At 48.3% G+C, this 963691-nt stretch overlaps 356 protein-coding genes and 13 non-coding genes across 369 annotated transcripts; 197 read left to right on the top strand and 172 right to left on the bottom strand.

Annotated features, from left to right (window-relative positions):
- Window positions 1-1520: 1520 nt before the first annotated feature.
- F9C07_7343 (uncharacterized protein) lies at window positions 1521-2241 on the bottom strand (the record flags this gene model as incomplete). Its single annotated transcript, XM_071511609.1, has 2 exons — window positions 1521-1615; window positions 2139-2241. 2 exons carry the CDS (start codon window positions 2239-2241, stop codon window positions 1521-1523), a joined length of 198 nt encoding a protein of 65 aa, XP_071365198.1.
- Window positions 2242-2983: 742 nt separating this feature from the next.
- F9C07_7342 (uncharacterized protein) lies at window positions 2984-3793 on the top strand (the record flags this gene model as incomplete). Its single annotated transcript, XM_041291252.1, has 2 exons — window positions 2984-3205; window positions 3320-3793. 2 exons carry the CDS (start codon window positions 2984-2986, stop codon window positions 3791-3793), a joined length of 696 nt encoding a protein of 231 aa, XP_041145064.1.
- An 80-nt stretch (window positions 3794-3873) lies between these two features.
- On the bottom strand, window positions 3874-7887 carry F9C07_1454358 (putative signal transduction protein). The gene is made up of 3 exons (XM_041291258.2): window positions 7490-7887; window positions 5819-7415; window positions 3874-5761 (listed from the first exon to the last, which is right to left on the bottom strand). The coding sequence occupies exons 1-3, from the start codon at window positions 7765-7767 to the stop codon at window positions 4634-4636; spliced, it is 3003 nt and encodes a 1000-aa protein (XP_041145063.1). The 5' UTR covers window positions 7768-7887; the 3' UTR covers window positions 3874-4633.
- Window positions 7888-8280: 393 nt separating this feature from the next.
- Window positions 8281-10267, bottom strand: F9C07_7340 (putative mitochondrial DnaJ chaperone; the record flags this gene model as incomplete). Its single annotated transcript, XM_041291255.2, has 3 exons — window positions 8281-8699; window positions 8756-10008; window positions 10073-10267. The coding sequence occupies 3 exons, from the start codon at window positions 10265-10267 to the stop codon at window positions 8534-8536; spliced, it is 1614 nt and encodes a 537-aa protein (XP_041145062.1). The 3' UTR covers window positions 8281-8533.
- A 428-nt stretch (window positions 10268-10695) lies between these two features.
- F9C07_7339 (putative mitochondrial serine protease Pim1) lies at window positions 10696-14145 on the top strand (the record flags this gene model as incomplete). Its single annotated transcript, XM_041291251.1, has 3 exons — window positions 10696-13657; window positions 13708-13925; window positions 13981-14145. The coding sequence occupies 3 exons, from the start codon at window positions 10696-10698 to the stop codon at window positions 14143-14145; spliced, it is 3345 nt and encodes a 1114-aa protein (XP_041145061.1).
- A 375-nt stretch (window positions 14146-14520) lies between these two features.
- F9C07_7338 (uncharacterized protein) lies at window positions 14521-15601 on the top strand (the record flags this gene model as incomplete). Its single annotated transcript, XM_071511608.1, has 4 exons — window positions 14521-14683; window positions 15160-15192; window positions 15360-15406; window positions 15533-15601. 4 exons carry the CDS (start codon window positions 14521-14523, stop codon window positions 15599-15601), a joined length of 312 nt encoding a protein of 103 aa, XP_071365197.1.
- Window positions 15602-18580: 2979 nt separating this feature from the next.
- F9C07_2152924 (uncharacterized protein) lies at window positions 18581-21918 on the top strand. The gene has a single exon (XM_041285485.2). The coding sequence runs from the start codon at window positions 18811-18813 to the stop codon at window positions 21469-21471; it is 2661 nt and encodes an 886-aa protein (XP_041145060.2). The 5' UTR covers window positions 18581-18810; the 3' UTR covers window positions 21472-21918.
- A 308-nt stretch (window positions 21919-22226) lies between these two features.
- F9C07_7336 (CobW domain protein) lies at window positions 22227-23762 on the bottom strand (the record flags this gene model as incomplete). Its single annotated transcript, XM_041291245.2, has 6 exons — window positions 23599-23762; window positions 23462-23545; window positions 23404-23415; window positions 23224-23320; window positions 22654-23173; window positions 22227-22589 (listed from the first exon to the last, which is right to left on the bottom strand). The coding sequence occupies exons 1-6, from the start codon at window positions 23738-23740 to the stop codon at window positions 22227-22229; spliced, it is 1218 nt and encodes a 405-aa protein (XP_041145059.1). The 5' UTR covers window positions 23741-23762.
- Window positions 23763-24052: 290 nt separating this feature from the next.
- Window positions 24053-25545, top strand: F9C07_7335 (Mob1 family protein; the record flags this gene model as incomplete). Its single annotated transcript, XM_071511607.1, has 2 exons — window positions 24053-24286; window positions 24343-25545. 2 exons carry the CDS (start codon window positions 24053-24055, stop codon window positions 25543-25545), a joined length of 1437 nt encoding a protein of 478 aa, XP_071365196.1.
- A 458-nt stretch (window positions 25546-26003) lies between these two features.
- On the top strand, window positions 26004-26637 carry F9C07_7334 (HIT domain protein; the record flags this gene model as incomplete). The annotated part of the gene is made up of 2 exons (XM_041291249.1): window positions 26004-26087; window positions 26164-26637. 2 exons carry the CDS (start codon window positions 26004-26006, stop codon window positions 26635-26637), a joined length of 558 nt encoding a protein of 185 aa, XP_041145057.1.
- A 380-nt stretch (window positions 26638-27017) lies between these two features.
- Window positions 27018-27756, bottom strand: F9C07_7333 (putative hydrolases of HD superfamily; the record flags this gene model as incomplete). Its single annotated transcript, XM_071511606.1, has 2 exons — window positions 27018-27652; window positions 27714-27756. The coding sequence occupies 2 exons, from the start codon at window positions 27754-27756 to the stop codon at window positions 27018-27020; spliced, it is 678 nt and encodes a 225-aa protein (XP_071365195.1).
- A 458-nt stretch (window positions 27757-28214) lies between these two features.
- Window positions 28215-30047, top strand: F9C07_7332 (HAUS augmin-like complex subunit 6 N-terminus-domain-containing protein; the record flags this gene model as incomplete). The annotated part of the gene is made up of 2 exons (XM_041291248.1): window positions 28215-28451; window positions 28506-30047. 2 exons carry the CDS (start codon window positions 28215-28217, stop codon window positions 30045-30047), a joined length of 1779 nt encoding a protein of 592 aa, XP_041145055.1.
- A 308-nt stretch (window positions 30048-30355) lies between these two features.
- F9C07_7331 (Rad4 family protein) lies at window positions 30356-33064 on the bottom strand (the record flags this gene model as incomplete). Its single annotated transcript, XM_041285480.1, has 1 exon — window positions 30356-33064. The coding sequence occupies one exon, from the start codon at window positions 33062-33064 to the stop codon at window positions 30356-30358; it is 2709 nt and encodes a 902-aa protein (XP_041145054.1).
- A 203-nt stretch (window positions 33065-33267) lies between these two features.
- Window positions 33268-34309, top strand: F9C07_2282413 (CoA binding domain-containing protein). The gene is made up of 2 exons (XM_041285479.2): window positions 33268-33464; window positions 33530-34309. Exons 1-2 carry the CDS (start codon window positions 33380-33382, stop codon window positions 33907-33909), a joined length of 465 nt encoding a protein of 154 aa, XP_041145053.2. The 5' UTR covers window positions 33268-33379; the 3' UTR covers window positions 33910-34309.
- F9C07_2282412 (uncharacterized protein) lies at window positions 34310-35783 on the top strand. Its single transcript, XM_071510556.1, has one exon. The coding sequence runs from the start codon at window positions 34502-34504 to the stop codon at window positions 35576-35578; it is 1077 nt and encodes a 358-aa protein (XP_071365194.1). The 5' UTR covers window positions 34310-34501; the 3' UTR covers window positions 35579-35783.
- Window positions 35784-35882: 99 nt separating this feature from the next.
- Window positions 35883-36202, bottom strand: F9C07_2231338 (uncharacterized protein; the record flags this gene model as incomplete). The annotated part of the gene is made up of 2 exons (XM_041285475.1): window positions 35883-36032; window positions 36140-36202. The coding sequence occupies 2 exons, from the start codon at window positions 36200-36202 to the stop codon at window positions 35883-35885; spliced, it is 213 nt and encodes a 70-aa protein (XP_041145052.1).
- Window positions 36203-36939: 737 nt separating this feature from the next.
- Window positions 36940-37011, bottom strand: F9C07_t103. Its single transcript has one exon. It is a non-coding gene; the product is annotated as a tRNA-Arg (tRNA).
- A 4182-nt stretch (window positions 37012-41193) lies between these two features.
- Window positions 41194-43922, top strand: F9C07_7328 (uncharacterized protein; the record flags this gene model as incomplete). Its single annotated transcript, XM_071511605.1, has 4 exons — window positions 41194-41879; window positions 41939-42437; window positions 42735-43093; window positions 43142-43922. 4 exons carry the CDS (start codon window positions 41194-41196, stop codon window positions 43920-43922), a joined length of 2325 nt encoding a protein of 774 aa, XP_071365193.1.
- Window positions 43923-46450: 2528 nt separating this feature from the next.
- Window positions 46451-48168, bottom strand: F9C07_7327 (synaptic vesicle transporter; the record flags this gene model as incomplete). Its single annotated transcript, XM_041291230.1, has 4 exons — window positions 46451-47278; window positions 47330-47413; window positions 47473-47845; window positions 47903-48168. The coding sequence occupies 4 exons, from the start codon at window positions 48166-48168 to the stop codon at window positions 46451-46453; spliced, it is 1551 nt and encodes a 516-aa protein (XP_041145050.1).
- A 2641-nt stretch (window positions 48169-50809) lies between these two features.
- On the bottom strand, window positions 50810-51891 carry F9C07_2211854 (oxidoreductase; the record flags this gene model as incomplete). Its single annotated transcript, XM_041291229.2, has 2 exons — window positions 51780-51891; window positions 50810-51691 (listed from the first exon to the last, which is right to left on the bottom strand). The coding sequence occupies exons 1-2, from the start codon at window positions 51825-51827 to the stop codon at window positions 50810-50812; spliced, it is 930 nt and encodes a 309-aa protein (XP_041145049.1). The 5' UTR covers window positions 51828-51891.
- Window positions 51892-52699: 808 nt separating this feature from the next.
- On the bottom strand, window positions 52700-56528 carry F9C07_2064431 (synaptic vesicle transporter; the record flags this gene model as incomplete). The annotated part of the gene is made up of 2 exons (XM_041285474.2): window positions 52700-52900; window positions 54741-56528. The coding sequence occupies 2 exons, from the start codon at window positions 56526-56528 to the stop codon at window positions 52700-52702; spliced, it is 1989 nt and encodes a 662-aa protein (XP_041145047.2).
- An 834-nt stretch (window positions 56529-57362) lies between these two features.
- Window positions 57363-59822, bottom strand: F9C07_1452803 (F-box domain protein). Its single transcript, XM_071508105.1, has 4 exons — window positions 59175-59822; window positions 58749-59103; window positions 58260-58694; window positions 57363-58196 (listed from the first exon to the last, which is right to left on the bottom strand). The coding sequence occupies exons 1-4, from the start codon at window positions 59220-59222 to the stop codon at window positions 58099-58101; spliced, it is 936 nt and encodes a 311-aa protein (XP_071365192.1). The 5' UTR covers window positions 59223-59822; the 3' UTR covers window positions 57363-58098.
- A 315-nt stretch (window positions 59823-60137) lies between these two features.
- F9C07_7323 (galactose-1-phosphate uridylyltransferase) lies at window positions 60138-61628 on the top strand. Its single transcript, XM_041291242.2, has 4 exons — window positions 60138-60270; window positions 60382-60566; window positions 60642-61407; window positions 61462-61628. Exons 1-4 carry the CDS (start codon window positions 60170-60172, stop codon window positions 61565-61567), a joined length of 1158 nt encoding a protein of 385 aa, XP_041145045.1. The 5' UTR covers window positions 60138-60169; the 3' UTR covers window positions 61568-61628.
- A 160-nt stretch (window positions 61629-61788) lies between these two features.
- F9C07_7322 (putative ergosterol biosynthesis protein Erg28) lies at window positions 61789-62292 on the bottom strand (the record flags this gene model as incomplete). The annotated part of the gene is made up of 2 exons (XM_041291226.1): window positions 61789-62151; window positions 62230-62292. 2 exons carry the CDS (start codon window positions 62290-62292, stop codon window positions 61789-61791), a joined length of 426 nt encoding a protein of 141 aa, XP_041145044.1.
- A 284-nt stretch (window positions 62293-62576) lies between these two features.
- Window positions 62577-63676, top strand: F9C07_7321 (17 beta-hydroxysteroid dehydrogenase type 3, HSD17B3; the record flags this gene model as incomplete). Its single annotated transcript, XM_041291241.1, has 2 exons — window positions 62577-62753; window positions 62813-63676. The coding sequence occupies 2 exons, from the start codon at window positions 62577-62579 to the stop codon at window positions 63674-63676; spliced, it is 1041 nt and encodes a 346-aa protein (XP_041145043.1).
- Window positions 63677-67694: 4018 nt separating this feature from the next.
- Window positions 67695-69490, top strand: F9C07_7320 (putative MFS monosaccharide transporter; the record flags this gene model as incomplete). Its single annotated transcript, XM_041291240.1, has 3 exons — window positions 67695-67908; window positions 67965-68077; window positions 68138-69490. 3 exons carry the CDS (start codon window positions 67695-67697, stop codon window positions 69488-69490), a joined length of 1680 nt encoding a protein of 559 aa, XP_041145042.1.
- A 281-nt stretch (window positions 69491-69771) lies between these two features.
- Window positions 69772-72776, bottom strand: F9C07_2152871 (P-loop containing nucleoside triphosphate hydrolase protein). Its single transcript, XM_041291225.2, has 5 exons — window positions 72589-72776; window positions 72401-72509; window positions 72192-72293; window positions 70444-72137; window positions 69772-70384 (listed from the first exon to the last, which is right to left on the bottom strand). Exons 1-5 carry the CDS (start codon window positions 72607-72609, stop codon window positions 70343-70345), a joined length of 1968 nt encoding a protein of 655 aa, XP_041145041.1. The 5' UTR covers window positions 72610-72776; the 3' UTR covers window positions 69772-70342.
- Window positions 72777-72907: 131 nt separating this feature from the next.
- Window positions 72908-74407, bottom strand: F9C07_7318 (acetyltransferase, GNAT family). The gene is made up of 3 exons (XM_041291224.2): window positions 73893-74407; window positions 73378-73830; window positions 72908-73318 (listed from the first exon to the last, which is right to left on the bottom strand). The coding sequence occupies exons 1-3, from the start codon at window positions 74280-74282 to the stop codon at window positions 73295-73297; spliced, it is 867 nt and encodes a 288-aa protein (XP_041145040.1). The 5' UTR covers window positions 74283-74407; the 3' UTR covers window positions 72908-73294.
- A 1446-nt stretch (window positions 74408-75853) lies between these two features.
- Window positions 75854-76509, top strand: F9C07_7317 (FAD dependent oxidoreductase-domain-containing protein; the record flags this gene model as incomplete). Its single annotated transcript, XM_071511604.1, has 3 exons — window positions 75854-76103; window positions 76166-76201; window positions 76229-76509. 3 exons carry the CDS (start codon window positions 75854-75856, stop codon window positions 76507-76509), a joined length of 567 nt encoding a protein of 188 aa, XP_071365191.1.
- A 510-nt stretch (window positions 76510-77019) lies between these two features.
- On the top strand, window positions 77020-77399 carry F9C07_7316 (uncharacterized protein; the record flags this gene model as incomplete). The annotated part of the gene is made up of 2 exons (XM_041285478.2): window positions 77020-77083; window positions 77152-77399. The coding sequence occupies 2 exons, from the start codon at window positions 77020-77022 to the stop codon at window positions 77397-77399; spliced, it is 312 nt and encodes a 103-aa protein (XP_041145039.2).
- Window positions 77400-77915: 516 nt separating this feature from the next.
- Window positions 77916-80117, top strand: F9C07_7315 (mitochondrial amino-acid acetyltransferase; the record flags this gene model as incomplete). Its single annotated transcript, XM_041291239.1, has 3 exons — window positions 77916-77969; window positions 78032-78196; window positions 78270-80117. The coding sequence occupies 3 exons, from the start codon at window positions 77916-77918 to the stop codon at window positions 80115-80117; spliced, it is 2067 nt and encodes a 688-aa protein (XP_041145038.1).
- Window positions 80118-80245: 128 nt separating this feature from the next.
- On the top strand, window positions 80246-82753 carry F9C07_1450726 (protein arv1). Its single transcript, XM_041291238.2, has 3 exons — window positions 80246-80565; window positions 80621-80674; window positions 80767-82753. Exons 1-3 carry the CDS (start codon window positions 80374-80376, stop codon window positions 81823-81825), a joined length of 1305 nt encoding a protein of 434 aa, XP_041145037.1. The 5' UTR covers window positions 80246-80373; the 3' UTR covers window positions 81826-82753.
- F9C07_2231322 (V-type proton ATPase subunit E) lies at window positions 82061-82528 on the bottom strand (the record flags this gene model as incomplete). Its single annotated transcript, XM_071509882.1, has 4 exons — window positions 82061-82140; window positions 82248-82300; window positions 82366-82449; window positions 82518-82528. 4 exons carry the CDS (start codon window positions 82526-82528, stop codon window positions 82061-82063), a joined length of 228 nt encoding a protein of 75 aa, XP_071365190.1.
- A 352-nt stretch (window positions 82754-83105) lies between the features above and the next one.
- F9C07_t109 lies at window positions 83106-83208 on the top strand. The gene has a single exon. It is a non-coding gene; the product is annotated as a tRNA-Ser (tRNA).
- A 394-nt stretch (window positions 83209-83602) lies between these two features.
- Window positions 83603-84833, bottom strand: F9C07_7312 (BAR domain protein; the record flags this gene model as incomplete). The annotated part of the gene is made up of 5 exons (XM_041291223.1): window positions 83603-83635; window positions 83688-83819; window positions 83874-84435; window positions 84515-84670; window positions 84799-84833. The coding sequence occupies 5 exons, from the start codon at window positions 84831-84833 to the stop codon at window positions 83603-83605; spliced, it is 918 nt and encodes a 305-aa protein (XP_041145036.1).
- Window positions 84834-85119: 286 nt separating this feature from the next.
- F9C07_1452952 (uncharacterized protein) lies at window positions 85120-87617 on the bottom strand. The gene is made up of 5 exons (XM_071508106.1): window positions 86989-87617; window positions 86212-86913; window positions 86055-86145; window positions 85557-86000; window positions 85120-85497 (listed from the first exon to the last, which is right to left on the bottom strand). Exons 2-5 carry the CDS (start codon window positions 86908-86910, stop codon window positions 85451-85453), a joined length of 1281 nt encoding a protein of 426 aa, XP_071365189.1. The 5' UTR covers window positions 86911-86913; window positions 86989-87617; the 3' UTR covers window positions 85120-85450.
- A 755-nt stretch (window positions 87618-88372) lies between these two features.
- On the bottom strand, window positions 88373-92227 carry F9C07_2255353 (uncharacterized protein; the record flags this gene model as incomplete). Its single annotated transcript, XM_041291221.2, has 4 exons — window positions 91544-92227; window positions 90884-91483; window positions 89715-90831; window positions 88373-89660 (listed from the first exon to the last, which is right to left on the bottom strand). Exons 1-4 carry the CDS (start codon window positions 91716-91718, stop codon window positions 88373-88375), a joined length of 3180 nt encoding a protein of 1059 aa, XP_041145034.1. The 5' UTR covers window positions 91719-92227.
- A 643-nt stretch (window positions 92228-92870) lies between these two features.
- On the top strand, window positions 92871-94415 carry F9C07_7308 (putative RNA methylase; the record flags this gene model as incomplete). Its single annotated transcript, XM_041285477.1, has 1 exon — window positions 92871-94415. One exon carries the CDS (start codon window positions 92871-92873, stop codon window positions 94413-94415), a length of 1545 nt encoding a protein of 514 aa, XP_041145033.1.
- Window positions 94416-94629: 214 nt separating this feature from the next.
- F9C07_7307 (proteasome subunit alpha type-5) lies at window positions 94630-95677 on the bottom strand (the record flags this gene model as incomplete). Its single annotated transcript, XM_041291220.1, has 5 exons — window positions 94630-94909; window positions 94968-95311; window positions 95431-95509; window positions 95582-95594; window positions 95653-95677. 5 exons carry the CDS (start codon window positions 95675-95677, stop codon window positions 94630-94632), a joined length of 741 nt encoding a protein of 246 aa, XP_041145032.1.
- Window positions 95678-96060: 383 nt separating this feature from the next.
- On the top strand, window positions 96061-98894 carry F9C07_7306 (putative spindle pole body component; the record flags this gene model as incomplete). Its single annotated transcript, XM_041291237.1, has 4 exons — window positions 96061-96427; window positions 96494-98481; window positions 98537-98754; window positions 98813-98894. 4 exons carry the CDS (start codon window positions 96061-96063, stop codon window positions 98892-98894), a joined length of 2655 nt encoding a protein of 884 aa, XP_041145031.1.
- Window positions 98895-99590: 696 nt separating this feature from the next.
- On the top strand, window positions 99591-101427 carry F9C07_7305 (putative efflux pump antibiotic resistance protein; the record flags this gene model as incomplete). Its single annotated transcript, XM_041291236.1, has 5 exons — window positions 99591-99743; window positions 99813-99898; window positions 99947-100147; window positions 100210-100732; window positions 100795-101427. 5 exons carry the CDS (start codon window positions 99591-99593, stop codon window positions 101425-101427), a joined length of 1596 nt encoding a protein of 531 aa, XP_041145030.1.
- Window positions 101428-102076: 649 nt separating this feature from the next.
- F9C07_7304 (uncharacterized protein) lies at window positions 102077-103139 on the top strand (the record flags this gene model as incomplete). Its single annotated transcript, XM_041291235.1, has 3 exons — window positions 102077-102496; window positions 102614-102821; window positions 102931-103139. 3 exons carry the CDS (start codon window positions 102077-102079, stop codon window positions 103137-103139), a joined length of 837 nt encoding a protein of 278 aa, XP_041145029.1.
- A 2557-nt stretch (window positions 103140-105696) lies between these two features.
- Window positions 105697-107098, top strand: F9C07_2105274 (S-adenosyl-L-methionine-dependent methyltransferase; the record flags this gene model as incomplete). Its single annotated transcript, XM_041291234.1, has 7 exons — window positions 105697-105701; window positions 105764-105884; window positions 105943-106104; window positions 106165-106230; window positions 106426-106547; window positions 106626-106864; window positions 106917-107098. 7 exons carry the CDS (start codon window positions 105697-105699, stop codon window positions 107096-107098), a joined length of 897 nt encoding a protein of 298 aa, XP_041145028.1.
- Window positions 107099-108044: 946 nt separating this feature from the next.
- Window positions 108045-108323, bottom strand: F9C07_7302 (uncharacterized protein; the record flags this gene model as incomplete). The annotated part of the gene is made up of 2 exons (XM_071511603.1): window positions 108045-108237; window positions 108268-108323. The coding sequence occupies 2 exons, from the start codon at window positions 108321-108323 to the stop codon at window positions 108045-108047; spliced, it is 249 nt and encodes an 82-aa protein (XP_071365188.1).
- A 963-nt stretch (window positions 108324-109286) lies between these two features.
- On the top strand, window positions 109287-110900 carry F9C07_2282392 (putative rRNA assembly protein Mis3). The gene is made up of 3 exons (XM_041291233.2): window positions 109287-109415; window positions 109481-109753; window positions 109823-110900. The coding sequence occupies exons 1-3, from the start codon at window positions 109356-109358 to the stop codon at window positions 110573-110575; spliced, it is 1086 nt and encodes a 361-aa protein (XP_041145027.1). The 5' UTR covers window positions 109287-109355; the 3' UTR covers window positions 110576-110900.
- On the bottom strand, window positions 110901-114850 carry F9C07_2243124 (vacuole effluxer Atg22 like-domain-containing protein; the record flags this gene model as incomplete). The annotated part of the gene is made up of 8 exons (XM_071510026.1): window positions 110901-111579; window positions 111644-111927; window positions 112943-113271; window positions 113335-113496; window positions 113552-113676; window positions 113745-114500; window positions 114571-114605; window positions 114666-114850. The coding sequence occupies 8 exons, from the start codon at window positions 114848-114850 to the stop codon at window positions 111149-111151; spliced, it is 2307 nt and encodes a 768-aa protein (XP_071365187.1). The 3' UTR covers window positions 110901-111148.
- Window positions 114851-115438: 588 nt separating this feature from the next.
- On the bottom strand, window positions 115439-117597 carry F9C07_7298 (putative bifunctional fatty acid transporter and acyl-CoA synthetase; the record flags this gene model as incomplete). Its single annotated transcript, XM_041291218.1, has 5 exons — window positions 115439-115610; window positions 115673-115822; window positions 115881-117027; window positions 117086-117241; window positions 117312-117597. The coding sequence occupies 5 exons, from the start codon at window positions 117595-117597 to the stop codon at window positions 115439-115441; spliced, it is 1911 nt and encodes a 636-aa protein (XP_041145025.1).
- Window positions 117598-118745: 1148 nt separating this feature from the next.
- On the top strand, window positions 118746-120340 carry F9C07_7297 (putative peroxisomal 3-ketoacyl-CoA thiolase; the record flags this gene model as incomplete). Its single annotated transcript, XM_041291232.1, has 6 exons — window positions 118746-118850; window positions 118922-119017; window positions 119072-119920; window positions 119997-120061; window positions 120115-120226; window positions 120302-120340. The coding sequence occupies 6 exons, from the start codon at window positions 118746-118748 to the stop codon at window positions 120338-120340; spliced, it is 1266 nt and encodes a 421-aa protein (XP_041145024.1).
- A 298-nt stretch (window positions 120341-120638) lies between these two features.
- F9C07_2152796 (ML domain-containing protein) lies at window positions 120639-121900 on the bottom strand. Its single transcript, XM_041291217.2, has 3 exons — window positions 121523-121900; window positions 121228-121444; window positions 120639-121129 (listed from the first exon to the last, which is right to left on the bottom strand). Exons 1-3 carry the CDS (start codon window positions 121735-121737, stop codon window positions 121034-121036), a joined length of 528 nt encoding a protein of 175 aa, XP_041145023.1. The 5' UTR covers window positions 121738-121900; the 3' UTR covers window positions 120639-121033.
- Window positions 121901-122971: 1071 nt separating this feature from the next.
- Window positions 122972-123609, bottom strand: F9C07_2202065 (ATPase, V1 complex, subunit F; the record flags this gene model as incomplete). The annotated part of the gene is made up of 5 exons (XM_071509529.1): window positions 122972-123112; window positions 123206-123343; window positions 123410-123443; window positions 123501-123535; window positions 123592-123609. 5 exons carry the CDS (start codon window positions 123607-123609, stop codon window positions 122972-122974), a joined length of 366 nt encoding a protein of 121 aa, XP_071365186.1.
- A 60-nt stretch (window positions 123610-123669) lies between these two features.
- On the top strand, window positions 123670-125733 carry F9C07_1451555 (uncharacterized protein). The gene is made up of 3 exons (XM_041291231.2): window positions 123670-123849; window positions 123921-124215; window positions 124322-125733. Exons 2-3 carry the CDS (start codon window positions 123958-123960, stop codon window positions 125408-125410), a joined length of 1347 nt encoding a protein of 448 aa, XP_041145021.1. The 5' UTR covers window positions 123670-123849; window positions 123921-123957; the 3' UTR covers window positions 125411-125733.
- Window positions 125734-126055: 322 nt separating this feature from the next.
- Window positions 126056-129043, top strand: F9C07_2220973 (NTP binding protein; the record flags this gene model as incomplete). The annotated part of the gene is made up of 1 exon (XM_041285476.2): window positions 126056-129043. One exon carries the CDS (start codon window positions 126056-126058, stop codon window positions 129041-129043), a length of 2988 nt encoding a protein of 995 aa, XP_041145020.2.
- A 209-nt stretch (window positions 129044-129252) lies between these two features.
- Window positions 129253-132459, bottom strand: F9C07_2282385 (methylenetetrahydrofolate reductase 2). The gene is made up of 5 exons (XM_041291215.2): window positions 132243-132459; window positions 131997-132097; window positions 131066-131903; window positions 130141-131012; window positions 129253-130082 (listed from the first exon to the last, which is right to left on the bottom strand). Exons 3-5 carry the CDS (start codon window positions 131887-131889, stop codon window positions 129940-129942), a joined length of 1839 nt encoding a protein of 612 aa, XP_041145019.1. The 5' UTR covers window positions 131890-131903; window positions 131997-132097; window positions 132243-132459; the 3' UTR covers window positions 129253-129939.
- On the top strand, window positions 132460-134075 carry F9C07_2282384 (orotate phosphoribosyltransferase). The gene has a single exon (XM_041285473.2). It carries the CDS (start codon window positions 132808-132810, stop codon window positions 133555-133557), a length of 750 nt encoding a protein of 249 aa, XP_041145018.1. The 5' UTR covers window positions 132460-132807; the 3' UTR covers window positions 133558-134075.
- A 2142-nt stretch (window positions 134076-136217) lies between these two features.
- Window positions 136218-136465, top strand: F9C07_7290 (uncharacterized protein; the record flags this gene model as incomplete). The annotated part of the gene is made up of 2 exons (XM_071511602.1): window positions 136218-136276; window positions 136330-136465. The coding sequence occupies 2 exons, from the start codon at window positions 136218-136220 to the stop codon at window positions 136463-136465; spliced, it is 195 nt and encodes a 64-aa protein (XP_071365185.1).
- A 2212-nt stretch (window positions 136466-138677) lies between these two features.
- F9C07_2152754 (uncharacterized protein) lies at window positions 138678-147333 on the top strand. Its single transcript, XM_041285472.2, has 6 exons — window positions 138678-139965; window positions 140038-140213; window positions 140269-146163; window positions 146215-146420; window positions 146479-146989; window positions 147051-147333. Exons 1-6 carry the CDS (start codon window positions 139612-139614, stop codon window positions 147097-147099), a joined length of 7191 nt encoding a protein of 2396 aa, XP_041145017.1. The 5' UTR covers window positions 138678-139611; the 3' UTR covers window positions 147100-147333.
- Window positions 147334-147452: 119 nt separating this feature from the next.
- Window positions 147453-147871, top strand: F9C07_1450352 (uncharacterized protein). Its single transcript, XM_071508104.1, has one exon. It carries the CDS (start codon window positions 147549-147551, stop codon window positions 147759-147761), a length of 213 nt encoding a protein of 70 aa, XP_071365184.1. The 5' UTR covers window positions 147453-147548; the 3' UTR covers window positions 147762-147871.
- A 110-nt stretch (window positions 147872-147981) lies between these two features.
- Window positions 147982-150512, bottom strand: F9C07_7288 (putative 3-isopropylmalate dehydratase; the record flags this gene model as incomplete). Its single annotated transcript, XM_041291213.1, has 4 exons — window positions 147982-150084; window positions 150155-150229; window positions 150318-150349; window positions 150413-150512. 4 exons carry the CDS (start codon window positions 150510-150512, stop codon window positions 147982-147984), a joined length of 2310 nt encoding a protein of 769 aa, XP_041145016.1.
- A 225-nt stretch (window positions 150513-150737) lies between these two features.
- F9C07_2282381 (putative aryl-alcohol dehydrogenase Aad14) lies at window positions 150738-152648 on the bottom strand. The gene has a single exon (XM_041285468.2). The coding sequence runs from the start codon at window positions 152385-152387 to the stop codon at window positions 151233-151235; it is 1155 nt and encodes a 384-aa protein (XP_041145015.1). The 5' UTR covers window positions 152388-152648; the 3' UTR covers window positions 150738-151232.
- A 1222-nt stretch (window positions 152649-153870) lies between these two features.
- On the bottom strand, window positions 153871-155758 carry F9C07_2282380 (glycosyltransferase). Its single transcript, XM_041291212.2, has 3 exons — window positions 155308-155758; window positions 155040-155220; window positions 153871-154983 (listed from the first exon to the last, which is right to left on the bottom strand). The coding sequence occupies exons 1-3, from the start codon at window positions 155544-155546 to the stop codon at window positions 154003-154005; spliced, it is 1401 nt and encodes a 466-aa protein (XP_041145014.2). The 5' UTR covers window positions 155547-155758; the 3' UTR covers window positions 153871-154002.
- A 203-nt stretch (window positions 155759-155961) lies between these two features.
- F9C07_7285 (putative nuclear pore protein) lies at window positions 155962-157222 on the top strand (the record flags this gene model as incomplete). Its single annotated transcript, XM_041291207.1, has 3 exons — window positions 155962-156144; window positions 156225-157059; window positions 157119-157222. 3 exons carry the CDS (start codon window positions 155962-155964, stop codon window positions 157220-157222), a joined length of 1122 nt encoding a protein of 373 aa, XP_041145013.1.
- A 355-nt stretch (window positions 157223-157577) lies between these two features.
- F9C07_2282378 (putative PHD finger and SET domain protein) lies at window positions 157578-165079 on the top strand (the record flags this gene model as incomplete). The annotated part of the gene is made up of 3 exons (XM_041285470.2): window positions 157578-159207; window positions 161125-161208; window positions 162342-165079. The coding sequence occupies 3 exons, from the start codon at window positions 157578-157580 to the stop codon at window positions 165077-165079; spliced, it is 4452 nt and encodes a 1483-aa protein (XP_041145011.2).
- Window positions 165080-165410: 331 nt separating this feature from the next.
- F9C07_1449975 (major facilitator superfamily domain-containing protein) lies at window positions 165411-167718 on the top strand. Its single transcript, XM_071508103.1, has 4 exons — window positions 165411-165907; window positions 165964-166064; window positions 166152-166514; window positions 166870-167718. The coding sequence occupies exons 1-4, from the start codon at window positions 165742-165744 to the stop codon at window positions 167593-167595; spliced, it is 1356 nt and encodes a 451-aa protein (XP_071365183.1). The 5' UTR covers window positions 165411-165741; the 3' UTR covers window positions 167596-167718.
- A 123-nt stretch (window positions 167719-167841) lies between these two features.
- F9C07_2231295 (RNA polymerase II accessory factor Cdc73p) lies at window positions 167842-169331 on the top strand (the record flags this gene model as incomplete). Its single annotated transcript, XM_041291205.1, has 2 exons — window positions 167842-168522; window positions 168600-169331. 2 exons carry the CDS (start codon window positions 167842-167844, stop codon window positions 169329-169331), a joined length of 1413 nt encoding a protein of 470 aa, XP_041145009.1.
- Window positions 169332-170069: 738 nt separating this feature from the next.
- Window positions 170070-173459, bottom strand: flbA (regulator of G protein signaling domain-containing protein). The gene is made up of 4 exons (XM_041291211.2): window positions 172622-173459; window positions 171349-172477; window positions 171105-171292; window positions 170070-171049 (listed from the first exon to the last, which is right to left on the bottom strand). The coding sequence occupies exons 1-4, from the start codon at window positions 173315-173317 to the stop codon at window positions 170903-170905; spliced, it is 2160 nt and encodes a 719-aa protein (XP_041145008.1). The 5' UTR covers window positions 173318-173459; the 3' UTR covers window positions 170070-170902.
- A 1232-nt stretch (window positions 173460-174691) lies between these two features.
- F9C07_7281 (uncharacterized protein) lies at window positions 174692-175372 on the bottom strand (the record flags this gene model as incomplete). The annotated part of the gene is made up of 2 exons (XM_071511601.1): window positions 174692-174780; window positions 175250-175372. The coding sequence occupies 2 exons, from the start codon at window positions 175370-175372 to the stop codon at window positions 174739-174741; spliced, it is 165 nt and encodes a 54-aa protein (XP_071365182.1). The 3' UTR covers window positions 174692-174738.
- A 2621-nt stretch (window positions 175373-177993) lies between these two features.
- Window positions 177994-178601, bottom strand: F9C07_7280 (uncharacterized protein; the record flags this gene model as incomplete). The annotated part of the gene is made up of 3 exons (XM_071511600.1): window positions 178548-178601; window positions 178389-178486; window positions 177994-178134 (listed from the first exon to the last, which is right to left on the bottom strand). Exons 2-3 carry the CDS (start codon window positions 178464-178466, stop codon window positions 177994-177996), a joined length of 219 nt encoding a protein of 72 aa, XP_071365181.1. The 5' UTR covers window positions 178467-178486; window positions 178548-178601.
- A 110-nt stretch (window positions 178602-178711) lies between these two features.
- F9C07_1449939 (uncharacterized protein) lies at window positions 178712-179183 on the bottom strand. The gene has a single exon (XM_071508102.1). It carries the CDS (start codon window positions 179089-179091, stop codon window positions 178822-178824), a length of 270 nt encoding a protein of 89 aa, XP_071365180.1. The 5' UTR covers window positions 179092-179183; the 3' UTR covers window positions 178712-178821.
- Window positions 179184-182458: 3275 nt separating this feature from the next.
- F9C07_1449599 (origin recognition complex, subunit 4) lies at window positions 182459-185756 on the bottom strand. The gene is made up of 2 exons (XM_071508101.1): window positions 183988-185756; window positions 182459-183927 (listed from the first exon to the last, which is right to left on the bottom strand). Exons 1-2 carry the CDS (start codon window positions 185512-185514, stop codon window positions 183295-183297), a joined length of 2160 nt encoding a protein of 719 aa, XP_071365179.1. The 5' UTR covers window positions 185515-185756; the 3' UTR covers window positions 182459-183294.
- Window positions 185757-186211: 455 nt separating this feature from the next.
- F9C07_1449789 (thioesterase family protein) lies at window positions 186212-187404 on the top strand. The gene is made up of 2 exons (XM_041291203.2): window positions 186212-186848; window positions 186902-187404. The coding sequence occupies exons 1-2, from the start codon at window positions 186756-186758 to the stop codon at window positions 187313-187315; spliced, it is 507 nt and encodes a 168-aa protein (XP_041145006.1). The 5' UTR covers window positions 186212-186755; the 3' UTR covers window positions 187316-187404.
- Window positions 187405-187670: 266 nt separating this feature from the next.
- F9C07_7278 (rab proteins geranylgeranyltransferase component A) lies at window positions 187671-189523 on the bottom strand (the record flags this gene model as incomplete). The annotated part of the gene is made up of 8 exons (XM_041291209.1): window positions 187671-187759; window positions 187834-188091; window positions 188151-188702; window positions 188757-189102; window positions 189166-189193; window positions 189273-189332; window positions 189393-189417; window positions 189478-189523. The coding sequence occupies 8 exons, from the start codon at window positions 189521-189523 to the stop codon at window positions 187671-187673; spliced, it is 1404 nt and encodes a 467-aa protein (XP_041145005.1).
- A 222-nt stretch (window positions 189524-189745) lies between these two features.
- F9C07_2282371 (mitochondrial 54S ribosomal protein uL29m) lies at window positions 189746-191406 on the bottom strand. The gene is made up of 4 exons (XM_041291208.2): window positions 191003-191406; window positions 190746-190912; window positions 190038-190579; window positions 189746-189980 (listed from the first exon to the last, which is right to left on the bottom strand). The coding sequence occupies exons 1-3, from the start codon at window positions 191355-191357 to the stop codon at window positions 190445-190447; spliced, it is 657 nt and encodes a 218-aa protein (XP_041145004.1). The 5' UTR covers window positions 191358-191406; the 3' UTR covers window positions 189746-189980; window positions 190038-190444.
- Window positions 191407-194866, top strand: F9C07_2282370 (putative transcriptional regulator). The gene is made up of 8 exons (XM_071510555.1): window positions 191407-192061; window positions 192402-192509; window positions 192581-192722; window positions 192827-193350; window positions 193405-193469; window positions 193525-193772; window positions 193831-194185; window positions 194250-194866. Exons 1-8 carry the CDS (start codon window positions 192049-192051, stop codon window positions 194340-194342), a joined length of 1548 nt encoding a protein of 515 aa, XP_071365178.1. The 5' UTR covers window positions 191407-192048; the 3' UTR covers window positions 194343-194866.
- On the top strand, window positions 194867-197032 carry F9C07_2282369 (putative dihydroorotate reductase pyre). Its single transcript, XM_041291201.2, has 2 exons — window positions 194867-195726; window positions 195787-197032. The coding sequence occupies exons 1-2, from the start codon at window positions 195286-195288 to the stop codon at window positions 196921-196923; spliced, it is 1578 nt and encodes a 525-aa protein (XP_041145002.1). The 5' UTR covers window positions 194867-195285; the 3' UTR covers window positions 196924-197032.
- A 252-nt stretch (window positions 197033-197284) lies between these two features.
- F9C07_7274 (Triosephosphate isomerase) lies at window positions 197285-198142 on the bottom strand (the record flags this gene model as incomplete). Its single annotated transcript, XM_041285467.1, has 1 exon — window positions 197285-198142. The coding sequence occupies one exon, from the start codon at window positions 198140-198142 to the stop codon at window positions 197285-197287; it is 858 nt and encodes a 285-aa protein (XP_041145001.1).
- A 2880-nt stretch (window positions 198143-201022) lies between these two features.
- F9C07_7273 (ribose/galactose isomerase) lies at window positions 201023-201511 on the top strand (the record flags this gene model as incomplete). The annotated part of the gene is made up of 1 exon (XM_041285469.1): window positions 201023-201511. One exon carries the CDS (start codon window positions 201023-201025, stop codon window positions 201509-201511), a length of 489 nt encoding a protein of 162 aa, XP_041145000.1.
- A 353-nt stretch (window positions 201512-201864) lies between these two features.
- Window positions 201865-203925, top strand: F9C07_2282366 (U-box domain protein). The gene is made up of 3 exons (XM_071510554.1): window positions 201865-202655; window positions 202793-203330; window positions 203403-203925. Exons 1-3 carry the CDS (start codon window positions 202573-202575, stop codon window positions 203634-203636), a joined length of 855 nt encoding a protein of 284 aa, XP_071365177.1. The 5' UTR covers window positions 201865-202572; the 3' UTR covers window positions 203637-203925.
- Window positions 203926-204065: 140 nt separating this feature from the next.
- On the top strand, window positions 204066-204636 carry F9C07_7271 (acyl CoA binding protein family; the record flags this gene model as incomplete). Its single annotated transcript, XM_041291200.2, has 3 exons — window positions 204066-204314; window positions 204372-204437; window positions 204520-204636. 3 exons carry the CDS (start codon window positions 204066-204068, stop codon window positions 204634-204636), a joined length of 432 nt encoding a protein of 143 aa, XP_041144999.2.
- Window positions 204637-204824: 188 nt separating this feature from the next.
- F9C07_2231283 (tyrosyl-DNA phosphodiesterase I) lies at window positions 204825-206709 on the bottom strand (the record flags this gene model as incomplete). The annotated part of the gene is made up of 4 exons (XM_071509881.1): window positions 204825-205532; window positions 205585-205978; window positions 206031-206143; window positions 206212-206709. 4 exons carry the CDS (start codon window positions 206707-206709, stop codon window positions 204825-204827), a joined length of 1713 nt encoding a protein of 570 aa, XP_071365176.1.
- Window positions 206710-208847: 2138 nt separating this feature from the next.
- F9C07_t110 lies at window positions 208848-208931 on the top strand. Its single transcript has one exon. It is a non-coding gene; the product is annotated as a tRNA-Thr (tRNA).
- A 382-nt stretch (window positions 208932-209313) lies between these two features.
- F9C07_7269 (putative glucosyltransferase) lies at window positions 209314-211241 on the bottom strand (the record flags this gene model as incomplete). The annotated part of the gene is made up of 3 exons (XM_071511599.1): window positions 209314-210245; window positions 210296-210433; window positions 210485-211241. 3 exons carry the CDS (start codon window positions 211239-211241, stop codon window positions 209314-209316), a joined length of 1827 nt encoding a protein of 608 aa, XP_071365175.1.
- A 223-nt stretch (window positions 211242-211464) lies between these two features.
- Window positions 211465-212610, top strand: F9C07_7268 (DNA replication complex GINS protein psf2; the record flags this gene model as incomplete). The annotated part of the gene is made up of 3 exons (XM_041291199.2): window positions 211465-211655; window positions 211845-212431; window positions 212502-212610. The coding sequence occupies exons 1-3, from the start codon at window positions 211542-211544 to the stop codon at window positions 212608-212610; spliced, it is 810 nt and encodes a 269-aa protein (XP_041144996.1). The 5' UTR covers window positions 211465-211541.
- A 474-nt stretch (window positions 212611-213084) lies between these two features.
- On the bottom strand, window positions 213085-214423 carry F9C07_7267 (GTP-binding ADP-ribosylation factor-like protein). Its single transcript, XM_041291193.2, has 5 exons — window positions 214198-214423; window positions 214097-214135; window positions 213939-214022; window positions 213530-213853; window positions 213085-213458 (listed from the first exon to the last, which is right to left on the bottom strand). Exons 1-5 carry the CDS (start codon window positions 214270-214272, stop codon window positions 213432-213434), a joined length of 549 nt encoding a protein of 182 aa, XP_041144995.1. The 5' UTR covers window positions 214273-214423; the 3' UTR covers window positions 213085-213431.
- A 641-nt stretch (window positions 214424-215064) lies between these two features.
- On the top strand, window positions 215065-217358 carry F9C07_7266 (putative chromatin remodeling complex subunit; the record flags this gene model as incomplete). Its single annotated transcript, XM_041291198.2, has 3 exons — window positions 215065-215189; window positions 215261-215666; window positions 215727-217358. The coding sequence occupies 3 exons, from the start codon at window positions 215065-215067 to the stop codon at window positions 217356-217358; spliced, it is 2163 nt and encodes a 720-aa protein (XP_041144994.2).
- Window positions 217359-217528: 170 nt separating this feature from the next.
- F9C07_1448878 (Paf1-domain-containing protein) lies at window positions 217529-219892 on the top strand. The gene is made up of 4 exons (XM_041291197.2): window positions 217529-217716; window positions 217791-217880; window positions 217942-218268; window positions 218332-219892. Exons 1-4 carry the CDS (start codon window positions 217698-217700, stop codon window positions 219555-219557), a joined length of 1662 nt encoding a protein of 553 aa, XP_041144993.2. The 5' UTR covers window positions 217529-217697; the 3' UTR covers window positions 219558-219892.
- A 334-nt stretch (window positions 219893-220226) lies between these two features.
- Window positions 220227-224096, top strand: F9C07_7264 (putative nuclear condensin complex subunit Smc2; the record flags this gene model as incomplete). The annotated part of the gene is made up of 6 exons (XM_041291196.1): window positions 220227-220253; window positions 220316-220356; window positions 220468-222625; window positions 222678-223052; window positions 223105-223778; window positions 223832-224096. 6 exons carry the CDS (start codon window positions 220227-220229, stop codon window positions 224094-224096), a joined length of 3540 nt encoding a protein of 1179 aa, XP_041144992.1.
- An 805-nt stretch (window positions 224097-224901) lies between these two features.
- Window positions 224902-225539, top strand: F9C07_7263 (uncharacterized protein; the record flags this gene model as incomplete). Its single annotated transcript, XM_041291195.1, has 2 exons — window positions 224902-225180; window positions 225255-225539. 2 exons carry the CDS (start codon window positions 224902-224904, stop codon window positions 225537-225539), a joined length of 564 nt encoding a protein of 187 aa, XP_041144991.1.
- An 894-nt stretch (window positions 225540-226433) lies between these two features.
- Window positions 226434-227991, top strand: F9C07_7262 (putative alcohol dehydrogenase; the record flags this gene model as incomplete). The annotated part of the gene is made up of 8 exons (XM_071511598.1): window positions 226434-226668; window positions 226780-226831; window positions 226910-227009; window positions 227064-227085; window positions 227135-227227; window positions 227286-227379; window positions 227433-227483; window positions 227550-227991. 8 exons carry the CDS (start codon window positions 226434-226436, stop codon window positions 227989-227991), a joined length of 1089 nt encoding a protein of 362 aa, XP_071365174.1.
- A 1411-nt stretch (window positions 227992-229402) lies between these two features.
- F9C07_2231274 (uncharacterized protein) lies at window positions 229403-232321 on the top strand (the record flags this gene model as incomplete). The annotated part of the gene is made up of 8 exons (XM_041291214.1): window positions 229403-229666; window positions 229722-229853; window positions 229906-229922; window positions 229970-230301; window positions 230405-231686; window positions 231734-231872; window positions 231928-232130; window positions 232180-232321. 8 exons carry the CDS (start codon window positions 229403-229405, stop codon window positions 232319-232321), a joined length of 2511 nt encoding a protein of 836 aa, XP_041144989.1.
- Window positions 232322-233744: 1423 nt separating this feature from the next.
- Window positions 233745-234092, top strand: F9C07_7260 (uncharacterized protein; the record flags this gene model as incomplete). Its single annotated transcript, XM_041285465.1, has 1 exon — window positions 233745-234092. The coding sequence occupies one exon, from the start codon at window positions 233745-233747 to the stop codon at window positions 234090-234092; it is 348 nt and encodes a 115-aa protein (XP_041144988.1).
- A 952-nt stretch (window positions 234093-235044) lies between these two features.
- Window positions 235045-236648, top strand: F9C07_7259 (leucine rich repeat domain protein; the record flags this gene model as incomplete). The annotated part of the gene is made up of 2 exons (XM_041285464.1): window positions 235045-235640; window positions 235691-236648. 2 exons carry the CDS (start codon window positions 235045-235047, stop codon window positions 236646-236648), a joined length of 1554 nt encoding a protein of 517 aa, XP_041144987.1.
- Window positions 236649-236922: 274 nt separating this feature from the next.
- F9C07_1448823 (uncharacterized protein) lies at window positions 236923-238653 on the top strand. The gene is made up of 2 exons (XM_041291192.2): window positions 236923-238243; window positions 238299-238653. The coding sequence occupies exons 1-2, from the start codon at window positions 237197-237199 to the stop codon at window positions 238488-238490; spliced, it is 1239 nt and encodes a 412-aa protein (XP_041144986.1). The 5' UTR covers window positions 236923-237196; the 3' UTR covers window positions 238491-238653.
- Window positions 238654-238816: 163 nt separating this feature from the next.
- On the bottom strand, window positions 238817-240168 carry F9C07_2231270 (Alpha/Beta hydrolase protein; the record flags this gene model as incomplete). Its single annotated transcript, XM_041291179.2, has 3 exons — window positions 238817-239715; window positions 239776-239914; window positions 239971-240168. 3 exons carry the CDS (start codon window positions 240166-240168, stop codon window positions 238817-238819), a joined length of 1236 nt encoding a protein of 411 aa, XP_041144985.2.
- Window positions 240169-240733: 565 nt separating this feature from the next.
- F9C07_1448350 (aspartate/tyrosine/aromatic aminotransferase) lies at window positions 240734-242178 on the bottom strand. The gene has a single exon (XM_041285457.2). The coding sequence runs from the start codon at window positions 241923-241925 to the stop codon at window positions 240819-240821; it is 1107 nt and encodes a 368-aa protein (XP_041144984.1). The 5' UTR covers window positions 241926-242178; the 3' UTR covers window positions 240734-240818.
- Window positions 242179-244044, top strand: F9C07_1448351 (fungal-specific transcription factor domain-containing protein). Its single transcript, XM_041285463.2, has 2 exons — window positions 242179-242541; window positions 242597-244044. The coding sequence occupies exons 1-2, from the start codon at window positions 242431-242433 to the stop codon at window positions 243968-243970; spliced, it is 1485 nt and encodes a 494-aa protein (XP_041144983.2). The 5' UTR covers window positions 242179-242430; the 3' UTR covers window positions 243971-244044.
- F9C07_1448417 (aspartate/tyrosine/aromatic aminotransferase) lies at window positions 244045-245581 on the bottom strand. Its single transcript, XM_041291178.2, has 3 exons — window positions 245402-245581; window positions 244895-245349; window positions 244045-244842 (listed from the first exon to the last, which is right to left on the bottom strand). The coding sequence occupies exons 1-3, from the start codon at window positions 245432-245434 to the stop codon at window positions 244119-244121; spliced, it is 1212 nt and encodes a 403-aa protein (XP_041144982.1). The 5' UTR covers window positions 245435-245581; the 3' UTR covers window positions 244045-244118.
- Window positions 245582-245729: 148 nt separating this feature from the next.
- On the top strand, window positions 245730-247136 carry F9C07_2231266 (aromatic amino acid aminotransferase; the record flags this gene model as incomplete). Its single annotated transcript, XM_041291191.1, has 3 exons — window positions 245730-246188; window positions 246245-246621; window positions 246677-247136. The coding sequence occupies 3 exons, from the start codon at window positions 245730-245732 to the stop codon at window positions 247134-247136; spliced, it is 1296 nt and encodes a 431-aa protein (XP_041144981.1).
- Window positions 247137-249357: 2221 nt separating this feature from the next.
- Window positions 249358-250968, top strand: F9C07_7253 (uncharacterized protein; the record flags this gene model as incomplete). Its single annotated transcript, XM_071511597.1, has 3 exons — window positions 249358-249556; window positions 249634-249905; window positions 249958-250968. 3 exons carry the CDS (start codon window positions 249358-249360, stop codon window positions 250966-250968), a joined length of 1482 nt encoding a protein of 493 aa, XP_071365173.1.
- A 251-nt stretch (window positions 250969-251219) lies between these two features.
- Window positions 251220-253922, bottom strand: F9C07_2282348 (uncharacterized protein). Its single transcript, XM_041285456.2, has 2 exons — window positions 252762-253922; window positions 251220-252111 (listed from the first exon to the last, which is right to left on the bottom strand). The coding sequence occupies exons 1-2, from the start codon at window positions 252903-252905 to the stop codon at window positions 251608-251610; spliced, it is 648 nt and encodes a 215-aa protein (XP_041144979.2). The 5' UTR covers window positions 252906-253922; the 3' UTR covers window positions 251220-251607.
- A 547-nt stretch (window positions 253923-254469) lies between these two features.
- On the top strand, window positions 254470-254561 carry F9C07_t111. The gene has a single exon. It is a non-coding gene; the product is annotated as a tRNA-Tyr (tRNA).
- Window positions 254562-255109: 548 nt separating this feature from the next.
- On the bottom strand, window positions 255110-258732 carry F9C07_7251 (cryptococcal mannosyltransferase 1-domain-containing protein; the record flags this gene model as incomplete). The annotated part of the gene is made up of 5 exons (XM_071511596.1): window positions 257466-258732; window positions 256746-256799; window positions 255717-256252; window positions 255439-255658; window positions 255110-255165 (listed from the first exon to the last, which is right to left on the bottom strand). Exons 1-5 carry the CDS (start codon window positions 258682-258684, stop codon window positions 255110-255112), a joined length of 2085 nt encoding a protein of 694 aa, XP_071365172.1. The 5' UTR covers window positions 258685-258732.
- Window positions 258733-259087: 355 nt separating this feature from the next.
- On the top strand, window positions 259088-261101 carry F9C07_1448208 (ketopantoate reductase PanE/ApbA C terminal-domain-containing protein). Its single transcript, XM_041285462.2, has one exon. The coding sequence runs from the start codon at window positions 259492-259494 to the stop codon at window positions 260671-260673; it is 1182 nt and encodes a 393-aa protein (XP_041144977.1). The 5' UTR covers window positions 259088-259491; the 3' UTR covers window positions 260674-261101.
- Window positions 261102-261223: 122 nt separating this feature from the next.
- Window positions 261224-262511, bottom strand: F9C07_7249 (uncharacterized protein). Its single transcript, XM_041291177.2, has 3 exons — window positions 262391-262511; window positions 261727-262304; window positions 261224-261647 (listed from the first exon to the last, which is right to left on the bottom strand). Exons 1-3 carry the CDS (start codon window positions 262490-262492, stop codon window positions 261530-261532), a joined length of 798 nt encoding a protein of 265 aa, XP_041144976.1. The 5' UTR covers window positions 262493-262511; the 3' UTR covers window positions 261224-261529.
- A 514-nt stretch (window positions 262512-263025) lies between these two features.
- On the bottom strand, window positions 263026-265706 carry F9C07_7248 (PA and RING finger domain protein; the record flags this gene model as incomplete). Its single annotated transcript, XM_041291176.1, has 2 exons — window positions 263026-263383; window positions 263437-265706. 2 exons carry the CDS (start codon window positions 265704-265706, stop codon window positions 263026-263028), a joined length of 2628 nt encoding a protein of 875 aa, XP_041144975.1.
- Window positions 265707-267243: 1537 nt separating this feature from the next.
- Window positions 267244-268019, top strand: F9C07_7247 (putative abscisic acid and environmental stress-inducible protein; the record flags this gene model as incomplete). Its single annotated transcript, XM_041291189.1, has 2 exons — window positions 267244-267304; window positions 267436-268019. The coding sequence occupies 2 exons, from the start codon at window positions 267244-267246 to the stop codon at window positions 268017-268019; spliced, it is 645 nt and encodes a 214-aa protein (XP_041144974.1).
- Window positions 268020-268197: 178 nt separating this feature from the next.
- F9C07_1448272 (uncharacterized protein) lies at window positions 268198-271702 on the top strand. Its single transcript, XM_041285461.2, has 6 exons — window positions 268198-268517; window positions 268589-268773; window positions 268839-271233; window positions 271291-271359; window positions 271414-271587; window positions 271678-271702. Exons 1-3 carry the CDS (start codon window positions 268481-268483, stop codon window positions 270993-270995), a joined length of 2379 nt encoding a protein of 792 aa, XP_041144973.2. The 5' UTR covers window positions 268198-268480; the 3' UTR covers window positions 270996-271233; window positions 271291-271359; window positions 271414-271587; window positions 271678-271702.
- Window positions 271703-271830: 128 nt separating this feature from the next.
- On the top strand, window positions 271831-272394 carry F9C07_7245 (putative oxidoreductase; the record flags this gene model as incomplete). Its single annotated transcript, XM_041285460.2, has 1 exon — window positions 271831-272394. One exon carries the CDS (start codon window positions 271831-271833, stop codon window positions 272392-272394), a length of 564 nt encoding a protein of 187 aa, XP_041144972.2.
- A 759-nt stretch (window positions 272395-273153) lies between these two features.
- F9C07_7244 (putative phosphatase yihX) lies at window positions 273154-273744 on the bottom strand (the record flags this gene model as incomplete). Its single annotated transcript, XM_041285454.1, has 1 exon — window positions 273154-273744. The coding sequence occupies one exon, from the start codon at window positions 273742-273744 to the stop codon at window positions 273154-273156; it is 591 nt and encodes a 196-aa protein (XP_041144971.1).
- Window positions 273745-275416: 1672 nt separating this feature from the next.
- Window positions 275417-277429, bottom strand: F9C07_7243 (uncharacterized protein; the record flags this gene model as incomplete). Its single annotated transcript, XM_041285453.1, has 1 exon — window positions 275417-277429. One exon carries the CDS (start codon window positions 277427-277429, stop codon window positions 275417-275419), a length of 2013 nt encoding a protein of 670 aa, XP_041144970.1.
- Window positions 277430-278375: 946 nt separating this feature from the next.
- Window positions 278376-279608, top strand: F9C07_7242 (uncharacterized protein; the record flags this gene model as incomplete). Its single annotated transcript, XM_071511595.1, has 1 exon — window positions 278376-279608. The coding sequence occupies one exon, from the start codon at window positions 278376-278378 to the stop codon at window positions 279606-279608; it is 1233 nt and encodes a 410-aa protein (XP_071365171.1).
- A 1784-nt stretch (window positions 279609-281392) lies between these two features.
- On the top strand, window positions 281393-282578 carry F9C07_7241 (uncharacterized protein; the record flags this gene model as incomplete). The annotated part of the gene is made up of 2 exons (XM_041291188.2): window positions 281393-281818; window positions 282240-282578. 2 exons carry the CDS (start codon window positions 281393-281395, stop codon window positions 282576-282578), a joined length of 765 nt encoding a protein of 254 aa, XP_041144969.2.
- A 1055-nt stretch (window positions 282579-283633) lies between these two features.
- F9C07_2282338 (guanine nucleotide binding protein) lies at window positions 283634-289085 on the bottom strand. Its single transcript, XM_041291175.2, has 5 exons — window positions 288181-289085; window positions 285078-288127; window positions 284684-285017; window positions 284289-284626; window positions 283634-284226 (listed from the first exon to the last, which is right to left on the bottom strand). Exons 1-5 carry the CDS (start codon window positions 288643-288645, stop codon window positions 284037-284039), a joined length of 4377 nt encoding a protein of 1458 aa, XP_041144968.1. The 5' UTR covers window positions 288646-289085; the 3' UTR covers window positions 283634-284036.
- A 2263-nt stretch (window positions 289086-291348) lies between these two features.
- On the bottom strand, window positions 291349-291910 carry F9C07_2282337 (uncharacterized protein; the record flags this gene model as incomplete). The annotated part of the gene is made up of 2 exons (XM_071510553.1): window positions 291349-291393; window positions 291620-291910. The coding sequence occupies 2 exons, from the start codon at window positions 291908-291910 to the stop codon at window positions 291349-291351; spliced, it is 336 nt and encodes a 111-aa protein (XP_071365170.1).
- Window positions 291911-292600: 690 nt separating this feature from the next.
- F9C07_2152581 (uncharacterized protein) lies at window positions 292601-298328 on the top strand. The gene is made up of 5 exons (XM_071509242.1): window positions 292601-293006; window positions 293066-293348; window positions 293412-296509; window positions 296566-296890; window positions 296941-298328. Exons 1-4 carry the CDS (start codon window positions 292628-292630, stop codon window positions 296616-296618), a joined length of 3813 nt encoding a protein of 1270 aa, XP_071365169.1. The 5' UTR covers window positions 292601-292627; the 3' UTR covers window positions 296619-296890; window positions 296941-298328.
- A 911-nt stretch (window positions 298329-299239) lies between these two features.
- F9C07_7237 (casein kinase I) lies at window positions 299240-301505 on the top strand. The gene is made up of 5 exons (XM_041285459.2): window positions 299240-299471; window positions 299787-299849; window positions 299911-299983; window positions 300050-301079; window positions 301210-301505. Exons 2-5 carry the CDS (start codon window positions 299838-299840, stop codon window positions 301304-301306), a joined length of 1212 nt encoding a protein of 403 aa, XP_041144966.1. The 5' UTR covers window positions 299240-299471; window positions 299787-299837; the 3' UTR covers window positions 301307-301505.
- A 1510-nt stretch (window positions 301506-303015) lies between these two features.
- On the top strand, window positions 303016-304085 carry F9C07_2231248 (bZIP transcription factor; the record flags this gene model as incomplete). The annotated part of the gene is made up of 3 exons (XM_041291186.1): window positions 303016-303162; window positions 303222-303469; window positions 303572-304085. The coding sequence occupies 3 exons, from the start codon at window positions 303016-303018 to the stop codon at window positions 304083-304085; spliced, it is 909 nt and encodes a 302-aa protein (XP_041144965.1).
- A 101-nt stretch (window positions 304086-304186) lies between these two features.
- F9C07_7234 (uncharacterized protein) lies at window positions 304187-304446 on the bottom strand (the record flags this gene model as incomplete). The annotated part of the gene is made up of 2 exons (XM_071511594.1): window positions 304187-304207; window positions 304300-304446. 2 exons carry the CDS (start codon window positions 304441-304443, stop codon window positions 304187-304189), a joined length of 165 nt encoding a protein of 54 aa, XP_071365168.1.
- A 1416-nt stretch (window positions 304447-305862) lies between these two features.
- F9C07_2231247 (uncharacterized protein) lies at window positions 305863-306876 on the top strand (the record flags this gene model as incomplete). The annotated part of the gene is made up of 1 exon (XM_041285458.2): window positions 305863-306876. One exon carries the CDS (start codon window positions 305863-305865, stop codon window positions 306874-306876), a length of 1014 nt encoding a protein of 337 aa, XP_041144964.2.
- A 281-nt stretch (window positions 306877-307157) lies between these two features.
- F9C07_t112 lies at window positions 307158-307308 on the top strand. Its single transcript has one exon. It is a non-coding gene; the product is annotated as a tRNA-Tyr (tRNA).
- Window positions 307309-307638: 330 nt separating this feature from the next.
- Window positions 307639-307791, top strand: F9C07_t113. The gene has a single exon. It is a non-coding gene; the product is annotated as a tRNA-Tyr (tRNA).
- Window positions 307792-308552: 761 nt separating this feature from the next.
- F9C07_7232 (phosducin-like protein) lies at window positions 308553-309485 on the bottom strand (the record flags this gene model as incomplete). Its single annotated transcript, XM_041291174.1, has 4 exons — window positions 308553-308695; window positions 308778-309136; window positions 309202-309384; window positions 309448-309485. The coding sequence occupies 4 exons, from the start codon at window positions 309483-309485 to the stop codon at window positions 308553-308555; spliced, it is 723 nt and encodes a 240-aa protein (XP_041144963.1).
- A 450-nt stretch (window positions 309486-309935) lies between these two features.
- F9C07_1446331 (coatomer subunit gamma) lies at window positions 309936-313553 on the top strand. Its single transcript, XM_041291185.2, has 6 exons — window positions 309936-310099; window positions 310189-310499; window positions 310557-311520; window positions 311571-311918; window positions 311973-312788; window positions 312843-313553. The coding sequence occupies exons 1-6, from the start codon at window positions 310024-310026 to the stop codon at window positions 313073-313075; spliced, it is 2748 nt and encodes a 915-aa protein (XP_041144962.1). The 5' UTR covers window positions 309936-310023; the 3' UTR covers window positions 313076-313553.
- Window positions 313554-313588: 35 nt separating this feature from the next.
- F9C07_7230 (F-box domain protein) lies at window positions 313589-315022 on the bottom strand (the record flags this gene model as incomplete). The annotated part of the gene is made up of 2 exons (XM_041291173.2): window positions 313589-314354; window positions 314406-315022. 2 exons carry the CDS (start codon window positions 315020-315022, stop codon window positions 313589-313591), a joined length of 1383 nt encoding a protein of 460 aa, XP_041144961.2.
- A 28-nt stretch (window positions 315023-315050) lies between these two features.
- On the top strand, window positions 315051-316384 carry F9C07_7229 (putative HAD superfamily hydrolase; the record flags this gene model as incomplete). Its single annotated transcript, XM_041291184.1, has 3 exons — window positions 315051-315196; window positions 315255-315557; window positions 315619-316384. 3 exons carry the CDS (start codon window positions 315051-315053, stop codon window positions 316382-316384), a joined length of 1215 nt encoding a protein of 404 aa, XP_041144960.1.
- Window positions 316385-316930: 546 nt separating this feature from the next.
- On the top strand, window positions 316931-318665 carry F9C07_7228 (putative aspartyl-tRNA synthetase Dps1; the record flags this gene model as incomplete). Its single annotated transcript, XM_041291183.1, has 2 exons — window positions 316931-317926; window positions 317988-318665. 2 exons carry the CDS (start codon window positions 316931-316933, stop codon window positions 318663-318665), a joined length of 1674 nt encoding a protein of 557 aa, XP_041144959.1.
- Window positions 318666-318974: 309 nt separating this feature from the next.
- F9C07_7227 (uncharacterized protein) lies at window positions 318975-320464 on the top strand (the record flags this gene model as incomplete). Its single annotated transcript, XM_041291182.1, has 2 exons — window positions 318975-319231; window positions 319396-320464. 2 exons carry the CDS (start codon window positions 318975-318977, stop codon window positions 320462-320464), a joined length of 1326 nt encoding a protein of 441 aa, XP_041144958.1.
- A 450-nt stretch (window positions 320465-320914) lies between these two features.
- On the top strand, window positions 320915-322094 carry F9C07_7226 (putative SNARE complex subunit; the record flags this gene model as incomplete). The annotated part of the gene is made up of 2 exons (XM_041291181.1): window positions 320915-321975; window positions 322043-322094. The coding sequence occupies 2 exons, from the start codon at window positions 320915-320917 to the stop codon at window positions 322092-322094; spliced, it is 1113 nt and encodes a 370-aa protein (XP_041144957.1).
- A 62-nt stretch (window positions 322095-322156) lies between these two features.
- On the bottom strand, window positions 322157-325154 carry Ku80 (ATP-dependent DNA helicase II subunit 2). Its single transcript, XM_041291172.2, has 11 exons — window positions 324857-325154; window positions 324740-324794; window positions 324620-324686; window positions 324494-324561; window positions 324266-324434; window positions 324154-324214; window positions 323568-324104; window positions 323132-323517; window positions 322870-323081; window positions 322351-322817; window positions 322157-322300 (listed from the first exon to the last, which is right to left on the bottom strand). Exons 1-11 carry the CDS (start codon window positions 324983-324985, stop codon window positions 322283-322285), a joined length of 2169 nt encoding a protein of 722 aa, XP_041144956.2. The 5' UTR covers window positions 324986-325154; the 3' UTR covers window positions 322157-322282.
- Window positions 325155-325168: 14 nt separating this feature from the next.
- F9C07_1446452 (CTP synthase) lies at window positions 325169-327764 on the bottom strand. The gene is made up of 9 exons (XM_071508100.1): window positions 327469-327764; window positions 327287-327414; window positions 327219-327226; window positions 326959-327166; window positions 326839-326902; window positions 326782-326786; window positions 326180-326725; window positions 325998-326126; window positions 325169-325947 (listed from the first exon to the last, which is right to left on the bottom strand). The coding sequence occupies exons 1-9, from the start codon at window positions 327491-327493 to the stop codon at window positions 325324-325326; spliced, it is 1737 nt and encodes a 578-aa protein (XP_071365167.1). The 5' UTR covers window positions 327494-327764; the 3' UTR covers window positions 325169-325323.
- F9C07_2105197 (uncharacterized protein) lies at window positions 327764-328444 on the top strand (the record flags this gene model as incomplete). Its single annotated transcript, XM_041291180.1, has 4 exons — window positions 327764-327795; window positions 327855-327888; window positions 327945-328224; window positions 328278-328444. 4 exons carry the CDS (start codon window positions 327764-327766, stop codon window positions 328442-328444), a joined length of 513 nt encoding a protein of 170 aa, XP_041144954.1.
- A 1200-nt stretch (window positions 328445-329644) lies between these two features.
- On the top strand, window positions 329645-330116 carry F9C07_7222 (uncharacterized protein; the record flags this gene model as incomplete). Its single annotated transcript, XM_071511593.1, has 2 exons — window positions 329645-329888; window positions 330082-330116. The coding sequence occupies 2 exons, from the start codon at window positions 329645-329647 to the stop codon at window positions 330114-330116; spliced, it is 279 nt and encodes a 92-aa protein (XP_071365166.1).
- A 158-nt stretch (window positions 330117-330274) lies between these two features.
- Window positions 330275-332312, bottom strand: F9C07_2282321 (kinase-like domain-containing protein). The gene has a single exon (XM_041285452.2). The coding sequence runs from the start codon at window positions 331532-331534 to the stop codon at window positions 330518-330520; it is 1017 nt and encodes a 338-aa protein (XP_041144953.1). The 5' UTR covers window positions 331535-332312; the 3' UTR covers window positions 330275-330517.
- Window positions 332313-332962: 650 nt separating this feature from the next.
- F9C07_2152509 (uncharacterized protein) lies at window positions 332963-333899 on the top strand. Its single transcript, XM_071509241.1, has 3 exons — window positions 332963-333187; window positions 333252-333607; window positions 333667-333899. The coding sequence occupies exons 2-3, from the start codon at window positions 333369-333371 to the stop codon at window positions 333839-333841; spliced, it is 414 nt and encodes a 137-aa protein (XP_071365165.1). The 5' UTR covers window positions 332963-333187; window positions 333252-333368; the 3' UTR covers window positions 333842-333899.
- Window positions 333900-334006: 107 nt separating this feature from the next.
- On the bottom strand, window positions 334007-336701 carry F9C07_2282320 (DNA topoisomerase III alpha). The gene is made up of 7 exons (XM_041291161.2): window positions 336494-336701; window positions 336231-336431; window positions 335988-336166; window positions 335762-335931; window positions 335390-335712; window positions 335206-335342; window positions 334007-335152 (listed from the first exon to the last, which is right to left on the bottom strand). The coding sequence occupies exons 1-7, from the start codon at window positions 336581-336583 to the stop codon at window positions 334363-334365; spliced, it is 1890 nt and encodes a 629-aa protein (XP_041144952.1). The 5' UTR covers window positions 336584-336701; the 3' UTR covers window positions 334007-334362.
- On the top strand, window positions 336702-338276 carry F9C07_2282319 (DUF1295 domain protein). Its single transcript, XM_041291170.2, has 2 exons — window positions 336702-337275; window positions 337328-338276. Exons 1-2 carry the CDS (start codon window positions 336904-336906, stop codon window positions 338063-338065), a joined length of 1110 nt encoding a protein of 369 aa, XP_041144951.1. The 5' UTR covers window positions 336702-336903; the 3' UTR covers window positions 338066-338276.
- Window positions 338277-338363: 87 nt separating this feature from the next.
- F9C07_2282318 (putative mitochondrial inner membrane AAA protease Yta12) lies at window positions 338364-341567 on the bottom strand. The gene is made up of 2 exons (XM_041291160.2): window positions 339560-341567; window positions 338364-339500 (listed from the first exon to the last, which is right to left on the bottom strand). The coding sequence occupies exons 1-2, from the start codon at window positions 341394-341396 to the stop codon at window positions 338713-338715; spliced, it is 2625 nt and encodes an 874-aa protein (XP_041144950.1). The 5' UTR covers window positions 341397-341567; the 3' UTR covers window positions 338364-338712.
- A 363-nt stretch (window positions 341568-341930) lies between these two features.
- On the bottom strand, window positions 341931-346509 carry F9C07_2282316 (fungal-specific transcription factor domain protein). The gene is made up of 7 exons (XM_041291159.2): window positions 345128-346509; window positions 344935-345062; window positions 344493-344872; window positions 343937-344433; window positions 343709-343884; window positions 343076-343639; window positions 341931-343022 (listed from the first exon to the last, which is right to left on the bottom strand). Exons 1-7 carry the CDS (start codon window positions 345332-345334, stop codon window positions 342290-342292), a joined length of 2685 nt encoding a protein of 894 aa, XP_041144949.1. The 5' UTR covers window positions 345335-346509; the 3' UTR covers window positions 341931-342289.
- Window positions 346510-346784: 275 nt separating this feature from the next.
- On the bottom strand, window positions 346785-347291 carry F9C07_7215 (import inner membrane translocase subunit tim14; the record flags this gene model as incomplete). The annotated part of the gene is made up of 4 exons (XM_041291158.1): window positions 346785-346923; window positions 346983-347036; window positions 347094-347167; window positions 347241-347291. 4 exons carry the CDS (start codon window positions 347289-347291, stop codon window positions 346785-346787), a joined length of 318 nt encoding a protein of 105 aa, XP_041144948.1.
- Window positions 347292-347697: 406 nt separating this feature from the next.
- Window positions 347698-348368, top strand: F9C07_7214 (60s ribosomal protein L30 isolog; the record flags this gene model as incomplete). Its single annotated transcript, XM_041285449.2, has 3 exons — window positions 347698-347726; window positions 347782-347850; window positions 347903-348368. Coding segments are annotated over 3 exons (564 nt in total), but the record flags the coding sequence as incomplete, so codon positions are not given.
- A 598-nt stretch (window positions 348369-348966) lies between these two features.
- On the top strand, window positions 348967-350031 carry F9C07_7213 (uncharacterized protein; the record flags this gene model as incomplete). Its single annotated transcript, XM_041285448.1, has 1 exon — window positions 348967-350031. The coding sequence occupies one exon, from the start codon at window positions 348967-348969 to the stop codon at window positions 350029-350031; it is 1065 nt and encodes a 354-aa protein (XP_041144946.1).
- Window positions 350032-351122: 1091 nt separating this feature from the next.
- Window positions 351123-352698, bottom strand: F9C07_7212 (putative C2H2 finger domain protein; the record flags this gene model as incomplete). The annotated part of the gene is made up of 2 exons (XM_071511592.1): window positions 351123-351957; window positions 352133-352698. 2 exons carry the CDS (start codon window positions 352696-352698, stop codon window positions 351123-351125), a joined length of 1401 nt encoding a protein of 466 aa, XP_071365164.1.
- Window positions 352699-355738: 3040 nt separating this feature from the next.
- On the top strand, window positions 355739-357083 carry F9C07_1444408 (uncharacterized protein). Its single transcript, XM_041291169.2, has 2 exons — window positions 355739-356389; window positions 356455-357083. Exons 1-2 carry the CDS (start codon window positions 355927-355929, stop codon window positions 356991-356993), a joined length of 1002 nt encoding a protein of 333 aa, XP_041144944.1. The 5' UTR covers window positions 355739-355926; the 3' UTR covers window positions 356994-357083.
- F9C07_1444489 (S-adenosylmethionine-dependent methyltransferase) lies at window positions 356824-358426 on the bottom strand. Its single transcript, XM_071508099.1, has 2 exons — window positions 358271-358426; window positions 356824-358064 (listed from the first exon to the last, which is right to left on the bottom strand). The coding sequence occupies exons 1-2, from the start codon at window positions 358327-358329 to the stop codon at window positions 357173-357175; spliced, it is 951 nt and encodes a 316-aa protein (XP_071365163.1). The 5' UTR covers window positions 358330-358426; the 3' UTR covers window positions 356824-357172.
- F9C07_2152462 (dual specificity phosphatase) lies at window positions 358148-362321 on the bottom strand. The gene is made up of 3 exons (XM_071509240.1): window positions 361720-362321; window positions 358535-361451; window positions 358148-358178 (listed from the first exon to the last, which is right to left on the bottom strand). The coding sequence occupies exon 2, from the start codon at window positions 361292-361294 to the stop codon at window positions 359162-359164; it is 2133 nt and encodes a 710-aa protein (XP_071365162.1). The 5' UTR covers window positions 361295-361451; window positions 361720-362321; the 3' UTR covers window positions 358148-358178; window positions 358535-359161.
- A 5334-nt stretch (window positions 362322-367655) lies between these two features.
- On the top strand, window positions 367656-372089 carry F9C07_2282310 (LPXTG-motif cell wall anchor domain protein). Its single transcript, XM_041291168.2, has 2 exons — window positions 367656-369185; window positions 369341-372089. Exons 1-2 carry the CDS (start codon window positions 368115-368117, stop codon window positions 371162-371164), a joined length of 2895 nt encoding a protein of 964 aa, XP_041144942.2. The 5' UTR covers window positions 367656-368114; the 3' UTR covers window positions 371165-372089.
- Window positions 372090-372927: 838 nt separating this feature from the next.
- F9C07_7208 (polyC-binding proteins alphaCP-1) lies at window positions 372928-374056 on the bottom strand (the record flags this gene model as incomplete). The annotated part of the gene is made up of 2 exons (XM_041291157.1): window positions 372928-373613; window positions 373669-374056. 2 exons carry the CDS (start codon window positions 374054-374056, stop codon window positions 372928-372930), a joined length of 1074 nt encoding a protein of 357 aa, XP_041144941.1.
- A 1166-nt stretch (window positions 374057-375222) lies between these two features.
- F9C07_7207 (putative alcohol dehydrogenase) lies at window positions 375223-376917 on the bottom strand (the record flags this gene model as incomplete). Its single annotated transcript, XM_041291156.2, has 6 exons — window positions 375223-375325; window positions 375419-375540; window positions 375603-376067; window positions 376130-376226; window positions 376350-376496; window positions 376565-376917. 6 exons carry the CDS (start codon window positions 376915-376917, stop codon window positions 375223-375225), a joined length of 1287 nt encoding a protein of 428 aa, XP_041144940.2.
- Window positions 376918-377363: 446 nt separating this feature from the next.
- On the bottom strand, window positions 377364-377762 carry F9C07_7206 (Yippee/Mis18; the record flags this gene model as incomplete). Its single annotated transcript, XM_071511591.1, has 2 exons — window positions 377364-377597; window positions 377664-377762. 2 exons carry the CDS (start codon window positions 377760-377762, stop codon window positions 377364-377366), a joined length of 333 nt encoding a protein of 110 aa, XP_071365161.1.
- A 1302-nt stretch (window positions 377763-379064) lies between these two features.
- Window positions 379065-380546, bottom strand: F9C07_2231220 (uncharacterized protein; the record flags this gene model as incomplete). The annotated part of the gene is made up of 1 exon (XM_041285442.1): window positions 379065-380546. The coding sequence occupies one exon, from the start codon at window positions 380544-380546 to the stop codon at window positions 379065-379067; it is 1482 nt and encodes a 493-aa protein (XP_041144938.1).
- A 311-nt stretch (window positions 380547-380857) lies between these two features.
- Window positions 380858-381340, bottom strand: F9C07_7204 (uncharacterized protein; the record flags this gene model as incomplete). The annotated part of the gene is made up of 1 exon (XM_071511590.1): window positions 380858-381340. Exon 1 carries the CDS (start codon window positions 381104-381106, stop codon window positions 380858-380860), a length of 249 nt encoding a protein of 82 aa, XP_071365160.1. The 5' UTR covers window positions 381107-381340.
- Window positions 381341-381422: 82 nt separating this feature from the next.
- Window positions 381423-383877, top strand: F9C07_2152315 (uncharacterized protein). Its single transcript, XM_071509239.1, has 3 exons — window positions 381423-382423; window positions 382476-382618; window positions 382670-383877. Exons 1-3 carry the CDS (start codon window positions 381939-381941, stop codon window positions 383809-383811), a joined length of 1770 nt encoding a protein of 589 aa, XP_071365159.1. The 5' UTR covers window positions 381423-381938; the 3' UTR covers window positions 383812-383877.
- F9C07_2282305 (uncharacterized protein) lies at window positions 383868-393687 on the top strand. Its single transcript, XM_071510552.1, has 4 exons — window positions 383868-386223; window positions 386663-386807; window positions 386907-389815; window positions 389868-393687. Exons 1-4 carry the CDS (start codon window positions 386196-386198, stop codon window positions 390137-390139), a joined length of 3354 nt encoding a protein of 1117 aa, XP_071365158.1. The 5' UTR covers window positions 383868-386195; the 3' UTR covers window positions 390140-393687.
- On the bottom strand, window positions 390264-390511 carry F9C07_7201 (uncharacterized protein; the record flags this gene model as incomplete). Its single annotated transcript, XM_071511589.1, has 2 exons — window positions 390264-390409; window positions 390466-390511. The coding sequence occupies 2 exons, from the start codon at window positions 390509-390511 to the stop codon at window positions 390264-390266; spliced, it is 192 nt and encodes a 63-aa protein (XP_071365157.1).
- F9C07_7200 (uncharacterized protein) lies at window positions 391645-392294 on the bottom strand (the record flags this gene model as incomplete). The annotated part of the gene is made up of 4 exons (XM_071511588.1): window positions 391645-391767; window positions 391799-391846; window positions 391937-391991; window positions 392182-392294. The coding sequence occupies 4 exons, from the start codon at window positions 392292-392294 to the stop codon at window positions 391645-391647; spliced, it is 339 nt and encodes a 112-aa protein (XP_071365156.1).
- On the bottom strand, window positions 392530-393069 carry F9C07_7199 (uncharacterized protein; the record flags this gene model as incomplete). Its single annotated transcript, XM_041285441.1, has 1 exon — window positions 392530-393069. The coding sequence occupies one exon, from the start codon at window positions 393067-393069 to the stop codon at window positions 392530-392532; it is 540 nt and encodes a 179-aa protein (XP_041144935.1).
- Window positions 393688-394781: 1094 nt separating the features above from the next.
- F9C07_7198 (F-box protein containing LRR) lies at window positions 394782-396983 on the top strand (the record flags this gene model as incomplete). Its single annotated transcript, XM_041285447.1, has 1 exon — window positions 394782-396983. The coding sequence occupies one exon, from the start codon at window positions 394782-394784 to the stop codon at window positions 396981-396983; it is 2202 nt and encodes a 733-aa protein (XP_041144934.1).
- A 400-nt stretch (window positions 396984-397383) lies between these two features.
- F9C07_1444254 (putative nuclear protein) lies at window positions 397384-399136 on the bottom strand. The gene is made up of 3 exons (XM_041291155.2): window positions 399050-399136; window positions 398462-399000; window positions 397384-398391 (listed from the first exon to the last, which is right to left on the bottom strand). Exons 2-3 carry the CDS (start codon window positions 398916-398918, stop codon window positions 397784-397786), a joined length of 1065 nt encoding a protein of 354 aa, XP_041144933.2. The 5' UTR covers window positions 398919-399000; window positions 399050-399136; the 3' UTR covers window positions 397384-397783.
- Window positions 399137-399306: 170 nt separating this feature from the next.
- F9C07_2105176 (KptA family-domain-containing protein) lies at window positions 399307-403981 on the top strand (the record flags this gene model as incomplete). The annotated part of the gene is made up of 7 exons (XM_071508988.1): window positions 399307-399853; window positions 399963-400886; window positions 400938-401030; window positions 401099-402327; window positions 402697-402764; window positions 402837-403068; window positions 403160-403981. 7 exons carry the CDS (start codon window positions 399307-399309, stop codon window positions 403979-403981), a joined length of 3915 nt encoding a protein of 1304 aa, XP_071365155.1.
- Window positions 403982-404541: 560 nt separating this feature from the next.
- On the top strand, window positions 404542-405661 carry F9C07_7194 (protocatechuate 3,4-dioxygenase beta subunit; the record flags this gene model as incomplete). Its single annotated transcript, XM_041291165.1, has 4 exons — window positions 404542-404789; window positions 404891-405252; window positions 405324-405391; window positions 405458-405661. The coding sequence occupies 4 exons, from the start codon at window positions 404542-404544 to the stop codon at window positions 405659-405661; spliced, it is 882 nt and encodes a 293-aa protein (XP_041144931.1).
- A 309-nt stretch (window positions 405662-405970) lies between these two features.
- On the bottom strand, window positions 405971-406827 carry F9C07_7193 (putative alpha/beta hydrolase; the record flags this gene model as incomplete). The annotated part of the gene is made up of 2 exons (XM_041291154.1): window positions 405971-406332; window positions 406395-406827. The coding sequence occupies 2 exons, from the start codon at window positions 406825-406827 to the stop codon at window positions 405971-405973; spliced, it is 795 nt and encodes a 264-aa protein (XP_041144930.1).
- A 294-nt stretch (window positions 406828-407121) lies between these two features.
- F9C07_7192 (uncharacterized protein) lies at window positions 407122-408370 on the bottom strand (the record flags this gene model as incomplete). The annotated part of the gene is made up of 2 exons (XM_041291153.1): window positions 407122-407964; window positions 408026-408370. The coding sequence occupies 2 exons, from the start codon at window positions 408368-408370 to the stop codon at window positions 407122-407124; spliced, it is 1188 nt and encodes a 395-aa protein (XP_041144929.1).
- A 241-nt stretch (window positions 408371-408611) lies between these two features.
- On the bottom strand, window positions 408612-409307 carry F9C07_7191 (uncharacterized protein; the record flags this gene model as incomplete). Its single annotated transcript, XM_071511587.1, has 3 exons — window positions 408612-408776; window positions 409084-409126; window positions 409255-409307. 3 exons carry the CDS (start codon window positions 409305-409307, stop codon window positions 408612-408614), a joined length of 261 nt encoding a protein of 86 aa, XP_071365154.1.
- A 631-nt stretch (window positions 409308-409938) lies between these two features.
- Window positions 409939-410706, bottom strand: F9C07_7190 (uncharacterized protein; the record flags this gene model as incomplete). Its single annotated transcript, XM_041285451.1, has 1 exon — window positions 409939-410706. The coding sequence occupies one exon, from the start codon at window positions 410704-410706 to the stop codon at window positions 409939-409941; it is 768 nt and encodes a 255-aa protein (XP_041144928.1).
- A 388-nt stretch (window positions 410707-411094) lies between these two features.
- F9C07_2231208 (aldo-keto reductase) lies at window positions 411095-412241 on the bottom strand (the record flags this gene model as incomplete). Its single annotated transcript, XM_041285450.1, has 6 exons — window positions 411095-411250; window positions 411307-411676; window positions 411728-411912; window positions 411971-412028; window positions 412096-412106; window positions 412170-412241. 6 exons carry the CDS (start codon window positions 412239-412241, stop codon window positions 411095-411097), a joined length of 852 nt encoding a protein of 283 aa, XP_041144927.1.
- Window positions 412242-412979: 738 nt separating this feature from the next.
- F9C07_7188 (putative translation factor pelota) lies at window positions 412980-414317 on the top strand (the record flags this gene model as incomplete). The annotated part of the gene is made up of 3 exons (XM_041291164.1): window positions 412980-413057; window positions 413117-413605; window positions 413667-414317. The coding sequence occupies 3 exons, from the start codon at window positions 412980-412982 to the stop codon at window positions 414315-414317; spliced, it is 1218 nt and encodes a 405-aa protein (XP_041144926.1).
- Window positions 414318-417554: 3237 nt separating this feature from the next.
- Window positions 417555-419672, bottom strand: F9C07_1441725 (uncharacterized protein). Its single transcript, XM_041291152.2, has 4 exons — window positions 418850-419672; window positions 418140-418787; window positions 418011-418076; window positions 417555-417946 (listed from the first exon to the last, which is right to left on the bottom strand). The coding sequence occupies exons 1-4, from the start codon at window positions 418973-418975 to the stop codon at window positions 417776-417778; spliced, it is 1011 nt and encodes a 336-aa protein (XP_041144925.2). The 5' UTR covers window positions 418976-419672; the 3' UTR covers window positions 417555-417775.
- A 1630-nt stretch (window positions 419673-421302) lies between these two features.
- On the bottom strand, window positions 421303-423033 carry F9C07_1440175 (ER lumen protein retaining receptor-domain-containing protein). Its single transcript, XM_071508097.1, has 3 exons — window positions 422583-423033; window positions 422235-422521; window positions 421303-422166 (listed from the first exon to the last, which is right to left on the bottom strand). The coding sequence occupies exons 1-3, from the start codon at window positions 422683-422685 to the stop codon at window positions 421546-421548; spliced, it is 1011 nt and encodes a 336-aa protein (XP_071365153.1). The 5' UTR covers window positions 422686-423033; the 3' UTR covers window positions 421303-421545.
- A 707-nt stretch (window positions 423034-423740) lies between these two features.
- On the top strand, window positions 423741-427024 carry F9C07_2282289 (uncharacterized protein). Its single transcript, XM_071510551.1, has 7 exons — window positions 423741-424708; window positions 424777-424874; window positions 425264-425312; window positions 425642-426011; window positions 426071-426118; window positions 426180-426212; window positions 426272-427024. The coding sequence occupies exons 1-7, from the start codon at window positions 424695-424697 to the stop codon at window positions 426410-426412; spliced, it is 753 nt and encodes a 250-aa protein (XP_071365152.1). The 5' UTR covers window positions 423741-424694; the 3' UTR covers window positions 426413-427024.
- Window positions 427025-430119, top strand: F9C07_2282288 (uncharacterized protein). The gene is made up of 7 exons (XM_041291162.2): window positions 427025-427171; window positions 427257-428116; window positions 428170-428323; window positions 428377-428449; window positions 428500-428613; window positions 428677-429382; window positions 429449-430119. Exons 2-7 carry the CDS (start codon window positions 427661-427663, stop codon window positions 429530-429532), a joined length of 1587 nt encoding a protein of 528 aa, XP_041144922.1. The 5' UTR covers window positions 427025-427171; window positions 427257-427660; the 3' UTR covers window positions 429533-430119.
- Window positions 430120-430334: 215 nt separating this feature from the next.
- Window positions 430335-431257, bottom strand: F9C07_7182 (putative cytochrome c subunit VB; the record flags this gene model as incomplete). The annotated part of the gene is made up of 4 exons (XM_071511585.1): window positions 430335-430589; window positions 430661-430761; window positions 430881-431037; window positions 431204-431257. The coding sequence occupies 4 exons, from the start codon at window positions 431255-431257 to the stop codon at window positions 430335-430337; spliced, it is 567 nt and encodes a 188-aa protein (XP_071365151.1).
- A 587-nt stretch (window positions 431258-431844) lies between these two features.
- Window positions 431845-434110, bottom strand: F9C07_2152188 (Myb-like transcription factor). The gene is made up of 3 exons (XM_041291150.2): window positions 433647-434110; window positions 432281-433438; window positions 431845-432213 (listed from the first exon to the last, which is right to left on the bottom strand). The coding sequence occupies exons 2-3, from the start codon at window positions 433142-433144 to the stop codon at window positions 432082-432084; spliced, it is 996 nt and encodes a 331-aa protein (XP_041144920.1). The 5' UTR covers window positions 433145-433438; window positions 433647-434110; the 3' UTR covers window positions 431845-432081.
- Window positions 434111-434707: 597 nt separating this feature from the next.
- On the top strand, window positions 434708-435159 carry F9C07_7180 (uncharacterized protein; the record flags this gene model as incomplete). The annotated part of the gene is made up of 2 exons (XM_071511584.1): window positions 434708-434840; window positions 435050-435159. 2 exons carry the CDS (start codon window positions 434708-434710, stop codon window positions 435157-435159), a joined length of 243 nt encoding a protein of 80 aa, XP_071365150.1.
- Window positions 435160-436592: 1433 nt separating this feature from the next.
- Window positions 436593-444604, bottom strand: F9C07_2152180 (NUC071 domain-containing protein). Its single transcript, XM_041285437.2, has one exon. The coding sequence runs from the start codon at window positions 444244-444246 to the stop codon at window positions 437185-437187; it is 7062 nt and encodes a 2353-aa protein (XP_041144919.1). The 5' UTR covers window positions 444247-444604; the 3' UTR covers window positions 436593-437184.
- A 123-nt stretch (window positions 444605-444727) lies between these two features.
- F9C07_7178 (putative 60S ribosomal protein L34) lies at window positions 444728-445495 on the top strand (the record flags this gene model as incomplete). Its single annotated transcript, XM_071511583.1, has 4 exons — window positions 444728-444751; window positions 444823-444836; window positions 444983-445106; window positions 445304-445495. The coding sequence occupies 4 exons, from the start codon at window positions 444728-444730 to the stop codon at window positions 445493-445495; spliced, it is 354 nt and encodes a 117-aa protein (XP_071365149.1).
- A 5047-nt stretch (window positions 445496-450542) lies between these two features.
- On the bottom strand, window positions 450543-452047 carry F9C07_7177 (uncharacterized protein; the record flags this gene model as incomplete). The annotated part of the gene is made up of 2 exons (XM_041291132.1): window positions 450543-451133; window positions 451202-452047. 2 exons carry the CDS (start codon window positions 452045-452047, stop codon window positions 450543-450545), a joined length of 1437 nt encoding a protein of 478 aa, XP_041144917.1.
- Window positions 452048-453073: 1026 nt separating this feature from the next.
- On the bottom strand, window positions 453074-455555 carry F9C07_1440379 (cactin). The gene is made up of 5 exons (XM_041291149.2): window positions 454921-455555; window positions 454386-454865; window positions 453703-454329; window positions 453604-453636; window positions 453074-453548 (listed from the first exon to the last, which is right to left on the bottom strand). Exons 1-5 carry the CDS (start codon window positions 455416-455418, stop codon window positions 453531-453533), a joined length of 1656 nt encoding a protein of 551 aa, XP_041144916.1. The 5' UTR covers window positions 455419-455555; the 3' UTR covers window positions 453074-453530.
- Window positions 455556-455692: 137 nt separating this feature from the next.
- On the top strand, window positions 455693-457413 carry F9C07_7175 (XRCC4-like factor-domain-containing protein; the record flags this gene model as incomplete). Its single annotated transcript, XM_041291144.1, has 2 exons — window positions 455693-456589; window positions 456640-457413. The coding sequence occupies 2 exons, from the start codon at window positions 455693-455695 to the stop codon at window positions 457411-457413; spliced, it is 1671 nt and encodes a 556-aa protein (XP_041144915.1).
- Window positions 457414-457831: 418 nt separating this feature from the next.
- Window positions 457832-462067, bottom strand: F9C07_2231195 (WD40 repeat-containing protein; the record flags this gene model as incomplete). The annotated part of the gene is made up of 2 exons (XM_071509880.1): window positions 457832-461654; window positions 461841-462067. The coding sequence occupies 2 exons, from the start codon at window positions 462065-462067 to the stop codon at window positions 457832-457834; spliced, it is 4050 nt and encodes a 1349-aa protein (XP_071365148.1).
- Window positions 462068-465668: 3601 nt separating this feature from the next.
- Window positions 465669-468574, top strand: F9C07_7173 (putative vacuolar ABC heavy metal transporter; the record flags this gene model as incomplete). Its single annotated transcript, XM_041291143.1, has 3 exons — window positions 465669-466025; window positions 466083-467200; window positions 467260-468574. The coding sequence occupies 3 exons, from the start codon at window positions 465669-465671 to the stop codon at window positions 468572-468574; spliced, it is 2790 nt and encodes a 929-aa protein (XP_041144913.1).
- Window positions 468575-469250: 676 nt separating this feature from the next.
- F9C07_7172 (putative secretory pathway protein Ssp120) lies at window positions 469251-469927 on the bottom strand (the record flags this gene model as incomplete). The annotated part of the gene is made up of 2 exons (XM_041291147.1): window positions 469251-469735; window positions 469801-469927. 2 exons carry the CDS (start codon window positions 469925-469927, stop codon window positions 469251-469253), a joined length of 612 nt encoding a protein of 203 aa, XP_041144912.1.
- Window positions 469928-470276: 349 nt separating this feature from the next.
- Window positions 470277-472469, top strand: F9C07_7171 (uncharacterized protein; the record flags this gene model as incomplete). The annotated part of the gene is made up of 1 exon (XM_041285438.1): window positions 470277-472469. One exon carries the CDS (start codon window positions 470277-470279, stop codon window positions 472467-472469), a length of 2193 nt encoding a protein of 730 aa, XP_041144911.1.
- A 540-nt stretch (window positions 472470-473009) lies between these two features.
- F9C07_7170 (putative pre-mRNA splicing factor RNA helicase) lies at window positions 473010-475448 on the bottom strand (the record flags this gene model as incomplete). Its single annotated transcript, XM_041291146.1, has 3 exons — window positions 473010-473138; window positions 473197-475063; window positions 475141-475448. 3 exons carry the CDS (start codon window positions 475446-475448, stop codon window positions 473010-473012), a joined length of 2304 nt encoding a protein of 767 aa, XP_041144910.1.
- A 598-nt stretch (window positions 475449-476046) lies between these two features.
- F9C07_7169 (protein methyltransferase RmtC) lies at window positions 476047-478871 on the top strand (the record flags this gene model as incomplete). Its single annotated transcript, XM_041291141.1, has 4 exons — window positions 476047-476163; window positions 476222-476849; window positions 476953-478502; window positions 478581-478871. 4 exons carry the CDS (start codon window positions 476047-476049, stop codon window positions 478869-478871), a joined length of 2586 nt encoding a protein of 861 aa, XP_041144909.1.
- Window positions 478872-480656: 1785 nt separating this feature from the next.
- Window positions 480657-483316, top strand: F9C07_7168 (putative actin cytoskeleton organization protein; the record flags this gene model as incomplete). The annotated part of the gene is made up of 2 exons (XM_041291140.1): window positions 480657-480737; window positions 480905-483316. The coding sequence occupies 2 exons, from the start codon at window positions 480657-480659 to the stop codon at window positions 483314-483316; spliced, it is 2493 nt and encodes an 830-aa protein (XP_041144908.1).
- A 420-nt stretch (window positions 483317-483736) lies between these two features.
- F9C07_2231188 (uncharacterized protein) lies at window positions 483737-484536 on the bottom strand (the record flags this gene model as incomplete). The annotated part of the gene is made up of 2 exons (XM_041285436.1): window positions 483737-484396; window positions 484480-484536. The coding sequence occupies 2 exons, from the start codon at window positions 484534-484536 to the stop codon at window positions 483737-483739; spliced, it is 717 nt and encodes a 238-aa protein (XP_041144907.1).
- Window positions 484537-487423: 2887 nt separating this feature from the next.
- Window positions 487424-491173, top strand: F9C07_2231187 (Glycerophosphoryl diester phosphodiesterase family-domain-containing protein; the record flags this gene model as incomplete). Its single annotated transcript, XM_041291139.1, has 4 exons — window positions 487424-487559; window positions 487626-490442; window positions 490500-490900; window positions 490955-491173. 4 exons carry the CDS (start codon window positions 487424-487426, stop codon window positions 491171-491173), a joined length of 3573 nt encoding a protein of 1190 aa, XP_041144906.1.
- A 383-nt stretch (window positions 491174-491556) lies between these two features.
- Window positions 491557-493607, top strand: F9C07_1439989 (RNA polymerase II transcription initiation protein). Its single transcript, XM_041291138.2, has 2 exons — window positions 491557-491985; window positions 492063-493607. Exons 1-2 carry the CDS (start codon window positions 491940-491942, stop codon window positions 493145-493147), a joined length of 1131 nt encoding a protein of 376 aa, XP_041144905.1. The 5' UTR covers window positions 491557-491939; the 3' UTR covers window positions 493148-493607.
- A 135-nt stretch (window positions 493608-493742) lies between these two features.
- Window positions 493743-495460, bottom strand: F9C07_2231185 (nucleophile aminohydrolase; the record flags this gene model as incomplete). The annotated part of the gene is made up of 5 exons (XM_041285435.2): window positions 493743-493853; window positions 493906-494015; window positions 494079-495011; window positions 495079-495278; window positions 495357-495460. 5 exons carry the CDS (start codon window positions 495458-495460, stop codon window positions 493743-493745), a joined length of 1458 nt encoding a protein of 485 aa, XP_041144904.2.
- Window positions 495461-496602: 1142 nt separating this feature from the next.
- Window positions 496603-498151, top strand: F9C07_7163 (actin-related protein Arp2/3 complex, subunit Arp3; the record flags this gene model as incomplete). Its single annotated transcript, XM_041291137.1, has 4 exons — window positions 496603-496637; window positions 496710-496732; window positions 496819-497162; window positions 497252-498151. 4 exons carry the CDS (start codon window positions 496603-496605, stop codon window positions 498149-498151), a joined length of 1302 nt encoding a protein of 433 aa, XP_041144903.1.
- A 424-nt stretch (window positions 498152-498575) lies between these two features.
- Window positions 498576-500524, bottom strand: F9C07_2231183 (uncharacterized protein; the record flags this gene model as incomplete). The annotated part of the gene is made up of 6 exons (XM_041285434.1): window positions 498576-499087; window positions 499139-499710; window positions 499769-499918; window positions 499971-500090; window positions 500152-500350; window positions 500401-500524. The coding sequence occupies 6 exons, from the start codon at window positions 500522-500524 to the stop codon at window positions 498576-498578; spliced, it is 1677 nt and encodes a 558-aa protein (XP_041144902.1).
- Window positions 500525-500883: 359 nt separating this feature from the next.
- F9C07_1439799 (S-adenosyl-L-methionine-dependent methyltransferase) lies at window positions 500884-503361 on the bottom strand. The gene has a single exon (XM_041285433.2). The coding sequence runs from the start codon at window positions 503208-503210 to the stop codon at window positions 501477-501479; it is 1734 nt and encodes a 577-aa protein (XP_041144901.2). The 5' UTR covers window positions 503211-503361; the 3' UTR covers window positions 500884-501476.
- A 152-nt stretch (window positions 503362-503513) lies between these two features.
- Window positions 503514-504808, top strand: F9C07_7158 (mitochondrial 37S ribosomal protein uS5m; the record flags this gene model as incomplete). Its single annotated transcript, XM_041291136.1, has 2 exons — window positions 503514-504537; window positions 504591-504808. The coding sequence occupies 2 exons, from the start codon at window positions 503514-503516 to the stop codon at window positions 504806-504808; spliced, it is 1242 nt and encodes a 413-aa protein (XP_041144900.1).
- Window positions 504809-505099: 291 nt separating this feature from the next.
- F9C07_2282266 (DASH complex subunit Dad3-domain-containing protein) lies at window positions 505100-506086 on the bottom strand. The gene is made up of 2 exons (XM_041291145.2): window positions 505697-506086; window positions 505100-505524 (listed from the first exon to the last, which is right to left on the bottom strand). The coding sequence occupies exons 1-2, from the start codon at window positions 505832-505834 to the stop codon at window positions 505264-505266; spliced, it is 399 nt and encodes a 132-aa protein (XP_041144899.1). The 5' UTR covers window positions 505835-506086; the 3' UTR covers window positions 505100-505263.
- A 382-nt stretch (window positions 506087-506468) lies between these two features.
- F9C07_2282265 (putative lysosomal protective protein precursor) lies at window positions 506469-508829 on the bottom strand (the record flags this gene model as incomplete). Its single annotated transcript, XM_071510550.1, has 6 exons — window positions 506469-507077; window positions 507149-507509; window positions 507567-507608; window positions 507663-508065; window positions 508124-508346; window positions 508376-508829. 6 exons carry the CDS (start codon window positions 508827-508829, stop codon window positions 506908-506910), a joined length of 1653 nt encoding a protein of 550 aa, XP_071365147.1. The 3' UTR covers window positions 506469-506907.
- An 812-nt stretch (window positions 508830-509641) lies between these two features.
- On the bottom strand, window positions 509642-511282 carry F9C07_7155 (putative histidine permease; the record flags this gene model as incomplete). The annotated part of the gene is made up of 1 exon (XM_041285432.1): window positions 509642-511282. The coding sequence occupies one exon, from the start codon at window positions 511280-511282 to the stop codon at window positions 509642-509644; it is 1641 nt and encodes a 546-aa protein (XP_041144897.1).
- Window positions 511283-511644: 362 nt separating this feature from the next.
- F9C07_1439365 (uncharacterized protein) lies at window positions 511645-514687 on the top strand. The gene is made up of 3 exons (XM_041291135.2): window positions 511645-512757; window positions 512834-513240; window positions 513323-514687. Exons 1-3 carry the CDS (start codon window positions 512007-512009, stop codon window positions 514187-514189), a joined length of 2025 nt encoding a protein of 674 aa, XP_041144896.1. The 5' UTR covers window positions 511645-512006; the 3' UTR covers window positions 514190-514687.
- A 1337-nt stretch (window positions 514688-516024) lies between these two features.
- On the bottom strand, window positions 516025-518186 carry F9C07_7153 (putative serine/threonine-protein kinase nrc-2; the record flags this gene model as incomplete). Its single annotated transcript, XM_041285431.1, has 5 exons — window positions 516025-516370; window positions 516425-516806; window positions 516867-516992; window positions 517047-517220; window positions 517307-518186. The coding sequence occupies 5 exons, from the start codon at window positions 518184-518186 to the stop codon at window positions 516025-516027; spliced, it is 1908 nt and encodes a 635-aa protein (XP_041144895.1).
- Window positions 518187-520669: 2483 nt separating this feature from the next.
- On the bottom strand, window positions 520670-525682 carry F9C07_7152 (uncharacterized protein; the record flags this gene model as incomplete). Its single annotated transcript, XM_071511582.1, has 4 exons — window positions 520670-521213; window positions 521272-521346; window positions 521403-523290; window positions 523942-525682. 4 exons carry the CDS (start codon window positions 525680-525682, stop codon window positions 520670-520672), a joined length of 4248 nt encoding a protein of 1415 aa, XP_071365146.1.
- A 1162-nt stretch (window positions 525683-526844) lies between these two features.
- On the top strand, window positions 526845-530163 carry F9C07_1439314 (MYB DNA binding protein). Its single transcript, XM_041291134.2, has 4 exons — window positions 526845-527078; window positions 527237-527697; window positions 527764-528417; window positions 528477-530163. The coding sequence occupies exons 1-4, from the start codon at window positions 526958-526960 to the stop codon at window positions 529860-529862; spliced, it is 2622 nt and encodes an 873-aa protein (XP_041144893.1). The 5' UTR covers window positions 526845-526957; the 3' UTR covers window positions 529863-530163.
- A 301-nt stretch (window positions 530164-530464) lies between these two features.
- On the top strand, window positions 530465-531416 carry F9C07_7150 (transcription initiation factor TFIID 23-30kDa subunit-domain-containing protein; the record flags this gene model as incomplete). The annotated part of the gene is made up of 2 exons (XM_041291133.1): window positions 530465-530851; window positions 530958-531416. The coding sequence occupies 2 exons, from the start codon at window positions 530465-530467 to the stop codon at window positions 531414-531416; spliced, it is 846 nt and encodes a 281-aa protein (XP_041144892.1).
- Window positions 531417-532146: 730 nt separating this feature from the next.
- F9C07_2066512 (mitochondrial 37S ribosomal protein uS19m) lies at window positions 532147-534421 on the bottom strand (the record flags this gene model as incomplete). Its single annotated transcript, XM_041291131.2, has 5 exons — window positions 532147-532230; window positions 532368-532383; window positions 532460-532530; window positions 532948-532986; window positions 533027-534421. The coding sequence occupies 5 exons, from the start codon at window positions 534419-534421 to the stop codon at window positions 532147-532149; spliced, it is 1605 nt and encodes a 534-aa protein (XP_041144891.2).
- Window positions 534422-535616: 1195 nt separating this feature from the next.
- On the bottom strand, window positions 535617-536645 carry F9C07_7148 (uncharacterized protein; the record flags this gene model as incomplete). The annotated part of the gene is made up of 1 exon (XM_041285422.1): window positions 535617-536645. The coding sequence occupies one exon, from the start codon at window positions 536643-536645 to the stop codon at window positions 535617-535619; it is 1029 nt and encodes a 342-aa protein (XP_041144889.1).
- A 1026-nt stretch (window positions 536646-537671) lies between these two features.
- Window positions 537672-539716, top strand: F9C07_2231168 (Argonaute siRNA chaperone complex subunit Arb1-domain-containing protein; the record flags this gene model as incomplete). The annotated part of the gene is made up of 4 exons (XM_071509879.1): window positions 537672-538256; window positions 538314-538399; window positions 538525-538773; window positions 538825-539716. The coding sequence occupies 4 exons, from the start codon at window positions 537672-537674 to the stop codon at window positions 539714-539716; spliced, it is 1812 nt and encodes a 603-aa protein (XP_071365145.1).
- A 148-nt stretch (window positions 539717-539864) lies between these two features.
- On the bottom strand, window positions 539865-541392 carry F9C07_1439075 (putative quinone oxidoreductase). The gene is made up of 3 exons (XM_041291129.2): window positions 541289-541392; window positions 540289-541225; window positions 539865-540235 (listed from the first exon to the last, which is right to left on the bottom strand). Exons 2-3 carry the CDS (start codon window positions 541212-541214, stop codon window positions 540013-540015), a joined length of 1149 nt encoding a protein of 382 aa, XP_041144887.2. The 5' UTR covers window positions 541215-541225; window positions 541289-541392; the 3' UTR covers window positions 539865-540012.
- Window positions 541393-543009: 1617 nt separating this feature from the next.
- Window positions 543010-545718, top strand: F9C07_7145 (uncharacterized protein; the record flags this gene model as incomplete). Its single annotated transcript, XM_041285428.1, has 1 exon — window positions 543010-545718. The coding sequence occupies one exon, from the start codon at window positions 543010-543012 to the stop codon at window positions 545716-545718; it is 2709 nt and encodes a 902-aa protein (XP_041144886.1).
- A 97-nt stretch (window positions 545719-545815) lies between these two features.
- Window positions 545816-547215, bottom strand: F9C07_1438835 (uncharacterized protein). Its single transcript, XM_041285421.2, has one exon. The coding sequence runs from the start codon at window positions 546696-546698 to the stop codon at window positions 545913-545915; it is 786 nt and encodes a 261-aa protein (XP_041144885.2). The 5' UTR covers window positions 546699-547215; the 3' UTR covers window positions 545816-545912.
- A 516-nt stretch (window positions 547216-547731) lies between these two features.
- F9C07_7143 (putative mRNA cleavage factor complex II protein Clp1) lies at window positions 547732-549560 on the bottom strand (the record flags this gene model as incomplete). Its single annotated transcript, XM_041291128.2, has 3 exons — window positions 547732-548507; window positions 548564-549326; window positions 549423-549560. The coding sequence occupies 3 exons, from the start codon at window positions 549558-549560 to the stop codon at window positions 547732-547734; spliced, it is 1677 nt and encodes a 558-aa protein (XP_041144884.2).
- Window positions 549561-550165: 605 nt separating this feature from the next.
- F9C07_7142 (putative apses transcription factor) lies at window positions 550166-552335 on the bottom strand. The gene is made up of 5 exons (XM_071511581.1): window positions 552015-552335; window positions 551694-551902; window positions 551446-551608; window positions 550450-551392; window positions 550166-550397 (listed from the first exon to the last, which is right to left on the bottom strand). Exons 1-5 carry the CDS (start codon window positions 552073-552075, stop codon window positions 550373-550375), a joined length of 1401 nt encoding a protein of 466 aa, XP_071365144.1. The 5' UTR covers window positions 552076-552335; the 3' UTR covers window positions 550166-550372.
- A 1089-nt stretch (window positions 552336-553424) lies between these two features.
- Window positions 553425-554525, top strand: F9C07_2255150 (immunoglobulin E-set; the record flags this gene model as incomplete). The annotated part of the gene is made up of 4 exons (XM_041291123.2): window positions 553425-553515; window positions 553568-553657; window positions 553732-554103; window positions 554174-554525. The coding sequence occupies 4 exons, from the start codon at window positions 553425-553427 to the stop codon at window positions 554302-554304; spliced, it is 684 nt and encodes a 227-aa protein (XP_041144882.1). The 3' UTR covers window positions 554305-554525.
- On the bottom strand, window positions 554526-556154 carry F9C07_1438865 (serine/threonine specific protein phosphatase). The gene is made up of 3 exons (XM_041291126.2): window positions 555754-556154; window positions 555452-555685; window positions 554526-555378 (listed from the first exon to the last, which is right to left on the bottom strand). Exons 1-3 carry the CDS (start codon window positions 555767-555769, stop codon window positions 554666-554668), a joined length of 963 nt encoding a protein of 320 aa, XP_041144881.1. The 5' UTR covers window positions 555770-556154; the 3' UTR covers window positions 554526-554665.
- A 385-nt stretch (window positions 556155-556539) lies between these two features.
- On the bottom strand, window positions 556540-557871 carry F9C07_7139 (putative amidohydrolase; the record flags this gene model as incomplete). The annotated part of the gene is made up of 1 exon (XM_041285420.2): window positions 556540-557871. The coding sequence occupies one exon, from the start codon at window positions 557869-557871 to the stop codon at window positions 556540-556542; it is 1332 nt and encodes a 443-aa protein (XP_041144880.2).
- A 448-nt stretch (window positions 557872-558319) lies between these two features.
- Window positions 558320-561197, bottom strand: F9C07_1438152 (vesicle coat complex AP-3, beta subunit). The gene is made up of 3 exons (XM_041291125.2): window positions 560989-561197; window positions 560766-560923; window positions 558320-560698 (listed from the first exon to the last, which is right to left on the bottom strand). Exons 1-3 carry the CDS (start codon window positions 561026-561028, stop codon window positions 558404-558406), a joined length of 2493 nt encoding a protein of 830 aa, XP_041144879.1. The 5' UTR covers window positions 561029-561197; the 3' UTR covers window positions 558320-558403.
- Window positions 561198-561366: 169 nt separating this feature from the next.
- Window positions 561367-562032, top strand: F9C07_2105122 (uncharacterized protein; the record flags this gene model as incomplete). Its single annotated transcript, XM_071508987.1, has 1 exon — window positions 561367-562032. The coding sequence occupies one exon, from the start codon at window positions 561367-561369 to the stop codon at window positions 562030-562032; it is 666 nt and encodes a 221-aa protein (XP_071365143.1).
- A 154-nt stretch (window positions 562033-562186) lies between these two features.
- Window positions 562187-563769, bottom strand: F9C07_7137 (putative kinetochore protein nuf2; the record flags this gene model as incomplete). The annotated part of the gene is made up of 4 exons (XM_071511579.1): window positions 562187-562300; window positions 562349-563263; window positions 563338-563598; window positions 563668-563769. The coding sequence occupies 4 exons, from the start codon at window positions 563767-563769 to the stop codon at window positions 562187-562189; spliced, it is 1392 nt and encodes a 463-aa protein (XP_071365142.1).
- Window positions 563770-563979: 210 nt separating this feature from the next.
- F9C07_2151979 (translation initiation factor 2B, alpha subunit) lies at window positions 563980-565574 on the top strand. Its single transcript, XM_041291122.2, has 2 exons — window positions 563980-564099; window positions 564155-565574. Exons 1-2 carry the CDS (start codon window positions 564053-564055, stop codon window positions 565119-565121), a joined length of 1014 nt encoding a protein of 337 aa, XP_041144877.1. The 5' UTR covers window positions 563980-564052; the 3' UTR covers window positions 565122-565574.
- A 6940-nt stretch (window positions 565575-572514) lies between these two features.
- On the top strand, window positions 572515-576689 carry F9C07_2151969 (uncharacterized protein). The gene has a single exon (XM_041285427.2). It carries the CDS (start codon window positions 573361-573363, stop codon window positions 575737-575739), a length of 2379 nt encoding a protein of 792 aa, XP_041144876.1. The 5' UTR covers window positions 572515-573360; the 3' UTR covers window positions 575740-576689.
- F9C07_2151968 (thioredoxin) lies at window positions 576690-577787 on the top strand. The gene is made up of 3 exons (XM_041291120.2): window positions 576690-576842; window positions 577057-577254; window positions 577361-577787. Exons 1-3 carry the CDS (start codon window positions 576781-576783, stop codon window positions 577659-577661), a joined length of 561 nt encoding a protein of 186 aa, XP_041144875.1. The 5' UTR covers window positions 576690-576780; the 3' UTR covers window positions 577662-577787.
- A 2351-nt stretch (window positions 577788-580138) lies between these two features.
- Window positions 580139-580744, bottom strand: F9C07_7132 (uncharacterized protein; the record flags this gene model as incomplete). Its single annotated transcript, XM_041285419.1, has 1 exon — window positions 580139-580744. One exon carries the CDS (start codon window positions 580742-580744, stop codon window positions 580139-580141), a length of 606 nt encoding a protein of 201 aa, XP_041144874.1.
- Window positions 580745-581515: 771 nt separating this feature from the next.
- F9C07_2231153 (uncharacterized protein) lies at window positions 581516-582254 on the top strand (the record flags this gene model as incomplete). The annotated part of the gene is made up of 2 exons (XM_041285426.1): window positions 581516-581997; window positions 582080-582254. The coding sequence occupies 2 exons, from the start codon at window positions 581516-581518 to the stop codon at window positions 582252-582254; spliced, it is 657 nt and encodes a 218-aa protein (XP_041144873.1).
- Window positions 582255-584567: 2313 nt separating this feature from the next.
- Window positions 584568-587881, top strand: F9C07_2088668 (uncharacterized protein; the record flags this gene model as incomplete). Its single annotated transcript, XM_071508867.1, has 4 exons — window positions 584568-585506; window positions 585565-586157; window positions 586182-586367; window positions 586452-587881. Exons 1-4 carry the CDS (start codon window positions 585352-585354, stop codon window positions 587879-587881), a joined length of 2364 nt encoding a protein of 787 aa, XP_071365141.1. The 5' UTR covers window positions 584568-585351.
- Window positions 587882-589446: 1565 nt separating this feature from the next.
- On the bottom strand, window positions 589447-591106 carry F9C07_7129 (uncharacterized protein; the record flags this gene model as incomplete). Its single annotated transcript, XM_041291121.1, has 3 exons — window positions 589447-590217; window positions 590268-590695; window positions 590806-591106. The coding sequence occupies 3 exons, from the start codon at window positions 591104-591106 to the stop codon at window positions 589447-589449; spliced, it is 1500 nt and encodes a 499-aa protein (XP_041144871.1).
- A 730-nt stretch (window positions 591107-591836) lies between these two features.
- F9C07_7128 (uncharacterized protein) lies at window positions 591837-593227 on the top strand (the record flags this gene model as incomplete). The annotated part of the gene is made up of 5 exons (XM_041291118.2): window positions 591837-591923; window positions 591983-592120; window positions 592186-592289; window positions 592345-592448; window positions 592508-593227. Exons 1-5 carry the CDS (start codon window positions 591895-591897, stop codon window positions 593225-593227), a joined length of 1095 nt encoding a protein of 364 aa, XP_041144870.1. The 5' UTR covers window positions 591837-591894.
- Window positions 593228-593538: 311 nt separating this feature from the next.
- F9C07_7127 (uncharacterized protein) lies at window positions 593539-594661 on the top strand (the record flags this gene model as incomplete). The annotated part of the gene is made up of 2 exons (XM_041291117.1): window positions 593539-594271; window positions 594348-594661. The coding sequence occupies 2 exons, from the start codon at window positions 593539-593541 to the stop codon at window positions 594659-594661; spliced, it is 1047 nt and encodes a 348-aa protein (XP_041144869.1).
- Window positions 594662-595128: 467 nt separating this feature from the next.
- F9C07_2282241 (membrane bound O-acyl transferase family-domain-containing protein) lies at window positions 595129-596689 on the top strand. The gene is made up of 2 exons (XM_041285425.2): window positions 595129-596012; window positions 596097-596689. The coding sequence occupies exons 1-2, from the start codon at window positions 595213-595215 to the stop codon at window positions 596539-596541; spliced, it is 1245 nt and encodes a 414-aa protein (XP_041144868.2). The 5' UTR covers window positions 595129-595212; the 3' UTR covers window positions 596542-596689.
- A 1439-nt stretch (window positions 596690-598128) lies between these two features.
- F9C07_7125 (putative COPI-coated vesicle protein) lies at window positions 598129-598723 on the top strand (the record flags this gene model as incomplete). Its single annotated transcript, XM_041291116.1, has 4 exons — window positions 598129-598148; window positions 598221-598336; window positions 598399-598488; window positions 598551-598723. The coding sequence occupies 4 exons, from the start codon at window positions 598129-598131 to the stop codon at window positions 598721-598723; spliced, it is 399 nt and encodes a 132-aa protein (XP_041144867.1).
- A 1894-nt stretch (window positions 598724-600617) lies between these two features.
- On the bottom strand, window positions 600618-601609 carry F9C07_7124 (uncharacterized protein; the record flags this gene model as incomplete). Its single annotated transcript, XM_071511578.1, has 4 exons — window positions 600618-600759; window positions 601211-601313; window positions 601369-601508; window positions 601596-601609. 4 exons carry the CDS (start codon window positions 601607-601609, stop codon window positions 600618-600620), a joined length of 399 nt encoding a protein of 132 aa, XP_071365140.1.
- Window positions 601610-602017: 408 nt separating this feature from the next.
- F9C07_1437505 (uncharacterized protein) lies at window positions 602018-604421 on the top strand. The gene is made up of 3 exons (XM_041291115.2): window positions 602018-602826; window positions 602888-603429; window positions 603505-604421. Exons 1-3 carry the CDS (start codon window positions 602498-602500, stop codon window positions 604332-604334), a joined length of 1701 nt encoding a protein of 566 aa, XP_041144866.1. The 5' UTR covers window positions 602018-602497; the 3' UTR covers window positions 604335-604421.
- A 230-nt stretch (window positions 604422-604651) lies between these two features.
- Window positions 604652-606262, top strand: F9C07_1437445 (putative enzyme of poly-gamma-glutamate biosynthesis). The gene has a single exon (XM_041285424.2). The coding sequence runs from the start codon at window positions 604969-604971 to the stop codon at window positions 606145-606147; it is 1179 nt and encodes a 392-aa protein (XP_041144865.1). The 5' UTR covers window positions 604652-604968; the 3' UTR covers window positions 606148-606262.
- Window positions 606263-606378: 116 nt separating this feature from the next.
- On the bottom strand, window positions 606379-607760 carry F9C07_7121 (PTH11-like integral membrane protein; the record flags this gene model as incomplete). Its single annotated transcript, XM_041291111.1, has 6 exons — window positions 606379-606734; window positions 606787-606854; window positions 606909-607282; window positions 607342-607409; window positions 607469-607505; window positions 607569-607760. The coding sequence occupies 6 exons, from the start codon at window positions 607758-607760 to the stop codon at window positions 606379-606381; spliced, it is 1095 nt and encodes a 364-aa protein (XP_041144864.1).
- Window positions 607761-608711: 951 nt separating this feature from the next.
- Window positions 608712-609075, top strand: F9C07_7120 (uncharacterized protein; the record flags this gene model as incomplete). The annotated part of the gene is made up of 3 exons (XM_071511577.1): window positions 608712-608724; window positions 608811-608895; window positions 609012-609075. The coding sequence occupies 3 exons, from the start codon at window positions 608712-608714 to the stop codon at window positions 609073-609075; spliced, it is 162 nt and encodes a 53-aa protein (XP_071365139.1).
- A 1286-nt stretch (window positions 609076-610361) lies between these two features.
- Window positions 610362-612460, bottom strand: F9C07_2255140 (uncharacterized protein; the record flags this gene model as incomplete). The annotated part of the gene is made up of 2 exons (XM_071510107.1): window positions 610362-612361; window positions 612428-612460. The coding sequence occupies 2 exons, from the start codon at window positions 612458-612460 to the stop codon at window positions 610853-610855; spliced, it is 1542 nt and encodes a 513-aa protein (XP_071365138.1). The 3' UTR covers window positions 610362-610852.
- Window positions 612461-615174: 2714 nt separating this feature from the next.
- Window positions 615175-616629, top strand: F9C07_1437048 (putative dehydrogenase). Its single transcript, XM_041291114.2, has 5 exons — window positions 615175-615775; window positions 615853-616162; window positions 616223-616278; window positions 616337-616445; window positions 616513-616629. The coding sequence occupies exons 1-5, from the start codon at window positions 615321-615323 to the stop codon at window positions 616540-616542; spliced, it is 960 nt and encodes a 319-aa protein (XP_041144862.1). The 5' UTR covers window positions 615175-615320; the 3' UTR covers window positions 616543-616629.
- A 1098-nt stretch (window positions 616630-617727) lies between these two features.
- On the bottom strand, window positions 617728-618409 carry F9C07_2105103 (uncharacterized protein; the record flags this gene model as incomplete). The annotated part of the gene is made up of 2 exons (XM_071508986.1): window positions 617728-618114; window positions 618161-618409. The coding sequence occupies 2 exons, from the start codon at window positions 618407-618409 to the stop codon at window positions 617728-617730; spliced, it is 636 nt and encodes a 211-aa protein (XP_071365137.1).
- A 1449-nt stretch (window positions 618410-619858) lies between these two features.
- rasA (protein ras-1) lies at window positions 619859-621841 on the top strand. The gene is made up of 4 exons (XM_041291113.2): window positions 619859-620542; window positions 620688-620802; window positions 620874-621149; window positions 621219-621841. Exons 1-4 carry the CDS (start codon window positions 620531-620533, stop codon window positions 621455-621457), a joined length of 642 nt encoding a protein of 213 aa, XP_041144861.1. The 5' UTR covers window positions 619859-620530; the 3' UTR covers window positions 621458-621841.
- Window positions 621842-622636: 795 nt separating this feature from the next.
- Window positions 622637-623789, bottom strand: F9C07_2065670 (MoaB/Mog domain-containing protein; the record flags this gene model as incomplete). Its single annotated transcript, XM_071508705.1, has 3 exons — window positions 622637-623264; window positions 623365-623531; window positions 623703-623789. 3 exons carry the CDS (start codon window positions 623787-623789, stop codon window positions 622637-622639), a joined length of 882 nt encoding a protein of 293 aa, XP_071365136.1.
- Window positions 623790-624069: 280 nt separating this feature from the next.
- On the top strand, window positions 624070-625086 carry F9C07_7115 (putative glial factor naturation factor). Its single transcript, XM_071511576.1, has 4 exons — window positions 624070-624235; window positions 624299-624401; window positions 624455-624585; window positions 624641-625086. Exons 1-4 carry the CDS (start codon window positions 624233-624235, stop codon window positions 624830-624832), a joined length of 429 nt encoding a protein of 142 aa, XP_071365135.1. The 5' UTR covers window positions 624070-624232; the 3' UTR covers window positions 624833-625086.
- A 2680-nt stretch (window positions 625087-627766) lies between these two features.
- On the bottom strand, window positions 627767-628432 carry F9C07_7114 (uncharacterized protein; the record flags this gene model as incomplete). Its single annotated transcript, XM_071511575.1, has 5 exons — window positions 627767-628007; window positions 628074-628096; window positions 628124-628165; window positions 628249-628355; window positions 628414-628432. The coding sequence occupies 5 exons, from the start codon at window positions 628430-628432 to the stop codon at window positions 627767-627769; spliced, it is 432 nt and encodes a 143-aa protein (XP_071365134.1).
- Window positions 628433-629830: 1398 nt separating this feature from the next.
- On the top strand, window positions 629831-631065 carry F9C07_7113 (uncharacterized protein; the record flags this gene model as incomplete). The annotated part of the gene is made up of 4 exons (XM_041291130.1): window positions 629831-630000; window positions 630057-630662; window positions 630725-630919; window positions 630981-631065. The coding sequence occupies 4 exons, from the start codon at window positions 629831-629833 to the stop codon at window positions 631063-631065; spliced, it is 1056 nt and encodes a 351-aa protein (XP_041144858.1).
- A 2783-nt stretch (window positions 631066-633848) lies between these two features.
- F9C07_2151861 (uncharacterized protein) lies at window positions 633849-635182 on the top strand. The gene is made up of 2 exons (XM_071509238.1): window positions 633849-634816; window positions 634869-635182. Exons 1-2 carry the CDS (start codon window positions 634448-634450, stop codon window positions 635118-635120), a joined length of 621 nt encoding a protein of 206 aa, XP_071365133.1. The 5' UTR covers window positions 633849-634447; the 3' UTR covers window positions 635121-635182.
- Window positions 634991-635816, top strand: F9C07_1436898 (uncharacterized protein). Its single transcript, XM_071508096.1, has 4 exons — window positions 634991-635182; window positions 635248-635328; window positions 635380-635447; window positions 635645-635816. Exons 1-4 carry the CDS (start codon window positions 635122-635124, stop codon window positions 635738-635740), a joined length of 306 nt encoding a protein of 101 aa, XP_071365132.1. The 5' UTR covers window positions 634991-635121; the 3' UTR covers window positions 635741-635816.
- A 76-nt stretch (window positions 635817-635892) lies between these two features.
- F9C07_2105099 (putative nucleosome remodeling complex ATPase subunit) lies at window positions 635893-638961 on the bottom strand (the record flags this gene model as incomplete). The annotated part of the gene is made up of 5 exons (XM_071508985.1): window positions 635893-637152; window positions 637205-637694; window positions 637754-638311; window positions 638339-638612; window positions 638670-638961. 5 exons carry the CDS (start codon window positions 638959-638961, stop codon window positions 635893-635895), a joined length of 2874 nt encoding a protein of 957 aa, XP_071365131.1.
- A 567-nt stretch (window positions 638962-639528) lies between these two features.
- Window positions 639529-641484, bottom strand: F9C07_1436975 (oxidoreductase). The gene is made up of 2 exons (XM_041291103.2): window positions 640907-641484; window positions 639529-640806 (listed from the first exon to the last, which is right to left on the bottom strand). Exons 1-2 carry the CDS (start codon window positions 641267-641269, stop codon window positions 640096-640098), a joined length of 1074 nt encoding a protein of 357 aa, XP_041144856.1. The 5' UTR covers window positions 641270-641484; the 3' UTR covers window positions 639529-640095.
- Window positions 641485-642135: 651 nt separating this feature from the next.
- On the top strand, window positions 642136-642938 carry F9C07_7111 (putative ribonuclease P complex subunit Pop4; the record flags this gene model as incomplete). Its single annotated transcript, XM_041291095.1, has 2 exons — window positions 642136-642661; window positions 642727-642938. The coding sequence occupies 2 exons, from the start codon at window positions 642136-642138 to the stop codon at window positions 642936-642938; spliced, it is 738 nt and encodes a 245-aa protein (XP_041144855.1).
- An 835-nt stretch (window positions 642939-643773) lies between these two features.
- Window positions 643774-644715, bottom strand: F9C07_7110 (tRNA-splicing endonuclease subunit sen34; the record flags this gene model as incomplete). The annotated part of the gene is made up of 1 exon (XM_041285410.1): window positions 643774-644715. The coding sequence occupies one exon, from the start codon at window positions 644713-644715 to the stop codon at window positions 643774-643776; it is 942 nt and encodes a 313-aa protein (XP_041144854.1).
- A 735-nt stretch (window positions 644716-645450) lies between these two features.
- F9C07_2231133 (uncharacterized protein) lies at window positions 645451-645743 on the top strand (the record flags this gene model as incomplete). The annotated part of the gene is made up of 2 exons (XM_071509878.1): window positions 645451-645508; window positions 645586-645743. The coding sequence occupies 2 exons, from the start codon at window positions 645451-645453 to the stop codon at window positions 645741-645743; spliced, it is 216 nt and encodes a 71-aa protein (XP_071365130.1).
- Window positions 645744-645786: 43 nt separating this feature from the next.
- F9C07_7109 (PAXNEB protein superfamily) lies at window positions 645787-647047 on the bottom strand (the record flags this gene model as incomplete). The annotated part of the gene is made up of 2 exons (XM_041291102.1): window positions 645787-646505; window positions 646576-647047. The coding sequence occupies 2 exons, from the start codon at window positions 647045-647047 to the stop codon at window positions 645787-645789; spliced, it is 1191 nt and encodes a 396-aa protein (XP_041144853.1).
- Window positions 647048-647321: 274 nt separating this feature from the next.
- Window positions 647322-647847, top strand: F9C07_7108 (DNA-directed RNA polymerases i, ii, and iii 145 kDa polypeptide; the record flags this gene model as incomplete). The annotated part of the gene is made up of 2 exons (XM_041291094.1): window positions 647322-647650; window positions 647742-647847. 2 exons carry the CDS (start codon window positions 647322-647324, stop codon window positions 647845-647847), a joined length of 435 nt encoding a protein of 144 aa, XP_041144852.1.
- Window positions 647848-648068: 221 nt separating this feature from the next.
- On the bottom strand, window positions 648069-650915 carry F9C07_2201976 (NUDIX hydrolase domain-like protein; the record flags this gene model as incomplete). The annotated part of the gene is made up of 2 exons (XM_071509528.1): window positions 648069-649001; window positions 650868-650915. The coding sequence occupies 2 exons, from the start codon at window positions 650913-650915 to the stop codon at window positions 648069-648071; spliced, it is 981 nt and encodes a 326-aa protein (XP_071365129.1).
- A 1993-nt stretch (window positions 650916-652908) lies between these two features.
- On the top strand, window positions 652909-654805 carry F9C07_2231127 (MFS multidrug transporter; the record flags this gene model as incomplete). Its single annotated transcript, XM_041291093.1, has 2 exons — window positions 652909-654628; window positions 654687-654805. The coding sequence occupies 2 exons, from the start codon at window positions 652909-652911 to the stop codon at window positions 654803-654805; spliced, it is 1839 nt and encodes a 612-aa protein (XP_041144848.1).
- Window positions 654806-654829: 24 nt separating this feature from the next.
- Window positions 654830-656913, bottom strand: F9C07_1436748 ((S)-2-hydroxy-acid oxidase). Its single transcript, XM_041291099.2, has 9 exons — window positions 656503-656913; window positions 656415-656448; window positions 656244-656346; window positions 655951-656185; window positions 655739-655891; window positions 655600-655674; window positions 655289-655542; window positions 655135-655211; window positions 654830-655078 (listed from the first exon to the last, which is right to left on the bottom strand). The coding sequence occupies exons 1-9, from the start codon at window positions 656594-656596 to the stop codon at window positions 655003-655005; spliced, it is 1101 nt and encodes a 366-aa protein (XP_041144847.1). The 5' UTR covers window positions 656597-656913; the 3' UTR covers window positions 654830-655002.
- Window positions 656914-657145: 232 nt separating this feature from the next.
- Window positions 657146-658416, top strand: F9C07_7102 (uncharacterized protein; the record flags this gene model as incomplete). The annotated part of the gene is made up of 5 exons (XM_041291092.1): window positions 657146-657162; window positions 657236-657438; window positions 657497-657574; window positions 657641-658104; window positions 658156-658416. The coding sequence occupies 5 exons, from the start codon at window positions 657146-657148 to the stop codon at window positions 658414-658416; spliced, it is 1023 nt and encodes a 340-aa protein (XP_041144846.1).
- A 1852-nt stretch (window positions 658417-660268) lies between these two features.
- F9C07_2231124 (amino acid permease/ SLC12A domain-containing protein) lies at window positions 660269-660613 on the top strand (the record flags this gene model as incomplete). The annotated part of the gene is made up of 1 exon (XM_071509877.1): window positions 660269-660613. One exon carries the CDS (start codon window positions 660269-660271, stop codon window positions 660611-660613), a length of 345 nt encoding a protein of 114 aa, XP_071365128.1.
- A 42-nt stretch (window positions 660614-660655) lies between these two features.
- Window positions 660656-661832, top strand: F9C07_2282222 (putative lysine-specific permease; the record flags this gene model as incomplete). Its single annotated transcript, XM_071510549.1, has 1 exon — window positions 660656-661832. The coding sequence occupies one exon, from the start codon at window positions 660656-660658 to the stop codon at window positions 661544-661546; it is 891 nt and encodes a 296-aa protein (XP_071365127.1). The 3' UTR covers window positions 661547-661832.
- A 265-nt stretch (window positions 661833-662097) lies between these two features.
- Window positions 662098-664498, top strand: F9C07_7099 (putative C6 transcription factor; the record flags this gene model as incomplete). Its single annotated transcript, XM_041285414.2, has 3 exons — window positions 662098-662374; window positions 662436-663391; window positions 663449-664498. 3 exons carry the CDS (start codon window positions 662098-662100, stop codon window positions 664496-664498), a joined length of 2283 nt encoding a protein of 760 aa, XP_041144845.2.
- Window positions 664499-664630: 132 nt separating this feature from the next.
- On the bottom strand, window positions 664631-665527 carry F9C07_7098 (dihydrodipicolinate synthase/N-acetylneuraminate lyase; the record flags this gene model as incomplete). Its single annotated transcript, XM_041285409.1, has 1 exon — window positions 664631-665527. The coding sequence occupies one exon, from the start codon at window positions 665525-665527 to the stop codon at window positions 664631-664633; it is 897 nt and encodes a 298-aa protein (XP_041144844.1).
- Window positions 665528-666199: 672 nt separating this feature from the next.
- On the top strand, window positions 666200-667831 carry F9C07_7097 (aldehyde dehydrogenase; the record flags this gene model as incomplete). Its single annotated transcript, XM_041291091.1, has 3 exons — window positions 666200-666333; window positions 666396-666595; window positions 666648-667831. The coding sequence occupies 3 exons, from the start codon at window positions 666200-666202 to the stop codon at window positions 667829-667831; spliced, it is 1518 nt and encodes a 505-aa protein (XP_041144843.1).
- A 170-nt stretch (window positions 667832-668001) lies between these two features.
- F9C07_2282219 (uncharacterized protein) lies at window positions 668002-671087 on the top strand. Its single transcript, XM_041291090.2, has 5 exons — window positions 668002-668082; window positions 668189-669327; window positions 669377-670092; window positions 670146-670310; window positions 670365-671087. Exons 2-5 carry the CDS (start codon window positions 668482-668484, stop codon window positions 670753-670755), a joined length of 2118 nt encoding a protein of 705 aa, XP_041144842.1. The 5' UTR covers window positions 668002-668082; window positions 668189-668481; the 3' UTR covers window positions 670756-671087.
- Window positions 671088-671244: 157 nt separating this feature from the next.
- Window positions 671245-672585, top strand: F9C07_7095 (WD40-repeat-containing domain protein; the record flags this gene model as incomplete). Its single annotated transcript, XM_041291089.1, has 2 exons — window positions 671245-671495; window positions 671547-672585. The coding sequence occupies 2 exons, from the start codon at window positions 671245-671247 to the stop codon at window positions 672583-672585; spliced, it is 1290 nt and encodes a 429-aa protein (XP_041144841.1).
- A 28-nt stretch (window positions 672586-672613) lies between these two features.
- On the bottom strand, window positions 672614-674896 carry F9C07_7094 (putative ATP dependent RNA helicase; the record flags this gene model as incomplete). The annotated part of the gene is made up of 1 exon (XM_041285408.1): window positions 672614-674896. One exon carries the CDS (start codon window positions 674894-674896, stop codon window positions 672614-672616), a length of 2283 nt encoding a protein of 760 aa, XP_041144840.1.
- Window positions 674897-675013: 117 nt separating this feature from the next.
- Window positions 675014-676790, bottom strand: F9C07_2282217 (panthothenate synthetase). Its single transcript, XM_041285407.2, has 2 exons — window positions 676472-676790; window positions 675014-676397 (listed from the first exon to the last, which is right to left on the bottom strand). The coding sequence occupies exons 1-2, from the start codon at window positions 676497-676499 to the stop codon at window positions 675331-675333; spliced, it is 1095 nt and encodes a 364-aa protein (XP_041144839.2). The 5' UTR covers window positions 676500-676790; the 3' UTR covers window positions 675014-675330.
- Window positions 676791-676913: 123 nt separating this feature from the next.
- F9C07_2282216 (acyltransferase) lies at window positions 676914-681675 on the top strand. Its single transcript, XM_041291088.2, has 7 exons — window positions 676914-677748; window positions 677798-678016; window positions 678066-678321; window positions 678373-679051; window positions 679102-679413; window positions 679470-679726; window positions 679781-681675. Exons 1-7 carry the CDS (start codon window positions 677199-677201, stop codon window positions 679947-679949), a joined length of 2442 nt encoding a protein of 813 aa, XP_041144838.1. The 5' UTR covers window positions 676914-677198; the 3' UTR covers window positions 679950-681675.
- Window positions 680585-681505, top strand: F9C07_7091 (putative NAD dependent epimerase/dehydratase; the record flags this gene model as incomplete). Its single annotated transcript, XM_041285413.1, has 1 exon — window positions 680585-681505. One exon carries the CDS (start codon window positions 680585-680587, stop codon window positions 681503-681505), a length of 921 nt encoding a protein of 306 aa, XP_041144837.1.
- Window positions 681676-681869: 194 nt separating the features above from the next.
- On the bottom strand, window positions 681870-683451 carry F9C07_7090 (ASST-domain-containing protein; the record flags this gene model as incomplete). Its single annotated transcript, XM_041291098.1, has 2 exons — window positions 681870-682550; window positions 682624-683451. The coding sequence occupies 2 exons, from the start codon at window positions 683449-683451 to the stop codon at window positions 681870-681872; spliced, it is 1509 nt and encodes a 502-aa protein (XP_041144836.1).
- A 697-nt stretch (window positions 683452-684148) lies between these two features.
- F9C07_1436519 (ammonia permease) lies at window positions 684149-686806 on the top strand. Its single transcript, XM_041291087.2, has 6 exons — window positions 684149-684169; window positions 684290-684973; window positions 685036-685253; window positions 685310-685490; window positions 685539-685859; window positions 685924-686806. The coding sequence occupies exons 2-6, from the start codon at window positions 684965-684967 to the stop codon at window positions 686614-686616; spliced, it is 1422 nt and encodes a 473-aa protein (XP_041144835.1). The 5' UTR covers window positions 684149-684169; window positions 684290-684964; the 3' UTR covers window positions 686617-686806.
- Window positions 686807-687526: 720 nt separating this feature from the next.
- Window positions 687527-690600, top strand: F9C07_2282212 (putative nucleoside diphosphatase). Its single transcript, XM_041291086.2, has 4 exons — window positions 687527-687886; window positions 687951-687985; window positions 688042-688168; window positions 688233-690600. Exons 1-4 carry the CDS (start codon window positions 687877-687879, stop codon window positions 690191-690193), a joined length of 2133 nt encoding a protein of 710 aa, XP_041144834.1. The 5' UTR covers window positions 687527-687876; the 3' UTR covers window positions 690194-690600.
- Window positions 690601-690757: 157 nt separating this feature from the next.
- On the top strand, window positions 690758-692286 carry F9C07_2282211 (U2-associated snRNP A). Its single transcript, XM_041291085.2, has 4 exons — window positions 690758-690996; window positions 691084-691124; window positions 691176-691436; window positions 691556-692286. Exons 1-4 carry the CDS (start codon window positions 690918-690920, stop codon window positions 691928-691930), a joined length of 756 nt encoding a protein of 251 aa, XP_041144833.1. The 5' UTR covers window positions 690758-690917; the 3' UTR covers window positions 691931-692286.
- F9C07_2282209 (pyridoxamine 5'-phosphate oxidase-domain-containing protein) lies at window positions 692287-693350 on the top strand. The gene has a single exon (XM_071510548.1). The coding sequence runs from the start codon at window positions 692754-692756 to the stop codon at window positions 693318-693320; it is 567 nt and encodes a 188-aa protein (XP_071365126.1). The 5' UTR covers window positions 692287-692753; the 3' UTR covers window positions 693321-693350.
- Window positions 693351-694323: 973 nt separating this feature from the next.
- F9C07_7085 (uncharacterized protein) lies at window positions 694324-695626 on the top strand (the record flags this gene model as incomplete). The annotated part of the gene is made up of 3 exons (XM_041285412.2): window positions 694324-694812; window positions 694871-694994; window positions 695061-695626. The coding sequence occupies 3 exons, from the start codon at window positions 694324-694326 to the stop codon at window positions 695624-695626; spliced, it is 1179 nt and encodes a 392-aa protein (XP_041144831.2).
- Window positions 695627-695976: 350 nt separating this feature from the next.
- F9C07_2220883 (uncharacterized protein) lies at window positions 695977-698508 on the bottom strand (the record flags this gene model as incomplete). Its single annotated transcript, XM_071509723.1, has 5 exons — window positions 697883-698508; window positions 697449-697704; window positions 696514-697382; window positions 696265-696466; window positions 695977-696204 (listed from the first exon to the last, which is right to left on the bottom strand). Exons 1-5 carry the CDS (start codon window positions 697921-697923, stop codon window positions 695977-695979), a joined length of 1596 nt encoding a protein of 531 aa, XP_071365125.1. The 5' UTR covers window positions 697924-698508.
- A 308-nt stretch (window positions 698509-698816) lies between these two features.
- Window positions 698817-698921, top strand: F9C07_t114. Its single transcript has one exon. It is a non-coding gene; the product is annotated as a tRNA-Cys (tRNA).
- An 862-nt stretch (window positions 698922-699783) lies between these two features.
- On the bottom strand, window positions 699784-701623 carry F9C07_2151785 (hemolysin-III related-domain-containing protein). Its single transcript, XM_071509237.1, has 3 exons — window positions 700801-701623; window positions 700505-700731; window positions 699784-700437 (listed from the first exon to the last, which is right to left on the bottom strand). The coding sequence occupies exons 1-3, from the start codon at window positions 701338-701340 to the stop codon at window positions 700203-700205; spliced, it is 1002 nt and encodes a 333-aa protein (XP_071365124.1). The 5' UTR covers window positions 701341-701623; the 3' UTR covers window positions 699784-700202.
- A 64-nt stretch (window positions 701624-701687) lies between these two features.
- F9C07_7082 (putative carbon-nitrogen family hydrolase) lies at window positions 701688-702698 on the top strand (the record flags this gene model as incomplete). The annotated part of the gene is made up of 2 exons (XM_041291083.1): window positions 701688-701732; window positions 701805-702698. 2 exons carry the CDS (start codon window positions 701688-701690, stop codon window positions 702696-702698), a joined length of 939 nt encoding a protein of 312 aa, XP_041144829.1.
- A 373-nt stretch (window positions 702699-703071) lies between these two features.
- F9C07_7081 (putative toxin biosynthesis peroxidase) lies at window positions 703072-703599 on the bottom strand (the record flags this gene model as incomplete). The annotated part of the gene is made up of 1 exon (XM_041285405.1): window positions 703072-703599. One exon carries the CDS (start codon window positions 703597-703599, stop codon window positions 703072-703074), a length of 528 nt encoding a protein of 175 aa, XP_041144828.1.
- A 420-nt stretch (window positions 703600-704019) lies between these two features.
- On the top strand, window positions 704020-705737 carry F9C07_7080 (lipoxygenase; the record flags this gene model as incomplete). Its single annotated transcript, XM_071511574.1, has 4 exons — window positions 704020-704463; window positions 704531-705110; window positions 705165-705580; window positions 705624-705737. The coding sequence occupies 4 exons, from the start codon at window positions 704020-704022 to the stop codon at window positions 705735-705737; spliced, it is 1554 nt and encodes a 517-aa protein (XP_071365123.1).
- Window positions 705738-705744: 7 nt separating this feature from the next.
- On the bottom strand, window positions 705745-706263 carry F9C07_7079 (uncharacterized protein; the record flags this gene model as incomplete). The annotated part of the gene is made up of 1 exon (XM_041285417.1): window positions 705745-706263. The coding sequence occupies one exon, from the start codon at window positions 706261-706263 to the stop codon at window positions 705745-705747; it is 519 nt and encodes a 172-aa protein (XP_041144826.1).
- A 295-nt stretch (window positions 706264-706558) lies between these two features.
- F9C07_7078 (putative MFS monocarboxylate transporter) lies at window positions 706559-707876 on the top strand (the record flags this gene model as incomplete). Its single annotated transcript, XM_041291081.1, has 2 exons — window positions 706559-707048; window positions 707113-707876. 2 exons carry the CDS (start codon window positions 706559-706561, stop codon window positions 707874-707876), a joined length of 1254 nt encoding a protein of 417 aa, XP_041144825.1.
- Window positions 707877-708166: 290 nt separating this feature from the next.
- F9C07_2242943 (cytochrome protein) lies at window positions 708167-710250 on the top strand (the record flags this gene model as incomplete). The annotated part of the gene is made up of 5 exons (XM_041291109.2): window positions 708167-708310; window positions 708386-708841; window positions 708905-709288; window positions 709476-709709; window positions 709786-710250. 5 exons carry the CDS (start codon window positions 708167-708169, stop codon window positions 710248-710250), a joined length of 1683 nt encoding a protein of 560 aa, XP_041144824.2.
- Window positions 710251-710649: 399 nt separating this feature from the next.
- On the bottom strand, window positions 710650-714466 carry F9C07_2064526 (uncharacterized protein; the record flags this gene model as incomplete). Its single annotated transcript, XM_071508697.1, is given in 11 exon segments — window positions 710650-711405; window positions 711526-711577; window positions 711726-711771; window positions 712020-712144; window positions 712199-712503; window positions 712581-712585; window positions 712614-712662; window positions 712733-712798; window positions 712816-713515; window positions 713546-714352; window positions 714429-714466. The coding sequence occupies 11 exon segments, from the start codon at window positions 714464-714466 to the stop codon at window positions 710650-710652; spliced, it is 2949 nt and encodes a 982-aa protein (XP_071365122.1).
- Window positions 714467-714636: 170 nt separating this feature from the next.
- On the top strand, window positions 714637-715909 carry F9C07_1435568 (carnitinyl-CoA dehydratase). The gene is made up of 4 exons (XM_041291108.2): window positions 714637-715035; window positions 715089-715148; window positions 715207-715559; window positions 715625-715909. The coding sequence occupies exons 1-4, from the start codon at window positions 714817-714819 to the stop codon at window positions 715734-715736; spliced, it is 744 nt and encodes a 247-aa protein (XP_041144821.1). The 5' UTR covers window positions 714637-714816; the 3' UTR covers window positions 715737-715909.
- A 556-nt stretch (window positions 715910-716465) lies between these two features.
- Window positions 716466-716870, bottom strand: F9C07_7073 (uncharacterized protein; the record flags this gene model as incomplete). The annotated part of the gene is made up of 2 exons (XM_071511573.1): window positions 716466-716706; window positions 716863-716870. The coding sequence occupies 2 exons, from the start codon at window positions 716868-716870 to the stop codon at window positions 716466-716468; spliced, it is 249 nt and encodes an 82-aa protein (XP_071365121.1).
- Window positions 716871-717017: 147 nt separating this feature from the next.
- On the top strand, window positions 717018-717963 carry F9C07_2282198 (uncharacterized protein). The gene is made up of 2 exons (XM_041291107.2): window positions 717018-717190; window positions 717273-717963. The coding sequence occupies exons 1-2, from the start codon at window positions 717080-717082 to the stop codon at window positions 717882-717884; spliced, it is 723 nt and encodes a 240-aa protein (XP_041144820.1). The 5' UTR covers window positions 717018-717079; the 3' UTR covers window positions 717885-717963.
- Window positions 717964-719700, bottom strand: F9C07_2282197 (uncharacterized protein). Its single transcript, XM_041291096.2, has 5 exons — window positions 719286-719700; window positions 719169-719236; window positions 718735-719114; window positions 718612-718676; window positions 717964-718563 (listed from the first exon to the last, which is right to left on the bottom strand). Exons 1-5 carry the CDS (start codon window positions 719476-719478, stop codon window positions 718190-718192), a joined length of 1080 nt encoding a protein of 359 aa, XP_041144819.1. The 5' UTR covers window positions 719479-719700; the 3' UTR covers window positions 717964-718189.
- A 57-nt stretch (window positions 719701-719757) lies between these two features.
- F9C07_1435748 (uncharacterized protein) lies at window positions 719758-722727 on the top strand. Its single transcript, XM_041285411.2, has one exon. It carries the CDS (start codon window positions 719796-719798, stop codon window positions 721503-721505), a length of 1710 nt encoding a protein of 569 aa, XP_041144818.1. The 5' UTR covers window positions 719758-719795; the 3' UTR covers window positions 721506-722727.
- Window positions 722728-722914: 187 nt separating this feature from the next.
- On the bottom strand, window positions 722915-723850 carry F9C07_7069 (uncharacterized protein; the record flags this gene model as incomplete). Its single annotated transcript, XM_071511572.1, has 2 exons — window positions 722915-723628; window positions 723701-723850. The coding sequence occupies 2 exons, from the start codon at window positions 723848-723850 to the stop codon at window positions 722915-722917; spliced, it is 864 nt and encodes a 287-aa protein (XP_071365120.1).
- A 1136-nt stretch (window positions 723851-724986) lies between these two features.
- On the bottom strand, window positions 724987-727084 carry F9C07_2282195 (uncharacterized protein). Its single transcript, XM_041285404.2, has 2 exons — window positions 726257-727084; window positions 724987-726170 (listed from the first exon to the last, which is right to left on the bottom strand). The coding sequence occupies exons 1-2, from the start codon at window positions 726608-726610 to the stop codon at window positions 725055-725057; spliced, it is 1470 nt and encodes a 489-aa protein (XP_041144817.2). The 5' UTR covers window positions 726611-727084; the 3' UTR covers window positions 724987-725054.
- Window positions 727085-727189: 105 nt separating this feature from the next.
- F9C07_7067 (putative catecholamine-O-methyltransferase) lies at window positions 727190-728035 on the top strand (the record flags this gene model as incomplete). The annotated part of the gene is made up of 1 exon (XM_041291106.2): window positions 727190-728035. One exon carries the CDS (start codon window positions 727190-727192, stop codon window positions 728033-728035), a length of 846 nt encoding a protein of 281 aa, XP_041144816.2.
- A 1421-nt stretch (window positions 728036-729456) lies between these two features.
- On the top strand, window positions 729457-731649 carry F9C07_7066 (putative monooxygenase; the record flags this gene model as incomplete). The annotated part of the gene is made up of 5 exons (XM_071511571.1): window positions 729457-729497; window positions 729569-729755; window positions 729821-730265; window positions 730380-730645; window positions 730669-731649. The coding sequence occupies 5 exons, from the start codon at window positions 729457-729459 to the stop codon at window positions 731647-731649; spliced, it is 1920 nt and encodes a 639-aa protein (XP_071365119.1).
- Window positions 731650-733220: 1571 nt separating this feature from the next.
- F9C07_2282192 (Cyanovirin-N) lies at window positions 733221-733827 on the bottom strand. The gene is made up of 2 exons (XM_041291044.2): window positions 733576-733827; window positions 733221-733501 (listed from the first exon to the last, which is right to left on the bottom strand). Exons 1-2 carry the CDS (start codon window positions 733718-733720, stop codon window positions 733311-733313), a joined length of 336 nt encoding a protein of 111 aa, XP_041144814.1. The 5' UTR covers window positions 733721-733827; the 3' UTR covers window positions 733221-733310.
- Window positions 733828-734942: 1115 nt separating this feature from the next.
- Window positions 734943-736267, top strand: F9C07_2201953 (WD40-repeat-containing domain protein; the record flags this gene model as incomplete). Its single annotated transcript, XM_041285391.2, has 2 exons — window positions 734943-735232; window positions 735286-736267. 2 exons carry the CDS (start codon window positions 734943-734945, stop codon window positions 736265-736267), a joined length of 1272 nt encoding a protein of 423 aa, XP_041144813.2.
- Window positions 736268-736926: 659 nt separating this feature from the next.
- F9C07_7063 (uncharacterized protein) lies at window positions 736927-737420 on the top strand (the record flags this gene model as incomplete). Its single annotated transcript, XM_071511570.1, has 2 exons — window positions 736927-736982; window positions 737165-737420. The coding sequence occupies 2 exons, from the start codon at window positions 736927-736929 to the stop codon at window positions 737418-737420; spliced, it is 312 nt and encodes a 103-aa protein (XP_071365118.1).
- Window positions 737421-741555: 4135 nt separating this feature from the next.
- Window positions 741556-743610, top strand: F9C07_7062 (putative MFS monosaccharide transporter; the record flags this gene model as incomplete). The annotated part of the gene is made up of 5 exons (XM_071511569.1): window positions 741556-741747; window positions 741809-742545; window positions 742630-742681; window positions 742736-743095; window positions 743155-743610. 5 exons carry the CDS (start codon window positions 741556-741558, stop codon window positions 743437-743439), a joined length of 1626 nt encoding a protein of 541 aa, XP_071365117.1. The 3' UTR covers window positions 743440-743610.
- A 1901-nt stretch (window positions 743611-745511) lies between these two features.
- Window positions 745512-746921, top strand: F9C07_7061 (protocatechuate 3,4-dioxygenase beta subunit; the record flags this gene model as incomplete). The annotated part of the gene is made up of 5 exons (XM_041291054.1): window positions 745512-745761; window positions 745832-745984; window positions 746032-746174; window positions 746237-746402; window positions 746464-746921. The coding sequence occupies 5 exons, from the start codon at window positions 745512-745514 to the stop codon at window positions 746919-746921; spliced, it is 1170 nt and encodes a 389-aa protein (XP_041144811.1).
- Window positions 746922-747529: 608 nt separating this feature from the next.
- F9C07_2282187 (FAD binding domain-containing protein) lies at window positions 747530-753141 on the bottom strand. Its single transcript, XM_071510547.1, has 7 exons — window positions 751520-753141; window positions 751429-751451; window positions 751016-751372; window positions 750910-750975; window positions 750485-750760; window positions 748663-749052; window positions 747530-748609 (listed from the first exon to the last, which is right to left on the bottom strand). Exons 1-7 carry the CDS (start codon window positions 752628-752630, stop codon window positions 747602-747604), a joined length of 3231 nt encoding a protein of 1076 aa, XP_071365116.1. The 5' UTR covers window positions 752631-753141; the 3' UTR covers window positions 747530-747601.
- Window positions 753142-754516: 1375 nt separating this feature from the next.
- F9C07_7059 (putative flavin-binding monooxygenase) lies at window positions 754517-756362 on the top strand (the record flags this gene model as incomplete). The annotated part of the gene is made up of 6 exons (XM_071511568.1): window positions 754517-754778; window positions 754850-755043; window positions 755101-755265; window positions 755324-755489; window positions 755542-755610; window positions 755659-756362. 6 exons carry the CDS (start codon window positions 754517-754519, stop codon window positions 756360-756362), a joined length of 1560 nt encoding a protein of 519 aa, XP_071365115.1.
- A 1140-nt stretch (window positions 756363-757502) lies between these two features.
- Window positions 757503-760098, top strand: F9C07_2231083 (C2H2 finger domain protein; the record flags this gene model as incomplete). Its single annotated transcript, XM_071509876.1, has 7 exons — window positions 757503-757593; window positions 757904-758003; window positions 758115-758182; window positions 758242-759182; window positions 759235-759326; window positions 759379-759677; window positions 759725-760098. The coding sequence occupies 7 exons, from the start codon at window positions 757503-757505 to the stop codon at window positions 760096-760098; spliced, it is 1965 nt and encodes a 654-aa protein (XP_071365114.1).
- Window positions 760099-760365: 267 nt separating this feature from the next.
- Window positions 760366-762196, bottom strand: F9C07_7056 (putative extracellular exo-polygalacturonase; the record flags this gene model as incomplete). The annotated part of the gene is made up of 8 exons (XM_041291041.1): window positions 760366-760410; window positions 760463-760537; window positions 760587-760688; window positions 760784-760972; window positions 761037-761197; window positions 761271-761329; window positions 761440-761806; window positions 761893-762196. 8 exons carry the CDS (start codon window positions 762194-762196, stop codon window positions 760366-760368), a joined length of 1302 nt encoding a protein of 433 aa, XP_041144806.1.
- A 1162-nt stretch (window positions 762197-763358) lies between these two features.
- Window positions 763359-764123, bottom strand: F9C07_7055 (UPF0041 domain protein; the record flags this gene model as incomplete). The annotated part of the gene is made up of 4 exons (XM_041291040.1): window positions 763359-763542; window positions 763596-763732; window positions 763855-763870; window positions 763945-764123. 4 exons carry the CDS (start codon window positions 764121-764123, stop codon window positions 763359-763361), a joined length of 516 nt encoding a protein of 171 aa, XP_041144805.1.
- Window positions 764124-764361: 238 nt separating this feature from the next.
- Window positions 764362-765196, top strand: F9C07_2282184 (NADH-ubiquinone oxidoreductase 105 kDa subunit). The gene is made up of 4 exons (XM_041291051.2): window positions 764362-764708; window positions 764772-764878; window positions 764942-764974; window positions 765034-765196. The coding sequence occupies exons 1-4, from the start codon at window positions 764623-764625 to the stop codon at window positions 765090-765092; spliced, it is 285 nt and encodes a 94-aa protein (XP_041144804.1). The 5' UTR covers window positions 764362-764622; the 3' UTR covers window positions 765093-765196.
- F9C07_2282183 (putative aromatic ring-opening dioxygenase LigB subunit) lies at window positions 765197-766579 on the bottom strand (the record flags this gene model as incomplete). Its single annotated transcript, XM_071510546.1, has 4 exons — window positions 765197-765695; window positions 765760-765920; window positions 766023-766195; window positions 766247-766579. 4 exons carry the CDS (start codon window positions 766577-766579, stop codon window positions 765232-765234), a joined length of 1131 nt encoding a protein of 376 aa, XP_071365113.1. The 3' UTR covers window positions 765197-765231.
- Window positions 766580-766661: 82 nt separating this feature from the next.
- On the bottom strand, window positions 766662-771216 carry F9C07_2151697 (extracellular protein SEL-1). The gene is made up of 4 exons (XM_071509236.1): window positions 770198-771216; window positions 769593-770110; window positions 767310-769535; window positions 766662-767247 (listed from the first exon to the last, which is right to left on the bottom strand). The coding sequence occupies exons 2-4, from the start codon at window positions 769972-769974 to the stop codon at window positions 767114-767116; spliced, it is 2742 nt and encodes a 913-aa protein (XP_071365112.1). The 5' UTR covers window positions 769975-770110; window positions 770198-771216; the 3' UTR covers window positions 766662-767113.
- Window positions 771217-772616: 1400 nt separating this feature from the next.
- Window positions 772617-773093, top strand: F9C07_7051 (uncharacterized protein; the record flags this gene model as incomplete). Its single annotated transcript, XM_041291050.1, has 3 exons — window positions 772617-772654; window positions 772716-772900; window positions 772966-773093. 3 exons carry the CDS (start codon window positions 772617-772619, stop codon window positions 773091-773093), a joined length of 351 nt encoding a protein of 116 aa, XP_041144801.1.
- Window positions 773094-773445: 352 nt separating this feature from the next.
- F9C07_1434957 (uncharacterized protein) lies at window positions 773446-775603 on the bottom strand. The gene has a single exon (XM_071508094.1). It carries the CDS (start codon window positions 775234-775236, stop codon window positions 773926-773928), a length of 1311 nt encoding a protein of 436 aa, XP_071365111.1. The 5' UTR covers window positions 775237-775603; the 3' UTR covers window positions 773446-773925.
- A 488-nt stretch (window positions 775604-776091) lies between these two features.
- F9C07_2282180 (major facilitator superfamily domain-containing protein) lies at window positions 776092-779816 on the bottom strand. The gene is made up of 4 exons (XM_041291037.2): window positions 778089-779816; window positions 777930-778038; window positions 777337-777878; window positions 776092-777240 (listed from the first exon to the last, which is right to left on the bottom strand). The coding sequence occupies exons 1-4, from the start codon at window positions 778308-778310 to the stop codon at window positions 776608-776610; spliced, it is 1506 nt and encodes a 501-aa protein (XP_041144799.1). The 5' UTR covers window positions 778311-779816; the 3' UTR covers window positions 776092-776607.
- Window positions 779817-780136: 320 nt separating this feature from the next.
- Window positions 780137-781462, top strand: F9C07_7049 (putative nitrilotriacetate monooxygenase component A; the record flags this gene model as incomplete). Its single annotated transcript, XM_041285390.1, has 1 exon — window positions 780137-781462. One exon carries the CDS (start codon window positions 780137-780139, stop codon window positions 781460-781462), a length of 1326 nt encoding a protein of 441 aa, XP_041144798.1.
- A 757-nt stretch (window positions 781463-782219) lies between these two features.
- F9C07_2231073 (uncharacterized protein) lies at window positions 782220-783018 on the top strand (the record flags this gene model as incomplete). Its single annotated transcript, XM_041291049.1, has 2 exons — window positions 782220-782543; window positions 782602-783018. The coding sequence occupies 2 exons, from the start codon at window positions 782220-782222 to the stop codon at window positions 783016-783018; spliced, it is 741 nt and encodes a 246-aa protein (XP_041144797.1).
- Window positions 783019-783295: 277 nt separating this feature from the next.
- On the bottom strand, window positions 783296-784069 carry F9C07_7047 (uncharacterized protein; the record flags this gene model as incomplete). Its single annotated transcript, XM_041285393.1, has 1 exon — window positions 783296-784069. One exon carries the CDS (start codon window positions 784067-784069, stop codon window positions 783296-783298), a length of 774 nt encoding a protein of 257 aa, XP_041144796.1.
- Window positions 784070-784736: 667 nt separating this feature from the next.
- F9C07_7046 (putative component of NuA3 histone acetyltransferase complex) lies at window positions 784737-786735 on the top strand (the record flags this gene model as incomplete). The annotated part of the gene is made up of 2 exons (XM_041291048.1): window positions 784737-784900; window positions 784980-786735. The coding sequence occupies 2 exons, from the start codon at window positions 784737-784739 to the stop codon at window positions 786733-786735; spliced, it is 1920 nt and encodes a 639-aa protein (XP_041144795.1).
- A 1225-nt stretch (window positions 786736-787960) lies between these two features.
- F9C07_t102 lies at window positions 787961-788032 on the bottom strand. Its single transcript has one exon. It is a non-coding gene; the product is annotated as a tRNA-Gln (tRNA).
- Window positions 788033-788712: 680 nt separating this feature from the next.
- Window positions 788713-789420, bottom strand: F9C07_2282175 (uncharacterized protein; the record flags this gene model as incomplete). The annotated part of the gene is made up of 3 exons (XM_071510545.1): window positions 789170-789420; window positions 789008-789072; window positions 788713-788790 (listed from the first exon to the last, which is right to left on the bottom strand). Exons 1-3 carry the CDS (start codon window positions 789240-789242, stop codon window positions 788713-788715), a joined length of 216 nt encoding a protein of 71 aa, XP_071365110.1. The 5' UTR covers window positions 789243-789420.
- A 480-nt stretch (window positions 789421-789900) lies between these two features.
- Window positions 789901-789972, top strand: F9C07_t115. The gene has a single exon. It is a non-coding gene; the product is annotated as a tRNA-Gln (tRNA).
- An 84-nt stretch (window positions 789973-790056) lies between these two features.
- On the top strand, window positions 790057-790128 carry F9C07_t116. The gene has a single exon. It is a non-coding gene; the product is annotated as a tRNA-Gln (tRNA).
- An 81-nt stretch (window positions 790129-790209) lies between these two features.
- Window positions 790210-790281, top strand: F9C07_t117. The gene has a single exon. It is a non-coding gene; the product is annotated as a tRNA-Gln (tRNA).
- Window positions 790282-795104: 4823 nt separating this feature from the next.
- Window positions 795105-795446, bottom strand: F9C07_7044 (uncharacterized protein; the record flags this gene model as incomplete). Its single annotated transcript, XM_071511566.1, has 3 exons — window positions 795105-795162; window positions 795193-795241; window positions 795392-795446. 3 exons carry the CDS (start codon window positions 795444-795446, stop codon window positions 795105-795107), a joined length of 162 nt encoding a protein of 53 aa, XP_071365109.1.
- Window positions 795447-798119: 2673 nt separating this feature from the next.
- Window positions 798120-800395, top strand: F9C07_7043 (uncharacterized protein; the record flags this gene model as incomplete). Its single annotated transcript, XM_041291047.2, has 4 exons — window positions 798120-798333; window positions 798389-799132; window positions 799202-799441; window positions 799497-800395. 4 exons carry the CDS (start codon window positions 798120-798122, stop codon window positions 799823-799825), a joined length of 1527 nt encoding a protein of 508 aa, XP_041144794.1. The 3' UTR covers window positions 799826-800395.
- A 1034-nt stretch (window positions 800396-801429) lies between these two features.
- F9C07_7042 (uncharacterized protein) lies at window positions 801430-805074 on the top strand (the record flags this gene model as incomplete). The annotated part of the gene is made up of 1 exon (XM_071511565.1): window positions 801430-805074. The coding sequence occupies one exon, from the start codon at window positions 801430-801432 to the stop codon at window positions 805072-805074; it is 3645 nt and encodes a 1214-aa protein (XP_071365108.1).
- A 581-nt stretch (window positions 805075-805655) lies between these two features.
- Window positions 805656-806916, top strand: F9C07_7041 (putative acyl-CoA desaturase; the record flags this gene model as incomplete). The annotated part of the gene is made up of 2 exons (XM_071511564.1): window positions 805656-805839; window positions 805892-806916. The coding sequence occupies 2 exons, from the start codon at window positions 805656-805658 to the stop codon at window positions 806914-806916; spliced, it is 1209 nt and encodes a 402-aa protein (XP_071365107.1).
- A 668-nt stretch (window positions 806917-807584) lies between these two features.
- F9C07_7040 (putative cytidine deaminase) lies at window positions 807585-807980 on the top strand (the record flags this gene model as incomplete). The annotated part of the gene is made up of 1 exon (XM_041285389.1): window positions 807585-807980. The coding sequence occupies one exon, from the start codon at window positions 807585-807587 to the stop codon at window positions 807978-807980; it is 396 nt and encodes a 131-aa protein (XP_041144792.1).
- Window positions 807981-808381: 401 nt separating this feature from the next.
- Window positions 808382-809371, bottom strand: F9C07_7039 (putative lysine-rich arabinogalactan protein 18 precursor; the record flags this gene model as incomplete). The annotated part of the gene is made up of 1 exon (XM_041285392.1): window positions 808382-809371. One exon carries the CDS (start codon window positions 809369-809371, stop codon window positions 808382-808384), a length of 990 nt encoding a protein of 329 aa, XP_041144791.1.
- Window positions 809372-809461: 90 nt separating this feature from the next.
- F9C07_1434223 (uncharacterized protein) lies at window positions 809462-809948 on the bottom strand. Its single transcript, XM_071508093.1, has one exon. The coding sequence runs from the start codon at window positions 809825-809827 to the stop codon at window positions 809552-809554; it is 276 nt and encodes a 91-aa protein (XP_071365106.1). The 5' UTR covers window positions 809828-809948; the 3' UTR covers window positions 809462-809551.
- Window positions 809949-810269: 321 nt separating this feature from the next.
- Window positions 810270-810341, top strand: F9C07_t118. Its single transcript has one exon. It is a non-coding gene; the product is annotated as a tRNA-Gly (tRNA).
- Window positions 810342-810658: 317 nt separating this feature from the next.
- F9C07_t101 lies at window positions 810659-810730 on the bottom strand. Its single transcript has one exon. It is a non-coding gene; the product is annotated as a tRNA-Gly (tRNA).
- A 621-nt stretch (window positions 810731-811351) lies between these two features.
- On the top strand, window positions 811352-813578 carry F9C07_7038 (type I phosphodiesterase/nucleotide pyrophosphatase; the record flags this gene model as incomplete). Its single annotated transcript, XM_041291045.1, has 3 exons — window positions 811352-811813; window positions 811880-813146; window positions 813193-813578. The coding sequence occupies 3 exons, from the start codon at window positions 811352-811354 to the stop codon at window positions 813576-813578; spliced, it is 2115 nt and encodes a 704-aa protein (XP_041144790.1).
- A 771-nt stretch (window positions 813579-814349) lies between these two features.
- On the top strand, window positions 814350-816020 carry F9C07_2105028 (BCS1 N terminal-domain-containing protein; the record flags this gene model as incomplete). Its single annotated transcript, XM_041285388.2, has 1 exon — window positions 814350-816020. The coding sequence occupies one exon, from the start codon at window positions 814350-814352 to the stop codon at window positions 816018-816020; it is 1671 nt and encodes a 556-aa protein (XP_041144789.2).
- Window positions 816021-816461: 441 nt separating this feature from the next.
- On the bottom strand, window positions 816462-817506 carry F9C07_7036 (putative endo-arabinase; the record flags this gene model as incomplete). The annotated part of the gene is made up of 2 exons (XM_041291036.1): window positions 816462-817130; window positions 817198-817506. The coding sequence occupies 2 exons, from the start codon at window positions 817504-817506 to the stop codon at window positions 816462-816464; spliced, it is 978 nt and encodes a 325-aa protein (XP_041144788.1).
- A 2347-nt stretch (window positions 817507-819853) lies between these two features.
- On the bottom strand, window positions 819854-820762 carry F9C07_7035 (DUF821 domain protein; the record flags this gene model as incomplete). Its single annotated transcript, XM_041285387.2, has 1 exon — window positions 819854-820762. One exon carries the CDS (start codon window positions 820760-820762, stop codon window positions 819854-819856), a length of 909 nt encoding a protein of 302 aa, XP_041144787.2.
- A 925-nt stretch (window positions 820763-821687) lies between these two features.
- Window positions 821688-827214, bottom strand: F9C07_1433747 (kinesin family protein). The gene is made up of 2 exons (XM_071508092.1): window positions 827022-827214; window positions 821688-826939 (listed from the first exon to the last, which is right to left on the bottom strand). Exons 1-2 carry the CDS (start codon window positions 827083-827085, stop codon window positions 822069-822071), a joined length of 4935 nt encoding a protein of 1644 aa, XP_071365105.1. The 5' UTR covers window positions 827086-827214; the 3' UTR covers window positions 821688-822068.
- A 6020-nt stretch (window positions 827215-833234) lies between these two features.
- On the bottom strand, window positions 833235-833976 carry F9C07_7033 (uncharacterized protein; the record flags this gene model as incomplete). Its single annotated transcript, XM_071511563.1, has 2 exons — window positions 833235-833357; window positions 833791-833976. 2 exons carry the CDS (start codon window positions 833974-833976, stop codon window positions 833235-833237), a joined length of 309 nt encoding a protein of 102 aa, XP_071365104.1.
- A 1942-nt stretch (window positions 833977-835918) lies between these two features.
- F9C07_7032 (CCAAT-binding transcription factor subunit) lies at window positions 835919-837025 on the top strand (the record flags this gene model as incomplete). The annotated part of the gene is made up of 1 exon (XM_041285386.2): window positions 835919-837025. The coding sequence occupies one exon, from the start codon at window positions 835919-835921 to the stop codon at window positions 837023-837025; it is 1107 nt and encodes a 368-aa protein (XP_041144785.2).
- A 2282-nt stretch (window positions 837026-839307) lies between these two features.
- Window positions 839308-842159, top strand: F9C07_2065903 (arsenite resistance protein Ars2; the record flags this gene model as incomplete). Its single annotated transcript, XM_071508711.1, has 3 exons — window positions 839308-839394; window positions 839467-841467; window positions 841521-842159. 3 exons carry the CDS (start codon window positions 839308-839310, stop codon window positions 842157-842159), a joined length of 2727 nt encoding a protein of 908 aa, XP_071365103.1.
- A 658-nt stretch (window positions 842160-842817) lies between these two features.
- F9C07_7030 (uncharacterized protein) lies at window positions 842818-844002 on the bottom strand (the record flags this gene model as incomplete). Its single annotated transcript, XM_041285381.1, has 1 exon — window positions 842818-844002. One exon carries the CDS (start codon window positions 844000-844002, stop codon window positions 842818-842820), a length of 1185 nt encoding a protein of 394 aa, XP_041144783.1.
- Window positions 844003-844826: 824 nt separating this feature from the next.
- On the top strand, window positions 844827-845646 carry F9C07_7029 (uncharacterized protein; the record flags this gene model as incomplete). Its single annotated transcript, XM_071511562.1, has 2 exons — window positions 844827-844903; window positions 845415-845646. The coding sequence occupies 2 exons, from the start codon at window positions 844827-844829 to the stop codon at window positions 845644-845646; spliced, it is 309 nt and encodes a 102-aa protein (XP_071365102.1).
- flbB lies at window positions 845530-849657 on the top strand. The gene is made up of 6 exons (XM_041291025.2): window positions 845530-846664; window positions 846736-846964; window positions 847300-847389; window positions 847444-847531; window positions 847588-848157; window positions 848225-849657. The coding sequence occupies exons 2-6, from the start codon at window positions 846892-846894 to the stop codon at window positions 848685-848687; spliced, it is 1284 nt and encodes a 427-aa protein (XP_041144782.1). The 5' UTR covers window positions 845530-846664; window positions 846736-846891; the 3' UTR covers window positions 848688-849657.
- On the bottom strand, window positions 849011-849520 carry F9C07_7027 (uncharacterized protein; the record flags this gene model as incomplete). The annotated part of the gene is made up of 2 exons (XM_071511561.1): window positions 849011-849286; window positions 849443-849520. The coding sequence occupies 2 exons, from the start codon at window positions 849518-849520 to the stop codon at window positions 849011-849013; spliced, it is 354 nt and encodes a 117-aa protein (XP_071365101.1).
- Window positions 849658-852434, bottom strand: F9C07_2282162 (eukaryotic translation initiation factor 3 subunit D). The gene is made up of 2 exons (XM_041291034.2): window positions 852088-852434; window positions 849658-852027 (listed from the first exon to the last, which is right to left on the bottom strand). Exons 1-2 carry the CDS (start codon window positions 852290-852292, stop codon window positions 850481-850483), a joined length of 1752 nt encoding a protein of 583 aa, XP_041144781.1. The 5' UTR covers window positions 852293-852434; the 3' UTR covers window positions 849658-850480.
- A 1606-nt stretch (window positions 852435-854040) lies between these two features.
- Window positions 854041-854508, top strand: F9C07_7025 (hydrophobin family protein; the record flags this gene model as incomplete). Its single annotated transcript, XM_071511560.1, has 3 exons — window positions 854041-854251; window positions 854328-854389; window positions 854461-854508. The coding sequence occupies 3 exons, from the start codon at window positions 854041-854043 to the stop codon at window positions 854506-854508; spliced, it is 321 nt and encodes a 106-aa protein (XP_071365100.1).
- A 633-nt stretch (window positions 854509-855141) lies between these two features.
- Window positions 855142-856914, top strand: F9C07_2255027 (uncharacterized protein; the record flags this gene model as incomplete). Its single annotated transcript, XM_071510106.1, has 1 exon — window positions 855142-856914. One exon carries the CDS (start codon window positions 855142-855144, stop codon window positions 856525-856527), a length of 1386 nt encoding a protein of 461 aa, XP_071365099.1. The 3' UTR covers window positions 856528-856914.
- A 516-nt stretch (window positions 856915-857430) lies between these two features.
- On the top strand, window positions 857431-859753 carry F9C07_2065817 (ASST-domain-containing protein; the record flags this gene model as incomplete). The annotated part of the gene is made up of 5 exons (XM_071508710.1): window positions 857431-857514; window positions 857656-857697; window positions 857874-858038; window positions 858145-859678; window positions 859707-859753. The coding sequence occupies 5 exons, from the start codon at window positions 857431-857433 to the stop codon at window positions 859751-859753; spliced, it is 1872 nt and encodes a 623-aa protein (XP_071365098.1).
- A 502-nt stretch (window positions 859754-860255) lies between these two features.
- On the bottom strand, window positions 860256-861552 carry F9C07_2231050 (uncharacterized protein; the record flags this gene model as incomplete). The annotated part of the gene is made up of 2 exons (XM_041285380.2): window positions 860256-861407; window positions 861460-861552. 2 exons carry the CDS (start codon window positions 861550-861552, stop codon window positions 860256-860258), a joined length of 1245 nt encoding a protein of 414 aa, XP_041144778.2.
- Window positions 861553-862258: 706 nt separating this feature from the next.
- On the top strand, window positions 862259-862558 carry F9C07_7022 (uncharacterized protein; the record flags this gene model as incomplete). Its single annotated transcript, XM_071511559.1, has 1 exon — window positions 862259-862558. The coding sequence occupies one exon, from the start codon at window positions 862259-862261 to the stop codon at window positions 862556-862558; it is 300 nt and encodes a 99-aa protein (XP_071365097.1).
- Window positions 862559-862605: 47 nt separating this feature from the next.
- On the top strand, window positions 862606-863253 carry F9C07_7021 (uridylate kinase; the record flags this gene model as incomplete). Its single annotated transcript, XM_041285384.1, has 1 exon — window positions 862606-863253. One exon carries the CDS (start codon window positions 862606-862608, stop codon window positions 863251-863253), a length of 648 nt encoding a protein of 215 aa, XP_041144777.1.
- A 444-nt stretch (window positions 863254-863697) lies between these two features.
- F9C07_7020 (uncharacterized protein) lies at window positions 863698-865188 on the bottom strand (the record flags this gene model as incomplete). Its single annotated transcript, XM_041291033.1, has 2 exons — window positions 863698-864848; window positions 864939-865188. The coding sequence occupies 2 exons, from the start codon at window positions 865186-865188 to the stop codon at window positions 863698-863700; spliced, it is 1401 nt and encodes a 466-aa protein (XP_041144776.1).
- A 563-nt stretch (window positions 865189-865751) lies between these two features.
- F9C07_7019 (uncharacterized protein) lies at window positions 865752-866499 on the bottom strand (the record flags this gene model as incomplete). Its single annotated transcript, XM_041291032.1, has 3 exons — window positions 865752-866159; window positions 866219-866295; window positions 866382-866499. 3 exons carry the CDS (start codon window positions 866497-866499, stop codon window positions 865752-865754), a joined length of 603 nt encoding a protein of 200 aa, XP_041144775.1.
- A 1469-nt stretch (window positions 866500-867968) lies between these two features.
- Window positions 867969-868682, top strand: F9C07_7018 (thioesterase family protein; the record flags this gene model as incomplete). The annotated part of the gene is made up of 1 exon (XM_041285383.2): window positions 867969-868682. One exon carries the CDS (start codon window positions 867969-867971, stop codon window positions 868680-868682), a length of 714 nt encoding a protein of 237 aa, XP_041144774.2.
- A 154-nt stretch (window positions 868683-868836) lies between these two features.
- On the bottom strand, window positions 868837-869933 carry F9C07_7017 (thioesterase-like superfamily-domain-containing protein; the record flags this gene model as incomplete). Its single annotated transcript, XM_041291031.1, has 2 exons — window positions 868837-869732; window positions 869822-869933. The coding sequence occupies 2 exons, from the start codon at window positions 869931-869933 to the stop codon at window positions 868837-868839; spliced, it is 1008 nt and encodes a 335-aa protein (XP_041144773.1).
- A 291-nt stretch (window positions 869934-870224) lies between these two features.
- Window positions 870225-873763, bottom strand: F9C07_1429605 (alpha,alpha-trehalose phosphate synthase subunit). Its single transcript, XM_041291030.2, has 4 exons — window positions 873481-873763; window positions 872016-873405; window positions 870624-871947; window positions 870225-870566 (listed from the first exon to the last, which is right to left on the bottom strand). The coding sequence occupies exons 1-4, from the start codon at window positions 873501-873503 to the stop codon at window positions 870517-870519; spliced, it is 2787 nt and encodes a 928-aa protein (XP_041144772.1). The 5' UTR covers window positions 873504-873763; the 3' UTR covers window positions 870225-870516.
- Window positions 873764-874085: 322 nt separating this feature from the next.
- Window positions 874086-875558, top strand: F9C07_7014 (serine-threonine protein kinase 19-domain-containing protein). Its single transcript, XM_071511558.1, has 2 exons — window positions 874086-874667; window positions 874723-875558. The coding sequence occupies exons 1-2, from the start codon at window positions 874103-874105 to the stop codon at window positions 875310-875312; spliced, it is 1155 nt and encodes a 384-aa protein (XP_071365096.1). The 5' UTR covers window positions 874086-874102; the 3' UTR covers window positions 875313-875558.
- On the top strand, window positions 875276-877116 carry F9C07_1429095 (uncharacterized protein). Its single transcript, XM_071508091.1, has 2 exons — window positions 875276-876136; window positions 876312-877116. The coding sequence occupies exons 1-2, from the start codon at window positions 875689-875691 to the stop codon at window positions 876746-876748; spliced, it is 885 nt and encodes a 294-aa protein (XP_071365095.1). The 5' UTR covers window positions 875276-875688; the 3' UTR covers window positions 876749-877116.
- On the bottom strand, window positions 876834-879918 carry nsdC. Its single transcript, XM_041285379.2, has 2 exons — window positions 879641-879918; window positions 876834-879450 (listed from the first exon to the last, which is right to left on the bottom strand). Exon 2 carries the CDS (start codon window positions 879395-879397, stop codon window positions 877484-877486), a length of 1914 nt encoding a protein of 637 aa, XP_041144770.1. The 5' UTR covers window positions 879398-879450; window positions 879641-879918; the 3' UTR covers window positions 876834-877483.
- Window positions 879919-881908: 1990 nt separating this feature from the next.
- Window positions 881909-882643, bottom strand: F9C07_7011 (uncharacterized protein; the record flags this gene model as incomplete). The annotated part of the gene is made up of 2 exons (XM_071511557.1): window positions 881909-881996; window positions 882531-882643. 2 exons carry the CDS (start codon window positions 882641-882643, stop codon window positions 881909-881911), a joined length of 201 nt encoding a protein of 66 aa, XP_071365094.1.
- Window positions 882644-884410: 1767 nt separating this feature from the next.
- On the top strand, window positions 884411-887082 carry hamH. The gene is made up of 5 exons (XM_041285382.2): window positions 884411-884782; window positions 884841-884896; window positions 885011-885647; window positions 885708-886175; window positions 886235-887082. Exons 3-5 carry the CDS (start codon window positions 885252-885254, stop codon window positions 886775-886777), a joined length of 1407 nt encoding a protein of 468 aa, XP_041144769.1. The 5' UTR covers window positions 884411-884782; window positions 884841-884896; window positions 885011-885251; the 3' UTR covers window positions 886778-887082.
- A 397-nt stretch (window positions 887083-887479) lies between these two features.
- Window positions 887480-890409, bottom strand: F9C07_7009 (condensin complex component cnd2; the record flags this gene model as incomplete). Its single annotated transcript, XM_041291029.2, has 3 exons — window positions 890171-890409; window positions 889532-890108; window positions 887480-889474 (listed from the first exon to the last, which is right to left on the bottom strand). Exons 1-3 carry the CDS (start codon window positions 890242-890244, stop codon window positions 887480-887482), a joined length of 2646 nt encoding a protein of 881 aa, XP_041144768.1. The 5' UTR covers window positions 890245-890409.
- Window positions 890410-891629: 1220 nt separating this feature from the next.
- On the top strand, window positions 891630-894095 carry F9C07_2066186 (Sodium/calcium exchanger protein-domain-containing protein; the record flags this gene model as incomplete). The annotated part of the gene is made up of 2 exons (XM_071508712.1): window positions 891630-892692; window positions 892801-894095. The coding sequence occupies 2 exons, from the start codon at window positions 891630-891632 to the stop codon at window positions 894093-894095; spliced, it is 2358 nt and encodes a 785-aa protein (XP_071365093.1).
- Window positions 894096-894412: 317 nt separating this feature from the next.
- Window positions 894413-898986, bottom strand: F9C07_7007 (putative actin cortical patch assembly protein Pan1; the record flags this gene model as incomplete). The annotated part of the gene is made up of 3 exons (XM_041291028.1): window positions 894413-895625; window positions 895687-896217; window positions 896297-898986. The coding sequence occupies 3 exons, from the start codon at window positions 898984-898986 to the stop codon at window positions 894413-894415; spliced, it is 4434 nt and encodes a 1477-aa protein (XP_041144766.1).
- Window positions 898987-899623: 637 nt separating this feature from the next.
- F9C07_2231037 (DNA-directed RNA polymerase II subunit RPB11a) lies at window positions 899624-900385 on the bottom strand (the record flags this gene model as incomplete). The annotated part of the gene is made up of 4 exons (XM_041291026.2): window positions 899624-899827; window positions 899925-900034; window positions 900091-900149; window positions 900258-900385. 4 exons carry the CDS (start codon window positions 900383-900385, stop codon window positions 899624-899626), a joined length of 501 nt encoding a protein of 166 aa, XP_041144765.2.
- Window positions 900386-902747: 2362 nt separating this feature from the next.
- Window positions 902748-905712, bottom strand: F9C07_2231036 (uncharacterized protein; the record flags this gene model as incomplete). Its single annotated transcript, XM_071509875.1, has 3 exons — window positions 902748-904967; window positions 905022-905412; window positions 905471-905712. The coding sequence occupies 3 exons, from the start codon at window positions 905710-905712 to the stop codon at window positions 902748-902750; spliced, it is 2853 nt and encodes a 950-aa protein (XP_071365092.1).
- A 1614-nt stretch (window positions 905713-907326) lies between these two features.
- On the bottom strand, window positions 907327-911520 carry F9C07_1428525 (leucine rich repeat protein). Its single transcript, XM_041291017.2, has 6 exons — window positions 911045-911520; window positions 910954-910992; window positions 910862-910889; window positions 910253-910789; window positions 910006-910171; window positions 907327-909953 (listed from the first exon to the last, which is right to left on the bottom strand). Coding segments are annotated over exons 1-6 (1785 nt in total). The 5' UTR covers window positions 911047-911520; the 3' UTR covers window positions 907327-908940.
- Window positions 911216-917110, top strand: F9C07_2151537 (SNF2 family N-terminal domain-containing protein). Its single transcript, XM_071509235.1, has 10 exons — window positions 911216-912573; window positions 912632-912961; window positions 913016-913124; window positions 913175-913249; window positions 913299-913357; window positions 913408-913628; window positions 913686-913732; window positions 913777-913903; window positions 913965-914717; window positions 914783-917110. The coding sequence occupies exons 1-10, from the start codon at window positions 911995-911997 to the stop codon at window positions 915012-915014; spliced, it is 2532 nt and encodes an 843-aa protein (XP_071365091.1). The 5' UTR covers window positions 911216-911994; the 3' UTR covers window positions 915015-917110.
- Window positions 914897-917952, top strand: F9C07_1432464 (uncharacterized protein). Its single transcript, XM_041291020.2, has 3 exons — window positions 914897-915629; window positions 915698-916649; window positions 916714-917952. The coding sequence occupies exons 2-3, from the start codon at window positions 915958-915960 to the stop codon at window positions 917708-917710; spliced, it is 1689 nt and encodes a 562-aa protein (XP_041144761.2). The 5' UTR covers window positions 914897-915629; window positions 915698-915957; the 3' UTR covers window positions 917711-917952.
- A 1507-nt stretch (window positions 917953-919459) lies between these two features.
- F9C07_7000 (putative ARF GTPase activator) lies at window positions 919460-923144 on the top strand (the record flags this gene model as incomplete). Its single annotated transcript, XM_041291019.1, has 5 exons — window positions 919460-919523; window positions 919643-919776; window positions 919847-921524; window positions 921606-921696; window positions 921755-923144. The coding sequence occupies 5 exons, from the start codon at window positions 919460-919462 to the stop codon at window positions 923142-923144; spliced, it is 3357 nt and encodes a 1118-aa protein (XP_041144760.1).
- Window positions 923145-929962: 6818 nt separating this feature from the next.
- F9C07_2064530 (YT521-B-like domain-containing protein) lies at window positions 929963-932074 on the top strand (the record flags this gene model as incomplete). The annotated part of the gene is made up of 4 exons (XM_071508698.1): window positions 929963-930086; window positions 930163-931464; window positions 931488-931534; window positions 931565-932074. 4 exons carry the CDS (start codon window positions 929963-929965, stop codon window positions 932072-932074), a joined length of 1983 nt encoding a protein of 660 aa, XP_071365090.1.
- Window positions 932075-932852: 778 nt separating this feature from the next.
- Window positions 932853-933671, bottom strand: F9C07_6998 (uncharacterized protein; the record flags this gene model as incomplete). Its single annotated transcript, XM_071511556.1, has 3 exons — window positions 932853-932997; window positions 933052-933160; window positions 933632-933671. 3 exons carry the CDS (start codon window positions 933669-933671, stop codon window positions 932853-932855), a joined length of 294 nt encoding a protein of 97 aa, XP_071365089.1.
- Window positions 933672-933979: 308 nt separating this feature from the next.
- On the top strand, window positions 933980-934819 carry F9C07_6997 (uncharacterized protein; the record flags this gene model as incomplete). Its single annotated transcript, XM_041285376.1, has 1 exon — window positions 933980-934819. The coding sequence occupies one exon, from the start codon at window positions 933980-933982 to the stop codon at window positions 934817-934819; it is 840 nt and encodes a 279-aa protein (XP_041144758.1).
- Window positions 934820-935620: 801 nt separating this feature from the next.
- Window positions 935621-942687, bottom strand: F9C07_2282135 (putative phosphatidylinositol 4-kinase). The gene is made up of 11 exons (XM_071510544.1): window positions 942491-942687; window positions 942259-942442; window positions 939492-942197; window positions 939324-939444; window positions 939126-939278; window positions 938731-939097; window positions 938304-938675; window positions 937988-938243; window positions 937703-937906; window positions 937359-937646; window positions 935621-937306 (listed from the first exon to the last, which is right to left on the bottom strand). The coding sequence occupies exons 1-11, from the start codon at window positions 942496-942498 to the stop codon at window positions 936047-936049; spliced, it is 5919 nt and encodes a 1972-aa protein (XP_071365088.1). The 5' UTR covers window positions 942499-942687; the 3' UTR covers window positions 935621-936046.
- A 493-nt stretch (window positions 942688-943180) lies between these two features.
- On the top strand, window positions 943181-946527 carry F9C07_1428686 (serine/threonine-protein kinase chk2). Its single transcript, XM_041291016.2, has 7 exons — window positions 943181-943762; window positions 943820-944348; window positions 944411-945003; window positions 945059-945189; window positions 945284-945300; window positions 945352-946003; window positions 946082-946527. Exons 1-6 carry the CDS (start codon window positions 943721-943723, stop codon window positions 945984-945986), a joined length of 1947 nt encoding a protein of 648 aa, XP_041144756.1. The 5' UTR covers window positions 943181-943720; the 3' UTR covers window positions 945987-946003; window positions 946082-946527.
- A 1-nt stretch (window position 946528) lies between these two features.
- On the top strand, window positions 946529-948973 carry F9C07_1428495 (cytochrome protein). Its single transcript, XM_041291015.2, has 4 exons — window positions 946529-947245; window positions 947300-947497; window positions 947556-948614; window positions 948668-948973. Exons 1-4 carry the CDS (start codon window positions 947000-947002, stop codon window positions 948737-948739), a joined length of 1575 nt encoding a protein of 524 aa, XP_041144755.1. The 5' UTR covers window positions 946529-946999; the 3' UTR covers window positions 948740-948973.
- A 233-nt stretch (window positions 948974-949206) lies between these two features.
- F9C07_6994 (mitochondrial 37S ribosomal protein mS41) lies at window positions 949207-949944 on the bottom strand (the record flags this gene model as incomplete). The annotated part of the gene is made up of 1 exon (XM_041285377.1): window positions 949207-949944. The coding sequence occupies one exon, from the start codon at window positions 949942-949944 to the stop codon at window positions 949207-949209; it is 738 nt and encodes a 245-aa protein (XP_041144754.1).
- Window positions 949945-950442: 498 nt separating this feature from the next.
- Window positions 950443-951723, top strand: F9C07_6993 (putative serine/threonine protein kinase; the record flags this gene model as incomplete). Its single annotated transcript, XM_041291014.1, has 2 exons — window positions 950443-950635; window positions 950705-951723. 2 exons carry the CDS (start codon window positions 950443-950445, stop codon window positions 951721-951723), a joined length of 1212 nt encoding a protein of 403 aa, XP_041144753.1.
- A 1014-nt stretch (window positions 951724-952737) lies between these two features.
- F9C07_1429083 (kinesin-like protein) lies at window positions 952738-957253 on the top strand. Its single transcript, XM_041291013.2, has 5 exons — window positions 952738-953095; window positions 953177-953739; window positions 953821-953879; window positions 953962-954769; window positions 954825-957253. Exons 4-5 carry the CDS (start codon window positions 953995-953997, stop codon window positions 956930-956932), a joined length of 2883 nt encoding a protein of 960 aa, XP_041144752.1. The 5' UTR covers window positions 952738-953095; window positions 953177-953739; window positions 953821-953879; window positions 953962-953994; the 3' UTR covers window positions 956933-957253.
- A 321-nt stretch (window positions 957254-957574) lies between these two features.
- On the bottom strand, window positions 957575-959495 carry F9C07_2104988 (acyl-CoA diacylglycerol acyltransferase; the record flags this gene model as incomplete). The annotated part of the gene is made up of 3 exons (XM_041291010.2): window positions 957575-958601; window positions 958681-958994; window positions 959436-959495. The coding sequence occupies 3 exons, from the start codon at window positions 959493-959495 to the stop codon at window positions 957575-957577; spliced, it is 1401 nt and encodes a 466-aa protein (XP_041144751.2).
- Window positions 959496-963691: the final 4196 nt, after the last annotated feature.

The raw sequence follows: 963691 nt of genomic DNA, 5'->3' as shown, positions 1-963691 counted from the left end.
GTTCGAATCACAACATCTGGAGTGATCTTGAGGAGGAGAGAAGGAGGGGAAGTCCGGAGAATGGTCCTTTTTTTTTCCTCTCGAGAGGGATGATCCGCGCTAGATTACCCAATTGCAGCTCTACATTCCGGACTTATCTTCAACCTTCATTTGTAACCTGATTTCTTGGAAAATGATGGGGTTCGTCGTGAAGTTTAGGTATCTTCAATGTTACACGCCCCGAATTAGGTACCACTCTATTTTACCTAGAGTACTTAACTTACCTACCGAACAGTTGTACCCCATTGTGGCACAGTATGGGTGTTACGCCCTGACCGCTATAGCGGGGCAACGACCAAGGGGGGTAACAATTGGAGACAGCACAAAAAAAATTAAATCAGAAAAAAAGTAAAATAAAATAAAATAGAAAGGGACCACATTTCCCACGGAAGATGCCCGGATTGCGTCATGAAAAATGATTTGCAGCTAATTCAGGAGTCGAGACATGGGGCCTGCTTTAGTGGCGCGCACTGCCGTCTTTCTAGATGACAATCTCCCGTCCGGAGGGATGGTTGACTGAGCTGATTGGACCTCTACCAGGTAGGCTTCGGTACTAGCAGATATTCAGATCACGAAAACGCGAGGTGTCATCAAGCAATAGGATTGTGTTGTTGACTCTTCAAGTACAATTGTCATACAGCGTATGCCACGTAGTGAAGTTTAAAGTTGCCCATTGGCAGGGGCTGACTGAAACTTGAAGAATCAGACAAAGAAGGGGAAGGAAAAAAAGGATTGACAGTCCAGAACCCTCTCGCACGAACAAAAGCCGGAGGCAAAATACCTGCAAGAGTGATACGGTCCATCGGATGATTTCGGGGGAATGCCGGACTTTCTTCCCTCTGGGGACCGCTCTTGCGAAGGGGGGGGTTTTATCAGCGGATTGCGGAGAAATTTCCTTACCTAAGGACCCTAATAGACCGCCGGCGACTGTCACTAAAGAAAATTTTCCCCTCCTCTCCAGACCCCAAAGGGTTCCTCGGTGAAAGTTCTTTTTCCCCTCATCCACACTAGTCTAGTACTGAGTAGGTGCTCCGTGTCAGGGAAATTTTTTTTTTTCTTTCTACCCGTCCCCCCAATCACTCCATACTGGACTGGACTTCCGGGCGTAAGGTTCTTTCGTACTTACATCCGCTGAGGCAATTTCCAATTTCCTCCCTCGGCATCTCCGACCCGAATCAATTCCTCGTTAACCCTCTGCCGAGTCCGTCCCGAGTCCCGTGGTGGTCTGAGGCCGAATGACTGGACACGGCGTCCTTCCCTTTCCAGCCTTGATCTGGGATCTGTCCAGTGGTTGGGTTTGCTCTTTTGGGTAATCTTGTAACTTTTTTCCTTTCCCTTTTCTATTCCATTACCATATAGATTATCAATTAGTGAGGCTGCCCATCACTATGCCATTGTTCTAACTTCCTCGGCATTTCACCATGGACACTGTCCGATTTTTAATGGGTCCTAAAGTTTTTCCTCTGCAGACCTTTTTCTTCTTACTTCTTTCCCGTCTCGACGTTCGTCTTGAGGACCCGTTGCGGTTGGATAGCGGTGAGGATGGGGTAGAAAAATTTTTTCTTCTCCATTGACGCTAGAAAAAGTTGATTTATGGTTATCTGCGTTTAGCGTTACATTTCCAGTTATCTATCTTTGTGGATTATTTTTTTTTTTCTTCTTCTTTTTCTCAGACCCATCGTATCTGATTGTTGGGGTAAACCCATAGAACCATTTCAGAGACCTAAACTAATCCCTGTCTATTAGGGCACGAGAAGACCGCCACTTCAATCACATGTCTTGGTCAAGACACGTGAAAGTGAATGCCCTTAATGGCTCCGGTCTCGATATTCCGTAGTGAAGTATCATCTCTTGCTACCCCTCGGCATTGAGAAGAACTTGTGATAGGATTCTAGTGTATCGGCTATCCATAGCTTTTGGTCCGATGTCGACGTACAGCTACGCTTAACTACTGCCAATTCGGCTTCCTGTATGCGCTATGGCACTTAGCCCTACATGCTGGATCTGGATGAACAATGTGCATTGATTATGCGATTGTCTGGATATACAGTCTGATGGAAGATGGGGTAGCCATCAGTGAGTAGGGGTCTTAGGCCTACTGTCATGATGCCATCTTGGCCTTCGGAGATATATATATGTCGAAGCAGCTCTTGTGTACATCAAGTAACTGTACGCCCAATCCGATTGAACTGGAGTGTTCATTCGAGTTGAACCGCACCGCGCAGTTTTAGCGCTCATTGATACCATAGAAACCACGAGGAGGTCCATTCCTGTACACTATTCCACCTGGACACGATGGCAGGCCATTGAGGAATGAGATAGCTATGTGGTTGGTTATGGTATGACCCGCTAATTGAGTAGAATTGTTTCTTTCTCCAGGTCCTATATAGCTGTTGTCGCCTAGACAACAGAGTCAATGGCCAGATGGCGGTTTATACTTAATACTAAGCCACCATCAGTTCATTATGCTTATCTTCTAACTTGGGTTAGCTACCTAGTGTTGCTGGGCGTGGGTTACTTCCCAGTCAACTCGCAGCTTCTGTGAGTGCTTTGGAGGAGTTGAGCCAAACCGATACACAGGACCGGCTGTATATAGCAAAGTATCACAACCCCTGGAGCTGTTTTAACAATGAACTGTTCAGTGCTTCGCAACTGCCGCTGTACGGCTATACATTCGGCAATATTACCAGAAGCAGAAATGATGTCGTCGCGCTTCGATGATTCTGCCGCGTCTTCCCGCTTTCCCGATAGTGTCCAAAGTTCTTCTTTTTCATGCTTCAATAGTAGCCTACAATGAACGTTTCTTGGATACTGCTCAGCTTTATCGACAATTGTGGCTAGGGTCCTCTAATAGAACCTGCCCTTCTTTCACGGGCCTTCGAACGGCTCGACTCTCTTTTCCCTTCCCCTGTTCGTTCGCTCTTGTGTTCTTTCTGCTGTCATCATGGCTCCCCCGCGGCAGCGTGCGACAGCCGTTCACGATGACTCTCGATCCGAAGGTTCTAGTACTACAAGAGAGCATAAGACTGGCACTGGAAAAGGCCGCAAGGCAGCAACCAGCTCTGCGGTGGTGAACTCTGTCTCCCATGCCAAAATTTCCGCCAGTGTCGCCAATGTCACCAGCGCCCCCATGGGAGATGGCGATCAGTCAGACAGTCAGCCCAAAGTAAGTTATTTCCCTGCCAAACACATGGACTAACTGCCGTCTATCTTACCTATATACTATATAATAATCTTGTGCTATTTTTCAATTTGCTAACATCAATTCCCCGTGCCCCAGATCCACTGGTCCGAGATGCCTCTCGAATTCCTCCACTCCTACCGACACGCCTACAAAATATCCTCACCCAGCGCCTATCCCACCGAATACTCCCAGCTCCTCCTCTCCCAAGGAATCGGCCTCTTATCCCCTACCTCCATCGCCGCTCAACGAGCCCAACTCCGCCAAACCCAGAACACAAACGGCTCTCAGACCAACACCAAAAAACCCCATCACCCCCACATCGCAAGCAGGGCCAATGGCACCAAAGGCCCCTCAGGACACAATCCCAAGAATAAAAGCGCAATTGAAGGAAAGAATGCCCTAAACCACATTATCGGCCAAGACCGCGTGAGCAAGAATCACCTCGCATTCACCGTTCGCAAACATTTCAATAGCGCCGGCCTCGCGGAGCAAGAGGCCATTGCGCGGTTTTTGTACAAAGTTCGCGAAGAAGGTAGAGGAAGACAGTTTCGTCTGAGGTTTCAACCTTAGTTGCTCTCTTTCTTCGCGTATACTCATATTGTTCTTTTTCTTTCATAATCTTTATTGATACATCGGTGTTTCGTTGGGATTTTTCTCATACACCTGTCCGGGGACCGGCTCTTGGCTTGCCGTCTCACTTTTTTTTTTGGTCCTCCCGCGATCGCTGCCTACGTCACTCTGTACAGGATATACCACGATTTCGGAGTCTTCTGCCACATTCGCACCGATCCCCTCTTCTCATGATACCCATTGGCGCGGATTGTTTACTTTTCTGGTCTTACATTTTATCTTTATGTTTATTCTTTTTTTGATACAGAATTACTATTCCCCGGACCTACCAAAGAGAATACAGCCCCAAGACTTGTCTGATAGTGTTAATACCTTGGATGTGACGAATATTTGCTCAGGTCTATGTTGTTGCTGGGGTGTTGGGATACTCCGTCTGTTTGAGTCTAGGTCTCTAACTTACTATGTTATGTATAATATCATGTACTATAATGGAGTTCTGGGTTCCACTGTACTTCTATTCTTGATGTGCTGAGTTTGGCCTCTCGTGCCGAAGAATAATGGAGGATATTCGTTGGTCTTGATAATATCATTTCAATCAGGTACATGTCTGCATTTTCCTCATCATGATTTATGTATATAAATACATACATTGGGCTTCAAAGACTCAACTATATCTCGCAGGGCAGAAAGAGCCCCGCGAAGACACAATAAGCACAAAAGTGAAAGAAACAGAATTAGCGCATATAATCAGCGAGAAAGAGTAGACGTAACGCCTGAATGCAAATTTCCAGTCCATAAGTCTATCATACTTCATAATCCAACCGTCGCATGGGCAACCTATTATTTCCATGCGTTAAGACCAGCCCAAGGATCAGCTGATGAAGGTGCAGACTGGCTTTGCGACTGTGAGGATTGTGACTGCACCTTGTGATGCTGGCTCGAGCCGTACGGTCTGGTTTGAGCGTACCCGCCAGGGCCAGAGGGGAAGGGTCCGGTGGACGTGGGATACGTGGTTTGCTGGGGACGCGGTGGCGGAGGAGGCGGGACATACCCCTGGGGCATAAATTGCGAGGGCGCAGTGGGTGGAGTTGGATTGGAGTAGCCGCTGTATGGGGCGGGTGTTGACGAAAAGTATTGTTGGTTTGGAGGGGGCGAGGCGGAGGCGGGGAATGGATAGGCCATGGGGTTATAGCTCTCAGTTAGCGGTGCTGCCGCCCCTTGTTGGAAGGGCTGGCCCGGCACGTATGAAATGCCGGCCGCAGTGTTTGCGTATTGACTATAAGGTGCTGGAGAGTGAGAGAGAGGGGGTGCATGAGATTGTCCTGCGACAGGCGGATAACGCGGCGACATCTTCGGGGAAGATATGCCAGGACCCGGATAGCTGGGTGTATGAACAGGAGGTGGAGGTGACTTCACCTTTGCCGGAACTCCTGAAGGCGAGGAGGAAGAGGACGGCTTAGGCTCTGTAGAAAGGCGCTCCATCAATTGCCTGAGCTTTTCCCGTTCACGATCCTCCTGATCTGTCGCACTACTCGCCTTCTCGCGTTCGATTTGTCCTAAAAGCTGAGCGCCTTCCGACCTCCGATTGTTGATGAAAGTTTCCACATTCTTCCTCAGACTCTCCACTGTGTCGCCCATTTCAGTGTAAAAGGTCTGCGCTTGCCTAACGCCCGATAGCAGGCCATTGAACGCATCGTATACCTTTTTATACCGTGCCATGACTGCATTTCTTTGACGAGTTATGGTTTCATATTTCGACTGTTCGGATCGCACTCGCTTATCCTGAAGCAAGTCGCCATAGATTTTGGTGAGCTCTTTCATTAGTGAGGCTTGCTTATGGTTGGCTGAGAGCAACCGGTTTTGGTGAGGGCGGAATTTTTCCAATTCAGCTTCGAAAAGCTGCGCCTCCTGCCCAGCAATGGACTTCTTATTTAGTATGAGTACATTCGATATGTCATCAGTGTGAACCTATAATAAGTAAAGTATTAGCCTTGGAGAGAATGTATATTCAAAAAATATGCATACCTTCTCTTTCAGGTCTTTCAGGACCTGGGACCGTTCTCGCTTGAGCAAGTTCAACTTCTTCAGAATGGACTCAACCATGGAAATCTGCTCCGCTACTGAAAGCCCCCCCTCATCGTAAACATCGTCTATCAGGCTTCCTTCCGATGTTGGTGCGTACGGGCTACTATGGCCATTCTTTCCTTTGCCAAATTTAGACCCGGCCTTGATCATAGCTCGCTGGAACAGTACATCGGCCTCGTCTGTTTCTCCCGCGGATCGCATCTCATCAAAGTCCGACTCATACTGTCGAAACGTAGAGAGGAGTTGAGAATCGCTGGCACTGGCCTCATTGACGGTGTCCCGATACGTACGAATATCGCCGCGTAGTGTAGTATTCAGCCTTGCACTAGGCTGCTGACTCCATTCAGGTCCGTACTTAGAGCGCATCTTTTCGCAAACACTTTCCTCCAGGTCAAGTTGTTTAGAGCACTGATCCAGCTGAGCCAGCACTTCCGATTTGCGCTCCTGCAGACCGTCAAAAGCTTTGGTGAAAGATTGATGTCCAGCAAGATCTTGACACCATCGTCGGAACTCATCATCAACTGTCATCTCCTGGTCCATTCCGCCTTTGAGGATGTTCAGACTCCCTGGTAACTTTAGATAGTCTAAACTCGCGGCCATTTCCCCATTTGCGGTTTCAACTTTCTCCGTTTCCGCCCGAATCAGCTTAGCCTTTTCCTCGTCATAGAGACTGGCTGTCTCCGTGACGGACATAGGTACGAGTTTCTGAAAAATATCCGGCCCGATGATCCGCTGGATATCCTGGCCCTGGTAAAGCTCGCTGACTGGGATGGCCTTTGCCGCAGGAAGCTTTGCAACGGCCGACAGGCCCGCTTCGTTCGGAACTGGTTGGTGGTAGATAAAATCGTTGTCCTTAGTGAATGTTACGAGCTTAGCCTGTACAGTCGCAAGGTGATATTTGACGATGTCCAACAGCTGAGATCCCGACTCGGCGCTCAGGTTTGAATTGGGAGGTACGGATGATGGGAAGGACTTGGCCCAACTCAATGCAGCAGCTGAGTTCTTCTCGGCTAGCTGAAGCCTAGCAATGGCCACCCCATGCGAACCGCTCTCACTGTCAGCCAGGGCTTGGTAATAAGAAGCCACCGAGGCCATATGCGCCGCTTTAGCTTGGACCACAACCACCCAGACCTTCTCAAAGACACCCTTCGCATACTCTTGCATCCCCTCAACTGCCTGTGAGTATAGATAAGCCGCTTGACTGGCGAGTTTTGCAAGGAAGCCGACCTTCTTATGGTCAGCCACTTGTTTCTCGAGGAAGACCTCTTGACCCTGAGCTAGGGTGACGTTGATTAGAGTTTTAACAGTCTCTCGATTCAGGTCGGTCGACGGTGCATGTAGGAAGTTCTCATTGATATAGGTGAACATTCCCGCGGCCGCCTGAAATGAGTGATAGGCGGTTTTCAGGCCTGAATCCTCCGCCCGGTTCTGATTCGCAGCATGACAGGACAGGACGGCGGATATGTTAAAAATGATTGAGGCTTTCTCGAAAGCGAGAGAGTATTGAGAGGTAGGCTTGTGTGTGAAAGCATCGTACCTAAGACGAGATACCTTATGTTAGGGGGTTGAGTAGCAAGAAGAAGAGGACGGTCGGGAAATCCAAAGACATACCATGTGAATGATATTTTTATGTGATTTTCATCCACGGGAAACCTTAGATCAAGGAGCTCCAGCTGCCCATAATACCGGTACAATAGGTCGCGCCCTGTCGCACTATCTTTCCCCGCGCCTCTCATATCCTGGCGCAATCGGTTGAGGGTTGCGCATTCTTGGCCGTATCTTTCGGGGTCTTCACCATAGCTCTGGCGTATATAGTCCTTGAGGGGTTGGATCCAATCAATTTCGTTGGTCTGCTTCAGCGGACATGAGATCATTGGCGACTGAACCATCTTGTAGGTCGGAAGGAGCGGGGAGCTCCCATCCACAGACGGTGAAAAAGCAACGGAGCCGAACCGGAAGTGTGAGGGCGAAAGAATAGCTGGGTGGGCTTGCGCGGTGGAAGAGGGGAGGGGAGGATTATCGGCAATGGAGAGCTGTGGGGTAAGGAAGGCAGGAGGTCAACAAGGTTAGCGGAACGTAGCTGAGGGTCGTTAGCCAAGATTAGTGGGGACACCGGGGAAATGTGGGAATATATCCGAACCGGGTGATAATATACGTAGAAATGAAATGAAATTGGACGAGACGACAGATCAAATCGTGTTGGAGAAGGATGGTGGTTGGGGAACTTGAACTAAGGTAAAGGTTGGAAGGCAACGACTTTGGTTTAGTTTACAATTTAATGACGCTGTGGCCCATCGACTCCTCAGGCGCCAATATGGCTGAATAACCGCCCGAGTAATTTCCTTGCCTGATTTCCATGGCACTTCCGTCATATAATATAGATGAAGTAGAGAATGTCTTTCGTGCGTAAGGTCTAATTATACATACATCCATACATACATACATACAGTCCCGGTCTCTCTATTGACACACAACCGTTTCTCCCAAACGGTTAGAACGAACGCAGACACAAAAATTCCCAACTCTCGTAAATGGTAAACCCCTTATCTCGCCGGCGCTATGATATTGCGACAAAAAAAATCAAATACGTGGTGTTAACATGACCCTGAAGGAAGTATATTGAAGCCTTGATTATGTATATCACTTGAACTCCTTTCAGTTCGACTTCTTTTCGCCGTCGTTCTTGCTGCTGTTGCCTGATTCCTTCTTATTCGATTCTTCGGGGGAGTTCTCACACTTGTTCACGAGTTTGTGCCAAGCGGATTTGAGAAATCCTTCATTATTGGAACCTCCTGTGGAAGCGTCTCCTCCGGATGGTGGGCTGTATGTTCGTCAGTACCAGTAGCAGGCAATGTTATCCAAGCCCGCACAACTCACCTATCCTTTCCGACATTCATGACTCGCTTGGCGGTCTTGTCACCCATCTCATCTGCAAGAACTTCCAGGATAGTCCGCTGGTTACCTGTCAGGTACTTGGGCATGGCAACCTTGAACTCAACCTTGAGATCACCAGTGGGGCTGAAGCGACTCGTACGACTACCAAGCCGCTTCATACCCATTCCAGACAGTGTGACCTTATCGCCGGTACCAGTACCCGTGCCAACCTTAATCTTAACTTCACCATCGAGGGTCGGTACGGTAACTTCACCACCTAAAAGAGCAGTCGTGAGGGGAATCTGAGCCGTATAGAGGATATCGGAACCGGAACGGCTGAATCGATGGTCAGGAGAGACCCGGATGGACACGTACAGGTCGCCTCGTTGTGTGCGGGCTCCGGGTGCGGCAGATGTTCCGGTGGGTGGTGCATCTCCTTCGTTGCTCACTCGCAAGCGCATGCCATCCTCTACACCACCTGGAATGTCAACCTGTACAGTCTTCTTGCCCCTGACCACACCGTTGCCATTGCAGGTGCCACACTCCGAGCCCCTTGGGACAGACATGCCTGCACCTCCACAGGCATCACAAGTGGCTGCCACCTGAAAGCCTCCCTGCATAAAGTGCACACGAGTTCCAGAGCCGTTGCACTGACGGCACTGGGTGCGTTTGGCGCCTTTCTTAAGTCCGTCACCGCTACATGTACCGCATGGAGTCAAAGGCGTGATAACGATATCTTTTGTTGTACCCTTCGCGGCTTCCATAAAGGAGATGTTGGTCTGGACTTCAATATCTTCGCCTACCAGAATCTCCTGGAATGGGCCCCGTCGGCCTCGACCGGCACGACGTGCGCCGCCTGCGAAAGCACCGAAAAGATCCTCGAAATTGATATCTGCTCCCCCAAAACCACCAGGGAAACCACCCCCAAAGCCACCGCCAAATCCGTGGAACCCACCGGCACCTGCGAACGGGTTACCGCCGGCTGCGCTGGGATCGAAGCCACCGTTTTGGTCGAACGCTGCGGAGCCAAATCGATCGTAGTTCTCACGCTTCTTGGGGTCGGAAAGTAACTCATAAGCTGACTGGGCCTCCGCGAACTTTTCCTTGGCATTCGCCTCCTTGTTGGTATCCGGGTGGTATTTTTTGGCCATTCCATAGTAGGCCTTCTTGATGTCGCCTGCGGATGCATTCTTTTCCACTCCTAATACTTTATATGGGTCGGGAATCGCGGCAAGGGGAGCAGTAGTATGGAAGATCTATATGGTTCAGAAGTGATATCAGCCATGACTCGATGATGAACATGTTTTATAGACAACTTACCCTTGACGAAGAGAACACAGATTGTTTCTTATTAGTTGCATCGCATCGCACACGCCTGTCAGTTGATGAAGTCGGTGAGGCATGGTAAGCTCGAACACTGGTTGCCGGGCTCTTCGAATATTGTCGCGATGTACTCCGGAGTAAACGGGCGGGAATAGCCGCGGCCTTGGGCATTGCGGCGGAAGTAGCGCTCATGTTGTGAAATAAACGGGCATTAACCCAACGGACAGACTGGACCAGGAGGAGAAGGTAATGATTTGAAATCAATGGTGTTGATTTGGAACACCCGAGCACGCCAATGACTGTTTTAAGCCGAGTTTTGCCGCCTCCTGATATGGAGAAACTTAGAAGCTTCGAGTCGTTCCGCTCGAAAAAGTTTCCCGACCGGAGAAACAATGTACCGAGACGACGATGATGAAAGGCTTCTTGCTTCGGTAATCAAGCACTCTCCCTCAGCTAAGCTGCTGTCCGACCATTGCTCCCGAAGCCTCACATTTCCCTCCGTATCCCTCCTTTTTTAAATTTGCCTGTGAGGGTTTTTACATTCTTGTATTATTTTCTGTACTGTACCTCCTCTATACCCCTAATTCGTCTTCTCCCATATTCGCAGCTACAACTATAGCATGCTCCGCGGCCAGTCCCTCCCCTGGAGAGCTGCGCTCCACCAGACACCGCGTCCATTGATTATTCGGCCTTTACTCGCCTCGCCGAGATACAATGCCAGTGCCCGGTCAATCCTGATTTCGTCGCGCCTCTCCCGCTCTCTCCCTCCCTCCCGCACCTTCTCGTCAAGCTCTATTCGCCGAAGAGAGAAACCCCCACCCGGAGACGGCAAGGAAGATCCGGACCATAAAGAGCAGAAGGAAAAGAACGAGGATAAGGATGTTGAACGCACTTCTGAATCTCGACGCAGAGTAGCCGATCAGTCAGGGAAACATGGCTCATCAACAGAATCCGGAGCTCCGACATCGGGATCCACAAAACGGAGAGAGAAGCAGATAGTGGATAAGGAGCAACGAGGGCTGGAGGATGATGGAAAGAAGCCTAATAATGTAGCTGAAGGCAAGGGAAATTCCAATGAACCGCCGTCCCCTATCCCTGTCAGTGGCGGCTCAGATTCTAAGCCTAGTGGTGCAAACAACGGAGGTAATGAAGATGGTGGAAAGAAAGGCAAGAAGGGCTCCAGTGACAAGGCTTTGCAGAAGCCTTCTGTTCCTGAAGTCTATCCTCAGGTTATGGCCATTCCCATCGCAAAACGCCCGTTATTCCCGGGCTTCTACAAAGCTATCACTATAAAAGATCCGAATGTGGCAATGGCTATCCAGGACATGATGAAGCGTGGACAGCCTTATGTGGGAGCTTTCCTGTTCAAGGATGAGAACGCTGATGGAGATGTAATCGAAAATCTTGATGATGTATACGATGTTGGAGTGTTCGCTCAAATTACTGCTGCTTATCCTCTTCGCGGAGAAGCTAGTGGCGTAACAGCTGTGCTTTATCCTCACCGACGCATCAAGGTCTCGTCCTTGTTGCCACCCAGTGATTCAACGAAGGCTCCCGCCCCAGATGATAAGTCATCTGAGAAACAGGGTGACGTTGTAGCCAGCTTTGAGGAGGGAACCCAGGAACTCGCACCCAAGGATCACTACGAGCCTACATCATTTTTGCGGAAGTATCCAGTCAGCTTGGTTAACGTCGAGAATCTAGTGGAGGAGCCTTATGACAAGAAGAGTGCCATTATTCGTGCAGTGACCAGTGAGATTGTCAATGTCTGCAAGGAAATTGCCAGCCTGAACCCCCTGTTCCGCGACCAGATCTCCGCCTTCTACACCGACCAGTTCCCTGGAAACTTGAGTGACGAGCCATCTAAGTTGGCTGACTTTGCAGCTGCTGTTTCTGCCGGAGAACTGCACGAGATGCAAGAGGTCCTTGAGATAATGAACATTGAGGAGAGACTTCCTAAAGCTTTAGTGGTACTGAAGAAGGAGTTAATGAACGCGCAACTGCAGTCGAAGATCTCAAAGGATGTGGAGGCTAAGATTCAAAAGCGTCAACGTGAGTACTGGCTAATGGAGCAGATGAAGGGCATCAAGAGAGAGTTGGGTATTGAATCCGATGGTAAGGATAAGCTGGTTGAAAAGTTCAAGGAGAAGGCGGAGAGGCTTGCTATGCCAGAGGCTGTTAAGAAGGTCTTTGATGAGGAACTCAATAAACTGGCTCATTTGGAACCGGCTGCTTCAGAGTTCAATGTCACCCGCAACTATCTCGACTGGTTGACACAGATACCCTGGGGACAGAAGAGTGTTGAGAATTTTGGTATCCAACACGCAACAACCGTTTTGGATGAAGATCACTATGGCTTGAAGGATGTCAAGGACCGTATTCTTGAATTCATCGCTGTCGGAAAACTCCGCGGAACCGTGGAAGGCAAGATTCTTTGCCTTGTGGGACCGCCTGGTGTTGGAAAGACTAGTATTGGAAAGTCAATTGCTCGGGCCTTGAACAGGCAGTATTACCGCTTTTCCGTTGGTGGCTTGACAGATGTTGCGGAAATCAAGGGGCACCGTAGGACTTATGTTGGTGCCCTTCCGGGACGCATCATCCAAGCCCTCAAGAAATGTCAGACGGAGAATCCTTTAATTCTGATTGACGAAATAGACAAAATCGGGCGCGGTCACCAAGGGGATCCGTCTTCTGCACTCCTCGAGCTGCTTGACCCGGAGCAGAACTCCTCCTTTTTAGACCACTACATGGATGTCCCAGTGGATCTGTCTAAGGTTCTCTTCGTTTGCACGGCTAATGTAACTGATACGATTCCCCGCCCTCTACTCGATCGAATGGAGCTCATTGAGCTTTCAGGATATGTTGCGGATGAGAAGATGGCTATTGCTCAGCGCTACCTTGCTCCTGCTGCTAGGGAATTGACGGGCTTGAAGGACGTCGATGTTAATCTGAAGGAGGAAGCTATTGAGGAGCTCATCAAATCTTACTGCCGTGAAAGTGGTGTTCGGAATCTCAAGAAGCAAATTGAGAAAGTTTACCGCAAAGCTGCTTTCAAGATCGTGCGTGACCTTGGAGAGGACGTACTCGCCGAGGACAAGGCTCTTACCGATGAGGGCAAGGCTGCACAGGAGGAGTCGAAGAAGGAGAGCGAGGCTGCCGACTCTGCTAACGCCACCACCGAAGAGAAAGCAACGACTGAAACACCTCGTGTTGCCCTGAAGGTTCCAGAGGGAGTGCAACTCAGCATCGGCAAGGACAGCTTGACTGATTACGTTGGGCCCCCGGTTTTCACGTCCGACAGGTTGTATGAAACCTTCCCACCCGGTGTCACAATGGGCCTTGCTTGGACCAGCATGGGAGGCGCTGCGCTGTATGTTGAGTCTATTTTGGAGAACGCACTGACTTCTGAATCCCGACCGGGTATCGAAATCACCGGCAATCTCCAAAATGTGATGAAGGAGTCTTCCCATATCGCGTACTCCTTCGCCAAGTCAGTATTGGCTAAGCAGTTCCCGGAGAATAAGTTCTTCGAAAAGGCAAGGCTTCACATGCATTGCCCGGAGGGTGCCGTGCCAAAGGATGGTAAGTCACATCTCTGCGTTATTCCCCATACATCAGGCTAACAGTATCAGGCCCATCTGCTGGTATTACAATGGCATCATCCCTTCTATCCTTGGCGCTGAACCACTCTCTCGACCCTACCATTGCTATGACTGGAGAATTGACGGTGACTGGCAAAGTTTTGCGTATTGGAGGTTTGCGCGAGAAGACTGTTGCTGCTCGTCGCGCCGGTGCCACAAAGATCATCTTCCCCGCCGACAACACGTCGGATTGGCTCGAGCTGCCTGAGGTGAGTAATTCGTTTTCTGTTTCGACTCTTGATTCCTGATCTAACGGTTGTTCAGAACATCAAAGAGGGCATTGAAGGCCATGCAGTGAGCTGGTACTCGGAGGTATTCGACTTGCTCTTTACCGGTCTGGACAAGGACGCAGCCAACCATATCTGGCAGAAGGAACTCGCGGAAAAGTCCAAGAACAAGTCGGCTAAGGACAATGAGGACGATGACTGAATTAGTTCCCTGATGCTCGTGATCTGATTTGGTATATACTACGCTTCCCATGGTACCTTGGTTTTTTTCTTTCTGGTCACGTACAGGCGTTGTATCGCGGAATGCATGGTCGGAGTTTTACTGTCTGTTTGCTTTTACTTTTGCTTTTGCTTCATTGATGTGTCACTGAAAGATTTGTATTTGAGCTGAGTTGGGAGACTCAGCCATGGATGCGATAGAAGTGATCTCCTCGGATTCAATACCCGGTGAAACGGCTATGATAGAAGAGAAGTCCCCACAACGACCACTCCACTCTGATTGAGGAGGTGAATTGGATGCCATCATCTCTTGTATGTATGTTTATGTATATATATATCTCTTCTACGATATTATAGTATGAAGCAGTCCCGTCAAAAGAAGCGTCTATCACAGAAACCAACGAAATGGGGAAACGACTGCTCGGTATTGTACTCGAGTCTTGCTTCTAAGATACTAAACCACCACACATCACTCTCATACATCTTCGACTCCATGCACACCCAACAAAACGCTAGCTACGGTAAGAACACCATACCCTCTCACAAAGGCAAAACTAAGTGAAGCTTGGGCTCAGGTATCGCCAACGTGTACAACCATAGTATATACCCTGTTACTCTGGAATAACCGAACACCGTCATCGAGTCCATGTCGTATTTTCGCCCTGACATTTCTTGGAATTGGGTCCATTGGGTTTCACATGACACTCAAACGCGTCGGACAGTCAGGTCTGCAGTCTCCATCTATAGGCTAACAATCCTGACAATCGCATGTGTTATCTGGAACTAAACTCATGTCGTGCCCGTCGACTAAGCTCTCAATGTTTCTCAGGGCTGGGCCCTAGGTGTTTAATCTGTTACTCTGCAGCCTTGGTGGGGACCAATTGGTACTGAGTTAGCCTTCGGGCCGGTGTCTATTGGGTGGGCTTTTCGTGGTTGTGCTGGTTGTCATCTGGTGCTGGGCTGCGTACCTGATGGTTTGCCAACCCGACAAGTGTAGCGGAAATACGGGAAGTGGAGAGTTGGGGTTGTTGTATGTGTTACGATGGGTTACTTTGTGCTATATTTATACGTTTAGGGTTGGTGTGGATCTTTGGATTTCATGGATGGTTTCTGCTCTTTGATACTTTCCCTAGGCTATATAGATTGTGGCCTCTAGAACTCAATTGCGGGGCTTTACTTTGTTGAATATTGCTGTAGTGCATATTGTCGAAGTTGAGAGTCATATGAACAACCTGCGAGGGGTCGTTAGCTGTCATAGATATTGCTTTGCTCGCATGCATCAAGGATGTATGGTACATCTGAGCAAGTCTGAATAGTAATTTAATCCTATAGGTAGGTTTTATTTGAAAGTAGACTGAGCCAGAGCCTAGGGGCTTACTCAGGCTGCCACTCATTACATTTGTAGCTCTGCTGCCTCATGTGCTCGGAAATTTTTCTGATGGAGTCAAGACAGCTTGCGTTTGCGTCTAGTGCAGATCTCAGATATTTTTTCAGCAGACTAGGGTCTACACCTCTTGGCTTGATACGTATCAGACTGGCTTGCTGGTGTCTATTGCAAAGTTCCCTGGCACATTGGAATTTGAACTAAGGGGAACCGCGGCGGATCAGGCCCTCCTATCAAGATGAATATTGGTGAATATGACAGCGTCTGTAAAGAAACCCTTTCCCAGTATATGACGCACCAGTAAGGTGGCGACCCACGCATGGGGTAACATCTGGCCCAATGAAGTTGTCAGAATCAAGAGTTCAGGTTTGACTGACTTTGCTTCCACAGTTAGCTCTTCAGTGTTTCAACACTGACATCTGGCAGCGTAACAATGGTATAGCGTACATCGATTGACCCATTGCTCTGACATCATCGCTGAATCGCATGGCGTAATGTACTATCTGAGAGACCTTGAGATGGGCAACTACCTCAGGTGGAAGAAGACGAGTCGGTGGGGTCATAGACAGTGGTGGGATTATCCTGTAAACCCACTTCTTTTCAGGGTGGGATGAAAAGCAGCAAATCTTACTCAGGCCTCGCATCATCGCATTCCAACCCATCATAAGCTATATGGTGTTGAGGCTGAGTTGCGGCTAGTGTCGGTTGTCTGACGTCCAGTTCAAAAGATATACTGACATGTCAGGTGACGATGTCTAGCGACTAGAACGGGAAAGGAAGTCGTGCCCATTGACCTCAACGGGATGGTTGGACAGTATTTAGTAGACAACCGTCGGGAGCTGGAGAACGAATCAACATTTGGGGCTTATCTTTTGAACAACCTTCCGAGGACACGTTCCCAGCGTGCCGACAACTGGATGAAGGCCAATGATGCCATCCCAATGCAGGAGTCCCAAAGAAGAACGTGGGCTGGGGGACCCTGTATTCTCTGCAGGATATCTTGACTACCTGTTCTCCACGATCAGCATCCGGTCCGCGTCGGAATGGTCTATCCTGTGAATTTATTCCTGGGGGTCTTATGAAGAAAGTGAGTGTCGATGATGAGAGTGCATCGCATTGCAGCTCTGCTGCCGATAGGCGTCCATTGTAGGTGCGTAAAGTGTCCCGAGGCTTGTTTAATTAACATCAATGCTCACAAGGAAGCATGAGACATAAACTGGGAAAAAGAAAGACAACTAGAGAGGTGTCATCGCTGATGCAACAGCTGTCCTGTATCTGTAGGAAAGAACGTGACCTCCACCGGGAGGGTTCTGTCTGGAGACTGGTTGCCGTGGGAGGTAGAAGGAAGATGATTGGATGCACTGCGAGGGGTTGAGTTGTTCTACGGGAGCATCACTTTGAAAAGTTTATGTCGAATGAAATCAATCACTATTTGCTACTCGTCACTAGTCAGTAGTCTATGTACAGTAAGACCTTTAGTATGTTCAATCTTTATTCCGAGGGTGATATCTGGTGAGATAGAACTGTTTATGGGGTGGAATTCTTAGTACTCCTATTCTGACAGCGTGGCCGTTGACCCTCCTCTATCTCTATATTGGCGGTTAGAGCGACAGGCTCGGCTAGTGGGAAGGGATATATGGAGAATATTTGTCGAGAAGAGCATACGACAACAATTAAATAAAAGGTGAAGCCCATCTCGTCGACGAATGCCATTGGGGCCACCTCATAGAGGCAAGCTATGGGGTGGATCGGATCTTTGGTGAGCAGGAACCGGACTTCGAGAAGAACCTGGGCTATGCATCTGCAGTAGTGGATTGTGTTGATTGATATGTTGATATTTACTCCTATCGATTATCGTGCTAATTCCGTACTAGATCTTTTATGGTAAATTAATACTCACTAATGTGACCATATGCATCATGATCTATACTCCAAACGTCCGGGTGTGGAACTGAAACGAGACTCTTTGATAGGGCTGATATTACCGAAGAAAAAGGTTAGTAGTTATCGTGTATGGAGGGAGCCCTAACCTCAAGGGATGCTATGATAGACATGTCGACTTGATGAGCCGCCATGCCGGGTTAATGAGAGGAGTCTCTTCTTATATGATGACGTATGGTAAAACTGAAACAGTAATCAACATGGCATACCTTGCGGATAGCGGTCAATAATATGGTCTCATCATTGCCAGAGGATGACTGGGATGGTTCAGGCACTTGTCAGGCCGCAGTGCATCTCCACTTTTTGGTTTGTCTCTAATTGACGCTTTGAGGATCCGATCGGACGTCAGGGCATTTGATTTGTGCATTAGATTTCTTCCACGGATTTTCCATTGGGTTTTCCATAAGTAATTCACCCCTCCCCACCCCTTTTTTGGCTTTTGTTTTTCCTATTGAATTTAAATTCTATATTTTAATTTCCAATAACAAAAATTAATTTTATTTATTTATTTATCTTTTCTTGTTGTTAAGGTGCTGGTGGTCTTGTGGGCGGTGTAGTAGTTGCTCTCACTCCTCCCGTTAGGTACCGACAGCCTTGAACATTAACCTAATGCACTTATCGTAGTGACCACGACCCTTAAAACCAGTCAGAGGGCTTTGCGAATGCACCGTTAAAACCTCCAACAAACTTCAAAACAACCCAAACCCAACCACCACTGACTATAACCGCCAACCAGCCCGTGCAGCTGGGCAACAGTCAACATTTGCCGATCAATTGATCGCATTGTTACCATATTCTCATCTTCTTCGACCATCCTTTTTTCCTGTCTGTACCTATCCGATCAGTCTATTCTATCTATCAATCTATCAATCAATTACTATCTTTCCACCCAACATTGATCACTTTGCCGCTCACTGTCCTCATCAGTGATATCCGACATTGTGCGACCTAGTGGGACTGAGGCCAAAATCCTGGACGAACAACAACAGCAACTCTAAGTCACTCACCGACTTCTTGTTGACGATTTACATTTCCTTTTTTCGACTTTAATAACTCTATTTTTATAATCCTTTTTCTTCGTTCCATAGTCTCTTTTCCTGATTTTCACAACCAGGCCGTGCCAATTCGAGCCGCCCCTTTAATAAGAATTTTTTTTTATTTTTTAATTTTTTTTTACCTTTCCCCTAGGTCCAAGCGAAATAATCCCACACTACTGACTCAAGGGCGAATCCGTCTCAATTCTTATGGACATCGCCATTCCAGCCACTGGGGTGTCTTACTCATTCCTTGCACGACCTCGGACTAGCAATTGTGCCGTGCCGTATGGCCATCTCGATCGCAGACAGGTCTTGTAGTCCGACTAGGTCTCTGGGTCTTTTGCTGGATCCAGAAAAGGCCGATCTCCCTCGTCCCAAACAGAGCATGTGGCATCGCTTTGGTTTGCGCAGATGGCTGGGTCGTGATGATCGAGACTCTTCCCAGTCCACTGCGGGGGGCGCTTCCTTCCCCAGTCATCACAACAAACATAACAGCAGCAATGATCCAAACAATGCCAATGCCGGCAACACCAAACCTCATGACAACCTCACTCGCAAACTCTCAAAGAAAGTTGGCGTCGGTCTCCCCAGGTCTACCACATTCAAAAGACAGAATTCCGAGCGACGTGACAATCTAGCCCCCCTGGAACCAGAGCCCCGTCGTGCCGCTTCCGCCGACCGACCTCGCACACTGAGCGCCCAGCGGACTCGGAGCCGGTCTCCACCGCCCACCGTCAACCCCAGATTGTCCGCTCCCGAGGTTCCCTGGCACGATCCGGACGAGACCACGGTTGAAGAGCTTCCAGAAGCGAATGAGGAGAGCGATCTCCGCTCAGAATGGGACCCCTATCCGGCCATGACGGAAGCACCCGAAGAGCCGCCCGAAGATGTTATCGAGATGGAGTTGGAGAAACGGTGGATCTTGAATTTGAGCATGCATTTCCGGGACCGATCCGAGCGTGAAAAGTTTTTCGTGACATATGCAGAGACGCCTAATCGATGGCGAAGGGTTACTATCTCCTGCGATTACCGCGGCGCCCCTCCCGATTCGCTTGAGCAAGACCTGAAGGAGTTACGATACCAACGAGACAAATGCGCTCGGATCTATGAATCAATCCGCGAGTCGTTAACTGAAATCCAATTCTACGACACGGTCACAAACCTGAAGTTGGAAACTCGCGATGGCCGATTGCACGTACACGTAACGGAAGACGTGAACGAGATCATCCCATACCCACCTATCTCCTGCATTGGCCACTTGCCCGACTGGCGACTCGTCCGAGAGGATCAGCTGCATTTTGAGGCGCACTTGTCGGGATTTGTGTATAATGTACGGTTGAATGGGAAGTCTTACATCAAAAAGGAGATCCCCGGCCCCGACACAGTGGATGAGTTTTTATACGAGATCAACGCGCTCCATGCATTGCAAGACATTCCGAACGTTGTCCAGGTGGAAGGAGTGGTCGTCGACGAACACGAAGAAGTAGTCAAGGGCCTGCTCATCAGCTTCGCGGAGAAGGGAGCGTTGGTTGACATTCTATACGAGCACCGAGGTACAATCTCATGGGAACAACGGGAGCGCTGGGCGAAACAGATTGTTCGGGGCCTTTGTGAGATCCACGAGGCTGGCTATGTGCAGGGGGACTTCACTCTGTCGAATATTGTGGTGGATGCCAACGATGATGCCCAGATCATAGATATCAATCGACGAGGTTGCCCTGTAGGATGGGAACCTCCTGAAATTGCTGCGAAGATTGAAAGCAACCAGCGAATTTCCATGTATATCGGAGTCAAGACAGATCTTTACCAGCTAGGAATGACGCTATGGGCGCTGGCGATGGAAGAGGATGAACCCGAACGGCAACCACGCCCGTTAATACTTGGCCCAGACGTGGACGTACCAGATTATTATCGAAGGCTAGTGGCCGTCTGCTTGAGTTCGAGGCCTCGAGACCGGCTATCAGCCAAGGAGCTTTTAAACTTTTTCCCCCCCGAGTATATGCTAACAGAGCAGCCTCCTCCCTTGATTTATCCGCGGCATATGAGCCATGGGATAGGGCTGAACAATGGCGCTCTGCCATTATATAACCACCGAGTCATTGCGGCTCCGGGAACTTTCTTAAATCATCATGCTGGACCTGTAGATAGCACGGGGTGGGATCTCAATGTCCCATTATCACTCGACGATGGATACGATTCGCAATGTCTTGACCCAAATCCTCTTGCAGGATTCGAAGAAGAAGAGCAACGAGGCAGGACTAGAGAAAGGCGAGACAGCAAGCCTCTAGAATCTAACATCAAGCCGGAACCTCACAGCTTGGGACATCATATAGATTCAACAGCATCTGCCGCCCCAACACCGTTCCCGATAGACCTAGGGAGTGACCAGGCACGTACACACCTTCCTACTCAAAGGGATAGAGAAAACGAAATTGATCTAGACGCTGATCTCGATCCTCGCTATCGGGATCTTTCTCTGGAGAGAGCAGCAAACTTACTGCCTTCGGAGACTGACACTTTATCTGGGTCCCTTGCAGGCGTTGGCAGTCATCCGGCCTGCTCTTTTGGGCCAAGTTCCACAAAGAAACTGTCCCCAGACTCTGCGAATTGTGGAGACTCGCCTTTATCTGCGGCAACCCAATCTACCGATCCGTACGCAGCAACTGTGCCAGATTTAGGTCATGCACTGATCCGTGATCAGGACTGGTCCAGCCAGATGCCTTCACGTTCGGTATCCTCCCTGTTGCATTCCATTTTACCTATCAATCCTGCCCTTAATTTGCCGGAATCAAAATTGATGGAGAGAACTGCAGAACGCTTTTCTCCCTTGACCGTTCGGTCAGCATTAGGGTATCCTCGGCAGATTCTCCAGAACACGCCTTATCTGAGCGATTCGCATTTACCCATAAACCCGGCATTTCCAGACAAAGCGCTGACCTCCGTATGACGGAAACTGAGTGTCACTGCAAGGTGACATTTGTGATCAGCAAAAGAGCATTCGGTTCTTGAATAAGAATCAGGTTGTTATTGTGATTTGCAGTCCCAGAATGGGGCAGAGCAGTGCGCGATACCCTTTTCCCACGCTTTTGCGCTGTATAGATACTTATTTGGCGTGGCTTTTTGATTCATCGTTTATTACTGCAAAGCAGCGAGCATGTCGGCGAAACTGGAGTTTGTTGTTTGTTGTTTTTCCGTCTTTTTTCGCTCTCGGGTTTCTCGATTTTCTTTTCCTCTGCTATAAAATTGCCGGGTCGAACCCACCTCGTCTTCTTTCGTTAAAAGCAGCAACAGTCTCGTTTTCTTTTTCTTTTTTTTTCTTTTTTCTTTTTCTTTTTCACGAATGATATGATGACATCCAAATGGCCGGGCTACTTGTTATTGAAAGAAGTTTATGTATATTGATTTGCACCGATGAAAGTCCCTCATGGCCATGGCTGTATTAATTCAATAAAGATTTGGTACGTTCAACCTCGGTTTAGGAGTCACGGTTCCAAACCGGGCAGTCTTGACTGTTGTAATTCATTCTTATTAACATGAGACAGCCTTAGCCTAGACGGCAGTGCTACACGAGTCTATTGACTCTATCAACTCACCATAGTTCTACTTTGTTCACATGGATCTTCATCGTTATAACCTGGAATCCCGACACTCTATACCATATAGCACACCTCATCCGCTCTATAATCCTGCAATTGACTTGTACTACTCATCCCTCTCTAAAAAGGCCTCAAAACTCCTTTGCCACGGCTGTGCATCCGGCCCAAGTCCTCGGCCAATGAGTACAATCTTACACTGCTTCTGGCCTTCATCAGATGACGTTGGCTCGGCATCCCTGATCTCAAACACGTCCCGGACAGCCTGAATAACCCTGCTGGAATCATCCTTTGTGATCAATATGCCTTTGAGGCGGTGAATATCGAAATCAGCTGGATGAGACTGAGGTTCAGATTGAGATTCCGCAGGTGGAAGAGAAGAGTCCCAAAGGACGGAGCGGAGCCAGGCATCTACGAGCGGAATCTTTTCAGATGGGATGGGAGGGGTTGTTATTGCGATCGTAGAGATAGCCTGGTAAAACTGGTTAGATCCTCGAGTTAAGGGGAAAAGAGGCTTATCGAGAAGAACGACTTACCGGATCAATATGGCTATGCCCTTTTTCGCCAAAATCCAGACTAGCCAAATGATCGTAGGCATGCAGATCCAACACAACGCCTTCAATCTGAGGTGTCTTACTGTGATCGGTTACATGGATCTTAGCGACACTGTTGATGGCTTGCACTCGTTCTCGGACTTTATTGAGTTCCTCCGGAGTGACGAGATCAGCCTTATTCAGGATGATCACGTCCGCATGCGAAATTTGCATGTGGGCCATGGATAGTACGGGTCCCGAATGGGTATGGTCATGGTCTTCTTCTTTTTCGTGACTGGACACTGTTTCCTCAGGAGTGGGCTCATCTAGAAGATGTAGGATATTCTTCGCGTCAACAAGAGTGACGATTCCGTCTAAGTAGATGGAACTGCCGAGGTTATCGTCGACCCAGAATACAGGAGCGATATTGCCTGGGTCGGCAAGGCCGGTTGTTTCCAGCAGGATGTAGTCGAAGGTTCCTCGGCGCTCCATAAGGGACTCGATGGCCATTACGCCAGAGTCTCTATTTGTCTTTGGTCAGTCGTGATGTTATACGGTGTGTGAAGAACTTACTTGACTGAGCAGCAGATGCAACCATTCCCGACTTCCATCCACTCGGTGAATTCTTGGCCATCCTGGTTAACTGTCAATGGCTTCTCGATGTCCGTGGCTTGGTTACGTATTAGCATAAGCACTGGTTCCCCAGCGGTCTACATATGCTTGCCCGCTCTGTGTATTCATTCTATGACTTACAGTCACCGAACTCTACAGTATTTTAGTGATGCTCGCATGACAGGTCTAGGAAACCAACCATTCATTATCACGGCAATCTTCTTGCCATGTTTTTCATTGAGAATGTAATTTAACAGTGTAGTTTTTCCTGCGCCAAGATATCCTTGACAAGCTGTCAGCTGGCAGTCCGTAGAAGTATATACATCAAAGTCATACCGGTTACAAGCGTAATAGGCACCCGACTCTCCGGCGGCGCATCCGCGGATGAGATGTTTGTCGCGTCTTGCTGTTCCGCATCTGGTATCTGAGAGAGATCTACCAGTGCTGGAGGGGCTTCGTCATCTTCTCTATCTGCCATGATGAATCAGGTTATCCGGTCGGCCCACGAGATATCCCCAGAGTATGGGGAAATACAATAGATGATCTGATTGACGGAATGACGTTACCCAGAGAGGATTAGCTAGGGCTTAGGGCACTGACTAGTCATGAGCTCCGCCGGTGGTATCTCCGTCTCCGTCCCGTCATTCCTTCCAGAAGCTCCGCTTGGCCTAAGCGCCTCCTCCGTCTCTCCTTAACAGCTTGTTTTTCTTTCCTTCATTTTAACTTTCGTTTTAGTCTTTTGTCTTAATTCATTCTTTCATTTCACCTTAAGCTCTGTAATTGTCTAGACATGGCTGCTGCGGGAGCTTCTCAGGCTAGCTCCCCGCGCCTACCCAGTCCTCCTCCGTTTACAGAGGTTCAGATCGGCCCCAAATCGCCGTCGGTCGGCGAATCGTTTGGCCAGGATGCAGAGCAGCTGCTAGGTGCTTCCCATGGAGCAGATGATGGCTCAACTCGAAGAATCCGACCAGGGACCAAGTCTGTCGACATGGCAGTTGGTCCGCCTCTGATCCCTCTCTCTCAGGTATGTAAACAAAACGGATTGCGCCGCACTTTCACTGACTAGGGCCTCCCCCAAAGCTCGATTCTTCCTTCCAGCTTCAAGAGCACCTTAAGGCCCTCTACAACCACTACACCCGACCCGAAGGATCTGAAACTGTCGTCCCGATCAACCGGGAGGTTGCCATCCAGCTTGCAGAGCCCCCGGAGGGCGTTGACCGGTCGCTTTGGCTCTATGAACTTTGCCGCTTCCTAACAATGAAAGTAAACAATCTTATCATTGCCTTCTTCGCCGAAAACCCCCCTTGCTCCGCACAGACATGCCCAGAAATGCGAGCGTCGGAATGGCAGTATCTCTGTGCCGTTCACGATCCACCTAAATCATGCTGTGCTATCGACTATTCTTGCCACACCCTGGATTGGGCAACCAACATCCTCACTTCACCGAAGTATTTCCCTAGTCGTCTTACACTAGGCTCAGAGGCAGGTGGTGGTCCGCAGGCGAGCATGAGACATTTGACCAATATCTTCCGCCGCCTCTACCGTATCTTTGCGCATGCCTGGTTTCAACATCGGGAAGTGTTTTGGCAGGTCGAGGGCCACGATGGACTATATATCTTTTTCAAGACGGTTTGTGATCTCTACAGCTTGATACCAGAAGATAATTACACCGTTCCGGCTGAGGCGGAGGGTGCCGATCCCGTCCAACCGGCAGAGGAGGAGACGGACGGGCGTCGCATGACGATACTGCGGAAAGAGGGTGAAGGTTCGCTGCCTGCCACACTGCAAGAACCACCGTCGGCGACCACTCGACGTCACAAGAATACCCCATCAACAAGTTCTCGGGTTACGACTATCCGCGATGTCACAACCATCAGCGAAAGCGCCGAGGATGACGAGCAACAGCCAAAGCAGCAAGAAAGCGAAAAGCCCGCAGAACCGGCACAGAAGGAACCAGAGCCTCAGCCACCCGTGGAAGCTGTCAGTGAAGAGCCCAAGGCCTCTAACGAACAGGTGTCGATTGGTAGCACCGAGTCACAAATTACCGTTGCAGAAGTGCAAGTTGATGAAGAGACGGAGGCAGCTCCACAGGCGGTCGATGCAGATACCAAGATAACCGAACAGGAGGAATCAAAACCTAGCACTGAGGGAAGCGATGCGCAGAAGGATGAGCCCGAAACAGCCTCAACCGAGGAGGCCACGAAACCAGAATCAGAGGCAGAGACAAAACAGACTACCGAGCAAGAAGCCGAACCAGTGTCTGAGCCCGCGAAAGAGACGTAAATCTTACATTCAACAGAACCCTATATTTATTTCCTTCTGATGCTATGCCATGTGTTTATACTACGATTGTAATATGCCTTGCATCACTATCATGCCTGCATTGATGACGTTATCTTTCTTTTCTTTTCTTTTCTTTTTTTTTTTTTTACTGACAAACTGGGTGAGGACGGTTACTGATGTGTAATATATGAATTCGCGTATCCGAGTGATTAATGATACCCATTGCCTATATTGAATCGGTAGCTATTCGTAAACAAATGAGGTGTTGTTCCGTTGAATGCAGCTTGATAGACTTGTCCGAGATCCACTCGACCGGCCATAAACAATGACGCCGCCGCCTCCAACTCCGAATCCCTCAACACCCTCGGCTCTCTCAAAAACCACCTCATAGTCAAATTGTCACCTTTCTTGCCATATGCAACCGTCATAAACCCATCAACCGAAAAACCTACCTTTACATGCCCACCGAAGACTCCCCATCCACAATGGCCCTCGCCGTGAAAGGACCGATCCACTTCGGTCCCTTCGTCGTCACATCCCAGGTAAGTAAAAAGCCTCCGCCCAATAACACATAAACCCCTTTCCCTCAGAACCACTAACCAATACTCCGAAAACCAGGTCTTCCACTTAACCCCCCTCTCCTTCGCCCTCGTCAACCTCAAACCCATCCTCCCAGGCCACGTCCTCGTCTCCCCGCGCCGCGTCGTCCCCCGCGTCTCCGACCTCACCCCCTCCGAAACAACAGACCTCTTCCTGACCGTCCGCCGTGTAGGCCGAATGGTCGAGCGCGTCTACGGCGCAAGTAGTCTCAACATTGCCGTGCAGGACGGCGTAGAGGCGGGACAGAGCGTGCCTCATGTGCATGCGCATATCATCCCGAGAAAGAAGGCGGATTTAGATGCTCGGGGAGGGACGGATGCGGTTTATGATATGTTAGATGGGGAGGAGGGGGATTTGGGGAAGCAGTATCGGCAGCGGAGAACGAGGTTTCCGGCGGTTGATAATGAGGAGAGGAGGCCGAGGAGTATGGAGGATATGGAGGCTGAGGCGAGGATGTTGGCGAAGGAGATGGAGGCGGAGGCGGTGGATTGAGTTGTGGTGTTGTGAATGTATAGTATTTTATAGTATTTTATAGATCGATAGACTTTCTTTTACTGTTATTTGCGTGGGATACCTTATTTTCTTTTGCGGATTCTATGTTTATGTTGGTTTGTGATAGAGCTTTACACTGTGTTCTTCCAATGTGTATGTGACAAGACTCATCGATCGTCGATGGTATCTGATCTAATCGTGGGCCCATCCAAACGCCTCCATCTGTCTAGTGGTATGCATGATGATAATAATAATAATAATAGAGAAGCAGAAAAAAGCAAACCGAAAGAAAGGTAACTCGTAAGGCATCGACGCCATTAAATATAACCCGAAAGGAATATCAACCGAAAGAATATCGTCCGTATCAATCATTCGCACTCTTATGCTTGAACTCCATTGGCGGCCTTCTTCTTCCAGAAAGCCTCCCGCTCCTGGAGCACTGTCGCCGCCCATTCCTTGATTTCCGGCAGCTGGACACGGTTCGCGACGTGGCAAAATTCAGACAGATCGAGGTCGTGGGTACGCTCATATTCAACCATCTGCAGGAGAAGCTCCATCTTGTCGATATCGTGTACGTACTTGGCTTCCAGCGTCTCGTTATCTTCATACTCCTGGAACACCTTCATAACCTCATCTCCGGTCAGCATCCCACCAGGAACACCTCCCAGCAGGTTCTTGGTGATGTAGTTCATCACGTCGGCTTCGCGGCGTGCCTTCTCTTGCTTGTCCACGTTGTCCACTGGGGTGATGTCGCCGACCAGCGATTCAGCCATGTCGTGGATGAGAGCCATCTTCATGCAATGGGGCAGATTGAGTCGCGGAGCGAGCGAGGGCGGGGCGAGCATTGTCATCACTGACATACGGTACATATGGTCTGAGATCGATTCGCCTGCTGTGATACCGAAGCGGCGCCAGCCTTCCCGCTTGGTGGTCTTCAGGCGCTCGAGAAGGTGGAAGAACGGAATCGGGGAAGCGGAGTTCTCCTCAGGGGGGTGAGGAAGGGTGGCCAACACTGGTTCGAATTGTTAGCCTTTGTTTACGGTTTCTGGGTATCGTTGCAGAATTCCTCTCACCAGACTGCGTGGTCCAAAGGGCATTAGATGGTGTTTCAGAGCCCATTTTGATGATACTTCAAACGATATAAAGACAGAAATGCGAAAATTAAACTCGATGTTACAGAAACGGAGGGGAGAAGGGCCTTATATGCTTAAAAGAAAGACTGAGAGAGGGGAAAGAAAGAAAGACCAAAAAACTGAGGGGAGATTCTGCGGGGGGAAAGAGAAAAAGAAGAAGGCGGTGAGGGTGACTGATAACCAGCATGATAAACAATATAAACAAGCACATGATTGGCACTCGATCTGTCGTCCCCGCAAACCACTTACTTTCATTTAATCTTCTCGCGCTCTCCCCACCCACTGCTATTCCAGATCAGTTCTAGCATCTATGATCCGGTTCTTTTAAACGTCAGTGTCTATGGCACTACCGCCAGTGCGGACTGAGGATCGCTGGTATGCAACCCCTTTCTCCAGCTCTTTGTCTTCATAAGACGTTGCTGACCGCTTCAGTATCTCGCAACTATGCAGTCGCCCCGACCTCCCTCTCGGTCCAAAAGGCCGGATTGGACACCACAACCACCCGTTGCTGTCTTTGTCCGGAACCTTCAGCTTCTACAACTAGACTCCCGTGATGACTGGCCGGGTATTACAGTTCGCTCTTTATCCCCATCATCGCAGAACCAGCGCCAGCGTGTCAAGGCCATCGAATGGGCACTCTACCAATTAGTGGCACTTTGGGACCCGGAAACTGCTCGGGATGTATGTGCGCTTTCAACCTCGCGTGTGTGGTATTTGATTGACATAATACGCTAGAAACTCCGGCCATTCTTTCCTCCACTAGAGCCATTGCAGTCGGTCAATCTGCGCGCCGCTCTGTTTCGTGTGTTGTCCGAGTTGAAGAAGAATGGAGACTTAGGAAAAGAGACTATTTTGCGGAAGTCAATGCTTGATGACTGCAAGGGGGAGAAATTTGACGAGCTTCTTGCGGTCTTTTCTACTGCAGTTCTTCGCAAAGCTCTGGCCGCCTCGGCGGATGAAGGACTTGGGACCCCCGCTATGAAGTTGTCACTGGCTTCGGGATTGACTCAACAAGAATATCAACGCATGCTGCCCCTCATTCTTGCGCATCGTGTCTCGTTGAGAGAGGTGGGAGAGCGTCGTAGTCGGGTACGGGATACGCATGCACGATTCTCACAATTGTTGGACTACAAAAAGAGTCAGCTAGAGCTTCAGTCTCAGGAAGAACGTCCCCAGATTGCGAACGAGGCTAACTTCGATGAATTGGCACAAATGGTCAAGGCCAATTGTCTAAGCAATGCGGATTGGGCCGACACTCTGCTATATGGAGGTGCCCGAAGTAGCAGCGATGCGTTTCTGGAACTGCCTTTTTCAACGGCATGGTCCAAGGCAAAGGCGTCGACGGTAGAGGACCTTAGAACAAACTCTGCTCCGGATCTATTGATCGACTTGGAAACACGCATCACGAGACAGCGCGCCCGTTTACTGAGATGGCATCAATATCACAGTTCGATGCTGAGACATGAGCGGGTAGAATCGATGAACACAATAAGGAGTCCTCCCTTGGCGTTCCGGGACCACCAGGCACTCACTGTCGCCAGCATCGCCAGGGCTGTTCGAGAGCCGGTGGAACGCATCTCTCCTAAAGCAGACGATCGCGCACTTCTGTTCTCCATGACGGAAGCACTTGCTCGAATCGAAGGCACGCACCGCTCATCTTCACGAGCCACTCCATTACATGCCCCCGTAGTTGATGCAGACCGTCGTATGGCTGGGCATGAATCATCGTCCTCAAGCAATACGTCATCCCCTCAATTGGTTCAGCAAGATGCTACCACCAAGAGCACACCCTCGGGCAGTGTTACATCTGAAGCGGATGATTCTATAGGCCGATCCAGCTCTCCCTCGCTGCAACTCTCTTCTGATCTGGAGTTCAAACCCGCCCAGCGCAAGGAACGCAACACATATAACCTGATTGAACGGACCCGGAAATCCATGTCATTAGTTCCTCCTCCCCAAAGTACCCCACGGCCTAGAGAGAGTCTTCGACCTCGCCGCCCGCGGCCCTCTTTCCCCGTGAATCAATTCGAACTGCCCGAGAGGCAGACTCCCGAAATCAGCAGAGCATCCACACCGCGCGACGAACTTTTCGAAGAAGAGGCGGACTATAACAGTGTTTTCAAGTCCCGGCCACGAGTCGCCCATAGCCCCATCTCTTCGCCGGCAGTACATGTAAGTCCGGTGGAAGATTTCGATCTCGGCATGGACATGGATTCTAGACTGGATATGAACGAGGCCTACGGCTTGGATTCGCCCCTGCCTAGACGGCGCAGGTAACTGCCCCGTTGCTGATCACCTTGTACAGTTCTCTTGAATCTTATACAGCATAGCCATATAGACAGTATACCCCTATAGTCTATCTGATTTAGTCAATAAATTCAATGATACATATACACGGATATAACCAAGACAGTATGCCAGTAAATTGTCGTTAATTCCAACATCGCATACTTTTTTTAACTCCTACTCCGAATCCGTGTCCGTTACTGACGATACCCTAACTCCGTCATTACATAGCTACAATCATTCCCAAAAATAAAAATACTAAACACGTGGTGTAAAGAAAACAGGGGTATAGGAGGGCATTAACCCTTCCGCGTGGCATTCCGAGTACGTCTCCGCGTAGCGGGAGGTACATACTCAGGCTCCGAATCAGGAAGTTCATCTTCAGAATCTGCTATCTCCGGTGAAGAAGAGAGTTCCTGGACGGAACTAGTATCCGAGATTTCCATATCCATAACTGCTGCATCATCCGATTCAGCAGCAGCAGCAACCTCATTTTCACGTTCAGGTTGCGAAGGCTGGTGTCTCTCGACGATGAGATCTCCATCATCGCCGTCATCTTCACCAGGAAGAAGGAACCCTCCGCCGTAATCAACTGGATCTCCCTCCTCTGATGGTTCGCGGACGTGAGGTTCCGGTGCAGGGGCCTGTTGACCTGACTTACGGCTTGTGAATGGGTTATATGCGTCTCTTTCGTGGTCGCGGGAGGATTCACCGTACTCTTCGCGGACACGCTCGGCGATACGCAGACCGAAGAGAAATTTCCGCCAAGTTTGAAGGATGCGCGCTTCGGCTTTGCGGCGCACCTTCTCGCGCTTTTCTGCGGCGTCAGCGCGCCAGGCGTCCTTGACTAGGTCTTCGTTTTCTGATGCTATGACGACGCCTTCGATGACGGGGACGGCCATCTTGGAACCGAATTCGAAGCCTGTAACGGCTTCGGCGTAGTCGATACCGAGTTTCTTGCAGATGCGCACGGTACCGGGCCAGGGGATGTGTGTGGCACCGCGTGGCACCATGCTGGGGACGAAGCAGTCGATATTACCGTAGTCGTTTTTGGGGATGACGCCGTTGCGGATGGGTGGCGGGATGATGTATTCTGTTTGGTATTTGGCGTAGAGGCCTTGCTTTGGCTTTTCGCCGGTTTCGCGCTCGAGTTCGTCGACTTCGCGTTTGCGGAGGAGCGTTACGGCGCGGATGGGTACTCGCTTTAATGGCGCTTCGCCCTTCTTGATTTGTCGGCCTTCTTTGTGCCAGCTCTCGGCGGAGAGGCATTTTAGGACATCTGCTCGTCGGTAGATCTTCTCTTCCTTGGCTTTGATGCCTTTTCCGCTCACGAAAGTGCGGACGTGCTGGGATCCTGGTTTTAGGGCTTCTTCGCGGCGGAGAAAGCGTTCTAGGACGAACTCGGTTGAGGCCTTGAGGCTTTGAAGTGTGTCGCCTTCCTTAGCTGACTTTTTCTCGGGTTGATTCGGTACCAGGTCGTTCGCATCCTCAAGGTCGTCAACCGCTGTCCGGCTTTTTGTTGAACGCTCGTAGATCCGCAGGATAACACGGAACCAGTTGTACTCGTGAAACTTTCCTCTCCGACCAGGCACGGGGATCTTTTCTACTGGCATTCGATAGCCCTTCGTCTTGCCAGGCCATGTGCGCCGTCGGAGATACCGCGTGGTGACATCCTTTGCGGTCTTGTCGGATGAGTATGCTATCACATAACAAATCACTTGCTTGGCTTTTTCAGCTTTAGCCCCTCGAGGTTCGAATGCGGCCTGGAGCTCTGGCGTTGTCGCTACAGCATTCGGTAGCACCAGCGGGTCGACGGGAATGATCTGGTGGGTAACCGGAGACGCAACTTCTGTCCAGTAGATTGGAACTGGAAGATCCTTATCATACCCCTTGGGATTGGTTCTACTGCCCACGGGTTTCTGGACTACATCGCTGTCATCGGAATCGGCATCCTCGGTATCCCCAATCTCAGTTTGGGCTTCTGCCTCAACCTTGACTTTCGGCGTGTATGTCTCCGCCTTGGTCCAACCGAACCCTAAAGGCTGAAGACTGGCGACGAGTCGAGCTTCAATCGAAAGCGCGCGAAGTAGTGCAGTAAACAGCTGAGCACCCAGGTCACGAGACCCTTCCATACGCTCTGCAGCCTGTCGAAACTCCTCGATGCCGCAGACCTTCTCTCCAAATCTCTCAGGGTCGTGTTCTTCCTTGTTAAATGCGGATATATCAGCCTCAAGGTGGGACATAGGCCGATAGCCACGCTTTCGTAGCCCTGGGGCGGTGATCTTGAATTGTTTCTTCCAATAGGCGGCCAAGACCTTGAGTAGCGTGATAATAGGATCTCCACGGCTCATATCCGGCTGACCAGGCTCCATCCGCGATGAGCCCTCGCCCCAGTCTCTCTCCGATTTGCGACGCTGCTTCCATTTCTTCTTCTTGGTAGTTTCTTCCGGGGGCTTTTCAGGGAGCTCCAGACCAGAAGACACTTTCCACTTTTTAACCTCTTTATAAAGGGCTTCAGGTAGCTTGCGACGTAGAATATCGTGGACTTGGGAATCGTTCGCCCAGGCATTTCGGATAGCGTTGTGGTGGAGCAAGAACTGAACATGCAGACAGTGGGTAAGAACCCGGATTTGGCGTTCGATTTTGGATGGAGCTTTCTTCCCATCGATTATATCGGACAGATGCACCTCGTTTTTGTCGAGAGTCAGCTCCAGATCCTGGACGTGGGCGGGTGTCATCGAAGGAGTGGTCGCTGTGGCGGTGGTAGCCTTCGAGTCCATTGCATCTTCCCAATCCACTTCGTCATCGTCCGATTCTGATTCGTCACTGGCCTCATCTTCGAGATCCTGGTCCTGAAGAGCAGCTTCACTGGGAACGTCGCTTAATGGGGAGTCTGATTCGTCATCGAGGGCGGCGATGTCGACACTGGGAGCAGCTGTCGCATTGTGGCGTTTGGCACTGGGCGGATCCGCGGAGGAGAGTCGCTTGCGGGGGACGAAGGGGGGCATACGAAGAATTGAAAGAGTGATATTTAGTGAAAAGAGTAAAAGACGAAGGCAAAACGAGCGAGTTGGGCGAATCGGACGAAATAAGGAAGATGAAAGATTGGATGTAGTTTCACAAGACTTGCGGAGTTGTCAGTGATAACGATAAGTCGGACAGCCGAGGATTAACGATAAAATGAATCTAGATTCCCCGGAACAATTTCCCCACCTTTTACTCTCGTCTTCACTCTTCTCTCCTTTATACTCATCTGTGGTTTCTTTTCTAGGTCTATTCAGTTATTGTCTTACCATTCCCATCGCTTTTCTACAGTCACAGCCATGGAGGCCGTAAAGCGTTTCTTCTCTTCCCCGCGCTTTGCCGTCGCGGGCGCAAGCACCGACAGTAACAAGTTTGGTTACAAGAGTAGGAATATGAACCCCCAAGCTTTAAATAATCGGTCGCTAAGTAACGATATACCGATGGACTAGTCCTCGCATGGTATCATCAGCATTCCCTACCTGTCACTCCTCTCAATCCTCGCGCACCGCAGATCGAACTGCCCTCTCGTGCCTACGATACGGTCGCATCGCCCAGCGCCTTGCCTACGCCTTCGCAGACATCCTTGTCGGTTGTGACCCCGCCAAAGGTCACTCTGAAATTGCTCCAGGAGGCTCATTCGGTGGGAATTCCGGCCGTGTGGTTGCAGCCCGGAACATTTGATGACGCGGTCCTGGACTTCGCTCACAATCACTTCTCGGCCGTGATTGCAGGTGATGGGGGAGCGGGAAGTGAAGGTTGGTGCGTCTTGGTGGACGGCGAAGAAGGCTTGGAGGCTGCAGGAGTGCAGTGGACGAGCCAAAAGCTGTAAGGCCGTTAAAGAGTATCTATCCGGAGGGAGCGCGGTGTGCTGTATCCGACAGAGTACTGGCCTCTAGATACCCTTGATATAGTATAGGTCTTTGTCAGCTCTACTACCACTGAGATCTAATCAGCCACCAGTGAATAACATCGTCTCTCAACATGAAACTAAGATGGACTCGTAGTTCTAGAGGCCTTCTTAGAAGTAGCGGTGGACCAATAAGGCCTGGGTCACTGCAAGAGCTCACATGTCCTGCTGAATGGATAGAAATCATTGGCCATGGTGCATGAACCAAGCCATGTTCGACTAGTTGAATTGAAAAGGCTTGAAAAAGGAAGGTAATTAGTGAATTTAGTAGTGAGTGGTTGTTGCTGCGGTGAGACAAGTTAATGGATGGGGAAATCGAACTAATTAATCCCGCCCCCCGTATTTTCATCATTTATTCATGGACTAAATTCTTTGCTCTTTTTTTCACTCAACCTACGCTTACCTTGCTTTCTCTTGTATACTCTCTTCAACCACTCTATTTCTACATTCAAACCTCAACTGAAAATAACAAAAAGAAAAAAAAGTACAATACGTTTATCATAAGGGGAAAGAGATGCCCACCAGTTCCTTCGTTCTCGACTCGCCCATCCCTCCCCAACTTGATCTTGCTGGTGCTCCCTCGCAGCTCTTCCTGCCGCCGAATCCCTCCGCCTCATCGGCCCTTTTTCGCTCCATCTCCATCCCCAGCCGCAAGAGAGCGCGGGGAGTGGAGTCCGGGCATCGTTCATGGCTTGATTCTCCGTCCAGTCCCACCTCCTTCGCTGTCCCCGATGATCGTCTCGCTGGCGTAGACGACGTCTCCGCCGAGCATGACTACCGACCCAGTCGCTATCGAGACCCACCGCTGAGGCTCCCCCTGGATTCCAGCGTTGAGTCACTCAGCGATGCGTCGGGGGCTCGTCGCAAACGCAGCCGTCGAGATCCGTCATCGGTGGTAGCACCATCCCCGTCAGGACCGGAGGACGAGAAAATCACTCAGAACAACAGCTGCGATCCGCAAACTGCCCCCGTGCGCTGGAGCCGCGCGGTTTTGGACGTGGTAGGCAAGGTCTGGGACTTTTGCTGGTCGGGAGCCTTCCGCGGATTCTATGCCGGTGGTGGTCGCGGGTATGCGATGACGGCTGCTGATCCGTCGGTATCGCTAGGCCCTGACGATCACTCATGGCAGCCGACGACAGAAAAACACGATCTGTCCTCCGCTTCTGCCGGTGCTCATGGTTGGAGTGAGTCGACTCCCCTTTCGGGCGATCACCATGATGACGACCTGCATCACAACTGGGTTGTAGTGGGTCGCGATGAGTTTGGCTATGAGGCGAGTCCATCGGCCCGAAGACGAGTTCATCGTCGGACGCCCTCGTATGGCCATTTGCGTCGACGACAGCCGGTCAAGCGGACCTTTGTGTCGCAACCAGCGTCGATAACGACCAAGGCGCACTTCTCCGCGCCGGCCAAGCCGCGTGAGACCCCCGTCTCGGTGGAGACGCAACGTTACATGGCCCAGAAGCGTCGCATGGAGCGCGAGGAAGATGCGAGCCTGGCCCGTTTAAACCGACAGCTGCAGGCTATGATTAAAGAAGGGCAGCAGGCATTGGGAACCAGAGTGGAGGTGGACGACTTCATGGAGGATTAGGATCGGTGTTGCTACTTTAATTTTCTCACCCAGGGATACCCCACACAATCGTTTAATGTTTGATTTCCAGAGGACCAAATCACGGCCTTTCTCGTTACTGATGGCATGTTGTTATGGAACTTTATTCGACGAAGACTCGACCTGTTACGATACGATGCAATGTTTTTATTATAGTGATATTAGCCATAACCATGAATTACGAAGCATGAAGAATGACAGTCTTTGACTACCTGTGAAGAGTAGTATACATTTTGCACCCGTGTACAAAAGAACGAGATTTAATTAAATATGAGAACCCATCTTCTTATTTACCCGCCGTCGTGGGACCTTCCGGCGTGGCCGGCTTGTTATCAGCAAAATGGACACTGTTCTTCAGTGTCTTCATCAAGCCCGCCGGGTTAGCCAATAAACCAAGAGCATTGTCAGCCTGGACGTTTTGGCGGATCTGGTTCGACTGCGTTTATATTCCGTCAGCACCTCAACATTCAACCACACCCCCAAGTCTGAGACCCAAGCTCCAACCAGACAACTCAAAGGGAGAAGGGAAAAAAAACCACATACAGGAGCCGGCATAGCCATCGAAGCAGCGAGGAAGAGAGAAAGGACCGCAACAGAGAGCTTCATCTTGAACGAGTCTGCTTAAAGAACATAACACACTTATTAGTAACTTCTTCGACAGACGGCGAATATTAGGGGAATGACACACGTTTTGGTATTCAGATATTGCAGTCGAGATGGGAAACAAGAGTTTCAGGACTGGAGAGACCGGGTTCTGGGGGTTTTGGTGTGGTCTCGTTCATTTAATTACCTGGGCGAGGGTTGTCTCATCCCTTCATTCCTTGTTTATGTCTCACGTCGGTTGTTGATCTTCATTTTGGTATGCGGGATTCCCCGGGTTATTTTGCGGTGACGTGTTGACGTGTTTTGGGGTTTTGTTTCTTGCCTCGGGGTTGTGTTTATTGGGGTGTTTTATTATTTGGGGGGTTTGGCATTGTTTTGCGAGGTGAGTTGAGGGTTGTATATATACTGATCACTTGAGGCCGATATGTAGATACGCAACGGTAAGTTGTAGTGAGCTACAGAAGATAGATATGGACCCGCATACTAGAGCAGATACCCTCTATACCCCGTCTCGTGTCTCATGGAAATACCTCGTGATACTCCTACGTACGTAGTAAGTATTGAAGGTGGTAGACATATTTGACTATCATTGGCCAATCATAGGGCCGTCCGGAAACGTCGGCAAAAAGCTTGGCCTGGAGATCCACAGCGCTAGTGTCGAGTTTTCACTGTGGATGACCAACCCAAGGCGTTAGAGAACAAAAAGATATGGATCTCTGATGGAGAGAACCAAAAAATTCTGACCGACGCAGGGGTCGAACCTGCAATCTCTTGATTCGTAGTCAAGCGCCTTGCCATTGGGCCAGCCGGCCAATTCATGAGATATGCTTCATCTTAAGAGCTATAGAAGGCAAAATGAAATCCAGTGTTTAGGGTTGTCACCAGTGTAGTCTATAAGCGAAGGTATCCTTGTCGGTGATAGAAGATAGTTGCTTAGAGGCTTTTACCTGGCTCGAGTATATATTATAAAGGAAGTGGCTCTGCTATGTTGGTTATGAGGACAGACAGATAAAGTTGAATCCAGACAACATTGGCGGTAACTATAAATTTCCTCAAATCGAGAGGTAGGGGTTGTGTTAATGGACACAATAGATGCGGTTGCAGAGGTCATTATTAGTAGCCATCAAATTGACGAAGAAGAACTCTAGCTTTTAGATGGTAAAATTGTGGTATGGCCAACCTGAAGTGCGAGACTCCGTATCTTGGCTATAGATGGCCTAAAATACCCGACACGGACATTTTATTGACCGAGCAATGGATAGTTGAGAAGATCTTCGGATACAGCAGGCATCGTGAACCGAGCCTTCTTTGTCATCGTCCTCGCGGATAGCCCGAGTGACGGGTCGTCGGGGATATTGGCATTAACACCTTAGATCCAGGCTCTTCGTTGGAGAACCTTTTTGTGGCGTGTTCCAGGGCAAATGAGGGAGCTTCCATAGCCAGTCAATCAGGCGGTTGGTGTCTATACATGGAACTATATACTCTCTCGCTTTGGTCAGGGCGTCACAAAGACAAAGGCCAAATAACTTTCCCTAATTTAAAGACCTTCTTTATCTCAATTGCCCCAAACCCTATTATGATGGAATGTCATTGCTTCCAAATTGGTAACATCGCGCCCTGACTTAGTCGATCACTCCTAAGACTTGGCTTGAGAGAAAAGTAGTTATAACATAAGTATCTAATCCATGGACCATGGATAACTGAGAGAAAGAAAAAAAAAAAGTCATAACCGGACAATCTGTTACAAAATTCTTTTCCATACATTCCTGGCGCACTATCTACCTTTGATAACGATGTACAGAGCTCTGATTATTATCCTTTCCCTATATCTATCCATCGTGGCAGGTGGAGGGGTCTTGTCCACACCAGTTACAAATGCAAATACAAATGCCAACGCCAACACCAACACCAATGCCAACACAAACGCAAATATGGAATGCAAACTACAAGGATGCAGGCACGCAGAACGGTTCCAATTAGAATATCAACACAAACGCCAAGGCAAATACAAAGTCCAATAATTATAAGAATGCGGAGACGCAACTCGAATGGGGTGAGAATATCCCGTCTTACCGTGGAGTCATACAATTCTGCGGCAGCCAAGGGCCCAAGTACGAGTATATCGGTAAGGAACCATGGCAACTGAGGATTACTGCTTTGTGCAAAGACCAAAACGGAAAACAGCAAAGGTCGGAGCTGTATCCGAGCACTTGCTTAGAATGGAATCGGGAGAGTAAGACATTAGAAGGTTCTGATGTTGACTGGGGCCACGGGCTCATCGATGGCGGTTGCACCGACTGTAAGTTCCAAGGCTGGACCTTAACCTGCTATTGCGATGGCAAAAACGCTCCTCCGAAGTTACTCAAAGATCGTAATAAAGTAACAATCAATATAGGTGAGCATATCTCATATCAGCAGTACTGAATGGTTAGCTAACTAGAGGACTACAGCGACCAGGCTGAGAGTGAGTAGAAAAGGCGAATTAGGGTGCCTGAGCTAGTATTACCTTGATTGATGCTTTTGACTATATCTTTGGCTTTTCTACACTTTGTCTAGCTTTGCGATCTTCTGAGACTGTGGAATTTGTTTATCATATCATCCTCATTATTTCCGCTTCTATGCTATTTGATCGTTTTGGTCCTCGGGTATTGTATAGTTCTAGCTGTCTACTGCATGTTAGAAACAGATATAATGTTAACTAGATCTATGTTCGCTAGTTCAAAGTCAGTTTAAAGTTCATACTTGCTACATCGTTCTTGCATTTACCAACACTGATAAACCCTATGTTAACTGAAAGGTGAAAGAATTGCCAAGAATAGATAAAATCTCTAACCATTGCCCCCAACCTTCTAGTGGGCAGTCAGAAAGGGAACGAACAAAAACGAAGAATGCTATGAACAGTGCTAGTTTACATGGAATATAGTGCGGAGTAGCAGGCACTCGACGTTAGATCAAACAACCATGCTTAATGAGCGGTTCAAGAGATAGTCAACTAACGAGTTAACTAACTTATAGATTATTTATTAGACTCCAGCCTAGCATCAATGCTCATGACATCATTGTCTTTTGTATATCAGGCACATTGTTGGTATGCTCGCCATTCATGACCCTTTCGATTGAGACCTGGCCCGCGCTCTGGCTCTAAATGTCAAACCTATTAAGGACCAAAATAAAAATCCTGTCATTCGGTGTCACTTCTTCCTAATATCAAGGAAATCCCACGAACGCCCATCAGTTATTTATCAGTCCAAGGCTTCACCCTGATAGGCGCCGACGCAAAGACCTGCCGAACAATGGGCTAGGACGTTACGAGCGAGTTGGCGCTAGGGAAGCAAGGCTCCTTCTGCTGACGAGCTTACATGATACACAGCTTTGACTCATTCCAGCTAAACAGAAACGTTACCTCGTAGAGAGGACAGAGACCGCCGAAGATATACACCATGATATATACAAGAAAAGAAAGAAAAGAAAGAAGAAACGCTCTACAGTCAACTTATTACGTTAATAAAAATTGTGAATAGCACAACGGCACAGACCTTTGTTTAAGGTTCAAGAATAGGGAGCAGCTAGGCGGTCTAAATCTGAAATGAAAGCGACACCAATCAGGTAGTGATTTGCGCCGCTTCACTTTTATTTATATTTTTCTTTTCTTGGACATCTGTAGCTCACTCCTTAGTTATTAAAGTGTGTACGACTACATTGTTTTCCCGTATCTGATTCTCTTGATAACTGCAGGTGGAAATATAGTATAGGATTAATAAATCTAGCCAGGTTGTGGATTTGAGTTTCGTATATAAACTCAAAATCTACCAAGCAAAATTACAACTAATACTTAAAAATCCCAGGCATTCACACGTATTCCGTAAACTATTTGCTTCCAGATCATTGCGGGGTTCTAGATACCCAGAAAGCATTCTGGCAAGATCATTGGCTCAGCGAAATACCCGGCTCACCTGTCGGACAATAAACCCTATTTTTAGCCCCACCAGATAAATATACGTCCTAATGCTGGGAAGTAACAAGAGACATCCTTAGCTAGAAGTAGTGAGGCTATATTAGGCCAACCACGAGGCTCAAGTCAAGGCCCAATTCATATACGCTAAAAGACTGGGGCATACTAAACGCATAGAGAATAGCAGTAGATAAAAGTCAATTATTTCTATAACACTCTCAAGATCTTATAGAAATCAAATACTTCGACTTGACCTATAAGCTGCCTTGGCTCCATCATATTCAACATGCACGATAAAGATTATATAGAGTAGTAGTTTTTGCTTACTGTTGATATAATAGGTATGCTATTATTGTCTCGAGTATAAAAAACAGAGGAGCAACAGCTATTCGAGCGCGAGGCTAAAGTATAAACCATGATTGGAGGGATAAAAGTCCATTGATGCCATCTATATCACATCATACCGTGGGACAGAGGATTTGGAAACGATTGTCCAGGTAGCGACTCTGGTTCGTCCGATGAGGGAAAAGGTAGCTTTGTCGCCACAGTCTGCCTTGCGGGACCGGGCGACTGTGTAGGGATGATTGAACCAACGATACCAGCCTCTATGTGCTAATCCTCTACGCTATGACCTAGTACCGCGAACTCAACTCTCCAGCAGGCCTTTTATCACTCGGCTTTTCCTGCTGTACAAACCGGGTTCGTGTCGCCAGAAATTCTGTAAATGGGTTGATTATATCAACTTACAATCCCTATTTTCATAGTAAGTTTATCATCGTCACATCTATATTGTAAGATTCCGTGGAATTTGGCGTTTCATTAACAACGTGTACCAGGCGGTGGCAGTGCTTTTAAACGTAATGAACCGTCGGCTATTTCCGACCCATGGGGGCGTGTCTATCAGCATACCTGATAGGAGACTCGCAAGGCTGAGAGCCATCAAGACGTATTTAGACGCCCTTAGCCTTCACAAGGCCTCCTTTAGTTCTGGGAAGCATGCTTGCTGTACTTCACATTTCCTCCTCACAGCCCCTTAATAGAAATGTCTGCAACGTCTAGTTGCGACCGCGATATATCCTCTTTCTATTACTCGGAGTCCGATGATGATGCCTCCTCAACTGCAACAATAGGCCATGAAGAGTACCCGAAGGAGTCTTCATTGGAAGGGGCGTCTTTCTTTCCAAACCTTTTCCAGAGATTCGATCGCGCCCGTCTTCAGGGTTACTTCTGGAAAGCAAAGTATCTATTCCGAAGGATTCAGGCGAGTTCGAATTTCGAAAATATCCCACTGCCACTTCTTAAACGAGAAATCGAGCCGGGGCAGGAATGGTTAAGAGGGGCCATGCTCTGTGCCTGGGGCACTGCGTCAATTTTGGCTCTGAATGTGATCATCACAATCATCGCGGTAGGTGTGGGCTATTCAGGGCAATCGGAAGACAAATATTTCACGTACGCAGAACTCTATCAAGGTGACTGCTCAGTGACGGGCAACTGGACTACCGGTATGCATGTCGTTATCAACATACTCAGCAGTGCCTTGCTTGCTGCCAGCAACTATGTGATGCAATGTTTAAGTGCACCGTCCCGAGCTGATGTTGATGAAGCTCATTCAAGACGCCAGTGGTTGGACATCGGCATAATAAGTACCAGAAACCTTGCGGTCATGGATAACAAAAGAAAGGCCCTCTGGGGTCTACTTTTGATTAGTTCACTGCCCATTCACATGTTGTTCGTCAGGCCATTGCTCGCGTCCACATACAGAGCAGGAAGTACTGATCAAAGACCAGGTATAACGCGGCTATATTTTCGTCTATCAGTAATATCCAGTACGCAACTGTCGTGATACCACAAGACCTCGAAGAGAACGAATCTCTCGTCAGGGATGAATATGAAGCCCGTTCATTTTACGATTATGTCGGTTCCAGTGCCAACGATATACGAGCTGAAATATTCAACGGCACTTTCATGAAGAAAGACTTGCTAGGATGCTCCAAACAATACGATGTGGAGTTTAATACCAAGTCATCTACGCTCCTTCTGATGGCAGGGAGAGATAGTCTGCGCGGTTTTTCTAGTCTTCTTCCTCTGACTTGGGTCTTCGGTGATTATAACCATATGGTGGAGGGGCCCTCTACATATCCCCCCCGATTCAGTCCAACGCTAGACATGACCTATATTCATGCAGGGAACTGGAATTACCCAAAGTGGTCTTTCAAATACAAGGGGTCGAACACCTGGAGCGACATAGACAGATTTACTAATTCCTACTTTTGGCCCGACTCTGTGGTCCGAAATGACACTCTGTACAGCAATATTTCGAGCGATATGGACACCCTGGTGGCTTTTATTTTCAACCAAAACCCGGATGAAAGCCACTTGGGTGATTTCCTTATGACACCGTCCAACTGGCGGAATGACTCATGGGCTGCCCGGATCGAATTTCGCATCGATGCCCACTCAGTATCATACTGGGATCGATCCGGGTCGTTTAATAACAGTGTCTATCACGCCGTTGTATCTAAGCAACGAGATGGGCTAGCGGAAGTTGCCGTATCTGGCTGCATGACGAAAGACGCAAACCAGCATTGCCAGATCTACTTCAGCCCAGCGATATGCGTAGCAGTTATCGCATGCAACATCGTCAAAGTATATTGCATGTATATGACGGCGAGAACAGATCATAAAGAGATCTTTTTGACTGTTGGTGACGCACTCTCATCATTTCTAGACCGACCGGACCCGACCACAAAAGGTCACTGCCTTCTGTCCAGAGAGGACATTATATACGGATTTCGGTTCTGTAATAGTCGCACCTTGGCCCTGGACACCATCAATCCGTCCCATGACACTGGTTTTCACACGTCGCTGCCTCAACTGCTTCCTGAACGGAAGAGGTGGTTCAGAGCTGCTAGCTGGCGACGTTGGGTTTTTACTTACATCGTGTATTATCCCTTACCCTGACAAGTTAAATATCCTCTGATCTCTTCCAGATTTTCTGCATGCGTGGCTGTGGCCATAGCACTATACAGTCGAGCATTATCTAGCGGATCAGCGGATGTGACAGGTATAGGGTCAAACCTGGGAATGGGAAAGCCAAACAGCTCTACCATCCTCTTTGACGGCGCAAACTTCATTGCATTAGCGCTCTTGGCCAGCACACCGCAACTCGTATTTTCGGCATTATATCTTCTTTGTAACGGCCTATTTACGTGCATGCTTGCTGTGGCCGAATACAATGACTTTGCGACTCAGCGAAAGCCACTTCGAGTTACTTGGCCAAAAGGGGAGCAGCGATCGACGTATTATCTCAGTCTCCCGTATCGATACAGTATTCCCCTAATTACAGTGTCGGTTGTTATACATTGGCTGCTCTCGCAATGCATTTTTTTGGTCAAGATCAACACCTTTGACGTTCATGGTAAGAGGTCGTACTACGCTGGAAGACAGGTTACAGCATGCGGATGGTCACCTCTTCCTATGTTTATAACCATTATCGTCGGAGGAACAGCTATGATGGTGCTCGCGGGTTTTAGCCTCAGACGTCTCCGGTCATATATGCCTCTGGCTTCGTCCTGTAGCGCTGCACTCAGTGCAGCATGCCATCCACCACCGGGAGATGAGAACGCGTCCTTGAAGGCAGTGATGTGGGGAGAAGTGGGAGGTGTTTCATTCGACAGGATGGATACTACCGATCATATGAGCCGATATGCGCACTGTGCATTTACGTCGAAGGAAGTCACTACACTTAATATGGCTCGGCTCTATTGTTGAAATTTGTGTACATCTCGGAGAGGCTGAAATTGTTGAACATTGGATCAAGGAGGACATATAGCACACGGGCAGATCGTATTTAAAGGCTCACCTAGAAAAAGGGGAGTAAGCAATATCTCTAGTCCTATTGAATAACATTTACATCAAGCGAAAGATGCTTTTTTCCAACGGAGGTACGGTATCCAGAAGTTACTAAAACTAGACATTATGTATCAGAGCCTCCACATTCCACGCCGCATAGTCACACAGCAGCTTCTGGATACCCTTCATTTGTTCGCTTTCCACAAAGACAAACCTCAACAGACTCACAATATCTCCAGTGCGGTCCTCAGAAATGGTGAAATTCGTCAACAACTAAGTGAGCCGGTATAGGGACAGATCACGTAATAAGGTCCAGTCCGTCCGGTGGGCGACTCGATGCATCCTATCATGAGCCAAAAAGACCTCCGTGTGATCTTCAGTAGGGTCACTTATCTCATCATCTTGGTTACTGTACCGAGTCGTCCAGCCAAGTTGCTTAACCAAGTGAGCTTTGTAACCATCAATTGACGTAGCCTTGGGGCGGATACTTATAAAGAGGAATTTGAATATGCCACATACGGTGCCATGTAGCCTTAGTAGCTATTATTTGCAGCGTTGATTTCACAGGCCCTCATATTCTAGTTGTAACTGTTAATCTTATACTACTATAGAATAGTATATTCTAAGGCCCAGGTCCCTACTACTGTAGTATAGAGGTTGATAGGAATTGAAGACTAAAAGTCGACCCAAAGAATGCACTACCATCTTTTTCAGCTCTGTGCCCGTGTTGGTCTCGCTCGCCTGTTCACCGAAGTAACGGGCCCCCGGTGTTCTGAGTAAAACCGAACATAAGCTTGACATCCTTCAATTCCGGCATTCCGGCATTCCATCGGACACTTCCACCTTTCCCTATCCGGGATCGATCACTGAGCACTGCACTGCAAAAAGCGGTCCTGAGCTAGTCGTAAAGCGGAAATTGACAATAGGACCTCCGAGCTGAGGGAATTCTCAGAAACCAGATCCTTTTGCGCAGCCCTGTATAATCTTTGAATTGGATGGGCTATCCGGGCAGCTCAGCGGCCGGAAGAAGCTACAACTTTTGGGCCACCAGACGGAATTCCCTACCCACATTATTGCGCAGCGGGGCGCAAGTGAAGCAAGCATTCTAGGGGCCTGCGTGAAAGTGCCTGGGTTCTGATAGGTTGAGAATTAACCATTTACCCCCATTCCCTACATCCACCTATATAATCTATTTAAGCTATTTGAGTAATCTAGGTAGTGCAATCGACTTAGGCAATCTTGGTACTAATACAGAGGAAAGAGCCCAAGAATCGGCCCGTAATTGCACAGCGGAGTGAAGCCTAGCAAGCATTATAAACTGTACCAAATACCAGTATCAACAACGACAGCCAATAGCCTCAGTCTTTACCCACAGGGCTTCCAATAAGAGATGATTTTAGCCGCAGGACAGAAACCGGGAGGGCCTCCGAGAAATCTACTGTGTTCTGACCCATGAAAATGACGCGGACTGCATAAATTGTGCAAGACATGCACTATATGCGAAAATATACGGCGGTAGTAATCAAGTAGCAGGGCACTGTTTATCAAGTGTACAAAGTACGTACATATGTACGTGTCCCGCGGAATGCATAAAAGACAGGCATACCAACAGGGAAGGGGATAAGGACACCAACTAGTAGGGGCGCATGCAGCCGGACCCTGTTTGAAAAGTCCAGTATGATATGATACTCATTAAGTCTGCACGTTGCTCCACAGTAAACTCATACATCCCTTCGATAGGGACCTGGTGGCTCACCCCTATCCAGCCACGGCCGAGTATAGAACCCAGCCACGCACGTCATGATTTACATTTACCATTTTGTACATATTACATGTCATAGTTGGGTTCGCCAAGCATGTCATCAGAGCTTAACTTATCGGGAAGTATAAGCTTACTTTGTACCGTGGAAGCATCGATGATCAGGGGATTGCATTGGCGAGTTAGTGGTAGATGTTCTATATTTTATGTGGATGGCTTAACACGTAGGTCTGTGGTGGTCGGATTGGGAATTTGCCCACATTCCAGAGACGCTTGTGAAACTATTGGGATCTGCATTTTTATTGGACCCACCAAGCATACAAGAGTATCCATTGTCTATGGATAAGGTAATATTGTTTTATGCAGTTTTGTTACAGACTCGCCATGTAATCATACTAAGCACCGGAGATAGTATGTACTGTAGATGATTCTTGGGAGAAAGCTAGAAAGTAGAATTTTAACTTGCTTCAGTCGCTCTATGTTGTATCGTGTATGTAGATCAACTCATAACAAATAGCAGATAACAATAAACAGAAGCATCAAGCACATCGCTAAACATAATTCAGTCTAATCCCGAATCCAAATGCTCTATGTCATATCACATCAAGATGAACGCTAATTATATGCAAGAAATGTCCATAGTAACAACCAAAAAGGCCAGAAGCCACATGTGGCAGAGAGAAAGGAATTATGTCATCTTTGGCATGAATTTGGGGTTGGTCCGAATGCTTTCCCCATATTTAAGTAAGAAGAACGATGTCGGTGCAAAGGCAAGCGCAATAAAACCAAGGAGGGTGTTTCCCCAGCCTAGACCGAGTGTATCGTACAAGGGCGTTCCGGCTAATGGGATAGTGGCTCCAAAAACGCACCGCAAGGCTAGCTCAGCGGAGACAGCACTGGCAGCGTAGAGGGTATATGAATCAACAAGATATACCTGAGTAACGAGGTGGACATAGAAGATCCCCGCACCAATGAAGAAGGTCCCAATAATGGGGACAATCCAATGAAGTCTATACTGCGCGGACCAGCCGTACCAGAATAGGCCAATCGGTACCAGAAAACATCCAAGAACAAGAGGTGGAAGGCGGTGCTCTGGCTTCATCTTGCCGTGGATCTTTTCCTGCTTTTTGACATGCCGATCGGAGTAGTAGCCAACTGTGATCTGTCCGACGCAGAAACCCATGCCGAGGCCCAGGTATCCAAGGCCGGCCTGACCCGGGCTGAAACCATAGACATTCTCGAAGACGTCAGTGAAGGTAGTGAAAAGAATGTACATATAGCTGTAGGTGACGGAGCTGTAGAGGGATACTATCAGAACAATAGGCGACAGAAAGAGGAATTTGATTGGTCGCGTCAACGATGTCAAGAGCATCTGGCCAGCTGCGCGTTCAGAGTCAAACTTGGTGCGATAGTGCTGCCCAGTAGCCTTTTGGAGCTTCATTGCTTCGCGTCGTAGTATCGTTGGCGCATACGTCTCCCGAAGGAATATCAGTGATGCAATCACAATAAATCCTCCCTATCATAGTGTCAGTTTTGTTTGAGCACGAGCCTAGGGACGATAGCTTACCTGAATTGCCTCAAGCCACACAGTCCATCGCCATCCCACATTCTCTACCATGTAGCCTCCGAAAATAGGACCAATCACAAACCCCTACAAATAGAGTCAGCAATCTCGGACAGAGGTCAGAGCAGGTGATTAGATATACGTACAAGCAATGGTCCCACGGTCCATATTGTCATTGCAGTTCCCCGTCTTTCCATGGGCATCATATCAGCGACGAACCCTCCTCCAACTGTTACCGGCACTGAGCTGGCAATTCCCATGATTAGACGAGAAACAATGAGCATGGAGATATTGATGCTGGATGCGCAGACTATGGCTGCGATCATGAAGAGGATATTCGCTCCGTGGGTCACTGGCAACCTTCCACTCATTTCCGTAATTGGTGTAAGTACAAGAGGCCCCACTGCGGATCCCATCACGTAGATAGAGACCATGAGAGATGCAAGTGAAGAGTTGTCAGTATGGAAATCCTTCAGAACTTCCGGGACGCCGGGAGCAAAAATGGTGGAGACCAGAGATCTAATAGCTGTTAGCGTACTTTCCATAGGTGTTTAAAAATGAAGGAGGCACACATACGTATTGAAACTGCTCAATGATATCAGGCCAATAATGAGCCACTTCCGGGCATCGGACCAGTTCATGGGGTTCCGAGGGTCGTCGGGGCCATCCCAGTGGACAAGGTTGTCAAGCTCATCTTGGGATTGTTCACCGGCCTCAATGTCGCGGCTCTCGACCTTCACACGAGCGTTTTCCTTTTCGACAAAGGACCCCAGACACTCCAGGCTAGATTCAGGGCTGGGTTCGACAGAGCTGTCAGGACTACCAGAGGGCTGCGTCGCCATGACGATCACGAAGAGAATAGGAATAGTAAGACCCTTGAGGATGGAATGAATAGAATCGACAATTACGAGCGGGCCATCATCGTCTTCTAAATAGCCAAAGTGGATACAAGCAAATACAATATTGGAGTCACTACATCAGAGATGACCACCATGATGTTACCCTGATTTTGGAGCGAACGCGCGTCCGTACAGTCGGACAATTCTTGGTATGCTGGGCCCTTGCTGTCTAGCCCACCGGGACTCCGATACTCTGTACAGCTTGAAACGCCTGGACCATGATACATGGTGGGTACGTACAATTAAAAATATCAGGCGCACAGCACGGGTAGGGAACAAGCAAAAAGGGTGGCGTTTCCACAGGAATCCCTTGCATGGATCGGCTCTATTCCAGCTCTGCCTCAGACAGTGCCAATTAGCTGGACTGATCAACACATGATCTGCATAGGTTATCCTTTGGACACATAATGATCCCCACATGATGTATTGCGGTGTCTGGGTACTCAGGTATCCCTTTCGAGATATCCCACAGTTCCTTCGCTGCCAGGCATGTGGCTCTATAGTGTCACCCACTTGGGGGTTGCTCACAATGAATGTTGACGTGTCTTAAGTGGAGGATGAAGGATTGAAGCCAGCCATGGAGGAGCTTGGTGTAGCTAGAATATCATAATGGCAGGGAAGATGAGCCCTGTTTGGAATTGGAATCCGTACCCGGGGAACCTACCCGATGGATCAGTCTGTAGATCAGAATTTTTTCCGGGATCCCTTGAGGTGTTCATGGTAGGAGTCACCGCCATAGAGTTGGGGGTGACCCATCATGTGGAGATAGGAGACGGGGCTAGAAGGGTCTGTCTGCTATGTATTGTCTGTAAGAACCGATTCAAAATTGATTCTATATTAGAATCGGAGAATTCATAGAAAGTTTCCATGTCAAGGACGTATGGTGTGATGGGACATGTATTGGGGAAATCATGGTTGCTATGATGTGATATTGAGACGAAGATAACATGAAGTATGCAGATCCGTGTTCCAAGAAATGCCTGACGACCTCGACTAAAGCGGCAATGATCCGCCGGTACCTTACCTTCCTGCGGGAGATCCTCAGGCTCCCCTCTGTCAATGCCCTACCCGTTGCTAATCCCGGTCGCACCGTTTTGTTCTTTCTTTCTTCCTTTCCTCTTCGTCCTTTCATTGATGGAATCGCCGGCTTTTGTCCGACTAGCATCGCACCATCGAATCATACTACATATCAAATTGCCTATCCTAGATTCTAGATTTGACACATGAAGAGGATCTTCAGAACTATTACTAACAGTTAAGCCAATAAATGAGTTGGATCTGCAGGAGAAGCTACCTCAAAATCAAGGCCACCCGAGAAGCTTAGCCAACCGTTAAGCTTTGGTGGATAACCGAATCTTCGAGCCCGCTTGGCCGTTCCTTGGGAGTCCTTGTGAGCTCTTAAAAGTTGCCCTTTGAAGTCTGGTTCTCAGATATGTACCCACTTACAATGGAAATCCGCCACGGCCGATCTATCGGGCCTAGGGAGCTTGCTCCCCCGGGCCACAATTAGAAACAAACCTCCAGTCCTCCACATGTTGCAACTGACCGCTGAGTACGGCCAACGCGCGTTCGGCATTGCGCACATGTTGCGAATTTTCGGCTAACTAGATGGATGTCCGAACAATCTCGACAGCTCATCGGGAATTTTTTACCCAGAATAGAAAACGGCCCATAATATACACCAGTGTGTTCTACCCATTTTCTTTTGTTGATTCATCTTAGCACTCCACTTACCTAGCCGCCTGAATCCTAACCTAGGTGTGAGGGAACCCATCTTCACAATCTCCAAGGCCTCATTCCCGATGTCGGCGTAGAAATCTCCTCCACATGTGCTGGCGCGCATAGGAGCAGCCACAGCTGGGGAACGCGAACGCGCCTCAAATAACTCTAAGAGCAGCAGATATACACAGCTCACGTGAACTAGACAGACCCTACCAAACTTCTATTGCCTTTAACACAGGATTTTGACTTTCAGGAGATTACAGTCCAGATCTCCATCTTTGAGTACTTCTCTATTATAGGCATCTGGGTCCTAGCCCTTGGGGTCAAACTTCAAACCGGTAGTTGAGAACACCGAGCCACAAAGCGCGCAGTAGACGTTGTCCATTTTGGGCATTGGGCGTTTGATTCGAGGGAGAGACAAAACATGTCCCAGATTTCTGGGGACTCGTAAAGATATTGGGAACGCTTTTGGCGCTTTTCTTTATTCACTGGATCTAGTGGGTGGGGCTGCTTGTTTACTTGTGTAATAATGAGCAGGGGTACGGATAGTCTTGGTCTTTACTAAATGGAGAGTATAAAGTAATGATCTGGGTCTATGTCTGTTGTTGGGCTTGTGGGTTTGCTGGGCTACTTGTAGTCCATAGGTATGGCTTATGTATGCATGTATGTATATATACTCTTACAGCTGATTGGGGAATTGAGTTATTGTAGCTTTTCTGTGAGAGCAATAAATCCGTATTTTGTCCATGTTTACAGCAACTCTTTCCTAAAGTAGTATATGCATGGCGTGATACTCCAGATCCTGAACCTGATTTTCTATCAGAATATCATAAATCAATTATTTCTATAAACATGCAATCCACTAATTATCGTACTCCAACCCAGACTCCTTCCGGATCGCCCCATATACACCGGCAACATCCCCCTTCACGCCCTTCTCCTTCTTCACCTCCTGCAAATACGCATCAGTAACCTCCACACTCCTCAATCTCATCCCCGCATCCTGCGCAATGCTAGTCGCATGCCCCAGATCCTTCCTCGCCAGGTCAACCGCAAACAGCGGCTCCTCGCGCTTATGATAATCACCCTCGACCATCCGATCCGCATACTTCGCAAACGGGCCACCCAGCCACGTATGGATCCATTTCTGATACATATCGGCCCCGAGACCAGATTTCTCCGCCAGCACAAGACCCTCTGCAACCGTCTCAACGGTGTTAAGAATGAAAGTGTTACCCAGGATCTTAAGCTGGGAGGCACGGCCGACGTCATCGCCAGGCAAAGGGAGGGTGGCCTTTGCCGTGACGCCCTCGAAGAAAGGCTGGAGTCTGTCAATCGCCTCTTGCTTTCCGGCGGGGACGACGATCATCTGGCCTGCATCGGCCATGTTGGGGGCGCCGAAGACGGGGCAGGCGATGAAGGTTGCGCCGCGCTCTGTGAGGGTGGCGTGGATTCGGCGGGAGGTGTTGGGGTGGACGGTGGAGCAGTCGACGATGAGTTTGGAGGTGAGGTCTAGGGAGGAGTCGGAGATGATGGTGGTGATGATTTGGTCAAGGGCATGGTCATCGCCGACGCAGATGAAGGTGATTGTAGCCTGTGCCACGGCTTCGGGGATGGTGGTTGCGACGGTGGCTTTGTTGGAGCCGATTGAGTCGGCGAAGGCGGTGGCTCGGGATGTTGTGCGGTTGTAGAGGACTATGGGTGTTGTTTGGGGGCCTTTTAGGGCGATGTTGCGGCTCATACCCTGGTGGGGATGTTAGTGTTTCTGTGATATTGATATTGATTGATCGACATGTGTAGATATAGGTGGGGAGGTGTTTATGTGTACTTACCCGGCCGATGTTGCCCAGGCCGAGCCATGCTACTCTTTCTGAAGCCATTGTGTCGAACTGTGTTTGCGTGATCAATTCGAAGGGAAGGGGTGTAGAGCATCAATGGAAGGGCTGTGGGCAGTAATTTATAGATTGCGGGGATCATCGAGGAGACTGCGTCATGCGGGGCATTTCGGGGGTTCGGCGTCGCGTTTCCTTCCTAAAAGCTTAGCCGGCGTGGGGACGCGGAGCTAAATTTACATCTCTGAGTCTGGAACATTTGATGTCTTTCCTGTTACAACGGACTTAATTGGATACAGAAGTGCGATATGTCCGTTCTCGAGGGCGCAGTGGAAGTATATGAACAGATTACCAATCCCCAAGCCCCAACCAACGGGCCGATTCCGCTGTCTAATTGAGTCGGTCCGAGTCACTCGGAGCAACTTAATAAATAGATCTCCACCCATAGAGCTAACAACAAAAATGAGTCAATTGTCACGCATTCAATATACGCTTGCGCCTGTTTTCTTCACCGGCGCATTTTCGTGTTACACGGCTCCGTCAGCAAGGAAATGATCTTCTCACACGCGATGACTCGTCCATCTTTTGGCCCCAGTTTAGTTGCAATACCTTTCGCCCGATGTCGCATCGACTCGCTCTGGGCGCTTGCTAGCACTCGAATAAGTGCCTGTCCTAATTCCGGTGCATTGACGCCTGGCGCAGTCTTGCGACTTGCCCAAATCCCAATGCCTAACCATTCTGCGCGCAAGGCGAAATCGTAGGTGTCGAACCAGACGGGAAGGATGACTTGTGGCACGCCAGCCCTAAAGCAAACAAGCTGTCAGAGATTGGGAGCACCCGCATTCATGAGTTTACAGCCGTATATACTGACCGTATCGCTTCGTGATAAGAATTGGACCCTCCATGGTGAACCATGCATTTTACATGGCCACTCGTGAGAATGCAAATAGGCTCCACTGCCAGCCACGACTCAACACGGACTTGTCCCTCTGCGACGGCAGTACGAAGATTGTCGGGTAAAGGTGTATCCTCGAAAGTTGTACCGGAACTTGGCTTGATTTTCCATAGGATTTGGATATCTGGCCTTTTATCCAGAAGCATACGGAACCCCTCCATGAGCTCTTGCAAAACATCAGTCGTATAAGTCACATGTGATCCCAGGTTTACCAAGACTGTTGGCCGTCGTTCGAGCCAAGAAGCCAGTTCTAGATCCTCTTCAGCAATCGGGACACAAGGGCGCAGTATGGGACCACACAGTATAAAGTTGTCGGGAAAGTAGCATGGAATTTCGGTCTCCTGTCTGGCCGGGAGAAGAACTACAGTCTTGTCCTTGTTGAGCTGTTGGGAGACCTGTGCAGAAGTTACATTCGGCAGCCCTTGAGCAATACGATATGCCGTCAGCTCTCGAGCTCTTGGGTTGCTCATTAGAATCAATAGCATCCGAAGAACAAGATAAACATTCGGAAGAATCAGGTACCATGGTAAAGGATAAGGGTAACCGGAACCCACGCTGACTGATTAGTCAAGATACACAGAGCAAGAGGGGAAGTACAGATAGACTAGGTCTCTCACATTGGATATTTCCACAAGCTCGCCAACCTCGGCTGTATCGTCAGTTCCTTGAATGTGTTAGGAGACAGGGCCACATAACGCTGTTCTAGCATGCGACACGCATCAACTGCCTGTAAGAACATTGGATCAAGTACGACAATCGCTGGTTGGAGCGTGCGGATGAGGGTAGAGCAGTCTTCATATATTGCCATATATTGAGGGCCATCCCAAGGAGTTGCCACTACAGGTAGGATGTGCTTCTGTGTGTTCAGCGCTGCTCGAAAGCCGACGTTATGGACGTGAAATGAATTGGTACATATATTGAACCAAGGATTGGCCTCTATCATAGGAGGGCCAGTTAGTGGATGGAAGGTCGCACGATTTGTCACTGATGACAGGGATGCGGCACGGCCATTGAGCTTGGAGACAGCGGGCTCTAAAGGAGCAAACGAGCCAATATGGACATCGTAAGAGCGAATGAGAAATTCATGGGCCACGGCTAAACTGACAGTTGCCTGGCCCAGCTCACTGAGGGTCAGAAAGAGAATGGTTGATGGTGCCATTACGCTAGCATGGATATGATGGAGTCAAGAAGATCAGTAATGAAGGACTGACCAAAAGACGAAGAGAAGTGAAGCGCTCAAGGTCGGTACGGGGCTAGCAGTGAAGGAACAATACGGGAAAGAAGCCTATCCGTTGGACATGGTTTCCTTCTACGAATGCCATGTTGGAACTTCTTCTAAAACAGATAATTGGGAGTATAAAAACCGACTTCATCTGCAGAATATGTATGAATAGTCAGCTGACATTCTTCCGTATAATCCACTTCGATTGTCATGCAATCAGCCATGGATGAGCGGGTGTCTTTCCGAATCGGATGAATTTATTAATATTATAGGTCTTTCTAATAGGTTTATAAACATTGATGTGTGGTACTAGTGGAGAATCAGACCAATGTATGTGCATCCATGCTCCTGTCCGCTGTCCTCCGTTTAATTTATATACATCGATAGTATGGCTCTGGATACGAAGGGACTGCCCCCTCCTCTTCACCGCTCGTCATCTGCAACTGTGTATGCGTTCCACAAGGACGACGTATCACTTCATGCATGAATAACTTGACCCACGAACGAAAGCGGCACTGTTTTTCAGTGTTGAGTAACCGAGCGCTTATCTCGAGTTTATATTACTCGCCCTTTCATGACACTCCGGCTTATCAACCAATATCTCCCAGGGATTACCCAAGGAAGCAGCTCGTAAGCAATTGCTGGTATGGTGCCTGTTGTAATCAAGCGATCGACCAAGCCGATTGCGGGGCATCAGAAGCCTCCGAGAAAAGACTAATGCATGCAGCTATTCCATTTAGTCCTTTCGTCCGCGACCACTAATGGCGGAGTTGCGGGTATTGACCCGGTCAATGTCGTAGGGATTTTCCTCATACTGTGTCGCTGTGCGACCTAAAGAATGTCCAGACTTCCTAGAGGCCCGAGAACCTCGTCGGTCAAGTGCAACCTGGGATGGAATGGTGGAAAGGCTATCGGAGTCATCACTGTCACTGCTCATATAGACAGACTCGGCTTTCTCAGCCACAGTCGTCTTCTCTTGAGCTGGCTCTTGCTCTTGACGCGGGGGTGGATTCTGTTTGGCTGCGAGACGCTGCATGAATGCCTCGGCCTCAGCAGCGTAAACACAACGCTTACGAATCTGAGCCCCGTAAAGATAGAAGAGAATAGGGAATGGCACACACGCAACGGCCAAGAAAGCTGGAATGGAAGAGGCCCAGTGAATGCCTAGGTTGCGATACATGTAGGTGGTGAATAGAGGAAAGGCGAAGCCGAATAAAGACCGGAGAGCTGAGTTAGCTGCAAGGACCGATGCTGAATAGATCGTGTAGGCATCGATCAGATAGTTGAAGACACTGAGGAAGACCAAGACTAATCCAAACCCAAATGGTACGCCTGCAGCAACCGGCGCCATCCAGTGGATGGTTGGGGAGTTCGTCCATGCGAACCAGAAAAGGCCGATAGGCAGAGCGATTCCTCCAACAATACTGGGCGGAAGACGGACCTCGGGTGCAAGACGACCCGTACTTTGCCCACACAGCTTAGCATAACGGAAATTGTCCGGAAAGGTGCAAGCCACTGCGATGATCATTCCTACTAGAATTCCCATGAAAGCCAAGCCCCCAATACCTTCACTCCAGCCACGGACTTCCTGGAAGACGATCGGATAGGCTGCAAACAACATGTACAATGTCCCATATATGATAGCCATATATATACAGAACAGAAGCACAATTGGCTCTTTAAAGAGCAGAAGCCAAGGGCGGGAGAGAGCCGTAGTCAGTGTCTTTGTCAACGTCGCTCTACCTCGTTCGATATCCAGTTTGCTACGGTAGACTTGACCATTCAGCTCAGAAAGCTTTTCAGCTCGACGACGCAGGAGGACTGGAGCGTATGTCTCTGGTAGTAATATGCCCATAGCCAGCCACACCACGCCTGCTAACGCCGCTAGAAAGCCTTCCACCCAACGCCAGCCCGCGGCAGAGCCGAGGAAGCCCCCAATCACCGGCCCAAACGTCGGACCACAGAGCGGTGCTGCAGCGAAGAGACTGATTGCAATACCACGCTTTGCAGCCGGAAACATATCTGCAATCGTACCTCCTGCATTTCCGAAAGGGGATGACCCGAAAAATCCTGCGAGGAACCGTAGAATAATAAGGGTTTGAATATTCTGAGCTCCCGCAGCTCCCGCATTGAAAGCAGTGAGGAGGAAGAATGTGCTAGTGAAGATATGTCGACGACCGAAGGTCTCACTCATTGGTGCCCAGATCAATGGCCCAAAGGCAAATCCCAGGACAAAGAGGGAAATTCCGAGGATAGCGACTTCCTGTTCACAGTCGAAATCCTTGACAATCTGACCCATGCCGCCTGAGTATGCAGAGGAAACCAATGCAACGGTGAGGGTGACAAAAGAGACTAGAACAGTATAGGACCATTTTTGGATCTCACTGAACTCCATTGGGTTGCGCGGGTCATTAGGGATCCAACTGACAACGTAAGGGTCATCTTCGGTTCCTGATCCAGCATAAGGATAATTAACCACTTCGGGTGTAACAACCTTTTGGTCGAGGACTAAACGCCAGTAGGGTATCTTGGAGGATAGAGGCACCTCGCCGGCCCCGGCTAAACCGGTCATACCCGTTGCGGTGCTAGATATCCTTGTCAGTTATTGGTACTTATTCCCCATTCCAACCACAGTTTGTTCTTTTAAAGACATGCATATGCCATGGGATCGACATGTTAGTGACGGACCCACCTAGTGTTTATATTATAGAAGAACGTTTGCGATACAGTACCGCGCTATCAGCTGTGTTATGCTTCGTGTGTTCCTCCAAACTGAATTGAGAAGTGTAGATCATAAAAACCCAATGTCATGGGGCACTCATATAGTTAAAAACAAGACTAAGATTAATGCAATATGGCTAATACGAGAATAAACAGGCACAATATGGAGACCAAAGAAGAAGAAAAACGTAAGCAAAAAAATTTCTTGAACTTCTTAAAACAGCAACCGAGAGATGCCTCGGTTATATCTAAAGATAAAAGGTAATCTAATCTACCTTGCATCAAACCACGTACTAAACCAATAGTGTGTCAAACTCGGTCAAGGGGTGTATTTAGTTCTAACGCCACATAATATTCGTTATCCATTACCATTTCGCAGTGTACATATGCAGACGCCCTAAAACCTTGAATAGGATGGCTCAGATACCCGTTTAAACCTATCTTCTATCCCTCTAAATTTTCAGAGTAGAACCACTAACGAAAACGCGATTGGAAGCCGCCACAGTCGAACAAGACTTTCGGCCCGACGGTTCCTGCCACTACTGGCGACAAGCTCGCTTGGTCAAGTGGGGCGTCGTTTGGAAATTGACAAGCGACAGGATATGTTGACCAATCTACTTTAATTTCTTGATACTATCCATATTACATATAGACGCGTAGTCTCAGATTCTGCTCATCTTGAACCTTAACCTGATAATGCCCTCGTTTGATCAGTGATCACTAAGTTGCAAACCAAACTGTGGAGAGTAAGTCGACAACGATGAATGGACGAGTCGGCAAAGTCGGCATTCCGTGCCGACAAAAAGCGGATCCACGCAGGGGAGAAAATAAGCGAGATGAAACAACCACGCCTCCGGAAGAAGATGCCGAACGACCACCAGGCAACGGTGCCGATATTGCGTAGTATTGGATGTGTTACTTCAAGGACTGAGTGTCATCGCCTCGATTTTGTTATTTGTGTTATCGCAGGGTTGTTTGATTGGTTATTCTCCGTTATCATACATGAACGTCATTGCAACCGCTTGTCAGGCAGCTGTTTATGCAGTGATCGCCGTAGTATGTCCTTACGTGCAATAGTGGTTACAAAAGAGTGTACACTACATAGATCGCTCCCGAGACTTATAGTCACATTCATGTATCATTGATTATTGGTGAGCAACTCAGGAAAACGTGGATTTGATCGAGGTAATTGTAAGAGGCATACAACATTGTCCAGACGTGCATGTATATACATGGGTTGAGTATATACACGGGGTAGAGATCACCAAGGTAGGCCAGAAACTCAAGATATATGATACAGAAAACTCTAAACAAAACTTTTTCGAGAGACTGACAGTGACATTATACGTGAGATTGAATGTTATATATATACCACAGAAATTATAGCAATGCTATATAAAAGACCTAGAACGGGAAACAATCTATCCGTGGCTCCGTATCAAGTTCACAACTTTGGGAAAACTGTGCTCTAAGGACTTCTCCAGTGTCATAAAGAGACGAGTAGTCCGGACATGTAATTCTAGATTTATAAAAGATTAAAATGAAGGATAGATTAACGGTCCTGATACACAGATAGACGTACCTTCTATAGTCAATTCATAGCAAGCGGATTGGCCCTCATTGTGATAAGGAAGAACTGGACCACCCCAAGCCCTATTCACATTTTCGAACATAAAATCCTTCTCCTTGACCCGCACCTTAAGTCCAACATTCTTTTTCTGACCCACCCAAACCATTTGATAAGGGGCCTCGCTGGTCAACGAACAGGCAGTATTATCGGATTCTTCCGACTCTGGAGAGGACCCATGAGATTGACCGGAATGCTTCGCATGGGTTTTTAACCAGTCTCTGAACAACCTAATAACCCCGTTGTCAACAGTCACTGCACCCAGAGGAAAGTTACTTCCCCACATCACTTCCACTATATTCACGGCTACACATATTTGGATGAAATTTTCGAACGCTTCTAGTTCGATAGGAAGTGTCACGACTGAGCTTTCCGGTTGCTCCGGGTGGACTGTCGACACAATCAGCATTGACCTGCACACCTCGTCCACTGCAGATGCCCTACCCGCTGATGCAAAACGCCTTGCTCCGCCGATTCTCCCCATTGCTACTACCCTGGGTCGAAATCTAGAATATAGGGAACCGAGTCTCCCTAGCTGCTGTGCTGTATCAACATTCTCGTACAGTGAGCCCTTCCCTTCATACTGGCTACTCAAACCATCCGTACCGAGGTATTTGCAAAAGACGTGGGGTTTAGTAGAATACGAGCTTGGATTGAGACAGTCGAGCATAAGGTTGTATTTGTTCAGTGATACAGAGACAAGAATGCGGTAGTGCAGGATCCGCAATATTAATGCATAGAACCGGTGGGAAACCGTCGTTAAGGGGAGAAGGGAGTGGGTTGGCAATGGGCATAAGATCTGAACGAACACCTGAGCGTCATTAGATAAAGCTTAGCTCAATAGGTAATTTGATATCAATCCAATCATACCTCATTTGGAAGGGAGTAGAGGTGGAGCCCCGAGGGATTAGTGGCCATGCTTCGCGATGAAACGTGGGGAGCAGCAGTAAGGGCTGCACGATTACTACGCAATTACTGGTATCCGTTCCATTAAAGAGGTGGGTGAGCCACTCATGAATGATATAATTGGATAAGTAACCTTGAAGGCTTAATGTAAACCGTCAACATATGGAGAAGTGAGTACCCTTGGAACTTCCCCAGATATTGCTGTGCTGATAAGCCCATGTCGATAAGAGTCCACCAGTTGCCCCTCGTTTCGTGGGACCAGCCAATCGGGTCTTGACGTCAGTCTGGAGGCGATGCTATGAATTTATTACTAAAATACCTCAATCTCTAGGTCGGCCCGGTTCATTTCAAGCAGGACACTCGGGCAGCCGGTGAGAAGCTCGGGCTAGCCAAGACAAAACGGCTAATATCAACCCCGTCTGCTACGGAATACGGACGGGACAGAGCGCTAGCAAAGAGCACCCTACCCACTATACATAGTTAAACCACCAATCTGATGTAACGCGGATAATTGATATGTGTTAGTCACTAGAGCAAATATTCCGTAGTTGGTATTGTTCCTGCATAGATGGAGGACAGCCACGCGAACTGAACAATCTGCACCTGTCAAGCAAATCGACAGCAGAGGAAAAAGAGTGTAGTCGATTCAATGCGGTTTCAGATAGTGATACCAACTGTGCTGTAAATAGGGCTGAGGTCACCGTCAGGAACGTGATTGTTATTTACCCGAACAGACGTCATGCCGAGTTTTTATATTAATTCGGTGCGTTTGGTACCGAAAGGGTCTCAATTAATTTTCCGGAGACCCCGCGAAACAGACCATGTGCCCCGCCGCCGTCGCTTCATCTTCGCTGACTTTCTCTCCTACCTTTTTCTTCCCCTCTTTTCTTCTCTTCTTCCTGTAGCTTGCCCTTCATTCATTGCACAGCACGCGCGCGCCTCGTATTTAGTCGACAATCATGGTCGAAAACGTTCTTGATGATATCTCCCATCGGAGGTACAACCCACTCCGCGGTTCTTACATCTTAGTCTCCCCCCACAGAACTAAGCGTCCTTGGCAGTAAGTCTTGAGAGAGTTTTTCCCTTGATTTTGGGTGCGATGATTGCGCTCGACAATATGAGGAATGAGCAAACCTGGAGTTCTAGAGAGCTAAACTTCCGCCGCAAACAGAGGAGCACAAGAAAGCCCTTCCAAGACAACTCTGCCCACCTATGATCCTGCTTGCTATCTGTGCCCAGGCAACAAGCGTGCGCAAGGAGATGCGAACCCCAAGTACGAAAAGACCTTCGTTTTCGTCAACGATTACAGCGCTGTCAAGGAGGAGCAAGCGCCATACAGCCCAGACAATGCCGACGGTGCGTTCCTACTTTAGCCGGAGCACAAGATGTAGTGCTATGTCACAGAGCTAACGTGTACACGATCAACTTTAGATCTGGAATCTTTCTTCCTGAAGGCAGAGCCTGTCACTGGCAAATGTTATGTGCTCACCTTCTCAGCGGCCCATAACCTCACCTTGGCAGATCTGTCTCCGGCCGAAATTGCTCCCGTCATTGACGCTTGGACCGAAATCTACAGTGCACATCTGTCACCTAAGTCACCGTTGGCTGCTCTTGCTCCTGCGACCACCCTTCCTCCCAACTCCCCAACCGCTGATCTGGCCAAGCCCAAGGAGCAATATCGGTATATGCAGATCTTTGAGAACAAAGGCGCGGCTATGGGATGCTCAAACCCTCACCCCCATGGACAAGTCTGGACCACCAGCTCGCTACCCGAAGAGCCAGCTATGGAGCTGGAACAGCTTAAGAAATACCGCAAAGAGCACGGAGGCAAGCACATGCTGGAAGATTATGCGGCCCTCGAAAGCCAGAAGAAGGAGCGTGTAGTGTTTGAGAACGGAGCATTCCTGGTTGTCTGCCCCTGGTGGGGAGTTTGGCCATTCGAGACGATGATTGTTAGCAAACAACACAAGCGTGCGCTCGTTGACCTCAACGCCAACGAGAAGGCACAGTTGGCCGAGGCCATCGCAGAGATCACCAGACGTTACGATAATTTGTTCGAGACGCACTTCCCATACAGCATGGGTATCCATCAGGCACCCCTCGATGGGACTGACGAGGAGATTGAGTCTTCCTATCTGCACTTGCACTTCTACCCTCCTTTGTTGCGCAGCGCGACTGTGCGAAAGTTTCTGGTCGGGTAAGTTCTAGCTCCTACGTACTCTTTGTCATCAGGTGACTGATTGATCTATAGTTATGAAATGATGGGAGAGCCTCAGCGAGACATTACCCCCGAGCAAGCGGCGGCAAGATTAAGGAACTGCGGAGGAGAGCTGTATAGGAAGAAGTTGGACGGATAAGATATCACAGAGTACGGTAGAATAATTTCGTAGCTTGAATGAGTCACGGTGCACAGAAACAACTTTTGTTAGCCATGGGTATCTATTATTCTTTTAATTTTCTCCTCCTAACACCGGGACTGCAGGTAGGGTTCGTGCGAATGACCGGGAGCTCGAGTAGAGAGAAAGAACGAGGGAAGTAATACATCGAGGGATAGGTTAACGTCTCGCATGTAAAAAAATTAGGCAGCGAGATAGCTTTCCCTCTGTGTCAACATCCAAGCTAAAGTTGATGACGCAACAATAAGAGGGCTGACGAAACGCCCCTTGAGTTGGGCACTACCGAAACCCAGCCACTCGCCAACAAAGTGTACCAAGGCGATTCCGAAAGTCCATATAGCAAGGTCATATGCCACAGGGGTCGTGATGTTGTAAGCTGCGTACATTCGGATCACAGCGGAGAGGAAAGTCCAGGTACCAAAGGTGCGAGAGGATAAGGGGTTGGTTAGCGGACGACCATCAGCGGATCGTCCATTGTAGAGCTCCGCGGCGTAGGAATCGGATCGGTACGCTTGAATGCTGTTTGCCGAAGAGACCACCGAGACCTAGAAGGAATTAAAACTTAACATGATGCCTGGTGGGTGGATGAAGCGAATAGGGGAATCGTTGAATATGAGACGTACAAGGAAAAGCCACTTGGGCAGAAAGCCCTCAAAAGGAGGCAAGTAAGAGAGAATAGCAGCCATTGCTGATTGGATGGTGTGCTGTGACGGGGTAATCAAGTGATTGACGGAGCTTGCTTTTAGTTGGAGTGATTGGTGATGCAAGTAGAGCTATTGCTAGCAGTACCTTAGGGAAGAAGCACAAGCAATGGTTGGGGGCCGAGGCTCATTTCTTGGCACAACAACTCTCATCCCGCGAACTTTACTCCGATCTCCGCCTGGGCCGTGAAATCTCCCTCAAAAATAAACCCTTTCCTTTTCATTGTTGGACCTCAATTTGTCTGGTTCAAGGGGAAAAGGCGCCAATCATGGATTTCCTATCGAAGCACACAACCTGTCTGTCTAACCTGGAGCTTAATCTTGCTCCTGGATGGCAGACTGTCAGCGCGTATTTCCTTCTTGCAGCAGGAAGCTTGTTTGTCGCCTCTAGAGCTTTGACTTTTGTCAGAGTTCTTCTCAGCCTGTTTGTTCTTCCCGGAAAGTCGGTAAGTTGCAGCTAAATTCTGTATAGAAAGGCCACAAACCATTAACTTTCGAGGTCTAGCTTCGCTCTTTCGGCCCCAAGGGTAGCTGGGCCGTGGTCACAGGTGCATCCGACGGTTTGGGCAAAGAATTCTCGCTCCAACTTGCTCGTGCTGGCTTCAACATCGTCCTTGTCTCCCGGACTGCCTCGAAGCTGACTACGTTGTCCGATGAAATCACCTCCAAGTACGCCTCCGTCCAGACCAAAACCCTGGCTATGGACTTTGCTCGCAACGAAGATAGCGACTATGAGAAGCTGAAGGCCCTGGTGGATGAGCTGGACGTAGCCATTCTAGTAAACAATGTTGGAAAGAGCCACGACATCCCCACTCCTTTCGCATTGACTTCTCAGGAGGAGATGACGGACATCATAACCATCAATTGCATGGGAACCCTGCGTGCTACTCAGTTGATCGTGCCGGGAATGATGCAGCGCAAGCGTGGTTTGATCCTGACAATGGGATCCTTTGGTGGCCTTCTCCCAACTCCTCTTCTTGCCACCTACTCTGGTAGCAAGGCCTTCCTGCAGCAGTGGTCGACGGCTCTCGGCTCGGAACTTGAGGAGCACGGTATCACCGTTGAGCTCGTACAGGCATATCTCATCACTTCTGCTATGTCAAAGATTCGCCGGGCCAGCGCTACGATCCCGGATCCCCGGTCGTTCGTCAAGTCGGTCTTGTCTAAAATTGGCCGCAATGGTGGATCTCCATCCTACGCTTACAGCTCATCGCCCTACTGGAGCCATGGCTTGATGGCCTACTTCTTGACCTGTATCGCCGGAACCATGGGGAAGTTCGTTACTTCTAAGAATCGAGGAATGCACGAGTCAATTCGGAAGCGAGCTCTGCGCAAGGCCGAGCGCGAAAAGGCGAAGAAGAGCACTTAAGTGGATGTATCTGTCGTCCTCGAATATTGCCTCTGTAGAGGCTCGCACTATATCGCGTGATTGATTCTGCAGGGAGGGCAGCATGATGTATGAATTTCAATATCTATTGGATTAATTCGTTGTTGAACGAGATTGAGCGCTGAAAGATCTTGGGTGAAGAGACTGCAAAAAAAAAAGCCATCTTTTTATTACACTAGTAGAAGTTTAATCTACGTTAGAACACAAATCATTTCATTAGAAACGATTGCTATTGTTAGTGTTCTTGACTAGGTCACTAGGTGTTAGCATGTTGCACTTGCGTCACCGGCTAGTTCTTCGATCTACGAGAAATAATTCGGCATGAAGCTAGAAAGGTTCCTTGTTCTGCACTCAGCCAGCAGTGCACCCTATAATTTCTGTGTCAGACACATACTTCTCTGTCGGTATTGCAATGTGAGATGCCCGGGTTGTGTAGAGAGAGGAACAGCTATATATACCCTGCAGGGAACAGGGCATTTCAAGATGCGACATGATTGCTCGCCGTACGATAACAGTCCCACTATGACTATCACAATCTATGTATCATTCCAATACCATGGCGGTCTTCCATGTCAACTTAAATAGCTTCGACTATCGATCGCTAGGCTCCATAATCTGACAAAAACATTCTTTGCTACCGCATTTCAGAGGAAAGTATGCGAGCATGCGTCGAGGCGGATATTCTCTCTGATATCGTCATGAGCACCTCACAGAATACCTAATTCAATTTCCTAAAAATAGGTAGTATTCTGATAGGGTCACATTGGCCGAACGTAGTGATGAATGCTGGGGTGGCCTGAGGTAACAGGGGTCTGGTCATGTTGCCTATCATACTGCCTGAGTCTACCGTGCAATAGATTAATCCTCTAGGTCCTATGTTCGAAGGCCTGATAGTCGCAGTCAAGGTTATTGCCGGCTATAATGACCTCCGTGAAAGCTTTTTTGATTGCTTCGGAACCTCGGTGCAAATGTAAGTTGATCCTATCAGAATCAGCATCCAGGTAATCACTCAGGTTAACTCGAGAAGCGAGTATATTCCGCAAACCACAAATCCACCATCCTTGGTGTCATCCTAAGGGGCGAGAAGAGCCTAGAACTAAAGCATTGATCGGAAGTGAATATGAATACCATGCCATGGACGGCAGTTATGCACAGTATTAGATTAGCCTGATACCTTTCGAGCCCCAGGCATTGGCATTGGCATTGGCATGCTAGAACTGTGGGATAAAGTCGTACGACGTTTCTAGACAAACCCGAATGTCTTATCCTGGGGGCAAGCCAGTGATATAGTGCAAGCTAAGCTTCTTTGATACAGCTACTGATAGGTAAATCCACCGACTCACCAATCAAATGCCAGCGATAGGCCGCGAAATGCAGCTAGTGTGGAGCTGGTGACCGGTTTACTGTATAGGGCTATAGTCTCACTTCCGGTGAATGTCTTTGTACTTCGTCGCCATGACTTTTCCCAAGGACCGATTCTGGAGTAACCACGTGTTGCAGAAACCGGAGGTTTGGGGATTTGACTCGAGATACTGGAGTGCTGGGGTCTGGAGAAACACGCGATGTTTTTAAAGATATGGAGTAGAGATGCTGGGGAAGCTTGCAGCCCAAGAATTGGCGTATAGCTTAATCCATTATGTTCTGGCATCACGGACATACAGGCTATTGCTTACTATTTCTTCCGTCTATAATACAATGCATTATTGATAGCCAGAAAACAAGGCTGTTTGTCTCTCAGCAGTTCCAATTCTGCCTATAATGGTGCTATAGTGCTGTCTGATATCATCCTGGTAGCATCATGGATGTCATATTTCCGGGTGTACTGTGCAACCACTACAACCTGTCTACGAAAATTTTTTGTGACACTCCACCACGAAAAATAGCATGCAATGTATCTTATGACGCAGGCCGAGATATCTACGAAACACATTTGCCATCCCGTAGAACCCGCCAATAGTAAAATTTGCGGTGCCATAAGGTCGTCGAGGAACGTCGGTTGGTTTCCATGAGATTGCCGCCGAGCAACAATGCACGACCCGGATTTTGATTTACTGATTATAGGATCGTTATTATAGACAGGGAAGGAAAAAGAAGCAAAAGACAAGCAAAGACTATCAAGAGACATGAAGGCAAAAAAGCTATACAAACACATGATTTAGGTTGCATGATGACTTCCGTGACTGTCATACCACCGTGAGTTGACCACGAAGAGAGTCGCCTAGATGCTCGACTTACTAAACGGGTTAACCGCTTCTGTTGATCTGCATGCAGACTTTTCCCGACTAGACTCAATCCAATAAGGCCGGCGTCCGTACGGCATGCCGATATATCCCGTGTAGGGTAACGCCGTGGTTTCACCGGAGGCCGAAATGGTCGAGTCTGAGAGATTTTGCTCGGCAAGTCTCCGAGTGGGACCACGGCCAACGCAGGAGAATAGGAAATCTCAGCCGTTGTTTGTTGAGACTAAAGTTGCACCATTCAACATCGGCTCTGCTGAAGTCTGCACCTCTCAACAGTGGTTGGATGAAAATCCGACAGTGGGTCGGACGCCAAGTGCCTTGATGCGACGATCCACCAGTCGAACGCACCAGCAGAAATTTTTCTCCTAAGTTAGGGCGAAGCTATTCCGTATGTGACGTCGAGTTGACCGAATCGGCACACCGAGTCACAAACGGATCACGATGCCGACTTCTCGGACGGCCGATAGCTTCGGAACGATTCCAATGACATACATACACAGCAGAAGACATGCATGGGACATTCTTGTAGGTATTGTAGTCAGATGATGTTACCTTCCACCCAATATTGAATTTGTAACCTTCGTATCCATATTATTTTTTGAACCAAGACTACAGGGTATTGGCACAGAGTTCGGATGCTGCATGAGTTGACTTTATCGGCATCATTATTACCTTTCACTACCCGACTCGGGATCGCCCAGAAATTTTTTTTCTTAGGGTGGATCCATTTAGATCTGCCATGACTCTTGGTACCAGCTCGGAACCAGAAAACTTTACTGTGTGTCTTCAGGGGAGCTATAATTAAATTTAGGGCAAGGGGAAAAAAAAATGAGTGAGGCAGATTTGAATGGGCCTCGTTAACATCGTTAAAACAACTCTGTTGAGAAAGGAGTCAAGGGATGTAGTGGATCGTCAAATGTAAACAATTGTCCGTAAATTCCCCCGTACACACACCAACAGAGTAATTGTGCGTGTGAATCCTGAGAAGTATGTGGCAAAGGGATTAAGCGTGTAAACAGAGTCAGTGAACTAACTATTACTACCACCGTGAGACAACACGGGAAAACAAACTACGTAGTATCTACAGTGTGGAATGGAATAATCGAGATACTACCATAGGTACTACAAACTTGAATTTAGAGGATTGGGTAATAAAAAATAAAATAAATAAAAATAAAAAATAAAAACCAAACCAGACCATCATGAGACGCACATGACGTCCCCGTGACTACTTTGGTAGAATTCCAGACTCTCTCAAGTTCGCTTTTCACGATAGCAAGACGGCGAGCCCGGCAACGAACCTCAACCCATCCATGCCAACGATAACTTTACTCTTTTGGTCGTCTCCAGGCACATCCCCACTGTCTCCCCACTCCAAGAGACTCTGTCGAAGCATCCAAGAACACACTCCGCCCCCCTAGCATGCGACTATCCTTCCTGGTTCGGCCCTTGAGATCTGGGCCCCCGTTTTTCTTGCCATGGTCCCTACCCCGAGAATGGGGTGTCCTCCAATCCCTGGGATGGAGGCGACGTTTTGTCTTGCCGACGTATGGACCGTTCATGTAAAACCTTTCATTTAATTTTCAATTAAGCGCACTAAATAATTCCACGATGCGGTTATTAAGTTCCGACTCTGGGTTATATATCTCCGCGCTTCCCACGTTGCCTCCCCGGTTTCCTTCTCTTTCTCATCCCATCTTTCATCCCTTCACCAATCTGTCTAAGGATTCGTTCGACCATTGAGGAATCCATCCATCATTATGGGTGTCTCTAATCTGATGGCCCGGCTCAAGCCTCAGGCCGACCATGAACACCAGGAGCACTCCGATACTCCTACTCCAGTCAGAGCCGACTCAAACTTGGAGAAGGATAATGCCATGATTGACGACAGCCCCGTCAAGTATCTGACATGGCGGTCCTTCATCCTGGGTTTGTGTGTCTCGATGGGTGGTTTTATCTTCGGTTACTCCACCGGTATGTCAACTTCCCTGTGGGGTATCTACCATGGTTCGTGCTGACTTTCACCTCAGGTCAAATTGCTGGCTTTACGACTATGAATGATTTCAAGATGCGCTTTGCGGAACAACATGCGGATGGAACATATGCTTTCAGCAACGTGCGCAATGGTTTGATTGTCGGTCTGGTAAGTCCATGGATTCCACACTTGACCGGGCGAATGAGGATCAAACTAACATGATTGCAGTTGTCCATTGGTACTATGATTGGCGCCCTTGTCGCCGCTCCTATCGCCGACCGCATTGGTCGCAAATACTCTATCTCCTTCTGGTCGGTGATTCACATGGTTGGTATCATCATCCAGATCGCCACCGATGACAACTGGGTCCAAGTTGCTATGGGTCGTTGGGTGGCCGGTTTGGGTGTCGGCGCTCTGTCCAGCATCGTTCCTATGTACCAGAGTGAATCTGCTCCTCGTCAGGTCCGTGGTGCCATGGTCAGCGCCTTCCAGCTGTTCGTTGCCTTCGGTATTTTCATCTCTTATCTCGTCAACTTCGGTACCGAATCCATCAACGGTACCGCTTCCTGGCGTATCACTATGGGCATTGGCTTCGCCTGGCCCTTGATCTTGGGTGTTGGCACTCTGTTCCTTCCCGAGTCTCCCCGTTATGCCTACCGTAACGGTCGTATCGAAGAAGCCCGTGAGGTTATGTGCAAGCTTTACGGCGTCGGCCCCAACCACCGGTGCATCGCCCAGGAGATGAAGGACATGAAGGACAAGCTCGATGAGGAGAAGGCTGCCGGACAGGCTGGCATCTTCGAAGTCTTCACTGGTCCCCGTATGTTCTACCGTGTTATGCTGGGAATTGCTTTGCAGTCACTGCAGCAGCTCACTGGCGCCAATTTCCTCTTCTACTATGGTAACACCATCTTCACTTCTACCGGTCTGAACAACAGCTACGTCACCCAGATTATTCTGGGTGCCGTTAACTTCGGCATGACCCTTCCTGGTCTCTATGTTGTTGAGCACTTCGGCCGTCGTAATAGTCTGATGGTCGGTGCCTCCTGGATGTTTATCTGCTTTATGATCTGGGCCTCCATTGGTCACTTCGCCTTGGACTTGGAGAACCCTCCCAACACCCCTCAGGCTGGTACTGCCATGATTGTCTTCACTTGCTTCTTCATCGTCGGCTTCGCCACCACCTGGGGACCTATTGTGTGGGCTATCTGTGGTGAGATGTACCCTGCTCGCTACCGTGCTGTCTGCATTGGTCTTGCCACTGCCGCCAATTGGACCTGGAACTTCCTGATCTCTTTCTTCACCCCCTTCATCTCCAGCGCTATCGACTTTGCCTACGGTTACGTCTTTGCAGGCTGCTGCTTCGCCGCCGTGCTTGTGGTCTTCTTCTTCGTCAACGAGACCCAGGGTCGCACCCTTGAGGAAGTCGACACCATGTACGTCCTCCACGTCAAGCCCTGGAAGAGTGCCAACTGGACGCCCCCGGAGGGTATCGTCCGCGATCTCCACGGGCCCCCCGCTTCCCCCAAGCAGGAGGGTCGGGCTGAGCACAGCGAGCCCGCCACCGAGATCCGCGAGTAAATGGTATCATGTCTAATGAACCAGCTACGGCCGTCGCTTACGCATTGATACAACGCTTTTATGTGTTTTTCGTCGTCCTCTGTAACCTTTTTTAATGTTGTGGCGCAACTCTTCTCCTTTTGTTTGCTCTGAATATACCGATGTGAATGCATGCATGCATGAGTACATATGTTGAGGGGCCATGAATATGGCATGACTTTTGGATCCAAGGAACCTACTGGCGTTATGGGTGGATAAACCAGCAAAGCAAAACTACGAGCTTATACAGTTTAAAGAGAAATAAAAATAATATAATCTATGAAAAATAACTCCTTCTCTCATGTAAATCATTATTATTCATTCTCAGCGAGCGCCATGCTATGACTTAAGGTATAATACTTAGAATATGTTCTTTACGAATGTATGGCAGCACAGCGGTCCGTAAGATGACGAGTTACCTATGGTAAAACGTTTGCCCATGGCGAATTGAATTATCTCTCGGGGTGCCAATTCGGATAACAGATGTCTTAAGTCTCTAGTAAGTGATATGCGGCGAAGAACGAACAAGTTGAAGAGTAAATCAAGGCAAAATGATCAATTTTTATTTCTATCTTCGTCTTCGCGTTCATCAAAATATTCAAATCAATCAAGCCGATAAATGCTGATTCAGTTGGGTTGGAACAACCCCAGGTATTTACGCAGCAGTATAATTCATCCAGAGACCGTTGACTGTAACAGACACTCAAAACATGAAGAAACATAACCCCCGACGCCCTGTTTTTTGACACCCAGTTCATGACATGTGGAAGATGAGATATATTAAGGGGTGGTGACATTGTCTCATCGTGCACTCGGCACTTGAAGACAAAGCCTTTACCGACGTTGAGTCTTGCCGATGCTACGCTTGCCGGTGAACTAGAGGCAAAGTTAGTAAATGAGCGACAGGCGTAAAAAGGGTGGCTGTGGTGACATACCAAGTGCTTGGGGAGAGATGCGGTAGTGTGACGATCGGCTTCTCCGGCTCTTGCCATGCGGTTCATCTTCTTCTGGCCCAGCTTCTTGAGACGATCGGCCTTGCTGCGAGCTGTGGTATCGGTAACACCGTCCAGGAGACGGTTGGTTGCTGCCTGGCTGCGGGCACGGCCCTTGGCCTTGGCAATGGCCTGGCGAGGATCGGACATGTCGATATCCATAGCATCGTCGCCATCGGCATCGCGAGTAGTGGTACGTCCACGGGTCTGGCTCTTGGAGCGGGCACGGGCGGAAGCAGCATCGACATCGTAGCCGGCCTCTTCGAGAGCATTCTCCATTTGGGACAGCGACTTGGCCTTGGCGCTACGAGGGATTTGTGCGCGGTTCTTGAGAGACTTGCGCATCTTGGCTTCGTTGCGCATCAAAGCCCGCTTCTCGCGAATCAGGTCTGCCTTCATGCGGGTGTCTGCATCCTCAGCATCTTCCACGCTCTCATCAGAATCGTAGTAACCGTCGGCTTCCAGCTTCTCTTCTTCCTCCTCCAAGGCGGCCAATTTCTGCTCAATATCGGGATCCACGAAATCGTAGATGTTCTTGCCGTTCCACACTTCGGGAATCTTATCATGCTTCCATTCGTCGTCGGCCAGGTCGTAGGTCTTCTTGAGGTCAATGTTGTAGACACCAGCACCACCGTTCTCCTCCTCAATGTCCCTCTCCAACTTCTTCCGGTTAGGATCATTCTTGTCGTATTTCTGGAGGTTCTTGACGGCCTCAGGAATGAATGTTTCACGCTGGACACCACCCATGGGCTGTGCAACATGAATACGGGCCAGGACATCACCCAGACGTCCACCAGGGGTACCAGAGCTGTTGGTTCCAGACTTGAGTTTCTGCGCCACTCTCTCGGCCAGTAGCTTGTCGCAAGCGGCGTTCTTCACGTTAGTTACACCCTCGGTAGTGGTGCAAGATAACTGCAACATCTCCACATCTCCAGACTTGAGGATCGACTCGATCTCTTGCTGGTATTCGGGTTCCAAATCCTCGGGGCGCCTGACATCAATCTTGTTGACGACAAGGAAGACAATCTTGTTGGCGAATAGCGGGCGGATACTGTGGAACAGCTTGATTTGGTCGGCAACGGAGTAGCCACACTGTTCGGAGAAATCCATAAAGTACATGACCGCGGAGCGAAGATGGGCAATAGCGGTAATGGATTGCATTTCAATCGTGTTCATCTCCTCCAGAGGGTGGTCCAGAATTCCGGGGGTATCAATGGCTTGGAATCGCAAGTACTTGTAGTCGAAATGACCAACGAACAAACTCTTGGTTGTGAATGCATATGGCTGTACGTCAACATCGGCCTTGGTGATGCTGCGCAAAAAGCTAGACTTTCCGACGTTGGGGTAACCGCAAATCAGGAGAGTTCGGGTGTTGGGATCGATGGAAGGCAAACGGCCCAAATGTTGACGAACTTGCTCGAGGTAGACCAGAGGGTCTTTGAGACGTCTGCAAATGGTGGCCATACGACCGAGGGCCGCGCGCTTCAGCTGCTTGCACTGGAACAGAGACTGGGCATATTTGATGAGACGGACATAATCGCGGGAAACAGTCTCGATAAGATGTTTAGCGGTAGAAACTTGACCCAAAGCGATTCTGAAATGGTCGGCATCGTAAAGTGTGTTCATCAAGTCCTTATCTAGTAACTGTTAGACAGTCGCACCAGGAGAATATTCGATGCCCAAAAACCTACGGAAAGGATGAATATCCTGGAGCCGGGGGAATCCATCCAGAATGGCCTGGAACTTTTCGCAGAATGTCTCTTGGGTATATTTGACCTTTCGGGTATAAAAGCCTAACCAGCGGGGGCAAAATTCGAATCAGCAAAAATCCGAGTTTTATGTTGTTATTTCGAATCACAATCACTTTGTTCCGAAATAACGATCGGGGGTTGCTAAATACCTCTGATACGGCTGATCTTAAAACCAGCACGAATCTGGGTTGGCAGCTGTCTCTGTGTACGGCTGAGAACGACATCCAAAAATTCCTGGCTCGTGGGCACAGGAGCGATCTGGGAAGAAAAGTACTCTATCAGTTTGACGGTTCTGGAGCATGACTGTAGCATTTCAGGCGCAACCAAAATCACTCACATCCTTCCAAGTGGTCTTCATGATGGGCAACCTGAGAAGTACCAAATATGACTCTCAAGAATATCCCAGAGGTGATGATAAGATTTTGAAGTCCCCGAGTCGAAGCAACTTCCTGAACAAGAAAGAAAAAAAAAATATTCCGGGCGGTCGGCGCAAAGTTTTGGCGGGCGGTGAGAGTCGCAATGTGGGGAACTTTTCTCCCTTCTGGTAGCCGAGAGAACAAGAGAACAAGAGACCCCGTCCAGATAACTACGATAGCTGCTAGTATTACTGCTGATTCTATTATTCACTCTATATGTATTGTTTTCCCTCTGAAATTGCTCTCTATCATGATCATGTACATTGAACTACCGCGGGACTATGATACACAAATATTCCTGCCCTGACCTGAAACTAGCCGCCTATTCATGGTCGTCATCAGCATGGGGTATCTGTCCCAGAATCATCGTAGCCCAGACAAACTCCGTTGCTTTTCTCTTGAACCCATCATGTAAAAAGACCAAACCCAGTGTTTCAACATAACATGCGTCAAATGTCGCGTGGGAATTGTGGAAAAAAAAACAACAAAGGGGAAACTAAAGAAAGGTGGAAAAAGATGATATAATAGAAGGGGAAAAAAGAGAAAAGAGAAAAAAGGACCAGGTAAGAGGAAGACATGTCAGCGAGGTGCAGCATCATTCGCAGCCATCCTAACTGTCCATGAAATTTACTCTCCGATGAAATCCAACACCTAGAGTTGGTCAATCACAGGCTGCTTGTAAGGGTACTTTTCAGCAAGGCTTCACTCACCAGATTTGTCCAACCGCCGCCGCCAAACTGACACTTGCTAGGACCACGGTTATCGAATCCAAAAGATTCGTAGAATGGCACGAGGTGATCATGGGCTATTATAGAAATGCGCTCGGCGATCTGTGCTTCTCTGATCCTGTGGATGTAGGACTTCAACAACGTGCTGGCAACCTGCTTGCCTTGGTGCTCCGGCAAAACAGCCAAGGAATGGATTGCAATCGTGCCACCATATTCGTCATGGCCGACGGTCTCTCCGTTCTCCACAGTCATGCGCTCGGTTTGCCAGTTTTCGGGAAGCTCCATAGCCTTGTCGGTCACAAACTGAGTCGAAATGCGAGTCGCAACGATGTGTCCAACTAAGGTCGGACGAGGCTTCGGCTGGTCCTCTCCTAAGATAGGGAGTGTAAAGAGTCCCAAGCAAAGTTCGGGGCATCGGTTCAGGCGATATACAAACTTTTAACGCCGAGTCAGCCAGGCGACAAATAATAAAGTTGGGGTGGAAAATACGTCCATACCTTGTCTCGGGAACAGCGCTCTTGTTCGGGAAACGCGCTCTCCACGTTGACACAATCATCCACGTTTGACACAGTCAAGACCTGTACGAAAGGATGCAACTCGTCCAGCTTTGTGCGTTGATGCACAGGCGGGCGACGGAACCAATAAGGAAATTCGTTAATATCGTCATGGTCAACTGCAACGTAGTCTTCGTCGACCTCTTCTTCTTCGTCATCATCATCCACCTCCTCCATGGGGATCCCGTTGGCCATTGAAAAATCTCCACGGGCGCTCAGACGTGAGAGGTCATCCCCGGTCGTAGGCAAGGAATACCCGTCCGCGTTTGATAACGGCTTGAACCCATTGATGGGCTGGTCCGCGGCAGACTTATCAGCGGTATAATCGGACATTATCTGTCGATCTCAGGATTCGATTTTCAACAGGTCGCAAGACGACGTTCCTTAGATTTGCAGGGTAGATAGAGAGAAAATTTGCAAAAGACGAAAGCAGAAAGATGTACTCAAAGAGAGGGGAGAAAAAGTCCAAGCGGACAGGGATTGCTGAAGGCGTAGGATTGTGGAAAGGATTGGCTGAAGGGGACCCTAGGAGGGATGAAAAAGAGTCGAATCGAGGGGCGTGAATCCTCGGAAAATGGTGGGGATCAAAAATTAGCTCTGATGCGGACGGGCGATAAGACTTGAGTCGGGTTGCAGTTCCAGAAGCTTAGGGCCGGATCGTAAGCCAAAAGACGCAAGCCACCAGTCAAGCCCGAATGAAGGAGGTTGTGAAGTTAGGAACTGGAAAGAGCAGATTACCAACCAGATCTTCTGAAATGCAGGTAAGGGAATGTGAGTGGATTGTCGTGTGCTAAAAGATGGGTACAGTGAGGCGTTTGATTGCCACTCACACAGAGGCAAATGAAGGATATTGTGGAAGTGTGACCCGGGCACAGTATGATTGGCTGTCTTATTTTTTCTTTTTACCCACGGGACAAAAGGAATACAAAAGAAAGAGAACAAAAAAGTAGGGAGGGAAAAGCAATATCCGTAAATGATCGAGGAATATGGGTGTTCCTGAAAGATCTAATACACTATCCACTGATTCTTAGGTACTAAAAATGTCGGTCGATCAATTCCCCTGCAGATAATCAGAAACTTCAGGACTAAAAGTCTTACTACTGAGATTTAATTTACTTGGATACCAGGGCTTTGATTGATTGCTTTCCATCCGGTAAAAGTAAGATTGCCGAACCCAAGCGCGGGGTATTATTAACTGATACTGATAATGCAAGTCATGTTCGTATGTAATTTTTCTAGGTGGTCTACGCGTAACATTGACGGGTGGGTAGGTTGGGGATGGGGGAGATATGGAGAAATTTGACGGTTTCTGCCCCGTAACCGGATGGGTCCCGTACGGAGCACATGCCTCACGGGCTTTACTAGTCGGTACTACAATGACTGGTAAATACTCCTTAGCGAACGGTAAGGTACGAGAATGAGATATGGCTGCCAGCTGCCAGTTAAAGCATGGACTCTGGTCACACTACTTACTAGGTAGTACTGGTATTACTCCTACTTCAAACTGGGTCATGGAACACGTGCCGTACGTCTCAGTCCAGCAAGGATCCTGTAAGGGTTCTTCTATGACAATATTACCTACCGTCTTCTTCTCAGGAATTTACTTACACTTACACAAGATGCGTAAATGTTTACCACCAATTGGTGATACGTATATCAATGACACAGCTCATGATAGAGAATGAACTGCTATCGGAGATTCGTCATAGTCTATCCTTTACTCCAGAGTCCAGACACAGTGCTCGTTGATTGGCTTCTCCGCACCTGAATACATGCAGTAGTGGGTGTCTGCCCGAGCCTTACTTCTACGACAGAACATGTAAGGAGTCCCTGAGAACGTAACAAACCAGGAAAGCAAAGCATATAACAATGCCGATCTCACCTTAAACCATTTCCTTGCTACCATGGCCGAAGCGTTTCCTGTCAACAATGGCATGACTTCATTCTGGCGCACCGAGCCTCATTTTCTCGATAGCCATCGCTCAACCGAGGTGCTGCCTGATACAAGTGATATTGTCATCGTTGGGGCAGGATATGCAGGCGTAACAACTGCATACCACTGTATGCGTCTTAGCCAATCCTCGTCAGCTGATAAACCTTCTATAGTAATACTGGAAGCCCGTCAGGCCTGCTCGGGGGCTACAGGTCGCAATGGCAAGTCACAGCTAAATCTAGACAACTATTGAAGTGCTGATTCTGATATCTGATCCCCTTAGGTGGCCATCTAAAACCTGATGTATATTACCAAATCAGTGCCCTGTCAGATAAATATGGAATAGACGCAGCAGAAGAAGTGGCCGCTTTTGAGTTGGCGCATATGGCAGCGGTTAAGTCTTGTGTAGAAGAGGAGAAGATTGATTGTGACCTAGACTTTGACAAGGTCATTGATGTGCAGCTTGACGATAATCATTGTGCCAAACTCAAGGCGGGATACGAATCTCTTCTTTCTCGCGGAGCCCTCACAGTGACGGAAGCCGATTTCACTCCGAACGAGACTGCGGAATCCGTGAGTACCATTCCAGCCACCGCAGATTTCTCTGTATATTCATCCCCTGCGTAGGTGTCTGGCGTGAAAGGCGCCCGAGGCTGCTTCCGCTGTCGCACAGGGCGACTTTGGCCATATAAATTTACCACTCAACTCTTGGAGCGCACTGTCTCGGCCGGTGTCAACCTCCAAACTCAAACACCCGTGCTCCGCATATCCGAAACCCCTGATATTGATGGACGCTGGACTGTCGTGACTAGCCGAGGTTCGATTCGAGCAAAATGGGTTGTTTTCTCCAGTAATGCATATACGTCTGCTATCGCACCCGAGTACAAAGACAAGATTGTCCCTGTACGAGGGGTCTGTAGTCGGATCGTGGTGCCTAATCCACCGAAAAGCCCACTGAGTTGCTCTTACACATTGCGCTTCAATGCCTGGGATTATGACTATCTAATTCCGCGACCGGATGGCAGTATTGTGGTTGGCGGGGGCAAGTCCACGTTTTTCCATGACTCCAGCGAGTGGTACAACAATACAGATGATAGCAGATTGATAGAGTCTGCTGCGCGGTACTTTGACAATTACATGCAACGGCACTTTCACGGCTGGGAGGACACAGGGGCATATACCGACCGACTTTGGACGGGAAGTGCGTCTCTTCTTGTTATAGCTCTTTCGTGACTTGGTTGAGTAGCGGGTGCTGACTTTTTGCGATAGTAATGGGTTATAGCACCGACTCCTTGCCGCATGTTGGGCATATCCCCAACAAGCCTTGCCAGTTGGTGATTGCCGGCTTTAACGGACATGGAATGCCGCAAGTCTTCCTCTCAGCACAGGCGATTGCGCAGATGATAATCCGTGGAGCTACGTATGAGGAGACGAAGTTACCACGATTGTTCAAGACCACCCCGGAACGGCTGAGTAGCCAAGAGAACCACATCCTAACACATTTGAAGGCTATTTGAATAAGAAGCAATCAATTACGTACACGAATGGGTCCTAGTTTGAGTCAACATAGAACTCCAGACATATGAGCCGTCTACTCTGTATTTGGTCATGTTGAGTCTACGCCTATCTCTGCCACTGTCTCTAGCAGCGTTGCACTCTCCTAATCAAGCGGAGGGTTTGTAATCAACAATGGAAATTCAGGTATAGACACTACTCCCGAATACAGTGAAAGGATTCATATGCTGCAAGGTGATCATTGCCATGAACCTTAACTGTGGAGCTTTCCCTCTTTTTTTTTTTATCAATCTCCGAGCAGCGGGCGTTATCGGCGCCAATCAGAAGCCGAGAACGGAATGCGTCATTATCCGCATCGACTCATTTTTGTTTTCTCCGAATGTCCAGCGCCCCCTCACTCCGAGTCCTCTCTGCTGCTCTCCTTCTGTACCATCTCTCTTCTTTAGGCTTCTTCCCTCGCCAACTCCTATGTATTCATTCCTGGAATCAGTTTCTTTCACCCTCAACGGCAATGAAACATGAGTTCTAGGGCGCTGACATGGCCGCGGACTGCAAAGTCCTCTCTGCTAAAGGTAAGCATCAAACCCTCTCTCTTTGCTATTGCTCACTGATTGACCTTGCCGTCCTGTAACAGCAACAAACCTCCTCCTTTGTCGGTCAACCAAAATTGGGAACTCCCAATTGCCGGTCTTTCTCTTCCACCGCCGATCGGCCGATCAACCAAAGTGCCGAGTTTTCGTCCAGCAGCAAAAGCTATGACCGACTAGGTCGCCGGGCCAAGGAAAAATTATTGGATCGTGTATGATGGTCGTTCAGTATCAATAGTTTCAGGACATATCCGCTGACTACTTCAATGGCTTTTCCGACTATAGGAATTTTTCCTTAGTCTGCTGAACTCCGCGTCTACGAAACGAGAGGCTAAATCGTATCTGGCTCGCCTGAAAGCACAGCATCCTCCGAAAGCGCAGACAGAACCGACCACCGGACACTCGAAAGGAACGGTAACACAATCGTTGCCATCGGGTGTTAACCTGGGTTCATTCTATGGAGCCTCGCGATCTGTGTATGATAGTCCGGTCTTCAGGCATGACTCAACGCCTCTCCCGCCACCGTCGGAACTGCCAGAGGAAAGACTACACCTAGCCCTGATTAAAATCAGGACACCGCAGCTACTTGATGACACTATTATTAATGGAGTAGCCAAGACCCTTTCCCAGCTGAGCCGTCTAGGGATGGCTTGCTGTGTTGTGGTTGACCCTGGAACTGCGGGCAATGCCAACACCTTACGCAGGGTTGCTGCAGAACAAGCCGAACGTATTTCAATTGCAGTAGATGCACAACCAGACTCAAAGTCTGCCCATCTCGACTCGGTCTTGTCTCTGTCCCCGATGTTTCCCGAACTTCCCACCGTTCTATCCAGAAAGGCGCTCCTTAATCCGCTCCGCGACGGCCAAATCGTGGTTGTTGCTCCCATTGCCTACACGGAAGATGTTCCTAAGGCAGTTACTATATCTGCGAATGATGCTATTCTGGCCCTCACGAAAGAGCTTGCCGGCCTGGCGATGCGTCCCGACCCTGATGAAGACCCTTGGCTGACCGCGCAGAAAATTGCTAAGCTGCAAAAAGAGGTCTCTTTGGATCGAGTAATTCTCCTGGATCCTCTTGGAGGAATTCCTTCATTCCGAGGCCCGCAGACATCGCACGTTTTCATCAATATGGAGCAGGAATTTGATGATATCAAGAATGAGTTGCTTCACGTACAGTCCAGTGAAGCTTGTACAGCAACCACACCAAAAGGGGGAAATACATTCGTCGAGGATCCTTTGGAAAGACACCTGGACAACCTGCAGCTGTCGCAAAATGTGCTTGCTATGCTCCCATCGGCGTCCTCGGGGATTATTACCTCTCCGCTGGAAGTTTCGAATTCAGCTAGGACACCCCAGGCTAACCCTTCGGATGTATCTGCTGTGGGCACCCGACGACAACGAAACCCACTCATTCATAACCTACTCACAGACAAACCACTGCTTTCCTCTTCACTACCCATGAGTCGACGAGAGGCGATGAACCGTAGACGTGGCTCCATCAATACCCCAAGTTCTCACACTACTTTTGTCAAGCGAGGCATGCCTCTCACGATGATTCCCAATCCACGAGTTGAGGTGTGGACAGCACAGAATCGCCCACGGCTATCGCTGGATGATCCAAGCATCGACCTCCCGCGATTAGTTCAGCTGATCGAAGACTCCTTCAACCGTAAACTGGACGTCCAAGATTATCTCAACCGGGTTAACGATCGCTTGGCCGGACTGATTATTGCAGGAGAGTACGAAGGTGGTGCCATTCTTACGTGGGAGCTGCCGCCGGGTGTGGAAGATGATGGCAGCCCGGCCAGTGAAGCTCGGATGGTTCCATACCTGGACAAATTTGCCGTCTTGAAACGCAGCCAAGGCGCCGGTGGTGTGGCCGATATTGTGTTCAATGCTATGGTTCGGTCATGTTTTCCCAACGGGGTCTGCTGGCGCAGTCGCAAGGACAATCCAGTAAATAAGTGGTACTTTGAACGCTCGACGGGGACGTGGAAGCTATCCGACACCAATTGGACTATGTTCTGGACGACTCCAGGATTGACGGAGAATTCGCAGAGGTTTTCTGATTACGAGCAAGTGTGTCGGAGCATTCAGCCGAGCTGGGCTGACGATACGGGTGTTGTTGATTGATGGACATATAGACCTTTTGACCTTTCTTTTCATCCAGAACTAGTACATAATATGCACCAAGTGCAGCAAGGGTTCAGGCATGAATGTATATAGATTTACCTCTGAAAATATCCCCAATAGAACATTTGCATGGACCCTCACCGCCTTCGGTCTGGAGACCGAACTGCCGCCGCGATTCCCTCGCGATGGAGATCCCTTAAACCTCTCCTGAAGTAGACATTGACTATGGATCTCAGGATGACTAGAAGTCAATGACATGATGCCCATCTGCATCGAGTGCTCGTACCCCGTGTCGCACTTGTACAGCACTTACAGCCGTGCCGACGATCGCTCGTTAGGTAAAGGCGTGCGCTTGACACAATGTCCACGCTGCCAGCGATTTGCGGATAAGTATGTTGAATATGACTTTGTCGTGATCTTCATTGATCTCGTTTTGATCAAGCCGCAGGTATGCACATGGAAGTGATGGCTTGTCCGGAATACTAGTATACTGACCGCGGAAGGTCTATCGCCATCTCCTTTTTAATAGGCTTGGAGGCGACAACGACCAATTCGATGTATGTCCATTATCCTTCATTCGCTCTCTTCTCTTGTCTATTGTCTCCTTAAAATTGAAATTCTCCAACTAACCAAATTGTTTGTTCGCTAGCGCTCTATAATTCGTCTAGGAGTTCTTCTACTCTTGTTTGACGTCTACCTGACATGGGCCCGCATTGAGAAGTCTCCCTCATTGGCCACTACTTTCCTCTCTCGCGCACCGATTGTTGTCCAGTACTTTTTCTTTTTGGGTCTAAACGCGCTTGCGACTCTTGCCCATCATCTCACTATCCGTGTCCTAGCTTCAGTCCTTGCCCCGACGCCTCGGGGCTTGAAGCAAAATGGCAGCAACCCGAATGCCACCACGACCGAAAGCCCTCTATCCACCCCCTCGACACCAGTACATACCTCTCCCCTATCTCAAAACATGAATGCGCAATCCCAGCTCTCTCCCACATCAGCGTCCATGTTGAGCCCACGTAGGCTCAGTCGGCAAGGCTCTTACGATATTCCATCAATGGGCGGAGGATTCTCAACCGCAAACACTTTAGGAGGTGATAATCACGCGGTCCTATCAGCAACCCAGGGCTCATTCCCGCCACCTCCTTTACGCCGGGCCTCTACAGCTCCGATCCAGAGCATCCAACCGCTGCCTCCTCCGTCCCCCGCCAGCCCTACCGCCATCAGCACCGCACTTCTCGTTAGCAGTTGCGCCAAACTTTTCCCGATACTGCTCGTCATATGGGGTCCCGAGGGTAGCGGAATTGCATCTCAGACACCTGCTAGCAGCAGTGCAGGGACAAGTCGAGTGACTCCGGGCAATATCTCACAGCACGCGGTGACCGGTATGACTCCCGTGGCAACTAGCACAACAGGCTCGTCGGGAATAGTGGGATCTCCATCAGCAGCTTCATCAACACTTCTAGAAAGCTTGATTCAGATGTTACCTCAGTCGGTGCCGACAAGTTACTTAGCAAACTTTGTTGAGCTGACAGGCTCCCTTTTCTCATTGGGAGCAGCAGATACGCATCTGGTGCTATTGAGTAACATCGAAGCCCTATATGTCCTCTTAGGATGCGGGTACCTCCGCGCTGTAACACTGGCAGTCGCCGGACTAATGGCTCGATGGACAGTACAGAGAGTCATCTTAGGAGCGATAGGAGTTGGCTAAAATACGACCGAAATACGTATTTGATCTCAAAAATGAAAAATGAGACTCATCCTGTTCATGAGAATCTATGAATCACCGCTGAGAAAACATCAATGCAGCAACATAACAAAAAGAAACGTAGTACCAAGCATACACAAGATAACTATACAAACACTCATACTCCACCTCAAATTAACCACCTTCCAAACCAGACCTAACATACTCTAGCTCCCCAACCAAGAACCGAAAAAAGAAATCACTGCGGTACCCGATCAGGTCTAATATCTGCCCTCTTCGGCGAGATAAGCGGATGCCACTGCGCCATAAACGTAATCGCTGCACGTATCATAAATCAGCACACTCGTTCTCATTCTCCCCAACCCATAACACCACAATACCCAAACCTAGTATAGAGCCAATAGAAAAGGAAAGGGAAAACATACCCCACATCAAATAACAAGACACAAACGCAAGAATCAGCGTACTCCGCCAAAGCCTAATATACCCGTTAGACACAGACACAGCGCCAAAAAGTGCATTAAAAGGGGAAGAAAAACATACGTCTGGTTCTCGCCCTTAGGACTGAATACCCAGGCGACGACGGACGCGACAGCGATGACGATCAGGCCAATGATTAGACTCCACCTTTCCACTTTGTTAATATTTGCCTTCTTGGTCTTTTGAAAAATGAGTGAGGATATGGCAAGATATACCCGTTCGCCATTTTGTATCTTGGTTATTCTATTTCGAACAGCTAATGGTTCCGTGAATTGTATGTAGAGTATAAAGTAGACGGTCAATGCACTCGGACACAGGGACCAGCCGGTGTCTTCTTGTTCTTTCTTTCTTTTCTTGTGTGAGGTTAATCGGTGATTGGGTTGGTAGTCCCGATATTGTGGAAGCGTGTATGTTGACTTCGGTTCTGTGAATTGTATCTGTTCGCGGTTCGAGGTATCTCTGGTGTTCTGCTCCACCGGGGCGGGAATGGGTGTTGCCTGCGAGGAGAGAGAATGGTACGCTTAACTCGTACGGGACGGGGGATTTGGCGCAGACCGAGACGAGCAAGAGCGACGGATGTTGACTTGGTGGTGAGAGGATTGGTGTCGTTGAGGTGGACTCTCCGCGGGATAAAGGTATGGGATGTCGGAGCTCTAAGCTTGTAGGTGGTGTTGGCGCCTGAGGCAGTGATGCTGGGTGGTAGGCGGTGACGAGTTGCAGAATGGGAGTGTCTTGTAGCAACACGGGGAAACTTTACTGGTCCAGGTGGAGTAGAGAAAATAAAGATAATATGACATAATCAGGGCACTATGGCGGAGTGGTTAACGCGATGCCCTGCTATACCCACTACGTGGCTTAGCCTAGGCATTTCCCTCGGGAGCGTGAGTTCGAATCTCACTGGTGTCGCTTTTTTTTGGGCTCTCCATCCTGCATAAATGGTAGGGCTTGTTTGGACGGGGGAGCATGGGGTAGGTAGGTTATGGGTATTTCATGTGAGAGTTGATGCTGTCTCCTGGCTTTTTATTTGGGCTTATGTCATGATGTTCGAGTGGCGAGATTATCCTTATTCGCCTACAAGACAGTTCCCAGGCTTAAAAAGCTTGCTTTACAGTCGACTAATCAACTTTACGCATCAATAGAGCCACAAATGGCCCTACATATCCATAGATTGGGGGATATAAAACATCTTCACAGTGCATAAAGGGGTAGTTCACAACGTAACCCGACGGTTCCCATAACAGTTGGCCAAAAGAAGAACGTAACGAAAGAGTGAAAGAAGAAATAGATTCAAAAGGGTGTTCTAAGCTCCCTCACGGCTCTTACGGTAGCTAGCCTGCAAGACACGTCAGTTGCGAACATATCGATAGCGACGCAAAAGATCATACCTCTTGTTCAACCTGCAAACCATCAACCACAGGAGCCAGCTCGCTGAGGATTTCATAAGCCCGCTTGTGGAACTCAAGCTGGGCGGCGATCAAGTCCGCCAGATTTCTCAAAGGCTCAGGAGTGTCCAGAACCTGGTAGGCAGTTAGCAACACGTTACCGCAACATCTAAAGAATCTGCAACTTACATTCTTCATGACGCTCACGGCCTCCTCGGTCTGGCTAACGAACTCATCCTCAGCCTGTTCGATCTCCTGGCGGGCCTCCTCGCTCAGGTTGTCCAGGTCACCCCTAGCAGCCGCCTTCTTGCTGGCCTTGACCGAGTCCAGCATAAGACGGGCGTTCTCGACGTTTCTGCGCGCCTTGGCCGCAAACATCAGGTTGGTGTTGAGAGTCGTGTTCCACCCAGCGAGGAAACGCGACTGGATCTGTCCATCCTGAGACAGACGGGCTTCACCCACTTTCTCCGAGGCCAGCGCATACTTCTCCAGGGCAGTGGCCAGAGGGTCCTCGCCGGTGGAGCTCTGCGCCAGAGTCTGGGATCCGGACAGAGAGGCGCGGGCAATGGCATGGTTGAACGTCTTCGGCTGGGGCTTGGCCGAAGGAGGGGCAGTCAGGGCAGCCTGGGCCTCCGCAGGAGAAGAAGCTTGAGACAGAAGCTGAACCTTTTCACCGATGGTCCGGCCTAGGTCGTTGAATGACTCGCGGATGTTGGGTGGGTAGTCGTAAGCCTCGTTAGAGTACTGCGAACTATATGGATTGGTCAGCGACATTGATATGTGAAAGTAGCAGACCCTTTCCATGGGCTTTTAAGGCTTTTGTAACTTACGTCACCTGAAGGAGCTTCTGATGAACCAACTTAAGAGCGTCCACGCGCTTCTCAAGCTCAAGGTATTCATCGGGAAGTTGAGTCTTGTCTTCGGCTTGACCCAACTGTTCTTTGATCATCTGCTGCGTGCGCGCAGCAAAAGGCGAAAAGCTCGCACTACCCGCAAAAGCAATATAAGATTAGAAACATGTCAGCAGAGGGCTTTGGATGCTGAGGACTATTACTGGTAAAAGCGACAATGGAGGGGTGTGGGATAATATAGCCTCGAAGTCATTTCATCTCACCTAAGGTTCTTTCCGAACGCCTGCACCTTGTCCATTTTGCAAGTCAAGACAATCCGACTGAAAAGTGATATTCGGGAAGAAAGATGACTTCAAGACGGCAAACTTGTCCTTAGGCAGACAACGAGGATTTGTTTGGTTTATGAGTGCTGGCAGATCACGGAGTCGAGGCCCCATGCACGCTCACCGCCTTTGATGAAGTTCAAGTGCACCGCCACGTTTCACAATAAATTACATTGAAGTAACTATAGTAACTAGTGTATGTATGTAGTGTGTAGTATGCCATTCTGGTTAATCGCCATGACCCATCCCTGCATCCTTCATAGTCCGAACAAAAAGACACAGAAAAACACAATAACAACAGCACGAAGGAAAACAGAAGAAAGATAAGAAAACAAGAACAAGCATAATTGAAAAGAAAAAAAAAAAATCAAAACAAAAACACATGCAAATATTGGTCATTATTATCATCAAGTATTACCAAAAGCCAAAACCCCCAGAACCCCAGTCGAACACCCTTAAGTCACAGCCAACTTGATAGTGTATCATACAGAGGAATCATTGCTGAACGTCTGGATCAATGAATCGTAACGCATGATAGAAATCGGTAAGTCGTAAGGAACAAACGTGTAACAAAGTCTCGAAGGGACCACGCTTAGGTCAGGGTTGCCATCATCGCACGGAGAATCCGAGGATTGGGGCCTAGGATTTGACGACTCAGAATTCAATTCATCGCTTTCTTTGAACACGACACAACTTACCTTTACGATCTTTCTTCGTCTCAATCACCTCTTCATAGTCGCCATCCGTCAGTAACTCCGTTCTCCGGGTCACTTCGCCGCTTCGTCGCGCCAATGGCATAAATTCACGGATATCTTCGTCACTGTCTCGGGGGCGCACCACGATTAGTGGGCCTGCATGAGAGCTGCTGGACTCAACATAGGGCTCGACCATGCGCACAGGCGATGACCGACCACGGCGGCGACCATGGACCGAAATAGACCGCGCACGGGAGACAGCCCTAGTCACTTTCCGCTCCGAGATATCGTATTGACGCGTTCGCGATCGGTGCCGTGAGGGTGACGGCTCAACAATCAGGGTGTTGTAGCTTGTTCGGGGCGAATAGGCCTCCATAGCGACTCGTTCCACTGTCCTTTCTTTCGTCTTTTCCCGTACGGGGGACGGCGAGGTGTGGATGATCCGAGCTGGGAGATTGTTAGTTTATATACTTTCTAGATCTTAGGCACGTGGTCACTTGCTTTCGGTCCGGCGCTTGATCGTGCGACTTCGACTAATCACTTCGTCGATTTGTTCCTTGGATAGTGCAAGTTGGATAATGACCATGTCACCCTGTCGCGAGTCAGCCAACGTCGAAGTGGATGCAATCCACATCTGCTCCACCTAAAGGACACGTACCTCTTCCTCATAAGGGTATCCAAGCTCACGAATTGCATGAGGATGAATTAACTTTCGGGGCACCCTGGTCTTGCCTTTACGAGGATACGGTTTGTCGATTTCAACCTTCTCTTCGACTACCCGCTCGTGGAAATGACTGCCCGAGCGACGCGGGTGGGCTGAAGCGCGACTTCGTTCCCGGAAACCGCGATATTCCTCGTCGCCGAAATAATCCGGTTCTGCGATGCGGATCTCCTCGTAAAAGTCCGGCTCGCGGGAGCGTCGAAAGGACCGTCTCCGCGCTGGTGGGGGACTGGGGGCGGCCCTGGGAGCGGCCGGGCGATAGTAGTACTCATCTAGCTTGCGCGAGGGGATTCGGTCAAAGGTATCTAAGGAAGATTGCCGTCTGAGGAGACGGGGACGAGGAGGAGGGCTGTCTGCACGTGAATGGTCATAGGCCACCAGCGGTCCCGACGGGTGAATGAGATGGTCGTCCTCATACTGCCTGCCGGCGCGGCGTGCAGGAGGGCCGTACCGGTCATGCTCCTGTAGGCGATATTCGAATCGTTCATCCTCTACCCGGCGGGGTCGATCGAGAACTGGCGGGCCACGGGAATGATGGCGTTCCCGTCGCTCACGAGCAAAACGATCTGGATCCCAGCGGTCAGGCTCTGTCTCGAGCACGCCAGTGGAGCGGCGATATTCGTCGTATCGAGGCATGTGCTTAATAATTACGAGGTCCTATGATCAGGGATTTGTAGAAGAAGCGGTGTTAATAATGATCTGGTGGATGCGAACCGTGGGTGACGGCAGCGGCTGACACTGCGGGCCGCCGACGGCTGATAGCGGGGTGGTTTTGCAGTAGAACCGTGGATAACGATCAGGAGAAGAGAGAAATGAGAACAGTGGAGAAGATGATTGTGGACTGGAACAAGATGGACAACAGAGGGTTGACGAGGCGGGTATAAATGTTAATTGAGAATGGATAGAGAAGAGAGAGCATCATCGAACAAACATAATCAAAAAAGTAAAAAAGTTGATAGATGGTAAAAAAAAATACAAAAACGCCGCTGCCTGAGTTTCGAAACGGGCCACTAACGATGACGTCCGAGGCGCCCAGTCGCAGAGAGAGTATAGTGTAGTACCTCCATTACCGTAATATTCCCTCCACCCTATGTTGCTAGAAGCGATTACTCGCGATACAGAGTATGCGCCCGGTCACAGTTATTCTTAGCCATTCGCCACAAGGCTTCGCCTTCTCTTCTCATCGAGACGCTGATGGTCTCCTCCTGCCCAACCGTTGATGCTGAATGGCAGGATAGTCGTCGATCTCTGACACTAGCCAAGCGCAGGACAGGGGTCCAGAATCAGATACTGACTAGACCGACTACTCCCCGGAACTAATCTAGGGTCCGTACCTCCTACAGACCGTCGATGTGGCTACCCAATCCAGTGCAAGTTCTAGCCTGTCAGTCTCAGCTCTACAACTGCCTGCATCTTTTGGGCATTACATTATCCGCCTATGCGCCGTAGGCGAAAAAGCATTAGTCTACTCAATTCGTACATCCCGACTGGGCGTCGCTGTCTGCTAGAAAAGTGATACTGCTGATGCATATCAGCATGTGGATTCAACTAAGTGGTCCCAAATAGCCACGTCTAGAACCCAAGGTTCTCCACACTGTTGATACAAATCCAACTGCAACGGAAAGGCTCCGGTTCCAAGACATCCTCCACTATCCTGCAAGGGCATTGCCGATCTGCAGTCTTAGGTGTCCCTGCGGGTAGCTCTATATATATGGTACCATCCCTACAGTTGACAGCTGTCCGCTCTTCCAGACTGGGAAAGCAGCAGACGGGAAGCAGAGTTACGGTGCAAAGCCGCGAATCATATCCACTTGTAATCGCACACTTGTCCTGGAACTTCGGCAGAATAAGGACAGCCACGGTGGAGCCTCCAAGAGCCGTTTAGGGACACCTGCTTCTTCCTCAGTAAAATGTTTCTTGTGAGTCTCGTCAGGGAAACCTAAACCGTGAGGTTTCCCTCGTTTCCTGATGCCTTCCCCCGAAAGTCGCACTTGAACAACGAAGATGTCTCACCTCATCCTTTACCGCTTCGGTCATCTTGATGTGGATCGCAACGACATCAAACTTTTTGCTAGTTGACAATATGCAGGATGCTGCGCTACACCCGCTCGTTTATCCCCAAGTTTTCCATGTCGTCCTCCAAGCTCAAAACCCCCATGGCATAGTGCACATATGGAGGTTTTACTTTCACAAAGCGTCTTTCGGAGTTTTCATTAGTTTGACTTTCTGTAGCCGACATCCAAGCGGGCGGCTGGTGCGCAACGGCCTCGTCTTGCGGATAATATGGAGGACCACGTCCTTGCTTTGCAGCAGCTCTCCATGCGCTCTCACATCCATGGAGTATGGCATCCGATGCTTTCCAGCCCGTCAAGCGGGAGACGGTGCGCAATTTAGCGACTGTCCATTCACGCTGAGGCGGGTCTGTGAATTGCACGGCGGCGAAGAATATAGGCACGGTGATTTCGATCAGACAAGAGCCCAGGGTGGGGCTCAGACTTCCTGCTTCTAGATTAAACAGCTGTGGGTAGTAAATGCCTGCCGCGATCTTCCCAATAATTTGAGAGAATTCCGCCGTGGTAGGTGCAGCTACGCCCGCAGCAACCATCATTGCAGGTGGCATGCACGGATGCATTCTGTGCAAAAGGATGCGGCCTATGTAGTAATAGCCCCATATTACTGCAATCGTATGCGTACGGTACTGAAGGGCGGGTCCAAACACAGTTGAGATGGGAGGTGCACTATCAGAAGGTAGAGGCCTGAAGTAGGGCCCGAGAGCATGAGCAAATGTCTCAAAGGCTGCCAAAATGCTCTCCCATTCATGTTCAGCTTCACTATACGATAAACTTTCAGAGTCGTCATCATCTTGTCCAACAGAGCCAGCGTGAGTCGTTGCTTCAACAAACGCTAAAGGCAGTCGCTTGGGTCCACTCACTGGGACCATACCATACATGGGAGGAGCTCCTGGTTGTGACCCATGACTACTGTTGTGTGACTGGCGTGGTTCTGGTGATTTTCCCGATACCGACTTTTCTGACCCACCTCCAGACCACGGACTAGACCCGGCGCTGTTGGCACCGTGCGCCTGTGCTCCAACTGGGACACCAGAAAAGGCAGGAGATGTGCTGGACGATGAGTTCGAAGCAGGTCTGGCCCGTGCATCCGGGGGGCCCTTAACGAAACGGGCCATGAATTTGGAGAGTTCAGGGCCGGGCTTCCAATTTCCTCCCGTCGCTGCCATGGCAGCTAATTTTCTTTTTCTATCCCGAATTCCAAAAGTGGTTACTCGGGCGAGGAGGAGCCACAGATGGTCTGCTGAGCCGTAGATAGCGTCCAATCTGCCTAAACCTGCTCGTGGAGGGCACTGGCCCCATTGGGAACTAGGCATGCTATTTTGCAGTGAGCTCATGAATTGTCAATCAGTGGCATGGGGTTCTACTAACAACGTCCCATTACCGGTAAGCATGCTCTGAAAGATATCTTGCTTAAAATACCACCAATATAGGTCGCATTGGACCCGGAAATTCTCGATGTCTTTTCGAGTGAAGTACCTTCTAGAACGTCGCACATCATAGCCATCATCGACTTCGCCGAAATCATCATAGTTAACCGCTCGACCGACGATAGTACCTATAATATTCTCGTCGATGCTATTTTCCTTTTCAGCAAAAGGATCGTCTTCTGAAAATGAATTATTAAAAGAATGACTCCCAACAAGCGGAAAGCCGAAGCCGCCCACTTCATATTGTTGAGCACAGATTCTGCGTCGATGGGCACGAAGGTCCCGCGTTATGCCGGCATAATCGATCTCGCGCACCAGCTGAGCTGCTCCTGCAATGTGGTTGTTCCATTTTGAAGGATCGGCGGCCATCACTTCGTAATAACCTAATAACTGAGCCGCAGCTAAAGTGCCAACTTGTTTACGTCTCGTGGGGAGGCCTACTGCCGCCCCGATCCGTTTGAGAGCGTAGTGATAATGTTTCATAGAGACCGTGGCGGGCGCTTCTTGCAGGAACGAGATGTGTAAGCTACTAAGCGCAAGAATAGCTTGAAGCAATGCCGGATGTTCTAACGCCTTGAAAGGCAACGTGTACGTCCACAATCCTTGCTGTGCAGCTGGAACAGGGGCACCGAACATAGTCGAAGGGTCGATGGGATGGCGCTCGAAGATTGATAGAGAGGGACCTGTGGAGTGGATGAAGTGAAGAAATACTCGAGCGGTTTTGGGATTGTTCAAAGGAGATGAACCGAGGGTAGGGTGATATGAAGCTAGGATGTTAGGCTCGTTCAGGTATGTTGTAAATGAACGGAGTTGCCGTTCATCTCTGTTGGCAGAGGTCATTATGAGACTCAGTTGATTAAAATTCTGCGTTGACGCCTGCTCTTCTGGTTCTTCGTCAGTCTCAACATCGTAGTAGTCATCATCCTCATCCATATATGTCACCTGGGAGGGAGATATTGATGGATGTGCTGGTGTAAATTGGTGCGTTTGCTGTTCTTGATGAGGAGCAGCTGAATACGATGCCTGGGGTGACTTTGGTAACTCGCAGAATATTAGCACTAATCAATAGTGTCATAGAACGCATGTTTTAGACTTTTACCTGTAGTATACCAGAAGAAACTTGGGAATGCATTGTATTGTTTGATAAAGTTTGAGGTGCGGCAGACGAGTGCGAGGGACGGTTGCTCCCTTGGATATCTGGGTAATAGCCTTGAATAGAAAGGTCACGCGCGCCATGGTGTATGTAGTTTTCCCTTATCTCTGATTCCGTTTTCCACGAGTGTGATGGAATCCAGGAAGGAGACTCAGAAGCCATGTAGTGTTTAGATGCCGGATGTGCCAGAGTCTGCCCTTCGCCCGGCCCATAAGGAGTGGGCATGGCATTAGTTTGCTGGCTTCCCTGTGGCTGCGAAACCACGGTGGTTGGCATAGGGTCATGCCCCGTAGTTGGAAGTGAAACCGGCTTAGGGGCGAGGGCCGGTTGGCGAGAACTACCTGGCTTCTCTTGCAACGATACAGCAGCATTGTATCCGCTAGAAAGTGGTACTGTTGCTGCAGTGAATGTCTGCTGGAGGTTCGAAAACCCCGGAATACCCAGAGGGTTCTTGAAGACTAGGCGCTGGGCATACCCTTTGCACTCTCGTTTCGATTTGACGCAGTTCTTGCATACAGGTTTCTCTTCCCCGCATTTGATGCGACGTTGCCGGCAAGCTTTAACAATTAGTCAAAGACATTATCATCTAAGGGGTCCCAATTAGGAGTCAATCGTACTCAAACATCCTGTTTTAGTGCGTCTCTTGGGGACTTTTTGAGCAGGTACATCATCCAGCGCTGTCTGCTCTACGTCTTGTTGTTTGACGCCTGAGCAGTCACGACCCGGCTCTGTAGGTGTGGTACTGGTGAAAGCTTCCTGCTTGAGTGGCTTGATAGAGTTCGCATTCTCCATGGTCGTTGGCAAGACTCGAATGGAGGTTTACTTCCATACTCAAGAAGGTGTTGAATCTTCAGAAAATCAGGGCCCACAGGAATGATATAGTGAAAACCGAGATAGCTTTCGGCCGGGGCAGTGGAGCGACGAAGAAGTCAGCGTTGAAGTAACTCATGGAACAGAGAGCAAAGCACTAGACTAGTCCCAGGAGGAAGAAGGCCTGAGACAAATCTGATTGGCCTGAGGGGCCGCATAAAGTTTCCCGATCGACTCACAGATCCTGGGGGGCTTGCGAAGGTGGCAGACTATCTTCTGTTCATTTACGTCCATCCTCTCCTATTCCGTGACTTTTATCGTTTGGTGTAGGTTTATCTATAATACTAGGTGATATACTAATATCACAGGAATATTACAGGTGCCGGTCCGTCTCAATGAATATTTCAGTGCCGATGCGGCCAAGACAAAGAAATTGCCAGATAGGGACCGGCGGTCTCAAACTAGCAAATGCTGTACTCAGAAAAGAGGCAGTCCGTCTTAAACGTTGCTAAGGTTTAAACTATAAATAAAGATGTCCGTGGGAGAGAATACGATCTACACCGGTAAGATCCACCGTAGTATACTTACTCCGAACCCGCGGGCAGGGGTGACGCCCTCATCAGAGTCAGGCATCTTATCACCATGATTTATAGGAACACCGTGTCGAATTGTTGGGGCATATTGAGAGAGAAAATTGAGTGGAAAAGGAAACCAAGAAGAAAAGAAGAGAGAAAGAAAGAGAAGACACTTTGTGTTTTAATCTGTACGAGGGCCAGGTAAGCCACCAAATCATTGCCATTCCAAAGAAAAAGCAAGCACAACAAAGGCGAAGAAAAGACCTTGTTCTGGGCCTTGTCCCAACCTTAAGCTCGTCCATGACCATGACCGTGCATCATCGTCGCCGCATTGACCGCCTTGCCGTGAGTCGGCAGAAAATAAGAAACTAAACGGCGAAATTTTGTTCGAGTCCCGCCTTTTACTGCCAGAAATTTTTGGAGCGGTTACTTCACATGGCATTTGTTCCCAGTGTATCTTACAGTGGGATCATTGCAGAATTATTACCAATCGATTGAAGTCATTCGAGTTAGCATACCGTGACAGATAGCTTGATACCCTCACATCCCCACCACAGTCATGTTCGCCGTTCCAGGTTGGTCGGTTTCGAGCTCTGCTCTACAGGCGCAGACCGAGCCAAGATCACAGTCTCAAGCCCAGCCCCAACAGGCCAACGGAACCCCCAAACCGAAGGACAGGAATAACAAGCGCAAGCGCGATGATCATGTTACTAAGGCAAATGTTGATGAAATGTACCGTCGGCATATTGAGGGACAGACGGGCACCCAAAAAGCTTCCAAGCAGGGATCGAATAACTCTATGAAGGCTGAGAAGAAACAGAAGAAGGAACAGGATGTGCAAGGCAAGGCCGGGCAAAGTCCATCAGTGCCTCAAGGGAAAGATGAATCCAAGCTGGACAAGCAAACCAAGCCCGATGTTGGTGAAGGCAAGAAGGCGGATAAGAAACAGAAGAAACAGAAGAACAAGAACAAGCAGCAACAGCAGGAAACCCAGAATCAGACCGAAGTGACTTCTAAAGAAGCTCCAGCAGCCACCGGGTCTATTGCTCCCGCCCCGCCCAAGACTGAGGCAATCCTTACGCCTCTTCAGCAAGCTATGCGTCAGAAGTTGATCTCCTCTCGGTTCCGTCACTTGAACGAAACTCTTTACACAACGCCGTCTAGCAAGGCCCTCGAGCTGTTCACTGCCAGTCCGGAACTGTTTGATGAATACCACGCTGGCTTCTCTCGCCAGGTGAAAGAATCCTGGCCTTCGAATCCTGTTGATGGTTATATTCAGTCCATCCGGTCCAGAGCAAAGGTGCCGGCTGCTCCCAGGAAAGGAGACAAATCTGGCAGCAAAGGTCGTGACCCGCTACCTCGGCGGCCTAACGGAACATGCACCATCGCTGATCTTGGCTGTGGTGACGCTCAGCTTGCTCGTGCACTTATCCCTTCGGCGCAAAAGCTGAAGTTGAACTTTCACAGCTATGACTTGCATGCCCCTGAAGGCTCTCCTATTACCAAAGCGGACATCTCGAACCTTCCAATTAATGATGGTAGCGTTGATGTGGCCATCTTCTGTCTCAGTCTGATGGGCACCAACTGGGTATCATTTGTGGAAGAAGCATGGCGTGTACTGCGTAGTGATGGCAAGGGAGAATGCTGGGTGAGCGAGGTCAAGAGCCGTTTCGGCAAAGTGATGCGCAAGAAAGCACAGATTGGAGCTAGGAAACCTCTCAGCAAGTCGGAGAAGAAAAAGCTCAAGAAGCGCGGAGGAGAAGACGATGCTGACTCTGACGCCGATGATGCAGAGGTCTACGCTGAAGATGCCCGTCCTACCGATAATGACGAGACAGATATATCATCATTCATTGAAGTGTTTCGTACGAGAGGCTTCATCCTCAAGCCTGAGTCGGTGGACAAGTCCAACAAGATGTTCGTGAAGATGGTGTTTGTCAAACAAGGCCCCGCACCGTCAAAGGGCAAGCATGCATCCGCAACCGGTACAAAAGCTGGACCAGGCAAGAAGAGGTTCATTGAGAAACCAGCCGATGCCGGTAACAATATGTCCCCTGAGCAAGAAGCCGCCGTTCTTAAGCCCTGTGTCTATAAGATTAGGTAGAGATGGAAGAGTCTAGATGTGCAGCGACCTGTATATAAAAATCATACCTTTGTTGTATTATCAGCGAAGCCCTATCGGGTCGGAACAAGACTTGAGGGATAAATCATTAGACAGATCTTTTCTATTCGACTTCCAGAACAGATACCAGCCCATGTATGACATGTATTCTCAATATAACGCATAGGCTCGTCACAATCATTGTGCATTATTTCGCTTATTGATTACCACCCAAGGTCGCAACAGCCCGTCCCATCTCCTCATCATTGTAGATACGGAAACCCTTCTCCTTGGTCACACTGGCAAGCTGAACGTTCTTTGCGTCCAACTTCTCCTCCATGACCTGCTTCAGCGTCTTGAGGACCAGTGTCTCCGCTTCTTCTAGAGTGAGGGAGCGGTGATATTCGTTTTGCAGTTCCGCTTGCGCACCCTCGCTTCCGGATCCGATGGCCTTCGCGTCGTATCGGTAGAATGTACCGGATGGCTCGGCATGATATCTAGCTAAATTAGCACATATTTTCTGAGAAGGTCGATCCGACATCAAGAGAAACATACAGTTGAGGGCCATCCTCATCGAAACCCGCAATTAACAAAGCAACACCAAAAGGCCTACTCATGACGCTTTCCTCGTCGTCTCCAGTCTCTCCGAATCTCAAGGCCAAATCGCAAATAGCCTGGGTGCAGCTCTCAACTCGCAGTGGTTCGGCATAGTGGAAGGCATGGTTTTGGCACTCAACGCGGGCATGCTCAACGAGGTTCCGGGCATCTGCCTGCAGACCGGACATAGCACAGCCGATGTGCTGATCAATCTCGACAATCTTTTCGACGGAAGAGGCTTCAAGGAGAGTAGATGTGACACGCTTCTCAACGCCCAGGATGACACCTTCGTTGGTTGCGACCTGATATGAAGTCAGAATGGTGTGTTGGGCTCCGGTTGTGTAGTGTACGGCTGCCAGATAGTCTATGTGGCAAGCCTAGGATTCTGGACTGGATTATTTGGAAGATGCGGGAAACATACACCGATCGCTGTCGAACCTAGTTTGATAGCTTCAAGAGAGTATTCGACCTGGAATAAACGTCCTTCGGGGGAGAAGGTGCTGTGATAATTCCATCGTTAGAACACAGAAAGACATCTTCGTCTAGGTGAGTAGCATCGGATGATCTCATACTTAATTCCACGGTCTGGAGACAAAGCTGTTAGATAGCCCGCATTGGAGGGGAGATGTCTGACGGAGCTTACCATATTCCGATCGCGCGATGAACATGCTGGACTATTTCGGCAGTATAATGAAGAAGGTGGTTGATATATGTGCACTAATGAAGTATTTTAGGGCGAAGACAGGGAAGTAGCTTTGTAAGGGAAGGGAGGAAGGTGGTGTTGGGAGCTGTTCTTGGAAGCTCGGGCGAAGCTCCAGGTCTACGCAAGTCCGCTGAGTGCCTGGCGGAGAGTCCGTGCTCGCCTCAGGCCAGGATCAGGCATCATTTGCACTAGTCTCCATTTGCTTACTGTAAACTACGGAACGTGACAGAGCAACAATATAGTTCTGTATTCGATTCCGTGTTTCTTCTTTCCCTATTTTATTGCTATCCCTTGCATTCCTTTCCGGTCTATGCATGGTCGACCCTACTCTGTTTATCTCGCGGGACAATGTCCGTCAATGACCGTCGCGCCAGCTATATGAGCGCACCACGACCCCGCGTTTCCTCGAATCGCGTCGGCGATGCTCGCAGCGGTGCGTCCCCATTACAATCGGACCAGATAAACCACCGCGGAAGCATGTCGAGTCAGAAGGGCAAAGTCTCTCGAGAGCAACGTGACATGATGAGCGACAAGCGTGCCGAACGAATGGCGCCACATTCGAAAGACAAAGCTCAAGTTCGAGCGAGAAATCCGGCCAAGGAGTCTTCTAGCGCAGGAAACAGAGGGGAATGGGAAAGGTCACGCTCAAGGAGGGCTACTCTGACGGACGGTGCTAGTCCCAACATGCGAAAGAAGGATAAGGAGCCAGCGGAGTGTTAGTGACAACCATCTCATCGCAGGCGCTTGTTTACTTAGGATGCTGACCATGATACTATACCAGCGCCATGGAATCCGTATGCCTCGTTGATACCCCATTCAACAGCGCCATTAGCTACCCGAGTATCAGTTCCTTCTCTCGCTTCAGCCTTGCCTAAATCGCTTCACCCAACACCTCTTCGCGAGCTTTCTGCCGACGAACAAGAGACAGCCCTCTTGGAAGACCTACTATTCGTGTTTATGGGCTTTGAAGGCCAGTACATTCATTATCATAGTGGATATGATTCGTCCATGGAGAAGGACCGTTTGACTGGTCCGGTATTTCAGCTGCCATCAGGTCTGGATCCAACCTTAAGGGACCTTACTCTGTCCATGTTAAAGATGGCAACTCATTATAATGCTCTGGAGGCATTTGTGGAGGTTCAGAGCCGTGCAGAATATGGAGCAGTCAGTCATGCCCTATGCGCGGCAATCCGAAAGCTCCTAAAAGACTACCTGATCCTTGTTGCTCAGCTTGAAACCCAACTCGTGAACAACCCAAGCTTCACGCTACATCTTCTACATTTACACACCATGCCGACAAGCCAATGCTTAGCCCAATTATACTCACTGGGTCAGGAACTACTTCGGCGCAATGGCTTATTGGACCAGGACCTTGACGAATCGATCGACGATTTTGATGACGTGGATAATATTCTCGAACAGCTCAAAGAGGGTGGCGACCTTGTTCCTGGCGCCATGTCCAGCAAGAAGATTTGTAAAGGAGGCAACGTTCTTCGACTGCTGACTGAGCGGCTAGCAACATTTTCTGGCGACCCGACTACGAAGACTCTCCTGGAAAAGTTACTTCGAGAAGCTAGTCGACCATATATGACTATGCTCAATGAGTGGCTTCATCATGGAGGTATCAAGGACCCTCATGCAGAATTCCTCGTCAAAGAACAGAAATGGATCAAACGCGAGAAGCTCGAGGAAGATTACACCGATGAATACTGGGAGAAACGGTACACAATTCGTGAAAATGAGGTCCCCCCACAGCTAGATAGCGTGCGAGACAAAGTTCTACTGGCCGGAAAGTATTTGAATGTGGTGCGAGAATGTGGTGGTGTCGATATCAGCAAAGCAGTTAAGGATGTGCCGAAGACTTTGGACGACCCGCGTTTCTTGGAGAACGTCAACGCCGCGTACACCTATGCTAATGCCTCTTTATTGAATCTTCTTTTAACGAAGAACTCTCTCACTACTCGCTTCCGCTCCCTCAAACATTACTTCTTCTTGGACCGTTCCGATTTTTTCTCTTATTTCCTCGAGCTTGGCGCCTCGGAATTGCGCAAGCCAGCCAAAAGCGTCAACGAAAATAAACTACAGTCGTTACTTGATCTTGTTCTACGCCAGCCGGGTAGCATAGCTGCGCAAGATCCTTTCAAGGAAGATGTGAAGGTTCGAATGAACAAAATTGGTCTCACAAAATGGCTGATGCAGGTCGTAAGCGTGTCTGGAATTGACCAGGACAACCCTGAGGCAGCGATCGAGAAATATCAGGCTCCTCAAACCCAAGGTGGAGATGATGAGAAAGATATTGCTGGATTCGATGCGCTGGAACTGGATTACTCTGTTCCCTTCCCTCTGTCTCTAGTCATTAGTCGCAAGACTGTTTTGCGATATCAACTCATTTTCCGCCACCTTCTATCACTCCGGCACCTGGAGCATCTTCTTGTTACAGCCTGGCTAGACCAGAACAAGGTTCTTGGCTGGCGCCACAAATCCACAGACCGGAGGCTAGAGTTGTGGAAGCGACGGGCGTGGAACTTGCGCGCCAAGATGCTTGTTTTCGTCCAGCAGCTTCTTTATTTCTGTACGGCCGAAGTCATCGAGCCAAACTGGCAAAATCTCATGGATCGTGTGAACGGGACGGATGCGGACGGGTCCGAAGTGACTGTGAACGGCACCAAGCAGGTCAACCGAACTGTTGATGAATTAATGCAGGACCATGTGGATTTCTTGGATACATGTCTCAAGGAATGCATGCTAACGCAAGCTAAATTACTAAAGGTTTGTCATGGCGTTTCGACGTTCTTTTGGCGCAGCAATACTAATGGCAATTCAGATTCATTCCAAGTTGATGACCTGCTGTACCATGTTCGCATCATGGACTGCCTCGTCGCTTGCACGGGCTTTGGCGACGGCTGACCCAGAGCTTGCGAGGAACAAGGCCTCGAATCCAGATGGAAGGGGTTATGACCCCACGCGGATCAGCAAGCTTGAGGACACACTAAAACGCTATGAAGATCATTTCAATCGGCATTTACGCATCTTGATGGACAGGTAAGTTGTGCTGAAACTCTCCTAGGTTGCTTCCCATGCTGATTTGTCCATTGTGTAGTCTGAATTATTTCGCTGCCACGGAAAGTGTTGTCCTCCTGAAACTTGCGCATGCCCTAAGCTCGATTAGCAAGGATGACTGAGACCGTTCCACACACGCTTGGCTATTGAAGCCGATCTAATGATACAACTGGGTTCCTGGGATATGGTCTGGCACCAAACCGGTGAATCAATACGTTCGTTCAGTTGGCGCACACGTCATGATGGTCTCGACCGGCCTATTCTATAAGCCTCCTTATTAATAGCCCAACTTTAATCCACCAGTTGTCAGCCCATGGAAAGTATCTCTGAAAGGTACAACGGGGCTACTCGACACAACCGCTACCTGATTAGGTCGCAATCGACCCGGTATTTCAAGGAAGGGGCGTATTGGCATCTTTGGGACTAAATGGTTCATTTTGTCTTTTTCTAGCATGGAAGGAGAATCGGAGGTGATACTTTGTTTTGGACCAAATACCCCGGTGAGGATACTTGATTTTATGATTATATGCTGTTGGACATAATTAAATGGATGTAGATTCTACAAGAATTATTGAGGCAGTAAAGAGAACCGGGGTTCGGAGTTATCGGTATTCGATATTCTCGACTCTTGTCTTATCAGTTGCAGCTGAATAAGAAAGCTGAAAGAGACATGCGGATAACCCCATTTACTATCAGTCTTGTTACATCGTATAGTCTATTCCGAACCCCGATCATTGCAGGTATAATATGATTTGCCCCTATTCGTACGGCGAGGTTTCGGCAAATTCATACGCTGCCAGCAACCCAGTGTCTTCACCATGGTGGCGCCCGAAGACGACACTCGCACATCAACGTTAATGCTAAAAGTACAAGATGCCCCGTGCGAAGAAGAGAACATGGAGTATCCCGCCGGCTTTCAATTCCTCGTGGTACTCCTTGCCATGTGCATGTCGTTGATCCTCACTGGCTTGGTCCGTTTTCTTGTCCCCGAAGGCTACCTAGGTTGATGGGAGCCACTTCATGCTAAGAGAGACGTTTAGGATTTTAACATGATCGCAACAGCGTTGCCAACTATCACCACGCATTTCGGTACCATTGAGGATGTTGGTTGGTATTACTCGGCATAGTGAGTATCTCTCATTTTCACGGCATCAGTTCGCCTAACGGTTCATAGTCGCTTGACCTCCTGCTCGCTTCAATTCATGTTTGGCAAGCTGTACCATCTATTCTCAGTCAAACACGTGTTCCTCGCCTCAGTCGTCATTTTTGAGATTGGGTCGTTGATCGCCGGTGTAGCACCTACTTCTGCCACCTTGGTTTTGGGACGTTCTATCTCTGGGATGGGCTGCGCGGGTATCATATCTGGAGTATTCACGTTCGTCTGCACTACTTTTATATTGGTAAACTATCCGTTCAAGCTGACATGCAGAACTATAGCATGGTAGTGCAATGCTTTCCGCTTCGTCGACGTCCGTTTTTTACTGGTATCGCGGCTGGGGTTGAGGGTGCGTCGGCGACTGTAGCCCCGCTACTTGGGGGAGCATTGACCGATTCCATCTCATGGAGGTGGTGTTTCTATATCAATTTGCCCATTGGGTGCTTGTCCTTCCTATTGATCTTACTTTTCTTCCAAGACCCTCAGAAGAACGCCCGGGTAAGCCTTCCATGGAGAGAAAAGTTTCACCAACTTGATCTCCTCGGAACGAGCATCTTTGTGCCCTCTATCACGTCCATGTTGCTAGCCCTACAATGGGGTGGCTCCAAGTACGGATGGGGCAACGCACGGATCATCGTTCTCTTCATATTGACGGCAGTCCTTCTGGGTGCATTCATGTGGCAGGAGAGGAGAAGAGGTGATAACGCCCTTCTTCCGGGACGAATCATGCGGCGTCGCAGTTTGCTCGCAGGAATGTGGTTTTCCTTTTGCAACAACTCCACACTCTCCGTTTTCGAGTATTATGTAAGTCCAGAGTCAACTCCCTTCAGGCTCCGTTACATTGGTTGATATTCTCCCACTCTCAGATGCCAACCTATTTTCAAGTCGTTCGCGGCGCATCCGCCACAGTATCCGGTGTACTGAGCCTTCCCATCGCGATCGGCGTGCCTGTTGCTGTCATGTGTGGAAGCTCCGCCACCAGCCTTCTGGGATACTATAACCCGTTCATGATTATTACCGGGATATTGACGCCCATTGCGGCAGGCTTGCTGACATCATTATCAGTGGAGCAGTCCCTGACCTCTCTTCTCTGCTACCAAGCGCTCCTGGGCGTAGGAGCGGGCGTGGGCTTTCAAGGCCCTCAGGTCGCAGCCCAGACTATTTTACCAGTCAATGATTCTCCCATGGGCATTGCCCTCATCATTTTTGCTCAGAATTTCGGGCCCGCCCTCTTCGTCTCCATCGTGCAGACCGTTTTCACGGGACAGCTGCTCACGCGTTTAGGGTCGTTGTTGCCCAACCTAGACACGTACTCGTTGTCGGCCATGGGAATGTCTGATTTGGAGAAATATGTTCCTTCAGCTGATATTCCTCGGGTGATCCAGGGATATGACAAGGCCTTGACGACGGCTTTCTTCCTCCCCGTCGGTCTGGCTTGCGCCAGTATGATTGGGGCGCTGGGGATGGAATGGAGAAGTGTGAAGCGAAAGGATGTTTGACTTCTTTTGTTTGTCGATGTTTACCAGGTAGGGACCTGTTTCTTCGACCAGAGAAATTATAATAGACTCACACAAGCCAACAATCAAGATGATAGTATTTCTGGTTTTGCACATCTCCCCCATATGACCGGCACATAATGATGACCACTATCCATAGTTTGTGGAAAATACATTGGATAATGTATTAACAACCCTTCCATACGCCGAACATCCCACACAAACCTCGAATAGAAGCAACGTGATTACCATATCCCAAAGCCAGTAGACCAATCCCACAGTACTCAACCCAACCAGCCCCAAACACCACGCAACCCATCCACCAGTTGGGGGCCAAACCAAGAACGCAGGCATCGACCCATCCATAAACAGTCCCAAACCAGACCAAACAATAACTTCCAACATGATTGGTCCGTTCGTACATTCACACCCAAATCCATGGTGCCACCAATCAAGGAACCCGATCGGAAGGCCCCGGTAGATCGTTGTCACGGGATTCTATGCTTATGTAGGGAGTAAAAATAGTATAAATCAAGATTGTGGACAATCCTACCTGAATTTATATTTCTTATCATTGAAATAAAAGAAGTTTTACAATCTCACCCTCAGCTACACATACACATACACATACACTGATACCTAATCATTCAAAATGACATCCCTCCTAGAAAAAGCCTCGACATTCTTCTCCTCGCATATCTCTCAGTTCCGACTCCTCATACAATCGGGTAATGATACCCGGGCTGTTATTGTTTCTGCGTTGTCGGCTACGGTGGTAGCAGTTACGCTACCTCGTATCTATCGCGATTACCGGACTTTTATTTCCTATGGGCCCGGGGGTGTGCCGTATAATCTTATTGGGTGGTTTGCGGCTAGTGTGATTCTTCCGCCGTGGGGAAGGGAGATGTTTTCGACGGGGGTATATGAGGAGAAGATTGCGGCGGGGGAGACGACGAGTTATCTTGGTGATGAATGGGATCTTTTGAGGAAAAGGGATCATCGACCTCAGATTGGACCGCATATTGTGCCGCAGAGACAGATTACGGAGTTTCCTTCGGAGGAGATTAAGGAGGTATGTAGTGTTCTTTTGCATATGTTCATTTGTTTTCATATCATGTGGTTTGTGTCTGTCACGGATATACGAAAGTGTATTGTACAAGGATCCGATACATACTTACCGGGAATAAAGAAACTGAATCAGGATTTCTACGCCTTCGCCAACCGCAACCAACACCTCGTCGGACTTTCCCCGTCGAAGCTCGAACTTCACGCCGATGCCCTCTTTCTCGCTGATGGCCTTGTCCCCACTCCCGCTGCGCAGCAGTTGAAGGGCGAGATTGCGCATATCCATCGCTTGAAGGATTTCTCACTGCATGTGACTTTGGCTCCTGCTGACTGTATGATTCCTCTATCCAAATTTTGTTCCCTGTTGATACTTGTCACATGGAGAAGAGAAGCCTATGCATGTTTTGTCTGGTGATGATGCTGACTCGGGATAATTAACAGGCAAGAAAGTGATTGAAGCAGGTTGGGGGCAACGGCATAGATTATCTGGGGTTCAGGCTCCGAAGGCACTTTTTGGAGGAAAGGTCATCTCGCTTCCGTCGGAGTATGTTTTAATTTATGCCCCGCGCACCAAACAAGAGGCTGTGTTTGTGGTGGAGATCATTGCTGCTAGTGTGAAGTATATGACTGGGTCTGTGGAGGTCAGGTAGCGATGATAGGGTACTTGGGTATGGAGGTGTAGATGTGTACTGTATGCGTTATATGAGCCAAATGCGATAATATCCCCTCTTTCTGTCTGTTAGCTAATTTGCCACCAAGCTACTCTAGGTATTGTTATCATCAGAAGTAGATCTGCACGCACAGACAGATCTAGCGAGAGTGTGGAGGGACTGCGACAAGCCCGAAAAGAAAAAGGAAAAAAGAGACGGGGAAAGATAAAGTGAAAAAAAAGGATGATTAATTAAAATGACGACAGACGTGCAACGTAATGATAAAGCGATTGCAACTCCATCGAGCGTGCTACTTGCTGTAGTACGATGTGGGTGGGTTTTTAGTACGCCCACACTAGCGGGCCTAACCGCTGTAGTCTCCGGCGCTGCGCACTGCTTTCCCGAAGCTGAACCGTGGTTCTGGGATCGCTGTCAAAATGCCTTACCGACCAACCCTGGGTTTAAATCCTGTTGTCGAGAGACCCGACAGCTTGGGTGCTCATTTGGCATTGGCCCTGCATGGATTCCCGGTCTGCATGCTTAGCGATGGCCATGGGTGTGCGGCCGCAAATCAGAATCGGTGGTTATGACCAACACAACATCCTCGTGAAAATCCACTAAAACAGTCGAAGGAAGAGCAACGCTCGACCGAGGCGATGCTGATTTGCCAATTGGGCTCCCATCTCACTTTCCTCTCGGTTAGTGGAATTTTCCTGAAAGTAACCATTGAACTCAATCCCAAGAGCGGGAATCGGCGTCATAGAGCTTTGGGGATGCCGCAAAGCAGTCTATAGCCTCGTATTCCTTGTCAGGTCAATCAAAAACAATCTGTACCCATACTCCACAATTGTTCAGGCCTCTGACGCTCCGACCCATCGCTTGCATATCTTGACTCTTAGGAGAGTCTTCCGTGCGACCTAAAGATCGCTGGCCCACCCGCCAAGCGCCATCGCTTGTCAGATATACTCTGCTATTCTCAATCGGGACCGTGACCCATCGTGTGGGCGCCTTAGTGTCATTTGTTTCAAGCTCTAGTACGACAGGCGACGCACAAAAGGAGCGGTGAGAAAGAGGCGCAGGCTGTCATTGAGGGAAAATAAGGGATAATAAAAAATTCCAAAGAGAATATAGTTCATGGAATTGGGCTAGATTGTCAGCCAAAACCGATATATTGCCCATTGCCCTGCTGATCGCTGCGCTCACAAGCCACTCCTCAAGATTCCCCCACCTGATTCAAATATCAATGCTGTCATTTTTTTATTACCTACCTTTTAATGTCTCTGGTATCGGGATAGTCAGGCTTAGAATGGGTGGCTGTTCGGGCACAGCCAGCATCAAGCTGAGGTCAACGGCTAGACCATAGGCCATCTCTACGGCCAGCATTGAACGCGGTCTGACGACGCGAAAGAGCGTGCTTTACCTTCAGCTAAATCATTAGTGTATCCGCAATAGCTGCTTGCATCTGCAGGGCGGTCGTCGGATAATTATTTCGCTGTAAATGATTCACTGTCGTAGAGCCCCAGTCTCCCTCCTGCGATTAATTCTGCAGGCGTGGGCATCCTAGTGATATTACATCATGACGTGCCACCCCCACCATGCAGGCCCGTCCTTCAATCCATAATTTAAAATTTTTTTTCGCAGATCTAGTGTTGTGTGGCCATGCAAAGACTAGGGCTGTACTGTATTGATTTCGAGTTACTGATGTTGCCTGGCCTGCAGTCGCACGTAAAAATCGTATAGGAGACAACACGTGAGCCCTGTACTAACAGCGAAAATGCCAAAAGTCTCGGTCCCCACTAGGAACAAGGATCTCAAGATGATCCACGAGCGTTCCTACCGAATAAGGGAGCTGAAGAGAAACTGAAACCTTGTGCGACGATGTCTAACCCCCCTCTCAAATATACTGACTAGGCGGGTGAAGGGTGAAGCCCAAGGGTTAGTGAATTAGCCCTCGTAGGCGTCGAAAGCCGTCGGCATCGGTGGCCCCTCCGGAAGTAAATCGCCGACCCCTCCCTTCGCTGCATATTGGTGGGATGTAATCCTGGGTAAATACCCCCGAGGTAGTCGTATTTCTTTTAAGACAAGGGCAGACGATGTTTAACCTGTTGTCACGGAGGGAAACGTAGTAGTTCGAAAGGGTGGCCTGCCATTGACTGAATTTTGCCTCTGTGAAGGGGGGTTTAAGGACCATGATTTGCTGGGTTCTTCCAAAAGGCAAGACAGACGCCTGGGACTGGCCTGGACGGATTTTCCTTTACCGGCCGTACATTTTAGTACGAAGACTCAGTCCCGCATAGTACGGACTGCTTCACCAATAGTCCATGGAGTGCAAGATAGTCATTTTTGGTTCGTGTCCAGCGGTACTTTTCTCGTCGAATATTCTTCGTGCCCCGTCGATCGCTTCAACAAAGAGATCCCTTAACCACAACATAACCTGCCATCCATTTCCCACGATAGACGCGGCCCCGAGAGATGGGATTTCATTGCTGTCCTTGATTCAATCCGTTAAGCTTCATTAAACCCACTCCCTCGTGAGCCGCCCAGGAACGGGACTACAATGACGTACTTAAACCCGTCCCTCGATTGTGGACAGACCATGAGCACTGACTTTCTGGGTCACTAAGGAGCCCTGACTCGGAAACGGAAGCGCTGGACGACGTGTACCTCGAGACCATAACCATCCAAAGTCGCGTATTTCAGAGGTTCTCGATCGACCACCAAATATTTTTTGAGCCGGTGGACGGAGTAAGATCAGAAAAAAGTCTGGGACTCGGGACGAAGCTGACCGCTGGTCCACCGCCAGGAAGAGGCAGAACGACTCGAACTCCAGCACCAGGTTTTCAACAAGGTTTTTGACAACAGGCTAATTTTCCCGCCGATCCCGCGGCCTCAAAAGATCCTCGACTGTGGCTATGGCACTGGATCGTGGGCCATCGAGGCCGCAGAGCAGCATCCCAAATGCAAGGTACGTAGTCCAGGTGGGTTCGTCTTCCCAGTACCAACCAGCTAATTGCCTCGACTGAAGGTGATCGGCCTCGATATATACCCTTATATGAACCCAGACGATATACCGGATAATTTATGCCTACAAGTGAGTTCATCATCTCTCATCTGCGGGAGCCTCGCTATGCACCAGTTGCTATAACCATGCCCCTTTTCCACATTCCCACTGCTCGACGAAATGTCCCCTGCGGCCACATTGTGCCGGATCTAGCAGAGAGTTTTTCTCAACGGGGGCCTGTGAATTCTGAGAAATGTGCACTAACGTATCTATGTCGCGATATAGGTCGATGATCTGAACCGTCCATTCACATTCCCCCCGAACCACTTCGACCTTGTCCATTCAAGGCTGCTCGCAACCGGCATCAACCGAGACCGCTGGCCCTCCTATATCCGAGACATTAAAAGGTCTGCTTCCTGAAGACCGGCTCTCTGATCCAACACGAGGTATCGCCGACGCCTTAGACTAACTTTTGGTTGTCACAGAGTTTTGAAGCCAGGGGGCTGGGTGCAACTAGTCGAGATATACTTCAATGTCCAGTCAGATAACGGCTCAATCACCGAGCAGCATGCATTGAGGCAATGGAGCACGCAATTAATGGGCTCTTTGGAGGAAGTGAAGGACCTTCGCGTGGGAACAAGATTGAGAAATCTTCTGACAGCAGCAGGCCTGGCGGAGGTTGATGCTCGAATGATCCCACTTCCTCTATCCGCATGGTCCAATGGTAAAGTGCATATACGCCATATGAGCGAAAAGTTTCTTTTAACACTGGATAGACCCAAGGATGCGAGATATAGGCGCCGCAAACCGTGATAATGTTAAGAAACTGCTTCCCGCGTTGGGACTTTACCCATTTACCCAGCGACTGCGAATGACCCCACAGCAGTTTGCGGAGCTGATAGCGCGAGCACAGCAGGAAGCCGATACCCACAATTTGAAGGCCTACTTTCCCTTGTGAGTTCGCTCTTCGAGCAATCCGTGACGGTATTCTAACAACACCAGGTATGTTTGCATTGGAAGAAAACCCTAGTAAAAATTGCCGGAGGGATGGGTGTGATACTCAGTCCGCGATCCTCTTCCAACGATTGGTAGAGAGCTATTGTATCTCTATCGAAGACGTTCCTGGCTTGACTGCCCGAGGGAACCATAATGTTCCATCATCAGATTAGATATTTTTGACATTGGACAGATAGAGCTTGAAAGCAGCTAAATATTGGTCAGTTTCCACCGGAATATGTGTCTCAGTATCTTCCTTCGCCTCTAGGAGTCATGTCCCTGGCGGTTCTAAGTACTATCACCACCTCCGCATGACCAAACCGTCCACAAGCAACAGTGTAGTTATCAGAACTAGCAGTTAACTCCATGCGTCAAACGTCCGACAAATAACTGTCCCTCGCGCATAACGGCACTCTACAGGGAATAAAGATAGCAGTGGGCTCGAAGTTCGGAGATGGGTCACTTGTATTGGACATGAAGCCGGGAGCTCGCTGACATGCAGTATGAGGACTGGGCCCTCAAGAGGCCTGTATAAAAAAGACCGAGCAGAGTCCTGGGCGTATGCCGGATATGCCGCTTCGTTTTAACCCAGGAAAGGAGGGTATGTTGATGGAATGAACCCTTCTTTCCTCAGCCAGCTGGCTCTGCGTGAGCGGTCATCTTCGTTTCTAGGAAGCATTGGAACCGTCGTCGTTGTCCTGATCTCTTATCGGTCCGAGAGGCGCCACTGTGGATCTGCGAATATCTAGAATGGAAAGTGAGTGCTAGATGGGGACTGTTGGCCCAAAAGCTAGGAAGACCACTCAGACGAATGGGAAGAGGGAATCAAAGAAAGCCCGTTCACCCAGAATCGTCATCTCAAGGGCTAGCGAGCATATCGCGAATATGATGGCTTGTGGGGAGATATCTCATCGTTCAATACCAGCAAGGTTCAGTGGAAACTCCAACGGAGTGGTCCACCAATTCGAACCTGAAGTCATTGCCACCGAAGAAGGGAGAATGTGTGTGAGAGAGAAAGGGAAAGGGAAGACGGTGTAGGGGACAAGCAGGACTGGGAAACGGGCCCCGTCTCGGGTAGGGTACCAAACTGACGGGTCGTCTCTGAACCTTAAGCAGCAACAAAAAAATTACCTGCCAAAATCGTCCCTGATGGAAGCTCCCTCCCCTCCCTCCTTCGCCATAATCATGTCTACGCCGTGTCGAATTACTACTGCCTTGATTGCTAGTGAAATACTATAGCGAGAATTGGCATGATTCCACCCAGAACCCTCTAGCGGATCGCTCAGTAGGATTGGCGTTGCCAATCTCTGCCTTCCAGATTGACGTTACGACTATCAATAGTGGACACCACTTGAAACTTTAATTACACCAACAAGAGGCAAACTGTTAAACCAATGGGTAAGAGAGAGAATTTAGGACTATGCTACGGGCAAACTTCCAGGTTCCAAGCGGTCCTTTGTGGACTCTGGTTGGTGCTATCGTCCTGATGGAAAAGTTTCCTACGATAGACTGTGTGGGGCAAAGGGAGCTGCGGGCCTCTGTAATTTCCCAGTCAACCTTGCCTTCTTTCTCTCTGTGATTAGTTGGCAAAGGACCATTGCTGTTCAGTAATCAAGTACCAGGAACCGACAGTGGGTTCAATTTCTTTCAGAAAAATCACTGGATTATTTGCTCTTCCAAGGCCAAACGGACGTGGTTTGGTGTGTGTCTCTTGTCCCAGAAATCCACCAAGGAGACCCAGCGCCACGGACATGGAATGCTAAAAAGGGGCTTAGTTGGACCTGCCATTCTCACAGCTGCATCTGATCTATCAAATCCATGACTCGTAAGTAGCTGGGTCAACCACATGAGGACTCTAGAGGCCACTCAACATTGCCATGTGGCAATCTGTAGCTTCGCTTCTTCTGCGTGATTTAACTTATCACGAATTGTGGAATGGACCCGCCGATAAACCGTGGATTGACCAACCAGACGCCCAAATTGATGAAGGAGCATCTGTGAGGCTCATCCGCCTAGACGCCCGAACCATTCAATCGGGCGCTTGTGCGCCTAAAGCGCATATTTACCTAACTCGGTTCCGCAGTAATCGCCTGGCGCGCTAAATGCCAAACATGGTAAGTCTCCGCGCGGATCAGAAAAAAGTTGGCGGCCAATTCAGATCCGTCGAAGAATAATCCTGTACCACCTGCCAAAAAGGCTGCGCAACCCAATCTTCCAAAATGCCATCCACATACAAGAGGGATAAGCCGTGGGATACGGATGACATCGATAAGTGGAAGGTTTGTTGTTCATGTATCTCCCTAGGTGATATTCGCTCGTCTTCTAACGTACTATCTGCGACTAGATCGAGCCATTCAAATCCGAGGATAATGTCGCTGGTAGCTTCGCCGAGGAATCCTCTTTCGCTACTCTCTTCCCTAAATACCGTGAAGTTTACCTGAAGGAAGCATGGCCACTTGTAACAAGGGCTCTGGAAAAGCAGGGGATCGCTTGTACTCTGGATTTGGTAGAGGGTAGCATGACTGTGAAGACCACCCGGAAGACTTATGACCCAGCCGCAATTCTCAAGGCCCGTGATCTTATCAAGCTGCTTGCCAGAAGTGTGCCTGTGCAACAGGTAGGTTGATTGTCTATCGTTTTGCAATATTGTCGGGACCCATCCGCTGACCGTTTCGATCGATGATAGGCTTTGAAAATCCTCGAGGATGGCGTCGCATGTGATATCATCAAAATCCGAAGCCAAGTCCGCAACAAAGAACGTTTCGTTAAGCGTCGCCAACGGATCCTAGGACCGAACGGTTCGACTCTCAAAGCTCTCGAGCTCTTAACCCAGACTTATATCCTGGTGCAAGGAAACACTGTCTCCGCAATGGGTCCTTATAAGGGTCTGAAAGAAGTGCGCAAGGTGGTGAACGACTGCATGGCCAACATCCATCCCATCTACCACATCAAGGAGCTCATGATCAAGCGTGAATTGGCCAAGGACCCCACATTAGCCAACGAATCCTGGGACCGATTCCTGCCAAATTTCAAGAAGCGCACCCTCTCGAAGCGTCGCACGCCATTCAAGGTTACCGACAAGTCCAAGAAGGTCTATACTCCTTTCCCACCGGCCCCGGAGAAGAGCAAGGTGGACTTGCAGATCGAGTCGGGCGAGTACTTCTTGTCCAAGGAAGCCAAGGACCGCGCACAGAAGGAAGAGCTTATGGAGAAGCAGCGCGTGAAGCGCGAGGAAAAGATGAAGGAGCGGGCCAAGGCCTTCGTGCCGCCCGAGGAGCTGGAGAGTGCCAAAAAGGAGAAGAAAGAGAAGAAAGAGAAGAAGAAGCGAAAGCGCGAGGCGGAAGCAGAAGCAGACGTCGATGGCTCCGAAAAGAAAGAGAAGAAGAAGAAGAAGAAGAGCAAGTCGAAGGAGAGCGCCTCGTCGGACGGAGAATCTTAAATATATTGCTGATATTTATATTCCCCTTATGCTACTCTTTTTCCTTTTATGTTCTCCGTCAGATATTGATCCTTCACGTTTACATTCCCGAGATACGGCGCTTAGGCATAGCATGGGCTGGAGTTTCTTTCACTCTTCCAAAAGTTCGGACCAAAAAAATCATATATCCTTTTGCTTCTTTCTAGTGAATTTGCTCTCAACATGTATAACCCGACTGTAGTGTGAGACTCATTACTGTGCTTGTAACGTAAGCTAACGGCGGCTTGACCAAACTTTGCCATCGTCATAGCCTACTTCATGTACTCCTTTTTACTGGCGGTATGTAGTGAACCTCCCGACTACCAGATATATAAATAAACTCTATCAACACATTCAAAGTAAAATCAAATACAAACCCAACCAGCAACAACTCAAATATAAACAACATCTTTAACAGGAAAACGCAGAGTTGTGTATATCTCAACAGAACACTCCTCTATAACAAATCCACATCAACAGCAAACCCACAGCCTCACAAATCGACCCTTACACTATAGACAAACCCCAAGCAACCCCAAAGACACCCACCAAAATCTACCTCCTCAACATCTCCTTCAAGGCAGCCACTTCGGCCTCTCTCCTCGCCAGCTGGAGCCTAAGCTCGTTTCGCTCGTGTTCCATGTCTCTCAAGGCGCACTCCAGTTCAGAAATGCGATCTCGTCCCTTTTGACGGTATCTCCGCGCAGCCATGGTGTTACGCTGTCGTTTGATGGCTGTCATGGCTTTCTCATCGCTAGGATCCTGTTTGAGGGTGCCTGCTTTGCGCTTAGAACGACTGGTGCCGGATACTTCAGGGGATAATGTCTCGGCTAGGTATTCTTGACCGGGTAATGAGTCCGCCGCATCAGTGTTCGAAGTTGGAGTTTCTTTATTGATTAAGCCGGGGCTCTGTTGCTGAGATACAGTATATGGCTGGGAGTTTAAGGAAAGGTGGCTATCATCATGGACACCAGTAATAGGACAACCTAGTACCGGTAAGTCAGGGTTTCAATCACATCGATAAAACCAAACAAACAATAAATGACATACCATTGAACCCGGTTCCCGTAAACGATGCATTCAATGGACTGAACAGCCTCGACAGTGCGGCATCTTCAATTCGCCCGAACGGCGCCGTAGGAGAAGTAGAAACTGGTGGGTTTGACGATGGCGACAACAGGTCCGAGGGAAGCATGGGATCTGGTCGAGCTTGAGCGGCAACAGGGCGCTGGTCAGACTGGGTCTCTAGCATCTCATCGTTCCAGTTGAGTCCTGGTGCTGCGAAGTCTGGTACCGGCTCCCAAGGGGGTTCACCAAGGAGGGATTGGTTCCTTCTGTTGTTGTGGTCGGAAGAAAACCACGGCGTGCGAAATGGCCATGATGGACTTGGATGGTTGTTGTGTGGCCACGAGCTCAAGGTTTAGGGCCTCTCTCTCCTCTACAGGGGAGAGGCTGATGCTTGGGACTCAATTTGGAGACTGTGTGCAAGTGGCTGGGTTTAGCAGCTCATTTGTTGGGATTTGCTGGTGGGAGGAACAAAACTAGAAAGCTGCAACGAGAACGTGCGTTGTTTTTATATACTTGCGGGTACCCACAGGGAGAACCCCCGTGGCCTGGGATGCTGTGGGCCACTTCTCCCGTTATTGAAGGGTGCTAATTACTATCTAGTAGGGGATTACAATTATGAACAAACAAGAGCTGTATGCTTTACGATCAATATTGTGTCTGAATGTGCGGTTTGACTCACGTCTAAGCCTGCGAGCGGGATGTCTTGACTCTGTAGCTCAATTATTTTCTGTTGTTGATCAATAGCTACTATATACGTACTCACGACGAGGATTAAAAGATAGGATTACCATGCTACAAGAAGTTGCTGTGCATATAGTGATAGCTAATTCCCGACTGAACACCCTAGCAACGCTCGGACGGATACACGGAGGTCACTATAGATTAAACACTAGGGAAGAACGATGAATGACATCAAATAATAAAACTAAAAAATCTCAGTTTCCTTCGAAGCTTCGTCCGAGGCTTCGTCTGTAAGCCTTAACCAATATACTTCGAATATATATCCCCACTTACTCGTTTGATGGACATGCGGGCATCCATCGGGGAAAGTCATAATGAGTCATTCTGATTAATACGACGCTTAACCGAAGTATGCATGAAGAAACAGGGATAAAGGTCACCCTATACTACTAAAGGTATACACTATGCTAACTGTGGATCATGTGTGATAACGTACATTGAATTAAAAAAAAACATCTCGTATGAATATATGCCGTGACTCCAAGCCTCACAATTTCCCAGCTGCCGACAGCGAACTCTCAGCTGAGAATACTAACTTACATATCTCCCGACCCATTTCCATCCTTACCCTGAAGAAACAGCTCCTGCTCTCGTCGACTCTTCTTCAGATCCAGCCATATCGCCAAAACAGCAAAACTGGCCACGCTCAGCCCAAAGAGAAAGTAGAAAGGCATCGAGGCGTTTCCAGACGGCGTTGCATCGATAATCGCACTCGAGACAAGAGGTCCAATGAAAGACGAGGTCTTGCCAACGATACTGAACAAACTAAAGAAAAGGAAGTCGTGGCCCCGTGGTGCGACTTCGGAGATCATGATTTGCGAGTAACTATACCACGGGCAGACGAAAAGACCGTAATATACTTGGTAGAGCTATTTTTCACCCCAGTTAGTGTCTGAAAATACTGCCAAACAAAGAGGAAGTGTCTGACGTACCCAGAATTCCCAGCCATTATGGAAACCAAATTTCTGTGTCCAGATGCCGATCATGCCCCAACCATCGAGCAATATAATTGCGACGGCAATGGTGCTGAACATGGTTTTGGTGCCGAGTTTGAAGCGTTGCTGGATGAACCAGAAGCCGTAGATCCCCACTGCCTGTTGTTGATCGGTTAAACACATACAAAGATAGGAGATATGATGGTGCACGAACCTGAGCTGCAATTCCAGCAATCAGAAGGTACGTCAATTCTAGGGTGTTATAAGAGACTACACTGTTCTGCAAGGTTGATATCACAGTCACAGTTGTATTCAACGAATCGCCCAAGAGGAAATATCCTAGAGTTCCGATTAGCAACTCCATAGGCTACCCGATGCGTTTGGAGAAGGCCAAGATCAAATCTTACCAACAAGATAAAGCAAGCTCTGCTTCAGTCTCCACACCTGCTTCATAGCATAATACAGCTGCCACAGACCCGCAACGAAGATATTCCTCCCCTGCGGATCCTGTCCTGGCCGACGCTTCTCAAGAAAGAACCAAGGCAACGAAACGAGCAGCCACACACCACTCGCAAAGGCAATCAGAACACTCAAGCCCCAGTTGTTATTTTCCTCACTTGCATTGACATGCACTCCGAACATGATACCCACGATAATAGCAAGGATGACTACCTCCGCACAGGATTGGACATAGAAAGCGATGTTCGCCAACCTACTCCGTTCTATTGTATCGGCTTGATCGTATTCATCCCGCGATATAGTTCCCGCGGTATAGGCATCGGCTTTTGCTTTCATTTCGGGTGTATTGCGCGCCAAACCCGGGAATGCTGCCGTCCAGAAGGTCAGCGTCGTTTGATAGGCGATTAAGCCGACGATGTACAGTCCTACGCCGACGTGCCATTTGTCTGCCGTGTGAACGCCAAGCCAGCCGAACCCGATTGCATATGCGATTATCGAAAGGGTGATGAGGATACTGGGTCGCCATGTACCGAAATCGGCGAAACTGCCGATGACTAGAAAGATGACCACTTGGATGGCGAATGAAATTCCATTGCTGAGAAGAACGATACTATTGATAGAGCGTTCTCGTCCTGCAAAATAGAGAGTTCCGCTATCGCCTGCAGCTTGGCTGAGTAGGTTTTGGAAGGCAGTTGGGCCGAAGTCTGCAGATAGTCAATTGTCAGATAAACTCTGCTGTATTTTTTTTTTGATCTGAACGGATGGGAGTCCTACTGAATAAAGACAATCCATTGTTTCCAATGTAGTAACTGATTTGATGTTTTTTTGTTTAGTAATATTATCCTTTCCACGATATGTTATCAACGCACGCATAGTATGCCCATATTTCCCATTTTGTGGTACAGTATTTCACATCAAACTGATCAGGTGCGATTGGCTGTTCCAGATCCTTATCCGGAGTGGCTTCCTGGAAAACCTGCTCTGAGGATTTCCCCTCGTCTACGCGAGACTGTTGGGTATGAGATTCCTGTGGAGGTACACCGGAGTCTGTCATGGTGCAGCTGCGATTAATGTTGAAATTTTGCTTCGCATCTGTTTCTAAAACGGACTAGGGCAGCCTTTATATACTAAACGCAAGAGATTTTAACCCCGCGCCTTACGATTCGATAGACGATGATACAAGATATCCGAGCATATACGACTAAGAGGTATCGAACGAATAGAAGAGAGGGCAGGGAAAGCCGTGTTCATGCATTGGTTCACCAGTGGCTTAGTTCCATGCCGATCTTTTGGCCCTAGCTTGATTCGGGAGATTAGCTTGGAGACGGCGGGTTGATTGCGGCATGCCGTTTTTGTCAAGAGAGAAAAAATAAGTTAAAATAGAGAAAATTAGGAAGTATATTGAAAGCGAAGAATTCTATGTGCCAAGAAGATAGATTTATTCGACTGAGTAATCCTGGGTAGTTATTAGGGTTATGTGAATAATCTTCAATATTCAAGACAACTGCCGAACAAACTTAGAATCTTGACTTTATGTGCTAGCGTCTTGGCATTATATGTACACCATCCTATCTATAGATCGAGAGGGTCTATCCAAGAAACCCCGTTCGCTCCTGATAACAAATATTAATACATGCCCCCGTCACAGCTTCGCCTGTCCACTTTCGATCGAAGACCAGCTTCGCTCGTCAAGCTTCTCGTATGTCTTTCCGTTCAGCCAATATAACTTATCGCCTTTCCAGTCCCCTCGTGGATCCCATCCCTTCTTGGCCAAATCACCTTTAGCTTGCTTGAAAGTGACGCCAGTAGCAACCCTACGAGACAAATGCATGTTAGCCCATAAACTATCATAAATAACAGGTTGTTCGAGTCTTACTTTTCAGTGAGCCGGACAAGCCGCGGCAGAGCGTACGATGGCACACCCTTCTTCTTCAGCTCACGGTACAAGTTCTTTATGAATTCTGACTCCACGGCCGCGGAAGATTCCTCAAGAGTGACTCCCGCAGCTCCGGCTTGTCCATCATAACTAAGAGCAGGATGTTAGTATACGGCTTGAAATGACTAGCAACACGTATCGGACATACCCCTGCAGCTTTACGCCGTAAACGACGGCATCATGAACGGAAGGGATTCGGCAGATGTGGTCTCGGATTTCTCCTGCACTGACGTTCTCTCCTTTCCAGCGGAATGTGTCTCCTACTCGGTCCTGGAACTTGACCCAACCGTCTCTGTCCTGGACCACAAGGTCACCGGTACGTTGGAAGATATCGCCTTTCTCGAACACATCCCGAAGAAGCTTCTTCTCGGTGGCATCTTCGTTGTGTAGATACTCAGTGAGTAGCCCGCGATTTCTAACTCGCCCAATCGCCTCTCCTTCCTCACCAAGCTTCGCTCGGACGCAGAAGCCTGTCTTTGGGTCCCGGTAGGGCATTTCTGTCTCAGTATCATATTTCACGATGAACACATCGTCTTCGAAAAACCGCCTGATAGGGCCAGAAAACCCAATTTTTCCTGCACCCCACGCTCCGACACCATGGTTATCGAATTTGGCCACCCCCTCGGTTGACCGGTAGAACTCGCGGATCTCAGGGACAGCAAATCTTTGGCGGAAGCGCTCCCAGATTTCCCCGCGGAGTCCGTTACCAGTAGCCACAATGCAAGAATGATCTTGGTCATAGGGTGAAGGAGGTGTTGACAGAAGGTACCTGCACAGCTCGCCAATGTACAAAATACGCGTGGCTCTTGAATCATGCACATCCTTCCAGAACTGCGAAGCCGAGAACTTGCGGCGCAAACACAAGGTGCTCGCGTTTCCAAGAGAGTAACACAAACCCGTGAAGAAAGCGGTGCCGTGGAACAGGGGAAGGGGAGAATATGTGCGCAGTGGGAAGTACTTCGATTGATTGTTCGCGTCAGTCGAGAGTGGATTAGATGTCACGAGCGTCATCATGTTTCGGATTGCACATGCTTTGGGCTTCCCCGTAGTTCCAGAAGTGTAGATTAGAGCGCAAAAATCGCTGGGTGACCTCTTAGCAGGAATCAAGCCAAGGGGGATGAGCTGTTGCAATTGCGCGGCTGTGATGAGTTCTGTTGTTCCCGCAGATTCACCGTCGAAGGATGATATATTCAGCGCAATATGAGGCAAATCAGAACAGACAAACTCTGATAGATCAGGTGTTGAGATGATAAACTTGGAGCCAGAGACATTGAGGCAGTGAATGAATGTGTCATCTATGCTCGTCTGGATTAGTTTCCGTCTGCGATGTATAGGTAGATCTCTAGACAATACCTCTCAGGTTCGTATTTATAAGTGCAGCGACACAGCCCAGCTTCGAAAGTGCATAAATCGTCACGACCATTTCTATAGAATTAGTAGTGAAAACACCAACGAAATCTCCTGAATTAATGTTTCGTCCATGGAGAACCGTAGCGAATCGATCCACAACTATGCGAGTGTAAGTTTTACTGCAAGAGCTATGTCCATGAATCGCTAATAAGACAACGGGTGTACGTACGGTCCTTCAATTGACTATATGTCCATGTCTTATTCTCAAACCAGAGCGCATCGCTCGAGCCATGACCATCGACTTCGATGACTCTTTCAAGCATCTTGTAGATCGTGGTTGTGTCACCTAGCTGCGCAATTCGCTGGCCGAGGCGCGCGGTAAAAGCCCGATCATTGTATATCGTGGATATGTCGGTAGAAATGGCAAGTTTGGCATTGAGGTAGGCCGCCGCACCAACTGAGAGGGCTGAAGCCATTGCCATAGTCGGCGCGCTAATCTCTGAAAAGAGATCCATTAGGCGGCGAGAATCTGGTCAAATGTAAACTGTAGGTGTATGTCTGGTGTCTCTTGTTGGATTTGTACTGATTGCGTTGGCTAGTTCAAAGCAGCCACAAAAGTACTAAACAAAGAAAAAGAACTTCGCATTGATCACTGCTCCATGGAAATTGTCAAGTTAGTTATGGCGACTGGGCTGGAGAGAACGAATATAGTGCATAATAGCTGCGTAGCTTGGACCGATCGGAATCTAGAGACGGGACCTGAAAGTGCCGGCCATGGTGCAGATCGAATGTCTGGGGTCTGGGGGGCTCCAAACGGCAATCAAGGAGATGCTGCCATCCGATAGATCGATTGTTCAAGCTAAGGGGTCCAAAACGTCGGTACCGCCACTAGGTAAGGCGGTTCTGTCCCACGGCCTCCACAGATAGTATTCACAGTTTCACGAAAGTATCTTTTTTGACACTCTTGTGGAGACTCGGAAGTGACAGCCATACAGTTAACCTTGGAATGGGGCGGGAGAAAACGAAAGCAGAAGTGAAAAAGAAGCATGCCTCAGGCCTCAACATAATAACACCGTGCAGATATTGCCTGCATCATACTACTAGTACAAGGTATCAGTATCACAAGTACTGCCCGATCCAACAAAACTTTGAACGACACAGAATACAACCATCTAGTACTCCGTAATCTCAAGTGATTTCCCCATATGGCTGCTCCACCAAAAGACTCACTAGAGTTACTTAGCAACTTCCCCACAAAATTGTAAGCCCAATCATGGCCTTGAGGGATCTGACCGACAGCCGAGGCCACCCAACCGTACCGTATCTTACGCTCTCGATACAGCTTAACGGCAAGTCCGCTCGGCAGGTCTGGACAACTTTCAGCACCGAGCAACGGGCTTCTATGAGCCTAATCTTTGAACCAAACTTATCCATTGGCTGTGTCCCAACTTTCGGCTCGGTATTTTGATCCATTCTCCGACGGCGATTTTGTTCCCCTAGACCTATGAACCGCGGCTGATTATGCTTCTGATTTTTGCCCCAGGTTATTATAATATTGGGACGTGTGCATCATTGCGGGGGAGCTAGTTACTTCTGTCTTCTCCAAAAACAAGAATCTTGGAAAAGACACCTGTAGAAGTACCGTGATCAAGAAGCTTCCAACATGTCTTCGCCTCAACAACGACTATCTTCTATCGCAAACCAGCTTACGAGCCCTGGTGCTGTGTCCGCAAAGTCAAAGCTCTTGGCGAAGAACCCTGACGATGTGGTATGTCTCCCATGCTCCAATATACGACTACTTGCTTAGGGAGGATCGAAGACTGATTAGGCGTGGAATAGGTGATTACTCTCGCCCTGCGGACTCCTCTTACAAAAGCCAGGAAGGGTGGCTTGAAGGATACTACTTTGGATGAGCTTCTCATCTCACTGCTGACGGTAGAGTGCTTGTTTGCCTATGCCTAGCTCTTCTATGTCTAACATAATAAATAGGATGTGCGCGAGCGGTCGAAACTCGATCCAAACCTTGTCGAAGATGTCTGTGTCGGAAATGTCCTTGCCCCTGGTCAAGCTTACATCGCCCGTTCCGCTGTTTTGGCAGCTGGTTTCCCCGTCACCGCCGCAGCATCAGTTGCCAACCGATTCTGTTCTTCTGGATTGCTGGCGATCCAGAACATTGCCAACCAGATCATTGCCGGTTCAATTGATGTTGGTATCGCAGTTGGAGCAGAGAGCATGAGCACCAACCCCGACAACGGTGCTCCAGAGCTATCTGACAAAATCACATCACACCCAATCGCCTCGCAGAACAAGCAACCCATGGGTCAGACCTCCGAAAATGTCGCATCTCAATTTGGAATCACTCGCGAAATGCACGACCAGTTCGCTGCCAAGAGCTACCAGAAAGCAGAGCATGCCCAGAAGGCTGGCTGGTTCAATGACGAGATTGTTCCCGTTCACACCAAGGTTAAGGATCCTAAGACTGGAGAAGTGAAGAATGTTGTGGTCGATCGTGATGATGGTATTCGTTATGGCACGACTGCCGAATCGCTCGGCAAGATTCGTTCAGCCTTCCCTCAGTGGAAGCCCAGTGCTACAACGGGTGGCAATGCTAGCCAAATTACCGACGGCGCCGCAGCACTCGTCCTCATGAAACGATCCCGCGCACAAGAGCTGGGCCAGCCAATTCTGGCCAAGTTCGGCGGGGCCACTATTGCCGGCTTAGAGCCCCGAATCATGGGAATTGGTCCCTCTATCGCCATTCCTAAGCTCCTCTCCAAGGTCGGCTTGACCAAGGATGACATTGATATCTTTGAGATCAACGAGGCGTTTGCATCCATGGTGAGTAACTCAACCTCTCTATCTTCATCAATTTTCCAAATCCGATAAGCAAGACAAGCCATTAACGTATGTCTAGGGTACTTACTGTGTTCAAAAACTCGGTCTTGACGAATCTAAGGTGAACCCTCGGGGTGGTGCAATGTAAGTTAAGAGCCTCTTGCAATCTATTTGAACGTCATCTCTAACTAATATAGTGCTTTCGGCCACCCGTTGGGATGCACAGGAGCACGACAGGTTGTTACTGCCCTCTCCGAATTGCGGCGACAGAACAAGAAAGTGGCAGTCACCTCCATGTGTGTTGGAACTGTGAGTAACTTCTCTCTGAACGATGCTTGTTTAGAACGTTCGAAGTTAGCCTTATACTAACCACCTTTCTTTTAGGGTATGGGCATGGCTGGTATTTTCATCTCCGAGGCTTGAAGTGAGATATTATTGTTTTGACTGTGCAAGTTGTACAGTCATGATATGTAAATATGTTATACCTAGACAATCCCGAGCATAATATGGAGTTCATTTTACTATCCCGCGTTAAAGAATAGACGCGTCGATGTGTCTCGTTACTGAAGCCTGGTTTATGTTTCTGGGGAAGAGCCCGCCCTTGAATCGGCGTATGGAAGGGCGGCTCTGTTCGCGGTGCTATAGGTCCTAGCAGCAAGCGGATGGATATCCGACTAAGATATAATCTTTTACCATAGACGAAATAATTCAATATTAGTTTTGGGAAGATTAGTGGAGATGTGGCAGACAGGATACTCTATATCGGCTTCGTGCACTGTAGTTAAGAATGGGATGTTTGATTCAAATAAACCATGCGTATGGACATTAGAGCTCTACCTGGGCTGATGATACAGATGAAGCTAAGCGATGCGAAACGACAGATATAAATATACCCGCACTTGATAAAGAAAGCGGTAGTATCGAGCGGATGCTCCGAAACGCCGTACAAGACATAGCGAATGAAGTCGAAAAAATCATGAATCATGCGATTGCAAAGAAAGGAAGACACAGAGCTGATTTGGGTACATGTCGAGGTTCGTGTTTAGGGAAACGGCATGTTCAACCTAGGTTGAGCATATCGATATCTAAGTGCAGGGCGTACATATTGCCAACCTCTCAGAAGGGACCCTTAAATTCAATGTTAAGGGCCTTCAGGCAAGTGATATGCTCACCATCACTATTGAAGACATCGGCTTGAACAGTGTATTTGCCCTATCCACAAGCCATCTATTAGCACTATATCCTGGCCAGGGTCGAGTGTGCTCGCCGGCAAAACAGACCCCATCGAAGCATGCGTCAATAAGACTCACCGGAGGAATCTGTTTTGGCAAATCGACCTGCTTGGTCAATGTCATGTCACCTGGTCCCAGAGGACATTTAAGTTCTACGTTGACGAGCTGTTCACAGAGATCGGCTGTCTGCCTGACAAGAGTGATCAAGCCATATTTGACCTCCAAAAGCACATAAGCACCATCCTCGATCTTTTCACGCAAGGTGCCCGAGGCCGTGATGGCAAGAGTTTTGCCACTATTAACAATTAGCCCCGATGTTCAATATCATACCAAAGGACGCCTGTGTATGCTTATTTGCTGTTCGTTGACATACGGAAGAGGTGGGTTAGGTGACAAGTCCACCTGTTTGATATCTAGGATATCGCCCGACGGGTCATTACAATACTCCAGAGGGTTGTTTCCTGGGACGGATTTGGCTTGTGCTTGGATAGGGGATTGGGATGACTTGAAGAAGTCGAGGCTTCGAGCTGTGGTGGAAACGGGGGCGAGGCAGACGAGAAGCGCTGCGGCAGTTGATAAGAACTTCATGATTGCGAGGATTTGTCAAACTGCTCGGGATCGGATCACGATGAGATGGGAAATCGAGTCCAAATTATATGAGTACCACTATGACTGGTGATGACGATGGTGGAAGTTTAGTATATAGCAAGTAGTAAGTTGTACCTCTCGTAAGGTAAGTCAGTAGAGGAAGGGGAGAAGCGGTGTCATGGGACCATGACGAATGGCTGGGCGCACGTGATACCAGTAGAGGCACAGCAGCCTGATTGGTGGGAATGCAATGCATGGCGTTTATTATTCACATTTAAAGCATTGAGCTAAACTTTCGAACCAAACATGAGATATCTTGATCTCTGAAATGCTTCTTGTTGCTCACTATGACGACAACCGAAACCTCACGGATCTGAAGAATGACATCCGTCCGTAACTAAACTTACTCTGTATGGAGCCCAATTGCCTATCGTGGAGATCGACCCACCTTCACAAGCTTCTCTGGAATCGGGATTGGATGAGATGGTTATTCTGTTACTATTTCTCAACAGTAGCGTAATGCTGGCCCATACATGCTCGTATCATTTCTACTGTGTATAACATCATCTCATCACCCTTAACCAAGAGGAGGCTAAACTTCGTCTGACGGTCGATTTTGCAAAAGTACCGGACCCCGGCATTTGCTCCATAGTTACGGTGGCCCTCAGAGGACGAAATGGGCGCAATTCTCGTTGTGAAGCTTACCAAGTAAAATGCTTCCTTTACGAGCCATACCATGCTGCGTCCATTTTCGATCTTTACGTTCTCACCTAGGGCACGCCGCATATATTTATAGGTCGTCGGCAAAGATTTATCAGAAGATATGGATCGGTCCACTGCACTGTCAATTGAGTACCTCCCACATTTATTTCCGCTGGATGAATGTCGAAGTGACTAGTCTTCCGTTAAAGGCAAGATATGCCGAGCGAGTCTGGTGAACTGTCAACTACTGTTCTACCAGCTCACTGTTTACCAGGCACAAATATTCTCACGAAGTCTATTTACGAGATGTCAAAGACGTTTTCTTTTGTAGGAAAGTCGTCCTGACATAAATATCGGATGGGTGCCATTCTCTAACTTATCCATGGTAGGCACATACGAGTCTATATGAACAACTCTTCAATAAATTGGGTATCATCCCTTTGCGCACAACGGTTCCATTATCCCACAACCACATATGACATTTATAACACGATGAGGACAAACAAAAGGTAGAACAGGGTACTCCCTGGATCTATTCTCCAAATAAACGCCGCACCCGTTTAAGCACGCTATCCTTCTCGGGGTCGTACGGGTGATCCTTGCTTGGAATTTCTAGAACTGCAGGAAATGGATCGGCAAAGGAATCGACACTATGGCGGATGCGCTCTGCAACCTGTTCTCTCGTAAGCACGGCGACGAACTATAAAGAGCTTGAACATTTTTCTTTTAGGGCCGCGGGGGGAAGCACATAGCTTGAGTAACGTACGTGTTGATTGATGAGAACGATAGCAATATCTTTTCTTTCTTGGGTGAAGTTTTGGAACGCTTTCTCAATCGTAGAGGTTTCGGTCTTAGAGTCTACCACGAGGAAATTCCGTTGGGAGTCGGGGGGGTCTGTGACATGCTTTGAGAAGCCGATTAGCTCACCATCGGACATGTCGGCTGCTATAGCGCTCTTGAATCCACTTACGCCAACACCTGCGAGAAGAAGTCCAGTCACCGAGCTGATATAGGGAATTAGCAAAATTTGGTTCAGAATAACCCCACAGACTGTAGATTACTCTTCATCTCCGATGACAGCAAGGAACTGCCGGTCCTGTGGTATGTCAGCCGTCGGACTCGTGCAGATAAGAAGTGAAGTGGAGTGTGTACCTTGGCTTGGGCCGCCATAGTGATAGATCTGAGCGGTCGGCGAAGGGAACAGCTCAAACGTAAGTGGGATAAGACAAGGGTGACACTGTCCCCGTGGAGTCTCGACTTCCCGCAACTTGATCGGACAGTCGTCATAAGTGGCCCCGACTCTGCTTATATAATCACAATTGTATGCGCTTTTTCTCATTGTGTTGTTGGATGTTTACACAAGTGGGACGCAAAGCTTGCCCTCAGCTTGTTGTCTTTGTCTTGCCATAGGTAAGTCCAGCGCTGATTCCTATGTACCTTTTGGTACCACTCAATAGGCTAATTCCTTTACTGAATTGCAGTTGCTCGCGCTACTATCGTAGCTTTTTTGGCGTCACGATGCCCCGGCTCATACGCCGCCAACCATTGACAGAGCGTATCAAATCCTATCTAAACCCCTTGGACTTTCTCCTATGGCTGTCGGAAGAGATAGATGCAAATGATTGGGATCAGTTTGAGAAGGACTGGGCACTTCCTTTGGGTGTGGCCTTAAATGTGGTCTTTCTGATCGCAAGAGCCAATACTCAACCCAGTGGCGGGAGAGCCATAGACGATGTTTTCGGCGAAGATGGAGGTACTCCCTGGCTCAGCTGGTTTGTAAGTTGTTTTCCGATAGCCATAGATTTTTACCGCCTATAACTTTGAGGTCCAGGCTCGTTGTGTGACTTGGGAATTTTGGCGCTAATGAACACCTTCATCACAGGCTTCGTTCGTCGTTCATCTACTCGCGTGTTTTACCGGGCTTAATAGTCTCTATACATTTTACCGCAAACGACACTATCGCATGTTTGAAGCATCAATTGATCGCGCACCTGCGACACCATCGGCTCACCGTGTACGTGTTGACTCAACTCCAGCCTCACCGCTGCGATACTTTGCAAATGCGATTTCCGGGTCGGCACGTTCAAGAGCGCACCCCGATGCGCAGCGCGACGTGTGGGAACTTGCCGTGTGGGACCCTCTACCGATATGTTTGCGGTTGTTCTGCCTTTTTAGCCCCGGGCACGTTTTAGTTTACTGGCTTTTCCTGCCTACACAACTGTCAGATCCTCGACCAAGTGTTACCATTGTGACGACAATCTTTTTGACAACGCTTTTGTCAGTACAGATGACATTTCTATCATCCTCTTTTAAGCAACAGGCCAAGGATTCTACCCTGGTACATAAAGAAGTGTTGAAAGAGTATGACACAAAATATGTACATCCTCGAACTCAGCCTTTAATGAGAGATGTCGGTACTCAATTTTCTGGCGCAGATGTCACCCAATCCGGCTCCAAATCCAAATCTAACAAAGTGGACACTTATACTCCAACATTCATTGTCCAGCGGGGGTTCAAGACCAGCCCGAACCCCAACTACCTTAAACACGTTGACCCGGATGGTATTTCTTCTGGGCGTCAATCACTAGCTGGAACCCCTTCTGGCCCGTCTCAATACCAAGGCTCACTGCAAACACCAAGTCATTTGCGGGACACTTCTCCTATTGTTCGAGGTCCGATCTCGTCAATTCGGCAGCCGCAGTTTCGTCAAACCCCTACCGCCACGGGAGATGGTGGCAGTCTTGGTATCTACTCGCATGCTAATTCTCCGTTGAGGAAATCAAGTTCCACGAACTTTGACCGCCGTCTCCAAAGTACTGGGGATTTCTTTTATAGGGAGCGAGGTGGAAGTCCAATGAAGAAGCCGTCTAGCCCGCTGAAGAGAAGCAATGTTCCTGGTGACGCGAGCGCCATTGCGTCAGGTTCAAGACGAAGTCATCTCGACTTACGTCGCCAGACAGGAAGGTTCTAAACAACTCAGAGTTATGATTTGTTCCTAGTAGGAAAGAGGACAACTTCATGGTAGGCCGATGCATCACGCATTCCTCGGAATTATTATACCGTTTACCCGCATATAGTCTTGTGGACAACATTTAACTAAGCATATGGGAGGGGAGTTTGGGAGTCCTTAGTCTTTTCTTCAGCTCAAAGATATATTCCTATTGCGTTCAAGGGGCACAGAGTCGACCCATATCAACTCGGGAATGTAGTCTGATAACAGACACGGCCAGCCACTGTATTATATGTTCCATGTCGCATTGTTGCGATGTTCGGAAATTAAACTTGAGCCAAACCGCAAATGAGGAAGCCAAAATATGTCCAGTCTTTTCGTTATTTCCTAAAATTCCTACTTGGTTACTTAGGATCCCGTCTGGGGCATGCCAGATGGGCAAGGGCGTCGCTGCTTCCCCAGATGTGGCCCAAATAAAAAGGAACCGACCAAGCGCGTGTGCTATTGCCATACCAAATAGCGTCAGAGCAGGGGCACACATTCCATGCTGAGCGACTCCTGTTTCTTGTTGCATTCCTTGAAGTGGTGAGCTGGATTCCTTAGCATTCCAATCGTATCATTACGCACGTCATCCCTTTTGCAACTTGGAATCAGCCTGCAGAGCAAATGTTCTCTCGAACTCTCTTCGCAAATGCTCTGTCGTGTTTCAATGAGCCATCAGCTTCATTGTCGCACGGCAAACGCCTCAGAAGGCGTAGTAATCACATCCCACCTTCACATACACAAGAAAAACCACGGTTTTCTAGGAAGGAATGGGTAAGTCGAAGGGCTGAACCTGACCTAAGAGTCGAATCTGTTAGCCTACCTCATCGATCCAAAATGGAGGGACATATTCCTTTACCGAAAGGACATTTGCTCAACCTCCAGCCTCGAGCTCGAAACGGCAGACGTACCAAATTCAGTGACCAAGGAGCGGAAAACGAGCAAAATGGAGCACATCCGACGGGGACCGACCAAAAGTCGGCCGGATCGAAGATTGGAACCCCCGAAACACCCCAGACTCTTTTGCGAAGGGGCAAGGCCACCAAGCTTCCCATGCCTAGAGCGTTTGCAGATAATGGTACGGAGCAAAAGAGGGAAGCATCCGTCACGCCTCAGAAAAAGGAGCAGAATATCAAGGTGCAGGGTCAGATGAAACGGTCCCCTGGTGCATCGGATCGCGAATCACCAAACTCGACAGACAAAGAACGCGAGCAATATTGGCGGAAAGTTCGAGGGAAGTTCGACAGGGAGTCGCCTACAGCATCACGCAACAAAGACAAACAGAAGGATTATTGTCAAGAGGCCTATAGAAAGATTATTTCATTGGCTAGCTCACCCAAACATGAAATCGCCAAACATAAGCAAAAAACAGCAAGTCCAGCTACTCGTGGTCAAAGAGTTTCTGAGCAAGGGGCTAAGCCCAGAACCAAAATAGCGGGTCCTACCATCGGCTGTCAAGGTAGCCCTGTGTCACACACCAAGGGGCATTCCGGTAATCAGGATGGATCTCAGGCGAGCAAGGACAAACTGACAGGCCGTGAGACCCATGACACGCCGCCTCAAAGGTCCCCTGTCAAGACAGATAACACTACCGACTCATCCATTCATTCACACCCTTCTATATCACCAGTTTCAGGCCCTAGCAGCTCGATGACCGAGTGGGAAGATAGATTTGTTGTCAATATGCCATCGGCCAAAGATCCAAATCCACCAACAATGAGCGTGGAGCAGATTGTGGAGTTTCAAAAGAGCATCGAGAATGTGCACAAAGATGGAGAGACGATGCTTGACCCTGATGCCCTTCCAAGTCCACGTACCACGTCACCTGAGGATAATCCGAATCTGCCAGATCACGAACGAAAGCAGCTTAGTACCCTCGACGGCCAGGACTCACGTTCAAGTCGTTCTGCAGAGACAGGTGAACAACCGGCAACGTGTCCATCTGGTCATAATCGATATTACTCACCTGACGAGGTTGGGAAACAGCGCTTCAGCACTATCTGGGAAGAGTCAACATCGAGAATAAAGCAGAAGGTCTCTGATGCTAATCCGGACGGCTCTTTTTTAGGGTGCAGGGAAATCAAGGGTCCATACGACAAGAATCCCGACGAGATTTTGCTTTTCTCTTCAACCAACGAGCGCCCCAGAGTGGTGGATGTGTCGACACCAATGGCCAAACCAAGGGATTGGAAAAAAATAATTACGCCAACCCACACAACGACAGCAGTGTCAGAGGAAAAGACTGTCGCTCAAGAAGAACGGAAGCCAGCTTTTCAGAGTTCGAAGCATGCCCAATGCTCCAAGCAGTCACCGAAGACGATGTGTCACGAGACTATATGTCAACGACAGGACAAGGCAGAGACGCCTGCGCATGTCTCGGGGAAAGAGAACACAAACCATGCTGCCCATGCAGCAAGAACTCAGGACCAGAGAAAGAGCCATGGGGACGATGTGTTCATTATCACACCCACTATCACACGCACTATGGTGACCACTGGGGAAGCGAGAGGCGCTACGCCGAAACGTTCAGGCATACCGCCTCGGATAGCAGGCGAAACCATCAAAGATGTAAGGACGAAGCCTCAAATGCACTCTTCACCGTCGGGATTACGACGAGCGACCCAAAATTCGTGGGAGAGATCCAACGCAACTTGGCCAGCGCCTTCATTTTCAAGAGACACTCCCATGAAAAATGCTCCGGTGACACAACAAGGTCGAGCAGAACTGGGGCATATGAGCGCGGAAAGGCGCCAGGCCATACGTGGGTACATCCGTATGCCCGTCATGGTAAAGTCACGGACAGAAAATCTCGGTCAACGCGTACATAATACCACCCCACCAAAAGCGCCTGCTACTTCGCCGAAAAATGATTACCAAACCCCTGCAAGGAGCATGTCGGAGTCGTCTCAGTCCATACCCTCCTCGGGCCACGATATCTCTCCTGCCGGTTCGCTCACGAGGGATCAGCGGTATCCAAAAGCGCCAGCGCAGACCGCAAGAATTGTTGAGGTAGCCGAATTGGATGGCCTACAGGTCGACGATCCTAAAGATGAGCGTAAGACAGATCACAAGGAAGACGACAAATCAGGCGGCAAGTACACACACGAAGAGCATCTTCGCTCTAAGGTCGCTGATTTGCGTGCTGATCTACAGACAAGTGCGGTACAAGCAGACTACCGGGGTTTGTTGAATTCAATTACTATAAGTCTGATCATGGACATCTTCATCCTCTCGGCTGCGCAGGCACACAGCCTCTTCACACAGATAATAGACAATCGGCATTCAAGGACCGTCTTGTTCAAAATTGCTTTGAACTGTATTCTGAACATGGTTGAACACTGCCTGCATGTTTTCAGGAACCTGTTGCATGCTTGCTCCATTTACACCACAACAGGAGTTTGGCCTAGACCAAGTGAGAAAGATCTTGCTCGTTTTCTGACTGATCTTTGTCAAGTGGTGATTTACCTTGGTGTTCTTGGTTCTATCATGATGCTTCTGGGGCGAGCAGTTGAATATGTCATTCTTATCGGAAGCTGGATCGTATGGTTTGTAAGACCTCTCGGGTGGTTTCTGAGTGCGCTAGGAAGAGTTCTACAGGGTATGACAAACTGATACCTTTGGAGCCTTACATTGTTCTTGTACTTTTTGTATACTTGAGTGGCGGGTCCTCATTTCATGTATTATTATTCTTACGTTTGAACGTCTTTCCCAGCGACGTCAGTTATCGTTATGAACGGTTGTGCAATACAAGGTATTCTTTTGGGGCATAAAACGTGCTATATAATTAGTCAAGGCCCTCATATCATCTAATAGTAGGAAGAGTGTAAAGGCCCGAAGGCAAGTAACTATCATCATCACATTGATTTTGTTTTGGTTTTTGAGTCTATATTTCTATTCAAGACTTGAGTAAATAAAATTCCGTGAAATATATCAAATGCTTCATGAAGAAACTCCGTATCCCGTGTTGAAAAGGATAACTTTTCTTCGTTTCTCATGAACCCAACTCCGTTGTCATCCATAGTGTTGAATTATCGTAAGGTATCGCATCACCCTGTTGTATGTAGCCCTGCTCTGTTTTAAATAAAAGAGAAAGAGAAAAAGACAAAAGCGAGATAGAAAGTGGAGATGAGGATGTATAGACGAAAGTGAAAGAGGAGGCGGGGTCATGGTTGACGACCCCTGAGCTTCGGGCTCCTAGGGAGATTTGATTATGATGTTGAATTTAAGATTCTTCTCGCGCGCGATGAGAAATGAAAATAATCGGGTGGGGGTATAAGGTTGAAGTTAAAAGTCATGTTGAAATTAAATAACGCTCAAAGAAGAAATCGTTGAGAGGTCTTCAATTCGTGTCGCCATAAGCCATTCCGCGCCGTGGGGTGGTTCGACCCCAGGCAGGTATCGTTGAGATATAGATGTTGAATTAAGAAGTCATAGTAAATCGTTGAAGAGATGCCAGAGAAGTTAAAGAGCAGGCATAGCCTGGTGGGGTTGTTCGTGATATAGGTAGATTAGTTTGCGGTGGTCTCGGCCGTTTCGTTCTCCTGAGATTTCAAGTCGGCATTGTCTGCGGCGACTTCGACGTCGAAATCTCTTACGTTCAAGTCCTTGAACAGTTCAAAGAGATCGTATGTGTTGTGGAAGTCGTTGTTGACTGGATAGAAAGAATCAGCAAGTGAAATGAAGATGTAATAACTTTAGGATTAACTCACCGATGTTAACAAGGTACCAGCTGTCCACCAAACCTTGGATCAACTTCCTGCTGGGGCTTGTAGCAGCATGACACTTAGCCCAGTCTTCACCTAGACGGTATGCCTCGTCCTTCCAGGCTAAGAAACTGATTGTTTCAACAATGGTAGGTTGGACAACCTCTCTACCCGCGAAGATACCCCAAGTCAAGGCGTTGGGGCTATCGTGGGTGTTGGTCCGCAATTCACCATTCTTTGAAACCGCGTGGTAGGTGAGATCCTCGTTACCCTCAATGCGTGCAATCAGTTCGTCAAGCAAGTACGGGGGGATCAAGAGTTCGAGGTATGCCTTCTGGTAGACGAAGCCATTCTTCGGACCCCACCCATACACAGGGTGGGACGACTTAGCTCCATTGACAGCCGGTTGTGAGTTGATAGTGAGTATACCCCGGTTATTGAGTTCGATAAGGTTGGGCTTGATAGCTTTCGCTTCAGAGCTGATAGGTGTGTCGCTCCAGGGCAACCGACTCAGCTTACCCTCCAGGTATCTCACAAAAAGACGCGACAGGTCCTTAATGGACTTTGGCTCACCCCACAGTTGAATGTTTTGTTCGTTTGTGCCCTTGAGTCCTATGCCGTAAGAATCAAGTTCACCGAAAGCGGGAGATCGGGAGTCGGTCCAGCGGCCGTTCGGGAATTCGTCCCATGTCTGCGTACGAGCGATGTAAGAAGAGTTTCTGTTCCGCCAGAAGATTGGGCGAACATCCTCTGCCCTACGGTTAAGACCAAGCGATGGCCGCCAGGGCAAGGGTCGCTGGATTGGTGTCTCTTCGGAGGGCAAAAGTTTCAGCTCATCGAGGACTAGCTGTGTGGCCTGGGCAAGGTTCATCGTATAACTAGTAACAGTTATGAGCTGTCGGTTTTGGTGGAAGAGAGAAATCCAACTTACAAGTGCAAATGGTTAATGCCAGCTGCCAGAAGCCTCCTGCACATGTCTGCGATCAAGACCTTTCCAATCTCCTTGACAGCTGCATCATCATTCTTCACGGGCTCCAGAGTCTCAAGCCAATCTTCGGGAATATGAATCTTTGTCCAGTTTGCTCGTCTGATAAACGCAGCATAGGTTTGAATCGGCATGATACCAGGGATAATAGGCACGTTGATTCCCTTAGCGCGGCATTTCTTTACCCAACTGATGAAAAGATCCGTATCGTAGAACATCTGTGTGATAACGAATGAGGCTCCTGCATCGACCTTCTCCTTCAGGTGATCGATCAAGAGGTCCACATCTGGGTTATCGTCGGCGCCTTCCGGGTAACCACCCACTCCAATGTCAAAATGGTTTCCGTATTTGTCCCGAATGTACTTGACCAGGTCTTTCGCATAACGAAGTCCGCCCTCGGCAGCTTCCCACTTCTCTTTCTCACGAGGCGGGTCACCGCGAAGGGCCAAGATATTAGTGCAGCCAGACTTGTAGGCGGCCTGGAGGGCAGCATCTACCTTTTCCGTCGGCATGTCTGTACATGTTAAATGCATGCAAGTCTCCAGTCCGTATACCGATTGGGCCACATTAACCATCTCACAAGTCAAGTCTGACAACCGCCCTCCGGCACCCCATGTGATATCAATGAAGGATGGGCCCAGTGCGTGCATTCGGTCCATTCTGTCGTAAAGATTTTGCACACCTTGCGCTGTTTTGGGGGGGAAGAACTCAAACGAGATGCCGACTCTTTCAGCGGCCTCATTTTGGGCAAGCTTTTCCTTAATATGCATTGTGTGTAGTTAGGCTAGATGACAGTACTAAAATTAGCGGATCTGTTGGGAATGATAATTGTAGTACAACTTCAACTTCGCTAGAAGGTCCAAAGGAATAAACTTACAGGAACAATGATGGGCTTTTTCACAACTGGGGCAAATTGTCTAGCTTAAACAGCGCTCTTGGTTGCTGTTCAACCGTTCCTGGTATTATCGGTCACCGGGCCTGCCAGCGAACAGTGTTAATATACCGAATGAGAAGCTTCCAACAAACAAACGAAGAAGAATTGAAAAGAATGAAAGACTGCTGCAAAGCCAGGTCTCAGAAGAAGGAAGAAAAGCCCAAGGGAAGGGAGGGGAAAAAAACCGACCTTACGTTAAAGCAAGGGGAAGATGAGATAACCTATCGTAAAGAAGGCCGGACTTCGGAGGTTGTCCTGTGGCACGTGTCCCACTCCCAATCGGTCAGTTACAGACCCTCAACAGAGCCTAAGGGTTATTTAGTGCACAGAATATGAGATCCAGGACTATATAGGGACACCAGTTCACTCTGAGATGTTTGAACCAGGCAGATCGGGCGGTAAGCAGAGAAAGAGGAACTTGGGAGAGGAGGAGAGAAAGAGAGCTAACACGATACGTCGGTCCGATCCACGGGCCTCCTCCCAGACCCCTCATTCCTGCCATTGGCCTAAGGCCTTCGCCCGCCTTGCCCCTCCTTGGGAAATTGCCTAAAAGAAAATCATAAAAAAAAAAAAAGACCCATCGATCGTTGCTGATAACCGTCTTTTCCCCCAAAACAAGTCTCACCACCGAATCTCACTACTCTGGACTATTTTTGTGTTTAACCAATTGAGGCTCCCAAATTATTAGCCTTGTTCCACTGAACCCTGAAATCTTCTATCAACACAAAAGTCGTCGCAAGGAAGATCTACAACAATGTCCGCCGCTACCATCCCTGCTCCTGCCGCCGAGCAAGACTACAAGGAGACATTGCTTCCCTTGTTGATGAAGAATAACGTCCTGTCCTTTGGCTCCTTTATCCTTAAGTCCGGCCGTGAATCTCCGTACTTCTTCACCTCTTCTCTCCTCCACACTGCGCCTTTGCTCCGTGCCACCTCGGCAGCCTATGCCAGTGTCTTGTCTGCCCCGCCATTCGTAACTGTTGCGGCGGACGGTACTACCACACCCAACTTCGACATTATCTTTGGCCCGGCTTATAAGGGCATTCCGGTGTGCGCTTCCGTTCTGAATGAATTAGCGGTGCGAGACTCTCTCTCCGCGTCTGCTAAGGGAACCTGGGACAATGTCAGCTACTCCTTCAACCGTAAGGAGGCCAAGGACCACGGTGAAGGAGGAAACATTGTCGGTGCTCCTCTGAAGGGAAAGCGTGTTGTCATTGTCGACGATGTTATCACAGCTGGAACCGCCATCCGCGAGGCCGTGAGCATCATTCAGAAGGAAGGCGGTATTGTTACCGGCATTGTTGTCCTACTTGATCGCGAGGAAAGAGTCAGCGACGCTGAGCCTAAGAGCGCTATCGGCGTTGCACAGAGGGATCTTGGTGAAAACATCCCCATTCGCGCAGTGATTGGTCTTCACGACTTGATCGAAAAGCTGGGTGATAAGATCGGGGAGTCCGAGATCCAGCGCTTGAAGGATTATAGGGCTCGCTACGGAGCCGAATAGATCCGGTGCATTAGCATTATAGGCAAAAAATAGACGACGAAATGATCATATTTTTCTTGTAAATACGCTGATTTGGCGCACATTCCTTCCCCGTTGTCGGTGTATCGAAAATCGGGTGAAGAGGCATTTCTTACGTTCTTTTTTGGATTATCTTTTTTATTTATAGATTCAATAGTGTCAATTTTTAATTGACATGGCTTATGTAGCATGCCCATGTATGTACGACTGCTTTTACGATAAATGACTCAATATAGAACTTGTTACGTGCATCGTTATATATATCTTGGCGAACGTTTTGCCATTCTGAGCAACAATTTGACTGGCATATGGGGCAGCTACACTAACATGTGTAGATTTATGAAGACTAGATCTGTTATTAGTAGAAATTTACAAGAATATATTGAGAATGTACTTAAGTAGCACATGTTCCGGTTTCAGTTCAATGCCTACACAAGCATATACAGTTGCTCACTATATCAAAATGGATAGACATAGTATATATACATGTCCCTTCAAGAATCTTTCATATGAGATTCCTGCGGAATATACTTTAAAGGATTGATTGGAATGCATCTGTTAGATTTGCCACAGGCCTCGCAATCATATCATCTACTGGTTGGTGTAGTCTCCGTCTTTTTACTTTCACCTACGAGGCTAGACATAGGATCCGACTCCCTGAGATGCTAACCTGGTGTTCAAGTATCTGTCGGTGGACCCAATCATCTGTTAAGGTCTTTAGTTACCCGATGTTCTTGCTACTAAACCCGTCCAAGCAGGATCCAAGAGGCTGACTATACACCAATAAGCACATTATCCCAAGTTAATTAGACACTCTACCCCTTAATATCTCCTTTGGCGAGTCTAGTATCAATATGTACGGCCATGGCTATCTGAAACGATATCGAATAAATATCTCCGTTGTCTTCTCTATTCAGAGTTGACCCGCTTCTGTAGGCTATTATAGCATTCACCACTCCCAAGGAGCCACGATCACTCGGACACCGACGAAGCCCGAAGAGTTTTGTATAGGATAGTCATCTTAAAGAGAGGTCTGTGTAATCCATGCGGAAGGTAAACATAGGCAACAAAGGCTTCACCGAGACTTACTTTCCAGCCTGGGAGCAGAGCTTCGACTCAACAACGAGCCACGGATAAGGAAAAGGCAAGGCACTCTTGTTAGGTTAACTTGCATCTCCTATACCGAGTCTATGGCACAACACTACAGGGTCTGGACTTGCACTTCCAAGGAACCCATCTCGCAGAAACAAGTTTTGATACTTAAGCTTTGGTGTGAGTTGACGGACTTTTATTTTGACAAAGCTGCGCGAGAGTCGATGACATGCAGACACAGATAGACCTCCGTGTAGCGGACAGTTGTAGAATATAAACAGCTCAACGATCCCTGATCCATACAAGCAAGGAAGTATAGCGAGAATAGGTGTCACGACAGTCACAACATGTGTGGTGCCATCCTGAATGTCTGCTCAGAAAGGCACGTCTGTGGCGAGCTGAAGGTCAACAAGGGCTTGCAGTCCGTCCTGCATGGAAAGTTGAGAAGGGCAGCAAGGCAAGTGGTAGAGAGTCGGTGAACGATAAGAGAGAGAAGCTGTCACTAGTTTCTGGGCTCATGGATGCAGGAAGTGGGTCCGATGGCGAACGTTCGGGCTCGGCCAGCGCGCTAATATCTGGTATCACAAAAGTTTCACGGGTAAGCTACAGCATCAGGGAGCTAAGCGCCTCTCATAAGGGGCTGCAAGAATTGACATGTATTGCTCACGGCCACGCTGGGTAGAACGAGTCAATTTCGCCAACGATGTATATGATATGTAGTCTGACTCCACTGTCGCTTACCATGTGCCTATAGGACTTATTGGCACCTGCACGATGGATAAGCTAGTCATTTTTGAAAGATAAAAAAGTGGGACCGGGGGAACAAAACATGCTGTTCAAACGCAATATTTGCAATGGTTTGGAGAAAGGTTCGGTTTACGACGCACCGGTAACGCACAGGAGGCTCGGTGAATCTTGCCTCCCTGTTTAGTTGCCTGCATATATGTCAGCTTAAGGCAGAAGTTTTGTCTTTTTTGAGTCCCCAAGTCAACTGAGGTGGTCACACCGCATTGGTCAGAATCGTTCCTTGTTGATCATACTTCTGATATCACACTGAAACTCGCTTGCGACAAGCAACAGAGTGTTGGAAGAACAAAGAATGACTCAATGTTGGGTGTTACCGCTTCTTCGTCGCCATCACTTCTACCTCAACGGTTGTGTTATGTGTTGATTGCTACATGCCTCAATACGAGGCGAAACAAGCCTCAGAACTCGAGCTGCGCCCTGTTGGTAGGCTTAGATAAGACTTAAAATTGTAACACATCAGATCACGAAGGTCTGTTCGCCTATCTAGGTAGTAGTATTCGGTTGATAAAGCTGTAGAATATCATCGGTATCTCCGGAGATGGTCAAGCCTGATGATCATGAGCGAGCTGTTATCATCTGCCTTCCATAATCAGCAAGATTGGGACCGGTGTCCCGATTGGGACCATAGTAAGGACATTTTCCAAATGATTGTAATTTGTATGCGTCTATAGTCACAGCTATAGAAGGGTTTGAAGGCCGAGCACGGACTATATAGGGTGGGCCGAGCTGATGTGTTGTTAATCATGTTCATGCTGGAGCTCTTTGGGACAGGCTACCAAGATCCTGGACAGCGATCATCCGAGTAATCTACTCTCCAAAGTTACCCTAGTTACTAGTTACTACTAAATTCCTTAGTAATGATTCAGGGACCGACAGGCGGTCTGTGATTGACCCACAAGTCCGGTGCGACGGTGAGTGGCTCAACCTCTCCACCCCCACGGGAGTCGGGGAGGCCATCGGATCCACCCAAACACAAGGAAGGATCTCGTAAGAAGTATATTAGTATGTGTGTTTGGTGTTGGTTCAATAATCAAGGATAAGGAGTTGTCTCAGATAGTATAACGAGCCGGACTCCGGTACAGAATATGATCGCAACTACCACGGCGCACGGGGTTCTGCTCTGCAAGCTTATCCGGATGGTACAGCTAGTTTATGCATCTTATATGTCATCATATGTGACATTTATCCCAACACTTAGTATGTTCGTCTGTTAGTACGATACACGCGGACAGACTTACCAGGATAGTTCCTTCATCCGCCTCGACTCCTCCAGCAAGGGATAAAGCCCACACCCAACAGACTGGGTAATAGTTTCAAACCGCACTGCCGTTTCCATTCGGAAATATTGTCAGATTTTTGTGCCCATCGCAATCGGAGGTTTGTTACGATAATTGACCTATTGGAAGTTAGTAACCGATTTTATTGCGACTAGATGTTCATGGAATACTACTATGATATAACAACATTCTGACAATCACCAGATATTTTTGATTTCAATGAAACTTGAATTGTAAATTCAGGTCAGAAATCAATTCCAATGAAGAATGGAACAAATGTCAACAGAAAACTTGAATCGGAACACTTCGACCAGATGCTTCTTCTAATTCATGAGCCTTTTTGTGTCAAAACGACTTATCAGCCAATCCGTATATCGTCCCTGGGATGTAAACCTAGTTCGTTGCCTCGTAAGTTAGGCGGCTCGTCTCCTTGCATCCGATCGAGCTCAGTAGAAGTCAACCGACATGTTCGGCCTCAGTATCTTGTCGAGCAGCAATCGATTGCAACATGTTAAATCATACTAATCCCGGATATAAAGTTGTGCTATTTTGAAGCTACCAAAGCAAGGAGGCGCACAAAGAAAGATTAATCGAATCCTGTTCTTTTAATGCTCTACAACCATCGTATGAATGCGTATGCATGCACGTAATCCATCATTTTGTCTGTTGGGTTTTTTACAATACCGTCATTTGGTGTTCGGCAGCCGGCGGCGGACAAAGGTTTAGTTCGCCTCAACAACTTCAACCTTAGAATATCAGTATTCAGCTCAACAATCTGGAATTGATTTCGCTATAATTCATGAGGCAATGAGCCTAGAGTGATTTCATCCTTCAGCCTCGTATACAAACCCTATTAGGAATGATAGAATGGCTAAACAAGTTACAAGCGAGCTACACATTATTCTGAGTCGAAAATTACACGATATGAGAGATCACAATATAATTGCCATAATGGGATCACAAAGATAAGTACACTCTCATAAACCCGATTATTCCGGAGGGAAAAAAACAAAATTGCGACATCGTGTCACGTCCTCGGTTCCACATGGCTTTATCAATGCTAGTAATATGAGTTCAGATATTCGTTGTTATCAGACCTAGTTGTTGTTATTAAAAAAAGGGAAAAAGATCCAATCGCAATTGCTGGCACCAGAATAACCACTCTGTTTCAATGCTCAGAGCAGGTTGAGTGTGCTGCAGAATTATCTTTAACTTAATGTAGTCGCTGTTATGAATCTAAATAATATCCATGATAATCGAGAAAACAAGGGTGTCCTTACTAGTAAACCGTTGCGCCAACAAGTTTCGAATACTAAAGATATCAACGTTCAATGCGATAAGGGCGTTACGGCTCTTTTTTTTTCTTCTTTTTCTTTTTTTTTTTTTCTCTCTCTCTTTATTCTTCAACCTCTCCATTTTGTATCTAAGTATTTTATCATGTCTCTTCTTTTCTTCTTTCGGAGAGTACCTCGTGGACCATCTTTGCTATATCGCCGCATAGAACTTGGATTCCAATCCGACGTTCAGAAATACAATCACCATTTGTCGCAATCTTCATGTAAAAATTACACCACCAAAAAGATAAGAATTCATTAGAAGCCAAATTAATTGATATTCCTAGCTTTAGTACATTGTATTCTGAATATGGTAGTCAGCTAAGAAGTGGGTTGTGCATACAACCTCACGTCCGAATCTATGTATTACCAAGAGCTAGACTGGGTAATGAGCGGCATATGCTGTCAATCGCACTATTTGAACTATGCATATAATCTTGCATGATCCATTGTATTTGGGCAAAGGCAGAGTGTCGGTAAGCATTATATCTCAGGTAATTTAGAATTCTAGAAAGCGGACACTGACTGATACCATCAAACGTGAACCTTTTGATATATCAGATAGATGGGAAAAGACTTGGTTAGGATCGACCCAGACCCCATGCCACTAGTGGTAACCGACCAAAATGACAAGGAATTAACCCGGACCCACTGGATCCACTCATACTGTAAATAGTATTGCGTTAGAGGTACAGTAGGACGTACATCATGCGCAGTTGTACAGTAGTTGCATAGTATGGCCATCCTCGGTACAGCCGTTCGCCTCTCCCAAACTTCCATTGAGGGCAGTGGCTTTACTAAGTTACTACTCTCGGTCAGCGAATGATTGAGGCCTGAGCGAACACGGATACTAAGTGTGGCTGATTTTGAATGGAGACCTCAATCTCCACTGCGTACGCACAGGTGTTTCCATATGCCTGTCTGTCTATCTATCTCGCGGGCCGGCGAACGACATGCCTGGCTCTTATTTTATTTTTATTTTCATTTTTATTTATCTTTTTTAGCTTTGTCTGAGCTGGAGCATCGTGAGCTCGTTATGAAAGATCATCGGTTGATTTTCTTGTTCGAGCTGATATCAGTCGTCGTTGACCCATCGGCCTATCTGTATAACAGAGTTAATGTTGCTCGGTCCCAATCTTTTACTCTGCCTCGATCCTGCAAGACTTCGGACAAAAGTCTTCGCATATATTCTTTTCTTCTTCCTCTTATCTTCTGTTTTCCCTTCTGTCTCTTTTTCTTTGCTATTTCACTGCCGCCACTGATATTCCTCCGGCCTCTTCCTTTCCCTCCCCGGTAATAATACCTATCAGAATCCTCTCGAGGGATCATCCTTCCGATTGTCAAGACACATAAAGAAGGAAGGGAGGGGCGACATTTCATTTGGAAGAAGTTTGTCAGTCAACACCCCCCTTCAGGAGCCCCTTTATTACTCGCCTTTCTTTCTAGCTATCGTCAGTCTTCTTTAAGCACATGCCGGCTGTTTGAAGAAGTGGTTGGTGAGCGGTTCAACTTAGTGGCCGTTGGCAATGAAGTGGGGATTCACTGGCCCGTTGCTTGCGTTGCTCGCAGCAACAGCAGCAGGCTGGCCCTATGATGAGTCCCTAGTCGATTATAACTTGAATGTGAACAAGGATACTACCAATCCGGCTGAATATACTCACGCAGAATGGAAGGGCCATGAGTATAATCCCTCTCCAAAAAGCTGGCGATTCCCCTTCTATACCCTGTTCATTGACCGGTTTGTCAATGGCGATCCTACTAACGATAACATCAACGGGTCACTCTTTGAACATGATCTTAATTCAAACCAAATGCGTCACGGTGGTGATGCAGCTGGCTTGGTCGATACACTAGACTACCTACAAGGTATGGGCATAAAGGTTGGTAGCAATGATCTCCGTGTTGTTTCTTGCTATTGGTGTTTACCGCATATGGCTGACTGACCTCTACAGGGGATCTATTTGGCTGGTACTATCTTGATGAATCAACCATGGGGCTCAGACGGTTACTCGATTTTGGATACTACCCTGCTTGATCAGCATTATGGTACAATTCAAACCTGGAGAGACGCGATCACCGAGATTCATAAGCGGGGCATGTATGTCCTCTTTGACAATACTATCGCAACGTAAGATGCTGCCCCTCACCTAAGTCGTTATATCCCAGAGCTGACATGAAACCAGCATGGGCGATTTGATTGGATTTGAAGGTTATTTGAATACTACCACGCCTTTCTCAGTCAAGGAGCACAAAGCATTGTGGAAATCTGACCGTCAGTATGTCGACTTCCGTTTTGACAATGAGTACAACAACACTTGCGAATACCCTCGATTCTGGAACGAGACTGGCTATCCGGTCGATAAGGATGTCACAGATGAGCTGGTTGGATGCTATAACAGTGATTTCGACCAGTACGGTGACAGAGAAGCTTTCGGTGTCTACCCAGACTGGGAGCGCCAGTTGGCCAAATTCGCTTCAGTTCAGGATCGTCTACGTGAATGGCACCCTAGCGTTAAAGAGAGACTTATTCGGCACTCGTGTATGATTATAAAGGCACTTGACATTGATGGCTTCCGCTACGATAAAGCGACGCAGGCCACAGTGGATGCTCTTGGAGACATGTCCCATGCTTATAGAGAGTGTGCTCGCAGTGTTGGCAAGGATAACTTCTTCCTTCCTGGAGAAATTACTGGTGGAAATAACTTTGGTTCTATTTACCTCGGACGTGGAAGACAGCCCAACCAATACCCAGACTCCTCCTTGGCTTCGATGAACCTGACGAACACCTCCGATCATCAGTATTTCTTACGTGATGACGGTCTACAAGCGCTAGATTCAGCAGCTTTCCATTATTCGGTGTACCGTACCCTCACTCGATTCCTAGGTATGGATGGCAATCTGGCTGCGGGCTATGACACACCGTTGGACTGGACGGACTCCTGGAATATTATGGTATTGAGCAACGATATGATCAATGCTAACACTGGCAAATTTGACCCCCGGCATATGTATGGTACTACAAACCAGGATGTTTTCCGTTGGCCTGCCATCGAGCTCGGAGTCGAGAGACAGCTTTTGGGTCACTTCATCACAACCTTGCATCTCCCGGGCATCCCAATTTTGCTGTGGGGAGAAGAACAAGCCTTCTACATTCTAGACTCTACTGCGGATAACTATATCTATGGCCGCCAAGCAATGTCTCCCTCCACTGCGTGGAAAACACACGGATGTTATTCCCTTGGTTCGTCCCAATACTACAACTGGCCTGTCAGTGCAGGTAGGGAAGGATGTCATGATGAAGCTGTCGCTTATGATCATCGAGATCCCTCTCATCCAGTCCACAATATCATCAAACATATGTTCCAGATGCGACAGGACTTCCCTGTACTAAATGATGGATACTCAGTTGTCAAGTTGTCAAAACAGACTCGTGAGATTCAGTATCCTGGTTCGAATGGCACGGCAACGGAAGTCGGCGTCTGGTCAGTCCTGCGTGATCTTGTCTCCAACATTCAAGACTTTGGTGACAGCGGCAACAACGAACCTGTCTGGCTGGTCTATCAAAATGACAACAAGACCGTGGAATATAGCTTTGATTGTGGGAGTAACGATTCGGCCTTGATTTCCCCATTTACTACGGGAACTACTGTTGTTAATCTCTTCTACCCACACGATGAACACGAGCTTAAAGATGGCCCCAAATCACTTCATCTGAACGGCACCAATGCAACAAACGGTTGTCTGGATACTTTGAAGTTGAAGCCCTTCGAGTTCAGGGCTTACGTTCCAAAGGCTAACTTTGTTAAGCCTCGTCCCATGATCACCCAGTTCGAGCCTGGTCACGATGTGCCGCAGCTGTCTAAAGTCGGACCTGACGAATCAGAAGATATTGACGTGAGCATTTACTTTTCCACCAAGATGGATTGTGATCAGGTTACGAAATCCATTTCATTCGAATCCAGTACCGAAGCTGGCAAGACTCCCTCTATCAGTAATAACAGTGTCAGCTGCAAAGATGCCAAGGGTGATGATCCGAAGTGGACTGGTCAAATTCCCAACGCCTGGGTCTGGACAGCGAAGTTGACTGGCGTTTACAACGGTATCCATCGCTTGACCGTCAAAAATGCCACTAGCTCGGATGGGCATAGTTCTACCCAGGCAACTGATCACTTCTTGATCCGAGTGGGCCAAAGGGATAATCCGTTGGTGTTCACATCTGCGAACTACTCGACCTCCTTGTTAAACCAGTATGACAATGGCACGCTCTACATCCAACATCGTGCAGCAGGTGCAAACAAATACCGCTATTCAACAAACTTTGGTTCCTCATTCTCTGACTGGAAAGACTACCACGGAGGGAACGATACTATTGAAGAACTGCCCTGGAGTGGAACGGACAAGCAAAAGTGGCAAGGGAAGCACGTGCGAGTCGAATACTGGAATAAGTTAACCGGCAGCAGTGACTACGCTCAGGAAGGCGACTCTGGATATGACCATCCAAGACGCTTTCCCCATCTTTTCTTCAACGGGCCATTCAACCAATATGGATATGATGCGGGCTTGGACAACGTTGTGAGGCAAGACAGTGATGGTCTTTGGAAGTTCAGATTCATGGCTGAGTTTCCAGCACAAGGACAGTTCAATGTTTGGGGAATGAATCCAGATGGTCAACCAGACCAGAGCTACGTGTTCGGTGATGTAGATGATGACGGAGTTTTGGATCGCATGCCTCCTTCTTCGCTTAGTTCCACGATAATAAACATCACGGATATCCCTCCATCTCCATACTTGGCGTGGAATCTTGGTGTTGACGATGGAACTCTGCGTGTTCATCTTCTGCCAACGGGTTCAAGGACCATCCAAATGGTTGTGTACTTCCTCCTCTGGTTTGTTCCCCTTGTCACAGCCATCGCTTGTGTCTATGCCTTCGTGAAATCCTTCTACCAAGTCAAGTTCAACCAAGTGGGGGTCAGCGAAAAGAAATCAATTCTTCCATTGGCATTCCGAAGGAAACTGAGCCGTGATGGAAGCGGGGGATCAATCAATCCTTTCATGCGCCTTGCCAATAAGTCGGGATTCTTGCAAAGCACACCTGCTTTTGGAGCAGTCGCTTCACGAAGACGGACGACCTTGATTGCCACCATGGAATATGATATTGAGGACTGGGCCATCAAGATTAAAATCGGTGGTCTAGGTGTTATGGCTCAGTTGATGGGCAAACACCTTGGGCAGCAGGATCTAATTTGGGTTGTTCCATGCGTGGGTGGAGTTGACTACCCGGTAGATCAGCCAGCTGAGCCTATGTTTGTGACAGTGCTCGGAAATTCCTACGAAGTCAAGGTGCAGTATCACGTCCTGAATAATATTAAATATGTCCTTTTAGATGCTCCTGTTTTTCGTCAACAGACCAAATCTGAGCCTTATCCCGCCCGAATGGACGATTTGGACAGCGCAATCTACTATTCCGCTTGGAACCAGTGCATTGCACAAGCAATCAGACGTTTCCCAATTGATCTTTATCATATTAACGACTACCATGGATCCATTGCCCCTCTTTATCTTCTACCTCAAACCATCCCTGTATGTCTGTCGCTCCACAATGCCGAGTTCCAAGGACTGTGGCCTATGCGCACCCAGAAGGAGAGGGATGAAGTCTGTTCTGTTTTCAACCTTGATCTTGACACTGCAAAGCGCTACGTCCAATTTGGCGAAGTTTTTAACATGCTTCATGCTGGAGCAAGCTACCTACGCGTGCATCAACAAGGGTTTGGTGCAGTGGGCGTTTCTCGAAAGTACGGTAAACGTTCTTATGCCCGGTACCCAATCTTTTGGGGTCTGAAGAAGGTTGGAAATCTACCGAACCCGGACCCTTCAGACACTGGCGAATGGAACAAGGAGTTACCAAAGGACAGCGAGATTCGGGTTGACCCGAACTACGAGGCTAGCAGAGGAGAGCTTAAGCGGCAGGCGCAGGAATGGGCAGGCTTGGATCAAAACCCTGATGCCGACCTGTTGGTGTTTGTTGGAAGATGGTCTATGCAGAAGGGCGTGGACCTTATTGCTGATGTGATGCCTGCCGTTCTGGAAGCACGTCCCAATGTTCAACTCATCTGTGTTGGTCCAGTCATTGATCTTTATGGTAAATTTGCTGCTCTTAAGCTGGATCATATGATGAGGTTATATCCTGGGCGTGTCTTCTCAAAGCCTGAGTTTACTGCACTCCCAGCATATATCTTCTCTGGCGCCGAATTCGCCCTGATTCCATCTCGTGATGAACCTTTTGGTCTTGTTGCTGTCGAATTTGGTCGAAAGGGCGCTCTTGGTATTGGTGCTCGTGTTGGTGGTCTCGGCCAGATGCCTGGTTGGTGGTATAATATTGAGTCTACAACAACTTCCCATCTCTTGCATCAATTCAAGCTTGCGATTGGAAGCGCGCTTGACTCGAAGCCCCAAGTTCGTGCAAAGATGCGTGCACGCTCCGCAAAGCAACGCTTTCCTGTTGCTCAGTGGGTGGAAGATTTGGAAATTCTGCAGACCACTGCTATGCGGATTCACAGCAAGGGACAGGCAAAATCGAACGGTGGACCTCTCTCGCCTTCTGGTTACAATACACCAAGTGAAGTAATAACACCAAGTGGAATGATGACACCTACGATTGCATCGACTGGTACCACGACCCCAACGGGAATGCAGACGCCTCCAATCGCACACTCACGGGAAGGCAGTTACACGAATCTCAGCGTCAATCGCGACAGTGCATACGGGCCCCAACAGCGCAACACAATTGTGTACAGCCGTGACCCAAGCCCTGGAGGTAATGACGAACCTAGGTTAAGCCTTGGTCGGCAACTGTCACTTGGATTCAGGGCTGGACCAGGACATATTAATCTCCGTGGTCGTCGGCTTAAAAGAAGAAGCCAGATGACCAACGAGGAGAGTGGTACAGCGACCGAAGAAAGCAGTGATGACGATTATTTCCGCGGAGAGGAAGAAGTTACGATTACGAGGGAGCAAGCAGATGAAGGACGTCATCAACGCAATGCTCCGAGGTCGCTTGCATCTCCTCCCAACTCTTACTTTGAAGAAGGCATAACATCCGGAAGGCCACCTTGGGCTCAACCTGGGAATCGACTCAGTAGTGCATCCGTTCTTTCTGTTGATTCTGTCGTCGGCGAAAAGAAAGACTATAAGCTGCAGAAAGTTGATCCATTCTTCACAGACGGTACTGGCGAATACTATCGAATGTTTGATCAGAGACTCGAAAAGCTCAACGGATCTAACTCTGAATCCCAGCTTTGTATAGAGGAGTATCTGATGAAGAGCGAAAAGAAGTGGTTTGACAAGTTCAGAGACGCAAGATTGGGGCGCAACCAATCTCCCGCTTCTTCGATTTTCCAAACCAAGGGCGAAAACAACACACCTATGAGCTCAATCTCCCACGAGGATCTGGGTTCAAACGAAAGTGGCAGCGATCCACGCGCAGAAAAGGATGAGTTCCTTCTGGGACGAGACTATGTTCCCCCCTCGGGCTTAAGGAAATGGATGCAAATTCGAATCTTTGGCTGGCCTGTGTATTCGTTTTTCCTAGGTCTCGGTCAGATCATTGCGGCCAACTCATACCAAATTACCTTGCTTGCCGGTGAAAACGGCCAGACAGCTGAGAAGCTCTATGGTATTGCGACAGTATACCTTGTCACTTCAATCATCTGGTGGTTTTTCTTCCGCTTCTTCAAATCGGTGTTTGTCCTTTCCATACCTTGGTTCTTATACGGCGCATCGTTTGTCATCATTGGATTAGCACACTTTGAGTCAAATGGCTCCGCTCGTGGATGGATCCAGAATGTGGGAAGCGGTGTTTACGCTGCTGCTTCTTCAAGCGGATCACTGTTCTTCGCTCTCAATTTTGGCGATGAAAGCGGTGTTCAGGTTAAAGACTGGGTTTTCCGGGCATGCCTCATCCAAGGAACCCAGCAAGCATATGTTATTGGACTGTGGTACTGGGGAACGACAATCTCTAGCGCTGTCGCCAATGGAGTTACCAACGTCAACGGCGGCATTGTCAACTCCTGGAAAATGACGTATGTTTCACCTTTATCACTATGATTACAATTGCTAACGGCCTCTTCTAGCGCAATCTGCATGCCAATCGCTGCATTCCTCTGGGCCATTGGTCTGATAATCTTCTTCGGCCTGCCCAATTACTACCGCCAGTCACCTGGAAAAGTTCCATCATTCTACAAGTCTGTCTTCCGGCGCAAGATCGTCCTGTGGAACTTCGTGGTAGTCATTTTGCAAAATTTCTTCCTCAGCGCACCTTATGGACGAAACTGGGCCTGTAAGTACATCAGACCTATACTCTCCAAGAAGCCACTAACTTATCGTGCCTCATACAGTCCTTTGGAGCTCAAACCATGCCGAAGCCTGGCAAGTCGGCATCCTCGTCGTCGTCTTCTTCGGTGTCATCTGGGTAGCAGTGTTAACCCTATTTGGATATCTCTCGAAGCGCCATAGCTGGATTCTACCTGTATTTGCATGCGGTTTGGGAGCTCCACGTTGGGCCCAGATATGGTGGGGTGTCTCCGGAATGGGTCTCTTCCTTCCCTGGGCTGGCAGTTCTGTTAGCGGAGCACTCGCATCACGAAGTCTATGGCTCTGGCTCGGTATCCTTGATGCCTTACAGGGTCTCGGCTTCGGCATGATTCTTCTCCAGACCCTCACACGAGTACATATAGCCTTCACCCTGCTTGCATCTCAAGTGCTGGGATCCATCGCGACAATCGTCGCCAGAGCATGTGCTCCAAATAACATCGGTCCTGGACCAATCTCGCCGGATGTGACTGCCGGTGGCAGTTCCGTTGCAAACGCTTGGTTCTGGATCGCCTTATTCTTCCAGCTCTTGATCTGGTAAGTCATCGATCCCCCTACAATCCATTTCACAGGCAGCAAAATACTAACAAAGCCCCAGCGCCGGATTCCTTCTGTTCTTCCGGAAAGAACAACTCACCAAGCCCTAAGCCAACCCTGATACGCTCTATACCCGACCCTCAACCGCCCCCAAACTCTCCGTATATAACAATATAATATAATATGCACCCGGCATCTACACGCATAGAGCCACGGCACGGCACGGGCTCCAAACCAACCAATAGACTCTCAAAAAACCAAAAAAAAAAAAAAAAAAAATCTCACAGCGCCAGAAAGCGGGGGACTCGATAGAAGCAAGAGGAGGAACACAGAAAAAGCAACCAGGATTTTTCTTGTACATTAACATTTTATGTCTGACGTCCGATGTGGAGACTCTCACTTTACATACCTCCCTCCCGCATCGTCGGTGGAGGGGGGAGAAACGATCTCACTGCATATATGATGCTTTAATGGGTTATTTATTGATGATGAATCGGATGTCGTTACGTTCCTTATACAAACGCATGGATGGTTTGAAAGTTTTTGCTCTTTTGCTTTGATGATGCGCTTGTTCATTGAGCTTTGTTCTGTCGCTCTTTATATCCATGATGCTGTTGTTGGGTTGTCAGTTTTGTGTTCTTGTTGTTTGGACATTTTTATGAGTTTTTCTGATCAACCCTTGATTTCGACTGCGTGTTTGTTGGTAGAGTATGTGAGATGGATTGTTAATCATAATTCTGGACAAGGAACTGCAGATGCACTTATTAAATAGTTATTGTATTCGTTGTGAGAGCTAGGCTTCTTTTAGTTATCTAGCTGATCAGGTATAAATAATCATTCTTAGCCCGAGACCATTCCCAAAGTGGTTGTAATAATTCCTTCGCCAGTATAACCTATTACCAAGAATCAAGAGAGTATAGCTGCATAAACGTCGTATCGTACCCGAAATGTAAAAGGAAAGAGAAAAATCTAACGAGACTGGAACTTTTTATTTACCATTCCAAAGGTTCGGTCTTGACATCTCCCCGGTTAGTCTTAGGGACAGGGGCAGCCTGAACCATGGTAGCGCCACGGTTGCCACGCTTCAGGTACCCACTTCCATCGAGCCAGGGGGTTTCGAGAGTGCGCTTGGTCTCGAATGCGCGGATCTTGTCTTCCATCTGCAGAGTGAGGCCGATGTCGTCCAGGCCATTGACCAGGCAGTGCTTGCGGAAAGCGTCAACATCGAATCCGGAAAGCTTGTTGCCCTGGGCATCCTTGATTTCCTGGTTGACAAGGTCGATTTCGATCTCGCGACCTGCGCTGGCCTCCGCGGCGATCTTCTGCAGAGCAGCTTCGTCGGAGATCGGGATGGGGAGCATGCCGTTCTTGAAGGTGTTGTTGAAGAAGATGTCAGCGAAGGAGGGAGCGATGACACACTTGATGCCGAAGTCGAGGAGGGCCCAGGGTGCGTGTTCACGAGAGCTACCGCAGCCGAAGTTGGGGCCGGTGACAACCAGGATCTTGGAGTTGCGGTAGACACCCTGGTTCAGGATGAATTCGGGGTCTTCCTGGCCATCCTTGTAGCGCAGTTCGTAGAAGAGCGCGCTGCCGAGACCAGTACGCTTGATGGTCTTCAGGAACTGCTTGGGAATGATGGCGTCAGTGTCGACGTTGGAGCGGTTCATGGGGGCGGCAATGCCCTTAAGGGTGGTGAACTTGGGCAAGCCAGCGCTCGAGCCGCCAGAGGTGTTGGTGTGGGGTTCGTTGTCTGCGGGCTGGTCCAAGATGCGGTCGAGTTCTTCCTCAGTGTCGACATCTTCCGCCTCTGGCTGGACATCAACCCTGGGTTGCACCTTACCCAGAACGGGGCTAGTGACAACATGCTCACGAACATCCGCAAGCTTTCCGACGATACCAGCTGCCGCAGCCATGGCAGGGGACATCAGGTGGGTACGACCCTGAGCACCCTGGCGACCTTCGAAATTACGGTTCGAAGTACTAGCACAGCGCTCCTTGGGCGAGAGAATATCGGGGTTCATACCCAGGCACATGGAGCAACCAGCTTCTCTCCACTCAAAGCCAGCATCAGTGAAGATCTTGTCGAGACCTTCGGCTTCAGCCTGTTCCTTCACGAGACCAGAACCAGGGACGACCATCGCGCGCTTGACATTAGGGGCGATCTTCTTACCCCTAACAACCTTGGCAGCTGCCCGCAGATCTTCAATACGAGCGTTCGTGCAAGAGCCGATGAAGACCTTGTCAATCTGGACCTCCTTCATAGGAGTACCAGCCACGAGACCCATGTACTCAAGTGCGCGCTTGCAGGCAAGTTTGCGGTTCTCATCCTCAAAATCATCCGGCCCTGGAACAACACCATTGATAGGAACAACATCCTGAGGAGAAGTACCCCAAGAGACGGTTGGGATGATGTCCTTGCCATCAAGCACGATTGTCTTGTCGTAGACGGCGTCTTCATCAGAAGCCAGACTGGACCAGTAGTTGACAGCCTTCTTCCACTCAGCACTGTCGTACTTCGGGGCGAGAGGACGACCCTTGAGGTAGTCGAACGTGATCTGGTCGGGTGCGATCATGCCAGCACGAGCACCAGCCTCAATAGACATGTTGCACATCGACATACGAGCCTCCATGCTCAAGCCGCGAATAACAGAGCCGCAGAATTCGATAACGGCACCAGTACCTCCAGCAGTTCCGATAACACCAATGATGTGGAGGACAACATCCTTACTGGTGACACCTGCGGGGAGCTCCCCATCGACTTGGATACGCATGTTCTTGCTTCTGCGAGAGATAAGGGTCTGGGTGGCGAGGACGTGTTCGACTTCACTTGTACCGATACCGAAAGCGAGGGAACCAAAGGCACCGTGTGTCGAGGTATGGCTGTCACCACAAACGACCGTCGTTCCAGGAAGAGTGAAACCCTGCTCTGGACCAATGATATGAACAATACCCTGACGCTTATCTCCCATGCCGAAATATGTGAGCCCGAAGTCCTTTACGTTCTCTTCCAGTGTGGTACATTGCAAACGGGAGTCGGTCTCTTCGATGAATTCTTCGACATTCTTGAAGTTCTTGCGAGTAGATGTCGGGATGTTCTGCTCATGGGTTAGCTTCAATCTCATGGGGACAGTGAAAAATCATAATAGGAAAATATTGTTGACGTACGTGATCAACTGTGACAAGAGTGCAGTCAGGCCGGCGGACTTTCCGACCAGCATTCTTGAGGCCCTCAAAGGCTTGCTATGGAGTGTTAGACCTTTGCGAAAGTATCATCCGGAACAAGTCAATGGATAGGATGACTCGAATCGTGTGGCGTGGCGCTACTTACTGGTGAAGTCACTTCGTGGACAAGATGTCTATCTGCAGAACAATGTTAGTTGACATGAATTGGAGATAAAATCAGAACGAAGGGCTATAACATACCGATATACAGCAAGAGAGTGCCATCTTCTTGCTCATTAACAATGTGCGCATCCAAGACCTTGTCGTACAAGGTCCTGGGTTTCTTATCGGCAGCAGGCATGAGGGGCAGAGGAGAGGGTTATGAAAGAGGGAAAGGAGGGAGGTATGGAAACAAGCAAACTGACTAGACACAGACTCAACTGTTTGCGTCTTCGCCAACGGTTGTGAAGAAATTATATCTGGGGAATCTGGACGAGTACAGAGATACCTTGGGGAACATTTTAACCCTCTTTAAGACCGCGATGTCGCAGCGCGACCATCGAGGGGCATCCCCGATCTCGGCTGGTCAGCGGCCAATATCCGGGTGGCAATTGGACGATATTGACGCCCCCACAGTTCCCGGGGGGGCCGACACCGGTGGCTGCGCGCTTAGCCACGGCGGAGATCACGGGTCCTGACTAACGTTGGGGATGTGATTGCTTGATTTTGAGGCAAGAAACCCGCTAGATTAACCATGCTGTTACACTGCGTCACTAGTGTGAGAAAGCTCCTTATGGTCCGATGCATACGGAGTACTGTAGTACTTATCAATGGTTGAGTCACATGGCCAGACCCGAGTACAAAGTCGACGAAGTAGCTCGCTCCATATATTTGTATAATGAGGATCATGGAGTACGTGTCTTCATCATAAAACGAGCATCTTGAGGTACTCCCTTGTGGAAGCAATAATTTAAACTTGGAACGTGCTATGACGTAATAAATTCTCTTCTTTGTACAGTTTCTTATATACACATTCAAATCTCAGTAAGACCCCCCGGCGCCGTATAAATCACGAAACTCCTTAAGGCGGAGTGATAGGTTTGGATGCCGGCACAAAGGCTAGCTGTGCGTTCGCTGCTAGCAATCCAGACGCTCGGCCTGTCACCTTCGGGTCGGGTCCAATGAAGTTATTAGGAAATCCGACATCCAGTGGCCGGACACTCTCGAGGTATTCGATTTGCTCCGGTGTTAACTTAATCTTCAAAGCCTGGATATTGTCGTGTAAGTGTTCCACCTTTCTGCCGCCAACCAGGGGGAAGACATTAGGTGTCTTGTGCATGACATAGGCCAGAGCAACAGCTGTTACAGACTCAATGCCATGCTCTGAGGCAACCTTGGCCAGTGCCTCGCTCATTTTAACTTCCTCCTCGGTCTGCTCGCCTGCGCCGGTCAAGCTTCGCAATCCTTCATTCTTCTTCTTCCGCTCCTCTAATGCTTTCTTGGTCTGGAACTTGCCGCCGCCGAGGACATCCCAAGGTGCCAGGGCCATCCCAAAATGGCGCGCCATAGGGATAATCTCACGTTCGAAATCACGAAGCATCACATTCCACCGGCCCTGGTAGATACTGAAGGGCGTCTTGCCATGAGCTCGAGCATAGGTGTTGGCGGCACTCACAACCCACGCAGGGGAATCTGAGATTCCTAGGTAGAGCACTTTGCCCTGTTCCACCAAAATGTGAAGGCTGTCCATGATTTCCTCGATAGAGGTGGTATGATCCCACCAGTGAAGGTACAGAATATCGATCCAGTCAGTTTGGAGCTTACGCAGAGAGTCGCGCACGCTCATGTGTAGACTGCGGCGGTGGTTACCGCAGTGGTTAGGTGCGTTTCCCTTTCCTAGTGCATGAGACTTGTAGTCCGTAGTAAACTTGGTCGCAATGACAAGTTGATCACGATTCTTCCGGGAAGTCATCCATTCGCCTATCCAGGCTTCTGATTGCTCATTTTGGTAGTTGTTGGCAGTGTCGATAAAATTGCCTCCAGCTTCGACAAAGGCATCCAGCAGTTTGAAAGAAGATTCCTTGTCCATAGATCCCATAAAGTGAGACCATGAATCCCCAATAGACATAGCACCCAGTTGCAGTGGCGAAACGCGGATGCCGGCAGTCGAAGAGAGGACGCGGTAGCGACCCAGCTCAGTCGAGGGCTCTGGGGCAGGTGCGAATATCTCGGACATGTTGAAATAGAGACTCTTAAGAGTGTATAGAATAAAGCTTTAGATGAGAAATTGATACTAAGTAACGTACCCAAGAACCATACACCTCAGTGCCGGTTGCGGTCAGTATTTATAACTCCCATGGTGGACCCACTCTTAGATGCTGCAGAATAAGCCGACGGAGTTATGAAATAAAGCTACATCATAACCGCAATTGAATAGGTGTTTGAGTTGACCTTTCCATGGGGTGAAGAAACGCTAATGCGGATGGATGACAGGTTGAATAAGCGGGATCGGCGACAGGGATGGGTTAGTATATACCTTAACTCCGGGGTCCGGTGGGGCTGGCCGCTGAATAGCCCGTTTATCTCCGGGCAATAAGATGACTGTTGTGCATCATATCCCCAACATTGGCAACTCGGAGTTACGTAAACTTTGTCGCAATACCGAACTGTTTGTTCCGAAATTGGTCATCATGAAAGTTGGATCCTTCGGAAAGGGTTGAATACACAATCTTGGATCTCAGTTGGAAATCAGGCGGTACAGTATACCCACGGGACAGCAGGGGACCAGTTACATGATATTCTATCGGGAAGCTTTTCCACCCAGAATCTTAACTGGATGCGGAGAATGGTGAAACTAATCCCCTAAAAACATTGAACTTACCTATCTCAAGTAGTTAAGAGCTGAGGCGTTGAATCAGCGCCGCTCTGAGGTAAATTGCCCACTTTGCTGAAGTCAAAGATATAGACATCGAGACTAAGGGCACGGAAGCGTGGCTATACTACTAGTAACTTACCTTGTCAAGCTTAATAGACCACTAGTTTGCCCATGAAAAATACAAGAGACTATAGGATTACAGGAAACACCCGCTTCTGAAAAGAAAGCAAAGGGGAGCTCGGTAAAGCCACCTTCTACCTTATTAAGAATACTACAAGATTGAGAAGACTCCCAGTGCTGCCTAAATTCACACCTATCTTTGTTCGAGTTGACATAGCAGAATAAACCCTTTCACTACAGTATGTTACTATACCTTGGCTCTGATTCTAGTCCCACGTTTCCCAAGCATCGAGCTTATAGTACAGATAGTATATGTTATTCTATTTAAAATTAGTATTTTTTGATATAATTTTAACCAATTCTGAGAATCCTTATACATATGATCTCTCACTCCGAACTACCACTTCTTTAACCTACCAAAATCAAAAGGTAGTAAATTTAAGAAATGAGGCAGAGAATATAAAGCTCTTGTAGACGCTCCCTCCTCACCTATAGTCAATAGATGGACATGCCAAGTCAGCTCTGAGGAGGGGAGGAATAACTCTGTTATTATGAGGCTGACCAGCATGAGGTCGTGAGGTGTGGAGTTCTGATGAAGAATAGTGGAGATATCGTTAAGCGCCTTGCCTGTAGATTCACTGACGATTGGTAATGGGTCCATTCTCGGCTCTATTCTGTATCGATAGCTCGGGCTTTACTCTGTTCTAACGAAGGAGTCTTGTTTCGCCTACTCAACATTGGTTTCCTGAAAGCCTGCATAAGCCAATCCTAATTGATCTACGCGCAGGGTTTTCTGACGGAATACAAAGTATATCAATCAAAACTGTTTCTAGTTGATTTCTATCGATCTTTAAATCTATAATTGGTACCAAGATGCCCGGTTATCTTCCCGGAATACTAGCAATGCTAGTCGATGCCGCACAAATAAACCAAAAAGTCCACAAACGACTTGAACTGCGACCATATTCCAAGCCAGCCGATTCTCTTTCATTGGGCCCATCCACACCAGCCACAGATTGAGTATCGTCAAGTTAGTCGACTCCACAATTTGACCATGATCATTCTTCGTAACACGCACCAATCGCAGCTGATGAAGGAGCTCCAGGCCAGCGGCGATTAGTGGCGAAGGTGGTACTGTCCACTCCGTTACGGAAGCGTCAAGCTGTCCAGTCAAAGCATTGAACTTGGGTAATCTGTGCCGAGGACAAGGAATCAACTTGAAAAGTTGCGGGGTCGAATACAGGAAATTGAATATCTGCGGTATGAAAAGCAGAAGTAACGTCTTACTGAAATGCCCCAGAATACCAACGACGGCGAATACCATCCCCGCGAAATAACAGTAGGTATCCCCGACAAACACTTTGGAGGGGTACCAGTTGTGCAACAACAGGGCCAGCGACACTCCAACAAACGGAAGCAAGAAATAAAGGGAGAAGAGATGCGAATCAGTGGCGGGGTGGGGATACGGCGTGATCGGCGCAAGATACAGCGCATCATTTGCTATGAGCAAGATTGCGATCACCAGAGATTGAGCTACCTCAACTCCATTAATCCCTGCCAACATGTTGATGGAGTTGGGGCAGAAGATAGCCACCGCAGCCATGTATACGTAATACAGCCATCCGAGGTCGACAAATGCGCCCAAGTAGGGCTGCAAGGGCACCGGAACGACAACCTGTGTGACACCAAAGTCCACAAAGTAAACTATAAGCATTGGAATTGCTCCAAAAGCTGGTATGAGAACTTTGTGTCTCCATCGAATGTCAAGAAGGTCATCACCCAATCCCAAGATGACAATACATTGCAGGGAAAGGAGTCCAGAGAGGTAAGATGCAAGCTACAGGCTTTGTCAATATACTGATTAAACCCGAAAGCAGTTGGAGGATCACAGACCCTTCCGTGAGGAAATCGGTGGAGCATCCGACCAGTTTCAACGTGATGAACTTCAAGAACGACATCTCGGTTACCTCCACCTGAAGTGGCTGCCACGATATCTTTGTAAAAAGCAAAGGGAATAAAGAAGATAAGCGCCAGAAGATACACGACTGCGCAAACTGCGCCCATTGTCTCTGGGCTAGCACAGGGGACAGTTAGTTTCAAAATCATCTAGTAATTGCGCTTCGTAGTCGATTATAGCAACAATTGTCAAGTTCATACATACATTTCAGGTCTCTTTGGTTTCGCCATATCTCTTCCCTTTAACCCTGCCTTCATGAAAACCGGCCCCAGCCATTTGATTAGGCTGTATGCAACTGCAAACACAATCCCAGTAAAGGCAATGGATGCTACCAAAGGCGCGCCTTCATCCTGGAAAGTGTTGAGAAGGATGCCGGCGCAGATACCCACTAGCATCAAGAGACGCCAGGTCTCCTTGCGAGAAAGAGAGCTCGAATTCATCATAGATGACAGAATTGCAGCATAGCTCCCCTAGTGGTGGAGGCCTTCCTCTCTACTGAGACAGAGTCTAAGGAACTATAGAGAGAACCACTTGTAGAAGCAATCTGGCTTCAAGGCGATAATGAGCATCATTCTGCCAAATAAATTTGACCGCTTATCTCTGGCGGTAGGTCAAAGTCAAAGATCATCCGCAACTTTGCCTGAACGGGATGGAGCCGTCGCGTGGCTTACGTAATTTGACCTTATTGACCCGCTTGCTGCTTCACATGCAAGGCTCGTTTGGTCCCATACATAGGTGAAAGCGTCGTCATTCTTTTGGCACATACGCAACTATCGGCCCTTAGTTACGCGCGTTTATTGCCCTCAGTGTGGTGACTGGCGCTGAAATTCTGATTGGTGATCCTGAACCCGGTCCGAGATGTCTGGATTCGCCGATTTCGACGCTGGTCATCGTGACTTGATAACTGTCACTAAATTCAATTTTTATGGCAATCGCATTGTTACGGCCTCTTCTGATCATCGTATGAAAGTGTGGGATCAGAAAGATGGTGAATGGCAATTAACAGACACCTGGCGTGCACATGATGCTGAGATCCGCGATGTAAGCAAGATCGCATTTCCTCGTATTCAGTTCACCTTGTAGTCCGTATTGTGTCAAATGCATATTAACTGGTTTCCTAGGCAAGCTGGAATGGCCCCTTTACGGGCCAACATATTGGTAGTGTTGGTGAAGACATGAAGTGCAAGATATGGCAAGAAGATGTCACCCAACCTCCTAACTCTGGCCGACGCTTCCGGTCTATCTTTCGCATGACGGCACCATACCGGCATCCGTTCGTCTCAATTGACTTCCGCAACATTGACCTTGAGTCATGGCTTGCTGTCATCACACGAGATGGGTTCCTGATGGTCATGGAACCCGTAAGTCCAGATACACTCGCGGACTGGCAGCCTCTCGATCAATTTCGTGTTTGCACTGCACCCCAAAGAGGAGAGGAAACAAGTTTCAAGGTGCAATTTCACCACGACCCCACCGATATCACCCACTCAGTTTTACCATCTTCGGATCGTAAAAGTCTCTCACTCGTAGTGGCAGCTATGGACAGTGTGAAAGTATATCGCACCGATGCCAGTCGGCGTTTCTATCACGCAATTGAGCTGTCGAGCCATGGGGGTCTTGTGAGAGATATCTCTTGGGCCAATGGCTCCGTTCGCGGCTATGATCTTATTGCTAGTGGTTGTAAGGACGGATTCATCCGAATTTTCGAGATTTACACATCCGCCGCGGACAATGAGCCTCACGGTTCGAACGGCGAGCAATCCCGGCCATCCACACAATCTTCGACCCGTGCAACAACGCAATCGGGTATAGGTTCCGCCCTTGCGAGTCGCGCTCCAATGTCTATGGCCAGTCGCTCGGCAACAGGAGATGCCCAATTCAAACATACTTATAAGGAAGTAGCGTGTATCGACAGCAAACATCTAGACGTGTGGCAGGTGGGCTTTTCGTACGCTGGTCAGTAATACCCTGTTGGGTTGCCCGCCTCTATCCAAACATATGCTAAACGCGCACAGGTGATTGTCTCATTTCCTCCGGTGACGATGGAACTGTACGATTCTGGAAGAGATCCCTATCAGACGAATGGCTGGAATACGCCGAAGCTGATATGACCTCTTGATGGACATGCTTTCGTCACGACAATGCTTTCCGTCCTCGCATGATGCAATGCCTTGTTATCTTCTCTTTCGCGATATCCGTGAAAGACTATGGTTACTTCAAGACGGACATGGTTACTCCTTGATTTTATACGATCTAGCATCCTATTATTGTGTTTACTAGACAATGATACCCATACATCCCTGGCTTATATTATTGGGTAGGCAGGCTCGGTTGTTTGTCTCGCACAGTTGATTATACGTTTAATCGAGTTGCCCTTAATTTATTTGTCCTTTCTCTTGTGGGCTTTCCCCCTGATTGCCACGGCGCTGGCCACGGTTCCTTCCTTGGGCGAAACGACATGCGCCCCCCACCCCATGGTGCTATCGATAGACTCGACGGAGGAAGTAGCAACCTTCAAATCCATTTGCACCGCACACATTCCATTAGCACCATTCGAGTGTGTTCGAAGAATTCTGTACTGTGTCGATGCTTTGAGACCCAATGCACGGTTCAGTGACAGAACCCCGTCATATACCATTTTTACTTCTGATTGCACAATGGCTATAGGACCTACACTTGGAACCGGGTTGTTTATCGGTTCTGGTCAAGCTTTAGCTGCCGGTGGCCCAGCCTCATTGCTCGGCTCCTACATATTCATATCCGTATTGGTATACTGTGTATCTACGGCTGTCGCAGAGATCGCGGCTCACCTACCCTCCCAAACTGGCACGATGGTCAATCACACTTATCGTTATGCTTCGTCCCATTTAGGATTCTCCCTCGGATATCTACGCTGGTTTTCCATAGCTGCGTTAGTCCCCTTTGAAATCACCAATGCAATGGTCAACCTTGGACTTTGGAATCCCGGAGCTAGGCTTGCGATACGGATCAGCATTGTCACTGCCGTGGTGTTTTTCTTCAACATGTTGCCAGAAAAAGCGTTTAAAAGATCAGAGGCCGCATTCACAGCTTTGAAACTTGTCACAACCATCGGCCTAATCATCATTTCTGGTTATCTCGCTGTTCGGGGGGTCCCCGAATCTGCTGCGCGGGGCTTTCGATACTGGCACGAACCCGGTGCTATGAACGAATATCTCACTGACGGTCATTTGGGCCGGCTTCTAGGGCTAGTGCAGTGTATCCTATGCAGCACTATATCCTTTATCTTCAGCCCTGAGTTGATCGTTCAGCGAGCGGAGCAAGTAGATTCAGAGTCGGTCCGAAATGCTTTGGACATGACTCGTATTGATTGCTTCCATCTTTTCGCACTCTATATCTTGAGTTCTCTAGCCATCACTGTGTCTAGCCCATCGGACGAGCCTCTTTTGACGAATCATGGCATCGGTGCTGGATTATCACCCTACATTGTGGGGATCAGAAGATCTGGAATTCCTATTCTACCAACCGTTGCAACAGCTCTCATATTCCTCTCATCTGTGGCTTCTGGACGATCATTTCTCTATATCTCGTCTCGTACCTTGTGCTCCCTGGCCGAGACTGGACACGGCCCCGAGTTGTTCAAGGTACGCAATGACTACGGTGTGCCTTATATCTCTGTCATTATATCAGCACTGTTCTCTGGATTTGCGTATCTATCCTTGGCGATGTCTGCATCAGTCGTCTTTAATCTGCTCATGTATTTCATCACCACGTCCGGTTATATCTCATGGTTGTTCTCGTGTGTTATCTATTTCCAGTTCCGACGGACAACCGCACTACAAGGATTCACACCAGCCAACCAGACACGTATCCAACCATACGGTGCATACTTCGGTATCGCAGCCTGTACATTTCTGCCCCTGGCCAACGCCCTACTTCTAGCAGCCCCATCATGGATAGTTGCGAGAAACTCCATTCCTGCGTATATTGCCGTGTCTATTTTTCTTCTACTCTACTTTGGGCACCTGATGAAGTCCATCGTTACACAGCGACGTCTCCAATCCGAGGAGCTCCGAAAGCAAGGATGTGGTGATATGCTTGAGAAGTGCACCGCAAGACCCCAAGGTTGATGGAGTTAGTGGCAAGGGAATCCGGATTTGTCTTGTTCCCGCGCTTAAACTAGAAGCCCGGACACCTAGACCTGGTAATAAAAAAACAGTGTAAGGGTCAATTTTGGGCGAACTTGGCACTATAATTATTCAATTATTGTTATTATTGTTATTATTGTTATTATTATTGCTAGGGTGATTCCTATGACCTAAGCCCTGATCAAGTTGAAATGGTTAACGGAGTACTATTAATGTATCAGTTGGCTCCGCATGATTTTCCTCTGAGCAAAGAACGAATTTGTATTGGCAATAACAACTATACTAATATTGTAGGTTGGGACGGGATTAATAGCAAGCAAGTTTCCTTGGTTTTGCAAGAAGGCGTGCCCCTTGAACGATCTAGTACCCTGTAGTCTCTCCATGGTGCCTGAGGATTGGGGACCATTGACTTCCCAGGCACCGAGGCACTCCACGGGCCTCGTCTTTGCCACCGACAGAGTTGGCAGCCCTCCTAACATGATTAATTCAGGGCGCTAAAAAGGCCACTTACTCCTACTCCCGTCCACTAGAGGAAGGCCATTTCTATTTTTTTTTCTTTTTCCTTCTCTTTTCCCTCTCGAGGATTGTTCGGGTTATGATCAATGTTTCCCCTTTGCTCTTTTCATCCTCATCCGCTTCGGGTTGACCATTTTTTCCTGACAAAATTCCGTAGTTAGTTCTACCTAATTATAAGGGCTCCGTCTACCCCTCTGTTTCTCTCTTCTTTCCTCTGTGAACCCCCTGGGCTTGACATACTGTCGCAGTGTCCTGATCAGATCATGTTATCCTTTACGCGATCCCGACACATGGTCCAGATGACTCGCCTTTCGGCCATTCTCTCCCGTACCCCCTCTTTCTCACAACATCCCATAACCGCTACTAAACTCATGGTGATCCACCATCGACCCCTACGAGAATGACTATCATCCTCTCATTTGGTCTTACTTATCACAACCACGGATCACCTGCTATTTCCACTTGTTTTCAACTACGTATAAATCCGAATATTTTTCTTGGATGGCTAGTCCTTGGGTTTTTCTACTCATCCCATGAGAAAATGAGGACCCTGACTATACCTCAATCATCCAGTTCCGTCCTCCTTCACTTTTCACACCAGTGTGGCTAAACTAGACCGGATGAACCTCTCCCTGAATGTTGCCCGTTTATTTTAATATTTTTCTCCCTTTTCCATTTGTCTTCTTTCGCTTTCACCCCTTTCTTATTTCCATCGCTCTCCAACTTACGAAATTAGATTTGCCGCAACCCCCTGTGTGCGTGTGGCTCTACTATAAGAAGCATTGGGGCTACCTACTAAATTGCCGCAAGTGTTGGTCTAGCCTACTACAACATTGAACTGGCGAGATCCTCTAACATTTTGCTCATACTTGACTTTGCTCTGGTGCTAACCGTGTCTGTCACTAACCCTGCATTCCATGCATCCAAAGCTGTCTGTTCCTTTTCATTTTCATATTTGCCGCTTCTGGCAAGCAGATCCATGATGTTTGTTGTAAGGCATATATGATATGTGCTGGCAGTACTGACCTCCGACGGGAAAATGTCTTTGCCCAATCTTTCCCTACAAAGGTTAAGTATTACTTTTTTTTTTCTTCTTTTTCCTATTCTGTGTTCTATGACTTTTACATTTATTTCTTGCCATTATTTTTGCTCTTCCTATCCCCGAACTTGGAATCAACACACAACAGTTATGATCACTACGTTCTCAGCCTGTCAGTCAGCCTTGCTGCCTTGGATCTTCATACTTGTCGCTCTCTTGCGTTTTCCCCACTATGCCTGAATTGGGTCTTGGCACTTACCTTTCCCTTCTGGGACCGAGAACAACCCTCCCTGCCGAAAATGGATAGGCGGGGATGCCGCCCGACTGTCAATTCCCCAGGCAGCACAGTTGGCTGGAGAGGCCTGACTTCTCAGGCCGTCCCGCAGTCCGGGTCCTACGCCCTCGACCCAAAGGTCGGCGTGGGTTCGTTTCCGGCCGACCTCGAAAGCCACCTTTCCTTTTGTTCTCCTGGTCCTTTCGCACTTCCCCCCCTCCCTTACGATCTGGCTCGCAATTCGTTCTTCGGACGGGCAGGTTCTCTCGCGCTCGTCCGATCGCTTTCCCTACTTCCCACACCCCCCTCTCGTTTTCCTTATTAATTATGCTCTTCTTCTATCTACGGATTCCGCCCAAGGCGAGAAAATAAAGAAAATTAATCCCCAGGATCAGCAACTGCTTTCCCGCCGAGCGAGAGCGGGAGGGAAAAATTATTCCACGCTTTTCCTCTTTTACTTTGGGTCTTGGGACGCGCCGCTTGAATGGCCCATCCGTGGCTTTAGCCTCTCTCTCACGACTCTCCCTCCCTCTCTTCCTTCTTCTCCCTCTCCCTCTTGTTCTCAACCTTTACTCTCCTTCGTTCGTCTTTCACTCGTCTATCCTCCCATTTCCATTTTCCTTTGCTTCTTTCATTGCTCCTACGTTCTCTTGCCACGTTTACCTAATCCTTTCCCTCCCTTGACTTCATCCTTCTTCATAGGTGCAATCTCCTCACTATTTCTGGCCTCATCTCACCTACCTGTCGCCATCATCCCTCTCCATGCGATTCGTGGCCCGACCGTCTCTTTACATCCATCGGTTTCCGATTCTCGATACATATCTACTCTCTCACGGTCGCACGCGCCAACGAGATCGACGACTCCACTAAGACCTCGATAACCGTTCACCCCTTTTGCACCTCTCGAACAGTCTTGTCTTATCCAGCGACGTATCTTGGCAACTGCCGAGCGACTGTACCAGCCTGCATTCCCACGGTACACTTGGGCTCACCTGACTTGTTCCTGTCAAACAATATCGAACCTTTCTTGCTCTTGCTCTCCTGGATTGACGGTTTTCTCGGCGGATTTTCAGCTTCTTTACTGTATCAGCGCTGACCATAACGAGCTATATAAGGAGGCAATTGTCGGTTTGGCAATAAGTGACATGCGTGCTGGGCTTTGACGGTTTATCCGTGAGCCTCTCTTCCAATTGAAACCCATTGCGCGTGCACTGTTTAGCCTGAGAGGAGGTATCCTGTCAGATTATGACAGATACCTCCCCTGTCGTCATCACGCATCCAGCCACGGAGCCTTATCCGGTCACCGTCTCTCTGAATTCGCCTGCCGTCAACGGCGCCGTTTCCGACTCCGCTGCCCCTGAAGAAGAGGAACCGTATACCATCAAATGCATCTGTGCATTCGAAGATGACGATGGGAACACGGTCTTCTGCGAAGGGTGCGAGACGTGGCAACATATTGAGTGCTACTATCATGGTCGGGACGTACCAGAGGTCCACAATTGCGTCGATTGTGAGCCCCGCCCCTTGGATGGCAGGCGTGCAACTGAGCGGCAGAGACGCCTCAGGGAACAGAGCGATGGCGGTGACCGGAAAGCTAAACGATCAGGGACAAAGAGTCAGAAGAAAAAGACTAAAGATGGAGAACAAGTAAACGGCACCCACAATCGATCCGAGTCCAGCACTCGCGACCAGCCTCCGGCGAAGAAGGCTAAAACCAATCATCGTGCCTCTGGGTCTGTCGGCTCCTTGGCGGGCGTGCCCTCTCTTCCTCCCGATTCGCGTAAACGTACCACGACATCAATGAGTCCCACGAAACCATCAGGCCCTTCTATTCCCCTATATTCGAATGAATTTCTCCATCTCTATGACCAAGACAACCATCATGTCGACACAGATAGTAATCTGTTTGTTAATCTTGAACTTGCCACGCATTTAGCGACATGGGTAAACGAGCCGGGCGCACTTGCTCGCGCTTCTAATGGGCGCTCTGCGCAGGATGTTTTCACCTGGTCGGGCGGGGCGCTGGACAGGTCCCATTGGCCATCTCTCGCAACAGAGACCATCAGAGATGCGAACGTTGACATTGACGGGATTCACCCAACCTGGAAGATCCTCAAGACACGGGATCCCGTCAGAAAGGACGAAATTGTAGGAGAGATCACTGGCAAAATTGGACCGCTCTGGAAATACTGCGTTGAAGCCAGTAACCGCTGGCAAGAGCTTCGTCATCCAGAACCTTTCGTTTTCTTCCACCCTCAACTGCCTCTGTATATCGATAGTCGCCATGAGGGAAACATACTCCGCTATGCGCGACGGTCCTGTCGTCCCAATGTCACCATCAGAACCTTCATCACCAATGAAGTGGAGTACCACTTTTGCTTTGTTGCTAAAGAAGACATAGCGGCCGATTCAGAGATTACCGCCATGTGGTATCTAGACCCACAACTGTTCGAATCGACCAATGGTGTTGTCAAGCAGGAGTTCAGTGACAACGCACAGGATGTGGCAGCTATGTGCATCAGCAATGTGCTATCTCACTTTGGCGGCTGTGCCTGCGTCGCTCCACCCAATTGCCTGTTGGCTAATGTAGATCGTCGTCGACATCCGAAAGCATTGGATACCAACTCGAAGCAAACGAGTTCAAAGCGGAAGAAAACCAAAAGCAAATCGAACATCTCACCCCCGGCGTCCAATAGCCGTGCTGGCAGTGAGGCTACTAAAAACTTGGAAGAGGACGATCAAACGGATACACTTTCCACGTCAGGCTCTGCACGAGGCCAGACCCGTAGTCGCGATCTCACGCCTACATTGCAAACCTCTACTGAAGGGGTCGTATTCGGCGAAGCCGAGCTCTCAGCTCGAGATAAACGGAAAATCGCTGCAGTGGAGAAGAAATTCCAGCAATTGGAACAGGACCAACAAGCTTCGCACCGAAGAAAGAAGCGAGCCAGCGGCCAGTCCACGCAGACGACACCGGTCATCGGGAGTGCGTCGGCTCAGGCAAGCTACTTCACACATCTAAGCGGTCGTGATCGCCAGTCTCACTCGCCTACATCAGCCATTTCCCCGGGATCTTTACCTGGAGGACGCCATGGCTCTCCGCGAAAGGCATCGAATCATGGGACCCCTTCGCTGCGGTCTCGGCTTGGGCGTCCTCAGTACGTTGACTCAGCAACGCAGACGGAACTCGATGTTTGTGATAGCCCCTCACCGTCCACTACTCCATCTCGTCGACCCAATTTCGTCCCATTCACCCAGCGGCTGCTGAAGCGATGCTATGCGGACCGTATACGACTGGAAAAATCCAGTCAACAATTCTTCGTGTCGCCCTCATCGCAGTCCAAGCATGCCACACATCTGATGTCCCCTGTGTCAAGTCCACGCGCAGGGCCACTCACAGTTACCACACCGAGCGTGACGGGTGACCGGGATGACATGGAAATGAAGGATGCCGTGTCCCCAATGGGTACTCCAGGATGGCAACAAGAAACCTCGCCATTATCAGGACGAAGTTCTATTAAACCTCCACTGCCACCACCGTGGCCATCCACTGCTGCTCATAACTCGCGAATACCGGGAGGCAAAGGAAACAGTCATCGTGTTGATCTTCGCGTTTCACTTCCTGCTACTATTCCTTCACTACCTCCTGCCAACAGTCCAGGGTCCGGTGCACCAGCTGTGATATCGTCACCATCTACCTCAGACACAGCAATCCCCGGGTCTAGCGTGACTGCACCTAGCCCGGTGAAGAAAAAGCTTAGCTTGGGGGACTATCTTATCCGGAGAGGCACTCTCACTACTCCCACCTCCGAAAAGTCCCAAACTCAGGCCACTCCGATGCCTCCGCCCAAATCACCCACAACGCAACCCCACATGAACCGCGAGTTATCCACAGTTGGTAACAACGAACATGCACAACCCCGGGCCATCGGAGAAGGCGGAAGTACTAAGTCCTCGGATGTCCCGATGAAGGATGTCTCTGGGCCGACACAGGCTTCCCAGCTATCCTCGCTTTCCTGAGATGCCAGACCAATCCCTCATCCAGGCTGCCTCCTGCCGGTGGTGATGGTAGTGACAGTGGGCAATGTGTTATCTTTATTTATTATTTGAATCTGTACACGATGGGAATTGGCGTTCAGCCGTGGATATGTGTTGTCTTTTTGGGCTTATCTCTTTTTTCTGTTTCTTTTTTCCCGTTTTGTGACGGCGTATCAGGCGTGTGGATGGGAAGGTTGGGAAATATACTCTGGGATATGAATCGGCAAAGGGTATGTATGGTGTTTAGGTCGACGATCACTCGTCACTTATGTGCAGCATCTGCTTCACGATTATCTGTATTAGCTGTGTCTATTTGTTTTCTATACCTATTTTTTTTATTATCCATTATATTAGGCTTCTTCTATGACGACATGGCCCTGTTTTTTCTGTCAGGGATACGGCCTTAATAGAACCGAGTCGATTGAATGATGCGAAGAAAAAAACAAGATACCTTTCAATCTTCACTTCTGTCCCATGAATGTCTGTAGAATGGAAGCCACGCTGGCAATGAGTGTACTTGGAAGAGAGAAGGGCCGATCATGTGCGCGGGGTAAGTTACATCTCATATCAGTCATCAGAGTATCCATCTCTATTGTTCCATCAGCAGTCACTTCAGACAAGGCATCCATTTTCCATGCAAGAAGATGCAGTCTCAGCAGCCCATTCCTCAACCGCAACCATCTCCCCCAGAAGGCACCCATAATGCTTCCCAATTTGAACTCGAACAACCGTCTCTACCCGCAACAGATCGAGGAAAAGACGCTTGGTTGATGTTAGCCTCGTGCTGCTTAATCCAATTACCGGTCTGGGGTACAGCCACAGCTCTTGACATGGTTTTGGATAGGACGTTGACACCCAGTCGCTAGGCTTTTCTCTCGTCTATGGGATATTTCAAGAGTACTATTCCTCGCACAATGACCTTCAAGGGAGCAAAGGGGATCTGGCAGTAGTGGGAACGACTTCAACTGTATTATCCCCAAGTCCAGCATAGAGATCTGTGGACTGATAACAGTATGACGGAGTGTATACTAACGAATATTGTGGGGTGTCTCAGGGAATCCTCTATCTTCTTTCCCCCGTATCTTTCACTCTTCTCACCCGTTATCCCCAGCTACAGAAGTATTGTGCTTCTGTTGGCCTGTTGCTCAGTGTTTCTGGCTCTCTCCTTTCCTCTTTCTCGATAACAGTGTGGCACTTAATTGTCACTCAGGGTGTTCTATGCGCCGTTGGGAATGGTCTGGTCTTTAGCCCGACAACCCTATATCTTGATCAATGGTTTGTCCGTCGTAAAGGCCTCGCGTATGGGATTATGTGGGCTGCCAAAAGCATCTGCGGTGTAGTCCTCCCTTTTCTAGCCAGCGCCTGTCTTGAACGTTTTGGAGCGAGAACCACCTTGAGAGCCTGGACAGTCACTACGGTCAGTACCATCTTCACGCACAATTTATTTAATGGCAAGACAATTGCCGAAACACGCATATCCTCGCAATGCCTCTATCCCCAGTATGGCTGTGCCCCTAAGTCCTCTTCTTTACGTGGCTTTCCTAGTGCTGGCTTATTTCCGCCCATGATCATCCCGTACTGGAGATAGCCGCCATAGCTGTCCGGTCATGGTTACTCGCTTGTAATAAGCTTAATACACCAGCAATAAAGCAACGCCATATATATCCCACTCCAGGACACCAAGCAAGCCCTAATGCCTTTGTCTCGCTGGATAGCATAGCCCACATTCTATCAGTGCTAGTGGGGGCAGCAGCCGAACTGACTCTTCCCAGCTACTCTCTACGTTGGCAGCTCTGCCATTCGTAAAGCCGCGAATCCCACCCTCACTATCGACCTCCGCTCGACGTCTGGACTTAACATTCCTGAAGCTGGTCACTTTCTGGATGCTACAAATGGGGAATATTATCCAGGGCTTTGGGTATTTTCTGCCTACGACTTATTTGCCATCTTACTCGACCAGTGTAGCTGGTCTATCTAAGACCACGGGCACGCTTTTATTGGCCCTCTTCAATTCGACTTCCGTGGTTGGTGGAATAGTGATCGGCTCACTTTGTGACCGCTTCGCCGTTACGAACATGATGCTTTTCTCATCAGTAGGTTCAGCGCTCTCTGTCTTCCTCTTTTGGGGCCTCTCAACATCAACCTCATCATCTTATCCAAGGGCTGCGACTGGTCTTCTCACTCTTTTCTCCATAACATACGGTTTCTTTGCCGGTGGCTTCAGCTCCACTTGGTCTGGCGTATTAACGCAGATCAAGCGGGAGAGACCATCGTTGGAGACTGGGTTGGTGTTTGGATTGCTAGCTGGAGGGAGAGGGATTGGGAATGTAATTAGTGGACCCTTGAGTACCGCTTTGATCGAGAAAGGATCAGTTGGTGGGAGTGACACCGGATATGGCACGGAATACGGGGCATTGATCTTGTTCACTGGCATAACCGCCTTCCTTGGGGCTTGGAGCTGGATGTGGCGTTACCTGAGTGTCTGTTATCATTCATAAAGGGGTCGAGATACAGAGGTCTAGCAGGAGTTCCATTGTTCTTGCTGGAGTGAGTGATCAAATGAATACATACAACTTGAGAAGCGCGGGTCACGTGTAACCTCCATTTCTTGCGGACTGGTGGACCATCAACATTCACCACTTCCGCAAGCTCAATAAACACCCTCATTCTCACACAGGCTTTACTCTTCTCTAAAGGATCGTTCGGCGTGGTGGTAGTAGTATACTTGCGAATTAGCCACCATAATGCAAAGCGATCCCTCCCTCCAAGATCCCCTTCTTGCCCTTCGCCGCGCTATTGCGGCCGGCAGTCTTCCCACGCCGACGACCTCCTCCGACCCCTCAGATCAGAATGCCACCGATAACTTAGCTAAAGCCACACACCTTTTCTTTCGGAATCCGTCGCCGCAGACTATCCCATTGAATGCACCAACGCGTTTCTTCTCTACCGCCTCCGACTCCGCTGTCGACCTCCGGAGTATCTTCTTCGCTTGGCAGAAGAAAGATGTCGCGATTCCGGATTACATTGCCTCAGCACAGGAATTAAATGAGTCGCTAAGGCAGAAGGAACGCAAGGAAGGAGAGCAGGAAGAACAAGTGCAAAACTTGGTTTTCGTCGAGCGCTTAGACCTCATCACCTGGCTCGAAGGCGCCTCCGATGAGAGTGAATATATCAAACCCTTAGAGGGTGCAGCCGCTGCTGCTGCCTCCGCGGTGGATCAAGCTCAAGCCTCAGCTAATATTGCCTCTGGTGCTGCTGGAGGTGTTTCTGCAGTCCCAAGCGGCGCACCTGGTGCCACCGCGCCCTCCGGGGGTGCTCAGCAAGGAAAGACCGCGAAGGTTGTTGATCCTAGGTTACAGGAAATCTACAACGGTGAACGGAAGATGGGTGATCGGAATAGTGTTCTACGGGGAATTAAACCAACTGTAAGTTGAGTCTGGAGGCGCAAGAGTGTCTCCGTAGCACCGGTCACCAAGCAGCCACTGATGACTCTCTCATTTAGGACTTCTCTCATGTTCGCAAAACGGCCGAGACATTCCTCGGTCGTAACCGCTCACGAACAGGCCAATACCCCCCGGGCGCAAAGCCTGGAAGCAAGCCGCAGTCTATCATACCGGCGCCGTCTGCCGGCCTTCCTCAACCCCGGAAAGGCAGCTCCAAAACCCAGGATCCGATCATACTACTTTCCCCATCGGCTTCGTCTCTTATCCGCATGTCAAATGTACGGTCGTTCCTCCAGGATGGTGTCTTTGTACCTCCCGACCACCCCACTCTCTCTATGCCCAGTTCCAACATTCTGTATATATCTCGCCCGCTGCGCATTCTTTCCGACACATCCAACGCAACATCCCGTGCTGTCGGCTCCCAAACCGCAACCAGAAAACCAACCAGGTTCATCCTTGTCGACAGCACAGCCAATTTCAGACCAGACTACTGGAATCGACTCGTCGCCGTCTTCACAACCGGTCAAACCTGGCAATTCAAGTCCTACAAGTGGTCCTCCCCACCCGAACTCTTCAAGCACGTGACCGGTATCCACGTCGGTTGGCGTGGTGAGGGTGTCCCGCGCGAAGTCCGCGGCTGGGGCCGTGGAGTCCAAAGCTTCTCCGTCGAGCGATGGGACGAAAAGGGCGGCGTTAACGGTGCAGGACGGTGGCGAGATCGCGAAGTAGTCGAGGGCATCTGGACTGCGATCGAAGAGGGCATGAAACAAAGAGGTTGGGGCAACAAATGATCTCCGATTCTCTTCTTCCTAAGCCCAACGTCAACTCAGCCCTTGAATAAATTCCCGCCTGCATCAAACACATCTCTCCGGTCACTCCGCCCCATTCCGACTTTAGGACAGATGGCCCGGCCCCTATTCGCCCGGGGCTGGGTTGAACTAATTATAACTCGGTTGCGTAAACACTGGATATATGAATCAACGAATGCTCTTCGGGTAGTAATCGCAGATGCAGTTTCAGAACAGCGTCACGGCCTTTGTCGTCTCTCCTCGCCCTTCAATGGTTCATATCCGCCGTCTTATGCGTGAAATTCATCAATTGCTCCGTCATGTCTCCATAGAATCTATTTTGGTCTTCTTGTGTTCATCTTGTTACTGGGCCCATTTTTCTCTTTTTTTCTTTCTTTTCACAAAACGATGGATGAGCTAGTTGTGTTGTTTATCATTTTTCTACTTTTTTTAACCGTCGAAGCCGTGGATGCAGGGAGGGCGTGCAGGAGTTTTCTAAAGCTTTGTTATTTACCATCTTGATGATTTTAAATACCATACGCGGATGGTCTTGTCCCGCTAATTACATCTTAAGTTGATACGTTCATCGGGGATGCGCACTTTTCTACATTTATCGATGGCTTTGTTTTGACACGTGGTTGCCATGTGGTCTTGGGGTCGCCCTTTTTACTAAAACTGTACTACACGTGATAGAAGAATCAGATCATCAAGGTATCGGGATCGTATATATATATATATATATATTTTTTTTTCTTTCTTTTCTCTGCATATCTCGAAGGACGATCCATGTAGTAGTGACATAAAGTAGGGGAATGACAAATGAAAAGCCATAATCGCTGAATCCTTGAAAATGCAATCAATACGCAGAACAATGCTGAATGCCGAAGGTATGACAGCATATACATCAACTCTTGAACAAGGATAATGCAGGTCGAAGAAAGAAGAGAAAGATACTAGACAATATAGTAAAGAGGTAAGGGGAAACTGACAAATCTCTAAAAGGCCACACGTGTATGCCAAAAAGCCAAATCAAAGGTTGAAAGTAAAAAAGAAACGCCTCTCTAATGCTGGAAAACTTTCGTGTCTCAGCCTTCCTCACCGATTTCTCCACACGGGTCAGAAATCACAAATGAAAAGAAAAGCAAAAAAACATGGAAAACCGGGTGAATATAAATATGGGAAGACCATCAATGTGGGTCATCTCTATCACATGATCCATCGAGATCGTAACATCTTTCATGGGTCGTGATAACTTTGATTACAAAGGAAAATCATGCCGCCGAAGTGGAACGGCTCAAAGGTGCATAGGGTACCGGTAAAGAGAAGATAATGGTAGAACCGGAGGAGTGTTCGTGTCAACGTGTAGTGGACAAGCGAAGGAACCGCTGCGGCGTTTGAAGTTCTGACATTGTCGAAGTGTCGTCAACCGGAGTCATATACGTATGATCAAACTCTTCGGCTGTGGAACGCCAAGTTTAGGACCTTCCTTGCGTACTGTGCCACCGCAGGGTAGGGTAGTTCGGCTTAAAGTCGTAATTACAAATCGACCGCCAAGTACACGGTATAGTCTATTGTCATGACCGAGCCGAGCGACTCATCGAGCGTTCTGGAACGTTGGCTGGGGTTGGCGAATAAGACCTTGTGGCGCCGATCAACTCGACATCATGCTCCTGGAGGATATGGGCGTACTTAGGGTCGCGCAAAAACTTCGGGATCGAATCCTGTAACGAGGTTAGCGACCAAATAAAACTCTCCAAGCGACGGGTAGATACTCACACTTGACATCAACTTGAAAACAGAAGTCTGCGCCATCTCAAACAAGTGCACAACTTCCTGGAGACTCTTGAACATTGATTCGTCATCCCCTACAGCCTTAGTCATGCGACTGGCCAAGCTGTTGCGCAGTGCGTGGTCAATATTAAGCTCACAAGGAGAACCGGGAGCCAGGAAGGCGTTATAAAGACCTTTCGAACAGTCAGTATGGGTTGCACTTGAAGTGAGACGAGAACCGAGAGCTTACCATATGCTGCAGCCAGGGTCTCACGAACAGAGTCAGACTTCTTGAATGTGCCAACCTTCTCCGCCTTGTGATAAGTTGCAGTAAACTCGGAAACATCCAAGTAGAAGGACAAGTTCTCCTCACACAAAGAATAGCGGAGGAATTCACGGAAAAGAAGTCTCAGAGCAGGATCATGAAGAATGTGGTTCAACCGAGCGTTGTTCGAGTCCTTTGGAATACCGCGGCTGTCGTATGCTGTAGTCTCGCGAGACTTGTCCCGTGCTATCCACCCACAAACTCGCTGGCCTCGTTCCGTAATGCCATAAATTGCGTTCTTGGAGGGCTGGAATCCAACTATCGAGTTATCCGGCAGAGGCATCAACTTATCCTCCTGCAACATTGTGATCAGTCCATATTTGACGAACAACTCAGCAATGAGAACAGTTTCCCGGCGTTCGATAGTAGTCGAACAGTCCATTAACCAATCTACCGCGGCTTTTCCAGTAAAGGTGTTGATAAGAATCTTGTCGTTGATTTTACGCTCCTTGGCCATCTTCACTCCAACCAGACCATTCGAATAATCGCTCAGTGAGTCCGAGTCGGAGGTGGATATGCTGCTCTTGACATTAGGTCCATCTTGGCCAGCAAACCGGCGAAAGATGACCTCAATAGTGGCACGATCATGAGATAGCTTATCGGTCTCAGAATCGCGCTCCAGGTTGACAAGCTGCATTGTATTACGAGGAGATTCCAGCACATCGATCACATGGCGTGCGGTGATACCGTTCCTCTGGCAAAATCTTTGCAAAATATTAATTCCTTTGGGTGTAAGTTGATACAAAGCTCCCTTCAATGGGAAAAATTGAGAGGCCTTGCCATCAACAGATTCAATGAACCTCGCATCGACAAACCGTTGGCACACTGAGCGGGCCATTTCCTTGGCCATGGAGAACGTGGTTGTCGTAGTGGTCGTAACAATACGAGAAGGATCCTTGGGGTCTGGCATGCGGTTGGACTGGGAAAATTTGAGGGATCCAAGATTGTTGATTGCTTCTTCAGATGTGAACGAGTGGTCGTATCTCGTAAATCGTACGCGATGCGAATCCAATTTCAAGCTGACCATCAATGTCGAAAACAAATCCATAAAATCCTGCAAAAGTCAGTCCGTTAACAATGGTCTATACTCGAGCGCTGTGCCTTTTTTAAAATTATTTTTTCTTCCTCAGATTGGAACAGTAGGATGAAGGGGCAAAATAAAAAGGAAGAGAAAAAGCCGAATTCTAAAAATTCCTACCTTCGTAAAAGGACGATCATCTTCAGTCATACGCAATAGCCTTGAAGATGTTTGATGCATTTTCGATGGAGTTACGGCTTGCGCCTGTTGCCCTACCAAAGATGGGACGTGTTGAAGGGTCTGACGGCGCCTTTCGACTTGTTCGGCCACAGCCGGAGTAATCGGGTTGGCGGGAGACTCAATGGGTGTGTTACTCAATTGCTCACTGCTCGTGCTGCTGTCCGATAATGGTGGAGTCAGCGGCGACGCTCCTGTAGCTTCACTGACGCTGACTTGGGAGAGCTTGCGCGAATGTTTCGACAAGCTTCCGGACGAGGCTGAAGAACGTAGAGTAGCGTTGGTGGTACCTCCAATGGCCGAGAGATTGGCAAAAGCGTTCGAAGTCTTTTCACGGGCCAAAGCAGCAAAAGATCGGCGATTACGTCGCGAGATCGATCCAATTACAGATCCAGTGAAACTGGTAGTGCTGGTGAACGTGGAAGTTCTGGTCGTGGGGGCAGCGACAGCGGGGGTTGCGGAGGTGAGAGTACAAGAGGCGGATGGGGGTGTAGAAGAAGGGAAGTCGTCCGGGGAGGAAGAGACCGGGACAGGTATGTTAGAGAGAGAAGATTGGGTAGGAAGACGGTGGTGAGAATGACGAAGATGTGAAGAGGGAGGAGATCCTTGGTCGAGGGGAATGGAAGATATGGTTGGCATTGAATAGTGCGAACCAGATAAGTGGGAGTAAGAGGGGGGAGGGTTTGTATGTATGTAAGTGTGTATGTATGTAAGAAAAAAAAATTGGTGAAGAAAGGGAGGAACCGTAAAAAAAAAAAAAAAAAAAATTAGGAATTAAGAAAAAAAAAAATACAAAAAAAAGTAGTAAATAAAATAAAATAATAAAATAAGATCAAAAGAGGAAAGGGTGTGGAGGGGTGGGTGTTATGGATAAGGCAAAATAAAATAAAAGCGAAAAAGAAAAAGAAAAAAAATAAAAAGAGAATATTTATTTAAAAAGGAAACAGAAATGGCGAAAAAAATGGGCGGGGATTTTTCTTCTCTTTTTTTTTTTTTTTTTTTTTTTCCTTTCCTGGTCGGGGAGAAGCAAGTCGTTTTAGTCAGTAAACTGGATCCGGGATCAGCAACGACTTCCTGCTTTTAGCTGTTAATCCGCCTGTCCGCGTGTATCTTGGAGTTCAGTTCCAGAAAAGAAGGGGAGAAAAGGAAAGAGAAAGGAAAGTTTGAGGTGAGTAAGAAGCGATAACGGAGTCCCGAAGATGAGCACAGCAGAGGGTCTCCAGGGGTGTGAAGAATTCGGCCTGTCATTCTTGACCCACTGTGCACGCGGACGGTTTCATGCACCAGACAACGTGGGCCAAGGACAAAGGTGTGGATGGATCGTCCTTTGGGGCGATCAGAGAGGCCTCCCTTCCCTGCAGAGTCCGACATGGTAGGTACTGTAGTAGTAAGGAATTCTTGCTTTGGGCGCAGCCGTTCCGTACCATACCTGATGACGATTACCGGGTCTCGTTACCTACTGTGACCGCGTCCAGGGTTACTTCGTGTCACAATGTATACAGTAATCTAATCTTAGTTACAGATGCCATCATGCTGAGCTTCTTTCTGTTTCTTTATTTTAGGTTTTTTATAAAGTCCACGAGGAATTCAATTTGATCTCACTTCTTTGTCATGGGACACGGGATTGCTTCCCCTATAAATCAACTAGTAACTCGCGATGCAAGGATATCCTGTATCGCCCAGGACAAAAGCATAAAGTATGTATGTACTGTATCTACCTTACTCATGGACTCTTGGGTGATGGTAACATCAGTTGCAGCTCTGTATCGATGTCACCACGATACCATGCCGTTACCTGATAATACCCGACCGAAAATGATCTGGGCTACGTCTGTTAACCACTTTCAACTTTCAGCTTTGAAGTGGGACTTCTTCTCCTCCTGTACACTGCAAGCGTCGGATGATCAGCGGAATCTACGCCTGGGGGAGAGTTTCGGCAGACCGCCTAATATTTCCCCCTTCTTCTCCTTAACATATTATTATTAACAAAGTATTAAAGTATGGGCTATCTTCTCACAAAAGAGGAGCACCAACCTTGAAGAAGGTAAGGGAGTGGGAGCTTAGATGGGAAAACAAGTATTGGGTCTCATGAGATGCATGCACTAACAATGGTAAGGAAGGTATGTACTACTACTAGTGCTGCAGCGGGAGGGCACTCCTATGGTAACAACTTATTTATCTAGCCCCAGGTACCCAGGTACCCAGGTATTGGTTTCTTTCTACCGCTTTCCCTTAAGTTACACTTCTTCTCCCGATTGTTTGTTTTCCTCTTGGTCTCCTATCATACTCCGTACTTAGCCCTCCCTTTCTGTTTTGTTATGCTTGGGTCAGCCAGCCTCAGCAAAGTATAACGTGATCGGGCCCAAACCCCTGGACCAGTCCTGAAGGATCTCAGGACACAAGCCCAAGAGAAACGTGGCTCGTGGCGGGCATACCCTTACAACTTTTTCCTTTGTACGACCACCCGGCAACACCGAAACATGGACAAACGTTGAACCAAGCCAGCCGTCACGTTTTCAAACGAGAAGAACAAATGGAAAATCAGGGAAAATCAAAAATACACCTTCCTACCTTGGAAGGCTCTGAATTCTGAACCCCACCAGATCCAGTAACGATCACCAGTCTTTGACTCATTGCCGGGAAATCCCCAACTGTAGCGAACCAGTCAGAGTGCCGGGTTGCAAACACTCGCATGAAGGCTCTTACTTATCCTAGATTAGTTCAGACACTAGTACCTTAATCAGCCACGCTTTTGTGTTGTCACACTTGTGAAAAGCGACCACCCAGCCTATCGACGTTCTCTTTCGGTCTCTCCACTAGGAAGGCCCATCATTTTCTCAATACTGCAAAAGGTGGGCCCGGGAAATACCTCCAGGCTCCAGCACTTTTCCTCCAGAAGTAAGGCTACTGAGGAGGAACCTTGGGAAGTCGCTGGAATCATCATTTCCCAACGGCTATGGAGAATCAGGATCCTTGTCGTTCCTTAAACCCTTTCCTTTCATCTCGTCGTCCACGTGGGAAGAGCCTTTCCCGCGAACAACACCGCGCGTTTCCATTTTGACCACCAACCAAAGGGAAATCAAGCAATGGTTGGATGCAGATCAAGCCCCCGTCCCAGAGGATAGATCTATACTATTTAACTTGCTACTAACTCTCATGATGAAGGGATCTGAGGGAAAGGCATTTGATGATATATCAACTCACCCACATGGCATTAAGTTTCTACTAGCTGCTTGTAGTATTGAGACTATTTACTGGCTTGCATATGGATTGTTCTCCAATCTGATCGATCCAACCAGTAACCAATCGTCGTTATTACGTTGTATTGCCTCATTATATTTCAAATCGTGGGCCGACCGACATTACCCGCGTCTAAACATAACTAGCACAGCGGGTGTTGAGAAAGAGAGAGGGCGGAACAAAAACAACAAAAACAGAAAAGGAAAAGAAAAAGAAAATCAAGGTAGAAAGAAGTGGAACAAGTTTCCTTCCCGTGTGGCTGAGTAGCGATGGATCTTTCTTGAAGCAATTGTGACCAGTCTTTCGTTTCCATGACTCTTCCAGATGTATTCTTTTTTCTCCTAACCGAGATCCATGCGGTCCACGTGGACGCACGTGGAGAAGGAATGGTGGGATGGTTTTGGTTTACTTGGTCGGCTTGGCTACCTTGTCAGCCGCCGCTCATCCAGTCAATCTCGCAATCGATGGATACTCTCAGGGTTCATGCTACGAAGTAGAGTTTCAACAGTTTTCTGACAGGTAAATGACGACCGCTTAACCTTTGCCGTTCTTCGATCTTGAAGGTTAATTGGCTACTGGAGAGCTGGAATAACTCCAGTCGAGAAGGAGCTCCTAGCTCCTACATCATTGGCAGCATACGTACCGGACTGACGTACATAACGGTTACAATGGAAACAGGACTCTATTCATACATCCTGGGAACTAAGCAAGATCATTCTTAGCTTACTTAGTGAGGTCCCATATTCATAGGTAATCATATTGGTGACCGAAATGGATTAGCCCCCGAATCAGTTTGCCGCGTTGTGCGCGACAATCGACTAGCTTCGCATCATCTTTCCAGTTAGACATATCACCAACTAACAACTGTTTCATAATCACCACCCAATGCATACCTACTGGTCGGCTCGTCTAATAAATGTCCGAATACTGGAAGCAAAAACAATCGGGAACGGACCAATCAAGTCAGCCACAAAGTCAAAAAGTTGCCGTCTCGAGGGGATCACACCCAGGATCTGAAACTCAAAGCGCCCTCCTGATCCTGTTTCCTTCCGACTCTCATTTCCCCTCCTCTGAGGCTCCTTTAGCCCAAAGTCTGATCGCCAAATCTGACATGAGCTCTAATTCGGATATAACGTTGCTTATTACCACCGAGACCCGCGCAATAAGGTTTCCATCCATGCCCAATATCAGGTTTTTGGGTTATCGCGAAGGTTTCCTCCCCATTGAAGTCGCTCCCACAGAGATGCCGCTACGTGGACGGTATAGCGCGGGATGAGATAGGGGTCAAAGAATCAGAAGCGGTGCTCATTCTAGCATACGCTCCGGACCCCTCGTTACGAGTCAATGGATATATCCCGAATATTGACCGTGTGAATTCCACTTCTCGGGTCGACCCAGCGTCCTGAGGGCCGTCCCCACTCTTCTAGAAAAAGAATACGAAGCGGTGAGAGGGCCTTGGACCACAATGGCGCAATTCACCTGGGGCACATCTTTCGATTGAATTCCTCCAGGTATCAATCGGTATTCTTGGCATCCTTTGCAAAGTTGCGGTAAGACTGCAGATTTCATGGTGTCTCTCAATCAAAAAAGACCAACCCCAATCCTGAAATGATCACGCGGACGTCCCGTGAGCATGTCCACGCCTCAACAAGGCAACATCAAACAAGGTCCGGGAACTGTCAGCCAACGTCCTTTTTTCCTTGTCGTGTTTCCATTAGTAAACACATGGAGTGGGGGTTGATAATGTTATACGATCTCACTTCCTCATATCCACCTCTCTTAACCAACACAGAACAAGGTGAGCCTCCCAAGAAGCAGGAGAACTCACGTATACATAGAGTTGGAACTTGATATATATCATGCATCATCAATGCACCTACTACAGAACTACGACGACGGGCCTCAATCCTTCCCACTAAGCACGACTAATGCCCTGTAGCCCCTGCATAAGAGATCCTCTCCCTCCGTGTCATGAAACGAAGATCCCTGGCCGCCACGCGAGACAAAAATAACAGGGATAATCCCCAGCTGGTTGACACGCCTGAGTCTAGAATGATGACAGGTCAAATCGAGGCTCATTCCAGTTCGACGATCCTAGTGGACGGATGCAAGTTCCTCCGTGTGCCGGACGTCCCTGCGGTTTGCCTGTGGGAACCAGAATAAGAGTCAGTAGCGTTGGGGATGTGGCTTGCGACCGAGTCAGATATGATAAGGGCCTAGATGTTGCCAAGCAACAGCCACATTCGGTCTCTTTCTTTTGACAAGTTTTTTTTGCCTCTTCATCTAGCAAATTTTTTCATTAAGGCATAGGAAATAAGCAATGAAGGTAGAGATCCGTTCTTCTTTTTCTGTCTGTCTTCTTCATCGTCATCCCTCGGCTACCGGCTGTACCAACTCCAAGAGACCAAATCACAACAAGGCCGATCCCAAACTCCCAAGCCCTAGAAAACCTTCTTAATATAGAACATACATTAAAAACGCGGCTATCCGCATAACAGGTACAGATAGAACTACCTAGCACAGGATCAGAATCCTTCTCGACGTCCATCAACTCGTATCCAGAACCCCCTTCATTAGACACATCAAACACAGAACAACCAACCCCATAACACATACATACATACATTACCCCAACCAGAAACACAGAATCCAGGATGAGAGGATCAGACACAAAATCCTCCATGACGTAAAACGCACATCTTTCCTCGGAACCTGGTCAGCCCATTGATTCATTTCGTTTGTTTTTTCCTTATCTGTGGATCGCTATACATATACTTCTTTACTCCGTTGTGAACTTGCGTGTACTCCATATCTCGGCCTACTCCAATACCTATATAGTTTAGTAGATACTATGGAGCTAGGTAATTGGGGTAGATTAGTCAAGTAAGTAACTAAGTAAGTGACTAAGGAGGTCTGAGTAGGAATTTAGCACTTAGCGCACAGTATTCTATCCACATTCCACAGTGGACAGTGGACACCACGATGAAGAAACTTATTACTAAGGATGAAGAAAGCAGGTCTCTTCTACCTATTACCATCAACCGGAAAATCCGAGATTCCACAAAAAAAGATGCCAGACCGCAAAGACAAGACCAAAACCCCCAAGAGACAAAAAAGAAAAAAAGAAAAAGAAAAAAAAAATACAAAACAGTCGGTCCTCTATCCTGAAACATCTCTAGTCACAATTAGACTACTACTAGGGACATGGACCCATTTTCTTGTAGCGGTCAAAGAGGTCAACTAAACTGTGTGGGGGGCTGGGGACTGGACCAGTGTCGGAAGAAAAAAGAAGGGAAGAGAAGCCAGGTTGAACTAGTAATTTAATTTCCAGCTCGATTTGACTGACTGACTTCCAGATGGCCAAAAAAAAAAAAAAAAAAAAAAAAAAGGAAAAAGGAAAAATTGGGGAGTTTAAACTCAATCAGGGAAGAGAACTGGGAAGAGTTGAGCAGAAAATAGTGCTGGGTTTGTGGGCGCCACGTGGTTTTTCGTTACTAGGTGGCTTTTCTTTTCCTTTTCTTCACTGGTTCACTGGTCGTATCGGCGGGAAGAAGGTAATTTACCGGAATGGGTTGGGTTGGTGTTTGGTTTGTTATCTATTTTTTATTTTTTTAGTCAAGTCTGGGGGCGACAGGGATTCTTTTATGAAAAGGACGATTTACTATATCGAGGTAGTTAAGTAAGTTAAATAAATGTGTGTATCGACGCTAGGATTTCACTCTATTCTGATTTCATATCTATCTCCAGCGCATAGACCAGTTCGCTACGCAGTCGCTACTTATTACCGTGCTAGAATATGTTTTCTGCGAAAATGGAAAGGGGGGGATTTTAGAGATGAAATCTTTACTCCGTAGTTTCTCATCCTTTGTTCCTTTCTTGCCTCCATTTTCCCGGTTGGAGGATTCGCCTGTGAGCGGTTCCAGACGCCCGTCCAGTCGAGGAAAAACGCGGAAAGATAAGGATATAATTTCCGCAGTCGCTGACTAAGTTATCGTCACAACTCCAACCTAAACTATAGATAGATCCTCAAAAATTGGGATCCCCTGAAACAAAAAAGGATTGATATCTAGACTTCAGGAGCTGGGCCATCCCTTTTCCCATCCAGACCGTCAGGGACTACGACGGCAAGTTCCGAAATTTCCTATCCCATCCATTGCTCAATTAAACTTTCTGTGACAAATTGAGGTTAAAGGGGCGGCAAAAAAAGCAAAAATCAACCAAAGAGAGTTTGGACTAGCGAGATCTACCGAGAAAGTAGCGAACTCCATCTCAGATCGGATCCCGTTCTGAATATGATATCATCCCCGTTGTGGGTTCAAACTTCAGAGATTTGTGAACTGAAATGAAGAAACGACCGACAATGGCCCGCCGCCGCCGCCCCATCCGAATGGGATGATTAATAACCGTTTAATCTTACTGACGCGGTTCCATGTCCGGAGACGGTGTTGTTCTCCGAAGGCAATCCGAGGCTCTCAGGGGGCGGCGGCGCTAGAAGTTTTCCAGAAGGGTTCTGGAACGCCGCTAGAAGATGGGGTGGCTTCACTAGTGCCGTACTCCGTATTGAGGAGATTAATTATTCCATGATTCATGATCCATGATCGTGTTGTGAGGTAGTATCAGTAAAAATACTACTATAAAAAAAAACCGGGTACTTCGTTGCCGGGACCCACGGTGAGGTAAGGGGATCGGTAGACTGATATTCTAATCATGATGTAATTGATTGCATTGAGTTTACGTGTCGCTATGGGGATACTTTGATGAGGCTGGGATGGATGTATAGTTGGACGGGAGGATTGATCGTATGCTCATTCTTTGGACTTGAGCCTGGGGAAGTAGGGGTATTGGATCATGATATAGTTAATCTCCCTCCAAACTCTGTTGATTTGAGATCTGTAGAATGTCAATCGGAGAACGCCGTCCAGCCACCACTGAAATAGGAATTTTCTTTGAGCCACAAAACTCAATATCAAGAGCAAACCCCCCCAAAAAAAAAAAAAAAAAAAGTTTCCGAACCACGCATCGGGTCACTTTTGCTGGAGACTGCACGTGGAGGATCTTCCGGGAAGGCGGTAAAAGTTGAACCTTGTCAGTTACACAACATTACACCGGCCGTCCGGTTCCGTCGTATAATTTCAGGGTATCAATACTCGTATTAGTACGGAACTGGGCTGGTATTGTGACGTCCTCTACCTAGAAGCAAGCAGTTGCCGACCAGGGATTGGAATTTGCTACGGTACACTGCAGATACCCATGTGGCGGGTGTCCATCAAACGTCAGGGCCAAGAGTGCTGCCTTGCCTGTAGGCACAAGTTCTGCACAAGGCTACAAGCATGTTTGATCCCTTGCAGCCCCATGTCCATCACCCGGGTTTACCAAACTCAGCGATCGGGTACAGGATGGGGACGCAAAAGCAAGGGACGGCCCAAAATACCAGGCCGATACCTAACTTCGGCGGTTGAAGCTTCTCATTTGGCAGGTGCAGATCTTTGCTTCCACGCGAAGGAGGTTAAGCGGTTGTTCGATGGAGTCTGGAGGATCCACCGGAGAACTAAAAGTACTTCGTCGTCAGTACTAACTTCAGGGGCGGATGCCTGAGGATGACAATTCACGATGTATAATCAGACTCGTCCACTGCCGATATGAACAGGGTTGATTTGGAATCGGTCGACTGGGCCACGACTTAAAACGGTATATGCTCGCGCATATCATGCAACGTTTCTTAGCAGATCTCAATTGGCATAAGCTGATCGGAATGAAGCTGCTTTACCCTATTGGACACGGCCCCAGGCCACCAACCTGCCTTAGCGACGTCGCTAAACGACTAACCCTGGTTCGGAGGTAGCAGGGATGTTATGTTGGCGGTTGATTGCGATCCTTCCACTGTGTCAATGTCGGTTTCATCTTCGCCCTCCTCGCGTCAAAATGTCACTCCTCCCCGGTACCCTTGACTTTCTTTGGCGGAGGTTTCAGGATCACACCATACCAATGGATTGGATCACTATCCAAATGAGTGAAACGATGTTCTAATCCGATATCATTCATCGTGTCGGGAAATTAGTTCTAATGAACGCAACTGAATACCCCTCTCTATGCAGTCAGATGCATAATTGAAAGAGAACAAATGCATAAGCCGGACAACGTTGGCTGGTCCACACTAATCACCTCCCCGATCCGTCTCCTACAATAACCCCCGCCGAGACCAGTGAGCAACTCCTCTTAGGTAGGGAGCAGAAGGACATTTCATGCATTAGTGTGGAGAAAGCGCCGCTGATTTGCTGGCTATTCGATATACGGTTGAGATGGGACCAGGATGACAGGAGAATAGTCAGGAGGATTAAAACTTAGGGCTAGCCGGAAAAGGGCGTCTCCATCAGCCTCTAGATACTAATACTAACCACCGTACAGGACTAACTTCGGACAGTGACAACTCAAACCGTATTAGTCTCGTCGCCGGCCTGCACCAAAGGATGTAAGAGTACTTCTACTATTCGATTCTAATACTTCAGGCATGGAGCTAGACCAGGCACCCATGCATCCAGAGGGGGGTTGCACCGGATTCGCTTCTCGACCCGTCATTCGAACGGTTGAGTAACTTGACTAGAGAGAGTTAAAAAGGGGAAACGAAAACGAGAAATTAAACCAATAAGAAAAAAATCTGAAAAGAGGCATGTCTATAATTATCATAACTATTCATATTATAGCCTCGTTGACATTTCAAGCTAAAATGACACACTATCCCCCAACATCTCCATCTTTCTCCACATGGCTCTTTCTTCACACCCCCTGGTAGTTAGGCTTGTTAGTTAGCTAATCTGACCACTCTGCAGAATCATGTTCCATTCCTCTTCATGAACCTCCCTCAATCCACCACCAACCGGACTGAGTTTAGTCTCTCCTGTTGATTGCCCATTTAGTTTCATCGTTACATCCAGTTCCACGCCATCATGCATGTTTAGACCGGACGGAGACTCGCGGGCTCTAGTGATCGCCCAACCGTCATTAAAACAGATCTTATAGGTCCAGGGACGACCCCATTTTCTTTCACCATCATGCAATATTTGGAGTTTACTTAGTCTATAGGGGGGGAGTGTTCCCTTAACTTTCGGACACTGGCCGAACTAAGCCGATACCCAATATTGCGTATTTGATTAATACTATATGCTATCTATGGTGCCGAGTGATAAGGGGATCAGGGAGAAACAGAAGACGTTTCATTTTACTCGGCTGTTGGCCTTTAGGGCATCAGCCGAGAGGTGATCCTGCATTGACCGCTTGTCAGCGAGGTTCCCTGCTAAGTTCCGCGCGCCATGTAAGCCCTGAGAGAGACAGAGAAGTCACTAATGTATGCACGCCTAAACTAACCCCAAGATAAAAAATTAACCGTCGCGCCACCATTTCCCCAGGGAACCACCTGATCCAGCCATGTCAACCACTTCTTCAAAGCTAATTTCCACCCGGAACATCCGACCATCTGCTGTGCCACTGCCTCCGCCAACCGGACTGATCAGCCCCCAACTGATCAGCTTCTCCCACGCTTCACGCGCAACGTCCCGACCCCAGACTCGTCCAGGGGTTGCGGCGGCGCCGGACACGGAAGCCGATGTTTTAGCGAACGTCAAAAGCCGGACGTACTCGGCATATGCTGCGGGGAATGATAGCGCCAGGGGAGCCAGACTCTGGGGCTGTGTAGCTTCTAGACCCGGATCATACAACGCAGCCAGCCGGGTGGCCGCCAACAACAAAGATAGGGGCAGCGACGAGGGACTGGCAGAGGTCGTCGTCGAGGTGGAGAACGGCAGAGGTCCGGGATCTGGACAAGATAGGCTTTGGCTGCTAAAGGTGGTTGGCGTTGGGATCTGGAGCGTGGCAGCTCCGCCTGTGGGGTCGTAGGTGCTGTAATGCAGCTCCGTCATGCCAGTCAAAGCGCTGGTAAAGAACTCCTTTGCCGATCTAGTTTGAAAGAATATCCTCCGTAAATGCGCTTGAAACGCCTCATCACTCCACAGGCCCTATTCTGAGTTAGCTTCGCTATTTCAACGTTTGAAACTGCAAACAGGAGGTGAAGATACCTGCAAATACGCTCTCCACCCTTCCAATACCCTTGCGAACTTTTCGGATGTGATAAGTGAGCGCGTCTCGGGATTGGCCTCTTCCAAGTAGTCCGAAACCTCCTTATCTTCCAGGTCCAGACCAGCTCGACAAATTTCGGAAAAGCCTTCTAATGATCTTGGGAGTGGTACATAGACGTAGCGATGGCTGAACCGACTCTTCACTCGCTTTTCCAGCATCTCAGTCACATCCACTTTCGTAGTCAGGCCCAAGACCGCGATAGGGGCCTTCCGCGCTTGCGCAATATCGAACAGATTATACAGGAGGGTCTGACGTGGGTGAGTGACAAAGAGGTCGAACTCATCCAGTATAATAACAATGGACTTGGCTGCGGTTACGGTATCTGTATTATTAGAAGCACCAAACAGCTCCTCTGGGTGCGACAAGAGAGCGAGAAGAGTGGCCATCGTGTCCGCGTAGCTGCTTACTTTCCCCGCCTCTTCTTCAGTATTGGTTTCACGACCAAGCTGGCGCCACATCTCACGAAGCGCCAACCGGTCATCTGTATGCAAGAACCCGTTGAGACGAACGACGTGGAAGTCATTGTGGTGTTCCCTTTTTAGCGACGAGATGATGGTCTCGACTATAGCGGTTTTCCCGGAACCTCGTGATCCGAGAAGTAACAACGAATTGCCCTCTCCAACGCTGACCGTCTGCTCCACAAGCTGATGAACCTTGTCATACTCACTCTCCAGGCCTTTCAAAGGAATACATCTCTTGCCAGTAAGTTTGTCAAGGATAATCGTAGTCAGCGCCCCCAGTTCAGCGGTCAAGCCGTTGTAAGACAGTGTCTGCAATGATTCAGCGTAAGCCGGAAGTTTTTCGCCGCCAATTACAGTCTCATCCTTCCCAGCGAAATCATTCTGGGCAAGATCTTGTTGTAATTGCATTGAGACAAGATCGTCCAATCCATCCTGGTATTCATCCGGAGAAGGGGACTGCCGCACCCCGAATTCCTCATCACCATTCGTATTTGTCTCAGTTCCAGTAAACCGCACAGGAGGTCTCCTGGACCTCGTCCTCGTCAGCCTCTCGGTCTGAGGCTCCGATTGCGGCGACTCTACCTCCTCGTCGTCGTCTTCGGATACATGTCTTGCCTTCCGCGTACTCCTCGGGGTGGTACCACTGCGTCCTGACGCCGGGGGAGCCCTCCTAGTCGACGCAGGCGTACCAGTTACCTCGTCTTCATATCTCTGGGGCGCTTTGCGCTGCCGCCCACTCGATCGTAGACCAGGCCTAGAAGGTGTCTCTGGCCCATTCTCATTCTCTTTATCCGGTTCTTCTTCCGCAACTTTTGAGCCTCCTTTTGACGCCCGACGTCGCGCTGATCGTGAGGCGGTCGGTGACCCTGTGTGTTCGTCGTCCCGAGCGTTTTTCTGCGGTGTCGGAGATGCGGCGACCCCATCACCCATTGCAACATCCCCATCTCCATCTACGCTAGGCGCATCAGACACCCTTCTCCGCTTGCTAGCCCGCGATTCCTTCATCTTCCAACTAGCTGTGATATATCCAGACCGACCTTCGCGACACAACAGTACCCCGATGCCCAGGACGCAGTGAGTTCTGCTTCAGGTGAATTGTCGTCTTGCACTCTGCACTATACAGAAACCAATCCGTTGAATCAAATCGAGTAAATCGAAGCGTCAATGGCACGTCGACCGGATTTGAGCATCGAAGGAAGCGGGAAGAAAGGGTAAGGAAGATGCGGAGTTAGAAATTATTTTCGGAGGTTTGCGACAGCGAGCGCAATCTGGAGATATGGTTTTCTGTTAGTGTCTTATCGAAATTAATGCAATCCTATCCCTATATGTGAAAGATGACTTACAATTAAAACGTGCTTATATAGTAGGGGGCGTCTTGGTGTTATGGACATACATCTTGCGGGCGCTGGCTGAGATTAGACATGGCGATCTTGTCGCCTGAGGCAGAACGCGTGACGCGAAGTCAGGTGAGATGGGAGTGGTTGTGGTAGTACCCTATAGTTTGTGTTTTCCTGAACTATTTAAGGGATAGTAGGGTATCATGAGCTGTACTTGTTTATGTATGTTAAAGGGGTTTTTCTTGCTGCTGAAATGAAGAGAAGGCCTTGGGAACTGGTTGAGTAAAATAGGGTTGGTCGGTTTCTCGTGATAAAGACTGCCGTAGTATACGATGATACAGACTATGGGGTAGCGTTGCTGTAGTGCTCTGAATCGATGTATAGATTTGAATATATACTCTTGAAGCTAAATAGATAGACTACTGTGTATAAGCCATTAATGACTTCCGACATCCAAGAACTTCTGGTTTACTAACCATGGCTGCTACCTCGGTCCGCTTTAATCTGTAGAAGAATATATACCCCGGAGACGTAGACGTATTCGAGTAGGCCAACAAACTAACGAGAAACAGGACACCGATTTGCCTCAAGATATAGTCCAGGAAATGCATCCATCAAGCTTCCAATTCGAACCACTAAAAATTCATATTGTGCAATTTGTGGAGACCAGCAAGTATGCCCAAATAGTGGTTAAAACTTTAGACTCATAAGCCAACCGCAGCCGTCCAACCTCGGTTATATTTAGTGTCTACTTTTGGTATCAATACTCCGCATATAGCTGCCGGATTGCCAAATCCTTCTGTACATACAAATAGTCACTCCCCGCTCCAAGAGCCCCATAATATTATAGACCTCTAAACATACCTCTCACCATATTTCCGCCCCCCAAAACCTATTAATACGTTCATAATGCCGGTCCGCGCCCCAGCCAGGAAACTAGATGAATTCGAAGACCTCGTTTTTCATTACTCTAATGGCATGAACATGAAAGATGACGAAGAGGTCTCATTCCACCCAGAAATTTAACCTGTACGTCAGTCGCTGATGTAAACTAGCGCTGGGATATTGATTCGACTGCTGCCGATCTTCGCTTTGAATCCGCAACTCAGGGCCCCCCAGCCCGAGTCTCATTCCTGTTGAATGTAACCCCCAAGATGTGTAATTACGTGGGAACACTCCACGGGGGCTGCGCTGCTACGTTGATTGATATTCTATCTACCACGCTCCTCCTGGGTCTCTCCAAACCGGGATACTTTTCCTTAGGTGGAGTGAGTCGGAACCTCAGAGTGACGTACCTGCGCCCGCTCCCTAAAGGCCTCGAGATCCGACTAGTATGCGAGGTGATCCACACGGGGAAGCGGTTGGCGCTGCTGCGCGCGGAGATCCAACGAGCTGATGATGGCTCTGTCTGTGTGGTGGGTGAACATGAGAAAGCCAATACGGATCCCGAGGGGGGTGGGAGAATCTGATTCTACCGTCATACATGTGTTTGATTTCTTCTTGGACGCGGCGGTTAGAATATACTGTGTAGATTGAGCGCGATGACTTGAACATGCAACATTACATCTTGTTTTTGACGGTCTGAGTAGGAGAACATAGCACCGGACCCTCAGGATCTTCAAAGGCACCCGGTGTCTACTTATCTTATGGGTACATCATATATACCAAAAGTGGAGGGAATGTACTGTCTCCAAGATTGCCATGTCTGGAGGATGCAAAAGAGGCTAAGAAAAGGTAAAGAAAGTCCAAAAGGAATTATGGCTCAAGTTAAAACATCCAAAGCAATGATATATTACCTAATTCTCAAATGCGATGACAGCGTATTTACTCCTGGGCAAGCCGCTGATCCTCCCGGAGGCCTTCAACGACTAGTTCTTCACCTGTCGCACGGCGATAAATATCACGAACATCGGCTGATATCATGTTAGTCTCACCGAACCGAGCTTTCTTCACCCGCCCCCCTTGGGGTTATGAAGGCGTGGCTTACCTGTTGTGGTTTCAAAATGAGATGTAGCATCGTAGCTCTTGGAGATGAAGATGTTGTCGTTCTCACCGCTCTCCAGAGGCTCGTAGAGCGGAATGGGGGGACCGAAGAACTTCTCCTCAATCTCACCCAAGCGCTCAAAGCCAGGCTCCAGCTCAATGTGGTGGTTAGCATCAGACTCAGCAATGGTCGAGACAATAGCGATATAGTAGCCCTTGGGGCAAACGTTGTGTGCCGATGAAACCATAGCGATGTAGATATCTAGACAGTATCAGCAAAAATCGTCATCTTCGTCCTTCATATACTGTTAAAACACTTACCGTGCTTTCTTCCAACCTGCGACTGGGGAATGATCAGCTGCAGAGAGTCGCTACCGTCCGTCTTGTCGATGGGGTGCTTCAGGATGCAGATCGCCTTCAGCAAGTATCCGGTAACCTTGGCCTTGCTAGGGAAATAAGATGGGTCGGCCAGAATCTTCTTGGTCTTGGTGGTGAAGCTCATGGTTTCGCCGCTGTCATCCCGATCCTTCATGGTGGCCTTGATTCCAGAAACCTTGCCGTTCTCATAGAGGACCTCATCGATGTTGGTGTTAAGCATGTAGGTACCTCCGTAGATAGCAGACAAACGAGCGAAGCCCTGAGGGAGCTCACCCAGACCGTAGAGCGGGTAGATGTAGGGCGACTTGCCGTAGCGGGCCATAGAGTTCACGTACAAGCGGATGCGGTTGATGGCATCGGCGGCCATTCCACTCTTTCCAATATAGTCGTCGGACTGATACAGGGCCATGGAGTGGCCAATGAAGTCACGAGTGTTTTCTTCCAAGCTGAATTTGTCATAGACTTCCTTCATGGTGCACTGAGCAATGTTCAAGCCTATACTATGTTAGCAGTCATGACGATGCAAACACCCCGACCCAGATCACGAACCCTGGTGAGTACTAGGGTCGTCTTCCTTGAATTCGCCAACCCATTCGAGAAATTTCTTGGCCCTCCGCTTCTCGAACATGCCCATGAGAGATGAACGAAGTGCTTCGTTGGCATCTGAAGGAACCTTCGCCACAGTGGCCTTGGGGCTCTTTCCTTGTTGGACGTAGCTGCCGGCAATCTGCTTGAACTCGAGGTAACGTGTGACATCGGTGGAAACCAGGATATTCGTCAACTCGCCGTTGGCCATCAGCAGCTTGGGGACCAGGTCAATGTTCCAGTCATTGACCCGTCCATACTTCTTCCATGGCTCTTCGCCGGGGCGGACGTTGCCGTATTTCTTGAAAAGCTGCGTAGTGCAAAAGAAACAGAATTAGCACATCGTGCACATGGCGTGTTTATCAGAACTTACTGTTTCGATGTTCACGGAAGCAGCCTCTCTATTTCGAAATGTTAGCGGGGGGGTGACGTGTGACGGGCGGAATAGCTTCCCAGCACAGCTGTCAGAAGAATACTTACCCTCCGTAGTGATCATTGCGATCAATGTGAAGAACCTTATTTCCCTTGACACTCAGAACACTATATATTGATCAATAAGTGACCTAAAAATGTCATTAGGAAATAGAAGCGAGTGCATACCCAGAAAGCACACACTCGGTCAGGCCTGAGAGGGGTGTTAGTCCAGCTTGTTGAGCGGCGGGGTAGCAGCTTTAGTAGCACATACCAGTGCCGAGAACAACAACATCATATTCGGGGGCGATCTCATCCATGGTGGAATATGATGTAGGATATCACGAGAAGCGGGAAATGAGAAGAGTTTCAATGTAAATGAGACTAAACAAAAGTTCGGTGGAAAAAGTAGAGTGAAGTGGTGAAGTGGGAGGATGCGGAGACGGAGAATGAATGAATGGGAGCGGTGAGTTTGTGTTTTGAAAGGAGGTCCTTCAACCTTCTGGGTCAGGCCGTCAGGTAGTCTACTAGTTAGTCTATTACTTACTCTTAACTACTTTGAACCATCCCCCGCGGATCACTCGTGAGCAACGATTTATTATTATTATTATTATTATTATTATTAGTTTTATTATTCGGTACTCCGTACCCTTCCCCCTCAACTAATTAAAGGATCCACCGATCCAAATAACCTCCCATCTCAGGGTGATGGTTAAGGAGTCGACTTTTCCAGAATAGTCATGGAAGATAATAATTCTCTTACTAGTACTGGGAGAAGTTAGTAAACGAAAGGAAAACGAAAAAGAAAAAATACACTAAAATAGGACAAAATAGGATAAAATCATGATTCTAGATACGTAAACCTCCTGAATCGTTTTTACCCCTTTTCCCATCGGATGAACCACATAATCTGTGGAGATCGTGGATTCAAAGGAGTATATAGATGCCGATTAATATATATACATAAGTAAGTACCTTTACCTTAACCCCTAATCAGGCAACCCCAGCACTATTGAATTATTCGGGTGGGAAAGTATACGATCTGGACCTGGAAAGACTATAGACTGGTCGACAAATCCACCCCCCTTTTCGGTGCTCATCTCCATGAAGCATCTGAACTAGATCACAAGTCATATGAAATCAATTGGACTAATACAGAGTGATAATACTACATACACAGAACTAATCTGCGACAGGAGCCCTTACAATCCATTTCAGGAAACTGTAACGCTCTATCCAAATTATGCCGTGCTCGATGCCTCTTCAGCACCCTCTTCCTGTGGCCGGTAACCACTGTTGTACAATTTCTGGGCGTCTTCCCAGGCATACCATCTTTCCCGGAGAACGTGCTTGATGCTCTTTTGTGTAACGCGGATCTGTCAAGAGCAAACGTTAGTGTCCCGATCTCCATGGACTAGCTTAAACCCCAAAAGTGGGGTGAAGCCTCGCAATTCAGCATGCTAGATCAATATCCAGTACAGCGTTGCCAATGTATAGAGGCATATAATATCCCGAAGCTTTCTGAGTAGGAAAAGAACTCACCGTCCGGTCCCGGTTATCAAGCTCCCATTCTCCGTAACCAGCCTTCAGTCGCTGTCTTTCCAGTTGGGAAGTGGCTATGCGATTACGCTCCTTGACACAGACCCACCAAAGAGCATGGAGATCCTCCCAGGACTTCTCACGGAGTTCCTGAATCGACCAGGAGCGGCCTAAACAACGGATGGTGAGCATCACCCCGTGCACAGTAGATACTTTTTTCTTGGCCCCCCCTCAGAAAAGCCGAAGGAGAGTGGACTAACCATGCGCATGATCGTATTTTGGCGTGCTAAGTGCCTGATGATCCGGAGGGAAGAATCCCCAAAGGCCATGATCCGGAGTAGGATGACGCTTATCGAGTGATTCCGGCGAGACAGGCTTGGGCAAAGGGTATTTTGAGACGCCCAGCTTAAACTTGGGCCCGGTACGGTGAATGGCGGACACACCGCGTGACTTGCTCAGATCACGTCCATGGCCAGCGGCGACAGCGGTCGACGAAAAGTTCGAGCACTGAATCCGGGAGAAATGAAGGGACGGCGCAAGGTAAGGAGGAGGCAATTCGGCCAGCGGAAGGCCCCCGCACTGGCGAGCAAGTCGCGCAACCGATTGGCGATGCATTGTGGTTTCGAGGTAGCCTTCAACAGGAAGACTCGTAGAACGCCTGCGGTCTCCGACTCGAGAAGCTAACGGAACGAGTGGACTTTTCGGCGGGTAAACCACGTGACTAAACAGCCGCTTGCCGTGTGTGACGCTCCGTCGCGGCAACCTACTGCGGCTCTGTTCCTGATCCTATGGGTTGTTAGTAATTGTCAAGTGAGCTTAATACTATCGACACGAATCCGGTTGTTCTTTGTTCCCATATAAACCTATTGCCAGGTGCGGGACGGGATTCCAAAGCTACTAGAACAGTGTAACGAGGTTGTTCTCCAATTGGATAATCAAGAAGAGATAATGAAATGGGGTTAAGCCTTTGGTCTTATTGCCCATCTTGATTATCCCTATGGATCAATTTCAAACCAAGCAAATGAGTGAGGGTTGGCCCTTGGAAAGAGACCTTAACATCTAGAAACCTTACCAGTTACGGAACCAAGCAGCGCCAAATGGCGGCTAAGATGGCCCGTGCGTACAGGGAAGCGCGCGTTTGCAGCCACTCCACCTTCCAGTATCCGTCGCATGAGAGTGGGCAGAGATCCTTTGAAGCACTGGTGATTTCAATACCTCCCCAGACTCTTTGTGTTAACTTTCTCTTGGATTTCCGAATTACAATATCTACCTTAAATAGACAGTCTTTAGAAGCTTGTATCACATCATGAATCGGCCAGGTTTGTCAATTTCCTTTCTTCTCTTTGTGCTGTTCATGGCCCGGCGTTGGTATAGCAAGCCACAGAAGTGATTTCCTTTGATCAATCCCTGTATGCCGATATACTGCTTTCAGGGTACTTGCAGTTACTTCAAAGGTTCTCTTGTGAACAAACAATACCCTACGTTCAACTCAGCATTGCACCAATTGCATAGATTCACAACATGGCATCTTGTCTGCGACCGGGAGCCTTGCAAGGCCTTATCAAGCCTCGGCAGTTTGAACGAAGATATCACAAACCCTTTTTGTTTGGAACCTGTAAATTCACCTACCACATGCTGACTATTCATACTCTCGACTAGGACCAGGCCCACAACCTCTCCGGGGTATGTCTGGATTCCCCGCACAGCAACAAGCACAAGCTCGAAATGCGACTCTGGCATCCGCGCGCTTGCCAAACGGAAAACTAGGTGCGATTAATTCGGACGTTATACTTCGGAAACCTCAGAGCGTTGGAAGCTAATGGAGGAAAGCTAAATAGGGAGCGGTGCTGCTTGGAATTTTAACTTGCCTGTCAGCGGAACCCCAGGAATCCAGAACAATCAGCAACGCAATATGGGGAATATCGGGTCTTTTGCACAAAGCCTCAGTGGGTCGCAGCCTGCTACACCTCTTGATTTATCGTGAGTTTGATCTCGCATGTGTCCCATCCCGCCTCGAGGCTTGTCCGTACGCAAGAGGCATGGAAACTTTTCTTGACTGCTAATACAGGGAGTTTGTCTGCTAGTGATTTTCCTTCTCTATCCGGAGCACCCCCACAGTCCCAGGCTCAAAATCCGGGGCACTTAGTATGGGCAAATGCCAGCCAACGGGCCATGCAACAAACCCCTGTCCAAAGGCAGCAACACCCTACGTCTCAAGCACCTTCACGACCTATCCAAACGCAATCCCTCCCCCAACAACAATCTCAACCCTCACATGATGATGTATTCCCATCTGGAGCTCAGTTCGCCAATCGCCTCGATGACTACAGAAACGGCGGACAGGGCATCAGTGGTCAGTTAGGCTCAGGCGCACAGCCCCAGACGGGCAATATTGATGAATTTCCTCCTCTGGGGCGCAACGTTGCCGCAGAGATTGGCCAAGATCGTAGGGGATCCTTAATGCAAAGTGCAGGATTTGGTAGTTACAATGCTGGCCTACCGCTTTCCGGTGCAAGCCAAGCCCAGTCCACGCAGAATCGCAACGCAATTTCAGCATCTATAAACGGGCAGGAGAGAATAATGTCGCCTGCCAATGCGGGATCAGGAAGTACGTTTGTTGAGGGCCTAACTTATCGCTTGATGAAAGATTAATCATTACCAGGTATCGGAACTTCACGATCGCCCGTCAACCAAGCCTCCAATGGGGTGTCAGGTCAAGAAAAAGAGGTTCGGCTCTTGCTATGAAGATTCTATGTATCCCGGCTTACGATCCTTTGCACAGGACATGAATAGCGCTGTGCTATCAAACCAGCGCAACTACACGGAACAACAGTCTGTCTCGGGTGAGACACAAGAGGCTTCTGGAGCCGCCCAAAGTGCCGAGCAACCGCCGCTAGGTGAGATGAGCGAGCTCGATAAATTCGGGCTAGCAGGTCTTTTGCGCATGATCCACAGCGATAGCCCAGATGTCGCCGCTCTTGCAGTAGGTCAGGACCTGATGACATTAGGCTTGGACCTGAACCAACCGGAGTATGTCCATGTCTACTAACCCGAGGATGTTTTGTTTGCTCAAACTAAAGTACATTAGACCTTTACACACATCTTTCGCTTCCCCCTTTGTTGCATCCATGACTGGTGTGCCCTTGGAACAGGATTTTGCGCTTCCTTCTTGTTACAACGTTGCCAACATCCAACCACTCCAGTCACGTATTGCCAGCTTTAGTGATGAGACATTATTCTACATCTTTTACAGCATGCCGCGGGACATCATGCAGGAAGTCGTGGCAGAAGAGTTAATGGGTCGCAAGTGGAGATACCATAAGATTGAGAGGTGTTGGCTTACCCGTGATGAAACGTATCCTGGACCCGTCGATGTTGAGCGCGGCGTCAGTGAACGAGGCATATACTTAATCTGGGATCCTGCCACCTGGAAAAAGATCAGAGTACGATAGGACCCATTCGCAACCAAGCTTCCCTTCCCCGTGCTAACGAAAACCTTGCCGGCAGCGCGAGTTTATTCTCCGGTATGAAGATCTTGACAACAGAATGGATCCCAACAGGGGTCTCGCACGCGTTGGATTCCCGCACCATGGTTCATGAACGTCTTAGAGCAGCATGATAAGGGAGTCGGCAACGGCGTTAGGTTCTAATCCAGGGAAAGATTGAGCCAATGCTACCAGTGATTCCAAGCCACCAATTGTTCCTCAGAACATGAGTGGATATATGTTAAAGCAAATGACTATTATGATCTTGTCACTCTTCGCACCCAAGCAGATAAGCTAATATTGGCACTGAATACTATGACTCGAACAGAATACAGTCATGCATAATCTACCAAATATTGAGCCCTAAGAAAAATCACTACTAGGGCTTTGGCCCGTAGCTATAATAAACTCCTTCTTTAGCCATGCTGGTGGCTTCATGTGTACTTTCACCCTGAAGCAAAATGGCTAATGGCTTTGAAGGTATAATGTTGTCTTTACAAAAGCATAGAACATCTCGTTGGACACAAGAGTGTTTACCACACCGCCCACATTACATCAGTCCACCATTCTGCCAGATATTATCTGACCGCCCTCCGCATCCGTTGACGCAAGAAACAAAAGTGAACTTTAAGAATTGCTCCAGCACCATCCTCGAGTGTTGTCTCGTGGAGGATTGGCTTGTCTGCTTGGCTTGGGAAAGCTTATATTGCTTTTCACTTATTTGCCCGACTTAGTAGTTTACAATTGACCAGTTCAAGTGGTGAGTCGTGTTAATTCTTCCCTTTCAATTGATCGCTCTTCAAAGCTCGGTACCGTCATCGGTGGGGGTTCGTCGGTTCATGTGGTACGATGCTCTAGGTTATGGAAGACCTGGATATAGAAACAGATTCAAGTCCTATGTCATGTCGAGTCGGTGCTATCTGTCTTTTCCTATCAATGCTTCAAATCTATGTCGTTGGGCGCATTCCTAACATGGAGCCGCTAACCATTCGTAGGTCAAATAAAAACCAAAGATCTTGTCAATAATTGGATTGTCCTTGGTTCATCAAACAGTAAATATGGCATCTAACTCAATTAATATTGCCTTCAGGTCTGCAGGGCCTAGAGCTCGCGCAATCCCTTCTCTCCGCTGTTCTCAGCGACCGTCAATCCTCCACAGACAGCCTGTGTTTCGGCAAACAGGCTTGAGGTATGCCTCGGATACTACCGCAGAGGCAACGGAGGCCGTGAAGCAGGCGCCCAAGAAGGCAGGCCGGGGACTCCGGAAGACTGTGATTGGTACTTCCTTGGCTCTTACCCTTCTAGTTGGCTTCGTGTATGGAACAGATACTAGGGCTAGTCTTCATCGTTATGGCGTGGTCCCTCTGATCCGGCTGTTGTACCCTGATGCGGAGGATGCGCACCATATTGGGGTGGATGCTTTGAAGAATCTTTACAAGCTTGGACTCCACCCCAGAGAACGGGGCAACCAGGACGGTGATGGTGTCCTCGCTACCGAGGTAATGGATGTTTCTTGGTGGCAGTTTAAATTATTAATACTGAACAATTGGTTCTTTTAGGTCTTCGGATACACCTTAACCAACCCGATTGGTATTTCCGCTGGACTAGACAAGCACGCCGAAATCCCGGACCCTCTCTTTGAGCTCGGACCTGGAATTGTCGAAGTGGGTGGTACCACTCCGCTACCACAAGAAGGTAACCCCCGGCCTCGTGTCTTCCGGGTCGTGTCCCAGAAAGCTATGATCAACCGATACGGTCTCAACTCCAAGGGTGCCGACCATATGGCAGCTGTTCTGCAACAGAGAGTCCGCGACTACGCTTACGCCCATGGATTCGGATTGCACGACCTGGCTGAGGAGCGTGTCCTGAACGGCGAAGCTGGTGTTCCCCCGGGCAGTCTCCGGCCAGGACGACTTCTCGCTGTTCAGGTCGCAAAGAACAAGGTCACCCCAGATGCCGACATCGAAGCCATCAAGCGTGACTATGTGTACTGCGTTGATCGGGTGGCCAAGTACGCTGATATTCTCGTGGTGAATGTTTCGAGCCCGAACACTCCCGGTTTGCGTGATCTCCAGGCGACTGCCCCTCTTACCGCCATCCTGAAGGCCGTCGTCGGCGCAGCAAAGAGCGTCGACCGCAAAACCAAGCCCTATGTCATGGTCAAGGTCAGCCCCGACGAGGACGCAGACGAACAAGTCTCCGGCATTTGCGCCGCAGTCCAGGGCTCTGGCGTCGACGGTGTAATTGTGGGAAACACAACTAACCGCCGCCCTGAGCCCCTGCCGAAGGGCGTACCCCTCTCCCCGAAAGAACAGACCACCCTGAAAGAGACCGGTGGTTACTCTGGCCCTCAACTCTTCGACCGCACAGTGGCCCTGGTAGCTCGGTACAGAGCTCTCCTCGACCAAGCGCCCGTTACCCCGGAACTCGCCGAAGCTGCCCAGGACGCTACTACGAAACTGGTACAGGCGGAACCGGACTCGGAAAACGTTCCTCCAGTAGAAGCGCCTAGTCCCGCTAACCAGTTCCCCCGTAAAGTCATCTTTGCCTCGGGAGGTATCACCAACGGCAAGCAGGCTCAGGCTGTCCTTGATGCTGGAGCCTCTGTCGCTATGATGTATACGGGTATTGTGTATGGTGGTAGCGGCACGGTGACTCGTGTCAAGCAGGAGATGCGCGAGGAGAAGAAAGCTTAGAAAAATTTAGATAGGAGTGGCTGTTTTTGAGTAAAGTATATGTAAATAGTATTCGGCGATCGTTCACATTCGTTCTATAAAAGCCAGGAATATTTGTTTTCAATTGACCTTTCCACGTTCCCAGTCTATACCTGATAAAGGAGCATCCGAAATTATCTATTGAATATCCCAATATACCCTAATCCAGGGACAGTATAAAATTAATAGAGGAGAAAAGGGGAGATAAAAGGATTATGACAATCTAAGCTCGTATACTTCGTCACCCAACCGCAGAACCATGACTTTTGCCCCTCTATGATATGCACATGCAGTTCATAATGAAAACGCAATACTATGAAGCAAAGAGAGAAAAAAAAAGATATCAAGCAACGTTCAACGTCTCCTCGACTTCCCTGATCACCTTCCGCACACCCTCGATCTCATGGGCGAATCTCCCCAGGAACATGCCGTCAACGGCTTTCCCCAGACCGCCCGCGCCCCACAGGCCCGGCCCGGCACTTCCCCCATACAAAATACGGACGTCCCCAGGACGCTCCCCAATCACCGCCTTGATGCCGTCCACCACGGCAGAAATGTGATCGACTCCAGCGGGCTTGGGTTTCCCGATCGCCCACACGGGCTCATAGGCGAAGATCACAGGGGCATGGGCGGGGATGGCTTTTAGGACTGCGCGGACTTGCACCTCGCACTCGCGCACGGCGAGTCCGACGGCCTGGGACGCAACGGGGCCAGGCGCTGTGACCTCGCCAATGCATACGAGCGGCACCATACCGTGCGCGGAGGCCGCGGCGGCCTTGCGACCTGTCTGGTCGTCTGTTTCGCCGAAGATGGAGCGGCGCTCGGCGTGGCCCAGTTCGACGATGGACACGCCCATGGAGCGGAGAGCGAGTGGGGATACTTCCCCGGTGTATGCGCCCAGCGGCTCCCAGAAGCAGTCCTGGGCGCCGAGGAGGAACGGGGGCGGCAGGGCCTTGGCTTCCTGAGGGGCTAGGCTGGATTCATAGTTTTTGATGATTTCGTTGCTGGGGTAGATGGTCAGGAAGTCAGGGATCAGGGCCAACAGGAGCTTGGAGCGGTTCTCTGGCCGCACAATGTCATTTTTGGGGTCGAGGAGGGCGCGGAGATAATCTAATGTTCGGGTGGGTGTGAAGTACATCTTCAGGGAGATGATGAGTAAGGTGCTGGGGAGCACCGGGTATGTCTGCTCCGCGGAGGCCATTTTGTTCTGAATCTATTTCGTTTTTCTTTCCTTCTGTGGTTCACTAGAAATCCTGGTCGATTGTGAGCCGCTAGTTTGGCTTTCGCACGCAACGCCGGGTGGGAAACTCGTAATTCTTTGATGGACTGGATATAGAGGACCACTCTGGTGTGATTCCTGAGATAACCGCCGCGACGCTAGAACTCCACTTTAGGCGACACGGAAAGAGAGCTGAGTCGTTCCTGTAGACGGGAACCAGAAGTACGAGTATATTTGTCGGGGAAAGTGGAAAAAATCTCCGAAACACGAAAATAGCTGGGAGATGGTGTCGAACTGAGGGGACTTCTGCCAATCAAGTCGGTCAGTCCGAGACGCAGGAGTCTTTTGGGTTGGTCGTCGTCCTAATTAAAGGGCGCCTGAGGCCAAATGCGGTTGTGAGCGGACGAAAGTCTGGGACTAAAACATGAGTTTCGGTAACCAAGTGGGCTTCCCCAGCGACAGAAAGAGGAGACAGTCGATCGTCCCACGCGACTGCATCCCCCGGCGGGTGTTGTCACTGGCTGAAAGGGAGAGATTTGTGGACCAACTATGGGGATGTACCCTGTCAGATCATGGAATCGCACGGTGTCATATGTAGGTGTATCCTTATATTATGGAGGGTGTGGTATACAAGCATATACCCAAGTGCCATTTGGTGCGAGGATTCCAAGGAGGGACATTGGCGACCATAATAACTGTTGGCGGGGTGAGGTGTGTCCAGGAGGGGTCACTGGAACTAGTTATGAAACTTTCGTAGCGACCGATCGTTCCGATATGAGGCCAAGCCGTGAGTTGCTAGTTGAAGCGGAAATTGAGGCATCCAAGCCGCGTGTATGGAACGGTACCAAACGCCATGGATGGAATGTACTGTTGCGTGCATTCCGAGTGCCGCAAGGACCTCCCGGTTCGACAAGTGACGGTAAATTTACACGAGGGAACCAGTCCTCATGCGGTAAGTTTGTGAAAGAGCCTGTTTGCTGACTTTGCTGTGATTCCCTGTTTTGGCACCCTTGATGCCTGGCGGCCTAAGGACGTTATAGGCGATCGGATGGCTGTGGGCCACCAATGATTGAATTGGGTTTGGTTCGAAGGGTGGAGTTCCCCCAGTGCAGTGGAAACGGTACAAGTGCAACCTTCGAGAGAGCCGAGCCGGGCCTATTCTGCTCCAGTCCTTTCGGGAGCTCCTCTTTAGGACATGCGAGATCTCCTGCGTCCTGGATGCGCTCAATAGTTTGACTGAGATTTTTATGGAGACGAGAGGTACACATGACCTCTATATATCTCCTCCTGGGAAATCGCCAGGCAATCTGAGGGTCTGGAATCCAAATTTCGAGTATCATGTGCTGAGTTTCATTTTTCGACGCCCACTAGTGCCAAGCAGATACACGCAGGTATCCTGCACTAGCCCAAGCGAGGTGGTGAATCGTTACCGTGAAGGTGTCCACCATCATTGGTGCCGCGCTGAATTCAATTCTATCTGGTCACATTAGTCTATGCACGTTGATACGAAAATGGTCTCCATTTTATTGACCAATCCGAAAGTACGGTCCTTTGTCGGCTCTCCTGGACTTTACTCGTTTGGGTGCGTCCGCAGCAGTCCTTACAATCCGTGGGTACCGAGTTGTCGCAGCCACCTGTGGGTATGGCCCAACAATTAGAGATACCCCGGAGTAGAGCCCCTGTGGGGATCCTACTACCACTCATACTACGAGCGAACAGGAATCCAAAGGATTCTTCAAGCGCATTGACGTGGTGCAGTGCCATATCGTCAGCGGGCTGTGTTGGGATGGTTGGAGGGCTTCTTGCATAGGATACTGTTGAACACCCCGGCAGAACTCTAACATGCAGACGGGAGGTTTCTCGACACCCTCGAAAAGGCCAGATAATCCCGCTCCATACACACAGGGTTGGTGGTTTGATTTGATCCCGTTGCATGGCAGTTTTTGATAGGAAACTACAGCCTTAGGCTCCCCACTAGCCGGATCGGGGGTAGTTGATGAGATACTATTGGCTACATGGGCTGCATCCATCTAAAATCTGCCCCACAAGACATCGGAAGGATTGCAATTCATCGTCGTTGAATTGACAGGGGAATCTCATCATGTAAGGACTTTTCTCTCTCTTTGACTTCGTACGGGAAAACGGAGGTGGCGGCGCCATGACCGGGTAGATATTAACTTCGGCGAGAGCTTATGCAATAAGTCTCAATTTAAGTAGTAGTCAGTACAAACCTACATGGTTGTGATTTAGGAAGCTTTGGCGACCAAATAGAAAGTGATTGTCCCCTAAAAGATCCGAATCGCTGCCTACTCAGTATAACTTCGACCGGGCAATGATTGGACGATTCAACCTCTGGTATTCACCTCATAAGCCACGCAGGTTTTCTTAGTTCCAGGAGTTCCGTTTCCGACCCCTCCATCATACCCATGTAAAGCTATGACGCCACCCGTGGGGCAGTTGGAACCAGACATCGTCTCCGTTATGCCCGTCGTCCTTTGGATCCTGTTGCGGTGGGGAGGTCTGTCGGAAAGATTTATGCGTAGCGAAAGACAATTCCTTATGCTTTAGCCCAATCAATACACTTTGGTCCGTCGCCGAGGTTTGGTTCGAGGGTGAGGCACAGCGCAACCTCCCCCAGATTAGAAGGAAGAGCTAGAAAGTTTAACCCGGGGACATTATGGAGGGGGACTGACTGACTTTCCAAAACTATATAAGGATCCATGATTCCTGTCTTCAGACTCCCATCATTTCCAGTCACCAAAACAATTTCCTCAGATTACATTTCCAAATTCAGTTTTTCTTTCTCTCAATTCTCAACTAGACGTCGAGTAGTCAATTGACTCCTATCTCCCAACTATCAAGATGTCTGCCGATCTGAAGCCCCTTCGCATTGTCATGGCCTGTGACGAGGCTGGCCAACCCTACAAGGAGACTCTCAAGGCAGCCCTTGAGAAGAACCCTCTGGTCGAGTCCGTCGATGATGTTGGTGTCAACTCGACCTCCGACAAGACTGCCTACCCTCACCCCGCCGTCGCCGGTGCTAAGCTCATCAAGGAGGGTAAGGCAGACCGTGGTCTCTTCATCTGCGGTACAGGTCTGGGTGTTGCCATCGCCGCCAACAAGGTTCCCGGTATCCGTGCCGTCACTGCCCACGACTCCTTCTCCGTCGAGCGTGCTATCCTGAGCAACGACGCCCACGTCCTCTGCTTCGGTCAGCGTGTCATTGGCATTGAGCTCGCGAAGAAGCTTGCCAACGAGTGGGTTACCTACCGCTTCGACCCCAAGAGCGCATCTGCCGCCAAGGTCCAGGCTATCTCCGACTACGAGGCCGAATTCGCCAAGGCTCAGTAGATCCTCTAATATCGGTGCTTTAAACCATGCGCGAGCGAACGGATCGCCTGTCTACGATGCCATCTTAACGACGGCGCTCATGGCGCATCCTTAGATCATCGACCACTTCTCCCTTACGCCGTGTTCTTATACCTCTTCCGAGCGACTGGACAGCATCCCGATCAGGGCTGGACTGCTCCGCGAGCCTTTGTTTATAATATTGCATTCACAAAATAAGTCAACGATACCACGAAGCGATTGGAATGAATTTGGCTGGCCGAATTTCCTTGTTTGTTTAACTCCGTCCTGGTTGCTAGTTACTAGATCGCAGGGTTAGGATAGAATGAATATTATCTTTTCGAACAGTACCGCTATCCCATCTCTAAGAAGAACTTGGATTATATAGATTGATACAGTAATTCCGAAACATTGCAATCCATACCAACACATAGTTCCATAAAGAGTTAGTCCTCCAGAGAAACGCTGCTGACTGATCCGACGTTTCCGCCATCTTTCTCCGTGCATCGATCACCTTCGATCTCAAGACACAGCGACGGACAAATTAAATATCACTCATTGATCATGGAGACAAAATTCCCTCGTTTCTATTCTTCACCCGGTCACACAGACCGAACACAGTCAGCCTTACCGCTCGGCCACACATCCCCGTCAAGTATTGGGCTGACACCATCCGGGACCTACAACACCAACTAGTTTCAGAATCAGTTTAACTGACAACCCGCTCGGTCTATAACACAAATACCCCGACAATACCAGGTAGATTCCTAGTGTCAGCGACAATCTCCGCGCCCAACGCGTTGCCATCGTGGTCGCCGTCGGATCACTCCTTTCAAGCGGTTCTATATAATTCTCTTCTTTTCTATCTTTAGTTCGGTCCCAGGAGATCACTTAGTTGCGGACACCGTGTGGAGCGCCCCACTCCAATTTGGCCGATAGTCGCTTTGTAATTCAACTTCACAAAAAAAAGTAACAGGAAAGGCGCATCGCAAATTGGATATCGAAGAAAGTTCGTGCATTCCCATTCTTGGTTATATTTTGAATCAAGTTATACGAGCTAGACAATGGCGTTTGAATTGAAGGAGAAGGGTAACCAGCTCTTCAAGGAGGGCGATTACAATGGTGCCGAGGAGCTGTATTCGCAAGCGTGAGTTTCGTTGATTCTATTCGATTTATGTGCATTGTTTCCCCACAAACGGACAAAAGAGAAAGAAAAAAAAGCCCTATGTCTATATATCTAAGAACAAGACCACAATCCCCAGGCTAATCGCCAACGTGGCATAGAATCCACAAGAATCCGCGCGAACCGACGTTCTTCACGAACCGCGCTCTGACTCGGATACGGCTCGAGAAATGGGCAGGTGTGGAACAGGATGCGCGCGCCGCGATTAGTCTGTACGGGCCCAAGAGCGCCTCCAGCCTGAAGAGCTGCTGGTACCTGGCGCAGGCGCTGTTGGGACTGCAGCGTCCGCAGGAGGCGTATGAGGTGGCGATCGATGCGTACCGGGCGAGTCTGGCGGCGAAGAACGTGCAGACGGAGAATCTGTCCAAGGCAGTTCTGCGCGCGAAGCAGCAGATTTGGGCGCAGAAGGAGACGGCGCGGCTGCGCGAGATGAACTCGACGTTGGCGAGTGTAGAGGTTTTGATTGAGTCGGATTTGAACCGGGCGTTGGCGGAATTGCAGGGGAAGTTGGATCGGAAAGAGATTGGGCAGATTGGGTTCGTCGAGGATGAGAAGGCGCTCCGCGAAGATGCAGAGAAGCATACCCAGAATGTGAGAGATGCTTTCCGCATTGCATCCAAGGGGGACATCCAGGAGAGGGTAAGCTTATGTATCCCGTCTGAAATGACTACGGTAGTACTGCCGTGATACTGTGCTAACGTTGTGTGGCAGGTTGTACCCGATTATCTGGTCGACGGTATCACCTTCGAGATCATGCACGACCCCGTCATCACCCCGTCTGGGACCAGCTTTGACCGCATTGGCATCCAAAAGTATGTTGAGCAGGCCGGTGTCGACCCGATTACTCGGACGTCTATGACGGTCAACGACCTGCGACCCAACTATGCGCTCAAAGCGGCGTGCGAGGAGTTCCTGAACAAGAACGGCTGGGCTGTAGATTGGTAGTGGAATTTCGCCTTCTATCCTATTTCTCTCTTCTTTTGGTCTGTACTTGTTGTTTTAGCTATATGTGTGTGTGTTGTAGCGACGAGTCCCCTATTTGCTTGCATAGTGGCGTTTGGGAATATTGACGATATGAATACCTGAGATTAATGCACCACCTCCAACCACACATGATCGGAAGAATTACTCCCTACAAGAAATAAACACTTCCTATATGACCAACAACTGAGAAGAAAGAAAATGAAAACGTAATAAATCCGGTGTGTCAACCATGTGAGTCCCAACAAACAAGTCACCAATAAATTACCCCACCAAAACAAATTCCCCCCACTTTCCACTCCCCTCACCCAAAAGCAACAAAAGCCTCACCTTCTCTCCGTCCCAAACACCTCCATCATCACCACAGATTTCACCTTTCTAAACCAACTCAAAATGTCCGTCGACGCCTTCTTCGAAAACCTGAGCTTCGCCCAGTCTGGCGCCAAGTTCTCCGACCTCCAGTCCGAAGCCTCCAAAATCAACGTCGATCTTCTCAAGGAGGCTGTTAAGGCCGTCCTCGCCGGCGGTGACGACGCCAAGGTCGATGGCCCTCTGGCTGATGCCCTGAAGGCCGGTTTCGAGTTCGCGACTAAGCTGGTCAAGAAGCTAACAAAGGAGCCTGGTCAGACTGAGATGCTCACTGTATGTCCCTTAACCCCGTCTGTAGTGTTGAAGACGATGCTGATGATGAATGAATAGTTCTACAAGTACTTCAAACAGGCCAGAAACGAGACCGTTGCTGAGGCCGGCATGTTCGACTTCGTCGTGAGTTTTCATTTGCTTTCTTTCTTTTCTTATGATGGACCGAGGAAGACGTGACTAACGGGTGTCTTGTTTTTGTCTCCAGGGCAAGGCCAAGTACAACGCCTGGAAGGAGATCAAGGGCATCAGCGCCCAGAGGGCCCAGGCTTTGTACATCCAGGCGGTTAACGAAGCCATCAACACGTACGGCACCAGCGAATAAGTGTTGGGCTTGATTTGTGTTGAACTAGGGAGGAATATGAACTTGGATTTTATGGGCTTGGTGACGAGTTACGAATGATGTTAGATTACTGCCTTTTGCTGTCATCTACATGCTTCTAGTGCATATACAGATTTTGGTTCATTTGACTTGCAGTGCAGTGTCTGGGTGTGCTTTTGGTAGCATGTGGGCTAGTCGAGGGTCCATGTTTGGCCGAGCCAGTCTGGTTCGAGGTGTTGCGCTGTTGCACACCAGGGCGTGTCGTGGGCTGCGTAGGGTGTAAGGGGGAGGTCGTAGGGCATGCGCAGGCCGATTACTGTGTCTGGTGTTGTTTCGCTGTCTTTGTTTTCGAGGGGTTCGGGAGTGTCTCGTTTAAACGTAGGGACCATGGTGGCTGACTCGGTGTCCTGGACGTATAGTTGGGGCCATACGACGATTCCTATCTCCCAGCTGCAGATCCTCACCTCCCCTGAAGCGTTGACGGCTGCTCCCCATGCCTGGGTGGAGAGGTTCGCTGATGTGACCATTGCCCAGTCGATGGTGTCCATTTTCTCTGCATCCGAGAAACGGATATAGGTCTTGATATGTGGTGCAGCTCGACGACGACCTGCGTCTTGCTTGGATGTATGACTCGGCTCTGCCGTGTCATGGTCACCCGCCCAATGTCGAAGGTATGGTCGCATGTACTGCAGTTGTTTTTGCTGTGCAGCGCTTTGGAGTTTCATGTGGATTGATCCGCCAGAACCGTAACCGTTCAGGGAACGGCGGATTTCATCTGCTGTAGGGAAGATGATAGAGTACTTGGGTTGCCGAGTAGATGTTGATGCTGGCGAAAGGGATGCAAACATGACATCTTTCAGCCACTTATCTGTCTGGCCAAGCGTAGCAACGGAGGATATCTACGCGTGTGAGCATGCAATGTATGCGGTATGTTGACACGGTTGGACAAACCTGAGTAACAATATGTGGTGTAGTAGCTTTAGTGGTCTTCTGAGCTGGAGGGATTTGGCGCATGATATCCTTCAACGCCGGCCATCCCCATAGCGTCTTCTTCTGCGAGTCGAGATCATCGACCTTCTGCTTCGAAGGCACACTAGCTACCAAGGCGGCCCGAATAGCTCCAAAATCATACTTCCTAAGCTGTTCAACCAGCGGACCTGTCTTTTTAGGCCCGTACTCAGTCAGATACGCCAGTAGGTCTCTCTTAAACCGCGCACCACTACCTAAGATTAAGTCTTCTACCCGATCATCGGTCTTTTGCAAAGGTAGAAGAGGCGACCTCCAAACCGCCTGACACATATTCGCCCAATCACCGGGAATCATATTCGCCGTGTGAATGACGACCCTAACGCAGTCAATCACGATGAACCCCACAACCAGGTAAGGAAAAAACATACTGCACAAGATCATCATGTCTCAGGAGAACCATCATCTTCGAATGATGCGTCCCAAACGCCTCCGGCATATAAGCAACAACAGCCTCCACATTCGGATATCTCGAACACGCTTCCTGCAAACCATCAGTACACCATACCCCAAAAACCACAACCAGATCAATGAAATATATACAATACATACATCAATCCGTACCCGATTCGGCGCATCCCTCTTCCAAGATCCATGCACGATCTTCACCTTCACCAAACGTCTTACATCCTCATCAAACTGCCCCATGATGAAATCCACATCATGCAGATAATTGAACTGCCAGCACTCCCGGATCATCGGATCACCCAGGATCTCGCGCAATCGGACCGTGTCCACATTGTTGTCCGAGGAGGCGGCTAGATCGCGGATGTGGGTGAGTTGGAAGGGGGAGGGGATTAGTCGTGGTTTTTCATTGACTTCTTCTTCTGTAGATTTGACAGGTTGAGGTGGGGCAGATTGGGATTGGGATTGGGATTGGGATTGGGATCTTCTTTGGGATCGCGATGGGGGGGATGGGGGTGTGATGGATCGGTGGAGGGATGTTAGGTCTTGGATGGGGGGACTTTCCTTTGGGGATTTGTTATTGGTGGTGTTTTCTGTGGTGTTGGAGGATAGTTTTATGCGCTTTGGAGGGTTATCGTCAGCCATTGTTGTACTTTTAGGCCTTGAGTAAGGCTGGATGTGTGGCCAGGTGGTTGTCAATAGTTGTTGATACGGCGGATGGTTGAATGTAAGGAGCCTCAGGCCACACGTCATGCCAAGTCTTGAGATAGGGTTGGATGTACTGTGTAGTGGCATGGGGGACGTCTGGTAAAAGATGAGATTGTGGTCTTCGAGTTTAGGATAATGTAGGATGACGGTCTGTTCAAGTTCTTTCTGGTTTTGTTTGTACATGGTTTATCGCCACTTGCTAGTACATGGTTTCTACTAGTAGACTCGGGTACTTCAAGATATATAGAGAGAGAAAGAGATGCATAATACTCGAATACAGCTCCTATCCTGGGCTCTTCTCGGGCCACCAACAGCCATTTAGTATATATACTAAGCAGCTCTCATTGATAGTTATATCATAAATATACTTTCATTCAATAAGGATACCAAGGGATCTAAAGTAACGGTATTTATAGTGGACTGCTTACCCCCTTTCCCCGACCTTATACTACCGCTTATAAGATTAACCTAGTAATCTATATTAAATATACTCCTCGGCAGAAAAGATACAGCTCACTGGACATATCAATAAATATTGCATACAAACGCGGAATGCACCAGAGGACCCGGCGTAGGGGCATGGGAAATCGATCCCTTCAAGATATATACTACCCGCCCAAGGCCTCTCGGTGAATGCCACTCCCCATGTTTTGAAGAATATTATGTATAGATGACTACTAATTATCAATATGTATAATGTCTGAGCTGAGATGATTAAGACTGAGATTCTTAGGAATCTACATGTTGTGCATTATTTCCTACCTTGGAGTTGACCGATGGACTCATCTTCTAGCCATACACTTAGATCAAGACCTGTCATATCACAATGCATCCTTTTCAGGGCATCCTTTCTATCTAAAGAGCTTGTATATGTAAACTGTAGTGCCTACCTGCCGTACACTCTCATCGCCGGACGAGTACTTCCTTCCATTTTCATGACCTGAGGCTTCAGAAAGTTTCAAAAGACGAGCACCTTCCCTCACTAAAGCCAACAAACAAGTACCTTCCCTCCATAGAGACAAGTAGACACATATAGACATAAAAAACTGTCCACGACCCATCCTCCCACCATCCCTCCCTCCCCTCGATACCATCACACAATAACCCATCTTCAGACAATCCTTGATCTCAGACAATCCCTATAATCCTGTACCAGTGCATCACCACCAAGTACATTCAGACCCGGGATGGGAAGCATAATCGCCAACATCATTGATCAACCCCCAGTCCCCACCCACGAGACGCCCAGAAACAGACTGAATAGCCTCAAGAAGAAACAAATTAGGTGTGGGACATGATCTAAATTACTTCTCTGAGCACATCGGCGTGATGATTGTAATTAGCCAATTATCTCTGATCCCCGTTCACTCAGCATTAGGGTGCGCGAAGCCGTGAAGCTTAATATAAAGATGTTCTGTGCAGGGGTTTTTATTCTCCTTGGCAGGTGACCACCACATGACGCGCTTTTGTCTGTAGTGGGGTGTCATGGTGACATGTTGAGTGTTGATGATGGTTTTGGTTGGTAATGGGGTCATGTGCTTGGGTTGTTTTAGAAGCTGACTTTTCATATTGAAGGCCTTATGGGCGAGAAAAATAGGCAAAGGATGGAGTAGATTCAGGTTAAGAATGCTGGCTTCAATGGTTGTAATTGAGAATAGTACGCAAATAGATATTTGCATTGTATTCAATTGAACGTGGACCACGAAGACCATCATTTTCTCGAAGATCAAGCAGTTTACATGAACTTTTGACTGGATGTTTACGATGTCCCAAAAGAAGTACAATAATTGTATGTACTTTCAAGTATGTACGTACACAAACCATTGTTTACCGGCGAAATTGTATTCGCTCAGGCGGGGTCAACAATACTTGTAATGGCCAGGAAAATCCATTACAGATTAATAGAAGTCACAAAACGATACTGGCTTAACTTGGTTATCATAGAAAAATATTATTGTAAGAGCACCGTCAGCTTCTCTCAACATAACATACTATTTGTAGATACTATGGAGTATTTCTCAGCAGAATTCAAGGTTTGATCATAATGTAAGTAACAGATTACTAAGTATATATTCGCCTCTATAGCTCAGTGGTAGAGCGCTTGACTTGTACCTAATACGGAAATCAAGAGGTCCGTGGTTCAATCCCGCGTGGAGGCTCATCTTTTTTCTTTCTTTCTTTTTTTTTTTTTGCGGGGCTCCGCTTATTCTTCCAGACGGGTCTCTAGAACACCTAATTGGGTTGCTTATTTAACTACCAGTACACAGCCAGTTCTGTAGTAACAAGCCTAAGGTGTCAGTCATGGTCAAATTAGGCACCCTGATCCTTAAGTTCAGCACCGGTACCACCCAAGTCTTATTAGTAGTTGATCCCTAAATATCATCTCGTACGTATAACCCAGTGAATTCTAGTAAGAAGTAATAGACTCCTAATATACAGCTCCGTACAATTACAAAGACTTTCTCTATTCTATATACACAGCGCGCGAAACTGCCACAATTAATAATAAAACAATGAATGAAGGTAAAGAGATCGAAGCGATTACCACATGAACCGCTGGATCTTTCCAGGCTCCTGAGGCCACTCAAAACCCTTGTAGAGAAAGACATATCCGGTCACAGCGTTGATGACCAGGAACCAGAAGGTTTCCAAGAATAGTGGGAAGTTGGTCGCGATCTTCGCATGGAGCGCTTCTTTCGCATCCCGAGGACGCTGCTCCCGGTAAACAAGCGGCGTGGGTTGCCTTGGCAGATGCAGTCGCCACATTACCCAGGGGATGATGAAGTATCGTGGCTCAACCAGTGGCGCAGTGATGAGTGAGAGAGCTGTAGCGGCAAGCCAGACAAGGACAAAGCTGACTCGCGGCGCATCCGGTTGCTGCATTTGACGTTGCTTGATCGCTTCTTGGATCTTCGCGAAGGCTTCTGGTGTTAGCTGTTGCGTTTTTGGAGGCTGAGCAACCTTTTTAGGAGGCTGTCTTTTGCTGTCGGTCTGTTTTTGAGCTTCTTGACCTTTCTGAACAGATGGCTTGGAGGCCGGTGCTGACTGTGAAGCTTGGATGAATCGAGGCGGCGGTGTAGAAGTCGAAAAGCCAAAAGCAGAAATAACGGCCCAGCCGCAGAGGAAGTAGACAATGGTCGCGGCATATTTGACAGCTGGATGAGTCCGGAGAAGAATGCGAAAGACGTAGAAGATATAGTGACGGTTGTCGGCGAGCGTGAAGGGGTGGACGACAGTGTTATAGTGAACAGTGGCTAGCATGACAGGGACGATCGCAAGAATTGTCAAGATCTTTGGGATACCAATCTGCTTCTCCGAAAAGCCATAGTGCATGAACTGAGGTAGAGAAGCCTTGGGCAATATCAAGTTGACAACGGGCGAAATCAAGATAGGCCACGAGAAGAAAAAGATATAAGGCCAGATATACAGCATCTGAGGCAGATGCAAGCCCGCAGTATGGAATTCTTTGTGTCCTGGTTGACTTATGAGACACCGAATACAAGTAGATCAACTTTAAACTTACCCAAGACAACTCCATTATTCCACAATACAAAGCCTCCGAAGGCCGCAAGAATGGCAACATATGGGATCGAGGAAATAACAACCTGTCCCAAGTTACCAAGCGCAGCAGCACCTAGGGAAATGGCGGTTTTAAAATAATCTAGAGTTTCATTAACAATGTTTACATTATGAGACAGTGAAGGTAACCCACCTGCCAACGAAGCCTCTGACACCGGAGGATCATACAATTCGTTCTTGAAGCCTCCCTTGGCAATATCTGCAACATTGGGCGATTGACATGTCTTGGAAGATTTCCGCAATGTCCGGATGACCTGCAATCCGCCGAAGAAAACTGCGACCCAGAAGATGTTGGTCTGTCTAAAGGCCAGCGCAGCCACTCCCAGGAGGATGAACACAAAAGTCGGACCAGCGGAGGCATTCGGAGCCGATCGTTTAAGGTCCCAGTTGTACGCTTCAATCACAACCAATAGGGCAAGAATATCGGTATAGTAGAGGCCCGAGAAGAAGAACAACGGCGGAAAGAGACAGATATTCAGCACAGTATGGCTTAGCCATGCGCCGGATGGACGGGTATTGCGTTCTTTCCGTAAGCTATCTAGCAAGGTCTGCAGTCTTAAGGGTAGAAAGATGGCGGCGGCTGCAACATTGGTTGAACGAAGTGCTTCCTCATTGAGCTCCGTTGGAGAGCCTCGAAGCAAAAGCGCACAGGCGCAGAGAAGATATGACCAAATATAGAGACCAGGGGGTGTAGTGATTTTCGGGTCCCAGTGCGTCCACTTGTGGTGCCAATATGCCTGAGCTTGAGGAATATGGAAAGCTTCATCCAAATACGGCTCCGGAACCACGGCATTGACCCGATTCATCCATATAGGTATCGACAACAAAACAAAAGGAACCGCATAGCGGGCGGCAAGAGCCAGGCCCGACTGAGGTTGAGCGGCACTCATATTATTGATTTGGGCTAATTGACCATCAAGCTGGAATTAAAGTAAAGAGTAGAATCATGGAGTCAGTGACAACTACTCCGTAAATTAAAATGACCGCGGAGAAACATTAAATCTGCAAACAGAACAAACACCTACCGCATTGGGCGATTCTATATCCCCAGCGTTATGTATGGTCTAGACGCTGCGACGACCATCGTTGCCTCCTTTACTGAATATTTTAAATGATATGAACGACTGTCGCTAGGTTTTGCGCATCACGATAAGCTGTTTCCCCCCGGTTCCCTGAAATCTTGACGGCCAATGGCTTTTCCCCTCCCGCGGGGCATTACGCCCCCGGAGATATCCTTTCTCGCTGAAATGGAGATGGTCACCATCCTTCCTCGTCAACGTTTGGAGGGATTAGAGCTTCTCGGTGTAAGTGTATCGTTCTGTACTCATGCTGTATTGGCGAATAAGTCCCTATCCTTTTGAGTCATGTATACCAAGAAAAAAATAGCCAAATGAATGAGAAAGGCGGCGGGGCAGTATTGATAGAAGGAAGAATATAACAAATCAATATTTAGTCTACCAGGAGGTTTACACAAATCTAACATAATGGATCAGGGCCCCGTTGAGCCTCTCCTGCCGCCTCGACGCGCTTCTCTTCCCCTCTGGCTGGCTCTCCTTCTCAAACGCCAACGCCGCGCAAATATCCTTCCTCCGCCCTGGCTCCATCCAGAATCTCTGTCCCTCATCCTCGAAATTGAAACCCAACACCATGAGTACCAGCATGCATTCTCCCCACCACCTCCACTCCCGGGCCAACCAAGCCTTCGGGATCGCGGAAAACGACCCGTCGCTATGCCTCGCTATACCCCAGATGGCGGACGGTACTACCCAGCACCGCCATTCCTGCCTCAGAATGTCGCGCAGGACCATGTTCCATCTGGCGAGCCTCCGTCATTGCCATTCCACTGGTTAGAGGTTGGAACGATGCTTCTTGACGCCGCCAGCGATGACTTGGTGGACCCGGACCAGACCCGGAGGCTCTTGAAAGAGCTGCGCGAGGTGCGAACAGCGAAGATAAGATCAGGCGTGGATGTGCTAGATGCTGCTTCCACTGGTGGGGGTGGAGTAGCCTTAACCGGTGTCGGGGCGATGGAGGTTGGAGAGGGAAGAGGGTTCATTGCCGGTGTTGTCGATGGACTAAGGTAGGCCGACTAATCACCTCACTGGAACAGAACATAGTTCATTGCTAACCTCAAAACCTTTACCGAATAGGAAAATTGGCGCTTCAAAAGAGCAGGCGCGGAGAGAACAGATGGCAGAAGATATGGCCAATGGTGGATATGACGCTACGCAAGACGACGATGACGATATGGAGTTCTAAAGGACGCATCTTTCGCAGTCTGCTCATATAGCTTTACGGCTGAGGTTCCGTCATCTCAGCATTTGATTCTCCTGCAGCCTGGTTAGCAATGGGCCAGGACACGCCTTGTTACGAGAATTGCAGCTTCGCTGTTATACGGTGAAGTTCTCTCTTGAGAGCTTATGAGGAATAGAAGATACCTCTCCGGTATATCCTCAGCATCAGAACAGCAATTTCAATGGAAAGAGGTCTGACACCGCGACTATCCATGATGATTTCACATCGGATAACTGAAAGATCAAATATGGCTAGCTAATGTATTTAACTCTTGTTCATATATACCCACTTAGAAATACGACATATAACCCGCCTAAGGGCGATTCATACAGCTTCTACACCTACGGATTACCTCTGCGTTTTACGAACAAGCATGTTGGACTCTATTAACTGCTGTCTATGTATTATAGATACGTAAGGACATGTCGACTTTCTTTGAATTGTGTGCTATACAACTCGAACAGTCGAATTTAGTGCACACGACATATTGCCTATCCAGGTCATTGCGCTAAAACGGGGGGGACTCGCACTTCCAGGCATCACCGGAACATCAATTAGGATATTATGCTAAGTCTTCAAAAGTTCAGGTTTAAAAAAGATAAGAGAGGTATACAGTATAAAGACATAAGCCCTGTCTCCCCAACAGAGTGCTGAAAAATGGGAAAGAAAAAGAAGTAAGGGCGAGCCTTTTAGACGCGGTGAACACATGTCCAAGAAGCCCGCATGTACGGTCGAGGAGATATACCAAAATAAAGATCTATTGCACGACACATTGACGCCAGCGCTTATGCGTTTTCTGATTGAAGAGTTTGCTGTACATGGGATAAATTAGTTTGACTGGGACAAAAGGCTTTGAACCTGATAGGGAACAGTGTGTACTCACCACCAACCAATCCATGCCTTCGTTAAGACCCTTACCATCAATAGCCGAGCATGCCACAATACTCCAATTTCTATCTCGCAGTTCGCCAAGCTTCAGAGCCTCCGAGATCTCCCCAGCTCCCTTGGCACCCGGCTGGTCCTGCTTGTTGGCGAATACCAGCAAAGCGGCATCGCGAAGTTCCTCCTCATTTAACATGGCTGCGAGCTCGTCTGCAGCCGTACCCAGTCGTTCAATATCTGTGGAGTCGATGACGAAGATAACAGCAGCGGTGTTAGCGTAGTAGCATCGCCAGTATGGCCGGATAGACGTTTGACCTCCAAGATCCTAAAATAGAAGCAAACAGGTATCAGCGATTATTTTCTTCGCTGTGTCGTCTAGAAATCCGAGATAGTCATCGCAGTATACTTACCCAGACATTAAAGTTCAAATTTCTATATGTGACCGATTCAACATTGAAACCGATAGTAGGTATTGTCGTGACAACCTCGCCGATCTATGAGATCAACCGACCGTCAGCATGTTGTTCATGTAATATATTCCCAGTAGACAAGTCGTATTGAAACATACCTTCATCCTGTAAAGTAGTGTAGTCTTTCCAGCATTATCCTACACCACAAAGTGGATTAGCCTCATTGCCCTGATGCCTGGTGTAGACTATAGTCACGTACGAGACCTAAGATGAGAATACGGATTTCCTTCTTCGTCCAGAGGAAGGACCATAGACGCGAAAATGAACCACCCATATTGGCCTTTTTGTTTAATAAGACAACGCGACTCTTGTTCGGAGGTCGGAGGGCTCAAGGGAGATGTTGCGGAGAAGTATTTTGGTGTTGATCGGATTGACGGCGTAGATGTTGACCGATTCGGGATGAATGGACAATAGGATCAATCCGGGGATTCCACGAGTTATTTTCAATAGTTCGGTGGTGAGTTACTGAGGAAGGGAAAAAAGGAATGGGTATAACAATAATGACGAACAACACAGAAGCAATAGCTGACTAAATGGTGTATGAATGGGAGGGATTTCTGGATTGTGGCAACGATTGGCCTGCGGATGTGCTGCGGCGCCGATCGGTGTTGGTCCAAGCTTAGTCTTTCTCTCTCTTGGGTCATGGGGATGGAGAGACCCTGCGCCATTGCGAGTGGCAGAATTAACATGAATTGATTGCCGCGCAGGTTCCATTCCATCCTCACCTGCCATTATTGTTACAACCCTTTTTTTATATATTTTTCTATTCCCCCTCTTTCTCTTCTCCCCAACAGCATCACCAATCACCACTAACCCCGATGGTGTCCGCTCCGATTGTCTACCTCTAGATCCCTCACAATTCAAGAACTTGCGATCGGCTTGCGACCAGTGCCGCATTACGTCCTGAACCAACTTAACATCGTTCCTAATCGACCTTCTATCTCTGACATCGCCAAATAATACACCATGGTTGGAAAGAAGTCTGGAAAGGCCCTCCTTCGGGACGAAGGTATGCTCACCAAATATCATTGTGCATGGATGGCTACAAGTGCCCGGTGGAAGTCAGATGCATTTCATTGGGAGCAATGCGCTAACGATTTGGTGCTCCCCAGGTCTTGAAAGAACAGACAACAACATGGAATTATCGAGCTGGCCTCAGATCCCTCCCATCAACCAAAAGAACTATTATACGTACGTGGTCCGCCTTCACCATGGCGCTTTTGGTGGTGCCCTATTCGGACAAGGTGCTAAATACGTGCCAGTGACTACCTTAAGAGAGATGACCAGTATCTAGCATTTCGACTACAAAACGAAGAAGCGCGAAATCGCATGACAAAAACAGCCAAAGACCGGGATCGTGCTCTAGCTATGGCAAAAGCCAACGACCTCGGTATCCCAGAAGCCGATGCAGACGATGGCGATACCAATATGGAGGATGCAGAGGAGGCTACAGCAGAAACCGTCGGGTCGAAGGTCATCGTTGTACATGTTGGTAGCCAGAATCTGCGAATCGGACTTGCCAGTGATGCGTTACCAAAAACCGTACCGATGGTCATTGCGCGAAAGTCTACAACAAGTGAGTCTGAGGACCGCGAAGAGCCTTGCCCTAAGCGATTGAAAACAGATGATGGCTCCGAGTTGGAACCAGAGAAAATGTTTGGTTCTGAGGTTGGTTCTCATGTGCTCTTCGTTGCAGTCTTAGCCTAATCTTGTGTTTGCTGGTCACAGTTCTCTTCACAGTACACTACGATGTCCGCGGAACTCAAAACACACATGCGACAAAATAAACGCAGGACTCTCCCAAACTCCAAGGAAATGGTCATCAATTATAACCGAAGAACCGTGCCGGAGACGATCTCGGAACACAATGACCCAATGCGGGTTGAATGGACGGAGATCCCGGACGTCGCGCCGGAGTATATAGTAGGTCAGGCAGCTTTGAGGATCCCAGATGAGTCGACACCTCGTTACAAGCTCTACTGGCCAATGAAGTATGGGTGGTGTAACGAGCGAGACTACAAGAGCAAAAGGCTCTTGTTCCTGGATATCTCGTTGATTCTTGAAGATGCAATCAAGAATCAGCTGGGCCTTACAAGTAAAAAGGACTGGTTACAGTACTCATGCGTTTTTGTCATTCCAGATCTCTACGAGAAATCCTACGTCACGCAAGTTCTTGAAATGCTCATGAGGGAGTTTTCATTTGCCCGCGTCTGCTTCATCCAGGAGAGCTTGGCTGCTACATTTGGGGCGGGATTCACATCGGCTTGTGTGGTCGACATCGGTGCACAGAAGACGTCGATCTGCTGTGTGGAAGAAGGGATGTGCATAGAGAACTCGCGCGTGAATCTTAAATACGGCGGGTCGGATGTGACAGAGGCATTCGTCAAGATGATGTTGTACGATCATTTTCCTTATGCGGACATCAACCTATGGCGTCGGTACGACTTCCTACTCGCCGAGGAGCTAAAGAAGAACATCTGTACCATGAATGAAGCCAGTGTTTCGGTACAAGTCTTCGACTTCCACCTTCGTATCGCCGGTCAGGATACCAGAAAGTACAACTTCAAAGCTTACGATGAGGTGCATTTGGCGCCCATGGGATACTTCCAGCCATCCATTTTCGACCATTCACTAAAACTCAACGGACGAAGGACATTGATATCCCGCTCAGTCGACATCTATGACGGCCAACCAAACGACCCAACATCTGCAGCGCAATCAGAACTCTTGACAGCCATTGCTCCTCCTCTTAATGGCCAGGTGAATGGCGACACTCAGTCCGGTACTTTAGATGTGCAATCGACTCCGAGCCGGTCCCAGCAAGTAAATGCCCTTAGTCGCCTACAAGAGGCCGAAGCTACTCCTCGATCCTCAGTTGCCGGATCTCCTGCACCAGATGTGACCAGTACTCCGCAAGCTGGTGGTGTTGGTACACCTGCGGTCGGTGGGCAAAGTCAGAGCACATCGCAGCCTCGTGCACCGACCGTTGAAGAGCGCGACGATATATTGCCGACGTTCCCACTTGATAGTGCAATCCTTATGTCTATTGCTCATGCTGCTCGGTCTGATGAACGTAAAATGCGAGACTTTCTTGGCGGTATCATGGTTGTTGGAGGCGGGAGCTTGATCAACGGGTTTCACTCGTTCCTTGAGGAGCGACTGCAGGCACTCCGGCCTGGATTTGCTAAAGAGATTATGATTGGCACGCCTCCTCGGGATCTCGATCCTCAGGTGGTTGTATGGAAGGGCGCAAGCGTATTCGGAAAGTTGAGCGGAACCAATGACAGCTGGATTGGACAGTTGGAGTACGACCGGCTAGGTCATAGACTGATGGCCTACAAATGCATGTGGGCTTACTGATTCAATGCCTTTCTTTCCTTTGATTCTTTGCTATCATTATCTCTTTATACTCTGAATGACGGTATTGACATTATGGGATGCCTTTGTTAGAAGGATCTGTACTTTAGATGATTGGTTATGCATGGAACAATTCACTTTGGATGAACTGCATGCGCTCGCATATATGGAGAGTGAGTGCAATAGTAGTACATGGTCTTATAAAAGCAGGTCACTTGTTCTTAAGGACTATACTTACGGAGTGTTGTGTATGCTTGTGACTACCTACTCTCGGACTAATATTGATCCGCCAACAGTTCAACCACACTAAACCTTAACCACAAGGCGGTGAAACAGTGCAGAATGGATCCTCCAACCCCAAGTAAGTTTGTCCATCCAGACTGTTTTTGATAGAGCTGGATACTAGGTCATTCTTAACCTGTACAATTGGTTCAGAGCTTAGTCCGATCAAATCTAAAGACTGCGACTCGGCTGACCGCGCAGCGTCGGATAAAAAGATCTCGGATCTTATTCTTTCTCCTCCATGTGAGTGCAAAAGAGTGTCGCAAATGGATTCGGAGCTGCTACTAATCAGCCTACTATACAGTGATCTTCCCACCTTGTATCGAGACACAAGCCCAAGAAACGGCCGATAGTGATAGCTCGAATATGTCGAAAAACAAAGATGGCAGCTCCTCCGGGGGTTTTCACCAGGAGTATATCGCGTCTTTGCGTTATCGGAATGACCTTCCTCCTCCTGATATGCCTCCGAAGTTCCTTGATATTCCACACGACGGATTAGAGCGTTTTCTTACGCCAGGGTTTGCCTCTAACTTGGCACGTCGTGAAGAACCAAACATTGATGTCGATGCTGAGGGCGGTATGCCCATTGACCTGGTTGGCATCCCAGGCTTGCACTTAGGCGACGAGAGTGGTACGCAACCTATTCGTAGCGCGCTTCACGATATGTCATGGCTAATGGAGTGTATCTAAACAGCGATCATGGCACCTGAAAATCCGGACCCAATTGACCCTGCCGACCTGCCCCTTTTGATGACTTTAGACCAGCTGAAGAACCCAGCACCCCGGAATACGAACGTCAGCTTTCTCCGTCGCACACAGTACATTTCGGCAGGGCTTCGAGCACCGGAAGGTCCTAAAGTCACACCCATGCGATCGAAATCTCGTCCGGCTGAAAAGGCGAAGTCCCTGGACGACCCTGCTTACATCAAGAAATACATACAAAAGGGATTTGATATTGCGTACCCCGATAGCAAGCACGTCGGGGAAGACACACCGAGTCAAATCAAAGGGCACATGCCAACTAAACTTGAAGTTGATGCATGGGCCACTCCTGTGCATCCGGACAACCCTAAACTGAAACCCGTCGGCTTTTACCCTCTCATGCCCGATCTCCAAGGATTCCCAGACCCTGGTGGTTTCGTCCAATTCAAGTTTGACAAAGCACCTATCCAAGATGTCTCTGGCAAGCGAGATAGGCGCATGGACACCGGTATTCTGCTCCCCTCCGCGCCAGAGGAGCGCGTATGTGAGGAACATGCGACGAAAGTGGCTCTGCACAAGACGAACCCCAAGCTGTACCCTGATCCTGGCCCAATTCCCTGGGATTATGATCTCTTCCTCCCTGAGAAGAAGGACTCTATCAAGAAAGTCCTCGCAAGCATGCAGATATATAACCCCGACCGCGACAATGAGGAGCTTTACACCCACGAAGGTCCTGATAACTCCAAATTCCACCGTTTCGATCGCATGCGTACCTTTGCTACCAGCGCTCAGACGCTTGGCGGTGATAACAAGCAGAAAGATATTGCGGTGACACTTTTCAATCCGTCGGAGGCGAAGGAAGATTACCTGTCCTCGAAACAGAAGGCTGCATACTATTACCCCATTCTCGGGAAGACTCGCCTGAAGCCCGAGAGAGCCCGTACTATTGCACAGGCAGGCCTTGCTCCTACCCGCCCTAAGACGAAGGAAGACCAGGTGGATCAAATACAAGTTGTCGTTCGCGATCCAGATGAAGCGGAAGTATACAAGCGCTCTATGCATAGGGCAGCCATTGATCCAAAGTTCGCAAAGACCATGCCCCCTGCACCAGAGGGCGCTAACGATGAGCACGAGTCACCTGAAGAGGGTGACAAGGAGGCTGTCTCCAGAAACCGTGAGCAGAGTGTCGAAGAGGCGGATAGGATGAGTGACGAGTAATCGAGCCTTTCGTGCTCTCTCCACCCTATCTTTATATTTTACCACCTTCGAATTACGACCATGGCTGTATATGTTTCTTTTGTCCTCTGCATATTTTCATACCCTATTCGTATCATGGTGCTGAGATACCATTGGACCTCGTTGCCCTTGCATCTCTCCCTTAAGTAGAATGTCCTGGCTCATGCCGGGACATGGTTGGTGCGTTTGGCTTGTCATTGGTGTCAAGGCTGCAAAACACGGCGTTGACTGGCATGAATAAACATGGATTTCAATTAGCGGATCTTGCTCTTTTTGGTTTTTGAATGTCTTCTTCTTCTTCTTATTTTATGTTCTTGCTGTCCACAGATTCTTGGATAAGGGACAAATTAGCACATAACCTGTTTCATACAATTGCGTGAGAATCATTGTCCTGCAGCTATATACTATACTCCGTAGTAGATACCATTTGTTCTGATTGGCCCCCGTTCCAGCAAGCTTGACCCCTCATGCTTACATCATCCCAGCGGCCACCAAGCCTAAAATAGCAAATAATAAACATGATGGCGTCCGCAAAAACACGGCGCCCGCCAAAACAATCCACCGCCCAATTCAATTGTGCGCTATCAGTCCCCAGCGCCCTTCTATGCACTTGGTTATCCAGTTGATGGGGCTGATTCCGGAGTCGCAATCATGAGGATTACTGAGGTCGTTATCGACGTAAGCCTTCCTGATACACAGCGACGTCGACCAGAGCTTAGAATGCTAACCTGAGGTGGTAGGGTTTCAAATCGTACGCCGTGCGTACGGTGATATCGGGATGGTATGCGCTGACCCAGTTCGAACGCGCAACTTCGATAGAAGCGATATGGCCTCTAATGCTTGTCAAGAGCGTTCGCAAAGTGCAACAAGAGCGCTAACCAAATTGTATTAGGGATGAATCCTTCAACTCCATCACGGGCCTTAACGGCAGTGGTAAATCCAATATCCTCGACGCCATTTGTTTCGTCCTCGGTATCACGAATATGTCGACCGTCCGCGCGCAGAACCTGCAAGATCTGATCTACAAGCGTGGTCAGGCCGGTGTAACGAAAGCTAGCGTAACCATCGTCTTCGATAACAGGGACACCGCCAAATCCCCGATCGGTTTCGAAGAATATGCGAATATCTCCGTGACTCGACAGATTGTTCTTGGCGGTACGAGTAAATATCTGATTAACGGCCACCGTGCGCAGCAGCAGACCGTGCAGAATCTTTTCCAGAGCGTGCAGCTGAATATCAACAATCCCAATTTCTTGATTATGCAGGGAAGGATTACGAAGGTGCTCAATATGAAGGCGGTCGAGATTCTGTCTATGATTGAGGAAGCGGCCGGTACGCGAATGTTCGAGGATCGGAGAGAAAAAGCGGCAAAGACGATGGGTAAGAAGGAGTTGAAGTTGCGCGAAATCGAAGGCCTCCTTAAGGAAGAAATCGAACCTAAACTCGAGAAGCTCCGGTCCGAGAAGCGAGCTTTCCTGGATTTCCAACAGACTCAGAATGACCTGGAACGTCTTACTCGCTTGGTTGTTGCCCACGACTATCTTCGGAGTAACGAGCGGTTACGGGTTGCGGGCGATGAATTCGAGAGTAAAAGGCGCAAGGTGCAGGCCATCGAAGATAATGCGGCCAAGCTTAAGAGTGAGATAGCTCACTTGGAGGAGGACGTGAAGCGGGTGAGAGCGGCTCGTGATAAGGAACTACGAAAAGGCGGAAGGTTCCAGGCACTTGAGGATGAGGTTAAATCTCATTCTCACGAACTTGTGCGGTTGACCACCGTATTCGACTTGAAGAATGCTAGCATCGAAGAAGAAAAGGAGAAATACAAGGAAGCGCAACAAACTGTCAAAGATTTGGAGAAGCTCCTTAAGGAGAAAAAGAAGGTCTACGATAAGTTACAAGCAAAATATGATGCTGCAAAAGCCGAACTGGATGCGCAAACAGCCGAAGTTGAACAGAAGGAGGAACTGCTCCAAACATTGCAGACGGGTGTGGCATCGAAAGATGGCCAAGAAAGTGGTTATCAAGGTCAACTACAGGACGCTCGTAATCGCGCCAGTGCCGCAGCCACTGAACAAGAGCAAGCAAAGCTCAAGATTGCACACTTGGAAAAGCGAATCAAGGAAGAGGAACCCAGAGCCAAGAAAGCAAAGGAGCAGAACTCCGGTCTCCTGAAGGAACTTGAGGGCCTTAAGTCTCAAGCCAAGAAATTAGATGCGGAGCTGGCAAGACTTGGTTTTGAACCAGGAAGAGAAGAGCAGCTCTATCAGGAGCAAACGGCGTTACAGAAGGAAATTCGTGAGTTGCGTCAGCGAGCCGATGGTCTTCAAAGGAAGGTTGCAAATATCGATTTCCAATATGCCGACCCTCATCCGAACTTTGATAGATCCAAGGTTAAGGGCTTGGTCGCTCAGCTCTTTACGCTCGACAAAGAGAAGCTCCAAGCTTCAACGGCCCTTGAAATCTGTGCTGGTGGCCGCTTGTACAATGTTGTAGTCGACAGCGCCGAGACCGGAACGCAGCTGCTGCAAAAGGGAAAGCTGCGCAAGCGCGTAACAATCATTCCTTTGAACAAGATATCATCATTCAAAGCTTCCGCCGAGAAGATCGGGGCGGCGCAAAACATTGCTCCCGGCAAGGTGGACCTTGCCTTGTCGCTTATTGGATACGATGAGGAAGTTACATCGGCTATGAACTACGTCTTTGGCAACACCTTGATCTGTAACGACGCAGAAACTGCGAAGAAGGTGACTTTCGACCCCTCAGTTCGTATCAAGAGTGTCACACTGGATGGCGATGTTTACGACCCTTCCGGTACCCTATCTGGTGGTAGTTCGCCGAACTCGAGCGGTGTCCTCATTACCTTGCAGAAACTAAACGAGGTTACAAGGGAAATCCGGAGCAAGGAGCGGCTACTTGCTACTCTGGAAGAAACGATGAGAAAGGAAAAGAAGAAGCTTGATGCAGTCCGTACGATCAAGCAGGAGTTGGACCTCAAGACTCACGAGATTAAACTTACGGAGGAACAGATCAGCAACAACTCTTCCTCATCGGTAGGTTTTAATTCTCCTCGTTTGAATCTGGATACTAGACTGACTATCCCAGATTATTCATGCTGTCGAGGAGATGAAAGCAAATATTGAGCAGCTCAAGAAAGACATTTCCGACGCAAAAGCTCGTCAGGCGGAAGCATCCAAGGATATCAAGCGAATCGAGAAAGACATGAGCGAATTCAATGACAACAAAGACAGCAAACTTGCGGAACTACAGGAATCCTTAGATTCCCTGAAGAAGAGTCTCGCTAAAAATTCGAATTCGGTCAAGACGTTACAGAAAGAACTACAAGCGTCTCGACTGGAGTCGGAGCAAGTAGGAAGCGATCTCTCAGCTGCCGAAGAACAGAGCGCCGAGGCCGAGAATGCTCTCAATGCCCAAAAGGAAGAAGTCAAATCGCTCAAAAGAGAACAGGCACGGATCAAGGTACGATGAAAACCGAAGCTATAGCTGAGAAACGACTGCTGACTCGTCATAGGATGCCCACGATATTGCCCAGGCTCACCTCGACGACGAAAGAGCTAAGCTTACTGGTTTCGATGAGGAGCTACGAGAACTTGAGCAGACAATGCAGGCAAAGAACTCACAGATCACTGAAGAGGGCCTTGAACTGCAGAAGCTCGGCCATCAGCTTGAGAAACTACAGAAAGACCAACAGGCTGCAGCTCAGACAGTTGCCCATATGGAGGAAGAACACGAGTGGATCGAGGACGAGAAAGATAATTTCGGCCGTCCCAACACTCCCTATGACTTCAAGAACCAGAACATTGCGGAATGCAAGGCCACCCTACGGAATCTCACGGAACGTTCTCAGGGCATGAAGAAGAAGATCAATCCTAAGGTCATGAACATGATCGATAGCGTGGAGAAGAAGGAGGCTGCCCTAAAGAATATGATGAAGACTGTGGTTCGTGACAAGCGTAAGATTGAAGAGACCATTCTCAATCTGGACGAGTACAAGAAGGAGGCTCTTCACAATACCTGGGCCAAAGTCAACGGCGACTTCGGTCAGATCTTCGCAATGCTTCTTCCTGGCAGTTTCGCTAAGCTGGATCCTCCAGAGGGCAAGGAGATCACGGATGGCCTGGAAGTTAAGGTGCAACTTGGCAAGGTTTGGAAACAGAGCTTAACAGAACTGAGTGGTGGACAAAGGTGAGTCGAACATCTTACTTGTTGATGTGGACTTTTGGCTAATCATTGTACAGATCTCTCATTGCTCTTTCCCTCATTATGGCTCTCTTGCAATTCAAGCCGGCGCCCATGTACATTCTGGACGAAGTCGATGCTGCCCTGGATCTGTCTCATACACAGAACATTGGTCGCTTAATCAAGACGCGCTTCAAGGGATCCCAATTCATCGTTGTGTCTCTAAAGGACGGCATGTTCCAAAACGCCAACCGTATCTTCAAGACGAGATTCAGCGAAGGAACCAGTGTGGTTCAAGCTTTGACTCCAGCCGACTTGAAGTAATTTGTTCATGGTACTCCTTGATGTTAGAACTTGGGGTGGGATGCATATATCACAGTCTTCTTTTTGGTTGGGCATTGTGGGATAGGAGCGCATTATGTGGCACGTTCTTGGCCGAGTTTTGGAGACGGTGTTTTTTCCGGGATGATGTATATGGATCTGGATGAACTTCTTTTCCTTTTTTTCTATTTATTTTTTTTTTTGGTGACATTTACATTCTTGTCTCTACACTTTTTTCTAATGATGCACATGACATGAGAATTCTCTGTGAGGTTGATGGTATAAGGGGGTGAAGTGAGACGATAGAGTCCATGGTTGAGATTTCGCAATAGCCGCGGAAGTGTAGAACTTCCGACTGGTATGAATTGTCCCGAGAATTGATCACTCGGAGGTTCAACTCGCCAGTTCCGTACTCCGTACCTCGCAGCCTGCATTTTCAGACCCTTTTTTCTCTTCCATTTCACGTGCTTTAAAACCTTCGAAAGCGTGTCATTCATTTCTCCTTTGTAATTGCCTGTCTTCCTGTTCATCCATCAGTACGAACTGGTGGGTCATTTATATTCCTGGTCCCGAGTGTGGCGCCCGGCTGAACGTCCTCCACCGCCACATATACTGTCTAAGTTTAAATTAAATACTCCGACCGCCTCCCTCCTGGACGTCATTCCCCGGAAAGCGTCCTCGTCGATCCCCGATCCATAGCCAGTTACTTTCACACGCCTTTCTGCGTTTTTACTGGCAGTGTTTTTCAACCCTTCGCTCAGTTGCGATTATCGGGTCTCACGCACACGTTGACCCCTCTCCCGACACCATGCCCGAGGAGGAGCCGTCCCTGAATATCTCCTCGTTGCTGACGCTCGCCGTCGTGTCGTTTTTCGTCATCCGATGGTTCCTCAAGCGTGACGGCGATGGAAGTGATGGAAGCGGTCGCAGCCGTGCGCGCGGAGTCATCGACCCAGCACAAGTGGAACAAATATCCCAGATGTTCCCTCAGCTAAGCACACGCGACATCATGTGGGACTTGCAGCGCAATGGTGGCAACGTCGCAGCAACCACCGAACGCATCCTGACAGGCCGAGGACTGGAGACAGTAAGTATAGGTTTATTCCGGAGTGCCTGTGTCGCGTAGCGAAAGCTGTATGCTGACTAGGAACGTCTTTGTAGCCGCCACCTTCCTTCCAACCTCAGGTCGCCATCCCTCAGGCCAGCGCGCCAGCACAAACTGCCGCCGCCTCCGCGGCGTCGAAATCGGAAGGTCAGGACCTGATTTCGCGGTACAATCTTAGCGGTAAAGTCGCCACCGAGGGCGCTGAGACCACCCAGTCGTCTCCTTCGTCTGGCTGGTCACAGAACAAGGAGGAACGTCAGCGTATACTCCAGAAGCGGAGGGATGATATGATTCTGGCGGCGAGGAAGCGAATGGAGCAGAAGGTCCGCGAGAGTGCGTGATCGAGATACAGAACGACTTTGGATATTTCATCACGGTCTGTATCTGTTGCCTTTCTTTGTTTATTTCTCTCTTTCTTGAAACCCTATTCCTGCCGAGGGTTTTATATTTTTTGGGGGCTGGGATGTGCAGATTGCAACACGGGTCTTTTCTTAACTGATTCTTCCTTCCATCTTGCTATACCCGGTCTTGATTTCCCACTCCTCTCCGACATTCTTTTTTCTCTTCCCTCTTTTTTCTTCCAGCGTGTGTTTCCCGCAAAGCGTTGCATGCTTATGGTGTTAGGTTGAATCAGAATACCCGAGGCTTAGGTACTAGGGAATATAGGGTATATATACATGTATAGAATGGGTTGGTCTAGTAATAGTCTGCAATGTAATTCTCGCAAATGTTATCATTAGTCAATTATCAAGTCGTACGTGTCGTATCGTGTACAGGATATAAACCCATTCGATGATCGTATAGTGCCGCATGTCCTTCAACACATCGTTTCCAGCGAAAAGCGACAACCTTAGTTTAATGTAATTCAACAATTATATACTTTATTATTCACATAAATATCATTTCCGCCAGCTACAGAATCAAACTACCCGATTAAGAAAGCAGATCTTATCAGCTATCACCCACCTATCATGTGCCCAGATACGGAGGACAGATGTATAAACCCCGCCTGTCAATCCGTTGCAATCATGCATTAACGCATTAACTAGCACCATCTACACCACTTTCAATCCAATGTAACCTTTCCCTTCTTCCCAGAAACTATATAAATAGACACTAAGATCTCCCCGGTAGCCTCCTAGTCCTATACCTAACCTAGTTCCTATTCCCTCCCAATTTATCTACTTACAATACAGCAACTACACCAGATTAACCCCGCATATCCAACCTCAACCATGACAATCATCCCCGAAACCCAAACCGCAGCAGTCCTCCCCCCATCCGGCGCAACCGCCGATGCTCTCCTCCAGATCAAAACAGATCACCCCGTGCCTTCTCCGGGCGAGGGGGAAATCCTCGTCAAGATCGAGTATTCGGGGGTCTGCCATTCGGATGTGCATAGTATTCGCGGGGAAACGCCGATGTTGACCGATGTGGCGGGTCATGAGGGGGTGGGGAGGGTTGTTATGGGTATGTACTTTGTATTGTCGTATTGGCAATATTTGATTCATTGACCTGGGGAGGTTGTTGAATCGGGGCGTTGGTAATTGTGAATTGATTATGCTAATTGGTCTTTTTTAGTGGGTGATGGGGTTGATGAGCAGGAGTGGATTGGGAGGAGGGTTGGGATTAGGTTAGTATTTCTTTTTTTCTTTTCTCTTTGCATATATTGCTGTTTCATTGTTGAGTTGATATTAATCTGATATGGTAGATGGCTATATAGTTCTTGTTTGAACTGTGAGATTTGCGCGGTGAATAATACGGCTTGTCCTTATCAGAAGAATGCGGGTGCGGTATGTTATTTCCCCTATGTATGCATTTTTCGTCTGTTAGTATATACCATGCTGATATGAAATGCGGTGTAGAATGTTCCTGGGACTTTTCAACGTGAGTGAACCTGCTATGGAGTATTGCTGTGGGTGGAATAGCTGATAAGCTGGGGTTCAAGAGTATATTGTCAGTCCTGCTATTCATGTCACCAAGATTCCCTCGGAGATTGCGCCCGATGTAGCTGCGCCGTTGCTGTGTGGTATGTTGTCCTCTTCAAGTGCACTAGGTTTATTCTACTCGTGCTGAGTCTTCTATAGCGGGAATTGCGATGTACTCGTCGATTATGAAGACGAGGACACGACCGGGCGATTGGATCGTTCTCCCTGGGGCTGGCGGTGGTCTGGGACATATGTTTGTGGTCCTCGCTGAGATGTGTGAGGTCTATTATGCTGATAATTTTCCAGGGGGGTTCAAATTGCAGTCAAGAAAGGACTGAAAGTCATTGCGATTGATAGGTACTGTTTCCTCTCACCGTTTGTACTGTAGCGATTATTATTATTCCGCGCTAATACCCCCGATAGTGGCGAGAAGAAGAAGGAGTTGTGCCTTGCTCTTGGAGCCACCGCTTTCTTCGATTACAAGGTCGACGATATCGAAAAGGAAGTGAAGAAACTAACGGGTGGGCTCGGAGCCCATGCGGTAATCTGCACCGCCAATAGTGAACCGGCGTATACGCAGAGTATGCGATTACTTCGCAGTCTTGGGGTTCTGGTTTGTGTGGGCATACCCAGTGTCCCGTTCAGGTTACCGGCGACTCCGTTTGATATGATCGTTAAAGGGTTGACTATTGTCGGGAATTCTGCGGGCACGGCAAAGGAGATGGACGAGTTGATGGAGATGGCTGTCGCGGGCGATGTGCGGGCACATATTGAGTGCTTTGAACTGGATCAGATCAATGATGTGGTAATGCGCCTTGGACGCTCTGAGATTGATGGGAGAGCTGTGGTGAAGATCCCGGTATAGATGATTGCATCGTTTATTAGGGCGAATTGGTTGCTCTCTTAGAACATCTTGTTTCTAAGAGTCAAAACTTCAAGTGATAGTTTTTGGATCTCAGCTTGCACTACGATTCTGGACATGGCGAAGAACATACTCAGGTACCTCTCCGACGTTTGAGATAGTGGAGCATGAAGCCCACCAAGTTCGCCCCGCCATGAGCGGTATCCTGTATGGGTATTGCACTCTATTTGAGTGCCCCACTGTAGTTAGAGAAAGGCCTGTCGGAATGGGTCGAGAGCAGAGTGGTACAGAGAATGCGATTTTTCGCTAGCACCTTTATTCGTGGCAAAACATTGGATGTCCATCCCGATCGATAGTCCCAATGCGATCGCCACAAGACTCAACAGGTCTGAGCCCACGAAAGAGGATTTCGCTCGGGTGAAGGCATTGAGTCAATACAAAGTAAAAGAGTCGTCAATTGCGTGGTAGTAGTATAAACACTATACTTCTTAGCAGGTCCATCCTAGTACTGGTCCATAGTATAGTATGGTATAGTTACCCAACCCACTCCATTCTAATTTTGAAACCACCGGGTTCAGTTTTCGTCGTCCGAGTTGACCATCGTGCAGCTTTAAGAGGAAGGGTATATTGAGAAACTGTTCTCATACCGGGATTTTCCCTTGCATCGACGGGGGTGGTCGAATGGATCCGCCAGAGGGGGAAGTGTGCCGGCAGCCTGCCCGCTGATTGGCGCAACCGAAGTATGCAACGCAGGAACCTCGAACATCATCCGTAATTTGGCTCTCGTTTCTTCCCCACAACTTTCCTCTTGCTTGACTCCCTGATGGCCAGTGCATGTCCACACATGCAGACATACTGCTCTCTGACTTGTCGGTTTCCGCTGGTGGATCGGATCCCTTTGCGTCGGTGCTCCAGCTCCACGAGCAGATCCCCCGTCGCCATAGTGGCAGCGTCGTTGCTAAACTTCGACCTGAGAAGATAATGACCCGTTCATTTTCGGAGTTTAATGTCCTTAGTCGGACTCAATTGCTTCGAAAATGATTCGCCTCAGGCCTCGTGGAGCCAATGGAGCCTCGTGAGAGGATTTGCTTTCATCCTCGTCTTGCCGCAGTTATCGATCATATTCCCCTTTGAGCCGGTGCAGCTTATCACTTGCCACGCCCATGTGTGTCTCTGATAGGACATCGCATTGCTATCCCTTCGTTTGGATCCGGCCTTTGTAATGGAGAGAGGGGCATGGTGGGGCACTAGAACGATGCATTCAACGCAGTTCTCCTGCTGGTGGTCTGGTGGAGGCGTTTGATTCAAGAAGGGCCTCCTTCCTCGTCCTTGGGTCTCCTTCAGTGTCAGATTCATATCTGTCTCTCTCCTTTAACAGGAGGAATCAACTTCTCTCCAACCACATCTCAACGCCATGAGTTCCCTAAGTAGTAGCAGCTTAGGCGGTGTCGCGAACCGCATGGACTGGCTCTATGTCTACATCGCCGGCACTGCCTTCCTTGTCTGCGGCTTGGTTGCCGTTGTTCACTTATTATCTTCTCAGAAGCAGAAGGCCGACTTCAACAAAAATGGCGGTCTCTTCACCTATGTGAAATTCATTTATGCCACATTCCTCAAGCCCCATGACAAAAGTGGGAATGGCCAACAGGACGCCTTGGAGAGCTTCTACAAGACACAGGTGCGTGTTGATGAATCTCCAGCGGCTCTAAGGTCAATTGCTAAAACACCATCAGGCTGGTGCGTATGATGCCACGCGCAAGCGCCTTCTACGTGGCCGAGAGGACATGCTTGGCCTCGTTGCGGCCCAGCTAAAATTCAAAACGGAAAACAAAGAATTGAAAGCGGGAAAGGCAGTTTGGGTCGATGTAAGATCATTTCTATTTCACACAGTTATTTGGGACGTTGCTGACAATGTAGATTGGCGGCGGGACTGGGTGAGCACAATCGAAAGCCAGTGTTGGTCTGCTCTAACTAGGTACAGATACAACATCGAGGCTATGTCAGCTTTCTTACCCGTAAACGAGTTCTTTTCCCATGTATACCTCGTCGACCTTTCCCCTTCTCTTTGCCAAGTAGCTCGTGAACGATTTGAGCGATTGGGGTGGAAAAACGTCAGCGTTGTCTGTCAAGATGCGCGGTCTTTCCGCTTGCCGGACGCAGACAGCGTTGACCCACGGACGAAGAGCACGCCGGGCGCAGATCTCATCACTATGAGCTACAGTTTGTCTATGATACCCGATTATTATAGCGTGGTTGACTCGCTGCCGGCGCTGTTGAAGCCATCTGGAGTTCTGGGAGTTTGTGACTTCTACGGTTGGTACCCCCGATGTTGACCTTCCGCAATGCATCCTCCCAATTTGATCATTTCTCAAATTGCTGTGTTATGGGCAGCTTGTAGAAGACTAACCCCTTATAGTCCAAAGCATCGTGGATGTCTCGTCCCGCAACTACACCGGCGGTGCCTTCAACCGTCATGTCAACTGGCTTGGCCGGGTGTTCTGGCGTGCTTGGTTTGATGTGGATCGTGTTAGTCTCGAGGCTGCCCGCAGAGATTACTTAGAATATCGGTTCGGAACTGTTGTCTCGGCTAGCGAAAGGAACTACCTTCTCGGAGGAATCCCGTACTATATCTTCGTTGGATGCCAGAAGGACATCACCTCCAGCCAATCGGGGAGGGAGGCCATTGAAAAACTGGATGCATCCTTCACCGAATCGCCATACCTTGCCCCTGCCAACCATCGACAGGAGATGGATAAAGCCATTGAATTGAGTGCACAAGAGGTACGCTCCAAAGCTTACGAATCTGCCGTCATCAACCTAGGCTCCAACCTCCCCCTTCCATCATCTTTCTACCAAAACCACCACTACCGGATATTCTACAACGACCTGCTCCCCAAGCACACGCAGTTCAAGAATGAATATATCTACGCTTTCAACTGGGAGGATCCTCGTGTAGACCACCGTCTACTTAACATCCAACGAGACGACGTGATCCTGGCAATCACCAGTGCTGGAGACAACATCTTGGATTATCTCCAGAAGAGCCCACGACGCGTGCATGCTGTTGACCTGAACCCTAACCAAAATCATCTTCTTGAACTCAAGGTTGCAAGCTTCATTGCCCTTGGTCACCGTGATGTCTGGAAGATCTTCGGCGAAGGAAAGCACTCTGACTTTCGCCAACTTCTCATCTCGCGACTGAGCCCACACCTCTCAAGCCAAGCTTTCCAATATTGGCTTGAGCATGCCCATATTTTCACATCCTCTTACAGTCGAGGACTCTATGAGACTGGAGGCTCACGCCATGCAATTAAGATGGTCCGTTACCTCTTCAAGGTGTTCGGATTGGAGGGCCAAGTCCAGAAATTATGTGAGGCTCAGACTCTAGCTGAACAGCGTGAAATCTGGCCGCGTATCCGCTCAGTCTTGATGAGCAAGCCTCTTCACTGGGCTGTCGTCGGAACCGAATGGTTTGCTTGGAAGGCCGCAGGCGTGCCCCGAAATCAGCGAAACATGATCATCGACGATTTCTTCAAGCGAAACGGTCTCAACCAAGACATGAAGCAGGCGAAGGACATCAGCGGTCAATCGATTTGGGAATATGTTGTGGATACTCTAGACCCCGTCGTGAAGGACACTTTGATCAGCAACGATAATTACTTCTACTTCCTGTGTCTTCAGGGGCAATTCTCCAGAAGGTGAGCTTTCTCGGCGCGCCGAATGGCGACTTGACTAACCATGACAGATGCCATCCCACCTACTTGTCTCCCAAAGCGCACGTGAAGCTGTCCTCTCCGGGGGCCTTTGACGGTCTTCGTATCCACACCGATGAGATTAACGAAGTGATCAAGCGGATAACGCCGGGCAGCCTAACCATAGCCGTGGTAAGTGTAGCCCCATCAGCTACAGTACGCTCGACTGGACTGACATGCGTCTTAGGTCATGGACTCGATGGATTGGTTCGACCCTGAGGGTAGCGATGCCTCGGTGCAAGCACAGAAGCTTAACCACGCTTTGAAAATGGGCGGTCGTATACTGCTCCGTTCGGCTAGTATCGACCCCTGGTACGTGCGACACTTTGAGGAGAACGGCTTTTCTGCGCGACGTGTCGGCGCCCGATTCCCGGGAACATGTATTGACCGGTAAGTTTGAGTCTCACCGAATATTTGAGAGTCGTATTGACTGAAGTAGGGTGAATATGTATGCCTCGACGTGGATCTGCACCAAGACCAAGGAATTGGAACCGGTGCGACCAACTGCCGAGCGGTCGATCTCTTTACTGTCGCTGAATGGGACGGAGAAGCGATCGAGTGTCGAGCACCTTGACCTATAATTACCATTCGCCGATCTACGCTGGTAGTATGAGAAACTATTTTTACACTTATGATTATTTCCTCAAATAAAGTTCAGCTCATTGGGCGGGATTCTGTCTGACTAAGAGATGAGGCAGCAGAAGTAGAAAATTCATACCCTGTTGATTACTGGTGATCTACCACCAACACCATGTTTGTATGTATCTTTGTAAATCATGAATGAATGACAGTTGGTTACTTCAATATAATGGAGTCTCACAGACAGGGGCTGTCAAACAGGGAGTCTAGGGTTTGAAGAATGAAATGAAAGTGAAACAGTCCGGAAACAGTCAAGGTCACAGTAGACGCCAAACTTGTGTGAGGAGTTACCAAAATTTGGACCAGAGGTATGTGCATTTCAATTTTTTTCCCAAGTGGTGTTCCCTGTTATACTCAATTTCTCGTCCTGTTTGCCACGAAAAGAGGCCTATGAGGCAGTGATTCCCCTCCTCCCGTAGCCCTAATTGCGAAGAGTCACGGATCAGTTCGGTTTAATTAAACGACGGGATTAGAATTTTCTGGTGCCTGACCAACGCCTCAGGAACCGAAGCTAATTTCTTTTGGCTGCAGAGTGAGCGCCCTACCGCCCGTCATCAGCGAATCAGTAAATGCTCAGCCTTGTTCTAGCCCCAACTAATCGACCGCAGCATCGCCAACACACTCCCGAACCGGATCTCCCACGTCATTCGCCGCTGCGCTGGTCCCTTGAAGACTGAGTTTTGTAATCTGTCTATTCTTGGGTGGCTCTTTGACTCCGACGGTCATGAAAGGAAACACGATGATTTGTTCACCTCCTGTGGATTCCGAAGGGTAATGCTGGCAGCTATCCATCTTTCATGGCGACGTGAGACACCAGGCAAGAGCGCATGCCTGACAGCGCCGAATAGCCAGTAAACTCATCTAGCCGAGTCCCTTGCACGGTCATCATTGGATGAGAGTCGTTCCCCGAATTCTTTTCGCCGAAGGGAAGCGACTGCATGGAATACGGGCCTATCATCCCGAAAGCCACTGCAGAACTCGTGTTTGTCAAACTTAGTTGTTCGTTAGTATTTAGGGCTTCTCTCCCCTCGTCTTCCTTGCTGCAAATTCTGCACATCCTTTTTGCCCTTTCGTACCCATTACGGTCTTTAGCCCTAGAGCAGTGCTCTCCACACTCCTTGCAATCGTATCAGCTATACTTGCCTTTGCAAACGCCACTCTTTTAGCTCGTTTGCATGTGCGACGGTTCAAGTTTGCGCCAGATCTAATCTCACCGCAAACACCTTTGATTTTCTGCAGATATATCATTGGCTGCATTGCGATATCTATCAACTCCAATCTTTCTTTCGAGTTTCTAAAGGTCTTTCGCCATTCTATTGTCGCGTACCAGACTTTTTATAGTCATTTAGCTTGAGCGCCGAGAGAATGAAGGTCACCACTATCGCATCCGTTCTCTGCCTCGCTGCGACCCAGCTTGTCGCTGCGGACGTTGTCGTCACCTCAACGGCGACAAACACGATCACTAAAACGGTTTACCGTGTTACCTCCGAAACCGCCGCTGAGAGCCTGTCTGCCACTCCTCTTGCTTCTTCTCCAAGCTCTACGGGCTCTATAGCCTCCAGCCATGCGCACCACGCTAGCGCTGCGTCGACTAGCTCAACCAACACGGCCAGTCCGTCAGCTACTTTGAATTCCGCCGCTGGAACCTTTGATGCCAATAAGCCCGTTGCACTCGTTGCTGGTTCTTTGGCTTTGCTATTGGGCTACCTGTGATCAAGCTCAACAGTTCCACTATCTGACAGCGGTACCTTACTGTGGTGCTGTGAAACTCTGTTAACGATCAGCCACGACGTCTTCAGATATCAGGATTGGCTGCAGCGATTAATGAGGTATTATCACTGGCAGATGAATTCTTTCTTTCTCTTTCTCTACCCTTTTTTTATTACTTCTGTTATACCTCTTTTTGAATACTTTCTTTCCTTCCCTTCTTCCCAGGATTTGTTTTGAAGATCATGACATTCTGGAAGAAGCTGGGTGTTAAGGATACATGGACGTGCTGATATACCCCTTATGACTGCGATTGGTTACGAGTTGATGGTGTTTGATGCCCTTTCGATATGCTATGGCTGGTGTGTTCTGCAATCAGTTTGGTTGCCAAATAGTCGATCCGAATCTTGCAGGCTTCGTACTATGGGACTGCAACGTTGCTGTTAGCGATGTATCTAGGTCGTTGATAGTCAAAGAACATACTAGTCATTTCTACGTATTTTATTTTTCTTTCCAAAGCCTAGACTTGAAGAATGTAACATGATGATTAGGGCGCAGACGATCCATCAGATAAAAAAGCCGAGCCGAGTGGGCTGTTATCAGTAGGGCGTCTGATTGGCGGATCGCGTGGGGGACGCGTGCCGGGCATTGCAAGTAAACAGTCCAAAGTCCAACGCACTGAACCCACTGGAATTAAATCACTTCCCGTCTGACGATCTGCATTCTTTCGGACACAATGGATCCGGTGCGCAGCCGGTGATGTGATCCGATCTGCGAAAAAAAACGGTGTCGTCTGCGCATATACTTCTCTTGTCCATCGAAGCTCCATCTCGTTCCCACAAGACACGCGCCACCTGCATTTCAAACAGTCCCACCATCGCACGTTCTTGGCTGTCACCCCCGTCTTGTTTTTCCGGCACAGAAACGTGCCAGCCAGTGACAGCTTTCGTCTGACATCATGGATAACGAGATCCCTCTGCCCCCGCCGCGGCGCATCCGGCATCGCTCCCCGACCAAAACCCCCGTCGCGTCCGGCTCGTCGCTGCGCAAGACGTATCAGCTCTCGCGCTTTGATGACCGGTCCAGCCAGCCGTCGAGTGACCCCGCGCTCTTTTCGAGTGATGATATCCCCGCCTCTGGTCTCGAGAACTATCATGCGCCTGTCCCCTCCGGGAGCAGGAAACGACGATACCGTGGCACTTGGTGGGGCGAGATGGTGAAGGATCCCAAGCGGAAGAGGGCGGATTTCAAGGAGAAGCGACATGTGGATAGTGGTGTGTGGATGGGGAGCGATGAGTCCGGGGCGGATTCCCTGTTGCCATCGGAAGATCCATCAATGTGGGGAGAGGAGTTGCTGAAGGATACCGGCAATTCCGCAGTAACAGGGAGCCGGACTGATGTTGCTATGCATGATAGCGAGCGGTGGACGGCACAGGGTCAGCCTTGGACGCAGCGGAGTGGCCTGAAAAAGGTCGAGGAACCGAAAGAGCATCAGGCCGCACGGAATATTGTCAATGAATGCTTGGAAAGTGGACAGGATAGCGTTGACTTAAGGTGAGCTTGTGTATCCACAGTCACTGTTCAACAAGGCTAATATCTTGCAGTAATTGTTTTCTGAGGGTCGTACCCCCTGACTTGCTGCGGCCCTTGCAGCATCTCACTAAACTCCCTGCGATCATCGAACCTCCCATCACCGAAGACGTCTACAGCTCCTTACAACCCTTCCTACGTCTATTCCTCACTGGCAATTCTCTGCAATCGGTGCCTGGAGAATTGTTTGAGCTTGGCTCCTTAAAAGTCCTTAGTCTTCGCTATAACAAACTCACGGAGATCCCTCCGGCAATAAGAAGGTTGACCTTGCTGCAAGAAGTTAATCTTGCGGTCAATCGCTTGCAGTACCTTCCGTGGGAGCTGCTGTGGCTGATTAAAAAGGGTGACCTGAAACATATGATCGTGCGGCCCAACCCGCTCATGCAGATCCACGAGGCAGAGATCGCCCAGTGGCATTCGCCGGAGGGCACAGAGTTGGACTCGCCAGAGGGAACATTGAAGCTTCGTGACTATGAGGGCCCAGCGCCCGAGGAAGCATGGGCCCCCATCCACGTCGCCACTGGCCCTGTTCGCCGATTTAACATGGAGGGCATGCCGGTCGATGCTCCAGCTAGCGGCATGAGCGCGAGTCAACCAAATCAACAAGAATCCCGGGTTCCGTCCCTACGTGAAATATCTCTGCTGGCGTGCACCCGGTCGGTCTTCTTCGACCAAGTCTCAGATGAAGAGATGGCTGACTATCCTGGCTTGATACTCCGCATGCTCCGACAGGCGAAAGAAGTCTGGAACGGTGGCGGCCGGTCATGCTCGGTGTGCCACCGAAGCTTTGTACTGGCTCGTACTGAATGGATCGAATGGTGGGACTGCAGTACATATGAGAGTGGACTCAAAGGGCCACGTTGTTCGGGCGAGAAACTTCGTCCCCTTCCTTTCCGCCGACTAGGTTGCAGCTGGGCCTGCGTGCCGAACGCTGAGGCGGATCAACATTCTCGGGAAGAATTACAGCTGTGAGGTGATTAGCTGTTGATAATTGGGATTTGTTTTTGTTGTATACATATATGCCTTGGGCGGGCGGTATTTATGAATGCCCAGTATAGTATTCGGGTGATATATTTACATAGGGGTATCACTACCTTAACTGACACATCTACTTGCTCAATAGGGCACAAATGTACAACCAAGGACATAAAGATAAGCCATTCAGTAGACACATTAAAATCAACATCATGTATCCTCCAGGATACTCCTACCCCACAGATCCATAAGATTCGCATCTATACCTCAACCCAGTCCCTCTGATTCGCCCATTCCACAGACCAAGATGAGGGGAACCCTGCCCAGACAATCTAGACAAGAGACAAGACGAACAACCGGAGAATCATCTTCCTGGAGGTTATAATCAGCTCCATTTCTCCGCAAAAATCCCCGCATCTCCTTCCGCCATAAGACGGGGTAAACCCCACATATGAACCAAGCCATCCCTACAGTAAAATAAGAAGAGACCAATTCACAACTCCCAAACCATCTCAATCAATTCCCACAGAGGAACAGCCATCACAATGACCAGAAATTCAGACCTCCCAACCGCCGCCCAAATCCCCCTCCAAACCTTCCACCTCCCCGTCTTCCCCCCCGAAGCAGCCAACCTCAAACACCTAACCCTAACCTCGGACATCAAACCAACCGACTACGCAGATTTCCTTTCTACCCCTTTATCGGAAGACGCAGTACCATCTCTGCCAAGGGGAATCGAATCCCTAACCCTAGAACTCTTCTCGCTGGGCTACCCAGCCCCCTTCCTGACGAGACTTGGAAAAGCCCTCCCCAATCTCAAAGACCTAACTCTATATTCCCATCTCATCGACGGCGTAAGCGATTCCTCTCGTCGAGATGCGGGAGATTTCATCCATGGTCTCTTGACAGGGTCAAAAGATGGAGGCTTACGAGAACTCCATCTCCTGGATGTATTCTGCAGGAAAGGGTTTATTTCGGGGATCGGTGACATTTTACAGGATCTAGGTGGCGGTGGAGAGGCTGATAGGAAATTACGGTTTCTGGAGGTTTCGTATACGTATCGGGGGCATTCGGATGGGGAGTTCTTGTCGAGGATTCCGGTGGATGAGTTACCGGGATTGATTGTTGGGGGATTGGTGGGTGTTTCGTTGAGGTTGGAGGCTACTTCTACCTCTTCTTCTACTACTTCTACTTCTACTACTGGTGCTGGTGCTGGGTTGGAGGGTGTGCCTGATGATCCGGCTGATGTGGATGAGGATGGAGTTAGGGTTGGGAGGAAGCCGGAGGGGATTATACCTGTTGGGTCTGGACATGAGGGGACGAAGTTGTTGGTGGAGAAGTTGGGTAGGACTGGGACTGGGGATGAGCCTGAGTCTGGGTTGAAGATGCTGGATTGTACGCTTTATGCCTTGTCTCTTGAACAGATGGGATATGTGCTGAAGCGGCAGAGACGGTTGGCTGTTCTTAGTGTTAGTGTTCTTGTTCCTGAGGGGGATGAGGCGAAGAGAGGATTATTGGAGACTTTGAGATTGGGGGGTGAGGAACTTGAGGTTGTGGAGGTTGTTGGGGTTCCTGGGCAGGAATGGAAGGATGTAAGTGTTCTTAGTTGTGTGGTGTTTGGTTTTATATTGACTGGTTTCGATCTAGGTTGCGGACTCTGTGAAGTCTGAGGAGCTTTTCCGGGACGTGTTTCCTTCGTCATCTGATATGCTGGATCTTGGTGCTGCTTTGCCGCGTTTGGAGAGCTTTTCCATGACTGTTTTGAGGGCACCTGCTTTTGGGTCTGTTTCTTGGGTGAGGAAGGATGGGAAATGGGTGGATGGCACGGAGCGGTTGTAGGAGGCTGATGTTGACTTGTATCGAGGTATTTATAGTCTGCTTTTATTTTTGTCTCTTCTTTCAAAGTGCCATATTACATAGCTCTCAAGGTCGAGTCCCTGGCTAGTAAACTTTCCATACAACACCAGAGGAATGACTGTATCATGAAACAGGAAACAGTCTCGAGAGTTAGTCGAGGGCCACAGACAGACAGATTACATTCAAACGGTCTCAGTCCTCATCTTCTAGTATTATTGGGAACTATGCTCCTGTGCGGCTAGACTCTGGAAACAGTGAAAAGCCTCTATTGTGGCAATGGGCAAAACTCGCTCTCATTCGTAATCTCGTCACAACTTGCGAAGGCGACTTTCTTGCCTCCCTCCCTGGTGACTGCCTGCCAAGGAGCTCAGAAAGTCCGGACTAACTTCACTATTAGAATTCCGAAGACTCGACTTTGCAAGCAAAGCCCATTGCTCAACCTCTACCTTGAGCCAATCGACAGTCTTTTCCGCCAAAGCCCTAGGATCCTCCATCGGTCCAAAATGCCCAGTATTTCCCACGACGACGTGTTTAACTTGACCTTTTGTTAACCCCCCACTTCCACCAATGTCAACTCCAGTTCTTCTTGCAAGAGAATCCCGCAGTTGATGGCTTATAAGCTGCGAGAGCTCGCCGAAAACGTATAGTGTCGATGGCCGCAAATGCGGAAGGTTATGGAATGTAATCACCGGTTCCGGGCGGTAAAAGAGAGTATCAGAAGGTGCTTCTAAGGCTAGATCTGGGAAAGCCAGACGTCGGTCTGTCGGGAATTCTGAAAGAAAGGTTGGTCGAACAAAGGTAAATAATTCCTGGCTCTTCGTCGTTGTCAATATGACTCTTTCTGCGCGATCCCCAGGAGCACGACGGAGCCCGTATTCAATCCACATGTCAAATGCTCGTGGGTCCCACTTTTGAAACATACTGCTCTTTCGAAACTGTGAGATTGCCATGTCTAGGCTATCGAAGCTCTCTCTGCGCCGCATGGACGCTTGCGCGGGAGGGTATCTACCTTGATTTTCCGCAGAGTAGGGAAACACAATTGGTTCCACCAAGCAAAGGCCCTGGAAGATCCGGGGGTGCATGAGGGATACGTTGATCAACTGCGTTGCACCCATACTGTGTCCTAGGCCGAATATCGGCTGTGGGAGCTTGTCTCGCAGTTGGTTGATCATTAAAATAAGATCGCGACTGTGGTCGAATGCGGAAGCTTCTCATGCAAACCTAGTTAGGCAAAGTCTCGAAGAAATAATCAAGAAGAATAACGTACGGTCGTTCCCTAGTTTTTCTTCGTTGAGGATACCGCTTGTACCCTGGTGGGCGGCATCCGCTATCCATATACCCCGTAACTGCAATCCTGCTTTCTTGGCTGCGTGGTAGATCTCTACCCATAACGGTTCGTAGACTTCCTGGAACATTTGTCAGGTATGTTTTTATTGACTACGTTGCGGTACTCCAGGGATACCTTTGGCATTCCATTGGCATGAGCGGAAATAATACTGATATCTCCCGGGGATGGGTCGAGGTTATCACACGGCACGTATTGTTTTGCTATAATCGAAAGCGGGTCCTCTTGGCTGGTAGTCGTGGCTCTGGGATACTCGCGGATATGCTGACCAAGGAATTTATGTTCTATTACTTGGAAAGTTGCACATGTATTCATACTGGTCGGGTTAGAAAAGCCTGGGAATCGATTTGTATCGTATCTCTTCCTCGTCTCGTAGAGGTCGCCAACCGCTGTGGGTTCTTGGCAATCTGAAACGGCGTTGACGACAGTATGCTACGAGTTAAGATGATTTAGAATGTTGAAAGAACTTTACAGAAGAAGATGACACAATAAATTCATGGTTATCTCACTCTTATAGACGTAAACAAGAAAATTATAGATCACACATGTGACCATACATAACCCTAGTTAGAGCTTATTGGTACAGGGGCTGACGCTATGTTTAGAATATCATGCACATCTTGATACCCAATTCTTGATTTCTGATGATATAGACAGGGATTGGAGTTATATTTATAGTCGGCTGCCAAAAGTTTAGAGTTATCCATAAATTCGGTCATTTATTGCCTGGATTATGACGAGTGGTACATCCCCACCCCCGTTTACTCAAAATGCCGTTGTTTCCCAGAAGTATAAGAAGGGCCCCAACGCCCACCTCGTCAGTGAGAAATCAAGATCTCATTACCATCTGAATCAGACGCTTCGTCATTATCGTTGAATCAGACAGTGGCAAATCAAGATGTCAACCGCGGAACCAACGAATGACCACCCTGTTTAGAACCAGTTATCGCTAAAGATATCCAGATTTACGCTTCACGAAGAGCCATGTAAATAGCCTCAAGCCCGCCCTTTAACTCCTCCACACTCGGCCACCCATACCCAATACGCATGAAAGTATCCGGCTGCTCAAACCAATGCCCAGGCCCAACATAGGTCCCATATTTATGTAACAACCGATGATAAAAAGCATCCATACCACCGACAGGCTCTTTCTTCAGATGAGGAAAACAAACAACACCCCCCTCTGGCCTCACCCATTCAATCAACTCTCCCTCCTTCTTGATCCAATCCGCCACAATCTCGCGACGCTGGTCCATTTCCTTCGTGGTAGCACTCAGGATCTTGTCCTTGTGGCAGAGAACCTGTTCAGCAATCCACTCATCGATGACACTGCCGCTGATGCTGATCTGTTCTTTGGCGGCTAAGAACGTTTCCTGCAACTTGGGGTTCTTGTTAATAATCCACCCCAGTCTGATACCAGGGATTCCGTAGGATTTGGATAGGGAAGAAACACTGATGACATGGTCACCTAGGGAAGCAGCAATAGGGAGACGGCCTTGGTACGAGATATCGGCGTAGGTTTCGTCGACTAGTAAAATGATTCCTCTCTCCTTGGTCAAGGAGACGAGTCTGTCCAGTGTGTCGCGGTCCACGATAGTACCAGTGGGGTTATGCGGTGTAGTGATACTAATCATCTTGGTGTTTGGTTGGATAGCAGCCTCAACTGCGGTGATGTCGATCTGAAATCCCGATTCAAAGGACAAATCAATAAACGTTATCTCACAACCGATCGCACGTGGCGTCTCAAGATTCGTGGCGTAGTTCGGACGAACAACGACGAGGTGATCGGTCGGTGCAAGCTGGGAGCTCGAGATGATAAAGAGAGCGCCCGCCGCGCCGGATGTAATGAGCACATCGTCGTGGGTGAGATTATCGTGGTCTTTGACGATGAGGGTGCGGAGCGCTGTGCTGCCCTTGTGCTCGTTGTACAGGAGCTTCAGATCGGGGATTTGAAGACCTAAGGATCCTAGGGTCTGGTCTGCGATGGAACTCTCGGAGAGATTGTATTTGATCTTTTCGTAGCCGTATTCCTCGGGGGATTCGACCTCGATGGGCATGCGGGTGTACTTCATTGTGGTGGGTAGTTGGGTGTTTGTGGAAATGGTGGATAATGTCTGTTTCTTTACTGTTGAGGTGGACTAGGTACGGTGATATTGCACAGAGACTTCCTGCTTCATATAAACGAACCTCCAGGGCTGTCTGTGTATACTAGGCATAATCTTGTCGCGAGTCTATTTTGCCCTATCTGGCGAAGAATGCGATATACCCAATCATGAGGGACACTTGTATACACAATATCCGGTATTTACCCGTCTATCAATGATAATACTCAGCTGTGTATCATTTATTTCGGTTAGAAATACTAACCACAGCTATCCTGTTAGGCATGCTTCTCCAAAGGTTCATCGATACCTCTATATCTGTATTTACAATACAGAACAGCTGCTGTGGGGTAGAAACTGCCTTAGTGTGATTGGTCACGTGCAGGGCGTTTCCTCTCTTCCGAAGAACATGCCGATTGTCAATCAATTAACACCAGTCTTGCATTTCGCTGCAACTTCCAATTGAAGTTTGGACATGGTAGTGTTCGAAGCGGGTCAGCATTCGCCCGCCCGCAAAGGCCAAGACCCCAAACCTCCACAACGAAGGCGTGATGGCTGCTCGGAATGTCGAAGGAAAAAGGTCAAGGTATTGCTTCCGATACCTCATCAAGTACAGTACAATTCTCTAAGCTCCTATCTAGTGCGATTTGCGCAGACCTGTTTGCTCGCGATGTACCCGCTTTCCAAAAGAGTGTAGATATAGTCTGAACGTAATCAGTGAGAGACAACGCCCAAGGCGTCAAGATTCAGCGGAACGGCCTTTTCCCAGTCCCACAAGGCCTGCTGCCAGGCTATGTATTGATGAATCATTCACGATTCTTCCACGCCAGCTTCATCTCAACCCCTCTCCCTTTGTGTCAACAAAGGAGTCCCTTTTCTTCCTCCGCATGTTTGCTACTGAGACCGCGCCGCGGCTCTTCCCAGCTGCTCCCGGCATTTTCGTGCATCAGTTAGTGAATCGTGCCCTTGAAACGCCTCACTTACTCCATGCTCTCCTAGCATCAGCGAGTAGCCATCACGGCCGCTTGGTGGGAGATACCGCCGCGACATCAAGGACGACTACTTTGAAGTTTACCAACTTTGCCGTGTCCGGTCTACGTACTGCCCTCAGCAGGGCAGAGGAGATGCCAAAAGCAGAGACAGCCATGACAGCTCTTACTCTATGTACAAACGATATTTGTAATGGAAACAGGGACATATGGCGCGCCCATCTGTCCGGAGCGACCCGTTTACTGGCTGCTTTCTTAGAACGCCAGGCCGAAGCTTCAAGTGTTGCTGATCCGTTCGATCTGTGCTTGGTCAAGTGGTTTGCCACGTTAGATATTATGGCGAACCTGACAGGGGTAAGTGCAAGCCCAACCGATAGGGAGCCGTGTTGGTTCCTAGACAAGATTCCGGGTACGCAGGTTGGTTATGTGGACGATATCTCTGGCTACTCCCTGGAGCTTATACCAATGTTGGCTCAGTTGGGACGGATAGCAGGCCGACAAGAGTTATGGAAGGCAGCAAAATATGGCGTACAGCTCACCTTGCCAGGGCAGCTGTTGGAAGAGGCTCAGGAGCTAGAATATAGGATCAGGTCTGTCACGGACAGGACTGTTTCAGATCTCACGTTGAAGAACCATAACAGTCCGCTTACGGTTGACTTACAACACACTCATCGTGCCTTTGTTCATGCCTCACTGCTTCACCTCCACCGCCGGGTTCAATTGCTTCCAAGGGACCATAGTCAAGTCAAGGAAGATATCACCAATATCGTCAACGCTGTTATGAGTATCGATCCGTTTTCTCCTGCCAACATACTTATCCTCTGGCCTATGTTTAGTGCTGGCTGTGAGACCAGTTTCGTAAGCGAACGCGACCTGATTCAAAACCGCATGGCCAATATGCAAAGGCTTGGGCTGGGCAATTACACCAGGGCCAGAGATATGTTGAGAATATTCTGGTCGTCTGGTAGTTCTAAACCATGGGATATATACTTTGCGGAGCAGGGGATACAGCTGGTTTTATTCTGAGTATACGTTGAGATTGACCGGCACTCTCCTCTGATACTACTCGTCGAAGACCCGATTATAGCATGACAAACTTTAAGGGACAGGAGGAATATTGTCAGGACTCTATGATACCGCGTGCGTTGGTATTCGGTCTATGGGGTTCCAAGTCTCAAGCAGTGGCAACAGGCAACTGCTCATATCCATTGCGCATGAATTCTCTTAGGGCTTGGAGGCCATCTACCATTACCTGGTGCTCTGGAACATAGCCCATCCGAACGTAGCCTTTGAAGTCAACTCCACCCCCGAAACACTGGCTGCCAGGAACAAGCATCACACCAGTTTGCTTCTGCAGTCGCTGGCAAAGTACAACATCATCGATCGGCTCTCCTTCTCGATTGACAAATTTGATGAACGCGGTGGTCCCCGCTTGTGGCCGCGTCCATTGAATAGCCCACTCAAACTCTTCTATGAAAGTATCCAGTGCGGCAAGGTTCTGCCTAGCTAACTGAATGTTGCGCTCAAGTAAGTTATGCACGGTTGGCGTGCTGAGAGCAAGAGTCGCAACGCTGTCGTCGAGCTGTCCGACCGAAATAATGGTGTAATCGCGAGTGGAGGCGCATGCTTCAATGATCTCAGGGCTCCTCGAGACAATCCACCCGAGGCGAATACCAGCCAAGCTGAATGCCTTTGACATTGAGCCTGTGGCAACCACTTTGTCATACCCCAGCGAGAGAATAGAAGGCGGGTGCTCCTGCTGGCCGGTGTTCACTGAATGGAAAAGAGGCCGATACACCTCATCACTGTGGATCATGATATTGTGCTCCCGTGCTATATCAACGAGCCCTTGCAGAGTCTCACGGCTGAGCACAGCGCCAGTTGGGTTCTGTGGATTGCTATATCGCCCGTTAGAATATTCTCGAGTAACATAGACTAACAACCACTTACTTGATGATGATGAGTTTAGTGCTCGGCTTGATCAATGATTTCAATTCTTCCAGATCTGGCTGCCAGCCGGCGTCTTCCTTTGATCTCCAAAGGTCAACCTCGGCACCAAACCCTTGAGGAACAGAGTAAAGTTGTTGATAAGTCGGGTAGTGGCAAATGACATGATCCTCAGGCCCCACATTTGTGTAGAGGGCTAAAAAGTTGGCCTGGATGGCACCATTCGTGACGAGGACGTTGTCCAGAGATAGGTTATCTGAAGACTCCGTGGTGTACAGTTTGGCAATGTTGGACCTCAAAGCCTTCGACCCACGGATTGCGCCGTAGACTTGCTTCTGAGCGTAGTCTATGATGCTGGTCTGCTGACCAGAAAACGACATGAGATCGTTGAGTGAGATTGATGCACAGCAAGTCTCTGCGAGATTGTACTTGGCATCATTCTCGTATTCGTCCATCCACTGTTCCTGGGTCAGTATATGCGTGCCATCTACTAACGCTAGGGTTGCTCACCCGCTCCACAGCGAATTCCTCAATCTTAACCATTTTGCTTGTATTGGATGAATATGGTCCTCTCACGAATATTGAGTGAAGGCCGGTTACAAAAAGATGAAAGGTGCAAGTTTAAGCTGCGAGCAATAGTGCCTTATATATCTTTCATGAGGATGTTGGCCCTTATGGAGCACGATTGCAAAGTCGGACCTGATTGGACGGAACGCATACATTTCCAAATCCAGTAACGGCTCCACTTCTACCCCAAGCGATATATTACACGCCCATCTCCAACGACAACTTAACCTGGATCAAATTCGCTCGGTGGGTAATTTTCCAATAGTCCAAAATGTCATCACCGTCTCCCATTAATCTATCTCGGGGCTGGCCTGCGTCGGATTTGTTCCCTACTCTGATCCTACAAAATGCGGCAGTGTCTGTTTTGTCAAATCCCATCATAACAGAGCAAGGGCTAGGATATGGCCCAGATGAAGGGCACTTTGAACTCAGAAAGAACATTGCGGACTGGCTGAGCAGAAATTATAGCCTCTCGAGAGCACTGAGCGCAGAGCGTATCTGTATCTCTGGAGGTGCCAGTCAAAATCTAGCATGTGTCCTACAGGTTTTCGCCGATCCCATGCATACAAGATACGTGTGGATGGTTGAACCAATTTACCATTTAGTATTTGGTATCTTTGAGGATGCCGGCTTCTACAATCGACTAAGAGCCGTGCCCGAGGATGAGTGTGGCATAGACGTGGTCTTCCTCGAAAAAGCTCTCAAGAAGAGTGCTATAGATCATCAACCTGTATAAATCCCGCTTCTAGTACTGTCATATTGTACAAGTGGCTGACAGGCAGATAGGTGACGCTCCCGGAACGTCCTTACCGGAAGACATACACACATATCATCTACTGCGTCCCCACATTTTCCAACCCATCCGGAATCACAATGCCGCTGTCACGGCGCGAAGCCCTTGTACGCCTCGCGCGCAAGTATGATGCTCTCATCGTCAGCGATGATGTTTATGATTTCTTGAACTGGGAGCCAACAGATGCCGCAGATGGTGAGAGTACCCGTTTGCCGCGGATCATTGACGTGGACACATATCTAGATGGAGGACCACCTGATCTGTTCGGAAACTGTGTCAGCAACGGCAGTTTCAGTAAGATTGTTGCGCCAGGATGTCGGGTTGGATGGGCGGAGGGAACCCCAGAGTTCATCCGTGACCTCTCTGCAGCGTATGTTCTTTCTTTAAATTTCTTCCCATGCATGAATCTTAACAAAAGATTACAGGGGCTCGTCCCACTCTGGTGGTGCACCTTCACAGCTCATGTCGACCTTCATCAACGATATGTTTGAGAATGGCTCTCTTGACAGACACATAAACGAGACGCTTCTGCCAGCGTATTCTCGGCGTGCTCGTGCTCTCACTGCGGCTATCAAGCAGCACCTTCTTCCACTTGGTGTGAAATTCGTCTCTGACTCGAAAACTTATACCGTACTTGGAGGTTACTTCATATGGCTCAAGCTCCCGGTTTCTCTAAACGCTAAGGAGATAACTGAAATAGCATTCAGGGAGGAGAACCTAGTGGTTGCGGAGGGAGAATTATTCGCTGTGCCTGGGAATAACCTACCAGAAAATGAGCTGAAACATAGACTCAGACTATGTTTCGCCTGGGAGAAGGAGGAGAAGCTCAATGAGGGGGTGGAGAGACTGAGCCGGGTTATACGGACCGCACTTGGCTGTACATAGCTATACTTCCGTGGAAATATAGTAACTTCTTAGAGTCATAATGTTTTCGCTACTCGGACTCACACACAACCATGAGAGCCACGACTCCAATACATATTCACTCAACCCTAATACGTAAAGAAAGCTATGTTACAATTACCGTTAGATATCCGAGCAAAGCACCCGCCTAAAAGTGACGACCCTTTTCCGTTGGTGGGTCTGGCAAAGAGTCAAAGTAGTATAATTAGCGATCCAACCAATAGGGATTATCATAGCGGGCGGAATTGCCACGGACGCTTATATTAGCTTAGTGGGTCGATCTAGAATGCCGGTATGTATGTTACCAAAATTCCGTATTACATACAGTAACCTCTTCTTTCTGCTATGACTATTCCGTGGAATGTTCGCGGATCAACGTCCCCATTATTCTTTCAAGATAAATTATCATCTCAATACAAAGCCTTGCTTGCAATTGCGGATGTGCCTCATCCAGATCGGTCAATCCTTGGTGCCTTCATCAACGAAGCTCTTGACCCCCAAGAGGCAGCTCGCTATTTTCTTCGTATGACCTGTACTGGAGAAAACTCCTATCCAAAGAAAACAGTATCGCATTATGTACGTTCTCTCTAGTGGCACATTCACATCACAGAATTCAATCCAAACGTGTCCACAAGCAAGTCTGAAAGTGGAATCATACTGCAGTGTCCTAATTCTGGATCCAGGATCCAGAATTGTTCTCTGAGCCTCTCTCTTACAATTCAAGACTGAGATTGCTGGATAATACACAAGATTTGAATATAAATATTCCCTTACTATCCATCTTCTGCTAACTATGTACTATAAGTATCTAGGTGGGTATACAATCTATATGTTTCAACACCGACTGTGCTTAGACTTTTACCACGAGAAGACCTCCATCACTCAGGTTAGTACTTTGTAAAATCCAGGGACAGAGGAGTCATCCTCCATATTAATTATAGTCAGCTACCGCACCTCACTCACTCTTTCTCCTGATGGCCGTGACAGACAGTCCGCTATCCCTCGACCTAGGACTTCAGGGCTATCTTGACGATCCAAAGGTACAGGCTCCCTTCTGAGTGGAGCTTTTTGAACTACCTCAACCACCGTGAACTGGGTATTTAAAGCCCGTTCGATATGTTCATTATAACCGGTACTGGGAGAAGAGTCAGTCGGAGTACAAGAGCAGTGCCAGCTCCACACTTTTCACAGGAAGCAAAGTTGCGCCAGACCTATATTGGCATTTAAAAGAATGTTCGGGCTCCTAAAGAGGACCCAGGCCCCTTTTTGCTAGTTCCACTGTAATCGGTAAGCAACTTCCAAAGTGACAAGGTCCCCACGAATTATTGACTTAGATTATATACTAACGAACATAGGATTACCAATCATACCTGCCCGCCCGTTCGTGACTCATGAGTCTATGGTAAAACTGCTCCTTAGGTAGGCCAGACTCTACGAAGAATCACAGTCAAACAGTGCCATCGTTAGCTTCGGAGAATGGGCATTTAACAGTGGTTCAGGTGCCGACGGGTCTAAACCATCGACATGCGCGTTGAATGGCATATCCCTCGTCTGTCATACAGAGATTCATGAAGAACGTACAGAAGAACCATGTTCTCTATGTCAACATGTAGATGGGAGTTTGAGACTGGAATGTTACGATTGTTCATACAATCCTTCGTGACATTGCAATTTTGTTTGATATACCCTAATAAGTCAATCTAAGAAAGAGTATTATTGCGGAGTGGACGCAATGCAATGGGCTTGCCGCAGATGACGTAACCGGTGCCAGCCTGCCGATTGTAGTAGTCGCGAACTTCGTCCTCACTAACAAATTTGTATACAAACGCGAAGATGACTGTTACAGCCAAATATAACAGAAGCTGCTGCCTTGTGGCCTCGCTTGATCTACCCCACCAAAAAAAAACTCCTCACCTATTGCTCTCTACCCACCTACCTCTATCCCACCTCCATCCTCTTTTACTTCTCTCTGAGGCAAGAATGACGCCCTCACAGGTAAGGTTTCTTAGCTCACCTTCACTTCATCCCTTTGGTGCGTTAAAGCATTATTCCCCCTCGCCCTTAGCTCTCATACCTTTTCACCTGCTCTCACCTACTCTCATATCCTGTTTGTTTACTTGTGTCTTTTCTTGTGCAGTGACTCTAAAGTCAGCTTCTCTAACTCCCAACATAGCCGTCTTCATCTTCAGGACCTCCCTCAGCTATGGCTGCCACTGTAGGCCCAGCTGATGAGCTTCTCGACGAACAGCGACACGAGTTGATGGAGCAGCTTGCAGATATTATCGGGAAAAGTAGAGTCACTTCAGCCGCATGGGCGTGTCTCTGGTTCGCCGATATTGAGATACTTCAGAGTCTAATCACCCATCTCATTGAGGATGAAGCTTCTCGCCGCTTCTTCAAAAGTATGCTTAGGGGTCAGGACACCTCAGACATGCTGATGATATGTAAGCACTATGGCCTTACTAATATCAACTTTAAGCTAACGACACAGGGTGCGCCCGCTCAAAGAAGAAGTCAAAAGATGCTGAGAGCGAGAGTGATTCGGAAGATAACCAGATCTCGGACGAAGATTCTAATGACGAGACACCTGGCCGAAAGAGGAAAGCTGGTGCCATAGGGAAACAGTCTCCATCAAAGATTCCCAGGTTAATCACTACACCAGACCTCCAGAAGGCGACCACTTCTTCGGTCAAGCCCAGCATAACGCCAACCAAAACTAGTACCGGTCGCAAGAAATCTGCTAGGAAGCTAGTGAGTTTAAACTGTTTGTAGCATGTCTGAACTATCTACTTACCTATCTTAGTGCGAAAAACGAGACGACCTCACTTGCCTGATCACCGGTTTTAAAGTGCCTATAGAGATAGCCCATATCTATCCTCTTTCCCTAGGCCAGAAGAGCAAGACAGAACAGGAGCAATTTTGGGAAACTCTGTCCAACTTCTGGACGTCAGAGAAAATTGATTCCTGGAAGGCCGAAGTACTAGGACCCCAAGGAACAGAGCATTGTGCCAACCTTATGTGTTTCAGTAACATCGCCCACAAACTGTGGGAGAAGGCCCGTTTTGCGTTGTGCCCGCTTCAGCTGAGTGACGACAAAAAAACACTGACCGTAAAATTCTTTTGGCTGCCTACAATGAAGTATCTTAGAAGCCAGTCAATCACCCGACTTCCGTCTCCAATTGCCCCCGATCTTATCTCGAGTACCAAGGACGGTATACCTTTGGCTAAGTTATTCAAGCTAGTAACGGAGGAAAAGATTCGGTCTGGAGACATCCTCACTTTCTATACAACTGATCCAGTTAAACTCCCCTTACCATCGGTCAAATTGCTCCAGCTCCAGTGGACTTTACATCGTGTTCTTGCTATGAGTGGGGCAGCTGACGCTTCGGATGAGGATCTCGACCCAGATTTCCACAGGCCGGCGGGTGCTGGCTTGTGTTGGGAAAACGAAGTCGAAGAAGAGGAAGTCGAAGAAGAGGAAGTCGAAGAAGAGGAGGATGAAGAAGAGGAAGATGAAGAAGAGGAAGATGAAGAAGAGGAAGATGAAGAAGAGGAAGATGAAGAAGAGGAAGATAAAGAAGAGGACGACGTCAAGGCCTTCAAGGAGAATTTGGCAAAGATGGTAAAGGTGGCAGAAGAGGCGAAGCCCAAGGTACGTGCAAGGGCTGCAGATGTGCCCCAATTTGGGGAAAACCGCCCTCCTAGAGAACGCCGTCCTCCCGCGAAGGGGAAGGTTGTCAAGCAAAAAGGGAGTGGAGAGGAGTCTGAGCCCTCGAGTCTCCAATTTGGACTCCGTCGCCTGAACATAGGCTGACAACGGATAGAACGACCCTGATGAGCCTAGATACTGCAGTGATGACAATATGTGTTTTACGCCATTATCCGATGATGAATCGAGCAATTGAGGCTAGAATAGCTAGGCGCGATGGCTTTCCATGGTGGCTCTGTGTGCGGAAAATAAGTAGTAACCTCGAGTTATGCTCATTATCGTGAAACTCTATAGCTTCCCCAGGAATAACAGGTACCTCTTGCTTCCTATTTTTCGCCGTGCCTTCGGGGTTCCGATAGGAACTCGCCTTGGTATCTAGAGTGCTATGGATAGGCCTATAGTAAATAATGTAGATCTGATTAATATCTTATAGCTGTAGTCTATATAAAATCATCTATTAAAAAAATATTTAAATATCTATAGACTGGGATATAAATAGAGGACGAGGAGGTGATCCGTGGCCGCGAGAAGTTGCTTAACAAAATGACTAGCCTTGGACGCAAAGTTCGGGCAGTCTTTCGCCACTGAGATAGCTGGATTCATTTCATTATTTTAACTATTATTGATAGTCATCGCTTAGTAACTACTAAATAAACGCGAGGTCAGAGGCTTAAGTGAACTCTATTCCTCAGACTTCTTCCACAAAGCAAACCGAAGGCGGATAGTCTCGGAAGCAGCCCTTCTCTACTGCTGAATGTACTTCCATGCAAGCTCTCGATCATGTCCCAGCAATATATCGATTTCGGCCTGTACCTCTTTGTCAAGGTACGAACGCTGGGCCGTAATAGCGTCGGATAGGGGGCTGATTCCCTGCAAATGGATGGTGCTCGGGCAGGTGACTATCTGCTGCATGGCTCCGGTTGTAAGATCTTTGTCGACTGGTCTTCTTTCCCGTCTGCTTGTGTTCAGGAATTCAATCACCTGCGACACTGAGACGTCATTAGAGCTTATCTCGCGAATTACCTGCATTGATAGCAGGGTGGGTCTGAGCACAATGTTCGAGTTAGTATCCGCTTTGGCACGGAATGACATATAGCTCTTTCCAGACTCTCTCGAGATATAGGCCGTCCCACCGAGCGGGATATTTCTAGCAGGAACAGCGGCTGACTGAGGAACCGCATAAAGTTGTGTTTCCATTTTGGTCAGGGCACTGAACAGCCACCAGACGGGATCCATCTCAGTTAATTGCTGAATAATTCCATATTGAAGCTCATGGACACCACTAATCTTTGTATGCCGAAGTAAATGGTCTTTTTCTTCCCGAAGCAGGTCCAGTAGCGAATAGCCTGCAGTAGACCGCTCACCAATATCTTATATAGAGAGTACTAAACAGACTATAAACGAGTCATCGTGCCACAATGCTATCTAAATCTTCGCCGCTCATCCCGAGAACGAATTGGACAAATGCCAATCCTGGTTTCGTCATGAGTTCATGGCGTTATGTGTTCGCAACGAGGACAAGTAACGGGAGGGCAGGTATGATTGGAAATCATACAATTATAAAGTTGATTCAGTCAGTAGTTTAGACTATAGTGGGGCCAGTGAGACGGGCTCCTATTGGTGGGGAAAGGGCCCTACCATAGTATAAAACTAGTGTATCCAGTAGTACAGCAGCCAAACAGAATCATTGGCTGTAACCCCACACATCAGTCCGATTAAGGTTAGGGGATTTCTCCGCCCAAACAACGTTAATATCCCACCAGAAAACCCAGCTTGATGGACACACAGCTGACGGCAGCGAGAATGTCCCTCCAGGAGATGTTTATTGATTTTGAGCGAGCAACGCTGCAAACCCGACGAATACCACTGGGTTGCATTTCACCGAATCAGAAACGCACACGTGGGTGTGGCTCCTGGGAGAAGAGTCCAAACCAGCGGCTGAACTGTTTTGAGCGCGAGAAGCGACGCATGAGAAATGGATTATAACGATGTGACTCTATCTCTCGAGCAACACTTTCGAAATGCTTGACGTCGCTCAACATTCAGAAATGCACGTTTTGAGTGCTTAGCGCTTCGGTCTCAACTCTAGCCTATTAATTCGGTGCATTTATCCGTTGCACTGCCCCGAACGATGACAAAAGGGAAGCGGAATATGGGGAGCGAACATTCGAAGCAGACCTTGCCTTGGAGCAGACCTTACGTGGCAGTAAGCGGTGGGCGGCTAGCAACCATCGCTAAGAATGGCACAGAAGTGGGAAAATGGCATAGTCGTTGGCATAACGGACAATGCTTCGTGTGGTAGCGGGCACTAACTACTCTTAGATGCTTGTCCTTAAGAGATTAAATCAATCTCTTGGGTTTAAAGCACGTCGTCCACCATGTGTAACGACGCGTCGTCTTGTTTCCGGGCGTATACAAGCGCTTTTTGACCACTCGAAAAGCGTTGACTATATCACAACCCTCTCCCGGCGTCCAGCTGTGTGGTCTCCCTGGTCTATGGCTATGTTCCTTTCTAAACGCAGCTGGTAAGTGCTGAGCAACGAAAGAATGATAGCATAGATTCAATGCCTCTATCCACGACCGAGACAGGTCACGTGGTGGCCATTAGCTGCTCCATAAGGGACGTTGTTTCTCTTGTGGTAGCTCGATAATACAAAGCAGGAGATTCAAGATCTTCGGGCAAAGAATGGATTGTTAGAAGCTGAGCTGCAGATTGCAAGGGAATCAACCAAAGAAGTTAAAGCCCTTGTTGATGATTGGAAGGCGAAGCTGTCACTGCTGATCAATAATTAATTTCCGTTGTCTTTTTCCTCTTTAACACTTGGGTTTTCTTGTTTAGGATTGAGCATGTTAAGCGAGCTTTTGTCTAGTTGTTCATTGGAGTGTCCTGGCGAACTATTTTGAGTATCTTGTTATTCTTTATATTTGTTTCTTTGGACTAAACCTCTGTATTTATTGACTTTATTGTAAAACAATCTTGATCATATTCTTCTGACACGCCATGTTAAGTCAAAAATTGCCATGCAGTATGGTTCGATAAATGACATGTCAGATCCACCTACGTGCAGTATGACCCTGCTATCACATCTAGCCAGGTAACCAAGAGCTAACCCTAATAAGCTCTAAGCTTGACATACCTAAAGCCCCGAAGAGCAAGAGCAACAGCAACATCACGACCGGCAAAAGCGCCCATGAAGAAAAGAAGGGAGACTTAGACGCTGAGGGGAAGTAAGAGCAAACAGATGGGAAATCGTAAGGATTCTCTGTGGGGAGAAACACAGAGCAACATTGCCAACTACAGTCCGACTCAGGGAGCCCAAGAGCCGAAGTTAGAGGAGACATGCCTTTAGAAAGTGATAGGGCAATGTTGGTCACGATACTGTTCATTTTATGATCACTAACTAGCCAGGTATTAATACAGACCCACCTGTATGTATAGAAGATTACCGATCAGTGTTACGGTCTGGCATGTCCTCGGTGTTTGCCAGGTAACCCAAAGTATTGCTATTCAGAGATATCTGAATACTTCCGATGTAATTCAATCAAAGGGCTACAAAGAGTAATGTCTACATAGACATATTTAGTAGTACAAATGTCACCTCCAAACCCCTGATGGTCTAGTTGGATATGACGTCTGACTGTAATGGGAATATACCGCTATAATCAGAAGGTCGCTGGCTCGATTCCGGCTCGGGGGAGAAGGTACTTTTTTCTCTCTCTCTTTTTTTTTCCTCGGGCATCTTTGCCGGCCTGATGATAGTGTAGTAGTATAACGCCATCTGGCAGGGCTTTTATAGAATAAATAATCCAGGGGGGTTTTCTTTCTTTCTTTTTTTTTTTTTTTCACCAAGTGCCAGAGGGTAAACTTACAAGTTACAACCCTGCCCCACAGCTGCAGCGCAATACAAGACAGCAATACCTTGGGTTCGCTAACTTAGCTATCAATTGCCTGCCACAGGGAAAGGATAACGTTTGTACCTAGCTAGTGGCCTAAAGCTAGATACAATGTTAGTTACATAGTAGCTAAGCCCTGCACACGTGCAAAATGGGCAGTAAACAGTTGGGTGGTATCACACTGTCACACATGAGCCCACCCATTCCCGACAAGCACCTGCATCTCATTGATTAAACAAAATGCCGCAGGCTCAGAACGGGTGCCTGGATATCTCTCCCAACTGGTGATCCTTCTTCGAATGATCCGTTTCTTGAAGAACACGCTCGTGGTCCAGCGTCGAATCCGGTTTTCTCAAAGGGCCAGAGCAATATTGTGCAGCGAAATCCATGCCGTATGCGGATGAACGGCTGCGTATGCCAAGTCATTATAGCCAACACGTACTCTAGGATTTAGGTATATGCCTTTCGTTGGGGAGAGAGGATTATCGGCGTGAATTAAGCAACATTCAGAACCCTCTACATGCAATTGCGCAAGGGAATCGGGGATTGCACGGAATTGCAACGGCGTTTTCGATAGGAATGGGGCTACAGGCATGGACACTATAATACTCTATGGTTAGTCTATTGCCCTTTAGTATAAATAGCAGGACGAAAAAGAAAAAAAGAGCAACATACCCATACCGTTCCAGCAACTCTTCACAGGTGCCGGAGACATCGCGAGCAGGGCATCCCGGGAGGTTACGCTGCGGAAATAAGGACATTCTTGCATCAAAGTCTCGTCTCCGTTAGAATCACGTAGAGCAAATGTATCATAGTAACGAGGAGGCTTGGAGAAATCTAAGGAACAAGCGGCGGCGTAAACACCGTCATTGGTATTGAGTAACGAGATCACGTCATCCACCTGTGGCGGCAGTCAATAAGCCTATATATACCTGCCTCGTACAAGATGAAATGCCTACCGTAAAGACCACATCATTTAGGAAAAGCACCTTGTCGAATACTATGCCGTTCCGTGCCAAATCCTCCAAAGGGCGTAAGGTTTGATTGCGCAGCCGAGCAAGATAATGTATGCGTCTCAATTCCTTTCGGCCACGAGGGGTGTCAATCCAACCCTCACTCGGAGGACGTGAGATCTCATCCTGATGAGCTATCTCAGAAAGGGTAAGATTTCGCCGTACGCCTAATCGATCTAGCTCGAGATCGAGATCCCGGAGTGCGCCCTTGCTGTCATCCCAGCTCCCGCTTTCAAAAATGCTCACGAAAATGTTCTCCGGCCCCCATGTCTTCGCTAGTTGAATGACTGCATTGTTCCAGTGCGTACTGGCAATGAATATCCGCTCGAACTGGCGTGGCGGAGTGGGTGGGATGCGATCGACGGTGGACACTCGGTGCTGAATGAAAAGCGCCTCCAGCACAGTCCAGACAATGAAACATGTCGACAAACCCACAAGAGCGCGACGGTAAAGTCTAGGTTTACTGCTCCTACCTCCGCTGTCTAAAGAGGAATCTCTCAACTTCGATTAAGGTAGCCCTTCGCCTCCACGACGTTGTCCGCGTTCATCGATCAACCTTAATCGAGCTCAGAACGAAGGTGTTTTCCGAAGTCTGGTACATCCCTGACTATGAAAGGAGGGCTTGCTGTATTTTCCTCTGGAAGACTAGGGGCAGAATATTAAACCGAAAACCTAAGAGAAAAAAAAAGGAGGGGAAAGGAGAATATGGGGTGGTACTGGGACTGTATGGAACAACAAATATCAATGTCCCAGGACGGTTGCTGTTGCCCTATGTTGGCTGATGAACCCTTTTGGTCAGCTATTGATGGCACTGGTAACATACCCTGTACATACGGAGCTTTTCTGTCACATATGCAAAATCCGACCTTAGACGTTCCTTTAGACAAAGACTGGTGTATTAACCAAATAGCAGGATTATATCCTTTGTTGACTTAGGGTAGACTCGATATAGCCCCTTCCCCCTCATTGACATACGGGGGACTTCCTCTTGCTTGCCTTTCTTTGTCTTGGAACAAGGTAAAAGGGCCGCTGTGCATGCTACACTCGACTGAATCAATTATCCAGTACTTGGGCAGGATACCCCCCTGAAAGTAGGACTCCCAGTTTGTGTGGATATTCTCCAAAGATCAAACAACGAGGGATAACGGAAGGCGATTTCTAGACTCTAATACAGGGTTAGCGATAACGATAGAGAAGACAATATTGAAAGTAACATATTGTAAGGAGAGAAGTGCAGAGTTCCATATCGAGGCACATTATTACCTTGGGATAAAGGCAGAAGATTGGTAGGAAGAAATGTCTGGTTGGTGGCAAATATATAAGTACATTTGTTGCTCACACAGTACAAAACACTTATAAATAGAAGAACTGAGCATACTGTCGTTACTCTAGTATATCTAATATCATTAAAATTTAAACCTTCTCCTATCAACTGAAGCTGCATAGAAACATAAAGAGGAATTGGTCCGATTTGTTGAGATTGTCCAGGGAAAGGCGTGCAGGATCCTCTTGTGGGCTCATTCTTCTCCTGGCTTTTATTATAACTATCATTTGTTGTTATGGTTAATTGATGTTTCCGTGTATATTTGTCACATCCACTCCGAGTCTGCCATTACGACTAAAATCAGTTGAGACTGGTTAACAGCCTATCCTTAATCCACTGATGAGTAGTGGTCAAGTCATCCCGAGTCTGACCCCCGAAGACCACCGAGGCCATAGAGTCTGCATCGGAGATCTCCATTGCAAGAGTAACAATGATTTGTCCCGACTCGATCTTTGCGGATAGAATGTCGTAGATCCTCGAGGCAGGGCCAGCAAATGACACGGTGTCAACCTGAGCTAGAGGAAGACCAAGTGACAAAAAGTGCTTGGAAAAAAGACTCAAGGCTATCCCTCCTGCCATGCGAGCATTCAAATCCACCACCAGCGGTCGGTCATGATGATCAAAGATGACATCAATGCCAACCCAGCCTATGTACGAAGACTGTCGAAGGGAATGCGCCACAGCGGACATCGTGTCTCTTAGTGACCTCTCTAGATCCCCTTGCTCGTTATAGTCAATGATTCCTCCTACCCAAACGCCATCCTGGGTGCTGACTTGCTCTGTGGCGCCCAAGAACTCTGGCTCTGTGGTTTCGTTGTCATCAACGAAGAAGTTCACCCCGTAGTGAGGTCTCTGGGAGCGGACCAACTCCGAAAGTTGAACCTCTTCTCCTCCTCGTGTGACATATCGGCTCACAGCATCCAGCATCTGATGCCTGGCTTCCTCTGTGGTCACAATAAATGTTCCTTGTCCAGAGCTGCAGCGGCAGAATTTGACCACAAAGGGCAGGGGACGGCGGGCCAGGTACTCTTGCTGCTTTGGCTGCGCCAGTTGAATGATCTCCATGGTTGGTGTTGGAATTCCAGGATGGCTCAGAAATCGTTTGTCATTCAGTTCGTATGAGACTTCAGGTGCCACCAAGGAGGATTCCTTCGACATCCAAGATTTAGGCCGCCAGTATACCAGCTTCCTACCTTGTAAAGCAGATTGACGATCCACTTCGAAGTTCGAGCTGTCTAAGTCGATGTACTGAACGATAGGGCGCTGACGTTCTGGAAATTGACTCAATGCCCGCTCTATATTCTTCCTGAAATCCTGAGGCACATGGAGAATGACGAGGCCCGGCCCGACCATTGGAAGAAAGCGGATGGTTTTGAAACATAGCGCCCATTGTCTGAACCGTGAGAAGTTCCCGTCGCCTTGGTAATAGACCTCGGGGTCCTCATCTTCGATAAACCGCGTTTCGCGCTTGAAGTGGTCATGCAGGTCGATATGTGTATAGGTGTGGTAAAGATCGACGGCCAGCGGCCATTCAACACCGTGGGTGGTGTGAAGTTCCGCTACCGTTGTATCTAGTTCGACAACCTTCATAATGTCCAGGGGGTGATTAAAATGATAAGGTAGATATTTTGAATGATTATTGTCTGCTTAGAACAACGAGTTCATATTTTGCTGCGTCATGATATGGCTATATAAACACAACGAGACTGCCATTTACATAGTCTGGATCTGCAATGGAAGCTGTCGTCGTCATCTTTGGGCCACCCGTGCATTCCACCGCCTCGTTCAGGTCGATACAGCCTGATCACTTGCATTCAGGGTGACCTGCTGAGAAATACGCCTGAGTTGCGGTGATATGGCTCTCTTCCTCGATTTTCCACTGTCTCATTTACCACATACGCGTAGACTGGATCACAGGATCGACCATGGGTCTAATGTTTGTTTGCTGAGATGCACCGCAGATCATAGTACGCACACACCAAGAATCATGACCTCCTTGCATCTCGCAGCTATGTGCAGCAGGGATTATCCCCTTGGCTGTGACGTGGCTGGATCCGAATGAATTGTGTAATATAGTTTGATATACATAAGATGACGTCTTTTATAATACATTCCTATCAGTTGGTTGCAAGGTCGAAAAGCTCTGTAGCTTATTGCAGGGTGTCTATAACCACTCCTAATATGCGCATGAAAGCACGTAATCCAGCTACCCTGCGTTGTTGGATCATCTCATGTTCTTTTTTTAATATGGCTACGTAAGCCCTAATCCCAGGGATTCCGGTGTTTGCTTTGAATTGCATACATGATGATCTTGCCTAAATCGTGCACCACATACACCTTGGTAGCAATCTTGATATTCCCTTTAGAAGTTTTCCCATTTTCGAGTACTATCCAGCAATGCAGACGAAAGAAACCCAGTGGGTGCACACTATGTCGCCCCGTATCCACATCATAGGGCTCGGAAGTGTTGGTGTGATAGTTGCCAATGCTCTTGCTAGTCTTCGACAGCGACCCGACCTCACTCTGATGTTCCACCGACGGCTTAGTTGTGAAGGTCAGCTCAGCCTGACAGTGAACGGGATATACAATAATGTCCGCAGTGGGTTTGATGTGGAAGAGTTCCATGATGGTCACTGGAAAAGGCTCCCTGGACAATCGGGAAGAAGGCGACCGTCGTCATACGATGACCCTCACGTATCTCCAATTGACACCCTCATTGTTGCAGTCAAGGCAAACTACACCCGATCTGTTTTGAACACCGTCAAGCATCGGCTATCCAGAAACAGCACGATTTTGTTCTTGCAGAACGGTATGGGCATTCTAGAGGAGGTTGACGAAAGCGTCTTTCCCGATCCAGAGCAACGGCCACATTATATGATTGGCATCAACACAAATGGAACTTCCCGTACGGGCCAGTTGTCTGCACATCATACGAGCTTGGGTGAAATGCCCTTCGGCATGGCTCCCAGGCTCTCTTCTCCCGAACTGAGCCATGGCCAGTGGCACCAAGACCCGCGGCTCATTCGTTCTGCCCGACCCATGATTGATGCTCTGTCCAACAGCCCGAATCTGAATGCCCGGCTTGTGAGTGTTGAGGATGTTCTCCATCTGCAGTTGAAGAAATTGGCGATAAATGCGGTCTTGAATCCACTCACTGCTTTGTTGGAATGCAAAATCGGCATGTTATATTCTTCACAACAGCCATGGATCCGAAGGCTGATTGAGCTTATGCTGGAGGAGATATCAGCGGTACTAAGGGCACTTCCACTACCGTTCCAGACGAGCCTTGACTTGGAAGCCGAGTTTGCAGCGAAACAGTTAACCTCAATGGTTGAAGCCTTTGCTCGACGCCTCCCACAACACAGCTCATCCATGATGCAGGATGTAGGCAAGGGATCTGAAACCGAGATTGCATACCTAAATGGGTTTCTGATCAGATTGGGGATGCAAATGGGGATAAATTGTCCCGTCAACAATTATATCATGCAAGCAGTGCTGGAGAAACAAGAATCGCAACGCTACGGTGGTGACAAACAACGAGCCAGCACCCATCAGCAAAGGAAAGCTCAACCACTCTGAATAGCAATAAGAAGTATCGTTTGCCAATTCCAGCTGAGCTGGACTCTTTCGTAGCTCAGTCCTATCTCGTAGCGCCTTTAATATATCATATTAGTGTGAGCCTCCCAACAAGTGTTCCATCACTCACTGGTTCATCAAACCCCCTTTCTTTCTTACTTTTTCTTGTAGTAGAGGATCTCTTGTGGAAGGTGACAACACCTGCGAAGCAATTCAGCACATTCCCTGCTAATATCCTCGAAGCATGCAATGTTGTTGAGTCAAAACAGCGGCCCATCCCTCCTGCATCTTCGCGGGATCAGCCCTATGTAGATGGCATCTGAGATGCTTGGCGCAATCTTTCTACTAGCATACTGGCCAATTTCTTGTGCGGCATTTCTCGGGAGTAACAAAGCCAGTGCATCTACAGGTGGCGGCAGACATACGAATATTTCGGTTTAGAGTTCTGTATTCAGCAGTTGTGTTTATATCGAGCGTTGAGAAATTAAGTTCCTGGTCCGAAGAGGATCACAGGGCCTTGTTATGGTGGTTTCACGAAGAGAGTCCAAGAATTTGGTGCCCGAGATGAAAATGATCATTTACACCTGCGACTTTGAAGGAACACGCACTAGATAGCATGATGCACTTGGAGAAAGGAGCTGACTGTGCCGTCATTCCTGTGTTTTTTGAAAATCGCCTCTTCTCCTATCAATCTGGAGCCGCAAAGAAATGAAAACGTTAATTGAACCGAATACAAACCCTTATTAGATACCCGCGGGTTATGATTGCACGCAAAAGTCGTCCCCAAAACCGATGCTTTTATTGTACACTTCCAGAGGCATATCAAATACTGGTTTCAACCAGAATATATACAACGATATTACCTGCGTGCTGTTTCCAAATCCGCCGCCCACAGCGCCGCGCCCACGGTGTTCGTGAACGAAAAAGCGATGGAAGCGAAAGGGATCATTTCCAGAAAGAACGAGGCCATTCCGAGCCTAGTCAGGCAAGTCAATAACAATCCAAACAAAGTATCCATCTCAAATGGAATGATTAAAAGGAAATGAACAAACGTACCCCGTATACGCCCCCCTGTTCTTTTCCACCCATGCATCCTTCTGCTTCTCACCCCACCCCTTCAGCTGGAAATACCTCGTATGAGCCACCGGCCCTAACTTCTTCCCCTGCGCATATGCGTACAACGCAGTTCCCACCACCGGAATAAAATTCAACGGTAGAAGGATCAGCGAATGCAGCAACGCCTGCGGCTTCATCCGATCCAGAGGGCGCTTCACCATTTTGCCCAGTCGGGCAATGGCATCTCTGCCCGCCTGGGGCTTGATCTGTCGACCCTCTGCCACAAGCGATTCGTGACCGCAGGCAATGAGCGTGCCGTCGAAGGTATCCGTCAATGCCTCTTCCAGGAGGAAAGAGCGGGCAAGAAAGTTTGTGATCGTGGAACTTTCGGTGAGAATGAGCAGAGCGGCGGAAATGGGCGCAAAGGGGCCGCTGGTGAATGACATGATAGCCACCTGTGGTACGTATGTGAAGAAGAACATGGCGCCTGTCACGCTGAAACCGAGACTACTGATTTGTCCGACCTGCGAGAGGAGCGGACGCCAGAGGTCCTTGTGGTACGCGAAGTACACTATGCCCTGCATTCAACTGCGGTTAGAATTTCTGTGTATTAATCGTAATATGTCAACTGTGGAGTGAGGGAGCTGTCGAAAGGATATCTCACCTTGAAAGGATAGATGTAGGCGCCCGATAGGGCGACCTCTTGAGCGACCTCTTGGGCATGCTTGGCCTCTTCAATAAGGGCCTTCTTGGCCTTGTCATCCATGGTATAATTGATTGATGTCTCCAGCTTGCGAGAGGTGGAAAGATTGAATGTTTTTTATTTTCTTCTCAGGAGGCTTAGCGGCGGGCACATGACGTCACGGGATTCAATAGCGCCTCTATTTATATTACCCGATCCGATAGATCGAGTGTCTCGGCCCACTTAGTTTAATATACATACATCAATAGAGTTCATACACAAGAGGAGTGCCGTCGCAATACAATCAGAAGACGCTATTCACCATGTTTAGGAAGTAGAAAGAAACTAGTAACTGTCCAGAAAAGAGGGATCACAAATGAAATCATTGGCTGTTGGCTGTTTTCAGCCGCCTCGTAGAGCTAATGATCTGCCTCGTCCTGCACTGCGCCTGCACACCGTATCCGTAATAACGCCAACCAAGTCCAATGTGGACAGCCTAAAAGATCGCCAATGGGAAATATTTTCCGATCGCAAAGCGGTGGGTCCCTGAAGGAACCGAGGTCCATGCTTTGCCGTCACTATATGCTAGGGGTATTCGAGAAGGAAAAGTGAAAAGATTATCGCTCGCGATCAGTCCGGCCTTGATGCCAGATAGTATCGCCGCTGAGGGCCGAGAAGCTAAGTGCGGCGAAGTTTCTCCAGTTCGGCGGGGGCGCCGAAGATGAGTGCCGCTCAAGCAGACCAGCATCTGAGCCACCGCGGCGTTCGAGGTCCGACACTTCATCTTCACCGTTGTTCGTAATTGGGACTGGAGCAGACGACGCGTTGGGATGTGAATCTAGTTCATGAGGGTAGGTGTGGTCGATCGACTCCGCAGGTTCGCGTGTTTCAGCGGCCTTATTCTGGGACATTGACCGAACGACATCCCCTTTGCAGATGGGACAGGTTCGCCGACGAGTTGTCAGCCACGGGGTACTATTACTGTTAGCGATACAGACTAGAAGATAATTAGTTTAACCGCCACTTACATGCACTCCGCATGGAACTCATGCCCACAGGGCAAGCTCATCACCCTGCTCTGTCCGTCCACGTATTCTTCGAGGCAGACAACGCACTCCACCTGCCGGCCAGTATATTTGCGTCTCCAAAGCGCGGATGACGAGCCAGCCTTCTCTTTCTTGGATGACTTCATTTTGGGGCTCTTCAGGTCTACCGTGGCCTCTGCTGTTTCCTGCGAGCGACGGTGTCCCGACCGGTTTCGAGAGCCCAGCAGGGGCGAAGTTGGTGAGACCGGACCAGGACTAGAGGACCGGGACGAGCTCGATGTTGAGGACGAAGATGTGTTGATTGTGTGGTAGGTTCTTACGGGAAGGCGGTCAACAAGAGATTTGGGGGCTCGCCAACGTCGTCGACGGATGCGAGAGCGCAACAGCAAAAGAGCATAAACCGCCGTCAGTGTAAGCAGGGGGCTCACGACGAGTATCAGAAGTGTATCGAAGAACGGACTAGTGGACATGCTTGTCGGTGTCAACGTAACCCATAAACCCTCGTGCTCGAGCTGTCCAGTGTTTTGGAGGCCCTGGACTGCAGCTGCACCATGCAACTTTCGGTCTTCGATATGATCTCGCCTGACAGGACGACTCGAGTCCTTCTCGCCACGCTTCGTCCAAGAAAAATGTCTTGCAAACCATCCCTTGCTCTGCTTAGCGTATCCTTGAGTGTCACTCGTCAAGCTCTTGTGATTGGAACTGTGCAACTCTGCTTTGCTACTCTTTGACTTATCTAGTGTACGATACTCGCCGCTTCCTGGAGTTATGCTACCACCCTTGAGTGACGCACCTGTGGGGCGTGAGCCTTTCCCGGTAGTCTGGGTTTTGCTAGCGTCCGACTCCGGGACACTGCTCGGGAGTGGGATGGAACTGCTGATCGGGACTAAAAGGTCTGGGTCGCGCCAATCCTGAACGCCAATCACAAACCCATCACCGTCGGCCTCTTGTGAAGAAACATCAGATTTCTTGCGTTCACCAGCACCGCTATCGGCTTTTGCCCGGTTGTGGACACGGTCGGTGCCATCCTCGGACATCTCCATATCATCCCAGGGATCTTTTAGAACCCAATCAATGTTTCCACTACTGGGAGGTCGTTGGCTATCCTCTGGCAAGCGTCCGCTGTTCCTCCCTATTCCTAACAGAGACACAAGACTCTGAATGAAGCCTGCTTTGCGGGTCGCCGTGGTCGATTTTCCGCCAGATGATGCGGCATATCGTGTGGAAGTTGGCGACACAGCCGCGGCGGATGTCGTCGAAGGCACTATCTCCTGGTATTCAGTCGTGCTCTGACCGAAAAGCTTTGTGTGGCGTGGTCCGGGAGCATCATCTGCGCTCGAATCTCCCCGGGCCTGCGGAGGAACAAGCGATGAGAGCAAATGCGCCGTGGTATACGAGGTGAAGAGAGCCGGAATTGTCACGTTGGATGTGTCACCTCGCGCGTACATGGTGATAAGGCTGCCTCCTCGGGTATCATCTCCAACAATCAACGCGATTCCTCCCCGCCTTTGGACCCATTTGACCTTCTCCAAGAAGCCGCAGCCACCCCGACTCAATAGGACAACCTTACCAGTGATCTCGGCGCTCTCTTGTAACGATTGTATATCGGCATGCTCAGTTTGCCTGTTCTGGTGGCTATCCCCGCGCTGCTCCGAGACACCCGACTCCGCTACTTTAGATTCGGGGAGTGGGTGGTGCAGGTGGTCATCCGTGCCATCGTTCGTCGACGGTGTCACCACACCGTCATTTGGGCTGGCTTGTGAGTCGATGTCTGGCTTAGGATCCGTACGATGGATATTCGAAGTCGCCGGGTCAGCTCCACCAGGCACAGGCTTCCCGAGCAGGGCATCCGACGCCGCGGGTATATCCTGCCTGTGGCCGTCGCCCTCACCCCACCCTGGAATATCTGAACACCCTAATTCGCCTTCCGCTCCGGCAGTGGTTCTATCTCCAAATCCGCTGCCGATCCATAGCTGACCGCTGAGCCCCTTGTCAGGAAGGAGCGGGCCAAACGCTGCGGGCCGGGCCAGGAAGAATGTCGAGTTATCATCGGTCAGGCTGATGATAGCAGACGGTGGGAACAGTGACGAGGGTATGTTGAAGGAAAAGAGCGCATGAAGTCCCGTCGCTCGACCAGCGAACGAACTGGGGGTGGTCACACGAGACGATGATGTAAGAACAGAAAAGAGAGTGAGGAAGATCGGAAAGAAGATGAAACAGAAAACAAGAAAGATCAGACGTGGCGGTCGCATAGTTGAGCTCTTGTGAGAAATAACAACCAGAAGACTACCTGTGTCTGACTGGAGGGGAAAATCCACGAGAATTCCAGGAGAGTTTCAGAGTTCGGTGCGAGGGCTCTTTTTTGTTGTTGACTGAGAGCTATGACCAATCGGACGGTCGTCGAAGGAGGATAAAGCGGGCACTCATCGAGAGGGGAGGGAAAACAACAAAAGGAAAGTGAATCAAATCAGCGATATTCAGTCAGCACCGGAGGGGACAAAATATGAGAGAGGGGAAAAGGAGTTGCAGAAGAGTCATGAACGATGCAATGGGGGGTGGAGAAGGGGGAAAAGAACGAGAGTTTAGTTTGTGAGGGTGACTCCGTTCGTCTCCGTAACACGCAACAACCGCAGCACAGCCTCGGAGTCACGGGATGATCATGTGGCGCCTCAGGCAGGGAGATCAGGCAACTATAATTGTTGGGTATTATTCCCCAGGGTTGTTTGCCGACCTGGTGACGGCAGTGGAGTCCGCATTCTTTGTTTGTTTTTAGTTGTTTTCTCCCATGTCTTACGATGAGTATGAACATCGTACAATGTTCAACTACCTGCAATATCTGGTGATACCTGATTTTCAGGACCTTCGGTTCCTCTCTGAATAAGGTAAGAAATCGTCCCCCGCAGATCATGCTGTCATCGGCCCCCACCCCACACCAACGGATTGCATTTCGATCGTCGCCCTACGCGCATTCACGGGACCACTCTTCGGTCTTCTGTAGTAGTGAAAAAGAACATCCATGGATGTCCATTCACCCCCAGATGCAAATATCAATTCTTTATTGTCCACGAGGAATAAGGTTCAAGATGGAACCAAAAGAACTCTTCTTCCCTTCTACTTAAACCATCGACTTCACTTCAAATTTCAAAGAAAACACGTCGTATTCTTGGATATTCGGAGTTATGTCCCTGGTTGTTGGAATATAGTGAGTGAGCACAACTTTCTAGAACCATCGAACATATTAACCCTACGACAATAATTTTCCATTCGAAGAGTACGTACTACGGAGTAGTCAGTACACAGTAACCGGACTAGAAAACCACTTCATGGTTTTTATGGGTCTGTTTCCCCTTGCGATAGGCAAAGGTGGAACCTTCCACGAAGGTGGGGGAGACTGAGAAAATGTGGCGGCCACGGCGAGTCGTGGCTGGTGCTGGTGCGATAGCTTATTTGGTCCCGTTTGGGGCTAGTGACGTGGTTGGTACTATAAACGATCTTCTTCTTAACTTCAACATACACAGAACAAAGGCATGATGAAGACATCCAACGTCATTGTCCTAAATTGAACCAATTTTTGACCCCTCTATCACCGTTCTTTGCAATCTGACTATATGGCGTCAGTGTACTCCAAGGTGTACACTCGCCCATTGTTAAAGTATATATATCAATTGATATCCATGGCCGGGTGTCTATGCTCTCAAAAATATCTGTTCATGAACTGCAAACACTACATTACAAAGTTGAGTCTACATCCCATTCAAGAATTGACCTTCTACATCACAGCACTCCACAATGTCGCATCTCCTTCACAAGGTTAAAGATGCTGTGACCGGCCATCACCACGATTCCAAGGGTATGAGATCCACCTTCTGTGAGAATCCATATCAACCGTTGCTGACAAATGACTTCTTGTTTAGAGCATCGTAACCAGGCTGGAAGTTCTAATACTGGAAAATACGAATCATATACTGGCTATGGATCTAGACCCACCAATAAATATGGGTCCAATACCGGCGACTACGGATCTCACGAATATGGATCGAAGACGGGCGCGGGGAAGCTATGGCTCCAGCACCAATACATACGGATCTCAAACTGGCCAGGGCACCTACGGATCTGAAACTACTAATTACGGCAAGCTTAACCCAGGCAATTATCGGTCTGGTGCTGGTGAGTCTGGTTCCCATCCAGCTGCGGGTAACTATGGGTCTGGCGCTGGAGAGTATGGCCCCCACCCTAATGTTCGCAATTATGAAACGAACGCTGGGGGATATGGCTCTCATCATGGTACGGGTCATTATGGAGCAGGGACCGGTGATTTTGGCTCTCAGGCAGGAACTGGCAGCTATGGTGGCTATGGATCTGGCCCTGGCCGTTATAGTTTGGGCACGAACTCTTATGGTTCCCCTGGTGGTGCACCAGGAGGCAGCAGCTACAACACGCCTGGTTCCGGCATTGGCCGGCACAGTGAAGGTGCTTATGGTCATGAGCCAAGTAAACTGGGCTCTCCTACCCTTGAGTCAGAGAACCGATACCCTGCAGGCGGTGCACAGCGTAGCCAATGGTAAATAACGTTCAATGATAGGTGTGTATCTGCGCTTCTGAAGTTGTTTCTTGTATCGAATTTGCCCAGTGATTTCCTGCTGTCTTAACATAATCAGAAAGATATAATAAATAGCTGTGCTCACGCAATCAGTAATCAAATGGGTCTGTTTCAATACTTCTATAGTTGGATATATGCCTAGCATTTGTTGCTTCTCGAAACAGTAGAATCTAACTCCTTCCTACTACTAGTCCGCATGAGTTCTCGGAGATCCGCACCAGTATCGCCGACCTGTACCTTCCTTATCTTTTCTCTAATGCGAGAGATGCACGTCTGTTTACTAATTCGTTGTACCTTAAGCACATCCCATTACAATATAAATTGCCTCGCAGACACACGTACACTTGCTAAAATATATCGTTTGATGCGTATCCATCAAATAAACTGGTGATCTCGTGGAATACATTGGAATGGCTCAGGGTTGAGATGTCGGATGAAGTGAGGACCAGAAAAAACCGTCGTCGTAAGGCATTTCTCCCCGCAGAGGCTGATCTAGTGCCTCTGTTTTGTTGCTGATCCCAACTTCTACACCAGGCCAAAAGTCTCGCAGGAAGAAGGCCGCAGTGACTATTGAGAACATCGCACCAGGAAGAGCTCCTCTGGGCGCCTGTCGCCCAATCTCCAGTGCCACTAGTCCGTTTCATCATGTCGACAACAGAGCCGTCACGCCATCTTCAAGTGAATGGCCAAGGCCTGCGTCAAAGTGCGACTCGCAACATGTTAGTCAGTACCTAGCAATTCTTCGCGATCTTTGCGCGCCTTCTAACTCCCAATAATTGTCCAGTCTTCTGGGTCGCGTCTCTCTACACTAACACCAGCACCCCAGCTCACACCCATCAGAACAGACAGCGCCTTTCCCCTTGAACCAGTCTCCAAACACATCAAGATCCGGCGCTTCTCATCTTTCCTTCCACAAACTCCCCTTTCAAATAGTTTCTCCATATCCTCACCACTCTCGATCACGCGGCCTGACTCTCTCCCAGAAAAAGCACAGTCTCTCCCAAAGAGTCTTGTCCTTCCTCTATTTGCCGAAGATAATCACGTCGCGTCGAGAATGGCCTTTAGAAGACCCCTCGGGAGGCCTCACAGCCAGACCTTTAAGTCCAGAAATATACAGACCCCTATGTACCAGGATGACGTTTATGAATTGCGTAATCTTGATGATCTTCCGTCGTCACAAGCCATCTGCTTGACCAAATTCGCCAAGGCACACCCCCGAAACAAAGGCAATAAGTCCTGGAAGCCTTTGCAACTAGAAAGCACCAAGGACAGTCAAACCCCCATGACCCTCTTCGGACCGGGCCAAAGCAAGCCTCGCTCTCGATTATCTGCCCTTCATCGTGCGCATAGTGGTGAGTGCAATTTGAACAAGCACAGTGAAGGGTCCTCGGCATCCTCCCAGTTTCATTTGCAATCGTACAATTATAGTCCAGTAGTACAGTCTGGGGAAGGGGCATGGCCGACGAACGCAGACATTATTCACTACCAAGAGAATCCTCTTAATTATTCCCAGACCTACGGCTACTCCTATCCGTACTCACATTCACAGCAACATAGCTGCATATCGGAGAGCCCATTCTTGACAGATGATGGCTATCACAGCTCGGAGCACCTTCCCTGGTCGACAGATTTACATTCGATCTCCAGTGGGCTGTCTTTCATGGGTGTATCGCAACCCAACCTTTACAACCAGAACTTCATAGCTGAGGGTAATATCATGACGGACTCCTCCCTGAATATCTACAGCGCCAGTTTCGACACCCCGGGCAACCGGTCTCCTTACGAATCGGTACCTGTTCACTATGATCATACTGTTGCTCATGAGAGCTTCTTGACTCTACATCCATCGCTCTCAGAGCCACATGAAGATCGATCGAGAGATTTTTCATCTATCTCATGGGATCCCTCTCTGGGTGCTGGGTATGAGCATGTATCGAGCTCTAAGCCAAGTACACCAGTGATGGAGTGTCAGTCACAGACGTCGGAATTGTCCCGCTCTCCGCTTTCGAATGATATAGATGCCCCACAGATGCCTCGTGCTGATACCCTATACCCTGAGCTTGATAGCCCTTTTGAAGATGACGAAGGCTATACTAACGAAGAAAAGCTTACATTGCTTAAAGGTGCTGTGTATGAGCAAATTACTGCGGAACAGGACAACGTCTCGGCTGCACAAATGGAAGCATACGATGCACACATCCAGGGAACTACGACTATGGACAGCTCGTATGCACGTGTTCCTAATCTAAGCGGCGAGTCAGCAACCACAGATTCAATTAATTCGGGAAAGGTAGATTTCAGTGCAAATTGTCAGTTAGAAGTGACTGAGAAACCGTTAGGGTTAAGTCCTATCTGGTATGATTTTACTGAAAGATGGAAGGGAACTCCCGCGACAGGCTTTCCAGGATATTTAAACCTAATGACCAGCAAACGCATAAGACCTCCACCTGGGCTCTCCGAGCCAGTGGTACATAAAACAACAGCATGGCCTTTGCCTTACAGAAATGATCCCTTGGTGACTGAGAAACGACTTGATGAAGCGAATGAATGGTTCCGTAAAGATGCCCGAGGCCAGGAGCAACTTCGGGGGCAAGTCACAGACATCGCGCAAAACTACGCCGAAATGATTGAAGGGTTTAGTGGAGCAACTCGCGCGTTGCAGGAAAGTACAGCTGCCAAGCAAATGATTTTACTAATAGGCAACGTCATCATTAATCTACATTTCTACGTCTCTGAGGGCTCTGAGAGAGATGCAGCTGATTTTGCAAACTTTGAAGATGTGGACAGTTGTTATTGCGAACCCAGTCTTGGTGGACGACGCAGCTATTTCGATCGAGACCCCTCCGCTGGCCACTGGAAGCTTCGTTTGGGTCGGGCTCCTTCGACTATGAGCTACCTGCCAGAATCCAACCTTTCATCCTCCCACACCAGAGCCCCTTGATCTCACGATAGCCGACAATACGATAGGCAGATATCTACGCGATGAGTGGACAAAGACCTGACCATCCAATGCAATGGACAACGTGAGTTCCTGGACGGACTAGTTGAACGGGGTGACAAAAAAATGCGAAGCGTGCGAAGAATGGCTGAGATCAGGATTGATGGGAACAGATATCACCAACAGACGGTGAGAGATTATCGGAGACTTAAGTAGACTTGGAGCCTTGATCTGAGGTCAGGTAGGCATGGAATCAATGATATTGTTTGATATTGGTTACTGATCTAAAATAATGCAGATTTCTTATGTCTCGAAGAGGCTCCTTGGGGTAATGGACAGAAGTAGGAAGCATGACGGCTGGTACAGGGCATGTTAGTATCTATCTCGAAATGTGTATTATTACTACTAATTCATTATTTAGCTCCGGAATCGCGGGAATTGGGCGTATTCTGCATTCAGCACCCTGCCTGAGGAATCGCAGTCTAGACGGCTCATTAGGGTATTTGAGGTGCTTAGAAAAACGAAGTCTTAATTGATCATAGGAGTTTTCCATCCTTTTCTCTCCTATACTAGTAATAGAAGAAGGATACCATTTGTGAGTAATTTAAATTCCATCTACGACCCACACACAGATGAACGGGCCCACCAATACAATTGAGGCTTATGTAGGAGTTATCCTATCAAGATAAATCGTCTCTACTTTGTCAATGGCTCGCTGGAATATGAATTTCGCGCAGAGGATTGGTAATTCTGTTCTCTTAACTACTCTGAATAGCGACGTAGCATATAAGGAACGGGTTCCTCCAGTTACCACCATCAGAAATATCTCACTACTAGAATGATGTTGTCCTCAAAGTCCTCGATCTGTGTTGGCGCCGATGGCGGCTGGGCACCGGTCTCTCACCTCCCATATCTCCAGAGCTCCTCAAAATATACCATTACGGCCGTGTGCAACTCCTCCCTTGAAAGCGGTAACAAGGCTATTAGCACATACAATCTCAAGTCAGCCAAAGCCTACGACGCAGTGGAGTCAATGTGCTACTCCGATACTGTCGATCTAGTCGTGTGCGTCGTCGTCTTTTTCACACACTACAAGTTCGTCAAACCTGCCATTGAGCGAGGTAAAGACGTCTATGTCGAGTGGCCTCTGTGCACAACAACCGAGGCGTCGAAAGAACTGGCCCAATTGACCAAGGAAAAGGGTGTGAAGACCATCATTGGCGTCCAATCCCGCGTTGGCCATGTCCACTCCACATTGCAAGAGTTGCTCGACAGTGGTCGGACTGGTCGTGTTCTAGCTTCGCATATTGTTGGCAGCTCTACTACCCCCGAGACGGGTGATCGTCTGGACAAGCGCTACCTGTACTTTAAAGAACGACATACCGAGGGTATGAAGGCTTAGGTTACCTTGACTACTATATGAGTCACATCATGAACTTCGTTGCATCATTGCTCGAACATCCTGATACTGTATCCGCGCTGTTGCAGACAACATGACCATACGTCGATATCCGGGATAGAGACAAGGTTCATTGAACGACATGTCAAGACGATAGCCGACGATACGCCCTCCCTTCATGGTGTATTGAACAAAGATGTTAAATGCACCTATGTTCTCCGCGGTGGAGACGCATTTCAAGAAGGTGATGGTCTTTACACTATGCTTGTATTACGGCATCAATCGTCTGCGTCGTTTGAATTATGAAGAACCTTGATCCATTCCCTGCTCATGTGCTAATTAATTGCCGTGTAGCCTTGAAGTCTTCACTTAACACTTATCATATTCACATATTCGCCTTTCCTTCATGTCTACCATGGCGTGGGGCGGAACAGCGCATCTCTCATCGATCAACAAGTACTCAGGGTTTCCTACAGGGCTGGGGAACAGAAGTCTATAAGGTATGTGACTATAGTGGGTGTCTGAGTATCCGCTGTTGAACGATTATGGGGAATATTTGACATGCAGCTGTTGTATACTCACAGGCTGGCACGGGACTTATAGTAAGAGTTAAAACCCTATATTATTTATAGTGCATTGCTCATCAAACCAAAAATCAGTATGGATCGATAATTCGAAAGAACCCAGCCCAGCCCTCGATTTTGTGGATTACATCGCGCTCTTCTCAATACAACAGGATAGGTTCGAGGTAAAAGGAACAATCTAGCAGCCAACCAGCTGTCGTAACTCCATACAGGTTGCCAATGAATCCGTAAGATGCAGCCCTACCATCCCAACAGCTTGAGCAGCAATCACATTCTCCAGCTTATCGTCGACAAAGATGGTTTCAGCCGCCGAGGTATCAATCTGCTTCAACACATGTTCATAAAACTCAAGGTCCGGTTTTCGCATCCCCTCTAGCGCGGACGCAAAGATGCCATCGAACAAGTCCCACTCGTAGTGCATCTCCCGTAGCTGGTGGAAATCTGGAGCTGGGATATTGGTCATCATGTAGACCGCCACTCCCTGATCCTTGAGCTCCCGAAGCAAGGAGGTCATTCTTGCATCTGGCCGCAGGCAACCTGTGGTCTGCCGAAATGTCGCGGCGATCTCCGATCCAGGTAGCCCAATCTGAGATCCCAGTTGGTGATAACAATCGTCCGGCTCGATCTTTCCACGTTCAAACTGCTCCCAGGTCTCGCTGTTGATTATGGTTCCGAGATCCTTGAGGGATACTTGCGTGTCGACGATCGGGTTCCAAGTGAAAAGGACTCCTCCCATATCGAATATGGCGGCCTTGAAGGTAGTGCACATGTTGGTTTCGTGGTGAGCAAGACCGTGAAGCTACTGAATGGCCGCGTTGAGGTCGTTGAAATGAGCCCTCGCCACCTCCTGGTGACTGTGATACAAATATTTACTCGGCATTTTTACGATCCGTATCAGTTCGACCACGCAAACGTTTACCTCTTCTAAGTAAATATAGGGAGAAGTAGAAGGAAAGTAAAAGAGTGTTGTGACGAGGGGCATCATAAGACATGCCTGTCATCTTAATATATTGTTGGCGAGACCCCGTCAACTAACTTGAATAATCAAGAAGGTGCAGAATAACATGCATTCGCCCCCTTGCACATTCCATATGATTACCCGAGGTTTGGCACACTGATCGATGATCATCTGAGCGGGTACGTATCACTTTTCCTCGCTCCTGCATCTGCATGCATGGTACATCTCATTTGACATTCTGTCTTTCGCTTCCAGTTGACTTATTCCTGACATTGTAGAGAGTTCCATGAACTACACCGCTCATTCCACATCGTATCCCAATAAATAAAACAGGAACACTCTTTCAAACTCTGTTATTGACACAAGAGACAAGGGGAACTGACTAGCAGCTGCCATTTGTTTACCTTAATCATGCCGACGCCTTGCTTGAGGGAGTGCAATCTAGACGGCCGATTCAGGTACGTATTTAGAATACTAAGACAAAAAGAAGCCATCTTAATAATTCTAGGTTAAAATACTTAATGATAGTGTTGTTCTATTTCTTTCTTTTCTATCCACTGCAATAGCAGAAGAAGGGTATCACCGTATCAATGACCTATTGATAAAATATAAATTCGATCTCGATATTTAGTTAGTAGAGATAGGTCCACGACAACCCTTTAGGCTTATATAAAAGTTATTCGATTAAGATTGATTCCTCTCTACTTCATAAAATCATTACTAGAGACGTGGCATCAACCGCAAGAGATTAGGATAGCAAGAGGAGCGTTGACCTGTATAAACCCATACTCTGCGTCACTCTCTTAAGTCTCACCTGAGATTCGATTTCCACTGCCTGTGCCAGGCGTGCTTCACACTTCTTGACAATTCATTGTAGGGCCTGTGGATACCTAGACGTGACAGACATGCAGCTCTGTAGTTAGTATCAGTTACTCAAGTTTGGTTTCTTTGCAATCTAAGCGAGCTGTACGTGGGAACCATAGAACTAGCTTAGCTGGTTAATACTCGATAGTGGATTATGCACAAACCATTGCGAGATGCTTGATCGTAAAAGACTTCTATTCCAAAGCCATTCCCGTGAAAAGAAAAGAGAAACCCAGGCCATACCTGTTACTCTACCAACATCCTCTCCCCTTTCACTAGGGGAGGATCGTCCACCTGATCTCCATAGGTCTTTTGCTGGTCACCTGATATACTACTTACTACACCCACGTCTAAGCGAACGTACTCACCTGCACTGCACCCCGAGAGGTAGATATTGACAATGCATGAGCTACAGGCTGCGTGGGCAGTAGTGGTTGGATGAGTGATCTTTTTCTTTCTTTTCTTGCAATCTCTCGTCATATTATTTAATGTTGATGAAATACACCATGTTGCACCACTGCAAGAAAGCTTTTATAGATCCACAGCTGAGCACTTCTCTCAAAAGATCATCAAATTTGAACCATCGTCATCTATTGATACACTTTTAGTTCAAGGAAATTTACATCTTTGCACCATCGAACAGCACAACCCCCAAAGACCGGGCAGGGCAGTACTCGAACTCCATACACTCGCCATCAACCAAAGCACAGTGCTCTCCGGTGAACTCCTGGCCAGGAGGACACTGCGGTGGCTTGTCGCCAATACACTCCTTGGAGGCAGCATCCCACTTGGTGTTGGTCGGGCACGAGGGATCGGTCTCGGCAACACACTTCTTGCCGTTGAACTTGAGGCCGGTAGGACAGCCGGGGATCTCCTCCGAGGCACACTCAGTACCGTCAAAGACCGTGTCGGGAGGACACTCAGGAGCATCACCCACACAGGCGGTGCCATTGAAGCTGGTACCGGGCTCACACTCGGGTCGCACATCAGAGACACATTTGCCGTTACGCAAGGTGTAGCCTGGCTCACAGCCCTTGACCTCGGTGTTCACACATTCCTCATTGACCCACTTATACGAGGGAGGGCAAGTGGGGTGGTCGATGGTGACACACTGAGTACCGTCGAAGATGAGACCCTTGTCACATTGGGGAGGTCCAGTGACACAGTCGTCACCCACGAGGACAGACCCGGATTTGCAGCTAGGGCGGGAGTTGGTGATGCAGGTGCCGTGGCTGGGCAAGCTGCCAACGGGGCACTCGGGACGGTTGGAGGAGACACAGCGGTGTCCGTCAAAGATCGTACCGGAGGTACAAGAAGGCTGGTTAATGGTAACACAATCCTTGCCGTTGAAATATTTGCCGGTTTCGCATTCGGGGGTGGTAACAATGCAGTTGGTACCGTCAAAGCGTGCGTCTCCCTCGCAGGTCGGGGCGTCAATGCTCACACAATGCTCCCCTTCAAGCTTTGTGTCTTCGGGGCAGGCGAGTGTCTCGGTTGAGACACAGTCAGAGCCCTTGAGCTGGTAGCCCTCGGGGCATTGAGGACTCTCCAACGAAGAGCACACGCTGCCGTCGCGAGTATAGTCAGGAGGACACTCGGGGGGTTCGACCGAAACACAGCGGCTACCCTGGGGCTTAAACGTTGGGGGGCAGATGGGAATCGTGACAGTCTGTTTCTCGCAGCGATTCCCGATCTTGATGAGACCAGGTGGGCAGTTTCCGTCCACATCCACTGGGATGAGGCATACTTCTCCATTCCAAGTCAGACCAACGGGGCAGCAGCGAGCAGTGTTTGAGAGACGGTCAACAGACAATTGCGTACCGGAGTCACATTCAGCCTGGATCGTTGAGTAGCATTGACCATTTTCAAACTCCTGCTCGGGTGGGCAGGTGGGGTCCTGTGTAAGGGTGCAGGTCTGGGTCTTAGGGTTGAAGGTGGTGTCTTCAGGACAGGCTGGACCTTGAACAGAGACACAATTCTGGCCTTTGCGCACGGTTCCCTCAGGGCAGACGGGCTTCTGTTCAGACACACAACGCTTGACTGTGGAGTCGAATTGGCTCCCCGTGGGACAGGACGGCTGCTTCTTGCTAACACATACACCGTTGGAGAGCTCGGTGGTATCCTGGGGGCAGGTGGGACCCTGGGAACTCACACAGTCCTGGCCATTGAAGCGGTCGTCATTCGGACATGTAGGATGCAGTTTAGACACACAGACCTGGCCATGGAGCTCGAAACCCGTGGGGCATGTTGGGGGCTCCTTGGAGACACAAGCCTTATCCTGGAAGACAGTTGGGGGAGGGCAGTACGGAGAGGCTTCAGTGACACACACCCGACCGTTGAATTCTTCCCCTGGAGGACAGGTCGGCTTGGAGACGGAGACACACTTGCCATCCTGGAAGACGGTGTTCACCGGGCACTTGGGCACACCCAGTACGCAGGACTGTCCGTCGAACAGGGTTCCCTCGGGACAACATTTCACCTCACCTGAACCAGCATGGGTCAAAGGCTTGATGTCATCAAGTGTGTACTTGCGTCGGGGGGGAGAGAGAACATTCTGCTGGCCCGATGCTAGGATTGCATGGCACAGAGGCGCCAGCAGGATCGCGACCGAAGCCGACCGTATGTTGATCATGGCAGACAAAACGCAATGAATGAATTGATGCTTAGAAAGAAAAGAAAAGGCTTGTCATATCGGAGGGAAGGAAGGGTCTTAATATAGCTGCTTCTCGTTCGCGCTTGAGACCCTTCTATTGCAACTCATAGCAAAAGCTACGCCCAAAGAGCGATGCTCGAACACGTCGTACGGAGGATCTCGGATAAAGGCGCACGGATTGCGGCATTTGAAAAGAGTCAGGTCAGATCTTTGGGAAATTTGTAACTGGTGGAGCATAAGGTTCGATATGATCGTCTTCAGCTCAGCCGAATCTGGGGAGCTCGGCAAGCGATATAGGTGGGAAAGGCTTCCGATTCGTTTGGACGCATCTTCAGCTCAGCTCAGCTTTCGGTCCGCCCCGCTTTCCAGTCTCTACATGAACTGCAGGATTCAAGCCTTGAAGATAGCAAGGAAAGTCTTGTCGATGGTTATCCACCCTCATATCTGCACCTCGCATGCTCTCTACTCTCTACGGAGTAAGGAACAACGCGTCATCTTCCTTGTGGATACGGTTGATCCTTTCTGATCCGTGATAGGAGCTTTGACACTGTATGGATGTCTGAAGATATTTGTGAAACAGCGAACACCTATACGCTGTAAATGGCGAAGATGTGCATGCACGATCTGCTTTTCAGCTCGGAAGGCTTCCAGAAGAGGCAGGGTCCATTAAACACTAAACCGAACTACCGATTCTAAGTGTCCCGTGGCTGGCTGATCATTTCTGACAAGGTGGCGACGTGTGGGACTGAAGCAGACTCGGCTCTGACATCCTTGACCGCAGTAGGAGTCGTCTCGAGACATGTATATCATGCCAACAGAGACCCAAACCCATTTTTCTCTCCCCTACAATCCAAGTTTCATTCCGCCAGATTTTCCCCTGGCTTGACCCTTCCCTTTTTATTTGTTGCGGCCTTTGCGAGCAACAATGATCCTCAACCTCCCTCTGCTTGCTGTGCTGTCAGGCGCTGGGGTCACCTGGGCCGCCTCGTCGCCCAATTGCTTGTCAGGTTCCAGCTTCGACACGTGCTGCTCTGATCGAGATGCTGTGGGCAAGGGCACCGTCGATGGCGTCGTCATGAATTATGCCTGCGGAACCTATGCTAAAGATGAGACGGTGGGCTTTGGAACGGTGCACAAGGGCGCCGCCAATGCCAAAGACTGCGCCGGGCTTTGTGCTAGTGACGCTTCTTGCCAGGCTGGTTTCTGGTCCAAAGTGGGCTCCAAGTGCTATTTATTGAATGGTAACGGCTACAAGACATATCACAACAAGGGCACATTCTTGCTGTTCGAAAAGACCACCGAGGATCCAGGGTCTGTCGATGAATGCAAGGATCGGGTTGATTCTGCCACCTCCCAGTGTAATGCTGAGAAAGATAAGATCAAACAACAGGGATCGCAGTTGCTGCAGAAGTGCCAGGATGAGAAGGACCAAGCTATCACAGGGGCCGGGTCCAAGTGCGAAGCTGAAAAGGATGCCATCCGCAAGGAGAACGCCCAACTGGCAGAGCAGGCCAGCAAGCAGTGTGAGGTTGACAAGAACCAAGCTCTCACACAGGCCGGATCCAAGTGCGAAGCCGAGAAAGATGCTATTCGCAAGGAGAACGCCCAACTGGCAGAGCAGGCCAGCAAGCAATGCGAGGCCGACAAAGATCAGCTTCGCCAGCAAGCAGCGACTGCAGCAAGTGAATACGAAAAGAAAATAGCAGATCTCCAGTCACAATTGACCCAGTGCCAGGCAAACGTGCCCACAGCGAAACCCGTCCCGGCTATAGATCCGAACTGCGAATCAAATAGCTGGGTGAACATGTGCTCTAGTTGCTCCCAGGACACATTCGTTATCGACGGAAAGGAATTCAAGAAAAAGTGCGGTGTCCGCACTGTTGGCGCCCGTGAAGAACAGTGGCTGTACCGCGCCTCCCTCATTGCGTGTATGAAGGAGTGTGCAACTCGGGGTGATTGTCTGGGAGTCGGATGGAGACCTGCGGAAGGAATAAACGGAGTAAGTTTTCACCGGAGCCCTCATATCCCAGCCTTGGTACAGTTGACTAATATAACGAAGCATTGCCATGCCCACATAAGCGTAGGACGCCCTCTCAGAAACGTGCCTGTCTGGAATGAGCATCTTGTCTACATGCCAGAGAGAGGTACTCCTTACTGATAATGCTATTGTGAGTAAGTAGCATGTGGTTTACTCAAAAGTACGAAACGTGGGAGAAGGAAAGGTGTTGCAACTGCTAAATTATCTACTGAGTTTTAAAGAAAGTGATGAGCAAAATAACTGGTGGTCTGATCTGTAGTTTATCAAAGATGTAAATATATATAAGATCTACTCGGCCAAGACCAACTCGTTCCCTACACTTAATTGAGTGGATCACAGCTTCATACGCAACGTTCGACACTCACTTAGGAATTGAAGAAGAGATACAGAGAATGTCAATATTTTGAACACTTTAAAAGAAGAAGGCGATTATGAGAGATCTTATATCGGGTTAGGTTAGGCCAAGTCGGCATAAGATTGTGATGCCTGCTTAGGGTTTCTATATAATACTAAGAACTATAAGGCTATGCTGTCCTCCAGCACTGAGTGCTTAACACCATTCTTTTCCGTGATGTCTATTGATTTTCTCTTCCTTCGTCAACTACAGTGCTGTTAGATCCGCAGATACCCTCTGGTGCTTATTGTGTCCACCTGAAGTCCGGGTCTTATGTGCTCCTGGACGAAGATCAACATGAAATCCGACTTCTAACGATTCTTCCAACAATAACCGAACAAGCTCAACTTATGGCCATCATCATACTGCCTCACTTGATGTATCACCAGATTTCGAGGCCCTTTCGCACACCTGAGGCACGTCCTCTAAAGACTAATGTAACTTTATCGATGGTCAAATCTTCTTCGTGACATCCAACCTAATACAAGCCCTTTATCGCCTACTTCGGGCTGGTAAGCCTCTAATACTTTAGATTGAGGCAATTTGCATCGGCCAAAGCAATATTTGAGAAAAAAAAAATTTCAAGTTCCTTTGATGGGCGATGTATATTCATAGCGAGCCGGGTTATTGCCTAGCTAGGAATATCAATTCCTCATATCACGATAACTCTGAGTCTTGCGGCTCTCACATCAGATAAGAAGAAAACTCAACAAGAAGTCAGAGTTGGGCAGATTGCAATTTCTACCGACTTGCTCTGCTAAGTGTCAACAAGTGGGTAACTTAGCGCTTGCACGAGCTCACGCAGACATACACGAGATTCTAAAGAGGGCATACTGGACGCGGATATGGGTATTTCAAGGATGGCATTTATCTGGTTACAACAAGAAATTCTCGGCTCTGCAGGAGAAACTCAATCAGCAAGAGACAGATCTGCATGTGTGAGGGAATGACTGTTGAACCAACTTTCACAGATACAACAATTTTGACAGTCCTGGCAATGACGATTGATGAGTTACAAGACTGTTTAAAAGGTGAGAACAGATCTGCTGGTCAAGAATTGGACGCAGCTGAGCATATTCGTGCCTTTACAAACTCCTTGGAACAGAAACAGTCTCAACAATGCCGATACCTAAGCCGTGGACCATTAGTATAAGAGATATTTTTTGAAAACACAAAGACATGCTCCCTCTCATTGAATAGACATGGTATCGAGACTGCTCGTATCCTTTTGGATCGTGTATATGGCCTGCTGCTCTTTCTTCACTTGAAGCTGAGGGCTTAACCTGGCACCCACGTGATCACCTCACACTCAAGATCAGACAAATGTAATATGCATAAAACAATAGTAACAACAATAATCAACAACCTTTCTGACCCGGAGCAGAACGACCGATCGTTGCTACAATTGCTACATCACTGCGAAATCGGATCAAGGGCAGGTATGAGCTGAAGAATCTGCAAGGGTTGGTGCCAGCACATTTTAGAACGTGCAGATGGAGATGGATCCACGATGGGCGAGGAGTCCGATGATTGGCATCCTCTCAACGCACTACCAGGCGCACAGACCCCCCCCATCAGATGTACTGTATACGATAACCCACAGGATCTGGAGAGGAACCTCGAATACGCGGAAAATATCCCCGACCTTGAGTCCATGCGCTTCCCCTTCATTCTGTTATGGTGGACCCGATGGATGGACCGAGACTTGTTGAGTGAACCTTCAGCCAACCAGTGCAGAATAGGAGTTGACGAATCAAATGAATTACAGAGCCCATCCCCTCTCGATTGGATACTGATTCCAGGCCTCGAGCCCTCAGGTTGCAGCATGGGTCCCTTATCGTCATCGGAGATTCGTGTGACGGCCCTCGTCATTGCATCAAATCCCGAGATCAACACCACACTCGCGAAAGCAAGGCGATCTCGACGTGCGATTGCGGTATTTCCTACTAGGAGGTAGGCAGTAGTAATTCCACAATTGCCTTGCGCATAAACCCCTCCACCTCGTTCGCTGATCGGACTACTCTCATTCGTCCGTACCAAGTGACGTGTACAGTATTTGAATTTGGCGACATAGCAACCATTGAATGCACCATCAGACGAGCGACCCCTCATCAAGCCCCTCTTGTGCCCTTCTGTGAGCTGAGCTGCAGGGCTGAGGTATAAATACGTGGACAGTTTCCCACATTTCTCCTGAAATCCAACAACCAGAAAAGACAAGTGAACAAACTCTGAACAATCCATCCTACTCTTCTCCCTCACATATTCCGGGAAACGCCAGTCTCCAGCACCAAAGTAAGATATCCCTAAACATCAACCATTCTCCTCTATCCTTAGCCTTGTTCTGATTCTCTGGCTAGATGCCCACCGCGCAGGGTGAAATTAAGGGTGACTTCAATCAATTCGAAGGCCATTGGGTTGTCGACGGCAACAGTGTCCAGCTCCGTGGTAATTTCAGCCAAAGCGTTGAACAATTCCATTCGATCAATGCTACGCTTGAATACGACAGCACCGAAGACCTTGTTGGCCCCTGCCTAATTGACACCGCGGAAACACCTTCACATGTCGGCAACACTGATGTGGCCCTCTCGTTGGTAAGGCAAGACGGCAGGAAAGTCAAGATCACCGGTAGTCTCTCATTTCCTATTCCTGGGAGGTTTACCCTCACCGGTCAAGGATTCTGGGCCATAGCGGACTAAGAGGAGTTGGGGAAACTTAGTTCTGAGCCTAGATGACTCTTGCTGGTCGGATTGTATCGTCTCACCTGGAACATCGTGTTGTCTATACTCTATGTTGTCAGCGAGCACCTAGCTATTCTTCTTCTCCAAGCTGGAATAAACCCCTAGGAATTGAGGACGTCAAGCCTGATTGTTCCCTATTGACCTACTTATTCTCATCAAAGTAAAAGAGAATACTATTCTTTCTCAACTGGGGACCTTGGGTAGTCGAAAGGCAAGTCTGCCTTCATTCCTCCATGAATATAAATACCCCTCCTTCCCCACTCTCGCTCCCCACTACAAGCCACTTCTCTTCAATAAAGTCGACAATGTCTGGAAATTGTAGGCAGAATTCATATACTTATTATTTTCTTTCCTTTCCTTTCCTTTTCTTTTCTTTTCTCCTAAAGAAACGACCAAAAGTGGTGAGTATCACTTGTTTATATTGGAAAGGTATAGTAGAACGGTATCAAATCTGTTTCGTTGATCTATATCTATCCCAAGTAGATATACCCTCACCAACGGATGTCTATTTCTCTAGGTAATGGTATTTTACATGTCACCAATAACCATCCAGTCAAGTACTCTGTACCTATTTACAACTCACTTGGATCATCCGGGAATGAAACGATTGATATAGTGGGCTCGTTTATCATGGAGGAAACAGATCTATCACATTAGCCACAGTACCTGCATGTACTCAACAGCCCATACGTCTCCTCTTCCGGGTCCGGTCATATATAGTAGGGTTTAAAATGATCGCGGCGGAACGGTTAGAATCACTGTGGGAATGTATTCACTGTTTTCCTTTTCGTTACGATCCAGATTTATAATAGAGGGACATGGCCATTCTAGAGACTCCATCAGTACTAAGTACCAATGGGAGATACTCTGTCTGGTCAGGTAGATTCAGGAATTATTGGGAACGTAAGTACTACGCGCATCTCGTGATTTAAGGAACCCTAGCCATCCTTATCGGGTCCAACTTCCACCACCAATTCTAACCACCGAGATATCTGGTGTCATCACTGTAGAAGACGGGATACGAAGATAGCGGCCTAAGTGAATTAAAAATGCATTCTGCATGTTCGCGATTGTTTAGGTTCCATCCATATACATGCGATCATAACAGATCGAATTAGAGACAAGAAGGCAAACAAGGTGACAAAAGGATTGAAACAGGAAAACGGAAAACATAAACCATGGCGCCAGGTTGCTAAGTTGCTGTAAACTTCCGTCTTACGCCATAAATCAAAAGGGTCATCAGACAACCATGTCGAAAGGAAGAAGAAAGATATCCGGAAGTGAATCCATCGTGACCGAAAGCGCCATCTCTGCTGTATAGTATGTCTGTTGAGATATAGCAGATTAAAAAAGGGTTAAGATATAGACCAACAGGAAATGAAACATGATTAGTTGTAGGAATAAGCCTGGTCAGACCTAGCAGGAAACCAGATTGATATGATTATCATTAAGAGCAGCACAGGCGAGAACCGTGCGGTGAGGATGGAATGCGGTGCTTGCGATCGGAGAAGAGCGGTTGTGATGGAGGAAACTCGAGTAAGGCTCGAACGTCGACAGAAAGGTGCCGTCAACGTTGAATGTCTTGACTTCATGGCGGTTGGTGCCGCTGCAAACGTTCCAAGTTAGCCAAGCCCACCAACTCAAATGGTAAGTTAGTATATCACATACACCATGAATACTGGAGCGTGTTCATGAACGCTCAACGTTCGCAAGGTATCTTTAGTGGCGTACAGCGTCGAAATTGGATTATCCATCCGAAGATCCCAAAGTCGAATCTCACCGTTCCGACTACCAGACACCAGCTCTCTTAGGCCACCCCGTTGCATGTGGACATTGGTAATCCACTGTTTGTGCTCGCGCCATACTTTGACCATGGAAGTCGTGGGCTTGATGCGTTGATCGAATACTCTGACTGCCCCATCACCGAATCCAGCTACGAAGATGTTACCCGCAACTTGATCGGAAGTTAGGGAAGTGATGCACGATCCTGAGCGAGCAGGGATGTCCTAGAACATGTAAGGTCAGCATTTCCTCCACGGTCAGTGTCTGAATCGATGACGTACATTGGTGCAAACTTCAGTTGCAGCATTCCATACTCGTATGACTTTCACATCTCCTGCGACTAGCGCCTTACCCTGGCCCTGTTGCCAGTCGAGAACAAGCCCAGCGTTTCGGTTACTAGGAATAAGCTCTGGCAGAGCTCTAAAAGCCGTCACGATCTCGACATCCCGTGCGGACTCGTAATTCCTGAAAATCTTCAAAACTCCATCAGAAGAACCTGTCAATAAAAGTGCTTGATCATCTTCGTTAATGTAACGGACTTCGTTGATCTTTGACCCTGGTGGATTTCCGTTAGAAAACCGATTGAGACGTTTGTGGCTTTGCCAGTCCCAGATCCTGAATGGGAAAAGAAGAGAATGTCAGCATGAGTCACAACATGAAGCTCACCGGACTTACGCAATAGTATCTTTGTCATCCGCAACGGCGATATGATCCTCGAACTGGTGAAAGCACATCTTCATGGGCTGGCTGCTGTTAGAGAGTAGGGCTATTGAAGTATCCCATCGGCTGCTGCCAGCTTTACTCTTGAGGGGCTGCGTCTCTGTGATGATCCTTTCGTTACGGCTTCTTCTCCAAAGGCGTTCGTTGTAGTCCGCGCTACCGGGTTCATCGGGCTCATTGGGTTTCATCTGGGGCTCCCGGAAATACTGAATATGGGTGAGAAACTGTTTATAATCTTTGTTGTATTGCTTGCATATTAAAGCGAGAGATTCAGGGATTACCTCTGTGGACCAGTCTAGGAACCTGCTCATCAAGGGGACGGTCGGGGGGGTTGATGATGCCTTGGGTTCGAAGCCGCGGGATGTTGGGGTTGGAGCTTGGTGGTAGGCTGTCGCAGGGGCAACTTGGTCGTTCACTTCGGGGGGCCGGGTCCATTCCGGAGGGGCTCGTCCTCGTGGCGTCATGGGCATGCGACTCTTATCAGAGGCTGAAAGTTGCGGCGATTGCGGCTCTGTTAATGAACCTCCAAAGGCAAGGTTTTTTAGGGACGCCGCGACACTAGCAGTCCGCTTTAAACTCAGAGAAAGATAGCCTTCCTGTTTTGGTGGAGCAACCGACGGAGGAGCCGGCGGTGGTGCAGTCTTCTTCGACTCTAGTCTTTCCCGGATCTGCGTCTTCTGTGACAAGCTGTTTGAGAGGTCCATTATTTCTTGCCGAATTTTTTCAGTTAGCGATGCCATGGGGGATTGCACAAGGGACAAATGAATGTAATCAACAATTGTAGCTGCATCCTGTGCGATGTCAGGATGTGGGTCAACAGACAGGATAAGGAGCTGTTTCCAAATGGTGCCAAAAGTAGAATTACGAGAGAGCTTCTGTGTCTTGTAGCTCGAAAGCGAGCCATTTGCGGAGCCATTCGGTGCATCCTCAAAGGAATGACCTCTAGGTGTCGCTTGCTCGACTTTGGAGAGAAGGCTCTGCTTCTCATCCTGAAGCTCGTCATATGCGGCAACTAGGAACTTGTTTTGATAGCGTCTCACGAAAGTCGAGAAGAATACCAGAAGTTCTTTTCGAACGAGTACACTACCATCGGATGCCATTGGTAACACGGCCATGGCTAAGGATTCTTCGATCTGTGCCACTTGATCTGTCAAATCGGGGATACCCAAGAATGTCGTCACGGCATGTAACATTGCGGCTCGGACCTCCGGGACAGGATCAAAATTGAGCTCGCAGAGTCTTGCAGGTGCCGCGCATCGAATCCCCATCCACTTTGCCTCAGGGAAATCAGACCAAAGCATGCTAATGCAAAGACATGACCATTGGCGCAGTAAAGGATTCTCAACATCCATCAGATGCCTCAAGCAAGAGTCAAAGAGTTCTGCTGAGAGACACACATTCTGGCCTTGGGGATAATTTTTGCAAAATATCGACACAATGAATGCACACATGGCCCGATGTTCGCTAGCGTTTCCGACGGGTATGGGTGATGACGGGTTGAGAATAGAAATGAAGTAGTGGATTCCGTTGTCCTTCAGCAGATCATTCTGGACTGTATGGTCCACCGCCATGATTCTTGCCCATATGAAAACCATAACAGGCTTCAGCTCCTGAGCTGCCGACTGTAGGAGCTTGACGACGTAAGGGAAGATACCTATGCTCAAAGCCAGATGGACGGCCCAGGGTCCCAAGTCCAGGAACTTACTGAGTAAAATCAGGGCCCTCAATCGGTGAGCCTGACTCAAAAGGACTTGCAGGACAATAGGTAGCTGATCCGGCGGGGTTTTCTCTGTGGGTCCAGATGACAAGTACACCTCAAAAGCAGTAAGCTGCTCAGCGAAAAAGGTAGAGTGTTGGTATTCATATTGTCTACGACCTTCTTCATGATCAATGAGCGCAGGAAGCTGAGCCAAAACCATTTCAACGGCTAGATCCCAGCTTTTCCACAGAGGATGATGGTGTGTCTCTGGCAGTTCAGGTGACGATATTGGATGGCACTTGTATGTGCGCATGATCCGTTCGCTAAGGAGGAAATTTCTAAAAAGGGCCGCTACCATTAAATCTTGACGGAAGAGCTTCTTAAAGAGAGCTCGGGGCAAGGTATTCCACGCGATCGTGTCCGTAATAGCAGTGAAAATCCAGTTTAGTTCTCCAAGGGGGCTCCTGCGGTCCTGCAAACGACCCGGGACTCGGAAATCATCAATGGAGATGTTACTCTGCAGAGGATTCTGGAGGATGAAGTATCTCAGAGCGATCTCGATGGGCGTCGTCAAACAACAAGTGAAAAGATCTGCGGGGAGGTCAGGGTTGGTTGGAAGCGACTCGCTCTTCTGGCACGCGGCGAGGATTATGCAATCCCCATAGTTTTGGGTGATCACATTAGGGTCCCGCTTCTTTGCTTCGATATTCTCTTTTTCATGTTTCTCGACAAAGGTGTGAAAATTCTGGACAATATTCCCAGCATGTGATACGTCAAAAACGAAAAGGCTGGGGCCTGCAAGCCAGGACTGCAAATCATACAAGGACACCGGGATGTACTGAGTATAATTTTTGTTGAAGACCCATATTTCACCAGACTGGGTGGGTAAAGGGACACCATGGCCGTTATAATGGAAAAGAACTCTCTCGTCTTTGGCGTTACGACGTAGAGATATGCAAAACTTTTTCGTCTCATCAACAGATGGGTCGAGATACTGCTTGTACCTAGTTCTTAGGCTAAGTGTTTCATATTGTTCCTGTAGCTTTTTTCCAATCTGCTCCATGATCTTGGTCTGCCCGCCCCCAGTAGTCGATGTTGGGTCAACCCAGCATTCGAGCTTAGCCGTAGGGTTCGTCTTGACCACATCCGGGGGATCAACACCGATGTTCAAGCATATAGCCAAGGCCGCAGAAACGGTTTTCAAACGGTCCTTCATACGCCAGTCCTGGCTGGGCCAGCTTCCCACGGGATCTCTCGGCATGCCGTTTGTCTCATGGCGTTTTTCCGTGAAATACATGTAAAAATTCTAGGATCATCAGAGGATACTCTGTTAAGGCAGCGTATCGCCGTTCTGCTTACCGAGTGTAAGATTTTAAGGTATTCGCTCGAAGTGTACTCTTCCTGCCATCCATGGCGCATGGCAAAGTCCTCTTCATCCTCTCCAGGAGACTTTTCAAACCCCAGTCTTGGTCCATAGTCGCTTTTAGCCCGCTTCAATGTCGACGGCCGTGCTGAATCCGATGCCCGATCAGATGTTAACCGAGGGTTATCATCTATGACGGCTGGGCCTTCACCTGCCGAGGAACTCGTCGGTCTGTCAGGGGTGGTTACAGGGGGGTGTCTCCGCTCCACGGTAGTAAACGATCTGTGGTGTCCTGGCCCAGGCGCGGGTGACTTATCGCGAGGAGGGATATGCGTTTCCAGGTCCGGACCGAAGGCCACGCGGACGGATTTGGTGGTGTTCTTTCGGGGTTCAGCATGACCGCTGGTTTCTTGGGGCTCCATAGTGGCTTTCTGTTCCATAATCAAATTGGGATCCTTCATTATGCAGGTATCATCGTGTGCAAGCAGGGACGTGAAGGCGTGCTAGCTCCTCGGATGGTCAAAGTCTGGAAAGAGCGGAGATTTAGAAGTGGTTCGTTGACAATTAAGTTTTGAATGTGATATATTATAGCTATTCGATGTATCTGATTGTGGGGCAGATGCACATGTATGCTCTCACCTTATCAATTATCATGCCACGGTGCGTGCACAAAGAGCAACGGAATATCGTCCCTAATCTGTAGCCTTCCGCGGTCAGTAAACCCGACGCTTAATGCTGCGAGAGATTTGGGACTGCCTCCTCGGCGAAAGGAACAGGTAAAAAAAGGTGTCTCTTCTGCTCCTTGATGCCAAAAATGACAGACTCTCTCTCCCAAGCCCACAGCTTCAGAATTTATGGGTTGTCGTTATCTTTTCTGGGAACAGTGAGGTTCATGAGCTTTAGCCGCAATGTCTTGGCACAGAACGATCGGAATATCTATCGCTCCGGCCGCTTTCCCCATAGAGTTACATCAGAGTATCTTTATTACATACAAATCATTGATCTCACAGTTGTTGGTACAGGGGCGTACGTTCTTTTGATTTCACCTTACTTCCTTGTACGAAGACAGAGTATTCAACATATATTTATGTCGCTGCCTCTATAAACATCTCATATAGAGTTGCTAGGTGGGATGATGTATAATCAATGGCAGCCTAACTAACTATACTTAGTAAACTATTGAGACCCTGCAGCACAGTTCCATAGTACAGTACGTACGAGGGGAGTAGGTACCACGTGCGTGTAATATATAATAATTCTAAGCAGGTACAACAGTTAAGAGTATTTGGTTGTCTTGGCATTGTTGACAATCCTGATATGCTACTGAGTTAAACTTCATACCATACTTGGTCTACAAATACCACCTGGATCCATGTTTACAGGGTCTCCCAGCTCGATTTTAGTTCGTTGAGATCCCACTCATCCAAGGGGCGAAAAAAGCAAAGAAAAGAAAAGATAGGACAATGTGCGAGGTATCATCATGTAGGAGAACTCACTATCTACAAATACTTTGACCATACAGGAGTAGATCAGCATCCAGAAATCCCTGTATATGTACACTAAGTACATCCAAACAAACAAACATATCCCTACCAGATTCAGTTCGGAATACTCATGCTATTCAAACCCTACGGATATTAAGGTACGGGTAAATGCGTTGCCAGGGCCATGAGAGATTAAGGTATTAAACAACAGTAACTTAATCTGACTTGAGGTCTGCTCAAGGCAGGTAGGTATACCTTGGTAGTAAATATGCTGTCAAGTTGTCAACATAAGGAGGTTATTCTTCCGTCGGATCGACGATGCATGATCACATTCCCACGAATCCCTGGTACTCGTCAAAGTGACCAGCCAACCCGTAATATGTAGGGGATATTCACTAATACGACGAGTCCATTTTAATGAGGCCAGAGATAAAGAACAAAACCTGACACAAGAAAATGTTCATTCCAGTCAGCTGCACTGTATGTGGAACCGTACCTGAAATGGAGCTTCAGGATAGCCAGTGAAAAAAAAAAAAAAAAAAAGGGATGGAGTTCCATTGGGATTAGCGATGAGGCGGGTTAGAATTGGACCACGGCACGAGCCAGTGAATCCCTACCTCACCAGCTAAGCGAATCTCCAAGGTTCTGATAGGTCGATGATTTAAACGTTTCCCCTCCACCCAGTTTTAGTTCACTTTGAGCTTGACCAAAAGAACTTCTGGATCGAACCTACCTAACCAGCCCCCCTTTTGAGAAGGTTTGTCGGCTCTTTTAGCCCCTGGCTCCGCCCTTTTCTGGCACCGTCCCTGACTTAGTCGTGGATAATTTCTAAGTTTAGGGGCAAGCAGGATCCATTGGTCAGTACCCAACCGGCCATCACCATTCCTTTTGGCACCGTTCATCATCGCATCATTCAGCCAAAAAGAAGAAAGACAAAGAAAAGAAAAGAAAAGAAAAAATCAAAATCACAAGAGGTAATAAGAGGGGCTGAGAGGCGATCAGCCTCATGTGTCGACACTTCAATCAATAGAATATGACAAGAGAGCCAGCAATTATTCTAAGCATACTAGTAGTCCATGATGGCTGGAAAATCTGTCCGCATCACGAAGACGTTGATGACGATGTACAGATGTTTCGTTCCTGCATAGATCATACATACTGTTACCTGTAAGGTACACGAAGCGCACAACCAATGGGAACTCTACATGAATCAAATTGGAAATAAACAGAGATCATCGTAATTATACGACCTCAATCTTGAAACCACGGGACTTCTATACTGGCTACCTCGGAACGATGCATTTACCGATTACTAGTACTATCAACGGAGTGGGATATAAATATAACCACTGCGGATCATGACCATCACGACCTGGATAAGAGGAAAAGACGAGTATAAAAGAAGGAAGAAAAATAAGAAGGTAGAGTACGGGGACCACTTTGATAGTGCCAAGGTTATTCTTATTAGTCTGCACATGCTCATTAGGATTTTGTATTGTGGGTTTGACACCTGAATTAATATCAGTTCAAAACCCCATACTCCGGCAGTTACGTAGATAGAATACACCCGAGTACGTAGTGACCCATATATGGATAGTACATACCTAGCAATCGACTGACTTGGAGATTTGAACTCCAGAAACTCTTGAAAGCTATTCAGTGATGCATCCAAATTCCTCATCACTGGTTTAGAAAATTATGCATGAGAATGTGACCGACCTTGAACTAGTGGTTAGTCTAATTATGTATCAGATCTCTGCTGACCATCTTTAACTGTAACAAACAGTATTACCTTACTCCAAAGGCGGTGACCCCTAACTAGGAACTCGAACGACTGTACCGTTTGGATCAACAACATTTCTTAAAAGAAATTCAAAATAATTATCTAATTAATGCTGGTTAGTTAGGGAACTTTGAAACGCCGGGGCCTCGCATTATTCCTCTCTCTCACTCTCCCTCTTTCTTCTTCTCCAATATCCATGTCCCAGGGCCCGTTTCCCTCCCATACTCGCGTCTTTATTTTCCCCTTGTCTTTCTCCTTTTCTTTTCCTTCTTGAGGGCTTTTCGTTTCCTTCCACTTGTCCCGCCCTTGTTTACCCTGTCCCCTGTATAAGTCACTCATGCTCCCCCGGAGTCGCAATCGAGGATTCGCTTTGGGAATAGAAGGAACATTGTCGCCCTCTGCTTCAAGACGCTGAGCGACTTCTAAGGGTTTTCCGTAGCTTGGATGGGACTGTTCCATTGTTCCTCTTAACACTCGGACCACCGCTCGTCAACATTGGGAAGGCACGTATCCAGACCTGATCGAATTCCGGCTGGGTTCCGTTGTTCGCTCTCTTGAGACCTTCTACAGCCTGGTGCCCTCGTTGTTTTCCTTGCCTTTCTTTTCTTTCTTTTTCCCCTTCTGCTGATTGCTTTTGGCCGATTTAATTTGATTCTGCCATTGTATTACTGAGAATTGTTCGACTCCTTGTGACAAAGCGGCCTTAATTTGGCTTTCAGCGCGAATTGGATTCTGCCTTTCCCGGTTACCGTTAATCTACAACCCTGTACTCTGAACGACCGTTTACGATTCAATTGTCACGATGGCATTCTTGTTTAAATCAAAAAAGAATCAACAAAATACCACCCTTCCTCCAGCGAACAGAAACCTCCATACCTCCGAGGGAGCGTCAACAAATGCACCGGCGGCGCCCAATGGAGTAAAAGAGCGGGAGGGAAGCAATTCGCAGACGCCGACGCCTAGCAGCAGCTATAATAATTCTTTGAATTCGGTGAGCAGTATCAACAGCCCGGAACAGCAGCGGGTGCGACAAAGAGCCGAATCTGAGTCGCAGGTTGGTACTCCACGCTCCCTTTACCTCTTGTTAAATACCTTCCGCTGGTCGCCAGACAATGCCTCTCGACCCCATGCAGCACAGCTAATCATATACAGGTTCAACGGCCACCGCAACAATCGATGAACAGCAATGCTCCAAATACGAGCCCCGGTGCCTCACTGTACCCATGGTCACAGCGTCGGTTAAATTTCTCCGCGCCACAGACGAATCCCTTTCCCCGTTATGGCGCAGCTATAAATTCCGTTGCTTCGAAGGAAGGAGCTATATATATGATGGGTGGATTGATAGACGGATCAACTGTCAAAGGAGATCTCTGGATGATTGACAGCAGCGGCGGAAATCTCCCATGCTTTCCAATTGCCACTGTGTCGGAGGGGCCCGGTCCCAGAGTCGGTCATGCGAGTTTACTGGTTGGCAATGCCTTCATTGTTTTTGGCGGCGATACAAAGGTGGACGAGGCCGACACACTGGACGACACACTTTATTTACTGAACACTTGTACGTGCTGAGGTTATAACCCGTGCTGGATAAAATGTGCCCTAACATATGTCTCTCAGCCTCCCGGCAATGGTCGCGCGCCATACCTCCTGGGCCCCGGCCCGCTGGGCGTTATGGACACACCTTGAATATCCTTGGCTCCAAGATTTACGTCTTTGGTGGACAGGTTGAAGGTTACTTCTTCAACGACCTTGTCGCATTTGACCTTAATCAATTGCAGAACCCGGCAAACAAGTGGGAGTTTCTAATCCGAAGCAGTCACGACGGTGGTCCACCTCCGGGCCAGATTCCCCCGGCCAGAACGAACCATACAATTGTAAGCTTCAATGACCGGTTGTATTTGTAAGTCTTGCATCTAAAACTTTCGCTTGCCTATTATCGTATAGTTTACTCACCCTCACCTAGGTTCGGAGGAACGAACGGCTTACAGTGGTTCAACGACGTTTGGACCTATGATCCTCGCGCTAACCAATGGACTCAACTCGATTGCGTTGGGTTTATCCCTACGCCTCGAGAAGGGCATGCAGCAGCCCTTGTGAACGATGTCATGTACATATTTGGCGGCCGCACAGATGAGGGAATCGACCTTGGGGATCTGGCAGCATTTCGTATCACGACCCGAAGGTGGTATTCCTTCCAAAACATGGGACCCGCCCCATCACCGAGATCTGGGCACAGTATGACGGCTTTCGGAAAGCATATCATCGTGATGGCGGGTGAACCAAGCTCTGCACCAAGGGATCCCGTGGAACTCAGTATGGTATACGTCCTCGACACATCGAAGATTCGCTATCCAACTGAGGCGCCAAATGGAGATAGAGCGCCCCCTCCCGGTATGAGAAAAGGCAGTGCAGACAGACAAAGCCCTCAGGCGGGCCGCACATCTCGCGAAGCGCATAACCAACCACCAGATCCACGACGACCAGGTGCCTCGCGGGAAAGCATGATGAGTCCGACCGGCAGACCGGCAGAGGTTGGTCCTACCTCAGGGCCCGGGTCTCGACTCCCGAGGGCCTCTATAGCCCAGGCTCCTTCAGGACCTCCTCCACCAGGCCAAGCTCCCACCCCTGGCCCTCGAGGGAGCACCCCCCAAAACGTTATGAACCCACGAAGCAAAACCCCCACAAAAACGGACCGGTCGTATGGCGGTCCACCAGTGGATACCGTTCGAGCGATGGCAGCTGACGGGGATAGGGAGTCTCCAATTGCCAAAGAATCCCCGAAAGAGGCTAGACCTGTTCATGATTCTGGAGCTGGATCGGGAGACCGTCGCACACCTAATCAGCAATCACGAATGTCTGCCCGGGCTATGGAGGCTGGCGAGGCAGCCCCCCTTATTAGTGCACCGGCCAGGCAACGGTCGCTTCGCCAACACCGACAGCGCAGCTCTATGGATAGTGCCGATGAATCTGTTTTGGGTCGAAACGCTAGTATTGATGGCTCGGTAGACTCTCGAGGTTATCGGAATTCGAAGACTCTAGGTGATGAACCCCGGTCACCAAGGTTGACCGCTCATCAAGAAGCTCTAATTAAGGAGCTGGAGGCCGTAAAAAGCCGCAATGCATGGTATGCTTCCGAGCTTGCATTGGCCAAGAAGGCTGGTTACACGCCGAATCCTTCAAGTAGCCCAACTTTAGACGAGCGTGCGGGTGATGCGTTCGCTGACGAAGACCGCCCCTTGATTGAGGCATTCCTCGCAATGAGGGCGGAACTCGCAAAGATGCAGGCAACTGTAGATCGACAAGCTGCTATAGCTTCCAAGCGGGTCGCTGAGGTTGAGCACCAAAGAGATGTGGCCGTCAATGAAGCGGCTTATGCTCGTGCTAAGCTTGCCGCTCATGGTGGTAGTCAAAGAGGAACTCCACAGCCTGACGGGCGTTCTCAGGATCCTGAGGAAGTGATGACGGAGAGAGGTACTGATATCAGCAGAAGATTGGCTCTAGCCCTTGCATCTCAGAATGAGCTCAAGTCAAAACTGGATACGGTTACAAGTGAGCTTGAACAAGAAAAGCGGGGTAGAGAGCTCGCTGAAGAGACATGTGAAGCTACCAGGAGACGTCTAGCTGAACTCGAGATGCAAAATAATGCTTTAGAGGCCGAAAGTCTGCGTGCAGAATTACACCAGCTGGAAGCCTCCATGAGGGAGGAGGCTTTGCTACGAGCTGAAGCAGAATCTGCAACAAAACAGTTGACCTTGGACAAGGAGGAGCTAATGAAAAAAGTTGAGGACTCTTCAATTCATCTCAAAGACTTTGGTACGAATCTGGGCGTGCTCCGAGAGGCCGTATCTGCGTCTTCTGGCAAAGCAGCCCTTCTCGAGAAACAATTGGAAGAGGAGCGCGAACGTCGGGAGGGGTTGGAGAAAAAGTTGCTGCAGCTCAGATCCGAGCACGAGGAACAGAATGCAGAGCTTGAGAATGTTGTCCGCCGTCTTCACGACGCCGAAGAACTCGCCGAAAGCAATGCCAGGGAAGCCGAGACGCATAAGAATGCATTCTTGACAGGACTTGACCGCGCATCATCCTTTGATTCTGATTCATCCATACGGTCGCTCGCAGACCAGCGGGTAGCTGCCTTGGAGGTACAGGTGGAAAGGGCAAATAGGTTGGCAAAAGCTAGCCAAACGGCTGCAGATGAGGCAGCAGACAAGCTCCGCCGTGCAGAAGAGAGGATTGCAGGTTTAGAAGCATACCAGGAGCAGGCCAGTAGAGAAGGTTTACAGCTACGAAGGCAGCTCCAAGCAGCTATGAAAGAAGGCCAGTCTCATGCCGCTGAGAACAGGGAGCTGAAGGCCCAGCTTGAAAATCATCAACGCGAGTCTGGCGCCTTGGCTATTCAACACGCAGCTCTCAAAGACCTTCTTGGCGAGCGTGGGGTCAACTATTCTGATAGCAGGCGTTCTCCTCGACTGGATTCCCCTGGGTCTCGGTTTGGAACACCTGAGCAGAGTCGACTTCGTGAGCTAGAGCAGCAACTCTCGACCAGTCTAAAGGCCCATGAAGAATTGAAGGCGTCATTCGAGACTCGCGAGCAAGAAGCTGACCGTGCATATAAGGAGAAACTAGAACAACTTGAAAACGATTACCAGTCGGCTGTTCATTATGTTAAGGGAACTGAAAAAATGTTGAAGCGGATGAAGGATGAGCTTACTCGTTATAAATCCCAGAATGCGAAGATGCAATCAGAGCTGGAAGCAGCCCAGAATGACAGAGCGCAAACTTCTGACCGAACGCCGATGCAGACCGAGTGGGCGACTGAACGCGCTCAACTTCAAAGGTCTCTTACCGATCTACAGCAAGACACTTCGTCCTCTATCGCAAAACTCGAAAGCGAAATCGCCAAACTGAAGGAGGATCTCTCTGCCGCCGAAGCTGATCACGAAAAGGCCCGATCGGAATATGAAAGCTCTCAGCAAGAACTGATAGCTTCTGCGGAAAAGAGCCGCGCCGAACTGGATCAGCTTAAACGCGAAAATGCTCTCCTCGAAGGTCGCGCCTCAGACGCTGAACAGAAGGTCAGTATGCTTTTGGATCAAGTGGAAGCGTCGGTTGGACATTACCGTCGTCAGTCCCAACATGGCCAAAACATGAACGGCATCTCGCGTACCTATAGCAATGCCTCAAGCAATACCATAAGCAGATCGAGAGCCAACAGTGCTGTGTCACAGGAGGATCCATTCCCTGACAATCGCGGTTCTATGGCTTTGGACTCCCTAGCCAATGAGCTGGAGACCTTGCGTAGCCACTGGGAGAGCACTAACCGCAATTATCGGTTAAGCACTCAGTCTGACTTTGACCGGACTCCCACCAAAGAGACAGGGCTCAGTGACAGCCTTGCGGAATGGAGGCGGCGCTTGGATGACGATGACACCAGGGCAAGCTCTCCTGAGAAAAGTAAGCCCCGGAACACAGAAGGAGGGCCTACGACAACAAACATGATTTAAGAAGCTCGGCAGTACACGGATGACTTATCTATAGTCTATTGGAAAGCCTGCTGCGAGGCGCGAGGCTTGCCAGGGCCACACTCGTCCTGTGTCCTCAAAACGCCCTGTCGCTGTGTATGTTTTGATGAATTGTTGACTTGTCATCTAGACGATGTAAAGGCATACGTTATGTCTGTTTTATATTCGTTTTGTTACTCTGACTATCAGCTGGCTATTTTAGTCAGTATGTGATGAAGTCAGGGAATTATGATTCATTTCCCATATTGTTCATGTTCCTTCTTTCGCTCTCCTATGTTTGTTCTTCTTTTCTTCTTCCTTTTGTTATTTTAGTCTTCTTCGACTTCTTTTTTTATACCCCTTCACATTTTGACCCAGCCTTGGAATGTACTATTACTTACCTTTTCACTTCACGAAGTCTCTGTCTGATCCAAATCAGTTATTTGCCTTTCACAAACCACCGTGACTTGTCGTATTCACTGACTCTGTCTCAGCCTCATGGCTGAATGTAATTGTATGGGTAGATTTAGTTGAGATAAGTATGTCCAGTTGGATCACCCCAGAGATTCTCATCTGGTTAATACAAGTACTACTCCGATTCCTGGGAGGTCCAAATTGTACATAGAACTCGATGAGACGCCATAAGTCCTGGAAATCGATGCTCCAAGGTACACAGTAGGCTAATATGAGCATGAAGTTGGTGATAAACGTCATATTTATAGTACCATTGACAGTAAGAGATGTAGCTATGTATATATATATATATATGTATGGAGGAATGACTGGAAATATTAATGGGAGGCTGTGAGCCTGATTGAATGATCTGGCGAGGTCATCGGTGCAGTAGTTGTCAGTTAGAACTGGGATGAGGCAGATCAAATCATACCACTGCGGACAGAAACAACATTCTGATCGTCTGTCACCCGATGTATATAATTACCGATCCCTGTGGCATCGGCGTCAGAGATCTTGAACTAGGGGCGGTTTCTGCCCAAAATCGGGCCCCCGTAATCACCCGTAATTACCTGACAGAGTCCGGAGTACGTCGGCGGATCCATTACTGGTTTTGCCCAGACTCAGATGACCCCAGATCAATCAATGGACAATTGGATGGATCCATTCTGGTAATTGCCTCAGGCCCCATGTGAGGCAGTCAATCAGGGTCGAATCTGGTAAACGTAAGATAGAATAGAACGATCAATTAATCAAACAGGGGACCTCGGTCAAAAGGTTCGGCTGATACATGTTAAATTGTGGTAATCGGCGGCGACAGGAAATTCAATCCACATACAAACGTCCATGTGGCTATGGGAATGTGCACCGACTTTTTTTGCCACGAGATATTGTACAGTCTTTTTTTTTTTTTTTTTTTTTTTTTTTTTAAAGTAACTTTTCCTTTCCGTTTCTTTTTGGCCACTCTTGCCAGTTGTTACACCGTTCAAAAGACACTCACCTACGTAGTATATAAGCATTGGTAGGCTATGTTTGATCAAATGTCCTGTACTGTATTTACGTGACCTATATGTACTGGGATTAGTGAGATGGTCCTGAGCGCCGTCTTTTATCAGCGAGGTAAGCGTCTGACGTGATGGATGTTTACCCTAAAGTGGAATAGCTTCTGTCGCTCTCAAGAAAGTGATCAAGTACTCTCTAAGCAGGCAAAAAAAGATAAGAAATGAGAGTGGAAACTAGGGGTATACCTACTGAGGTACATAGTAGTAGTAGTTACATACCTTAGTAGTAGGAAACATGGTATTGTACAAAAAAAATACAAGTTTAAGATATGAGACAATTTTTCCCTTTGCTTTTCTTTTTTGCCTTCTCAAGAAAACAAACGTTAAAGAAATTATTATTTACGCCCTCCTACTGACAAGTTTCTTCACCGACTTACTGAGCGTCTGTTCCAAGATATGCTAATAAAAATCCTCAGATTTTTTTTAAAAATAGAAAATATAGAATTTTTCGATTTGTTCTTCTAATTGTAATAATTCTTTCTACCCTATGGTTTTCTTTGCCCGACCAGACCGTGGTCACTGCCTAATACTTTGAAAACAAGATTACCAAAATTACCCAGTCTCAAAGGTAAGGTGATAACCCCCCAGGTCGTAATTGAAATGTAACACCTTTCCTACAGCAGACCGCTGTGACAAGCTGCGACCGCCAACCACAGCCAAACTGATCACCGGCCTTTTACCCGCCCCCTCTTACTCTCACTCTAACTCTCTTTCCCTTCTTCTCCTTCTCTCTCTTCCTCCCCTTCTTTTCTTTCCATCCCACCTTCCGATATCAAGGCGTTTGTCCTTGATTTATTGCCATTTGTTTCCACTCTTCTATTTTTCTTCCCTTTTCCTCTTTTTGTTGATTTTTCACCAGCCCGGATTTCCTTGTCAGCCTCTTTCAAAAGGCCTGTCAAGTCACCTCATCTCCTTTTTCTTTCTCCGCCTTTTTGCCTTTCCGGTCGGTCGGAGCCCCAACGGTCGACATCACCGCTATCTCACCTCTTTTCACCCGCCTCTTTCTACAAGGTTTGTCAGACTCTCGTTATTTTTGGTCCGGACTGGTCGTTACACACCTGTTCTGTTTCCTGTGTTCCTCGGTGTTTCACTGCCGGGCATTCCCTGCTACCAGCTACTCGTAGCCTCAGTGGGCTAAATTCACTGTGCCAAGTAACTACGCGCCGAAGGCAGCCTGCTTCATTATGACCTTTCTCTTCCCCTCTTACTCCAGCCTCATTCTGTCTTCATCCTGCAGCTTATTCTATCTAAATACACCCTCGGTCACTTTCTAATTCGGTCTACCCAACAACCTTTCAATTCGGTGACTGACAAACCTGCCTACAGTCTTTGTGATCTTGCAGCCACAGCCGTCAGCTGTGTGTGCTTTTACTCAAGATGACGACCATGGTACGTAGTCTTTTGCAATTGCCTTTCTGTCGAGCGGTCATAGTTAAATAGAAGCTCTAAGGATTTGCGTGTCGGTAACAAATACCGCATTGGCCGCAAGATTGGAAGCGGTAGCTTCGGTGATATCTATCTTGGTGCGTATTATATCTCCCTGGAATGGCAACAATCGGGCTGGTCAATATTGACTGACAGAAATCTAGGAACCAATATCATCTCCGGTGAGGAGATTGCCATCAAGCTCGAGAGTGTCAAGGCTAAGCACCCCCAACTTGAGTACGAGGCTCGTGTTTACAAGTCTCTTGCTGGTGGTGTGGGCATTCCCTTCGTCCGTTGGTTCGGTACTGAGTGCGACTATAATGCTATGGTTATCGACCTTTTGGGTCCTAGTCTGGAGGATCTTTTCAACTTCTGCAACCGCAAGTTCTCGCTCAAAACCGTGCTTCTCCTGGCTGATCAACTCATTTCCCGCATCGAGTACATCCATGCCAAGTCTTTCATTCACCGCGATATTAAGCCCGACAACTTCCTGATGGGCATTGGCAAGCGCGGAAACCAGGTCAACGTGATCGATTTCGGTCTGGCCAAGAAATATCGTGACCCTAAGACGCACTTCCACATTCCTTACCGCGAAAACAAGAACCTTACCGGAACTGCCCGTTACGCCAGTATCAACACTCACTTGGGTGTTGAACAGTCTCGCCGTGATGATATGGAGTCTTTGGGATACGTCATGCTCTACTTCTGCCGTGGTACTCTCCCTTGGCAGGGACTTAAGGCTGCCACGAAGAAGCAGAAATATGACCGCATCATGGAGAAGAAGATGACCACACCCACTGAGGTCCTTTGCCGTGGATTCCCCAACGAATTCTCGATCTACTTGAACTACACCCGTTCCCTGCGTTTCGATGACAAGCCTGATTACTCGTACCTTCGCAAGATCTTCCGTGACCTTTTCGTCCGCGAGTCTTTCCAGTATGACTACGTTTTCGACTGGACCGTCTACAAGTACCAGAAGAATGCCGCGATGATTGTGGATGCCAGCAACAAGAAGGACAAGGAAGCGGAGGAACAGCAGCGCCGTCAAGGCGTGGCAGCTGCCGCGCCGATGGGCACCCCCGGTGCTGCTGCTAAGCCTGGTGCTATCTCAAGCCAGCGCCGCAAGGTCATCGAACGTGGAACTCTCGAGAACACCCCCGACACCAACCGTGCTGTGGGAGGGAGTGACAGGATGTGAGTATCTGAAACCTAGGTTCCGTGTAGGGAACCCCTTTCCTCTGCGCTTGGTGATTTGCCTTGACCCCGCACGTAGAGGTCGCCTTGAATCCTAGAATCTGACTAATCTCATAGTCTTCGGCGTTAGGCTGCGTTCTGCTTCCAAGGTTGCTGCTTCAGGTGCTTATGGACCTACCGGTAGCCGCTCGAAGCGGGACGATGGATACGGTGCTCAGTGGTACTAATTATGCAACATGGCAGGGTAGCTCAGCTGTTTTCCTTTGATAGTTTTGCTTCCTGCATGTTGACGTCCCATTATTTGAAGAACCCAAGAGCATCGTGATGCTGGTAACCTTCTGCCACCTGCAGCAAACCTTCCGACTTCTTTCGCCTTGGGTCTCCATTCTTTCTTTTTCTTATTTTACTTCATTGCATTCTCTGTTAGCCCGTTATCCCGTTTTCGATCGTCTTCCGGTTTCCGCCGTCTCGATCTGCCGCGTTTTTGGCCCGATCTGCCTATTGGTTTATCTGGTCTTCCCTATCGTGCCTGAGTTTCCGCGATCGAACACTCGAATGCGTACTCGGAAACATTACAATCGATTTGCACCTGGGAAGTCCTAGGTAGAAAGAACAAAACGCAATTACTGTGGCTATTTTACGTCATCCCTCCTCGGTTGTCATGTTTGTGCAGGATCTCTAAGCCATCTTTGAAACCGACCGGGAGGGTTAGACCGAAGGAGATGCAAAACGAAATTCTTCTGTCTGTCGGCAGAACGAGGGGTATCTTTCAGTTGATGTTTGCCACTGAAGACCTTCGGACATATCATTCGTTGTTTTGTTTCATTTTCCCTGCCCTTACTCTGCAATTGTCTTTTGATCTCCTGTTTTGCACATTCCAGCACTCCAGACTGTTATTATTTGATTATTGACGCAACATTGGGGACGATGAGTATGAAGGTATGACACGTGAAGAGGTGTGGGGGTGGTTATTTTTTTGATGTCCAAGAGTCAAGGTTCAAGACTTAAACATGCAGTACGAGAACTGGATGGCACGGGTGGTAGTACTGCACACGATGATTTGGACATTAAGAAAGCACGTCTCTACGATCGGTAACTGGCGACGGAAAATGGCTAGGGTCGCTTCCGGGGAGGTATTGCGTCATGCGAGATTGTTTCCTTTGTGGTATTTTATGTTTTCTGTTGCTCTCGCTCCTCTCTTGTTATGTGAAGAAGACTGGACAACATTCGAAGGTCACCGGGCTGCAAGGGGACGCTGGACACCTGAAACCCAACGGCGCCGGTTGTCGTCAAGGAGGAACGGTTGGGGTTTCTTCGAATGCGCCTGTCTTGTATTCGACATATAATTCAAGTTATTTGGTGCTCCTGAATGATCCTACTCCGTAGCCAGATGTCTCTAGTGAGAGATTCCTTTACCCTGTAGCTTTCAGATCCTGTCTTGGTTTCGAGTCGACCTAAGCGGGTACGTAGGAAAATGGGAACTTAATATGATTAAACCAAGGATTTATATACTTCTAGTAGAGTCTATCGCAGGTAAGCACCTACCAGCAGTAGGTAAGATATGGAGTTTCAACTGGATTGCTATTTTTATCTGGGCATCATCGGAGATTGGCGGCTAGACTGGACCTAACAAAACACAGCTCTGACCCTTGAACATGTAAGTGGAAGGTCCGTATGGGGTCGGATGGAGATCAACACCACCAGTAGGGAATACTGAAGTAGAAGTTGTAGGTATGTATATCAATACCTCGTTAGTACTTGTAACAAATGAAATGGAGGTCATGTAATACGAGGGGGGTCAAAAATACACGGATAAATTGAAGGCCAATGCCCACCCCCGGTTTTTTTAGGCCCGAACTTATTTTGCGATCGCGGCGTTTGCTCCTTCTCAGATCCCCCTACTGTATGTTCAAGAAATCGCCCACCAACCTAAGAGATGGAGTACCCATACTATCCCAATCCCCAATCCCAACCGTTCCCTCTTTACAACCTGCAAGGGGCGCCGACCCTCGGTCAGAACGACGATGACAACCAACATCGAAACCCACAGACCGATGACATCCAAGATACTCTCGCCTCGTTGGTCCGCACTCTTATTATTGATCGACTAAAGCTGAGTCCTGTTTCACTGACCGTGGCAAGGGGATACAGAGTTATCAGTCCTTCGACCCCTCCTTTCGCTTTCAGAACCCCGCCGCATCGTTCGGACATCCGCCACACTCTCCACCCGAGTCCTTCTCGAAGCATTCCGCCTCTGGAAGTGACATTTTCGGCCAGCCGACCGAGCCGACGTCGTTAGATGGAGAACCAGGATTTGGTCGGAGTAGTAGCGAGGAAAAGGATTCCATGACTCCAGCGCAATCGAAGCGCAAGGCACAGAACAGAGCAGCGTAGGTTCAACACCTTCTTTTGGAGTTTTTGTCGCAAGAAAGCGACCAATTTCCCGGTGAGGGGTAACCGGCCCGACTAATGTTCTTCTCTCGGCGCGGTAGTCAACGAGCGTTTCGTGAACGAAAGGAGCGACATGTGCGAGAGTTAGAGGAAAAGGTTAACAACCTGGAGCAAGCATCATCCAACTTGGTGGCAGATAACGAACGCTTGAAGCGGGAGTTAGCCCGGTTTACAACAGAGAATGAGATCCTGCGGGCAACATCGGGCTCCGGTGACCGAACACACAACCATTCAGACGAGCCAACCACGACAGGGCCGTTGAAATATACACCCACGGATTTTTACTCCGAGCTGGTACCAAAGGGCGAACCATCCCGTCTTCATCGAGTGTCCACCTGCGCGAAGACAGGGGAGAAATTGCTCGGTGCCGGCGCTACGTGGGACCTAATCCAAGGGCATGAGCTATTTCAGCGCGGTTTAGTAGACATCAAAGATGTCTCGGAACGACTGAAGAACATAACTCAGTGTGATGGACAAGGCCCTGCTTTCCCCGAGGCTGAGGTGCTCAAGGCAATCGAAGAAAGCGCGGCTGCTAATGATGATGACCTTCTCTGAGTTTTGAATGCTACGATGTGATGCTTGCTCTTTCGGATCTGGGTACGGTGTGTTTACGGTGCTAGTTGATTGGCGTATTCGGTTCACGGTCATAATGATTGTTATATCACTTCCTGCTGGAACTTGGGAGATTCTTATTAATAGAATATGAGGAATTGTGTAACTGATGCTAAAAATGACCCCTACTGAGGCCGTTTACGGCTGCATTTCCTACGTGTAGGCGGCCCCTCAAGGACCAGATATAATCCCCCTCTTGTTTACCCAGCTGCACCTCAAACTCATCCCTTCTCCTTTTCCTCCCATTTTTGCCAGTTTCTTTTCTTTTTTTCTTTTCTTTTTCCCCCTTCTTCTTTAACATCACAACCAGAGAATGCCTCATGGGACACGGCGACATCTGCGACCACCTCCCCGGCAACTGAAAGCCAGTTCTTTCTCCTATCAAGCTTCAAATATCCATCATGTCTTACAACCCCGATCCACCTGCCTGTGAAGGATGCGGTGTCATGGGGGCCCATCGTACCCTAAGGTGTCCTTATCTCCCGTGCTCATACTGTCGCGCATATGGCACGTCATTGACGACTGCCCATCCTGTCCTGTGTGTGATTTATGTCATCACAAGGGGCATGAACCTTCATGTAGCCAAAGAAAAAATTTTTCATCATGAGATACCGGGATCTGCATCACGGAAGCGTGGGAGCTCAGGACCAAGTCAACAACCCAGCAAACAACAGACAGTTTCATTTACCTCTCGATACATTTCACCCAGGCCCCAATCACAAGCCGCTGAAGCGAATGGGAATAATTTAGTAAGGGTATCAGCATCTTCTGTTATACTCAACGCGAAAAGAGATCCAGGAGGCCTATCTCATCACCCCAGCAATCAAGTTTCCAACTTTTCGTCAAACGATTAGCACAATTATGGACTACCTGTTGAAGCAAGCAGATGTTAATTTGAGACATATTCCATACAAGCATGTTATCGGTACAGTAGGTAAGGAAGAGCTTATCGATGTACTTTTAAATGGAATTTTTCCAGATATTGTGAAGTTGGAAGAACATATTATAACAACTGAGAGGTAAATATTGACTTCCTGTATGAACTCATCTTGCAAGTAGCTCTGACAGTCCAGATCAGGATGGTTACCATTCATAGGAAGCAACTCTGAGACCCAGTAGCCCTCTGGCGCCGAAAGAGTGGCTATCTGGACTTTGTCCTAGATGATCGAAACAGTGCCTACTGGCGGGCTTATGTAGGCCAGTCCAGCAACCCTATCCAACGAATAGGTCAGCACATAAGATGCATACGTGATTGCGAGCGCGAGAGCTTGCACTACTATATTATATGGATGGGGGCTCCATTCAGATCAGCTAATTTCATCCGGCTGTGGTCAGAACCATATATCGCTATGGACCTACCTGAGCTGCAGCTGATTTGCCAGAATATTCTTGAATTAGCAATGTGCCGTGCTTTTCAATCCCTTCCTCCATCAAGTTTAACTCAGATTTTTGGAGAAGATGCGGACAAGCCTTACACATGTGTGGGACTTAACATCGTCTCACCTTTGCTTTAGGGATTGAATCTACGAAAACTACCGAGATAGTCAGACTATATTCTGACGAAAGATTAGTAAGTCCTGAGACAAGGTCGGCTACTACGATTGATACTCTGAGCTCCAGCATCCGGTTCTGGCTCTACACAAAGGGATTTAAAAGGGATGAAGATATTGTTCGCCTCCAAGAAAGAGGATCAAGCTTAGCTGAAGCTCTTCTAATGCTAATGACACTTCTTCCATACCGACCGGCACATATAGCAGGAAGTTCCCAGAAGAAAACTATCATTCCGAGCCTGACCAAAAGAAGAGGCGTTTTTGAAAGAGACAAGCTTGAGTATGTCAAGAGTTTACTTGTTGAGCTCAACGCGGATGGGTTCCCAGAGAGGACATACTCGAAGACACGACTGTCCATACTCGAAAAAGAAATAAACACTGACGATCCGAATGCTTATTTTGACGTACCTGAGGAACATATCGGTGAAGTACAGAACGCTCTCATGCAAGTCTCGTCAGAAGGTCCGCTAGAGAACTCTACCATTGAGGCCGCCAAGGAAGTCAGAGTTAGGCGGATACTGGATGCAGAGATGCAGCTTGCCGAAGACCCGGATGCCATCCTTGAGATGGCCGAAGAACAACTCAACGAGGCAGATGATACTCCGTTGCATGGTCTAGTTCAAAGCCCATCACGTATGCCTGGTGGCTCTAGTATGCGAAATATCGTATCTGAACCCATATTCAAAACACGAATGCAATTGCTGAATGGCGGTCGCTATTATAATGGATGCAGAAGGCAAAACCTGAGAGTCGATATATACCTGCCGATGAACATCATTGCTACTATCAACGTTAACAAATATCCACAACACCGTCTCCTGGTTCGAGCAGAACTCAAACAACCCGGCGAAAGACATCCCAATTGTTGGGCTCGAAATGTTTTGGATAGCGATGCAGGCGCTCGTCTTGCGATTACCATTACCAGAGAAGAAGGCGACCATTTCATTACTGTTTATGCAACCAACAATGGATACTGGGCGCCTTACAAAGCCAACACATTTGTGGATTGGCTGAACGGCATGGGTTACGTACAGATCAGCCAGACACCGAGAAGATACCTGCATTTCCAACCGCACTTATTAGAAGGTTTACCTGAGGAGCTGATGTACTTTGTGAATGGGGGCTACATTGACGATAAAGGGGTTAAATTCAAGAATGAGTCCGAGAGGGAGAGCAGAACGTAAAGAGAGTGATTTCTTATGCTAAGAGGGCTATTTTGCGTACAGAAATTCAAGCACAAGACACCTCCATAGTTACTTAACCCTATGGATTGACTCTCAGCCAGACCTCTAGGCTCAGTTCTTCGAAGAAAACTCGAAGAAAAAGAAAAGAAAAGATAGGAACCTCTTTTGTACTCCACATATACATTGGAGCCTTGGAGGACATACTTACCAAACGTGTGTATTGAGACGTAATGATCTTACCTTTACTTGAAGCAAAGCTTGATAATCATAACCGCACCAAAGGCAAGGTGGTCGAGTGGTTAAGACGTAAGACTGTATGTAGCCTTTATTCGGCACCTGATCCACACAATTATACTAATAATCACCCAGTGAATCCCTCTTGGATGATATCTTATCCCTTCGGGGTCGCGCGTTCAAATCGCGTCCTTGTCGTTTTTTTTGGTCTTTTTTGTCCTTTGTCACGGAGACGGCTACCGCTCGCCCGGCGGTAAATACGTGCAATCTTTTGTCATATCCATACGGTATTGGCTCTCCGAGTCCATTGTCACTTATATCTTGTATTACGAATTGATAGGTGGTGGGCCTTTGCATTGAATCAAGATGATATTCTTGTTTTCTATCTGATATGCAAGTTCTCTACGGGTGTCAACAACAATCCGTTGTGCAGAACACAGAACCTCCAGTGTTGTATTATAATACAACATCTTGGTCCTATATCAGTGCCCTTCATTTTTCCTCAAAGTCGCAAAATCCTTCATCCGAGGCAAGGTGGTCGAGTGGTTAAGACGTAAGACTGTATGTTGACATGTTTCCGCTACATAACCTATCCAAATACTAATTCCTCTTCTAGTGAATCCAATCATTGGATGTTATCTTATCCCTTCGGGGTCGCGCGTTCAAATCGCGTCCTTGTCGATCTTTTTCTTTTCTTTCCTTATTTTTGCCTCCACTTCCACCTTTTCTCTCCTGAAATACTGCATATCTCGCTGGCGCGTTTCCCCAGCCTAGTGCCATCTTCAATTGGAATGCAGATCGAGCCACATTTTTGAAATGCGGATGACTATTGATAACGCAAATGATACCACCTTTGACCTAGTGTATATACATTCCTACATCTATAACCAGTGTCTCGTTGATCTCCAATCATTTTGGTGTGTTCTTGAGATGCCAATGGCCGAAAAATTGACGTTTCATATAGTGGCCTGCTGGGTACGTTATTCCTTTCAACTCCGAACTAGAATGCTAAGGGCTGAGGAGACCTAGGATACTATGTAGAGACCGATATGTAGTGCTTAAATTTGTATTCCGAGACAAAAGGAAAACTGTCCAGTTAAGGCCTTTGTTCTTGTGTATGAGATCATAATTGATGCCATCCAGCACATATATGTCGAGGACTCTGTACATCTGTCGACGTTTTTCCTGGATCTCGGAATGCCCATCTAAATGCATGAACAATGGAAACAGTTCTCTGGAGTGGATGTTTTGTACAAGCAATAGGTCTCCAGGACCATTTGGCTGCTTAGTAACTATTAACAATACAATAACAGTACATGCCAGATGTAGGTTGATTGAGAAGCTTGGAAGATAATGCACAGAGATAGTGCACATTAAGAACTGTTACTCATGACCGACGGGGGATCATGTCATCTTTTGTTGCAGTACCATTATAGTAGCTCTCAGTCCCAGTCGTCATCGTCATCGTCTACCCGGGACTGTTTTATCTTCGATGGACGAACGTCATCTGAGTCGTCGGACCGCTTCTTCAAACGCACATCACTCTCCTTGAGGGCGCCTAAGTCTAGGAGCATCCTTTCGAGATCTATCGAGGTAGAAATTAATACCGAGACTTTGACACCATATAGAGCTTTGCTCTCCAATGATGAATAAGGGGTTGAATTTACCTTCAATCGTCGTCCTAGGGCCCTTCAGTTCCCTGAGTGTTACGAGCTGTCTTCTTATCTCGCCATCTTTATACACTAGGATTGTTGGAGTGTTTCTCTCCGGATACCCTTCAATGCACATATTGCCGCGAATCTCGCAGAACTTGATGTCGCCAAACTTAGTAGCTAACTGCCGCCATAGCTCCGTCAAGCGCTGCGACTCAACATTGCCACTCGAAGACGAGGACAGATGCACAAGTACAAAGGCGTTATTGGATGCCTCAGTCACCTCTCTTCCATAGTCGACCTTCTGAAGAGGGTAAACTTGGTTGTATAGACTGGTTTTCTGGAGCGTAGAGAGCTCTGCAAGACGTTGCTTTCTGCATTTATTATTAGCGATCGGATTTGGCCCAAATGAAGCCCGCAAACGTCGGCGGCGCCATACCGATATTGTTCAAGGAACTCTTCATCCTCTTCGTCCTCGAGCTCATCTAGTTCGTCCAAATCTTTATCTTCTAGTCGGTTCTCGTAGGCTTTGCGCTCTGCCTCAACAAGGGCCTCTTGAATGAGAGGTTCAGGGTCCTGAGGCTTCTCCGGGATAACTCCGTGTTTGCGGAGAATATCGTTCCTGCGGCGGGGTGAGTATTAAGATTGTATGGGGTGGGAATATGGTGGGGACGCAGAGGCGGACCATTCTGTATCTTCGTTGGGGTTGACTTCAACTTGCATGGTGGAACAATGTATGGCAGGGCACGATGATTGGAATAGAGAATATCTAGTCAGAAAAAAGAGGCAAACCAAGTGAGTAGAAAGAAGTATCAGTCAACCATATATTTACGATCTCAAAACGGTGATGATGCATGCCGCATGTTTGCATGGTTTGCAGTGTCAGCCACGGTGGCTTTAAGCCCACAGACGCGGAAGGACTAAGTAGACTAAGGCCACCTGGAGATTGTTGGATGCCATCTGGACCTCCTCGTCCGACGCTTTGGCAGAACATCCATTCATTCTTCCCTGGGACGGGTTTCGCATATCCTCCACTCAACCTCGTCCCCATTACCGCTCCCTCCCCGTTCCCCTGTTTCTCCTAGAAGATAATGAGGGTGCGCTAATCGCTGTTTCACCGCCTGCACTACAACTAAACATTGGGACCTGACCCGCCCTTACTCGATCATTTACTCCGACGTCACTTCAACGGGGTCTAGTTCCCATATACAGAGTGTGAGATAGAGAGTCTCAGCTGCTGCAATTACCGCAGCCCGCCATCATGAGCTACATGAAGAAAGATGAGGACGCCGACCAGACTATGATCAAGCTGGATCGGACCTCCGTCTTCCAAGATGGTAAGGGACTATCACAAACAATCCTCCCGAAGTCGCATTGAGTGTACAGGGTCCTTGTGGACTAATCTTCCTTATTTATCTGCTTCTAGCCCGATTGTTCAACACCTCACCGATCTCTCCGCGACAATGTCGTACCCTTCTGACCAAGATTGCGGTCCTCCTTTTCACCGGGGAGCAATTCCCCACGAACGAGGCGACGACGCTGTTTTTCGGTATTTCGAAATTGTTCCAGAACAAAGACCCATCGCTGCGGCAAATGGTATATCTTGTCCTGAAAGAGCTTGCCAACACTGCGGAGGATGTTATCATGTCGACGAGCATTATCATGAAAGACACCGCTGTCGGTAGCGATGTGCTCTACCGGGCGAACGCTATCCGTGCTCTGTGCCGCATCATTGATGTAAGCGCATTGCCAACCTTCCCATCGCTGAGTGTGAGCTAATTGTTGTTGGAAAAGGCCACGACTGTGCAAGGCATTGAACGCTTGATCAAGACCGCAATTGTTGACAAGACCCCCTCGGTCTCCTCCGCCGCCCTGGTCTCTTCGTACCACCTCCTCCCGATCGCCCGTGATGTTGTCCGCAGATGGCAGAGTGAAACACAGGAAGCAGCATCGTCCGGAAAGCAATCGACTGGATTCCTTGGGTTTGGCGGCAGCTCTACCCATGCCATCTCGCAGTCGAACTTCATGACACAATACCACGCAATTGGCCTTCTCTATCAGATGCGCTCGCACGATCGTATGGCTCTTGTGAAGATGGTTCAGCAGTATGGTGCTGCTGGTGTGATCAAGAGCCCGGCTGCCCTGGTCCTGCTGGTGCGGTTAGCAGCGAAGTTGGCAGAAGAAGACCAGAGCTTGAGAAAGCCTATGATGCAGATGCTTGATGGTTGGCTTCGACACAAGCACGAAATGGTCAACTTCGAGGCGGCAAAGGCTATTTGCGATATGAGGGATGTTACCGATGCCGAGGCCTCTCAAGCTGTCCATGTCCTGCAATTGTTCTTGTCATCGCCACGGGCGATCACCAAGTTCGCAGCTATCCGCATCCTCCATAACTTCGCAACATTCAAGCCCCATGTGGTGAACGTCTGCAACCCTGACATCGAGTCGTTGATCTCGAACTCCAACCGCTCCATTGCTACCTTCGCTATTACCACGCTGCTCAAGACTGGCAACGAGGCCAGTGTCGACCGTCTGATGAAGCAGATCTCTGGCTTCATGGCTGATATTACCGACGAGTTCAAGATTACTATTGTTGAGGCTATTCGCACGTTGTGTCTGAAGTTCCCCAGCAAGCAGGCCGGCATGCTTGCATTCCTTAGCGGCATTCTGCGGGATGAGGGTGGATATGAGTTTAAGCGGAGCGTTGTCGAGAGCATGTTTGATTTGATCAAATTCGTTCCCGAGAGTAGGGAAGATGGTAGGCTTTCTCGCACCCTTTGAGAATTTCGTATTGCTAACGGAAATCAGCTCTCGCCCACCTCTGTGAGTTCATTGAAGACTGTGAATTCACCAAATTGTCCGTTCGGGTTCTGCACCTTCTTGGTGTAGAAGGCCCAAAGACTTCCCATCCTACCAAGTACATTCGCTATATTTACAATCGAGTCGTCTTGGAGAATGCAATCGTACGAGCTGCTGCTGTGACGGCCTTGGCCAAGTTTGGCGTTGGACAGAAAGACCCAGAAGTGAAGTCAAGCGTTTCTGTACTTCTCACGCGCTGTCTTGATGACACTGATGATGAAGTGCGTGATCGTGCTGCTCTCAACCTCCGTCTCATGGCCGAGGAGGACGAGACAGCGTCGCTTTTCCTCAAGAACGGTAAGCTTAGCGGATGAAACCTATCTGGCCTGTAGTGTTTGCTGACGGATCTAGACTCGATGTACTCTCTTTCCACATTCGAGCACCAGCTCGTGATGTATGTGACATCGACAGAGAAAGAAACGTTTGCCGCGGCCTTCGACGTCTCTACAGTCCCGGTTGTTACTCAAGAGCAAGCCCTGGCCGAAGAACGGACCAAGAAACTCACGACTGCAACCCCCACACTCAAGGCTCCATCCACCGGTCCCCCGAAGAGCAAGGCCAATGGTGTTGCCGAAGCTGCCACCGTTGCTGCCACCCAGAAGTACGCCGAGGAGCTTATGCGGATTCCAGAGCTCAAGGAGTACGGCACTTTGCTCAAATCTTCTGTTCCCGTCGAGCTTACCGAAAGCGAAACTGAGTACGTCGTCACGGCGGTCAAGCATGTCTTCAAGGAACACATTGTGGTGCAGTACGATATCAAGAACACTCTGCCAGATACTGTTCTAGAAGATGTCACTGTTGTTGCGACGCCCTCCGAAGAAGATGTTTTGGAAGAAGAGTTCATTGTGCCCGCCCCCAAGCTTGCTACGAATGAGCCCGGAATTGTATATGTTACGTTCAAGAAACTTGCTGGCGAGAACAGCGTACCAGTCACATCATTTACGAATATTCTGAAGTTCACCAGCAAGGAGATCGATCCTACGACTGGTGAGCCTGAGGACAGCGGATATGAGGACGAGTACCAGGTCGAGGATCTGGAGCTCACAGGCAGCGATTACGTTATTCCCACTTTTGCTGGCAGCTTCGACCATGTCTGGGAGCAAACTGGTGCAAACGGAGAGGAAGAGAGCGAAACTCTGCAACTTAGCAACATGAAGGGCATATCAGGTAAGCCATTTCCTAGCCAGTTTTGTCAAGCGCCAAGTACTAAGCATATCACAGATGCCACCGAACAATTAATCTCCGCGCTATCTTTGCAACCTCTTGAGGGAACTGATGTGGCCCTCAGCAACAGCACACACACGCTCAAGCTCTTTGGAAAGACGGTATCAGGTGGCCGGGTTGCAGCCCTGATCAAGATGGCATTCTCCAGCAAGACCGGTGTCACGACGAAGATTACCGTGCGGGCGGAGGAAGAAGGCGTCGCACCGGCTGTGATTGCATCCCTTTCCTAAGGTTGTAAATTGTAAATGGTAATGGAGGAGGTTGTCATGTCAGGAGGCGTACCCTGCAACGAGTCCTGCATTATGAGATCGGACTTGTTTTGTTTGTTCTTTTCCCAATTTTTGATAATCCAGATGTCAAGCTAGATATGATGGCTTTTTTTTCTTCTATCCCCTTTACCCCCCTTTTTTGTAGGTGTCTAAACTGGTCTTCTATTTCATACTTCTGATCATGTTTCCTTGCTGTTTTTCGTGACGATTCCATCTCATAGCCTTTAGTGTAGTTGTCAAAAGCGGTGTGATCCATGTTGAATTGTTCAGATAACGCTACTTGAATCCTTGGCTTTGGGATCATGACAACAAGTTAACCTGGACCTCCTGAGCCCTTATAACTCATATAGAACAAGAGACTGGTAGTACTTCCGGCAACGATCTTTCAAAACGCTAAATTTGGAACTTTTGTCTTGGTCTAGTCATAAAATCGTAGTTGGACATATATGCATATCGTGCAATGTGCGAATAAATTCAGATATAATAGACACCCGCCTCCTCATCATCCCGGCTCTCTGCCCCAGGCTGAGAACCACGATGCTTAACCCGTTCCTGGAGAGCTTTATCGATTTCCTCATCCTCTTCCCAGCGCTCGTCTGAGACCAGATCCTCCAGAAACCCGACAGAGCGAAGACTTGCCAGCCCGGTATCGAGGGCACTTATCAGCGTCTTCGTCTCGAAGCTTAACTTAAGGTCATTGCACGGAAACCCGAATTCTAGTACTTCTAGCGCCAACGGCGGGGACACGTGGCACAGGATGATGAAGAATGAGTCTTCCACCATGTCGCCCGGTACACTTAGAAAGTTCAAATTGGGTAGGAAGGCGGGTATAGCGTTGATGGATTCCGGGGTTAGACCGCGGTTTGAGCCGGAGATGGTGAGACGTTGAAGGCTTTCGCCTAGTTGCGGACTACTCATGAGGCTGCTCAGGTTTGAGACGGAGAGCTCGGAGCAATTTTTCAGTGTTAGACTGGTGAGCGCTGGAGGCCAGGAGAAGGTGGGGATTAGGAGGGGGTTGAAGCGTCCGCTTATCTGGAGACGGCGGAGGGCGGGGGGCCATGGTACTTTAGTAGATTCGGAGTCGGTCAGGATGGTTGATTGTGGGAGGCGAAGGGTGACGAGTTTGTGGAGGCGGCTTATGGCCTGTTTGAGGTTGGGGAAGGGGATTGCTTCTTGGACGAGTCCGAGGTCGAGGCTTCGAAGGTTGGTGCATTTTGATAGCGCTGGGAGGCTGCTTATGCTGGAGTGGAGTGTTAGTTATCTTCTTGTTTATATATACAGGTATACGTACGAGAAGGTAAGGGTTGGAGCGACGAATACTTCTAGGTTTTCCTTGATTCGGCCCAGTAGTCTCGATGTGAGGCTGTTGGAGCTATGGTGGACGAGGTGGCTTAGGTTTAATCGATGCACGAAACTACCGAGATTCAGTTTGTTCTTCCGTGCATTGATTGGCGGACTGATGGTTTCCGTGAACCTCTGGAAGGAGACTCCGGAGTCTACTCGAGGCCTTTCATAGAGGGGTGCGATGGCGGCGGAGTACCATTGGTGTGATACCAAACAGCAGGCATGGAGAGTCCGTTGGCGATCGAGTTCATTGCCGTCGATGTAGGAAACGATCTGCACAACGACTTCCGTGGGAAGATGAATATGGCGAGAAGGGTGCATCACTGATTTCCATGGTAAGGTTGTCTGCAGCCGATCTTTGGTGGTGGAAGTGGAGTTGGTGTGTGGGAGAGACAGGAGACTAAATAAATAATTTAATGATATCATGGGGTCGGTGGCCGATAAGGAGATAAATTGCCGACGGTCACCAGTTCTCGAAGCTCCGAGTAAACAATAAGCTGGACTCCTCCGCATCTCCCATCGAGTGAGATTCCACTCCTCCAAATTATAGTTCCCTCTTTCCATCGCTCTATCTCATTGATTATTGTCCAGAATGCGGCCTCACGGGCTCTATCGGTCCTTCGGCCTCCTTCATCGCGCGGCCACTCGTTCGTTCTTGGAGACCGGTGCAGGTCGCCGATTCGTTCAAACGACAACCACCTCCCCGCCTCGGGTCCCAGACTTTGCCTTTGCCTTCGAGTAGGTATACTCAGCCTCTGAGCTCCGCCTCAGCTTAATTGTCTAATTATGTGACCAGTATCGATGGTGTCCTTCTCAGATCCTCCAAGCCCATCCCCGGCGCCGCGGAGTCATTAGCTCTCCTCAAGGAACAGGGTATTCCCTTCATTCTGTTGACAAATGGCGGTGGGAAACATGAGACGGAGAGAGTGGCCGAAATCAGTGAGAAACTTCAGTTGCCATTGGATCCCTCGGTGATTGTCCAGAGCCATTCCCCGTTCGCGGAGCTCGTACGCGGACCGGACGAGCAGAGCTCTCTCGAGAACAAGTGCGTGCTAGTAGTCGGAGGCGATGGCGACCGCTGTCGACAAGTTGCAGAGAGGTACGGTACTTGTGTGCACCAGAATAACACCGACAAGGCGCAATTCTGATACAACCTCCAGGTACGGCTTCAAAAACGTGATCACACCCGGTGATATCATCATGGCCAACCCGACCATTTGGCCTTTCTCGAATGTGTTCAAGGACTACTATAAATCATTTGCCAGACCCCTGCCGAACCCCCAGGATCCTAAAGATCCGACCAAGGGCCTTAAGGTTGACGCCATCTTTGTTTACAATGACCCGCGTGACTGGGCTCTGGATGCGCAAATAATTATGGATTTCCTACTTTCGTCTCAGGGTGTCCTTGGTACTCTCTCAGAGAAGAACGGACGGTCTGACTTGCCGAACCGGGGTTACCAGCAAGATGGTCAGCCACCTCTCTACTTCTCGAATCCCGATCTGTGGTGGGCTGCAGCCTACCATCTCCCGCGTCTCGGCCAGGGTGGATTCCGGGAAGCGCTGGAAGGTACTTGGGCTGCGACGACTGGTGGCCCGAGCAAAGGCGTTGAGCTGAAGAAAATAGTTATCGGGAAACCGTACCAGGGAACTTATGAATTTGCAGAGAATCAGCTTTTACGGAACCGTTCCCGCGTTTTTGGCGCAGAGGCTAACATACCTCTACGAAACGTATACATGATCGGAGACAACCCAGAATCCGATATCCAGGGCGCCAATACATATAGGAGCCCTTATGGCAGCAATTGGCATTCGCTTCTCGTGCGGACTGGAGTCTACAGTGGAGGGGAACCTACATGGACACCGGAGTCCATCCACGACAATGTGAAGAAGGCTGTTGAATATGGCTTGAAATCCTCTCAGTGGTAGTAAAGACATCATACAGAGGCGGCCATATTTTCGCGAACCACGATCTACTGACTAATGCTGCAGCAGTAAATGCCTGAGCATGTAGACAAGATCGTCAGCTACTCCTCCTTAAACTTACCTTGAAACTTTACATGCTGTTGAATGCATATAGATACCATATCATTCCATCCGTTCAATCATGTTTTCCTAACGAGATCGAGACTATTGCAGCTCTTATCCTCAGCTTTGGCGCGGCCGTTTAATTAGCTAGACACATACGAGGGGTTGCTTTCCTATATAGAACTTCGAAATTAGATACAACAAGCATTAGGGCTAAATCTCTCCAGCGATATCCACTGTTAGCTTACTCCGCATCCTTTGGTGCCTGAGGCGCAACCCTGGCGGCCCAAATCATGTGACACAGCCCCTCATAGGGCTTAGGGTTGCCTCCATGCGGTGGGGTGACTCAAAGTATTGATTGAGGTTGCAAAGCTCACGCCGTCATCGGTTGATTGTTGACTTCCCCTTATCGCCTTCTTTCTCAAGGAACAATTCGTGCAACTAATCATGGCGGACTCCGAATTGCCCACTCGCCCTAAGCCCGAGGAGACCCCCGCCGCGGCCCCCGCGGAGGGTGCGGAGCAGAGCAAGAGCGCCAGCAAGAACGCTGCGAAGAAGGCCGCAAAGGAGAAGGCCAAGGCCGAGAAAGCTGCTGCGCGCGCCGCCCAGGAGAAGGCTCAGGCCGCCGCTGCTGAGGCCAACGACACCGCAAAGGATCTCTACGGCAAGATCCCCGAATCCGAAGACGTCCTCCCCACCACGAAGTTCGATGATATTACCGATGACCACTACGAGAAGGAGATCACCGTGGTCGCTCGTGTGGACAATGCCCGTGTTCAGAGTGCCAAGCTGGCCTTCCTGATGCTCAGACAGCAGGGCAAGAAGGTGCAGGCTGTTATTGCCGCTGCGGAGCCCATCTCGAGACAGATGGTCAAGTACACCGGTGGACTGAACGTCAACTCCATTGTCCAGGTTACTGGTGTCGTCAAGAAGCCCCAGGTGCCCATTGCCTCGGCTACACTTAACAACCATGAACTGCACATCCGCAAGGTCTACACGATTGCTGAGGCCGCTCAACAGCTTCCTATGCAGGTCAAGGATGCCGAGAGACCGCCTCCGGAGACCACCGAGGAGGGCAACGAGGTTGACGCTGATGGCGTCCCCATCGTCACTCTTAAGACCCGTCTTGACAACCGTGTCCTCGATCTGCAGACTGAGACTAGCCAGGCTATTACTTGGATCTCGAGCGGCGTTGCAGAGTTATTCGCAGAGTACATGATCAAGAGCGGCTCGCGGTGGATCTTCACTCCTAAGCTGGTTTCTTCCGCTACGGAAGGTGGCAGTAACGTTTTCGAGGTCAAGTACTTCAAGAGGAACGGATACTTGGCCCAGAGCCCACAGCTGTACAAGCAGATGTGTATCGCCGGTGACATGGAAAGCGTGTTCGAGATTGCTCCCGTTTTCCGTGCGGAGGACAGCAACACCCACAGACATTTGACTGAGGTACGGCAGCAACAACACCTGATATGGCTCTTCTTAACATAGCTAACCGAGTCTATTCTAGTTCTCCGGTCTTGATTTCGAGAAGACCTTCCACGGCCACTACCATGAGGTCTTGGATTTCGCCGAAGACCTCCTCGTCTTCATTCTTACCCAGCTTAAGGAGCGCTACAAGGATCAGATCGCTGTTATCCAGAAGTCCTACCCCAAGGCTGGCGACTTCAAGCTTCCCAAGGACGGCAAGGCCCTGCGCTTGAACTACATGGACGGTGTCGCTCTGTTGAAGGAGGCCGGTGTCGACGTCTCCGAGCAGGAACGATTTGAGAACGACTTCAGCACGGCTATGGAGAAGCAGCTTGGCCAGATCATTCGCGAGAAGTACGACACTGATTTCTACGTCCTGGACAAGTTCCCCATGGCCGTGCGCCCCTTCTACACCAAGGCCGACCCCAAGGATGCCCGCTTCTCCAACTCGTATGACTTCTTCATGCGTGGTGAAGAGATCATGTCCGGTGCCCAGCGTATTAACGACGTCAACGAGCTGATGGAGTCGATGCGCGCCAAGGGCATCAACCCCGACCAGGAGGGCTTTGAGGACTACCTGAATGCTTTCCGCCAAGGCTGCCCTCCCCACGCCGGTGGTGGTCTTGGTCTGAACCGTATTGTCATGTTCTTCCTGGGTCTGCCCAACGTTCGTTTGGCGACCTTGTTCCCCCGTGACCCTCAGCGTCTGCGCCCGTAAGCGTCTAGTACGGGATGGAAGAAGATTGGTATAGACGACCAAGAGTACTTTATACCTGCATGAGATAAAAACAAAAGATAATGGGATCATGAGACCGACATGTTATATTAGCACGTTCAGCGCTGCCAGATTCGTTTGCGTAGGTGGTAGAACCAGTAAATTAAATCCACTGGAATACATTAAATATATAAATGTGATTTAGAGGTGGCCCAAGCTCCCGGTGGGACCTCCCAAACTTCTTTTTTAGTCCGCCGAGCCCAGTCCAGGAACATCTTCAATCTTACCTTTTCCTTCTTCTCACCAAAGGCCATGTCCAGCATACGCGATAAGCGCAAACAACCCAGTTCTCATACTGGCGGGACCCCCTACGCAAAGCGATCCCGTCCTTCTTACGCAGAAGACGACGATGAAGACGAGATGGCACCAACCGTAACTCCGTACGAACGTCCTCGGAACCACCCGATCTACGGACAGAAGAGCGCTTTTCCCGGTCTCGACACAGCCGGCGACGATGAACTATTCTACGGTCCAGCAGAGGACGGCTTGGAATATCTTCGCATGGTCCGGTAAGCTCGCATCACTACTTTTTTGCTTGTTTATAACGGTTGCTTTTGTTACTTTTCCGCTTGCTAAACGCCTGCGTGTATCTTGCTTATTGCAGCCCGCGATGAATGCGATTCTATTATATCGAGATTCTGGAGCTAATACTGGCCTTACTGTGGAATAATAGGTCAGAGGCGAATTCACTACCCTTTCTGTTTACCGCGCCTCAACCTACAGATCCGCCCGTCGAGGAGACCAAACAAAGTGAAACCGAACAGGACCTAAACGAACCTCAGCCCGAAGAAGAGAAGAAGAAAACAGATATCGCCCAGGAAGGTTTCTACGCGGATGGGGTATACGTCGCGGCTCCCCTAACTACCTCGAAGACACAACCAGATACCACCGAACCAACACAATCGGATGCGCAATCGGGCTATTACAATCTTCTACACCACCGCTTCTTGCTCCTCCGGTCTATATTAAAATGCACGCCACCGTCGACCGCTATAGCGGCACTGGACGAGTCGCATCCGATAAGTCTGCCGCGACGCTCGAGAGATGCGCGCAAGGAGTGGCGACGTCTCCTGTTGGCGGTGGACCCGCAGACGGTGCAGTTAGCGTGCATGGACATGGATAGTGTGCTGGGGGTGCTGGAAGTTATGGCGAAGCTGATGTCGGAGAATATACGGAGTGGAGATGCGGAGCGTGTTCGACGGATCGGTGCTTGGGCTTGGGGTCTACTGGGCAAGTGTCGCGATGTCGGGCAGTTGGCGTCTGAGGAGGTGGGTGAGATTCGGGACTTGGGAAAACGCGCTGCGAAGATCTTGCGGAAAATGCGGGAGGAGAATGAGAAGAAGCGCTCGGCTGGGGTGGATGGGAATGCGTCGAGTGGAGAGTCGGAGGATGAGAATCCAGTTGATGACCAGCCTCATGTGGAGGAGAAAACGACGGAGAATGCGGAGGCAACCAGTGATCCTGCTGGAGAATCTCCGGACGCGGAACAAGAGCCTCCTGCCGAAGAGCTAGAAATGGCTAAAGCACGGTTACAGGCTAAGATTGAGCAAGGCGGTGGATCTAAATCGTCCGAACCCGAGGCTCAAAAGGACGAGTCCAAGACTCAGTATAATGCCGTCGAAGTCGCCATGCAAACCCGGGCCATGCTGGATATGATCATTACGGTTGTCGGAGAGTACTATGGCCAGCGCGATTTACTTTCGGACCGAGAACCGTGGAACGAGTCGACGACTTTGTTTTAAAGTTGATTATCCTTGTCCATAGTTCTCAGTTAATGGTGTTTCCTGGCCGACGATCATTTAATCAGCGCTTATCAGTGGAAGGCGAAACAAACCACATAAGATACCCCAATCAATCGCCCTTCACAGTTGAAAATGGGAATTAATCCATAATACAAACCATTGTACTTAAAAGCAGTAAATCAGGCACAATGTCCGACTGAGTCAGTAAAACGGAGAGCCTTGCGTCATTGCGGTAAGGCACGAATCAGTTAGACTAAAGTCCGGTGACTGACAAGCTAGCTTTATCAGTCATTTCACCCTCGTCATTCTCCTCCCAAACCACATCATCTCCAATCCATGGCGACAACCTCCTCCTCCCAAACATCCACTCTTTAGTCAACAAACCCCAGAAAACCCCAGAAAACCCATGGCCCCCTAACTAATCACCAAAGAACAAAACAAAAACAGACAATGTCCCCCAATCTCGAAATCACAATCCCAACAACCAGTCTCTCCCCAACATCCCCCCCCTACACCGTCTACAACCTAACCCTCCGGCTCCCCCTGCGCTCCTTCACAATCTCAAAACGCTACTCAGACTTCCTCAACTTCCACAAAACCCTCCTCACGCAAACCAATATCCCTCCACCCGCCCCCTTACCCCAAAAAACCTGGTTCAAAAACACCGTCTCAAACGCCTCCCTCCGCGAAGACCGCCGCCAAGCATTAGAAGCCTACCTGCAGGCCATAAACGACGCCGACGATCCCCGATGGCGCAATTCGCCCGCCTGGCGCGCGTTCCTGAATCTCCCGTCTGCCGCGAACGCTTCGCATACCTCGACGAGACTCCATGCGGCGATTACGGACCCCGGGAGTGGTGCGGATAATCCGATCTCGGATCCGACGCTGTGGTTGGATGTGTATCGGGATATGAAGTCGCACTTGCATGATGCGAGGTTGCATTTGACGAGGCGGGATCAGGAGACCACGCCGCAGAAGCAGCATGAGAGTTCGGCGCGCGCGAAGAGTAGTCTTGTGCGGGCGGGGAGCTTGGTTGCGGCGTTGGAGGAGGGGTTGAAGGTTATGGGGGAGGCGGCGAATCGGGCGCAGAGTCCTAGTGGCAAGGGGAGGGGTGGTTCGTTGGGGGATGGGGAGTTGCGGCGGAGGAAGGATCTTCTGATTAATGCGCGGAAGGAGAAGGATGGGTTGGAGGATTTGTTGAATGCTATGGCGGCTAAGAGTCGGGTGGATCATGCCGTGGCTTCGGTGCAGGATAAGGAGGCGTTGGTTGGGAGCGCCAGTAGGAAGCCTGCCAGGTCGGGGAGGGTTCTGGGGAAGGAGACGGAGAGGACGCGGGAACTGGATAATCAGGGACTGTTACAATTGCAGAGGCAGACGATGGAAGATCAGGACCAGAGTGTGGAGGAGTTGTTGAAGATTATACGAAGGCAGAAGGAACTGGGCATTGCTATAAATGAGGAGGTGGAGATTCAGAATGCCCTTCTGTCGATAGCTAATGAGGATGCTGAACGGTATGTGCTTGCTTTGGTTTCCCTTATGCGGTTGGATTTTTCATTCTTTGACTAACGATTCAAACAGGGTACACCGTAAAATCGATATTGGAAAGAAGAGGATAGGGAAGATTTCCTAGTCGGAGCTATGCCCCTGTATCATTTTGTACCATTTGGAGCGTTCTACAGGCCTCCTACGCTTTGGCCCGGTTGGTCTACTCTAGCGAGCATAGGATTTGGAATGGGAGTTATGGCATTATTATAATGATATCGTTCACTTGTCATATCGGTTGTCGTCCAGCTCAATCTGGAACCACCTGCTCAACACTCATCTGGCGGACATGAACTGTAAACTGCAGTTAGTCTAGGTCACTCCTTCATCTTAGTGAGACTTACTTCTTTGGCTTCCGTATCGGTAACCCTAGATTGATCCGACTCGCGCTGAGTGACAAGTCCCAGCTTGTTTCGTCGAATAAGCCACCACAGCTCTTGTCGGTCTCCTCCAAGCTTCTCCTGCAGCAACTTATCCTTGAGCTGGCCCAGGAAGTCATTGTACGAGGCAGGCTCTTCGTAAGATACCAACTCGTCACGCATCGTGCCCAGCGCTTCAATGACCCGGTCGTAGTTAGCATCACCGAGACTGTGTTTGATTTGATCTTCAACGATGACCATCATCTGCTTTGTAGCGTCTTTGATGGCCTCGATATTCTCGGCCTGTGCGAGAGTCTGCTTGAACTCAGGAATGGCATTGTTGGGAGATATCTTGGCGCGCTTTTCATGATGAAGCAGGGCATCGACGTCGAGTCCGGAAAGTGGCTTTTCGGTTTCGCGAGTGCGCTTGCGACCCTTCGCTTTGGGAGGAACTGGTAACTGAATTAGCAGTCTGATAGACTTGATTGTGGGGTGATGTCCAACCCTTCTTAACATCGGCTATCTCGATCAACTTCTCTAGGTGTTTCTGTGATTTCTCGATGAGATCCTCTCGTGGGTGTGAGAATTTTGTCAGTCTCTCTGATGGAGGAGGTATGGGCTGGTCAGGATGTATAGCCCGAGCACGGATGGCGGCGTCAATCCGGTGCAAAACTGGGGAATACGAGTCGTCGATAGGGAAAGTCTCCACTGGATCCCTGGTTATGTCAATGAGAAGATATTCGGAATCTTTTAGGCATAGACCTACCCATCCTCATCTGCGTCGACAAGCTCCATACTATTCACGTACTTGCCCATCACATCGAGTAAATCATCACTGGGAAGATTCCGGTGTTGCGTCACAACCTTTCCAGAAACAGTAATCACTTTATCCAGAGGAGGGAACCGATAAGTTCGGACATCTTCTGCAAATGGTAACTGGACTTCGAGAAGGCATTCATACTCAGGCTCGATCGAGGGCGCGAGCAAGACTATAACTGGTGGCTTGTTCTCTTTCACGACTAGGCGAGCAACAGCATAGCATTCTAGCTCAAAAAGGGCGTGTATAAAGGATGAAAGGGCAAGAGCTGCTTTGTCGTTGGCACGTTGTGCAATTATGATGTTTGTGTTGGACATGTGCATATAACGTTGATACTATAATCGTGTGTCAGAGCATGCACCGAGGCAACTTCAGCAAGACATACCTGGTCAGTCTGGATGAAGCCCATCAACTCCAGCCCTGCGAATGTATCGAGAATCGTGATGTTCTCGTCAGTTTCACTAATGTGAACTGCTGTCCGTCCATACTCATATCCTTTGGCGAGCTCATCTCGTTCGATGTCGATTTTCCCCCCCGGTGCACTTTTGTCCTCAACTTGATATGTTCTCATGGTTCTCACAGCGGTCAATCCGGCATCTCCAGATTGGCTCCCTTTTTGTGTAGCAGCAGCAGCCTCAGATGACTCTGCCTCTTCTTGTCCAGCTTCAGGCTCTGAGCGCAGGACGAAAGAACTTGCGGTCGGGGGTTTGGCCGGGTAAGTCCGATAGTACCTTTCAACAGGAATGCGGAGAGCAGAGTCATACTCCTCTGGGTTGCCTAGTTGGAGATATCCTTTGAAGCTTGCCACTGACCTGACAGACTTGACACGGGGGATGTCTAGTTCAGCCACAGCCTGCTCGAATGTTCCATAGACTCCATCACAATCTTCCACAAGGGTACGCAAGAGAGTTTCATTTTCGGCCTGTTTTAGTTGTTAGAAAAGAACAAAGCTGCGCGAGAGATATCGCTACCTTGTGAGGGTCTTTGTCTTCTTCTTTGTAACCGTACTCAGGGTCATCGAAATCAATTCCCCTGCTTGAAGTTAGCTTTTGTTTCGTTGCTATCTGGTAGCAAATCACTGACATAACAACAAGCTCGATGTTATCTTCCTTGACCTTCTTCACAATCTCGCCCAGGTCTTCATCGCTCATGCGCCCCTGTCCGTTAGTGACGAGGACGATCTTGCGCCTGTACTTCAACTTCTTGCAATGCGTGATAATCATCTGAATAGCCAAGATAATAGCGGAAATAGCTAGAGAACAAAGTTTAGTAAATTGGACAGTAGGTCCTAGTGGCTCTCAAAAAGCTTACCGTCTCCTTTGTCCGTTTTGCTCGGTTTCAGTTCATCTTCCAGTTTCCGAATGTCCGGCATAAGAAACCTTGACGTCCTCGTCAGTTTGGCGCACAAACCAAATTATCATAGAGTGGAAAGCATACTGTTTGAGGTTCGACAGAACTGCAATGTGAGAGAAATGTACGTCATCTTCAAGTTCGTTGGACGTTTCTAATTTTTGGATCAGCGTATGAACCGCATACAGTATTCAGAAGTATACATACCATCTGTCCTGAGTCCAATCACACCCATCATGGCAGTTTTGCGGCCAGTGGCCACCTGGTTTGAAATTGAGCAAGGTATTTAACGAATACGGTCCAATTGTGACGACTGCCACTCACTGTTCCTGTAATGCGATCCCAGACATACTGCATGGCCCATTCAAGATCAGTCACTGATCGGCCATTGCGACATTCTCCCATGGACCTCCCAACGTCCACAATATACACAGTTGCTTCCTTGTCCGCCATTGTGAATGTGGTGCGGTCCAAATCCTGAGACTACCCAAGAAAAGTCGACATTTAAACTAGATGTATAAGGCACAAGGCACCTTCCACTAGGCGACACGATGGCCAGGCAGACGCGTGATATTTCCCGTTTGGGTGGAAAGCGGGACGCGAAGGCACATGACATCATGGCATGGCAAAGGTGCGTGGAAACAGTAAGTTCAGCACACAAGAGCGCGTGGCATTACAGTTAATAAATGAGTCTTATTTCATGTTATTTCATTGTACTATGTCTATAATATGGTATGATATCTCCTTTTTCTTTATCCTATCCTATAACCCCAAGAGAAAAAACACCGAGCCTAAACCATAGGCAATTTGGAACTGAGATCGTGACGGTCCTTATAAGCCTCGGTGATCTCTTCGAGGCATCCGGCGGCAGCGGCGAAGAAGCCCAAGAAGGTCTTGCTGGGCGCAAGGACTCGGCTCAGGTACTCAGGGTGGAATTGTACTCCGACGTACCACTTATGATCCTTCAATTCAATGACTTCCATACGCTCGCCGGCCTCGTCCTTTCCAATGAAGGACAGTCCACCCTGCTCCAGCTGGCCGATAAGCTCAGGGTTCACCTCATAACGGTGGCGATGTCTTTCCCAGATCTCCTGCTTCTCCCCGTACAGCTTGCGCAGGCGAGACCATTCGGTACCAGGCTGGAACACAGTCGCCCGCTTTCCAAGGCGCATTGTACCACCCATCTTAGTCTTATCGATCTCAGGCATGTAGATGATAACAGGCTGCTCGCAGGTCTCATCGAACTCGGCGCTGCTTGCCTTATCCATACCGCAGACATGCCGAGCATACTCGACCACAGCCAATTGCATACCAAGGCAAATACCAAGGTAGGGAACGTTGTTGGTACGGGCCCATTGGGCAGCCAAAACCATACCGGTCGTACCTCTCGAACCAAAGCCACCGGGGACAAGAACCTATAAATGTCAGTATTGAGTAGACTTTGCCAAAGAAAATGAAAACTTACCCCGTTGGCGGTGGTCAAGTTGTGCCACGCGGAATAGTATTCCGCAGGGTTGTTTGTCTTGTGCTCATCTTCAAGATGAGTCGATTCGATCCAGATCAGATTCAGCTTCTTGCGGCAATGCATGGACGCCTATTACTGATGGTTAGCAACGACACAACGTCTACATGATAGATCAGACTCACATGTTCCAGCGCCTTGCTCACACTCATATATGAGTCATGCAAGCTTGTGTATTTACCAATCAAGGCAATCGTCACAGTCTCAAGGGAATGCACTTGGTTCATAGCCAAGCCCTGCCATTCCTGCCAGATGAGCTTACCACTGTCAATAAGCTTCTGATCCTTAGAGATAGAGTCGGTTTTAAGGAGTTCACTAAGAGTACTGAGGAATCCCTGTTGCGCCAGAAGGATGGGGACCTGATATGTGGTAGAGACGTTATGTACGCCAACAACTTGGTTCCGTTCCACTTGGCAAGAATTGGCGATCTTTTGAATAGTTGCCTCCTCCAGGGGTGTCTCGCAGCGGCATGCAATGATGTCAGGTCTGAGACCAGCACTACGGACATCACTGATGGCCCTCTGTGTAGGCTTGGTCTTCTGCTCCGAGCCAATCAGAGGAACATAGCTGACTTGGATCTGAAGGAAGTTGTCCTTGCCAACTCGTCTTTGGAGCTGAGCCATGGCCTCAACGAATGGTGCGCTCTCGATGTCTCCAACAGTACCGCCCAACTTAAAAATGCTATGTTAGTCTATGATGCCATCGACCGGTGTTTCCCTGTACTCACTTCGACTGATACAGGCGTTAGCAAGCCCTAACACATAATTTGCTCGGGTGAACTTACTGATACAGACATCAGGCTCCCTTCCAGACTCATCCACAGAAACCTTGGCGACCTTCTCAACCCACTGCATATCACATTAATACACTTCCTAACCAAGTTGAGCTAAACTCTGGGACGTACGTTCTGGATTTCATTCGTCAGATGGGGGACGATCTGCACAGTCTTTCCGAGGTAATCTCCACGACGCTCCTTGGTGATGACATGGTGGTAGATCTTGCCGGTGGTGATATTGTTGTCACCGCCAAGAGTAACGCCAAGATAGCGCTCATAGTTTCCAAGATCCAGATCTGTTTCTGCACCGTCGTCGCAAACGAACACTTCACCGTGTCTTTTTATTGTGTCAATGAATGCAGGTATACGGGGATTCAAGTGGGACCAACTCTAGAGGCTGTATCGAAACCTATTAGCTTGTACGGCAATTGAGATGTTAAAGTGTGTAGATACTCACGTTCATAAGACCAGCATCGATATTCAGGTAGGGGTCGATCTTGATAGAAGAGACGGTCAAACCCGCCGTCTTGAAGAGCAACCCACAGCTGGAGGCGATAATGCCCTTGCCAACGCCGGAGATGACACCTGCAGAGGGTCGTTAAAAAAATGACAGAAAAACATAGAACGGAAAGCAATTACCTCCAGAAACCAGAACGTACTTCATTTTGCAGAATCTGAAAGTTAGCCCCCCTAGTAGAATACTAGGGAGGGGGGAAGAACAAAAAAAAGTGGGCGCGAATATCCGCTTTTGGTGACTCTATAGAAAAAAAAAAATTCAGAACTTACCTAATCAATCATGTGGGCGGTGAGGCTGGACAGACAGGGACGGCGGATACGGAATACTAAAAGCGGAGTGCTTCCCTGTTACATCACTAACTGCCTCGGATCATCCATTGTTGACCCGAATACATACTCACTGTTTCCATTTTCCACCATGATTGACCCTCGCCCGTATCACATTCTAAGGTTAGTATTTACAGGCACGCAATCTATCCAAATATCCTCTTGCTTATCGATCTTTCCAGCTATGGCACTCTACTCGGTGTTCAAGTGTATCAGGTACCGTGATCATGCAACATCCAGCGCCAATGCCAGTCTAATTCTCCACCGAATAGACCTTCGTTTCCGGGATTGTAGCTTTTAGGGCCCTTCCCCGACCTCAGTTTGCTTCGTTGCAGACTGCCACATTCCCCATTTATTTCTCTCTTCAGACGGCACTTCCAGTGCTAGTTGCTTTGACAGCCAGCAACAATGGGCAGCCGCTCGGCATCTCCGGACTCCTGGAGAACCCCAAGACTTTGCTCCCCATGGCCGCGGCTGCTGTGACTGGGCTTGTCAACATGGTCGTACTTCGTCCTCTGACTGTTAACACCATGCGTGAAAGAAAGCACCAGGGTAAGATTATCGGCCTCATTCCAATAGGAAAGCGCGCTGATTTAGTTTCCCAGAAACCCGTGATGGCAAGAAGAGTTACGACCCCCCTCCCCACTCTAAGGAGATGGTAGCTCTTAACAAGAAGTTCGGCCGACTCCACGGCTTCTCGAGCTTGATCAACCTGGTCTGTCTCGGTGCTACCATTTATTATGGTGCTTTACTTGGCAAGCGACTGGCTTAGAGAAGATAAGTCCGTAGACGATTGAGCTGGCAATATATGCTTCAGTGAGCCATGACAGGTAGTCCTGGCCTCGGTTCGTTATTGTAAATAGAGGTTTGGTCTCATAAGTGTGAGGCGATGCAAATATGTCCAATTGACGCTTTATTAGCCCCGTATCAACACGTACCGTATCAGCGTTTTTGCAATTATAGAGCCTCTCTAGCAGCCAAAATGTTCTCTCTCTCCTCCCTCCCCCAGAGTTTCTCAGTCTCTTCTTACCAACAGTTTGATGGGATCAACAGTTAAAGTACTGTAGACTGGAGTATAAGACGGATCAGATAACCTTGAACCTGAAACGAGCCCTAAATACCCAATTGGGCTAGCGCAGTATCATCTAATCATAGAGGTAGCCATGCTAAAAGCTAAATAAGATTAGGTACACGAAATAGGTTAAACCCACCTAAGATCGAGAATGCCAATTCACGCCCATGATAACGAGCACAGAGCCAAAGTCACCAGTTCCAGCCTCATACCAAAGGGGTCTGGCCCCCAATCCATCTCGGGTTTTGGCCCCTTCAAATCTTAACTCCTGAATCACAATCAGCATAGCCAAGACGTCGAAATCAGTCCGGGTGCCCAATAATGTTTGCTGGTACCTGCGTAGCTTGGACTAGCGTAAAAGTCCGGAGGAAGTGTCTTGTTAGTCTCCTGTTACTACTCCTTCTTAACGCTCGAGCTATCGTTGCTTTGGCATCTACTAGCCTGTGCTCTGATTGGTCCGCTCGCAAATGACATCATAAGAAAAGTGACTAACGACTTGGGGTTTAGCCTGCCGTGTTAAGCCATCCAATGAAGGTCGATATCGAGATTTGATACTGTAGATGGCAGATGGAACCAAACACTACGGCTCTTTTAGTGAGAATGTCGGGCTATGAATAGATTTTCTTTTGGTCCTTTGTCGATGGGAAGAGGGGTATAAATAAGAGTAGAGGGAGGGAGATAATGGTGTTCAAGCAGATTCTTTCGTTTTTGTCACTCTTTCCATCTTCAATCCCGATTCATATATACTCCGTACATACTATTTCATTTGTGGACCTCTTGAAACTCATCTATCGAACTTTATCTTTCTTATACAACAGTCCCTCTTTATAATCGTGAGTTATACTTCTCTTGGTCTTCGGTATGTACGGATTGAAGCTGATGAAATATCAATCATAGAACATGGGTCTTTCGTACGAAGCGATCGTCGTCATCGTCCTCATTGGCTGCATTGCTGCTGTCCTTATCGGTTATTCCATACACTCTCTCTCAACCAACGGGTTCCAGGATGATGAACAAAAAGTTGAAATACCATATGAACAAAGGAAATATATGCGGGAATACCGGCTACGCAACGTACAATGGCTCGCTCGGGAAGCCCGTGGCGGAAGAGTTGATCGAGACGTTGAAGCGGCCTTTCCTAATGGTGAGGAGCGCCATAGTTGAGTTGGCAGTGGTTTATGAAATGGATTCTCTCTTTCCACGAGGCAGTTTGCCTTATGCGGAGCCCGAGAGAGAGCATCACTGCATTCGCGCTGTGGGGGATGCTGTGGCTTGGTTAACCAAGCACTATTGCACTCCGGGTTGCCCCAGAAGTCATGAACTTACGACGTCAAAAGCTCTTGTCAATCGAATCAAGGGTATGTCCTGGTGACTTGCAGACATGGGATCATGGTCTTGCCTGCTCTTTAGTTCTATAACGGCTGCGTCATTAGTATGGGCGTTTGCTATTGTAACAGTACTAGCACAAATATACAACCCGACCTGCAAGCATTATATCAAGAGGTATTAGTGGCATATCATTTCTGTTCTGAAGTAAAATAAATATATAAATTGATGTACATCTGGGCAGAAGTAGAAGAGTCTAAATGTATGCAGTCGAATACTGCGTGATTGAACATTATCTTTTATACATCGGCCAGTGCATCACTTTTTGTCCATTTCAACAATTTACTCTGTGGCGGTCTCTCCCAGAGGAAACAATACTGTCCCTTCTCCATTGCAGTGCGTCTAACCCGCGGGCCTGTTGTCCAGATTGGCTCTCCATCCGAAGTCTTACCCAGCTCGAAAGGTACATTGTACTCGGGCGCGGTTGATAGTTCCGGCCATGTAAGCCAGTTGGGTGCGTTGAGATATCGTTCCCAAGTCCCCATCTGATTTGCGCGTGGCGACCCAATCATTCAAGAAGTTGCGGAATTTTGATACATCACAGTCCAGCTCCAGACTACAAGCCCATTCCGAGATACTCTGCACCATGTCCAAGGTTCGATTCAAGTGAGGTATACTCGTGAATTGTGTATCGTTCGTGATGAGCTCGTAGAGTGTGAATACAACAGCAGTTACGTCATCTCGACCTTCCAGCAAGCGTTTCTTTCCGTTTGCAGCCCAATCAAAATCAAAAAGAAGGATCTTGTGTGTGTCAGAATCGATAAGGAGATAACGGGGTGCAATGTCTTGATGCATGATTCCCAGTTCCAGATTGAGGAAGTCCACGAGTTGGGTAAGCTGTTGCAACCACTCAAATCGGAAAGGCACATTTATATTGTCGAGGGTTCCACCTGAAATGTATTTCGTGGTGAATCCAATCACCCGAGACTCCACATCTTCGAGTACAATACGATCAAAGGGTACTATATTGGGATGTGGTGGCAGACTTTTGAGAAGGTTGAGCTCATCCCACGCCATCTGTAGTCTCTGAGGCTTGTCCAAAGGGTTGAATTTAAAGGCAACCTTATGAGGAATCCCATATTCGTCTTCGTATGATAAAAGACCAACACCTGGTCCAAGCCGATCGACCTCCTGAAGTTTAGAGTACTGAACTGTACGGCAATCGCCAAGCGATTCAACAACGGAGATGGGAAGATATGCAACAAAGGGGGTATCATCCTCTTTCGGATCGGTCGAGACTCCAGCAAGGAGTCCATCGTCGTCGACTGTGACTGCGCAAACTTCCGGGGACAGGTAATCTGCAAATTGTGCCAGAATTGGGATCTCTCTATCCTCGTCGGGCGGAAACAGCTTAGCGGCGCCTTTGACCTTAACCATCCGCAGTCGATCCCCAATCCCAAACATTGCAATGAGTTTCGGTCATGGGGTTTTCTCTCGGACCGAAGTAGTCCTATCCCTCGGAGTAGAATCTGTCTTGAGGCTTCATAACGGCAAATGATTTCGGTAATGTAAGAGAGCGACCAATATTGGCATTGTAGATGTGCGGGATGAGCTGTGTCTTGCGAACTAGATATATATCTACAAGCCAGCGATCACGTGAGTATGGTTGAAGCGGAAGGGAGCCCTTAGCAATCGCTTATCGACCGGAAACTCTCAACCTGGTGCTTGGGATTTTGCTTCTGCCATTGCAGTTAGGGGGTGGGAGTGTAGGATTTACTGCGGCCACGTTGATAGCAAAGGAATAAGAGGAGTGTTTAAAGGCTAGGCGAGATATATTGCTTGCGCTTGATTTATCTTGGGGGTCAGCCTGGGAGTAACATAGTGAGTGTATTTAAGACGTTCTTGATGATGCTTCGCGCGATCAAGCTTATCTTTCTCTTCACAATCCCGAGCGCTTCATTCCTAGTAGAAGAGCCCAGATCTTAGTAGTATTAGTGAATAGGGCGAAACGAGGGTTGGCCCGTAATAGCGAGATAGAAATTCATAGAATTGAAGGCAGAAAATTAGTGTGCATGTGGAATTCATTGAAGTATATGATCATTAATATAGGGCCATTAGTTGGGCGAGCACGCTCTATGGCTAGGCCCCGCTGTTGTGAGAAACAAAGCGTGTATGCCTTGGGAGTAACTTATCTGTTTTTAGAATCTATATACAGATAGAACCGAACACTGGGGCAACAAGTGATGACAATAACATGGAGAATTCCATCATAGTCGAAGCCCGACTGCGTCATGCACCTTCGCTCTAGATAACACCCTATTGTTATATTAATGACATCCATTGCTTATACTTAGAAACACTACTGCCCTACCATAGTCGTCTTGCAGTGTGCTACCCCCTCACGCGCAGCATCGAAGCACCCTTTTCTCGGAAATAGAACTCATCCACTAGCTCGATCCCTGTGCTCTTCAATGGATCAGACGACGCAATGTAGATACTGAGCTGCTCGAGCTCTCAGCTGTCATGTTTGTATAAGACCGAGTAGCTTTTGCAGATGAGCAGTCGCCCTAACTGGCAGAGCTTAAATAGGAGGTCTACTTGTGAAGCACACAAAGAAGGATTCCAGTATCATTGCATATAGGTACATATCACAGAGACGCGAGGGTAAATGAACTTGTTCAGCATAATTGCAGTTCTTCTAAAGCTGATATGCAGGGGATTGACTGGATACATAAGTAGTGTTACCAAGGGCTTATGGGACCAGGAGGTGTAGGACGAGTACGATGTCCTCTCAGAGAGATAAGTAATAAAGCCAAAGTAAATCCAGCTGTTCTACGCTTAATACACTGCCTACAGTTGAACTACCTACTCCTATAAATAACTCTTCCCCCCCACCTTGTTGTCTGCAGATTTCATAATAGTCTTCTTTTTGTTTATATATTCCCCATTTCTTTTATATATTTGTCGAAATCCTTTTCTACGAGATCCCATCTCCTTACCACCCCGTCACAATGAAGTTTCTAACCCTTATTGTTATGTTTCTTGTTGACCTTGTTGCTCCTGTTGCCATCCCCCTCCCATTCAGAAACAAAAATCTACCGTCTAGAACTGTCCAAAGTAAGCCACATTTCTACACCCGTCAATATATACTTCAAATATACTAACAGCATCCACACCACAGCTCCCAAAACCCCTCATCGAGGCTTCATAAAGACCCGAAAGATCACCAAATGCCGCGCCAACGTTGACTGCTCCCCAGGAGTCTGTTACGACGGCATCTGTCTCGATTCAGATCAGTATGGACCCGGAGTGGTCATACCACCTGAATCAGACCCACGATGCCGTAACAACACCGACTGTAACCCGGGCACATGTTCCCAAGGCATCTGTATCGCGCCCGTTTAGCATGCGTCTCGAGATACCGGGGAGGGTGCTCCAGAACCCCGTGCTGATGCTGCGCTGGACGTTGCTGACATGGCATATACACTGCCTACACATGGAGACCTCAATTGCCCGGGTTGTGCTGGGCTTCTCCTGGTAGGTGCTCATAGTTCCATTCAAGCTTTTGGATATTCCCGCTAATAGCATATATGCAGGGTGAGCATGTTGACCCGGTTTTTTATTCTTGGCGCTGGCGCTATGGTGGTCGTTGGGCTAAGTCTTAAGTCTAGGGTTTTGGGGGCCGAGGGTTTTTGGATCTTGGCCTGCGGATGTTTGTATCATACTTGGGATGGCGTTTATGATTTTACTGTTTTTGGATTTTCTTTCTAATCTCTGGAGATAGGAATTATTGAATTCTACAGATAATATATCCTGCTTGAGGGGTAAGTAATATATCATTATAGAGCAGGTAGCGAGAGACAAACAAGACCGCGAATCTTTAAGAAATTTGGCTGGGTTTGAAGGTGATAAGTAGATTAGAGATTCATTCAAAGTGGTACATGGCTGATTTTAGGTCTAAGGCTCTAGTTACAGGTGTTTCGTTGTTTTCTGTTGATTATCAATTATACAGATCAAGGGATACCATCCTGTATATATTGCTAGATACTATGCCTCAGGCATAAACATAAATGACGGGTTGCATTCAACACTTATACCTAATCATTGTCTTAAAAGCAGGCTTAATAGTCAATTATCAACTGACATTTACGATTGTTATATTCGGTCTCTCTATTACCAGACAGCTTGCAATTGCTCAAATGCAAGCCCAATCCTGAGCATAGGGTATCATATTTACAAACTCGCAATTCCACCCAAAATCCTAACTCCGCACCGTGACTGTGGGATATAGATCAAGACGCAGCCTCTTCAACGAGATACTTCCGAACCGCATCCTTCAGCATATTGATTCGTCTCTGAGTGTGTATGAAGACCTCCCGGTACATCTCTAAGCTCTGTTGCACAACCTCCGTTCGCGACTTAGACCCGGCGCAGATCTCTCGCATCCGAAGCTCCATTTCTTTGCGAAGAAAGGGCTTACTGAGAGAAGGACTATCTGGGAGTCCGGTAACAACATTGTCATAACCCTCAACCAACGCGACGCCGAGGCGGGTCGGGATGAGTTCCTTGACCGCGTTGCGCCCACTTCCACGCGAATGAACAGCAACGTACTCTCGCTCCTTGATCTTGGCGATGTGTTCTGCCATAGTGGCATCGGTACCGATTCCGTTAGCATCCATGAGTCCGATAAGTTCAGGCTCGGTCAGGTAGTTCGGTGGCGTTGTCTTGCCGTCAAAGATCTTGGCTTCGGTAGGCTCAAAGAGTTCTCCCATCTGGAAATTGGGTAGTTGTTGACTGCTCTCCCATTTATCATAGACATATACGTCAAGATAGTTCCTCTCTAGGACGATGAGCCCTTTGGCATGGAACATCTCGTCACCATATTGGATCTCGACTTCTGATGTTTGGCCCTTTGCGTCTTCGGAACAGCATGCTAAGAATCGTCGGACAACAAACTCGTAGACTTTCTTTTCATCAGCGCTTAATGCGGTTGGTGAAACCCAGCAGATAGGATGAATAGGCGGATGTGCCTGATCATTGTGACGGCCCGCTCTGGGGGTCCTATATCCGCCATCGAGAAGACTGGACCATTGAGTTAAACCAATGTAATGCAACGTTGCGATTGTAGAACATACCCCCGGGCGTATTGGCCCCAATTTGTGTCTGGGAATTGTTTTTCAATCAATTTCTTCAAATCGATACCTTTATCGAACTGGTCCGTTTCTGTACGTGGGTAACTTATGAAACCTTTAGTATAAAGAGCTTCTGCGACCTGGAATCGGTAAGTACGTATACAGTCGAGCCGGGGACTCTCCTCACCTTCATAATTTTCTGACTGTCCATGCGAAGATATCTGCTACCCATCATTTGCAGGTCTACTGTTGTCAACGGCAAGGGTCTCCACTTGCTGGTGGGCTTCTGATTAACTTTGGTAACTTTGGCCTTTTTAGCCATGAGACAACGCTCTAGCATCACTGTCACTGCAGCCCTATCGAATAAGTGTACCCTTCTCCAGAGAAAATTCACTTTGATACCGTCGCGGGTATGCATCACCTTGATGCCCCAGAAATTTTCAGGTTTGAAGTTTTTCACTCGTAGATAACGGTCAACAACGAACCCCAGTGTAGGAAACTGACAAGATCCTGCTGGAGATCAGAGATTGACAAAGAAAGTTTTGGTGAACACACATACCATAGCTGATGATCTTCTCGCTCAGAGCCTCTGATATATGTTTCAATTGAAGAGTTTGCAAGCGAGTGAACGCGGCACCGATCCGAAGATCTAGCTCTATTCTGGCAGCTACCGCGTTCGCTTGAAGATCGTCCAGCTCGATAAGTGATCGAGCTGCATTGAGAACGTGACTTTAAGCATATCGTTAGAAATATTGTAAAGAGACATCGTGAATGATTCTACTCACGCCTTCTCGGTATTGCTGAACTTGGCCCGTTTAACGACAATCCGGGCATTCCCTTCTTTTGCTTGTTTTCGGACCTCTGTTCCGATATGTTCCCCTTCTCGGTCACAGTCAGTCCAGATAAACAGAGCTTTACAGTATTTAGCCTGCTCTTGTATATTCTTTGCAATGGCTGCTTTGTCCTGTTTTCGAACTTAGTGCATGTTCCTCATAGACTTGTCATGCCAAACAAGAACGACTACATACGGAATCCACAGTTATATGCACAGGAGCCTCAAATAGTGCACCAGGCGGGCATGACAGCCATCCCTTGTACTGCCGTTCGAATTCCAGGGTCGTCAAGTGCCCAATAACACTGGTCATAGTGACCGAGCAGGTGCCCCAAGGGCCGCCAAAATTGAAATCGAACACATAATTCTTCACATATTGGTTCCCACGCACGGGGATCTACGTCTACCTTAGTACATGTACCCTCACACCTAGGCAAATACCCATTTCTGAAAACTTACGGTTTGGAAGGAACCTCCAGAGAGATGTTGGCTTACAGCCTTGGCAATGGCAGGCTTCTCAGCCACACACAAGACTCTGGGAACGGTCATGACCGTGGGCTCAGGTTAAAGACGCAATGAGACGAATTCCATTATCTAAACAAGCCCTGTTCGATAGTTGGTTGAGTACCATTGCTGGTAGGAAAGAAGCAATCAAGCTACAAAAAAGACGCGATATCCCGCCGTTGATACATGCCTTTATGCCTGAGGCATCAATAGCCAGTTGGCCCAAGCTCCCTGTCCCGATGCGGTAAGCGTGAGCTCAACACTGTTGTTGTCTGTTTTGATTTCATCCGCCCACCTCCACTTCATTCACTTCCCCTTGGTTTGGTGCAATAATACTTCACCAAAATTACATTAAGCTTGTGAAAATGGCGTTGCCACTCCCCGAGGTCCAGTCCGCTGTGGACTGCGCCTCATTCAATCACACTGTGCTACCATTCCTTTCGCAACTAATCACTCTCCCCGAAAGGCTTCAGGTTGCTGCGGTAGCGAAGGATGTGGACAGTTTGAAAGACATCTATCTCTCCACCAATCCTTTCGTTACAGCACTTGGCTTCAGTCTAGCTCTGGCTGTATTTTTCTTACTCTTCTCAGAGATCAACCGAAACTACTCCCAAGTTGATCGTTTCTGGCCTTTTCTGCCAGCTATATACAATGTGCACTTCGCCGTTTGGGCACGCTTGTCTGATCTTCGCACTCAACACCTGGACACGATCGCTGTTATCTCTGTTCTCTGGAGTGTAAGGCAATCATTGCGCTAATCTCTGAATCCCGAAAACTAATTGCGCGCAGGTCCGCTTGGCATTCAACTACTGGCGCAAAGGAGGCTACCAGATCGGCTCCGAAGACTACCGATGGGCAATTGTGCGCTCAAAGGTCAACAACCGATTCGTTTTCTTCATTTTCAACATCGTCTTCATCTCCCTGATCCAATCCCTGGTGCTGTTGCTCCTCGCGGCACCCACCTACAACTTCCTCCTTCTGTCGCGCCTCCCTGGCGGAAAGACATTTGAGGTCCCCGATCTAGTATTCTCTCGCGTCGCCTTCTTCTTCCTTATCATCGAATACTTCGCCGATCAGCAGCAGTGGCACTTCCACTGCGCCAAGCATGAATACCAGAAGACGGCGCGCATCCCTGATCAGTACAAGGGCCAATTCACCCCCGAGGACCTAGAACGCGGCTTCACTGTCAGCGGCCTGTGGTCTCTGTCTCGCCACCCTAACTTCCTCGCCGAGCAGGCTATCTGGCTGACACTGTATCTGTGGAACTGCTACCGCACCGAGTCGTATGCCCAGTGGACTGGAGTTGGTGTCCTGGTTCTCCTGCTGATCTTCCAGGGAAGCACTCGTCTCACCGAATCCATCAGCTCTAGCAAGTACCCTGAATACAGCGAGTACCAGGCTCGTGTTGGACGGTTCATTCCCCGCTTTTCTGCGAAGCCCAAGTACAAGGCCAAGGCCAAGAAGAAGGCCAAGAAGACTGAAAAGGTTGAGCAATCCGAGGAAGAGGAGGGTAAGAAGCACCAGTGAGGAGGTGCAAAAGTCAAAGAAGCGGGTTGTGTCGTGTCGATTCTATGTACCGGTCATATGATACCAATGTTTTGTTCGGTCCGGGGTTTCTGGTTACACGTTGTATATTAAAAAACCTACTGTGTTGGCGTTATTTTGTCGAGGTTTTGGAAAGTAGGCTAAGGCCAAATATATTCTAAATATATTATACCAATTTATCTACTACACGAGTTAAAGCCTTAACCAGTATATGCATGCAACTACCAAACATCTACAAGACTATCGGTATAACTCAAGTCTACCAGCAACGAGCGTGAGATAAATGTTAGAAAGATGAGTCAAATGAGCTACCTACTATACAGTACAGTACACCGGATGCTTCTTATAAAGGGGAGAACGTGGAAGCGACAGAGGTAGGGTAAGAGGAAAAGGAGAAGAAGAAAATGGGGAGAGATATGAAGAGATCCTAGTATTTATGGCGATGATGTCGAAGGAGAAATGTAAGAAAAAGGAGGAAGAACGATCAGAGGGATTAAGAAGGGAGGAAAAAGAACAAAGAAAGGAGATGCTTCCGTAACATGATAAATACAAAACCCAGATTGATATATGTCCCCTCGTCAACCGTAAATTTTCCTGTGTCTAGATAAGGAATTCAACAACGCATTTGTCTATGGTGGGGATGGCGTTTGGTCTCTTCCGTCTTTGCCTTCGGTTGCTTCGCTTGACTGGGTGGGTTCGGGAGGTGCGATAGTGGCTCCTTTGGCACCGTCAAAGTACTTGGCGAATTCGCCGGACTCAGGCCAGGGCCTGGGTCCAAGGAGTCGGATGAGGTCGTCACGGCTGAGGACTTCCTTGGCCAGAAGCTCCTCGGCGACGATGCCGACTTCCTTCTTCTTTTCGGTCAAAAGGGTGCGGCATTGTTGGTATGCCTCGGCGACAATCCGACGGACTTCCGTGTCGATATCCTTGGCTGTTTCTTCGGAGAAAGGCTTGTGGAACTGGTTGGGGTCCTCCTCGTAGTAGATGTATTTGAGCTTAGGAGACATGCCGAATTTCGTAACCATGGCGGTTGCCATGCGAGTGACCTTGTTGAAATCGTCGCTAGCTCCGCTGGTAACGGTATCGAAGTGCAGCTCCTCACTGACACGGCCTCCAAGAGTCATAGCCATACGGTCCATGAGCTGGTTGACATTCATCAGGTAGGTGTCACCTCCGGCTGGGAGATACTGGGCGTAACCCAGAGCGCCTTGTCCACGAGGAATGATAGAAACCTTCAGTAGCGGGTCGGCCCAGCGGAAATACCAGCCACAAATAGCGTGTCCAGCTTCGTGATACGCCACCGTGCGCTTCTCTTCCGGCGAGAGCACAAGGGACTTCTTTTCCAGACCACCAATGACACGTTCGATCGCCTGCTCGAAATGCTTCATCGTGACGTGATCCGCGTTTACACGAGCCGCTGTAGAGGTGTGTTAGTAAATGAATTGAAGACATGACAATGACGAGGCAGCTACTTACCGACTAGTGCAGCCTCGTTCACGCAGTTAGCAATGTCGGCACCAGCGAAGCCGGGAGTCAAAGCAGCGAGTCTACCGGTGAGGTACTCCATATCTTCGCTGGTAACGATCTTCTTCAGGTGGACGCGGAAGATCTGTTTACGGCCATCCATAGTGGGACGGTCGATAGCGATATGCCGATCGAAACGTCCAGGCCGCATCAGAGCCTTGTCCAGAACATCGGGTCTGTTTGTACCAGCCAAGACAACCACTTGCTCAGAGGTGTTGAAACCATCCATTTCAGTAAGAATCTGGTTCAGCGTGCTCTCACGCTCATCATTTCCACCACCAAAGCTTTGCTTTGCTCTCGATTTACCTATGGCATCGATCTCATCAATGAAGATGATGCAAGGCGTGTTCTTACGAGCATTGGCAAAGAGATCACGGACACGGGAAGGTCCAACACCAACGAACATCTCAACGAACTCTGAACCACTGACGCTAAAGAACGGAACACCAGATTCACCGGCCGTTGCCTTGGCAAGCAGTGTCTTACCAGTACCGGGAGGACCAGAAAGAATGGCACCGCGAGGAATCTTAGCACCAAGTTTCTGGAACTTTTCGGGATGTTGAAGGAAGCTGACGAACTCCATGATTTCAACCTTAGCCTCGTCCATTCCAGCCACATCAGAGAACTTGATCTTAATATCTGTCTCGTGGTTGAAACGCTTGGCACGGCTCTTTCCAATACCAAAGATGCCACTTTGGCCACCGGCACCGCCAGCAGCACGTCTCGACAACCAGAAAACAGAACCAATGAGGAGGAAGGTAGGAGCAAAGGACAAGAGAGTGGCACCCCATGATACTTCTTCAGTATACGAAACGGGAATACGTTCAGAGCCAGGGATACCAAGTTCGTTCTGCGCTTCATCTAATCTCCGCTCGAAGCTCTCAACCGATCCGATGCTGAAGTAGTAATGGAATAGGGGCTGGGTAGCCGGAGAATCAGGATAGACTCGAGAGACCGCGTCACGGTTCAGTTCAACCCGAACCCGGTTGCCGTTGATGACGGTCAGCTTTTCGACTAGACCTTTATCGAAGAAGTTGGCTCTGAACTCTTGCCATGTAATATCCTTGCTGTTTTCGCCAGGGAAGAAGCTTCGGTAGACATAGTAGGATAGAAGGGAGGTAATCAGGAACGAGGCGGGATCGAAACGGAACTCGAAAACTCTCGCATTCGGTGGCGGTTTCCATTCATTCTTGCCCTTCCCTTGTTGTCCTTGTTGTTTCTGGCTCTGTCCATCTTCTGATTTCTCCTGGTCCCGCGTTCTCTTCTCCTCCAACTCGTTCAGTTTGGAGGCGTAGTTTTCCAAGTACTTCGCCATGTAACGCGTCAAGTTCACGTAGTCCATCAGAGACGTGGGTTTACCGGATTTTAGGTGCTTTTGTATGAAGTCGCGGACCTCCGCCGGTAATCCTTCACTCATCATAATCGACCGCATGTCATCCAACATTTGGTGTTGTGACTGTGGCACCTTCGACTTCAGGTGCTGTATAAACTGATCAACTGACTCCTGCTCTTGTTTGGTGAGCTTCGATTGAGGCTCCTCCGGCTTCTTTCCTTCCCCATCCTTACCGCTGCCATTCCCGGGTTGGTTCGGTGGTTGGTGTTGACCGTCGTTCTCGTTCGGGGGTTTCGGACTCTGGGTAGCATATGTTCTAAAGCGTGGCGTGGTGATAAGGGAGGATAGTCTCGATTGTGAGATATGCGCCGACCGTGGTCCTGCGCGATAGATATAGTCTGCGGCTCTCCTCGAATATCGAGCAAGATTGCCTGGCCGTCGGAGTAGGGTGGCCATGGTCGAGGAAGGTGAGCCCGAAGGCAAAGGTTAGGGGGTGTTTCAATCGAGATTCAGGGACAATGGCAGACTGCCGAATCCATATAAGTCCTCGTGAAGCACTAAATTGGAGGCGGAAGAGGGAATGGAAAGCTCTTTTGGGGAAGAGCTGTCTGTCGCCGTTGAGTTACTAAGTTGAGTTCCCGCCGCCTTTTGTCGGACTTTGGGTTTTTTCGTAGTTCCGCCCCGGTAGCTGAGTCATCGGGTTACGGCCTTACCAAAGCAGCCCGGCGGCCAGAATCCTAACGAAGGTAATGGACCTTCCAGACCTCTTTCGTCATATTTGCTGTTCTTGAATTTACGAGTACGAGTAGATCGGGAGGTATGCAGAGCAAAAGTCGATGCTTTTACGGAGAATTCGGGGAATAATATGCCTATGGGTCACTCAAACCTTACAGTATATCAGCAAAAGTGACCCTCTCTAGAAATATTCTACCACTTTCAAGACATATATGTACCCTTCAATCATACTTTTTTATGTATACGAAATTTTCACCTAAAGTAAAGATATACAAGGTTGACGACCGCAAATGTGGAGCATATCTTTATATTGTCTTCTCACAAATGAACTATTATGTGAATGCTACCTATACTACAAAAGGGGTAACGTAGATCCTCGGCTTCTGGTAGTTCACGTTGCCCTTGGCCTTAGGCGCTGGCAAATCTTGCGGTTGAAAGAGTGGAGTAACGAAAGCCCCCATTTTTTAAACGCCGTTAACCCCACCCAGAAATATATGACTAGATACAATGACATGAAAACAGAATAATAATGCTCAACTCCATTGGTTCCATGCAATGTTAGGGTTCGAGTGCATCTCGTTGTAAAATTCGTCAATTTCTTCATCTCATCATAATCACGGTCCAGTGTTGGGTGTCCCCTCAAAGACCGGGAAGTTGCTCGACATGTCGGCCCAATCCCATTCGATCGTCATCGGCATCTGCCATAGGTCTTGTGGAACAAAGGGTTGTTGGAAAGATGTCATAGGGGTTTCAGTAGGAGTACCAAATGGTTGTTGATCACCAAAGCCCACACCGTCCATGTTGTTGGGGCTAAGCATCTCTGGGAAATCGTGTCCCATACCAGACATGGTATGCATGCTTTCTTGCATAGATGTGGGGACACCATTAGTGCCTAAAACAGTTTGACCTGGAGCGAAAGCCCTTGTAGGATTTGACATATCAGGTCCAGTGTTGCCCAGATTTATCGGGTACGAAGATGATGGGAATAGTGTAGCTGTTGGTGGTGCACCTGTTGGCCTTTTAGTGGAAGGGGAAGGAACCGAGTTCTCATCAGGTGTCTTTTGCCGCAAATCCTGTGGCTCATCTGGGGCTGCCTTGCGTTTCTTCTTGGAATGTGATTCCTTTTCCGCCTTGTCAAGAACGACTTGGGCTATTCGCTCAAACTCGCCACAGAGGCCAAGCATACGCTTAATGCTTCCATTGGATTCATCAGACACGAGTGTCGAGAGAAAGTTGACAACCACATTCATAAGTTTGACATCAGAACGTGCTCGAGCATCGTTGGGGTTTTGGAGAATATTAGCAAATAAAGTGACCAATGCTGAAACGGGATAATACAGAATTAACCTAGATGCTGTTAGCGTGCGACTGTGGCCATCCAATTTATACGCCCGACTCACCAGACACAAGCGAAATCACCGTGCGGTATGTATTTGATTAGATTGATAGACGCTCTGGCAGCCGTGACGCAAAGAACAGCAGATAAAAAGACTCTAGGGTTTAACGGTCTGGCATTGAGGCCTTGAATTGCATAATTGGATAGCCGGCTTGTCCAATACCCGTGGTGTACAGACATTCGGTGAATCGTTGTCAAGCAGTTATAGTAGGAAAAATGAAGGACAACGACGTGGAGTATCAGGGGCGTGTGGGAAGCTTTGATTTCATGCTCAGGTCGGAAATCAATAGGAATGCTGTCTTTCCATTCTTCGAGTTCTCTGTCCAACTCTCCAATAGTATTCAGCAATTCACCATCGGATTGCTTAGACGCTTTAGCAGAGTATAGCCGCTTATACACTTTGCTCTCAATGGTAGCGAATCGGCACAATGTTCTGAACAAGTTGAACTTCCCCTTTCCGTCAGATAGAGGAACATTGCCTATGTTATCTGGCGGATCTTCGCTGGGTAATTCCACATTCATATCATCGTCATCCTGCACCGGGGGGCGACCAGAACGAAGGCAGATACTGTGCGCATGTTAGTCGAGCAAAAACTAGCGGCTAAGAACGGTATGAAAGTCCATGATTACAACATACTCTTTATCAAGAAGATAAGCGATCCAGAACACCCTCTTTCGCTGCTCAACTTCAACTGGGTTTAGTCCAAATCCGGATCCCCGTTTATGGAGGCCGATGCTATGCGACAGTCTGATAGCCGCTGCAACCAAGAAGAAGGAGGGCTGAGGATTCGGAGTTCCTTGTAGGAAGAGTGACTAGACAACTGTTAAACCCAAACGAGTCATCGGTAAAGTCTGTGATACGTACCATGCCTAGCAATGCTTGGACACTCAAAAGATCTGTATTCCGCATGGTCAATTCGGTTAAGACCCCCATGGCATTTTTCAAATAAAGCCAAGCTTTCTTATCCTCTTCTTGAGGCACCAAATTACTCATAACTCGTAGTCTGTGCGCGATAGCCAGGACAACATTGATACTGGCCCACCAACCAGAACCTTCGTAAGGATCTCGAGAATATTGGCGCTCCACCAAGTGCATGAATGTCGGTTCGTGAAACAACGGGAACATGCAGTTGAAATTCTCGAAGAAATCTCGGAACAGTGACAGCGCCTCCTCCTTTGGGGGTAAGGGTTTGAATACACGACGAGCGAATATGTCACTAAAAATTTCTGGTTTCCAGTACATCCACTTGTTGTCATCCACGTACGCTGACGAGATCATTTCTTGAAAAGAGGTATCGCCGGTTTTTTCATTGACCCATTGGATGCCCTTGGGAGAGAATATAGAGAATCCTGAAGATGACCCTATCATATAATGTTAGCTTGCTTTCGTTATAAGTTTGCAGAACTGAACATGCGCATACCGATGTACCGCGTTTCTCCACAATTGTTCGTCACAAGAGAGCACATCATATCTGACAGTCCCTCGACTTCTGTCTCGGATTCTTTCGGTGAATTGGGAGAGGTGGCAGCTGTGTGCGGACTGGAGTGAGAATCCATCCGTGGTGTCGAATGTCGAGACGCAGTAGTATGCTGGGATTGCGACGTCGCGCTTGAACCATTGAATTTGTTCGTTGGACTTTTCAAGGAGTTCAGTGCAGTGTTGCCTAGGGATCGGTCGGCGAGACGCTTCTCCAGGGTCCCAAGGTCCGTCTTCCCATCATCTTCTGACAAGAGACCAGACAAACGTAAGAGCGATTCCATTCTCCCTAGCCGATTCTCGAGACCCTCGATATATTTGGCACTAGAAGCATAGACGGTCAGTGCCCGCAACTAAGAGGTAATACTGTAGATGCGCAAGCATACCCTTTGGGAGGATTTCGCTTCTTCTCCACCTGAGTGAAAACACAATCTGTCTTATAATTAATACAATGGGAGCATTTAGGCATCTTGCCGTCGCATTTGATCTTCTTCTTTCGGCACATGTCGCAAGCCTACACGGGGGACAATCAGCTTCGCTGACATTCAACCACTAATGTCATAGTCGACCACTACTCACCCTCGCAATCCTTCTCCTCTTAGCGTCATTGTTATCTTCACCCGCCATTCCAGGTTCCTCGTTATAGGTAGGATTTGAGAGAACATTGTTCAGTGGTGAACCGCGCGAACTATCGTGGTTATAGCCGCCGAAGAGATGGGGCTGCTGGTTCATAAGCATCGGCATATCGAAGCCCATCCCATCTGGACCTTCCCCCATGCCATCCATCGTGGCAGACCAAGCGGAATATGACGCTGCGGCGTCTTATAAGCTTGCGTTTGTATAGTGTGGAGTTCCAAAGTAGGCGGGTATCGTTTCAAGCTTGATAATGATAGGAAAGATGCGGGGTCTTTCCGCGAAAACGTCAATGGCGTAAAAGAGCTGTTTTCTGTCTCGCCTTCCTTCCCTTGTTTACTCGTTCAGTACGAGGGTTAGGTGATACACGAAAGAAAGACTAGGGTCATCGGACGCTAGCCTTTCTTCAGTGGGCCTTCAAAAGGGCGAAAATAGCTTAAGGTACTCGGTGCGTTGCGCAAAGTTGAATGGAAAAAGAATGGCTGACTCAACCTTTCCCCAAACTCTGGCACGTGGCGAATCTTTTCAGTGGACGGCGGAAAAAAAAAAGGAAAAAAAATAAGGAACGACGTCAACAATTTTCTGTGTAGGGTAAACGTTTATGATCAGGCAATTCTTGAAAAATGGAAATTCAAGGGACCATTTGGTAACCCCCCTAAGGATTGGCATCAAGGAAGACAATCATCGCATTCGTACTCGTAAACTACGTTGCTGCCTTCAAGCAGGGCGAGCTAATTAACCTTACTAATTCAATAGTAGGGCACCTAAACTCCAAACCTCACAGACTATTTCCCTTCCTTTCAGGTACTAAGATGCCCAGTGGCTTTTGCTTCTTGCCAAGTGCATCCTTAGTGCGTTGCTCTCCCGTGGCTCGAATATACGATGTTTAAGACTTCGGGAACTGTTAAGTCCGATCTCCGTTGGACTTTGAAACTTAAGCTGATTTTCCCGGCTGTCTTGCCTCCGGAAACGCCGACATCCGGGCTGGCCTTGGCGTTTTCTTCCCTCTTCTGAAGGTGTCTAAGTCACAGGACTTCCGACCTCCGGAACTCTTTTGCTTGTTTCGAGTCATAAGAATGTCTCTGGGACCACGTGGGACGGCCCACGGAGGTTATTACAACTTCTAGTGATGATCTATGCATCTCACGCAAGTCATGCTGTGAATGAACCGACAAAGAGATCAAAGCGCTGCCGGCCTTCTTCCTATAATCCCGGTAACTACAACCTTCATGCTAGATCTAGCCAGGCCCTGAAAGTATAGACTTGGTTCGATAGCTATAGTCATAATGAACTATCCTAGCTGCAACACCACAATGCGAAATGGACGATCTCAACGATAGACTTCTTTAATATTTATACAGTAGTACATGTAAAGTAATCAGGAGTGGCGATCTCGTCAGGATATATGCAAACACAAGTCTCCGGGAGGAGCATGAAGAAATGAACCTCGTCCTCGAATATTCCACCAACGCCATGCTATGCACCCAAAAAAAGACATTCTCTTTCCTTATACAACGAACAGAAGGGCCACCCTTCTGTTCTTAGAGGATCCGCCAATACCCCCAACGGTGACCAGGGGCCACGGCCCCTTCCGATTCCACCATTAAGTATGCTTATCGAGGAATTCCTTCGCTTCGTTGATCTTGGTTGCCAGGTACGGGCTGCCACCGCGATCGGGGTGGTTAAGAAGCATCAGCTGACGGTGCTTCTTGCGGACCTTGTCCTTGTTCAAAGTACGTTCCCTATTCATTCTGTTAAACTCTATCCAAAGTCGGCACGAGACAACACATTCGAGACATACGGAAGTTCTAGGATCAATGCGGCTTCGCGACGGTTCATCCGGGGTTCAAATCCACTATACGCCAGTCAGCTATCCACTCTCAAGTTCCACTTATACACCGACGTCGCCTACCCCTTGTAGAATGCCTTGCCCGCGGCGTTCACACCTCCCCTGGCACGACGCAAAGCGACATAACCTGCGCGACCCTATACATAGGTGAAAATGCCGGCGTTAGTTTGCCACGCTTTATGACCGAAAAATCCATGTTCCCTGGCTTACCAAAAATGCCGCGGTCGCGACACCGAGTCCCATAGCAAGAGTTGAAGCCATCTTCGTTTATCGTCGGTTTCGATAATACCGGGTCCGGTCAAGGGATAGGCGATATCTGAGTCGAGGTTGAAATAACACGGGGAAGAGGTGTTCGATGTGACGTTCGTTGGGAGACACGGAAGACCGTCGAGATAAAAATTCGGAGCGCCGCCGCCGATGCCCGTTTAGGATTAGCGTCTTCTCCGCCACGGTTTTGGAGATCTGCGAAAAGTTTCTGGCGGTACCTGAGGTTGTTATCACCGCTGATACCTTCAACCTCCCTCTGATAATTTTTTATTGCAAGTTTGAAGGAAGTGGGCAGAGACATCATTCAAGATGAGGTAAGTTTGCAACTTCTACGGTTCTCGCTGCTTTCTATCAGTGTTACATTGATAATACCAAAAAAAAAGGCACTAATCATCTGCGCAGAGTTGAGACCTGCCACTTCTGCAGTCGGTATGCTATAACCCCGCCATCAACCTAAGTACAATTTTCATTAACAGCGAAACAGTCCTGTATACCCTAGCAAGGGTATCAGTTTTGTGCGGCTCGATTCGAAAATGTTCCGGTTCTGCAGAAGGTGGGTGGTTCCTATGATCAATACGGTTGAAGAACACTCTGACTCCTTCCAGCAAATGTCACAAGAACTTTAAGATGAAGCGCCAACCCCGCAAGTTGAAGTGGACCAAGACCAGCAGAGCTGCAAATGGAAAGGAAATGATCGTCGACTCGTCTCTCGTTCTGTCTCAGTTCGCCAAGAAGAGGAACGCCCCCGTCAAGTACGACCGCAACCTCGTGGCCGCTACCGTCAAGGCTATGGAGAGAGTGGAGGAGATCCGTCAACGCAGAGAGCGCGCTTTCACCAAGCGCAGATTGGCAGGCAAGCTTGCCCGGGACCGCAAGCGCGAGGAGGACCGGAGGGTTGTGGCCGAGGGCGAACACCTTATCCGCAAGGAACTGCGCGACAGAGAAGAAGGCATGCCCTTGGTGCAGGAGGGCAAGCAGAACAAGATCCACAGCGAGGAGAGGCCCAGGCAGAAGAAGAAGACCAGAGTTCTCGTGGATGGCACAACTCAGGAGGAAATGGACGTCGATTAAAGGTTATGCGCTTTCTTTGTTTCTTTCAGATACGATGCCCTGGGTTTTACAACGGAGTTAGGTTGTTGTGATATCTGATTTGTTTGCTACTAAAAAGAACTGATTCATACCTAGCTAGTCAATATTTTCTACATGATCTACGGCTTATGCCGGGTTTCATACCTTGTATAGACCTTCCTGTTCCTGTCTACGTTCTTTGTCTAAAAGCAATCTGCCGGGATGGTGCCATATCCACCGCTCACTGGAGAGCGAAGCCTTTATACGCTTTGCTTGCTAGGCTCCTTGCTCCACTTTACATGTTCTTACCGTTTGTTGCTGGTCTAATGGCCGTAGCTCTGACTGAATGCATGTTGGGTTTCTCTTCTGTGTTAAGAGCAAATAAAGGACCTCATCCCCAAAAGAAGTATATATTCTTCTATTCCACTGTTCCTTCCCATCTTCTAACCTTTCCCCCATTACTACCAACATTTTACACTTGGCTTCCATGAAGCTTGTGTATGCGTTAACCACACCAGACCAATACCAAGCACCGAGAGACTAACATGCCGTGAGACCGCCCCATCCGCGCCTGGCAGTTATCACTAACAAACCGCAGACAATGTTCGTTCCATTCATCGGCCTCTTCGTCACCTTGACGTTCTTCGGTGCCCGTCTCAAAGTCCCAGGAATGAAAGAACTCACTGACCGCCGCGAGCCACTCTTCATGCGCATATCGAGCGCCGTATGCATAGCATCAGAGGCAAATACAATCCTAGACATTGCACAAGTCGCCACATGGGCATACAAGAAAGCAACTCACGACAAGAATCTCTTGCCCTACGACTGGGACAATCTCTGGTGCTCCGTTAACCAAGAAGACTTGTTCACCGAGAAGGGTCTCATGGTGATTAACAACACGGAGACATCGCTGATCGCTCTCCACCCCGTATGCTATGAGGAAGACAAACAGACCTGGTGGAACGATGTCCACGGCGACGAGAATGCAGACAAGAATGCTTCAACCACATTACCTTCTTTCAAAGAATTCCTAGATATTTTCATCGTCATTTCCTGTATAGCATTGCACAGCTGGGCTCGCATGTCTTCGTGGGGACGCTCTGCAGCAAAAGATTCCCGGCCCGGGACCACTTCAAAGACATCTGATGGCAGTGACGAGGATACATCGATCTTCATTCAGATCCATCCCAAAGTGGACAATGCAATCTCCCGCAACCAACGCGGCCAAGTACTCAGCGCACAATCCTTAGACCACTCTACCGCTACTGAAGAAGACCCAGAAGTTGATGTTGTCAGCACGGAGAACACCCTCACACAACTTACTCCAGAAACCTGCTACTTCCCGGAGCGACTATGGGCTCTGGATCTGTACCGACCTCAGAACCGTGCCCTGGGTCTGATAATGCGTGCTTTGGTCGCCTGCCCAGCTACACATACCGTTCAACCCGCGACTAGTCAACCAGAACCTCCCGAACCTGCACAACCAGGGCCTAGTAGTCAAGCCGGATATAACCTACCAGAACAAGTCCAACTAGAAAGACCTAACAAGAAACGGAAGAAGAACCGTCCCAGTCTGGAAAGGAGGGATCGTTGGACACGGAAACGTCCAAGGAGACGGGAATCAAGCGAAAGTGACATAGGAGACAGAGAAGAGAGGGGGAGATGAGGGATGGAAGAAGGGGACTCAGCATCGGCAGACTCAGACGAACAGTCTGAAGCCCCGACCTTTAATTGACACGTAGAGGTAGCCGTATATACATCTCCATATTCACCCTGTTCGTCCGGTGGGTAATCGACAGAGATTTATCCCTCCCAATCTATGATCTGATTATCTTCTTTGGCCTTGTGCTTAGTGTGCGGCTGGTTGGGATGCCTGTTGATCGGGTCAAATAGCTTTATTGAACGTTTGGTGATCTGTAGAGATAGTTGGGGAGTAGCTTGGTGCTTGTTGGACGCTCTTGGGATTTCTCATGTCTTGCGCGATGTGTTTGGACAGGCGCTGTGCGCTCTGGTGAGGGTGGGATGCATGAAATCTCAATGTGTTTGGAGCATAAGCTTTGGCGTTTGGGGCCGTGTAAGAGAATATAGAATATTTAGTAGCTCCTTTCTATGAATTTCACTGATCAATGTAGACCATCCATATGATTCTTGATACCATCTACCAGAAATTATCTGCACTGTGAACCAGCTTCCTTTCGTTGCTCATGAGTGACAAGTATAACCCAGTATGATGTATTTAATAGTATCCCATTGGGAGTTTGTGTACACAAATAAAAAGGAAACAGTCGACGGACTCATGTGAAGGACTCTGGTCCGGTATATGAGGGCGATGCAAATGCTGTGATACAAATAAAATGATACATGGGTAGTCAAAATAGAGTAATTGAGTGGCAATAGTGGGAATATGAAGGGAGAGAGAGAAAGAAACCAATGAAAAGAGGGAAGGCAAAGAATAAGATAATAAGACCTAGACGATCCATTCAAATCCAAATGCATACCAGGGGCCCAAGGTCACACGAAGTGCCGACGGGTGATACATTCCCTAGTAACCTGTCATACACGCAAAAAGGGGTTGTTCAAACAGCACAGGTAACCACAGAAAAGCCAATGTTCGCAAAATACGCGCGAGCTCGTACATGTCATGAAAAATTACTGTTGCAGCGCAGCAGTCCAATCGGCTGGATTCCATGGCCGAAGAGAAGTTCGTGAGAATCACACAAAAAGATGATCCAAGAAGGTATAAGAAGGGCGGGTTGTTTACTCCTCCATCCGACCAAAAACGCCATCGTCGTCTTCATCAGCCGCAGTGGGCCGGTGCCCAAAATCAACGTCTGCATTGCGACTCTGCCGTGTGGTGCGATCCGCATCGCCCATCTTCACTTCTCGCTCGTCTGACACCTTGTACGACAGGGAAGGGTTATACGAGAGCGAGAGGAAAAGGTTTGGAGTAGAGTTCGGGAAAAGAGCATCTGCCTCCTTGGTTGCCGACTGATCCAGGCTCTGGCTCTCGTTACCACTCGCACCGGCCTGGTCAAGGAAGCGACTTGGCAATGGAGGGACGGGGGGTACACTAGGGGACATCGGCACGGGCCTCGTGCGAGGGGTGTTGAAGGTGCAGAGACCGATGGCCGCAGCGAGATCAGCCTCGTCGTCTTCGTGCAATTTGGCTTCCGCGGTCGAAGGCCGTGTATCGATACTGGAGTGGCGGTAGTGTGAGAACGCCGGAGAATGCCATGGAGCACTGCCGGTGAAGGAGCTCGAGGGGATGGACTGATAAGAGTGAGAGAAGAGGCCCGATGCAGTACTGACACTGAACCGCTTCTCCATAGTTGGCTCGGGGGACATGTCTTCATCGTCCTCGTCATCCTCATCCATCGGGGGCGGAGTGGTCTCTGCGGAGCTGAGCCCATCTCGAAGTTCTGATGAGGCACCAGGGGATGCGGATGATGCTTCCGACTCGGCCTCCGCGCCTTCTGGCGGACCGTCCTGGTTCATATTTACCAAAACGGAGGCTGCCTCGAGCAGCTGGACTTGTTGATGCTTAGAAATAAGGAGTTTCGAGGTAATCGCCCATGCAGGGTCATGTTCCCACCTAAGTACCATAAAACGTCAATCGAGTGTGGCCCAGGACAACAGGGGAGAGAAAAGGATCTGGAGAATGAGGGGAACTGAATGACCACGAAGGCGACCTTGCACAGAGCCGACATGGCGCATTTACCCCGGATCGAGCCAGACGGTAGGATGGCATGTTAGGGGAGGATACACACATATGCTTAGACAAGCAACTGCCATGCTTATACCCTTTCCCGCAACGATCGCAGCGAAGGTCGGACATGGAACGCTTCCCTTCGCTTTTGATAAGGTGCGATCCCTCGCTGGCCCGACGGTTTCGGTTCTTATTATTGTTGGTGGACTTGTTGGCGGAATTGTTACCGTCTACAGTCGCGAGGTTTGTCGAGGATGCGTCATTTGAGTTGGTTGGCGAGGCCTTGCGAGCGACCGGCGGCTCATGGCTGGGGCTATTCATGCTCCGTGAGAAATAAGAGCCGAAGCCGGAGGGGGCCCCGACCGAACTAGATTCCAAGCCTTTTCGGCTCCCTCGACGGTGCGAAGGCATAGAAACTCCTACTGACTCCCCAGCAGAATCCTTCAAGGACGCAGCGACTGCCGCGGCGGCAGCGTTGGCGGCAGCAGCAGTGGTGACACTTTTCCGACGAGTTACCCGATGATTAGCGTTGACCGCACCGAGAGAGATGGAATGGGCATGGTGGCGTGGGTTGGACTGCGGTAGCGGGCGAGAAAGAGACAATTCCTGTTCAATGGATGAAACCATTTGAATTAGCGATTTATTCCGGAGTACTACTTAGTTACAGGGGATTTAATATAGAATAGGGCGACAAACGCCGTACCTTGAATGAGGCCATGGTGAGTGCGTGGACTCTCGGGCGATCAATCCCCTGAAGCCCGCTTGAAGATAGTATGATCAAAACCGTGAGGTATATTGATTTGGCGGTGATCCGAAGGGATGAAGAGCGAGGTGGGCGTGAAAAGGAAGAGTAAAAAAAAAAAAAGCAGAAGAGTTTCGTCTGGCTCGGGGGCGAATTCTAAAATAGTGTGCCGGTACCTAGTAGTGAGGCTGAAGTAAAAAGGGCAAGGGGGGCAATGGTTGGGCAATTGAGGAGGATTGGTTTAAATGGAAGCGGAGGTTGTAAGAGTAGACAAGAAGAGGTGGAAGAGAGAGGTATAGCGACAGAGGAGAAGAAGGGGAAGAATTGAAGAAGAGGAGAGAACAAAAAAAAAAAAAAAAAGAGGAGAAAGAAACAAGAGAGCAAGAAGCACGATGGAGGAGAAGTGAGTGAATGAATGGATGCACGAGGAATCCGGTACTGTAATGGTGGTACACAACAGACTTCAAGACACAGTCCAAAGTGTGTTAAGGTAGTAAAGTAAATTAAAATAAAAATGGTAAAAAATAAATTATTTAAAAAATTCCCAAAAAAAACCACAGCTTCTGCGGGGCCTTTGGGTTCACTAGTTGACAGAATGGATTCCAAGCAATGCGGGGGTTTGGGCGATCTCCGGTTGGTTTGGTTATGATTCCGGAGATTTTTAAAAATAAATCTCTAGAAAAAAGAAAATTATTGGGGAAAATGCAAAAAATGATTCCATTCAGAAACAGTCCCCTCAAAGAGAAAATCGTTCCTCTGTAAAGAGAGTCAAAACGGATGGAAAATCCTTCAGGCTGCCAATCATTGCAGTCAGACCGTCAGGGCAGAAACAGTTGTTCCTGACTAACCAGCAGGCAAAGAGGGTGATGTTGTTTGCTCCACTCGCATCTGGGATCCGATGTCCAGGCAAGGAAATGGCTCTGGTGATGTTGTCATTCAGTTCCAGGCCCCCATAATGGGGACTCTGTAAACTTGGAAAATGAAACCTGCCAGAGTTGAAACGGTAATATTTTATTCCCAACTGGAAAATCTTTCTGTTTCTTTTTTTTTTTTTTTCTTCTTTGCTTTTTCTTGTTTTATTTTTCCTTCTCTCTAGTAAGTTATGAAAAACTGAATTAGTCAGTAACTTGTGTCTGCATGGTCACCTGCTCAGCACGAGGCCATGCCGTATGGTAACTGAACCAATTAGTAGATCATCAACTTTTCAGACAACAGCTCAGTTTGCAGTACTAGTTCCTAGAAGGAGGGTTTAATAAAATCCAATGGACACATAATTGGTCACAGCTGGTGTGATCTTCTGACAAGTGCAGATTACCCCCCTTCGAGGAGGAAAATTAATTAATTAAGAAACATCATACAAAAACAATCTCATTCATCGTAGCGAGAGAGAGGAGTACAAATGATTGGCATCTACCTAAGTACTAAGTGAGTACTCTGTAGGTCCCGTACAGTTCATCCTCCTCGATTCATTACCGCCGGCAATACATTACAGCGCCCACGGCCCCAAAAAAATCACTCAATGGGTGATCTGTGCTGTACTCCGTCCCGGTGACCATACCGTAATACGTAGGAATCGACGCATCGACCGGTCTAGGGCCTGGCGGGTGGATACATGATGTCATCCCCCATGGCCGTACCGTACCGTATGATTGGATGACGCCTCCGTCTCCCATTGCCAATCACCCTACGAATGGGGGATAAACTGGGAAAGGGCTGGGGTCAATTCGATACGGTATCGACGTTCGTTCCCAAGACCTTATCTTACCGCCAGAGTACCTGCGGTTAGGGACCTTTTATAGTATGTACAAGTAGTTCTACTAGTAAGGTACGCTCAGGTACGGAGGGAAGGTAAAATTGCCTATCATTCGAATTGACCCTAAACTTTCCCAGAGGTAAGGCACGTCCAATGGTTGAGGTACCTATGTCCTACCAAAGTCAACTTGCGATTCAGCCAAGATGAAGATCCGCCAGCTGCACTGACAGGTCATTGGACACATGGCCAATACCTACTGACTGGGTAATACCCTAAACTGCAAGTCAAGTGCATTCTTTCGGGCCTGGTTCCATGGCTGAGCCATTCTTTATGATTATCAATTAATATTTTTTGTTCTTTTCTGTTTTTATTTTTTTTTTACCCCCTTCTTTTTTTCTCTTTTTTTGGATTTCTTTAAATTAGCGGTTCGAATGTTTCTTTATCTATATAAGATGGATCGTAGATTGATGTCGCACAGGTTACCCCTGTACCAAGATGTGACTAGACAAATATTCGGTCTTCTAGTCAATGATCGCACCACAAAGGGCCAGTTACAACTGCGGCACGCCACAGCTTTAGCCCCCAGGCATCGGTGATTCTCGAAGGAATGTCTCAGGCACTCACTTTTATCCGCCATCGGTGTTGCTTACGTTGCTTTGCGTACGAAAGTATCCTACCACATTGATTTGGCGACAATGCCAAACTGTCTTTTTCAATGAGAAGCAGTCACGTAATCCTTCCATTTGAACGTATTAACCTACTAGACCAGCGCAATGGCGTACCCTTATCATTGCCTATGAGAAAGACCTCTGTGTTTGATCGCCTTATCGTGACGCATCAGAGTGATCTTAGTCTACAGCCAAGAGCCAGATATTTCCATTCTGAAACTGTTCCTTCAAACATCTAAAGTCCACAGCAGATCACGGTCTTCAGGGTTAGTTCCCAGACATCCTTCTCAATCAAGGCCAGAAACTGTGGTCTAAGTGAACTAATCCGGACATATATGAAAAGCCGAAGCAGTCCGAGGTGGTCTTAGTATTCGTGCATGTTGATATGACCAATGTCTCGTGGACAAAAGTGCTGGGATGATCCCAAGATCAAGCAGGCGTTCGAGATCCAAACCGATCATTGAAACATGTGACCCATGACTTGCAGGCGGAGTATTCTGCCGACACAAATGACGACCGCCTATCCCCAAACCAATCAGAAGATTTGAAGCATACAACTTTTTGCAAGTCACCATCAAGTATCAACAGCAAGATATCGCTTGGTTTGAGTATTAACGGTAGGATACCGGAAGAACCATACTTCTGCTAGAACGTCAATTTTGGGGATCTATTGCCCCATAAGTCAATTCACAATGCTCCACTCCCGCCTCCGACCCCTCCCCCGCCGTCGAACGCCCTTATCTTCCTCCCCGGCAGCCCCTCCACCCGATTTCCACGACGAGGACTCCGTCGAGGATGAATCTGCCGAGGACATCTTTGGAGCGTTTCTCCCCCACCTGTTCCCAGATGATGCTCCCTCTTTCCATGGTGACCCTGGGCAGCATCTCCTGTACAGCTCCCCGCGCTATGGCACTCTCCAAATCATGGTCCCCTCCTACCCCAACCAGAGCGAAAATCGCTCGGAAGAGATCGCAGCTGGGCAAAGAAGCGATGTTGACCATGGGCGAAAGCTGTTTGCGCACTTTCTATGGAGTGCCGCCATGGTGGTCGCAGAGGGGGTGGAAAAAGCAGAGCATCTCGCTTCGCTGAGACAATTAGATCCCGACACCGCGATGTGGAAAGTTACAGGGGAGAGTGTGCTTGAATTGGGCGCTGGTTTGTCTTTCCCTAGTTTCACTTCCTCACAACCGTGGATGTATCGGACTGATCTCATCCTGCAGGTGCCGCATTACCATCCGTAGTCTGTGCCCTGGCGCAAGCATCTACTGTTACTATTACCGACCACCCCTCTTCTCCCGCCTTTGCTGGCGCCATCGCCTTCAATGTTGACCACAATGTCCGCAAGTCCCCCTCAACTACTGAGGTCATTATCAAACCCCATGAATGGGGAACGCTAGACAGCGACCCCTGGGCCGTCGATAAGAAAGGAACCTTCACACGGATCATCGGCGCAGATTGCTACTGGATGTCTTCGCAGCACGAGAACCTCGTAAATACGATGAAATGGTTCCTTGCACCCGGCGGCAAGGTCTGGGTTGTTGCCGGATTTCACACCGGGCGAACCATCGTGGCCGGGTTCTTCGAAACTGCCGTGAACAACGGCCTGGAGATTGAGCGGATCTATGAGCGGGATCTCAATTCCGGGGCGGAAGACGGGAAGGAAGTCCGCCGGGACTGGGTACCTGAGCGGGAGGGCGAAGGCCCCGAGAATCGCAGGAGGTGGTGTGTGATTGCTCTCCTCAAGAGAAAGGGAGAGTAGATGGGCCCAGGGATTCAGATACCCAGGATAAAGCCCCCAAACCAGCATCCATAAGCGGCATATGCCAATGGATCCATACATCATGACTGATGAAACGTGACGACTGTACAGCATGATAGAAGATGAAAAAGAAATAAAAAAAACCCATCTATCTACAAACCCACTATAAAGGTCCACGATCAAACCCTCTGAAAACACACCGTACAAACCCCTTGACCCTCCTTCCCCCCAAACCTAAACCGGGGATACTCAACACGTCCCCAAACCTCCAACCGATCACCCTCCCCCTTCTCCCTGGTAAACCACATCACCAACTCCTCCTCAGTCCAATTACAACTCGTAACCACCAAAAACCCACCCTTCTTCACCAACCGCCTCGCAACCCCAGGATACATCTCACAAACCCGCCTCTGCACCTTCTTCCCAGCCACCGAAGCATCGGCATCCCCCTCAACAACCTCCTCCGAAAGCGAAACGGCATCAAACGTCCCCTTATCAAGCACAATATCAAACCCCCCTTCCCCATACGGAAACCAATCCAACTTCCCCTGCTCGCCAACCTCCTCCGCAGAATGCAAAATATCCCACTCCTCAAACCGAATCTCTCCCTCACCCTCACCAACACCATTCCCATTCCCATCCCCAGCACACTCCTCATCCTCCTCATCCGTCAAATAAGCCGAATGAATCTTCAACCTCTGCAACTCCCTCGCCAACTCCACACTCCTCGCCGAATAATCAACCCCAACCATCACACCCCGGAACCCGCCCCGCTTGCGCAACAAAGCCAACATACTCCCGTTCCCAGTCCCCAAGTCCAAGATACTGGGGTGGTTTATCCCGGCGGGGACAGTGTTGCACGGCGCGAGAGGGAAGTCCTCTGCGGTTAGGAATTGGAGGACTTTATCCGGGGCGTTGTGTTCGGAGAACCATGATGTGCCGGGGTCGTCGTCGTCATCGACGGATTCGGCGTCTGAATCTGAATCGGCGTTCGTGGTTTCTTCATGGGGGTTGTTCGCGGCGTGTTTTGTGGAGATGTGGGTGAGGGTTCGGGCGTAGAAGGTTTCCCAGCTTTTTTGGTTGTTAGTTTGTTCCTCGGGAGGTGTTTTGGTTGTGAGTTTCTTTTCTTTGTTTCTTTCTTTCTTTCTTTCTTTCTTTCTTTCTTTTTTTTTTTTTTTTCCATCACTGCTTGGGCTATGATTGCAGATTGTGATGGATGGATGGAGGGGTAGCGGGGTACTGGCTTCTCAATTGTAGTGCAATGGATTGGCACTTACTAGTCTTTGGTTCCCAATTCGCTGGGTGAGAGGTGACTTGGATGACTTTCTTCTGCCATCTTTTAGATCTTTTCTGTTTAGAAACACACGCGGTGGTGGTATACGTGAAACTCTCGTGTTGAAAGGGTCGACGTGAAATTTGGAGAGCCGCGCGGGAGTCAAAATTAGGCCCCGCGGAAATCTAGAACCGCGGCTAAGTTGCAATTGAACGCTACCTCTCTCTACAACGGTTTTCTTATTTACTGCTTCGAATATCATATGAACTTGTTTAACTCCTTGTATTCAAGAATAAAGTAGCCCCTTGGGTATTTCGCCGTAAACCGCGATGCAATGATCACAGTGCAAGTAAAGAGTGTGATAAGACAGTATGAAAAACGAATGGAAACGATGATGTAGAAACCTCTAAACATCGAAGCGGAAAGTATAAATCCCAATGAATAGTATTACATGGTCAGGCACGAATTCTCGCCACATTTATCTCTTTTGATAACACCCAGGACGCCGGTAATAAGCATGCAATGTCACCTTTTAAGACGCAACATGGAGCCACCGGTTGACAAATTGAAAATGCCAATTAGCGAATGTAGTGTGGTAGAATGTAAAAAAAATAAATAACGACAGCAAAGCCCGCTTTGGTCATCAGATCATCAGAATAGAAGCCCAAAGGCCATTGGAAATAGGTTGTGAAAGGCAGTAGAAAAGGGAGAAAAGGGAAACGGAGAGAAGCCAGCAGGAAGGAAACTCTTTTTGGGGAGGAAAAAAAAAAGAAAAGAAAAAACGACAGTAAGCCTCAACTGGGCATGTCAAATAGTCATGCAATCATTTCAAGGACGTGTCCTCAGAGATGACCCTGAGCGAACTCCGTCTTAAAAAAACATCAAACCAGAGGAATTATAAAAATTCGTCAATATTTCTCATGATCAGGCGCTCGTTCCCTGGGGGAGGAGACCTAGGATCCGCTATCCGCGACCCGAACCGGAGACCGTGCAGACCATTATTCTCCAGTTGACTAGAGATCGACTGTGACATCGGTGCCGCCAGAAAACCCGTAGTTCTTGGTGAGAAGAGAGCAGGCGGTTCTACTGGACCATCCCGCACGAAGAAGTCGGTCTTTGCTAAGGAGTAAGGCCCGCTCTCCGTACGCCATGGATTTAATACGGACTCTGGACGGATCGATCGTACGGCCGAGTCGCCGACTTGGAAGCTTGACTTCCGCAGAGTTAATGGCCGCGGAGATAGGCTTCGCTTATGTGAAGGGGTTTTAGGAAAGCTTAGACTGTCAGCAGAAGTAGGCGTGGTCTGGTTTGTCGAAGGCACCGAGAGTGAGCTCGTCGAGGCCTGCGACAAACCAGCGCATGAAGCCGGTCCAGCTGGAGTTACGATTTCAGGCTGGTTAAGTGCCTCCGTTCGAGAGGGTTGCGGTTCAGAGCCCCTCCGAGGACCTTCCGCAAACCACTCCTCAGGCGCCGGTTTTGAAGGGCCACCCCGGAGCAACCGGGAACGGAAATCTGTCAATTGGTAGATAAGGCTCATATTAGGGCCCACCCAGCGACTCCGCCCCTTGACAATCTCGTACATGGAGTTGAAATCCAGCTGCCGGTTTTTGTATAAACCATATGCGATGACCAGCGACGCGGATCGACTGGCACCCAACTGACAGTGAACAAGGACCTTTTTCCCTTGTGAAATGCGGGAATCAATGAGCTCGCAGAGGGGATAGAGGTCATCGAGTATTTCTGAATTATGGTCCCAGCCCACATGGATGTATTCCGGCTTGGATGCGTCGTGGCGAGGTGTGCCAGGCGACGACTCATTCGGGGGGTATTCAAAGGCGGATTTGAAGGAAATATCTGACATGGCTGTTCCTGGAACTTCGATCGGCGACGGCTTGGGGTTTGTGGACGTATTCCGAAGGACACTCATAACAGATCCATTCTTGGCCGTTGTGTTAGTGAATGGATTTACTACTTCCTTGGCCACGTTGATGACAACATCAAACTGGGACGCTTCTTGTACTGTCGGTTCCAAGTACAAATAGACTCCGGAGTCGTAGATTTGGATAGGCCCATTCGGGTAGCCCCGCTCACTGCGTCTAGTAGACTCTCTCGAGTCTAGGTGATCATCCTCCTCCTCCAATTCATGGAGCACACCGCCAGAAACTGAGTTTTCATCGGGGACTGGCTGCAAAGGTGATGGGTTATCCTCCGAAGCCGATAGCCGTCGACTGCCATGATGGGTCATGGGCCTGGGTAATTGCATGCCACCTTTGGGACCAAATGACGGGGAGAAGATCGAATTTAGAGATGGGGAAGATTCGGTATGTCGCAAAGGTTGCCGGCTGAGTGGGGTAGGAGGAATTTCAGAGATATTGCTAGAAAACGATCTATCAAAGCCGGGAGTCCGAATAGTGAGATTTGCCGGTTTCCGGCGTGAGCTTCGGGGGGGGATGTGTACTGGCGACGGTGGCGCAGACAAATGGTGCTGCGAGGTTGTTTCAACGACGGATGCTGTAGCAATTGGAGGGCGGGAAGACTGTGAGGGGGGAGGCATCCTCAAGGATAAATTCTTCAAGTTTCGTGCTCGCCTGCCGGGAGAGTCCGGGCGCACAGGATTCGGTGTATCGGACGACAATTTAGAAAGGTTGTTATGGGCTGTCGAGAGCGAGTGGCTCTCGACATTGCGCGGTGGCGGCATGAATTTGGTATACGACAGTGGCATGGACGTCGGAGATTCCGGAGAAGAGCTGGGGGATGTCTCTGCGCCGGAAGGTGAATCGAAGGTAGAGATGGTGGTGGTCGGCGAAGAATCAGTAGACGCTGATGTCATCGATGAGATGCTCTCACGGTGCTTGAAAGGAAGGGGGCGTCGCGACGTATTAACGGTGACATTAGTGGGTACTTCGAGAGGTTTAACTGCAGTCGCCTGCTCCTCCTTGTCGGCAATGCTGGGTGGTCTCCCACCAAACACTGACATAAAGGATGGGAATGAATCCGGTACTGACGGTGGACTAGTCTGAACGGGCATGATGAATCCAGACTTCAGTACAGACCTGCGCTTGAAAGGCGACACCCTTTCAGGTATACAGCTCTCACAAAACGCCGGCGCAAAAACCGCAGGACAGCAGTCGCATCCAGATGAAGGGAAAGAAGAAAGTGTCGCACTTGCTACCAGAGCAAATGACCTTTTTGAAAGAGCACAATCAGTTTCCATGTTCAAGCTTTGTGGCTTCGCAAAGTACAGATGTCCAGGCCGTAATAAACCAAGCAAGTTGAGCTGCAAGGAGGGTGAAACAAGGCCGGCAATCTGAACCTTAAAAGAAAGGAAGCAACAATGGGATCAGAGCAAAATTCTGTTGTTGTCCTAGGCGTAGAGCATTGAACGTTGGAGGTATGGAAGCGCGCAGAAAGAATGGGCGTCTAGCAATGAATGTAAGAAAGACGTGAACATACCAAATGTTGCCACAAGAGGTCTGGTACCTCTTGAAGATGTGTCAGTGATGTAAAGGAAAGGACAGTGGGTGTGCAACAAGAAAATAATAAAATGAAAAAAACAAATCAATCAAAAAATGCAGCAGAAAAAATAAATGAAAAGCTGAGTCAAGGAGAGCTAGAAATTATAATAAAAAAAATAAAAAATAAAATAAAAAATAAATAAAAAAAAAGGTTAAAAGGAAAAACTGATGCAGTGTCAGAAATTACTGCATGGAAAGAAGATCCAATGAATTAATGGTTGAGATGGAGGTGTAAAAGTTGAAGAGGAATTGCCGCCCGGTATTCGCGTGGGCAGTCGTTCCTCCGGGGAATGACGAAAGGAACCAGTGCAGGAATCTAGTAGGGTAAAGGAGGGTAAGAAGGGAAGTAAAAGAACGACTGCCCACAAGCCAAAGGAAAGAAATGGGTCACGTCGATTGATTAGCGAAGTACCCTACTAAGAGGGAAAGAGGAGGGGAAGAAGGAAACGGAGAGTAAAAGAGAGAGAGAGAGAGAGAAGGGAGAGGGGAAACACACGACTGGTGGTTGTGTGTGTGTGTGCGAGAAAAGAGAGGTTCCTCCAGGATAGGATAGAGACCAGGCCAGTTCCAGCAGCATGTAATACTGGTAAACGATCACTAAGAATAAACCACCTGCTCCAGCAGTAGTTCGTTTGAGAAGACGGGAAGGGAGTGAATGGAGGCCGTGATTGGAACCGTCTGCCCGCGTTTCTTGACGGCAGGCCAATCAGTCAACCGTTGCTGGTGGGGCGCGAGGACAGACTCCAGTCAACCAGATGTGGGAAGCCAATCAAACCCGACCGAAGCAGAACATTCATCGCCTGCAGCTCTAAATTTAGCCGCCCGGGTTGGTCTGGGAGGCTGGAATGTGCATCACGGGCGCCAAAAGCACGCAAATCAGATGCCTGTCTTCTTCCCAACGTTGGCATGTCTCTCCAGTCGCGGAGATGCTGGTATGTACCGCTCCTCTTCCCCGTCACCCACAACAACGACCGAGTGATGATCCTCGCGGTCAAGGCAAAGGGAACAAGATAGGAAGTGATGGGCAAGGGTAGGTGGGTATGATTCTGATACAACACAGGGGGTGGAGGAACGAAATCATGCGTGTATCAGAAACCACAGATCGTAATCAATGACCAGGCAAGTGGAAGCACTGGGTTTTTTTTGGGGGGGAGGGGGATCATAGCTCCTTTTTTTTTTTCCTTCTCACTCCCTCTTTTTGTTTTCTTTGTGCTCTTTTTATGGAAATGGTTGTTCCTCTCTCTCTCTCTCTCTCTCTCTTCCTCTTTCGGATCTCTTGTCAAGGGTTGGGTGCAAACAAGGAAGGTTGCAACAAAAAAAAAAAAAAAAAGGAACAAACACGAAAAACAGGTCCACAGCTGGTACCACTTGAAGGGGTGGGAACTGAACGAATAAAGACTCAAATAACCAACTAGAGCAAAGGGCGTAATACGTATAAACAGAAATCAGGAGATCATAAACAAATGGACAATAGTGAACCGGACTATAATAGTAAAAAAGCAGATATGACAATTTCAAACATACCTTATTTTGCTATTATCAAAGACTCCCTCTTTCTCCTATCCCTTTCACAATGGTTTGGGGTTCAACAGGATCACACTGTTATACCTAGTCTCAAGAAGTGAACCTATACCAGAGTGGTACTAGATCCAAACGGTATTTTTTCATTCGTATGCGGCAGTGGTCACGGCGCTTAGAATCACACACCCCCGTTTCCCTAAAGAGCTCGTCACACGAAGAGAGGGGAAAAAAGTAGGATAGTATCCAAAAAAATGAAGAAAGAAAGAAAATAACAATAACAAGAAAGTTCTTCCAGAAGAGGCACCGAAAAGATAAAAATAAGAAATCTGCTCAATCCCACGAGGAGGTCAAAACCAGTTTGAGCGGGCAGAGAGTATACGTCCAACAGCTAAACTGTAGCGACAATTTCAAATTAGCGTAAGGTTGACCCGCTTGGGTGTGCACGGTGCGCTGATGCTGCAGGGCGTTGGAGGGGGCTTACAGTGAGGACTTACTCAGATGATGATGAAGAGTAGCAAAGAGCGTCACTGAAGAAACGAAAGGCTTAGCGTGAGTCGTTCCAGCGATGAAGGATTCAGAAAAGATCAGAAAAGAAGAGACAATTGATGAGAGGCAAGGACACTATTTTACTAGATACAGATGGCGACTTTTTCAGCAGGGACCTCTATTTGGCGTGGAGCCAACCTACTAGTGTAGACTCTGTAGAGGCTCTGGGGATAAGGGAAAATGTGAAACGGGAAGGCTGATTGACTGGGGCCAAACCAATCCGATTCATCATCATCGCCCTAGGCGCAACGCCCCCTGGAGTTGTGGACTTTTCATCATTGGCGAGTGGGACGAGGAGAAGCTGCGCGGGCATCGTCCGGGCTGAGTCCTAGTCACGAACCCTGAAATGGCTTAGGTATCCCTGTCCATTGTTTCGGACTCAGCAAGACGACCAATTTCAACATGCTGATTCGTTCCCTCCCGTCCGGCATTTCAGAAGCAACGTACTCAGGTTCCAGCAGTGTCTTGTTTGCCGACTCACACACACACCAGGGAATTCCCCGAAATCGCAAAACCCGAATCCGGGCTAGTGTTATTAATAAACTTGGACCATCAGTGCAGCTGAAACACACAGTGTTCGCGCGCGCTAACTCAAACCAATGGGTGGAGGAGTTCAGGTTTGTTTGAAACACGCCAGACCAATGCTAAGCCACTAGTCGCAACCCCCCAGGAGGAGGGTCACGTGTGCGACACCGCCTGTCACAGCCCGAGTGCCATCTTTTCAGATCTCCCCGATTCAATCCTCAGAACGATGAGTAGACAATCATCCTCTGTGGTTTGATTGGTTACTGTGTACAGATGAATCGGATGCTTCAAGAATTTGTACTTCAAACTTTTCCATATCTTGTGAACGACACAGCAACGCGTGTTCTCGTGGTTTCAACTGGTTGTTGATGTTGAGGTCATCACTACCCACACTTGCCACAAGAATCAATAGTATGCTTCTAGCACACCCACTTAGGAGTCCACTGTAAATCATTCAAATTTCACCGCGGTCCACCGCTGACCAAATATTATTGTTTGTTATCGGTGCCTCTGCAGAGCTGTGTTTATTTGAAACTTGACTCTGTTATTTCCACGTGGCTGCAATGTCCAACCAAAGACTTACCCTCCGTACAGCTCCATCCCAACGTCGGGAACCATTGAACTTGGGCCGCCGGTTCGGTGACACCTTTGAATGTTGTGGGGTCGTTTCGTCGAAACGTTTTATTAGCATTTAGCGATTATCCCAGACGAGCACATCGGTTCGAGCCATGGTCATCAGTGGAATTAAAGGCTTTATATGCGAAGGGGCCAGGGCCAGAAAAGGAAAAGAAAGGCATGGGTATGACAACCGTGCAGGCAGCTTCCCATGACAGTGCCTCCTTAGTGCCGTATTATCTCGTGATTCATATATTTGAGCAATATAAATTATTGTGCTGCCTTGTTCACATAGTGCTTATGGTCATAGGCCACCGAATCACCCGATCTGAGACAATTCCTCAGGTTGATTATCGCCTAGAGGCAAATCCAGATAATCGCCCACTTACCATGGTCCATATCTACAGACTTTGTGTAAGTAAATGCCTCATGTATACTCCTAGAATGTTTTCTTTTTCCTTCATTAGGCGGAGACACAGAGACTGTTGGATACCCCACATAATTTAGCCAGTTTGTACCACGATGCGCACAGTGTCAAGTTTCGCCTAGCTTTGCCCTAATCCACGGATCGCTCGACCACGGGCAGTAAAAGGGTTCATACATGCAATTGTCCATTCTTGTCTCTCGACTTGTCCTGTAAATATGATTAGTTCATGTATTGATGGGAAAATTCGATATCAAATCTTCAAGTGCTGGACGCTTGTTTCAGATCACCGCGAAGACTAAAAACTTTTCTACCCGGGATCCTTAGCCCTATACCCACTTCTGCCTCTGACTATTTTAGCTGAGCTACTCCGGAGTATATACCCGTAATTGCAACGGCCGAGCATTTGGTCACCGTCTGGTCGTTGCGCAAGCGAACCCTGCTTGTTTTGCATCGGAGATCAGGTCAAGAACGGTTGGTTCACATGCATACAACGCCATAGACACGTTTCAGGAGGCTAGTCGCGAGTTTTCTGACACGAGGTCATTGATTCTGTATCCATGGGATTGGTGCAAGCGTTTCGATATCTATGACAACGTCTGATGACTTGATTTATTGTGATAAGGCTTCGGCGCACTACTTTAGCATGCTCTTTCGTCCTTTGCCCTCTTCTTTTTGTCTTTTCCATACTGTTCACATCTTTAATGTGGCCAGTCGTCTTGTAAACTATAGCAAGAAAGAGCTGGCTATATCTGGAGTTGTTGTTTCTAGACACTTTCCGCATTAAACAGGTCAACAACATAACAATAGCAAGGCACTGCTATCTCCCTACAGTCGCAAAAGTTTCAATCCCGGAAACCATGCTCTAATGTTGCTTTCAGTTATAGCCGAACGTCGCGCCTGGTGCATCGTATTTCATGCGGAAGGATGACACACGTTGGGTCTCAAACAAAACATGCTGACAACTTGTTTCATCTACATTGAAGTAGCTATTAATATCAACTTCTCGTTCTCAGGGTTCCCAAGTATCGGTAAAGACGCGGATCGGGGGGCATTGCGGGTTTCCTCTGTCCATTCGACAAGGGTAGAAGCGAGGCGAGGTAAATTTTTGTACACAGGCGTGTCAGTATTGTTTAGCTATGAGTCCTTGTGTTCGGATTGTATGTTTAGCACGTATTCCCACATTTTCAAGAGAGAAAGACACGAACAGGAAAGCTGAATAGACATTTCCCTAGAGCTAGAGTCACACAGAGTATCTTGGCATGATCACAGTGGCCACTTGAATGCCTCCCTGGACCTGGGGATAGAAAAATGACCGACACTTGCTCAATGAACTGAGAGCGTACAATATAGAGTCAATTCAATCAAAATAACGTTATATATAAATCGTTGTGTCATGGGAGGTAACCTTGTATGTCTGAAAGAGCGACCGTCAACGTAATGGAATGCAGCAAATCTGTTTCGTGATTCAATAGTCTCTGTTGCTTTCTTTTGTTGCTCTGCTATTTTTTTTTTCTGTCCTTTTTTCTCTTCTTTGAAAGTCTACTGCCATTACAGTAAGTTCATTGAAGCTGTCTGGGTTGGCTTTCGAGGCAAGTGCTGAAGTTTACCTAGCTTTAAGATAAGTTAATGTTCGGGAACATTGAGGTTATTCCCACGAACCATTGGATATTCTAGCGTTATTTCAACTGAATTTATTGAGCTATTTATTTTTATTGTTATTATTTTCCACTGGAATCAAGCAGATGTGGGAAGGTGGTTTGACATGTAGATATATCAGAATATTGGTAGTCGCAACATGCGCCCCAAATGGACGGAAAGCTATACAGTCAGTGTTTGGACCAGGGGGTTTGAACTATAATGGGAGATTATGAGTGGTTGTTGCTATAGGAACTTGGACCATAGTGCTGTCAAGTATAGGCTAGTGCCGGCAGTCACTTTCTTTCTATAGACTGTTATGTTACTTCGTATTTATATTTTTATCTTTTGTGTCCGTGCCCCATTTTGCGCGTCTTTTCAATGTCTCCATCGGGGGTTGTTGCATGGGATGTATCCGACGCAAGTATGGAGCAGAAGAACATCAACGACCTCGGGGATAAAAAAATTCAACTAAGGTTGGGACCTTAGTTGCATTCAATCCTATCATATCATATCGTAAATCCTATCTGGAATGATATCACGTCAAGGCAATCGACTATTTCTCCGGGTTCTGGAGCCGAACTAGAGTGTTAGTAGCAGCTCCACCATGTCTCCAGTAGAAGAATCCAGCCACCCTTATCACTGGAGTCCTTCATTTCCTGTTCCTGGTACCTTTTTTTTTTTTTTTTTTTTTTTTTTCTGGCTGGGTCTTTTCCTGCCCTTCCCGTCCACACAACGAGGGTTATGGTTAGGTTTATTAATAGGAATTCGTAGTGATTTATATAGATTAGGGACAGGATCGGTGCCTTAGGCGATAGTGATAGACCACTCCTGAAGGTCGAGAGTTTCGTAGTAGAAGAGCGTACTCTTTATCCCTGATCCCCACAACCAATAGAATGAAATTTTCTCACTTTCTCGACCAATCCTTTGCCGATATTTTGCCTTTTTGTTTTTTCCACCCTGAATAATTTTCTTTTTTTTTTGGTCATAATTTTCTGATTGATTGATTCCTGGGAAGGTGCATGAAATCCTTGGATGCCTGACCAAGAAGTGTAGGAAGTAGCATGCAGATGTCCCACGACCTAGTGCATGGGATGACGCCAGCGTCTGCTCTCCCACCTTCTGCCGAAAACCATCATTCCAACTCTCGACCCCAACGACGACAAACCGTGTCTGCGGTGTTTCCGACCATCCATGCGACACAGAGAGACGCGCCTCTCAATTCGGCTCGAATTTCCAGAGCGTCAGTATACGGCTCCGGGGTGAACCATTCGTCGGCGTTGGCTAGTCCAACTTTGACCGAGTCTCCCGCACGACGTCCACGGAGCAATACTCTGGGGGTTCAGACAAGGTTTCTACCAGCCCAGCAGCAGTCTCATCTCGCCCGTCTCGATCAACACTGTCCCGGCGCCATGTTTGTGGACGATCCCCGTGACACGGGCACCGCAACCGCGCTAACATCCGCCAGTACCAGCGATTCACCAACAATAACAACCCCGACGGCTCAAGACATGATCTCCTCACCATCCAAAACCCCTGGCGCCTCTGCATCGCAACCCCACACGTCGGTCGCTTCGGCTCCTAAATTACCACAGAGTCGCTTCAACTTTGAGTATCAGTTGCCCCATCGCAGACGAACCCTAGCATCGCACAGCTCCGTTATCGACACGCCCTCGAGTCTAAACCCGACGCCGACCCCCCAGCGCACTTTCCTGTACGACAGACCGCGGCGCTCAATCCAGGGCTTCAATCTGTCTCACAGTCGCGCTCCAAAGGAATCATCTTCTTTACCCCCATCGCTCCGGCTCGCTATAGACGACGATAGCGATTCTGCGCTGGCCCCTGATCCTGATCCGACCATCAAAGCACTGAGTCCCAATGCGACAAAGCGCCGGAAAGATTCTTTTTATGCCCAGCAAACGCTTCCAAGTGTAAAGAGGAGAATGCCATCGTATACAGCAACTTACACCGAAGGGAACGATCGCAGGCGCACCGTGAACGGTGTCAACAAATACGCGACAGAGGATGGCAATCGGACTCCAGTCGCGGATGACGCTCGATCTGATATCTTCCTGAATATCGCTAGGTCAGACTCAAGCCGTCGCGAATCCCTTGGACGGTCAGAACTTAGACGGGTGAGTAACTGTTTGCTTTGAAAGACGAACATACCAACAACAAGAGCATGGCCCTGCAAATGGATCTCCGATGGGCCCTCCCCCTTTCCAGTGTCTCGCCAATTTTTGAATAACTTTTCGACCGTGAACTGATGAGAAGATTGAAAACGTTACAGTCGCGAATGAGGATGTCCGGTAGTGGTTTTCGCTCTTCAACTTCCCGCGCCAACGAGCACACATCTTCCCCCGATCAACTTCGGTTGAATACCTACGAAAGCCCCTTGCATTCCAATAACGGATCTCCATCCCAGCCACGCAGTTCTCTAGCATATTCCTACTCAGCTTCCGCTCATCCACTAGACGATCATTCTCGTTCTCTTCATTCCGGCTTCATCTCCAGCTCCAAGTCCACTATTGGAGTACCGAGAAGTAGACTCAGCCAAATCAGCCCAGATGATTCGCCCGAGAAAACGTCCATCGAGAGACGAGGTTCATTACCAGATCCGAGAACGTATCGTCATTCAACGCTATCGACGATCCGAAGCAGTCGACAGCCGTCCAGTTCTGAGGTCACAGAACGTCCCCGAGCCGAGCCCGATCGATCCCGACAAGACGGGACCGAGTCGACACTGTCTACCACTGCACCTTCTACTGTTTGGGATGAACTTGAGGATCTTAAATCCCGGATCCGCAAACTTGAACTTACCGGGAAGTTGCCCCCGTCTTCGCAGGAGGCTATCTCATCCGCTTCTGCCGAACGGCCGCGCACTGCGACAACTACGGTGACAACCGTCTCCTCTTCCCCAAAGCGCGGCCACAAAACCAGCACTTCGTCTCCCGGCTCAGATTCCATTCCTCCCACAAACCCAGTCCACCCTCTTTTACAATCTGCTTTGTCCAAAGCAAAGACTGTTCTGAACAAAGATGTATTCACGGCCTTAGAAGCTACTGCGACTGATGCGATATCATTGTCCACGACTTTAAGTACTAATAAAGCGCCGTCTGGAGGTATCTCCGTCGTGAATGGGTACGGTCCGACCGACAGACTATCGAGACGAAAAGCGGATAGTGTTTGTCGCGGATTGACCGAGCTTTGTCTTGCATTGTCGGATGAACAACTCCGTAGACACCAGGCCTCAAGCAAACCTGACGAAGACACGATAACGCAGCAGCCTATTGGCGCTGATGATGAAACTTTGACACCAACAACACCTTATCGACGGAGTACGACTCAGGAACCCGAAGGTCTAAGCCGTCGGCAGAGTACTCGTGCCGCAAGCCGTCGGTCCAGTTTTGCAAACCCGAGCGGCAATACCCCCAGCGAAAATAATAAAGAGGTTAACTGGGGTAATGATACAACATTCGATGCCAAACAGACGCAATCTCCTGGATCTTCACTTCCCACAAGCCGACTAAGCCGACTCGCGTCTTTACGGGCCCAAAGACTGCAAACCGACGATGAACCTGCCGAGCACCGAAGCCCTCACGGCCGGTCAATATCAAGAAGCATGACGGATATTAGTAACCAAAGCTCCGCATATCGTGCACCCCCGCGCCAGCGATTTTCCCAGGGATTCGCTGCATCTCAAGCACCACAGCCTCAGCAAGACCAGACTCCCAGGTACTCAGCACAATCTCAGCAGTCGCAGTTGCCGCAACCCCGTACGCCAACTGCTTCGCAGTCCGGCATCCCACTGCGCAGAACCTTGATGACTCCGGCTACATCTCGTTCAAACATCCAAGCCGGATCTCGTCGGTATGGGTTGCCTTCCGGGATTTCTACCCCCGGTAAAGCCAACGACGATGCACCTATCTCCCCTCGACAGGATCCATCTCAAACAAGGATCATCGCCCCATCGGCCAAACTAGCAGCCAGTTATACCCCTATATCGCGCCCGAGAACGAACAGTTTTGGAACCACACGGAGGTTTGGCATCCGGCAACGACCCATGGCCATCTCCGACGGTGCAGTAAATTCCTTCGACGACAACATTGATTGACCGTTACGCCCTTTATCGTTTACACGTGGTGTTTTCTGCTCTGGAGTACAACAATAACAAACGTAGCTTATGCCCTTCATCTAACGCAGCGACTCATGCCTGAAATTTGGATACGGATCAGCCGGAGTTATTTGTTAATCGATTTTTTGTCTTCTTCCTGCGTCCCTTTGATTTTGGCCCTCAGCCTCACCTATGCATCATACGAAGCACCTCTGTGTACATCCATCCTAACGAGCGCAATTCTGTCTTGTATCTGATTCAAAGCATGCATGCCACGGGCACACAACGCATTATATGAGAAGAGAAAAAAAAAGAAAGAGAAAAAAAAGATCTAGCTAAGTTGCTATTCTTACATGAGCGACTAACTTACACGGACGAACTACTTGCTCATTTGCCTGCCCATCCTTATTTCAACCTCATGACATCTTGTTTGTTTATTTTGTACATGTACAAAGGTCTCACCTGGACACGTTTGTTCGTTTTGGCGTATGTGTTTTTCCTTCTCCCGATTTCAATGTACAAAATACTTTCTTTCTTTTTTCCCCCCTTTCATGTCATGTTCCATTTTCATTACCTTTTTCTTGGGATAGAGTTGAGGTTATGTATATACAGTACATGCCGAGTTGAGGGGTAGTGTATTTTCTTACATTCGTTCCCTATGCATATACGTATCTCATATTACTATTTTCTCTCCCTTTCTCCTTTTCCTATTTCCTTATCTTTTTAGTTTTATTTTCTCATATGCCCGAGGTTGATGTCGTGTGCTTCTGTGATCTGTGATTGGAGGTAGATTTAGGTCATGGTATGGAGCTACAGAATTATAGGGTTTCATAATTATGCTTTTCCCGAATGGGTGTAGAGATGTCGCCTTTATGTATGCAAGATCTGATCTGCAGGAATCTACGTCATTGGGTTTGTATAGACCATACTGCTTGTGATTTATTTATTTTTTTTTCTCCACTGTATTTATTTGAATTCCGTGACGATCGGAGATCGTTAGAAGATGCTCTCACATCTAGATCATCCTAGCTATAGGAACAGTCATTATCTTTGCTCTACTATCAGCCATCTGTCATGATCTCAGACAAGATTTGCCTCAGATTGTTTTCTTCAGCCTCGGAATCCACTATGGATGAGGTACTCAGGTTCTGGATATACATGTCGGGTGAGTCTGTAGAAATTGAGGAATCAAGGAGATATAGGAAATAACAGGATAGGTCACAAGATAGATGCGTCAGGTAAACGGTGTTGAGAAGCTGCTCGAGAGAACAATTTCAATTAGACGGGAAGAAGACAGTGCGATTCAGGTGGGAAGGATCGAGGAGCAATGCGGTGAATACTAGATGCCGAGAGAATAGGAGGTAAGGAAAGCGTGGAGAAGCACTTTTTTCGGGAGGGAAGGCGGAGCGGCAGGACAAGGCGGGACTAAAGGAAACGAGCCGGAAGACATTTCAAAAACAATGCCTTGTCAGTCCTTCGAACTCGGATCCTTTGAGACAAGGCGATCACCAAGGTCGTAAAGGGTTGGTATCAAACAGGCATGTGCAGTCCGTCCTAGCGAACCCTTGCTTCTTGTAAACCAAGAAAGCTGCACGATACGAAAACACGAAAAAAGTAGAAAAAGACAACGTCAAGAAGCAAAATTATTAAAGGAGAATGGGCGAACACAATAGCGGCTGTGAAACTCCTAAGAGAGAGAGGCTAGGAGCGTCTTCGAGATGATAGAATGGAGTTTCTCGAATAGGCCAATGGATGTAAGGCATTTATTCCTGTGGGAGTTGGCTGCGGCGGGTCTTCTCGGCTTCGAGGTTTTCGTACAGAAGATACAAGGCTTTCTCATTCGCCTGGGCACTGCCCATGATGGTGAACATGCGCTCGCCGGTATCATCGTGAGGAGCCTTGGCGATCGAGATCCTCGCTCCGGAGCTCCGACGGATCTCAGTAATCTTGCTTCCAGCTCTACCGATGATGCATCCCACCATGTCAGCAGGAATGCTGATGTTTTGCGTCTGGATTTCCTCGCCGTCCTCGGTAACCAGGGGATAACCACGGTTTGATGTGTCGGGGTTGGAGCGTCTGCCGTAGCCACCGGACTGGTCGCTAAAATCGGCACCATTGCCGGTACGGTTGTAGGGGCGGCTGCTGTAGCCATTGCCCACGTTTTGGTTCACTGGGGCAGTGCCAACAGATGCACGCACAGCGGGGTTATACAGGATGGTACCGGTACCCCGCTGCCAGTCATCGATGAGGCATTTTCCAATTTCCCAGACAGCCTTCTCAATGCCTTCCGGAGTACCCTGCACTTCAACAATCCGCTCGGTCGACTGGGGAAGCATTTCCTTCTGGGCGACCATTCGTACACCGGATGCATCCTGGATATGCTTGATCTTCAGGCCTGACCGTCCGATGATAGTGCCCATTTGGTTGTGGGAAATGAGAAGGCGAACCGCTACCATATGTTAGTTAGTCTTTCCGGGGAAAACTGACGGATCAGATACACATACGGTGAGTTCCGTTATTTGATACGACGCCACCCATACCCATTTGCGGGGCACCTTCTAGTAAGCCCTTGGCAACCAAAGCGTAGGCCCTAGCGGTACCTTGCAGAGGACCGGTCACCGTGAGGACTCGGTCGTGGACGCCGGGAACAACCTTGCTCACACCAGCCTTAACACCGGTTTCGTCGCGCAGGTCAGCAACATTTTTGCCGGCCTTGCCGATGATCACGCCGGCTTCCTTAGACGAAACGATCGCACGGAGGGTCAGCATCGACTGGGCGTATTCTTCTTCGGTCTTCGGAGTAATGTCCATATCACCCTCGTCGACCATGTTGACAGCATCAGTCATAGTCTCATCAACAACTTGGGTATCGTGAAGCTCGGAGGAATCCATTATGTCGAAGGTGCGAAGAGATCAGTTAGACGAAGATAGTTTCGATGATTAGGATCAGGATATCTTTAACGGAGATTCTTCTCGCCAGTCAGCTGAGAAATCTAAACAATGAATAAGAAGAGAAGTCGCGCGGTCAAGATCCATGCTTTTAGTGTTGGGGTTGGATCAAAGAGTGAAAGGGTGGGTTGTGAAAGAGGCATGTACGTAATAGGTTGACGGCGCGATGAGATAGACAAGCACAGATGTACCGCTACTTACCCAAGGATGAGAGAGGTGGCGCACGAGAAGACGGGAGGTTGCGTGGAAATAGAGTATTTGATGGTCAAAAGGAACCGAGAAGGAGGGGGGATAAAGGATCAGTCAGTGATCGGAGAGGGGGAAAATGAACCACTGTGATTTCAGAGGGGTTTCGGCGGGCGGGGGAAGAGGTGGAGGAATTACGGACAAGGGACGATGGTAGGCGGGAGGGAAAGGAAACGGAAGACAGAGGGGGAGGAGAAGAAGAAGAAGAAAAGGGAGGGGGTGAAAGAAGGGAGACGCAGCGGAAGAGAGGTGAAGGTTGAAGAGGAGAGTGAAGATCGGAAAGGGAAGAGAAGAGTCAAGGAAGAAGAGAAGGAAAGGGAAAAAGAGAGCGTGAGAGAAAGAGACAAGCGGAAGCAATGAGAAGTTTAGGCTTAGTTTACTTTCTGGTTGGATGGGTCTCTCTTTTTCTTCTCAGGGCGAGCACAAGCACTTTTCATGACTTTTCCCACTTACTCTTAGTCGATTATTTGATTTAATGCCCTTCTACTTCTATATCTTATTGAGTCTTCCTCCTTTAGTGGTGTTTTCTTTGGTTGAGATTCAATTTGTTACGTATCGCCAACCTTTTCTCTTTCAAGTTCACTCATTTACTACCCATTCATTGCTAACCAGCTTGGTTCACCACTGAAATATACCACCAATAATTGATTTCTATTTTAAACAAACCAACAAACCAAACCATCAAGAGTGCCTTGATGACTATAGAACTTCCTTGCACCAAGTAAACTTATCCACATGTTTATTTGCAACAGCAGATAGGTCGCCCCACTATTTACACCACCGCCTACCTATACGTGAAATCACCCAAATAATCTTCAAAACATCAAGGCTATCGACCATTCATTCCTTCATTGGGTCCGCACTTATTCTCCGGCTTTGAAAATCACCTTCTGAACTTTCATTGCATTGAAAAGCTCATAGCCTTCTACAGCTTGAGACAGTGGCATGATCTTGTCCGCCATGAATCTTATTCCACTCATTTCGTTAGATATGCATACCTTCACCAACAACGAGGGAGGGGGAAGAGAAAAATAAATAAAAAGAGAGAGAAAGACCCACCCTAGTTTATGTTGGTTCTTTTTCAAGACATCCAACGCTTGAGGTGATACCGACCTCACGGGGCATCGACCCATTTGGATTCTCAGATTCTTGTCATATGCATCGTTTCCAGCCCATGGAATCTACGAAAAATTAGCATAGTACGACACCAAAGCGTAAGGCTGTATTGCCCGGAAGTCCTTACTTCTCCATTGTGAACTCCGACGCTACTGATCGTCCCCCAAGGACGCAGCAGATCAAAGCCTGTCCTCAGTGCCGGGCTCAAACCAACTACTTCAATCACAGCGTCTGCACCCCTTCCATTCGTCAGCTCTTTCACCCGCTTGTCCAACCCTTCCCGGTCTTGCTGGAAGTTCCAAGGCTCTGCCCCAAGGGATCTTGCGAGCTCAAGTCTTGACGGAATGGAGTCCACAGCAAGGAGATGCTTGGGCTTGAACTCCAGGGCATTGATCAGTGCGCAGAGTCCGACCGGTCCGCAGCCGATTAGTACGACTGTCTGCTCGGAGATTTGCTCCGGGGTGTATCCCTTGAAGGCATTGCTGGCCGCAAAGTAGCCCGTCGGGAAAATGTCTGCCATGAGCACGAGGTATTTTTCCTCGACACCTTCGGGGGCTTTCATCACCGTTCCGTCTGCATTTGGGATGCGGACCTAACAGGGACCGTCACCATCAGACCTTCCGTAGATTGTAAGCCTATGACGAAGTTACTCACGTATTCGGCCTGTGCTCCATCCAAATGATCACACCCGAAAAGCACACTCTTCTCACAGCGAGAGGAGAACCCTTGCTTGCAGTAAAAACATTCGCCACTATGACCATAGTTAGCATACACCTAAAGAGACACTTTCCGACACCTAGAACAGCTTTCTTGCATTTAACATCCCTAACGCAGACCTCTGTCGATCCCCCAAAATTATGTAGCGATTACTTACCAAGAAGTCGTAAAAGCACTCACGACCATATCACCCTTCTGAATGGATTTAACGCCACTTCCGACTTCAACAACCTCACCAGTAACTTCATGGCCCATAACGAACCCCGTACCGGCGGGTTCAATTCCACGAAATGTGTGGAGATCACTGCAATAGTTAGCAGCCGATTGTCTAAAGCGTAAAACGGAGGAATCCGGATGCCGTCGTTGCCCTACCTTCCACAAAGCGCAGTATATGTTACTTTAACGACAATATCTCCCGAATCTTGGATCTTGGGGATTGGTCGTTCTTCAACGGCCACTTTATAAGGGCTGTGAAACACCACCGCGCGCATCTTGTTTTCCGTGCTCATCTTGTAGACTGATCTATGTTGTGGAGGAAGGTGTATACAAGGAATGTCTTCTTCGCAGAGTTGGGTCATTGAATCGAAGCACGTAAAATGTGCCGTTTTGGAGAAACCAAGACCCCCACATCCGATAAACGGCCACTGCATTTTCTTTGCCCCTCGATTTATGATAACTGTGGGGCTGTTACCCCCAACACTCTCATCAGCTAAAATTTCAAGCATCTGAAAACTATTGCTCTTGGTCAAAAAGAGGAACTACATGTCTAATAGCTAAGAGAGACATGAGACTCTTCTGGAAGGGAGTTATTCTGTTACATATCATTCTAACCTCATGACTCAGGAGAATGAGAGGACGATTGCAGATTTCACAGGCTCTTGAATTGAAACATGAAGGATACAGAATGTCGAGTACGGATGGAAGCCGAATAACCTCGAATACGCGAAAACTGGTGTGCTGCGAAACCCGGTTCTCAAAGTCGGTCAAAGCAAAACATAGTGCACCATTCAACGCCTTTGCCTTACGCCACGATTGGAAACGCTCACTGTATAAATCAGTCTTTGTAAGTGTCGCTGCAAGTCCTTCTCTGGAGGCCTCACAGTAACTGGACCCGTCATATTACCGTACGCCTCTTAAGGACGCACGCCCACGTTCATGAAGAGGAGGCACCTTAGCACACCACGCACAGAAGCTCTTCTTCCAGGATGAATTTGCCCTCCTTGTACTTCTCGCTGGTCTCATATGCCTTGTCGTACTTCCACCCTACCGTTTCCCTGCATTGTCTGCAAGCGATGTCTCGAACGATATGCCTCCCAGTGGTCATGCTACGCTCCACCGCTTCGGATTGCGTGATGTTGACGACGTTGTTGAATAGATACGCTTTGCCGTGCTGGCCACGGAAGTTCTGCGGGACGGTCTTCCAGTCAGTACATGTCTTTTGTTTTGTTGGATAGGGAGGAAGGGCACCCACTCTGCTGATGATATCGTCATAATCCGCAAGGTGCGTCTTGCACTGCTTGCATCCAAAAATCTTATTGGAAGTGAGGTAGACGTTATACGCGAGACCCATTATGATCTGCTCTAGCTCCTCTTTCCCACTTCCGGCAGCTAGGTATCCGTCCTGGAATGTGAGCGTGACAAGACAAAGGTGGGTAATCGGATTTGGTCTATTATGAAGATCAGAAGTGGCAGAAGGGAGTAGAACAAGATCAATGAATGATGTCTTCTTCTCGAGTTCCCCGCCTTGCCTGGGATTGGTCTTCTTTTGCAAGGGGAACCCGACCTGGCCGTAACTTCAACGACGGCGTGATTTAGGAAAGACTCAAGTTTAAAGGTTCGAAACAGTGTCGGGAGCCGATGGATCAACAAGATTTGCTGGACTCTTCTGTCCTTCTAAGTTTAGTGGTAGTTGAGATAAGCTCGATAGGAAAGTACGCAAGAAGTCTTCAAGGTAGCAGTGGGATCGTCTGGCTGAGAAGAAGTGGGGAACTTGTAACCCACGGCAAAGGACGTAAGATTGAATGATGACGCCAGCCCACAGCAGTGAATCTAATTTCCCCCTCAGACGGTGAATGACAAGACACTAAGGTAGGGAGGGAAGATAAGGAGTGGTCGGGTGATAGTTAAAGGGGGGCAAGAGACCAGCAGTTGGAATGTATCACCAAGTCAGGTAGACAATGAAATCGGTGGTTGTCCGGAGCCGTAGGCTGACCATCGGGCAGCTGCCTCAGGTCCCCCAGTGTAAAATTACAGGTATGGGTACTCCGTAGGTAGTAGATGGCGGAGCTAAATCACTGCAACCCCCCGCATCGAACCAATTGAAATGCATTACTTCCATGGAACTTCCAAGTGAAACCCGACAGAAGATTTTAATTAGTTAATTGCTCAACTGGCTAGTGTCGGGGCTTGGGTATTGTGAGTTGTCCAAATGACTTGTCTTGTCTTATCATTTGTTATCGGAGGACCCGCTGTCTTAATCTTAGTACTAGGTACTTCGCATGTACTAGGTAGTATCTAGTACTCAGGATACCATGTATTGGTTTAACCGCAACGGGTCTAGTCTACGGGGCAATCACAATCATCGTCATCACTGGCATCATCACGGATCGAAGCTGCAGGCACTTGATCCTGCGTGAATATCACTGATTCTCTGGGCTACGGCCATTGGCTGAGTCAATATTAGTGCTAGGCGTAAGCAGGTGTACCTGGCGGCTTCTCAGATCTTCTAGCAACATTCTGTCGCCAGGGTTGTAAGTGATTCACTGTACTGGAGTGGGGCGGTAGAGCAGGCCAGGCCCTTCTATGTAGCTCTATAATCCGATAGCTTAAAACTCGTAGATATAGCCAAGGATCAGTTTGCTGCAGGAGAGGTTCATCGTTGATCGAGTAAGGCAACGTTGGTTTCCCAGAATTGTCTACACTCAGTATGACCCCAATGGTCGGTCCACCACTCTCCGAAGCTATCCTCTACCTGATCATCGATCTTGGGTAGCCGTTCCTCTCTTTTTAGTCCGCAAAGGGCACAAGCATGGGAAGCTTTCAGAGCTCCTTGTTCAGGGGTGGCAGTCATCGCGCGGATATTGGTAGGAATAGCACTGATCGGACGTCTGCCAGATGCCTGGACCACAGAATTGAAAAGGGCGGCCCGGTCACGCCACATGGAAATCACGTCAACAGCTTCCTGTTGTTCCTTGATGTCTTCATTTTTGTTGACCGTATTAAGTTTCATCCCTCCTGACTTCCCTGCGCGTGCTGGGCCGATCCTCATGCTCTGGCTGAGGATGCTATCCCTCTTCCATCGCAACGTGCGGCCCGCAACAACTCGAGCTGCTGCTTTCAGAGTGGAAAGAATCAGCAGGGCGACATTCTCAATATTTTGCTTTTCTTGGGCGTTTTTTCTAGCTTCAGTAGCCTCCTTTCGGAGTTGATCAAAAAGTCGAGGAAATAACTCCAACAGAACAGATGGTGGAGGTATATTGGTAGGACGGATCTGAGCTGGAGAGACAGCGGAGCTTGAAATGTTAAACGTTGGAGAGATCTTCTTCTCTAGATTGGCAGCGATCTTCGCTTTCTGGGTTGGTACCTGTGCAGAAGCAAGTCTGTGGCCCCCGACACTCTTTGGGGGTTCCGTAGGCGGGCCGTCTACGAAGTCACCCCAATCATCGAAAGCATCTTCATCTTCAGCTACGCCGGAAGCTGTAGATACAACTTTGCTGTTTTTATGACTCGAGCTCTTATTGACAAGTGTTCTGGAGGATTGAGAACGCCTTTGCGGTGGTTTATCTTCTATTGATAACAAGTCTAGCAAATCAAGACCACCGGGGGAGACTGCAAGCTTTTTCGGCTCGTTTGGACCCTTCATCGGCCGGCGTGAAGCGTTTCCTTCAGTGTCACTAAGGATTGCTGGTGCGGCTTGACAAGACGGAGTGTCCGCTGTTTCGAATTCCCCCCAGTCTTCACTATTGTCGTCGGGGGGGTCTTCCAAAGTGGCATCAAATAAAACGTTACTGTCGTTGCCATAGTGCATCAAATGTGATACATTAGACTTTTCCGATGTATTTCGATGGGTCGATAACGCCTGTGGCTGAATGGTGTGTGACGTAGATACACCTGGGGGCGGAGCATTGTCGAATATTTCAAGTTCGGGAATTAGAGAAGATGTCGTACCGGCAGGTCGGGCCCCCTGCTGGGCTGTAGCCCCTGAGGACTGATTAGCTGGGGCCCCGAGTCCAAATTCTGCGAACAAGTCCGCTGACATTGATGTTGGGAGTGAAACGATTTCTTTCGCAAAGGTGGTGGGCAGGTTTGTTTCTGGCGGGTCAAACTCCGCGGCGGACGGATGATCATCCGTCATAAATCGTATTAAATACCGACCGGTTACCGATCATGAATCTACAACGTTCACTAATCACTATATCAATTCAACGTTCTCTTGGACTCACCCTCTGCCCGCTTTCACAGGATGATGCTAAGGCAGGGTTGAAGTACTGTCAATCTTTCTCTGTGCAAGGTTGTAGTCTATCTTCATTTCACTAAATAGCAGAACTTACAAGCTTCGGTAAACAAAGAATATAATCTCTTATTCAATATTCTAAATATTCCATGACTGTGATAATCGACTTTCGAACAAGCAGGAAAGGCTTGGAAGCTTTTGGTGTTCTTCATTTAGTCTCTCGAGATAGTAAGGCCGAGAGAAGGCTGTTCCAAATTGTCGCAATTGGCTAGAAAATCAAGAGTATCGTGGTCAAGTAAAGTTTCAACCAAAGGTCCATAAGTGAGAGATGGAGTATCTTTAAAGAAGATAAGAGATATCTCTGGCTCAAGACGATGTTTCGACTGATCTGAGTTGATAATCAGATGTTTCATCCTGGAGAATGGTAAAATGGCTGAATCCCTCAAGCTGCTGTTTTCCATCAGTTCATACTGCTGATGCTGATGCGTTGTAGTTATAAAGAGGGTACAGAAGACTCGGACGGGTGATTTGATTACCTGATTCTCGCTGCTCACTTAATTTGGGAATATCCGGGTGATGCGAGCTATTCGTGGCGTACTGCGCGTTGTTTTTTGCTCAGCTAGCTCGAAGAAAAGCTGCTGAATGTCGTGAAGCTGATGAGAAGGGTGCTCAGTGGTTCGGAGATGCCAAGACATGTACCCAGTCTTCGCATCTTTCCCGCCATTAACCCAACCCCACGATTCAATGACATCTACTGTCAAATCAACGCATGGGGAAATGAGGAGTATTGAGGAAATAAGGTAAAACATCATGCTACCGGTACCTACCATTTTTAGTATTTCTGACAACTTTTCCCCCCTTAGACAGCGATGGAGTGTCCTCTTCCGCGACAACAACAACACCTCCGACCTCCGAGCGACACTTAGATCAGAGCAAGGAGAGAATCTGTGCAACGACGGGCTAAGATCAATCTGTTGGAAGGTATGCGATTTTCGCCACTCGAATGTGTCTCTTGAATGTGCTTACCCTGACGTAGGCCTTTCTACACTTCGACAACCTCGATCGCACACGATGGCCGCAAAAGATATCCGAATCCCGAAGCGCCTATGGGGCGCTGAAAGCCCATTTTATGAAATATATCGAGCATCCTGATGATTTACAGTCGACCGTAGATCCACTGGCGGATGATGAAGAGGTACGCAAACTCGAGTCGACTGATATAGCGAATTGGACTTGTATCTCTGACGAGCGCATGTATAGTCTCCTTGGCAAACACTACGACAGGACGAGCAGATGAGAGCAGATATATCCCAAGATGTGGATCGATGCTTGCAGGAAAATTTCTTCTTCCGGGAGCCAACGACCAAGGCGAAAATGACCGATATTCTCTTTATATATGCAAAACTCAACCCAGACCTAGGTTATCGCCAAGGAATGCATGAGCTGTTGGCGCCCATCATATGGGTCATAGACAGAGATGCAATCGAAGCAACCTCTTGGGAAGGGGTTGACGATACAGAAGAGGATGATAGTTCAATGTTACAGCTCCTTGATGCCAGCTATGTCGAGCATGACTCTTTTACACTTTTCTGTTCGGTTATGCAAACTGCTCGAGTATACTATGAGCACAATAGACAGCGATCTGCGAGCGGGCAGATGGACGTTGTACCGATTGTTAACCAATGCGAACATATCCATAATGATCTATTAACGACCACGGACTTGGAGTTGGCAGATCATCTTCAGGCACTGGAAATTCTGCCACAGATATTCCTTACGTAGGTAGAGCTCCATAACTCAGTGAACCTCGATGCTAACTGGTTCGGGAAGACGTTGGATGCGTCTCTTATTTGGTCGCGAGTTCCAGTTTCAAGATGTTCTTATACTCTGGGATTTTCTCTTTTCTGAGGGTTTACGACAAGAGCTAGTCGAGTTTGTGTGCATTGCGATGCTGCTTAGGATTCGCTGGCAATGTTCGTTGTCTAAATATCCCCTTCTAGAATCCTCTCACTGACTTTACTTAGTACTGGACGCTGATTCCTCCACAGCGTTGACCATGTTGCTTCGCTATCCCTCTCCCCACCCCCACGAGCCGTACAGCTTTGTGCTAGATGGCTTATATCTAGAACAGAACCCCACCTCCGATAGAGGGACTTTTATTATTTCGAAGTATTCCGGCAAGCCGCCTGACTCATTGAAACGTGCCAGTCAACCAGGCACAAGGCATGTTTCCGGGAGAAAATTTCATACACGCGGCGATGCAAGGAATATGAGCGAGGCCAGCTCTCCTTCCAGATCACCTGCAAGGAACAGTCCCAAGAGCCTTGAGGCGCTTTTCCAAGATGTGTCGGAAGGCATTCAGCGGCGGACAGAATCTTGGGGAGTAGCCAAGGCTGTCCGAGGCGCGGTGAGTGAAGCGAAGAGGAACATGCAGACGATCCAGTCGGAACACAATCCTCGAATTATGAGACATGGAGATTCTCCCTTGAGCCGTACTTCCGATGCACGGTGGGCTCAAGAATCCGATACAGTCGCTCAGTTGAAAACCAAGGTCCAAGAGTTGGAAGAACGCAATAGGATGCTAGCGAGGTCGTTGGGCCAGGCGCTGAATGATATCCGCTCTCGCATGATGAAAGCAGAAGGGCTTGACCATGCTACAGCAGACGCCATGAAACAGGGTCTCGCCAAGATTCAATCAGTCCAGACCTGCCTCGAGAGTACTTCTGCACCTCTCCGCTCCGCAAACCGATCCCCAAGCATAGCTGGCGATACGGGTTCCGCGAAGCTCTGTGATCAGTCGGATGTGAGGGGTGACAAAGCCAATCGCTCTCCGTCGGTTACCAGCAGAGTCGGGGAGTCTGGGACATCATCCAGCTCTTCAGTGGAAGGTGAACTAAAAGCCCATGACCGAGCTCGAATTCCCACGTCACTACCATTACGACCGGCAACACGGCCGTCATTGGCTGAGTCTGAATTTTCTTGGATGCTTGGGGGCAGTCGGCATATCTCTAGTTTTGTTAGTCCGGCATCCGTGCCGCCCGAACAAACTCGGCACGGCACTAAACAGAACGTTCTGTTCGGCAACGGAGATGAAGAACAAAGACCGTATGCCGAACCTAATGACTTGGCCTTGCGGAGCCTTCGAGGTCCTAAGAGCAAACAATAGGCCACCCAGTGATGGCGTCTTTCATTTCCCCCCCCCCCCCCCCCCCCCCCCCCCCCCCCCCCCCCCCCCCCCCCCGTAAAGCCTACTTTTCGTTCTACCGCTCTCCTCTTGTTAACCTGATATACCCGACTCGTGTTCATTGCATTAGGCGCACGTTACTACTTCCCCTCCCTAATCTTTATCCGAAGAAGAGCGCAGTACCCCACCTATGTCGTCATAAATGTATAGAAAATGTTGCTGAACAAATAAGAATCGACTATTGGTCACTATGAACAGGTCTACTCAAGTATTCCTCATGCGCATGCCGCGGAAGGTTATATAACGCTGTCTTTGCCACCTCCGCATCGACCTCAGGTTATGCATTTGTATTGTACAACGGTTGACATATGAAATTATTACGAAAGGTCAAGTTACTAACGCCGAGCTTCGCTTCATCATTGTAGGCAGCGAAGAAAATGTTGGTTGTATGCCACGAGAGATGCCCGCGGTAAGGGATGATGCACTAATGGCTGGTTCGCGTCCAAGGACCTTTCTCTATCCCTTTTTCATCAGAAGGAACTATATCGCGCCCAGTAAAAGACAGCGGAATGAACCTTCAAATGGGCCACCCAAGTATATATGATGACTGATCTGCGCCGTGGTTCTAATGGGCTATGGTTCGTTCCCTACTCCATCCGTCCCAAGATTGCGATCCACCTGTGAGACTGAGAAGATCTTCCACGAGACCAGGTTCGGTTAGTTCTCAGTTCCGCCATGAAAGGGAAGGACATGGTCGTTCAGAAGTTTATCGTGAGTCAGAGCAGAGAAGACGCGCAAAGGATAGAGCGCAAAAGCGAGATACCAGAGAAGAAAGCATGAGAGAAGAGGCTGATTCATTTGGCGGAAAGGAAAGCTCTATATTAAGGGTCGAGGGTGACTGGTTCCGCAGAATTTGTGGTGAAACCGGTGGCTCAAGCCGATGAGGGGCTCAGTAAATTGTAAATTTACCCAGTAACTGAAGCCAAACAATAGCTTATGAGCTGTAGTAAGTAGTAACCATCTGAATTCGTCTTCAGTTTTCTGCAAAATTACATCACCATTTCCGGATTACTACGCTGACGAGGGTTTCTTGTTCCCTTAGGCATTAACTCCGTACAGTGAGTCCATCACGTTGGGTTACAACAGAATGGCAAAAAAATAATAATTTAAAATCCGTACAGTCAAATCAGATTCCTCTCTGGCATTTACTTATTTCTTCGTCTATTTCCCGTTTCCGAATGCCCGTTCATTTTTAATTTCTCTCAGTTCTCTTCCCCTTCAACTGCATTGGATCACTTTTCTTGTTTACCCCCTGTCTTTCCTTCTTGTTTTGCATACAATTAATATAACAGATCAAAGACGGGGCTCCAAAAGAAACCGACAAAAAGACAGCCCCCAAAGAATCGGAAGAACAGACCGTCGAACCTCCTTCCTTCCTTTTCTCCACCAGTCCTTCCCCTCACCATTCTCAACTAGTCTCTTCTGTGCTTCCAAACACTTTTCTTCGTCTGTTCACCGTCTTGTCGCCGTCGATTCATTGGTTGTATGTTATTGTGGCTTAAATTTCCAACCCCATAAAAACACTTTATTTTTTCTATTTTTTTTTTGACTTTTTTGTCGTTCACGTTCACCTCCACAACCCTTTTTGAGAAAATATATATATAAACAAAAAGGAAGAGAGGGGGGAACAAGAAAGAAAGAAAAAAAGAAAAACAAAGAAAACGATAGTCTCCAATTGTTTTCCCTTTTTCTTCTCTCTCAAGCCGAGCGCGAACAATTGTCGAACCACATACGACGGGAGTCGTACGTACTTAACTACTTCCTCCCTAAACTGACTATTTAGTTGTGCCCGCATGCTTCGTCTCCTTCGCGAACCGCACTCCGGATGGTACCTGTGACCTCACCAGGCAGCTGCCCTCTCTTCTCTCTCCTTTTCCTTGTCCCGCTGACATTTCTTTAAACCCCTTATTCTTCTCTCCTCGGCGGCTGACCGGCTCATCCTCGCCTCCGGGAGAGTCACGAAAAGAGTCACAATTAAGCAAAGTGGGTTGATCTTTGCATCGATCGCGGTAACATTTTCTTGAATCCCAGTGCGCCGATTTCTTAATAAACCCAACAAACCCGCCCAAAAAGCAAAAGGGGGAAAAAAACGAGAGAGCAAGGATTATCCTCCTCATCCCGCTAAAACCAACTACTTGTGGTCGTCGTGCTTTACCATTCCATGTAGCAGTATATATCGCAAACCCGCTTTTTCACATTACTACTAGTCCTCTCCTTATACTCGAGGTGTGCGCGGTCTTTAAGCCGCCCGAGTTCAATCGGCCCGACCGATACTGGTCGCTTTATTGTTACCTGTTGGGGAAACTATGGGGTCAGCTTCCTATAATCCCGATGGTTAGTCAGGGCTCTTTTCTTCTCATTCTGTTTGCTACTTCTATTTTTCTTTCCTCCCTGCATAGTCTAATTGTGCGTTGTGGTCGTCTGGTCTCGAAGAATGGAGACTGTTGCCGGTGGTGAGACTGGATCGGTTGTGTTTGGTAGCAGCTTGTCGATCAACGGTTTCCTGCATTGAGAAGGGATGAAAAGCTGGAGGTAGTTACAGACCACAAGCAGTGAAAGGGAGATACCAACGGAACCAAAAATAATAGCGACTGAGTTATGATGCCTGCTGAAACTTACCTCATCCATTTCTATATCTCTTCAGTTCAGTTGCTCCGCAGGGATCCTTTCATTCATTTTTCCTTTTCCTTTTTCTTTTTTTTGGCATCTTCTGAGATAGCGAAGAAACGGAAAGAAGTTGAGGGCCACTCGGCTGACTGTATCTGGTGAATAGGCGAACCAAGTCCGTTATCGTCCCCTCTGGGTCCCCTTTCAGAGTCGCCAGAGACCGATCCTTTCATTGGACTTGATCCAGGCCGTACAAATGATTCAATGAGGGGCTCAGTGGAAACCCTTTCGTCCTATGATCACCTTTCAAGGTACGTGGATGAAGGACGGAAAACACCTCCTTGCGTTGACCAGAACCGGATGCGATTGCAGCAACACAAGAGACACTAAGAAAATTTCTTCCCCTGCAGGTCACCCCTGATTGAACATGAACATGGACTTGGCCCGTCGGGCCTGGATCGTATCCGTCAACCCTCACGAGTCTTGACCCTTCCGAACATGTCGACTTCATCGCTTATTCCTGTCACATCCCGAAGCCACTCGCCCTCACCTCGCTCCCGGTCAACCTCACGGACATACTCCACACGGATCTCGCTGAATGACGCTGGCGCCCTAGAGGATCTCCATCGATTCCCTTGTGAATCCTTACACTCATTCTCATTTTCCCAACAATCAGAGGAGCTACTACACAGCCGTCAGAACATACTGAAAAGATCCATAGACTTCATGCGCGACCGCTTTGGATGGGCTGCAAATAGTCCCGGGATTGTGAACGCGCAGGCTCGCATAAGTGGTGATGCAGAGGTTCAAAGCGTTGTGGACCTGCTGTCAAAGGCGAACGTCTTGGGAAGGGATGACCGGTATAACTACGCACGCGGCCCTATGACTGGCCCCGCGGTCGTGGACACAGGTGATGTCTTTGAGAAAGCTTTCTTCGAATCCCAGCGTCCGATGGCTGAGATCAAGGAACTACCTCGCGGATGTGCACCAAGGACGGAGCAGGCGGATACCGTGAGCGACTTAGCCGGTCCCCAAGTTTCGACTCAACGGAGAGGGAGGAGATCCACCCCCTCATCCAGGCGCGTAAGCTTAAAACGTACATACACGGATGTTAGCTCTGGTACCCTTCAGGGCAGGCTGATGGAAACTCTAGCACAACCCTTTTCTGCCACGGAACCCTTCTCCCCAACCAGCACCACTTTCGGATTTGGACTCCCGATACCTGTATTGCACACCCATAGCAGCAAATGGACACCAGTTTCACAGGCCGTTTTTAGGACCGAGTCTCGGGCCCCATGGACCATACTGGCAGCCAATGATTTGTCATGTCTGATATTTGGTGTGACACAAGCGGAACTCCGCAGGTTAAGTATCCTTGAAGTCGTACAGAAAGACCGGAGACAGTGGCTAGAATCTAAGCTACGGGATCCCTCTACTGATGTTGCGGCTAAGCTTCCGGAAAGACCCCGCATGACGCCGGTTAATCCCAAATCTATGGGGATGGGGAATGGCGTTACAGCTCAGCTTCTTAGTAAACCGCCTTCTCGATCAAGGAGGGCACAAACTGACGATGGCTATGGTTCCAGTAAACGTATGCCGCAGCCTCTCAATCATCCATCTACCAAGTCACGCGGGGTTCTACTGTGCGGAGATGTGGTTCCGATCCTGAAGCGCAATGGAGCAAGAGGTTCTGCCAGTGTCTGGGTTATGGAAAAGCGAGGTGGCTTAATTTGGGTAATTGAGGAGATCCAAGAGGATGTCGCTTACATCCGTTGCGACAAGTCCTGGAATATTACGGAGACCGATGGGGATACCGACAGATTCTGGGGCCGGGACATGGTCATGCCCGGCAAACCGATTACAGACATTCTGCCTCGCCTTCCTAAAGAGTGTTTAGAAGGCCCGCTCGATCAAGGTTTGGCGAAGCTTTGTGAGTTGAAGCATTTCACTGCGCAGAACATTGCGGGGACTTGCTTTCCAGTCACTGTTGCGAAAGACACAAGCTCGGATAGTTTGCGGATATCGAGCTTTCCACATGTTGCCGGTATGATGGTGCTCGCATCGTCAACGCTGAAAGTTATCAGTTCGAACTCAGCGTTTTCTGCGGCTTTGTTTGGCCATGAGCGACCGGAAGGACTACATGTTAACGAGCTGATCCCCGGGTTTGAAGAGTATTTGAACGTGCTTACTGAGGAAGAGGATGTATCTCTAGAGGATGGAATTGTGATCCCTGAACCTAGCTTTCGGAGGGCTCGAACCCTGTCCATCCTTCGGGAAGGGAAAGCCAACGTTGCCTCAGTCTTTCTCGAGCCTAATGGCCTCACTGCCAACCACCGTGATGGCTCGACGATTACTGTGGATGTTCAGCTCCGCGTGGTCAAGAGCGGAACAATTTTCCCAAAGCAGGACGAGCAAAGTCCGACTAATGACGGCGATGCCGACTCCGAGAATGATGACACTTTCGCTGTAGCCGAATTGGTTTATGCACTATGGGTCACGTACTCGAGACAGATCCATACTGCGGGTCTCTCTTCTCCACCTCGGACTGATTCTCCGCGGGTGAGAAGCCCCTCGGTTGTTCCGGCATCCAGCCTCCGGTCGGCAAGGACTCCCCATTTACCATCCTTGAACACGGAGCAGACATCCGTGGAGACCCAAATACCAACATCGACATTGAGTCAGCAGCTTACCGAGGCGGCATCAGAGCCGCTCACTGACAAACCTGTACAACCTGTACCAGAGGTAAAGCCTGTAAACGCAAAGGAGCCTCCCAAGAAGAGGACAATTACCGATTATGTGATCATCGAGGAAATGGGCCAAGGGGCATACGGGGAAGTGAAACTTGCCCGTCTGAAGAAGAATGCCGCCAAGAAGGTCGTACTGAAGTATGTCACGAAGAAGAGGATTCTCGTAGATACTTGGACTCGCGACCGCCGCCTAGGTACGGTCCCGCTGGAAATCCATGTCCTGGATTACCTTCGGCGGGATGGTTTCAAACACCCCAATATTGTGGAAATGGAAGGGTTTTTCGAGGATGATATCAATTATTATATCGAGATGATGCCACATGGGCTCCCTGGTATGGATCTCTTCGACTACATCGAGTTGAAAGCGAACATGGACGAATCCGAGTGCAGAAACATCTTCCGGCAGGTCGTCGATGCTATCCACCATCTTCACACGAAAGCCTTGGTTGTTCACCGTGACATCAAGGATGAAAATGTGATTCTCGATGGTGAAGGCAGGATCAAGCTGATCGATTTCGGAAGTGCCGCTTACATTAAAAATGGACCGTTTGATGTCTTTGTGGGAACAATTGGTGAGTCGCTCTCCATGGGTTCTGCCGCCCAAATTATGCTGATCTTTAGCAGATTATGCGGCGCCGGAGGTCCTGCAAGGCAAATCCTACCGAGGCAAAGAGCAAGATATCTGGGCTCTTGGTATTCTGCTTTACACAATCGTTTACAAAGAAAACCCATTCTATAACGTCGATGAGATTCTAGACCACCCGCTTCGAATTCCATTCCTACCGTTTTCGGAGGATTGCATTGACTTGATCAGGCGGATGCTTGACCGAGACGTCGACAACCGTCTCACCATCACCGAGGTTGTAGAGCATCCATGGATGACTGACAGCGAATAGAACCATTTTGATACCTAAGGGTCACGCATGATACGTGGCATGCTATTTGGACATGAACATTGAGGGAAACCTCGAAAGACTATATATGAGGGTGTTCTTCGAGAGCACGGCGATCATTTATTTTTCATTCGTCTTTACTTTTTCTCATATGCCTTTTAAGCCACCAGCTAATATACATGACGGAAAGCGTGTCAATGATTTGAATGTGACGGCTCTTATGACCAGACATGATAGAGGCAGGAGCCCGGGAGGCTGTATGATACATGATATCTTGGAAGATGAAGTATATGGATGATATGGTGGAGGCCATCCGCTATAAAACAAACAACAACAAAGAGAGGAGAAGAAGACCAAGAAAGAGGCCAAGAGCATAGCGAAGAAATTAACTATAGAGGCAAAAAGGAGGCTGAGATACCCCCCCATATCAGAATTGAGTTTACTTGGCTAGATATCATATGAAACCGATAAAATCCCTCCAACCTGCAATGATACCATGTAAGCCACTGTTGTAACCTACAGAGTAGTCCGTAGGTTACAATTACACCAACAGAGCATTGACTCTCTTGTATATGGAGCAGGGTCCCATGTAAGTTCGCGATGCCAAACCACTCCCGTTGACCCATGTCACCAACCCCAAAGTTAAAAGGTAGTTACACATGCAGCCAAACCGTCGGACGCGAAATAAAAACCTCTTTCCCCTAATCTCCACCAACACAATACAAAGCAAAACAAACACAAGATAATAAAAATGAAAAAATTCAACCACCATCCCGAAAGTGCGGGGTGTTATAAAAAGCGGGGGAATATAGCTGCTAGTAATAAGCCCCGAACGCCATTTCTCAAGAAATATTTGAGACTTACTACCTTAGTTTACCACGTTACTTGACAGAGTTTATTAATCGTTCCGGCCAATTTACTGCTTTTAATGGGCTGCCGGCCAGTCGTTTCTGTGGTGGATATTGGGCGAGAGAACGGAACCACTTTTTAAGGTGTTTAGTTCGTGATGGTTGAATGTGGCCTTGCTCCTTGCTTCCTTGGCAACCGGCTGATGTCGTTGTGCATGTTGGGGCAATCGTTGGGAGACATGTTGTTATGGGGAGGTTATGTATTAGGGTTAGGTAAGGGGGAGGGAGGATTATGTATGGGTTTCTTTTTGCTTCCTTGACTTTGTTCTTGTCTTAGGTGAAAAATACGACGGAGTACTACATACGCAAGTAAATAGATAAGATAAAGTAAGATGTTAGGTGCAGAGCTATCTAGGATCCTCAGTGTGACTGGGCAGAGAAAGAAAAGAAAAAGAAAGGCCTACTCCGGACGGAGTACAGCAGGGAGGTACGGAGTATCACAAACAAATTGAAACATCAGACTTGGCAGCCAATGCATTCAACTATTTTATTCTTTTTTTATCTATGAGTCTCAGCCACACGTACTCCGTAGTATCGTATCCAACCCAACAATGAGACAAACAGCGATACGTACTTTGATTTGTAAATTAATTTGCATCCTTACTCGGACGCGACTTGGCCGGCTAGCAGGATGAACTGGGTTTGTTTCGCCGTTGGATTCCCCGCAGGTGGCGTTGTCGTTGCCCATGTGGGAGGCAAACTAGGAGGCCTTTCAACCCATTTCTGTCCAGGCACATACTTTTCTATACCGTACGGTACCTGAGTCGTTTCCAATGTCCACGGACTTTTTCTTTTCTCCTCTCTGTTTTTATTTTCATTGCGTTTTTACTTCTCTGGTGAAATTATAGATTGTGTGATTGATTCCTATCGAATTGCTTGGTGCTCTATGTACCTCCAGTACCATGGACACGCATCCTGCTGGAGGGCCGGACAGTTTTCCCTCTTTCCTGTCTTAAGACAGTGAGAGATTTAAAGGCACTCAAGTGTGTTGTTGGCTGCTCCACTGTGGTTGATGGTAATCCGTGGCTGGGCTGCGGTCTTACTGAGTTATTGGATACGGGCAGTAGATGTCTGTTTGTGGTTGGGTGGGTACTTCCATCACCTTTGTACCGTACCTAGGTACTCCGGAGTACGTACCATTTTGCTGGGTGGGGGTTTCCTATCCTAGCTGCCGCCGCTTTTACGAAGGCGCTCAGAGTCAGGCTCACTGAGTAAATTTCAGCCCGAGCCCTCTGGCAGCTCAAATACATCACGTGACAAAACCGTGAGGTCCAATGAGCGCTCACTGATCAGAGCCATCTATAACCACAGTTATAAAGAAAGAAACTACATATTATGTAGCCGAGCACGAGGTCTCAAAGCAACATTTTCTGAAGCAAAACGTCTCAAAGCCAAATCCGGATTCTTAAGCAAACTTACTGTTCGTGTATAGGCCCAGCACTGACGTAAAGCATCGAATAACAAACCTGGACATTTCTGTAATTCTCAGCCCAATTCACGTAGCTGTCTGTCCTTCCCCCATTGCTTCAGGTCAAAAGTACCCTCTCGAAGTTCATCCTGTCGACCATTCCACATGAAAGAAACTCCCTCGATGGTTTTCTCGGCGCCACCGTCATTATTCAGAACGTTAATCAAGCAAGATCTAAGACGACATTTATCCGTTTCGTAGGCGGCAAGTCGATCAAGTTGCCTCGGCGATAAGAGACCACACACCATTCCATCGACTGGATGAAGTGGTTTATCGAGGAGAGCAGGGTATGGGCCCCAAAGTTTGATTTCGTAACCAATAATCCTAGCAGGGCGCATTATAGGTGGTGGCTTTGACGATCCTAAGACTTTGCATAATGTATTTGGATCCATTAATGTCCCGTAGAAGAAACAATATTCATCTCGGATAGGGTCTTGAGGCCAGGAATTCTCGGCAGAATTGTCAGATGAGGGCAACAACGACGGCCTTGGCGGGTCTGCTGAGGCGTTGGCGCGAAGGAATTTGCGGACCATAGGGGACGGCCGGGTATTGCGCATTATGTCAAGTAGATCTCGACAGAGCCAGGATCAAGGCAAGCGAATGATGATGATAGTGCTTTGGCGAGGGAGGGGAAAGAAGGAGATTGGTGGAGGGTTGCTATACATCTACATGTACGTTGGGACCCACCTCCTTGAGCTTATGTTAAAATCGGGTCGTGCTCAGTTATTCAGCTTATGTAACAATCAGGTGATGGTCAGCGAGCGCTCCTATGATTATGTAATACTCAGAGGCGTGCTCAGTTCTACTCAGTGAGCAAAAAGCGGCAAGGCCTGAGCACTAAAGCGGAAAGGGAAAAGCCAAGAAGTGGCAGAGGTAATCAAGTACATCGGTGGGCTTGGAGAGGTTTTTTTTTTTTGTACTCTTCCATACAGTGGATTTGTTCCTGGTACGGATGGGTTAACCGGCACTCAGGAATAGTGCCCGAGCACTGTCAGTTGTTAGTACATACTAGCAGGTAGCCTGAACACGTCGGATATTACTTGTAGAGGGACTTTCTTGTCGTTGGAGACATGAGGTACATGAGTCCTTACCTGGGTATGTAGTTTATTATTGTCTGTTTTCTGGGATGGATTGTTATTTTATACCATCCATTTCGTATCATGTGTCAATGTTTTGAGACATTTTTACCCTTTTCTTCATCGTAGAGTAACACTCGTGCACGCTTCCCTATATTTAAAATACAGTTATTCCAATCCAGTACTGTATGTAAAGCGCCCCCCACTTTGCATGGAATGGAGACGCCAAGTGGGGCAGGTCTCGGGTTATCGTTAATCGATAAGTGATCCGATAAGCCTGTGGAGGGGAGCCTTGTGGTGGCGGAGAGAAAACAACTGTACGGAGTACTGTAAAGTATTCATGCATACACCCAGTCACCGTGAATGCCAGAAAACCGGTGGGTAATCTAAAGGGGGGCCCTGGCTTTTGACAGGTTGGGTGACCACCAGCGTAGAAACCCAGTAGTGGAGGTGTGGCTCAATCGTATGGTAAAAGAACTGCCAGTAAAAGTCGGCTGACCGAAGTGACACTCCGACCGTACAAGATTCTCGACTTATTGTCCAACTGATCAGCTTCTCTCCCCCTTTTGCTTCTTTTCAAAACTCTTTGCATCACGGTGTCCGTTTTCGATCTCATTAACTGCGTGGATGATGCCCAAGTGACGTACCTATACAGACCCAGGCTTTTCATCCCTTCAGTTCCGACGACGACGACGTCCGTACATTGGGGTTTCCCGCACTGATTGAGCCCCCCGGGTTACGCGGTCCAGAGGTCCCATGGTACAATTCTTACAGATCTTAGCCGAGAAAAACCACAACGCTATCTGTCCCTTGATTCTTCCTCTTTCTTGGTGACCTTCATCTTTTCTTATTTGTGCTGTACTCTGTCCATCTCACCCTTTGTTTCACCCCACGGCCTTCATATCCGCTGGAACGGACTTTTTGGCGTTGGCATCGGGCTCACGTGCTGCCATTGCAGTCAAACAATATACTTCGGGAACCGCGCTGAGAACCGTCACTATGACCACGATCTAAAACCCAAATCACTGGTTGTCCTTGCGCGAGGTTGCGCCCGTCGTCTATAGAACCTCATTTTGGTCGGCTGTTTAGGTTTTGCATTTTCGGGGGCATCTTCAATTCAATAGTGTTCGGAAGGGGTTCAGAACACCTGCTGGGCTGAAGAGGCTCTGGTATCTATATACACCATCTACACCATGGCTGCTACGAGTACCGACAGGATTACTCCTGTGTCTGGAGTAGCCTCCCCGGTGAGTCCGGCCTCCTCAACAGGCCAGATACCCTTGGATCAACCACCAAAACTCAAAGGACGACATAAACTGCTGCAAAGCCTTCAACGCATCTCATCGAGCCCCAGTTTGAAGCGCGGCCGCTCCCATTCGACGGGCTACCGCCGAGATGGGAAAGCTTCATTGTCCTGCGTCTCACTAGGACATTCGGCATATGCTCCTTGCCTCGGTAACGGAAGCTCGTCGCAACTCTATGGTGGATTGAATGTGCGGCCGATGACTTCTGGTCAGGCTGGCCCAGTGGAAGAACATGAAGGAAATGCTCGAATCCGCCTTGTTGGGTCCGACTCACCAAATACCGCTCAATCAAGATCAGTCCCTCTACCAACCGAGCTGAGACCAGGGCCCCTTGGATCGCCGCTAGGAAGTACCGATGTGATCCAGGAAACTGCTGTCGTACAGCCCGCGTCGAAGCCCAAGAAGACGTTTGACTTCTGGGGAAGTATGCCCGGAGAGCTCAGAATGCTAATTTTAAGCTATCTGACTCCCCGGGAAATTGTTCGCTGCTCTCTCGTCTCTAAAGCCTGGAACAAGATGTGCTTTGATGGGCAGTTGTGGTCTGCAATTGACACTACAGATTACTATCGCGATATCCCTAGTGATGGTCTCGTGAAGATTATCGCCTCTGGCGGTCCATTCGTCCGGGATCTTAACCTCCGCGGTTGCGTTCAGTTACGAGAGAAATGGAAATCTGAAGGCAAGCGCATTACCGACCTGTGCCGAAACGTGGTTAATTTTTCCCTGGAGGGATGCCGCATCGATAAGACCTCCATGCACTATTTCCTTCTACGAAATCCTCGTCTGGAGTACATCAATGTCTCGGGATTGAGCAGTGTAACGAATTCGGCCATGAAGATCATTGCTCAATCATGTCCACAGCTTGAAATTCTGAATGTGTCCTGGTGCTCGGGCGTGAATACGAATGGGTTGAAGAGGATCATTAAAGAATGCCCGAAGCTGAAAGACCTGGGAGCCAGCGAAATTCGCGGCTTCGACGATGAGGATTTTGCGTTGGAACTATTCAAACGAAATACCTTGGAACGCCTGATTGCCAGTCGTACTGACATCAATGATGTGTGCTTGAAGATTCTCGTGCACGGTATCGATCCCGAAATGGATGTTCTTCTCGACCGACCCATTGTACTTCCTCGGCAATTGAAACACCTGGATCTGCATCAATGCTCTGATTTGACGGATAATGGAGTGAAAAGTCTCGCTTATAATGTTCCTTACCTCGAGGGCCTGCAACTTTCTCAGTGCCCCGAGCTTAGCGACGACTCTGTTATCGCTGTCATTCGTACCACGCCTCGCCTAACTCATCTCGAGATTGAAGACCTAGAGAGGCTCACCAATAGCACTCTTCTAGAAATTGCAAAGGCGCCATGCGCCGAACACCTCGAACATCTCAACATCAGCTACTGTGAAGCCCTCGGTGACCCCGGGATGCTTCAAGTTATGAAGAACTGCCCTTCCCTCAGCTCTGTTGAAATGGACAATACTCGAGTTTCCGACCTTACTTTGATGGAAGCCAGCTACCGTGTTCGCAAGCGAGGTTATGGTGAAGACCTACCTCGTGTTGGCTTGCGCTTGGTTGTCTTCGACTGTGCCAACGTTACTTGGGCTGGTGTAAAAGAGGTTCTTTCTAGCAATGCCTATGTTCCACGTTCTCGCAAGTCGCTACAAGCTACATCAGCTATATCAGTTGTAGCACAGGCTGTCGTACCGGACGAGTCAACAGATACAAAGACAGTAATCACATCCTCTATCACACCCCCACCACAGCCTTCGGTATACCCCAATGAGATCATCCAGCTCAAATGTTTCTATGGGTGGCAGATGACCGTGAACGAGCATAACAAACGAGTCCTGAGAGGGGATCTTGCTGCCGCAAACCGTCTGGATCGGAAATGGGCTGATTACATGATGGCTACAGAAGAAGCAGGCGCGGCAGGTGCTGGTGCTAGAAGAAGACGGCGTCGAGCTCGTGAAGCCGAAAGAATTTACAATGCTGACGACGAAGGTGATGACGCCTATGGTATCGGGGGCGTCTCCGCCCTTGGGGGAAGACGCAGGAGAGCACACAGTGGTGGGTCCTGTCTTGTCATGTGAGGCAGTCATTCTTTGCTTCTCTTCTTCTTTATACAGTCTTCACGTTGAACACAAAGCATCTACAGGCGTGCTTGTAAGATGTCTCTGTGTGTGAAAACCCACTCTTTCAGCTACGAGGTTCTGGAAACCTTGTTGAATGCGTCTGCCATTGTGCTTTTCAACTAAAAATTGGCAGCCGAACCATGTTGGCCACGTGGCGAACGGAATTGCATATCTCTAGGCACAGAGTATGCTATGAGAAATGAATGGATGATTTTGTGCAAGCAGTTGGATAAGTGTGATTATCTACGCTGGAAGTTTAGCCTATAGCGGACTTGTTTCGTACTGGCTTTCTCTCTCTCTTTTCCCCGTACCAGCCCAATGACATCCACGCAACTATATTTTTGATTGACCTGGTGTACGATTGGAATCGGGACATTTGGTTGACGTCCTGTTTTGTAACCGTGCCAATCACCTCGATCCTTTGGAGTATCTGTTTCTTGGTCTATTCAATAGAAGGGAACGGAGAAATTGGAGTCTGTTGTTTAGGTCAGGGTTGATTTTAGCGATCATTTAGATTCGAAACTTTTCTCATTGAGGCTTTTTCTAATCATGCTTTAATTGTGATAGCGTAACTGCACTAGGTACATACAATGGACTGAGCAGGTCAGTGGCCCAGTCCTGATGTTGGGTATCGCATACGACGTAAAAGAGATGCTTTTTGAAAGACAGCTTGAAGGATGTTGAAAGACCGAATAACCGACATGGACCAACTCCTGAAAATGCACAATACCTGATACACCATTTCCTCACCATAGTGATTACATCTCAAAGAAACCACCATCGCTCTCATCACCATTATCGTCAGGTGAGCTCTGGCGTGCCCGGGAATGGCGACTGTCATTCTTGGACGAAAATCCTCTCGAGTCCTTCGCTTTCTTATCCTCCCTTCTTTGCGGCTTGACACTAGTCTTCGTGGTATCCTTTTGCTGCACAGAATCACGAATACTGGTCTTCTTCTTGTCCACGTTGGCCTTTTCCTTGGTCACAGCACCGGATTCTCCGTTCTTCAACTTTCCATCGCGCAGAAGTTCGAGAGTTCCGTCTTTCATACACTTCTCAACGGTGTGCCACATAGCCGGCTTATCAGCAGCATTCGCATGAACAAGTGTATAACCTGCATCGCCGTCTTCATCATTATTTCCATCCTTCACCTGCTCCTTTTTCTTCTTCGCATCAGCGTACAGGGCGATGTATCTCTCCGCTAGAGGGTAGTAGATGGTGTAGTTCAAATTGACACGAGCGACACGGAGCTTTTGCGCAAGAGCGGCGAGTTTCTGTTCTTTGGCTGCGGAGTCTAAGTCAGAGCCTGAAACCTCCTTTTCGCGACGTTCGAGGCGCTTGACATCTTTGGAAGCAGTTTTGCGATCTGCCATTTGGTGGAAAAATTAGTTTATAACTTCGAAACGAACAGCATCGCGATATTAGACGCAACATACCCAAGAATCGAACAAAGTGGTATTTCTTGATCATCTTTGACCGCTCCCGGCGTTTCTCTTCCTCCTCCAGATCATTCTCGTACCCAGCGAGGGCACGCTCCTGCACAATGCGTGCATCTGCTGGGAGATCCACCCGGTTCAAGAGACGTTTGACATCGCGAATGCGCTTCTTCAATTCATTGACGGAAGGGTACTGGTGTTCCTTTTTTGGCAGCTGGACCTTCTTCCTGTAAGGCTGGTGCGACGCTCCGTCGGAATTGTGTTTACGTTTAGGAGGGTCGCTGCGGTCCCGATAATGCCTGTCGCCTGAGGGTCGGGAGACGGGCGACTGTGATCTGGAGTCTTCTCGAGGCATTATGTGCGGTTGAGACTGAATTTGTTTCTCTTCTTGTTGTTCCAGTGTACTTGGACTCTGGAGAGAAAATGATGAAACTACAAAAAAATACCGGCGGATCATTCATCGGCCCGAGTAAGCTCCAGATTCCGGCAGTAGCCAATCAGGGCTGAGCAGTGTCCAATGACGCGCTTGTACCTTTTACCTTTTACGCATTAACCCAAGGACTGCGGATCCAATTGAAGGTTTCATACTCGTCAGAGGCTGTGCGCCGGAACTCGAATCCACTTTGCCCGTTGACGTTGCATTTCGCAATTGTCGCTATGCAGCCCGGTGCTTGACTTACCAGTTGCACAAGCTGGTAAGAGCATGGGTCACTGCTGGGCGCTGCAGATAGGTACTTCCCGCTTAGATTAGGTAGGCGACCAGTCAGCTGGTCGTGTCTATTCTGCGACAGCCTGGGCGAACACAAAGACGAACCAAACAACAAAACAATAAAATAGAAGGAGAGATGGAGACCGCTATTCGCTGGTCGCCATCGTCGACCACGGCGGAACAGCGCTTTCTCTCCGTGGATGTGGTAGGAAAGGCATTCCGCCTGTGCAAGGTGACGTCCTTCGACGGCCAAAACCTAGAACATGAGGTGCTTGCTGCTCACACCAAGGTTCCGGCATTCCGGGCCTTCGACTGGTCGCCCGCTGATGAATCGCTCGTCGCTGTAGGCCAGTCGTCTGGAGACGCCACTATTCTACGCCTGAACAGCGAGTCCCAGGAGTCGTTCTCGTTTCCAATTCGCCATCAGCGGTATTGTAACGCTGTCGCGTTCAGCACGCACGGATTACTGGCTGCTGGTCTGGATCGCGTGCGGAATGACTTTTGTCTTAATGTCTGGGATGTCAACCAGCGGCTCGCTATGAGAGGTGGGAAGGGAGTTGTGGAGCCACTGAGGAAGCTGGCTAGTTCAGAACCGATCACCAGTGTGAAGTTCTTCAGGGATCAACCTGACACACTAGTGGCTGGTGTAAAGGGGCAGTATGTTAGAATTTATGATCTTCGAGGTGGGTTTGTTGTCTCCTATTCTACGTGCCGCGGTTGTCTAATTGGTTTGCAAAGAGGGACCTGGCAATCCGGCGCTGCAGTTTCCAACTCGGTGTGTCCATGGTTTAGCTATTGACTGGCTAGACGAGAACTACATTGCATCGTGTCTTACATCCAATGATCCTACGATCTGTATCTGGGATCGACGTGTAGGGTCTCGATATACGACCCCTGGTGTAGGTCCAGCAAACACTCTTGAGACCGGACAGCCGGGACCTGCGCTTGAGTTCAAGAATGTCATCGCTCCCAAGTCAACCATCTGGAGTCTGCGATTCTCGAGAACAAAGAGAGGATGTCTGGGAGTTCTTGCGAATACCGGCCACTTCAAAACTTATGATGTTGCCAAAGAATACTTATCCGAAGAGTATCGCTCGTCAATGGATGAGACTCTGGGCCAAGAATCTTCGAAGAACTATCCAGAACAGATATACACTAAGTATGTGCGGGATGTTTCCAGTCCATTCAATCATCCAACACGGGGCTATCCGGAATCGGAAAGGATCGTATCCTTCGATTTTCTGAATATGAGCCCCTCCAATGAGCCTACTGCCTTAACGTTGTCGGGCAATGGCCAGGTCAATATTATCACGACAAAACCGCCGTCACCTCCTGTACGACTCTCCTCCCAAGGCTTGTTGATACGTGGGACATCTGGGGACGACGCAGATTTCCGAACGATAAGCCCTCTACCTAGTCAAGGACTGCGCGTTTCTGAGGTGATTGAAGACCTTCGTGAACGTATTCTACCAAGCCACGATATCCAGGAAATATCGCGTGAAAATCATCACACAAAGCCATTATCTAGCCGTGAGGCTCGAGAACGCGCTCTATCTCTAGGAGCTTCGGGAAATCTGATAACAGCCGAGGAGGCTTTGACCCTATTGACCATCAACCGACTTCGTTGTAAAGAGGGATATCTATTTGATGCAGCCCGGAACCGGAGGATACTCGCCGATGATCCTCGCCTGCAAGGTTTCTGGGGTTGGATCGAACGTGAGTTTAATTTTGGCTATTATGACACACATGAACTAATATTTTAAATAGGTGCGCGCAATGACTCGTCTAATGACTCAATGATTGCAAATGGCTTGGATCTGAACTACGTGGGAGTCTGTGACATCTGGAACAATGATCTAGGTGTGTATTACTTCTGCTCAGGGCGTGGACTTCCCCCACCCCCCCAGCACATAACTGACTCTCTGCAGGCGATACCTTGGACACTCGGCACCTCGAACCCGATGCCAGACTTGATATCAGTAAGGTCATCGTCAATCTGGTTCGAGAACAATTAAATCTCCCTGAGACCAGGGGCTGTGAGACAGATTATCCAGAGCATCGCAGGCTTTGCCTCCGACTCTGCGGCGCGGCTCAGACTCACCGTGAATTGGAAGAACTCGTCAGAACATTGTCAGCCGATAGCCAGCATACTAAAGCAGCAGCTCTGGCTGTCTTCCAGGATGAGGCTAAACTGGCCTACTTAGCGTTGCGAAGCCACCACCCCACTCAAGCACATAAGCTGCTTGCCATGGCCATTGCTGGTGCAGCGAAGGGTGACACTGACCCAGATTGGGAGGACACCTGCGCGGAGATTGCCAAGGAACTCACAGACCCGTACGCACGAGCGATCTTGGCACTTGTGAGCAAAGGGGACTGGAACTCTGTCATTCAGGAAACCACGCTTCCTTTGAAGTATCGAATTGAGGTTGCTGTGCGTTGGCTGCCCGACGATGAGCTGACCGAGTATATAAATGAAATGACCGCCGAGGCCATCCTTCAGGGAGACATCGAAGGTATTGTGCTAACAGGACTGGGGCCTTCCGCTATGGACCTTTTTCAATCATACATCAGGAAATTCAACGACGTACAAACACCGGTCCTCGCCATGAGCCACTCCGTCCCACGATTCATTAATAACAACCCGAATAGAGCTCGTTTTGAAGCATGGCGTGAAACGTACCGTTGGCAGATTAATTCCTGGAAACTACAGCTGGAACGAGCACGATTCGATGTCGGTTCTCGCAAATTTGCCGTCACCTGGGACGGTAGAAAGCTGATTGAGCCACCGCGACAACAAGTCAGTCTGACTTGCAATTACTGTACCCGACCACTTACCCAACACGATGCCTCTTCTCAGCTGTCACCATCTACCACGGGTGAGGTCGTTCACCCCACCCCTGGGAATCCCCTGGGCACGTCGGCGATGTCCGGAATGGTTTGTCCACGCTGCGGTCGGCACATGCCCCGATGCGGCGTTTGTACTTTTTGGCTGGGATCCCCAGACCCGATGTCCAAAGCGTGCCTCGCCGCTGACGCTGGACAGCAGGCCGGAAAGCCTACCCAAGCGGAGATGATGCGAAGATTCATCGTGTTTTGTATGAATTGTAATCACGGATTCCATGCGCACCATGCCCAAGAGTGGTTCATGAAGCATAGGGTATGTCCGGTTGCCGAATGCAACTGTGTCTGTGATCGATGAAGTGCTGATCTTACCTTTCAATTTTCCATTATTTTTACCTTGTGGCATGGGCTACGGTGGAGGAAGGGTTTGGTGTTGTTTCTGATATACCCATTATGTAGAGAATTGATGTTGGTCATTTTATTATCATAGTGAGCCCGAGTATCTACTGTTAAATCTAGAATAATAACCCAATCAATATAAAATGTGTAGTCTATCGTTCACTAGTATGGTACGTATACTCCATACTCCGGAGTAGATTAGGATTCTTTCAAGATGCCCCACTCTTAATTGATCGCCCGCAGATGATGTCAGACAGAAAAATAAGAAAAATGGAATTCCTTCTAGAACGACTCACAACATTGCATACATGAGTCACAAAGACTCATTCATTACGAACGAGTAAATAAATTCCCGTGAGTCATGTATCCAATCACAACCCGTTATCAAATACATGAAAACAAAAAAACTAACCCTCCGCACCCCAGAGACAAACTAGTGCGCAGAAACAAAAGAAAACAGCCCACAATTAAACCCCTCCGACACCACTTCCAACACCTATCTCCCTGGTCAAAGATCATGGGCCAACAACGCAGAGGCAAACCCTCCGGGGGCCGCGACGTAACCGTCTCCAAAGCCCTGAGTCTGTTACTCCGACACGCCGCCGAAAAAGAAGGCCTGAAGCTGGACGCGCAAGGCTACGCGAACGTCGCAGACGTGGTACGCCCTCACATCTACCCCCCCCCACTGGTTCACCACCCCAGGTAAACCAGACCTAGCTTTGTTTATCTTAATTTAACACAGGCTACAGCTCGCCTGGCGCAAACTTAAATCCCTTAAAGTTACCTTCCCTGAAATCGTCGCCGCCGTCGCAACCTCTGACAAAAAGCGCTTCGCCCTTCTACATATTCCCTCCACTGAAGCCCAGGCCCAGCAATCGACCTCGGCAGAAGCTTCTACAGAGCATGGCATCCCGACGACAAGCGCGGGGCAGGATTCCGCGACGGAGACAGCTCTCGCGGTGTCCGAGTCGGACCTCGACCCGGCGCATTTTTTGATCCGTGCGACGCAGGGGCATAGTATTAAGAGTGTGGATGCGGCTTCGTTGATGGAGAAATTGTCCCTGGATGAGGAGGCCAAGTTACCTGATACTGTTGTGCATGGGACGTTTCACGCTGCTTGGCCGGCCATTCTGGCCTCTGGGGGTTTGAAGAGTATGGGGCGGAATCAGGTGCATTTTGCTACGGGGCCGTCTGTGGAGTCTGTACTCGCACAGGGGGCACAGGGGTCGAAGGAAGTTACAGGGGATCATGGGGAGAAGGTGATCTCGGGGATGCGCCGGGATGCGCAGGTGCTTATTTATATTGATTTGAAAAAGGCGCTGGCGGCTGGGTGTCCGTTTTGGAGGAGTGAGAATGGGGTTATTTTGAGTGAGGGGATGGTGGTGGAGGGCAGTAGTGGTATTGTTCCAGTGGAGTTCTTTGATGTGGTGGTTGAGAGGAAGCATGGGTTGGGGAAGATATGGGAGGGTGGGAAGGAGGTTCAGGCGTTGCCGGAAGAGTTGGTGAAGCAGGGGAATCCTAAGGGGAGACGGAATGCGAACAAGAAGAAGGAAGACACTACGCAGCCATGAATATACTGCATCGACAGCTTTGCCTATAGTACTACTGTAGTTTCCCTTATCGGTATTGTTGCTCGTATCGATACGTCGCAAAAGGTCTGGAGGGGTGCGGGGAAGCCTGCCCCCGGACCAATCACCGCGCATCCCTATCCGACTTCCGATCGAGTTGCGGGGGATCGGATACGCCTTGTGCGCTTTCCGACGCGCGATCATACGGTTCATTGGGCCATTCCGATGCCAGTATCCGCCGCCGTCCTTCTGCACGTCGAACGTCGTTTATTAGTTCCGCCGGATCGATTTGCGGGGTCTCGCCTGCAAAGGCCGTCCGGAAGGCGAGCATTTCAAATCATGTCGGTGAATCGACCCTGATATAAAAAGGCTGTTACACTTGCTCTTCTACTCCTCATCCTGTTTTATAGTTCCTTTTTTGTTTATCTACCCCTCTTACCCCTCACCCTGAAGTATACCTCGATTTAACTCAACCAGCAAGCAAGATATACAACACACTAATAAATCGGAAACAACACCCACACGAATAAGAAAATATAGAAAGGGGGAAAAAAAAAGTCAACATGGCTACCCACCGCTTCGACCCCAATTTCACCGACAATGTCGTCAACGCCATGGGCCCCAAGACCAACCCTCGGTTCCGCAAGCTCATGACCAGCCTAATCCGCCATGTCCACGACTTCGCGCGCGAGAACGAGGTCACCGTTGACGAGTGGATGGCTGGTGTCCAGTTGATGAACTGGGCCGGTCAAATGAGCGACGACAAGCGGAATGAGGGACAGCTAGTTTGCGACGTGATCGGGTTGGAATCGTACGTTTCACCTATATTGATACACGTTCAATAACCTTTGTCGAATCACGGCCAGTTTTACTATGTTACGAAAATATAAATACTGACAATGCATGGATAAGCCTCGTCGACGAAATCACCTTCAAACTCGCCGAAGAGGCCGAAGACGCTCCCACCGCAACTGCTATCCTGGGCCCATTCTTCCGCGCCGATACCCCCTACCGCAAGAACGGCGATAACATCGTCAAGGGGGTCCCGGATGGCGAGATGGCTTTCATGCATGGTCGCGTTATCGATTTTACCACCAAGAAGCCACTCGTGGGCGCCACCGTGGAAGTGTGGCAAGCGGCGACGAATGGGTTGTACGAACAGCAGGATCCGAACCAGGAGGAATTTAACCTCCGCGGAAAGTTCAAGACGGATGAGGAGGGCCGGTACAACTTCTACTGTTTGAGGCCCACGCCGTATCCTGTTCCTGATGATGGTATGTTTCGCTATTTATCACGGGTTATGTGGTTTGGGAGGTGTTTGAATGCTGATATATGTTGAATGTAGGACCGGCAGGGAAGCTGCTCAAGCTAATGGATAGACATCCGTTCAGACCGGCTCATATTCATATCATTGTGAGTCTATTTTGCTATTCCATGTTGCTCCTGTCAAGCGTAAGAGTCAAGCTAATATGTGTGCAGGCTACTCACGACGGCTACAAGCCCCTCACCACGCAGATCTTTGACAGCAAAGACCAGTACCTGACCAACGACTCTGTCTTCGCCGTTAAGGACTCGTTGATTGTAGATTTTGTTCCCCGCGAGGGTGATCCTCAAGCTGGTCTTGAGCTGAACTATGATGTGAAGTTGGTGCCGGCACCGTCGAATAGCACCAATGATGTATAAATATTTGTTCTCTTCTCTTGATAAATGAATTTTGTATATACCTTTTCTTCAATTTAGCATTTTTGAAGCTTGTTTTAGTGAATTCATGGTGGGAGATTTGTGATGTTATCTCGGGCTTGCTTTTCTTTAGTATGACCTGGTATGAATATATTTACCTCATCTACGAGAGAAAAAAGCCATCAACCACCTCTCTAGTATCACACACATATCCAAAAGTAGGATACACAGTCTACAATCTACCAATCCCCAATCCCGAGAAATAAAGCCTTAGCCAAACCCAACACAACAATTAAATTACATTAAACTAAACTAAACCCCCCCAACAAATCTCGCAATCAAACCCCCCACAACATCCGGCGCCTCCACACAATGCCAATGTCCCACCTTCTCCAACACCTCCAAACACTTATTCTCACTGGACACGCCATCAAAAATAATCCGACACCCCTCCAAGGGCGCAGACTTATCCTCCTCGCCAGCAAGAAGCAAGAACCGCACCCGAACAGCCGAATAATCAATCACCGGCGCCGAAGCAATAGCCCTACAAAGCGCCGCATAGCCCTCGGGGTTCTGTCCGAGAATGAGTTCCCGGATGAATGCCTTCGTGAGAGCTGGGGTTCCGGAGCCGGTAGCTTGGTAGGGGATGGTGTTGGCCATTGGTTCCATTCCCGCTTCGGGGTTGTGTTAGTCATATTTCACTATTTGATGGTATAGTGTAGGGTATGTAATGTACCTTCAGAAACAGTCTCGCTCCTCTTATTCATCACCGACGTAAGCATCGAAGAAGGATGCGTCGGTCCAATAGCCACCACTGCATTTATGCGGTCTGCATACTGAGCTCCAAGAAGGGTGACCACTAAGCCGCCCATTGAGTGGCCGACTGCCACTGCTTTGGGGATGTTCAGTGCGTCTAGTACGCCGATTACATCTGCGGCGATGGAGGCGATGGATATCGGTTGGCCTGTGTAGGTTGAGCGGGCGGAGCCGTAGGTGTCAATTGTTATGCAGCGGTGGTTGGGGGTTAGATGGGGGAGGATGGGGAAGTAGTAGTTTTGGGAGGAGCCGAGGCCATGGATGAAGATGATGGTTTGGCCTTGGTCTGGGGCGCCGTTGGGGTGGGAGTCGGCGTAGTGGAGGTTGTGGTTGTTTATGGTGAGGGAGGGCATGGTTGCTTTTGGATTGAAGTGGATTGTGTTTAGGAGGTGAAGAGGTGGAGAGGTGAGGGTGAGGTGAGGATGTCAATGGGATGTGGATTAACTAGATAGTAGTAGTATGTACTACGACGTCATTGGCCCTCTTTTTCTTCTCTTGCCATAAATAAATCTGTATATCCGTCGGGATGGCAGCAGAATCAATAAATGCTTAGCCGACGAGGGGCGCCGCTCGGATAGCGGTGCGGATCCCCGTCGGGTCGGATAGTGTTGGTTTTCTATTTAGATTCTCGACATCTACCGGTAAATCTAAGAAAGCCACTCCACAAGGGACAGGATGCTTTCCCCACCAGCCGAGACCGTTTCCGCTCCAGTCGAGTCCTTCTGCGGCGGGTTACTGCACCGCACCAGCCTTGCCAACTGTGATGCCAAGAGATGCTCTCGAAATTGGAGATCCAACCCTCCTACCATGTATATAGAGTGAGCCGCTCCGTTGCCTCCACCTTTCTCTCCCCAGCACAGTCTCGGCCCTATCGTCTCATCTTCCATTTTCCCTGTTCTGCTTCCTTCTTTCGCCCATACACGCTTCGTCTCATAGAGAGTTTCCCACGAGAACGACCTGAATAGGCCCCCGTCCGCACTCTTTCCGTCAGCACGCCCACTCTTCCACACGAAATTGCGCCCACCGTACTTGAACCGCCGGGGGGACCAGTCCTTGCGTTGTGCCTCTCCGTCGGGGATCTCGACAATATCCCCGGCCTGGGGCACTGTACTCGTCACTAAACGGAAAGAACCCCCTTTCGTCTTGCGGATCTTTATGCTTACGGCACCCATCTGAGGGAGGAACTCTCCTGCCCGGCGTAGAATAGCCTCCACAATGGGCACCTCCTGGCTCCATACCGCCTGTAGAGCATAAAGTGTGTGCTTGTTGGCTGAATCCTTGACGAACCACCAGTGCGATCGCACCCCCATGTCAACTAGCTCTGATGAGTGAGAGAGCCGGTAGATCACCGGCTCCGCTGACGAGGAAAGTGTCGGCGCGAAGAATGGGGCCTTGACCGAATCTGCCGCGTCGAGGAAAGGTTTCAGTTGAGACGGTGGCTCAGTATTAGTTGGCGCCTCCTTTCCATAGTCGTGGAGCGCCTTTCGAATCTATGTTGACTCAAGTCATCAAATCACGGGGCCTTATACTCGTGTACTCCAAACAACATACCTGAGACAGAGTCCAAGGACTGTTATCTCCATCGTCCCTCTCCAGCTCCTGCATTACATCAAGTACTGTGGGCGGCAATATAATCCCCTCGAAACTACCTTTGCGCTTTAGACTCTCCAAGTAGGCAAATCGTTCGCAATGCAGATCGACCTGCCTTTCGAACATCTTGCGATTTATTTTGCGCACGTTCGACGATTTCCTGAATTTTTCTGCCGCCGCGCTGAGGATATCGATAGCGCTCTTGTGAATCTCGATTGCCTTACCATAGTCGCCTCGCCTTTCGAGGATGAATGGAAGTACCGATAGTTTGTATATCTCATTTTTGATGTCCTCAGATGTAGCCATTGTTGTCGAGAGCAGAACGGTACGACTTCTAGCAATGGGCCCGGGAATAACGTCTAGTCCGATGTAAGTATATTTATTTCCTTGCTTTTCTGGAATTAACCTCCTTAAATACGCCCTGTGATAAGGAGGGCCTCGTTCCTAGAAGCTCAAGACAAGACCATGCTGCTCGCTACAAATCTCCCAATGGATCAAAACTGCCTTGCCGGGCGACGTTGAGGCCCGGATTCTCTTCAAAATGCGTCTACAGCTTCCACCCAACCACGTGCCCCCGGGAGGATACCGAACGAAAGCCACTGACAAGGATCGTGGTTTTCGAGGTGTCTGGGGGAACAAGATAATCGCTTAGCTTTTCCGTTTTGGCCGCAAGCTCTTGGCGAACTTGACCAGCCAAGTCCCAGTTTGTAAACTAGTGATAAAAGTATTGGCCAAAACTCGTACTCGAGATCATGTGGATTAACCCAGTGACTTTGTTCAGGAATAGGGAGTATTCCCTCCGTCGCTTGGTGAGAAATCTGCCTTGGGAAACTTCCGAATCTACCCATTCATAGCTGCAGCACTTGGCGTGCTGTGATAAGAGAATTGACGCTATGCTTGGTAACTGCGCCCTTTCTCTGGGCAATTTACCCTCTCGCGCTGCTTGGTTGTTTGAAGTTGTGATGACGGTGATGCGTGAAATCGCTTCTCTCAAATCGCTTCTCTCTCAACAATCATACTTCACCAAACCTGAGACAGAATCTGATCTCGAGATAATCTAGCCTAAATTTAGGTCTAAATTGATAGCCCAGGGCATATACTAGATTATAAATCTAACGTAAAACTTAATCTAAAGATTAGATTTAGTTCTAGGTTCTGAGTTATAGCACAGTCGAAAAATAGAATAGTACCAGTCATAGCTAGCCTTGGAGTGAGCTTCCATCCCGTGCAAGTGTCGAATCATAATAACAAATGTCTTAGTATTGCGGAATTAGCCTTCATATATCATGAATTGGAAGTGATATGTAGACAGGTAGTTGTAATTGGGTTCTCTATAGCACAACCAAGAGGCACAATATCTCCAATACCAATGCAGGATTGGCCAACATTTCACCCTCTTCAGGAGTCGCGATATCTATATTCTTGCTACCAAAATTCCAAGATATCGGGACACGAGATTAGATGGTCTGGTTAGTGTATAACGATTGTACGTCGATCCCTGGCGGTGGCAATGGAAGGAAGCATTGCAGAAGCAAGGCTAAACCAAGTAAGATGCCATAAATCGCACGCATTGCCCATGAGGTAGACGCCAGTCCCAAGGGCGGAGCCATAGCCATGTGCATGGCATGCATTTAGCTCCAGTGCTAAATGTATTAGGGCATCGCCCAGATTCACTGTCGCACTGCTCCGGGTTACCCCGCGGTTGTTCAGCGCACGTATGTTGAGGTTATTCATTTCACGCTTCTAGCTGCTCATGGAGCAATAAGCGGCACTAAGCGGGGCCATCCGCAGGGAAAACTGCAGTGGTAAAGAATACAACGCCCCTTATACTCACATAAGTCATACAGTAAACTGCACTAGGCGTGCCTCTATTCTCATCCTGCATCAAGCCGGAGCAATTCCTGTTCGAATTCCTCGTCGGTATCGAATTCATCAGCGAACTCTTCCAGCAAGATAGCTGTATCATCTCGGAAGGACTCCCCTGCTGGTAGACTAATTGGAACTGCCGCGGCTACTTGATCTTTGTGCTCCTTTTTCTCTGGCTCTGCCTGGATAGTGCCCTGTAAGACCGCGACTGTTTCAGCTTCTTTGATAACGTCTTCATCGTAGAAGATAGAGCAGTCGGAAAATTCGTCGTCATCTCTCCCTCCACAATTGACCTTCTCGGGTTCCATAGCTCCACCGACATTGTCGAGACTAATATCTAGACCGACAGATTCCCCGTCGTCTAGATCATCATTCTCCGAGTTCGAGTCCTCGCTAGTGTCCACTTCCGTGCTTATAGTATCTGACTCCGTATCTTCACATGTCATCTCTTGCTCCGCCGGGGCTTGAGGGCTCTTCTTAAGAAAGTTGAAAAGCGACGGTTGGCTCGACGGCACGGTGGGTGCATTAGGATCGGGTATACCGAGTCGTCGTCGTTCTTCGCGAGCCTTCAATTCTTTCTCGGCCTTCTTTTTCTTGTTGGCTATGCGCTTCTTCTCCTTCTCCCGAAGCTTCTGCGCTTTGCGCTCGCGTTCTTCATCCCGTTCTATTCGTGCGATCTGAGACGCTGTGAACTTGAGACGTTTATTGCTGCGTTGATATCGGCGACGGACGGTTCGTGATTTCTCTAGGACGACACGTTTCGGCGACGCAGGCATCTTGAGCTAGGGCGGGAATAGAGGTTTATACTAGGAGTTACGTCCCTTGAGACTGGCGAAATATGGGCAGACATTGGAGATGCTCATGGAGTATCTTGGTGAAGACAGTAACAAAGGCCTTTTGTTGTTGATCATGTTGTTAAGGTCCGTAAACGGAAGTTGTAGGCGTCTTGCCGACGGCATTAAGTTGTGCCGAAACGGAAGGTTTATCTTGGACTAAATTCACGGGATCTGTATTTATCCTGCTATCCGTGTTCTACTTTTCAATATACAGAAACGAAGTTTATAAATAAAGCACATAATTTCTAGATCGTTTATTATCAAGTTGATTTGATTCCTACTTAAGGCATTAGACTTTTGGAACCAATCACCGCACCGTTTTTAGAGTTCACAGGCGGGAGTCCCTGGCGGGATCCCAGCAGACAGGTGCATCTACTCCTGTCTTCAAGCTCTGCATGTCCTCTTCTGATAGCTCGAAGTCGAAGACTTGCGTGTTCTCGATGATACGCGACTCGGTCACTGACTTGGGGAGAGGGACATAGCCCTGCAACAGGGTCAATACTTTCGCATAGAAACTCTAATAAGAGAGGGAAAACATACCTTCTGCAAGCTCCACCGGATCAAGATCTGAGCGGGAGTCTTGTTGTGCTTCTTGACCAGACTCTGCAAAACGGGCTCCTGCATACGAGTGGCCTGCACCAAAGGCGAATACGCTTCAACAACAATGTTGCGCCTCTTCAGCCAGTCGACAATGTCTTCTCTGGGGCACCAGGGGTGGATTTCGTACTGGCCGACTGAGATCTGGCCACCCACACCGCTGTTGATGTATTCCTCCAATTCGTTGAGGTGGTGGATACCGTAGTTGGAAACTCCGATGGAACGGACCTTGCCAGTCTTCTGAGCTTCTACCAGAGCGCGCCAGGCGCCCAGGCGACCCTCCTTACCTCCAAACGGAGCGTGGAGTAGCACCCTTGTCGATATTAGTTTCTGGCTTTTATATGGGTCTAAGGGTAGTCATTACAGGTCGATATAGCCGATTCCGGCTGCATCCGCAAGGCTAGCTTCGATAGCTTCTTTAGCCTTTTCGTAGGACATGTGGCTGACGGGGACCTTGGTTGTGTAGAAGATCTTGGAGCGGTCGATTCCCGACTTGCGGATAGCTTCGGCGCATTCGGCTTCGTTCGCATAGTACTTGGCGCTGTCGACCTGTGGAAGTGTTAAGTTAATTTTACGGTTCAGGCAATTCAGAACCAGAACAGCTTACATGGCGGTAGCCAGTTTCTAAGGCCTTCAGGGTCACTTTTTCTGTGATATCAGGCGGACTACCCCGGCAGGTCAGTATTGATGCCAATACTCTGTTTAGATGGAAATATAGCTCTAGAAGCTTACGTCTGGTAAACCTAAATTCAGATTATAGTCGTCAGAATCATATTCTTCAGCGAAGGTACCCGGACGCGACTTACACCGAAACCAACGACAGGGATCTCATATCCCGAGACCAACTTAAGGGTCGACTGAAGCGATAGCGGAGCCATAATGTCGGTGTAGTCGTGATATTTGCTCTATCTTGTATGGGTGCTTGCAAGTCACTTTTGTCCAAGAGACAGTTTGGAGGGGTAGATGTGACAGAGCAGACAGCGGAACATCAAATGTTCACCGGGTCCCTCGCTCCGATTATTTATTCCACAGTCTTCTCCTTCCGGCTGGATCAGCGGTCCTGACGAGTGAATTAGCTCCCATGGCGTCTTGTGGATAACGTCGACGTGGGGCTGGTCTAAAACGGCAGACCGAATTCGGCTGTTAGGCTTTTCAGGGATGTGCACGGAAAATGATACCACACTAGGGGGTATTTCCCAGGGACCCGCGGAGAATAAATCCTTAGCTTATGGCCACATAAAGGGAGAATATCCACTTAGTCTTCTAGAAGCTACTTGGAGCCATGGAGTATGCATGTAGCCTTGTCTAAATTAGGGCTTATGTATAATTTGGGCGTATCAATCTTATCGATAACGGAGCCAGATCAACGCTAAACCGCTTTAAGGCGTGTCCCGCACCTTCAATCCCACTCGGCCAACATTCGCTGGGAGCCAGGTCAAACAACGAACTTTCACAGAACTCCTGCGCTCATATAAAGCCATCATTATTCACTACACCTAATATTACTTGAATAATATATCAAGTCGAGGAAGAACAATCGCTCGCCCATCGCAAACGAAGTTAACTCACTTGAAAACCAACCCACTCTTACCCTCTCCAGCTGCGCCCCACGCAAGATGCGCTTGATCAAGAACAAGGTTGAGCTTAACGGCTCAGGCACAGTCACGCTGTGCCCTGAAGAGCCCGAAGATATGGTAATCAATTAGACCTTCAAGCGATCGCATCGACCCAATTGCTGAGCAAATTCCTTCAGTGGCATGCATACAACCTAATTCGACCTGGCGATCTTCTCCGCGCCAGTGCCATTCGCCGTGTTACCACGACCCAAGAGACTGGATCTACAACGTCCGCTCGAGTCCACCTGACGCTCGAGATCCGAGTCAAATCTCTAGATTTCGACCCGCAGCTTTCCCAGCTGCATGTGAGTGGCCAGATTGTGAACGAAACGCAACACACCAAGGTTGGCCAGCACCATACGCTGGATTTGGAGTTGAATCGCAACTTCACGCTTGAAAAGGAAATAGGCTCGGACGGCGAGGGGGTGGGATGGGATAGTATCGCCATTCAGATGCTTAAAGATGCGGTTGATGACGGCGGGAAACGGAGGGCGGAGGCTGTGGCTGTTGTGATGCAGGAGGGTCTTGCTCATATATGTTTTATTGGGCAGTTTCAGACGATTCTGAAGCAGAAGGTTGAGATGTCCGTTCCGCGGAAACGACAGGGAGGCAGCGATCATGATAAGGTGCGCTCCATATTTTCTTTCTTTTTATTTCCTACGCCAACGATCATACTAACTTAGTTAGGGATTGACGAAATTCTATCAAGTCACACTTGACACCCTTCTTCGCCAGATGGAATTCAACACTAGCTCTACCTCTCTCACCAGCAACGAGACCGTCCGACCTGTCCTCCTTGCATCACCTGGTTTCGTTGCCGCCGGGTTCCAGAAGCACATCCAGTCCGTCGCAGCGACCAGCACACCCGCTCTGAAGCGTCTACTCCCGAATATTGTGGTCGTCCACTCCGCCTCCGGGTACTTACATTCCCTAGCAGAAGTTCTACAGTCACCCTCAGTCAAAACGATCCTCGCCGATACGAAGTACGCTCGAGAAACCAAACTCATGGACGACTTCCAGGACCAACTTCGGAAAGAGACGAACAAGGCAACATACGGGCCGCGCGAGGTCGAATCAGCAGTTGACCAAGGCGCTGTGGGCCGTGGTGGCGGCGTGCTAATCATCTCCAATCGCCTGTTCCGGTCCCAGGACGTGGCCGAGCGTAAACGCTGGGTATCACTGGTTGACCGCGTGCGGGACGTGGAAGGCGGAGAAGTTCGGGTGCTCAGCTCAGACCATGAGAGTGGGAGGAGATTGGACGGGCTGGGTGGCATTGCCGCTCTGTTGACGTTCCCCATTGTCGAGGATGATTACGACTCCCATGAGGAGCAAAGTTGAACAGAATAGTAGACATCCATTATAGTATAGACAAGGCTTGCGTACTGGTGACCCCCCATTCGACTCTTCCAACATGGCTCGTGTAAATATTGACATATCGTCCACCACCACTCATTCAAGTGACGTCTCCTTGTCATTCCCTGGACCGTCCAAGGATGAGAAACAAACCCAATTACACCACATATACAATCCTCTCTGTCCGTCACTCGAAACATCCATATTACACAACCAGCTGAGCGAGGTTGACAATGACGCACTCCTACACATTGTCTCCCCTCTATTCCAAATTCTCTGCGATGCACAGTACCCATAGCCACCTGATCAGTTATCCAATGCTGAACGAATAGGCGGTCGTTCATGCCTGACGCTCCCACAACATGGCCCAGACCGCTCAAGCAATTCGCCTGCGTTGATTACACAGTGGCTTGCATTTGTGCACTTCTGCGCGAGCAGACGGTAACCAAACATGCTGGTTGGGCTCAGTATGAGACACAAGACTCTCCAAACAACGTCGGCAGTCAAAGATTGATAATAATATCCGTACACCCCGTCATATCCACGAGTGTCATGTAGTCATTGTTGGGTAATGTCTCTTCGCAATGCCACACCGATGTCAGTCTCTGGTTATTGCACACCGGTCTGGACCTCCGAGCGATTATATGAGCGAGAAAGGGAAAAGCACTGGCAAATCATCACTCCATCCTGAAGATCGTTAGCCATTGCAGCGTAACATAGTCACCAAAGGGTTGGAGGGAAGATGTTGAGAAGTTGTACTATACCTGTGAGCGGTCAGAAAGATGAGAAAGACATGGGTACCAGCTATTTCCGTCCTTGAGTTACTGGATGTTGGGCTAGATCGGATTGAGGATATCGAAGGGCTATTCCGGTGAGCGCTCAATGTGAGTCACTGGTAAAGAACATGACATCAGATGGCGATACTTGAAGCATTGATTTCGTCAATAGGCTAATAATAACTCCAGCGTTGACCGCTTTTCTCTTCATGTCTGGTCTAGCTCGAATGTCCGACCAATGCCGCCTCATGAAGCCCCAACGGCCTGCATACTAGAGCGGACTATACATCCGTATAGTAACGTGATCATATCCAAGTAGCAATCGAAGTCTCGTCATTGGCGTCGGAAAGCTTGTCAGCATAACGCCCAAAACAAAAAAGAAGTTCCAGGACAATTCCAAACCTGCCAAGCAGCAAGCCCTAGCTTAGTATCTCGCGGGATATCTCCCCCAACCCTTCTGAGGAAATAGCAACAGAGAACCTATCCTCCTCAACATCCACAGCCTCATCTCCAGCGCCGTTTCAAACCCCGACAAAGAGCCATGTCTCACTCGACATGGCGGTCTTAATTCCGCCTCCAGATCTCAGGCAACACCTTCACCTCAAAAACCAATCGGGACGTCGCCAGTGCCCCAACATCCGGGAATCTTAATTTTACGCTCGAGCGTTTCGTTTAGGCAACATTTTGGTCTGCAAGAGGGAAGTCCAACTCCGCGGGTGTGTCGGCATTTGACAAGCTGTCATGTTCAATGCTTAGGCTCCCCTGTTTCTTAACTTTGTTTCTTTTTTCCAAGATAGGATTTTAAATTAAAAGGCGTTACCTGTTTGAGGAGTTGTTTTTATTTGAAATAATTTATTCTGTAGATCGATCCAATGGCCCGTGTGCCATATGCAGCATGAAGATCACTCTAAACCATTCTCGTCTCTAGTATGATAGAAGTGGCTGCGTAAAGTCCGGAGTCGAGGCTGGGAACGGTACATGTCCCGGGTCTTTTTCGTGTTCTTTTGTTCTTTCTAGATGAATTTTAATTTATTTTATACTCTAAGACATGCATTACATATACATGAAAGTATACTGTAGTAGACATACTAACAGTAGACAGGCAAAAAAAAAAAAAAAAAAAAGAAAAAATCAAATCAAATAAAAGTACAACTACAAGTTCCCTACCGCCCGACAAAGAAAATAACAACAGGACCTCACCCAAGATACAGGTTCAATGAACTATACTATCGGATACTATACATGAAAACGAGCAAGACATTCCACGAGGCTGATAAACATGTCCAATTGCGGGGATGCCGCGGCGTGAGATATCTCTCCATCTACTACTAAATACTACTTGATTTATCTGTTTCGGGAAGGTGTCATATAACTCAGTTCGAATAGGATGAGTATCCTGACCTTATATGATCCCTTCATTTAACGTCAATCGGGACTAGTGAAGTAACAAATTCAACGCTCTCCGGCTGAGACATCATCGAGACATCCATGATGTGTGCGCATACCGGAAGCGGCAGGTGCAGGATGGTGGATGGAGGGCTAGCTCGGCAGACGCAATCTTAGCATCCTCACCCTAGGCAATGGTAATTCTATTCAGGACCATCTATCCTAGTCGATAGTCAGGCTGCAAGGCACGAGTCAGGACTGAGACATAGGCAGTTCAGCCGCACCGAGTCATGCCTTTCTCTTTTTCTACGAATATACGGAGTGGATTCCACGAATAAATCCCCCCCCTCCACCTTCCACACAGACATACATGCATCCCCTGCCAATGTCACACCAACTATACGAACCTGGGTTTATAACCAATTTAAACATTCCCTAATCTATCTATCCGCCTAGTCTAATGCAAAGGATCCTCGTCCGGCGGCTCTCGACTGGTATCCATTTAAGCCTCTTTGTCTTAGAACGGCGGCTAATGTTGGTGGGGAAGAAGGATCAAAGAACAAAAGAAAAGGAAAAGGAAAAGTTCTTGGAACGACTGAAGATCGGTCTAAGCGAGGTACATACCGGGGTCAGTTTTTTAATTTCGTTTATCTTATTTGTTTTTCTTTTTCTTTTCTCTTCTTTTTTCTTTGCTTTTTTCTTGTCTTAAACTTTAACGGTTGAACTGTTGAATTGGACGGTGGGTCTCGTTTTCTTTTTTGTTTCTTTGTTCTTTTCCCTTCGTTTACTGCATGGTTCAGCTGTTTGGCCACGCCGAGGATCGGACTGGAGCTGTGCATTGGAGGGATCGGGTTTAGAGTAAGTGTAACGTTTTTGATTTGGAATCCTGGCTTCTCTTTGTCAGGGTGGGTCTGTTCTTTCAGTCGGTTGATTACGATTACCAGATTACTGGGGGAGTTTTATTTTTTTAGCTTTCCTGGAGATTCTTGGAATGGTGACGCTTTTCATTTGGTGGTTCAATCAGGGTATATCTCCTGTATCTGAGACAAGGTATCGGGGCTAACAGCTCAAGGATTTGAAGAAAAAGATTTGTAATAAAAAAAATAAAGAAATGGAACAGAAGGCATCAAAAAACGCTAGCTGGTCATGCAATAATCTCGTTATCAAAACTCCGTCCTTGCTAGTAAACCCACGCAGATCAGGGGGCACATGGGATCTAAGAAAAAAGAGCTATCGTAGAAAAAAAAGAATAAAGAATTGGCAAAGGAGGACTTCGAAAAACTAGGTAGTCGTCACGCGGGCAATCCCTCGAGGGGATTTCATCGGAGCTCGTTTTCGTGCTTCCACTATTCGTGACAGCGAGGTGTCACCTTCTCGACGTGAATCTAGATACCGTAGTTGTGCTTCGCATTGTCGTGCTGTGTAAGGTTTCTTCGCCCCTAGCTCATGCATCTAATGCCTTAAGAATTAGCGGAAGGTTACCAATGCTACTCGCTGTCCGCGTATGAGGCCTCACCTTTTCTGCTATTAAATTATACTTTTCCCTCTCCCAGTAATCTCTAGCCCTTATGAGTAACCGGATCTAGGCAACCTGGTGATTAGCAGCTGGCCAAGATGAGAAGGTAGGTTTGATGTACGTACTCACATCGCTCTCTTCCCATCGAGCCGAGCGGTCTTTGCGCCTGCGCAGCATCCGCATCTGTAGGCGGGCCTCCGATGCGTCCTTGTTGAACTTCTCCCGGAACATCTCCCGGATGTGTTTCCATGCCAGGTTCTGTTCCCGTAACCGTTCAACAAATACATCCTCTTCCTCAGCTTGCGGGTCTCGTCGCCCTCGGCCGGGCGCCCGAGGTCGTTGGTGTGAATGAGGATCAACTTGCTCTCGCCGGCGTTCCTGCTCTAATCGTTGGAGACCTTCCGGATGAGGCAGTATGGTGACCGGCCCTTCGCGAGCTGCCGCCGTTGGTTTAGGACTTCGCCGAGTCCGCTTAACGGGGGGTGGTGGAGGTGACAGGGCGGCTCCACTGAAGACATAATCTGGGTCGGGAACAGGGCCTAGACCAGCGGTTACAGTTCGCGGGAAATCATTTGGAAAGGGCGCGGTTATTCCCAGTCCATGTGAGGGGACAGATTCAGCCATGCAGTATGCATATTCTTGGGAATGATGACTGAGAACAGGGCTAGGTCGGGCATGAACAAAGGAGCTGTCGGGAAGACTGATTGGTGTTAATATGGTATTGGAAGGGAAAGCTGCCGTGGTACTGTAAGGGTGGTTGATGCCTCCATAGGGGGACTGTGGAGCGCCGGAGCTTGTCAGTATATGACGTCTCTGCGTAGACAGCAGGTTTCACGTACAGCTTCTACTCCGGGATATGGAGCTTGGTACGTCTCATAGAAGTTATCCATTCCTTCTTCAGGGTGAGGACCGCCTGATCCATACGGCGTTGGCCCGGTATAGTCGCCTGGAGTCCGAGGAAACATGGAGCAAGCCGATAGGAGAATCAACAATATGTAGCAGCGGGAGGATCAAACGTTTGATGAGACAACGACAGGAGCAACAACCACAGCGGCAAAGGTGTGAAATGAACGTATTTATTGGGGCCGGAGGCGGTAGTATATAAGCAGTAGTTCCTTTTGGGAAAGCCAATGAAATTTAACGTCCTTCGCAACACTGAAGCCACGACTGAGGAGAGACTGCTGCATTAAATAAATAGAAGAAACAAAGTGATAATGATAGTGTTATGCAGGTTCATATCCTTAGTAAAGCACGACGATAGAGGGGGGAATGCCTTGCGAGGCAGGCTAGAATTCTTGAATGGATTTTTCTTCCCTGTCAACAGGTCTAGAGAGCTCCAAGAGATGTGTAGATACCGCCGACCACGCTGTGCCGCTCTAAGTCGCTCTTAACCAGAGGTGTAAACTTGACGATGAGCCCGCATTTAAGCGCCAACTTATCCCGATAGAAAACATTGGCGTCTTAGGAAAAGCCATGGCTCATCCTTTGACATAACATGGGGAGAAGAATTCCAGCCCCCAAACTTTCGGGGGCGCAGACTTTGCATTTCAAAGGCCCACATGGCTGTTCGATGGCAAGGCAGCACCTGCGATCATAGTCCCAGTGCTCTGGATCTCCAGGGGTGGAAACCATGGGTTGGACATCATGGCAAAGGAATAGGATCGGTGCTTAGCGGGCCGCCGTATCCTAGAATTAGAAGGACGGTCGGGGGGAAATTAGCGCTGGATCTGACAAGAAAATACAAGTAATAATAATTATAATAAACAGACTTTGCCAGGTTCAATTGAAAGGGAGGTGTCATTTGGAAGGAACAAAAAAAAAAAAAATAAAATCAAATCAAATAAAAATAATACGTCGAAAAAATAAAAATAAACCAAACCAAATTTCCCGGACACAATGCAAGCGAACGCCTTTCTATGACTTCTAGTCACTACACGAGTGGGGAGGCCTAAAGGGCCGGAGAAGTTGATAGATAAGCTACTAGTGTGTAGCCCCAACAATAATAGGGTCATCAACTAGGATTCCTTACCTAGACCAAGTCCGGAACGAGTGAGTCCATGGAATAGAGAGGCACAAGACACATAGAAACATTTGCTCCATCGACTAAGACCCGAATACCCCCATAGGGTCCAGTTCCATCACCAGAGCGGGCAAAGCTTCGTGGATGGGCTGCTCGAAGAACCAAAGCGGGTCATTAAGCGCTGCTTCGTTGCTGCGGCTGCAAATCCCCGGTGGATTAGGAACGAACTAGTCAAAATTAGCGGGATTGACAGGACTGGGGATATTGCTCTGACCACCACGATGACATTTCAACTCTTTCAAGAGCTGAGTCTAGCAAAGTTAGTGATCCAGATTCTCAGACATAAGGTAGTAATCCTCAAGAATCCTCCCGGTCGTGTGCATCCAAATGATCCAACCAGTGCCACGTGTCTCCGCCGATATCAAATGGTTAGACGCCAGATGAGATGAAAGATTGGCTTTGAGCCCTCATTTCCAGACCGTCAGCAGTGGATCTCGGGAGTCGGGATGGCACAAGCGCTTAAACAGATCAATCACGGGAAATTTGTCTCGCCATGATCATGAAGAAGACACCATTTCTCCCCCGCCCCCCTCCGGCCCCCCAAGCACAGCATATTGAGGCTGATAGTCGTGTAATTTTCTGGTCGACCCCTCACCACCATCCATACAGACGAAAGACATGGCAATGATTGCATCTCCATGGTTGACGGGAAGGGGCTTGCACGTGATGTCACAGGATTGGGGCTAAAACTGGAAGGGGAAGGCTAATTAAAAAGAATTTCAAATTAACATCAGCCCATCTGCCTATAGCTACCAGTTTGCACGCTGCCCTCGGTACTTCCTTACTAAACAACAGTATAAGACAAGGATTCGCGAACCTATTTCCCACCCCCAAAGCCGACTTCCGAACGCTGATCAGGCAGTTTTGTCCTTCTAACTTCAACTTGGCCCCCTCTCTTTGTTTACCGAACATGGATGTAGTCTCAACGGCCTTGATATGGGGTCCGTGGCTATGAAATGGCGCAGCCATGGCTCAGAGCAAGTCTTGAAACAACGGCTCCACGTTCTTTTTTCATTCATTCTTCTTTCATGGAAGGATAGACTTACTTTAGGTGATGTTCTTATGTGCTATTACTATTTTTTATTTTATTTTCTTTGATTTCCTTGAAATTTCTCCAATTACTTCTCTCTCTCTCTTAAACTCCGCCCCTTCTCATCTTTCCCCTTCCCGGACAATGCAGATTATCGTTTAAAATTATATCAAATCAGGGTCCTCAAGGCCCTGGCAGGGCTGATTTCATTCCAAAAATAGTATCCATCGTTCCAATTTCAGTCACATCGCATATTAGTCGATCGCTACTGCATCAAAAATCGATGTCATTTTACTTGATTGTAAAAGTCGGAATCATGATGGCACAAGCCCCAAAATAAACACAGAAATCCAAGCACACATGTCAAACCTGCAGCAAAAAGCCTTCTATAAGCAGAATCCCTGCCTCCGTCAGCATTTCATTGATCACTTTTGATTGCCTGTCGCATCAGGAGAATGCTTGTGCTGTGTTTGCTGGTTTGCGTGCTCTTCCCAAGTGTCCTCTTCGTCCTCCAGGAATCCCTCCAGCCGGTCGTCACCTGCGCTGCTGGGTTTGGGGTTGCGAGTCTCGTTTAATGTGTCATCTGCTGAGATAGAAATCCCTCGAGCGCCCCAGCGGTTGTTTCTCGGCCGTTCACCATCAGCCCCATGTTCGGCTTCTGCTCCTTCATCATGGAGGTGCTGTTCTTCATCGACGCTCCGTCGCTGCCTGAAACTCAACACTTTGTTGACCAGCCAGCTGTTCCGGAAATCCTCGGAGTCTACAACGCCACCATTGCGGAGTTTTACGCGCTGTCGCGTATAGTAGACCCAAGCGAAGTCAATGTAGAACGCGGTCTGGACGATGCCAAAAATATCCGAAATGGGGTCCCAGTGATGAGAAGCAAATCCCCTATACAGCCAATTTAGAATGTAAAATGCCCGGTAGGAACCTAATGTAAGGAGATAATAGGAGTCGATGACAGTGGGGACGGTGGTCTGGCGGAGGAGTAGTAATTGAGGTAGCACGCAAACGGATTCCAGGACGATCGAGAATGTCCACCAAATCTATATAGCGCAGGCCCCGCCCCGTTAGTTTGGTCTCCAACAAATAATGTATCCCTAGTTTAACTCACCTCCGTAAACCATCTCTGTGGCCAAGGATGTCTGAATATTAGCATCAAGATCGGTGCTGACACTAAAGACACCGCAGCAGAGCCTAGAGCTAATTTCCATGCCCTCTCCCGTTCCCGTGTCCGGGGGTATACCTTCATCATCAAGAAGATGATATATGCCGAAGAGAAGATGTAAAAGAGCTTAAAAAACACTAGATAAAAGGTCCCCCATCCTCTCCCTATAAATAATTCGAGATAACGACTGAGAAAAACCAACATATATAGCACCTGGGTAAGAAGCGAAACACCTGTAATGAGAAGCAGCAGGTGAGAATAATGCCTATCAAAAACTAGGGACGGCGTACAGACCTTCCGCGCTCTTGTTGCGATGGATAGCCCACAGCAGGATGCCTTTTGAAGAGATATGGGCGAGGTCGCCTATTAGGCGAAAAATGTTCCACTTCGGGTCCATTGTATTGTGATATCCAAATCAGCCAACGCAGGGTCTCTCAAGAATATGACTTGTAAGTAGGAGTTCAATGTTCACGAATCACGACACCATCCAAGCAATAGCCATCAAGACAGTTCGAGTGCTGATAAGAGATCTACTGCCTCGCTATCACCCGTCCTTCTCGAAGCTATCAGGATAGTACTCGAAAGCTTCGTATAGTGTTGTACAATTGCTGCTTCGCAAACGCAGATTGGAATGTGCGACCACAGCCAGAGTCCAATAAAGTGACAACGTGGCCAAAGGGAAACCGTGCTAGGAGGGAGCAGATGGTAGGAGAAAGGGCGGTCAACACGTAGAGGACACGGGGAGATTCTGTCCTACAGATGTGTCATGTATCTCGGTATCTCCAGAGCACAGAAGGCACGGGAGCTGAGCTCATTCAGCACGGGGATCCACCCCGAATCCGGGGCCGCGTGTACATCACGTGAGCAATCCTTATCAGTGATGACGTCAATCCGCCCTCTGATCGCATGCTAGAAATTAAGCAGTGTATGTGCTGCTACTATGCTGTATATGACAAAGCACTACGATATCTCACTAACTCAAAGATGGTACAGATTAGAGGGTAGAAAGAGCTGTTGGACTCGAGGATTCGAATAGCATCCACAATCAGCAGAGTCTGTTCCTCCCGTGAGAAGTCTACTAAAGTAGCGATGGAATGATATCAATCCAAGGAATGAGTCGAGTTGATGCTAAAGAAAGATCACGCGCCCCTTCTGCCCTACTCTCTCCGTCTCTTTATATAGATGATCTATGCACGAACCCGATTATGACTATATGTACACAACAACGGCTACCTCCTTCTATTTATATATTGTTTCTTACAAGAGGACCCAGAAAAATGATAATAAGAACAACAATAATAAGCACAATAGAAACTTGCATTATGAACTGATCTAACGGTGCAGATGTCATGTTGACACACAGGTACCAATTAACTATACTTAACTGATTAATGGTTGAGCGTTACCCCACTTCCCATAGTTAATTTCGAGTACAAAAATCGTAAAATGATGGAACTCAAAAAAGGACAAACCTGATTCTTATCCATAAGCAGACCCATTTGCTTCTCCCTTCTTTTTTTTTTTTTTTTTTGTTGCCTGCCAAGTAAGACGGATCAATGTCGCCCTATAGTAGTTAGTGGTGGCCAGAGCACACTGGATAGAAAGCCCCTCACAACAGGTCATGTCAGACTGCTTGGCCCCAACTGGACAACTGCAGCATTGTCAGGTTAGCCCGGAAAGAAAGACCAGGGTTGAAATGGAGCTCTATGGACCGACAACAGTTTTGTCTAGACTGATACCTGTTGATTACCCCGTTGGGTGTCCAACAACGCTGGTTTGTCACCAAGATATTCGCCTAGACCTAATGTTTGACATGGAGGGCTTTGGTGGCTGGTAAATTGAGCTAAGTCATGAAGTCTCGATCATAGCACAATCACCGGAGGGTTACAGTAAGTTTGCTACTACAGGAACTTGGAAGTTCTGAAGTTTGTAGTATATATGCCGTTTCCGGTATCTTGACATTTTAGTTTGAAGAAAATCGTTAGGATCAGACCTCAGTAGAAGGATTCTTTATAATGCCTTTTTATTTTGTCAAGTACAGTATGTTATAATCGGGGGTTACCTGCAGAATGGATTAAATACGGGGGATAAAGGAAGAAGAAAACAAAAGAATAATTATTATGATTTATTATAAAAAGCAAGCAAAAGCTCGGAGACATCGGGATTGGGTGATTTTCTCTAGTACAGAATTAATTTGATTTCCCCTCAGCTGTAACTGTACAGGAACTTTACTGTACAAGTAAAGTATTCTCCTCTCAGCTCACTCTTCACCTTTTCTTTTTCTCACTCGTTCATACTCTCTCTCCTGTGTGTCATTTATTTCTCTTTTCCATGTAACTTCACCTCTTTGTTACCTTCTATTTGATTTGATACGAATCCTTGAGGAACAGGAGTCCTTCCTCAGCCATGAACTCTGACCAGTACGTATGCTGCCTATTGATCTTCTCCACTCTTTTCTTCTGACCGGATCATCTTGTCGCTCGTTCAGTACTCCTCCTCTATCGTACTATTGCCAGCCTTTGTATTCCCATACTGCTACTCCTCCACCTCTAGCTCTTCCTATGCCAGAAAAGTCTTCCAATTATTGTGCCTAAACCTGTTTATATTTGATTTCTCCTTCTCTTCGTTATTATTCTGCGTTCCCGATTTCATTCTCCTTCAACTTTCTGCACATTGGGTCCCGCTGTTTAGTTTGATATCTTATCATTTCCTTCCCGATTAACACCCACATCTATACTGTACAAGCATCAACCTCACCGAGCCTTTATATGCACGTAATCTCCTCAACCACTTTCACATTCCTGTGCGTGCCGTACGTGGTTGACATCCTGCAGCGCTACTGCCACACCGTGGGATGCGCCCGTGTCATCGTCATTGTTTTTTTGGTGTAACCAAGAGCTGCTTTCCCTGGACTGGATAGGCCAATTTACCCTGGAGTAGCGGATTGCTAATCTCTTAAGCATGTGTATTTACAGATGAATCGACGCAGCGTGATTGGGAATACAGCGCATCGTCCACCATGTCGTAAGTTGGTTCCTCCTCGTCCTTCCCTTCCCGGGGGAATAGAGGCTTCGACAGTGCGGCGCAACAATGACTTTTGCCAGCCCTTGCCTTCTTCGTCCGTATATATAGTCCTCGTGTCATGTGCTTTTTTACTTTTTGTGTTCTTCGGTCCATCACATGTGACTTGCAGAGTGAATGGTCTTGAGTTTACCCGTTCGTTGATGATTATTACTCGTTCGATTGATATACTTATATTGTGTCATTACTGTTTCATCCGAGGCCCTGTTCACTATTCCTTAACGCGATTCACTATCTCACCTCCTGTTTCTTCTTCCCTGACACTCAACTAGAGCCCCTCCAAACTCCAAACGAGTCAAGGCATCTCCATCGACCAGCGCGCCATCTCATCTGTTAGCTCCGCAGCAAGTCAACCCATTTCAAAGAGTGCCTTCATACGAGGGCATTCCTATGCCCCAATCTCAGCTTTCTCCCCCCAACCCCAAAAAGCGCCGTGCTTCGCCCCAGATAAGCACTGCGACAACCATGTCAACATCTGGGACTACCGCCGCTGCGGGCGAGGCCGCGCTTGAACCTGGGCCAGGAGTGCCAGAAGCTCCCCCCAGGAAAAAGGGAAGGACCAACACTCCGTGGACTGCGGAGGAAGAGCAGCGACTAAAGACAATGCGCGATGCTGGTCGCAGCTGGAGTGAGATTGCTAAGGTAGGCTGCTGTCGGTTCTGATCCATGGTCCCAGTTATGTTGCTAATCGGAACTCATAGACATTTCCTTTTCGAACCGAAGGGAGTGTTAAGAAGCACTGGTATAAGGTAGCGTTTCAGCCATTATCCTGGATTGCGTTATTTTCCAATGACTGATAGTCCAAATTAGGATATGCACTATGCCGAGTTCGATGAAGATGAGGTAAAATTTGGCGCTTCGAGGAAGATCTCTTTTATCATACTGCGTCTGACAGCATGCAGTCCATAGCACTCCGCGAGGCAATCAAAGAATATGAGGCGAGCAAGTGGAAAGTTATCGGGCAAAAAGTTGGAAAACCGGCAAAGGTGAGCACCAGAGATCCTAATCTGGGTCCAATTCTTGACATGGATGCAGGCGTGTGAACAGTATGCGAAAGAGCACTTTAAGGACCTCTAGACGTTCGGCGGGATTTGACGAAGACATGATTATCAGTGCATGAGATATCTGGAACGTTTGTTCAGGTTGCTAGGGAACTGAATTCGCGCAACGGCAATGCATGCTCTTTTATCTTTTTATCTTCTATTTGACAACAATTTGCACAATATTTGGCGAAGTGCTTGGAGTTGGCCTTGCTGTCCTTTCGCTTTGTTCTACTCTTCTCTTCCTTTACACTTGGAATACCCCACTTGTCGTTTATAACTTGATTCACAATCCATGATAGTCCTCTAAACCAATGCAATGAACCTGCGTCATATCCAAGCCTTGAAGAGGCGCAAATAGACCGACCCATCAGTGACTCTACCAATGTGTCGTCTTATCTAACAACTGTAGATGTTCAGCCTAGCCCATATGTAGTCGGCGATTGATCTCTGCAATAGCAACTGGAATAAATTGATGCGCACAGCCCCATAAGTTCCGCGCCGATGTCATTTTATGTATGTTGAAATCCCCATGATTCAAAGGTACGTCAACAAATGGTGGTAGCTTATCATTGGCGGAATCCGCTATCGGAGCGGAGAACCGAACGACTTCCCCGCGGCAAGACAGTGGGAATCTTTCCTCCCTCTCAAAATAAAAAAGTTGACATTCCCTTTGCCACTTCTTGACCATTGTTCGCGAAGCTTTCACTACGCCGACAAGCTTTCTGCGTGTCACAACGGGCTCTTCTATATACTACCTAGGTGAACCCCATCATACCTTTTCAAGGAAAAGATTTCCATTCAATACAGTGGAGAATTCGATTGGCTAACTTTTTGAGTTTTCAAGTCATAGTTGCAATAACCGATTTACCCAAGTCGTGGGGAAACAGAAAGCAATTGTTACGAGTACAACTCTCCCGTCTTCTCACAGGATCTCTATGCAAGGGATGGCTATCATGAAGACAAGTAGCGTGGTTTTGTCTGTCGATCAAGGTATCTAGGTAATACGCCTGCATGATGACCGGTGTTCGGCAACGCTGTGACACAGAGATCTGATGCAATATGCCCGGCCATGACTCGCGTGTTTCTTGGCTTGTTGTCTCCGAACCTGGGTACAGATGATGTGGCAGCAGTTGTCGTTCTGAGAATATACGGTTGAACTTGATCTGGATAATTCCAGCGAAAGGACTCATGCGCGCTTTTTTAGCCCTCAGTTTCTTCATGAGCTGATACTAACTGGATAGTAACAGCATGTCCTCGGAACCTCCTCTGTCTACCCTAGGGGTAAACTCTGAAAAAGAACCGTCAAAGACTCCCTTCACTGACCACCCGTCCCATACTGCAGAGTATGATGGAGAGGGTCGTGATGCGGCGGACGGCCCTTTCTTATCGCCACGCATTGCTGCATATGTCAGGAGGTTTGAAAACCAACTGATCGAATACAACCTGGAAGCCCGTGGTATCGAAAGGGTGCAGCAACATGAACGGATGAAAAAGTTGACTTGGGTCTCGTACCTGCAAGCGTTCTTACTCTGGGTCTCAATTAATTTGGCGGCCAACAACATCACCCTAGGAATGCTGGGGCCCGTTGTATATGGCTTGAGCTTTCTGGATTCGGCACTCTGTTCGGTTCTGGGTGCTTTGGTTGGCGCATTAGTTGCCTCGTGGATGGCCACATGGGGGCCAGTCTCAGGCGTCCGGACTATGGTGGGCTTTTATAAGCTAAGCCGACTATTTGCTGTATGCTAACATGATAATAGGCATTCGGACGCTATACGATGGGGTGGTGGCCGAGCAAGATTGTCGTCATCCTGAATCTGATCCAAATGCTTGGGTACTCTTTAATTGATTGCGTAGTATGCGGGCAGATCTTATCTGCCGTGTCACCAAATGGGAACATGTCGGTAGCTGTCGGTAGGTTGTCATGGTACTGAGAATTTCGATTACAGGTGTTGATCCAATGGTAGGCATCGTGATCATCGCGGTCAGTTGTTGGGTGATAGCCACGTTCGGCTATCAGGTCTTCCATTACTACGAACGGTGGGTTTGGATGCCTTTAATAAGTTTAGTCAGGCACTGACTGCGTCAAGCTTCGCGTTCCTTCCCCAGATTATCGTAGTCTCTATACTCTACGCTGTGTCCTCATCGAAGTTTGATCTGTCCACGCCTTCATCTGGGGATCCTCGCACGCTCGCTGGGAATCGGTACGCTTCCGTGACTTTTGCTATGCTGCTGTGGCCATGACTAATGCGAACCCATGTCATTAGGTTGTCGTTTTTTTCTATCTGTCTCAGTGCTGCCATCACCTATGCCCCGTTGGCGGCCGACTTCTTCGTTTATTACCCTGAGAGAACATCACGAGTGACACTCTTCTCACTTTCATTGGTAGGCCTTATTGTATCATTCACTATGGCGTTTCTTGTCGGAATCGGACTTGCATCTGGTATCTCAAGTCATCCAGAGTACGGCGCAGCATACTCTAGGGGTGCAGGAGCACTTATCGTCGAAGGATTCGGGCCTCTTCATGGGTTCGGCAAGTTCTGCTCGGTGGTTGTTGCGCTAGGACTCATTGCAAATACCATCCCACCGACCTACTCCGCCGGTGTTGACTTCCAGGTTCTTGGACGATACGCCGAAAAGGTCCCGAGAGCTATATGGAACACCATCGGCGTTATAATCTACACCGTCTGCGCATTGGTTGGTCGAAGCAACCTTTCTGATATCTTCACCAATTTCCTCGCTCTCATGGGCTACTGGGTCGCAATATGGTTCGCTATCATTCTCGAGGAGCGATTCATTTTCCGGTTCCGTACTGGGTATAACTGGAATGTGTGGAATGACCCCTCCAAGCTACCTGTGGGCGTCGCCGCATTTGCCGCTTTCGTAGTCGGTTGGGTCGGTGCAATCCTGTGCATGGCGCAAGTCTGGTATATTGGTCCTCTTTCCAGACTAGTGGGTGAATATGGCGCAGATGTAAGTGATTCATTACTCTCCCCCCTACCTTGACAAACCCAAAAGAACACATCTAATATTGAATAGATGGGTAACTACGTCGGATTTACCTGGGCTGGCCTCGTGTACCCGCCATTACGGTATGTCGAGCTGCGCATGTTGGGTCGGTAACTGTTTAAGAATATCCGGAACACCTACAAGCAACCTATTACTTTCGACTCATGTCTCAAAAAGATGCATACAAACCTGCATATCCCCTGCTTCATATAAGCCTCGTCCTGAGCCAACAGGATACACCAAGAGACAAAAACGTCATATCCTCAATGGGTTTCACCAAAAGCAACAGTCTGAGCATACTACCATTCATTCCTCTCAAAATTATACAATCATTTATTTTCCCAGATAACCTCCATTCTGGGCGGCTATCAGCCCCAGTATAAACTATGTACAGTGCCTGTGACATTTACTCTACTTCTCTTGGCTATTTTTCACTCCGCCAATCCCAATTCTTAAAATTAACAACATCAATGCAATCGTACATGTGAGACAAGTATTATTTTATTATCCGAGTTCCGGATATACAGTGTAAAAAAACGATATGGGTAAGCGGAAAATACAACCATGGACATTGGCGCGGAGGAAAGGAATATTGCCACGTGATACTGATCGAGATACGTAAATTTCCCGGACTTACCGCATCATGCCACCCGATATCGATTAGGAGCCATGTCAATTATACTCTTTGTCTCGCTAGCACATAACCATGGAAAGATTCTAGAGCTAGCCCTGTTAGACCAAGTAGACCAACAAAAGGGAAAAAAACTAATAATCAATTAGACACCAATCACTTCTTTCAACTCAACTATTCTACAAGAGACAAATGCCGGATTCAACAAAGATACAGCCACCCCCTTCTCTCTTTTTCATAATTCCTCTGTTATTTTCCCCGTGAGGAGAAAATATGACTGCGCTATTATTGTGTCAAATATTTACCGGTACCAGTACTCAGGCTTGACGTAGTCGGCGAAAGTCTTGGGCTCCTCGGGAGCGGGGTGGCCGTGGCCGTGGCCGTGATCGTCTGGAGGGATTGAGTGAGCAGGGGGAATTGGAGAGCTTCAGCAAGTGTAGATGACTTACGGTCATGGGCATCCTCCAAGGGTCCGACGTAGTTGAGCTTGACAACGTTGCCGCACTCGCCGCAGCGCTCGATGGGGCGGTCACGAGAGACCTGAATTGATTCCATTAGCGTTCCGCGCGGAGGTACAGAACACGCCACTCAATGGCATTACAAAGACTTACGGTCAGCCAGTTGACGGTGTGGGAGTCGGCGGGGAAACCAGTGCAACCAGCGTACTGCTCGTCACCGGCACCGTTGACGATGATGGGGTTCTCGAGAGTTCCTGTACGGCATTGCGTGTCAGTCACGATTCGTCCGCGTCGATAGCATCGCAGTGGTCCTAATTGAATGCACACGCGTGTAGACCACCGAAAGATTCGTAGGAAGCATAAGGGAGCGTACCCTTCCGGGAGGCATCGAGGGGCCTCATGTCGAAGATGTCAATGCCCTGCATCTTTCCGACGAGTTCAAGACGCTCGAGACCAGTGGCCTGCTCGATGTCGGAGGGGACGGTACCGGCCTTAGCACCGGGGGGGACGAGGTCCTCCTCGGTCTTGATCTCTGTTGTGGAATAGCACCGGTCAGCATTGTTTGCAATAGCGTAGTGGGTGATTATCAAGACGTCGAAGAGAAGGCAGGTCTGCGGTGGAGGGCTACTCCAATGACATAATCCGTAGCCACATGAGCATACGGATTGGGTATACGGCTACAGACGGGCATTTGACGATCGTATGACAACAGGTCTGGCTACCAACCTTCGAAAGAAAGGATCTTGCCATCCTTCTCAACAGCGTACTTCGCCTTGTTGGCTGCAAACAAAAGACTCAATGTTAGCTAGTGCGTCGATAAAATTGCCTTGAATGTGGACATATCCCATTTCCAGGACCCAATGGGTTCACAGGAAGGGTGGTGACTGCGACGAAGGCTCTCAAGAGGCGGTCTTGAATTTGACATTGGGCTCACGTACAGCGGATGACGGAGGAGGAGAAAGGGCGGGCAGCAACGGCCCTGACAGGAGTGCGCCGCGCGAGGGCGAAGGCTGTGCGTTGGAGGAACATTGTCCTGGTGAATTGGGGTTATAACGGCGGAGGAGGGAGGTGAGGACGTTTAGAGCAGAGGGAGTTTGGAGGTTTGAGGTGAGTTTGAAGCCGCTTCGGCCCGTGGTCGGGCGAATAGTCAGCAGTGCGGGTTGATTGGTTGCGGAGCTGCTACGGCTGCCCGGACTGACCACTTGGGCACCAATTGCCCGATTCGACGCCTGATAGGGCTTAGGGTTCGAGCGTCTACATCATCTGATGTCTATCACAAGGACTACATGTCACGCAGGAGGAGCTCAATGTTCGATACTCGGATGGGAAACACCGTATGGCAACTTGGATAAACAAATGAAATTACTATTCACGATGGGCATCGCTAAATGGATATGATACATACATTATCCTTCTACCTTACACCGAGTTGTCTGGTATAGAGCTAAACCGTGGCCATCCAAATTCCCATTACAGCCTACCAAGAAACGAAAGGGGTAATGATTAAGACGTAACAATGCAGATATTAGGGGAGCGTACGCCGGCGCTAATGGAGACACATCCACTCGTAACTATCATTGAGGGTTTTCAAGCTGAGAAGCCCTCTCTCGACAAGCTGCTGGTGTGAAGCCATTGCCAACTTTCCCCGCAATGATACGCCAGCGGTCGTTCTCGTACTCCTGAATTGCACGCTGTAGCCGTTGGACCTGTCCACAAAAAGTTAGTATGCTCTGTCCTGCCATTGTAGCACTGATATGAGTTTGAAATGCGTACCATTTCATCGCTCCATGCCACGTCCTTAGCCTTCAACTTGGTGCAGTACCGGACTTGCAATGTACCACTTGTTCGGCCCGGGAAGAAATCGGCGATTTGTTTCCATGTTAAGTTCTTGTTCTCCTTCAGTTCTACCAGCAAAGCGTCCTCTTCCGGCGTAAATTTGAGCTTGGGTCCCCGTGGCCTGGGTGCCGGATCGGGCATCCCAGGCTGACCTACCACACTTGGCGGGCCAGATGGGAATGGAGATGATTCCATATTCATACCATGGCGCTGGGAGTCGCGTAACGACGCGTGTGGGGGAAGACGATGGTGGTGGTGATGTTGTGGGAGGGCCACCGAATCCGGCGGTCCAAGGTCGTGGCCTTGCATCTGATGATGTTGCCCAGCATCCCCATGAACTGAGAAGAGCATCTCGGGTGAGTGGTGGGTCGGTTCAGCAGATGATTCTGATGGAAGGATCGATAGCTGTGGCCTGATCCCATGATTTGCGTCATCGCTTTCTCCCTCAGTGTCGGACAGGTGCCGCTTTTTACCCCGCTGTATCGATGGGATTTCGAAGCTGGTGGGTGTATATTGCACCGGAAGCTGCCGTGAAAGCATCTGGGCCGGTGTGAGAACGACCTGTTGGTGGAGTCCATGGGGATTCGCGGTGGGGAGAACGGTCGCGTTTGCATGATGGTGCTCAAATGCCGTGCTGCGCGAGCTTCCTTGCTGGAAAGGAGTATCTGGCGGCTTCGGATGTTGCAGTTGTGGCTGATGCGTGTGGTAAACAAGCGTACTTGTATGTTCCTCGGGCTTGCAGCTGGCATGTTGAGCATAATCAATGGCATAGTCTCGATATTCCGCCAGCGTCGCAGACATACATCAGCGCTGCTAGAGCATAAAAGCCCTGGCAGGCTATCTGATCACGTTTAAAAAAGAAAGAGGGAAGTACGTCTAAACGAGACGTGGTGGTGTCAACGCGGATAGATGACACTTCGCCGAAAGAGTGACAAAGGACTCGACCGATATTTGAATGGGAAACAGTGGGCTGATTCTTGAGGCGTGGGACGAAAGAAAAAGCACCCTCTCCCCATACACTATACAAAGACCTTGATCAAAAGTACCCAAGCCTCATGCTTTTGCTAATTACTAGCCAAGTTAAAAGGCCCGAAGCTGTTCCAGAGTCAGAGACACATACGGGTCTAGAATTTGGTACTGGGGTCGGTTCAGGATCACGACAAGGAGGAAGAGGGGAATGGTAGGAGCTCCGGAGATATCAGGGGATTGTCAGATTCATTTAGAAGAGGGGGGAGATGAAGACGACCTGTACGGTCGCCTTGTACCGAAGCTGGGCAAAGGGGATGGATTAGATTGCGCTCACCAGGGGATGCGACGGTTTCTCGAGCTAGACCGCTTCTAAAAGGCTACCGTTCTTCAACCGGTGCAGGATGTCCTAGAAGAAACGGGAAAATCGACTTTTCCAGATCTGAGTAGTAAAGGATTTTAGGTACTTTCTCAATCCAAGATGATCAGCAATTAGAACTCTCCAAACGGGTTCCAACCCGTGGGCCCCCGTTGCTTGATTATGCAGAAACGTCAGGAAAAGGAATTGTGGGATAACGAATGTCACGACAAATCTGGACTCTTTCTTCTTCCCCCCGTCTACGTGTTCACCAGAGTTCAAGATGATAGGTTGTAGGATATATAACGATATCAATAGTGGGCGGTAGAGGAAACGTTCTGGAAGATAACAGCAAATGGGAAAGAAAAAAAGAAAAAGAAAAAACTAAGGTGAGTAGTATTTCGGATTTGAGCGAGACAGCCGAAGTATACGTCCAGAATGAGCAAGATGCAGGTGGGTAAAAAGGGTAAAAATAAAATACAAATCTCCAGATTAAAAATGAATAAAAAATAATCCAAATCAAAAATTTATGGAATTAAAAATAATAAAAAAATTCAAATCAGTTCAACCCGTAATAATCAACGTGAGAAAATAAAATAAAAACCAATTCAATTCACGTCACCCATTTGACGGACCTGCGTTCCAGTCAAGCTTAGCCTGCAGAGGAGACCCAGAAGGGACAACGGTCATCTAGTACGCCAACACGGCGAGGTTGCTTGAATCACCGGTTGCGACTCACCGAGCCGTTCTAGCAAGAGTGCCAAGGCATGACCGAGTCGTGGAGAAAGAAAGATAGGGCACCCAGGAATGACCGGGATGAAACACTAAGCTAACAAAGAGTCTCACACTGTGCGGTTAGAGAACCCGCGCTCTTGGGATCCCATACAAATAGGAATATGATCAACAAAAAGCGGGGAGATCCCACGACCTGTTCTTACGTATGTATAGGAGATCCTATGGATGAGTTAAAGTAACTTGTACATAGTATAGGATAGGATAGGATAGGATACGTATGATACGGAAGTGGCCTGGTGGATAGGATGGAGAGGCAGGTATCGGGTCAAGGGAAACAAACCGGCCGTCAGAAGCCTGTCAGTGTGCTGCAACTAGCTCAGGAAATCGATCCTCTTCGACCTGACCTCCCCCTGGTCAGGAATCAGGACCAGGGCTGTCGTACGTCGTCGCATCATCTCCACTCAGTGATACGCTAATGGACGAGCGTGAGCAGTCCCGGCGAGACATCCACGAGGGAAGGATGGCTAGCGGACCGTGCTAGTATGCTGTTTGGTGGACCATCCACTGTAGGCTCCAGGGAAATCCAACCAAGCCTTCTAAAGTCGAGTCTGCTGGAGAACGACCCTGGCCCTAAATACACCCCATAGCCTCGAACTGGAGTGGGAACCCGGAGTTGTTTGACGGTACATACTACCAACTTGCTTGGAAGAACAGGGGTGAACAGTGTTTTCCCAACAATTGTTTCCCAGGAATTTGATTTTTTTTTTTTTCTCTCTCTTTTTTTCCTTTTTTTCTTCACACACTCTCTCTGTGTCTCTCTCTATCTTTCTGCTCACGTTCAAGGTAGAGATCACGCAAAAAAGGCGCAAGCAATGGTAAACGGTCCACCCCCCACGTTTGATGGAATCCTAGTCCAGTCCGTTCTTTTTTGTGGTTTCTTGTTTTCTCCTGAATCCTTCGGCCGGGACCGATAGCAATGGCAGATGGATGCCGGTGCCCTGACAAGTGGCTGTTCAACATCAACCACGATCAAAGGAGCTTTATCCAACCTTAATTTTCGCGATCACCTACCCCCAGAGGCAGTCGCTGGCTGTAAAACGGTCGGAATTAATAGCCTAGCTAGCGCCCGAGAACGTGTGGCGAAGAACGGGTCACTTGTTCAGCGCCGTCCCATCACTAGTTTAGTTTAAGTTCCCATCATGATGTTACTTAAACGGCAAGTAGGGGCTTAAAACATACGTAAGAAACGCTCCATCCTCGGGCTAGCGCCGACTGATACGCGGTACGATATATGACTCGAGACCCCGGTGGATCACATCGTCGAGGTTATCTAGTATAATCTCGCAGCTTAAGTTAGCATGGTCCGAGTGATTTTCCAGAGTGTAATTTGACTTTGCTTCCGAATCTGTACATTCATTGGATCAATGGTGAGACTCATCAAAGAAGACGATCTTCAAAAGATTCCCTGGCACGGCCTGTGGTTGCCCTACACGGAATAATCATTGGGAAAAAAAGAAAAAGAAAAAAGAAAACAATGAACAAGAAAAATAAAAGTGAAGCTGTCGTCTCCAGAATGGGTAAAAAGGAACATTTCCAAATTAAGGAGAATTGTTTTATTTTTATTTTTATTTTATTTCATTTTATTTTTCTTTCTTTTCTTTTTTTTTTTTTTTTTTTGTTTTTCTGTTTCCCTTCTTTTTCTTTTAGGGCGTTCCGGATACAGCCGGAAAACAATAATTAAGGTGGCGTACGGAGCACAGCCGTGAAGGATAACAGGGTCAGGATAAAGAAGAAAGGAAAGAGAGAAAAAGATAAAATAAATAAAATAAAATAGAAAAAACGAACAGAGGGAGAGATAAGAAGAACAAAGCCCAGATCACCATCAAAACATAGATAGTTAGCAGTGTTGAGATGCGTTGCGGGTGTATGCGTATGTTGAATGTATATGTGAATGTGGATGATGCTTGTCGTTCTCCTCACAAGATACAGTGCTCTCCAATACCTTGGTAAGTAGTAGTAGGTAGTCGGTAGGTCTGAGATCTCTTTCCTTCCCAAGTGAGTGAGGCTTGAAGCCACGGCAAGCCATTGGAGGGCGAGCGTGTCACAAGACACTAACCACAAACAGCTCCATACATTGAATACCCTAACTTCTTCCTTTTCATTGTTCAAAGAAAATGTTTTATTACAATCATCCTTCTCTTTTCTTTTTTTTTTCTTTTTCTTTTTTCTTTTTTTCTTCCCCTTTCATTATTACCCTCTGTTATTATTTCCTCTTCTGGTTGATTTCTGATTGGATTTCCTTTCTGTTCATTCCAGCTAATGTACCCCTCTCCTGAAAGATACCCACTCGTCTCTCCCCTCATATCAGCACTACGAAAACGGAGAAAAGGGTCCGATCCACTCTAGAATCTCGATGGTATAATTTTTTCTCTTCTCCCGTGCCCCAGCTGATCAATACATTAATAACCGCTGAAACTTCTCTGACAACAGGAATAGTCACTTTACTATACATGCAAATGAAACCCCCTCCCCAATGTTGTCTCCATACTGTTGCATGATTGCCTAGTCAAACCATATGCATCCCTCGCTTTTTATTTTCCCTTTTCGTAGAGTATACATAAATTAAATGATAAGAAAAACGGATCAAAGAGAATCGCCATCATGAGAAACACAAGACAAGAAAGGTAAAAGCTATGGAGCAAACAGCAAAATGAATAATAAAAATAAAAAAATAAAAGGTTCAATCATACATGATGTTTCCAACGCCTTTCACATTTGCAGATCATGCAAAGTTATCAGATCGATCAACCCAAATATCCTCCAGTTCTGCAAAGTTTTGGAAGTGCAGTGGCCGGTGTTGATCGTCATAAAACCTCAGGGGCGTGTCGATCTTCACGTACACTGGCCGTTTCTCGACACTGCCGAAGGAGCTGCCCATGAAACTATAGTTCCACACATTATCCTCGGGAACCAGGAAATAACCGCGAATCTTGTCACTGAGTAACAGCTGGCACTTCTCCCCCATGCTAGTCGAGAAGCCCTGCGGTTGGTCAGACGTCGTGTCCTTGTTCTCGGCACCCCACTTGTAACCCTGCGGCGTGAGGCCCCAAGCAGCCAGTGACACGGATCCCGGGGTGAATGAAACGGTCATCGTCACCGTCTTCTTATCCCAGCTGGAGTGCTCATTCATCAGTCGGGCGTGTTGAGTAACATCCATTGCCGTCATATACGGCGGCTCGTTGCCCGAGATAGTATGAATCACTCCCAGGGGCTCAAGGTTATTCAAGTAGTCATGCTGGGGCAATTGGTGCGGCAGTTGGACTTCCCGTGTATTTCCGACTTGCGGGATCATCACAATGGTGCGAACCTCCTTCACCTGATCATTATCAGGCGGTGAGCTACCATAAAGATATCCGGCAACTTGCACCCGAAGATCGGCGATAGTAATGAATCGCTTGAGGATGTTCTTAGGCATAATGTAAGTATATCCCTCGTCACGGACCTCGTCTGAAGAGATGTAGATGTTGTTCGCCCTGGTCCGCAAGTTCGATGTCGCAATGGCACGGGTGCGCCATTCGGTCTTGGACGCGAACGACTGCTGTTCGTATTGTGATGTAGTGGTCACGATGATCTCTTCACCACGGACGTTCTGGGTCTTCGTTGTCACAGCCGTGAGCTGCTTCTGTTCTTCCTGCTGCTTCTCGATCTCGGCTGCCTGCTGTCGCTGCAACGAAGGCGCACTGATCTCCATACCCAAAATGATATCCCTGACTTCACTGCTTGTCAAGCTCTGAACGTTGACATTGTTCTTCTTTCCATAGTCATTAAGAATCAAGTCACGCAACTGCACTTCGACCTTGATCCAATCCTCATCAGACAACGAGGGCCAGATGTGGTGCTCTTGGGTGATAACAGTCTTGTCGGGTCTCAGGATGATCTTGGCTTTGTCAATGTTGACGTGCAGAGCACGCAAGATAAGGATGAGTCGGGAGAAGGCGGTATAGGGCGAGATGGACTTCAGCCATTCATCGTAGAGGTTGAACAGAACCATCTGAGGTTCTGTCGCCCGAAGAATCATGTCAGCGAGCTTCTCCACCTTCATAGCAGCCTGGAATGGCAGCTGGAGCTCAGAAGCACGGATCGAAATGTTAGGGAAGTCAAGAAGGTGGACCTCAAGTGGGTCCAATAGACCCTTCCGAGTGACAATAAGCTGTTTCGGCTGTTCTTCAACCGGCAAGGATCGAATGAGAGCCGCCACTTCTTCCGCGGTCTTCCACTTGGCCAATTGACCCAGACGCTTCTGCCCCGCCCAAACGCTGGTATGGATGATCTTCAAGAAGAGCTGTCCAGTTCTGGGGTTGAAGATGAAAATGGCACCGTTGATAGGCTTCGTTGTAAGATTGCCTTCGAAAGTCTTGTGAATTGTGACACGGTAAACATTGGTATCATCGATGAATAACTGGATCTGAGGACTGAAAAGCTCCGAGTAGTTCTGGGAGTTAAGGAACTCTTGGTTACTCTCAGACGCATACAGCTGCAGACCCTTCCGGATACGCTCTCTCAGCACATACAAGGCGGGGTTAGCCTTCATGACCTTAGCCATAGCTTGCTGGATCAGGGTCTTGAGACCGGGGAAGTATTGTCCGTATGCCGAGTAGAGGTTGTATGCGAGGTCAATTCCGATCATCAAACCAGTAGCGGAAGGATAAATGCTCATGCTGTCGGTCGTGTAGTCCAGGTACTTCGCACGAACGTATCTCTCGATGTCGTGAGAATCGTAGTCACCGTATCTTAGCTGCACATCAAGCCAGAACTTGTTCGTCGTAGTAGGTTCGTACACATCCTTCGTGTCAAACAGCAGAGAGGGCCGGGTGACGTTCCATTTGTTCGTGGCGAAAAGTAAAATGTCCGCACATGAACTGTTCATCTTGTACGACTTACGTGGATGGATAGTCTCCTTCTGGACGGCTTCAATTCCCAGCTGCTCAAGTTCTTGGTCAAAGACTTGACACAAGTCCATGACAACGGACTCGTGGATCTTCTGCCACAAGTGGGCACGGAAGATCTGAATCAAGGAAATCTTGAGTGTAGGGATCTTTCCGTGTAAGAAAATACCTGTCAGATCCAGTTGGACCTGGAAACCGACATAGACGTTGGCACGATTGATAGTCGGGGACCACCATAGAGTGAAGCGACGGTTAGGAATTTGGTTCAAACCAGATCTTTGAGCATTGGTAAGCTTCTTAAACTTCATACTCTCTTCGAAGCCCGAAGCTCTCTCCCAAAAGAGACCTTCCCATGATGGAAAAGCTGTGGCCTTGAACAGAGTGTGTTCCAAAATTGTCTCTACACCACCCAGAGCTTGAATGACGTCAGTACGGTAGGCGTTCAAGTTCCACAATTTACCATCGTGACGCTGGCTTGTCCACCAAAATGGATTACTCTTCATAAGCTGGTACTGCTTAAATTCTGCTCGAAGACGGAATCCTTTATCAAAGCTGAGAGTACTGCGATCCTTCTGGAACAGAGTGTTGATACGAGGCAGACCACGGTCCCAGCTGTCCTCCAGGTCCTCAAGCGTCAAACGGCGGTTTTGCTGTTGAGCCTCCTGTCGCTTCTGAGAGTACTCCATCCATACTCTTTGAGAGTCGATAAACTCGGCTTCCCAAGGAATGATGTACCGGAAGATGTTGGGGATCAATGTTTCCTCGTCATGTGACATACCGGCTCTGAAATGAGTAATACCGGTATCGGTTTGCTTCGACCACCTCTTGTCACTAGCAGGGATAAGGATGTGGGATCCAGAGATCATACCCAAACCTCCCAATTCCTTTGGAGTGTAGAAAACAGCCGGAGGAAAACGGGACGGCATCTTGGAGTTCAATCCAATCTTGACACGGGTCTGGATCTTGGTCTCACACTTGACGATCGTATCCAAAAGGTTGACAGTCGATACAGCGGCCTCACGGTAGTAGGTGAAGAGAGCAATCAAGGCCGTGTTCCACTTGTTAGCGATCTTAGTGAAGGTCGTGGAACCGGAAGACATGAGGATTTGACGAATTCTGTTGTTGAATTTCTGGATGTCCTCCTCTGTAACCTGGAGGAAGGCATGAGCTGTGCGTTCCTTCGTCGTGTTGTCGACCAAAGACCAAACGCTGTCTTTCACTGAGAACTCTTCATTCTGATTGCGGATCTTTGGAAGAATGCGGACCTCAAATCCGGACATGGAGAACAAAAGGTTGGGGTTGTCCTTGCTGTAGACGCTAGAAAAGGTATCGTCCCATTCGATTGTCGTAATTGACCTCGGCAGACGGTTCTTCAAATCCCAGAATACAGCGCGACCCAGGTTGACATCGTGCCGCATCAAACGCATTCGGCAATCACGCGGCCAGCACTTCTTATTCTTATAACCGATAACGTTTTCGAAGTTGGGATCTGGATTTTCCGTCAAGAAACGCTGAATAAGATCCCTAGACTCGTCTGCAGAAAATCTGAAGAACACCCAAATCCTGTCGACGTAGCGGGTGTACAGACGGATAGGATGTCTGGTCTCGGTGGCACGATCTCTAAACTGCAGGAAGTCATTAGGACTCTGAGGTGGACCCGCCATTTCACTAGCTCTCTGAAGTCCAAGAAGCAGCAGATCAATCATCAAACCATAGAACTGGAAGACAAAGCCAGAGAATTGCAGACCCCGAATCAAACCGTAGCTGTTCGTGTGGTTCATATCCTTGTAGCTGAGCTGCACGTTGTTCTTAGAGGTGATGTAGTCGGCCAAGTTGTGGTCCATGATCAAGCGCAGCAGTCGGTTCAAGAGAGTAAGATCGATCTTCTCATAAACCTTCGACAACTCCGTCTCAATCATCACGTTTGTCTCGCCATCGGCAGTTTCCCAAACATTGGACAAGTTGTTAATACCTTGCGCCCACTTGTATGTCAACAGCGGAGGAACTTCGGAATCAGAAGGCTTGATCCAAGAGGGGAAGAGGTGGCGCTGTTCTGCCTGATACCAGAGATACTGATCCAGGTAGGCGTCGGTGATCTTCTCAATAGGCTCAACATCGTATACGGGGTTGATGTGACTGTAATTATCGTTCATGTCGATGCCGACTTCCTTGAACGCTCGCTGGGTCAAAAGGAATCGCTTGATTCTGGCTAGTGTCGTTCCAGGGGAATCGTAGGCCTGTTCAATAAGAGCGAGCTCTTCACGCTGACTCTGATTGAGTCTACCTTTGACGGAGTATGCTTCACGTAAACGTTCCAGAGCAAGGATCAAAATCTTGGTATCATGCTTGTAGGAAACGCTAGGGAATGGAATTGGAGAGAACTTGCGGGACTCGAGCCAATGTACCATAGTGGTGTAGATAGCAACAGCCTCTTCAGACGACACGTAAGGACCATCCTTCAGATAGTTGTGCTGCCTCTCCTGTTCCGCCTTGAGCCACAACCGAGTGAGTCGGCCAAGGTTCTTCTTGGCAACGGTCTTATCCACAGTAGCACCACGGCGAATACGTTCACGGTTGTAGTGCGCGACAGAAATCCACCAGTCGGCCTTGCTCTTGACATACCGAAGGATGATATTTTCGATAGGAGCAGGCAACCCAGGAACCTTCCAAGGAATGTTACTCTTCCAGCATCTCCAAGCCTCCGAGAGATGTTGAAGGACAGTATTGACCTTGTTCTGCTTGATACCCTCGGGCATCATATCCATCAAGTCGGCCATGACGGACGCACGAAGTTCGAGATCGAAATGAGACTCCACACGCTGCTTTGTGACTGTCTTCGCAACACCCTTGCTGTGGCGACCCTCAAACTGACGGGACAGCAAGTTCCCAAGCCATCTCTCAAGAAGAGGAATGATACCACGCATGAAGAACAGCCAAACACGCCAGGCCGGTGCCCAGAAACCACATCCAGGTCCTTTGCCCACCGGGCCAGAGTTGAATCGGTAGTAGATCAAGTGCTTCAAGTCCTTACAAGAACGGATCTGATGCATCAGCTTGTACTTGTAACGGTACATACCGGTCAGCTGTCCCACATGGTTGAAAGCATAAAGAATACCATCAGCTAATTGGAAAGCATCGATGTTGCCCAGACGATACTGGACTTGCGCATCAACAATCAGCTTAGTTAGACGCAGAATTTCTCTCATCAAGTGGAAAGCATTGCCGAAACGAGACTTCTTCCGCTCCTTTGTGGTCAGAGTCTTAACCGGCTTCAGGTTGAAGTTGTAGTCCAAATGCAGGTATGTCAAGTTCTTGCGATGAATCAACAAGTTGAGCATATTGAAACCCTGGCGGCAGACTTGCAAACCAGCCTCAACCCAGTCGATCGTTGTCTGTTGGAAGAATTTGGTCGATTTCAGGGTCTTCAGCAAGTTTTGTTTATTCTGGGCCTTGGGCTTCTTCTTATGAAGCTCGTTAAGCACAAACGTTTTCAGAAGCTTCTGGTAAGACACGCGAACTTTGACAGGTTGGCCCTGTGGGCAATGCTCGAGGTACCATTGCTTCACCAATGGCACATCCTGTGCACGAACCATCTTTCCAGAGCGCTTGTTGAATGGATGAGGAGCCCACCAGAGCGCGATAGCTGATGCGGTCTCGGGGGTGTAAAGCTCCTCATCTGCGAAGAAAGGCTCGACTTCTCCAGGAAGCTCGAACTCGTCTTCGTTGTTTCCTGGTCCGAAGATTTCATCTTCATGGCTGACAGTGATGTTCTTGGGAGCGACGGAGCGAGAGGAGATTGGATTAATTACAGGGTCGAAGTAAAACGCAGGAAGGTTGGGGTCGTCGGTCCGAACATAAACAACTTGCGGATGGGAGAACCAAGAAACTTTCACGCTTCTGGGGAGAGTATTGTACAGGAAAGGATATGCAACTCGGTATTCCGTGCGAATGGGGGCACGGAAAATTATACGGTCGATGGCGTTAAATTCACTGAAGTCTTCGTCGTTGGGGTCGATGTCCTTGTACAACGGTTCGAAGCGAGGACCACCGGGGATAGCAACGTTTAGAGCCTTTGCAGTGAAAAAGCTGTTCAGATCGAACATGTGGAAGTAGTTCTCGTCTACCACGTCACTGAGGAGTTGATGACTTAGACGATACAGAGTCGCCATCTGCGGCAGGGATAGGTTCCACTTCTTATAACTAGGACCATTAACGTGGGGCGTATCAAGGAGAGGTCGATGATCGTAAAACCACTCATAGACGGGGGAATCCTCATTCTCGTCGAGTTCCATCTGGATGGGCTCTAACGGCTCGACGTCCTCGATATTCTCCGACCAGGACAGTGGTGGTTCTTCATCATCAAAGGGAGGAAAGCGCATTCTCTTGAAGTGTCTACGATCACTCTTTTCTCTGCGCATACACACCCACATTGTCGCCCACTGGGCATGGAAGACGGGTTCGATAACTCTAGGAGTCTCATTTACCAACGTGAGACAGCCGTTAACGTGGTATAGCACCTTTACTTCCCTAGAAGACTCCCAAGGCATAGGCATGTTTTCCAACAGCTTCAAGACCGCGTGGGGCATGAATTTAAGCGCGCCGAGATAGCTACGCTTTTCGTTGCTGAACTTCTTCTGCGATACATCGCCGATGTCTCGTACGATCTTTCGTAGGTGCTCTGGGGGCATGTCCGCCTTCTGTGTTTCAACAAATCCACCCTTTCTCTTCTCTCCGAATCGGTTTCGTTGCGTTCGGAGCCATTCGTTCTTTTTCTGAGCAAATTTTGCGACGGTCGGATCAGCTGGCGGCTGATATCCCGGCGGCGGCGGAGCCAGAGGCATCGACGGTGGTGCCGATGCACCCCATCCTGGAGGTGGAGGAGGGGGTAATGATGCCATAATGCCAATGGCGGAATGGAGATAGCTCTGCTCTTTCCGATTGACGTTGATGCTCGGGCAAGTCGCGTCACAGATTCACGTTGAAAAAAGTCATTAACAACCGCGAATCATCAACAAAAGCGGTCGGGGGTGGTGGAAAATTAACTGGGCAATCTCGCGCGAAGGAGTGAAATCGTAACCCCAAAGATGAAAACAACTCCTGCTCGATCCCCTTCTCACGACGGGTGATGAAAGGCGCTCTTCTTGCTCCTTTCCTCTTGAGCAAGCTTGAAAAGAGGTGGCGGCTCTGCTCGGACCGGTACTAGTCTCGATCGGGGTTAGCGCCAGCTCGCCAAATTGGCGCTAGCGTGACTCCAGGGCTCCGAGTGAAACCCACACAAATCCAGGTGACTTGCAAGAATTCTGAGAGCTTAACGACGACAACCGACGACGCCGCCGCCAACTTCTTGACCACCGATACAGAGGTTCAAGACAATCAAAAATGGCGAACCAGAGACTCCAATACGTGAGTTGTTTCCGTGCAGCAAATTTTAACAGGATCAGGAGAGGCTAATTTTTCGATTTTTTTTTCAACAGCGCCGCCGGAACCCGTACGTTGAAAAATTCCCTTCCCACTTTGTCCTCTCATTGCGCTCGATACGATAGCATTCAGCCGCGATATCTAGCACAGCGAGGAGTTTTTCTTTTCTATCATCTGGGTTTCACGAACAGGATATTGATGGAATTTCGTCTACAGGTACAACACGCGGTCCAACAAGGTCCGCATCATCAAGACCCCCGGCGGTGAGCTCCGGTACCTCCATATCAAGAAGAAGGGCACTGCTCCCAAGTGCGGTGACTGTGGCATCAAGCTCCCCGGTGTGAGTACTCCCGATAGGTCTGGTTGTTGAGCGAATGACTATGTGCGAATTCTTGTGATCGATCCAAGTTGGTGGAAGAATGCGTCTCTCAGAGCGATACGAAGAGGGGGGTTGGATTGAGACGCATAATTCTCCGCACTGGACATCGCCATGGCCAATCGAAAAGCGAAATACAGCGACTGATCTCTTGCCCATAGGTCCCCGCTCTTCGCCCCCGCGAGTACTCTCAGATCTCTCGCCCCAAGAAGACCGTCACCCGTGCCTACGGTGGTTCCCGCTGCGCTGGCTGCGTCAAGGACCGCATCGTCCGTGCTTTCCTGATCGAGGAGCAGAAGATCGTCAAGAAGGTTCTCAAGGAGTCTCAGGAGAAGGCCGCTGGCAAGCGCTAAATGGGTGCATAATATGCTCAGTATTTTTCTTTAGTGGGAGCGAAAATGGAAAAATAAAATTGGCTGGGTGCGGTTCTCTTAGATTAAAGTGAACACAACGGCTTTACGAAGTGCCGTGTTTATGAATTTTATTCAAGACTCAGTTCTCCAACTATCTTACTATTTCGGTTGCAACGCAATAGGTGTTCATCACTACGGAAAGTGTGGACAGGGCCTAGCGTGCACCTCACGTAGTCTGGAAACAGCTGTCCAAATTACTTCGAACCATACGGCTCCAGCCCTGCATTGTAGTTTCCTTGAGCAACTTCAGCCGCTTACCAGGTAAATGAAAACGCCAAGATGAAATCCGGGTAACATAGGAACCAAGTTCTCAGGTGAGGCCTCCTGCAGCGAGAATAAATGACACCATACATCAAAAAATGGCCCGGACAATCAATCAACCTTCTACCAGATGCACAGCCTCCTACCAAATCTATCACAATCATAGATCCACCCAACAGATGGGAAGATACTCAGCCCGGCACGTGTGGCTTTCTCAAATTGAGCGGAATTTCTATCTCGACCGGACCCGTGAAACAACTCAGGGGACTTTCCCCTATAACGATCAGCGCCAAGTCTCGGGAGGATCATTGTAGAAAAAGCAAGGGTAGGATGACGCGAAGGGGAGAGAAGAGTAGGTCAGAGCCAGAGCCGGCATGCAGGAAATCATTCGAAATCGAACTAAGCCGATACAATAGGTGGCCATGGACGAAACGGAATAGGGAACACCTGAGACCGGGGGGTGTCGCCTATCTATCCAAGCCCTTGCCCGTACATACGCAACATGCTGTTGAGCAGTAACTCGGACGCCTCTGCTGGCTACATTCCGAGAAATGCCCGTGTACCTGGGTATCCACCTTGAGATGGGGTTGGGGGGGTTGAATGTGAACAATGCATTTAACGGGCTGTGGATGGCATCATGACAATAGTACGACTGTGATCGTCATACATCGGGAGCGAACGTGCGGACTCCTGGGTATGTCTGTCGGCAAGCATGCAGTCAATAGTTAAACTCTATGTAGTATGGATGGTGGAACCGTTGGGAAGGCTGTCGCAGACGTGACAGGGATCTGTGCTCTGCGCAAGCGGTTCTGTTTGCCGGCCTTCTTTCTTTTTTCCACCTTTTCTTCGCATATCGTTGTTCCAAATGAGCATTCATCGGCTCTGCCTAGACGAGAGGTGTCGATCTTTTTGTCGAATCGGTAGATGAAGGTTCAAAGACAAAGCATCCTTGCCATGGCCTGTGCACCCAGATGGCGTGCAGCTAAAGCCCGACAAGTGAAGATGTCTCCGTCCAGGGAGTGGTGAACTGATCGCTGCGCAACAGTAGTACCGGTAGATTTCAGTCCGACTTCGGACCCTGACAGAGCTTAAGCTGGATTCAGAGCCAAACTATTTGCTCCTGCGCATATCTGTTAGTCCGATAATCTCCAGAAAGGGCTAGGCAAGTAAAAAGCAAAGATGGGACAACAAGACCGGCAGGAGAATACCATGGGATGACCGCTAATAATGCAGAACATCGCATGTAACCAATAAACCTTCCGTACCATAGATTGATAGTGCACGGTTCGGCAGCCATCCTATGAAGCGGTGAGGATTCGTTGGCGTTGGTTTCTTTTTTTCTTCCCTAATTTCGTTTAGGTTCCTTGCATCCATACATCCATGATCCATTACTCACCTTCCTTTCAGAGGAAAGCATCCAGTCGAGAATCATGAGAAGGAGGAGGGGAAAAGATAGCCAGACCACTCGGAACGAAAGGCTGGGGTGTTACCGCCTCTCCCGTTGGCGTGATGATACCCAACCCTAACCTGTACTGGGAAGTATGTCTGCATGCTGCGTATGCTTCATGGGTATAACTGTAGGGGGGCGGAGTTCCTCAGGAAAGTACTCCGAGTAGTACTATCGGACCTGACGTAGAGATCGTCAATTGCATTAAGTCAGCCTTCGTGTGCTTCGTTTCTTCTTAATTATTTTTTCATACTTCTTATTGTAAGTCGTATTGTGGAGCACGCTATTGTCTGAAATTAAGGGTGATGGAAAGGCAACGGGGGGGCAACGACTGGCCTGGAGCGCAATAATAGGCATTATCAAAAATACTGGGTCGAATGGCATGATTCCCCAGAGTCGACTAAAATAAGTAACAAATCTAAAAAGTGACTGATCGAAACGACAGTTCGGTTAGGCTTCCGGGCGATTATCGTGTCTTGGATACGGGCTGTTGTCTGATTAGTTCATTTTGAACAAAGTTGGTCCTGATCCCAAATCAGGAGCGTTAGTGGCGTGGAGATTGTCAACATGGATTGTTTATATGGAACGAACTACTGCACTAGAAAAGGTACTGATCTAGTATGTTGCGGTGTATATACGTGTGTGTCCTGTTATCTCTACCTCTTGTCTTTAGTATATATTATTAATAGCTTACTTTCAATTTGAAGTGGGAAAAAAGATGAGAGATTAGTAGAAGTTAAGAGCGACGGATATGTGTACACACAGCAAAGAATATACGCTGTAGTATATAGTTATTTATATCCCCTATGATCAGTTCTTACTGAAACATATGTACGAATAATGTAGATTAGCAATGCAATGCATCGAGACCGATCAATGCGGAGCTTAATGAACGGATGCAAGTGAGTGCAACATTTACTTTTTAAACCGTCGGTACGGCCCGTGTGGAAGGTGAAAGCGAGAAAGTTAGGGATCCATCGTACTTTTGTTTCGAATGAAGAGACATGAGGGCGATGGCGATCGGCTGCAGGAGCGCAAAGTTTAGCCGAGCTATCGAACGATAACTCCAGCAACAGCTCAGGTGGGCTCCATACCCTGGGAAAACCCCGTAGCAGCATCAATGTTTCTGTCATGTAACGGGGGTCCAGAGCAAGTAAAATGAGGGGAAAAAACAAAAAGAAGAAGAAGAGGAAAATAAATAGGGGAAATTAAATAAAAATCACTAGGTCAAAACAGAAGAGAAAAAAGCAACAACGTCGGAGAGTACTCCGGAGTACAATAGTTCATTCGCTACTAGAGATACTAGTGCATGATGTAGCAGGAGACCGAGTGAGCCTCTTAAAAGACCCTAAACCCCATCCCGATGGTGGCACAGAGCATTCAGTTCAGCTGATGAGGTGTTGCTTTTTGGCTGGTCCTGTCCACTCGGAGTGTATCAAGTATGCTTACTCGTCTGTCTGGCGGTCCAGTGGGACGATGAAGGGGACTCAACATATTCTTCCATTAGGCAGAGACGTACTGGCTGGATGTATAGTGTACATTGTACATTAGAGTTGTTTTGCTGTGGCCCCCTCCTGCCCCATCTTGTCAGATCGAAGAACCCGGTGAAAGTACCTTTGACTTCCAAATTATGCCCTGTAAAACTATAATGAGTTAGTTCATGCTGGTGTCACTCATACATCAACTAGTGCCACGACTAATGCTGGTCGAAGACAGTTTCAACCGGTTACCGTCTGCCAGTGTGACGCCAAGTTAGGCTACATTGTTAGCTGCAGACGGTCAATCTAAGGAGCGGGTCGGAGTCGACCACGCCCAGGAACGTCGGTCTTCTGGTTTCTCCTGCTATTACTATTCCACGAGAAGAACCCTACAACGAATGAAGCTTGCTCTCATCGACATTTCTTTTCTAATAACTAGCGATTAAGTACTCATCACTTCAGTAATAATTAGTAGTTCACTGCTCTAAATTAAAGATTATGAGGTGGTCACGGTGTTAACAGAGTTAGGGCTGTACGTTAGTCTCTAATTATATATATATTTCTTTTTTCCGTGCCGCAGACAACAACCCTATCCCATCTGCTCTTTTCCTACTCTACTCATCTTTTTTGATTGATTCTTTTTTGGGGGGTTTATTTTAAGTGGCTGAGTAAGTATGTATCGAGAAACATGATATAAACTGGCGTCATACATACTACAAGAGGAAACCGATCATCGATTGATGTCAAGTGAAACGAAGAGACTTCATAACATTAGTGCTATAGCCATGGGGAATGATAATTATGCCGACTGTCCCCACCAAGGTAGCAAGAGGAACTATCTAGAAGCAAATCAGCGCGCCGGCTGTGGACGGCTTATTCTTCCGCCGAATAGAAAGGCCTGATCTTGGAATACCCTGAACTACCTCAAGTTAGTCTACTCTCATTAATAGATAGATGAAATCCTTGGGCAGCAGAGGGGGGGGAGAGTGTGTTCCAAAGAGTCTCTTAAATGAGGTAAGACAATGTCATCCATCTCCATCAACTAAAGTCCATCCATGCCGCATGCAGCACATGCAGTGTCTATCGATGCAGAATCCACTTAAAGGTCTGGATGCGCTTGAGGGTGTATGTGGGCTACTGATTGGTGTGGCCACCAAAGAGAGACATGCCATATGTTCCGTGATCTTCTATGGATATGAACTCCTGCTGTTACTCCCCAGGGGTGATAGTATTAATAATGGTAATAGCAATAGAACAGTAGAAAATAAAAATATGATAGTTTTTTGTTTATTCATTACCTCTAATTTATTTTGTACTGCACGCTGGCGACTTTTCCTATGTTCCCGCTGAACCTGATCATCCCAAGGCCCATCGCCTCCTATCCTTATCCCCGTGGCTTGCAGGAAATTGAACATAGATCACTCGATATAGATAGTTAAAAACGAAAAGAAAAAAAGAAAAGAAAGAGAGAAAAAAGGGAATAGAAAAAGAAAAAGAACGGTAAAGTAAAAAAAAAACAAAGAATGATGACAGAGGGAGAGAGAGAGAGAGAGAGAGAGACGTGAAAGCTAGACAGAAACCACAGTCCAATACAAGAGTGCCACACCTTTGACACTCTAGTTAAGAAAACTAAAAAAAAATTAGACAAAGCATATTACTCAAAAAGGAAGGAGTCAAAAGGAAAAAGGATAACCGAGAAATACAGCAAATTAAAATGCATCAAGAAGGCCGAAACACGAGGCTATTAGTAGCTACAGTATGTTAGATATGCAAGTCAGCGCGGCCATTTGGACGCTTCTCCCTATACGGCAAGTTGAACTTCCGCTGAGATATCAGAACCTGTCAACAAGCCATGGGGAAATGGCGGGAGACTACTCCAGCCTAGAAATCCCGTCTCCATCGCTAAGCAGTCCGACCCCGGTCCTGCCATGTCACAGAAAATCGCGGTGCATGAAGGAGGGTCAGCGTTGCCAACAATACTACCCAAATCGAAGGGTTCTGCCGACGTACGAGTCAGTGGTGTTGCTGGGCATGATGCATGAAATCGCGAGACGACCGCCGCTGTCACAGGTGACGGGTGGTGTTGACTGTGAAGGATCTTGTGTGGTCGCCGCTGCGACACCAGTCGTTGATGATACCGTTCCTTCCGTAGTTCATCCTGGTTCATAAGCCCGCGGAATTTAGCTGTGATTTTTGTAGCTTTCCCTCCCTTCGCTCCGGATCGTTGGCGTTGAGGAGCTGGTGGGTCTGAGCCCACAGTCTTTTTATAATTCGCCTGCTTTCTATACCGGGTTGTAGACTGAATACCGTGGGTTATTGCCTCATCTGTCAGACGCCAGTAATTCAGGGCTTTCTTGCCCGGTGCTTTCTCCACTCGAACAGCCTCAAAACCCTGTAGCAGATTTGTTTCTTAGCAAGGGAGAACAGGAAGAGAAGCATCAACTTGTTGAATAGACATACCGCGTTCATGGATAAGTTGTGTCGAATGCTGTTTTGCCACCCTTTGGAACTGCGATCCTTTCCTTTCGTGGTATTCTCTTCGAACCAGCCGTAAATCTCCTGAAGAGACAGTTTCTTACCAGGTGCGTTCCGGAGAGCTTCGTAAATAAGTGTGGAGTAGGGCGGGTCGATGCTCGCCTCCCCCTCTGCGTTAGCTGGTGTTGATCGCGTATCAGCGCGGCCAAATTCGGATTTGATTACAGGAGAGCACATCTGGCGCGACGAAGCCGAGAAGGCTGGTGACGGTGGCGTTAACGCTGCGGTGGGATAGGTTGTTGTAAGAATGCCAGATGGGCGTTGATGCGGCCCAAAAGCTTCAGATGTTGCTGTATAGCGATCAGGCTTCAAAGCATAGGAAACATCATTGTCTGGCTCCCGCATCCACTCAGAGGATGTCCTGCTATCATTGGTACGAGATGGCCCCGGCCTTAGCTGTCCTGGGGTCGGGCCCGACGTCAATGAGGATGATGGCCAGTCGCTATCACAGGAAAGAAAAAAACGTGGAAGGCCGTCAGGCATTGACGGTGTAGATGTGTGAGATGATGGCAGCGTGAAGGCTGAGGTTTCCATGGCCCATGGGTTTTGACAAGGCATCATCGATGTTGGACTGCTGGGCCCGGAGCTCACCCAGTGTTCAACCGCTGGACAGGGGTAGTGGTGGCGAAGAGTACCCAAAGGTGCGCCATCAATAACAGCTTGTGAGGAGGCAGACGTTTCTGTTCGTTTCAGAGCGTATTGCAGCGTAGTTTCCTGAGGTGAAGGAGTTGAGTCGACGCATAGGTCCTGAGACACCAAGAGACGATCCATGTTGTCTTGCAAACAAACGAACTAATATCAATCACGGACGGCACAATCTAGACTGGTTAGATTTGCATCCGAGGGGACGGTTCACGAAAGAAGGAAATATTATAGATATTATAAGTTTCTAATGGGTACAAGCCATGCCAGGGAGACGGAAGTCAACAGGTTGAAAAAGGGTAGCCCTGGAAATGTGAAGATAACGAGAGGCTAAAGGGGGGAAAAAGAAAAAGGCCAAAAGCGACAGGTAAAGACCTCTGACCATTCAGAAGGACATAACTGAAGCTGTGAGGCCAGAAGAAATGCCAGCTCATACATACGGCCTGAGGGTCTGTCTGCTGTTTGTATGCCTGCCAGTCCCAACAAACAAAAGACGGTCTGGGAGAGAGAACGAAAAATAAATATATAAATAAATAAATAAATAAAAAATGGATGATTAAGGTCAAGAATAAGGAAAAAGAAAAAAGCCAACCAAGGAACTCCCCAGTCAACATGTGCACTGGGGATGTTGTGGATGGTGGTGGTGGTGTAGTGGTGCTTCGTTCTAAGGGTTTCCCAAGCTGTGGAACAACAAGCCATTGTACGTGCAGCACCAATGGCTTTGCAGAGTCTAGTAGAGGCTGGATTTTCGGTGCTACAGATGATGGCAATGTACGTACTTCTTGATTTACAATGCCCGACAGACCAGGAGGAGTGGGGTTGTGAGACCGGACAGCTGCATGAGAACCGACCCTTCTCTGCATTTTGGCCACAGTCCACCAGGCTAGGTGGAAGCCTTTCTGGAAAAGACGTTCTGGCAACTTCCCGGAAGCTCTCAATGCCCTGGGGATGTATCCTGCAGACACTCAGGCCCTTTCCCGCATTCCCCGACCAGCCGGAACCATTGAAACGCTATGCGGGTGGCTTAGGTGGCACCAAAGCCGCATCGTTGCAGAGGTTTCTTTTCATTCGCTGAAGGCCAAACTAGAAGGACGGCATTTCAGATCTGAGTGGCCGTACATACGTGTGGGGGAAAAGGCGTTCATCAGCGGCACGTGACCCGCTTCTCAATAAGATTAATGGGAAGAGAATCGCGTGACGCTGGATGGCAAATATCCACGGCAATAAGCCAGCGTTGGAGCGTTGATGGTAGTGGAAATAACCCCAGTCCATGGTTGCACACACGTGGGAGCCATAACCTGCGAGTCAGGAAGTTTAAACCTCATGGAGTTTATGTACCTTATGCTATATGTCCGATGATATGATACGTTCTAGCGTCTGTTGATCGAATTTTGGTCCAATACTGTAGCTGGTGGTTAATACTTCCAGACCAACCAGATCATCCGGCTGTGCGTTGCTCCGCCATAGCAGTTATGGATACGTTGACAGTAGTAGAACCTAAGTGGAAACCCCGAAAATACCATTTATGTAGCCGTATGCGCCCATACACCAGTTGGTCGAGATAGATATAGATATAACAATGTCGATGCGAATGGAGATTCCTCTCATGGTTTTACTTTCGGTAGTAGACCTATCATGGATGTTAGAGTGGAAATGCTTTGTGCGACAGAAAGGAGGGATCTCACCCGCTTGAATTGAAAGTGTAGCTGTAAAATACCCTATGGATTGTGTCAGAAGATTCAAATTGAAGTCAGAATTAGGGGCTAAACAATCGGCGAGTCTACCTTGTCAAAGGTGCTCTTGAAGCCTCTTTCCCTCTTGGCACTATAGTCCCATTCCTTATCAACAATTCGGAATGCGATGTCTTCGTAAGGGGGCCCGGCCATGAATCGAATAAGACAAGTATCTTCTTCACCGGCTGCTGCAAACGACTGGCCGCGCTTTCGTCCGTGCTCGCGTTCAATACGGTAGGTCGGCGCTTTCGTCTTGTCGATGAGGTCGGGGTAGAAGATGTTGAATTTGTAGCCTTGTACCACCTTGGGTGGTGGGTTATCATGGTCATAATGAGTCTGGTTGTATTTGTTCCACTCATAGCCCATTTGCACCCGGTTGAAATATCGCGGCTTGCGCGGCCGGTATTTGTTCGCCCACTGAGGCTGGGACCCCGTACTTACGGATTCTTCGCCTGTAAAGATTTCCTCATTCTCACTGACTCCCCTCGCAAGCTCTCGCTCATAGAGTGCCTTCGTTGCCTGCGAGAAATCTTCATTAGGTATGGCCGAAAAGCGAGAGGAGCCAGTAGCCGCAGGCAAGTTGGGTGTTTGGTTCACAGGAACAAGAGAGGATTTTTCTGCCTGCCTCTGGCGGAGAGGCACAAATCCCATCTTTAGAACCTTTTGACGTTCGCGAGCCTAAAAAGATTTCATCAGCGCATGGCGTGCATCGCTTGAAAGACGTTGTGACCTACCACCTGATCCAGAAAGTTTGACTCATCCACTATTTCCAAGACCTTATCCTCAGGGCGAATTTGGAGCAGCGGGTCAGGATCAAGATCACGAAATTCTTCATCCGACCCAGCTTGTGCTTTGCCCTCGGTCGGTGGCTGGCTGACCGGCGCCAGAGGTGCAAGCTTTGCTCGAACCGAGTCTGCTTCGTCGCGCTGTTGTTGACGTAATCCTCGGACACGTTCGTCTATAACGGCCTGAAAGACCTTCTTCAGTTTGGCGCGGGCTTTCCAGACAGTCAGACTCCGCAGTAGTTCTTCCCAGTAATCGGTATCGATGGGTTCATTAGAATCCAGCTTTTTCTTAACCTGTATCTCAAGGGTCTGAAGTTGCTCGTAGGTTTTAGGACTCAAGAGCCTATTGATATCCGCGGCGACGGAGTTGAGTGCACGCCCTTCGGGAGCAGTGATTTTCTGACGGTCGCGACAGATAATTCTCATAGTCTGTGCAGACCGGTTAGCAATGACCTTATATAGACCAGATCCAAATGTGACGTACCTTCCAGAAATCCCTATTTTGCGAATTTGCCTCCAAACTCAGAAATGTATCAATATCCTTCTCCAAGTCCAGCAATTGACTCTGAGACAGGCCTTCGAAAACGCCATCCGGATCCACGATATCCAGGTCCGAGTCCGCAATCTCATCATCAAGAGGGTTCCTCGTCGGATCGATAAATCGCAGGGTAACAGTAAGCCAGTCAATCGGCTTCGCTCGGCCCTCTTTGACACGAATCTCAGCCTTCTTTTTGGCCTGTTTAAGCACGAAAACGTCCTCCTGCGCCACCCATTCACGCACTTGCTCGTCTTCTTGTAATTGATTTAGCCGCATCTGATCCTTCATATTTCTCGACTGCGACTGCGCCGGTCGGCCTCTTCCATCGCTTTGGTAGTCTCTCTCATCGTATCTGCGGGGGAGCTTCTGGGGTCGACGCGATGATGGAGATCGCGATCGGCTTCGTTTCGTCGAACCTGATCTGTCCGGAAAACGTGACGACATAACTAACACACCTATACAGGGCAATGAAAGAAGGAAGACTGAAATAGGCAATATCGCTGTGAGCGTTGAAGCCTAAAGTCAACACAAGCGTGAAGCTCTGGTCTGATGCTTTTTTTGGGTGAGCGTCTGCCAAGAATCAGGGTGGAGCAGCGGAACAGGAAAGGTTCCGCCTTATCAGCTCTGCCGCCTAGTAAGACTACTGGTTGTATATCTTAGGACCACAGCTACGGTCATTCTTAATAGTATTCAAATTTTCATGACTTAATGCTAAGAAATGCCCGTCAAGTGGCAGAGATTGCGTCTCTCGAATCGAGAGGCAATACCTCCCATTCTTTTCAAATATTCCTCAACATCAAAAGGCTACGAGCTGTACATAACTGATCTTACCAACATCTGGTCTGAACGTCTGACCCGCCAAGATATCCTGAGAAAAGCTGATGAGGATGACACCACAATCGATCCGAGCGAGGACATGGAACAATTTGGAGTCCTTCTGCAAAAGATAGAAGACGCACTGCGTAGCCAACCGGGAAGCACCGTGACCCTGAATCATAGCTCAGGAGACTTGCTGGAGCTAACTACATCTACCAAACTGCCGGCTCCACTTCAACCTCTGAAGTGGGCTGCACGTCTCTCTAAGGAGCCACAGTCTGTTGCTACTGGTCAACTCCTTCTTCCCCTCATAAAGGCGGAAGCTGACTGGGAGTCACACCAGAAATCCCTCATTGATCAACTACATAAGAAAGACTGGATTCTCGCGAAGCTCTTCGATAAGATCGAAGCCGTGGGCATTGATCTAAGTACTATATTTCCTGGCATCTCTGGCTTACGGGCGGGTCAGAAGGGCACAACGCTGGCCCAGGCCGCTAAACATATAAAAAGTGTTGCGCCTTTCGACGAAAAAGCCTGGCTAAAGGAAGTCAGTGCGTCGGCCTCTGCATCGGGTCTTGCCGCTAATATTCTGGCGGAGGTTTCCAATTGTAACGGCCCAAATCGATCGAAAGGTCTTGGACCACCACCAGACAAGTGGTGGGAGAAACTTACTGTAACCAAGACTACTGTGGCTCCCATACGAGAGGAAAGTGAACCGAAAAAAGGACGCGAGCCTTCTAAAGATGTGTTGGAGGCCGATACAGATACGCCTACTGAAACAGAGGATGACGAGTTTGAAGTAAGTACAACCTTCAGAATCAAAGGTACCGCAGTTAAAATTGTCTTTAGCGGCAAGAAACGCCCCCAAGATTGAAACATGTCAAGAGCCGCGAGAAAACCCCTATCAACATTGGGCAGGATGATGACCTTGGGAAAGCTCCTCTGAACAAACCGTCGCCTCCTCCAAGGCAGAAAAGCTCTGCAAAACCATCAAAAGGCCTGGGGGTAATCGGTGGGAATAAACATACTAGAGCGCCCCAGCCCTCACCTCCACGAGCTTCGTCTACGCTCACACCACAAATAGCCGACGACCAAACAGATTCAGGGTCTGACCATGAAAGTGTGGCTTTAGCACCAACTTCACCAACGAAGCCTAAACCAGAGTTATCAGAGAAAGCGCAGGGTAAACCGCGAGGATTAGGAGTCATCGGTGGTAAGAAGAAACAAAGGCAAGCTTCCCCTAGTGAGCCTCGATCTCCATCAACGATAAAGTCCCCAAGTGCAACAGATCAGCCACCTCCCGCAACATCTCCCCCGACAGAGGCTAGAACAAAAAGAGTCAGTAAACTCGGTGTTATCGGAGGCAAAACCTCTAAAAGCGATGCGACTACTTCTTTGGAGCGTGGACCAGAGGAGGGCAACGTTGACCCATCTAGGGAGATGTCAAACCACAGTTCCGAACCACCAAGATCTTTATCGGCTGAACGTCGACAGCTAAAGATAATGGAACAGTCAGAAAGAGAGGAAGAAGGTCAAGAAAGAGCGGATAGGAAGCGCGAAGAATTGAAGAGACAACTGGAGGCGAAGAGCAAAGCCCCAGCTAAGAAGAAGCGGAAATTCTGAGTTCTTTTCTTTTCTTTCCAACGGACTGTTAAGTGAAGCAATCACTAACTACTGTACATCTAAGGGCATCTGTTGGATCACGCAGTTTAATACGGCATATTCAACATTGCCCGGGGATAGAATTATTCTATTGACACTGCAATATACTATAGATATATATGGTAGTAAAATTCCGCAAGCAAAGATTAGATCGATGGTATCTCTGGGAATGTGATATGGTACAAATGACTTTAAAATGGACAAGTATCAAAATTGTTATCCCATGGTATCACATTGAACGCCGTAGAGATAATCCGCTAATCCGAGCATTTATAACCGCTTCATCTGGCAAAGGTTGAGTCAATAACGGTATGTAGTAGGGAAATGTTGTGCTTGCAAATCAGAGCCTTCGCCATTGTCTTCAGATCGAGAGTCAATTTTAGGTGCTAAGCCCGCTGCCACCAAGACTGGTTCGAGATGAGGTACCCCTTCGCTTCCCTTGCTCGCTAGGCGTAACAAGTCGTACTTTTTTGGGCGACATCAAGTTAGAGGATACGCTGGGCCCGGCGCTAGTGGTGGAAGCACTTGTGCCACCTGAGGTCCCAATACTTAGCATACCTCGAACCTTTTCAACAGCTTTACTTTCCCCTCTGGTCCATGGATCGCGTTTTACAAATCCTACCCCAGCCTTTCTACCAGCCGAGTCTCGTCTTTTAGATTCCTCAAGTAAAATGGTGCGGTTATGCTCACGGCGGGGTCCCGGGCCGCAGTCATGCATGCAACCAGGGGTAGCGCAACCACCCTCGCTGACAGAAGTGTCGTTCAACCACATACTAATGCAAGCTAAATGTCCTCCATGGCCACAACCTTGACACCAGGTCCAAAGCGCGGATCCTTTAGGTCCTGAAGGATTGTACGAATCCAAATACGTTTCATCCAGGCGTCGTAGCTCGGAGGTTGGGATCGGTTCTGTCTTGATGGAGGAGCGAGATGACGATAGAAAATGCGATGTCGTCTCAGAGTCCAATTCAAGATTCGACTGTGCACACGAGACAGATTGCTCCGCTACCCACTCCGCTGGGGGGTCAACGCTCATGCAAATGGCACATGGCGCCTGGGACGTGTCGCAGCGATGACAGCGCGTATTGTCATTCGAAGGGTTTTCGTATGGACGTTTACACGTGAAACAAAACACGTTCATCGTAGTGTCTATTTGAGCATACTCATAGACTGCTGGATACGCTGGTACGCAGAGAAGTCGAAGCTCAGCCGCCTCAGTGTACATGCACTGACGTATAAGGTGTTCGTTGTAGGTTTTGAAGATGAGTTCACACTCCTCGCGAGGAAGTATATCCTCATAACTTTGGAAAAGAGTTCGCAATTTCTGGAGAAGATGAGCAGCAGATTGAACGTCAACACAAGAACTGCTATGATAATGCCTAATGGCTTCTTTGAGCAAAACTTCAGCGCTCCATGGTTTGTCCACCGTTCCGTCAGAGCTTATAGGGATAGTGAGCCCCGTGAGATCCTCATCAATCATATGTGTACCCTTACCCGCAGGATCATCTGCTGCAGGAGTGTAAACACCACCTCGACAGTCATTTTTCTCAAAGCATGGAGTCTCCAGAGGACTGGATTCCTTCAGAAGGGGAAGTGGGCTAGAGGGTCGCTCGAGATGAACATTAGTATCTGGAACACCCTCAACAAAAGGTCCACTATTCTGAAGCTCTTCGTTTTGAGCGGTAACAGGTCCAATAACTGAGTCACTTCTGGCCCTGGAATATGGTATACGAGGGGCTTCACTCTCCGGGCCTTCTGTGGTATCCACACTTTCGGAAACGTTATACAATCTTGCCGCCGACGATAATGACGTGCCTATTGATTTGGAAGGGTGTGAGCTCCCTGTAGATGCCGAGAACATAGGAAGACTTTCGGATGACTCGCGGCGGCGGAAACCCGGAGGCCGCACACTCTCCACGTGAGATTCGAGAGACAGGATCTTTTTGGGATACTGTTTATAATCGCGAATGGCTGCTTTTTTATCCTCCATCTTTTGGTCGTATTCATCTACTTCTGATGTCTCCGTCCGACTCCGAGCGCGCCAGTCGCCTCTTCCGCTAATTGCTCGTGGTGCAGATCTCTGGTCACCTTCAAGGCTTTGGGACACCAGTCCAGGTATTGGGTCAGATGGAAGGCTTTCGCCGGGAAAATGTATATCTTCGCTTGCATTTGACTGGCGGTGCATACGTGGTTCAACATCGGACATCGAAGACCAATCATTCGAGTTCATGGTCCCTTGGTTTGGGCTCAGAAGCGATGGTGGAAGAGGTTGGATATCTGTAGGGTCATCTAAAGACGCCATATGCGAATTAGAGCTATCTGACGATAAAACGGTGGAGTCAGGCAAAGGCTGCGCGAGTGGGGTTGTCATGTTCGAAGCGTTTTCTACATCAGCGGGAGATTGCCTGGCCACTTCCGTCTCCATAACACCTTTGAACAACCGATTCTTCATCTTTTCGGGTTTTCCCTCATCCATTGTTCTCGGCTTTTCAGAATTATGCCCTTCCGCAGACAATCTTTTTTGGATGCCCCGGGTACCCTTGCCCGGAGCCCGCCGCTGCTCCCTCGCTCTAAGTTGCAGTTCTTGAACGACAGCGAACTTTACTATACGCCATGTTTGAGATAGCTTGACTAATGAAGCATCTGCTGCACAATCTGCGTTCTGGCTTAATGATTCTAGCAGTGACCGAAGAAGATCTGAGGGCATGCCGTTAAAGGTTCCAAGTAACGGAGAATAATGGCGTGCCAGGAATCGAAAGGTTTCTTGATCCATTGTGGCTCCAGGTATACTCCCAACTGCCCCTAGCTGGCATTGTCCGGAAGGCTTGATCTTTGATAGCACCTTCTCCAGCGACAAAACGGGATTGAGTTCGGGAGCACCCGGAGGAGTGCTGCCCAGTGACTTAGCCGCCCGACTACTGCTTGATTTAGTACGCCGGTGCCTAACCGAGATGAAAGAGGGTTCATCGAGAAGGTCGTCTGCCGGGCTCTGACTCAGAGCTTCTCCGCTACTGCTCTCTTCCTCAGGATGACCCACAAACTCCGTGGTGCTGAGGTTTACAGTACTATGTCTGGGGCGTTTCTGGACAAAAGCTAGTACTTCACCACTCGGGCTCCAGGCCAAGGAGCACATCGACCGTTGGTTTACCACCTGGGGGGCATATCTAATATCAGTCTGAGTGAAAACACCGGCCTCACCAGCGGTCCACAATAGATCTTTCGAATGCCAGAGTAAGTCGGCAGCGTGAGACTCGTACCGATCAAACTCTCGGAATGGTATATGAGGGCGCCGAAGATCCCAGAGATGTATCCGTGGGTCTTCTTTGTCATAGGATGTTACCAATTGAATTGACTGCCAACCACCGGAAGTGTCATATTCGTTATTCCAGGACGGCGGACGCCATCGTACGTTCCCAACGGCCTGGGGTGTCCGGAATTGGAACGCTGGTTTCTGCCTACGTTCAGCTGAGGAAGAAAAATCCCAAACTTTAACATGCCTGTCTGTACCACCACTGACGATGTGTTTGCCATCAGGATGCCAATCTACTGAGAAGCATGGCTTGTCATGAGCGGTGATCCTTAGTAAGGGGGCGGTAGTTTTTCGGTAATCCCACAACTGTATTGCGCCACTGTCTGTGGCGGTTGCAAATGTAATCCCATCGCTCGGAGACCACCTGATATCCCGAACTGCATCACTGTTCCCATTATACAACTCCTTACTCGAACATGGCCTGACTGCGGATGCCATGCGCAAGTCCCACATTCGAATAGAGGAATCCTGACTGCCAGACAAAAGCCAAGCTGGCCAATGTGGATTAAAAGCTAATTTGTGAACCTGGCGGCTGTGCCCCTGAAAACGGCAGTATTCCAGGCCAGTGCGCTGTAGATCATAGAGAACAATGCGGCCGTTGGCCACTGCAGTGGCGATGATGGTGTCATAATTGCCATGTGACCATTTCACATCCCGCACTGTCAGCTGGTCTTTATAGCGTGCGGAGAGTCCACTGCCATCATTCTGAGTGGAGGAGTAACCGATGATAGCATTGCGAAGGTTGAATTCTTCGGAAGAATGGTCGGGTGAGACACGGATGGTCTTCAAGATCTCTTTCCCGCCGACAACTGCATGTGTCCGTTGAGGAGAAATATCTAAAGCGGCAATCGGAATCCCGGTCTTATGAGTGACCGTTTGGGACGCTCCCGGTCTAGCAGGGTTGTTAGAAGATTGCTGTCAAGCCTCGTTGGCAAGGTGGAAAGCTGCATATTGGAGGTGGGACCTATTTAGATAAAGATTCTAAATGAAGCTGGAGCAAGGCTAAGGGTATACGGGAGGGGAAAGGCGGGAAAGCGTGATGAGAAAGTAGAAGAGCAATTGGAAAGGGAAACTATACAAGGACTTGGACCTATTAGAACAAGGACCGGCAGATAGGTCTGCACGAACCCCTGAAGCCTGCGGACTTGGAGGTCGAGACCCAGAAAAGAAGGGCTGGGCAAATCTTGCTAGAGCACTGGCCGCGCGATTTGAATATTTGCTTTGTTGCACGGGGACAGGTGGAGGAGGAGGGGGAGGAGCTGGGGAGGAACTGCCTCGGGTGGGCAACCGAGAGCTATCGGACATCCTCAAGAGGTCAGTCAATCACGACTTAACCCGATAAGGGATGAAGGTCCATATTTGACAAAGTTCCCGCAGCGAACAAACAAGAAGAGGGAGCTGGTGGAGGTGGGGAATGGGAGTAAAGGAGGGGGGGCTTTAGAAGGCGGAGCTCCCTGTTGGAGACACTTTGGAGATGCGATGCGCTCGTGACTGACTAACTGATTAGATGGATGGGTGGCTGCCTTAGGACGCCAGGATGAGGATTAGTCAGCGCCTGTAAGAACGTTGACCAAAGGTCTAACTTGGGTAATCAAGAGTAAGCAATTGGATTGATTCATGTGAGGTGCATGAAGCAAGCAAGTACTAAGAGTAAGCAAGTCAGCAAACCTGAGGAATGTGAGGGAGAATTAGTGACCACTCGAATAATAATAGAGTGGCGAGAACGCGTGATGTGCGGTTTAGCGCCAGTTTGGGGGAGGTTTCCACCACAGCATTTGGTAAATCATACCCAGCAGGTAAATTAGAAAAGGAAACAAACTAGAGGCAAACCTCTAGCCAGGCCTTACTTCATTCCTACAACATCAATGATTCATCTTGTTTGGTCCGAGGTATTTCTTTTTCTTTTCTTTTCTTTTCTTTTTTTTTCCCCCTTAATCCGATTGTATGATACCATACCGGCCCTTTTCTTGTTTTCATCTTTGTTTGATTTTTTATTTATAATTATTATAATTTTTTTATTAATGATATTCCTGAATCAATCAACTCTTCTCTGTTTCCACCACTGGACCTGTCCAGGTGATGGATCCGAAGAGTTCAGTATCCAATAAGAAAGTTAGAACAATGGGGATTTGAATTGACACCTGAGTGATGTGTAAAATCCATAGTTGTTGGTTGAACTTCATCTGGCAGGATGCCGTTAAACGTCTCCATGAATGGACCCAACCAGCCGGTATGCATGCTAAAAGCGGTGTGCGACGTGCTTGTACACACAGACACGCTTGGAAGTTGTAGCTCAGTCCATCGCGTATTCAGATGTAGTTGACTGTACGGTGATGTATGGTGGTATGGATGTATTGATTTGTATGGCGGATTGGCTTGGATGAAGACAGAAGTATCCACCGCCAGGATGATTAGGCCGATTAATGGTGATGATATACTACTTACCCATGACTAGATGTCTCAGACCAGTCTCACACCAATTGACTAAGACAAGACAGTCAGGCAACCTATGTCTGGATCCAAGATGTATCTTACGTACATACGGTGTACGTAGGAGGTACATATTTACATACCAACGACACATTGGTGTTAGATCATCCGGACCTTCGGGACTCCCCAGGTGGGACGAACTAAAGCGACTCGTCGGGAAGACGACTCAGGGTGCAGGGTAGTCGACTTGAAGAATTGTTTTCCCCCGCATACTCCTGACCTGAATCAGGGCCATCATTCCACTCATTTGGGGGTGGTCTGGTGATATTTGTTCATTGATTATGGTTCTCTTGGTTAGTTTGTGCTTGAAGAGGGTTAAGTGAACATGGGTGTGTTCGACAAATAAGCATGTTTAAAAAAGACTTGCCCATCACTGATGAATCATACTACGATATAATATAATCATATTGATTAGAAATGTAACAAGCTAAATCTATTGTGAGATGAGATGATACTGCCCCTGGCACTGAGCTATTTCTAAGCCACCTACGCAGGGCGCTAAGACGATACCTTGGTTTCGAGAAAGACAACAAAAAGAATGAGCCTTCAAAAGAAATGTAAAGGACGGAGTAACTAGGGAGAAATGATCGATCTTTTTTACCAAGGATGTGCACTAACCTATTCTGAAGCCCATGAACATGGATCAGGGTACTTCGAACCCATGCAATGCAGCTTCCGCAGTCCAATCCTGATCCTCGCAGCGATCTGTTTGTGCCACCATCCATCCCCCTTCTCCATCGAGATCTGTCACGAACACAACCCTACATACTGTGTAATAATCGCATCTATTAATTATTCAACTGCCCTTTTTTTGTCTTTTTCTTTTTTCTTTTTCCTCTTTTATTTTTTTTTCTTTTAATTCCTCCTTTAGTAATCTTCAGACTTACCACAACATCCCCTCGAGGGATGGAGTTGGCTCCTTGTACATACTCTTACATATCACGTTACACGATAACTATCTAGATGATGTCTGCAGCATTAAAATGTTCTTAGAAAATCACTCAACAGTTGAGCTCCCAAAAGTTTATATTTCAGCATCTCGAGTTCTCGCTTGTTCGGTCTCCGTGTAATGCTTTCCTCCCAGGCGCTTTCTCCGCTCAGGAGGGATCAGCGATATCATGCATGGAATTTATTATGTATTATTTATTTTACAGTTTCTTTTCTTTTCTTCTTTCTTTATTTTTTTCTTCCCTTCAAACACAATCCTTCCAACATTCATTCCAACCCCTGTTACCATTGGGCATGAACATATCAAATTCAATCCAGACAGCTTATGGGCAGTGTCCAGGAGGTGAGTATGTCAACATTGACGCGGTTCCGAAAAGATCCTGGGTTGGAAATATGATGAAAACGGCTACGTACTACTCTGTACTAGTCCAATCTCTTTCCGTAGCAGTAAGGTATCGCCGTAGATGATATCAAAGTACATATAGGGAAAAAGAAAAGAAGCACATTAAAGCAAAAAAACCTCCGATTCGCATCAAAAATCATTCAAAGAGTAGGAGGAATATGGCCCGCCAGTTCAGAAGGTTTCTGATATTCCTTGGGAAATTTTTCGTTCCTCGGTTCTTCTCATGCTATTTCCCCGTTAATTATTATTGTTATTTATTTGTTTTAGATTTTCCCTTGCCTCTTTGCCATTTCCCCCAAATTTGCCTCCGGAGCCACCCAAGCTCAGCTGCTTTCTGGGACTCTGGGTCAAACTAGTCTACTCTGGGTAGTTCTCGACTTCAGATTCGCATGCACACCGTCACTCTTCCTTGACCGTCCGAGTACTATTTGTATCTTTCCAACGATCATTTCCTCTCGTGTATCTTTTCTCTCTCTTTTTCTCTCTCTCTCTCTCTCTCTTTCTCTCTCCTTTTCTCTCTTTTCCCTCGTTTCCTTTCCTCCTCTCGTGCTCTTCTCGGTCTCTTCTGGTCTTCTTTTCTTCTTCTTCTTCTCTCCTATACGCTTTAATTCTTTACCGTTATTCTTGGGGTTTCAATTTTCCGTCCGGTTTTTACTTTGGTCCCCCCATATAACCTTTTAGTCAATCCACGCATACTCTTTTCTTGTAATTAGTTCCAAATTTTTTTTAGAGCCTTCATTTTTTTTTTTTTTTTTTTTGCCTCTTTCCCTCTTGCCCACCTACCTCGAGAAGACCCAAAAAAGAATATAAACAAAAGAGCAAGACGAGTGAAATATCGTCCCACGTGTCTGCCGATCCCTTTCAGCAATACTACAAATCCGGCCCTTCGATTGACTGATTCGGGTCTGCTGTTCGCTACTCAGTCGTTTCCGAGTCAAGTCCAACTTCATCAATTCCTTGTTGCACTCCTCGGGCTTTACGGGAAGGTGCGATTGTCGTGTCATGGAAATACCCTATGGTGGTTTGATCTGAGCTTGTTGGACCCTTGTTGGAGGACTCTTCAAGATGGACTCTCACCACGCAACTCGCCAATTGTTGGAGTACCTTCGCACTGGCTATCCAATACTCCTCCTCCTGGTTTTCATATCCGCCTTCGTTGCCAATTCTGTCCTTGCCGCCAAAAATGCCAATAATTCCACTACCGCGGCGCAGACCGGTCCAGGTGGGAGACCGCTCCCCAAACGGTCAAGGAGTACGATGGCAATTATGAAAAACCCCCAGAAATTCTCTCAGAATACGAGATCGTGGTTCAGGTGGTTGTCTGTGGGTATACTATTGACCATTCTTGGGGATGCAGCTGTCAATGTGGCACATGTGATGGTCTCTAGGTCGGAGCAATGGTGGTGTGGCCAGTCCGTTGTGGTAAGTGCCATGAAATAAATGGTGAACATAATCAGTGCAGCATTTAATGCTTCATAGATCTACGTTGTGGGTTCGTTCTTTGTCTATTCGATTATCCTCGTCTCGTTATTAGATACAGATCCGTCCCCGACATTTGCGCAGTTTGTCCCTTGGTTGGTAGCAGTGCCCATCGAATTAGCTATATTGGGTATCTCTTCCTCGATCAACGCTGGCAACCATCATGAGCCAGTTGTGGGAGATCCGACTGGAGGTCGCTTGCAGAAAGGCGTGACTTCGTGGGAACTCCTGGAGCTTATCTGTAACTGCGTTAGAGTGCTGATCCTTAGTATATTGGTCGCACTGTACGTGTTCAGCTCTATTAGAATGCATTCTAGTTCCAGAAAAGCACCAAGAGCGTATGCCAATGGCGCTTCTGAAACCACAGGGTTGCTGGACCCTTCTCATGCGGAGAATGGGAACGCTTATGGCTCAACTCCAGCTAACCAACAGCCTACTAAACCCGCTGATGCATGGGTTCGACCAACTACTGTCCCATCTACCAGCTGGTGGGAGTATCTCAGCGGATATTCGTTATTTTTTCCGTATCTCTGGCCGTCGAAGTCCCGTCGGCTGCAGATCGTGGTCGTTATATGCTTCATTCTGATTGTTTTGCAACGTGTTGTCAATGTCTTGGTGCCTCTCCAGGTTGGAGTTATCACCCGCAAATTGACTAAAACGGGCGATAGCTTTGATGTACCATGGTTTGATATCTGTCTGTATATCTTGTTCCGGTGGTTGCAGGGTAACCAGGGCCTGATCGGTTCATTGCGTTCGAGTCTTTGGATTCCCGTGAGCCAATATTCTTACATGGAGCTTTCAACTGCGGCCTTCGAGCATGTGCACAGTCTTAGCCTTGATTTCCATCTGGGTAAGAAGACTGGTGAGGTACTGTCTGCGCTGAGCAAAGGTAGCTCTATCAATACCTTCCTCGAGCAAGTCACTTTTCAGGTTGTGCCCATGTTAGTCGATCTTTGTGTTGCCATTGTCTACTTCCTCATTGCGCTTGATGCTTACTACGCTTTGGTTGTCACTATTGTCACATTCTGTTATCTTTACGTCACTGTCCGCATGGCACAATGGAGAGCGGAGATTCGGCGGCAAATGGTCAATGCCTCCAGGCAAGAAGATGCAGTCAAGTAAGTTCTTGGCGCTTATGCTCTGCTACATTTTATTTTGCTAACCAAGTGGCTTATAGGAATGATTCCATGGTATCTTATGAGACGGTGAAGTACTTCAATGCCGAGGACTACGAGTTCGACAGGTACCGAGGAGCAGTCTCGGATTTCCAACGGGCTGAATACCATGTTCTGTTTTCTTTGAATTTAATGAATACCTCTCAGAATACGGTTTTTATGCTTGGACTACTGATTGCCTGTTTTATTGCTGCATATCAGGTCTCACTGGGACAGCGGGACGTTGGTGAATTTGTGTCGCTTCTCACATATATGGCGCAACTCCAGGGCCCTCTGAACTTTTTTGGCACGTTCTACCGGTCCATCCAATCGGCATTGATCAATTCGGAGCGGTTGCTAGAGCTTTTCAGAGAACAACCAACGGTTGTTGATATGCCTAGTGCTACTCCTTTACCAGTCTGCAAAGGTGATATTGCCTTTGAGAACGTCAAATTCTCATATGATAGCCGCAAACCTGCCCTGAATGGTCTTACCTTCCGCTGTGAGCCGGGGACGACAACAGCCTTGGTTGGTGAATCTGGTGGTGGCAAATCCACCGTTTTCCGCTTACTGTTCCGTTTCTATAATTCCGAATGGGGCCGTATCTTAATCGACGGGCACGACGTGAAAAACACCACAATTGATTCTCTCCGGAAGCACATTGGCGTTGTGCCGCAGGATACTGTCCTCTTCAATGAGACGTTAATGTACAACCTGAAATATGCCAACCAGAATGCGACAGACGAAGACGTCTACGAAGCTTGCAAAGCTGCCAGTATACACGACAAGATCATGTCTTTCCCAGATAAATATAACACCAAGGTCGGTGAACGTGGTCTACGACTCAGTGGAGGAGAGAAACAACGAGTAGCTATTGCTCGTACCATCTTGAAAAACCCGCGCATCATTCTTTTGGATGAGGCTACAGCCGCGTTGGACACCGAGACAGAGGAGCATATCCAGGGAGCTTTGTCCACTCTTTCTCGCGGCCGCACCATGCTTGTGATCGCTCATCGACTAAGCACTATTACGACTGCAGATCGCATCCTAGTCTTGCATGAGGGCAAGGTCGCGGAGAGTGGCACTCACGATCAACTGCTAGCTATGAAAGGCCGCTACGCAAGTATGTGGCGGAAGCAAATACGAGCGCAGAGGGCAGCGGCGGAGGCCCAAGTACTCCAAGATCGCGCCCAGCGCTTGCGCAGTGCATCAACCTCGGGCGCTGTAGGAGATGATAGTTCTAGTCAGTCTGACGAGGACCGGAATGGTAACACTCACGCCTCTGCGGTCCGACAGACACAGGGCCATCACTGGCCCGCGCACGATCAAAAAGCATAGAGCAGAACCTGGATAAGTCAGCGCGGGGAGTTATCCCAGGCGTTGTTTTCAGTCACATATAAAGAGCTTATACTTAGAGTGTCCGAGGGATGATATACCAGTCTAGGGTTGTTTTTGTCCTTTTTTCCTCTTCCTTTTCCTTTTTCTCCTTTTTCCTCTTTTTTTTTTTTGGGAAGATGCGCTTACAGGGATACACTTTTCATATTATTTTCTCCCCATTGTTCCAGCCCCGCATTACTTATCGTGTCCCATTCATTTAAGTCGGTAAAAATGGCGTTTTAAGTGACTTACGACTTGTATGACGCGCTCTTGTCAATTCATACGATACTTGCTGAAGAGGCAGCAGGTTAGGGTTGGATCCGTGAATACATCTTCTAGACCAAATACACTTTGAAAATAATGCATGATACTCGTCCATAGCAAACCATAATACGAACCATGAGACCTTCCACTTGACTCCGTACTCTTGACGATTACTGGGACACGAACGGGTCACTGCTCGAGGTGACTAGGTGCAGTAATACTATTGCCATCAGACATAAGAGGGTTTCCTGCATCTCGAACGTGGGACACAATAATAGACTACTGCCCCAAAGCGCCTGTAATGGTAAATGGTTGGTAGAACATTTCGAACATTATATGTACAGAATGGCATAAAGCATCACATATACACGCGCTAAACTCGTTTCAGGAACTTCTGTGGTATGTTCTTTTCCACGATCTGCATCCTCTCAAGCTGTTCAAGTCGATAGGCAGCGTCGTCTTCCTCGTCATGCCTCCGGAAATGCTCAATATCCTCTGGATGAGTGAGGTCTTCCTCCTTGGCATCGTCTCCATGATACTTCTCGAAATGATGAATTTCATACTCATATTCGATGTCGCCATGGTGGCCAGGTCCAAATCCGAAATCAGGTAGACGCTTGCCTTCCGAAATTAGACGCATCCAGTTATCTCGAGTGACGAATCCAGTGTTCCCAGGGTCGAAAAGCCCAAAGACTTCCCGGACAGCCTGTTGCTTGCGCTCTTCGCTAACACCTGCATTTGACTCATCATCGAGGCCATATGTCTTCCGTACCTCATCGGCTGTCCATGTCCCTGAGTTATCATAATCGTGGAAAGTAAAGAAGGATGCAGGATCAAAGGAATCAATGTGGTGCTCCTCTGTAATTTACGAATATTAGAAGGGTTCCTAGATTCCTCAGGAGCAATTGAACTCAGTGACGCACCTTGCATGTGCTGAGTAGCCCAATCCGAAGAAGGATTCTGCTCACTCGAGTGAGACCCATGAGCGTTCGCGAAGCTGCCGCTCAGGGTAAGCAGAACGGTAGCAAGAGACACGGAACGACCGAGCATTCTCAGTTTACAGAACCTCAATATGGGGTATTAAGAAAAATATCAAAATCGTTCCAGTATACAAGCAGGAACGAATAATTTCAACCCTGTTGATGTGGCCTTTTCTTCGAGTGCTAGCACCTGGATTCGGAGAACGAACTGCCCAATCAGTAGATATACTGTTTGCAGTGTTTGCATAAATCCGCTCCGCCGAAACTTACGACTTTTTGTCTGACGGCACATGAACCACTTTTCTGTTTCTGCGGTCCACACTCCCTTGTCCCGACATACGCCATTGAGCCCCTAAGGGCAAGCTGCCAATTATCGCCATTCTGCCATTGGAATTGACCTTACAGGAGATGTTGCGGTAATGCAGAGCCTTTGGTCTCGGGCCGCCTCGGCGCGCTCGTCTTGTCATTGCGTTTCTTGTCTAAGCACAGCGACTCCCGGACTAACGTCACGGGCGGCATCAGCAGCCAGTAAGAGACGGTTACGAATTGGAAACTCGGTCACAGCACTATACACGAGTATCTTTGCGGCGGCAGCTTTAGCTGATGCCCAAGCCAAAGATCAACGACGCCATGAATGGCAGGAGAAGATCGCAGCTGTGAAGGAAGAAGTCAATGAGTTGGTGGACGAGGAACAACGCATTTTGGCAAATATTTCAGCACGGCGGAAGCGGAGATCATTATTCAATGGCGTATTAACAAGCCGACAATACAGCACCGTTGCCGGACCATCACCAGGGCAAATACGAAGCTCCATAAGGGATATACCGACACGTTCACTCGCCGCCGACACCCACTGGCAAGATACTTATGAGACTCGACTTAGAGATGGTCTTGAAACTTATTCCAATGAGAAGGATGAGTGTGACAGTAAAGCCCTTGAGGATTTGGTCGCAGAAAGTGAGGACTCATTATTCAGTGATTCAGACGAGTATGGCTTCAGACTTGGGGACGACGATTTTCCCGAGTGGCTGTCAAACGACATAGTCCGCCAGAAGGTTATACGGAAGCTTGCCGTGAAACAGCTTGCTATACGACTCTTGCTACGTCCGACGATTGCGCACTCTTACATGGGACTTCGGATGAACTATATTTCCGATGGTTCGGTGCCCAAGTTGAATGTAGCAGAGCTCTTACATGAATTGAATCAATGCCGGATCAGGTTACATGAGCTGAAGTCAATAAGAGATGTGAATATTGACGATCTGGCAAGCGATCTCCGTGTACGAAACATCGAGGAGATGACTTGGGAGAATCGAAAACTCGATGAGGATGTTCGCCGCGACACAGAACTATTCCTCGAAGGGACTATGTCTCTTCAAGAGCTTCTTCTGAGGTTGTCCAGCAACCTGTTGCAGGCTACTGATCCCGACAGACCGTATTGCCTGAGGATGATGCTTTTAGCGTTTACCAAATGTCGTCAAAATGACCTAGGTGATCTAGTCCTAAAGACATTATTGCCGAACAAATTTCCATTAAACTCCTCTTTGGTCCTCTCAATAATAACCTTTTACCGCAAGTCCAAGAACGTCAAAGGATTCGACTTATTTATGGAAATGCTGTGTGGTGATAGCTACCCGGTAGACATGTTAAACATGGGATATTTTAAGAGGACAGTGATCAATGGCGTCGAGATCTCAATTCCTCCCACGCATACCACTAATGCAATTATGTTCTCTACATTAATCACAGCTTGCTTGCGCTTCAATCAACCCGACCGAGCTAATGCCTATCAGCAAGCCGCAAGAGCAGCAGGGTACATGGATGATTTTGCAACCCTTTTCGGCTATTTGAGATTTTACGGTATTCGCCGTGATTGGACGAAAGGGGTGGCAACTATCAAAAGAGCTTTGGCTTTCATGGCATCATCTACAGAACATGAGTTACACCGTGTCGAGAGGCTGGTAGTATTGATGGTACATCTGTGTGATATGTGCGAAAGATACGATGTCTCCGAGGCCATTATCGTAGCCGCGGTCGAAAACGGGTTTGACTGGAGGTCTGCACAGAGGCAAGTAGACGTCAAGTTCTCATTTGATCCTCACTTTCGCCGATGGCACGTAGCTGAGGATGTGTCAACTGTGGGAGCAATCAAGGAAAAGCCACTGTGGGAGAGAAGTTATGCCTTCGTAAACACGGTCGGAGAACAGTTGAATGACCTTTCCCTGCCCGAGGAGGAAAGTTCTGCGAGGAAATGGCACAAGCTGATGGGAACATACTCCCAGGAAGTTCTATCAGCTGTGCTCTCTGGCCGCCCTGCCAAGCATAAGAAACCCGAAGAGGACGGGCAACAGAATCTGCTCAAAACCATCGACGTGGAGAACAACAGATTCTATAACGCCGAGGTTACGGCAAAGGCTCACCAAAAAGAGATCATCGCCCTGAAGGACCAGGTTGCGCAGCTGAAACGAATGGTCTTTGACTTAACAAAGCAATCTGCACTCAAGCATTCACAGACCAGTCCCCAAGACCTTGGACAAATAAAAGACAAGCTTCGTCATACGAACCCGCGCGTGGTCGAGCCCACGGTAAACATTCGATACGTTGGAAATTAAAGTCTCAACGGGTGGTATCCTCCCAATCGCCCACCTGGCGCACTGTTCATAGAGGGATCAGGTTTGAAAATGTGTACATCATTGGTGTTTATTGAAGGGCGTACGTTTGGTCTCTATTTTCATATCCTCTGCTACATATGTTGATACCTGCAAGGCTTGTACATTATTACGACAGAACTAGATTTTCTCATCTTCAGGCTTTGTTGGTCTGGACCTCTTCTAGAACCTCTTGCCTTACGTTTATGGCTTCTTTAAGGGGCTTATATGCCCGAAGAATTCATTCAATCTTTTATTCTCATAAAATATCGGCAAGTGTCCTTTCTATACCATTAAGGACATTGTGGGTAGTCTCAAGTCTAACTGCATTCCGTCGGAATAGAAAGTGATGAAGCCTCGCAAGAGAGGCCTCACGTAACTCAACGTCCAGGTGGTTCAGAGACGGAGAGGAAGTATCTCTTTCGGCCACCGCCCCAATAACAATAGATAGCAGAAGATGTTAAGAGTGATAACAAATCTATAAACAGAACATAGACAAATAGTTTAACGCTTCCTACTGGAATCGCTACGCATTTTCTCTTTACGAGACAGCCTTTCTGCGGCACGAAGCAATGCAGAGCGAATTTCGCCCTTAGGGAAGCTCGTGATGTCATAATAGGTAGGCGCAATATCCTGTAAAGACCATTAGCGAAAGGTATATGGTGGTGGGGAAAAGCCAGGTGCAACTTACAATGAGCCACTCAGGCTTGACTGCTGTGACGGTTCTGATGTAGTTCTTGGTCGTGAGCACGAATTCATTGTACACAACCCAATCAGCGTCATAGCTTAGAACAGTCGACGGGTGCAAGAGGACGTTCTGGTTGTCCTTAATCGTCGTGTATTTGCTCTTGCCCTGAGCTTCCTTCTTCGCAACCTGCATGAAGAATCCAGCACAGAGAGCACGTCGGATATTTTCGTAGTACTTCTTGTCCTCAAATGGCGTCGAAACCATTTCCAGCTCCTCACGCTCCATGATCCGCAGGAGCTGCATGCGCACATTATCTGCCGACTGGAGGGATCGGAGGGACAGGAAATGGTCATGGCACCACTGCTTGGGGTTCTCTTGTGCATCTTGGCCCTTGAAAGCATGGTATACGTTAAGAAGAGTGAGGTGGTCACCGTCGGGGTGGGCAAAGAGGTTCTTCATCTCATCCGCCCGCTTTCGTTGAGATGCGGGTCTCACGAACACCTGAGGAACCGAAAGCAAAGCCGTAATAGAGAGGATTTCATTTGAACAGTAGAATTCAGGCGAGCTGATCAGCATGACCGCAACCGCAGGATCAAGAGGAAACTCCGAGGCAAGACGCCCAAGTTGGGTTAGGTTGCCATCATCATCAAGACAAGCCAAGTAATTAAGCTCTTCAAGAGCTCTCATAAGTGTTTCCGGAGCCGGGGGATCCATCAAATCGAAGTGAACAAGGTCATCAATTCCAAGCTTCTTCAACTCTAACACAGTGGATGAAAGGTTGGACCGTAAAATTTCCGGATACGTCTGGTCAATCAGTTCCTTCTTGAAGGCACCCTCGGTATAAAGACGGAAGCACTTTCCGGGACGCGTACGACCTGCACGACCGGCTCTTTGCTGTGCAGAGGCTTTAGAGATAGGCGATACTAGGAGAGACTCGACACGAATGCGAGGGTTGTAGATCTTCTGTTTCGAGAAGCCGGGGTCCACGACGTAAACGATACCATCGATCGTGAGCGAGGTTTCGGCAATGTTGGTGGAAACAATGACCTTTCTACCAGGACGACCTCCAGGACGACGGGGTGGCGGAGCCGGATCAAAGATGCGTTGCTGCATATGCGGAGGAAGACTACCGTACAGTGTATAGACTTTCAAGGGGCCAGCATCGACTTCTCTCACCATCTCGTCTGCCTCTAGTGAGATTTTGCGCGCAGCATCTTCAATCTCTTCTTCACCAGTCAGGAACAGAAGTATATCACCATCAGCCTCTGTAGCATGAATTTGCAAGACAGTGCGAATGGCTGCCTCCACATAGTCCTGCTCAGGCTCAGGAGTATAGAAGATCTCGACTGGGTGAGTACGACCGGGAACCGCAAGAAGGGGAGCATCGTTGAAGTAGCGCTGGAACTTTTGGGCATCCAAGGTGGCAGACATGATAATGATCTTCAAATCTGGTCGACGTTGTACGACTTCTTTGAGAAGACCCATGAGAACATCAGTAGCCATGGTCCTTTCGTGGGCCTCGTCTAGAATAATAGTACTGTAACGGTTAAGGTTGTGATCATTCATGGCCTCTCTCAACAGCATACCATCCGTCATGTACTTGAGACATGTCTTGGGGCTCGTCATATCTTCAAAACGGATGCTGTAACCCACTTCCTCTCCAAGTTTGACATCCAACTCAGCTGCCACACGTTGCGCGACTGACATAGCGGCCACACGTCGAGGCTGGGTACAAGCGACCATCTTGCGCTGGCTTTGCGGCTGATCATCGAACAGGACGAATTGAGGGATCTGGGTAGTTTTACCGGAACCAGTCTCGCCGACAAAGACTAGGATCTGGGACTTCTGATAGAGTTGAAGGAACTCATCTCTTGAATATGAATATTAGAGGTCGCTCTCTTGTAAATAATTGCGATTAACCGAAAAGAAAAAAAAATTTGTACTTACCTCTGCGCATGAACCGGAAGATCGCGCCGAGTTTTTAAAATCGAGAAATACTTGCTGGAGTATGGCTGGCCGTTGAAAGGGTTGATGTCCCCATCTTCGATCTTCTGTGCCTGAGCGGCAGTCGACTGATGTCTCTTCACTTTGGCAAATGGCGAATCCTTATCTGCAGCCCATTCGTTGCCATTCGGGGAAGCGTCCGCATACATATGAGCCAGGTACGGATTATCCTTGGGATCCGTGCCAGTTTTATCCATCTTTTGACGCTTAGCACGCGAACCGTCTTCGGCGTCAGATCGGCGATCAACCATGGCGTGTGAAGGGTAAAAGAAGGACGGGGGGCCAGAAGTTGTTCGTGCAGTTGAGTCTCAGGTACTCGACTCCGCAAGTCAACTTTATTGACGGATTGAAAAAAAAGTATTCCTGATAAGGCAAGTCGGCCGCACATCGCCACAGCTGCTCCGGCTCTATTTCATATTCACCGCCTTTATATTCTGCCGCCACTTTGACCCCACGAACAGGCAAGGGACTGAATGATGGGATGGATTGGATCGCAACTCAGGGTTAAGACAGGGTAGGGTCGGTTTCTTAAACTTTCGTGAGGGGTGAATGACATTCACTAGTCCGGGTATTACTATTATCTCTTCTTTTCTCCTTAGGATCGTTCCATCATGGTTTTCAGAACTTATCTTGGATCCATGCTCAATTGATCGATATGCGGGACTAATCCTCCACACAGATACCGTGTCAAGAATAATCTCTCTTCAAAATTTATAATTGCTTTCAATCTCTCTTATCTTACGCGGAGACAGATTCGACGCTTTCAGCATACTGTGACATATTATTTTTTTTTGCAAATTTAGAGGAATTTTTATTGTGACATTGGAAAAGCTCTTTTTGTTTACTAACATGGAAGGCTTCAGCAACCCAGAGGATATGGGTCCTGCTTTTTGCATTGGACAACATGAGAGCAAACGCACAGTGCCGATTACGACCCAGGTCGTGCAGGCAGCACATGAAAGCAATGTATGAATAGCAAATTTCTGATCCCCCGTTCTGCGTGCTAACGTCTACACTCGATCAGTATGATATGCTTACCGCCCCTATAACGACATCCCATTTCCATTCCCGAGTCCTTAGTCTGCTCTCTTCGCACCTGTCCACTGTACAGGCAGCGTCTCCCGATGCTCATGGAACTATGGGCACAACGCAAAATACACGGCCCCTGGTCATTCCGCCGTTGGCACCTTCGGATACCCATCTGACCCCTAACGAAGCAATGACCCAGATTGTGGGCGTGACAAGCTCATGGATCGATCTCTGTTCTCCGGACCCATTGATTGCAGATATATCCCGCCAGGTCCTCATGTTGGAGGTCGCTTATGCAGCCTTTTGTGGTATCGGATACCTTCTGATCCCGGGCCCTAAATTGCACCACAAGGGCATGCACTCAGAAGGCGTAGTTTATTACGCAAGAGCGATACAGGATGCCATCAATGTTGGTCCTTATATTCAATTTAACATTTGGCTGGGAGCAGTTGACAACCCGGATCTCGAAATCGACGAGATGGGTGACCTAGCTCCCCTTGCCCGGGAAGAATTCCTTGTAAATCTGGACGAAGGACAAGCGCCGAAAGAGGACCCATTTGGGACTTGGGAGGCTTGGGACACCGTCAGGCGAACCTGTAAATATCACTCAAGACTTTTCGTAGGTAAGAATACATCGCCCGCCATTCCACAGGCAACCCTTGGCTTTCTGCTTTTATCAGTTGGAATATAGACTCTACGTATATGTTGCTAAATCAGTCTCGTTAGCGCTCTCATTACAGAAGCACCTCCCTTCAATGTCTGTCCAATCTCGGTGGCACTCAGAGCCGGTTCGCCTGCTTACATTTAATGCCAATTCATTTATCAAAAACCAAAAGGGTTACCCCGTTTTATCCAAAGCCCACCAATCTTTGATCGCTCGTTTTATGCGTCTTCGAAGCCCACCATGGATTCTTCTGTGTGATGTCGGTACTATCCCAGGTGTGGACGCTGACAATTCTCATGTCACCAACATAGAGGGCGCTGAATACCCGAGTCTCGCACAAGCAGCAGTTTCCAACAAGAAGCATTTCGACCCCACACCCCATCTTTCATACATTAGAAATCTTCAGCAGCGGCAGCCAGCTCGAACTGCTATCGAGAGGTTTGGCGTAGGCTATCAGGACTATTTGCAAGCACCGCTGCAGCCACTGACAGTCAACTTGGAAAGTATCACATATGAGGTCTTTGAGAAAGACCCTATTAAGTACGAATGGTATGAGCGCGCTATTGCAAAGGCCTTGAAGGACTGGGCAGAGCAGAAGAAGCCCACCTCTAACCCAGATGGCCGAGTTGTTGTCGCTGTGGTAGGCGCCGGCAGAGGCCCGCTAGTCACCCGAGCACTTAAAGCAAGCGCTGAAACAGGCGTCGATATTGACATGTGGGCTGTGGAAAAGAACCCTAATGCCTTCGTTCTCCTCCAACGTCATAATGCTACTATCTGGGGAGGGAAAGTCACCCTTGTTCAGTCGGACATGCGAAGTTGGAAAGGACCCCGAGTTGAGAAAAAGCCCTCTAGTTCGCAGCCCTCAGCACCGGTGGGCCAGTCTCTCGGCATAGAAGATTCAATGCTTTACGACGCGGAGGCCGACCCCAATAACAAAACTAAAGCTCCTGAGGCGGCAGCCCCTAACCCCGTTCCCGAGCTTATGCCTACTACTATTGATATCGTGGTTTCCGAGTTACTTGGCTCATTCGGCGATAATGAGCTTTCCCCTGAATGTTTAGACGGCATCACTCATCTAATCAATCCGGTTCATGGCATATCTATTCCCGAATCATATACGGCCCACTTCACGCCTATCTCAGCTCCGAAGCTTCATGCTGATGTTATGCATCAAACAATTTCCAACCCTGCGGCTCCAGAAACGCCGTACGTGGTGATGTTGCACGCCGTCGACTTTCTCTCTACGAACCAGCCTGCCATGCTGGGCAACACCACTGGCGGCGGCAGCTACCACGGCAACGTGCGATCCTCCATATCGACACTCCCTGGAAGCGAAACTCCAGCTCCCTTTGTACAGACTGCGTGGTCCTTCTCCCACCCTAATAGGCACATCCCTCCACAGTCTCCTTCCACTTCGACGATCTCAAATGCACACAATGTGCGTCGGACGCGCTTGGCTTTCCCTACCCAGAACCGTGGAGTCTGCCACGGTCTGGCTGGTTACTTTGAGACCGTCTTGTACCGGGATGTTGAACTTTCGACCAATCCCGTTACCATGGATAGTAAGAGTGCCAATATGATCAGCTGGTTTCCAATCTACTTCCCCCTCAAGGTAAGCTATTACTTTTACCTTCATTAGCCACCCCTTCTGGAGCAGAGGGACCAGAAATCGCTAATTATTATCACCTAGACACCTCTTAATGTTCCTGACAACGGTGAGGTGGTCGTAACGATGTACAGGCAAACGGATGATCGGAAAGTGTGGTACGAGTGGATGGTCGAAGTCTTTGCCCTTGAAGGCCACATGGAACCCCCGGCCCCAGAGTTCATCGCTCCTGTTATGAGCGGTGCCCGAGGCGGTTCTCCTAGTGCCGACAGCAAGCCGCAACAGCGGAAAAGCAGTGGCCGTAGTGGACTGCGCCGTGTGAAGGTGGGGATGAGTGAACTACACTCGAGCATCAAGGAGGGATGCCTGATGTGAAACAGGCGATTATGGTGATAGTAGACTCAGGCCGCGCGAATTCCATCATCTGTCATGTGCGGATGACGTCGTATCGCAAACAGGTATAAGGTGAACAGTGATTTGCAGGAGATAGGGCAAATACGATTTTTTTTTTTGAGTAGTAGCATGTTTTGGGTATCAATACCTCCACCAACTATGTTTCTTATTGCTCGAATATACTTTTGTATCCTAATCATGGCTTGTTCTCAACGGAACTCACTGGACAACCAAACGATCACAGTTATGCATGCGTCCACTTCAATTTCCCCAAGCTATGATCAATACTCTTGGTGGTGGTTGATGAATCAGCCTCTTGTGCTACCGATAGGCGCCAAAGTGTTGAGTCAGGTGAACCGAGCTTGGACCAAACGGAAGGCAAACCGTGGACAGGGCGCGCATGGATAAAAGCAAACCAGACACGGAGTACACTGGATGCAGTTTAGTTACACCTGCACCTACGGGACACCTGTGCTTTGTACGTTTCGCTCCAAGAAGAAGGGGGGTGCAGATCAAGGGTGTGGTTGAGCAGCAGGAAATCAATAGTGCGACGAAACATGCAAAAGAAGGGGTCTTGGAAGTCTTGGTACGCTGACAGCGTGGGATTGTTGAGTTATTGGCAACGTGGGTTGGTGGATCGCTATGGTTGGTGACGTTGATCACCGAAGGTTGTGGTTGTTATCGGTGCATGGGATGTGGTTCAAAGGTTCTGATTAGATGTTTTGATTACCTGTAGAGTATTGCTTGGTTCTTCAAGCAACGTCTTGGTTCGCCCTTCCAATCTATCCGATATCAGTTGATCTAGTAATTTTACCAGATCGGAGAGTCTTGATTGGTACCTATTCTTTTATAGCACTTGGAAGGCTAGGGATTCTCCTTTGAAATCGCACAGCGGACCACGCGGTAAGGTATGTATATCGACCGTCTTAAGTAGGTTAGTTATATGTACCTTGAGAGGTCCGAGGACTGTTGAGAACAACCTTGTCTTGGTGCTTCTAGAAACTCACCTTATCATAAGCCTCGGAGTTAGCAAGGCGTCGGGAGCGCCGAGCCCTCTTCAATGAGTCTCCCTCCTGCATGACCGTATCGTTACAGGATCGCCACGGTCAGATGCATCACCGATACTCGGGATCTTACAGAGTAACTTCAGCAATACACCGGTCATTACCCATACTCCGGCCAACCATTGCACCCCGATCCTCTGTAAAACCGCGTACCAAACGGCCGGGGCCCGTCATCATTCCTTCAGGTGTACTCCGGAGTATGATGCATCTTGCGAGGCAAAAAAAAAAAAAAGGGTTCCCATACTAAACAACTAGTTTATCAATCATTCATACAACTTACTCCACACAAGGAGGAAAAAGAAATTACACTCCCACACACTTGGTCTTCTCCCTTCCACCTGTGAGATCTGATTATTTCTATTCTTGTCAACGGACGTCTGCATCCGCCTCGAATTTTCTTCCTTCCCTTACTCTATCTCCATGACTGCATGTGTGATTCGTCGCTCGACCATCACTCTGAAGGTCGTGGGTTGACTTGCTACTTACTACTTTCCTACTTGTACCCTCTATCTACGAACTAAACTTGATTACGTCCTGCTGTCTCCGCATTCATAAATTGCCCTGACAGCCTCCGTTCTTCTTCTTCTTGTTGTTTCTTTTCCTTACTGCCGATCGGTTTCTTTTATTCCCTTCATATCACACACACCGAATACCGACTCGATTTCCTTCGCGCTTTTACTCTCCCGCCACATACAGACCTGAAATGGTTCACTCAACGGGCGAGGAACGCGCTGTACACCTTACACGAGAGGCGATTGAATTAGTGGACGCTGGTCATCGTGAAGTATGTGCTATCCTAACTTCATTGTCTTGTCACATTTCGCGGCTTCTTTGGTTTTCTTTGGCTTTCTAATGCTCTCCGCGTTTATCCCCTTATCCCGCTTGGTCAATACCTTGTGTGGAGTCTTATCGATAATCCGCTAACGTATTTCTTTTTCAACCCGGTCGCAGGCTGCCTCGCGGAATCTCCGAGAAGCGCTCTCTTTAGCCCCAGACAATCCCGCTGTCAAAGAAGCTTTTATCAAAATCCAGGAAGAAGAGGCGACTGGTCACCATTTGCTCGATCTCTGCCGGCGCTACACTTCTCGCAAAGACGAGAGTGCTGGAAAGGATGCCGCCCTTTATCTGCGCACGGATGGTCTCAAACCTCCGGAGGACGTAGCTTTAGAATGTGCCAAACTTTTGCTAACGCACAAAGCACATGCGTTATCTTCGTTGCAAGATAATCTCATTTCAGGGTTGGTTCGGCAAAATGCCAGCGTACGTCAGTTTTTCTCAGACAAGCTGCAGATTTCCGTGACCACGTTCTTTGATGAGATGTACGATAGAGGCGATGGCGCTGCAGTATGTCTCGATACCGTCGTGTTGGATCCTTCTGTATGGCCTTCTGAGGCTGCTCGCTTGCATTGTGAGCGCGAGCTTTTCCTGCTGTTCATCGCTAAGCTCATGGAGTCAGGCCATGACCTAGACGGTCGCTCTCTCAAGGGAATCGCGCGACTCCTTGCTGTTGATGCATCCAAGTTGCAGGACCAAGTTGATGATGAAGAATTGGATGTAATCCTGTCCTCCTTGGATCATCGGCTGCCCCTTGAGTGGAGGAGCCAAGCTACTTTGGCGACCGTCAAGTACCTTGAAGCATCCAAGGAAACCGGACAGAGCCGATTCACCAAGCTCATCTCTGCCAGACTTACCAAGGGGCGCGTTGATGACCATATCATCGCATTTTCGGCTACAGCCGCTGTTTTTCCTGTAGTCCCGGAGATCGCGGCTACTCTGTTCTTATCGGAAGAATTTATGGCCTCCTTGAAGCCTGTATCTGCTAGAGATACCAAGCGCCGGAGGGTGGAGGTTTCAATGTTGGAACTATTGAATGCTGCTTGTATCAACAAGGCCTGCCGCGAAGCCATCGCCAAGAATTTCTCTGATTGGCTTTCTCACACCTTGACGAACGGCAGCGATGAGTCGTCCGAATTGGCAGCGGTGGTATTGGCTAAGATACGTGTTTCTGACAAGGATGCGGGATCTAATGATCAGGTGCAGGGTGATGATGCCAGCGTCGCCGAATTGGTTGAACGATTTAAGACTATAATGTCAAGCCGCAGGGCTGAGAATATTCAAAACGTAATTGAGGGCTTGGCATACTCATCTGTGAAGCCGATTGTGAAGGAACAACTTGCCAAAGACTCGACTTTCCTGCGGGATCTAGTCAAGGTCTTGCATGAGAACTTGAGCGATTCGTCGGTCCTCTATGGTGGCCTCATGATTATCGTGAACATCACCCAGTTTCTTCCGAATTTGACCGAAGAACAAAAGAAGATGTCTCAACTCAAGTCGTATGCAGAGGCGTCTCCCGATGCCCGGGCGGGTCTAAACCCTCTCGAGAAGGATGAAAGCGTTATCGCTCGTTGCAATGCCGTCATTGAAGCTGGCATTATGCCGCTTTTTATTGAGTGCAGCAAAACAAACCTCCCCTCTGTCCAGGGCCTTGTAAGCAAAATCACTCTTTCACTGTCCCGGAATCAGAAAACCAGAGGAACCCTAGCCCAGCAGGGTGGTGTCAAACTATTGCTCAATATTGGCACTTCGAGACAGGGGGTCTCTGGTTCGATTGCAAACGACGCTGTTCCTAATGCCTCCCACGCATTGGCACGCATTCTTATCTCCGTGAATCCGTCACACGTGTTCCCTCCGTCTGGATTCCCGCAGGTTACTTCAGCTATCCGACCCTTAACTGCGCTTCTGGTGGTCCCTGAGACTTCAGCGGACCAGCCACGCGATCTTTTGCCCATTTTTGAAAGCCTTCTTGCGCTCACAAATCTCGCTTCTCATCCGGATGAAAGTGCGCCGGATGCCATTGTCCGACAGGCATGGTCAGTGATCGAGGACCTGCTGCTTTCCAACAGTCCCTTGATTCAACGGGCTGCATGTGAGTTAGTGTGTAACCTGATGACTTGTGAGGCTGGGATAGTGAAATTTGCGGACGGCTCTAAACGGGCAGGGCAACGCCTGCATATTTTGCTAGCTCTGACTGACGCTGATGATATTGCAACGCGGAGAGCCGCTGGAGGTGGCCTAGCTATGCTCACTGAATTTGATTCCGTGGTCGCTGCCGTCTTGGACAAGCCTCGTGGTGTACCGCTCTTGCTACGTCTTTGCCAGGAAGATGATGAGGGGTTGTTGCACCGAGGGGTAGCATGCGTGCGGAACATGAGCTGCATCGCGTCAGGTGATATTGGCCGGCGCGCAAAAGAAGCTCTCAAGAAGGGCGGCGCGGTTGATATACTGTCCAATGTGCTGAAGAAGTCGAGGAATCCCGCGGTCCTCCAAACCGGGGTTGAAGCATTGAAGCCTCTCGTTGAGTAATGTTTTCGATCTATTTTAGTTCCATATAGGTTCCCAGTCTATCCTATTTCTTGCTTGTTAGCGATTGATTGTTTTATTCAGGCGTGGGCTAGGGATGATTTGCTATGGTGTTCTTGTTTTTCTGGCCTGCGTATCGGCGTTGCTTGTCCTTTGTAGCTTTTGCAGGCAGCTTCTTCCTATTTTCCATTCTGTTATCTTATGATTTACCCGGTTTATGAGGGCTAGGAACGGGCTCGATGTCATTTTCAGTTTGGTCATCAGGGCATATGCGCTTTACCGGGCCACTCATGGACCAGGATGACTTATGTTTGTGATGTATTCTCCGTGGGTTATCTAGAACATTACTGATACAGTTTTGATATGAGTTGTCAACTAAAAAATTTTTCCCCTACTCACTTGCCATGCCGCTATCCACTGCTATTATCTCAAGAATCCCAAACAGTCTATATCCCAATCGATACTCGTAATTTTACTCCTAGCACGTCTCAATTCCTGCTTCGTCTCCTCCGAAACACCCTGCATCAACAATTGCAACCCTCTCCCCGCCATCCACTCAGCATCAGCAAGAACCGACTCCACCTCCGCCTCCCAAAAGCCCGTCCTCGGATAATAAACACTCTCAGGCTTCGCCCACTTCCAAACGGGCGCCAACCCACCCGTCAACAAGCCCTCCGACTTGACCCCAAACACCGTGATGACAAAGACGCAAAACTCAACCTCACAATCCTTACTTGAAGTAATATCACCACTACCTCTCAACTGAGAGATAACTTCATCAACAGCCTCCCGATTCCCCTTCCCCTCAACCAGGGATGCAAAACAACGATGCAGAGCAAGAGAATCACAGACGCCCTCTACAGGCGGAGGAAAAGTCCCTACCTCTTTAAATCCGCGAATATGGTCTAATTGGGCCGCGGTGAGCTTCGTTAAGATAGCGATGGACGAGTCGTGGTTCCAGTAGTGGAGGACCGTGGGGAGGATCTGGGCGTCTTTGCGGGTGATGCTGACGAGGAGGGTATGGGGGTGGATGTGGGTTTCGAGGTCTGGGTCCTCGGGCTGTGTGGTGGTGGTTTTTATTGTCTATTGTTTGGTTTCGAAGGTGTGTGTTAGGTTTGGTTTTACTTGGGTTTTCGGGGATGAGATGCGTGGGTTAGAGGACGTACATGTACTACGGGGGTTTGTTCGGGTGGGCCTGGATAGGGTGGTGGTGAGGTTTCCATCTTATTTGTGTAGTGTTTTTTTTGTGGCTTTTATTTTTTGGTCTTGGAGGGTGGGTGGTTTAGGTATGTTGGGGTTTGGGCGAGGTTTGATAGGAGTTAATTCATTTATGTATAGTGCTTACATCCTTGTTTATTTGGGATTTTAGTTCCGTTCTACTACTACTTATCGGAGGGTTCTTCTTGTTATTGGTATTATCTACATTACTTAGCTATTTTTTGTATTAGAGACTCTGAGTCCTTGAGCTATATAGGAAAATGAAGTCTAGTACTTCAAAAACGCTGAAATTCAATAGATTAATTCGATAACCGAGCCCCTCATCTCGGTCACGGCTGACGCTGCAAACCGACGTCAGAGTCGGCGAGCGGGGATGATCATGAGCGATGATGTGCTCCTATCAGTCTTACCCATGCATTATTGAGTTAAACGCAACCCCCACCATGTACCTTTGCACTTACCGTACTTTGTGTGTGGATTGGTGAAACAAGTTTCAGGTTATAGTATGTATGTACTGTACCATGTGCCGAGATAGAGTGAAAGCAGGGAATATGATTATCACCAGGTATCGGTAAAGTGGGGAAGTAGAATTTAGTAGTACCGGTGTCTATTATGACGCCAGTCGGTGGTTATTTTGGTAGATAAAGTCCGGCATGATCAGCTGAATGGAACGTTGGGAGGAAGAATGATAGCGGTTAGTCTAGAACAAGGAAGCTACACAATAGGTGCGTTAGGAGAGGAACGATTGACGATGGTGGGCAAATAGTTCGACTCTTATAGAGTGGAGGTTGGCCAATCAGGGTGGTCCGCTGTGTCGGTTTACTGGTCATACCGACATCTCGTACTTTAAATCCCCATTGTCGGTGGGGTTGGCTTCTGAAAGTAAAGGAAAGAATGCCGGTGATCAAACTAGAAATTCAATTGGCACTGTGACGAGCGATGCATCGAGCTGGTGGCTGTTTGTTCATGTGAGGTAGGAAATAATACTCTAGATGGAGTGTGGCAGAAATTGACACAGCAGCAATAATGTACGAAGAAGCGATTAATTGATTTGGCTTGATGTTCTCAAAAATAGTCTCGTCCATAGCTTACTACTAGTAGTACTGTGCTGAATACTAGCTCCTATAAAGTTCCAGTATTATGTTTGCCCTACTTTGGGTTGTGGATCTAGGCACATTTTGTGAATCCGTACAACATAGTAATCAAAGTGGACGATACTTGACAACAAGACCAAAGGGACCAACTCTTTTACTCCGCACCAAGAACAAAGCAAGGGGGAAGAACTTATCCAGAAGAACCCTATTTTCGAACATTGCTCTATAACTCTTTTCTTTCCCCGGAGTCTCTTGATCCCTTGCTGACTCCTCCATGCCTCTTGGTTTCGTTAAAGGGGTAAGGAAGGGCATGTGACATGCAGGGAAACGCACGAGAAGGGGCAGAAATTCGAAATGGAAATGGAACACGACAGTGTCCCCACCCTTGTTAACTCATCATTTTGTTCTGAGGATCAGGGCACCGAGCTGGTGATGGGGAATGAAAGAGATTGACCAACTGAGTTCCACCGGCGGTATGCAACACGAACTCTGATTTGGCCTGTGGAAAGCTCGGATCCAAGTCTCGACCACCTTGGGCAAATGGGATGCTGTCTTGATGTCTCTTGTCTTCTCCGAAGCTCCACGGCCCCTCTGCCGTCCCCGGGGGTATGGATCATGGAGGGAAGCCTTTATTGTTTAATTCATTATTATACGGAATAAGCCCTGGAGGCCGTTGGAGACTATATATAGCGGTGGCGATCCGGAATTGGGGGATCTTGACAAACTCTTCACAAACCCACATATAAGTAATTGGCTCTGACACATTCCCTTTGTTATGTCCTTTGCGACCGGGATTCTCTGAATTAAGTTGCATTCACCTACGACCGTTCTACTTACTACAAGATACGGAGGCTGAGGGCAAGCGTTGAAATTAACCCTACCGTCTCTTCCCGCATTCTACCCATCTGTAAGGTACAGTTTTTCAAATCCCCCGGAACAAACAGCGTGGCGCGAGCAAATCAGAGATCGCCCGCCTTGCACGCCGAGCATTAATTCGCGGAGCTCCATTTATTCTTTATCCTGAAGATTCAGGTTCAAACGTTCCGCCTTCCATAGCGTGTGCTCTGTTTGGCGCATCTCACTCGTTATTGCTCCTGTTGCCACTTCTGTTCTGTCGTTCCCTGGTTCCTTTACCACTATTTCCGAAGGTATTAGCCCTCTGTTTCCTCCATGTGCCCTGTCGTTGAGCCTCTCTGAGATCCACTTGGTGGATGTCGGGCTTAGTATACCTTGACCTCCCTCCAAGTAAAAAAAGTCAAATCCTTTTTTCTTTCATTCATTTTTTTATTCATTTTTATTCACCGTATCCGAGCTCCCCTTACTGCGCATTCTCTCCGTACTATCGGCGTCTCTCACCGCAATTTTTCCTGACTGGTTGAGCTTTTCACGTGCTGACTCCGCCCACGCTATAGTATCATTTTGGACACTCCGCTCTTCCATATCTTTGCGCGTACTGCCACCTACACGTTTCAACATCCTCCTTTACTTTCTTTATCCGTGAGAGCCTTTTCCACCTTGGCACAAAGACAGACATCTTGCGCAATGGCTTCTTTGTAAACTGACACATGGTGCTGCCGCATTCGAAGTTTCAACTGTCCTTTTCCTTTGTCCTTTTCGAACCCGCCTCTAGTTCTTGATCTATTCCGCCACTTGTCTATACTTTCTTCGTCTCAAGCCGGCGACTGGGAGGGATTGTGTAAAAAAAGCTTGAGACACTGTTATCGAGAGGAGCATACAGCCCGCTCATTTTCCTTGATACAGAATATACCCATTGTGACTGTCAGAAGACAACCACAAAATGAAGTTTGGACGCAATCTTCCAAGGAACGTCGTTCCTGAGTGGAGCTCCTCCTACATCAAGTACAAGGCGTTGAAGAAACTCATCAAGTCGGCGGCAGAAGATGTGAAGGCTGGCCATGAGGCAGATCTTGCCGGTGAGCCGTTTCTTTGATTTCCACGTATCTGGACCGCGGAGCGGTCTTCCTGACATGACCCCTTAGGATTCTTTTACTCCCTCGATCGAAATCTCGAGGATGTCGACTACTTCTATAACAAGAAGTACTCGGATTTTGCTCGCCGCCTCAAGTTGCTAGAGGAACGGTATGGCCAATCCTTGGATGCTGGCCACCGTCTTGACTCGGAAGAGGTTGAGGACCTTTTGGCCGCCTTGCTTGAGCTGCGTGGCCAGCTGCGGAAATTGCAGTGGTATGGCGAAGTCAATCGCCGTGGGTTTATCAAAATCACCAAGAAACTTGATAAGAAAGTAGGCGTCCATGCGCAGCGGACTTATCTAGAGACGAAAGTCGATCCATCCCCGTTCGCCTCGAATGCGCGAGTCACCGAGTCATTGAAGAAAATCAATGACTGGCTTTCGGTACTTGGTGAGCAGAAGGTCTCGGACGATGCTAGTTCCACTCGCTCTTCCCTCTCATTGAAGAGAGGTCCAGCTCGCCCGCACTTGAACCTGCCCTCGAGTTTGCTTGTTGCTGTTGACGAAGCGTTACGCAAAGATGACACACACGTCCTCCTGGAGTTGCTGGAGGACCTCAAAACTTCTACGGACAACCTTGGAGGGAACATTTTCCCAAAAGTCCTCGAGAGCCTTTTGCAGCGGTCTATTTACTACCACTCGAAATCTTGCATTTCCGTTCTACTCGGCCGAATGGATAGCCTCGATGATGAAGATGATATCAACAAGCGTAACTGCATTCACAGATTAGTGATCTCGATCGGTCGGGCGCAGTCTACGACTGACTCGGAGGAGTCCGCCTCAATGGTTCTGGACTTCCCCCTCGAAACCTCCAACTACATTACACCCGCTGCCCTGCCAACATTGCAGCCTCCTCGGAATGTAGTGAAGGAGTCGGATCACCCTCAGCATTTGGATAGATCAGATCCGTCAGTGTCGCTTCTACAGTACCTGCTAGACCAGCTCCGGCGAGAGCAACGATCTGCTTTGCTTTCCAAGGATATCTCAGGTCGTACCCCATTGCATTATGCTGCTCAGTATGGGTTCAGAGTTGTTTGTGAAGTCATCATTGAGCACCTGCAGGCATGGGATATGTTTGACGTTTCTGGGGGCATCGATGGGCCGCACTGGCAGGATAATGATGGTTGGGCCCCTCTGCATCTGAGTGTGGTTGGTGGCCACCCATTAACTACACGCACCCTTCTAGATGCTGAGAACTGGCGGGATGCCAGTCTGGAGAAATCGACCACCCGGAAACAGGTCTCCAAATCAAGCGCAGTACTTGCGATGGCCACAAAAGCAAACTTTGTTGATATCGTCAAGCTTTTGGTAGATGCAGGAGTTGATATCAACTACCAGGATGAGCAAGGCGAAACCGCGTTACATGTTGCAGCCCGATTTGGACATCATATGTGTGCCAAGATCTTGTTAGAGGGCAGCGATGACCAGAAGGCGGATACTGAATTGGCTGAGCATACGTACTCTTGGACCCCACTCTTCATTGCGAGTGTTGATGGATCTTTGAGCGTTGTAAACCTGCTGATTGAAGCTGGTGCCAACCTTGAAAAAGCTGACTCCTCCGGGTGGACTGCGAAGGAGCATGCGGCGTTGAGAGGCCACCTTGACATCGCTCGACGTCTTGCTGAGCTTACGCCTGAGCCTGAAGTCACGGAAGCTGAGCCTGTGATACCGATTCCTGTAGCTTCCTCGTCTCCTCCAGCCCCATCCTCTTTGATCGAGCGAAGATCTAATACCAGCACGCCCTCCGGGAGTTCTAGCACGCGGGATGTTGAACCTGTTAAATCTTTTGGACACAGGTATCTTACCGACGAGGCCATGATCCTGGTGAGCCTGGGTACCATGGATATGCACAGGCCTGTGGAAGCAGTTAACCTTGATCGTATCCCAATGGAGAACGCTCATTCCACCCAGCTTGATACTGCATTGTCCATCGTTGTTTCTGCCAATGGGGCTCATGGAGAACCCGAGATCATCGATTTGCCTGTGCAAGACAATATCTCGACGGAGCCCATCGTTTTCCATACTGCCGATGCGACAAAAGTCAGACTTCTATTCGACCTCGTCCCGACCTATGCTGGCTCGAAAGACCAGGTGGTTGGGCGTGGTGTGGCGTTGCTCTCCAGCATTAAGCAAAGCGTAGGTTCCAATCGCATCAACCTGAAGGGTGATTCGACTGTGCCTATTGTGGCTGCAAACACCCTAGAAGTCATCGGCACGGTCACATTCAACTTCCTCATAGTCACGCCTTTCAAGCACCCGAACATGACCATCACCGGTGACCAGACATATTGGAAGAGTATGAGCTCGACCATGGTCATTGGACATCGTGGCTTGGGCAAGAATATGGCCACCCGCAATTCGTTGCAGCTAGGTGAAAATACAGTCCAATCGTTCATTGCAGCCGCGAACCTTGGCGCATCTTATGTCGAATTCGATGTACAGCTGACCAAGGATCATGTTCCGGTTATTTACCACGATTTTCTCGTCAGTGAAACAGGAATTGACGCGCCTGTCCATACTCTCACATTGGAGCAATTTCTTCAGCTGGGTGACAGTGGCTCGTCTCGCCGATCCGGCTCCCCATCGCAGGCGCTTGATGCTCTAGGAAAGGATGCAATCACTTATGCTCCTCGTCAACGCTCAATGTCTGTCGGTGGTTCTGAATATGACCCTTCGGAACTAAACGAGAAGATCAAGCACACTCGTGATTTCAAGAAGAAAGGCTTTAAAGGAAATACTCGAGGCAATCACATCCAGGCACCATTTGCCACACTGGAAGAGCTTTTTAAGAAGCTTCCCAAATCTGTTGGATTCAATATTGAACTGAGTGAGTTATATAGCCCTCCCTAGAACAGCTACGAGACGATCTGACTGAGATCGCCAGAATATCCCATGCTCCATGAAAGTGAGGAAGAGGAGATGGATACTTACGCGGTGGAACTGAACTCTTTCGTGGATACAGTTCTTACCCAGGCGTACGAATTAGGTCAAGGCCGCAACATGATCTTCTCGAGTTTCAACCCTGACATCTGCCTGTTGCTTTCCTTCAAACAGCCCTCTATCCCGGTGCTCTTCTTGACGGATTCTGGAGCCTCCCCTGTTGGTGATATCCGTGCCAGCAGTCTGCAGGAGGGAGTTCGGTTTGCGTCCAGGTGGAACCTGCTTGGTGTTGTCTCCCAGGCCGAACCATTGGTACTCTGTCCGCGACTGGTCCGAGTCGTGAAAGAGTCTGGTCTGGTTTGCGTCTCTTATGGGACTTTGAACAACGATCCTGCGAATGTTAAGGTCAGTGTGTCCAATCGTTAGCTTGTATGTTAGGTTTGGCTAATATTTTCACAGCGCCAAGTGTCCGAAGGTATTGACGCGGTTATTGTCGACTCTGTCCTTGCCATCCGCAAAGGTCTTACAGAGCATCAGAGCAATACGGTCACTCCTCAACGCAGCCCACTCGTCCAACCTACCCCAGTTGCGCTGAAAGATACTCTTCAGATACCCATCCTGAACCAAGCGGAACAGAAACAGGACCACCTTCACGTAAAGCCGGACGCTGTCATTTGACCGTCTGCCATTCCATAGGCAATTCAACATGTCATCAAGCCGAAGGCATAGTTTCTATACCATATTTGCAATTTAATGAGATATAGATGTTGAGTCGCACTTGGCCACTCTTGGAAATCTTTACGGAAAAGATTACTCAACATGATATTTTGAAAATTCATACTCTCTTCTAATCACAGATCTTCAACAAAAAGACAGGAGAATAAGCTGCTTTGGACACTTAGCCACAGTTGATTATATATTCACCTGCCTCTATTACCAGCCGTAGATATACTAGTTTCGTACCACGCGCCAAAGATCAAATTATGTCAGCTGAAATCCAACTGTAGCGTTCTTGAATGTGGCTCGATATATTATAGTATATGAAATGAGCTTATGCCTCAGCTTGAGTCACGTGTACGGCAATCATCGGCGAATGACCCCAAGATAGAGCTAAAGCTTTGATAACGCTACCGCCTCCCAAACCATATCTTCCTCTTCCAGTCGACCAGCGGAGATCAACTACCCAACTTCTCCCGGCGTCAAGTATCAGTTCGAACCAACCGATACTGCCTGGGCTGAGACGGGTGGTTGGGATCGAAAACAACCAAACCATCGGTCTTTTCAAACGCCGACACCATCGCAAGTCTAATGATGTTATGACTTGACTGATATTTTTTTTTACCTGGCTCGAGCTTCTCTCTCTTTCGCATATCGTCTTTTAATATCAGGTTATGTTCTATTCATCTCTTACGAATCTATACAAACCATCGGACAAGACCATACCATGAACGCCGTGGATGCGACAGAGCACTATGAGACGAGTGCACGCGGTAAGATCCATTTCAAGCTATACAATAGCTATAGCTCTGCAAGAAACGACATTAGCTCATGTATCATGACCCTCAAGATCCTGCGCCCGCCCTCTTAACCGTCGTCCTCGACACAAACCCCCACGCATGGGCCCTCCTTGAAGATTCCCTCCCGCTCTCCAAAGCGATCGCAAACATCCTAGTTTTCCTCAATGCTCACCTAGCCTGTAACTATGCAAACGAGGTGGCCGTGGTAGCTTCCCACAGCCAAAAGGCGGCGTGGCTGTATCCCCACGAGAACCCAGCCACGAAGATATCTCACGATGCCGATGGCGATGTCTCGATGAACGGGTCGTCGACCAATAATAATACCACGGAAGGACCAGGACAGGTGAACAAGTACCGACCGTTCCGGATCGTGGAGGAGCAAGTTACGCATAATCTACGTGAACTGATGGCGTCAACTAGCGGGCCGGACGTGAAAGCTAACAACTCGACGATGATGGCAGGGGCGCTTACGCTGGCTCTTAGCCATATCAACCGGCGGAGTATTGCGTGGGCTGAGGCCCATGGGGCTGATACGGCTGCTGAGACGTCGGGTGGTGGTCCACCTAGTGGTGGACATGCTTCTGGGACGGACACTACAGAGGGGTTGCAATCGCGGATCTTGATCGTATCCGTCAGCGGCGCCAGTGATTCTGCGCATCAGTATATACCGATTATGAATAGTATTTTTGCCTGTCAGCGGCTTCATATTCCGATTGATGTGTGCAAACTGAGTGGTGATGCGGTGTTTCTACAACAGGCTTCGGATGCTACTAAGGGTATTTATATGTCGTTGACTGAGCCTCGAGGGCTATTGCAGTATCTTATGATGGCTTTTCTGCCAGACCAGCGATCGAGGAGACATCTGGTTCTTCCAACGCGGGTCGATGTTGACTTCCGTGCGGCTTGCTTCTGTCACCGACGGGTTGTTGATATCGGTTTTGTCTGTTCTATCTGCCTGAGCATCTTCTGCGAGCCTCTGGATAACGGCACCTGCCTGACCTGTGGCACAAATCTTGAAATAGGTGATTACGGCGCTAAGCCAGCCGTGGTCGCCCGAAAGAGGAAGAAAAAGAAGCGCGTCAACGGCCCGTCGGGTACCGCTACACCTACGCCTACGCCTACACCGGGGCCCTGACATCCTATTCCTTGCCAATCAATGTTTTCTGCTTCATAGTGAAGGCATGTTACAGACGTTAGGATTATTAAGGTTACGTGTCTGCTACCTTTGGTCTCAGGCGATGTTAGCAGGTCGCGTTACAAGGAACATATCCAGCTTCTATTTGGTATCCTATTACAGATACGTGCAAGAGGCAGTCACAAACTGCGGCCGACACACTCCGACATTCCCTAAGTGTCCTTTTCTGAGAGTAAGACAGTTTGAAAGAAGTCACCCGCCACACAGGCAAACAGAGTGGGTTCCATAGTCTTGAGGATTCTGGTCAACATCGCGTCTCGGCTTCCTACCTACATCGGTTGGTTGATCGCCAAAGGCACGTGGAAAGCAACGACACTATCTAACGTTAGAAAGTTTGACAAACAACATTAGTCACCTGTAATCGGGTTGAAAAGTAGTGTTTACTTCGATTTGTATAATACACAAAATACATTAAAACATGGATAATAAGAGGACTTACTGTTGTGAATGGCTATGCTGTAGTACTGGGTACCTTGTACCTAACAACATATGAGCTCAGTCGAGGTAGTAATTTGCACCATGAAGTGCATCGAGCCTACCTCCGGGATCGGTAGGCGCGGCCACCTTGTGCGATACTTCCATTTCCATTGCTGCGTGACATTACAGACACCGGTTTCTTGTCCTCGCTGCTCATTGAAGCAAGTGCCTGGGTTTAGAGCGTTTAGTATAAAATCCGACGATTAACTGGGGCTACCTACGAAAGAGTCTGTGTTATGGCCAAAACACAGGTACACTCCGTCGACTGTTTTCTTGACCGCCATTATTCCAATGGCACCCCGACAGTGGCTGTCTTTGACTCCAGGATGGCCTAGGCAAGAGGGAGTTAGTCTTTTACATATATAGACGGTGGATGCAAGGGCCTATCCATTACCCATGAATTCGGACGCTATCATTCCCCTCAGCGCTTCATCCTCCGTGACTTCCTCAAATGAACCATCTTCGCACTTTCGTTGGTTGTAATAAACGCGTGAGGCACAGGTGCTAGCAGCCATACTTGTTGCAATGTGTTCGCCGGTTCCTGAAGTGACTGTAGCAACGCATGTTTGGTCCGGATCGTTGGGGTCTACTGGGATAACGGCAGTGCCGATACCCACGAGTGCCGCAGGGCCAATACGGCCACTATGTTTCATCCCAATGCCACCGGAGGATGATCCTGCCGCGATATTACCATGTGAATCGACTGCTATAGCACCAACAGTATCGCTGATTTGATCCATCTTTGCGTAGTGGATATCCGTGGCGACAGAAGGGGGCGTTGTCTCGACATCCATTTTGGGTCCAAGAGCGTGAGATGCCTCCAATGACGTACTGCCTGGGATAGAGCTGGATTTCTGAGTCTGAGACATGATACCATCCATATAGCCAGTGTCTCTGGCTCGTGGTGGTGGCATGAGAGTATCGTTAGAACCGACTGGTGAAGAGCTACCGGAATCTCTGAGGCGTGTATCACCTAGACTGGAGCTAAGCGACGAGGCAGGTCGTATGCTGCTTGGTGTAGAAAGTAAGTGTGTCGGATTGACACTCACTGGTCGACGGACGGACGCCTTATGACGCTCATATCTTGCTGGGTGCTGTTGCGCCTCCTTCAATTCGGCCGCTTCCAAGTCCTGTTGCCAGCGCAGCCAGCGCCCCCTTGCTTCTTCAGATATCAAACCGTCATGGGGCATCACGATTAGGCCTTGTTCCCACGCAAAATTTGTCGCGCCCTGTCCCACAAGGAAGTTAGGAGGCACTCTTTGCAAAGTCAACGGCCTTGTTGAGGCCTCAAGAACGACCCGAGCCAATGAGATTGGATTCTTGACTTCTACAAGTATATGTCAGTGTATTCGACACTAGCTATTGCGGAGCAAGTTCTCCTAGCAAGTACGTACGAGATACAGCGCCAGCCGCACCACTCCGGCCCAGGTGGTTTACGATAGTAGCGTCGCATTCAACAGTGCCATCTATGGTTAGATTGCTGCCGTAACCTGCATTTGTGATCTCGGAATCCTCCAGGAGCATAATGGCGATTTCGACGGCATCAACAGCTGATCCACCATTTTTGAGCATATGAATTGCCACCTTCGCCGCGCTACTGATGGTTAGACATGCCAGAGTATTGCACGATCAGAAAGGGAACTGATGGTGCCAGTGGGGGTCACCAACTCACTTCTCACATGTTTCTAGATGTAATTTTTCGTTATGCGGACTATGAAACCCAGCTCCTGCATGGACAAAAATTGCAGAGACATCGTCTCTCCGTGGACGGCTCATTGTGTCTTCAAGTTGGCTTGTCGACGAGGGTGTAAAGTCGGCGCGTAGATCTGAAGTCGGTTGTTGCGGAAATAGAAAAGGTGGAAGACTCCAAACAGTTTGGGAGCAACTTAAGACCAAAGCTCGTAGCGGAGACTGGTGCTTCAGCATCCAATTTACTAGAGTGTAGAGAATAAACACCGGGGAAACATCACTTCAGCTGGGGTGACTCTCCTTTGCACAGCGAAATCAGTGCGAGTAGGTATGTTTCCACGACGGTTAGTTGTTAGGGTACTGCATCTATCTCTGTGTTAAATGAAAATACAAATAAGGAGGACAGGGCTTTTGCAAGAATGATCAGCTGATCAATGGAGACAAGGTGTGTCGAGTTGAATGAGAGTGTTGTAAAATATTTAGGACAATGAATAGTGTTAAGACTAAAGGTATGGGTATAATCATGAACAAAAGAGGTGTAGTAAGAACTAGAAATACCTGGACGGCATTGAAAAGAAGGTGATTGAAGCAATGAATGTGTAGGACTGTAGGCACAGGAAGATAACACAAATATAGACGGAGGAGTGAATGCCACTGTTTTGAAACGTTCGCAGTTCCTTCCGAAAGATCAGTCACTCAAAGACTGAGAGGCAGTTGCCTCCTATGTGTGATTTGTAGATGCCATAACTTACAAAGAATTAAGCCTTACGTATACAAGAGAAAATCATAAGAATTTATTTCCAGAAGAAAGAGACAAAATATGTATAGAGAATATACTATAGTATACTAAACTAAACAGTTCCAAAGTAGATTGATATGCGGGCGGCACATGACTGGGACTTGGCGTCGATGTCACCAACCTCAGGTATCAAAAATTACCGTACGGAAAAGTTACCTACCTAAAACAATGGGCATACGTATGTGACTTAAGGTACGGACGGTACACTTACTACTCCGTACTTACTTGCCCGCCTCTCCGTCCTTCCCTCCCCTCCTCCGCTATTCGAACGACTCTCTCCCTATTCCAGTACCCACTTTACTTCCTCGTCCATTTTCTTCTCTGCTTCCTGGTTTCCCAATTATAACCAACACGACCAGTAGCAGGTTGTTCTAATCGCGATCCGGGAGAAAGGGGGAACTGTGGACGTGTGTGCTACAGCTCATCCGTCATGGCGTCCCAAACTCCAGCCGTTGTCATGGACAAGTATGTTGTTCTACACCGTCAGATCCCTCCCGCAGATGATGAAGATAACTAACTCTGGGTTCTATTTTGTAGCGGTACTGGATACTCTAAATTAGGTGGGTTTGAATCATCCCAGAACCTATCGCTCAAGAGCCGCCCAACCCGGAGCTTCAGGCTGAGCTCTAGGCTGACGAATAACCAGGTTTCGCCGGTAACGACTCGCCTTCATTTGTCTTCCCTACCGCAATTGCTACCAAATCTGGTGCTGGAAGCGCCAAGCCTCCTGTTGCGAACAAACCCGGTTTCTTGTCTGCAGGTGGTGGGGCAGGCTCACATTTGTCTTCGAAGCGTGGTACAGAAGACCTGGATTTCTTCATCGGCGATGAAGCTTTAGCCGCTGCCAATGGTCCCGGATATGGAATCAACTACCCCATCCGACATGGTCAGATTGAGAATTGGGATCACATGGAACGGTTCTGGTCGAACTCGATCTTCAAGTACCTGCGCGTCGAGCCGGAGGACCACTACTTCTTACTCACTGAACCTGTAAGCTTGTTCTTGGATTCAATTCCTTCTCCCTGGTTGCTGTTTGTTATGGAGAAAAGGGCATTTGCTGATATGTCCCGGTTGCACAGCCCCTGAACCCTCCCGAGAACCGTGAGAACACTGCGGAGATCATGTTCGAGTCGTTCAACTGCGCTGGTCTTTACATTGCGGTTCAAGCCGTGCTTGCGCTCGCTGCCTCGTGGACTTCTTCTAAAGTGACCGATCGATCCCTCACAGGAACCGTTATTGACTCGGGTGATGGTGTCACCCATGTTATTCCCGTCGCGGAAGGCTACGTCATCGGATCCTCTATTAAAAGCATACCCATTGCCGGTCGAGACATCACGTACTTCGTACAAAGTTTGCTTCGTGACCGAGGCGAGCCCGATAGCAGCTTGAAGACTGCCGAAAAGGTCAAGGAAGAATATTGTTACGTGTGTCCGGACATTGTCAAGGAATTTGCCCGCTATGATCGCGAGCCGGATCGACTTCTCAAGCATACTGTCACCTCGCCCAACGGCCGGTCCGTGAACATCGATGTCGGATATGAGCGGTTCCTTGCTCCCGAGATCTTCTTCAACCCTGAAATCTACTCTTCCGACTTTTTGACTCCCCTGCCGAACGTCGTCGACGGTGTCATCCAGTCCTCTCCTATCGATGTCCGGAGAGGCCTTTATAAGAACATTGTCTTGTCCGGAGGATCTACGCTGTACAAGGACTTTGGTCGGCGTTTGCAGCGTGATATCAGGCACCTGGTCGATGCTCGCATTCGCGCGTCCGAAGCTCGCAGTGGTGGCGCCAGGAGTGGTGGTTTGGATGTGGCTGTTGTGACGCACAAGAGGCAAAGACATGGCCCATGGTTCGGAGGTAGCTTGTTGGGTCAGACCCCGGAGTTCCGCAGCTACTGCCACACCAAGGCAGAGTACGATGAGATAGGCCCCAGCATTGTCCGGAGGTTCGCCCTTCTCGGAGGTCCGGGCAGCTCGTAAATAGAGGAGATTAGTTGCCAGTGTGTTCATTAGCTCTTTGTCAATAGTTTTCTGTTCTTTTACGACGTTCCACAGCCCATCTCAACCTAACGCTGCGCGTTTTCATGTAGTTGGATAGACCAGGGCCAAGTCCCGACCTGATACTCACGCCCAATGTATGTACATATACACCAGACCCTCATGAGCAAACTTCTTTCTAAATGCTCACGCATGAATAAAAGTGGAAACGCTCAATGTCTACCACTCCCACGATGACCTAGCTTAAACACCTCGTCATCACCAATGTCAAGAACAATGGGCTGGAAAGAGACCAATGTAAAGGGCATTTAAGCAATGGAAAAACTCACCGCAACGAACTTAATCCAACACCATCTGCCTATCAATAGCGATAAACCGCAGAATAATACAGACAATCCATTTACAGTCAAAGTCTAGCCTTATCCTCGCTCATGCCCACTGCTTCGAGCGTCTCTAACCTATCAACAAAGGCATCCCACGAAGCCAGCGATAAAATAGGCGCCGTACAGTAGAGTCCAGCACCAGTCGAATCTAGTAACGTATCTAATCGGGGCAATAAAGTATCCAACAAACGAGCCTCCTTCTGGAAGAGATATTCGCGAGTGAGATCGGTATGTTGGATATACCAGCTTGGATCTAGCAACACAGCATGAATCTCATACAAGGCTAGCAAATCCGAATCAACGCCTGCTTTTGCGGCAGCTTCGTAGGCTCTTCGATGTCCGATGGCTTCTACGAGAGCCGGACATCTTGGGAGTATTAGAGAGTTGAATTCGGCGTGCCGGTGACCTCCTTTCAAGCCTTTAAGTATTGAGCGGGATTCATCGAAGAGACCTTTCTCGTGCTGGGCGAGAAGGCATGTTGGATTCATGGGGGCCGGGGGTTGATACCGGTTAAGGAGGAGTTCGGTGCCGATTTCTAGTTATTCTTATGAGTTGCGTGAAGTGGAGAAAGGGTTGGAAAACATACTAATACTCATTGCTGATATATCTCCCTCCGCGATCGAGATCATGCAGGTTTCTAGTTGTGATCCGATTATTTGGTTATACTCCGACAAGCCCTGTGCACCGCAACGCTCGGATAGGGCATGGAACCTGGGCTGAGAAGCCTGGCACAGTACTGCCTTGAACGTGAAGCTGATAATTTGCTGGATCACTGGTATATCGTTCGATCTTTTGAATTGCTGGATGCTGTCTTGTGCGAACGGTTCGAAGACCGTGATTTGTGCCAATGCATGCAGTATAGGGAGTTGTTGGGTGCGGAGTGAGATGATAGGAACAGGTTTACTATTTTGTCTCGTTATCTGTCGGCGAAGTTTGTACTTACCAGCCACGAAGACTGCTCTCTTCATTAGTGGGACCAGGACCGTAGTGAATGCTAGAGAACCAACAGCACCACGCCTGGTCATTACCATGAAGCTCTCTTGCATATTGTCAGACTTCTTCAGAGGTACCAGAAGCGCTGATCTAGGCAGACGGACGTGTGTAAATATTGTGATGGCACGATCTAATGGCTTCGATCCTGCTCGTTTAGGGAGTAACCTGTATGATTTTAGCTCTCAGATAATGGGCAACATGAGCTCCCATAGGATTTGTATACTTGGCAGTAGCTCCTTCACACATATTCTTACCATCATTAAGCCAGACGATGGATGGTTTCACCCCCCAATCATCGCCAGAAACAAGAAGCCGAGCAAACGCAAGAGCAACACGAGGAAAGCCCTTCCTTGGCCAGCTTGGGGGTGTGAATCTGAGCTAGTCAGCTGCGAAAAGCTAGCACTATAGCGCATGGCTTTCTTTACTTTGCGGCATTTGAGTTGGGCGTATGAATATCGAAATCGCCATTTGGAAGCAACGTCGCGGTTGTTTCTAGGTTCCTAGAATCCAGCCCATGTCCAACCTCTGTGAGCATAAGCTGCATGCTATTCGGCAAAGTCAGCTTGGTCTATATAATGGCAGTCCACTCAAGCACCAGGAGCTTACGAGACCTCAAATCTGAGTATGCGATCCAAAAGTGGTTGATACTCAGGCTGATCTGACACGAACATAGCGAAAATCGCACCAGCAATATTATACTGGATTGAAATTAAGGTATGTGCTGCATGATCAAGAGAAAGGGCCATATCCTGGTGAATCTGCCAAAATTTGGGGGTCAGATCTAGAATATCTGATATCTCTAAGCCTATATCTCTATGAGTGAATTGCAGCCCAGCCTCATTTAATTAACCTCACTATATGCCTTAGCAACCGCGTAAGCGCGCTGATAGCTGAGGTCTATTCTTTCATCGTCTGTCAGATTCTCGGAACTAGATTTGAACAAATCTGCCTTGAGTAGCTTCGGAGTTGGTGAAGACATAATGACTGATTAGTCTGACCAATCATTTCCTTTAGAAGTGTTGTAAGTCGAGCAGTTTTAAATGACATTATGTGGACAAACAGCAGTTGAAGACATATAGTATAGTCATGAAATAATGTGTGGATTATAGGTTTGATGACGCGCAGTAACGAGTTGTGGCCTTGGAACCATTTTCGACAACTTGGCAGCGGAGGAGACTATCAAGCCCGAAAAAAGTATGATGTGTGGTCCACGTTCATAGTTAGAACTGAAATCCATTCAATCGTTAGAACCAGAAACTGACTATACATAGTCTATGACAAGTCTTCATTCGCTTTGCCTATATTTCTATCCATGCTATGTTGAACTTGTTAGCCCGTCGTACATCACCCGGTACTGTACATACCTTGTAAGCGAGACTGTTGAAATGGCCTGTTCAACTTGATATCTTTCTCACATACGTGTCTTAGATGAGATCTCGCATTGAAATAGGACAGAACAATGCCCCAGATGTTAAGAGAGTCTTGTTGAAGGATTAAATGCTAGTCAACGTGAGATGTATACTAGCTTGAATATCTATGTATGCACGTGATCCTCGAGCTGTACCTAACTAGGTGAGCCCGCGACCACTCATGGCTGCCTATACAACAGTTTACTAAGAGATATGAAGCGTTAGTAGCTACGATGTACTTATGACCTGTGGTAGATGCCAAGGTGTTATTCACTATATATTTACATACTCACACCATGTCTAACCCTGTCCAGTGGGGCAGAACCAGAGTACATCGTGTTTGGAAGAGAAAGACAAAAACATTATTTTTCTGCTTCATGAAAGGTTCATTCATGTACAATAGAGAATCGTCAATTAAAGTCTATGCTATATTCTTTTATGCCGTAGCCAACGCCAGTTGAAGTCCAACAATCCCACTCAAGGATGTTTAATATGTGTCTTGTGTGCTATTGCACTCATTCTTCAGAATGTAGTCTTGTTCAAAATTGCCACACCTTCAACGTGGCCGGTTTGGGGGAAGAAATCGAAGCCTCTGATGCTCTCAATCTCGAAACGGATATTCTTTTCCTTGTCACCCTGAACCATAACCGCCACGTCCCGCGCCTGAGTATGCACATTGCAACTCACATAGACGACGCGGCGAGGTCCAAAAGTCAGAAGCTGGCGGAGAAAGTCATCGCTGCAACCCTTGCGGGGCGGGTCAATGACGAGGAGTGTCTGGTCGGGAGGATAGGGTACGTCTTTGAAAAGCGTGGCGGCATCGGCCGCGGCAAAGCCAGTATTGGGAAGGGAGTTGGCGCGTGCATTCTCTCGTGCAGAGACAATGGAATCTCCGGACACATCCACACCAAGGCTTGACTTGAAGAGCGGCGAGAGGGTGATTGTGAAAAGACCGGACCCGGAATAGGCATCTAGAAGATACTTGATCGGTTTGGAGTCTTGTTGGGTGTGTTTTGGTAGTGCAAGCTGGCGGATGTATTCTGTGAAACCGGAGAGGATGGAATTGTTGTTTTGGAAAAAAGCGCCGGCTCTGTTGCTGAAGAAGTAATCATCGATATATTCGACCGATGTACCATTGGGATCCGTCACACACCGTTTCTCTTCGGTGTACTTCTCTCTTTCGATATGAATCACATCTCCCGAGTCCTCGCCCACTTCAATCTCACGGTCCTTGACCGCTGAACCAGGATCCACATCATCTTTAGGAATTCGCGCGGTAGATTCACGCAGCAAAATAGTTGCGCCTTTCTTGTATTTCCCAATGTTTTCTGCAACCCTCGTTCTCTCGCTTTTCAGGCCCTTTCGCACGATATCAGTACCCAGAGGACAATCTTCAATATCCAGATCTCGGCGTTGGTTCTTCATAGTAAATCCAATGGGTGGCACCTCTGTATGGGGTTGTTTAGGAGCTTTGCTCCTCCTATTCCCCCCGGGACCCGCAAAATGTGGCGTCAATTTTGTGCGATAACCGTACTGCAAAGGGGAGGGAAAAGTGTCGTCAATGGCCGGAATTAACTCCGGAATCAAGCCGGAGAAGTTGGCATAAGCCTTTTCCACAATGCGCTTCTTATGAGCCAACTGATCTTCATAGGACATCATCTGTAGCTGGCAACCGGAGCACTTGCCAAAGTATTGGCACCCTATTCCGGCATCATTTCGCTGAGGGCCTGGCTCAACCACTTTCAGAAAATCCGTCAAGCTGTACGACAAGCTAGGAAAATGCCGTATGACCTTCACTAATGCCTTATCGCCGGGCACGGTAAACGGAACGACGTAGACATGGTTCGCATCCTCGGACAGCGCAAGGCCATCGCCAGTTGAAGATATCTCGGCGACCTTAACTTCGATCTCGGTAAAAGTCTCCGGTAGAGAAGAAGCCGGTGGTGGTGTGGAAGCATCTTCTACACCAATCTCGCTCTCAGGCTTGTGTTTCCGTAGAAGGTTGTCGATATCGGCTTGAAGGACTTCATCAAATCCACTACTCTTTTCTCGGTCAACCTTGGTCTTCTTGCGCCGCTTCGCATTCACATCTGGGCTTTTGGGGGGGTTTTGCATGACGGTCGTGGAGAACGGCGCAATGGGGTATGGACGGTGGGACAAGAGAGACCTGGAATGGACGAGATGTCCAGTCCGCAAAGAAAGAATTGAAGAGTAGTGTTTTCGCGATAGGGAGAGACCCGCCCTAAAAGCGAACATATATAATAGAGCAAATCCGAAAAAATCTAAAGAGCAGAGGAATTGTTGCGAAAGAAGAACTGAAAGAGAAAATTGACTTAATTTCTGGAGGGACAAGATGAGTGACCAAAAAAAGGTGGGCGGCAATTGGTCGAACCGCTCCGCTGAGAATTTCGCCGGCTTTTAGTCCTTCAGTTCTTCAACCATCCAAACCTCCGCCCATCCTTCGCACCGCGGTCGATCTCACTTCCCCCCCATCCCTTTCTCTTCTTCGGAATAGCTCTCTAGTGGCCTCTGCTGGCCAGAGAGCTCCTATCCTTCAACATGAGCTTCGCACGGCCGGCAAGATGTGTGTTTTGCAGCTTTACTCGAGGTGTCTCCGCGGGCACGCGAGTGCCTAGTCGCCAATTCCATCCTTCCTCGACACAGTTCGCGAACCGTAAACCAAAATTTCCCAACTTCAAGGCCCGAGATGAGAAGACTTTGGAAGAAATCACGCGGGATATGAAGCCCAAGCACTTTAAGCCGTACACGGAAGAGGAAAAGGCAGCCCTGAAGGAAGAATACACTCCTGAACAGCTGGCCGCAATTGAAGCCGGTGAGGCAGCGATCGACCCCAAAGACATGGCAGAACAGTTCGCTATTCGCCGGGACCCGATGAAGCTTCATTACCTTGATGATTTCTCAACCATTGAGCCCGGCGTGGACAAGCATGTCCGGGCGCCCAAGTCCAATTCCGACTACAACGCGACCCTCAAAAGCGATGATGATTTCGTCGAAGACTTCGCCCGCTTCTTCCAAGAAATGCCGGAGGACGCCACCGCGGCTGACTGGGTGCGGTTCGCTGAGACCTTGCGAGTCACCCTGGGCAAGGAGGAAAATGAATTGAACCCTCACAGTGCCCTAGTGCCGGATTTGTTCAGCCCGGGCGAGTCCCTGACGGAGGAAGCCAAATCCGTCAAGCCTTTTGAGATGCAGTCGTCGGCAAGGTTTGGAGAGAGTGAGGAAATAACTGAGGCGCTGAAGAGGCTTCTCCAGTCGACAGGCTATACGCAGGCCTTTGTCAAGGGACTGGCGACGAAAACCCTTGTTTCGCACTCAGTCGTTAACCAGACTCGTCTCGGTAAGGTTCGTCGTATGTACTGCCTTTCCATCGCTGGCAATGGCAATGGTCTCCTGGGAATTGGAGAAGCCAAATCTGAGGAGTCTGCCGATGCCATCACACAATCCAAATACCGAGCCATCAGAAACATGCAACCCATCCCACGGTACGAGGGCCGCACCATCTTTGGTGATGTTGAGGGCAAGGTTGGAGCAGTTGAGCTGAAGTTGATGACTCGTCCACCAGGTATGCATATGCTTAATCATGAGCTACTGGTTCTAGCTACTAACAACACATAGGATTCGGACTTCGTTGCCAGCATTTGATCTTCGAGATGTGCCGTGCAGCCGGTATCCATGACCTCGCCGCTCGTGTCGGTCGCTCGAGAAACCCTATGAACACCGTTAAGGCAGCTTACGACGCTCTCATGAGTCAACGCAACCCAGAGGATATTGCCCGTGCCCGTGGCAAGAAGATGGTCGATGTCCGTAAGGTCTACTACTCGGGAAGATATTAATCCGCGTTTTCAGCACGATGTTACGGTCTTCCTAGTTGGTCATTTCTTTCCGGGTCTTATATGATTTCAAACAGTCTCGATAACCTTCTTTTCGTTATCTAGACGTCTCGACAGTCATCATCTCGCATAGAATAGACTGTACGAATATGGGCATCGTTTGCGGCATGCGATGCACGCTTCTTTGCGTTATGGCGATGTATATAATCTTTTTTTCCTCCTTTTGTCCTCTTTGTACCCTGACATGTATTTGTATCTGCAAGGCTAGTGTCATAGTATTTCATATCAGTCCAGTTCCTGGTTCCATAATCATTCAACCCTTAAAACCCAACACCACGCCTACCAAAACCCACAATAAAACAAAAGGGGTATACCCACAGCCCACACCTATATATGCAAGAGAAAAGAAAACAACAAAGACCCATACAATAATCACAGAATCAAACATGTGACCAACATCAAGCATACCGCCCCTCAAAGCTCATATCCTCATCCTGATAATCGTACCCCTGGTCATGATACTGCATTTGATCACTTTGCTGCTGCTCCATCTGTTGTTGCTCCTCATTCTCGTTGAAAATTTGCTGCTGGAGCACAATACTGTACACACTGGCCTTCAGAAGTGTGCAGACCGTCGCCGTCTTCCGTTCAAGAAGTCGGAGGCCATCCAGAGTAAGGGACGAGGGATCACCGGAGAGGTCGGCAAGCTTTTCAGATAGCTGTGGGTACATCACATCAGTATCAGTAGAAGTTCGATTGTACTATTCTCGGGATAATAGGTCTGGGATGGGAGGCACTGATATGGTGGTGATAGGATGCGCGGGGTATAGCGAAGATTCATCGATATAAATAGATGAAATCTAGAAATTCAGAGGCCAATGCACTACATACCTTATTTACATTGCCCAGTAATCTAGAATATTCATCCAGAACCTCTTGTTCTAAGTCAGAGACCATCGGATTTGAGGCGCGGAGAAGAGGGTTCTCGGATTCTTGCGCCGGGGAACCATCGGACATTGGAGTAGACATAGTGACTGGAAAATGGATTTTATAATGAGACCCTTTTGAACTAGAATAGAATGATATATAACGGAAATATTTCTTCCACAAGAGCCCTCAATTACGGTATGTAGATCGACTGGTGGGGTGTGGTGTACCGAAGCCTAATTTATTTGTTTGGGTTGCGGCGTGTTTTCTATCGTCAATCGATAATACTCCGTGTATATCTTGGGACCCATTGGGCTGGCCCGATCAAGCAGGCGGCGACTACTGGATCATGCGGCAGAATAAATTGTACACTTTCTCAACTCCCTGTTCGAAATGTGTATAGTTTAGGAGGACATCACAACACGGCCAATACCAAACCTGGACAGAGGGTAGTAAGTTCAAAACGCGTCGCTTAATTTACATAAATTTTTAAAAGTATCCTGGACTCAAATGGATCCCTATATGTGGAGATAGAAGTGGTCTACAATATTGGTAAAAAGCCTTATTGCGTTGATGAGGTCGAACTAGCGCCAGCTTTCATCAAGTACCGCCTTCTACACTAGGCTTAGGTTTACATCACATGACAGAGTTTTCTTCCTAATATAGTATAGTCTGATATTTGCTTAGAAGTACATACATACGATCGGACATAACAGTGTATCTGTATGTACATCCACTGCTATCTTCTATATATCCTCTTAACAGACCTTATAAATGTACCTTATGCATACTATAAGTGGTAGCTACTATATGGTTATGTATGAAGTTCAATATGGTCTTCGGGATATCACGAACCATCCCTCCTGTCGAATTTATATAGCATCATTGATTAAACACGAGCTCGGTAGAAAGCTTTTGTCTATGGTCTATGGCTTACATCTTTAGCCAAGGACGTCTTGATCTCGCCAGCAACCATCCCAAATTGATCTTTCAGGTTAACGACTCTAGACAATTCTCGTGTAAAGCGAACCTTCATCACATGAGCTCTGATCCTTAACCATATAGCTCGCCGTCCATCATTTCATTCCCAGCGAGAGAGGAACCATCAGCGGAAAACCTCGGGATTCTGCTCAACATGTATCCTCCAATTCATGACTAAAAGCCCTCTATATCCATCAACCCGAGGTTGATGAAGCAAGAGGAGGCAAAGTAGTAGTATGAGTGGTCTCAGCAGTGCCGTTCGTCGCATAATCACTATCAGGGGAGACCTCGACTTCCCCTGTAGCAATATCAAACCCATTAATAGTCCTATTAAAGATCTGCAACGCAGCAGCCGGTTGGAAGTCTAGCCCACCCCTAGATCAGCATTCCAAAACATTATGGAATAGAGAAACAAGGAAAAAAGGAAACTCATACAAGGAACTTCGTGTCCAGCCTCCCAAACACGGGTAAAGCTCAGCTTTCCATACTGTCGAGTTTCACCGTATGCGGTTCCATCCACCACGAGGTCAGTATACCCTGCATTGTTGAACGCTTCTTGTCCCGACCATTTGGCGACCTTGGAGATTGCCTCCCCGCCGAGCCAGTTGCAGATGTAGTCGGCGTCGCCGTAGACTAGGGAGATCTGGATGTCCAGTTCCAGGAGCTTTTCAAGGTCGGGGAGATATGGCGCTGCGAAGTCGCCGGACAGACTGAAGGCTGTGTAGATTAGGTTACTTGAGGTGTAGTTTAGATCTACTCCGAGGGCATTTTGAACGGGGGCGGTATTGAGGTAGTCCTATGTTGTATATCATTGTCAAGAAAGTTGGATATGGAGGGTATGTAAAACACTTACACGCCAGTAACTTGGGGGAACGTCTTGTCCGGTTGGTTTCCGCTGTTTGTTGCCTGATTAGCTATCAATGTGTGATGTAGATAGTGTCAGACGTACGATATCATAGGTTCCACGATCACCGAAGCGATAGTATAGGCCTTCTACTGTGGTCTGACAGATGTATTGAGCGGCCGCACACGCTGACCGACGGACAATGGAATTTTCCCGCTTCATCCAGTTACAGTAGTCAAGCTGGTCTTGACAACCGTCTGGCATATTGAGGCTGAAGGCACCGTGGTCATAGACTGTGTCGTTGATAAGCTGTACCCCGTATGTGTTCTTCTTTGTGAACTCAAGTAGGTACTTCGTCTGTGTCGGCTCATCAATGATGCCGTTTATGATCCCAAGAGACTTGAATTTGAGTTTGCGACCTTTCGAGCCATCTTCAGGGAGCTTCTCGTTTTGCTCATAGAAGTATGTGGAGAAACTGGGACCCCAGTGGCCACCAAATGATTCGGTCCTAGTTATTAAGTCAGCTGTATGGATTCAGGACAGCATTTATTCAGGCTTGAAAATACCAGAGATTGAAATCCGTCGACTCCACATCTGCATCTAGATTTGGAAGTGCACTATAAAAGCCTTGAAGAAGCTCCCACGCAGACTCAGCCGCCAAACGGCTCGTGTCCAGCGCAGTGACATTGATGACAGACCACCGCCCTTCTTCCGTCTTATTGGTAGTCGACTCGACCGTCAAATAAGTAGGATCCAAGGATCCAACCTCCTTCGTGCTATAAGAGAACCCTAAAACCTGATCAGCACAGTCAATCCACCAGATACTACGGTAAACCACATACCCGTCCCCACAGGCTGAGAAAGAAACAACAGATTAGAAACCTCCGTCCAAGAATGATCACGAAGAACCGTTGTCATATTCTCCGCAACAGTACAAGGGCCCAATTCTTCGAACAGCCCAATAAGCGAATCACTCCCCGGCCCTCCATTCAGCCAAAGCGTAACCGGATCATGCTTTGGGTCGCGCTTCGATTCAAAGAACCAGAAGAACACATGGATATCCAACGTTATATCAATGTAGCCGCTGTAGGATTTGACTCCTGGGGTAGTTTCACAGATGCCTTCTTCGCCGGGCTCCTTGTACCGAATCGTGCTGCCGTTCAGGCTGGTGATGGTTTTGACGCCGGTCGGCTCTTTGGGCGCATCTCGTGGATTGACTGCGAGGATTGTTGTTATTGCACTTGCTAATAGGAGATTGAGTTGTATTCGCATTTTAGGATATTGAGTAGATGGGTTCTATAATGTTTACTGTATTTCGTACTTGAGATAGAAAGGGTATGGTTTACTTTGCTGGTCGAGTTATCTTTCCAAGCTGCTTTTTTTTTATCTACATCTACCTTTGTACAATACTCTCCCTCGTTAACTGATCCGAAGGACGGGATCAGGTCCCGAAGATTTAATATATTAATTTGCTCGTTAGGGCTTATCTACCGAGCTGACATGGTACGGTTACATCAGTCGATATCACGCGGGTTAGGCTCGGGCTATGACTATCCCAAAGGATTATTGGGTGAACTGCTATGTTATCAGTAGGAGTGCTTCATTCCTGTGCGGAGTAATTAATCAATTTAGTATACAGCGCGACTCTAACGTGCAGATCTCCTCATTTCGGTAAAATATCCTGAGACATGGATAATCAAGTCCCACGAGTGTGGTTTGCCGGTTAAATAGATGGTACTAGGGTTAGGATATGGTTGGCCATTGTCTGTGTGATTAAAGTCTGAGGAAACATATTCGAATGCCGAACACGGACTGATGCCAGCATCGTAGATGTAAATGCATAAAGTTGTCTCAGTGTTGGCTGGGTAATCGAGCTGCCCTTTGGTAGTGTCGGAGAGGAATTTGGACGACCAAGTGACTGGCGATGCGCTTGTCTATTGTCTTTATACTAGAGGACTACGTTCTACTTCCAGACTAAACATTTGACTGAGAAATATGAGCATGCATAAATAGTCAGCTACGTAGATCGAATATAGCCTGGATAACCTATACAACTCCGCTGGACTAGACCACATCGCTCGGTTCTATACCTTCGACTCTCCCATGATAAATCCGGCAATCTTCTTTATCCCTGAACTCGATTTGGCCCGAGCTTCCAAATCTTCGCTCATGTAGTGCCTGCGGCCTGTGTTCAAGTCGATGTTGTTCGCATGGATCCATAGCGGACCTCGATAGTAAATCTTACTACCGACATATAGACCGACAATTGCAACGATCGATATATAGTTCGCAAAGAAGTTTTCAGCACTGCTCTTTTTATTCAGAGGCCACACGGCCAAGTAAAACTCAACAACAACCAACAGCATACACCAGGCCAACCCATAAACAGTTCCAAATAGTCCTGCCCACGATCTCCATGGGAGGTCGTCAAGTGAACGGCCCTGGGCCTTCCAGGCCATACGGAACCGCAAATGAGATAGAAAGATCGTGCCCCAGAGCCAGAGAATGCACAAGGCAGTCAGGTTCGAAAACCATCCAAATACCGTTGCACCTGAATTTGTGACGTTGAGATAGCATAGGCCGCCTCCCACGAGGAATGTGATAAAGATGGCCGCCCATGGGCGTCCCAGCCGGTCACACTTCTTAAAAATGGCTGGTGCCATGTCGATATTTGCCAGACCGACAACCGTACGAGTAGCAGCGTATGCTTGTGCATTCCCGGAAGAAACTACGCTGATGAAAATAATTGCGTTCATCGCGTGTGCTAGGCCGGGGATACCGGCATTGCGAAAAGCAATCACATAGGGGCTGGCGTTGATCCCCTTCCCACCGAAGAGGTCTGGGTCTTTGGGCGAGACGGTAATAGTTACCATCAGGCCACCAACAACATAGAAGAGCGTTAAACGAAGCCAAATTGAATTGACAGCTTTGGGAACTGATTTTAACGGATTACGGGCTTCAGCAGCAGCGATACCGCTGAATTCAGTGCCGCCCATGGCGAAAATACAGGTTCCCATAACAGAGAGGAACCCTTTGAAGCCATTGGTAAAGGGCATGGAGTTCCAGTACTCAAATCCAGTCTTATGATGATTAGGTGCGCCGCCAGCACTAATGATGATGCAGCTTATAATCACCACCACAACCCAGAATAACTTGATTGTCGACATGACGGCCTCCGCCTCTCCGAATATCTTGACGGCACATATAACGATGATTAGGATAACCACCAAAAATACGGAGAGCCATACCGCAGTCGGCACAGATTGCGTCCAGAAGCTTAGGACTGTAACCACGCCCTGAAGCTCGTTTGCGAGGGTAATCGATGCTGAAAACCAGTACGCCCATCCCACTGTAAAAGCAGGAGCTTTATCGATGAATTTGGTAGCCCATTGTGGGAATGCTGAGGCCAAGGGATAGAGAACTGCCAGCTCGCCGATTGCTTGGCTGAGTGCCCATGCGATGGAACCTGCGATACAATAGCCTAGGAATATAGCAGCGGGTCCACCGTTGATCAGCGAAGTACCGGACCCCAGCCACAGGGCCATTCCGATCGACGATCCGATCGAGAACATTAATAAGTGTCGGGACTCCAGTGAGCGTGATAGCTCCGAGTCCGCACCATGATCTTGTTCGTTGTACTCGGCAACATGACCAACCTCGTCCTTGTCGGCTGATACCGACTTCGGGGGTTGAATAATGCCATCTTCCTTAATTGCTTTGATCATGATGGCCTGTGTAGAGAGGAACTATATTCAGATATAGTTGCAAATGTCGAAGAATGCAAGGCTGGCAACGCCCTACCGATTCCATAAGAGGGGACAATATCGTCGCTGGATGGGCCTGATAGTGATTCTGAGTAGTAATGCCTCAAGAAATAGTATGCATAAGTGGAGCAGTGTTCCAGTGGATCTGGTCCCATCGGACACTATCTATATACTCAGTGTCTCCACATAGCCGCATCACAGCTGTATGTACGTATCGCCCGTTTTTGTCTACTTGAGCAATGACGTCCAACACCGGATAATTACCAGATCTATGTCCAATCGTCCTAAATCTGGGGCAAGGGGCTTCGGTATCACTTCCCGAGGTTAGAGTGCTTATCCGAGAACTTACTCCCAGTTATTATCAGCAAGGTCTCATTGTAAGGTTATATCAATGAGCCGGTAAATGGGCCAACCAATGAAAGAATACAGCATCCTTGCTTAGAGCGCCTGTTTTCTCCTCTTTGTCAATGAAGATCCTTTAGCTTATCCCACCATTCGGAGTGTGTTCCGCTCCATGAGACTCGAACACCAATATAATCTCTTTCGAGAGCAGTAGCATTTTTCCACGGGGGGTGGTTTCTAGCAGAGTCCATACTTTCCTAGAAATTCTCTTTATTCTCCAGTCGTATCCTGATGAATCTGAGGTCAGTTTATTTCATGTAGACCTGGGGTTCATTCGGCTATCATGGCATCTGCAAAGCTGGTGTCGTTTAAATATGGGGAAATCCCAGTCGGTGCAATCAAGCCACGCGGATGGGTGAAAGATCAACTTCGACTGGCAGCTGATGGGCTAGCTGGCCACATGTTCGAATTCTACCGCTATGTCAAGAACAGCTCCTGGCTCGGTGGCTCGGAAGAGTATAGTGAGCTGAACGAAGCAGCTCCCTACTGGTACAACGGAATTGTGCCGTTGGCATACACCCTAAACGATGAGCGACTCAAAGCCCAAGCGAGTCAGTTTCTTGACTACGTGATCACTCACCAGGCTGACGATGGCTGGTTGGGTCCTGAAACCACCAAAGAAACCCGAGGGCTGTGGGCGCGATGTCTTCTGCTTCTTGGTATGGCTGCTCACGCGCAGGCTGAGCCGGGACGCAGAGATGAAATTATCAATTCTATGCTGCGATTTACCCGTCTGGCGCATATAATGATCCAAAATGATTATCAGGGTCATCTGTCACATGAGGGAGATCGCTTTGATCCGCTCAAGTTTGGGCTGGCCCGGGCTCATGAACTTTCCACCACCCTCCAGTGGCTCTACGAGAATGTAGCCGAGGAGAACCGATCGGTTATCTGGAATACTATGGACTTGATGTGGACAGGGGCTGAGATCGGTGGTCGTGACTGGTCCAAGTTCTTTGTCCCAGGAGCGTTTCCTACCTCAGCGTCTATTAAACCTCAGCCTAATTTCCAACATGGAATCAACGTGGCTCAAGGTTAGCACAGATAATTACTTACACGCACTGTCCTCATGACATATTAAATCAGCCCTACTGACATATACTGGCCTAGGGTTGCGGTATATGGCGCAGAAATACCGGATGAACCACGATGAGAAGCTCGCCCGCCAAACCCGGGAGGCCGTAGACATGGCCTTTCGCTACCATGGCACCCCGTCTGGCTCTATAACGAGCGATGAATTTCTTGGAGGGTTGGGTCCACAACGAGGTACAGAGTTGTGCATGGCTGTGGAGTTAATGTTTTCCCTCTCCTGGCTGCATCGTCTCTTCGGTGACAACGACTACGCCGATCTCACAGAGCAGGCAGCTTTCAATGCCCTACCAGGGGGTATTTCGCCGGACTGGTGGACCCATCAATATGTAACCCAGTCCAATCAGCCATGGATCAAGCGACTGGACGGTCGACCCTTCTATGATGTGAGCCCGTATGGCAATATCTTCGGACTGGAACCAGACTACGTATGTAAAGCCCTGCACTTTTCCCGATGTGATCAAGTGTATATGCCCGAGATTTATTGGCTGACCTTTCGAGATAATGTAGCCGTGCTGCTTGGTAAATCATCACCAAGGCCTCCCAAAGCTGGTCTGCTCTGCCTTTGTTCGTAAAGGTGGCAATGGCCTGATCCATCGCTTCCTCATCCCTGCTGAGACCTCCATAGAGCTCGATGGGGGACATGCCTCCGTCACAGCCGATACTCACTATCCATTTGACCAGATAATCAGTTATAAGTTCACTACCACAAAGAGCTTCGATTTCTATACTCGACTTCCTAGCTGGGCGACGGCATCCTCGCGCGCCAACCTGCCAGGTGGACGTGTAATCCCCCTAGTGCGCGAACACGACGACGTCTTCCATTTCACAGTTCCAACCGGGTCGTCGCAAGTCACTGTCACGCTTGGTACTGAAGTCCGGGTCGTAAACCGGCCGTTATCCTCTGCCGTCTCCATCTACTGGGGTTCGTTGCTCTACGCCCTCGATATTGCCTACACCGAGACTAGCACAGCACCCACTCATTGGAAAAAGAACGTGGATCCTTTGCCAACGGATTCAACGTACCCCCAACTTCGCGATCGTATGCTCATTCCCAAGGAGGAAGCTGAGTGGCGAGTGGCTATTGATCCCTCTCAGATCGTCACACACTGGGCTAATCGCGACACGGACCCAGAAAGCCCACTTCCTAACCCGATATACGCGCGTGGCGCCCCGCCGATGGTTATCTCGGTTGCGGCGACCCGGATTGCATGGCCGGTGGTGAACGGGGCTGCGCATGGAGTCCCAACAGAGGTCACTACCGAGGGTGAGCCATTTGTAGCCAGATTTGTCCCTTTTGCCAGTGCTCCTCTTCATATGGCAGAGGTGCCCACAGTCTCTTTGCCCAAGCTGAATCTCCCTGGGCAGTCACATTGAGAAACAAGGTGACATTTGTTCGTATAGTTATATGTAGTGCATTCGAATGCGAATCTGTTCCAGTCCCTCCTTTACAGAGGAAAAGTAGCAAAGTATGCTCCATTAATAAGGAACTCCATCAGATAACAGCTTATGATTCAACAAAGGGGTCCAGATATCTTCTCTTCTCTGTAGTGCAGTACGCCACCACCTATGTATGCCCTATACAATTGGAATCGGTTTCTCCGGTATGATTGTACAAGTGCTTGAAAGGTATAAAAAACCGGGTGGCACGGTGATAGATGACTAGAGAAGTAGTTCAGTTGACCCTCCTCCCGAGTTACATTTGGGGCCTATCAGAAGTGACCATTCGGCCGACCTCCATACAGGATTTGCACAACCAGGGCATGCTATTTGATCTATGGCAGTTATCGCTCGGGCTATGATCCCGAAGGTTTTCACGGGAGACAAACCCGCTGGGACATTCCAAGGGATGTGACGGACGCTCAGATCGCAAACTAGGGTCAGAAAGAAACCTGATCTAGCCTATCGGCTTCGCATCCGCATAGTGAAGCACTGTCCTCCAAATAGAAAAATATCTGGGGTATGAAACTAATGCTGGAAATGTTCAAACGCTCGACGTCACATCGATCCCTATTATGGTTGGCCATGTGAGACGGTGAGATGGTGCCAGATAAGCTTGGGTCTTGCAGATGAAATTTCGTAGTAAAAGCAATGAAGGTTGAAGGCTCTTTTCATAGGGCCAAGTGGCTACTAAAGAATGTGAGAAGCCAGAGTATCTAGGAGACTAACCTTTATACATCCTTCGACCATTCCTCGGCGCGGTAAAATTACCCCTACTGCGGTACAATATATTTGGAAGACATGCGGTGGTGAAGTGGTTAAAGTGTGGCAAGGCACGTGAAGCCTCTCGAAATGTGCTCGCAATGGTGATCGTCGCCTCTAACCTCACACTCCATTGGTTAGTGTCAAGAATCACCCGAGTGGTGGTGCATCATGTTGCATCAGAACTGGGGGTCAAGGCTCAGGGTTCAAAGAATGAGGGTCATGGGTACTCCATGCAGAGGTTGTCAATGCCCCATTACTATCAGATCTCCAGGGGTCAAAATTCAGCCCCATTACTCCAGCATCAGCAAAAGTCGCACTGAGATTTGCAGTGTTGAAACAACTGTTCGTCCATATAAATGCAATGAAATGGATCTCATGGTTGTTGTAGCTCTAACATACGTCATGGCGCCGGGCCTGTCAACATATGAATACCAAGACATCCAAATGTTGTCTTCACAGGAAGAAAGAAAAGAAAAAACCAATGCAAGCAAAAACAAATACCAAATCAAGTCTTCGTATCCTTTTTACTTCGCCTGTTCACAGGCGAACAATCGCATGAGATGATCCGCAAAAAAGTCTGCTCTGCCATATAACCGAAATCGTAAACGCCGCCCTTTGCAGTGAGTGATAAATAGGAGCAAAAGCAGAACGTGTACATCGCTGCGCCCGGATAGTCAAAAAAGCAAGAAGCCGAAAGGTCATACCATAGAGGAAGTAGGCTTAATAGCCGTAGTACACAGACACAAGCCGATGAAGATCAAAGAACGGAAAAATCAAACGAGTTTTTCAAACAAGCAACAAAGTAAAAGATAAAAAACCCACAAAGATTTCTAAGCTCCCGTACTCCAGATTATAGTTGTATGAAACTGTTGCTTCGGATACACAGATCTTTCATGCGTTATCGTCGTAAAATGAGCTCCAGAGCTATGCAAGGGATGCTCAAACGGTCTAATCGGTCATGCACCGAGAAAGTAGTACGATCACCGTAGCATCCGTCAGTCGACGAATTACATATCTCCGTCATGATGAAGAGTAACACTGTTGAACTCTTCAAATGGGTCGTTCACTTCCCCATTGGGCGTGGCAAGACCCGAATCCATGGGGACACCCTTCATCTTGGTAGGGTTGCTGCCGCCAATATCAACGCTGGCGCTTTCTTTAACATTGCGGAAATTTAGAGTATCCGTTCCTCGGCTTTGATGAGGAATCATCGGTGGCTTCATATGGCGAATAAGTGCCCATTGTGTTTGCCGGAAGAACGGGTGGGTCTTGACGTCCGAGGCACCAGCACGAGCTCCAAGACGCTTCGTCTCATCTTTAATCAACAACTTACGGATCAAAGACTTACACATACTATAGCCATGTGTTAGCGCTTGCCACATTGATGTGAAAATGAAAGAGTCTCACTTGGAAATTTGCTGGGCTCCCCCGTGTTCAGGGAATGGTACGTCATCTCGGAGGATGTTTCCAAACGTTGCGTTCCTGTTCTTACCCTTGAAAGGTGTTGTGCCGTAAAGCATCTCATAAATTAAGATGCCAAGGGTCCACCAATCAACTGCGCTGGTATGTCCGCAGCCCTTGATAACCTCCGGTGCAATGTACTCCTCCGTTCCTACAAAGGAGTTCGTCCGGAAATCGGCAATGCAGGACTTTGTGTCGATGGTGGGCAAAGACGTCGTCGAGTTGCCGCTCCGCCCCGGAATCATGGTGGGTGCACCACCAGGACCCGATTGTTTGGACAAGTCGAAATCTGACAGCATTATATGACCAGACTGATGCAGAAGAATGTCTGAATAATCTACCGTTAGTATAATGGCTACTATCATTAGTGTATCAGCGAATTACATACTCTCTGGCTTTAGGTCACGGTAGATAAAGCCCATGAGATGGAGGTACTCTAAAGCGGCTGTAACTTCCGCCGCATAGAACCGCGCCGCGTCTTCGGAAATGCATTTCCCTGGACGGGTCTGAAGAGCTACAGAGTCTAAATTAGCGGACATTCGAGATGGAGATCCTAATCTATACGCACCTCGGAAAAATTCACCACCGCTACAATACTCCATACATAAGTAGAGATAATCCTCGGACTGGAAAGAGTGGTAAAGCGTGACAATAAAAGGATGGTTACTTGTGGCGAGGATCTCTTGTTCGGCCAAAGCCCTCTTGATTTTGTTTCGTTTGATCATTTCTTTCTTGCTAAGGACTGGTATTGTCAGCAAGGGTATAGAAGATAGATGTCCAGAACATTTGGCTGCCCTAGTCTGTGCACTGAAACCACGGCAAACTCACCCTTCATAGCATATAAGCGGCTCGTCTTCTTTTCGCGAACGAGATAAACTTTCCCCACGTCACCTTTGCCGATCAACTTGATCTTGTCGAAACTACTTGGGCCAACCTCCACATTCCGAATTTTGATCGAGTTGGAGCTATACGTTCTGCGGAAGGCAACCTGGTTGCGAATCTCGCCGGGACTCGGGATCTTGCCATCGGCACCAAGTTTAGGTACGGCGAGACTCCCAACTGTATCCTCCGCGATAGTGATCTGAGAGTCGGTTTCTTCCACTGGGGGCTGGTTTCCAGTTTCAGCTGTCTGAGGGCGTCCATCATTGTCGCCCCGAGCAAACAGACCCTGTGCATTCGGGGCGGAAGCGACGCGGCGAAGTTTTCGAGCTAATTCGGTTTTGTTGGCAGTCGTGGCCTGCTCGGCGGCGGAGACACCGTCGACCTGTAGCTCTGGAGTGTCCGGCGGAGAGGAAGGCTCCGAGCCGTCATTGCGATGCTGTAAGGAAGGTTGCCCCTGATGAACGAAATACGGATTGGCTGTTGCGGTTGGAGACACTCCCTCATCCAGCGGGTTACCTTCGCTAGCAACAGTGGTTGAGCGGTTGCGACCAATTGTGGGGAGGAATCGCGATTGCCTGAAGGCAGACTTAGATTCGGTCTTGGCGCCGGTGTGAGGACTGCCCTCTCTATCCCGATCGCCACTGTGGCTATGACTGTGATGAGACGAATTGCTGCTCGAGCTATTTATGCGAAAAAAGTTCTTGATCTTTGTCGGGAGATGGCTCGACTCATTGGTATGTTTTTTGGACGGGAGAGAGAGGCTAGGGAAGCTTCCACGTTTCTCGTTCGACACATTGGACGGACTGGAGGCAAAAAGTTGGGTCATGCCGACGATTTCACCTGGACGTATACCAGGGATTGGGTGGCTGTTCCACGAGGTTGATAGTAATCGAATTTAGTGGGAGGGTAAAGAAGGAGTTGGGAGTCTGGATTGATCGATGCAAGGAAGGGGACCGAGCAACGGGCTAGAAACGGCGGGGGAGAAGGCGGTGCTAATGATTGCGATCAAAGGGACGTTCACCCGCAAACTGATAGTGACATGGGGGAAAGCCAGGTACCCGTCAAATCACCGTCGGAGGACTAGAACTGGGGGCACAAATTCGGTCAAAGAAAGTCGAAACTGAAGAACGAGGGACGGCGTGTTAATTTAAACTATCCTCTCCAACCCGGGGTGGGAACATTGAATGGAGAAGGGAGGAAAGAAAGAGAAGAAAGAGGGAAGGGGAAGGGAATACAAAAGTGGAGACGTGGAGGAAAGATTGGGAATTTCGGGCTTAGTCAATAAAACCGCCATCGACTTTACTATTTCCAAGATAAGTCACGGGTCAATATCACCCGCAGCCCGATTGTTTCTACTTCTTCTGGTCTGGGGTTTCACCATTCCGCAACATCGGGACATGCCGAGTCATGGCTAGGGTTTCAACTCCGACAAAATCATACTATCTTGTATGAATAATACAGCACTTGCCACCATTCCTGATTACTAATAGAGAAATAAGGCGATTGTAGTTATCCATCTTTTCTCGTTTTCATTTATCTTGTCTGTCTGAATCGGCTCTCTTTTCCTTCATTCATTCTCCTCTTTTTTCTCCTCTCTTCAAGAAATTCAAATTTGCCCCAAATGACAGCCGAAGGTTAAAACATGGTTCCTCGCTTGCAAGTCATTGGTCAGTGTCAAAGGAATAAACCGGGACTAGCGTGGCTGGGCGCATCATCTTGGCAAATAAAAATATCTCTCACTCATTGTCATCTATATCAATACTGAGTTACAAAACAATGTTTACAAATGCTTCACCACGCAAAAACATAAACAGTACGTACATACGCTCCATACATCATATCATATTTCACATTCAGCTTATAACTCAACCAGAACCCGATGTTTCAGAGCTAAATTTATGACAACTTCTTAAAGGATTCAGAGCACGGGCTTATCCGAGACCCATGCAAAAGGACCCAGATTGAGGCTACTATATCTCGCTTGCCAGACCTGTCTCAATGTAACTACCGTAGCGGATCGATGTAATGATATAGCTTGTGCTCACGTCACTTCTGTATCAACGATTCGCAAAGAGAGAAAATACAACCTAGCATAGTGAACTAATCCACATATCTTCGAGCTGCGCGGGAATATCTTGGTGATGGCATCTTCTCCGTGCATCAAGACTGTGCAATGAGCGCAGCGTGTCTACTTCGCCGTGAACGCCGCTTTGGCATAATGATGCTCCTACCCATACCCGGAGAAGGTTATGCATGCGCTGGATAGTATCCTTGTTCGTCTTTCAACCTCGGACACCTGAAAGAGAAAATACTACTTGTTAATCAGTTTCTCCCAGATCGTACTAAGCTCCTTGGACGGATGCTGCCCTGTAGATAGTCGTTCGTCGGGGTTGTCAACGCGATACTTACGAGTCACGAAGATGACTAGGGCCGGGCCATCATCATTACAAATTTACCAATAGAAATACATTCTTGCAGGATAAGAAGCCTATCTAATTCGCCTATGGACTGTTGTAAGATATACATTCTACCTAACCAGCTTCTAAGTACTTAGTATCGAACTAATCGGGGGCACGCCGATCATATGTAGCCTAAGTAGATAAGTGGGTCTTAAGTTGATGAATTTATGCCAAGAACCGTAACTCACCACTTCTCATGCGGCCTACGGAATGATGGTGCTTTCTTACTAGAAGCCCGCCAAGTTAACCAGTTCCGGGGTTGAGTGAGTGTGTATGTATACAGTACTCGGCGCTAATGCTAGGAGGTTTTATTACGAGCGGCAGAGTTTAGTCTATGTAAGAAGTTTCAAGCAGGAGACTTGATTCATGCTAAACTCGTATAGAGATATCCACCTAAAAACAGGATGACCAGCCTTTGGTGGTCACCAAATTCACATGGAGCCTACCCTTCCAGATAATTGAGTAGCCGAAAGCCTCGAAGCATATCCATCCGAGAACATCATGCATACTAATTATTCAAACACGTTAATTTGAGACAAAAGCGTAAACCCCATCTCCTAAGGTGGTCGACCCAAGATGAAAAATGTCAAGGGGGTCAAAAACATTATGCAAACTAATGGTGTATCGATTGCCAACCGTGCTTCCTATTTTACAGTTAGTATCGTCATCCATAAGCCTGTCACACTATTTGTCCAATTCGCTCACTTACCTGTTCAATCTTTTCGTTCCCTTTTTGTAGTGTTCAGAGAAAACAGTCAAATACTAAAAGCGAAAACCAAGAATAACATGTGAAAGGGGAAAAAGCCCTGGAGGATAATACAGCTGCTACTGGAGCCATGGGGCGATTGCTTTACCGGTCATTAGATTGACCCTCATTGTGAGAGTCGCGCATTTCACGTCGCTCTTCATCTCGGACTTGGCGAAAAAAGTCACGCAGCGTCTCGCGACTTGGCTTGGGACGCTGCTTGGGCATATACCATGGTCTAGCCTCTTGAACTGAATCATAGCATGCGGTCTCCTGCGTCTGTCTATCGCCGGTTTCCATTGTTCGCTGGCCTGTTTCGTTTCTAGGCGCATCTCCAGGGCCGTCAAAAGAGGGAACATAGGCCTGTACGTTGACGTTTTGAGGAACTGCCAAAGCAGCTGTTTTTTGAAACACTAAACCTCGATTTCGGCTCAGGAGCTGGGTATTCAAAGACGATATTGGCAGCTTCACATCCTGCATGCCCGAGTCCCCTCCTCGAGCTCTGTGGGTACGATGTAGCGTAGTGTTCTTGCTCGGCTTGACCTCTTTCCTGTCTTCTAATCGTCCCTGAATCCATCCAACATTATGTGGAGCACCTGAAGCATGTATCTCAGCTGACATGATTTTGTATTTGGGAAGGGACCGGGGACTGTTTAAGCATTTTGTGAGCAGAGCAGGTTTTACGTATTTGCTTGGGCAGCTCTTACCTTTCCCAGATGGTTTCTGGATTCCTCCCACATTTGGGATCCTCCAGAGAGCCCATGCTAACCAAGCGCTTGCTGCTATTATTAGGAGTTTGCAATCGAGGAAGAAACAAACTTTAAGAAGTAGTACTTACCTTCTTTCATGCACAGTAGCCCATGAGTCCGTTGTGGACACACAGGATGAAGAGAGTTTTCCTTTTGCCTCATTGTCTGACGTAGACGAAGTGTCGCCGCAGCTCCTCACAGCTTCTCGGAAATGGGCTTCAGATCCCCAGAGGTGGCTTGCAGGTTTCATTGGCCTGCCATTTGTGGTCATTCTCGTCGAATCTGGTTTACCGCTTGGAAGTGGCGGCAGATTTTGTTTGCCTCGTGTTGACCGATGAGATATTCTGCCTTCTTCCCTTTTCTGCTTTACAAGCTGTGTGGTAACAACAGATAACTCCTTGAGCAGTCTGCCAACAGGTTCGCCTCGCTCTGTGGCCTCTTCGATTTTGTGGTACAGGTGTTGAAGATCTGATGGCGATGGCAACCTAGATGATGCCTGTTCATCACCGGTGCTGCCAGACTCATCACTAAAAGTTGAGGTGTGGATTTGCTTGTCTCGTTGATTTATGTTTAGGTTCGTTCTCGTTTCATCATTTTGCTGAGACAAATTGAGATTACCGAGAGTCCCGTTTGCGGACATATCTTTAACACCTACAGCCGAGCCTGGGTTTCCCAAGTTTTGCCACGGAAACACTGGGATGGAAGCTTCACTTTCTGGGTAAAGCATCGGGAGTGTAGGCGGAGTCAAGTATGTAGGCAATGCCTGACCTGCGCAGCTCGCACTGGAAGATGAAGACACTGGTCCCAAGAAACCTTGATAGTCTGCCATACTTCCTGTTAGATAGGTAATAGGCGGTACGAGTAAATCAGCATTGACTCTTTGCTGGTCGCTTGAACCATTCATGCTTGGTTTTCCAAAGATAAGTTCCAGCTGCTCTCTATACATTCGGACTACGTCCAACTCTCGCACCAAACTCTTCCGCTGTTCAACCATTACCTTTTTCGACCGAGAGTCTATATCCCAGGTGTGTATAGCCATGTACCTGTCAAGGCGAGAGAGTTGGGATGAAAGTGACTCATACTGCTTTTTAGCTTCGTCCAAGCATTTCAAGTGCGGCATTCCTTGGGACATTGGTGGGAGATACTGTGGCTGTTTGGGTGCTGGAAACTGACTACCGACAGATTGATATACCTGAGGCGCAAAAGTCGGATAGCCGGGTTCATAACTCAGTTGGCTCTGACTGAAAGCTGAGGAAGAGCCCGCACTAGCAGCATTACTGCAAGATGTAAAATCAGAAGACGCTGTTGACACAGCTAAGTGTGGCTGGCCCGATGTTGGCATAGAAGACATAGGACCCTGCACATTCAAGCTTGGGTACATATCTGGGATGCCTGAGTGCATATCCGAACCAACACCATACATCGCTTGGTCTGGAAACACTGGTACATAAGCCATTTGAGGGTACTGATCAACGCGAGGAAGTTGCTGATTGTTGAATGCGACGGAATATCCGGAAGGTAGGGCATATCCCGGCGCGGGCCATGGAACAATTGGCGGGCATCCTGATCCTTGAGATGTTTGGTCAAATATGCCATTGGTGAGAGATAGCTTTGCAAGGTCCGGGAGGATTCCAGTAGGGCTCACAGAATTCCTTGATATGTCGCTTCTGTTAGAGTTCGTCTCCATTGACCCTATTGGAATATTGCCGGATAAACTTTCGCTTTCGATTCTCATAATAGACCCGAGTGCCTCCATCTCGTGATCGCTTGCCTCCTTCTTCTGCATAGGCAATTTGAATTTCGGGGCAGGGGTCTGTGGTTCCATAGGAACGATACGGCCACCAGCAGTAACGCGTTGATGCTTCGGGGATGTATGATCCTTGAGGAACCGTGCAAAGCCCGCATCAGTTTGTGCACGACTCGATCGAGGAGGGTCTTTTGGCACACGAATTGGACAGTGTAAGCGGTTTAGAGAAGCTTCAGTTTGGTGTGAAATATTCGACACTGTTCTTGACCGATTGACCAACTGTTCAGTTAAAACGTTGGTGCTTGTATGGTTGTGGCGGAGTAAATTGTCTGCGTCGCAGATCAATAGTCGAGCATAGTTAGTATTGAGCTTGCATGTTTTTTTTATTTTTAATGCAAAACAAGTGTACATACAGCCAAGCGCCTGGTCACTGAATTTATTGAGTTCTATACACGCGTTTTGGCTCAAAGCCAGTAGAGTTTGGATGTCATACTTCTTCATGTTGCGATTTAGGAAGGGAAAGGTGAAGGAGCGTAACTAGACGGAAGACATGTGTCTTTCGTGTAAGAAGAGGTTGAAGAGAAATAACACAAGGGAGATATTCCGGAAATGCAGACTTTGAGTTGTTTGTTTTCAGAAGGTCCATGGACAGTGATGTCGTCTGCCCAATCTGGAAAGTGCACACTACTGGGCAACCAGATCTGGGACTGATAATTAGCTCCTTTTCTACATAAATAATAAACAGTAAGAATCACTTCTAATAAGTAGTTAGAAATATAAATGAATACATATAATTAAAAATACTAAGACCTGAAAGTGAAACGAAGGGCGTCCGAGAACAATAGCACATAAGTATTATGGAAAGGCAGCACACTACACACTTTCCCGGGCTGTGACTGGCCGTATAGCACTGTGGATTTGCCACTCCTCCTCCTCTGGTTCATTAAAGGGAGAGACGGCTTGCTCACCCCCCGTGTGATTATTATTATCAGCCGGTTGTTGGCTTTTCATTTCCCAGCTGCCTGTGCGCTCATGTCCCCTCACGACAGTTATACCAGCACCGCTGCTATGAGTCTCTTTGGTATCTGCTGGTTTGACATCCTCCCAAGTAGGATTTTTGAAAGTGACATCAGAGTCACTTGCCATTTTGCTGTTCCCTTTGAAGCCTCCGAGGCTTGACCGTCGAGTGCGATTCATGCGGAAACCACATACTAGAAACCCGAGGATTGAGATGAGAGCAATCACTACAAGTGTAACAACAGCCCCAATGACACCACCAACAGCAGGACTCAGGCCCTTGTCGCTAGTAGGTCGGTTCTGATGCCCATCGAAGACGTCAGAGCAGAACGTAGCTTGTGAATTGCAAAGAAGACACCATTCTTTCGTCGATCCTAGCGAAACTTCCTCCATTTCTGCTTGAAATTCCGTAAAAGGAATAGCTATATTGCTGGGTCCATGTCCAAAGAGTGGGTAGGATTGGAAGTCAGCCGAATGGGTTCCATTTCTCAGGAGAAATCGGACGTAAAGCTGAGATGGATCGGGGTACGCGGGGCTGGAGTTATTCTCCAGACTGTAAAGTTCAAACACCATCGATGCACCACGCGTTGGACGTCCGTAGAAATTTTCATATTTTGGTGACGCAAGTTGCATAAGGGATGCAAGAGCGACAGCAGGCTCATCATTACCAAACAGGAGTGCTATTTTTCCGTTGGTCCCTCGATAGTCGATATTGTTGTTAAAGGCATCCAGGATACTTGAGGCTAAGGTGCGCCCAGCAACAGTGCGAATACGGTCACTGACATTAGTCCCTGTTGAGTCCATATAGCCATTCGTTGCGAAAACGTAGCGGTCCGCAAGAGAACGAGCACGGTCTATGTCATCCTGGTTCACGTTATGTAATAGTGATTCATTATGCACAGACTCGTAGTCCAAGTATTCTGAGATCATAACGGCATTTGCATAATTGGCTGAAGAAGGATCCAGTACTCCAGACAGAGAGAATGGGTAAATCTTGCTATAAAATGCTGCTGAATCCTGCGTGATCTCTTGAGCCTCAGGACTGTATTTGTACTCGGTATCGGCAACTTGGTGCAGCAGGCAACCTGTATCCCCGTCCAGCTTAATTGATCGAGGGTCCATCGCATCAAGAGTGACGATTTGGGGATATTGATATCCACCCAAGGGAGCAGTGACTATAGAGCCATTGGCAAGTTGGAAGGGGGAATCAGAAAATGTTGCGTTGAGCGATTTCTCGAGAGGTGGGTAAAGGCCTTGCATGAAAGCCTGAGCAGACGCAACCACTGACGGATCAGTGGTCGAAAACACGTCCACCTCCTCGGCATCTATCAGATATGGCGATAGATTTTGGATTCTTGTATTTGAAGTGTTATTATTGTCATGTATCGCAACATAGCGGTCCCGGAAAACGGATCCTGCCGCATACAACTCATTCGCCCCATATGGAGTCAAAGCTTTGGGACGAGGTAGGGCCGATGGGATACTATCTCCATAAAGGTTGTAGGCAACGACTGCCCACACTTTCTCTTCCAGATTTTGGGCAGAAGCCAGGGATGTGTGTATTGCTGCCGCCGCAGTAATGACATGGAAATTAGAGATTAACATAGTGGGCAGAGGGTATCAAATGGTTCTCTTCATGGAAGGGTATATCTTATTAAATTGGTTTTCATCAATCACATATAGAAGACAAAGAACAGCGCGAGTAAGAGCACCTAGTTAGCAATAGGAGAAAGAGGTGTATTACAGTTCACTAAGGCCAGGTACATGGAGGAGGAGAAGAATGTATAAGAGCTAGAAACATTGGGATAAAGGCTCTGAGGCCTAGGCTCCGGTAGCATCCATTTGACTTTGGCAAGTCCATGGAAAATGACGACATAAATTCATACTTTCTTCGTAAGAGGAACCGTGAACCAGTGGATACTCTTGACAGTGTATACCTCCGGAACGGTGCGATAGTACATACTGGTAGCTTCAGAAGGCCTGGTCCTAAGTATTCAGCAAATCAAGTAACCCATTAGCTTGCGCGCCTCAGGGCGACTGTTAGGCCGATAACCGACAGTGCGTTCAAATGCTTCAGTTTCAGCAGGTACAGTTTGTTTCCGAAGGTGGCTTATATGGAAATCAAAGACACTCGGTTGAGTTGTCTTCGACCGGACTGCCAGTGGCTTCTTTCCCTTCCCGGAAGGAAGTATCACTCAGTGGACTGTTTTTCCATATAGGTACACAGTAAAAGATTGCAAAAAGTTAGTCAAGTACCAAGATAAACTTGTTGATCGTTGATCGATTGCGACTCAAGAGACGATATCTCACTATGGAACGATAGTCTATCGATGACGTGTAGACTGAGGAAGGTAGCATCCCAACGAAAGCAACCGTAATAGTCAGGCGTGTACGGTACAGATGAATAGAAATCTCCTTGGGAGTTTGACCTCGCGGGTCTTGATTGTGGTATGATCCACAGAAGCCTACTGCGTAGATACTATGTTTTCCTAGCTATCGAATAGACCAGGTACAGGATGGTCGCGTAGCCGAAATGAAGGAATGAATGCCTGAGGCTACAAGACCTCATACTTTTATGTATTTTGACTTTGAAACCAGGTAGTGAGGACTTATGGTGTAGACGTCCAAATTAGCAGAACACAAAAATCATGAGCTGCAAGAAATGAGAGAAATTTGACCGTGTTCCTCCCTACTAAATTCAGTTACTGCGATGAAAACCGCCGAGTTGTTGCTTCATGGCTGCCTCAGGCTCTGATGGTCACCTTTCCGCCCGGCGAAAATTCTGTCACGCCATTTATCCGCCCGTCTCATCCTCTCGCAAGCCCTACGCCTGCGCCCTACCCCTAAGCCCTTATTTCTGCTCTTGGAAGTCAACGTCCAATGCAGACCGACTTGACTGTTCCTAACATGGTGAACACACGAGCTGAAGGGCCGTCTGTCGATGGGCAAGACTCTTCTGAGCTTCCTCCAACTTCTATCCCCCAGGATGAGGATCTCAATGGTAAGTTATGTGCGCGTCTTGCCAGCAATCCATTGCTCCCATCCGGCCGTTCCTACTAGCAGGGCAGAATGCCCATTATTGTCCCTTGAACTCACTCAAGAGGCTCTCCTACATAATTTTATAGACGTGAAACCGAGCATTAACTCAATATATTATAGTCGCCCCGAAAATGTCCCGGCCCCTCGAGGAAGACGACGGTGCAGTCTCTCCCCGAGCCTCCAAGAAGCCGCGCCTCAAGTCGGAGCCAGGAGACCTCTCACTCCCACCACAACCGCCCACTGTTGTGGACCAAGGACCAGGAAATCAGATCGAAGAAGAGTTGGCCTCGGCCCTGGGTCCTAGTATAGTCGACACGGTAGAACGCCAAGATGACAAACCTAGTCACATCGGGACCCCTGCCGAAAGCGCAGTGGCACCGGAACCCAACCAGGACATTGATACGGATATAGCTACAGTCATTTCAAGCATCATGAACCATGCGGAACGGGTCGAGGAACAATGCGCTATCGGGCAGCAGCAATTGGCAGATAATTCTGGCCAGTTGGCTCCAAAAGGAATGGTATTTGTCAAAGCAAATTCCCACCTTAAAATTCAAAGTTTGCCCATTCTTGACAACCTAGTAAGCATAATTTTGGAACAGCGCTTTTTCTTTGCATGGATCAAGTATGTTCTAACATTCATTCAGTCTACCCAAATTCTATCTCTGCTGGCAAAATCGACTTATCAGGATATCACCTCGTTTGTCTCCGAGCCGGATTCCGAAAATGGACAAGCTTATGCTACCATGAGGTCGCTTTTTGACCACACCAAGAAAGTGTATTCAACCAAAAAGTCCTTCCTGTCTGCTACCGAACTTGAGCTCACAGAGTCTTCTCAAGTCGACATCATCAGGAAGGCCAACCTTGCCTCGTTTGTCTCCAGCATCTTTGGAACACAAGAGATTGGATTCTCCGAACTAAATGATAACTTCCTCGATGTTTTTGTTCCGGAGGGTGGTCGTCTACTTAAGGTACAAGGAGCTCTCTTCTTAGAGCTGAAAACACAGGCTTTCATTGCCTCAATGAATAACACGGAACGATCACGGACTGAGCTGTTGTACGACTTATTTCCCGATGACTTAGAGCAGCGTCTGCTTGAAAGACGTCCAGGAACTCGTCAACTTGCTCCAAGCGAAACTGATTTTGTGAATCGCGCCAAGTCGCGCCGTGATATCCTCCTCAACGATATCAACAATGAAGAAGCGATGAAGGCCTTGCCAGACAAGTATCATTGGGAAGATTTCCTCAGGGATCTAAGCTCTTATGTCACCAAGAATTTCGATACGATCAGTAATCAGCAGGTTCGATGCCCCAGTTATCCCTTTTAGTAGAGAGCATCTAAAGTACTAATTTGATTCAGTCAAAAAAGATAACCAAAGGACGTCAGCCATCCTCTTCGAGCGGGGACACGCAAGAGCCAAGCAACGCTCCCCTTCAAGGCCAATTTTCAGTTGCTTCTCAGCCTCCTGACGTTCCCGTTGACAGAAACATGCACGGTGATCTCGTTGCTCGCGCTGCTCGTGCAGCACAGATTGCATTGCAGGGCCATGGGCTGAGACGCTCTCAGCAGCAGTCACAGCAACAGCAGCAGCAGCAGCAACAACAACAACAGCAACAGCAACAACAACAGCAACAACAACAACAGGTACAGCTTCACCAACAGCAACCTCAGCCCCAACAACAAACCCAGCAGCAGCAGGCGCCTCAGCAGCCTCAACATCCCATTCAACAGCAGCAGCAACCCCAGCAGCAACATGTACCTCATCACCCAACCCAGCAAGGTGCACAAATCTATCACGGCTATGCTCCTGCTCAACCAAGTGGCCAGCTTCCACCTCAGCAGCCTCCTCATCATCAGCAGTATCAGCCAAGTCCTACACCCCCAGGTTATCAACCACAGCCCACGCAGCCTACCTTTCAGCAGGGACCAATCCAGGCGAATTTCCAACAATATAACCATGGCGCCCCAGTCTCCATGCCTGGAAGGCCAAATTCTGCAGCTGCCAATCATGGGTATATGCCTGGCATCCCTCATTATTCGCAGTCGCAGCCGACTCAAGTCCTCTACGAGCGGGCTCGTATGGCAGCATCGGCGAAGTCATCCCCCAGTAGCCGCAAGTCAGGCCTACCAAGCCAGCGTAGACCTTGGACAACAGAAGAGGAAAATGCATTGATGGCTGGTCTAGATCGTGTCAAGGGGCCCCACTGGAGTCAGATTCTAGCAATGTTTGGCCCTGGAGGTACTATTAGTGAAGCACTGAAAGATCGGAATCAGGTTCAGCTCAAAGACAAGGCACGCAACCTGAAACTTTTCTTCCTTAAGAGTGGAATCGAAGTTCCCTACTACCTGAAGTTCGTTACTGGTGAATTAAAAACTCGTGCACCCGCTCAGGCTGCCAAGCGTGAAGCACGAGAGCGGCAGAAGAAGCAAGGTGAAGAGGACAAAGCTCATGTCGAAGGAATCAAAGGAATGATGGCCCTAGCTGGCGCACACCCTCAGCCGGTTGCCTTAGGCCACGGTCATGACGGCATGTCTGCATCTCCCAGTCTGCCACCTGATGCTGGTGCTCATGCAGCATTCGATCAAACCGCTGAGCAGAATTTGATGCAAACCCTTGGTCAGGAGGTGCATGGAGATCAGTTCGGACAACACCAGCATCATCAACATCAACATCAACATCATCAGCACCAGCACCACCCACATCATCAGGATCCTGTTGATCCAAATATGCATCTTGGACAGTAGATTGAGTCTTCCTGTCCTCGCCTTCTTCTTTTCCTCAGCTTCTTTTTCTCTCCCTTTTCCTTTTCTTTTCTTGCTCTAGGCAGTTGTCCGTCGCCTGCGTACTACGCTCCAGTTGTATCTGGTTGCTACAAAAAGGTCACCCTTCTTATGTAATGGTTTTATCTGGGTTGAAAGATTAATGGCGGGTTGGAATTCCATATATGGTTTCGATATGGGACATTCTGTAACAGTAAATAGGTGATTCACGAACAGGCAGGGGTTATATGGAACAATGGATGTACTTTTATTGCATAACATGGAATGTAAATGCGTGAGTTGTACAGACTCTCAAGCATCAGGGCACACTGTTAGGGTAAAATGGTAGAAGAAGGTAAATTTATCGGAATTTAATCGCGGAGAGTAAGTCAGTCACGTTGGGCCGCGCACGGGTAAAGTTAAGCTAAGCTCTCCGCTGGTTCAACATCGACGTATCGCCGCCATTCATCGGACGCCCTGACCTCGAAGTACCCTGTTCCAACTCGTCCCCTGCCAAACACGGATAATTTGCTTTTTTACAGCCCAATCTCCTGATCGCCTTACCAGATACTTCCTTTGTTCACACCATGGCCGACCAAGCGCCATCACAGACTCCTGTCCCACCTTCGTCGCAACCACCACCTTTGTCACAGACTGGCTCCCAAGAACCTTCAGCATCATCTGCCTCAACATCTGGTGAACCAGCAACGTCGTCCGGAGCGACAGCTCTTCCGAAACCTGACCCCGATGCAACAGATGGTCCTGCCTTGGACGCTTCCATCGAACAAGATATCGATCTAAACGCAAGCAACGACACCAAAATGACAAACGCAAACGATGCGGAAGACCCTACCGTAGGGAATCCGATTCAAACTGCGACGTCAGTCGACGCTTTTGCGGCGGCAGCAGCGCCATCGAAGAAGGAGACGAGCTTGCGCGAGTTCCTGGGTAAAATGGATGAGTATGCGCCTATTGTAAGTTTTTTTCCCATCTTTCCTTTTATTTTAATGAACGATCCCTCTTTATCATTTCATGATATACAGTTCGGGTTATGATCATCCAGAAACTAATATTCAATAGATCCCTGACGCTGTAACAGCACATTATCTTACCCTTGCCGGTCTACCACCCCCAGGAAATGGCCCCAACCAAACACCCCCACACTTGGCCCGACTTCTTGCTTTAGCAACCCAGAAATTTATCGCGGATATCGCCGCGGACTCCTACCAGTACGCGCGTATTCGGGCTTCTAATAGTTCCTCCGCCAGCAACCCAATGGGCAGTCTTAACGCTGCGTCGGGTCTCGGTATGCCCGCTGGTGCGTCTGGCGCAGGTGCAGCAAGTGGTGCTGCTGGCGCTTCGGGTGGAGATGCAGGCAAGGGCAAAGCCAATACACATTTGGGAATTCAAAGGCCCGGCTTTGGCGGTGGTGGCTCAGGAGGCTCAGGGCAGGGACGGACGGTGCTCACCATGGAAGATCTGGGAATGGCGGTTGCCGAGTACGGCGTGAGTGTTAAGAGAGGCGAGTTCTACCGGTAGAGATTGGGTGATGGGATACCACGACGAGTGGCTCCGCGGGCCGTTGGTTGGACATTCTGAGGCGTGAGATGGCAGCAGATTCTTGAACGTCGACTTTAATTGGAAGGGGTTTGCTTACTGGCGTAAATACTGGGCTGGGGACAAACGATATCCTGCATTTGGGCTTCTAAATTTTTACCACACGAGATTTTGCATAGGCGTTTGGGATGGTGAAGAATCAATGGATATAATCCATTTTGCACTGCTTCATGTCGAGGTCGACAGTGGTTGTCTTTCTTCCTTCTTGATGCGTTAAAGAACCGAAGAATAGATCACAATATTGACTCAATGATACTGATTATCCTGACTCCACAGTGACAATGACAGCTAATTTTACATTCAACATATGCGACATAGATATACAAGAATACGGAAACGCCAATAGAGAACAGTAGAATCCTCCCCGCAAACCTCAAGTCAGGCATTTATTGCCCTTCCCATCACCCACAGAGCACAACAACCACACAGCCCCAAGCCAATTAACTATTTGTTCTTCGACTGCTTATACGTAAACCTCTTCCGGGTCCTGTAAATCCACAACAAGTCAGCCAACGACAACCTCCCAACAACAAAAGAGAAAAAAGCCACATACGCAACATATTCACCAAGCTTCCGTCCGACCATCTCCTCAGTGATCAAAACATCCTGGTAGTTCTTCCCATTGTGCACCGAGAACCGCAAGCCCACGAAGTTAGGGAGGATTGTTGCTCCGCGCTTTTGCGTCTTGATCGGGGGTGTGTTCGGCGGAGGAGGGAGTTTCCGGGGGAGAGGGAGACTATCAGATTTCAACCGTGTTAGTTATTGATATCGTATATAGGGCCCCGAATTATGTATGTAGGATCTCGGTTCGGGGTTTTGCCTCAGCTCAAGCGCTGGTTTGGGGGAGGCTATTGATTGATGGGATGAGCGTACGGGACAATGTTTGGGCCTGTTGCGATGGATTGTGTTAGCAGATTGATGTCTGTTTTGGGGCATGTGGTCGCTGTGGGTATGAAAAAACTTACCTTTCCAAACGGAACGCCCCAGGAGGGCACGGGTGGGAAACATTTTGTTGGCAGCTGCTGGGTTGGTTTCGCTGTTGCGATACTTCCGATACAAATTGTTCGGAGCGGCGTTGTATCGGCTTAGTCAGCGCATTTCAAGTATCCTGGGATACTGAAAAGCGAGCTACTCCGGATTCCAGCAATTAAGTGTCGGATACTGCTTAAGATAGGTCCCGGTTTCGTCAGATCATGGATGGTCTATTCTGAGGGATATATAGGGCTTGTAAAAATTGCGAGTGATTTCAGCTTGTGGCTGCTATTGAGTATCCAGCTGGAGGGTGTAGATGGTTTAATTCGATTCTTCAGGGCATTTAGTTGGTGCTTTATTCTATTTGCTACTGCTAGAATTTAGTGTCTTTAACATAGAAAGTAGCTTCCGTACACTACTTGGTAGTTCACTAATACATTGGTAAACATATGCATAAGTGTGATATCCAGTCGCCGGCGACTATTGGATACATTTCCAGATAGAAACTTGTACATTTACTCTGCAGAAAGTTCATTGAGGAATTTTGCCAGATTTCGTACTCCCATGAGTACATTTTCGTCCGGCCCCTGACCGGGTGTCCAGCTGGCGTGCGCAAAATCAATCAGACGGAGATCATGCACCTTCGGAGGTTCCTCCTCGTCTTCTTCAATATCAGTGTCACCCAGCTGAATAGTTTCCGGATCGATGCTGATATTGATAGCCTGCTGAGGTTGGCCATCTTTCCCGACCGGGAGATCCACCACTTGATAAGCGCCGTCCTGCTGGACTTGAAGCTCAAAACTCTCATCGTCTTCTTCCTCTGAGTCCTCTTTGGGGTTCTCTTTGACTTTCTTTTCCTCCTCGAGTGCAATCTCCATCGCCTCTGGGTCGCCCTCATAGACGATCAAGACACTTGCAGAATACATCCGACTCTCTTCGGATTCGAGAACCTCCTGCAAGTTCTTTAGTTCATCGGCCAGTCTCCTGGCGATAAGTTTCGAGCGGTCAACCGAACCAGCCTTGGCACCAGCAAGGAAAGTCTCGAACCCCTCCTTAACATTCTTATCACTGAATGAACGTCCGTACCACTTATCGTAACGCCTATAGCCGTCCTTTTCAATGACCTCGCCCTTTGCGCCCTCTGAGCCCTCATATTTAGTCGCATACGGGTCGGTCTTGCCCCCTTCGTCGTTCTCCCCATTGACACCAGTCCACACTTTCATCCCGGCAATTCGGAACCCCAGACTGGAGCTAGTCGTCTCCTTAGACACATTGTCCAGCTTCGTTCGCTTCGCAAGCGGCGCATCGTCCGCCCACAATCGTGCGCCCAATTTGACGTCCAAGACGTTTGGTCGTTTGAACCCACATGCCACATTCTCCAACACGATTGATAGTCCCGTGTCGATCTTCTTTCCACCTGATGGAACCCAATCCTTTTCTGTGGTTGCGGCTGCGTCGGGCGCATTTGCTTCTCCGTTCGGTTGGGGAGTTGCGACAGCGGTCGACACCTCGGACGAATCGGAGCTAGGAAGAACGATAGCGCCCGGCTGGGCACTGGCGAGCGCAATCGGCTGTTGCTGTCCATCTGCAGATGTCAAACTTCCGATGTAGGTCGGAATAAATTCGGCGAAAGCTGGGTGGAGGGCGCAGGACTCGTAGAACGCAACTTCCGCGGGAGTGCAAGGCTTCGCGATGAAAGAGCCGGAGGGAGTACAGCGAACGCCGTCACTATTATAGTTAGTTACTATTGGTAAATCTAGGAAGCTGCAGTGTGGTATGCGCCTTCGAGATTCACATACGTAGCCATCTGCTACCGCATGGGAATTCCGGACTGTTTCGGGGTGGAGGTGGATAGAGAGAACGTACTGTCCAGCCGCAGCATGGTCGAAGGCGACGAAACTGTCGTTGTCCAGCTTTTGAGCCTTGGAACTTTCTGACCTCGAAGAAGATGGCATTCTTATAGTTATTTTTGGTAAACAAGAAGAAAGTAACAATTATGCAGGTAAGATGACAGAATTCTATGACAATATTCCATAGATCGCAACACGATCAAAAGATGCGGTAAAGGATGGATAAGATAAAGGACAGCGGGGGGGTGGATGAAGCACAATACTAATTTGAAGAAATGAAGGGGAAAGGAGCAACTGAAAGGACACTAAAGGAGAGACAAGCAAGGTAAGCAAGAGGAGACTTAACTGTGGGATATTAATGTTACCTAAAGGCGTGCTAAAGGCATGATCGGCAATCAGGGGGGAATTTAGTTCCAGAATGATTTTCCTTGCCAGTTCACTATGGGGAAAACCCCCCCTTAATGACTTAGTCACCGATCTAAGGTTAAAAAAACGTGGAACCTCTTGGTCCAGTGCACTGACATCTTTCCCTTTCGATTCTAGCGCCTCATTCTGCCTGTCAACCATACCGGAACTCAATTTAAACGTATGCTTGAGACTTGGTGTGCTCCTCAGCCTCTTGCATGTAACAATGATACGTCCGCGATTTTTTCTTATTTATTGGAATCCTGATTAACCTCGCTATAATAGATGAAGGCTTCCGGCAATAGCATATACTACCTTCTGATAAGCGCTGTATGAACGGGCACGGACGCTGAATATCAGGAGGAATATGCAATATCATGTCCGGCATCGTCTCTATCTCCATAAGCCTTCCAACTCCTCACAAACTCAATCGGTGCCTGTTACATATCATGCGTTAATCAATATGGGTATAAAATTAATTAACTTGAGATATTCAAATTGTGTTATTATGATTGATATTTACCTAGGTAAAACCCTCTTTGCACTGCGTGAAACCAGACTATTCTGAAAATTTGAGACTTGGCTTGGAAAGGAAGAATAATGCAGCACGAAAAACAAAGAATTAATAGAAAGAAAGAGGAAGAGACGGCTCTGATGCTGGCAAGAACGCACCACGTAGCCGAGCGCCGTCAGCGAACCAACTGTTCAAATCAAAACCATGAGCCGCAGGAATGACAAAAACCAATTTCCAGATTAACCCAATTCAAATCCATGGAATGTGGTTATAATTGCCCCAACAATGTCATTCCGGGGTGCAACAAGCCAATTCCATTCGCGCAATATCCGATACCTGATTCTCATCCTTCATTGATGCCAGTAGAGTAGGAATACCAGATCAATAAAGCTCCCCATGTTTCCGAGATTGCCACCAGGCTTCCAACATGTGGGTTGGGAGGAATGTCTCTCGAATTTTTGGGGTAATCGTGAAAGCTGTATGCTTGAATTCCGTCTCAAGCCACGGTTGCCAATCCCAGTCAATCCAACCGGCAAAATCAAGCATGCGAGTTCTGAAGACTGCGTGCCATCGCAGCAAGGGTGAAATATAAGTACCTGGGAGGAGATATGCGTCGATCACAGGACTGTTGAATATGCTCCCACGACCGAATTGTGCATCACCAAAATCAATGCAAACGGCTTTTTCATGGGCGGAAGTATTAGCCACCACAACATTTCTCGGCTTGAGATCTGGTAGAAGAATATCCCGCGTGTACGCCAAAGTTTCGAACTGGATAATAGCCTTCATGATGTTCTGTCGATCTCGTTGCGGTACTTCTTTGGGAGAAATATCCCACATTGAGCGCCCAGGTATATACTCAATCAGGATGAGACGGACTTCGCGTGTGTTGGATGCGTCGACAGGCACTTTCAAGGAAAATGACCCATAATATTCGGGAATCATAGAGCCCTGAACGTCTGAAAGTGTCATGTATGCAGCGACTTCGTGCGTGTAGTGATTGTCAACACATACGAAAGGGTCATAAAAGCCGCCGTCATCATTAAGATACAAAGGGTCATATATCTTCGCCACCACTCGCTTTCCCTTTTCCAGGGCTTTCAAGGGCACGACACTAATAACTTCAACGAGAACCAGCTGGGCATTCTGTTCATTTCCTGCCTGTAGTATCTTGCATATTTGTAACTCAATACTAAATGGTCCGTCAGATCCTTGCAGTGGCGGGTGCTTTATGCATCGTTGGACTGGATGAAGCTTCCTTCTTTCCCTCGTTCCAGTCTTATCATTCAAGCCAAATGAATCTGTCATTGGGGTTGGAGGAGGAGGAATATGTTGCCGCACAGTAAACCTCCATCCGTTGACGTAGGGATTTGTTGGCTTCGCTCTTTCTCTTCGAAGCAAGCGATGCATGGCGTTAGATATATTCTGATTCCTGATCAAACCTACAAAACACTTCAGGCAGTGATGTAAAGAGGATAAAAAGTTGTCCGACCCTGTGATATAGTACTTAGGATTGGAGAAGAGCCAGGGCTCAAAGTGAATTACGTGTCGTAGGTGTATATTAATAGCGCAATAGCTTCCCTTTATTGTAAGAATTAGAGTACAAGTTGCCTGGCAGTCGTTGGCTATCATTGAAGCACTAAGTGCTAGCAGGTTCAATATCCATCTTCATAGCTCGAAATATACAATATATACTGATATCAGGGTATCGTGGGTCTTACGGTTTGTAAAAGATGAATTGCTTTGTGCAGAATCTATCTCTAGTCAACTGATTATACATCATTTAGGTGGTCAAAAACAGCATTCTAAAGCAAGCCTCCCTTAGTAACACGCATAAGGGAATCCAGCAAGTCTGTCTAAATCATTCACTCAGTTAGGCCCAAGGTTTCAGATTGGGTTCATTCAGGCTGAACAGCGGAACGGCCCGAGTACTCTATTGTGACTAGCGGAAATAATAAACATGGCAGATTATTGATCCACCATACTACATGATATGTATATCTCACAGCTCTGAATCTCTAGATTGTGATTCTTAATAATTACAGCAATATATGTGATTGTTTGTTTCAATGTCGCCCGAAAACAGTAATGATGGGTAGTGCAAGAGCAAGCTTAACTTCATTGTTGGTATCATTCCAGCCGATGAGCTGATGGGATTTTTGTACTACATACAAAGAATATGAAAGACGGGTACTTGGAATGTGATTAAATTGCAAACGGGCTGCAGAGTACCGGATGCCTAATTAGTTGTAAGCCAGTGGGCATTCATAGTATTGGACAGGCGCGCGCCATTCCCTGTTTTGAGAACTATTCACTCGATCTTTCTTTCCTGTCTCCCACACTCCAATTTATTTTGATCTGGGTCTCCAGGTTTCTTTCTCTCCCCCACTTCGCTAAGTACCTCTTTCCCCGTGACAAGGGGACACTAATCTTTCTATGGCTTCTAAGGATATTGGCCCGGGGGGTCTTCTGAGTCTGCCCCTCCGTCTCCGCCAGGACGTCAAGGACTCTCACCAGTCGATTGTTGGCAGTGGTAAAGCTACATTGACTACCTCTGACCAGGCCTCAGGCAATGAACTCGACTTTGCGCACCAGGCAGTTGTCGAAGCTGAAGCGCCTACTGTGGCTGATCCTATGGAGATAGCTGAAAACCAAGCCAACCCCTCTCACAAACCACTTCTTGACGATGGAGACGCAACTGTAACCGATCCCTTCGAGAATGCAGATGGTGCGAGCGCTTCTAAGCCGCAGGCCGCTGTTGACAATGGAAAACCATCCCTGAGCACCCCTGTCCAGGCTGCTGACGACCAACCCGACTCGACCTCTCAGCCAGCTGTGAGCGATGGTGATACTACCTTGACTCAACCTAGCCAGGCTGCAGATGAGCAAGCTAAGTTAGCCAACTCTGTACATTCGTCTGCTGTTGACGATGGAGAAACGACAGATATGGCTACTGTGGACTTAGTTGCGCCTAAGAAAAAGAAGAAAAGAAAGACTAAGTCCAAAGCCAAGCATGGAAAGGTAGTCGAGTAATTCGATATCGACCTAGACTCATCTGATATATCTGACTACGTATAGGGCAAGCCTACCGGTTTTGAGGAGTACTATGTCGATGTACCCATAACTCCAAAGGAGTATGAGGAAGAGAAAGCTCTCTATGACATGTGAGCAAAACGATTCAGGTGTGAGATCGTAACTAACCGAGAATGCTATGGAAAAGTTCCAGGCCTCTTATCCAGTTAGTTTTCGCTCTAGTTATATGATTTCGAGAGTGTTAACCTATTCTTAGCCGCATCGAGGCCGCCATCCTGCGCTACCAGAACAGTCGTCGCATGGAACCTGACAGACGCGAGGTCTTCATGAGGTATCTGGCATATGGAGGTGTCGATGTCGGTCCTAAGATGTTCACCGGGGTGGATGAACAAGAGCTCCAGAAACTTGATAGTGAGCAAGCTCTTATCGCTAAAGGGCAGGCGAGCATCCGTCATGAGTGTACGAAGCTTACAGTCGACTTCAATACTGTTGTGAAGGGGTACCTGTAAGATAATTGTTGTAATTAGACGGGTTTGGCATGGCTAACATCTTGCAGGACTTCGTACTTCCCATATTTCTTCAATCCCGAAACCGAAGACATGGTGAAGCTAGCCACTGTCACGATCCGAAATTTCCTCTCCTATCTCCTCTACCATGAGGTGTGCCCCGAATACAAAGAGAACATCGACGAGGCGCGTAGGTCGTGTGACATTGCAGCCAAAGAACTGTGGCAGAACCAGGAGTTCGCGACCTCCAGCCCTGGAGATTTCAACAAGGCCTGCTCCACTCTCTTCGGTGGCTTCTTCTACGATGTGAATGCCGAGGAAAATAGTTGGAATAAGCGAAAGAACTGGAATTTCCTTATGAAGAAGGACGTCGCACGTAAAGTGGTTAAGTTCGCAATAGCTGGCTCAGGAACAAATACCATGGCCCTTCAATTTCAAACGTTGGCAAACCAGAATGCTTTGCATTCGGCGCTTGTGCCGGATATTCACGGCTTCGAGGTGATTGCGGTCTTCCCTCCCACGCCAGAAGTTCGTGAGTTCTACAGACACCACGCACCTGACCTGAACCCTGTTGGACGGATGGTCGGGAAAGCCTACCGTGATCCTGGAAAGCCTCGCTACGATCTAAGTGGGGAGGAAAGATTGATGTGGGAAACTGGGGCGGCGTCGATGCCTGATTTCCAGTTTTTCCTGGAAGAAAGTCTACTCAAGCTCTGTTACCCCAAGATGAAAGTGATCACTCCGGTGTGGGAACTCAACTGTGGCCTGAACTTCTTTGAAGATGTTCATACTGTTTATAGCTCGATCTACACTGTCCTCTGCAACGATCTGATGCTGGGCTATAAGCAGTCGGTCGACTTGACTGAAAAAGAACCGGACGATGTTGAGGAGATCGAGGAGCCGAATGGTGATGGCGCTGGGAAGAAAGAGACGACGCTGTGAGCTATCATCATGGTCTTGATTTCCCGCTTGATGCAAAAGGCCCTACATTACGTGTTCATATCGTCCCCTTCTTAGTTACAGTATTGTTTACATTTTGTGCTCCCTCTAATGCGATCCTAAGCCAATGCTGTTATTCCGGTGTTACGGAAGTTTTTGTTTGCATTGATTCCGAAATATTGCACAACTCCAGATAGCGTAAAATGCATCATAGTGGCATAAGTTCTCCATACGCCTACAGCTCTGATCTGTACTAGATATAACGTTTCTCATTACATATCGTATGTCCTGTGCATAAATCATGGCTTGAGAAGAAGCTTTCCGGTAGTCTTCCTGCCTTCTAAATCGGTATGCGCCTGGGCAGCCTGCTCCAGAGGGTAAACCTTGTGAATCTTAACCTTCAGTTGTCCAGATTTGAGGAGGCCGAACAGCTCATTAACGTAGAATTCAAATTCCTCGCGGGTCTCAATGTAGCCGAACAGCTGTGGCCGAGCAACCTTGACACACTTAGGAGACAATTTTCTGTTCGATCTATTAGTATGAGAGCTTGATGGACACAAAGTAAATGAACTTACTGGAGAGGCAAAGGGGGCACCGGGCCACTGGCATTACCAAACCAAACGATAGTACCCTTTCTCTTGACGGCTTCCAAGCTTCCTTCCCAAGTATCCTTTCCAACGGAGTCATAAACAACATCGACACCCCGTCCATCAGTCACCTCCTTGACTTTCTTGACCCAATCTTTACCCTCCTCGCTGCGGTAATCGATAACCACATCCGCGCCCAGACTCTTCACCAGAGCGACCTTCTCCGGACCACCTGCCGTTCCAATCACCTTGGCACCAAGAGACTTGAGAACCTGCGTCATGAGGAACCCAGCACCACCAGCTGCCGCATGCAGCAGTACCCAGTCGCCCTTCTGCACAGCGTAGGTCTCCTTAGCCAGGGTGATAACCGTCAAGCCGCTCAGGAAACCAGCTATGGCATCCTCATCAGTGATCTCATCGGGGATCTTGACGGTCTTGGCCGCCGGGACGGCTGTGTATTCGGCATAACCACCTGTGGTCATCCAGGCGACGCGATCGCCGACCTTGAAACCGTACGGGTTAGGACCCGAGCCCAGTGCGACAACGGTGCCGGCGCCTTCGCGGCCGAGGATTTCAGGTTTGGCAGATGGGTAGAGACCCGTCCGGAAGTAGGTGTCGATGTAGTTTACACCGGAGATGTTGTTCTTGACGAGCAATTGGCCCTCCTGCGGGGTCGGGACGGGGTGGTCGGATTTGAACTCGAGAACCTCAGGGCCGCCGAGTTTCTCGACAATGACCGCCTTCATGGTCGATGGGACGGACATGGCGCGGGCTTGATGGGAAAATGGTGAAATGGGTGATGGACTGAGATGAGCGCGGATGGCAGAGAGACGGGCAATACTTGGTGAAGTAATCCTCGTGGCAGTTGTACGAAGGGAAGCGAAATGGGTTGCGAAGAAACGGTTTAGATACATTCGAGGAGGGGCTTCCGGATAATAATTTAACAAGCACCACCAGGTGGGTAACGAGGATGCTTTGGTTTACGTACGAGCACAAGATGGGTCTTATTGCAATTAGCTACCATTTCATGAATTGCTAGTTACTGTTGTTGATTTGTCATCCGACTACTATCTCGTCGTTTGGATATGCTTCATCCCTCATCCATGGCTTTCTCTTCCCCGCAGTTTTCATATCGCGGATGTATTCCGATGTTTGTACGAGTGTCGCAAAACCACAATCTCGCTCTATTAGCTTGATAGGACTCAGGTCATTGATTGATAGCAAGTTCTGACATACTCCTTGCAATCTTTCTTTCACCTTTTGTTATGACTGGAATCTTAGTGATACTTCCGTCGGGTATGACGCCATCGGAAGAGGCCGTCGGCTTTTTGTTTTCTTCTCTTTTCGAATCTCCGACGGAACTAACTCTGATCATGGGATTTGTGCACATTACCGGATGTTCTCATTAGTCATCTGTAATGCACGATCACAGTTTATGCATTGACACAGGATGCCCAAGGGAACAAGATCATCTCGACAATCGCATCACAACCCAACTTTTAGATAGTCTACCATTGTGTTATTCCAATCATCGATTATCTATCCATTATTGATTGTGTAACATTCTCCAGAGCCCATAATGACTCCGGGGTCTTCTGCACTTGCTTCAGGCCAACTCAGCGCCGGCAATTGCCTACAACAACCGCAACGGCATCATAGCCTTCCATGCCAACAACGGTGGAATGCCGTCATGGACCCTAGAATTTGACTGACATGGACCGCAGTAGGCGACTTGTCTGGGGCAATGAAGCCCAACAAGGACCAATGGTCGAGATCAATGATGAAAGAGGCTGAGGCGCTTCACGCAACCGCCTCGCCTCGCCTTTCTACGCGTATGAGCAGGCTGGGGCCAACTGTCTCCCCCACAATATGGCGGCCGTCCTGCATCCTTTACCCACATTCTTTTTTCTTTAAAACTTTTAACGATAGCAATTGGTCCATCCGCTAGGGATTCAGCTGGTATCGAAAGAAAATCCGCTGATCTGGCGCCTTTGCATCGCCATGGATGCCTTCGTCCCACACTTACTCACATGTAGGTGCAGCGAGCACGTCTATCATACTGGTCTCGACCAAAGATTGTGACTTTCTGACTTCTGTGCCTGTTGATTTGGCCTGCAGAGAGCCAAACAGCTTCATGCTCAGCATCTGGCCACGACCGCCGTGTTTCATGCCCCAATGGCCTGATTCGTCGCCTTTCCGCCCAATGCTTAGGCTGATGCCCTGATAGGGCCATCATATCGAGAGGCGCTGCCCGACCAGGTTCTCATTGGGGCTTATATACACTGTCATACTTTCCCCTTTTATCTGTTTATGTTCTCAGATAGACCAGAATACCCCCCCGATACCCCGCTAATTAATATTAATAATTCCAAAAGACTCAAAAGCACATATCCGGTCGATTCTTTTTACACTGCCTTCACCAGTTGCGGCCCAACCTGTCTCACCCGGATCCAAACCGTCCTTATATATCGTGTTCTCTTCGCAACTCCAAGTGAGTTCGTCACGACGAACATAATATGCCAGCTTCCAGGAAAGAGTCTCTAATCCACCGCGCCGCTGCAATAGGATAGCCCTTGGCTTCGCCCAGCAACTGTAAAACTACTCCCTCTCGTCTTGGATTGTCGACATCGTACCAGTCGGAGTTTTGCTTTTGGTTTCTTGTCTCGTGCTTTTGATTTTTTTTTTTTTTTTTTTCCCTTGCAATCAACCATGTTTTTCTGGAACAAGCGGCCGCGGTGGCCACCTTCGCCCTCGGTCGAAGACGAATTTGAATCGCTCTCTCGGGAGCTACACGGATTGACCAAGATTGGAGACAAGCCTGGAATTGAAGGAGTCTGTGCCAGAGGGTCTATCGATCAATACCCGGTGATCATTGAAACACTCTCACTCACGTCCATCGTTCAAACCGATACCCTAGGAGGTTATGGCCACGGGAGCACCTCTTCCGTTATTAGTTCCGGACCACCCACACCACCTTCGGAGTCCAAACAGCCCTGCCTGTTCGATGCTGGTAATGCCACACAGCAAGGATCTCAACTCAGGCCAGCGCCTTTGGCGACACCACCTATGTCTCGAGACACATCCCCCCGAGGCCAGCCACGCGCACCAGCACCTCAACCGGTACAGAACAGTAGGCCCGCAACTGGCCATCAAAAATTAGCTTCTCAACCCGTGAACTCTGGCTCCCAGGGCTCCAAGGAACAAAAGGACAGCGTCCCAGCATTGCACAAGGCGAATTCCAGTCCAATTCCACTGAAACCTTCCAAGCCATCTGCCCCTGTGCGCACCTCTTCATTGCCAAGCAAGCCTGCTTCCTCCATTCTAAAGAGGTCCGTGTCTGGCCGTCCTACAGGCCCGCCGGGAACCAAAATCCAGCAGCCTACCCAGTTCACCCCAAGCCCAGTGAATGCCACAAAGTCGCCTCCCCCAATACGTACATCTTCCTTGGCAAACAAGTCTGCTTCGTCTGTTCCAAAGCCGTCGGGGGGTGTCAGGTCTAATCAACCCACAGGAACTAAGGTCCAGCACCCTCTTCCAGTCAGCTCAACCCCACAGCAAGCTGTCAAACAGCCTTCTCCCATGCCTACTTCATCGTTACCAAGCAAGCCTGCTTCCATCACAAAGGAGTCACGGGGTGTCAAGCCTGACCAACCTACGAGACAGTCAACAGCTAATGTCAAGCAGTCCCTCCCAGCCAATCTAAGCCCTCAGAAAGTCACAAAGCCGGTGCCTCAGGTGCACACTTCTTCTCTTCCAAACAAGCCTGTTTCCTCTTCTGTTCCAAAGCGGCCGGCGAGCATCAACACTAGCGCCCAACAGCCTAACTCAGCCCCCGGCCATCAAGCCAATTTAGCTGCAACTAAGGAAAAAGACCATGGCATCAAGCCAGGACCAAGCCCGGCGCCTCAAGGAAGTGGAAAGCCTCCCGTGGGATCCCCGAAAACACTAAGCCTGGCCGAGAGATTGGAAGAGAAACTGAGGCGCAAACATGAACAGAGAGAGTCGGGTGGTTCCCCAGATGCACAGAAGACAAATCCACCTACCCCAGTCTCTGATCCAAAACCCAGTGGCCCCATTGTTGCCAAAAGTGATCCAACTACTACTCAGGAGCCAGCTAACCAGGCACCCCGTCCACAACTTGCACACAGATCAGCAACGGTTGCCCCACCATCAGTCAAGAAAGGCTCAGGCCCCGCCTCTCTCATTGAAATGCCGGTGCCAAGGTTGGTGCCATCAGATGAGGCGCAGTCTGCTCCTGTCCTACCCAAACGGACTGTTTCATTTCAAACTGAGGCCCTAAAGCCCGCTTCTTTGAAAAGTTTGGAACATACTCTCGAGCAGCTGCAATCTCTACAAGTTAGCCTCCCACAACCAGTTCGCCCACCATCTCCGAGCAGGTCTGGTCAGTGTCTGTTACCCTGCCCTAGGTCTGTCCCAGTGGCAGGATACCAGGACTGGTACACAATAAAAGGTATGACTCACTTGAACATCTGTCCCTCGTGCCTGAACCAGATGCGCAAGTCGAAATTCCGCGACCTCTTGATATTAGGAACCCCCCGGCCACGCTCGGAGAAGGTCCGTTGTGCGATGAGCGAGCCATGGGCCCGGCTCGCCTGGATGCAAACAATCAATAAACAGCTCGACCACCTGCACCTGCTCTGCCAGATCACCCAGCCACCCCTAGGAACCAAGCCATGCACAGGGCGTGTTGTCAGCGAGCAGCACTGGTACCGCGTCGTCGACCCTGCCACGGGAGCGTTCCTTCCAAAGTTCAACGTCTGTTCCGCATGTGTTCGAAATCTAAGACTCCTCATGCCCCCACATCAAGATACATTCAAGCTTTGCACCACTCTACAAGAGCGTGTCTGCGATTTTGTGACGGACAGCCCCCGCTTCGTCCGGTACATTGACCTTCTCGACATTGCTGCGAACCGTGCCGAGCAAGAGCACTCACCCCAGCCCGACCTGAGTGAATTCATGGCCTATGCTCGCCGCAAGGTCGTGCTTCGGGACTGCCGCCGTAGCCGGGTAGCGCTTAATACGTGGCACTACATGCCCCAACTCCCGGAGCTCACGGTATGCGAGGACTGCTATGATGATGTAGTGTGGCCCATGGTCAAGGCCAACTATCCCATTGCCCGTAAATTCTCAGCCATGATGCGCCTGCCGCCGGGCGACGGGCTGGCTCGCTGTCGGGAGGCAAGCTGCCAGCTCTACTCTCCTCGCATGCGGCTGAAGTTCCGGGAGGCTGTGGAGGAAAACGACCTAGCCTACCTGAACATGATTGCTCTGCAACGGTATGAAGCCGAGCAGCGGTATCGGAAACACAGGGCCCAGCTACTGGAAGATGAGGAACGCGGATACGACTGTGATGCGGAGCTCAGGAGAAACCTGGAAGAATGGAAGAGATGGGAGTGAGTCGCAGGCGACCTCTGTCCCTTGTTCAACAGCCTGTTCATTCAATTGCTTGTTTGTTTATTTGCCAAAAGTGTACTCTTCCAAAACACGCAGGTGTATTCTACAAAAGATATGTACAAAAGAAAAGAGAACATATACCATACCCAGACAAAACGCTTCAAAGAACCAAAAAAACAACTGAACATAGAAGACCATCACGTCCCAGAAATCGTCCCAGCCTCCACGCCAGCCCTAACTAACTCAGAAACCGTCACAATCTCATACCCTCTCCTCCTCAACTCCGGCAAAACCACCCTCAACATAGGCACCGTCCACTCCCGCCGATCATGACAAATAACAATACTCCCCGGCCGAACCATACTCAAAATATGCCTCGCATTCACCCACCACCACTTCACCTGCGCATCATGCGGATACACACTCCCCAAGACAATCCTAAACCCCAATTCCCCCAACAACCCCCTCATGCGCTCACTAAAAAACCCACTCCCAGGCCGAAACCACCTCTCCCTCGGCTCCCGCCCCCCAACCGCCGAATACGCCGCGCGAATCCGATCCTGCACGACCCGTACCTGCTCCCTCAGCTCCTCATCACTAAGACTCCGACTCGGCTCATCCCGCATCGCATGATTCCCCAACTCATGCCCCTGCCGCACAAGCTCATGCAATTCGCCCTCCCGGCCCGGAATCTGCGATCCGATGAGGAAGAACGTCGCCTTTGCGGCGTTGTCCGCCAGCACGGAGCGGAGTTCGGGGGTGTGGACCGACGGCGCGTCGTCGATTGTCAGGGCGATGAGTTTTCGGTTGCTGGGGAGAGGGACGTGCCAGAGGGTGTCGGGCCAGCGGTGTTGGAAGTAGCGGATAAGCAGCGATGGCGGTTTGTAGATTAGGTAGAAGGGGGTTAGGAGCGTTAGGGTTAGGAGGAATGGGAGGAGCATGGTTATTAGTAGGCGTTTGAGTTTGCGGCGTGGGAGGAGCATTTCCTTCTTTTATCTTTTTCTCTTTTTTGTTTCTTTTTTGGATCTGGTGGTGTGTTGATTTGTAGGGTGTGGTTTTTTGGTGGTCTATGTATGAGGTTGGTTTCGTTGATTTAATCGGGGATTGATAGCGATAAGGAGGCGGTCGGTGACTGTGGTGATGTATTGGAATGTGTATATGGTAGAATTTCAAACGCTTCTTCCTTCGTAATCCCTGAATATAGAAGATATTATTAGAAATAGGAATGATAAGAAGGTATGACACGCAGAAAGAGAATCAAAAGTAAAACATACCCAAATCACCAGACAACAGCGACAGGACCCCCGCGGGTAAAGAACTTAGTGTTTCGGGTTGAATCCCCCCGTTGGCGGCGCAGTTGACGCTCCCGAGCGCGAGCCTGCCGACCGCGGCGTCGCTGGACCTTTTTCTGCCGGCGGAGCTGGGGGTCGGTGATGGGGAGGAGTCGCTTGAGCCAGTTCATTCTATTTCACTGTCTGATATTCCGTGTAATGGTTGGATCCGGGGTTATATTGTTCCCTTGTTTCTTTTGGAATGTGTGTTATGGTATGGAGTATTATGATTAGTATTTATTTTTCGTATGGGGGATTTCGCTGGTGCTTATATATGTACTGTCCTGCGTAGTATGTACTTCATGCGGCCTGTTAGTGGCTGTGTTGGGTTTGCCCGACGGGGGCGCCAAGGACATCGTTCGGTTTAGTTGGATGGGACAAGTTGTCTGATCTCTATTTGGTGACCTCATTTGTTTTATTCTGGATTGTCTTGGAAGTGATTGGTGGTCATTGGGCGAGTCTTGCACTAAATGCACCCAACGCACCAACAGCTACTCGTATTCTGATAGGCTGGGGGTAGCCATGACTGGTCATTTTTAGTACTTGGAAACGTGACTATACATGCTGATATTGTGCTTCACTCGTCTATAGACTTGTAGATAGAACTGTGGCTAACAATCATTGAACCAGTGCCCACCCGACCGAACTCCAGTACTGATGAATTATATACCTACTAACGGCTACTCTACCCAACCAACCCCACTACCTCTCCGGGCCACTTCTTTCCCCAGACAATCGCCCGCGGTGGTACTCGTCCGCCCACCGGGGCTAGAGCACGAATCTTGCCCTTCTCGCTATCCACTTCAGCCACGTACAGGAATCCCATTATACTGGCGTCCCGCACCTCGGCCGCACTGGCTGTGGTGGGTGCGTTGGTGATGGCGATGAGAGAGTTGGCGAGTGTGGATGGTGCAGGGGGTAAGACTTTCTTCAACGGGACATTCGAAGCCACGGGTGGGGTAGCGCTCTCGATGCTGGAAACTATGCCAGGTAAAGGTGTAGCTCGAGCTGGCTCATCTTGCTGGGCCTGGCTGGCCTCAGCGTCGTTACCTCCCCCGGGGAGGAACGAGTCACCGGCTCCGAGTTGGGATGGATCATATTCGTCTTCGTCTTCCTCTAGCGATGCGATGGTATAATTGTAGATACTGAGCGTGTTGAAATCAAGCTGTTGGGCGTGTGGGGATAGTGTCACATTTGTAGTTGACGATGCTGAGAGCGAAAGAGCGGCAGACGCAGTGGACGGGATAGGGTTGCCAAAGAAGTATGTCCGGATTTGGGATTCCCGGACTCCCTTCATAAAGGCTGCATCGCGATCTACACATCCACCGGATTTAGAGAGCTTCACGACTGTGATGCGCTCGTCCGAGGCGACGGCGGAAGCGCTAGACGTCGGCTTGTTATCGTAGTTCTTCATCATGAGACTGTATAGACGTTCCGAGCCAATGACAAGGATAGTAGTAACTGTCATCCGTCAGCGCATGCACACCTTACACAATAAGCAAACCGAGGAGACATACTCGAAAACTCCGTCACGATATGGTTGATCATTTCAAGACTTCCAGGTTTACCCTGACTTAAAGCCCCCGGCGTATCCACAATAATACCCGTTTCCCTAGCCTCCTCATCCTCTGCCATGCGTCCCATCACCGACAGCGCCAACCGCGACACAATGGGCCGGTAAACAGACCCCTCCGCCTCCAGCGGATTCTGCATCGGGTAAAAGTAGACCAAAGGCAGCTTCACAGGAACAGCACTGGGCCCCGACATAGGACTGCTTCCCCATCCCTCCTCAACATCCATCATAGTGCGGAACGCCGTAGCCGTCAACGTCCCAGGGACACTAAGCATACCCTCAGTCGGATCCAAGTTGACAACGATAGGTTGCCTCTCCACCTTCGTAGCATATGCCGTCAGGATCTTCGCGACACTCGTCTTTCCCGCATTCTCCGGGCCGAGAATTAGCACGCGCGGACCGTCCTTTCCTGTCGCCTTCGCCTCCTGACGCATAGTCTCCAACGCAAAATGCACATTGGCGTATTCCACCATCGGTGTCTCCTCTGCCGTGTACTCGCTTTGACAACCTCCTGCGCCGAGCCCGCGAGGTGTCGCGCCGCTCAATCCACCCGGTGCCAACCCATCGACAGATGGCCCTGTATCCCCCGCGCCCACTTCCAGTGTGCAACCATGCCAGGTGTATATTGCGCCTTTCGTCCCGGAGAAGGTGTATGTTTGAGATGGAGCTAGTTCGGTGCCAAAGAGTTCTGCGGTGCCAGCGAGGAGCTATGGTTGCCCCTCCAATTTTTGGGAAGGATAGGTCAGCCACGCTATAATTTCCATGTATGGGGTCGTAAATTGATTTGTGGTTGAGCTACTCACCTTGACTCGAATGACTGTGCCGAAAGCAACCTCAAATCTCCACTCGGAGCCCTTCGACAGGCTGACCTGGGTCGGCGGTGCGGGCGCGAATTGGTTGTCCGCTGACGGCTGTGTAAGGTCTAGACCGGGGAGAGACATGGCATTGCTAGGATCAACCGATCCTATATTTTGAAACAAATCAGGAAAAAAAAATAAGTGCTCTATCTTCTAACGTACCACGACAGGATGTTCGGGGAGCTTGAAGATCATTATCAGAGCTAACGGCGGAGGTGACGGTGTTTATCATGTTTGCAGCGGAAAGGTCCAAACTTAACTGTAACGTCGGACAATCCTTTACTAAATGCGCTACTTTGGAGTACAACCTACCATTTCGGAGACTAAAGGACCAGCATGAATAGAATACCACGGCTACATCATCTCATTTTTTATTGCATTTGCATTTCACATCCTGTGCTACCGAACCATAGGAGACCATCCCGAGTGCCCATCAAAAACCATCCGATCAATAGAGGCAGCGAAAAGAAACAAAGGATTATAGTTAGTATATCAGGTATCCAGGAAAAATAGGAGAATGCGCATGTAGAGAGTGTTTCGATCTCCAGGACCACCGGGTGAAATCAAAAGACGATCAATGACAACCATTTCCGGGAAAAGTGCTCTCCTTCTTGCAACGAAAGCGCAAAAATTAGAAAGGGATAGGGTGTAAATACGATACATCAGGAAGCTCTGTGTGGGTAAAATCACAATGCACATCGAAGAGGGGATGCAGGAAGAGGGTATACAGGTCGAAAGAACTAGATCCCTTTCCTGGGGAAAGGAGGGAACAATCTAGAACCTAAGGTGAAGGGGTGAAGAGGTTCGGGAGAGATGTTCTTCGATGGGAAACGCGACGGTCAACTCGGGACAATCGTTCCATAGGAAGGCGCCCAATACATTTGGTAGTAGAACCTCTAAAAGAAATAAGGAATCGAAGCCCTGGTTATGTGTTAGACTACAAACGGACAACAAGGGCAGTTGGCCAACTTACGCAAGTGCAAAAGCAGCGGTGACGCCGACAAGAGCCCGATTCCTGACGCGTTCACGCTTCAGCTTTTCTTCCAAGACCTTTGCTCTCTTGGTCCGCAAGGTCTTTGCTTCTTCGTCCTCCTCGTCATCACTAAGCGCTTCTTCGATGTTGCGCTTCTTAGCAGCCTTTGTTGACGATGGTACGGGTTCCTCCTCTGTGCTCTGAAGCTTGGCAGCCTCTTCTACCATTTCCTTAGCCTTAGCAATCATCTTTTCGGTGTCTTCGGCAGATGGAGCATCAGGAAGGAGGGAAACAGGCAATTCCACCGAGACGGTGGTCTTGGTCGTTTGTACATCCTTGGCTTCGTCGGCATTAGTTTCAACATCCACTTTGACATTCTCCTCCTTGGTCTCCTTGGTCTCCTCGACCTCCTCAATCTCTTTGAGCTCCTTAAGCTCTTTAAGCTCCTTCGCCCGGGCAGCTCTGGGTGTCTTCGTGGACTTTGGTGTCGAAGCAGACTTCTTAGGAGTAGGAGCCACTCTCTCTTCATCGTGTTCCACGCTGGGTTGGATGGTGCCATTGACCGATCCGGCCTCGGCTGTAGCATCCAAGGCAGACTGAAGGTTTGCATTTGCCTCACTGGTCGCCACAATGCTCGCCTCTTTCACCTCCTTGACCTCCTGAGCTTCCTTGGATTCCCTGGCCCTCGTGCTCCTGGGCTTCCGCGGGGAAGCGAGCTTTTGTGGGGAAGCGAGCTTTTTGCTGGGGGAAGCAGACCGGCCTCTGCGCAGGCGCGGCGCCGCAGTGAGCTGGGCTGGTGCTTCAATCGGAGGCAAGTCAAACCGAGGAGGTGGGGTGATCTGCATGTGCTTCTTCGTACTGGATGGGGTCTGTACAATCTCGGTGGGATCAAGCAATGCTCGTACCCAATCATACATCTGATACTCCTTTGCTAACTCAAGAGCTAACGAACAGTTAAATAGATGTTCGCGAGCAGCATCAATTGAAGGGACCTACCTAGGATTGGCGAGATCCACACATTTCCGGCGATTTCATCCTCGCTGGTTTCCTTGCGAGCCTTCACATATTCACGCTCAGACCGTTCCTCTTCTAATTTTGCCCAGGGGAAGGCAATCTTAAACATTCCGGTAGCGCTGACGTATCCATCTTTGCTCCTTCGCTGTTGTGGTTGAAAAGAGTCGCGTTAATTTTTGGTTCTATGCGATGCCGCTGCTCCGACAGATGGGTACAGGAAGGCCACTCACCATTAAAAAGTACGTCTCTGGTTGTTGCTGGGTGTTATGTGAAGGAAATATTTCAGAGCCTTTGAGGTCCCTTGGCAGCTTCACGCGCAAATGCGCATATTCAAAAGGTCCAAGGTTTTCCGGCTTTGTCGCATTCGACGTGCCGATCACTGTAGGTCTCACCGTGAGATTTGTTTTTCCCAATCGTCGGCACCGCAACAGTTCCTCGTCTACCGTCGCGATGAGATGCATATGTCAGCCAGGCGCAAACTTTTGAAGCCGAAGCACGATGAGAGGTGAGCGAGCCCTGGGGTCGCGCGACAAAACGATGTCGGAACTTACAGGAGGGAGTCTCAGACGGAAGGATGTGGGGATTGTTCTTCTTGGGCAGTGAGCGCGCCATGATGAACGGTCAAGTTCGTCAAATATCAAACTAGAGCTGAGAGTAGAATGTTGTGCAGTTTCCGAGGTGATTTGAAGCAGGATGCGACGCCAGAACGTCGGCCACGTTGCAGGCGCGTCTCTCGCCGCTTTGGTCGAGGGTTAGTCGATAATACGTCACCACGTAAGATGCACTGATGATAGAATCACGATCAACTTGGCGGACGATTTAACCTGTGGGACACAGACGGTAGACCCGCGACAAGCCAGGTGATAACCGACTCAAGAACAATACGAGAATCGATAAGTAGGGGAGGAAAATAATAAATGGAGGTGAAACCGGGCGGGCGCTTGCTTCTGTACGCCCGACGTACTGTATCAGTTCCGTACTCAGTATTAAACAAAAGGTGACACTAGCTCCCTCCACCAATGGTCATGCGTAAAGGTCATGTGATATACCGTTTACAGTAAAGATCGGTGGCTACCGGCTGATCCCCGGTATTTGATGAGACCAGGATTGGGTATGCCACACGTATTAGTGCCTTAGAGCCTGATCAAGTTGGCGGGAGAGCCCGTTGCCCCGTGACGGGAAATACGTTGAGGGATTGTTCATCACAGTTGATTCATCTCTTGGAAGCTCTTTTGGTGGATGTGATGCAACTCTTACAAAGGCGGTTCCGTTGATGCTTTTTCTTGTTATCTTTCACTTTTCTCTCATTCAAAGCTCAGCCACATATCCATACAGTGTTTGTTTACATACAAAGACTGAGAAAGTCTCAAGCAGAGAGAATTCAGGGTTATTTTATGGAGTATATCTTGACACCACCACTGGACTTTACCGATACTGCAGCACCCAATGATGTATTTACAGCACAAAATGGAATCCATTTTGAGATAATCGTTCTCCAACAAAGCCATTGACCTTGAACCAGAGAAAGAAAACATGACTATCCCAGTTGGGACAGGGAAAAGCGAGAATATTTCTGGATCAATGTCTTGAAAGGATTAATCAATGGGCCGCTCACTTTTCCCATCTTCGTTCTGGGCCTCCCCTGAAATTGTCCACCGCCTTTCTTCCCACCCCACTGTGTGGGCTGAGAGCCAACGAATCCCCCACCGGTGCTTGACTACCAAAACAAAACCGCCCCTCTTAGTCTTCATTGTTGCTGTTCTTTTTGCTACTCCCACCTAAATCCTTGCAGGACCATTTAGACTTAATTTTGCTTGTGGATTCCCGTTGACGCTGCGTATATCTCCCTTCTCTCCTCCCCGGATCTACTTATTGTATACAAGTGATCTGTTCTCATCATTCAACTCCCTAAAGTTACACTACCATATATACTAATACCCCACCAAGCACCTGCCGACACAATGCCTGAGCACGAAGAAGATCTCGTTGCCTCCAAGACCGAGGGTTTCAAGGTCGGGGAGAAGAAGACAATCAATGAGTACACTGAGCTTGGTATGTGGATCTCTCCGTCCATACTTGAATCCCGGATTTCATTATGCACCAGCCAACCTGCCTCGTGGCATCGCCCCTTACCGTTATGCAAGAACGGGAGCTATGGAACTCCAAAACTCCATTCCAGCTGCCCCCCGAGCTAGTGTGACGGTTTGCTTTCTTCCACCATGCACGCATATATCCCGTACGCCGGTGCTAAACTTTGAACCTCATCAGATAAAAATGACGAATCCCTAAACCGCTGGAAGGCCTCTCTAGGCCTTGCAACCGGTGCAACAATTGGAGACCCCAGCGATCCCAGGAAGTGCATCATCAAGTCTCTAGCCCTGGAGGTTGAGGGACGCCCCGATGTGGTCATCGACGTGTCCGCACCCGGTGCAGTTGATACTCTCAAGGACAAGCCATTCACCATCAAAGAGGGTGCCCACTTCCGGATCAAGGTCGTCTTCCAGGTGCACCATGAAGTCCTGAGCGGTCTGAAATACCTGCAGGTCGTTAAGAGGAAGGGTGTTAGAGTTAGCAAGGACGAGGAGATGCTGGGCAGCTATGCCCCCAACACCACCGACAAGCCCGTTTACGAGAAGAAGTGTAAGTTTCCTCTACCTCTGGTGCAGTCTGCGGTCGTAATCTGCGCGCTAATTACCCTTTTACTTTTCAGTCCAAGAGGAAGAGGCCCCCTCGGGATTTATAGCTCGTGGCCATTACAACGCGGTCTCGAAATTCGTGGATGACGACGACCACACCCATCTGCAGTTCGAATGGTCGTTTGATATCGCGAAGGATTGGTAAATCTGACGGTTCCTGGATGAACCACGACTCTGTCATGACCAGCATTCTTTGAAAATTTGCAAGCGTTGTACGGAACTGCATTCTTGGAATTTTTGACCTTTGAGAGCTACACCCCCATGACTCACTCTTGGGTTGTCGTATATAGGTCCTAATAATTGGATCCCTTTTCTATAAGAGCTCCAGACATACAAATACAGCCTAGATACATATGGTCTTGTGTATTCATTTGTTGGTAGTCTTCACCGCTATTTGATCGCAATGCTGTCTATAAAATGCTTTGCCCATCATCTAACAAACTCCAAACAAAGAAAAGATTGCATTGAATAGATAGAACGTGAAAGAAAATAATTATAAGAGGGTATCACAAAAAGTAGTCAATCACCGGGTTCTGTCCGTCCTTATTCTGCTGCGCTTGCTGTTCGTTGCGATGGGCATCGTTCTCCGGGGCTGCGTCGAAGATGTTGAAAAACCTCTCGCCGGTATCGCTAACTTCGAGGACGCTCGCAAGATTACCGCATCGATAGCAGTAGTTCGGTGCACTCCACACGGTACTGAGCCGGTCATCGTAGAGAACCTGATACCCCTCCTGACACAGCTGGTGCGCCCGCAGAATATGGGACATGCTATTGACTTCGAGGAATTTCCGGACAACCTGCGCACCGAATGTATATCCAGCTCCCCTTGGCGAAAGGGAGAACTCATCTCGTTCGGTATCCGGGTCGGACCAGACCAGATCGGCCATGGGGCCTTCATGAGGGATCTCACGAAAACGGTCAATGATTTTAATTTGGTCTATGGAGTGGATGGACGGGGATAGTCCGCCGTGGACACAGAAGATTTGATCGTTAATAACCACGCTCAGGGTGAGGAAGTCGAACATATCAGTGAAGTAGTGCCATACGTTGGGGTTGCCGTATTTCCGCACGCACTCGGTATAAAATCCATAGGATTGCGTGACACCGCGAGACTCGTGGTTTCCTCGAATAAGATGCACGCGATGGGGGTATCGTAACTTTAAACAGACAAGAAGGGAAATTGTTTCTACACTGAATAAACCACGATCCACGTAGTCGCCTGCGGTACAAATCATGACATGTCAGCTAAATGATTCGACCAGATTCGGGATTCATGTAGTCCCTCAACTGACCTAGAAATAGATAATTTGTGTTTGGGCAGAAGCCTCCGATCTTGAAGATTTCAAGCATATCAAAAAACTGCCCGTGGATATCTCCCACTACCGTCACCGGTGCCGCAATATGAACCACATTGCTCTCTTTCATCAACAGCTCTTTAGCTTTGGCGCATATTGCCTCAATCACAGAGTCTGCCAGCAACTCCTTTCTATAGAGCCTCTCTATACACTCGTCCAGGTCGATACTCGCTGCGACACGAATTAAAAGTTAGTCTAGAAGACACGCAAACGAAGGGAACTGTGTTGGTTTAACATACCCGGTAAGCCAGGCATTGTATCCGAATTAATCTAACGGTTGATTGAGAACACTTCTATGTTGGTACAAGATAGCGATGATGGGACGAACGGGTCAAGCCTCGAGATAATTTGATCGCGAGATATCACTGAACGCGTCGGGATAGGGAGCGGGAAATGGACAGTGCGCAGGTCGTCTCGAGGAAGGATGGTATGTCTGTGTGAGAAGTTGTTGCAGTAGTTCGCATCATGACCGAGAGATGCAGCGGGACGTATGTGAACAGTGCCAACTGAGCCCGGGCAGCTCAAGGACTAAATGATGGCAAAAATGATGTCCAGACAGGATTCGGAGCTTGTCATAAGGACCTCGAATGGGCTTTCTTAAAAATCAATTCATCGTCGGGAAAGGAACTGGACACATCGATAACCCTCGGTCATCAATAGCGGTACCACTGGCACGCGGCGGACCCATTTAATTTGAATTGTGCCGTGCCACACCGCCTGTTATTTGGAGTGGAGCCTAAAATGGATAAGTGAGCACGTGGGGTCTCGCCTCAACATAATATACAAAGTACTCATTCCGTAGTATTGAATAACCTCAGATCTGCGGAAGCTTCAGGGCTCTCCCCATTCTGAAATAGGCCTAGGCCCTCGCCGCTTTTTGCTCCCGGGCGAAGGATACGTCCCGAGGCATTCCTACAACATCGAGATATAAAGCCAGGTGGGATTTGTCGATGAACCGACCGCGGTGTTTGTAATACTATCTAGTTTACAGCGTATTGAGAACTCTAGGGCTATAAGACAAGCAGTCAATTTTTCAAGAAAGTCAGGGCAGCAAGGCACAACGCATCCACTCCAACTCTCATTGTTGGCTGAATAACGGGTGCGAAGAGCGCCGAGTGATTTCCTGGGATCTCTTCTGTGCGAGAATCTGCCTGTGCCTTATCCCAAAGTTCAGGATCAATGCCTCCTAGGAGCCAGAAACAGCTAGGGATCCCTCGGCAGGTTGCTAGCGTAGAGAAATCCTCGCTAACATTGGTTCGCGGTACGTCGTCATCGAAGTCGTCAAAGTGAGTTGCAAATGTCGCGGCAACTTGAGATGCAGCATCTTTGTCGTTCAGGGTAGGTGGGAAGCGTCTCGTCGGGGTGAACACAGGGGGCTTGGGCGAGCCACTCGCCGCACACTCGGCCTCGACGATACGCTTAATCGCAGAGATAATTTGTTCCCGAATCTCCAATTTAACAGACCGAAAGTCAACACCGATCTCGGCCCTGTCGGTAATGATGTTCTCTGTCTGCCCGGCCTGGAGACTTCCGACGGTCAAGACAGCGAGGTCGCTTGGGTTGATCTCTCTGCTCACGATACCTTGTAGTCGAATGACAATATGTGCAGCAAGAAGCACTGGATCCACTGTCTGATGAGGCTGAGATCCATGACCACCACGCCCAAAGACTGTGATCTTCATGCTGTCGGCAGCAGCCATGATGGCTCCGGGGCGCGAGCCAACGCTTCCTGCCCGCATTCTCATGACGTGCTGACCAAGGACATAATCAGGCACTGGAATCTTGGAGTAGAGTCCATCATCAACCATCGCCTGCGCACCTCCACCTCGCTCTTCGTCTGGTTGGAACAGCACGATTAAGGTCCCGCTCCACTCGTCCCGCATCTTTACAAGCGTCTCTGCCGCTGCTAGGAGACATGTAATATGCATGTCATGACCACAAGCATGCATTACTGGCTTCTCGTTCCCTTCGGTATCGCGCATAGTGAGGGAGCTTGCATAGGGGAGCCCGGTCAACTCCTTGACCGGAAGTGCGTCCATGTCCGCTCGCAGGAGCACAGTCTTGCCCTCGCCATTTCTAAATACGCCTGCTAGGCCGTAGCCTCCGATGTTGGTATGGAGCTCATAGACTTTCAGCTGGGCCAGGTGTGCCGCGAGCTTTTCCGATGTAGATTTCTCTTGCCGGGAAAGTTCGGGATGCGCATGGAAATACTTGTAAAGGTCCTCGTAGGGAGCCAGGCTCAATGACGCTGCCGTGAGAATTTCTGACAAGCTTGACCGTGCCATCTTGTGGAATGGCAGTGTGTGGCAGACGTAGAGGGATATATGCCGTGCAAGGAAGGTGGGGTTGCAGTGCATGAGTCTATGAGAGGCTCCTGTAATATATTTATTTATAGTAGTGCTATACGGGCTACTGGTACGTGACTGGGGGCGCGACCCCGCAAGCTTAATGGCCAGCCCGGCCAAATGACCATGTCCCTCTATGTAGTAATCTCCTATATAAGGTGCTTAAGTCTATTTAAAATAATTCAATAACCAGTAAAGACTTTGACATTGGAATGACTCACGGCATAGATAAAAATATTTGTCTATTTAATTTGAAGCGTAGTTTAAAATATTCATTATCTTCTATTATCTTTACAAGGTACAAACTTAATGAGTATACTATATAAACAGGCACTAATGTGCGTAGATTCTTTGTACTATTCACAAGCACTTGCATCGTTCAGTCATTCATTCTCTTCTGACAGTATTGTTGAATTTCTCAAATGTTTAGTAACCTCGAATGGTTCTATCACTAACACAAGTTTATGTCATTGAGTATATGAGCAACGTTCTATATATATACTTCTATGTTAAGGTTCATGTAGTTCCAAAAGTCCCCAAATCATCAAAGTACATCCCTTGAGGATCCCTGGACATGCGTACCACTCTGGGTTAGGAGTTGTCTTGCTTCTTCACCGTCATCCGAATCTGTCTCTTCTTCGGTCTCTTCCTCTTCCTCCTCATCTTCATCCTCCTCGTCAGTCTCCTCTTCAGTCTCCTCGTCAGTCTCCTCCTCAGAGTCTGTAACCTCTTCCTCGGACTCTGTTTCTTCTTCAGATTCATCGTCTTCTAACCATTGATCGAGAGTCTTATTCTTCATCGCCGACGCTGCTGCTGGCATGCGCCCGTTCGGCTGTCTACTTGTAGCTGCGGCAGTGTTCTGGTGCTCACGTAGGGCTCTATCAAGTCGTTCACCTGCAGTCGCAGGTGCTTTCTCCACAAGCTCAGATTTGACATCTGGTTCCCGGAGGCTGGGATCAGGTTCCTTTCCTAACTCAACCCAGTCAGGAAGGTTTTGATAGCCCATGAGACCATGAGGGCCCGCGTCCGGACCAACAATCAAGGTAGAAGAGCCAATCAAAAGATCCTTTCGTGTTTCTGATGGGCTAGGGGCATGCGGTACTGGTTTCGGTGCGAGAAGCAGCAAGTTCGCAAGCTGTGTAGAAGAAGGCGATGCAAGAAGAGATTTGTATAGCCGAGCACGGTCACGCAGATCATATGAAGTGTCATATCTAGCAAGGAGGAGAAGGTATCTCCAAAGGAGAGCAATTCTATCTTCCTGCGGTTCAGGTTTCTGTTCATCGTGGTTGTTTTCTTCGTTTTTCTCCTCGTCCTGATCATCGGTCCACTCATTCTTATACTGCTGTTCGACCTTGGGGCTTGCCGGAGGTTCCTCCTTGGGAGGGTTCCGTAGAAGATGGTGTAGATATACCTTAGCTCCTAAGAGAACAATCTGTTGTTTCACGGCTTCTGCCTCATTGGCGAAGTCCTGTACTAGGATTCGTAGAACATCTGGTGCAAAGTTCCTCTCCGGTTCTATACCCGCATATTCTCCGACTAACCATACAATAGTCGCCCTAGCATCCGGGTTATTCGTTAATCCGAGGTGCTTCACCAACTCAATGACAGTTTGTTCATGCGAAGCTGGATCTTGCTGGATTAGATGTCTGATCACGGTCAAGGATTCCGATACTAGATTGTCGTCCAGGCTAATGATTTGGTTGAGCAGTAGGCGAAGACAATGGCCAGCCGTGCTAGGGTCACTTTGTGCACAGCGTCCGATTGCGCGAACGCTCTCGCGCACCAGCTCGGGATCCGTTCCTTGGGAGAAATGTTCGAGTTCGCTAATGATCACACCCTTTAAGTGTAGACCACAATGGGGGAAAAGAATCGTGAGGATCTCGAGTTTCAGACGCCAGATATGAGGTGGATCTGAGGCGCGGACGAGGAAGTGAGAGACATATTTTCTGAAAGGCGCGGGATGACGCAAGCAAACAGCGACAATGTTGTAGAGCACAATATGCTGCACATCCTGAGGGCTTCGGAGTAGAGCGACCAAAGGACCAACAACAGCAGCAAGGTACTCTGGAGGAGCGAGATACAGGAAACAGCGAACAACATTCACAATGACTGCGGAATTGCGATTCTGTAAAAGTAGCCTGCAGGAGCGCAGGAAAATCTCAAGATCGGGATCCACTATGGGTACTTCGTATTCCCTGCCACTCTCGTCATCTCCTTCTTCATCATCGTAGAAGCCCTTCGACACTGCTTGCTTAACTTTCTCGGTTCTGGGGGGGAAGCATTTTCGGGCATAGATAGTCAAAAGACGTAATGTGGCGATCTGGCCCCATTCGTCCATATCGACGAGCTTCTTAACCAAGCCGCGGTAGTGCTTGTGGATAAGGTCAATCCTATCGGGACAAACTTCTAGGAAAGCAGAGACAGCCGGTCCAGCGACGAAATACTGAGTATCACCTAGTAGCGTAGAAAGGTAGCCTATTAATTGTGGCAGAGTGTTCGGGTCCAGGCGATAGCACTTCGGAATGGCCAATGCAGCTGCTTTGCGGACATGCGGGCTCATGTCGCCGCAACCACGCTTAATTGCAAGGGAAACGATCTGGCTGATCACCGGCACTCTGATACCAGACATTGTGCGGAGCGCCATGGCTCGCACCTGGGGGCTTTGATCCGTAAGCGATTTCTGGATCGTGTTGATGGACAGCAGCGCAAGGTCGGGCTCGGCCTCGGCATGGTGAACCAGGTAGATATAAACAAGCTTCTTGACCTCGACATTCGCATTTGCGACGTTCTTTACGACTGCGGAGAAGAAAGGAAGGGAAGGCTCGGAGCGATACATCAACTAATTAACAGAACCAAGGTAATGTCAGTCAAAGCACTGAGTCAGTCAAACCGGGACTCTTTCATACCGTGATCACCCTACGCATGCCATCCAGGACTTCTCGATCATGACGGCTATCGAGTAACTTTTTGATGTGTGCGGTGGTTACGTTGCGGGAGGTAAGGCCTGTACTGGAGCCTCTGGTCATTGCTGCGGACTGAGCTGCTTCAAGAGTGAGCTCTCGAGCTACAAACAGTCAGCTACCTAATTCGGCGGGATCTATCATGGAACAATAATAGCGTTTCTATTACCTGTTTCCAGCATCGACGATATCCGGGAGATAGTCTCCATGTTGACCCCAGAGCCCTCTTTGGGGCGCACACTGAATACTTGGTTTGGAGGGGGTGTAATGTTCCTGAGAAAGAGAAGGGGGTAGGAAGAGTTGAGAGTTTGCGGCGGAGAGTGGGCAGGTGACGATAGCACCAAATGGAACTACTAATTAAATGAACTGCTGCCCGTCTCCCCGCAACTCCCCAATTCAACTTGCCGGCACGCGACGTTCCAATTAACACTATTAAACATGTCCTTGCTTAAAGTGCTTAAATGAAATCCTTGTCTCTTTAAACCATGACGACATTCTTCAGCCGATCAGCTACGGTTAGCCTTTCATTCGGAAAATCATTACAGCCATGATATCAGCCCGCCAAATATATCTTGGCAACTGGGTGACAGACTTTATACAATACATCCTCGATCACGACGCCAGCCGAACAGTTTTAATCATTTGCTCAACTCGAGATGCTTTTCTCAAGCAATTGCTCGCAATCACACGCGCCCATTCAAGAGAAACTGCGGAGAGCCATCCAATTCTTACAAAAACCATCGGACTACTCTCAAATTCAAACAGAATCAAGGTAGTCTACTGCCCGACATTAGAGAATCTTAGAGCTTATCTCTCTGTGCTACCTTTATCTGGCGACCTCATGCAAGGACCTGTCGCCGAAGAACAAAAGATACGGAATCCTTTGATGGCGATTCTTGATCTAGTAGCTTTGCATCTGCAAACTTCGGAGTTCTCTGCTCAGGGATTATCTAGGACATTTGCGAATGCGGTTGAGGCTGCCTCTAGGGAGGGAATGGATCTTGTGCTTTGCGAATGTCGAAATGCTGCAAACCACAATGACGATGAACGCGGCGAGGTATTATGGTGCACTAATGTCCCATTGCTGAACAGTTCAGTGCGAAGGGGGGAAAGTGCTTGGCTAGGACGGAGTGTGCCTGTGAACAGAGTCGCCCAACGATGGTTCGAATTCAACGAATCAAGCCGCCCTGCCACAGATACCATGCATATATGAAAGAGTCTAGCGTCAATGGGTCAAGGAATGGATCAAAATAATGATGTGTTATGAAATTATGTACTATCGTTCTTCCAGTGTAAAACCGCAACCAACCGGGTATCCTAGAGTCGACCATATAACTCCTAAAAACCAAACAAGATGACTCCGTGACTCATATACACTTTTCCATTTCAGTTATGTAAAGTTTGATATGCGATTCCAGCCTCAAATATTCATCATGGGCACTCTGAATCTCGCTTTCAATGTTTTCCTTGAGGTCCACCATCTGATGCGAGTTAGTCATCTGAACGATCACGAAGGGCTGAGATCATACCTTTTTCTCAGTTTGCTCAATTCTAATCCTCCTTCTCTCCATATCACGCTGCTTTTCTGCGCGCTCTTCACGAAGCTGTTTCTGAACCTCCCGAAGTTCCTCCATCCGGGCCTGGGCCGCCTCTGCCTTTTCTTGCGCGTTCTTCCGCAGAGTTTCAATCCTCTCATTCCACCTTGCTAGCTGCCGCTGTAGCAATTTTTCAGTCTGCTCCACCTCTCTGACGCTATTGCCTCTTTCCGAGATCGCTTCCTTGTTCCGGGATGCTCGTGATTCTTCATCCTCCTCCTTTTGCAACTCCACTGAGATATCTTCGAGAAGTTTGACGCAAGCCTGGACATCATTGCTGACGACAGTGAACGTGTCTGACGAAGTTTGGAGCGCTCTCGCCCTTTTCTCCATTGCATCAATTTGAGCCTTCTCGCGTAGTAGGTTCTCCGACAGCTCGGTCAGAGAGGCTTGAAGACTGACTGGACTTTCCATGGCATATGGGCGGAGCTTCTCAACCTCTTGTCGGGTACGCACGACTTTCTCGGTCTTCTCCTCTAGCTGCGTTTGCCGTCTGGTTTTATCTGCCTTGACTCGTTCCAATGTCTCAGCAACCCGCTCCTGGTTTCGTCTCAATTCAAGTAGTCGCGCCTTTAATTCGTCATTTCTCCTGACTTTCTCCTTTACTTGTGCTTCGTTAGCCCGTAGATTCCGGCGCATTTCTTCCAGGCGTTGCTCCATCTCCTGGTTCTCTGCATATAAGGTATCGATCCGTGCCTTGGTCTTCTCCGACTTGTTGAAATGCTCATCGATGACGGGCGTCTGAGACTCGCGGAATCGAACAAAGTTGATAAGATATGAGAATATTTTGACCAAGCGATCGTGCGTAGGCTTTGTTAGGTCTGTGAAGGTAAAATCATTCACCCCGCACTATTTTGTGGAACGAGTTAGCTCCGGTCGCTGGATAGATAGATAATGACAATGCTGGCAAAGACTTCACCCACTTCCATCATAAGCTTTCTTAGGCTGACGAAGAATCCCATGAGGTTCCGTGTATCAGTAGGAACAATATCGGGAAAGTCGCCGCCAACATCATCTGCTGCTGCGCGCATTGCAGGCTCTACAGCTTCATGGGTGATGTTCATGAGAAGCTCAGCGAACCATTCGAATACCATTTGGATTTGTTGGGGATTCGGCTTGATAAGGTCTGCAGCCGTGAAGGGTATGCCGATATCGTTAATGCATCCTGCAATCTCCTTATCGGGCTATTGCCACTGTTAGAAAATCATTGTATTAACGGGAAAATGACCGCTTAAGCTAGGCCATATACTAACCAGGCGCATTAATGCATCGTTCTCATCTTCCTTCTTGCGGCCTCTGCCGTGATGCTGTTGAGAGCCACGAAATTGTTGACTCATCCGGTGATTATAAGCCATCTTGTCAGACAGATGTACTGAAGTCTGACAGAATGGACACGGGACGGTAAATAATTGTGGTGGTGAGTTGACAATCTGCTGTCTCTATGTTATGATGATTGTTTACCGCCAAGGGCCTCGCAGGGCAACCGAACAGGACTAGCGCGAATTAAGAGGGGCATCGATGCAAATAGTACAAACACTACCCACGTCGCTTTCAAGGTTTCGATGACTCTTCGCCGTATTAAGTTCTATTGCTCTTGAAGAGACTATCAAGTCACCAAGTGTTCTCCAAACAGTCATTATGGCGTCCACTACGCCGGCACCGTCAGAATCTGCAAAGCCCTTCGAGTGAGCTCATGTACTGTTAACCCTCGAGTCCTGCAATAGGCTAATCTGTCGCTAGCATTGTCGCAACTTACAATGAGCTGCTTCGCTCGGATCCCGACTTGACAATGCCAATTGCTGCCATCGAAGCTTTGGTATTACTTCTCACACATTCTCCTTCGTCAACGATATCAGAAACCCTCGATTTACTCGAAAAGTCCACCGCCCACCTGAAAAAGTCAATCCCTAATCCCATTGGTCTCTCGGCTGGAACCGATCTCTTCCAACGGTATCTGATTACTACGCTACAGCGACCAGGCCAGCTAGGACCTGCTGGAGATTTCAACGCTATCAGGGCCCATCTTCTCTCGAACGGTCGGTTGTTCATCAGACGTGCAAAGGAAAGCCGAGACAAGATTGCTGCGTTTGGGAGGGGATTCGTTCGGGATGGTAGTACAGTATTGACAAACGGTGGATCCCGAGTAGTCGCTTCTTTATTGCAGAAGGCTGCTGATGATAAGGGTGGGCCTTCTGCGGTGCGTTTCCGTGTCATTTATGTCCTCTCTCCCGCTAAGGACTCTTCTGCAGAGCCTGAGGGTATGGAAACAGTGCGCGCACTGCGCGCAAAGGGTGTCCCTGTGGCTACGATTCCGGAATCAGCTGTTGCCTACTCCCTCGGAAAGGCGGACATTGTCATCGTAGGCGCGGAAGGTGTGGTGGAGAATGGAGGCATCGTGTCTCGGATGGGAACCTACCAAATCGGTCTTCTTGCCAAGGCTATGGGAAAGCCATTCTACGCCGTGGCGGAAAGCCACAAATTTGTCCGACTGTACCCGCTTGGGCAATATGATCTACCCATTGAACAACGGGTGATCGACTTCAACACTGAAGAAGATATTACTGACGGACACAAGCCACAGTCGGTAGCTCATAGCTCGGATGTGGTGGACTTCACACCACCCCATCTCATTTCCGCCTTGATTACAGACAGTGGCGTTCTAACACCAAGTGCTGTTAGTGAAGAGTTGATTAAGATCTGGTTCTAGAAATTTTGAGAACAATGAGGTATAGATGCCCGCCAAGTTGGGATGCAGATTCGGCGTTTGAGCTTAATGATGTACCCCGCTTCATGGCAAGGCACAATGTATTTCAACGGAGCTGGGGAAGTCCAGCTGAAAAGGACTCATTTCTGAGCTATCACTCACTGGATCAGTTCAAACTGACTCGGTGTGCAGCACACCCATTACATGTGTGGCTGTTCAATAGTATTTGGCTTGTCGGCAAGGCGTGGTAACCAAGCTCCCACAACTCGTTCGTCACACGACTGGGCACATGTGACCTGTCTTATTTTGAGGATGGCCTCCGAGTATTGGAATGAGGAAGTCAGAAAAACGATGTAAGGACGGCGAGTCGAGTATTCTACTAGGCGCTGGTGGAAGGAGACTATTATGCCATGTAGAAGCATGGCTTTGATACGACCCACAAAAAAAGAGCAACATCATGACTTGATTAGACAATAATGAACTTGAGAGATAATGGATTCCATTTCAAAGATGATCCACACACACACCCTTTTCACCCTTTTCCAGTTCCCATAGCGCCGTATACCCACCCCGCCGAATGGTTAGGGCTCGCCTCTAGAAGCGTAAACCTGAAATTCAAATCATCACACATTTCAGCGTTACATATCGTGTCCCACCCAGGATATATCATATCTCATAAACGAACCCCGTAATTCCACCCATACTTCATAAGAAAACCATGTCCTGCGACAATGTTCTCAACATCACCAAGAATTTATAAACCGACAGTCGCATATATCCCAAACCATCCGTTTGATACAAACCGCCTTTCCCGACCATCGTAGTGATAATCGGTGGTCCTCTTCGAATAAAAGTAATCGGACGTCGGCTCGGCTCGAATCCTGATTTGCAAGAGAGCGCAGCGAGTGACTGATATCGACAACCCCGTGCCGATATCTAAAACTTGCATCATTCCAGATACAATGTCAAACGAGGGACGTTTTGCGGGGTGGGGACCCCCAAGTAGACATAGTAGTTCGCTCGAGGACTCATCATTTTTGCCTCCCGATTTCCTTCTCCATGTCAATTTCATCCGTTTGCTTGATCGACATGTCCGCCGTCTCGAGTTCAGTTCGCGATCCGCTTCAGGTACATGTCCTGTGTATCGAATGTCTGCAGAGATGCAAAGGCGTAGAGGAGTAGGTAGCCAAAGGCCACGAATAGCCATAGAAACGCCATGGTCTTCGTACTGTGATTTAAATTGTTGGCTAAATTCCAAGTATCTCGACTATGTGATGGTGTATGTGCACACACCCAAGCAATGTGCGAGCATGGATAGAAGATAGGACGATTATAAGTCCAGCAATTACTACGTTTACTGGAGGGATCCGGACTTTTAAGTTGATGTGTGCGCTGGGAAACACGATTATTGGCATGTGTTCGGTTTTTAGTCAACCAGTGTCCCTGATCAGGCAGTCAGGGCAGCCATTCTCTGGTGTACATTGTCGCGGATCCCTGCAAGAATCGGAGGGAGAGGGAATGAGAAAGCGGGGTTCTCATTTTCTGGACTACAAAGTAGTACTTTTCTTTCGGGACAAGCATGAGGTTGTGGTTCTCTTGAGCCAATAGGGTTGCTAGATGGCCTTGGATTGAACTCAGATCCATGCAGTCGGTGACTTAGAATTGATGAAGTGGCGATGTATCAACTGGATTTTCCGATCTACCAGAGTATATTTTGTTGTTACCTCTGATCGGCTGATTCTTCAGTCTTAGACCAATAGGTGGGATTAGATTATGGCCATTACATGTCTATAACATCAGTCTCATCTTTTATCAACAGGATTTTGTTTAGAATTTGTTTTTTTTATTATTATTTAGAATTCTGTTTCGGTTGACCAGGACCCAAAATCGAACAAATCGGCTTCGATATTCGGCGGTGTGATGTCGAGGATGCGGTGAGACAAAGAAAAAGTACTCTAGTCCCTTCATGGAATTCCTACAAAGCGGAAAAAGTTCCAATAGGAACTCCATTTCCCATTATGTCACGGTTATGCAACCCAATGTATCTCTGGTTGGGCGATAGGGCCCAGAGACTCCTGGGGACACAGTGTTTCTGCTCATTCAGCTGGCACTCTTTCCTCTCTCGTCATCCGAGGGGACCCGGAGATTTTATTCTAGGGACTGTCAATAATTGACCAGGTTGCATATGATTTATAAAGACGTAGGATAATCTTAGTCATGCCAATCACGACCCTGCAATTTCCCCTCTAACAGCGACAGCCGTTAGCAAAGTTAATCGCTAACTTTTGCATGAGATGGACGGCCTTAGTTCTAGAAATTATTATGTCTATCAAACACGGATGGTCAAAGCCCGTCCGTTTACTCCAGAGTTAGGCTTCAGTTATGAGTCTTGCCTGTGGGGAAAGACACGTGCTTTCCACGGGAACTTCGCCAAAGCCCACAGCCAAATAGGTGATTGGACGGGTCCCTGGCCTGTCTCCACTGCCCCTCCGACGGGCCCGAGGTTTCTGTGCCGTTGGCGGGCCCATGGTTGGGACGTATTTCGTTTTATTGGTACGCATTTCAGTCGGGTAAGACTTACAGAGTTCGGTACAATGTCGGGCTGTTGGGGGGAAGAGAGAGGGAAAAATTACCATTAACAAAAGGCGTTAGGTATACACTACTAACTGCCAACACTTCACATTATATATCCATTTTGGCTGTCTGTCCAGTTACTTTGCATTAACTCGGGCCGCTATCTCATATTATGATCCATCCATCATAAGAAAATCCGTGCAATCAGCAACCCCGCCTTATCCGCGCCCGTATCTATCGATTACTGCAATCCTTCCCTACAAGCCCTCGGTCCGCAATCAAACCCAGCCTATAGACTAAGCCCTCTCTCACCTGGAGAAATCACGTCTCCCACTTGGTGGCTTGCCAAACATAAACTTCATCGGTTAGGGGAAGAAAAGATAGCCTCGAGGATCTCTCATGGGATAATGGGCGCAGAATCACTGGCACCCGCAGAGCAAAACAACTACTATCCTAAAACCCAAGAGGAGCAGGGATCACAGTCACACCATTTCCCCGAAAGCGACAAACCCCGTGATTCCTGGTCACTTAGAGGATTCTTGAGTCGCCACGTGAGCCGTCGGTATCGCGTTCTGGAACGGGAGCCGAATAGACTCCGAAAGCGATTTACCAATTAAGCGGTGGATGATAAAATTGTATCCATCACTGGTTTCCTTTTTACCCGTCATTTTGCCCTATTCTAGCACCGCCCATTGTCTCTGGATAATGGGGGATTTACCCGCTCGGAGTACCTAGTAGAAGGGAGAAAGAAAAGAGGGCGTTCGTGTATGTGTCTCAGACAAAGGAAGAATTCGAGCCGTCCATTCAAAATCTGGCCACGTGCGGATATATCGGGTTTGCCAACTGTTTGATATCTAATGGTGGGATTTAGTGATAGGCCCCGTCTTCGACTCTTATCAACAACTGCCATCTGTCAGTCCCTTTGCCTATGTGAGACCTGTGATGGATCCGCTGAAACATCGATTGGAGGGGAATAGTTTAGTAGTCGGCTGTTGTCAGTTTCACTAAGCCGTTGGGTTGAATGCCAGTTATTGCTTGGCATCTGTATAGCAGGCATTCCGTCCGTCCAAGGTCTAGCGCGGCATTGGACGGGCGATAGCGAGGTTTCGCATCGGATCTAAGCACATTCCGATTCGATAGCATTCTGAGGGTGTTCGGAGTCTTGGAACAATGCTGGGACCGGGATATGACATGTACGATAACGAACAATGAACGGAAATGGCAAAAGAGCCAAGAGACTATCCAAGAAGGAGGGGTAGAACAAGGCAAGTTCGAGCAGAAAGAAGACAGCAAGGGTTCGACAAAGCGAAGCCTTTCAAACTAGTCAAAAACGCTCATTGGAGGTGCTTTGGTTCTTATATAGACCAACTGCCAACACAGGGTCAACGTGGTTCCCTACAACACTGGCAAGTAAACTTTCAAGCCCATGCAAGACGCTTTAGCGCAATGGCGGCTGCGTGCGGGCAGAACTAATATCAGAAACCTTTCAAATAGAGCCCGTTTATTCTGATCTTCTCGGTGTTAGTTGTCAAGGCGAAATACTGAGACCTGCACCGTTGGCTGGTACTGTGACAACGGCAGAAGGTATCGATCATTACATTCTTAGCTTCTCCGGTATATAGTTTGTGACAGGTGAAGTTATCATTATGCATGCAGTGTGACACAAAAGGTAAAAGCATTGATGTATAACCTAGCTCCAATTACCCGTAGCTTAGTCGTGTGAGGATTCATCGAGACTAAAGTGAATAAATGTGCCAAGGACAGTGGGTTCAATTGGAGGATGGATGCTTTAAGCGTGCTTTGGATAAGCGGAATCTAGAAGCCGAATGCCTGAGGAGGTTGTCGTCTCTGTAATGTTACTTACAGTAATAAAAGTGTCATATTTACCCCATCATCGTGATAAAAAGAAATTACACCGCCAATCAACTACGCCGATCACAAGATTGCGATCAAAATCAATCTTGATCGATGTAGGGCTTCGGACTACTTTCAGTCATATGAGCTACAATGACCTGCATTGCAGGTCAATATCAGATCTACGCAATCAAAGAGAGGCTGTTAGCCATGACACCCGCTCAGATAGCACCGGTACCTTTGAGCTTCGGTAGATGTTTGAGGGAGGGTTTCCCTGCAATTTCCCTTACTCGTAAACAGAAGTCAATTGATTGTCTAGTACTGGCGTCCATGCAAGGCTAGAAGTCGAGGCTGCTCGTTATTTGGTCTGCTTTAGTCAGCTGGAATGTCTTAACCCTCGGTTCCCCTGCTAGATTGAGATCTGGCCGAGTCTTTAATTAATGAGATGCAGGAACAAATGATCCACTGATTTTCGGGAGATGGTCGGTTCGCAACCGTACTCTAGCTTTATCGACAGGCAAGATGGCGAGTGTTACCTGAGGAGGTAGTACCTGGTAAGATATGCGATAGTTTTAGCTGAGGAGTATCTGAGCGTGGGTGTCCAAGTTATCGCTTATTTGCAGTCATCGGCAAGCAAGCATGTGGGAAAAAATGGATATCTGTGCTGGGGTACGTAGCCTTCTGGAGACTTGAGTCATTACGCTGCGATCGAGATACCAATGATAGGGCAGAACCACTGCATCGGCACAATCGGAGAGGGACCACATTCTTTCGAGCGGCCCCAGTTTGCGACTCGGGTAAGAAGTCTCCTAGCCTTGAGTTCGGTACTTATAATGACACTGAGATTACATCTTCCAATTATCGATGTTTTCTTCCTTGTCCAAATCCAGCATTTAATCGCGAGGATCCAATCTGCAAGGCATAATAAACTGGGTGGATACTGTCTAATGAAATTGAGATATTTGTTCCGGAAAAACTCTGGCATTACGCTCTGGGAGATTGTTCGAATAATAATAATTGGAAATGAGTTCCATACCCACATATGCGACTAGGACGGCCAGACCTGCACCGACTGGCATATTCTCGGAGGAAGTCACGAAGTGATCGACAAAAGGAACACTGAAATCTGAACGTCTGAAGATGAAGTTTGGAACCTAAGAGATTAGTAGGAAAAACAAAGCCCCACGCTCTGGAAAGTTACCTAAAAATGGAGGCTCGACCGTTACATCCATGGGTTCTGCACGGCATGGCCCCTGCGCCTGGGCCTGTCAGTGGCTGTCATAAACGTACCACGGTACCTGACTTTTTCTTTTCGGTAAGCACCCCAAGAGCGCCCGGGGAGGAGCTTGGTTACAGCTCAGTTACTTGAAGCTAACACCGATGAAAAAGCTGAACTATATCAACGTACGAGGAACACCTCCTAAAAGGTAAATGTCGGAAGGTGCTCCTCGTTTTGGTAGGCTTTTGTTGCTGTTCTTCCCGTCAGGATAGGTATCGCTGCCTGTCCCTCGTTGGATAAGCGAAACTACCCAAGTCTTAGTGCGACGTTATGCTTTAAAACCTCTCCACCGGAGCATTCCACTCCATTGTTCGTCGTCATTTTAATATAGCTAGTATACCCAACGGTCTTTCGGAAATTTCTTTTCTACTTTTCCTCTGAGATCCACCGGTGTAGAGGGTAACGTGTTATGTACGAATATGTATAAGTCTACGTTTGTAATATAGTGAGTCCTGGAGCTGTCAGTTCGCTATAAAACTCTAGATACCGTGTGATCATGAAATCTTGGATGACAAGTAGAGTCTTGTATGATAAAATTATTTAAAGTATCGGGCCTTGGGTCTCAGATTAGAGAGTTTCGGCAATTAATCTATGATGAAGAGAGTCCACTAGGCGTCAACAATGAGATAGCCACCTGAAAGGATGCAGTAGACTGGCTAGTAAGGCCTCTGGAACACGTAAACAGGTGTTGATGTCGTGATTTACTCCCTTTGACATCAGAGGCTGTGTTAGCGCTGTCTCAAAGACTCTAATGTACCACTTCCTCTCACTCACAGTACATCTACGTATTGCATCCTTCTGAGGATACCAACTGCACTGATGCGTAGGCAGTCTGGGACACGTAGAGAGAGCTAGGCTGGTACTTGGTGCATCTCCTAGCCTTCAGTGAAGTACCAGCTTTAAGAGGTGAAGAAGACTTTTGCTCAGGGTCTTCCTTATATTACTAGGATTCTGCAGATATTATTGATCTGTCTAAAAAATCTATAATGACATCACGCTCGTATATCCAAAAGGAGCAGCAGATGAACTATTGAAAATAATGGTTCTAGGCATCTGTTACCACTGACAACAGTACTCCGTATGGGACGTACCCAAGGCCCCAAGAAGCCACGGTACTGCCGGGGTCCTGGGTAATTATTGTACGGGATGGTATTGTACTGTACTATCTGTTTCTAAGTATGGAGAGTGGAGCACCGCTTGGATGGAACCTATTGAATACTAACTAATCAATGGCTAAGTGGTCCCTAAAGCAGGTACTAAAAGGTACCTAGGCATTCAATTCCAATGATGTCTCTCCCTAATCAGTGGTAACAATGGGATTGGGCTTCAATCTGGCAGTCTGGTCTAGTGGATTAAGTTCCCCACAATTGAAGAAAATTTTCATGATCAACCTGCGTTGGATTCTTTCCCTGCTTGTTTCTGTTATTTTGCTCCGACTGAATATTGAGGAAGTCTCCTATTAGGGTGGCTTTCGTTTTGGAGATGAGAAAAGCCGTTTCGGCATAATTATCAAAAGTTTAGGAGAAAACCAAACTTTGAAAAAGGAGATGTAGATAACAATAAAATGATCAGCAGACAACGAACGGTTCGGACTGACCTGTAATTTTCGAGATAATAAGGTAAAACAATAGACGGAAAAGAAATATGGATACTATTTTATTTTATTTTAATTTTTTTATACATAATTCTTTTTTTCTTTTTGGGGGGAGGGGAGGGAAGATCCTCTGGTTCTAGTGGTCCCTCTTGTGACGGCCGGGCCCGGGGGCGCTCGCGGTGTAACCAGCAGGCCTGCTCCCCTGGGTAAAGTGACCCAGAAAAAGGGCGGTTTGTTTGTCTCGGCCCTCGCAGTCACTTTGGCAGTCCCTCGCTCACTGACTTGACTCTTTTGGGTATTGGGGTTTGGTCTTTTGGGCTCACTTTTCCTTCTTGTTTCTCCCTTTTCTCCTTCCTTTCCTCCCTTGTCCTCACTTTCATCTTCGTCGTCATCTTTCGCTTCAATCCCGTTCGTTCGTTTTTTTGATACTTGATTGTAATCGGTGGAAGCTATCTTGTTTTTGCCACTTCTTGTGGCGTGTGGTTCCGGAGGGTCTTAACTTTCACCTGGACAAATAGCACTCGCTCAGTACTTACGTCTTTTCTACCCGTTCGTTCTAAACCAATAGTTTCTCTTTCACACCCCCCCAGTCCATACCAACAACCGGGGGGTCTTTTCCAACTCTTTCATCTTATACTTTTTTTTGTCTATCGCTTTGAGTTGTCTCGGGTTATCTTTTTTCAGTGACGCTCATTAGAAAAGAAAGAGGTCAAAAAAGTTTAACCTTGATTCAACAATTCAACTGCCGCCGGATGAACCGTCTGTTCTATTTATTTTGGTTGCTTACTTCGAGGCACAATCTAGATTGTCTGGTGGTCGCGTGTGATTTCCAGTCCCATCATTCCTCATGAGCCCAGTCATCCGGTCCGAATCTGCATCCGAAACCAGCTGCGTCCACGTTTAATTCTTACGCTGGACGAAAGAACATATGACCAGGCGCCATGGCGATATGGCCGTTTGGTCGGAAGAATAAGCGGCATACTGTCCAGTTGGATACAGTTGCTGCGGCTGATGTCCATATACCACAAGAACCTCGCCTTAGCCTCGATGATGCCAAATTGGGGAGGAAACCTTCCCGCAAGAAATCTAAACGGCAAAAAAACAGACACTTACAGCCTGCCGACGATCTCTCGGGTCCTGTTCATGATGCACCGCCTCTCTCTTCACAACCGACTCCATATCCTCCACCTACGTCACATAGCGAGCAGGTGAAAGGTGCACGGGGCTCGTCAGCCCGAACTGGTCTGACCCCGGATGGTTATATGTCTCGCACTACCGTCGGTCAGGACCAGCCCTCCTTGTCCCGAAATGCATCCTTGCGGAGACAAAATCGTTCTGAAAATGGACCCGCGGTTCTGAAGAAAAAGCTAAGCAAGCGAAAGGCCTACGAGATCGCCAGGGAGCGAGAAATTCGTCTGATGTCCTCATCTCCCATTGATATACCTCGTCGTTCCACCTTGCCCGGTGAACAAGGATCTGCCTATACCCGCAGAGGACCTAGAGCTCAGAGTCGTCGTTCAGACCGACACTTTTCTGACGTCAGCCTCCCGCTTCGCGACTCTACATCCTCGCTATCTGATTACTCTGAATCATGCACGTTCAAGGTTAATGGCTTCGCTGCTTGGACTCCCCGTCCTGTTATCCGTTATGTAGAGGCTCCTCGAGTTCCCACAGCAAGAAGTCTAAAACCATCTGAAGCATCAACTCGGAGGGAAACGGCAACGGCTGTTTCCGTTTCAGAGGATAATCTTCACTCGAAGAAAAGAGTCGACAACTTGGCCGACGACCTTGATGCAGGTGCGCTGAGGGAGCTGCTGGAAAGGGATCGTCGACGGAGGGAGAGGAAGAAAGCCGAAGAATATGAAAAACTCCAACGCAAACTTCAGCGCGCGGCTGAACGCCAAAGGTTGGAGGAAATTGCCAGTGGTACTCACGACCATCAAGGTGAATCGCAGGACATGGCTGAAAATCAGCGAGGTCGATCAAGTGCCGATCACCCTGCTGGATCTAGAGAGTGCATCGCTGAAGATGCATCTGGATTAAACGAGACAAGATACAATGCTCCCGGCGTTTCTACTGGTTCATGGTTACGGGGTCTTTCTAAGGACACCGAACGGAGTGACCGTCAATCATTCGAGAGCGTTCATGTTATTGGTAACATTGATGATAGCTCCATTCGGGAGCGGAAGTTGGGTATGCGACGCAGCTTCGCTCCATCCCAGGAGATGGGTATGTCACGTAGCACTCTATCGCCGTCTCATTCACCGACAAGACGCGAGGTGTACAGTCCGACGTCCTCGCAAGCATACAATCTTGGCAGGGAATCTACCTCGGATGTGTCCAGAACTATTGACTCGGAGCGACGGCTATCCGATCATAGCAGTGGACGCGTGAACACAATAACCTCCTTATTTAGACGTGGTAGCTCGCGCCTCAAGCGGCGCTATCGCGAACGTTTCCAAGACCGTGGTTCAGAATTCTCGTCGAACACATCGCATGAATCTTTTTTCAAGGTTCCGACACAGTCGTCGGGACCTCCTCCATATGTTCCTCCAAAAACCTTTCTACATTCCGGTACAATGAAACGTTCCCAGTCCAAATTCAGGGAACATTTCGGTGACGAACCTTTATCCCCACCTGACTCACGGCTACAGTCGCCCGATATTCCTGAGGAACCCTTTGAGCAGTCGGAAATGGAAATCGAGAAATCTGAATTGCATGAGAAAACGCAGTACCCAATTCCTGGGTCTGATTCGGAACCTCAGGATGCTCGTGGAAACCGTCACTATTCTTGGACGGGCGATAGCATGGAAGGGGACGCCGATAACATTCCCCTATCTCAATCTCTGGCGTCGATAGATTCAGAAGGGTCTTGGATGTCAGGTCAATTCCTTCGTCGCATTTCTCAGAGGACGAGCACCCCAGCCCGACCAAGCCTTAGCTCCTCAAGAAACAGGTTGGACGAAGAGCGTGAAGAGCTACCTAAAGAGGAAGAGATCCTGGGCAACGAACAACTTGTCAAGTTTAGCACCAACCACGATGAGGCCACCAGAGCTAGCCACGTGCTTGGTGAGCAAGACAACGATTTTGAAATGGTCAATGCGCCGGAGCCAACCGAGGAGACCTGGCATGACGAGATTGCAAAGCGTCCTGTGCTTGTCAACCCAGCAGTCCGGCCCAAGTCAAACGAGGGTCTGCTCAATAATGTCCAGTCTATGTGTGCGATATCTATGGAAGAGGAGTTCAGTCCTATCGAAGAACATCCAGCTGAATTTTATTTTGAGACCAACGATGACTACGACGGCCGCCATGGCCATTAGGACGTTGCCGCTACATCGGGCAGTTAGTCCATGGCCAAACTTGACTGGGGTCTTATTACCGAGCGTGACCTTGGTGATGTGATATTCATTCGCCAATCTTTGATTTTCTCATTGGCGTTCTTTCGTCTCAAGAGTATTTTAATCAGTCTCTTTCGTATATACCCCAGTCACTCCTTTGAAACTTTCCTTTGTCACTCCTTTGTGTTGTTGGTTTTGCACGTGTTTCATGTGGCGCTTGACGTAGCCATAAGTTCACTTCGTTCTTCGATGTCTTCCCCGTGCCGACTCGTTGTTTCTGCTCGCGGGCGTTGCTAGTTCTTGTGTTTGTTGATACCCCCACATCAGCTGAAGTTTGAATGAGTTTGCAAAGTTAATGGCTCTATTTGATTCATTTTCTTCTGAACTATATCCTCCCAATAGACTTGAAGCAATCCCATTCTTCGATTCGATGCATATATTGATTCCACCACGCAAGTCGTTGTTGCATACGTCACTTGCTTTTTCTTCTAGTATTGCCATATCCTTTATTATCCCCACTGCCATATTATATTAGTTGTTAATTGATGATGCATGAGAATATAGTGTGTCGCAATGAGAGAAAAAGATAATATAAGTAACTGGTTAAGATCTCTTATTCTCGTAGACTGAGGATCTATACTACTCTTGCAGAAATAATTGTTGTAGCTAGGCTGTAGCTGGGAGTAGGAAATTGAGAGATAAATGTAATACTAGGACTGTTCCTAGGAATCATTGCACCGTATACTCCGTACTAGTATTCTAATGTTTCCGTATGATTGCAATGATTTCTTAGACCTGTCTACTTGAATGCCTGAGGTAGCTAAATGAATGCCGATCCAGACCATTCCTGATTGATAAGCGACGGGAAGCACGCCATCCCGGGCCGCCGCTTTAAGCAAGTTTGCCCTGCAGAAGCGGGAGAACCAGAAGCGTCTTCTCACTCATCCACCCATTGAAACCTCCATCCTACTACTCAGTACTGACCAACCAAACTACCTCATTGCCACGCCATTGTAACCAAACATGTACTCTCCTAGCTTGACCAATCAATTTAAAAGTCTCCTGCGAGTGTCGCGATTGACTTGGTAAGCAATTTTATTCATCACCATAGAATCTCATCCATGACCCGCGTCCTTTCCACGGCGGCCGAGAGGATTCGGTGTGGACAGGGGAAACCCCGTGAGGATTATTCATCCCGTGAAACCTCAGGCCAACGGACAACGTCATTTCGGGATTTAAATTCTCGTTTTGTGCCCCTCTATCAGCCCCTCACCCGGAGCTAATTAATATCTTCTCTAGTTTTAAATCATCCACTGCTTGTCTTTCCTCCCTTTCTCCTGTTAGGATCTCATCCAGAGCAATCGCATCTACTACCTCCCTTCGCCCCTTCGTCGGCACGCACTTCAATCTCACTCGACGAACTTTTTCCTCTACCCCCACCGTTCGATTCACACCTTCATCCACCATGTCTGAGGGCAATGTTGTGAAGATCGAATCGTAAGGCTCCACTCTTTTGCACAAACACCGAACAACAACTTGTTTCTCACCCCTGTCTCTCTTTTCTTCGTCACCTCAGTTACCCATGTCACTAACTGTTCCATAGCAAAAAGGATTTTCAGGAGAAGGTTATCGAATCCAAGGACCTTGTCGTTCTCGACTGCTTCGCTGAGTGGTGTGGTCCTTGTAAGGCAATTGCCCCTCAGCTTGCTAGGCTCAGCGAGGAGTATACTGGCGCCAAATTCTACAAGATCGATGTCGACGATCTCTCCGAAGTCGCTGGCGAGCTTGGTGTCCGCGCCATGCCCACTTTTCTCTTCTTCAAGGATGGTAAGAAGGTGAATGAAGTTGTTGGCGCCAACCCTCCTGCCCTCGTGGCCGGCGTCCAGTCTCTGGTCAAGCAATAAATGATTGATATGGGGTTGAGGGTAGCATTTGCTTTTTCATGTTAGTTTCGAAGGGAATGTGACTCCACCGTTTATATCCATCCCTATATGACATAATAATGAACTTCATCGCTATCGTGACCATAATCTAGTCCATGTGACAATACTTAACACGATCAAGAAGCTCCCAGAGAGATGTAATCTCGGACTTCTAGTTCAGGACTGTAGAGCCATATCTTCCTGGCATGCGTCGCGCTATACAGGACTCCTAATATACATTAGCATACCACGGGTCTAGTTCCCATACAACGAACACGCAAGGTAAAGATAGAACTACAAAATGGCCTACTTCAACTAGGGCAACCTCCCTAGAAACATCGCAAAATCAGTAACAAAGACAATGAGCCACACTACCTCCATCAAGTTCTATAGGCAGAAAAAACAATGACTGATCACAGAGACGTAGCAGACAAATAACACATATACTTCTAATACTCTCGACAATCTAGTTAGGTACTCTCAGTTGACTGATCTTCAGACAGGACACCAGATGGTAGGTAGTATGTATAATCTTACTAGTGATCATCCCCGAAACTCAATTCAACCAATCAATCTCCCACATTTACATTCCGGGAGCACGGCACGTACAGCATGCATGCAGCATGCATGTTTATACATAAATACCTATGCACGTTTAAATGCCACGCACGGACACATCCTTATAATTGATAGCCCGAATTTATTCCCCTACCGGTAGTAGTGTTAGGGTCAACATGCTAAGTTAATTTTTAGTTTACACTAACCGATACTAAATGCTTGTATGCCCTTTTCTTTTCGACTTGTGTCTTCTTTCTAGATTAGCTGTTTGCGGTGGAGGTGTTGGTATTATTTATGGGCTATTAGATAAGAAGTTTATTGATATTGATGGTGTGGTGTATCAGACAGAGTCGTGAAAATGACACTGCCTGGACATCGGATAGTCATTCTGCCCCTCTGCATCTTGAAGTATTGCCACCGCAATAAAGAGTATTAGGTAGTTAATACTTTGGTTCAAGATTGTCGCACATGAAACTATCGTATATCATTTATTGACCGATCTGTCAGGATACTCGTACGGGCATATCTTCTACTCATATTTCCACTACAATGAAAGACATGAAAGTCCCATATACAATATAGTCCATCTGATTTCATCTCCACAACAGATGTTTGGGCTGAGGATATCTACCGTGGTCAAGGTCGCTCCACACATGACATCCAGTACTACCAAACCCGCAGTGAATTCGTTGGTGATCTAATTACATACGAGTAGCTCTACCGCGAGAAAGCGAGTCAATGCGGTAGGTATGCAGAGGTGCATGGCTATCTATCTCTGCATCATCGGGGAGCAAATGATACGGATAGGAGTGGACCATCTTGTCAACTAATGCCCTACCGATCGTCTCTCGTCCTTCCTGCAGGGAGGTTGATTTGAGGTAACGCTGCTTGAAATTCACATGACTGGACCCTGTATCACCGAGTCAGCGGATGATATCATGTTCTAGTCACTAACCTATTACTTCCTACCATAGTTTATTAATTCTTACTGTAACATAACTATAAGCGGCCTGATTACTTTCTTTAGGTCTGCGTAAGCATTAATACCTTATCCTTACTATATAAGCTACTATTATATTATATTATAAGGCTGGTGTAGCTATCGTAATAGCGTTTATACAGTCGCTTGCAACAGCTGTCTCTGTTATTGTTGTTGGTGATGTTATGTTCTAGAAAACAGATAAATGCTGCGAAAGTGGGTGTGGTGAAACAGCTTAGGGATGAGAAGGCATAGGGTCAAATAGGGATTTGGCAGCTTCGGGTCTAGACGTGATCAAGGGCCTGAATGGGAAGAGGCAAGTTTTGGTTAAGGAGCCGTATCTTGAGGCGTTGAGGATGGTATGGTTATGGTAGGCCAAGATACGTTGCTGCATGCTGTCTGTGTCCTAATCACTCTTTCTGCAGTATGTTGCATCTGCTGGGTTAGCTTTATTTTCTAATCTTTTTTCTGGGCTCCTAAGCTCAGCAGTGAGAACGAGGGTGCGGTATTGGCTGCAGACAGAGTCCGGTAGCCATCTCCTCCTGTCTATGATGTGATCGGTGAACGGATATGGGGAACAATCGATATGGGTAGCATTCGTCCAAGGAGGCTGGCACAAAATCAAGCTACAGGGTATCTTGTAGGACCACCTTTTTCCAACAGTTCGTATCTTCTTCCGACGGCGAATCGTGTGAATCTAGAACGCATTATTCGTAGCAGGCGAGCGTCAGTCTCATGATAGCCGACCCCGATCCATACAAATAAATGCCACCGTAAACGGGCCATCAAACCCCAGTCCTCAGAAATGTTGAAATTGTACATGGATGCGTACTCAAAGGTTACAGGATAAAAACCAGCCAAATCCCAGTCAAGGAGAGAAAGCTGACCAGAAGGGGAAACTATAAGGTTGCGTGGCGTAAGATCATGATGAGTCAAGACGAATGGTTCGATGGTCATTGGCACCCCACCAGTGAAATCTGGTGAGTCTGGTACTTGAGGTTGCTTTGATGCTTGCATCGCTCGCTATAGATGTAAAGTTCGTCCAGAATCGGAAGAAGTGGGCAAATGCGGCTGAGCCAGAATTCGCCGGAAGACCGTAGCGATCTTCTAGCCAGAAAGACCTGCATTCGCCTGTCGTGAGCGATCCGGCAGTTGGTGAGGTAACAGATCTGAGAATTTTCACGAAACGGCGAAGCTGCAGACCAAGCTTAATTGTCATGAACCAGCTCAGTTCCTTCCAGACGACGTCTAGCGTAGTTCCCTCGACCCGATCCATGATAGTGTAAGCACGCCCTCGGTTTTTGAGCACCTTTCGTACAGAAGGACCGCGGATCACAAGCTGGCTGGCGACTTCGGTAGCCTTCAAAGCATCTTCGACCTCTGAGGTCCTATATATCTTGGCTATGAGATTCGAGGAGAGGTTGAATACCCGAGAGCTAGACGTACACGACGGCGAGGATGCAATGTAATGAGCCAGTTCCAAGTCCGTGTACCGCTCTAGCAGCTCTTCCTGAAAAGCTAACGCCATGGCTTCGGCGAAACATGGAAAAGGGAGTTGGTGAAAACGCTCATCTTGAGATGGAAACCGAGGTGTTCAAAGCGATTTCGGAATTACTGATGTTCCCTCCCAGCCACATTGTGAGAGAAAGAGAACAGGCTTAGAAAGTGGTGTAGGTCGAACACAGTGGATGGATGGGATAGAACAGATCTCGTTGACGTCTCGCACTGGACTTTATTGACACGGAATCCCAGATGAGCTCTGAGCAGAAGGAGATTAACAGGCATCAACTTCAACAAATGTATCTCGAGCCTCGCCCTGTAAGTCGTTTACTCACCATCCAGGCGACTATATTCAGGCAGAACCTTATGATTGTAGGACAGACGTGTGGCTAATAGGGTCAGCATTAGACGTGTCGCGTGGATCCCGTATGGAACAGGACATACAGGACAGCCAGAATCTCTCTGGCGAATTCCGCTCCTTGGTCACCAACTCATCTACACTGGGGGTATCCAGAAAATTTAGACTGTATGCCTCTAGGATAGCTGTGACAGGTGGTGGTCGCGGCACGGGGCTGATCAGGGTGCTGCAATTGAGCGGATTTTGGCTTCAGTCCGATGTTCTTCAGATGCTGCAGTCGACAACTACCCTAGTGATCACAATGCCTGGGCTGTTAATTTCAACCTCTCCCTGGCATCATTCAAGCCTAACTTGGTGACTGTAGTGAACCTGATCAACTTCACACGCAACGCCACCTAGTCCCCGTACCTTTTTTTTTTTATTTCTTCCTTCAGCTCCACCATGGGCCACAGCACTACCACCTGCTTCACTCCGGAGGAGTTGATCACGGCTACCACTCCAGCTCCTAACGGCTACGCGAACAGTAAATGCCTCGCAGAACACCTTCTCGCCCAAGCAGCCAAACAGAGCTCCTTGCATACTTTTGCCCGTGTAGGCCAGATAGCGGGCCCCGTGCGGTCTCCTAGGTTGAGAAATAAGACAGAGTGGTTCCCCCGGTCTTGTCCTGAGCTTCTGCACGTTGGTTCTCTCCCCAACACCCTCGGGTCGGCTCTCGACCGCATTGACTGGGTACCAGTCGGCCTTTTGGCCGAAGTATTAGTCGATCTGGCTCTGAGCAAGAATAAGACAGCCAATGAATCGGTCGATGTCTTTCAACCGATGAACCTGTACCCCCTGACCTGGGAAGCACTCCGGCCCATCGTGGAAGATGCTCTCCTTAAAACGTCTGCGAAAAAGCTGAAATCATTCCCTTCCAAGACTAGGTCTGGAGCATCTGGCAGGACATCGAGACGACCGGCACTGGCGGCAATGTTCTTAGCGACGAGGAGCTGCAGGCACTCGTAGCGGAAAAAACCCTGCCGTCAACTTGCTCGAATTCTTAAAGGATATCATGTCCAAGTCTACGCGAGAGAACGTGCTGGATACGCAGCTCATTGTGCAGCGCAGTGGGAAATTGCAAGCTGTGGAGGCTGTCAAGCCTGAATGGATCCAGAAGTGTGTTGGGGAGTTGATTCAGTGATCTTTCATCGCGCTGCATCCATAAGGGGCTATAGGATATTTTGTCTGTCCGGTCAAGCTATTGGATTATAATCTCTAGAAAAGGGCTGTACTGTCCGACGTTCTGCATATTACTGCTGTGTACGTACTAGCGGTTACTACGGGGTGTGGCATTCTGGAATACCAGCAGGGCCAGTGAGAACTTCCGATACGGAGCTGTGTGTCCGCTCCAGGCTTACTTCAAGACTTGATCACAGATGTAATACAGTGGTGATACTGTTAGAAACCATTTGACAGATAGGAGAGACCATTTTATACTCTTAGTCACGGTATTCAAAGACCGGGCCTTCACCCCTTTAGTGCTTATATAAGTATGTACATTTGATGCTCGAATGGGTCTTTGATGGTATAATGTCGAATATACTCTTTGTAGAAATAAGCAATGTAGGGTTAGTACTTGCCGAGGGTGGGGAAATGCATGCGAATACAAGGGGACGAGAACATCAGCCATGAACCCATGGACGGCACTCATAAGCGTCAGTTGGACTCATAGTATTAGGTGAATGGGCTAGTCCGCGCCTTAGTTTATACTGACCAAACAAATCCCTGAGCATTAAACAAAGCGTAGAAATAAATACAAGCTGAATCTGCCTTTTACTTGGCGCTACCTCCTTGGAATTAGTTAATATAAGAGTGCCACCCTCAAACACTGATCAAGGTGCCAGAATCACTTGGGTTATGGTTCGATATCTACAACACTATCGAACAGGCCTACAACCTAGCTATTAATCTCCAAGTCTCAATCTCAGATAACCTGAAAGTGTATTTTGTATAGATTAGGGCAGATGTCACATGATCCATGGGGTTTTCATGGGAATGTCACTGCGAAGCTCCACTCCACCCTCATGCAATATGCAATCCTTTTACATAGTGCCGGTGTAAGCCGAAGTATCCACCGCGCAAGGATCAATTTTCAGCTTGTCTGGACTCTGGACAGATTTAACGACTTGCACCTCGGGGGTGGTCTCTGAATTAGAACACTTGGTTGGTACTGGGTTTTGTTAAAACAAAGGTTGGTATGAGCGTATGGGCAGTACCACTACTCCGGAAGTAGATTGTTGACCGGTTGGCTGACGCCGCATAAAAGTCGAACTCCGGTTTAAGAGACCTGGAGGGGCCGATTGGTTGAAGGCGAGATTAGGGTAAACTCTGTACTATTATCGAATCCTTCCTACGCAGGTACACTACCTAGGTACGCACATCTACTGGGTACATACCTAGGCACAGGTAAAGACAGACGGTCATTGGAGTTCCCCAAGCGTATCAATCGATAATAGGGGCCCTTTTCCGAAGCGGTACATCTGATATGAAGCTTCGTAAATGTACCCCACTCAATTGATTAATCTCTCAGTTCAATTAATCAAGACGAAAGTAACATATGATGCGAGAAAAATGAAAGAAAATTGAATCAATTAACTTGGGTTTTTTTCTCGCCTTCGCGTATGTTTCGGTCATGCCGGGTCCAGTGCAAATCAGGATAAGCGCCGATCGCATCGGTCAACCCTCCACGAGTCACGAGCCAGCGGGGTGGATTTCGCCAGAATTTTTGCTCCAGTGTCTCATTGACAGTCCCCTCGGCGTCTGCATCCATTGGCTACTGCTCTGGGTTGATTACTCTTTGTCTCGCCTGATCCAGACAACACGCCCGATCTCGTTCATGCAGTGTGCACAGTGAACCCTGTCCGTTGAACTTTGTCTAGAGAAGTGCTTTTGGCCCAACACACAGCAAGTCAGATACTTGACTTAACTTTGTCGAGACTACGTTTTGGGAGATTATCTTAAGTCTAATTTTCCAAATTTTAGATGTTAACACTCCAATCAGCGAATTAACCTAACCAAATCATGTTGTCATTGACTCGTGAACTCCACTATGTCGGAGTTTTGTTGCCCTCTGGGTACCGAGGATGACTACAAAGAACGTGGCCATGAAACAGTTACGTTTGACCTCGAATCTTGAAGCCCTCGATTTATCAGCTACCGGGTGTGTCGGTGTCTAGGTTGCGGTGGGTATACACAATTTAAAGATCTCGGATAATAACACCAGAAAAAAATCTTTTTGTGGAGCCTTGTCTCTCGAGCATGCCGAGAGCAGTGCTAGTACGCCAGGGCCCAGGGGTCGCATCCTAGGCTCGAATCGGAGAAGAGCGAATCCTTTGGGTGCGGCGTAGCTGAACCCATAGTTAGCGTATCTCCGAGGAGGTAATCGGCTCTCTCGGTCCCCTACAACTCGGACCCATATCAGGACTACAATTACATTGTCATCCACCTTTGTTTACCCACAAAGCACAAAAGAGGGGGAGATGAAAATGAATAAAAAGAGACAGAGAAAAAAATGGAAAAAAAAAAAAAAAAAAAAAAGCTGAAGGAAAGTGAAACACCTCCACCAGGGAAGATAGAACAAGAAGCATTTTGTGGCTTATCAAACCGTGGCCAGGCCTTGCTCTGTACAAGTTGGGACCTGAATCGTCAGAGTTTATGCCCCATCGTTCCCTTCCAGCCAACTACGATCCGATCCCTCGATCGTTTCAGTGGTATCCAGCAAATTTCCACGTTTTTCGGCTGATTGCTATGGATCTTCCAAGCCCCCATGTCTTTAGCTCGTGGTAGGAGCCCAAGATCACGGGCCAGGCTCGCTCTTGGGTTACGCTTGTTAAATTGACATACATTTACTAACAGGGATGTAAAGCGGATCCCATACACACCCGAGGGACAAATACGATGTCCAGCTACGCCCTCGCTTATTCCTCTTGTTGTCCCGCGCTACGTTGTAACCTTGGGACCGATGGAGCCGCCCACGAGGGACAGGAAACGGTGGTGGAGTATCTGTTAAGAGTTTATCGTTATAATAGCAAGATCTGTCCCCATGTGTGATCGCGCTCGTCAATGCGTCAGCCTTGCTTTCACATTTGCTGTATCCTTTCGTGAATGTAGACTTCCTAATGACCTCAAACATGCACCTACAGTGAACTATCTTTACTGTTTCTCTTCTTATACATCGTGCCCACAATCAATGAAGTCCGAAGTGCTTCCGGTTTCCCTATAGTCCTCTCATTCGCAAAATGTCGAATGCAGACGCCCCTGTCGAGAGGGCACCCATCGGGGTGTCATACCTGGCCGGGTTCATTTTCCTTTCCTACGTGATCAGCATGATGGGATGCACCACGACATTAGAACTCCTCCACCGAAGGACAGCAAGAGCGGGTTTGTACAATTGGTACGAGCATGATGTGCTGTATAAGATAATGATGTCGGGTGGCTAATCTTCAACATAGGTACCTATTGCTCACCTCTTCGGTAGCCATGGGAGGTGTTGGTATATGGTGTATGCATTTCATTGGGAACCGAGCGATTGTTCTTGGCAACGGGGAATCAGATATCCAGATCCTTTACAGTGTGACGTTCACAGGCGTCTCATTCGTATTGCCAGTAATTGTTCTCCTCGCCGCTTTCTACGCTATCGGCACAAGTGAGAAAGCAGGGTATATCCGGATCATCACGGGAGGCGTGCTGACTGGCTGCTCGGTCTGCGGTATGCATTATATTGGGCAGCTGGGGATTGCTAATTATCAATGCTCCTACCGAGCTGCCAATGTAGCTGCCGCGGCCATCATCGCCGTCTTCGCTAGTACTACCGCTTTGAGCATCTTTTTTCGATGGAGAGCTACTTGGACGGATAGCTGGTGGAGACGAGGCATCTGTGGGTGCTTACTGGCTGCAGCTGTTTCCGGTATGCACTGGACGGCTGCAGTAGGAACGTCATATCGAAATCATGATCCGTCTGTCAATAAGGGTGGCCAACTCTCTCGTACCCAGACTGTGATTATCTGTGCTGTCTTGGTCAGTTTCTTAGATTTTTGGGCAAGTGGTTCTATATACTGACATTATACAGGCATGCGCTGCTTGTGGTGTACTGTCCGCATGTGCCGTAGTCGCTGGTGGACACCGCAGGAAGCTCAGAGCACAAGCTCAGCAGCTGGTCTTGACCTGTGCTTTCTTCGACCCCGAAGGTCGGATCATGGTCACACCACACGCATTACTTCCAAGTCGGAAGATCGTCGACCGGTACATTGGCAGGGTAAGTTGTTTTCGTTGATCCTCGACGCGATTTTCTAGCCACCACTAACCAGTAACACTTTTTCTCTCTAGACATTCAATGAAGATGACCTTACGCGGACACACCCTGCTTTCCTCTGGGCTGTTCGAGCGAGTAGAAACTGGAAAGTAGTGAGAGACGCGGTGCCCCTCATGAGAGGCCGGATAGAGTCAGACGAAGCCACATTGGCGCATTATATCTCCAAGGGAGTTTTCACGGAGCAAGAGACTGAATTGCAACCGCACTTCGATGATCTATTCAAACGCCACTTTTGTGTAACTGCCCAAGACCTGGCTGATGAAGTTCGACAGCCGTTACAGGACATGGGGATTCTATATGACCACGTTTTAGCGACCTCTACTCCATCGTCACGCTTCTCTCGTGCGATGGGATACTCGATGATACGTGCAGGAAAAGGTCAACTCTTGTTCACAGTACGTCAACTGAAGAAAAATGAAGCTAGCCGCATGGCAGCAGCAGGTTTCCGATTTACGACCATCGAAAACGTTACGACGATCCTATCTCGCCGGATTCACGTTCCCGTCTTAAGCTTGGGAACCCATCTCAAAGACATGAGAGATTACGCTTCATCGCACCGTATATTCGAACCCGGAGTCCATCTTATTTCGTTTATCATGCGCCCTACGATCCATGACCATTTCGAAGTGTTGACTGCCAAGGGTACCGGAAACCCCCTACCATCATCGACTCTATCGACTAAGCGTCTCCAAATTAAGCACCTGGAAATGATAGCACATATGGAAGGGTGGACCATGTCAACTTGCCTAAACTGGTTAAAATCAGACAATGCGCGAGCCTACAAGGATATTGATGAATTCCGCGAGCAGCTAATCCATGCGATAACGACTCTTTCCTCTTCTCTTCCGCCGGATGTCAACTTAGCATCTAAATTCTCCGCTCGCCCCCTCATCGCCCCCTGTCGTATCAATAGGATCTCAGATGGACAGAACTGTATCCTCCTACCATTCTGCGTGGTAGGATCCTTAGACACGCAAATCTCAAACACAGACTACTCATTTACCCCTCTCCGTCTTTTCCGCGTACAGCAGCAGACGAATGATGGCCTCAGCGAGAGTGATGGTTTCGCTAAAGAACTCAGCGAAGACCTTCTATACTCGAAGACCCGCCCAACCTCATCCACCGACTCCGACTTTCCTGATTCCATTCGCTCCAAAATTCGCTTCTGGAACCCCCGCAAAGTACCCGACTCGATGCTAAAAACTGACTCGCAAGAGTCTCTCTCCGAGAACACTATCACCCCTGAGATCATGGTCCGCAAAGAAGTCAAAGTGGATGTCGCTAAGCTGGCCGAACCAACCTTCGAACCCTCATTGGGAAGACATGCATCACAGACGACTGTTGTTGCCGGTGAAATGGCTTTCAACACTTACGTCGACGAACTGTATAACCTCTGTTATTCTCCCGGTGTTCGACTTCGACCAGATCCGGCATTTAGTCGGAAGTCCATTCGTTGAGCTATAACTCAGAATTCCTACACCATTCTTACAAACCAATCGCTTCAGAGGTTGAAAAGAGTTAATCCAACATTTGACTCGCTGGACGTGCTACACCCACGCTAGAACCAACCCAAGACGATTCTAAGCTGGAGATCACCAAGGGAAACAAATATCAAAGAGTATTCCCACGGCTCCAACCGCACATCCGCCTACTGCGCATTACGAAAATGATGCTCGACACTACAAATCATCACGACATCCAACCTCATGCCCATGGGCAGGGCCCATGCCAATACTCAAGATCGTCAGGGCCCTGACGATCGTCCTCTGATGGGAAAATAAGACCTTCCCCAGCAACCTTTGCAACACACTTCGTTCTCGTGACGATTTATTCCCAAATTCTTCTACGATAAACTACATATACCCTTCTCATGACAAGCAGCAATACTTTATATTTATATTTTCTTTTTTATATAAAGTACAATGTAATGTATATATGAATATCGTCACGTTGTCACTCTTTCAAACATATACCTACTATCTTCCTTCTCTTCTACTTCTACTTCCACTTTCATTCATTTTCTTCTGTGATGTTCTGTAAATTTGTACTGTACAATATATCCCAGCGAGTCGTATACTAGTACTAATGTGTTACATCGAAACCTGAAGTCCAAGGCCTTTAAAGTCTTCATTCGGCCGCATAGTTCCTAGTCGGCGGTTGGTCTAGCTACTGGAATCCAAAACACATCAATGTTCATGATCGGGGTTATTCATTCAATCTTGTCGACAATTAGATACTATTTCGTGTTTAAACAAGTTCTTTACATTGCTCTATTGTATTGAATGGGGTCTTGCTCTTAGACGTATCCTCTGCACGAATCTTTACAATGCTTTAGGGATATGGGGAAAGACCAAGGTCTTCGATGATGTATTCGAGCAAAAGCCCGTTTACCTGAGCTACCAATCATTCAAAGATCTACGTCACCAAATTGATGGCGTGTTCAATCACCAATCCTGCCTGACATGGTCCCAAGATCTCGAATCGTCTAGGAAAACCGAAATATGGTAAGATAGAAAAGGAAAAAGCGTAGAAAAGATTCTTCACCGCCCCAAGATGCAACCGGTTCATGATTTTATGGCTGTACAGATCTTTCAGTCCTGCATGCATGAAATAAGAAAACCAAACCAGAGAAGGCCGCCGGAACTGAGAAAAGGAAGTTCTTTTTATTTCACGCGCAAACCCAATGCAAGACCAAGATGAATGCAAAACCCCCAACAACGCCTCGTCAAGAAATATCGTATGCTCGCGTGGTGAAATCGTGGCTGACTATCGCAGATAGCTAATGTCAAATGGTGTGGGTAGATATCGGAGGAAAATGAAGTAAAACCCGCTCAGTCGTTAATATAGGGAAATAGATAGCCGACTCTTTTAACCAAAGCGGCAAAAACGCCCAACGTGCTTATTATGAAACCCCAGTAAACATGGTCGAAGCCAAGTGTGTATATCAGTGTCGTTACGGTCATGGCATAAAGCGAATTTGATCCAGAAGATCAGGAAGAAAGATTAAGCGAGCACACGGAGCCTATACAGGTTTTGGAGCGTTCCGACTCTTGGTGAGACGTTGGCTCCGCCGTGGCTTCGGCTCTTCCTTTGGTTCATTCTTCTGGGTGACGGGCTCGCTAGAAGCTGGTTTCTGCTTGATCCTGGACTTATTGTTTTTCTCTAGGATTCCAGTTCTATCGGATCCTGATCCTGATCCTGACTCGAAGGAGTCACTCTCAGTCTGGCTAGGAGTTTCTGTAGTCATTGCCTTTTCTGCGACCGCATCCGGGCTGACTCGTAACCGTAACGAAACGAGGTCATTCTGATCGTCCCGAAAGGCAATCCCGACTGTTACATCAGGAAGGATACGTCGTTTTTGATCTCTGGCTCGACTGCGCCGCGTAGCCGGTTGAGGATTGTCCTCAAGTTCACTTTCATCTGCGGAGCGTTTGCTACCGGTGCTGAAGGGAGACGAAGACCGTGAGGAAGGTTGTTGAAGGCGAGACTTCATGATAGCTTTAGAAGCAGAAGTCTCTGCTGGGTGTGCACTAGTATCTTCGCCAAGTAGATTCTCAAATGCCCTGTCGATGTTACCGCGACATTGTTGAAGCATTCCTACGATGGTGTCCCGGTCATACTTGCCACCAAGACCCTCCTGGATGGCCGATATTTTCCATGGGCTAGCCATATCTACGACAGTGGGTCCAGTTGACGACGCTTCTTTGTGGAGTGTCTGCTCAGCTCTGGGTATACACGGCAAGCCTGTGTGTGGGCCTTCTGTATGACGTACAGAGGAATAATGGTGGAAATCCTACACAAATTAGAAAAATGATACTGTGTGAAACAAGGTAAGTAACCTACATGAAATGCAATATGCACGGCCTCCCTTTCTTCGTCATCTGAAGCATGGACGTCGCGGAAGTTCTGAATGCCATACATGGTGTAGACATTGACATCCCTTTTATACGACTGGCAAAATGCCTGGATCTCTTCTGCCCCTCCCCAAACGCCCTTTTTTCGAGATTCCGCCACCTTGGAATCAAAGCTCCGCTCTTTATCCTTGGAAGATGGAGGCGCGGGACTGGCTGAAGAGGAGGAACAGTAAGAATACCGAGCCGCCGACGCTGCCGCTCGCCTGGGCGCTCTGCGCTCTCCACCAACGGCGGCTATAAAATTCATAAAGTAGTCTTTATTAGCAGCGATGTGATCTGCGAGACGGACACGGATTTCGTCGGCATGAGTGAAATCTCCATAGAGCTGATCCGAGAGGGCGTAATATAAGCAATTGCCTACAAGTCAACCGTTAGAGACGTCATGAATTCCAGATTATACGAGCCTCGTTGAGATGAGAGCAGTATGTATTATAAGGGTTGAAAGTCCAATGGCAAGGAGGTTTTACCATCACCCTCTGTAGGAAGAGCATAGAGCCCTAGTTTGCTGAGACACGGAAGCTCCAGGCATTCCGTCTCCGCATTTTTGCTGCGCGTGCTTTTTGACGATTTCGCTTGCGACTGAGATGGTAGCTTCTGGCTTGAACGTCCATCGCTATCTTCTTCTTGTTGCGGTTGTGGTGGTTGGGTTGTGAGCTGTTGTGTTGGGGGGTGTTGGTCGGCCACGGCCTCATCGGCAGGACTAATGGAGTAATGCTGATGGGCCTCGATTACGGGCACGATTCTGCCACCGGTTGGAACATCCGTCATGATTGAGTAGCTCTGCTCGACGAAAGGCCCTCATTGGTGAGGAAGACAGTCGGAGAGCTTCGTCGAGCAGAGGGATATAAGGGACAAGGCAGGAAAGAGTAGAAAAGCCACACTGACAGCTCAGTAAAAGTGGAAAAGGAAAAAAAAGAGGAAAGCAGCAGGAAGTTTCTCAATACTTTTTCTGGTACGGGGACTGCGGAGGAAACACACGAACAGCGGTCGTGATCCGAGGAGGCGGTGAAGCCTGATCTTCGCCCTGATTGGTTGGCTCCACGTGCAGCGACGCCTACCTTCCGATAATGACGAAAGATACAGACGCGCGCTTTTGCGATGCCGGGAGGACCCGTCACTTTTGACATACTCTTTTGGGTAATATTCAGACTGAGATGGGAGTTAAACTCTTCTATTTTTATTCGGACAATTCTCTGCATACCATCACCGATATTACAAACCATTGTAGTACGTTACATCCGCAAAATTCAAATATGTAGGTACGAAGCTACAGGTACCTGCACCGATGCCCTAAATCGCCCCTCCCGGTAATTTACTTCCTGTTGCCCGCCGGAATTACTGGCCAATCAATCCCGGTCGATTAAGAGTCAACCGCTGATAATCCAACGGACAACTTCCCCGGCGGGATTTGTATCCTTGATAATGACGATTATTTAATTCAACTCGCCATGTACTGGATCTTCAATTCCTCTTTTTTCTCTATATAGTCTTCATCTCTGTTCTAATTAAATATCAGATCACATAATAACCCCAAAATCTTGTCCAAAGAAACAATCATGTCCACAAATAACATAGTGATCCTGGGGTACGGCCAACCCCACACCCCCCCCCATCTCCAGCTCCAAACTGATAGCAACCCAACAGAGCCGGAGTGTCGGGACTCACCACGGCATATCTCCTGTCTAAAGATGCCTCCAATTCAATCACAGTGCTCGCCAAACATATGCCGGGCGACTACGACATAGAATACGCCTCGCCGTGGGCAGGTGCCAATTATCTTCCGTACGTCCTACAGGGGTAAACTGCTATATCTTTGCATGATAGAAGCCTGTGCTCACTAAGAACAGGGTGGGCAAAGCCAGTAGCTCCCATGGGAAATGGGAACGAAACACCTGGCCTGCCCTCAAGGAAATAACGGAAAAGTACCCGGAGGCTGGAATTCATTTCCAAGGTATGTTGTCTCTCGGGCGCTTTATCTTGTATATATACTAAGTGGATGGCTCCAGATGCGATTGTCTATAATCGTACGAAAGATCAAGGATCAGCAACCGGAGATTGGTTCTCCGAATTGGTGCAGAAGGAACCTTGGTATAAAGATGTCGTACCAGATGTATGTTAAATTTTTTGATGCTTCCATCGGAATTACCTCCGTGCTGATCGATGTTCTAGTTCCGCAATTTTCCCGACAATGAGCTAGCGCCCGGCATTGACAACGCCTCAGTGTTCACTTCCGTCTGCATCAACACAGCGATCTACCTACCCTGGCTAATTGGCCAATGCCGCAAGACCGGTGTGGTCTTCAAACGAGCAGTGATCAAGCATGTCGCGGACGCAGCCAGCCTCCATCATTCAGGAAAAAAAGCCGACGTGGTAGTCAACTGCACCGGCCTTTCCTCCAGAAAGCTAGGTGGCGTCAACGACGACAAGCTCCACCCCATCCGTGGCCAGATTGTCGTGGTCCGCAACGATCCTGGTGCAATGTTCTCCATCTCCGGCACTGACGACGCCGAGGACGAGGTAACCTACATGATGACCCGGGCAGCGGGCGGTGGAACTGTCATCGGAGGCTCGTATCAGAAGGACCAGTGGGATCCGCTGCCTGACCCGAACCTGGCCGTGCGCATCATGAAGCGCGCTATTGCTCTCGTCCCCCAACTCGTGGGTGAGGGCCAAGGAATTGAGGGATTAGATGTCATCAGACACGGTGTTGGACTACGACCCTTCCGTGAGGATGGACCACGTATTGAAGCAGATAAGGTTAATGGTGTCTCGGTCGTTCATAACTACGGCCATGGAGGATTTGGATATCAAGCTTCCTTCGGCTGTGCCGCGGAGGCAGTCGAGTTGGTTAACGGCGTCTTGAAACAGAAGGGTCGGGCTAAGCTGTAAGGTCGATGCGAAATTCCTGATATACGGATTAATTATGTACACAAACGAACCGCAACGAACAGAATGAAACCAATTATTATCTATAGTAGTGGTTCCAAATGATTTTAGAAAATAGTTCAAAGTTTGCCCTAAAACGAAGCCGCGGATGATCCGCATCATACCGACGTCACTCCGAACAGGAAGAGTATATAAACTTCATTCTCCATGACCGCGTCAGATTGTTGTTCAATTGCTATTATAAAATACATGCTACATTGAATAACTTTTGAAGTATTCTTCCGCTTTCTCTAGACAAATAATCTGTCCAAAACATGACGTACAAGCCCCCTAAGGTCGAAGAAGACTACTCCGACACATCCGAACCTCAAAAGCGCAAGCGCGATGAAAAATACCCTGAGCTGGAACCAGCAACTCCTCAGCAAGAATTCGAGACAGAAAAACAACAACCGCCCAGCAAAGCACCTAGGCCTGATGAGACGCCTGTCGAGGAGGGTAAGATAAATGCAGAAGGCGAGGTGAATGATGATGAGGAGGAGGAGCTTAGTGATGTGTATGAAGAGGGAGAGGACGAGTTTGAGGAAGAGAACGACAAAAACGAAGATGACGAAGAAGTAGAAGAGGAGGACAAGGAAGACGTCGAAGATAATCAAGTAGAGGCAGACGATGAAGAAGAGGAAGAAAAAGAAGAAAAGGAGAAGGAAGACACTGGAAAGCATGAGCCAAAGGTACAAAAGGCTGTTGACAAACTGGGCCGGAGTCCCCTTGATGGCACAAAGATTGCCCAGAAGCCTCTTACTGCATCACCGGAAACACTGCTGGCGATGGTTATTGATGCCATGCTGAAGTCGCGCCCCATTTCTCATGATTTAACTCAGCGCGCGATCACCAAGGTTATTGAAGCTGGGTATCATGATATCCGCAAGTTAGGGGACAGTAGCTGGGAGGAGCGCACCATGATTCTGAAGGATGGAGGATACAATCGATATAGGGAACAGGGAGCTACAAATTTAGGAGAATTGGCGGAATTAGTCGATGGCAAATACGGTACGTACAATATACGCTCATCTCGACCGTCATAGAGGTGACATATTGTTCCTTGACTAACTCTGAGAACGCTTAGGTGGTGATCTCAATAATCTATTGGAAGAGGCACATCACAACCGCGACGAAGTAAGGAAGCTCATCAAGGAAATCAAGGGCCTCGGCGATTTAGGCGCCGATCTTTTCTTCAATAATGTCCAGAGTGTATGGCCTGAAATTGCTCCGTTTGTTGACAGACGCAGCCTGCAAACAGCAGATCAAGTTGGGATTGGCACCGATCTGGATACCATCTACGCCGATCTGAACCATGACTCGATGAAGATGAGCAGACTGGCTAACGGCTTGTCTGCTGCCAGGCTGGATAAAAGGCAAGGGGAACTTCTAAGCATTTGATTGCCTCAGTTGATGTAGTGCATATCTCGTGTACATAGGGCAAGCATAGCTGCAACTGAAACTTTTATTAGATAAATAAATACACTCCACTATGCCTGGTGTGTGCAGTCTTCAATAGTAAATCCCCTTCGTATTACTTCACCTTCCTTGCAAAGTAACCTTCACATAGAAAAACCATGTAATGTAAAATAAGTAGTTGCTTGATCAACTGAGTTTTTTTCTTTTGTCGCACAAATATACATTTATCCAAAACTACAACCTCACCGACTCTATAGATTGTGAGTCTAGTAACAGCAAACTATTTTGGCCCCCAAGATCTATCGCCAACAATCCTTGGTAAATGGCTGTTACTGGTCAGGTTGACTTACGTGTTGGCATTATATGACCAGGGAAAAAAGACTAGATCCGCAACTACTAGGAGAGTGAACAAAGAGCCCTAAAGCGCTAAGCCAACGGAGCCTGATCCTGGCAGTACATATAGCCACCTTAGTTTCTGTTGGGCTCTATTTACTGCAGTTGAATTTCCACCCACATCCGACTTCTACCTCGATATGGAGCCCCACCCAATTCTTCTCCTTTTCTTAGAAGTGACTGTTTGCGCGACGATCTTAGGCTTCACCATTCCACAATCTCCAATTCGGCTAGGTGGCTTGCTCATCATTTTCCTATGTATGTGGAAATGTATAACGACATGTCCCACGTACCTCGTGCGCTCTGCCTGGGCTTCTCTGGCAGGCGGATATGCAGTGACGATCTTCTTCCATTATATTGATATTGCACTGCTGAGTCAATGGTCCTTTGAGACAAATATGCCAGCAACCGAACCCCCTCAATTGAAGGATGAATATGAGTCTGTAAGACGCTGGAAGTCCCCACTGGCGAAGGAAGGCAGTTCTTGGAAAGGAAAATTGAGGTTCGGCCTTTCATCAACATTTACAACCCGGTTCTGTGGCACACCACACGAAGTCAGAAATGTACCTCGATTTTCGTACAGTGACCCCAAGTATGCCCCATCTCGGCCCCGATTCATTCGGGATACTGCCCTGACTGTCCTTCTTTGCTACCTAATACTCGATGCAATGGATGCGGGAGCCGACCCAGTTATGGTTCACGAATACTTCTCAGAGCAGAATATCCCGTTCTTCAGACGCTTCCATGATATCTCTGGGAACGAGATTCTTATGAGAGCTTCTGGAGGTATTGGAGTTATACTCGGTCTGATGTGCTCTCAAGGAGGCTTCTATAACCTCTTTGCCTTGATTAGCAATGTGCTCGGTCTAAGCGCTCCTAAAGACTGGCCACCATTCTACGGATCACCGCTGGAGGCATACTCTTTGAGGCGTTTTTGGGGGTGAGTACACAGATAACCCAACGAATATTGTCGGTCCATGAGAAAGAATTCCTGACACAAGCATACTACCCATCTCGCGAGCAGTGTGTTTTGGCATCAAACAAACACCCACAAGTTCAATTCTATCTCCAACTTCGTCCTGCGTAACGTCTTCAAAATCCAAGCGCGCCGCGGATTCATTCCAAAGTACGCCAGGGTAATAATTATATTTGCCATTTCCGCGGTCATGCATTTCCTCATCGACATCTCGGGCGGCATTCCGGTGCACAAGTCTGGCGCGGTTCATTTCTTCTGTACCCAGGCCTTCGGCATCGTGATAGAGGATGTGGCCATAAAGCTGTACAGCTATATTACGGTATACACCAATGCGAGACTGCCCTTACTGGTGGAAAGGGTATTAGGCTTTACCTGGGTTGGACTTTTTTTGGTATGGTCTACCCCAATGTATGTGTATCCGATGATGTACCGCTCAGCGGCGGGGCTTAATGATGTTATTGTTCCGTTTAGTATTATTGGGTTACTCAAGTGAGGAATCTATATGCTTTATGGGTTGAGGTAGCTGATCTACGAGTGGAGGAAACTTTTCAGAAGACTATGATTGTGATGGAGTCTTTGGTATAGGTCTGCTAGTTTTCTATTGTTCGGACTTTACAGAATTAGATTTTCTTTGTTAGAATCATATGCCCCTGTAAATCTCTTGAAAAATGGCGAAAAAGAAAATAAGTACAAAGACTGTCAAGGCTTATTGTAACGATGCGACTTCGAGTCACAGCTTGCCCTCCCGTAGACCTACTTCTCTTCTTTCTGGTCGACGGAGCCCTAACTTGCTATTCTTTCTCGTAGTATCAATACAGGAATCAGTTGTGTAATTGGGAGACACCGGCTTACGGTTGGGGACTAAAGTGATTAGCGCAGTATGATTGAGTCAAGAGCCCCGTAAAAAGGGCACAGGGCTGTGAGTCTTACACTAAGCATTGAGCGTTAAAAACAAATATATATGATCATCCAAGCCGAGCGTCAAACCTACACAATCCGTACTCGAGAAATAGATTACTAGGTTTACACTCAAAGGGGAATCTATTGGCAAAGAGGCGAGTCTCGATATGGGATGAAGAGCTTTCAGCAATGGTAGTTCGCGTTAGGCAGCTAATCCATCTCGACTCCTTTATTTCGTCCTTTTAACTCCTCGCATTGTATTTATGCACAGCAATCAAGTGCATGGCGAGCACTCATCCGTACATGCTGATGCAGCTCTGGACTGCAGATGATCCCTAGCTTTGTGCTACCCAGACGAGTTTTATCCAATATATGTATCCCCTACAGAGAAGGGCCTGGATTGACACTGTTTTGAATGCTTCTTTGTATTGGTAAAACCAATATGTACGTGATCGAATCCGACATTTACATAAGATTAACCCAGTGAGTGTTGGGAATCAGTTTTCTACCTTGCATATTGCAGACTGTGAAGCTCGAGCAATTAGGGTTTGAAGAAGTGCCCATGTTGTGTGCCTAAGGAATGTGCGCGCTGGACATGACAGCAATTTAGTCGAGTTCAACATTTAAACATATCATTGAAATATCTCTAGAAGCGATTTGGATGCGTCTTACGTCTATTGCCGTTTATGGAAGACGTGGCACTACGCCATTTCCGGTTAGGCGTGCTCAGTCATCAACTGTTGGTCTTGGCAGACCCGCTGCTTGCGACGGCGGAGTTGCTTGGAGCCTCTCCGTCCTTGTTTCCCCGTTCTCTCTCTCCTCTGCTCTTTTTTCTTTACTAAAGAAGCTTTTTCCAGCCAGAGACTCTTCTCCCCTCCTTTGTAAGTTCTCGCTTGGTCCATTAGTCAATCGAGTCGAGCTCCGGGCACGCGACCACTTCAGACCTCATCCTGACCTATCTATCAGCTATTTACGTTTGCCTACCTACCGCGCGGGCCAGGCTACGAAATTCCCCGACTTTATTGTTGCTTTGTCCTCAATTCAGAACGCTGCAAACGCTCTCGCTCCTGACATCCACCTACTAATCCTTGCGATCTCATTCCCGAATCACCGCTCTATCCGTGTATCCGACGAATCGATTGCGTAGACCGAAGGAACTTGTCCAGCTCACACATTCAAAATGGATCTTTCCAATATCTTGTATGTTCTGTGTCTCGTGTCTTACGAGAACCTGTGACTACGTGCATGGAGCTAGGGACTGATTGTTTGCAGCCGACTTGTCAACATCGCCGTGGGCGTGATTATGGTCCTGGGCGGTATCTCCCAGTTCTTCCCTCCGTCCATGAGCTCCATCATCGTCGGTGGATATGTGATTATCTTTGGTCTCCGTAAGATAAACCTGTTTGCCCCTCCGTCAGTTTGTGGATACTGATAACTCGCTGCTTATTAGTTGTCGCTGGGCTGGAATTCCTGCCCAACGTCCCGGACTATGTCTACCGCTATGCTTCTTTCCTGTTTTCCTTCCTTGGCCGCGGTATCTGTGAGTCTCCATTTTTAGCTGCATTCCCACACCTATCCATTGGGTACTGATCAATTGGTCAGTCTACATCTTCGTTGGTTCGATCCTGCTGCACGACCACGTGTTGCGCTACATTGCTGGCTCTATCGTCGGATTCATCGGCGTGGGCTACTTGGCCCTGGAGTTTATTCCCTCTATCGAGCCCCCCTCGAACATGCGCGAGAGCGACCAGGGCTGGGGTGCCGAGCAGGTTTAAAAGCGGCCGATAAACGTTTGGTCCGGTGATGGGGCATAGCATAGCGTACAATTTAGATTGGCTTACACCGATTGATATTCGCCGTGTAGCCCCACGGATGCATAAAGCAAACTGCGCCGCGGATAGACATGGAGTGGTGAAGGCATGGGGAGAGAGGTGAAAAAGTTCTCTTCTTCCTAGGTGATGTGCGACGATCGACAAGTGCGATGAATATCTATGCAACGACTCAATGGATTCGCGATCTGCAGAAATAGCGAGAGATACTTATGCAGGCGAGTTCGCCATGTGGATTATGGCTATTTGTCTGTCTGGGAGTGGATCATGGATAATTTTTTTTTCTTTCTTGAGTCCGGCTTTGGACGGACGGGTTTATATTTTTGTTTCGCCCTGTGGACCTTGTACTATAGGTGGTTCGTCGTATAATCGTTTTGTTATTTAAACTTTTGGAGACATCAGATAGCCCGATTGCGTGGCAATGTATGCAAGCTTTGGTCTGTTACCATAGCTCTGTCTGCGTAAGACGCTGATTCTTCGATACTTGAGAATCCAAACCATGATAAGCACACATGTGCTTGTGGTAATGTAATGAGAATGACAAAAAGAGAAGAAAGGAAAAACAAAAAATACAGAGACTAAGATAAGGTGAAAGCAAAAAAGAAAAGAAAAGAAAAGAAAAATTGAATGAACCCCCTTACTGCACCGAGCCTTGTGATGGAGCAAGCATACGGAATAGACACAGATCAATCAATCCAATGTTGTACAAGCCGGGAGTATAAAACCAGTCAATTGCCGAGCAAACTTAGAGACAGACAATCTGACAAGTACACATACCTGAGACTAGTTCAACGCATGTTCAGCCTTACTCAGAAGCACATGATCCCAGCGTATCCTATTTACCTATTTATAACAAGATAAGATGGTTTTACAATCTCCCCCAACAGCATCACCAGGCTTACATTCCATCATCCGTTTAGGAAGGTGATAAGAGAGAAAATAAAAAGAAAGGGAGGGATTACGAAACATCTCACCACCCGTCAAACAACTCCCCTAACTTCCTCATCTAAGCACTACGGAGTACCACTTAATGACATTCTCCCCGCCCCGAAACCTCAGGATCTAATGCAGGCTTATTCGTTAAGTCCCGACCACCAAGACTGCACTTGATCATCGACTAAGAAATTAGTCCACGCCACGAACGTAAGATAATCAGCGAATCCGTAAATTAACTCGTGTGACCATCATGATGTCACCGTCAGCTCCGGGGAAAGGCTGTGCAGTTTGGTTTCGTGACTAATGGTATGTGTGTAATTATGTTCTAGTGGACCTGAATTGCCTACAGCGATTCGAGAAGGCCATTCGAGCCAAGACAAGATGGATTGATAGATTAGATTCGGAGATAGGCCGATCCGGGTTATTCGGGGATATTGATGACGACTGTTCGGGGGGATTTACGTCCGAAGGGACCGGGCTATTGTTTTGTATACTCTGGACTAGATGTCAAGAGGACTAGGTGGCTGGCTGTACTCAGGTTGGCAGCATTATGCGTGTTGGGTTTGGTTTAGGGTGAGTCTGATCGTAAGGTTTGTACAGTCGGTTAATCGTCATATGTATCAATCTCCTGATAAATCACGCCATGGTTTGCAAACGCGGACGGGAACACTGGAGTGGTTTTATATGGTTATTTTCTGGTGGAATGATATGGTATTGATAATCGCTACAAACTCATGGCGTACTCGTACTCGTGATAAACATGTTACGTATTGACTTGATCAAGGAAAAAAAAATCACCATGCGTACTTTTGCATCTAGGCCATTTGGGAGTCGGAAAAGGGACAAGGTGTCAAAATCGGGGAACGGGCCCCGAGGACAAAAAGAGAAGATTATCAATCGTGAATTAGGAACGAATACGGAACGAATCAGCGCCGACTGAAGAGGCGCTGTTGGTGACGTGTGAGCCAATCACGACGGCGGAAGATCGAACGGGGGCGTGAAGTTTTCCCTCGCCGGCGGGACGAGATAACAAATAGTTACCCAGACTAGTGTCTAGGTAATTTCCATTTGGCATTATGTGACCTTAATGCGTCCGGACCCCTAGTGAGTGGTGGCTAAAGTCGGCGTGAGCCGAGGAGAAATCTTCAGTGAGGATCTATTGGGTGGAGATGTTGATAGATTAGAACGTCAAGAAGGAGATGGAAGGCATCCGACTATCCTATCAGCGTGGCGAAAATAATGCTGACTTGAGAGAAATTCAGTGCTGGACGAATGACAGACAAGGGAATCAGGCTTATTTTCATGACCGACAGACTAGGTACTGTTCTGGGAAGGTGCATTCCCACTAGACCCAGAACGCTAGACCGGATGTGGTAGCGGTGGAGCCAGATGATACGATCTGGGGAGAAGCAGAGCAATCATGATGGATGCAAAACGAAAGAAGGGAAATGTGACTTTTGCTGTTAGCCAAAAAAAAAAAATTAAAAAGAAATTTACCACAAGGCAAAGTTCTGTAAAGTAACCAAACTCAACAAAGCAATCCTTCCCCAACTTTCTTGGGAAAAGACAAGACCTGAACAAGCCGACAACACAATCCACACTGCAGGGGAAAAAGCAAAAATACCAACGAGAAAGGCCGGTGTAGATCCTCCTACCCCCCTGGAGATCGATAACGAAACGTCCTTCGATAAGACCACACTGTTGGGACTCGGGGAATCTGACTTGGGAACTTCTTCCAGGCAACAAGAATAGAAACATAAGGGTAAGTGGTGGTCTGGCCCTTTTCTTTTTTTCCCTTTCATCTTCAGCAGCAGCAGCATCATTATTACCCACTTCTTCCGCCTTTCCCAATCGTTCTTTATCAATCAAATCTATCTCTCACGCCTCATTCTTCATCCTTCCCACGTCGTCATTCCACCCCCCTTCCTGTCTCTTCCGCAGAAAACGTGTGATTATTTTCTTCTTTTTTTATTATTATTTTGTGTTGTATTTTATTTTTATTCTTTTTTTCCTGTGAACCCCTGGTCACCTCCACACATCATATCTGATCGGATTGATTGATCGCCCTTCCCCGTCGATCTTTCTTGTCGACGCTTTCACTTTTCGTCTTCTACATTCCACCCCCTGCTTCCACCTGTCGTGTCTTTCAGCTGGCTCTTCATTCCCTTTAACTTTATTATTCATTGTAATCCCGATTGTCGTCTCCATCCTCACCCAAAACAGAAGAAAAAAAAATCCAGCACCGATAACCGCCTCAACCCACCACTGAGCGTCACGCCGGATCGCCACCCAGCCTCATCTCGGATTGGCCAACAAAACCACCTTCGTGGCAGATCAGGCGTCTCTTTCCAATCTCCTTCTAGTCGAATACCTTTTCCTCTTTACTTTTTTGATCGCTCACCCTTCGGGAATCCGACTCCACCCTATTATCTCTGAGCCGCTGTCAGGGATAACCGGTCTCTCTTCCCCGGCTCCGCCTGGTTGGTTTAGGAGTCTCACTAGCTGCAGCTCTTTTACTCTACCGGTTCGCCCTTCGAGTTAGGCGTTTTAACTTTTCTTTTTCTCCTGCACTGTCATCTTGACCGACTTTTGACTTTGTGATACAATACATTACAACCCCGACTGTGGTGCAACCTACCCTCATCCTCCCCTTATTTCGACGATCCGCCTCGAACGGCCATCCGCTTTATCTTTGGGGGTTCTATACTGCCCTTCCCTGGGTTGTCGTCACCCCGGAACACCAAGCAAAGAGAAGATACCATCTTCTGACCAACAGCGGTGGCAATGTTAGCGTCCCTCCCGCAGATGGAGACGGTACGATCGCTCCCCCGGAATCCGGACGTTGTCGCGCGACACCCATCCGCAGAGGACCTTGATGCTGCGCAGCAGTTAATATCATCAGCCCAGGCGGGTCGGGAACATCCTGTCGACCGACCTCGCGATGAAACGGGGTCCAGACGCTACGAAGAAATGCCCAGTCGTGGTCTCTATGAAGCAGACAAGTTCTTGGAGGGGTCGACACCATATCCGTCGGAAATTGGTGCAAACCAATCAGAGAAGGCTTCGTCGCCGAAGTCCCAGAAAGACACTTCATTTCTAGGACATTCGTGCAGGTTAGTATTCGGTCTTCTGCCTTGGCCCGTGTGCGTCGTACTGATTTGAGATGCTTTACAGTAATTGCGGGACAAAAAGCACCCCATTATGGCGGCGTTCTCCGACAGGAGCTATGATATGCAATGCTTGCGGTCTCTATTTGAAGGCTCGTAACGTGGCTCGACCGACAAAGCGCAACCGTGTACAGACAAGCCCAGAAACTACGCAACCACCGAGCAATCCTTCGCATCCTCCCCACGATTCAACTGCTCCATCATCGCACGAGGGAGGAGGTTGTCATGGCTCAAAAGGGTCGTGTCCTGGTGGAGGTAACTGCAACGGTACAGGAGGGGCTGAGGGGTGTGACGGATGCCCCGCTTACAATAACCGTGTGTACAAATCGACTCCTCGGGGCACGGTCCCTGTGCATGCATGGAATCGAGCAACCACCTCCGACAGTGAAAAGCCTCCTCTGCAGGAGCCTGATTTATCGGTAAAGAATGGCACCCCGGCAACAACAACAACAGAAGGCAATATGTTGGTATCCTGCCAGAATTGCGGCACTACGGTAACTCCACTTTGGCGACGAGACGAGAATGGTCACCCAATCTGTAATGCGTGTGGTATGTTTTTTTCTTTTTACTAAAATTTTCCTCCTATTATACCGAAAGCCGTAATTGTACTGACAAATAATTTAGGTCTCTATTATAAACTTCACGGCTGTTATCGGCCTACCACGATGAAGAAGACTATCATTAAACGACGGAAAAGGGTTGTGCCGGCGCTGCGCGAGCATTCTCCGACGGGGGCCACGCAGTCATCGAATGGGTCTTCTGCCTCGCCGGAAGCGTCTCCTGCTGCATTGGCTCCTCACGACGATCATTATCGCTATTACAGTTCGGAGCCCATGGACCATTACAAGCATATGCCGGGTGATCGTATTTCACCGCAGGCCCCAAGACAGTTTGGTTTCGCGCCGCCGCCTGTTGATTTCACGGGTTTCGGCTCTGCGACAGTTTCCCTGCCGCACCACCCTCCTCCGCCGAGGCTGTTGGAACCAGAACGCATCAACGCTCCCAGCCATTCTCCCGTCTCGCAATTTGCTCGACGATCCCTCTCGCCTAATCCTGCGAATCCTAAGAAACGGACTCTCGCAGAGACCGCGTCATCTGCAGAGGCCGCCTCGATCCCCACAACGTTGGAATCCGGGTCGAACCAACTCCCACCCATCATGTCAGCTGCCAACCCTTCCCCACCGGGTCGGCTCAGCTCCATTTCTTCCATTCTCAACCATCCTAACACGCGGGACGAGTCACGCTTGGACCCGTCGCTCGCTGCACTGAGTCGCCAGCAGCACCAACATTCGCACCAGGCTCTGGCACCTCCGCAGCCTCAGTCCTTGCCCGGAGTCACCGAACTCGACAGTATGCGAGAAGAACGCCGGGCTCAACTCCAGCGGGAAGCTGAGGAGATGCGGGAGATGCTGAGAGCGAAGGAGCGAGAATTGGCCGAGTTGGGGCGGCAATGATCGTTATTTCCTTTCTGAGACTCGATGTCTGAATGCGCTTTTTGCTCATCTTTGTCCATTAATACACCAGGCGCAGCAGTTGCTTTCTGACGAGATACCACCTTCAAGAGTCGATGGATTAACCGGGTTTTGTTTCCATATTCAGGGAAAAGTGGCTTTGGGTTGTTTGTGAATTACCATGTGTTATTTGAAGCGGGAATAGCGGGTTTACCAGGAAAAGAGTCCAGGAAGGCTTTGTCACGATGTTTGATAACTACAGATCTCTCCTCAAATTGAGGTTTTAATTTCGGAAACGTCATACATACATAGATCGACGAGATAGATCGGGAATCGGATATTTGCATTTACTGTAACCGTTGTTGATATGACAGACAGTCGTATGTAGGATGTAGGATGTACATATGGGCAGTCAATCTCGTGCGTTCGGAACGGCCCGAGATCGAGGAGTGAACTCATAATGATGTATAGACAGACCGCTAATTCATACCTTAGATTAAGTAGCAGTATACATACATCCTTAGATGCATTAGTCTCCAATCCAAATCCAACCTACCACAAACATACATACATACAACATACATAGTACAACACATCTAACCCAATCAACCCTCATAAGAAAGAAATCAAGGATAAAATGCCACCCCCAAAAAAAGCCTACACCTTAACCTTCACCGGCGACGTCATGCTCGGCCGCCTAATCGACCAACTCCTCCCAACCCACCTCCCCAACCAACCCAACTGGGACACCACAATCACCAATATCCTCAAAACAACCCCATCCCTAAACACCTACTCCTATGTTTCCCCCTGGGGAACAGCCCTCCCCTTCCTCCACGCCTCAGATCTCAATATCATCAACCTCGAAACGGCCGTGACTACCGTGGACACGCCGTGGCCAAACAAAGCTTTCAATTATAGGATGCATCCCCGGAACCTAGAGGTTTTGCAAAAGGGGAGGATTGATTATGTTAGCTTAGCGAATAACCATACGGTGGATTTCGGGGTGACGGGGTTACAGGAGACGGTGGAGGCGGTTAGGGGGGTTGGGATTAAGTTTGCGGGTGTAGGGGATAGACCGGGGGAGGCTGCGGTTTTGGGGATGGGTGGTTCTCTTTCCGATTCTTCTTTTGCTGCTGGTGGGTCTGAAGGTACTGAAGGTACTGAAGGTGATGTTGGTGGTGGTAGTAGTGGTAGTGGTAGTAGGTGTGAGACAAAAGAGTATAAGATCCACATCTACTCCGCCTCAGACCACCCACGCGTATGGGCCGACATCCCCCAGTTCAATTTCATAGATTACTCTCCTGCCACACGCGCAAAGCTCAAGACCCTCCTTACCAGCGGGGAAGAGCCGGCGCTGAAGATCTTCTCCGTGCACTGGGGACCTAACTATGCGTGGCGGCCGGCCGGGGAGATACGAGCACTGGCGCGGTTCCTGGTTGATGAGTGCGGAGTTGATATTGTGCATGGGCATTCGGCGCATCATGTACAGGGGGTGGAGGTTTATCGGGGACGGTTGATTATGTATGGTTGTGGGGATTTGGTGGATGATTATGCGTTGAATGGGGAGTTTAGGAATGATCTTGGAGCGCTTTGGAGGGTTTTGGTCTCTGAGGATGGGAGGGGTGGGTTGTCGTTGGGGAGGTTGGAGGTTGTGCCGACTAGGTGTCGGTTGTTTGAGGTTGAGGTTCTTGGAGTGGAGGATGAGGATCATGCTTGGGTTAGGGAGAGGGTGGGGGAGTTGAGTAGGGAGTTTGGGACTGTTGTTGAGGGGGAGTTGGGGAGGGATGGGCAGGTTATTGTGGATTTGGGGTGATCTTACATCATATTTGATTTTTGGGTGGAAGTTTGTGGTCTGTCTTGTGTTTCTGTATGTGGTTGAATTGATGGTCATTATGGTATCGTGCGAATAATGTACAGTTGAGCCTTCATGAAATAACAGTCGTGTGCAAAAAGAAAGTGGTTTCCGTGAAGACATGGACAGGATGGTATAAAGCTGGTAACAAAAAGGATATACAAAGAATGTAAACGAGGGTGATGGCATCAATCATGATTCCATGACGAGTCTTCGTTGACTGGTTGATTCGTCGTATTTGGAGGTTTCTTGGTACATCTCCGTGGTCACTTCGATGCCCTTGAAGGCGTCAGGCTTCCTTTCGCCGTGCTCGATATCGATCGTGCACATGCCGAAATCGTCATTTTGTGACGGCAAATGCATCCGAGTTGCTCGGGACCGAGTAGTAGCAGTAGCGGTGGGATTCCGGGTGTAGCGGTTGTAGCTGTGAGTCGACAGGAGCTTGGGGAACAGGCAGCTGACAATCGGTCGCAGGAAGGGAAGACAGGCGCAGATGATGGCCACATTGCACTCCGCAGCGGTCCAGTACGCGGCGCCCACGTTGCTGTCTGATAAAGGATTAGCGATGAACACCATGCTATAACTCTTGCTTTTCCTTACAGGATGTGTCGGGATCGTTCGCGACCGTGCGGAGACTCGAAAGTCGCAGGATGCTAGTTACGACGACCCTGCTTGCAATTAGCATCATCATTGATATACAATTGCTAGAGGGAGAGACTAACAGTCCACCGATGGCGAAAACACCCATGAGCGCAAATTTCTGTAGGCGCGGGAGCTGTAGTTGAGAGAGAAGAGGCATGGGCATGATAAGGAGCGTGAGGTCGGTGACGATATTCATTGAAGCATTGAAGAACCAAACACCCTCAAAGCTCAGACACGAGCCAGGCATCGTTCGATCCCAGAACTTGGCCACGGGAACGCAGTTTACATAGCCACTCACAACAGCCCAGGTCCCGTAACACGCGACAATGCCCATCATGACCCAGCAAGCAATACGGAATCGACGGTCAGGGAAGATGCGGAGATATTGGAAGAGGATCGAGAATTTGGTGAATGCGAGACTGGCATTGTACATAGGAATGGCCGCCCAAAGTCGCTACAGCGATAGAAGATAAGCATTATGCCGGCTAGTCGATATACCTTATAATTGCTTACCTTCAATTGTTGTTTTAACATTTCTTCAGATATGGCGGAATTATGCTCGCCGAGGCCAAAATGTACCTCTAGTGTCTATCAGAACCGGTCCGAGATTATATCCAACAAATCCGCCAGGGTAACTTACCGGCAGCAACTAAAGCTAGGTAGACAATGGCAAGAACCTGGGATAGGTAAGCAACTCGTCGAAGAATTTACGACAGCAACCATCCAGCCGTGGCGCTTACCAGAGAAAATAGAATTGTGTAATCTTCGCGACCGATCATCTTCAGCAAGCCGATCCTAGCATACATCCGCATACCAACGATGAGAATAGAAATGGCAGTTAGCACGGCTGTCACCACCAGTGCACGTTGTCCCCGCGATACTCCATCGTCAGCATCGCGAGTTAATAGAATATGTGGCAGTAATTCGTCCATTGTGTTGTTAAGTTGTTAATAAAGAGTGACTCGAAGCGATCCTCGTATACAAAAAGAATGTGATATCTGGTTTATCATTGGCCTGAATTGGCTGCGCATCAGTAGTCTGTCCTAGATGATGCACAGTCCCCAGGCCCATAACCAGAGGTCAGTGTAGAGTGAACTGCATAAAAGATTGTGGCATCAATGACTTTGGTGTGCCGGGGGGTTATCTATGAAAAGCTTGGTGGACTTTGGAGAGAGATGGGGCCTTCGTTGTTCTGGATATGTGGTAGTCAAAGTTTGATAGTGCTCAATAGCGTACTCTGAATCCTGGGACAGAATCAGAAGGACTCGCTGGGAGACTGCAAAGTATTAACAGATGACTGGTGCTTTACGTTTTCCTTGCATTTCTCTTGCCCATGTGGTTTCTTAGTGGCGGCAATCACCTGCATTGTGAGTACTAGTCATGAAGGTACTTGGCATGTCTCCACATGCGTCGTCGTCTATGTGGGCTGTATATCCTGTACAGCGAATCGATGATTGCATTGGGGCACGGTCTGATAAACATTGTGTCAATGTGGTGTCGTTGACTCGTTATAGGCAGACCCATGGTAGCCACATTCTGTTAGTACTTCCCTGTATAGGATAGATTTACTCGTGCCGGGGCCGGGAGCGGAGTCTTCGGCAGTGTTTTAGCGCCTCTGATTCGGGCTTTTCCCTTGCTCCACCCACAAGAAGCCCCAGTGCCAATTTGACTTTTAGTGCGCACGAGTACATGTAGTCCACCAAGGATTTCAGCGTGGCGAGGTATTGCCATGCAGGACCGATAGTTCGTTCAATAGTGCATCGTATCTGGATCGGACGTTTAGAACTTATACAATAACCATAAATATCTGCGATTGAGGTAGGGTTCAAGGGCAATAAACATGACTGCATCATGGTTTCGGCTTTATAAAAAAAAATCATGCCATGTTGGGTCCGAGTGGGTATAGAGTTCCCAGCAACTTAGTTTCCGAAAAGTTCCAAGGATATTGTTCGCGTATACGATATTGTACCCATGGAATGCAGCTGTCGGTACCGCCGCAGTGCGGGTTGGCCGCGACAAAAGACCTCTAAATGGTATGATCGTCGGTTCCCCAGGCACGATTTCATCGTAAGGAGTATAATTTATGCAGGCAATTGGTTTATCCAAGTGCTAATACAGTCTCTGATTTTTGGGATGTAGTACCGAGTTCCAAAATCTCCTCAGCAGCTCTCTTTCCCTTTCAGGTTCCGAGGCAAGCGAGCGATCATTTACTACCCGAAGACCAGCCAGTTCGTCTTAAGTGACTAGTTTAGCCACTGCAAATCTTCGCCGAAAGGGGCGAATATTGGCCTTCTGTTACTTGTGGAGCAGAATCAACTCGGCATCGAAGTCTTGACGTCCTGTATTCATTCGTCGTCGACCGCCTGCTCACCGAATACGAAACATTGTCGGAAAATAAAGACCTGCACACAGGTCGGTCATGGCGGGCTTTAAAGGAACGGGGTCCCTCTTCGGTGCATGATCGACACAACGAAGTATTGTTAGGCAGTACGATGGCGTCTACCGGGTTTTCTTGGCTATCAAGTACAGTACGCCAAGCCCGAAATAGAGCATGTATAGGAATCCCAGAAGTAAAGAGCCGGACGGAGTGCTGTGTCTCACTGACCGGCAATGGCTGATGCAAGCAATTCAGAATGGTTCAAAAGTGGACGTGGAGAATATCGGTGTAAAATATGCCGACAAGTACTCGGTACACACAGTACGGAGAACCTCCAGGCGTGTTCCACGCATATCTCGCCCTGATTCGGTCATTAGGGTTCATATTAGTGGATGAAAATGGTCTGTCCAGTAAGCCACTCATGACCCAATAGAAACTAAATTCTTACATGCATGGCTTACTGCCAAGTGGACGCAAGGGGCCTCGGGGTGGCACATGTAGGAGGAGTATGTACGTAAATTTACATACATAACCCGTGGATTCAAATGCAACTATTGCGTCGTTCGGCGATCGTCGGGCTCCAAGGAGATGGTACGCGCGCCACTATTGAATTCCACTGCAGGGGCAATAAACGAAGTCTGTCGACCATGATTGATAAGAACGATCTCGAAGAAGAATGGATGCCGCTAGCTTTTCCACTTTGGGGAATACTGGACTAGTGTTGACCCGTGACCCGCGTTCCATGTGGTTTTCAGCCTTTTCAGGTTGCCCTGCATTAGCTTTTTTTTTTGCTCCTTATTGACCTATTAATGCTATATTTTAAAAAAATTAAAATAGATGAAATAAAATAAAATTAGAGAAAAGAAAGGCATAACTGTTAACGGGTGAAAACCGGGCTGTTTCCTTAGAATTCTTAGTCTTGGGGAGAGCAAGCCGATCGGGTTAAACACATTGCAACGGTGCCATCGACGTCAAATATGTCATTTGAGGGCTAAGCTGTCCATGATCCCCACTGGTTAATACCACTGTGTTATTGCTGTCAAAGATCGAGCGACGATCGTTGAACAGTCGAGAGGGAAAGGGGAGAAAGAGTTGTGCTTAGCGAGAGTCGACAACTGACAATTTCGCCCCCTGACGATCACCTGAAACGGTCAAGCACTAAGAAATCTCCCCAGATCATGACGACATATACGGAGAAAATGGGCGATCTTGTTCGCTTGGAACGCAGGATGGTCTAAAAGCTTTGAACGCAGAGGTGAAAGGACGGATCGCCGAACACTGTCGGTTGATACGCACAAAGTTTCCGAAGGTGTGCTTCAGAAAACTTCCACGCATATCGATCGGGCAAATACGTTGTCGAGTCAACCGATCCTTGCCCTAAGATATGCAAGGATATTGAACCCGCACCAGTCTTGTCTCTTGACTAGAACTCGACCCCAGTCCTGACAAGACCACTTGGAAGCTGCAAACAATCCGTTTCGAAACGTTTCAAATAACCCATCCCATTCAATTAAACGATACCTTGTTGGAATCTGGCCCGACTTGTGAGGCCGTGTAAGGACTGAGATGGATATCTAGCCAAGAGGCAACATTAGTGCGGATTCAAAACCATCGTCTCGGGGTTAGGGTCAGGGTCCGTTGAATAGCTTAACGCGAGAAACCCCTTTTTCGAAACACCTTCTGAGCGTTTGTACATATCGACCGACCGCGTTGGACCATCATTCTCTTCAATGTCACTTTCCAGGCATTTAAATTATGCTTCCAGCGACCAAGGCGGCTCTTCTTCCTAGAGGCGACTTTTCGACCGCCGTTTGGCGTCCTGCTAAGGGCTTCCCAGGTGTCGGTTGATTCCGTTCCATGCTGGGATGTGATAATAGCCTGCCAGTTTTCGTACATCTGTGTAGTACGATCGGCTGCGGAATGGATTCTGAAACACCGGGGTCTTCTTTGTTGTCTTCCTTCCCTACGGTCGTTGCCAACCATCTCCGCACATTCGTCGCAGTATCCCTCAATGCTCTCTCGAGAGTTAACGTAAATCCCGCTGTACTCTTGCTCACAGCTTGAGCTATCGCTGAGCGTCTCTATATGGTCTTCTGTAAGGTCATAAATCAGCATGAAACCCTTCTGATAGAAAGCAGCTGTCTCACCTGCAGTACACTCCACATCTCTCTGGCTTATCGACTGGCTCAGCAAAGAAGGTTTATAGACTCTGCAATGTCTCCTTCTGTGGAAGTCATCTGCTGCATGGCGGGCAGCCTTGTCATATTTCTCTTGAAGATGAGCCTTGTGAGCTGCCCACTCTCCCCTCGATCGGATGTTGCAGAGGCTAATAAAACCGTTGCCACAGGCCACAGATCCACTTTGATACTCTTCGATAATCCCCTCATCTGGAAGCCTGCATTCCTGCCATTCAAACTGATCTTCAGTCCATCGGCCATGTAAGGTATAGTATCTGGAAACGCGGCCGGTAGCCCATCGGACGAGATTGAAGCCTCGACGGTCCAGATCATGCAAACCTCTCTCTAGTAAAACAATAACAGGGTCGACGAATATCATGGCCCTCGCAAAGATAGATTGAAATCGAAGCTCATCTCTGGGCTTGGGTACCTTTGGGTCTGACAGTTGAAAAAGAAGAGAGATCACAGCAGGAGTCCCACTGGGTACGCGGAGGGGGTAACCAAGCCAGTTGAAATGGTGTATTTGTCCTTCTTCGTCATGTTCCATACAATAATTGCGGAATACAAACTCTTGTTCAACTTCACTCCTCATCTGAACAGTCTCGTAGTGGTTTTCATAGCTATTATATAGCTCGTCCTCTTGACCTTCTCCGATCTGGGGTAAAGCGCTCGTAGTAAGTCTACAGCGTTCCGAGGCTGGCGCTACTCCGAATGGCGTTTCAAGTTGCGTTCCTCTAACGGGAGCTTTGCTCCCGTAAGAATTATCCTCATGACGATGTTCTCCCCAGACTGGGGAGATGTCAAATCCATGCTGAGAAGAGATGGGGGTATCAGTACCCCCGTGTTCTTCGGATGTATCGTCCGCCTCCCCGTCGGATTTGTCGTTGGACTTCCACCGCTCATACTGCTGCTGAAGCGCTTCCTCGACGTCTTCGGCCCAATTAAAGCCAGACACGGGCCTAAGGGCTTCCTCGAAAAACTGGGCAACCGAACAACTGCTGGTCAGTAAACAGTGCAATATCACGTGGGCGGGTCAGCCATTCACCTGCTTACGGAGGTTATTTGTATAACTGCGCATAATTGCTATAAGTATATTCAATAATTGAAGGTGTATAGAGCGGCTATAATGCCCACAGCGTCTTGTGAATGTGGTCGTTTTAAGTGAAGAGTGCTCAGGAAAGCTTAGGTAGAGATACATTGAAACAGCCACTGAGGAATTGGAAAGACACAAGGCGCATATATACACTGTTCATGGGAGGTTGTAGTAGATCTGGCTCCCTAGCTACTGTTGTAGTTTGTTGTAGAAAGTGGTAAAGGCTTCCCAGCACAATCAAATCCGTGCCATTCATTCAGGAAAATACCGAGCCCTGAATGGAATAATGGCCGTAGGCATGCCCAATACTTCCATCCATCTGAATTGCAGCATTAGGTTGTTATCTGAATAGCTGAACACGCTCATCTAACTGAAGGAAAACTTCACCTTATATCCATAATGGAGCTGGAAGTTTCTTCCATGTCCAAGCTCTCCAAGCCGCATTGTTCATATCCTACTCAGCCTAAAGCATCATTGTTGAGCGTATTACAGGATACATCACTTTGGAAACCAGGAACAAAGAAGGTCGAATAATAAACTAGATCTCTCCAGCAGATTGCATTTGTATGTTTATGTCTGCCATGTACTGGTTCATCCAATACTGAAAGTTATGTCCGAGCTTCATAGTGGAATTCTGTGTGTAGAAGCAATACTTTTCATTGGAAATATGCTTGTTTCATGAATGCCAGCTGATTTTTGTGGAACTTCACATAGATAGCCCCATGTAGCAATAACCTCAATGAAAGGAGCATCTAGAATCTGCCCATTATCGCATGAGGTATTCCTTCACCTTCAAGCTACATTTCTGGAAGCCCCTGTAGACTACAGGTGCTGTGTATTGGCAGATCCCAGCCATCATATATTGCGATTTCCTGATACCCCATTGTTTGTTTTCAAGTTTACTTAGGGTTGAGGACAACAAAAGACTTGCAGGATGTCAGGTAATTAAGGAAGAGAACTAGATTATGCTTTTTTGACTTTGTAAATAAAGTATCAAAGAGATTATCTTAGGAAATTTACGAAACCTTGTTATATAGAAGACAACCCATTGTTCTATAGATGAGTCATTACATACTTGACTAAAGTTTCAGCTACAAAGGATCCCAGAGACCAGAAATGTATATCTGGATTTTATTTCTCAAATACAAAACCTAGCTATAACAGATAGTAAACTACATCTATACCATACTGCTTGGGCAGTACTAAGGTCATAAAGCCGTTTTTTCAGCTTCTTACTGTCCTGTTGACTTCACCGGTAAAATCAATCCATTTTTTACTCAGAGCTTGTCAACCTGTTATTACCCTTGAACAGATGAATGCAGTAGCCTTAGCATCTCTGTCGCTTGAAAGTTTTCAAGACTCTGTGGTTGAATAGGTCGGTAGGATTATTTGTACTTATGCTAGCACCATTACATTGACAGCTTTTCATCCTCATAGTACAGGATATACTTACGACTGCCACTAGGGTCTAGAACACCATCACATAAGTGACTCCATATCATTAGTGCTGAGCTTATAAGCACTGATAGACATCGATCTGTATCGTCCTGTAAATTTCATCAAGGGTTTTCCAGCCAACGATCTTTTTCCAGACACATATTGTGGAACTTTACATATAGTAACGTTAGATTTTAATAAATATAGCCTCAGGAAAAGACAATTTATGATGAAATTACGTTGTAGATAAATATGTGGAACTATATCGTAGTTTCAGTTTGTCTAACTTCGCTGAGAAATACGAGTTCGAACTCATAGGTCGCTTTCATTGAAGTTTAGCATTAGCTGGTTAAACTAATGTCATGGGATCAATACATCGTATGTACATTGAGTTTTTCGGTAAGATAAGAAGATCGCAGTTGAAGCAACTCATGAGTGGTTTTAAGATGTCATCCAGCGTTCCTTAGTCTTAGTACCTCTCTTTTACGTAGAGTTGACAGGTAGCTCAAGTCCAGCCAATGGTCTCTTGTACTATAAGATCGCTCCCTAAGAATCAACAGAGATGGCCATCTCAATCATTGTGCATTGTATTGTCGAGTAGAAGAAGTTATATCAGTATGGAAAGATAAACATTCAAGTGGCAAACGTACTGGCCTATAGCTTTGGGAGTTAAAGCTTGGTCAGCGAGTCATGCGAGAGTCAAGCCTAGAGGCTACTAGATCTGCTGCTAACTCGATTAGAGGCTCAGCATGCCACTTATGTATCTAAAGACCTGCTACAGATGTAAAAGGCTAGATTACATCTGATAACCTTAAAACTAACTTTTATATACCCCAGACTATGGTTATGGCAAACCCTTTTTCTATTCACGAACAGTGTGTTACTTGCAGTGAATATTAGACTAGAAAGTATTGGCTTGTACTTTGGCGTGTGATCTTTTCTAGTTTGATGACACTCGTTGAACTGGCTTCAGTATTCCTTCAATTGCCATATCTGCTATCCGGAGTATACTTTTCCGTAGTATATACATATCCGTATGAAAGGGATCATTTCTTTATTTCATTCCAAGTGAGTTCCACAGTAACTCAACGGATAACCCCTTTGCTAGTGAAGTAGCCAACTTGGCTATATAACAGACCATTGCTATACTTCAACGCAATACCATCTTCCAATGACGTTAGAAGAAGGATATTCTTCGGCTGGAAGACCGATCGGGCAAACCTTCAGCCGAAACGGAGCCCCGCTGCCATGCCGAATCACGACATGCGGACATGGGTTTCCCCGCACAGCATTCCGACTCATCGGCCCTCTTATCGCTGGCTAACTTTGCTCCTATCTTCTCTGTTCTTCTATTTAATTCTTGAATCCCTAATCTAGACAGTATCGTGGGGTTAGAAAAAAGCTCTTTATGAAGCATTTTCGAGTTTGTTGTAATTCCATTCGACTTCTACGACACCTAGCTTCTCCCCCCTCAAGTACTACACTCTCCACACTTACTCCATCCGCCCGAAAGAACCCATTTTCCTGCACAGTCCAACCGGCAATCGCCCAACGCACAATGGCAACGGCAATGGCAAAGCGCCTCGAGGGCAAGACGATCGTCGTCACCGGCGCGTCATCCGGCATCGGTCGCAGCACCGCTAAGGAGTTCGCTCGCACGGCGCCCAAGAACCTGAAGCTTATCCTGACAGCCAGACGAATCGACTCTCTGAACCAGCTCGCGCAGGAGATCAAGGAGGAAGTCGGTGACGGCGTGAAGACATTGGCCGTGAAACTAGACGTCAGCAACCCGGCCGAAGTCCAGAACTTCGTACCCTCTCTGCCGGCGGAGTTCCAGGAAATCGATGTTCTAGTCAACAATGCGTGAGTTTTGAGCGAGATGCCCCGTTTCTTTGCCCGATGGTGGCGCTGGGTTGTTCTGAGTCACTGACGGAGATTAGCGGGCTTGTCAAGGGTGTTGCCAAGGCCCCTGAAATCGCCCCGGAGGATATCGATGTCATGTTCTCCACTAATGTCACTGGGCTGATCAACATGACCCAGGCGATTCTTCCGATTTTCAAGAAGCGGGGTGATGGCGGTCGTGGAGACATCATTAACATTGGAAGTATCGCTGGTCGTGAAGCTTATCCGGGTGGTAGCATCTATTGCGCTACCAAGGCGGCTGTCAAGTCGTTTACCGAGGCTTTAAGAAAGGAGCTTATCGCTTCGAGAATTAGGATCATCGAGATTGATCCTGGTCAGGTTGAGACTGTGAGGGGTTCCTTTTGATTATCCCTGCGCGACTATTGAGGCTAATTCGACGACTGTTAGGAATTCTCCGTTGTGCGATTCTACGGAGATAAGGAGAAGGCTGATGCCGTATATGCGTAAGACTTTCTTGAAATGACTGTGTTGGAAGGGCAGAGCTGACGGATTATTGTGCAGAAACTGCGAGCCACTTACCCCGGATGATATTGCAGAAGTTATTGTATTTGCCGCTGGTCGGCGTGAGAATGTCGTGATTGCTGACACTCTGATCTTTCCAAGCCACCAGGTGAGTTTATTGTGATGTTGAGGAGATGACCATTTTGTATTGGAACAGCTATACTGATTTGTTCCAGGCATCACCCGGACATTTGCACAAGAAATAGACATGAGTTCTAGACGCCATCCCATGAAGCATGACAGGGCGGCTGTTAATACCGTGAAATTTTATATATTGGATATAGAAGACAGATGCGGCATGGCCGCAATCCGAATGAATCAAGAACAAACCAAACGACTAAACAAGAAAAATATTTAACTATCACCAATGCATGTAAGCCTAAAGCACAAGAGACTTGGCGTCCGCTTGCACTGGCAGTTGGACAGCAGCAACTAGCTTATCTGCAGGAACGACTAAAAGGCCACATACACATGTATGATAGACATGGATGGCCCGACCCTCAACCAATACGAGGCTTTCACGTACATCTCCAGGTGACAGCAAGCTGCAGTTTGCATATCGGAGCGGATTGCAGAACCAAAAATAGTCACCACCCAGAATCATCGCAGCTATGTTCCACGGGATATAAAGAGACTGTTTCCCTTCGCCCTGTATGGAATTAGGTCTGAAAAGGGGTAACGGACAGTCGGCTCCACCAGGGCCACGGGCGCCCTTTCAACCCACGGGTCATATATTACCCGTGGGAATTTGGTCTCTGATAGGGCCATTTGCTCCAGGTGTGAAAAGTTTTAGGTCCTGGTGGTGAGTAGTATATGGTGTGATCCCAGCCATAGGAACAAAGCAATTGATAGGCCGGTGCCCGGACAGCAATGGGCAACGAGCGCCTAAAAGAAAAGGGGCAGAATAGCACATTCGAATCCGGCTCATACCACGTAATCGGGCATTCAGCATGGCATCGGTGGTGAGGTCGCTGTCAACCCATGTTCAATGTGCTTTTCGCCCCCGGTGGATGGTTCGGTTGCATTGCTAGATCGTCAAACTTCCATGTTGTATGCTTCTTTTCTTTTTTCTCAACCCATCCTGAGGATGATGTCAGGGTAAGTAAGCCACATAAATTAACATGTTGAAAGAAAAAATAATTCTAGAGTGCGAATTGATGTCATCGGAATTTGCTGTATCATAGTTCATCGGGAAGACCAACCCTTGTTCAATATTGTATGCATGGAAATGGGAGAGAAATCTCGAGCTCTGAATTGATTGGATCCATCGCTCGGAAAGTCGGTTATTGGTCCATGTTACGGGTACCCACCACGTGAATAATCTCCACGCACTCCCAATGCCAAGCGTCTAGTTTTTGAAGGCTTACCCTAAAACAAAAAGATCGGCCCCCTCAGGAGAAACCAACAAGTTTGGTTGCACGCGAATCGGTGGGTGTCGAGTCTGTCGACTTCACATTAGTGGCCGAATCGACAAGACATCTAAGCGATTGGGCTGATTCCTTAAATCCTGGTGAATTTCGGCTGTGTTCAGAATCTATGCCTGTCCATCGCTGTGTCTCTTCCTGGCTGATATAAGAGAAGGTAGCATTGTCATGTAGTAATCCCTCATGGATATGGGGGCCACTGTTGGGGTCGGACGAATTCCTCCAATTCGCCTCTAGGGCGAACGGACGCCATTCGAATTGTCGCCAATTCCCCAAGTGATCAACCGAGACGGTGCAGTAGCCCGGGGGCTGGAGGCGTACCGATGCAACTAGGGATGGGGACCAATGTCTAGGCTGCAAAGAGATTTCGGGTATCTCTGAACGCAGGCGACGATCACACCTGTCTATCAATGAGCGGAGCGTTATGAAGTGATAGGCCTAAGCCCTGATAACTGAGTATGATCATTTCGTTACTCCATACTCTGTCTGTACTAGATCCTACGGACTGCTCCGTGTTCCGTACGGAGTACAGAGATAAACCACCATTATCGCGCCGATGTTGATGATCATAACCCGTCTCCTCCGTGCTCGATACCGGAGGGATCAGACGGTCAGACCACGGACGGTGGACCATTAGTCTACATATCATCTTTGGAAAGTGGAGGAGTGGGGAACCACTTCTGGATCACGAACTAGGATCCATAAGGATGTAGGCTAGCCGCAATGTGACTTTTTGCGACTCAGGGACTGGCTGCACAAGATACAAAGGACAGCCATTGCAGGGTGGGAGGATATTCGATGATGTAAGTGCGTGCAGGGGAAGCTGTCAACATGAAGGTTAGTTAGTTCGCCGCCGTGTCCGCCTTCTATCCAGGCTAAGAATGTTTCTAGAAACCGAGGTCACATAATGGAGGATATATTCTCCGTGCAACGTCAATCAATCGGATCTGGAGTCCACCGTCCCCGTCGAAAACGAAATGCCGTGTTCTTCCCCATGACGCAAATAGATGGTAGGCTTCAGTTTATCACCCATGGAATCAGACTCTTCCCCTCTTGAATCATGTGGCCTTAATATCATCCACTATGCATAGAGTCGCGGTTCCAGCGTTGATTCAAGAGAGTGGGTGGTGTTTCTTCGTTCCTTGCGCTACCTAGCGAGCTTGCGTATGTGATTGATTACCTGACCAAGGTTTTGAAGACCAAGAGGCGGGAACTTGGAAGGTGATAAAGTGATAGAACCCACTTTACAATGGAATTGATTGGTGTAGACATTTCCATGGACACTGTTCATTCGTTTGTTGTTGCATCCATCGGAGTAAAAGGTGACAGACCCTCCCGAGGGTTCCAGATGGAACAATGGGTGACTTTCTCAGAGGCGTTCAGATGGACTGGCGCTAAGAAGTGGGAACAAGTGAAGATTGATTAATCTGTGGCTGGGGCTCCTTCCCAGAGGAGGTTGGAAAATGACCGGAGCCAAAGGAACCAACGCGAATAATTTGCATCGCGGTTCCTCTTCTGCCCCTTTTTGATTTGATTTGATTTGATTTGATTTCTTTTTATTTTTCCCCTTCTACCCTTTCTCTGCTCTGTCTATCTATCAATGGTAGTATACCACTGCGACCGAGTACCATTATCTTTCAATTTCCTGTAGGGTATTGCTCTCTTTATTTCCCCCCCTAATTTACTTACTCATAATTAATATCTCCCTTGTACTCCGTATGGTTGTTGTATTGGTGGGTTTCATTTCCTCACGACCAACCACAGTCGTCATCCGTAATTTTCGAATTGGAGCAGGTTATTAAGTTCTTATTTATCACAACATTTCCCGGAAGGGGGTGTGTTTGTTAATAAGAAAGCAAATCGCTTTCAACTAATGTAATTAAACATGAATATTGGTCTCGGATGTTGACCACACGCACAGGAATGGCTTAATGCCACACACTCTTTTTCTTTTTTTTTTTTCTTTTCCCTACTATCCCCCAAAACTACTCCGAGTAAGATAGAAAAAAAAGGCCCCTTTCATGGATCTTTTTTTATTGATTGTTGTTATTATTCTCCAATCGGCACTCATTCTGACCACCGCTCTCCCTGAAAAGGAACCCTAGAGTAATTCCACACGCTTGCTGAATCAACTCGAGTAACCAAAACGGTATGTTGCTTTCTCTGTGTTAAGATTTTTCTTTCCTTTTGCTTTTTAATTTTCTTCTTCTCTTTTGGCCCTATCCTGCTCTAATTAATCCCCCACCTCCGTTGCTCACTTTAAACTCTCCTTAATCATCATTCCCCCTTCCACCCCCTCTCAATCTCCACCTCATCTCTTTCCCCTAAGACCCTCTCTAAAAGGAGCAACTGTTTGATTGAGTTTTTTGGTCTAGTTTGGAAATACTAGAAAGAGTTGAAGTCGGGTTTCTGCTCGGTAGCAGCGAAAAGGAAAAGCGGCCTACCGCCTCGCATTCAATTCCCGCCGATTGCCATCAGTTCCACGAACTCCTGCCCCCCTGATCCTCTCAACCCCCATCCGCCTTTAAGCTTGGCCTAGTCGACTCACTAGACCCGCCGTTGCTGTGGACTTGTCTTTTAGGCGCTTCTGTTTTGCGCGAAACTCCCGACAAGCTGGGCCCCGACTCTTGACCCTACTGCAAAAAAAGAAAATTGTGTTACCGCTCTCTCGATCCGCTGTCACTACTACGCCCGTCGGGATAGCTTCGATCATCGCCTTCGCGCCCTTCATCCTAACTATCAAACACACACCCGGGCAGAAAACTCTAGAATGGCCTCAAAGGTAAGCTTGTTTTCCCCGACGCCCGGTCCCTGGCACCCGGTCTCTCCCTCTCTCTCTATCCCCTTGCTCAATTGCGTTCCTCGATTCCATCATGCCCCTTTCCGAACATGGCGCAAGTTGTTACTCACGCTTGGACGAAATCTAGTTTCTACGAGAATACAAACTGGTAGTTGTTGGTGGTGGTGGTGTTGGAAAGTCATGCTTGACCATTCAATTGATTCAAAGTCACTTCGTCGATGAATATGATCCGACAATCGAAGGTGAGTCGCCTCCCCTATCCTTCGAGAATATCGCTGGCCCGTTCGGTTACTCATCGGATCCCGGCAAACAGATTCGTACCGCAAGCAATGTGTCATCGACGAGGAGGTCGCTCTGTTGGATGTTCTAGATACGGCCGGACAGGAGGAGTACTCGGCAATGCGTGAACAGTACATGCGGACCGGTGAAGGGTTCCTTCTGGTTTACTCCATAACGTCGCGCCAGTCCTTCGAAGAAATTATGACATTCCAGCAACAAATTTTACGAGTAAAGGACAAGGATTACTTCCCTATCATCGTGGTCGGTAATAAGTGCGATCTAGGGAAGGAGCGAGCCGTCACAGTAGAAGGTGGGTAATGAGCTAAACGGTCCTCTCACTGTAATGGCTGATGTGACTGATGGTTGTGTCTATCAACAGAGGGTGAAGCTCTAGCAAGACAGTTTGGCTGCAAATTTATCGAAACATCCGCGAAGTCTCGCATCAACGTCGAAAACGCATTCTACGACCTCGTCCGTGAGATTCGTCGGTACAACAAAGAAATGTCGTCTTACCCCTCCGGCTCGGGGGCCTTCGGCAATCGCGCCCCGGAGGGCAAAATGGACGTGAGCGAACCCGGCGACAATGCTGGATGCTGCGGAAAGTGTATTATAATGTAATTGGGTAGGCGTTGGACTTGGAAAGGATACAAGCACACGAGTCGAGATACGGAAGGGAGCAAAACATATAATAAAAATTCGACAGGCAAACGAGATATTGGCGACATGAATAGCGCCACGGCCTCGGAGCTAATTGTGGCTTGTCGACGCTTTTTGGATTGTGAAATTTATACCATACGAGACTCGCTATCGGATGTGATGCCTGCTCCATGATGCCGTCATCATCTCCATGAATGTTCGATTCCCCCTTTGTTTCTCTGTTTGTTTATTTTTGGAAAGACTGTTCTTGACGATCTCGTTCTTGGGTAGAACGAGGAATTAACCCTGTCAGTAGATCTGTGCATTTATATAGGTACATGCTATTGTCATGGTTTTCATTCTGGTTGCTTTGAACTGCAAAACCGTCTCTTTTCGTCCCTTCATCATCATTGCCATTGGCCTGCGATCTTCCGCAGGGTCGACATCCCCGTTCTGCTTTGCTCTATTCTTTTCCTTTCATCACTTGGGCATTGGTGTGGCACTTTGCTTATCTCTCAACTATTTCTCTAAACCGGTGTTCCACGCAAGGACACGAGCTGTCCGAACACTTGCTCTAGATCGCCAGCAACCAACACATTGGGGCTTAAGGTAGTCTAGGACTCCAGTTCTTGACGTTGTTGTTGTCTATCCTTAGACTTGGCTTGTTTTTGCAGTTCCGCTGTTCAATTCCAGTTTTCGCCAAGGCATGCACTCAAGGTAGCTCGTTCCATCGTCTCTGGTCCTTTCCTTTAATAATTTGGTTTTACTATTTCAATGAAAATATTGATTATTCTTGCCTCGGAACTTTTGGATCCAAACCAACTACTTCTGTGCTCAGTTTGGAGCACTTTTCTGGATATGAGAATGTGACCCTGTTTGATATATCCGGCGCAACACGGGATTGAGTTTACAGGAATGTAGTGCTTTTCGAATTTCATAGTTTTAGTCCCCGGTAAATCAATTTCTATTTTCGTTTATAAGTTGTTTCGTTGAATGGGCCTACTTGACCACGCAACAGCAAGAAAGCGACGATCCGGATACTGGACAGACATCCCAACTCTTACGCGCGGTTTCATATCATATGCTTCGAGTGCGGTTAATGTCTAAGCGTGTATCGACAGCTGCATCAAATCTATGTACATTGCATCACCGGTCGTTTCCTTATTTACCTTCCTCTGCATCAGAAGGGGGGTCAAGCTCATCTTCCTGCGAGACTCTTGTGCCCTGAACATTCTCCTCGACCTCCGAGACCAACGAGTCCATGAAGTCTTTGTCGGTTCCAACCAAAGTGACGGTGTTCCGCTTCTTTCCCCAGCGGGGATAACTACCAACCTTTATACCTCGTGAAGATGTCCGCGTCGCAAGGTCCGTCAGGTAAGGCGCCACGGCACTCTCAGGGAGGGGGGTGCTGAATAAGTACCGATAAATGCCTTTTCCCTCAGGGTCGGTTAACCGAGGAAGCAAAGTAGGCTTCAGATGCTCAAGGAGCTTCTCGAACAGACGAGGAACGCCTGGTAAGATATGCACATTACCGTTGACGATGGCGATTGGCACCCACATATCATCAGCCACAAAGGTAGCCTGCTGCTCCTCCGACAGAGTATCATCGTGGGGAAGTTCAACCATGCGCAGCTTGGCTGTTAGACCGGGCGACGGGGTATCCCAGTCAAATTGCGGTTGCATCGGGTGAGGCTTGGAGAGCTTCTTCATACGGTCAAAAGCGCCTTGGTGTAGTTTCAACTTTAGGCCGAACGCCTTGGCTATGGATTCATACGTAATATCATCGTGGCTTTTTACCGACATAAGGGGCGTATAGTTAGCTTCCGATATAGCAGGACGGTCTTCGGAACTGTGGAATCTTCCGAGAGAAAAGGATAGGGTATACGGACGTCGGTCCAATGCCTCCGCTGGTCACCACAAAATCGTAGTTGTTACTCATGCGCCTGACAGCCTCAATAATTTCACTTTCGTCATCGGCGATGACTTCTACCCTTTTTAGCTGAATCCCAAGGGAGAAGCAATACTTGGCGAAATATGCGGAATTGGTATCAATTGTCTGAAAGTTCGGACTCCAACCATCAGTCACTCATTCGAGAACAGGGCACATGACCTCGGTGCAGCACATGGCAACAGCGGCAAGGGAGAAAGGGAGAGTCGGGGATAAAAGTGTAGTAGATAGGCTGATGATCAGAGCTGAATGGCCGATTCCATTCAAATCAATACTCACCTTTCCGCCAAGCACCTCGTCACCAATGATCAGACATGCTGCCGTGTGTATCGTTTTCGTGTAGTTATGCACCGCGGATGATGTCATGTTGGAGGCACGAGCTTGAGATATCGATAAGGGCGGCAGAGCGACCGGCGAGGTGGAAGCGTAATTGAGTGATGGTCGAGCGAGGTGGCGGGTCAACTGACTGAGACGACTGAACATGGAGGGAGAGAAGTGTGAAAGGGGGTGTGGAGAGAGAGAGATCAGATGTTGGGGGGAAGTTGAGACACAACCTCAGGCACGTTTCAGGGCGACTAAATGACGGCTTTTGGAGTGGAGTGGGGAAAAACTCCCTTTCCGCCTCATCCCACTTTCCGCCAAAAACGTGGAGCACCACTTAGTTACCGTTGCTCATTTCTCCTTTTGTGTTACTTTTGCGTTGGAATTTCTGATCTAAATTGAGGGAATCAGAAGACTTCACAGTATTTCTGATTCTTCAGAAAACGACCGACTATAATTCACTTTAGTACGGACTAGGCAGTTATAACATGGTGAGATTGCCCCGCATTCACCCTCGTAAACGTTGCGCCCCTGACGATATCTCGGGGGAACAGGCTTCTGAATCTCGGTTATATGCGTTCTCTCCAGAGACGAAGGAGAAATTGCGCAAGTTTCGCTTGGGAACTTCTAGAGCAAATGATCCTCAGGCTATAATATGTAGGGCTCACATGTCCGTCACCAAGATGTTGAGTTGACGATCAACTTGATAGATATCATCGACCAAAAGAACCAAGAAATTCGTCCTGAAGATGGCGAAGTGTACACAAAGATGGAAGATCTGGCCGATGAGCTCCCTGACTCATCGCCCCGTTTTATTCTCCTGAGTTATCCTTTGACTCTGGTGAGTGACCGTCCCTAAAGGCTACTTTCCACTCTTATTGACCGGCCAACGACAGAAATCCGGCCGCCCTTCGGTTCCTTACGTCCTTCTCTACTGGCTCCCAGAGAACTGCAACCCAAACTCGCGAATGATGTACGCTGGTGCGGTCGAATTGATGCGCAACACCGCACAAGTCAATCGTGTGATTGAAGTTGAAGAAGAGGGTGACATTATATCCATTGAATCGAAATTGCAGGGTGAGGACTAAGCCTGAACGTTCATTTTGGAAAGACGGCTTTATTTGGTAAATTAGTTCGTGACATTGGCGCTTCTATTCACGGTCGGCGTTATGCACTTGACATTATTTACTCTTTGATCTATTCGCGACGGATGACGGCGATGTTTGGTTTAGTAAAGCGATGCATATACTTTCACCGAAACCCGGAATACTTCTATGCGGATGAGGATCTACTACCAGGTAATGGACTATGGTTTTCTTGAAATATATCATGACGTTATCAGACTCAAGATCGTGCTATGTCCCCGACTCCGTGAGGTCGAGCCGACAGAGCACGGTAAGATTCCATCCATACTCATTGATGGTGTATTCACACTTTCAGAACATGCAAGGTTCGCACATTGTGGTTCTCATGTGGTCAATAACAGACAGCAATCTAGCTAGGGCACGGTTGTAACCATCTCGGTATCAAGCTCAAGTTCATTCGGTAAGTCCTAGACCTTATTCAGTGGGTGCATTTTTTTTTCCGGAGCACTTCTGCGGCTCAGAACACCCATGGTAGTCGCAGTGCTATACCCATCGAGGAGCCGGATGACTAGCTTCCATACATACTGATACCCGACATCTGGGGCTCACAGTCCATCCTTTGCCGCTCGACATATCGACTGACCTTGCGGGTATATATCTAAAGCTCGTGTTCTCCGTGACCCTCGGCTTCTGCGAGCATACAAATACAAACCCGAAGGCATTCCAGCTTTTTAATGCAACGGCTTGCATCGAGAATGCTTCAATCATAATCGATATAATAGCGATGTGGTGTGACTGTGACCACGTGTCACTTCTTATTCTGGGTCAACAACACTGCCCACTGTGTATTTTGGTTAATGATGTAAGAATGTCCGATGCTGAGATATATTGCTGGAATATTAAGCATGGGAACGTGAGCACAGTAATTGTCCCCCTGGAGCACGTGTGCCTATGTTCAAAGCTGTGCCGTGGATCCATTTGACATACACTTTCCACATGAACCCCGGTGTAGAGCAGTATATCATAATGAGGAAACAGTCCATTTGGGAATGATGACAACTAGAGATTCTGATAGAGTCAAATATTATTTCCGACCGAGCATGTACCACAATTCATAGATACTCGTAATACTAGTATGGACCCCCATAAGTATATGCAGCGGATAAAACCAGACGAATACCTAATCTGATGGCATGAATGATACACATGGAACCACGATTTAGCAGAAAGCCAAATCCATTACTAGTTCATACGTGCCGCTCCACAGTGGGGACAGCGTACCGGGACTAGGCCCAGGACTGTGTTAGATAAGAGGCCTTAACTCTTGACACCTGGTCGTGCTGCTGCCACCCAGAACTTTCCGGGACAGAAGTTGGAACTTTGCGATTGTTCGGCCACCTTTCATTGTCAGACAGACTGACAATCAATGGATGTGATTGGGAGGGGTGATTCTCCACTCTCTAATGGGTAAGTCATGAAAATACCCCTGTCTGGACCGGTCCCAGTGACCTGGCCAGTGGCCACACTTCTCAGGCACTGACCACCGTGTCGATTGGGGGGATACTCCACCAGTGGAGATGCTGATGATTGCTGAGGATGTGTGGATTGTGGTTACTACCGTTTCTCAATGGCTTCCACGACTCCATAACAGTCTAGACGCACTGAACAACGCATAGAAAGGTTGACTGTTGACCGAGGTACGTACTTGTGGAAGTACTCATGCCATCTCGCCCTGATTCATCAGGCACAATCTATATAGATTAAAATCCAAACGATTAATGATCACTGCAGATAACATCACCCCATTCAATTCCCTGAGAAAACCGGTGGGGAAGTCTCCTGAAAAATCCTTAGGGTAGAAATTTCTCCGACACCCTCGTCAGCCTGCATATTGGTGGGCGGGCGTTGACCTCGGACGGGACACCTGCAGCAGCACACACACACACACCCAATATAAATTGGCTAGTAGTACAAGGTATCTTCGATACTGCTTCTAGTACCTGAAAGCTGCACGTTAGTGAGCCACTTAAGTTCTTAACGACCTTCCCGGTAGGGAAACCCGTGCGTGCACTGTCAAGGGGGGGCAAAGGCGCGATTTAGTCAGTCCAGTTGAGTGAGAACTAAGGCTGGAAACTGGAACATCCGGGTCCCGAATGCAGCCACCGTCCTGCATGATGGTCGGACGCCGTTGGGATGGCGCGCCCCCTTTAGTTAGGTGGGTGAGTAAGTATAGTAAGGTGGTATTTGTCCTTGCGTGGCGAAGGGTTCCTGGGGTACGCTTTTGCATCATCGTGCAGCGAGCTTTGTCCTGTTTCGGTCGCGGATGTGCTCGTGGGCTGTTGAGGGGCTTGTTTGTACGATCGTGGCGGCCGTAGCTTGTGCTCAGCGGAGTTTTTTCTTTTATATTGTTTACGTCGAGGTGCATTGGACATGCATAGAATCTAAGACTCGGTGCACGTAGTATCTAGGGATAAAGTGAGGTGAAATAGGGGAAGGGGTGGAAGTTGTATCCCTTTTGAATTATACTCTGAGCATGGGCGCTGTCAGGTCCCCCGGTTACTAAATAAAGCGTTGATTAGATACTAGGGGTTGATGATCCTTATGGTGGACGATAGTGATCTGAAGACTCTCGCCGGCGGTTCCGGTGGGACTCAAGTCACTACAATTTCCTGTTTGGGGAAGATGAGAAGTATCGTGATGTGCAGTTAGTTGGGCCATTAATAATTTCGTCGCGGTCGGCTGAATAAATCAGAACTAATGCGGGGGGAAAGCCCGACGGCGGCAGACCTGGTCGATTGCCGGTAGTTTTAGTCTACTATTATCGTCAGGGGAGGAATGACTTGGTATGGAGGGAGTAACGTGGTAACTTATGGTCACTTGCAACTTGGTATCCTCACGACGAGGATCTCATTTTGACAGAAATCCCATATGATGTGATCATTTGTTGTTGAGGCAATTGAAGAGACCATTCGTGCTGTCCACCTCGAATTCGAATGTTGCATCCTCCGCGGCTATCTCTATATCCTCCGCGGAGGACGGACGAGAAGCATTCAAGTACGTACAAGTATAAGACGGGGTATTATATGCAGCCATGACCCTTCCCAGTGGGACAATTGCATGATACGAGGGATCATCTTGCTCATGGTCATTACCATACAAAACTTTATTTTCGGTCCGGCTACGATGAACGGCAGCCATGGACTGATTTATCCAGATTCCAACCAAAATCAGTAACTGCACATACTCAGGAAAATAGTGCCGACTCAGCTGTCAATAAAATACTGTATTTCATACACCCGTATTTACAGATATCCAGAACCACGGTCTCGGTCTGCTCTGTATAATGTACAGACGGTGCTAAATTGGCAGAGAGATTAGTAACCACAAGGACCAAAAAGTCCATCAGCTCAGGCCCTCACCAATGTCTCAGGATCGCCAGATCTCATGCCCAGGCAGTCCTTGAATGGGACCTTCAGACTGACTGTCAAACTCTGGGCTCGGGCATTGTTCCCGAGCGGGAACAGCGCTATGATTTAGTACGATGGCTCCGTCGCTTTGGTTCGCCTGCTGTATTCCATACATACTAGTAGACAGGTGGGCCATACCAACGGAACCCCCCCAGCAGCTAGCTACCTGAACAAAAATTCCTTCATACGTACTGCTAGTCTATTACGCGCCAGACTGGCGGAGGAATTAGATCAGCCAACCAATTGAACCGGCAGTCCGGGAAGTGGAAATATTACCCTAGCTTTTGGATTTCTTTTTATTATTATTATTGTTTCTATCTGTTACTGTTGTTTACATTCTTACGGGTCTGTATTTGGGTACTTGTATCCATGTCAGTGTCAACCCCGAACCTTAAGTCTATTGAGTATTCTTCTTTTCTTTTTCTTTTTTGATTCCTTTTGTATTGTGAATCATAAGAATTGAGATGTTTAAGATGGTGCAGAATTTGGTTGATTGTATGTATTGTACGTAATGGTCCAGGTATCTACTAATACAGGACGAGATGGCGCATGTTATTCCGATGTTCAGGAATTATTTGATGGATTTTCATATGATATAACAGTTATCCTGATCATTAATAATATGGTAAGAAATCGTCGGAAATATGAAAAATAGAAAAAATAATAAAATGATTGAAATAAAACAGTGCGACCCATGGGCGATTCCCTTTAGACTCAAGCCCATACGGAGCTGTACCCACCCCCCTCTCGCTCATCCGGTTCCCCCAGAAAGCCTATCCAGCTTCTATTTATCGTTCGGTCCGCCGCTGTTGGTGCGCTGCTATTATTTCTTTTCTTTTCTTTTCTTTTTTTTTTTTCTCCCGGTGATTTGGCTACCTGACGTTGGTCGCTTCTTCACATCGACGTATATAGCTCGCCATACCCCATCGAAAGCTAAGGTACTTAACTTGCCGCCACCCTCGACCTCTCCCTCGGATTTGACTGATCCAGTCCACCACTGGATCTGACCGCCACTCGGCCAATCAAGCGAGCCCACTTCCTTGCCATTGCAGACCCTGCGCCTTGGGTTTTGCACCTCACCGTCTCGCTGGGTCTCCCAGTCCTGTGGTTCGGTACTCGTCTGTGTGACCTGCTCCGACTATAAACTTAACCATCAACTTCAACCACCACGACTTCACGGGCGATCACCTTCCCAGCAGGTGCTCAGCTTGGATATCGCTGACGACTGGTCAATTCGTCTCGATTTTTTATTCAGCCGCCTTCATTCTTTTTTTTTTTTTATTCTTTTTTCACTTTCCGCCCTTCACCCCCACAGGTGGGATAACGCCAACTCTGCCGCCCCTGGAGGATATAGAAGAACAGAGCGGTGTGAATCGAACTCAATACAAAAGATCGATTGCAAATACAATTACCGTCGATACGAACAGGAAGGACTATTTGCCGATGTTGTTCCCGGATTTTAACGACACCAAGAATCTGTACCAAATCTAAAACATTACTATATACCTATCGACCCGGAGAAACCCCAAACAAGATGTCCAACCAAGGGGCCCCGAAACAGCCCAATGAGGGGAAGCAAGAGGGCTTCGCGAGGTACCTCCAACGAATGAGAACGGTGTTGAGGAAAAGCTCGTCTTCAAAGTCCGAATCTGCATCCAACTCGCAGGAAACTAGTGGACAAGCTTCGCCGACCAAGTCCGCGCCGTACGACAACCCCCTCTCTTTTCTTCCCCACTATGAGCGCACTAACTTGAGCGCAGTTCGAAAACTACTGCTCCTGCTAAGGCTACTGCTGCCCCTAAAACTACCACCGCTCCAGCGAAGGATACAACCGCCAATTCTGGCCCCGAACCGACCGTGTTCAAGCACTGGGGCGCGATTCAGGAGGAGAAGGCTCGTGCTTTATTCGCCAAGTATGGATTGACGCTGGAACCTGGAGAATGGAGGTCGACTACCGACATCGAAGTTCAACGTGTGGCCAAGCCGATTCGCATGAGGGTTCGTCGCACCTGTCACCGCTGCCAGACTACGTTCGGAATCGACAAGCTCTGCACCAACTGCCAGCATGTTCGTTGCAAGAAGTGCCCCCGCTACCCGCCGCATAAGTCGTCGCATGATCATCAGACCGAGTCCGCCCTCCAGACTATCCTCTCGCAGAAGGGCAAGGAGCCGGCCGGCGCCCCGCGCAAGGTTAAGGAACCCCCACTTACACTTCCATCGCGTACCGGCGGCCAGGACCTTATACGCAAAGAAGTCAAGCAGAGAGTGCGTCGCACTTGCCACCGTTGCTGTACGACCTTCGCGCCAGACGCCACGGAGTGCGAGAATTGCAAACACACCCGGTGCAAGAAGTGTCCTCGAGAACCGTATGTGACAGTCTTTTCCCACTCAGTTCCGATGGTAGCGACATTTTACTAACTACTTCTAGGGCTAAATTGGACAAGTATCCTGATGGTTATCCAGGAGATGCGGAACCTCCAGCAGAACCCCCAGCACGGACGTGGAAGAAACCGCGTCTGCGCGTGCGATACACCTGTCATAAGTGTTCGACCATGTACCGATCGGGGGAAAAGACATGCGCCAATTGTGGCCAGGAGAAATGCTCAGAAACCATACGAGACCCGTACGTCATGGCATCTAACCCCTTTACCATGGACGTGCGTTATTTACTGACTTCACCCCAGACCCAAGAAACAAAAACCGGAACCAGACCCGGAGGTAGTGAGACGGGTGGAAGAGCGATTGAAAGTTACGCTCAGCGCTGGCTAGGAATGCAATTTGGGGGGGGTTACCAGTTTCAAACGGCTGGCGTGGTTCCATGAATTCTCTTTTCACTACAGCAACACTACTAGCGTCCACTCCTTTCCGACTACAATACCATTTGGTACAGTGGAGCTGGCTCACCAAGGAACCGCTCCGTGTCAGTCCTCATTCGGAAATACTACTCAAGTCTCGCCCTACCGAATGTTTGCTTATCACAAAACGGTCGGTCTCAGTAGTAGAACTGACAAAAGCTGTGTAACAATCCTCCACCTCCGTAGCGTAAAACCCAAACCAAACGATTGGCACACGCAACAAGCACAGCTGCCAACGATTGTCTGGTCCAAAAAGTGAACCCACCGTTTCGGAACGACAGTTCCGCAATGCTCTAAAATTAACCCCGTGGTCTGGAACAGACGGGGGGGAGGGACACACAGACAGTATTCCTTACATCTACGGACCAACTATTGGCCAAATTAACCCGAGTACAGCCAACGGTGAGCTCTCCCAAGAAGACCAAAAAACCGTTAGACTCCACTGGACCTGTCAACAAAACCCTAAACTTGCTCTAGGGGCGTCCGGAACGAATCCGAGGAAAGACTTACCTATCTAATTGAAGCGATAGAACATAGAACCAGGAAGTGGGGTGGCGCATCATAGCGGTCCCGCGCGGAATAACGGTCGGACATGATCTGGGTCAAAGATCATTTAAATTGAGGGGTTCCAGAGGTTCGACTTAGTACTTTGTTAGTATAGAAGGATTTCATGGGATTTTGTTGGGTATGGCATGATTCAGGCCAGTGGCTGTTTAATTCCGTCGGTGGAACTTGGTCGTACCGGGAAAACTCCGGTGTTACCTTTCGAGCCCTACAGGTGGGTAATTAATAGACGGTGTTATGTATGGTATTGTATGTCATGGTTGTATCAGGTAGTATGTACTGTACTTTAATTAATAATTAATTCTAGGGCATCTGATTATGGTTATGTTGGCTGACAGCATAAACAGGGGTGTTGTGCAGTGCAGTCAGCAGAAAGTAGATATAGATGTATCACCGTTCCAACTCATCACCCATGGACATAAGAAGAAAAGAAAAAAAGAACAAACAAAGATGAGCAAGATTCCAAATCCCCCTCTGCGCATCCAAATGCCGATCAAATCCCGCCTGGCCCTCCGTCTGATGCACCGAGGAATCCTGTAGCCCAGCCAGATGGGCAAGGATTTCCCACTTTGCATCCCCACACCGGACATGTACGACGCCCACTTCGTCTGGAGTGTCGGGTCCGCTTGGCAACGAGGCACCATGGCACTGACGGACAGGTGCTGGTCTCTGCCTGTCTGCCTGCCACCCACCTGTCACACACCTTCTTTCGGACAGTTCCAGATTGACGGGTTGGCTGATACTCGGACCCGGACGTCTATGAGTTCACTAGTTGCATGTATTGTAGGCTAGATAGGCATGATCTGCTGGGGATTGACGGCCTCGGAACATGCGATACAGCACCCCGGATCACGGAACTGCTCCGAATTATAGGTTTTCGTTTTGTTTTTCTTTTTCTGATTTCTCTCATGACTCGTGGTTTGGGCTACTAGCTGGGATTCGACGCTTAGACTGACTGACTGACGTGCCAAGGAGCTTTCGAGGGATGATCTCCGTTTTATTCAGTGTTGCCTTAAGAATTGGGATTCCTCGGCCGAGATAGGGGATGTTGCAGACCCGAATAGCGCGTGTTGGGAGGGGCCAGAGGGCTCGGTTGATAAAGACGTTACAGTCGAACTAGACTAGGTTAGTTGTAACCGCTATGGAAGCTTTCATCTGACGAAGGTTGTTAAGCAGGTAATGCTAGCATCCTCTGTCTCTCTGGGCCAGATACCTACTTACCCATTTGCTGTGAAAATAGCTCTCTCTTCCAACCAAAAGTAGGTGACCATAAAGTTTTGTACAAATCGACACACCACAGGAAGCCAATTCCGACATTCCATTTAACATTTCCATAGACACCGAGCATTCGGCGACCATTGACGATCCAAAATTAAGCTTCTCAATAGAGCTTCCCATTCAGCCAGCCATCGCAAGCAAGTTCAGTCCAACTGACATCAGTCCCCATCAGCAAAATGAAGGATCGATCCCCATGCAAAACAGAAAGCAACACATACTCCGTCTATACTCCAGCGTACGCCGTTCCAGCTAGCGCCGCAACGTGTGTAAACATAGTAGTAAATAATCACTTTAATTCCAGTGCAATACGCCTAGTGTAACTCCTCCCCCCCGATACCGGTTCTGGAAATCCCCGAGTAGGCTGGAGAGTGCTCGGGCCGCTCCGACTATGGCTCTTTCTGGTGTCACGGTGGTCGATCGTCCGATTGTGGTGACGACGGTCTGGTCGGGTTGATGGTTCCGGTGGATTGGCGTGGCGGGTTAAGGTTTAACGGTGTTGAGTCTGGGTGATTGGGATTTGGGGTTTATTGTGCGAGTTACGGGTTGGAATTATTGATATTGGTGATATCGAGGTTCTGGGATGGTGGCTTGTTTTTGGTTGTTGATCTATGGGGTCGGATCTGCTGTCATGATTTATGAGATTGGTGGTTGGTTGTATTCGGATATTTACAAAAGAAACAGCAAGGGGGAAGAGACTAAAATGATAACATGAAAAAGAAAGAAAAGAAAAGAAGTAATTCAGTTCATCGTAACCTTTGAGTCGGAAACTTCAGTATTCATGTGTACAGCAGTTCATGGTTGTGTAACGTTCTCTACGTTTATGCTTATTTAACCTGTATTACGCAGCCGTTATCTTGAACATTGTTACACAATCCATACCACACGTTTGAGATTCACCCAAATCTAGGGCTATAAAGAAGAGTTTATATTCATTTCCTACTATGCTATTTAATTTCGGAGGATATCCGGAGTCTTCTCAATCGGTTGTGGTGATCCTAAGAATCCTAGTAAGGTGGTATTACTATTATAATAGCTTGAATTATGTGAGGTTATTGTTCTCGTTCTGTCCAAGTTTCTGACCGTTTTCTTGTACCATGGAACTCCTGATTAGCCCGCTTGGCGGTTCGGTCCGTGACCCGCCGTGGTTTCCTTGGAAAGAAACTGGCTTAAGCGAAGTAATTATTGTATTGTGGTCAGGTATGGTATTACCTGGTATCAAAGGGTAAATTCAGATATGACCAACTCTTAATTCTGTTACCAAAGTTTACCAACGATCTTCTTCTATATGGCTCCATAGACTCCTCTCTTTGTCTACCACGACCGATCAGTACGCGCTCATGGAACATCGCAGCAGGCATGCATCAGGCGAGAAGGCAACCAGACAGCAATATCCAGCGAGTCGGAGTTGCCCGGCCCCGTCAGCAACGCGCGAGCTTCCTGCGAATTATCCATGAATGCTTCCTGCTTTTCCTCCTCGGCGCATGCCGTGTAACATGGATGGAAGAAACCCATGTAAAAATTCTCACATATTTCCAGCAACGGAGTTGAATGCAAGGTCCACTTTCCTGCAAAATGTATTCCAACACGATGCACGAGGCACATACTCTGTCCACCTATCAGCCCAAAAAATGAGGACGCTGTCTGGCTGCCTAGCTTCGAACTCGGACCTATGCAGTTCACCAAGACGAATCAACAACTGGAAATGGCGTTGTATCTCCCCAAAGCTATGGATGCGTGCAGATCCCCACGCAAACAACTCATCTGTTGGGACCGCCTCAATTATTGAGTCTATTAGACCCATCACGTTGCTCATCCCGTATCTTGTCGGACGATTCTGCGCTCACTGGAAGGAATTTCCTGACTGACTCAGTGCAGAAGAACAACAAACAAGGCTCTGTCGAAGGCAACTTTGCACGGCCCCGCTGTGAAGTTCCAGCGCAACGGAAACAAATAGGATCATTCCCGCGGAACACATCCCTAGCTATATACCTATACTCCCTGCCTATATTGATCCACTTTTCGAGGGGGCAATTCATGGCCATCTGTTTGGGAGTGGCGGGGTCCCCGGTGAAATTTTTTTCTCTTCGGTGGTCCGTTTTCTTCATCGAATCCCTGTCGGCTTCTTAGCATGAGACCAAGTCATGCATTGGTGGCTCTCCTAGGGTGTTATGCACTGGGTGCTCTAAAAGGTAAGGTATGAGACGTTTGTACTGTAATACGTTGCTTCCATTCGTACTGACCGTTCTGCTAATAGCTCTTTTGCCGACTGGTGGCGCCGCATACACGTTGTTGCCGTCTATCGTTGCAGTCGTGATGCAGCTCGCTGTTTTTGTGGGTAAGACTTTTCCGTCCGAGTTTTCCACTGGGTTTGCATGCGAATTACCAGTACGGAATGCCACCGGAATTGTTACGGGTAAGGGATTGAGAGTGATACCAGAGATACTCGTTGATAATGTAAGATTTCTTGCTCGTCTACTTGCTCCCATTTAGGAAGGTACTTAAGCTACTATTCATGAGGAATCCATGGACTTTCTTCACCTGCACTAGTACTCTTTCTCTGTTTCTCCCTTCATATGATCCACATCAATTCCAATAAACAAACTGTTTCTGAGCACATGAAAGTACCGTCACAATCCTTGCTAACCGTTCAGTTTCCTGACATCAATAACATCTCATTTTCTTGGACGGCACAACAGATCCGAAACCAGGGTGCCGCTTTCGCTGCTCATGGCATTGCGCACATTTGATGTAAAAGACGCTTTTCGGAAAATATCCCAAGGCTTCATGTGCAGGGTACTCTCCCACAAAGTCTGTCTGTGCCCAATCCAAGCACTCTTCACAGAATGCTTCAATGCAGGTTGTACAGCAGTATAGAAGCCCTCCTGCCTTGCTACTTGTTTTATCGCATTGCGAACAATAGTGACGGGGACATACAAGTCTCTTTGCGCCACGGCGCAGTTTGCCTACCGGCTGGAGACATTCTTTGTGAAACGCCAATGGACATAAATCGCATTCTTGAGGGTTGAACTTCCTGCATAGGAAGCATGTCTGGAGATATTTTAGCCTTGCAATTTGCTTGACGACCATGGAGATCGCTACTTACGGCTTCGTGTGTCATTTTCTCCTTCGAGTCCCTCTGTAGCAGACTTGAACATTCTCTCTTTTTGGACAAGGTCTCAAGCCGGATACTGTCCTTTCCCACTGAGAAGCCATCGATCATAACAGTCCTCTCCTTTCCAATGCGTCTATCCGCTCGACAGAGATCTTTAGGCAGAGCTTCGTACACAGAAAACGATCTGAATCTTGTGTCGACCTTTTTGCCATCGAAAATATTGGTTTTGACACGCTCCGTGCACGCGAGCCAAGCCTTTTCTTGTTGTACATTGATTGCGGTATTTCTCCCGCTCAACTCCGTAGACTGGTTGCTAGCACATACTTTGAGGATCGTTTTCCAGCCGAACCAGTTCAATTCCGTTGCACTCGATTGGATAGACGTCAGAACTGCTCGACTGTGGACTAGCGCGGATAAGTCCTCCGTATCCATTACATAGGCTAATCCCCGAGTGTCAATCATATTAGCAAAAGCTTTCATATCATGTGCTGCATTTATATCCTCCATAATCTTGGTGGCAACATATGCCTTCTTAACAATTCGACGGCTGATCTGTTCCTCCACAGTGCCTTTTGACTGGAGCTTAAAGATTCTCACGGGGTGTTTCTGTCCAATTCGGTGGACTCTTGCTTCAGCCTGTCGCATGACTTGGGGGTTCCAGTCTTCATCCAAGAAGATAACCGTTGAGGAACTGACCAGATTGAGTCCTTCGCCGCCAGCCCTTATCGAAATTAAGAAGACCATATACCTGGGATCATTCTGGAAGAGGTAAATCGAGAGGTTTCGTCGTGCATTGGATGTGCTCCCGTCTAATCGAACATATCTCACAGGATCGCCGTTCTTCTGGATAGTCAACAAAAGATCCTCACAAAGATTCAAAGCTTGATTGAAGTTCGAAAATATGATTATTTTCCTTCCTCTCTCCAGTACAAAATGCTGAACCATCTTAAGGAGCACGATGTATTTTCCAGAGTTTGTGATAACATGTGCTCCGAGTTCGTAAGGATCCGGAATTGCATCATCCAACAGATACGGATGAATGGAACACTGGATTGCGAATTAGTTAAACCGGCAACCCAGGTGATGCTTTGTGGCTTACCTTGCGCAGCTCCATTAGGATATTGCTCAATATCCTGTACTTTTTCTTTTCGGAGTATTCTGCTGAAGATCGCCTGAATGGCCCATCAATGGAGCCATCATCCTGCTCACGGATCACATTAGACTGGATTTCTGTGTCCGTCCGACGTCTATGGTTGAATGGAATGCCGTCGTGTCCGCCGAGAATGGAATTCTCTATGCCGGTAAGTATTCTCAAATACAACGAACGTTGAAACTCTGATAGAGGTACCGATAGCACAATCTCTGTCTTGAGGGGAATAGAAAGCCCTACTTCTGGTGATTCCTTAACCCTTCGTAGCATAATCAGACCAAGGAACTTTTGGACCTGCTCAAAGAATTCGGGGTTGAACTTCCCGTCAGCCAGCGAAAACGCCTCTTCGAAAGGCTCCGCGGTAGATGGAATGAAGACATGAGGGTAAAGCCAATGAAATATCGACCACAATTCCCTGAGATCATTCTGCACCGGTGTCCTTGATTGCCAGCAATGTTAGTCCTTTGAGCAAACGGCACCTGCAAGATGTATTCTTACCCTGTGAGGACGAGCCTGTATTCGGCACTGATCCTATGTATTGCCTGTGCTCTCTGGGATTGGTTATTCTTGATGCGATGGCCCTCGTCAAGAACAACATATTGCCATACGAACTTTCGGAACCATTTGATATCTGAGGTCAGAGTTTCATAAGAGGTTATAACAATATCCACCGCAGATTTCGAACTCCTACGGTTTTTACCTCTGACAGTACTCAAAAGCTTCATGACTGCCTCCTTTTTGCTTGGTGTTCCGTGAAACTTGATCGACGTGAGCTCCGGTGTCCACTTGATTGTCTCCGAAAGCCAAGTCTCCATTACACTGAACGGACAGACGATCAAGAACGGACCGGGCTCATCAACTCGCACAGTGTTATCGTGCTTTTTTATGTGCTGGAAGAGTGCAAGCGTCTGGATGGTTTTTCCCAGACCCATCTCGTCTGCAAGGATTCCACCAATCCCGTTGTCTCGGAGATACAACAGAAACGACAGCCCTCGAAGCTGGTATGGTTTCAGCTGAGATTGAAGCCTAGGTTGCATTGTCAGTTCTCTGTTGAAGCTGGAGAATATACAGACACAGGCTTACCCTGTAGGCTGCGGATCCAGCGATTTGTGTGGTCGCACACTCGCAAATGGCGTCTCCTTGTTTTGATAGAATCGCTCCTTGTCACCCAGAAGTGGAAGCACGACGTCCTTCATGGCAGTGAAGAAATTGTTGCTCTTGCTTTCGATATCTTGCATAATATCCAAGGCGGACTTGGCCACGCAGGGACTGGGGGAGTTGTTGCCCCTGAAAGGAAGCCCCAAACGAGGACCCTGCACATAGCCTTCACGCGATACACTTAAGCATGGCCTGATGCCTAATGTGTCGTCAGTTCAGAGTGTATATGAGTTGAAAGGGCTAGGTCAGCTGTTACCATCTTTCTGGACTGGGCTTTCCGGTTCATGGAACGGCGATGGCGGCGTCAATGGGCTGGGTGTCATGGAAGAGAGACTGCTCAGAGGACTACTCCACGGAATGAGAGGTGAGCTGGAGCCATAGGACAGAGTCCCTTTAAGCTTCTGGTCATCCATGCTGGATTGAGACTCATCTGAGTTGGAGTTGAAAGTCAAGCTGGTCTTCCAGGAACACGTCGGCCAGTGGGTAAAGGAACTCCATGAGACTGAAGGTAAAGATAGCCAAGTAGGCCCAACACTTGAAGACACCATGTTTGAGCAGTGGTCCTTTTGGTGAGATGATGCTGAAACAAGTCTGTAACTGCTGTCCTTTTGTTGGAGCTGCCGTTGGGGGATGTTGAGATGCCATTTTGACTAGAGAAGTAGAGTATATATCGATATACTATGCCCTTGGTGTTAATACACACATGAGACAGTCAATGTTGTGTTGGGCCAGGTGTGAGTATAGGTGAAGATCTGTGAATGGTTCCTAGCTTCAGGATATCGTACTTGTCGGGGACACTAACAACACAGAAATACAATGTGTTATGTGACCTGAAGATCGCTGATCTATATCTACCTGAAAGTCTATATTGGAGGTGAGGTGTTTAAGGCACGACCTTGACGCCATATGGTTGATTTGGTCGAGTGGGAATTGATAGTCTAGATGATTTTATTTTTGGGGTCAACAGATGATTAAAAATGGAGAGCAAGAAGATTAAAAAGAGAATGCTCACCATTACATTCAATCACAGTGACTACTGTATATTATAGTGATAAACATACCAATCCTGTGAAGTTATGAAGCCCAAAGAGTTGCCCACAATGTCCCCTAATTAACATATCATTCACAAGATAGTGTTGAAGCTGAGAGTAGGTGATTCACTACAAATTCTCAATCATGAGACGTAGTAACAGCCCTAACAGTCCTTCACTTTGATGCAACACGAGCTAGGTCAATACTTCTAACCCGACCTCTGAAGTAAAGCTACCAAGCATCAAAAGTGAGTATAACTGACTATGGCTGATATTCAGAGGAAGTGATACAAGTCAGCACAAGTAATAAGTTGACACTGGAATCCATTGCTCCTCTTATAGAGAAACTGACAGGACAAGACCTACCCCATGACATATAAAGCACCTATAATCTATGCTGTCCCACTATCACACATCTATATGTTGTACAAGCCTGATACAATCAATAATGATGTAATAATTGACTCTAGAATGTTGGCTATAAAACTTAACCCTGTGCACAAGCTTCGAATATAAATATAGACCTCTCGGCAATATATGTTCCCCCAACATTTACTAGTATTCCACCTTCAGAAAAAGCACATCGCCAACTCCAAATCAAACAACTACATACATAAACAAAAGAAGAAGGAGATGAAAAAAAAAAAAAAATCAAACTCGAATCCTCCGACTCACCATCTCCGTTCCAGCAGACTTCTCATAATCCACCGTCCCCAACTTTCCCCTCCTCCCCAGCGCCCTCCTCAAAACCCACTCCTTACTACTAACCCCTTCATCATCCTCCCCCTCTACCACAGGAATACAATCCGACTCCAACCTCCTCAACACAACCTCATCCCCCGGCCTCGCAAAATAAACCAGACTATACCTCGTGCAGGTCCCCTGCTCCCCAGGCGGCGCCACAACCCGATGAATATTCGACCTCAACAACCCATTCGTAAACTTCACCAACGCATCCCCCAGATTCACAATCGCATGGCCCGGCAACGGCCTCACATACGTCCATTCTGCGTCTTCGCCCGCAGGGAGAACCTGCAACCCGCCCACTCGGTTGAAAAGGATGGTTACGCTGCCGAAGTCGGTGTGTTCGCCCATTGATGCTGTGTGGGGGTCTCTGGGTGGTTGCGGGGGGGATCTGATGAAGCGGATTTGGTCGCTGCTTTGGGTGTGCAGGTTGTGGAGGTTTGGGAGGGTGGAATCGGGGAGATGGAGGGTTTTGTTTAGGTGGGTTAGGAGGAGGGTCGTTATGGAGTGGGAGGTTTTGGTGAAGGTTTGGAGGTTGGTATGGGTTTTGGGGTTGGTGAGGATTGCTGGGGATGGGTGAGGGGTTGGTGTGAGGTTTAGGATTGTGTCTTTGGAGACCTTTTTATTGTCGTGTTTGTTAGTATTTGTATACGTTATGTTTATGTGTATGTATGTGGATCTTGGTGATGGGTAGGTTATATGGGTAGTGGAGAATTACATTGTAAAATTCATTCCTGTCCAGATTCCCCTCTTTATCAGCAATCATTGCCCCCTGTGCTTTATACCCATGGTAGGAGTTTTGGGCACTGAAATCGTATTTCTGTTTCTCGGCCAGCGGGAGCTGGAATAGCTCTGTGCCTGTTTGGAATAGTTTATCTGCCGTGGCGAGGAGGGTATCTCCTATCTCTGTGCCTTGCAGGTCCAAATAGAAGAACCCGATATCACAACAAGCTCGCATGAGTCGGTCTATCTCTAGCTCGTCATAGGCGAGGAGCTTGGACAGGGAGAGTCGGGTCAGAGGCGCTGTTGGGATGTTGTCTGGGAATGGGGGGAGGCCGGGGAAATTCTCTTGGGTTGTCATTTTGGTGGGGTGTTTGCTTTTGTATATTATGTGTTTGAGATCGATTGCTGAAGGTGAGCTGTGTTGCACTCTGTAAGTGTTGGCTATGTGGTCTTGATATAGATGTAGCCCTAATGCGGGGAAGGAGGAGAGCCGAGGATTTGGGGATTTTGGAGGTTTGGTTCCTAGCCGATGGGTTTACGAGGTTACATTGGGGTCGTATATTTGGGTTTGGGTTTGGAGACTTTGTCTTGGAGATGGTGGGTTTGTGGATTGGTGTTGTATTGGTGGGTATTCCCTAGATGTCTAGGATATATATCTATATCAAGTTGTAGTTGTGGTTATATCAAGAGTCAGGGGCAGTGAGAGAATCTGATATACTAATTGTACGTATGACAAATAATGATTTCGAGTTAAATTTCATACTCTTGGACTTTGAGACCACATGTATTCTAATTTGGAGTGTACGTTATAGATTGCGTCTAGACTGTACTGTGCTTTATATATGCTGTCTCCTTGATTAGAGCCATCTATATTCCTTGGTGTCTTTAGGAGGGAGATTCCATTAATTAATCCCGAACGAACCAGTATATGAACCATTCGCAAGATCAGTCTACATCATACACAAATAGAAAGCCCATGGACTACGATACTTCAAGTGATATACCAAGTAGACTGTAACTGCTGGAGTACTCCACCAACGTCCTAAAAAGGCAACCCCGTGATAAAGCTTATCAGCTCACAAAAAGTTCCGATAACAGAACAATTTCTCTCCAACCACGCAACCACCACATCATACCTCATCTCACCTCACCTCCCTCAACACCACCCAATCCCAAGAAACCCAAAGGCGAAAAGTAAAGGGAAAAGGGAGGAGAAAGGACAAAATGACCGCCCCAAAACCGCATATCGCCCAAACGCTCCTCTCCCGCGCACACTCCCCCGATACAGCATCCCAACTCTTCAAAGAACGCATAAAACAGAAACCCCTCTACCTACGCCCAACATCACCCACACCCGAAGACAACCGCGACCGACGCCGTCGCCACCGTCTCCAGAAGAAAGCCTACTTCCTCCGCAAACAGAAGCCGCGGCCCTTGTCTGCGCGCGAGAAGCGCGTCTCTGGGATCTACGACCTGCCGAAGGAGGAGTGCAAGCATGCGATTTTCAAGGGGCTGCATGCCATGTGGGTGGAGTATATGCGGGACGTGTTGGATATTGGGGGGCGCAAGGCGGAGGAGGTTAATGTGACGGCTTTGTCGCATGGGAGTAAACTGGTTAGTGCTGATTTCCATGGGGCGGAGGTGGAGGTTGTTAGGAGTCGGTGTGCGGGGAGGGTTGGGGTTAGGGGGATTGTGGTTCGGGATACGAAGTTTACTTTTGTGGTTGTTACTGAAGGGGATGAGGTTAAGAGTGAGTTCTTCCCTTTTTTATATTTGTGTATGGGTTTGTGGGATTGACTCTGGTGTTTGTGATAGCTTTGCCGAAGGAGCAGACGATTTTTCGATTTCGGGTGCCGCTATCTGCGCCTCGTCAGGATGAGATGGATGTGACGGAGGACGCGGGTGCAAATGCCGGCTCCAGTGCTAGGAAGGAGCTTACGTTCGAGCTTCATGGGAGTCAGTTCCTGAATCGGCCGGTTGATCGTGCAAACAAGAAGTTCAAGTGGCGCAATGTGGACTATCTTTGATTGATGGTGCGGTACTATCGCCTACACTTTTTATAATGTTAACGACACTCTTTGAAGGATTGACCGACCGAGAAGACTGCTTATTTGGCAGCACGCGGATGCCGAGGGAATGAAGCGCAAGACGCGAAAGAATACTGACGCCGAGTCGATACGAGTGAGGATTCCTGGCATAGCCTGCGCATTGCCCTCAAACATGGACCAAGCCTCCGGCCTCCTTCATGCCGTCCATTGGCATCAACACTACTCCGGAGCAATGTCCAAAGTAAGGAAGCTGCGCCTCGAAGGCCGCAGTTCTACTTTCTGTGCCTTATATTGAGCTTGTCTCTTACATATGCTACAGGATTAAGCTATGGTCGGGTGATTCCCACTATGTGAACGCAGATGCTACTCAGGTGATCCAATGGGTATCATTCGAGCTAGAAAAATTGTTTCTCAAGTTCATAGAAAATGATAGAACTTCGATGTGATAGTTGAGTCTCTTATGGTAACCATAGATGAGACTTGACATTCGACTTGATAATAAGTCGCATTGTCAAAGGGCTGTGCCATGGGTCAAATGGCTAGACCGAGCTGCTAGCATATCCACTAACCTCAGCATGCACAGGTATGCTTGGATTTGTCGCCCGTATGGATGTCGGTGAGCACCAACAGTAATCGTAGGCTATGTAGACCAAGCATCAACAGCGGCGTTTCCGTTAGTGGGCATATTCCACCCAGGAAGCGTCGAGGGTTGCGGCACACGTTACATACAGCGTATCCGCTGAACGAATGTCCGCATCGCCAGCGTGCGGCATAAGACTGGTCCGTCAAAGTCTGATAATATGGGCTAATGGTCTCACATTCCTGCCCATTCGATGCTGAAAGTCCTCACACTCTCTTCATCGGCAGTATTATCCTTCTTTTCAGCACCTCCAATCATGAACCCCTTCTTCACGCCAGTACCCAATCGACCTCCAGCGATAATGTCCATCAAGTCGAGCTCTTCGTCCCACTCGGCAGAGACAACCAAGAAATGAGAGTGGAATCGCAAGGGATCCCCCGGGTAGGCAAGGTACTGGCAGCCAAATCGAAGACCCGGGGACAGGAAGTAACCCTCGGCATGAAGATGAGCGAACAAAGGATAAGACGAAGGGACCTGAGGCATCGGCAGCAGCTGCTCAGAAGAGGGCTCAGCTGGGAGAGGCGGACGGGCCGTTGCGGGCGTGATGCCCATGGCATTCTCGGGGGCGACAGTCGTGGAGGTACGTCGAGAAGTGGTTTGACTATGGCTTGACGGTTGGCTGTCTGCGAAGAGGTCCACCAATGGGTCATCCTTAGGCGCATCAGCGACAGCAGGTGCTTGTTCAGGATCCTCAGAGGATTTCTTTGATTTGGCAGCTTTGGCTTTCTTTTCTTCTAGTTTTTTTAATGTTTTCTCTCTCTGTTGCTCCTTCCGGCTGGCTTGCAGCCGCATAGCTTGAAGGCCTTGGGATTCTAGCTCACGGAGATACTTCTTGCGATCTTCCTCCATGAGGGCTTTCATGCCTTGGTTCTGAACTTTTACCTCGTCTACAATGCAAGCTACACCTTTCTCCACCAGCAGCCTCGCCTCCTCCGGCATCAGCTCCAGCGGCAATCCCAGAAAGACATTTTGTTGTGGGATTTGCGGCAGAGTGCCAATCAGGACACCACAGATGTGATGCTCCCGTCTCAAATACGTGACGGCATCAATAGAGAAAAGATAGTAGTTACCCGCGATATACGAGACCGGGATGGGAAGGGTGGGCTCCGTAGTCATTTTGTTTATGTGAGAAGATCTTCAAGTTTATCAATTCCACTGCTCTAACCAGATACTAATATTAGCTTATTGCTCAGCCCAAGACATGCAAGATACACATGGTAAATAAAGAATGCAAATCATTTTCGATACATTTCTCAATCACATATGCTCGATTTATTGAGATATTTAATGAGCTTCAGGGGATTGACAGATTATAGTATTTGTATAATCATGCAAAGACAGGCAATATTAAGAAAGTAGAGATAGTAACTTACCATCAGAAGAGATGCTCTGGAGTTTGGCCAGCAAAACCAGAGCTATGTCAATGGCGGCTGTGTGTCTAAGTTGATGAGAGAAAATGTAAATTTTGGTGGGAGGAGAAGCTCTTAAAAGCTAAGCCCTGACGGAGCCTTTCCTCTTCGCGTTAGTCGCCTAGAGAGGTGGGTTTCTCATGCCTGAGGCAGCTTTCCATCATAGAAACTGCAAAGTAAGAACACCACCTGTCACTGCAACTTGCTTTCGTAATTTGGGCATACCCTCAGTTCGTCCGATTCACCCGGCGACGGCTAGATTGAAGGAGTATCGGTCTGGCTGTCAGGAAAGCCTCGCTTCAACAAGCTATACTGCATCACGTGCCATAAATGGTTGCGCTAAGCTTGGAGCGGCACTGCTGATCAACCCAAACAAGAAACCATCTCTATTACTCTTCTATCCTATGCTAGCATATTGGTAACACGTCCAGCCGTGGCCGCAATGAATTTCCTTCTACTCCTCTTTTTGGTGTTCTTTGCGCCTCTCCTTCTATTCCTAGGTAAGTGACCTCCTTACCGCTAGCGGGTCTCCATCATTGACACCTCGGAGCGTGGCTTGCTCTATCGTCTTGCCTAGGGAGTCGCCTTCGCTCTCGGTTCACGCGGGATTCACTAAGAGAGGGCATGGATGCCTACGGAAGGGACTATCTCCGGGGAATGGCTGGCTCCGGGCCTGCCATGTCCGAACAAATCGAACTGGAGAATATGCTGAGAGATTCGGACCATGAAGAATGATCTGTGGACTTCCTTCTCCCTCATTCAACATAGCAGCGTCAACTTAGAATTCTAGATCCGCCTTTTTTGGCATTGCGCTTGAACCCGCGCCTTCTTGGGCTTCCTTGTCTCCTTCGGCCGGCGGCAGACTGAAAGGCTTAATTTCGAACTTCCGTCTGCTGAGAGTGAACGCCCAGTCTTGTCCAACGTTCTGATCACTACCTCCACCCCGTTCGTGTAGCACAGGCAGTCGGTGGGTCTTGAGCACACCTTGCGGTGGCTCTTCACCGGCTGTTACAGCGCCTGAGGTTGCGAGGGCATCTGCAGAGTGGGGGAAAGGACAGAGCTCGATAACACCATCATTCAGAAGTTCGACCCACCGCACAAGGCCCGAGGAGCGAGGAAACAGGGACAGAGGCATTGTGATCATAGCTGTGACACGAGCAGATGGCGCGCTCATCAAAGCCCTTAGCGAATGGAGAAACGGCAAAATGGTCTCGGGCTGGCTGGCCTCAGGCGGGTAGAGCGTGGGGTTCAACAAAGAAGGTATGATAATACGGTGGACCGTATTGGGGGGACTTTGGGTGATGGAAGCTTGAAGGCGCTTGTGTATTGAGACGAAGAAGGGCTCGTTTGTGCGGGCGAGAGGGATATATGTGATATTGGCAATGGATGGGTGGGTCAGACGTTTGGTGAGGTCGAAAGCATGGCAAAATGCTGGCTGCTGGGCTTGATCTCCGTTGGCTGCGGACGAAGCTTGGTCTCCTGTGGTTGCGACGGGCGCTGCATCTGTTAGGCTCATTCCAGATTCACACAGCTTCTTTAGATAGCAGTGACACATTCTATGGCTTACCTCTTGACCCGGCGACCCCGGCCCCGAACTCCCCCAGACGCTCATACCTCCAGGCAATCTTCATGCGCTCTCCCTTTCGCTTGGCCGGTTTCTCATCTGCGACGTCCGCAGGACCTATCAAGCCAGGAAGGCTTCTGCCCCATTGCTCGGGCATTCCGACAACGTGAACCTTTTGGTCCTGTACGACACCTTCCGCCGCATAGTACCGTAACAATGCGCCTGCAAAATCCGTAGTTCCATTTTCTTCAATTAAAAGAGTCTTTCCGATGGGAAGCCCGCCGTGTCCAGCTAGGAGGTTATCCAGCGACCGGCTACCAGTTGAGGTAGTCGGACGCCCATCGTCGGGAGAGGGTCGGATTCCTGGATTTGTTTCTGGGGCGGCTGCGGCTTGCTGCGGTTGCGCAGTAGAATTGAGAGCAGAGGCGCGATCGACGCCTGCTGACAAGCCAATATTTCTTTTACGAAAGGACATTCTGCGCTGTAGTTGACTTGTGAAGGTGTAGTTGCTTTTGAATACTTTTTTTGAGGAATGGCTGCGGGGCAGCTTCCGGGCGGAGTAAAAGCGGCAGTGCGCTAAAAAGTCGAGCAAAAAAGCTGCGGCGATTCCTTTTGCAGTTTTCGGCCGCGTCCCGTTAACTTCTACCACTTCCCCCAACTCCGTGACTTTGCGACTCTTCAGCAATTCTCCGTTCTCTACTATTCAGATTCGCCGAGCTATTTGATCGACTCGCTGTATCGCCGCAACCATGTCGGACCCGTTGCTTTTCGAAGACACTTTCACCATCACTGGTGTCAACCAGCAGAAATACGATCGCGTTTCTCGCCTGACCTGCACGTCCACTGATCACAGCTCCACCTTCACTCTCGATGTCAACACTGAGCTTTATCCTTGCACGACTGGAGAGTCGGTGTCCATGTCTCTCGCTTCGACCCTTTCCCTAGACGGCAAGGAAGACACTGGCTCGAAGGGCTGGAGAGAGGTCGGCATGGGCGAACAGACCCTGGCAAACGATTACGACTATGTTTGCCATGGAAAGGTCTATCGTTTCGAGGAGGGAACCACCCAAGGGAACATGTAAGTAGACCTTTATTGTACCGGGGTCTGCCTGGTCGCACGCGCATAGCGATCAAGTACCGGGGCATCGGCTAATTAAGTCCACTAATAGGGCGGTTTTCATCTCTTTCGGTGGACTTTTGCTCTATCTTGAAGGACCTTACAAGAAGCTGGCGCCCTTGAGGATCGACTATGTGTATCTACTTCTGAAGAAATGAAGGAAACGAGGAAAGATATCATCCCATCAACACTTCGTATCGAAAATTCATGGGTGTCTGTGTCCGGGCTCGACTTTCGGACTGACGGAAAAGTTTGCATTAATTGGGATGTTTGGTTGCAGCGTCGGCGTTTGATTGGTGATTGGGTATATCAATAGAATATCAAACAATTCTCAACATATGTGTTCTCATCTACCAATTGATTTGAGGTCGGTAACTGCTCAGTTTGCGAAATGCGATGCTGTTGGGAATTCAAAGCGGCGGTGCATCCTTGTCAGGATCTGGAAATAGTCGGGTTCATTCTCAGGGGTCAAGATGCCATGTCTGATGAAGAAATCAATGAAGACGACTGCGCAATTGGGCTTGAATTCCCCGTTTGCTAGAGCCTTCTTCGTTTCTTCAACGGTATACAGCTTGAATTCTTCAACTTCGCCGTCACTGGGCTTGGGGACAATGTCCCGACTAAGTTTGATGTCGTAGACATACTCTACCTCTGGTTGTAGCAGGTCGACTTCGCCTCCGGCCCGAGAGTCGCGCACATAGAAATACGAGACACAACCTACTGACTTGGCAGTGGCCCTGACGACGTCCCCAGGCAGGGATGCCTCTTCCTCTGCTTCGCGAACAAGACATTCAAAGGGACGTTCGCTGGTGCTCATTCCTCCGGCCACAGAATTATCAAGCATGCTAGGGTATGTCTGCTTGGTCTTTGCACGTCTAGGCACCCAGAATTGCATACCTTGCTCGTCTTCCACGTAACAGGTAGCGTGTACACCATATGACACAATGCCAAACAATGGGCTGGCACATCGTTCCATATCAAGCAAGAACTTACCCCCGGGAGCATAGACGGGGTACTTCTCGTTCCGCCACCCCTTTAGGATCTCAAAATTACCCCGTTTGGCCTCTGCTGCAAGGGTCTCAGCCATGACCTTACTGCGTTCTTCCGGGGTTGCATCTGCAGCAGTGTTCAGTGTGACGGTCTGGTTTGTTGAGTCCACCGCCCAGTGTTCGGCAGGCCAGTGGAACTTGGCCACGGCCGAGTTGAGTATATACCCTAATACCGCATCGCAACCATTGACCTTGAAGGCGTGGTGCTTCTTCAGGTGGGCTGCATAGAATGCGGGGTTATCTTCGTAATATGGAAATCTGTTCTGGAATGTTGGTATTGATAATACAATAGGAAGAAGAACAGGGACCAATTACTTATCGCATTCATCAACCAGTTCCAGGTTAGATTTGCCCATTGTGTACACGACCCCGTCCAGTATAAATTAGAAAGCCAATTATGCATGCATACATGCAATACAATATGTCAGAGAAAACAGCAGGTGACCAGCTGGGTGTCAACGCAACCGTAACGGGTTAGGCTGGTCCACAGCCCTTATCGATAAGGGCAGGCGGACGATTTCGTCACCAAGCTTTTCTTTGCGATTCTATCATATGGAACCCCCAGGGAAATTCTCACCAGCTCCAGTAGCTACTCGACAATCGTTCTTTCTTACACAGCTTGACAATGCATCTTTTCCCCCAATCGCCTCTATAACCAGAATATAAACAATTCTAATCTGCATCCGTTCATCCATTCTTTGACTTTCAATCAACAAGATACCCCACTTGCATTTGTTTATCGCATTGTTTAACTACTAAACTAAACCACGCCGCCATGTTCTCCGTCATAATCCCAGGCAGACCCTGCCTCACAGATATCGTCCCAGTCGACCCCCAACCCAACGGCCAAGCCACGAAATTCGCCTTCACTATCCCCCTCACCCCAGATCTCTCCGACCTCGTCGTCTTCCTCCTCCCGGGCACCGTCCTCCCCCCAGACACAGCCGCCGCAATCTACATCCAGTTCCCCTCCGACCCCAACGGCTTCCGCTTCATCGGCGCCCTCGCCAACGAAAAGCCCTCCGCCATCCTCCCCACATCCCCACCCCCGGACCTCCAACCAGGCATGACAGCAACATTGGGCATCTCACTGGAGCCCATCGCAACCGTCGCGCCGCAGCTCGAGGCCCTCGAGGCAGAAAAGGGCGCCTCGGGCCAGCTAGTCCGCCAAACGAGGCAGATTACGACTAAGGTGCTCGCGCAGCGGATTATTGGGAATGCGTTTAATTTCTTGGCGAGCTTTGCCTCGAGTGATCAGGATGCGGTGCCCTTGAAGGCTTTCCGGGATTGGTGGTCGAAGTTTGAGAGGAAGGTCGACATGGATCCGTCGTTTTTGGAAAGGGAGGATCCGAGTGCTAGTGGGTGATTGTTTCTGTTTGAGTTAGGGGAGTTACTTTTTTGTTCTGGGTTGGGCTTTATTAGGGATTGGTTGGGCGTTGTTATTATTATACCTGATTTGCGGTATTCTGGCTTGCATGGGTTATATTTGTGGGTAGAGTGGCTACCTCGATCGCATTGCGTTGGTCTATCGGCGTGTGTTATTATCGTCAATGGAGATCCGAAATCTATTATGACCAGGATAGAGCTCTGTACTCAAAATAAATATACATTCATCTTCTCTATATGCCGTCTCTATAAAGAAGCTTGGGTGAAAAGGAATATCTGCCACAGTCCATCCGTCCAGCAGTCGATCCTAGCAGACGGGTATCTACTCAATCTCCCCAAGCAAAAACCGCAAGAAAACAACCAAAATATCCAACCCATCATGCGCCAGCTCCACCCGCGCCAATGCATCATCACTCAGCTCTTTCGGGAAAACACCAGCCCGGGCCCGCTTGTTAACGACCTCGCTGACGATGAACCCGTTGAATTCCGGATGACCCTGGACTGTTATGAATTTGCCCGGCTGGTACATGCCCTGTATGGCGCAGTTGGAAGAGGAACCGAGCGGGATCACATTCGTGGGACAGCTGAAGACGATATCTCGGTGCATTTGGTGAATGCGCTATGATGTTACATTGTTAGAGTGGGAGGTTGTAAGGATATTAGTGCATAGAAGAGGTGATGGTATGGGCTGAGTGTTTGTAGCGGGTGATGAATGCGAATAGTGATAGAGGTGCACTGCGTACCAGTTTATCCTTTCCGAAGAGTTTCTTCCCTTGTTCTGACAGGTCCATGTTGCAGACTGCAAGCTCCCAGCCGGCATCGCCGCGGCCGACTTTAACGCCGAGCGCGCGGCCGATGATCTGGTGTCCGAAGCAGATGCCGATGATCTTGACGCGGTGGTCTTCGAGGGCTTTCTTGGTGTATTCGACTAGTTTGAGGATCCAGGGGTCGTTTTCGAAGGAGTCATGTTCTAAGATACATCAGGTTAGCAAAATGGGGAATAGAGACTTAAGTTCAGATACCATAAGGCGGCATGGCAGATAAATCTGTAGGGCCAGTGCTATAATATACTCAGGAGACTTACTAGATCCAGTGTGCACGATCGCATCTATATCCTCCAATTTGGGGTATTCTTGCGCATGCACAACGTCCCATCGAGTGATGTCAAGGCCAGTCTCGGGATCTAATCCTAAAGATTTGGCGCATTCGTGGAAGAGTTGAGAGAATAAGCCGTAGTAGCCATTGTACCTTTTGTCCACGCTTTCTATTGGAGTGTCGCATTCAAGGATGGCAATCCGGAGCGGGGGGCGCATTGTGGCGGCGGGGTGAGATCACAGCGCTGATGTCGCGGTCACAGGGTAGGACGTGATGCCTGAAGGGAGGTCAAGGTATCAAGAGACTCTAAAGCCAACGTTTGCAGATCCCACGCGGTAAACGAATTCTGAAGGAGTAGATGGACGAGTGTATGTATGTAGTTGAGTCATTTTCTTATCAGATCACAAAGGTACGCCTGGGCCCCACCGCCTTTTTGATCAGGCAAATCTTACGAGTTCAAGGTGACTGCCAGCGTATTTCTTATAGGGTTCCGGTATTGTGATCCTGCTCCTTTGGTTCATTCCTGCAGCCTTTGCTTTTTCCGGGACGTCGGAATGTTAAATACCTGATTTATTGGATGATCATCGCGAAGTCAGTGCGTCTCCGGAGTACTATCCGAACGCATGGGATGCGCGGACTCTAATCCGATCTAAATCTCCCGAAGTATCGAAATAAGCCCTGGTCTGAGCTGTCTTTCAAACTGTGGTGCAGCAGACTTCAAACGTAATTCATATGACAGGAGATTAGCGCCTCGTTAATAATAGTCGCCAAGGGAATCGCCTGCCTCTCTTTCTTAGCCTTTGTATCGCCAAATGTTGTACTCGTCTCGAAAAAACGGCAAGTCGGAAAAGACAGCCCTAGCGCAGCGCCTTTGGTGACTCGATGGGGCTGCGTCGGGAACTCAACCAGTGGGAAGGCGGCAATATACTTCGTATGGATGGATGAACGCTTGGTGCGGATGACACAATACCGGGGGGCATTTGGGTCATCAGGTCCCAATCTGACCATAGACAAGCCGCAGCTGGATGAGAGAAAAGAGACCAAGACAGTCAATGTAAGGTAAGAAGGACAGAGTGGGTCACCGATTTATGAACAGGCCCGTACTTATCAGTGCCAAAAGAGGGGGTGAATACTCCGTACCATCGGTGCATCGACATGCATGCGGCATTTTTTCATTAGCCTCGGCCGTCTTGATGTTCTCTTCTTTTTGCTGCCCCTCTTATTCTGGATGGATACGGGTTCTCATCATGTATTTCGATGTTGACTCAAACGTTGAACCTTATAACATGCAATGAGGGATTCAATGGAGAGAGAAATCCCACCATTCCGTCTTTCCGCAGCCGAGTGGGGAGCCGAAAGGGACCCCACTAGGACAGGGTTGGCTCGAGTCACACTGACTCCAACTCACTGCATTAGCGTCTTTGCCATCGTACAGCCTCGACTATAAAATTCTGGACTGAAAAAAAGCCAAATGCGACCAAGATTTCCTCCTATTTAACTAGACTGTAGCAGCCCACGAGCGACTTCTTTCTTGAGATGATTTTATATTTTTAACTCCAGAATCTAAAGGATTGCAAAAAGAAAAAGAAAGAAAAGACCTTTACTATTACATACGAATTGCAAAGAAAAGTTTTCCTTTCTTAATCAGTACATTTAATCTTATCAACGCCACTTTCCTTTCCTTGGGGGATGCATGAAAATCCGCAACCATCACGCGTTGGCGTCGATGAGTCAACTCCTCTTCTCAAAAATGGACAATCTCATGCAAACTACTCCAGTGACCATTGCAACAATGCGCTAGAGACGGGTGATTCATCCACACCCTACATTTCGGACGATGAGGAACCTGTGATCACCCTCTCTAGAGTCACTTCCATAAACCAGGGGCTGGAAATCGAACCGAATCTCGAAAGGATTCCTTCGGCTGGGACAACCACCAAGAAAGCAGCGATAGATCCCGAAGGCAAGTCTCCGAGTGAATCCACCGGCTATGCCTCTCGATTTATCAATGTCTCTCCGACGAGGTTTTGGCTAATCTTCGGCGGGGTGCAAATGGGATACATTATTGGTTTCTTTGACTCGACTTTAATGGCGTCAAGTCATCCCGTGATAACATCCCATTTCCATGCCTCCAACTCCGCATCGTGGCTGTCCACAGCCTTCCTTCTCACCTCAACCGCTTTCCTTCCTTTGTTCGGTCGCGTATCCGACACCTTTGGGAGGAAGCCGGTATATCTTTTCGCCATTGCTGTCTTCTTCCTCACCACCGCCTGGTGTGGTATGGCCCAGAGTATCGGGAGCTTTATAGCGGCTCGAGCCTTCTGCGGACTTGGAGCCGGGGGCGTTTTCTCCATGGGTATGATTCTGTCGAGCGATTTGGTCCGCATTGAATATCGCGGGGTTTACCAGTCATACATCAATCTGTGTCTGGGCGTGGGAGGCTGCCTAGGATTGGCATTTGGCGGGTTTCTCTGTGACCACGTAGGATGGAGAGGTGCGTTCTTCGTGCAGCTGCCCTTCATTTTCGTTTATTTCCTCGTGGCAGCTTGGACTACCCCTGCCGATTTGGGCCTGAAGAAGGCGAAGGCGGAACGGATGACTTTCTTGCAGCTGCTCAGGAACATTGACCTGGTGGGCTCGTTCATCTTGGTTGTCGCTGTGACCTCGTTGATTATGGGTCTGAATTTGGGCGGTAATGTGCTCAGCTGGTCTCATCCCCTGGTCATCTCGTCTTTGGTGTTATCTCTCATCTTAGCTGTGATCTTCGTACGATATGAGCGGACCGTGGAGCGGGCCGTGATGCCGATATCGCTCCTGTCCAAGCAGCCCTGCGCCAACCTCATTTTTGGTAACTTCTTTGGATCCATTGCCGTCAACACAATGTTTTTCAATGCTCCGTTGTATTTCCAGGCCGTCAAACTCGCTAGTCCAACTGACTCGGGTCTCAGACTGGTAGCGTCCACCCTCGCTGTGACGGCTTCGAGCGTTTCGACCGGTTTCATCATCACATGGACGAAGCGACTAAAGCCAACCGTCATCATTGGTGACGTTTGTCTCCTGTTGGGAGGCCTCGCAGCATCCACCCTTGGTATGGGCACCCCTGATGTAGTTGCCATGTTGTGTGTTTCGCTCGCAAGCTTTGGACAGGGGTTCAGTTTTCCTTCGTTGATGGTCTCCGTTCTCGCCACCAGTGACCCGAATGAACAGGCCGTGGCTACCACGACTTTGGGCCTGTGGAGAAACCTGGGCTCGGTGATGGGTGTAGCGACAAGCAGTTGGATATTCCAGAACTCCCTTGTGTACCAGCTTGAAGAAATGGTTACAGGGCCCGAAAAGGAAAGTATAATCCTTCTCGTTCGCAAATCAGTCCAGGCTATCGTGAAACTGGACCCAGTCCACCAAGAACAGGGTAAGCATCTCTTTCTTGACACATTCTGATTCACTTGCATGAGCTAATACTGGTATAGTTGTGGGCGCGTATGCGGCAGCGCTCCGTCTGACCTTCTTCTCCGCAGCTCTGTGGGGTGCGCTCATGCTTCTGATGCACTGGCGCGTTCGACTGCCCCGACTGGGTAGTAAGGCTTGAATAGCATCTATGCTAATCGGTCCAGTAAGTTCTATTCTACTGAATGGTTTTGTTCGTTACATTGCATTGCTGGGTTTTCGAAAATGGGCATGGGAATAGGATTAATCAAAAGTTCATGGCTTAACAATGCTAAATATAAGACTATCATCAAATAATATGCTGTCCATATGATCAAATAGAATCAGTTCTCCAGTCAATTATAGCTTCGATAACACTCCATCGGATTTGAGCACCGACAGGTGGCTCTTTCTGATCTCCTTCACAGACCGACACCTAGTCAAAATTAGCACTCTCCTGCCCATCATACCCTAGAAAGTGTTAAAACTTACCCAGCCAACGCCATAGTAATGCGAAACTCCTGCAACAAAATCTTGACAGCCAATTCAACACCCTCTTGCCCATTCCACTAGTAAATCAAATCAAGTCAGCCCGTATGCATCTCCCAAAGTACCAAATCCTCAAAGATAGAATGAGCAACCATACCGCAAGCCCCCAAATAGGGATCCGTCCCACAAAGCAATGCGACGCACCAAGCGCCAAAGCCTTGAAGATATCCGAGCCCCGCCGAATCCCACCATCAATAGCGAGTGGAATCCGTCCTTGTGCCACCGGCGCACATTCCCTCAGCGCATCCAAGGTCGCGGGGACTCCGTCGAGCTGGCGACCGCCGTGGTTGGAGATGATGACGCCGTCGACGCCGTATTGGATTGCGAGCTCAACGTCTTCTGGTGTGTATACTGCAGGTAATGTGAGCTTATGGTTGATTGTTGATTTGTAAAATAAACTATACACACCTCCTTTCAACCAGATCTGGAGCTTGGTGTGTTTCCGGAGCCAGGGGATAGTGGTTTCCCAGTCGAGACTTGGGTCTTTTTGTTGGTTAGTCAGTGACCTGTTTATCACACAAAATGGTAGGTTAAATGATAAACTCACCATAGTCAGTTCGATTAGATGTATCCAACCCATGGCTGAGAATATTCGGCCACGACATATCCTCAGGGAGGGTGTAATTGTTGCGATATTCATTCAACCGCTTTCCGAGCAAAGGCACATCAACTGAAAGGAATAGGGCCTTATATCCCGCCTCTAAGTTCCAATATAAGTATTCATCACTTAATAGGGAAAATTCGGACTCAACAACGCACTCTCAGCACGCTCCAACAATTGAAGTGTAAGCGAGCGATCCTTCAACACACACATCTGCATCGCATAGGGGTTTCCACTCCCCTGCGCAGCCACGTCTTCGAGCGAGTAGTTCGAATACGATGATAGACCCATGCACACATTGTACTTTGCGGCTGCGCGCGATGCCGCTACTTCTCCGTCTGGGTGGGCGAGTTTCTGGGATGCCGCGGGACTGAAGCCTAGGGGGAAGGCGACCTGGATTCATTCTGTTAGATTGGGGCTTGGGGGTTGTTGGTGTTTAAGGGGGGCGTACTTTTGTGCCGAATATCTCTGTTGATGTGTCGATCTGGTCCACGTTGATTAGGATCCGGGGGCGTATTTTGTAGCGATCGAAGGATGCTTCGTTCTCGCGGAGTCTGGTGTGGTTAGTAATGTTGGGGTGTATTTTGTTTGTTTGGAGGTTGATATGCGGTGGTTGACATACGTGATCAGGTCCATGGCTCCTTCATTGTAGTAATCTGTGTGGACTTATGAGCTTGTGTCATGGCTAGAAAGGTAGTGATCCAACACACCTCTGACCATCCGCGGAAGCTTTTTGCTTCCTTCGACTTTTAGGTCTGCGATGCAGGAAATGTCCTTATGCAATGTCTCTCCGCGGTGCGCCATTTTGCCACTTTCCAATGTTGATCTTCAGACGACAAGACAAGAGAGGAAAGAATAAAATCTGGGGTATATCAAACTTTCTAATTCCACAGACGGGAGCTTTGGAAATTGAAATATATAGATCGTGGAGCTGTTCCATTCTTCCGGTCAGACCACGGCACTAAAAGCGAACTCTCTCGAGCAAACTTTCTTAGAGAAACAATCTCGGGGTAGTACATATCGGTATACTCCGTAGACGAATCAGAACTTCTCCAATCCAGTACTGATTGAAAGGGATTTGACAGCAGGTCCTGGAATCCTGAATGTAGCAATTACTGTCCCGTTTGGGAAGAGTGGGGCGGATGGAGATCCAAATCGTTATCGCGCTGATCTCTTTCCGCGGAACCACTTGCCTGTTTGGTTTCCAGCTCTGTTTGATGAGGTGATGAGGGGATCGAGGAGGGGTGCCCTCTCTGTTTCCTTAATTTCACATTGTGTATTCAATCAAGATAGCTTGTCAACAGCTTTGTTTCGTCTTTCACTTCACAGCTCTTGGTTGTTGAGTATAGCATCATGACTCGGATCTTCCTGTATGCTACCCGTCGCCGCAACTAAGCTACACGGACGAAAAGATATAGCGACGTTTTACTAACGGTACTTTAGAACTGGCGTATCGGGCTACATCGGCGGAGATGTTCTGTATGTCTTGAGCGAAAAGCATCCCGAATACGACATTACAGTCCTTGTTCGAGACGCCGACAAGGGCGCAAAGATCTCCCAGGCTTACCCTAAAGTCCGCGTCGTGCAGGGAGAGCTTGATTCGGCTGTAGTTGAAGAAGAGGCGCAAAATGCCGATGTGGTAGTTAGTAAGTTTTACCATCACTACATTGACTTCTGGTTGCTTATCACTATGATATCTTGCAGATGCGGCCAGCGCGCAGAACAATAAAGGCGCGGAGGCAGTCTTCCGAGGATTGACTAGCTCCAAGCGCATGAAGCCAGGTGAGTCAACTATAACACTGTACATACTGAAATTGGGGTTATTATTCTAACAAAGTCGTTGATCAGGCTACTGGATCCAAGTATCCGGCGCTACTCTCCTCTCCGCAGTTGATATCGAAAAAGGCGTTTACGGAGAGCCCTCCGACAAGATCTACAGCGACATCGATGGCGAGGAAGATATCAAGGCTCTAATTCACAAGTACGCAGCCAAGCGTCTCATCGACCATTTCATCCTCAACCTGCCCGAGACCCCACTTTCACCAAAGACAGCCGTCGTCTATCCCCCCATCATCTATGGCCGCGGCAGAGGGCCCATCAAGCAGCGAAGTGTGCAGATCCCCGAACTCGCACGCATTACCCTCCAGAACAAAACCGGATACCAAGTTGGGCGGGGTCTTAGCACCTGGAGCAACGTCCACATCACCGATATCAGTCAGATCTTCGTGACGTTGGTTGAGAAAGCTGTTACCGGAGAGCAGGGTCCCTTCTGGAATGAGAATGGGATCTATTTTGCGGAGAATGGAGCTATTGTAAGTTTTACGCTTTCCTTCTACCAAGTGAGTTTCTAACTGTGGGTTTAGAACTTTGGAGAGATTGGTCGTCTGGTGGCTGAAGAGGCTGCTAAGCTGGGACTGAGCTCGGCATCTGTGAAGGAGATCAGTGACTCTGAGGCAAATGCGCTGTCTGGCCATGGTAGTGTGCTTTGGGGAACCAATGCGCAGGAGGGCGCTCAGCGCGCTCGCAAGGTGCTGGGATGGACTCCTACGGGAAAGTCCTTGCAGGAGGAAATTGCTGATACAGTTCGTGTTGAGGCGGTTAGCCTCGGTCTTCTGTCTGCATAGATGACTTTCTTTGATGCCTCGTCTGGCATGAGGCTGTTGTGTATATGTGATATGAAACTCTGGATAATGTGCAAGCGCTTGAAATCACTTCATAATGAGCTTAGAGGGTTTCGTAGTAAACTTACTAGATTTTACGGTAACGTAAACACTCGAATTTCAAGATTTAGATCGAATTTGAGCGTGTTCCACATCAAATTTACACCTCCGACACACACTGTGCTATGTTCCAGAATTTGCAATCAGTAGGTATAACTAGGTAATCAGAATAAGCTAATAGTAGAGACCCACCCCCGGTTCCTCTATTCTCACCAAGAGTTAAAGACGACCCAGAATGGTTTCCATAGCGTTGTGGTTCGGCACTGATTGGCTGTCTTGTCACCGGCCTCAAACAGTATAAGAGGTATCCTTTCCTATTATCGATCGCTCTTCCCACCTCTTTCTTTTTCTTATTCTCTCATATATTTAATACCCATAAGGAATATACTTTCTTGTTCTTCTCTTCACAATGTTAGCATTTAGTGCACTGTACAAACCTGTGAACTAGATCTACTATTATACCTTAAGGACCTCACATTGCCTGGGCAAGCATATCCTTACTGCGAACAATCTCTGAGCTATCAATCAAAATTACAATATTGCCCTCGTTCATACATCTAATGAACACTTACCTCTCTATTCCAAGAAGTATCTCTCTTAGACATATATTGAGATCTATATGCTCTGGTACTTTTGTCCTCCCTCATTGGGCAAAATACCAGTGCACTGCAAGGCCCTAATTTATATTTGCCTTTCTATTCCTGAATTATTACTGTGGTGGAGACATTAAAGCTTCCACAAATCAGTTTTCCATATATGCCCATGGCACACGTTGGTCGAGCTTGAACCTAGATAAGGAACACGAATAGCTATTATCCAAGCATGTATGGTATTGAGATGAGTGCAGAAGCGGGCTCGCTCGTGGTAGTAACCTAGCTGATGAATAACGTGAATATCCGGATCTGTCGTGAAGGAGTATGTCATCTACTCATCCAGGGGAGGGAATATTTTTGACATGGTAGCGGATAATATTATGGAAGAAACTGTAGCAAGAAGATTTGCGATAGAGCTAATGTCCGATTTAAGCTGTCTAGTGTTAAATAGTAGTGTCTAGGACTGAACATAATTAGTCGAATGAAGTCTGAAGTTGAATAACTTGATATACTGAGCATATCTAGCGGTAGAGAGCAATTTACGCAAAACTGGAACTATACTTTACTTCTTACCTTCCATAAACACAAGCGGTGCTCTACAAATATTATCCTTGATAGTGTTGCCACACTACGTCTACTACTCGAATTCGCCCCTGTCACCTTCAGAAGGAGATAAGAGACTCGAGTCCCAGTAACAACGGTCACACCTGTGCCATACCAGGGAAGGTTACTCCGGATATGGTTTTGGTCTCCTCGATCAGATAGGCTGGAGATTAGACTTCCTCCGCTCTATGCGATACGGCAGAGCCAAGAGTCTGGGGTAGTGGGCTCGAGATACCGGACCTCTAGGACATAAATATCGCCCAGAAAGTCAATGGATTTCGCTGTAGATTTCTCTCCATCTTTGTCCTGTATTTGCGTTGTTACAACTACTAGTCTCCCCATATCCTTGACTCGCAATGGATGAAAAAATGAAGCATACAGACCCCGAGAGCCAGCGAGATCTCGCGAAGGTAGCCTCCATGAAAGAGGGAGAGACATTTCCAATTGCCACCCAGAGCCGATAAAGAGGCCAGTTCCAATCGTGCCTCCTAGGGCAAGCATCTGAGCGTGGCGAGACTTGAGCCCTCTCTTGGTCATCATACCCTGGGCAGAGTCTCAACATGGGAGGCCCGGTGTTTTTGGTCGTCGCCTACTGCATCATAACCGGCCTGGTATTTGGCATCGTGACTGCGACGACCGAAATGTCTTCGTACCTACCTGTTCCTGGCCCTTCTATGTCATATTATGCTAGTCGCTTCTTCTCCAACAGCCTAGGGTTTGCCTTGGGCTGGATGTACTGCTATATCTTTGTTATCACGGTACCAGCTGAGATAACGGCCGCAAGCCTTGTAATTCAGTATTGGAGCCCTCCAGTGCGTGTGGCTGTATGGATTACAATCTTTATTGTTCTTCTTGTTGTACTGAACTGTTTTCCGGTTGGGGTTTACGGTGAAGTGGAGTTCTGATTCGCGTCGATCAAGGTGATTAGCATCATTGGTCTTATCATCATGGCCGTGGTGCTTGTCTTTGGAGGAGGTCCCAACCGCGAGTTGCTTAGTTTCCATTATTGGAAGCACCCAGCTCCGGTCAACGAGTATCTGGTTCCCGGTCATGTTGGCCGCCTGAGTGCCTTTGTGGCTACCATCTGCCATTCCGTGTATGCATTCGGCTTCGCCCCAGAACTTCTTATCGTCACCGGCGGGGAGATGGAGTCGCCCCGACCCAACCTACCAACCGCAGGAAAACGGTACTTCTACCGACTCGTGCTTTTCTACATTATTGGAGCTTTTGCCATCAGTCTGATTCTGTCGAGTGACGATCCCAAGCTACTTGGAGGTGGGTCTGGCGCGGGAGCCTCCCCATGGGCAATCGCGGCCCGGAACGCAGGCATAGTGGGCTTGGACTCAGTCATCAACACAGTGATACTACTCTCAGCATTATCCGCCGGCAATTCTTATTTCTATATGTCAACGCGCGCCCTCTACTCGACCGCCTTGATAGGCAGTGCACCGCGATTTCTGATGAAATGCACCAAATCTGGCGTTCCCTACAATGCCGTCGCGTGCACCACCGCCATCTGTCTCCTCTCTTATCTCAATGTATCCTCAACCGGAGCGACCGTGTTTAATTGGTTCGTCAATCTGATTAACACTGGAGCCTTTCAGAGCTGGATCTGTGTTTGTATCGTGTATCTGCGATTCAGAAAGGCCATTGATGCCCAGAGCGTGACGGACCTGCCCTATCGATCCCGAATTCAGCCCTATATGTCGTACATCTCTGGCGGTATGTTCAGCCTATTGCTTCTCTTGAATGGTTTCAAGAACTTCATCCACGGCCACTGGGATACGTCCAACTTTCTCACGTGTTATATCGCCCTTCCCATCTTCCTGGTCTTGTAACTGGACCACCGTTTTGTTGTCGCTCGATCGGAATCTTGGGTGCACTCCCCATTGGATGTTGATCTAGTGTCGGGTCTGGCGGAGATTATTGAGAGTGAGTCTCCGGTGGAGGACAAGCCCACCTTGAAATGGTACCAGTCGTGGAGACTGCTGTTTGAGTGAATTGATGTTCCTGGAAAGCCTCTCATCCACAATTCAACTCGTTTTTAGTTTTGTTCCAAGCGGTTGTATGATTCAATTGGCCAAGAGAGTATGTATTTAAATGGTGCTTAGGGCAACCCACGGGCCAGAAGTGGGTACTACCGCCACTCCACATTAATCTAGGCGGTGAGGATAGCTCACAGATAAGGAAGGCAAAAAGTGTTGGCGACGTAGTGGCGTAGTGCGGGGAAACACAAAAGGAAAGTGATTCCGAACAGTTATCAACGCAGTCAGTCTCAAGGAAACTGGCTGCTATCAACTCACTCGGAGTTTATTGATTGACTTGCTGTGACTTACATATTACTTACTATATTGGTTTGACGATAGCTTGACTAAATAGAGCTCGTGCAATGCCCCCGTCGAGAAAGAGCAAATCGCGCCGGACCCATACGCTGGGAGGCTGCCAGACCTGCCGTCGTCGCCATGTGAAATGCGACCAGATGCGACCGACCTGCTTGACGTGTCATGCATTTGGCGTTTCCTGTGAAGGCTATTCCACGGAGATTCGATGGATGTCCGGCAAGCACCAGTCACAACAGCAACGCCAATCAAGTTCCGAGAGTCGAAGCGCAGACAAATCTGCTACTAGTAGTGGGGGTCATGGCACGAGACGCCATCTCTATACTGGTGAGATCATCTACCCCACATTCATAGTAAATAATGCTCGTGTGCTGATTTGCCTGTTCAGAAAAATCGAGGGCTTCCATGAGCACGGCGTTGGCCGCGGACCTTGCTTCCGGTACCGTTGATGCGTTACTCACTGAGGTCGATACCAAATCCAAAGAAGTAGAAGGCTCATCGACCGGGGATGTCGCGGTTGGGCCTTTTGGAGTTCTTAAGTTCGACCTTTGTCCTGATACGAACAACAAACGTCAGAATGCTCAGTCGGAGAAGACAAGTCCTTCCCCGGCTACCAACAGACTTCCCTATGATGAAGCATTGGAGTTTGACCCATTGCTGTCATCCGTAACTGATCCCCTACTTGGGGCGGATGAGTTCCTCCACTGGGCCGATCTATTTGGCCTTGGATTCGATCTGACCTCTGGGATACTATCTGATGACTTCAATCATGGTGAACTTACCCATGGGCTATATTCCTCTATTTATCGGAGTGGGTTAGACGATATGTCTGGTCAGACACACGGTCAAGACCTAACAGTATTTGAAAGAGACGAAGAGCAGCGGGGAATGAGCGCACTGACACCACAACAGTCGCCCATTGAGCTGGTCTCCCCCACGAGCGATATATTGACGGATGCCCCTTTCCTGCTGAAACACTTCCAGGACAATGTAATCGGGCAGATGATGACGCTGCCTGTTGGGCAAAAGTCCCCCTGGAAGTTGCTAAATATTCCAACCGCTGTACTGACTCTCGGAGATCTTACATATCTTGGGGGACACAACCTTAATCACGCTAGGCTGGCCAACTTTTACTCTCTTCTTGCGTGCTCCGCACATCATCTGAGCCTGAATGCCACTATTGAGTCGCCGCACTCTGCAGAGCACTGGAAACAAGTAACGCATTATTCGTACCATAAGGCGAAGGGCCATATACAGCAATCGCTGAAGATAGAGGTGAATGGGCCGAAGAAAGCCAAGTACAAGGACCAGCTAATGGCTATCTCTGCAATGGCAGCCTTTGCAGTGAGACTCTCATTTTAGTCCCTGGCTACGTTCACAACTGGCTGACTATGTAATTAGATTCTTTCCGGGCATCAAAAGGATGCACGGTGTTACATGATAGATGCCGAGCGGCTCATGCGTCTCCGTGGTTTATCGAAACGTGAGATCTCCCGGAAAGCGCGTGTGCTGCATCACATCTACACGTGGATGCGCATCGTAGGAGAGAGCACCTATGTCCTTCACGATTACAACCCATCCGCTTCGTTTATCGAGGCACTGAACCACTGCTTTCAGCCCCGCGAAGATATGTTGGAGTATGATAACAGCCGCCGAAGTGGGTTAGATGCGCGATTAGATGACTTCCTACTCCTGCAGCCCCGCCAGTCGGACAGTGATCTGGATATTGACGCACCCAAAGAGCGCGAAGTAGCCCTTCACGACATCCACTTGGAAGACTCACGCCGGTGGGCAGACACGCTTTATAGCGAGATCTACGGTATACCTGAGACATGGCTTAGTTTAGTATCACAAACGACCAGGTTAGCCAATGTCATGGATACTCTAGTGGTCTCTGGAGGGACAAAGAGATTTATGAACTCGGAGGCGTGGGAGGCATTACAACGACGTGCCACCCGTCTTGAGAACATGATTTGCTCTTTTAATTCAGATAAAAGTAAGGGAAGCAATACCGACTCGGCAGGAGGACCTGCCCGGCCACATACCCACATGCTCCGGGCATTAAACACGGCCCTTGTAATCTTTTTCTACCGCCGCATCCGCAATGTCCACCCATCAATCCTGCAATCACACGTTGATGAAGTCATAGCGGCTCTGAAGGATTTTGACACAGCGCTAGCTCAACATAAAGTTCCGGGTCCAGGCACAGCGTGGCCGGCATTCATGGCAGGATGCGAAGCCATGGCCCCATCTAAGCGCGATGCTCTCCTACGATGGGTCGAAAAGGGAGGAGCGCAATGCGGCTTTGCATCCTTTGTAGTCGCGAAGGATGTGATGACGGCCGTGTGGAAAGAACAAGACGGATACTTCCGATTCAATCGCGCCGGAGGCCCGTTACCTACGTGGATGGATATACTGAGACAGAAAAAGCTCTGGCCGATGCTTTCATGAGGGCAAAAAAACATATATTTTATCATTTCCTGCCATAAATATTCACAGATAGAAAGCTGAAGCACAAAACGCCGGAATGTCACGTCTCACATGATTCAATGATGCTTATATATTCCTCCCAACAATCGCCTCTTAAACCGTCTTAATACCAGCCGACTGCATAAATGAGGCCAACTCAGCCTTGTGCTGGTCTGCCAATAGGGCAAAGGGCTTCCGCAGACCACCAGTGGGTTGACCAGTCAACTCAACACCAGTCTTCACAGCAGCAGCATAGTTATGCGACTCCAGGAACTTGCAGATAGGGAAAGCCTTAGCCCACAGCTCCCTACCAAGCTTCAAATCACCCTTCACAGCAATAGCCTCCCAAAGCTGCACTGCCAACTCTGGGATGACGTTCGCGGCACCCCAAACACAGCCAGGCGCTCCAGCCGCCATACCATAGAATGTAAGGGTATCCCAGCCGTTGAACGCGGTGATCTTATCCGACAAAGCAAACACCAGCTCTGTATACGCCGGCGCATTACCGGATGTGTCCTTGAGGTACTTAACGCCGACCTTGGACAGATCAGCGATCTGCTGCGGCGTCAAGGTCAACCCGCTAGCAGACGGGATATTGTAGTACATGATCGGCAGCTTCGACTCGGTGTGGATTTCGCTCATCATCTCCGTGAGTTGTTCGTAATTGACTGGGTCGTAGAAAGGTGGAACAACCATCACTGCTGCGGCACCGACTTCACCGGCGTGTTTGGCCAGTTCCACTGCCTCTTGTGTCGAGGTGGCGCCTGTGCCGGCGACGACGGGTACGCGGCCCGCGGCGTATTTAACACAGAGCTCTGTTAATTGCTTGCGCTCGGCGAGGGAGAGGACTGTAAATTCGCCCGTGCTGCCGCCGGGGACGAGGCCGTGCACACCGGCTTGGAGGAGTCGGTCGATATGGGACTTTAGGCGGCCTTCGTCGATCTTGCTGCCGTCGTCGGTGAAGGGGGTGATCAGGGCGACCATAACGCCCGTGAGTTCTTGGGTGCTCATCTTGGTGGTTTGGTTATGTGATTGGAATGAGGCTCTTCGAATGTAGTGGTATGAGTATCTTGAACAGATTGTATGCTGTAAGCTCGTCGGTTGCTGGCATTGTTATTCCTTATATCTACAAGTGTGCCGGAACGGCTTTCCTTGGGTGGTTGTGTCTGGATATGATTCTGAAGTGGTTTCATTCCGACGGTTGGATCTATGGATCCGGGGTAAGACTCCATGTGCGTCATGATTAACATAAGGATGTTATCAATTGGGGTCGATGGATTAGTATGGGTTTCGGAACGACATGCCTGTTTCGGGTAGCAGACATCCATCACTAAGTTCCAAGTCGACTCCGCTAAGGCTGGAATCAGAATACGCTAAATCCACCCCTCAAATCACTTGCTTGCATAAGGTATGTGCACCCGAGAAACCCCCGCCGAGGGGCAATTTCTGGGTCTCTTCGTTTGATATTGGTCGTTGATTGAAAGCTGTGGTGGGTGGGGTAGCTTTGTCCTGCTTCTCTTTTTCTGTTGATAAAGCTCTTGATTCTAGACATAGATAGCTGGATCTTTTTTTTTTCTTATCATTCCTTCAAGTTTTAAATATCTCTGGCTTTATTATACCCGACTGTTACTTTTGAACTTCCACTTCTTTAAGAGTCACCACCGTAGTACATTGTACCCCGCCATGCCAGAGCTCGATCTTTTCCTTGATATCACAGCGCCGAATGGTCGCCAGTATAAACAACCCACCGGTTTGTTCATCGATAATGAATTTGTGAAGTCTACATCTGGTCAGACTATTGCTTCTATTGATCCTGCGTATGTTAATTATGAGAACTTTATCGGCAATCATCTTTGTGCAGAACTAACGCCTACGACAGAACAACCCGTGAAATCGCCTCTGTCTACGCAGCCGGTGCCGAGGATGTCGATAAAGCAGTCAATGCCGCCAAAGCTGCCTTGAAGGATGATTCATGGAAGCTCCTCCCAGCCACAGACCGTGGAATGTTAATGGGTCGGTTGGCCGACTTAATAGAGCAGAATAAGGAGCTTTTCGCTACGATTGACGCGTGGGATAACGGTGAGCCGACTTTTAGCCCGATACTAATTGTATATGTACTGATTGATACAAGGAAAACCATACCATGTTGCGCTGAGCGAGGACCTGGTGGAAGCCATCACCACCTTCCGGTACTACAGTGGCTGGGCCGACAAGACATTCGGCCAAACGATCAACACAACCCCCCAGAAGTTCGCCTACACAATTAGACAGCCCATCGGTGTGGTGGGTCAGATCATCCCCTGGAACTACCCTCTGTCCATGGCAGCCTGGAAGCTGGGACCTGCTCTGGCTTGTGGTAATACTGTTGTGATTAAGGCTGCTGAGCAGACGCCCTTGAGTATCTTGGTTCTGGGAACCTTGATCAAGGAGGCCGGCTTCCCGAAGGGTGTTGTTAATATTATCAATGGATACGGGAGGGAGGCCGGTGCGGCTTTGGTGCAGCACCCCTTGGTCGATAAGGTGGCGTTCACGGGCTCCACTGCTACCGCGAGAGAGATTATGAAGATGGCTGCTGGCAGCCTGAAGAATATTACTCTTGAGACGGGAGGAAAGTCACCCCTGATTGTATTCAACGATACCGATATGGAGCAGGCCGTGAAATGGTCCCATTTCGGTATTATGTCCAACCAGGGCCAGATTTGCACTGCTACGTCGCGGATCTTGGTCCAGAAGGATATTTACGATACCTTTGTTGAGCAGTTCAAGGGCGCTATCCAGACCACATCGAAGATCGGAGATCAGTGGGATGAGAGCACCTTCCAAGGTCCCCAGGTGACTCGCGCTCAATATGATAGAGTGCTCGAGTACATTCAAGTGGGCATTTCGGAGGGCGCGACGGTGGCTTCCGGAGGAGGTCCTCACCCAGCCAACAGCAACGGGGAGTCGGGATACTATGTTCAGCCAACTGTTTTCACGAACGTGAAGGATTCGATGCGCATCTATCGGGAGGAGATCTTTGGCCCCGTCGTTGTCATCGTGCCTTTTGAGACGGAGGAAGAGGCCATTAGGCGTGCAAATGATACCACCTATGGCCTTGGTGCGGCTGTCTTCACAAAGGATCTGGAGCGTGCTCACCGGGTTGCAGCTGAGATTGAGTCTGGTATGGTCTGGATCAACAGCAGCCAGGATTGCGATCCTCGTGTACCGTTCGGAGGTGTGAAGCAGAGCGGAATCGGGCGAGAACTAGGTGAAGCTGGACTTGAAGCGTACAGCCAAGTGAAGGCTGTCCATGTTAATATGGGAAACAAACTGTAGAAAGTCACGAGAATGAAATGTATGTATTGAATATAGAGCAGATAGAAGAACAATCACGTTGTCGGCCTTAAAAAGGTGATTTGATAAATATTAAAGTCCGGCGAAACATGCACTAGTCCCTTTTCAGTCTAGGGGATTCTTGATTATCTCCCCGCAAATCTTCGGAGTCGTTCAGTTCTCTCTCTCTCATCATCCAATCGCTCCGTGGGCTTGGTGAATATTGATTGGCCTTGGTAAGGATATGGACTAATGTTATTCTCTCTGTGTTACCTTATTTAAATGGGGTACAACCTGTAGCTCGTTACGGGGCTCACCATTGACTGGACTAGACTGACAAGAACCTCTATTTCCTTCCAGGTGCCGAAGAATATCCGTCGCTTTTTCATGGCCCGAATAATACACGAAGATACTCTCTTTTACTTTTTGCCCTTCGATTGTGGTATTTATCTCCCTTCTCAATCGTCGCCGCCGTCCGTGACTCCGACAGAAACGACAGCCAGTATCTCCACGCAACCGGGAATCTTACAGGTAGCCACGATGCGCTGCGGGCCTGGTCTCTGTGGCTGATCGCGAGGCTTTACGTAACAATTTTTGGGCGCTGGATATAAAGTGGCTCAAGAAGAGTTTGGGTTGTTACATCGAGCGTTGATATGGCTTCGGTTTCCACTATCAACGGCAATGTCTTGCCGTCACCCGATCTGGATGTCTCCGTAGAGGTGGCAGCTACCGACCAAACCGCAGATACTCCTGGCCTGGAAGTAGAAATTGCCACCCCGGACAAAATAGCCACGGACGACAATGCTCGAGAAAGCCCATTTGGCGAAGGAGGAGCCTTAACCCCTAATAGTACCACAATGAGCGTCTCACGGACGCCAGGCAGCGATACCGGCCGACGAAAGGACACCGCACGGAAGCCCAGGCGTGTCCGAACCGGTTGCCTCACTTGCCGAGAGCGCCATTTGAAGTGTGACGAGGCTTTGCACCAGTGCCAGAATTGCCGCAAATCAGGCCGGATATGCAGACGTGGAGTTCGTCTCAATTTCATCGACACACAGACGGTAGCGCCTCCTCATTACATTCCACGCCCTCCAGGGTCCCGTGTGACGTTCCGTGATGAGTCTAGACACATAGCCTCTGAGTATGTTGGGGGCTTCGAGAGATATCCTCCACCAGTAGCGGACCCTCCTTTGAAGGCGGACAATCTCACGAGTCCCCCTCTGCCGTCTGCGTACAATCCGCATGCTGCCCCCTCATTTGTATCAGGTCCAGGGGCTCAGCCGGCCAGTATGAATGCTACATTTGGTAGCCATCCTCATCCCCCATATCAGCCTCTTCAAGATCAAAGCGCTTCGTATGCGCCTTTCAACTCGACTGGAAAGGGGGATGTAAAGACTAATAACTACCCATGTCTTCAGGACCCCGACGATGTTTTCCTGATGCAAGTATTTGTAGAAGAAGTTGGTCAATGGATGGACTCGATGAACGATGTAAAACATGTAAGTTTCACGGTTCTTAAGAATGTCTTGGCGTTCCTGACATTATCAGTTCACGCATATCTTGCCTTTCCATGCGCTAGGACAGCCGATGCTCTTGAAGGCGTTCATGGCATGTGGTGCCCGCCATGTATACCTTAAAACCCCTTCCTACGGAGAAGAAAAAGCCTCGTATCTCCATGATGCAGCTTCCAGGGATCTCCTTAGCGCGCTTCATGATCCAGACCGAGATTCTGCCTTATGTGCGACAACAGCCGTCGTCCTCAATGTCTACGAATTAATGTGTTCAAAATCTTTCCCATCAATCCACGGTATGAACCACATCGCTGGGGCGCGAGCCCTCATTAAGGAGTGTCACTGGGACGCGAGGACTCAAGGCCTCGGCGGGGCCTGTTTCTGGCTCAATGTTAGTATGGAACTACTCAGTTGTTTGCATTTCAATTGGGCGTTAGCTTGGGATCCCGACACATGGGGTGTAAATATGGACTTTGAGCGAGACCAACCCAGCGTTGCAGGTAATGAGGAACTGTGGACCCACCGTATGGTTTATCTCTGTGCGAAAGTCGCCAATCTTCGGTCGTCCATGTCTCAACTTCAGCCCCTAGATCGTTCGACAAATGATATGGAGATCAGCCATCGATGTCAGGAATGGACTATGTACAATGAATGGTGTGATAAATGGGCGAAAGCCGTACCACGCTCCATGGTACCTCTTGCGTTCCTGCCATCGTGGCAGACCAATTCGAAATCCTCGTTTCCAAAGATATGGTGGGTACATTGTAAAGCCTAGACAATCAACTGTTTTAGCTAACTGTTCATAGGCTTATCAAACGAGCTTCAATTATAGCTCGGCTATTCTACCATACGACTCGAATTCTCCTCACGAAAACGCACCCCTTAGAGAACGAGTTCAGCCCTGAGATGCAAAGTGTGCAGCAAAGCCATGCGCATGACATATGCGGGATTGTCGCAAATGTGAAAGATAGGTAAGAAGTGATTGTTATATGCACACCGTTGTTGATTCTAACAACTGAAATCAGAGGGGTCGCTAGCCTGTCTATCCGTTTTCTGGCTGTAGCTGCAGAATGTCTCGCTACGAGGGAGGCTCAAGAGGAGGTCTTTGGGATCTTTGACGATATCGCCAAAGAGACGGGCTGGAGATCTGAGCAAGTCAAAGAAGGACTTCAACAAGCATGGGGCTGGAATCCAACCCAGCAACATCAACCAGTTCCGACCGATCCAAATGCATTACCTTTGCTTAATGACCACCATGCATTCGACATCGATCCTACTTCGACTCTTCTTAAGATGCCCCCCGGGGTCGTCAACCCTATCATGGCGTTTGCGGATTTCTCCATGGATAATCACCCGTATCAGGATCATTACGTTGCGCCACATCAAATCAGTGATTACCAATGTGGAAGCTTATAGATCTTATTTGTAACGGTATGACGGCGTTTTGTGGGACTTGATTCATCATTTGTGCGATACCCTTGGCAGGCGTTATTCTCGATGATACCTTTCATGAATCATGATGTTGCTTTTTCTTTCGCTACTGGGTTAGACGTCTTGTCTTGTCTTGTCCACATAATGTGATATTGGTGGTACAGGTTATATAGAACGCTTTTCGGCTCTTGATTGAATAAAAGGCAATGGTTTAAAGCAATGCTTATCTACACAGATTCCGTAGTTATTATTTCGTGCTTGCATGATACTACCTCAAGATCTATTCTTGAAGATATTTACTCCGTATCGGTAGTGCCAAGACTTTGCCAGCCAATCCACATATCCTTCCATTTCATCTTCAACTACTTTCAACAAACCGAGTATAGAAGGACATATAACAAAAACAGGAGATATACCCAAGATCTACCCATAGCAGCTTATACATAATACCATTCCACAATCTAAGTAACACAAATGAGCACCCCCACTCAGCTCCAACCACCAGCAAGTCCAACCTACATTCTCCGCGGCCATGCCTCCCCAATCCACGGGCTGCACATTTTCCACCAAAACCTCCGGCTCATCTCCGGTGACGCCGACGGCTGGATAATAGTCTGGGATCTAGTCTTCAAGCGCCCAGTCGCCGTATGGAAAGCCCACGAAGGCGCCATCCTCGAAGTCAAAGGCTTCACTTTCAGCAACCAAACCGTGACAGAAGTATATACGTACGTTCTCTCCTTCCCCCAGACCACAGAAAATATCTAACGAATGGACAGCCACGGACGAGACCACAAACTATGCGTATGGCGCTTCCGCGCCCAAGACGAGGATCTCCTCCAAAAGACCCTCCCCGTGGACATAAGCGAGCAGAACCAGTCTCAAGCGACACAGCCGTGGCTCGTCCATTCTCTGCCCGTCAATGCACTGAATTTCTGTGCTTTTTCCATGCTCTTCCTGGATGAAGAGGAATCCCCAGATACAGGGGAACCGGAAGCGTCGGACAAGACATCCACACAGTCCCCAGGAAAGAATCCACCACAGCACCATTCCCTCTTCGCCGTCCCCAACGCCCTCAACTCAGGCGCAATCGACATCTTCCACCTCCCACGCGAAAGACGCCTCTGCACAATTCCAGCAGACCAAACCACGCAAACAGGCATGGTCATGGCCGTTACCCTCTTCTACTCATCCACCAGGGAATTATACATAGCATCCGCCTACGAAGACGGCCACGTGATGGTCTTCGCGCTGCGAGGCCAACTAACCACGCAAGACTTTTCCGGAAAAGCCAGTAGTGACAGCTGGAAATGGGAGAGGGTTTATGTCGCTCGGGCTCATTCGCAGCCGGCTTTGTCGATAGATGTTTTTCCCGCTGGGGGGTATTTTGTCTCGTCGTCGGCGGATGCGTTGGTGGTCAAGCATCCTGTTCCTGGGTTTGGGGAGGTGGGGACGGTGAAGAAGGTTGATACGAAGCATTCTGGGCAGCAGGGGGTGCGGATTCGTTCTGATGGGAGGGTTTTTGCGACTGCGGGGTGGGATTCGAGGGTGAGGGTTTATTCTTGTAAGACTTTGAGGGAGTTGGCGGTTTTGAAGTGGCATAAGGAGGGGTGTTATACTGTTGCTTTTGCGGATGTGGAGGGTTCTTTTGATTCTGGTGGAGGTGCTACGGGGGATGGAGACGGTGCTCAGGTTACGAAATCGGGGGAGTTCTCGCTTGCTACGGTGCGGCGTCAGCGGAATCAGAAGGTGCAGAAGACGCATTGGTTGGCTGCGGGTTCAAAGGATGGAAAGATCTCATTGTGGGATATCTACTGAGGTCGTCAAATTGCTATATACAAATACACTAGGCAAGGTTGAATTCGCTGGCTCCGGCCATGTGCTCCTTCAGCTTGGCTCTCATCTTTTGCGCCGCCGAAGTTGCGTCGTTTGAAGGTTGGAAATCGTCGTCTCGGCCGCCTGCCTTTCTCTTCTTTCCAACGGTGTTCCTCTCGGCCTTGTAATCCTTCTTTGCTTCCTTGTCTCCTGGGCGCAGGCCGGGGACGTTGATCTTGCTGGGGCGGTCGCGCAGTGCGAAACTCTTGGCAAGATGTCCCAGGTGGAGTTCCTTGATGTTGAACATGCTCCGCTCACTGGCGATGTGGGTGGCATAGGCGCGGATATGTGATTGATAGGCTCGTCGGGCCATCTCTAGATACTGCGGGTTATCCACCGCCCATCGCTCGAGGTCCATTTGCCAGTCGGTCGCTTTCTCCTCCCAGTTCTTGGTCTCAGACGTTATGTTCCCGCCGAACCCGCGCTTCAATATGTCTTCCGCAGTCGTCCGCGTGAGTGCCTTTCCGCCGTCTCGGTATCCCTGCTTCAGAATCTCCACGTAGTTCTCTTCACAGCCGGGCATCAGGAAGATCAATGCTCGACCATCCCGTCCAAGACGGGCAGTACGTCCGATTCGATGAGTGTGATCGTCCGCGCTGAAAGCCGGGTCGTATTCGATGACCAAGTCGACATTGGGCAAGTCCAATCCTCGGGATGCAACATCGGTACAGACTAATACGGATGGCTCACGTTCGCGAGAGAAGGCGTTAAGGGTGGCTGTTCGGACATGTTGAGGGAGAGATCCGTGGAGCTTGTGCAATTTTACCGGGTTCGAAGGGTTGGAGAAGGCAACTGCAGGTGCAATAGTGCCGTGAGGCGAGGCTTCGGATTTCGTTTTCGAATTATCTTCATCATCATCTTCCTTCTCTTCGTCTTCATCCCCGCTCTCGTCTCTGTATTGTTTCCTTCTTGAGAAAACCTCGAAATGGAAGTCGACCGAGTCCGCACAAGAGACGAATACGATGGCCTTCATGACGGAGCCTTTCCGCATGAATGTTCGTTTCAAGTAGGCAGTAAGAGTAACCAGTCTGAGCTTCGCCGCAACGATAGCATAGGATTGTTTTAGCTGAGCTGGCACCCTGAACCCATCATCATCCTTCCTCTTGGTTTCTCCATCCTCGTCAGCGGGGTCTGCCTTGATATGAACGGCGTCCTTCAAACTGATCTCTCCCAATTTCTGTACATTCATCTTCAACGTGGCGGAACAAAGGATCGTAGTTCGCTTCGTAGGGATACCGGGGATCCGACTAGGTCGTTGCCTGGCGTCAAGTTTCTGAATGATGCCCTGCAGTTCTTTCTCGAAACCAAGCTCCATCAATCGATCACCCTCATCTAGCACCAACCATCTCACATTACTCACGTCCAGCGCCTGTGTATTCTCAAGATGGTCAGCAAGTCGACCTGGTGTAGCCACCAGAATATTCAGTCCCTTCCTCAACCTCGCCTTCTCCGACTTCTTCTTCTCACCACCAATAACTGTACCGGCCACGATCCAATGCGCGCATCGAAGCAGACTCTCCAAAACAACCGAGATCTGCTTACACAACTCACGGGTCGGCGCCAGGACGATAGCAAACAACCCACTATCACGATGAACAATCGGCTCCCCCTTCGAATTCGTACTCATATTCTTCGGATTCGAAACCGTCATAATCCTCTGCACAAGCGGAAGCAAATAAGCCAACGTCTTTCCGGAACCAGTCTCCGCCTGAATGAACGCATCACTGTCCTCCTTTAATAACTGTGACATAGACGCCTTTTGAATCCCCGTCGGCGCCTTCAACTCCAACTTCGTCAACAAATGCGCCGCCAAACTAGGCGACAGCCCCAGATTCGTAAACGTATCCAATCCATCAATCAGTGGCGCATTCGTTGGCTTCGCATCCTCAACTGGCTCTTGCTCAGGCTCCTCCTCTGCATTCCGGGGCGTAGGGTTCTTCGAAAATAGCGACGAGACGAACTGCCGCGGGTGTTGCTTATTATCGTGACGTGATTTCTCATGGTCTCCATCGGCATCTGTTTTCTGTCTCTTCGACGGCCGAGACGAGGATACTTGAATGCGATTCGGGTTCTGGGGACCTTTGCCCGAGGATGGCCTCTCTTCGCCGGGTTTCCGGGGGTTCTTGGTGCGGTGTTGGGCGATTTTCTTTGCGCTGAGGCGGTCGCGCCAGGTTCCACCTTTAAGCTTAGTTTCGGGTTTAATTATGTTGGTGTCGCCAATGGCGAAGTTGAGGAGTAAACCGTCATCCGCCATTTTGAAAGTAATGACGAACTTCTGGTTTTGTTTGAATGTTTATGGGGGTTTTTTGGTTGCTGGGTGAAGCTAGACCTGCTGCTTTTTTTCGATGGGTCCCGCTGCGGAGGGAAATTTTCTCGGCCCGTTTTGCTTCCGAGCCCTCTCTATGTGCCCTATTTTCCGTTTTGGGGTTGTAGCTGCTTTGAGATGCTGTGGTTGTGGATGTGAAGTATTAGACTGGTAACCCTTAGCATGCGCTACGCTCAGTATTTTGCATTTTACAGGTGGATCGATGCAGTATTTATCCACCATAGTATACGTGTCAGATATATGTACATTGGCCGTTGTTCTAGGTACAACTGGTTATATAAACGCTCTTTCGGAGATGACATGTCTATTTCGTATATGTTTAATTATTCCCCATGAGCAGAGGCTTCAAGCTCGAGGCTGCTTCAAGCTCGAGGCTTAAAGATCAGATTGTCGATAAGTCTCACAGGCACCTGTCCATCACCTAAGCCACAGTCCTCACCGGGCTTAGTTTCTTCAAGAGGAAGCATCTTGACAGCACCGCTTATGATGGCTCCCTTGGCAGGGTCAACTGACTCCACCTCATCTAGTGTGTCTGGATCGGCCAGGGATATGTAGTCGACTTCATAAAGGGCCCTTTCAGAGGGCGACAACGCCTGCTGTTCGGACAAGACTTGATTTGTCACACAGTTAGCGGCATCGAGAATGTCACTTCGCGCCAGCTTGCCGGAATTGTATGTGTTTTCAGCAGCCTTCAGGGCATTGTAGAGAACGAGACCAACGGAACGTCTCCGGTTTCCCAAGTACACATTCCGCGAACTCATCGCCAACCCGTCATGCTCGCGAACCGTGTCGCCAATCTTGATTTCAGTATCAACGTGGAAGTCTTGCACCATGCGCTTGATGACCACAGTTTGCTGGACGTCTTTCTGTCCGAAATAGGCACGGTCGGCTTGAACGATATTAAAAAGCTTCATGCAAACGGTCGCAACCCCCCGGAAGAAGACCGGACGGGATGCACCCTCCAACTTCCTTGAGATAGGGGTTATTGTAACGAAAGACCCATCACCGTCAACTTCCGATGAAGGCGGCGATGCAGGGTACATGACCTTCGACGTTGGGGCAAGGATGGCTGTGATGCGACCAGTGTCACCACCAAGACGGGCAAATTCATCGTTCAATTGTTCCAACTTGGCGACATCGCTATCCCAGGTGCGAGGATAGCTCGAAAGATCCTCATTGACACCGAATTGGGTCGGGTTGACGAAGATGCTAACGAAGACGTCGGTGTTTTCGGCCGCGGCTTGTCGGATCAGCGAGAGATGGCCCTCGTGAAGAGCCCCCATGGTAGGAACGAACCCTACGGTCTTCTTATCCAGCACTAGCTGCCGGCGCATTTGGCGAAGCGGAGGAACATCGCGGAAGACTTGGAAAGAGTACTGGCGGAGGGATGGGGAAGCCATTGAGGCGTTGTTGAAAAAAGACGAGGCAGCTGCGATAGAAATTGTTGTCAGAGAAATTTGCACTTGAATGCAATCTGATTTCGGAAGTCTCTTGAGGCCTTACTTGAGAATGCCCGCGCCCACCGAAACATCTTGGAAATTTATTTGTGAGGTGGCAGGCTCGCAGATTTCCATGTAGCAGTGTGCTTCCTCTTGTCCCACTGTGGAGCAACAACGGGCTCAGACACTAAATTGTCAGAGTGACATTGGCTGTTAGACCGAAGCCTATGAGCTAAAAACTTTTACGACAGGACACATCAGCCCATTGAGACGGGGGCACATGCTCTCTAATTGCAGAAGGTGGTGGTAGATCGTCGTGCTCTCGGCTTCTGCGTGGAAACCATCCTTCGCGGGACTCGGGAAGAGGAGCTCTAACTTGCCCGCTTCGGGCCTAACGCTCGGCTCCCGTTTCGGTTAGACCGCCCCATCACCTGTTTTTCTCTTACGTACAGTTCTGGAGCCATGGTTGCATGTAATTTATCATTTGTTACTGTTCCTTACGCCACAGGACCGTGCTATCTCACGTGACACTATCCGAGGTACTGATTCTGGGGAAATACCGGGGGATGATCAGGCGCTTTTGTTGGGAACTGGATCACAACAACATTCTACCGCTATCGTGGCTATGAAACCTTCTTTCCTTTTCTCCGGGGGACTATTCGTGTTATGACCGCTGTGTCTCCCATGCTTTTGAAGTCAATGGCAGCCGGACATCCTGTCATTCTCCCTGATTAACTCCGTCCCCGCTCGTCCCCTACATAGCTACTTCTCCGCTCTCGCCCCTAGCCAAGATGCCATCCGAGAAGGGCCCAGTTGATCAATCGCCCCCAGACCTGGAGATTGTTGGCGATAAAGTCACCATTCATCCCAGTGGTTTCACTGGAGGACCAGAACCTCAAGATGACGGAATCACCGAGCGGAATCTTGTCCATCATATGGCACGCTTTCGGGAGAACCCGTTCGACTTTCTACGGGAAGTGAGCCTCTATATGTCAGGCACTGGCTGGCGCGCGTACGACGATGTGATCGGACAGCCCATATTCTACTCCGGATTCTCAGACAGAATGAAGACAAACATCCTCGCAAGTCCTCTTTTGCGCGGCAAGGTTAAAGAATTGGCCGAGGCCCGACTCTCGGTAGAAGAGAAGGAGGGCCTCTTGGATGTGAAACCGGGCCCTTTGCCGAAGAAAAAGGCCCATCGGCGGAATGAGATCGAGAGTAACCTCAAGGAGGTAGTTGATTCTATGCTGGACAATATGATTTGCAAGATGGAGAGCAAGCGGTTTATCCGCGGCGCATATTATCTCTGCACTCAGCTTCTCACTCGCGCTTATCACCAAGGTAGGTCTGCGTTTGAGCTATGGTGAGAGGTTATCGCTAATGATCGCAGGAATCCACGTATCGAGTGAAGAAGTTTTGCGCTTAAGATCCGTTGCAGAAGAAGCGGCCAAAAAGAAACAGTCTATTGTCTTTTTGCCGTGTCATAAGTCACATGTCGACTATGTTTCTCTCCAACTTATCTGCTACCGTTTAGGAATTGGTTTACCTGTCGTAGTGGCAGGTGATAATTTGAACATCCCGTTACTGGGACCTTTCTTGCAGCATGCTGGTATGAGGAAATTCTATATCCTCTCCCGTATCCATGCTAACAATTGTAGGCGCCATGTGGATTAGGAGGAGCTTTGGAAACGACCCGTTGTATAATACAGTCGTCCAGGCATATATTGATACACTGTTGCAGCAAGGGTTCAACTTCGAATGTTTCATTGAAGGCGGGCGGTCTAGAACTGGAAAGTTGTTGTCTCCTAAATTCGGAATCCTGAGCTTCATATTAGACAGTGTGCTATCAGGCCGTGTGGAGGACACAATCATCTGCCCCGTTAGCACACAATACGATAAGGTTATTGAGACTGAGTACGAAGGAAACCCTCTACAAACATATACACTTACTGACATTGCCTATAGATCCTACATCAGCGAACTTCTTGGACAGCCGAAGCGCAAAGAGAACCTGGCGGATTTCCTTTCATCGTCTTCTGTCCTATCCCTGAAGCTGGGCCGAGTTGATGTTCGATTTCACGAACCTTGGAGTTTAAGAGAATTTGTCACTCAGCAATTGACTCGATTGCCAACTCAAATTGACACGAATAGCGGCAGAAAACTGAATTATGAAGAAAGAGGCCGAATCCTTAGAACTTTGGGCTATAGAGTTCTTTCGGAGATCAATGATGTCTCTGTGATGATGCCGACAGCTTTGGTTGGTACCGTGCTGTTGACGCTTCGCGGGCGCGGCGTCGGCAAAGCGGAGCTGGTGCGTCGGGTTGAGTGGCTTTGTGAGCGTGTTCGCATGAAGGGTGGCCGGGTTGCACACTTTTATAGATATCCGACTGATGTGGTCGTTGATCGTGCCCTTGAAGTTCTCGGGTCGAAGCTCGTAGGTGTAGTAAGCGGCCTTGCTGAGCCGACATACTACGCTGTGGATCGCTTCCAGCTCTCTTTCTATCGCAACATGACCATCCATCTATTCATTACGGAAGCTCTGGTGTCGACAGCTATGTACACAAAGGTCAAACGGGGTGGCGGCCCTTCTCATCAACGAATCTCATATACGGATCTCTTAAACCAGGTTTCTTTTCTTTCGCAGGTATGGTCCCACTTTCTCATTCGTTCCGGAGTATCGTTAACACCTTCAAGCTTTTCCGTGGCGAATTCATCTTCCCTCCGGAAGGGTTGACTACAAATTTGGAGAAAACTCTCCAGGGACTCGAAAAAGATGATGTTATCACCGTCTCTAGGGATTCGTCTGGTACACCTACGTCCATTGAGCTGAGCGATGCGGAACGGCAATGTGGAAGAGAGAATTATGACTTCTACTGTTTCTTGATCTGGCCATTCATTGAGGCTTCATGGCTCGGCTCGGTGTCTCTGCTTGGACTCACCCCGCTAGTCAATGAACAGAAGGAAACCTGGATCGACTTGAAGAAGGCGCAGGATAGCGCTCAGCTGGTAGGTCTCTTCCTAGCATATTACCAAATAATTCCAAGTCTAATTTATAAGGGCAGCTTGGCAAAACGCTGTACCATCAAGGCGACTTGTCCTATTTCGAAGCCGTCAACAAAGAGACCCTCAAGAACTCATACCAACGCTTCGCGGAAGAAGGTATTATACTTGTTCGCAAGGGCAAAGAATCACGCGCTGCGCCCGTGATGAAGCTTGCACCTGAATGGACACCAGAAAGAGACCCGTCCACTGGCAAGCTGGTGCCTCGTGGACGCCTTTGGGACTTCACCGAGTTGATTGCTCAGTCTAGGCGCGAGGGGTGAGTCATGGTCTTGTCCGTGTTGCTCAACTTGGTTATACTAATTCTGAGCAGGAAAAATCGTCGAGACGGCGCAACGGTCTCATCTCGCGTTCTAATCATGACCGACTTGGTCGGCCGTAAATTGTTTGAGGGCGCCGCAAGCCCTGACTTGGAAGATAGCGTGGACGTTTCCGCTCGCCAACAGCGCAGAAAAGACATCACGCCCAGCTCTAAGCTATAATATTCATCCCGTGGTTTTATATTCTAGTGAGGATTGTTTGATATGGTTTGTTATTCTAATCCGCCCGCTTGCATTGTGAATACCCTTACTCTTCTCTTGATGGACCCTTTGTATGTAATTATTTCCTTGATGCGCATGCATCCCTGATCATAGACTTTAGTCATAAAGGCACTAGATGACAGGGTTAAGTAGCCACGTGATAGTGCTCTGACGTGGAAGGTTGTGTCTTCACCATCATCATCATCTCTCCAATACACAGTCGTCAAACTGCGACGACTATACCTCCACCCATTATGTGTTGTATATGTAGCAATGTATCCTCTTCGGCGCCTACATATACTAGCACATAGGGAAGCAATGGAACAATGATCCATTGTTTTGTAATTTATCTGGTTTCATACATATCTTTTGGGGTGGCAGCTCCGGGCTGCTTATCCTAACCCTACCGGAGCTCCCACCTTATATCTTCGATCTCTCTTCAGAACCGATATTCGATTTGTAATCTTAGCTTTTTATCCCTCTGCATTCAAGCCGCTGTATCCGGGCTCGCAATATCAATCGTGAATATAAAATGATCGACTACATCCCATTTTACGTTCATCACACATCTCAATACTAAGATCTCTCTTTACACTATGGCGCCTACTGTTCTTGTAACTGGAGCCACTGGCTATCAAGGATTCGGGACCGCTCGACACCTCCTGGCCGCCGGGATACAAGTTAACGCCCTCGTCCGCGATCCATCGAAACCGAAAGCATTAGAACTAGAGCAACTAGGAGCCAAGCTATGCGTCGGCACCTTCGATGATCCCGATTCCTTAAGAGCAGCAGCCCAAGGAACCTTAGCAGTCTTCCTCAACGTGATGCCAACCTTTCCCAATTTCAGCTCGGAACTCCAGCACGCCAAAAACGTGGTCAATGCTGCCAAAGAAGCCGGCACGGTGACTTCTATCATTTATTCCAGTGTGACCATGACCGGCAAGCACGAGACATTTCCCGGATGGGGCGCAGATTATCCAATGGCTTGGTACTGGACTTCAAAGGCAGCTATTGAGTCCCTCGTGCGAGCCTCGGGTTTCAGATACTGGACGATTCTGCGCCCGGCTTTCTTGATGTATAATTACCTTTCCCCGACCGCGGATCATATGTTTCCGAGTTTGCCCAGTGAGCATGTCTTTCGCACGGCATATAAGCCAGATAGCCCCATGACTATCCTGGATCCTGATGATGTGGGGAAGTCTGCGACGGCGGCTATTCTGGATCCCGAGATGTATAATCAGCATGAAATCGACCTTGGTGCTCAGGCGTTGACTCCGGATCAAATTGCCAGGGCTTTGAGTCAGGCCAGCGGTAAGGATATCAAAGTCGAGTTCTACACGGCCGATAGGGCTGCATCGCTTTCCAGTGTGAACCCTAGGATTACTGCTCAACTGTGGTCAAACGACGTTGGGTATCAGGTGGATATGGAGGCTCTGAAAAAGTATCCTATTAAGCTTACTACCTTTTCTGAGTACCTTCACTGGGAGAAGTGCGCTGTGCAGAAGACATTTGGATAAGAACGGCTCGACATTTTTAAAGCTGTGTCTAGAATGGTTTTTGGTGCTGTTGTGTTTTAGTGCTCATGTAAAAATGTAGTATAGTCAAACGAGGTACTCTTTATTAATTCTGTATATATATACTAACTATGCGCGATAGATAGTAAGAACTTCATAATCACGATCTTAATTAGCTCTGCATCAGTAACTATAACATCCGCGAGGGCTTTGACCTAGTTTATGGGGCAAGAAACAGACTGGCCCTTGTTATACATGTGTAAGCTACTAGAGCATATATTTGGAGTAGTAACAGCCCCCAAATTACACGTTTCGTGTTCACAGAGTAAGCATACCAGTAACACATTCATAAGCACTCAACATCAACTCAACAACTCTGCCCAACGGTAACGACCTCCGATCTCCTCCCATCACCCACTCCACCGACAGCCTCAACAACAACCTTCTCCACCACCTCATCCACAGCAATTCGAGTCTCAAACCCATTCCTAGGCACCACTGTGACCTTCTTCATCTGTCCTTCCTCTGATCCACCCAAAACCTTCCACTCCTGCACATCCGTCGCCCCATTCCAACTAACATAAACCACTATCTTCCCCTCCGTAGAACAAGCAGCTACATCCGGCTTCGTCCTGGGCTTCCCAACCCACGGGAACCGATAGCCTCTGTACGTCTTGGTGCCGCCGTGATACCCGAACCACGCTCTCATAACCAACGCACCGTTCTCATCATACTCCTCTAGCTTCGGGACCGCGCCATGCTGCATCAGCACGTGTCCGTTGGTCAGGTTCTGATAGCTACCTTGGGACTCAGCGTAGACGGGCTGCTCAGCGTCCCAGAGCTTGTCGACAAGGGTTACGATCTTCGTCTTCATGTCTAGGGCGATGGTCATGCCCGTTGTCATCACGGTTTCGGACGTGAAATCGGCGTTTTCGTTGTTGTGGAAGTGGATGGTTATTTTGTCTTCTGTTTGACTTTCGAAGCGTGGGTCGTGCTGGTAGCAGAAGCTTGTGCCTGGGGTTAGAGTGAAGTCTCCGCCTTTTTGGCCCTGGGGTTTTTGTTAGTTTGTGTTTTGGGTTGGTGTTGCTGTAATACTGTAGGTGTGGGAGATGGTGACTTACGTGCAAATGCCAGGTAACGTTGCCGTTCTTGTCGATGAAAAAGAAACTGCACATGAATCGGGAGGAGATCAGGTAGGAATCACCGTATTTGGCTACCGAGTTCAGGTGCGGGTATTCGTAGGGGGTGGTCTTATTCGTCCCCTTACCCTCGAGAGGGAGTTCGTTGTTGGAAAGAGGAATCTCGGAGAGATGCTCGACGGTACTCCAGCGGAAGAGAACATCGTTGGTCTTGATGTCGATTTCGTAGAAGAGACCGTCCTGCACCCAGCCGTCTTTGGGTCCGCCAATTGAGGAGAGGTCCATCTGTGTAACGTTTACGGCTGTTACGAGGATTGTTCCCTGGTCTGTGATCTGGCTTTCGTGGATGTCGATGTAGGAGGGATATGTCACGGGGTCCAGGACGGTGACGAATTTCTCCTCCGTGCCTGGGAGGGTGACTTTGTAGATCTCGTCATAGGAGCTGTTTAGGATGCTGATGGAGCCGAAGCCGAAGCCCTTAATGTTCGCGCCATTCCAGTAGGCGAGGACGGGCTCGCCGTTCAGCATTTGCGGCTGTTCGGCTGACGTGTTGACCAATGGACCTCGCCAGACGAGTTGTCCGTCATCTTGGTAGATGGTTGGATAGCTCCAGTTACTGTTTGATGGGGAGAAAAAGAGGTAGCCCAGCTCTGTCTTGCCATTCTTGGTGACGTTTAGGTATGGTGCTTCGAGTGGGGTACTCTTGAAGGTTTGTTGGGGCCATTGAGTTGAAGATTGAGCAGAGGATTCCACAGCCCCTAGTATAAGGGTGAAGAGGTTAAGAAAGCTGACCTTATTCGTGTGCCACATTTTGTGACGACCTGGAGTGAAGGCAATTCAACCAACAATTCTGCGGACAGTACGAAAAGTCCAGTTGAAAATTCTGTCGATATATATAGGCACAAACTTTGGCTTGTTCGGCCTTCAGCTGATAGTTTCGTTCCTAGTCCCACTTTCTATCGGCATCCCCTTCCCGGATTTTCGCCCATCTTTCCTTAATGGGTCATCGAGCCTGAGCTCTCAACCGAATGGGGGCTACCCCAAAGGGCACCTCTCGGGGTAGTCCTTCAAGAACGGTACATTTTCACGGGACATGTTGAAGGTATCAATGCGAAATCTGCCGCTGTGTCTTAGGCTTTATGATAGGATCGGTATATCGACCGCAATGGCAGTACGTAATAACTCTCCAAGACTGATCCACGATACCCCGCTATGGTAAATAGCAGCGTTGAGTCAGGGTAGAGGTTCATCCAATAGAGTCTAAAAGACTTAGATCTAAGCTCCACGATGCTTCAAACCAGCTAAAATAAGCAAGGTAGCCGAGATATAAGGCAGGGTCCGGGCCAATCGGGGCACGGACGTGACGGGCTAAGCTGTGACGGCAAATTGCTCAGTCAATGACAACCGATCTTCATATAAGCGAAGTGGAGAGGCCGCGGTTCTACTTTGTATGACTGAGTAGTTCCCCGGACTTCTATGCGGGGAGTAAAATGTGGGGAAAATGCTGAGACTAATGTGGATGTCGGTAGTTGGCGGCGGGATTCAAAAGGGTCCTTGACGAAAGAGTTCTAGGGGCTTAATCAGCCTTGAAGAGAGGCTAACCACAAGTGGAATCCTCACAACACAACCATCGTCTCGTAGTCGACAGGTCTTCTGCATAGTACACGCCAGCCGTTCTTGTGGCTTTCCTCTTCCTTATCAAGGGACCCGACATATGCGAGATGATCTAAGCCTGCGTGTAGCAATCAGAAGATCTATTGGAAGCCGATAAGATTAACTCTGCAAGGCACCTCAGCCGCAGGAGCTGGTTATCTCTCACCAATAATCATCTTTGCTCGCGCATTTGACTTCCCAAGACAGCTAACATGGAAATCTCGCCCTATCCCTCACCGGGTTGCCAGATCCTGGGGTGAAGAGGCAAAGCCAATAGCCATCAATCAATGATCCGTGTCTTATCAGCGATGGAGTATATGCTCGAGCGATTGCCCCCTGATAACGAGCGGCCCATTTCACAGTCCCTGTGACTGGATTATATTTCATCACGGATGGAGCCTGTTTCTGTACAAGAGTCTTGGCTCGCGCAGATAAGGACACGAGAAGCTCAGAACGAACGTCTTTCCCGACCCTATGGTAGTCTGGGTCCAGCCAAGACATATTGCAAACCAAGAGAGAAGATGAGGATAAATTGCGATGGAGACCGACAGCTTCTCCCGATTCTTGCTTGCCTCCCAAGATCGATCGTTGGTGAAACAAGAACGAGTGCTATAATACATATTTCTTGTCATCTTACCTCCTCACCAAATACAGAGTGAGCCTGCTCGCCATGGTCGCGGTATGTCTGTCTTTCTCGTCTACGATAACAGCATCGAGCTAATGATCATTGTGTGTGGCTAGCAGCCGGTGTACAATGCTTCTATGCCGGAAGGGGGCGATCCAACAAGAGTCGACGTCAATGCACAATATGCGGGATTGGAGTACAATTATATCTATATCACCGCCTGCACCTTTATTGTCTTCTTAATCCTGCCTGGGATCGCCTTCCTCTACAGTGGATTAACACGGCGGAAGTCCGCATTGGCCCTCCTCTTCCAAGGCTTTATGATCCTTGCGGTGTAAGTCCTGTAGGTGGTAGCATATTATCTCAGTTCGGATACTCAACAGGTTGTAGTGTCACATTCCAATGGTTGTTCTGGGGGTATTCTCTAGCGTATTCCAGAGATGGAGGACCATTTATCGGCACGCTGCAGAATTTTGGACTGATGAACGTCATGGTGGCACCCTCTCCCGGTTCCGCCGTGCTTCCGGAGATCGTCTTCTGCCTATTCCAGCTTCTTTTCTGCGCTTGCACGGTATGAGACAATCCTATGGCAAAGGGTCTAAGTTACTGAGACTGGCAGGTAATGATCCTTGCGGGCGGCGCCTTTGAACGAGGCAACATTTTGCCGTCTCTGATCTTCAGCTTCTTCTGGGCCACGATCGTCTATTGCCCCTTAGCCAGGTGGACATGGAGCAGCAACGGTTGGCTTTACAAATTCGGGGCTATAGACTTCGCTGGTGGTGGTCCCGTCCATATAGCTTCGGGCTGTGCCGCTTTAGCATACGCGCTGGTTCTCGGGAAGCGGTTACACCATGGAGAAGCCTCGCCGCGCAAACCCCACAACACAACGTTGGTATTTCTCGGAACAGTTCTCATCTGGACAGGATGGCTTGGGTTCAACGTATGTCTTGCCTAATCGCTCGCTTTCCGTTGCTGTATGTCTATCTGTCTAACTGGGAGGGTAGGGTGGATCGAGTCTTAATGCCAGTATGCGTGCTATGGTGGCCGTCTTCAACACCAATACGGCGGGATGCACGGGGATCCTGGGATGGGTCCTAGTCGATATGATCAAACACAGGGGTAGATTCTCTGTGGTTGGGGCCTGCGAAGGCGCCATTGCCGGTCTCGTAGGGATCACACCAGCTGCCGGCTGTGTTTCTCTTTGGCTGGCGGCTTGTATTGGGTTCATTACCGGCATCGTCTGTTCATCACTCCAGAATATTAATGATTGGCTCAGGGTTGACGAGGGCATGGATGTCTTCAAGCTTCACGGAGTTGGTGGCATAGTAGGCGCCTTCTTGACGGGGCTTTTCGCAAGTGAATCCATTTCAGCCCTGGATGGGGCCAGTCTTACTGGCGGCGCTATTGATGGCAACGGAATTCAGGTCGGCAGACAGCTTGCTGAGATCTGTGCTATCGCCGGATACTCCTTTACTGTGTCCTACATCTTGCTCTTCATTCTCAAGTACATCCCTGGGATGCGTCTACGGGTGGATGAGGAGTCGGAGATGATGGGTCTCGACCGGGCACAGTTCTTTGACGAACAGATCGGTGACTGGTCAATAGCACATGGCACGAGCAGTCCGATGTTGATGGGGGTGTCCAAAGAGCCATCTGCGTCAAAAGATGAGCAAACAGTGAAAACACCAGGAGTCTAGCGGTCGTGTTCGAATTAGGTTGCAATAGCACAGTCATGAGTCAAGTGATTATATAATCTAAAGACATGGTCAGTTTTGGGAATAAGCAATGTGACAGGTAGGAAAGTGTACGTACTCCTAGATATTACCTATGCACGAGTGCCAATTGTATACGTACATATGTACATCCCAGGGTCCAAATACTCCACACCTTGGCGATCTGGGGGTGAGTGTTTCCAAGGGACTCCATTTTCAATGGAATTCTTCTTCCATTGTTTATGGGGTCGGTCGCCGACGGGACGATCACTTGTAGGTAAAACGGTTGATGCTCCATGTTGAACAACATTCCCGATCTCGAACGTCATGGAGGGGGTAAAGGGTAAGAAATTCACGAGAGGTGATGACGAATGCTTCATGCTTGGCTTCCGACCAGTTGACAAATCCACCAATCAGAAGGGTGCACGCCGCCCTCCCGCATAACAGGGCCGAAGCTTACGTCAAGGCGACAGGGATTTATTTTAGTCCCTTGAGGTTGTCCTGCAGACCCTTTTGGATGGAGACGATGAATTCTACCTTTAATTAATCCGAAATTACGAGGTTTGATGAATACCCACAGATCCCTTGACTTACCTAGAGAGTCAAAACTCGAGATGAAAAATTCATAGTAACGTAGGCATATCACAACATTATACCTCCCTTATTTTCTTTCTTTTCTTCTGTCAAATAAGTCATGTCTGACATCTAGATCCATGATTGAATCGTTCAGCCTCCAGAAGTAAGTTCAAAAAGGCTGGTGCCGACCTTTACCCAAGTAGGAAAACGGCGGGCCTTAGGACCGGAGATCGGCAGCGTCGCGTCCTGTCGCCATCCGTTCCCGTCTTATCGTTACCATCCAATGTTACTCTGTTGGCTTTTTTCCGTCTTTTCCTTCCCTCTCTTGTCCCTCCAACCTTCCTCAGAGGAACCGGTAATCATCTGAGTTCTTTCCTCTTTTTCGTGGTTTTGTCCGCGTCACTTTTCATTTTGCTGTCTGTCAGCAAGGCCATTCGTTTAGTTATTATAATCGACCTCCTTATCATTTCGTCCTCGCTAGCCCCCGTTTTCGCCGCTTTTACCCCCGGCCTTATCTCCCCCGGTTTCAAAGAAAAACTGCGGTACCCCTCGAAGCTCGCCATTGATTGACCTGTACCACTCCCCTTCCATTCGCTAATTGAACTTGCCTTCCGACTGTCATGCTTGTTGGAGAATCGCTATTATAATAATACCTAATCATCGGTTGCAATGGGCAAATGTAATCTTTTGGCTCCCGTTTGCTATTATGTTTCGCTGGACGCTGACCATGGGGTGACAATCAGGGCACTACGGAGTTGTCCTCGACGCAGGCTCGTCTGTAAGTTGCTGCACGCCAAAGAATACGTCGTTTGCGCCTCTAACACCCATTCATAGGGGACGAGAGTCTACGTTTATCGATGGTTGGACAACGCTGTTGCGCGCAAAGGGGCAGATTCGAAGGATCTGCGATCTTTGCCGGAAATCAAAACGAAGCCAGAATGGACCAAGAAGATACATCCAGGTAAATACTCAGCGTCGCAGGATACAGCAAAATGAAACGCATTCTCACTACCCTGCCCTTGTAGGAGTGTCTTCATTTGCCGACAGACCGGAAGAGGTTGGATCGCAACATCTCGCAGAACTGCTGGAACACGCTCAGACAATCGTGCCCCCTGATGCGATCAAGGACACCCCGATCTTTCTTCTGGCCACTGCCGGGATGCGATTATTAGGCGATGTGCAACGAAACCTTCTCCTGGAACAGATTTGCTCCTATGCGCGTGCCAACTCCGACTTCTTGTTGCCTGATTGTGACGTCCACATCCAGGTCATTCCTGGAGTGACGGAAGGTCTGTATGGATGGATCGCCGCCAACTACCTTCTGGGCAGTTTCAATGCACCTGAACAGCATGACCATGGTAAAGGCCATCATACTTATGGCTTTTTGGACATGGGAGGAGCCTCGGCGCAAATTGCATATGCTCCTAACTCGACAGAGACACAAAAGCATGCCAGTGACTTGACGCTGCTGCGCCTACGCAATGTGGATGGCTCAACGCAAGAGCATAAAGTTTTCGTCACCTCATGGCTTGAGTTTGGCGTGCACGAGGCGCGACGACGCTATCTTGAGTCTATGCAAGCAGCAAGTGCGGTCGATAGCGCCAAGGAACTCCCTGACCCTTGTCTTCCCAGTGGTCTCCGAACTACACTTGACGGGAAGCCCTTTACATCGAAACAGGAAGGCGGAATGCACCTCGTGGGTACCGGAAAGTTCGATGAGTGCTTACGGCAAACGTACCCGTTGTTAGATAAAGATGCACCCTGTCTAGATCAGCCCTGTCTCCTCCATGGTATTCACGCTCCCGCCATTGACTTTGATGTCAACCATTTCATCGGCATTAGCGAGTATTGGCATACAACGCATGACGTTTTCGAAATGGGCCATAAGGATAAAGCATACGATTTCAACACCTATCAGCAGCGTGTGGAGTCTTTTTGTTCGCAGGACTGGGAAACTATCGCCAAGGGTATAGACGACCATAAATGGAAGAAACTCAACCATGAGAAGGCCTCTGAGGTTTGCTTCAAGGCTTCCTGGATCATCAATGTTCTGCATAACGGCATCGGAGTTCCACGTGTGGGATTGGAGGACACAACAAGCTCGGGACACAACGGCACGAAGGAGGTCATTACACACGCGCAAGAGAAAGGTTACCTCGATCCCTTCCAGGCAGTCAACAAAATCGACTCCACTGAAGTCAGCTGGACCCTAGGCAAGATGGTTTTGTACGCATCCTCCCAGGTTCCTGTGGAGATAGAAGAGAAGGCACTGCCCGTTGGGTTCGGTAGCAATGTCGCCGGCATTCCCAACGACTTCCAATATCCTAGCACTGAGTTGTTGCCAAATTCTGAGGGTCTCCATGGCGCGAATTGGCATGACGCTCTTCTCAACGCGAGATCGTCCCGCAGAGTTCCAGGACTTGTGCTGTTCCTTCTCATCATAATCATGATGGTTTTCTTTCTCTGCGGCCGCCGCTCACGGATGTTCCACAAGATCAGCAACCTCTTCGGAGGGCGGTCCCACCCTAGTTACCCGAAGAAGCGCAAGTTCTTCGGTGGGAAGTTGCCATTCTTTGGTCCCAGAAGCCCCTCCTATGAGCGTGTTCTTGAAGACGGTGCAAACGAGTTCGACCTGGGTGGAATTGTCTCCGGACGCAGTTCGCTGGATGTAAACCGCCTGTCGGATACTGAAACAGCAAGCTTCCTGCCTCCCAAGCGAGCATCAAGCTGGGGCAGCCCCACGCCCAGTCTAAAATTTGGGCTAGACAATTCTTCATCCGGGACCATTGGGCTTGGAATCACCGCTGGCTCCGGTATCAACGCTATGGATCGCGCAGGTCTGGTGGTGAGGACTGAAAGTCGGGACCATCTTGCTCCTATAGCACTGGGCCCTACGTCGAACGGCCGACGCTCCAGGGCAGGCAGTCCCTCGAGATCCCACCCACACAGATCACCCATCATGACACCACTGTCCCATGATGAATGATGCTGTTGTATGACTTTTATCCTATTAAATCCCTTCATGTCCCTTCTTATTAGCATTATTTCAAGGAGTTTCGGTTTTGGTGTTGGTACGACTTGTCAGGAGAGAATTGCTTTCTTGACATGGCTTCCGTACCAAAAAGTCTGCATTATGACGGCGATATTTGCTTTGATTACTTCTCAGTATGATATTTGCAAGGAGCACTTCTGCTCCGAAGTACATAGCTGCTGCTTGCTTTCTTGTCCCGTTTACCCTTGCTTTTCTCCCACAGTCGTTCATTGGATTTGACTTGGCGATTTATACGTTTTAATGACGCTGCATGTATCAATAGACTTATGCCATCTAGCCTGAACCAGCTTCGGCTATTTATACCAGATATTATGCATTTTAATTCCAACTTTCAAATAGTGATGTGCTGTTACTTCTCTTTTTCGTAAATACTGTGCAATATTAGTAGTCAATGGTCCATAGAGTATGTGATCACGTGCATGTGTGCTGGTTCGTCAGCTCACCGCCCTGGCAAAATCCTTTGCGGTACCGCTTCGATAATTTGGTATGCGCCAAGGAGCTCTGGCTGCTCTCCGCATACTTTGATCTTTTCATTGTCAATTTACTGTCCTTTGGGCGTGATCTGTCGGACTCTGAATTCTGTATTAATCGTACTCTTTACTGCTTCTCATAATTGCATGATACCCGGTAGAACGACTCATAAACACGCACCGCCGCAATGCGATTGACCGTCGAGCTCATCCAAAATTCCCTGTCGTACATCAACCCGCTCAAGGATCGCGAATTAGATCTCCGAGGTGCGTTCTACACATCGGTCTGAAAAGGACAGTTACTACACTTTTGAAGAGCTGGATTGATATCGTTTTTCTTTTTGAGTCGTATAGGGCACAAAATACCCGCGATTGAGAACTTGGGTATTGCCAAGGTATGGTGCTCCCCATTCCCTCCAGTCAATCGAGGCTAACTCTTCGAGCAGGATCAAGATGCAATCGACTTCACAGATAACGATATCTCCACCCTTGGGAACTTCCCTTTCTTTCCCCGCCTCCACACCCTTCTCCTCGCCCGGAATCGAGTCAAGCACATCCAGCCCTCGCTAGCAACTTCCGTGCCCAACTTGGCCAATCTTGTATTAACATCGAACCATATGACCGAGCTCGCCGACTTGGATCCGCTGCGCAACCTGACGAAGTTGACCCATTTGGTGTTGTTGGAGAACCCTATTACCCGGAAAGAGGTAGGCATCCCATACGCTCCGTCCCTTTGTTTCAATCCGGAACACTATTGAAGACGTACATATACGGTCTTTCTTCAGTTTATCAATGTACAAATGGAAGCGCTTACTGATGTCCACAGCACTACCGGTATTGGGTCATCTGGAGGATCCCTAGCGTGCGCTTCCTGGACTACCAGAAGGTAAAGGACGCTGAGCGTGAGAAGGCCCAGGAACTCTTCGGAACCGCCGAGGAACCATCGGCACTAGCCTCCAAGATCATGGGCATCAAGTCCCGCACATTCGACATCCCATCCGGAAGCCTAGCAGACAGGGCACCCGCCGACAAGGCCGTCAGAGTCCAGCTGACCGAGGCCGAGAGAAAACGCGTCGAGAAGATGATCCGCGAAGCAAGGAGCTTACAAGAGATCGCGAGACTGGAAAAGGAATTGAACGAAGGTCGGATACCGGGAGGCGCGCTCGATGCGGCCGAGGACCCGGATCAAATGCAGACGTAATATATACCGAAACCGAACTGTCAATTTTCATGTTCTTATTATGATGAATTTGGTGCCGAGCTTGTTATGGGTCTTCTTTGCATGAAAGATGAGATATCTTTCGCGTGTCCAGGCTTCCTTTTCGTTTGATCTTCACTTCAATACAGAAAAGCTTTCAGACCGTGGCGGTGTTTGTGGAATGTTTATATTTAGTGGAATTGAAGGCTCTTCTGGTTCTTTGCTCTTGCATTTTGTTGCCCGCCTGTCTCGGCGCAGATCGATGGTATGGTGTGACTTGGCGCAGTTCAAAGCTGCAACCCAGCTGTTGATGTATTACATACGATTTAGATCAAAGTATTCACGACTACCAATTACATAAGATACCTAGCAGTGGCATGACCAGAATAGCGTGCATCGTGCCGCTATGAAGTTCGGCGCTGTTACGGGCTAATGTCATTGTAGATTGACCAGTTGCTGGGATACTGATGCCATTGATCAGATAAGATAACCAGCACGTGCCGACGTCATGTCAACAGTGATTCACTACGATCTCAGCTTGTACCATTCAATTACCTCGCTTTGACGTGCAATCATTGAGATCGTAACTGTTGGTGCTGAAGTCTATTTGCAACACCCCAATTCTAGTCAATCATCAATATATCAGTAGCTCCAGCCAGGCCAGCACCCACTACGCAGCAACCAATTATCTCAACCCCACGTCACAGTCAAACTGGCTGCGCGAACCTGCAGCAGGAGAATCTTCTCCCTAGCATCCCATTTCCAAAAAACCCAATCCAACACACCACAAAAGCTTGTCCAATTCGGAACAGCATCTTCCTCAACAATGGCCCCTCAAGCCCCATGGCGCTCTCTCTTCCAGTCTCATCTGACTCAAAACTCCTCCACTTCCTTTACTCTCTCGACCGTCGACCACGACTCTCAGAACAGGCCCGTGCCGCGCTCGCGAACCTGTGAGTTTCGTGGTTTCTGGCCAAGCCCGCAGCTCCATGATAAGGCTGTTGAGGCGCTAAATAGCCAGGGCATTGGCCAGAACCCCGCAGTGTATGAGAGCGATATGATCTCGCTTACGACTGATGTTCGGATGGAGAAGGTCGGGCAGCTTGATTCTTCTGCAAACGTTGTGGAGGGTATCTTCTGGTTGACGGATGTTGGGAACCAGTGGCGTGTGAAGGGGGAGGCGTTTGTGATCGGGGACCCGAAGGGTGGAGCGCATGAGGAGGCGGCTAGGAAGGAGATTCAGACGGGGATGAACGTAACAGGCAAGGATGCGGATGTGAGTGAATGGACCTGGGAGAGGCAGGTAACGGCTTATTTTGCGAATCATTCGCCTGTTATGAGAGGTTGGTTTGTCCCTATTTTTCTATCGAAAAGAGGGCGAGGCGTTGACTGATCGGTACAGGTTCCTTCAAAAATCCCTCGCCTGGTCAGCCTAGAACCCAGGAGCCTGCAGACCCAAACCTGAAATTGGGCCAGAAAGTAGACGATCTTCAGGACTCTATTGCGCGTGGGAACTTTCGGGTGGTTGTCATTCGTCCGAATGAGGTCGAGCGTCTTGATCTGTCGGACCTTCAGAATGTGCGGCGCGTGAGATGGACCTTTGTTCCTGCTGATAATACCGGTGGACAGGGAGAGTGGGTGGAAACTGAACTGTGGCCATGAGTGTCGTGAGTATGTATCTTGGTTGTTTCCTGCAAATACTTTCGTATGCTTTGTGCGTCATTAAGAGAATGCATACAACGGGACAATGATAGAACAATCATGCCATGTAGGAAACTCAAATATCACTCTTTCAGGTTGTAACAGCAGAAAGCGTAGAGAAGGGCAAGTGCAGGATGCGAATGAATTGCTTTGTCTGGGGACAATGAGGCTTGAGCAATCGCGCATTGTTCATAACACTCCAGGACATCGTCCAAACATCAATAAGGATGTAGCTTATTCCGGCGGGGCATTTGCATGCAACAAAGGGACATAAAGACTTAAGTATATGGCCAGAGTTGTGTTGGATGCGAAGAGTCAGCCGCTGTTGGTCTTCCATCTTTTAAAGCGCGCTCTCCTCCGTTCTTTTCCTACAGCCCTATCATGCTCTTTCCACAATAGTCCTACCCCCACTTTTTTCATTCACGCCCTCTGAGTCCAGAGCTTCTACTCGTTTCCCTCCATCTTTTTCTAGTCCGTTTTAGATCCCTTAGCCATTCTTCAAATCGACCTGACAAAAGCGTGCGTTGTCTCCACGGAAAGAACGCGAACAGAAGATCGGACGCAGGACAACCTTTACGAACTCCTCGAATGCTAATTCTCCTTCGACCTTTCTTATCAATCCGTTGATTCAGCTATTGCACCGCCCTGCTTGAACAGGGCTAATCAAAGTGCCGCTCCTAATAGATCCTGTGAGAATGGCCAGGCCTTGCAGAAACTGCGGCGGTCCACGCGCCGAAGACGTTCCTGACAAGATCGAGTTGTGCGAACAGTGTACCGCGAGCAATATGCCAGTCGCATCGTTTGACTCCCAAGCTGGATCACCGACTGAACCGAACACCCCGGTCCCAGATACTCAGTCTGATGGTTTTCAAGGAGGTGATGGTCATTCTGGAAAAGGAAAGGAACCCGCTGATCTCGATGAACCTATTCTCGTTCCTGATCCTGAAAGTGTCCCGATGGGCTGTAGGCCTTCCCAGATTGAAACAGGCACTGGCGCCGTTGAGTCGATGTCGGCAGCACAGTCGGAGAGTGCTTCGAGAGGTGGCAATCGTCTTAAGCGTAAAGCGTCGGCTTTAAATGCCGAGGAACCGGTTTTAGATTCTGAGTCCGATAAGAGCGTGGGGAGTGTTAGTCCCAAGGATACTTCCAATATTGGACAGGGCCATGATCCTTCTTCGCACGAGGTTTGCAGTATTCCTAGCTCCTTCTGCTGTAGTCCATTGACGCTAATTTGTTTCCTAGCAAACTATCAACGCACCGGCATCGAATCCGGCCAAGAAGGTTAAAATGGAGCCGGCTTGTGGTTCCTGTAGAAGGTCCAAGGTTCGATGTACGCACCGCAAGCCCGTCGTCAACCCAAGAGACGGTAAGTCTTGTATAAAGAATCCCATTATTCTGTTCTTGGGGCGCTGTTTAACTTGTATATCTGCAGATGCCTTTCAGTCAGAAGCACAAAGACCTATTCAGCCTAAAGAAAGTGATCAACTTTCACGGGACGATCCTGCACAGGATGATCCGGGAGAGGGTTCCTCAAAAAGAGCAGGTCTTAGGCCCAAGAGCCAACCAGCCGATACGCCAGATGGTAAAATCCCTCCAAAGCCAAGGGGTAGACCTCGAAAGCATCCCGAGGAGACTCAAGCAGTAGTTAATAAGGGGAAAGCTGTAGAGGAACCGGAATCCCCACCTAAGCGACCCAGACGCGGGCGTAAGCCTGCCCAACGCATCGGAAGTAGTGCTCAAGGTAAGAGTGGCCAGGCTACCGCCCCCGAGCCAGCAGCTGCAACAGTTCCGACTGAAACAATGGCAGCAAATATCTATATCGCGACGAACATGGCTCTAAACAATGTCCTGGCTGAAAATTTTCAAGAAACCGTGCGTGAATGTGAAGTGAAGTGGCAGGCGGTGTCGGACTCACTTGGAGAAGCCATGGACTCCTTCCGTGAAGCCAAGCGGAAAATAGATGCTTGGCTTGATATGTGGAAGAAGGGGGAAGTCTAGACAAGATCTATCAGGTTAGTTACGGTCATTTGTATAATTCTGATTCATGTGAAGGAAGAGCTTCTGAGCTGTCAGGTGAATATTGGTCGTACATAATTGTACCTTAGATACTGCGAAGGGTGTCTAGGGGCATGACTCAGGGTGCCATGTTCACTGGTCTAATTGTTTACTTGGTTTAGTGTGCAATAGCATCAACATAGAAGGTGCCCGGTGAATGATTTGATGTTTTCTCACTAACACTACATTGTTCTCACATAGAAGGCCAAAGTGAAGTCCATGATAGTGTCAGCAGTTCACACGATCTGTACTTTACCTGCCAAAAGTGATGAGCCAGAACTCGTATACTTATCCTATCGACCAGCTGAATTACATCCTATATTATTGTCAGCACACACTCGGTTTATCAATGCAGGTGATCTCATTTGATACCTTTCCACGGGCGTAAGACCCAGTAGTCGCATTGCATTCGACAAAACCTGTCTGGCACAACTATAGAGAGTGAGCCGTGCAAGCTTCAGCTCCGGCTCACTATTCAAAATGTTAAGATGCTCATAGCTTGAATTCAGGGCATGAGTCAACTTCCACAGATATGTGAGCACTGTAACCGGTTTTTTGTTTTTAAAAGTCGTCTGGAAGACTTCAGGCCACTGTTCCAGCTTCTGCACGATAGAGGCTGCATGCTTTTCTTGCAGCAGTGAGAGGTCTGCGTCCTTGAGAGGCTCGGACGGTAGATCAGCCTTGCGGATGATGGAACACAAACGAGCATGCGAGTATTGGAGATAGGGGCCCTTATCTCCCTCGAAAGAAGTCATCCGATCCATGTCGAACGTATAGTCATTACTGGAATAGTCAGTACTTGTACATCAGCAAAGGGTAATTGAACGGACCGCTTGGAAGCCATATCCTGGACCAGGACGGCGGAGATATCCAGTATATCGGCGATCTTCTCAGAGTCCTCGACCTGCTCATACTTGGCTTGGTTTGATCTCATGACCTCTTGCATCTTGTCTTTGGCATCGCGTAGAATATCATCGAGGAACTTCACAGTTCCCCTACGAGTACTCATTTCATGCACTAAGCCGAAATTGACATGTTCGAGCTTATCTGCAAGGCCTTTTCTCCCAATCAGCTCAATGATCTTGATGAGTTGAGCCATATGAAGATCTTGCTGCGACGCAATAACGTAGATCATGTTGTCGTAATGGTATTCTTCGTCTCGTTCGAATACCGCACCAATATCGCGAGACATGTAGTTGCTCGTTCCATCCTTCTTGCGCACAATTTCCTTGCTCAGCTTCTTAGAGTACTTGGTCAGATCGACGAGGACAGCACCGTCCGACACCTCTGAAACCCTTTTTTCCTTCGTCATGTTTTCAACCTCCTTCATACTTTCATTCTTGATCTGGGATTCCCCGGCATATACATCGTAGTGGATGTTGAGCCGAGCAAACGATGCTTGGTACTTGATTATGCTTAGGTCGCGAAACTTCTTCCACAAACCCAACGCCTCCTCGCCACCCTCACACATACGCTTGAAGTACTTTATCGCCCTCTCATCCATAGAATTAGCCTGGAGCAACTCCAACTCTCGCTCCATGTCCTCCAACGGGTGCCCCTGCGACTTCCTGCTGGCAATAACTTTCCTCATGCTCTCTATGCTCTCCTGTTCCTTTCTTCCAACTGCACTAACCCTAACATAAACATCCAAGAGCTGCGCAATAGGATCTCGTTCAAGGACATCCAAATCCCCAAACTTCTCAACCCCAACCCCAAGAACACTATATTACTTCCCCCGATCCCCGAGATAATTCATTCGAGTCACGTCCCAGCCAGCCTCCTCATACAGGTTAGCGAGAAAGCCTCCAAGGATCGTGCTCCGCAAATGCCCAGCACGAAACGGCTTGGCGATATTCGGTGATCCGAACTCGATGATGATTCTCTTGCGGCCTGCGTCTGGGTTGTTTGGTTCGCGGAGGCCGAGTCGATGGTTGGATCCGTAGTTATTTCCGTTTTGCAATATCAGGGGTAAGACGATATGGTGAGGGGTGAGGGGTGGAAGGTGAATTGGATGTGGATTCCTTCTTTGGATGGTTTTTTGAAGAGGGGGGAGGCTGGGAACTGGGGGTTTTGTTAGTTGGATCTTGGTAGTACGTGGTATGAGGTGGGTATGGAGTGGTAACTTGCGTTTTCGTAGATTGGGCTGGCGATGTCCTCCTTTTTTCTAGGCTTTATTCTGGGTGCCGGGATGGGGACGACGAGGTCTCCCTTTCCGGGGGTTTGGGGGCGCTGCAGGACATCCTAGATTAAAGATGGGTCTGTGTTCAGGAGAGAAGCTAGGTGGTTTGAGATGTGTGTGCGGTATATGTGGAGTGGGTTGGAGGTTGAGGGTTGGTCCATGTCTGCTATTTTGGGCTCGTTGGGGATGTGACTTAGGGCTTGCGCGTATTCAGAAGGATATGTGGCTTATGGCTTATTTATTTGAGTCTTGGGATATATAGATGTCAGGTTCTGGTGATGAGGCACCTTACAAAGGAACACGGAGTCCGCAGTGTCTACGAGGTGGTTTAGTCGATGTTTGTACTACGGATGATGTATCAACAGCGAATGACGAGGTATGGATGGTTGTCCTGGTGTTATTACAACGAGTGTGTCTTTGTTTGAGTAGGCTATGGTTGGCGGCTGGCCAATTATTAGGATGATCCTGAATTCGTTGTTGGATTTAAATGAATGCTAGGGCAGCCCGTATATATATATATATATTTTTCACCGAGAACTCACATAGTATACTTGCAATGTTACAGTAACAACATGGATGATGGGGATAACCGAAACTAGTAGATACACTATCAATCTCAAAGCTATTCACCATATTAAGAGTCTAGGGTAGTTCTTGTTGCATGAAATTGTTGAGCCAACAACGACAATGAAGGGTCATGGAAGGGGCCAATGCGTCTACTGCCCTGTCAGATCACAGTGCATAATAGATCATCAAAAATCTACCGTAGTAAATTAGTCAATACCGGGCTCAGTTCTAGTGCGTATTCCGGTTTTAGACATAACTGCAGATCTTACTTTATATAATATATAGTCCTAGGGCAAGGTGTGAATGGAATAATAGAGAAAAGCTTGCTGTAAAGTTCTGCGTAATTAGCTTTATAAAGACAAAATATCTGGCAGAATACCATCTAATGGGGCTGTAGCTCAGTGGATAGAGTGGAAGATTGCAATGACCTCATTGGTTAACCAAATGTTGCAAGCTATCTTTAGGTCGCTGGTTCGATCCCGGCCAGTCCCTCACTTCTTTTTCTTTTCTTTTATTTTTCCCCTATCTTGCTTACACACACACACATCTATTTGATTTCGGTTCTTTTTGCATATGTGATCTCAGATAGCATCTCAAACCGGAAGATACTCAACTACACTGTGTTCCACCATGGTTATATAGTCGTGCGTAATTATGCGGACAGAACTATACACCTGCTGCAAAGTACAACAACATAAGGAAAGTACTTTAGTTTAGAGAGCCCTGTAGTTCCCTCACCTACTGGTTTATCTCTGACAATATCCAGCCCTCCACATATAATTGTCACCTTGACATGTTTATAGAATGAAGGGGGAGAGGTCCTAGTGCAACACTTTCTCACTAAGGAAGTGAACATATACATCCACGGATCCACATGTAGTCCAGACTACAGATCCCAAACAAGGAGATCTAGCAAATTTAGATCAAGGAAGCTTTTTGCAGTGCAGCTCTAGCCCTTTGGGTATAGGGCTAGATAACAAACCAGTAATGGTGTACCCATCATGGAAATTGTCCTATTGAATGAATCAAGAGTGTGAAGGTTTGTCTACCATGGCCACACTAGGTAGTTGAATAAATCGCAATAAATCTAAATATCTTTTCTTAAACAAGCACCCTTAGCTCCAGCAAAGTAAATCCATAACTCAAGTTATGAGATGCGACGGTCAAACAACATTGACCACAACACATATATAAAAGGCATGCAGATTTCATAACAACGAGTATCTGGAGACCATCAAACATATCATTACATCAAAAATAACACAAAAACATACAACAGGAGGGATTCGCTGGTGGTCACCCACCCAACTACTAACCTCCCGGCGTGTGGCTTGAGTACGGCTGAGCGGACGGGAAGCCCTATTTTCCACACCCTGTGGTCGTATGTGCTGGATCTATGCTAGAGAAGGCAAATAATCTGGAATAAACCGATATTCACTATTAGTGCATTGGGAGACTTATTTGCTTCCAAGGCTTCCGAGAGCGTGGCCAGGAAATTACCATACCCAACCACTGGATATATCATGACCTAATCAGAAGAGAGCTACAACAATGCACTCCGAAGGGAATCATAGACTAGTGGCATATTTCAACTAGGAAAGCAAGCCCCATATAGAATTTATAAATATATTCTAGCTCTAGAGAACCTATCATCTACATTGTGCACCGAACCATATGAATGCTGACCAGCATCTCTCGAAGCCCAAACAAATGCACGATCTGGCCGAACGCAACCAACACATGGAAGACCTGATGACACGCACCCTGCACATCTTAGTCACAGTCTGTATAGCAGCGTATGTTAGGACATACGATGAGATCGAATCTACCCGGCCAATATCTCTCCGGAAACCGGGTGACATATGCCAGGGTGCCGATGGCATACGACGAACAGGTGACCGTGAGGCTATCGAGTGGTATGCGAAAAAGTCCACATTTACCTTCATTCCAACCGACGTGAAAGATGGGGGCTAAGTCGCTGGCAGCGAGGAGAAGAAACACCGTTGCTCTGAAAGAAAATATGAGCAAAGCTTACAAGGAGCGGGAATTGCACGGTGCGTCAAGGGACGACCTACCTCCATGGACCTGCACGGGCACCATCCATCCCAACATCTAACGTGATGCAAAAGACCATGGCGGCGCAGAGAACCGTGAAGAGGATATAGGCGAGTTGTAGCGTTGACGTGAAATAGGCCACCGAGATACAGGTCGTCGAGATGGTCAGCACGATCCCAAAGTAGTCTAGCTTCAGGAAAGCGCGAGCGACCTCCGGGGAATGAGCATTCGTGGTGTGAAAGGCAGCCTGTGAGAGTAGGGATTAGTTAGTGAGGGTTTGTTCCGGGTCTTGTGGGACGAGAGGGGGGTGACGGACCGAGAAGACCAGGCATCCTGCTGTCCCGGCAACATATGATTGAATGGCCAGCATGTCTGAGAATGGCACTTTGAAGGGCAGCTGGGCAATCCAGTAGTCGATCGCGAGAAGTAAGATTAGGAAAGAGATTTCGAGAACTATATGGGACCAGGTGTTGACGGATTCATTGTGCATGTAGAACAGCGACAAGAAGCATTGTTTGAAACTATTCAACTGGGTCCGGTACCCGTGCTGGATGTATGGATCCCACTGCATCCACTCGGGTATCTCAGAGGCATGAAATACCTGTTTCTTTTGAGGAGGTTCAGTATTTGCAGCATGAAAGTTCTCTGTCGCCTTTGGAGGCGATGGTGTCAGGAAACAGGTTAAGGCGAGTCTGAGGGACGCCATGACAATGGGATTTAAGAATGACTCTTGTGGAAAGACTGCTGTATGCTTAAGCCCACAGGATGGCCAAGGACCCGATATATATATATATAAAGAGAGAGAGAGAGAGAGTAGCTCCAAAGTGACGAGCGTTGCGAGTTTGCTCAGGAGCATATTACTTAGAAGTTAGGGCACGGGATACTCTACTGTGTAAAGGGAGTATTTGGTATTTACCGTCGGGTCATGATACCTGACGGGACAGATTGACGAGCCGGTACGGTACGGTCTCGCATGGGACGGTACCGGCTGCCAGGATCGGCCACTCCGAGTGCCCTAAAATGCTTGACCCCTGCAGGGTCAACGCGTCCCAACCTAGGTAGCCAATAGATAGGACTAATGTACATACTACTACTACTACTACTACTAGTAAGTACAGATCCCACATAAAACGTTGGCTGTGGCCGCTTTCCTCTTCTATCACTATCAGATCCCTCGGCGTTGTTTCGTCCACCCCCCTCATCATGCCGCCGTACTGCAAGATAGCTGTCATCCAGCTGTATGTCAAGGTAAGCCGTGTCTCGAAGAACCTCCATATGCAACCGATAACCCAAACCTTGTCTAATTCCGTGTGCTTCTAGCCCCTCAAACCGGCCGACAACTTCGCTCGGGCGGTACAATTCATCCGCGAGGCCGCTGCCCAGGGTTGTCATTTGGCCGTGCTGCCAGAATTCCACTTGACGAACTGGATTCCGACCGATCCGCGTTTTGCACCCTTGTGTGATGATTGGGAGAGCTACGTACATCGGTATCAGGCCCTAGCCAAAGAGTGCAATATCTGCATTGTACCGGGGTCCATCGTGCGCCCTGTATCAGCGTCTCCACAGGAAACATCAACCTCATCCACAGAACCCGACGGCAAGCCCGCCCCCGCCTTGGAGAATGTCGCTTTCTTCATATCCAACACCGGCGAAACCCTAGGGTCCTACGTGAAAAAGAATCTTTGGGGTCCTACCGAGCGAGCGTACCTTCGCTCCTCCGGCGACAGCCCGCACGAAGTCATCTCGACCCCCTTTGGCCCTGTAGGCCTCCTCGTTTGCTGGGATCTGGCCTTCCCTGAAGCCTGGAGAGAACTGGTATCCCGCGGAGCAAAGATCATTATCGTGCCCACCTTGTGGACTCGCAGCGGAGCCTCCGAGGCTGGTCATCGTCAGAACCCGTCAGCGCCATCCCTGTTTCTCGATAGTATCCTGACCGCGCGTACCTTTGAGAATACTTGCGCGGTGGTCTTCGCCAATGCAGGCGGGCCTCCAGGTAGGAACTACTGTGGCCTTTCCCAAATCAACATCCCCTATGCCGGTCCGCTGGTTCGTTTGGGCACTGCAGCCGAAGGCATGGGCGTCGCCACTCTGGATTTAGCGGTGCTAGAGGATGCAGAAGCAAACTACGCCATCCGGAAGGATTTAGCAGACCCTTCCTGGCACTACAAGCATACCCAAAGAATCCCTGCCGAGCCTTCGAAAGGGAAACTATAGATTGGTCTACAGATCAGATACAGATATGAGGAGATATTGTCATGTTTGGGACGGAGACGTAATTGAATGGTATTTTGGCATGACTTATGCCACGTCGACAACCACTAACTCTCAAGACCACGGGGTAAGCTGACCGTCGAGCCTCCTTTAGCCCCATCTGGGGCTTGACAGGGGCCCACTCACAACGTATCATGAACTTGTTTAGACGATGTACATAGACCTAAGCAGGGCTGCTTACAACATATGCAGCTACGAAAGTCCAATGCCTTAGGAACTAAATTTCTGGAAAATCCTACCAGCCGCTTCTCACCCGCCTTTACCATATAGTACCCACGACCTAGTGTCTCAGTAATGTCCAACCCCATACACCACGTCATACAATACACTTCCTATGTTCCAGCTCCCCTTGGCCACAATCTTCCCGTTGGAAGCGGGCCTTCATTGGACAGATGTCTCGACCAAGATTCTGATCCCCCTCGGGAAAAGGTCTCCGAATGCTTGAGAGGGATGGAGGAGTCACATTATCATCGGCAAAGTTCCAGACCCGGCGAACGGCATGCGTCAGCTCAGAGTAGCTGATATTCCGTCCAGTTCGGTTAATGTAGCCCCGGTTGGCCAACGCATTTACCGCGGGGCACGAAGAGCGACGGTAAGTTCCGTCCGGCCCTGAGCCGCTGAAATGTCTCTCGTAGTAGTGGACTGATTCGTCAATTGGGAAAGGCTTCTTCTCGGGGAGAATATGAGCGGTAGTTGGGATGAATGGCTCGTTCAAGCCAAACCCGCGGTCAGTGTCCCCTTGGAGGACTTGCTGGTGGCGTTGAACAGCGTAATCCCAGTCCATCCTACCAGGGTAGCAGTGGGCAGTGATAAGCCATAACCAGATGATGGTGATGACTTTCATAGTGCAAGTTTTGGGGTGATCAGGTTAGCGCTGGCAAGTCAATGAAGAAATTGTCTTCCTGTGGGGGTGGTGTACAATCCATTTTGTAATTATTCTCACATCCTGAACATGGCGTCATCTTGTCCTATCGGGGGAATAGCTTTATCTGGAAGTTGCTGTCTCACTTTGCATACTCGTAGCACTTCCTCGTGGAATGATGGAATTGACGGGGATGGCTTGCGTCCACGGCGAGAAATCATGCATGCAAGCCCACGCCCCGAAGGATGTAACAACATTGCGAGAGGTAACCTACATGGTCTCATTACAGGCAAGGATAGATGGGATACCGCTCTAATACAGAAATATGGTGTACCATCTCGATACCCTAATCGGAGATGGGTAATGGAAGGCCTCTCATCCGAGGGGGAGGACAGCATATAGATGGGGAAGCGCATTATTACGGATGCTATGTCTCTTCTTCGTCCGACTTCAACAACAACTTTGACGGTTCAAATCTCGAAGACATCTCTCTTCAATAACATGCTTCTCCTCACGTTCCTCGTTACTTGCTATGCTGCTGGGTTGCCAGTGTTTCCCAACCAAGCAGTACTCAGACCATCTCTAGCCCTTCCTGGTGACAACAGTCATCGGTATAGCTTGCCTATGTTTGACCTTCAGCCCTGGGAGCGAGTAGATGAGATTCGTCTGGCGCGCAAGGGTTACCTTTACGGCTCCCCTCTGCTCGGAAACACATCGTTCTTTCCTACCGGGGCTCTTGGGGATGCAATGGTCGCCCGGGACCGGGCTCAATGGTTCAGAGATGTGGGATATGTCACCAGTAATGTGTATCACGAGTTGGACCAGGCCGCTGCAGCATTGATGAAGGTTCGTTGGCAAAATACACCATGCGGAAGGAAGAACTCGACTAATCGACCCAGGCGGGGGCATACAGTCCCTCTCTAGCTATGAAGTCCTCTACAAAGACCAATGGGTCTCTACCATCCCGGATGGAGTCGCCCCTGGGATGTTGACCAACTGGACGCAGGATCTGCTGTTCTCCATGGAACGGCTGTCCATCAATCCCTACGTGGTCCGGCGTCTCCATCCCAGTAACGACCACCTGCCCTTAGACGTTGACGACCATGTGATGCGGGATCTGGCAGGGGGTAGAACCCTGGCGGTTCTTCATCAGGAAGGGCGCCTCTTTCTCGCTAATCACTCCTACCAGGCCGCGTATCCCAAGACACCCGGACGCTGGACAGCCGCCTGCACTGCCTACTTCTTTATTCATCCTCGTTCCGGGGATTTCCTTCCACTGGCTATCAAGACCAACATGGGCAGTGACCTTACTTATACCGCGCTGGATGACGCCAATGACTGGCTTTGTGCGAAGATGGCCTTTAACATGAACGACCTGTTTCACTCGCAGTTATACCATCTAGCACATACACATGATGTAGCAGAGCCTGTCCACCAGACGGCCTTGCGGACCATGAGTGCTCGTCATCCTGTCCGTGGATACCTTAATCACTGTAAGATCTTTGCTTTACCCTTCTGATCTTGCAACAGGCTCACCCAGTTCCTAGTGATGAACCAAGCGTATGCTGTTCGATCCGTCGGCGAGGAGTTTCTGTTCAACGAAGGAGGCTTCTACGATAGTTCCTTCGCGCTTCCCAACTGGGCAGGCAAGGAATTCACCACCGATGCTTACTGGGAGCATGCGGGTCACTTCCGGGCCACGGACTTCTACCGGGATTTGGCGACCCGTGGCCTACTCAACTGCTCATACGGGCCTCCGCTGCGCTCATTCCCGTTCTACGACACAGTCGCACCCATGGTAAAAGCCATTGAAGACTTCACCAGCGTGTTCGTTGAGACCTATTACCCGGAAAGCGGCCTCATGGGCGATGACCACGAGCTACAGGATTGGATCCGGGAGCACCTGTTTCACCGTCCAGCCTTTCTTCCGGGCATCCTCGGCATGATCCCAGACATCTCTCCAGTCAGTCATGCGGTCCTCCTTCGAGTACACGTAGGGAACATAGCCCGCGGCGTCGGGATCCCCTCGCCGGAGCGCGGGGCCGACCGTGTGCTCGTCCAGGAGGGTGCGGCGCATAAGGCTGGCCGGGTTCTCGTTCCCGCAAGCGATCCAGGTGTAGAGCAGAATCAATAGACAGTGGACGACGACTGAGCCCATGAGGCGTGACGCCGGCGGGAGGGAAACACCATGGCATTGTAGGATTTCCAGTACGTTCCCTTGGCGGGCGTGCTGTCCAGTACCAGCCCGATCAGGGGCAGCGGCTGCGAGACGATTCCCCGGAGAGTGATCAGCAACTGGGTTGCGGTGTTGGTGCCCCCATTGGAGAAGGTGTGTAATAGCATCCTGGGGGGTGCGTCGCTAGTAGAGCCGTTTTCCGTCTCGACTAGGGTTTCGAGCACGACGTCCACGGCCGGTCGGATCAATCGACGCTGACGGGCGTAGCTGCTCACCAGAATCGATACCTCGGACTCGATCAGGAGAAGGCGGGCGTGCGGAGCAACAGCCCGGTGCATATCAATGTATTTACTGATGTGCTTGGGAGAGGCACCCAGCCAAGTGCAGATGATAATCAACTGGCCGGGCACCGGCTTGTCGGAGTTGAGTAGCCAGGTGCGTGTGGCTACGCGCTTGAGAGGGGGTGGCATTACCGACCTGCTCACCGTCAGTCAGCCTTAACAGCCCGCACATATCGACTTATTTGGGGGGGGGGGGGGGGGGGGGGGGTGCGTTCGGTTTGGTACATGCTGCACGATGACAAATCCAGTGATTTCCTGGTGGATGGTGGCTAATCTGAATGGGATTGACTTTAGACCAGCGAAAAAGAGGAAAAGGGGCTTTGAACATATTTATGTTGTTGCTTGTTGACCTCATTCATCCACCATCACTGTTTCTTCTCCCTGGCTCATTCTCCGTTCTACCTCCCGCCCCCCCAAATCCTCAATGGCGACCAAGCAGCCTGAGCAGCCTTCTGCTGCTACTGCTCTTGGGCCGCCCAATGGTGGTGTGGCCTCCTGGTCAGGCGTGTTTGCTTCCTTTCTCCTTTTTGTCACCACCTGGGGATTTTCGACCGCGTTTGGCGCGTTCCAGAGCTACTATCAATCCGAGCTCTTGAGCACTAGTTCTCCGTCACGTATCGCGTGGGTGGGCACCATCCAGGCCTTCTTCCTCATCTCCACGGGGGTCATTGCAGGGCCCCTGTTCGACCGGGGATATCTGCATCATCTGATGATCGTCGGTTGTTTCTTGACTACCCTAGGGTTGATGATGCTGAGCCTGTCCACCGAGTACTACCAAGTCTTCCTCTCGCAGGGCGTCTGTTGTGGTTTGGGCAGTGGTTTGATTTATGTGCCTGCTCTGTCGCTTGTTTCCACCCGGTTCACCACGCGACGCGGCATTGCCGTAGGCCTGGTGACCTCCGGGGCCAGTATTGGTACGTTGAACTGATCGATTGTTCCCCTACTGCTTGCTCACTGAGTTTTCGCTCTGGCGTCCAGGTGGGGTTATCTTCCCCATTATTTTCATCCGCCTTCAGCCCCGGATCGGCTTTCCCTGGACAGCACGCACCATGGGCTTCATCCAACTAGCTTGCTCTTGCATCGCGGTGCCGTTGCTGATGGCCACCACCAAGACGCGCCAGGCCCCGCCCCGCCAGATCATCCACTGGCACGCGATGAAGGAGTGGCACTTCAACGCCTACGGGATCGCCAACTTCCTCATGTTCATGGCATATTTCATCCCCATCTTCTACGTGCCAGCCTTTGCCCAGACTGCCCTGCACACGTCCACAGCGCTCAGTTTCTACATGGTGTCGATCCTCAACGCCGGCTCGGCCATCGGCCGTATTGGGTCCTCCCTGCTGACCTATCGTCTCGGAGCCAGCCATATCCTCCTGGTCAGCGTCATTGCCTCGGCTGTGCTTCTCTTCGGCTGGACGGGCATCCACTCCGTTGCCGGGTTCATCGTCTTCTGTGTCCTCTTTGGGATTTTCTCCGGGGTGCTTATCTCGGCCAACCCGCTGGTCATCGCCCACCCGGTGGTCTCGCCCACCCCCTCGGTCATCGGTACCCGCATGGGCATGCAGTGGTTTGCTACCAGTCTGGGCGTGCTGATTGGAGCGCCCATTGGGGGGGTCCTCCAAGGCCACGGAGGAAGTGATGGTTTCTTGGGGCTGCAGCTGTTTAGTGCAGTGGGGATGATCGTGGGGGCAGGCTTTCTACTGGTACCGACGATGGCGATTTGGCGATATGACCAGCCTTGATGGCGGAGGAAGGGAGGAATGGAAGTGGACCCTTAACGCTACCCCGGTTCTTGGGGTGGAGGAGAGGAGGGGAACCAACAGAGAAGCATCCGTGTTTTAACTTTCTGTCTGGGTGGAGGAGGACAAACAAAGAACTTTGCAGGAGAGGCGCATCATTAGTGCTTATTCTTTCCGTTGGTAAGGGTTGGTTCTGGATTGTATCATGACAATACATAGTGATACCATGTAACAGTACCACTGGCCGAAATTACGAACTCTTACCATACCTGACTGATATCTACCATGATGTTATGCCTTCAATTCGGATGACCCTACCTGAAGGAGAATACTCCGATCCCGGTCAGCATCATGGCAAGCTATACGTCGGAGAGGCTAATGTCGACGACGAGCAGGGGAGTCATTCCTACCGGACATCATTCGCCATTAGGCGGGAGGTGCGTTACATGGGAATCATCATCCCTGGATTCTGTCGACTCGGACCAGCTCACTGACAATGCTTCCCCGCTCAGTCGGGGCATAAAAGGAAGGCAGGAGGGATGAGGAATGGAATCACTCGCCTGGGGTTGAGCCATTCTCTCATTTGCTTCAAGCTTCACCAAGATATCTGTCGACCAGCAATGGATCTCTACAAGGCGGTTGTCCTTGACTTGCATCTTTCCCCCGGCCTTATCTCGGCAATCCACAAGCCAACAGTCCTTGTGGGCATTGCCTGTGCATTGTTTTTCTCTCAGCTCCTGTTCTGGACGGCCAAGTACTCTCACAAAAAGACCAAGGGGCTAGCTGATCTTCCTGGCCCCTCTGGATGGCCACTCATCGGGATGGGCTTGGATTTGCCAGTCCGGCCCCGCGAATTGTTGAACCGATGGGCGGCCCAGTATGGAGATGTCTTCAAGGTCCGCGTTGGCTGGTACAACTGGGTGTTCTTCAATAGCCCCGATGCCGTCAAGGAAGTGTTTGATAGACAGGTAATCCCATCCCCCCATCCCTCACCCACTCGAAGCACAACCTGACGAGCCATCCACCCATAGGCTGCCGTCACCTCAGGCAAGCCACCCCTACCCATCGCGCAAGACTATTGCCTCCGGGGAGACGGCGTCCTCCCGATGACGTACAACGCCAAATGGAAACGATTGCATGCGTTCCTCAAGCAGCTCCTGAGCGCCAAGGCATCCGCAGCATTCATCCCCAGCCAGGAATTCGAGATCAAGCAGCTACTCGCAGACCTCAGTCACGAAGCTGGCAAGAACAGTACCGACTTCTACATGCACATCCGCCGCATGACCTTTTCCATCGTCATGACCTCCGCCTACGGTCTGCGCATCCCCAAATGGGACTGCCAGGAAGTCCGCGATGTCTATGGAAACATGCGCATGCTCTCCATTATCCTCAGCCCTGGGATGTTCTGGATCGATGTATTCCCGCCTCTCAACTGGCTCCCCCGTTTCCTCTTCCCCTCATGGCCCAAGGCCAAGTTCATGGCCAATTAAATGCACTCGAACAAGATGCGCCACTGGGACAACCTCAAAGACCGCATCACCGCCGGCAACCGCCCCCGACTGCTTCGCCAAGGACCTCATCGAGTCCAACCACCGCGACTAGGGCCTTGAAGAGGAGACCGTCTCCTGGCTCGCTAGCGCCGTCCCCGAAGCCGGCCCCGAAACCACCGCCAGCGCTCTCAACGGCCTGATCCGGTATTTGGCTATGTTTCCCGACGCGCAGGCCCGCGCTCACGACGAGGTCACCCGGGTGCTAGGGGATACGCGAATGGCCACGCTGGCGGACGAACCAAATATGCCGTACATCCGGGCCGTGATCAAGGAAACGCTTCCGACTGTGCCCCGTCGCCACGACCGGTCTGCGGCGCATGGCAGACGGGGACGTCCACTACCGGGACCACCTCATTCCCAAGGGCACCATTCTGCTGGCGAACCTCAACGCCCTGCACTGGGACTCCGAGCGCTTTCCCCACCCGTTCCACTTCAAGCCCGAGCGGTACCTCAACCACCTGCATCGTTCCGCCGTGTATGCTGCCGGCGGAGATATCCTCGCCCGCGACAACTTCACCTTCGGGGCCGGCCGGCGCATCTGTCCGGGGATTCACCTGGCGGAGAACGGACCGTTCCTGGCCGTTGCCAATATCATCTGGGCGTATGAGTTCAAGTTGCCGCTGTATGACCAGGGGGAGGAAATCCCCTTGGATATCACGGACGAGGGGTTTATGGAGGGCGCTATTCGCGTGCCAAAGCAGTATACGGTGCGGATTCTAGAGCGGAATGCGGCCAGGTCGAGGTTGATCCGGTCGGAGTGGGGCCAGGCGCAGCAGGCTGGGTATGTTTTGCGTGGGTCGCATGTTGATGTCAATGGGGGGGGGTGAGGGGAGGGTCAAAGACGGCGGCTTCTTAAGGTGAACGCAAGACTCTGTTGCTTTAGTCAGAAGAACCAGGTTGGATTTTCTCGGCTTCTGTGGCAAAGGCAATAGTGTGCCATAACTATCAAGAGGCTGGATGATGCATATATTATAGAAAGTATATCTACAGAAGATTCCAGGAACTTTGGGAAACCCATTGGGTACCTCCTCCTCCCCCAAATGGGAACTTGAGTAGGGCTAGAGTGATAAATATGATATGTTAGATATGTTGGCAAAGTAAGGCCCAAGCAGTACTGTTCGATCCCCTACGTTATATCCTAATTTCTTGATGCCATAATCATAGGAATACTAACATAAACCACAAAATCATCACTATAAGAGAAATAACATCTGCCATAAACACATTCAACGGCAAGCGGTCACAATGAACAACTTGAATAACTCTGGAATCCCTCGCACAGCCACATAGGTAACCGTAAATCCTTTAGTTTCCAGCAACTGCTTCACCTTGTCCAGACCTCCCTTCACATTACTCACCTCCATGACGATATTTCGCACTTTGTTCCAATCCCTGTCGTCAATCCCACGCAGCACCTCCAACTCCGTGCCCTCGACATCAATTTTGAGCAGGTCGATCACCTCAACGTTGCTGTGGGGTAGACACAGGAAAAGCGACAATCGGTTAACCGGAACCATGATCTGTTTAGCATCCTTGAACATATCGTCTGCGAACGTCTGATCGTAGTTCTCCTTGAAGAGCTGGATCTGATATTCCTTCTCTTCGACATTCAACGTAGAGTTCCCAGGCATGTTCGGAAAGTACTTGAACGGTGCAAAACCGGCAGACGCGCCCAGCGCGTACGGATATGCCTTGACGGTGGACACCATATGGAAAGCTAGGTTCCGCTCCAACGCCTCAAAGTTTTCCGGTGCCGGTTCGAAGGCGATGATCTTGGCCAGTGGGTATTTTTCCTTCATGTAGAGAGAGAACAGGCCGATGTTGGCTCCCACGTCGACGATGAACGGGGCCTCGGGTAGCTCGACTTTGTCATACCCGTGGTCTTCGAATATCTCGTGGTATATGAACCTTGCTTCGTTCTCGCCTCGGGCGTAGCAGGAGAATTTGTCTGATAGTTTCACGAGACGGAGGGCCATTTTGGTCTGCGAATATCGATCTTGTGGATTTCGAAGGGGGAGTGGCGATCATTTACATGTAAGAGAATGAAGAGGGTTTGTTTATCAGTTGTAAATGGAGGTCTGCCAGAGTTGGTCTTTTATGACGCTGAAGATGAATAGCTGACTTATGATATATGAATAGAGCGAATGCCCCGCCCTTCACTCATCAAATTGTGGCTCGTTACACAGTTGGTGGAATTTAGGAGCTGGATTCTCTACATCACACAGAGTCACTGAGATGATACAAGGCCTTCTTCACTTGGATAATCTGGGATTTTGTATTCAAACATTCTCAATGGACAGACTTCACCATCCAGGATACACAAAGGATGCTCTGCTGATCCACACCTACTTGAACCAGTCAAGATAGAAAATACTATGCGGTCACACAATCATGCATAAGTGAATGCCCAACGTCTCTGCCCAGCTCTGTTTCCTCTTATTGCCCCTTCAATTCTCCGATGCGGCACCTCCCACGCCCGTGTAATCTTATTCTGTCTATTTTAATGGCACTTGCAAGGATATTCACTTCTGGAGCTAGGAAAAAAGAGACATATAGCTAGCCTATAATTTAGCTAGAACAGACGACCATCCCCCACCATCCCCTTTGACAAGTTCATCTTCCCAGTAGTTCGGGTTGAATGTGATTTCGTTCAAGGGGTTGAGCCGGTGGGCTCGGTGGAACAAGTCCTCATAGACTTTACCGTCAAACCGCCCAAGCGCACTTGGCAGAGCTCCATTAGCATGGTCAAACCGGGCAACGAAAGGATAATCTCACCTGTCCAGAAGGTAGTCGGGGATTTTCCATGCGTCGACGAGGGCGACGGCATGAGGTTCAATACGAGCCATGAGATGTCGCACGCGGTTCGGTAGCTCATCGAGATCGCGTTGCGGAGCCGCCCCTGAACGGAAAACTATCGGGCTGTTAGTCGACCAGCTTAGCGTGTCATGGGCGTTTCCTACAGTCATAGGCATGCGTTTCCATATGAAAGAAAGCGAATAGATGATACAGATCACGCAGCGTGTTCTTCGCCGGTGGGGGCAATGATCGATCGTTTTGCAGAGTATCGTGGAAGATTTCAACTAGGAGTGCAAGGGACTGGGCTAGGGTTTGTCCGTCAGCTGGATCCCTAAATGTATCGCATTGGTGAGCATCCTACCGTGGCTAAGTCGGTGCAGTTGAGTCATAAGACTAGTCCACCTCCTCTTCTTGGTGACGCGTTCCACATAAATATCATAAAGCTTGTAAGTATAAGCAAACATGGAAGTATAAAAAGATCATCTTGCTAGTTTTATAAAGAGGCCAGCTTACCAAGGCTATTGTTCGGCGGTGGAAGCTCCTGACAATGTTAAAGTCATCATCAAAGACCTTATAAGACTCTAGATTGACTCCACCCTGTTGGCCCTGAGGAACTCTTTATACAAGTCCTCGGTCTCATTACCTGTCGCACTGTCGATATTCGCAACAGCTGCGTGCATCCGCTTGATCAGGTAGGCAGCCACCTGCTGGGTAATCATCCAATTATCACCCTCCACGGTGACACGGGACAGATAATCTGGAGATAGCCGAATAAAACCACTCGCACCACCGTAGCCATGACCTCCTAATGCCCGGCGACAAGTTTCAATCCCATCGGCAACAAGATCAGTACAAAAGCTTTTGAGCCCCGAAGACAGGCTGTGCATGTGGGCCAATCCACTAAAGTCCCCGGCTTGGATTTGTTCCCGCGCTTCCCGGTAGATCCGTTGCATGGCCTGCCCGGCATAATGTAGCACGTATGTAGTCGCTAGTAGGGGGAGAATACGTATTTGTACTGTAGGATACTCTAACACTGCCACCTCAGGGCCCTTTAGGTCGTCACGGTCTCTAAACTGCCGCCGAACAGTGGTATAGCGGACGGCTATAGTAACTGCACGCGCGAGGGCCATTCGGGACTGGAGAACAATCAGGGACCGCACGTATGTCATCGTTCCATAAACAACGGCGGGCACAGCTGGCTTTGAGAACTGTCCGCTGTCCGGGTCGAGTTTGGCATAGCGCGACAGCAATGCCGAATGGGGGATTCTGGCGGTCGACGTGGTCAGCAAAACTCGGCTGGAACCCCGGACAGAGACTTGGGCCTACCGGAAATGATGAAATAACATATAGGCATTGTCGATGGTGGCGTATCCGAACTTGGGTCCGATATCACCGATCACAACCCCCTTCCGTGGCTGGTGAGTTTGCATATCCCGGACTTGCACAATGAACGGGTGAGGACCATGACTTTGATATTCACCCCCGGAGTTTGGGACGAGAAGTTGAGCCACCACAATGGCATGGTTGGCCGTACGTCCCAGACTACCATTCCACCATTTGCTGGCGGTTAACGTCGGGCTGTGAAGAATGAACTCTTTGCTCCCGGGGTCCCAGCGAGCCTGTAACTCCAAGCCCTGGACGTTACTCCCGTGGCCCAGTTCCGTTTGCGCATAGGCACCGATGATTTTGAAGGACTCAATCAGGGGTAACCAGTAGGCCTGCTGGGCATCACTGGCCTGCTCGCGGATGGTGGTGATAAACATGTGCAGATGAAGATAGTAGGGCGACACGTCGTCAACTAAAGTCTCGGCCATCTTATAATCGTCAATGTCCCACCCATGCTTATCGACGAGGCGGCGCAACAGCTTTGCTCGTGCCAATGCAAGCTTAAAGAGATCCTCTCGCGATAGGTTTGCCTGGCGCTTCTTATCAAAGAGCGGTTCCTGCTCCACGATGCGCAGAATTCGAGCTTGGCGTTCAAGATACCCATCCTGGGCCAGTAAGTGATGTGCCAATTCGTCGACGGGAATATGAGTCTGGGTTCGTTTCCTGGCTAGAATTTCCGGGCCATTTGGCTGGCTGGGCCGCAGATGATCTGTGAAGTCGGACATGTTGCTCAAGGGGGACACGGTCCTGATGGCAGGTTGGAAATTATTGCGAGTGAAGATAGAATAGACAAAAGAATTCCTCCTATCATAAAGCCCCTTACCAAGGGCGGGTGGTGCTTTTCGCGTCATGGTTATTCATTGGTAAATGGTGTCGGTGGAACAGCTTTTCGACTCTTGATGAAACTGCTATGTTTCTCGGCATTGGCTCTTCCCCGCGTCTCTCACGATGTTCGCCTTAATGGACGAGCCTAGGTTGCTCGGCTTCATGCATTTAGTTGAATTCTATAACCCCGATCTGCATCTTAGTAGCCTCCCCCGCACTTCATCCACATAAAGCCATTTTATTATGCAGTATAACCGCTGGCATATGTAGGGCTCTCCACAGAGCTGAGTTTCTTATATGGGTTCTTTTTCCTGCTAGTTTGTCTTTCATTTTTTCAAATTTATTTTGATTTGTATCTTCTCAGTATACGAAAGAAATAGTCGGCCATGACGGAATTCCAGGCAGTGGGGCGTTTTGAGAATCTCAACCTCGAACGACGAGGTTGTGTCTTCATGATCACCATGGAGCTCGGTGCTGAGAATCGATTGACGGCCAAATTTTGCCAGGAGCTGATTCGTGCCTTCAATACTGTGCGTCAAACGCTGGGCTCCAACTCCGAAGGCGCTGTTATTACCAGAGGGAACAACGCTAAATACTTTTGCACGGTACAGAATCCAATAGATGACGATAGACCATGAAGCTAATGGTTCCTCCTTAGGGTCTGGATCTGGATGAGGCCGAACAAAACCCCCATGCAACCACTGAGGGCTTCTACCCAGTAAGTGACTCGATACTACCCGTTGAGACAAGCCACTGACGTCCTGGACGATGTGTAGCTATTGCATACTATCCTGGATTTCCCCTTTCCAACCATCGCGCTCCTTACCGGCCATACCTTTGGCGGAGGTTGCCCGGTGGCATTTGCGCACGACTACCGTGTAATGAACTCGCAACGAGGGTTCATTTCAATGCCTCCCGTAGACCTAGGGATGTACTTCCCCGGCGTCGGAGTCCTTCCTCGGTTAAAGCTGCGCCCGCAGATTGCGCGAAAGGTACTCCTTGAGGGTCACCGCTTTACCGGCGAAGAGGCCTTACGGGATGGCCTGGTCGATTTCATTGCCCAGCCAGATGACATGTTGGCGGTCGCTTTTGCGTTGGCAGCCAAGTGGGCGCCAAAGGCCAAAGCTGGGTAAGTCACACTTATTACCCCCTTGAATTAGAGTACCTCTAGTGACACCAGAGCCCTTCATATAGCGTGTATGCACTTCTCCGATCCGAACTTAACGGCGAGATGACCAGGGCCGTGCAGCAGATCAGCCATGTTTATGGTCGGTCTACGTTTCTTCCTGGAAAGACAAAGCTATGACGTGAGTGCGGCAATGTCTTTCATCTTGTTCATGTGTTTATACTGCAAATGGCCCGTGTTCCTGTATCTCTCTAAGCCAGCTTCCGTATAGATGGCCATGTTCATAAAGCCCCATAAAATATGTCGTTGTGTTCTGATTAGGGACCACTTGTCTCGAACCGTAGTAATATGTGATTTACAGCGACTAAGGCGGGTCTCGGTGTTATCGCTGGAGGTTGAATCATGACAAAAGTTTATAGAGGATAGCAACACGCTGAATACGACATAGTGTAGAGACTAAGGTATCATCTTGCAGCGGATTATTTGTTCGACTAACATGTAATACTGCAAAGGGACAATTTAACCAATGCCAACTCCCATCGTAAAATATATTATACTCCGGCTTGTTGGCACATATATGGGTGATATAAGTAAAGGGGCGAACATCCGGTATCCGTGGACATCTTCACTGAAGGCTTTTGAAAGAGCTGACACACCCCAGCCATGGGGATGGTTTGCCCACTCACACATCAGCAGATATCATATCCGTTCAACGTTCCAAAATGGCAGCTTCCCTAGCCAACAAAGTCTTTGCAGCGACCGGTGATGCGTCATGCATGGATTTAGCGCCAACATCGCAGGTACTTGTGGCCGGGTGATGGGATCACACTAGATTTGACAAACCCCCGACGACGAATACGATCTAATCATCAACACTACGTGATTGGTGTGCTTAATGTTCTTGGATATCTAGCACCATCCTGCAGCATTGTCAATGTTTCCAGCTTGTACGGCATCAAGGGCGCCCCACTGTTGGGACCATGCTGCATGAGCAAGTTTGCCATTATCAGGCTGACCGAAGCTGCCGCCTACGAGGCCGGGCCCAGTAATACTCGCGGCAATGCGGTGTGTCCGTAAGTTCGAACTCTTTCCATCTTGTAATTGGACTCGTCCTTGTGGGAGCCAGTCGATGGTGGGGCCAATGCCTGAGCTGTTATAATCATTTAAATACTCTCCCGGAACAAGGATAGAGACCAACGAGGCCTTGCGCCTGCTTCAAATCCCTGGGCTTTTCCGATGAACCCAATCACACATATTTCGAGTCGAGATCTAAGCTTTCGGGAGGAATTCAAGATTTGTCGATCACCCGAACATGTAAATTCAATTCAATTCAATTCAAATAAATTTAATCATCATGATGCAGAAACCCTATGATGTCACCGTTCAGATCCGAGCCCTAATTATGTCATTCCTACTGGCAACACTTCTAGCCCTAGAGAATAAAGGAAGGAAAATCTCATCCAATAGAGCTAATAAACTACGCCTGTTTCAATTGACTAACCCCATAACTGCAATTGTCCAACATGCCTGCCAAGGACGACAAATATACCGATCCCGAACTGCGGGAACAGGTCAAAGAAGAAGTCAAGCAGAGTGATAAGGGGGGAAAGCCTGGTCAGTGGTCTGCCAGGAAGGTGAGTTCCTTTCTTTTATCTCTTTCTTCTTCATTCTACATTCTAGTTGAGTTGGGGGTATGTATTTACATTACTTGAACAGGCGCAGTTTATGGCGTCGGAATACAAAAAGCGCGGTGGAGATTATACTACATCCAAGGAGGAAGGACAGGATGAGTCCCAGAAGAGCCTTGAAAAATGGGGGAAAGAGGAGTGGCAGACGAAAGAGGGTTCAGGCACTGCCAAACAGGAGGATGGGACGAGAAAGCGATATTTGCCTAAGAAAGCATGGGAGAAGATGAGTGATAAGGAGAAGGAAGAGACTGATAAGAAGAAACAGGAGGAGTCTAAAAAAGGCAAGCAATTTGTTTCCAACACCAGCAAAGCAAAGAAGGAGAGGAAGCAGGCTGCGGAAGAAAGTAAGGGTGAGGATCAACAGGAATCTGAAAATGAAGAATCTGGATCAGGCGAAGATAGACCTGAAGAATCTGACGGATCTAACGATGTTGATGAAATGGATAACGAAGAGGAACAAGAAGGGGAAGATGAGGCAGACGAGGACGAGGAGGAGGAGCAACAAGAGGGCGAGCCTCAAGATGAGGACGATCATAGTACAGAGGCCGGGAAGAAGCGCACTGCAAGCCAGGAAGAGGGAGCAAATAAGAAACCCAAGACACGTCAGGACAGTCACGCAGAGCGTGAGCAGGAAGATTAGTCTGAGCTCCGACAACTCTGGACATCCCATATTGATCTCTGCTTAGGAATTGTACTCTACACGACGAGAGCTGTACACTGTATTTAATTGAAAAACCAGCTGAATGAATGCGATACTTTATGCTAGTATAAGCCTCCAAGCTAACCGCAAGTCAAATACTTGCAAGAATATAAAGAACATAGGGCATTCCCAAGGTAAAAGTCAAATCTGAAATGCAGAACGAAGGATACTCGATGTAAAGAACCACACATATAGAGCATTACTTCTCGATATCAAAATTAAAAGTTAAAAAATATCCACCTAGATCACCGAGGCCATGTCGTCTCCATCGCTGCGTCTGAGCTACCGGTAATTGGCCGGCTCTCCACATCCTGCTGGATTGCAGTATGCACGGTGATTCCGCCAAGTTCAACATCCGAACTATGTCTCCCACTAGGGTCTGTAGATACTACCACGCTCTTGCTTGCCCTTAGACCATGAGGGTCGCTGATTTTGTGGAATCCATCAGGGTCTTGACTTAGCCGGTTGAGGTAACGTGGTGTGCGTAAAGAACGGCTCGACTGGGCTTTGGCTTTTCCAAGAAACCTGTGCACGAGGGGTCTGAAAAGAGGAAGACAGCCACAAATTATAGCGACATTGAGTTCAAGGGCGGTCCAAACGGACTCTTTAGCGCTGGATGCTAGAAGACATCAGTCGAGGCGACTGGAAGATGGGGTATAGAACCTACAAGCCAGGTCATCAGTGTGAAAGTGGTTGAACTCAATCACACGCAGCAAGCTGAAAATGCATACCCTAAGATGGTCAGTTCACACATCGGTCGTTGAAATCTACTAGCTTTGAAAAAACATACAATGCACCCAACGAGAAGACTATTGTCAGCCCGATCTTCTGTTGGACGGTGATTCGCAGTCGCCAGACCACCGGCATCGGCAAAAGCAAAATGATCACGTCTTCTACCAAGGACAAGCATGCTGATGTTTGGAACAGTTTGGTCTGACCGGGCATACAGTGACCGTTTAGTGTGGTGTCATAATAATACTGGACTGGGTGGCATTGAAAAATATTGCCCATGAGTTCGGTAAAGGCCCACATCATGGTGAAGACAATTAGACATGTTACTCCCACACGAACCACCTTCACGGTGCCTAGCAGTCGCTTGAGAAAGACTAGAATGGATATTTTCACAAATGCCATGGATGGTGCCCAGAACTTCTGGATCATCCAAGAGCCCTAGAGGATATGGTAAGCAAAGTCTAGCTATCAGAATGCTGAACCACGACTTACAAATTGCAGGCGAATACGTTCGTCCTGCGGAAGTTCATTTCCTGGAACTCCCACACCATTGAAGGCGGCTATTGACACGCGGTGAGCAAGAGAAATTGGCGAGCATTCCGTACTCACTATAGATAACAAAAGCCGTGACTCCGTACGAGAGAATCAGGCCAATACCCATTAACAAATCTTCTAACCGCCACCCGACCGTAGACATCCGGCAAGCAATCAGGCGCAGGACATAAATGAGTGTCGCAAGCGCTGCCCCGACCGTGGGGACGACGGCGACGACGTTTCCCCAGTATTGGTTCCGTATAGCCATGGGGCATCACGGCTATGGAAAGTCGGTCACACAGCGATTGATCGCTTGGACTCAGGTTGCAGATTTCGGTCGTACATCCTTTTCAGAGAAAAGGCTGTCAGCAAACAACCCTGCATGGCAAGGAATGTCCGAAACAAGTCATCCAATGCAACCTCAGTCAGGGTTTCGACTCCATCTGCAGTGAGACTAAACTAGGCCGGGGAACGTGCCGTGCCGATCCACATCCGACTGTTCCATTCCTCTTAAAAATGCCTTTTCCCTGTCCGTAAAAATTTCTCTCGGCATGTTTTTGTGTATTGCTTTTTCTCTGTTGCAGCATGGTGTCTTCGGTTTCCAAGACCTTGCTTGTCCTGTTGGCCGCTCACATTCTGGGGGTTGCCGCGGCGGATAACTGTACCTTAGCCAGCTTCAATATCACACTCGGTGGACGGCTACAGTCTTTGAAGCCGTTCTCATTCCCATGTTTCTCTCAGTACAATGGCATCTCTATGGATCCAGATGAAGCAGCATGCAAAGTGATCCAGAGCAATTACAGCGACCCTTTCCTGCGTGCCAATTCCGTCAATGGTTACATGTACAACCAGGCCGAGATATGCGCATCCGAGCCGGCCAACCAATGCCTACTTGACAACTCGGATCCGGCCAATCCGCAGGCGCTCGATGCCTCATGTAATCAAGGAAATATGCCTTCCTTCTCCCTAGAGGTTCAGGGACCAAAGGATGTGGTTGAGGCTTTCAGATTCTCAAGCTGCTCAGGAACCCGCCTTTCAATCAAGAATAGCGGCCATGACTTCTTGGGCCGGAGCAGTGGCCAAGGAACCCTCTCTTTGTGGACACGACATCTACAATCCATGCACTACAACCCTGCTTTTGTTCCTATCGGTTGCAATGCCACCTCGAAATACGATACTATTGCCGTTCAAGCAGGTGTGAATTTTGATGAGGTCTATCACTTTGCCAATGCGCATAATGTCACCTTTATCGGGGGTTATTCGCCTACAGTAGGAGTTAGTGGGGGCTGGACACAAACTGGAGGTCACAGCATCTTATCCCCGGTCTATGGATTGGGCGTTGATAGAGTTGTCCAATATAAGATTGTGACGCCCGATGGCAAGTATCGGATTGCCAACGAATGTCAAAACCAGGAGCTCTTCTGGGCCCTTCGAGGTGGCGGTGGTGGCACCTTTGGCGTGGTGATGGAAAGCACCCATCGTGTAGAGCCACGGGTGAGCATAGTCTCTGCCTCTATCAAGTTTCCCCCAAAGGCCAATTCAAGCAACGTTTTGCCATTCCTCGATATATTGGTGAACAATGCTGTTAAGTGGGCGCACGAGGGCTGGGGCGGTCATATCAGCGGCAACTCGCTCATCAATGTCACGCCGTTGCTGTCCTTATCTGAAGCCAAGGATTCCCTATCTGAAGCTATCGCCTATGCTAAGTCTCAGGGTGGCACTGCAGTCATTGAAGAATTTCCATCCTGGTATGAGTTCTACCAGAAATATGTGGTTCCCAACGCCGTCACTGTTGGCAATGCTCACTTTGCGGCTACACGACTCATTCCGAAAACCGTATTTGAGACGGCCACCGGACGCGCAGATCTCATGAAATTTTTCTCAGTGCTTCTGTCAAAAGGCGGAAGTGTATACATCCCCGTGGTTGGACCTCTGCTCTACAAAGACGTCAAACCCAACTCGGCGACCCCAGCTTGGAGAGACGCCATCTGGTCTGTCGGGGCTGACGGCTTTTGGGCATGGAATAGCACCCTCCAAACACGGGAGCAGAAAGTAGCTGAGATGCAAGACATGACTGCGGTTCTTGAAGAGATCACGCCTGGAAGTGGCGCTTACAGTCCTGAGGCTAATCCCTTCACCAAGGACTGGCAAGAGGCCTGGTGGGGTAGCGAAAACTATGGCAAGCTGCTGAAGATAAAGGAGAAGTATGATCCGAATGGACTATTGAGCTGCTGGAAGTGTGTTGGCTGGAAGGAAACCGATGCGCAGAGTTCCTGCTTTGCAGCATTCGACTAAACCTCTATGACTGGATTTGTACACTACTGTATATTCACACGTTTGATGAGTTTGGGAGGAATCCATGTTCTTAATGTATTTTTTCTTCTTTAACTACTCCCATCTATCATTTACAGTCACGGCTATTGCATGGGAACCAGGATAAATCCCTTCATATCAGGTATACAGGCTAAGGAATCTGTTCTAGATGAACTATTAACTCCGGTGAAGCCCGAATAAATCAGGCCATACCAAAGACATAAATTAATAATAAAAGAACAGAAATCTCTCAAAAATCCCTCACCGGCGTCAAAAGCCCCAACCCACCAGAGTGCACGCTAGCCTCCCTACCCCTGCAGGATTAAATCGTCAAGACGACCCAGTAAGCGGCACAGTTCGCGCGCTTTTCACCCCACGGATGTAACATCATCAGCAACTAAACATCCGGCCGATCGACCCCTGTCTAGTCCATAATACTATATCCCGACGGAATAACGAAACGGGCGCTTAATCGGCACGACCGGAGTCCAATGTGGACCGTCGGGCCCACCGGGCTTGGGGTCCAATTGCTTAGGTCTGGTCTACGATTACGCCGAGTCTTAGCTTCGTTGACCCTGATCCAGTCCGGCTGTATATAGTACATCATTCGTTAGAAGCAGGTACCCGCTTTGGCATTTAATATAAATCCCTGCATTTCGTGTTCGGGTGTCCGAAATCTGTGAGCTTTTTTGGGAGGGTATCCTGTGTTTTGTCCGTGAGGTGTTTAAACACTGGGCTATTTTCTATCAAGCTAATATGTCGAGTAACCAGGTACTAGGTTTCTTGTAGTGAAATAGACAGGGCTTTCTGTAGATTGGGCTTTTCTGTCCATTTTTGATTCATTTTTGATATATCTTAACGATCTTGACAAGCAGATGGATTTCAATCGTATTTTCTCTATGCGTGTATCCTCTCAGTCCATGTGCCTTAATGTGCTAAGATGAGGTATTGAACCGTTACCGCAGCTAATGAGTATATATCTTATCCATCTGGGCTATGTTGTTTTTTTCATTAGCCCATAAGCTGTTCACGACGGCTGGAAATGGACTCCAATTATACTCGTGGTTACAGAGAATAGCTCGTAGAAGCGCGGTTCTGAGAGGTCTAAGAACAATAGATACGATATCTAGTATAGCTATCTTCAGTGGCTACTGTTGAGATTCTATTGACGTCCCGAAACAATATCAAGACTATGGAAGACTCAAGCATAGAATCAGATCTAACCATCAAATTCAAGGTAATAGAGGCACGAAGGTTTACCTCGGTATTTTAAGAATTATAATAGTAGTGTATTGCAACCTCATCTTTCCATGGCCCGCCCAGAGCTAACCTGTTCTTAGGCTCTATGTATAATCCCCGGACCGACGGTAGGAAGATTGTCAACCTTTTGATTACTCGTGCGACACGAACACACTTCCCATCTTCCAGGCTTTTCCAGTAGCCATGTTACAAACCCTTTCGCTGGCCACAATGGCCCTCCATGCTCCGAGGCCGACGAAGCTACCGTTCACAGAGTAGTAGGTCCCGACTCGTTGGCACCTCTGCACGCCGACCTTCTCATCCAGGAACAAATCTTCCTCCGTTTGTTTGATAATCGGCTGAATAACGTATGTTGTTTTATCTGAGCTCAGCGCCGGTGCCTGCAAACCCGCGAGGATTTCCCCCCACTCAGAGCTTTCGCTGAGCTCATCACCGAACTTTATTCCTTGGCCACGGGCGTCGCGAGCTGGTTTTATGATGAAATCATCTTTGGAGAGCTTCCCTTCACGGTGCAGATCCAGAAGTTGCTTTGCTTCCGGCGATCCCGGAATGATGGTAGGCACGATTCGACGTCGAAGAAGGTTAGCTTGCTCTTCTGTTAAGACACGATGTTTCGTAACGAGGCCATCCAGTTCCTGGTGGAGAATCCCCAGAATTCGCTTATCGTGAACGAGAAGTCTGGTGCGAGCGTCGTTGGCACCTGAGAGTGCCAGATGACGGACGATTTCGGGGCTCAGAGCCGAAAAATCTAACAGCTGGAGTCCAACTTGGTGAATGAGTTCTAGTGTCTCCTCCTTCTTCGGAGAGCTAGAGGGGGAGGAGGGGGGGTCCGATGCACTGAAACTCTGGGTACAATAAAGGGCATAGCCAGTCTGCGAAGTTGCATCGGGTATTAGACACAAGTCTTCCGGTCTCACCGAGCGTGGTCTCATTCCGGTCCTTTTCTCGACCCAGGCGAGAAACGGTTGCATTATGCCAGGTTTAAATTGGCCTGCAAAAAATACAGGGGACTGGACCAAGTGGATCGGCAAGTCGGGGTTAAACATTTCAAAGAAAGCTTCAATCATATGGTCGTTTGCTGGTACATCGACAAAACCGGGCTTGGTTTCCTTGCTTGCTATTGCCTTGTGGATCGTAGATCCCAGGTCGAGAGAAAGGGAGAAGAACCTGCCGTTGATTTCGCAAATTTTAAATCCATCCTGCTCATCCGCAGGGATGAGTAAATCTGGTCTCCAATTGCCCTGGCGCCCTTCATATGCATGTTTTGGGTGCGCTTCACAATGATCCGATAGCCACTGGGTCAATATTGAGCGGCCGTTAGCATATTATTCACCATGGTCGTTGCCTATTATTGGTTGGGAGAATACCTGAAGCAAATGTTCTTCATGCGGCATAAGCGGCATGCGCGTAGGAAAAGCAGCATCCTTGTCGGTAAACCATCGTTGTACAATGTTATTCAATGCAATTGCCAGCGCCTCATGGAACCGTTTTAACTCCGCCAAGAATTGATCAGAGATCAATATGGGATGGGGCGTGAAAAAGCGTGGTTCATACATAAGATTGACGGGCCCTCCAGTATACTGGTAAAGCATAGAATAGTAGGCCTCCTCTGCGCGTTGTCGATCCTCAGACGATGCGTCCGACGCCGACACCAACCTTCCCGCTCTTTTGGAGGCACTCAAACATACCTGGAGCGGCCGGGATAACATATTAGAAACAGTCATGGTGAATCAATCTCTATCAATTACACCAGTAAGTAAGTGGAGATTCGGGCTTGGGGTACGCTCGCCTTTTTCACCTCCAGTAAGTAAAAAGCACGTCCAGGGAACATCGTGACATAGAAGTAGCTGGGTAGTCAGCTTGCTCTCGAAAGCCACGTATGAGATCGGCATACGAAGTAACCAGCGGTAGTCTTGCTCCATACCCCCAACTGGGAGTGGAGACTCAAATGGATCGTTAGTTTTTGATAGACCTAGGTCAATTCATGACCCAAGACGCACGGGCTAAAGCAGTATTACCCCGTAATTTCAATTTAGGCGTATTAAATGAAGGTTTGAGAGAATCAATCTAGTGGCCCACGTGGTCCCATCACTTGACTTCTACCGTTGACATGACACACACACACACACACACACACACACACACACACACACACACACACACACTCTCTCTCTCTCTCTCTCTCTCTCTCTCTCTCTCTCTCTCTCTCTCTCTCTCTCTCTCTCTCGTTCGCTGAAAATTCGATCCTCTACTTTAAAAAGATCGACTGATCTATACCGATGCAATTGAGTTTACGAGGACACATCCTCCGCCGTAAACATTACAGATCTTTCCATTCCCCGTGCGCCAAGGTCCCAGCCCAACAAAGCGACCATTCACAGCATAATAAGTGCCAACCACCTGACTCTGGCGTACTGTTCTGTTCCGGTCTGCCAGAATATTAAACTTGGGCTGTCGCACATATGGCTGAAGTACATATGATGCTTGGTTGGTATGGATGTTTGGAGACTGCATTCCACGCAAGGCTGCCTCCCATTCTTCTGTAGAAAGCTCCTCTCCGATTAAATGACCATTGCCTCGGCTAGCACGAGCTGCCTTGAGCATGAAATCGTCCTTCAGTGTAACCTTCGGATTGCCTTGGTTAAAGAAGATCTTCTTCAATTCCGGAGATCCGGGCAATATCGTTGGCACGATTCCTTCCTGGAGAATTCTGGCTTGGTCGGGAGTGAGAACTTTGTGTTTCTTAACGAGATCGTCCAATTCCTGCAAAATAATGCCCAGGAATCTCTGGTCATTGACTAACAGGTTCGTACGGAAATCATTGACTGATATCCTCGCCAGATGACGAAGCATATCTAGTGAAAGAAGACTGTATTCCTCAGGAAATAGCGCCAGGGCTACCTGATAAACTTTCTCCAGGGCCTGTTCATCTTCAGCTCCTGGCTTCTTGCAATAGGGAGCAAGACCAGTGGAAGAAGAGGCGTCGACCTTCAATTGTAGGTCCGACACGTTCACTAGTCTAGGTCGTGATCCAGTTTTACGTTCAGCTAGTAGGGCGAACTCTTGTCTTTCGAGATAGTCTCTTCCCCTGACAAGGTGTATCGGTAAGTCAAGATCGAAGTGGTCGAACAGCCCGTCCGCCATAGTTTTGAAATCGCCCGTTGGCTCCACAATAGCGTTGGATCCGAGTATCTGCTTCATAATGCCATGCTTATATGCACTATGAATAATGGCATTGTAGGGCGTCCGACTGTTTATCTCACAGATCTGGAACCCTGCCCCTGGGCCTGAAAGATCATTATGGGTCAAAAGAAAATCTGGCCTCCAGTTCCCTAAACAATTGGCGAATGCAAGAATCGAATTGTTCTTGCTTCGTTCATGAATCCACTGCGCTTGGACTTAGTACTTGAGGAATCAGAGTAATTGAATCATGTATTCATCTCAATCTTTAAGAGTAAAAGGGGCCAACTGACATTCAGAATCTCCTCTGCCCGCGGTTCAAGCGGCATTCTAGAGGGAAAATCGGAGACACTGTCGTCCCACCAACGCTCCACAATATTGACGATGGCTTTGACTAAGGCTTCATGAAACTCCTGGAGCTGTGCCAAGAAGCCTTTATCGCTCAGCATTGGAAATGCTGAAATATCTTGCTGGTTCGGGTCTATTCCCAGCTGTGGGGTGGACTGATCAACTTTTTCATAAACCACTTCATCTTGCTTTTTGTCCACCTCTGTAGCATCTGAAACCGGTACAGGCTGCTTCTTGTCCAGGATCGCCGAGTAGCAGACTTGCTGATGTCGAGGTTGGTAAACACTGCCCATATTCATTATTTTGGGAAGGGATTCGGGAGGATCTATACTCTTGAGCTCTTGTATCGACCAAGGTATTTATGACCGATTCATGAGAGCGAGGACTTCCACATTGACTGCACCATCTTTCAACTTCCGACCTGCAGGGAATGGTACTGTCCAGTAAGAATTTACTCGTATACGCTCTCCGACCCACTTTTTCTTAACAAATTTCAGCTCACACGAAGCTAGGAAAACTATCCAGTTCTTCCGCGAAATGCAAAAAAAAGGGAGAAAAAAAAAAAGGTCTGTTCTCTAGTTTGATGATCTGACATCATAGCTGCAGCAATCTCCATGACTCCAAATTCAATTAGTGGGGCGTAATTTATCTACACATTACGCCTATTCCTACCCAGAAAATGCCCCACGTTCAAGAACGAAATACCTATACACATGGAACTCCACTAGTTTCTTCCGCAGGGAGGACCAGAGAGATTGATCTGTCAACTTTTCTTTATCCCCTTTCACCTTTATAGTCCTTAGTTCCATGGTTGAATTGCCTGTCTGCTCCCGATAACGTCTACATCATCCCTAGACATACACCCTCTCGTCGCAAATATGCCCTACAAGCCCGAAGAGGAAATTTATGTGCGTGATATACCACTCTCATATATGTGGAAATATCTCAAAACTAACCAACCCCCTCCAAAAAAGTGTAATGATGGAAGAGAACAAGAACTACTCAAATTTATCCAAAACCACCCCAGATATTCCGAGATGAAAGGCTCCCCTGAAGCCGTTCTCGCTGCGATAGACGAGTTCGGCTGTACAAAAGATTTCCTCATGAACGTGGGCCAAGAGAAAGGTCGCGTTGTGACCGGTCTTATAGCCCAGGAGAAACCCAAGACTTTTCTCGAGATTGGCGGATATGTAGGATTTTCAGCCATTCTCTTTGGGAACGAGTTTCGCAATTCAGGTGGCCAGAAATACCTGAGTCTTGAGCTGAACCCTACTTTTGCGTCCGTGGCCCGCGAGTTGATTGCGCTGGCGGGGTTGGATCAGACGGTGGAGATTATTGAAGGTCCTTGTCGGGAGTCCTTGCGGAAACTTCACCAGCAGGGCGCGGGCGCGTTTGATGTGGTCTTCATTGATCATGCTAAAGTTCTGTACTTCAATGAGCTGAAACTATGCGAGGAGTTGGGCTTCGTACAACCAGGCACCACCGTCATGGCCGATGACATGGTTCGACAGGGAAACGCTCAATACTCGGCATATGTGAGAGATTCTCCTGCGGTGAAGAGGCAGCGGTACGAGGAAGAGAAAGCAAACCAGGAAAACGGAGATGTGTCTCTGGGTAACCCTTCGTTGATTTACGAGACTACTATGTTCCACGGCCTTGACCCTTGTGGCACTGAGGTAAGTCAGCCTGCTGGATGGCAAGTTATTTCAAGAATGAAATTCTAATTTCGCGCCTTACAGGACGGAGTGGAGGTTTCCTGGTGTAGAGGAGCCAGTGACTAGACTTTTAAGACCTGGATACTTGACTCCAGACGTGATGAGATCGTATGCCTCGAGCCTAGTCTACTCGCGTTCATGGAAATCATATATTCGACTTGATTTTTTTAATCGCAGCCCAAGCAATTAGTTGCAAGATTTGAAATTGGGATGAGCCCATAAACAGAGTCCGCATAGGGGCCTATGCCCTGTCACTTGTCAAGAATGCATGTATCAGGATAAGTACGTATGTATTCCAGGCAACCAAGGCAGCTTAAAGCCCAAGGCTATGTCTGTGTTCTTCGAAGCCCCTCCTGCCTAGATGCCTGGCCCACACAGCCCAGCTGGCGTATATTTGCTCGTATTGTTGACGTGTAGCTTCGATACGGTAAATGATAGGTGCATGATTGGTGGCGTCATGCAGTAGCCCCCCAACTTTAAGATCTTTAGCTCCGTACGTACCATGGCAGGGCACGACAGGGTCGTGCTGGTCTCTGTGGGTCTGTTTGTATATCACTTCCTTCTACGAAGTTTCACCGCTGTACGGGGTATACAAAATATATTACTGCCACCCGTGCCACAGTGGCCCCCGTGCTCCTGCGATCAAGATCGTGCTGATCCCTGTGGGGCTGGTTGTATATCATTTCTTTCTACGAATCTTTAAGCGAACCGCTCCCCATGGATCAACACTGAATCCGGGTTTCAGCCAGCCACGGAGCTGGTTTTGGGGCTGCGAGGAACGAGGCTTTACAGCGACACGTCATAATCCATGCATAGATGCATACATAGTAGATTTGATACTACCAATTATGATCTAATCACTACTGTACTCTTTTTTTTACCCGACCATGAACCAGTCGCCTCGAAAATGCCCGAGACTCTACTAGCTGCTGGATTTAGGTATTAAATACACGGCGTTGGGCTGACTGATTATAAGCTCTCGTGCAAAGGCCCACAATCATGATTTGGCATTGAGAGTGATCGACATCTTCGCAACTTCCTGAGCTCGCACGCAAGAGATTGGCGCAGTGACTCTTCTTATTCGATGATCGATAGCGGTGTGTATCGAAAGAACCATGTTTCGAAGATAAATTCCTTTTGGATGCGGGAATCCAATTCCTTGAACTGCCGATCATGCCGTTTATCATGTACAATGGACATTCTCGACAGGAGTGGGTACAACACGCCTTTCTTGATCGCTTGGAACAGATTGCCGGATCGGTTCTTGCGTCATGGGATTCTTGCGACATCTGTAGCCGTGCAAATCTCGCTAAGATGAAAACAGGAGAGGAGGTATATAGTGGAACTGTCTTGTCTGAAAGGTCGTTTTAGTGGTGGAATGCCAGATTCTTCGGGAAACGCAGTATTGACTTATACTCTTGGCTCGTATAATGCAAGTTGATGTTCTTATCGTGGGAGCCGGGCCGGCAGGGTAAGTATTTCCTATACTGTTCGAAACTTGAGCTCATACTCGGACTGATCCCACTAAAATGAGTACCCCAGGCTGATGGCAGCCCTTTGGATGGCGCGTGCTGGTGTGCGGACCCTAGTGGTGGATCGAAATTCAGGTCCAACGGAAGCTGGACATGCAGATGGACTCGAAAGCCGGACGATTGAGATCCTGGACAGTTTTGACTTGGGTCACACCATTTGGAATGAATCAAATCATACCATTGATATCTGCCTATGGGTATTGTGGCCCCCCTCGCTGTGTTTACCATTAACATTGTGTCTTACTTGAGCCCCCAACACCAGTGCCAATCCTCCGACGGGTCGCTAGAAAGACAAAGTATTTCTGCAAATTCCACACCGGGATGGTCGCGATTTCAGGAGTCCACTTTGGGCCAATCTCGAATCGAGGCCATTCTGCTTGAGCAGGTGCTAGCGTCTAGCCATGTCGAAGTTCGAAGGAACACCGTGCCGACCTCGCTTTATATAGACCAGAACCTAGTGCAAAATCACGACCAACATTGCTTCCCGGTTCGGGTGGGGCTGATACCTGTTCCTGGCCCGGAGGCATCTAAGGCTGTAAATGGGGACATATCTATAGAGAGCGCTCGGGAGGTCATTGAGGCTAAATATCTGCTTGGTTGTGATGGCGCGCACAGCTGGGTTCGTAAGCAACTAGGGTTGAAACTCGAGGGTGCCTCCCGAGACGTGGACTGGGGAGTCCTGGATGTATTCCCGATTACTGACTTTCGTGAGTGATTCAATTTTCTTGTCCTAGTCCCTCTACCCTTGGAGTCATACTATCAAATTCAAAGTCTGGTAAATCATTAGATATATCTGGTGTTGCTGATACTCAAGGAACCAGCGGATATTCGTCGGAGAAGTATCATTAAATCCCAGTATGGAAACCTGATGATCATACCACGCGAGCGGAAACTGGTTCGAATGTATGTCCAGGTATCGTCTAGCCTGGCTGAAAAGTACAGAGCGAGCGATCGTGATCCGGACATGATCATGCAAGCTGTGACAAAGATCATGCAGCCATATCATTTTGACGCATCGCGAGTGGAATGGTCGACGATATATTCTGTCAGTGAGAAAGCCCCGATAGTGAAGAAGGAACACCGGACGGTTAACAAATTACCGGCTTGCAGGTTGGCCACAGGTACTGCAGAGAATTGTCTCGATATGACCGAGTCTTCCTTGCTGGCGACGCTGTTCACACCCATTCTCCCAAAGCGGGCCAAGGAATGAATGTCAGCATGCAAGACTCATACAACTTGGGCTGGAAGCTAGCATCCGTGATTCATGGAGTAGCGCCTCCCAGCCTGCTCCGGACCTACCACCAAGAGAGGCTGCCCATTGCCAAACGTTTGATAGAATTCGACAAACGGATCTGTCGCGGCATGTTAGAAGCTGAGAACACCTTTGATGAAGACCACCGAAAAGCGCTTGTGGAAGAAAATACTTTAATGTCGGGTCTAGGCATTACTTACGAGCCTAGTATGGTCATAGCCAAGCCAGTTGGGTTCAAGACGAATGGTGAGGTCAATGGGAAATCCTCATTATCAATACAGCCTGGCCAGTTTAAAACAATCAGACTTGGAGCTCGGATGCCCAGTGCATTGGTACTCAGTCACGCGGATTCTCAGCCTCATGAGCTCCAAAGAATATTCAAAAGCACAGGAGAATGGAATCTTGTCGTATTTGGTGGGAACATCGCCAACGAAGAACAATGGCAGCGAGTCGAAAACGTCGCTGCAACATTATCCTCCCCGAAGTCAGTCGTTCAAAGAATGAACGCCCGGAAACATCTTGATAGCGATAGAGTGACTGGGTCTCTCGCGATCTGTTTGGTGCACTCAGCGTCAAGCACAGAAGTCGATATTGGAAACCTACCAGACATTTTTCGTCCACCTGATGATGATACTGGGTTTGACTATGGCAAGGTATTTGTTGACAAGAAGTCTTATCACGTCGGGGGTGGCAAAGCATACAAGGAGTATGGGATTTCACCTTATGGCTGTCTTGTGCTTTTGAGACCTGATCAGCATGTTGCTTTCAAAGGCGATTTAGAGGACGTTGGTGAACTTGAAAACTTTCTAGATTCCATCCAGCTGGGAGATATCAGTTGATTATCTCTTGCCTTGGATTCTTGAAGCGTTCATATACATGTCTCTCGGCTAGCTTGTCTTTTTACAGTAGCAATGATAGATAGGTACTAGACTATATCTCACAAAAGAAGACTAGGAATACACGAGGAATCTTTTACTTTATTACTAGGATTAGGCCGGAATCTGGATGATGTGAAAAGGAACCAGAGATTCCGATAGTCGTGACATTATAGTCTGGAGTCCCTCAGTACACTATATCAATGCTGGATTTGTAGTACATTATACAGCACTGCTGGCGCGGGAAAATCATATATCACAGTTAATAAGTAAAAGAACAAACTAGGCTATATTTACCACATAATGACCAGCAAATCGTTCACGAAACCTTTTAGGAAAAGGCGATATATCTCCTCTATACGGCTCTGCTTTTCCCCAAGAGCTTGAATATGTTTCAACTCCAGTATCAAAGCTCTGACCACCCAATCTCACACGTTAGAATTGGACAACAATTGCACGCATCTTATAATAGCTGACTGAGTTCTAGACTCAATCCCAGACCCCGAAGAATAAAAGCAACAAAACAATCGTAACGATAACAACCACAACAGCTACCGTGCAGCAGACCCTCGATTTTTGAACACGCCCGTTCTCCTCAAAGCAGTTTCGGGATCTCTTCTGTCTGTGTGATTTCTCCAACGCGCCTGCTTCAATATCTCCGGAAGCATGTGTGCCATTGACAGCTTTCCAGTGTATCCCTTGCGCTTGTTGGTCGACCTCTAGGGTACAGTCTCGATCGCTGGTCTCGAGTGTACAGTCGCGGTCACTGACTTGTAACCCCTACTTTCATGATCGTGTTTCGTTTTGATAGAATCATTGGTGTTCGTAATTTATATAACAGGTGCAAGGACGGTGCTCTATCAAGGAGACCTGTGCCTATTGAAAGGAGCTTATAGATATCAATGGACGTATTGCTATCTACTTATGGTGAATATTTCGTAGGAAGATATGACTGTCTTGCGTCCATCAATGTATTGCGTTTTCAAAGTAGAATGCCTATTCTGAATACTCCAAATCCTGTCAAATAATGTCCCAAGTCACAACTCACTTGTTTCAGGTCGTTATTCTTCCCCGCAAATTTATAGATCATATTCCATCCCAAGGCGATTTGCTTTTTAAGTCACTTGATATGATATGTTTGAATGTACTCGAAGTCCGGGCGCACAAATGATTGAACAAATGAATGGGAGTCGATCGAAGTCTAAATTGTACGAGCTAAGGTTGTATACCTCATATTGGTGGTTTCGATGTCGATAGGGTTGAGCAGGCGGATTGGAACGGGCCGACCCAATCTATTAGATTGTGCTAGAATATCCGGTTGACTCCACAGCCATCTTACACTTCAGACATGACATGTCAATCAATAATTGACTGGAGCATGTGATATCGATTATGCTTGTACACAACATAAGGTTAGTTATTGGCCAAGTCAATTTTTAGATTTACGTTTAGTGATTCATGACCGAGACTCTTTACATCATCTCCTACGAGAAAAAGAAAGGTTCAGCGAAAACTTTAGAGACGAAAAGGAAATGAAAAAAAAGGGTTATCATATGTATTTCAAGATATAACATTCACAAGAATCAAAATTTCCTCATGGATCGATGACAGCCCTGCCACATCAATCAAGGACCGGTGAAGTGAAGCTCTCCGTTCCTGTTCTCGATCTTATCGCCCAACAACATTCCCTGTAAACCACGGTCGCCACCGTCGTTCGAGCGCATCACGGCGACCAGCTTGGGACCCCACTCAGTATCCTCCAAGCGGATATCCCTGGCGGATTGGGTGAAGTTCTTTCCGCCCCAGATGAACCAGCCTGTGCATCCTTTGTGTGAGCCATCTATGTATTGTGTGTATATCTAGGCACTGGGGAGGAGTATGGTGGATTACCATCAGTGTTGCCAATGTGATCATCCAAACGGATTGTCCGTTCAACCCAGTTGCCATGGAGATCTTTGACCTCCACGCGGAACAAGGTGACGCCGTTGTCGACTTTGATGCGCCAGTTGCGGGCAGTGTGGTGGAAGGAACCCATTTTGGAGGTTTGTTTAGGAGCGGTAGGTAGGAAGGATAGGAAGTAGAAGGTGGATGAGGTTGAAGCTGGGAAGCCAAGGTGGACGGTGTATTTATATCATGCCGCGTTCAGCTGGCCACCGCATTGCTGCCTTAAGGCCCCATTTTCCCTTAATTAAGTAGCGACTAACAACGCAGGGTGACATAGCAGGTGGACCGGTTGCGACGGCCATTGGAGAACGAGGGGTTTCCAGGTGGGGTTCGGAGGGGCTTAGTGAGGGGCATTTCGACTCTTTTATTTATAGCCACTGCTCCATCATTGAGTCGGTGAACCGCAGCAGCACAAATTCATGGGAGAGGCTAATTTATGAGCAATCTCATGCGGAGTAGCGAAGAATTATGAGCTGAGCTGTCGTGTGCTTTCCGAATTAGGCCAAAGGTAAACAATGGGCGCTTTTGGGGGAGCTGAAGATCGACACCGGGATCCTTGGGTCTCGAGGTGGGTCGCTCTCATTGATCGTGTAGTAGTAGTCTGCCGCAATCGCCTTTTGTGGAGTGCGCGGAACTATCTCGGTGATTCGAGAGACAACATGTCGGTGGGATTACCTATGAGAGTCAAGGAAGCCAGTACTCGTCTACACATCACCTCACGTGACTGGGTAGTATACGGATAGTCAGCGGTTACTTGATAGCTACATTCACACTTTCGTACCAGCTCAACTCGTTCGCACCATCTGCCTATTGAATATACGTACTCAATAGACCTGGACCTTGTACCTTCGAATGCTACTCACGAAGTGCACTTGTTGCATTATTCCTTTCGAACCTCAGGTCACCCACCGTTGTCGATCACCAGTGTATTCTAGTCATCGGGGTAGGTCGTATCTAACCAAGATAGCTAACTGGTCACAGAGTCATTGAAGGAAGCCCCGTGTGTAACACCTGGCCTCCGAGAAAAGCAAAAACATGACCAACGACGGACGTGATTACAGTCGGACCGACTTGAGCTGACAGCAAAGCACGATGAAGCTTACGAACAACTTCATCAAAGACAAATCTTCCTGGCATCATCATTACTGCACTTAGAGCTGATCTGCAGCCGATTCCCCTCATTTCTACGCCGCCAAATGTCAAAACGACGCCGTCCATCTGCCGAAGAATGCTATATTCAGAAAAGTAAATGTCCCCAAGTCACCAATCTTATCTGGGATACTAAACGACTTGCTTGAGCCAATCAGTCAATAATGGAAAAAGCTCCGCTGCAAATCTATTTCAGCGCACTTGTATTTGCACCATCGATAAGTCAAATTCGCAACCGTTTCAGTCACATGCCAATGCAGTGGATGGCAAAGCTACCTACTATTCGAAGTCATTGGAGCTCTTTGCAGCAAACAATCGAGTGCAATCCTGATTCGGTTCTCCGTATTGCTTCCTCACCTGATGGGAGTGTGCTTGCGTCAACATCAGGCCACAAAGTTCGTCTCTGGGACCCTTCAAGCGGACAGTGCTTAAATACACTTGAGGGTCAAGATCTGTTACAGACACTGGATAGTGAAGTAAATGACGTGATTTTCAGGATGCGTATAGGACCATCGCGTTTTCGCCTAATGGGAAAACCCTCGCGTCAACATCACGATCAAGCAGCAGGGTGTGGCCGTGGGATGTATTAACCGGGCAGTGTCTGCAAGTGCTCCATGGCCATACTCGTGCAGTCAATCAAGTGGCTTTTTCAAGCAATGGCGACATGCTTGCATCGTCATCGTATGACCAGACGGTCCGCCTGTGGGATCCATGCATTGGAAACTGCCTCCAGATTCTTATGGGACATACTGATTGTGTTCGCGCAGTCGTCTTTTCACCTGCTCCACGCTTTGCAAATATACTTGCGTCAGTATCAGATGATCGCAGCATACGGATTTGGGATTCAACAAAGGCAAAGTGCCTGCAGGATATCAAAACCTATGATGAGGAGATCCGTGTCCTCGCCTTCTCCTGCGATGGAGAGATTCTTGCATCAGCGTTTGGCGACAAAAGCAATAACGTAACGAACTTTCGCATAACAGAGGTACAGCTGTGGAACCCAATGACCGGACAAAACCTACACAGACTCCAAGGCCCTTCGGACAAGTTAACCGCAATTGCGTTCTCTCCTAATGGAAAGATACTCGCATCCGCGTCATGGGATGACTCCGTACGGCTATGGGATCCTTTGTATGGACACTGCTTGGCAATACTTTGGCATCCTGTTCCTTTCTATGATGTTGCGTTCGCGCCTGATGCTAAAACACTGGCACCATCAACAAGCCATGATGACAGTGTTTGGCTTTGGGACCCACTGACGAAACAATGCCTGCAGAAAATGGAAGGGCATAGTAGCTGGGTCCACTCGGTCGCTTTCTCACCTTCGAATTATAGTGAGAAGCTGCTCGCATCAGCAGCATTGGATGATAGAGTGGTACTTTGGAGCACGTCAGCTGAGCAAGGCCGGGTAGTAGCTCCAAACAAAAGTGATGATAGATTCCAAGCTTTCACGGTATCACGTGATGGGGGAAACTGTTATCATGGGTGAATAAGACAATACACCTTTGAAATCTATCTACGGGAGAGCAGCTGAGGACATTTGAATGTCATACAAGCCAGGTCTACTCAGTTGCTATGTTACCTGATGGAGAAAAAATGGTGTCGAATGATGAGAACACATTTTACCTCTGGGATTTATCCACTGGGCAGCGGCTATGGTCCTGTGGACATTAGACTATCATGGAAGTGGGATGCGCTGGACTCAGATTTCACCTTACGGAGGAAATATTGCATTAAAGGATCAGGATTATCAAGTACTAAATTGGAATCTGTCAAGTGGAGAGCTTTCCCAGAAAATTAGCGCCCCCAAAACCCACTGGTTACGTTTCTCACCAAACGGAGAGAAGATCGCATTAATAACTTATGATCACTATTCACTGATCTGGAAGTTATCGAACAGAGGGAGTTTACAGCCATTGACCGCCCATCAAAGCTGGATCAGAGTGGCGACTTTCTCACCTGATGGAGACAAGTTTGCATCACTATCCGATGATTCAATGCTCCGGATCGGTGATGTGTCGACTGGTCATTGCTTGCAGGCACTACAGGTGGTTATCTCTGATAAATACCATGGAGCTTACGCAATTACTTTCTGTCCGCAGGGTTTGTACGTGGCTTCGTCTTCTGGTGAAACAGCTCAGCTCTTGGATGTATGCACTGGGCATTGTCTTCAGACACTCAAGGGCCACAGTACCGCCATTTCTGTAATGGCTTTTTCCCGAAATGGCAGGTTACTGGTGTCTGCATCAGGTGCTCCCGTAGACGATTGGTTTTACTCGAGATCCGATCCATAGAACAACACTCTGCGACTTTGGAATCCTTTCAATGGACAGTGCATACACATCCTCGATGACACCCCTGGCATAACAAGCCTGTCATTCTCTAGCGATGACCAGTCCCTCAACACAAGCTTAAGTGCTCTTTATCTTGGGCCTGTTCGCAGGTCGGCCGAAGAGAGCGATGATATGAACCCGCAAACCCGAGAAATCTTCATTAAGAATTCATGGATCACATGGAATGGCCGGAACCATTTCTGGCTTCCCCCAGAGTACAGACCCAAGTACACAGCTGTCTATGGCAATATTGTTGCGATTATAATTGGTAACCATGAGATGACAGTGTTTAAATTTACTCTCCACTAATGGAATGAAACATCAGCCACAACTTTGTACCGATATTAGGTTCTTCGGTAAAGTAATCATAAGCACGCGAATCTAGTGCATCTATAAAGACTCTCTACCCAATACGTTTAGTTCGTAGATGTTTCTAGTAAAGGAGAAACCCCGAAAGACATTGTAGGAGAAGAGCGGCAGGCCAGTAGGTCAAGCAGAAAGGCAATAGACCACACAACGATGGTCAGTACCCAAAGCATTAGTCTATAAGAAACTCACATTCAAGAAGGTAAATTGCTTTGTTTCTAGCTGTACCTTCGTAACGCGAGATGTAATATGCAGTAAAACCACATGCATGCATACATATGCGGCAACTCTAGTCTAGCAGTCACACAGTAATGCACGAACCCCACCATCTCCAAATACCCAATTGCAAGAGCAACATAAAGAAGACCATCTCTGGACTTTGTGGCGTTGTGTGAGACCCCCTGAGGCACATTGTTGTTGCCTATCTCGGGGCCTCGCGTCAATTGCACCATCGCCAAAGCCCCATCTGTAGTCTGATACCGTGCTTTGCTCGTTGCACGAGGAAGTTTCCCCGCTCTTCTAGATGGTTCTGGATTGTTTCTTGAGCAACTTGAGTTTCGTCGGGTGTAATTTTGTCTGTGTTGTCTTGCTACAAGCAACCGAGATGCTAGGTCCAGCGATGTATTGATGTGTACTTTATGGTGTACCATTAACAAAGGCGCAAGAGCGACCAAGTGAATAGAGCCCTTTCCCATTAAATAGCAAGCAAGCGCTTGATTCTTTTTGGGAGGGTCTCACGTGATTGAATAGTCACTGTGTGTAAATGGAACATGTAGATAGGCTGGATCGTTGATGGGGTGGTGCAATACTGTTGATTAGTGTATTTGACTGTTCGGTGATGTCCTGGTGTAGGTACAAGTGGAGTAAGGGGTACATTGAGTAGATACGGTTGAGATGGAGACCGCTTGCCGACGCATGTTGCGTGGAAACAGAGTAGATGTTAAAATAGATGATGTGAGTGGTTATTATATGAAGTAGAGAGAGATAAGAGCTTCCATGGTTGACGTTCAGAGAATCCTCAATGTAGTGTTAGTACCTGTCGTCCTCAAGTTATGTCCTGAAGTGCAGAAGTCCTGAGGATTGACATTGTCCACTAGCAAGTCAGTTGATGTAGACTCTTCATATGATAGATTTTGTAGAGAATTTAAATCTGCATGGACAAATTATTCAGTCGAATAGTTAATTTTTCTACTTCCTTCTAGCTCAAATATGTAGCGGAACATCGGTTAAAGATTAAAACGATACCAACTGGCAGTTGAATGCAGATGCTGTTCTATCTTTGGAGTATACAATGACATGTTCTATCCTGGACAGTGTGACAGTGGATCACTGGACCAACCTATTCCCTTTACGGCATGGTAAGCTAAACCTCACCCCCGGATATCAAGGCAGATTTCTTTCCTGTACATGTACCCCGCACTGTCCCTGATACAAAGGGCAATGTTACATTTGATTGCTTCAATATCAGAAAATAGATAGGTCATTGCGGATATCATCCCCAGGTTTAAGCTTTGTGTTAGAGAATCTTTCCACCGAGCCCTGGATCGCCATGGCTGGGCCTGTACTAAATCATAATCTCGTAACCAGGTCGGTTACGACTGCAGACACGACCTGTCAACTATGCTTGACTCGCAGATCCATGTTCACAGAGGGAACAAGTCGAGGCAAGAAGGAAAATCAACGTTAGCCCCTGTTCAACACAAGCAAAGCCTCTCGGAGTGAGCTAGCGGCAATTGTGCGACAGAAGCAATGCATCGAATAAAGACAATAATAGACTAGTAACCAAGGCCGAATATATGTTGACTCCACAGCCGTTTTCGAATGCGTACCAAGTGGCCGGTACGAACTCGATGGTCGAGCATGTCCTACGAGCGGAGATTATCTCAAGACAAAAAGGAATAGACGCGGACGCACCGACGAATGGTAGAGGGTTATGTCCCCCCTACATTTCCGGGGCCGGGACGAAAAACTGCACCACGAGATCCCGGACACTGCATGTCATGGAAAGTCTAATAAACGAAGAGATGACACTACTTCGTTCTGGTCGACAGGATGCAGAAACGGTTGACGGCAGCAAATCGCCTTCCTTCCAGAGTCCGGGATCGAAGAATACTTTCCGTTCACTAACGCAAAGGACTCACCGGTTTGCAGCCACGGCCCGACACTGGGAATCCCCGCATGGTGACCACGTTTGGGAAAAGGATGATGCCCAAGACGCCGAGGCTTAGGTATATCCACCGCTCTCGTTACAACCACCAGACCAGGTCTCAACGTCGGCTGCCTCCGTCATGATGATTGGTGGCGGCTCCGACTAGCGGAATAGCCTAAATATCGGTTAGAGACGAGACCATGGTTGTGTTGTTTTTAGTAGAAGTGTATGACAAGAACGAGAAAGACTATTGAGAAAACTGCAGGGTTGACTAAGCGCTTTCCGGCTTAGCGGGAAACTGAGGCCAGAGAAATTTTAGGCGGCCTGCTACATGCCAAGACCCTTGGCAGTTTGCGACATGTCAGAGCAAACATTTCATTTCCCTTTCAAATGGTACTTGCGAAAAAAACAGAAAGAGAGAGGAAGGAGAGGCAAAGGTTGGAATGGCAACTCCAAGAATCCTCTGGATAGTTGGCGAAGGAGTGTCTGGAGCTGAAAGTCTTCGGGTCCCATGACTTTTCCAAGCCCTCGGTCCATTGTCTCACAAAGTGATGGTCAACAACGGGTGGACGCCACAACCCCTCTTAGTCTCTTTCACGCCGCGGCAATTCTTGGCCGGTCCTGTGTCTTGTCCACGACTTACCTCACTGCAACCGTAGCTGCAAGTAAAGTTGTAGTGGCGTCGGGCTCACCTCATTCTCTCGGATGGAGGAGCCGAATAATCAAGCATCTCTTGGACGCTGGGGTTACATTCGGTTGCGGGCTCATTTGCCTCGAGTCGGACAAGGTTTCAGTTGTTTCTTTGTCTGTGGATGAGTTGTTTCCAGAACATCATCAATCCTGAGTCTATTCTGGCGATGTTCCTCAGGGGGGTGAAATGAGAACATCTCTTTGCCGCCGATCCTCCAGATGGATGCCGACAGGTTTCCCCAGGACAACATTGTCCAGTCAGCTAGTCTAATGAGATATCCACCCCCATATCCCTCACGAGAGCACTCTTCCTATCCGGGTTAGTCAACGGGCTTGAACCCCAGGTTGTCTACACACGTGGTAGGCTGAAATTTCCGACCCCCGTCCGTGGCCAACCAATGAATGAGGACACCAACCAGGAACGGTCATAGGGCCGGACATCTCCTTCAATGACTGGAGCCATCCAAAGCCGACTGACTCTTCGGTAATGAGACCCGACCTTCTGTTTGGTCAGATTCCAAGTTGTTTCTGCCAAATCCAGCGACATAGCCGACGGATTTAACTCAGACTTTTAGGACGCATGGGCCGATGTCAGCTTCAAGGATCTGGACCTTGTCTTTTTGTCCCGCTACTAAGATTCTAACCCACTCTGGGGTTGGACAACAGACTTCTATACCAACGTAGCAGTACTGCAATGCACGAGCCCATAGTCCTTCCAATGTCACCTAAATCGGTCTGACCCTTCCCCTGATTGGCTCCCACCGCAGTCATTTTCTTAAGGATCTAAGATTAGCCAACCTCAATCCGGTAAGGTTGTAAACATGGTGTTTCCCTCTTGCCCTCTTCTGCGGCAAAACCTGGTTAGCTCCATGGCCCATGGAACATCGTCCCATCGCGTCGGAAAAAGACAAGGGGAAAAAAAAATCAAATCAAACAAAAAATGCAAGTGAGGTTGAAAATTTCTGGGGCCGAGTGAGACACAGTCTTTCCCCGTGGGTGAATTTCCCCGGGTCCGGCTTTATGCCGATTTGCAACTTTTGTAACACCGCCAGAGTTATAAAAGCACATCCATTCCCCTGCTTCGCTTCGGTTCATTTCTCCCGTTCGCCGTGTTCTCATTCACCCTCCTGTTCTTCCTTGTCGATCGCTGGACAGAGCATCTCTTTTCTCCTTTTCTCTTTCCCACACCCGTATATACCTACGAGCCCTGTGCTAGGTTGACGCAGCAGCTCTATCACCATGGGTGACGCTGTAGCTCCAAACGCCCTCGCCGATACCACGCGAGTGGAGGCACCCGTCACCTTCAAGACGTATATGATGTGTGCCTTTGCAGCCTTTGGTGGTATCTTCTTCGGTTATGATTCCGGTTATATCAACGGTGTCATGGGCATGAGTTATTTCATCCAAGAATTTGAAGGCTTGGTCAGTCTTGTTTCCCTCACCTAGTAATCCTTGAGGCTCGGACAAGTAGCTAATCCCGATCTAACTATAGGATCCTGCCACCACCGACTCGGATCATTTCGTTGTCTCATCGTGGAAGAAATCCTTGATCACATCCATCTTGTCGGCAGGTACATTCTTCGGTGCTTTGATTGCTGGTGATCTTGCGGACTGGTTTGGACGTCGCATCACCATCGTCTCCGGTTGTGCTATCTTCATCGTTGGTGTCGTTTTGCAGACCGCATCAACCACCGTAGCTCTTCTCGTAGTGGGACGTTTGATTGCGGGATTCGGTGTCGGTTTTGTATCGGCCATCATTATCCTGTACATGTCAGAGATTGCTCCTCGCAAGGTCCGCGGTGCCATTGTGTCGGGTTACCAGTTCTGTATCACCATTGGTCTGATGCTGGCTTCTTGTGTCGACTATGCCACTCAGAATCGCACTGACTCCGGTTCCTATCGCATTCCAATTGGCATTCAGATTGCTTGGGCCCTCATCCTCGGTGGGGGGTTGCTCATGCTACCTGAATCGCCCCGTTATTTCGTCAGAAAGGGCCAGCTCGACAAGGCGTCCCATGTCCTCGCTCGTGTCCGTGGCCAGCCCGAGGATTCGGAGTATATCAAGCAGGAGCTAGCAGAGATCGTTGCCAACAACGAATACGAGATGCAAGCGATGCCCCAGGGTGGCTACTTCACCACCTGGCTGAACTGCTTCCGTGGAAGTCTGTTCCACCCCAACAGCAACCTCCGCCGTACCGTCCTAGGTACTTCTCTTCAGATGATGCAGCAGTAAGTTGATCCCATCCAACACGGTCCGGAGCGTCCTATGATGTCTGGCCTACCGCAGTACAAATCTAACAAGCTCCCTTCTAGATGGACCGGTGTCAACTTCGTGTTCTACTTCGGTACCACGTTCTTCACCTCCGTATGTGTCACCGAGCCACAGTAAAAGAGGCTTATGTTTGCTGACTGGAGACAGCTCGGAACAATTTCGAATCCCTTCCTGATTAGCATGATCACCACCATCGTCAATGTTTGCTCGACTCCCGTCTCATTCTACACCATGGAGAAGGTCGGACGTCGTCCCCTGCTGTTGTGGGGTGCTCTGGGCATGGTTATCTGCCAGTTTATTGTCGCCATTACCGGTACCGTCGTCGGTGACAAGGGCGGCAACAACGCTGCGGTCAGCGCGGAGATCTCTTTCATCTGCATTTACATCTTCTTCTTCGCCAGCACCTGGGGTCCTGGCGCCTGGGTTGTCATCGGCGAGATCTTCCCTCTGCCCATTCGTTCGCGCGGTGTGGCTCTGTCCACTGCGTCTAACTGGCTTTGGAACTGCGTAAGTAACAGGCTCGTGTGTGTAGCATAAGTGATGGGTTTCACTAACAATCGCGATAGATCATCGCCGTCATCACTCCATACATGGTTGACCAGGACAAGGGCGATCTCAAGTCCAAGGTGTTCTTCATCTGGGGATCCCTCTGCGCCTGCGCCTTCCTCTACACCTACTTCCTCATCCCCGAGACCAAGGGACTCACCCTCGAGCAGGTCGACAAGATGATGGAGGAGACCACGCCACGGACCTCTGCCAAGTGGAAGCCTCACACCACCTTCGCCGCCGACATGGGACTCACCGAGAAGGACATCACCGACAAAGTCCACGTCGCCCACCGGGAAGTCTAATCCACCCGTATGGGCACGGTCGGCGGGGACTCGTTTGGGGTTCGGGAGGGTGTTCTGCAAATTACTTTTCCTTTCTTTTCTTTAATTGACTGGTTATCAGCTATGAAACTCATACCCATGATTGTTACGCGTCATGTCGTTTTAATGCCGAGGCAGAACTGAGAAGATGACAGAGAGAGTTGTACCATTAATCGATACTCACTTCTTCGACTACATTGCGTGCTTTTGATTCATTGTATGTTGTAGACGGCAGCATTCGGCGCTTGGGAATGAAGGTTTAGAGAGAAATTCGTTTATCTTCCCTGGAGATTCCGTCTACTGGGCCCCACTATGACTACTGTAGGTACTAGTAGGAGTAACTTTCAACCGGCAAATCTGGATGGATCCACGGGTGGGTTTTTGCGACGCAGGGGGCTCCAGTACATTCCGATACCGTATATATTACCGGAACGGTTGATTGATCGAGAGGTTATCAATCACTTGCGAAACAGGTACTTACGTATGTCGAGTTGACACCGGTGAACAGTCTAGAAGTAGTACATTTCTTTGGTAATTATACCCTCTATCTGAAATAGGTATTTGACGGATTTGTGGGTATCATAATTGAGTGGTAAGGGGCATTCTGTACATAGCGGTAGAGTTTCGATCAGATATGCGATACCTCGGGAGTGAAAACCTTAGTTAAGTAATAAATCTTGTCTCGGCCTTATCAGAAAATTCCATATTGCTCAGTCAAGAATGGGAAGACGTCGTCTACGAGGCTGGGTATACCTCTGTAAAGTGCCTCGGTATCGACTCTAAGTTCATATGCCTAAATTATATACAGAATACGGAGTACATTCTTGTGATTTTCGTTTGATTTTCCTTGTTTTCCCTTACCCCGTTGTATATCCACCTATGTCCAGATACAATACCAGAATGTAGCTGCCTATTTTAAATGTAGAAGACCTCTGGAGTCTGAGCATCCGTACTCCGTAGATGATCCATCTAGATTAAAGAAGAACCAGTCCACGAATCAATATCCTGCCAAGATATCCAGGACTTGCCAAGCGATCGATCGACAAGAATCCGGAGTAAGAGTTTTCCGTCTCTGAGCTCCGATTAGTCATCCATCCATGGGGTTGACTTGAATCGTGATTCGCCATTTCATTCCTCTTCCATAAATCACATTCCGGATATGGTAATCAATCTGATGCTTAATTGGCATTTTCAAAGTCAATTTGCACTATTAAGGCGACATAGTCAACATAATCTCCTGTTAGAGATCGACATACGCGTCGGCAGTCGAAAGGTACCAATTACCGTTTCCGCCGATGCGGAAGAGCTCCGCTGTGCCAAGACATCTTGTGCCTGATGCTAAAGATGCACGCACACAGACCAGACTCCTCTTGTGGCACAGCAAGTGAGTATACGCAATACATAAAAAAAATTAAGGATCGACTGGCTTCGCTACCATGCCCGAGGTATACCCACCAATCAACCTAGGGCCATTAATCACTCCAGCAGTGCCAAGCCACCGAGTGTTTGTGTTGAGTGAGCTTGATCCACGGATATTTTAGCATGCACACGATGCATAACATTGGGATTACGCCACGGCGGAGTCTTTCTTATGCCTTGTAACTACTCTATTCTCCCCACTCGCCACGTCCGTGCCCGTTTTAGTCGGGTCATCTATCGTTGCTGAACAATGGGCGAGGACCTTGCCTCGTCAGCCAACGTCGATCATACCCCATTTCTGTCTGGGCTGAAGATGCCCTAAAACAAGCTATGTCGGTTCGACGGTAGTCTATTGCATTCAACCGGCACTAGCACGGTATTTTCGGGATGCTCTCCTGCCCGGGCTGGGGTTGCTGAACAATGCTCCTCGCCCCATTCGACGGTCTAGACAGGGTGCACTATAGGAATTGCGTCAGCTAGTAGCCGCGGCGCTCCTTGTGTTTGATATGGATTCTACCAAGGTGAACGGGGTATAAAGCCAGCATTGCGCTCGAGAGTTTCTGGAGGATCATCAAAACAATTCTCTTCTCTCATTCTCTTCACCACCACTTGTGTAATTATACCAATCCTTAATCATGGTTCAACTCGCTTCCACCCTCGTCGCTGGTCTGGCTGGTCTTGCCAGCGTCGTCTCTGCCCACCCGGGTCACGACGTCAAGGCTGAGGCTGCCGAGCGCGCCGCTTTCCTGAAGAACGCTCCTCTCCGCTCTCGCAGCCTGGACCAGTGCGCTACCAAGCTGCGTGCCCGCGGCCAGGAGCAGCGCAACATCGCCCGTCGTGAACATGCCGTCAAGAACCTGCGCCGCAGCATGGGCCTGGAGTCCCGTATGCCCTACCCTACCCACTTCCTTCCAACTTCCATGCATGACACCACATACTGACTGTTCTGGATCAGGCTCCCACTTCCTCAAGGCCAGAGACCTCGACACCGCCCTCAACACCACCCACCACTCCACCCAGAATGTCAACCTCGAAACCGACCCCAACGTCCTCTTCGCCTCCGAGGCCACCTGTATCCTCGCTCCGGACGTCACCCAGGGACCCTACTGTACGTTGCCATCTACATCCTCGGTCAACCCTATCTAACATAAGCAGACGTCTCCGGCGAGCTGATCCGCAACGACATCAAGGAGGACCAGGAGGGTGTCCCCCTCTACCTGGACATCCAGCTCATCGACACCAACACCTGCGAGCCCGTTCCCCAGGTCTACCTTGACTTCTGGCACTGCAACGCCACCGTAAGCACTCTCTAGCTACCACTACTCCAAGAAAGCCCCACCACTGACAAAGAAAAACAAAGGGTGTCTACTCGGGTGTCGTCGCCAACGGAAACGGCAACAGCGATGACGAGACCAACCTCGACTCGACCTTCCTCCGCGGTCTCCAAAAGACCAACAAGGACGGTATCGTCCAGTTCCAGACTATCTTCCCCGGCCACTATACCGGCCGTGCTACCCACATCCACGGTAAGTCTTTCCCCACTTCTACTATCATATAAGCAAGATACTGATGAAAAGGGGGAAATAGTGCTCACCCACCCGGCCAACGAAACCTCCGTGCTGCCCAACGGAACCATCACCGGCCTGTACGACTCCAAGACCTCCCACGTGGGCCAGATCTTCTTCGACCAGGACCTCATCTCCGTCGTCGAAGAAACCTCCCCTTACTCCACCAACACCCAGGAACTGACCACCAATGCTGTGGACTCCATCCTCGCCGAGGAGGCCGAAAACATCGACCCCTTCGTTGAGTACGTTTTCCTCGGTGACGATGTCTCTGAGGGTATCTTTGGTTGGATCTCTGTTGGTATTGATGCCACTGAGGATACCTCTGTTAGCGCTGCTGCGTTCTACACCGAGGAGGGTGGTGTTGAGAACGAGAACTCTGGCATGGGTATGGGCGGTGGTGCTCCCCCCAGTGGCTCTGGAGTTCCTTCCGGTGCTGCGCCTTCCGGTGCTGCGCCTTCCGCTAGCGCCTCTGCTTAGAGGGGATTTGTAAGATATGAGCGATTGGCTCGTTTGGTTCAATCGCTATGATATTTTTCTCTTCTATGTTCTGGATATTTCGGCCTTTTCTGGATCGAGATATTTAGTATTTGCTTCTCTAGTATAATTTTGACACAATCAATATGATACTTCTCGTCAATTAGGTTTCTGCCTTTCTAATAACCGTCATGTTATTTTCATCCCGGACAATCCGCAATACATGATATAATCTATAGTCATTTGCACTTGGAATCGCAGGGCTAGACCTCTTCTGGAGTCCTGGGGAGTGCCCAGAATACCGTCGTGCGGCGAGTAAAGGTGGTTGGGAACATCTGTTAATGTCGCTTGTAGTACGAAATAGGGGGAAACAAATGTATGAAAGCGATCACTTGATAATAGTGCTGGATATTGTGAGCAGCGCCAATAATACATTTCCAGGGGTTAAGCTTGAGACAATTGACGGGCTTGTATAGAAGCAGACTTGTAAATATTAAGTCACATGGGCACCAGGTGCTTTAGTCAAACCAAGCAAACCGGATTATATCTAGGTAGGGAGCTTTTCCGGTTGGATATGAGCTAATATCAGACTCCTCAGAGATAAGCGAAGAATTTTAAATACTAATAATAATATTTTAAATGCGTGTCGTATATATTATGCATTACTTACATAAATACTAAGATTAACCCGCAGCATAGGTACTCATCTTCCTCATTCTCTCCCCGTACTTCCACAAGAAAATCGGTGCTGGGATACCAATGACGATCGATATGAAAGCCAACAAACTATTCCCCCACCCATAATGCAACGCCTGATACATATACGGCGCGAAAAGTGGAAACCCAAATCCTGCAATAGAACGTAAGAACGAACCAGCAGCCATCGCACTAGCCGCGAACCGCGTGTAGGCATCCACGATATAGGTCTGGATACACTGCATGGCAACTATGTTTCCCATAGCCAGGAGCATAGCACCGATATTCGGGGCAATCCAGTGGCAGTGGGTTTGTGCGGTCCAGCCGTAGATGAAAAGGCCGACAGGGTTGAGGATAGCGGCAATAGCTAGTAGCGGGGTGCGGAATTCTGGCCTTCCTGTACCACTGTTGCGGGCTTTGAGACGGCGATAGACGAGGTCATTGAGTCGTGCACAGATCTGGGAGCCCAGGCAATACCCTATGCCAAGGGATATGTAATTCAGACCCCCAATGCCTGTGGACTCATTGTAATATTCCGGGCTGGTCCATAGAGCCGGAAATGTCGATGACATCAAATATAAGATACCATATACGTAGGCCATGTATATCGCAAGTGCTTGGACGATGGGCTGTGTTGCGAGAAGGCGGAACGGACGAACAAGCGCTGTGCTAAGAACCTCAGGTAAAGTCTTATTCTGTCGCTCAGCTTCGGTCTCGTAGGAGGTGTCTCCTGTGTCTCTGCGGAGCTTTTTCGCTCGTGTCCTGAGGATCTTAGGGGCATATGTCTCGCGCAAGAAGAAAAGACCCATGACTTGGATGACCCCATCAGCAATGGACGTGGCGTAGAATACCCATCTCCATGTCGTCCTTTCAGCGATGAAGCCACCGGCAATCGGACCAACAGCTGGGCCAAGCAGAGGTGCTAAGCTATAGATAGCAATACTTTTACCGCGTTCCTCCGGTAGAAAGCAATCTGAGAGGACACCACCGCCTATCTAAACGTTGTTAGGTCGTGAATTCATGCATACGCATGATCTGAAGCACTCACCGCTAAAGGAGCACTGCCACCTAGTCCAGCCAAAAAGCGAAAGACAATCATCTGTGCCGCGGTTCGGGATACACCACAGGCGATGTTGAATATAAGGAAAAATAGATTCGCAAGCTGTAAGACAATGACTCTGCCGTAGATCTCCGATAGCGGCCCAAGGAATAGCGGGCCAAATGCATAAGCCAGGACGAAAACGGACAGCATGAGTTGGGAAGTCACTTCATCTTCAATATGAAAGTCGGTTTTCATGGTTTGTAATGCGGGTGCCACCATAGATGACATCACCGGGGAGATGAACGTAAAACAGGACACAATCAAAACAGCTCCCCATTTCTTCTTCGTTGGCCAATTTTTGGGGTTGTCAGGGTCGTCAGGGCCAGTCCATGTAACCTACATTGTCAGTATCTGACTATAATGATAGGATGAGCTCGTAGAGACTCACTAGTTTGGAGTCCCGCTGTGGACTGTTCGACTTCTCTAGGCTAGATGTAGGCTGAGCACCCTTTTCCAAGTCAACCCCCCGCTCATTTGGATCCGTCACAGATTCAAGACCAAGCTCGATTCCATTCTTTTCGTTTTGAGATTTCACGTCCTCGGGGACCGCTGCACCATGCTCAGTTGTATTACTACTGTGGAGTACAGATTGATTATCAGGTATGGTTCTTGAGCTGGATCTCCCCGTCGAGCGTGCAGTACCTGGACGGCGCGGTTCTGTATTTGATACATGCGACTCAGAGTTGAGAGTAGAGGATGTCGAAGACCGTGATCTGGTAGGTTCAGTACCTAGCGCCCTATGACTACCAGCCATAGCCAGTATTGTATCCAGGACAGCCAGCTGGAAGTTTTTGATTCACAATAAAATAAAACGGAAGAACTGAAACACGAGACGGGAACCACACGATATATCATTTTGACCCCCCTGCCAGTCAACCACCAATAGGAGCATCTAACGAAGCGTTGTACAGCATAACCCTAGGATAATCCATCATAGTGACGGATTTTGCAGCGTAAACGCCGACAGTGGAGCGTCTCTGTTAGATTTTGCAATTCTGAGAGTCATGATTGGGCTAGGAGGAAAGCTTGACACTGAACATTTATGGAATGCTTCTGGACGGCACCCCGACTCCCGACGACAATTGTGGAGCAGCGCGGCTTGGCCCGTCCATTGCAGTTGAGGAGAGTCCAAGTTATCCAACTTCTTTTATCTAGAATCGGATCTTCGGCATCTTGATGGCACGTGACGTGTCGGTGGCCTGCGTTGAGCCAATCATGTTCACTCCGAATCCCGACTCCCGATATCCAGGAAGCCCTGGTTTCAACAAGTTTTGAACAGTATGGGTTCCCTTTTAAAATCCTGTCATGCCGGGGAGGTAAGCGAATCAGCTCATTATCATCATCTGCAAGTTCATGGGTCTGGTGACGATCTCCGTGACTCATCACGCATTGAACACGACAGTCTCAAAGGCCCAGAGCATGGTCTCCGTGAACTGACCGCCGTTAGTTGACAGTTGGATGGACCCTGTTCCATAAAACCTCAGTTAAGATGAAGGTGCGGGTCTGTCTTAGGCTGAGCTGTCATGCCTTGCCGTTCTTAGCGACTTCCTGCAGGTTCCAAGTTTTCTTATCTTGTCAATTAGTCACCGCCACGTAGACATACTGATCAAAGACAGGATAGGCAGGGAAGGCAGTTATTAGCGGTGGACTGTTCTGTTCTCATCCAAATTGTCTGTATTCTAGTCGCAATGGTAAGCTTGTAGTACATCGCACTCCATATCTAGATCTTTCTCAAGCATCCTGCTAAATATCTCTCAATCCGGCTTACATCGTCTAACGCTGCAATCGTTCCGACATATCCATCAGGCCGAATCACGGCCAAGGCTCCCTGGGCTGGGTCCACGCCGTAGACCGCATAAATGTCATCAATTTCATAGCCGCTGTGAAAGCGCATCTCGGAGTGCTGCTTAAGCTCCTGAGGCACATCGCGCCATGTGAAGGTCTTGTCAAGACGAGGGTGAACAACCACCTGCTCAAGAGTGGAGGCTGGGAAGTGTGGGAGAACAGAGGTTCCCAGGGTAGTCAATGACTTAGCAGAGGTTCCCTGGGGATCTAGCAAGTCTGATGAGGTAAGGCAAAGAATACGAAACCGTCCGGTTGAGAGGAAATCTGCGCGCATGGTTAGACTTCTTGATCATACTTGGTTGATGGCTAAGCAAGCCAAATTTGAATTTTTGTAAGCTGTTAACGTACCATCTTGCAGATGGCGCCGGTTCCCATCGGCATGTCTTTTAAGCCGTACATCCAATAGTCTTCTTCCTGGACGTAGAATTCCAGAGAGGTAGTCTGTGCCAGTGACCGGACTCTTGATACCTTGTCCTAGCTTCTTCTCCACGGTCAAGTTTTCTGGGTATTCGATGCCACATCCACTGGTAAAACCATTTCCAGTGCTGAAGACCTCAAGGAATTGGTCGTGGGTTAGACCTTCCACGCCATCCTCTCCAGACCCTATCTTGCCTGAGAACATGGACGAAAACGCACGGTCGAATTCAATGAGTTCCTGCGCAATGGTGTGGCGTTCGACATGATACGTGTCCAAAAGTGAATCAGGTTTTCCAGGGTATGCAGAATCTGGGGTGAGGCCATTGATGGAATGGGCTAGTTTCCACGCCAAGTTGTATGAGTCCATCATGGAAACGTTCATTCCTTGTCCAGCCTGTGTGAAAGCATATTAGCAATGTAAATAGATAAAGCATAACTATTGTCACGTACCTTAGGACTGTGAGTATGGCACGCTATCAATTTGAAAATAAATTTGTCAGCCAGGAGGACTTCAAAGATCATGGGTATCCTTGTGCCTTACCGTCCCCTACAATGAACACCCGGTTAACTCCCTTGGAGTCCTTGACTGTAAAGTTATCCGATACGCGCTGGCCGATCTGGTACGCGGCCCACCAGTCTACGGCCCCATTCTCTTTCGGTCGAATATAGAATGGCTTGAACGCATCCTCTGCATATTGGAAAATGCTTTCTAACGTAACCTTGCTTCTCCGAGCCCGAGCATCAGCCTTTGGAGTGGTGGTCCCATTGACAGGAACCTGGTCCTGGTCCGGCATAGCTTCCTCCGGCACCTGGACATAAAGACGAGTCAAATAGTCACCAGTAGCAATGCGCTCACGCGGGATGACCATCACTGAGCCCGCTGGTGAATGAATGGCACACCGTCTCCTGATGTCCGGGAAATCCGTATCCACGACCAAATCAACCACACCCCAGATGTGGTCTAATGACTCACCCACCAGTTGCAACCCCATGCAACGGCGAACCATTGAATGCGCTCCATCAGCACCAACCAGGTGCTTCGCGCGCACGGTTCTGCGCTGTCCATCCGTTTCTAGATCAGCAATAACAGGGAATTCAGGATCTCCAGCTTCATCGATCCTGGCATCAAGAAGTTTAGTATTACGCTGGACACCACGCTTCGAATACCGCAGTAGATCCGTCTCTAGGATCCGTTCAATTCGACCTTGGTGAATAGTTACTTCATGCTGGTACCGCGCCGGAACAGCGACGTCGGGGACTATCGATGTTCTTTCGATTATCTCTTCTTTGTTCGCGGAAGGGTTCCAGAATGCAACCTCTTCCATGTGGCATCCGTCATTAAGAATCTCGTCTGCGACTCCGAGGGACTTCAACACTTCCAGCGTGCGAGGTTGTAGACCGTCGGCTTGGCCTGATTTGAGAGTTCCGGGCTTCGCATCAACACAGAGCAACGAGTCGTCGCTGAGTCCGTATCGTGCCAGGAGCAAGTCCAGCATGAGTCCCGCTGGACCAGCGCCAACAATGACCACTTCATATTTTTCTGCTTGGTCGTCACGAGTGAATGGTGACGAGAGGCGGGGCAATGGAGGGGCAAACGAGGGAAGCACACGCAGTTCTCGCGACGCCGCAGAGTATTCGGTGAATACAGGCATGAGGGAGGATCAATTGGGACGTTCGTTTGATTCGAATTGTGACCAATTAAGGAATTGATGGATGTATGAAAACGAGCGCAGAGACTCGAAATATATCCATTTATCTCAGGCTGGAATGGTGGTAGAAATATAGTGTAAAGGTCTCGAGATAGCCCAAATGGGAAATCTTCCCCAATGCCCGTTCGTGAGTGGGGCTTAGGATGCGTGGGATGCGTTGCTTTCGATTATTGAGAAGTGCAGTCAACCCCAGCCTCATGATTGGCTTTGGCCCCAGACTTTCCCCAGTCTTCGGCGGGGACATTACTGCTGACTGTTGATTACTTGAACATCACCAATTCCCCTGATCGTCATTTCGTGTGTAGTCAAGGATTCTTGGAGCATAGTGTAATCATAGCATAATGGAATCTCTAATTCCACTACAGCACCATTGCCTTGCCGCAGGAAACATTAGACCAAAGAAAAGGATGCGTGGGTGTACATTAGCCGCATACCAGGCGAGGGACGCTACCTACTGGGAGGTTAGGGGCACGAGAAGCCCGTGACAATATAATACGGTAAGTTGGTATGACAGTACAATACGCAGAAATGCCGTGTCGAAACGCTACCAGGGTTATCTGCCGGGGGTTCTCCGATGCCAATAAAGTTTAAACTCCTAATGAGATTGGACAAGGATTTCTTCTCCAATGAGAGAGGCATGTCCGTACGCGCCGTAATTCCGCATCTTCAATGGATGGAGTCTGGATTTACAGACATTCCTATTCCCTACACCCCACACAGTTTCACTTCGATTCAGTGCCGTACGGATTTACGGATTAATGCAAGCACATACAATGCGCAATCCCAACAATAGCATCATCATCATTACGCTGTCCAAACGAAGTGACCCATCATTCGATCGACTAACTGCATCGGCTCCTTCGGTTCAATATTTTAACGATCATAATGCCTTCTCGGGGAGGAGAGCGCATCAAGCTTCCACCCCCGCAATTTACTCTTTCCCACGGGGGATTCCCGAGACCGGGGAGTGGAGTATCCACTGGTTTTCTTTTACTGTACCTCGGGTTGCGGAGATGGAACAGAATTTTGTTTGCTGAGAGACTCATTGCGCGAAGGCAAATGTATTGATTCTGTGTAGTACCAGTTTTAGTTGTTGTCACACTAATTCGTGGTTGATCGTATATGAAACATACTACAAGACGTGATGAGCTGGCAGTATCTATAACAAACCGTCTTAAGGGCTACTAGACATGGTACCTAGCTCCGAGCCCTAAGAACTACTTGCTACGGAAAGTTCGCTACGACCATGCAGCTTTCCTTGTTTCTAGGTGCACACGCCGTAGTCTTAGTTGGGTAAGGCATGTTCCTATCGACCTATTTGACGTGTCAGCTGCTGACAACGCGCATATGGCAGAAAGAATACACTTGTGGCTTAATTGAACTGGCAGCATTTTAATTTACCGGACCACACTAGTAGCCGAGGGTACGGTAGGAATCTCTTTCAGTATCTCGGAAAATAGACCCTTATGAAGAATCGCCATTTGTTATCCTCCCCGAGCCAGGCCTGCTCGGGGGAAACTGAGGATACGGGGAGGAGATCGGCAGTCGAGCTCCATTTGTGGGGTATCTCAGGCAGTTTATGGGTGTAGGAGAGGCATTTGGGTTCTCTGAGTGGTTATAAGTAAGGCAGTGGATGCTGACCCGAATCGTCTATAAAAACCGGTCAAAAGGCACATGCGGCATTCCTGACCTGCATTCTAAATAAGTGTTCGCAAGACTAGAAGCCACTCTCGAGCCTGCTCACACTGTTCTTCTGCACTGACAAACTTGACATATATCTCTTCCTCGTTTTACTGTCTTCACTTGCCACTTGAGCGGGAACGTCAACTATGTTACGTCTACTGGCTCAAGCTGCTGGCGTTGAGACTACTCAGAAAAAGCCGCAGTCAGCTAACAGATGCTTCGTTGAACCGCGCTCGGTTGACGAAAGTCGTGCTCTAAGGGTAGTCATAATTGGATCAGGCATTTCCGGGATCATCTCTTCCATTCGATTCAGACAACGTATTCCCAACGTGGACCTCTGTGTCTATGAGAAAAATCCGGACATCGGAGGGACCTGGTATGAAAACAGATACCCGGGCTGTGCATGCGGTGCGTCTAACCTCCTATCTGGCCCTATGTTGTGCTATTAGTTATTCCTTTCTAACAGATATCGTTGGCAGATATCCCCGCCCACACCTATCAAGCTACGTTTGAACCAAATAAGGAGTGGTCGGCCTTCTATGCTTCATCCCCAGAGATCCATCGATACTGGAAACGGGTGGCACACAAGTATGACTGCATGAAGTATGTCAAGCTCCAGCATGAAGTCAGAGGGGCCGTGTGGGATGAGCAAAAAAGCAAGTGGCAGTTGCAGGTATATATGAATCATCGTCTTAATCCCAAATGACGGTAACTTACTATTCTTATAAAGATTAAAGACCTCAACGGCGGCTCAACATTCTCAGACCAGTGCGATGTGCTTATCTCAGCCACCGGGGCTCTAAACAATTGGAAGTGGCCCAACATCCCTGGCCTTCATGACTTCAAAGGAAAGCTTTTGCACAGTGCTGCTTGGGACGAGAGCTATGACTATAGCGTGAGATAAAATTCGTTTAAGCATCGCTTCGAGCCATAACTAACACACTCATATATAGGGTAAGAAAGTCGCGGTAATTGGGAACGGCTCTAGTGGGATTCAGATTGTCCCTGCAATGTTACCAAAAGTCGCACATCTTGACCATTATATAAGAGGCCGGACATGGATCGCGCCTACGTTTGCTCGTGAGGAGATCGATAAACGGAACGTCGAAATAGAGAACTGTATGTATTTTACTTCCTGCTAGTCTTGTGGCTTGCTAACGGTTTCCGGTAGTCTCCTTCACTCCGGAAGAAATCGAGACATTCAAGAAGGACCATAAAGCATACCAACAATTTCGCAAAGGTAAGATTACAGCATGTCATATCCGCCGAGAATTTTTTGTAACTTAAGACTCAGAGATTGAACTCGAACTGCAATCCGTCCATGGCACCACTATTCTAGGTACACCGGAGCAAGTTGAAGCCAGGGATGTGTTTCTGGAGAACATGAAGCGGCGACTATCAAGAAAACCGGAGCTTTTAAGTGGCTTGGTGCCATCTTTCCCGCCTGCCTGCCGCCGCTTGACACCCGGACCTGGCTACCTAGAAGCCTTGACCGACGACAATGTGAGCATCATCAGCAGCACTATTGTCCAAGTGGATGCCGATGGGATCATCACAGCCGACGGAACACATCATCCCACGGATGTTATTGTTTGTGCCACCGGGTTCGACACTACATTTGCACCGCGATTCCCCATTACGGGACGTGGGGGCATATCCCTGGCAGACCGCTGGCAGAAGACTCCAGAGACATATCTCTCGATGATGGTTGATGGTTTCCCCAACTACTTTATCAGTCTGGGGCCCAACTCAGCACTCGGCGAAGGCAACCTCTTGCTCCTCATTGAGAAGGCAATAGATTATTTCACGTTTTGTGTCCAAAAAATGCAACGAGACAATATTCGGGCAATAGCGGTAAAGAAAGAGGCGGTCGATCGGTTCACGCGATATTGCGATCAATACTTCGCCCAAACAGTTTTCGGACAGAAGTGTCGCAGCTGGTACAAAGGGGGAGCCGAGGATGGTAGGGTGACAGCTCTGTGGCCTGGTTAGTATGCCTTGATATGCATAAGATGCTTAACAAGAGGAAAACATCCAGTGTACTAGTCCACGTACTAACCAGGTATAGGATCTTCACTTCATTCGTTGAAAGTATTCGCACAACCTCGATGGGAAGAATTCACGTATGAGTATGTGAATGATAACCCCATCGGCTGGCTCGGGGATGGATGGACAGAAAATGAGAAGAACAAAACAATCCACGTCAACTACTTAGATGACGATCAGATTGATTTCCCGACACAATTATTGAATGCTGCCTCAGTAGAAGTGGGGGCGTGAGGGACGCATGTCAACGACGCCGATCAGTGACGAAGGATCCAGCCCCTCTTCAGATGCCGATCCTGATATGGATTATCTGGGGCGGTGAATACGATGTCTTTTTGTAATGCATTAGATTTCATGCATTAAAGCCTGTTGTTCTTGTTTTGCTGCTCTTCAGGGGTACTATCTCGAAGTGGTCGTAGGCATTGTTTCATACCTAGTGTCTAAAACTCAATAGTTTGTCCCGTGGCCACCTGCCATCAGCCCATGCCCTTATAGTATAGACTTGGTATAGATAGCTAAGTATAGCAGGTGCCATAATGGACTCGGTATAGGTACCCAGAAATGGTATAAACCGGATACGCTTGGCGAAGATCAATGTGGATCCCTTCCTTAGAAAGCCGGCAGTGGGATTGACGAAACGCTTCCCGTTCACGGCTTTTCAGGAGCCGTCGGTAAGGTATTGAAAATGCGAAGGTTGATGGTAACGACAATACCGAAGTGGACCAATGGGAGGACAAAGCTGAGCACCGGTGTATTACGTAGTCGAACAGGCGCAGCGTCTGTTTCAGGTAAGTCATGGTAAGAATTCAATGGAATAAGAATCTCGCCTTTTTCCCATGATTTAGAAATCCCAATTCTGATAATGGAGACCATGGTTCCCTCAACAGCTAGTCTTTTGGATCGTCTTCTTCTTCCTCGTCATTCAGTGAAATCATCTCATTGCCCCCATCTGAATTAATTCCCCACTGGATTTCCACTTCATCCGCCTTCTCCCCCCGAAGGTCCCATCGCATTCTCTTCCTCTATCAACCCCCTCTCCGTTTTACCCCAGGATTTCTTCTCCCCGATGAACGCCAAATCTTCGCCATGAAATCCTCTGGAAGCAAGCACTTCTGCTGTACTATCTGCCAGCGAGGTTTCACCCGCATTGACCATCTCAAGCGCCACCATCTGCGCCGTATGTTCTTTGCGCCTTTTGTCTTGCCCCGGTCTCGGCGACGCTGTGGCCGCGGATGGACCTCCCCGATCATAACTAACTGGTGAATTAATTTAACTTGCAGATTCCGGAGTAAAGCCATACTCATGCGTGTTTTGCAATGAATCATTCGCTCGATGGTTTGTAATCACTCTCTTATCTTTATTACTTTTTTTTTCTCCCTCTCTTCTTTCTTTTTGTTTTCATGTTATTTTCCCTTCTAGAGCGGATCCCCTTTTAGCTCCCAATCGGTCGCAAGTTGCAACACTCAATTGATCACATTCTCATACAGTGACAATCTACGGGACCACTACGCGGACTGCGCCCAACGAGGAGACCGAAAGATTCCCGAAACTGGACAAAGAGGCAGAAGGCGTCATGCGTGCCAATCGGTAAGTCCATCCCAATTGTGCCTTACCCACCCAAAAGACCTAGTTCCTAACGGCCTGTCGCAAATAGTGTACGTCGATGAAACTGCGATGCGATGGCTTACGGCCTTGCAGTTCTTGTCAGAAAAGAAATCTCCATTGTGATAACGAGCGCAACCAAGTGAAAGAGCCTGAGCTGGGAGGTATTAGCGCCACTTACACACCTCTCGGTTTTCTGGACTGCCTGCTCATGGCTGTATAGGCTCGGCATCTTCCAAGAACGACGACCAAGAACCGTCGTCAGATCGGGGATCTATCAAATTCCTCCTCAATGGAGGCACGGACACTTTCACGGAGCACTGGAACCTTCCTCCCAGCAATGACCGACCCCGTACGCTCAACGATTATCAGAACTCAAAGAGCTTTGAGGAAGCCGACAGCTCCATCCTAGAATACTCCACAAAGGAAAATTACCTGGAATACACACCAACATACGTTGAACCAGACCCGTCAGCTCTTTCTTTCTTCCACGATACATTTCTCGACTTCTTTAATGGCCCGTTCGGAGATCCCCATAGGGCGTCAAATGACCCGTATACAAGCGGGATGGCGTATCAGTCCATGGCGCCCTCCACGCAAAGTTCCGATCTTAGATTGACTGGACAGCAGCCCGCTTACGAACATGAAGCTCCGTTTGCAAATGCCATGATACAGGCGATTTTGACGAAAGTTTGGTCCCTTCGCCTCGACGCTAAGACGCAGGAAGAGATCTCGGAAAAGCTGAACTTCTTACTGACACCGACCCGCATGCGGAAGTATATGGCATTGTACTTCAAGTACTGGCAGCCCAATTGTCCAATGATCCATGTTCCAACATTTGATCCAAGAACCGTGTCGCTGTCGCTTCTCACGTCGGTTTGCTTCATGGGTGCCAAGTATACTGAGGATAAGAGAGAACTAGACGCCGCGCAACGACTAGTCGACTTTGCGGAACTGTTTGTCTTCTCCAACGGAATTCTATCGGGCGAAAATGAGATCAGTTCGACATATTATGGGGTTCAAAATGTTGACGACGATCCTAGTTGCTGGGTTCAATTCCAGAATTTACAGGCTGCGTTCCTCATGGTGATATGTCAGTACTGGTCAGGAAGCCGTACGTCACGGAACCGAGCAATGGAGAATCGGTTTAGCGAAGTCATCAAGGTAGGGTTGGTGCAAATCAGCGGTCTTGTTCGTCCGGGCTTACTAGGGACAGGTTGCGCGCAGAATGGGTCTACCCACATTTCAGCATGGGCCCGAGGAGCGTCTCCATGAGTATTTATGGATTCAGAGGGAGTGTCGTATACGGTACGCCGGGCTACCATCCTTTGAACTCAAGATGCCACTAACCACTTGACAGCGCCATCAACTTAATCTCGCTTCTGGACTGTGCATTTTCGTTCTATTCAAACTATCCATGCCGTTTGTCTCATAACGAGATGGAGTGTGCGTTGCCTTGCGTGGAGTCCGTGTTTGAATCGGCGCATCCATTCCAGGAACCCAACTTCGAACTATCCCGAGATATAACCCTTTCCGAAGCTTTCCAAAAGTTATTTGAAGAGGAAAGCAGCCGAGCCTCATCACCCTCCACGTCCGGCTCTACCGTTGCAGAAACCCTTGCCAAACTCACTATCCTGGACACGTTCATGTTGATTCACTGTAAGTAGATAATCTCCTGTATGCCACCACTATCTGACGGGAAACAGTGCTTTACGCTTTCATCAACACGCACATGACACTTCTCGCTACTATATTGCCAAAGTCACGGGTCCCGCACTCCCAGCAGTTACGCAATTCGCGGGCCTCTAGTATTAACTCCGCGATACCTGAGGACTCTACACTTGCTTCCATACGCATAGCACTCTCTCGTTGGCACGACCACTGGACGAGGCTGCGCAGCACAACCTCCAGCCATGACTGGGCCGCCATGGGCTTTTACAAGAATGGCTACCATTTCTGGCTTGTGTCGCAGCTTCTGATTACCAAGAAAGAGAGTGTGGACGTGGTGATGCGCATGGAAGTGAAGTGTGAGGACAAGCTGGAGCAACTTAAAGTTCTGCTGAAGGACGACAACGAATGACGCTTGATGAATGGGTCGCACTACGACGACTCATTCTATTCTTCTTTTCTTTTTCTCGTTTGTTCTTTCCTGGACAGGCGCTCACTGTATACACGATGGAATGGGGGCATGATTGTACGATACACTAGAGCATTCCGGCGTTACGAGTACATATACCTGGTTTTAGAGGGACATTTTGAATACCACAGCATAGCGTCGGAGGAGGATTTGCAATTCCAATTTGTCGCACAGACTTTGTTTCTCTCAGTAACCAACACACAAATCCGACTAGCTGGATGAAGCACACTCAACATCCAAGAACTCCTCATCAACCTATACAATATTAGCCCATGCAATCTCATTGATTACAGTATGAACAACTCACATTGGTACAAACAAAACCGCTGTCCCCATCAGGACTCTTAACATCGATATTCGTCGCATGAATACCAGAGCAAACCTAAACCATTAGCATCCCATGTACCCTCTTCGAAGAAACAAAAACTCACATCAGGACTCGAACAAATAATCGTTCCCACATTCGGATCATTCTTTCCAGATGTGACACCGGTGAGATCATTGAAGTAGACATCGCTAATCGTAAGGTTGCTCTGTTCCAAACCAAGTCAGCCAAACCATATATTCCATATACTATCCCAAACAACATCTCCCCTATGAATAAATGAATAGAAAAATAAAACCATACCGGATTCTCATTGCACAACGTCTGATTCTTCTGTCCATAGCACTGCGTAACCTCAATCGCCCAGTCCACGTTCTCGATGTACATCTTGTCGTAGGTGATGTTCTGGACGCTACCGAGACCGCCTCCACCCTGGAGATCCTCGGACATTGCGCTGGAAATACCAGGCCAGACCTTGATGCGGGCCATGTCCTTTTTTCTCTTGTTAGTGGATTGAATGGTTTGGGAAATATGGGGGGTTTGGATGGGGACGTACAGAGGCATTGTACATGGAGATGTTGTAGACGAGGACGTTCTGCACGATGTCGACTTCGCCTTGGTATTGGCCCAGTGAGCCCACGGAGATACCGTGGGAACCGTTGCAGTGGAGGTTCTGGACGAGGATCTCGGTGCTGTTTGGTTTGAAGGAGACGCAGTCTTTTGGTCTCGTTAGTATATTTTCTTGCTTTATGGGATTGCACCCAAAAGGTGAAATGGAGAGGAAACATACCATCACCGTTGTTGATAACCGAGTTCTGGATAACGATATTACTCGACCGATATGTATCCCTATTCATCATCAGCACCTCTACGAACTCCAATCAAGATAACCCAAATAATGGAAACGATAAGAAATAAAACGAAAAAAAAAAAAGAAAAGAAAAGAAAAGAAAACATACCATCCATCCGTATTCTTCGCCTCATTCTCACTACTACTATACCCCGAAATATCAATGCCATCGAACAGCACATCCGAACTATTGGCAACAAGCTGATACCACTGCGGCGAATACCGCAGCTTCAACGGGCCGATCGTACCCCCGTGCAGTCCGATAATGCCGACGAGAATGGGCCGCAGGATGAGCGCATCCTCTGCATACAAGTCGTACCAGACCTGGCCGTTACCGTTGAGTTCACCACCGCCGTAAACGTTGACGTCTGTGCCGCCGAGGTTGAAGAAGGTGGTTGCGTTCTGGAAGGTGTGTTTGAAGGAGTTCTCTTGCCAGTAATCTGTGTCTGGGGTGAAGGTGATTTTGCCGAGGATTTCTGGGTTGTTTGGTTAGTTTTTCTGGTGGTTTTGGTGTACGTGTAGAAATGTGAATTGGGTTGAGGGGTGAAATGTTTGTCCATACCCAGATCCACGTGCTTTAGGAAGGTCATGTCCAAGGCTGTACCAATCGTGTACTCCTTGTCTTCGGCGAAGACGACCTTGCCGCCGTTGTTGCATTGCTTCAGGGCGGCGAGGATGTACGGCGCATCGTCTGTTCCGTCGCCGTTGCTTTGGACCTGGCAGGTCTTGTTCCGGGGTGTACTAGCCGGGAGAGGTCGGAATGGTGGTTTGGGCCCGACTGCGTTGGTTCTAGACAGGGAGAAGCCTTCTACCGGTAGGCTTAGGCCTAGGGAGAGGAGGAGGGTTGTTGCTTGGGTGAGCTTCATGGCTCTTGTTCTTGTCAGGGTTTGGGAGGTTAATCAATGGCTGGGTTCAGATTGATGGCCCTGTCTAGTATGTAGGCGCAATAGGAATCGGGGTGTTTTTCTACGGACTTAGAATATCAACGGAGGTATAGACGGAAGTATAGGCAAATATATAGTTTCGGTTCTGGTAAACAGCCTGATCTACTCTAGTCTGCATGTATCAATGAGTCCACTAGGATAAAACCATTCATTTACTTCCCGCCAATCTTCTCCCCAGCGGGTGAAATATAAAGTGGGGAGCAGGCTAGGCAATGAGACATGCGGTCGAAGCTTTGCAGGACTCATCATAAGACAAGCTGTATCGGAGAAATGAAAGCTGAAATTAACGGATGTTATATAGGGTTAAGATTCGCCGCTTCTGATAGGAGGGATAATATGGCCGGGATTAACCCGATTGGGAGGAGAAATTGGTCGATCGTTCCTCCGTCTTGCGTCCCCGGATTTATGGCTGGACTTGTTTATGGGGAAAATACTCACAGTTACTTGGCTAAGGCCGGTTGAACGCGTTGCTTCATGCGGAGTGTCCGGGGTTGCTTCGATGTTGGGGTTGGCATGACATAATTTCACATCTATAACTAGGGCGTGTGCGAGTGGATACTATTCATTTATTCGGACTCGATACTTTTCACTTCGGTTATTGTTCACGATATAGCATGCATCCGAGAGAAGAAAAGAGAGTTAAGATCGTCCAACCCTGGGAACTGAAGTGAATTGCTGTATATATAGGACTAGTCACCTTCATATTCCGTGGACCAGCGGACTGAATCACCATTATTCGCCGTCGTGATTATTTCCACGTTATCATTTCGCGTTCGATTACATACACCAGTATCTTGTGAGCCGGCATAAGTGAAGAAATTTTTTAGATAAATTCGGTTTATCTAACGTCTTCGGCGGAAAACCAGAGCAGCCCTGATTTAGTATATACAAACGAGAACGCCAGTCGTGTTGCGGTGAACCAGTAGAGCCCCCGAGCTATTGTCTATCGAGTGCTAGATGCCCAAATCCACCCAGAAGCTCGTCAATCGACGGTCTATTTTCCTGATAGACAGTTTCCTTTTTAAATCCCCGTCGAGCCCCCTTGCGTGGTAGAGTCCCATCTAGCGGAACCAGCTGAACCGGTTTATGCGGACTTCTCAACAGCAGCCTCGGACTTAGCGACGACCTCCTTCGCCGAGTCAATCACTTCGTGTTCCATTGACTTGACGGCTTCGGCGGGCGACTGTTCCAGGCTACGGTGGTAGTTGTAGATACGACCGACCTGAACGATACCGACACATCCGAGGAAGAAGTTGACAGCGGCAAGCCTGGACGAATCAGCATTGTTAATTCCATATTATGCGCTCTCCGATCAACGTACAGATAGTTCTTAGGGGTGATGATCAAACACCAGCGGGTCCAGATGGCTCCGGTAGCCGTCAGGGCACCATTCTGAGTCAAAGACAGCTTCTCGGCGGGGCGGCTAAGATCGGAGATACCGGCGATGACCAGAGCCCACTAAGCAAAGTTAGCTATATCCATAGATATCCGTGAGTCGTGAACTGCAGCCGCCGACGCAGTTATATTGTTTCTTATTATGGTGCGTAACGGCGTCCGGCAAGGGAGGGTGTGGATTATACCTTCATGACAGGGGCCCTAGAGCAACAAGCATTAGTACGGTATATCAAAGCGGAGAGTTTATACAGCTGCTCAGAAAGTAAACAACGTACCAGAAATGCACCGTCTTAACACCAACGGGGCTGTTCCACAAACGCTGGAAAACGCTCTGTGGCTCGGCGGCGGCGGCATCCGAGGTCTGGAAGCGGCGTCCGGCGCCAAAGCGATGCTGCGCATTGCGAAAAGCAGCGCGGGAGTTCTGGAAGAAACGAAGACCGACACGGGAAGACATCGTGAAAGTGAGGAGAGAAGAAGATGGGGAAGGGAGAGACGAATGCCGGAAAGGCGGAGAAGTGGAGATAGGCTCTCAACCGGAGTTTTAGATTAGCGATGTAAAGTCGCACCAGAGGATCAATTTCAACTCTGGGAAATAAAAATGGAGGAGTGGAGATTGATTGATTGATAGAAGAAGAAGAACTAAGTGAATCAACAGAAGGATAGGATATCAGATATGAAGCCGACCTCGGCGACCGCCGTCGGGAATACTTCGATCGTTGGGGTTGCGGCTCTTTTCCGGCTGAGGTAAGCGGTGACAATCACGCTTGACCGGATTGGTCCACGGCCTCAGACCTCAATTCATCACTGTTTCAATCGCTCGATCACCCCTCCGTTGGCTCCAATTGATACCCCAGCTCTGTTTGGATCCGTTTGATCGGGGAAGCAGCTCATTACTCTTATTTCCTATCGCCCTCAATCCTCCCAATCCGGTCTCCCGTCATTCACCTTTCACAATGTCCGGCAAATACGTTTTCACCAAGGGTCTGAAGGAGCTGCGCTTCCTTTTCTGTCAGACTTCAGAGCACAGCGCTCCTACAAGGTGCGTTCGGAAATTCGATACCTGGTCATACATGGCGTGGATTTCACAAATAACACCCAACAGATCCTTCCTGCAGCGCGCATATCCCACCATGAAGAAGCACAACCCTCACGTCCCCATTCTGATGCGCGAGGCCAGCGGTACTCAGCCTAAGGTGTACGCCAGATACGGTATGCGGCCATCGTAAATCCATTGGCGAGCGAGCAGAAAGGCTAATACAGAATGATATACAGCGTTTGGCAAGGAAAAACTCGAGCCATTGAATGGTAAGAGGTCATTTGTTCTAATTTATTTTGATTCAATTACTGATATCAGAGCTGTACAGGCTTGTCGGATGCACAGATCGAAGAAAAACTTACCAAGCTCGTGAAGGAGTCGTCATAGCGAATTTTCCGCACTTCCGTATATGTCCATGCATCGTGTTCAAATCGTCAACCATTGTATCTATAGATGAATTGGAAAATTCAATTTACTTCGAACAATCAAGGGACGCCTGGAATCTCTTCTATTTATACTATCTAATTCACAGAGAACTACTACTGTTGGCTACCTGACCGAATCTAAACTGCGCCCAGCTCATACTACCCTCACCCATCGTCCACAGCCTCTTACCGACATCATCTCCCGCAGCTCCGGCGCCAACATGAATAGGAAGGAGATGGTCAAAAGTCGGGTGTGCCTGCCGAGCATCGGGTCTTTTCAACAAATCCGTCAGAGCCTGTTCTCTCTCCGCCGGGGGAGCCGTGGCAGCTTTCTTCAACGCCTCGTCGAAGCTGGTGGTGTACGGCAACGGCCGCGAATCGTTCATGGAGAACCACAGATCGCGCAGGTTGTGGACCGCCATGCCGGAGACGATGATGAGGATATTTTCATCGCGAAGGCTAGACACGGCCTGTCCGAGCCGGTAATGCGCGACAGGATCTTCATTCTTGAACAGTGAAACCTGCACAATGGGCACGTTCAACGGGTTCGACTCAGGCTCGAACGCTATACGCTATTAGTTTTCGTCCACCGAATCAATCATCATCTCTTGCAAAGAAAATGAACCTACCACACTTAAAACTCGCCCACACGCCGTGATCCAAGCCTCTTTTCACACCTTCCGCCTTAATCCCCGCTTTCCCGAGCAGATCAAGCACCTTATTCGCAACCTCCCTGCTGCCCACATTGGGATACTTCTCCTTGTAAAAATGGCTGGGGAAACCGTAGAAACTACCCGATAATCAGTACGAGTCACCCACCACTGATATCCCCGCGCAAAATCGCAGAGAAAGCAAGAGGATAAAAAAAAAAAAAAAAAAGAGAGAGACATACTCATAAATCAAATCCGTAATCTCAGCCGTATTAACCTGAATCGTATCCCTGCCCGCCTGCCAATGCGCCGAGAAAACCACCACAGCCTTTGGCTTCACCTTAGTCGTAATCTCCTTCCCGATCTGCCCCAGCTTCTTGTACGCCGGGTGGTCCGTCTGGTACATGACATTCGGCTTCATTTATATAATCAGCAATTCCTCTCTCCCTCTCTCTTGAAAATCCACAGAAAAAAAAATGGTATAGAAACTTACACCCCCATGACTCAAAAAGTAAATCGGTGTTCGACTCATCTTCTCACTACCAGCCTTGCGAGACGCTGTCTTTGAGATTTCCCTGCTAACAGCAGGAGTACTAGTGAAGAAACGTTTAAGACCGAACAGATTGGCGGTTTCGGAGTGTGGTTGCTGCTCCTCTGTAGTATTGCTGTTGGTATTGTAGCCTATAAAGAAGGCGAGAGATACTGCGATGAGGACGGTGAGGATGGAGAGCGCTGTTAGTGTGGAGGGTTTTTTGGTGGGTTGTTGTTGTGTTGGGGGTGTGGTGGGTTGGGAAGACATATAGTGTGTTCCAGGGTTTATCGTTGGAATTCGGGATAGTAAGGTCTTTGGGAGAGGGAAAGTGTGGTTTTGTAGTTCTGGTAGAATTGAGTTGATTTGTATACAATTATATATTGTAGCCAATGGTTATTCGAGCTTGGATTGGAAATTGAAATTGTAAGCAGTTGTCAGCCGGATGCGCGGAAGTGCGGAATCGGTCCGCTCTGGTTTGTGTAGGAGTATGTGTGTAGTAGGTCATCATTGGATTATGGGACATGTTAATGGCATTATAGAGACGCTTATTTATGTGGAAGTAGTGTATTTGTATTAGTATTATTTTCTTTGGAATCTCGCTCTATGTTCTCGAAGCGCATAAGTAATAGGGTATACATCATATGGTATTCATCAAGTCTTCCATTTCCAACATTTCAACCATGTGCATAATAGTATTTCCAACCGGGCCGAAAGAAAAATAAAGGTAATGCAAATGGGTTTATAATAGAAAAGAAAATGCTCGTGCATGAGACATTAAATCTATAGTTCCCCGTTCCGACATCACATAAGGATGCAGTCGCCTTCGTTCTGCTTCTGTTGGTTGGCACCAGACCGAGAAAGCCGAGCTTTCTGCATCCGGGCTCCGCCCTTCTTGATTTCTTCAAGGCGTTCGCGGGCTTTCGGAAATCCTTGGGCTGTTTGGTAGAATAACGTTGGTTAGCAATTGTATCAAAGTGCCAGACTGTAAAGCACTCACCAGCTGCCCGCCAATACCATCGCTTAGCATCCTCCATATTGGCGGTGACCCCGATTCCAACTTCGGTATAATAACCCATTGCATATTCTGCCTTTGCAAGACAGGAAGTGGCGGCCTTGCGTGCCCAGAGGTAGGCTTCTGTGTCGCTCTGCTGCAGAATCCCCTCCGCGCCAGTCAGATACCATCCGCTCAAGGCAAGTTCACTTTGATGCTCGCCCTGCGCTGCCGCATGAGTATACCAAAAGATACTCTGCCGAGGGTCCACAGGGCACCCCATCAACCCATACTCGTATGCAGTGGCTAATTGGAACTGGGAGAACTTATACCCCAATTCTGCAGCTTGGTGGAATAGTTGACTAGCATACGCCTCATCACGGATAACGATGTCATTCGGGCCTGCATTGGCATACATGAGCGCAAGTTCATGTAGTGCGTGTGGGTTTTCGGCATCGGCACGTTCTGCGGCACGCTTCAGCCATGAGACACCCTCGCGAGGGTTCTTTGCTTGGCCGAGAAGCCCCTTGAGCATAATCATTCCCATCTTGTACATCGCTGGTGGATCACCCAAGGATGCAGCACGCTTATACCAGTGTACTGCCTTGAACGGATCCCGCTTGGTACCACCGCCTTCTTCCGGACCAATCTCGCAACACACAGCCGTACGGTAGGCCGCCTGACCATGCCCTTGCTTGGCAGCAGTCTGATACAAGTGGAAAGCTTCTTTATGATCAACCTGAAGACCCAGTATTCCTTGACCGTAGCAGTCCGCCAGGAAAAACTGCGCGTCAGCGTATCCGCTGGACACAAGCTTTTTGACGATTTTGTACGCATCCATCGCATACTTCTCCCTCGCTTTCGCCTTGGACTTGGGATCTAATCGACTACTCTCAACCAGTACCACTGAGGCCTCGGCTAGTTTCTGGGCGAGTAACAACTGGGTCTTCTTGTCCGAAGGATTGCTCTTGGCCACCCGCTGCAATTGTTGAAGTTCTTCTTGTGTCACGGGTCCGGCGGGTGGATCAACCGGAGGGCCTTGCTGCGCAACAACAGGAGGTGGTGCGGAGTCAGTGGCGCTGTTGTACTGGCGTACAGGTGCTGGCTTGTTACCCTGATCATGTCCGGGCCGGAAAGGCGCCGGATGATGGGGTAACGCATCAGGGTTTTGCTCGGGATCTACCGGGTCCATCTGATTCATTACTGGTGGCGGCGCTTCATTCCCATATGCGGGCTGGTTGGCGCGGTATGACTGAGGAGGTCCATTGCTGCGAATGGAGCCATCGCGGCCTACGTATCCAGTTTGTCCATCGGGGTATGCATTCATTTGCGACCCCCAGCTACCATGCTGTTGTTGGTGCGGAGTCTGCATGGGGTCCTCATGACCGAACCCGTACTCCATTCTCTCCTGGTGCTGTGCAGCGGGTGCTGATGCAGGGAGGTCGAAGTGGAAGCCTGCATTCTCGAATTGATTTGGCACAACCCCTGGCCTCATCTCCGGCTGGGATTGGACATGATGAACTTCGGTAGGCTGTGGGTTGAATGCCGCATATTGACCCTGGGGAGCGGAAGGAGCAGGTGTTTTTGGTTTCGGTTGTTCTAATCCGAATAAACTTTCGTCGATTGCACCACCTTGGCCGCCATCCGGCATAGCGTCGAAATTAGGCATATCGGGTTCATCTGCATGGGCCGTGCTATAATAGCTATCCAGTAATGCGTCGACATGGAGAGACTTATGGGCATTGGCTTTCGTGGCAAATGAGGGGTCTTGGTATGTCGCTTGTCCAGGATACATTGGCTTAGCCACGGGCGGTGCGACCGGTGGTGTCATTGGCGGTGCAGCTGTAACAGGCATCGTTGCGCTTCTATTGATATGCGGTACCGGTGGGGGTCCATTTGGGTCGGTATAAGACCGCTCGCTCCGATCAGACTGTCCGGTCGACGGGCGCCCTTGGCTCGCAGACCTTACGGGACCACCGGGGTAGTCTCCCCTACCCCGTCCAGCGGAGCCAGGGGGCGGCTGTCGAGGCATCTCCTGCCGTCGTCCGTGCGACGTATGCGGACGGTCCGGAACCGTTACAGGCGACATTGGGCTATTGAGATCCATCCTTGCCATTCCAGTTTCAATTCCTGTTGCAGTTGAGCCGGACCGGCTGCGTGGTTCCTGAGAGGGAAACATCGGAAACGGGTTGTCCCATGTTGCGTTGGAGGGAGGTGGCATAGGACGGGGGGCTGGATTATTATCAGTTCTTGAGTTTAAGGATCCGTTCGATGCGAGGTTTTACTCACGAGGCCTTGAGCGATCTTGCCTTGGCGGCGCTCGCCTGTCACTAGGGCCGCGAGGCGCATCGTATCGGTTTGGCGGTGGTCGACCTCGTGGCGCATATCCGCGATCAGGTCGGGACTCCATGGGAGGGCCATAGCCTCCCCGAGGTGGTCGGGGAGCACCTCGCGGGGGTCCGTATGATCTCGGAACTGCTTGGTCACTCGAATAACCGTATCCTGCATCGTCATAGCCTCCACTACCAGGCGGATAAGCGCCGTTGTCGTAGCCGTAATCATAACCCTGGTCAAAATACCCGTCTTGTGGCGGGCCTGCGGGCCGAGAGGGACGGGGGCCGTAGTTTCTCATGGGCGGAGGCCTCTGCGCTGGACGCTGAGGGTAAGCCATGACAAAGCTCAAAGCTTCGGTTACGGAGGTAATGTCCTTTAGTAAAGAGAAGCGGGTTGGTTTTCTTTGTCCGGTTGGGTATCAACTAATTCGGTGCGAGTGTGTGTCACGCCTCTAGCTCTCATCCACTATGTATCTATCCATCGGAGATCAGCTGGTGCATTTTTGTGGGAAGTTCCAGTCAGGGCAAGTTGAAGGGGTGCGCGCAACGGTCGACGCTTACTGGAACCACGCGACAGCAAAGGAATGAATACCAGCCCCACGAGGTCGAACAAGCGCAACAGAAGTATGCGATAACAAACCAATCAATGGAGTCCACGGGCCTGGAACAGGAAAGACATTGTCAGCGGACAATCTTTGGCGCGGAGGGCTTGAGAAGCCGAGTGCGCGATTGGAGCGTCAATGCGTGAGGACAACCAACTTGTTCGAGGGGAATAAGAAACCACAGGGGGAGGGGACTAAGGGATGCTTCTCCAAAGGAATGAAGGAGACGCAGCAACGGAGGAATCGAACTGGAAAAGCAAAAATGACCGAGCGACAGACAAAGTCCCTGTGGTTTGTGGAAAAAGAGCGTGTGACCACGGAGGGGGAATGAGGGTGAGTTTTATTTGAGGGAGATAAAATGGATTTAAAATGGGATGTCCGGATGGAACCGTGGAGGTTTGTAATTACTAGTCAGTATTTTTTAATATCCGGGACTGAACCGCGCAGGTACCCACGAATAATAATAAGGAGTTCGGATACACAAGGGATCGAATATTGTGGGATTATCCTTTCTAGAATGCAAGACTTTAAATGAACGACTCATGCCTTCCTCACTGTCTGCCTAATTTTCTTATGCCACAGGTGACTTGGACAGTGTAGGTTCTTCTCTGGTCCCCACATCCTGTCCCGCAATCATTCTCTGGTGTTTTGATTGTTTGATATCAGTGTCCACTTGTTGCAGAATGGGATTCTCACTTGAGGGCCTGACATCCCCTAAGCACAGTTAGTGGATTCTTAGTGTTCTTTCCCATGTGTAGTGGGGAAGTGGACCCCAATGAAGTAATAAAATTCATGAACACAAAATGTAGGTACCCGAAAAGAAATAAAAAGGAGAGAAAATAGAATAGTCAAGAAATTTATCTACTTCAATTCAGGGCAAATAGTATCGATCTCTTTGTTGGTATGTTTCACGACAGCCACTTCATTATTTTTTCTTTTTTTTTTTTTTGTTTCTTCGCGCTACAGATGGCATTCTCTGTATTTTGCAACATACTTTTTCTATGAAAAGTGGAGAAAGCGGTCACAGCCCTTTAGTATCGAGTAGTATTGTTCCCAAGGCTGCTGAAATGCAATGTCATCCCAATCAGAGAGACAAATTTCTCCTTCAAGATAAACCCCGGCGCAAGTTCACTTCTTGGCGAGTCCAATAATTCCCCTCCCCTCCCTCTTTGCATGGATGCCCTTGGCGCAAACCATGGGCCGGCGGTTAACTGACGTCCGGATAACCTTGTCCTAATTATAGATTCTTTTCTTCCTGACAATGGAAGTCAATATGCGATAGGTACCGACAAGTCTGTACTCCGTATACATCGCTGAAACAATATGTGACTCGCGATATGATGCAAGAAATGCACCAATTGACGGATAGATTCGTGGTCCAATATATTTACCTCGATCCATCTACGTCTAGTAATATATTGTGAATCGACTATCGAGTAATAGGGGTTAGTCTTATGGAATGTTCCGTGTTGCTTGTCGTGTCCACCCCCTGCCTCTTAGGGCAATTCACTGAGGTACGAATACGATGCTGTATAGTATACTCCGGAGTATGTAAATAAAGTATGACGGAGTATCTCAATTTCGAAACGCAGGGGATTGTGCCTGGTGCTGATAATATCAATGATTCGTCAAGAAAAGCGTCTTCTCTAACCATCGCCCGTTGTATGACGTTGAATTGGTTGTCTCGTGTTGCAGCTTCCTCCTTACATGCTTACTTTCTACCCCTTGAACTTAACTGCAACCGTTGCATAGATTTGTCACGACGCGTGAATCAGATAGGGCCCCTTGCTGCCGAATACCTTCTCTGTTCCAGCCGTTATACATGCGACACACTCTGCAGCGAACAGGGTAAGTCATGAAAATACTACACAGTACTCTCAGTACCGATCAGCCGAAAATACCTCCCTAACAAGACAGTATCCGTGAGTGAGATAATAGAAATGCCCCAAGACAGCATCTACTCCAGCAACTAGCAAAGGTAGCGGTTAATAGTAGAAACAGTTAAGCTAGTGTCAGAACGGGTGGAGCATATGAACTGTTTTTTTTCTTGCCCTTTTTTCTTTCTTGTCCCTCAGACCATAGTTTGCATCGTTTGCCGGGTTCAATCCGTACCTGCGCCACCCTTCATATCCGCCTCGCCTCAAACAAAATCTCAGCCACATCCCGACCGCCGAACCACCGATGATGCTATTCCGTTCCACCCAATTATGCGCAGCCTATTATTTCTCCCCGATTGAGCAGCACCTGCGCGTGGACCTCCCACACACACAAGAAAGCACTTTTCCTTATCCATCAGGGCTCTAAGTGATACAATCGAAACAAACCTGACATCATTGTCTCGGCAATCATATCCGCTTCCCTCGGACCTCGCCATCACCATGTCCAAAGCCGGAACCTGGATAAAGATGTTCGTCGTGTAAGTTCCCACGTTCTACGAGATCTTATATGCAACGGAAGCTGATGGAATATTATTCTAGCGGCACGGTGATCTGTGTCGGCGGCCCCGCTCTCGTCCAAGCCATCCGTCCTACCGATGAAGAATTGTTTAAGCGGTATAACCCGGAGCTCCAACGGCGGAGTCTGGAGGAGGGTGATCGTCGCGCGCAGGAATTCGATGATTATGTGAATAAGTTGAAGCAGTGGTCTAAGTCCGATAAGTCGAGTATGTTTCTATCTGGGGTGAAGCGAATTGACTGGGAAGATCGTTGGGCTAATGGGTCTGGATAGTCTGGGTTGCGGCTCAGGAACAACAAGAACAGATGCGGACACAAGCTGCGGTGCAGCGGAGTCAGGCAAAGGACGAGGCGAAGGCACAGCGTGAGGAGATGCGCAAGGAGTTGCTGGGTGAGAAATGATCTCGTGGTTGTGTGGGATTCACAATGAGACGAGCTATGGTAGAGGCGGTTGATATAAAGGTATACCGGGTGTTAGAGTATCCCATATACCCTTATCTGTACTTATACCCGTGGTCGCTGGGCCGAGGGAGTCAAAAGCTTTGTGCATGGATCTTGGGCGAGTCTTTTTGCGGAGTTTTCGGTTGGGCGCTTTGTTGTTTGCATATATGAAAGAATACGGATGAGATGATTGTATAGTATTGTCTACAGATATATTCTCCGTTCTTGATCTATCCTATAGCTGCATTCTACTATGCAGCAGTAATTGTATGACCAATTCGAGGCAGGAAGACGCTTGCATTGATATTTCGTCGTAAACATATCAAGATAACAGGATGACAATTGTTCTTGTGAGAAGAAGAAAGAAAGGAAGAAAGAGTATTGCAAATGAGTGCCCTATAACAGACAGATTCATTGTGAAATTACATGGAGCAAGATACAGATGATTGACAAAAGTGAAAAGAAAACGCTCACCGCAAGAAACAAACATCACGACATTCTTTTGTTCGATCTAGAGCTAGATCTAGATCCGATAGCTGTCGTCAAGATGGTGATATACAAGCAAATCCATGATGAGCAAGTAGTATCCAGTGGGTAACCATGTATTGTTAAATGTCGCGCAAATTTGTGTTAGAGGTCGATATAGTGAATACCTCCCACTATATTGGTTGATTCCAGTCGATAACCCTAGGCAAGTAATGAAGGCTCCATATCACAATACCTTTGCCTCGTTGATCTGATCGTCAGATGCGTAGTAAAAAGTCGACTTTCTTTTGTACAAGACCTTTCATTCTCAAAAGTCTGGACCTTGAATGTCAAACATGACCCCAGCGCCCTCACATGCGAACCTCAGAATTGCTGCACACAGTATTTGTGCCACCACTGGGCCGATCTTAAGCACAATTCGTCGAAGCTGAGGTACAAAGTGATTTCGATATCTAACCAGATCCTCAAGGTCAGACACTATATAAGTAGAACAGCCCACCACAACGCCCGTAATTTCGAGGACCTCTAGTGAGCGAGGAAGTACAGCTGCGAATGATCCTGAATTGTTAATCTTGAGTCTCGTGAAGCTGGCGTGCGGGATAGAAAGCTGTTGGAGTACGCTAAACTCCTTCAATGAACCGAGTAGGTCATATAGGTCGTATTGCACCATTGCTGCACTTTGAAACTCAAATTTGTCTGAAGCCGTCCGCATAAAGCCCAGGCGAAGAGATTTCAGGGTCTCTTTGACTTGAAGAAGGGACAGGCGGAACGCTTTTGTATCGATGTGCCCACGATGCAAATCAGGAGAATAATCGAGTACCACATGGAAATGCTCGAGCTTAGGGCACATTTTAATCCATTTGGTCATGCCTATGGGATCAAAAGCCCCCATCGTCGCACCGGCTCGAGTAACTTGACAAGTAGGGCTGCCAACTGTAAGTTGATCCAAAGACCTTCGGCTTTGTTGTACAAGGCGCTCTTGAATGTTGCATACTAACACTTCACGAACAGCTGGGAAATAATAAAAAGGCAGTGCGAGGTCTGTGGTTACCGGTCTGTACCCAGTAAGGGAGCCAATCATAACTTCTCGCAGAAAGGGAAATGGGGGAGCGTTGTGAAAAGGTCGCTGACGTATGACTGCCTTTTCCAATATATCTTGCAGTAGTTGATCATGATCATAAGCCAGCCGAAGTGTCTCTAAGCGACTCAGGCGAGTTAGCAACAAGCCCATCCATGCCACAGCACATAACCTGGAAAGGTACTTCTTCCATCTGGCCTTCTCTGTCTTTGCTGCGAATGTTTCGTTCAGCATTCTTTTCATCAGTGCAGAGTCTATACCATGACCATGCTCTGATTTGTGGTGCCTGTTCCGAAATTCGCAGTGGTAGCCGAGTCCAAATGTCACATGGCGTACATGGCTCGCTAAATGTGGGTGTCTGTAAAGGTTCTGAACTATCGCTGGGATGCTTCTTCTTGGGCAGAGTGTAATTGATACATAGAGTAGAGGCTGGAAAACTCGCTGGAACCCCCGAGAGCACTCACTCAATGCACGTTTCGTCGGCAGATCGTGTATATGTTCCCCTATCAGTAGAAGCAGTTCGGTAGGCAGGCGATTCATCTTGTTTGAGATTATCCTTTAAGTCAAATACTCTTTTGGTTGTCTTCGGTTCAAAAGCGGTTGTAGGAGAGGAATATGCCCAGTGATATGAATTAGGCGAAAAGAGAATCAGTTATAACATAAGCGGGTAGGAGTGAGTCAAGATGTTCCCAATGTCGTAGGAATGATGCCGATGATGAACTATTGACTCACAAGGACAGACTCGAAGTGCATCCATCTCTGTGTCATCATGGCTTCATTACTTTCTAAAATAGATTACCCTCAGAAGGAGGTGGGTGCTTAATCGCAAGAAAGAGGTGCTACCTTTATGAAGCAATATAGATCAAGTTAGCATGAATTATGACTATTGACTGCTCATACTCTAAATCGCCCTATTATAGATCTTCTTCTCCCACCTCTTCGCATCCAAGTAACCTCTCTGAAATATTTATAGGGCCGTATAGTATAGTTTAATATGTCAGCTTAGTTCGAAGTCAAACAGTAAAATCTTAGTCTCCTACAGCATGCTCTCCGTCTTTGATACACCCGGACACTATAAGCCGAAAGCAAACCAGCCTTCAGGGTGTGCCAAATCTTATATTGCAAGTCCAGCTTCTATAAAACAAATCCTAGTCCCTCCTACTTACAGCATATTCTCCTTATACACCATATAAGTATCTTTCCCAGAAACCTACGTTTCGGGATATTCATATCCAGATCCTCCATACTCGACATCTTGATTTAGTAATACAAACATTGCTAAGTTATTAATTTTGATTATATAGAGACTTGAAACTTATTGAAAGATAATCTACCGAGCACTAATAGCTTTACAATGTACATGTACATGATCTCAAGATCAGGATACGTGTACAAGGCCTGTTAGTTGAACGGTCTACTATTGAGGGTCAAATTATGCAAGGGGTGGCTATAGGTTATATGACGACCAATAGATGAATAGCAGCTTCAACCGTCAAGGTTAATTTATCTAACTGCATCATAACTAGACGGAAGCCAGAGCTTTCCATATATAATGATCTTGCCATGTATGCCTGTCAGACAATGTATGACACCGATATGCATTGGCAAGAAGCGCTCCTATTCGAAGTAACACGTATTAGACTATTGCATAGGGGACCAACACTGAATATGAGTTATCATATGCCGTGCGACCAAAGACAGCAGCATTACTGCTGCGGTGTATCCTCGACTTAGGTGGTGGTGTTAGACGCTGGAGTCCAACGAATAGTTGTCTCCTAGGCTCGGTAAAGATCGCTCCTTGCGTTGCTAATACTCAACGTATTTTCTCTGTCCGTGCTCATATATGACTTAGTCATATTGCTTTATTTATAAATTATATACTAGAATTCTCACCGGTTGTGATGACCCCACTCAGTACACATAACGAAAGTCCTTGTTCTGTTTGTCAGTCAACCCACCCCATGCTTTCTCGTCCGTGACAACCCCCTGTCCTTCTTGGGTTGTCTGGGCACGATCCCTCCGCCTGTTCTCCCAGACATAGTACCCGAATAGGACGACAGCTAATATTCCCGCAACGGCCTGAGTCACCAGAACTGCAATCTTGGCTGGTCGGTATTCGGGGGCATCCCTTGCCTGGAAAGTCTGCGGCCCAATGATATTGCCAACACAGAAGAAACCGGCCACCATAGCACTTGTAAAGGCGCGTTTTGTGTATCCTGCGCAATTGGCGGCAATCCAATGGTAGATCACTGGTGTTGGAGCAACGATTGAATTGACTAGGTAGATCCCAATCAATACTCCGGCTCGATTGCTCTTGGGCAGGAAAGACATGAGCCCGCCGCCGATAATTCCTGGAATACTGCAGATAAAGACCCATGCCCATCGATTCGAGGCTTTGCGAACGCCAATACCCACTAGCAGTGTGAAGAAAATACTAACAATTCCGGAAGGGGTATTTAGAAGGGCTGAGATAGGTCCGCCAAAGCCAAAGCCGGCTATAAGCGTAGACGAATACACCACGACCACCCCGCTGGAAACAGCTTGCTAGATACGGGTTAGCCTTCCTTCTTCCTCGTAGACTGGAAGTCTTCCTTCAAAGACCACACTTGGAAGGGGCGAATAGGTAGGAAATGAACTTACCAAGGCGAGCATCAAAGCCCACAGCCACACCTGAGGGTCAAGAACTGCTTCTAGCAATTGCTTGGGATCAAATTTGCCATTGCGAATACCGGTCTGATTCACACGAACATGTTGAAGTAGCGTCACCTTTTGATCATCCGATAACCACTTCGCCTGCATTGGGGTATCTGGAAGGAAAAGTAAGGTAGCAAATCCTACAGCAACAGTTATCAGTCCCATGACAAGGAACATGATACGCCAGCCGGCGAATGCATGGTGTACATGTTGGAAGCCAAAAGAGATCAATCCGCCGATGATCTGGGCTACTCCGAGGCCTAAAAACCAGAATGTAAATCTTGGGGCCTGTTCGGACTTTGTATAGTATTGACCGCTTATGATCATCAAGGATGGCGCTACCGGAGCTTCAAAAATCCCCAGAAATATACGCGCGACAAGCAGAGTCGTATAGTTCTTCGCACCAGCCGCCGCGGCTGCTGCAACACCCCAGAGCATGACATTGATGCTCAACCATTTTGCTGGGGGTACCTTCTGAAGAAGATATGCTGGTGTCCTGGTGAGCTTTCATGCTAGTAGGAGGATAATAAGACGCTTACTATTTGGAACTTCAGCCACCAAGGATGCAATGAAAAAGGCACTTGCGCCGTTGCTAAAATTGTTTCCCTTCAGGTCCAGGTCTGTTTTCATACCCATGACTCCCGCGTACTTTGAAGCCGGGAATTAGCGAGGTCAGGATAAAGGTTCGAGATACTGACATTATACATCACCTTATCGATGAATTGTAGAAAATAGCAACAGAACATGAAAGGTAAAATGCGCCGATCAACTTTATGACGGATTGCGACCAGATCCAAGTCCGTGTGCTGGACATCGCCATATTTGTCCAAGAAATTCCAGGCATCGTCTACTGCTTGAGAAGATGTAGCTTGTCTCCGTATCGCGTCCGCGACTGGTTGGTCGCTGTTTACCTCCATCATTTTTTTTCTCGATCTGTCTGGGGAAGAATCTCAAACAAGATGAGAATACATGCTGATAATGAAGAACAAATGAAAAAGGGACAGCACCCTACAACGTGGCCGAATAAAAATAAACTCGTCGAACAAAAGAGGGGTCCAAAACATACAACAAAAGAGGCAGAGATTGACTTTCAGCCCAGGTCGATTGATATTCATCAATCACCTTCAAGGCAGATGGAAATGTAACCTTCCGGAATCCAAAGTTTAAAGGGTGGTATTATCCATTTATGCATGATCTGATTTGCACCCTATTTCAACCATCCATGATCCTGGTTCGAGGTCACAATGGAGAGACCATTGAAATACCTTACCCTCCCCTAGAGTTCCACTTGTTATGAATCTCCGATGTACAAGTCATGATGTTGCAACCACCGAGACTCGCATGTTAGGCCACCCAGACTGGGATGGGATGCATTCTCCAAAGCCTGAGATTCGTGGATAGTGGACTCTCGGTCTCCAGGCCATTGTAACTAACTCCCTTGGCAAAATTATTCGTACTTTGAATGGCTAGAATTCTCATCCCAAAAGCAGATCGTCTTTTACTTAGCCAAAGTCTTTCTGCGCGACAGTAAGGGGAATCAAATACGAGGTTGTCGATCGCCGCACGTCGAATCCTTTATGGCTCTGTGGCAATAGTGGCTATTGCCTTGACACATGTGATATCACAAATCCTAACTCGAAGCTATTGTTCCATTTGGCGCTGTACTAACAATATGTCTTCGCATCGGCGGCTCAACGACTGATCTACATCTCTGAAGCCGATCTCTGTCAACTCAACACATAATAACACTCCAGACTATTTATCCATTGTATGTTCAGGAAAGTATGATGGCTTACTCATTACAACAATACATTACTGTCTAATATATTTGCCATTGCAAGCTTGGGGTCCATTATCGAACAGGCATGTTATATCGAGACTACCACGGTAGGTTAGGGCTCTACATCAAGATAATGCATTAGATCGTCCTCATTACATCGACCTTATCTTCTTCTTTTCCAAGATATAAATCATGTATCATGTAGAAAAGCCTCCATTTGAAACATACTAAACAACGCGCTGGAAGGCTTCGTAGTACTATACACTTAGATTATAGCATCGTGGAGCTCCGAGTACAAGCCCTGACCCTGTTTTACTAGGTGCAGGTTTTATGTCGTTTAGCATATTAAGAAGCATCTACGTTGGATATAATCAGTTCTGAATCTAGCTAATCTTGGAAATAATCAGAACACAATATCCAAATTCAACCACTGTTATCTCATTGTATGTAGTAATGCACGTTCTCAAATATGAGTCGATGCTGTCTGCATTCCCCAGTTCACACCATAACTAGTATATAGCTAGTATTCATCTTTTGACCTTTTATTGCTTTCTTTCTTAAAATATAACATTTGATCGTGTTTTACAAAAGATTGTTCCATATATACTAGGGCTCACAAAGTACAGATATTCCCTAGCTGACAAACGCGGGATAATTGCGCATCCAATCTATACGCTTTACTGTAGTAGCATTCATCACCATAATCAACTCCACTTTGTCTCACAGCTTGGGCAATCCTGCTTTGTAAACCATGTTGAGCAATACCGATACTCTTTACACGATAGGCTATCGATGTCGTGATCGCAACCTCAATTTCACTCATCCGCGAGCACATTTGTCATCACAAGATAACTGACATGTATATAGGTCACGATAACATTGTCTTCAACCCCGCTGGCAGTAATAGTAACTTCCTTTTCCTACAGTACCACTCATTTCATAACCAGAAACCCAGTATAGAAAACCATGCCTGAAAAAACACTACATTTGACCGCGTTCATGCGGCCGGTCAGCTTACATACTGGCGCATGGCGATACCCCGGCGCCTATCCAGACGCCAACTTCAATCTCACCCATCTCAAATCCTTCATTAAGAAGCTAGAAGATGCCAAGTTCGATGCTTTCTTCATGGCCGATCACCTCGCCGTGCTGAACATGCCGGTCGAGGCGCTGAAACGCAGCCACACCGTGACATCCTTCGAGCCGTTCACTCTCCTCTCGGCACTATCAGTTGTAACAGAGAAGATTGGGCTCGCGGCGACAGCATCCACGACATACGATGAGCCCTACCATATCGCGCGACGATTCGCCTCGCTGGATCATCTCAGCAGCGGCCGCGCGGCTTGGAATATCGTCACCACCGGTAATCCGGAGTCTGCGAAGAACTTCGGACTAGATGCACATGTGGAACACGCGGACCGCTATAAGCGGGCTCGTGAGTTCTATGATGTCGTTACCGGGCTGTGGGATAGTTTTGCCGATGATGCCTTCATCCGCGATCAGGAGACCGGCATCTACTTTGATCCGGAGAAGTTACATGTCCTCGACCACAAGGGTGACGATCTGAAAGTCAGGGGACCGCTGAACATCGCGCGCCCAGTTCAGGGTTGGCCTGTGATTGTGCAAGCAGGGCAGTCCGAGCCAGGAAAACAGTTGGCGGCTGAAACGGCCGAAGCGGTCTTCTGCTCGCCGAGGGACTTGGAGTCTGCAAAGGCACTGTATGCGGACATCAAGGGCCGTGCGGTGGCAGCCGGTCGGGATCGTAACCATCTCAAGATCCTACCGGCCGCCTTTATCGTCGTTGGTGACAGTGTCGAAGAGGCCAGAGCCAAGCGCCTCAAGCTCGATAGTCTAGTCCACTACGACAGCGCCATCGCCTCCTTGTCCATTGCACTCGGAACTGATGCGTCCGGGTTCGATCCAGATGGTCCACTACCGACGGATATCCCGGAGACTAATGCGAGCAAGACAGGCCGTGCTGGAGTTCTGAAGCTTGCCGAGGACGAGAAGTTGACTGTACGGCAGCTTGCACAGCGACATGGTGGCTACTCGGGACTTGCTTTTGTCGGTACGCCTGAATCAATCGCGGAGGAAATGAGTGTCTGGCTGGATGAGGAGGGCGCTGATGGTTTCACTGTCGTATTCCCATTCCTGCCACAGGGGCTGGATGATGTTGTTCAGCGACTGGTACCTGAGTTGCAGCGTCGTGGCATCTTCCGTCAGGATTATGAAGGAACAACCTTGAGGGAACACCTTGGTCTTCCACGTCCGAATAATCGCTTCTTTTCATGAGAGGTTTGTGTCATATGTAAATAGAGCCGGGGATACAACATCTATAGGATGTAGCAGTTAGATCACGAGTACGTCGCTCTGTGATTTTTATACTTTATCTAGCAACTTCTACATCAGAGGTCCTTTCTGAAATTACACAGCGAATATACATGATACTACCTTGTTTGTGACAGTATAATAAGCCATGCTTTTCTTGTACTGTTCTATAGATTCCAACCATCAAGTCACCTGAAATGCTGCAGACTTATCAATAAGAGCAGTACTGCTTCACAGGGACATAAAAGATATACAGCAACTAATGAAGAATATAATTCGTGTACTAGGCCATAAAAGCATACATATCGACATCATGTTCAAAGTTGGCAGCTCCTAAGGCAGCCCAGCCTAAAACCAGAAGAGTGAATGATATCACTGAAGTACAGAACAAAGACTATAGGCGTGTATTTCTTGAAATCATCTTCATTTATTCACTGTCTTTCGTGTGCTCCACATCTTTGGGGTCCTCTTACTTACCATCTCCTGCTCGCGCACCTTCCTTCTATCCACTACCACAAGCTCACGGTATCTACTTCGCAGCATGGGATCAAAGAGATCTCACAGAAGGTCTGGGTAAGTCACAAAACCTAACGTACTGAGAACACAGTCATATACAATTTCTCTTTCTTCATTCTTAACAGTCTCTTCTCTAAACTGACTCTCTTATTCTATCTATATTCTCATTGTCTTCATATTTTCATCACTAGACGTGTCATTCACTATGTTGCTCTTACAGCTTATCACTATCATCATAACTTTCTTCTTTGGTCTGACTCTTCGCAGGCTCTATAACGCCGCCATGGAAAAAAGGGCAAGCGAGGCTTCCAAGAAACGCCCCCTTCCTTCCCCTGGTGCCGAACTTCTCGACTCCAACAAGCGCAATGAAGAAAACGACAGCGAAATCTTCACCATGGATAGCTTCTCAACCGACTTGATGTTGAGAGCTCGATACGTGGCCGCTAAGCAAGCTTCTTTTGACGAGCCCTTCGAGCTGTCCGAGGGCGATTCCACTTTGACCCATGCGATCAGAGCTCGCGTTGGTGCAGTAAGGACTAACCTCCTCCCATATCTACATCTGTATCCTTCTCTGATAGACCTCACAGAGCCCCCCAACTGCTGAAAGAGAAACCGTTGCAGGAGCCCCCCTCTCAGATGACGCCGTCGCAGACATACTTAAGAAGGTTAAGCCAGACTGCCACAAGGCCCAGGCGTGGGTCAAGGCGCAAGAACTCAGCAAGGTGGCCATGGAGCAAATTAGGGCGAATTCAGAGAACCGCGACGGCCTCAGAAAGAAGTTAGTACGTCAGTCGCACGGTAGAGCTCGTCAAGCAGAGGCCCAGTTCGATGCACCCAGATATCAGGCAACGGCCCCGGCTCCGAACTTGCAGGCTCCCGATGATCGTACCGTTGAAGAAGAACTGGAGGATGCGAGGGTAGTGTACAACAGGGTTAGCCTAGCACACGATAGACTCCTGAAGACCATCGCCGACATGGAGGAGTTTAGAAAGACTCTGTCGTAGATCTATACTCCATTTATCCTTCACGGCCGGCTGTGGTATTCTGTCATTGCTCTCTTTGACCCTGCTAGACCGAAAGCCCCTAACTTAGTTTGGCGTTCGCAGAGCGACTTGTAACAGACCGGCAGGCATACATCAGTCTTCTTGCTTATCTTTCTTCCATGTAAACGAGACATGATGAATGAACGCTACCGTTGTTATTGCTCAGAGTGAAACCGTTTCAAATGAAACCGTACCATAGAGTCTAGCTTCCCCAATCACAAATTCTCTTCTCCAATCTTTATGTTTTCTTGTTCTTGCTGGCTCCCTTTACTTTGTCCGGGCTCTCTAGTTTATCTACTAGCGGTCGGTACGGTGATGCAAGAACATGCTCCGGCGCCCGCTGCGCAGGTTCCTCTCGTCTAGGCTCTCCGGGAGACGGACGTCGTCGTTGATCCTCGTGCATCCTGTCCAGTGGCTCACCCACGATCTGATACTTGTTCCAGTTGATCGGTGGCATGCGTACCACGTTCTGTGGCGTAGGTATGGTCCCCAGACCCAACGCGCCTCCTTCCTTCGAGTCCCTCATCTCATCATCCTCGTCCTCTTCATCATGCGTGAAATTCACGAAACCTCCCGGGTCCTTCGCCGTCAGATTCCCCGCCGCCAGTTCGCGCGCAAACCCCTCAGGATCGGCAGCCGCCGCTTGCTTCAGCCTCTCCAGTGTCCGTATATCACGCAGACTCTGCTGCTTCTGAAGCTGTAGAATCGAGATGGTGGACCGCAACGCGATCGCATCGGGGTTCTCGCTTTCTGAGATCGGCACGGCAACGGGCTCCGGCGCGAAGACGGCCGGTGTCGTAGGAAGCGAGGCTGTTGCGCCGCCAGTGCGACTTGTTGGCGACGGCGACGAGGCCGGGGGAACAATGGGATGTGATGGTGCACCGTTGGACGTGGAGGCGTTCTGGACTGGGGCAAGATGAGCGAAGACCGGAGTTACTGGGGAATAAGGCGGGCGCGGTGGAGTCCCTGGTCGATCATTCGGATTGCTATCATTGTCCTGAGTGGGCTGCATGGTGCCTAAATTGTCCGTGTGGATGTCGGACGCTAAGATTAGGGTTTTTCTGTTTTGATTTCTGGAATGAAGATGATGATCGCGTGGCCGGGTTGTTGTTGTGGCGGTGGTGGATGATCGATTGATCGATTGATTGATTGATGTTGTTTATGCTCATCGGCGGATGACGTCTTAAATGCACACTTTATTTCTTCTCTTGTCAAAACTCAGCCCCTCATCTTTTCAGGTACACATTTCGATGCGATACATCTTTTATTCTAAGTCGATGGTTATTTTTAGTAATTCTTATAGTAATTACTAACCTAGAGGTATCTTCTATTAAATTCTATACATGTCAAAAGATCAGTAAGTAATAGTTGAGACACATTATCATGAACATTATTGATACTCCAAAGAAATGAGATCAACTCGCTAGAAACTTTAACAGAAGAACGAGAAGTGCTCTATATTATTATTAATTTTATGTATAATTAAGAAAAATCACCAAACTATATCAAGTAATTAATTTGACTGTCGACAATGGCCTGATTTGTGGCCTGATCGCTGCCTTTGAACCTCTCACCGCCCAAAAAAAAAAAGGAAGAAAAAAAAGACCTCTCCCAAACCGAATCAGGCCGGAAATCTCTCCGTCTTCCCCTCTTCCCAATTTCCTCACATCACGAACAATATGAAGCGCAAGACCGAAGGAAGAGAATCCTTGGGTGGCAGTGGACAGCCGGATTCTAAGAGACGGGCATTGACGAGCGAAGAAGCCGCTGCGCGCTTCCGCGATGGCCTCTTTGAACCCTCGGAGCAGCAGAAGTATACCGATCAATACGCCGAGTCCGCACCGTACGTCGACACCTGAGTTCTCACAACCACACACCGGAGAAAAGAATCCACATGTGTAGAATGCTGATTATCAATCAAGGTACAAGCATGGAGTCATCCATCCCCTAATCGAGCCTTCCTTGCTACGCGCGGTCCGCAACGAAATCCAAGAGAACTTGGACTTCACCGAGAAAGAGACGGATATTTACAAGATCTTTCAGTCCGGAGATCTGGCGAACCTGGACGGGCTGGACGATGCATCTCTGTCGCGACTCCCCTCCCTGCTGAAGCTCCGTGATGCCATGTACTCCGCCCGCTTTCGTGAGTACCTGTCGTCCGTGACTGGCTCGGGCAAGCTGAGTGGTCGCAAGACCGATATGGCTATCAACATCTACAACGAGGGATGCCACCTTCTGTGCCATGACGATGTCATTGGAAGCAGACGTGTCAGCTACATCTTGTATCTGACTGATCCGGACACCCCCTGGCAGGCGGAATGGGGTGGTGCACTGCGCCTGTACCCCACGACCACGAAGAAGGATGCACAGGGCGAAGACGTCAAGATCCCCAGCCCCGACTTCAGTCTCAGCATCCCGCCCGCCTTCAACCAGCTGAGCTTCTTCACCGTTCAGCCTGGTGAGAGTTTCCATGACGTCGAGGAGGTTTACCATTTCAAAGAGGGTGAGGACAGGTCAAAGAAGCGGGTGCGCATGGCCATCAGTGGATGGTTCCATATTCCTCAGAAGGGAGAAGACGGCTATGAGGAGGGCCTAGAGGAGAAGCTTGCCGAGCGGAGCAGTCTCGCTCAGCTTCAGGGACGCGGTGACATCTACGACCTCCCCCAGCCCAAGCCGGTCGTGTGCGAGAATGAGTCGCAGGAGGTTGAGGGCAAGGGCAAGGGCAAGGTGGAGGAGCAACCCAACGACACCGAATTTACTGAGGATGATCTCAATTTCTTGATCCAGTACATCGCACCATCCTATCTCACCCCAGACATCGCGGAGGAGATGTCGGAGACCTTCACCAACGAGTCATCGCTCAACTTGGAACAGTTCCTGTCAGAGAAATTCTCTGCCCGCGTGCGGGAATATATCGAGGAGCAGGAGAAGAAGACCCTTCCCCAATCATCAGATGAGATCCAGGCACAGACGGGATGGACTGTCGCCCGTCCCCCTCACAAGCAGCGCTACATGTTCCTGCAGCATTCGACGGCTGCACAGGACGAGAAGACCCCCTTTCAGGAGTTGCTCAACGACGTCTTTCCCTCCCCCGCATTCCGCAAATGGCTCGCCGCCATTACCGGCGCGGAGCGCCTTACAAGCTACGACTTTATGGCACGCCGCTTCCGCCGCGGACAGGACTACACTCTAGCCAGCGGCTACGACGGGGAAGAACCTCGATTGGAGTTTACGCTCTCCTTGACCCCTACGCCAGGATGGGAGAAGGAGGCTGACGAGGAAGAGGAGGAGGAAGATGATGAAGAGGGCGAGAACGGCGAGTCCGAGAAAAAGCCGAAGGCCGATCCCAAGGAGAAGGAGCCTATGAGCGACGCTGAGGAACCCGCCGTGGGTGGTTATGAGATCTACATGGCTGGGGACGACGAAGAGGAGGGTGACGCAGCCATCTACCGCTCTGCCGCCGCGGATGAAGATGACGGCATCCTATTCAGCACTGCTGCTGGCTGGAACCGACTTAGTATTGTTCTGCGCGACAGCGGCACCCTCAAGTTTGTCAAGTACGTCAGCGCTGCCGCCAAGGGAGACCGGTGGGATATCACCGGCGAGATGGGTGTGGAGTTTAATGATGATGACGAAGACGAGGATGAGGACGATGAGATGGAAGCTGACGAGGAATAAAATGTTATATTTTGGCTAATTTCAATTGTCCGTTTGTATATACAATGACTTTTACTATTTTCACGAACCAAGCATTAGGCACCACCCAAATGACAAAAGTAGATTGAATGTTTCACTCTTGCAGTAATCAAATTATTGCTGCCTGCTATGAACTCACTGTCCTAGTCAGTGCATGATGATCTCCAGTGGCAATATCTGTATCCCAACTAGAAAACAGAGCAGACGCTTTAGTGGCTTAACCAACGGGGCTACCTGAATGCACACAGCCACAATGATAGACCATATGCATAAACCTCCTCCCAGACCAACTCAATTGACGAGCAGGCGGCAACATATCCCTCTTCATGTCGTACAGACCTAATTAATTACACGCTTAGACTGTTTTGCAATTATCCTACCCAGTATCCAGGTCATTACAATCCCGACCTGTAAGTTACACGAACCTAGGATGTGAAACACCCCACTTAACCCTAATTTAGCTGTGTATCAATGGATGTCAGTATGCATTGACTTCAGGCTTAGGTCTGAGAGAAACTTTACAGTGGACTTTTATTGACCCTTTCATTTACGGATCTATGAATCGCTGGTTTTCGGGCATGGAAGTATACTCATCATGGCTCAATATAGTTTCATCTTCGACGCTAATGGTCAACAAAGACAGTCACCACATGCCAACATTCAACATGTTTGGTAGAATTTCAAAGGTTTTTTAAGATGTCTTGAACTAGAAGAACGACACATCCAGAAACCCATCACAGCATAGCCCTGAATATGATCATATAAGAATGTACACTTTCCACGAGGAGTGTGGTTAATCTTTGATATTTCAAATGTTATGTACCTTACTTTCAAGCAGGTATACTTCCACTGTGGTATACTGACATGCTGATTAAGACCTGGCTTGTCAATCATCTATACTATACACTCAACAGGGAGAAGACCCCTCACTGGACTGAGTTGGACGGTAAACACATAGGCCGCCAGCTAAAGCAACGTTATGATGGCCAATAACCATGCTAAACATAGGGTCATCAACCTCAAGTACTCCGCAGACAGTACGCTAAATGATAGCGCGTCCAGTCGAGCATTGTCATAGATAATGGGCATATCTCACCGGGTACCCTAAAGAGAAAAGACTGAACCACGTTACATGATGGCCAAGGGAGGAAAATATCACAAAACTGACACCCAGATCAATTGGGATAGATTGCAAAAAGAAACTGCGAGGTCGTACCCGGGATCGAACCGGGATTATGAGAATCAGAATCTCATGTGCTAACCATTACACTATACAACCGCTAGTTATTAAAAAATGGTTACTTATTATGTTATATAACATATTGATATACATAAAAATAACGGTCAAAGTAACAATGTCCGGATTGGTTATCACACGGCATATAACTATAATCGGAATAGGTATGGTTAAGTTGAAGGCTATATGAATATGCTTAGCATAACCAAGTCTACTTTACATAACACTATGGCCATACAAGCGTTCCGGTTGTGTATTGGTTGATCTTTCCTGCATGTTTTTCTTGATAAGGTTGGTCCTGCTCCATCCTAAAATATATACATGTATCGTTCAGCCCATCATCACCGATCCAGGCCCCAGTGCCTGAGCGCATCAAGTGATACCTGAGCAACATGTATACATCCAAACTTAGGTCATATACATTGTTACAAAATATACCCTGTAACGCCCCACGGTTCAATAGTCGAACCACAAAGACAAGCAATCGTGAAATCCCCAATATACTAGTACGGAGTAAGTTGCATCTGTGGGTCAGAATCCTCTACACAGTCAAGAGGACAAGTTCAAAGCGACGACCGCGTTTTATCGCCCAACGATAAAATGACAAATTGGGAGCATCACGTCAATGGTACGAAGTATGGGATAGGGAAGATTTCTGAGGTTACCCGATCACGAACCATGAAACGGCTAAATCACAGTTAGCAACTTGAAGAATATCCACACTAAGATGTCGTTGTCTGATGCATCTCCCAGCCCCAGGTCCAGGCGGGCCAAGGCTGTAACACATGGAGAAGGGATTTCTGTACCAGAATTTCGCTTAATGTGACCAGAGCTTATGCCCCTGGCTATCGGAAGTAAATACCGGGATATCCCATCAGAGCACACCAGTGAAATGTTGCCAAGGCTGGTACGTACATGGAATGTGAGGAATCACATAGTGGACGAGGGCGCACTGACTCCGCGTGGCGTCCCGTTGGACAAGACGTTTAGATCCTCTAACTGAAGGTGTCACCTTACCGAATAGGCAAACTCTAGACGGTGAGCACATTTGACTAGCAGACAGGGATGGCCCAGCCAGATGACTATTTGAGAGCTATCAGGTGGTGGTGCTTACCTGTGTACAGTAGCCCTATATAGCCTGCAGATCTACCATGCTAAACTTGGATATGGCCTTGATACCACTTCCCAAGTCGTGGCCAGCAAATAAGTATTGCAGCCCCTTAATGGCAGTTGGAAAGCCCCAGCCAGCCATTTTGTTTTCGTACCCAGGTCAGAATGAATATGTTATGGAAACGTTCACTAATTGAAACCGATACCGTAACCCCCAACTCAGATGTAGACCGTAAGGTTCCATATTCGCCACCTTAATATGATATCACGCATACACGATGTGCAGGTAGTATACCTGTAAATTGGCTGGACAAACATCTATCCCCCTCACACAAGGACGGCTGGTAAGCGCCCTGGGCGGTGGACAATGCATAAGGGTAGCGTCTCACCTTTAACTATAGTCGTCGATCATAAGTTAGGTTGGCTGGTAACTGTCCAAGTCAGGTTAAGCAATCTTTCCTTTAATCATCTGCCAGTGTTCTCCCCGAGATGTCGATCACCTACCATGGATGACCACCAGTGTATATACAATATCTGCCCATGTAGTACGGATTATATACACAGAGATCGGAGATACAGAGCTTGGAATGGCCGAGTCAAGTTCCGAGTGGAAGCCCAGCCATGCGCCACGCTGTCGGAGTCTGTTGCGCGAAGCTCTACCCCCTAACCGTGTCATTCCATACCACCAGGCTAGAAAAGAAAGGATCCTGGTGTATAATAACGATATACAGTGGTGTGAGCCACCTTCTCCCAATATTTTGGCTCTAGAGACTAAAATATGAGCCGCTGCACACAACAACGGTTGTGTAGTGTAATGGTTAGCACCCAGGATTCTGATTCCTGTAATCCCGGTTCGATCCCGGGCACGACCTCTTATTTTTCTTTACTTTTTCCCTACTCCCAGGACAATATGTTTAGAGTCATAGTGCCAAAAATCAAGGGCTGCAACAACAACTGGTTGTGTAGTGTAATGGTTAGCACCCAGGATTCTGATTCCTGTAATCCCGGTTCGATCCCGGGCACGACCTTTGTTTTCTTTTTTGCTTTGTCCCTACCACAAACTAATTTAGGTCCATAATGTTAAAGTTCTAACAGCATCAACAACAATTGGTTGTGTAGTGTAATGGTTAGCACCCAGGATTCTGATTCCTGTAATCCCGGTTCGATCCCGGGCACGACCTCGTCTTCTTTCTTTTTGCCATATCTCTTGACATGGCGTAGTCTCCATATAGGTGTTCACGCATGGCTAGAACCAGCCAGCCCGGGGCCATGGCGAATTTTTTTTTCTCCTTCTCCAGTTTACCCCCTGGAGCGACTAATCCAACCAAAGTCTCATCCCGCCGCCTCACTAGTGGAAAAACCGACAATCAGAGTCTATGAGATTGCTCTCCATGACAGGGAGCAAAGCGCTAACGGAGCATTTATCGCAACTAGCGCCGCAGGCTCAGCACGACTTCAAGCTCGGCAAATATTCACCACCTGTCTCCGTGTTATCCCATGTGCAAGCCTTAAATGTGGACCTATACCAAAACAGGCAGGTCGTTGATGCACCATGCTTCATCACCATATTAAAGTAGATGACAAGGCATAGGCGGTACCCAATTAGCGTGTCAGGAACCTGGCGCTAGACAGGGGACCTTGCCCCCACCCCCTTGGGCGTGGAGTGAAGAGCAGACCTCGTTCTCATTGTCCATCCCCGAGGATCGATAATTGGGATATTAACTCGTCCCGATATCCCTGTCTTGTCACACACATAAGGTCTGCAGCCCCGTAGCGGACTTTCACCATGGTGTGATTGATTAGCCAATTATAGTTTCGCTCAGATGAAGTTGATCCCGATGAAATCCCACCCCGCTCAAAGCCGTCAGGGTCGAGACTTTTCCCCTCGCCGGCATCATTGTTGCTTTATAGTCGTAATCAAGTCCGAGAGAGTGCTACAGGGGGGTCACTAAGGAAAAAAGAAACCACCTGAACTTGAGGCACGCCTCGTGTGGGTCATTGCATGCGTCTATATCTATCTTCGTTGGGCGATCTATCTCTATCCCGTCCAGGACTAATTCTAACGGTCCATCGACACCAAATGGGAAAAAGGTATTTTGAGGAGCACGCGGGAGAGACGATAAGGGAGGGGGGAATTATTGTCGTACAAGGAACACGGGCCTTCCTCCGGCATGGTGGATGATGGCGCCGTGTCACCCTGACATGCTTGCCCAATTACTTGCCGACTCGGGGTTACAGGACAGATTATCGAGGCGAAGATGGTGCAGGAATTAGCCCAGGTTTTGGTACCCCTTGTCGTTAGTCGAATGGTACAAAAAACTCCGTGGGAATGTTCTGTACCTCGTACCACCATGGCGTCTGAGTGGGGGATCTGATTTGGTGGGCTGCCTGCGCTAACTGGGGGGGCTTGTAAGTTGTCAGATCTGCAGTCCTTTAGCACCAGCCGGCCTTTTCTCGACGATGTGGACTTTTAACTTTTAATGAGCAAAGAAAAGGAACAATAATTTAATTTCGAATGAGAACCAAGTTAAACAAGAAAGAAAAAGAAATAAAGAAAAAATAAAATAAACCAGGAAGGTTAGGATTTCGGGACCGTTGCCGACAAGAGAAATACAGAAGGTTGATCGTCCTTTGAGATGATACACGCCCAGACAAAAAAAAAGGGCTGAGATCACGGGATGTCAGACCTATCAGGTACAGATTATCTGACTAGCGGATGACTGTGCATTTGTTCTTCCATTGATCGTGTTTCTTACATAATCTGGAATATTGTTTCATCGTCTGACACCTTGTGTCAATGAATCAGAATCCGCTTCCAAAGCTCCGCAGAGACATGAGTAAGGGCACCATTGGGAAGTAACACCTGTCTAACAGTGGCTGCGCCAGAAGTCGGTGAAGCACCAATCCACTAGGAGACGCCATATCATTTGGACATTTCCAGCTCCATGTGGACAGGAAGGGATGAGACTAGCCTGGCGATCATCCATCATGGTGGATATGACAACGGCTTGGCTACTTGGGTTTTGGAGGAAATCCAAAGTAGTGAATACTACTATACCCCGTTTAGTAGTGCTGATTCCCACCGTGACTGAACCTTGGCAGGTAAGGGCAGGAAGGAGGGATGGGGAAAGTAGTAGATCATGCCCCGGTTCAACGATGCACTCTCCTACTATCTGCACATTGCCCACATGTGTATATGCATGTATGCATGCATGTCCATGGTCACATTCCACCTGAGCGGGGTGATGATACTGTATGAATGCAGCTGTTGGCTTCATTATGCTATTGGCGCCTCCTGACATGGAGTAAGTGTTTGCGTTCCATCCCCTCAGAGATGAAGTCTAGGGTGCCCCAAGAGAAGATCAAGAAAAGAAAAAGAAAGAAAGAATAACTACTTTTGATGTATCAAGAGGTGGATGGTTGCATGACCACGATATCTTTGTGATTTTTATTCTTCTGTGGCTCGAGAAAAATATACTACGCAAATAAGCAAGACACTTGACTAGTGACTTAGAACCACGCACCCTTCCTGAATTCTTGGCTTGCTCAGTGGCTGGACCAGTGAACACCGACGGATAGTCCAGAACCTTGAGTGACAAACCAAGTTTTCCTTAGCGGCGATCATTCCACCGTGGTTGCCATGTGTTTTTCCTCGCTGAAAGTCAAAATATTACTCATCTTCTTTCTGTCGTCATTCTCGACTCAACGAAGCTTCATTCTTCCTTTCCTTGACTGGTCGGGGCTTGGGGAACAGGTGCAAGGGAGAGAGAAGACTTGAGTGAGACTTACGGGAAACACTACCAAAAAAAAAAAAAAAAAACAGAGCCCTAAGATTATCCTACTAAGCTCCTTTAGTCGGTAGATACGACGCTATATTATCCCAGGGTATTTTATCACCTTCCTGGAAGACTGCCCCGGTCGCTAATGCATCGGTTCGGTGTGTGCGGAGCTGTCATGACACGTTGGGTACAAGGTCATACCTTGTATGATTTATACATAATATTACCCGCTATGTGCATGATTTGTATGTATGTATACCAACCAACATATCATGGACAATCATCCACAGCTTCGGCGTTAACATCGACTATCTGGTACCCTGAGCTTGTATTTTAGCACCGAAGAACCTTCGGGCAAGACTTCAACCGGATGCCGAATCTGAATCCCATCAGGGAAAATGATCTGAACAGAAGCATATTTCTGAATGACCAATGCTGATTGAGCACTCTGCTTCTGCAAGGAGGTACCGGGTACTTTTTTCGCCCGTCCATGTGCCACCGAGTACAGTACAGTGACGGTAGTTCGCAGCCCGTGGGACCCCTGAGGACGATCGTTCAGTGCGGCCACGTGAAAGCAGCCTGTATCGAGATCGTGGCCAACCGAGGAGTCGAGGACTAAGTATGAATGGGGTTGTTCCTTTTTTCCATTTTCATCTTTTTGTCCCCTAACCCTCCCAGTATTATCTTTCTTCTTATTCTGTAAATTTAATTCTCTTTACTCTCCAGCCTGCGATGACGAATCACTTTAACGTCATACGAATACCAGCCATGATAAGTTTATTCCTTTCCCCTTCACTATCAAATATCCATTAATATCATAATATTGTCTTGCAGGGTCGGAAAAATAAGGAAAACTCCAGCCTTGTTTCTTATTCCTTCCATAAGTACGGACTACGTTGGGTGCTGATTATGTGGCTAATTGTTATTACGGCAGTCTAGATCGAGTATGGACCAACATGGATACGATCGACTCGTAATTTATCGTGTACACCCGCAGAGCTTAACAATAATAATAGTAGTGAATTAATTAATGTATGATCCAACCGCCCACCCCATGACAATCATCCTGTTGTATGATTCCATGCGACTGAGACAAAACACGCTGTCGGGGAAAAGTATAACGATTTTCAAATTCCAATGACGCGGAGACCTCTGTTCCATGATGTAATAATTAATTCTCAATGGAAAAGAGAAAGGCAGACCTTCCCTTACCTGGTGGTGTTGCCGAGTCCAGTACCATCCCTCGCGTTGTTACCCCTCGTCGAGGAATGTTTGACCCATACAACAACGTGTTCTTTCATCAACCAGCGCCATGGGTACGGACTTTGAGGTGCCGAAATTCTTCAGGCCACGGGACATTTTGCAGCCGTGGAGGATGCATTTCCCATGGCAGTTCCTAGCATTCTGATACGTTGATTAGAGCTGGATCTACTTCCCCCCTCCAATGGATGCTGGGCCCCACTTCCCGGTTGGTCCAAGCTACTGCTTTTGATTGACACTAAGCACCAAAGGGGCAACCGCAAATACGGACCGGGAGTAGATTCAATGTGAAAATATCTTTTTTTTTTATTTTTTCTATTTTTCCGAAAATCCCTCCCTACCGTTTTTATTTATTTTCCACTACCACCCCCCATCATGCAGAACACCCCCTCCTCCCCGGGGGGAAGTTTCAAACAGGCAGACACACAACAAAGTTTCCCCCGTTGGACCACCAAGTTCAAGTATGGATCTTTGACTTTCTACCTTGAAAAGTGGGGACCCCCGTGGCCGATGGAAGTCTGGCAAACAGGCCCTACCCTGTTTTGAGTTAGGCCTCCATCGGCTAGCATGGCTCCAATTATGAGGTCCTTTCAATGTCCGGTCCCCGGCTCGACACGCAGATGCAGAGTGGGGCGGGGGTTGAGGCAAAGCAAAGGAAAAAAACAGAATTAGACATTAAGACCCTCTTCCTAGCCGTCTTTGTACTGTATCGCCAGCTCAGATCGACAAGAGGATTGCCAAGATAAGTCCTTACAATTTCTCTAAAAGGGCAGATCTCTCGGCTATTCCGCTCCAAACTTTGGAAAACCAAAAGGGAAGTTGTAGAACCGATGAGGTGAATGAGTGGGCGAGAAAATTAAGCGAGAGGTAAAGATAGGAATCATCATCTGAACTGATGAAGGTGCAGTACCTTGGATAGCGCACGTACCGTTACTATATATGTTGAGTAACATAACAGGGTCTGATCACAGAGGTGCTGTCTCCGCCGCAATGGTGATCACCAGGCTACATAGCGAGGACGAGCTTCAAGGATATATAGTAGATACTATTTACCTATTGTCTTGTACCTGTAAACAAATGGCGGCGCCTACAGAAACAAATTCTATGCATATAGAGTATATAGTATGTACGTATTGCATGTATGTATCACTGTCGACTCGAACATTTCCGGGGGTAACAAAAAGAGACTCGAAAATAGTAGTATCCATTTAAAAGCAGGGTATTTATTTGGTACTATTGGATGGCTGAGTACTCTCAAGTTTGGTACCTGACATTCGACAGAAGTCGGGGTACTGTTCAATGGCCATGCTTTAAATGACTCAAATATGGCTCGACGGTAACCATGGATGATGGTGTTCAAGGAGGGTACGGGTACGTACCCCCAGTTAGTTTGACCCCCCAGAGAAGACGGCCTCGTGGCAGTGGCCCCTGTGTCCCATTTCCATGCAGTAGTGCGCTTCTCTCGAGGTCTAGTGCTTGACTAGACTACTACTACCTCATGGATTTTATTCAGTATCTATTCTTCTCCGTGTTTCCTCCGAGAGTAGATCCTCAAATCTCTACTCACTACTCCGCAATATCCGCCAGTTCGAGTGTCGCGGCGCCTGTCATATGAATGCAGTTGGTATGCCTTTAGCCGGTCTCTGATCACCTTGAAATGTCCCTCGTGTTTACTGCTGGTGGTAACAGGTGATGTGCATAAATCGGGTAAAACTTCTCCAGTACTTTCCATCTTTATTAATACTAAGTTACTTTTTCTTTTCCCTATTCTTTCTATTCTACTTGGCAGTTACACAAAACCGTTAGTGACCCAGCATCAAGACTTCTGATGTGATGTTATTTGGTCAAACATGTGTAGAGTCTGTTTCCTTTTTCAGGATAGAAACCACAAGCATGCCGATGTCTGTGTGTATACAGCATGTGTGCAATATAGGCAAGAGGGCTTAAACACTGTCAGTGCAGAGAAGTGGTCTGTGATTGCATGCATACTTTTAACATTTTTAATTTTATTTTATTTTTATTTGATGTTTGTTTTATTTTTATTTTTTACTTATGATGGTACGGTGCTGTACCTGATCTGTATAAGAAAGGGGTGTGTGAGTGACTTGGGACTGCATCATGCACCATGTGTTGAAGTTTCCATGGAGCCGGTCATAGTCACTTAAATTTCTCCCATAAATCTAATTTTCGCAGAGGGATGAACCGTATCTGTCAATCAGCCTCGTCATAAATCCTCCAGCTAGCACACTCGACTCTCATTTTTATTTCTCTCCCTCTAAGCGACTGGCAGTGGATTACAGGGACGGTCATCTCCGGTTTAGGTAGTAGTATAATACGTCCTTCCACATCGATTCAACCGATCTTTCGGTTTTGCTTCTACTATCGATTTAACCCTTCTTCTTCCTCCAATTATTATGATTCAAGACGTTTGTCCCTTTTCAGAGCGTTCTGTCCTATATGATCACCTGAGTTAGGGTATATTGACGAGTCTCTTCCCTTTGTCTCGCGTCTGAATACGGGACTTGGTACGGGAACTATCAACTCCGACGCAGTAATTTTTTACCTGTCTGCTGCATTTACATTTTCTTTCAGCCATCCCTCGATTCCACTGCCGCCCCAACCTATTAGGCCGAATATCACGTCGATAGCTTCCGCGACTAGATTGCCTTAGTCCTTCCCACTTGATCGAGTTCCAAACTTCTTGGAGTTCCACTGTCTGAGGTACACTCCTCCGTATTCCTTCTTCCCAGTTACTATTATTATTATTACCTATTCGCAACCAAATTTTTTTTTTTAGAATTTTCTTTTACCCTCTCATTTTCTTCCTCTCCCATCATCTTTTCCTCACGCTCACAATTGAATCAACCTATTTCGTCTCTGTCTCCGGAGGAATATTGGATCCCTCTTCCTTCCTTTCCTTCCTTTAGTTCCCCGCCTCTGTCTTCTGTCTTCAACCCCCCGGGACAAGCCTATACTACTTTCCGCTGGTCTTAATAAAGTTCTACTGGCCATCATCGGTCGGGATCCTTGCCCTAAACAGCTTTCTTCCTGCCCAATTGTTCGTCCTTTGGATTTTGTGCCACGTTCCGCTGCGCCTCTTGAGCGTTTGCGCTTTCGTTTTTAAGGTAAGTTACTGTCTGTGAGATTCATCACCTGCGAACCCATGGCCCGGCATTATTGGCTCTGCCTGCTACCGTCTGTACCTAATTTCCGCATCTCATGCTGACGTGAAATTGCATTGTCATTTTTTAAGGGAAAAAATTTAGCCTTTCCTTTTTATTTAAATATTTCTTTTTTCTTTTTTAAAAGCCCCCAAAATTTCCACCCGGTGTTTCGCCAGTACACTTGGTTTCGGTCATTCCTACCACCTACCACGTTATTTCCACCCCCCTCAAACGTCCGTCTTCTATAACCCGCCCAGACTTGCTCTTCACAACCCATACTTCTCCTCGACGTCCTTATATATTCCGGATTTCTAATATCGAATTTGATTTTTGCCAGTGGAAAAATTTCTGCGTGGTGGATTTTGTGTTTTGTGGGTCGACGTCCGACTGGTTCCTGGTCAACGGATATCCTTCGTGTCGCATTGCCGAGTCACGCATAGACTTCACGAGAAGAGTGTCTCTTGGTCCCTTAAATCGGGCCCTGGATTGAAGTGAGTATTTTGCGGGGTATCCAGAACTAGAGAAGCAACCTGGGGGTACGCTCTGGACGTTTCTGCGACAGCAAATCGTCACCGTTGAGATCTGGAATAAGTGCCAGTTACACGATTCTGGGATCATTTCTCGCGACGACAGAGATTCTATCGTCTTGAAGATCAGAACGACAGTTCGACCCATCTGACTGCCTGTCTACTTGCTCGTGGAACATGAAATAAGTGCGCTCGAATTGGTTTATTCTAGATTCAGTACCAGGACGCTCAATCGAACACGATTCCTTTTCGCTTTCCGCATTGGCACGCATACCGCGAATAATCGACCATGGAAGCCACACTTACACATCGGCCGTGGGAGCCTGCCACCACTGGACCCCAAACCCCTACAGTATCTTCATCGCAGACCCTCCCCTCGATATCGACATTGACAGCGAGCATGACCAGCACCGCCGCTCCTCCAGCGGAGAAGTCGCCCGGTAATGTGTCGTTGAATACAATCGAGCGGGACTCGGGGAATTGGTCTATGCCCCAGAGCACAAGTAAAATCGCCGCAGGACCTTAGTTGGTTAAGGAGTGCTGACATGATTTGCTCAGGATCCTCTACCTACTCCACCGCGACAAACGGGACCGGTAACTACCCTTCTCTATCATTCCTTACGTCCTCTCAGCCGTCTCCCAATCGCGTGTCCACGGTCTCCGATCGATCTCCTTATCCTAACGACCATTCGAACGCCAATACCCCTTCCTCCTCGGGCGCTCAACCATCTCCGAACTTCGGCTCGGCGCAGCCAAATCCAGCGCTCCCTTCTATTAACCAGAACTATGACGCGCCATCTCAGAGAGGCAGCATTGCAGAGCCCGCGGAGTCACGACGGAGCAGTATTGATAGTCGGATGAATCAGGGAATAAGCTCCCTTGCCATAAATCCCGCTTCTCCATATCACAGCACGAACGCGTCGCAGACATCGATCGTCTCGGGGTTACAACGAGAGCGTGGAATATCTATGGATGTGAATATGAATAATACCTACCGAGGCCCCCGCTATTCTGGGGGACAGCCTCTCTCCCCTTTGGGCCCACGGGCTGGCGAACATCGTGGATTTGCGGCTGGCCGCACTGCACCTGCAATTTCGTCGAACCCTCGCTCGGAAATTTATAATGCGGAGGCGCCCACAGCTGGTCTTGCATACGCTTTCCCAGATCCGGATGTTGCACGGTCCAATTCAATCTCTTCTACGACCGAAAAGTCGAACGCACAGTTTTGCAGAAAAGGAAGTACGGCGGAGTCTTTTTCAAGCAGCATCTACTCAGATTCCCGTTTGCCTCGTGGTCAGCATGGTATGTCAATCTGTGAATTCGGCAACATATGCCGGTCTGTGGGGTCATCAAAAACTGATCATGCTTTAGAACTCCCTCAAAATGTCCACCATCATTCGCTACAACATAAACAAGTTCGTGGACTTATTGGAGAGGCCGACCTACACAGCGGCAGTACGCCGTACAGCAGGACACCTGAGCTGAGGGTGACACATAAGTTGGCGGAGCGGAAACGCCGTAGCGAGATGAAGGATTGCTTCGAGGCTCTGCGGATGCGTCTTCCGCAAAGCCAGAATAACAAGTCGAGTAAATGGGAGACCCTTACAAGAGGTAACGATACAACTGCCTATGTCTATGTGTAGTTACCATACTAACTCTTTGGTAGCGATTGAGTACATTGGACAACTGGAGAAGATGCTGAGCAACGCTCGCCGGGAGAACGATCTTCTCCGAACCGAAGTCGACGACATGCGGGCCCAGCTTAATCAGCAGCAGCAACAGCAACAAGCTAATGGGCAATCGCGACCGCAATCGATGTTCGAGCATCATTCGATGGCTACACCGCAGGCTAATGGGCAATCACATGGCGCCATGTTTCCTAGTTACGCCCCGGGCGCTGGGATGACGCAGGAGCAGCCACGGACTTTACCACCTCTGATGAATGGGTCTGTCGCACCAATGCAAGGCGTGCAGTACACCGATGAGCGACGGTAGTACAACAAAGGAAATCTTCTCTACGCGATTATTTTATGACATGGCTGTGATACGAGTATGTCGGTCCTGAGCCTGTTCCATTCAGCCTCTTGCGCCCTGAACGCGGAAACGTCATCTTCCTATTCTGTAGCTCACTTGTAGATTTGATTCGGGTGGTTTCCCCTTTCTTATTTTTATTTTTATTATTTCCGAGCGCGAACATTCCGTCTCACCATCGCCGTGCCTTTTCCTGATTTCCTTCAGTGGCAGCCACTCTGCCGCGGTGTCTTATTGAACCCGGCCTTGACGTCTTTATCTCCCTTTCTTCTCATAAACATTTGCATCATGATTCATCTATTCGCATGTGAGACAGGATATCTGGGGTTTGGATTTGGATATGGGAAGTGTATGTTCATTATGTTTGTCCTCACCGTTGACACAGTGGGTGCCTTTATAGTGCGTGTGTACCAAAACGAAAAAGCGCAAACCAGCTTGGAATAGGAGTGTGTATGGTGTTTCAATTGATATCCCCGAGGTCTATGTGATTATTATGTTGATGAAGCGCCCTGAATGGTTACTGGGACCATACGTGAATTGATTTATTGAACGTCCACCGAAACCAACCTTTTTCGCCAGAAACTGGTACGAGTGTTCCGTGAGTCATTGTATATCTAAAGCAATTATCTACTGTCCAATTGATTTCGGACGATGAATGTGTATACATACGTATATTTGAAGGTGTCGGATCTATTTTTGTCTGGGGAGATCTCGCGACGCCTGATTGGCGCCCGGGAGCTTCACGACCACTTCTTCAGTGTCTTGAATAAGCGCCGTACCCACGACTCCATCATGGCGGCTACAAACATTCCTGCATCTTTCTCTGGGCCAATACGTGATCAAACCAGGACCCCCGGTCTGCATTTAGCAGGGGTCACCAGAGCTTCTCGTCCAATGAAGGTAGCTCAGACATCATCAGCTCCCGCATGTACTATGGAGCACGGGTATTTAGCATTCTGCAGAAGAGCAGTGCCCAATAGGTTGGATCGTGGCCCTGAGCGCTGATGCATGAGCTCCTAGACTAATAATAAAAATAATAGATGTAAGTTACTTCTTCGGCAAATGTCTTCCCATCCAATTTGCTCTCTTCCATCTTCCTCGCCTCATTGTGTTGTGATAATAGTCCTTCTCCCAGTTTGCCCTTTGTCGTTCAATTTACGCATCTCAACTATACATTCAACCCCGAAAACATATTCGGGTATTCCATATATCAGGATTGGAAGGCATGGTTACGACGTCTGATTAACACGATCTCACGGTCTCACTTTGAAGTACCACTGTTGTCTTTGTTTTATTGACTGACACCCCCATTCACTCTCTTGAATGCTTTGTTGGCAGGGAGAATACATTGTTAATGTGTTTCTTTGTCCATTGCCTGAAATACCTTTCTTGAATGGACTAAACCCGATATAACGCCCTTATGTCTATGATCTTTCCTACTGGTCCGCGGGGAAGTGGTTTGTTCTAGTTGATATACACATCTGACTAAGGTATGTTACTCTGTGGTCACACTGATACTTCGGGTCTAAGTATTCTATAAGTTGGCTTTGATTGACAATGCACAGACGATGGGTTGGAAGCGCCAGAAGCCGCAAGCTGAACTGCGGATTCCCACAATCCCGACTTTTCCCTTGTCGTCCCCAATCACAGAAGAGGTTGTTACTCCAATTTCCTCGTCTCCGGATGAGCGAGACATGGAAAAGCTTCGTCCCTTCGATCATCTGGGGGCGAAAGTGTCCAGCCAGAACCCATTCGCCCGCAAAGTAGAATACGGACAACGGCAGGAGGACAGGGAGCCGGTGCGTGAGGCCAATAGTTACTACTTCGTGCAAAAGGCGGCAGAGAGTGCGGACAATCCGAAGCCAGCAGTCAAGAAGAATACGGAGCGGCCTCTGGGATTGAATCTGGTCACCGATTTCTCACTAGCAGCACCGAAACCTCGTGATAATATACCGGAGGAGGGGTTCGTGGATTTAAATGATCTCAAGGTCCTTTCAAAGGAAAGGGCAGAAGAAAGATCGGCGCAGAAGGTCAAGGGCATCCTGAAGAAAGGAACGAGTCATGGATTGCAGCAACTTCCTAACGAGCCTTCGAACCTGGCGAAAAGGGGATCTTCCTTGTTTGACTGGAGGCCTAGCAGCTCACCAAAACAGAGAGGCAAGGATGACTTGTCTCCATCAGACCGGCCGATAATGATTGGTTTCAGCATGCCACGCGAAGAAACCACTACTTCGCGGAAAAGATATTCTAAAGAGCTTGACGTTGCAGATATCCAGCAGACGCCCCTCACGCCCTCAATAGTTGTCACACCGGCAAAGGACGATGATTTTTGGGCAGGCTTTAGCCAAGTTTGCAACCCTCCCAGAGTCGCATCTAGCATTTACTCCCAACCCACTCCGTGTATAGAAAAGAGCGAGTTAGATATCCCGCCTGTACCCGCCATTCCGGCAGAGCATGCAGTGGCTAAGAGTGAAGTTACAGACCAAGAGACGCTCAAAAGGCAGTCAGTGACATCTAGGAAGCAACGTGCATATTCCAGTGGTACGGTCTTCGAGGAAGACGTTCAATCGCATCCAGGGCTTCGCTCAAGGTCATACTCCAACGGAAGCGTTAAGAGAGCTTTTGATCGTTTGAGTGGCATCGACAATATGAGTCGATTGAGCGTTAATACGGAAGTTAATAGACACCAGTCCCAGGGATGGTGGACATACCTTCTGTCGCCTTTATTGGGTCGTTCCAACACAATCACCAGTCGAAGAACATTAATTGACGCACATCCACCTCCTGTGCCCAGTATTGCCACCGATTTGACAGGATCAAGCGATGAGTGGTGGGAGAAGGAGGTATCGTATTTTTCACCTGATACACCCGAAACGACGATAGCCAGTCGAGGTATCTCCGACTGGCAGCCATCTCAAAACAACCCTTTCGCCGATGATAAAGCTGTTGACTGTCAAGTCCAGGATCCGAGTGACCTGAATAACGCAGCGTTTGGCTTTCCCGACCAAACAATTCAGGGCGCTGCTGCCGAGTACTATCATGCTTGTGCACATGAGGTATTTACCGGGAAGCCTTACTTTGAGTGCATCAACCATGTCTGTTCGATAACTCCTAAAGATCAAATTCCAGTCCCCAATGTAGATACCACAGAAGGCAGTGGTTCGGGTGGAAGAGGTGTGCTCATTGATGTGGATGACGCGCCGAAACCCGTTGACAAAGAACCCGAAGGTTCAAAATCTATAGTCATTCCTGTCACAACTTCCCGGCCTCCGTCAACGGTCATCGACAAACAACCGTATACCCCCGTGGAGAACTCGAAGGAAGATAGCGGCTCAAAGGACGACATGAGAGCCCCTCCCGAAGAAAACTCTACGAAACCTCTCTCTGAAGAGGCCATTAGGGAGCCAGCACCTGCAGCAGGCAACCAAGCTGAGACCAACCCTTTTGTTCAGCCGGCTCAGCCAAGTAGCACCGTCCCGCCGCCAGTCACGAATGTATACATTCAATATACCCCCGTACCGTCCTCTGCTCCCGGCGCTACTATTGAACGAGTTGTACCCCAGTACATAGTGGTTCCCCCTTCAAGCGAAGGGACGCAAAAGCATGAAGAACAGCCCCAAGCACAACCGCAATCTCCCGGTCCTGTCTCCCCAGGCTTCCAACGAGCAACGGAAAAGACAGGCTCAATCCCTCTATCTGACATACACTCTACCCCGGCGCCTGCGTATACGTCTCATCGGAACACTCCCGCCACGTTACCACCGCGTGTGGATCCTCTTCCGATCACCCGGGAGGCAACGATGAATCCAGTTACAGAAAGCAATAGAATAGAGTCTCGACGAAGAAGGCTGGAGAAAGAAGATGCGATCGGTAGGAAAGCTGGTGGGCTTTGGCGCGGCAGAGGTTGTTTCAGCAACAAGGGATGTTTTGGGAGACCTGGACGTGAAGGACGGCTGAGGCGCCGGTGGTATGCGGCCATTGCTTCATTCTTCATTATCATTGTCGTGGCCGCCGTTATTCTCGCTATAATGCTTACCAGGAAGGGGGACGAGACACCTGTCCAGTCGCAATGGCTGAATCTAACCGGCTATCCACCTATGCCGACAGGCATTGCTACAGTTGCTGGCCCCGAGCCTCGAGTACAAAACTCGGGCTGTATTACACCTTCCACCCTCTGGAGCTGCGCCTTGCCCAATGAACAGCAGTCAGACAACAAGCCTTATGCTGCAAACCAACCTAATTTTCGTGTTGAGATTCGTTTTCGTAATGGGACATATTCGAATAGCACGACTGTTGCGTCGAAGTCTAGCAAAGCAAAAGCTTCTAGAAGATCTGATAACTTGTTCAGCCCGTCACCATCCCCGCCAGACATGAACGACCAGACTTTTCTGGGCAACACCACTGATAAGAACAGCGTTCCCTATGCGGGCGAAGAGACGCCCTTCTACATGACAATACTCTCCCCTCTCCAGATGTCCACCTCCAAACTGTCACGGAGATCAGACAGTGCGTTCCCTGACATAGAATCCCTCCTCCCATCTCCAGACCTTGATTCCGATGGCACCGCTGCAGCCGCAAAGCTCTATCCTCTTCCTGAGTCACAGCCCGTGCGGCTATACAACCGCGGGCAGGACACCGAGCACTATGGCTTCTACACCTATTTCGACCGGTCTATTTTCCTTGAATCATCTGCTCCACTCACGGACAGCAAGAACGATGATTCTACAAGCGATGGCAACGGCGGCCCAAGTAAAGCACATGCCCGAGTCAGGTGTACCTGGTCCCAGACACGCTTTCTCGTTCAGATCTGGACTCGTCCCGGAAAGACCCTCCTCAGTAACAGCTCATCTGGCAGCACAACACCAACACCCACCCACACAGGGACCAGTAACCCAACTAGCTCCAACTCCGCTACGGACTTCGTTCGTCCCGGTTCCTTCCCGTATCCTATAACGATCACTCTAGATCGGCACGGGGGCGCGATAAAGAAGAAGATGGTGTACTGCTACGGTATGGAATCAGATCAGCATGTCAACTCGACTGAGGTGAAATTGCAAGTCGAAGATCGTGGATTCGGCGGTAATACCATCAATCCGGCACCTGGAATTTTTAATATGTCTGATACCGCATTGAGTGCGTCGGGTTATGGGGGTTTTGACGGTGGAACTGGGGGCTGTTCTTGTCAGTGGACGAACTGGATTTCTAGGTCGTAGGCTGGTCAGATGTGGTATTTCCAGCTATATTCTCTGTCACTCCTTCTTCCTCTATGTTTTTACTTTGCGCTAAGCATCCTCTGCATTTCCTGTTCTCAAAGATCTTATAATCTATGCCAGATACTATCTCAACTATCTGAAAAGTCACATTGCATACCGTTCCGAACCGCAAGATCATTTGTATATCCAGAAACCCTGAGGTCGGCAATCACGATAGATCACTAGGTCACATGAAGAATGACTCCCGAGGGCATCTACTGGATCTATCATATGCAACGGTCTAGTCAGGTCGATGCAATAAAATATGACGTGGTCATATAGTACATGCAGAACCAGACATGGACGCATCACGTTCCGAGTCTGTCATCATTCCAATCACTGCAAAGTAACACAACATGACCGGAGATGCAGCATGACCCACATCCCTTACCTAAAAAAATGGGCGGGTGAGCTGAATTTCTTCCCGATTGGAAGATACCTGCTTTTCGAAGGAAAAAGAAATTCAAGATAGGCCCTTATAAAAGCAAGCATCTCGGCCCGAACAGAGACCTAGGAAGACAAGCAAATGTCATAGATTCACAATGGCAACAAGCAGCTTCACAGACCACCAACCGTGGTATCAACGCATCCAATGGTTTAATTTTTCCATGTTGGTTCTCATCCCTCTTTGGGCTTTTATCCAGTCACTTTGGGTGCCTTTGACCTTGAAAACCCTGGTCCTGTCAGTCGTATACTACTTGTTTTCGCTGGGCTCTATAACAGCCGGTAACCCACTCAAAACATGAACACGTCAAAAGAGAAACTAACAACACCACAGGATACCACCGCCTATGGGCCCACAGATCCTACACAGCATCAACGCCCCTCAAATGGCTTCTCGCCGCGTTCGGCGCCGGAAGTCTCCAGGGCTCAATCCGGTTCTGGGTGCGCGAGCATCGCCTCCACCACCGATACACAGACACCGACCTTGACCCATACAGCGTGAACAAGGGTCTCCTCCACGCACATATCCTATGGGTTCTCCTCCGTCAGCCTCGGAATGAAAGAAAACAGCGAGCCCGCATCAACCTCTCCGATATCGACCACGACCCTGTCGTAGTCTGGCAGCATAAGTATTACTTCTTAGCTGCCTTCGGCATGGGCTGGCTGCTCCCCTGTCTGGTAGCCGGACTGGGGTGGAACGATTGGACGGGTGGGTTTCTTTACGCGGGCGTTCTCCGAGCGTTCTTTGTCAATCAGGCAACCTTCTGTGTGAACTCTCTTGCGCATTATCTAGGCCATCAGCCGTATGATGATCGGCATACGCCGCGCGATCATCTGCTCACGGCGCTTATTACCCTCGGCGAGGGGTTTCATAACTTTCATCATGAGTTTCCCTCGGACTATCGGAATGGCATTGAGTGGCACCAGGTCGATGTGACGAAGTGGTTTATCTGGGTGTGTAGCTTTGTCGGGCTGGCGGGTGACTTGAAGAGGTTTCGGCATAATGAGATCGCCAAGGCGCGCCTGCAGCAAAGGTTTAAGCGGCTTAATGAGGAAAAACGACGACTAGACTGGGGCACGCCCCTGGAGGAGCTTCCTGTTATTGATTGGACGGAGTATCAGCGGAGGGTGGGGATGGGACAAGTGCTTGTCGTTGTTGAAGGCGTCGTGCATGATCTTGGGGCATTCCTAGCTGAGCATCCCGGGGGTGAGGCTACTGTTAAGGGTATGTTGGGGAAGGATGCTACGGCGCTGTTCAATGGCGGCGTCTATGACCATTCTCGTGCGGCTAGGAACCTTCTGGCTACTATGCGGGTTGCGGTATTGAGGGGAGGTGGGGAGGTGGAGTGTTGGAAGTAGAGGCGTTATTACTAGTTAAGATATGACTCATGGACTTTGTGGTGTCTTCTTTCCTCTATTCTGTTTTGTTTTACAGAACCTTTCCTACTAATGAATGACTTCAGAATAGATCTTCTCATGTTTCAAAATCTACCATGATACACACACATTAACTATATAGCAAGCGTTGCTGTAAGCAATAGGATTAACTAGTCTCTACATAAAGTCTAGATCTGGATAAACAGCAATAAGCACCCAATGCCCTATAACACGATGTATAAACCAAGCCAAGGTAATATACCCAAGCAACCGACCCATGGACAAACCAGCACAAGAGAAGAGTCACCAGACCACCACAAATCGTAGAGAATTCCCTGACTCAAAACCCATGCTCTCCACTGCTCTTTCTGAGCAAATAGTATCATTACAGTCCAGACCCACTAGTCTTCATGGATGCAACCTCCAGTAGGCAGAATCGTATATCCCAAAAACCCTCTATACCCAATCGGGATGTCGGGGACGGTGGAACCCTAAGTTGAACACGCAGTATAGTCAAGTATAAGAATAGACCGTACCCCATTCCCAAGCCCAAATAACCAAAACCACAACAATCCATTCTCCCTTAAACCAAGCCCCATCCTCCCCAACAACAAGAAGAAGAAGAAAAAAGAACAGAAAAAGAACCAAAAATGTCCACCCTAACCCCCCAAGAAAGGGTGCTCCTCGAAACCGCCACAAAAACAATAACCAGCATCAAACCCTCCGACACGCACAGCGTCGCTAGCGCTATCCTCGCCTCCGACGGCCGGGTCTTCTCCGCCGTAAATGTCCACCACTTTACCGGCGGCCCTTGTGCCGAACTCGTCGCTCTGGGGAGTGCTGCTGCGGCTGGGGCGGAGAATCTCACGTATATTGTGGCTGTCGAGGATACACGGCGTATTTTGAGTCCCTGTGGAAGGTGTCGGCAGGTTTTGTGGGATTTGTGCCCTGGGATTCGGGTTATTGTTTTAGGGGAGGAGGGGCCTAGGGTTGTTGGTATTGGGGAGTTGTTGCCTTTTGCTTATTCTTGGGGTGGTGAGGAGTAGCGGTTTTTCTTTTCTTTTCTTTTCTTTTCTTTTCTTTTTTTTCTTCTGTTATACTCCAGTTTGGGGGTCGAGGGGTGTATGTCGGGACCCTTTGTTATATGTTTCTGTGGCACTTGGAGTTGCGTTCAGGCTACGCTTGAAAGATGGAAGAGAGAAGGTTATTTTGAATGTCTGTCTATTATTATTATCAGATTAAATATATGATCTAAACGCCAAACCCAAACGCCCTAATAAGTCCTTTGATGTCCTTTTTGGAAAAGAGGGTAGAGGGTTTCAAGCCATTGACCCTGGAACAAAAAGTATTGTATGTCAAGTAGAAATTTCATAAAATGGCCCCGCTTCGTCATCATTCCTGTTATTGCTTCGGAGCGGAGATTAACCATCGTCGAAAGGGTCGCTGCTTATGCCATGAACATCAGTCCAATAGCAATGCCGGCGACAGCCGTGAGACCAGGAATGATGAGCTTGGAACCGGGGCTGGTAGGGGCGAAGCCAGTGGAGGTTGGCTTGGCAGGAGAGCCACCGCCGCCAACAAAGTTGCCACCACCGGTAGTGTGGCTAGAAGAAGAAGTAGAGGTCTTCGGGATAGTCGAGTTGGCGAACTTAGGGAAGCCTGAGCTTGCGGAGGGCTTCGGGGTCACGGCAGGAGCGGTAGTGTTAGCACCTGGGACAGTTGGCTGGATAGCGGGGACGCTGGACTGAGCGGCAGGGACGGTAGGCTTGATGAGAGGGACACTGGACTGAGCAGGGATACCAGGAATACTGGAGCCACCAGCGGTAGGCTGAATAGCAGGGACATGGGTCTCAGCAGGGGCAGTAGGTTGAGCGGCAGGGCCACTAGACTCAGCAGGTGCCGCTGGAGCAGCGGACTCAGCGGGGGCAGCGGACTCAGCCGGTCCTCCAGGCTGAACACCAGAAGCACTAGGTTGAGCTGCAGGAGCGCCAGTTCCGGCAGGGGCCTCGGGAGCACCAGATGCTGCAGGGGCACCGGACTCAGCTGGGGCCGCAGGTGCGCCAGACTCGGCGGGAGCACTGGGTTGAACTGCAGGGGCACCGGTTCCTGCGGGAGCACTAGGAGCACCAGTTTCAGCAGGAGCAGCAGGGGCGGTAGGGGCGCCAGTTCCAGCAGGAGCACCAGTCTCAGCGGGAGCCTCAGGAGCACTGGGAATGTTGGACTGCGCGGGAGTGCCAGGCTGAACAGCCGGAGCGCTAGGTTGAACAGCAGGTGCACTTGGCTGGACAGCAGGAGCACTGGGTGGGACAACTGGTGCAGCGGTGGCAGCTTCCTCGCAAGAGGTGATCGTTACTGTGTGCTCGCCATTCTTATCCCAGGCACTGGCAGTACCGGCGGCGATGGCCAAAGCAGTGACGACGTGATTCGAGATATGCATTGTGACTGAGTGGATGAGATGAAGATAATGCCAAGTAAAGCTATGCTTTTAGTTTGAAGGGGAAAGACCAAAGATCGCTCTGGTAGAATGTGTAGAAGTATTGATTAAAAGTGTATATGATGCAAAGTGATGAATTGAAGACTGATGATGAGAAGATTTGGACAGCTCATCTAAGGGCTTTTATAGTAGTCCCAGGGCAACTAATCCGGTACCATCGAAGAGAATGAAACTATCATCTTGTCTTTCGATGGTGTGAGCGCCTGCAACCGGTATGACCATACAGCAAAGTGACTTTGTATCAATGGGTGCTGCATCCGGAGAAGCACAATATCCTATTATGTTCGCCATACTGCCTAAGCACCGGAGAGGGCATCGGAATTGACGTACAGCAAGAGAGACTACCCAGAACAAGCATGAAGCATATCTTATCACGTGACGGTGTAATTCCGGCTTCATGGTTCCTGAACGGGCATCACTTGTCGCCGGCAGATTACCGGATGCGGATATGATGATGCGGCCAACAAGCCACGGAACGCCATCGTCTCAATCTAGGTAGAGCTTACCCAAAGAGGGCCCCACCAGTGCCACAAAGCATTGTATCTTTAAGTTGAATGCGAATATAACTCATGGCACCTGGGGGACGAAGCCGGAAGCACCCACGGTCAACGGTGGCCGTTGACAGGAATGACATGGTGGCTTTATTCCTGCCAAACCAGTACTAAGACGTTCGCCTTACAGACAGTGTACAGTAACTGCATGAAGATGGTCAAGACTGGGTAGTGCTTGAACACACTAGTGGACAGTGCTGCTTTCCACGACGCGTCTCGGTCTGTGAGTTGGCCAGTGCAGAGGGTCTTCCGCATCTGAGGGATTCTAGGTCTATAATTGACAAGTACTAGCGTCGGTAGTGTAACGGTTATCATTCTTGCCTTCCAAGCATGAGACCCGGGTTCGACTCCCGGCCGACGCAGATTTCCAATAATTTTTTCTTTTTAAGACTATGAGTGTTTTTTTTACCTTGTCACAAGTGTCTTGGGATAGGATAGCCTATAGCGGGTATATCCCACTCCATTACCATAAGATCTATATAGACCAGATAAATTAATTTGCAAAAAGTTATTCACGTCTACTTACTTTCCAGTAAAGTATAACTAAATAAAAAGACATCCTCGCCCATAGCCGACAAACTTACAAAACGTTACCTAGCTAGCTGATCCTCTTGTATGCGCAAAAGGTACACCTCGTATGCACGAGGGTGCAAAAAGAAGGAACTAGGCTAATTGTTTATGCGTCGGCCGGGAGTCGAACCCGGGTCTCATGCTTGGAAGGCAAGAATGATAACCGTTACACTACCGACGCTGCTTAGTTAATCAGTTTACAATTACTATTCAAATGAGGAAGTCATTTGGAGGGACAGTACGGACTATCTATATCCACATTGATTCAGCTACCTTCACCTTCTTTGTTTTGGACGATCAGTTTCTATCTTCAAATCTAATTGGGTTGATGTGTATATCTCTGTTGGTGCTCAGGACTTCCCTTCCTCGTCGATGGTGATACTGTTACTAACAGTATGTTGGTGGCATAAATACTCTTCAATATATATTGACGGCAGTTGGCGTGAAGCACCATGAGGTATTATATCTCAGGCTCAAGAACACCAATTGCCCATATATCTCTCTCCTTGTCATGACCTCCCCCACCAAGAGCACTGCACATAATTACTACCATAGTGTTTACCATGAAAAGGACAGCCCAGGTCCTGTATGCTGCCATCAATCCACAAGCTGACGTAGCTGACTAAGGCCGTTAAGTCACGCCTCGGATTCATGACCCGCAGCTTGAATGAGAGACCAATCGATCATTCTACCAGTCACTGCTTCCCTCGTGCACTCACTTAGTAGTTTGCCTTATCGTCTAGGTCAATGTATTGATCTAAACATCGGGATTGACTGATCCCGCCCTTCGTTACTATCCCCCATGCCTACCCGACGTGATATTCCTAGTCGTTCACTCCTTTCCCCCAGCGATTACGATGATGATGCCGAGTCCCTGCGATCGCCGTCAGAGCAGGACTCTGACTCCGAAGATGACGAGTTTCTCCGTAGATCTCGCACAACCCTGGAATTAGCAGAGCATGATCGTACCGTGCTGAATGACGAGGAGGAAACGGAGAAGTTGTTGATCAGGGGAGGCCCAACGCACGGTCTGCGGCGAATCTTCAGCCCCAACAGTCCAAGTGTAAAGATCGGAAAGCGAGAACGCCGACGAAGACGGCGAGAGGAAAGAAGAGATGCGCGCAGAGGACAGCATGAGAAAATGACTGATTCGGGAGAGCTGATGTTCGAGATGGAAGAGGGTCATCGGGACGACGAGAGCTCCCTCCTGAGCCGATCGTCGTCCGATCTAGATCGACAACTCAAGGAATATGGTGGTGATGAGGTATGGCTACCCTAATGACACTAAGCGTTATGTCCACCACCCAGTCTAACTGTCCCATTCTATCAGCGGCCTCAGCGCGTCTCGTGGCTCAAGCTTGCCTTGGTCTTCGCGGCGATCTTTGTTCTTTTCCTTATATTTCTGCTAGGAGCATACAAAGCATCAACGCCCTTCAGGACGACCAAAGCCCCTCAAACACTACTGTCGAACGGCACTGCTCTTTTCGCACCCACCACAATTCTGATCTCTCTTGATGGGTTCCGAGCGGACTTCCTCAACCGTGGGTTAACACCAACCCTTACCAAGTTTATTGCCGAGGGCGTGTCGCCACAGTACATGCTCCCTAGCTTTCCAAGTGTCACCTTTCCTAACCATTTTACCCTCGTTACCGGATTATACCCCGAGAGTCACGGAATTGTGGGGAACACGTTTTGGGACCCAGAGTTACAGGAGGAGTTCTACTACACCCACCCATCAGTTAGTATGCGGCCTAAGTGGTGGAATGCTGAACCGTTATGGATGGCTGCCGAGAACCAGGGGGTCAAGACTGCCATTCATATGTGGCCTGGCTCCGAAGCGCACATTGGCGGCGTTGACCCGACAATCCTAGATAAGTACAATGGCTCGGAAGCGCTCCCTCGCAAAGCCAATCGCATTTTGGAATTACTCGACATGTCTGGCCTCGAGGAAGAGGCTGGAATAGTTTCGGAACGACCTCAGTTCATCGCTGCCTATGTTCCTAATGTTGACGCTGATGGCCACAAGTATGGGCCCAACAGCACAGAGATTCGGAGCACCATCTCGGAAGTGGACGATATGTTGGGTAGCCTCTTCGCTGGCCTGCAAGACCGGAACTTGACCGACATTGTGAACATAGTAATTGTCTCCGACCATGGAATGGCCACCACGGCAACCGAACGATTGGTACAGTTGGATGATTTTGTCGATCTCAGCCTGGTGGATCGCATTGATGGATGGCCGCTGCGTGGGCTGCGCCCCAAACGACCAGAAGATCTTGAGACGCTTCAGAAGCAACTGGAGAGCATAGCCGTGAATTACTCGCATGCAGTTGAGGTTTACACCCGTGAGGCGATGCCCGAGCGCTACCATTTTACGAACAACGATCGCATCGCCCCTCTCTGGGTGATTCCGAAGACTGGCTGGGCGGTGGTCGAACGACCTGACTTCGACGCCCAGAGCGCTTTGGAGAAAGGCGAGGTATATCACCCGAAAGGCGTCCACGGGTATGATCACGAACATCCCCTGATGCGGGCGATCTTCATTGCCAGGGGCCCGGCATTCCCGCACCAACCCAATAGCCGGGTGGAAGTATTCCGTAAGTGCTATCCCGTCTTATGATGGGAACGGACTAATCGAAGTAGAAAATATCAACGTATATAATATCATCTGTGATACTCTCGGCCTTGACCCGCGCCCGAACAATGGAACACTGCGCCTGCCTTTAAAACCCGTGGGCCTGCATTCGGACGAGGATACCCCGGCGCTTGAGAACCCTTCGGACCCTCCAGTTAGCAGCACGGCTATCTCTGCATCGCTTAGCATGACTTCGACTGTACTGGCCTCCACAAGCCCAACAGCTACCTCTACAACTGCCCCCGAGGCCCCACCAGAGGCAGAGTCAGACGATGAGGCGGACAGCGAAAACGACCAGCCCTCTACCTGGTGGGGGACTCTTTGGGATAAAATCGAGGATCTGAAGGATTGGGCCGGGGACCTAATTGAGACCGTGAAGGACAATTTCCCTTAATTCCGACGTTATCGCAGAGCCAATGGACTCGATGACCGCGGTATAGTATATACCATTCGTTGCTTTAAAGATACCCACTTTTCTCCGTGTTAGATAATATACATCTTGTTGGATAATTTAATTATTTTGATTCGCTGCAGTACTTCTGTCTATTAGGAGAGAAGGAGAATTCTCCAATGAAACTTGGCAATGCGATCAATGAGGCTGAAATCCTTGGGCGCCGATCACAACGTCATACCGCATCGGGTCTGCCCTAATTGGGTACCCGACGATGAAAATGATTAACATGATGACTCAAGAAAGAGTCCAGCCGCAATGCGCCACAACTTGGACCCAATCATAGAATCATGGTGGCATGTAAACAACAGTTTCGATGATTCAGGCACCTGTTGCGCTGGAATGGATTGATGTCGACCCATACGATCTGTCTTTCTGCCTTACGGACCTGTGCTGCCTGCGGGAGGTAGTGGGAAGTTATAAGGATGTGAGAATATCCGCTATGGTCGCTGGATAAATCTTTCAGGGAAATAGGAAGTCAATTGACTCGAATACTCGAGTCGTCTGTTCTTTCGGATTTATTGCTCCTGATTTTGTTTCTTTACTGTCTTTTGTTATCGCACCCGGAGATCCTGCCGGAACAGAAGGGTTCTTAGTATATACATTACATGCCAAAACAACATACTACCTTTTCGTCTTCAGAGACCCTGATTGGGACCATATAAAGCCATCATGGAGTCCGCGACACTTTCAAACCTCATCAATAAAACCAATATGAATTCAACCACTCCCCCTCTTCTATCTCCCTCCGACACCGCCCTCCTCGAAGCCTTCATCCCAGGCTACTCCTTCATCTCGAGATTCCTCATCTCTTACCTCCAGATAGACCTCTCTCTCTACCTCCCCTATATACTCACCTACATCGCCATCGCCGCAGTGCTCAAATACTCCTTTTCTAAGCTCAAGGGTGTCCTAGAAACCCACTGTATCGCAACAGCTGAAATCCGTCTCGACGACGAGATCTCCAACTACCTCCTGTACTGGATGGCGCAGCAGCCCTTCGCAAACCGGAGTACGCGGTTTGTCGCCGCAACACGGATTTCCACTCAATCGTACTATTACGACTCCGAGGACGAGGACGAATGGGGCGAGGAAGATGAGTACGACGAGGACGGCAACGTGATCAACAATTTCGACGAGTACTGGGCGAGGACGCGCAATCGCGATAAGTTCAAGCGTCTGAGGTTCACCCCCGCGGAGGGGACGCACTATTTCTTCTTCCGCGGTCAGTTACTGGCCTTTGTCCGGGCGAAGGGTGACAAGAAGTCTTCTTCCTCATCTCGGTGGGGCGCGCGCTTCGAGACCGAGAAGTTGTATCTGTCGTGTTTTGGACGGGACCCTGCCATCCTGAAGGAGTTACTGGCTGAGGCGCAGCGGGTGTATGTCGCGCGTGACGGGAACAGCACCATTATTTATCGTGCGCAGAGGAGTCCCGGTGATTATGTCGATTGGTCCCGCTGTATGGCGCGCTCCCCGCGCCCTCTGTCGACGGTTATCTTGGACCAGGCGCAGAAGGATGCCTTTCTTGATGATATTAAGGAATATCTTCATCCCCGCACGAGGAGGTGGTATTCGAATCGTGGTATCCCCTATAGACGGGGTTATCTCCTTCATGGACCACCTGGCACGGGAAAAACGAGCTTGTGCTTTGCGGTGGCTGGTCTGATGGGGCTTCCTTTGTATCTTCTCAATCTGAGCTCGAAGTCCTTCAATGAAGATGATCTCATGTCTTTGTTCCAGGAGCTTCCCCGTCGGTGCATCGTCTTGCTTGAGGACGTTGATTGCGCCGGTATCACGCAGAAACGAGTCAGCGACGGCGGTGAGGACTCGACGGCGAAGCCAGCTGAGGGTAAGGAAGGTGATTCCCCCGAGGACGCTGATGCCGATTCCTCGAAGCAGGGCATCTCGCTCTCCGGTCTGCTGAATGTGATCGATGGTGTAGCCGCCAGCGAAGGTCGTATCCTGGTCATGACGACGAACCACCCCGAGAAGCTCGACCCGGCTCTGCTGCGGCCTGGTCGGGTCGACATGTCGATTCAGTTTGGGTACGCCGAGCCTGGTGATATCAAGGAGCTTTTCTCGGCCATTTATTCCACGCTCGAGGGTGATGTACGCTCGTCAAGGACGAAGAGACCCCGGGGGAAGAAGGATCAGGTGACGTCGGAGGTCCCATGGCATCAGTTCTCGCGGGAGCAAATCCAGAACTTGGCAGATCAGTTCCTTGCGCTAGTGCCAGGTGGGCAATGCACTGCTGCTGAGATCCAGGGGTATCTTCTGAACTACAAGAGGGATCCCGAAGCCGCGATCGAAGGGGTTGAGGAATGGGTGCGAAGCATTCGATCGAAACGGGAGGGGCAAACAGAGGCAACTGTGAAGGCAGACTAGTGGCAACTGTGTGGATGAATGAATGATCTTGTACACTGCATATAGATACCCAACGGTCCTACCTGTTCGACTCATTTGTGCTTATAGTTGAAATGACAAGCCCGAACTTTGTTCTAGACCCCGTCAGATGTAACCGTCGTACTACAGATATACCAAAGCATGTAACCAAAGCAGGACCAGAGTTGGTGACCATCAGGGAGAACAGCTGGACAAGTATCTTGATGCCCAGGTGTAACACCGTGGAGCTGCAACAACCACTAATATGGACAGTGAAGAGAACTCTGAGGAGAGCGAAGAATATTTATGTATATGGGCTGAGTCAAGTGCTAATTACATAATGTAGGAATAATGGGCCGGTCATGTGCAGTGATATGTAGTGAAACCAAAATCCAATAACTCCTCCAAAATAGATACAACGCAAAAGGGGGTATCTTACTTCGGTCATAGGAGAGTCACCTGCTGGTCTGATATGGAGATATCGGCAGCATATGTACACCGTGTGTTGTTTCGACAGAAGCCATGGAACAACATCCGATCTCCGCAACCACAGACAGTACCACCCCCAGGAGAAGTAAGACCATAATCACCAGATTTGAGTAATTTCTCACCATTCTTGACATAGGGCCCGGTGATAGACTTTGAGGTCGCATAACGAACGTCGTACTTGGGGTCGGTGTAGCAATGCGTGGAGTAGAAGAGAAAGTATGTATCCCCGTGTAGAATCAGGTTGGGGGCCTCGACTAGCGGCCCATCACTGTCATCACGGTCAAGAATCTGGATAGCATCACCAACCGGAGTGAAGCCATCATCCGCAACTTTCTGCATAAGAATAGGAGTCGATTTAAGAGGAGGGATGCCATTGTTGCAGTCGCCACCATTTCCAATGCTGTTCCCATCAACTTTGAATACCACATAGCGGCTGCCATCCTTGTCCAGGAAGCCCGCCGGATCAATTGAGCCACCTTGGTCCAGACGGCAAGACAGAGGTGTCTCGTTAGGTACATAGGGTCCAGTAGGATCTGTGCCTTCAGAGACGGCGACACCAACGCAATGGTGCCTCACCATCTCCTTGGCTTCACCCGAGTAGTACATGACGTATCGGCCATCGTTCTAGGAAACTAATCAGCACAAGGGATGATTCCAACAGAAAGGCAAAAAGATAACGAGAGAGAATTACCCGTCTTATCACATCGGGTGCCCAGTGATCTATCTCAGTCTCCCAACTGGCAAGTGTAGGTAAAGCCTCCTTGTCAAGAAGAGTCCATGACTTGAAGTCCACAGAAGAAGCTACCTGGACACGCTTGCCGTTTCCATTGGTGCCAAAGGCATACCAAGTGCCGTCCGCTGCTTGCACAAAGCTTGGGTCCGGGAAGTCAGAATCGATAGCCAAAACGGCACCTACTTCCTGCACACAGAAAGGTGAAGCCAGCACAGTCGATATCAAACCAAGGCCTGTAGCCCAAGGGAGAAGCTGGGACGACCACATAGCACGTTACGGCTGACTTGACGTCTTCGGGGAACGAAGGTAGAGATCGTCGAAGAAGGTAACGTCAACAGTTTGCTAAGGGGCTGGGAAACACGCAGCTGTAAGTGACAGCGAGGGGAAGAATCTTGTGCAGGAATGCCATCTCACCAGGCTGCCTCAATGCTTTATATTTGATTGCTTTAGGCTATGGTGGCAACCATCAAGCGCCAATTCCACGGCTGCATTTAGTAACATGATCCTTTTCATCCCTGGTGACTTCAATAGTCATTTGACGCCGGCCTTAAAAATAGCGATTTTGCCCACTGCGCCCAGGTACTGGATGCATCGCCAAATGTTGGGACTAAGGCAGGTGTGGTGGGGGGAGGGGGCCAACTATCGTAGAATCCCATTTGACACAGGTTAATCGTTAGTGGGCCAAGTGAGCGGCATCGAGCTCACGGACAACAAAGACATTGGCAGCGGAGTGGCTGAGCCTGAATGCGATATTCCTGTCTACCTGAAAGTGTCGCGAAGCTGCCCATTGCCCCAGTTCGGGACAGACTGCACGCGGTCCCTCAATGCCACCGCGGGAAATTTTAAATTAGACTACAAGGCCTTGAATGAGCCAATCTCACCGATCAACTAAAAGAGTAAACCAATCAGCGACGGCAATAGTAGATCGAAAGCAAAAAAAGGCATTGTGTAAAGTTCGCATGATTCCGAAAGCGGTACTGCATTCACTCAGCGAGTCATTCATCGCTTGCCGTACCGCGGACAGTATTGGATCCAATAACCCTCCTGTAATTCTTTTTCTGCTGACTCCACAGAACAAGATATAAATAACGAAAAGGTTCTTAGCTCTTTTGAATGTTGGTGAAATTGCCGATTCTTGACCAATGCCAAGAAGATGGTGCCCGGGAACAACAGTGTGGATCTGAAATTAATGTATGAAGACACGCAAGGGAGACCCTAATTGGACCCTGACCGCTCATAATCATTAAAGCATGATGCCCCGGACTATAAAGAACAGGGCAAACAAGTGATAAGAGGTCCAGGAAAGACATGTAAAATGCCCCTCACTGCAGGCTCACCTCTCTGTTTTGCGGCTTCCCATTTGCTGCGTGGCCCAAGTCATACAGGTCAAATCTAAGTTTTCAAATCATTTAGTGCATCGCCTTCGGAAACGGTGAATCCTGGCGAGCGACAACCCAGTGCTGTTGGAATGGGTCTGCTCATGGTTGCGGCCCATGAAGCGCCCCATCCATTCTCCTTAAGGAGGACAATCGATATTCTTGTTAGCTACCACGGTTGTTCTGGCATTCATGTGATTCCGTGTGCGTGGTCGTCCATAAAGAAATAAGCATAAACCAATCGTGCTCGGTCATGGCATCACGGACCGAAGATCGGAGGGGGCCCTGGGCCATTTGTTGGTGCTGCTCGTACAATAAGTGAGTGCACTCCTATGAAGTCATGGGGCTGATAGAATCAATACCAGTCTCTTGCATAAGGGGCGTGCCCTTCTCCACACTTCCCAAGGGAAAATTAAATCCTGTCCGCCTGCACCCTTGCAGGGGACCACGGACTTTCCTGTTGTAGCATCCAATCACACTACTTACTACCGAACGCTCCTTGAACTCAAAAGCCTGCCATGCCAGACTTTCGGACCGAGGATGCCCAAATACCGTAGGAAACCATATATCCCCGGATTTATGTGCGGTGACATTTGATTCCCTAGTCAATCTGATATTTTGTAGATCAGTCATGAGGGCCTTCATTCTCTCGTGTCTTAGTCAGGTGAGCGACGAGCCTCGCTTACTATGAGAGATTTTTTGAATATGTACCATAGAAGCCCAACCCCGCAATTTGAAGGAGCGTTAACCTTCTGGGGTCGGTCACGTCAATCATATATCACGGTGATCTCGAGTTAAATCCGCTAGGTCAGTGGGGTTAACTAGACGCGTGATCTCGAGACACTAGCTTCGGAGTATTGATAATCATTTAACCCCAGTCACCACATCAAAGGGACAATTTATCTTGCAGAGTACGGCATATACATACATACATCAAGAGGGAAACGAAGGAGAACCGGGATGTTTGGGTTGTTTGTTCGACTCACGAGAGCACAAGCTAGTCCCGCAGTCCATAGTACCAGCAATGGTTCTACTTAATTGATGATACAATGCCGATCTATTCACGTCATATACCACATGTCGTAGAAGAATTATTAGAAAAGAAAAATCCCCTTCATTAGAACGAAAGGGGATATAAAGAGCGACAAGTGCAGCATACCCCAACGCCATCAAGCAATAAGGTGCATATATACTGGATATTATAGCATGAGACGACCAACATAGACAGTTTAGATGGCCTAAGAACCAAGGACCCATGTTTCAAAAGGGATGCCACGAGGCTCCTTTTTCCCATCCTCTCGCGTAGTGTACAAAACAGGTTCAAATTCGGAAGACGAAGCATACTGCCGAATCAAGTGCCTCCAGTAACAAGACTCCGCAGCTGGAGTGAGATACCGGTCGCGGAAAGTTTTAACTGAATTGTTTGCTATGCGTTCCGCAGCCTCCGGGTTGTCGATGAGAAACTCAATTTTGTGATCAAGATCAGAAAAGTCACGCTCAACTTCAACGTAATTCGCTTCGGGACCAGAGGAGATGAGAGCAGCATGGTGCGCCTCTCGCCAGACCAGCTTGTGCGAGATGACTACCGAACGGCAATTGAGGAGATACTTGCCGCGTCCTGAGAAGCTGCGCCCTTCAGTGTGCGCCAGGAACATATACCTACAGTGCTCTTCTATAGGTAACAGGTTGAATCGGATGTCATTCTCATCACCCCAGTCAATAGCCAATATACTGGCCCAGCTCCTCCCCTGGGCAGCCTTCAGCAGCTTGCCGCGCACCTGGGGATTCGTGGCAACGTTGCCTCGCCAAACAAGCTGCTTCTTCTTGTCTTGGAATTGCATGCCGGGGATAACTTGGCCATCTACCGTTACCTCTCCGTCGTCAATTGCAGCAATCCGGCGTCGAGCATCCTTATACGGACCGACCCCAACTTCCGGCCATGACCAGTACCCAAAATCCGGCATCAACCAGACGTTGGTATTCTCCTCACGTTTGGAGTATGACCAAATGGGCCCTTCGCCGCTGCTATAGTCTTCCGTGGTTAAAACAAATTCAACATTCGGAAGACGATCTCGATCTGGGAACGAGGCTAATGCGCGGTGCAATGAATTCAATGTCGCCTTCCCCCGAGTGAAGGTGGCAGGCATGTTACCAAAATCAACAATATAGAGCTGCCGTAGAATGCAAAAGTCAATATATGGCTTCCAGCAGCCCGGATTCGTAGGAAAAAAACCCACCTCTCCATGATCAATAATACCCCTCACCATCCCATTTTCCATTGTCAAGCTATCCACATCCTTAAATTGAATGGGATTGTTTTCTCTGAATGAAGCAGACTTATCGAGCTCAACAAACAATTTCGGAAAAGCAGCGTGGCACTGTTCTTCGGAAAGCCCGTGATCATTCCCATCCTTTTCAACCTGAAACTCCCAGGAAGAATCATTCCTACATGCAGGCGGGGAGCCCAGTGGAGACTGCTTGACAGGGGCTTTTAGCGCATATTTGGCGACTTCAGCTGAGTATTTGGTACTGAAGAAGAGGAATGTAACGGCGATCAATGAGCACACGGCGCCCGTACCCAAAAAGCGGAGTCGAGTTGAGTGACCTTGCGACCAGCGCATTTGTGGTGTATATATCTTTTGTCACTATATATATGTATTCCCTGGGGCGTCGCCCTTCTCTATAACTGCCTCAGTCTCTTGTTGTTCAATGGTTGGTAGGCTGTTGACGATATATAAGTAATTCTAAGGTATGTTGGTCATGCAATATCGGAAAATAATCGTCATGTCTCATTCATAATCTCATTAAGTCATGACCCATGGTGGAAGTATGCGTGCCAGAGCATAATAGTATGTCTGTTCCCCCCACGCTTGCTGACGGCTGATGTGACGACAGAAGTTATGTTCCCATGGCAACAGGCGGGTTGGCCAATGATGACAGGTCTTCTATAGACTCCAAGTCTGGGCTCTGATGGATGCTTATCTAATGTTAGCAAACAGCAGCTAAACAAGACATTGTCATTACGCTGGAATCCGTATGTAGACTCACTTCTACTCAGAAAACTGTTGACTATATAAACAAAAGGCCGCTGCCGCCTGCGGACACCTTAGGCCTCATCTCTATGCTTGAAAAATACTCTCGAATATGTACAGGGAGATTGCAAGTTTCAGATGTATCAGGGGTATCTCAAAATCAATCAAGAAAATGTATCACGAAGACAAGGGGTAAGCTTAACAAACGATAGACTTCAGGCCCGTCTCTTAGCCCTCGACGGGTTACAAGAAACCGAGCGTATAAGAGGGAATATACTGTCGTGGATGGGCAGGGCGCGAATCCGTTAATAAGAGCGCAATTGCCCGGCTTCTATTAGAAAGGCAAAGGGGCACGTCCAGCGCATGCCGCAGAGATCGTCCAACGTGTCAAGACATCATATGAATACAAATGCGACGTTTATCATCTAGAGCGGTTACCCACCGCCTTGGGTGCATTGTTGCTGAAGTAACTTTCATCAATCTTCAAAATCCATTCGACCTTTTGGGCCTCCGTCCGGGCAGCGAAGAGGAAGGTGTTCTGGGACCCATATATCGCGAATACGTTGGGACGGCCCTTAGGTGACGTGCCTTGGTCAGCTCTCTCACCTGGACCATCAAGCAACCGCGCAAAATCAGGTGCATGGTCGACCCGCGAATTGCGCAGGTTAATAGCATTTATCTCATCCCCTTCGGCGGAATAGATATGAAGATATGGGCGACGAAGTTCAACAAAACGCCGCACCCAATGACTGTTGGTGTCGTCCGGCGTCAACAGATATCCAGACTTCAAGGAAGATGTGTTCTTAGGAAGGGTCTGGATAGTCGCAACGAATCGTGGCTTGAGCGGCACCTCTTCCGAGACAGAGCTTGAATCGTCACCCGAAGGTGTTTGCTTGGCGCGAGAGGCGAAAGCTGCACCTCCTGGAGGGGGCTCCGTGTTGCTCCGGACAAGGATAGTCTCGATGGGATCAGTTTTTGTGGCCCAAAGTTCAACGTACTTTTGGAGAAGTTTGGTTTTGCGATCGGTAAGCTCCAGTTTCCGAAGAGGAGTCGACCTCCCGCTCCGTGGAGTTGACGGTGCGAGACAGTGGGCACTGAGGGCCCCTTTTGCGGCGTTCAGCTCGGCAATCCGTCGCCTTCGTTTGCGAGCCGCCACGTAGTCACGCACAAGCGAGACCTTCCGTGGAGACCAAGTCGTCAAGAGTTCTTCTCCCTTCACATAATCATTCTGTGTGTTCATGCGCCACAGATCAGCCGCTCGCTTTGCGGAGACGGGTCGAACAGCCAATGAAAACATGCGGACCGTTGAATGTACAATCCGAGTCGAGTTGAAGAATTGTTTGAACATGGACTGGGGACGCACATATGTGCGTCCCTGGATCTGAAGGGTTAGATCCACCTCGAAGGGAACACTGTCTTGTAGCCGTGACGAGATGAGCTCCCACCTAACAGTCACCTGTACACGATACTTATCCGCAGTGACCCGGTCTAGGAGAAGAGAGCCATGCAAGCTGGAGTCCCATTGGCCAATGATAGTAACATTGGATGTTCCATCCGCATTGTCCTTCCGCACTGGCTCCTGCACGAATTTCAACGGAACGTCAGGAGTTTGAAGATCCTGGTCAGGGATCTTGCCCCACGGATCAAGCAACCGGACAGAGCCCACACGAATATTGATGAGGTCATCCCAGGGTAGGCTCTCGGTTGAACTATAGGTAAGGTTAATCATGATCCGACGTTGGAGGCCTTGATGGAGCTGGTATGTGCCTGCATCAAGATTATTACTTTGTACTACTTCCACAGGGAGGTAATCGCCTGTTTCAGCCAATTCAAGCAATTGAGTTCTCGCAAATACGTCATGTCTCTCCTCTGAGTAAAACTCTGACTCCGGAATACGAGGGGTCTTGCGTTTCTGCGGGGGTGGCTCTGCTGAGTCTCGCATATCATCCCAACTGAGAAGTTTGTCAAGATGCATCTGAGTTACACGCGCGTAAACGCAAACTTTCAAAGCCGCCGAACGCGGGCTGGAAAGCGGTAAACTCATGCTGTGAACGCTTTCAAACCGAATTGGGGATTCATCAAAACCATTTATCATCTGGGTCGTTGTTGCACCTCCTTCCTCAGAGATGCCCGGTACGAAAAGTTGCGCATGAACGTCAGTTCCTTCCCATTCAGCGAACCCTACCATATCACGCATGACAACATTGAATTTGAGAGTTGACGATGGCGCTTGAGCCGAAGACGGTTCAAGAGACAATCTTATGATACCTATGACATTCTGGGTGTAAGGTGAAGTAGCTTCAACCGAAAAGTCTTGCACACGAGTCTCAAAGACTGCTGTGAGCGGAATATCGGCGTCGCCGACCATAGAATACTGCGGAGAACAAGGTTCAGAGAAAGGATTTTCGAGCTTGAAATGTTGAATATAGTCTGGGCGGTCAATATACTGGTGCAGCTGGCGCATAGCTTGAAGGCGGCGTTGTAGTTTCTCGATAGACCAGAGATGGATGACGCATTGTTTAAAGTCGATCACACGGACAGCAATACAAGGCTTTTTAGCCTCATCAAGCACAATATCCTCGTCTCCAGAGATCCCGTTCAGCACGAGATCATAGGATGACGCCATGTTATGCCCATGATCAATGACCGCAAATTGGAACACAATATTCTTATCCATGATATGACTCATTACTTGGGCCTCTTTCAATAATGAAGCATGCTGCAAGACCTTCTCTGCCATACGAACGTAATTCTGCTGCGACCAATGGAGGAAAACACTTCTTGCGATCTCGAGCTCCCTTGTATCCAACTTTGCAAAACCATTTTCGTATATTTTCGGAAGCGGTTGGCCCATGTCTTTTATGTGAGACTCAAAAACTTCCTTCTGTTTCCTCAGTTGCTCTTCAAATTCCTCTTTCGCTGCGCGGAGAGCTTCCTCCATCCGAGCCTTTTCGGAGCGAATATTTTCGACGCCTTGACCAGAGGACAATTCTGCATTCCTTAGCTTTTCTTGGTACTCTTCCTTTTGCTGGTCTAGCTGACGTTGCATGTCCTGACGTACGGACTGTAACGCCGTGTCGCCTCCGTTTTGGCCCTCATCCTCGTCCTGCGGACGAGGGGTTCCAGGCATCGTTATGGCAGTGTCAAGAGAAAAGTTGTCGATGGTGCCATTCGACATGTATTTATCCCGAACCGGAAATGAACTAAGTGAATCGGAATCCTCTTCGTGCTCCACTAGCGCACGGCGTGTTGCCCGTACTTTCTGTACATCCTCGAAAAGGGCGTCCAACTCATCATCCGGCATATGAGATATGTGATCCGGACCTAACACAGCACTGACGGCTTCTCGACGAGCATGAAGCCATTCCGATTCACGTCCGCGCTGTGAGGGCATGGGGGAATCAGCTCTACTGGAATCGCCGTCAACTTCTGAGCCTCCCTTGCTCAATGTTCGATCATGAGTTTTACTCGGGGCAGGTGAGCCAAGCTGACTTGTGGTGACAGAGTGACGGAGCAAGCTCTGCTCTACCCTCTCAGCACGCGCTTCTTGAGGGTGGTTGAAACGAAATATATGGAAGTCACCTAGGATCACCCGAAAACCACTTTTCAATCGTTTGGGTTTGTCAATGCGAAGACCATTCACCATAACCGCTGCACCTTCGCCCGGTACAATAGTAACGACATTATCCACATTTTCAAATTTACAATGGTTAGCGAGGATTTTAGAACCGTTTAACCGGATCTCCACATGACTCCCTTGGTCCATGTTTCCAACCATAGTAGTTCCTGGTTTGATGTTATAGACGAGACACTCAGCAAGCAGTGGATCATCGCTAAGATTGACCAAGTGAGGCATCTTCTTTGGTGTACTTAAGCCAATAAAGCCCTTTTCGATACTGATACCTAGCTCTTCCAAAGCAGCCTCACGCTCTTTGTGAATCTGTTCGGTTTTTACCAACTTCTCTTCCCAAGTTTGATTCAGGTCTTTGTAGAGCTTTTCGCTTTGATTAAGCTGCTCAACGATCTCTGCTTTGCTGACTTTGGTGATAGACCCATCAGGTTTCTGGATAGAGACAACTTGCTTCTCCAAGGGGGTATCTGGAGGATAATACTCCTCAGGAGGTACTCCACCGGCTGCTGCCACCGCGCCGCCTGCTGCTCCCGGGGCTACACCACCTCCAAGCTTGGCCCTAAGCTGTGCCAGCTCTTCCTTCAACTCTCTGATCATCCGCGCATTTGGATCTTCATTTACAACCGCGTGGTTCTTGATTCGCTTGGCGGAGTCGGCATATCGTAGGGTACTGAGTGTTTCTTCAAAGTTGATATCTGCAGGTGAAATTGCGGCAATCATAGCCGTCATGGAGTTGCCTCCTAAAGAGTCCTTCAGAAGCCATGTGAGGACGGAATCACGATAAGGAACCATAGAGGCGTTTTTCTTTTTGCCAGAAGCCACGTCTGCGAGTGCAGCAATCACACGTCCAAGTGTTGAAAGTGAACGATTGATCTCCGCACCTTCCTTCAACCGAGCACCAGTTGCTCCGGTAGATGTTGCTCTTTCTGATCCTGCGAGATCGACTAAACTAATCCTCGACACTTTCTCCGTATCCATCGATGTCTCCGCATCATGGCGTTTTTGTGTAAGGGTAAGCGTGAAGACGGCATGGGATCGACTAGACGTTTCATTCATATTTGTGGCGGCGACAGTTCTGGCCTTGTTACCTTCGTCCATCAAGTTCTCGATCTCTTCAAAAGAGCGCACTGCCAGCTTGGCAAGGTCTTCGACATAGGGACCAGTCGACGGATGCTCACGTACTTTGAGATTTCCTTTGTTCGACGGGTTGAGGAGGTCGCGAACTCTTTCGTTATAGATCTCCAAATAGGAAACTTCCACTGTGCACCCGAGGTTTTTGTCTTGTTGAATCTCAGTGATGCGCTCGAACATGGACTGGCAAATCCTAGGGATTACACCGTATTCTTTGCCGTATCCCATCATTGAATAGGACTTTCCAGAACCAGTCTGACCGTACGCGAAAATGCAATTATTGTAACCCTGAAAAGCATTATCTAGAAGTGGTACGCCTAAGTCATCGAAGAGATTGTCCTGGCCCGCATAATTTGGCGCATTTTTATCGAAAGACCAGTATGATCGGTCGAAGGCGAACGTCTTTGGTCCCTCTACAGCACCCTTCCCACCACCAGCTTTTCGTAGTTTATCAACGGCACCCGGCGGCGGGATGAGTACGGTCTGGTTTTCTTTCATCTGAACGATACATTGTGCCCCTCTATCATTTTCTAATTCCAGCGAGATATCTCAGTGAGTTGACCTTCAAGCATGCGAAGCACGGACTCTGCATGTATCGCAATGTTGACTCACCTCTGCTATTAAACGGCCGTACTCTCACCACCACCTTGATATTTCCACCACCTCCTGGAGCCATTATGACCAATCCCCCATGCACTCGGGGACAGTTATTCTACCTCCTGCTAGAGCGTTGTTCCTTGGAGGAGAAAAAAGAAGAAAGGTAGCGCAAGCGAAAGCAATCAAACACGAGTCGCGAACGCCTCGAGGAGCGCCGCCCGATAGAAGATCGCAGCCTGGATATTCCCACGTTCGCTACACTACCCTGGATGTGTTGTGTGCCTTTCCCGGTTTCACTTCGTGGACATAGAAACTTGATGTTGGTGTCAACAAAGACGTCATGTACAATACATGTGTCTCTGGGAAGCTCCGGCGCGTCTCAGGGGCAAATATTGCGATAACACTGAGCCTCGTACGTTTGAGGGTAACCAAGCGTGCGACTGACGTCGATAGAGGATCTCTGGGAGGAAGGTCAAGAAAATTATGCAAAGATTGTACGACAAGGATAGGTCGATTGAAGGTCTAGCCGACTCGCTCCCCCTTCGCAGGCACGGAAAAGCCGCAGGAAGACGAAAGGGCGGGTGGATTAGATAAGCGCCCCATGGGATCCGCTTCCAATCATCCATCATTCCTAGGAACTAAAAGTGATCTTTGAAATGTACTCCGTTCTTATTGTGCTATTTAAATCGGAACAGATATCCCAAGCAAATCGATGATTCCTGTATATGACGTGCACTGGTATGCAGGCACATTATAGCTTCAATCCTCATTAGTTCCCGATTCATCCTCCAGCATACTATATATCCATGAAACACCCATTGTTTCTCCATCTTTTCTCCATACTTCAGCTTCCTCCAGTCCCCGACCTTTCTGTTCTATTTATAAATTTGCGAATAGAGACACAATTATCGCTTTGTATTCTTTTCCTATTTTCCTTTCTGTTGTATTGATTCTCTAACATAACTACTTCATCCACAGGCCCATGTGAAATGCTCTTGCTTACTTGTATAGAAAATAGACTTCGTAGCTTCTACTATATATTCACCGATCCATGAGTGAATGATAACGTATAATTATACTAGAACACGGTTAAGCCTTATACAAAGACAAATATCCCATACCATAAGAGCAAGCCAGCGTGCTCGAAATGAATAGGGAGCAACGATCGGACGTACGCCTAGAGTGATCGTGTTAATATACAGCCAACATCTTCACCAGAAATGCACATAGTTTAATCCGGCTACTACATATTGATTTTCCAGAGAGCAATCATCCGAGATTCAGGAAAACTAAGCGAGTGGTTCTATCCCCCTCCTTCTCTCTAACCTTCACCTTAGGCTCGAATCTTTAATAGGAAGAGTATGTAGAAGATTTGAGGGATAGAATGAGAGGAAAAACACAAGTTTAAGTCCTCATACTGGTCGCAATTAGGGTCTGAGGCATCTAAGGCATCAAGAGATACAGAACACCCCGCATTTGGTCTACGCAATTGCTTTCCATCGCGCTGAAAAACGCATTATCTATCATATTTCGCTGCCTAAGAATAATCACATGGGATCAAATAAATTGACTATTAACTTTTCAATATATTAGTAGTTTAGATTATTAGTTTTGGTTTCCTGTGATATACACACACACCACTCGATTACCATGCGAGATGTTGCTTGGGCATAGACCCAAACTACAGTTTTTGGGCTGATGTATCCAAGTGATAGAAAATCATTATGGGTAATTATTGTTATATGTTTTCCACTTCATACCAGAGCACTAGTATAGCCGCTTTCCCATGTGTTGTAGAGGACACAAATTGTGAGGTGTTAGATGAATCTGAAAGTACATGCTTAGTTCTCATACATATCTCGAGCTTGTTTATCTGTAGCAATACATATATCTACCAGAACCTCTGACGGGAAAGTCTATGTGTCCGTACACGTAACTAATTTAGTTCTTAAATCTACTGCATGTACAACTGGCTCCTCTGCTGTGGACCATTATCTTGTGGACCTATAAGAATGAAACATGTATCAAGCGGTGAACAACGATTGATGGCAGCCTGATACTAAAGACCACAGTCGGCCCAATAGTTCTTAAATTGTTTCTAGGTAAGGATACTAGTATTCACACAGTATGTAATGGCATTGGTGCCTGGATGCCCAATCTGCTGTGCTACAAGTAGTAGAAAAGTGGAATCGTGTGCGGAAAGAAAAATTTAAAATAAATAAAAGTAAAATGAGGTAAGACCTGCTTAGTGGAATAGGTATGTGTTCTTTATCCCACGAAGGATGGTCACCCTGATGGTGTATACATCGGCTCATCAAGCCTTTTACTTTACTGCTACCTCACCATTGTTTTGTCATACACCGAATGTACAACAAAACAGCTGTACCCTCCCTACATGTACATTTCGCATGGAACGATGCAAGAAGTAAGTGAAAAGAGTCAAGGAGGAAGTTAGTTTCTAATCTTAGATCAAATCTATGCCCTGTCTCTTCTACCTCACTAGAAGGGCACCTTTTCTCTAAGATGCAGACTATAGGCATTTGCCGATGATAATACCTCCACCGAGAAGAAATTAAATAAATCCTGAGCTCTAAAAGTGCCGTGGATGGCCCCCTGCCGGAGAATTATGGCTTAAAGTCGGTCTGAATTCGCCAGCAGACCCTTGAAATGTGATAGTGACAAGTGCAAGATTAAAGAATGGCCGTGAAGATGGCATGGAGCGGCAAGAAGTGCTCAACCTCAACTTTTATAGCCAATAGATCGGTTCTAACGTCAGCATCACACTGGGTACCATCGTGTAAATGTGTGAAAAGGCCTACATGACTTCTTATTGGGCCCGCGCTCGGGACAAGATCTGCCTGCTCATTCCACCAGCCCCTTGCGATAGTCAGGAGGTGTTGCATTGCCCCCCCAGCCCAAATGGCGTAATGGCATCACAGTAGCATCTTTCTGTTGACTAGTAGCATCCGATGTACAAGTGAGCGCAAGTCAAGTTTGTGCACAGTTAATATCACCTGTAATAATAGTAACCTGTGAAACAAATCGAGCCACGTCAAACAATACCTACAGTATTCCCTTGTACCTGAAAAACTACAGCGCAGAATGTAAGATCATGGCATGACTGCCATGTTGAATCCCCGCATTTGGCAATGGCTTCCAACAGTCCAGGCTGCGAGGCTTATGCATCTGCTTCTTACCTTGTTTATGTCTCTTCTGCAACTGATTGAATCTAGTATTAGGATGCTAGCACCCGGGTTTCTCTGTAATACCTGAGAGACTGTAGCATGGAACATATCTGAGGTGTAAGCTCGAGTTAAGCTCGCGCTTGTCATTGCCAGAAAATACTCAGGAATTTATACCGCTCGTCCAGACAAGAACGATTACTCGTAAATCCTCTATGAAACAAGGGTATAATCCTGGATTTTTCCTGCAGACGAAACTTCTTTAGTTCGGGAATACATGCCTTTTCTGCTTTCTTGACATGCTTCAATATGACCTCCATGCGGGCTTTGGAATTTCCTATCTAGCAGGCCACATGAACTGCACCGAATGGACAAACATACGGAAGGTGACAGGCACTCGTCGCCGGGTCAAAGGGATTCAGACTTCGGAATATATCACACGGATATGACCCGTTAGAAGCTTGGTACGTTTCTCGATATCTGCCGGGATTGTTGACCAGGATCCTGTGTTATACCCTTGGCGGGGCAATTCTTGATTGGCTGTACAACCTCCGAAAAACCCTTTTAAACAAATACAGTATATACAATTTTGCCTTGCAAGCATGAATCGTGTTGCACATTGACATCAATACAGATTGGCAGATCTGGTAAAAGTCACGAGTAACGGATGCCTCTTTGTCGAATACCAGGACAAGGAAGAAGATGCAATGACTAGGAAGTTGAACTCGCGAGCAATATATTTCTAGATTGAAAAAATGTGCTAATTTCTGCCGAATAGAAGGGGAGGAGATAGAGATGAACGAGCGGTAAATGAGCCCAAACAAAAATGACCAATACTAGCAGGGATCGACATGAGGATGTGATGCACGGTTGGCCTAAGGTTATATTTAGGCCAAAAATTTGAAGACTGATGTCAACGTGGAGAAACGACCTACCGTGCTCTGAAGCTTAGGCCAGACTCAATCGGCCCTGAGACTGCGAGTACTCTCTGCTTCCATGATTAACGAAGGACTTTTTTCAGGCTGAGTCATTACCGATCCAATTACAGTTATTTTCGAAGAAAATCAAAGCACTCCCATAAATACAGTGAAATTACAGACTTTTTGTGCCCCGCAACTTTGAGCTGTTGAAAAGCGGTGTGCTCCGAAATTTGAGTACGTTTGACGTCAGATGGCCAGAGCTTTATCATGAACATATCCGTATAGTATGTACATACATACATACCACGTATTGTATGAAGTGTATTTATACAGGCTACCAGAACCACACCCACACACAAACCCCCAGCTCATAAGAGGTGGCATGGATACATTGTATACTATTCTAGTAAGATATGTACTGTAATGTATAAGGCCGCATTAATCATGTATATGTACAGACTTGTCATGATAGAAGGAACTCTTGGAGGAGAAGCGTGCTCGAGACTTTTTCCGTATTTCAATATAGATAATACAAATACTTTTCTCCACCAGACAAATTGCCCCGAACCTGACATCGAATCCCGTGCATACTTCGTCGAGTGGTTAAGTTCCCACACGTGGTGTGGGACAGATCCGCACTCAAGCTGCTTTACCTACAGTAGATATTCCTGGTAGATGTGCGAAGCCCCAGATACATTCCACACAGTAGGTACTCTGTAAAGCTCTAGCGTAACCAGGTCATAGCAATCATTTCAAGTAAATTTGATCCGTCCATTGTATCAACACGATATTGGCATCCCGCATGAAAGGATAACTAGGCCCGATCAAATCAAAGGGAAAGGGCGACCATTTCAAAATTACTGTAAAATTTGAAAATATTAGCCTAGGTGAACAAAAGTCCAAGACGAATATATTAAAGGATCCTGTTCCCAGGTATCCTCTATTTATTTGTTTAATTCAATAATTTCTAGAATTATTTATTTTCATTATAAGATAGTATTTTTGAGGCGCTTCCTATACCATCTGTTCGGATGAGCTTTTGTCTCCCGCGTATCCTCAGATTACCATCTACAGGGGTCAATGCAGGGCAGGCTACGGAGTAGAAACCAATCAAAACACCTTATCCTGAGTCTTTCATGGTCTATCTCTTATTGGGGTTGGGTAAGAATCGATGGATATCCAGAACCGCATCTCTTCATGGAGGTCCCGGATGACTTTGAGTCTGCCTCTATACCCATCATTGTATAGTTATTCTATGACCATGCATTCTAACATGATGTTACTGCTCAGTGACAAGTGATAGTATCTGCATTGCTGATACGCGGGCTACTGTCCAAGTCCTATTGCCCGAGTGTCTTTCCTAATCCAGAAATGTAGCCGAAGCTCCAGGTTCTCACGAGATCCGCCGACGTCCTGTAATGAAAATGTAGGAGACCACTGTGACTGAGGGTGAGTCTATATGAATATCGAGCATGGTTCGAAATTAACGCTTGCAGGTGGGAATAAGGCATCGTCTATAACAGATGTTGTTGCGTGTGTAGGAGTTCTTGCTATGAAATCCTAGTAACTCCTCCAACCGCTACCAAAATAATTTTTCCCTTTTGTGACTTGTTATTTGAAGCCACCTAAGACTAAGTACTAGTAGAACTAGTAATCCTTCTGTCAGCGTGCTAATGCATAATTCGTAAAAACGGACCGACGTTCCTTGGAAACCAATGAGGGTGGCTGGTAGGCTTGTCACTGACAGGGTTAAATCCCGAGGGCGATTCGCCGGCTCTGGGTTGCACATGATGTGCGTCACAGAACTTCGGGATGGCCGGATTTACACCGGCATACAAGAAAGTCATAAAAGAGAGAGGGTTAACAAAATAAAAAAAGAAAACTAGGATAAAAACAAAAGTTACCTTGATTCAGTTTTATTGCTGCATGTATCTTAGCGGAAAGACCAATCTTTAGTAAAAAAGATACTGTGGTGGCATTCAGTGAATGTTTTATGAAATATTAGAATATCAATATTTACATGCACAATCATGGATTCTAACTATAACTTTCTACTATCTTACATAAACCAGATCAAAGAAAAGTGGGGCCAAGCACGGTGACAATACGGAACCGTACGGGGCCACCTATGAATCAGTCGGTTGGTCTGATTGCCTCGCCGCCTCGACCGCTAAACGAGCCGCCGAGCCAGTCAGCTCGTCAGTGAACGCGTCCGGTACAAATGCCCCATCGCTCGCCCCTTCTCGTCGCTGCGGCTTTCTCTCTCTGCTTCTTCTCGTTGGTCATCCAGTCATCTCCAGTCCCTGCGTGCCCTCCAGTCATCAACTTAACTGGCCGCACAAAACCCATTGGCCATCTGCCATTTTCTTTTTTTCCTACTCGTTCACGCTGGGGTTGGCTTCTGATCACTGATCCTTTCGTCCAACCCAATCGTTGTTTTCTTGCCCACCCCCCATCTCTTTTCTCCTCGTGATTGATCACTCCCGATCATTCTCATTTCGAAATTTCCACGGTTGTGGTCGAATCATCGTCCGTAGGTACGTGGAATATTGCTTGCCCCTTGCTCAACGTCGTGTGGTTTTGTTTTGACTTGACTCCATTTTGTTTTATCTTATCATTTTCATGCTTGATCCTGCTTTATGATTTGAGCACCTTATTCTGGTCTGCACCCAATCCCATTACACTGTCTCTCTTCCCGAGGCCAACTCCGACAAATCCCATCACTTTTTGCGCCTGTTGTATTCTCCAACTACCGCGCGCCCATTCTTCCCCCTCGTTGTTGGCCTTCCATCCTCCATTATTTACACCATTGTCTTTTGTACTCCACGAATCATATTGCTTTGCATCCGCCTGCGACTGTTTCCCCATACTGCTTTGTCTCCCCTACAACAACGCGCGCTTACCCAGAACTGAAAACCTGGTTCACTTCTTGTTGGGCCGTTCACGGATCAATCCGGACCGGACTGACATCAGCGGCAGCCCACACTCGCGGCGCGGAATCAGCTTTGTGTTGCCCGCCGTCTTGTTGGTAAAGGTCGCGCTCTCTTCACCCCACGAATCATCATCCCTCCCAGAACCTCCCATGACTGGAGGTTGTGGTCAAGTCCCATCGCGTCCCTTTTGCCTCATCACTTGGTATAGGGATACTCTTCTGCCGCTCAGGTAATCAATAGCCTGTCAATGTGACCCGTGTTGTTTATTGCCCTTCACCTCAATAATGGCCTGCAAATCGCGACCGTTTTTACCTCGTTATCTACCTTGTTACCTACCCATCTGCAAAGCAAAACAATGACCCGACAGCAATGTCGCATGTATTCAAAGTATATTCCATTCTACGATTCCCCCGGGGTTCTATGCTACCTTATGCTTTTTTGACTACGCATGTTTGTCGTCGTCGCGTTCTGCTTCTATTATGATCCCATATTCCCCACCCCATGATGGTCCAATCAACACGCGTCGGCACTCTATTTACTTTGTTTTGTGCACAGTATTCTGACGACCCCAGTCCTCTCCATAGACGCGGTGGCCCTTTCACATCGCAAACTGGAAAATCAGTTTTCGAATTGTTTAGGGCCGTTTGTTTACGCGCGCGCGAAATCACCCGCTTTCCTTGCACCCAGTCGTGATTGCGTCGCATCTTGACAAGGTATGTTGCCGGCTGCATCATACTTCCCGCTTGCCAACGCATACATCCTTCGGCCCTGAATAGACTAAACCGCCACGATATCACCTTCCCCTCCCCCACCACTTGCCCAGATTCCCTGCTATGACAGCGCACAAATCAGCAGCTGAAAGTTTTAGTTGGTGGAGAAAATGAATGCTGATAGTTTTCTGTAGTCTGATCTAGTTGTGCAGACCATCTTTTAGGCCTGTTCTGGTATCTGTCCTTTCTTGAGTCGCATATAGTCGCGGGGACCGGGAGCCAGGATAGCCTCATCCACCTGGCGCAAAACTTTGCTAGGCCACGCTGGTAGCACCGCCTCATATCGCTATCTTCTGTTTCAGCCCCGCCTAATACGGACGTGGCCGAGGAGCCTGATCGAACAAGGATCAGAATCATATTACGGAAGGTAGTCTGCCAGTTGTCGCCTCAAACTCTGCGTAGCATCTTTTATTATTTTTTATTTCTTTCCCTGCTTCTGCCCCTCCCTTATTTGCCTCGTGCTGGCGATAGACGATCGTGCGTCATTAGCAAGAGCATCGCATTTCGTCTGACAACGCATCAAGTGCGACATACTGCCGAGGGCACCCTGGTCGGCTGCATTAGAGCCCAACCACGTTACACCCTGAGGTGAACGTAAAAAGGATTCGCACAAAAGACTCCTCGTCTCCAGAAATTGTTCGAAGTTATTTCGGCAAACAGGCGTTGAGTTTGGGTGAAGTATTTTTTTTTCTCGCCGATAGTTTAACTCTGTATCGGCAAAACAGAACCCCAGGTAAGCGCCCTGGTGCAAGCGCCTTGTCCCCATCCAACCCCACTGGAAGACCCAGTGACCGGTCAGCGCTGCGCTCCGTGCTAACATTTAGTGAGCGCCTGCAGACTTTCGCATTTAACTCGTCGAATCATCACTTGCAAAGAGCAGCTACTCTCCGCGGCTGTCCCTCTTGTGCGCGACCGTGATATCTCTCGAGTGCAACAGCGCTTCCACATCCTATCATCTCTTCTACCTTATTCCAAATAAGTGGCGTATATCCACCAATTGCTCACAGCCGTCCTTGTCATTGGTTCTAGATACTTGGTGCCTGACATCTGCATCGGTCCAACCACGGGACTCATTGGAAGCGTGACGGAAAGCGCCGTCGCGACTCCATGATGGAATATCCTCCACAATATCAACAGCCTCATGGCCAACACCCACATGCCCCCTCCCACATCGCTGCCCCGTATCAGACCGCACCCCAGAACCCAGGTTCAACGGTGGGTTCGATGACCTCTCCCACCAATCCCCAGGCACACATGCAGCAAGCCCATCCTACGCATCAAGCATCTCCCATTGTCCCATCGCAGTCTCATTACCAACAGGCACAGAATGCGCCGGGTTCAGTACACCAGCAGATGAACTTTCCTCAATCCTATGGGGTAACTACAGCGATGCCGCAGACGTACGGCATCTCACCAACACAGGCGGCGGCTATGGCTACTGCGGCTGCGTCTGGGCAATTCTACCCTTTGCATCAGGACTCAATGGCTGGCCAAATGCAGCAAGGGCCTCGTGGCTCGCCACGTATGGCTGGAGTGCAACAGGTGAAGAATGAGCGGAATCCACGCTCGCCACCGCAGATGCCAGGGCAAATGCCTTCTATGGGTTCGCAAGTACAGATGCAGCAGAATGCACAGATGCAACAGCGTCGCATGAGCCATGTTGGCAGCCCCCACGTTCAAGCTGCTCAGCCGGTCCTTAATCACGTTGTTCGACCTTCAGTACCTCCACCTATGCCGCCCCCACCTCAGCCTGCGGTGCAACAAAGCCAACCTTCCCCAGATATGGCTGTTGGCGCCGTGGAAGAGTCTCCTCTTTACGTCAATGCAAAGCAATTCCACCGCATTTTGAAACGGCGCGTTGCTAGGCAAAAATTGGAGGAACAACTCCGACTCACGTCCAAGGGCCGTAAGCCATATTTGCATGAGTCGCGTCATAATCATGCCATGCGACGGCCACGCGGTCCTGGTGGTCGATTCCTGACGGCAGACGAAGTCGCTAACTTGGAGAAGAAGAATAACGCTGGTGGACAAGAGAATGTCGATAGCAAGCCGACCGGTGAGAATCCTCCGTCGGCACAGAAAAGAAAATCTAGTGATGTTAACGATGAGAACACGAACTCAGCGAAGAAGGCGAAGACTAGTGTTGCAAAAACGAGCACGAGCGCTGAGGAGAGCGAACATGAATCCGCCGAACCATCCGATGAGGATGGTTGAACAATATGCCGAGGCAAATATTGCTTTTCATATTATTAGCGCGTCTTTGTCCGCTTTTGATTTTCTTTCTTCTCTTCGTACCTATTCATCCTTATGATTCTATGGATGAGTTTATTTATGTGTGCTTTTGTAGCGAGCGATGTGTGACTACTCACCTATCACGTTTCTACTACCATTATCTGGCAGCAACCAGTGCTATGTCTGTTTATATCGTTATGTTATGTTGGTACGAAGTTTCCTATTGTTTCCAAAGAAACCTGCTTATGTTTACTTTACTGGGAACGCATGTATGGAATGAATGTTTTGATGGCCCTCTTATTTTTGTTCTTGTTTTTCTTGGTTTTTTTATTTATTTTATCTTTTTTCCTATCTGCACCATTTCAAATTCTTGAGATGGTCAAACTCTTGGATGATCTATGATGCCAAACACGTCTTGCCTTTAGCTATATGCCGAATCCAGCCTTACTCTGACTGATCGACCTGTTCCTTAAGGTTGATTATAAGATGAGTTGTGGGCCCAGATATTACTATGATGCAGTTGCGTGGAAGTTGGCTTAGTTCCAACGCCACTAAATATTGCCCGCACACTGCAATCATCATCATTACTTTTCTCCCTCGACTTGTCCCCGCCTTTTGAACCCTCTCTATTGGGCTTCTGGGTGGAACTTAGAGAGGAATCTAACATTGGTAAAACTACTCTACCAGGAATCTCGCTGCGAAGCAAGAAGGTATAGCAGGTTGGCGTCCCTTAATAGTGCCGTACAAGGGACGCGATCTGTGAGTCTTTCGAGCACAGCCGTGGACTGTTTGCCTACAGTGAGTTTCATTTGGTTATGGTATCATGGAGGCATGGGAATTAAACACTCCACCCCCACAAAAAAAAAAAAAAAAAAAAAAAAGGAAAGAAGAGAAAAGGAAGAAGAGCTAAACGTGGTTGAGCATCGTGTCCGTTGTCGGTTCTCATTCGGATCCCCTTCATTGTTCTGCGGTTTTTTCTTTACTCTTTTCCTCCTTTCCTCCTTTCGTGGGGTATTTGTATTGTTCTCATTTGATTTTTGACGGATGATTCCCCTTAGTCGTGTACAAATATCAAGACATACTTCTCGGCAATGCTAGCTTGGGTGTTTGGGTTAATGACTCGGCACTGCGCAGGTAGCTGTCTTCTGAATACAAATTAGAATAAGTAGACTTGAACCATGAAGATGAAGTTACGGAAACCATATGTTGTGATACACATAGGGGCTTTCCAGATGACAATAAGTAGATAGTAGAGACGGGATAGTATCTCAATTACCCTGGGTGCAAGAAATATCGATCCATCCCGGTCGATACACGCCTAACCTCTTCTGGTCTAGGAGCGGCTGTCCCGTCCTCCAACTTTTCGTTCTCCAGCCTCATGCGATTAGTCATTCTCATTCCATTCCTCACTCGCCTTCAGCTCCCAGCTTTCCGCTTCCTCTCCCCAACTGTCCGGCCCTATCCCCCGGTTCAGCTATCTTGACCCCATTCGAGTCCGTTGGATTGGACGTGATCAGGGATTGTTCGCATCTGGTTGTATTGCATTCATCCATCCTTCTTCATAAGGCTACTTGTAGGTCGCCTGTTTAGCCCTCTTTTATCGTGTTCACTGCAGTCACTACCGCCCTTGTCTCTCATCTAACCCCCTTTCCCTGCTTAATCTTGTTACTCTCTATCAAGACACACCACCTTATCTTAACTTAGACCAATCCTTGACACCTACTCCACTCACTGATCTTTTCTCCAATACTCTGAAGTCGTCGGTTTATTCGTCGCGCCCTCATTGGCCCACGAGACCTTCAGTGCTTCTTGCAATTTGTGCACCCGTCTCTTTCTTTATCCTCTTTCTTCAGCTCTCGCGAGCGCGCTGCTTTTTTTACCTCTCGTTTTTTTCGGGTCAATTCTTGTCATTATATGAGAAAGAAAATGACTTTCCTGCATCCATTTTTCGCTTGTCGAGCTTCAGCTCCAGCTTCATCGTTTTTCAGCACATCCCGTTTCTTTTACCCTTCGTCAACGTCCAAGCTGCCAGACACCCCTGTGAAGTGAAATGATCTGCTCTAATGTTAATGGTCTCCGGTCTTAGCTTACGTTTACGGTTTCCAACGTCTCTGCGAACCTTCCGGCTGCCCCGACTGCTCTAGATCGACCTATCAATCGGCATCCGTGTCGCATATTGTTTAGGCCGTGATCTTAGATTGGACTTGCAGGTTCTAATACAGCAGCCTGTGGTTCCTCATTTTTTTGACAGATGGATTCTTATGATGGTTATGGGTCTCCCGGAAGGGCCCGTGAAGGGGACCCTTACGCGTCTAGGGCGCCAGTTGATTCTTATAGACGCAGATCGCCTAGTAAGTAGCTAGTGGATCAATTCTCACTTCAAAGTAGCATTGCATAACCTCAAAGTTGCTGTAGCATCTCAGGACCGTCGTCGTGGACGTGGCCGTTCCCGCTCGCCTGCTATGATTGACCGTTATGAACCCTCTGATCGCCGGGCTTCCCGAGATGACTATTACACCGCATCCCGTGAGCACACCGTACGAGATCGCGATGAGCGTCGCCGTGCTCATTCCCCGAATGTTGCAAATATTGATCGTTACGTCCCTGGACAAGATTCGGGGAAGCGACCAATCCCAACCAATCCGCTCCCCAATCCCTTAAATCTCGATTTCCAAGTCGGGTTTAACTGGTTTGCGGAGTGGTGGCGCGCCGAACAGTCGATCAAGGAGGAAAAGGAACGTGCAAAGCATGGCGGACGTCGCCCCTCCGATCGTGTCAAAGGAGAGCGCGAAGCTCGTGAAGACCGGGAAAAGGAGAGGGCGCAGATCCAGGCCGCTTATGATGCATATAAGGTAGATCTACAGATCAAGATGGCCAGGACATTTGTGCAGCAACATCGAAACGAGGAATGGTTCAAAGAACGTTATGTTCCGCAAGTTCGGGACCCCCTCCGCCGTCGCCTGATGGACTTCCGTGCCGGTGCTTACGAACAATGGGAGCGCGATATAGATGGTGGGTTGTTTGACGAATTCACCTTAGAGGGCATCTACAAAAGTGAAAGTGACGGAGCGGGTGGCGTCATTGAGAAGGAAGAAGGTGAGACTACGGCTGTTGGTGAGACTCTTGGTGTTTTGGACTTGCTCCCAACCCGGGGTGGAGAGCTTCGGGATGAAGCCTTGTCTCAACCAGCCCTACTCATCAAGACTTTAGCACCAAATGTGAGCCGTGATAATATAGAGGACTTCTGTAGAGAACATTTGGGAGAGCAAGAAGGTGGATTCAAATGGCTTAGCCTTAGCGATCCAAATCCTTCCAAAAAGTATCATCGGATGGGTTGGATTATGTTGCACCCTGCTCCGGATGTTGCCGTCGTTGAGAGAGGGGATGGAAGGGAAGAGGAGGGTGAGGATATGGAGCACGACAAGGCTACCAATGGAGCTGTGAGCATGACTGCCGCCGAGAAGGCGCTTGAAGCGATCAATGACAAAACTATACATGACCCAATTCACGGAGATTTTGTTTGTCATGTTGGCGTCCATGTACCACCGTCCCAACCCCGCAAAAAGGCATTGTGGGACTTGTTTTCAGCTCCGGAGCGTATTGAGCGGGACTTGGAGTTGGCCCGGCGTTTGGTATCAAGACTTGATTCAGAGATGGGCGGAAATGCAGACGGTTATGCCAAGATCGAAGAGCGTGTCGAAGAATTACGCGGAAAGGGATGGTTGCAACCGCCCGTCACAGGTCCTGTTAGTGTGAAGAAAAGAAGGACTGAATATGACGCGGACGATATGGATGAGGGCGAAGCAGAAGAAGGTGAGGAGCAAGAAGGTTGGGAAGATGACGAAGTGGACGACGAGGAACTCCTCGCGAAGAAAAAGAAACTGGACCTGATGGTAGAATACCTACGTAGGGTCTACAATTTCTGCTTCTTTTGTGTGTTTGAGAGCGACTCAGTCCATGAACTTGCCCGGAAGTGCCCCGGCGGCCATCTTCGGCGGCCACGTGCTGGCCTCACTACACAGTCCAAAGCTGTAGCTCGAGCGAGCGCCCTCGGTCAACCTTTCCCTTCTAAGAAGAAGGAACCCAGTGAAGGAGAAGAGCAGTCATCCGTCGAGGAAAAACGACCACAACGATTCAGTTCTAAGTCAGAACAACAGCTACAGCGCGCGTTCAACTGGGTCAAGACATTCGAGGATAAACTTCTCCAGCTCCTGGAACCGGAAAACGTGGATATTCGGAAGTTGGGCGGCAAGCCTGTCGATGAGGCGCTGGAAGAAGAGTTAGCGAAGCACGTCAAGCAGGAGGACGAATCCAAATACCGTTGCAAGGTACCTGAATGTACCAAGTTATTCAAGGCTGACCATTTCTGGCGCAAACATGTGGAAAAGCGTCATGCGGAATGGTTTGAGAATATCAGCAGCGACGTAAGTTCCCGGTTTTGAGACGTCAAAGCGATGCTAGACTAACCATGTGACAGCTTTCTTTGGTGAATGCCTATGTTCTGGACCCTGCACGTATTGCACCGTCCCGCTCTGATGCAAACAGCAATGGCCATTTCCCTCTCAGCTCTGGTCAAAGCCAAGCTGGCACTCCTCGTGGCTTTAGCCTGGCTTCCATGCCGCCGTATATCGGACATAATGGTAATGTCCCTGGTGGTTTCCAGAGTTTACCCGGGGCCGGGTTGCCCAGTATGATGGGTGTCCCAAATCAAGCTGGTTCGTGGAGTGGGAATGGGTTGGCCTCGGGGGATCATTCTGGCCTGCACCAGCCAGGTGCCATGCGTCGTAATAACCGTTACAATCGTTCAGGACCATATGATCGTCGTGGCCCTCGACATGGCGGCGCAGGAAACGGCCGACTGAGCCCAGTTCGTGGTATGTCAGGCATGTATGGTTCTGGCGGTCGTCTTCCAGCTAACGCTGGCACCCCGTACATTCCCCCTGGCCATCCAGCCGCGGCGGCTTTTGCTGGAGCAGGTGGTTTTGCTGATGCTATGGGAGCTGGCACTGCCCAACAAGCGATGGGGCCCCGGGAAGCCGTTCAGGGTCGCAGTCTTAAGAGTTATGAGGACCTTGATGCGGTTGGTGGAGCCGGAAGCGGCGAATTGAACTATTGAGTACAAGAACTCTCATAAACTATCCTTTATTATGTTTCGTTTCTTTGAACTACGGCGTCAATAGGTTTTTGTGTCTGCATTTCGTTGATTCAGGCTGACATATTGGTTCAATATCTCTGCGCTTTTCTTGTTCGCTATCTTTGGTTTCATCACAGCACGTTGAATTTATTCTCCTATCTGTCTCCTGGTCGCTGGTGCGTTGCATAGTCGTGAGTGATGGACTGAATTCCTTCATAGCTTGCGACAACGCTGTACTTGTCGTACTCTGTCATTCTCAACCTGGCTTCAGGTCTAAAACATGGTGATATCTACTTCGAAATTTGCAACCTTGCTTCTGTTGTCCTTCCTTCCTTTCCTTTCTATTGTACTATAGTTTCCTTTTTAAATCAAAGCAGAAGGGTTCAATGAAATACTCTTTCTACTTACTCCTTGCCTGCGTGACGAGTCTTACTGTAACCGCTTGGCTCTCAATACAGTACTCCACAGCGACCAGTGGTTCTGTATATGACAGAATCATGTGTGCCTCGCTAGATGTCTTTATTGCACTCAGTATAGGTATCCAGATTGCTTTCTCTATATGTTATATGTACAAGTGGTGTCGCTCAGAATGGGTCGCCGCCATAGTTCGTGTACTATATGCCGCCAATACTTTATCATATCAAGGCATCTGGATAACTACGTCGTCCCGACTATCCCGCCACTGAGCGCCCATCTTGCGAATTCGACGCTCGCTAGCCAGGAACAGGAGGAGATATATATGGGAGGCTATTTCGCCCCACGCATAGGTTTTGAGAGTCAGCTGACGGATATCCATTTCCCGTAGCGCTGACTCCTGGCTATTGTGTGGTAGTTGGGCACTCAGCAAATCTTCTAATATGCACCATACTCCCCAGCCTGCACGGCCTTCTTTAATGAATTCCGATAAGAATGACCAGAAGCGACAGAACGTGGACAGGTCCCAGATGCAAGCTCCATTGCTTTGCTGCCAGGGGATAGTGGGGTCATGCGCCTCCGCCTCCACGACGTTAATGCGGAGATACCAATGTCCTCTTTCTAATTTGTCTAGCTCTCTAATTTGTTCGAGAGGTCGGTATGTCCGGCTCTTCAGACGAGCGGCTAGCATTTCTAGAGTTGGCGTAATATGTGTTGTGAACTTTTCTTTTGATACGGGAGGTAGCGGAGGTCTGATTTCCACAGGAAAGCTTGTGCTAACGAATGTCGACAAAGCTGTGGATTGGACAGCGGGATCTCTGATCTGAGTGCCATTAGCTTTGTCGTTTCTGCACGGGCTATGACGCAGTTTCTTTCGACCACTTCTTAGCGGCGGCGAATGTGTTTGATATCGCTTTGCACGAATTGAATCTGCAGAGCATGGGAAACTCGGAGCTCGAATGGTAGATAGCTGATGGTCGACATCCTGCAGGTTGGCGGTGTCCGAAGGTGGCCTTCCGGCTTGAGAATCCGGAATGACACTCACTGGAGTATCGAGGTAGTCTTTCGGGGAAGAATCATGTGATTGCCCATTAGACAGCTCACGCTCCTCGTACTCGATGGTTTTATTAGAGATTATGATAGCCGGATTGTTGGAGGTATCATTAGTGGGAACTACGGGGCCCTGGAGTGGCGGGTTGTTGGATGGTAACTGGGGCCGGGATAGTCCGTCGCTAGTAGCGGTAGAGATAGTATAATCATGGCCATTATTATTGTCGTCTGGTTTCAAAGTTAGAACTTGGCGTGAGGTACTCTGGAAGCCGAGAATAGCTTCAACTTGAGCACGGTAGTGGGCGTCGTCGCTCACCCCGCACGGCGCTGAGATGTGGACAAGGATCTCCGATTTTTCCATGACATCAGTGGATAAGGTGACTGCAACATGGTGGAGTGATCTCTTTCACATTCTTTTACTTCAGATGAATCCTGCAGGAAGTTTCATTGACATTGTGGTAGTTCAGCGGAAGATCGCCAAAAGCAAAGATAATGGATTGTGAAGAAAAGAGAAAGAAGGCCCAAAGGAGTATAGCTCACTCGAGTCATGCGGAAGTGGGGTGACTTCTCAAGAAGGTAAAAATGCCAACTTTGGGTTTGAGATCAACATCAATAGTTCAATAACATTGGATCCTCTCAGTCCTCATCTCGATCTCTTGCTTGGTTCTCGGTGGTGATTCGGCTGCCAAAAACCATCAACACCATGATTTTCATGGTTTGGTACCGGCATCTTGATCACACTTCCCGGGAGTCAGCGTCGAGTTGTCACTCCAAGGAGATCTCCATCTAAACATGCCATTGTCTACTCCATACGATCTACGCAAGGCTTTAATAAAGGAGGTAACGAGAAAGAAACTAGAGGACGGAGAAAAAAAAGTTACGAGCCGGTCCTTCATTCCGTCGTTACCGATTACACGGGTACTCCATTTTCTTTTTTCTTTAGCAGGGAGCTCTGGTGATACTACGTCCAAGTACAGTACACATTGGCGCCCCAATTGAAATTTTCGCCCTCACAAGGATATATACGAAATAGCGGCTTAGTGTCTATGGGGTAGGTAGGGCGCGACGAATGTCAATCGGATGACATGATCATAGGGGACCCCGAGGTGACACATTCTCTCCATTGATGGGTACAAGAATTTAGATGATGCTTCTGAGAAGTACTCAAGAGGTCCAGCAGAAGCCATGCGTGTCATGTATGTATGTATGTATGTACAACTGGTACAATTGCTTGTGCGCAGCCAGACTACTCGGCACGAGAAGTACTGTTTTTTTGTTTCTTGTTCCCCCTATCCGATGACTGGTACCAATTAAGTCGACGGAAAGAGCGTTGGGGATCCCGGCGACGGATCCATCTATACCCACTTGGTACCACACCAGCACCAAAATTTCCCAAGCTCTCAGTGGCCCTAAGGTTACGATGGGGCTCGTCAATCGGAAACACTTGAAAGAGACACAGAATGACTAGTCCAATCGCCGATACCCTTTGCCTCTATACATCGAAGGCAACCATTACTCCAAAGCTTAAAAGAGAATGAGATAGTGGATAGTTCACATAAAAGGTAACCATTACATTTGCCTGTCTTGCATACAATACGTCTACGATTAATATTGAGCGACCGTTTAACCGTCAGCAGGGTAGCAATCACGAGAAGGTGGCGGGTGCAACTCCCATCATTCGGGGAATTTGATTGATACAGCGGCGGTGATTGATTCGTGACAACCTTTAGTTCTTGACTAACGTACCGGATATGGCTGTCGAGCGCTCTACAGGTATATACCTAGTCAATATTTCGCTAGGGAGAGAGAGAGGAACGCCCTTGCCGAAACCTCAGGAAAGTTTCTTGAGTCCAAAAAGGAAGCGAATGAAAGGGGGAAAAAAAGGAAAAAAAGGAAAAAAAGGAAAAAAAGGAAAAAAAGGAAAAAAAGGAAAAAGGAAAAAAGAAAAAAGAAAAAAAGAAAAAAGGGAAAGGGAAAAGGGAAAAGAGGGAAAAAGGACCCATGAAGGAAAGAAAGGGAGCGATCTCTAGGACGAGATCGATGCTCTTTTCGGGCTTCATGGTGCATGGGTGAGTCCGGTTTTACCCTCACGGGTGGATGCATTTTTGCTTTTTCTCCTAGGAACAGAGTCTTCCAATCAATCCAGCCGATCGCAAATGTGGGTATTACACCATTACATTGACCTACTACTGAGTACTACAATACCTTACCTGAAACGAAATCCGATCTTTTCAACACGCAGACTATCTCTGATCCGAGTGGCAGGAGAACTACAGCAACGTACTAGAACCAAACTCAAGAAAGAATAGTGAGAATTCATTTCCTTTCTCTCTGTCTTTGACACTAATTTATTTATTATTTATTTTTATTCTATCTCTTTTTTTTTGTTGTCGGGGGTCGCCACCCTTTCAAAATATTGATCGACTTATTGGCTTTCCTCTTTGCTAGTACACTATCGACTCTTAGGCGACATGTACTAAAAAAGGGTGTTAATTTAATGTTATTTTTACATTTCTCATTCAAGCAATCCCAAGTCGAAGGAACGGCGATTCGGCTTTATTCGTTGCTTCAGGAGCCGGAGAAAGAAAAACCACGGATCTTCTTCCATCCAGCTTGCGCAAAGACCAAGCCAACGGATGACCAGAACCATTGAACCAATAAGCCCACAGTTTACCGGTGGAAATCGAGCCCGCTTGACAGGGACTCCAAGTCGAATTGTACCGCGGTCGCTACCACTGATTTCTTAGCCTTCATCCACACAGTCAACTGACGGACGGTACCTTGTCCCACATCCTCTCTGTTTGTGCGTCTCGATTTCTTACGCTTCTTCCCTCCCCCCCACATCCCTTTTAGAGCTCTTAGTACCTCTACATCTCTCTTTCCTCGATCGTCCTTTCATAGTGTGAGGAGGACTCCCATGGTTATACCTCGTGTCTAAACTCAATTCCCAGTTGAACGCCTCGGGGGGAAGCAATCCGACCTACCCACAGAGTATAGATGTATGTACATACTTACCACCAACGGTAAGGGCGCTTGGACGAAGCGAATCCACTTTATCGAGAGTAGTTCGTTTCAAGGCTGACAACGGTCGCAGATGTTCATGACCGTCACAATAATAACCTAGCCTCTAGACTCATCCAGATCCTAATCCACTGGATCCATCCGTTCCTTTCTACCGGTGTATTTTCCCTTGTCTTCACGCCGGTCGCATTCCACATCACTTTTCTCTTTACACACACTCCCAACCATCATGGCTTCCCTGAATGAAGGAGTCTTGCCTTTGGAGGCAGATGCGTTGAATCGACAAAATGATGAACTCAATGGTAAGTGCCTGATGCAGTTGATATCGCATTTGTGGCTTGGTTTTACCTATGTGGTTCATAAATAATCCTGAGGTTTTTCGGAGCCCTGCTGTCGCTGGAGATGAAATGCGATTCTGCTAGGCGAGTACTTTACTAGACTTCATACATTGTTAACCCAGCTGCTTGATTATGTGCACTCTCACGATCTTTTTCTTTCATTCTTTTCTCCTTCTCTCTCTCTCCCAGCGTTTCGACGTAGCAGACACGGCTTTGCTTAGCAATCATCGGGTTCCAGTTGCGCTTCGTCGTTGTTTGTCTGATCTCCAAATTTTGTCGCTGACTCGAGACCATGATAGGGCGACAATCGCAGGGTAGTTTAATGAAGGCGTCCATGGGAACAGAATGGTTTAGGTTTTTCGGAAGTGGACAAAAAAAGGTTACACGAGGTATGCGCCTTGCTTCCTTGGTCTCTAATAAGGTACTGACCTCTGCCGATCTAGATGGTCAACCAGCAAAACGACGGGGCCCAAAACCGGATAGCAAGCCGGCCCTTACAAGGCGCCAGGAATTGAATCGCCAGGCGCAAAGGTACGTCGACAGTGCGGACTCGGCCTCGTGATTATATACCAACCGTGGCGGTTTAGGACACATCGCGAACGCAAGGAACAGTATATGCGAGCGCTAGAGACCGAAGTCTCACGATTACGAGAGGCCTATACCCAAGAGATATCTGCGGCGAATTTGACTGTCCACCAACATCGAGAGATGGTCCGATCATTATCCGAGGAGAACAACATATTGAAAGAAATCCTAGCCGCACATGGCATCAGCTATGAGGCGGAAGTGGAACGTCGCAAGGCCGAACGCACAAGTACAACAAATGCAACATATCAGTCTAGTCCTTTTGCCAGCAGTAGTGTTGGGTCGCAGCCTACAGCTGTCGCGCAGTCAGTTCCATCAACACAGCACGCTTACACGACGCCACCTACGACTATCTCAGCCCCATCTTCCAGTCTAAGTCCTATTGTGAACGGAATAGAGCACATTGACGTTTCGCCAACTCAAGAATTATCGCCTCAGCATCAAAATTACAGCGCTGCTCCCTGCGATGCCTTGGCAACTCTTGACCGGATAGCACCAGCGAGTCGCCAGCCTAATCAGCCACCGGGTATCTTCGAGAATGATCCTCAGCTACAAATAGACTTTATTTTGACGTACGATCTCCCTCGTCTTTGGTTTTGTTACTGGTTTTACGCTTCTCCATAACTGATCAATTAATAGGTTAGAATCACCATGCCGCGAGCATACCGACTACCTTTGTCGAAGATCTATTACGGAGGCCGACGATGAGGATATGCCTTTCTCCGGACACGCGTTAATGGCCTCCTGTCCGCCACCCAGTTATATTGCTAACACAACCCACGAACAAGCCTACCCGCATCAGACATATGATCTTCCACATGCCAATCTGACAACGCTGCTCAACCTGAGTCGACAGCTTGTGACCGATGGCCAAATTACACCAATCATGGCCCTCCAATGTTTAAAGAACCATGAAATGTATCGATCGTTGACCAGAGATGACGTAAAGATTATAATTGAGACGCTCAACACCAAAGTTAGGTGTTATGGTTTTGGAGCGGTGGTGGAAGACTTCGAGCTCATGGACTGTCTGAGCAGTGTCGTCGGGTCCAGGGTCGACATGGGATTCTCCCGCGCGGGCGATGACACGCTGTATTCATGATGCTATGACATGAGGAGTTATAGTTCTTTAGCCCAGGCTTGGGATGGGGGGTGTATATAGAAGCTTCGTGAGCGTTGTTTTCTTTCGGCTACGATTTGCTGATGCATTGTGGAACCCTGGTGTAAATCATCCTTCTGTTTGATACTCGGCGTTGGCTGAGAATCTTCTCCTCGCTTCATATTGTAATTTTTGGGTCATGAAAAATGGCAGTTGTTGTTCTATAGTTAGACATGATTACTGTGTGGCTTGTTAGGCAGCGCAGCTGTTCTGGCATGTCATTACCCAAGCAACGTAAAAGAGATCGGACAGTATCAACTCTATAATCATACAGAAAAATCATCCTCAATCCCTATGTCTCGCGCCACGTCCTTCGCTAAATCTCTTACATCCTCGCCATTGCGAATCCTCCCCACAATGTGCCAAACTAGATCCTCCGATCCCAACCTCAGAGCCGAATACACAATTTCCATAGCAGCGGCCTCCTCCTCCTCTTCGAGGTCATCAAATGACGGCCGACCTGCTAGACGCTGCCCTACTTGTTCCCGTATTTGGTTCACCTTGCCCCTGAGCTCGGTGATCATTTCTGCCTGCGCGATCGCCTGTCGATCTTCATTCGGAGCACTATATCTGCATTCCTCCTGGATCCCTCGTGTAATGCAGGCTTCACACGGAGAGAGGCGATTACACTACGGAACGTCGGTAAGTGGACGTCAAGGCAGTGGGGAGTATGGCATCGTATCTGAAACAAAACATACCTTCACTTTGCGGGTTCGACATGGGTGACATGAGGCCGTTGCCCGGGGTTTGGATTTGTGGCTCGTACCTACGTCCATAGTACTTTCTATCGTTCTATTTTTGGCTTTTCTTCAAAAAGAATCAAAGTTTCAAGTTGTCATTATTTGAATGGAAAGGAACTGGTGGGATTTTTTTTAGTGGTAAATGGCATGCAGCAAGTAATTTCTCCATTCTACGAATTAAGCTCGATTGATAGACAGTCAGACAGATCATGACCGTTTGTTCCCGTGAATGATGATGACTAAGAAAGAATTGGGCGTTTCGGGGCTTTGATTTGGTCTTTATTCTCCGAGTCTTTTGCTTTTCTCGTTTTGCTTCTTTTTATTTTCCGGCATCGTTTGCGAATTTCTCTGGTTTTTGCGGTTGTATCCTTTGTTTCTTTCTTTCTTTCTTTTTGTTTCCCCCCCTATTTGCTTACCCTGTACTCCGTACTCGTTGCAGGCCTAGTGTATCAACAACCCTGATGTATATGAATAGTCTAGTATGGATGAAATGATCGTAACATAGACTAATGACTCTGCCTTATGAATTCCATGCTACTTGTCTAACAAGTGGGTTTCATGATATGGTTGCTGTACTACACAGTGCGTATGTACGTAAACCTATGTTACCGCCGGGTTATCGCCATGCTGAGGTAGGTGAAACAACGGCGGTAGCGTCTAGTTTACTTCTTACTACTGGGCGGGTCTAGATTGGAGAGTCTCAAGTGCTTTATTTTAGAGATATTCCGAAAAAAAGGTTGACGGGCAGTGGGGTATTGTGGAGAGCACAGTAGTCATACCTCCGAGAAACGGTAGGTCTTATGAGTACGGGTTGTAATTTGGAGAGCAAACCCTTCTAGAGACGCTGGAAAGTCATCAAATACGTTAAGGACATCAACGGCCATGTTCATAGCTCTAAAAGACTTTTGAATATGTTCACCAACAATTATCCGGGAATTCGAAATGAAATCATGACATTATGATATCATGGCAGGAATAAACTCAATCATAAGCAATTTACTCCTCATCCTCTTCGGCCTTCTGCTCCTCTTCCTCAGCGGCAGCCTCCTCATCTTCTTCGAAGGTATTGGCTGGCACGCTGTAGAGACGGAGAACGGGACGGTTGGGGTCCTTGATGAGAACGTATTTCTTAACCTTCTCCTCATCCTCCTCGGCGTCCAGGGCACGGATACGGTCCACAATGGTACGCACAATACCCCATCCGTTGCCCAGGTTCAGGTTCATCTGAGCGGCGAGATCACGAGGCTTGTAGCCAACAACACCGAGGACAACGTGGCCAGCGGCGGAGCGAGGGTTAGCACGAGACACGAAACCGAGCTTCATGCCGTCGGCCTTGGCAAGGACAGCCTGGGTGGTCCAGCGGGCAAGCTTAAGGCTGTTGTTCTTCATCTCAGTGGCAACAACGGCACCGCGCTGCGACCAGAGCTTGCTGCGCCAGTCCAGAGCATTACCGGAGCCCTGGGCCTTGCTGTCGAACTCGTTCAGGGCCTTGACGATCAGCTGCTGGTCCTCGCCGTTGACGGGGTTCTTCAACAGGGCGTCGACTTCAGTACGGACAACCATGTTCAGGGGCTCCTCATCACGCTCCAAGGAGAGATCGAAGCGGCGATACTTGTAGGCCTTGGAGGCAAGAGGCTCGGTCTCCTCTGAAGCATTGTAGAAGGGGTTGGCGTTCTTCATGTCCACCTTGGCATCCTGGGACTCGGCGACGGTTTGCAGGGCAAAGTTGTGGTTGATGAAGGTGGCTTCCATAGCGAGAGCACTGGGAGTGTTGATGGACTCCTGCTTAGCCGAAGATTCGGCAAGCTCGAGAGGAGCGTCAATCGCATTCTCATTGACGGTTACCAAGTCAAGAGAGGCACCCTCACGCTTGTCGAAGTAGATCTTGTTGCCCTGGTGCACGATAACAATATCCCAGGAGTAGACACTGCGAGGCGCGCACATAAGCATAGACAGGATATCGGAGGTAGCGAAAACGGTGGCTGCGTCCTTCTCGGCGAGCTCCTGGATGACAGGATCCTGGGAGGTAGTAACGTTGTACGCAGCACGGTCAAGAGACTGCAGCCTACGCTCAGCACCCTTAACAGGGGCCTTGTCGTAAGACCGGTCGTAGTAGTAGAGGAAACCATACGAGTCGACGTCCTCGCCATCGGGAGTCTCTAGGTTCAGCTTCAGCAGACGGCTGAAGTCCACTTCCTCCAGCATAGTCCAGTCGGGGCGCACGTTGACGGACGGCTCACGGGTCCTCTGCGGCTTGTCGTAGTCCTTCCATCCGAAGCGACGTCCACGGTTGCTGCGGCCCCCGCGGTTGTCGTAGAAGCGATCACCTTGGCCACGGCCAGCACCAACACGCTGGAAGCCAGCACGGCCGCCTCTCTGGCCCGCGCCACGCTGAGCGCGACCGCGGAAGACGGTGCCACCACCCCGGCCAAAGGTACGCTTGGCGGAGGTACGAGTATTGTCAACAACCGAGAAGGAAGATTCATCTTCGGCAGCCTGGATGCTGAACAGGTTGGAGGAACCGGCTCCGTACACTTGTTGGTCTGTTGATGATTGGTATGTTAGCTGCGGACCCGCATTTAACTGTCTAGATTAACTCATACCCCGGAAGTTGCGGTTGTAAGCCTGGCGACCGGTTCTTTGGTCCTTGGACTCGGAAGTCCAGTCGGCCATGCGACCCAATTTATCACCCTTGGAGAAGGGAGCATATGGGACACCCTGAAGCATATTGTCGGTCGAGGTCGCGGGGCCCCAGGTGTCCTCCGCTGGCAGGGCTGCCACAATGTCGGCGATTGAAATAGGTGCCATGATGTCTGGAGATACTAATAAACCCAGAAATCGAATTCAGAACAACAAGGGATCTCCGCGCAGACGTCAGGGTATCTCGGCGGATGGTGAGATCACAAGCAGCGGAGAAATTGATAATTGCGGGTTGAGTTTTTGTGTCGCGAGTGGGCTTGTGGCTAGAAGGCTTGGCTTGGTCCGCCCTGCACCGCCACATCACGTGTGTATGTGTATACAATACACTTGGAAGAAGAGTTAAAACAAAATTAAGAAAAAAAAAACTATGGATAAAGAATAAGAAACAAAAAGGAGAAACAAGTCGTTCTCTATAGAGCCCACAAGTACCAGAGTTCGATTTACTTTGGAGGAAAGAAGCCCATGCAAGCAGTACTATTTCGATTTACCTACATCATCAGATAACCTTGAAGATATAAAGAACACACCTTGTATACTCCTTATACTCAAGGGTAATAGCAGTCTCCTCGAAGAAATTTTTAGTAATCTGGGGTAACCCAACCCGAATGAGAAACTATGGTGGAGGTGGTACTTTGTGATATGTGCTATCTCTGAAGTCTGCTTGACGTAAAGCCTTTGGGTCTTCATCTTTACGTAAAAGAGGTCTAGCTCCACAATTCTTATCAGGGGACAAGATAGCACTGGGCACCTAGAAACTCAAATCATAAGGATACTCAGGAACTGGAGGCTCAAGTGTCAATGACTCTTTCATCGAACAAGATATTGAGGGCGAGGAATACGATGACACATTGATATCCGGTCCTTATCAATGCCCCGTCGCTCCCGATATTTGCTTCTTTCTATACCACAGAGTGGATATTAAGGGTAGCCCTGACTAATTCTTCCAGCACATTTCACTGCGCAACTGATGCCAAGACGTGGTAGAGACCAACGAGAGGCGTCCATTTTGCCTTTACTCTACGTATCTAGTACTGTTCCGCTATCCCAGAAGTGCACTGATGCTTTTCCCTCGCTTCTGGGGCTGAATGCTGATCATCTTCCATAGCGTTGAGTCTGATTGGCGGTAATGCGAGGGCTCCACTGATAAGGAACTGATGCTTTTTGTAGTGAGTACTAAGTAGTACATGGTGGTTCCTTAGGGCTTGGCCACCGAACCGTACGGAGTGGGTAGGATTTGGTTCCGGCTTTCGCTCTGACCTCCCTTCCCCCGTAGTATTGATCGACTTGTAGTGATGATTTATACTGTACGGCTCCACTGTACCACCGAATGGGGAAAGATCAATGGCTCAGCCCATCGGAAACATTTGCGTTCCTGCATGGAGATCTCGATAGTGCTGGGATCCACGGAGTATTTGAGTAACTGTTCCTGTTGTCTCACTACACCAACTGGTACATTCTTACCTACGTCCTATGGGACTCGATTGACTCTTATCAAAGTTGAATAGTTTGTGGACCAAGATCCCATCTGGGAAATCATCTGCCTCTGGAATTTCACTTTGGGCCCATTATTTTGCCCGATGCCGACTGCTGAAGTTGACCTCTCAGCTTATTAGAGATAACGATTCTAGGAATGCAATTGGATTATCATGTCTTTACCTTTGGAAAGGAGGGACGTAGCTGAAAAGCTCTACCCCTGGAGTCGCTCTCAACCTCGAATATAAAAAGCGAGCAGAACCCTTTCAGATGCTTCCCTAGAACATCTTCAATCCAACAAACCAGCAGACTCTGGCTCGAAGGCTACTTCCTCATCCTTCCATCGATAAATCTTGAACAAGACTATTATACCGACAAACACAATGAGGTTCTTTACCGCGCTCTCCCTCTTCATCTCCGGCGCAGCCATCGCTTCGGCCCTCCCTTCCTCCTCCGAGACTGTCGAGGCCAACTGTGTCAAGCCATACCTGTGCTGCGGCGAGCTCAAAACACCTCTTGACTCTACTCTTGATCCGATCTTGTTGGATTTAGGGATCGACGCTGCAAGCATTGTTGGTTCCGTTGGCCTGCTCTGTAAGTCCCTATCCACCACGCGTGCCTTTGTGGGATGATTTAAGAGGTAGAACATTTGTCTAACCGATCCATGTAGGCCATGCCTGGGATGAGACCTGCGAAACTGGACCCAAGTGTTGCACTGAAGCTAACCTCTTGGTAAGTTCCTACTCGAGAAGGGAAAAGCAAAAAGTAAAGCTAGAAGTGTCTCATCTAACATACATTTATAGGGTGGCACAGTTGCTCTTGGATGCTCGGACCTCGCCACTGAGGACTAAGCCCATGGAGAATATTTGCGATCCATCAATGCGGACGGATTGGTCATGCTGTACATCTGGTGTGAATTAGATGATTCTGAATTGTACTTGGGATAATTATATCTAGCTTTCTTTAGATAGGATGATCCCTGTCTGACTGATTTGTTCATGGTAAACTTCTAATATCATCTTGCGCCCTATCATATCAATTCTGTTCTTTGAGTTACGATTGCTTGTTCACTATGTAATATTACAAATCTCTCTCTTTATATGCTGACTATTCCTGACACTGCTAATGATGGAGAGGAGAATATTGCATAAAACAGACGTAATATCATTGTCTCCCGAGAAGCTGGGGCAGCTTCGTAGAACTCTTTGATGACTTCCTTCGTCTGTGTAGGGCACATACATGCAGATTATAGCCAATGAAAGAAGAGAGAAATAATTCAAAGATAATGGTAAAAGTAAAAGTAAAAAAGTGGCAACAAAAGGTAACCAAGTATACCAGAAGAGGTTCATTACGAGGGAGAGGTGCAGCAATTGAGATCACTTCCTAAAACGTAAACTGGGTGTTTCCTGCCAAGGGACTGTGTTTCTGCCGTGGTATAAAAGTTCGATCTCCAGGAATGCAATGTTTTTAACAGAGCTCTCAAAATGAGAATCGATACACTGGGGTCAATCACTGGTTTCATATACCGCGTTGTCACGATCCAGATAGCCCTAGGTACAGATTCTTGCCGAGGTAGCACTTTGCTAACTCCAAATCTCGATCTTGTATCGGCGTTATCAATTGTCGCAAATGACTTCTCCATGAATGATATACGGATTTCACAGAGAGCCTCCTCAATCTTGTCCAATATCGTACAAGTTAAGAGCCATGAAGATTCAAAAACTCATTCTGTACAGTCTGTCTGGAACAGACTGAATTCAATCCTCACGAATAACGCCACTGATATCTTAGAGTTTGCAAACGAGCTCACCGCATCAGGCCTGATACCTTCAAAGGCACTGACATGCCTGAATGGCTACGCGATCATTGACCTCAATTCGATTCACCGTCACAACCCATCCCCAGAAAACTTGAGCATATACCCATACAAAGCAAAGAGCGATGCGCCTTACTCCATTGCGGAAAATACTCTCCGGGCTGCAATTCACATTCCTAGATCATTCTCACACAAACGGGACAAGAAAATACCGGTGCTCCTGGTACCAGGAACTGCTGTTCCTGCGGCCATAACCTTTTATTTCAACTTTGGCAAGTTGAGGAGAGCCTTACCCGAAAGTGAGCTAGTTTGGATCGATCTCCCTCAGGCCTCGTTGGATGACATTCAATTGAGCGCTGAATATGTCGCCTATGCGCTCAATTATGTTTCCGCTTTGACCTCATCTAAGATTGCCGTGATTTCTTGGTCCCAAGGTGCACTGGATATTCAGTGGGCACTGAAGTACTGGCCATCTACCCGGAGCGTCGTCAACGACTTCATTGCTATCAGCCCCGACTTCCATGGAACAATAGTCAAGTGGCTGGTATGCCCTCTATTAAATGATTTAGCCTGTACTCCTTCGATTTGGCAGCAAGGGTGGGATGCAAACTTTATACAGGCCTTGCGGAGCCAAGGGGGAGACTCTGCCTATGTCACCACGACCACCATTTACTCTTCATTCGACAAGATTGTGCGACCCATGAGTGGGGAAAATGCTTCTGCTCGGCTACTGGACTACAGGGGGGTGGGCGTTTCCAATAACCATCTACAGACCATCTGCGCAAATAATGCCGCTGGTGGCCTCTATACGCATGAAGGCGTGTTGTACAACCCTCTTGCATGGGCCCTTACTGTTGACGCACTCCTTCACGATGGGCCTAGCAATATTACGCGAATCGATACCCAGAAGATCTGTGAACAAGTACTTCCGCCATATCTCGAATTAACTGATATGCTGGGAACCGAAGCCCTCCTTTTAGTAGCCCTAGCAAAGATTCTTACATATTCCCCGAAAGTCTCCGGTGAGCCTGACATTGCAAAGTATGCATATTAATCAAGGCGGCCAAAACCAGGATACCAAAGGCGATCACAGTTCGTTTCCATGCATAATTCTCCTAGACTCCTGATTAGCTCCTGAGCTTCCACCACTTGCTTTAGAAAACGAGGGGAGGGCAAGCTGGACGGGTCGAACTTTCTTTCACAATAATTTGATAAATAAAAGATGCTAGAGCAAGCTACTGACTTGAGCGAGCCGTATTGATATGAAAGAACGTCGTGCTGTGAGACCGTTATGCAGGACCATAGGATTGAATTGGATTGGATTTAAATTTCCAGTGTGGAGCTTAGATGGGCTTACGTAGGTACTCCAATTCCAATTGTCACCTTGAAAAATTTAGTCTTGTGCCTCTAATTTAAAACCACAATCTCCGAATGCTAGGTAGTTTACGCTCGGATAGAGAGTAAAGTAGCCCACTTATCTGATTCTGTAAGAGATTCCGGTTGTCGATCACCTCTTGAAACAACATTGGAAGCTTCCTCGGATCGAAGTGTGAATTGCCGGTAAATCACGGCATTATATTTACGTCTCGGAAATTAAATTGAATTGAATGGTCTTCAATTTCGCTAACGTCGCCAAGATACACTGGCAGGGCAGGATAAATAGATTAGGGCACGTATATTGCTGTGTTTCTTTTCTCCTTCAATTCGCTCATACTCAATGCTTGAGATGTGAACAGTATTGTGGCTTTTTAACTGGATCAGGACATGACGACGCTCAGGAGGGGCGCTCGTACGCAATCCACAGTTTACTCTGGAGTCTGTACTGTTGATGAAGTTTTTTCCTGTTGGCCCGCAGGCTCCACTTAACTCTTCCAGCGCTGCCAAGACTGTCCGCTTCACTCCATCGTCAGCTTCCATATCAGCACTTACGTTGTCACTGGCCATTCTAACCATCTTTATGGAGATGCTCCATAGTAGCCTGTCCTCTTTGCGGAGTGTTTTAGCCTATTTTCCTCCCGCTCAATTTTTTTTTCCCTATCATGTTTGTTTTGCTAAGAGAGTACTACACTCTTATGTGTGTCCGGACTCCGTACGGAGTAACCTCAGAATGCCCGGGAAAAGAAAGTACTCCTCCTATAGCTCAGTCACGCATTGGCTGACGACGACTATGTTCATGACCTAGCTATCTCCTGGGTGGACTTATCTCTCCTTTTGTTATCCTCTCGTTCGTTCAATTCTATGGAGAATACTCCTAGTCCCTCATTCAATATGATTTTCTTCCTGGCCTTGGTTTTTTTCTGCTTCCGTAGTATTGTCTCAGCATCCGATGATGATTTCATGTCCTTCGTGACAGTTCGTATGCCCAGTTATCCTTGAAAGTAAGCTGCTGACAGGTCATAGCTCCCACAAGTTAGGGCGTTGAAGTTCGATATCACCTACTATGACCGCGACTCCGTAAGTCCGGGCTACTGGTTCGTTGCGCCTTATGGCGTGATTGACCCAGAGCCTCCGACGAAGCAGTGGAAGCCGTGCCAAGTCGGGCCCTATATATACGATGCAGATGGTGTACGTTCACTTTGGATGCGGTGATTGTGATTTGCCAGAGACCAAAAATAGTAAAAAATAATAAAAGTTGCAATTGAAACACTGACTTACACAACATCTTATCTAGACTCTCATCTGGGCTGGATCGTGCCTGTATGACAACCGCAATATCTTTGATTTCAAAGCGGTACCTAACATTGATGGCGGCTCCTACTTGTCTTTCATCTTGCAGCATGCATATAGGAACGATGGCAATGATAAGGGGACCGGATATGTCTTGGATCAGCATTATGAAACGGTGAAAGCCGTTCCGGTGACCAATGATCTCGGCGCATTCAACATGCACGAATTCAACATCCTCGACGGCGGAAAGACGGCTTTGGCTTGCTCATATCGAAACAAGTACATGAGCCTGGGTGACCTTGGTCGTCCCGATGAGTACGGTTGGGTTGTCACAGGTGGTTTTGTTGAACTGGACACGGCGACGGGTGAGGTGCTTTTCGAATGGGATTCAGAAGGCTACATCCCTATTGATGAATCCGTGAGAGTGGGCCCATCGACACCAGCTTCTGGCGAGCCTGGCTGGGATTATGTTCATGTTAACGCGGTCGATAAGAATGCTGCGGGAGACTATATCCTCTCAGCCCGGTTCACGAGCACTATCTATCTTATCTCCGGGCAGGACAAAAGTATCATCTGGCGGCTTGGTGGGGAAAAGTCGGATTTCGTCCAAGACTTCACATTCTCCAAGCAGCACCATGTTCGCTTTGTCGAATCCAACGCCACACACACCACCATTTCGTTCCTTAATAACGCTTCGGACGAGGCCGAACAGGAAGAAGACACCTCCGCTGCTCTCATCGTGCAACTCCACACCAGTGTTTCCCCGATGACCGCGAAGGTTATTGAGCGATATAGCCGTCCTGACGGGGACCTTACTCGGTTGCGCGGAAGCGTGCAAAAACTGGCCAATGGTAATGTCTTCGTTGGTTGGAGTGAACGAGGATACCAATCTGAACACTCCCCCGAAGGCGAGGTTCTTATGGAAGCCAGTTTTGCTTCCTCTCGCTTCTCTACGTACCGGTCGTACAAATTCGACTTCACTGGTCGTCCCAGTGCCCCGCCAGACGTAGTCTCGTCTGTCTATGGAACAGACGAAACCGACCTCACTACCATTTTCCACGTGAGCTGGAACGGCGCAACGGATGTTGCTTCGTGGAATTTCCACGCACGGGTGAACCAGGATGGGATGCCTGTGCTGGTAGGCAACACCACCAAGCTCGACTTCGAGACGATGTACATTGCGGACGGTTACTTGGACTGGGTTTCCGTGGAAGCAGTGGACGAGGACGGAAACGTCCTGGGTACCTCCGAGATCCAACGAACCGACACGCCGAGTAACTGGCGACTTGCCGGGTTCCAGGGGGACATGACGCCCACACCCCACGACCCATCGACTCTCTATGGGGATAGAACCAGTGCCGATGACGATGACGATGACGATGACGATGACGATGACGATGACGATGACACTGATGAAGTCTACCTGAAGGCTCAGGAAGCGGCCGAAACTATCTACAAAGCGTGGGAGGTCATCCGCGGGGTCGGAGGCCTTCTCATCTTTGTTCTAGTTCTATGCTCTACAGGCGGGCTCCTGGCGGGTATGTATTGGTATTTCCGGCGGCGTAGTATGCAGGCATACCACGAGGTTGCTTCCGAGGAAGGTCAGCCATTGAACGAACCGTCTATCTGACCGTGATCCTGCCACCAAGAAAGAAAAAGAGACACCATGTCGATCGCGTATGCTTACTACGGGTTCGTATGTACGGCACATTGCAAAGCCTCAACTGCATATCTCTGGCGTTGGATCTTCCTAATACTGTACTCTACAATCTCTCTCCTTCTCCTGCTTTTATTCTTTTTATTCCTTCTACGATTTACGTACACATCGAGTATATACCTGGACATAGAGCAAAGCTTAGTTATAGTACTGATGCATGAATTGCTTCCTATCGCGAAGTATCTTTTTATTGTTTCTCCGGGGAAACGAAAAAGGCAAAAGGCAATAAGGACAAAAAAGAGAATTAGAAAACTAGAGAATTAGAAAAAAAAATGTGTAACGAAGAAAATGCAGTGTTGTAAAGCAGATAACTTTTCCCCAAACCATTTAGCAGTGAATCACCCCTGCCATTCTTTCAAAAATGCAAATAAAACTACAACTGGATGACACCAAAATGCTTAAACCACTATTTTTAAGACCTTTTTTGCCTTAATCGGTCCCATCAATTCCTTAGACAGTCGTTCGTCCTCCCGAATTTGGAACATCTTCGGCTTCATCATCGTCTGCTCCAGAGCGCGCTCCACAGTCCGAAGTTTGTCGTCTTGAAACCTTCTCATTTGAAGCTGAATGCCCGCATAATCTAAGCCACCGTCATAGTGGCCGAACAACAGAAGCGGCATAGACCAGAGTTCGCCTATTTCCAGTCGGATAGGCCAATCGTAAATAGCTAATCTGACATGCAGCACCTTCAGAGATACACAGGCTGATGCCATCTCTTCACAGGCATTGTACCAAGCAATGTCACTGCGGATCTTGAATGGGCGGAATTCTGTCAGTCGCGGCTCATTGTACATGATGTGATTGAGCTCTACATGACGGATAGCAGCCTGGAAATCCTTGGATGTGGTTCTAAGAAACCTTATGATTGAATTCGCGGAATTGAAAATGAACTGCGCTGTCGAATATAGCAGAAGAACTGCCTCGCAATAAATAGTTCGACATGTGAATACAAGGCCAAATAAGAACGGCGTGTGCCTGGTGCGGTGGCCATCATGGTCCACTGCCTGTGTAGATGGGCTGCGAGGCTTCTGCTGGCGATGGCAGAGTCTATAGCGAGCCGGCTTAGACGTGTCGGTGTTCATATCCTTGCGACGTAGAATTTCTACCCGATGTGGCTCGAAAAGGTACTGGTAGATCTGCCAACGGATCTCTGCAGGAAGGTCCAAGAGCAATGCAGACTTTGCCGGTTCCTCGGGGGAGTTAACTTTCTTTCCAGAAACTGACTGTTTGTTATCTTGTACCTTTTGCTCAGAAAAGGAGCATTTGGGAGAGGAATGGGATAACAGAATCCTCGGTACTGGTGCTGGGTAGTCCGCCTTCTGTCGTTTAGTATTGGTTTTCGAAGCCAGTGGAGATCCAGGCGCACGCTTGCTATTGGTACAGTCTTGCTTTGGTTTAACATGCTCTGGAGCTTCTAATTTGTATACATGGTTTCGTAGTGACAAACGGACGGCGTCCAGCTTTTGAGATTGGTCTCTTTTTCTTGTGTTTGATGCATTCGCTGGAGCTAGATTCTGGGCTAATTGTGGAGAGCGAGGATTGGTGTTTTCCTGAAAGATTCGTTGGTAGGAGATAGAGGACGAGATATAGTGCTTGACTAACCTTTGGGCTTGCTCGATAGTGAGCTCTGCCGTTATACCGAGTCTGTACCGTTAAGGTAGGGCTAACGGTCAAGGAGGGTGATGGATGGCTCATGTTAGGGTGATAAGTTCTTTTTCCAAAAAGCGAAGACTTCGATTCATTTCCAAGGGCTTCTTCAGGTTGAACAACAGGTGTTTGATCTTTTTTACTTTTACCTCGTCGATTGCGAGATGCACGATTGTTTCGACGGCCATGCCTCGCTGAGTCTGCCATGGTTGTGGCGTGTTAATAGATAGCTGAGATCTTTAGCTTAAGTGATCCAATTGTACTCTGAGTATTGTAGAAGTAAGTGCTGAATCTGGGAGAGGGCAGGTAGCATAGAGGTGCAAAATGAAACAAGGGAAGATGGAAGGCATTCATGTAAATGGTCCTTAAGTGGTGATGTAAGTATGGGAGTAGTATTCAGAATAGAGAGATGAAAGGGACAAGTGACATTCATTTCCAAAATCTAGGTACATTGTCCCAGATATCCTATTGAGGTCTATTGAAAAATGGCTTGTATGAGAGTGAATGAAGGACCATTATACATCTTTTGCGTATACTTCAGTATCAATCATTTTGTTACATTGTTATTTACCATACCAATCCTATACACACCATTCCCCATGCGGAAAGCATTTGAACCCGATCCTCCAGGCATCTTTGTCTGTGTTTTCTTTCTTTTTTCGGAACTGTCTTTTCTAACTAATCTCTCTTACTCTTCCAATTCCACTCTTTTAGTTTAATTATTCAACCTAATACTCCCCGCTTCCTTCTCCAGATGTCTCCCTGCTCTGGTGTCTTCCGCAATCCCGCCCTCCCAATTCGCTCCCGTGTAGCCTTCTCTCTCAATCAAGCCGCAAGATCATCATCCCGACCCCACCACCTCCGGCAAGAACAACACCACCGCCCCTATTCCTCCTCCTCTTCTCCCAACTCCTCGCAATACAACCGCTCCCAATTCAAAATTTTTCCATTCTTAGCAATCATTGGTATTGGCTCTGGATCCTACGTCTTCCTTGTCAAGTCCCGTACCGGCATTCACAAACCGAAACCCGACTCTCAATCTTCTGATTCTTAAATTACACTACCCCCCTAAAGATTTGTCTACTCTCCGACTAGAGAAACATGGCCGACACTCAACATCCCACCCCTCGTTTCTCGCCCTCCGAAGTCACAGTTGTTTTCCTTCTTGGTGGTCCCGGAAGTGGCAAGGGTACTCAATCTGCCAATCTCGTCCGCGACTACGGCTTTGTCCATCTGTCGGCGGGTGATCTACTGCGCGCCGAGCAGATCCGCGAGGGAAGCCAGTATGGTGAACTGATCAAGACTTATATCCGGGAGGGCAAGATCGTTCCGATGGAGATTACGGTGGCACTGTTGTCGAATGCCATGGCAGATGCCTTAAAGAATGGTGCTAGTGCCGGGGAGGGCAAGAAGGCCCGGTTCCTGGTCGATGGGTTCCCGCGCAAGTTGGATCAGGCTATTTTCTTCGAGGATACAGTCTGTCCTTCGGAGCTGACACTGTTCTTGGACTGCCCAGAGGAGGTTATGGAGAAGCGCCTATTGAAGCGCGGAGAGACCTCCGGCCGTGATGATGACAATGCTGAATCCATTCGGAAGCGTTTCCGCACTTTTATTGACACCAGTATGCCTGTTGTCGACGCTTTTAAAAAACAGAATAAGGTTGTGTCTGTGCCGGCCACGGGGTCTGTTGAGGAGGTGTATGCTCTTATCCAAGAGGGTTTCAAGGCTCGTGGGGTGCATCAGCAGTGATCTATGTCTATATTATTATGTGTATCGGTGTCAGCGATCTTTTTAGTTTTCTTGTTGGGAGTGTGGATAGCGCTTTATAGATGGAGTGGTCTCTTTCTCCCTTACATACAATGCCTACGTCTCAAAGTACAATATGGCCGGTTTATATATATATGAAAAGATATAGTCCCAATGGTATATCACTTCGTATATGCATGACATGACTCGTGTCCATTGATCGGGCCCAATCCTAACTACATGCCAGGCGGAACCTGTCTAGAAACAAATAGCTACCATGAACCGATAAAAATGTCGCCCGGAGAGAACACATGAACCAAAGAATAAACAATAGAAAGAAATTGAAAATACAACATAACACCTCTTCCCAGCCATTACACGACGAACTTTTTCTATACTTCTTTTCCCTTTTCAAGGAGTATCGTGGTGTTTCCTTCTTAGAGTTAATTACTCTGCGGCAGCCACCTCCTGGGGCTGCTGTTGCTGCTGAGATTGTTGGTTGTTGCCATGGCGCTGCCGACGATCTCCAGACTTGTTACCCTTGTCGTTCGACTTGCCCTGGGCGGCTTCCTCTGCTGCCGCGGCGGCCTGAAGGCTTTCACGAACGAAACGCTCCCGCTCGGTACGGAGGACGCCCAGAACGTTCTCGAGGCTGCGGCGCCAGACCATCAAGCGACCCTGCACTTCCGCCCACTGCTTCTCGCCGAAAACACGGTAGGTGGCGCGGTGTACCAGGAATTCGGAGCGCAGCTGAGACAGCTTGCCCTCAACCAGACCAGCACGGATTGTATCGATGACCCACTTCTCGACATCTTCGGCCGGCACACGCAGAGACGCGGCAATCGTGGCATAGGGCAAGGAACGGGAAGGGGTCGAGGCGGCCAGAGAGGCCAAAGTCAACAGACGCATCTTGTTCTGCAGCGCCTCGCCAGCGTCGGCCAGCACACCACCGGAGATGCCTGCCAAGGGAGTGGCGGTGACGAAAGCCTCGTAAGCATCGAGAGTGTCGGCCGTGAAGATCTCAAGAAGCTCAAACAAGGTGCTATCGCTAGAGCGAAGGGCCTGGACAGCGTCCGAGGCCGTCAGAGGGGTGAAGTCGAACACAGCGGGGTGGGTGAGAGCGGAGGTGAGAGCGCGGATGGCGAGGTCGCGGGCCTCCTTGGACGAAGCCTGCGCGGCTGGAATGGTCTGCAGAGCCTGCAGAATATGGGTCTGCGCCAGCTCCGGGTCGCCGGCAGCCTGAGCGGCGTCTGCAACAGCGAGGTGCAGGCGCTGAGCCTCTTCCTCATCCAACTCCCAGGAGGACAGCCAGGTGGGCAGCTGAGCGGTCAACTGAGGCTTGAGGGCTTCGAAAGCGACCGTAGAGCCGGACTGACGAATGACTGCGACAATACCCAGAAAGACATGGAAGCGGCTGGAGTCGGTAGGAGCGAGAGTGTTGAAGATGGTGGAGAGGATAGAGATGGCCAGCGAGGGTCCGAACTGGGCGGAAGAGGTGATGGGTTTAGCGAGGTAGGAGCAGATGCGGGAAAGGAACATGTCAGGGTCTGAGGCGTAGTGAATAAGATGGACGAGAAGGTTGTAGGCGGAGATGATCTCTAATTATTGGCGTGTCAGTTTCTGTTCTGTCATGCAGTTTGATATCCCGATCCTTCTCGCTTGGACGATATGTTGGAGGGACGACCCACCCTTCTCTGGAGCATTGTTCAACACGGAAGCCGCCGAGACCAGCTTCTTGAGAACCTCATCACGCTGTTTCCGATCGGGCTCAGCGTCACTCTGTTCCTGCTGGCGGAGGGGTTCCAAGAGCGGGGAGATTTCGGCCTGAATGGTGGTGGTGCCTTCGCTTTTGCGCAGTGCGTCAAGGTACTGGGCGAACTCGTCGGCGAGTTCGCTAAAGGAGCCCTCGATGAGGAGGGTAGTAGTTGGTGCGGGCATTCTGACGAAGGACTGTGAGGATGACAGGCAAAAGGAGTAAAAAGGAGGAAGAGAAGGGGAGGAAAGCGAGAGTTGAATTCCGTCGTGGTTGTGGTTGGTTGGCGGTGGAGAAATTTCAGTGTGGGAAAAAGTCTTGGCGTGGATTACGATGGATCAGCGTTTATAGTGACGATCAATAGTAGATTCTTGTGTATATACTCAGCAAAAGAAACAAAGACCTTCTATCTCTACATTTACGATGGTCCCGTTGCTGAAACTTATTGACTAATTAGTGATTCTTCAGAAAACCTCAAAGAACGACTATTATTCTTCCATATACGGAGTAGAGTATCATCAATTAGACTCGTGAAAGGAACGACTGAAAGCACGCACAGAACGATACAGCACATTAACCGCGACGCAAAAACAGGGGAATAGTACGATACGGTGGGTCATAGACTCAAAGCGAGATAGGAGAGAAACAACATCAAGCACAATTTTTTTCGAGAAGGATAGGAGTGGCGCATTCCATAATCAGAACTCGATCAAGCTATGTGCGTGCGGTGAAACCAGAAGCAACCATCTTACAGAACGAGACGGAGACCCAAGAAGAGTACCGTTGCCAAGATGCCCGTCGCATGGTCCTGGGCCATGCGCACAGCGACATTAGCGGTAGTGCTGCTTGTGCTGCCACTGCTCGTCGCGGTGCCGGTGGATGAGCTTTCGCTCTTGCTCGATCCCGAAGAACCAGTCGAGGTAGGCAAGGACGTGGCCGTAGTAGTCGATGAAGACGAGCCAGAGGCATCGGACGCATTCTTCGAGCCACACTGGCTTTGGGCCTCCTTGCACTTCTCGTCGCCGTCAAGGTCAGTAGAGCGCTGGATGCACTGGCGGTAGTTCTCCTGGCAGACGAAGAAGGGGACAGTCTCCGCGTAAGGCGCGACGTCAGCATCGGTGCCATTGGAGCATGTGCAAGTGAAATCAAGAGTTTGCTGTGACTGTTAGCTTATCTAGAGCTCTCCAACGCCGTGGGTGTGTGGTTTGGCCATACCGGGTCACAAGTGTTCTTATCAGCAACTCCGCCACAGATCTTAGGGCAGGCGTTCCGCTCGGCCTGACACCAGGCAGCTGAAGATACTCATTAGTTCTTCTGCGGTTACCGGTGGATCATGCCATAGACATGTTGTACAACCACGACTAGGACGAAAACCTACACTTATCCGCCGGTTTCACCTGGTTCAGATCGAATCCCTCAGGGAAGGTATAGTTGCTGGCGGTAGTCACTGCAGTAGCGGAGGCCACCAAAGTGGAGAGAAACACGATCGGCAACATAATGGTCGTGAATGGGGTTGGAGATGTGTGTATGGATGGATGAATAGTAATGGAGTCCTCAATTGATCAGTAAATCAACGATATGACCAGACGCGAAAAGCGAATGGAGGATGGAAAGAGACGAAGTGGTATAAAAGCAGCTGGGGCGAGGAGAGAGAAACAATTGTTGAAAGGGGAAGGGAATTGGCAGGAGATAAAAGAGAAAGCACAAGGGGGGAAAACAAGGAAGAGGAAAGAAGCGGAAATTTAAGCCGGGGGAGGTATTTATCTGCAGTGACAGTAGTGTAGCAACGGTATAGCTGCTAAAACAAGTCACTAACCGCTGGGAAAGTACTATTGAATGGGTATTTGTTTATATCGCAAGCGGGGGTGACACGCTAGGGACCAGGCAATGAGACAGGACATGGTTTTCCCTATGATACCTTTTGCTCATAAGTATCTCTTATGGGTATTATTGTTATTTTTATTATGATGAGGAGGAACGATTACTGGTATTATTGATTTTGATTCTGATTTTATTAATTAAATATTCGGAGAGACAAAGCTATGGAATAGGAATTGAAGTGAGAGAGAATAACAATAGGAAAATGAAGGTATTATTGTATGTATTATGATTTCGGGTCCCTTTTTTCAGTTTTTTTTTCTTTTTTTTTTTTTGCCTACCTGGACCCTGTAACTATGATGATAATTTCGTTCCATACCACAGCAGAAACTAAAATTCCTTGATTGGAATGTGCCCAGCGAGGATCTTCCTTCCATTGGAGGGGTTTAATCGATCTAAGTACGGGACTAAGCCCAATAGAGGCCGTCGGTTCCGGCAGTTTTCACGCTAGTGCAGGTTTGAAATATGGACATGGAGGTTGTGGAATTTGTCGAGTCTCCTGCAGGAATTATGAACTTAACTCGTAGCAGCAGTACTTCACACTTAGTATCTGTTTTGTTCGGTATGTGTCCTGCTTGGATGGGAAGAATTCTACCCAATCCCAATTCATTCATTCCTTGCAATTCTTATTCACGATCATGGTTCTGGTGAATACTATTAATAATTGGTCGCATACCGCTTATGGATGAACTAGTTTTATTTCGCTGGATTTATCACTTGGCCAATAATTGAGTACGGAGTACCACCGACTTGACCTCCCGAGTTCTCCAGGCCCCAGCTTCAATGAAATTAAGCTAGGTTCTTACCTCAACGGAGGGGCCAATCGGGCAGCCGAACTTGTAGCCGAGGTTGAAGGAAGGTACCCTAGTATTACCAAAGGATGATCGACCGGAAAGTATAGACAATGAAACTTCACGTATAACACTTAAGAAACAGTCACTCTGCTTTCTTTCTGTCCATCTTGCCAGTGTGGTTTGATTTCCCTCTATATCACACATCTCCTCACAAAGAAGAGAATAAGAAAAAGAAAAGCAAGAAAAGAGAAATTACTATGAATCGATCATATGAACATACAAAGAAGGAAAAAATGGTTGATGTCAAACCCCCCTCCATCATGAATGCTCCCTTAACGGAAGAAGCATCTCTCGATTCCTTTCGTTCCCATCCCCACGCCAACCGTCTGCTCAACCACCCAGAATACTATCCCATCCGCACCTGGTCACGCCTTCCGAAACCCTCCACCGGCGAAGATGGCTATTTCGCTGGTACTTTAGCGACTTCGATCACCATCCCTCACTGTCTGACGCTCCGTCGTCGGTGGCTTCCTCCGCTCGCCGCCGCCCGTCCGCCGTGGCCCTCTCCTACCGATGATCCGGTCTCGTCTGAGCCGTCTGCCTTACCCCCGGACATTTTCATGCTGCTGGATCTGGCGACACCGGGCGTGAGTGGCCACCCGTCGACGGCTCATGGTGGCATTATCGCAACATGTATCGATGAGGCGATGTCGTTGGCGGTAACCTTGTACTCTCCGCCTCCCGAGTTGGACGCTTCCGATCACAAGGGAAGCGAGGAGGACCAAACTCCTCGTGGTAAATTATACACGTCGCAATTGGATGTACGGTACAAGAGACCTGTCGCGGTTCCTGGATTGCTGATCATCCGTGCTAAAGTGGTCGGCCGTGTGGGGAGAAAGTTTTGGGTGCGCGCTCAGGTCCTTCAAGCGGATGAGGAAAATCCAGACCAGTTGGTTGTCACTACTGACGCCATGGCTTTCTGGCTACAGACCACGTCGACACTGTAAACAGCTTGAAAATCTCGATCGCTATGCATATATATCGTCGTCCGTGGATATATCAGAGGCCATAATCGCTGTATATATAGATCCAGATCTACTACTCTAGAGTTATCTATGTACATACACATGTCTTGCCATGGGAAAAAAGAACATAGACCAATTATATCTTTGTCTGCCGTTGTCCTAGGTTCCGGCTGGCGCTCAACACCAAACCCACCTGTGTGCTCAACGCCACTACATCACCCTGCTCGTCCAGTATCACTACATTCAGATCTGTTCGGCCATCGCGCACCACTTTAGTATGAATTCGACTGTATAGCCATTCCGCACCCTGCGCAGGCAATCGCTTCTTGAAGTCGATGTTCAAAGTAACGGTAGGGTACCAAAACCGGGCAGTCTTCTCCGCTAACTCTTGTGATGGTGTGGACGCTGACGCCATTTGATCAAGCCCACCAAGCGCCATCGGGAACATATCCACTAGAAATGCCACGGCCTCGTTGGTCCACCGCGCCTCGCGATCTCCGCCCGGCCGGAATCGCGACCACTGATCGATCACTTTAGGCTTCCCCAAAGCGGGGTCGGGCCCATACAGCTCGAGCTGCAAGGTTGCGCGGCGGAACTTGGGATATGGTGGCTGAAGAAGCACCCATTTACCATCGCGGCCAGTTTGGCCCAGCGCCGCCAGGTTCACGCTGCCATTCGGCCCTGTTCCAGGCTGCGCAGCTGGCTGTAGGTCCCAGCCAGTATTGGAGCTGATGCCTACTTCGGCGGTAGACGGACTCACAGTGATATAGCCGGCGACCTTGATTTCTAGCTCGCCTTTCTTTGCTTTCTTCTCACTCGGCTGGCATAGGTTGATATGGATCGTACTGGTGCGTGCCCCCAATTTCATATCTTGCACTGTCAGTATGGCTGGGCCAGCAGCCGTGCGACGCAGAAACGAAAGCTGAAGAGAAATCGGGGTTGCCGGTGCATCATATAGCGTCGGATGTGTATGTGCGAAATGAGTAAGAGCAAGTCGGTAAATGACAGCGGTAGTATATCCGCCGTGTGGGACTGCAGTTACTCAGTTGCTTTCCTTTTTCCCATGGCGCAACCCAGAAAGAACAAGCTAGTGCAAAGAGGGATATCGGGATAAAGCATACCTGTTCCAATGCACCATTCATCGCGTAGGAACGCTGAATACCGATGGGACTCAAGCGGCGTCACTTTAATAGCCTCCTCGAATGCAGGGCTGTTCGCTGGAAGAGCAGTCATGGTTAGGGTTGTGTCTCGAACGGTTCGAAAGTCTGATCGTGCAGCGAGAATTGAAGACTAAAGGAGATTGTTGTATCACTGAGGTAGTATAAATGAGAATATGACCATGTGGACATGGTGTACTGGCCCATGGAACATCGGAGCTTAATTAAAGCATTTGCTTCTCCGCAAAAGCCTCGGTATGTCCTTACGTCCAACCGAAACGATGTGCATGTATGTACTGTGTATTATATGTATGTACTGTACAGTACGTGAACCTACAGGCTGACTAACGTTATGTACGGTTATCGAGCGACGTCAACATGAAGCAAGTTACATATCTAGAGTCTGCGAACTTTGCTCTACGAACGAAGCACAGTACATATCAGTTTTCAAATGCTCTAGCGTATCTCTACTAACAATGTAAATGCCCCATTTGAGTTTCATTACAACACTCCAATACGCCACATTTTTCCGTTTTCTTTTGCTCTTGCCTTTGATTTCGGTTAACGCCTCGATCTCCACATATGCACGCAATCAACTGCTCGATACCGTCAAATGTAGAGTTGTGCTGACGAACCCCTAAGGCCACCCAAATAGCCAATCACTGCTCGAGCGAGGATGCAGCCAGTCTCTCCAGGCAAGAAAGGACGCCTAAAATTGATGCAGTTAGCACAACAATCTCCATCAATAATTGGCATGTCTACAGACCTGTCACCCCCTGAGTTAGGGTTGCTTTAGCTTCCGTGCTGCGGGATCCTAATGTCACCGTCATGGCATAGTCGACTCCCTTGGCGTTCTCAAGTTTGTTCGCCCACCGGAAAACTGGCTCATCATCTCGACCATCCCCAATGGCCATCAGGAAATCCGGTCGTCCGCTATGATCGCTCTTGCTTCGTTCGAGGCAATGCCGCCACACCATAGCCGCGGCTGACGCCTTATTCGTGTCAGCTGGCTCTACCACGAGTGCCCCATTCATCATCACGGCATGGACTCCTTGGTTGGCACAGGAGTCATTGATATGGTCTGCGCACTCGGAAGCTAGTCGAGAGGCAGCCGCTTGGTCTTCAGCCGATCCATAGTGGAGCATGAGAGAGCAGTGACGTTGTTCGATCCAACTGCCTTCTGCCCGCTCTTGATAATAACCGAGAATTTGGCGGACGGCCTCCTTCCAAGCGTCGGTCTGTGCCTTATTTGTCAGCTTGAACCACTCGTCCGTCTTCGGCTCTCGCACGAAGCATCCGTTCTCCGCAATGAGGCCTAAGCCCGCCACCATCCGGAACAATCGCTCCATCTCCTCTGGCATTCTAGAGCTCATGACAAATACGATATTCCTAGGATCCTCAGTTAGCTCCGTCAGCGTCGTAATCGCTCGCTGCGGCGTAGTGACAATGATGCTTTTTGGGGAACCCCAAGAGGCCAGGGTACCCTCGTAATCAACAATGATAAGCCGGCGACTGGACCTTCGATAAGCCTCTTCGAGTTTGCCGACGGACAGCCGTGGAACAGCCATAATCTCACGCGACGACTGCTCATTCCAGACACGATTCAGGGTCTCGCTGAAGGACTTGACCCAGTTGGCAGTGGAGTTTTGAAGGACTGCACTGTGTAACTGAGTCCACACTTGCTTGCGTTCCTCCTCGCTCCTCGACAGAGCTGTGTGAATCGCCTCCGCACATTGCCGATAATTCCAAGGGTTGACTAAAAGAGCATGATTTCCGAATACCGATGCACTTCCCGTGAATTCACTCAGGATCAGAGAACCATACTTCTTGTTGCCATATTTTCCATCTTGGCAGTAAACGAACTCGTGGCTCGTAAGATTCATTCCCTCACGTAAACTGGTAATCATCAAAGCATCTGCAACCGAGATTAGGGCGAGGTACTGCGGGAAAGCGAGATCCTGCTTGAGGAAAACCAGTGGTTGATGAGCTAGGGTTGAGAATGTAGAGTTGATTCGCATAGCTATATCAGAAATTGTAGCTTCAAGCTCGGGTTGTTCTGTTGTACTGGTTGCAACTTGGATTAATACCACCTAAATATGGATGATCAGTACGTCTCCGCAGTTATGAGCATATGATGATCTTATAATAGGCCACATACCTGGTCCCTCCATTCAGGGTACGTATTAAGAAATAGCTCATAGCTAAGGAGTTTTTGCCGTATTCCCCTAACTCCATCAATCTTGTCGCGTGAAACAATCAATCGTTTCCCCTCGTATCTTTCGGAGATGGTTTTGACCCATTGTTCAACATCAGTGGCCTTACGTCGCTTGTCCCATGAAGTAGGGTCGATGCCGATTGGGAACTTGTTCACGTTGACAAACCGATCTTCGAGCTGGACCCCCTCATTCGTGGCCTCAACGCAGAGAATACGGCTACACGTCTGAAGAAAGTGTCGGCAGTACTCCTCTGTCTGAAAGCCAACAAGATTTGCACCTAGTATACCCTCGAGGAGTTCTTTACGAGGGGCTAAGCAACGGAATACTTCCGAAGATGGGAAAGCAATATGTAGGAAAAAGCCAATTTGGGCGTCCGGTAGCAGTTTACGAAGCATGGCCGGGACTAGCAACAGGTGATAGTCCTGAATCCATATTGAATCTCCGCGCTTCCAGTTTCGAGCGATTCGCTCTGCGAATGCTTGGTTGGTCTTAACATAGTAGACCCAGGAGTGGTCCTCATATGCCTTGCTTTTCGGGTTGTCGGGAATCTGATAGTGGAACACAGGCCAGAGTATGGTTTTGCAGAAGTGAGTGTAGTGGCCATCAAAATCACCGTCGCTAACATATACAGTCAACGAGTCGTACTCATCCTCAAGCTTTTCAGCAATTGCAGACTTGGTGTACTTAGACAAGGCATCTGTCGGCATTCCCAGTGTACCAACCCAGACCTTGTCTTCTAATTGTCCTGCATCTGTCGCGGACCGAACAGCGTTGCGAAGCCCCCCATTGCCCTGCTCTGCCGTTTCGATTGTCCATTCAGCGCTGGAAAAGGATCCCTTACGGCTGGGTTCCCTGCTGTGGTGGACCCCACTAGGGCGTTGAGTGTAGAGTGGTTTCTGTTCCTTATCAGATTTCTTGGGGGAAGGCTCCGTCATGGGCGCAAAAGGCTCCTGGTGCTTAAGGATGGATGGGGACGGCGGAATAGTTGCCCGCGGCCGCGGCTGGTTCAAGGATAACGTTGAACCCCACGCAGGAGAGTGTGCTTCACTTTCCGTCAGAAGACTTCCATCTTGAGTTGTATCCGGGAACGGGTATCCAGAATGCTCTTGTTCCGCCTTTGCGAGATCTGACGAGAAGATCCGCTCATGTTCGGTGGTAGCGCCGGGTGTGAGACCGACTTTTTGATCGCGGTTCTGTCTTTCAAATAAGCTGACCGCTGCACTGGCTGTTGAAGCTGAGGCCTCTGCGCCAGTCTCCGACGGCTCAGAGCCCGTGTGGAGTGGGCGATCTTTCGACTCATTGAGGTGGAAGTTAACAGTGTATGGCAGAAACCTGAATTATCGCCAGTTAAGTGTATCAACAGCAGGTCGCAAGAAAATAAAGGAGAAACATAGGTAATCGACATACAGCGAAGCGATATAGATCGTCATTGTGGCAGCTCCAAATGCGCCCAGCAACACAAAGCAAAGGCCGGGAAAAGAGAGGAGAAAGACACGGGCAATTGGAATGTCGATCGAAAATCTAGATTACAGTGACAAGAAGTTTGTTTCTTAGGCCGAAAAGATGGCGCGACCAAGGCCAGGCGAAGAACAGCCTGGTTATGTTGAATGCGGGAGCGTGGGGAGGATTTTAAAGATGACGATGGTTGGACTGAGGCACAAATCCTCTCTCATCACTACGTCATGTGAAGAGAGACCTTGCTCGACAACTTGTTGCTACAGTCCCACCGAGAGAATTGTCGGTCGGCTGGAACCCCATCAAACACAGAAGCAGCCCAGGTTTTTTATACTTGACCAGGATTTTGCTTAGCATAGTCTACAACATCATACATCATACCACCAACACAGCGATAGGTATGTTAGCAGACTTTCTGTAGAGCCATGGGTTGATCGTTCTTATTGGCGGGATCTAGCAAGGTGAGGGGCAGATCACGTGTGGTCATAGCTTCTTATCAGATAAGTAAAAATGTACTGTATGTTTCATTAGCGGCCGCTGATAGAAGGTTGGAGTTCCTCTCCCGTTCTCGACCATGCCCTTGCGCATCACCTCTGCTCCTGTTTCTGGGGTCAAGAAAAGTAAGAAACCATCCAATACAGCGTTCCGCTCCTCTCCATTTGCTAGTCATGCTCGTCGTAAAGCTACCGCACAATCATTTACCGATGTCAAACCCAATGACCCCAGTGGCGGATTTGAGGAAGAGTATGGCCAAGGGCCACTTCCGGATATTGGAATGTCACGATACATCCCAGAGACTACTCCGGTCGAGGATGTTATTCAGGCAATATGTCACATCAAGGATAATGTTTTTGAGGACCTTCCCGCTCGAACAGGCATGAACAGCACCCGTGTCGCCGAGTTATTGAATCATCGTCGGTCACTGCCACCCCTCGCCTCGGTAGCCCACGTCCATACGTTACTGGATGCACCAACGAAGGTGGAGAGAGATATAATGGACTTTGTAAATTCTGGTCGAATCCGCCGATTAATTGTTCCGGGCAGAGGAAATGACGCTGCTGGGTTAGGGGATTGCTTAGTTCTCTCTGAGGACTGGGAAAGGCTTGTGCGAGACAGTTCTATAGGTTCCCATTTGAAAGGTGCTGCTTGCCTCTGTAAGATTTAGGCTTCCTATGGCTAATTTTCTATTCTCAGACAAGTTTTTGGACGTGCTCAGTCGACCCGGTATTATGTTCGCTGTCCCTGATACACTTTTTACTGCCCCAGAGTGTATGGCGCTCGTCCGTGCTGGCTTTCTGGTCTCGTCGTCTTCGGCCAATGGATCTCCCGGCATAATATCGCTTCCGACCTTCCCACCCACACCTTCATCCGGAAACTCGGCCAGTAGGGGTGGTCCCGTTGCAGTACATGACAAAGAAGGCGGTAACCGCTCTCGATCTCATACAACAGCTTTTTTCCTATCCCTTCCAAACACAGGGCCTTACATTAGACTTCTAAGCGCTGGTAGAGCGCATCTCCTCACACTTGTTAGAAAATCAAACTCTAGCGAGGTGCCCCTCCATCTTCTCCGGGATCGCTGGGATGGAGCAGTCGAAACAGATAAAGGATTCAGCGCGGCGAAGAGAATAAGACGCGAGCACGCGGGCATTTTGCCAGGTAGAACGAAGAAATGGAAAGAATTATGCGGAATGAACTTTCGCTGGGTTCTAGAAGAGGCCCTTGGAGCTGGTCTGATCGAGATCTTTGACACCGGTAGTGTTGGACCGGGGGTACGTTGTCTATGATTGACCGTCTAGTATAGAGTGAGATATACCCCGCGTTAGCCCAGGTGCGCCGTAAGGCCTAGCTAGACCTCCATACGGAGAAGCGCATGCTCCAACTATATGCACAGCTATATATTTCCAGCATGACGAGGAGCAACAAGGGATACGGGTAATTACCATATTGAACCAGTGTAACATTAGCATGTATGATTTGGTTATAGTACAAGGAATATCATGGAGATTGAAGACTGGGGTAGTTGTTCCCCTGAAAAGCTAAAGGAGAAAGATATGAACCTCCGGACTGCTCATCAATGAATCTCCGCCCCGACTACGCTGTCTCTACTTCTCTGCCCACTTTAATCTATCTCCGTTGAGTCTTATTCACCGTCCCGATGTAATGTCTTCCTATCTCCGCCTCGCTCCAAACCCTTTTACTATTCTCCCTTTCCATCCATCCCTTGACAATGTCCAATCTCGTTACCCACCCCACGGATTTCAAGGCTTCATTTTGGCAGACGCCGACTCTTTCCTAGCCTCAGTCTCGACTACATTCCATAAACAGCGAAGGCCTCGTCACTCACCGCCAGCCACCGCCCCAGTCTATGTCTCTTCCCGTACCATCCGGAATGCCCATAAAGAGGAGTTCTGGGTCTGTCGCAAGAGTGTCCACCAAAATGCGCCGGTGGACGGGTCAGCGTCTTGGGAGGAGTTCCAGTCCGGTTTAAAAGAAAACCATACGAAGAATGAAATGGAGTACACCCCCAGTGTGACAGGGGTAGAGCGATTGTTGGATTGGCCGCGAGAGAGGGAAATCGAAGGCGGCTGGCAGGAGGTTGACATGTCTGGTGAGTGTGCAGCGCGCTACCTGGGTTGTGTTTTGGCCTACCCTTAACCTCGTTTCATCTATACGTGGCATTCCCCCGTGTTGTAGAGAATAGATCCGATTTCTGCTGGTCGCTACTTGGATACTAGTACCTCGTGGCTAGTTACCTGCTCCTGCTAATACTGATATACCGTCAGTCAACCTCATCACCCACACCTTTCACCCTAAGGCTTTAATCTCTCCCCGGTCTTTCATCGTTTTGGTTATCTGCGCTTGTCTCCCCTTAACTCGAGGCACAGGGTTCATGACTGTTCAAATTCCTCTCACGAGTGAACCGGGGTATTTGGTTCCGAACCTGCTGCGCGAAAGAATTACTGCCTTGGCACCCCGAAATACTGTATTTGCATCATATGCCAGTGTGGAACATGTCGTGGTTATGTCTGACCGGGTGGAATGGACTATGGCCACTACATCGAACGCCGGCGGGGCAATCCCCCAGTGGATACAGCGGAGCTGGATGTTGGGCGGAGTTCCCAAAGCTATAGTGGCCGACGTGGGGCTGTTCATCGGCTGGATGGCCCAAAGGAGATCTCAGCGTAACCAGAGAGCTCAGAAACAGACAAATGCTACGTAATGCGTGCAATGGGAGACCTAGATGCTAAAGGATTGCTACGGATATGGAGTTGAATTCTTGTTTGTGGGGGAGAACAGCCCTACTATCAATAGAGAAGAGATTAAACCATGGCATGTGCATACGCTGCCAGAATTGAGTTATAGTAACACATTTTGCAACCGTCATACTCCCTGCTCCTGAGATCTGTGAATTCAAAAAGAGAAGTATGATATGCTGATTCCGTACAAGATGGGGGACAATGCGGGGGTGAGTAATTATCATAGGATTATTGGCAAGGGAAAATCAAGACTAGGGCAAGGACGAAGGTAGAACAACCTCTGTACGTAAGAATACCTCCATACCCCTATCCTGAAAGAGTGAACGTATCAAGTAGAAAAGGTGACGCCAAGGGAAAGAAAAGTGTAGTAAAAACACGGGTAAGAAGGAAAATTAGAGACTAGGTGGATCACAAAAGAAAACCGGACCAGCCTCGCAACAGGTCTTTCGTTGAATTTGGAAATTGTCTCATCAGGGCATTAAGGTGTCAACAAAAGAAAAGTGGAAACACTGACGACAAGGAATCGTGGCAAAATAGGGACACATGCAATGGGACATGTGAAGGGTATTGAAATTCTTCGGGAGATAGTCCAGTTATATGTCAAGAAGATAATCAACAGTCATCATCATCAACCGGATGCCTACGATAGTAGGTAGAAGGCTGAACAGACGTAAGTATGAGCGGAACACAGCTTACAATCACCGTTGGCTTGCACCCACAGTGCTCGGCTCAACCTGAGGTTGTGTGGCACCTGGTGTCGATGATGTCAGTGTATTTACGTTTGCTGATGCAAGCTGTGCCCTTAAAGCAGCTACTTCGGTCTTCAATCCTGCTAGTTCTTCATGAACAGAACGGATATATGCCCATAACTTATCCTCTCGCTCACGATTCTGATCAGCATAATTGGAGTCATGTGGTCCTGGAAGATGCCCATTATTATTTGCGGTCACCTCCGGACCTGGTTTGGACGCCAGAGGCCCGTTATGGTTGCTAGAATGGCTGTGGGATGGGGTATGTTTCGTAGCGGCCGGTGGTGGTTGCACAGAGCCCTGAGGGTGAATTGTAAAGCGAGAATCTGAGGTATTCATTCCAGGCGGTGGAGGAAGCTGAGGAGCACCAGGCTGTGGTGGGGGAAGGCCTAAGCTACCGGCGGTATGATTTGCAACAGATGCCTGAGAAGACCCCGACCTGTTATACGATTGTTGCTGGAATGACTGCGACATGCCTGGAGAGTGAGCGCGATGAAGTTCAGGGCCATGGCCGAGCTGGTGCGAAGGTAGTGCATTGGGTGAAAGTGGCTTTGGGCTTTCGGTGACATTTGATGGTTGGAATATTGAGGCTCCGGAATGCTGGCCAGGAGGTGGAAATGTCAAGTTACCGGGCTGCGAGATGGGGGACGCTGATGCGCTGGAGCCGCCATGACTCGCAGGAGGCGGGAAAAGGCCCCCTGGAGATGGCCTGCCAGCGGCAATCGGGGGATAAGTGCTCGGCTGCCGCGGTTGATAACTATTTGCGGTATTGGATCGTGTGATCGACTCTGTGGGAATATCATGCTTTTTAATGCTCGGCATGCTCATGCGACGTTCGTCCTCTTCATCCATACGCTCGGGCTCTGCATAGACGAGGCCATCCATCGTATCCTCCGCACCTGGATGACCACCAGCGTCGCCGTATTCATCTTCAGGAGCGTAACTTCCCATGCTCGCCCGACGACCGGCGCATCCACCTTGCCCTTTATTATGTCGAGCGAGAGCGTCTCCACGAGCAAATCGACGCCCGCATTTGGGGCAGATGTGTGGACGCTCTCCGGTGTGGAGTTTTGTGTGTCTTTTCAAGTCGTGAAGTCTTCGGAAGCGTGATTGGCAAGTCTGGCACACGTACGGTTTCTCTTGACTATGGGTAAGAAGGTGGCTTTTGAGATTATGATGCCTTGTGAATTCGGTAGAACAGTATGGGCAACGGTGCTTTTTAGCCGATGGTGATCGCTGGCCAGCTTTATTGAATCCAGAGCCTGGTAAGCTCAGGCCACGACGGGGATCACCGAGACCTGCCGTCGGCATAGGGTAAGAGAAGGACTTGTTACTTGCATCCTGCAAGTCCATTTCATCCCTTTGACGTGGACGATCCCCATCCTGTGAAGCCGAATCTTCTATTGGGCCCGGACTTGCAACTGTGGAGGTATTCATAAGGGACGTGCTGTTATCTGCCGTTCCAAAGGCATCCGCCGTATTGCCTGAAGTCGAATGCGAATCGACCTGCATCTGATCGGACATATGTACGGAATCATTGATTGTATTTAGTTGTTGCTTCTCGGTTGCACCGAGAGCTTCCCTTGCTACCTGGGAGCTGTTTTGCTCAGGATCCTTCTCATGTTCTACTAGTCGATCCACCGAACCAACTGGCTGTGTAGTCGTTGTCATGGGTGGCAACGAGTCTCTTGATCGTGAGACGTTTAAGCCGGCACTAGCAATGGAGGTAAGACTCGAGTCTGGTTTCGTATGCTTCAGGAAGGCGACAGACTCCGGCGAGCTTGAAATGATGGAGGCGGAGGGCCCGGGCAACGAGTTAGAAATGGTAACAGGTTCGTTATTCGATTGCATCAACGCAGCCATGGATAACGGGTGCTTTACGCCAGCCTGGAATGGTTGGCGAAAGAACGAAGAAGCTACTTCGGCAGAACTCATGTCAGCAAACCAATGTTGAGAGTTGCGAAACAGTTGCAGGGTGGAAGTCTGATAACCACGGGCAGCAAGTGGAATAAAGGGCTTTTGATGCAATAAAGAGGACTCAATGAGCCAAGCAAGACAAGAGAACAAGTGAGAGCCATCAGAGGCACTGTCGCGTGGGGCGCTCACCTGGATCCGATTGTGGCGCAAGCTGACGGGGGGGTTCAGCTTTGGCGATGTTTCGTCCGACAGTGAGGTACCACGGGAACAAGATGGGCCTTGCAGTAGTAAGATAAAAATAGCGATCAGCCTTGCCAGCAGAATGAGAATGCTAAATTCTATTGTCTGCTTGATCGATCCGAATCTGGTTGGGGTTAACCCATCTGGAGTGATCGAGATGAAAGCACGGTTGAACGGGAGATGTCAAATTAGGCTGCAGAGGAAACTGGATCTAGCGATTGTCGGGGAAACGATGGAAAGGGGAATCATGCAAATCTAGGATATTGACAAGGCGTCAATGTACTGTCGAACTCGATGGATCGCGGGTGATTGATAGAAGGCAAGGGGTGTGTAGAGCCGAAGATGTCAAGGGAGCAAACCAGAGGAAGATACAAGTCAAGGGAACGAGCGGGTGGTTGGCTTAGGTTGACCAAGCCTCAACCTTCAAGGAAAGGGAAAAAAAAAAGGATCACATAAAATAGAATAAAATAAAAACAAAAAAGAACAGAAGCTCAACAAGAGACATGCAGTGGAGAGACCAACACAAAATAGGAAAAGGATAATTACAGGGCCCGGTTGTTAGGAAGAGTTGGTGGGTTGGTAGGCATGGATAAACCTGATAAAGGCTGTGGCAGAACGGATGGATCCAGGAGATGATGCAGTTGCTGGCTTAGTTGTGGTCCCGAAATATGTTTGGGTCAAAAGGTGCCTGGAAAGCGGAGGCCGTGGTTCTGCCTAAGAAAGATATTAGGAAAGTAAGCAAAAAATCAAAAAAAAAAAAAAAAAAAAATTGAAGATAAAAACGAACCAAAAAAGAAAAGGAAAAAAGACCAGATGAGGGGAAAGGAGCCAAACGAACCAGCACGAAAGAGTGGAAGAGCGAAAAAGGAAGCAAAAAGTTCAAAGTTGAGAGAAGACGAACACGAGGTAAGGCAGTGGCTGGAGAGAGCATTGAATCTGACGACTTATGACTAGGCTCTAGGCGGCTCTGCCTGGCGGAATAGTGGGTTAGACACCGGAATTGTACATTGTCCGGCGTCATCTCAGTAAGATACCGTAACCTCTCAAATACGTGAGGGTCGCCAGGCACCAAAAGAGGCGCAGCATTGATGTATTTTGTCGGAATGCCCCTCGGCATGGCGTACAGATTACAGATCTATTGAAGAAGTCCGATCAGATCGAATTGCCCGGTGCGTAATTAATCGCCACACATCAGTCATATTACCGTAACTTAGGTAATAGCTGGATGTGGAGTACTAATAGCGTACTTCGAGGCGCATGGTATGGTGCACCGCATAACCACCTAACTAGTAACTACAACAGTACTTCCACTTAGGACTGGTGACGCTCTGCTGTGGGCTATTACATTCGGATTGAGTTTCAATTTTTGCAAAGCCCTATCCAAATGTAGTAGTAGATCAAAGGACGGAGGGGAAGCACACGGCCGGAGTAGCACAGCCATAGAAACCGACCCGAGGATGCGGTAAGGGACCTCCGGATATGTGTCTAAAATGAATAACTAACCTACCTATGTATGTATGTACATACATACCTTCATACATCAAGGATGCGTAGTTTATTTGGTAAAACCTTTTACCTCTATGGAAAGGGACACCATCAGAACTTTCTTAGAGGGTGCATCAGCGCGTTCTAACCAGTCCAAAGGCTCATTAATCCTACGCCCTTTCGAGTTAAATGAAGGAGGGGAGTGAGGCTATGTTTGTCATGCTGAAAGCCTGAAACCCTCGTCATTTGTGGCTGGCCACGGACGCGGAGAAGCTGACGTTTTGGCCACTCATAGCCGGTTTTCTAGAATATTGTGGGAACCCTTGGGTGGCTGTACACTCCCACCGCCTGCCTGACACGGCCCAAAACGCCGCTGATTGGGCCCATACGCTGTGGAGCCCTGCAGCGTCTCAGACGCCTTTTGCTGCCGTAGCCAGAGAAGTCACAATCTGCAAAGAACCACTGGTCGATCCCTCTCACCGTCGGCCCTGATTGGTAGGAATCATGGTCCGCTCCATCATCCATCCTGGAATTTCTTTGTTTTTATAATCGGTGACCAGGCGAGGTGATTTGGATGCCTTTTAGATTTGTCAGTTTATGTATTTACCGTCTCCGTATATAAATACTAAACTGCCTGCTATTGGATTGCGTTAGTACTACATGGGTAGGTACTTGTGACTGTCAGGTGTAAGTGTGTCTTTGGGATGTATTTCGAGGTCCTTCATGCCATGTTTAATTCCAACTACAATTTCTATGTTTCTTCTTCTTCTTCTTCTTCTTCTTCTTCTTCTTCTTCTTCTTCTTCTTTTGGCTCTGTACTCTATTCTAAGCCTCTCACCATCGAGGATCTGCAGATTAGACTTGCAAGCCTACTACTAATAACATGCCTAAGGGCATAGGCTTTACCCCATGCTTCGGCGTACTCCGAATTCACATGTGGCGTAAACGTATGCATAATGAAAATTATTCTCCCTTCGGATTTGAACATTGTGGAGAGACTCCATATGCGACACCTCCAGCTCAACTTACGGACAATGGTAATCTTCAACTTCATCCATGAACTCAACTACGTATTAATTGTAGATTTCACTGCAAGACCCTGATAGTGAACTATTAACGCTCGAAGCGAGAACTATTTGACTCTAACTTGGCTCTATTGTAAATCTTTGCAGTTGTCATGTAGTCACCTCAAGCTTTTCCTAGAAAAACTAATGGGTCCTGTGACTCGACATGGTCAATGCTACAATGACAACACTGCCAATTTCGAAACTATTGTTTTCTCTGATCTATATTGCGGAGTGGGCCCTGCGCAATAAAGACCACTAGCTAGAAGAGGATCACTCCAATTGTCTACTGTATGGTTCTTAATATTCTTGTTTCTCTAAAACTGCCATGGCAATAGTGTTGCCTGTGCTCCCTTCCTAGGTGAGGACGGCATTCACTAGGTAGTAGTAGCCGACCTTTCATCAGGTCGAGAAGAGGGCATAATATGACGGCTATGCTTCACACCCCCCCGAGATGTCAAGGCGGACACAGACACTAAGGTAGTATGTAAGAGAAACGAAGTAGAGCTGCAAGCAGCGGATGGTGTCATAGAAAATGTACTGATTATCGTTCTCTTGGATTGAATAGGAACTTTGCTTTTGCAACTCTTCGAATCAGTGCAAAAGTTGGCGCTTCCAGCTCCGATGAATACTTTCTTCCATGATACCATAATCATTACATTCTCCTAATCAATCTTTTGGAAAGGTGCAAGATCGCGTGGAAGCATAATCTAAAATAGTGTTACGATCGAGAGCACAACTGCCTCAACAAATAACATAAAATAGCACACTGCTTGCCAAACAGTCAGTTATTGGTGGCCTGACCTCAGTGAACAGCGCAAGGCTCTGGCTTTTATAACAGTGTCATTGGGGCACGGGGCCTATTGGCGTTGAGCTAACTGGTGAATTGACAGAAGCTCCTCAACAGACCCGAGAGAAGGTAAACATTGGCCTCGTGTCTGTTGCATCACCGATATTTGAAGTCCTCGGGCGGCACTGCGACAGAGCGACTGCTCAAATAGGAGAGGAGACGATGTCCGCTGAATGGAGCACAACCACACTATGGATTGTGACCTGTGATCTTTGACAATGGTACGCGACTCCAGCCCAAAGTCTATATCCCAGTAACGGACCGTCTACTAAGCAATGATTCCACTCCTAAAGTTTCTCTGGAGAATCAATAGAGAACTCTGCACTCAAGGGGAAAGGAAAGGATTTTCAGCAACATTGCTAGTTTTTGCAGCAGCGCATATATAACCGATAATCCCATGAAGTTCGCTTACAAGGTACATACATGGGGTAAAGGTCTGCCGTTCCCTCTGCTACCCTGACAGCTGACATAGTAATGGGCTTTAGTAGTAAGCATGTATAATACCTACAACGAGGGGAGGATTAAGACTGTACTTAGCTATTGGGTGGTACAACGTTGTGACGAGGCAACACAAGATAGCCTTTCGTTTTTATCACTCTCAGCATTGAATCTTAATGAGTCCATTCAATAATCCGTACCCTCAATTGACGCACTTTACAGGGGCGGGGACAATGAACTCTTCAGGGATATTTGACGCATCGGCAGACGCCTTCCGATGAACCATCACAAATAATGGGAGTAACACCATCGCCACCATTATTATGATATGATATTTAGGCTGATTAATGGTGAGAGTGATCTTAAAGTAGTGATATTCAGAATATCAGATGATTCTAAGATTCCTCTGCTGTGGGAATAGTCCCTATAGCCGCTATTGCCACATAGGAAGCTACATAAGAAGACCTATCATGACTGATATAGCCATAGAATCACACTGGTGGTGATTGTGTGAGAGCGTTATTGGCGCTTAGAAAAGAAGAAAGAAAGAAAGAAAGAAAATAATAATAATAATAATAATTTCTAAACATTGAAACAAAAAAGAGGAGAACTTAGAAGGAGAGAAAAAAAGAGAAACCGATTCATGCACAATCGATCCCAGCGGTTCTGCAGGACTCCTGGTTGGTTGAGCTGGAGAGACGATCAGCGTTGGCGCCGGGAGAAGAAGCTAACAGGAAGAGCTCATTCGTCTTCTCGGGTGACCACACCTGCATGAATCCACACTCTGTGAGTTGACTGGAGTCACCTCTTTTGGCCCCCCACTGTGATAAACTGGGCGGTTAGGCTCGAGTGACAAGATCACCATCCACTCATTGTATTGCTTGGCTTTTGTCACCCTCCTCCTTGCTCTCTGTGCTACTTTGACTCTCCCCCAATCACCTTTCCAACATGGCTTGTTCTACAGTTTCCCGGCGCTTAGTACTCTCTTCACACGGTCGATGTGAGTCCATTCGACATGGTCCCCTCCCCTCCCGAGCTGCTAGACCAGGGCGCCAGCCCAAAGCCCAAAACCCATCAGTAGTATTCAAATGGGTAACGCCTCGCGCAATTGACTTGATCAGTTTCTTTCCCTCCCCTCAACGTCTCACATTTCTGGATCTTGTTTGGCCCAAGTAGCGCTGGCTTCGCAATCTTTGCCCAAGCAGACCATCAGGAGGAAAGTCGATTGGTAAGGCTCCTCAGGATACTAAATCGGTAGGTTATTGTTGTACCATCCAAATCAGACAATATACAGCTGACCAAGTCCCTCAAGATTAATACTGTGAGACCACGAACAAGTCGAATCATATATTCACTTTCTTCATTAGGGTACAACTCCTCCCAATTGAGTCTCCCTCCCCTGTATTATGGATCCTAGCCATGAAGTTCTTTCATACTTGAATATCGCTGAGCATTCAAAACTAACTCACTTCTCTCCCCTAGAGTGCTTGGAGCTGTCCTGCTAAGCGTCCTTCTTTTGTTGCTTATTACTGCAAAAGACCAGAAGAGAAGAGACTGCAAGAGCTGGCTCTCTACGCACCTGAGGTTATCAGTTAGCTTACTAGCAAGACTTGTTGTACATGCCGTTTGGTCGACGCTCGTGTCGAATGACAACCAGACAAAATATCCATTGAATTACGGAGTGACTCAGGCAAATATAGTTCGTGGACGCGGCCTTCATTCAATGGCACCTACACAACAACCGACTGTAGAGGAGCGGAGCTCTTCGGACACTACGGCCTCGTCAATAAAAAGCCCTCGAATGGCTCGCTTTGTGGAAGCAACGACGGTGCAATCCCCGACTGGCCCTGCTGACACCAGCAGGTCACCGTTTGCAGACCCTCCCGGTCAGTCTCAGACGCACCCTGATGTGTCCGACGTAGGCTTTGGATATGTTGCCGCAAATGATTCGGTGCAGCACGTATCCTATCACCAACTGCCAGTTTCACCACTCAAAAGTGCTCTAAAAGTTCCCGGAACTCCTGGGCGCACACTAAATCCACTCAGCCCAACGTTTCGTGAAGAGTTTTATGTGGAGAAGGAAGAGAAGTCTGCCGAGAAGGAGAATGCTAGAGATCTGGTGAGTGGAGTGGAGGTGAAATAGTTTTCTACCTAAGTGCTTATACTAATTCAATTCCAGCGAATTAAACTACGCGTCCGGGTGGCCAAGATATTCTTGCGTTTTGTGAATTTTGGCTGCAGTCTGATAGTCGTCACAATCTTAGCATTGACTCTGTTCGTCTTCCATTCCACTAAATCACTGCCTTCCAGGGGAGGTTTTCCTGCCTGGGCCAATGGCACCAATCCGTGGACTCAATATCTGCTTCTTTCAGTGGCATGTGTCTCGTTGTTTGCTTGCCTCATCGTATTTTGGGGCTATTGGAAAGGCGGCCACAAGCGTGCCGAAAAGCTCACCGTTTACTATCAAACAATTGCAGTGTGCTTCTTCATGTTCAGCCTTGTAATGTGGATTGTCGCAGCGGCGCTTTATCAAAATGAAAAAGCCAACGGAAACAGCCAGGACCTTTGGGGTTGGTCCTGCAAGAAGAACACAAGAGAAACGTTGTTCCATAACGATATTGACTATGCCCTTCTTTGTCGGTTGCAGGTAAGTTCTTGCTGATTGCTGTTTCTGGTGTTTTTCTAGAGTCATTACTGATGTTATAGGACTGGGGCTTGGTGTGTGCTATAATTGAAGTCGTCCTCGAAGTTCTGGTCATCCTTATCTATGCGGTTGTGTTCTATCGGTTCTGGACCAAGAGGCGCCTTATGAAGTCAATGGACCGTCGTGACAAGGCTAGATCTGATCTATACCTTGCTCAGCTGCGTCTTCAGTCTGCGCCCAATACGCCTGGATTTTCTCTCTCTCAAAAGACGCCTATAATATCTACAACTGTTCCACAAGATCCCTATTCAATGGCTGAGAACGGTGAAGCCTGCTCCACCCAGTTTGCCACGCCCCGTTCTCCAACAAAGCCCCAGCCGACCTTCCAATTGCAAGCACCTCCCATCCGTGTACAACAAGCGACTCCTAAGACAGACCAGATGGAGTTTCTCGGCCCTATTTCCGTTCCTACGGCTTCTGGTCCGGCATCAAATGTTAATCAACACATGGCTGCTGCGCCTGGCGAACGGACCTACGATGCTGTGCCGATCCCCAACGCGTATTCGAGTCCAATGTCGCCCACGTTCCCTCGTGCCTCCCGTTAATGATTTTGACGTTTAAATAGCACTAATCAATGATTAGAATGTGTATATGCGCCTGCACACAAAGGCATGGAATGCAAAGATTGACGCAATGTACTTTTTCTCGATGACTATCTTATTGCCCGTTCCCTTGTTTTCAAATGGCTGCTTGGTATTCGATTTTCTCGAAAGTTTCAATCGCTCTCATATATTATCTCATGAGATTGTGTGTGTGCGTGCGGTGTGTTCTCCTATCACTAGATAACGCACTGTATGCATCTATTTGCCACATCGATATGAATCGAAGGAACAATATTGTGATACTTCTTAATCGAGTGTATTTGGATATTATGAGACTGCTGCTTTGTCCTTATATTCCGAAGGTATTGTACAGAAGCACAGGCACAATGAAATTAGGATAGGTTATTCACCAAACTAAAGTAGATACAAGAATGTCGAAAAAGGGTATGGAAAGAGAAGACCTACCAAACGGCGATGTGCTCCTTCCAAGATTGTGGATTAACCGATGTGAAGAAAATGAATATCAAACTATTCAAATAGAGCAAAAACACAAGTACCACCCAGTATGAAGTACGAACCCCAACTCCTTTGCAACATAAATTCGAGCCTTGACCCTGAACCATACCTCGTTCCTCATGAACATCCTATAACCCTAAAGCGAGAAACTGTCTGTAAGTCTAATTTAAACAACAGATGTCAGTCTCATCATATAGCCCCCTCTTCAAGGACTGCATTGGCATCCTTTATGACAAAGATGTCTTCCAGCCTGCCTTCACCGAGACCACTAGAGCCATCATCATTCTGCAGCATGAGGCCCTGTTCATTGGCCAAATGAAGCAGACAAATAAACCCGAACGAGGTACTGATGTCACGTAGCGTTTCCGGAGGGTAGACAGATTTGAGTGAATTCATGATCTGCGTAAACCGGAGTTGACCATTTTCCTGCTGCATCTCGTTCACAGGGAGTTGTCCTGGACTCTTGGTCACAGGTGTAGGTGCTGGAGATTCATCGGCCTCATTCTCAGTGGGTTGTTCTCGATGTGGGCCTTGCTGGGAGGGATCGAAACTTGTTGATGCGATTAAGCGTTCACCCATACCCTTCCACATCTCCACTTTAAGTCGTCGAACATCAACTTTCTTGGCCACTCTTGCATACGCAACGTAATCAGGGCGTGCTCTCCGACCACCTTGTGTTACTAGCTGTGACCCGAATCCTCCGGCTCCGCTCTGTAACGCTGAGCCAGGTGTGGCGCCCACCATGTTCAGCAGCGCTGTAAGTCCCGAAGCACCCCCAGCGTCCCCTGCTGAGTTTCCTGGCTGTCCATCGGATGGTGGAGAGAGCATCTCTCTAGCATCCGCAAATGGTAGGTTATCATCGTCATCATCACCCAAGCCAAGGCCGTTAGGGAACGCAAGGCCATCATCATCTGCGAAGAAATTAGCATCATATGCGCCGGGGGCGCCTTCCTCATCTGGAGCTGGGTTATTCTCTGGCTTATGATTTGCCCAGAATGCTTCATCCATTTCTCCATTCCCTGCTGTCCGGTCTTCCTTGCGTTGGTTAAATTGCCGAGTACCCACCAGTCTTCTTGAGCCCATCCTGGCCTTGGGCTTGAGGAAGAGGCGCAGCAATTGTCGCGAATTGAAGTGTTTATCATCTGGAAGAAGATTACGGCCTTTTGTCTTCCATTGTGTTTTAGGCAAGGATATGGTGGAGTTGGAGCTTGCTGGGGTATACATCAACTCAGCAACGGACGATTCCAAAGGTGCAGAAAAGTCAATTTCAAAGGGCTCTTTTTCCTTCCGCTGCTTTGGGGCAGCGGTAGCAGTATTCGCCGCAGCATGCTCTTTGATCCTGCGAATTTTCCAGTGTTCGGGTCCTGCCCAGTTTTTTTGTAGAGCATTGTCGAAGTAGCTGAGGATATTTTCATGGTCCTGCTTGTTAGGCTGATGGGTAAGAGAAATGGCATATGCATCGTCATGATCTATCTCTTCACCATCCTGAATCTCGTCGTTGTCCCGATCGACCCGGTGAACTTTAAGCATCGGCTCTAAAGCAGCTTCACGAGCCCATGCTTCACCACCATCACCGAATCCGGTGTCCCCACCAAGATCAAAGCCCGCCAATGTTGCGTCGTCATCATCAAAACCAACAGCATTGTCATCATCGAGCATGATTCCAGATGCATCATTCGGATTGTGCCCTTCATCATGGCCCTTATCATTACGCCAGTCTTCGGGGGCCTTGAGAAATGGTATATCCAACGACCCGCTCGGGTCGCCAAGGTCAAAGTTTTTCAGCGATGGACAGATATCCTGCATTTCAAGACGTTCCAAGTCTGGGAAAAATTGGTTCGCCAAGGATGTCATGTCAATCTCCACGTTATCCTCGAATATATCATCAGACGACTGCCTTAGAGGTGGTGACGGAGATCTTGGGCGTTGAGGATCCTCTGACCCTTGGCGCACATCATCCATATCTTTCGAGCTCATTTCTGTGGCATCATCACTACTGTCGAAAACTATTCGCCCTTGCCCATCAATTGCCAAATGGTTCAATAGTAAGCCTTTCGCGCCGCCTTCGTCAAAATCCGCCGAGGCCTTTTTAAATAATGGGTCGACAGAAAATTCAAGTTCGAACTTTTTCAGTTGAAGTGAGGCAAATGAAGGTGCAAGTGTAGCCTCATGAGATCGTTGCGCCTTGAAGAGATTGGTTAGCTGTTGTACTACTTGACTGGACCGCATAGGTTATTATACCTTCCGCCGGGACTTCCTTCCCAACCCTTCCTCTCCTTCGTCCTCATCCTCAGCACCATCATCATCTACACCTGTCTCATGGGGCTTTCTATCGCGACTATCGGCCAAGCCACTCAGAAGTTTGCCGGTCTCCGTCGCAACACTGTCAACTCTGCTCGTGTAAATCTTGACGCACCCATCGAGCGTACAACTTGCTTTTTGGAAATTCACACCATCGCCTTCCTTTAACAAGGACATGTCATGGAAATAGTCAATGAGGGCAAAATTCCATGAATTATTTGCGTTAATCTTGTTGTCGGTCGCCATTTTCATCCATTCCTCAAAGTTGGCTAAGATAGGTACACGTTTCATCGGGGTTACCGCTCTCCGACCGTCGACATCGCTTTCGCGGCCTCTGTGTCCTGATCCGCGCGGTGTGACCGGGCTCATGCTGGATCCACGCTCATGGCCAGTGTATCTTCGAGGAGGCATAGGTGTCTTGACAGCTGCTTTGATCTGGTCCATCTGACGGTCATGGCGAGCCTGTCGGGCTTCCATACGAGCCGCCTTCTCGCCCATGTCATCATTGAGCGGGATTCTTAGTTTATCAGCTTCCATGTTTCTAGAATGAAAAGACAATACAGAAATTTCAAGACGCACTTAATAGGTGAGTTCTTATGGGGAGTAGAAGCACCACCGGAGCGGCGGTGCTTAGGATTCGCTACGCGGGGCATTGTGAGATCTCCCAGGAGTACAGGATCCAATGGATCACAGAAAAATAACGGTAAGAAGAGTGAAAGTAAAAATGATAATTAAGTGACAATGAAGCAGCCACAGTTTAAGATACTCATCCTCTGTAGATGATAACCTGCTGCGTACTGAATCCCGTCACGATGTGCGGAAATACAGCAAAGTTTCTCTCTTTGGCCGACCAGAACAAACAAATGCGAGTCAACAAAAACATACGCCATACTAAAGCAACCAGAAGTGCAGATACTTGCCTAGCTTCTTTAGGGGGTGACCAGGTCACATGATATCTGAAAACTGTATTGGATTACACGTGACAGGAACATCAGTCGTTGAGGTGTTGGTTTTTTTTCTTTTTGTTTCGTCTTTTTATCATGTTTTTTTTTTTTTTTTAATGAATTTCCTAAGTATAATTATGCCCTTGCTTTTATTAGTAACTTCGTTGTCCCTTTATCCACACTCCACCACTAATATTGCATTCAACTCATTGTGCTATTAGGCTTGATAAGGCACCTCAACCAAAGTTCAAGAAGTGGCGACCATTTTCTCCGCCTAGGTTGACATCAATGAGTGGCTAGTGACTTGCCGCGTGGAGTCAGTCACCTCTTCAATTTACACAGATAGCTAGATAACCATATGCTCATCTCCCTTACAGCCATGTTAACCATCACCGACAATTCAACGTTTTGAGCCACTACCTCATCTCCTCTGCCAATCTGTAACCTTTTCACTCCACTGCCCATGATGCTGTCGCGTCATACACTATGTCTGAAATACTCTCTCCAGTCTTCAGCCGCCCGTCAGGCCGGCGTTATTCCGTTCGACCCTTCTACTGGACTCTCATGGTGATCACGACCTTGGCAGTTCTAAGTTGGGTTTGGGGGCTATATGAAGATGAAGGAATTGCGTTGCCCGTCAAACGATTTCTGCGAGGAGGGGGTTCCGACAGACAGGGTATCTTCAAGCGAGGCACTGATCTAGAGGTATCACAAATAGTTGCTTTCATTATCCATAACATTCATTAGGATGGCTTGCTAAGGTGTTTCATCTTCTACTTTAGTGCCGCATGGTTCGTAAAGCACACGACAAGTGCTCTTACGTCCGTATGAATTGCCCTGACCATGAAGATGGCCTGTTTTCATATCTCCAATTCTATTATTGCGCTCTAGCAGGTGCCAAGCCATTCGCATTCACCATCCTTGTCCTATGGCTTTCACTACTGTTCAGTACTATCGGGATTGCCGCCAGTGATTTCCTATGTATCGACTTGAGCACTCTAGCTGGTGCGCTTGGTTTGAGCGAAAGCTTGGCTGGCGTCACATTTCTTGCGTTTGGAAACGGAAGTCCGGATGTCTTTTCTACCTTCGCCGCCATGAAATCTAACAGCGGTAGCTTGGCCATTGGGGAGCTGCTTGGAGCCGCGAGCTTTATCACGTCGGTCGTTGCAGGATCGATGGCGTTGGTCCGCCCGTTCAAAGTTGCTCGAAGAAGCTTTGTTCGTGATGTCGGGTATTTCATCGTGGCTGTGAGCTTCAGTATGTTATTGTTAGCAGATGGCCGCCTCCATGCGTGGGAATCCGCCGCGATGGTCGCCTTATATTGCTTCTATGTCGTCTTGGTCGTAACCTGGCACTGGTACTTTGTGCGCTGCCGTCGTGTCTATGAGAGGGATATAGCTGCGCGGTCACACTTTCATATCCCTGAAAACCAAGAATTGGAGATCGAAGAAGCCGACGACGATGATCCTGGAATTGTCTCTGAATCCACAAGTCTTCTTCACGGTGTTTCAGTAGAAGATTTTGACGTCTTAGAGAGAGGTGGAGAGGCCTCTTGGAAAGATGGGGATGACGACGAAACCCGCAACAGGTACTTAGCAGAGATACGGGATAATATGCACTTGTATCGTCCCTCTGTACACAGACGTAATACTTTGAACCCGATCAGGCCCAGTCTGGTTGGTGCGCTGGAGTTTCAGTCCGTTGTTTCTTCTCTTCAGCGGTCGCGGAGTACTCATCAGAATGTTCCGATTTCCCTTCCGCGGTACACAGATGGTTACGATGGGTCTCATGCGGCACATCCGGAGCGTGATAATATCTCTGTTGCTTCCCACCCATGGATCAGTAAGCCTTCTGCAACTGGCCATCTGTCGCCTAACAGCGGAACAGGCTCAACTCGAACTCGAGCTGTGTCCGCTGATGATGTTACGGGTTTAAAGTTAGACACTAGCATGTTCGCTTCCGGTGCAGAGCGACCGCGCGTTGCTATCACTCGGCCCTCGGTCGATGATCCAACTGCATTTGTTCAGACACAGACTCATCAAACGAATAAGAGTGGCGAGTCAGGATTCTCGTCGTTGTCGTCCAGGCAAGCATGGCGAAGTCCCAGCCCAGAAGGAAGTGCGCGTCCGCGGACTCCACAATTACTTGCACCCCCTGGTATTTTCCACCCTCCAAACTACCAAGCTGAAACGCCCGAACCAAGATCTCCTCTTGAGGTTTCCCCACGAGAGACACCATCCGCCTCTGGGTCCGTTGATGCTCCAGTGGAGAGTCCTTCTTGTCCATTCCCTCCCTTCCTTGATACATCTAATCCGGCCCACTCCAGGGCACCTAGTATACGCCTACCACCTGTTTCTAGCCCTACCGAGGAGCTGCAGGTGCATGACAGCATCTATGAAAATGGGCGCCCTCGAGCTTCGAGCCAGATGCAGTGGTTGTTTTCTTTCACATCCGTTCTATTACCGTCTGTCATTCGAACACTCTTCCCTACTCTGGCCGGGTGGAAGACGAAGAGTTTCTGGGAAAGGATGCTAGGAGTGATTGCGGCTCCTAGCGTGCTGTTGTTGACGATAACTGTCCCTGTTGTTGAGCCTGCACAGCAAGAAACCAGCGCAGATCCTGTAACGGTCGTAGTGACTTCAGCAGATGGAGGAGACTCTGGAGTACCTGCAGTGAGGCTGCCGGAGGATAGCCCGCTTGTTCTAGCTGTTGATCACAGATCCACTGCCGAACAAGCTAGTACAGGCCGTACCGGCAATAGCCAATCAGGGCAGGGGCGACAACGTTGGGACTCAGAGTTGCCCGCCGTTCAATCACGGCCAGATCCTTCGGAGGCAACGCCGAAGGAATGCTGTCAGTGGCTAGTTTGGTTACAAATATTCACCGGGCCCTTTTTTGTTGCTTTGATTGCCTGGACAGCCATTGATTCTGACCTAGACATCCGCAATTTCTTACTACCGTCCCTCTTATCTCTGCTCTTGTCGCTGGTATGCATCACTGGTCTTATCACAAGCTCACGGCATAGTAATCCTTGGCAATTTTCAACTGCATGGCGTCCTTTACTGGCTTTCTTGGGCTTCATCGTTGCTATATGCTGGATTGCGACCATAGCTACCGAGGTCGTCAGTCTCCTCAAGACCCTAGGGGTTATCTTGAACATCAGTGATTCACTCCTTGGACTGACCGTTTTTGCCGTTGGAAACTCGTTAGGCGATCTTGTTGCTGATATCACCGTTGCCCGCCTAGGATACCCAGTTATGGCGTTGAGTGCATGCTTTGGCGGACCTATGTTGAATATTCTTCTAGGGATTGGCCTAGGTGGTCTGTACATGACTCTTCATGCAAAAGCAGAAACGGTAGTCACGGATGGAGTTCCGTATGAGATCACCATATCCAAGGTACTCATCATCAGCGGCGCCACACTGCTATCTACACTAGTAGGGCTACTGATAGTAGTCCCGTTGAACAAATGGAGAATGGACCGAAAAGTCGGCTGGGGTCTAGTGATTCTATGGTGCATCAGTACTTTGACAAATGTCATTGCAGAAGTTTTAACTTAAGCCTTGGTGTTTATGGAAGTCTCTGTCGGTGCGTCACCGTCATTAGGGAGGCATTTCTGTACCGTTCCAGTTCTCTAATAATTTCCATTATAAATAGTGACTGAATGTGAGCACATTGTCAGATGTAAGAAAAGAAAAGACAAGAAATCGAACCTAAGGCTATCTCATACCCCTTCCTTAGAAATGATTTTACAAGGTAGAATACAGTAAATTGATTTCTCAGTAATGGATTAAAGCAAACGAAGTGGCTAGGGATGGTGACTATAGCTTTCTACCCAATTAAATTCTGGCAAACTGAACCCTCTAATCATCCCTCGCTAATCGAGCACTCTACCTGCAACAGAGCTAAGACTCCGGTCATTCGTCTGAACTTTCCTGAGACCTTTACCCGCTTGAATCGAGGCTAGTAGAGCGCTTCGATTAGGTGCTCCTGCCGGTGCAGCCGGAGGAGCGGGTGGTGGAGGAATCCCTGGAGGAGGAGCCGAGGGGGCCATATGAGGCACAGGCGGTGGCGGCGGTGGGGGAGGAGCATCTGGAGGACCAGAACTGAGCGCTATTGAGGGAACCTGTGCTACCACTGGTGGGGGTGGAGGTGGGATAGAAGCAGAGGGAATAGACAAGGTTCCATCTGCCTCGGGTGCCGTTGAAGCGGCTACTGGAGTGTCTGGTGCAGGAGTAGATGGTTTCGAAGGAGATTTGTCGTCCATCGCACTCAAAGGTCGTGGTGGAGCCATAGTACCGAATAGTATGCTTGCGAGCTGCTTCGCACTTCCACCGCCAGGCCGCTCATCATCATCGTCATCATCATCAGATGAGTCGAAGTCTGACCCTGCCGCGGACCAGTCGTCATCCACCTCAGGCCGGGCGCGGGACACACGTTCTATCGGTCCCGCTGCTGTAAATGCAGGCTTCGCGTTCTCTTGCTGCTGTGCAAGCCGATGGAAAGGGTTAGTTGACTGAACGTCAGCTTTGGGGGAAGTTACAGGTGCCTTAGAAATGGGTTGTGGTGTGGCAACTTGGCTCTCGGCAGGCAGACTGATCTTCTTGAAATAAGGGTTCTTAGATTCAGTTTCTAGAGGGAGGTGGGCTAATCCGGTGCGATCGCTGGTTGGAGAGCTCGTAGCACTAGTCGGTCTATCCGGCTCTGGTCCAGGAACAGGAGGGACTAGAGCTGAGGGAGCAACAGGCGCTGCAATGTCGACTTCGGGAAGAATCTGACTCTGACCAGGGGTGCTATGCTGAGGAGTGATATTCTCCGGGCCTTCTTCGTCCGAGGAGCTTTCTTCATCTAGGGCTTCCAACTCCAATTGAAGTTGGCGTTCCCGTTCTTTAGCCATTTCGAGTTCAGCACGTTGAACAGTAAGCTTAGCTTCCTGCTCTTTTGCTAATCGGTCTGCTTCTTCTTTCCGCCGCTTCGCTTCCTGCTTTTTTATCTTGCCTTGCTGCACCTGTTCTTGGAGTGCTCGGAGGCGGGCTTCTTGTGCCTCCTTCTCTCTCTGGAACTCCTCTTCCCGTTTCCTGGCATCATCCCTAGAAGCCCTTGTCAGTGATTGAAAGAATTCAACACAAAGGCTCAACTATATTCACATACTCAAGACGTTTTCTTTCCTGCTGTGCTTCTTCTTCTTCGCGGATGGTTTGCTCTCGGGCGGCCTGCTCTACTATGGCTGATTCTTCCGCTGCCCTTTTAGCCTCCGCCTGTCCCGCGCTGTCAGTACGGCCCCGTCTCGAAGGTGGAGCCGGTGGGGGTTTCTTAGACGCTGGTTTAGCAGGTTGCGCCATTGAACCACCCTGTTCTTCGGCCAGTCGACGCTGCCTTTCTTGCTCGCGCCTGGTATCTTCTTCTTCCGCTTGCTTCAACCGGTCCTCGCGTTCCTTTTTCTCGCGTTCCTGACGCTGAAGGAGGGTTTCCGCGGTGTTATTGTGAGGCTTGAGGCCAGCAGCTGCCATTCGTTCAGCGATGCGCTTCTGCGCACGTTCCCTTGCAGCGGCAACACGATCCTCGTGGGTAGAACCAGGCAATGACCCCGTGGAGCCAGTGGAAGGGGGAGGAGATGGCCGAGTAGCGGGCGCTTCATCGTATCGGGAACGCTCATGCTCCTCGTGCATGGACCGCGATGCCCTAGACCTCGTTAGTACCATCTGAGGATATTCGATGTCTTGCTGAACAACGAAACTTGAGTATTTTTTAAGGAACTTACTCTTCCTTCCGAACATATGCGGTTCGACTGTTACGTTTCAGATCGTAAATAAAGTCTCGAATCACATCCTCAACTCCCAGAGCATCTTCCCACCGCCGCCTTTCGTGCTCGCGCGTTGAATTCTCACTCGCATCCTTCAGAGTATCCTCCAGACTTCGAGCAAAGTCTTTTACACTGTCCTCCACATCACGAGTCATGGCATCATTCTTTTCTCTGTCTGCCTTAACTTTGGCGCTTTCAGCTTCAACTCGTCGAGCCGCGGCTCCATCATCTTCTTGCGAGGACGGTGTGGGTCTACCGGCGAGCTCGGCTGCACGAGCTTGCATTCTAGCACGAGCACGAGCCTTGATACGATCCGCCTCTGTCACTGCACCTCCTGGACCAGTTCCCACGATATTCGACGCACTATTGGGGTGAGCCTTTGCATCCTTTAGGCGGAAGAGCTCGAGTTTAGCCTCAGCAATCTCTCGTTCAACCCGTCGGACATCTGAAGCTACTTGAGGAACTTGGTCCTCATAAGATTGCAGCTGACGCCGTAGGGACCTTCGCTCGGCACCGTTGTCAAGGTTGCGGAAGGCCGCATCCGGGTGTGTGTCAATGTCATCCTGAACACGTCGGATTCGATCCAAAAGGCTCTCAACTTCCCGACGATCTCTACGGTCCAGAGCGTCTTCTTCCTCGGCGCGATTCTCGTCCTGGAAGTCGACTGCATCCAACATGATTTGTGTCTCGCGTATCTTCTTCCTCAGTTGCCCAACGGACAACTCTTCTTCAGATGTTTGCGAAGTAGCAGGCGACGGCGTCCGACCATTATTTCCAACACGGCGACGGGCGCTAGAACGATACCCAGAGGCAGCTTCGTCATTGTTCTTGAACAAAGTGGCATCTTTGCGGCCAAACCCGGGAGACACTCCACTGCCCCCACGGAATGAGTGATCTTTGAGATAACTTACACCGGTTTTCTGTGGTTGTAGAAAAGCACCGGACGCCTTTCGACTTTCCGCATCTTGAGAGAGCATCGACTTTATTGTGCCTATCGAGTCATTGAGATTTCTTGTTGATGGGGGCACTAGCTCCGGTGGGAGACGGTTGGGGACCGGATACCCATTCAGCTTTCTGTATATCAAATGCATCGCCACAGCGAATTCATCCATGTTGAGCCGGCCTCTGTTGTGGGGGTCCGCCAGTGTCCAAATACGCTCGAGATCTTTCTGATCCAGCCCACTTTGCCCCATGATTTCGATAGCAGTATCACCACCAATGAAGCCCTTATGAAATCCATCCCATGCCCGAAAAAGATCATCATAGATTTTCTTCTCCTCTTTGGTGATCGCCCACGGTATGTGAGCATTTCCAGAAAGACCAGCGGCTGAAAACCCGCCCTCACGGCCCGGTTGGGGCATTAGTTGCTGCTTGAGGGCTTCTATATTGGGCAATCCAGAAGACGGAGCATTGACAAAGCCCCACTGGCCGGGGACTCCAGTAGGCTGGGCGACTAAACCAGAAACCCCACCAGTCTGTGCGGGACTAAGGTTGGGCCCGAGGCTCGTGGGCATCGGTGGCACCGGAGGACGGAATCCACTATAGCCTGTAGGCTGGGGATTAGACATAAGTCCTGTTGGTTGAGTTTGTAAAAATTGTTGCTGGGACTGCCCGGGGAATGCCGTAGCTTGCGGGACTAGACTTGAGCTTTGGCCAGGAAAAGAAGCTTGAGTAGATTGAATGCCAGTCGGCTGAGTGTGAAACCCTGTCGGTTGCGCTGTGAGCTGCGTGAGAAGCTGAGAATGTGTCGGCTGTTGAGGTTGCGGTTGCTGAGGAGCTGGAGGAGCAGATTTGTTCTCTAGTAACGGCGCATCGAATTTCGGAGCATTTGTGGGAAAGGCCATCTCTGGCTGCGTGTCAGGAACCTGAAAGGAAATGATATCTACCATACTAGAAACTTCATTCTTTATCTTCTCGGGAAGGGCATCTGGCAAGCCTCTGCCTGTAATCCGTATGTTGCACAGATACATAGCCAAAGCGAACTCTGGAAAAAACAATTGGCCCGACTTCGTGGTGTCTGACAAGACCCAAATTTTCGACAGATCGCTTCCTGGAAGCCTTGACCGCAGAAGCAGGTCTTTAGCCTTCTCTCCACTCATCGTCTGACTATCTCCGACCGCTGACTTAAACAGCTGTTCGAATTTAGCCTGGTCTTGTGCGGTGATGAATGACAGCCGAATGTTGGGAATTTTGCTTCCTGCGGTTTTGGGGGGCGGGGGCGGAGCGGCACCAGCGCTACCCCTGAAGGAGTCTGCTATCTCGGATGATGTCTGAGGGGCCAGCCGGACTGGTAGGCCGGTACTCGAAGGGACTTGGAGCTGCGGGGCTTGACTCTGAATAGAGTATCCCGTGAGCTGGGGCGGCTGAGCTGAGGTCTGGAAGCCAGGTTGCTGCTGCAGTTGTGGAAAACCTGTCATCTGTGATTGTAACTGCCCAGGAGAGAACCCTGTGGGTTGAGGCTGCAGATGAGAGCCTCCGAAGCCAGACAATTGGGAACCATATCCGTTAGGTTGAGGGGCAAGACCCGTCTGATGCTGTTGCTGCTGCTGGGTCGTTTGCTGTCCGTATGAAGGCTGCTGCATGAAAGGTGGTTGTCCCGGGCGGGCGCTGTTGGCGCCGCCCATAAAGGAATTCGACGAAGAGTACATTACCAACACAGCCCTTGCATTAGAAAAACAATCAAGCAGCCATATAAGAAAGAAAAAGTGACAAGCGATAGATTGATAATAATTGGAAAGAGAAACTGTACGAACGATAGAAACGACGGACAGGCAGCGATGAAAGGTCAGGAGCGCTGCCGGTGACGACGGCCGCAGTCAGGGACGCGGAGCGCCTGCGCTAATCCCATTTAGATAGTGGGCCGTAGTTACTAAGGTACCTACTCCGCAGTTACCTAAGCACCAACATGGATATCAGGAACAAAACAGGCACAACTGTCTACTTATTATAAAAACAAGTAGCTATTTTACTGTGTCGATCATGCAATAGAATATTGAGCGAATACAGCAATCCTCATTGTATGCGGGATCAATTGCCGCTGATGAAAACCCACAACCTCGCAAACCATATCAACTTTCGTAAAAAACATACAAATTCCCAGGAACATGCTAAGAGCTAGCTTCGTTGATTATAGGCCAAGAGAGCAAACATAGAGGAATCAGAAGAAGGAAGGGGAAAAGATGGAGACGGGGAATAGACATAACCGAGGCGCACGCATAACCAGCTGCGTAAAATCGAAGCAAATGTTTCGAAACCAGCTCACTTTAGTTGATGGTTCGTCAACACCTAGGCTCCATCCTGTACACCGTCCTGTTGCTGCTGAGTGGCTCCCACCATCTTGCGGAGTTCATACTCCTTGGTGAATTCACGTGATAAGATGCCCAGGTCTCGAACGAGTTCGTGGCATGCAGCAATGACGGCTTCCTTAGGGGTGATCTCACCATCGGTCTGTACACGGAGTTCGAACTTTGGCACAAGTGGATGTGGAACCTGGGATTTGCATGTCAGACACGTATGTCAATTTTCTAAGACACAAAGACACGGGTGAACCGAGGTCAATACAACTAGCAGGTTACGGAAATTATACCTTGTACGCAGCAAAGAGCACATGGGAGCTCTGGAGAAGGCGGGAGCGAATTAGGTTTCCGAGAGTATGGTCTTCCTTATTGAAAGTGAAGATGGCAGAGGAGGGAATACCTAAAACCAAACTTGAGTGTCTGCTGGCATATGAGACCTGTGATGGGGAGGCGTACGTGTATCAATTTCCATCTCAACTTTGTTCTCGCCATTCGCAAGGACGAATGATTCATAACTATATTCAAACCATGATTAGCCAATCTTCCCTGCAGTGATTCCCGAAATAGACGCAACATCATATGTAACTCGGGAGTAATAGTATAATAAGTCATATATAGCAGACCTAGGTTGCTGGTCATGTGAGACTTTGACAGTAGATTGGCAGCCGTTACGTGGAGAACTGCCGTTCGCATTTATCCAACGTGCGTAGGCCATCTCCTTGGAAAGAATATATTCTTTGCTGAAACTCATAGTCTCGGGAACAACAGGGAAGTTAAATGGGGTAAGAGGGCAACAGGCAGAAAGCCCCCGAAAAGAGGTGAATGAGAGAATAACAGCAATGAACACAAGTAGATCAAACACATGCTTTAATGAAGAAGGTGCCCTAGATCTACTAGTACCATGATTGATTCAAATTCTCAGGGAATGGCCAAGGATAATTCATGAATTGAACCCTCTCTTTCCTTTTTTAGCAAGCAGGCCACCGTTGCTTATATTGAAGCACAGTCGTTAAATCATACTTTATATGGGCGTCGCAAGCAGAAAAAAAAAATGAGAGTAACAGTAACAATATTGATAAACCAAGAAGAACAGTCGAAACACTGCTGTCCTTACCGGTCAGGGGCATTCATCTTGAACCAAATGAAAATTGGACAGCCCGGATTAGACGTTGTTTAGTCCAATATAGTTGATATTAGTACGGGGTCGAAAGTTCACAGGACCTGAGGGATGTTTATTTAATTCTCGGTATCTTATGCTCGATCGTGGCTTTGATGGAGTCTGATCGTCTTTTTCCCAGCCGAGATAAATATGATAAAATATGATATCCGTAACAAATAGTAGAAAATGAGAATATGAACAAGCTGATAATGTCTCCGTAGGGAAATAGAGATAGGGTATTCGAGTGCTCTGAAAAGCTAAGGGTTTTATATTATGGATAGGGCTTGAGGACACAAAATAATGGAGGAGCGCAGATGTCAATGATACTCTTGCAACCCTATGTGTGCTTTGTGATACAACATTGTCTATCTCAATCCTTTCATCTGGAGGATCCCGTGATCATAGGCACGTGATTCTATGCCATCCTTGTTAGGTACTTTTCATTGCCGCCCGCGCGCCCATTCTCTGCACTACTTTTGCTCATGAGTAAGCTACGGATAGAACAACAATAAAATGTTACTGTTATATGTAGTCGATGAACTTATTGACTCCAAATCAAACCCCAGCCGCTGTCAGTATATGTATAGACATTTACTTACATCTTAACCAACCCAGTGGCCCTACTTTGTCCTAAAACACTACTTTCTATTTCCATACCTGCACATCTTACATGCGAACTTAAAATCCCCCAATAATCAGTCTTGCACACAGATCATTTGAAAACGAGCAGCGCCTCTTAGCATCATCTGCTCTCGTGGCCAACTCTTGCTATGTTTTGGCTTGCAGTACCTATATATTCTATTGGAGAATTGGAGTTCTGATGCAGAACATGCTGTTTCCTGACACGCGGCTATCCACCAAGAAGCTGTTTCTATTGTATATAACTAGGTGCAAAAACAGTTTTAAGATGACACTCTTCCCATAGGCGTGGGTTTCCTCAAATGGGGCGCAAATACCAAGCCACTAGTATGTACCGCCGCAATCGACAAATCCAAGCCATGAGCAGCCTGGTTCTTTGAGCTCAGGTCACAGTCCAATGACTTGGTTCCACAAGTAAAACAAGCGCACGCTGCAACCTCGGACTAGATGAAGATCTGGCTTCAGGCCGATATAATAACTCTAACTGAAACCACTGCTGTTGTCAAAGCGCCATTCGGCCGTCCAGGGCTCGGATGCAGGTAGTGTCTACCTCGATCAGCCTCAGCGTTTGCACATGATGCTGCTTTACAATGTTCACCGAGTCACATCCCCATCATCGCTGCGGCCGTGATCGCCGATGAACTCGGAGTAGTAACCTCGTTCTGGGGTCTGTTCAGACTGTCAATGGTATTTGCTCCTCAGCTTCCTCTAGAGTAAACATCAAGCGTTGCTCCAAGAATATCTTACGTGCATCCAATAGTGGTAACGCTATTAGACTCGCCGTGTAATAGAGTAAGGGCTATGGTAGGCTGGTCCGTTCAATCGTTAGGCGAAGTATCGTGGACTAAAGCTATACGATGATGCGGAAGAGAACATGAGCGATGAGTAAGTGAAGCAGGGTATGTCCGAGGAGCTGGAGAAGAGAGACTAAGATAGACCCTGGGCCGCGGATTCATGACAATAAGCTCGGGTTGGTTGATCGTAGTGTCATTAAGACGTTCATCTGTATAGTATGCCTTATAAAGTACCTACTAAATAGTTCAATAGAGGTACAGGCGCTGAAAGATGGAGAACAGACTCGAGAAAATACATGTGGGAAGAAAGTGATCCGTCAAACGCCAACCAGCTATAACACCCTGCGTTTCTCCCAGTATAAAACGGCGGCAAAAAAAGAAAGAAAAAGAAAAGGAAGATTCTTGGGACGTATATCACCTCCCTGAAAATACATTAGAAGGTGGGATAATTAGTAAAGCGCAAGGGTATGCGACGAAAAATACTCGCGACATCACCGTCAAATATTTATTCACTGGTTCTGTCAATGTACCGCATTCAACAGGTCTCCAAAACTAGACGTCTCTTTCTTCATCTTCCAGTTGTTGCGCTTTTTCTCACGTTTCTTCATCATTTCGGCCCAGCCTTCATCATCATCATCATCTGGGTCAGCACCATGAACCGTTGTGCTAATGATCGCCGACTTATCGCCACTTGAGATTTGATCGATGGTAGGTTTGGTCTGAAGTGATCTATCCGGAGGAACAGAGAGAGTCGACTTCTGATTTTCATCATTCCATGATTTTGACATGAAGGGAAAAGCAGCTGGTCCGGATTCTGGCTGTAACATTGACACAGGCCTATACCGAGGCGCCAGTCCAACATTGCTGCGCTCTGATGGAGCAATGGATGGTGCATAGCCTTGCCCTGCTGGCGTGCTCGGTCGGTTACCTGCTACATTGTATGGCGTGGCTGGGCTATTTAGACGAGAAGAAACATTCGGATCAAGCATACTCAGTGTTCTTTGATCATTCCGGTAAGCAACAGGAGAATTGGTCACTCCTCCAGCTGAGGGCATTGAGGATGGTCTCATATTCGCGTTAGCGGACGCTGTGGGCGGGAAGCCTCCTGGTGGCGCTAATTGCTGAGGTGGAACCTGTCCACTCTGCATTTGGATCATCTGCTGCATCCACTGCATCTGCATTTGCATCATACTTGACATTTGCTGAGACAACTGTATCTGTGCCTGCTCCGTAGCAGATATCCCTGATTGGGGTCCAGATGGGCCCGGAGGATTCATGCTCATCATCGTATAGGGCCTGGGAATGACACTAGGTGGAGTAGGTACTGTCGACGGCCCACCTTGATACTCATACATAGCTTGTGTGTTGGGGCTACCTCTCCTCATTGCTCTTGCTCTTTCCTCAGTGGCAATCACTCCTACCAACCCTCCAGGAGGTAATGCAGGTGAGGGTCCTGCGGCAGCTGCTGGGCCTCCGTAAACCGAAGAACCACCCCCAAAGGCTAATGATTCCCTATTAGAAGGGTTGACTAGACTCGCCCCAAAATATGGGTCCCGTGGGAGGTTTCTGGCAAAAACAGGGAGACTAGAACGATTACCGGGTTCATGATCGGCAACGGAACTCGAGGATGATATATAAGGCTGGTGAAATGAGGCTCGGAGATTGGGGATTGAGTTCGAAGGAACAAGGCGGCTAGGAGGCCGATTCCTATTGGGAAACCCATGTGCTGCCAGGATCCCCAGGGGGATTTCCTCGTCTTCATCACCTTCACTGCTCTTTCCACTGCCTGATCTATGACCTGAATTCAATGGTGTGACTGTTAGGTTCGGCGTACTGTTGTTAGCCCGATCAAACTCTGAGCGAAGAGCTGGCGCTGGAGACTCTTGCCCGGTCACCTTCATCATCTGCTGTCGGTACACCGAGAGATGGGCCTCCTGCTTCCGTCGCTGCCTCTCAACTTCGCGGTTCTTCTCCGCCTCGTCCTCTTCGTCAAACTCGCTCTCTGCAGAGTCTTCACTCTTGGACGCATCACTGTTAGATCTTCTTAGTTCCTGCTGCTGCCTGTAATGTTCGAATTGCGAAGGCGTCATGACTTTGTTCGACGATGCTGTTGGTACTGGTTGCCTCTCCTCGTACTGCGCAGCCAGTCTTGCATGTGCTGCTATAGAAGGGTCGGGGTGGTCCTCGGCTACACCGAGAGATTTGTGTGTGAGCATCGGTTTAGCGTCTGAACGGCCTGAACCCTCCACCGTAATTGCATGGCTGTTGCTGAAGAGGGGAGTGTCATGTTCCGCATCAGAATTCTCATGTTCAGAAGTTAACAAGATCTGTGAGCTTCTTTTATTAGTATATAGAGACTCCATGATTAACTTGGCATCTTCATCTTCAACAGGCGTCGAGGCTCGCTTGCTGGGGTAAAGAACACTCCTTCTCAAGCTTTTATCGGACATAGCCTGAGGTTGTTCTAGTGAACGATGGGTAGTAGTCCTCGGCACTGCACCCGACAAGGGCAAGGATTTCCGGCGGCCCTCTGGAGACACGGGTTGAGAATTCAGTGTTTGTTGCAATGCCGGAGTGTGGTCCTGAGGTGAATCGCTTGCCATCAAAAGCCCCTCCCCGGAGTGTCGGCTGTCCCAGGAGTATGGCGAGGGCTCAATTTCCTTCGATCGGTCGGTATTGATAGGAGTAGGGCGCGGTGACTTTTCCTGCTTGCGAGCCACCAGTTCTGGAGATGAGGGAAACTGCCATTGAAGGTTAATAACAACATACCGCATAGTCTCATTTACGCATCATACCAATTCTCCCGACCTTTCTCGTGAAGCCCCCATTTTTCCAACTTCATCAAACATGTTGTGGAACTCATCTTCTCCTTGGCCAAGCTGCAAGTCTGTGTCTAGCAGTTTCGGAGGCGTCGCTGTGCTTGTCGTGCTGGCTGTCATTGCCCGACTTCTAGAGGGGCCTGGGGTGGAGGGCTGAGGAGGAGGGGTCGGTGCTGAAGCCTTGGAAAACCTGCCACCAAAAGAAAATGTTCGACCAGCTGCGCGCAATGCACCAGAGAGGGGTGGAATCGGTATATCGTACAAGTTTCGGGAGTGCGATGTCGGAGTATTAGATGTAAGGCCATCCGTTGAACGGTCTGTTGCCGAGTGAAATCTTGCCGACTTTGGACGCTCATGCATGCCTCCACTACCATGGTTATCGTTAGCTATCTCCAAATACTCATAGACTTGATTGGAGAGCATACGGGCTTCTCTGGCCTGGGCTATCAACCTCCGCAAAGATGTTGTCCGAATCTTCTGCTGTTGGATAAAACCGTTGTCCGTCACTTAGTCGTTTAGCTAAGAGATTACCCTCACTATAGGATTTCTTATCAACAGAAGGGCGTTCAAACACTCGGAAAGATTGTGCAGGAGGATTCTCTCCCTCTTCCAAAGCATTTCCAGACGATTTACGTCGGGCAAAGCCTTTAGGAAGTTTGATTGGCATCTGTGCTAAGGCCGAAGGTCGCGACCACTAGCGAAGTCGGAACCACTTTCAGAAATGGAATTAGCGAGCTGCACCAGCTCCGGGATCCTCGTCCAAAGATGTATGGTGTGTTAAAAAATAAAAATAAAAAATAAAAAAGATATAATAATCATAAAAAGTTCAGTGTCAGTAGCGCTACTTGCTTCCCATAAACAGGGCTGTCTCTGTTTGGGTTGATTCTGGGCCTTTGCCAAAACTCTCGAATTCCGATCTTGGTGGGGCTTAGTCGAAAGAACGCCGAGGAATGAAATGACAGTCACAGACAACCAAAAACAGTATGAAGGACAGTTAGTGGCTGTGGTGTCGAGATATTAAGGGGCCTTAGGAGAATGCTAGGAGAATGAGCGGAGTGGTCAGATGGTAAGTTTCTGGCACAACTGTCCATAGGCAATCAACGCTGGCTAACACAGGACCCTCACATACCAGCAGCGGGGCTTAGGAATGACTATTATTAGTATACTGAGTGATGAATGTTTTTTGTGTGTACTCAAAAAGAAAATAATACTAATAATAATAATAAATAATAAATAAATAATAAGACAGAATAGAAAGTCGTTGTCGAAAGTGGGCAGTGGAGGACGCGAAAGGGTGCCAAAAATGGGGACAAAGAGAAAACCGGTTAATAGGGGAGAGGGTAACAAAAAAGGGGGCGGAAAGAAGAGGAAGGGGGGAGAGAGAAAGAGAGAGCTATTAACAAGAAAGACTAATAACAAAAAAAATACTGTAAGATAAATATTATGTACCGAAGAGATGAAAAGATGAGCAAAAAGCTCTCGCTTTCCAGGCTCAAATAGTGAACACACCCATTACGGGATGTGGAGTGTGGAGCTGAGCGCTAGTCTGGTCACCAAATATAGCAAAAAAGGTGTGACCTCAGCTCCCTCGCAGTGGACAAAAACAGGCATGACTACTCCGTAGAAGATGTGTCTAAAATATTGCACAAAAAGGAAAAAAAAAAAAAAAAAACCTTGTGGGAAGAGTAATGAACAAGTGAAAGAGAATTATTAGAAATAGAAAGACAGCGACACCTGCTACTATCTACGTTAAAAGAAGAATAACAACCTTAGTACATAGTCGTCTAGTCTTTTCCAAGGCCAACCTCCATTCAGGCCCGGCGGTTGGGGCATCGGCCTCAGGAGAACAAGGGATTAATTAGCGAATCAGAGCCAGTACCACTTTACATGTTAGAGCCACTCAAACTGAGACTTTCTCGTCAATAAAACTCCAATGTGGATATGGTGGCCCTAGACTAGCGCTTCATAGTGCTTCCATACTACTACTCCGTATGTACTGTATTACTCTGCATCAATACAGAACGTATGATTTTTTTTTCCCTTCAATTTTGGTCGTCTTTCCTCGATCGATAGTATCTGAATAACCGGTCTTTATATGTCCAGCTATTTGAGGTTATGCCAACGTCCAACTCGGCTTCAAGGCCTTCTCTACTATGTAGATTTGTCGCTCAGTTACTCGTTATCTCTTATTAGGATTTGCTGTTGTCGGATTTCTGCTGCCTCGTAATATTTTTCCCTAAGCGGGCATTACAAATTTCTTGCTTAAGGAACTCGAGTGTAAGATATCAAACAAAGTACGGAACAGAGCAAAGAACAATCCATCCCGATAAGTTCCAGCTCCATTGTTAAAATTTTTGAGACCTTCTAATTTGGCTGTATCTGCCATATGCTGTTTGTGGAGGGATCAGGAAGAGAGGATAAGAAAGTTAATTTGGAAGCGCAAAAATGAGAAACTAGTCTAGTACTCCATACACGCTCCGTCAGGTCTTTTTCAGGGGCAAGCTGAGCCGCTATGAAGTTGATGTGGCAAAATTCAACATATCTGGGCAAGCAGAAAACTTGCCTTATCTCCGCCTAATAAGCTGGCTCTCAGTGTTCTTTTAATTTATTTTTTTTCTCTTTTGGCTTCCTCCTTTTCCAAAGGAAACCTACGCCGTACACCCAACCCAGAGCATCACACTGATATCCAAAACATGGAACCAAATTCTCAAGTAAGGAAAGTTAACACTCAACCCAAGATATTTGAAGACGAAGTTTTGTTTGTAGCAACTTTACATATCATTTGTTTATTTAGGTGACTAGAGTATAGGAAAGAATCCTAGGGGCAAAAGAGAAGGATAAGAAGAGAAAAATAAAAAGGGCATTATGGGTACTGGGTACGAAGCATTGAAGATAATAATAAACTTTCCATGGTTCACTACTAGTACTCCGGACAAATATATTTTACTCCACATTGACTGGCCCATATACAGTTGCTTACCCTCAAATCCAATGCTCTATACTGTGTAGTCACCATATTACACAGTGCCTACGAGATGATCATCATCGATTATACTATCACATAGTAGTCTGTCTCTATTTGATGATGATAGTATCCTTAACGGACAGAAGTATCAATTTGTAACCAACAATTGCATGGTTCCGTACTCCGTACTGTGTAAAAGTATTTCCTTTTCCCTTCTGCTTTAAAGCGGCCAGCCAGAATCACCTATCATTGTTGCAGCTCAAGGCTCCACTTGAGCTATGCTGCTTTAAGACAAGGTGACTACCCACCTACCTATAGCATGATCTTAGCTATTTGACGGCAGATGTAGTATTAGACCCAGCCATTCGACGAGTCCCTTACGTCTTGCTATGGATGCAGGCTAGCAAGCATGTATTGATGTTAGGACAGTAAGGGCCGCTGTCATCCGTGAGCTCTGCCAGCACCTACTGACCGCTAGGAATTGTGCTATATCTTATCGTGCACGAAGCAACTATGTTGTTCTCTTCAAATTTCGTTTCGGGCTATGGCATTCTACTATTGATCATATACTCTGTAGGAATGTACTGTGTTTGTGTGGGGTATATTACCAAACAGTACGGAGCAAAAAGATTGTAAGCCTACCTACAACCTACTCTGCCGTTGGATTCGTACTATAATCGAATCATTGTTAACTAGTCACATTGTAGGCGTGAAGCAAGCATATGAAGAGTTAAAATAATGCAGATACTGGGAAAGAAATCAACCAAAGAAAAAAGAACGAGCAAGATAAACCTTTTCCTAGTTCTTGCGGACGGCTCACTAACACTCGGTCGAATAAGCATGTAGTGCAACCGAATAGGACAGAAGATTATCTCCTGACCACAAGCTTACGGCCCTTAGAAGGCATTGTTTCCATGCCAAGCCTCTAGGTTAGGACCTGCCTTCGGTAACGATTGTGTCTTGTGCTTTAAGTCCTCCAATCATCGCAACACCCACGGGGATCCGGACATCTCTCACATTGAAGCATGCGAAAGCGACCAGCTTTTTGATTACTGGACAGCATTGTAATATTCGACTTATGAGGTAATCGTCCATGACGGTATGGAAAGAGACATCCAATTCCTTCATATTGGGATAGACTTTCCCATCTGAGAATATTTCCTCGAAGGCAGCACGCGATACGTGGCGACAGGATGATATATTCAGTTTCTGTATTGCTGAGCCTGAGTGATCCATGAGGGCAATGAGGCCTTCAGAGGCAAGTCCAATTGCATCTCTAGAGCCGTCCAGATTTGAGTTCTCCACATCTCGTGTAGAGGAGAAATCAACATATTCCAGAGGAGGGTTTGGCCACCCAGTGAACAGTTTCGCGAAACCTTCGTCAGTGCACACAACGTTGCCTGACAAACGAAGTTTTGAAAGGGATCGGCATTTATCATGGATGGTCTCTAGAAGGCAATTGTCCGCATTGGGAAAACCTTCTAACGATAGTGTATGTAACCTTGGGCCGACCGTAGAGACTACTTTAATAAGGCTGTCGTTTGATGTCTCTTGAACGAGATCTAGAGACAGATGCTCTAATGATGTCAAGGACGAGAGAGCTTGCAAGGAGATATGGCCAACCTTCCAGCATTGCTTCAACTTCAGACGACGAAGTTCTGTGCAGTTTCTACACAGTACTTCAACGGTCTCATCGTCAAGGGAAAAATCAAGGTTGGACAATTTTAGGGCTTCTAACTGGGGACCCAGTTTTTCGAACAGGCGTCGCCAATGTGAGTCTGAAACCAGGTTAGCAGCATCCAACTGCAAATATTTTAACCTCAGATCACGCCCCAGTAAATACTCGATGACTGTATTTTTCAGTTGACCAGCAAAGCGAAGGTTAACATTCGTAAGAGTAGGCATGAAGGCAAAGATCTTTTGGAAATCGTTTGTCTCGAGTTCTAGGATGGGGTCAGGTAAAGACCATAGATAGATGCATGAATATGAACATACTAGCGGAGTCGTAAATGTTAATTGAGTCCAGGTCAGGTCGCAGAAACAGATTGAGGGTCCTCGATGTCAAGGCACGTCTCTTGGATAGAATCTGGCTAAGGCGATGTAGTAGTGGGGAAGGCAAGTCCCCAAATTCTTCAATATCGTTGATATTATCAGCAACTTTCTGGACAAGAGATGTCAGCATTCAGATAATGGCTGTAGTTCGCCGTGGGTTTAAGAAAAAAGGTGGTGCGTGGACGCATACCTTCGTACACATTTCGGCCAAGCTCAAAGCACCTTGTTGGGCTATACCGTCAAGTAGATTGCTCTGATTCTGACGCCGTCCAGTCCTTGGTCCACGTTTCTTAGCCTTAGGTTTCTTTCCATCATCTTCTAAACTCCTGGAGCATTTCGTACAAAGGAGCCCCCCATTGGGGCCTGTTTTGCTATATGGAGTAACTGTGAAGCGTTTACTGCAAGTTTCACAGTTCTCTAATTGACCTGGCATGGGTCGAGATCTCTGATATATGATCTCTCTTGCAATGCGATTATCGTCATCATCTGGCTCCCCTATTCGACGAGCTTTGCGACGTGCGAACTCTTTGCTCTGTTTGATTTTTGCTAAATTGGCGGCTTCCTTTCGCTTACGATTCTTTCTCTGCTCCGAGGATTCATCGAGGCTCTGTTCAGCTTCGTCGTTCTCTGCGGGCTCTGATGGTTCTTCGCTGGCACCCTGATGTTCAGCCTCCTCTAGGCGTCTTCGGTAATCTTCACGAATTTGAGCAGCCGATATATTGTTAGACTAGAATTAAAGTCATTGATCAGCGATAACACCAAAGAAAGGTGGATATTTGGTAGTATAGCAGCCACTCACAGCCAAAAAGTCAGTAAGGGCAGAGTGTCTATCATTGTCTATCAGCTTTACAGCACAAATAGGACGCACGCATTCTGTAGGTTATTACATACGGGCCTCTAATTTGGTTTCTGGTTTGTCTTCTGTTCACCCTTTGACTAGTTAGTAAATAAAATCGCCATCATTGCAGAGATTTTCACCTACATCTTGCGGGAAAGCTCTCGATAGATGGTGTTGAGGATCAAGGGTGGACCGGAAAAGGCCAAAAGAGGTAATATGAAGTCACAGGACCCGTGGTGATTTCGCGTTCCGCCTTACGCGAGGGGCGCTTATCGTGTTCAGGAAGGATGACTTGCAGAGGCACTGTCCACAATACATGAAATAGATATGTACTATTTATGCTTTCAGCAGAGAAGACCGACACTATGACTCAGTGGTGAAAAGTTTTTTTTCCTGCCCATTCACATTTATCCATTCCTCTTCCCCTTGCCGATACCCACAGCTGGAGCCTAGGCTCAGGTACTGTGCCTTATGCAACAATCAGATTTGCCACTTGCAGGCTTTTGCCTCAGGAACGATAGCACTCGTTAGATCAAGTTCTAACTTGTTTTACTATTTCTCTTTCTTTATCCTCTTAATTAACATACAAACAAAGGGGATTTACCCACAGGCCAATATGGGGAAGAAGACAACGAAGGTCGGAGCTCAGACGGCCTCAACCGCAGGTGAGTGCACTGATTCTAAGGATTCTTATATAGTCCCATTATCATCAGTTTTCAATCACGGAGAAGGACAAAAGACAAAGAATTGAACTAAGAGTGAAAATTTGTTGCTAATCTGATCGAAAATCACTCCCAGATACCTCTGCACTGCCCCGACGTACCTCTTCAAGGCTGGCACGTTCCTCTGTCTCTGATGCTAGGAAAAGCGACGCTACAGTTACGGATAAAGAACGTGGGTTGCATAATCTGACTACTCTCAGATCGCTTCGCGGCAACAAGTTAGCAGCCGTCGAAGTCGCTATTCCCCTGAAAAAACAGTCGCCTTCCCGCTCTACTTCATCCTCTGACTTGATTGAGGATATATCTGGGGATGGTATAAATGCGTACAGTACCCCGGAAAGTAGTGTGGCAGTTACCCCCGCCGAGTTGGACATGACCAAACCAAGGAAAAGAGTTAGTGCTTCCGCTCGCGCTCGGGAACTGCGTTCAAGTATAATGTCCATCAACGTGCAAAAAGGATCCAAAAGAGATTTTGCGACTATAGCTGCAGACAATCCTCCTACTGAAAGCTCAGAGGCAGCCTTGGCTCAGGCTCTTCAGCTTCAAGAATATCAAGAGTCATCTCCAAAACGACGCAAGGCTCGAAATGGCGTTAGTTTTGCATTAGAGGACTCTACTGACAACGATAGTGTTTTGACTGGATTAAGGTCCAACGAAGGGAAGGACACTGGAGTGAAAACAAGGAAGCGGTGCCCTGCACGCAAGACGAGGAACTCTGTTCGGGGTATGGTATCAGATAGCGAAAGTAGCACAAACTTGGAGGATGAGTCTTGGGATGAACAAGAATATATCTCCGAAAGTGACTCTATGTCAAGTGTGGGTATTGATCCTGTCAGTCAGAGCATCATGGACTCAGCTGGTTCAAGAGCGGGCGCTCGAACGCGGGCACAGGCTTCTATGGCTTCCTTGCCCACTGAACCGCTAGTTAGACGGCCAGGGATGTCCTATCGTGTAAGTGCCATATATATATATACGTCCTAATAGAATGCCCTCTAAACGCTACTTCTAGGCATTGAGAGAGCGAAAGAAACTCGAGAGGCAACATCCATATATCATGAAAATGTGGGATGAACTACGAAACAATCCTCCTATCATCCCAGTTGCAGCAGAACAACCCCCTGGCATATCGAGAAATCTCAAGTCATTCCAACTGGAAGGTCTGAATTGGATGACGCGGCAAGAGGGCTCCCAGTATAAGGGTGGCTTACTAGGCGATGAGATGGGCATGGGAAAGACGATCCAGGCGGTTTCCCTTCTCATGTCTGATTATCCTGTCGGGCAGCCATCCCTTGTTGTTGTTCCCCCTGTTGCTCTGATGCAGTGGCAATCTGAGATCAAGGTTTGTCTTGCCCTGATATAATTGAGCCTAAGCAGTGGTCTCACCTTTCTCTAGGAGTACACGAACGGCCAATTAAAGGTTCTCGTATACCACAATTCGAATTCCAAAGTCAAGTCGCTCTCAGAAAAAGATCTTCTAACATATGACGTGATTATGATCTCCTGTGTGTTTCAACCCCATAACCACAATGTTGTCTCATCTCTAACGGGCTAGATTCCGGCCTTGAGTCAATACACCGAAAAGAATGGAAGGGGTGGAATCGCGGCGATGGGATTGTAAAGGCAGATAGTAAGTATCGACTCAGTGATTCATCTCTGGGCCCACTAACATATAACAGGCATTATCCACTCCATCCACTATCATCGTCTTATTCTAGATGAAGCTCATAGTATCAAGGTACGCTCAATTCCGTTATCGAGATTAATGTAACGAACTGACATTGTCAGCAACGCACTACGAGTGTCGCTCGTGCGTGTTTCGCACTCAAAGCCAAATATAAATGGTGCCTTTCTGGTACCCCTGTTCAAAACCGAATCGGGGAGTTCTTCTCTCTCCTACGCTTTTTAGAGATTCGCCCCTTTGCTTGCTATTTTTGCAAACAGTGCAATTGCCAGGAACTCCATTGGTCGCAAGATGAGGGGAAACGCTGTACCCATTGTAAACACAGGTATAATACATACGAGCTTCATCTGTACGTCCTTGTTGACACTAACAGTCATTGCAGTGGATTTAGTCATGTCTCAATTTTTAATCAGGAGATTTTAAACCCTAGTATGTTTCACAGCAACGTACAATTCCGCTCTAACTGTGTATAGTCACCGAGAGAAATAATCCGGAAGCTCGAACGGAAGCACTGTCCAAGCTACGTTTAATTACTGACAGAATAATGCTAAGACGCATTAAGCGAGATCATACGGCTTCAATGGAGCTTCCACCGAAACGGTGAGTATACTCCGGCATATTTGCATATTGATAGTGAAGCCATTCCGCTGATACGTTACAGTGTTGTTCTACACAACGAATTTTTTGGGGAGATCGAACGCGACTTTTCCAGAAGCATCATGACTAACTCAACGCGGCAGTTCGATACATATGTGAGCCGTGGTGTAATGCTGAATAACTATGCCAATATCTTTGGACTTATTATGCAGATGCGGCAAGTTGCAAACCACCCAGATCTGATTTTGAAAAAGCACGCCCAGAGTGGCCAGAACGTTCTTGTCTGCAGTATTTGCGATGAGCCAGCGGAGGAAGCAATTCGGTCTCGCTGCCACCATGAATTCTGTCGCCGATGTGCCAAGGACTATGTGCAATCGTTTAATACGGGTACAGTTATCGATTGTCCTAGGTGCCATATCCCACTCTCAATTGATTTCGAGCAGCCGGATATAGAGCAAGAAGAAGAGCATATCAAGAAAAATTCCATAATAAATCGAATTCGAATGGAAAATTGGACATCCTCAACGAAGATCGAGATGCTCGTCTATGAGCTTTACAAACTGAGAAGCAAGAAGCAAACGCATAAATCCATCGTCTTCTCCCAGTTTACTTCAATGTTACAGCTTGTTGAATGGCGTCTACGACGGGCTGGATTTAACACCGTCATGCTTGATGGAACTATGACGCCTGCACAACGGCAGAAGTCAATTGACTTTTTCATGAACAATGTAGATGTCGAGGTATTTCTTGTGTCCCTCAAAGCAGGGGGCGTGGCCCTGAACCTCACTGAGGCATCAAGAGTTTTCATTGTTGACCCGTGAGTTTCCCCTGGAGCAACCATTTGATTCGTTTTTATATGCCTCGTTTACAATATTTTATTAGATGGTGGAACCCAGCCGCTGAGTGGCAAAGTGCTGACCGATGCCACCGGATCGGTCAACGTCGGCCTTGTGTTATTACACGGCTGTGCATTGAGGATTCAGTTGAATCTCGGATTGTTTTACTGCAGGAAAAGAAGGCCAACTTGATCAATGGAACCATCAACAAGGATCAAGGAGAGGCTTTGGAGAAGCTCACCCCAGAGGATATGCAATTCTTATTTCGGGGCTCTTAACCATATGTGGTAATGCCTAACTATTTGTGTGCTCTATGGAATAAGCTAAATATGAGCTGGTCAAAGGACTTCCAATTTATGGCAGTCAAAAGATTTACGAGTAGATCGTTTGACCGTTACTCTCACATTCAATGGCCATTTCATCCCTCCCTTCTCTTTTTTTTGGCTTTTCTCCTTTTTTCCTTTGTTTAACCTTGAGGTAGGAGAGGCAATAGGGTAATGAATCCATGACATAGGAAGTATCCTGACAGAAGGCCCGATTATGACACCTCATATGCAGATAATGCCGGATCCTTCAGCCCTACCGATGATGTCATGGCTTCTTCGTTACTCTGGGGTTTTGATTTGAAACCCCCATACAATTCCTATAATGGAGTAGATGATGTTAATTATACTTGCATATTTCTCCTTATATTCTCTTTCTCCAAGTGAGCAATTTAAACCCAGAAGCAGACTCTTGACTCCTTAATTCTTGGCGACCCCTCAAAAAATGAGATCGGCAAAAAAAAAAAAAGCTTAGCAATTTTGGGACCCTGAACCGAAGAGCCCTGGGAATGGGGGAGACTGTGTGAAGGAACGATTTATTAAGATGAATCCCTTGATGATGTTAATTGTGTAGGTGTCAATGGATAATAATGCGCCAGTGTAGACTCTTCATTTCACGCGCCTGCTAAGCTAAATAGTAGCTTTCAGATCTTTGCATCTGCGCAGTGACGCAGTCCCGCAGTTCCCGCAGATTCCTCCGAACCCTTGTCAGGTAGGCAACAACAATACCTAATCTAGACCACGACTGCCCTGTCCGCCTGGCTTTAAAGGTGGTGGGGTAAAGAAAAAACCCGAAAGTGCAAGACACACAACCGCAAGCGTGGCCACGACATTCGGTCGACAAATACGCACCCAGGTTGTTGACAAGACAGAGCAATTTCAGAACCGAGCAGCGGCTATGAAGGGTACTCTAACCGGTGGCTCTACGGAACAAAAACCCGCCGGTGGATTCGATAGCACTCCGTTTCCTCATGCGCCACCAGGCTACACCCTTAAATTCACCTTTCATCGGGGCATCAACCTTCCCTGTGCTGATTTCGGAAGCTTCTCCTCTGATCCATACACAGTAGCCCAGCTAAATGTCGATATTCCCAAGCGACATAAACAGGATAACAATCTGACGTTCCGAACACCAACAGTACGCAAAAATCGAGACCCCGTGTGGGAGAGTGAATGGATCGTTGCGAATGTGCCCGCATCAGGGTTCCAGCTCAAATGCACTGTTTACGATGAGGATGCGGCAGATCACGATGACAAGCTAGGGAATGCTTATGTTGAAGTGAACTCTATTTCGGGCCACTGGAATGGTATCAAGGAGCAGTCATTCAAGGTCAAGAAGCGCACAGGTAGTAAGCGGGTCTATTTATTTGGAAACATTGCCGCTCTTGCTTCCGGGCGCCTGGATGTCGGATCACATCTCGTCATCAGCGTGGAGTTTCTGGGAAAGACTCCGAGTGAGGAAGGGGGCCAGGTCTATACTGTAGGACCAAATTACTGGTTTAAGCATTTTTCTCCTCTTATCGGACGATTGGCAGGCACCAAAGACGAAGTTCAAAGTCAGAATGGTAAAAAGACAATCACTCGTTACAAGTACGTTCCTCTTCCCCTCCTCGCGAAGTAAAGAACAATGGCTCATTACAGAACATTGGTATAGTTTTCAAGCGATTCAAATGCAGCTCAAGGGTCCTGTTCCTGCGGAGCTTTACCATCGCTATGTGGAGTTCAAACCATTCGTAGCGGGAATGTTTACATCGCAGAGTCTTCGAGGTCGTATTCTCAACAGAGCTCTACATCACCAGCATCAGCGAATATATAATTTTGACAGGTCAACCCTCCATGGCCAATCCGGGTCTCCATGCACTGAACTTACCCAAAAGTTTCTTGAATTTACCCACTATGCTCAGGGTGGAAGAATATTTACATATGTTCTCACTCTCGATGGGCAGTTTCGCTTTACAGAAACGGGAAAGGAATTTGGAATTGATATGCTAAGCAAGCATACGATGCACAGCAATGTTTCAATATATATCGCTTACTCTGGCGAGTTTTTTCTCCGTCGACGAAAGCATCACCGACGGCACTTCTCTCAAATATCTCAACCCTCGGATACCGAAATCCCCGTGGAGGAACCTCTACAGGATCAAGAGATATCAACCAATCCTGAAGACTATGAGCTTTTCATTGATAATGATAGCGGCACCTATCGCCCGAATGGTCAGAAACTTCCTCTCTTGAAGAAATTCATTTCAGAAAGTTTTGTCGGTCTCCATATCACCACACTGGACTGTACAGAAGATGCTGAAAGAATGGAGAACTTGAAGGATGAGCAGAGAGAGTTCAAGAACAAGGAAGGTGGTCAGATGGCCTTCCTCCAGCAAAGCAGCGCATCATCATTTTCCATATCGAGCTCAGACGAGGAAGAACTTGATGAACGCAGTGGTGTCGTATCGAAAAAGCGTGGCGAGTTTGCCCAGAAGGTGCACGATATGCGTGATGTGAAAGGACAAGTAATGAAGTGGGCGCAGGCGGAGCACAAAAGTAAAGGTGTTCCCGCACACGGCGAAGAGATTCCAGGGCATCGGCCCTCAAAAATCACACAAGAAAATACAGCCCTTGACAGGCAACAGGAAAATAGCTCTACCAGGCTGTGATCCAGATTTTTCCTTGTCTCCTAAAACTGGCTCAGTCTATATTTTTGACCTCATTGCCCATTTGATACCTTGAAGAACCTCCATTCTTTTCCTAACTTAGTATACTATTTCTGAAAGCAGCCATTTTTCCCATCTCTATTTTCCCCTTGGGTGAAGGATATATATATGCTCTTTCCGACTTACAACGCCAAGTGGGTTTACACATACGGTATACAAAAAATGGCTCTCAAATGAAAGAAAAAAAAAAACAAACAGTCTTTGCCACCTTGCTGCCTACCGAAAGGATGTAACTATATCTTTGAGAGTCATATTTTCATTGAGCTGCTGATAATATCTAATGTATACCAATATTAATATCATTGTCATGTCTCTTGCAGTTTTCTTCCCTTTGACATAGTCTAGGCCGCTGCAGCTGAATAAAAACAAGTGGATATTGGGAGATAACCGGCAATGCAGATGAGACAACGTGGCTATAGAACTAAAGATGCGTCGGGCTCAGCGTTTCATCCTCATTGTCTCAGGTATTTCTTGCCGCACGAATTTATGGAAAAGAAGAGCGAGCCCCGAGCTCTGCTTTCGTATTGGCGAACATACACGCATATGGAACCGCAGCATACCATTATACGTTGTACCTACAGTAGTTCCTTTCGGTTATAGTATGATGCCATATGATCAGCCCCAATGGCACTGGTCACTCAGTCCCTAAGATCACCATCTAGATGGCCGCATGAAATGTTGTGAACCTAGAGCGTGAGCATGCAAAAGGGTTTAGGATACGAGAGAGTCGGACTTGGATAGATTTGGATCACGTTGTGTGGAGGCTGTAGAAAACTCAAGAGGAAGTTGAGAGAGAGAGAGAGAGGAAAAAATAAACTTGGGTTATATACTGTAGGTCAGCGATATATATGTACATACCTATTAAGTAGAGCTATTAAATTTAAAAGCATTACATTCCACGTAGCACGTAGGTACCGCACCATACGTATCTTGAGATATATCATGGTTAGGTGAAAAGCGGAATCAGAGGCTCGGAAGTAGTAGTAGGTGAGAGTAACAAGTTAATCTCTGGAGAATATTTCAACCTCATTGTTCGTATTAAAGGGCAACGTAAGGGCAACATTGGCGGAAAGGAGTCAGTGTGCGTATGAGGACCCATTATCGAGGGGCAACATGGGCCCCATTTAATAAGATCATACATAGCGCGCGGGACAAGCAATCCAGCGACTAATCAATCCTCAGGCACCACAGTCTAAGCCCCAAGTCCCGAACACTCGTCCATCAATCATAATTTATCATATCCTCCCACTTATTCCCTTTCAAACTTATGTCGCTATCAGCCTCCTGTCTTTCTCTTTCGTCTAGGCCCCAGCAAGCCTTGTTATACCTCCCAGCTGTCTCACCACATCTGCTAGTTCAAGACTAAACAAGGCCTGCGGGTTTCTTTCCTTTCCTTGCCCCCTCCCCCCTCCTTCATTATCTCCGACCGCATCTCTTTACCTGTCCTCACAGTACGAGTCAACTTTTCTCTACCGCAACCTACGACGTGCGAACCGCTCCAAGCATCTGACGACCAGATTCCAGACTGGATGACGGCTCATTTGCTTGGTTACGTTTGCAACCACATCGTTAGCAGTACACCATTTCATTCGAGTGTGGACGCGCAGACCGTCGATGGTTACCTCCAGTCGTCCCGGTACCCTCTCCGGATACACTCTCGAGCGGTGACTTGACCCATTGAATTATACCACCATGGGAAATGTTGGAAGCCGGCTGGACGACTCGGGGAGTCTATACTTCAAGGATCAAAATAAATGTACGTCTTCAACTCCCGCGGCTTCTTTACGCATGCTCCGCAAAGCGTTCATCTTCAATCCCACCCGCGCTTTGTCCTTGCGTAGTAGTCGCAATCGCTGACAGCATGGGCTCATGCAGTTACGATCGCATCTGTGACTATACTTGACTCCAGGAGGCGAGTCTTGTTAAATCTTACCCCGAATTCATTCCCTGCAAGCAGATATATCGCCAAGCGTGATATCAGCGATGACACTCCGATTGAATACATCCAGGTATAGATTGAATATGTACCTAATTTTGTGATTCTAGAACCTTTGCTCACTCTTCTTCTGTATTGTGCAGGACCCTGATTTTTCCCCTTCTTCCCCAGCGCCCACCTTCCTTTTACGGCTTACCAACGAAGATGAGTTGAACTTCAACTTCACATTCATATTGAGACAGACTAAAACCGGCAATGTCGCGAATTCTACTGTTAATGGTGTTGCGACTTCTCTCCCAGAAGTTGCGGACACCGTGCTCACCGGTCTAACTTTCGCGCATGCGCCGAATTCAAAGGAGCTGGACAACCTAATTACCAGGGAATTTCATGCCAATCCCAATCTACAGAACAATTCGAATGTGCAGTTTGTAGGAGATTACTCCACGAACGGCAGTCCATCTGTGCAATTCGAATGGTCGTGGAGATGGAAGCCGCCAAAACCAGTAGAGGACAAAGGAGGCGGCTGGAGAAACAGCTGCAGTTTCTTGGAATATGACCAAAGGGCTAACCGGCTGAATACACTTGCTCATTTCTCTTTTTGGGTACAGAATACGATGCGCGCCTTGCCGAGCCCTCAAATTTTATCGCCAAGGTTAGAACTTAGCGTTCCACCCCGGCACCGTATACCTTCCTCGCACTCTGTACTTTCTCATTCCAGCGATGCAGATGCAGCATCTTACCCCCAGATGACACCCAGCACTCCGCCAGAGGTGGACTCCGTTTTCGTCCCACCACCACTCTCGGCACCCCCTCCACCCCCGGTTAAGATTGACCTTCCCCATTCGCGACCTGGTGAAGATAAGAGCATTGTTGAAGACGGTCCTTTATTCCGAGCTACAATGAAGGCTTTGGAACAGAAAACAGGCAATATGCGAGCCAAGATCAAGAAAGTCCTCAAAAAAGCCGAGGCGGCCCAGCAGGCTCAGACTACCTGCAATGACGCCGTAGAGGCCTTCCTGTCCGCACTCAACGACGCCTCAACACCGGACGGAAATGCGATACAACCGGCACTGGATCATTACTTTGAAAAAATCGCACGACAGATCCTGGACTACGAGAGGTTTAACACCCGACAGCTCCAGAGGCTTGTTATCGACCCGCTGATCAAACTTTACAATAATGACATAAAACAAGCCGAAGCCAAAAAGAAGGAATTCGAGGAAGAAAGCAGGGACTATTATGCCTATGTTAGTCGTTATCTCGGCCAACGTCAAGACTCTCTGAAGGAGAAGAAGCGGGCGGAGAGTGACTCCAAGTATCAAGCCAAAAGGCGGAACTTTGAGCTTAAACGGTTCGACTATTCGTCATTCATGCAGGATCTCCACGGTGGACGTAAAGAGCAGGAGGTCCTATCGCATCTCACAAAATACGCTGATACACAAGCAAAACGCTTTCTTGAAGCCGCCCAGAAAGTCGATGATATGATCCCTCAGCTAGACGCGCTTATACATGAGGTCAGTCAAGCAGATAAGGAGTTTCAATTCCAGCGAACAGAGAGGGAGGAGAAGCGAAGAGCCTTAGAAAAGAGTAGCAACATGTATCTTGAGCCTGATTCGCTGGTCAACTCGAACGTGCCATCAACACTATCAGGAAATGGCAGTGGAGCCCAGAGATCAGAGAACGAACTTGGGCGTGCAGATAGCACGGGATCTCAGCTGCGAAGCGTGATTAGCAATACTTCAACATCGACTCAAGCCAATGCATCCGGTATCACTCCTTCAGCCGGTCCAACCATAGCACCTACCCCTACAAGCTTAAGTGGTATGCCTGCCTAGAGAAGTTGCAGAGACTTCTAGACTCACACAAAATGATATTGCTTACTGGGGCTAATAACTGCTATAGGTCAGCAAAGAAAGGAGGGGCTCCTCTGGGCACTGTCCCGACCGGGTTCCCACATCGACCCGAAGGGAATCAATAAACAAGCCTGGCATAAGTAAGCCTACGAATCAATCACTCCACTTATCGTCGCTTAACTAACGTTCTACCCATAGGTTCTGGATTGTATTGGACCAAGGGAAACTATCGGAATATAGCAACTGGAAGCAAAAGCTTGACCTACACATGGATCCTATCGATCTACGAATGGCCTCTGTGCGAGAGGCTCGAAATGCAGAACGAAGATTCTGCTTCGAGGTCATTACTCCTCAGTATAAACGCATCTATCAAGCAACATCCGAGGAGGATATGGGTAACTGGATCCGGGCTATTAACAACGCCTTACAAAGTGCTGTTGAGGGTCGCGGCATGTCCCCACCGCTCTCTCCCACTGCAGATAACTCGTCCATTGGCCGTGATATTGGCTCTGTATTGACCGGGAAAAGTTCCTCATATTCAGGCCAACATTCCCACTCTACTGCATCCAATGCGTCAAACAACAGTGTAACCCGTCGCACGACTGTGGGTGCACGACCAAGCTACGTACGTGGCGATGGCAATAGTTTCGAGGACAATCCTTCCAGGCTGCTTCAGACAGTTCGTGATGCCGATCAGGGCAATAACTGGTGTGCTGACTGCGGATCGGCATCTAAGGTCGAGTGGGTCTCTATCAACCTAGGGATTGTTCTATGCATTGAATGTAGTGGTATTCACAGATCCCTTGGAACACACATTTCAAAGGTCCGATCCCTCACTCTTGATGTGAATTCTTTCTCGAATGACATCGTTGAAATCCTATTGCAAATTGGCAACCGCGTCAGCAACATGGTCTGGGAGGCCACGTTGGATCAATCCCAAAAGCCAATAGAGACGTCAACTCGAGAACAGCGCTTAAAGTTCATTACCGCGAAGTACAGTGAAAGAGCCTATGCTCAGAACCTACCCTCCCAGATGTCTCGTTTTGCAACCCCGGACGAAACACTTCTTGCCGCGATCAAGAAAAACGACATACAGGGTGTCCTCTACGGCATCGCACTTCGAGCTAATGTGAATATCACTGACCGTTCTCGTAATACCCATGCAGTTTTTCTTGCTCTTGCAGCAGCTGATCCAGCATCACCGGGTTCCACTTCATCTAGGCCTAGTACGAGCAACTCCGTAAAGCCAATCCCGTTCCCCATTGCTGAGCTGCTTGTTCAAAATGGAGCAGAAATTCCATCTCAGCCCCCGCCTATTCCTCTTTCGCCTGCCGCTCAATTATATCTGAGCCAACGAACCGCTAGAGTGCCTGCATTCGGCACATTGGCTGCATCTGCATCGGGTAAACCTACCGCTGACAGCCTGGGCACATTACCTAGTATTAGAGGAACCGGAAGTGATAATTCCGTTATGTCTTCTCACGGGCCAAGCTCTTTAGATAGCAAGGAACGTGAAAAGCTACATAAAAGAGGAAGTGCTGGTGCCAGATTGGCTGGGAAGGTAGCCTCTTTAGGTATTGATCGATAAAGCTTCATTGGTATTATGCACTTGCTCTTCGTCTGCTCTGCTTCACTTCCACAGTGATTTGCCATTTAATGATAATTATACTTAATGAAGCTCAAGTGGACATGACATGATGTGAGGACTCGGGTTTGGACGATTTATGTATCTGTTTGGAGGCCAATTCAATCAGCTTCCACATGTTTCGTTTTATTTGCATTCATTGACATGTTGTCTCTCTTGTTCCTCCATTTTATTGTTAATATTCTCTTTCATCTTACGATTGACTCCGTGTCTTCTTTTCTTACTTCCCTCCTTTTCTACATTGTGTTCCGTTTCTCATGGATTGACTTTTGTTCCTTTGCATTCCCTAATGCCGAGGGCTTAATTTGCACACATTTTATACCATTCAACACTTTTGGGTCTCCTCTCTCCCTCCCCCCCTTTTTTCTTTTTGTGTGTGTTGGGGTGTGGGTGAAATCTGGTTGTTTTTATTGCAAGCGTATCCGAGGAAGAGTGTCCCATTATGATAGGATTAGAGCTTGGCCATAATGTTAATAATGGTGACAGCTGACAAGATACTTATAGTAGCAAAGATTATATATGACCAGTGTATAGTTTATAATTGATAGAGCATACTTGCATTTTGCTGTCTCCATTCTTTGCCTATACGTCGCCCATTGTCTCTAGTTATCATACACGTCTATTGTGAAGTACATATACCTACACTGAGCGGGTTGATTCGATTAGTCGATGAAGAGAGACATTGAAAGGGAAAAGCATAGTCACAGGGACAATGTATAAATAGAGAGTACTTTTTTCAGCGAATGCAAACTTCAGTCTTCGCATGACACCCAGCTGCTCCTGTAATACTTGCATAAAAGCACCACTGTACTAACTAGTAGAATTGCTTCTCTCATCGATAGAATACTTCCATGTACTGGCACGGTGCTTAGGGATAGACCACACAACCCCTCTCGCAGATTTGGAGGCCAACGACGACTGTCAATTTGCCACACTTCTGGACTTCAAGAAATTGCGGGCTCATTTGATTCAGGACACACATCACAGATGGAGAAAAGAACGGGCCCAATGGCCTTCATTTCGTTTGGTGATTTTTCTCCGAAGATAGCCTCTCGGAGTTCTTTTCCTAAGAGAAGCCAACTAAATAGGTGAATTGTGGCGTTGCAGAAGCCTATGATAGAATCATTTATTTTACAAATGGCTTCGTATGATCTAGCCCTAATAGACAACGATGCACAGTACTAACTACTACTGTGGGCACCCAGCCCCTTCCCAGCCCCTTCCCAGCCCCCAATTCACCCATAGAAATAAGAATTAAAAGAATATTAGGGAGGGAGACAGAGAAACAAAATGGATGTTGGGCAACTCCAAATCCTATGAGTCGAGATCTACATGGAGATGGATGCGATGGACCCGGCAGTATGAACACGCATTGTAGATTATGACGTCATAGGCGCACCTTGCAGTTTCTTTCTTCTGACCAGCCACACATTTAGATTTCTTATATGAACCACTATCTGACGTATGTCTCACCACACGGCATCTATCTATCCACTCATCAATCAAAGCTTTTACTGTTCTTGGTAGTAGATGGTGTGGTCCACTCGCTTTCTCTCCGGGTGGCAAACATCAATCATCTATACTTACTACGAGGTGGTTCGCCCCACAGACAGGAGGGTGTGTCAGCCAAAAAAGAAGGTGGTTGCAGCAAGTTCTGTCCTATATTACAGGTAGTGTGGCCTGTATTTAACCATATACTAATGGATGAAGTTTCCTTACAACCTGAGTGGATGTTGGCCCCAAGAGATGTACAATAACCTGGTGTGATCTTTGATGGGTATCTTCAGTCTAGTTGTGGTAGATAGATTGATGGATCAAGGATGACAGACACAGGGCCCGGTTTGCCTACATGGCAAGTTTGACTATCGATAGCTTATACAAAGATTAGGTCCATTAATAACTTGATAATGTTGACTTGGTATACTTCAGGTTGGTGCGTGGCTACCAGCACTACCTCGTGCCTACTATCCTCTACTATGTACTAAGAATTATATCCTGGACCGTATCAGAGGCCCACAACCTGGGTGCATGGATTTCCCGCCAATCACACTCATTGCTATCAGGTTTCCGGCGCATCTAAACCATCAAAATACACACTCTAGCTAGGCACTGCTGATACCTAAGTCACGGGATATTACTAGAATCATCTTCGAGTAGATTATGTAAGGCTGTGGAATCAGAGGGCCTTAGCGTGATAAATCATAAGATTTCCTCTGTATTCGGTGTAGCACAGCTGGGTGTATATGTGATTTTTTTTTGGTAGTTGTGTTTGTTTTGTACAAAGTATATTTATGACTTGCGCGGGTGTCCGCCGACCTGGCGCAGGAGCCAGTTCATGACTTTTCTTCACTAGATTTGAAGAAGAAGTTTGAAAACAATGGCGAGTCAGGCACTTTTGCACTGGGATATTTATATGGGTACACAGAGAACGCATGTGAAGTGTGTTTATGAAGGATTCCTGAAGGACGGATGAGATGAGGTTCACTGAGTAAATCATTGATTGGCTGGGATCTCATCCCGTCAGGTGGACCTCTGGTGTAGTTCAATCAAAAAGGATGGGCTCGGAGATCTTTTTTCTCTCCTTAGTGTACATAGTACTTTTCACCCATTTATAAATCAATCTATTTTTATAATGCGCGCTCTCTCCCTTTCTTTGTTCATCATCATCATCTTCTTAATATTTTCTTTCTTTCTTTTTTTTTTTTTTTTTTAATTCATCCTCATTTTTGTATGGGGCGTGAAGGGTGGCACAGCCCAATGTACTAAATCTGTTCTTAAAACTTAGTAGACCCATGCTGGCCGAGACCCGACTCAGGCTAGGTGTATTACCCGATAAGTAAATAGCCAGGTGGGGTACGTTGAATTCCCTCGGCTTTTGAGAGGCTGTTGAAGCTTACGATGCAGGACACCTAGCCCGGCGCTCGACATACAGTACTTACCTTGTGCTTCTAAGAAGGCACACATACTGCAAGGTTTCTTCTTCTTTCCTTTTTTTCTTTTGTTTTATTTTCTGTCTCTTTGGCGTGTCTATACTGGGCTGGGGAGGAAGATGCCATGGAGTCCCAAGGGAATTGCTTACACTTTATCTGGTTTTCCCCTTCGGACTAGTTGCTCGTTTCCCAGTCCGTTTTTCCAACGCCACTTGAAGAGAGGGTGCCTAACTAAGGCTCACTCCATCGAGTTTATGACTCTACTCAACCTCATTTGTTGGATCATGAATGTGAAAAGAATAGACTTGCAGGTAGATCATAGATGATCCTCTTCCTCTCAGACGGCATGCGCCGAGAGGGGAGAGACCGAAATGATAAAAGTGGTGCCGTTGGTGTTGCACCCCCAGCGCCACGTCTCCATCCGACAGTGGACCAACTACCCGGCCAAGTGTGTCTCGAAGCCCATCAGAATCTTCCATTGTTTTCACTGGGCAGCATGGAGATCGGGCCCTAGTGGGAATGTACCCCCTGCCGTTATGATTCTGATGGCCCTCCGTCTTAGGTTATGATCAACCAACTCGTCTTCCTCAGGGTGGGGATTTTTCAATTTCGATTTCTTTTTTTTATAGGAATTATTTTTTTTTATTATCCTATTTTCTCTCCTTGGTGTTACGCGCCGTTGGCCCTCTCGTCCTCTTTTTAGAATTTCCACAATCATCGGGAGGGTCATGACGCTGGTGACTTTGTCCCCACTGCTGCTGTACTCATGACCAGAATCCAGACTCAGATGGCAGTACTCCGCAGGCCAGTCCATCTCTCCATGCCGTCCCTTGCTTCTTATAGTTATTATCAAAGTGTGTCCTCTTCCTACAATCACAATGACAGATATGATCTCATTATTTTCTACATTACGTCTATGTGATTGACAGACACTCAAGATTATGTGTATGAAGCCACAGCTCATGCATTGATCATGGTGTCCACTGGCGATCGAGTCCTTCAATACGCCGATCCTCGCCACTTATTGGTGCCAGTCAGTCATCGGAAGGCCGGAACTACCTATATTCTTAACTAACCATATTGTTGGATGCAGTCACGCCGTTGCATGACTCCTGGTGGCTTATGTGTGTAGATCAGTATACTTCTGCTGCCATTTTATACCATTATACTTCCCTCAGCCATGATTACACCCACATAGATCCATTGCCTCATACGTATTAATTCAGATGTGATCAACACCCAGTCAATGGATGTCAGCTCTACCTCCTAAGCATTTGCCACCGGTATGTTTGTGCTCGATGGGATCGCGCCCACTAGGCCCAAACCCTCAATCACTACTCTTGAAAATGGACTCGATGTTTTCAAGCTGTTACAACGACCACGGATCCATCTTTTCTACTGGGCCAGGGGATATGCTAACGGCACCCAATCATCAGTGGGAGAACGCAGCCATCGAGTCAATTATTGCATCTCATGCCTTTCCGCGCTAGTGGCTTCTTTTCATGATTGACTAAGCCATACCTTTCCACCAATATTTTTATTTTTATTTTTTGCCCTTTTTTTTTGCATTTTTCTTTGCTTTTTTACACAGTATAGTAATAATCCACTGTTCGGATCTTGTGTGGCCATTCCTGACAAATGGCTTTCTTTCAATCATATTTCCTCAGTATTTGTGATTTATACTTCAATAAATACTGGACCCGTCACGGATCTCTCCACTCAGGTGAAATATTTCAAACATTGTCCTGGGATTTCAGCTTCAATTTGGTCAAACATCCTGCGATTCACTGTCAGTAATATCTCCCTAATCTCAGCCTCTTCTCGGCAACTTCGGCTCACGAATCAGGCCATATCTTCCACTGTGGGATTTGAAAGGGCTCGCATGTTGAGGTGAAGCCTCGCCTGTGGATACTGCCTTACAAGCCACGGCCACCGCCGCAAACACCAAAGGGTAGGGTAGGTAGAGGGCAAATCCCGGGAGATAACGAGGAAAAGCCAGCGAATATTCTGCACATTACTGGATTTGTTTTCCAGTTAGCTGTCTGTCCGCCACTGTACAGTCCCTCTTACCGATATAATACTAGCCCTATATATGAGCCCAGACGAACACGTCTCAAGGTGCCCCATCTCGTTCCACACCGGAACTCTTATCCACATTTTGACAGTGATCTTCTACGGATTATGCTGAGTCTGGAGGGTTCTCTTCCCGGAATCATTATTTATCCCTCACCCCTTCTCTTCATGCCTATTTTACCGCCTCAGTTTTAGTGGGCGTACGTTTACGAAAGAAGCCAAACCACGCCCACAGTTCTAAAACTGAACTTAATTGTCTGGTCCACTCATTTATCTATCGATTGGAGATTAGGAGTTCCTGATTGACAAGACAGCAATCTTCCACCTATTACTCATATCTTATATCCTTTCTGTCTATATTGTGGAGACCCGCCGGACCACAATCGTTTTCGCCGTCAATTATCCAGACCTGCTCCCTGTGAAGAGGGGGCAAAAGAATCAAACATAACAAAAGTAGGAAAAGGTGAGGAGGCTTTCTTTTCTCTGATACCGGTGACTTTATCCCTTCGTTTCCCAGCATTTACCATTTACCCTGGCCCAAAGGTATACATGATGAAAGGCCAAGTGAAATATCGCCACTCTTGTCCGTTTCTTCAGTTCAACGACCAGTCATTCAGATCTGGTCCTCCTGCTATACTATTTTTGTTGTTGTCATTTTTCTCCCTTGTCCCCTGTCGCAACAGAAATGAGAGCCAAGAAGACGAGCCCATCTCTGGCTGCCCTCTTCCCCTTTTGGCTTGATACAAAAGCCACTAAGCTCTATCCACCATCCACTTCTTACCGTACGTTTTGCCGCCATTGTCTTCTCACCTCTGAGATGCTGCCACTAGCACGAGTATCGCCCTCTGAATGTCACTTTTTCTGGTTTCTGCTCTCGCCTGGGCCCTATCTGCTCTATGCCTGTGGTTTCTACCAACCCTCTAGAATTCTTATGGGAAATTTATTTCCTCGTCTACTTCTGACGAGCCCCCATTCTCCACTCATTGATTCTGGGATTATCCTATGATTCAGGCTTGAGTGTGTGGGGTTGAGGGAGGAGGGGGCATGCTAACCGGGGGGTGCGCGTGTGCGTGCATTTTGACTGTATTTAGGCCCGTTTCCACAGTCCACAGACCCTCTATTACAATATTGTACCATCCGAGAAATCCTTAGTATGACTGCTAGGCTAGTCAGCTTGGGTATCTCTTCAATTCCTAGCAGCAATCTTCCTGTCTTCAATAATTGCACTCATTCCCCTCCCACTCCCGCTTTGCTCGTTGGGCTTAGGAATCATATTCCAATTTGCCTCACCCAAAATATCCAGTGCATTCTTTCTTTCTCTCTCTATCTCTTCATTTATCCCTCATTCCCTCACATACCTCTCCCTTCCTGCTCCTCTATCGCTATTGCGTCTTTCCTTTTTGGCTTTTTCCTCTCTCTCTTTTCTTCCCTCTTTTCCAGTTCATCGCCCAAATCCCCCTCCTTTATCAGCGCCCTTCTTCTGCCCACCCAACTGTTTCACATTAAGAGGTGTTTGAAAGTTGCTTTGCGGAGGTCACGGCATAATCTAACGCATGGACATATTCTTGTCACTGCAGTGAAATACTACCACAGCATCAAAAGCAATTGCACCCAGGTAGAAGAACCTTGGAAGGAAGGTATGTGTTGTAGTTTCCTTCCTATACTGGGAGGGTTGGCACTATCCACTGTAGATGGTCGACTAACTCCTTCGAGACTTGCTTTTGCACCGGGCGTGTTTCTGGTGCTCTAGATCCTGCCATGACGAACACCGCAGATAATGTTTCTTCAAGCAATTCGAAACCAGCAAGGGTAGAACCGGGTGGCAACCCACCGTCAAACCCTAACAAAGCCAACTCATCGGCAACTGCAACTCAAAAGTCTGGTCAGTACCACCTATTATATTCGCAAGTTACTGAGCAACGGAAGAACTCGATGCTAAAGCTAGCATCCTCCTACAGACATTGGGTTCTTACAGGACTCTCGACCACATAGTATACATCATCATCCCGAAGATCCTACTTATGTGAGACATAATGGCCGTGGATTGCCTCCAGCCACGCTGAGCATGGGCGGCATGAGGTCCGCGCTACCCGGCTACCGAGCCGACACTGTTGTTTTTGACCGGCGTGTGATGCCACAGCGCTTTGTGCCTACAGGGCCTGGTCATGGAGTGGTATACTCATCAATGCACCCTTTACCATTGTTCCTTGAGACAACACCGAACATGAATATGCCTGTCCATAACCCGTTCTCTCAAGCATATTCACTTTACTCACAGGAGCAGCAGCAGCAGCAACAACAAGAACATATGCCATCTCAGCATACTGGGCCTGGGTATCAGCCGCTAGGATACAGCTCACCAACACACTTGGGAATCCCGCCAGCCGAATACGGGCAAATTTATTATGCTCCGCCTACGTATGTGGCATCTCATGGACATAGTGCAGTTCAGGCGAATGTGACAATCCATTTACATCAAAATTGCCCATCCAAAAATACCCAAGAGAACTTTGCTAAAGCATCAACAACTCTTTCAAAAGGGTCCAAGTCTCGTACCCCAGAGTCGGGCTATGATGTCTCAAAGATTATCGTGGACGGGTCAACTCCAATGAGATCCACCCAAACTCCGCCCTCCGCGATGGGTAAGCAGAAAAGGGAGAACTATGCCGCAGATTTAATGGCTCATGGTTCCCCTTTGTCACGGACTGATATTCATTTGGGTGGTACAGCTCCACACCCAATCAACCTTACCCGCCCCATAACACCGCGAGGACCACCAAGGAAGCCAAAGCAATCTGGTCATGCTTTATGGGTTGGCAATCTACCCCCCGGGACAGATATCAATGAACTGAAAGACTACTTCGCACGGGATGCCACTAAAGATGTTGAAAGTGTCTTTCTCATATCGAAAAGTAACTGTGCCTTTGTCAATTACAAGACGGAGGTGGCCTGCCTTGCAGCACTATCGAGATTCCACGACACAAGGTTCCATGGAGCACGTCTCGTCTGTCGACTGCGTCGAGATTCGATATCTTCTGCCCCGCAGCCCGATTCATCGAGTTGTTCATCTCAAGCTGAGAACGGTGCTGACGCTATACACAACGAACAGAATGAAAGTATGCTGGTGAAAAAGATCGTTGATAGTACATATTCGAGTCCTCGAATGCCAAACAGATATTTCATTGTCAAAAGCCTGTCTATGGATGATCTCGAACTGAGTAGACAAAGTGGGATCTGGGCAACGCAGGCGCATAACGAGGGTAACTTGAACCATGCTTATCAGGTGAGTCTTACATTCAAATGAAGGTGGAAGGCGACACAAAGAAGAAAGTACCTTGAGTTAATACAGTTGGAACCTAGACTGCTGATAATGTCTACCTTGTCTTTTCCGCCAATAAGTCTGGCGAGTATTATGGGTACGCTCGGATGGTGTCGCCAATCCAAGAGGACGACGGCTTGATCATGGAGATGCTGCCTCGCCCCAACCACATCCAGGCCGAGTCCGAGGACTTAGATTTGACACCAACTCCAGCGACGTCCACCGCCCCAAATGGACGGATCATCAACGATCTTGCGCGGGGAACTGTGTTCTGGGAAGCAGACTCATCGGAAGATGAAGGCGGAAGAAAGATTGCTAAGAGCGTCGCGGAGGTAGCCGAGGAGGTAGCAGAGTCGGGCTTCCAGTCTATCGGGAAGCCGTTCCGGATCCAATGGCTTTCAACAGAACGAGTCCCTTTCTACCGCACACGTGGTTTGCGGAACCCCTGGAACGCAAACCGAGAAATCAAGATTGCCCGAGACGGCACAGAAATTGAGCCGGCTGTCGGGGAGAGGCTTGTGCAGCTATTCCACACACCTTACGTTGGGTGAAGCGAAAGAAGAAGAAGCTGAGGCATTCCTGAATAGATTGATGCTCAGAATCTCACGGCTTGACCCCAGAGTCTCTCTATAAATAAATCAATACGTGAGTATGGTTTTCGTTTTGCTACATATTATTTTAAACTTTCCTCCCCCTCTTTGGATGAAGGTAGAAGAACAATAGAAGACCGCGAACAGCAAAGGAGAGGAAAAGAGGAAAGGTAGAAGGGAAAGGTGTGGTAGAAGGGCGAAGAGGGATACATCGTATATCGTTCTATAATTTCCAGTGTGGCTAATAATTGCTATCATATCCTACGTCCCTGATGTTTAGGGTCGTAGAAAAGGGTAGATACCTTCGCTATATTCTACCTATATGTATATTCTTGTCTTGTAGTGCGGTGTGGAAAGAGGAGTTGTATGAAACTGCTCCTTCGGGGGAGAGAGTAGCGGGGGGTCATTGGAGAGACGAGGGGTATAAATCATCTCTCGAAGATGACTGTCAATTGTCATCCGACTTGTTAGCTAAGTTCTTACTTGAGTAATGTACATAGTCTGAGAGGGGAAGAGGGGCTATTGTGAAGGAAATTTGAGCTAATGTTAGTTAGCCTTGAATACTGATAAGAACACGAATAAGCTCCAAAAGGATTAATGGAATCTTGGCTCCCTTTCCAAAACCCTTCAACTTGGCAAGTAGTAACCTGAGGTAGGCTAACATGTGATCAGTGTGGGTCAAAACGGACAGATTTAAATTGGTAGAAAAATCGATTGATCGATAGATACTGCGGAGGTTCTAATGCTTTATCCCCTTTAAACTTTTCCACTCCTCCCAAGTTGTCCAATCCAATATCATGTTAACCATCTTTTGGCCTTTGACCTCATCAGTCATGGCCATGAGATGAATCATCGAGTTGCCCCCGGATCCAACCCCAAGGAGGCTAGACCGGTTCTGGCCCACGGTCAATCGTGGGGTAAAGTTACCTAAACCTTACTGACTGTACAGGTCATTCTTCGTCTGATCTTCTGTTTCACTCAAAGGAACATTCCTTTTCTTTTTGTTCCCCCCCTCTAGATCGGGTGTCCCTTTCTTCTCCCAACGAACTGTCTTCTTACTCTATCTGTAAAATACTACTGAGGTATTGGTGATTCATTCCCCGGTACAGTAGCTACAGCTCCTGGAATGGTAGATCCTTGGGAGGTCTTTTTGTGGTAGCCCTCCCCAGAGCTAGCGTCTTCTCCACCTCCTGAAAGTTCATCCCATACACCGGCGAGTTTTGTGCCAAGGAAAACCGATTGAAACCCATTCATGCTGGAGCTCTCCACCCCCTCTGCAGCTAGCTGGTCGATCATAAGGTATGAAAAACCCGCTCTTTCCGCATTCCCTAGCTTGACCCCCCTCTGTTCCCTCCCGTTTCTTGTCTGGGTCATTAATAGCACCCCGTATCCCTCCCTGGTGGTGGCTCTTCTTCTGCCAACCGTGGCGGCTTCAGCACCTTTTCCTGTCGTTCTTGTCGTCACTACTGTTGCATCGTTGGGAATGCATTCATATTTCAGTATCTTTGTGTGACATACCTGGCTGACTGATTCCCCCATAACAGACCTGTCTGCACATTACGGAGTACTGAGCTTCACTTCCTCCTGTTGCTATCTCCTTGCCAGTTGTTCACGAGGGTTTGACGTCATACCGTGTATGATACCCTGAGCACAAAAGTAGTAGCCTCAATTTACGGTTAACACTGAATATTTCAACGCTTCTGCCCACGTCGACTTGTTCATACTCGTGGAAAAGGGTGTGTCTTGCCCGGCTAAGAGCTCACCTAGCCCCTCAACCATATCCGACACGCTCCCTGTCACACTCCCTTCCAAATTATCAACTCTGTTGAATAACCTCACGGGATTGTTCACCAAGGTCTCGATAGAATGTCAGGCGGTCGTTCGACTTCTCCCATCTCTGTTCCTCCATCATCGCGACAGCGTCGAGCTTCCTTGGCATCAGGCCTTGGCTTAGCTGATTATCTGTCGAAATCCGGGAATCAAGGGACCACCTCAAGCGTTCCAACCGGTCCAATGGCTAGTGCCGTAGCCAACGCACAGTCGCACCATGGGCGACGGCTATCCATTACCACGCTGGGGCTTTCAGGCTCACCAACTCAAACTTCACCGTTTGGGGGAAGAAACTTGCGACATGGTAGTGTGTCCAGTTCCATGGGATCTAACCCCGCGAGCCTCGAGGACGCGGTCATAGAGGATAATGAGAATGGCCCTCCTAGTGTCACGCCGACCTCTCCGTTCGCACGGAGGGTTTCCTTTGGCGCACAAGCATTGCGAGATGTCCGCGGAGGAAGCACAGGCAATGGTAGATATCCCTCTCCTTGGTCACCCGTGGCTGGACGGCGCTCAAATGCGTCGCCAGCCAGCAGCACTTCTATCAATACCACCACTGTTTCAGTAGCTGCAACTACACACAAAGTGATTTCTGAAAATGATAGATCTAACCCGTCTTGGCGACCATTAGGCGAAGGCTTCAATTGGTCCGAAGCTCTTCGAACTCGGGCCGAGCGTGCCCCGTCGATTGGAAATAACTCCTCAAATACACCTCAAGCACAGCATACAGCAAACCCGGCTCAGTCTGGGCAGCATCAGCGGGCGGCCTCCATCGCTTCAATGGAACAACCAGCCCGGGAGATGCCCAAGCAACCCCGGCAAAATAAGCCGGACTTCTTTCAGGAGAAAATACTCCGTGGAGATTTCATGGATTAGGCTCGCTTACTTAAGTTCTTTCTACCTCTTCGTTCCTGTCTAGCACTTCATCTTCCTTACCACAAGGGCCAAGGATCAATGACTTAAACGAAAGAGAGACGGGCGAGGGGAAGAATCTAAAACAGAAATGGGCTTGATAAATAAGCCATTGCATCTAATCAATGTGGTACTTCCGGTTCTACCTTCGCAAGGCATGTCAAGGCTGACTGTTCAGTCAGCTGGCTGCCCTTTTCATGATACATCAATCCGGTTCATCTACGGAACGAAAAGATATCGGAGCCGTTGTCGCAGTCAGCTCCGGACTATTTTAACATTAGCCTTGATAAAAAATAAAAAACATAAAAATAAAAATAAAAATAAAAAAGAGAGAGAGAGAGAGAGAGGAAGCCAGGTGAGAGATCCAAAAGGGTGACAGAGTCTTAGTCAAATTTCGACGCAAAACATTTTGTAACCAGGGTAATGATCGCATTGTTGATTTAGCGTATGTTTATGTTTCGTTCTTTTCCTTTCGAACGCTGCTGGTCAGACCTCATGTTCATTGCACTCGCGATTCTATGACATATCCAGATGGTTGATAGGTCGTTCTAAAATGGTTGTCGGTGTCCTAATGACTGCAATCACACTCTCGCACACAATGTTCTATTTACATCATATATTTTTCGACCTGTCTGTATTTTGTTGTTCATCATATGTTTATAACACTTTCCAAGTATAGTTAAGCATCTGCCCAATAAAATGAAGTAGTATGGACTGTAAAGCGACATTATTGCTCTAATACATACACGAAAGTGTAACGGCCTTCCCCAGAATACCATTAAATGTATATCATAGCAGCTAATAGCTTGAAAACTATGGTACTATATGTGTGCCCGTTCTGATACTTTGTTGATTTAAGTCTATGGGATCATAATACAAATGTAGGATACTGATCCTGCGTACAGCCCCCACATTTCCACCTCGCTTTACTTTTTATTGCCACAACTCTTCTATTATTTATGAGAATAAGCACCCTTGACTGTAGGAGGGTGGGGTCACTGTGATTTCTTCGAAGGGGATTGAAGAGCGTATAAAATGGGGCAGGGGTATTCCCTGTACGGAAGTCTCCCTCCTACATCCCCACTCCTGCCTCTTTGAAAAAGTAAATAAGACTGCTAAAAGACATTGATATAGAAACGAAACGGAGGAAAGGTGACAATTGAGCACAATTACGGCGGTATCCGACCCGATCTAGTAAGGGATGCCGTTCGTCAACAACTGAAATTGATCATAACCCTTAGTAGAGACACTCATGTAAGATTTGCGGATAAGCTCCCGCATATATTCGGCCGCATCTCTCTCGCTCTTCTCTAAAACAAATCGGTCCCGGAAATTCTTCAGTGTATCAGGCTTGAAACAGGGTAAGCCGCTATCAAGCATCAAGGAGACGATGTGGGATAATTTAGCACTGTAGGGGCGGGATGCAAGGAACGCCTTCACAACTAAGGATTCGAACCACCGATAGGGTTGTGTGCTTGTAGGGTTGTATGAATTACCCCCAGAGGCATGAGCATGTGTATGTTGAGTACCGCTCATCACGGCAACCATTTCAGAAGTGAGTTTGAACGGAGCGCGCTCGAAGCGAACGCCTCCAGGTGCAATATCGAAGCAGAATCCAAAGTCAATGTGTATAATGTGGCCGGCATCATCGACCATGATGTTCCCGTTATGACGATCCTTGAACTGTAAAAGATAGGATATAACAGAATAGGCCGCCATGCTCTTGACAAAATTGGTACGTGCTTCCTGGAATTTAATGGAATCCTCTCCGCCGTACTTGGAGACGAAATAATCATAAAGCCCATTCACAGCTTCACGGCCCAGCATGTCACGAGAAATTGAATTAGGGAGGACATCAATAACACCACATCCGGGAGCTGTCGAAGTTACTCGGTAGGGAAACACCCAAACATCAAGCCCGACACTACTGAAGATGCTCCGAAAAGCAGCAATCATCTGCAGGGCCAACATGTCCTGACGGCAGTCGTCACCGACTTTAAAAATTGCCGACTGCCAAACCTCGTAGGTCTCTTGCTCCAAGTCCAAACGGGCCTGTTGGTCCTGAGTCAAGGTCTGTTGTCCGAAAGAACTTATGACGCCTCCTGGATCAAACCGAGTCCTCGTCTTTTGGATTCTGAAAGTCGCCATGTATGGTGCTTTTGCGTGGCTTTGGAGTGGTTTTCCTGACTTGCGATCGATGCCGACAACAACGCCATCGGGATTGCTAGGGAGGTAAACACCAACCTCCACTTTGATTTTGCGAAGCTCTTCCTCAATCTTTTCTTTCTTCTCGGGTTTACTTCTTTTAATATACGGCCGAAGCTTCCCTGAGATACCTGTGATGTCATTGAAGAAGGAGAATTCCTTTTCATAGAAGTCGCGTTCCTCGTGAGTGAAACTGGCAATAAGAGAGTCCATAAATTTGTCCAGGGTTGGCTTGAGTGGATCCGGCTGTTTTCCATATGTTAACATAATCGTTCCAGATAAGGGCCGCTTCACTCACAATTTGAGAATCCTCGTCTTTGTACGAATTGGCTTTCATATTCCAAATTGCTTGGTGCGCAAATAATTGAGATTGCTTAGCTGTTTCCATGATATAGCGCTCTACGTAACCTAACGCATCATATCGTAGAGCCTGGACCAACTGTGGAACAAAATAGAAACGAACGTCAATTGAATGACTTTCCAATGCTTTCATCGCATATTGCAGTATGAATGGGTGGTTTCCATAAGCAGGTAAGAAATATGTCAGAGCTTCAGTGGGATTCACGGGAGCCCAGTAAAGCAAATACTGTTAAAATTAGCCTTGAGCTGAGATGAATTTATCGAGTTTGTACGTAACCCTACCTTTAACTGGAATGAGATATCTGCAGGAAGAGTAGCACCGAGCATGATTTCAAGGCTACTGGGCTCATCGATAACCTTTTCCGGAAAGTTGAGCAATAGCCAACGGATATCGTTCTTCAGCTTCACAGATGGGAAACGAGCACCAAGTTGAATGGCTAAACCGGGATGCTCAACCCAAGCAAGCCGTAACAAAGAAGTGGCCTCCTGAGATAGAATTAGACTCATACTTTAAGAGTGCTCGGAAAAAGGAGAACGGAATGGGTGTTGCAAATAAGGCCAACGAACCTCCATGAAATTCCTGCTTCCAGAAGACTGAGGTATGTAATGTTTACGTTCTTGATCCAAAGGATATAGCCAGACCTTGAGACGCGACCTCTCATTTTCAAGAAGGGTATAGAGCAGATCTTGTTTAGCCTGCAATGACTTATACGGTCCCAGCGTGTGACAAGCGACATTAGAGACATTAGCCAGAGCAGACGCGACATCACTGAGGACTTTATCTTCAGCTTTGATCTGTAATCGATTGCCTCCGAAGGACCACCTGCAGTTGCACATATTAGACAAATAACCTCAGCAGCACGCGGTTTCAATGATAACATACCTAGGCGGATGTCTAAACCAACTCAGGGCGGCGGACAAGAGTTGGTCTTTAAGCTTCCAAGAAGAGGCCGGGTCCGCCAAGCTGAAATGCTTTAGGACCTTAAGGCCAAACAGAATGATACGAAAGTGAAGCTCCCGAGATAGTGGATGCCCGCTCGTTTGCATGAGGCCCACAGATGTCTTGTCAACGAGGCGACAAAACAGTTGTTGATCTTGTAAATTTCCTAGCTGAATTGCACTGAAGTGGCTCTCAAAAAACTGGAGAACATGTGAGTGCGGCGAGAGAACCTTGTGGGCTTTTTGTTGCTTTTGTAGCATCAATGCCTTATCACTAGGCAGAAGCTCAATCTTTGCGTACAATGGATCAACGTAACTAAGTCACAACAAGTCAGTTTTAATGGTACAAGATGCAAGAATAGAGGCCTTACTCAAAGGATGGGTCGAACAGACCCTTCTTACGCAAGATTGTCTTCTCCCAAGCCTCAGCTACCTCAACTAGAATCTTGGGCTCCACAATTGGATTCTCATGGATCGCTCCCAGCCACAGAGAGATTCCGAGGTTTATAGACTCTGTCGAGAATATCTCAAAGGGTAAAGAAACGAGGTAATGAAGAATGGAAGGATGATGATCACCGCCACAGCACAAGAGAGCGGCTGCCTTTCGCAACCAATCCCTAACCTCCAGAAATGAAACTTCATTGCCAAGGCTAATCTGCTCATATAAAAAGGATAGCCTATTCTCGACAACATCGTTTGACTTTAGCTGAAACAGCACAGGTGCATTGATCCTGGGGCCTGCAATTGTTTGATCAGCTCAATGAACTTGTTGAATTAATAAGGATACACAGACTGTTTTCCCATCCTAGAAATTTAGACAACTGCGTATCTGGATATCGATACTTTTGGCGTGTAGTGTACTGGGCCATGAATTCAGAAGCAACGTCGACCCTATTGATCCCATATGGCTCAATTGATCCTAAACAGATATGAGATGCATTAGGACTAAATCTTGACTATGCACCGTTGCGCTTACCCAGCCGCTGATCGCTTTTGGAGATAAGCGATCCCATATCAAGTGCAAACGATCTACCCATAGAAATATTGCCAAAGCCATTGCTGTCTTCGGACGCGGATAAATAGGTCTGGCTTCCAGTGAGAGAAATGCTTCTAAAATAGTATTGGGACATACCTGAAGGAGACCTTTGATATCTAGTGGGGCGATATCCATCACGGCCGTGACCCATGCCCGAGCTCGTTCAAGGAACACATCCAAAGTTTTCCTTCTAAAATGATAGTTATCAGGTAAGTCAACTTTGACTATTCCCGTGGGTGAAGTGAACGAGGGTTTCCACTCGAACTCATCGAGTTCTTCTTCAAGGCAGGATTGCCACATGACTGTCAAGAGTTCGAGGAGGGCAAAGAGAGAGTCTTTTTCGCATAGAGCTGATGGACATTCTTTGATGATCTTATTAGCGCAGAGTACAGCAACGTTCTGTACTCTTTCTACTCTATGACAGCAAGCCACAAGGAAATCACCCAGTTCTTTCGACAAGAATGGGACCGAGAAATCTTCGTGTCTACCAGATAGCGTCAGCGAGACATAAGTGTTTACCACTTTGTCTGCAATTGTAGTCATGCAGCTAGCCATTTCGATGGTAGTCAAGGCCGGGTCCCGGAAGTAACTGAGGACTTTTGTGCAGTTTCCTGAAGATGCACGGAGGCTTTCGACTAACAACGCTGCATTAAGGAAAACTGCTTTTGGATAATTTAAGCGCTTGATCTCAGATTCACGGCTGGGAAGCTCCGTAATCAGGATTTTTTTCTGTTCCACGAGACGCTGTGGCCCCATGCCACGCCTGAGAATTGTATTAAGCTCCACATCACTTTCAAGCATTTCCATGCGGTCTTCAGAAACAAGGGGTGGCGAATGTTTTGCCAATATGCGCAACTCCTTCATATGAGTTCGAGCAACGGCCGACGTAAGTGAAATCCCGTGAACGGCAATGTTGAACCAAGCATCACGAAACAGAGTAGATATGTCCTGGTCATAATCTGCAATATCCGCGCAGTTTCTGGGAGTGGCTCGATCGGAGACAAGCAACGCCAGTGGTTTCAAAAGGGGGCTGAGATCATCAGGAGCTAAGGTGATGTCTTTTTGGCGCTCATTCTCAAAATCCGTCGCGTCTCCCTTATTTACGATACTCTCTAGCAAATGCGTCAAATATGTCCTGTAAAGTGGGGTGTTCCTCTGCAGTGTGACAGAAAGGTAGGCCATTGCGCTCTCTACTGCGGTAGCAACATTGCTATATCCCTTAGTGACTCCGTCCCAGTAGGCCCGGTCATAGAACTTGAGAAGAAGGTGAAATTCACCTTGAGCTGTGCTCAGAGACAACGCAGCAGTTTCCTTGATGATATAGGCATCAACAGAAGCACTGACTTTACCGATCTTTTGAAGCAGCATAGATTGTGCTAAGGCGCTTATTTTTTCGTCATTAGAGTGGGCAGCAATCGTCACAATGGCGTGAACAACGTTTCTATAATGTATACTGCCTTCCTCACCAGTGACAAGAAGGGAGATCTCACTATTTTGCTTCACTTGGGAGAAACTGGCGGAAGCATTGCTATGGCCAGGAACATCTCCCACTGACTGTCCACGATATGCCTTCTCGGTGCCCGAGCCAGGACTCAGAACATTCCCAAGTGAGTACAAAGTCGTAATAACGGCGTCTTGAGACATAACACCAAGAACTTGGGCAAGGCATTTCGCAGCAACAGAAGCTGTGGGCCCAGCTGGGATGCCACCTTCGACAATGAACCTCAAGAGAGAGCGACTTCCGGAAGAAGCGCTGTTTAGTGACATTCGCGCAACTATTGCTATGCTTTTCAAAGTTGCCGTTGCCAGCTCAGGGCATGACATTTGATTTGGATCCATCAGGGTGTTCTCTAACCAAGGAAGGAAGTCTTCGCTGTTTGCCCTTCCACTCAAAACGCAATGTAGGTATCCGATAAAGGCGAACGCCTTCACTGAATAAGTCAGCCGTTGTTGCAAGTGTGAGCCAAGCTGCAGATAATCAGAATCATCCTCTAGAAGCTTGATCTGATCATCGATGACCTCTGCCGTGCGATTAATAAGAGCTATTTCGTCTGTATCGTGGCTCCTAGCGATGCCAACACCACTCATATAATCGTCCAGCAACTCATCCTCTGACATATTATGTGCTCCGACGAGTGAAGTTGTACACGATTTGACAAAGCGCATGAATCCTTCCTGCAGCAGCATGGCTCCTAAAGGGCGTCCATCGGCAGCATAACGCCGAGTGTACCTCCTCCAATCTCGAAGAATGTTGTCAGACATATTTGCATTACGTACGATAGAGGAGGCTGTCTCAACAGCAACCTTAAAGCCCTCGGACAATATTGACCGCATTTTCTCGATTATCCTAAGCTTCTCGATGGCTGTCCAGAAGGAAGCAAACTTAGTGGAGGCCTCCAGAAAGCCAACCAGGGAAACTGTAATTGATAATATACTGACGGCTTCATAAGCCGTAACGGGATAATCTGTTCCAGAATCATGATGTGTGAAAGGCGTCGCAGCTTGAACAGATTTGGCGCAGTGTTCCAGGTACTTCTCAACAGCATCGAGAACAGTCTCTCGCAGCAATGGATATCGAGATTCGGAGCCCAATGAAAGAAGAGCCAAAGTGACATTATTGGTGAGTGCCTCCCAAGGGGAAGGCTTTATGTGATGCAGGAAAGGTGAAGGACGGAAAAGCTGACTGTGGGCCTCAGGAAGGTACCGAGATAGTTGTGCAACCAACCTAGAGGCATGCTCGGATTTGTCCACAGAAGGAGAAGCTTTACATAATGCGATTAACACATCTAGTTCTCGGATGCCCTACGAAAGTCAGTTTATGTGTTTCTCATTGATGTACGAGATGCAAGCGTTGACGACGGACCATGGGCACCCGCGAGGTTGGCGCCTGATTTCGTAGAACTCCATTCAAGTCATGCGGGTAAGACGTTGAAAGTTGAAACTGTCGAGAGATGCGGGCAATGTCTGATTTCTCATCACTCTCCGGTGATCTGACTGCTAGCGTTGCAAGCTTCCCCAGCGCGGAGGGTCTGATTGATGCGGAGAATCTGTTCCAATCAGCGTAAGACTTTCCGAGAGATGAGATTAAGACTCACTCGTCCATTTCAAGAATAACTTCAAAATGGATTACGGAGTGTAGATAATTTAAGTTCCTTGTTTCCCTCAACCATGTAAGAGGCGAAAGGGAGATAACGTACGAGTTGCCCCTGAACGGCAGACGATTCAAGTAATAAAAAGTGCTCTCGGACTGTACATAGTACGTGTTCCCTCCCCAGCCCAGACCCACGTGGGAGGCCGAACTTACCTACGTCTCCGTGGTCCGTACTCCTGGCTAACTAAATTACGACCGACCTAGGTCCTCGGTTTTTTAGGCTAACTCACGTCAGTTAGTCACGGTACAGGCCGGTAGTTAGCTAGATGGACAGGAACTTACAAGCACCTGTGCGAATCTCATATGACGCGATATATCTGATTGTGGCTCTCAAACTCCCGAATTAGAAGGATTAAGCAATAAAGCTACATAAAGACCTGTCTCAGTTAAGTATACCTGCCGATGTCAGTACAGTACTACCTAACTAGCAATCGTATCATTACTTTTTTTTGGACTGTAACAAGAACTGAACTCTACGGAGTATAACCGTCTCCCATCACACAGCTATATCATCCAATCCAAACAGACTGATGCTAGCCTCCGTTTTCAGATATACTTCCTCTTCTTCTTCCTCTTTTTTTCTTCTTATTTTTCTTTCTTTCTTTCTTTCTTTCCCCCTCCCCCCCCCCCCCCCCCCCCCCCTTTAAGATTCTTGTATTTAAAAATAGGATCCGGTAGTCGGTAGATGGTACTAAGAAGGTATTACTACCCCTTGTTGTCAACAAATGGCCTATGAAGAGTACTTGCTTGAAAGATTTAATACGCGTTAGCGCACCTTCCTCGCAGAACTCCCGAGTCCTAATAAATCTGGAGCTGCCAGCCGTGAGTTAGCCTCACGACCACAACAAGTCTCCTGTACCTTTTTCCTTCTCTACTTCTCCTACTCTTTCCTTTTGTTATTATTTTTTTTTTCTTGGGACCTCGTGATCCCCTTCTCTTGGTTTTGTCTTGTCTTCCTTCTCCTTTACTTCCTTCCTAGGCCAAGGCATAATTACGGTAGTCAGAAGTTGCGTTACTACTTACTGTAAGAGAAGCAACGGGCTCTTTTGCGTCACTCTGCTCTGCGTCGCTCTGCTTGATATTAACCAAACACCTGGATTTACTACCGCATTATCCTTTATGACGAATTTGGCAACTATTTAGCGTAAGGGAGACATAAAGTCATAAAAGAAGAATGGCGCCACAGAACGAAAAGAGCTCTCTTAAACGCAGTAGGGTGGGTGTTTCTTAAACGGGTCCAATGCAGGTCGCTGAAGATGCAAATATCATATAGGTTAGCACGGACCATGATTCACAAGATTTGAAAAAGCAGCGGCGCTCTCAGAGAACTACAGACCAAGATCAATCCCAGACTACGCCGGTGAATCAGTCCTATTTACCTACGCCTCTAACCCAACAAAATTCAACTACGACGGACGTTACGAAAGAAGTCACAGCTTCACCTGGTGCTTCTAGCCAAGTGCGCTGTCAAACGCCGCTCAATTCAGATTCCCTCCAAACATTTTCGTCTCCTCCTGGCGATACGCAGGCTCAATCACAATTTGTATACCCACCCAGAGCATTTGCCGACGAAGTGGAGGATGAGGCCGCTGAAGGGGTATGGGGCTACCTCATTCCGCTTGATGAAAAGGTTCGGAGGCCCCTTGTTCTGAGAAAACGAGATAGTTGTGAAGGCCATGCGGATGCCAAGTCCAAGGGCAAGGCTGGGAAGGCAACTCGACGGCAAGATAAATCATCGGAGGACAAACAAGCGAAGATCCATCCCCCTGGCGGTTACTTAGTTGGTCGCCATCCGGAATGTGGTAAGTATGAATGCAAAGCGTAATATAACATTGTGTGACAACTCTGACATGGATATATTCAGACTTGGTGATCAACGTCCCCACTATATCTAATCGGCATTTCTTGATCTTCCCAGAAAACAGAAAGGGTGGATCGGTCGCGATAATGGAGGATCTGTCTAGCAATGGTACTTTTATTAATGATGCAATCGTTGGGCGTAACAAGCATCGCGAACTTGAAGACGGGGATGAAGTCACTATCTTGGATGAAGCACGCTTTGTTTTCAGGTACCCTCGCACAAGGGAAACAAGTGGGTTCCGCCAGCAATACAGGCTTCTTCAACAACTTGGAAAAGGCCATTTTGCAACTGTCTACCTTTGTGCAGAACGGTCTACAGGAACGCAATACGCCGTTAAGGTTTTTGAGAAACGTCCCGGAGATTCTCAGAAGTCCCAAGTGGACGCTTTACAACAAGAAATAGGTCTGTTGATGGGTGTCAGCCACCCAAATCTACTATGCCTTAAAGATACGTTCGACGAAAGTGATGGCGTATATCTCGTTCTGGAACTTGCTCCAGAAGGTGAACTCTTCAACTTGATCGTTAGCAAGCAGAAGTTTTCGGAGACGGAAACGCGCCATATATTCGTACAGCTTTTCGAAGGGTTAAAGTATCTGGTAGTGATGAAGCTATCCATTATTCAGGGAAAACAGCTAACTTGGGCAATAATAGCATGATCGTGGAGTCGTCCATCGGGACATAAAACCTGAAAATATCCTCGTTGCAGACAAGGAGTTGACTGTGAAGCTCGGTGATTTTGGCCTTGCGAAGATTATCGGGGAAGACTCATTTACAACAACACTGTATGATGCAACTCTATGCCCCTTTCCCTTCACTCTTTTACTTCACCGGTGTCCTGTTCGTGCAGGGATCCTGGCTAATGTTCCTTACTCGTAGATGCGGAACGCCAAGCTGTAAGTCGCTCCAGTAAGGCTTGTATGGCACTGTTGATACTTATATTGTAGATGTGGCACCAGAGATATTACAAGATTCCCGCCGGCGCCGATACACGAAAGCTGTGGACATCTGGTCCCTTGGCGTTGTTCTTTACATATGCCTTTGTGGATTTCCCCCTTTCTCCGATGAGCTTTATACTGCCGAGAGCCCGTACACTTTAGCGCAGCAGATCAAGATGGGTCGCTTTGATTACCCATCACCCTACTGGGATTCTGTGGGCGACCCGGCTCTAGATCTCATAGACAAAATGCTCACCGTTGATGTCGACAAGAGAATCACCGTGGACGAATGCCTAGAGCATCCATGGCTTACTGGGAAATACCCTAGTGTTTCTGACAGCACTGATGGGCTAACTGGAGCCTTGGGAAAACTGGACTTCTCGAAACGAAAAATCGCCCGGGAACGCACGCTCCTTAGCAGTGTCAATTATGTCCATTTCAGTGAGCACGTGGAGGAAGGTGCTATTCCGATTAAAGTTTTCCATAAGAATAACGCCGGAAAACGTGTGCACAACCGGCCTGCCAAAGCCCAAAAACGTGAAGTGTCACCTGACGAAAATAGTGCCCCTTACGATTTTGTCAACCTTGGAGAGCGTGGGGATCCAGTGCTGTTCAAAGAAGATTCCGTCAGTCAGTACAGATGAAATTTTGCTAGGCGCCCGTGGGTTGCTGTCTTTCTAGACTATTCTATTTTGCTCTAGAGTTCAAGGACCAGGAACTAACGATTAGTATCGTTAAGGCCGATTTTAACATTACTCTACATTCTGCTAGATATACGATAGGTCAAATCTGCAGGCTCGTTGTCGGTTAAGATCATGCATACCATACCATGCTGCCACGAACGGCATCAGGCATTGACTCTCAAACGGGTGCTGTCTCTGTTCGGGACTCGACAAAAGCTCGTATAGGCATTGGCTTTAGTGTTATTCTTTCCACCGATATCTTGAACGGGTTGTCGATGGTTTCTTTAAGAATATAATTATCAATAACACAATACTAGTATGGGAACACCTGCTTCCCTTATACTTCTCTAAATTATGCCCTGGTCTGCTTGCAACAGTCAAGTAATAACTGGTACATACTATAAATCTGTAACTGTAAGTGAACACCTCTATCCATGTAGTAGTTAGAAGTCTTAGATATTACCTAGGTAGTACTAGGTACATCGGACAGGATTTGATATAGTTGATAATTAGTTATGAAGCTAAGCCAGGTACGTACTAGTGTGTAAAAGTGCCTTAGGTGTCTACCAGGTTGAAGTGGCGTGATGTGAAATCCGCGTTGTTGCCATTCGTTGGTCCTGAGTCGCCAGGGGTTTCTGGAAATGTCCCACACGCCCGGGCATGTACTAAGGTAGTTTACTGTTTGTTAATTTGGTCTCAGGCCGGAGAAAATCAGCGGCGGCGGGTCGAGCTCCCATAAAGAAAGGTACCAGTAGTCTACTCCGTGCCTCTCTTTTTCCCACCCGCTCGAAAGTTTAGTTTATCCCTCAGACTTGGCCATTACCTTTCAATCTAGAAGAAGCGTCATTAGGTGTCTCTAACCCACTGAATTTCTTCCAAGAGACCTCGGAGAGTGCCTCTGTCCGAGACACTTTTCCTTTTCATGTCATTATTCCCCCTTTCGTCTACCTGTTGACCCCTACTGTTCCACAATCATGGGCATCCTAGCTGTCATTCTCGACAGTGTTTGTGAGCGCTGCTCAGGTTCATCACTATGGATGCTCTCCACTGTGGCATTGCTATCCATTCTCGTTGTGTCTGTGGTTATCAACGTCTTACGGCAACTTCTCTTCAAAAATTACAAAGAACCCCCCTTGGTATTTCATTGGTTCCCTTTTATCGGAAGTACCATCAGCTATGGCATGGATCCATACAGATTTTTCTTTAATTGCCGCGAAAAGGTACGCTAACCCTGCGGGAAATCATTGATTTCGCTCACATGCTTACTATCTCAGTATGGCGATATCTTCACATTCGTTCTCCTCGGTAAGAAGACAACCGTCTACCTGGGCACCAAGGGGAACGATTTCATTCTGAACGGCAAGCTTCGAGATGTCTGCGCCGAAGAGGTCTATTCCCCACTTACAACTCCTGTGTTTGGGCGTCATGTGGTATACGACTGCCCAAATGCTAAGCTTATGGAGCAGAAGAAGGTAAGCAAAGTTCACCGGAATAGTAGCAACGCTGATTCATTTTTATTAACAATTGTAGTTTGTGAAATTTGGACTTACATCAGATGCACTCCGTTCGTACGTTCGTTTGATTACAGAGGAAGTGGAAGATTTTGTACAAAAGTCCTCGGCACTCCAGGGTCCCAATGGCGTTTTCGATGTCTGCAAAACGATCGCTGAGATTACCATATACACCGCCTCGCGTTCCCTTCAAGGGAAAGAAGTTCGGAGCAGATTCGACTCGACATTTGCTGAACTGTACCATGATCTCGACATGGGTTTTGCCCCTATAAATTTCATGTTACCATGGGCCCCTCTACCACATAACCGCAAGCGTGATGCCGCCCAGAAAAGGATGACTGAAACATATATGGAGATTATAAAGGAACGCCGTAAGGCTGGCAGCAAAAAGGATTCAGAAGACATGGTTTGGAATCTCATGTCCTGCATGTACAAAGATGGGACGCCTGTCCCCGACGAAGAAATTGCACACATGATGATCGCCTTACTCATGGCCGGCCAGCACTCTTCGTCGTCCACTGCGGCTTGGATTGTCCTGCATCTTGCAGCATCCCCTGAAATAACAGAGGAGCTTTATCAGGAACAACTTCGTATCCTTGGACACGACATGCCTCCACTCACTTATGAGAACCTGCAGAAATTGGACTTGCACGCCAAGGTCATTAAAGAAACTCTTCGCATACATGCACCAATCCACTCTATCATTCGAGCAGTGAAGAACCCGATGCCAGTAGAGGGTACTCCCTACGTGATCCCGACCTCGCACAATGTACTTTCCTCCCCCGGTGTCACTGCAAGATCGGAAGAACATTTCCCTGATCCGCTTGAATGGAAACCCCACCGCTGGGATGAGGCCATCGCTGTTAGCTCTGAAGATGAAGAAAAAGTTGACTATGGCTATGGCTTGGTTACTAAAGGAACCAACAGCCCGTATCTTCCATTCGGCGCCGGGCGTCATAGGTGCATTGGCGAACAGTTCGCTTACGTGCAGCTCGGTGCGATAACAGCGGCTCTAGTAAGGTTATTCAAGTTCAGCAACCTTCCAGGTGTTCAAACTCTTCCAGACACTGACTACTCAGTAAGCGACGCCACCTATGCAACCTATAGAGATCCCCACTAACCGAATTATAGTCATTATTTTCAAAGCCTTTGGGCAACTCAAAGATACAATTTGAGAAGCGCGAGCCTGTCACCAAGGCGTAGTGTTCCTTCGACGTTTGCAACTTACGACGTCTATGGGCACATTCCTCGTGTTTTGTGGGGTAACTTTGAAAGTGCTTTGAAAGTGCTTAGAAGGCAGGACTGAGTAAAATAAAGGTGGAGGGACGCTCTGCACGTTTGTATTATGGCCTCTTGTTCCAACGTGCATGATATTGCCAGACGATCTATTTCTTTATGTAAATTATCTTTTGCATTTAATATCGGGGGCTAACTTTGAGGAAGCCCCATTTTTCTATCATATCATTTTAATCTAAAGTTATGACCTAAACCTGCCAATTGGACGATGTCACCTAACAGCGCACAGGGGTCAATGTGTCTACAGTGCCTGAAATTGTGCACTCCTGTAGTGTAGCTCCTAGTCGTGTTATTGTGATTCAAGCCCTTAGAAAGTACAGTAAACTATTATACAAGACAATTATTCGCCGCAGTTCTCATAGATTCACGAGATTCTATGCTGTTCCCTTCCTCCTTTCTTCACTCCTCTTTTTAGCCCTAACCTCGGCACGTCTCCTTTCACCACCATCGACCTTGTGTCCCAACTTGTCCTCCCACATGCCTTCCTGGACTTTTAATAGAGCTGCGCAATTATCTGTACCTTTGATTGGCTGCAAGAATGGTCCGCTGAGCATGGAACCACGATGGATCTTCATGTGCGCGAACTTTTTGAGTGGTTTCGATGGGTCGTGTGTATATTCGGAAGCATCAGGTGGCAGATTGACAATCACTTTCCTCATCCCCGGAGAGAGCGTCGCCGAGGAGGTGGAGGGGCGTGAGGCTTGATTGTCCGTTGTTGTATCCCTTGGGGTCAATGGAACCTCAACTACGCGCAATTGGGCTGTACCATCAACAACATGTTCCAGGTCACCACCCGGCCCAAAGACTCCGTTCCTGAATTTCTCCCTTTTCCGGAGCAGGTAACGCCGTTGACGAGTCGGCTCAATGCCAATATCCCGAAGCTCAGTAGAGCTAAGAGTAAACAGCTTCTCCCATGAAGGCAGCTTGCTTGCATGTTTAGTCATGCCACGTCCAATCAACGTAAGGAATGTTTCGACGTCGGGGACGAATGGTGTTGGTGAAGGCACAGAAGGCGTAGAGGCGTGTTTATGGAAACATCGCACACATTTTTTGCCGATGGCCAGAGGTCTGATGAGTCGTGAAGATAAGAGAAACGAGCTACGCATCGTCATAATCGGTCGCGTTGATCTTTTCCAGTATTTGTAGGGTCAAGATTACGCTTGTGAGATTGGGTGGATAGGAACCGAAAAGAAGTGATCGGGATGTAGGCAATGGAGGCCAGGTGAAATTGCTGAAAGCTGACTTTCCAGTTGAACTGCACTCTCAGCGGTTGGAGAAATTTCGGTGACAGCCGCATGTTCAGGATCAACAAAACTCCGAGACTTGGTAATGCATGCTTAATACAGTAAGTGCCACCAACCACAACACACTGGCATTAAGCTTATATCACTATGAATGAGTAGTACAATAAAAAGAAAAGAAACGAAGCGAAAGGCGCTGTAATGCTAAATTTACGCAACACAATATATTCGGCTGATACTAAAGCTATCAGGCTATTCTCTGTGATCAGCACTTTATTCTACAACTTCTCAGTTTAGCGCTGGCTTGCGAGCTATAGTCTCGAACCACGGTCAGAAATACAAGTTGACTATCCCACCGATCTTCAAGCCATGGCAATTTCACCTTTACCACCCCAGTCCTCTTCAACCGCGACGGCAGCTTCCGACACCGCAGTTAAGTTCAGAGCTGCTCAGAGCTCAGCCAATCACCAGGGCAATACATCTTCGTCTTTTATCACGCGCAGCACTGATCGTGAATTAACTGAACAATTAAATGACGATGTGCGGCATAAGTATATCAAAGGTGAGATATATCGCCCATACGTACGATTCCTCTCAAATTGTCTCATGGCACTAATAAACGAATCGGCAGACAAGAAGCTCGGCGAAGGAACCTATGCTGTCGTATACCTTGGTCATCTTCGAGCCGATCCTTCGTCCTTGGTGGCAATCAAGAAGATCAAAGTCAATGCTGAATACAAAGATGGGCTTTCCATGGATGCAATCCGGGAAGTGAAATATCTACAGGAACTGTCACATTCAAATATCATAGCGCTCCATGATGTCTTCTCGTCCAAGGACCAAAACCTCAACCTGGTTCTGGAATATTTGCCACGTGGTGACCTTGAGATGCTCATTAAAGATGGAAATATTCACTACGGCGCAGCTGATGTTAAGGCGTGGATGGGAATGCTTGCTAGAGGTGTCTGGTTCTGCCACGAAAATTTTATTCTCCATCGAGATATAAAACCTAATAATCTCCTCATTGCTACCGATGGTGAGGTGAAACTGGCAGATTTCGGTTTAGCTAGATCATTCGCTGACCCTTACTTGAATATGACACACCAAGTTATCACCCGCTGGTATCGACCGCCTGAATTGCTTTATGGAGCACGACAATACTCGGGCGCTGTAGATATCTGGTCCATGGGAATGGTTTTTGCGGAGCTCCTCTTGCGAGTACCGTTTGTCGCAGGAAGTTCTGATCTCGATCAGATATCCAAAGTTTGCGAAGCATTTGGCACGCCCACTGAGGACAACTGGCCAGGAGTCACTAGGCTGCCCAATTATATACCCGCAGATAAAAATCACATTGTTCCTATACAGGGTCGTGAATTCTTCTTCAGACAGTTCCCGACTGCCGGTCCAATCGGCGCAGATTTGCTCATGTCGATGTGTACTTTGGATCCGAGAAAACGGAGCACGGCACGTCAAGTTTTACAACACAACTGGTGGTTCACTGAGCCCAGGCCGACCAATAAGGAAGATCTCCCCAAAAAATCCGATGGGATTCAGAAAATGAGCAACGATTTGGCAAGAAGAGGCGGAGACATTGTCGATAATACATTCAAGAACGCTGCCCGACAGTTGGATTTTAACGCAAAGCAATAGCAGATCTGCTTCATCTGATTTGAAGCGCTATCGGGTTCATTACGACACAAACGAGTTTTGCTCATTCTGTTAAAATTACACCAGGTGATATACCATCGTTTTATCATCTGCGTAGTTAGTTGCCGGGCACATAGATCTTTGATCACAATCTCGAATAAGCTTAGTGCCTAGCAGGGCAAGCCTAGAGCCATATAGACAAACTACTAGTATATCCCAAGTCTGGGTACGTATTGCCCATAAAGCTCTTTTTTGTTTCTTCATCGGCACTATCTGTAGACTTATGGGTGTATGCTCCGTCAGAAGTTATATTCTGTTGGCAATTCGGTGTTCAGGATTAGGCCACAAGACTACTCCGTAGTAACTCCAGACCGGGCCGCCCAGGTGTGTCAATCCCGTGTGTGGATTAATTAGGGTAATGTACTGCTAAAGGTATAATGTGCCACTCAAAAGGCAGTACCACGAAGCTAGCTTGAGTTGGGAGAGTGACTCCCTTCACACTTAGAGCAAAGAAGTATATTACGCGTTGATTGGTCCCCTTTTTCCCGTTTCCTTGCACTAAATGTCTTAGCCCACGGCTTCTTGTCCCCCAGTGCCCCAGCAGGCGCATCATCATAATCTTAAATTCTATTAATTTGTTACACCAGAACTAGTATGTCTGTGTATACTCCGTATGTATGTATGAATGTATGTGTGTACTGTAAAATTTTGTATTCAAAGCAAGGGTGAAGGATGTTCACTCGATGTAATTCTGTAGCAGTCGCCCAGTTACTTGAAGCTTACTCCATAGGTATTGGATGGGTTATCTTACCTGTTTGGACAACTTCCTGGTTTGCGACTAAAGAGAGTACGTCATGAAACCGAAAGACAAGCACCCACTCCTTCACATTGTCCATAGGCCCGTTCATTTTGGAAGTGACCTCGAACACTATGCAAGGCAACTAAATTCGAAACAGGATTGAAGGAAGAGAGACCAATTCTAATGTTTTGTATGGTTACGTGAAACACCAGACACAACCGCATTGGACTATGATAGCCTTACCGGCTACTACTAGTATACTACTAGTGCCTTAGGTACCTAACTACAGTACCTATCAAAAGACCACAACAGAGTAATTACTTGGTACTTATAACAACCGCACGTATTACAGTTATTCAAAGGAACAGTAAGATCAAGAGACAAACAAACAAATCTCACCTACCTCTTGTGGGGTGTCACCCTTCAGATCGAACAACTACCATAATACTATGATTACTTTGATCAAACAATATTGAGACATCATATTGCATATTCGGCCCAAGGTCCCTCGTTCCTGAATTCCCCCTCCAACTACTAAAAGGGAGCGAAAGAAAAACTGGAAGAAAGAGGACCACGGTTAATCCCCCTTCAACAGGGGCAGCTTATCCGCCGTCCCGCTCCCTTAAGACGTGACTAAACAACTAACAAGAGTGGCAGCAACAACTCTCGCTGAATTCTATCCCTGGACCAACTCCTCGCGAACAAGTCCGCAAACACAAGGACCGGTTGGTGCTGTTACGGCGCACCTATCGGGCCCGTCAATCCGGTCACGCTTGGTCAGCGGAATCTTAAATCGACCTGGCGCCGTTCTTTTTGCGCCCTAGCTGATCTTTGATTCACTGTTAACATACATCTCAAATAAGAGCACAGCCAACAGTGGCAGGGAGCGGAACGGCGGCGGCAACAGCTGTTTCGATAATTTGTGCAGGACGAATATCTGGACCGTGGTCCTTATAAGTGTTAAGTGTTTGGGGTGCGGAGATCTCCGCCATAAGAAGCCAAAAACACCAACGGGGGCTTTTCAAGAATCAACTCTAACATTCACTGTGAGTTATTGCCCTCGAAAGCCTCTAACTATAATTTATTCCACTATTTCCTCGTATCTTATCTTCGTGTACTTTTTCTGTTGCTGTACTGTGTATAGCGGGACGAAGAACCGCCCGTGCGCGGGGAGGGCTGGCATCCTTCAGGTACATCCATGATACTTTGCCGGTGTTCAGGTTGGGGTCTCGACTTCATATCCACAGTATAGCTTATGCACCACTACGGTCAGATGCTAACCCTAGCGCTTTAAATATCAGAGGTCTGCTCTGCAAGATTAAGAAATTCAGCAACGAATCGCATATCCTGAAACCTCCGTGTATGGCCGCCGCGTTCCTTGGTTGATTTCCAACAAAAACCGTCATAATCGGTCAGCCCCAGCTAAGCTTTCCTGATACTAGCGATTGGAGTACTTGTGCGAGATCTGCTCCTCCATGTCTACGTTACCCCAACCGTCGCGGCCTGCCGCGAACCCTTCGACGGGGTCCTTACCCCCGCTCTCCGCACCGAAATCGAGAAAAAGTTTACCAGTCTCATCTGACCATGCGAGGGCACCTTCTCCATCCCAGATTTCTTCCAAAATACGTGCCTCTCCTAGCCCTAGGCCATCATTTAATAAGACTGCACTGTCCAACTCGGCTTCCAACCTGAGCTCCTCCAGGTCAATATCCGCTGGCCGAACTCCCAGTAGTCCCGATAAATCGCTGCGCAGGACTATTAGTATTGCGGCATTTCCCCAACCACCGAAGACAGGAAGCCGTCCTTCCACTGCTTCATCAATATCAGGTATCCAGAGTCTTCGCTCCTCTGGAAGTGTGAAAGTCAAAAGGAATTCCAGATTAAGCGTAGGGACCAACAGCAGCTATCGAAGTTCACAGACCGCGTCATTGCTGAATGGCGGCGATAATAAATCAATTGTTGGCGCAGAAACCCGAGATCCAGAGGCTTCGCCATCGCAAAGCCGGAGCTCTTCTGCTCAAGGGTCATACTCGACAAGCGCGACCACTTTTGAAGATGCAGATGATGTCACCGGTGCCCTCAAGCCTCATTCGAAGCCTAAGGAGGCCAAAGGGAACGTTATAGTCAGTGTTCGAGTACGCCCTGACGTGCACAGCATCGAGACATCAAAAATCAACAGCGAATGGGCAGTGGATGCACGTCGTAGCCTTATCACGTTCAGCGGAAAGGAAGGAGGCGATTATTATTATGGTAACAATAGCCCCACAACCAATCCTTCTGCAGAACGCTTACCCTTGTATGTCAGATAATGTCTTCTCACCCCATGAACATAATGCCAAAGTCTATGACTCAGCGGCAAAACGCCTCGTGAGAAGGGTAATGGAAGGTTATCATGGTACTGTCTTTGCATACGGCATGACTGGCACCGGTAAAACCTTCTCAATGCAGGGAACTGCTACCTCTCCAGGGGTAATCCCACTAGCAATAACCGACATATTTTCCTTCATCAGGGAGACTCCGCATCGAGAATTCTTGCTTCGCGTTAGTTACCTTGAGATCTACAACGAGAAGATTCATGACCTACTCTCAGCCTCTGCTTCTGGTAGTGGTGGTCTGCCCCTCCAGCAGGAAGAGATAAAGCTGCGCGAAGATAGCAAACGAGGCGTGTATGCGACTCCACTGAAAGAAGAGATCGTACAAAGCCCAACGCAACTTCTTCGTGTGATTGCGAGGGGTGACCATGCAAGAAGAACTGGCAGCACGCAGTTCAATGCTCGCAGCTCCCGAAGTCATGCGGTTGTCCAAATCGTTGTTGAGAGTAGGGAACGAGTGCCCGCGGGAGCCACTCAGGACAGGCGATCGGGCATAACCCCGGGAGGAGTCAGAGTATCCACACTTAGTTTAATAGACTTAGCGGGGTCAGAACGTGCAGCTGACGACAAAGAACGGCGCACAGAAGGTGCTCACATAAACAAAAGCTTACTCACCCTTGGGACTATCATTTCAAGACTCTCGGAAACTAAGGACAAAGCTGGTAACCCGACTGATCGCGAGGGCAGACATCTGCCGTATCGTGACAGCAAACTCACGAGGTTGTTACAGCCAGCTTTATCAGGGAATTCACTAGTCAGCATTCTTTGCACTGTTCATCTTGGCGTAACGGGCAATTCGAATCCTGGTGAAACACTCAATACTTTGAAATTCGCTGCGCGAGCCAAAAACAATATTGTCAGTCACGCCAAGCGGGCGGATGAAGCGCTTGGTACTGGTAGCAGTGATGCAGGCAACCGTGTGCTTCTAGAACGCTACCGAATGGAGATTCAGGCCCTTCGAAGCCAGCTCGAGAGTCAAACGAAAGCCCAAGCTGAGAAAGAGTTGAAATTGGAAGAGCAGCAACTAGAAAAGGAAGCACAGGCACGCCACGAAGAGCAAATGTTGGAAATGCAATTGGCTCGAACCGCTCTCAAGGAGCGCATAGAACATCTCAATCGGCTCATTCTTTGTTCCAAATCTACTGGTGTAAACAGCCAGGGAGCGGTGTCTACTCTAGGTCGACTATCAAGAATGTCTACTGCCGAATCGGTGGCTCGATCTTTACGCTCTTCAGTCAGCCAGTCAACATTGGGCGCGTATGGGACACCGTCTGTCCGGCCTACATCATTCCTCTCCATCAACAGCAACGAAGCTTTACCTTTCTCGAGTGGGTCATTTGGCAACGACGAGGAGGAAGATATCGTGGGGGAATTTGCGGACGGAAAAGCAAGCGCGCAGAGGCAAATCGTTGCCCTCCAGGCCGATTTGAGTGACAAAAATCGCTATATCTCGACTCTAGAGAGACGCCTACTGCAGGCCCGACGGTCCAGCCATTCGCGAATGTCAACAGGCGTTAAAGCTGGGAGCGCAACTTCTGAAAATCCAGATATGGTGGCTTTGCTACGTGAAAAGGATATGGAAATCAACGAACTTCGACAGCAGTTAGATGATAAGGATCGAATGCTCGCTGCACTCCGCTCTGCTGCTCGGCATCGGGACCTTGCGCATCTCGCTACCGATACAGACCTCAAGGGAAAAGGTGAGTATAAAGGTGCCGATCCCGATGTGAGCGACTCGCTAGCTAGCGACCATGTGGCTAGTATCCTTCCGTCTCACAGGGAGGACGAAGTAAATGGCAGGAAAAATATAGATGATGAAATGTCACGAATTCTCAATGAGATGATCCAAGATCGGGTTGACAGTGGCCACTTAATCAAGGGTTCTCATGGGAGTGTCCGTATCGCTACCGAAAGTCGACGGCCTTCGGACACCACGACGCCTGTTCAGGGCCTAACTCCAAGCAGCATGTTTCATGACAATATCGATCATGATTTCCAACCGGGTGTAACTGACCTCGCTTCGCTTGTCTTGCATCCTTAATGTTTGTTCCTGTCATGCTATGATGGACTTTTACCCATAACGGGAGTTGTCTTTCGCTAATATCTCCCGACCCTTTCTTCAGTTCTTCGTTGTTTATTTTAATCTCCCTCGCCCTTTCTAATGTTTCTATCCCACATTATGTCCCCTTCGGTTTTCTCAGATACCCAGGCTGCTATTTCCGTTGTTTGGTGTTTACCCTAACGGTATATCATTTAGTGCAAGATTGGAGGGAAATCGTCAATATGTACACTTGCTTCATAATCCTTCATTGAAAAGGTTCAAAACGCAATAGGAGCGCTTCTAATACTATCGCGTGGTGTCATTCCCCAGCCCTCTTCGCACTACGAGCTCTTCTCTACGGCTGTCCTCTAATAGTTGTTGGTTATAATGTCGGACTAGTCGAGACAAATATAAACACTGCTTCATAATTCTAAGATATGCAGCTAGAGAAAATCTTATATGAAACCAGACAAGTTCTCGACTTACTGATAATGAGTCATGTTTATTTAGACAATGTCACTTTCACAGAACATATATCCACCCCCTCGTTTCTGTTTCTGTAGTGCTATGGGTTAAGATGCAAGGTTATTACATGTGTGTGTGTTAGAAAGATTGAGCGACGGGCCCTGCATAAGAGTCATATCACGCAACAATCTCAAGTTCAGAAGTCCTGTCCCTGGCATAAACATCTTTCCATTGCTCCCATAGTCTTGCAAGCTCCTGCACATACTTAGCATGCAGGTAATCGATATAATCGTCATCGATCTTATCTCTATTTTGCTGCTGAACAACTTCGATGGGACAGCCGACAACAATATTCAATGGGCGACGGTAGGGCATTAAACCCACATCATAATTAAAGACCCCACGAGCATGAAACAGGGGGATTGTGAAACCCATAGTATGCTTTATGAGCATCTGAAATCTGTGTATCAGGGGGTGCTGGTCCGAACGCACTTGTTCATACAGGTCATTCTCACCGAATGCTAGCACTGGGACAAGATCGGCACCAGTACGAATGGCAAGTTTTATAAACCCCTTTCGTCTCTTAAGAACAAGGCGAAGCGTGTGAGGTAAGGCATCGAGAGATTCGCGGGCGCCACCAATGACAATAGTGATAGCACGCCCCATGCCTTCACCATCGGTGCCACCTTTAGTAAGAAGGTTCTCGCATGACTCACGAGAGACGCTAGCAACACCCATAGCAAGAGCATACTCCCGATAAAAAGGAATCCGAAAATTAGAGTCGAGGGTAAGCAACGTATTGGTAATTCCCGGGAAGAGCTTAGAGAAACCGAGCGCCTCAGTCGCAAAGGCCGCGAAAGCGCCATGTGAGATGATCCCATGGGGGTGATACCCAAATATATATTTCCGTGTCGGCAAAAGACGTTCAGATCGATGTAAACGGGCCGGGAAATAAGACGCATAAATTGACCAGATGCGTAAAGATCGCAAGTAATTGCACCGGCCACTTAAGGTCCCAGACGTAGCAGCCGTTGAAAAGAGCGATATGTAAATCAGATAAGGCAATAGGATAGGCCAAGATAATGGTATAGCACACGCGAAGAAGAAGCTGGTTAGAAAAATGGCGATAGTCAAAGTATGACACAATACCACAAATGTTTGGAGGCGACGTTCCAGACCAATATTTAGCGGTGCCCAGCGAATCCTAGAACTCTAGAGTCAGTTTCCACAGGCTATACATTCGACTATTTTCATCAATACCCAGGCCTATAGGGAAAACTCACCCCATTTTTTTGAACTTTCCAGGTTCACCAGAAGTATTGGAGTTGGAACTTTTTGCAACTGCAGATTGATTATTGGAAGGCATCGTCATGTTCGGTTCATTCTGTGATTTATGAACTCCATCTCCTACAGAGGCCCTGGGTATTTTGCCCCGAAAATCAGAGCTAGAATTGCTGTCCTGACATTGGCAGTTCCCATTTGAAATCTCGTGCCGCGCATTACCGCTATTCTCCAGTGTTATCGAGGTCGGTCGAGGCTGATCAGTTATGTCCAGAGTCACGGCCATATCGGATTCGATAGCGTGTGCAACACTCGTCTGACTGATGGAGAGCCTGCAATATCAGAAACAGCCAGTGTCACTTCAGGATGTAAGCGATTTAATTTGGGGGAATATGCATTGAGCTAAAGCCATAGGAGGTGGGTTAGGTATTATGTAGTTATGTATGGATGACAGCCCTCTATAGTTGCCGTTGCTCAGTTGTAAAATGATTGTATAGGGCCAGAGTATCGAAGTAACTATTTCAAGTCAGGTCGCGGGTGATCATGTTGCACCTAAGAGAGAAGGAGCCTTTGGCACTTTCAACTTTCACGTGAAGAACCATGAGCCTTTTACAGACGTCATTACAGTTAGGTACAGTATTTTAGGATCAGCCGACGACGGGTACCCCTAAGCCTTCCACTACTCAGCCCCGACCGGCTGTGATGACCACCTTCTACAGTTAGCATCATACGTAAAGTCGTTGCTCAAACTACATACCTTAATATTATACAAGTTACTATTCTCAAGGGACACTGAGCTAAATTGTATATGAGTCATTGTGACTGCTTAAGGCCTCCACCTTCCTTTGTAGATGAATCTCTCCAGCAGCATTTGTAGGCTGCTATAAATCTTACCCAAAGGGTCCAGGAGAAAGCCGTGGGCTGCACTGAACGCTTCCCAAATCCATACAGATGTTCTTCATTTACTGGTACCCAACATCCCTGGGTAATTAGGTCAAACAATAGCCATGCTTAAGGTATGACAAACATATGGTTACTATGCTAGAGCCTTCCACTAAGCACAGATGAAACATAGCGTGTGAAATTTTAGTGATTATACTAATTATGCTGAAGGGAGATATAAAATAAGGGTGTGTTACTCTGTACTCCATACTCCGTACCTTTGTATCAAATAACCAGAAATCCCCTGCATTTTCCCACGTGATTTCATAGGCGCTGTTTAGTATACTGAAAAACCCCGGTAAATGCAAATCCACTATGTATTTGCGAAGCCCCGTTAGTTGATAGCCACCACACTGACCAATTCAATTTCCTATATTGATTTGCACAAACCCCGATAATCGCTTACTTGTAACGATGATCTCAGTGGCCTATATAAATTTGTAAGTAACGGAGTACAGAAAACTTTAATTTAATATTATTCCTACCTTTTTAGGCCAGGGCACGTGATTAAAAGAGGTCTTCTTTTCTGGAAAAGGAAGCCTTTGTCACGGAGCCGATGCAGAATCGGCCCGTAGGACATACAGAACCCCCGGGGCTCCTACCCCTACTTAACTTATATACACCCCAGCTCCCTTTGTAATTCTAAACCAGTCTTAGAGAGATTAACGCCTTGACTTTTTAGTCCTTTTTCTAATTTAAAGATTTATTGACTATTTAGTTAAGATTCTAAGAAAAAGAATTTTTTAAAAGAGAAGGATTCTTAAGCTATTTAAGCGCTACTAAAGACATAAAAAAAAAAGATAAGAATCAGTCTTCTTTATATTTATTCTACTATTTAGTTAATAATAGAGCTTTACCTTTTGCCTCCCGTTTCCTTACCTAGTTAACAGGCTATCTACCCTATATAGTAGATCCTTTATTACAATTCTGATTCTTTAAGTAAAGGAATGGCGGGAATCCTATCCCAGCCCAATAAGAAGAACATCTACCACCCAGTAGCAATATAATCACGAAAATTTAATAGAGCTAAATTAAATTATAGTATATTTAATTAAGAATTTTTTACTATTATTTATTTATTTAAATATTAATAATAATATATTAAAGATTTGTTATATATTATTAAAATTATCTCTAATTATTTTAATTTATAGATCTTTATAAAATAGTTAAAATTAAATAAATAATAAATTTATTAGTTTATATTTTTAATTTTTTTTAATTTTATAATTAGATATAGAGCTAGAAAGCTAAATCTAATTAATAAATTTTTTTAAATAGTAAAAAAAATCTTAGAATACTCTCTAAATATAAAATTAATATTATTAATCTAGTAATAGATTACTAGTATATAGATTTTAAAAATTAAGAATCTTTTATATAGAAAGTTTTAATTTAAATTCAATAAAATATCTTTATAAAAAAGTTTTAAACTTAATATTTATATAATATTAAATTTTAAAAAGATTAATATAGAAATAACTAACTAAATTATTTAAAAAAAATTAAATTATAATTAATATATTTTTTAATCTTTTATATAAAATATTTATATTATTAAAAAAATATATATTATTAAAATAAATTAAAATTTAAAAAATCTAATCTAGTAAATATAATCTAAAAATTTAAAAATAAATTAATAAAAAATTGCTATAAAATAAAAGCTTATAAAAAATAAAAATTAAATAATTAATTTTAATAAATTTATTATATATAAAAAACAGCTCTATATTTTTATAAAAAAAAATTTAAAATAAAAATTTCTATTTCTATACTATAATAATTTTTTAGTAAAATATTTTAAAAAAAATAGAATAGAAAATCTATTAAAATATAAATTTTATTAAATAAATTTTTAATAAAATATTAATAAATATATTAAAAAATATCTAGTATATTAAAAGATTATTATACTAAAGTATTAACTATATAGTATTTTTTAATCTTTATTAATTTTTTTATAACTTTTTAAAAAACTATTAATAGATTTTATTATAAAACTATCTTCTATTTTTTATTAAATTAAAATTATTAATATAATCTTAATTATTATTAATTAATTTATAAAATAATTATTATTTTTTTTAATTTTATTAATAATAAATATAATAGATTTTATAAATTTTTTCTATAATAAAATAAAATTATAGTTTAAATTTTTAAATAGTATAATATTAAATTAAAAATCTATATTTACTAATAAATTTTAATCTAAATTTTATTATTAAAATTATATTAAATTTAAATTATTTATAATATTTTATTTATAAATTAATAAATAAATAGAATATATAAATTAAACTTTAGAAAATTATTTTTACTATTTTATTAATAAATAATAAATTAATTAATTAAATCTATTATCTATAATAGAATTTATTTATAATAATATATAGAATATAATAATAAAACTTTTATTATTTAAAATTTTATTTAACTATTTATCTAATTTTTATTTATATATTAAGAATAATATTTTTTTAAAAAAGATTCTAATAATATAAATATATGTTAAAAAACTATTAAAAATTTATAAAGATTTAAAAAAATATTAATAAAAATTAATTAAATTATAAATAAAATATTATAATAAATATTATTAATTAAAATAATTTAAAAAAAATAATATAATAATACTATTTATTAAAAATATTAAATTTAAAATTCTATTTTAAAAATTAATCTTTAATTTTATTAGACTATTTTATATATTTAATATTATTAAAATCTAAATATATTATTTATATTTATTTAATTAATATAATTATATTTATAATATTTTCTATATATTATTATTAGAACTTTAGATATAATATAATAATAATATTTAAAAACTATTAATAATACTAAAGCTAAATAATAATAAAAATTAAAAAATTAAAAAAATTAAAAATAAATAAAAATTTAATAATAAAAACTATTTTTTAATTAAATAAAAAAAATAATTTTTAGAATATAATTAATAGATTTTAAAAAAAAATATAATAAATATATAAAAAGCTATTAAAAAATATTAATATATAAAAATATAGAATATATATATATATAATTATAATAATTAATAAATAATAAAAATATATTAATTAATTAAAAAAAAATAAATAAAATATTATAGTAATAATATATTTAGTATAATCTAAATATAATTTTAATAGATTTATAATAACTAAAAAATATCTATAAAAAAAATATTAATTAAAAATATATATAATATATAATATTTTTATTTAAATATTATAAAATAAAAATCTATTTATTTATTTTAAAAAATATAGCTTAATTATAAATATAAATTATTAAAATTTTAATAAAAAACTATCTATTAAATTTTAAAAAAAATAATAGAAAAGTAACTATAATAGTCTATTTATTATTTCTTTTTATTAATAGTACTATTTTTTTTTAATATTAAAAAAATTAAATATTTAATATATAGAATAAATTAATAAATAATAATATTTTATATAATTATTTTATTATTCTATAGCTATAGTTTTAATATAATAGTTTATTAATAATTTTTTATTTAAATAATATTTTAAATTAGACAAGATCTTAGTTTAAATTTTTAAAAAAATAATATTAATTAGCTAGAGTATTAGATATTTAATTATATTATTTATAATTAAATTAATTTTATTATTATTAATTATATTAATTTAGTAGTAATATATAAACTTTATATAATTAAAAAATTTATTTAATATAAAAATAACAGCAATAATCTATTTATAGATTTTAATAAAAAATATTAAAAAATTCTTATTATATTATTTTCTATATTATAGAAAAAGCTATTTTTTATCTATTTTAAAATTAATAAATAATTATATTTATTATTAATAATACCAAAAAAAATCTAGATATATTAATAAAATATTATTAACTAAAAAAAGAATATATAGATTTATAAAAAATTTTATAATAACTATACTATTAATATAATACTAAACTAATATTATTAAAAATATAATTAATTTTAAATAATATATCTATATTATAGATTTTATTAATAATCTAAATATATAAATAATATATATATTAGTAGAAAAAAAATAAAACTAGATT

This window comes from Aspergillus flavus, chromosome 3 (genome assembly GCF_009017415.1).
Source record: "Aspergillus flavus chromosome 3, complete sequence".
Lineage (NCBI taxonomy): Eukaryota > Fungi > Ascomycota > Eurotiomycetes > Eurotiales > Aspergillaceae > Aspergillus > Aspergillus flavus.
This window is presented reverse-complemented; position numbering and strand designations above follow the sequence as displayed.

Bases quoted from the DNA above. Each gene is read 5' to 3' on its own strand.
- F9C07_1454358 (XM_041291258.2), bottom strand. From the start codon at position 7,767: ATGGTTCAGTCGCCAATGATCTCATGTCCGCTGAAGCAGACCAACGAA. The intron at 7,416-7,489 runs GTATGTCTTTGG...ATCTCGTCTTAG, and splicing joins ATAAAAATATCATTCACATG to GTACGATGCTTTCACACACA. The intron at 5,762-5,818 runs GTATGCATATTT...TACTTATTATAG, and splicing joins TGAAAGACCTGAAAGAGAAG to GTTCACACTGATGACATATC.
- F9C07_2152924 (XM_041285485.2), top strand. From the start codon at position 18,811: ATGGCCATCTCGATCGCAGACAGGTCTTGTAGTCCGACTAGGTCTCTG.
- F9C07_2282413 (XM_041285479.2), top strand. From the start codon at position 33,380: ATGGAGGCCGTAAAGCGTTTCTTCTCTTCCCCGCGCTTTGCCGTCGCG. The intron at 33,465-33,529 runs GTAGGAATATGA...CCGATGGACTAG, and splicing joins TAACAAGTTTGGTTACAAGA to TCCTCGCATGGTATCATCAG.
- F9C07_2282412 (XM_071510556.1), top strand. From the start codon at position 34,502: ATGCCCACCAGTTCCTTCGTTCTCGACTCGCCCATCCCTCCCCAACTT.
- F9C07_1452803 (XM_071508105.1), bottom strand. From the start codon at position 59,222: ATGGCCACTAATCCCTCGGGGCTCCACCTCTACTCCCTTCCAAATGAG. The intron at 58,695-58,748 runs GTAGGGCATCTG...TTGTGTCGACAG, and splicing joins AAGGCGTTTTGCATCAGCGG to TCCACCCGGAGCAACCGGAA. The intron at 58,197-58,259 runs GTACGTCTATCT...TTATAAATCTAG, and splicing joins CTATGAATTGACTATAGAAG to AATTACATGTCCGGACTACT.
- F9C07_7323 (XM_041291242.2), top strand. From the start codon at position 60,170: ATGGTCGAAAACGTTCTTGATGATATCTCCCATCGGAGGTACAACCCA. The intron at 60,271-60,381 runs GTAAGTCTTGAG...CGCCGCAAACAG, and splicing joins AGAACTAAGCGTCCTTGGCA to AGGAGCACAAGAAAGCCCTT. The intron at 61,408-61,461 runs GTAAGTTCTAGC...ATTGATCTATAG, and splicing joins GTGCGAAAGTTTCTGGTCGG to TTATGAAATGATGGGAGAGC.
- F9C07_2152871 (XM_041291225.2), bottom strand. From the start codon at position 72,609: ATGAAGACCACTTGGAAGGAT. The intron at 72,510-72,588 runs GTGAGTGATTTT...TTTTCTTCCCAG, and splicing joins TGAAGACCACTTGGAAGGAT to ATCGCTCCTGTGCCCACGAG. The intron at 72,138-72,191 runs GTAGGTTTTTGG...AACAGTTACTAG, and splicing joins CCAGGATATTCATCCTTTCC to ATAAGGACTTGATGAACACA.
- F9C07_7318 (XM_041291224.2), bottom strand. From the start codon at position 74,282: ATGTCCGATTATACCGCTGATAAGTCTGCCGCGGACCAGCCCATCAAT. The intron at 73,831-73,892 runs GTATGGACGTAT...CGGCGTTAAAAG, and splicing joins AGCGCTGTTCCCGAGACAAG to TTTGTATATCGCCTGAACCG. The intron at 73,319-73,377 runs GTGAGTGAAGCC...GACCAACTCTAG, and splicing joins GCGGCGGTTGGACAAATCTG to GTGTTGGATTTCATCGGAGA.
- F9C07_1450726 (XM_041291238.2), top strand. From the start codon at position 80,374: ATGATGCCCATCTGCATCGAGTGCTCGTACCCCGTGTCGCACTTGTAC. The intron at 80,566-80,620 runs GTATGCACATGG...TGACCGCGGAAG, and splicing joins TCGTTTTGATCAAGCCGCAG to GTCTATCGCCATCTCCTTTT. The intron at 80,675-80,766 runs GTATGTCCATTA...TTTGTTCGCTAG, and splicing joins GCGACAACGACCAATTCGAT to CGCTCTATAATTCGTCTAGG.
- F9C07_1452952 (XM_071508106.1), bottom strand. From the start codon at position 86,910: ATGCCTCGATACGACGAATATCGCCGCTCCACTGGCGTGCTCGAGACA. The intron at 86,146-86,211 runs GTACGTGTCCTT...GACTCGCGACAG, and splicing joins GATACCCTTATGAGGAAGAG to GGTGACATGGTCATTATCCA. The intron at 86,001-86,054 runs GCAAGTGACCAC...ACAATCTCCCAG, and splicing joins GATCAAGCGCCGGACCGAAA to CTCGGATCATCCACACCTCG.
- F9C07_2282392 (XM_041291233.2), top strand. From the start codon at position 109,356: ATGCCATCCACATACAAGAGGGATAAGCCGTGGGATACGGATGACATC. The intron at 109,416-109,480 runs GTTTGTTGTTCA...ATCTGCGACTAG, and splicing joins ATGACATCGATAAGTGGAAG to ATCGAGCCATTCAAATCCGA. The intron at 109,754-109,822 runs GTAGGTTGATTG...GATCGATGATAG, and splicing joins GAAGTGTGCCTGTGCAACAG to GCTTTGAAAATCCTCGAGGA.
- F9C07_2152796 (XM_041291217.2), bottom strand. From the start codon at position 121,737: ATGAAGTTCTTATCAACTGCCGCAGCGCTTCTCGTCTGCCTCGCCCCC. The intron at 121,445-121,522 runs GTATGTCAACGA...AATTGTTAATAG, and splicing joins TCACCTAACCCACCTCTTCC to TGGCAAAACTCTTGCCATCA. The intron at 121,130-121,227 runs GTGAGTCTTATT...GCTTGTGGATAG, and splicing joins TGCCAAAACAGATTCCTCCG to GGCAAATACACTGTTCAAGC.
- F9C07_1451555 (XM_041291231.2), top strand. From the start codon at position 123,958: ATGCCCCGGCTCATACGCCGCCAACCATTGACAGAGCGTATCAAATCC. The intron at 124,216-124,321 runs GTAAGTTGTTTT...CCTTCATCACAG, and splicing joins CTCCCTGGCTCAGCTGGTTT to GCTTCGTTCGTCGTTCATCT.
- F9C07_2282385 (XM_041291215.2), bottom strand. From the start codon at position 131,889: ATGCATATTAAGGAAAAGCTTGCCCAAAATGAGGCCGCTGAAAGAGTC. The intron at 131,013-131,065 runs GTAAGTTGGATT...AACTGTTACTAG, and splicing joins GGCATTAACCATTTGCACTT to TTATACGATGAACCTTGCCC. The intron at 130,083-130,140 runs GTGAGTTAATCC...CTTTCTATCCAG, and splicing joins CTGGTACCTTGTTAACATCG to TCAACAACGACTTCCACAAC.
- F9C07_2282384 (XM_041285473.2), top strand. From the start codon at position 132,808: ATGTCCGCCGCTACCATCCCTGCTCCTGCCGCCGAGCAAGACTACAAG.
- F9C07_2152754 (XM_041285472.2), top strand. From the start codon at position 139,612: ATGAAGTGGGGATTCACTGGCCCGTTGCTTGCGTTGCTCGCAGCAACA. The intron at 140,214-140,268 runs GTAAGATGCTGC...ACATGAAACCAG, and splicing joins TTTGACAATACTATCGCAAC to CATGGGCGATTTGATTGGAT. The intron at 146,421-146,478 runs GTAAGTACATCA...TGCCTCATACAG, and splicing joins TTATGGACGAAACTGGGCCT to TCCTTTGGAGCTCAAACCAT.
- F9C07_1450352 (XM_071508104.1), top strand. From the start codon at position 147,549: ATGATGCGCTTGTTCATTGAGCTTTGTTCTGTCGCTCTTTATATCCAT.
- F9C07_2282381 (XM_041285468.2), bottom strand. From the start codon at position 152,387: ATGTCCGAGATATTCGCACCTGCCCCAGAGCCCTCGACTGAGCTGGGT.
- F9C07_2282380 (XM_041291212.2), bottom strand. From the start codon at position 155,546: ATGATGAATTCGAGCTCTCTTTCTCGCAAGGAGACCTGGCGTCTCTTG. The intron at 155,221-155,307 runs GTATGTATGAAC...CCCCTGTGCTAG, and splicing joins AAACCAAAGAGACCTGAAAT to CCCAGAGACAATGGGCGCAG. The intron at 154,984-155,039 runs GTCTGTGATCCT...CAAAGCCTGTAG, and splicing joins ACCGATTTCCTCACGGAAGG to CTTGCATCTTACCTCTCTGG.
- F9C07_1449975 (XM_071508103.1), top strand. From the start codon at position 165,742: ATGCAGTCTCAGCAGCCCATTCCTCAACCGCAACCATCTCCCCCAGAA. The intron at 165,908-165,963 runs GTACAGCCACAG...CCCAGTCGCTAG, and splicing joins AATCCAATTACCGGTCTGGG to GCTTTTCTCTCGTCTATGGG. The intron at 166,065-166,151 runs GTATTATCCCCA...GGGGTGTCTCAG, and splicing joins TAGTGGGAACGACTTCAACT to GGAATCCTCTATCTTCTTTC.
- flbA (XM_041291211.2), bottom strand. From the start codon at position 173,317: ATGCCAACCATATCTTCCATTCCCCTCGACCAAGGATCTCCTCCCTCT. The intron at 172,478-172,621 runs GTAGGAATTTTT...TGACTTTTGCAG, and splicing joins ATGATCGTCCTTTTACGAAG to GATTTTATGGATTTGTTTTC. The intron at 171,050-171,104 runs GTGAGTATCTAC...ACCTCGTTACAG, and splicing joins TTTTCAAGTTGATGTCAAGT to GATTCGATCCCGAAGTTTTT.
- F9C07_1449939 (XM_071508102.1), bottom strand. From the start codon at position 179,091: ATGTTTCAGGATAGAGGACCGACTGTTTTGTATTTTTTTTTTCTTTTT.
- F9C07_1449599 (XM_071508101.1), bottom strand. From the start codon at position 185,514: ATGAAGGAATCGCGGGCTAGCAAGCGGAGAAGGGTGTCTGATGCGCCT. The intron at 183,928-183,987 runs GTATCTTCACCT...AACTCAGAATAG, and splicing joins GGTGGAGAGCGTATTTGCAG to GGCCTGTGGAGTGATGAGGC.
- F9C07_1449789 (XM_041291203.2), top strand. From the start codon at position 186,756: ATGCCGGTCCGCGCCCCAGCCAGGAAACTAGATGAATTCGAAGACCTC. The intron at 186,849-186,901 runs GTCTCATTCCAC...GATGTAAACTAG, and splicing joins ACATGAAAGATGACGAAGAG to CGCTGGGATATTGATTCGAC.
- F9C07_2282371 (XM_041291208.2), bottom strand. From the start codon at position 191,357: ATGCATCGCCAATCGGTTGCGCGACTTGCTCGCCAGTGCGGGGGCCTT. The intron at 190,913-191,002 runs GTTAGTCCACTC...TCCGTTGTTTAG, and splicing joins AAAATACGATCATGCGCATG to GCCGCTCCTGGTCGATTCAG. The intron at 190,580-190,745 runs GTGAGTTCTTTT...TGCTCTTGACAG, and splicing joins TTGATAACCGGGACCGGACG to ATCCGCGTTACACAAAAGAG.
- F9C07_2282370 (XM_071510555.1), top strand. The intron at 193,351-193,404 runs GTACGTTTGTTG...AATCATTACCAG, and splicing joins TGCCAATGCGGGATCAGGAA to GTATCGGAACTTCACGATCG. The intron at 193,773-193,830 runs GTATGTCCATGT...AAAGTACATTAG, and splicing joins TTGGACCTGAACCAACCGGA to ACCTTTACACACATCTTTCG.
- F9C07_2282369 (XM_041291201.2), top strand. From the start codon at position 195,286: ATGGCATCTAACTCAATTAATATTGCCTTCAGGTCTGCAGGGCCTAGA. The intron at 195,727-195,786 runs GTAATGGATGTT...TGGTTCTTTTAG, and splicing joins ATGGTGTCCTCGCTACCGAG to GTCTTCGGATACACCTTAAC.
- F9C07_2282366 (XM_071510554.1), top strand. From the start codon at position 202,573: ATGGCGTTTGAATTGAAGGAGAAGGGTAACCAGCTCTTCAAGGAGGGC. The intron at 202,656-202,792 runs GTGAGTTTCGTT...AACGTGGCATAG, and splicing joins GAGGAGCTGTATTCGCAAGC to AATCCACAAGAATCCGCGCG. The intron at 203,331-203,402 runs GTAAGCTTATGT...GTTGTGTGGCAG, and splicing joins AGGGGGACATCCAGGAGAGG to GTTGTACCCGATTATCTGGT.
- F9C07_7267 (XM_041291193.2), bottom strand. From the start codon at position 214,272: ATGGGTGGTTCATTTTCGCGTCTATGGTCCTTCCTCTGGACGAAGAAG. The intron at 214,136-214,197 runs GTACGTGACTAT...TTTGTGGTGTAG, and splicing joins GTATTCTCATCTTAGGTCTC to GATAATGCTGGAAAGACTAC. The intron at 213,459-213,529 runs GTGAGTACACAC...TCCCATGTACAG, and splicing joins AAGGCATGGATTGGTTGGTG to CAAACTCTTCAATCAGAAAA.
- F9C07_1448878 (XM_041291197.2), top strand. The intron at 217,881-217,941 runs GTGAGTGCAAAA...CCTACTATACAG, and splicing joins TCTTATTCTTTCTCCTCCAT to TGATCTTCCCACCTTGTATC. The intron at 218,269-218,331 runs GTACGCAACCTA...GTATCTAAACAG, and splicing joins GCACTTAGGCGACGAGAGTG to CGATCATGGCACCTGAAAAT.
- F9C07_1448823 (XM_041291192.2), top strand. From the start codon at position 237,197: ATGACCAGAAATTCAGACCTCCCAACCGCCGCCCAAATCCCCCTCCAA. The intron at 238,244-238,298 runs GTAAGTGTTCTT...GTTTCGATCTAG, and splicing joins CTGGGCAGGAATGGAAGGAT to GTTGCGGACTCTGTGAAGTC.
- F9C07_1448350 (XM_041285457.2), bottom strand. From the start codon at position 241,925: ATGAAGTACACCCGCATGCCCATCGAGGTCGAATCCCCCGAGGAATAC.
- F9C07_1448351 (XM_041285463.2), top strand. From the start codon at position 242,431: ATGGTAGTGTTCGAAGCGGGTCAGCATTCGCCCGCCCGCAAAGGCCAA. The intron at 242,542-242,596 runs GTATTGCTTCCG...GCTCCTATCTAG, and splicing joins GTCGAAGGAAAAAGGTCAAG to TGCGATTTGCGCAGACCTGT.
- F9C07_1448417 (XM_041291178.2), bottom strand. From the start codon at position 245,434: ATGGTTAAGATTGAGGAATTCGCTGTGGAGCGG. The intron at 245,350-245,401 runs GTGAGCAACCCT...ACCCAGGAACAG, and splicing joins AGGAATTCGCTGTGGAGCGG to TGGATGGACGAATACGAGAA. The intron at 244,843-244,894 runs GTAAGTGGTTGT...CGGGCGATATAG, and splicing joins ACTAAACTCATCATCATCAA to CAATCCACAGAACCCAACTG.
- F9C07_2282348 (XM_041285456.2), bottom strand. From the start codon at position 252,905: ATGTTGAGCGACGTCAAGCATTTCGAAAGTGTTGCTCGAGAGATAGAG. The intron at 252,112-252,761 runs GTGCGTTTCTGA...GGAATTATTCAG, and splicing joins CCCAGGAGCCACACCCACGT to CAATTAACTGAGATGGATCC.
- F9C07_1448208 (XM_041285462.2), top strand. From the start codon at position 259,492: ATGCAGACGAAAGAAACCCAGTGGGTGCACACTATGTCGCCCCGTATC.
- F9C07_7249 (XM_041291177.2), bottom strand. From the start codon at position 262,492: ATGGATGACAAGGCCAAGAAGGCCCTTATTGAAGAGGCCAAGCATGCC. The intron at 262,305-262,390 runs GTGAGATATCCT...AGTTGAATGCAG, and splicing joins CCTACATCTATCCTTTCAAG to GGCATAGTGTACTTCGCGTA. The intron at 261,648-261,726 runs GTACGTTTGTTC...TTGCCTGACTAG, and splicing joins AACAGGGGGGCGTATACGGG to GCTCGGAATGGCCTCGTTCT.
- F9C07_1448272 (XM_041285461.2), top strand. From the start codon at position 268,481: ATGTCGGATGAAGTGAGGACCAGAAAAAACCGTCGTC. The intron at 268,518-268,588 runs GTAAGGCATTTC...CTTCTACACCAG, and splicing joins GACCAGAAAAAACCGTCGTC to GCCAAAAGTCTCGCAGGAAG. The intron at 268,774-268,838 runs GTTAGTCAGTAC...ATAATTGTCCAG, and splicing joins CAAAGTGCGACTCGCAACAT to TCTTCTGGGTCGCGTCTCTC.
- F9C07_2282338 (XM_041291175.2), bottom strand. From the start codon at position 288,645: ATGAAGGATCCCAATTTGATTATGGAACAGAAAGCCACTATGGAGCCC. The intron at 285,018-285,077 runs GTAAGTCCGGTG...TTTCCCATTCAG, and splicing joins GATGACAAAGATACTATTGC to GATCTGGGACTGGCAAAGCC. The intron at 284,227-284,288 runs GTATGTGATATA...GAACGTTTGCAG, and splicing joins CACGCTCCAGTATTCATGGT to CGGCACCAACCGCCATGAAG.
- F9C07_2152581 (XM_071509242.1), top strand. From the start codon at position 292,628: ATGAACAGCAATGCTCCAAATACGAGCCCCGGTGCCTCACTGTACCCA. The intron at 293,349-293,411 runs GTAAGTCTTGCA...ACCCTCACCTAG, and splicing joins TTCAATGACCGGTTGTATTT to GTTCGGAGGAACGAACGGCT. The intron at 296,510-296,565 runs CTGAACAGAAGG...GTTGGACATTAC, and splicing joins CGAAGGTCGCGCCTCAGACG to CGTCGTCAGTCCCAACATGG.
- F9C07_7237 (XM_041285459.2), top strand. The intron at 299,984-300,049 runs GTGCGTATTATA...ACAGAAATCTAG, and splicing joins CTTCGGTGATATCTATCTTG to GAACCAATATCATCTCCGGT. The intron at 301,080-301,209 runs GTGAGTATCTGA...CTTCGGCGTTAG, and splicing joins GTGGGAGGGAGTGACAGGAT to GCTGCGTTCTGCTTCCAAGG.
- F9C07_1446331 (XM_041291185.2), top strand. From the start codon at position 310,024: ATGAGCTACATGAAGAAAGATGAGGACGCCGACCAGACTATGATCAAG. The intron at 310,500-310,556 runs GTAAGCGCATTG...TTGTTGGAAAAG, and splicing joins CTCTGTGCCGCATCATTGAT to GCCACGACTGTGCAAGGCAT. The intron at 312,789-312,842 runs GTAAGCCATTTC...AGCATATCACAG, and splicing joins CAACATGAAGGGCATATCAG to ATGCCACCGAACAATTAATC.
- Ku80 (XM_041291172.2), bottom strand. From the start codon at position 324,985: ATGGCGGACAAGGAAGCAACTGTGTATATTGTGGACGTTGGGAGGTCC. The intron at 324,215-324,265 runs GTCAGTGATTTG...AACTTCAAGCAG, and splicing joins AACATCGAGCTTGTTGTTAT to GGGAATTGATTTCGATGACC. The intron at 322,818-322,869 runs GTTGGACATCAC...TTCAGTTACCAG, and splicing joins GATAGCCGATGTTAAGAAGG to TTCCTCCCAAAGCGAAGGGT.
- F9C07_1446452 (XM_071508100.1), bottom strand. From the start codon at position 327,493: ATGAAGTACGTTCTGGTTTCTGGAG. The intron at 326,127-326,179 runs GTGAGTCTGATC...CATCAGTAATAG, and splicing joins TGAGCAAGGCGCTGGAACAT to GCGTCCATGCATTGCCGCAA. The intron at 325,948-325,997 runs GTAAGTTTTCAT...TGACATTTATAG, and splicing joins ACTTGACCACCGCCAACGGG to GTTCTTGTCCCCGGTGGCTT.
- F9C07_2282321 (XM_041285452.2), bottom strand. From the start codon at position 331,534: ATGTTTGGGATTGGGGATCGACTGCGGATGGTTAAGGTCAAAGGCGCC.
- F9C07_2152509 (XM_071509241.1), top strand. From the start codon at position 333,369: ATGGACCCGGAGTGGTCATACCACCTGAATCAGACCCACGATGCCGTA. The intron at 333,608-333,666 runs GTAGGTGCTCAT...GCATATATGCAG, and splicing joins GTTGTGCTGGGCTTCTCCTG to GGTGAGCATGTTGACCCGGT.
- F9C07_2282320 (XM_041291161.2), bottom strand. From the start codon at position 336,583: ATGACCGTTCCCAGAGTCTTGTGTGTGGCTGAGAAGCCTGCCATTGCC. The intron at 336,432-336,493 runs GTAAGTTTTCAG...AGGTAGACGTAG, and splicing joins CTGGAGGTTCCTTCCAAACC to ATCCCCGTGCGTGGGAACCA. The intron at 335,153-335,205 runs GTATGTTCTACA...TCAATGGTCCAG, and splicing joins TGGGGCCAATACGCCCGGGG to TCTTCTCGATGGCGGATATA.
- F9C07_2282319 (XM_041291170.2), top strand. From the start codon at position 336,904: ATGGCGTTGCCACTCCCCGAGGTCCAGTCCGCTGTGGACTGCGCCTCA. The intron at 337,276-337,327 runs GTAAGGCAATCA...AATTGCGCGCAG, and splicing joins TTATCTCTGTTCTCTGGAGT to GTCCGCTTGGCATTCAACTA.
- F9C07_2282318 (XM_041291160.2), bottom strand. From the start codon at position 341,396: ATGGCCACCCTACTCCGACGGCCAGGCAATCTTGCTCGATATTCGAGG. The intron at 339,501-339,559 runs GTAAGTAGCTGC...ACACCTCTACAG, and splicing joins GAACGAGGCTGCACTAGTCG to CGGCTCGTGTAAACGCGGAT.
- F9C07_2282316 (XM_041291159.2), bottom strand. From the start codon at position 345,334: ATGGATGGCATGGGGGAAGGTCCAGATGGGATGGGCTTCGATATGCCG. The intron at 345,063-345,127 runs GTGAGTAGTGGT...TCCCCCGTGTAG, and splicing joins AGAGGAGAAGGATTGCGAGG to GCTTGCGACATGTGCCGAAA. The intron at 344,434-344,492 runs GTATGCGCATGT...ATTATATGATAG, and splicing joins TGGAGAAACGCGGTACATCG to GGTCATCTTCAGGATTCTCT.
- F9C07_1444408 (XM_041291169.2), top strand. From the start codon at position 355,927: ATGCTCCACTCCCGCCTCCGACCCCTCCCCCGCCGTCGAACGCCCTTA. The intron at 356,390-356,454 runs GTTTGTCTTTCC...CTCATCCTGCAG, and splicing joins TGTGCTTGAATTGGGCGCTG to GTGCCGCATTACCATCCGTA.
- F9C07_1444489 (XM_071508099.1), bottom strand. From the start codon at position 358,329: ATGGCAGAAGAAAGTCATCCAAGTCACCTCTCACCCAGCGAATTGGGA. The intron at 358,065-358,270 runs GTAAGTGCCAAT...CAACCAAAAAAG, and splicing joins GAATTGGGAACCAAAGACTA to CTGGGAAACCTTCTACGCCC.
- F9C07_2152462 (XM_071509240.1), bottom strand. From the start codon at position 361,294: ATGCCCGTTCAGACTAGTCCACCGTCAGTACCGGATTCATTCCCATCC.
- F9C07_2282310 (XM_041291168.2), top strand. From the start codon at position 368,115: ATGCAGATGTCCCACGACCTAGTGCATGGGATGACGCCAGCGTCTGCT. The intron at 369,186-369,340 runs GTGAGTAACTGT...AAAACGTTACAG, and splicing joins GACGGTCAGAACTTAGACGG to TCGCGAATGAGGATGTCCGG.
- F9C07_2152315 (XM_071509239.1), top strand. From the start codon at position 381,939: ATGAGAGCAGATATATCCCAAGATGTGGATCGATGCTTGCAGGAAAAT. The intron at 382,424-382,475 runs GTAGGTAGAGCT...TGGTTCGGGAAG, and splicing joins CTGCCACAGATATTCCTTAC to ACGTTGGATGCGTCTCTTAT. The intron at 382,619-382,669 runs GTTCGTTGTCTA...GACTTTACTTAG, and splicing joins GCTTAGGATTCGCTGGCAAT to TACTGGACGCTGATTCCTCC.
- F9C07_2282305 (XM_071510552.1), top strand. From the start codon at position 386,196: ATGGGGTCAGCTTCCTATAATCCCGATG. The intron at 386,224-386,662 runs GTTAGTCAGGGC...TCTGGTGAATAG, and splicing joins AGCTTCCTATAATCCCGATG to GCGAACCAAGTCCGTTATCG. The intron at 389,816-389,867 runs GTGAGTCGCTCT...GATCTTTAGCAG, and splicing joins TGTCTTTGTGGGAACAATTG to ATTATGCGGCGCCGGAGGTC.
- F9C07_1444254 (XM_041291155.2), bottom strand. From the start codon at position 398,918: ATGATCCGCCGGTATTTTTTTGTAGTTTCATCATTTTCTCTCCAGAGT. The intron at 398,392-398,461 runs GTATGTTGCGTC...ACCAAATGGCAG, and splicing joins CCACTTTGTTCGATTCTTGG to ATCGCAAAACTGCTTCCAAA.
- F9C07_1441725 (XM_041291152.2), bottom strand. From the start codon at position 418,975: ATGTTTCCTCGGACTCCAGGCGACTATACCGGGCCAACGCCGTATGGA. The intron at 418,077-418,139 runs GTGAGTACGTAC...CAGGTTGCCTAG, and splicing joins CTCGATGGGAAGAGAGCGAT to ATCCGGTTACTCATAAGGGC. The intron at 417,947-418,010 runs GTGAGGCCTCAT...TTAAGGCATTAG, and splicing joins ATAATTTAATAGCAGAAAAG to ATGCATGAGCTAGGGGCGAA.
- F9C07_1440175 (XM_071508097.1), bottom strand. From the start codon at position 422,685: ATGGACCCGAAGTGGAACATTTTTCGCCTAATAGGCGACCTCGCCCAT. The intron at 422,522-422,582 runs GTCTGTACGCCG...TTCTCATTACAG, and splicing joins TCGCAACAAGAGCGCGGAAG to GTGTTTCGCTTCTTACCCAG. The intron at 422,167-422,234 runs GTGAGTTAAACT...TGCGCTATATAG, and splicing joins CACAGAGATGGTTTACGGAG to ATTTGGTGGACATTCTCGAT.
- F9C07_2282289 (XM_071510551.1), top strand. The intron at 426,012-426,070 runs GTAGGCTGCTGT...CGGAACTCATAG, and splicing joins GCTGGAGTGAGATTGCTAAG to ACATTTCCTTTTCGAACCGA. The intron at 426,213-426,271 runs GTAAAATTTGGC...GACAGCATGCAG, and splicing joins CCGAGTTCGATGAAGATGAG to TCCATAGCACTCCGCGAGGC.
- F9C07_2282288 (XM_041291162.2), top strand. From the start codon at position 427,661: ATGTCCTCGGAACCTCCTCTGTCTACCCTAGGGGTAAACTCTGAAAAA. The intron at 428,450-428,499 runs GTGGGTTTGGAT...GACTGCGTCAAG, and splicing joins GTCTTCCATTACTACGAACG to CTTCGCGTTCCTTCCCCAGA. The intron at 429,383-429,448 runs GTAAGTGATTCA...AATATTGAATAG, and splicing joins TGGGTGAATATGGCGCAGAT to ATGGGTAACTACGTCGGATT.
- F9C07_2152188 (XM_041291150.2), bottom strand. From the start codon at position 433,144: ATGTCTGCGACGCTGGCGGAATATCGAGACTATGCCATTGATTATGCT. The intron at 432,214-432,280 runs GTACGCATTTCA...TTTTGTGGACAG, and splicing joins TGGCATGGAGCGATGAAATG to GTCCAACGGCTACAGCGTGC.
- F9C07_2152180 (XM_041285437.2), bottom strand. From the start codon at position 444,246: ATGGCATCATTACCCCCTCCTCCACCTCCAGGATGGGGTGCATCGGCA.
- F9C07_1440379 (XM_041291149.2), bottom strand. From the start codon at position 455,418: ATGTCGTCACGTTTTCCGGACAGATCAGGTTCGACGAAACGAAGCCGA. The intron at 454,330-454,385 runs GTAGGTCACAAC...AAATCTTTTTAG, and splicing joins CAAACTTTCTGGATCAGGTG to GCTCGCGAACGTCAAAAGGT. The intron at 453,637-453,702 runs GTAGACTCGCCG...CACAATCCATAG, and splicing joins TCAAGAGCACCTTTGACAAG to GGTATTTTACAGCTACACTT.
- F9C07_1439989 (XM_041291138.2), top strand. From the start codon at position 491,940: ATGAACGCCGTGGATGCGACAGAGCACTATGAGACGAGTGCACGCG. The intron at 491,986-492,062 runs GTAAGATCCATT...ATGACCCTCAAG, and splicing joins CTATGAGACGAGTGCACGCG to ATCCTGCGCCCGCCCTCTTA.
- F9C07_1439799 (XM_041285433.2), bottom strand. From the start codon at position 503,210: ATGTTCGCTTTTAGGGCGGGTCTCTCCCTATCGCGAAAACACTACTCT.
- F9C07_2282266 (XM_041291145.2), bottom strand. From the start codon at position 505,834: ATGTCTACTCCAATGTCCGATGGTTCCCCGGCGCAAGAATCCGAGAAC. The intron at 505,525-505,696 runs GTATGTAGTGCA...ATGTACCCACAG, and splicing joins TACTGGGCAATGTAAATAAG to CTATCTGAAAAGCTTGCCGA.
- F9C07_1439365 (XM_041291135.2), top strand. From the start codon at position 512,007: ATGGCATCTGCAAAGCTGGTGTCGTTTAAATATGGGGAAATCCCAGTC. The intron at 512,758-512,833 runs GTTAGCACAGAT...ATACTGGCCTAG, and splicing joins TGGAATCAACGTGGCTCAAG to GGTTGCGGTATATGGCGCAG. The intron at 513,241-513,322 runs GTATGTAAAGCC...GAGATAATGTAG, and splicing joins TCGGACTGGAACCAGACTAC to CCGTGCTGCTTGGTAAATCA.
- F9C07_1439314 (XM_041291134.2), top strand. From the start codon at position 526,958: ATGCAGACCGACTTGACTGTTCCTAACATGGTGAACACACGAGCTGAA. The intron at 527,079-527,236 runs GTAAGTTATGTG...AATATATTATAG, and splicing joins CCAGGATGAGGATCTCAATG to TCGCCCCGAAAATGTCCCGG. The intron at 527,698-527,763 runs GTAAGCATAATT...ACATTCATTCAG, and splicing joins TGCCCATTCTTGACAACCTA to TCTACCCAAATTCTATCTCT.
- F9C07_1439075 (XM_041291129.2), bottom strand. From the start codon at position 541,214: ATGTATCTAAACCGTTTCTTCGCAACCCATTTCGCTTCCCTTCGTACA. The intron at 540,236-540,288 runs GTAAGTTCATTT...TAGATCGAACAG, and splicing joins GTGCCCCCTTTGCCTCTCCA to AAAATTGTCTCCTAAGTGTG.
- F9C07_1438835 (XM_041285421.2), bottom strand. From the start codon at position 546,698: ATGCTCCTCCCACGCCGCAAACTCAAACGCCTACTAATAACCATGCTC.
- F9C07_7142 (XM_071511581.1), bottom strand. From the start codon at position 552,075: ATGGCGCGCTCACTGCCCAAGAAGAACAATCCCCACATCCTTCCGTCT. The intron at 551,609-551,693 runs GTGAGTGGCCTT...CAACCACAACAG, and splicing joins CAGAGACGTACTTTTTAATG to CGAAGGAGCAAAGATGGATA. The intron at 550,398-550,449 runs GTAAGTTGGCCA...ACACATAACCAG, and splicing joins ACCGCTGCTTTTGCACTTGC to GGCTTCGATTCCTTATTTCT.
- F9C07_1438865 (XM_041291126.2), bottom strand. The intron at 555,379-555,451 runs GTCAGTTGAGGG...TTTGTACCGCAG, and splicing joins CACAAATTATCTATTTCTAG to GCGACTACGTGGATCGTGGT.
- F9C07_1438152 (XM_041291125.2), bottom strand. From the start codon at position 561,028: ATGGAGACTATCTCCCGGATATCGTCGATGCTGGAAACAG. The intron at 560,924-560,988 runs GTAATAGAAACG...GACTGTTTGTAG, and splicing joins ATCGTCGATGCTGGAAACAG to CTCGAGAGCTCACTCTTGAA. The intron at 560,699-560,765 runs GTATGAAAGAGT...TCTGTTAATTAG, and splicing joins GCATGCGTAGGGTGATCACG to TTGATGTATCGCTCCGAGCC.
- F9C07_2151979 (XM_041291122.2), top strand. From the start codon at position 564,053: ATGGCGTCCACTACGCCGGCACCGTCAGAATCTGCAAAGCCCTTCGA. The intron at 564,100-564,154 runs GTGAGCTCATGT...ATCTGTCGCTAG, and splicing joins GAATCTGCAAAGCCCTTCGA to CATTGTCGCAACTTACAATG.
- F9C07_2151969 (XM_041285427.2), top strand. From the start codon at position 573,361: ATGGCGATATGGCCGTTTGGTCGGAAGAATAAGCGGCATACTGTCCAG.
- F9C07_2151968 (XM_041291120.2), top strand. From the start codon at position 576,781: ATGTACTCTCCTAGCTTGACCAATCAATTTAAAAGTCTCCTGCGAGTG. The intron at 576,843-577,056 runs GTAAGCAATTTT...TATCTTCTCTAG, and splicing joins CGAGTGTCGCGATTGACTTG to TTTTAAATCATCCACTGCTT. The intron at 577,255-577,360 runs GTAAGGCTCCAC...ACTGTTCCATAG, and splicing joins AATGTTGTGAAGATCGAATC to CAAAAAGGATTTTCAGGAGA.
- F9C07_2282241 (XM_041285425.2), top strand. From the start codon at position 595,213: ATGGAGCCCCACCCAATTCTTCTCCTTTTCTTAGAAGTGACTGTTTGC. The intron at 596,013-596,096 runs GTGAGTACACAG...TCTCGCGAGCAG, and splicing joins TCTTTGAGGCGTTTTTGGGG to TGTGTTTTGGCATCAAACAA.
- F9C07_1437505 (XM_041291115.2), top strand. From the start codon at position 602,498: ATGTTAGCGTCCCTCCCGCAGATGGAGACGGTACGATCGCTCCCCCGG. The intron at 602,827-602,887 runs GTTAGTATTCGG...GATGCTTTACAG, and splicing joins TTTCTAGGACATTCGTGCAG to TAATTGCGGGACAAAAAGCA. The intron at 603,430-603,504 runs GTATGTTTTTTT...CAAATAATTTAG, and splicing joins CCCAATCTGTAATGCGTGTG to GTCTCTATTATAAACTTCAC.
- F9C07_1437445 (XM_041285424.2), top strand. From the start codon at position 604,969: ATGCCACCCCCAAAAAAAGCCTACACCTTAACCTTCACCGGCGACGTC.
- F9C07_1437048 (XM_041291114.2), top strand. From the start codon at position 615,321: ATGAAGCATTTTCGAGTTTGTTGTAATTCCATTCGACTTCTACGACAC. The intron at 615,776-615,852 runs GTGAGTTTTGAG...GACGGAGATTAG, and splicing joins GATGTTCTAGTCAACAATGC to CGGGCTTGTCAAGGGTGTTG. The intron at 616,279-616,336 runs GTAAGACTTTCT...ATTATTGTGCAG, and splicing joins AAGGCTGATGCCGTATATGC to AAACTGCGAGCCACTTACCC.
- rasA (XM_041291113.2), top strand. The intron at 620,803-620,873 runs GTGAGTCGCCTC...CCCGGCAAACAG, and splicing joins ATATGATCCGACAATCGAAG to ATTCGTACCGCAAGCAATGT. The intron at 621,150-621,218 runs GTGGGTAATGAG...GTCTATCAACAG, and splicing joins GCGAGCCGTCACAGTAGAAG to AGGGTGAAGCTCTAGCAAGA.
- F9C07_7115 (XM_071511576.1), top strand. The intron at 624,402-624,454 runs GTAGGGCTCACA...TCAACTTGATAG, and splicing joins TGATCCTCAGGCTATAATAT to ATATCATCGACCAAAAGAAC. The intron at 624,586-624,640 runs GTGAGTGACCGT...GGCCAACGACAG, and splicing joins TGAGTTATCCTTTGACTCTG to AAATCCGGCCGCCCTTCGGT.
- F9C07_2151861 (XM_071509238.1), top strand. From the start codon at position 634,448: ATGCTTCCTGCTTTTCCTCCTCGGCGCATGCCGTGTAACATGGATGGA. The intron at 634,817-634,868 runs GTCGGACGATTC...GACTCAGTGCAG, and splicing joins CGTTGCTCATCCCGTATCTT to AAGAACAACAAACAAGGCTC.
- F9C07_1436898 (XM_071508096.1), top strand. From the start codon at position 635,122: ATGAGACCAAGTCATGCATTGGTGGCTCTCCTAGGGTGTTATGCACTG. The intron at 635,183-635,247 runs GTAAGGTATGAG...TTCTGCTAATAG, and splicing joins TGCACTGGGTGCTCTAAAAG to CTCTTTTGCCGACTGGTGGC. The intron at 635,448-635,644 runs GTAAGATTTCTT...CTAACCGTTCAG, and splicing joins CAGAGATACTCGTTGATAAT to TTTCCTGACATCAATAACAT.
- F9C07_1436975 (XM_041291103.2), bottom strand. From the start codon at position 641,269: ATGACAACCCAAGAGAATTTCCCCGGCCTCCCCCCATTCCCAGACAAC. The intron at 640,807-640,906 runs GTAATTCTCCAC...GACAATAAAAAG, and splicing joins ACAGGAATGAATTTTACAAT to GTCTCCAAAGACACAATCCT.
- F9C07_1436748 (XM_041291099.2), bottom strand. From the start codon at position 656,596: ATGGCGCACCGCGGAGAGACATTGCATAAGGACATTTCCTGCATCGCA. The intron at 656,186-656,243 runs GTACGCCCCCCT...GAATGAATCCAG, and splicing joins CAGAGATATTCGGCACAAAA to GTCGCCTTCCCCCTAGGCTT. The intron at 655,212-655,288 runs GTATGGTTGCTC...TTGATTTACTAG, and splicing joins TCCCTATTTGGGGGCTTGCG to TGGAATGGGCAAGAGGGTGT.
- F9C07_2282219 (XM_041291090.2), top strand. From the start codon at position 668,482: ATGGCTTCGGTTTCCACTATCAACGGCAATGTCTTGCCGTCACCCGAT. The intron at 669,328-669,376 runs GTAAGTTTCACG...TGACATTATCAG, and splicing joins CGATGAACGATGTAAAACAT to TTCACGCATATCTTGCCTTT. The intron at 670,093-670,145 runs GTGGGTACATTG...AACTGTTCATAG, and splicing joins TCCTCGTTTCCAAAGATATG to GCTTATCAAACGAGCTTCAA.
- F9C07_2282217 (XM_041285407.2), bottom strand. From the start codon at position 676,499: ATGTTTCGGTGGGCGCGGGCATTCTCAA. The intron at 676,398-676,471 runs GTAAGGCCTCAA...TTTCTATCGCAG, and splicing joins GTGGGCGCGGGCATTCTCAA to CTGCCTCGTCTTTTTTCAAC.
- F9C07_2282216 (XM_041291088.2), top strand. From the start codon at position 677,199: ATGCCATCCGAGAAGGGCCCAGTTGATCAATCGCCCCCAGACCTGGAG. The intron at 678,017-678,065 runs GTATGAGGAAAT...TAACAATTGTAG, and splicing joins ACCTTTCTTGCAGCATGCTG to GCGCCATGTGGATTAGGAGG. The intron at 679,052-679,101 runs GTATGGTCCCAC...AACACCTTCAAG, and splicing joins AGGTTTCTTTTCTTTCGCAG to CTTTTCCGTGGCGAATTCAT.
- F9C07_1436519 (XM_041291087.2), top strand. The intron at 685,491-685,538 runs GTATGAGACAAT...TGAGACTGGCAG, and splicing joins TTCTTTTCTGCGCTTGCACG to GTAATGATCCTTGCGGGCGG. The intron at 685,860-685,923 runs GTATGTCTTGCC...CTGGGAGGGTAG, and splicing joins CAGGATGGCTTGGGTTCAAC to GGTGGATCGAGTCTTAATGC.
- F9C07_2282212 (XM_041291086.2), top strand. The intron at 687,986-688,041 runs GTAAGTTGCTGC...ACCCATTCATAG, and splicing joins TCCTCGACGCAGGCTCGTCT to GGGACGAGAGTCTACGTTTA. The intron at 688,169-688,232 runs GTAAATACTCAG...CTGCCCTTGTAG, and splicing joins GACCAAGAAGATACATCCAG to GAGTGTCTTCATTTGCCGAC.
- F9C07_2282211 (XM_041291085.2), top strand. From the start codon at position 690,918: ATGCGATTGACCGTCGAGCTCATCCAAAATTCCCTGTCGTACATCAAC. The intron at 690,997-691,083 runs GTGCGTTCTACA...TGAGTCGTATAG, and splicing joins TCGCGAATTAGATCTCCGAG to GGCACAAAATACCCGCGATT. The intron at 691,437-691,555 runs GTAGGCATCCCA...TGATGTCCACAG, and splicing joins ACCCTATTACCCGGAAAGAG to CACTACCGGTATTGGGTCAT.
- F9C07_2282209 (XM_071510548.1), top strand. From the start codon at position 692,754: ATGGCCCCTCAAGCCCCATGGCGCTCTCTCTTCCAGTCTCATCTGACT.
- F9C07_2151785 (XM_071509237.1), bottom strand. From the start codon at position 701,340: ATGCTCCTGAGCAAACTCGCAACGCTCGTCACTTTGGAGCTACTCTCT. The intron at 700,732-700,800 runs GTCCGTCACCCC...CTACTCTCACAG, and splicing joins CAGGATGCCTGGTCTTCTCG to GCTGCCTTTCACACCACGAA. The intron at 700,438-700,504 runs GTAGGTCGTCCC...ATTTTCTTTCAG, and splicing joins GCCCGTGCAGGTCCATGGAG to AGCAACGGTGTTTCTTCTCC.
- F9C07_1435568 (XM_041291108.2), top strand. From the start codon at position 714,817: ATGACGGAATTCCAGGCAGTGGGGCGTTTTGAGAATCTCAACCTCGAA. The intron at 715,036-715,088 runs GTACAGAATCCA...GTTCCTCCTTAG, and splicing joins ACGCTAAATACTTTTGCACG to GGTCTGGATCTGGATGAGGC. The intron at 715,149-715,206 runs GTAAGTGACTCG...GACGATGTGTAG, and splicing joins CCACTGAGGGCTTCTACCCA to CTATTGCATACTATCCTGGA.
- F9C07_2282198 (XM_041291107.2), top strand. From the start codon at position 717,080: ATGCCTGCCAAGGACGACAAATATACCGATCCCGAACTGCGGGAACAG. The intron at 717,191-717,272 runs GTGAGTTCCTTT...TTACTTGAACAG, and splicing joins GTCAGTGGTCTGCCAGGAAG to GCGCAGTTTATGGCGTCGGA.
- F9C07_2282197 (XM_041291096.2), bottom strand. From the start codon at position 719,478: ATGGCTATACGGAACCAATACTGGGGAAACGTCGTCGCCGTCGTCCCC. The intron at 719,115-719,168 runs GTAAGTCGTGGT...CATATCCTCTAG, and splicing joins AACGTATTCGCCTGCAATTT to GGCTCTTGGATGATCCAGAA. The intron at 718,677-718,734 runs GTATGTTTTTTC...TGACCATCTTAG, and splicing joins GTCTTCTCGTTGGGTGCATT to GGTATGCATTTTCAGCTTGC.
- F9C07_1435748 (XM_041285411.2), top strand. From the start codon at position 719,796: ATGGTGTCTTCGGTTTCCAAGACCTTGCTTGTCCTGTTGGCCGCTCAC.
- F9C07_2282195 (XM_041285404.2), bottom strand. From the start codon at position 726,610: ATGAATATGGGCAGTGTTTACCAACCTCGACATCAGCAAGTCTGCTAC. The intron at 726,171-726,256 runs GTCAGTTGGCCC...GTCCAAGCGCAG, and splicing joins GGGCAGAGGAGATTCTGAAT to TGGATTCATGAACGAAGCAA.
- F9C07_2282192 (XM_041291044.2), bottom strand. From the start codon at position 733,720: ATGGGTTCCTTCCACCACACTGCCCGCAACTGGCGCATCAAAGTCGAC. The intron at 733,502-733,575 runs GTAATCCACCAT...AAGGATGCACAG, and splicing joins TCACATTGGCAACACTGATG to GCTGGTTCATCTGGGGCGGA.
- F9C07_2282187 (XM_071510547.1), bottom strand. From the start codon at position 752,630: ATGCCTGTATTCACCGAATACTCTGCGGCGTCGCGAGAACTGCGTGTG. The intron at 749,053-750,484 runs GTAAGCCGGATT...CTGACAATGTAG, and splicing joins CGATTGCAGCGTTAGACGAT to GTTACATGGACTGGCCCTGA. The intron at 748,610-748,662 runs GTGAGTGCTTCA...AACAACGTTTAG, and splicing joins GTGGCAGTGCTCCTTTAGCG to ATAGGCGGTGGTGTCCTCTC.
- F9C07_2282184 (XM_041291051.2), top strand. From the start codon at position 764,623: ATGTCCGGCAAATACGTTTTCACCAAGGGTCTGAAGGAGCTGCGCTTC. The intron at 764,709-764,771 runs GTGCGTTCGGAA...AACACCCAACAG, and splicing joins GAGCACAGCGCTCCTACAAG to ATCCTTCCTGCAGCGCGCAT. The intron at 764,879-764,941 runs GTATGCGGCCAT...AATGATATACAG, and splicing joins TAAGGTGTACGCCAGATACG to CGTTTGGCAAGGAAAAACTC.
- F9C07_2151697 (XM_071509236.1), bottom strand. From the start codon at position 769,974: ATGGCTTACCCTCAGCGTCCAGCGCAGAGGCCTCCGCCCATGAGAAAC. The intron at 769,536-769,592 runs GTGAGTAAAACC...ATAATAATCCAG, and splicing joins GCAAGATCGCTCAAGGCCTC to CCCCCCGTCCTATGCCACCT. The intron at 767,248-767,309 runs GTGAGTGCTTTA...TCTACCAAACAG, and splicing joins ATGGTATTGGCGGGCAGCTG to CCCAAGGATTTCCGAAAGCC.
- F9C07_1434957 (XM_071508094.1), bottom strand. From the start codon at position 775,236: ATGAATCGCCTGCCTACCGAACTGCTTCTACTGATAGGGGAACATATA.
- F9C07_2282180 (XM_041291037.2), bottom strand. From the start codon at position 778,310: ATGATGGAGGTAAACAGCGACCAACCAGTCGCGGACGCGATACGGAGA. The intron at 778,039-778,088 runs GTCAGTATCTCG...CCGGCTTCAAAG, and splicing joins TCGATAAGGTGATGTATAAT to TACGCGGGAGTCATGGGTAT. The intron at 777,879-777,929 runs GTAAGCGTCTTA...CCAGGACACCAG, and splicing joins GGTGGCTGAAGTTCCAAATA to CATATCTTCTTCAGAAGGTA.
- F9C07_1434223 (XM_071508093.1), bottom strand. From the start codon at position 809,827: ATGAAGCCGGAATTACACCGTCACGTGATAAGATATGCTTCATGCTTG.
- F9C07_1433747 (XM_071508092.1), bottom strand. From the start codon at position 827,085: ATGGCTCCAGGAGGTGGTGGAAATATCAAGGTGGTGGTGAGAGTACGG. The intron at 826,940-827,021 runs GTGAGTCAACAT...CGCTGGAATTAG, and splicing joins ACGGCCGTTTAATAGCAGAG to AAAATGATAGAGGGGCACAA.
- flbB (XM_041291025.2), top strand. From the start codon at position 846,892: ATGGCTTCCCTGAATGAAGGAGTCTTGCCTTTGGAGGCAGATGCGTTG. The intron at 846,965-847,299 runs GTAAGTGCCTGA...AGACCATGATAG, and splicing joins ACAAAATGATGAACTCAATG to GGCGACAATCGCAGGGTAGT. The intron at 847,390-847,443 runs GTATGCGCCTTG...CTGCCGATCTAG, and splicing joins ACAAAAAAAGGTTACACGAG to ATGGTCAACCAGCAAAACGA.
- F9C07_2282162 (XM_041291034.2), bottom strand. From the start codon at position 852,292: ATGGCACCTATTTCAATCGCCGACATTGTGGCAGCCCTGCCAGCGGAG. The intron at 852,028-852,087 runs GTATGAGTTAAT...AATCATCAACAG, and splicing joins TTACAACCGCAACTTCCGGG to ACCAACAAGTGTACGGAGCC.
- F9C07_1429605 (XM_041291030.2), bottom strand. From the start codon at position 873,503: ATGACGATCTATATCGCTTCGCT. The intron at 873,406-873,480 runs GTATGTCGATTA...GCGATAATTCAG, and splicing joins ACGATCTATATCGCTTCGCT to GTTTCTGCCATACACTGTTA. The intron at 870,567-870,623 runs GTCTGTAGACAT...CATCAATTTTAG, and splicing joins CCTAACTCAGGGGGTGACAG to GCGTCCTTTCTTGCCTGGAG.
- F9C07_7014 (XM_071511558.1), top strand. From the start codon at position 874,103: ATGCCCTTGCGCATCACCTCTGCTCCTGTTTCTGGGGTCAAGAAAAGT. The intron at 874,668-874,722 runs GTGCTGCTTGCC...TTCTATTCTCAG, and splicing joins TATAGGTTCCCATTTGAAAG to ACAAGTTTTTGGACGTGCTC.
- F9C07_1429095 (XM_071508091.1), top strand. From the start codon at position 875,689: ATGTCTTCCTATCTCCGCCTCGCTCCAAACCCTTTTACTATTCTCCCT. The intron at 876,137-876,311 runs GTGAGTGTGCAG...ATATACCGTCAG, and splicing joins GCAGGAGGTTGACATGTCTG to TCAACCTCATCACCCACACC.
- nsdC (XM_041285379.2), bottom strand. From the start codon at position 879,397: ATGGCTGCGTTGATGCAATCGAATAACGAACCTGTTACCATTTCTAAC.
- hamH (XM_041285382.2), top strand. From the start codon at position 885,252: ATGGCACCTACACAACAACCGACTGTAGAGGAGCGGAGCTCTTCGGAC. The intron at 885,648-885,707 runs GTGAGTGGAGTG...ATTCAATTCCAG, and splicing joins AGGAGAATGCTAGAGATCTG to CGAATTAAACTACGCGTCCG. The intron at 886,176-886,234 runs GTAAGTTCTTGC...CTGATGTTATAG, and splicing joins CCCTTCTTTGTCGGTTGCAG to GACTGGGGCTTGGTGTGTGC.
- F9C07_1428525 (XM_041291017.2), bottom strand. The intron at 910,890-910,953 runs GTATGTAATAAC...AGACAATGATAG, and splicing joins AGAAACCAAATTAGAGGCCC to ACACTCTGCCCTTACTGACT. The intron at 909,954-910,005 runs GTATGTTCATAT...ACCCCATCCTAG, and splicing joins TAACATTTACGACTCCGCTA to AACTCGAGACAAACGATTTC.
- F9C07_2151537 (XM_071509235.1), top strand. From the start codon at position 911,995: ATGACCAAACCAAGGAAAAGAGTTAGTGCTTCCGCTCGCGCTCGGGAA. The intron at 913,733-913,776 runs GTATGTTTCACA...AACTGTGTATAG, and splicing joins TCAGGAGATTTTAAACCCTA to TCACCGAGAGAAATAATCCG. The intron at 913,904-913,964 runs GTGAGTATACTC...GATACGTTACAG, and splicing joins ATGGAGCTTCCACCGAAACG to TGTTGTTCTACACAACGAAT.
- F9C07_1432464 (XM_041291020.2), top strand. From the start codon at position 915,958: ATGAAGGGTACTCTAACCGGTGGCTCTACGGAACAAAAACCCGCCGGT. The intron at 916,650-916,713 runs GTACGTTCCTCT...ACATTGGTATAG, and splicing joins AAGACAATCACTCGTTACAA to TTTTCAAGCGATTCAAATGC.
- F9C07_2282135 (XM_071510544.1), bottom strand. The intron at 938,244-938,303 runs GTATGTTATCAT...GTGCAACTGCAG, and splicing joins TGGTTTAGACATCCGCCTAG to GTGGTCCTTCGGAGGCAATC. The intron at 937,907-937,987 runs GTTCGTTGGCCT...ATTCTATCTCAG, and splicing joins GAAGCAGGAATTTCATGGAG to GAGGCCACTTCTTTGTTACG.
- F9C07_1428686 (XM_041291016.2), top strand. From the start codon at position 943,721: ATGGCGCCACAGAACGAAAAGAGCTCTCTTAAACGCAGTAGG. The intron at 943,763-943,819 runs GTGGGTGTTTCT...AATATCATATAG, and splicing joins GCTCTCTTAAACGCAGTAGG to GTTAGCACGGACCATGATTC. The intron at 945,004-945,058 runs GTAGTGATGAAG...GGGCAATAATAG, and splicing joins TCGAAGGGTTAAAGTATCTG to CATGATCGTGGAGTCGTCCA.
- F9C07_1428495 (XM_041291015.2), top strand. From the start codon at position 947,000: ATGGGCATCCTAGCTGTCATTCTCGACAGTGTTTGTGAGCGCTGCTCA. The intron at 947,498-947,555 runs GTAAGCAAAGTT...TAACAATTGTAG, and splicing joins AGCTTATGGAGCAGAAGAAG to TTTGTGAAATTTGGACTTAC. The intron at 948,615-948,667 runs GTAAGCGACGCC...ACCGAATTATAG, and splicing joins TTCCAGACACTGACTACTCA to TCATTATTTTCAAAGCCTTT.
- F9C07_1429083 (XM_041291013.2), top strand. From the start codon at position 953,995: ATGTCTACGTTACCCCAACCGTCGCGGCCTGCCGCGAACCCTTCGACG. The intron at 954,770-954,824 runs GTAACAATAGCC...CTTGTATGTCAG, and splicing joins AGGAGGCGATTATTATTATG to ATAATGTCTTCTCACCCCAT.